This window comes from Aquarana catesbeiana, linkage group LG02 (genome assembly GCF_042186555.1).
Source record: "Aquarana catesbeiana isolate 2022-GZ linkage group LG02, ASM4218655v1, whole genome shotgun sequence".
In the NCBI taxonomy this organism is placed as follows: Eukaryota; Metazoa; Chordata; class Amphibia; order Anura; family Ranidae; genus Aquarana; species Aquarana catesbeiana.
This window is the reverse complement of record NC_133325.1, coordinates 596,292,537-597,380,471: the sequence shown is the minus strand read 5'-3', so window position 1 is coordinate 597,380,471 and position 1,087,935 is coordinate 596,292,537. Positions and strand designations below refer to the sequence as shown.

At 43.0% G+C, this 1,087,935-nt stretch overlaps 4 protein-coding genes across 19 annotated transcripts; 3 read left to right on the top strand and 1 right to left on the bottom strand.

Moving 5' to 3' along the window:
- The first annotated feature begins 54,368 nt into the window (after positions 1-54,368).
- On the top strand, positions 54,369-73,906 carry NYX (nyctalopin). Its single transcript, XM_073616307.1, has 3 exons — positions 54,369-55,651; positions 56,709-56,780; positions 70,434-73,906. Exons 2-3 carry the CDS (start codon positions 56,747-56,749, stop codon positions 71,810-71,812), a joined length of 1,413 nt encoding a protein of 470 aa, XP_073472408.1. The 5' UTR covers positions 54,369-55,651; positions 56,709-56,746; the 3' UTR covers positions 71,813-73,906.
- Positions 73,907-136,696: 62,790 nt separating this feature from the next.
- Positions 136,697-645,598, bottom strand: CASK (calcium/calmodulin dependent serine protein kinase). 15 transcript variants are annotated; one of them, XM_073616292.1, is made up of 28 exons: positions 645,074-645,598; positions 552,830-552,942; positions 516,278-516,383; positions 476,040-476,117; positions 469,518-469,590; positions 402,623-402,725; positions 377,265-377,440; positions 361,547-361,669; positions 348,513-348,596; positions 331,245-331,344; positions 317,032-317,049; positions 308,076-308,197; positions 260,846-260,923; positions 232,141-232,221; positions 202,872-203,060; positions 201,849-201,927; positions 198,042-198,127; positions 192,734-192,802; positions 190,046-190,114; positions 188,350-188,385; positions 187,167-187,250; positions 182,810-183,006; positions 180,911-181,026; positions 157,830-157,895; positions 157,661-157,741; positions 146,282-146,484; positions 144,698-144,781; positions 136,697-140,303 (listed from the first exon to the last, which is right to left on the bottom strand). In XM_073616292.1, the coding sequence occupies exons 1-28, from the start codon at positions 645,130-645,132 to the stop codon at positions 140,127-140,129; spliced, it is 2,850 nt and encodes a 949-aa protein (XP_073472393.1). In that variant the 5' UTR covers positions 645,133-645,598; the 3' UTR covers positions 136,697-140,126. The 15 variants fall into 15 exon arrangements, with proteins under 15 accessions (XP_073472393.1, XP_073472392.1, XP_073472398.1 ...); XM_073616291.1 differs by having other exon boundaries at positions 157,830-157,910; positions 645,074-645,596; XM_073616297.1 differs by lacking the exon at positions 187,167-187,250 and having other exon boundaries at positions 645,074-645,597.
- GPR34 (G protein-coupled receptor 34) lies at positions 415,908-427,350 on the top strand. The gene is made up of 2 exons (XM_073616290.1): positions 415,908-416,350; positions 426,115-427,350. Exon 2 carries the CDS (start codon positions 426,123-426,125, stop codon positions 427,272-427,274), a length of 1,152 nt encoding a protein of 383 aa, XP_073472391.1. The 5' UTR covers positions 415,908-416,350; positions 426,115-426,122; the 3' UTR covers positions 427,275-427,350.
- GPR82 (G protein-coupled receptor 82) lies at positions 447,070-457,231 on the top strand. 2 transcript variants are annotated; one of them, XM_073616287.1, is made up of 2 exons: positions 447,070-447,595; positions 453,282-457,231. In XM_073616287.1, exon 2 carries the CDS (start codon positions 453,298-453,300, stop codon positions 454,369-454,371), a length of 1,074 nt encoding a protein of 357 aa, XP_073472388.1. In that variant the 5' UTR covers positions 447,070-447,595; positions 453,282-453,297; the 3' UTR covers positions 454,372-457,231. The 2 variants fall into 2 exon arrangements, with proteins under 2 accessions (XP_073472388.1, XP_073472389.1); XM_073616288.1 differs by lacking the exon at positions 447,070-447,595 and adding an exon at positions 449,586-449,645.
- Positions 645,599-1,087,935: the final 442,337 nt, after the last annotated feature.

Below are 1,087,935 nucleotides of genomic sequence, written 5' to 3'. Positions count from 1 at the left end.
TTAAACAACATGACTGGTGCATAGGTATAGAAATAATACATAAACATTCTCCTATATATATGCAGATGTGGCTGGACAGAGAAACCTGTACGGGTGGCCTCTGTGCCCCATCAAATGCAGCCACTGTGCCCCATCAAACGCAGCCACGTTACCATCAAATGCAGCCACTGTGCCCCATCAAATGCAGCCACTGTGCCCCACCAAATGCAGCCACTTTACCATCAAATGCAACCACTGCACCCATCATATGCAGCCACTGCACCCATCATATGCAGCCACTGTACCCATCAAATGCAGCCACTGTACCCATCAAATGCAGCCACTGTGCCCCATCATATGCAGCCACTGTGCCCATCATATGCAGCCACTGTGCCCCATCAAATTCAGCCCCTGTGCCCATCAAATGCAGCCACTGTTCCCGTCATATGCAGCCACTGTGCCCCATCATATGCAGCTACTGTGCCCCATCATATGCAGCCACTATGCCCTATCATATGCAGCCACTGTGCCGATCATATGCAGCCACTGTGCCCCATCATATGCAACCACTGTGCCCATCAAATGCAGCCACTGTGACCCCCCCCCCACCCGCTCGCTGTCTGACTGGCACTTACCCCATTTTGGTGGCAGGTCAAGAAGCGGGTGACGGTGGCGAGCTGTGGGACAGGCAGCGGGTCAGGCGACAGCTCCTGTGTCCTCCATGCTTCCCATGCATCTCCTTTTCCCTTCTGCTAGGTGTCCAATAGGATCGCCCGTGCCTTTAGCCAATCAGGTGACGGGTATTAGACCCACGCTTCCTGATTGGCGGAGAGGCAGTTCAGTGTTAGAAAAGCAAATATTCATTTGCTTTTCTAACAAACCTGGGTGGGCTCCATGGGCACCTGGGTGGGCGCAATGCTCTGTGCTCCGAGTCCACTTTTTTTAAGCCTATTAGAGCCTATGGCTCTAATTAGGTGCTTCAAAAAAACACCCCCACTGCTGTAATTCAGGCGCCCGGCGTCCGAAAAGGGGCCAGATGCCTGAATAGGGGGTGGCTACGGCGGCCATGGATAGATTCATGCTATGCATGAATCTATCCATTCTACATTTAGGGGGGGCTTTGTGATAGAGGAGGCGGCGCTCGTGCGCTCTTAATAGATGGGCCACCACGTGGTATTGGCTGATGAAGGTTTTCTGTACAGATCGACGAAGAGACTGCATTATTCATCCACTCCGATCTGCACATCTAGAAACATAACCTTTTCCTGGCTGCACTCCATTGTAAACTTTAAATTAAAGTAATTGCAGCCAAGTAATATTATGATGTATGAAATTTGCATCTATCATGTGATAAATATATGTGCATGTTGGTATATACAAACATTTACAATTGTATGTACTTGCAATTGCAATGTATCTCCCAGACCAATAGGATCTCCTGAGGAAGCTGTTGACAAACGCCTAGTGATCTATTGGTGCTGGCACTTTGATTCCGTTGGCTGGCCTTTAGTAGAAGACTATTGAAAAAATAACTGTACACTCATCAACTCAGAGGCCACCTGTACAGGTTTCTCTGTCCAGCCACATCTGCATATACAGTATATATATATATATATATATATCAAATACACTGCCACTAACTAAATAACGTGCCTGCTTAATCTAACTCAAGCTATCTTTCTGTCCACACCAACAACACTACACGTGGCTTCTATGTAAGCAGCCTTATATAGTGTGGGAAGTGACTGGCCTGCCTTTGGTCAATTATGGCTCTCTCAGCGCGCTGTGATTGACCAAAGCATGCAGGTCAGGGGCATGCTTTGGCCAATCATCATACGGCAATGCATTGTGATCTCACAGTGCATTATGGGGCGTTCCGCCATGCTCAAATTTCCTGCGAACGCTGTTCGCGTTTGACTTGAACATCGAGCTCATCCCTAGTTGGGAATAAGAAAATAAGGTTTTTAAATGGAAACATACTGCAATAAATACAGTAAGGTATAAAAGTGAAATAGGATGATTCCTACTTATTGTTTTTGGGTTAGATGGAGGAGGAGCCATCAGAGTCTCTGAATCATAATATAGTGAATTAATTTCAAATGTATTTAGTACCATTCGTTACTATCGGATGCACGTGACTCCAGCTGATATTATCAAATCAACTCATTCCATTTCTCTTTGGAAGTTGGACTAGCAGGGATATAGCCAATCTTCCCAAATAACAAATGAATAACAGAACCTCTGAAATTATGAATTGATTCGGAACAACAAATATACAAAATGAATCCGAATATACGAAACACATTCTAACATAACGATTATGACAAATTAAAATTATTTACTTAACGAATGAAACCAAAATGAAACAAAACAGATATTTTCATTATGCATATCTCTAGTAAAATGTATGTGCTCAATGCATAGTGCTCAAATAAAAAATAAAATGAAAATGGCAACTCCTCCATGTGCCAAACACTCTTATATAGGTTCCCCACGGTTCCAGTTGGTCCTGATGTGTATTTGCGTCATGACACACATGAGTGCCGATGTATATTTGCATCCGATATCATTATATCATCACATTTTTTCATGCGCAATGTCATTCACTTAATGAACTTCAGTAACTCCAATTGGCACTCTCTAGTGTTTATTATTTATTTATATAACCACTATAAATCCACCATATCTTAAAATATATATTTTTTCCAATCTCATCATCAAAGGGGGAAATAGGTAAAACACATCAATATACATATTTTTTCTCTAACATATACCACCATTTTCCCACTCTATATGAATAGGGTATAGGTGAAGCCTTCATTTAACCCATTTGGGCTCATGGAACCCAAAGCAAAGATCAACTCTGCTTGTCTCTGCAGTCAACGCTCATTCAGATCTAATTTCCTAGGTCCTAGATTTACCACTTCTGGTCCCCAAAATTGCAGTTCATCTATTTTATCATTATGTTTTTCCCACATGTGCCGTGGGATTGCATTATCTCTCTTCAAAGCAGTATCTCCAAAGTGCTCCAGTATTCTCTTTAGTGATCTTATTGTTTTTCCCACACAGAGTAAACTACATGGGCATCTTGCCACATATACCAATCCCAATGAACTGCAATTCAGAAAAGTATCAACCTTTATCCTTTCTCTCATATGGTGGTGGCTAGATGGTACAATTGGATACAGCACCTCATCCCAGAGAAATTATATAGCTAATGGATGTAGGGATAGGGGATTATAACGGCGCTAAGGTCAAATAATACAAAGAGGGAAAAGAGGATTTAAAATAGCAAAATTACAAAGTTTATTGATTGGTAATAATACACACATGAAAAAACATTTAGATCGTTAACATTTAAAATAGACTTGTATATTGCGTGCGACCCGGGGTATAGTAGAGTAGGCCAGGTGGAGATGGCCGTCGGGATAGGGGCTCGGTTTCCTACATGTTTCGCCAAGACATTGGCTTCCTCAGGGAATAAGAGCTCAAAGTGGGTACAAAGAAGTCTGTACATAGGGATACAGAAAACATCATATGAGCAGAAATATTTAACAATACAATATTTAATACACAGTAGAATAATAGAGTATTGTGGCTGGACAATCATGCAAATAAGTGGCCCCAATGGTTCCGGTAACGCAAGCATACCTGAAAAAACGACACCCAGGGGGGGCGCGAAAAGTGTCACCACAGGGGGGAAGGGGCAGGCCGCGCCGTGTAATGTGCCTGCAGGGGGCACACAGTAGACCTGGCAAAGGAATGTATTAGATATAGGTGAGTAGATGTTGGATGTAGATTAAACATTGCGTTTAAAGGAATACTAGAGATTAGGGATGAGCTTCGTGTTCGAGTCGAACCCATGTTCGACTCGAACATCGGCTGTTCGCCCGTTCGCCGAATTGCGAACGATATGGGCCGTTCGTGCTAAATTCGTGTGGCGCGTCACGGCCCATAATTCACTGCGGCATCGCAGTGCATTGCTGGCTGATGATTGGCCAAGCATGCACTATGACCCGCATGCTTGGCCAATCACAGCGCCGTCAGTAGAGAGAGCTGTAATTGGCCAAAGCCAGGGTGGCTTTGGCCAATTATGGCTCAGGGGATTTAGTACACACCCCACACTATATAAGGCCGCCTGCACGGCGGCCCTGTGTAGTGTGTGTTCCGGTGTGCTGAGAGATAGAGAGAGAGAGAGACAGTGTCATTTGATTTGAGTTAGATAGATTAGGCAGAACAGTCAGTCAGTTAGCTGCACTTACAGTGTATTGTGTATATATATGCATCCCAGGTGTTGCATATATATATATACACTGTATTCAGTTTAGCTAGATCCGTTCCTGTTATCTTCTATCTAGACTATTTACATTTAATGCAGTGCGTCCTGCTCACAGTGTTCAGCTAGATCCGTTCCTGCTATTTACATTTAGTGCAGTGCGTCCTGCTCACATTGTTCAGCTAGATCCGTTCCTGTTATCTTCTAGACTATTTACATTTAGTGCAGTGCGTCCTGCTCACAGTGTTCAGCTAGATCCGTTCCTGCAATTTACATTTAGTGCAGTGCGTCCTGCTCACAGTGTTCAGCTAGATCCGTTCCTGCTATTTACATTTAGTGCAGTGCGTCCTGCTCACAGTGTTCAGCTAGATCCGTTCCTGCTATTTACATTTAGTGCAGTGCGTCCTGCTCACAGTGTTCAGCTAGATCTGTTCCTGTTATTTACATTTAGTGCAGTGCGTCCTGCTCACAGTGTTCAGCTAGATCCGTTCCTGCTATTTACATTTAGTGCAGTGCGTCCTGCTCACAGTGTTCAGCTAGATCCGTTCCTGCTATTTACATTTAGTGCAGTGCGTCCTGCTCACAGTGTTCAGCTAGATCCGTTCCTGCTATTTACATTTAGTGCAGTGCGTCCTGCTCACAGTGTTCAGCTAGATCCGTTCCTGTTATCTTCTAGACTATTTACATTTAGTGCAGTGCGTCCTGCTCACAGTGTTCAGCTAGATCCGTTCCTGTTATTTACATTTAGTGCAGTGCGTCCTGCTCACAGTGTTCAGCTAGATCCGTTCCTGCTATTTACATTTAGTGCAGTGCGTCCTGCTCACAGTGTTCAGCTAGATCCGTTCCTGTTATCTTCTAGACTATTTACATTTAGTGCAGTGCGTCCTGCTCACAGTGTTCAGCTAGATCCGTTCCTGTTATCTTCCTACTGACAGGCAGGCTTGTCTGGTTACAGTATATAAAGCTACCTGAAGAAAATTACAGGTGTTCTATTTGATCCTATTAGTACCACGGTCAGGCAGCTAGACTATTTACATTTAGTACAGTGCGTCCTGCTCACAGTGTTCAGCTAGATCCGTTCCTGTTATCTTCCTACTGACAGGCAGGCTTGTCTGGTTACAGTATATAAAGCTACCTGAAGAAAATTACAGGTGTTCTATTTGATCCTATTAGTACCACGGTCAGGCAGCTAGACTATTTACATTTAGTACAGTGCGTCCTGCTCACAGTGTACAGCTAGATCCGTTCCTGTTATCTTCCTACTGACAGGCAGGCTTGTCTGGTTACAGTATATAAAGCTACCTGAAGAAAATTACAGGTGTTCTATTTGATCCTATTAGTACCACGGTCAGGCAGCTAGACTATTTACATTTAGTACAGTGCGTCCTGCTCACAGTGTTCAGCTAGATCCGTTCCTGTTATCTTCCTACTGACAGGCAGGCTTGTCTGGTTACAGTATATAAAGCTACCTGAAGAAAATTACAGGTGTTCTATCCCAGCTTAGTGCAGCTACAGGCCATTAGTATGTCTGGAAGGCCAAGAAGGAGAGGCAGACAGTCACAAGCCAATAAGAGAGGGCAAGCAGGCTCTGTGTCTAGTGCTGGTCGTGGAGACGGTGCATCCTCATCAGCACGTGGCCATGGGACACGCTTGGCCTTTTTTTCGGCAGCTGGCCGTGTTGAGCCGCAACATGCGGAAGACTTGGTCGAGTGGATGACCAAGCCGTCCTCATCCTCCTCATCCTCTCTCACCCATGCCCAGGGTGCTTTGTCTGGCAAAGCAGCGGCCTCTTCCCTCAGCTCAATGTCATCAGTGACTCCTTCCCTAGCTCCACCATGTCCTCATGAGGATTCCCTCGAACTGTTTGACCACAGTGTTGGGTACATGCTCCAGGAGGATGCCCAGCGTTTGGAAGGCTCTGATGACGATACTGAGCTCGATGAAGGCAGTAACATGAGCACGGACAGAGGGGGTGCCCAAGAAGGACAGCAATCTGGCAGTCATGCTCCCCCTGCTGCAGCATACTGCCAGGTTTGCTCCAGTGATGAGGAGGGAGGGGATGATGAGGTCACTGACTCAACGTGGGTGCCTGATAGGAGAGAGGAGGAGGAGGAGGAGGAGGAGGAGGAGGCGGCGGCACATCACCAACGAGGCAGGATGCCCTCCAGGGGCCAGCCTAAGGGCAGCACATTGACTGCATCACACCCCAAAGCTCCACATGTGCAGGGCGCTGCAGTCTCTGCGCGTTATTCAAAAGTTCTTTGGTGTGAGCCTTTTTTGAGACGAGTGCATCAGATCGCACCGCTGCTATTTGCAACATATGTCTCAAGCGTATCTCGCGTGGCCAAAACATCTCCCGCTTGGGTACCACATGCTTGACCAGACATATGTTGACCTGCCATGCAGTTCGTTGGCAAGCGTATCTAAAAGACCCACACCAAAGAACAAAGAGGATCTCTCCTTGCTCCTCATCAGCTGAGATTTCCAACCCCACTAGACCTTCAGTCCTCTCTGAGACCTGCAGTGAGAGGAATGAAGGTGTAGAATTAGGTGTGTCACAGCCAAGTACTTGTGGGCAATCTGCTTTTGGTACACCGACGTCAGATTGTACCAGGCAAATTTCCCTGCCCCAGCTGCTGCACCGCCGAAAGAAGTTTGCTCCCAGCCATCCACATGCCCAGCGGTTGAATGCTAGCTTGGCAAAATTGCTAGCACTTCAACTGCTGCCTTTTCAGTTGGTAGACTCTGCCTGTGTGCAAGTCTGTGTGCATTTCCGCCGGTCATATAATGCCAGTGCTCGGCTGACGGACCTCCAAAAGGAGTTTAACCTGCCCAAGAACCGCCTAATCTGTGACATGCCCACCAGGTGGAACTCAACGTTGGCCATGCTGCAGCGGCTGCACACGCAGCAGAGGGCCATCAATGAGTACCTGTGCGACTATGGCACCAGGACAGGGTCAGGGGAGCTTGGTTTTTTTTCCCCACGCCAGTGGGCCATGATCAGGGATGCATGCACTGTCCTGTCACCATTCGAGGAGGCCACGAGGATGGTGAGCAGTGACAGTGCATGCATCAGTGACACTGTCCCCCTTGTCCACCTGTTGGAGCACACGCTGCGTGGAATAATGGACAGGGCACTTGAGGCAGAACAGAGGCAGGAAGAGGAGGACTTCCTTAGCTCTCAAGGCCCCCTTTATCCAGACAGTGTTCCTGCGTGCCCGCCGATCACACAGGAAGAGGACGAGGAGGAAGAGGAGGAGGAGGAGGAGGAAGATTGTGTCAGTATGGAGGTGGAGCCTGGCACTCAGCATCAGCAGCAGTCTTTAAGGGATCAGTCCCAAGAAACACATGGACTTGTACGTGGCTGGGAGGAGGTGGCTGCGGACCATGTCGTTCTTAGTGACCCAGAGGACTCCGGACCGAATGCCTCAGCAAACCTACGCTGCATGGCCTCCCTGATCCTGCAAAGCCTGCGTAAGGATCCTCGTATTCGTGGTATCAAGGAGAAGGACCAATACTGGCTGGCAACCCTCCTTGATCCACGTTACAAGGGTAAGGTTGCGGACCTTATCTTGCCATCGCAGAGGGAGCAGAGGATGAAACATCTTCGGGAGGCCTTGCAGAAAGGTCTGTGCAACGCGTTCCCAGAGACTGGGAGGTTACAAACTCCTGTTTCTGGACAACGTGTTGCTGAGGCTTCGGTCAGTCAAAGAAGGAGCGGTGGAGAAGGTGGCCGTCTGACCGATGCGTTCAGACAATTTTTTGGTCCGCAGCCCCAAGGTATGATCGGTTCCAGCAACCATCGCCAGCGTCTGTTTTACATGGTGCAGGAATACCTAGGGGCAAGATCAGACTTGGACACCTTTCCCACCGAAAATCCTCTGGGTTACTGGGTCTTGAGGATGGATCACTGGCCAGAGCTTGCACAGTATGCAACTGAGCTACTGGCCTGTCCTGCATCCAGCGTTCTTTCGGAACGCACATTCAGTGCTGCTGGAGGCGTGGTAACCGATCACAGGGTGCGTCTGTCCACCGACTCGGTCGATCGGCTGACCTTCATAAAAATGAATGAGTCTTGGATCACCACCAGCTACCAAGCACCTGATGCTGATGTAACCGAATAATTTTTTTTGAAATCTCAGATCCCTTCAAAGACTGCCTATGCTGATGCTGAGTGACTATCCCTGAGTAATTATCCTCTTCCTCCTCAATCATCACGCTGATAGCTTGTAAGAGCATTTTTGGTTCTGGGCGCCACCACCAGTGCCTAAGGCACAATTTTTCAGCCCCTGTTTAACAGGGGCGTGTAATTACAATTTTTGATGTAATACTTTGCAGCAGGGCTCGTTCCTGCATTCCAACTAGAGTGTCTGTGAGGGGTTGCAGTGTTGTGGCACCAGCACCAGTGCCTAAGGCCCAATTTTTCTGCCCCTGTCTAACAGGGGCGTGTAATTACAATTTTTGATGCAATACTTTGCAGCAGGGCTCGTTCCTGCGTTCCAACTAGAGTGTCTGTGAGGGGTTGCAGTGTTGTGGCACCAGCACCAGTGCCTAAGGCCCAATTTTTCTGCCCCTGTCTAACAGGGGCGTGTAATTACAATTTTTGATGCAATACTTTGCAGCAGGGCTCGTTCCTGCGTTCCAACTAGAGTGTCTGTGAGGGGTTGCAGTGTTGTGGCACCAGCACCAGTGCCTAAGGCCCAATTTTTCTGCCCCTGTCTAACAGGGGCGTGTAATTACAATTTTTGAAGCAATACTTTGCAGCAGGGCTCGTTCCTGCGTTCCAACTAGAGTGTCTGTGAGGGGTTGCAGTGTTGTGGCACCAGCACCAGTGCCTAAGGCCTAATTTTTCAGCTCCTGTTCAACAGGGGCATGTAATTACAATTCTTGATCTAATATTTCACAGCAGGGCCCTGTGAGGGCTTACAGTGTTGTGGCCACAGCAACACCTAAGGCCCAAATTTCTGCTGAGTATATAGGGCAGGACCCTACTTTCAAACATCTAACTTACAAACGACTCCTACTTGCAAACGGAAGGAGACAACAGGAAGTGAGATGAAATCTACCCCTAGGAAGGGAAATTCTCTCCTGTAAGAGTTAATATGGGAAAACAATTTCTCCTTTCCACTGATGCTTTCCAATCCTTGTTCCACAAAAAAACCCAAATTTACAAAAAAGTGAGGTGAAATCTTCTGAAGAGGAGGAAAGACAGCAAAACAAATGTCACAGGGGTGATAACCCTTCCCTATGTTTTCCAAAAAGCTTAGAAAAGATTTTTTGGCTGGAGCTAAACACGTTAAAAATGTTCAAAATTACAAACAGATTCTACTTAACAAAAAACTACAGTCCCTGTCTTGTTTGCACCGCCTGTATACTGCTGTTCAGAGTATATAGGGCCTGGTGGCCCCACACCTTTCCTTATTTTAATTTGGGTGCGGGGTTCCCCTTAATATCCATACAAGACCCAAAGGGCCTGGTAATGGACTGGGGGGTACCCATGCCGTTTGTCTCACTGATTTTCATCCATATTGCCATGACCCGACATGACATTAAACCCGCAAGCAGTTTTAAATGAGATTTTTTCCTTTAAAAATGACATTTGGTGCAGGGACTGTTCTAAACATGGGAAACACGCGTCACTTTACAGGCATACTATAGACACCCCCCAGGTACGATATTTAAAGGAATATTTCACTTTTTTTTTTTTACTTTAAGCATCATTAAAATCACTGCTCCCGAAAAAACGGCCGTTTTTAAAAGTTTTTTTTGCATTGATACATGTCCCCTGGGGTAGGACCCGGGTCCCCAAACCCTTTTTAGGACAATACCATGCAAATTAGCCTTTAAAATGAGCACTTTTGATTTCGAACGTTCGAGTCCCATAGACGTCAATGGGGTTCTAACGTTCGTGCGAACTTTCGGTCCGTTCGCGGGTTCTGGTGCGAACCGAACCGGGGGGTGTTCGGCTCATCCCTACTAGAGATGATGCAATTGTGCATCTGTAACATAAAGTAGGGAAGATACATGTATTTTTTTAAAAAAATATAAGAAACTCACACTATTAATTAAAAACAGTAAGTTGCAAGAGGCTCGAGGTGCCTGTAGGTGAGTGCGCACACACAGCCAGGCAGTTGACGGGGTTGGCAATCGATTAATAAATGGCCTATAAGGGAAAATGAGTATTGCTTTAAAAATGGACCTGATGGTCATCATAGAAATGGAAAGAAAAATAATTCCAAAAGGAGACTTACTTATTGGAGTACACTGCCAAACAAATGGCTGATTAAGATGTTTATAGGGTCAGATGCATAAGACAGAGTCTTTTTGGAGAAGCTGCAAGTGCAGTGGATCCTAAAGAGAAATAGATGAATACTATTATATTCAATACTGACCTTCTATGAGCTACATTTTCTGCTACACGGCTGACCAGGTAAATCACTCCCTGCCTTTTCAGCAGTTCCATTGTTCCCTACAAATATAGCCTTTGCTGTCCTCACACAGCCCCCCTTCATCTATTTCTCTTTAGGATCCACTGCACTTGCTGCTTCTCCAAAAAGACTCTGTCTTATGCATCTGACCCTATAAACATCTTAATCAGCCATTTGTTTGGCAGTGTACTCCAATAAGTAAGTCTCCTTTTGGAATTATTTTTCTTTCCATTTCTATGATGACCATCAGGTCCATTTTTAAAGCAATACTCATTTTCCCTTATAGGCCATTTATTAATCGATTGCCAACCCCGTCAACTGCCTGGCTGTGTGTGCGCACTCACCTACAGGCACCTCGAGCCTCTTGCAACTTACTGTTTTTAAATTAATAGTGTGAGTTTCTTATATTTTTTAAAAAAATACATGTATCTTCCCTACTTTATGTTACGGATGCACAATTGCATCATCTCTGGTATTCCTTTAAACGCAATGTTTAATCTACATCCAACATCTACTCACCTATATCTAATACATTCCTTTGCCAGGTCTACTGTGTGCCCCCTGCAGGCACATTACACGGCGCGGCCTGCCCCTTCCCCCCCTGTGGTGACACTTTTCGCGCCCCCCCTGGGTGTCGTTTTTTCAGGTATGCTTGCTTTACCGGAACCATTGGGGCCACTTATTTGCATGATTGTCCAGCCACAATACTCTATTATTCTACTGTGTATTAAATATTGTATTGTTAAATATTTCTGCTCATATGATGTTTTCTGTATCCCTATGTACAGACTTCTTTGTACCCACTTTGAGCTCTTATTCCCTGAGGAAGCCAATGTCTTGGCGAAACATGTAGGAAACCGAGCCCCTATCCCGACGGCCATCTCCACCTGGCCTACTCTACTATACCCCGGGTCGCACGCAATATACAAGTCTATTTTAAATGTTAACGATCTAAATGTTTTTTCATGTGTGTATTATTACCAATCAATAAACTTTGTAATTTTGCTATTTTAAATCCTCTTTTCCCTCTTTGTATTATTTGACCTTAGCACCGTTATAATCCCCTATCCCTACATCCATTAGCTATATTTATCCTTTCTCTGTTTTTTGGCTTTACAAAATCTTTCATGGCGGGCATGAATTTACAGGCTTTGCAGTGACCACATTTATAAGAACCTCTTGGTGGACTCAGCAGCCAATTCCCATTCGGTAGCTTCATCACTGCTCCTATTTCCAGCCTGATTTCATCCCTAAGCTGAGAGCACAGCTTTCCTCCTCCACTGACCACAAAGCCCTATATCAGTCTCCATCCATAGGATTAGGAAATGCTCTACTAATAAATATTTTAAGTGTAAAAATTCCTCCCATAACCCAACATGTTTCACCGCCATCAGGGGTAATAAAATGTATGTGCTTAGTGCCTAGTGCTCAAATCAAAAATTAAATAAAAATGGCACCTCCTCCATGTGGCAAACACTCTTATATACAGTATCTCACAAAAGTGAGTACACCCCTCACATTTTTGTAAATATTTTATTATATCGTTTCATGTGACAACACTGAAGAAATGACACTTTGCTACAATGTAAAGTAGTGAGTGTGCAGCTCGTATAACAGTGTAAATTTGCTGTCGCCTCAAAATAAATCAACACACAGTCATTAATGTCTAACAAAAAAAGTGAATACACCCCTAAGTGAAAATGTCCAAATTGGGCCCAATTAGCCATCATTTTCCTCCTCGTTGTCATGTGACTTGTTAGTGTTACAAAGTCTCAGGTGTAAATGTGGAGCAGGTGTGTTAAATTTGGCGTTATCCCTCTCACTCTCTTATACTGGTCACTGGAAGTTCAACATGGCACCGCATGGCAAAGAACTCTCTGAGAATCTAAAAAAAAAGAATTGTTGCTCTACATAAGGATAGCCTAGGCCAGTGATGGCAAACCTTGGCATCCCAGATGTTTTGGAACTACATTTCCCATATTACTCATGCACTCTGCAGTGTAGTTGAGCATCACGGGAAATGTAGTTCCAAAACATCTGGGGTGCCAAGGTTCGCTGTCACTGGCCTAGGCTATAAGAAGATTGCCAAGACCCTGAAACTGAGCTGCAGCATGGCAGCCAAGACCATACAGCGGTTTAACAGGACAGGACAGGTTCCTCTTAGAACAGGCCTCGCCATGGTCGATCAAAGAAGTTGAGTGCACGTGCTCAGCGTCATAGGTAGGTTGTCTTTGGGAAATATGAGTGCTGCCAGCTTTGCTGCAGAAGTTGAAGAGGTTGGGGGGTCAGCTTGTCAGTGATCAGACCATATGCTGCACACTGCATCAAATTGGTCTGCATGGCTGTTGTCCCAGAAGGAAGCCTCTTCTGAAGATGATGCACAAGAAAGCCTGCAAACAGTTTGCTGAAGACAAGCAGACTAAGCACATGGATTACCATGTCCTGTGGTCTGATGAGACCAAGATAATCTTATTCGGTTCAGATGATGTCAAGCATGTGTGGCGGCTACCAGGTGAGGAGTACAAAGACAATTGTGTATTGCCTACAGTCAAGCATGGTGGTGGGAGTGTCATGGTCTGGAGCTGCATGAGTGCTGCCAACACTGGGGAGCTACATTTCATTGAGGGAACCATGAATGCCAACAAGCAGAGCATGATCCCCTCCCTTCGGAGGCTGGGCCGCAGGGCAGTATTCCAACATGATAACGAACCCAAACACACCTCCAAGATGACCACTGCCTTGCTATAGAAGCTGAAGGTAAAAGTGATGGACTGGTCAAGTATGGCTCCAGACCTAAACCCTATTGCGCATCTGTGGGGCATCCTCAAACGGAAGGTGTAGGAGCGCAAGGTTTCTAACATCCACCAGCTCTGTGATGTCATAATGGAGGAGTGGAAGAGGACTCCAGTGGCAACCTGTGAAGCTCTGGTGAACTCTATGCCCAAGAGGGTTAAGGCAGTGCTGGAAAATAATTGTGCCCACACAAATATTGACACTTTGGGCCCAATTTAGACATTTTCTCTTAGGGGTGTACTCACTTTTGTTGCCAGCGGTTTAGACATTAATGGCTGTGTGTTGAGTTCTTTTGAGGAGACAGCAATTTTACACTGTTGTACAAGCTGTACACTCACTACTTTACATTTTAGCAAAGTATCATTTCTTCGGTGTTATCACATGAAAAGATATAATAAAATATTTACAAAAATGTAAGGGGTGTACTCACTTTTGTGAGATACTTTAGGTTCTGCAGAGTACCAATATGTATTTGCACCTTTGCATCACGACACAAGTACATGCCAATTATTATATTTGCATCTGATGTCACGTACATGATGTTATCAAGCAGGGGCATTGCTAGGTGGCAAAAAGACCAGGGCTTCAGCCCGAAGTCCAAGGCCGGAAACGGGGGGGTGGGGGGGGGGGGGCGCGTGTGTACACGTGATGCAGGCCTTTTATTTTTTTGGCTGGGCCGTGACCTACCTGACCTACATACACTGACGGTAGTGAACTACCTACACTGACCTACCTACACTGACATTTACATACACTGACCTACCTACACTGACCATAGTGACCTACCTAAACTGACCTACCTACACTGACCATAGTGACCTACCTACACTGACCTACCTACACTGACCGTAGTGACCTACCTGCACTGACCGTAGTGACCTACCTACACTGACCTACCTGCACTGACCGTAGTGACCTACCTGCACTGACCGTAGTGACCTACCTACACTGACATTTACCTACACGGACCTACATACACTGAATTTACCTACACTGACATTTACCTACACTGACCTGCCTGACCCACATACACTGTCTGACCTACCTCAGCTCAGCCGTGGTGTGCGGTGTCACAGCAGCCAGGCAGTCAGACAGTCAGAGGAGGAGGACCCGAGGAGGAGAGGAGAGCGGCCCGCCCGAGCGCTTAGTGGGGATCTCACAGTGGCGCGGCGACCGCATTGTTATTACCGCCTTCTGGAGCCTTCAGCGCCTATGATGGACGTCACACGTCCCACGGTCCCAGCATTGGACCAGGGGGACGTCCATCATAGGCGTTGCAGGCTCCAGAAGGCGGGACCTGCTACAGCACTCGGCCAAATTCGGCTGTGCTCGGGATCAAATCGGTCTTGGTGCTCGCCGCTCAGGGCTTATAATGAAGAGCTGCATGCCTGAGGCTCGGGGCTTTTCGGGGGCACATTCGGGGCTTCAGCCACGTCTAGCCACCCCCTCCCGACGCCCCTGTTATCAAGCAATGCAGCATGATATCATTACATTTTTGTGTGTGTGACGTAATTCTGTTCACTTAAAGGACGTCAGTCATTCCAATTGGCTGCCCTTAGTGTTCATCATTTGTTACTACAACCGCTATATATCCCCCATATCTCAAAATATATATTTTTCAACCTGGAATTTGACTAATGAAATTAACTGAAATGAAAATCAGTTGAAAAGTCACAGGAGAAACAAAAAGTGGCAAAACAATAGAAATATATATGGAATAAATTAGATATATTTATATTGTAAAGCGTTGCGTAAACTGTTGGCGCTTTATAAATCCTGTATAATAATAATAATAGGGAGAAGAATGAGATAATAAAAAGGAGAGGACATAGTAGATCTAAACGAGAAAGGGATTTTAGAGACCAGGTTACAGACATATCTGTTATTAATACAGTGAATTATTATAATGAGGAAAGGAAAGGAAACTCTAAAGAACATGTAACTTTTGTTGGAAAAAAGGAAAATGAAAAAAAGAACAAGATATGGAAACATGAAAGATACAACTAAAGACATAGAGAGCCCTCAAGAAAAGTATATATGTTGGTGCAAGAATGAGTGGCCATGGAAAATAGCAATGTTATTAATTTAAATAAAAAATTAAAGAAAAAGAATTTTAAGGGTGCCGCACTTTACCCTAAAAAAGTGAATACTCGGCTAGTTTAAAATTCAAAATAATTTTATTTGTTACAAAATTCCTTAAGAATACCTATATCTATAAAAACATTTTAGTAAAGGTACAGATTGCATATACAAGGCTCCCTAAAAGAGGCACTCATTCTGCTAACATACAAAACATTGCTTTGGCTATGAGAAGGAGGGTCCTCCCTCGAAACGCGTAGGCAGTCCTGCGATGCCATCTGGTCCTCCATAATTTTCGGTCCAGGTTGCAGACTCTAGAGACAGTTCATTTTGCTGTTGCATTGACAAGCATTTCTATCATGTCTGTATGTGAGTATGATCATTGCTGTTACACCTGTTACAATAGCTCAAAAGTGATATGATCCAGAAATAGTTAGACAGAATAAAGGTGGATAAAGCACCTGGACCAGATGGCATACACCCACAGATCCTAAAAGAATCTGCTCTGTCATTTCAAAGCCATTGCTTCTAATTTTTAGGGACTCTTTTAAAGTGGAACTTCACTCTTACAATCAACATTGATTATTGATTAATCCTCATGCTGCTAGCATTAGTAACTAGATAGGAAAGTATATCATATTTACGTGTTTTAAACTTTTTTTTACATTTCTTCAATTGCTTCCTGGTTTCTTGCCTAGGAAAATGATGTCATAGTCTTCAGGAGAGGAGGAGAGGAGGAGGGGTTTTCTCAACTAAGCACACTCTCCTGCACGCATGCTTGAGCTAAGGGTAGATGGATTCCAGGAAGTAAATGCTACATGAATCATCTGTCCTTACTCAAGATGGCCACAACCAGAAAAGCTAGGGGTTTTTTTCATAGTGATTTCTCAACAAAATAAAGCATGTGGACATGGATGGATGGAGGAGTTTGCTTTGAATAATAAAAATGAATTAAATAGCATTTTTGGTTTGTGATGCTCAGATGCAATGAAGATTCGCTTTAATGACTGGAATACTACCATTGGATTGGCGTAAGGCCAACGTGGTGCCTATATTTAAAAAGGGATCAAAGTCTATATCAAATAACTATAGACCTGTTAGTTTAACTTCTATAGTTGGAAAGATACTGGAGAGCAGGGGCGTTGCTAGGTGGCAAAAAGACCAGGGGCTTCAGCCCGAAGTCAGAGCCCGGCACCGGGGGGGATGGTGGGGTTGTATGGAGGGGGGCGTTACCTACCTGACACGCACTGACCTACCTGACATACACTGACCTACATGACATGTCTGACACATACTAACCTACCTGACACACACTGAAAACATACTTGCCAACATTGTGAAAAAAAAAAAATATTAGGGACACTTTTTTGCATGTAGGGGGAGCCTTGCTATAATTAGGGGGCGGGCCATTTGTTCGTAGGCGTGACATGGCAAAAATTGGGCATGTTTTACGTGGAATAGTGGGTGTGGCTTAAATGGGCGTGGCTCAAAAGGGGTGTGGTTAGAGTCTGAGTTGAATGAGGGATGGAGGGAGAAAGAAAGGACAGCAGGCCCAGATCCTACAACACAATAGAAATATGTGTATTCCAGAAAGTTTAACAAATCAGCAGATTAAGATACTCCAAACACCTGGGGTTAGCGCATCAATCATCCCGGCACCATGGTTGTTATGGTGTCAGGGTGATTGAAGTGCATTATTTCTATTACTACATTGTAATATAAAATGAAATCATTCAAGTCACCATAATGCAGAATCAGTGCAAGCCCCGAGCGTGTCACTTGCTACATCGCCTGCCACCAGATGCCATCAGGTGCCTGCCCAGCAGAGTCCGTCCTTGCATCAGGTGCCTCCCCAGCAGGGTCTATCCTTGCATCAGGTGCCTCCCCAGCAGAGTCCGTCCTTGCATCAGGTGCCTCCCTAGCAGAGTCCGTCCTTGCATCAGGTGCCTCCCTAGCAGAGTCCGTCCTTGCATCAGGTGCCCCCAGCAGAGTCTGTCCTTGCATCAGGTGCCTCCAGCAGCAGTGGTGTAGCGTGGGTTGTCAGGGCCCGGTGCAAGGCAAGAAATTTGCACCCCCTAACCTATGGGCTTTTAGCACTCCCCGGGTCCCTTCCCTTCTGTTGGAATTCAACATGAATATCATATTTCTGGAGTTTGTACATATATTTCCTTACTATGCCTAAGAGAAGCCAGACTCCCATGGTTTTTGAAAGACTGAAAGTTTCACACTTCCGGGAGGACATCCTGTCCTCACACTTCCGGGAGGACAGGATGCTGCCACCCAGGTTGGAATATAGCCTGTTTAGCTTCCATTGCGCATGACAATGCTGGCTCCGATCTGTCTATGGGAATTTCCTGATTAACTGCTATGTCAAAGGCACCTAAACTGACAGGGATGATGGATGAGGTGAGATACAGGAAATCAAGGACCCAGGTGTTTGTGGAATTTGACATTGGTCGGATGATGGCAATTCATGGACCAACACTGCACCCCAGAGGACCGTTATGGCAAGACGGTCCATATGATAGCCTGTTGAGGGAACGCCCCAGAGACACTGTGATTCGTCCAAAGGCAAAGTTGGGCAGGCAACGGGGGGGGGGGGGGTCTGGATGAGGTATGTTTGTTAAAAAGAAATGTTTGCCAGAGAAACAGTCTCTTTAAGACCTGAGGACCAGCCGAAGAGGATGTGCTAAGTATCAATCTTGTATTGTGTTATGATTGTAGGCCTTGTAATATTGCAATTTCTTGTAATATCTTTATGGTAGTTTTCCTAATTCTGCTATTTTAGTACATTCCTATTTTATTGGGAAATAAATGTAACTTGTTTACTAAGCAGAGGCGTTTATTATATCATTGTGCTTATCAGACTCATACAGGTTAACAACTTGTATAATATTGCACCGAGTACTTCATTTGGCAACCAGAGAGAGTGTGAATTTTATTTTTACACAGAATCCACAAAAACCTAATGTATTTTTTGTCTTGAGTCCCTGTAAGCATAAATCCTCAAGTACACCCAGAACTCAAAATCATCTCTAGTGTGGACAAGATTGGCGCTGGCTCGCGAATTCCGAAACCATGCTTGGATGGTCATGAAGATTCTGTGAAATATTTAATCAGGGAGACGGACGCGTAGAACCTGGTGAGATCTTTGGCTGATATATGTATATATGTTAAACGTTTGTATCGTTAATGTGTTTTAGGCCTGTAACCAGTAAAAGGTGCTGGTGAGTAGAGGGAGTGATCATCCCTAGTTCTGATGTAGCCTGCAGATTGACAGGGCAAACCACACATCTTTGAGGAAAAAGTGGGAGAAACATAGATTTACATTTTTTTTTTTTGGTTGTGGGACTACAGGTAAAAAGTTAGCTTGTAAACAGCTATTATCTGTGTGTTTTGTATCTGTCTATCTGTGTAGCTGTGTGCATTGTGTAAGCAGGTCAGACGAGCTTCAGTGGGGGTAGGCTGATTAGCATATCAATGGATATTCCCCAGTAAGCATGTGGCAATCCTAAAAGCCATATAGAAACTACAGGACAGAAGTGCTCAGATACAAGGCAGCCGATAATGCCACAGTAAGTGTGGTGGGTCTTTTCTATGTATATGCAAAAGTTTAATGGTTTTGAAGGATATCAGGTAAAAGTGGTAATGAATGAAGAATATTGAATGCTAGAAGAGCGATTCAGTTTTTTTTTTTCGTGAGTTGTTAGAGCTAACTAATTGAGTTTGGTTTATTACTCAGTGCAGTGTTGGAACGTTAGTACAAATAGAATTGTGTATTGTGCGGATTGTATGGTTGTGAAATGGAACTGGTGTATACATATGTTAAAAAGTACGCTTCTGCCAATTATCATTCATGTGCAGATGAACTTCTTAAAAGCCAGTGTAATGTACTATTGTCTCAGTGTCACCAACATAATAGCAGATTATTGGGTAAACAGCTAAAAAAGAAAGTTAAAAAAGAAGAAAGGTTGGCAAATGAAATTGCAGTGTTGCTCAGAATTAAATTTATATCTGAGCAAATGGAGGGGAAGTGGGAAGCAGAGAGGAGACGTCTCGGGGAGGACATAGAGAAAATCAGTGAAAACCTTCTAAAGATTGCAACAGCCTCCAGTAGTGAGATGGATGAATTGCGGACAAAAGCAGGCAGTTTGTCAATAAGAAACAGTGAGCTACAAGAACAGCTTCGGAGGTGCAGCATGGACTGTGATATGAAGAGCAAACTTTTAGAGTCATTGCGAATAAAGTTGTCAGAGATGGAAGAGTTGGTTATGTCTTTAGAAAGAAAGTTAGCAAATGTACACTCCCAGCTTCTTACTAAAGAGCAATGTATAGTATCGCTCAATGAGCACAAAGGAACATGCCAATTGGCCAATATCTGTACAGTCAATGAGGAGAAGGGCTGTGATGAAACACATTCTGCTATTGCACCCATAGCTTTGAAGCAGAATGACAGTTTGATTACAATCCAAGAGAGACTTACTTTGTGCCAGATTCTGGGTGAATTTAATGTCCTGGAATCACCAGTGAGTCTGTCCAATAAATTTGAGGCTCTAGTCCTTAAATTTAATTTGAGTAATGAGGATGCATGTTCTCTTCTGAGAGCATGGCTACCAGGACCTTTGGCAGGCCAGTTATTTGCACAGGTTAATGATAACTTAGCAGATGCAGAGGTGCGGAGGAAAGAGTTGCAGCGTATTGTGGACAGTCGTGATAATGGTATGAGTGATTTACAACGAATGAGATTTAGGAGAGGAGATGACCCAATTTTGTTCTGCAGTGAGTATCTTACATTGTATATGAAAGTGTTCAACTGTCCTGAGTTATTGGAGGATGATACAAGTTTCATATACTCAATGACCAATAAGTGTTATGTAAGCTATCCCACTAGAATGGCTCTGAGGAATGCTAGATCCTACCAAAATTTTGTCAATATCCTGCGAGACTTTTGTCAAGAGTCCAGTGATAGGGAATATGGGACAAAGGCAGGTGTATCCATAATAAGCAGAGGTACAGGAAGGCAGAGACAGTTTAGATTTTCTAAATGGAATAGGCATGGACATAGATTTTGTAAAGTCCTTAACATTGCTAGCATGGAGCAGGAAACTCCAGGATTACAGGGTGCACAGGCAGCCATAATGGAGTTATCCTCCAAACATGCAAAAGCCGAATGTACAATGGCGGAAGTACCCTCCGCACATGCGCAGTGCTCAGCAAAGATAGAAGTGAAACATGCAGAAAAACCAGACGCTCTTATTGCTGCAAGTGATGTTGCTATGACAGAAATCAATGGTGGAGATGTAAATAAAAATGCGATAACTGTGCTTGAAAGTGATTCAGGAGTTGAAACTTCTGATGACTCCTCAGACGATGAAAGTGTAAAGTCTGCTTATTCCAAGCATAGTAATCGTAGTAATAATGTCCAGCAATGTGAGTTTCCAATGCCGTATGCTCAAGAAAGGGCCTATACAGAGAGACCAGCCCTCAAATGTTTTTTGTGTAAAAGGGGGGGTCACATCGCTAAGTATTGTCGGGCGGCTAATAATGATATCAAAAGAAGATCGCAGTACCCCAAAACGACCCCAAGGCATTGTGAAGTATATTCTGCCCGATGGGGTAGCAACCCAAAGCATGGAGGCCATAGTAATCAAACCCATTTCCCATTAAAGACCCAAATGCAGAGGCTACAGACTGAAAATCATCAGTATGTAGAACAGTTACGTAAAGTCAAAATGGAGGTAGCCGCATGGTTATTCAAATGTAGCACTGGGGGAAACAATGTTAGCAGCACTTAGTGAGCTGCGTGGATGCTCCTTGCCATATTTAATTTAAATACGACGCTCACATCTAAACCTTATACATAGCAAATGTTCCCCTACATTACAATTAATGGGAAAAGGCTTGGGGGACTTAAAAAGTCAATTGTCATGATAATTGTGTGTAATCACCGTCTTTGTGTTCCTTTTTCAGAGACCTTGGAAGAAGATAAAACTGGTTTGGATACTAATGTCTGTGTTTGTTTACAGGTTCTTCAAAGAGAGAACAACAGTGGGCACATTTAGCAAAACAGGGGTTAGGTTATGGTAAAGGCATAATCGATTATCAAATGGTACCATGAGCTCATTTATTAGTAATTGTTTGCAAACAATGAAAAAATAAGATAAACAATAGTCAGGCATTAAGGGTTTCAAGTGTTACAAGTGAAATTACAAATGTTGTGATGAGGTACAGATGTTTTGTTTTTTTTGTTTTTCCCATTAACTAATTGTCTTTCAGATGGAAATGAGCACTTACTCTTCTCAGGAAGAAAATCCATGGATGTCTTTAGTTAAAAGTTGAGTGTTTGTCATTGTCTTATGGTGGTTGTCTTGTCATGTTGTTTTTGTGTGATAATGGCCAGAATTTTAATTTCCTTTGTTATTAAGTTTTTTAATTTTTTTAAAATATTTTTGGTAGTTGTTTAGTCATCCATTTTATTTTTGTTTGTTCAGGTGGAGAAATTATTGTTTAGTCCACCTGAAAGGGGGGTAATTGGCTATTCCGTCAATTAGCAGCTGAATAGATGGTCATGGGATATGTCCTGCAGCTGAATACATTTCGTTGCATTAAGACAAGAGTTGTTGGTAGGAAGCCATTCTAGCCTCTGGAGTTCGTTTTTTTTTTTCTCTTTGTTTTATGTTCATTCAGGTGGAAAAAGTTACAAGGTGTACGCTTTGTCCACCTGAAAGGGGGGTTGGTGCATAGGTCTGAAAGTACAGATAATGCATTGTCTTTTTGATGCTTACATTGAGAATTTTTGAGAGTCAACATTGACGTTCGTTTTGTTTTTAAATTTTTGATCACACCATGGGGATCCATTTTAGAGTGGGTTCAGCCTAAAGAGGTATAAACAAGGCCTGGGGAATGCCCAGGAAAAAATTCCAAGCCTACTTACCACCAGCTCGCAGACAACCAAATTAACCTGTCTAACAGTATGCGTTAAAAACAGGGGTTTAGTCCGCACGCATTTGCAAACGCATGCGTAAGCCACAGAGCCTTGTCACGGCACCCTGATATCTGTGGTCCTAACACTAAAATATGAGTGTCCCCACAGTGGAGGCACATGCCAGCTATAAATGAGGGTGGTGGCAAGTTTTTTGAGATCACCTTGGTGTGTGTATATTGGTCCAGCAACGCACCAGCACCTTTGCAGCCATTGTGCTATTTGCTGGGTGTCTGGTGTGCCCTGTACCTTTAAGAAGGGATGGGCTGCCCTTCAGTCCACCTGCCCTCATTTATCCATCAGAATGCATGTGCCTCCACTGTGGGGACACTCATATTTTAGTGTTAGGACCACAGATATCAGGGTGCCGTGACGAGGCTCTGTGGCTTACGCATGCGTTTGCAAATGCGTGCGGACTAAACCCCTGTTTTTAACGCATACTGTTAGACAGGTTAATTTGGTTGTCTGCGAGCTGGTGGTAAGTAGGCTTGGAATTTTTTCCTGGGCATTCCCCAGGCCTTGTTTATATCTGTTTGTAGCCCTCCAATGCCGCTTACTGCGATAGCCAGCTATAAATGAGGGTGGTGGCAAGTTTTTTGAGATCAGCCTAAAGAGGTCATGGTTGTTTTGATAGTTTGGTCAGAGTTGCAGAAGCCAGGAATATTAAGTTCCTGGGTTTCAAGGAAGGAACTGTAAATAAACGTAGCAAGCGAGCAGATATTATGGATAAGAATTTGATTCTGCACTTGTTTTTCACTTCCAGAGTCCTGGTGGAGCGAGATTGGAGGGGTCTCTGGAACATGGATGACAGATGTTCATCTGGTTGGCAGTTTGTCTGTGCCATACCACACCGCAAATTTGTTCTGATAGACGTCAGGAGAGAAGGGACAGACGAAAAGATTCAGTTTAATACTTGTTTCTGCTTATGGACAATTTAGGGCTAATGCTGGATCTGAAGGACTGCGCCTATCAACAAGATTTGTGAAACATTTTTGCCGGAGTCTCTCCTGATGCATGCAAACATGCTATTAAGACATGTGCTGTGATGAGTTTGAGGTTGGGGAAGGAATATACACATCCAATCTGTCAGAACCTGAAATGTAAAATATGTTTTTTTTTTTTGTTGAAGAGAGAAATTGAAAGAAGAAAAGGTCTTTAATGTATGACATGTATTGATGTAACGGAAGTAACATGGTGCAGGTACCAAGGAGACTGGCACTTATACATAATAAGGTGTCGGTTGGCCAGACTAGAGGTTGGCCAGGTGACACATCAATAGGGTGAAAATTTCCTTGTATGGGGGGATACTCCTGGTTGATGTCTCACCGGAGAGGTTGAAACCCTGCACAGGTAATGCTAATAACTACACACAGGGGCATGCTCCGTTAGAGAAAGGGGAACCACTACAAATAGATCTGAGCTCGTCACAAACGCTGGCTACCAGGGTACAGTATGCCTTCACCACATGGCACTTCAATGTCTCGCAATGGTTGGTAAAATCCTATTACCCTATATGTGCTGAATATACACTGAATCAAGTGCGGTCAGTATATCAGTGGCTTGCTCCCAGAGATGGGCGGACGCAGAATGAGGTCCATGCTGGACGCTTATTTCTGAGGAGCAACCGAAAGAGGAGGGATATATTCAGCACTATATTGGGGGGAATAGGAGCTGGGATGGGTGTTGTTAATGGAGTGGACATCGATCTCCTGAGGAACAAACTCTCAGCTATAGCAGTAAGCAGGGCTTTGTTGCTCAGAGAGAGATTAATGACATTCTTGATAATATTCAACGTCACATAAATACCCAGGTAAAAGTAGCTCAAGATTTTATCCGCCATTTTAAGAGGTTGGTAGTGTGGTGACACAGGGCAAAAATATGTCGTGGGCTCTGGCGTGCACGCAGGGACAGGCGGAGTTATCAACCAATATCAAGCTGATTGTACAGTCTCTGTATGGGGGGGAAATGGCCTTATGAGTTGGCATCACAGCTCAGAAAGATTTTACCAAAGCACATCTCTTACACTAATCCAAGTTGGTGGTCGAATGCCTGGATAGGCTGTACTAATTTGGATTATGAGAGATGTTATGCTTCCTCATTGATCCCATATACAGAAGTGCAGACTCAATCTGTGTATTCGGTGATATTGATGGGCTTGCTGACTGGGGATTCTACTTTGTTGCATCTGAGGCTAACTTACCCACATGTGAGCAGAGAGGACGGGAGCTGGAGGCAGGTTGATATTTCCCTCTGTCGGAGGCATGACCATGATATCCTTTGTATGCCAGGTCAATACACGGTGGTGGATGAGAAATGTTGGGAAGATTCCTCACTCTGTGTTCTGGATGGGGAGAACATTGCCTCAAAGGGAACACCGGTGTATTATTTGGGACATAGGAGAGTTTGTTTAATTGTCCTCAAGGATACTAATGTATCCTTAGTCATGGAACTAGGATGTTCTGTGAACCTGACAATAGCTAGAGGAGCATGGTGTACCCTTGGCGGTGTCTCTGAAATCCAGACACAGGAATGGAATTATGTGGTACCGCATATTGCCAATCTGTCTGTGGATGTCAACCAGAACCGCCCTATTAATCTGAGAGCCCTGAACCTTGGTACTGGAAGGAAGATACAGGAATGAACAGATTGGGATAGAGATGAGAGCCTTATGAGGATGCTGCAGCAAGAGAGAGCTAATGCTACTATAGCCATCTACCATGACCAGAATGTAATAAAGGAGGTAGTACATCAACTAGAAAATGATGGGGGAGGGTCTTGGTGGGAGGTAATATTCGGACATTCCGGTAAGGCCAACAGTATTTTGAATTATTTGATACATCCCGTGGTAATATTACTCATTATTGCTGCAGTTTCATCATTGGTTCAAGTTGGTATGTGTTGTTGGACTCGACATTTGTATAGGAAAGTCTTGCAGTTATCTATACAAGTGGAGGGACGAATTGATGGTAAGGTCTCTTCGTACATGGTAGAGGCTTTGCTGCCAGTTCAGAACCCGGAAATACCACTGACGTGCCAGAATTGTGGTAGGAAAGGCCATTGTGAGCGAACCTGCCTAATCCAGGCCCGTATCTACAGTGAGGAGGTATAGGAGGTTGGGAATGGGATGTGTACTCTGATGGATCATAGGTATATATGTAAATATTATGGTAATGGGTTGATTTCATGTTATGGTATAGTGTGATAAAGGTGTATTTTAGGCCAATAACATGGGCCAAAGGCCCTCCTCGAGACTCTATATCAGAAAGCTGGTTGATAGGTTGCTCTGAATGTGTGTTGGTGAATGGTGAGTGAATGGACACCCCTTGCCTGTACTGCACCCCGTCCTGAAGATATTGGAGAGAAGAAGACACAGAGTGGTGACATGGAAGCTGTCACAGAAGAATGATGTTGGTGTGTCACCCAGTAGCAAAGCGGCACGTGTTGGGAAACACAGCACGTTAGGACTGTTATGGCTGTTCAATAGGAGCCGTGTCTGAAGAAGGCTGGTATGCGCCCTTTTCACACTTCCGGGAGGACAGGATGCTGCCACCCAGGTTGGAATATAGCCTGTTTAGCTTCCATTGCGCATGACAATGCTGGCTCCGATCTGTCTATGGGAATTTCCTGATTAACTGCTATGCGCACAGGCTTCAAAGGCACCTAAACTGACAGGGATGATGGATGAGGTGAGATACAGGAAATCAAGGACCCAGGTGTTTGTGGAATTTGACATTGGTCTGATGATGGCAATTCATGGACCAACACTGCCCCCCAGAGGACCGTTATGGCAAGACGGTCCATATGATAGCCTGTTGAGGGAACGCCCCAGAGACACTGTGTTTCGTCCAAAGGCAAAGTTGGGCAGGCAACGGGGGGGGGGGGGTCTGGATGAGGTATGTTTGTTAAAAAGAAATGTTTGCCAGAGAAACAGTCTCTTTAAGACCTGAGGACCAGCCGAAGAGGATGTGCTAAGTATCAATCTTGTATTGTGTTATGATTGTAGGCCTTGTAATATTGCAATTTCTTGTAGTATCTTTATGGTAGTTTTCCTAATTCTGCTATTTTAGTACATTGCTATTTTATTGGGAAATAAATGTAACTTGTTTACTAAGCAGAGGCGTTTATTATATCATTGTGCTTATCAGACTCATACAGGTTAACAACTATAGGGATTAAACAAATTAATACATGGGTGCAATAGTTATATAGGATATATTAGATTGTATAATATTGCACCGAGTACTTCACCTTCCTACAATAGTACTTTCCACAGCCTGATTTCTACACTGACCTACATGATTCCTAGACTGACCATTACACTTACATACCTGTCCACTGCACTGACCTACCTATCCACTACACGGACCATTACACTTACCTACCTGTCCACTGCACTGACCTACCCGATTCCTATACTGACCAGTACATTGAACTACCAGTCCACTACACACTGTCCACTACATTGACCACTACACTACACTGATTACCACTACACAACACTACCACTACAGTGTCCAGAAGATGGTACCTGCGGTGCGTGAGGATGTGGGGCCGACCTAGGCCAAGCTGGGGGTTCAAGGAGTCTTCCAAATGGAGCCTTGTGAAAAGGGGGAAGCCAGGACCATCAGTGTCTCCAGCCAGCAGAGCCCCGGTCCTTCTATCAGTGTCCCCGCTCATCGGACACACGGAAGGGTTGGCGGTGGCGGCAGGTGGGGGCTGATCACTTCCTTGTGTTCAGAGCCGTTTTTAGCCAAAAACATTCCCGATTTTCCCGGGACAAAAGCCAAATCCCAGGAAAATAATCGGGAAGAGCTTAAATCGGGATGAGGGTCCCAAAATCAGGATTGTCCCGGGAAAATCGGGACTGTAGGCAACTATGTGACCTACCTGACACACACTGACCTACCTGACACACGCTGACCTACCTATCTGACATACACTGACCTACATGACATGCCTGACCCGTACTAACCTACCTGACACACACTGATCTACCTATCTGACATACACTGACCTACCTATCTGACATACACTGACCTACCTATCTGACAGACATACACTGACCTACCTGACACACACTGACCTACCTATCTGACATACACTGACCCACACTGACCTACATGACATGCACTGACCTATCTGGCTGACATACACTGACCTACCTGACACACACTGACCTACCTGGCTGACATAAACTGACCTACCTATCTAACATACACTGACCCACACTGACCTACCTGCTCTACCTGACATACACTGACCTACCTATATGACATACACTGACCTACCCGGCACACACTGACCTACCTATCTGACATACACTGACCTACCTGTCCTTGCCTCCTTAAAGCCCAAGTTTATTTTTTTAAAATTAGCCAAGGGGCAGTCAAATGCAGCCACTGTGCCTGTCAATTGCAGCCACTGTGCCCTGTCACATGAAGCCCACTGTGCCCCGTCATTTGCAGCCACTGTTCCCCATCAATTGCAGCCACTGTTCCCCGTCATTTGCCACCACTGTGCCCCGTCATTTGCAGCCACTGTTCCCCGTCAATTGCAGCCCCTGTTCCCCGTCAATTGCAGCCCCTGTGCCCCGTCATTTGCAGCCACTGTGCCCCGTCATTTGCAGCCACTGTGCCCCGTCAATTGCAGCCACTGTTCCCCGTCAATTGCAGCCACTGTTCCCCGTCATTTGCAGCCACTGTTCCCCGTCATTTGCAGCCACTGTTCCCCGTCAATTGCAGCCCCTGTTCCCCGTCATTTGCAGCCACTGTGCCCCGTCAATTGCAGCCACTGTGCCCCGTCATTTGCAGCCACTGTGCCCCGTCAATTGCAGCCACTGTGCCCCGTCAATTGCAGCCACTGTTCCCCGTCAATTGCAGCCACTGTGCCCCATCATTTGCAGCCCCTGTTCCCCGTCAATTGCAGCCACTGTGCCCCGTCGAGGGAGAGAGGGAGAGAGGGGGAGAAGGGGAGAGGGGGAGAGGGGGAGAGGGGGAGAGAGAGAGAGAGAGGGAGGGAGAGAGAGAGAGAGAGAGAGAGAGACAGTGACACAAAGTGAGAGAGAAACACCGTTTTTTTTTTTTCTTTAAACTTTGTTGTTCTGTCCCAGTCACAGGCAGCCACCATGGCCATTATCCAGTGTGACTGGAGGTTGAGGGTAAGGGAGAAGGGGGCGTCGCCGCGCCGTCGTTCTCCTGACCTCCTGCGGCATATCACTCCGCCTGCTGTCAGTCAGTGGGCGGCGCCGCAAACGAAGCACATAGAGTCTGCTGTCTGCTGTCTGCTGTCTGCTTGTCTCAGTCTGACGGCATGACCTATTTTTTTTCCTTCTCTGACACTCGGGGCTATTGGCCACACATTCGGGGCTTCAGCCTCAATAGCCCCATGGTAACGACGCCTCTGCTGGAGAGTTTAATAAAAGACCACATAGATGAGCTCTTGCTGAAAAAAAAATATTTTAAGCAGCAGACAGCATGGATTCATGAAAGATAAAAGTTGTCAGAAAATCTGATTTCTTTTTATGAAGATGTAAGCAAAACCTTAGACAAAAGGAGTGGCTGTAGTATAGTTGGATTTTGCAAAAGCATTTGACACAGTTCCCCCCACATGGCTAATGTGTAAAGTAAAGCCTACGGGCTTAGAAAAATCAGTTTGTAAATGCATAGAAAGCTGGCTAAAAGACCAAATTCAGAAAGAAGTGATTCATAATTCATAGTCTGAATGGTCTAAGGTTATCTGTGGTGTACCCCAAGGTTCAGTGTTGGGATTCTTACTTTTTAATATATTTATACAGTAAATGATATAGGGTCTGGGATTAAAAGTACAATTTCAGTGTCTGCAGATGACACCAAGATATGCAGTGGAATAACGTCCTTACAGGATGTCTCCAACATACAAGCGACCTCAAAGCACTGTTTATGTGGGCAACTGTGTGGCAAATGAGGTTTAATGTTTATAAATGTAAAGTTATGTACTTGGGGGCTAAGAATATGCATGCATCATACATACAAGTGGCAGTACAACTGGGGGAATCAAAGGTGGAGAAGGATCGGGTTGTTCTGGTAAATCGTAAGCTTAATAATAGCATGCAATGCCACGCTGCAGTTTCAAAAGAAAACAAAATCCTTTCTTGTATTAGGATAGGTATGGACTCCAGAGAGAAATACATAATTTTGCCCCTGTACAAATCATTAGTAAGATCTCATCTGTAATATGCAGTTCAGTTTTGGGCACCAGTTCACAAAAAGGATATCGGGGAACTGGAGTAAGTTCAGAGAAGGGCAACCAAACTGATAAGAGGCATGGAGGAGCTCAGCTATGAGGAAAGATTAGAGGAACTGAATTTATTTTCTCTAGAGAGGAGGAGATTAAGGAGGGATATGATCAACATGTATAAATACATAAGTGGTCCATATAGTGAACTTGGTGTTGAGGTATTCACTTTAGAGTCATCGCAGAGGACAAGAGGGCCCTCTTTACGTCTGGAGGAAAAAATATTTAATCTCCATATATGGAAAGGTTTCTTCACAGTAAGAGCTGTGAGCATGTGGAATAGACTCCCTCAAGAGCTGGTTCTGGCCAGCTCAGTAGATTGCTTTTAAAAAAGGCCTGGATTTTTTGCTAAATGTACATAATATAACTGGATACTAACATTTATACAGTAGGTAAAGTCGATCCAGGGAATATCCGATTGCCTTTTGGGGGATCAAGAAGGAATTTTCCCCCCTGCTGGAGCAAATTGGTTCATGCTTTGCTGGGGTTTTTGCCTTCTTCTGGATCAACTTTAGGTATAGGATTGTCTATATAGGATTGTAAAAAAAATGTTTTCCCTTTTATGGACATGTGTCTGATGGACTAGATGGACTTTTTTTTATTCAACCAGACTATGTAACTATATGACTATGTAAATGTACTTTTTTTTAAAGCAAGTAACGTAAGTGGCTGACTTTGCCTTAGTGTCAGTCGCTCGCAGTACAAGTATCCAATCAGTTGTGCACCAATGCAAGGACTATGCTGATAGGGGGAGAGAGCAGATGGCAAAGTGATGAGCTCATCGGTGTGCTGCTTCTACATTCACTGTACAGTCAGAGGATTGGGGTGGGAAGGAAACCTGTAAGTGAACATGGAACTGCAGCAGAGAAATAACAGCCCCCCTTCCATGCAGACAGAGCTGTGTTGTGTAAGTTTACAGATACTCTAAAATGGAAAGAAATACAAATCCTTTGGCAGGTGTCACGAGTTAGCTCAAAGGGGATCACCTTCCCTGGGAAGAAGGTAGTCCAAACGGCAGGTTTCTTAAAATCTGACTTGTAGCCAGTTTTATTTTTAAAGGTTGTGAAAATAACACAAATAAAAACAGAAAATAAATCCTTGCCAGTTGCATTGCAGATTCCTAACTCAACAGGTGAAGGGCTTCTCCCAGTCACCCACAAAACAAAGATAATGCAAACCTTTTCTCTTACAAGGCAAACTTCACATAAGCAGCTCTCTCGGGTTTTTGGCTTCCTGAGTCCCAGGCCAAGAGCAATCCTTTGCACTAGTCCTGCTTAATTTATACCACCTGTTAGTGGACACAAGTGGACTGCAAAATCAGGTCCGGAACCAACCCTGCCAAGGTGACTGGTAAAACCCGGACCGGATTTCTTCTTAGTTCTCGGCAAATGAACGCATGTGAGGTGAAACACAACGTCCATCGATCACCTTGCCTTTCATAATGTCACATATACCCCCTCTGCTCAAGCCCCTGTGGCTGAGCAACTGTCCCAACCAGACAATGAATATGAGAAAGGGCATCTGCATTATTCTGAAGTTTCCCAACACTATTCTCCACTGTAATGCCGTGTACACTGGTATAGGTAGGTGGTGCTGCGCTAATCCTAAGTGGAAATAAACTGAAAATAAATAGGTAAATTCTATTCTGTGACGTGTATTATAATGTGCACCAAATAATTTTGAAGTGTAGTGATTGCTAACTAACCCGTGTAGGGCCAAACACTCACATAGCAACAGACCATAATGGTGAACATACACTCATAAATAATAAATAATAAATAAATATCAGCGGATACATATAAATTAGTAACAGCAAATGTGAAAGTGCCAGCTTCTAATGCAGTGCACAAATACAATAAATAGGTGAATTGCAACGTGTGTCAAACATGCAACACATAAAGTGACTGTGCGCAGCAGTGCAACCAAAAAATGCAGCACAGAAATGTCCAAACAATCAAAGTGCTTCAGCAAAGAAACTCTTCCTTCATAACATGACAGCAGCGTCCTGTCATGCATCAAATTCCAGTGTAGTGCTCAAATAAACAGCATAGTGCACCTCTTCGTGTTCAAACACATAAGTGGGTAATGGCCCCTTACCTTAAGGTAATAGGGCAAACACATATGACCAAACTTGGGGGTGCCGTCCTTGGGGTTCCACAGCTATCCTCACGTTCCTAGTCCCGGGGCATAGGTCCCTCAGATGTTTAGGGGGGAGTATGGAATTAATAGAAAGGAGGATCCCAAATAGTGTGATACAGTTTTGCTAAAAGAGCAACTTTTATTTGATAAAAATAGGGTACTCACAAAAAAAAACAATGATACTGAGACTTGCTCCAATGAGTGGGGAGCTCGTACACCTCAATCAGCGTAGATGCCTGTCCCGTCCCTATGCGTGACGTCACACCACACGTGACTTCATCCCCTGAAGTCACTCTTTTAGCAAAACTGTATCACACTATTTGGGATCCTCTTTCTATTATTTCCATACTCTATTCCGTTGGAATTTCCGATCGTGTGTATACAATTCCAATACACAAATTCCACGCATGGTCAGAATCAAGCAGAAGAGCCGCACTAGCTATTGAACTTCATTTTTCTCGGCTCGTCGTACGTGTTGTATGTCACCGTGTTCTTGACGTTCGGAATTTCCAACAACATTTGTGTAACCGTGTTTATGCAAGACAAGTTTGAACCAACATCCGTCGGGAAAAAAAACATGGATTTTGTTGTCGGAATGTGCGATCGTGTGTACGCGGCATAAACCTGAAAACTTGAAGGGCAAGGAACCACCCTGTCACCTGACTGATTTTCTTTTTGTTATCACACATCCATTTGAAAGGGGCATGATCAGTGACTATTTGAATGGTCTCCCCAACATGTAATATTTCAGGGCATCTAAGGCCCATTTGATAGCTAAATATTCCTTCTCAACAATGGCATAGTTTTTCTCACATCTATTCAGCTTTCTGCTCAGGTAGACCACTGGGTGCTCTGGGTGTACTTTGGGACAGTACCGCACCAGCATCTGTCTGTACCAGAAACTCCTTTGTGAAATCTGGAGTCACAAGCACAGGTTGTACACAAAGAGCTTGCTTCAACATATGAAATGCCTTCTCTGCCTCAGGATTCCACTTAACCTCCCTGGTGGTATGATTATTTCATATTTTTAAAGCTGAAAGCGGTACAATTATTTTGCATGGAAATCTGGCGTCCCAACTGTCCCAACCAGACAATGAATATGAGAAAGGACATCTGCATTATTCTGAAGTTTCCCAGCACTATTCTCCACTGTAATGCCGTGTACACACGGTCGGAATTTCTGACAACAAATGTTTGATGTGAGCTTGTTGTCGGAAATTCTGACTGTGTGTAGGCTCCATCGGACATTTTCCGTTGGAATTTCCAACAAACAAAATTTGAGATCTGGAAATTCCGATCGTGTGTACACAATTCCGACACACAAAATTCTACGCATGGTCAGAATCAAGCAGAAGAGTCGCACTAGCTATTGAACTTCATTTTTCTCGGCTCGTTGTACGTGTTGTATGTCACCGCGTTCTTGACGTTTGGAATTTCCAACAACATTTGTGTAACTGTGATTATGCAAGACAAGTTTGAGCCAACATCCGTCGGAAAAAAAACATGGATTTTGTTGTCAGAATGTGCTATCGTGTGTACGCGGCATAAACCCGAAAACTTGAAGGGCAAAGAACCACCCTGTCACCTGACTGATTTTCTTTTTGTTATCACACATCCATTTGAAAGGGGCATGATCAGTGACTATTTGAATGGTCTCCCCAACATGTAATATTTCAGGGCATCTAAGGCCCATTTGATAGCTAAATATTCCTTCTCAACAATGGCATAGTTTTTCTCACGTCTGTTCAGCTTTCTGTTCAGGTAGACCACTGGGTGCTCTGGGTGTACTTTGGGACAGTACCGCACCAGCATCTGTCTGTACCACAAACTCCTTTGTGAAATTTGGAGTCACGAGCACAGGTTGTACACAAAGAGCTTGCTTCAACATATGAAATGCCTTCTCTGCCTCAGGATTCCGCTTAACCTCCCTGGCGGTATGATTATTTCATATTTTTAAAGCTGAAAGCGGTACAATTATTTTGCATGGAAATTTGACGTTTTATATTGTAGGCCTGTAATTCTTAGGAATAACTCACTTAAATCTGTCCAAACCAGAGTCTAGTAGACATCTCGGGTATGATAAAGTTTGAAACACAAAATCATAAATTTTAATATAATAAATAACTATAAATAATTATATCAAATAATAATATAATAATAGTAAAAATTATTCAATAATGTAATCAAATCAAAAACACTGAAATTTGCTCAGTTGCAGAATTGTCGCTGTCATTACTTTTCAGTGTTTGATGACGGATTTCTCCACAAATCACTATCGCTCAATTCTGCAAGTGATTCTAATTTATTATCGCTGTTTTCTAGCTGGTCTAAAACCACTTTTGATGTAAAGGGACGGTTTTGGTTGCTATGGACAATCTCCAGTTTCCAGGCAGAAAGAACAGTTTTTATAATATAAAACTGTATGCAGGGCACTGGAGAAACCACTAGGGACAAAAGGGATGTGAAATAATTTCATACAGTAATGTAATCTGTAAGATTACAGTATACTGTATGTATTGTGTGTGTTTTACTTTTTGAATTTGGCGCCGTTCTCTGTCCCCGTGCGTCGCAACGCTCGCAGGGAACAGAGCTCGGCTCTGTGATGAATCGAGCAGAGGACGAGCCGCTCACACTGCGGGGAGACATCGCAGGATCCAGGGGACAAGGTAAGCAAGGTCTTCCTGGATCCCGCGATGCGATCCCGAGTCTGGCAAGGGGTTACCACTTTTGGTTCTGAAATTCCACCCCGAGCCAGACTCGGGAATACCACCAGGGAGGTTAATCATGACCGACCCTGGGGGCGTGGCCTGACACCGCATGTAGTAGGATGCTGTCTCTCTGAGCTCCGGTTGTTGATCCTTTTCTCACACTAATCCTGCGACCCACAGATATCTTTTTGACCCCAACTTACCTGGGACAGTACTCCTGACTACCCACAGAAAGCTGCAGCGGTGAAACTTGAGCAGTTCCGCCAACAAGACAAGGAGTACATGGAGGAAAATGGCGCCGTCGAGAAGGCCAGGGGGGCGAACAGCGGGAGACACGGACAGACTGCTTGAGGCGATCACACTCTGCAGAACCTCCCTGACAAGATGGACATTTCCCTCATCAGGTAGGACTTCCAAAAGCTCAGAGACCGTGTTAAGGGGGCAGAGACCAAGCTGAGCGAAGTGGAGGATGCCATTCCACCCCTACAGACATCCTCAGACCGCATGCAGCAGCAGATACACCAAATACTCACTAAATAAGATGATATGGAAAACAGGCTGAGAAGATGTAATCTCCGCCTTATAGGTCTTCCAGAGGGGGCTGAAGGTAAGGACCCTGCCACGTTTTTGGAACAGCTCCTTGTCACCACCTATGGGAGGGAAACCTTCTCCCCCATGTCTGCGGTGGAGCGGGCACACCTCATGCCAGCCAGACCCCCCCCGCGCAGGGAGCCCCCCCCCGCACATTTATAGCCAAAATTCTTAACTATAAAGACCAAGATGCAGCCCTAAGAATGGCAAGGGAAAAAAAGCAATATCCCAGTGGGAAATAACAAAGTAGCCATTTTCCCAAATTTCTCAGCAGAGGTACAACGCTGCCGCCAGAGCTTCATGGAGGCCAAGTGCAGGCTGAGGAATCAACATTTCATATACTCAATGCTTTTTCCCACCCGACCCAGAATAGATCCTGAAGAGGTAATCTACTGGCTGGAAAGCCATGTTATCCCCAAGAGGGCCGATTGATCAAGTCCCAGGTATGACTTAATGACTATCTCTGCTCACAATCATACATAGTACTATTTTTCTTCAGAGTCGCACGGTTGCCCTGTTTCCCAAAATTGCACGGAACTTTATTTAACATTGCCCATTTCTGGACATGGAACACATCCCACAGGGGCTGCAGAGATGCAGGAGTCCTACCAGCCACATGCATCGCGCAGCGAGACTTTGCCCCACACACCAGTGGGAGTCACTATCATGCTTGCTGGAGCTATCTCTGGAACCCGATCGTTGCCCTTCACAGAAAACAAAGGGATCACATAATTTAATTTCACCTTGGCCTACTGATATGGAAGGTATCCCTTGGCCTATTTAGGACTCAGAGACTACCTTTCTCACACAATTTCTCACAAAACCTTTCTCACACAATATGGAGGATAGTGTGTTTCCCAGTTGGCACACAAAGGCAAGTTAAGGGAATACGCAAGCACTAGTTGGGAAGAGTGCAGGGCAGGGGGTGGGGGTTAATTCGTTTACATTTTAATTGAACTTGATTGTGCATACTTACCTCAGAACGCAGGTAACATTCCGAGGGCTACTTCTATGTGGGTATTCATATATGCTACGTAAGACAATAATTCCTTTTCCATTCTTGAGTATTAGGAACTTAAGTGCTCTGCACATAGAGGAAATACTGCTTAACATGAATGTGTTATAGGATTCTAAGATACTCCACCTATGGCATCTTTAAAATTTCTCACGTGGAATATGAGAGGCATGCGCGAGAAAATAGGTTTTTTATAACAGCTTACCTGTAAAATCCTTTTCTTCTAGTGCATCACGGGACACAGAGCCACAGTATTTACTGAATGGGTTACAGGTATATAGGCACCACTAGGTGATGGACACTGGCATACCCTAGACAGGAAGTTTAGCTCCCTATATAACCCTACCACTTACTCAGTACCTCAGTTTTGTAGCAAAGCAATATATTTGTATTAGAAGAGGGGAGGGACCTCTGTGTCCCGTGATGTACTCGAAGAAAAGGATTTTACAGGTAAGCTGTTATAAAAATCCTATTTTCTTTTTCGTACATCACGGGACACAGAGCCACAGTATTTACTGAATGGGATGTCCCAGAACAATGCTGTCTAAGGGGAGGGAGACACAAACAAAAGTAGGGTGCAATCAGACTTGAGGACCTTGTACCGCTGCCTGCAGCACACTGCACCCAAAGGCGATATCCTCATGCCTTCTCACATCCACCTGATAGAATCTGGTGAATGTATGGACTAAAGACCAAGTTGCGGCCTTGCAGATTTGAGCCATGGAGGCCTGGTGATGCACTGCCCGTAAAGCACTAACAGCCCTGGTGGAGTGTGCTTTGATTTGAAAAGGTGGAACTTTCCTCTTCAAACCATAAGCTTGAACAATTACCTGTCGAATTCACTTAACAATAGTAGATTTTGACGCGGCCTGCCATTTTTTAGGACCTTCAGGCAACACAAACAAAACATCCGTTTTGCGAATCTGAGCAGTCGCCTCCAAATAGGTCTTGACCGCTCTCACTACATCCAGAGAATGTAGTGACTTTTCTTCTGTAGAACAGGGATCTGGAAAAAATGAAGGCAAAACAATATCCTGGCTTAGATGAAAACCTGAAACCACCTTCGGTAGAAGGCTAGGATGAGGACGCAATACTACTCTATCTTTATGAATAATTAAATATGGCTCTTTACAAGAAAGAGCCGCCAGTTCTGATACCCTTCTTGCAGAAGAAATGGCTACCAGAAAAATTAGCTTCCTTGTTAAAAGGACCAAGGGAACATGTCGTATTGGCTCAAAAGGCTTTTTCTATAATGCCAACAGAACTAAATTCAAGTCCCAAGGGTTCAGGGGAGCTCTAACTGGTGGATTAAGCCGCGTTACCCCCTGTATAAAGCTTCGGACCAAAGAATGCGAAGCAAGCGGACTTTGAAACACAATACCAACAAAGCCGAGACCTGGCCCTTCATAGTACTCAAGGCCAGCTTCATCTCTAACCCCATTTGCAGAAAAGCAAGGATTCTGCCTATGGCATAATTTCTGGGATGCCAACCCCTGGATTCACACAAGGAGACATATGCCTTCCAGACTCTGTAATAAATGACTCTGGAAGCTGGCTTCCTTGCATTAATTCAAGGTAGAAATTACTGAGCCTGAAAGCCCACGATTCTTCAGAATGTGGGTTTCAATAGCCAAACCATTAAATTTAGTGTTTGTAAGGTAGGGACACTGAGATGGAACACTGGTCCCTGCCATAGCAGGTCTGGATGTGGTGGTAGGGTCCATGGGGGCCCTACCCCCATCTTTACTATTTCTGTGTACCAAGACGCTGGGGCCACCAGAAGCACTGACTTCTTTTCCTGCTTGATCCTGCAAAAAAGTCATGGTAGCAGCAGAATAGGAGGGAATGCATAAATCAGTGAGAACTGATCCCACAGAGTCACCAACGCATCTGTCCCGCATGCAAGTGGATCCTTTGTTCTTGACACAAAGTTGTCAATCTTGTTGTTGAAGCTGGATGCAAACAGATCTATGTCCGGGGGCCCCCATCTTTGGCATATAGCCAGGAAGATGTCGGGGTGAAGAGACCATTCCCCCGGGAACAACTGCTGGCGACTTAAGTAGTCCGCCTGCCAGTTCTCTACCCCAGGAATGAAGATTGCCGATATGCACAGCAAATGCTTTTCTGCCCAGATTAGGATCTGGTTTACCTCTCTCTGGGCTGCATGACTCCTGGTGCCCCCTTGGCGATTGATATAAGCCACTGCTGTGGCATTGTCGGATTGGATTCTGACAGGACAACCCTGCAACCTGAATGTCCAGGCCTTTAGGGCTAGGTACGCCGCCCAAATCTCTAGAATGTTGATGGGTAAGGTCCTCTCAGTTTTGGACCATTTCCCTTGGACAGTCGTCTCTTCCAGAACTGCTAGCCAACCTGAAAGGCTGGCATCTGCTGTTATCACCTTCTAGGTAACTGGTAAAAAGGATTTCCCTTTCCACAGATTCTCGGGTACCAACTACCAACTGAGGCTCTGACGCACTATTGGCGACAAGCGCATCGGAAAATCTAACGCCTGGACTTTCTTGTTCCAGGCAGACAGGATACTGTTTTGCAGCAGTCTTGAATGAAACTGAGAATAGGGAATCGCTTTGAATGAAGCCACCATCTTTCCCAACAACCTCATACAAAGGCGAATAGAAAGACCCTTCTTTGCCCTGACTACCTGAACCAGCTCCTTTATGGCGCTGATCTTTGCCTGGGGTAAAAACACCCTCTTCTGGGTTGTATCTATAACCAGACCCAAGTACTCTAGTCTTCTTACAGGTTTTAAAGAAGACTTCTCTAGGTTGAGGACCCAACCTAGGTATTCCAGGTAGTTGACTGTGGTGACCAAGCTTTGGTCTAAGCGGGCTACCGACCGGTCTATTAAGAGCTGGTCATCTAGGTACACTATAATCATTATACCCTGAGCCCTTAATCTGGCCAGAGGAGGAGCCAGGACCTTTGTAAACACCCAAGGTGCAGTAGCTAGAACGAAAGGTAGAGCTACAAACTGAAAATGACGTTTTTCCACTTCGAAACGCAGATATTTCTGAGGAGCGGGGAAAATAGGTACATGCAGGTATGCATCCTTGATGTCTATTGATGCCAGAATTTCTCCTCCTTGTAGGATGGAGACTACTGATGGGATTGATTCCATGCGAAAAGGTCAAACTTTTAGGAACCGGTTTAGATCTTTGAGATCTAGGATGGGTCTGACATCCCCATTTGGTTTTGGCACCATGAAAAGGTTTGAATAAAACCCCAACCCCTGCTCTTCCATGGGAAAGACCATGATTACTTTTTGCGACAAAAGTCGCTCCAACGCTTGAAAGAGAGACTTCTTTTTCTCGGGGTCTTTGGGAACATTTGATCTGAGGAAACGAGGAGACGGGAATTCTCGGAACTCTAGTTTGTAACCTAGGGTTATTGTGGAGACCACCCATCTGTCCTGAAAATCCTCCTGCCAGACCCTTGAGAACTGTAGCAGTCTTCCCCCACTCGAACGAGCGGGGGCGCCCCTTCATAAAGAGGCTTTAGCGTTCTGTCTTGTAGATTTCCTCCCCCAGGACTTCTTTTGTCCCTGGGGTTGACTCTGAGTTTTACCTCTTGAACCTGACGGTGGAGAAAGAGCCCGTTTAAATGAGGGATGTTTACTCCTTTTCTTAACTGGCAAAAGGGTACTTTTCCCACTTGAGATTTTTGGGATATAATTGTCCAAATCTTCCCCAAACAGCCTTACACCACGAAAGGGAAAAACAGCCAGGAGCTTCTTGCATGGCGTTTTGGCTGACCAATTTTTCAACCATAAAATTCTACGCATATGTACCAACCCAAGCGTAAGGCGAGAGGTCTGAAGGATAGAATCTCTGATTGTGTCACCTGCAAAACACAGAAACGCTGGGAGGTTGGCTAACTCCCAGGCCTGCTGTTTAGGGAAAACCTTGAGCACCTGCTTCAAGTGATCTCTCAAGGACTGACATACCCCAATTGCTGCCACTGCAGGTTGAGCTACTGAACCTGCTAAGGAAAAAATATTTTTTAACAGGAATTCCAAGTTTTTATCAGTTGGACCCCTAAGCATTTGAGCATTTTCAACAGGACATGTCAAAATTTTATTTCCAGAGGATATAGCGGCGTCAATTGGTGGTTTACCCTCATCTTTGTGAATTTTTCCTCCATAGGATAAAGTGTTGAAAACATTTTAGGAGGGTAAAAATGTTTATCTGGGTGATCCCACTCAGAATAAATAAGCTTTTCCAGCAAGAAATGAACAGGAAAGGCATGCGCAGCTTGAGGAGGCTTCAGTGAACCCAAACAAGACGTGGGCTTTTCAACTAACTTAGTTACGGGTAACTTAAATGTGGAGTGGACCATTTCAGTAAGAGATTGCACCAGCAATTTCTCAGCCTGTGAAGCTGAAGAGGGTCCTTTCCCACTTGATTCCTCAGAAGAGGAGTCAACAGTCTCATCCCGGTCCTCTGAGGGGGATTCGTCTCCCCTTTCCCAGAGTTCCTCTGTTTGAGGGTCCTGGGTGGTAGAAGGAGACCTAATGCGTTTTATTCCACTTTGTGAAGATACAATTAAGGCCATTAATCTTTCCTCTAATCCACTTATGGTTGAGGAAAAAAAACTCCTGAGTAATATATACAGGGGCTGAAATACCAGAAGCAATTGCAGCCCCTGACCCCGATGGCTCATTCCGACCAGCCTCCCTAGGTCTTCCAGGGGGGATATGGTGCTGCAGAGGGGGGGGTCCTCAGAACCTGAGGGAGATCCATTTGACCCCCGATTTCTCGGGGTATTTGTACCTCCCCTTCTGCCCATAGTGCCAAGCATAAATGTAAAGGTACTACCAGAAATGCACCCACTGCTGAGCAAAATAGTCCAGCAACTGCCGCTGCTATCAAGGCTCAGTCTGATGCTAAGTAAATGCTGCCTGGAAATGCCTGTGTCAGCCACACTCACATGCCATCCCTCTGCTCTGTGTCCCTCCTTGAGCTGTGTCCACCTGCAAAAGAGTGCACTTTATAGCCTTGTATAGTCCGCGTTGCGCTAATGCTCCGCCCCCTCCTCCGACCACCCCTTCTGCCCCCCGTCTTTTTAAAAAAAAAAGACTGCTTTTCCTAATCGGATCACACATGGAGGGGAGGCTGGGGCGGAGGATAGAGGAGGGCCGGTGGTGGCTGGAGGCGGTGCGGCATACCGCCGATTGCCGCATGGCCTCTAGCCTGAAGGAAGCTGTTGGGGGACATTCTTGGAAAGAAAACCCCCCCCTTCCCACATACTACCTGGAGCATGGGCTCGGAGGAAGCGTGCGGCTTGTGACACTGAGACGAGACTGACAAGCATGGAATCAGGTATGTGCTCTTGATAGCCCCCGGTGGCGACTTTAGGCATAGCAACATTTACTTAAAGGAGAAAACCCACAAGAATTAAAAATAATAAAAATAAAAAAAATAAAAATAAAAAATAAAAAATGTAAATAAAATTAAACTCAGCACTATAATCAGCAATATAGTACAGTTCGGCCAGATATGTGCGCATGAGTGCAGTCGCTTCAGTGTTCTCATGCATATGTGCCCCATCTTCTAGCGCAGACTCGTGCGCATCTAGATGCACGGATGGGGAAACTAATCCAATCATAGAAGATTGGGATACTCACAGATAAAACTGAAGGGCAAAGTTCACGGAAACAGCAAGTACATCCAAGGTGTAGATCCAGTAGGTCTCACGGGCGCAGAGCTTCTTAAATCTCTCCCCAGCCAGAAGGGATCTGGGGATCTGTTCAATAACCCAGACCCTAAGGCTTACCGTGGAATTCTGGTGGGCCATAGCAAAATGCCTTGGAACACTATGGGGGTCCGTGCCCCCTTCAACAAGTCTTCTATTCTCGCCAAACCTTTGTCTTAGGGTCCTAATTGTTCGGCCCACATAAATTAGGCCACAAGGACAAGTTAGGCCATAGATGACAAAGTCAGACGAGCAGTTGAAGAATTCTTTAAGTACATAGGTCTTACCCTTGGTGGTAAATGATTTCTGTCCGTGTTGGACAAATGTGCAGGTTTTGCATAAAGCCTTATGGCATTGATACATACCTACCAGGGGAATCAGCATAGGTACAGATGGTATGGCTGAAGTAGATTTTAGTTTGCTTGGTGCAATCTTATTTTTTAGGTTGGGGGCCCTACGGTAGATAACTTTTGGGCGAGCAGAAAGAGAAGTTTTTAAGTGGGGATCTTGATGTAGGATCCCCCAGTGTTTTTCTAGAATCTTCTCCATGTTTTTTTTTCTTGAGGTGATAATGTCACCATCATGTCCTCAAGAAACTACACTAAGCCTACTTGTTGAAGGGGGCATGGACCCCCATAGTGTTCCAAGGCATTTTGCTATGGCCCACCAGAGTTCCACGGTAGGCCTTAGGGTCTGGGTTTTTGAACAGATCCCCAGATCCCTTCTGGCTGCGGAGAGATTTAAGAAATTCTGCGCCCGTGAGACCTACTGGATCTACACCTTGGACGTACTTTCGCCTGGGGGTATAAACGAGAGTATTGAGATTGCTACCATCTTATGAACTGCTGTTTCCGTGAACTTTGTCCTTCAGTTTTATCTGTGAGTATCCCAATCTTCTATGATTGGATTAGTTTCCCCATCCGTGCATCTAGATGCGCACGAGTCTGCGCTAGAAGATGGGGCACATATGCATGAGAACGCTGAAGTGACTGCACTCATGTGCACATATCTGGCCGAACTGTACTATATTGCTGATTATAGTGCTGAGTGTAATTTTATTTAAATTTTTAATTTTTTTATTTTTATTTCTATTTTTATTTTTTTATTTTTATTTCCCCTTCCTCCCCCCTCCACTCCCCAGTAATTTATTGTGATCTCATTTTTTCATATATATACAAATATATATTATTTTATATTTACTTGGAATACTGCACTGCGACCCTGAGAGTGTTTTTATATAATTGCCCATTTTTAAAATAATTGCCCATTTCTTTCAAATAATTGCTTATTATTATTTTTTTGAATAATTGCTCATTTTTTAAAACAATTGCTCATTTTTCTAAATAATTGCTCAGTTTCCAATTGCTCATTGCTCAATTCATCTTTGTTTTAAGATACCCCTTGAATACTTGTATATGAGATTGCATTTGCTTTTCAATGTGTTTACCATGGCCCCTCCTTTCCTCCCCCCTCGTCCATTTAAACCAGTAACACAATCCCTCTATAGCTTGATGAAGGAGCACGGCTACCAGAATATCGTAGCCCGTACGCTCAGGAAACGCGTCGCCTACCAGTGACGTCACGGCTGTGCGCCTGCTCTCCATCTGCGCTCCAGGCCTCGTTCTGAGATACATCGATACCGTGGCCGGCTTCAGTGGTAAACTACGAGCCACACGCACATCAGCAGGAACCACTGTGACCTACCTGACGAACTGCCCCATGATGGATCATTCCTCTGGCTTTTCAGATGCTCTTTTTAACATCACCTAAATATGAGTTGTTTGCACATTGTGTTTTTTAATAAACGGTTTTCATACTACACCCAGAGGCGCCTTCCCCCTTGTGCTTTGACGTTGTCATGGGGCACAACAGATAAACATATGAAAATATTTCTTCAGGAGACATTGTTCTCAGCTAGAAAAATTATAACTAAAAAATGGATGAGGCAGTTACCTCCCAAGATAGCAGAATGGAAGTTAGAAGTAAATAATACCTTACCATACAAGAAATGCATATATATTAATAGAGGTTGCCCTGACAAATACAACAAAGTTTGGGACCGCTGGCTACAAGAGTCTGATACTGTGTGTGATATTAGCACATCTATTTGAAATGAATACTCAGACACATGTCTTAGTAAATAATCTTTATTTGTAATGTCTGTACCCATAGAACATACCCACATAGCAAAAACATTGTATTCTTTATCTTACCCACGAAAATGTGTAACCTTCAATGTAACAGTCACCAAGTTTATATGCAACGTGAACATAATGTGTATGCACCACTTGATTAATAAAATGTTCAAAGCTAAAAAAAATGCACCACTTGATTAATAAAATGTTCAAATTAAAAAAAAAATCATGACCGAATTTACCCTTCATCAGATCTGCAGTGGGTCTGCAATGGTGGCAAAATTGGGTATAAAACGCCTGTAGTATCCTGTGATCCCAAGAAATGCACAAACTTGCTTTTTAGTTATAGGTTGAGTCCTGCTTTCCTAAGGGAATCTACTATTGCTTGCACCCGGGGCAAATGAGATTCCCAATCTGGGCTGTGGATGACTACATAGTCCAAATAGGTGGCTGCATATTGGCCATGTGGTCTTAATGTCTTATCCATCATTCTCTGGAATGAGGCAGGAGCATCATGCAAACCAAAAGGCATCCACTTATACTGGAAAGACCCCTCGGGGGTAGAAAACGCTGTTTTCTCTTTTGCAGATTCTGTTAGGGATATCTGCCAATAACCTTTAGTCAGATCTAAAGTAGTTAGCACTTCCCAAACTGTCAACAAGCTTGTTGACCCGAGGCATTGGGTATGCATCAAATTTGGACACGCTGTTCAACTTTCTGAAATCATTCCAAAACCTTATATTTCCATCTGGTTTTGGGACCAACACTATGGGACTTGACCAGTCACTGTGGGACTCCTCTATCACGTCCAACTCTAACATGTTCTTTATTTTATTGGCTTCTCGCCTTGCTTCAGGTCTTCTATAAGGCTTTACATTTACGCGGACGCCTGGTTCCATAATTATGTCATGCTGTATAACTGTGGTAAGACCAGGCAAGTGAGAGAAAAAGTCTCTATTTTTACTCACAAACTCTTTAACGTCCTTCTGTTGGGCCACTGACAAGGTTTCAGTTATGTGTCCTTTTGGGGTGTTGATACTGCCAGTAAAGTCTCTCTGTCATGGGGCACATCAGGAGACATTGTTCTCAGCTAGAAAAATTATAACTAAAAAATGGATGAGGCAGTTACCTCCCAAGATAGCAGAATGGAAGTTAGAAGTAAATAATACCTTACCATACAAGAAATGCATATATATTAATAGAGGTTGTCCTTCCAAGGTTTCAAGAGATTAACGTGATATATTTGCTCTGGTTTCCTTTTTCCTGGCTGGTAAACTTTGTAGTCCCCTTTCCATAATTTCAAAATGACCTTGCCACTTTGCTAGGAATTCACTCTCAACTGTGGGGACTAGTACCAGCACTCTATCACCAGGGTTGAAGGTTCAGGTCTTGGCACCACGATTATAAACCCTTCTCGGGGCCTCCCGGGCTTGCTGCATAGATTCCTGTACAAGCGGCAAAACAGCTGCTATTCTATCTTGCATTAGTGAGATATGCTCGATGACGCTTCTAGAAGGTGTGGTCACTCCCTCTCAAATTTCTTTTGCGACATATAGCAATCCCCTGGGATGCCTACCATACAGTAGTTCAAAAGAGGAATACCCCGTAGATGCCTGACGTACCTTTCATATGGCAAACATGAGGTATGGCAGCAAAACATCCCAATTTCTCCCATCTTTGTCTTAGTCTTAGCTGAGGTATTGCACAAGGGAATGGCTTCAGGATATTGTGTGGCATAGTCCAGTATTACCAGTATGTGCTGATGGCCCCAGGCAGACTTTACTACTGGTCCCACAAGATCCACAACAATTCTTTCAAAAGGCACTTCAATTATTGGTAACAGTACCAGCGGACTGCGAAAATGGGGCGATGGTGCAGAATACTGACACTCTGGGCATGACTCACAATATTCTTTGACATCTGCATGTAACCCAGGCCAAAAGAATCTCTGGGTTATTCTCTCCTTGGTTTTCTCTATACCCAGATGTCCACCCATTACATGACCAGAGGCTAAATCTAATACCATCCGGCAATAGTGTTTGGGAACCACTAGCTGCTCTACCTCCTCCTCCCCTTGCTTTACCACCTGATACAGCAAGTTATTTTTAAGAGCCATGTAGTGAAAAGACACTCCTACATTAGGTTCAACAGGTTCCCCATCCATCATTTTAACATTTTTTCTGGCTCTATTGAGTGTGGTGTCTCTCAGTTGTTCTGTACAAAAATCATCTTTCTTGACTTCTAAGTCAGCCACCACATTCTGTTCACTCTAGCTATTAGAGTCAGAGAAAATTTCTTGTTCATTATCCTCAAGCTGGGGGCGGGATTCTAGCTCCTCTTACTCCCCAGCCATTACAGAAAAAGGAAAAGGATCTATCCCTTCCTTGGACACACTAACAGTTTCCCTTCCAATTTTGCAATCAAAAGGGTCTGGAGTGAGTTCTGGTGTTTCTACAGCAGGGGAAGAGGAGTGAGTTCTGGTGTTTCCACAGCAGGGGAAGCTCTGTCCTCCTGACTCTTTTTGTTTTCCCACAAACTCCAAAAGTGTGGGAAATCTCTCCCCACTAGGGCTTCATGAAGTCGTGAGGGTACCACCCCCACTGAAAGTGTCACAGTGTCCCAAGGGGTATCAACCCCGACCACAGCAGTCTGGTAGTCACGTGTGTCACCATGTATACAAATCACCCCAATAGTGCTAAGGTGTAACTTTGCAGGATTTACACAATCACCTTTAACTAATGTCACAACACTACCAACAGAGCAGTTACTGGCTTTCCATCAACTGAAATCACACACATTTGTTTTTCCATGTGTTCCTGACATGATGCAGCACACACCACATGTGCAAAAAGAGACACGTTTTTTTCAAATAAGCATTATCACATTGCATTGATTCATCAGTTAGGGAACAGTTAGCAGCAATATGACCTAACTCATGGCAGCGGTAACATTTTAGGTGTACCGTACCCAGTCCTCTAAACAGCCTCAGGGATCTTCCTGACCTATTTGGCCAGTCTCCAGGTCCTGAGCCCATAGTCTCATTATCTGTAGCCACAGTCTTGTAATTATTCCCAGAGCCTTTGAACCCTGGAACAATCTTACTGGATTCACCGGGCGGTTTTTCACCCCTAGAGACATTGGGCTGGGTCACGGATGAGTTCAACACGTCCTCAGGAGCCTTACATCTCTCCACCAGGTCCACCAGCTGGTTTGCAGACTTAGGGTTCCCATGGCTGACCCACTTCCTCAAAGTGGCAGGGAGTGCACGCAAGTAACGGTCCATGATTACACGCTCCACAATCTTGGGGCCTGACAAAGTCTCTGGCTGCAGCTACTTTTGAGGTGTACAAAGTCATACATCTGGGAGCAGGTTGGCTTGTCATTACTGTATGCCCATCGATGCACCCGCTGAGCCCAGACTGCAATGGTGAAACCCAGGTGTGCAAGTATCTTAGCTTTCAGTGACTCATAGTTCTGGGTGGCATCTGGTTCCAGGTCAAATAGGCCTTTTGGGGTTCTCCGGTCAGAAAGTGTGCTAGCAGTCCTGCCCACTGCTCTTTTTGCCATCCTTCCCGAACAGCGACTCCTTCAAACGTTGCAAAATAAGCACCCACGTCATATGGTGTCATCTCCTGCAGGAAATAGCTGGCATGCATCATTTTCTGTTCCACTGGCAAAGGACCTGTGGACCCCTTCTTTAATTCCACCAGGGCCTCCACAAACTGGCAGTGGCCTCTGTGATCTGGCGTTTGGCTTTCTGCTGGGTCTCTGCAAACTGGAGATTTACCTCCTGCTGTTGGCAGTTGGCTTCCTGCTGTTGGCGATTGGTTTCCTGCTGGGTTGCAGTGGCCTGCAGCAGGGCTTTTGACACGTCCTCCATCTTTCCACTTGTTTAAGAAGATGCCTGCATTCTCCACCTAATGGTCAGGGGTTAGCTCACCTTCCCTGGGGAAAAAGGTAGTCCAAACGGCAGTTTTCTTAAAATCTGACTTGTAGCCAGATTTATTTCTAAAGGTTGTGTGAAAATAACACAAACAAAAACAGAAAATAAATCCTTGCCACCCAGGCACTAACTGAACATTGCAGGTTCCTAACTCAACAGGTGAAGGGCTTCTCCCAGTCACCCACAAAACAAAGACAATGCAAACCTTTTCTCTTACAAGGCAAACTACACATGAGCAACTCTCTCAGGTTTTTAACTTCCTGAGTTCCAGGCCAAGAGCAATCCTTTTGCTCTAGTCCTGCTTAATTTGAGCAAGTGGCTGGTAAAACCCAGACCGGATTCCAGCTTAGTTCTCTGCAAATGAACACATACGAGGTGAAACATAACGTCCATCAATCACCTTGCCTTTCATAATGTCACACAAGTAAAACAGCTCCTCCTTCTATATTTATGGAATTGCTTGGAGTTCAGCTTTTACGATTCGTTTTTTTTAAAAATAATGTCTAATATATTGGGAAATAAAATGAAAGAACATTTGTGTTTCACTACCACACCAGTCTTGTAGGCATGAATTGCTCTAGGATAACCTTTCTCAACCACGGTTTCTCCAAAGGTTGTTAGGGGTTCTTTGCGTCTCAGATGAGTAACCACTGACACCAATCATCTGTTTAACTGTCTGTAAGGGGGAAATTCTTCCCAGAGACTACCAGTGTGCAGTGAACTGAATATATTGTGGTTGATATCAGGCGTTCCCTGAGCCTGGAAAGTTATTTTAAAGGGTTCCTCCATGTTAAAAAGGTTGATCTAGGATTTCACAAGTCTACTGGGACATGCCCCTTTGTGCACAAGGGACATTCTTAACTGTTAATAAAAATAAGTAACATTTGACATACACATTTTGCAATTGTTATTTTACCATATTTACAGCTGTAAGAAAAAGATTTTTTAAACCTTTCAAAAGCCTCTAGATTTCTATATGAATGGATGCAAAATTGTGATATGATCTTTAACGAAGTCTTGACTACAAAGATTATATGCAGTGCACTTTACAATACATCTCTTTACGGAACAAGATATTTTAAACTAGAGGTGTCCAATCTTTTGACCTTCGTAGGCCATATTGGAAGAAGAGGAATTGTCTTGGGCCACACATAAAATACAGTAAAAATAAGGATAGCTGATGAGCAGAGAAAGCCAGGCAGATCACAAATTAATGATTACTGATATACAGGGCCGGATTAAGATCATCATGGGCCTGGTGCTGAGGATTATGGTGGGGCTTTTTATAAAAAATAAATAAATAAAAAATTATTAAAAATGCAAACAATTTTTTGTTATAGCAAATTAAATTAAATAGAGAGAGGGAGGATGAGAGAGAGAAAGGGGATGAGAGAGGGGTGAGGGGTAAGGGAGGGAGGATGAGAGAGAGGGAGAGGATGGGCATGAACATGTGTGGGAGTGACAGCAATGCAGCCTAGTCAAGGCAAGTGACCAAAGGCACAGAACCCAGAAGGAAGATGGAAGCGCCCAGGACCCTCCAGATTGATCACAGTGCAGCGCTGAAGGGCTCAGTCTGACAGGTAAGTGTACCCTAATGTGCTAATATGCTGTGCATACTAGTACATTATGGAATAGCCTACTTCAGGGCCTCTAAAAAGTAGTAATGTTAGCGAAATTTACTACCGTTTTAATATCATGGGGCCGCCGACTGACCCAGTGGCCATTGGGCAGTGCCCAAGTGCATAGTTGCCAACATTTCAAAAATATTTTCAGGGACACTTTTTTTTACCAGTGGTATATTTAGAGTAGCTGACATCCCCTATGTTCCTCTATACATCAAAGTCGTAATCACAAAATTAAATGAGTACTAATAATGGGCAGAACAAATATGAGGACTGAGAAGATTTCCTTTAGTTGAACTAACAAAAGTGTGCCCATTCTAGAGCTGTTAGCTGTTGAGGATATTCAATATAATTTTAAAGAACTGTTTTTGTGGGTAAGAGGCATAGGGGAGGAGTATGAATGGTATAAAAGTGGGAAGTATGTGCAGGTGAGGGAGAGGAATGTGGAGGGTATGACAGTGGGCACTATGTACAGAAGAGGAGTGTGGAGGGTATGACAGTGGGCACTATGTACAGGAGAGGAGTGTGGAGTGTATGACAGTGGGCACTATGTACAGGAGAGGGAGTGTGGAGGGTATGATGGGGCAGTATGTACAGGAGAGGGGTGTGGAGGGTATGATGGGGCACTATGTACAGGTGAGGAGTGTGGAGAGAAAGATAGTTGGCAGTATGTACAGGAGAGGAGTGTGGAGGGTATTACGGGGCAGTATGCACAGGAGATGAGTGTAGAAGGTATCACAGTGGGCAGTATGTACAGGAGAGGAGTGTGGAGAGTATGATGGAGGCAGTATGTACAGGAGAGGAGTGTGGAGGGTATGATGGGAGCGGTATGTACAGGAGAGAAGTTAGGAGACAAAGATCGTTAGCAGTATGTACAGGAGAGGAGTGTGAAGGTATGACAGTTGACAGTATGTACAAGAGAGGAGTGTGGAGGGTATTATGGGGCAGTATGTACATGAGAGGAATGTGGAGGGTATCACAGTGGGCAGTATGTACAGGAGAGGAGTGTGGAGGGTATGACAGTGGGCAGTATGTAAAGGAGAGGAGTGTGGAGGGTATGACAGTGAGCAGTATGCACAGGTGAGAAGTGTGGGGGGTATGACAGTGGGCACTATGTATAGGAGAGGAATGTGGAGGGTATGACAGCTAGCAGTATGTACAGGAGAGGAGTGTGGAGGGTATGACAGTGAGCACTATGTATAGGAGAGAATTGTGGAGGATATTACAGTGGGCGGTATGTACCAGAGAAGAGTGTGGAGGGTATGACAGTGGGCAGTATGTACAGGAGAGGAGTGTAGAGGATATGACAGTGGACGGTATGTACAGGAGAGGAGTGTGGAGGGTATGACAGTGAGCAGTATGTATAGGAGAGGAGTGTGGAGGGTATGACAGTGGGCACTATGTACAGGAGAGGAGTGTGGAGGGTATGACAGTGAGCAGTATGTACAGGAGAGAAGTGTGGAGGGTATGACAGCAGGCACTATGTACAGGAGAGGAGTGTGGATGGTATGACAGTGGGCAGTATGTACAGGAGAGGAATGTGGAGAGTATGACAGCGGGCACTACGTACAGGTGAGGAGGATGAAGGAATCTGGGAAGGAAAATGTAAAGGTTTGTGGAAGGATGTTTAGGGACTGCGTAGTGGTTAAGCGGGCCATACATGAATTGAAATTAAGCCAATTAAGTAGAGACCAGCCATAGTTGATCTATGTATGGGCTAGCTGGTTGTACACAAGTCAATCTATTAATCGACTTGAGTACAACCATCCTGTCAGGTTTTTCCCAAAACAATCAGTGCTGCCAGCTATAGTTAGCAACACTGATGATTGTATTCTGTGGGTAGGGAAGACTCCCCACTGGCAGAACACAATAACACTGTGGGAGTGATTCCCCCATCCACAATCTGCAGGTGAGATGAGAGGGTGTGTGAGGGGACAGGCTGGGGAGAGAAGTCTGTCAGCAGGGGGGTGTGAGGTGGTGATGGAGGGATATCAATCAGCGGGTGGGGGGGGGAGTAACATCTTTTGGAGTAGGGTCTGCCATCTGCAGGTTGGGAAATGGTCACCTGTGAAATAAGTTGAAGGGAGGGGGCTTACATTATTATGATTTCAAGTACTTATATAGCGCCGCCAATTTACGCAACGCTTTACATATACATTGTACATTCACATCAGTCCCTACCCTCAAGGAGATTACAATCTAAGGTCCCTAACTCACATTCATACATACTAGAGCCAATTTAGACAGGATCCAATCAACCTACCAGCATGTCTTTGGAGTGTGGGAGGAAACCGGAGTACCCAGAGGAAACCCACGCAGGCACAGGGAGAACATGCAAACTCCAGGCAGGTAGTGTCATGGTTGGGATTTGAACCAGCGACCCTTCTTACTGCTAGGCGAAAGTGCTATCCACTACACCACTGTGCTGCCCACTTACATGAGAAGTGGCTGGTGAGTGACCTGGTTGGTGGGGAGTGATCTGTTTGGTGGGGAGGGACCTGGTTGGTGGGGAGCGTGAAATGGATGATGTGCTTCAAGTTTCTTTCACATTTGCGGTAATGCTTACTGCCCTCTTAAAAGTGATCTGTGGTGTATTGCTTTTCAACAAGTGGTATAGCAGCAGCTGACAGGCGTTTATGAGGTGCTACTGCCGCTTCCTTTTTTTTTACATTGCTGAATGGTAGTTTTACATTGTTGGACTATGCTGCTACTGAGAGTGAGTTTGGCTTGCAGTTGCAGAGTGGCCCTATTGAAATCAATAGGCGAGTTTGACAGGCGGTGAGCTCATCATCTCAGTCTGCTGCAAACAGAGTGTGCCGGCTTGTATTTAAACTAGCCACTCTGTATGTAGCTTCTGACAGACTGCATAAAGAGCCCCATATCTCCAGAACCATAGATGATAGGAGCCCCAACTTTTTACCAGTGTTTGAGTAGGTCTTCAGCTACATGTCCCCCAAATTTGGGCACTATGTTACCCCTGGCCGCCGAGCCATGACCCTCAAAGTCGATCGTTATTTTTATGATTTTTTTTTTTTTTTTTAATGGGCCTTAAAGTGGATGTAAACCCCAATTTTTTTTTTCTTTTTGATATCATACTGTAGAGTATAAGATTTCCTATCATTTGAGCCCAGTCTTGCCACAAAGAGTTAATCCAGCTCTGAGCAATCCTCTTTTATTGTTCAGTGAGAAAAATCTTGACAAACAGAGAAAATCTTTGTCAAATCCTCCCCCTTGCTGTGAGTGACAGGTGATTTACATATCTTGTGCACTAGCCTAAAACACAGGCATTATTTTTTAATTCCCACCCCCACTCCTTTCTTCAGCAGCTCTGCAAGGATTGGATGTTCCACACCTCAGCATGATTTGGCATGCTTAAGTCATGTGGTTACTTTCCTGTCTTTTCACTGGATGTTAGAGATCATAGCAGAAGTTCAGTGTAAGAAATACACAGGAGAAATGCATATTGACAAGGAGTGTAGAGGTGGGCGGGGAGTCTACTGACATCACGACTCCACCCACCAAGCTCCAGATAACAGACCCCGCCCACAGAATATGCAGTGTTTCGGCTCTCATAACAGACAGAGGGGAGACATTTGACAGGTAAAGATACATGCAGGAGGCATGGAAATCCTTATAGATAACCCCTATGGCAGGAGTTTAGAAAGGATGACATTGGGTTTACATCCACTTTAAGGTAAGGGGCCTTGACCTGCAGCTCCAATAGATAATGCGCATATCTCAGTAATAGAAAATAATTTTTTTGTAATATTTCTTATTATAAAAGTAAGAGAGGGCAACATAAACTAGTGTGATATTTGACACTGCTTGATGGATGTAGAAGAAATTCTCAATGAATTCTCAAGGTGCTCATCAAATATTTTGGTTCTAATTTTGCTCTTGGTGTGCCTTGAAAATAATTCCTCACAAATATAGGTGCTTCCTAAAACTGATGACATGAATAAGGTGTGATTGTGAAGAGTGGGAGATTTTTCTTTGCGAAGATAAAACTTATAAAAGTCCAGTAAAGAGACACTGTCAATTGTTTCTTCGGCCTCATGTATTTGCTAAGTGTAAACGCATTTTTTTAAAAAGTTGCAAAAACAAAATGAACTGCCAGGAGTAGGATGTGTCCGCCACAAGTTGCTCACATGTTATACAAGGGTATGAACTTGAAGAGGTGCTTCAGTCATATTTTGAAAAATATGGTTAAAAACTGTAGCCGGTAACTTTTAGTAAATAGACACTCACCTGTCCCAGGATCCAGTGGTGTTTCTTCACTGGGCTTCAGCCGCCGCTGGCATACTAAGTGTGGGCAGCCGGCTGACACTGCTTGCATCTTCACAGCCGGCTGCTCACTGCACATGCGTGAGCCAAGCTGCTCTATCTGATCGGTTACAACAAAGCCTGGGGAATGCCCAGGAAAAAATTCCAAGCCTACTTACCACCAGCTCGCAGACAACCATATTGACCTGTCTAACAGTATGCGTTAAAAACAGGGTTTAGTCCGCACGCATTTGCAAACGCATGCGTAAGCCACAGAGCCTCGTCACAGCACCCTGATATCTGTGGTCCTAACACTAAAATATGAGTGTCCCCACAGTGGAGGCACATGCATTCTGATGGATAGATGCGGGCAGGTGGACTGAAGGGCAGCCCATCCCCTCTTACTTAAGGTACAGAAGCACACCAAACACCCAGCAGATAGCACTATGGCTGCAAAGGTGCTGGTGCATTGCTGGACCAATACACACACCAACGTGATCTCAAAAAACTTGCCACCACCCTCATTTATAGCTGGCTATCGCAGTAAGCGGCATTGGAGGGCTACAAACAAAGCCTGGGGAATGCCCAGGAAAAAATTCCAAGCTTACTTATCACCAGCTCGCAGACAACCCAATTGACCTGTCTAACAGTATGCGTTAAAAACAGGGGTTTAGTCTGCACGCTATCTGATCGGTGCCTCAGCTTTCTGGGACCTGTGACATGTCCCAGAAGGCTGCGGAAGAAGGGGGGTGAATTTCTGCTCAGATCGACGCGGCAAAACCAGGTACCCCCCCAAAAAAGTGTGGAGGAAGAGCAGAACTTCTCCTATTGGGTGAAGTTCCGCTTTAAGTGACAATGCTGGTGCTTGGCATTGTCACATTATGTTATGTGCTCCTCAATATCCAGATGTATCAGGTGTTTTACTCCTGGAGGTTGAAAGGAGCAGTGGCTAGCAAAGGAAAGATATATGCTTGCTAGGGAGGCAGACATTAAATGAAACATGTTGCTTTGTTCTGCATAGACAATAAAAAAAGTGAAAAAAAAATCTTAAAAATACAATTTAATACATTTTACGTAATGCTTAAACATACAACTTTTGTCGATTTGTCAGCCTATAATGATAACCCCGAGCCTGGTATTTATTTAACAGACCAAAAACAAATATAATAAGTGTAAGCTGTATTTCGGTAGGCATATTAATTACAGTCAGAATTATTGTAATGTTAACTAACACATAAAGACGTTACTAAATTGTGTCTGGGCGTCTAAGCATCAATGAGGTCTGATCATGAAATTGTACATTTTATATTTAGCCCCTAGGAAATAGTCATACACGTTATTGTTATTTTTTTTTTCCTCAATCAAGACATCACATATCAAAACACATGGCAAGTCACACTGTACAATCTGTTCTGCTTCAGTTAATACCTCAGTGGATTTGGGGCAATATCACTAGCATGGATCAAAGCCAAATATGAGACTGTGACATTACTGTGGGCAGAGCAAAGAGCAGACACATTTATCAACAATCTGTGCCTAGCTTGTGAAGCAATCACATTCTTACTTCTCCCTCCTAATCCTCATCTGATACTGAGGATTTTAGTGCCCCTAAATGATCACTTTCAAAGGATGACAAGCCAAATGGATGACAATGTATCGGAGAGGACGGCAATTTGAGTAAAAGAACTGAGAAAGAAGCTGCCTGGAGAGCAAGGTAAAGTCTTTATATATATATATATATATATATATATATATATATATATATATATTGTTCTTGTGATACAGTTGTTGTAACAGTGGTGGAGGAATAATAATGCACATTATATAGGTGGCTGTATGGTACATAGGGCCCGATGCTGTATGACGTGACTTGAAATAACATGAAGTAAAGCTGGGTTTGAGTTATTACTGTGTAAAATGAGATGGAGTAACCTGTATTCGGTTCCAGGATCAAAATATGTTCTTCAAATGACTAGATGTTTGAAATGACCACAAGTTCACCCCAACTGAGAATTCCCTATGGTAAAACATAATGCACTCCACTACTGCTCTTTGACTTCCATATTTTAGTATATTAGGTACATAGAACAGTTTGGGGTATACTGAACTGATAAATATTTCTCCAGTGATAGTGTGAACTATATTTTTATCTTATGTTCCTTATGAAAATAATAAGCAATTTTAGCTCCTCTCCTCACCCGCTCTCAAATTCCTTTCACACCACCTGGTAATACAGTAGATTTCATGAAAGTGATTATACATCATAATAAACAAAAATATTGTTGTCTGTATATATACAACATACACAATATATATAGTAATAATTATGTATATAGTGTTTATATTAATTACCATCTTTATGTAAATATTGTTTTTATATTTTTATATAGTCTAAGTAAAATTTTCTTGGTTTTACAAAGAATTATGGTGCATTATTAAATATGAATTATTCTGTGTTACACATATTGAGACATTCTACCATAAAATTAGGGATACATATATTTTAGTTTTTCTATGCTTGCACCATAAACAATGCTCAGAGCAATGGTTTGTAGCAACACAAGCTTAGACTTCATTAGCATACAGCATTGTTTTTCAGCAAGATAATGTTTGACAGGCTGCTGTTTGCAGGGCATTATTAATGGTTGTCAGCTTTCATAACATTGGATCATGAATCTCTGTTTTTACTGTGATACATTTGAGAAGAAGATTGTTATAGTAAATAGATGTATTCAAATTGCAAACATTTCACACATTCTGTTTTATTGTAGACCCGATTGCTGGCTGTAGTCTGAAATGCCCCGGTCTAATGGAACAAGTGATGTTTGCCAACATTTTACATGGTAAATCCTCATTACTTGTTGACTGGGTTATGGGAGTACCATTTCTTAGCCTTGAATAATCCTTTGCTTTCAATGCAATTTTTTTTGTGGCATGCCTTAATCATATTATTCGGAGGTTTCACACAAAACCCCATGATTTTGAAAGAGGTTATTAGTGTAGTGTTAATCTGGTGGGGGCCTTGAATGGTGGGAGACATTTTCATAAAATAAAAAAAAAAATGAGAACACAGTCATGGAAATGGCCTGTGCTAGGTTAAAAAAAACCTTGCCACCAGCTTTGGGGGCTTTACCAACATGTGCAGCAGATTCAGGTAGTTCTTTTTTTAAAGAGTAGTACGATTACTACACCAGGTTTAAAAATAATAACCTCCAGTTAATAGATAATGAGACTGGTAAGATAGGTGAGCTAATTAAGACCAACTGTAAGTTGGCGTACAGAGACAGACAGAATGCCTGTCTCTGTATGTTGTTTAGCAGAGCAGCATGTTTGTTGTCATTACCCCTCGCCTCACAATTTCAGCTGTGGAACCTCCTAGCAACCAGTCATGCTGACAGTGGGCTGAGCCTGAGGGGGGACTAGTTTATCATCAGATCTGCTCTCTCCTTGTGATTGACAGCAGGCAGTGGATTATATAGCCAATAATAGGTTGTCTATTGGCTATGGATCCGCCCATTGCCTGCTGTCAATCAAATGGGGAGCAGACCTGATGGGGAACTAGTGTCTCTGAATCCCTTTCAGGCTCTGCCCACCCAGCTTTAAATATCCTCACCTGCTGTGCTGTCTGTGTCACAGCGGCAGTGGTGAACAGGGGGCTCAGCTGCATTTGGACTCTCTGTTTCAGTGCACCTCCACACGTGGTTCATGGCCTATATTTATGTACCTGTTTACATGGTACCTTGCTGCCGGCACGGAGTGATTCCGGTACTGACTCCACCTCCTATAACGCAGCCTCTCAGCATCTCTGAAGTTCAGAAGGCAGGCTCTGTGAAATGTGTGACACAGCGGTGCATATTCACAAGGCAAAGTGAATACGGGTCACACAATTCCGGGAAATAAATGTGTGCGGATCTTGACCAAGTTTACAAACTTCAAGATCATTCAGATTAATAGGAGTAGGCTAGTAAGGTTTGAAATATAACGTGGAAAGTAATATATGATTTAAATTTGACTATAGATACACTTTAGGCCTTCTGCACACTGGACATTTTTGCAGCTGCTTCTAGGGGCGTCAGGTGTTTTTTTTTTTTTTTTTTTTAATCTTGCCCTTAACTCCCCTGCACATTAGCATATAGCTTTTCAGTGTATATAAAAAAATCTGATTGCTATATAAAATATAAAAGCTACAAAGGCTTCCCCACCAGGATTAGCTGTTAGTTACTGACTTTTTCATGACAAGCTTGCGTTTCTTTGGTTTGCATTTATAAACAGTTTACATAATACCTCCCAAAAATGTAATATGTTGAAATCTACCTATCATTAGATGTGGTGGCGGCACTCATTTTTTTTTTTTTTTAGGGCTTTTTTTAAGGCTTTTTTCCCTCTGTTTTCACCTGGTGATCTGGCCAATAACAAACCTCCTGTATTAGAGTGCCTCTATTCTGGACGAAGTGGCACATTTGGACAGCAGCATTATCAGTCTGGGTTTTACATAAATAAATATTATTGTTTATAAAAAACTAATACCACCTTCTCCTTATGTACTATTTACATAGAATCAGATACATTATGCCCCCCTTAATTCATTATTTTAAGTATCTACCTTTTTTTTTTATTTGTCTCTTTTAAATACGTGTAAACTAACATATATACTCAACCTGTATTTGATAATTGCTATGATGTCATATTGTCATCTGTTATAAACTTTTAATACATTTTGATTGTGAAAAAAAAATAAAAATAAAAGCTGACCAATGTAAGCACCCCTGTCAGTAGTAGATGGTTTGTCTCATCACTGTAACTGCTACATCTGCAAGAGAGCTTGTTCTGTTGAACAGCAACAGACTTACTGGCCAGATCACCAGGTGAAAATGGAAGACAGAAAGCCCCCCAAAAAAACCCCAAAAAATCAGCCATTACATCTAAGAATAGTTTAACTGCAATATAATAAATGTTTGCTTTGTTTAGTACTGCTTAATACGGTTTAATACTGCTTTAATCTTAACCCCTTCCTGCTAGCCGCCTCCTGGACCTTTAGGAATATAAACGCTGGGAGGCAGAGGCGGGCGTTCGGGTTGTGTGGCCGCTGTGATTGGCTGTCACAGTGGTCACATGATCAGAAAGCTCCCAATCGCTAGTATGCATCGGGGGGGGGGGAATCAAGATATATAATTATTTTCTGTGAGGGCTGGAGGTGAAGATTTAATTCTGGTTGTTTATGATCAGGATTTTGTGTTGTTTATTGTATGTTGATATTGTGTTGGTTATTATCTGGGGTGGTGTTGGAGAAAGTGGTGTATTATTTGTATTTGGTAGTTTGCCTGTTATTTTAATTTGTGTTATTTATTCTATGTTGTATTTTAATTGTATTCCTTAGTGCACCTAACTGGAATATAAGATACAAAATAACCTTACTTGGATATTTTATGCACACCTCAAAATGGGACCATGGTGTATGCAATAAACATGAACAGATGCTTTAGCAGACCAATGGGGTAATCTGTACTGCTCACGTTTTCTACTTACTCCTGTTCATTTATTTTTAACTAATACAACCCATAGGGGTTTGCTAACATGCTGTTCACTTTGTAAGTGAATTCTTCCTTAGCTTAGTAAAGATGAAGTGACGCTCTGCTGAATTCTAGCATTCAATCACGTGAAAGCCAAAATCCTTTTTTTCTTATTTTTCTTGCATGTCATTTTGGTATTCTTTGGAAAGTGAATTTTTCGCACAATCACTAGTGCGAAAAAGCATTAGTGGGAATGCATTCCCTTGCAAGGTGAACAGGCCACTTGACCCATGGGGGTTATTTACGAAAGACAAATCCACTTTGCACTGCAAGTGCACTTGAAAGTGCAGTCGCTCTAAATCTAAGGGGTAGATCTGAAATGAGGGGAAGCTCTGCTGATTTTATCATCCAATCATGTGCAAGCTAAAATGCTGTTTTTTATTTTCCTTGCATGTCCCCCTCGGATCTACAGCAACTTTACTTCCAAGTGCACTTGCAGTGCAAAGTGGATTTTCCTTTAGTAAATAACCCCCATAGTGTTGCCAAAGATTTGCTGATCATGGGTACGTATTATCGTTATCCACCTGGTTAATATAAACCAAAAAGCTAGGCCACTCACAATTTATATTTGAGATTCTTTTTTTGTAGATATTGAAGAGTTAAATCACATGACAGTTTATTATATCTCTTGATTATATCTATTGATGAGATCTTTGTGATTGAGTTCTCAATAATCCTAGAGGGATAGATAAATAAAGAGTAAGAGCTCTGTCACGCCTAGACTGCCCTGCGGTCGTGGTAAAGCGCCGCTTGTTTTAGCGGCGCTTTACCAGCGCTGCAGAGCCGATTTGCGGGCAGGAGCTGGCCGCTTTTAACCCCAAAGAAGGGGTTAACAAGGGGTTGAAAGTGCCGGCATTGCGGTGCTGCCGAAGTGCTTTTCAAGCGCTTTGGCAGCGCTGCCCATTCATTTAAATGGGCAGGGCGGTTTGGGAGCAGTATATACACCGCTCCCAAAGATGCGGCTTGCAGAACTTTTTTTTCCTGTCCTGCAAGCGCACCACCCCAGTGTGAAAGCACTCAGGCTTTCACACTGGGGTAGGTTGAGAGATGATTTACAGGCATTATTTTTAGAGCTAAAACGACTGAAAAGTGCATCAGCGTGAAAGGGGCTAATAGAAAAGGTTGTATTATCTTTCCTGGAGAAAATGCTGCTGTGGGCACCTTTCTGTGTCATTTATGTGACCAAAAGCCTTGGTTATATGATGTATTCTGACGGGGAGGAGTAGCCAGTTTGAACTTTGATTTACCAAGTTAAACAAAGATATATGATCAAATACAGTACCTAGACTTTTAGGCAGCCATAGATGACTCGATGTGGATGGGGGAATCCTCCCCCCTGAGATATTGTGTTCCAGCAGCAGGGAGACTTCAGTGTCAGAATACACTGATCAGCACTGCTGGCTGTAGCCTGCAGCGCCGGTCGAGTGGAAAAATCCAACAGGGTGGTTCTGTACAACCTCCCTGTCCTTACATGGATCAAAATTTGGCCAGTCTCTGCTGAACCGGCTAAATTTTTATCTATGTATGGCTGGCTTTAGTCACACGACCAGCCCCAAGCTTTCTTAGAAGCATAGGTATTTTAGCTCTTAAGTTATGACTGATTGATTTATCTATTCTGGCAAAACTGTTTACATTGCTTTTGGTTAACATTTGAAAGTAGATTCACTTTGAAAAGTCACTTGTGGCAGAGGACCTGTGAAATAAGCTGTTTAAAAATAAAATAAATACTGTGCACAGTTGGTAATTTTATGTTTTTTGTTTTTTGTTGTACTATGCTGTTTTTATTCATTTAATGCTACAATGACTCCGGTGAATTAGTGCTCATAGGTGAAAACAATACCAATGTTGACTACAGAAAATGACAGCTGTCAAGCGCAACATAAATCTTCTTTAAGGGTTTTTGCTTGTTCTTTTGAAACTAGATGCTATAATCTGTTACTATATTAACATAATGAATCCATTTCATTCTGTAAACACTAAAGTCATGGCTAAATTAGACATGCCAGTGTAATTAAACAAAACATGTATTATTACATGCCAGCCACACTGAATAATCATCAGTCACGTCAGCATTATAATGCTGACTGATTGCGACAAAGGCTTTGAGGCACAATTAAATTTTTCGAAGGCAAAAGTGGCATTGCGGCTTATGTGGCAGAATATTTCTAAATTATTCAGCAAGTGTTGTATTAAACTGTGCCTTGTATATGCAAACAATACATTATAGGATAATCCTTAATTGTACATAATTTTTACAGTGAGGGGTAAAGGAGACTAAACTGCCAAGCCTCTAAAAAGCTATCCACATTCACAACACTTTTCTGAGCCATTTGACAGGTGGTGAGGAGGCGATGTGATGCCTGCATTGCATGCAGATGTGGTGTGTTTACTTACTGTATCTGCAAACTGGTGGTCATTTTTTTGTCAATCTGTTGCAGCCATAGTGACAGATTCAAAAATGGGTGGTAGTAAAAACGACCTGAATCTGGTGCATATGTTGGTACTTATGTCAAAACTGGTGCAAGGCTTTCATGAATTAGGTGCAGACCATATTAAAGGGGCCATAGCACCAGAAAAGTGATCATACTGCTTTATTGAATTCACCTGATTGTTCCTTACTTTTGAAAGTACAGTAATTTATCTTTAAAAAATGTTAAAATCACAGTATTTTTTGTAAACAATTACTGTAGGTTTTAGAGGCTCATTTTTTTGAATAGAGTGAAGCCTGACCCAAACATTTCAGATTTCACAGCACCACCCTCACCTCCTCTCTGGGATGGACCATCCATTAGGATGAGCGCTGTCCTTCTGAGCCCCGCGCATGTGCAGCGCTATCTTTTGGTTCTGTACATAACCTCAGCAGCTCAATGCTCTCTCTCCTGTTGCAGCCACTGAGCACTCTCTCAGTAAAGAGCACAATGTGCATGCATGGGGCTCAGAAGAAGGACAACGCTCTTTCTGCTGGGGGCTTGTCCTAACAGCTGCTCAGTCCTAGAGAGGAGACAGGACAGAGTTGTGAAAAATATCAGAAGTGTTTGGGGCAGGCTCCACTCCATTCGCAAAGGGCTACAAGTATAGGAGTGCAACCCCCCCCCCCCCCCGACCCCCAGCATCAGGGTGGGCTCACATTTCAACTCAGGTTGTAGGTAGTTGGGTAAGATGGGATGTGAACAGGTGTGGAAAGACAGGCACCAATCAATTTTAGAGCTTTTACTGCTCACTTGAAAAGAAAATTGCAGGGAGAGAGGGGTAATTGCTCAGGACATCCACATCAGGCAAACAGGAGCTACTATACAAACAGTGGACAGTGGTACAGAAAAGAGCCTTTAGGCTGGCCCAGCGTTCTGTACCTTTTTAGCAACAGCAGTCTCCAATAGCAACCATGCCTCTCAGTATATGCACGAAAAGACTGAATGAGTACATCTTAATGCTTTCCTGGGTTTAACACAGCTTCTCCCATGTCACATACCTTGTGGCTGAACCTGACGTGCAGAAGGAGGCCTCTCGTACAGCCCTGACTCGAGAACCACTGATATTGCGACAGTGGTTGCAGGAGTGCGGTGAGGTACAGGTGCCCGTGTGATCTCTCAGCTGGATGAAGAGGTGAGCGGTAGATTTGTTCATCAGAGCTGGATGGTAAGCTGGAACTGAAGACAGCAGACAGCGGACCTCTGGTTGGCAGATAGCGACAGCAGCAGTAGCGACTGGATGTGTGGTCAGGCAAGTCAGGTCGGTAACAAATGGGCAGATGCAGGCATAGACAGCAGGCAAAGGGTCGTCAGGAGACAGGCAGAGTTTGGCAACACAGGATCAGGTGGATATCAGAAGGTAGAGGAAAGTCTAGAACAAGCCAAGGTCAAGGTAGGTAGCGATCAAGTGAAGTCAGGGGCAAGCCGGGTCAAACACAGGAATCAACAGGATCAGATGCAAGGAACACAGGAGTAGCTGCAGATCAAACAGCAAAGGACTAGTGCAGCTACTGCACTTATATAGGCCACTGGATCAATGTAAATGGCTAACGACCGCGCATGTGCACATCCGTTTGTGATTACGTGCTTCTGCGTACGCGCACTGATGCATGTCTATTCACAGCTGGATGGGTACCAGTAAGTCTGTGCATCTATGGGTCAATGCAGTATCGTGACCAGTATGTTACTGACATCCCTATAGCAAGGTAACTTCTAACACTTCCTCCCAGGTCCTTCAGTGTCCTCATACAGGTTCTCAAGTCTCAGCGCCTTGAGCACATTGTTAGGCCTCAGACTTCAAGCCTAGTCGCAAATCTGCTCCACGTACACCCACCCAAGGCCGGGGCCTGAGTGGAAGAGAGCGTCAGCTGGCCTCCCCAAATATTTATACTCTCTCCCAGAATGCATCAGTGGCCAGGAAACTCCTACTGGTTGGCTAAGAGTAGCATAAATATTCATAAGCCAGTTTTACTGTAGCTCATCATACTAATACCAGAGGTATCAATGACACCTATTGGCAAAAGACATGAAAAACAACTACACTGGATTTAGAAGAAACCCCAGATGATCAAATAAACTACAAATCAGACGGGTTACTTACCACTAACCAAAGCAAAATGTAGCAAGTAGCCCCTGTTTAAGACAAGGACAAGGGCTACAGGAGGAACTCAAATATATATATTTAAACTTGCATTTGTTTCAATGCATGGAATGGTGTTCCTGGACTGAGCATTTATTTTAAAGGTTAAAGCGGGGGTCCACCTATCTATCGTTTTTTTTTTTTTTTAGTTCATTCACAAACTTTTCTTCTCAGCATTACATACTCACATATTGTGTGTAATATGTCCGCCTGTGTCAGATTTCGTCGGAAAGAATAACTTATATTATTCACTGCAGGCGGTTTCCATCTTCATTGTGGGCATTTGAAGCCCACAAGCATTTATTTCCTGGATGTGGTGAATGCTGTGCTCCCAGCATTCACCGCTCGTTCCCGCACATGCTCAGTGGCATCCTGGGAAGCCTGAGACTAGCTCCCAGGAGTCTGGGAGAGGCTAGAAACACGCCTACTCCCACGGGAGGAGAACCAGGAAGTGCAAAGAAGAATAGAAAAATAAAAGGTAATTACAGCGATTTAAATTTTTTTTAAACGGCATGTCAGCATCTAGGCAAGGAAGAGAATACATACAGATATTGTTCAAAATTTGGGTGAAACCCCGCTTTAACTATACATTTAATGGTGAAAATAACTAGTTCACACAGACCTTAGCCTGTAAACACATGTACAACAAACTTTTCCAAAGATTTATACAAACTGTTTTCAAAGCCATAACTTGTAGTATTGAAATGCCAGACTCTGTTCTTAGCCTACATTCACACCTGAGCAGAACATATTCCTGGTTTTTGAAGCATTTTTTTAGGTGTTTTTCAGGCGTTTTGCAGGTGTTTTTTGCATGTGTATCAATCTTTAGGAGTTTCTGTCGTGGGCTGGGCTAGGCAAGAGGAGACGAGCAGGTCTATAGGAAGAGAGGAATTCTTCAGACATAAAACCGTGCATGAAAATGCACATATCAGGCATTTACAGGCATTTTCATTGAAGACTTTGGGACCAAAAATGCCTAAATATGTTCAAAAAAAGCTCAAGTCCTTTTTTGGAGTGTAGGTCCAAAGCCTAATACACATGGGCCAAATGTTGGGCGACATCCGCCGGTATTTATTATTCGGTCACAGTGGTCCGCTTCTGTCGCTCGAACATGCTGGAAAACCAGCAGCTGACTGGCTTCCGATCAGCTTTCACCATTCTGGTGGGGTCGGATGGAAAAAAAAAACATTGCCGGCGATACAAAAATGTGAAAAAAACTACATGGGGGGGACCCCAATACATACCAGGCTTTTTGGGTCTGGTATGGATTTTAGGGGAACCCCACACAAAAATGTGAAAAAAGGTGTGGGGTCGCCCCAAAATCCATACCAGACCCACCATATTATGGTGGAGCAGAAAACATGCTGGGACTTTAGGTAATGAGCAGTCGGTAAATGTTTGGATAATTGTGTTTACCTGTGTCCAAAAAGTCTGCAGAGCTGAGCAGGACCATAAGATATGAATCATATCACTGATTCCTGAGACATTGGTACTGAGGGGTAAATAGAGTTTAGTAGGAAAGGGGTGAAGTATTCAGGGAGTTACTGTTTTGTACCCAGACTCCTGGTATTTATTACTGATAGAGGACTGATAGGAAAGCATTAGAATTTTGGATTGTGCTGTCGTTGAAAGAATGGAGGTCCAGTTCCCAGCGATTCATAAAGCGGAGTAGGGTTTGAAATATCTCTATAAGGAACATTTTTTTAGGTGAAGGAGAGTGCATGTTGCAACAGAACAAAGGTTTGAAATTCCTTCTGAAACTGAAACATAGGGCGTATAAAAGGCAGACTTTGAGTAGAGATCTAAGATAGTGTGTTGTCTGAAAGATCCTAAAGGGAGAGGCCCAATGGTATCAAGTCAAGGTCTTGTAACACATATTCAGCCATTGTGTGAAGGAACATTTTTAATATTTTAATCTATAGTCTTTGTAGAGCTAATTCAAGGGTTACAAAGCCACCCAATCTGTAGCAAGGTTCCTACACAGGACCCAATGGAATTTTTTGGGAGAATTCTACTGCAATGCTCCTGGGTGCTATTAGATGTCCCCACATGTCTGCAAAATATCTGTGTAGGAACTGTTTTGGGGAGCCCACCATACAGCTAATGTGTTCTCTGCTGTGAGCATCTTGGAGAGGTCTGTGTTGCGATTGGACACCAAGCTCTTGTGAGATGTAGGTGCCCATTTCGGCACGGACATGATATATACTGTAAATACCCTGTGCTACCTTACAAGGAAGTCCTGCATGGGAAAGCAGAGGGGATAGCCACTATCAGTGGAGAGTTTGGTCCACATGGCAGGGAGCAGAGAGCAGGTCTACTTCCCAATAAAGTAGAGCCTTTTTTCATATGAAGAGAGTGAGACCATGAGGAGAAGCACAGTTCTAACTTATACAAGGGTTCCCCTTTGGGAAAGCAGGCAAGCCCCAAAATACAGCAGGAGGGAGACTTAAAAGTGCTGTGAGTACCTATGCTGTTAAGGATCTTACCCTTAACTGGGAGAGCCTTCTGGGCACAGACTGGACAGAATTTGCAAATAGTAGTTAAATCGATCACCACTTCTGTGGCATGAAGTGAAAGAATAAAGGTTTGGATGGCCGCACTCCAATACGAACACCTTTATTACACTGAAAAAGAATCCATACAGCAACAGAAGTACAGGTACAGATACAGTTGAAGTGTTTCACACCTTTACTGGTGCTTAGTCATAGCTTTTTTTTTTTTAGAAAACTAATTGTAAACTACATGTTCAAATTAAATGAATAAACAAATAAAACATATGCATTAAATTGACATTAAACAAGCTGAACCCGCTAAATTTAACACTAAGAGAGCTGGTGGCTATGAAACCTGTCAGCACTCATAGAAGTGAGACATGTCTCATTCAAAATTCAACCCGGCCGGCTTTCTAGTCTTGAGGCTAAGGATCCAGAACACTTCTCTTTTGCACAAAGCTCTGAACCTATCACCTCCTCTAACAGGCATTACAATTCTCTCAAGCCCCTATATAACTAAACTTGAAACATTCTTATTATGAAGTTCATTCCAATGTCTGGCTACATTAGTGGAGTGGTTTTTCTCTATGTCATATAAGTGGTCATGAAGACGATCTCTCAATCTATGACTCGTCCGACCTACATGTCGAATGAAACACGACTCACATGTAATGACATAGACCAGAAACATTGTGTTACAATACATTAAGAAATCTTAAATGGCAGGGAGCAGGAAGCCGGTCTACTTCCCAATACAGTAGATCCTTCTTCATATGAAGAGAGTGAGACCATGAGGAGAAGCACAGTTCTATCTTACACAAGGGTTCCCCTTTGGGAAAGCAGGCAAGCCCCAAAATACAGCAGGAGGGAGACTTAAAAGTGCTGTGAGTACCTATGCTGTTAAGGATCTTGCCCTTAACTGGGAGAGCCTTCTGGGCACAGACTGGACAGAATTTGCAAGTAGTAGTTAGTCTGCCAATGGATAACCACTTCTGTGGCATGAAGTGTTTGGGTTCCCCTTCTCCTGAAATTTAACATAAACATTGTTCCCTGTTATTTTAGAGAGTTTGGTCTTTCAGTGGGCCCCTTGAGGCAGATGCCTGTGCTACTGCTGTGGAGAAACCATTTGAAGTAATTGTTTCTCCGATAGCACTGAAACTGTATAGAAGAGAGCCCTGCGTTAAGTAACTTGGTTTCTGACCTCTGTTAAATCAGAACTAAACCCTGCTATAGTTTACAGCAAGGGAAGCTGCAGTCTTAGCCTCTGTCTGATCTGCCGTTGCCTTGGAGCTGCACGTGTGATCAGTTACGACACAAGCCATTTGATGGCTTGACAGTTCAGATGAGAACATAACCAACTGTGGCAGAATTCATGGCATACCTTGAATGTAACGGTTTTGGTAAACACATAAATTGATGGGTTTAGTTAACCTTTAACCGCCTGATAAAGAAAATAGCCCTCCAGTAAGAACTTAAAAAAACTGCTTAAAGGGGAGGTAGTATGTTGGTGTAGTTGTATCCCAAGGAAGGAGAAAATGGCTTTGCATTACAACCTATGAACACAGTGGAGTCCACGCTAATTGCCAGGGCTGGGACAAGGGGTGGCCAGGAGGGGTGGCTACCTTGGGCAGTTTGGTATCATGTGCGGTGGGGAGGGGTGCTGCATTGAGAGTGCCTACCTACAAGCTGGCAGGAGTACTGGAAGAGGGGGAATATTGGTTTGGAGAGAATTTTGGCTTGCAAGGGGAATTTATGCTTGAGGTAATTGTGCAGATTATTGCTCACATTTTTTGGAGGGGAAGGAGGTTTTTTTTTTACTGACACAAAATGCTCATACGGGGGGGGGGTCACTGAGCATCTTTGCCCTGGGCCCTAGATGACCTTGTCCCAGCACTGCTGAACGCTGACAGTGCAATTTAGGAAAGAAGGCCAACATTCAAGACCAACACACTAGAGGTAAAACTGTCCTTTAATGCATCTCTGGCAGGCACTTGCCATTTTGTTAAGGACACCAAAGCTAGATACTGGACTGCAATAAATACACGGAAGCTAGACAGTGAACTGCAAAACATACACATGGGACTGAATGGTGGATATAAGTCCAGACACTAGAGGTCAAACAGTTTTAGGAGATGAGTGGAGATGCCATGCACACATACACTACAAGAATTAGATACTTAGATACATTGAAAGTAGTACATGTTAGAATTAGACGGTTGGAGGGCATGTTAGTTTCACTGTTTGACTCATTTATCTTTCTTCTTTCTTCTAATGTGAAAGACTTTTGTCCTATCTCACCCACTTTCACCTTTTTGACTGTGTGCTCCAGTGGCGGCTCGTGCTAAATATTTCGGGGGGGGGGGCAAACTAATGCCACGTAACCCCCCCAAGAGAAGATGGGCGGGGAGGTGGCGATCGCCACAAGCACCCCCCACCCTGGCATTAGATGTACAAGAATGCTGCGGCGATCCCCCGCCACTCCCGCGGGAGACTGAGCTTAACTTAGGAGGCAGGGTGAAGGAAAAGCCAGGCCGGTGCTTCTCCTCCCCGCTGAACAGGAAGTGTGTCCTGAGACCGGATCGGGTCTCAGGACCTGCTTCCTGATTGGCTGGGAGGAGAATCAGGAAGACAATAGTGAATATTAATTTGCTATTGTCACAGAACTGGGTGGGCTCAGGGCACAGTGCTCTGCGCCACCGAGCCCACCTTTTTTTTTAAGCCAGTTAGAGCCTCAGGCTCTAATCATGTGCTTAAAAAAAAAAAAACCCATTGGAATCCATGCATCCGGCGCCCTGCATGTAGATTAGGGGCCGGGCGCATGAATTAGGGGGGTGGCCCACCTGCGCCTCATATGGACGGGTTGCCACTGGTGTGCTGCTAAGCATAAAATCGGAACGCTTTTCTCTAATTTGCATGTCAGCAATGCATTAGAAAATTAGAGGGTAACTGTGATAATATTTTGGCAATTAGGAAATTGGTAGTTTTACCTCAAAATTAAGTTTGTCAAAATCATCTGCTCATTCCTCTTCTAATTGGAATGCATCCTAATGCCAACCTCTTTTTTAAGCTTAAATCCAACACTCCCAGTGTTCTGCGCTATACTTGCCAGACAGATGGCCACACCTTTCTTCCCCCGCTGATTGTAAAATGTTAATCTTCCTGCCAGAGGACTAATAGATAGATATTTGGGTATATTTAGGAAGCACAACCACTTTACTTTTTAATGCGTGCATAGATTTATTTTGCATTTCTCCATTCCAAACAAGAACACCACATACAAACCAATTTGCCTTGTGTCCCAATTTGGAAAACATCTGTTTGCACAGTATATGTACTTATAGAAATGTCTTATATTAATTATTACAGTAGCTGGCTTGTTTACATCATCATTTAGTTATGCAAAATGTACTCTAATACTGGTTACACATGGATCAGTTTTTATTTTTGTTCAGCCATTGGATTGAGCAAGTAAAACTGACCTGATTCCCTCACCTTCAGAATACACAGATCTTTGGGGATGATTGGTACATGCAATTTTTCTTTTGTTGTTCTATGACAATGAAGGAGGCATTTAGTGAAGCATCCATGCACAGTCAATCCAAGGAGTTTTGCTAAGCCTGCAATGTTTCCTATTGTATGAAAGTAACTGTTGACTCTTTCAGATTTTATTTCCCATGATGTCTGCCTGTAAACACTAAAAAACACACAATTTGTCAAGGGGACACTTATGTTATTTATTATTATATCAATTATCTCATTTAGAGATATAGTTGTAACTCTTGGTTCTGGATTATAATTATTTTAAACATTGTATTTTTTCTTCTAGTCTTCCTTTTTATCCAGCCGCTGTATGCCATATGGGCCTGCTTCCGTTCTTGTCCATCAAGCTGTGTATGTACTCAAGAGCGAAACTGTTCTGTGCTCTGTGATCGCATTGGACTGCAAGAGATCCCTAATGAATTTCCATGTGAAGCTTTCTTTATTAACCTAGATAAAAACAACATCAAGTTTCTTTCTGAGCGGGCTTTTGGGACTTTGCCTTCATTAAAATGTCTCTCACTGAGCCACAACAACATATCTTTCATCACCCCAGGGGCTTTCAAAGGGCTACCCAACCTGATTGAGCTCAAAATGGCTCATAATGATTATATACGCTATTTACACACTCGAACATTCTCTGCTCTAAAGAAACTGGTAAAGCTGCATTTAGCAGACTGCAATTTGTTCAATATTCCAGATCGAATATTTTTAGACCTTCCTTTACTGGAGGAACTTATGCTTTTCCAGAACAATTTCCGTAGGATTCCGGGAGCAATCCGAGGTATGCGCAATTTGACTCATGTTTATTTAGAGAGTAACAGAATTGAGGCTATTGCCTATAATTCTCTTCAGGAATTGCCAAATCTTAAATATCTTAATCTCCAAGACAATAAAATATATGTAATTCATGATAAGTCTTTCCAAGATTGCCAGAAGATGGAGTACCTGTTCCTTAATGACAATTTTCTGAATGAGTTGCCAGAAAACTCCTTTAAAGGATTGAAAAAATTAAAAATGCTGAATTTGGCTGGAAACTCCATACGGAACATCTCATCTTCATGGTTTCAAGATCTAATTGAGCTGGAAATCCTCTATCTAGATAGGAATAAAATAAGCTATATTGAGGAAGGGGCTTTTGAAAATCTCACCAGCTTAGTAGCCTTACACCTAAATAGCAACAATTTGACAACATTACCATTTGAGGTCTTCCGACCCGTTTATTTCATAGGCAGATTGTTTCTTTTTAAGAATCCATGGGAATGTGACTGCAGGATTGAATGGTTAAGAAATTGGATGGAGAATTATAAATTGGTTCGTGACATTCCCTGTTCAGCTCCAACATCTCTTGCAGGCTTCGACCTAAGCAATGTTTTATTTAAAAAGTCAGAAGAAGGCACCTGCCTTGACCCAACAGAACAAAATGTTACCTATTATGTTCCCCTTCCTACTGAAAGGCTTCCATCGACCATGGAATCAAAACTAAGCAGTCTTATCTCCAAACTTCTCCTACCAAAAGGAAATTATGAAGATTTGGGGAATACAACAGAAGGCTTTGACAACAGCACATTCTCGGATGTAAATGGAAACACAGCATCCCTGTCTTTTTCAAAGTATATTGTCGCATATGTTGTGCTTGTTATCAGTTATACAACTGTTATATTTTAGGTCTTTAGTTACTATATTATATTTTCAGAATAAGAAATGTAAAAAAATTGTCATTCTATTCCAGAATTTACTGATCATGCAAAGACAACTGTTTGAGGAACAGACTATATTTTAAATTAACATATCAAAGAAACTAACTTGCTGATAAAGAGGGAATCTACTGACTGTTTATGAAAGTTTTAGGCCCCTTTTACACAGGCAGACTGATTGGGTCCACCTGACAGTTTTTTAGGCGGGCCTGATTGGACCATCCATTACTCTATTGGAGTGGCAGGTGTCAACGGACATGTGTCTGTTGACACCCACCGACATCTAATCCTGCCTGCTAAAAACAGATCCGTTCCCCATCCGTCTAGCAGATCGGATGGGCGTTGGGTGTAAATGGACAGGAGGTCCGCTTACATTTGACCGCCCATAAAGGTTAAGGAGTGCATTACGTTCAGAATGCAGATTTAAGGAGTGCGTTGCGCTAAGAATGCAAGGTTAAGGAGTGTGTTGCGCTCAGAATGCAGGGCTAAGGAGTGCATTGCGCTCACAATGCAGGGTTAAGGAGTGTGTTGGGCTCAGAATGCAAGGTTAAGGAGTGTGTTGCGCTCAGAATGCAAGGATAAGGAGTGCGTTGTGCTCAGAATGCAGGGCTAAGGAATGCATTGCACTCACAATGCAGGGTTGAGTTCGTTGTGCTCAGAATGCAGGGATCTGGAGTGCATTACACACAGAATGCAGGGTTAGGGAGTGTTTGTGCTCTGAATGCAGGGATCAGGAGTGCATTACGCTCAGAATGCAGGGTTTAGGAGTGTGTTGCGCTCAGAATGCAGGGTGAAGGAGTGTGTTGTGTTTAGAATGCAAGGTTAAGGAGTGTGTTGCGCTCAGAATGCAAGGTTAAGGAGTGCTTTGTGCTCAGAATGCAGGGCTAAGGAGTGCATTGCACTCACAATGCAGGGTTAAGGAGTGTGTTGAGCTCAGAATGCAGGGATCGGGAGTGCATTACACACATAATGCAGGGTTAAGGAGTGTTTGTGCTGTGAATGCAGGTTTCAGGAGTGTGTTGCGCTCAGAATGCAGTGGTAAAGAGTGTGTTACGCTCAGAATGCAGGGATCAGGAGTGCATTACGCTCAGAATGCAGGGTTTAGGAGTGTGTTGTGTTTAGAATGCAGGGATCAGGAGTGCGTTACACACACAATGCAGGATTAGGGAGTGTTTGTGCTCAGAATGCAGGGATCAGGAGTGCATTACGCTCAGAATGCAGGGTTTAGGGGTGTGTTGCACTCAGAATGCAAGGTTTAGGAGTGTGTTACGCTCAGAATGCAGGGTTCAGAAGTGTATTGCACTCAGAATACAGGGCTCAGGAGTGCGTTACGCTCAGAATGCAGGGCTCAGGAGTGTGTTACGCTCAGAATTGAGGTTTAAGGCGTGTGTTGCGCTCAGAATGTAGGGTTAAGGGGTGTATTGCGCTCAGAAGACAGGGTTCAGGAGTGTGTTGTGCTCAGTATGCAGGGTTCAGGAGTGTGTTGCGCTCAGAATGCAGGGTTCGGGAGTGTGTTGCACTCAGAATGCAGGGATCAGGAGTGCGTTACGCTCAGAATGCAGGGCTCAGGAGTGTGTTACGCTCAGAATCGAGGTTTAAGGCGTGTGTTGCGCTCAGAATGTAGTGTTTAGGAGTGAGTTGCGCTCAGAATGCATGGTTCAGGAGTGTGTTACGCTCAGAATGCAGGGTTAAGGAGTGCGTTACACTCAGAATGTTGATATCAGGAGTGCATTATGCTCAGAATGCTGGAATGAGGAGTGCATTATGTTCAGAATGGAGGGTTTGGGGGGGTGATGTGAAGGGCGGTGGAGGACACTGCTATGGGGGTGGCCCCGCCCATAGCAGTGTCCTCTGCCCCTTCACATCACCTCTCCCCACCCCCTTTCCCCTATAGCAGTGACCTCTGGCCCCCCTCCCTCTCATAGCAGTGCTCCATAGCAGTGTCCTACCTGTGTACACAGAGGAGAGAGTGGAAGGCAGCATAGTTCTGGACAGAGGGCAGAAACTTGCAGAGTAACTTACTCACAGGACCGCCCTGTGTCCTAGAGAGAGGGGGAGAGAGAGAGAGGGGGGGAGAGAATGGGGGAGAGAGGGGGAGAGAGAGGGGGAAAGAGAGAGGGGAGAGAGAGAGAGGGGAGGAGAGAAAGGGGAGGAGAGAGAAAGACGGGAAGAGAGGAGAAAGAGGGGAGGAGAGGAGAGAGAGGGGAGGAGAGAGAGATGTCTCCACATGTGTCCAGCTGAAATTTTTGTTTGCCACAAGTTGGTTGAACTGGATGTCTTTTTTCAACCAGACTAGTTATGTACCTTGTGGGAACTGAAGAGACATACTGTGTTAAGGTGAACATTTCTCAGTTAATGGTAGATAGTAGATGACTAACCCCAGATCATCAAGCATTTTAAATATTTCCAGTAGGGTACAATGGGTACTTTAAAACCCCGTACAGACAAATTAGCTTTTGAATGTGGAATTTTTTTAACTGCTATGTTTTGTAGTAGCAAACATGCTGAAAGGGTGAAGTTACAATTATGGTATGCTCAGAATGATAAAGTTCCCCTTATATGTTTATTGGTTCATGGAAAGGAAAATGACAGATGATGGTTTAAAGTGTATGTATAGTTAAACTATTTTTTTGAATTTTTTTTTTTTGAGTATTGAGAATTTAAAACCCCTACCTGCTTTTATTTTTTTCTGTGTATCATTGAGGAAATTCCCTTCATTTTCTGCCCAGAAATGCAGCAGAAAATTGGAGAATTTTTTTCAAAGTGAGCAGATTTTCCTTCTTATAGGGCGTACACACGGTCGGACTTTGTTCGGACATTCCGACAACAAAATCCTAGGATTTTTTCCGACGGATGTTGGCTCAAACTTGTTTTGCCTACACACGGTCGCACAAAGTTGTCGGAATTTCCGATCGACAACCACGCGGTCACGTACACCACGTACGATGAGACTAGAAAAGGCCGGTTCAGAACCAAGCGCGGCACCCTTTGTGCTCCTTTTGCTAATCTCGTGTTAGTAAAAGTTTGGTGAGAGACGATTCGCGCTTTTTCAGACTCGTGGCTTTCAGATTGTTTTCTGCCGTTCAGTTTGTGCTTGTGGGTTTGTATCTGCTCTTCAGTGCGTGCAGTCAGTTCGTATCGGAGTTTTCTGTGTGATCTTGCCTGCTCGTTGCTGTTTTTCAGGTCGCTCTTCACAGGCCTTGCTGTTCTTCAGTGCGTTCTGTTACTTCGTTCTGAGCAGCCGACCGTTTTCTAGCCATGTTTCGTATGCGTACTCCTCGTAGAGTTCGTGCTGTGCGGGGGGCTTGGTATTGGGTCCTGACCTTGACACAAGTCCAGTCCATGAACAGGGTGGGGAGGAGTTCATGGACCAAGAATTGGTTGCTTCAGCATGACCAGTTCTCTCATATGCCTTTGCTCCGTGAGATCCGTGAGAATAATACTGATGATTTCAGGAACTTTCTCAGGATGACGGACCCCGTGTTTCACAGTTTGTTGGCTTCGCTGACCCCTTATATTAGCAGGCAGGATACCTGCATGAGGCAAGCCATCACTCAGGAGCAGAGGTTGGTCGCTACCCTGCGGTATTTGGCCACAGGGAGAAGTCTGCAGGACCTCAAGTTCTCGACAGGCATCTCCCCCCAGGCTCTTCTTTGTGGACATTTACTGCTTGTGTTTGTTTTAGCTGACCCTGACAGAAATGTGTGGAGTCCAGAAAATGTCGTGATTGTGTAACCTTATTATACAAAGCACTGTTGGCTATTATTTACTAAATGCAAAGACACTTTTCACTACAAGTGCACTTGCAACTGCACTGAAACTGCACTTGTAGTGCAAAGAGGATTTGCCCTTAGGAAATTACCCCCATTTTCTCATAAAACAACAATTACATCACCCCAAAATTGTTGTAGTGTTGAGACAATAATCCACACATTCTTGATGAACAATCTTTTTAATACCTGCACAATCACATGTGCATTTATCAAAGGTTTTTCTGACAAACCAACATGTTTGTTGTATAACAATTTTTGTGGTGTCATTATCCAAAATCAAAATGTGCATTTTATAGAAAACAGGCCTGTGTAAAACCCACAAGAAAGACACAAATCTTGATCTTACAAAGTTCACATTTGGTAGAACTGGAAGGCAATATCAGACATGAGTATTTAGGAACTGTGTTTGATATTGCGTTCAGATGGGGGGAAATCACCCCTGGAAAAGCCAAATTTGGAAGATGCACACCAATTTCACAATGTCAACATGTGCTATCTGCCATCACGGGGGATCAAGGGATGTGTTTTGGGGGAGAAAGCCCTTCCTCACCGCTACTTTATAATTGAGGAAGGTGTTGCACCCCCAAAACGCGTCCATTGATCTCCCGTGATGGCAGATAGCACATGTTGACACACTGTGTGCATCCTCCAAATTTGGCTTTGGGAAAAATCACAAAAACATTTCGCACATTGTAGCACACAAAAGAAGAAAGTGATTTGGAGGGGTTTTAAACTCGCCCCAAAACATCAATGATGTTTTTATATTTTGGAATAACATCATTGATGTTTTGCTTGATGTTTTCCAATTGTAAATTACACCCCATGATCTCCCCGATCAGGATCTGGGCACTTTCGGATGTGAAAGGATCTTCATCCACAACCTCACGATCACCTAAAAAGAGAGGAAACCCAAAATAAATTAGGTTTCAAAAAAATGCCGCCATCCATCTCTTATCTGAGCCTGTGGTTGCAGACACTCACCTGTTGTGGTGACTAGTTCCACCACGTCTTCTTCCTCCTGCTCATCTTGTGTTGGGGGTATTTCCCCTTCTTCCAGAGGGGGGGGGCTCTGGTCTCCTCGGATGAGGGGTGTCCTCCGAGTCTTTTCTCCCCTATGTAAAACAAAAATGGTATAATTAGCACACAGATATTTGATGGCAGAACTAGAAAGATGAAACATTGCTTGGAAGTGGGGTACAATGATCTATTTAGCCGAGTTCCAAGATGTGGCTTTTTTAGTGTCCTTTGTCAACCTGCAATACTTTACCTGTTTAGTACAAGCTTCACAGATGTAGCCCCCCCTATAGTATACACTGGAGCACCTGTGTGGCCCCCTAATAAAAATGGTGTTCTGGGGTCCCACACTAGTGCTCCAGTGTCCAGATGTGAAAACAGCTGCTGAGTGTCCTCTCCTTACATAGAATCGAGTTTGCATTTCATTCTAGTAACAAAGCCATCTACACAACCCAATTCTTTGAAGACAAGTATAGGGCGTCAAAATGGTGGCCAAATGCATATGGCCTAAACAATGGTATTTTAGCGTCCGAATTAAAAATGTGTGATCCGAACGAATAATGTGCCCATGAACATGAAAGTTGCCATTTTAAACTGTACAACAGTTCCTAAAAGCACATGGAGCAGCACGAACGTAATAAACACAAGAACAATAGGAACACAGCACAAATACTTACTTTTTTGCAGCACTCTCCGGATCTTTCTGTACTGCTCATGTTCTCGTAATTTCAGGTCCGACCACCGCTTCCTGAGCTGATCTTTCGATCGTCGTACCCCGAATTTCCGGTGCAGACTCCTGACCACTTTCGCCATGATCTTGGCCTTTCGGACATTGTGGTTGGGGTAAGGCCCATACTTTCCATCATAGTCGGCCTTCTTCAGGATGTCCACCATCTCCAACATCTCCCCAAAGGACATATTTGAGTCCTTTAATCTCCTTCTGGATCGGGACGTTTCAGGCTCCGGCCTTTCCTCCTCCTTCTCCTCCTCGTTGCTGTAATTAGCACGATCCTGCTGTCTATCCGCCATGTGCTCTTCCCCCACTGCGCCGAACGAAAAGGGGCGGGGAATAGACTAGAAAGAACGTCAGGGGCGGGCGGAGTTATACGCATGCGCAGTGTGTATAAATCGTAACGTGCGCGTCTTATGTACGATCTGTGAGTGGAGGAAGGAGCATCGGAGACGCCGATCGTGCTAACGAAGGTAGGATCTAAACTTGGGCCTATACTGCTTCGAAATGGAAGCCTATATTGTAACAAGATTAGGGGAGTTTGGCCTGACATTAGGGTTTGTCTTGTGTTGTGTCTTGCAGAGAAAATGGATGGGTTCAACGACCACAATTTCCTGCCCCTGTTCATTGACAAGTACAGGGAGCTGCCCTGTCTGTGGCAAGTGAGACACCCCCACTATAATCACAAACAGAAGAGGCAGGCAGCGCTGGAGAAACTGCTGGAGGTGGTGAAGCCGGTGGTCCCCACAGCAACCATCCCCTATTTAAAAGCTAAAGTTGGTGGCCTGAGGAGCACGTATCTTAGGGAGCGCAAGAAGGTCACAGATTCCCAGAGGTCCGGAGCTGCAGCAGATCACATTTATGTCCCCAGGCTGTGGTACTACGAGAGACTGCGATTTCTGTCAGACCACACTGAAGTCAGGGAATCCCTCTCCACCCTTCCTTCCACACTTCCTTCCATCCCAGCTGAGGCTTCTGATCTCCAACCTGGGCCTTCCAGCCAGGAAGAAGTGGAGGAGCCCAGCTGGAGTCAGGTATAGCATTCTTCTACAGATTTCTGGGCAATAAATAAATGATGTTTACTAGATGTTAGTATTGATCACTAATTGCTGATTAAAAAAAGTGTTTTACATATCAATAGACAATAGTGGGCACCCAAAATTGGGACAAGAATGCAAAATGCTGGGCTCAGAAGGATAGTCTGTTATATTTCTTAACATTCAATTTGCAGCAGTCAGGAGGTGAAAATTGTGTGTGATTGATGTAAAAAATACTAAAACTATGTCCCTTTTTCATACACAGGAAGACCTCAGCCAGGAGGAGGCTGTGGAATGTGGCAGCCAGGAGGAGGCGGGGATTAGTGGCAGCCAGGAGGAGGCGGGGTTTAGTGGCAGCCAGGAGGAGGCGGGGCTAAGTGTCAGCCAAGAGAAGCCTGGGACAAGTCGCAGCCTGACTGAGTCTCAGGTTCCTCCCCTCCGCCTACCACATAAACGAGCCAGGAAGACGACTCCGAGTCCTGTGCAGTATTCAGCATACAGGCTGATCCAGGAGGCTTCGGCGTCCCTCAGAGCCTTCCCCAGTCCTGAAGAGGCCTTTGCCTGCATGGCTGCCACCAAATTGCAGGGCATGCAGGAGGGCCAACGCAAGATCTCTGAGGACCTGATTTATAAAGTCCTTCGTAAGGGGGAGAGTGGGGAACTGACACCCAAGACGGATGTCATTGAGATCGACGATCCTCCTCCTCCTCCTCCTGTTGCCACAACTCCACCACCACAGCCAAAGCCTGTGAGGAAGCGTGGAAGGAAGACCAAAGAGTGATTGCCCTGGGTTCAGTCTGGTCTGACAAAAGCTGCAGTCTCTCGTATGACCACAGCCTGGGGACACAGATGTCATCTGCTGCTTTCCGGATCTCTGGGACTTCTGGACCAGACTGCCCTCCCTTAGATATGGACTCCTCAGGTCACCAATTTTGCTTTTAAATAATTTATGTCTGCCCTGGGGGTCCAAGGCTTCGCCAATTTCTGCAGTTTCTCCAGCGTTGCCTCCCTCTTTGTTTTTTTATAGTTGTGACCCCTTAATAAAATTTTTTCGGTAAATTCTACTCTCCTGTGTGTGTTTTCATCCAAAAAGGACAGTTTGTTGGTGACGATTCAGGTACATTTCTAAAAACATAAAATGTGAAATTAACAAGGGACAACAACACCAAACAATCTCCTACAGATTAAATAGAACAACATATCAATGGTGTTGTGGGAACTTGTCACAAAAAACACAAACATTTTCGGGAGTACAAATCAAAATCACCAAAAAAAAAAAAATTAAAAAAGAGAAACACAAAAAAAGAATCTACATTAAAGTCAAAAAAAAAAAAAAAAAAATGTTGTCAGATGTGAGAAATCAAAATATATTGAGGGAATCCCGATAAATAGTAACGAAAGAAGTTTGTGAGAAGTGTGTGTGAATATGAGCACCAAAACTACTTAATTCTTGTCACATTATAAAGAAGAAGAGAGTGCGCTGTGTTAAACCATTTTGAACATTGCAGCGTGACGAAAGTGCTGTATCCATTGCGAACGCTAAGTTTACCAGAACGAGCTGTCCCGTGTCGGAATTTCTTCTGAGCATGCGTGGCACTTTGTGCGACGGAACAGGCCATACACGGTCGGAATTGACGCGATCGGATTTTGTTGTCGGAAAATTTTATCTCCTGCTGTCCAACTTTGTGTGTCGGAAAATCCGATGGAAAATGTCTGATGGCGCCCACACAAGGTCGGAATTTCCGACAACACGCTCCGATCAGACATTGTCCATCGGAAAATCCGACCGTGTGTACGGGGCATTAGACAGTTGTCCCTGTAACAGGTACCCCCTTGGAAGATTCCCCTTCACCTCTTGCTCCACAAGACAACTATTTTGTTTAAGTTTTCCTTCACTTTTTTCTCAGTGCAACGGTGTCAAGGGCAAAAAAAAAAATCCTGACAAAGGGGTTACCGGTCCCTACTAAAAAAAAAAAAAGAAAAAAAGGTTTTGCCTAGAGATACACTTTAAATATGGACACATAATGTGACTGTTACGCAACATATGGGCACACAGGCTAATCAACTCAAAACGAATGTTCTAATTTCATTTAAATGTAAATAAACTCATCATGCTCCATTTGTTAAGCGATTCGCATGATGTGAATTACAGATAATTCTGTTAATTTCTCTGCATTAACAAAAAATCTTGCCTGAAAATGTTGTTTGCAGTGTAACAAAAAGCTGATTGTAATACTGCTGTCTTTATGGCTGCCAAGCTGTTATAAAATATTCCAGATAATTTAACAAATTTACATTATATCATACCGAAGATCACTTTATTTAATCTCTTGCAAAGTTCTTGTGTAACTGTGCCCTTTTCTCAACTCCAATGATAGGAGTAAAATGCCAGATGTTCCAGAAGTGCTTGGCTGACCTGTTTAATGCATTACATTCGATGACTTTTGCTTTCCAGGCTATTTATGAAGACAGTAATCCGCTTAAATACATAAATTCATATTTGTATTATGAAGGGATGTTTTCCCAAAGCTCCCACTCCACAAATGGAATGAGTTAACCCCAGCAGTCCTGAGTATGGCCTGGCTCACTGTAATTCAGAAAAGCACTGATGTAAGACAGCAAAGATAACCTAGTAATGTCACTGCACTCAAAGGGATCTGTACTGGTCTTTTATTTATTTATTATGTTCAGTAACAAAAAATAAAAATGTGAAAAATATACTTGTCATTTCTTTTTACTTAGAAAAATATGAAGTAAATATGAACAATTCATCATTACCACTTGCAGTCAGCAGGTGGAGCTAATTAGAAGAGTATGTCCGCTCAGGTGCCTTATGTACTGCTATGATACAAATAGCACATAAAACACCCTTTCCTCTTTTCCTAGACTATAGAACAGGGATCCTCAAACTTCGGCCCTCCAGCTGTTGCGGAACTACACATCCCATGAGGCATTGTAAAACTCTGACATTCACAGACATGACTAGGCATGATGGGAAGTGTAGTCCCGCAACAGCTGGAGGGCCATAGTTTGAAGACCCCTGCTATAGAAGCTATCAAAAATCATGCAGGTCATGTCAGGATTTTGCTACCCCCCCCCCCCCCCCACCACCACCACCACCACCTTACACACTCTATATTTTAACTTTTTAAAAGAGTATATATACCTTTTTCCAAGAATCTTCTCCTCTTCTTCCGGTGATTTCAAGACTCTATTCTCTTTTTCTATCCACCATTAGCTGTGGTTGGTCCTAACATCCCCATTCTTTGTGTTTTTTTAAATTGAATTAAGCCAATTAGAGCAGTGGTGCTATGAATGAGACCAGGTCTGCATGACAAGCTCCCTCCCTGGGAGCATATCCATAGTAGCCTGAGCTCACAAATAGTTGGTTGAGTGACTCTAGCTATCAACCTGAAAGAGGGTTTATTTTTTTCTTGTATGAAATAACTGAATTTCTGCTTTAAATGTTTAAAACCATTATATCAAAACAAACCTCATGTCATGGTTATGCAATAGAGTTTGTCGATCAGCATACCTGTCTCCATATGTTCATCTCTAGAGATCAGCTGACCCTCACCTGACTGCTTTTATAACCTCTCCTCTAAGCATGGCCCCACCCCAGGCCCTATCAGGGAACCCTATATTAACCTGTGCACTGCAAGCCAGCAGTGCTGATCAACCATTGTGTGTTAGGCTCTGTGTGTACTTGCTGTGTTTCCTACATCTGATTCCTGTTACCGACTTTGGCCTGTTCTTAACTATTCCTGTCTGCTTGTGACCCTGACCTTTGGCGTGTTCCTGACCATCCCTGTTTGCCTGTGACCCTGAACCTTGGCGTGTACTCTGTTGTCCTTGTCTGCTTGTGGCCCCGACCTTGGCTTGTCCCTTACTTTCCTTGTTGTTCCAGCCTGCTGCCTCCTTCCTCTTCTCCTGTAGTCTACCGGGAGCGTGAGCTGTGAGACCCTGGGGGCCGCGACCTGGAGCCAGACTGCAGCGCAGTCCATCCTTACCATTAAAGGCTCTGGTGAACACCTGCTGGCTCTTAGACTCCGCGCTCTGGAAAATCTATGCTCTAGCTCCCAGTGGGATCTGTGTCAGTGATCCAGTAGACCTGCTTCCTGGACCTCCCAGGGTTCAGTCTGCAGCAGTCAGCCGTAGGGTCCACTACCTTGCGGTGCACTCCTGATCCCAATGGTGTGCATCTGTCACCCAGCCTCTAGGTGACCTGACAGTTTGATCAGCCATGGACCCGGCTGATGTGCCGCTACCCGCAGATGATCCATTGCAGGGCTTAGTTCGCAGACTTGAGACCCAGGAATCGCATCAGACCCAAGTGATGCGATTCCTTCAGGATTTGGCATCCCATTTTGAACAGGTTCAGACCTCATTAGGACCCCTGGTTCAATAACCTCAACCGCTATTTGCTCCTGCACCTATCGCATCAGTCGCAGCCACACATTCATTACAACTGCCAGCTCCGGCCCGTTTCTCTGGGGACTCCAAGGCTTGCAGGGCGTTCCTTAGCCAGTGCACGATTCATTTTGAACTTCAGCCCCAAAACTTCCTGTCCAATCGGGCGAAAGTAGCCTATATTATATCCCTTCTGTCCGGCAAGACGCTAGCTTGGGCTGCCCCTCTGTGGGAACTGAATGATCCAGTCGTTTCTACCCAGTCTGATTTCTTGAAACTTTTTCGGAATATCTTCGAGGAACCGGGTCGTGTCTCCTCAGCGGCTAGCGCTCTTTTACGTCTCCGTCAAGAGTCCGTTCTGTGGGACAGTATGCTCTTCAGTTCCGTATCCTCACAGCTGAATTGAGCTGGAATAATCAGGCCCTAGTTGCAACCTTTTTACATGGCCTCTCTGATAGAGTGAAGGATGAATTAGCAGGAAGATGCCTTCCTGCTGATCTGGACGGTGTCATCACCTTGTGTAACCAGATCGATATTCGCTTTCAGGAGAGGGCCCTGGAAAAAAGCCAGCAGGTGTTCACCAGAGCCTTTAATGGTAAGGATGGACTGCGCTGCAGTCTGGCTCCAGGTCGTGGCCCCCAGGGTCTCACAGCTCACGCTCATGGTAGACTACAGGAGAAGAGGAAGGAGGCAGCAGGCTGGAACAACAAGGAAAGTAAGGGACAAGCCAAGGTCGGGGCCACAAGCAGACAAGGACAACAGAGTACACGCCAAGGTTCAGCGTCACAGGCAAACAGGGATGGTCGGGAACACGCCAAAGGTCAGGGTCACGAGCAGACAGGAATAGTTAAGAACAGGCCAAAGTCGGTAACAGGAATCAGATGTAGGAAACCCAGCAAGTACACACAGAGGCTAACACACAATGGTTGATCAGCACTGCTGGCTTGCAGTGCACAGGTTAATATAGGGTTCCCTGATAGGGCCTGGGGTGGGGCCATGCTTAGAGGAGAGGTTACAAAAGCAGTCAGGTGAGGGTCAACTGATCTCTAGAGATGAACACATGGAGACAGGTATGCTGATCGACAAACTCTATTGCATAACCATGACACCTCATATCTCATTATGACCTATCAATTCACCCTAGCTCACTGCAGAAGAAGACCCTGTGGTCTACTGCTACCACATGATAATATACCAGTGTAGCATAATTGATAGGTAATAGCAAAGCATGTGTGGCATAAAGAACACAATGCTGGCTCTACAGTTGTCTTTTATTGCCATTCATGTTGATATGTAGCCTACATAAGCCACCACAGTCTTCAGTCTTACTGCCTCTGGTCTTGATCATGCCAGTCTGTTGGAAGGTGTCTGCCCCTCCTGGGATGATGCCATGGGTGAAGTGCCCATGCAATGCCAGCTGGGGGTGGGGCCCAAGAGAGTGGGGTATGGGAGGAGTTCACCCCCTGCAGCACCATGTAATTCAGCTAGGAAGGAGAGAGTGGAGGTGCCCTGCTGGGAAGCACCAACAAGTGGGACAGATAAACATCCTTCTAGAACAGGGGTAGGCAACCTGGGGCCCTCCAGCTGTTGCAGAACTACAAGTCCCATCATGCCTCTGGGAGTAATTGTAACTTCCAGCCTTGCAATGCCTCGTGGAAAATGTAGTTCCACAACAGCTGGAGGGCCCCAGGTTGCCTACTCCTGTTCTAGAAGCAAGTGGAGTCACCTTGCCACTCTTTACCCTCAACTGCAGGTTTGTGACCTGGTGCTGGTGAGCTGAATATTTGTAAGGGGCTTTTTGTAGAAGCCTGGGAAGATGTCTAACCCAATGAATAGTGCCCTGCACCGATTTGAATGCATTGTGAAGATGTCACCTTAAAACTGCTGGTGTTCTGCACTATAGACTCTCAGTGATTCTGTGAAGGTGTGATGCTGTGATTGCAATGTATGTGAGAAGAGTTGTAGTAAAGTGTTGAAAAGAAAATGGAGTGGGCATTCGTTTATTCTATACACTGAGACCTCCGGCTGGGACTGTAGAAGGGGGGCCTATGGCCAGGAGAAATGTGTTCAAGATGGCGGAACCAAAATACAGGTATGTGGTGACTCTAACCCAAGAAGAAGCAGGGCAATACCTGGACAGCATGTTGTCAATTGCTGTCCAATCCAGGTCCCTTACAGGTCAACTATGCAAACAGAAAACACCTAGAGGTCACTGGCATTGAAAAGATCCCTAGGTATTTTATTATTAAATTTATTTAAAAATCTACCCACAAAAGCAATAGACGAATATGCTTCAAATTGAATCATATATGTAGGAGATGCTGATTCCCAAAGAGCTCTGGGGAAGGGGGTGTGGCCCCTGAACTGTGACAGCAGATAACACACACCTGGACTCTGAAAGGTGTTCAGTAATGTGTGGAGTATTGCAGCAGCATGACTGAAGGGATGTATCTGTATTTACCTACGTCAATCCAAAGCACATAGTCTCATTTCTGCCTGCAGTCTCCTGGAGCTGTGAAAAAGCCTTTGATCTGTGTGTTTTAGAAGGCTGTAGAGGAGATGGCTGCAGATAAACAGGTACAACTTATACAGGAGAATTTGTTTAATCTCTGGCTATCACTTGAGTATAGTCACAGCAGTTGGTATATATAGGGTTTGCTACAATTTTAAGGGCCTTTAAAGGAATTTTGCATTTTTAATATTGTCCTCATCCATATCAAAATTTCTCCCCAACAAACATTTTTTAAATGTTTTTTGCTTTGGTACAAGTCCCCAGAGTCAGTGCCCAGAACATGTTATTTGTTTGACAATCCCTTGCCTATTACACTAGAAAATGGCCATTACTTTTAACATTCAGCTCCTATTGACTTCAATAGGGTTTAGATTTGGCACCTGAACTTAATGCCTTGAACTGAACTCAGGTACGTTTGGCTCATCTCTACTATCAGCCTACCAGGAAGGTGTCTCATGTCCTTATTTATTTTCGATAGGGTATATTGTAAAGGTGTAAAAGGATGTTGTACAATCAAAAAAATTATCATCTTTATCAATAATCCTGGACTCATAAGTAGTGTTAACAACTTTAGCAATTTTCCTCTCAACCACAAAAATAGGGTGATCTGGCAACTTTGTGTATACATCATTATCTTAAAGTTGCTGAATAATCTCATCCAGGCACTATCCCACATCTATAACCACCACTGAACCCCCTTATCAGCAGGTTTATTAACCACATCATACCAGTGTTGCCAACCTAAGAGATTGAAATTTTCTGACATGACACCCAAAATTTACTGGCATTTCCAAAATTATAGTTTTAAGTGCAAATTTCATTATTTAGGCTACATACAAGTACAATATGCAATTAGCAATGTGATTTAAGGTATATTAAGGCAAACACATATTTCTTATTTAATTTTCAATATAGTAAGTAAGTAGCTCAGGGACTAGACTCAGGAGGGCAAGGAATTAGAATGGGCGGCACACACATGAAATCGGCTCTCACAGTGACACTGACAGCAGTGTGCAGCAGCACAGATCAACGACGTGACACTGTCCCCTCCTGAGTCACAGTGACAGTCTCTCTCCACACCAAGTGGTCTCTTCAGTCCACTCCAGTCCAAAAAGCACCGACAGTCCCGCTCCCGTCTTGTCTTGCTCCCATCACGCAGACCTGTACATGAGGCTCCAGCTGCTCCGCTCTGGTCCCTTGCATAAAGACATCACACTACGCACTCAGGCACCACCTCCACTAGGCCCGCCCCCTAGTAACCCTACAATGAGATACAGGAAAGAACTGGCAAGAGTGATACAGAAAGGATCCCAAAAAGGTCTATTAAACAAAAAAGAAGAAAAATATCTCCAACCGAATACGTGCAGATTACCTGTAATTTATACATTACCAAAGATCCATAAGGATAGGAGTAAACCTCCTGGTAGACCCATCGTTAATGGGATACAATCTGTTGGCGCGAGGATTGGAGAATACATGGACTGGTTTTTACAGCCAGTGGTGAAAAAAAACAGGTCCTACCTCAGGGACACCAAGCATCTCATTCAATTATTGAATGATGTTACCTTGACCGAAGAGCCTATCTATATGGCAACAGCTGACATCACGTCACTCTATAAAATTATTAACCATGAAGAGGCTATCCAAGCAACGAAGTTGGCTCTGAGAGGCCTTAGTGATTTAAAATGTGTGCAATGGAGGTTTATTTTGGATTGCCTGAGGTTTAGTCTAGATTCCAATTATTTTTGGTATGAGAAATCTTTCTTTAAACAGATATGTAGCCAACCTATATATGTCGGAATGGGAAGAAGAGGCATTGTACAAAAAATTCCCACAACAGCTATAATTATTTAAACGTTATATAGATGATATCATTATTGTTTGGAGTGGGGACAAAGAAAGTCTTACTGACTTCTTGTTTGACCTTAATAATAATGATAAAAATATAAAGCTGACCTGGGAAATAAGTGATGAGGAGATTCACTTCCTCGACCTACTAGTTAAGAAAGAAGAGAAAAAACTTATTACTCAGACCTATTTCAAACCCCTGGACAGAAATAGTTATTTGCCTTTAGATAGCTGCCATTATGCACCATGGTTAGATAACATACCAAAGGGTCAATTAATTAGAATAAGACGAAACTGTACAACAAACTAATTGGACTACTAATTGGAGAGAGATTTGTGCAAAAAGGTTATTGTCCAGAGGTTATAGATGAAAGAATAAGAGATGTGGCAGCGTTGGATAAAGAGAAGTTGATTCAAGACACAGTGAAAAATACAGAAAATAATAACACTCTATCACTTGTCATGGACTTCAATATCCAACATAAACAAATCGAAAGAATTTTTATAAAATATTGGAATATTATTAAAGCAGACAGCCATCTCGGTACTATTCTCCCCAAGAAGCCCAGATTCACTTACCGGAGGGCTCCGAGCCTCAGAGACCGTCTAGCAAAAAATGTACTTGATCCCCCTACCAGGTAGAACTTCTCTTTCTTTGAAGGGAAAGGTTATTACCCCTGCAAAAAGTGTTACACCAAAGAAAGCAAGAAAAAGAAATCCAGTTTTATTTCTACTGTAACGACAAAAGAGTACCTAATAGGGGACTTTATATCATGTTGGACTGAGGGGGTGGTTTATTTATTAGAATGCCCATGCCGGATCCAATATATTGGTAGAACGAAAAGGGAACTCTGGAAAAGACTGAGGGAACATGTCCAAAATATAAAAAAGGGCTTTGTAAAACACAGCCTGTCAAGACATTACACAGAATTCCACAATAAAGATCCCTCATCCCTAGTGGTATGTGGCATTCAAAAATACAAACCCCACTGGAAAGGAGTTAATATGGTAATCAAAATTAGCCAATTAGAGTCGAGATGGATACACGAAATATGTACTTTGACTCCATTGGGACATAACGTTGAATTTGATCTCAGCTGTTTTATTTCTAATTACTAGTTTAATATATTTAATATATTTTTTTATATATTTTTTATTTTATTTTATTTTTTCCTCTCCTTCGTGCTGCTATGCCTCCCTGTTTTTTGATTCTTTATGTGGACTTTATTAGGTTTTTTATTTACGTTCACAATCCTATATGTCATGTTTCTAATTCTCTGTCTTTTTCTCTACATTATTGAGGTAACCTTTCTATAAAATTTATTCATGCTATTTGCTAGTTATCCACAAGATGGCAGTATATGGGAATTATTTATTAAAGCGGGGTTCCACTCAAATTTTTAACTTAATCTTACCCCCTTCAGTTAATTGCATAGATGTTCAAATGCCGCACACATTTTTTTTATTGCTGTAATTACCTTTATATTGTACTTTATTGTGGCACTTCCTGTCTCTCCTCCCATGGGAGTAGGCGTGTTTATTGCCTTTCCACAGCGCCGCACTGTCTCCTGGGAGCTTAGTGTCAGGTTTCCCAAGATTCAGTGAGGAAACAATGATCATGCTTGTGAACAAACTGTGAATGAACAGCATTCACCGCATCCAGGAAATCAATGCTTGTGGGCTTCACATGCCCACAAGCAAGATGGAAACAGCCATCATCACATTTTTTAAGTTATTCTTCAGTACGAAAACAGAGGCAGAAATATTACACCCAAACTGTGAGTATTATTTTGGGGTTAGCAAAGTGTCTCAATGGTCGCCGGACTCCCGCTTTAAGGCGTTTACTATATGAATTTTGTCTTAGGAATGAATTAATACATTTTAACCACTAGATGTCACCGTTGCTTTTCTGAGATTTTTAGGTCATATGACCATTGATCACCAGATGGTGCTGTCCTATGCTTATTTTATATAGGTTACTTTAAATGTTATATCCGTATATTTTTATACATTATATTTAAGACTTTATTTAAGATTTTTTTTTTAGCAGAAGATTCATTAAATACACTGGTCAGACTGTGATGAGATACTTTTAACATGTACTTAGTGAGCTAAGATTAATTGCTTAGCATAATCAGCTGTTTTGTGATTGGAATGGACCATATAAATAGGCACCTGACTCCATCACCCTTTGATGAAGTCACGTGAGCAGTGACGCAACGCATCAGTGAGGAGTCAGGTGTTATTACTTCCGGGTCGCGGCCGAGACCGGAAGCATTTTGTCCTGTGCTGTTTATCCAGTTTTTTTTAACGTAAGTTATTACGTTGTGTTTTAATAAAACTGTGTTGGATTACTACACAATGATGTTATTCCTTTATATTGCATGCCCCCACCTTACTTGCCAAGCCTGAAGCCTTCCATCAGAGACCCGCCAGTGCTGAGACGATCGGAGGAGATCGATCAATTATTGGATCACATCTGCTTCCAGACTGCAGGCTTGACTTGACCCATAGGGGTCTTTAATAGAGGTGAGAGGCTGGGTGAATTGTGTAGCGCAGCACGGATTGTCGGTGATTGGAGAAATTTGAACCCGATCATTCTCTGCACATGCACTTTTGTTTTTTTGCATGAACTGTTATAAGAAGATTGCACTTGTTGGACTATGCACCTTCATTTATTGAATTAGCGGTTTTCTTGCACTTTATGCAATTTTTTCTATTATATGCGACTTTTGTCACTTTATGCGATTTTTTTTCATAATATGTGATTTCTTCATTTTTATGTGCCTCATGAGTTTTATTGGATTCATTGACTGTATTTCTACATTTTTGGACTTATTTATGCGATTTTTTTTATTCATGCGACTTTTTTCACTTTATGCGATTTTTAAAAATTTTTTTCACTTTTATGCACTTTATGAGGTTTATTGGATTTATTGAATGTTATTTCTACACATTATTATCCTGCTAGCCACTTGATGTCACATTGAATAATTGTAATTAGCTACACAATTTAGTCACATTATTTTTGTGATATTTAATTTACTTTTACATTCTAGTCAGCGCCACATATTTCTTTTATTTCATTGTTTTTTTGTGTAGGAACACTTTTTATATGTTTGGCGGCTTCTCTCATGCTTAATTTATTCCTTTTTTCACTTTGGTTTTGTGCACTTGTTCCCCCCTCCTTTTCAGTTTATCCGAAACACACTGTAGCAGGCACTGGGATGGTTTTGGCCGACTCCAGACAAGAACTGCGCATGCACAGTTCTGAGCCAAATGTCACAACCATATTTTTTACTGGCAACCTTTTTCTGTCACTGGCATTTACTGGCAGGAGTAAAGTGCCCATTTTTTACTGACTGCCAGTAAAAATACTGATGGTTGGTAACACTGCATCATACCTCCCCCTGAAGGCAGTTGTGCTGGTGTTTTACCACTCCCTGATCGCCTATTTAAAGAACAACATGCAGCTTCTCAGAGTTGTACATATGCTGTGGCAAAAATGGCATCCATGGTCACCTTTGGCTGTGTTACTGCAATACAAGTCAATGAGGTTGTGCCACAACTGCCCTGCAACCGCACGTAATGCATGCAGTTGCGACAGAGCAGTGCAGGCTTTTCAGGGTTTAAACAGATTGTAAGGAAGCAACATTATGCCTCCCAGCTGCTGGTCAAGTACCCTCTGAAAAGTGATCTACAGTGGATTGATTATCAGAAGGGCGGCAAGAGCTGCTGTCTGTGCTGCTTTCTCATCCTCAATAAAATTATTGGGATTATCATTATAAAAAGTTTTATTATCCAACGTGCTCATTGACTTTTTATTATTATAGATGGTTCTACCTCGATTAATGATGCAAATGGAAGAATATGTATTATGTCTGTTTAACAGTTTTCTAATAGGTTTGTCTTAGTGGAGGCTGGAAATATCTCTTGCCCCCCCCGCCTCCCTCCTCATCGGTCTGCACTTGTTCTTAGGGGAAGAAAAGTAGCAGAAGAAGCAGATGAAGCTTGTGAACTAACTCCAATGCACTAAATGAAGGAATAGCTGTAAAAATGTGATATATATATATATATATATATATATACTGTGTGTATGTATGTATATATATATATATATATATATATATATATATATATATAAATATATTCTATATCTATATATGCAACCTGGCTGCATTACATTAACAAATATGGGGGCTTCAAATGTGTTTTACGATACAAGTATAGCAAATATCAAAACAAATGTGCAGCTAAATTTAATCAAGAACACCTATCTCTCTGTAATAGATCCATTCCATTGATTAAAGGCTAAGTTCACCTTTTGTGGGCAGAATTCCACTTTTCATAATAAATAGAAGCCTTTTGTAATTTAATTTCTGCCACAGCCACCCCAATGTGCTTATCTTTCACTTATCTCGTTTATAGCAGCTTTGAAATTGTATTTGTGCATTTAATTGTTTGAAAAATGTTTTTTTTGCTTCCATCACTTCCTGTAGGTCATGTGACATCCAGAATGCACTGCCTTGCTGCATCACAGAAAAGGGTGCGTTCATCACTCCGGACTGTAAAATCCTCCTTTAGATTTACCATCAGCTATGTAGTGCAAGGGCCTATCTGATTTGATACAACTAAACCAACATGATAAATGCACACCTTTTTGCAGGTAAAAAAAAATGCATTTATTATTTTTTTTACATTGCATCCTGTAAAGCATTGCACCCGTGATCAGAAGATCGCAAGAGCAATGCCTGGATTCTGCAGACTGTCATTACACTGCCTGTATCAGAGGCAGTTACTGAATGGCAGGAAGATCAATGGACTAGGACGACGCTCACCAGCGCCCTCGCAGTTCATTGAGACCTACAAGTTGTCAGCCGCAATGGCTGAGGGCATTTGTAGTCTATTAATTCACATGAAAATAAATGAATGACATGACCGTGTGGGGCTAGAGTTGCCACCTCATCCCTTTAAACCCGAACACCTTTGAATTACACAAGTTCTGAGGCTAATTAAATGCAGATAAGGCACCAAGTGAGTTTAATTACCACCTTAATCAGCCACAGAACCTGTGTAATTCATATGTGTTTGGGTTTAAAGGGATGAGGTGGCAACCATATGTGGGGCTCCACCGCACTGTTTTTAAATTGTGACAGCAGGTGCGGGGAGAAGATCCCCCACCCGATGTCACAGACAGGGGAGCACTGGTAGCGAGAGGTGGGTGGATAGGAGTATGTTATACCTTAAATATGGGTGTAACATGCTCCTGAAGGTGAACTTTGCCTTTAAGGTAAAAAAAAAAAAAAAAAAGAAGTCTGGCTCCCCTTTCTAGTCTGTAGGCTCTCTCTTTTCTCCGTACATTTAAAGTACAGGGAGGCAGAAGTGAGAGCCATCGAAGGTTCCACAAGCACCAGGGGGAGATCCCAGAAGAGGAGGCTTGGGGCCACTTTGTGCAATACCATTGCATAGAGCAGATAAGTATAGCATGTTTGTTATTTTAAAAATAATATTTTAGACTTTGTGATCACTTTGTAATGGCAGGATGGATGGATGGACAAACAAATGAACTGGAGCCAATTAGTGCTGATCAATGCTATGAAAGGCGAAAGCAGTACCAATTATAGATTAGGACTCATTTTCTAATATATGCTGAAAAATAACAGCTAAAATGTGACTGGATGTGTTGAACAGTGCTCCAATTTTGTATAAACCAGGAATTGGTAGTAAAAATGTTTTTGACAAATCCGCATATATTCAGTTACTAAATATTCATAGAAAGCTTAAAACCTGCTGATTTTCAGATGGGTAAAGCAATGAAAATGCTAAGGAATTAGAATTTTCTGCTCGAACAAAGCATTTTTTCTAACTCTTAATATTACTTTATAGTCTCTTGTTATTCCTAGTTTGGATCCTTAATTACTTGTAGGAATCTTTTATGAGGGTGATGGTAATTACCTTAGAGTATTATTTCACAGATGGCTGGCAGAAAAAAAAAACCTTAAATTGAATTTCTAATGCAGTGCTGTTTAATTAGTTTTATCTTGTAGCTTCTGAGCAAAGGTGCAGTATACGACATTTCTAAACTATATGTATGGAACAGAATTTAGTAAAAATGACATTACAATGTGATCTCATCAATTACCAGCATTAGGAAAAAAAACATCTCTTACAAAGACTTTTTATGTCCTACAGGACAGAATTGCTAAGTCTGAGAGCCGGTCAAGCTACGTCATTGTATGTAGGGATGGCTCACCATACAGATTTTGTACATATAAGCAGCCTGTGCAGTCAGGCTCCTTGAGGATCCTTGCTTCAATTTATAAATTAAAGGGTTTGTAAAGTTTCAGTTTTTTTTTGTTTTTTTTTTAAATAACAACATGTCATACTTGCCTCCTCTGTGCATTTGTTTTTTCACAGAGTGGCCCCGATCCCCGTCACGAGAATAAGAGGGTACAGGTAAGTAAAACGGGGGGTCGAGCAATACAGGAGGTTTTTCAACCACTTTAAACAACTATTTCATGCACACCTATTATGTGAGTGAATATACCCTGTATTTTGAGTGGGTTTAACAAAATGAAATGTCACAATTAGAAGTATTTTTGCTTCTGTAAATCCTGGGAGATATATCACTCTGCATCTGGATCTCATGAGATATCAAGTTCACATTATAAGAAGGGGTGTTGGCTACGAGTAATTATATAGGACTATTTTATGCAGGAACACAAGATTTACACAATTTGGACTTTCACAGTTTTGCATGCACATGTTTTAATTGGATATTTTCCTCCGGTAATACATATTTGCTTATACACTAGATTTTGCAGTTAACATGGAGTTGATAATACATTTTTACGTATTATTTACACTATATATATATTTAGTATTCACAAACAGGGCCGTTTTTAATATTGATTGGACCCTTGGCAAATATTTCCTTGGGCCCCTCCTTCCAAGCAATTTCACTCTCCACCTGCTCTGAGACATACTATAAATAGCAGCTAGACTCAAAATCAGTTTACTGAACCAGATCAGACAGCGATTGCGATTGGTTGCCAGAGGTTACAGTGTATCATTACCACTGACTGGCTGCTAGAGGTTACAGCACACATTATGGCTCACTGATTATTTGCTAGAGGTTACAGTGCATCACGTCTGCTGGTTGCTAGAGATTACTGTACATCAGTACTGCTCACTGATTGGTTGCTAGAGGTTACTGGACATCCTTACCACTCAATGATTGGTTGCAAGTGGTTAGTGCACATCATTACTGCTCATTGATTGTTTGCTAAATGTTACAGCACATCATCTCCTCACTGCCTGCACACCATGGACTGGGGAGGTGAGGGACCTATCAATAGACAGAAAACTTCTAGGGATTCTAGGACTCCTGGCATAAGTGGCAATGCTGGGGGAGGGGGTGTAATCAGTGGCAATGCTGGGGGGTTGATGGCATCAGTGGCAGTCCACTGTGTCAAATTCAGAATCGAGTCGAGCAAAGCAGGAAATCTTTGACAGGTATAAAAGTAGTGGATTCAACACTGACCACCAATGTAATGGAGAATTTGCAATGACCACCAATGTTAGGGGGGGAATTTACACTGACCACCATGTAATAGGAGAATTTATGCCACCCACCAAAATAAAGAGGGATTTCTACACTGACACCAATGTAATAGGAGCATTTACACCAATCAGCAGTGTAAGGGGGAATATATAACAACCTCTATGTAAAGGGGAACTTGCACTGACAACCATTGTCAAGGAGATTTGTACTGACCACCAATGTAAGGTGACACTTCTACACTGACCAACAATCTAAAGAGGGATTTACACTGACCACCAGTGTAAGGGAAATTCTGCACTTACCACCAATGTAAAGGGAAATGTACACTGATCACCAATGTAATGAAGAATTTACACTGACAACCAATGTAATTGGGGATTTTACATCAACAACCAATAAAGGGGGATTTCTACACTGGCCAACAATGTAAGAGGGATTTACACTCACCACTAATTTAAAGGAGGCTTCTACATGGACCACCAATGTAAGGGAGAATTCAAAACTGACCACAAATGACCACAAAGTTCGTATTTTTTTACCGATTACCAATTTAAAGAGGAGTTTCTACACTGACCACCAATGTAATGGGGATTTACACTGACCACTAATGTAATAGGAGCCTTCACAGTAACCACCAATGTAAGGGTGACCTTCACACTGGCCAGCAGTGTGAATGAAAGGAGCCCCAATGTAATGAGAAGATTTACACTGACCACCAATGTAACTGAGACATTTAGCCTTCATTCAAATTTGTGTGTGTCTGAAACAGATGCAAAATCACTTTCCTGACACCACGTGCTGCCCTTTAGCAGAAACACACCAGTGCTATTAACCACTTGAGCCCCGGACCATTATGCTGCCTAAGGACCAGAGGTCTTTTTCCAATTTGGCACTGCATCGCTTTAACTGCTAATTGCGCGGTCATGCAATGCTGTACCCAAACGAAATTTGCGTCCTTTTCTTCCCACAAATAGAGCTTTCTTTTGATGGTATTTGATCACCTCTGCGGTTTTTATTTTTTGCGCTATAAACGGAAAAAGACCGAAAATTTTGAAAAAAAATGATATTTTCTACTTTTTGTTATAAAAAAAATCCAATAAACTAAATTTTAGTCATACATTTAGGCCAAAATGTATTCGGCCACATGTCTTTGGTAAAAAAAATGTCAATAAGCGTATATTTATTGGTTTGCGCAAAAGTTATAGCGTCTACAAACTAGGGTACATTTTCTGGAATTTACACAGCTTTTAGTTTATGACTGCCTATGTCATTTCTTGAGGTGCTAAAATGGCAGGGCAGTACAAAACCCCCCCAAATGACCCCATTTTGGAAAGTAGACACCCCAAGGAAATTGCTGAGAGGCATGTTGAACCCATTGAATATTTATTTTTTTTGTCCCAAGTGATTGAAAAATGACAAAAAAAAAAAAAAAAAAAAATATTTACAAAAAGTCGTCACTAAATGATATATTGCTCACACAGGCCATGGGCCTATGTGGAATTGCACCCCAAAATACATTTAGCTGCTTCTCCTGAGTATGGGGATACCACATGTGTGGGACTTTTTGGGAGCCTAGCCGCGTACGGGGCCCCGAAAACCAATCACCGCCTTCAGGATTTCTAAGGGTGTAAATTTTTGCTTTCACTCTTCACTGCCTATCACAGTTTCGGAGGCCATGGAATGCCCAGGTGGCACAAAACCCCCCAAAATGACCCCATTTTGGAAAGTAGACACCCCAAGCTATTTGCTGAGAGGCATATTGAGTCCATGGAATATTTTATATTTTGACACAAGTTGCGGGAAAGTGACACTTTTTTTTTTTTTTTTTTTTTTTTTTCATAAAGTTGTCACTAAATGATATATTGCTCACACAGGCCATGGGCATATGTGGAATTGCACCCCAAAATACATTTAGCTGCTTCTCCTGAGTATGGGGATACCACATGTGTGGGACTTTTTGGGAGCCTAGCCACGTACTGGACCCCGAAAACCAATCACTGCCTTCAGGATTTCTAAGGGTGAAAATTTTTGATTTCACTCTTTACTGCCTATCACAGTTTCGGAGGCCATGGAATGCCCAGGTGGCACAAAACCCCCCCAAATGACCCCATTTTGGAAAGTAGACACCCCAAGCTATTTGCTGAAAGGCATGGTGAGTATTTTGCAGCTCTCATTTGTTTTTGAAAATGAAGAAAGACAAGAAAAAACATTTTTTTTTTTTCTTTTTTCAATTTTCAAAACTTTGTGACAAAAAGTGAGGTCTGCAAAATACTCACTATACCTCTCAGCAAATAGCTTGGGGTGTCTACTTTCCAAAATGGGGTCATTTGGGGGGGTTTTGTGCCACCTGGGCATTCCATGGCCTCCGAAACTGTGATAGGCAGTGAAGAGTGAAATCAAAAATTCACGCCCTTAGAAAGCCTGAAGGCGGTGGTTGGTTTTCGGGGTCCCGTACGCGGCTAGGCTCCCAAAAAGTCTCACACATGTGGTATCCCCGTACTCAGGAGAAGCAGCAGAATGTATTTTGGGGTGTAATTTCACATATTTCCATGGCATGTTTGAGCAATATATCATTTAGTGACAACTTTGTGCAAAAAAAAAAAAAAAAAAAAAAAAATTTGTCTCTTTCCCGCAACATAAAATATTCCATGGACTCGACATGCCTCTCAGCAAATAGCTTGGGGTGTCTACTTTCCAAAATGGGGTCATTTTGGGGGGTTTTGAACTGTCCTGGCATTTTATGCACAACATTTAGAAGCTTATGTCACACATCACCCACTCTTCTAACCACTTGAAGACAAAGCCCTTTCTGACACTTATTGTTTACATGAAAAAGTTTTTTTTTTTTGCAAAAAAATTACTTTGAACCCCCAAACATTATATATTTTTTTAAAGCAAATGCCCTACAGATTAAAATGGTGGGTGTTTCATTTTTTTTTTTCACACAGTAATTGCGCAGCGATTTTTCAAACGCATTTTTTGGGGAAAAAACACACTTTTTTAAATTTTAATGCACTAAAACACGCTATATTGCCCAAATGTTTGATGAAATAAAAAAGATGATCTTAGGCCGAGTACATGGATACCAAACATGACATGCTTTAAAATTGCGCACAAACGTGCAGTGGCAACAAAATAAATACATGTTTAAAAGCCTTCAAAAGCCTTTACAGGTTACCACTTTAGATTTACAGAGGAGGTCTACTGGAAAAATTACTGCACTCGATCTGGCCTTCGCGGTGATACCTCACATGCATGGTGCAATTGCTGTTTATGTTTGACGACAGACCGCCGCTTGCGTTCGCCTTAGCGCGAGAGCAGGGGGCGACAGGGGTGTTTTTTTTTTTTTTTTTTTTTTCTTTATTATTTTTTTGCTTTTTTAATCTTACTTTTAAACTGTTCCTTTCATATTTTTTTTTTTAATCATTTTTATTGTTATCTCGGGGAATGTAAATATCCCCTATGATAGCAATAGGTAGTGACAGGTACTCTTTTTTGAAAAAATTGTGGTCTATTAGACCCTAGATCTCTCCTCTGCCCTCAAAGCATCTGACCACACCAAGATCGGTGTGATAAAATGCTTCCCCAATTTCCCAATGGCGCTATTTACATCCGGCGAAATCTAAGTCATGAAATACTCGTAGCTTCCGGTTTCTTAGGCCATAGAGATGTTTGGAGCCACTCTGGTCTCTGATCAGCTCTATGGTCAGCTGGCTGAATCACCGGCTGCATTCTCAGGTTCCCTGTTGAGACAGGAGAGCCAGAGAAAAACACGGAAGACGGTGGGGGGGGGGGGGGGGGGCATTCCCTCCCACGGCTTGTAAAAGCAGTCTAGAGGCTAATTAGCCGCTAGGATTGCTTTTACATGAAAGCCGACCGCTGGCTGAAAAGAATGATACCAAGATGATACCTAAACCTGCAGGCATCATTCTGGTATAACCACTCAAAGTCGTGAATGGCGTACCTGAAGACAAAAAAATGGTTAACAATGGTTAACAATAAAGCACAGTAAAGTGTAAATAATTACACACCTGAAAAACAAACATGATAAAACATAATAACAATAACAATAACAATAACAATAACAATAAAACATTGCAGAATAGAATACAGTAAAAAAGAGCAGAATAGAGAGAGAGAGAACAATAAAACAACAACTATTTTTTTTTATTTCATATTTTTTTTTTTTTTACACTTTTTTTGTAACTAACTTTTATAACGGTAACCGGTTCCAGGTTCGGGTCTCTCAAAATGCGATGGCATCTTGGGAGACCCTGTGAAAGTGTGCCTAGTCTGTGCAATGCTGTACCCTACGCTAATACTCAACTAGTGAATGGTAGCGTTCAAAACATTCACCAATGCAAAGACCAGGATTGTCAGGACAGGAGGGACAATAATAGCGGGTGTCACGCCTATATCCGCGCTTGCTGCAGACACAACATCTTTTTTGGGGGGGTTCGTTGGGTAGGGGTACTCGGGAGGACATAAAAATGCCTCTCATGCAGCCGACTGCATTTGGTTGGGGATGTGAATGGGGGAAGTACGGGCGCTGCAGAAGCGGTGGGTTCCCAATTAGGATTGGCGAATGCAGCAGGAAGGGCACTATGGGCACGACGGGCCTGTGTTTGTCTTCTTGGTGGCAGTGGGACACTACTTGTGCTTGCCACCTCACCAGCTTGAACTGCACTTATGGGACTCGCCACGTCACCAAGTGTTACTGCAGTGCTGGTTTGACTACGACCGGGGTGTACTAGGCCGCTGGCGCTTGCCAGTTCACCAAAACGCTACCAAAAAACGTTAGCGATCGCAGGGATCAGGCCTGACTCTGCGAACGCTGCAGTTATGCGTTTAGTGTTTTGTAAGTGTCAGTGATCGATCGATACTGCACTTGGGTGGGCTGGGCCGGGCCGGGCGGAGGGGCAAAACGCAGGTGCTAGCAGGTATCTGGGCTGATCCCGCTAACACTGCGTTTTTGGGAACCCTAAACTGCTGGTGACGCTAGTATAGATCTGATCGGATCAGATATTGATGCGATCAGATACTATACCACTAAGGGAGGTGTACGGTGCGTGCGTGGGTGTTAGCGGTACTGGCGCTAATCTGACGCTGCCTGGGGCTGGTGCTTGCCAGTTCACCAAAACGCTACAAAAAAAACTGTTAGCGATCGCAGGGATCAGGCCTGACTCTGCGAACGCTGCAGTTATGCGTTTAGTGTTTTGTAAGTGTCAGTGATCGATCGATACTGCACTTGGGTGGACTGGGCTGGGCCGGGCGGAGGGGCAAAACGCAGGTGCTAGCAGGTATCTGGGCTGATTCCGCTAACACTGCGTTTTTGGGAACCCTAAACTGCTGGGGACGCTAGTATAGATCTGATCGGATCAGATATTGATCCGTTCAGATACTATACCACTAAGGGAGGCGTATGCTGCGTGCGTGGGTGTTAGCGGTACTGGCGCTAACCTGACGCCTGGGGCTGGTGCTTGCCAGTTCACCAAAATGCTACCAAAAAAACTGTTAGCGATCGCAGGGATCAGGCCTGACTCTGAACGCTGCAGTTATGCGTTTAGTGTTTTGTAAGTGACAGTGATCGATCGATACTGCACTTAGGTGGGCTGGGCGGAGGCACAAAACGCAGGTGCTAGCAGGTATCTGGGCTGATCCCGCTAACACTGCGTTTTTGGGAACCCTAAACTGCTGGGGACGCTAGTATAGATCTGATCGGATCAGATATTGATCCGTACAGATACTATACCACTAAGGGAGGCGTATGCTGCATGCGTGGGTGTTAGCGGTACTGGCGCTAATCTGACGCTGCCTGGGGCGACGCATATCACCGCCGGGCGATCAGGGGGCTAAACCTTTATTTGGTAATAAACGGCGGGTGCCCTGACACTATAAAAAATAAACGAAATAACCAGCGTCATCCGTAACGGTTATACGGTGATCAGTGGTGAAAGGGTTAACTAGGGGGCAATCAAGGGGTTAAAACATTTATTCGGTAGTATATGGGGGTCCCTGTCTCTATAAAACGCTGACGGCGAACCTAAATATTTACCTCACTAACTAGCGTCACCAGCGACACTAATACAGCGATCAGAAAAATGATCGCTTAGCAACACTGGTGACAGGGGGTGATCAAGGGGTTAAAACTTTATTAGGGGGGGTTAGGGGGGTACCCTAGACCTAAAGGGGGGTAATACTAACTGTCCCAACACTGTAACTGTCACAAACTGACACTATGCAGTAATCAGAAAAAAAAAAAAAAAAAAAAACTGCTGGTGTCAGTTTGTGACAGGGGGGGGGGGGGTGATTGGGGGGGGATCGGGGGGCGATCGGGGGGGGGATCGGAGTGTTTTGTGTGCCTGGCATGTTCTACTGTGTGTGTGTGTTGTGCACTCACATAGATGTCTTCTCTCCTCGGGCCGGAACGGAAAATACCGACCCGAGGGGAGATGACATCACTTCCTTTGCTGCTGTTTAGCATACAGCAGCAAAGGAGTGTTTTCATTGGCCGGCGGCGATCGCGAGGGGGGGGCCACGAACGGATGGTCTCCCCCTCATCACGGATCGCCGCTGGACAAAAGACGACCGCCTCGGGCACCGGGGGGGGGGGGTCCGATCGGACCCCCCACCCGCGGAAGGCAAATCACGTACCCTGTACGTGATTTTGCCTGTCCGTGCCACTTTGCCGACGTACATCGGCGTGAGGCGGTCGTCAAGTGGTTAATTGTTAATGACACCCTCACGCATCAGCTGAGATGTGCGTAGTCACATGCACCAAAATTCATGGTGCTGTGGCACCATGTTATTTTGAAAAAGGGCTCCACCTCCAGTCTGCTTACCTTTGCAGAACAAGCTGATGTTAGGCTTAAAGAGGAAGTAAACACTTTTTTTTGGCGACCTGCAAAGTGAAGGCATATTGTGCTAGTATGCATTGCATACTAGCAGCACATTATGTGAAACTTACCTGCAAACAAAGCCCTCTTCATTCCCACTGGAGGCTGCATCCATCTTCACCCTTCTTCCTTCCGGGTCCGTGGACTCCGGCTGTGTGACTGGCCAGAGCTCCGTGACATCTCTCGCCGGTCACTGCATAGGGCTCTGAAAAAATGACACGGGCGCCCGTTCCTTCACAGCACATGTGCAGATTACATCATCGGCGGAGTATACAGTATATGTCTCCTAGACGGTGCAAGTTTAGAAGATATTTACAGTACCTATAGGTAAGCCTTATAATAGGCTTACCTATAGGTGCATACAATCAAGGGAAGTTTACTTCTGGGATCATAGATAGAACTTATATATATCTCAAATAAATGATACACAAAACACAGTCACCTGTGGGTTGAATAGGCCGTGCCCTTTATTATAGGTATATACTAATTTTATTTATTTTATTAAGCATTTAAGATATTAAAATGTAATATTCAATAACAATATCATATCTTAAAGTATTACTTAACATACGCATAGCTCAGCTATACAAGCTCGAGCTATTACTTTAAAATCAATATAAATTCACCCCTTGGTCAGTCAAGGGACAGCCAACAGAAGCAATAAACTTCAACGTACAACGAAACAGACACCTCATAAACAGGGCCACGACAGGGAGGGAAGGGTGGGACAAGCTCTTTTCTTTGTTGTCTTCTTTCTTCTGCCTGTGTGATGACGCATCCTCCTTCTTAAATAGGAACCTGCTCCTGCCAGAGGACCGTTTATTGGCTAACTGCCAATAATTTAAACCAATCTCAGGTAAGTATTTTTTTTTTTTTTTTTTAATAAAACTTTATGCAATATCACTTGTCTCTCATGATCCCACATGTGGTGGGGCTGGGGACATGTTATGCCCCACCCCTCACGTTTATGGGATCATAGATAGAACTTATATATATCTCAAATAAATAATACACAAAACACAATCACCTGTGGGTTGAATAGGCCGTGCCCTTAATTATAGGTATATACTAATTTTATTTTATTAATCATTTAAGGTATTAAAATTTTGTATTCAATAAAAATATCATATCTTAAAGTATTACTTAACATACGCATAGCTCAGCTATACAAGCTCGAGCTATTACTTCAATTAATCAATATAAATTCACCCACACGCCAGGCTCGCATTAACGAGACTGGCACACCCCACGAGCCACAGCCAACTCCACACAGGTTTGATTGTCCAGATTAAAAATATCTAAAGCTATATCTGACAAGTGAACCTTATCAGGTCTGTACAAACCCTGTAAGCATACCCCCAGTTCAACATGTCGGAAAGAAAACCAATTAATTGTGGACATAAATTTCATTAAAGACCTATTAACACACTTGCAAATTTTATCAAAAAATACAAGCTTAGCAGACATTGACCAAAGTAATCGAGGAATAATTTCCGAAAAAACAAAAATAGTATTAGGCATTACCACATGAAAACAAGACAAATCCTATTTCATTTAAGCTATCAGACCTAAAGTATTACAATGACCTATATCATTACCGGATAAGTGCAAAATGACAATATGTGGAACCGGCCATTGTCCATGAAGAAACGATAAAGTGTCATGCATATCTTTCCAGTGCATACCTCGTTTCCCGAACCAATGCACTTTATACACGTCAGATGGCAAACCAAGATTGGAACCATAGACTCTTCGGTCAGCGCGTTTCTTAGCCCAAAATACAAATGAATGGCTGACAATCCACACATTACATAAGGTATCTGAAATTAAAAAGAAAAATTAGGTTTCACATAAGATCTAAAACAGTCAGATTTCCACCTACCAATGCTTTTAATAACAGGCTCATTAAAACCCAGCATGCTCCAATTCTGAAGGAGTGCGATGTTATATTCATGTTTCCCAAATTCAAGTGGATCAGACTCTTCTTCAAAACAGCTGAAACCGTCACAGGTTTCCCATCGACATGAATTAGTAAATGCGACGAAAATGACGGCCGAAAAGCCAAATAATGTTGCAGAAGAGTAAACACAAAATCTAGAACCCAAGTTCTTCCTCAAATTAATCCATCGTCCATGACCCAACTGATCGGTCTTACTCTTACGCAACAATACGTGGACACAATCCAACTTCAACAAAACATCACTGAATAAAATACCAGTATTGTCTCCAAGGTTACGGGGAAGCAACTCGGAAACTCGAAACGCATAAAAAAAAACCCAAAGAAAAAACGCCACTCTAAATAACAATGCTTCATAGGGTGAAAAACAGACTACATTACTAGCATCCCCAATGGATGCCAACAATTCTCCAGAAATAGGCAACCTAGAATCAGGCACTTTACGTCGTTTACGGTAGCCTTTCAAAGGGCTTCGTACAGCAAAGAATTGCATGCAGGATCCAAACCCCGAAATACGCATGAAAAAAGAAACATGTGCTAAAATCTTCACAATATAAGAGTAAGAATACGAAAAAGACATAAGGTAGCGAAGGAAAGATAAAATAAAGCCTTCCGAGAAGGAAGCTTGTTGTAACCCAGACGACTGCAAATAAGAACACCATAATGACCACGCTGCTTTGTAGGACGCCCATGTGGTAGGAGCTACTGAATTTTTAATTGCCTGAAGTAAAGATTCTACACAAGGTCCCATAAGTGTTGCGGGCATGATGTGCAATTCGGATCTGTGTCTGGCACCAAAGCCTTGAATTCCGAAATCTGCAAACGGGACAAACGATCAGCAATTAAATTCTCAACTCCAGGCACATAACGTGCCTTGAGCCAAATATTTAAAGACAAACATTGAAAAACAATTTGTCGCAAAATAGCAACTACAGGAAGGGATTTAGACGAAAGACAATTTATAGCAAATACCACACCTTTGTTATCAGAGTGACAAAACGATTCGTCATAAGCGAACCAGGAAAGCCCAGAGAAATTCTTGTATGCCTCCAAAATTATTTCTACGTGCTGAAACAAACCACAGCACAAATCAGGTCTCTTTTCCTCCAAAACACTAGCAAAAACACAGAATGCTTGTAACCAATTATTAAAAGACCGTGGTACACTTTTACGTTTTTCATCTTTATATTCATCCATGTCTCCCTTATCGGTCCTATACTTTTTAGATGAAGGGATCAAAGAGAGGAGATCAATATAATCGCCTCTCCATATTTTTTCTTTAACATTAACACTCAAGTGAAAACCTAAAGGCGATAATTCGCAAGTAATCACTTCTTTTAAGCAAGCTTCAGGTACCTGCAATACAGAACCTACAACAGAATGAGAATCAGCAACGTTGGTAGCCATAGCAACTGAAATACAAACAGGAGTATCCACAGACGGCTGAGCAAGCCATACAGGGGCAACACTCGCACTTAGCCGGGGCAATGAATCAACTTTATTACAATCAGATGAAAATTTTGACATTAAGTCAGACATAGAAGAAAAAATTGTTTACATTTTAACAATTCACTCGACTCACCCTGGGTAGTCATAACAACTGGGATGGATGCATTATGATCGTCAGAGGGCTGTTGTTGCAATGCCATCTCATCCGTTTTTCCTGAGCGATGATCACCATCTGTAAATACAGCAACTTTAGATCGATTAAATTCAGCAGGAAATACACTAGAATGAACTCCAGCAGAACAATCATCATTAACCTCATGAATAATAACATCATGTAAATTAGAAACCTGCTGAAGCAAAGACAGATCCAAACCAGAGTCATTATATTTGTTCTTAATATTTTTACCTTTAACAGGCACTCGCCGAGCTGGGGAATTGAACCTGCGAGGCCGTTTAAGTGACCTATTGGTGTGTCTCCTAGGTCTCTGAGGTGCGTCATCATGTCCATCATGAGAAGCTGTGGGCAGGGCGAGATCTGACTCTGGAGGCGGAACCGTCATGACGCTGACAGAAGGCTGGGCTGTAGGAGGAAAAACAAGAGTCTGTGACCCGGAACTTCCTGCGGCAGCCTGGAGGATTTCAAAGGAGAACACACCGCCAGAAGCAGACGAACCAGCCCCAGTCACATTCACACCAAGTCCTTAAGAATATGGGGAACGATACTGGATTCCTGAGGCTTAGCCGGAGAAGAGAAAGCCAGGCAGAGGCGCATCCACTCGTCCCCGTCTTCGGCAGCGGCCCTGTCCATCATCCTACGCAATAAGTTCTCCATCACAGCAGCGCAGACACAAGCTCTTTTCTTTGTTGTCTTCTTTCTTCTGCCTGTGTGATGACGCATCCTCCTCCTTATATAGGAACCTGCTCCTGCCAGAGGACCATTTTTATTGGCTAACTGCCATTAATTTAAACCAATCTCAGGTAAGTATTTCATTCATTTTTTTTTTTTTAATTAATAAAGCTTTATGCAATATCACTTGTCTCTCATGATCCCATATGTGGTGGGGCTGGGGACATGTTATGCCCCACCCCTCAAGTTTAATCTTTAACGACTACAGTTGTAGGCAGGACTTTCAATGTCCCTTTACCTCTCCAATGGGCAGCATTCAGCAGAAGTGATGGTAGATATGACCTTGGGGGGCATGATATACATATGAATGCCGCCTCTATTTACATATCAATGCCGTCGGTCCACGGCTATTTACATATCAATGCCACCACTATTTACATATCAAAGCAGGTTATTTACATATAAACACAGGGTCTGCAGGTGAGTCATCTGTACACAGCAATAGGCAGAGCTGAGCAGCATTAGGTACAGAACTTCACACTGAGATATTGGGACACAACACGGGACTAAAACTTCAAGGGATAAGGGAATCTAAACTGGGATAGATGGCAAGTATGAGGCAGCTGCTTTGGGCCCGACAACGATGGGGCCTAGGGCAGCTGCCCCTTTTGCCCTGCCTTAAAGATGGCCCTGTACACAAATACAGAGAAAGAGTCACTCACAGGACTTTTAAAGTTGAGGTGCAACAAAATTGGCTGATAGCTGCTGGGGTTTTAAATTACATCAGTTGTAATAAATCAGCTTTGCTGCACTTCAAAAGCCTTATGAGTGCTTTTATCCCAACACGTATGTGTAATAAATTAAAGCTTAGCACAGCTGAGCTCCCGTCTTACATAAAACCTCTTTCATTATAATTAGAATTTCATAATTAATGTCCAATAGCTACTGTATGTCCAAACATCTATAACCCAACAAGTACTATGTTTAAAAGAATTTCTTGGATAGAAAAGATACACCATCTCACCTTGAATTAAATTTTTGGTCACAGCATTCACTTTCATTTTATAACATCAGCATTTTATAGCAATAAACACAATATTTATTTTTGACAATGCAATATAAGCTTACTTCAAACATCTTTTATGTTGTGAGCGCTGCCTGTCTGCTGGTCACCTCTCTCCATAACTTCCTGGATTCTCTGCGTGCTGTGCAACTTCTCCTCAATTTCTAAGGACTAGATATCCCATGGTACCTTTATGCCTGCATGCAGTGATTCCTGTACGACTCTGCCTCCTCTCAGCACCTCTGTAGTTCAGGTGGCAGGCTCTGTGACACAGCAGTGCCTACATACTTATTATTTTATTTATTTCAGTTACTTATATAGCGCCATCAATTTACGCAGCGCTTTACATATACATTGTACATTCACATCAGTCCCTACCCTTAAGGAGCTTACAATCTAAGGTCCCCAACTCACATTCATACATACTAGGGACAATTTAGACAGGATCCAATTAACCTACCAGCATATCTTTGGAGTGTGGGAGGAAACCGGAGTACCCGGAGGAAACCCACGCAGGCACAGGGAGAACATGCAAACTCCAGGCAGGTAGTGTCGTGGTTGGGATTCGAACCAGCGACCCTTCTTCCTGCTTAGGCAAAAGTGCTAACCACTACACCACTGTGCCGCCCAATTACAGCTATCTGCTACAGAATTCTAGGAAGTAAATGTGTGGGATTCGTTACAAAGAAATTTTACAAACTTCAAGACCATTCAGATTATTAAGAATAAGCTAGAAATAATGTGTTGCAACGTGTTTTTGGTGTAACATTGGAGGGCCTTCCCATCACGTCCTCTGAGCAGGGAAATTATGTTGTCTCTTATCTGCCGTACAGTAATTTGCAGGGGTTGAGCAAATAGGCTTTTTAGCCATATAATGGCAGCAGAGGGCAGAAATAATAGGATTTTTAGAACAGCTTACCTGTAAAATCCTTTTCTTTGAAATACATCACGGGACACAGAGCACATGGACACTGGCACACCCTAAGACAGGAAGTCCACTCTCTATATAACCCCTCCCACTACTATGAGTACCTCAGATTTTGTAGCAAAACAATACATGTGTATACCAGAAAGAGGGGAGGGACCTCTGTGCCCCGTGATTTACTTCAAAGAAAAGGATTTTACAGGTAAGCTGTTATAAAAATCCTAGTTTCCTAATCGTACATCACGGAACACAGAGCCATAGTAATTACTATGTGGGATGTCCCAGAGCAATGCCAACTGAGGGGAGGGAGACACAACAAAAGTGGGCACCATGAGATCAGAGGACTTATACTGCTGCCTGCAGCACACTGTGCCCAAAGGTAATATCCTTATGTCTTTTTACATCTACCTGATAGAATCTGGTAAATGTAAGGACTGAAGACCAAGTTGAGGCCTTGCAGATTTAAACTATGGAAGCTTGGTGATGCACTCCCACGAAGCACTAACAGTCCTAGTGGAGTGCGCTTTGATTTGAGAGGGTGGAATCTTCCTCTTTAAACCATAAGCCTGAACAGTTACTTGCTGAATCCATTTAAAAATAGTAGATTTCGATGCTGCCTGTCCTTTTTCTAGGATCTTCAGGCAACACAAACAAAACATACATTTTTCGAATCTGAGCAGTCGCCTTCAAGAAGACTGAGTGCTCTCACCACATCAAGAGAATGTAGTAATTTCTCTTCCGTAGAACAGGGTTCTGGCAAAATGAAGGTAGAACAATATCCTGGTTTGGATAAAAACTAGACACTACCTTCAGTAGAAAGTAAGGATGAGGACACAATACTACCTTATCCTTGTGAATAATCAAATATGGCTCTTTACAAGAAAGAACAGCCAACTCTGATACCCTTCTTGCAGAAGATATGGCTACCAGAAAATTAGTTTCCTTGTCAAAAGGACCAAGGGAATATGCTGTATCGGCTCAAAAAGGCTGTTTTAGCAATGCCGACAAAACTAAATTCAAGTCCCAAGGGTTCAAGGGTGACTTAGCAAAGAGAAATAAATGACTCCTGCGCACAAGTGGATCACCATACAAATAGTACAACAACACAGGCCTTGATGCCCTTAAGGACGGGAAATCCTAGTAGACAATGAGAGAAAAGAGAAAAAGGGGCGCACCAGCCTTGTGCATTATCTTTTAAAATATTTATTGAGTAAAATGATAAAAAAGTCAACTCACAAGCAATTGTAGAGGAAGGCACAACGTGAAAGTGCACCGACTCACAGCATGCGACCTAGGATGAGCGATACCTTCCAAGGGTCGTGGAGGAACGCACAGGCATCACTATCAGCTAACGCGTTTTGAAGGGGTCATCCCTTCTTCCTCAGAGCTCAGCACTGAACTCTCTTTCAGCAGTCCCTATTTATGTGTGCCTGAATGTCAGTGAAACAGGGATGGGATATGGGGCCCCTCCCCCTCAAAGCGTCCCTCCCTCTTATGCCCTCCAATCATAGGGGCAACAATAAAAACAGAGAATTAAAAAAAAATATATATATGAAAACGAAGGCAGACTAAGCCATTGGTGGTGGATCGTGTATTTGCGTTCCAAGCAAGAGGAAGGGGGCGGGGTCCACATCGCTTCCTCTGCATCCTACGTAGCCCATTGATGACGTGAGCGGCGAGGGACAGTCCAGCGGCATACAGCTGGGGGCGGGACCAGAGTATCAGAGGCCGGCCGCTCACTAAAGCCATCCTGATGTCAGTCTAAAATAACAGCTGCCTTACAGGTAGCGGCTCACACGGATTAGAGGGCCATGGAGCCCCTGAAAAGGGGACCAGAGTGGCCCTTAGAAACTAATGAATAAAACAAGTAATATAAATAATAATAGTAATGTAAATACCATTAAATGAATAAAATTAAATAAATAACTGAGACGATAATAGGTACATATTAATAAATAAAAAATAAAAAATATTAATAGTAATGTTAGTGATAATAGTAATGATACTAGTGAAAAAATAATAAATAAAATGATAATAATCATCTTACCGCCAGCATAAGAAACTATCAGCGCATAAGATATGCGCCACACCTGCATCTCTGCACACGCATATGCACCCATAGACTAGCATGCCACGACTCGACCACAGGTCAGTGATTGTGGGGACTGTATATAAGGAAACCAACCCAATTATAATTGCACTAAAATAGGGATCATGCTGAAGGAGATAGACACATGTGACATCATACTGCGACTGGAGAAACGATATCTAAAAATTGATAATTACAAAATACTAAGCATACATAGATACCATTGTAGTAGAACATATAGCAATTAATAAAATGAATAATAAAAATAGGGATAATCCCTCTCCAGTCGCTATGTGCAACATATGGTTGTGGGATTGACTATACAATCAATAGCAAAACAATACATATATTTCATAAATGCAAGAGTGTCATAAATGGTGTCACAACTACAATGTTAATAAACGATAATTGATAATGATTATTAATTGTTATCTGGAAATAAAGACTAAATACAAATTTATTAAATTAATAAAACTGAAACTGTTATCATATACTAAGAAATGCACATAGACACACAGCCTATCCACGTGGAGAGGGGAGCAGAGATGGACGGAAGAGAGAAGGAAAATAGGGGGTGGAGAGGGCAGGAGAGTCACCAACAGGCTCTACACAGTCAGACAATTTTGTGAACCTCAGGATCCTCATTCAACCCCTCGGGGGTCATGCTACCTAGGGTGAAGATCCAATAGGCCTCGCGTTTGCAGAGCCTTTGGTGTCTTCTGCCTCTATCAAGGTCACCCCTGATGGACTCAATCCGATTTTAAGCACCTTCCTGATAGACCTAATATAGTCTATAGAAAACCAAGAGATAAGAAGTTTGATAGCTCCCAGCATGGTGAAGAAGCCCTTGAGTAGGTCCACTAATGCTTGGTTGACTATATTTGATCAGAAAGGCAGCTACAAGTGTCGTGTCAGGAACTGTGGCACTTGTCAATACATGTGGCACAGAACAAAGTCTGTTGCTGGCAGTGACGGTAGAGTTCACCACCTGAAGCAGTTTATTAACTGTGGGATGGACCATGTGGTTTATGGCATCATTTTTCTGTGTGGGCGCCTTTATGTTGGCCGCACCTCTCGTCCTATGAGAGTGCGCATTGGTGAACACAAATGTGACATTACCAACACACGAGTCAAATATCCATTCCCTCTGCACTTTCATGATGTACACCACGGAGATCCGTCAGGCATGAAAGTGTTTGGGATCGAGTCCATCAGGGGTGACCTTGACAGAGGCAGAAGACACCAAAGGCTCTGCTAACGCAAGGCCTATTGGATCTTCACCCTAGGTAGCATGACCCCCGGGGGGGGGGGTTGAATGAGGATCCTGAGGTTCACAAAATTGTCTGACTGTGTAGAGCCTGTTGGTGACTCTCCTGCCCTCTCCACCCCCTATTTTCCTTCTCTCTTCCTTCCATCTCTGCTCCCCTATCGTTTCTCCAGTCGCAGTATGATGTCACATGTGTCTATCTCCTTCAGCATGATCCCTATTTTAGTGCAATTATAATTGGGTTGGTTTCCTTATATACAGTCCCCACAATCGCTGACCTGTGGTCGAGTCGTGGCATGCTAGTCTATGGGCGCATATGCGTGTGCAGAGATGCAGGTGTGGCGCATATCTTATGCGCTGATAGTTTCTTATGCTGGCGGACAGATGATTATTATCATATCATTATCATTTTATTTATTATTTTTTCACTAGTATCATTACTATTATCACTCACATTACTATTAATATTTTTTATTAATATGTACGTGTTATCGTCTCAGTTATTTATTTAATTTTATTAATTTAATGGTATTTACATTACTATTATTATTTATATTACTTGTTTTATTCATTAGTTTCTAAGGGCCACTCTGGTCCCCTTTTCAGGGGCTCCATGGCCCTCTAATCCGTGTGAGCAGCTGCCTGTAAGGCAGCTGTTATTTTAGACTGACATCAGGATGGCTTTAGTGAGCGGCCGGCCTCTGATACTCTGGTCCCGCCCCCAGCTGTATGCCGCCGGGCTGTCCCTCGCCGCTCACGTCATCAATGGGCTACGTAGGATGCGGAGGAAGCGATGTGGACCCAGCCCCCTTCCTCTTGCTTGGAACGCAAATATACCGGCGTGCGTTCCACTTTGACACTGACACACTGCAACTCTCGGCCCACCACACACTCAATGATGAGGCGCCTCACATGCACGGACCCCCGGAGATAACACTGTAGGTACCTATTTTCTTCTGATATGACTGGTAGTATTTGGAATGGGGGGTTCCCTACCTACTATGTCTACTACAGTTCACACCTAATATGCTTAATATACCTTATGCTATTGTCATCTCTGCGCAGCATGCCACGATCCACCACCAATGGCTTAGTCTGCCTCCTCTATATTCGTTTTCATATATATATATATATATTTTTTTTTATTCTCTGTTTTTATTGTTGCCCCTATGATTGGGAGGGCATAAGAGGGAGGGACGCTTTGAGGGGGAGGGGCCCCATATCCCATCCCTGTTTCACAGACATTCAGGCACACATAAATAGGGACTGCTGAAAGAGAGTTCACTGCTAAGCTCTGAGGAAGAAGGGATGACCCCTTCGAAACGCGTTAGCTGATAGTAATGCCTGTGCGTTCCTCCAAGACCCTTGGAAGGTATCGCTCATCCTAGGTCGCATGCTGTGAGTCGGTGCACTTTCACGTTGTGCCTTCCTCTACAATTGCTTGTGAGTTGTTTCTTTTTTATCATTTTACTCAATAAATATTTTAAAAGATAATGCACAAGGCTCGTGCGCCCCTTTTTCTCTCATTGTCTACTAGGATTTCCCATCCTTGAGGGCAGCAAGGCCTGTGTTGTCTTACTATTTGTATGTTGATCCACTTGTGCGCAGGAGTCGTTTTTTTCTGTTTGCTATTCACTGCACGTGTGGGGTATCCAGCTGCAAAGTGGTTTTCACCAGTCCTCTACTATTTGAACTCACAGATAATGGTTTTATCTATTAAGGAAAGACAGCTAAGAAGATCCTCATTGGCTAAGGGATTCACTACAAGTATTGACTCTTTTGAAGTTCAGAATCTGAAAAATGAAGGAAAAGCAGCATGTGCAGCTGATGAGCTGACCCCATCGAGAGAGGACAAAATGATATCTCTGTTTTATAAATTGAAGGATTTATTGGAGAAGGAGATGTTACAATGGTGGGACATTTTGCTCTTACAAAAGTATGTTGAATTTAGTCCCTAGAGGCTTAAGGGCTCTTTCACACGGAGGATCCGTATGTCCGTTTTTCATCCTTCCGTTTTCGGATGAAAAACGGACATACATGTATCCCTATGGAGCGTCGGATGTCAGCAGTGACATGTCCGCTGACATCCGACCTGCTCCGATCCGAAAAGTATAACGGAGGAAAACCCTACTTTTCCATCCGTTTTCAGATCAGATCAGGTGACGACGGACTCTACGGTCCGTCATCATCTGATCCCCCATAGGGGAGAGCGGCGCTCTGACAGGTCCGTCGCTGCACAGTGTGCAGCGAAGGACCGGGGAGAGCGGCGCTCTGACAGGTCCGTCGCTGCACAGTGTGCAGCGACGGACCTGTAATTTTCCTGCTCAGCGGGGATCGCGCAAGCGGGTGTTCACGGGACGGATCATCACTGATCCGCCCCGTGTGAAAGAGCCCTAAGAATCACCAAATTGTGTTCATTTCTTGATGATGATCTCAAAGACAAATGGATCTCCTGTTTACATGATTGCAACCAATTATGGTTGCAATACATCATTGTTCAGAGGGAACGCAACCTCGACAAAATTCGTGCTGATATTAATACTCTACAAGAGAATTTGTCCATATATCTAGATGTTACAACATTTGAAAGTTGGGATCCTAAAATCAATGAACAGATGATGGTGTACGAGACTAGCCTCATCAGTAAAAAATCAGGGAAGTTTGAGCGAGACCGGTTGGATTACCTTAATAAATAGGGAGTTCAACAGGAAGAAGCCCAAGTCTCCTATTGATAAGGCTAAAGGGGTGAAAGACTCTAAGAACAGGTCAAAAAACAACAATAATACTAATAAACATAATGAAACAAATAACTATACTACTAATGAACATAAACATCCCACCAGTTCATCTCAGGCTGTTTATTCATCTCAGCCTCAGTATACTAGGTACACTGAAGATCCTAGTCATGCCAGGAATGGTCGATCACACAATAAGATTAGTAAACAATTTTACAAAAAGACTAACAAAAATACACTACATAGACATCGACCTGAGGATCGCATGAATGGGAATAGAGACTCCCATTCAACATTACCATTCAACACAGTTGATACTGTAGCAGTGGATGCTGGAGGTAGAGGTTCTGCTAGCCCCTCACTTCATATGAGGCGCTGCTCCACCATCTGTGCAGCCTCACCATCGCCTCCTACAATCAGGTCTGTGGTTATTCCTTCAGCTTCTGACCCTAAGATAATATTTGATCCTTCCATAGCAACCCACAATCCCTTTACCATTCTGGAGAACCTAGAATCGGATCTCAGCAATGGTAGCATTGCCAACGTAACACCCCCATTGACTTTATTAGAGGCAGAAGTTGCAAGGATAGAGGGGATTGCAACGGGGAACGAGATGTTGAACCCTCTGTCATGCACTCTGTCAACAAAGAAGTCAAGGACAAGGGAGGAGGAACTAGAAGAGGCAGAAGAAGTGGTAAGAGACACAAAAAGAGGCAGAGTGTAAATCACACTCTTGCAACTATTAAGATCTACAACCTATCTAGCTCTGTGTTCACTGACACCGAGTTTGATCCACTTAGGAAAGGTCTTAACTATGCTCCTCCCAGTGTCCCTAATCTTTTTGAACTATTTATTGATCTCAACAAGTATGTACGTAAACTTACCCTACAGCGGTACTACATACTAAAAGACACTGGTAAATCCTCGGCAACTATCAGGAATGCAGAGCCGTCGTCTGGTTCGCCTTTGGACACGAGTTTAGACGATGACTCAGCCCTGATCATCTTAGAGGAACTCTATGCAGAGGCAGAGCATAGTGATGTACCATCTCCTTCCTGTGAGCCCCTTAGCGATACAGCGATAGTCCACACCTCCTTTGCACCTAAATCCTCTTTCTTTCCACATTGGGCTAAGGGTAAATACATCTCGACATTCTATGACGTGGTCTTCGAATCCTTTAGAACGAGATTTTGCCATGCCAACACCAAAGGGAATAAGTTTAATAAACATCTTGAGCCGCTGGGGCTATCTGTTACTAGCCTTAGGCAGAATCAGGACGTTATCATTCGCAAAGCTGATAAAGGCGGCAGTTTAGTCATTCAAAATAGAGAAGACTATATAGCCGAGTATATGAGGCTATTAGGGGATACAGGTACTTACATCAAATTGAAAGACCCTGTTATAGAATATACGAAAGATCTGAAATCACTTTTAGATCGAGCTTTATTGGATGTGGTCCTCACCAAAAATGGGTATCACTTTCTCTACAACAGACATGCACTGACTCCACACTTTTACCACATTCTTAAGGTGCATAAAAGCGAGTTTGATCCCCCGGGTAGACCCATTATTGCAGGTATTGATAGCATCACTAGCAATGTGGGATGCTACATTGATCATTTTTTACAGGGAATAGTCACGAATCTTCCATCCTTTGCTAGGGATTCAAGCCATATGCTGGAAAGGTTATCGCATTATGTATGGCAGCCAAGATACAGATGGCTTTCCTTAGTGGTCAATTGTGGTATAAAGCAAGGCTACATCTATGGCTTAACAGCAGTAAATCACTATATGTCCAAAGAAGGTGTACTCAACTCTGCGCAGGCGAAGTTTGTGCTTGATTGTGTTGAATTCTCTCTCACACATAACCACTTCTCCTTTCTTGGAGAGCATTATTTGCAGATTAAGGGTACTGCAATGGGGGACAGGTTCGCCCCTAGTTATGCCAACTTTTTTATGGGTTATTGGGAGGAGTTGTTCATCTGGAACAATAACCCTTTTGGGGTGAACCTGGTCCACTTTGCCAGATATATCGATGACATCCTTATCATTTGGGATGGATCCGATCGGGAACTGTGTCTATTCCTTGAGCATTGTAGAGACAATCCTTTTGGGATTGAGTTCACTCAAGTCATCAGCAATGACAGCCTTGTTTTCCTAGATTTTGAGCTCAATAATGGCCCTGATGGCAATATCGTCTCCAAAACACACTTTAAACCTAGTAGTGGCAACTCCTTTTTACATGCTGAGAGCAATCATCATCCTAGATGGATAAGGAACGTCCCATATGGACAGTTCTGCCGTCTAAAGCGCACCTGCAAAATGAAAAATAATTATTTAGAACAGAGTAAGACCCTCTGGAACAAATTCATTGACAAGGGCTATGATTCCACCTTAATTGATACCGCCTGTAATAAATATGCCCATCTATATGATGAGCCCCTTGCTCATGATTCATGGTCTACCTCTGACAGTGATCAGGACACTATACAAACCCGGTTCTCCACTCAATATACCAACAAAGCCTTTGAAATACAAAGCATTTTAAGGAAGAATTGGAGTATCCTCAAACACGACCCGATTTTAAGTAAGCACCTTCCTGACAGACCTAATATAGTCTATAGAAAACCAAGAGATCTAAGAAGTTTGATAGCTCCCAGCATGGTGAAGAAGCCCTTGAGTAGGTCCATTAATACTTGGTTGACTATATTTGATCAGAAAGGCAGCTACAAGTGTAGTGTCAGGAACTGTGGCACTTGTCAATACATGTGGCACAGAAAAAAGTCTGTTACTAGCAGTGACGGTAGAGTTCACCACCTGAAGCAGTTTATTAACTGTGGGACGGACCACGTGGTTTATGGCATCATTTGTCCGTGTGGGCGCCTTTATGTTGGCCGCACCTCTCGTCCTATGAGAGTGCGCATTGGTGAACACAAATGTGACATTACCAACACACGAGTCAAATATCCAGTCCCTTGGCACTTTCATGATGTACACCACGGAGATCCGTCAGGCATGAAAGTGGTTGGGATCGAGTCCATCAGGGGTGACCTTATTAGAGGCAGAAGACACCAAAGGCTCTGCAAACGCGAGGCCTATTGGATCTTCACCCTAGGTAGCATGACCCCCGGGGGGTTGAATGAGGATCCTGAGGTTCACAAAATTGTCTGACTGTGTAGAGCCTGTTGGTGACTCTCCTGCCCTCTTCACCCCCTATTTTCCTTCTCTCTTCCGTCCATCTCTGCTCCCCTCTCCAAGTGGATAGGCTGTGTGTCTATGTGCATTTCTTAGGATATGGTAACAGTTTCAGTTTTATTAAATTTGTATTTAGTCTTTATTTCCAGATAACAATTAATCATTATCAATTATCGTTTATTAACATTGTAGTTGTGACACCATTTATGACACTCTTGTATTTATGAAATATATGTATTGTTTTGCTATTGATTGTATAGTCAGTCCCACAACCATATGTTGCACATAGCGACTGGAGAGGGATTATCCCTATTTTTATTATTCATTTTATTAATTGCTATATGTTCTACTACAATGGCATCTATGTATGCTTAGTATTTTGTAATTATCAATTTTTAGATATCGTTTCTCCAGTCGCAGTATGATGTCACATGTGTCTATCTCCTTCAGCATGATCCCTATTTTAGTGCAATTATAATTGGGTTGGTTTCCTTACATACAGTCCCCACAATCGCTGACCTGTGGTTGAGTCGTGGCATGCTAGTCTATGGGCGCATATGCGTGTACAGAGATGCAGGTGTGGCACATATCTTATGCGCTGATAGTTTCTTATGCTGGCGGTCAGATGATTATTATCATATCATTTTATTTATTATTTTTTCACTAGTATCATTACTATTATCACTAACATTACTTGTGCCTTCCTCTACAATTGCTTGTGAGTTGTTTCTTTTTTATCATTTTACTCAATAAATATTTTAAAAGATAGAAAAAGGGGCGCACCAGCCTTGTGCATTCTTTTCTTTCAGGGGAGACTTAACCGGAGGATTAAGCCGCGTTACCCAATGAATAAAGCTACCACCCAAGGAATGCGAAACAAGTAGTTGTTGAAATAATACCGATAAGGCCAAGACTTGGCCTCTGATAGTACGCAAGGTCAGCTTCATTTCTAACCCCATCTACAGAAAGTCAAGGATTCTACCTATGATATACTTCCTGGGGTGCCAACCCCTGGATTCACACCAGGAGACATGCTTTCCAGACTCTATAATCTATGATTCTGGAAGCCAGCTTCCCTGCATTAATCAAGACAAATACCACTGGACCTGACAGAATCACCTATCTCCCTTCCTGCTTGATCCTGCGAAGCAGTCGTGGAAGCAGCAGAATAGGAGGAAATGCATAAATCAGTGAGAACTGATTCCACAGGAACACGAAGGCATCTGTTCCGCATGGTAGCGGATCCCTTGTTCTTGACACAAAGTTGTTGATTTTCTTGTTGAACCTGGACGCAAACAGATCTACATTGGGAATCCCCCATCTTCGGCATATTGCAAGGAAGATATCGGGGTGAAGGGAACATTCTCCTGGGAATTATTCATCTCTCTGGGCCGCACGACTTCTCGTGCCCCTTTGGTGATTGATATAGGCCACTGCTGTGGCATTGTCAGATTGGATCCTGACAGGACAATTCCGTAACCTGAACGTCCAGGCCCTCAGGGCCAAGCGCGCTGCCTGGACAAGGCCATTTTTGATTTGGACTATTTGCCTTGGACAGTCGCATCTTCCAGGACTGCTCCCCAACTCAAAAGGCTGGCATCTGTTACCATCTTCCAGGTAGCTGGTAGGAAAGATTTTCTCTTCTGCAGATTCTTGGTTATCAACCACCAACTGAGGCTCCGGTGCACCCTGGAGACAGACACATTGGGAAATCTAGAGCTGGGACCTTCTTGTTCCAAGCCGATAAGATACTGTTTTGCAGCAGCCTCAAATGAAACTAAGCATAAGGAACGGCCTTGAATGAAGCCACCATCTTTCCCAACAACCTTGTGCAAAGTCAAATAGAAGGATTCTTCTTTGACTTGACCACCTGAATCAGTTCCTTTATGGCACTGATCTTTGCCTGGGGCAAGAATACCTTTTTCTGGGCTGTATCAATAATCAGACCCAAGTATTCCAATCTCCTTGATAGTTTTTTAAGGAGGATTTCTCTAGGTTGAGAATCCAACCTAGGTATTCCAGGTAGTTGTCTGTAGATCATACTTTGGTCTAAGCAGGCTACCGACTGGTCTATCAAGAGCAGACCATCTAGGTAAGCTATAATCGTTATATCTTGGGGCCTTAATCCGGCTACAGGAGGGGCCAGACCTTTGTAAATACTCGAGGTGCAGTAGCTTGACCGAAAGGCAGAGCTACAAACTGAAAGAGAAGATTTTCTACCTCAAAACGTAGATATTTCTGGTGAGCAGGAAACATAGGCACATGGAGGTATGCATCCCCGATGTCCATTGACCCCAAAAGTTCTCCACCTTATAGGATGGAGACCACTGATCGGATTGACTCCATGCGAAAAGAGCGCATATTCAGAAACAGGTTTAGATCTTTGAGATCTAGAATGGGTCTGACATACCCATTTGGTTTTTGTACGGTGAAAAGGTTTAAATAAAACCCCAATCCCTGCTCTTGCATGGGAACCACTAAGATCAATTTTTTGAGACAAAAGATGGTCCAATGCTTGAAAGCGACTTCTTTTCCTCTGGAATCTGCTAAAACGAGGAGACAGGGACTTTTGGAACTCAAGTTTGTACCCTAGAGTTATTGAGGAAGTCACCCATCTGCAGTCTACAGCACCTGGTATTCCTAGGCGTTTTCTCATCCAGGTACTGACCAGGCCCGACCCTGCTTAGCCTCTGAGAGCAGATGAGATCGGGTTTTCACGGTGATGCGGCCGTAGGCTCCGACACTCTTCCTGCCAGGCCCTTGAGAACTGCAGAAGTCTTCCCCCCCCCCCACTCGAGCGAGCGGGGGTGCCTCCTCATAAGGAGGCTTTAGTCTCCTTCTTGAATTTGACGGTGGAGGCCGTCGTGACTCCCTGGAGGCAGATGCTCCTGGCAACTGGAGAAGGAGCTTGTTTAAATGAAAATACATTTACTCCTCTTTCAAACTAGCAAAAGGATACTTTTTCCACTAGAATTTTTTTGGATGTATTTATTCAAATCATCCCCAGCCGTTCACCGTGAAAAGGAAAACTAGCCAGGAGCTTTGCATGATGCTTCGGCTGACCAATTTTTCAACCATAAGATTCAATGCCTATGCACCAGCCCAAGCGTAAGGCACGAGGCTTGAAGAATAGAATCTCTCATGGCGTCTATTGCCAAACATGCTGATCAGGAATAACCTTGAGCACCTGTTTAGACTGGTCTCTCAAGGATTGACATACACCAATTGCTGCTAGCGCAGGTTGAGACATCAGAAAAAGTGTTTTTCTTTTTTAATAGGAATTTCCAACTTCTTATCCATTGGATCCCTAAGCATTTGAGCATTGTCTATCGCACAAGTCAAACTTTCATTCACAGAGGATCTCCCACTTCTTAGTGAATTTTTCCTCCATAGGATAAAGTGTTATAACTTTATAGGAGGAAAAAAATGCTTATCTGGGTGATCCCACTCAGAATACATAAGCCTTTCCAGCAATGAATGGACAGGAAAGTCATGCTCAGCTTGAGGAGGCTTTAGTGAACCCAAATAAAAAGTGGGCATACCAACCAACTCAATGAAGAGTAGCAAAAAATGTGGAGTGGACAAATTCAGTTAGAATTGCACCATCAATCTTTCAGATTGTGAAACTGACCCCCTCGCATTCGACCCCTCAAAAGAGAAGTCATCAGCCTTCTCATGGTCCCCTAAGGGAAATTCATCTTCTCCCGCCCCCAGATCCTCAGTTTGAGGTTTCTGGGTAATGGAAAGGGACCTGTTGCATTTTATCCCATTTAGGGATGCGATTAAAGCTGCTAGCCAATCCTATCATGGCTTGAGGAAAAACCCTCTTCAGTAAAATAGACAGGGGCTGCAGTGTTGAAAACAATTGCAATATTTGATAGCCCCGGTCGCTTACTCTGACCGGCCACCCCAGAACTCTCAGGAGAAAATGCCATTGTAGAGATGAGTTTAGGATGTTTAGAGCTTATAGGAGTCCCTTTTAAGCCATTTTTTGGGGTGTTTCTACCTCCCCTTCTGACCATAGCCCGATGCACAAATGCAGAGGTACTACCAGAAAAAAATCGCATTCTTTCTTGAGCAAATATTCCAGCACACCAACGTCGCGCTAAGCCATGCCCACTCTGTATTCCCACCGTGGCCCCCTTCAAAAAAAAGAGCGTTTTCCCACGCGAGCACGGGCCTCCGATCCAATAGGATCGGTGTGTGTGTGTGTGTGGGGCGGTGAGGAGGAGGAGAGTTGTGTCAAACTACCATACAGAGGCGGTGGAGAACGGAGCGGCATCTGCTGATCGTTTTGGCTTCTCCCTCTACTCAGGGAGAGGGGGAGAGCTTTTGTTCAGGTGGGGGATGTTTTTATGAACCTCCCCCCCAACATCTTACTGGAGTCCTGCGACTGCTAGCCAGAGAGAAGTCTGTCAGCTTCTGCTGACACAGCATGATCTGAGAAAACACGAGAAGGTACATGCTCTATACAGCCCCAGTGGTGACTTTTAGGCATGACAACATTTACTTTTTAAAGGAGACAATTCATAAGAAACTTTAAAAATTCCTTAGAAATCTCCACTTACCTTTCCCGCCACAGGGATTTCTGTGGTAAAACCAACAGACCCAATCTTCACCCCTGCACGGTGGGCTCCGTTTAAAATACCTTCATGAACTGGGGCCCCTTTTTAATCGGGGGATCCGCACTCCTGTACCCATAAAGCACCCCGCCAGAAAAACTTACTTTATGGCTGAAAAAAAACAAAGCACTGGATCCTAGGGTCCAGCTCTCTAAAAAGAGAAGCGTTATGGGCTAAACCTCGTTTCTTCCGCCATGAGGCCCGGGTACCATTCAATTCAGCCTAAAAAGACACTTTGAATGGATCTGGCTGCATAGCTAGCCCCAGCAAGGATTGCTCCAGTGGAGCACAGCACATCTTTGCTCGTGAACACCACCTAAGACACTGGCGAAAAAACTGAGGTACTCCTAGTAGTGGGAGGGGTTATATAGGGACTGGACTTCCTGTCTTAGGGTGTGCCAGTATCAATCACCTGAAGGTGGCCTATAACCCACATAGTAATTACTATGGCTGTGTCCCGTGATGTACAAGAAAACTACCCTTTGGGAACATTCAGTATGTTTTGGCATTGTGTGCCCCTTCATCAGGGTTTCAACAAAACCAAATGTAAGCTTAAAATATTATCTTACAGTAGTTATTAAAGGCATAAAATTGTATAGTAAGAAACGATTTTGAAAAGGAACAAGCAGCAAGTAAAAGATTATACAATGCAGTAAATATTCCTAACTCTGAAATCATTGTCTCACCAATCATACCAAAATTTATAGCACTGAAGTAAATTGTGATTGGCAACTGAATCATAAAAGACATCAATGACTATGGTATAAAGGTGTTTTTAAACATTTTGCTACAATACATATTACCTAATATGTTTGAGCAAAACGACTAAATAGTTAATATCAATTAGTAACAGTCTAAACAATAAAAAAAAAAAAAGGTACTGCTGTCTTGTCTCTTTAGAAAAACCCATGACACTCTGCAAATTCTGTGTCATGGCTTCAATCTGTATTACAGGTTAATAAATAATTTTATAATTAACTAAAAAAAACCCAAAAACATAATTTAAAAAAACTTGTGAACGGTTTCATCTCTGTGTATCACCAGAGGCCAGTCACTGGGAATATGTAAGGGTTTACAACCGCTTTAAGGATAAATAGATTTTTAGCAGACAGGAAAATTGGTCTTAAAGTTTAGAATTCTTTAGAATTCTGACATGCCTCCACATGAAAAATTATGAGGGGGACAGATTTATGTCAAAACATAATAGAGGACAGCGCGCACCAACCTAGTGCATTAAACTTTTAAAGGAGCGATGCCACCCTCATGCAGACCAAGGGATCCTTGTGTGGGTTTGTTACATGTGTGGTACAAAGACTTTCATTGTGAGCACAATTGTCTATTTTTATATATTAAACGTGTAATACAATAGGGCAGCATGCTTTTTTTCTATGTTTTGACAGCTACTGATTTCTCTGAGCTGCAGGTCATTGACAATTAAAGAGTTTTGTGTATGGGTGGGCAGAGCCTGATGGGTATTTAAAAACACTAGTTCTCCATCAGGTCTGCTCCCCATGTGACTGACAGCAGGCATTGGGTGGATTCTGAGCTAGTAGAGAGCCTGCTAATGGCTACTGAATCCGGTCACTGGCTGCAAGGATGCTAGTGACAGGGAGGAAGTAACAATGGTAAATATGCCTCTCTGCTACACTGTGTACAGGGAGAGGCACTCTGCCAGTCACTGTACAACGCTATTAAAACATAAATAAAACATAAATTATACCTCAAACAATATCATGCATATGGTGCATGAAAATAAAACAAGTGCCAGATAAATATGTCACATTGAAAAAGAATTAAGAAAGTTCAGAAATAAAAGTGCTCAAAAAAACGTAGTCCTTGAAATAGTCCAGAATGCAATGATGCCAAAATTCGAAGCTTACAGATGGCATTGAAATCTGAGTAAGCAATTTCAATACACAAGAGGAATCTATAAAACTGATGGAAGGAATCATTTTCTCCACAGCATTATGCAGTATATTAAAAAAAACAAAAAAACAAAACAAAACAAAGAAATCACCCTAATTTTATTTAATGATCTAACGCATATATTTGACTGTTCCATGCATAATAAAGCATTTGCAAACCATGGGGTTTATTTACTAAAGGCAAATCCACTTTGCACTTCAAGTGCACTTGGAAGTGCAGTCACTGTTGATCAGAGGGGGACATGCAAGGAAAATAAAAAAACGCATTTTTGCTTGCACATGATTGGATGATAAAATCAGCAGAGCTTCCCCTCATTTCAGATCTTCCCTTTAGATCTACAGTGACTGCACTTCCAGTGCAAAGTGAATTCGCCTTTAGTAAATCAACCTCTATACGTCTTTTACACACAAGGCAAATCCAAAAGTATACTGAAATGCACTGCATTAGGAATAGAACAATAAAAATATACTACAGCGTTATACTACAGGTAGTGTGACTTATATATGGTAAAGGATAAGTTCACCTTTTGAATGTGTTACACCTGTTTTTAGGGTAAAACATGTAGCATATTTCAGCATATGCAGCCTCTCCCCCCGATTCCCCCCTCCCCAAGACAGTGGGCGGGGGATCTTCTCCTTGCACTCGCTGTCACAATTTGAAAACAGTGTGGCTCTGCCCACGCAGCTGCGTCATTCATTCACAGTTTCCTGTGAATAAATGCCTACAAGTACCATTGCGGCTGATGGCTTGTAGTTCTCAATCAACTATGAGGGTGCTGGTGAGTGTCCTTGTGGTCCATTGATCTTTCTGCTGTCAGGTAACTGCCTGTCTATATTGGAGGTATGAGCGGACAACTATGCTGAGAGTCTACAGGAGCCTGAGATTGCAGCTGTGATCTGCTGTAAATACTTTTTACCTTTAAAATGGAAAATGTAATTTTACTTGGGATACATGTTCAAGCATTATTGCGCCATTTATCTTAAAGCATACCTGAAATTAAATAATGATATATTTCAGTTTACCAGTCCTAAAGAATATGTTCACCTTTCCAACATGTTACACTCGTATTTAAGGTATGTAACATGTTGAGCATCCACCACCTCATCCCCCCCTTCTCTGTGAGCGGGTGGGGTATCGATATACTGAGTCTGCAAGAGCCTTACATTGCATCTTTTACCAGGTGCCGCAGTTGTACTACGGAAGGTTGGCTCCCCTGGGTGAAACACATAACTAACTGTTCGCCTTTTGACCACTATGGGGAGCGTGTGTGCCCCCGCAGCGCCACGCTGGAGCCAATGCAAATGCCTGGCAGGTGCAATGACCACCGGGCACCCACGAACGCTCGTGACAGAGCGAGAACCGGGATCTGTGTGTGTAAACACACAGATCCAGGTTCTTTCAGGGGAGAAGAAACAGAGTGTGTTCATACCAAGTATGAACGCTGATCTCTCTCTTACCCTAGTCAGTCCCATCCCCCTACAGTTAGAAAAACACATAGCGAACACAGTTAACCCCTTGATCTCCCCAAGTGTTAACCCCTTCCCTGCCAGTGACATTTATACAGTAATCAGTGCATTTTTATAGCACTGATCGCTGTATAATTGTCAATGGGTCCCAAAAATGTGTCAAAACTGTCCAATTTGTCCACCGCAATATCGCAGTCCCGATAAAAATCACAGATCACTGCCATTACTAGTAAAAAAAAAAAATAATAAAAATGCCATAAATCTATTCCCTATTTTAAACCAATCAATATAAGCTTATTGTGATTTTTTTTACAAAAAATATGTAGAATACATATTGGCCTAAACTGAGGAAAACTTTTTTTTTAGCTTTTTTTTTAACTGGATGGCTTAACTCCAATGTAAAAATGCATATAAAAGCAAAGGAGAAGGCCTTCAAAAAATACAAGGTTGAGGGATCATCCACAGCATTCAGAATTTATAAAGAATGCAATAAGAAATGTAAGGGTGCAATTAGGATGGCTAAGATAGAACATGAAAGACACATAGCGGAGGAGAGCAAAAAAAATCCCAAGAAATTCTTTAAGTATGTTAACAGTAAAAAAGGGAGGACAGACCATATTGGCCCCATAAAGAATGAGGAAGAACATCTGGTTACAAAGGATGGGGAGATGGCAGAGGTATTGAATTTATTCTTCTCCTCAGTCTTCACGAGTGAATCGGGGGGCTTCAGTAACCAAAACTGCAGTGTTTATCCTCATGACACAACACAGGAAGCACCTACATGGTTAACAGAGGACGGAATTAAAATTAGACTTGAGAAACTTAACATTAATAAATCACCGGGACCAGATGGCTTGCATCCGAGGGTACTTAGGGAACTCAGTCAGGTGATTGCCAGACCGTTGTTCCTAATTTTTACAGACAGTCTATTGACTGGAATGGTACCAGCTGATTGGAGAAAAGCCAATGTAGCACCAATATTTAAAAAGGGCCCAAAAAACATCCCTGGGAATTACAGACCAGTTAGCCTAACATCAATAGTATGTAAACTCTTGGAGGGGATGATAAGGGACTATATACAAGATTTTAGTAATAAGAATGATATCATTAGCAGTAATCAGCATGGATTCATGAAGAATCGTTCTTGCCAAACCAATCTATTAACCTTCTATGAGGAGGTGAGTTGCCATCTAGATAAAGGAAGGCCCGTAGACGTGGTGTATCTGGATTTTGCAAAAGCATTTGACACAGTTCCCCATAAACGTTTACTGTACAAAATAAGGTGCGTTGGCATGGACCATAGGGTGAGTACATGGATTGAAAACTGGCTACAAGGGCGTGTTCAGAGGGTGGTGATAAATGGGGAGTACTCAGAAGTGGGTCAGGGGTGGGTAGTGGGGTCCCCCAGGGTTCTGTGCTGGGACCAATCCTATTTAATTTGTTCATAAACGACCTGGAGGATGGGATAAAGAGTTCCATCTCTGTATTTGCAGACGATACTATGCTAAGCAGGGCAATAACTTCTCCGCAGGATGTGGAAATCTTGCAAAAAGACCTGAACAAATTAATGGGGTGGGCGACTACATGGCAAATGAGGTTCAATGTAGAAAAATGTAAAATAATGCATTTGGGTGGCAAAAATATGAATGCAATCTATACACTGGGGGGAGAACCTCTGGGGGAATCTAGGATGGAAAAGGACTTGGGGGTCCTAGTGGATGATAGGCTCAGCAATGGCATGCAATGCCAAGCTGCTGCTAATAAAGCAAACAGAATATTGGCATGCATTAAAAGGGGGATCAACTGCAGAGATAAAACAATAATTCTCCCGCTCTACAAGACTCTGGTCCGGCCGCACCTGGAGTATGCTGTCCAGTTCTGGGCACCAGTCCTCAGGAGGGACGTACTGGAAATGGAGAGAGTACAAAGAAGGGCAACAAAGCTAATAAAGGGTCTGGAGGATCTTAGTTATGAGGAAAGGTTGCGAGCACTGAACTTATTCTCTCTGGAGAAGAGACGCTTGAGAGGGGATATGATTTCAATTTACAAATACTGTACTGGTGACCCCACAATAGGGATAAAACTTTTTCGCAGAAGAGAGTTTAATAAGACTCGTGGCCACTCATTACAATTAGAAGAAAAGAGGTTTAACCTTAAACTACGTAGAGGGTTCTTTACTGTAAGAGCGGCAAGGATGTGGAATTCCCTTCCACAGGCAGTGGTCTCAGCGGGGAGCATTGATAGCTTCAAGAAACTATTAGATAATCACCTGAATGACCGCAATATACAGGGATATGTAATGTAATACTGACACAATCACACACATAGGTTGGACTTGATGGACTTGTGTCTTTTTTCAACCTCACCTACTATGTAACTATGTAAATTTGGGATATATATTATAGCAAAAAGTAAAAGATAGTGTTTTTTTCAAAATTGTCACTCTTCTTTTGTTTATAGCGCAAAAAATAAACTCAGAGGTGATCAAATACCAGCAAAAGAAAGCTCTATTTGTGGGAAAAAAAGGATGTCAATTTTGTTTGGGTACAGCGCCACACGATCGCACAATTGTCAATTAAAGCGACGCAGTGCCGTATCGCAAAAAATGGCCTGGTCATTGAGCAGCCAAATCTTCCGGGGCTGAAGTGGTTAAAAGGTGAACTAAGCCTTTACGATATGGTGACTGCATTACTTTTTTCTTTCCACCTGGGGATTCTGCTAGTAACACATTTTCTTGTCCTAGTATGGCAAAGCTCACTCTTCCAAATGTATCAGGACAGGACTATCAGAACCAGCCATTTTCTTGTTCATAGATGGGCAGGGTCCTGTAGTCCTCAAAACATTGTACCTGATAGCAGCACAGCATAGGCAGAGGACACAGGAAGTTAGTAGGCAAGCTTAACTGGCACTGTTTGCACTTATCAAACAGACATAACAAAGCACGTTCAAAAAGGAGCAATAGAGAGAAGTTCATTATTAGGGGTTATACGCTCTTGAAAATTGATGAGCCTATTGCATTTTTACAAATCATATTTTTGCTTTTTTATTACATATACAAAATTGTACATTTGCCATTATAAAGGAGTTCTCAGGCGCTTAGTGAAATTACATTTGGAGTGTTTCACAGTACACCTGTCATAAGACAATTATATAAGCTGCCGCCACAATTTTCCTTTTGAGAATGTTAGTTCTCTGGCTGTGTGATACAAGTGCTTCAGTGCTTTCAGAGTAAAGTTCCATACACACTATACAATTTTCTTTAGATTTTTTCCTTTAGATTAACCAAAACCATGTAGTGCAAGGGCATGCCCGATTGCATACAAATTGAAAGTGCTTAGATTTGACCTCATGTTATATGGTTTTGGTAAATCGAAAGGAAAAAAATCTATAGAAAATTGTATAGTGAGTATCCAGCTTTACTAACCTGGAAAAAAAAAAGACAAAGGCCAAACACAAGATAACAAGAATTTTCAGAAAGAAGCCACCAATTGCAGACTCAATACTTTTCTCAGATTTACTTGCATATCTTAACTCTAAAAATTAACAATTTACAGTCCTAAAAGTAATTAAACGATAGAGCCAAAATGCAATGTTGCAAAAAAAAAAAAAAAAAGTGCACTGTGAACATAAATATAAAGACACCACCAGCAGAAATTAAAGGATAAGTTCACCTTTTGTAACATGTTACAACCATATTCAGGATGTAACATGTTACAGATGCACCCCACCCACCCAATCTCCGGTTTTGACAGCAAGTGGGCGGATCTCTCCCCACTCGCTGTCACAATCTAAAAAAAAAAAGCTGCCATGTCGTTCATTCACAGTGTCCTGTGAATGTGAATACTACAAGTACCGACACAGCCTTTGCTGTTTAGCGCGCTAGGTAGTTCATTGAGCTTCCTTGTCAGAGTATAACTGCATGCCCATATCAGAGGTACGTACAGACAGCTACACAGTCTGCAGGACCATGGCACTGCATCCACAATCTGCTTTAAAGGCTCCTAACAAAAAAAAAAAACCTGCAAAATAAAAAAAAATATGCATTTATTTTTTTGTAAAGGTGAACTTATCCTTTAACTAGGCCATATATGTGCATCTAGTGAGATCAATATCATTGATTGGTTGCAAGGATTAGGGGTAGAAGCATATCAGGTGTCCATGACCTATCTTTTATTTATTATTTTTATTGATTATCAATTACAAACTACACACAGAAGTTTTTTAAAACATTAACACATATTTACATCAAGCTGATCTGTTATATTTTTCCATTAAAAAAAAAAAAATATTAAAATGTACCATGCATTCTAACCACACTGACAAAAATGTAAAAATAATATTCTATTGTAGTTAAAGAATTAGCAAAGCCATTTTGCTGTCCATGGAATTCTTGTATTCTCTGTGAAACTGTTGTTCTGGAGCAGGTATATTTTAATATTGTTAGTACATTAAGAAAGCTTACTTCCTTTTTTTATGTTACCTTAGCTGCCATTAAAGTCTTATTAAACCCATAAATCTATGACTGGGGAGGAAGGGGATCACCAACATACCAGAAATTGTCAGCACTGGGATTTCTCATCAGTTCGGCATGGTCACAGCAGCAAGTAATCAGTGGGGTCAGGTATTTACAGCAGAATACAATACTTTTTTAAATGTCACTTACTTTACAAAGCTATGTGGGCACAATTTCCTTTCAAGGTTAACTATAACATGTGTAAACAAGCATACTTATGTATGGTATTTATAATATGCATGTTACATTGAGGTTGATATATGGTCATGTAAAAAGTGAGCATAACCCAGGTTTAACCTTTTAGAAATATTTGAACAGGCACACAGTGGATCTTAGTTTAAGACATTATTTCTTGTAGGAGCTTGGCATAACTAACCACCATTCTTTGATATGGACTAGGTATAATTTTTGACCACTCCTCTATGCAAAATTCCTTTGGGTTGCCTTGCGTAACCTGCCCATTCCAAATTCCCCTGCAGCATTTTAATGGGATTCAAATGAAGACTCTAAATAAGCCAATACATAGCCCTCAATTTCTCAAATTTTAATCATTCCTTGGTGGATTTGTACTTCAGGTCATATTAAAATATCAAATTCCTTGTTCAACTTCAACTTTGGGATAGATAGCTTCACATTGTCAAGCTTTGACGTGATGCAGAATTCATAGCTGACTCGATGGCTACAAGCAGTCCAGGCCCTGACTCAGCAAAGCCAAACTATACTATTGCCACCCAAATGCTTCACAGTTGGTATGCATTTTTTCCTCCTGAAATGCTGTCTTCAGTTTGCAGCAAGCATATCTACTGTTACTGTGGCCAAACTACTATCTTTGAGTCACCAATCTCCAGCACATGTTCCAGAAGGTATGGTCTTTGTCTTGATGGCAAACTGTAGTCTTGCTCTAATGTTCTTCTTGGACAGTAAAAGTCTTTACCTGGCAGACCTACCATGCAGTCCTTCCCCCGTCATGTTTCCTGGGCTCTGCACACTCATCAGTGGACCCAGGACCAGCAGGTTGGGCGCCAGTCGGCAGAGAGGAGGGAGTTTGGCCAACATCCATTTGCTGATCACTCCTTCCATTCTGACCCAGAAGAGGTGTATAAAATGTCACTTCTGGGTCCTAAAGTAACAGTCCCCTGCACTCCGTTAGTTTCATTAGAAGACAGATGATACATCAGGGGTCTTTTAGTCAAGCCAAACCTAAGCCCCTAAAAACTCCCACCAAATGGGGGTGCCCATGCACAAAAGCATAGATTGTGCTAAATGTTGCATGCTCTGCAAGCCATAATGAGAGCAATAATAAATAGAAATTAAAAATAAAATATTCATGCGCTCACCTGTTCAACTAATGAAGAAAAAAAAAAAAAAGGGAATTTACAATAATAGTGAAAAGGAAGAAAGCACACACAGCTATCAGCTTTCATAAAAAACACAGTTTTAAATAGTGCTACACTGCCCAATAATACAATCAATGTAAAAAAAATATATGTGTATATTGATACTATATAATCAAAACAGCAGTATTCAAAGTTGTTTCCTAAAATATGTCAAAAATTGTGCAGTTGAATAATGTCAGTCCTTCCACAAACGATAAAACACCAAGACTCCACAGAACTGCGTGAAAGGTGAATCTATCGGATTAATTACACCTTAACCACTTGCCGACCAGCTCACATACATTTACAGAAGCAGATTGGCTCTCCTGGGCGAACCGACGTATCTGTACATCGGTCCGTGCAAGGAAGATAGCAGGTGTGAGACTGTCGCTGGAGCATGCCTGCGGGTCCTGCGGACTCGATGTTCGCCGGCAACCCATGATCGCTGTGTGCAGAGGCAGAACGGGGAACTGCCTATGTAAACAAGGCGATTTCCCATTCTGCCTAATGACGTCAGTGATCTTCTGTTCCCAGTGATTGGGAACAGTGATCACTCTTATGTCCCAGTGAGCCAATCCACCCTACAGTTAGAACACACTTAACCCCTTGATCGCTCCCTAGTGTTAACCCCTTCCATGCCAGTGTCATTTTTATATTGATCAGTGCATTTTTATAGCACTGATCAATGTAATAATGTCACTGGTCCTCAAAAAGTGTCATTTGGGGTCAGATTTGTCTGCCGCAATCCCACTAAAAATTGCAGATCGCCGCCATTACTAGTAAAAACAATAAAAAAAAAAATAAAAGTCCTTAAATCTATCCCATAGTTTGTAGACGTTAACAACTTTTGCGCAAACCAATCAATATACGCCTATTGCGATTTTTTTTTACCAAAAATATGTAGAATAATACATATTGGCCTAAACTGATGAGGTGATCAAATACCACCAAAAGAAGGCTCTATTTGTGGGCAAAAATAGCCGCTTACCTCTTAGAATTGACCTTAAAATAAAGGTCTATAAAAGCCTTTAAAGCTGGGATCAGCTTAAAGCGATTGTAAAGGTAAATTTCTTTTTTTAAATAACAAACATATCATACTTACCTCCACTGTGCAGCTCGTTTTGCACAGAGTAGCCCTGAACCTGCTCTTCTGGGGTCCCCCGGCGGCTCCTCCCCACATCTGATAACCCCCTCAGAGAAGCGCTTCCCCGAGGGGGTTACCTTGCAGGCGCGCTCCCGAGTCCAGCATTTGGCGTCCATAGACGCCGAATGCAGGACTCGGCCCCACCCCCCAGCACTTGCATCATTTGATTTGATTGACAGCAGTGGGATCCAACGGCTGTGCTGCTATCAATCTATCCAATCAAGAGCTGAGAACCCCAGGCAGAGAGACAGCGCATCCCTGCCGGGTCAAGTTCGAGGGTTCATAGGATGCATTAAGGTGAAAAAACACGAAGGTTTACAAACCCTTCTCTAAGCAAATGGACACTGTTGTTTCTCTCTCCAAAAGACCAACTCCAAGGTATATGCAGTTCATAAAAGGATATTATTATTATAATACAGGGTTTATATAGCGCCAACAGTTTGCGCAGCGCTTTACAACATGGGGGCAGACAGTACAGTTACAATACAATTTAATAGGAAGGATCAGACGGCCCTGCTTACAGTCTATAAAAGGAAAGACCATTAGTACTCCCTGTATAAAAAAAAAAAAATGCAGGTCTCCATTATTCAAAGTTTAAAAACACACTGACAGGGTAAGTAAACAGTGCTTGCCCAGAATGGGGTGGAAGCCCATTGTTCACTGCGCCACAAGCCATTTGGTTGACAGCTCCAATCTGCACAAACTGGTCGGGTTGCTGCTGATAGAAAGAAGCACCTCTACTCTGGGCTTGTGTAAAAAAAAGGCTCCGCCCTATGCATTTCATCAGAAAACCACTTGAGAGTATGTTTTTAAACGTTGAACAAAGGAGACCTACAGTTTTTTTTTTTATACAGAAAGCTCTAGTGGTCTCTTTTTTTATGTGCTGCAAATACTTACCTTGGAGCTGGTCCTTTAGAGAGAGAAACAACAGAACATACATTTGCTTAAAGTGTAAGTTCACCTTTACAGAAAATCTGTAAGGTGGCCTTACACTGGACCCCCTCCCTATCCCCCTGGTCCCGCTGCCACGATTCCCCACTATCAGACACAGGAAAGCAGCTTCAGCGGTACGGGGATTTGAAATCCCGGCGCCTTCCTCTCCTCGCATTGCTGACAATACAGGCCAGACGGCTTCTGATTGGTCAGACCGTCCATGTGACAGTGCTGGAAAATTAGAATCACTGCAGTCAGTACTGCCTAAGCAATACGGAAATTAGTTTAAGCCGGGGGACCATGGCAGTCTGGTATAAAGGGGACTTGGGGGGTTGGGGTCCACTGTAAGGCCACTTTACAGATGTTCTGTAAAGGTGAACGTACATTTTAGCTGAGCCCATCTTTAAAAGGGAACACACACTTTTATAGACTTTTTTTTTTTTTTAAAGATGAGTTCACCTTTACAAAAAAAATAATAAATGCACTTTTTTGGTAGGTTAAAAAAGCACCCACGATCAGTGGTTTGTTGGTGTAATGCCATGGTCCTTCAGACTTTCTGTGTAGCTGTCTGCCCATACCTCCAATACGGGCAGGCAGTTACACAATGACAGGAAGCTCAATTAACTAACCTAGAGCGCTCAACAGTGCCCTGGTGGTAAAGAACTACAAGCTGACAGCCACAAAGGTTAGTTCATTGATTCAGAGGGAATGTGGGCCAAGTGGGCGGGGCCTCACACCACTGCACTCACTTTGAATAATGAGTGCAGGGAGAATCATCCCGAATCGCTGTCACAAAGAGGGGGAGGGGGGTCAGATACTAAACATTTTACATGTTACACCCTAAATTTGCATGTAACATGTTCAGAAAGGTGAACTTATCCTATATGGTCTAAAAAATAAAAGGTGGGCATATTTTGTACTTAGTGGTGGATTCTTCACTTAAACTTGGAATTTAAGGTGAAATTAATCCAAGAGATACACCTTTCGCTCAGTTCTGTGAAGTCTTGGAGTTTTATTGTCTGTGGAAGGACTGACACATTATTAAACTGCACAGATTTCCATGTATGTTATGAAACAATTTTTCAAACTGCTGTTTTGTTTATATTGGTAGCATACACATGCATATTTTTTTTTTTAACTTTGATCGTATTATTGGATAAAGTAAAATAGCGCAAAAAAAAATTGAACACCTATTTTATTTTCTCTTTTCAGAAAATGTTTTTAGGGGTTTTATGTAGTATACAGGCCTAAAATGATTTAACTACTTCCGCATCACCCACCATACAAATACTGCAGTAGGGCGGCCAAGCTGTGAGAAACAAAATACCTGTAAGTTGTTTGCGATCCCTGGACTGGGCTGCACGCGCCACCGTCTGACCCACTCCTGCTGTGATTGGACACAGCAGGAGCCAATCAGTGGGTCCGGCAGCTGCAATGGCCGCCCGCGATCATTCGGGGGAATGACAGAATAGCGGTCTGCCTATGTAAACAAGGCAGACTGTCGTTCTGTCAGAGGAAGAGAGATCTGTGATTCCTACTAATCAGGAACACCAATCTCTCTCTTTGTCTAGTGTCAGCATCTCCCACACAGTAAGAAAGCACACATAGGGAACACATTAACCCTTTGCTTGCCCCTGTTAACCCCTCCCTGCCAGTGTCATTTATACTGTGACAGCGCATTTTTTTTTGTTGCGCTGATCCTTGTATTGGTGTCACTGGTCCCCAAAAAGTGTCACTTAGTGTCCAATTTGTCCGCTGCAATGTCGCTAAAAATCACTGATAGCCACCATTACTAGTAAATAAAATGTAAAAAAAAGTCCCTAAATCTATCCCATAGTTTGTAGACGCGATAACTTTTGTGCAAACCAATATATGCCAATTGGGATTTTTTTTTTACCACAAATATGTAGCAGAATACAAATTGGCCTAAACCAATGAAGAAATTTGTTTTTTTTTACATATTTTTTTATTGTATATGTTTTATAGCAGAAAGTAAAAAATTGTTTTTTTCAAAATTGTTTTTGTTTATATCGCAAAAAATAAAAACTGCAGAAGTGATCAAATACCACCAAAAGAAAATTCTATTTGTGGGGAAAAAGGACATTCATTTTGTTTGGGTAAAACGTTGCACGACCGCACAATTTTCAGTTAAAGTAACGCAATGCCGTATCGCAAAAAATGGCCTGATCATTAAGGGAGTGAATCCTTCCAGGGCTGAAGTAGTTAAACGTGTACAAAAAAAAAAAAGAAAAAAGGCTCTGGCAGCAAAAAGGAAACATCAGACACCATTATGGAACACTTGATTCTAATTTCATTGATTTGAAGTGGTGGTAAATGTACTTACCTACCTCTTCCATGTGACAAATCTGCATTTTTGTTTATTTAAATTATGAGATTGACTATCATGTCAATTTATGTCATTTGTTCAAGTATGTCACCTTTAAAAGTAGACACTGTTTGAATGGAGATCTATAGTGTTTCATCAAGTTGAAAAAGTCCACAAGTTCTATTGTAACAGTTGTATCAGTATAAAAAAGTGGGGCACTGTTGCTGTAGGTTACAACTCCATTGTTCTAGAGTTACTTGTTCCCCTAATGAACCAAAACTCTGTTAAACTCTGCTGTTTCTTGTCAACAAATCTCTAAGTTAACCCCTCAATGATGAACGTAAAATAAATCATAATGCCTGAACCCGTGCATATCTTTGCATATAATTTAGTTGAATATACCATATATTTTTTTTAGGATAAACTGGGCCTTTGTTGGCATGTGTTAAAGCGTTGTAAAGTGACTCACTGTCCTGTTTAGCATTGCGTTGCAACAGGATTGATAAAAGTCCTCCCAGACCCCAACATTAAAGCTGGCCATACACTGTACCCATTTTGGCCAGTTCTTGAGAAACTGGCAGAAACTCGTTTAGTGGGTGGCTCTGTGGTCCACCTCCCGCCTGACATCCCTTGATTGAAATATCAAAGGAGCTGGGCAGAAAATTGTTAGCGGCATATAATCAGATGCAGCTGCTGTTTCAGTATTTTGACAGCCGATAGAAGATGTGTAGCATGGATGGAGGAATTTGTTGACTATTCTTCATTTAGCCTACAGGCTGAACTAAAAAAAAAGAAAAATCTTTGTGTGTATGGCCAAATTGACACGGACACTTCTAGATCAAGCCATGATCTATTATACCTTTATATATTTTTTTTCTTACTCTACTAGAGCCTCCACAATAATACATTGTATCTTTTTCACATCACAGAGGAGAAACAGATAAAGGGAAGGGTTCTCAAACAAGTGATGATCGTGATTAGCTATTAAAGTGATCAGGTGGTCGAGAGCCCATCCTACTCGCTTCAGATAGGTATTCCGAGACCAGGAGTCTATTGGTGGGGACAAGCAATCGAGTGCGCTCCCAGTAGAAACATGATCCATATATGTGACAGCATGGCATAAGGCCAAGTCTGTGCTGCTTTATATTATATATGTATACAGCTGTTAAATAATTTTCAGATGATCTCAACTGCAACAAGACAATGACATGCAGAAAAATAAACACAGGGATAACATATTGCAAAGATCTTTCACCTGGCTTTAATTCTGATTAACCATTCTTACAAAGTGACAATATCTGTGTTCTTTTGATTTATGAGCTACTGTACAGTTGAATCTTTCATACTGGATTATGATTTTTATCACAGCAAAATTCTATCCAAATTTACATACTTGTTCACAAATACAGTGGTTGGTTGTCATCAATGCACTAATCCAGCCCATGTAAAAGGTTTTCCTCCGTGAGACCATAACAATTGAAAAAGCAGCTTAAAAGGGAATCTATAGGTTTTTTTTTTTAAAGGTAAATATGTTTTAAAATCATCAGCTTAATGTAATTGTCTCAACAGTTAAAACAAACTTGTTTACATTAATAGTTTGTTATTACTGTAGAAATTAATGGCAATAATTGTGAACTGAAAACACAGGCTGTGCAGCCTGCTTAGTAATGCGACATGTGACCGTGTTTTTCTGTTCCATTCACTCCTAATACTAGTATAAAAGACTGCCATTAGTGAAGTCAATAAATCTTTTCTAGTAATCTCATCAGTCCTTTATCAAGTTGCAGCTAGCAGAAGGAGAATTTTAAATCTGTAAATGAAACCAAGAAAACACAGAAAAGCTGGTCTGCATAACTAGAAGTTACACCTAAAATTGTTTTCAGGTAAATGTAAAAATGAAATAAACTTAAAATGTATGTTTAAAATACACTATAGTTTCCCTTGTTATTAACACTACACTTCATTAAATTGAAAGGACTCAAATTTATTTAATGACACCCTTAAATGTAAAATCTTAGATGTAGCCCTTAGTTGGAGCAGATTAGTGCAATGACAAATTACTTCCAACATTCAGCAGAATGTACGTTGTGAGAGCAATTCTGAAAATTAAATACAATTAATGTTTCATTGAACATTTTAAATAATTTACAGGATCTGAATGCTCAAATAACATGAAGGTAACAGACACTGGAAACAAACATCTTCTTGGCAAGATATTTTAACTGTTAATCAGATAGATTAGGAAACCAAAAAAAATTGTCCTTTACATAAGAAACCTACTTAGCAACATCATGTAATTAGGTTTCACTAGCACCAGTAATTTCTCCATCCAGTTATTTTAAAACGGATGAGAGGCTGTGATCTTAAAGTGTAATTGATATGCAAAAAATACTAAAGATAATTCACAACAAGTTCATTGTGAACAATAGAGTTCAAATGAACTGCCATCAGAGTTTGTTAATCTTTTTCATGTAATGTTGCAAAAGGTAATATAACTAATTTTATGTAACCCTTGCCTGATTTCTTTATAAGATACATTATACTCAAATTATTCAGTCATCAAATGCTTAATTACTGAAATATATAAGTTGTACATGAGGCAGTCTTGAGCCATGATATCTATTGATATGTAAGCCACATTACATATAAGTAAACAAACTGTGTAACAGAGATTTAAAGAAGGACTCGGAGAAAAAAAATAGCACAGAACAAAATAAATTTGATTTTATTTATACTTTCATGGTGATTTTTTCACTATTTTATTCACTACCTTTTTATCCTACCCCACCATCCTTGAGCATTTTTTTTTTTATGGAAGTTTACAATGAACTTGAGAATTTACAAGACAATATATGTAAAATAATATAAAATAATAGGACACTGGAGATAACAAAGCATGTTGGATGAAGACATTGTATTTTTGGTTTACTGGCACAAATTTTCAGAACCGCCTTTCACTCTCCTTCACTACCTCCAAGTTGGGTAAATACAGGGCTCCAACCCAGATGGAAAAGGCTCTTTTTAGGAACTTATTAGGTATTAACTGCTTCAACTGTTTATTTTTAAGAAAAAGAATAGAAATGAATGAAAATAAATGCGACAAGATGTTAGAAACAACATTTTAGACATGTAGATTTAGGTAGGAAGCAGATTGAATATCTCCATCCAACAATGCCTATATTTCTCTATGAAAGTGACTATTTCACCTGGTGCCTTCTGCATAAAAATATATATATATTTAAATAACTGGTGAATAACCCATTATGATTACTTGTCGTAGACCTTGTGCTTCAAATGTTTGGGACTATATTGTGCCAATAAAATGAGAACAGATGCAGGGTAAAAATTAACCCATTAGCAACTTCCTTGAGACCAAATATAATATGAATTACTAGACAAACTACCTGTACAATCATCCACTGTGCCACCAGAATTAAATTTATTTCCCAGTCACAATAAATGAATGACCGAAAGGCATATGATTGAACACATAAAAGAAATTATATCTAAAAAATAAAATAAACATTGGTCAGGTTAAGCTTTGAGTTCATTCAGAATTTACAGGGCTTTTTTTTTTTTTCTTTTTAGCTTTCATTCATATGGAATATTCTTGATTTTCGAATAGGTCCCCAAAAACCTTTTTATTATATAACTCTTAAAATAATGTGCATTGTTAACAATTACATATGCATAAGAGGGAAAAAAAAATCCTTACAACTTAATTATACAATAATACTCTCTTGACAACACAGACCCAAAATGGAGGGAAAACAGGAAAAAAAAATGATATAACCCTTCCCTGTTTACAACAAAAATTAAATTGAGACAAAAATTACAAACACATTTCACTACATGATTAATAATAAAAATCAGCTTTTCTTTATAAAGTTGCCCAAAATGCAAGGGATGTGCATAGGTTCACAACTCGGTTATAATAATTTTATTTAACTCCCTCGGGTACGGTTTCCCATGAACGGAATGTATGTTTCTGTAAGTTACAGTTTTGTTCAACACAGACACACCAACAGTATAAACGCTTGCGACTGTCCACATGCATTAAGACCCGGTTTGAAATCTCTATATTGTTTACAGACCTCTTCAAAGAGACAGTATCAAATAAAGTTATTATTGTATGCAGTAAATGAAAAAGGCCATTAAATATGTGGTATCTCCTCTTTCAATAGATGAAGGCTATTTAGTGTAAATAAATTAAATATGCCTTTACTATTGGCCCACTGACTTGAAAAAGACTCTAAAACATAGTGTTTCACCCCTGCTAAATTAATGAAAATTCCCATTATTAAAATAGATTATAGAAAGCAGCATATCACTTGTGCAGTTTTCAGAGGCCTTTGAAAAAAAGCTATGGTTTTAAAAATATAACATTCCAAAGAACTGAATAATGCAGATATTAAAAAATGTAAGGTTTAACACAAGAAAGAAAAAAAGAAAAAAAAAAAACAGATACTGTCTCTTTAAAATGTAAATTTGCTCAGTTCATTTCCATCTATTAGGACATAACAATAATTATAAATTCAGGTCACACTACATTTAGGTAGTCTCTAGGGGCCAAGACCAGTTGACATAATGCCAACAAAGAGGTTTCTCCAAGTACTGCACGAGGTGGTTTAGAATTAATAAAATGCCAAAAGTTCTCTTGAAAGTGGTCTAATAGACCCAGGACACTGGAACCCACTGTGGTGCTGTGCACACAAGCTCAATGGCTTCCTCCAGATGTCTAATAGTTTCATCAATTTCATTGTTAATAATTGTTAGATCAAAGTAGTGTGCATATGTTCTCTGGAGGATCTCTGACTCTTTCTGCAGGCGTTGAAGAGACTCATCCTGTAAAATGAAAAAGCAAAGACAAAATCAGTAACTAAAATCCAAAAAACTTGGGTTTAGAACACACTTCATGTCTAAGAGAATAAACTGTAAACCAGTGATTCTGAGATTTCTGGTGCAGGTAAGGTATTGCAGGGCAAGATATCAGCATTCATAACAGTTTTGTAGGAGTCCCCCACTTTTTTTTTTTTTAACAAATATTCATATTTTGAGACAATCCCCTGATTTTTTTGCTGAATATGAAAGAATAGTAAAGGCAAATATGCTTTGCAATGTCAGGTACATTCTAATCACAGTCGCATTAAGGACCTATGTAGATTAGAACTGCTACTTTCCCCATACAATCCAATGAAATGCAAAAGCAGCTTGATGCAGCTTAGGTCAACTGTAGGTCAAATGTACCAGTCAATTAATTATAAACATCTCAAACTTATTTCAAATTCAAGCAAAATGCATATGAAAACAAGCTGCATTTGCCATTCGACACACAACTAAGCCAGCTGTCAAAGGCCATAACAAAGGTTGTAACCCCAAATATACACTTGTAGAAGTGGTAGTGCCTTCCGATAGTATGAGGAAAAATTAACTAAAAGATTCAACTATTCACAGTTCATGCCACTAATCAGAGTGGGACACATTTTATAATATTCGGATAATTTGATGAAAAAAACAATTTTAAAAGAACTATCTTTAAGTTCAGAGAGATTTGGCAGCTCACAACTGTCATTTTTCTGCAATTTCACATCAACAATCAGTAGTTAAGTTCATTGAAAAGTATAAAAAAAAATATTTTTTTTTTCAACCAGGCAAAGAATGAATAATAAAGGAAAAATGGTGTTTGTGAAGCACATCATAATAATACAAAAATGAATAATAAGAAAAAATAATCCCAAGCACAGTTCGCTCCTATATTGTGGCATCACCATTTCTTCTGCACATGTCCAGTAATTATGTGAGATATCAGGAATAATATGATAGATATAAGGAAAACACTAAACACATTTGTGAGACAGGACAAGACAGTGAGAGCAGACAAGCTAGCAAGGTCACGTACTGGGAAAAAGGAACGAATGTAATATATAAAGGCTTTCTAGCAGGAGTGCTAAAAAGAAGTGTGGCATTACATTAGCAACATGGAATTTTCACTTAGCAGACTTCGTACTGTGGCAGTAGGACAGGCTTAAGTGGATACAAGTTCTAACTTATTATAAAAACTGTAATGTGACTTTATTCAATTTCTGTAATATGAATTATATGCTCCGGTGCAATTCTTTAAGAATGCTACAGTGGACACACAACCACTGTAGAATATTTTGGTAAGCATAGGCTTGTTCTTAAGTTTTATTGATAAAACAGACTCCTAATATAAAAGATTTATAGGAACAAAAGATGCAAGGTTAATCCAATGTGAGATTTCAATTGCTTAGAAGCATAAATGTTGGACACAGTCTCATCTCCAGTAAACAGACTTCAGCATATTGCAAACTAGTCCACAGTCAGCAAGTACTGAAACTCACACTAAAAGATCACAAATTGGCTGTGTACTTGAGCTATGCAACAAAGACCTCTTATCAGATTTTAGAAGCAGGTTTTATATTTTTCCTCATTTGCTAACAAGAAAAGCTGCTGCAGAATTAACAAATACTTTTACTTGTACTTGAGATGCTCATCTCATAGTTGGTTATAAAGCTGATTAAGCAGCATGTTGTTTTAATAACAGCAAGCAAAGAAACCACCCCAAACAGTATTTGTCTGCATGACAGAGACAGTAATGTGATCCTGCAAGCCACTTCAGGACCAGTGACTGATGTCAATGTTTTGATGCATTTTAGCCCTGGTTCACACCAGTGCGGCTTTGAAATTGTGCTACTTCGTCAGGATTTCAAAGCCACAGATCACTGTGATTTGGACATCCAATTTCAATGTGGCTTGGGACTTCAATTAACAGAAGTCAATGCAAGCCGCAATGAAATCACAAAAAAAGTAAGGCAGTAACCTTTTTCAAAGTCCCTGCGACTTAAGTCGCAGCGGTTGAACGGTTCAATTGCAGGCAATAGGGTGCGACTTGCCATGTGATTTTGAACTGTCAACTCACATGACAAATGGCGTGAACCGGGGCTTACAAAGAGTTGCATCACATGTTGGGACTTATACAAATTCATAAGGTAAACATTCAAAAGTATAGCAGAGTGGTACAGGGACTTGGAAATCTACACTAACTGGCTAGGCTGAAAAGAAACAAGTGAAAATTATCACTTTTTGCAAAGTCAAACCTATCTAATTGGAAATCTAATGCTGACACAGGAGCTCAAATTATGGCCGATTCCTGCTGAACTGTCTGGAATTCAAACTGTGGGTGGCCTTGTTGGCGCTCCTCCCCAAATGAACAAACTTTGATTGAAAAACAGAGAGGCGTAAGGAAAACTGTCAGACAAAAAGTGACTTCATCCAATCAGGTGCAGTCACTGTTCAGGAATTCAAACAGCTGCAGATTCCTCCATCCATGTTGTTTAGCCAAATCATGCTGAGGGCAACGTGCTGCAAACAGAGTATCATTTAAAGATGGCACTATACATAGCTTTCCAGGCATTTATAAATAGAAAAAGGAAGGTTACCCTTCACTAAGGATTTAAAGTGCAGCTGCAATTTTATAGTGAAACTCAGGGATACTCTCCCTCTCGTATTAAAATTTAGAAATCATAAATGTTCATGGAAACCTAAACAGTGACTCCACTGCCGTATCAAGCGGTCCCCTCTTTAGACAGAACTTCCATAGAAGATAACAGAACTGCCTGGCACAAGCACCAAATTTATGATGGGACTGCTATTATTTTCTATAGCAATGCCTGTTTGCAGAGTGTGCACGCTGGGCTAGATTTACTGTAATCTGGTATTTACACAGGGCAAGACCAGTGCTACAGGCAGCCCTGCAGTCAGGGTTATAAACATTTTACATACCGGGTGCAATTACAGTTTGTAAATGTTGAGGACAAGATGGGGAGTATATTCAAGTCTCACTGTAAAATACTGCTAGCCTCCATTTTTTATCTCCAACAAAAAATAACTATCTTGACACAATACTTAAAAAGCAACAGACAAGGTGATGAGGCATCTAACTAGCAAAGTCTACAAAAGCTAGCATTTAGGTTCTGCTTTACAAACTCCTCTCTGGTACTTACAGGTAATTTTCTGCACCATCGTGGAAGCTTAGTAAAATTTGCAAGTGTGTAAGTAAAAGGGAAAGAATAATTCAGGAAAACACAAAACAAAATTAAAGAAGAACATAAACCACCGGATAAAAGAAATAATAAGAAAAAAAAAACATTTAAGTGGACACCCACCCAATACTATTACATCAGTTAACAGTGATACAAATCAATGTGGCCCTATATGAAGATACAAATTACTCTGATCGTTCCCATTATTATGTCCATCAGCATTGTGAGAGTCCCACTGATTTCATGGGAATCTGACAGACTGGCACAACAGCAAAACATTTGAGGTTGTCACCAAAGTAACCTCATAGGACTGAATCATAACCACAGAGCTGCAATGGAGAGTGAAACATTATAAACCGGCTGTTCCCATCAATTTCCACCCAAAGCAAAATTTATTAAGAAAAACAATAAAAAAGTTTATGTGCTGAAGAAAATTAAACATATCTGAAAATTCTCACTAATACCTAAATTACATTTTATGTATCCTGTTGTATTAACACCACATATTGTAAAGGTTTGCAAAGTACAATATTTATTGATTCTCCTCCACTCTGTGTTGCTGTATGAGTAACTTTTAGACTCTATTAAATATCAATGTAAAGAGTTTTTCTTGGGAGGAACTGTAGTATCAAAGGACGCACCACCATGTTTCTTCTGTATGCCACAGGAGGCTAGGAACGCTGTACAGGGGGAAGAGTTTTATGCTTGATTGGGTGAGCGTAGGGAGCTGGAGCTGGAAGCACAAGCAAGAACCAAAGTGCTGCAGAATGTCCTTGGAGGTGGCATGTTCAGCATTAGGACATGACATCACTAAAGCAGGTAGGTATGCTATTGCTGTGTGTGTGTGTGTGTGTAAATATATATTATATATATATACACACACACACACATACACAGTATATATATTCTCCATTGATTCCAGTTACTGCCTATAAGGCAATATTCATTAACAAGGTGGTTTGTTGCACTTTAGCAATGGCTGAAACACAGAAATACCAGGATGGTAAGCTGTGCCCACAGTATGCATTTCATGGGTTTCTTTCCTTCTTTTGCTTGAAAGTAGTTTCAGAGTTATAAAATGTTTACCTTCAGGAGTAAAAATCATGGGGAAAAAAAATATTGTGTACCTACCCTCAGAAAAAAAAAAAAAAGAAAAAAAAGGAGTAGTAAGCTTACCTCGCTGATGCTTGGGGTAATTGTAGGCGCAGCAATAAAGACCACAAAAGGAGCAAATTCTGCTGTTCTCAGGACTTTAAGAGCCTAGAATTAAGATAAACAATCATTTAAAGTTTAAGAACATTTCGGCCTCTTGTATAATGGACATATTTACAGCTGCCGTTTTTGGCTTCAGGCGTTTTTGTTTTCGGCAGCCAGTAAACTCCCCAGCATGTTATCCTGTGTGTCCATGCACACACAGGGATTTATCAGCGTTTTTTGCAGGAGCAGTTTCTGGCTAGAAAACCCCCCAGAACTAGTGGGTTTGAAGGGGACTTTTTCAGATGTAAAATGCTCTAACTCTGAAAAAGTCTCTGCTAACTCTGTTATTCATCATTTTTGAGCCATAAGCGTTTGTGAGAGTATAGATTTGCTAAAAAACGCAAACACTAAAAACGCTAATGCAAAAACGCTGCAAAAATCACGTTTTTAATGTAGCATTTTACACCTAAAGCAACTGGACTTTTTATACTGTCCAGTGTGCGTAAGGCCTTATAAAATTAATTTCTTTTTACCTATCTTTATCAATATGAATGCATATGCACTGATCTTAAACACGCCAATGCACAATGTGTGCATAACATCTGCATGCTGGGGTGAGTTGTGAACATGAACTGTGTTGTTAAAACACATTGCAGTGCTTGCTTCATTTGTCTACAAAAATATGTGAAAATGTATTCAAATAGGATACAACAGATACACTAAATAGATACAGTATTTTAAGGACAAACAAAATATAGAACCACCATATGAAGCTACCACAGCCCTTTTCTAAAACTGTTAAATTAAGGGGAAAGAAACAAACATCTCTTATTAAACAATCATATATACAAAAACAACACCATTTAGATGAAGGCTCTCTAAGGGCTCATTTACACTTGCTTCAGCTTCAACACACATTAACGGCTAGTTTACACTTGCTTCAAAACATGACTTCTGACACGCTTTGTTAAAGCTCTCTGAACGCCAGTCAAAGCCCCTGTCACTAAATAAAATTGTTAGCTTACAGTCCAGTTTACACCTTGCTTTTGCTTTGTTTCAAAATGTATACCCCATGTCGCTTTAGTTGTGCTTCAAAGTGTCTTCAAAGCCTCCAGAGAAGTCTATAGCAAAGCTCGCTTAAAGCCTCACTGAAGCCCCACCAAAGGCTCATCGAAGCCCCACCAAAGGCTCATCGAAGCACCAAGTAAAAGCAAGGTGTAAACAGGACTGTAAGTTAACCATTCTATTTAGTGACAGGAGCTCTGACTGGCGTTCAGAGAACTTTAACAAAGCGTATCCGAAGCCATGTTTTGAAGCAAGTGTAAACTAGCTCCAAGTATAAATGGATATTTGAGTTTCCATTCACATCACATGTTGATGGTATGCTACTTGGATGGTGGTATTTTTCAACTTGTAAACATTTGTTGAACGGATACTGGCATTGGTAATGCTTGTTAATATCAACAAGCTGTAAAGGATAGACACAGGCAAATGCTTCAAATGTAGCAGCACTAAAAGATACTGAAGTCAGAAAAAAAGGTGAACTTGAGACATTAAAGTTACCTGAGGTTCTACATCAAGTATTGCAATAAGTCCCTGCTCATGGATCTTTCGTATTGTTTCCAGTTTTGTCCCATACATAGCATCCTCATGGCTGCCATATTCCAAGTATTCATTGTTGGAGATATCTTGCATCATTTGGTCATGAGATACAAAGAAGTAATTCTTCCCATTTTCTTCATCTTTCTTTGGAGGTCTTGTTGTGTCTGAAATTTATAACAAAATCATTACCACCTTCTTCTACCTATTCTTCGGTACTCTTGCAAATGTACTGAAATTTTTATTATAATCACAAAACATATCTAATAGCTTAATAGAGGCATACTATTCTTTATCAATGACCTTTCTTTGTAGAAGTGTTTAAAGCAGTTGTATACCTGCACATGGGGAAAAAACCACACAAAAAAAGAAAAAAAAAAAAACCCCTGTAAGGCAAAGGTATAATGACCTAGTATGCACCGCATACTAGCTCATTATGAAATACCTTAGAACGAGGTCCCCGTATCGCATCCTGGTCCACGCCGAGGGAGCTGACATTTTGCCTTTGGCGCCGTGAGTGGCCGGAGCTGCGATTACGTCACTCCCCCGCATGCACGCAGTAATATTCTTTCCAGCAAGGTCCGGCAGCATCTGCCGGACCTTGTGTGGAGGCAACTTTTATCCAAATAGTAGAGGATGCCCATTCAATAGGGAAATTTAATTGAGGAACGTGGGGTAGGAACCCCCTTGCATCAGTAGCCCGAATCAATTACATTTTCAAAGAGAAGCTCACCTTCGAAGGGCAGATGCAAGAGACACCTTTCACAGGAGTGTCCTGCCAACCAAGCTTTAAGCCATAAGATTCTGCACATATGCACAGAAAATAAGGACATTCTAGAGATCTGACAGATCACATTCTTCACAGCGTCTCCAAAGAAGAACATCACTGAGAGCAAGAGTTGTAATCTTGAAGAAGAATTAGGATCATCTATATTCTGAGAAAGTTCTTTATTGGTTTCTCCAGCCCAGTTTGCCAGTTGCAGGGCTGGACCTGCCAAGGCAAAGGACTTCAAGAGAGTCTCCAAATAACTATCAACTGAATCTTTAACAGGGGGTATGCTATCAAAAGAAACAGCAGATTGAATATTTAGTAAAATAATGTCCGGGTCCACACCAGGAACAGTCCATTTCTTCCTAAACTCCCCTTCCATAGGGTACTAGGTATTAAAATGATCAGAAGTGAAAAGCCTTCCGAGTTGGGCCAATTGTTATGTAAGGCCCAAACGGTTTGATCAATAAAAGAAAGGCTTTCAAGCAATAGCGGACTTTTTCTATGCTCGGAAGAATATATGGGAGATGAGCAGCACTAGGTGTACCCACCAAAACACTAGAATGCACCACTTTAAAGCAATATTAAACCCAAAAGCAATCATATTGCAGCTTACCATTTCTTACATGTAATGGCTGCATTCATATTCATCTATTCTATTCTATATCTGGTGATCCAGATTGAAGGTCTGTCATTTTGCAAAAGAACACACTCTCAAGCAGAATGTATCAGTTACAGATATGAGACAAACCATCTGGTGTTTAACAATGATCAGCTTTTATTTATTAAAAACCCTTATCCCAAAAGGAAAAAAAAAAAGTTTGATGTAAATGCTTTTAAAGTATTAGCTGGAATTTGGCATCAATCTAAATCTACAACTATTCCCCCCACCCACCCCACCTTTCTCAAGACTGACAATGTTGCTAAGCAAAGGTGGCCCTTGTGCTCATTCATTTTTTTTTTTAAATTGGGTTTAATACCACTTTAACCAATGAGTCCACAATAACCAGCCTGTGGTGAGAAGCTGGAGAAGTAACTTCACGAAATTCTGGTGGTGAGAAATCATCCGCAACCTCTGCTAAAAAGTCAGCATCGCCCTTGCCTACTGCAAATGAAAGTGCACTAGCCAGTTCAGGTTGTAACGTCTGAAACTAATAAGAGGGTAGAGAGGTAGAATATTGTTCATCCCTGTTGATTCCAAAAGTGGTGATAGCCTATGGAATTGATCAGTCATAGTGGCAGAGAATTCTGCTTTAGTCAGACAGACCACATGTTGTCCATCTGTGAGGGAGCATGATTTAGGGGGATGGAGTAGTGTCAGCGTAGGACCTTGTTTTGGAACAAAGGTGCTGCAATCAACCTGAGGGGTACTTGAGTTTTCTCAGGACCTGCAGTGGATTCTTTGCAGTTTTTCCCCATGTGCTCCTGCATGCCTGTAATATGCCAATGCTAAGTGAAGAACTTCCCTAGCGGGGTACTCATAGAATGGATGTGGACTGAGGGGGTTCAGCATGTGGCTGGCCCTGCACAGAAGTCTTATGAGCACTACACCACTAACCAGAAAGGACCAACTTCTGCTAGTGAAGTGTATGCCCTGTAGGAAAAGGGATATCGTGTAGTATCTACAACATATCCAGGTAATAATCCAACAAGATTTGTGTAGCCAGTAACTGGTATTTAAAAAGGTAACTGGGAAATCCCGTCTGCCTTACTTTTCCTACATCACTAGTCCCATATAGGGTCCAAGCCTCAGCTGTTATGGACATGTCATGGAGGAGGTTGCAGATCTGCTGTGAAGTTTAGATGGCTGAAAAGTTAGAGGGACTTTTAAACTAGGCGACAGGGGGGAGGTTCCAGAGGTAGAGATAGTCAGCGCGGAACATATTCCAGGAGGGTAGTATTGGGGGCATTAATGGTAGGTTGACTAAAGTACCTAAACCCAAGGTAAGTATAAGTAACAAGTCCTATCTGCAATCTCAGAACACCCAATAAGGAGACATTATGTGACCGGTCTAAACTACATGGCATGTTCACCAATGCCAGGAGTCTGGCGCACAAGATGGGAGAACTAGAGCTACCGTTGTACGGGGAGGATTTTGATTTTGTAGGAATTTCAGAGACTTGATTCAACAGCTCCCACAATTGGCTGGCAACCATTCAAGGGTATTCACTATATCGCAGGGATAGAGAGGGTAGAAAAAGGGAGAGGGGAATGCCTGTATATAAAAAATGATGTACAAATGACATCACTAAGGGAGTAAGGGAGGAGGCGGAATCCTTATGGGTAGAGCTGCAAAGGGATGAAACTAAGGGTAAAGTAATACTGGTAGTATGCTATAGGCCCCCTAGCCAGAGGGAGGAGTCGGACCTCCTATCACAATTTGGATTAGTGGCAAGGATGTGAAGTGTCATGATAATGGGGAATTTTAATTATCCAGATAGACTGGGTGGAAGGAACCCTGCATTCATTTAAGGCGTGTCAGTTCCAAAATGTCTTGCAGGACAATTTCACTAGTCAGATGGTAAACGCACCAACTAGACACAAAGCGTTACTAGACCTACTTATTACCAACAATACAGACCTTATCACGGATGTGGAAATACGGGGCAATTTAGGAAACAGAGATCACAGGTCAATTAGTTCCTGTATAAATCACACTAATAGGAAACATAAGGGGAATGCAAAGACACTGAATTTCAAAAAAGCCACTTCCCTAAACTATGAGCCTTGCTAGAAGATACAAATTGGGATAAAATCTTAGGAACAAAGAACACGGAGGAGAATGGGTATGCTTTAAGAGCATATTAAATAAGGGCATTAGTCAGTGCATCCCATCGGGAAATAAAGAGCTAATAAAAGTCCTGGGTGGCTTAACTCTATCGTAAAAATGCATATAAAAGCAAAGGAGAAGGCCTTCAAAAAATACAAGGCTGAGGGATCATCATCAGCATTACAACTTTACAAAGAATGCAACAAGAAATGTTAGGGTGCAATCAGGGCGTCTAATGCCGCGTACACACGAGCGGACTTTACGGCGGACTTTGCCCGGCGGACTTTTCGACGTACTTTCCGACGGACTTTGTGAATGAACGGACTTGCCTACACACAATCCACCAAAGTCCGTCGAATTCGTACGTGATGACGTACGACCGGACTAAAACAAGGAAGTTCATAGTCAGTAGCCAATAGCTGCCCTAGCGTGGCTTTTTGTCCGTCGAACTAGCATACAGACGGCGGACTTTTCGACCGGACTCGATTTCAACGGATAAATTTTAAACAAGTTTCAAATCTAAGTCCGTCCAACTTTTGAGAAAACAAAGTCCGCTGGAGCCCACACACATCGAATTGTCCGACGAAATCCAGTCCGCCGGGCAAAGTCCGCCGTAAAGTCCGCTCGTGTGTACGCGGCATAAGATAGAACACAAAAAGGCACATAGCAGAGGAGAGCAAGAAAAATCCCAAGAAATTCTTTAAGTACAAAAATTGTAAGAAAGGGAGGTCAGATCATATTGGTCCTATAAAGAAGGATGAAGGTAATCTGGTTACTAAGGATGGAGAGATGGCAAAGGTATTGTATTCAGTAACCAAAATTGCAATGTTTATCCTCATGAAACGTCACAGGAAGCATCCTCATGGCTAACAGAGGACAGAATTAGAAATAGACTTGAAAAACTTAACATTAATAAGTCACAAGGACCAGATGGCCTGCACCCGAGGGTCCTTAATTAACTCAGTCAAGTAATTGCCAGACCATTGTTCCTAATTTTTACGAACAGTCTACTGACTGGAATGGTACCAGCTGATTGGAAAAAAGCCAATGTTGCACCAATATTTAAAAAAGGGCCGAGATACATCCCTGGGAATTACACACCAGTTAGCCTAACATCAATTGTATGCAAGCTCTTGGAGGGGATGATAAGGTATAGTTTGCAGTATTCAGCATGGATTCATGAAAAATCGTTCTTGCCAAACCAATCTATTAACCTTCTATGGGGTGAGCTGCCATCTAGATAAAGGAAGGCCAGTAGACGTGGTGTATCTGGGTTTTGCAAAAGCATTTAATACAGTTCCCCATAAACGTTTACTGTACAAAGTAAGGTCAGTTGGCATGGACCATAGGGTGAGTACATGGATTGAAAACTGGCTACAGGGGCGAGTTCAGAGGGTAGTGATAAATGGGGAGTACTCGGAATGGTCCATTGTGGAAAATGGTGTCCCCCAGGGTTCTGTCCTGGGACCAATCCTATTTAATTTATTGACAAACGACCTGGAGGGTGGGACAAACAGTTCAATCTCAGTATTTGCGAATGATACTAAGCTAAACAGGGCTATAACTTCTCAACAGGATGTGGAAACCTTGCAAGAAGATCTGAACAAATTAATGGGGTGGGCAACTATATGGCAAATTAGGTTTAACATGGAAAAATTATGAATGCAATCTACTCACTGGGGGGAGAACCTATGGGGGAATCTAGGATGGAAAAGGACCTGGGGGTCCTAGTAGATGACAGGCTCAGCAATGGCATGCAATGCCAAGCTAAGCAAACAGAATATTGGCATGCATTAAAAAGGTGATTACCGTATTTATCGCCATATAACACTCTGCGGTTTCAGGGAAAAAAAACTTAAATTTTAAAGAAAGAATTTTGAAGCAAAATAAGGCTCAGTGCCCATCAATACAGCTTTATCAGTGCCCATCTGCAGCCTTGCCATTGCCCATTAATGAAGCCTAATCAGTGTCCATCTGCAGCCTCACCATTGCCCATCATTGCAGCCTGATCAGTGCCCATCTGCAGCCTCGCCATTGCCCATCACTGCAGCCTGATCAGTGCCCATCTGCAGCCTCGCCATTGCCCATCACTGCAGCCTGATCAGTACCCATCTGCAGCCTTGCCCATCATTGCACATCTGCAGCTTTGCCCACCATTGCAGCCTGATCAGTGCCCATCTGCAGCCTTGCTCATCACGGCAGCATGATCAGTGCCCACCTGCAGCCTTGCCCATCATTGCAGCCTGATCAGTGCCCATCATTGCAGCCTGATCAGTGCCCATCATTGCAGCCTGATCAGTGCCCATCTGCAGCCTTGCCCATCATTGCAGCCTGATCAGTGCCCATCTGCAGCCTTGCCCATCATTGCAGCCTGATCAGTGCCCATCTGCAGCCTTGCCCATCATTGCAGCCTGATCAGTGCCCATCTGCAGCCTTGCCCATCATTGCAGCCTGATCAGTGCCCATCTGCAGCCTTGCACATCTGCAGCCTTGCCCATCGTTGCAGCCTTGCCCATCATTGCAGCCTTGCCCATCATTGCAGCCTGATCAGTGCCCATCTTCAGCCTTGCCCATTACTGCAGCCTGATCAGTGCCCATCTGCAGCCTTGCCCATCATTGCACATCTGCAGCCTTGCCCATCGTTGCAGCCTGATCAGTGCCCATCTGCAGCCTTACTCATCATTGCAGCCTGATCAGTGCCCATCTGCAGCCTTGCTCATCACTGCAGCCTGATCAGTGCCCATCTGCAGCCTTGCTCATCACTGCAGCCTGATCAGGGCCCATCTGCAGTCCTGCCATTGCCGGAATAGACTGAGCCAGGTCTCCCTCCTGTTTACTTGGCGTCACGTCCAGTGCCGCCCCTTGGCCCGGATCCTATGATGGACATAACAATTTTCCAATGCTGGGACGTCAATGCTAGGAGCCGTCCAGGGGGGCAGGACTGGGCATGACTGCAAGCCGAGCCGAGTACACAGGAGATTTGCCTCTGTATTTCGGCAGCGCTCGTTCCCTCCCTCCCCTCCGTGGCAGTCTATATCGGCTTATAACACACACGATTTACATATTTAAAGGGGGAAAAAGTGTGTGTTATACGCCGATAAATTCAGTAACTCCAGAGATAAAATGATAATTCTCCCACTCTACAAGATTTTGATCAGGCCGCACCTGGAGTATGCTGTCCAGATCTGGGCACCAGTCGTCAGGAAGGATGTGCAGGAACTGGAGAGAGTCCAGAGAAGGGCAAAAAAAAAAACTAATACAGGGTCTGGAGGACATTAGTTATGAGGAAAGGTTACGAGCACTTAACTTGTTCTCTCTGGAGAAGAGACCCTTGAGAGGGGATATGATTTTAATGTACAAATACCGTACTGGTGACCCCACAATAGTGATAAAACTTTTCTGCGTAAGGGAATTTAATAAGACACGCGGCCATTCACTAAAATTAGAAGAAAAGTGGTTTAACCTTAAACTGCGTATAGGGTTCTTTACTGTAAGAGCGGTAAGGATGTGGAATTCCCTTCCACAGGCAGCGATTTCAGCGGGGAGCATCAATCATTTCAAAAAACAAAGGTTGGACTTGAAGGACTTGTGTCTTTTTTCAACCTCGCCTACTATGTAACTATGTATGTATGGAAAGTCTGAAGGGGTCTTTGGGTGCCATAGGAATTGGCCATGGCCCTGGACAGCACCTGTGGTTAACTCACTTGCACACCAAGGCGAGTATGATTCTGTGCCCAAAGCAAACATGACAGGCCGGCTTTTGCAGGGTCTGGGTGTGGTTCCTAAGATGCATATCAAGGTCAACCAACAGATTCTGAAACTGCTAGTGAGCTATAAGGTGATAAGCAGTCAGATCTTGATAGAAGTGTTAGTCAAAGGAAGAAGAGAAGCTGATGAAAAAAAATAAAATAAAACTGCTCCAATAGGAAAATGGCTCCATCACTTAAGGCAAACATCTTGAGCCTCAGAGTGAGCAGGGTTAATGGGTAAAAAATGGCAGTTCCCATCAAAGCTTTTGCATTGTCCAGTAACCTGAAAGTAATGGCATATAACCAATGGTCCAAGAATAAACTCTTGTTTTATACTGTAGGATTAAAATATACTGTTATCAGCATTTTTGTATCTCAGTGCTGCTGATCTCCTGCCATTTCTTTGCAACCACTTCCTGCCTACATTCATGCACTTCAACGATGACTGCATAATATTTTTCAGGGCCAGCATACTGACAATGTTGGAACGTGCCTATACAATGAGTATAACAAAAGAACAAACATTTACAGCGAATATCTGCAAAGATAAATGCAGGTTTCCTCCTGTTTTAGCCCTCAAAAATGCTACAAATAAAAAGAAAAATATACATCTGGGCTGACCACACTAAAATCCCAAACAGCTTTGTCAGCCCTGCCTGCTGAACTACAGGACTTCAGCAATCCTCACCCCTTGTTGTCTCACTCTATATGCATATACTGATTTATTTCCAAGCCAACAATGTAGCTGTCTTTACATATAAGGCCTCATTGCACACTGCTACTCCTAAACTGACATCTTTTACCTAAGCCCCTGAATGCACCCCAAATAAAGCCTATGTGTCTATGCACAAATAGGCTTTAAGAGGAGTTTAGGAGCAGAAGAGTTTAGAGGCAGTTAAAGCGCCTTTTCCTGAATGCATTGGAATCTCATTCAGGAGAGGAGCCTTAAAACTCGCCAAATATGTCTAAACATGGCTAAACGCTAGGTGCGTTTAGAACTTCAGGATTTATTAATTTCAATCGCCAGAATAAATACAAATTCTGGCTGATAAAAAAACACCCAAACACTGCTAAAGTGGTTTGAAAAAAACACAGTTTAGGGTGAGTTTTTAATGCTGATTTTCCCCTGCCAGGAGATACAGCAGTTTCAATAAACCAATGTGCATGAATGAGGCCTAAGAGTCTGCCCTCACACAGTGTCAGGAAAATTGCTCTTTGAAGTTGTAGTTCTGGGAGCATGCCTATGTCCACAGGAACGGAGCTTCAAGCTGCTGCCACAGCAGGAATTTTACAGGGTTGCTAATGACACAGCAAGTAATAAAAGCTGTGTCTTGTTACAGGAACAAGTAAAAGAAAAAATAATGCTGGAACATGATTTAGAGTGGGAGGCTTGAAATTAAATTGGATAGTGCCTGGACATACAGTTTAATGCAAACCATAGATTGACAATGATTGAGAAATACTGTTGATAACCTTAGTTAAGGACTATAAGAAAGGCATGTCATACTCAGTAAAACAGTGGGATGAACTGAGTGGTGAAGACACATTTACATCAATCCAGAAAAAGATTATAGCGCTTCTGTAATTAACAGTCTAGTAACAAATGCAACTTACCACATTTTATCCCAGGAATAAGCATAAAATCATTTTCTAAACGCACCTTCAGTGTCACTTACAATTCTACCTCCTCCACTTCTCTTCCCTTCTCCGTCGGGGTCCCCCAAGGTTCTGTTCTTGGGCCTCTTATTTTCAATCTACACCTCTTCCCTGGGTCAGCTGATAGCCTCTCACAGCTTTCAATATCATTTCTACGCTGACGACACACAAATCTATCTCTCCACCCCTCAACTCGCTCCATCCGTCTCCTCACGCATCACTAACTTACTAACAGACATATCTGTATGGATGTCACACCACTTCCTCAAACTCAACTTGTCCAAAACCGAGCTTATAATATTTCCTCCCCCATGTGCCTCTTCCCCTGTTTTATCTGTTAAGTGCAATGGGTCAACCATCCACCCATCCCCACATGCCAGGGTGCTAGTTGTTATCCTGGACTCCGAACTCTCCTTTAGGCCCCACATCCAATCACTTTCCAAAGCTTGCCGCCTCAACCTCCCGCAACATCTCTAAACTACGCCCCTTTCTAACCTATGAAACCACAAAGCTCCTGATTCACTCCATGGTTATCTCTCGCCTTGACTACTGCAACTCACTCCTCATTGGCTTACCTTTAAATAGCCTATCCCCCCTTCAGTCCATCATGAATGCTGCTGCCAGACTCATCCACCTTACAAACCGCTCAGTGTCTGCTACCCCTCTCTGCCAATCCCACCACTGGCTACCACTCACCCAAGGAATTAAATTCAAAATACGAACGATAAGTTACAAAGCCATCCACAACTCTGCCCCCAGTTACATCACTAGCCTAGTCTCAAAATACCAACCTAATCACCCTCTTTGTTCCTCCCAAGACCTCCTGCTCTCTAGCTCCCTCATCACCTCCTCTGGAATTTCCTACCCCAATCTGTCAGACTGTCTCCAAATTTATCCACTTTTAGGCGATCCCTGAAAACTTTCCTCTTCAGAGAAGCCTATCCTGCCTTCATCTAACAACTGCACTATTTTCTCCATTAGCTAATCCCCCACAGCTATTACCCTTTTGTACAACTTGACCCTCCCTCCTAAAATGTAAGCTCTAATGAGCAGGACTCTCTGATTCCTCCTGTATTGAATTGTATTGTTATTGTACTGTCTGCCCTAATGTTGTAAAGCGCTGCGTAAACTGTCAGCGCTATATAAATACTGTATAATAATAATAATAGATGCAAAATGATGTAAGGAAGTGTAGCCTTTATTAACTTGAGAAAAGCTGGGGCTCATTCAGATTTAATCCTTAAATCAGCCGAGAACCAAAAAAGAGTGAAAGGGCTGCAAATACATGAATCCCTTGTCTACCAAGGCACATTTATAAAGAGCCTGGTATACAAGGAGTTAAAGCAAGCTAATGGATGCTGCAGCCATGAGAGCTTGGGGTTGGTTTTTTAGAGCCAGTAAAGGGCTTTCAGAAAAAAACTATCACTTTTATGAGGCTCTAAATCCTCACCAGTGGCGCCCGTGGTGGTTTCCAGGCTCTCCTGTTGCTCCAATGATCCCCCTGTGACTAATGAACCCAGAAGTGGCATGCATTATGTTGCTTCTGGGTTCATAGCTGTCATTCATCAGCTACTGTAGCCCAGAATGCACCTATTGAAGCAAGATCTGTACTTGATTAGCTGTAGGAGAGCAGGGGAGACATTGTTGGTTCAACAGATGTCTCCACAAAGATGACCTGACACCTTCCAAATGCTATCACCCCTTGTAATAGCAATAACTTTGCATAAAGAAAAAACTAAAACTAAAATGTAAAGATAAAAAAAAAGTGTACATAATGTAAAATAAAAGAAAGAAAAAAAAAAAGTGAAAGCACCCCCCGTCACCCTTATACACACCCCCAAATCAAACGCGCAGTTTAGGGCGAGCACGTGTATCTAAACATAAAATGCGCCACGTGAGGTACTGCAACAAACATTGGAGTGAGAGCAATAATTCTAGGGCCATCATTCATGGTCAACGCTAAACTCATAACCTGTAAAGACTTTTAAAGCGTCACTTATGGACAATTTTCAGGACCATATTTTTTTGCAACTTCACAGGTGTGCAATTTTGAGGCAAGTTTGGTATCCATTTACTGGACATAACCCCATCTTTTATACTTTACTAAAAAATGGCTATAATATTGCATTTGCACTAAAACTCATTTTAGTGTATTTTTCCTGAAAATATGCATTGGATAAATACAGCAGCGCAAATATTGTGCAACATAAAGCACATTGCAACTACCACCATTTAAACAAAAATAAACAAATCACCCCAGGAGACCAGTGGTTATGCCCATTATAGAAGATTTTAGTGACTGGATTTTCTTTTAAGCATGTGGTATCTGATATAAGGACTCTTTAATCTCTATTGTTCCAATAAATCACTCAATATTTTATAAAATAACAGTACTTACGAGGGATAGGGTAAGCAAATCTGTCAGGATGTTTAGTAATTAGTGTATTCTTTATGTGTCGTCTACCAACACCATGTGCACCTATCAAAAAAAAAATTAAAAGTCAGTCAAGATTACAATTTGTTTCATATAAGTTACAAGAACAAGAACTTCAGGCAGAATATATTACCTAGAAGTACTAGTGTTTTCCTTTTAAAGGCAGGCAGTTTCACTACTTCTTCATAAGTGACTAGATCTAATTGATCAAAAACTAAAAAGAAAAAAGCCAACACATTAGCAAATCCTGCTACAGAAAGATATAACATCATTGATCAGTCATCTAACAGTGATAGAGTCTCAACCAAAATTCCCACACCCTTGTATGACCACTTTTATTTTAATTTATTAATGTTACATTTTTACATATTTTGTCAGTTGGATTGCAGCATTTATCAAGGACTTAATTAAAATAACAACATCTATCTACCTGCATATACAGTCTCTAGACTTCTATTTGTATATGTAGTAGTGCACAGGAGACACAATGTATGGTGTACACGCCCATCAATTTTTTTTATACTGTCTGAAAGCAGAGATTGTGCAAAATTACAAATAGTAGCTCTGAAAGTTTGTAATCATAACACTAAGGACAAAATGCTAAATATGTGGCGATCACTAGTGGTGGAAGAATGTCAGAAGGTGAAACATACAAGTAAAAAATAGTTACTAAGGCTGGACATACATTAGGAATTTTCTTGCCTTCAACCATGGGTTGAAGGAAACAAAATCATTTAATTCCTTCATCAACACATCAGTGGGCATCCCCCCTGCTGTGTTGTATTCTGACAGTGAGAGGTTTCCCCACTATTGGATTACAATTATTGCAGCTACCAGCTATAGCTGGCGGCAGTTATTAAAAAACCTGCCAAACTGGATGTACTGAAGGCAGTGGACAGATCGCCTTCAGTACAACCAGCCTGCCCAGCCTGACCATCCTACTGAACCGGCAGAAATTTCAATCTGTCCTCAGCTGACTTTAGGTAGCCCTCTGCACTAACAAGTATGCATACAGCCAACTATGCTTCTCTGTGTAAAACAAGTACATATATAGCGAACTAGGTTTCTCGGTGTAAAACAGACAGGCCTATTCATCCCTGTTTTGTATAAACCAATTTCTCTAAGTTTAAAGATTCCCATAGACCTGAGATGGCAGTCACTTTTTGTTTTCATGTAGATCAGCTGATGCTTTCAAATCTATCAGCTCACATGGCTATCAAAAACCAACAAATATCTGTGAAAATAGTGGTACGTCAAAGTTAGAAAAAACTTTGATCACTGCTAGAAATGAGTTTGGACATCCTCTGAACTTATGTCTTTCCAATCTTCAAAGCTGCTCTTTTTTCGTGTTCAATCATCTACAGGCAAGGCCATTTGCCACCCTGCAGTTTGCATAATCAAAGAGGTGGGATACTGGTGTCATCAGTGTCCTTACGCAGACACATACCCATATTTACATATGTCACTGCCATATTATGGGCATGTGGCCATATAAAAGCACTAAATAATGATATTTGAAGTGCTTCACAATGTGCATGAAAATGAATATATAAGAATAAATATAAATAGTCAAATAAATCCAGCGGTGAGTAAAAATTCCTATAAAATCCAGCAATCAAAATAGTGTAAAATTATTAAAAATTAGTGACACCAAATGTGTAAAAAATTCACATAAAAAATCCACATAAAAATAAATATATAGGGATGTATTCAGAAGGTTCAATTATACAGGTGTAGAATCCTGATTGGTATAGAGCTTTTGATCACTAGCAAAGCTGTTTAAAAACACTTGCTTAATTAAGGTGCTCATTGATAGTACCAATGTGTTTTTTGCTTCTATTCACAACCAATGTGGGAATCATAAACAGGCAGATAAGAGAAAAAAACCAATCATTGTGCAATAGTTAGGATACCAAGGTACACAGGCAAACTTCAATCCACTCACGTGTGCCTTATAATGATAAGGCATATGCAGGTTTTACTATATAGCAGTCAGCCGCCTTAGACAGGAGCAGATTCAGTGCAGTACACTGTGTGAAACTGCTGATCTGCACAGAGCTTCCTTGGCTCCTCCCACGCGTTACATCACAGTCACGTGACTTTTTCAATCGACTTTTTGATCCTTGAAAAAGTCACGTGACTGTGATGTAACGCGTGGGAGGAGCCAAGGAAGCTCTGTGCAGATCAGCAGTTTCACACAGTGTACTGCACTGAATCTGCTCCTATCTAAGGCGGCTGACTGCTATATAGTAAAACCTGCATATGCCTTATCATTATAAGGCACACGTGAGTGGATTGAAGTTTGCCTGTGTACCTTGGTATCCTAACTATTGCACAATGATTGGTTTTTTTCTCTTATCTGCCTGTTTATGATTCCCACATTGGTTGTGAATAGAAGCAAAAAACACATTGGTACTATCAATGAGCACCTTAATTAAGCAAGTGTTTTTAAACAGCTTTGCTAGTGATCAAAAGCTCTATACCAATCAGGATTCTACACCTGTATAATTGAACCTTCTGAATACATCCCTATATATTTATTTTTATGTGGATTTTTTATGTGAATTTTTTACACATTTGGTGTCACTAATTTTTAATAATTTTACACTATTTTGATTGCTGGATTTTATAGGAACTTTTACTCACCGCTGGATTTGACTATTTATATTTATTCTTATATATTCATTTTCATGCACATTGTGAAGCGCTTCAAATATCATTATTTATTCTTTTTAAGTGACTCTGAAAACACTCTCTTTTGATAGCAGCCTCACTTGGTTTTATGTGTAATTATCAGCTATTTAGCATCACAGCGCTTTGTGTTTTATACATATAAAAGCACTGACGTCACCAGCAAGCCCCCACCGATCTCCAATCACTACTACCACACTTTCTGTAAGAGGCTTGCCCTCTTCATCCTCACTGAGCGAACATGTTTATAGCAGCACACAAAGCTGGATCACACCAGCACATCTGAATACCTTCTCAAAACATATGGGCACCTTTAAAGTCTAGCACTGCCAGTCGTGTACTAACGCGTTGGCTAAACATTTATATGTTAGGGTGTTGGCAATTCTGCTGGCTTACCGGAGCATACACATGTATGCATTACTGCAGGCAGCAGAAGTGGTAATTACAATAGAATTTTACTGGGCTAACTCAGACTGCAAAGTAAAGAACAATTTACCTTACATGATGCTCTATCATACCTGACACATAAGAACATTAGTAGTTATAATTATTACCTTTGGTACATAATACAACTTGACATTATAAGTTTTAAGCAATTTGGTAGACATTGAAAACTAAATGACCTTCGAGCAATAACTATATATGGCAAGCAGAAACAGATTCTTACATGCACAGAACTTTGATGCAAGGTTTTAATTTTCTAACATGCAATGATTCTTGCAAAATGAATACAGTCATGCTATTTGAACTTATTTTATTCTAGAACAGTGATTCTGAAAGATGTAATTTCCTGTAGAAAATCAAAATACAGGTTTTCCATGGTGATGTTTAAAATCAGAACAGTGTGGGAAAATTGACATAAATTAACGTTGCCATTAAATCCCTTTACAAATATACAAATTAGAACTCTGTGGAATGCAAATATGCATTAGGTAAAACACTGTTCTACAATAAATCTATGATAAGTGACTACTACAGAGGAAAAGTGATGTGAATGCTCTGATGTGACGTGAAGTGAAGTGAGTGTTCTGGAACACTCTCAGCTAGTGACAATAAAAGTGAAACCAGTAAACAGATTCCCCTCATTATCTTGGATTAACTATCACTGAAAAAACAGGCAGTATGTTAGCTGCTTAAAAGTAATGGCAGAACCTGAGTACCACAAACAAAGCACCATTTAATTTATTATAATATTTAAAGAAAATTCGCCCAGCTTTATTTTGTTTAGAAGTCACTCTGAAACCAGCCCCATAGCATTTCTAGCCATGGCCATCTTGAGTAAGGGCAGATTATTCATGCAACGTTTACGTTCTGAAAACCATCTGCCCTTAGCTCAGGCATGCAGGCAGGAGGGTGTGATTAGCTGAGAAAGCTCCGAAAAAAGAAAAAAAAAAGCCCATGGAGACTCCTGGGATGTACGAAATCATTTTGGCCTAGGCCAGGAACCAACTGAAGAAACATTAAAAAACAAACAAACAAAAACCAAGTAACTATAATCTACCTTTCTAGCTATTTATAGATAACTAATGACAGCAGCATAAGGATTAAAAATAGTTAATATTGATTGAGAGTGTTTATTTCTGCTTTAACTTCACTCAGATATTGAATGCTTGGTGGTAGCCTGTCCCATGGACTGAGTGATACTCATTGCTGGCCTGAATAAGATGGGCTATTTAGTAAGCGTATCTACCATATTCCAGTAGTCAACCACACTCTTGCAATTCACATGACTCGGTCACACAATATAATGTCAACTGTCATCGGCTCTCTGTCCACAAGAACATCACACACACTCTGCATCTCCCCTCTAGCAGACATACTTAAAAGAATAAGTTCTGTTTTTTTTTTTTAGGAATCATACTTACCTGGGTGGATGCAGCATCGGTACCTCGCTGGCTCTAAGACTTAGAACTGAGTGATCAAAGATTGCTAATGGCTCAGTTCTCAGTGCTCCATGAGCAGAGAGCTGGTGCCCATCAGTCACCGCTGCCTGCTAAGCCCCCCCCCCCCCCATGCGTGCTCTAACTGGAGTGCTGGGAGGTGCAGGGGGTGAGAGCGGCTGGCTCAGGCTCTCAGAGAAACCGAGCCAACTGTCAGTCCAGGCTTCTGGGTGAATCCTGACCATATGGTCATGATGTTTCGCCAGCCTGGACCAGCTCTGAAAACGGGTCAAAGGATTGCAGAACGAACTGCACTTCTGTGATCCACAGAAGAAATACAGCCAAACAGGATGTGTTATTTGTACCTGTAGAAGGGCCCTGAGACCAAAACCACAATCTAGCTATTTTTTATTTTATTGTATAGAGTGGGGAGGGGGGAAATTGGGACTTTAATTGAGGCATACATATGGTAAAATGTGCCTCCATCCCTAAATCAATTAAACATATCTCAATGAAACATAATCTATGGCTCTTAATGTCATACTTTGGTCTTCTTTCACCATTTTCACAATATCTCCCCCCCCCCCCCACTGGATACCTGGTTCTCATTTGGTTCACACCATTATCACCACATGAGAGTTCTTCATAATATAACCCTTTTTTAAACGACTCCTCTGGAGCCCCACTCTGTGTCACCACATACACTGTATGGAGAAGCCAATTCCTTGGGGATCTTGTGTTTGGGTGTGTGCCCCGTGCGTGGTTTAGCTTTCTCAGCTCCCGGGACAGACGACCTATCCCAGCGGTTCCTTTCAAATGCAGTATCACATACCCGTTTCCCAGTCCCATGTAAGTAACCTAGTAGTAGTACACAAAGAGTATGTAAATGGAGTATACAAAAATGTATTGAAATATAAATTAAAATTTGAATCAATAGGTGGCTATAGACATCTGAATTACATAGATATGGCAAAAAACAGAAGAACAAAATAAAACTCTAGAGAGATCCAGGGACTACCGTGATAAGGTCACCACGGTAAGTCGCATGGACCACACCCGACGCATTTCAGGAAACTCCTTCAGGGGTGTGTAGAGCAATTTTGTTTCTATACGTTGTCAAAATAAATGCAAGTACATGTCACAGCCACAAAGTGATTTTGTAAAAACCAGACAGTCATGTCCCAACAACGATCCGATTGGTGCAGCCAGAAGCCTCCAGATGGAAACAGCAGTAAGCAACCAGCGAGACCAGCATTTGGTAAAGCACAGCCACAAGGGGCACACAGGTACTTGGGGGGCTTCTTATAACACTGAGGAAATCCTCATGCTCTGATCAGGAAGGCGATGGAACAATGCAAATTAGCCCCCCAGAAGAGGGAGCATACAGCATAGATGTAGCCAGGCGTGGCTGTGACATGTACTTGCATTTATTTTGGCAATATATATAAACAAAAGTGCTCTACACATCCCTGAAGGAGGAGTTTCCTGAAACGCTTGGCTGTGGTCCGTGACCCTGGTACGGTAGTCAGTGGACCTTTCTAGAGCTTTGTCCTTCTATTTTTTGCCATATATATGTAATTCAGATGTCTATAGCCACCTATTGATTCAAATTTAAACTGTTTATACTTCAATAAATTTTGTATACTTCTTTTACATACTCTTTGTGTACTACTACTTGGGCCATTAAAGTCCCGTAAGGGAGAGTTCCTTCTCCACTGTCTTTTTGGGATGTAGGCTCAGCCCATCGGTCAACCATACCACCCCTCTCCTCTTTGTACCAAGTAAGTAACCAGACCATTATATTTTTAATTTCCTTCCCTTTTGATGCTGGAGTTCTTACCAGAACTTATCAGTATCTATATATATCTATATATCTTACAGACTAACAAATGCACCTGCTCCTGATAAAGTGTCTTTATATGAAACTCATTGAGCATTGACAGGATGCAACTTTGTTTTAGTCAATCATCATTGCATCTATTTATTATCCCTCTTATTATTCATCGTTTCCTTACACGGAGTATTCACTGCATATATTGGTAACTGGAATGTGCCATTTCGTTTTTAAGGTTGTATATACATGAACTATTTGGATTATGTATTTGTATTTTCTAATTCCATGTGTCCATGAACTGTACTTCATTTAACATTTACATATATGTAGTGGCTCTTAATGTATTTCATACTGAGTATGATTCTATACCCTCTTTATGACAATAAACCCATTTAGTCACTATGTATTGCCTTATTTAACTGCTATTTGCCTTTTCTTAGGCCGGTTTCACACTGGGGTGGTAAAACGTCGCTATTTTTAGCGGCGATTTACCGTCGTTTTAGCGGCGCTATTCGGCCGCTAGCAGGGTGGTTTTTACCCCCACTAGCGGCCGATTTTAATGGGCAGGAGCAATGAATACACCGCTCCTTCGCCGCTCCAAAGATGCTGCGTGCAGGAGTTTTTTTTCCGTCCTGCAAGTGCACCGATCGAGTGTGAAAGCCCTTGGGAGCTCTCGTTTAGAGTCTGGTCTCTGTGCTGGGAGCGCACTGTGCAGCATGCACTCAGTGCAAAGACAGCGGTGCCTACTTAAAAATCCACTTCTGTAGGGCTGCATTTATGCGTATACTGGTTAGGAAGGCGTTAAACATGTAAAGATGACAGTACTGTGTATTTCAATACAGCTTAACTTAAAACGCAGGCACTCCAGTCAGCCTCATTTTTGATAAACAGGGCATTATAGAAAGTAAATCTAAAGGCAGATATTAGACAGTTATACGAACAGTAAATTAATATACATTTTAGTAATGTGTGACTGCTTACATTGTTGGACTAATGGGTAGGTTTCTATATGGACCTCATGTTTACAATTAGTGTTCATTAAGCATTCTTGTGACTTTGCAAAGCACGATTGATATTAGGCGTCATGCACACTGGTTGATTGTAAAATGTGGTTTCTCCTAACAGGAAAAAATCAGCGTTAAAAACTCACCTAAGCTGTGTTTTTTCAAAGCAGTTTAGCAGAGTTAAGCAGCGTTTGTTTTTTGGGCGTTTATTTGGCTAGAATTTTAATTTATTCTGGCTATTGAAATGAATAGATGCTGCTGTGCCAAACGCGTCTAGTGTAAGTGCATGTAGGTGCGTTTAGTAGTGTCATGCATTTTTTGTGTTAAAACTCTGCTGCTCCTGAACGCACTGGCAGGGGGTATTTTTTCCTGAGGCCTTTAAACGCTGTGAAAAGCCTACAGTGAATTGAAAACATATTCATACCCCATGAAATTTTCCAAATTGTCATGTTACAACCAAAAACATAAATGTTAATTATTGGGATTTTATGTGATAGACCAACACAAAGTGGTACATTATTGTGAAATAGAAGAAAAATGATAAATGGTTTTCAAATTTGCAAAGCAGGGTTCGTTTATAAAAAATATCCCAAAGCTTTGAACATCTCACGGAGCTCTGTTCAATCCATCATCCAAAAATGGAAAAAGTATGGCACAACTGAAAACCTAGCAAGACATGGCTGTCCACAAACTGACAGGCCGGGCAAAGAGGGCATTCATTAGAGAAGCAGCCAAGAGGCCCATGGTAACTGAGAAGCTGCAGAGATCCACAGCTCAGGTGGGAGAATCTGTCCACAGGACAACTATTAGTCGTGCACGCCACAAATCTGGCCTTTATGGTAGAGTGGCAAGAAGAAAGCCATTGTTGAGAGAGCCACGAGAAGTCCCGTTTGGAGTTTGCAAGAAGCCATGTGGGTGTGCACACTTATGCAACCATATTTTATTTTTTTGTTTTTACTTCCCTCCACCTAAAAGATTTCAGTTTGTTGTTCAACTGAGTTGTACAGTTTATAGGTCACAGTAAAAGGTGGAAAAAGTTATGAAATGATTTATCTTCGTCTCCTTTACATCACAGAAACCTGACATTTTAACAGGGGTGTATAGACTTTTTATATCCACTGTACAGTACCTTGAAAAAGTATTCATAACCTTTGAAATTTTCCACATTATGTCATGTTACAACCAAAAATGTAAATGTATTTTTATTGGGATAGACCAACACAAAGCGGCACATAATTGTGAAGTGGAAGGAAAATGATAAACTGTTGTCACTTTTTTTTACAAATGATTATCTGAAAAGTGTGGCGTGCATTTGTATTCAGCCCCCTGAGTCAATACTTTGTAGAACCACCTTTAGCTTCAATTACAGCTGCAAGTCTTTTTGGGTATGTCTTTACCAGCTTTGCACATCTATAGAGTGAATTTTTTGCCCATTCTTCTTTGCAAAATAGCTCAAGCTCTGTTGGATAGAGAACGTCTGAACAGCAACTTTCAAGTCTTGCCACAGATTCTCAATTGGATTTAGGTCTGGGTATTAACTGGGCCATTCTAACACATGAATTTGCTTTGATCTAAACCATTCTATTGTAGCACTGGCTTAATGTTTAGGTTCATTGTCCTGCTGAAAGGTGAACCTCTGCCCAAGTCTTTTGCAGACTCTAACAGGTTTTCTTCTAAGAGTGTCCTGCATTTGGTTCTATCCATCTTCCCATCAACTCTGACCAGCTTCACTGTCCCTGCTGAAGAAAAGCATCTACACAACTTGATGCTGCCACCACCATGTTTCATGGTGGGGATGGTGTGTTCAGGGTGATGTGCAGTGTTAGCTTTCTGCCACACACAGCATTCTGCTTTTAGGCCAAAAAGTTCAATTTTGGTCTCATCTAACCAGATAACCTTCTTCCACATGTTTGCTGTGTATCCCACACAGCCAGTACTTGCCAGATATTCCTGCAGCTCCTTTAATGTTGCTGTTGTCCTCTTAGCAGCCTCCCTGACCATTTTTCTTCTCGTCTTTTCATCAATTTTGGAGGGACGTCCAGTTCTTGGTAATGTCACTGTTGTGCCATTTTTTTTCCACTGGACAATGACTATCTTTACTGTCTTCCATTGTATATCTAATGCCTTGAAAATTCTTTTGTACCCTTCTCCTGACTGATACCTTTTAACAATGAGAACCCTCTGATGCTTTGGAAGCTTTCTGCGGACCATGGCTTTTACTGTAGGATTCGACAATAAAATGTCAAGACAGACCTACTAGAACAGCTGAACTTTATTTGGGGTTAATCAGAGGCACTTTAAATGATGGCAGGTGTGTACTGACTCCTATTTAACATGAGTTTGAATCGGATTGCTTAATTCTTAATACAGCTACATCCCCAGTTTTAAGAGGGTGTGCAACACTTAGGCAACCACATTATTTTCGTATATTTTTACATCCCCCCGCAAAAAAAGAGGTTTGTTTTTCAATTGAATTGTACAGTTTTTATGTCACATTAAAAAGGTGGAAAAACTTCTCAAATTATTTATCTTCATCTCATTTTTTTACATCACAGAAACCCGATTATTTAACAGGGGTGTGTAGACTTTTTATCCACTGTATATGCAATGGTTGAGAAATACCATATATTACATTTATAGGATATACACACTCTACATTGATGTTCAGGTCCTGGGCTCTTATCTCTATCTCAGATGCCCCAACCCTTTGCGTTTGCTTGAGCTGCTGGTCCAAGAGGTCTGTCTAGGGGTGAACATTCTCATGTAAGAGTCACCTTTGTATATGTAAATAACTGTTTTGTATTCAAATACATGTGATTGACATAAGTTTCACCCATTTATAGAACCATTCTTCTGAGTAATCAAAGTGTGCGAAACATGTCTCACATTCCCCGCTACAACACTGTACTATCAAGACATGTAATTCTGTTAAAATTGAGCACTTCTACAAGAAAAAGTAGTGTTGAGGGATGTGAAGAATGCAATTATGTGAATAACCCCACTGTAACAAATTATTCTAATTGTGCATAACATGTAGGGATGTATGTGTTATGCAGTAGTAATAATAATACTACAAATACACATATTATACATAAAATATATATATATATATACACACACACACACACACACACACACACATACATACATACATACACACAACTGAATCTTGTATAATAAAAAATTAAAATAAAAGGAAATTACGTACTAAAATGTGAGGAGTCTCTGCTGGCTCCTGCTTTAGTTAAAAACTAACTAAAGCTCCGGCTAAAGCTAGTTACAATCTTTCTTCCTGCCTACCCCTGCAATCTTCTGCTATGGCAGGGGTAAAAGGGCCAAGGGAATGCACACATCAAGTGTTCCAACTATACCTTCCCTTTCCGTGCCCCCTACTCCATTTATATAAGCCATATCAGAGCTTCCATGAATGAATAGCGCTCTATGAATGCAGGACAGGTGGATGAATGAAAAGTCTGCCTCCTCCATTTATTGAGCACTTTTTATTTAATAAGGCTTAAAATACAGTACCAAAGGATTATGGTGGCGGGGGGGGGGGGGGGGGGGGAGGGGGAGTCGGTTGAGGAATATTTAAACTAAAACAGGAACCAACAGCACAAGAAAAACATCATACTGTAAGTTACTAGTGCTGATTTTTTTTTTTTTTTTTTTAACTTTTGACTAAACCTAGACTTGAACTTATTACCTAAAAATACCATATGAAGGTAATTTTTCTTTTTGTTGTATAGGCATTATGATCAAGATGTGCTGCCATTGCACCCCAATCATATGAAAAGGTCTTTTGTTATGATATTAGAGAAGATAAAAACAAAGAACAGATGTCATATTGAGGAATATAAGCAGCTCTGTGTTTTTAATTTATTTTATTTAGATTTATTCCAAGGGGATAGAGTGGGTAAATTAGTTTCGTTTTTATCAAAAGCATATCTGTTGAATAGATTTTATAGTACACCCCTCACATTTTTGTAAATATTTTATTTTATCTTCTCATGTGACAACACTGAAGAAATGACACTTTGCTACAATGTAAAGTAGTGAGGGTACAGCTTGTATAACAGTGCTGTTGCTGTCCCCTCAAAATAACTCAACACACAGGCATTAATGTCTAAACCGCTGAGTGAGTGAAAATGTCCAAATTGGGCCCAATCAGCCATTTTCTCTCCCCGGCATCATGTGACTTGTTAGTGTTACAAGGTCTCAGGTGTAAATGGGGAGCAGGTGTGTTAAATTTGGTGTTACCACTCTCACTCTCTCATACTGGTCACTGTTCAACATAGTACCACATGGCAAAAAACTCTCTGAGGATCTGAAAAAAAAGAATTGTTGCTCTACATAAAGATAGCCTAGGCTATAAGAAGTCTGCCAAGACCCTAAAACTGAGCTGCAGCATGGTGGCCAAGACCATACAGCAGTTTAACAGGACAGGTTCAAATCAGAAGAGGTCTCGCCATAGTCGACCGAAGAAGTTGAGTGCACATGTTCAGCATCATACCCAAAGTTTGTCTTTGGGAAATAGACTTATGAGTGTTGTCAGCATTGCTGCAGTGGTTGAAGGGGTGGGGGTGGGGGGTGGGGGGCAGCCTGTCGGTGCTCAGACCATACGTCACACACTGCATCAAATTGGTATGCATGGCTGTCGTCCCAGAAGAAAGCCTCTTCTAAAGATGATGCACAAGAAAGCCCGCAAACAGTGTGCTGAAGACAAGCAGACTAAGGACATGGATTACTGGAACCATGTCCTGTGGTCTAATGATACCAAGATAAACTTATTTGGTTCAGATGGTGTCAAGCATGTGTGGTGGCAACCAGGTGAGGAGTACAAAGACAAGTGTGTCTTGCCTACAGTCAAGCATGGTGGTGGGTGTGTCGTGGTCTGGGGCTGTATGAGTACTGCCGGAACTGGGAAGCTACAGTTCATCAAGGGAACCATGAATGCCAACATGTACTGTGACATACTGATGCAGAGCATGATCCCCTCCCTTCGGAGACTGGGCCACGGGACAGTATTCCAACATGATAACAACCCCAAACACACCTCCAAGACGACCACTGCCATGCTAAAGAAGCTGAGGGTAAAAGTGATGGACTGGCCAAGCATGTCTCCAGACCTAAACCCTACTGAGCATCTGTGGGGCATCCTCAAAACGGAAGGTGGAGGAGCGCAAGGTCTCCAACATCCACCAGCTCCGTGATGTCGTCATGGAGCAGTGGAAGAGGACTCCAGTGGCAACCTGTGAAGCTCTAGTGAACTCTATGCCCAAGAGGGTTAAGGCAGTGCTGAAAAATAATGGTGGCCACACAAAATATTGACACTTTGGGCCCAATTTGGACATTTTCACTTAGGGGTGTACTCACTTTTGTTGCTAGTTGTTTAGACATTAATGGCTGTGTGTAGAGTTATTTTGAGGGGACAGCAAATTTACACTGTTATACAAGCTGTACACTCACTACTTTACATTGTAGCAAAGTGTCATTTCTGCAGTGTTGTCACCATGAAAAGATATAATAAAATATTTACAAAAATGTGAGGGGTGTACTCACTTTTGTGAGATATTGTATATACATTTTTGTAGTTTTGCATATAGTTATAAAAGGATAAGATGCCTGTCAGCTTTATCTTTTGTCTGTGATCTATTGGGGAGAATTCCATTTACTTAAGCAGGAAAAAAAGGTCCCTGCACCTTTTTAAAATCGCAGCTGCATAGGAATTAAAAGGTGCTTTTGCACCATGCAATTTCCCGCAACTTAAAAATGTGCTGGATTTTCAGATGCACAGACGTGCCATTAAGAACTAATGACAGCTCTATGCATCTGCAGCATGGTTTGCTTGCGGGTGTGGAAATACGTGCGATTTACACACATTCCTACACCTTCATATACAGCATGAGAACCTAGATTTACACAGCTATCAGAGAAGTTTTACAGATGGGAAGATTTCCCCTCACTTTCTGTTCCTGTGATAACACAAATATTTTGTCAATTCCAACACTTTGCATCATAGACCTGTATACTTAACCCTTTCACCGCCATTCATGTAAGGATTTCCTCAATGGCAGCACCAGCACCAACAAGTAAACCGACTCCCCACTACTATAGCAGCTGGAAATTTGTTCACATTTTTCACACTGCGCTGCTCCGACTTTTATAACTTTGGAAGTGGCAGCCATCTGATCACCTGCATGTGTAACGTGTATCAATCACTGTCTGGTGATATGTAACAATCACTGCTTTACAAATATACCATCAAGATCAGTGTTGATCAACCAGGGTCCTGTACCCTGGGATTAAAAAGTTTGGGTTCCCCCTGGGTCACTGAAAACACTGGGCCCAAATTGCCCTGGATTAGGGGCATGAGTTCCCATGGTGTGGGTGGGCCATCTGCCAGCACCACAACAAAGACTCTCTAGGGCCAGGAAGCACAGCATCGTTCTTTGCTATGGTGATGGAGGCTGACTCATCTGCATCATGGTAACACACGACTCTGATCCAGGGCAGGTGGCACTGCAGCGCCGTCTCCAGCATTCTTCAAGAGGAGATAGAAATCTGCAGCCTCCTTGGCTACTGAAGCCAAAAGGTAGGGCTCTTATGTGAGGGAACTGGGTGACTGGTATACTCGGTGATGAGGGAGGTTCTCATGTATAGAGGAGAATCTGATGTGGTGAGGGACTTCTGACATGATAGAGGAACCTCTGATGTGAAGGCAGGCTTCTGATGAAGTACATTTCATCAAGGAGGTTGTGTGCATTGTCCAGGCTCATGTTTCCCATTGATAAGTAACATTTATGTATTTTTACATATGCCTTCTGCATAATTTTAAAGGGTGTTGTGACTGAAAAAATGTAAAGAAATGCTGACCTAAATGCTAAATATCCCTGAAAGCTCAAAAAATGCCAACATTCAGAAAATATACAAAAACATTGTACATAAAAAAGGAGAGGCAGTTTTATTCTGTGCAGAATGTAGAGCTACAGAAAAGGAATCAGTATGGTTATACAGATGGTATTTAGGAAAAAAAAGGCGATAGAGATAGATATATATATATATATTATGTATGTATATCTCTCTCTCTCTCTCTCTCTCTATATATATATATATATATATATATATATATCTCTATCTATATATATATATATATATATATATATATATATATATATCTCTCTCTCTCTCTCTATCTATATATATATATATATATATATATATCTAGATACCTATTGCCTTTTTTTTATATTCATCTATAGATAGATATATATATATATATATATATATATATATATATATATCTATTAATAAATATATAAAACAAAAAAAATTTATATATATATATATATATATATATATATATATATATATATATATATATATATATATTTTTTTTTTTTTACACACATACATTCACACACACACTTGGTGCCTGAAACTATGCGGTCAGTCAAGGTTCTAACCTTGTCTACCTTGGAAACTATTTTTTGTATGTCTTCCTAGCAGGATTACCTCACCCCTGGCAGAAAGCCTGATGTATAAACCAGGAAGGTTATATATTATGGCTGACTCTAAGCACTAAAAGCTCATTAACTGCAACACCGAAATCTGTACAAATGCTTTAACCCCAAACATCATTCGTATGACCATTGGTGAAAACCATCAGGGCAAACTATTTTTTCAGTACAATATAGATAAACATATGTTTTGGAATCAGCTAAGAGCATCTAAAGTTACTAAAGCTTTTCCGTACCAACACTTAACTACAGACAATATAGCTGCACAAAAATTCAGTCAGAAATAAAGAACAGCAAATGGTTAACAGAGGTTGTGGAAGAATATGAGGATGATATCTGTAGCAAAGAGACACAATTCACTAGTCACACAAAATAATACAATGGATGTAGCTCTACATTTAGTCATGCAAGAGTCTGATCAGCTAAAATAATTTTGATACACAGTTGATACACAGGAATAACATTATGAAGATATTATAGATGAAAATAAAGTAAAAAAGGAGGCATCAACACTTGACAGGTTACTTACATGCACAGAGGCCATTGGGAAAAAGACGGCATGAAAAATGTACAGGGGTAATTGAGATATGGCTTGCAAAATATTAATGAAATCAAAATTCTAAGCACAAAAAAACATTTTTTTAACACACAGCAAATTATTCACATTGACACACAGAACCTCAGAGCTATTACAATTCGAAAGCATTCGGGTGTTTGCTCCATGCAGCTTTTTTGCAACTAGTCATTTAAACTCACCAAAAGCATACCAGACCCAAAAACAAAAGTTAATCTGCTTAGAAATCAAAAGAGACTAGGGGACTTTTTTTTAACTCTTCATTTTTCCTTATAGCTGATAAAGTCACCAGTGTACTAGGAGTTGTTTCTGTGCAGAAAAAAAACCTAATGTGCAAACCAGCATTTCTGCATAACTGGATTATAACAAATATACACAAAGATTTTTACTATTTATACATTTAAGCAAACAATTTGAGGTGCAACTGTGCTCCTGTACACCATTCTAAACTTAAATGTATGCAACTACACTATACTGCTTTTACTTATTGTGTTATAAATATAAATTTTGTTTTTTTTTCTCCCCTAAGAATCGGACGGATCCGTGATGATCCGCCCCGTGAACATCCACTTGCTCAGCGGGGATCGCTCCGCCGATCCTCGCTGTGCAGGCAGATGACAGGTCAGTCTCTGCACACTGTGCGGCGACGGACCTGTCAGAGTGCCGCTCTCCCCTATGGGGGATTGGATGATGACGGACCGTAGAGTCGTCGTCACCTGATCCGATAACGGATGGAAAAGTAGGTTTTTCCTCCGTTGCACTTTTTCGGATCGGAGCGGGTCTGATGTCAGCGGACATGTCACCGCTGACATCCGACGCTCCATAGAGGTCTATGGAGGGTCCGTTCAGGTCTGCCTAAAAAACTGACAGGCGGACGTGAACGGATCGTCAGTGTGAAAGAGGCCTTAGGGAGCTACATGAATAAACACTACATGTCTCAACTCTGCTACTGTCACTATGTACCAGGCAAAAAGACTGGATCTAGCCACTGTGAAAATCTATGATCAGAAGATCAAGCTTATTTGGGACTATTGGACCTGAAGCGCAACTCCAGCCAATACTTTAATCTTTTAGTTTGGATACACTTGTCAAGCATCAATACTTCTGTCCGGTTTTTACTACTATTTATGATCTATTGAGATTTCACCTAACTTTCATAAAATGAGGAGACATGAAAAGGTGAGGGCACTGGTACAGGTAAACCAGTAATAATAAACTGACATTCTGAACTCTTCCATTTTAATGAAAAAAGTGTTTTATTGCAGTTTGTATCCCCGCTGCAGTGATTTCCTATCACTTCCTCTCTTAACAGGACACAAGAAGAAATTCCCAAATTGCGAACAGAGACTTCAAATAAAGACCTCACAGGGATTATATTCCTTCTCCTCAAAACTGAAAATATATGTCTTGGCTACAGTTGGGCTTGTTGCCTGAGTAAATTCTTATTCATTAAGGACCTCTTTATATAGAATCTCCCATAAGCAAAACACCTGTCCCAAGGCTGTAACATCATTGGAAACGAACTGATAAAAGCAGCAGTCTCAAGCAATGACTTTTTCTACTGGGCCATGTATTTTGCTTTGTGGTAGGTATCTTTTGATTTTCATATTCAACTGGAATCAAAACACAAAAATAAAACTTTCATCAAAAGAAAATTGGTTATTTATACAAAAACATACACTTTGCCAACAGTGAAAGTTGCTAATCAAATAGCAGACAAGAACTGCTACATTATTTCAGAAACATTATTTACCCATTATAATATATCTTATGAGGCTGTATAATTGTTTGCTACTATAAGTTCGGTTAACTAATGTTTTTTGGTTCACAATTGCTGCATTGTTGAACAACAAAAAAAACTACTCATTAATTCTGGCGAAGGTTCCATATAAAACAGTTCCTTGTGCTAATTTAATTAAGCTAAACAGGATTGTAATTCGGCTTCCACTTTACCTGGATTTAATTAGACACCATGAAACTGCAATTAAACCAGTAAGGTAAACTGTTTACAACTGAATTTCATTCAAGGCAAAGTTACCACAGCTCTTTTCCAGTAATATACTGTAAAAATGCTGGGGCTCATATATATATATATATATATATATATATATATATATAAACTTCTTATATTATTGAGAGCATGGGAAACATGAGAAACTGATGTATTTATCATTCCTGTCAAACTACAACCTAGCACCAATAAAAGTTAAACAATGCCAAAAAATTAAGATGTAGGCCATGTTGAAATGAAACAAAATATTTAAAGAAAAGTAAATGTCTACCTTTAAAAAATATGAGACTGCTTAATTGCAACTGCAGAGAAGTACGGGAGAAAAGAAGGAAGGGCTGACAACAGAATGAATTCATATTGTATGCCACATGCCAGAATTCTTATGGGATAAGCTACTTTTGCAGAGGTTGAAAAGTGGGCAGATTCTTTGTCACATCATTCATGCACATCCCACTGCTTTTATCTAATATTTGGGGCCAGTTCTAGGAATTTGTGAATGTTTAAGATTGAAAAAAAAAAAAAACAACCTATATAGAAGTTACAAGTGTCTGAACACACTAAAGTACTCTAACTAAATGTTTTTACATTTTCACATTGTGTTCTTAAAAATTTTTTATGAAAAAAAAAATATTGGATACCTTTACAAAATAACATGTATTAATTGGAAAGTAGTGCAGTAATGCAGTATTGGAAACATTTTTCCATTGCACAGTACCTTGAAAAAGTATTTACGGAAATGTATTTTATTGGGATTTTATGTGATAGACCAACACAAAGTGGCACATAATTGTGAAGTGGAAGGAAAATGATAAATGGTTTTCCAAGTTTTTAGAAATAAATATCTGAAAAGCGTGGCATGCATTTGTATTCATCCCCCAAGTAGATACTTTGTAGAACCACCTTACACTGCAATTACAACGGCAAGTCTTTTTGAGAATGTCTCTACCAGCTTTGCACATCTAGAGAGTGTGTCTTTTGACCATTCTTCTTTGCAAAATAGCTCAAGCTCTGTCATATTGGACGGAAAGCGTCTGTGAACAGCAATTTTCAAGTCTTGCCACAGATTCTTAATTGGATTTAAGTCTGGACTTTGACTTCTAACACATGAATATGCTTTCATCTAGACCATTCCATTGTAGCTATGGCTGTGTGTTAAGGGTCGTTGTCCTGTGGGAAGGTGAACCTCTGCCCCAGTCTCAAGTCTTTTGCAGACTCGAAACAGGTTTTCTTCTAGGATTGCCCTGTATTTAGCGCCATCCATCTTCCTATCAACTCTGACCAGCTAGTTTTCCACCACAGTGTTTTGCTTTTAGGCCAAAATTTTGGTTCAATTTTGGTCCCATCTGACCAGGGCACCTTCTTCCATAGGTTTGCGATCCCCCCCCACATGGCTTCTCGCAAACTGCAAACAGTACTTGTTATGGCTGTCTTTCAACAATAGCTTTCTTCTTTCCACTAAGGCCAGATTTGTGGAGTGCACAACTTATAGTTGTCCTGTGGATCTCTGCAGCTCCCTTTAGAGTTACCATGGGCTTCCTGGTTGCTCCTCTGATTAATGCTCTCCTTGCCTGACCTGTCAGTTTAGGTTGACGGCCATGTCTTGGTAGGTTTGCAGTTGTGCCATACTCTTTCCATTTTCAGATGATGGCTTGAACAGTGCTCTGTGAGATGTTCAAAGCTTTGTTTTTTTTTTTTTTAATAACCTAACGCTGCTTTAAACTTCTCCACAACTTTGTCCCTGACCTGTGTGGTGTGTTCCTTGGCCTTCATGATGCGGTTTGTTCACTAAGGTTCTCTAACAAACCTCTGAGGGCTTCACAAAACAGCTGTATTTATACTGAGATTCTATACTGGACTCTATTGACAAATTAGGTGACTTCTGAAGGCATTTGGTTGCACTAGATTTTAGTTAGGGGTATCAGAGTAAAGGGGGCTGAATAGAAATACACGCTACACTTTTCAGATTTTTGTAAAAAAAAAAAAAAAATGAAAACCATTTATCATTTTCATTCCACTTCACAATTATGGGCCACTGTGTGGTGTTCTATCACATAAAACCCCAATAAAATACTGTTATGCTTTTGGTTGTACCATGACAAAATGTGGAAAATTTTAAGGGGTACTCTATGTACGTCCAGATAACACATTGATTCCTGATAAAAATATAGCTTTGTGATTAATGAACCCTTGCAATAATTACATTTTGGGCTCATTCACTCAGACCCAGTTGATGGAAAAGAGGTGGAGTTGGATTACTTATATCCCCACTGAGCACTTTTCAAGACTTTCCTACCCCTTCCTCTCCTCTTTTGTGACCCACTGTATAGTATAAGTCTATTTTCTCCAATTTCTCTGAGGATTGCAGATTTATTGGCCTCCTGGACCCAGGTCACTCTTTTTTGGTGCCTTCTCTGCCTCGTTACCCTACTTTCTCTCCTCTGAAATACCCACTATCATTCTTGGCAACTTTAACATCCCTGTTCGGCTACATCTCAACTTCACCTCATCTTTTGACCTAACACAATGGACACACTTTCACTTGCTACGACGGTAACACCCTTGACCTTGTATTCTCCCATCTCTGCATTCTTCTGTCTTCAACCATTTATTGCTCCAAGCATTAAAATTATTTGCAGAAATCTTTGCCACTTTACCTGTCTATTCTGCTACTGACCACCTTTATAACAAAATCTCACCTCTGTCCCATCCTATCCTGGCCACCTCTGTCTACAACAGCTCACTATCCTCACTGGATGCATTTTCTCCTTCAACTACACGAAGAATCAAGCCCCGACCATGGCAAATGGACACCAGAAATCTCAAGAGATACAGCCATGCTCTTGAGCGACTGTGGCGTAAAACTCTTGCCTCTGCTGCAAACAAACCTACTTTGAGTCTCTGATTAATACCTTGTCCTCCAGTACTCATCGGCTCTTCTCTTAAAGGCCCCTGCACACTGACGGACCGATCCGGTCTGCATGTCAGTTTTTCAGTCAGACCCGATCGGACCATCCATTGCTCTTTATGCAGTGGTGGATGTCAGCAGACATGTGTCCGCTGATACCCGCTGACCTTTGTTCCGATTCTGTCCACTAAAAACAGACTGATGGGTATCTGTTCCCCATCTGTTCATCAGATCGAAAGACAGAGAACAGGGGGCTGTGTCCATTCTGCATCAGGACTCCAGAACTTCTCCAGATCCTCTCTCATCCTCTGGAACTCTCTACTTCGATCTGTCTATCTCCTACTCTAGCCACCTTTAGATGATCCCTGAAAACGCCTCTCTTCAGGAAAGCCTATCCCGCCTCCACCCAACAACTGAATTTTTAATTCTTCCACTTGCCCCCACCTTATTAGATTGTAAGCTCTTACGAGCAAGGCCCTCTCAACCCTCTTGTATTTTATTGTATTGTAATTGTACGGTGTCCCTTTATATTGTAAAGCACTGCACAAACTGTTGGCACTATATAAGTCCTGTATAATGATTAACTAAAAAATTAAGTGCAAATACCTAAGCCTTAGGGGTATATTTATATATCAGTAAATATACAATTCATTATACAGTCTCTGGTGCTTAATTTTTCTCAGTAATTTACCACATTCACCAGGAAGGTTAAAGCTGCGGTCCACCCACCTCCTGACAAATTAAAAGTCAGCAGCTACAAATACTGCAGCTGCTAACTTTTAATATATGGACACTTACCTGTCCAAGGAGCCAGCAATGTTGGCACCGCAGCCGATCTTCGGATCGGCTGTAGCAGCCACTATTACCGGTAAGGGAACCGGGCAGTGAAGCCTTTTGGCTTAATGCCTGGTTCCCTACTGCACGTGTGAAGCACGCTGCGCATTCCAATTGGTCTGGTGGCGGAGAAATGAGGAGGGGGCCAGACTTCTGGCGTACCTCGCTGCGGACCGACGGTAGTGGGGACAGGGTACCTGTCAAAAACAGGTCCCCATCACCCCCCTCCCCCCTGAAAGGTGTCAAATGTGGCACCTGGGGGGGGGGGGGGGGGGGAGACAAATATGCGGAAGTTCCACTTTTGGGTGGAACTCCGCTTTAATTTAACACTTGCAACAGAAAGATTCACCTGCAGTGAATATTTGGCAAAGGACACATTCACTGCATTGTAAATATGTGCCTTCGTGAACGAAAACAATAGTCTTAACTTTGCATGAATGAAAATGTGGTTATAGTTAATAATAAAGGTGGCATTCAGACCCTGTAGGGACTATAATGATGGTACATATCTGAGCACACTAAATGGTGCAACATACAGCATTTCTGTATTCTGTGCTATCTAGTGTATTCTTCATAGAAGCATATTAAGTACTCATGGAAGCCAGAGACGGCAGCAGCTTGGCTGAAAAACTGTGCTCTACCCACCATTGCTGGGCAAAGGGTGTCAGAGATTTCCCTGCCAGTCCTGGATGGCAGTAAACCAAATGGATGACAGAAGCCTGTCTCACTTCATACAAAATATAAGAATCTGCTTTGGGGTAGTGTTGCTCCTGGATGACAGAAAATAACTTCTGGTATAAACAGTAAAGGCTATATACTTTACAAAAATGCTAAAAGCACATCTTTGGGTGAAGAAAAAAAGCACATATTTCAACATTAGGGAACATTTGCAAGAATCACTGCACATAAAAAAATAAAAAGTATCACTGGACATTGGATGTTTGTTGCATTAGATAATTAAAAAGGATTAATACATTTATAAATCAATTATCAGGGATACCAATAGCTACTGTTCCCAATTGAGATAAGAAGGATAAAATAAACCTTTCAAGGGGTATCAAATTACAGCACAATGATGCAGGCACCTTAGGTGCATTCTTTTGCAGCCCTGTTGCTCAGAATCCTGCACTGCAATAGCCAGCAAGTTTCAACACTTCAATCTAATGATGGCTCTGCCCTCTCCTGCATATACCCACTGGCCAAAAAACAGCCCAGTGCAGTGATTGGGCAGTAAGGCTCATGCAGTGGGTTAAGGGGTGCAATCACCACAGGACACTACCAAAAGTGTCAGCCTGGTATTCAGAACACTCACGCTGCATAAAAATGCATAGTGTCATAGTACCATTTGGGAAATGATAATTGCATTTTGAAACAAGCTAGCCATAACTCACCAATAGCCAGGTAAATGTAGTCATTTAAAAGTCAAGGACAACAATGAAAGTAGATAGAGCTTTAAATTTCAATATCCTCCCATTCCACATATTATCTGCAGCCTTTCCAAATTAAGCCACGTACACACCACTATTATGCTCTGACAGGACAACGACTTGCCCGCCAGAACACTCCAGTCATCGCTCTCAGTCATTGGCTGAGAGAGTTGATCAGGGGCTGGTTGGCAGACCTTTTTCAGTCATAAGCCTTCAACAGAAACCGGCAGAACGGCTGGCTTCTGAACAGACCTGCTTCCATACGCACGGGCCGACATTTGGCCCTTGTGTACTAGGCTTAATTCAGATGTGAAAGAATAAGTTACAGAATTCAAGGGATTCTATTTTCCTGCAATTTTTACATGTTTAAAAATATCGCAAATAGCAACCTTTATTAGTTACCAACAACCAGTTCTGTTAGCACTAGGTTAGTAAAAAATACTCCTGAATTATAAGAGGTAGAGCATAATAGTGCTATAAAGACCCAGAATGATATAAAGATAAAAAAACACTGATATTTTCTATACCCATGCGTACCTGCATTGTGCTTTGCCAAATATTTATCTTTGTACTGCTTCTTTTTCTTCCCAAACCAAGTACAACTGGCTTGTTGCTCTTGCTTTGTTTTTTCCATTGCAATGCAAGCAACTCGCCTAAAACAAGAAACAAGACAAAAGACTAATTGCTACTGTATACAAAGTCAAATTCAGGTATGTACATTAGAAGCATTTAAAAATACATTACATGATGCGTTAATGAATACAGGAGCTGCATTATTCTGTGTCCTTTTTATCTGGCTGGAGTTCAGCTTTAGGCCCCGTTCACACCATGGTGCAGAGACGTCAGTTTTTATGCACGCATTCTGCAAGGGCTAAAAAAAAAACACAGTGGTTCTCTATGTGCCCTGTTCACACCACACGGATTTTTTTCTGCACAAGAATCTGCAACGTGTATGCAGTTTTCTGCATGGGAAAAAACGGACATAACATCAAACACACATAGGGCGGATAACTGACGCACATGAAAACTGATGTCCACGTGCATAAAAACTGAGGTAAATTGATGTGAAACTGCATGTATAGTGTGAACAAGCCCTTAGTCTAAATATAGATCATATCTAAACACAATGTTGGTCCTGTTTTACACATAAATATGAATATGAAGTGAGCTAGCATTTGTTCAATAGTATACCCTAGCTGCAAAAACAGAATATTGATAATTTCAGGATTACGTATTCTAAAAAGGAAACTAAAATAAAGTTTAGACATTTACTTAGTAACTACAAACATGTACACTCTACATGCAAATTGAAAGAATGCTATTACCTTGGTGCCTACAAAAGGACAACCGTATATTTTCTAGCTTAAGATCAGGTTTTTCAGTTGCAGGATATGCAGAAAAAGTGCACACAATTAAATCAAAATAAGGGTAAATCAACTTAAAATCAGATGGATACATATTGCAAGCTTTAAATACGCTGATAAAGCCCAAAGTTTTCCTTTTACAATCATTGGGTGTAAAGCTGAACAAATAATTAACATGTTCAGGCAACAAGACAAAAAAAAAAAAAGTTCTCCCCATGGTAAAGCTCGGTATTCCTCTGCCCATTATTTGGCCACTGAACAGAAGAATCCCGCTGTAGGTGCTGGTATTACTGGGCATCACTGGGTGATCCTGAAAAGGCTGGGTTACCCAAATCACATGAGAAAATGCCCCAGCACTGTACATGATCCCATTCCCTAGGGATTTGGGATCCCGGCTTTCACAGGAGTCAGAAGGCCCAGTGCCATCACCAATGCCTAGGCAGGTTTGGTTTGATTGTTTCTCCAGTGTTTTATTTTTTAGCACTTTCATGGAATGATATACATGGGAGAAAGGCGGCCAACAAGGTCCACTTTAAAGAGTGGTTAATATAGGACATTCCCCTGTCTTTCCTTACTTCAGCTTTAAGGTTGGATGTGCCGAAATTGCCTACATCAGTCACTTTGTCAAATGCTTTTCCTGAATGGATACGGCTTAAGGAGGGATAGAGCGTTAACATGTCCCATGATGCTGTTTACGTTTAATTGAGTGTGGTGTATTATTGAGAATAAATGTTCCACACTTGTTTGTATTAAGCCACTGAGATCAGTGTCCTTTTTGTGCACTAAGAACTAAAGACGATATATCGAAAAAAAATCTTGATTATCCTTCCAGTTTGTGATTTTACAGCAGATATGGTCAGTCAGCGTTGGTTCCAAGATTGGCTTATATGTAAGCAACTAAACAACCAAATGTACATACTTCTGGTAAAAAACAGATCTTTCAGGTTTGAATGCTTTACTACAGAACAAACTTGAATAGGAACTGACTTTCTGACTAGGAAGAGGCGTTATTAACTTTGAATAGGTTAATAAACTATATAGAAAATATATTCATTTGTTCCTGGTCACTTACCATTCTTGAAGTTCGGGAGAAGGAATGAGACCAGCTGTACCGTTTTTGGCATTTTCCAATTTGCCTTGCCACCAGTTGTGATCATCTTTACTAATAATCTGGATAATATCTCCAACCCTAAACCTGATACCAGCTTCTTTACAGGGTATGAGGTCATCCTTTGCAGGATCATATTCAAATTGTGCTCTTACGTATATCTAGAAAACAACATTTATTACAGCCAGGGAAAGAACATGGGACAACTGAACAAACTCACAAGAAAAGATCAAACACGAAAATGGAAATCATTATAGGTTTGAGCATAGGCAGAAACTGCAGGGCAAAGCGTGCATGAAAGTGACCATAAATGGTAATTTTTACAAAATAACCTTCTGTACAAAGTTCTGCAACTAGAATACTAGATATTTATAAATAAATAATAATAATAATAAAGAAAAAAAGATAAGTGTACTTCTACTAACAACACAAAACAACACAATCTATCGGCTACACATTTATCAATTACTTGTTAGGCATACTTTAGAAATTAGTGTCATTTATTAAAACCCATTCATGTACTCTATTCTGAACAGGGAACAAAAGCTTTTTAAGCACTTCTGCTATATAAGTCACCAGTGACAAATATATGCAGATTATGTCTGTGAAAGTAGAACACTACAATGCAGTGTGAAATCCCTTCTAATATAGAATCACTTGAAAATAGTGATGTCAAATGTGTCGCATTTTGAAAAAGTTGTGTGAAAGAATTCATAGGTTTTCTAAAATCACAAATCTAACATCCTATAGCACTGGCGTGGTTGTGCAATTGGATTTATTATTTCAATGTCCCACACACCAGAGTACTGTAAGTGTCCTTTCAACTGAGTGTGGCGACAGGCAACCTTGTCAAGGAGTGTTATAACTGCGCCAAACCTGCACTCTAAAAACCTACCATTTCATACATTCGACTTCCTATCCAGCAATTTGAAAGAAGAAGGCGACTGTCATTTTTGCTCTGTTTTAGTATAATGTATAAACAAGCACTTAATAGGATTTAGGAGTTGCTATTTTTTTTTTCAGTACAAACGTTTGAATGAGTGCTAAAATTGTATATGAAGAAAACTGCTGTCATATCCAACATCCCAAATAAATGCAACAAAAAAAAAAACTCTAGTGGGACTTTAGGCGGCCTATTGCAACAATTAAATCATAATGAAATATAGTTTGTCAGGTAAATATTAAAAAGTTTAATACAATCGTAATGGTTTTTCAAATAAAATGTGTATTGAACTTTTTAATATTTTCCTGACAAACTATTTAATTATGATTTAATTGTTGCTATAGGCCACTAAAGTCCCAACAGGGTTATTTTTTCCTTTGTTTCTATACCCAGAATACAGCTGTGTCCAGGCATTCATGTCTATGGAGAGCTGTAGCTAGCACCTGGGTTTTCTGGGTTATGTCAGAATTTACAATTAACGGTCTCAAGCACCCATATGCAAGAGCCCTACAAGAAATATGTTTGAAGCATTTAAAGTGGATGTAAACCCAATGTCATCCTTTCTAAACTACTGCCATAGGGGTTATCTATAAGGATATATATGCCTCCTGCATGTATCTTTACCTGTCAAATGTCTCCCCTCTGTCTGTTATGAGACCCGAAAAACTGCAGATTCTGTGGGAGGGTCTGTTGTCTGGAGCTCGGTGGGTGGAGTCGTGATGTCAGTAGACTCGCCGCCCACCTTTACACTCCCCTTGTCAATATCCATTTTCTCTGTGTATTTCTAACACTGAACTTCTGCTATTATCTCTAACATCCAGTGAAGAGACAGGAAAGTAACCACATGACTTCAGCATGCCAAATCATGCTGAGGTGTGGAACAGCCAATCCTGGCAGAGCTGCTGAAGAAAGGAGTGGGGGAGGGAATTTTAAAATACTGCATGTCTCTTAGGATAATGCATGAGATGTAAATCACCTGTCACTCACAGCAAGGATTTGACAAAGTTTTTCTCAGTTTGTCAAGAATTGTCTCACTGAACAATAAAAGAGGATTGCTCAGAGATGGATTAACTCTGTGTGGCAAGACTGGGCTCAAATGATAACAAATCTTATACTCTACATTATGATATATATATATATATATATATATATATATATATAAAAAAAATTTTGGGTTTACATCCACTTTAATATACAAATGGGCATCATATACTTGCCTATTACTAATAATGCTAAACTTTTCAGAGAATTAAATAAATTAAGCAACATCAACTTTGCTGAATGTTTAAAGTAATATTTAAGTAATTTTTTTGAGATGCTAATAACAGAACTTGTACATGCTGTTCTTGGTTTTTTAATTTTTCTCTTCTGAGCTTCCCTCTCAAACGCTCCCCTGGCCACCCAGACAGACTTCCATTATGTTGGTGCCCCCTGTACCTGCGAGACCTATAGAAGAGTCTCTACTACATGTGTGCTCCCATCCCATATAATGGTATGTGCAGCTGTTCACAGTGCCACACACATAGGCAGCAGGAGAGGGACACAGAGTCAAAGTTACAACTCTCTCCCTGCCCCACAGCAGTAATTCACAGATCAGGAGCCACTGCCTTTCTGTGCGATGAGTAGAATGAAAAATCACTAAGCATAATTCATCCCTAGTTGCATCAAAATCGTATAACTGACTGTACATACTACCAGAGACTCCTTGCAAAGCATAGCCATAATGTGGAATACATATTTGTGCACCTAGCTGACTGGGTATATGATCAGTCGTGATTTTCAGTACTTGGCGTTGGGAAATGATAGATATATGAGGCCTATATGCATGTTGATTTTGCAATCTTCTCTAATGCCGCGTACACACGGTCGGACTTTTCGTCTACAAAAGTCCGACAGCCTGTCCGACAGACTTCCTGCGGACTTTCGGCGGACTTGCAGCAGACTTTCTAACAAACGGACTTGCCTACACACGACCACACAAAAGTCCGACGGATTCGTATGTGATGACGTACACCGGACTAAAATAAGGAAGTTCATAGCCAGTAGCCAATAGCTGCCCTAGCATGGGTTTTTGTCCGTCGGACTAGCACACAGACGAGCGGATTTCGGGGTCCGTCGTAGTTACGACGTAAAGATTTGAAGCATGTTTCAAATCTAAAGTCCGTCGGATTTGAGGCTGAAAAAGTCTGCTGAAAGTCCGGAGAAGCCCACACACGATCGGATTACCAGCCAGCTTTAGTCCGTCGGCGTCCGTTGGACTTTTGTAGACGAAAAGTCCGACCGTGTGTACGCGGCATAACATACATACGATGAGTGATATAAATTACTAATCCAGCAAGTTCTAGTGGCTAAAGTTTAAGGTCCATTTCAGACAAGCGTTCCGTCTGTATGTTTCTTTATGGATCTAGATGGAATTTAATGTATCTCTATAGGCTGGCGGATGTAAATGGATATGCGTCCATGTCAATTTGGGTCCGCAAAAACAAACTGAAAGTGCTTGCTTTTTTTTCTGTTTTTGTGGACCTGAATCGGATGGATTGGATGAACACTGGAGTGAACACCTGCACATCCGTCCACCCAGAGAGACTGAATGGGTCTGTTTCAACTATTACAAAATGAAGTAAAAATCAGAATAGACATGGGTGTCCAAAAAGTGACTTCAATCCCATTCTGATATGACTTAGCAGGGGATCAGATTACAGATCCCCTGTTGGCACAGAACTGAGGAAGTCCCTGTGAAAGAGGCCTAAGGTTTTTAATTGTTAGTTAAATCAGTGTTGAAATTATGTGATTAATAAATTGATAACCTTTGATCCTTGCATCACATTTAACCTATTTTCTCAAACAAGATCTCTACCAAGGGACATTTTGAGTATTTAATACTAATAACTAACCCCTAGTTTCCCCTTAAAGTAGCACTAAAGTTTATTAGCCATAAATACACAACCATAGAAAAAAAAATCAAGATAAAGAAAGGATTTTCTCTTTCAATCTTAAAAACATGATAGTAATAATGACTATTTGAAGCTCACTGGATGCCTTCCGTGGACAAAAAAAAGCTAATTTTCCTTTTATCAAGCTTTTTATATGTCAGGTCAATTGTGAATTAAGCAGTTGATTGGAAAATGTTGAAATGCCCATGATATTTTTTAAACAACTGAAGTACATATCTGCAGTAATTTATGTAATTAACTGCTATTGTAGTGCCCAAAAGAAAACAGGTCCTGATATACAACATTTTTTTTACTTTTAAGATGTTTGATTTGATGTTTGGTTAAACATTAAGAATTTTTCCAAATGCGGACATTTAACATTTTTGTGAATTATAAAAAAAATTTGGTGGAAAAAAAAAACAATACATGTATTACAAACACTGACTTGGGTGAAGATTTCTTGTACACTCCCTGGCCCTATTTCATTTATATTGTGGTGGCCTGGGATGCTGAAGTTTTGATAGAAGAACTGTAAGGAAAAAAGCAATAGGAACCCTAACGTATAAACTGTAACTAAGACAAAACTTAAAACAATTTCTTAAAGTGTAGTTCAATGAATAAGTGTATGAATTATATGTGGAAATAACATAGGGTGAAGTTGCTTACCAGATCAATGCAGGCCTAGTGTGTACTATCACAAAGATTTCCCAGCATGCTTAGCAGCTAGCCTGCAGAACAACCAAATTGACCGTAACAATTCACATTAAAAGCAGGAGTTTGCACGCATTTGCAAATATATGAGTAAGCCGCAGTTCTTGGTTGGTTGCATTGGATGTGGGGACGCACTGCATGCTTCCAGCTGTCATTGTGCCCCTGCTAGGTGTCCTGTGCGTCCTTGTGCCTTTGAGGGGTGGACTCCCTCCAGGCAAACCTGCCCTTAATCTATCCACTGCTATATGTGCTCCAACTTGGGAGACTGTAAAAAAAAAAAATTATAGAGTTAGTACCACTGTACACAAAGAGCCTTGGCATAGGCACTGCATCGCATGCATTTATTTGCAAATACGTGCAAACAAAACCCTCTGTTTTTAAAGTGAATTGTTAGACAGGGTCAAATTGATTGGTTTGCAGGCTAGCGTTCTGGGAAATGTTTGTGATGTGCGTTGGCCTTCCATGTGCACCTTACTGCAAAGGCTAGTTATTGTTCAGTATGTACTATATTATGACCTTCAAGGATTTCAGCATTAATGGATCATCCCCAAACCTACCATTTATATGAAAGGAAAGTTTCCCAAACAGGTCAAGAGGGTGACCCTAGTGGAATCCATGAAGTATGTGTCCCTTATTGGGTAAGAGTTGCTCTCTAACAAGCTCTTAATCTATAGGTAAAGATTTACTTTGCTGCCAGACCTATATGGTGACTCCTAAAGACCTGCCTAAGGATCATACTTTGTAAACCATTAGCAAAAGAAACATTGCTAGCTATATCGTACACTATGTTAGCGTATTATATTAATGTGTAAGATGAGATGGATGACAGGATACTGGGATGGATGATTATGAAAACAAGGAAATGGGATTTAAAAGTAAACTATCATCAACACATTATATAAAGAAATTCTATTCACCTGTCGTCCTTTTGACTGGGTAGTTGACGGTATGTCCTGCAGAATAAAGTCAACCCAGAAGAAGACATTTTCATCTTACTGATTGGCAACATTTGATGTCTTTATAGATCACAATTATTTTTTTAGGATAGAATTTGTAACCAACAAACATGGAGTTGTTTAGAAAACAGAACCAAGCTCAAGAGTTTTAGCTGAAGCAAAAAACGTTTAAAGCACACAAATGAGGCGTTAAAAAAAAAAAAAAGACTTAACTATTGCCATCTTCAACACAAATGCATCAGCAAAATAATATTAAGTGTGACACTCAGGATACATGTATGCAGAAGGAACCGGAAGCTGCATCAGTGGTCTGTTCAACTGTGCACATCATACTATGACATTCAGATTCATATCAGTGGAATGCTAAAATTCATGTTCATAATATTTATCTAAAAACCTATATAATGACTATATGACTACATTGTTTCCTAGGAAGTGTCTAGTATGTAAGCTACAACAGCTTACATCTCTCCCAAGCTTTCCTCTAGAGCTTAATTGAAGGAAAGTGCCTCAGACATACTGTTAAGAGTATATAATTAAATATCTTGGGATGTGAGGATTCATGGATTTTTTTCGTGGAGTTTTTTAACACGGTGCTCTGACCAATTTTTATTACTGTAACTGTTTAAGCCAAAAAAGTCAACAGGCTAATTTACAGTTAAGTATGGTTACATTCAATATATCTGAAATTTTACTGAAAAAGCTGTGTCTGCAGAAGCAGCTTTAAGTGCATCGTATAGCAAGCAATTTGTGTTAAAGATGTTCCAGAGAAGAATTTGAAGAGCAGTTAAAGCAGCTACAGAACTTCTGTTTTTCCTTCTTTTATATTAACCCCAGTAGCACAGAAGGGAGTAAGGAGAGCTTAACGTAACAGGCCAGGCTTATGTTTTGCAGAATATGTGCAAGGAACACAGCAGCAGAGGGCACACCAATTCATTAACTCAGATAGCGGAAACTAAATTCTGGTTACAGACAGATGTCCATATTTTTACTTTTTTAAAGTGTATTCATCATCGACACATAGTAAAAACAGCCTTTTATGTGAGCTTATTGAACGCATCGAGCAGCCTATCAATCCACTAGGAAAAAATTACATTTGTAATAAATAATGCAAGAAATAAAACAATGGCATTGATGTAATTACAAAAAAGGTATCTAACTCTGCATGGCTGTTTGAACTGCTGGCAGAAGGATTCTACTGGTGCTGTTGCTTTCTCCCTTGAGTAATGTAGAGAGGATTAGAAGATGACCCAAGCTGTAGAGAGCACACCTCTTGTGAATGGTAATTACAAAAGAAGTGCTGTGGGACTTTTCCCGCATTATTGATCCACTAGACATACTTGCAATATCGTCAGCGCATGAAATGGCTGCCTCCATTGACTGTGGGTGGTGGGAACACCAAGGGTAAATGTTTTTCTTAAAAAAATATTAAACATTTCAAATAAAAAAAATTCTGAGAAATAGATTTACAGATAACCGAGAAAACTAAACAAAAATAATATATTAATATATAGAAAAGAAATCCCCAAACAAAATTTCAGCTGTTAGAATGGCAATGCTTATCTGTGTATTTAAGAAAACAGATGCCGATACAAAACTAGTAGTGAACAAAACTCCTTTCACCTTTTTTGTGAGTATATGCAATTGCTGGTCTTACCGAAACAGAATTGTTAATGCTGCTATGACCATTAGCTGGGGACTGTCTGGATGTAGAGGGGGAATCTCTCTGAAATAAGACACAAGTTTTATTAACACATTTTACTGTCAGAATAGTGTACAATCACCAAGGCATCAACAATAAGAATCTCTACACTATAAATTTTGGTGCATTAAAAAAATAATTAAGCAGCAGTAACTGCAGTTCCCAAAATTTCCACTTAGTGGAGCTCATGGTCCAGACAGCAGCACATACGCCATGTTCCATTTGCCACTCAGCAGTACAGCTGAAAATGCATCTGCTTCTCACAGAGACGTAGAGAAAATTATGCAGATCTGTTGTAAAACATCCATTTTACCAAGCAACCAAAACCAATCCTTAGGAAATAAAACATTTATCTGTCTGTACTATTTCTAACAACTTTTTGTAAGCAATAATTACATAACATGACAAAATGAATGTTTCCAGAGATTTAAATATTCACTATGCCATAAGCCAATTCATTATTAATGGCCAAATTAACCAGAGGGCCGAAATGTTCAACCTGGTTTTCAGGAGGGTGATGGCTTTGACATCTGTGTAACATTTTGTAGAGAAACAGTCACCTGTAGCTAAAGTGTACTATTGAGCAGTGCACATCATCTTGAGTAATAAAACATGGAAAAAAAACAAAGTCACTGCCCACAGGCACCAACAATGTTTCAGCTGCTTTCATTGACTGTGAAAAGAAACATGGGTGGGTGGGTGGGGGGTGGATTTACTAAAACCTGGTACACACAGAATCTGGTGCAGCCCTGCATAGTAACCAATCAGCTTCTAGGTTTTACTGTTAAAGCTTGACTGAACAATCTGATGTTAGAAGCTGATTGGTTACTATGCACAGATGCACCAGTTTCAGTGTGCACCAGTTTTAGTAAATCTCCCCCATGGAACCTAACTGCTATGGGAAGCTACTTTGCTTTACTCTAGATTTCTTTGCTCAAGTTATTTATACATCAGGTCCCTAATGGGCGTTGTAGTTGTTTGCAAAGTGTTGCCAAAGTGTCTGGGAGAGGGGATGTAAAATACCAATCTGTGCTACATAAACGTGACTAACTTCAGCAAGAGTCAGTTGCTTAATGAACTAAGGAGCCAGTTTGAGGCCATCTCCTGCAGAAGTCAGCCTAAGACCAAGCAGCAGCACACTTTCCCTGAATACACAGTGCACAAGATGCCGAGTGCTTTAGAGGTTAGTTTTAGGTCAACGATTCTCCTTAAGTGCTGCTGCACAAGTATAAAGATCCAGAGCCGTCAAGATCCTCCTGTGACCTGTTTCAAACTAATTGTGCCTTTCAGACAGAGCTGCTGTCTCTATTGATTTCAACTGGGAATCCTCTGATGCCTAAACAAGCATCTTTACTCTGAGGATGCGAAGGTCAACACATTTTCGTAAAGCAACTGCCCACACCACCGTCCAATGAATACTTAACAATGAATAAAACCTAAAAATTTTTTTTTTCTATGAAAAAAATATAGTGTGGTATAGCTTATCAATTGAGATAGATACTATTGCTTAAATGAAATTAAAAAGTCACTTAAGGCATTAAGACTAGGATGGATCACCTTTCCTGTTGTATTTCCCACAATAAAAAAAATAAAGAGAAAGTTTAGAGGTGAGACCCCTTGCAATAACCACAACAAGTTGGTGGATTTGAACTCAGGTGCCTACATTCTTTCAGACAAAGACCATCTGGACACAATAAGTGGGTAGACCTGAGAACTTGGGTGCTATGATCTGGTCACCAAGGCCCGTAAGAGGTATAAAACCAGGTGGGAGATTCTCTCTGGCCCTCACCCAAAACTTCTGTAAAAGTTTCATGACTATACCCCACGGGTAATATGCTGCGTATGGTAGAATAGGTCATGCTGGATGCACGTTTTAAATGGAGGAAACTCTTTTATAGCCTCAGCGGATAATTATACTGATACACTTTACCAGCCACTATTTAGGACACTGAGGTTCCAAGTAAATAAACAGCCTTGATCAATATTGATTCGGCTTACAAAATAAATAGTACATTAGACTGATCACATATTACAGAGATTTGTGTAAGACAATCTAACAAGCATCCAGGAGAAAGTGGATATCAAGTTCTTAGGAAAAGTGAGTTTACTGGTAGCTTCTAAGGAGAATAACCATAAGGAAATTCAAATAGTACCTTTTATTTCAAATAGGAGTTTATGCATAAACTCCTAGCACAAAAAAACAAGTGTGCTTTTTCAACAAGCAAAGAGCAGTCACCGATAGCATTTCAGTTTACTGTAGTAAAAGCTGAAATCTGATTGATTGCTGCCTTTGCTCTTATTAAATAAGACAACATTTTGTAATGTATTCCTCAAAGTCTGCATTTGAAAAGATTTAGTTGTGACGATACTACCACAACTACTGCTTATTCTTAAAATGACTATTTTGTTGTCTAAAATTCTATCAGGAAATTCTGTTACATTATAACAAACTATATTCCCAGGAATAGGCATTGGAAGGGAGTGAGGCATTGACCGTTCCGTTATCTTTGTTGTAAAATTGGTGTGCATGATCTACTAGCACAGGCAGAAACAACTTCCCAAGAAGCAGAAAAAAAGTCAGCCATTAGCAAGTGATTAGCACCAGGATAGAGGAAAAGATGGGCTTATGTATGACGTTATTACCTCACAGGATGAAGACTGAGTACGGTAACTAGGAACAATCTTGAAAGTGATGCTACCCCTCATTTCTCTCTGAAAATGAAAAAGAAAATAGTTTAAGGTACTAAATTTAGAAACAACATTCACTATAAGCTAAAGATACACATTTGTCTAATTTTATATTTGTCTGTACTTCTCGGGAGACAGAGGTAGGAGGTGGTGGGATGGATTAGGTTAGGGGAGGGGGCAAAACGGATAACTGATTTGTTTAAAGTGCACTTTTCTTGTAACTTAGAGCTTTCAGGAAAAGTAAATCACATCATTATAAATATTATACAGGATTTATATAGCGCAAACAGTTTACGTAACTCAATACAATTACAGTGCAAGTACAACACTATTTAACACAGTAGGAATCAGAGGGCCCTGCTTGTTAGAGCTTACAATCTACAGGACATTAATATTAAAATTGGACACATAGTGGCATTGGGATATTTAAAATATGCTGAAAAACAGGATTTTTGTACTTACCATGAATCATTTTTTTCTTCCAGTCCACTGAGGGACACAGGAATACGGAAACTGTTGGGTTATACTACTGTTCACAGGTGGTTGGGACAAGAAAAAACAGAAAAAGCATAAGCCAGCCCTTGTATAACCCCCTCCTCTGTCGATCATGCTTCAGTTTTGTGAAAAAGCACAGGGCCTGGCAGTAAAACAGAGGGCTTGGTCCTGTGTCCCTCAACACATTTGAAGAAGATTTTAAAAGTACAAAAATCATATTTTCTCCATAGTGCATTAACGGACAGAAAAATTCAAAAACAGTCAGGATGCCCAAAAGCAGTCCAACTGGGGGGGGGGGTAACAGCTACTGATAGATTCAAGACGGGACTAGGAAGCACGATCGGGGGGGGGTAACAGCTACTGATAGATTCAAGACGGGACTAGGAAGCATGTGTAACCCAGGATTACCAATCCCCCCCCCCCCGATCGTGTGTACACAAATCCGACGCACAAGGTGTCACGCATGCTCAGAATAAATTAAGAGATGAAAGCTATTGGCTACTGCCCAGTTTATAGTCCCGACGTACGTTCCAACAACTTTGTGCGACCATGTTTATGTAAGACAAGTTTGGCCCAAATTTCGTTGGAAAAAATCCGAAGTTGTTGTTGGAATGTCCGATCAATGTCCGATCGTGTGTACAGGGCATAAGAGTGAGGTTGCCCGACAAGACAACTCATGCCACAGGAGGTTACACAGTTAATCTGGTTGAAAAAAAGACAAGTCCATTTAGTTCAACAGAAAAAAACAAAACAAAAACCCACATATACACGCACACACAAATAGAAAACCTCCATATACCCTATTACCCACAGTTGATCCAGAGGAAGGCAAAAAAAACTCCAATAAAGCATGATCCAATTTGCTCCAGCGGAGGGAAAAAAAAAATCCTTCCTGATCCCCCAAAAGGCAATTGAATATTCCCTGGAATAACTATGTATAAATACTAGTATCCAAGAAATATTGGTATCCAAGAAAGTAAGAACTTCACACAGCAATATTCCTATGGACAGCCAATAAACCCCTGAGACGGAAAACAACTCTGGAGCATGAAGCCTTTACCCATTGGGAGAGTGAAAAGTACCCATACAAGAGAGGGAAGGTATATTACAGCTCCAGACTGGTGCATGTAAACACCAACAAGCAGGAGAATGAGCAAAAAGGCCTATGCATAACCTGCCTAAACTGGAAACAGAACATGGTTCTAGGTATAACTTGAAGAACCCCATTCCAGGGAGGCATCCACAGCCATATAGGGTGAGGGACCTTTGCCAAACAGCTATGAGCATTTACCTGTAGAACCAAGGAAGGGATCTGGAGAGCTTCTTGATCAGCCACTGAAAGAGACCCTAACACCAGGTGATCAGGTCCCACAAAGGATTCTGGACATAGTCCATCAGCAGTAGTGAGCACCTGCAGCAGGAGACCAGTGGAACCCAGTCTGTTGAAAATACAAGTGAGCATGCTCCCCTCTCTCTTTGTCCTCTTATGGCCAATAGCCTGCGTCTCTGGGACTCAATAAGCTATTCAGGCAACTTAATGTCTCTTTCTCCCACTCCTTCCCCTCCTGAATAACCCCTGGTGGCCTGCTCACGGCTACTCCCAGGTCTGTCACTTAATAGGGTCCCGCAGCTTTCCATCCTGGGACTCCATTAGCGAGACCCATGACACACCCCCTACAGAAGCGTTTCGCTATCTACAACTCTGACACTGGATCTCAACCCTTCGTCGTAATTCTTTGTTCCCCTTTCAGATAATGACCTTTGAACATATCAGTCATCACTCACCTGGGGGCGCGGGAGGGTGGGTTTCATCACGCTCCCACTCATACATTTCTAAATGAGAACGAGAGTTGGCAGTCTCTATAGACCTACAGGACTGGAGCAGGGCCTGGGACCCATCTTACAATGACAGCCATTTCAGGGGATGTGGCCAACATGGAGATGAGATCCATATCTGGTGGTTATGCCCATGTTTGGTGTGATTTTAGTCCATGGTCTACGGCCTATTCTCCACACTTTTTCATGTACCCTTCCATAAGGATGCCCGGCATGCACTTCTTCACTGCCCCCTCATAGAACTTTTCTCATATCAACAAAAACTGGCCACCTACCTCTTCATTGCCAGAGCCTGGAGGAAGCCTTTGGTCGGGTTTGCAGAGGTGAAGAGCATTCTGACTACCCTCATGTTGCATGAGAAGATGACCAGTGCACTTCACGAATCTCATGCTAATTTCCTTAAAGTGTGGAATCCCTGATGGTCCTATGCTCTCCCCACTCTGCCCCTGGCCAGTTTGGGTATTCCAGACCGTGTTAGTAGACCATCTAACCCCGCAGGCTTCACTCTCTTCCAGCTATAAGCCTACACCTTTTTTCTATTTCTGTCTTAACCATCCCTTTTTCTCCCCCTACCTATGGCCCATATCTCTTTTCTTCCTTTCTTATTCTACTTGATTCTCACCTTTGCTCCTTCTTCACCCTCTGCTCCCCCCCCCCCCCCCCCTCCCTTTTTTTGTTTTTTTTGTTTCCCTTCCTTCTTATCCTTCCCTCCCCTCTCCACCGTGGGGTGACAATCCCACCCCCACTGCCGAACCATGTCTCGGGCTCCCATGCCCAGTTACTCATTACGACCTTCAATACCAGTGCCGGATGTCTCTACTACTTGCTTTATTGGAAATGGGTTTTGTTTGTTTTCACAAGTAATTTGATGTTTGTTCCCCGGCGTGGGATCATTTTGCCTTCAGTCTCCTCAAGCCTGCAATTTGATTTTGTATCGTTTCACCCAATAAAACTATTGTACCAGAAAATCCAAGTGAGCATAAGGTCCAGTGGTGGTGATTTAAATGCCATGCAGTAGATGAGTTGCACAAACTCCTCTGGAGAGAAACCACTCAAAAGTTCTGACTGCAAGGGTCCAGAAAGTTGACCTGCTTCAAGTGCCCTTAAACCAAAACTTTACTTTTGCATAGTTCATCAACATTATGTGTCTTCTACCTGTGTGCTTAAGATTTCTTCGTTCTTTGCAAAAACCTGGTTGATCTTGCCATTTCCATAGGCCTCCTTGTCAGAATCAACATATTAGCAGCCGATCCTATTGCTATGTTGCCACTGCCAGTGTGCCTGTGCTGAGATTTGATGATTAGGAAGCCATTCTCTGTTCTCCTCCAGCTGTCACACGTGGCTTTTTCCGAACACTTTGTCGTGCAGGTCCATCTCTTTGAATGACAGCTCCCCCTCCCTTGCTATTCTGTCTAATGTGACCACAACTGCATCAATCTGCTCTGTGTGGCCAGGGAATCACAGAGAAAACGACTGTAGGACATGTCAGAGGCTTCCTGCTTGTTCCGCCCACCAAACTCAGTGTGGTGCAGAGCAAGTGAAAGGGCATCACGTGATCATGGAGTAGAAAAGGAAAACATGTATTTTGAAAAAGAATATATTTGTGTGTTATATCCACGGTTGCTTTTATTGCTATGTTGCTTTATCGAGCATGTGAAAAGTTGGCTGTGGGTTTAATGACATTTTAAGGAAGGTTCTCTGTGTGTTCCACTAGGTATTAGGATAGACAAAAAGTCCACAGCTATGAAAAGTAGCAGATGCCTCCAAAGGCTGCTAGGGGGTCCTTTTAAAAAAAAAAAAAGAAAAGAAAAAAAAGAAGAGGAGGGCACTCCTCCTTAGTAGGGGAATGTTGAGGGGTACCAAACACCATAAGGAACAACAGCTTCCGAATTTAAAAAGGATCATTCTCCTGAACAAGAAAGTGTAATTCTGGATGGGAAACAACTTCCAATGCCAAGTGTCCACCTGCACAAGAATAGGGAGTCGTAAAGTGTGGTGAACTTAGGAAGGCCCACTGCTATATGCAGCAGGGAGACAAGGAGGATGAAGGGCAGGTGAGAAAGAAGCCATACACAAAGGGTTAGCTAATGGACTAAAAAGGGTGTCCCAAGCAAACAAATGGCAGGGAGGCAAACTGAGAATCTGTCCAGATGTACACACTCAGTCTATTTATAGTAGTGGGAGTGTACGATCATACATACAGTGCCTTGAAAAAGTATTCACACCCCTTGACATTTTCCACATTTTGTCATGTTACAACCAAAAAAGGGATTTTATGTGATAGACCCACACAAAGAGGCACATAATTGTGAAGTGAAAGGAAAATGATAAATGGTTTTTCACATTTTTTACAAATATATGTAGCGTGCATTTGCATTCAACCCCGAGCCAATACTTTGTAGAACCACCTTTTGCTGCAAATAGAGCTGCAAGTCTTTTTGGGTATGTCTCTACCAGCTTTGCACATCTAGAGAGTGAAATTTTTGCCCATTCTTTGCAAAATAGCTCAAGCTCTGTCAGATTGGATCAATGTGAGGCAAGGCCTAAAATACTTACAAAGCCAGGCAGCTGGTGCTAATGAGAGTTTTAGGCAGTCATTGTAGTTGGACAATGGATACAGTCTAGAGATCCATGTGGTGCTTCAAGTGCAGGTGAAGTAGCCGAATGATTCATCCTCCAGGTTGGTTGAATGGCAGAAAACAGAGCATGGTGTGTGTGCAAGCAGCACCCAGCAGACTAATGTCAACTTTCAGTCTTTACCCTTACCACAGTAAAAGTGGAAAGTTTTAAAATGGGTCCAAAGAAGAAAATTGAGAGGTAGCTCCCAGTGCTTAAGCCTAACCAGCCTTACTCATCAAGCGAGTCTTCATTGACAGGTCATACCTGACAAGATCATGCACTCTAATACGCTAGAACTCTAAAATCTACTAACCAGCATTTTCTGAAGCTGTTCCACTGTCTGGTTTGCTACACTAATTCCATTGATTTCCCGAATTTCATCACCTACATGGAGAGTACCTGTAAATAAAATAACTGGTTAATCCAACACATCTCGAACATGCTATACTTCCAAGCACATGTTGTACTGAGCTAACAGAAAAAAGAAAACTTGTTGCAATTCATGTCAAAATTATTGATGGGGAGAAACAATGATTATTGACAGATTATTGCACTCTGATCATTAATACTGTGTATAGTGCTGCCAGTTGGCAGTCTGAACATGCGTACAGAAGGTGACAACACAGAGATGACTTCACCAGAGTGTTGCTTATCCTTTGCTATCCAATCACAGGCTGGGGACAGGTTGATGATCAAATTGTATTGCATAATTAACTACAATACAAAAAGTGGGGTTCCCAACTTAGCTATACAATAAGAAAAGTGGGGTTCCCAACTTGGCTATACAGTCTAGAGCCGATTCACTAAAGGCAAAGACAAAAACATTAGCAAGTAAAAAACGTTACAATATTTTAGGTGTGTTTAGTGGTTTGACTAGATTTCAGCTTTATGTGACCTACAGATATTCCACCGTAAAACCATAAAACAAATAATTGTTACAGTAAAAAGTTATTTTCAACAAAACAACATCTTTCTAGCATTCTACGCCTTCCTTTCAAAAGATTTCCTTCTGGATTAGCTTTATTTCAAAACAGAGGCATGGATGAAGAGGTGTCTAAGCTGTTAGCAAACACAATATAGAAATGCTGCAAAGAACATACCCGGCAAGACAATAACATAATTGAATTGCATCAACATTTCAAACTTTTACTTTGGCATCCTTTCTCTAACTCAAGAAATGTGTGTGCATGTGTCAGCACATATCGTAAACCCTTCTCTCTGAAAACAGTAGTTGCATGGCTATTTTATGGAAACACTGGCTTTAAGGCAGGCCATGCATTATAATTTTTTTTGTTCAACCAGTGGGTCGAATGAAAAAAAAAAAAAATGCAGATTTTCAGATCAACACATTCAAGGTGGATGGGGGAATAACTCCTTCTGTGCTGTTGTGTTCACAGTGGGAAGCCTTCCCTGCTATCAGAACACAATGATCAGTGTTTCCGGCTATAGCCAGCGGCACGGATCATTTTCTGAACTGGCTGAATTTCGATCCATGTATGGCCGACTTTTTAAAACTTTTTTTTAGTCACTGACCGGAAGTATGCAAATCAAGTCAGAACAAAGTCAGAAGCCCTTATATACAGTACTTGTTCTGGGTATTGACAACTGGATAGAAGCAGACATTTTCAATTAAAGCTGGCCATAGGTGATTTTTTTTTTTTAATCAGCCAGTGTGTCTCCCAGGACACCATTGTATTGTGTTGTGTTGCAATGTGCATGCATTTTAGAGTGTTATTCACAATTATTGGCACTGCAGTGCAATAAAGCATGCATTTAGCATTACAGTAACACATGCTTTTATTGTGTGCTACCACAAAGCTACTGCTATCAATGAGCCATTAAAGTGAATGTAACAATATATTTATTGCTGCTTAATACAGTGCTGAGGTGTGGAACCTGCGAAAAACCGTAACTGCGTGTCTGAGGCACTGATTTTTGAAGTTACCAAATGTAAAATTAATATGTCAGTTTTGGTCTTGTGTAAAGGCCTGGCTGTGCAACAAGTTAATTCTTTATCATATACATCATAAGAAGTGAAAGTAGTAAAATGAACACAAGCATTTTTCATACTGTATGCATCACAGTGCATCCTTAGGCTACATTCCCACTGGTGATTAGGGCCAGTGTTAGTAGTAGTAGCAGGAATCAGAGAATCCCGCTGTGGCTCTCAGAAGCTAGGTGCAGCCATCGGCCCCGATCACTATGATGACAGATCGCCAGTGGCCACAGCTATTTGCCAGTTTTTGCACAGCTAGCGATCACTGCAGGTAATTGCTGGCTGTGCAGAGAGGCGCGAATAGAGGTGGCTGCAGGCGATTGGTTATTATAGTGAACAGCGGCCACACTGACCCGCTGAGGCACAGTTGATTCCAGCTGCTACTGGCCCTAATTGACATTGTGAATGCAGCCTTAGTCTAAAGCAGGGCTGATAGTATGGATAATCAAGAACCATCATAAAAATGTTAAACATATTTGTTAACCTCAGTACACTCGCAGGAAATGTGTACTGCAGTGTACTTAGCACTAGAGGTCTTGGGTTCAATCCCCATAAACATAATTATCTGCATGGAGTCTGTTTGCCCCCCTCCATGCACACACAATACATATACACACACACACATATATATATACACACACACTATAGAAATCTGAAAATTAAAGCTGATCTCCAGGTTTCCTGTCACTTTATATAATTTGTTTCAGCCGAGCTGATCCAAACAATTTCCTTCACCAATTGCTGCACTGGCACGAAAGTTCTGTAAGAACTGTATGTAGCTTCAGCTACATACACTACAGAGTGCTGGGTTCCAGCTGTGAGACAGACTTCCCGTCTCACACCCCGTCAACAATACAGAGCAAGTCTGAGGGGCGCTCAGCCATTCATAGGCAGCTATGTATTCTGTGACTCAATACAAAACTTCCTGTGATTGGCTGAGGCAGAGTGGCAGGCTGATGACATCACAATCTCTGATTTAATAAGGCGGCCTACGAGTGGCTGAGTGCCACTTAGACTGACTATTTTGTTTCGGGTGTGAGACAGGAAGTCTTTCTCACAGCCAGAACCCAGCACTTTGTACTGTATGTCGCTGAAGCGACATACAGTTCATACAGCACTTAGAGGCAATGCAACAGTTGGTGAAGAAAATTGTTTATTTGGATCAGCTTGGTCCAAACAAACTATTTAAAGTGACAGGAAACCTGGAGATCAACTTGAAATAAAAGCAGCAAAGGTAATGGGCACCTGCCATAACCAACATCAGAGTTTGTTTAGGGCTACATGGTGGGCTAACTGTAGACTGCGGCAGTATAAACCATTCCATCTTAAAAGGAAACTAGTATTAAAGTACAGAGGTTACCATTACTGATCTCCACATTTGAAAATACCAGTTCTCAGGCTGTGATTTTGATCCACTGGTTCTGTACTTTCGAACAGACCCTGTACAAAATATGTACATTAGGGAACTCAGACTCGGTTCTGATTTATGCATCTTGCTTGTTTCAGGTGACTCAAAGCACTGCAACCAGGTAAAGCCAGGCAACTAGCATTTCAGAAGTGGTCAGAAATGCAAGCTTTTGGGTTTCTCTCAATATAGGTTTCACTTAATACGATAATAACAATATGCAAATGGATGACATACTATTTGAAATGCTAATTTTGACATTTTCTATTTAACAAAGATGAAAACAGCAATTTAAGTTCAGAAACCGATAAAGAATTTAAAATAATCACAATTCTCTGTTTACATCAAAGATCTTGAATTGTATTATTAAACAATGTTCATGCACAATTTCATGCCTCAGTTTGATAAAATGAGAGTGCCACGGCTCTCAGCAGTTATTTGACTGAAAATGTATTAATTTTACACTAATTTCACAAATACCAGCTCTAAAGTATGAACAGTATAGTCATAACAATGGAGCTGATTACAAATGAGTTTGCAGGCTGAGCTGATTAGTAGGCATTTTTATAGTGTTCACTGTTCGGCCTTCATTCAAGCAGCACTCATTCATAACCTAACAGTAAAAACTCATTGAGGTGTGACAGGGTTAGAAATACTGCGAAAAGCATGACAGCTTAGGCAGCTACAAAATTATAAGATCTGTAAGTGTGGTACAGTACCTTGTCTGTGAATCATTCCTCCATGCATAATTCTTGCAACAATACAATGGTTCAGCTCATTCATCTTTAGCGTTATACCCTATTAAAAACAAATTTAAAATGCTTTACAAATCTGTCATACAAAAAAAAAAAAAAAAAGCCTGAAAGAATCACCCAAGTCAATTAGCAGTATCAACCTCATGCAATTTAAACGCTTGGCAATCATGTCATTTGAAGCATATGACTATTGACAAATAATTTCAATGTGTTATAAAGGAAGTTAATGGCCAACAGAACTCTAAGGCACAACTTTAAGGCTCAAAGACAAAAGTGAATGAAGCTCTGTAATCATTGCTGCATATATACTTATTACAGGCAAAGTTTGAATGCCTGAATTGAAGCTGGTGTCAGTCTTTTCCAGTCCTGTCTGTACAACAGAGCTCACAGGGAAAAGCAACAGGTTTCACTGTCCAGTCAGAGGGTGAGGAGGTGGACATGTAAGTCTCTGATCACTATGATAGTCAATCACAATGATCACTAGGAAAACCACTGAGAAAAACGGTGGAAGAAGGGGAGGATCAGAGAAGACCGGATCAAAAGTCTTTTTTACAAAATGTGGAGGATTAACCCCTTAGGTTAAACAGAGTACAAGCATGCTTTACTGCATATACAGGCTGATGTTACTGTTGTGGGTTTAGTAGCAATTTAAATGCAAGCAGTATGTGTACCTGAATTTAACTTGGTATCAGCTTCTTGCAATCCCCTGTACAGGGGCGCTCAAAGGGGAAGGGAGAAGCAGCTTAAACAATCAGTTAAGTCTGCTGCTTCTCCTTTCAGTGTCCAGTCACAGGCTGGGGATGGCATGGGGCCCTGTTAGTGAAACTGAACAAGTAGAGGCAGGTAAAACAGCCACCATATATTTATTTCCCCTGTGTATTCAGCTGTTTGCCTGGTGTTCAGCTTGAATGCCAATAAAAAAAACAAAACACATTTGGGGACTGATCATAAATAACAAATTGATTGCCCTGAAGTTAAACAACTTACCATAGGTTCATCTGTATTCTTCTGGAATTGCACCAATCTCACCCGTGTAACGTTTTCCATATCCATATCACCGTTTGCACTTTCAGGAGAATCTCCGTTCAGGTAGGGAGATGTTGGAGGGGGCGTAACTCTTAGTGCATCATCACTGTAAACTTCATGGGCTACCACATCATGAGTTTGTAGTAAGGCCTTACAATTAATAGAACATTATTATTATTATGGCAAACTGCTTTTAAACGTGCAAGACAAAAAAAAATACAAGTCAATGTTGAGAAAGCATTTAATAATTAAAAAATAAATAAAAATTATATATACACACATTTTTATATATATATATATACACATATATACACACACACACACACACACACACACACACCTTTTTCCAAACTTGGCATCAGCTTTTGACAGGATAGACGTCCTAGAACATTTTTAGTGCATTTATGCCGATGCAATTTTAAAACATTTTAATCACTATAAAAGTGCATCTTATAATGGCACAGAAACTGCATTCAATTTCACATATGTAAGCCTAAACAGAGTTATTGCATATGCCTGCACTCTATAAATACAAATGTAAACATGTTTGCTTTTTGACTACTTAAGAACCACAAATGGGGGGCTAATGCACCACTTAACCACTTCAGCCCCGGAAGGCTTTACCTCCTTAATGACCAGGCCATTTTTGACGATACGAAACTGTGTTATTTTAACGGACAATTGCACGCTCGTGCAATGCTGTACCCAAATAAAATTGATGTCCTTTTTTCCCCACAAATAGAGCTTTCTTTTGGTGGTATTTGATCACCTCTGCGCTTTTTACTGTTTAACAAAGCTATAAACAAAAAAAGAGCGACAACTTTGAAAAAAAAAAAATTTTTTACTTTCTTCCATAAAACATACTCAATAAAAAAAAAAATAGAATATTATATTTTTTGCAAAAAAATCCCAGTATGGGCATATTGATTGGTTTGTGCAAAAGTTATAGCGTCTACAAACTATGAGAAAGATTGATGGACTTTATTTTTTGTATTGTTTTTAACTAGTAATGGAGCGATTTTTAGTGGGAGTGCGACATTGCGTCGGACAGATCTGACACCAAGTGACACTTTTTGGGACCAGTGACACCAATACAGTGAACAGTGCTAAAAAAAAATGCATTGTCACTGTATAAATGACACTGGCAAGGAAGGGGTTAACATCAGGGGCATTCAAAGGGTTAAGTGTGCTCATAGGGAGTGCTGGAGTGCTTTAACTGTGTGGGGGATGGATTGACTGGAGGAAGAGAAACATCTGTGTACCTGATTAGCATGAACATAAGATGTCTCTCTTCCTCTCTGACAGTGCAGTGGTCTGCCTTTTTTACATAGGCCGTCTGCTGTGTTCTGCCTCTTCCATGAACGATCGCTGATTGGCTCCTGCTGTGTCCAATCACAGCGGTAGCTGACGTCGTACAGGTACGTGACCATGCGCTTAAGGGCTGCCCTGCCGCAATCGCTTCCCGACCACCCCACGCCGATGTACTTCAGCAGAATGGCACGGGTGTGCAAAAGGGCGTTCCCGTACGTCCCTTCGTATTCCCAGGCTAGCGTGCATGCGCGCGCCTGCGGACTTGATGTCTGTAGGTGGCCTGCGATCACGGCGAGGAGAGGAGAGGCAGAATGGGGTAATGCCTATGTAAACAAGGCATTTCCCTGTTCTGCCTAGTGACATGACTGGGATCTACTGCTCCCTGTCATCGGGAGCAGTGATCTATGTCAGGTCCTAGGTAGCCCATCCCCCCTACAGTTAAAACACACTGAGGGAACGCATTTAACCCCTTGATCTCCCCCTAGTGTTAACCCCCTCCGTGCCAGTGACAATCACACAGTAATCAGTGGCTATTTTTAGCTCTGATCGCTGTATGAATGTCAATGGTCCCAAAATAGTGTCAAAAGTGTTCGATCTGTCCGCCACAATGTCGCAGTTCCGATAAAAATCGCAGATCACCGCCATTACTAATAAAAAAAAAAAATTAATTAATAATAAAAATGCCATAAATCTATCCCCTATTTTGTACACACTATAACTTTTTCGCAAACCAATATACACTTATGATTTTTTTTTTTTACCAAATATATGTAATAGAATACATATCAGCCTAAACTGAGAAAGAAAATTGTTTTTTTATATATGTTTTGGGGATATTATAGCAAAGAAAAACAAACAAAAGAAAGCTCTATTTGTGGAAAAAAAGCATGTCAACTTTGTTTGGGTACAGCGTCGCACGACTGCGCAATTGTCAGTTAAAGCGACGCAGTGCCGCATAGCAAAAAAAGCTCTGGTCAGGAAGGGGGTAAAATCTTCCGGGGCTGAAGTGGTTAAATGACTGCATTTCATCTACAGCCATTCCAGACTTTAATTACATTTTTAATTGTGTTCATTTTACAGGGGCATAGTTACAAAAACATAGGCACCATTATTTAGTAGTCTAATGATTCTGCACAATTGCAAGGTCAAGCAATATTTGCAGACAATCATTAGCATTTGCTCTTCCATGGAAAAAATATTCTACATGCACTCTTATGTATAACCTAACAAACGTGCAGTGAATTTAAGACATTTATTTCACACAAACACTTGACTTAAGTTGTAAACTTTTGCAATTTGAAACTGGACCGTATTATTGGTGTGTTTTGATAGAACCCCTCTCCCTCAAGGAAAAAGGTAGACAAAACACTTTTTTTACGCATACTGCCATTAATTTAACAGTGGAGATGTGAAAGTAAGTACAGCGCTGTGCCAGAAATTACACATATGTATATACCGATTAGCAGCTAACACACCTATAGACTTAGGTTGGAGTTCAAAATAAAAATAAAAAAGTGTAGCGCTATATACATTGAACAAAAAATGTAACGTGCCTAGAGACAGTAAATAGAACCTAAACAACCCTTATAGACAAAGGTATAAATAGTGGAACAAAGTGACACTATATGATTCAACACATCAATTGAAATACAATATGAATAATAGTGACCACAATATAAAAATGAAGTAAATACAGTAAATCTGAAAAACTGTGAGAGTATGGCAGATCAGCCACTCAAATTCATATATAAAAGTCCAAAGTAGGAATAAATAATAAGCTTGTTAAAAAAGGAAACCACCACCGAAAGTCTATGGGGGTTGTGCGTTTGGAAATGGTGCAAAATTACTTACAACTTCACACGAAAATGAAATTTGTCACACCCAACAAGTTGATGAATAACGAAGGAACCACAGGTGGACAAAGGATCTAGATGGGTGGCAGTATCATCACCGAAACATCAGGAGGCTTACCGGAACTTAGTGACTTGAAAAGACCTACGTCTTACAAGTCAAAAAGGCTTGTTGACCAACCGGTCTGGACAGGGTAACTCGTCACCAATCCTCAACTCGCGATAGAAAGAGGGGTATCAGCAAAGCTTTCCACGTCCACCAACGATCCAATAGGGCCAAGCGAAAGTTTCATATATCATGCGAGAAGTAAAGCTCACATAGCGTGATAACGTTTAAAACATCAATTTATTAAATAAAAGAATAAACTATGCACTCACATATTTCGGAGATCAAAACAGCTCAAAATGGTCAAATAGCAGTAATCGTGAGGGATCCACCCGACATGTTTCAGCTACACAGCCGTCATCTGGGGTGTCGAGCCCCCCACCTCACCGCTTAATAAACAAAGTATGACCCCCACTGGGAGTGTCACAATACCGGAAATGTGGCCTCAAAACCACTTCTGGTTTAGTAAAGGTTTAATAGATGTTAAAAATCCCACATACATAGGAGTAAAAATTTATTAAGTGACAATCAATAAAGACTGTCCCCCGCTTATTACAGAAAGTGATGTGTAGTGTTTACAGTGAAGCCTTGCTAGTTCGGAAATATCCCGAACGCAAACCAAGCCTTGCTTTCATTAAGGCCAACCTTCATTGGCTATGGGGGTAAAGCAGCGCCGCCGCGCTCCACCTCCCCAGCCAAGCCTCGTTATCAGTGTGAGCGCAATGATGTCATCTCCGCACTCCCAGTGCAGCGCTGATGCACTCCACCTACAAGCCAAGCCTCACTTTTGTTTATTCAACCAATATTACGTCCCATATAGGAGACGTTGCGGCACTCCACTGAACTGGAAACGGCCTCAATCTAAGAGCGTCCACCATAAGTGTCAGCAGAGATGGTTGCGTATGCAAAAAATGCCAATCATCATCAAGTTTAATTAAAAATTGAAAAAAATGTATTAAAAACGGGCACCCAAAATTAATAATGATTGGTAAAAATGTTAAAAATAATAAAAAAATGATAAAAAACTTAGAGATGACACTACCAATAAGGGGCATCGTATATTATTACAAGGTTGGAAGAAACCTCATCAAATTCATGAAGGGGCATCGACCAGACAATAGTACATAAATGGATATCTTAAATATCAATAACTACATATGGCAAAAAAACAAAACATATAATTCATAAAAGGTCACCAGACCCTAGTAGTGTGTATATAAGTATCTTCAATGACATTGACTACATATAAACTGCTACAACAACCTAAAAAGCAGAGAAAATAAATAAAACGATTAAGCTTGATTAATAAAAGAATTGATGTCCCACTCTACATTAATACCTTGAGGAAAGTGGGACCCCAATTCATAAATCCAGTACGTCTCCAAACGGGAGACGCCCCTAAGAGTTGACCCCCCCACCAAGGGGCAACATACTTATCGATAATAAGAAACTGAGTGTCCGCAGGGTTTCGATCATGAGATTCCCTGTAATGTCGAGGCACAGTATGTTTAGTACTACCTGCTTTAATAAGATTAATGTGTTCGGACACACATGTTGTAAAAGATCTAATGGTCCGTCCCACATACTGCTTACCACATGGGCAAGTCAAAAGGTTGACAACCCCTGTAGTAGCGCAAGTGCAAAACTGTTTGATCTTATAGGTACGACCAGTCACGGTAGAGGAAAAACTATGACTTACCCTTCTACCACAGGTGTTAAACTGGCATACTAAACACTTTTTGCAAGGGTGAAAGCCAATCCAGTCATGGAAAAAAGAAGGATTGCTAGGAGGGTTAATAACATTGGGTGCCAACCTATTTCGAAGAGAAGGGGCACCTTTAAAAACCACCTTAGGGGTGCTGGGCAGCAAAGGGCCCAAAACCTTATCCGTCCTTAAGACATCCCAATGATGTTTAAAAATTCTTTTAACGTGCTTATACTGAGTGGAAAAAGATGTCACAAAAGACCACTTGAAATCATCGTTTGATTGTCGAGGTTTATCCTCCAACAAAAGTTGACGATCAATCATACAAGCATTTTCAATCTCCCTATCTAGATCGGAAGGGTTGTAGCCCTTCTCTAGAAACCTGTCTTTTAGGGTAACAGCCTGGACCTTGAAGGTATCCAGATCAGTACAGTTCCTACGTAATCGTAGGAACTGACCTGATCCAAGATGCATGGTGGCAACTATCGGTTGATATATACCCGTTTCGATCGGTAGATTTGAAATAGGTACTGAATACAAATTGATGTTCCTTTCTCTCAATGGTCAGGTCTAAAAAATGGACTGAAGTTGTGCTTGCCTCAAAGAACAAAATAATGCCCCTATCATTATCATTGAGGGTCGCAACAAAGTCAGTGAGACCCTCATGGCTACCAGTCCATAGGAGGAGGATGTGGTCTATGTACCGGGCCCACAACAACAGGTGTGGGTTCTCCATGGCATAGACGACATCCTCCTCCCACTTGGCCATGAATAGGTTGGCCAGACTGAGAGCAAACTTTGCTCCCATTGCCACCCCCTTATGCTGACGATAGAAACTGCCATCGAACCAAAAATAATTGCATTGCGTGGCAAACTCAATCAAATCAACAATAAAGTTTACCTGGGGTAAGGCAAGAGAGGCATCCCTATTAAGAAAGCAATTAACAGCATCTATACCCTTACGGTGCGGAATGCAAGTATAGAGGGATGCCACATCGGCAGTGGCCATAATAAGATCACCAGAGTGGGAGACATTTGATAATAGTCTAATTACATCCTTCGTATCCTTAACCACTTGCCGACCGCCGCACGACTATATACGTCGACAGAGCGGCACGGGCAGGCAAAAGGACGTGTATGTACGTCCTTGCCTGCCCGCGGGTGGGGGGTCCGATCGGACCCCCCCCCGGTGCCTGCGGCGGTCGGCAAATCTCCCCCGGCGATCGGAGGTGAGGGGGAGGCCATCCATTCGTGGCCCCCCCCTCGCGATCGCTCTCAGCCAATGGGATCATTTCCCTGCCTCTGTATTGTACACAGAGGCAGAGGAAATGATGTCATCTCTCCTCGGCTCGGTATTTTCCGTTCCGGGCCGAGGAGAGAAGACTGCAATGTAAGTGCACAACACACACACACACAGTAGAACATGCCAGGCACACTAAACACCCCGATCCCCCCCCCAATCGCCCCCCGATCCCCCCCCAATCACCCCCCCCCCCGTCACAAACTGACACCAAGCAGGTTTTTTTTTTTTTTTTTTTTTTCTGATTACTGTATTGGTGTCAGTTTGTGACAGTTACAGTGTCAGGGCAGTGAGTGTTAGGCCCCCTGTAGGTCTAGGGTACCCCCCTAACCCCCCCTAATAAAGTTTTAACCCCTTGATCACCCCCTGTCACCAGTGTCGCTAAGCGATCATTTTTCTGATCGCTGTATTAGTGTCGCTGGTGATGCTAGTTAGGGACGTAAATATTTAGGTTCGCCGTCAGAGTTTTATAGCGACAGGGACCCCCATATACTATCTAATAAATGTTTTAACCCCTTGATTGCCCCCTAGTTAACCCTTTCACCACTGATCACTGTATAACCGTTACGGGTGACGCTGGTTAGTTTGTTTATTTTTTATAATGTCAGGGCACCCGCCGTTTATTACCGAATAAAGATTTAGCCCCCTGATCGCCCGGCGGTGATATGCGTCGCCCCAGGCAGCGTCAGATAAGCGCCAGTACCGCTAACACCCACGCACGCAGCATACGCCTCCCTTAGTGGTATAGTATCTGTACAGATCAATATCTGATCCGATCAGATCTATACTAGCATCCCCAGCAGTTTAGGGTTCCCAAAAACACAGTGTTAGCGGGATCAGCCCAGATACCTGCTAGCACCTGCGTTTTGCCCCTCCGCCCAGCTCGGCCCAGCCCACCCAAGTGCAGTATCGATCGATCACTGTCACTTACAAAACACTAAACGCATAACTGCAGCGTTCGCAGAGTCAGGCCTGATCCCTGCGATCGCTAACAGTTTTTTTTGTAGCGTTTTGGTGAACTGGCAAGCACCAGCCCCAGGCAGCGTCAGGTTAGTGCCAGTAGCGCTAACACCCACGCACGCACCGTACACCTCCCTTAGTGGTATAGTATCTGAACGCATCAATATCTGATCCGATCAGATCTATACTAGCGTCCCCAGCAGTTTAGGGTTCTCAAAAACGCAGTGTTAGCGGGATCAACCCAGATACCTGCTAGCAACTGCGTTTTACCCCTCCGCCCGGCCCAGCCCAGCCCACCCAAGTGCAGTATCGATCGATCACTGTCACTTACAAAACACTAAACGCATAACTGCAGCGTTCGCAGAGTCAGGCCTGATCCCTGCGATCGCTAACAGTTTTTTTTGTAGCGTTTTGGTGAACTGGCAAGCACCAGCCCCAGGCAGCGTCAGGTTAGTGCCAGTAGCGCTAACACCCACGCACGCACTGTACACCTCCCTTAGTGGTATAGTATCTGAACTGATCAATATCTGATCCGATCAGATCTATACTGGCGTCCCCAGCAGTTTAGGGTTCCCAAAAACGCAGTGTTAGCGGGATCAGCCCAGATACCTGCTAGCACCTGCGTTTTGCCCCTCCGCCCGGCCCAGCCCAGCCCACCCAAGTGCAGTATCGATCGATCACTGTCACTTACAAAACACTAAATGCATAACTGCAGCGTTCGCAGAGTCAGGCCTGATCCCTGCGATCGTTTACAGTTTTTTTGGTAGCGTTTTGGTGAACTGGCAAGCGCCAGCGGCCTAGTACACCCCGGTCATAGTCAAACCAGCACTGCAGTAACACTTGGTGACGTGGCGAGTCCCATAAGTGCAGTTCAAGCTGGTGAGGTGGCAAGCACAAATAGTGTCCCGCTGCCACCAAGACAAACACAGGCCCGTCATGCCCATAGTGCCCTTCCTGGTGCATTCGCCAATCCTAATTGGGAACCCACCACTTCTGCAGCGCCCGTACTTCCCCCATTCACATCCCCAACCAAATGCAGTCGGCTGCATGAGAGGCATTTTTATGTCCTCCCGAGTACCCCTACCCAACGAACCCCCCCAAAAAAGATGTTGTGTCTGCAGCAAGCGCGGATATAGGCGTGACACCCGCTATTATTGTCCCTCCTGTCCTGACAATCCTGGTCTTTGCATTGGTGAATGTTTTGAACGCTACCATTCACTAGCTGAGTATTAGCGTAGGGTACAGCATTCCACAGACTAGGCACACTTTCACAGGGTCTCCCAAGATGCCATCGCATTTTGAGAGACCCGAACCTGGAACCGGTTACAGTTATAAAAGTTACAGTTACAAAAAAAAGTGTAAAAAAAAAAAAAAAAAAAAAAAACACAAACAAAAATATAAAATAAAAAATAATAGTTGTCGTTTTATTGTTCTCTCTCTCTTTATTCTCTCTCTATTGTTCTGCTCTTTTTTACTGTATTCTATTCTGCAATGTTTTATTGTTATTATGTTTTATCATGTTTGTTTTTCAGGTATGTAATTATTTATACTTTACCGTTTACTGTGCTTTATTGTTAACCATTTTTTTGTCTTCAGGTACAGCATTCACGACTTTGAGTGGTTATACCAGAATGATGCTTGCAGGTTTAGGTATCATCTTGGTATCATTCTTTTCAGCCAGCGGTCGGCTTTCATGTAGAAGCAATCCTAGCGGCTAATTAGCCTCTAGACTGCTTTTACAAGCAGTGGGAGAGAATGCCCCCCCCCCCCCACCGTCTTCCGTGTTTTTCTCTGGCTCTCCTGTCTCAACAGGGAACCTGAGAATGCAGCCGGTGATTCAGCCAGCTGACCATAGAGCTGATCAGAGACCAGAGTGGCTCCAAACATCTCTATGGCCTAAGAAACCGGAAGCTACGAGCATTTTATGACTTAGATTTCGCCGGATGTAAATAGCGCCATTGGGAAATTGGGAAAGCATTTTATCATACCTATCTTGGTGTGGTCAGATGCTTTGAGGGCAGAGGAGAAATCTAGGGTCTAATAGACCCCAATTTTTTCAAAAAAGAGTACCTGTCACTACCTATTGCTATCATAGGGGATATTTACATTCCCTGAGATAACAATAAAAATGATTAAAAAAAAAAAAAAAATGAAAGGAACAGTTTTAAAATAAGATAAAAAAGCAAAAAAATAATAAAGAAAAAAAGAAAAAAAAAAAAAAAAAGCACCCCTGTCCCCCCTGCTCTCGCGCTAAGGCGAACGCAAGCGTCGGTCTGGCATCAAATGTAAACAGCAATTGCACCATGCATGTGAGGTATCACCGCGACGGTCAGATCGAGGGCAGTAATTTTAGCAGTAGACCTCCTCTGTAAATCTAAAGTGGTAACCTGTAAAGGCTTTTAAAGGCTTTTAAAAATGTATTTATTTTGTTGTCACTGCACGTTTGTGCGCAGTTGTAAAGCATGTCATGTTTGGTATCCATGTACTCGGCCTAAGATCATCTTTTTTATTTCATCAAACATTTGGGCAATATAGTGTGTTTTAGTGCATTAAAATGTAAAAAAGTGTGTTTTTTCCCCAAAAAATGCGTTTGAAAAATCACTGCGCAAATACTGTGTGAAAAAAAAAAATTAAACACCCACCATTTTAATCTGTAGGGCATTTGCTTTAAAAAAATATATAATGTGTGGGGGTTCAAAGTAATTTTCTTGCAAAAAAAAATAATTTTTTCATGTAATCAAAAAGTGTCAGAAAGGGCTTTGTCTTCAAGTGGTTAGAAGAGTGGATGATGTGTGACATAAGCTTCTAAATGTTGTGCATAAAATGCCAGGACAGTTCAAACCCCCCCCCAAATGACCCCATTTTGGAAAGTAGACACCCCAAGCTATTTGCTGAGAGGCATGTCGAGTCCATGGAATATTTTATATTGTGACACAAGTTGCGGGAAAGAGACAAATTATTATTTTTTTTTTTTTTTTTTGCACAAAGTTGTCACTAAATGATATATTGCTCAAACATGCAATGGGAATATGTGAAATTACACCCCAAAATACATTCTGTTGCTTCTCCTGAGTACGGGGATACCACATGTGTGAGACTTTTTGGGAGCCTAGCCACGTATGGGACCCCGAAAACCAAGCACCGCCTTCAGGCTTTCTAAGGGCGTAAATTTTTGATTTCACTCTTCACTGCCTATCACAGTCTCGGAGGCCATGGAATGCCCAGGTGGCACAAACCCCCCCCAAATGACCCCATTTTGGAAAGTAGACACCCCAAGCTATTTGCTGAGAGGTATAGTGAGTATTTTGCAGACCTCACTTTTTGTCACAAAGTTTTGAAAATTAAAAAAAGAAAAAAAAAAGTTTTTTTTTTGTCTTTCTTCATTTTCAAAAACAAATGAGAGCTGCAAAATACTCACCATGCCTCTCAGCAAATAGCTTGGGGTGTCTACTTTCCAAAATGGGGTCATTTGGGGGGGGTTTGTGCCACCTGGGCATTCCATGGCCTCCGAAACTGTGATAGGCAGTGAAGAGTGAAATCAAAAATGTACACCCTTAGAAATCCTGAAGGCGGTGATTGGTTTTCGGGGTCCCGTACGCGGCTAGGCTCCTAAAAAGTCCCACACATGTGGTATCCCCGTACTCAAGAGAAGCAGCAGAATGTATTTTGGGGTGCAATTCCACATATGCCCATGACCTGTGTGAGCAATATATCATTTAGTGACAACTTTGTGCAAAAAAAAAAAAAATAAATAAATAAATTGTCACTTTCCCGCAACTTGTGTCAAAATATAAAATATTCCATGGACTCAACATGCCTCTCAGCAAATAGCTTGGGGTGTCTACTTTCCAAAATGGGGTCATTTGGGGGGGGGTTTGTGCCATCTGGGCATTTTATGGCCTTCAAAACTGTGATAGGTAGTGAGGAGTAAAATCAAAAATGTACGCCCTTAGAAATCCTGAAGGCAGTGATTGGTTTTCGGGGCCCCGTATGCGGCTAGGCTCCCAAAAAGTCCCACACATGTGGTATCCCCATACTCAGGAGAAGCAGCTAAATGTATTTTGGGGTGCAATTCCACATATGCCCATGGCCTGTGTGAGCAATATATCATTTAGTGACAACTTTTTGTAATTTTTTTTTTTTTTTTTCATTATTCAATCACTTGGGACAAAAAAAATGAATATTCAATGGGCTCAACATGCCTCTCAGCAATTTCCTTGGGGTGTCTACTTTCCAAAATGGGGTCATTTGTGGGGGTTTTGTACTGCCCTGTCATTTTAGCACCTCAAGAAATGACATAGGCAGTCATAAATTAAAGACTGTGTAAATTCCAGAAAATGTACCCTAGTTTGTAGGCGCTATAACTTTTGCGCAAACCAATAAATATACACTTATTGACATTTTTTTTACCAAAGACATGTGGCCAAATACATTTTGGCCTAAATGTATGACTAAAATTGAGTTTATTGGATTTTTTTTAGAACAAAAAGTAGAAAATATCATTTTTTTTCAAAATTTTCGGTCTTTTTCCGTGTATAGCGCAAAAAATAAAAACGGCAGAGGTGATCAAATACCATCAAAAGAAAGCTCTATTTGTGGGAAGAAAAGGACGCACATTTCGTTTGGTTACAGCATTGCATGACCGCGCAATTAGCAGTTAAAGCGACGCAGTGCCAAATTGTAAAAAGTGCTCTGGTCAGGAAGGGGGTAAATCCTTCCGGGGCTGAAGTGGTTAAGATAGGACGGCATCCTCTGTACAGATGGCTGGAGAAAAAAGTCTACATATTTTCCGATTTTGGAAGTGATCGAATTAATGCTGCTAATTATTGGCCGGCCTGGGGGATGTAAGGGGTCCTTGTGGACCTTAGGCAGGTAGTATATAACAGGAATACGCGGGACAAGGGGGAACTAAAAATGATCTTTCCTTTTTATCTAAATAATAAAATTAAATAAAAAGGAAAGATCATTTTTAGTTCCCCTTATCCCACGTATTCCTGTTATATACTACCTGCCTAAGGTCCACAAGGACCCCTTACATCCCCCAGGCCGGCCAAAAATTAGCGGCATTAATTCGATCACTTCCAAAATCGGGAAATATATAGAATTTTTTCTCCAGCCATCTGTACAGAGGATGCCGTCCTATCTTAAGGATACGAAGGATGTGATTAGACTATCAAATGTCTCCCACTCTGGTGATCTTATTATGGCCACTGCCGATGTGGCATCCCTCTATACTTGCATTCCGCACCGTAAGGGTATAGATGCTGTTAATTGCTTTCTTAATAGGGATGCCTCTCTTGCCTTACCCCAGGTAAACTTTATTGTTGATTTGATTGAGTTTGCCACGCAATGCAATTATTTTTGGTTCGATGGCAGTTTCTATCGTCAGCATAAGGGGGTGGCAATGGGAGCAAAGTTTGCTCCCAGTCTGGCCAACCTATTCATGGCCAAGTGGGAGGAGGATGTTGTCTATGCCATGGAGAACCCACACCTGTTGTTGTGGGCCCGGTACATAGACGACATCATCCTCCTATGGACTGGTAGCCATGAGGGTCTCACTGACTTTGTTGTGACCCTCAATGATAATGATAGGGGCATTATTTTGTCCTTTGAGGCAAGCACAACTTCAGTCCATTTTTTAGACCTGACCATTGAGAGAAAGGAACATCAATTTGTAATCAGTACCTATTTCAAAGCTACCGATCGAAACGGGTATATATCAACCGATAGTTGCCACCATGCATCTTGGATCAGGTCAGTCCCTAAAAGTCAGTTCCTATGATTACGTAGGAACTGTACTGATCTGGATACCTTCAAGGTCCAGGCTGTTACCCTAAAAGACAGGTTTCTAGAGAAGGGCTACAACCCTTCTGATCTAGATAGGGAGATTGAAAATGCTTGTATGATTGATCGTCAACTTTTGTTGGAGGATAAACCTCGACAATCAAACGATGATTTCAAGTGGTCTTTTGTGACATCTTTTTCCACTCAGTATAAGCACGTTAAAAGAATTTTTAAACATCATTGGGATGTCTTAAGGACGGATAAGGTTTTGGGCCCTTTGCTGCCCAGCACCCCTAAGGTGGTTTTTAAAGGTGCCCCTTCTCTTCGAAATAGGTTGGCACCCAATGTTATTAACCCTCCTAGCAAACCTTCTTTTTTCCATGACTGGATTGGCTTTCACCCTTGCAAAAAGTGTTTAGTATGCCAGTTTAACACCTGTGGTAGAAGGGTAAGTCATAGTTTTTCCTCTACCGTGACTGGTCATACCTATAAGATCAAACAGTTTTGCACTTGCGCTACTACAGGGGTTGTCTACCTTTTGACTTGCCCATGTGGTAAGCAGTATGTGGGACGGACCATTAGATCTTTTACAACACGTGTGTCCGAACACATTAATCTTATTAAAGCAGGTAGTACTAAACATACTGTGCCTCGACATTACAGGGAATCTCATGATTGAAACCCTGCGGGCACTCAGTTTCTTATTATCGATAAGTATGTTGCCCCTTAGCGGGGGAGGGTCGACTCTTAGGGGCATCTCCAGTTTGGAGACGTACTGGATTTATGAATTGGGGTCCCACTTTCCGCAAGGTATTAATGTAGAGTGGGACATCAATTCTTTTATTAATCAAGCTTAATCGTTTTATTTATTTTCTCTGCTTTTTAGGTTGTTGTAGCAGTTTATATGTAGTCAATGTCATTGAAGATACTTATATACACACTACTAGGGTCTGGTGACCTTTTATGAATTATATGTTTTGTTTTTTTGCCATATGTAGTTATTGATATTTAAGATATCCATTTATGTACTATTGTCTGGTCGATGCCCCTTCATGAATTTGATGAGGTTTCTTCCAACCTTGTAATAATATACGATGCCCCTTATTGGTAGTGTCATCTCTAAGTTTTTTATCATTTTTTTATTGTTTTTAACATTTTAAAGCCAACAGGCTTGGTTTGCGTTCGGGATATTTCCGAACTAGCAAGCCAAGGCTTCACTGTAAACACTACATATCACTTTCTGTAATATGCGGGGGACAGTCTTTATTGATTGTCACTTAATAAATTTTTACTCTTATGTATGTGGGATTTTTAACATCTATTAAACCTTTACTAAACCGGAAGTGGTTTTGAGGCCACATTTCCGGTATTGTGACACTCCCAGTGGGGGTCATACTTTGTTTATTAAGCGGTGAGGTGGGGGGCTCCACACCCCAGATGACGGCTGTGTAGCTGAAACATGTCGGGTGGATCCCTCACGATTACCGCTATTTGACCATTTTGAGCTGTTTTGATCTCCGAAATATGTGAGTGCATAGTTTATTCTTTTATTTAATAAATTGATGTTTTAAACGTTATCACGCTATGTGAGCTTCACTTCTCGCATGATATATGAAACTTTCGCTTGGCCCTATTGGATCGTTGGTGGACGTGGAAAGCTTTGCCGATACCCCTCTTTCTATCGCGAGTTGAGGATTGGTGACGAGTTACCCTGTCCAGACCGGTTGGTCAACAAGCCTTTTTGACTTTTAAGACGTAGGTCTTTTCAAGTCACTAAGTTCCGGTAAGCCTCCTGATGTTTCGGTGATGGTACTGCCACCCATTTAGATCCTTTGTCCACCTGTGGTTCCTTCGTTATTCATCAACTTGTTGGGTGTGACAAATTTCATTTTCGTGTGAAGTTGTAAGTAATTTTCCACCATTTCCAAATGCACAACCCCCATAGACTTTCGGTGGTGGTTTCCTTTTTTCACAAGCTTATTATTTATTCCTACTTTGGACTTTTATATATGAATTTGAGTGGCTGATCTGCCATACACTCACAGTTTTTCAGATTTACTGTATTTACTTCATTTTTATATTGTGGTCACTATTATTCATATTGTATTTCAATTGATGTGTTGAATCATAGTGTCACTTTGTTCCACTATTTATACCTTTGTCTATAAGGGTTGTTTAGGTTTTATTTACTGTCTCTAGGCACGTTAAATTTTTTGTTCAATGTATATAGCGCTACACTTTAGTTTTACATTAATTTAACAGTAACTGCACACTGTAAATTCCTTCTTTTGAGGAATATGGACATTTATTGACTGTTGGGTTATACTGCTGCCTACAGAAGCTCAAAGAGTGAAAAACCTGTGGAGGCCTAAGGCACCTCATATATTGCAAATAAGAGTGCTGATAGTAAGTGATCTCAGTCTTTTGCACCACCCACTTAAAGCATGATTCATCTGTGGATGGTAGAAAGATTTGCACAGCTACTTAATCTGAAACAGATGTACACTGCTACCAATCTGAAACATCTGCTATAACCCTTGACATGAATGGCATGCCCTGGTCGGTGAGAATTTCTCTGGGGAAATTGGTTATAGTAAACACATGGCAGAGTTGCCTGGTAATCATTCTGGACTAGGTATTCTGCAGAGGTAAAGCTTCATAGTACTGTTGAGGAAAGACCAATATCACTAATATGTACTGGTAATCTTGGGTGGATTTTCATCAGTGGGCCTATCAAATCTATTGCTTTCTGTTCAAATGGAACCACAATTATAGGCAGGGGCACAAAGCGGATGTGGAAATGCAACAAAAGGTTATTTGGCAGGTGCAACAAGACGTACAAGATTTCTTTACTTCAGCTTTCAACCCTGGCCCGTAGAGCCAGTCTGTGATCTGTTCCCTTGCCCAGGCCAAAGTGGGGTCCTGCATTGAAGCCATACCAAAACACTCCAGAGATGCATCTAGATCAGAAAAGGCAGGGCTACGGGTTGTTTCCTCCAGGACCTTCCAAAGCATGAGCTATAACAGAGAAGGACCCCACCCATGAGCGCAGCTCAGGTTCAGAACTCTTACTCCTAATAACAACTTTATTTTTTAGCTGTGTAATCAGACTCATCATAAAAATCCTCACTATATGGTATATCAATATCATCTTAGGGTCGGCACCGTACAAAGTTAAGTACAATAGAGTGAATACAGTACTTCTGCAATATACTGCAGTGCATGCCTTGAAACCTAAATGAGATTATTTCTGCATCAAAAAATAAATATTAACCCATGACTACTGCGATTTCAGATGGGCAATGCTGTGTGAAGAGAGCACACCACTATTACAGGATCAATGTTTTAGACGTACCAGTTATGGGTATAGGTTTCTTATTGGTAATGCATTTAATTTAACCGTCACAGTTGTGCAATGGGCGTTTTGGTTAGCAGTCATTCCCTACTTTCAATGGTAATTTAATCTGATTCATAATGAATAAAGTTTGAAGAAACCTCAGCGATGCATTTGTGCTCAAACTGCAGAGTATCTTTAAAGTGGATGTAAACCCGAATTTTTTTTTTTTTTTGGATATATGGTAGAGTATAAGATTTCTTATCATTTGAGCCCAGTCTTGCCACACAGGGTTAATCCATCTCTGAGCAATCCTCTTTTATTTTTCAGTGAGAAAAATCTTGACAAACTGAGAAAAACATTGTCAAATCCTCCCCCTTGCTGTGAGTGACAGGTGATTTACATATCTCGTGCACTAGCCTAAGACACAGGCATTAATTTTTAATTCCCTCCCCCACTCCTTTCTTCAGCAGCTCTGCCAGGATTAGATGTTCCACACCTCAGCATGATTTGGCATGCTGAAGTCATGTGGTTACTTTCCTGTCTTTTCACTGGATGTTAGAGATCATAGCAGAAGTTCAGTGTTAGAAATATACAGGAGAACATGCATATATTGACAAGGAGTGTAGAGGTGGGCAGGGAGTCTACTGACATCACCCACCGAGCTCCAGACAACAGACCCACCCACAGAATATGCAGTTTTTCGGGTCTCATAACAGACAGAGGGGAGACATTTGACAGGTAAAGATACACGCAGGAGGCATCTATATCCTTATAGATAACCCCTATGGCAGTAGTTTAGAAAGGATGACATTGGGTTTACATCCACTTTAAGCTTCCATGTTATATCCTGTTTTGTACAGGTATGGTTAGCAACTAAAAAACAGACATTTTCCATATACTTCCTGGAAATAAAGAATTACGCAGGTAACAGCCTGGCTAAACTAACTTTGGAACTGTAATAGGATTGCCAAATCCTTGAGTTGGATTACAGATCATGTTTATACAATTTCCAGTATTAAAGATTGGTTGCTGGAGTAGATCCAAAAATCAGAATGGAGACAAAATTTGAAGCCTTGAACTGCTTAAATAATTTTTTACTAGATAGATATATATCCAGCTCTCACTAGCTATATATATATATATATATATATATATATATATATATATATATATATATATATATATATATATATCTCAAAATAACTCAACACACACCCATTAATGTCTAAACCACTGGCAACAAAAGTGAGTACACCCCTAAGTGAAAATGTCCAAATTGGGCCCAATTAGCCATTTTCCTTCCTGAAGTCATGTGACTGGTTAGTGTTACAAAGTCTCAAGTGTGAATGGAGCAGGTGTGTTAAATTTGGTGTTATCGCTCTCACTCTCTCATACTGGTTCACTGGAAGTTCAACATGGCACCTCACGGCAAAAAAAATCTGAGGATCTGAAAAAAGAATTGTTGCTCTACATAAAGATGGCCTAGGCAATAGGAAGATTGCCAAGACCCTGAAACTGAGCTGTAGCATGGTGGCCAAGACCATACAGTGGTTTACAGGACAGGTTCCACTCAGAACAGGCCTCTCTATGGTCAACCAAAGAAGTTGAGTGCACGTGTTCAGCGTCATATCCAGAGGTTTTCTTTGGGAAATAGACGTATGAGTGCTGCCAACATTGCTGCAGGGGTTGAAGGGGTGGGGGGTCAGCCTGTCAGTGCTTGCCCCATACGCCGCACACTGCATCAAATTGTTCTGCATGGCTGTCGCCCCAGAAGAGAGCCTCTTCTAAAGATGATGCACAAGAAAGACCGCAAACAGTTTGCTGAAGACAAGCAGACTAAGGACATGGATTACTGGAACCATATCCTGTGGTCTGATGAGACCAAGATGAACTTATTTGGTTCAGATGGCGTCAAGGGGTGTGTGGCGGCAACCAGGTGAGGAGTACAAAGAGAAGTGTGTCTTGCCTACAGGCAAGCTATGGTGGTGGGGAGTGTCATGGTCTGGGGCTGCATGAGTGCTACCGGCACTGAGGAGCTACAGTTCATTGAGGAAACCATGAATGCCAACATGTACTGTGAAATACTGAAGCAGAGCACGATCCCCTCTCTTTGGAGACTGGGCTGCAGGGCAGTATTTCAACATAACGACCCCAAACACACCTCCAAGATGACCGCTGCCTTGCTAAAGGTGATGGACTGGCCAAGTATGTCTCCAGACCTAAACCCAATTGAGCAATCTCAAACGGAAAGTGGAGGAGCGCAAGGTCTCTAACATCCACCAGCTCTGTAATGTCGTCATGGAGGGGTGGAAGAGGACTTCAGTGGTAACCTGTGAAGCTCTGGTGAACTCCATGCCCAAAAGGGTTTAGGCAGTGCTGGAAAATAATGGTAGCCACACAAAATATTGACACTTTGGGCCCAATTTGGACATTTTCACCTAGGGGTGTACTCACTTTTGTTGTCAGCGGTTTAGACATTAATGGCTGTGTGTTGAGTTATTTTGAGGGGACAGCGCTCATACGTCTATTTCCCAAAGAAAACCTCTTGATATGATGCTGAGCACGTGCACTCAACTTCTTTGGTCAACCATAGTGAGGCCTTTTCAGAGTGGAACCTGTCCTGTTAAACCGCTGTATGGTCTTAGCCACCGTGCTGCAGCTCAGTTTTAGGGTGTTGGCAATCTTCCTATAGCCTAGGCCATCTTTATGTACAGCAACAATTCTTTTTTCAGATCCTCTGAGTTTTTGCCGTGAGGTGCCATGTAGAACTTCCATTGAACCAGTATGAGAGAGTGAGAGCGATAACGCCAAATTTAACACACCTGCTCCCCATTCACACCTGAGACCTTGTAACACTAACGAGTCACATGACACCGGGGAGGGAAAATGGCTAATTGGGCCCAATTTGGACATTTTCACTTAGAGGTGTACTCACTTTTGTTGCCAACGGTTTAGACATTAATGGCTGTGTGTTGAGTTATTTTGAGTCAACAGCAAATATACACTGTTATACAAGCTGTACACTCACTACTTTACTTTGTAGCAAAGTGTAATTTCTTCAGTATTGTCACATGAAAAGATATAATAAAATATTTACAAAAGTGTGAGGTTTGTACTCACTTTTGTGAGATACTGTGCGTGTGTATAAGGGGGCAATATATATATATACACACACACACAATGTTGTCAAAAGTATTGGGATGCCTGCCTTTAAATGCACATGAACTTTAATGCACCCCAGTCTTAGCCTGCAGGGTTTAATATTGCTTTGACCCACCCTTTGCAGCTATAACAGCTTAAACTCTTCTGGGAATGCTGTCCACAAGGTTTAGGAGTGTGTCTATAGCAGTGTTTCTCACCTCCAGTACTCAAGGCGCCCCAACAGGTCATGTTTTCAGGATTTCCCTCAGATCAAAAAAGCTGTGGTAATTACTAAGGTAGTGAAACTGATCAAATCACCTGTGCAAAATAATGGAAAGCCTGAAAACATGACCTGTTGGGGCGCCTTGAGGACTGGAGTTGAGAAACTTTGGTCTATGGGAATGTTTGACCAATCTTTCAGAAGTGCATTTGTGAGGTCAGGCACTGATGTTGGACGAGAATGCCTGGCTTGCAGTCTTCACTCTAATTAATCTCAAAAGTGTTCTAATCGGGTTGAGGTTGGGTTGTTGGTGCAGGCCACTCAAGTTCCTCCACCCCCAACTTGCACATCCATGTCTTTATAGACCTTGCTTTGTGCACTGGTCCAAATTATTTGGTGGTGGTGGTGGGGGATTATGGTGTGGGGTTGTTGTTCAGGGGTTGGGCTTGGCCCCTTAGCTCCAGTGAAGGGAACTCTTAAGGAGTCAGCAAACCAAGACATTTTGGACAATTTCATGCTCGCAACTTTGTGGGAACAGTTTGGGGATGGCCCCTTCCTGTTCCAACATGACTGCGCACCATTGCACAAAGGTCCATAAAGACATGGATGAGCAAGTTTGGGGTGGAGGAACTTGACTGGCCTGCACAGAGTATTGACTTAAACCCGATATAACACCTTTGGTATGAATTGGAGTGGAGAGCCAGGCTTTCTCGTCCACATCACTATTTTGGTGCAAATGAGATGCAAATTCAGCCAGACAATGGGTGTGGCTGAATTCACTTCGCACAGACATCGCATGTGATCTGCGCAGCAGTGCGGTGCGAATCACACGCAATGTCTAACATCGCACAAGTGTGAACCCAGCCTAAGACCTAAATTACACTTGCACTGTCAAATTTGGTTTAGAGAACATTTCTAAACAGATATAAATGCATGCAATGATTTTTTAGCAGTGCCATTCACACTATGCATATACATCCTTTTAGGTGCAGTTTAACAATATTTAGAGAAAATGTTACTCTCCTAACATTCAGGATCTGATTTAACACTCAAAATACAACCAAACATATGAAAATGCACCTAAAAGCATTAACATTTAACTAAAGGAAAACGTGATCTAGGAAGCACAAAAGTTTTTAAAAATGTCCCAGATAACTGCCATGTTTAGAAAAGCTAAGCGCGGGAATACTAGTGTGAATTAACTTTTACGCTACTATAGGTTGTGAGTAAAGGGCAACAAATGACACCATAAAACTTCATGATCAAAGCAGATCTTATGTAGGTGAAAAACACAAAGGACTGGAAGAAAGGTTTATAATGCCTTTAACGAAAAGGGATTAAAAAAAAAACCCTAAAATAAATGCATCTAGTGTGATCATGGTTTTAAGGCTCTTTTACACAGGTGGTAAAAAAGAGAGACTGAGCCTCGGTTTTAACCCCCCAAACTGCTAACATTACACCTCGACAGGGTAGTACACATGTTGCAGAGTTTGCCAAACTTATCACTGGGATAAAAGGTATCTGGGTATTATCAAGTTTTGCAAAAATATGATGATAGTATCACCTATATCAGTTTTACCTGTTAAAATACTGTGTGCTAGGGTTAAGCTCCAGCATTTCAAGACATAAAATTAACTTATACCAAAAACAACCTTCGATCCAATTAAGTTCTCTATTACTCTAATGTACACAGTCGTGTGTTCAAAAGAAAAAAAAAGTAATTGTGTGAGGTAAACACATTGTACTTATCCAACTAGAAGAAAGGGGATTGAGAGAAAAACTACAGTGCTATACAAACATAGGATTTGCTAGCCAGGCAATACAGTGATGAAGCATACAAGGATATGCTGAATCAGATAACACATAGAAAGGGTGTTAATACGGGGAATCTAGTACTACAGATATGGAAGGAACATTCTGTTGAGAAATATAATTGGCAAATGCTTTAGTTGCTTGTCTTCTTTGCGATCAATAGCACTATAAATAATGGATGAGGACCAAAGCCAATTAGCTACCAGTAGACATATGTCTCCCATTTCATCTCCTTTACCCTCCTCATTTAAAGAAGTAGTTTATACAATAATATGAGGCATTGATGAAATATGGGGATACACTGAACAATAAAGCCGAATATAAAAAGTAACCATCTAGCATTTTTAAAACCAATTCTGATGATAGCCATCCCTAGTTACCCATATATCTTGAAGTATAAAAGCTTAATATTATGTTTCTACTGTGAAAAGGCACATTTATCTTAAAAATAGATAACTTTAGTTTGAGCAATTGAGAAACTGGCAATCTGGCAGCAATAAACGCTACAACTGCAATGAAGAATCTGCTGAATGGCGAGTAGACACAGCAACAGCCCACCCAGGGACACCAGAGGTGAGACTCTCCAATGTTTCTTCCAGGCCATCTCCAAGATAAAAGAGGTGGGGGGGGGGGGCTATTTTGTGTAGAATGGGGCTTTCACCTTGCCCCTTGCTGACTCCCTTCTAAGGCATCACACCTAATGTATTTTCAAATTCAATAAATATTTAAAGCACACGTGACACTGAGGAACATATTGCTATAAGCAATGCATAAAGGTTTTTCAGAACAGAAGCCAAAAATAACTAAATCCATTTCTGAAACACAACCTAATAAAAAAAAAAAAAAAAAAAAAAAAAAAAAAAAAAAAAAAAAGCTCAAACCAGCTGCAACAACGTATTAAATAAACTGTTCCACTCCTATTATTGTATTGCTTCACCCTCACCGAGCCCAGTATCACTATATACAGTATAACCCAACCTTTTGAAGCCAAGGCTCTCTCGCTCCTCAATGGCTCAGATACAGCAGCGGGAGACATTGGGTCATGCTGCCGTCAATTCGAGCCAGTAAGGAGGGAACAGGGGCAAGGCCAAGTCCTGCTCTGTCTATCTTATGGACACACAAAGCAGGGCTCAGGAGAGAGCAAATGCCAATGCCACCATAGCAAGCGGCTTGCTATGGGGGCATTTGGCAGAAGCAAGGAGCGCCGGCAGGGGAACCAAGGAGTGCCAAGAAGTGGAGGATTGGGGCTGCTCTGTGCAAAACCGTTACCATGTTCGTTATTTTAATAAAAAAAAAAAAATAAGCTTTACAAATCAGTTTAAAGACAGAATTAGACTACCTTATAATTTAGGTAGGCACAGTGATTTTTTTCCTCGGCTCGAAGTTATTAATATCCTTAGAGTACATATAGACATTCGTCTAAATCTCCATTTCCCCTGAAGTTCAGATTGCGCTTCAGAGGCTACTGACAGGTGGTGAGGAAGCAATGTGACGCCTCCTCACTGCCTGTTTTAATCCCATTTTTTGCCGACAAACACTGCAACTGCGTGCATCGCATTCGGTAGCAGGGCACTTGCAGCGCTTCCCCATTTGCTAGAGTGTGCAGTGTTCGAAAAGCGGGTGTCGGGTAAAATTTGCCATTGGCATGAAGCATTGTGACCGCGGCATGTCCATCCCCATCCGTTGCCTATTGGAGCCTAAGGGAGGGGGAGGGGGGAGAGTTTGTAGGTGGCAAAAACATTGCTCAACCCCCCCAACTGCATGTTTAAATGAAGCCTTACAAACTCTAAATGTCTGCCACAAACTTAATTTTTATCTGTTACAGAAAATCTGCTTCCTAGGTTACCATCCTGCCTATAGCCTTCACATTAGACAATGGATCATCATAATCGCATCTGTCCAATAAACAGAGACCTAAACAAGCAGCGGTAACACTTAACCATAAATAGTAGAGTGGTATTCCTGACTAGCAAACTAGTAATAATGCAAATTCTTTGGCCGGTAAAACAGTGAACATATGTGTATTTAAAATGTGTATGTATCAGTTTGCCTGGAGTTTATCGTTATTAGAAGGCAAACAGCAATGTTGTGTAGAAACAAAGAGTAACATGCATCTGAGAAGGTTAATTTTACTTAATCAATGACAGTAGTAAATGCAAGACTGGGTGCATTATTGCCACCAAACCATTTTTTAATATGTGCATTTTAAGTACATTCATTGTGAACTGTTAGACCTGAAATGGTCTTGTCTTAGGCCACTTTCACACTGGGGCAGGGGGTTAGCGGTAAAGCGCTGCTAATTTTAGTGGCGCTTTACAGCTGCTAGCGGGGCGCTTTTAACCCGTGTTAGCGGCCAAATAAAGGGTTAAAAGCGCCTGCAAAGCACCGTTGCCGAAGCACTTTGGCAGCGGTGCCCATTGATTCCAATGGCAGTGGCGGTGGAGTAGTGGTGTATACATCGCTCCTGCGCTGCCCGAAAGATGCTTCTTGCAGGACTTTTTCTAACGTCCTGCAAGCGCACCGCCCCAGTGTGAAAGCACTCGGGCTCTCACACTGGGGCTGCAGGGGAGGCGTTTTTCAGGCGCTAAGTTTAGCCCAAAAGCACCTGAAAAACACCCCAGTGTGAAGTGGGTCTTAAAGCGATAGTAAACTGCTGGATGTTTTGTTTTCTTTTTGTACCCTGCAAGGTAATGTCATAATGTGCTAGTATGCATCGCATACCAGCACATTATGTTAAACTTACCTTAAAACAAAGCTCTTCCAGCGCTGAGATTTCAGTTGCAGGCACTCCCCTCTTCACCCATCTTCCTTCTGGGTGCACGGAGCTACAGTTTATGGCACAGGGCTTTGAAGGAACGGCAGGAGCGGTTTAATTTGGGGAACGGGGAGGGGCAACAATTCTTCTTCCTTCGTATGTTACACGATATGGGAAAAAACCCTTCTATGATGCAATGGTAGTATTCCCCCCTCTAATCATACCCATTATGCTTTGAGTCAACAGTTAGCTTTTGAAGGCGTGGACACACAAATTATACAGATTTATGAAAGATGCCCATAGTCTTACAGGCTGCTTTTGTGGTGCAAATTCAGTGCTGTTTATTTTCAATTATTTTTCTGCATTTTATTTAGACCCGTTATGCTCATGCCTCACATTATTAAACACAAATTTAGTAATTTAAGGAACATACTCACTTGTCTTAGCAGTCCACAAGCCATAGTCTTTAAACCAGTTTATGACACATTGGAGATACAACTTCATACTGACATTCATAATGCTATGTCTCTTAGCTAATCTTCTGTACACCAACACCTTTCCTTGCATCTATTCTCTCACAAAGAGGTAATACGCACTTAGCAGCATTTCTCAAAGGATGCAGAAATAAATAGGAACTTTTGTTTGTAGGGGTGCTTTATATCCAGGCTGGCAATGGCTCCAGATTTTTTTTTTTTTTCATCAGAAAGAAAAAAAGTTTCAACTATTCATTTATCTGTAATCAGGCACACACAATATGGCTGTGCTTGCAAATTGTTATTCGCATCCTGCGATTAAGTACAAGAATCCAGAAGCAATGCTATAACAAACATCAAATCTAAAGCTGTGAGTTAAGAATGTTTAGATTGAGCAAATAAACACAGTCAATGAAAAACTGAAGCAAGGGTGTTTTTAATAGTATATTGGTTAACTGATTCTCTAGATTAGACAAGTAAGGTTAATGTAACTTGTAGCTCCGTTTTATTAACCTGTCAATTGACTGCTTTTTTTGAGACAAAGCAAACAGTTTCTCATTGTTTTTATAATATATATATATATATATATATATATATATATATATATGTATATATATATATATATATATATATATATATGTATATATATATATATATATATATATATATATATATATATATATATATAGACAGACATACACACACATAGGGATACATACACACTATTTGCAGTACTGTACAAATTTTTTGGGGGCAGGGGTAAAGAAATGCTGTAAGGAAGAATGCTTTCAACTTACAAAATGCAAAGTGAGCGAACAGAAGAAAAATCAAAATCAAATAATTTGGTGTTACTACCCTTTGGGTTCAAACTAGCGTTAATTCTTCTACAGTAGGTATACACAGTGCTTGTGCGCACAGTTTTTAAAGGAACTTGGCAGGTAGGCTGTTTCAAACATCTTGGAGAACTAACCACAGGTCTTTTGTGGATGCAGGCTGTCAAACCCTTTTGTCTTCCAAGTGACTCGGAAGATATAGCGCCATTATGTACTGTATTTGTAAACGACATTGGTGGAATTTACAGCAGTTCTTGAACCCTTTCCTTCAATGAGCGTTCCTGTGCAGATGGAGGATATGTAAATATCGTGACAATAATTTCCCAGAACTGGAGGACGTCAATGTGATGAAATGTGCACATTGTTGGAGGGTCGCATGACGTCACCATGTTCATGGATATTGAGGAACTTGAGCAGCCATTTGTCTTTATGCCATCTGGCGCTTTTATGAATGTTTCATTATTGCTTAAACCACATTTCTACCATGTTAGTGCATACATTTTATTAATGGTATTTCACTGTTGTGAATTTATTTCTTTGGAAACACATATTGGATTCCAGTACTCAAGATATGGTTAAATCTTTTGAGATTAATTTAAGAGTGGAGAAGTCATCCCAAGGGTGGATCTTTTAAGCGCTGTTTGACCTTCCCTGATTTGGAGGCCAAAAAAAGAGGGTGTGCTGCTTTCCGGTTTATTACTTTAGTTCAAATATCTTTTCATTTAAAAAATTTCCAATTACAAGGTAAAGTATGAACAGCAGTCTTGTTAATAACAGTTTGAACACTTTAAATGTGTAGACTGAAAAAGAAGAAACAATCATTTAAAGCAATGGGCAATGAAGAAAAGAGCGGGAGGCATTACTCCACCCCATTTATGAAGAAAGGAAACAGCGAGGGAGAGGGGAGAAAGGTCCCAATGAAGTTATGTGTTTATAGAAAACATGCACTAGAAAAGAAAAAGACAGAGTATGACATAGTCTATAGGTTTCTTTTAGTATAACCAGGAAAGCAATCTTACTTTGAACCAAGGGTAAGAAAACTAGCAGAGTCCCTGTAGGCTTGACAACATGCCCATAGCGAATGGGTCTTTTCAGGGTCAGCACTAGTCTCCATTACTACGTTATCTTTAAGGATCTGGGCCCACTCCAAAAACATGCGGTGGAATATTTGTTTTCCAGTGACGAAAAATGGCTATACAGTGGGGACGGAAAGTATTCAGACGCCCTCTTTGTTATATTGCAGCCATTTGCTAAAATCATTCAAGTTCATGAGGAGAGGCTTCCGTCGGGCCACTCTGCCATAAAGCCCCGACTGGTGGAGGGCTGCAGTGATGGTTGACTTTCTACAACTTTCTCCCATCTCCCGACTGCATCTCTGGAGCTCAGCCACAGTGATCTTTGGGTTCTTCTTTACCTCTCTCACCAAGACTCTTCTCCCCCGATAGCTCAGTTTGGCCAGACGGCCAGCTCTAGGAAGGGTTCTGGTCGTCCCAAACGTCTTCCATTTAAGGATTATGGAGGCCACTGTGCTCTTAGGAACCTTAAGTGCAGCAGAAATTTTTTTGTAACCTTGGCCAGATCTGTGCCTTGCCACAATTCTGTCTCTGAGCTCTTCAGGCAGTTCCTTTGACCTCATGATTCTCATTTGCTCTGACATGCACTGTGAGCCTTAAGGTCTTATACAGACAGGTGTGTGTCTTTCCTAATCAAGTCCAATCAGTATAATCAAACACAGCTGGACTCAAATGAAGGCGTAGAACCACTTCCAGGAAAAAAATTAGCTACACCGGATTGAGTTTACAAGTCATTTTTATGAGGGGGGTGAGCCTTTTTCAAACTCAGGGATTCTGTTTTGGATTTTTTTTTTCTGACATGTTGGTGTTCTATCTTTCTCTTGGATGTTATAAGTTGCACGAAGTAAATACAACTAGATAAACCAAAAGCTGTGTCTGTCATAATTTCAGGCTGCAAAGCAATAAATGTGATCTTAAAAGGGGGGGGGGGGGGGGGTACCACCATACCAAGGGCCTATTAAAACCGGCAGGCATGCCTTATGCACATCTGTTGACTTAAAAATTAATTAAACTTTGTGTGGCCATGCATTTGTGTATTATAATGCGCTGCAATACAAGGTATGCCTGAACTGTTTTATCACAGCATATAGCGACGCAGAACACACAAAGCACTGCAGGACAGGCATTATACATAGGTGTGAGATGAGCCTTGAGATATTTAGTTGCTTGCTTTTAAGATGCTTATATACAGTTTGGTGTAACTTTGATTGTCATTGTTTTGTAAAAAAGGCACAAAGAGTGGTCCCCTAAAGCCCCTTTCTGTGTTTATCCACACCTCCCTAAAATGCAATGCCCAGGGCCTGAGTTACCCAATATTTAAGAACAGAGTAGCTAGATACAATTTTTAGGGATGCTTTAAGCAGTGCTGGTGGGACCCATGCATAGGTAAATTAAATCACTTGATGGCAGATGCTGTCAGCATCGGTGCCTCGAAATGAAAATTCCGGTGCCAAACCAAAAATTCAGGATGCAATTGACCAAAAACCAAAACAAACAATTAAAAAAAAAATGTAATTAATGTGGCTGTTGTTTTTGCATTGAAGAAAATGGGGCGCCATTTTGCACTGAAGTTAAGGGGGGGGGGGTGATTTTGCACTGAAGTCGATGGGGGGCAATGTTGCCATTGTCAGCACTTTTTTTTCTATCGGCAAACCGCCGACAATTTACGGCACATCCCTAGCTGTCAGTTATCTTCTCCTGTTGACTCATCCTCACCAGTTTAGCACTTTGCCCCTTCTGCAGGTTTGAATATAACTTCCTACAAAATCAGCAATTTAATAATTTTCCTAGCTTTGTATGATAAAAATAACAGTGTTAATACAGGCAAACTCAAAGCAGTTATAACAGATTATGCATTGTGTTATTGGGTACAAATTTCAAAAATTTATGAGACCTCACTTTTTCTAAAATGTATTCGTATTCAAAAAAGTTATTTTACTAGATGATTTAAGAATGCGCACACTTTCACAAATATTAAAGTAATTGTAATGTCTTGTTTTTTTTCTATAAAAATAACAAACATGTTATACTTACCTGCTCTGTTGCAGGGGATTTGCACAGAGCACCCCCAATCCTCCTCTTCTCATTTCCCTCTTCTGTGCTTCTGGCCCCTCCCTCCTGTTGAGATTGCTATGGTAGCATCCAAACTGAGCTGCAGCTCTGTGTGTCCATTCAGACAAGGAACTGTGGTTTGGCCCCACCGCCTTACTCTTCTGATTGGCTAACTGACTTTGATGGGCCATTGGCTCCCGCTGCTGTGTCTCAGCCAATCAGGAGGGAGAGTCCTGGATGGCTGAGACACTCATGGACAGAGATGGGGTTCAGGTAAGTATTAGGGGGGCTGAGGAGGGCTGCTGCACACAGAAGGCTTTATCTTAATGCATGGAATGCATTAAGATAGAAAAACCTAACTTTACAACCTATTTAATCTGCAGTGGTGGTCAAAGGGCAACTGCTCAGTTAATGACACACAATACTGTGTCTGTAGCTTTGATACAACTGTATAACTTCCATGTCTGTATTTTTAAAACAAAAATTCAAAGATCTTTTTAAGGCAATAACTTTCTTACCATAAAATGAGGTTGTGTTAGTATACGCTTCAGTTCTTTTGCATCATTGTTTTCAGAGTAACATGATATTTCTTCCAAAACCTACAATGGGCAGCAGGAAAAAGGTTAGTTATTAGTGAGCGCAGACTTATTCTTTTTCACAATCACTCGTGTTCTGTGCAGTCATTACCGCTTTCCTTCCTGGTCTATTATTGATACGAACAAGTATTTAAATATCCTAAATAAGACTTTTACCAAAGTAAAAATAAGGACTTTTGTACTTGTCTACAAAATCTTTCTTAACCACTTGTCTACTGGAGCAATTTTTTCCATTTTTTTATACACATGCCAAAATCTGCATTTTTTGCTAGAAAGGACTTTAAACCCCCAAAAAGTATATATTTTCTAAAACGCAAAGAGCCTGGAGAACTGGTGGTAGCTGCAATTTGTTATTTTTTTGCGCAGCTATTTTTCAAATGCATAGTTACATACTAGGTGAGGTTAAAAAAAAAGACACAAGTCCAACCTGTGTGTGATTATAGGTCAGTATTACATTGTATATCCCTGTATGTTGCGGTCGTTCAGGTGCTTATCTAATAGTTTTTTTAAATTATCGATGCTCCCAGCTGAGACCACCGCCTGTGGAAGGGAATTCCACATCCTTGCCGCTCTTACAGTAAAGAACCCTCTATGTAGTTTAAGGTTAAACCTCTTTTCTTCTAATTTTAATGAGTGGCCACGTGTCTTGTTAAACTCCCTTCCGCGAAAAAGTTTTAACCATATCGTGGGGTCACCAGTATGGTATTTGTAAATCGAAATCATATCCCCTCTCAAGCGTCTCTTCTCCAGAGAATAAGTTTAGTGCTTGCAACCTTTCCTCATAACTAATATCCTCCAGACCCTTTATTATCTTAGTTGCCCTTCTTTGTACTAGCTCCATTTCCAGTACATCCTTCCTGAGGACTGTTGCCCAGAACTGGACAGCATACTCTAGGTGCGGCCAGACCAGAGTCTTGTAGAGGAGGAGAATTATCGTTTTATGCATATTTTCAAACACTAAATTAATTTTACTGCAAATACTTGGTAAACACAAAAGACTGCGTTGCGTCAACTAAACCAATTGTAAATACATCAAGCCTTAAAAATATCGGTGAAATAAAATAAAAAAAAAAACAAAAAACCGCGGTACCCAAAATTCTCCATAGGCTTTAAAAGACTTTAGAGGATATAAGTTTAGAGTTAACTATGAAACCATGAATTATGGCCCTTGAGGGTGGGTAGGGCGCACTTTTAGAGCCCCATAAAAGCGAAAGGTGGCGCTAGAATGGCCCGAATCACTCTGATCTAAAAGCTCTTAGCAGGCTATTAAAGCTGCGAGTTTGATTTAAAGCCCTGTCTACCATGTCATAAGCGTAATATAGGAAGTACTACAAATATATTTTCTTTATCGTTCATTGAGGGACACTGGTATTTTTAGAATAATGAAATGCCCAAAAGCAGTCCAACTGAGGGGTGGGGAATAGTCACTGAGAAATCCAGCAATTGTGGAAATCATACTACAAAGGAGTATATGAAGGGGTCAATGCCTGAATGAAGGTTAGATGAAAAAGCATCAAAGATGGTAATGCAACACTAATGCCCCGTACACACGGTCGGACTTTGTTCGGACATTCCGACAACAAAATCCTAGGATTTTTTCCGACGGATGTTGGCTCAAACTTGTCTTGCATACACACGGTCACACAAAGTTGTCGGAAAATCCGATCGTTTTAAACGCGGTGACGTAAAACATGTACGTCAGGACTATAAACGGGGCAGTGGCCAATAGCTTTCATCTCTTTATTTATTCTGAGCATGCGTGGCACTTTGTCCGTCGGATTTGTGTACACACGATCGGAATTTCCGACAACGGATTTTGTTGTCGGAAAATTTTATCTCCTGCTCTCCAACTTTGTGTGTCGGAAAATCCGATGGAAAATGTCCGATGGAGCCCACACACGGTCGGAATTTCTGACAACAAGGTCCTATCACACATTTTCCGTCGGAAAATCCGACCGTGTGTACGGGGCATATCAATGGAGAGGCACAGAGTATCAACCTGGTGCTTCAGACCAGGACAGATGATCACCAGTACGGAAAAACTGGTGGAACAATAATACACCTGAACAGGAAAAAAAAAAAAAACGATATAGACCAACGTCTAGGGTGGTTAAGATATAAAAAAAAAAGTGTTTCCAGGACTAAATCCCACAGATGAAACCAATCTGTAAAGGGAACTTCAGAAAGACTTTTTAGGTTAAACAGGAAAAAAACAAAACAAAAAAACATTCAGACAACTGAAGAAAGGCTTAAGTCTAGGGTACAAACCCTTGACTTCAGGGAATAGGAAATTAGACAGGAAAGCATATCCAAAACCAAACAGCAGCAAGAGGCTTTAGTAGTAATCCTTTTCGCTTCAGGGAGACAAAGGTTTATAATAAGAAAGATGGTATCTCTTACAGAGATATGAATAGATGTGAAAACCCTTACAGTATAAAATCTAAATGGATAGAGGGAGAAGAAACCCTTCAGCTGAGAAAAATTGAAGAGTGGTACCCCTGAATCGTTTTTGAAGAGCAGGTAGCATGATCAACAACACTTATATAAAGGGGAGGCTGGATTGAGGACATGTTTAAATGCAGGCTGGCATATTAGGACTAGAAGGATGAGAGAGTCCTTTCAGTCAACACCCATAGCTGTTTCAGGGATGTGGTAGCCATGCTGCAAACATGCTTAACCAGTTTTAATTGTTTCTAATAGTCATCCCGTAAATGACAGAATTCTCTGCTGAGGAACTGGAGGTACTAGCAATATGAATATTTGCCTGGTAGAGAATAGAGGATAGAGGAAGGAATCTAGGGAAATTTCATTAAGAGACAGCAGAGCTTGGTCACAAAAAAGCATCTATCTTCCAGTATTTAGGTCCTACAAAATCCTGACTTCACTACCCCCCTTTCACTATACTGGTCAATTCTGACTGAGGACCCCAATTTGAGGGGTTTAGTAACCAAGAGTACACAAATTACTTACAAAAAAGTGGGTTCAATTGGTGAAAAACTTGTCCAAAGTGAATACAAAGGGGACTTGAGGGGGGACCCTTGTAAGACCTGGGGATGTGGGTCATGCTCCCAATGCCCTGTAATTGGAAGTAGGACATAATTTTCTTTGCCCAATGGTGATTCTTTCTGGGTGAAGCACTTTGCCAATTGTAAGACACGAGGTGTGGTGTATCTTATGCAATGCCAGTGTGGGGCTTTCTATGTGGGCAAAACTAAACGAGAACTAGGTCAACGGGTTACCAAACACATGCACAGCATGAGTATTGGTAATCTATACTTACCACTTGACCGACATGTGGCCAAGGAACACAATTATAGGATGCCCAAAGTTAACTTTAATGCTCTTGAGTACATGTTCCAGCCCGTGGAGGGGATTGGAACAAGATACTACTCCAGTTCGTTTTGCTAAATGAATAGCAACACATGGATTCTGGGGGCTTCTTTCTTGTCCTAGCTTTTGGTCTGGACTTTCCATTAGTGGGTTGTCTATTTTGAACAAGATGATTCATCTTTTTTGGGTTTTTTGATAATATTTGTGTATATAGAGACCTCAATGTTTGGCAATTTATAGTATGTATAGCATGTAATGGCAGAAGCACTTCTCCTCTTCCACTATAGGAGACTCTGCTTGTGTAACAGAACCTTTGGTTGGTTTGCCTGTTTCCATTTTTTCCTGTGCTGTAGCTGTTAGAAATCTTACTGCCATGGTTGCTGGGCCCCCTCCTCTCCCCCTCCTTTTCAGGTTTTCTGACCCTGTTGTGGAGTGCGGGGTGGGTGCAATGGATGTGTGGCTGTGTATGTGGGTTGCGTTTTTCCGCTCTCGCCCCTGCATGGTGTGGTCCCAGTCATACCAATCATGGCTGCTATCCTGGTCTCCGGATGTTTGTTTTCCAAAGACGGAAGTGATGCGGCGATGGAGGCAGAGGCGATGCGGTTGTGTCGGGTTGACGTGTACTGCGTCACTTCCTCTCAGATATTTGCAGCCTAAACAGCACGGGGGCGGATGTGGCAGTGACATGATTACGCGACGACACGTATTGCGTCACTTCCTCTCGCACATGCGCAGTATAATAGGGACATCACCAGCACTTCTCAGCGCCATTCCTCTTGCCTTTCATCGATATGGAGCCTTGTTGTTTCGCTTCTTCTTGTTGCCAGTCCTTAAGAACTTCGTCCTATGCCACAATTGATATTTAGAAACTGGATTCCCTGGACCAAGGCATGCTTGGCTTAAGGGGGATTTTCAAGTAAGTAACTTCCATTTAGTTACTGGGCCAGCCTTTCATGGAACACTCAGACTGACCCAGTATCCCCTGGAATTTATACCAATTATCTTCCCGGGGATTTACCACCATTTTTTGTCTTGCCCCCCCCTTATCCTACAGGGCAAGCCTTCCATCGTGTTTTGGGGCAGCCCACATCAGGCAACCAATGGATGCTGATAATTCGGTGACTTTGGCAGAGATCTTCAATAGCCCATGTATGGTATACTTGCTATCTGGAGAAGTGCTTCTGCTAAACATATTTTTACATTGTAAGTGCAAGTGGATGATGATTTACATGTATTTTTTCATATAATTTTGTACCAATGGTTCACTAATTTAATTTTTTTTTTCAGAAGTGGTATTATTCCCTGAAGAAGATTCATTTATAACAGTATAATTTGAAACACTCTGGTTACCCCCCTCTGCTGTATTCCTTGCCAAAACCAATGACAAAGGGAACAGAAAGTAGATGAGGACTACCATTTCATGGTTAACAGTCAATTGTGCAATATTGATAATATCATTGATGCAATGTTTTGTAATTTCAATACGAGATTTTTTTATGTAATTTTTCTACAATAAATATTATATATATATATACACACACACACACATATATATATATATATATATATATATATATATGACATTTCACTTTAATTGCCTACAAAATTCCACATTTTTGAGGTTTGCTCTATGTATTACCAAGGGATGGTGGCAATTTACACGTGTGGCCCTGTGAATCATCCAATTCTATCTACATGGTACTAATTAAGAATCAGATGAATGACACACAGACCCTCTGTTTATAGGCAGACACACACTATGACCACCAGTGGCATCAGAAAGACACCGTCAAGGGCAGATCCAAAGAGCTGCCTTCCCTTATAAGATGTTCTTCAGGTGTATCCTCGATGCATGTGAACAGACATCACCCCTATGTATCGCAGTTAACATGCAGGGCTCAAGGAATTTGTTTCAAAAGCTTCAGGACAGCAGGGTTTGTTCCCATTAAAGGATTTGATCCATAGTTACAAGAATTCACAATTCTGGGTCACTACCAAAAAGGTATGGGGAGTTACTCTAAATAATTCAAACGGATTGAGTAGTTTAACCGTCTGTCAGTGAAATCTACATCATAAACCTGTTTGGTGGTAAGCTTGTTAAGGTGCATACAGTGGGAAGAGACCATTTAATAAATGCCAAAGGGGGAAAAAGCTCTTACACATTGTCAGGAGGGTCCCACAATTCTATAGTTTGCTTCCTGTTCCCGTAGAGGAAAGTTTTAAAAAACTGGAAATATCTTTGCAGTCATAACTCTAAAATATCCTATGCCTGGAAGAGCAGGCTGATCCTCCAACTGCACAGGAGAACACACTGTATCAATCAGATTACAAACTCCTCCTTGCAAATCTCTCTAGCACTAGACCATGAAAACTTTGAATAACAATCAGAGATAGTAATAGGAGTTAGAGGCACACTTAGAAATGGAGGCCCAGTACGGTCAGGATTAGAATCTGTCTGGATGGTGCCAGAGTTCACTTGCAAGCAGACTTCTTTATAAACTGTGCACAGACAAAAAATCTGGAGTGGATATAAGGGGTCTTGCGGACACCGAGGAGTCATCAGTTTCACGCAGAATAGTTTAACTGGTTGACGGCAGGGTGATGCGGCTCTCGTTCTGGGACGCCGGCATATGCCGGCGTCTTAGAACGGGTGCGCGGCTGCCGTGTTGCTAGGACACAGTGTGACCCCGATCTGTGGAAAGAGCGGTGTCTGTGACTCTTTAACCATGTGATCGGCTGTGTCCAATCACAGCCCATCACATGTAAACAAGGAAGTGCCGGTAATCGGCGCTCCTCACACTGACAGAGTGTGTGGCGAGGAGAGCCGATCAGCGGCATCTCCACGCAGGGGGGCATCTAGGAATGATCAGTGCCCTGATTACAATATTGCAAAACAGTGTCACAAATCAGTGCCCACCAGTGGCAGCAATCAGTGCCCACCAGTGGCAGCAATCAGTGCCCACCAGTGGCAGCAATCAGTGCCCACCAGTGGCAGCAATCAGTGCCCACCACTGCCTGCAATCAGTGCCCATTAGCGATGCCAGTCAGTGCTGGCAATCAGTGCCACCTATCAGTGCTGCCCATCACTGCTGTCAATAAATGCCCATCAGTGCCATCCATCAATGCCCATCAGTGCCATCCATCAATGCCCATCAGTGCCATCCATCAATGCCGCCTATGAGTGCCCATCAGTGCCGCCTATGAGTGCCCATCAGTGCCGCCTATGAGTGCCCATCAGTGCCGCCTATGAGTGCCCATTAATGCCACATATCAGTGCCCACCTCTCTGTTTTTTCTTTCCCTTGTGCTCTCGGCTTTATTTATACTTCAAGGTTTATATCTGAAGTTCACACTGGATATTACAATACTGATACTGCGATCTATGTCTGCGTGTATTCCATGGTGGAACTCAGAGGCACATAGACTATGATTCTCGATTTGTAAGATTAATGGTGGTGAGTGTCCCAGACCATAGCAAGGAAATAGGTCACTTTTAATATATATATATAGATATATAAAAACTTATGTTTGATACAAATTTTCCCTTTTTTTTCAAAATGCATTACCTTCCCTGTTTTAGGAACAGGTCCATATATACATATAAGAAAATAGCAAACACACTGACCCGGATACGTAAAGCTCTATCATATGGTCTAGTTATATGGTCTTTCCTTGCTAGCGGACTAATACCTTTCTTTAATATTTCATATTGGTTTTAAATGTAAGTATTTTTCTTTATAATTTACTTTTACTACTTGTTTGTGTCATTGGGGGGCTATCATTGAACCCTCCACTTTTCCCTTCTTTCTTCCTTTTCTTTCCTTCCCCCGCTTTCCTGTCAATAAATGCCCATCAGTGCCATCCATCAATGCCCATCAGTGCCATCCATCAATGCCCATCAGTGCCATCCATCAATGCCACCTATGAGTGCCCATCAGTGCCGCCTATGAGTGCCCATCAGTGCCGCCTATGAGTGCCCATCAGTGCCGCCTATGAGTGCCCATCAGTGCCGCCTATGAGTGCCCATCAGTGCCGCCTATGAGTGCCCATCAGTGCCGCCTATCAGTGCCCATCAGTGCCACATATCAGTGCCCATAAGTGCGGCATATTAGTGCCTTCTCATCAGTACCACCTAATCAGTGCTGCCTCATCAGTGCCCACCAGTTCAGCCTATCAGTGTCCATCAGTGCCGCCTCATCAGCGCACATCAGTGAACGCGAAAAAGTGCTTAGTTACAAAATTTGCTGAAAGAAAAAAAGTAAAAAACATTTTTTTTTTTCAAAATTTTTGGTCTTTTTTTTTTTTTGTAAAAAATAAAAAGCCAGCAGTGATTAACTACCACCAAAAGAAAGCTCTATTTGTGTGAAGAAAATGAGCAAAAAATTGGGTACAGTGTAGCAGGACTGCGCAATTGTCATTCAGAGTGCTGAAAGCTGAAAAATGGCCTGGGCAGGAAGGGGGTGTAAGTGCCCTGTAGGCAAGTGGTTAGCATTCTGGTTAAAGAGGAGTACCCTAATAGTAGGAGTCCCGGGATCTGTTACAGACAGTGATTCCTTCTGGGGATACTGAGAAATCATCTTAAGATCAATGGATGAGTATCGGATGAGGTCACCCATTGCAGAATTACTTTCCTCTATGTGTCTCTGAAAAGACATCTTGCATTGCATAGCAGAAAACTAAGCCCAAAGTGAGGCAATGCCCAACTTACTCACACACCAAAGTAGCTGATGCTGATGAGGGTCACAGTTGCCAGAGGTGACCAAGTCACTATAGACAGGCAGTGGAACGAGATTATAGACTGGATGATACACCATGTGCCTCAAAAGTAGGAGCAGCTTCAGGGAAGGTGGTTCTCAACCTTAGGGCCTGGTCAACCCTTCCAATACATTAAATGCCCCAACATGGCCACAGAGAAAATCATGACTGACTTGTTGCCGACCCCTATTCTAAACCTTGCCTGCTTTGTGCAATTGTATCCCAATAGCATCTGATCAAATTCTTGTTTAAGGTTTCCTTGAAAAAAAAAATAAAAATAAAAAAGGTAAAATATGATTGGTTCCTTTTGATTACAACTTTGGTTCTCTGCATATTTTCAGTTCTCAGTTTTAATGCACTTTCCTTGGACATTGTCCACAGTGATTCGTCACATAAGTGCATATAGCAATCATTATGGATAAAAACTTGCAACAAGCAATTTCAAACCGGGTATCAATGAAAGAAGTGCGATTACTGGAGCGGCAATAAGCCTGGCAAAAATAGAGAAGAGTTTTCAGGGTGAGAGAAGTCTGCAGCTCCAGAAAGATACGTGTTTGGCTGCTGGCTCTGGTTGCTACTCTGTACTAGTAGAAAAACTGGAGACAGGTGCACATCACTCTGCTGGGACTGTCAGGCACTCAGGGCATCCAGAGCTGGTCAGAAGGACCTCCGCATCTTCAACCCCACTCCAGGATTTGGCTGAAGTGCAAGACCTTGCACTCTTGATGAGCCATTGCCCCCATCTACTCCAACAGCTGTCAGAGCAGACAGAAAACCAGGGTCCAGCAGGAAGAAGGCTGAAGCTCGCTACTGGGCCACAGCCTGGTTGTTGAGAACCACTTATCAAGGCTAAATGGTGTGAGAAAGTGTAGAATGCACACACCGGGGGGGCGTGTCCGGATGCAGCAAGGAGCAGGACGTGTCTCAGAGCAGCTCCGCCGGTCCTGGCTCTATCCACAGCCATCCTGCCCTTAAAACCACTTCTTTTAAAAGCACAAGGCTTCCCAAGTGTGGCAGGGAACCATCCTCAACAGGGGAGGAGGCTATTGAACAGGACAGCCGCCCGAGAGCGAGGTAACAGGCCGGCATTTCCTCCTGAAGGCATTCCGCCATCTTGCGGCCTGCTGCGGCCTCGCGATCCCCGGCCTAAAGTGCCGCGTTCGGCGGCGGGGAGACCCCAGCGCTTCGCGCATCGGTCGCGGCTGGAGGTAAGAGGAGGCGAGAACCGGAGGAGACGGGCATCTAGCGTCCGCACTGCTAAGACCCCCGGTCGGCACCACAACCCGGCCGCGGCCCGCCATCCTGCGGCCTGTGGAGCCCCCGCCATCCCCGGCCTCGGGTACCGCAATCGGCGGAGAGGGGGTCACCGCAAGCTTCCCATAAGAGCCACCTACCTGAAAGCGGCAGCGGGACCCGGAGAGCACGAGAGGGGGATGCAGGAAACTCCATAAAGGCCCTCGGTGGGCTCCATGCAGCGGCAGCCATCTTGGAGGTCAGGGCCCTACCAACACTGTCCTGGGGTGCAGAGGTTTGGGGGAGAGAGTTGCCACCCGTCCTGGGGTCTGCACAAGAGGAAACAAACAGCAAAAGGTCATTGTGAAATCGCTGAGCCGTTCCCCCCTCTCCCTCCCAGCCTGTATCCTAAAGAACAGTCTGCAGATTCTACAACAAGGTACTGTTGCTGGGGGTGACATAACCGCAGTTTTCAAAGCCCGTACCCTTCCTGTGTCCTCTCCAATACTATAAATCATTAAAAAGGGTCACACACTGTACCACACTTACTGCTTGATTACCCCTGACCCTGCAGACAGGCTCCATCACTCGCTTGCTCACTACTGCTTGGCGTGGGCCCCCTAACGCCTGCATGAAACACAGAAACTCCAGCACAAAATTTATTACAGGAGGGAGACGTGACCTAGCTATGGAAACGTAAGAACGCGTCGTTGGGAGCTCTGCACTGAAACGGGCCGTGAATCACCCGTAGCACCGATCAGCTAAGCCATCCATTCATGCCAGGAGGCCGCAGGCGCCCACAGGTCATTGAGGAACGGAGGGGACCCGAAATCTCACACTACTTTCTGCGGCAACAGCAGATTCCCTCACCGGCGAGACAGAGCAAGATGGTGCCACCTCGAGTCAGCACGGCGGGCGCTACACCCTCAAGTAAGAAGGGCGCTCCTGCAACTACCTCTGCAGCGGGGGAGGACTTTCCCCCCTTGCCACACAGAGTACCCTCTCCTATAGTGTCCCCGGCTCTCACAACCGCTGACACGCCACTGCATCCAGATAACGCTGATGACCTAAGCGGCCTAGTTGAAAGCTCTCTAAGAGACATAGTGTCAGGCCTCCCCACCAAACAGGACTTAAACGCTATGGCCACCTCTATTGTCAATGCACTAACCAAAGAACTGCATGACCTAAAACAGCAAGTGGATGTTGTCGAGGAGAGAGTCACCACGATCGAAGCCTCCCAATCTACTACAGAAGCGCGCCTCACTACACTCGAGTCGGAGTATGGGGCCTTCCGCCGCCATCTTGTCGACGTTCAGCTACGCCTGGACGACGGCGAGAATAGAAGCAGACGGAACAATCTGCGCCTAAGGGGGATCCCAGAAGCCACCATGGGCCCAGACCTCAGATCCACAGTGGTCGCCATCTTAAACCAGGTCCTGGGCAAACCACCGACAGCTGACCTGGAACTGGACAGGGTGCACCGTATCCCAGGCCCCAGACCCCCACCCTCTGCACAGAGATCATCATCCGAACTAGACTTTCCCCGTGATGTACTATGCAGGGTGCATTTTTTCACTATCAAGGAGGACATTCTTCGCCTTGCCTGGGAAAAGGGCCCAATAGACTTTGACGGGGCTCCCATCAGGATTTTCCCTGACATTTCCAGACAAACTCGCACCATGCGTGGGCTCATGCGACCCCTACTGGAAGTTATTCGCGAGGCAGATGCCACCTACCAATGGGGTCACCCCTTCCATCTCATCGTCAGGAGGCGGAATTCTACCTCCGCACGCCAGACCAACTCCCTGCCCTCTTTCATTTCATCTCCAGGCCGGTGATTGAGGTGCCCAACTGGTTTGACTATCTGCTTTCCCAGGACTCACAAGGTTCAGCACCACCCAGACAACAGAGATCTCGACGCCCAAGATCCCGCCCGCCAAACCGAGAAGGCAGAAGAGCCCATCCAACATCATCTGAGGACTAAACGCTCACCACTTTTTGGTTCTTGGTAAGGCTTTCAGTACCTCCTATGGGCAGATGCCCCGCTCCTTCCCCCCCCATGGCGATTCTTCCAGGAACATTCAAACCCATGCACCAGGACCCCCCCCCCCCTTTTTTTTTTTTTTTTTTCTCCATGGGTTAACTCTCAATTATGGAGAGGGGAGGAGGGAGGGGGGACGCATTGTTATAACTGTTATAAATGTGGTATTTTTGCTGTAGGCCAGACTTCATGCACTCCACCCGACCATATCTGATATGAACGTAGACGATGAGGAGGAGGCACATACATTCTTCTCATGAGCCACATTTGGTCAGGCTGCCTTGGCACACTGACAGCCGGGCGGTGGGGGCCCCCTCCTGGCCCTGTCCGGGAGAGGGGTGAGTTGACCCCCGGGGTCCTCGGCCCCCAGCCGCCTCTGCAATGCGTCAACGCCAGTAGATCATGGATGTTAGAGGTTTACTTAAGTTGCACATACTAACCTTAAACACAGTTACGTTTATGGATGTTATGCCCAGTTTTGTGGTAAATTACACCCTACTTATGATGGTTAATGTATTGTTTTTTCTTAATGTTTCTGATTCTGAAGGCCCCCCATTCAGTGCATCTCCCTACCACTCCCAAAAGTACCCTCTCATATTGCTTGACTTGCTCACTTAGGTGTGAGCAAAAATTTTTTTTTGTTGCGCACTTGGACGCATCGACCGCCCCCCTTAGGGCGACCTCCCGATTGCTGCACAATTCCTTTTGTGCCTCGGCCGGGAGATCATAGCATAGTCACTTGACTAACTTAGATTGCTCCCTCCCCCCCCTCCCCCTTCCCTACCCGCTCCTCCTCCTTCTCTGATTCTGTCTTCACCTTCTTTATTCCTCTCTATTCTCTGGTGCTGTTGCCCTCTAGTTGGGAGGGGACGTGAACCTAAACCAGAGGTGATTGTCCTCCTCATTCTGTCAACGATCCTCAGCGCCCAGGCCGTCACAATGGCTCTCCTAAAGGTGACCTCCCTTAATGTACGGGGTCTCAATATCCCGGAAAGGCGTTCCCAGCTACTAGCTGACCTACGCAGAACTAAAACCCAAATTGCCTTTCTACAGGAAACCCACTTTCATGGTGAGCATATTCCCAAACTGACTAACAATCTGTTCCCGACGGCATACCACAGCATCTCACCTATCTCCAAATCTAAGGGGGTTAGCATTTTAGTGGCAAAGTCTGTACAGTGGGAGTTCAGGGCACAGCAGGCGGACCCTCAGGGCCGCTTTCTCCTGATCAAGGGCAGGGTGTCGGACATTCAGGTCACTCTTGCCAATATCTATTTCCCCAATGCCGACCATGCTCGGTTCCTGCGCGGGCTGATACCCATACTACTTGAGTTCACAGAGGGGATGCTCATTTTTGGGGGTGATATGAACTTCGCAATGGACCCCCTGTTGGACACCTCACGGGGTGCCTCTCATCTCTCATACGCTCGCCTTAAACGTATTAAATCTGATCTTCACTCACTTCGTTTGATGGACCCCTGGCGCCTCTTACACCCCAGGGACAGGGATTACTCGTACTTTTCACAAGTTCACCATTCGTACTCAAGATTAGATTACCTGCTCCTTTCCCATCAGGACCTGCCAAGGGTGGTGGACTCATCCATAGATGTCATTTCCTTTTCTGACCACGCCCCCACACACTTGACGCTCCAAATGGGACCAATGTCTAAATCTCCACCTTCGTGGAGACTGAACGAATCACTGCTTCAATCTGCAGAGACCCGCGCGGAGATCCAAGCCAAATTGCAGGAATATTTTGCATTTAATGTAGCCTCGGTCCCCAATCCCTTGGTGATGTGGGAGGCGCACAAGCCAGTTATCAGGGGCATTTTGATAGGTATTGGGGCACGTCTCAAGAGGGAAAGAACCCGTAGAACTGAAGAACTTCTACTTCAGATTAAGACCCTTGAATGCACACATAAGGCTAGCCTAGCACGCTCCGTATACCAGGAGTTACTTAAAGCACGTGAAGAGCTCCGCTCGCTTCTGTTACATAAAACGAAAGAGAGGCTAGCATGGTCACGTCGTACAATGTACGAATTCTCTAACAAACCTGGCTCTCTCTTAGCCAGAGCTTTACGCGGTCCCCGCACCAAAACATTCATCCCCCACATCCTGTCCCCCACGGGTCGGAGGGTCTCTACCTCAACAGAAATAGCAGAGGAATTCCGTTCATTTTACAGCGGTCTTTATAACCTAGATAGAACCTTTCCCGATGCCCCTAACCCTACTGGAGGATCCACCCCACATGAATATCTAGCTTCCTCTGGCATGCCAATCTCTACCGGCCGACACCGTAGAGGAGTTGGAGGACCCCATCACGGTGGAGGAGTTGGGGGTGGCACTGGCGAGCTCCAAGCCAAAGAAAGCCCCAGGCCCTGATGGCCTCACTTCAACTTACTTCAAAACATTCTTTGAGACGCTCTCCAAACCGTTAGTGGCTGCACTTAACTCTATCACGAAAGGTAACTCCTTCCCCATAGACTCCCTTAGGGCATACATCTCTCTCATCCCCAAAGAGGGAAAGGACCCACTTAGGTGTGGAAACTACCGACCGATAGCTCTGCTAAACACTGACTTGAAACTATTTGCCAAGATCTTGGCGAACAGATTGCTCCCACACATACCAAACCTAATTCACAAAGACCAAGCGGGCTTTGTCCCTCAACGGGAACCACGTGACAACACAATTAGGGTGCTGAACCTCATACATGCCGCTAGGACCACGCGACGACCCCTTCTCCTGCTGTCAACTGACGCAGAGAAGGCTTTCGACCGTGTAGATTGGACGTTTGTTAGAGCTACTCTCGAACACATTGGCCTTCGGTCGTCGATGCTCAGCTGGATCCTATCACTCTACTCTAGCCCCACAGCGGCGGTCAGGGTCAACGAAACCAGGTCGGGTTATTTTGACATTCGGAATGGTACCAGACAGGGTTGTCCCCTGTCTCCCCTAATCTTCATTCTTACCTTAGAACCCCTGCTCTGTAAGATACGGGCCAACCCCCACATAGAGGGCTTCCGTAAAACATCTGGAGCCCACAAGGTCGCCGCATTCGCAGATGACCTTATCTTCTTCTTGGCTGACCCCATTGCCTCACTCCCCGTCTTGCTTCATTCTCTGAGGGAATACGGGGCTCTGTCCCTATTTAAAATAAATATGTCTAAATCCTCCATGCTTAATATCACACTGAGCTCGCAAAATATCCGACAATTGCGCCTGAACTACCAGTTCCACTGGGCAACCGATACCATTCCGTACCTAGGTGTGGCCATCACCGCGGACCCCGCCGACCTGTACCAAGCAAATTTTGCCACTCTCCTACACAGACTCAAAACAGACCTGCAGCATTGGCACGCCCTCACTTTAACGTGGTTTGGACGCTGTAATGCCATCAAGATGACAGCCCTCCCAAGGATACTCTATCTTCTACAGGCCCTCCCCATACATCTCCCGCCCTCCTTTTTCAAGCGAATCGACGCACTCCTCCGAGAATTTGTCTGGTCACACAGGCAGCCACGCATAAAATTACAACTACTTTACTTGGCAAAACGCAGGGGAGGGGTGGGTTTACCAGACATAAAAGCCTACTACAGGGCAACGCATCTTACCAGATTGATAGACTGGTACTGTCACCTAGAGGCCAAACAATGGGTCACCATGGAGATGGAGGACTCAGACGGTACGGCCAGGAGTTGGCCGTGGCTTACCACTCCGATCCCGAAATCCATTGCCGAACACCCAACTCTGGGAAACACATTGAGAGTGGTCAGAGAAACCTTTCGCAAAACCCAGATCTCACCTATCCCTTCCCCTATGGTGCCGATCCTGGGTAACCCTGACTTCCTGCCGGGCTGCCAGGGGCCGATTTTTAGAGCCTTATCAGCGGGAGATAGATGGCCACACCTCCATGACTTCCTGGATCCCGGTGGCCAGCTCAGGACGACCGCGGGAATAGAAGTCCTAGACAGGCCATTGGACTTCCTGAGTGGTCTCCAACTGCGTAATTTTTTACGCCGAAGCGCCCGAACTCTAGGTCCCCCACGCCCACTTACGGAATTGGAACGTATCTGCCACCGCAGAGAGCCCATACGCCACTCTTTATCCCTGATCTACCTCTTTCTGATCGCCCCGGCTGAAGGTTTTGTGCCCCCCTTCCTTACTAAGTGGGAGACAGAACTGGGAGCGCATTTTGATGAAACACAAAGGGAAAAGATCTTACACTTTGCCCAAAAATCTTCTCTGGCCACAAGGGTCCAGGAGACTTGCTACAAGATTGTGACCAGATGGTACAGAGTACCATCCACTCTTCACAGGTTCCTCCCGCAGGTGCCGGATCTATGTTGGCGTTGTGGAGCAGGAGAGGGAACAATGTTGCACATTTTCTGGGACTGTCCCAAGATTAAACCGTTCTGGAAAGAGGTGACAGATACGGTCGAGCGTCTGACGGGTGTCACACTGGGGGGAGACCCCGGGGCCTGTTTACTGCACCTTTCTAGAAGTTCAATTAAGAAATATAAAGCTTCACTCACCATACATCTACTTAATGCGGCTAAGGCCTGCATCCCTCTATTTTGGAGATCGGTAATCCCACCAACGAAGATTCAGTGGTATGCGAGGGTCAATGATCTGCGGGACATGGAAGATCTTACGGCCACCCTGCATGACAGGGAGGAAGCCTTTCGGGAGACCTGGCGCCCCTGGCAACACTTCATCTACACCGAGGCCTACCTCCGAGAGATGACTTAATGCGGACACTCCTTGATACGAGGACCCTGCCTGGCTGGAGGGTGACACCGCCACCCTCTTCTCTTTACCTCTCTCTTCCCCTCCACTTCACCTCTCATTCTCTCTTGTCTCTCCCTCCCTACTGTCTCCCGCTTTTCTCCCCCTCCCTCCCCCCCCCCTCCCCCTCTCTCCCTAGGTTCTCACACAACCCCCTATACTTTTCCGGCTAAGGGAAGATCAGATCAGATATGTTGAATATCATGGTATACATTACTCTACGTTAGTTGCCCCTTGCCGGACTCTACTGATCGGCAAGGAATATCTCCACCCCCGGTCAGTGGAGAGCTTCTCTCTTTGTTATTTTGGTTTACCCATATACCTGTTGTCTAAGGATAAATACACGAGTCTTTAGTTTAAACGAGGCATATCTCAGGGAACTGCTTGCAAATGGATAGTATGATAATCATTACATCAGACTTTCCCATACATTCAGGCTCCACCTTCATTATACAGACCGTGTAAACTAGAGGAATGTATATGTGTCACACCTTTAGTCGACGGTAGTTTCTGTTAAAGTCCTCTTCATACCTCTGTTTTTTCTTTTTTACTACTCACTAAATGTTATAGATCTTGATAACATGTATATCACACTGTAACATGCATTGTTGAAATAAAATAAAGGAATTTAAAAAAAAAAAAAAAGAATGCACACACCGCTCCACCTAGTGCAGTGGTCAGCAACCTTTTTCCACTTAGAGGAGTTCCACCCGTCCCTTTAAAAATTAAAAGTCAGCAGCTACAAATACTGTAGCTGCTGACTTTAGTCCAGCGATGTCAGCACCGCAGCTGATGTTCACTTTCGGCTTCACGGCCGGGTCCCTACTGCACATGCATGAAACGTGCTGCGCTCTCTTACTGGCCTGGCAGAAAGGGAGGGAGGAGGAGGAGGGGGGCCGATGTATGTACCAAAAACAGGTCCCCATTCCCCCCTGAAAGGTGCCAAATGTGGCACTGGAGGGAAGGGGGAGGAGATGAATAAGCGTAAGTTCCTCTTTTGTGTGGAACTCTGCTTTAAGGGCCTGATTCAAAGTATGTGAATGCATGGAGGGCCGCAATCACCTAATAAATTAACCACTTCAATACAGGGACCTTTCACCCCCTTCCTGCCCAGGCCATTTTTCAGCGCTGTCGCACTTTGAATGACAATTGTGCAGTTATGCAACACTGTACCCAAATTAATTTTTAATCATTTTCTTCACACAAATAGAGCTTTCTTTTGGAGGTATTTAATCACTGCTAGGTTTTTTATTTTTTACAAAAAAAAAAAAGAAGACTGAAAATTTTGAAAAAAAAAAAAAAAAAGTTTTAGTTTGTCAGCAAATTTTGTAAATGAGTAATTTTTCTCCTTCGCTGATGTGTGCTGATGAGCACTGATGAAGTGGCACTTATGGGCACAAATTTCAGAATTTGCTTTGGCTTGACCTTATGTGATGCCTTGGATACGTTGTAATTTTTTAAATATTTTAATACTGATATATTTGCTATATTCTAAAAAAAAAAGTTATTTTGTCTGTAATCATGGAAACTTTAAATAAAGAAATATTAAAGAAAAAAAAAAGACAGGACTGACTGGCATCACTCATGGGCACCAATTTGTGGCACTAGGAGGCTTTACTGTAATCAGGGCACTAATGATCAGTGCCCTGATTACCTGTCCAGGTGTCCCCTACAAGGAGATGCTGCTGATCGTCTCTCCTCGCCACACACTGTCAGTGTGAGGAGATGAGAGCCGATTACCGGCACTTTTGCATTTACATGTGACTGGCTGTAATTGGACACAGCCGATCACATGATTAAAGAGCCGCATCATCGGCGATCGGAGTCGTGCTGTGTCCTAGCAACAGGGCGTGGCCGCAAAAAGCACCCGTAGCTCTGGACCCCTTTACATTACACAGCCCCCCCCCCCCTCTGCATATTGCATAGCCCCCCAGGTTATGCTTTAAAATTACACAAACTCGCGGAATAGCGACAAACTACGGTATTTAAAAATCTCTATAGGCGACGCTTAAACATTTCTACAGGTTACCGGTTTAGAATTACAGAGTGCTAGAATTATTGCTCTCGCTCTAATGATTGCTGCTATACCACACGTGTGGTTTTAACACCGTTTACATTTGAGGTCACGACTTAGGTATGCATTTGCTTCTTTATTTTATTTTTTTATTTTTACACTGTCCCTTTAAAAAAATGGACGCTCATTAGCAGAGCTCCGTGAAGAAACCCGGCCTGCAGCCTGATAACCACCACATATCAACCTGGAAATGGGCAAAAAGCTTTACCAGACCCAGCAGACCCGCTCCAGACGCAACACTCAGCCAGGAACATACCGGAGCTGTTCAAACTACAGTCGGCCATCCGTGGCAGCATGATGGGGAACAAAATGGTGCGGTCCCAGAGGGAGGAAGAGGACTTCAGCGAGGACTCGCAATCAGCAGTGCAAGACACAGGTAGGGGATACAGACAATCCCCTGATCTACGCTGACATGTCAGGCTTTGCAGCCGACATCAAATCCACCTTCTCTGCAGCCATAACGGATCTAACCTGCTGGTCCTCACAGAGAAGTTAGTTGCTGTGGAGACAACTGGGAAACGCAGGGATAGGAGGTTGCACAGGCTGGAGAACGTGGCGATCTCCCACTCCTCACACTTAATAGAAATAAACAGACATTTAGAAGACCTGGACAACAGGGGCAGGAGGAACAACATTAGAGTGAGAGGGATCCCTGAATCTGTGGACACAGCCCAAATCATTCCTGCTCTGCAGGTGTTTAACAGCCTCTTAGACAGGCAGGACGACATTGAAAATGAATTTGTGCGGGCTCACAGAGGATGAAGCCACGTGGGAAGTTGCGTAACTAGTAGAGGTGGAGCCTGGCGGTGGAATTAGTCGCAACAAGTGAGATACACCTGATGGATTCTATATCAATGTTTTTATATTCTTAAATAAATGTAAATGGATTATTAGCTGGGGTGGTGAGGTTCTGTGTTTAATCCCCTTGGTACTGTACTATTGGAAGCATTTCTGTTTTTATATGTTGCTGTGGAACTACCGGCAAAGACTGAGGAGCCTAAGTTGAACCAGTTCACTGGGAGGTCATTTTATTTGCCGTGGAGCTGTATCTATTTGGAGGGACCATAATGCCGTGTACACACGGGCAGACTTTTCGACCAGACTGGTCCGACGGAACTAATCCGTCGGACAATCCGACCATGTGTGGGCTTCATCGAACCTGCAGCGGACTTTTTCGGTCAAAATCAGACGGACTTTAGATTTGGAACATGTTTCAAATCTTTCCGCCGGAACTCCGCCGGACCCAGTTCTTACCGAGAAATCCGCTCATCCGCATGCTAGTCCGACAGACAAAAAACAACGCTAGGGCAGCTATTGGCTATGAACTTCCTTATTTTAGTCCGGTTGTACGTCATCACGTACGAATCCGTCAGACTTTGGTGTGATCGTGTGTGGCCAAGTCCGTTTGTTCGAAAGTCTGTTGGACCTTTGATGCCGAAAAGTCCGCCCGTGTGTACACGGCATAAGGAACCACTCAGGACCACTGTGGAGCATTCCCCATAGGAGAGGTGCACTGATGTGCAAAGCTGTGTTTGACCCCCTGCCGGATCTAACAGTGAGGTGAGCGAGCATTGCACATGGTGGTGGGAGCACTCGTGTTGGTAGAGCAGTGAAGCATGTGGAAACAGCCTTTTTTTTCTTGTATTTCGTTTTACTTGCTTTTTAGCAGAATTGTCACTCATATTGATGTATGGACATTTTTTATAGAGCACTATACACCTGTATTTACATATGGACGTTTTACATTGAGTGCCATTTTTTTGTTTTGTTGTTTTTTATATTTATTATTCAAGTATAAGCACATTAGTGCCAGGTGCAAAATGCACCCCACATAAACCACCCAAGAAGTCATAAGTATATCACTTTCAACCTGACTGATAAACGCCCCCTAATGTGTACAATAGCAAATTATGAGTCATCTAGCTGTTTACATTTCCCTCAACTACATTTTCCATCTAATACTATTATGCACACTCAGAAGTGGTTAAACATCATATGTTATTGGCCAGAAGTCTGTTAGAAGTCAGTTTTTTTGGGAAGGCAACATTTGTCAGACCCAAGGTGACCTCTCAACTCTGCCGCCAAGAGTCAGTTCTGAAGTAAGGAAAGTAGACGGATGCCTGTGTTTCATGGATCGGTTTCCAAAATAATGTAAGATTGAATATTAGGATTCTTGTATAAACTCAGTTGTGGCCACTTCCCTTTAAAGAACTGGGCTCTAAGGCTCTGTTCACACCTATGCAGGTACGACTGTGCATAAGCGTGTACTTTGCATTTAGGACAGCCCTATTAGTGACATCTCGGAAAAGAAGCGTGGGCATCTATTTTAAATCGCATCTCACTTCAACATATGGCAATAAGTTACTGTGCATTTGTGGTGCAATTTAGTCACATGCATTGGCGTGTGCATTTGGGGTGCCTTTAAAAATGAAAGGCACCGCAACATGCCTACCAGAACAAAGAACGATTTTCTTGTGCCGCATGAACGCATGCAATATCACAAACCTCGTGTTACATGAGTGTGAATATGGTCCAGATCCCTGTTACTTATTTTTTTTTTGCATTCTCTATAAGTTTTCAGCAGATATACAAAGGGAGGAATATAAGAGATCAGAAAAAAAAAAAAGCTGGTCAATCTACACATAACTGGTAATCTGGAGTGTAAGCCATAAATTGCTAGGAAAAGCAAGCGGGCTTCAAAAGCCAGTAAACCTTTGACTGTCAAGTAAGAATGTATGTGAGGCAGAACAGAAGTTGAGGTATAATACTTAACCCAAGTCATAATAGACAGTACAGTCAGGGAGAGGGAGTGGATTAGGGGTCTATCTCAGTAAGGGGAGACCTCATGTACCCATTTTGGGTCATGGCTTTCAGTTTTTAGGGAGACTGGGCAGCCTTCAGGTAGTAAATTACAAGACAAGTATGCACCCAAGCCAATGAAAGGAGGTGGTAGGAAGAGACCAAGAGGAAAAAAAAAAATAAAATAAGCGGAAGGGTAAAGTACAATCGGCAGGGACCCACATCGGCTAAGCAACATGGGGAGGCCTTGGCCGCATTCACTGTATGAATGTTCAAATCCCTGTTAACTGACTCATTCAAATTATAATTATAAAAAGTGCTCTGGCTTATAGTCATTCTATAAATGATCACCGATAATCTGTGGACAATCTCCTTAACATTTTTGGAGCATCCTTCTGGCTGGTCTGTATATTCTGAGGTAAAGTTAAACGTCCAACAGACTATGAGAAAGTCATTGAAAAAAATGTTTTTTAATACCACAATGGAGAGTTCTTTGCTCAGCCACTAAACCTATTTTACCCTATTCCCTTATAATAGCTAGATTCAGTCTCTAAAAGCACAGAAGTCCCTAGGGCAGCGATTTTTTTTTTATATTATATATGCAGTACATGCATTGTCTGACCTTTTAATAGAACAAGCAATTGGCAAAATTATTATTATTTTTTTTTTTATGAGGAGTGAGAACATATTCAGTTTTTAAGTGACACAAACAGGTAACCATTTTCAAACCGCTAAAAATCCTGACTGTTTACAACCATTAGCATGGTTTATTTTGCAGTCATAAAACCTTTTCACATAAAAAATAAAAAATACTGTCCATTATGCATGCCCCAATTACAGAGCTATTTACTGACTTCTATCGTGCTTGGCTTTTTGGTGTATTTTCTTTTTAGCGTAGCTTGGTTTAATTAAAATAAAACTAAATGGGTAAATGGTATCAGTAATGAAGGCCCTCTGTACAATTTAACCACTTCCCGATCACCCGCCGCAGTTTTACTGAGGCAGAATGGCACGGGTGAGCGAAGTGACGTTATGGCGGTCGCGACGATCAGATGCATTTCAGAACCGATCAGTCTTCGGGTCCAGGCAAATGATTTCTGGCCTGGACCTGCTGATCGATCCTGATGAATGAAATCCTCCCCTGCCTGTGTAAGTGTAAAAACAGACAGGGGAAGTGATGTCATCTCCCCCTCGTGGAATTATTTTCTGTTCCAGAGGAGAGAGGATATCCAAACGTGAGTTGCACCAACACTACAATGACAGTACACATAGGCACATATTTCACCCCCGACCCCCCCCCAGTTAACTCCCTGTCATTGTCACCCAGTGCAGGGTTCAAATTTTTTTTTGATCACTATACTGGTGTCATTTGTGACACTAATCAGCGTTAGGGCACTTAGTAGTAGATTTAGAAAAAAGTGCGTCCCCAGTAGTTTAGGGTTGCCAAAAACGCAGTGTTAGCGGACCAGCCTAGATACCTGCTAGCACCTGCGTTTAGCCCCTCCGCCCGGCCCACCCAAGTGCAGTATCAATCGATCACTGTCACTTACAAAACACTAAACACTTAACTGCAGCATTCGCAGAGTCAGGCCTGATCCCTGCGAACGCTAACAGTTTTTTTGGTATGGTTGGAAGCAGTCGCTGACAGTCAGTGCTCTTTTTTCCCGTGAGTCTCACTAGTGTACCAGTAAATTTAGAGGCCAAAATGTCCAATCGAAGGCACACTAGTGAAGAGGCCTACACGTTTCTGAGCATGACAGATGAGAGTGAAGTGGCATGCACCCATCTGTCAGATTCAGGCTCAGAATACGAACCCGTAGACAGCAGCGGCACCCTGAACGATAACTCTGACGACAGAGTTGTGGTCCCTGCCAAGGTCAGGCGTACCTGACCCCGTTCTTCTGCTGTTGTTGAGGTGCAAGAACCACAGGGCTCTCGTATAGAGAGACAGTACTAGTGCCGCTCATCCTTCTGGTGATCTGGCAAGCACCAGCGGCCTAGTACATCCTGGTCGTACATCCAGCACTGCAGTATCAAGTGGTGACGTGGCGAGTCCCATAAGTGCAGTTCAAGCTGGTGAGGTGGCTAGTACAACTAGTGCCCTGCAGCCACCAAGAAGACAAAGACAGGTCCGTCAAGCCCACAGTGCCCTTCCTGCTGCATTCGCCAATCCGAATTGGGAGCACACCACTTCTGCAGCACTCGTACTTCCCCCATTCACTGGCCAACCCGGAATTCAGGTGGAAACAGTTCATTTTACGTCACTTGATTTTTATTCGCTGTTTTTCACAGATCTCTATGGATCTATCGTGGACCAAAGCATATGTATGCTGGTCAATTCATCACCGCTAATCCCCCAGTTGACCCTTGCCAGAGATTGGAGAACTATTACAGTCTGCGAATTTAAGATCTTCCTGGGCCTATCCGTCCTCATGGGCATAACTTAAAAAAAAGTGAGCCGCGGTCATATTGGTCCACTGACCCAATTCACCATATGCCCGTGTTCTCTGCCTCCATGAAAAGGACACGCTCCAAGCAGATCTTGCGGTTCATGCATTTCAATGACAATGAACTCTGTCGTCCTCGGGGTGACCCTGAATACGATCAGCTCTACAAAATTCGTCCCCTCGTAAACCACTTCAACCAGCAGTTTGCAGCCTTGTTTACTCTCGATTAAGTGGTCTGCGTTGACGAGTCCCTGATTACGTTTCCTGGTCGCTTGTCATTCAAACAGTATCTTCCTAGCAAGCATGCCAGATATGGGGTCAAGATGTATAAGTTCTGTGACAGGGCAACAGGCTATACATATAGTTTTATGGTTTACGAGGGAAGAGATAGTTACGTAGAGCCAGAGAACTGCCCACACTACATAGGGAGCACTGGTAAGATTGTGTGGGACTTGGTGTCGCCCTTATTCGGAAAGGGATACCACTTGTATGTGAACAATTATTACACAAGCCACTTTTTAGTCATTTGTTTGATTATGGAATTGGCGCATGTGACATTGTGCGATCTTAATCACCGGGGCTTACCCCAGCAGCTTATAGATTCCCGTCTTAGGCTGGAGGAAAGAGCCTGCTTGAGATGTAATAATTCTGTGAAGTGGAGGGATAAGAAGAATATTTTCGTTCTGTCCTCCCTTCACGCAGGGTGTGGAGAAACCCGTGTGTCCACGAATAACCTTAATATGGGAGGGGTGGAACTCAACGACCAGTTGTTGGCACCGTACCTAATTGTTCATGCTTATGTGCTATACAAAGCTTCAGGACAAACTGGATCCTTCCTTAAATTCCAGGAAGAGATCATCACCGCCCTTCTGTTTCCAGACGGTGCTGTGGCCCAACTTCACAATCCAAATACAGTGAGCTGGCTGCACGAGAGGCATTTTCCGCATGTCCTCCCTGGTACCCCTACTCAAAGAAATCCCCAAAGAAGATGTCATGTATGTAGAAAGCGCGGCTATAGGCGTGACACCCGCTTTTATTGTCCCTCCTGTCCTGAACAACCATGTCTTTGCATTGGTGACGGATTCGAATGCTACCACACACCAGTGGAGTATTAGCATAGGGTACAGCACTGCACAGTCCTAGGCACACTTACACAGGGTCTCGAAAGATGAGATGGCCATCACATTTTGAGAGACCCTAATCTGGAACGTTTACAGTTTTAATAAAAGTGCAAAAAAAAAAAAAAAAAAAAAAAAAAAACACAAAAAAAATAAAGCCAAAAATAGTTGTGGTTTTATTTTTCTTCTCTATTGTTCTCTCTCTTATCCGCTCTCTATTCTTTATCTATTGTTCTCTCTCTATTGTTACTGTATTTTAGAACTGTAATGTTTTATTTTTACTATGTTTTATTGTATTTGCTTTGCAGGTATGGGATGTCTTACTGTAATGTTACTTTGTTTTATTGTTAACCATCATTTGCTTAGCAGGTACGCCATTCAGCTGCAGCACGGGTTTATTCTTACAGCAACAGCGTTTGCTCCCATGATACGTATAGCCGTGACTCCAGCGCTGTAGGAGGTGATTTCACCACCACAGTTAAAAAAAGAGCATATATGCCGAAGCATGGGGGCAGGGGTGGAGGAGCGATTTGCTCCTAACATTAGGGGCAGTTTGCCCCATGCTTCGGCATATATTTTTTAGGGACAGATTGCGCTAAAAAAATCAAGTTGTTTTATTGAGTTCATGTTTTATCGTTATCACTGTTTGCTTTTCAGGTACGCCATTCGGCTGCAGCACTGATTTATCTTGACAGCAGCGTTTGCTTTCACAATACGAAAATCAGCGACTCCAGCGCTGTAGGAGGTGATTTCACCACCACAGTTAAAAAAAAAAAAAAAAAAATGGTGCATGTATGCCCATCATTAGAAGTGAGTGGATGAAGGGCGGTATTCTAATCGTGGGCATACCCATCAATCTCTTTTTTTCGTTCAGCCCACAGGCTGCATGAAAAAAAAAAGAACATTACAATATATGCCCAACAAGGACCAGCAACGTACTGGTATGTTGCTGGACTTTGAGGTGGTTATACCGGAATGATGCCTGCAGGTTTAGGTATCATCTTGGTATCTTTCTTTTCAGCAAGCGGTCGGGTAAAAGCAATCCTAGCGGCTAATTAGCCTCTAGACTGGTTTTACAAGCAATGGAAGGGAATGTCCCCCTCCACCATCTTCCATGGTTTTCTCGGGCTCTTCTGCCCCAGCAGGGAACCCAAGAATGCAGCTGGTGGTTCTGCCAGCTTACCATAGAGCTGATCAGAGACCAGAACAGCTCTAATTATCTCTATGGCCTAAGAAAGGAAGCTACATGCCTTTCATGACTTTTGTTTTCGCTGGATATAAACAGCGCCATTGGGAAATTGGAAAAGCATTTTATTACACCGATCTTGGTGTGGTTCAGATGCTTTGAGGGCAGAGGAGAGCTCTAGGGTCTAATAGACCCCAATTTTTTCAAGAAAGAGTACCTGTCACTACGTATTGCTATCATTCATAAGGGATATTTACATTCCCTGAGATAACAATAAAAATGATTTAAAAAAAATGAAAGGAACAGTTTAAAAATGAAACAAAAATGCAAAATAAATAATAATAATAATAAAAAAACCCACCCCTGCTCACGCACTACACAAGCGTCGCTCTGGTGTCATATGTAAACAGCAATTGCACCATGCATGTGAGGTATCACCGCAAAGGTCAGATCGAGGGCAGTAATTTTAGCTGTAGACCACCTCTGTAAATCTAAAGTGTTAACCTGTAAAGGATTTTAAAGGCTTTTAAAAATGTATGTAGTTTGTCGCCACTGCATGTTTGTGCGCAATTTTAAAGCATGTCATGTTTGGTATCCATGTACTTGGCATAAGATCATCTTTTTTATTTCATCAAACATTTGGGCAATATAGTGTGTTTTAGTGCATTAAATTAAAAAAAAGTGTTTTTTTTTTCCAAAAAAATTGCGTTTGAAAAATTGCTGCGCAAATACTGTGTGAAAAAAAAGTTAAAACACCCACCGTTTTAATCTGTAGGTCCTTTGCTTTAAAAAAAAATATAATGTTTGGAGGTTAAAAGTAATTTTCTAGCAAAAAAAAAAAAAATTTTTTCATGTAAACAAAAAGTGGCAGAAAGGGCTTTGTCTTCAAGGGGTTAGAAGAGTGGGTGATGTGTGACATAAGCTTCTAATGTTGTGCACAAAATGTCAGGACAGTTCAACTCCCCCCAAATGACCCTTTTTGGAAAGTAGACACCCCAAGCTATTTGCTGATAGGCATGTTGAGTCCATGGAATATTTTATATTTTGCCACAACTTTCGGGAAAATTACAAACTTTTTTCTTTTTGTGCACAAAGTTGTCACTAAATGATATATTGCTCACACGTGCCATGGTCATATGTGGAATTACACCCCAAAATACATTCTGCTGCTTCTTCTGAATATGGGGATACCTCATGTGTGAGACTTTTTGGGAGCCTAGCCGTGTACAGGACACCGAAAACCAAGCACCGCCTTCAGGATTTCTAAGGGCGTACATTTTTGATTTCACTCCTCACTACCTATCACAGTTTCGAAGGTCATAAAATGCCAAGATAGCACAAACCCCCCCAAATGACCCCATTTTGGAAAGTAGACACCAATGTATTTGCTAAGAGGCATCGTGAGTATTTTACAGCTCTCATTTATTTTTGAAAATGATGAAAGAAAAGAAAAATGTATTTTTTCTTTTTTCAATTTCCAAACGTTGTGACAAAAAGCGAGATCTACAAAATACTCACACATGTGGTATCCCCATACTCAGGAGAAGCAGCAGAAAGTATTTTGGGGTGTAAGTTTACATATGCCCATGGCATGTTTGAGCAATATATCATTTAGTGACAACTTTGTGCACACAAAAAAAAAAAAGTTTGTAATTTTCCCGCAACTTGTGGCAAAATATTAAATATTCCACGGACTCAACATGCCTCTCAGCAAATAGCTTGGGGTGTCTACTTTCCAAAATGGGGTTATTTGGGGTGGGAGGGGGGTTGTGCTATCTTGGCATTTTATGTCTTTCGAAACTGATAGGTAGTGAGGAGTGAAATCAAAAATTTACTCCCTTAGAAATCCCAAAGGCGGTGCTTGGTTTTCGGGGTCCTGTACACGGCTAGGCTCCCAAAAAGTCTCACTCATGACATATCCCCATACTCAGGAGAAGCAGTAGAATGTATTTTTGGGTGTAATTCCACATATAACCATGGCATGGTTGAGCTTATCATTTAGTAAAAACTGTGTAATTTTTTTTTTTTCGCCATTTTTGAATCACTTGTGACAAAAAAATAAAATATTCAATGGGCTCAACAAACCTCTCAGCAATTTCCTTGGTGTGTCTACTTCCCAAAATGGGGTCATTTGAGGGGGGGGGTTACTGCACTGCCATTTTAGCACCTCAAGAAATGAGGCAGTCAAACTAAAAGCTGCGTAAATTACAGAAAATGAACCTTGTTTGTAGATGCTATAACTTTTGCACAAACCAAAAGTATACACTTTTTGACATTTTTTTTTTACCAAAGACATGTGGCTGAATACATTTTGGCCTAAATGTATGACTAAAATGGAGTTTATTGAATTTTTTTCCATAACAAAAAGTAGAAAATATAATTTTTCTTTCAAAATTTTCAGTCTTTTTCCATTTATATTGCAAAAAATTAAAATCGCAGAGGCAATAAAATACCATCAAAAGAAAGCTCTATTTGTAGGGAAAAAAAAAAGAGGCAAATTTAGTTTGGATACAACATTGCATGACCGGGCAATTACCAGTTAAAGCAGCACACTGCCAAATTGTAAAAAGTGCTCTGGTCATTGAGCAGCCAAATCCTCTGGGGCTGAAGTGGTTAAATCAATACCTGTTTCACAACAATAAGTGCTACTAGGTTTGCTGCCTAGCAAGCAGAAATCAGATTACAGCTAAAAAAAAAAAATGATCTATGCATAAACACCACAACAGTGTCAGGGAAATAGTTCTGACTTGCATAATCTGGTCAGTTCACTGCATTTAGAAAATATCCCCAGAATACTTAAATCAAGTTCAAATGTTGAAATGTTACATGCATGAACAGTAAGGAGGAAAAAAATATTACCTCTTTGGCTCTCTGTACAGCATCACTCGGAGGATTCCTGATTTGTGGCGAAGACTTTGTATTGATTTTGTCATAAAGCTGAAATCAAAAGACAAGAATATTGTAATCAAGCACTGTTTGCTGATTAAACATGCTAAATTAAAAATGAAAGTCCTGACTGCTTGCCTCTTATAATTCAGAAGTGGAAACTTTCAAACAGAATCTAAAAAAGCTACTATCTGGGAAACCGCAAAGAGATATCGGTAAAGGAAAAAAAAGAAAAACGCAAGTCTGCTAATGCAGTAAACTATGAGAAAGTTTCCTGCTGTAATAGCTGTCCCAAGGAAGTGATGAAAATCCCTAATTAAGCATTGGCAGGGGTTTTTGTTCCTGAAAGGAATGTAGAGACGTAAGATTAGGCTTCAACAGCTTTCACTATTACCATTTATGAACTAGAGGACCAGTGAATTTATTTTTCACATGGATGGTATGATGCTAGAAGCTGTGCTAAGGATCATTACTAAAACATTCAGCACCATGAGTGCTCACATTACCACATTTTATAATCTGCTTAAAAGGTGCACATTAGATTTCACGCTGGATATAAACGCACAAATTATACTAAATGACAAGTTTTCACACATACAAACTTATTCTGTTTTTAAACAGGCAATTCATTTGATCTAAAATAAACACAATTTTTGCACCCAGCACCTACAGTTACATATGAGGATTGATGGGCCATTTGGTCGGTTCAAGCAGGGTTTGTGAACATTAGGTACATTTGGATACCAAATATGAAATCCACTGAGAGTGGATTCTGTAAAATCAGTAAAAGCCATAGGTTATTAGGCCAGGGGTTGTCAAACAAAATGGTATGGAAGGCTGGGCACTGGCCTGGGGAGCAAGTGCTAATGCCATTTTTTTTAAATTAATTTAATTTGTCCGGGATCAGCATATAATGTTTAACACAAAGTGTTAAAAATGCCCAATTCCTTTAAAACCTACCTGAGGGTGGCCCAAAACCTGTGAAGTGGTGCATCTGCATGCATAAAACCTACTTCTGCAACACTAACATCTTGGCCTCATGTACACTGCTGCTGCTAAATGGATGTTTAGGAGCAGTTGGGTGTTTTTTTCAACTGCCCCTGAACTCTCCTCTATGTAATCTTATGCAAAGCATATTAGCTTATTATGCCTTTTTTTTTTTTTTTTTTTAGAGAGTTTACAACCACCTTAACCACAATTTTTTTTAAGAGCCTGGAGATTCCCAACTGGCACTGTCAGAGATTCAGGCAGGCAATAGCTGAATCGACTTATGGGATCGCTCATTTTTTTCAAAAACGAGTCTTCTATGGGATTACTCCTGAGCAAAGCGCTTAGGTGGAACATACTTTTTCAGGATGAGGCCAGTTGCCATACATCTACAAGGAAGTGTACAGGAAAGGTCTAAGACTATTTGGGCTTTTTATGGCACCCATACTGGCAACCTTAGGCCGGGAAGCTTCTGGTGGCTCCAGTGCCAGATATATCCACACCACATCAAACACTGAAATAGTGTCCCAGAGTTTGGGTGATCGAGATAGGGCAGAGAAAGGGCTTTTCTCCTGAGAGGAAACCTCAGATTCAGAAAAAGCATCTTCCAACTCCTCTTCTCCAGTCCCACTATACTCTTCTAGATATGAGACCCATGTCAGAGCTGCATCAGAGAAAGATCCTAGCGGGGAGGTTGGGGGGGGGGGGGCTGGGGGTCGCTTTTGACCTAGACAGCCAGCAGACTGTATAAGGTCTGAGATCTGACCAATCAAGGTGGACTTTGATGCTGTAAAATCCTCTTTACTAAGGCAGGAGGAGCGTGAGAAAACATATAGTGCAACAAAAATATCTGATGGAAGGGAGTGGGGGGTTACCAGCCAAGTTATCAATGGCCAAATCCGCAAGGAAAAGGGGGGGGTCTGTACCACCTCTTCAACCCCACCGTTAACCAGGGTAATATTAAGAAGCTCTTTTACTGTCCCTGACCCCTCCCCTATTGTAATTCTTCAATGAAGTGAAGGGTCCTTTAATAGGGTACTCACTGCGACCTAGGATGTGCAGGTGGTGGGAGTATTAAGGTCCCTGTGTCCATTCACAGGGCAAAGCCAGGGTCCTGTTCCCTCTTTCAGCTTTTTACTGGCACCAGATGGTAAAGTATTGCAGCAGACGACTAGCACAAGTGTATTAGCAAGCTGAGTCACAAAATATCTGCTTGGGACCCCAAGAAGGGTGTTAGGTCTCCGCAGGGCTGTCTGCAGTGGTGCCTGAGAGGCAAGAGTTGCACCCCAAGCCACCTGAATTGTAATGTCAGCTAGAGTGAATAAAGAAAGAGGAGGGAGGACAGAAACAATGAAGGCTGGCCTGGATAACTACTTACTGCATGTAAGTGAGGAGGAGATTGAAAAGAATGGAGAAGGGAGGCACCTGGGGCATCATATCCTAAAGAACAGGGGAATAACTCTCAACATATCTGATTTCACCCACTTGGGAAGGGCATACCACCTCAGAGAGGGAGTCTTCATGGACTGGGTAACACTAGTGCCTCTACCCTGGACCTGTATAGAACCCTGCGGTTAACCTAGCGCTTTTTTTTACGTGCCAAGTTGGGTACCCAACGTGGGATCCAGTGCCCAAAGCGACTTTACAGGCCACAGTCCTACGTTTTCTCTGGTTGGGACATCGATCAGGAAGCTGCATAAGGATGCCACTGTGGGTCCAACACAGCGATGAAGATTGATCGAAGAATTCAGTAAGAGTAACTAACAAATTCCACTCATTAAAGAGAAGGCAACCAACACCTAAAGACGCTAGCAAAAAATGATTAACAGCAGTGGATGGGGTTATATGGGGGTCCTTACATTTTTTTTTCTTTTTTTGCCAGTGTCCAATCTCCTGAAATTACCTGACTATAAAATGATTTCTGAATCTGAGTCCTATACTGTATAAACAATAAAAAGTTGGGTTTTTTTTGTTGGTTTTTCTGCTGGCTCCCCCTCTTATCCACTACTCAATTTCGCAACTGGTGTTAACTTCAAAAACACATTTGGAGCTTATACCAGGTTTAAAGACTTTCCTCCTGCTCTCATGTGGTAACTCAGGGTGACTAAATTGAGTAAAGAAAGGGAAGGTAAGAATATTCTGTTGATGTGGCCCATCATTACAATGAATTTAGCATGAGCAAAGCACAGATTTGTTTAGAGTAAATGAATATATATTACAGTACAGATATAATACTAAGTAGGTTGAAAAAAGACACAAGTCCATCTAGTTCAACCATAAACCATTTTATTTTTATTTATTTTCAGACACCCAAGAGCATAAAATGGTGGTCTGGTCCTTGCAATACTTTGTCACATCGTATATGCGCAGCTGTCTTACACTCGCAATTTTTTTTGGAAAAAATACACTTTGACTTAAAAAATAAAACAGTAAGGTTAGCCCAATTTTTTTCTATATTGTGAAAGATAATGTTACGCCGAGTAAATTGATACCCAACATGTCATGCGTCAAAATTGCGCCTGCTCATGGAATGGCGACAAACTTTGACCCTTAAAAATCACCATTAACGAAGTTTAAAAATTTCTACAGGTTACCAGTTTTGAGTTACAGAGGAGATCTAGTGCTAAAATTATTGCTCTCGCTCTAATGATTGCGGCGATACCTCACATGCGTGGTTTGAACACTGTTTTCATATGCGGGCGCGACTTGCGTATATGTTCGCGTCTGCGCGTGAGCTCGGTGTGCTTTAAATTTTTTTACTTTTTTCTCATTTATTTTTACACTGTCCTTTAAAAAAAAAAAAAAACCCATTTTGGGTCACTTATTCCTATTACAAGGAATGTAAACCGCATTTGTAATAGAAAAAAAGCATTACAGGACCTCCTAAATGTGAGATCCGGGGTCAAAAAGACCTCAGATCTCACGTTTACACTTGAATGCAAAACAAAATTCCCCTTTAAGATCATTGGGCGGAAGTGACGTTTGACTTTGCTGCTGTCATCCAATGTTATGGAGCTGACAGGGGAGAGGATGCAGCTGCCATAACAATGGTATTTAGTGTCAAAGTACCGATGTACAGCTACGGCGGTTTGCGGCAAGTGGTTAAAGTATAACTAAAGGCAAAACTTTTTTTAAGTTTTGGATAGAATGGAAAGGGGTCAGAACCCCTGTCAGTTTTTATTGTTCTCTGTGCCCCGTTAAGGAGATTCACTCTCTATATTTGTCCTGTTTACCATTATCATTGATAATAAAAGAAAGAAGATCCCATATTTTGGGTTGTCACCAAAAAAGTAAGAGAGGAAATCTTCCAAATGGGGACACCAAATCTGGTGACCTGGGGGGAGGGCCAATGGATTCCCTTAATTTGCAGGGATTTCTCCTCACTTCCTGTTTGGCTATGGGACAGGAAGTGAAGTAAAATCTCTGTAATGGGACACAGATGGCGAAAAAAAAATCGACTGGGTTATAACCCTCACTTCCTCTATCCAAAATGAAGAAAAAAAACATGTTGCCTATAGTTCTACTTTAACTTTCCTGAATTTTAAATCAAGCTGGGTTTAACTTCATTTTTCAAGCATTTCAGTATTCTATCATTAAAACATCAATTCAGACGATACAGGAAGAAAAAAAAATATACTTCAAATGCATTTATTTGTTTTTTTACGTTAAACCCACTCAGGGGCTACAGCTTGTACAATGGCCTGGACTGAGCCAGAAACTCTGGGGGGTGCTGTACTTTTTTTTTTTTTTAATTCATTGTGCTTTATTAAAGCAGTGCTGTGAAGGATCAAGACCCATCTGAGACTTTAAAAGAAACTAATAGTACACCACCACATGGTGGTACTGTGGGTGTTCAAAGATGTGTATACAGTGCCATGTCCTAAATCTATATCTACTTCTTTTCCATCTGAGACTTTAGGTCTGCTAACACACATACACAAAAAGTTAAAAAAACACACCATTATAATTGTGACTAACACAAAGTCACATCAACTACCCTGCCTAATCCTCAGTATCTTTAAACAGATAATTCTTAAGTGATCAAACTTAAAGAAAATTAGCAAAAATCAGATTCAAAGAAAAATAAATGCAATATTAAACATATGCTATATTTACTCACATAACCGTGTCATGTCTGAAACACCACAAAGTTCTACAGCAACTTCATGACTTGGCTGCAAAATAAACCTGGTAGCAGCAAACAGATTGTATATCATATCACAGGACATTTATTTTTAGGACAAAGTTAATCTGTTTGTGCCATATAAACATCAGGGCCAATTAAGGTGAGACCTTGATTCAAAAGAAAGCTTATGTACACCCAAGCATAGGGTAGGTTTCAACATATTTCAATACAACTTTTCCTAACCTACAAAATTTCAGAAAATGAAAAGTTAAAAAAAAAAAAGTTGGATATGGTAATCTGCATGTAGGCCGACAAAGGCCTATGCTGTCATTAAGTACTATTAAAATCTTCTGTTTTTTTTCCCTTAACAAAATAAGCAAAACAAAACATTCCTCAGTAAAGGGTCCGATAAAACTTTTATCCCAGCACTTGGTTTAGTGCTGCTTCCCCAAACCTCCAGCACACAAGAGTGGACAGTGCAGTCTCGAGCCAGCCTGTTAGCTTGAAGATGAGAAGGGAAGGGGGAGGACGGGGGGAGGATGGGGGAAGGGGGAGGAGAAGAAGGGGAGAGCCTTTGCATCCCAGGCTATGGGGCTGTGTGTTTTTATTGATGCACACAGTGTAGGGCCACAGCTCTAGACCCTGCATGCAGGGGATACTGCAATAAGTATTTCAACCATCTATTTAGCGGTCCAAAAATCAGCATATGAATGTCTTCAAACTGAAAACAAACTTGAAATACCTAACACTTTAATGTAACCTAAATAAAACTTTGATGATCATATATGCAAAATCCTAGCAAAACCCACAAATTGTAGGCATTTTCAAGAACTGAATCAACAAATTAAATGAAAAAGTTTGAGTGTGTTGGGGCTACAAGAATATATATTTTTATTACATCATATGAACTATCTTTTTATGAGTTAAATTCCAAGCTATTTTTACTAAGTAAAAAAATATTATTTAGCCTTTACTGGTCCATAAAAAAAAAAAAGTTTATATTTACACATACAAATCTACCTTTTATGTAAATACTTTTACTAAATTCAAATGTTACAAATGACATAAAAAATTACAGGCAACTGCTGTAAAAAAAGATTTACTGTCATACGGGCCCATAATTTAACACCAAGACAATCATGCAGAAGACGCAAGATAAAACAGAGTGGCCGCGAAACCACAGGGTGTATGTCAGGTGGTGTTCCCTAGGAAGTGTATTTTTGCTTACAGTCCTGCAATTGGTTTGTACGGCATTGTCGCTGCTGCACCAACAATGTTGATTCTAAAGTAGAGGTCGACCGATATGGGTTTTTCTCTGGCCGATGCCGATGCCGATATTTACAAATCGCGGTGGCCGATGGCCGATATGTGATGCCGATTTTTTTGGGCCGATATATTAGGCCGATTTTTTTTTTTTTTTTTTTTTTTTTTACCTTCATCTCATAAAATCTAACAGTTAGACCCCTTTCACAATGGGGCGTTTTTCAGGCGCTTTTGGGCTAAAAATAGCACCTGTAAAGTGCCTGTCAAACGGCTCCCCTGCAGTCTCAGTGTGAATGTGAATCTGAGGCGATGTGCTGGCAGGATATTAAAAAAAGTCCTGCAAGCAGCATCTTTGGAGCGGTGTATACCACCACTCCTGCCCATTGAAATGAATGCGCACCGCTGTCGAATCGCCTGCAAAGCGTTTCGGCAGCAGCGCTTCAGGGGTGCATTTAACCCCTTCCTCGGCCGCTAGCTGGGTTATAAGTGACCTGCTAGCAGCCGAATAGCGCTGCTAAAATGACGGTAAAGAGCCGCTAAAACTAGCAGTCTTTTACCGTCAATGCATGCCCGCTCCAGTGTGGAAGCAACCTTCAGTGATACGGAAATTTTTTTACATTTAAACATTTATTAAACAAAACAAACCTCCAATCAGTTCACTTGTATGTAGAATTTAGATAAAAAAAAATATAAAAAAAACCTCTCTTAAATATTAAATACACAAAAACAGGTAATCAAAACTTCTGGATGAAAAAAAATGGGCTAACTTTACTGCTTAGTTTTTTTTTTTAAATTTATTAGTGTATTTTTTTTTTTTAAATTACATTTGAAAGACCGCTGCGCAAATACTGTGTGACATAAAATATTGCAACAACCGCTATTTTATTCCCTAGGGTCTCTGCTAAAAAAAATATATATAATGTTTGGGGGTTCCAAGTGATTTTCTAGCAGAAAATACAGGATTTTTACTTGTAAGCAACAAATGTCAGAAAAGATTTAGTCTTTAAATGGTTAAACTGAGAACTTCTACACACGGAATTTAGTTCATTCAGAAGTGTAAACATTGTATCTTTCAGGTTCTTTTTATCAGATTTGGCAGACTGCCCAGAGAGGGGGAGAAGTCGCTTCACACAGACAACTTACACTGACTTCTATTACAGAAGTCTTTTGCAAGTCGCGCTGAAGCTATATCGGCTTTTTTATCAGCACAATCGGCCGATGCCGATTAAGTAAAAAACACCAAATATCGGCCGATATATCGGCCGGCCGATATATCGGTCGACCTCTATTCTAAAGTATACTAAATCTTGTATTTATTAATACAAAGTCTCCAAGGCAACCTTTTGTCAGAGTAACATGCATTGTTCTGGCAATCAACTTACAAAAACTAAGACAGGATAGCGGAATCTAGGTATCCTTCTAGAAATAAAAATAACCTGGTTAAGAGGATTACCAGACAGTGTGAGCTAATGCTGCATTTCACTGCAAAGGTGGTGTTAATACACTTTTTTTTTTTTTTTTTAAAGGAGGTCTTCAGCAGAAAACCGGATTTTCTTTCAAAACGGTTACAATGGCAGCACAAGTGGAGAGTAAGGACAGGCACGGTATTTTTTTTTTTGCACCCAATAGCATCAAATTCTTACACAACCTTATAGTTTGCATGCATAAAAGAGACTTGCTAAAATGCAAATGCTAAAGCTACTTTTTGTATAAACCCAAAATCTATTTTTGACTAATGTTTGACATCATGCCTCAGTGCACACAGCTTTTAAAGGCAAATCATCATTTGTAACTCTGCTGCCATGATCCAGCCAGGGGCAGCACTTCCTGTTTCAGACTGACAACTTTAAAATATTAAAGTCTTTCTTTATTTATTTGTATTTTTTTAATAATGTTGCTTACTTGTTCTGGGTAATGGTTTTGCACAGAGCAGCCCTGATCCTCCTCTTCCTGAGTCCTTCGCCGGCCCTTTTGCCCCCCCCCCCCCCCTTCTGCCACATGCCCCAGAGCAAGCAACTTGCAATGGTGGCACCTAAGCAGACTCGTTCCTGAGCTGTGCCTCTGCGTGTCCATTCACACACTTGGTCCCATCCCTCCTCTCTTCTCCTTGGTTCACTGGCTGTGAATGACAGTAGCGGGAGCCAATGGCTGGAGAGCTGAGCCTCTTGTGTACATCACTGGATTGAGATGGGGCTCAGGTAAGTTATGGGGGGGGGGGGTCGAGGGAGCTGCTGCACAGAGGTGGTTACACAAAATGTGTAAACAGAATTGACCCTCCTATATCCTGGTAACAGGTTGCCCAGGGTTACTACCAATAGCCTTTCCTGCACACCTCTACATTTCTTCTTTTTACTGCAGACCAGATAGTTTGTTTGCATAGATTATATATATCTGTATGAAAAACAGAGATTTTTTTTGGGGTGTTAACACAAAGTTTCACTTCTGCATTGGTGGTGACCTATTGCTTTTGTAGATTTTGTTTTGCTCTGTAAAATTGGTTCTGTTGTGCAATAAAGATTTGAGATATTATTTAGGAACTGGGTCCATTCCTATTTGGTGATTCTGAATGTCAACCGACATCCTAACCTTTTGTTTACATACAATATCAATTGTGGCATTATTGGAAGGTATGTTGGTAATTAGTTTTTATAGGTAAGTGTTTGCTTATGAATTTGCTAGTCTAATTTTTTTTAGCCAAAAGCACACAGAAAATGTTTATTGAATGATCTGCATATTACATTTGAGTTTGAAGATCATAACATATTTACAGGAATAAATACAATCAGTTACCACATTTCAATATGATACAAAAAGCGGCATACACATATTTCGATCAGGGCCTAGATCTATCTATTTATATTATTTGTTAGTAGACTTTGCTGGAAACACCAAAGTGAGTCTCATTCTCAGCTGCTCTGAATTTAACATCATCCTTTTATGTATTATATCATTGCCTATATTAAGTCTAATCCCGTAGAATTTCATTTGTCCCAGGAGTATCTCGCTAGGAAGAGGGGGGGGGGGAGAGGGGGAAACTAGAGGAGGGAAAGTCCGGAAGAGAAGGAAGGTTTAAAGGGTTGAGGAAGATGTAGAAGAAATCATCTGCAGGGACAGAAGGAGGATTAAGGGAAGAGAAAAAAAAAAAAAAAAGAGGGGACAAAAGGAGTAAGATATCAAGAGGAGCCTCCACACAAACAGATCAGTGCCCTTTAAGGGATGCCTGCACTATAGAAGGAAAGAGGAGGGAGAGGGTATGGGTGAGTAGGAGCATATAATCTCCCTTTGTAACTTAGGGGCAGTGATTCACAACCCATTTCCAGCCAGTGAGCCTCCCAGGATCCGAGCCACCAGTGAACTTACACCACCAGTTGTCGAGCTGCAACCCAGGTCGCCCAAATTTTGACGAATTTCTTTGGACAGTTCCTGCCCATGCACGTGAGCTTATATATACTATATATAACTTCCAGCGCAGCAAAATCATTTTCCTGGCATAATAAGCCGCATAAAACACAAACAGTTTGGTATGTTTGGCTGCATTCAGATTATCTGTGATGCCCAAAAGGAACACCATCGGGTCAACTTTTAATCCTGTTACTCCATTTATATCTGTCACTATGTCATGCCAGTAGTTCTGGAGAACCGGACACGACCATACTACATGAAAGAAAGTCCCCACCGACTGTCTGCATTTAGGAAACCTATCATCGAGCCCTGGGTAGATCCTAGATAATCGTTGTGGGGTATAGTATACCCTATGAAGGAACTTCAGTTGCACAAATCTATCCCCTGCTGAGATCATAAACGGGATGCATTGCTGTAGGCCTTCTGACCAGTCCTCTTCGGTCAGAGCCGGGATGTCCAACTGCCATTTATGAAAAAGGGGGAGCATTTTGGAGGTATCTTTGCATGTGAGTCTAAGGTATATAGAAGACAGTGTTCGATCTAGGTGATCGGTCAACAATAGGGATTCAACTGAGTGGGTAGACAACTCCACCCCACGCGGAAACTGCGAACGAACCGCATGCCTTAATTGCATAAAGCGGAAGAACATCCACGGGGGTAGGTTATATCTAGCTCTCAGTTCCGCAAAGGTGAGAAGCCGGCCCTCCCTAAATATGTGTCGCAATGTTCGAACCTCGTGTCTGGCCCAAACCTGGGGGTCCGGAAAAGATTGGAGGTGTGACATCATTGGATTGCCCCACAGCGGGGTATGTGGGGAGACAATACTGCCACTGGTAAGATATGAGGAGACCTGCTGCCACACCTTTACCGTCGTTTTCATGGGCTTAGTAACCTGAGGGCTGTATCTCGGGCCTCTATAGACCAGATTACTAAGTTCAGAATATGAGCCTAAAATCCCAGCCTCCAGATTGACCGCCGGGTTACTGTGGTCTTTAGCAAACCACCAACGCACAGTAACCAGTAACGCCGCCCAGTAATATTTTTTGAAATTTGGCAGGGATAAGTCTCCCTCTGTAAGCGATAACTGCAATGTTTGTTTGGCTACCCTGGGTGTTGTCCCAGCCCATACAAGAGGAGGTGATGGCTTGATCTAATTTAAGGAAGAATGAATTTGGAATGGGAACCGGAGTATGGCGAAAAACATAAAAATTTTGGGAGGAAGGACATCTTGAGCAAATTCACCCTCCCTACCGGTGTTTTCCACACCGCACAACGTTGAATGAGCTGATTTAGGATGGGAAAGACATTGTCAACTAGGTAACCTTGCAGGTTAGACTGGATCTGAATGCCTAGATATTTAAATTTAGAAAATTTAAGGGGAAGGGGTGGGTCCACCCCCGGTTGGGTGTCCGTCAGGGGGAACAGGAGAGACTTCTCCCAGTTCACCCTGATCCCCGAAAAAGCACCAAATCTGTCAATAATGGATAAGGCTGCTCTAAGCGATTGCTGGGAGTCACGAAGATACAATAGCATATCATCCGCGTAGAGGGAAACCTTTTCTACCAGGGGCGGGAACGAGATGCCCCCCACCTCGTGTGATGTCCTAAGGAGCTCTGCTAGCAGCTCGATCGCAAGAGCAAAGAGGGCCGGCGATAGCGGACATCCCTGCCTAGTGCCTTGGTGGAGGGGAATAGAAGCCGACAGAACCCCACCCGTACGAACCCTAGCCGATGGACCGGAGTACAACAGCCGGATCAATTGTATGAATTTGGGTCCTATCCCGAACTTGTGTAGGATTAGCCATAAGTATTCCCACTCCACCGAGTCAAAGGCTTTCTCTGCATCTAGGGAAGCCACCACACCAGCCCCCCTCTCAGTAGTTGGGCTTGCTAAGATAGTATAGAGTCTTCGCAAGTTAATGTCTGTTCCTTTGCCCGGCATAAAGTCAGTCTGGTCTCCATGTATTAGTGATAGGATAACCGTGCTGAGTCTGGTGGCCAAGACCTTTGCTAGTATTTTTGCGTCAACGTTTAACAGGGAGATAGGCCTGTACAAGGAGCAGAGCTCAGGGTCCTTGCCAGGCTTGGGTATCACGACTATCACAGCTCTGGACATAGAGGGGGGCAAAGAATTTAATTCGAAGGAGGCAGATAGGATCTCCAGTAGTCTTACAGCTATAGTCTCCATATGTGACTTATAGAATTCCACTGGAAGTCCATCGTCCCCCGGAGTTTTCCCAGATTGTAGGGAGCCAATAGCGTTTTGCAGTTCTTTGAGGGTGAGCGGAGCGTCAAGCCTCCCACGGGCCTCCTCCGACAGGGAGGGCAGTGTAATAGTCTCCACATACGCATGGAGATCTGCATTGGAGTATCTCACTTTGGATGTATATAAATCCTCATAATATGAGGCAAAACGGGTATTTATATCTCTGGGGTTAGACAACAGTCGCCCCGACCCATCTCTGATATTAGCCACTGTAGTAGTCACCGATTGCTCCCTGGAAAGCCACGCCAGGAGCCTCCCGGTCCGCTCACCTTGCTCAAAGATACGTTGTGAGTGATGTAATAGGTGTGTTTTCGTGGCCGCTACCCTGAGGAGCGCTACTTCACGTACTGCACACTGCAAATCTGCTCTAAGTACCTCATCTCTGGTATTGGTGTATTGAGTTTCTAAATCAGCCGCCCTACGCTCAGCCTGGAGCAGAGCTGCCCCAGTCTGACGCCGGGTGCGTGCAATCGCTGTCTGATAATGATCCCGAGCATGGAATTTAAAGGATTCCCAACCGGAGGCAGGTGTCGTTGCAGGGGGATTATCAACCCAGAAGTCCCTCATTGCAACTTCAGCATCCTGCTCTATACGATCATCTGAAATCCAAAAACGTGATAGGCACCAAAGACAGTCGGTAGGGACAGGATTCATATTCAAGCTAAGTAAAAGAGGAGAATGGTCCGATAAACCTCTGGGCAAGTGGGTGATTTCATGAACCAAGTTAAGAACACTGGTGGTGGCAAACACTAGATCAATACGGGACATAGCCCTGTAGGAGGCCGACTGGCAGGTGTAGGATCTCAGCAGGGGATTCTTCCAACGCCAGACATCCGTAAGGGCAAACGTAGAGGTCCATCTGGACAATGGGGATTCCGTAGCCGGATCAGGCGTCAGTTTGTCTAGGTTCGGGCATGGTGGCACGTTGAAATCCCCCGCCAAGATCACATTGTCAGTGGGGTATCCTGCAATGAGAGTGGTAATCTTGTGGAGAACTGCCAACGATGCCGGTGGAGGTATATAGAGTCCCACAATTATCATACTTATATTGGCAATAACCGCGTGCAAAACTATGAATCTACCCTCGGGATCCAGGTGCAGGTCCAGCAATGTAAAGGGCAAGGTCTTGCGTATTAGTATACCGACTCCCCTGGCGTATGATGAGAATGTGGCGTGATAATAGTGGCCCACCCATGGCTTTTTAAGACTCAAAACCCGACCTCCAGTGAGGTGGGTCTCCTGTAATATACAAACATCCAGGGAATGTGATTTGAGAAAGTTAAAGATCAGTGAACGCTTTATTTGAGAATTCATACCCCGAACGTTCCAAGAAATTAGCTTTATGGGGGCCATAGGGAGTCAGAACACATTGCGGCATTGTTTAAATTGAGGGGTGCACCTGGACCCCTAGGGAGAAAACTCAGGCCCACCTCCCATAATACATCTTGAGACATTACATAAATTGGCATCAAACATCGTACGTCTGTGTAGCTTACTGTAAAACATTTCTGTGTGTAACATGTATAACCCCCTTCCCCTAAACACCCCCCCCCCCCCCAAACTTGGGTATGCTTGTTCCCTGAAACCAAAAAAGGTCATGGACCTCACGGGGTCATGTACCAGATGAGAAGAAGTAGATAACGTCTACTCAAAGAACAGAGTTTCCAGTCTAAGGAAGATGCCGCCGTCAGCAGGAATAAATGTGTACTTCACCTGGCCAGTGCCAGGGGCTCAGACTTAACAAACAAAATTATTAAGAATTTTCTCCCCCCTTTACCCCCCTCCCAGAAGCACATCCAACCAGAGCAAAATAGTAGTCTCTACCCATGATCTCCAGGGCAAAGGGTGATCATTCAGGTGATGGTGTAATCGATTGGTAGCGGCTCATTTGCGGGTGTTCTCATCGATCCAGTCCCGCCCCGCTGTACCTAGACAAAGTGGGGGAGATATGCAGGTGTCCAGGAGCTAGAGCAGGCTTTACCGTCCCGTATCAAACATGGGGTAATCACAACCCGATTAGTGGATGTCCAGCACATTTTGCAAAGACCAGTTTGTAGTCAGGTTGAGGGGTGCAATCCTTTTAGGGTTTCCGTGCCTAACATTAGACTTACCCCCTTTGCAGCGCCAACAGGGCAGAAGAGTAAGTCAGGGGACATATGCACAGACATACCAAATCAGCGAAAAGCTCCATGTCACCATGCCGCCAGCTCGGTCAATAGGTTAGGGTTGTAAATTAACTTGTATGAAGAAGGGATATCCACATACCTAATGTCTGGGCAATGTGTTCAGCCAACGTGAGGCCTCCTCTGGGGACGTAAAAAACCGGACACTTTCGCCATCTTGCACACGGAGTCGGGCGGGAAACAGCATGCTGTAGCGTATTCCCTGCGCTCTCATGGCCTGCTTCACCTGGTCAAACGACTTTCTCTGCTTCTGGGTGTTCACAGAAAAATCCGGGAAAAACATCAGGCGGGCCGCCTCATGGCGGATGTCAGCCATTTTCCGGGCCTCACGTAATACCAGATCCCGATCCCTGTAGCTAAGCAGTCGGAATATAAATGTGCGAGGTGAGGTTCCAGGCGAGCCTCGGTTCGGTGGCATCCGATGAGCCCTCTCAATGACAAATTGAGGTGAGAAGCTTGCTTGAGGGAACAGCGTGCGGAGGAGTTTCTCTGTGTAAGCAGTGGTATCAGAGCCCTCCGATCCCTCAGGGAGTCCTATGATCCTCAAATTATTGTGGCGATTACGATTTTCAGAATCCTCGGCTCTCGTTTCTAGGTGTTTGACCCTTACTTGCAGTGTGTGTAGAGAAGCCGAGTGATCCCCAATTGTGTCTTCAGCCTCCCCCACCCGACATTCAACTTCGGTCACCCGCTGCCTCACCTTTTCAAAATCTTGTCTGATGCGCCCAATGTCCAACTGCAGTGTCAATCTTAGTTGTAAGTGAGGACAGGGAGGATTGACATCCCGTTATAGCTTGCATCAGAGCCGCGAAATTGCTCTGTTCAGTGAGAGCAGGATCTGGGTCTTCCGTCTGTGTCGCCATATTACTCACTGCCTCCACGTGTGTGGCCGCTCCGGCTGAATTGTTCCAGCTATTACTTTGGCTGAGTTGATCCAGGCGGCGCCGATTCCGTGTCCGCATCAGCGGGGGGGGGGAGCGGGAAGCACCTCAGGCGGGTTTGGAGAAGTACAGGGTGGGTTAGAAGGATTAATTCCCCGTGATGGCTGCAGAGCTCCCTGACTAGACGTCCTGCACCATCGCCATCTTGGACACGCCCTTTTTTAAAAATTTTTTATTTTGTTTTTTTTTCCTATCGGTTTTATTTTTGTTTTGTATTTTGTTCTGCAGTAGAAACACAGTTAGTGAGGCTTGTGGCTTAATTATCACAAAGGGCGCATATCTTGAAGGTGCAATTAAAAAGGCTAAAAAAAAGATCATGTCACATTATTGGTGCACCAGTTTTTATTTTCAAAATAATCATAATTACATTCAAAGGTAATTAAGCAATATCCTAAAAGCAAATATGGTAAATATGCCTTAGAACAAAAGCACATGACTGAAATTAATAGTATTCTTTCCTATGGATAGTGTATTCTGAGAATAAGACACAATACAAAGGCAAATTACTTAAATGTATTTTAAGATGTGTGTAATAGTAAGTGCCAGTGCATGGATTCTTGTCGTATTGTTGATGTGTAATGACCTTGGGCAGCAATCATTTTCATTTATGTTGTTCATCTTCTACAAAAGAAAGCCATAAATGAAATTTTTTTTTCCTGCTTAATAAGTCCATGTTAATCGTTACCATCTTGCTAACCATCAGAACAGGTGTAGTGTGCTTCATCACTAAATAGGAAATAAGGAAAGAGTTGGCATGTCTAGTATTTAGAGCATTGTGGCCATACACACGTCACAGCGGCATGTGCTACATTATCCCCACACCATGATGTGCACATTGCCTATCCCCCCCATTGGGCTGTCCATCTTTTCGAAATTCCAAAGTTGGGAGGTACATAATTAACCACTTGACATCCGCGCTATGGCCGAATGACGGCCACAGCGTGGATCTGAATTCCCGGGAGGCCGTCATATGACGGCTTCCCCTGTGCACACGCCGAGTGCGCTGTGATCACTGAGTCACTAAGACTCGTGTGATCACCGATCTAAGTAAGGGGCTGGTCCCAGCCCCTTACCATGTGATCAGCTGTCAGCCAATGACAGCTGATTACATGATGTAAACAAAAGATCGGTAATCAGCTTTTTTTTCTACTCACGTTGTCAGCGTGAGTAGAAAAAAAAGCTGATCACCGGCTAGGATACGAGGGACATCGGTCCCCAAGTGGAAGAGGCACATCTGCCTCATCTGTGCCCATATAACAGTGCCACCTAACAATGCCCACGTGCCACCTATCAATGCCCACAAGTGCCACCTATCAGTGCCCACCAGTAGTGCCAATCAGTGCCACCTAGCAGTGCTGCCTATCAGTGTAATTGATAGTGCCCATTACTGCCACCCATCAGTGCCCATCACTGCCACCCATCAGTGCCGCCTCATTAGCGTACATCAATGAAGGAGAAAAATTCCCTTTTTTTAATTTTTTTATAACAAAATAAAGAAAACATTTTTTTTTTTTTTTTAAATTCAGTTTTTTTACATTTTACTAATAAAAAATAAAAACTGCAGAGGTGAGCAAATACCACCAAAAGAAAGCTCTATTTGTGGGGAAAAAAATCATAAAAATTTCATTTGGGTACAGTGTTGTATGATCGCGCAATTGTCATTCAAAGTGCGTCAGCGCTGAAAGCTGAAAATGGGTCTGGGTAGGAGGGGGGTTTAAGTGCCCAGTAAGCAATTTGTTAAACAACAGGTGAAGCTTCTATAAGCCAAAACTAAAAGAAAACTCTGGACAGGTAATAAAAAGGTTTGTATTCTAAAACAAATTTTCTTGCTCAATTGATCAACTTGGGTACAACCAGTCTGCTGGATTTTGCATATGAATATCGCTAGCAGCTGATATAGCCGCTAGCAATAATCACTGTCTTCTCAATACAATGGCTTCCGTGGTTGCAGGAAAGAAATTCTCTGCATGTATGGCCTGCCAACATACTGCCTCCTTTATAAGATTAACACTGTCAGAACAAAGAAGGATTACGGATTACTACAGGTCACTACGACAAACACAGATTGCTCTTTGCCTTATTAAACAATCTATACAATACATTTTAGTGCACTGCACAATAGTATACACAGCAGTTTTATTTGTGGTCAGGGACCATTTTGCAAATTTCTATTTCCCATTCTCAAAATTAGACTTAGCCTGCATGTTTGCAGAAATTACACAATGGGGAACAATGAAAGTCTATTTATGTTTACTGCAAAAATTCTAAGAGCACCTTCAGAAAAAAAAAACTAGCATATTAAATCACTAAAGACATTCTGAAAACCATTGCAATTAGTAGCAGGGTTGTCAGCCTGCTAGGCACACACCTTCAGTTAGCTGTATATTAGATCTGTGCCTGCCTTCTGCAGACTTCATAGGAAACCCAACGGCCAACTGAAAAAGGTTAAATGACAGGCCAACAACCTTGTAGTTAATTATGAGGCAGAGGCTTAGTACCTAAAACAGGAAAAGCTGATGGGGACATGATTGACAAAAAAAAAAAAATTACAGCTTACTTACATTTCTCACTAGCCTAGCCAACGCAATAACACACACCGATTTACCAGGAAAATAGCTGTCAATGTGAAGTCCAGCAAGGGGCAGCGAGATGTGCTGTTTACATTTTTTTTTCTAACTTTATCTGAAGTGTTACATAGTGCTGCAGGCGCCATCCGCTGCGCTGCAGAAATATACAGCATGTTTCCGTTTTTCCACACTGCTCATCAAAATAGTGTTGTAGTGTGAACAGTGCACATAGAAAAGGTTTCCTTGCAATGACTGGTGTATGTACAGTGCGAAGCAACGCCCGTCACCACACACAGGGGTTGATTTACTAAAGGCAAAAAGACTGTGCACTTCGGAAAGTGCAGTTGCACACGGCAAGAGCAGTTGCTCCAGAGTTTAGTAAATGAGCAGAGGCTCAGCTGACTTTCATCAACCAATCATGTGCAAGCAAAAAAAGCTGTTTTTTTATTTTCCTTGCATGTGATTGGGTATTCTTTGCAAAGTGAAGCTTTACCTCATTTACTAAGCTCTGGAACAACTGCACTTGCAGAGTGCAATTGCACTTTCCAAGGTGCAGTGTCTATTGGCCTTTAGTAAATCAACACCATAGTGTCAACAAGCATTAGAAGAATTCTTTACCTACACCTCGCTTTAATGCCAACTTTGCAATCTTGAACATATTTTAGTGCCAGTCCACAGGGAATGATTATTTTAGTTGTTGGTAGACAGTAGTGGGCAGAAACCATCATCAGCTTCTTTGACTTCAGTCATTCATGGTCCCATTGCTAGAATTTGTCATTATACTGTTACAGTAGGAATATTAATACTCCCTGCTCTATAAACGCCATGAAAACTGTAAAAATATCAGTTCTAATACAACCCCCACCCCCCGCTACACAAAATGTGTTTTTGTGGGACGCAAGACTACTTTGTCTTTGTGAAGGATCAGGAATGGCTCCTTACATTAGCTAGTTCAGAGACATGTCTGACAGATGTGAGAGCCACAAATAAGGCTGGGAAAGGTGGAAACAGGGATGGGGGATCCTTCCACTGCCTGTAAAAGTGATTAAGTGGCTGTACAGTGCTCTGATTTCTTTTATGTGAAAGAGAATCGCTGGCTGAACAAAACGCTACCGGGATCAAAACTATAGCTGCAACCATGATCCCGGTATACCCACCTCAATACAAGGGCCTTTAGATTGACATATGGTTAAGGGTCCTTTCACACGGGACAGATCCGTGATGATCCGCCCCGTGAACATCCGCTCTGCTCAGCGGGGATCGCTCCGTGGATCCCCGCTGAGCAGGCAGATGACAGGTCCGTCGCTGCACACTGTGCAGCAACGGACCTGTCACAGTGCCACTCTCCCGTAGAGTCCGTCTTCACCCGATCCGATAACGGATGGAAAAGTAGGTTTTTCCTCCATTACACTTTTTCGGATCGGAGCGGGTCGGATGTCAGCAGACATGTCACCGCTGACATCTGACGCTCCATAGAGGTCTATGGAGGGTCCGTTCAGGTCCGCCTAAAAAACTGACTGGCGGACCTGAACGGATCGTTCATGTGAAAGAGGCCTTAGGGGATAACATGGGGTGCAAGGACCTTTGTGAATAAACTGGGTACAGATGCTGTACTCTGCCAAATGGCAGTGCAACAAATGTTTCCAACTGCAAAGCACAGGAAGTGTTGATGAGGTGGATAAATGGGAATATGTGGATCACCATGATGGATGTCTATTGATGCCAAGTATTCCCCTTGTCGTAGTGAGGCAACAACTGACCTTGCAGATATCATGCACAACTTTGGAAAGGGAAGGTAGGTATTTAGAGGTTTAAGGTCCATAATATATATATGTATGTGTGTGTGTATATATATATATATATATATATATTAAAAAAAAAAAAAGAACAGAAAAAAAAAAACCCTATTAAGTTTTGTCACCGTGAACAGATCTGAATAGAATCCTTTGAACCTGTCCTCTATAAAAAGTGGAACAAAGTGGATGCAAATCTGACTGTCCTCAAGAAGATTTTGGCTGTTTTGAGAGGAAAAAAAATGATGACAGTAGGGTTTTGAACTTTGCACCCCTTTGAAAACCACAGACTGAAACCACGTGTCTAAGACTTCTGTGACCCAGTGAAAGACAAACTGTAACAGACGTGTCCCATCCATTGAAAAGAGGGTTTTGGGATGGACTTGGTAGATTTTGTGTTCCAAGTCTTACGCTGAAAAGAAGGACTGAACTTTGGCTTTGAAGATAAAGCCTGGAGAGAACGATGGGGAACTCTACTTTTTAAGAAAGTAGAAGCTCCAAAAGGAAAGGGTTTCTGGAATCTTCCCTTGTGGAAGAAGGACTTTTCCTCTTGTAGCTTCCTTGATAATTTGTCAAGTGCCTCACCAAAGGCTCCTTCAAAAGGACAAACGTGTGGCAACATTTGCAAGCGGGTTCAGGAGATCAGGCCTTTAGCCATAATATTCTGCATGTATGGACAGAAAGGAGAGTCATTCTGTAGATCTATGTCATGACTAATTCTAAAGCATCAACACAAAAGAGTAAGGCTAGGTTCAAATTGCTGCAATGTGATTTTTATCTGACTTCCAGTGCGATTATGTTGTTTCTATTTGGTTGCAACTTTAATAAGGTTTGTATATTCTATAGGACCAAAATTGCACTGGAATCACACCAAAGTAGTACAGGAACCTTTTCCAAAAACACTCCGTGTATCGAGTTGCATTGAATAAACGGACACTACTGGAAGCAATGTGATTCCACTTGACATGCGTTTCTACAAAACACTACTAAAATTGCAGTAGCACGAACATTGCCTAAAGCAGGGGGCGCGCGTTCTGCAAGAGCTCCGCCAGGGTTTAGTCCTAGAAGACAGGATCCTGCTGATGTATTCAATGCCTTAGTCCAATTAGCTGCAGTCTGGCAAAGAGAAATAGCAGAAAAAGCTGGTTGCAAATCCAGGCCGCTGAGGTTAAAGCCAGCATTTAAAAGCATCTCAAATTTTCAGTCAGCAGACTTTTTGAATATATTCTTTAGGCACAGTAAGATGAAAATATTTTTTATTTATTTTTGTAAAATCTTTATTGAAATTTTTAAAAGCACACATACAACTGTAGCTCACACAACGGCGAGACCAGCAGGTCTCACTCACATAAAACATCATACGTCAGAAGAACATAAACAAAACCTACTACCCCAATGGGGGGGAGTGGGATCAGCTCAGGAGTATCTAGGCTCAAACATTGGTAAACAGGGTACAGATGGAGGCAGTGGCATCGTGACCGGGTGTTCGGTCGAGGGCTACACTTTAACTGGCATTAGCTGGATCACCACGCCAGCATGCTCAAACCTTATTGAATTTATTGGGGCATCCCCTGTTAGCATAAGTGGCTTTGTACAAGCATAAGTAGCTTTGTACAAGGGTAGACTAGCGTTAATCAGACCCTTCCAAAATTGGACGGAAGGAGGGTATGATTGCTTCCAGTTCATCGTGATAGCTTTACGAGCGTAAAACAATAAAAAGGATAATAAGTATTCTTCTGGCCACTGTTACTCACAGCTGTTCCACCAAGCCTAACAAACAGTATCTCGGGTCACATTGTATATGGAGTTTTGTTATGCGTTTAATCACTGTGATTGTTGAATTATCGGACAACTCCAAAAGATGTGAAAAAATTCTCCAGATTGGTGTGTGCATGGCCAACAATTCTGGATTATTATGATTCAATTTCTTAATTATCCTGTAATTTTTTAGTATATTTCTTTATCAACTTATTAATTTTTGAATGGACGTTAAGGACATTTAATTTTAGGTATCATGAACGATCTTGTATTATTGTTTGGGAAGATCATTTTTTAAAATATCCATTTTTATTTTTGTTGATCTCCATTTCTTAATAGATATTGTCCAGATGTTTACAGTAATATTTGCTAATTAAGTTTAATTTATTCATGGTTTGTGGTATTTTAAAGATATCTGATGAGATAACGTTTCCATTGAGGGTTCCACCTCTATTTCCTAACATTATGTCCTCAATAATTGGACATTTTCTTGAAGCTCTTTATGTTTACCTTAGTCCTTGACTGGAAGAGGTCACGATTCAGCGACTTTCGGTTTTCACCCGGAAGTGCCTCATAATAGCGCAATGTGTGTTTACATCGCGTCGTACTAACATGAGGCATTTCTACTGCGCATGTGTAGGCCTGCAGCTGCCTATGCATAAGGTAATTGGTTATTTCCATATTGTACACTATAAATTGGTCCCGCCACAGCCGCTTGGCACATTCCTCCAGATGAAGCCACGTGGGAGGTGGCGAAACCAGTAGAGGTGAAGCCTGGCGGTGGACCTTTATCCCAACTAAGTGAGACTGTTCTGATTGTATTATCAATGCTTTTAATCTTTTAAATAAATGTAAGTTTATTGCTAGCTGGGGTGGAAAGGTTTTATTACTAATCCCTCAGATACTGCACTATAGGAGGGACTTTTTTCGTTTTTTCCATGTATTTCTGCATCTACCGGTCATAAATGTGGATTAAGGTTTGAAGCAATACAGTGGATGGAACTTATACCAGTCATAGATCGTTTTTTTCTATTCATTGAGAAAGTAAAGATTACTGAGGATCCCTTGAAGGGAGTATTGGCACAAAGTGCAAGGCGTGTTTGATCCCTTGCAAGGTCGTGTAAAGGAGGTGAGCGAGCATTGCATGTGGTGGTGGGAGCACTCTGGATAAGGAGGTTATTTGAAGAAACATCACACACGTTTTTTTCACATCAGTCGAAGAATTATTTTTTCAATTTTTCTTCTATTTTTTTTGTTTTATGGTTTGGACTTTATTATTTGTAATTATTACACACATATTGCACAGTCAGTTGTTGTTTATATTTATATAGTTTGTATCATTGCAGAGCTGTCACATTTTTTCCTTTTCTTTTGTTATCTGTGGGAGCACATTAGTGACAGCCGCAGCAATTTTAGGTCGATTATTATTACAGTGGGGACAGAAAGTATTCAGACCCTCTTAAATTTTTCACTCTTTGTTATATTGCAGCCATTTGGTAAACTCATTTAGGTTCATTTTCTTTCCTCATTAATGTACACAGTACCCCATATTGACAGAAAAACACAGAATTGTTGACATTTTTGCAGAAATATCACATGGTCCTAAGTATTCAGACCCTTTGCTGTGACACTCATATATTTAACTCAAGTGCTGTCCATTTCTTCTGATCATCCTTGAGATGGTTCTACACCCTAATTTGAGTCCAGCTGTGTTTGATTATAATGATTGGACTTGATTAGTAAAGCCACACACCTGTCTATATAAGACCTTACGGCTCACAGTGCATGTCAGAGCAAATGAGAATCATGAGGTCAAAGGAACTGCCTGAAGAGCTCAGAGACAGAATTGTGGCAAGGCACAGATCTGGCTAAGGTTACAAAAAAAAATTCTGCTGCACTTAAGGTTCCTAAGAGCACAGTGGCCTCCATAGTCCTTAAATGGAGGACGTTTGGGGCGACCAGAACCCTTCCTGAGCTGGCTGTCCGGCCAAACTGAGCTATCAGGGGAGATGAGCCTTGGTGAGAGAGGTAAAGAAGAACCCAAAGATCACTGTGGCTGAGCTCCAGATACAGTCGGGAGATGGGAGAAAGTTGTAGAAAGTCAACCATCACTGCAGCTCTCCACCAGTCGGGGCTTTATGGCAGAGTGGCCCGACGGAAGCCTCTCCTCAGTGCAAGACACATGAAAGCCCGCATGGAGTTTGCTAAAAAAAAAAAACACCTAAAAGACTCCAAGATGGTGAGAAATAAGATTCTTTGGTCTGATAAGACCAAGATAGAACTTTTTGGCCTTAATTCTAAGCGGTATGTGTGGAGAAAACCAGGCACTGCTCATCACCTGTCCAATACAGTCCCAACAGTGAAGCATGGTGGTGGCAGCATCATGCTGTGGGGGTGTTTTTCAGCTGCAGGGACAGGACGACTAGTTGCAACCGAGGGAAAGATGAATGCGGCCAAATACAGGGATATCCTGGACAAAAACCTTCTCCAGAGTGCTCAGGACCTCAGACTGGGCCGAAGATTTACCTTCCAACAAGACATTGACCCTAAGCACACAGCTAAAACAACGAAGGAGTGGCTTCACAACAACTCCGTGACTGTTCTTGAATGGCCCAGCCAGAGCCCTGAATTAAACCCAATTGAGCATCTCTGGAGAGACCTAAAAATGGCTGTCCACCAACGTTTACTATCCAACCTGACAGAACTGAAGAGGATCTGCAAGGAGGAATGGCAGAGGATCCCCAAATCCAGGTGTGAAAAACTTGTTGCATCTTTCCCAAAAAGACTCATGGCTGTATTAGATTAAAAGGGTGTTTCTACTAAATACTGAGTAAAGGGTCTGAATACTTAGGACCATGTGATATTTCAGTTGTTTTTTTTTAATAAATCTGCAAAAATGACAACAATTCTGTGTTTTTCTGTCAATATGGGGTGCTGTGTGTACATTAATGAGGAAAACAATTAACTTAAATGCTTTTAGCAAATGGTTGCAATATAACAAAGAGTGAAAAATTTAAGGGGGTCTGAATACTTTCCATCCCCACTGTAATTGAATTATCCCATTTTTTCTGCATATTAGCGCGCCACTACCCTCATTCCAATTGCACGATGGGGAATGTGCCGCAGACATCATGTGGAGCCTGCGAGGTGTATAATATGCTCTGTGTAAAATTTTATATTGAACCATTTTGTCTCTGGCTGAGACAAGGGGGGGGGGAAGGGAAATCCCAAATCTCCCTCCAGTCATCCTCATCCAGTTCCGGGATGTCCCCCAACCATTGCTGGTGGCGGGAGGACAATTCGGGACCGGCAGCCACAAGCAGGCAACCATAAAGCTGAGAAGTGGGCTTCCCCAAATCTTTAACTCAGAGTAAATTCTAGTTCAGAGTATGCGAAAATTACTGGTTATGGGAGATCTGGAGGTATCTAAAATAGGCATGAGCGGGTACAATAAACTTTGTTTGTAAAACAGGGAAAGACGATAACTCAGTGTTAGTAATAATATGTTCCAGCTTTACAATTTTGTATTTGGCCCAAGCCTGTGGGTCTAGGATAGTGTAGAAGTGAGGGATGTTGGGATTCAGCCACAAGGGGGTATGTGGAGAGAAAGAATTTGGCTGAGGCGTCTGCAGAGCTTCACTCGTTTTCCACACCTGTATGGTAGTGTACATGGAAGGAGTGAAGTGATGTGGGAAGTTTTTCCCCCTTAACAGGCCTTGTAAGGCCTCCAGGGAATTAATTATTCCCTTCAGCACCACAGCAGAGTTAAGCCTCATACACAGGATTGGATTGTTGGGACGACCAAGCGTCAGACTTTTGTTCAAAGGGAGTGTGCCTGGATTTTGTCGTGCATACTAACGGCACACAGTTGTCGGCCAACAAACACGAACGTAGTGACATATTATGTGGAATTGCAGCTCTTGAGCGATACCCTTTGGGCACCTTCTGCTAATGTCATGTTTGGTGAGTACTCATTCCAAGCATGCGTGTTTGTACTTTGGACTTTTGTGTGACGGACTTGTGTACACATGATACGAAAATCTGACAACAGACCGTTGACCGCCGAAAATTGACTAGCCTGCCATCCAACATAAGTTGGACAACAATTGTCTGATGGAGCGTACTAATGGTCAGATTTAGGCAGTCTCATCACACAATTCCCTGCCGAAAATCCCATCGTGTGTGCGAGGCTTTAGTCAGATCAGGCTGAAGCCACCAGTGGGCAGTCACTATCTGGGTTGCCAGAAAATATTTATAACAGTCGGGTAAAGTCAAGCCCCCCCTATCTACAGGCCTAGTCAAGGTGGTATATTTATATCTGGCTGGTTTAGATCCCCATATAACAGGATAAGAAGAGTTGCTCAATAGAGTTAAAAAGTTTTTTTGAGAGCCATTGTGGGGAATTCCTAAAAATGCTACGTGAATTTGGGGAAAACCTTCATTTTGAGGAGGTTAATGCGTCCAATTAGTGAGAGGGGTAAGTTGTTCCATGCCTTCACTTTAGTCTTAACCCCAGCTAGCACAGGGTCCAGGTTAAGTTTCAAAGTCCTTACTATGTCTGGATACCACAATCCCTAGGTAGGTAAAATGGTCAACTCACTGCAGTGGGAGAGAGGCGGGTGAGGAAGCTCCAGCCCCCTCGCCCACCGGAAACAGGGACTTATGCCAATTAACACGTAAACCCGTGAAGGTTGAGAAAGTATTCATAATTTTGAAGGCACCCTGCAGAGAGGGACCAGCACCATTCAAAAAAAAGCAATAGATCAATCATCCGCATAAAGAGCCACTCTCTCCTCCAGCCAACCCACCGGAAGGCCGCGAATCTCAGGTGAAATTCTAAGGGCTTCAGCAACGAGTTTCATAGGCAAGGCAAAGAGGGCATCCCTGTCTGGTACCCCTCTGCAAAGGAAAGGGGGCGGACAGCAAGCCATTTAGCCTTAAGCTTGCCAGGGGGCCTGCGTAGAGCATACGTATCCAATAAATTTCAGTGGGAATCCCATCCTCCTCATCACTTCCCATAGATACGTCCACTCCACAGTATTAAATGCCTTTTCCATATCTAGTGTGACTATTGATCTACTACCCTGGTTTGTGTGTGAGGCATGGATATTGGAAAATAAGCAGCGTGTGTTAATGTCAGTGGACCTACCAGGCATAAAGCTTGTTTGGTCTGGATCAACAAGGGATTTTACGACTTTGTTCAGCCTGGTAGCTAGCAACTTTGTGAGGATCTTCAGATCACAGTTGAGAAGTGCAATTGGTCTGTATGAGGCGCAAAACTTGGGATCCTGATTAGGCTTAGGTATTAGTATAATATGGGCTTCCTTCATAGAGGAAGGCAAGGAGCCAGCTAGTAAACAGGATTTAAACTCTGCCAGTCTCGGAGCAAGCAATTCAGTGTGACTTCTATAAAACTCCATAGGTAAGCCGTCCGCTTTGCTCCCTGCTGATGGTGGCTTGCATGTGGATTTTTTTGAACATAAGTGGAATTTTGAACTAAAGTGGAGAATAACCCGGAGTTGAAAACAGGGGTTACGACAGGAGTTTTCTAACCTGTAAGTAACATCTTAAACTTCCTTTAAGTAATTGTATTGTAACTCGGAAATTAGTGCTAGCAGGGTTGAAGGTTTTGCTCAGTGCACAGTGTGCCACATGTATGCAAAATTGATGCAACAGCTCCAGGATGCATACTGCTGTGACATCTGTGAGCAGGTTGCCCTTCTGGAAGCTCGCATTAGAGATCTGGAGGAGTAAGTTGCAACACTGGGCAGAAAGGACAACCTTGAAAGGGGTCCCCTGCTCGCTGAGCAGGTGGTCAGTAGGGTTGATGTGGAGGGGGAGGGGCAAGTCAGGATTATCAGATAGGAAGATGGGTTAATGTAGTTAGAGAGAGTGGAAGGGGCTTGTAGAAAAGGAAGGCCAGTCCTGTATTTGTGCATCAAAACAAATTTGCCAAGTTGGGTGAAGATGTGGAGGTGGCAGCCCTAGATGTCACTGCTAACCCCTATAGCCGGGAGAGCAGCCCATCTAGTAGAGGTGGTGAGGGGAGTGCAGGTAGGCCTAGACAGTTGGTGGTAATAGGGGATTCTATAATCAGAAGGACTGATAGAATAATTTGTCACCAGGATCGCCTCAACTGAATGGTTTGCTGTCTCCCTGGTGCTAGGGTTCGGCATGTGGTGGACTGGGTGGATAAATGACTGGGAGGGGCTGGGCATGCAACCTATATGCTAAAGACGGTTTGCACTTGAATGGAAGGGGGTCTGCTGTGCTGGGGGAGAGGTTTATACAAAAGAGCATGGGGGAACTCATGTCCATAATGGGGGTGGTATTGACACAGCCCTGAATGATCCACAATGGCTCAAAAGTGATATGGTCCAGAAATATTTAGACAGAATAAAGGTGGATAAAGCACCTGGACCCGATGGCATCCACCCACGGATCCTAAAAGAATTGAGCTCTGTAATTTCAAAGCCATTGTATCAAATTTTTAAGGACTCATTAATGACGGGAATAGTACCACTGGATTGGCGCAGGGCGAACGTGGTGCCTATATTTAAAAAGGGATCAAAGTCTTTACCAAGTAACTATAGACCTGTTAGTTTAACTTCTATAGTTGGGAAGATACTGGAGAGTTTAATTCTACATAGATGAGTTCTTGCTGGAAAAAAAAATTTTAAGCAACAGACAGCATGGATTCATGAAAGACAGAAGTTGTCAGACAAACCTGATTTCTTTTTCTGAAGAGGTAAGTAAAAACTTTGACAGAGGGGTGGCTGTGGACGTGGTATACTTGGATTTTGCAAAAGCGTTCGATACAGTTCCGCACACACGGCTCATGTGTAAGGTAAAGTCTGCAGGCTTGGAAATATCAGTTTGTAAATGGATAGAAAACTGGCTAAAAGACAGAATTCAGAGAGTAGGTCCATGTTGTTGGTCTCCATTTAGGTTCCAGACTTTGTATGTCATGGTGGGCATACTCCCTAAAGGGATCTTTACAGTCCTTGTTCCATTGGGATTGACAACAGTCCTGGACCTGTACAACACCCTTGCGGCCAACTACAGGCATTGCAAAGGCGCCAAGGTGAACACTTAAGCAAGATCCAGTGTCCAAAGCAAAATTACAGGTCATCCCCCCACAACACAGGGTCTAGGTACAGCTCTGAAGGTTTTCATGAGGTTGCACTGATCTGGATGCACTGCTTCTAATACTGTGCTAGAAGACAGTGAGATTAAAGAATCCAAAGTAAAAAACTAGTTAAGCAAAGAATGGTTTCTCTGAAAGGGAGAAGAGGTCCATCACCTGAAGACACTAGTGAAAAAACTGGGGTCTTGTGGCGTGGGGTAGGGTTAAAGGGGTGGGCACAGGGAGTGTGTTCAGCAAAGTTTTTCTGGTATCCAACTGCCTGAAGGTAGCAGCCTATAACCTATAATTAGAAAGCTCTAATGTCAGAGCTTATCCAGGATGACAACATCATCTATGCAACAGCATCTAGGTCTGGCGAATGGCTGCTTAGGCCCAAGCACTGTCACCTTGGGGAAGTCAAATGCTATCCTCATACCTGGAGGACACGCTTTCTTAGACTGATAAAGTGGAGAGGCAGCAAAGGAGCACTGAGGGATGAGTGTATCTTGGGCTATCAAGAGACACTTAGTATTTTTTAGTATGCATTTAGTTTGGATTGTCCTTTAAGGGAAAGTTTAACATAATTTTGGTGAACACATTTTTCATATCATGATAATTTTTTTTTTTTTTTTAATTAAGTGACACTAAATAATATTGTGGTTATTCAAAAATGATCAATACATATGTAGTAGTTAACAGAAGTATGTGCTATTGTAAAAAAAAAAAAAAAAAAACAAACACGTATACTCACCTAGGTTGATACTGCATCTGTCCCCTGCTGGCTCTGCAGAGAGAACTAATCGATCAAACACTGCGATTGCGCAGTTCTCCCCCTCCGCTCTAAGCAGAAAGCCATGACCGTCAGTCCCTGGCTCTCTGCTCCTCCAGCGCTCACTGGAGCGCTGGGCTGTGGAGGGGGCTGGAGGGGTTAGCTCAGGCTCTCAGTAGGTCGCTGAGGCGCCGAGCCAGGTGCCGGTCCAGGCTTCTGGGGGGATCTTTTCAGAGAATGATAGCGAAAATAGCTTTGGCTATACTTCTCCCTTAAAAGAGAAGTATGTTTTTTTTTTTTGTTTCATACTTACCTAGGTGGATGCAGCATCAGACCGATGCTGTAGCTGTCCCCCGGCGTCTCTGCACCAAGAAACGAGCCACCAAAGCACTGCTGATGGCTCGGTTCTCACAGATCCCAGAGAGGAGAGCTGCTGACTATCAGTCAGCAACTCTCTTCTCTGCTCCTACACACTTATTGGAGCGCTGAACTGTGGAGGGGTGGGGGAGCGGCTCTCCCAGCAGTTCGCTGAGACTGCCATCAGTCAAGGCAGCTGGAGGATCCAGACTTCTGAAGACGGGATGACGCGCTGCCTCGACCGATTTCAGAGACATCCATAGTGAGTGGACTTCAGAATGCTCTCCGCTGAAAACGGGTCACAGGAGAGCAAAACGAATTGCACTCCTGTGACACAGAGGAGAAGCCCAGCCTAAAAAGCTTAGGCTGGACTTCTCCTTTAATGGTCCTGTAATCAATTTTTAATGAAATATTGCGTTTTTCTTTTTACCTGTACTGCCCTCTGTAAACTCACAAACCTCTCCCTTCTCCCCCTCAATTTTTGTTTGTTTGGAACAAGCAGTGCAGTTGCAGGCATGTGCACAACCCTATGCACAGCACAAATCATAGTCCCTAGTTCTTCTTGGGAGTGAGCAAGAAAGGGTGGTTATATTTCTACATACAGTAGTACCATGGAGAACGTAGCTACCTTCTAACAGGAAATCATACCACAGCTACCAAAAAAAGAATTTTGAGGAGGCTAAGAACAATAGAAAGTACCTTTTTGAATTAACACAACATACTTGAATTTTATTTTTTTTTATTGTTTCCAAACCAGAGTCTAGGGTCACTAATTTTCAAAAAGGAATTTACATAGTCACAATTATGATCGTCCATATTTTTGTTAATTAAATACAGGGATTTGTAGATTAGCCAGGTGAAGAAGCTCTAAGTGGTCCAGTCAAATTACCCTATCAGCTGTTTCGAGTGAATGAGTCAGCTGACTTGCAGAAGGCGGCTGGTTTCACATGGGCGGTCCTCCTGCCAGTTTTTCATGCATACCTGATCAAAGCAGCCATTGTTCTCTATGGAGCGGCGGATGGAACACCTGAAAAACAGATGGACAGATGGGGGATCCATTCCCTATCCATCCGGCGTATTGGATCGGATGACAGTCAGATGGAAACAGTCGGATAGAGACGGACTGCCCCATAGAGAACAGTGGGGCTGTGTTCGTGCCCACTCCGCATAGCAGAGCAGACACGGACCTGTCATTCGCCCGCTCAGCAGGGATCAGCGAAGAGATCCCCTGCTGAACAGGCGGATGCTCTTTACGGAGTCCGTCCAATGTAAAAGGGGCCTTACATTGTGAAAAGAAGCACATCCATTATGCAGCACGCCAAAGCAGGAAGACAATGTAAACATAGCTGCCCCCCTGTACATATACAATTATAAAAACAGGTGCATACATTAACCACTTACCGACCGGCCACTGTATATATACACGTTATTAGTTTGAAGGTGGATATCTCGGTAACGGCAGCAGCTGCTGCCACAACCGAGGTATCCATCTTAAGTGCCGGTGGTTCTGTTTACGATAAAGGTGGTCTCTGCGGCAGATTCGCCGCGAAATCACTGTTATCAGCAGCGGGAGAGGTGCCACCCCCCTCCCGCCGCTCTCCCGCACCCTCCGCCGCTTACCGGAGCCGTCAGTAGCGGCGGAGGCGATTGGGACCTGTCACATCAGTGGTATGGAGACGAGTGAGGGGAAGATGGCCCCCACCCGTCTCCATACCATAGGAGGGCGGAAGTGACATCATAATGTCAGCTCCGCCCATACGTCTTAAAGGCATATTTTTTGTTGTCATTTTTTTAAATGACAATTTTTTTTTTTGCATTTAAGTCCAAATACGAGATCTGAGGACTTTTTGACCCCAGATCTCATATTTAAGAGGACCTGTCATGCTTTTTTCTATTACAAGGGGTGTTTACATTCCTTGTAATAGGAATAAAAGTGATCCAAATTTTTTTTTTTTTTTTTTAAAACAGTGAAAAAAAAAAAAAGTAAAATAAATAAGAAAAAAAAATTTTTTTTAAAGCGCCCCGTCCCGATGAGCTCGCGCACAGAAGCGAACGCATACGTGAGTAGCGCCCACATATGAAAACGGTGGTCAAACCACACGTGAGGTATCGCCGCAACCGGTAGAGCGAGAGCAATAATTCTAGCCCTAGACCTCCTCTAACTCAAAACATGCAACCTGTAGAATTTTTTAAACGTCACCTATAGAGATTTTTAAGGGTAAAAGTTTGATGCCATTCCATGAGCGGGCACAATTTTGAAGCGTGGTATGTTGGGTATCAATTTACTTGGCATAACAATCACAATATTAAAATATTCACAATATTAAAAAAAATTGGGCTAACTTTACTGTTGTCTTATTTTTTTATTCAAAAAAAGTGAATTTTTTCAAAAAAAAGTGCGCTTATAAGACCGCTGCACAAATACTATGCGAAAAAAGTATTGCATTGACCGCCATTTTATTCTCTAGGGTGTTAGAAAAAATATATATATAATGTTTGGGGGTTCTAAATAATTTTCTAGCAAAAAAACCTGTTTTAAACATGTAAACACCTAAAATCCAAAACGAGGCTAGTCCTTAAATCATTACCATGCACTGATAGGATTATTTACAACAGCTTCTTTTACAGGTTTATCTAATAAAAATACCAAAAAGATCATGCACATTAAAGTTGCTCTTAAAAACTAAGCTACAGTACCAGATTGGTGCTGCATTATACCAAAATTAGGCTTGGGAAATTTTTAAACTACGGGGTTGCTGCCACTGACGAATTATCAAAAAATAAACCATAAACTTGTAAAATAACTGAATATTGTCACGCTTTATATAGTTGTATTTGACAACTTAAAGAATATAAAATAAAAAATAAACCATGAAATATTTACTAATTGGTAATGAGCTTAATAAATTGTCAACATAACGGTAGTTATCACATTTCCTTTAAAAAATAAGAAGTATTGCAGACTTGAGGAAGTGGAATAACCACTTATTGCTAAAAGACTTATTGAAAATATGAAATGCTTGTGGCACTAAAGAAAACATCCTCTGTACATATTTGTGTGTACACTGATGGGAGAAGTAAATGATCTCACACTCATCATTTCTTGAGCTCAGGTCCTCTTTATTTGCCAATTTATGTTGATTTTAAATCTAATAACAAGACAGTTTATCAGTGCAATTGACATAATTTGAATTCTGTGGACAGACATGCATGCAATTAGGAAAATCAGGAGTCTGAAAGAATATATGTAATTGTCATTTAAAGTGGATGTGATGGGTTTACTTCCTCTTTGTTTTCCTGCAAAGGTAAAGCATAATGGGCTACTATGCATCCCATAGTAGCCCATTATGTGTCACTTACCTGACACAGGATCCTGCGATGTCACCACTGTCCCCTCTTCCACAAAGCGTCCATCTTCTTTCCGGGTTTTGCGGCTCCGGCGCTGTGATTGGCTGGAGCCACGATGATGTCACTCCCGCGCATGTTAGAAACGGCACGCTCAGGGCGCCTGCGTCTACGGCGCATGCGCCATAGACATCGCCGCCTTTCTTTTGGAAATATCTCCTAAACCATGTAGGTTTAGGAGATATTGCACTTACAGGTAAGCCTTAATCTAGGCTTACCTGTAAGTAAAAGTGGTCTGTAAGGGTTTACAACCACTTTAAAGAGAACCTAATATTCCTAAACATTCATGATGTACATAGATTTGTTTGTCGCGTATCTAGAAATACTGAATAAATGGGCTTTATTTCTTGTTGGGTACAATTAGTGACTTGCAGACCACACATTGATGTCAAGGCTACCCACAGCTATTTCCTAAATGCCATACATGAAGATTTTCAATTGCTGGCAGTGGTATGCTTTTGAGAGTTTATGCTCTGGTCCCAGATGGCCTGATGACACCAAGTGGACAAGTACAAATTTGTCATTCTCATTGAAACAAGTGCCAAATAATGCATTGCATGTGAAGCAGGACGCACAGGGGAGACACTTTGTGACACATGAAAGAATTTTTGGAATATACACATTATTGTCACCTCATCCCATGCTCGCCTTCAGGACTTCTCCAGAGCCTCCCCCATCCTCTGGAATGCTCTACCCCAATCCGTCCGATTTTCTCCTACTTTATCCACTTTCAGACGATCCCTGAAAACTCATCTCTTCAGAGAAGCCTATCTGGCCCCCACCTAACAACTGTACATTTATCTTCTCAATCAGCACATCACCCATAGTTATTACCTCTTGTATCTCTTGACCTTCCCTCTTAGATTGTAAGCTCTAAGGAGCAGGGCCCTCTGATTCCTACTGTATCAAATTGTATTGTATTTGTACTGTTTACCCTCAAGTTGTAAAGCGCTACGTAAACTGTTGGCGCTATATAAATACTGTATAATAATAATAATAATTTCACAGAAATCCCATAGCAAATGTCTTGATGGTGCCAAGAAATGTACTTTTGTGCTATTTGAGAGCTGATATAACCAAAAAAACATTCAGGAAATTATTTAACAGTATAGAACTAATTAGATTAAGCCCGTGGTTGTGATGTGATCTTTCTGCAATTAAAGTTTTGCACTGCAATTCAAGATCCATGGTGTGCTAGCAAACAGATGTCAGCCAAGTGGCACTGACATGCGACTTTGAAATTGTGCAATTTCAAATGAAGACACGTAATTTCAAAGTTGGATTCGGTTGGGAATGGGGGCACAGAGTGTCTACAGAGAAATATACAACATGTATACCGATATCATTTTACAGATAAAACTCCAAACTATAAATCTACAGGAAATTTGAATTACCAGATACACAATAAAACATAAGTAACCATTCAATTAATTATGGCTTGTTAATTTGTCAACAGTAAATACAAAGGATTAGAAACAAACATTTGATAACTGTTTAAAAGAATAAAAAGAATGTTAATTGTGAGGACATGTTTTCCATATTCTTGTACTAAAGTTACATCTCCTATAACATAAGGTTTATAACATGATCACGGAGAGTTTTCAATAAAAAAGAAAAAAAAATGGCAGCCACTCACCAGCAGCATCTGAAATCCCTGATAATCAACAGACTGAGGAGCTCATGCAGTCGATCTGCTACATACTAAATAACTGCTTCACAATTAAAGAGAAAGTGGAGCATAAGTACACAAATCTTGTATCCCAGCCTGGCCCCCAGTCAACAAAAGGAGATATTGTTCTTCAGCTCAAGGGAAACATAACTAGTAAAATGGTTGACATCTGTATTCCGAAAACGTTTCCTGGAATGTGACCAATATGCTTGAGTGTACAAAATACTGATTTTTCTCGCATGCCTAACTTTAGCTTGCCGTTTAAATTACAGACACCCATCAGTGACTACTTTGAACTGTCAAAAGCCAAGCGGTGATCCTAACATTTTGTAGAAAGAAAATGTTTATATAGCTAAGGAACTTATTTTAATACAGATTGAAATAAAATTTCAATTACTGATACTGCACAATATAAAACAAAAAGAAAGCTAGTAAAACGCAGGTCTCAATAATAATTGCACAAACCGCATGCCTGTGTGGGAAAAAACAAAACAAAACTAGATCACTCACTCGGAGTTCGTGCACAAGGCAAATACCAGCAAAACTAACTATAGAAAAACTAATTTTACACACATTCACGTCAACATATTTGACGACTGCAGCGCAAGTCTATGATTAGCAACTTGGAAAGGCGGCACCTGGGTGTGTGCACTGAACACCATTCCAAACCATTACGAATATTAGATCTTTGGGATAGACAAATTTACAGAAAACCAAAAGCTACAGTATTAGACCTAAAGCGGTCTTTTAGGCTGGATTCACACCTATGCAGTTTTAGTGCTTTTTGCATTTTGCGGATTTGCACTGCAGTTCATTTCACATGGTTTCCTATGGAACACGTTCTGTAGTGCAAATCTGCAAAATGCAAAAAGCACTAAAAATGCATAGGTGTGAATCCAGCTTTAGTTCTGAATATATCTGTCAGTGGGAAAATAATTTAATGAACAAGTACCACATTCATATGAATTCTAATCACTAAGATTCAGCAGGGAGAACAATGGTCAAAGAAGTAAACACTGGCTTTATGAATTCACTTTTTTTTTTACATTAGTGGCTAAAGATCATAAAGCAGACAAAAAATAGCGGATAAATATAAAAATGGTTACCGCGCTAGTGGTTTAAAACAAAATCAATGTTGTTACTGTGGTTACTGTAGGAGCCAGCAGCATGCCATGAAATATTTTTCACAGCAAAAAATTTGAATTGCCATTAGTGTCGCTCTATATATATATATATATATATATAAAAAACAAGGAGACAACATTTTCACAGATCTGGTGTAGCTCTGCACACCAGATTTTGCACATTCCAGTTTTGGGCATTCCTGGCAAAAATGTACCTATGGAAGTGGAGGTGTATTGCGGTGTTCCCATGGAGAAGTATAACATCAGAATATAGCGAATATCATTTTGGTAAGCAGATTTGAGTCTGTGTGGTGGCAAGGAATCACTTTGCAAGAGGTGAAGATATTTGAAGACATGAAGTCATACAGACTTTATCACTATATACTTGTTTCGTCACAATTTTTGAGACAATTCACTATTTGTGGACTTTGTCTATATATAGATACATATATAGCTATCTATCTATATATAAAACTGTTTATTTCTATTGATCTAAGTTGTAGCGTGACAATTGTGACCATTCGAAAAAAAAATTGTTGATATATTGGAAGAACAAACAAAATACTATACACAAAAGAAACATAGCATTATTTTGTACAGTGGGGAAAATAATGATTTGATCCCCAGCAGATTTTGTAAGTTGGTCCACTTTGTTACTTACAAAGAAACGAATGGTCTATAATTGTTATCATAGGTGTAATTTAAATGATAGAGACAGGATATCAACCAAATATCCAGAAAAATCACATGATACAAATGTTATAAAAGGAGTTGTAGTTCAATGAGTAAAATAAGTATTTGATCCCCTACCAACCAACACTAATTCTGTCTCCCACAGACTGGCTACAGTATATGCTAATGTGGTACACAGATTAGTCCTGTCAATTTAAGAATGTTCTCCCAATGACAACTCATTATGTGTATAAAAGACACCTGTCCACAGAATCCCTTTCTTCCATTTCAAACCTTACCATCATGGGCAAGACCAAAGAGCTGTCAAAAGACATCAGGGACAAGATTTTAGACCTGCAAAAGGCTGGAATGGGCTACAAGACCATCAGCAAGAAGCTTGGTGAGCAGGAGACAACTGTTGGAGCAATTTGTTGCAAATGGAAGAAATACAAAAATAACCATCAATCGCCTCATGGGGTATGGATGATCATGAAAAAAGTGAGGGATCAGCCCAGAACTACATGGGAGGAGCTTATGAATTTTCTTAAGGCAGTTGGTAGCTCCATCGCCAGACAAACCATTGGTAACACAATACGCCACCATGGATTGAAATCCTGCAGCTCATGCAAGGTCCCCCTCCTCAAAAAGGCAAATGCATTGGCCCTTTGGAAGTTGGCCAATGAACATCGAAATGATTCAGAGAAGGATTGGGAGAAAGTGCTGTAGTACGATAAGACCAAAATTGAGCTCTTCGGAATTAACTCGACTCGCCGTGTTTGAAGAAAAATGCCGACTATGACCCTAAGAACAAAATCCCTACAGTCAAGCACGGAGGTGGAAACAATATGCTTTGGTGATGTTTCTCTGCTAAAGGTACAATGTGGCTTTGTGGCATTGAGGGGCCAATGGACGGGGCCATGTATTGTAAAATCTTGGATAAGAACCTTCTTCCCTCAGCCAGTACACTAAAGATGGGTCGTGGATGGACCTTCCAGCATGACAATGACCCAAAACCTCCCGCCAAGGCAACAAAAGAGTGGCTCAAGACGAAGCACATTAAGGTCATGGAGTGGCCTATTCAGTCTCCAGACCTTAATCCTATAGAAAACGTATAGAGGGAGCTGAAACTTCCGAGTTGCCAAGCGACAGCCAAGAAACCTTAGGGATTTAGAGAAGATCTGTAAAGAAAAATGGACCAAAATCCCTCATGAGATGTGTGCAAACCTGGTAACCAACTACAAGAAACGTCTAACCTCTGTTCTTGCCAAGGGTTTCTCCACCAAGTACTGTTCTGCTTGGGGATTAAATAAATACTTATTTTACTCACTGAAGTGCAACTCATAATTTATAACATTTGAATCCTGTTTTTTCTTGCTTTTTGGTTGATATTCTGTTTCTATCATTTAAAATACACCTATGATAAATATTATAGACCCTGAATTTCTTTGTACATGGGCAAATGTACAAAATCTGCAGGGGCTCAAATAATTATTTTTCCCTACTGTAGTTAGACTTAAAGAACTGCAGTCTGCTCATATATGTAATAAAAACATCTTTGCCATTCTGAAGCTTCCCTCCAACCACTCTGCATATTATTTTATATATACTGTGATTCTGTACTTGCCAAATATGCTGCAGAAATCTCGCTCCACTGAGTTTGGCTGCAACCATTTTAACTGTGGGCAGCTGAAGCTGCTGCCTGTTCACTTCCTGGATTTACACAGACACAAAGGAGGCAAACCTCCAGCTCTGCAGCTCTCATTGGCCCTCTTATGACTCACCCGCCCCTCCCTGGCAAACTCTCACGATAGTGAGAGAGAGCTGTGCATGATGTTATAAGCCTAGGCTTTTTACCAGACAAGAAAGAGAAAGTGGGCTGTATAAGGCATTTACTGGCAGAAATAAAAATAGGATTTTTTCGTCATACTTACCTGTAAAATCCTTTTCTTTGAGTACATCATGGGACACAGAGTTGGGCTTATATTCCTTACCTGTTGGGTTATACTTCATCTCAAAGGTGACACTGGTAGACCAAAGGTCTTTAGACAGGAAGTGATCCCCTATATAACCCCTCCCATACAGGAAGTACTTCAGTTTTTTAGTAAGCACTAAATCCTCAAAAAGAGGGGAGGGACGTCTGTGTCCCATGATGTACTCAAAGAAAAAGGATTTTACAGGTAAGTATGACGAAAAAAATCCTATTTTCTTTTTCATACATCATGGGACACAGTCAGGCTAATATTTATTACCAGCTGGGACGTCCCAGAGCAATAGCCTTGAGGGGAGGGAGACACCCTGCCAAACAATAGCCATCAGACCTTATACGGCAGCCCGCAGTACACTGCGGCCGAAAGCCAAATCCTCGGCTGCTCGAACATACACTTGATAACATTTTGTGAACGTATGCACTGAAGACCAGATCACAGCCTTACAAATCTGAGCCACAGATACCTGATGGCGAAAAGCCCATGAGGTTCCTACACCCCTGGTAGAATGAGCTCTCACCCTAAAGGGAGAAGCTTTACGTTTCAGACCATAGGCCTGAATGACCAATTGACTCAGAAAGGCTAGCTTGCGTGACAGCAAGTCTAATGGAACTTCCTTGATAGGTTCAAATGGTTGTTTCTATAACACAGACAGCACCAAGTTCAAGTTCCAAGGACACATAGGTGACCTAATGGGGGGAAGCAAGCGTGTTGCCCCCTGCATAAAGGTTCAGACCAGTGAATGGGGGGCTAAAGGCCTTTGGAAGAATACTGATAGGGCCAAAACTTGACCTCTGATTGTACTCAAAGCCAATTTGATTTCCACAGCTGACTGTAGAAAAGAGAATTCTCCCAATCACATATTTCCGAGGATGCCATTTCCTGGGTTCACACCAAGCAATATAAGTCTTCCAGACCGTATGGTAGATCTTCCTGGTGACAGCCTTTCTAGCATTCACTAGGGTAGACACCACTGGTCCCGAGATGCCACGGTCCTTTAAAACCCTGGCTTCAATAGCCATGCCGTCAAATTTAGAGACTGTAAATTAGGGTGGACTATAGGACCTTGAGACAGTAGATCGGGGAGCCGTGGAATCGTCCGTGGCCCGTCTATTGTCAGTCTCACAATCTCTGGGAACCAGGGCCTTCTGGGCAAGGCTGGTGCCACCAGAATGACTGGAACTCTCTCTCCGAATCCTGCGCAACAAATGTGAAAGGAGAGCGATCAGAGGGAAAGCATAAACCAGGGAGTACTGGCTCCATGGAAGTACCAGAGCATATGCTCTTGATTGCCAGAGGATCTCTTGTTCAGGGCACAAACTGCTGCAGCTTGTTGTTGAACCTGGATGCCAGTAGGTTGACCTCTGGCCATCCCCAAGGTTGGCAAATTTCCTAGAACACCCCTGGGTGTAGGGACCCTTTCCCCGGGCAGATCTGCTGGCGGCTGAGATAATCTGCCTTCCAGTTCTCTACTCCCGATAGATATGGACTGCCGATAGATTCGGCACATGTCCCTCTGCCCAGGCTAGTATGTGGTTCACCTCCTTCAGAGCTGAACGACTCCTGGTAACGCCTTGGTGATTTATATAGGCCAATGCAGTGGCATTGTTGGAATGAACCCTGATAGGGTAGTCCTGAAGCCCCACCGTCCAGGACCGTAGGGCCAGTCTTACTGTCTGTAATTCCAGGACGTTGATGGGCAGGATCTGTTCTGTCCTTGACCATTTCCCCTGAGTTGTGAGCTCCTATAGGGTTGCTCCCCAGCCTGAGACTGGCATCTGTAGCCAGTACTCTCCAAGTTACTGAGAGGAAGGATCTTCCCTTTCGCAGGTTCTGATCCTGCAACCACCTGTTTAGGCTTAAGCGTGCCCGAAGAGATAAGAACATTGGATAATCCAGGGCTTGTCCTCTCCTGTTCCAAGCCAAGAAGATGTCTTGTTGTAGAAGCCTGGAATGGAACTGGACATAGGGTACTGTCTCGAAGGAGGATACCATCCTCCCTAGAAGATTCATGCAGAGCCGAATGGAGGGTTGTCTGGTGCCCCTTATCTGACGCACCTGATTCTTCAGGGCATAGATCCTTGTGGGTGGCAAGAATACTCTTGCTTGGATCGTATCTAGGATCATACAAATACTTTAGACCTTAAGTTGGTTTGAAGGCTGATTTTTCGGTATTTCTAATCCAGCCTAAGCTTTTCAAATACCGCACTGTGCATGTTAGGCTCTGCTCTAGAGCCTGTAATGAGTGATCTCTGAGCAGGAGGTTGTCCAGATACCCAAGCATCAGGATCCCTTGGGCCCTTAATAGACACAGCACTGGTGCCAGGACCTTTGTGAACACCCAGGTAATTGTAGCAAGCCCGAAGGGTAGAGCCACAAACAGAAATTGACGTTCCTCTACTGAAAATCACAGGAAACTCTGAAGAGGCTGAAAGATAGGTACGTGTAAATACGCGTTCTTTATATCAATGGAGGTTAAAAAGTTTTCCATCTGGAGTGAGGCTACAACTGAGCGGACAGACTCCATCCGAAAGGACTGGATTAGTAGATACCGGTTCAGGGATCTTAGGTCCAAAAATGGGCCTTTTGACCCCGTTTGGTTTTTAAACCGAAAAACAGGTTTGCTCTTTCGGATATAGGAACCTGTACAATCTCTCCTTGATGCACTAAATGATGTACTGCCTGAAGCAAAAAGTCTTTTTGGAGGATCCAAGGGAACACTGGATCTTAAAAACCTCTGAGGGGGAACCCACCGCAACTCCAGCTTGTAACCACGGAATAATTGAGGTGACCCAATCGTCCTGAATTGTTAATCTCCAAATGTCCACAAAGTGCAGCAGCCTTCCCCCCCACCAGATAGAGTGGGGATGTATCCTCAAAAGGAGGGCTTGGTGCAGGGTTTAGAAGTATTTTGGACCCAGAACTTTTTCTGGCCCTGGTCTTGCAGCTTGCCCCTGGTCCTAGCGCCCTTTTGGCAGCGGAACTGCCTTGGCGCTGAGACATTTGAGGAAGCAGTTCCTGAAGTTTTAAACAAGAACGCCTTTCTTCACAGGAAGTAGAGAACTCTTCCCTCCAGAAATCTTTTGGATATATTTGTCCAAATGATCACCAAATAAACGTTCCCCATGAAAGGGGAAACCTGCCAATAATTTTTCTCAAGGAAGCTCGGCTGACTAGTTCTTAAGCCACAAAAGTCTGCGCATGTATACAGACAAGAGAGCCAAACGAGAAACCTGCTGTATTGATTCATTTTAAGGCGTCAACAGCAAAACAGTGCTCAAGGAATATGTCTTATTTTTAGGCAGTTCATCCTCCTGGTTAGGCCTATCAGGCCGTTTGACCTGATCCTTTATGGACTGGCAGATACCAATTGCTGCAACAGCTGGCTGAATAGCTGAACTGGCCAAAGAAAAGGAAGCCTTTAATAATGACTCCAATTTCTTGTCAACAGGGTGAATGGGCTGATAACATTTCAGCCCTGTGCGTTATCTACCGGACAAGTTAAGTTCTTGTTTAAGGAAGAAGCTGCTTGATCTACGGCTGGCATGCTCCCCTTTTTTAACAAACTTTTCATCCATGGACTATAAAAAGGGAAAACTTCTTAAGAGGACAAAATCCTGTCAGGATGTTCCCAATCAGCATACACCACCTGTTCCAGCAGGGGGTGTAGGGGGAAAGCCTGTGGGGCCTGAAGAGGCCTCATGGATCCCAAGAGGACCACGGGGGCTCAGTCACCTCAGCAAGAGGCAACTTAAAGGCAGAACGAAACCATTTCGGTCAGAGTCAGGATGAAAAGCCTCTGCGACTGAGAGGCAGACATCAACTGGATATCTTCTTGTCCAGATTGCTCGGAAGCAGACTCATCCGCCAGGCCCTCCACAGAATCCTGAGCTTTTAGTTCTTCCCCAGCCTCAACCCATTCCCGCTCCAAACTAGGAGGCTTCAGGGAGGGGTATCTGTCACGCTTCTTGCCACCCTGTGGGATGGAGGCAATCCTATGCTCTAACCCGGCTAGGGCTGAGGACAGTTCATCCTTGGTGATAAAGGGTGAAGCAGCAGCGTTGACTGTAGGCACAATACTAGATAGGCGCAGAGGCTCAGATTGCCCAGAAGCCTCTTGTCCTTCAGGGGATACAACACTAGGGATATACCTAGGTTCATCAGGGACTACTGACGACATAGGTGTGCCCTTCCCTGTAGTGTTAGTCCCACTCCTCTTTTTTAAAGAGATTTACTAGCCACAAAAAGTGTACTTGGGTGTAGTATTAAAACACCTCAGAAGGGAGACCCTTTAATAGGGCTCACCAAGCCCCTATGCAACAATCCTGCTAAGCACGTTTAGCCTGCCAAGCAACACTTGGTGGATTCACGTGACCCGGGTAAGGAGAAATGAACCGCTGCAAGTGCCTGTTCAGAGTCTGCTCTGTGTCCCACAGCTGCCTTCTGGAAGCACTGCATGCTTGGCATATACAGCTTGAATAATATGCCAATAAAGTTCTGTGCATGCACGTGAGCGGTCCCGGCGAACGGGTGTGGCTGTATTCGCATAGGACTCAAATCTTCGTACGCCCAGATAAAGGCTACTACGCATGTGAGGTGAAGCCTCGTGCACCGTGACCAACAAACAAACTGCTAAGTCCAGCGGTGCTCTTACGAATGCATATGCGCCATGGCCCACCAAAGAAACAACTGCCGAGCACAGTGGCACTCTTGCGAACGCACGTGTGCCATGGTGAACCAATGCGAAATGGTGCACCGTCACGCGCCATCATACAGGTAAAAAACAGCCAGACAGTTTTACTATCCAAAGTTAAAACAACAAGGGCAGAAGATTTAATAGATGAAAAGTTGAAAAAATGACTGAAGGTCCACTTTAATAACCAAAGAAAAACTTTTCTCAGTCAGTTTATAAAAAAAAGTGCATACTGTATTGGCTATAGCCTAAAGCTGAATTGAACCAAAACCTATTTTGTATATTTGAACAGTAAAACTATATTACCTCTAATGCTCCCCCACCTCTGGATGCTTCAGCGCTCGCTACCAGCTAACAATCTTTTGCACCATGTTTTTAGGGTGTATTGTGTTACATGGTTGCAAGAGGACCCCCACCCTCAAACCACACCACTTCTGCAGTCTGTCCGTTTTCGCACATTTGTCACAAGTGTTGTGAACTAGTTTGTGAGAAAATGAACACACTCGTCTCCCACAAAATTAGGAAGTTAAGTTGACCATAGATGGTTTGTCTATTCATTCAGCTAGTGGGTTAAACAGAGAGAAAAAAAAAAAACACACAATAGATTCCTCCATTTACAGAAACGAGGTGAATGAAGGAATCCCCGTCGGGACATTGTATTCTGACAGTAGAACTTGTTTTGCGTCTTTTAACTGCTTTAGCCCGGGAAGATTTTACCCCCTTCCTGACCTGAGCACTTTTTGCGATTCGGCACTGCGTCACTTTAACAATTGCACGGTCATGCGACAATGCACCCAAACAAAATTGACGTCCTTTTATGCCCACAAATAGAGCTTTCTTTTGGTGGTATCTGATGACCTCTGTAGTTTTTATTTTTTGCGCTATAAACAAAAAAAGAGCATCAATTTTGAAAAAAAAAAGAAACGCAATATTTTTATTTTTTGCTATAATAAATATTCCCCAAAATATATAAAAAAAAACAATTTTTTTCCTCAGTTTAGGCCGATATGTATTCTTCTACATATTTTTGGAAAAAAAAAAAAACGCAATAAGCGTAGATTGTTTGGTTTGCGCAAAAGTTATAGCATCTACAAAATAGGGGATAGTTTTATGGCATTTTTATTATTATTATTTTTTTTTTTACTAGTAATGATGGCGATCTGCGATTTTTATCAGGACTGCGACATCATGGCGGACACGTCAGACAATTTAGACACATTTTTGGGACCATTGGCATTTTTACAGCGATCAGGGCTATAAAAATGCATTGTTCCCTAGTGTGTGTTCTAACTGAAGGAGGGAGGGGACTGTGTAGGGGAAGAGATAGATCGCTGTTCATACTCTGTATGAACAGACGATCTGTCACTTCTCCCCTCAGAGAACCGGAAACTCTGTGTTTACACACACACAGATCCCGGTTCTCCATGTGCCCCGAGCAGTCGCATTGGCTCCGTGGGCGAGCGCGCCCCTAGTGGCCACAGTGCAAAACGACGTTACTTAACGTCATTTCGCTCAGCCGTGCAATTCTGTACAAGTACAACTGCGGCGGCTGGTCAGCAAGTGGTTAAGGTCACTTTGCAATAAAGCAAGGAAGCATAGAAACCTCTAGTGTATTAATGTGCTTTTACTAAACAAAAATGTTGAACATATAAACTATTACAAATATAGGTATACAAGACTAACAGATATACATCTCCTCATCCTCACTATCATTTTCGGGGAGCACATCCTCAGAATCCCAGTTGTGGGATGTGACAATGGCATGTACCTTGGCTTTACTAACAGGTTTACGGCCTTTCTATTTAAGGAATTTATTGGATTGGTCGTGAGGGCTGTACACCACTCTTGCAAATCATCAGCCTGACTAGCAGTTGAATGTGAACATTCTGAAGCAACTGCTAGTTGGTCTTTTAATACCTCAATTTCTGCCTCTGACTCCTTTGTGAATCAGTATAAAGAGCATGAAGGAAGTACAAACCCACTGTGGACACTATCCTTCTCAGCTTTACTTAAATCAAACTCCTCAAGGCTAAAATCTACAATATGATCTGAAATGTTATCAGCCCATTCACCCATGCATACTATGCAAATCCTTAGCAAGAGGCCCCCACTCATTGTCTTTGGCCCAGGTAGGTAGCTTGTACTCCTGGATACCAGAAACTTCTGCAGCCTTGCTTTTCTTAAATAGCTTACACAGCATTTTTCTTATCAAAAAGCAACAGAAAACCAGTCTGCTCCAGTTAAACTTTTTTTTAAGATTCTTTACAGTAAACCCAAGGAAGCATAGAAACTTCTGTAGTGTAGAATAAACTGATCAGTGACTACAGCCACTGATCGACAAAAGTTTACCATGTTGTCTGACAGAAGTCGAACAACAGACTTCTGACGAATGAGGATGGTCACACACAATCTAAATTCATCTAGTCCACACTGAACTGGCTGAACTTCAATCCATCCATAGCCAGCTAATGTGGAATCCTTCAATTATCTGAACAGATACTCCATGGCAAATCTGGCGGACTTTTGCAAAATGCGACAAAACGAGCGCAGAGAGATACAACACATTTATTATGAAAAATGCAACAGTATGATAAATCGGTTGCAAGTCTGTGGGATACTAACAGATGCCATGCGGGGAACTCCGTGTACTCTCCTCCAATGATCATACTTGTCCTGACATGCCCCTGCTGCACAGCCTGTCACTGGGAAGCTCAGTGTGCTGCTACTTCTCCTCCCCCCAGCTCTTATGCAGCTGAGAACAGAAGGAATGCAATCACTTACAAATAAAGGGAAAAAGGTATTTATAATTTTAAATACAAAATTGTAATATATACAAAAATGTTTTGCCTTTCATTTCTATTTTAATCTGAATGGGATGTTTTACAAGGTGATCGCTTACAATTACTTTAACGCCTTTGTTCCCTCCAACTAATGCTGATGATTCAACTAGGCAAGATGATATATGGACAATATGAAATATGGGCAATGCAAGTGGTTACACAGATTTGCAAGTATGCATGCCCAATTATTAACTTAAAGTTTCAAAGAAATGAGAAAGATACTTTAGCTTTAAAGCCCTAAAGTCCTCCATCACACAGATGGTTGAGTGGGGGTGTTAAAAACAGGTGGATGAGCCACGATTTTAAACTCCCCCCCCCCCCCCCAAGCTTACAATATAGCTGGGGGGGGGGCAGGCACCATAGAAAGGAAAGTAACATGTCATGTCAAAGTGGCAGGCAGCACTTCCTGTCAAACTCAGCCAGTCACTTTAATGGGGCTGCCTGGTAATTTTCAATGGGACTAATGAACTGCAACTGCTGTCGAAAGTGAAGAGGTTACTCGCCATACAAAAATTCTCATACAACAGAATACTACTTCAGAAGTGACGTCATGTGTTGAATAGTTTTGTATGTATTCTTTCATCTCTGAGCATGTGTAGCCTTGCTCTTACAATTTTTTTCGTCCAAAAATCATACTAATTAAACAAAAATCGGACGTTGAGTTCACGTACGACAAAAATTTTATAGTCTACATATCCAGCTTTTGTCTGATGAAAAACCGGAATCGGCACTGCTTGCCCACAGACAGCAAGGGTTCAGCACTTTGCAGCTGCTGGCAGGCGACAGATGACTTAAACTGATGGTTCATAATGAAGACCAATTTCAACAAACTATTTTAGCAATTCAGGGAGTGTTAGTATATACTGCTTTTGAAAACAGCATATTCTTTTTTCATAACACAGTAAATCAAAATGACATTCAGCAACTCACAGTGATGCAAAAAAAAAAAAAAAAAAAAAAAAAAAAAAAATCTACTTCCACTGCTCTGCTCAACTAATAAAATCGTTATACAAAGCACAGGGATCTAAGTCTCACAGACAAACACAAAATCATAACAGTGCGCCAAATGAAAATGGGATTCATTTTCAGAAATTCTTTGGGTGTTTCTTTCCACAGCTAATAAGTTACATAATTACAATATATTTTAAACTTCATGACCAATTGCAACAATTGTGATTTTTGGAACATCAATATTGATGGAGACAAATCAAACTGGTACACAATATGATTAGGCAACAAGGTCAAAAGAGCATGTAATGAAAAAAAAATAAAACTTACATCTAGTAGCGTGTGCAAGTGCTGATCCTGAAAAACACTGTGCAGAAAGTCGAGATCTTTCTCACTGCAGTCTGTGAGCGCATGGATCTCCTCCAGGCTGTCCAGTACTTGTGACACTGCTCCTAAAAGCAAACATGGGAGAATAAAAAAAAAAAAAAAAAAAAAAAAAAAAAAAAAAGCTAGGAGGCAAAGCTTTATGGCAAAATGACCTTTGGACAATAAAAACAATTCACTAGCTATGATAAATGAAAGCCATTACCTGAAAAGGTAATGCAACATTCACAGACATTAAGAAACAAAAGAATAGCAGTAAACAAAAATAAAAAAATAAAAGATAACTTGAAAACAGGAAAAAGATAAATAAATACTAATTTGTAAGAAGCTATTTAGGATGACATGCAAAATGAAAAGATGTAAAAACCAAATTGGCATCAAACCTTTTTAATTTTAGAAAAACAAAATCAAGTTTTACAAAGACACACAACCACTTGAACTGTAAAACTGATATGGTATATAAGAGAGGGATTCCTATATGTAAAACTGTTATAAAAGTGTGCAAGGAATGCTAGAAAGGGAAGGCAAGCAGTTAATACACACTTGAAGTATACACTGATCAGCCATAACTTTATGACCACCCACCTATTAAGTAGGCCACCAAAACCACCCTCATTTGTCAAGGCATGCTAGACTCTTAAAGTATGCTGTAATATCTGGTACCAAGCCATCAGTAGCAGATCCTTAAAAGCGATTCCTAATTATTTTTACCTCACTGCATTCTCTGTGCGCAACCCCCCCCTTACACTTATCCAAGTCCTTTCTCAATCCAGCGCTGTGCCCACTTGCAGTGTTCTGTTCTGTTCCTGAATTCACAGGCTTCACTGGGAACCTCTGGCTTCTGCTGCTGTCAGTCAAATTCCATGAGGAGGGGTATGGGCAAGCTGCATTGTGTGTCTATGGACACACACAACCTGGCTTGGGTTCATGCCCCCATGGGTGCCCCATCAGCACACGCCTTGTATAGGGGGCACTTGGAGAACAGAAGGAGTGGACAGCACCAGTGGGAAACCCCAGGAGGAAGGGGCTGCTCTGTGCCAACATCCTTGCACATAGCAGGTATGCGGAACACTCATTTATGTTAATAAATTAAAAAAAAAAAAAAACAATTAAAGGGGTTGTAAACCCTCGCTGCTTTTCACTTTAACGCATTCTATGCATTAAGGTGAAAAACCTTTACTGCAGCAGTGCCCCCAAGCATCCCTTATACTAACCCGACCCCCGAAAGTTGGCCAACGGGAACGAGCACGCCAGCTGCGGCCGGTGTCTCGTGTCCTGATTGGATAGATTGATAGCAGCACTGCCATTGGCTCCCGCTGCTGTCAATCAAATCCAATGCCGCGGGCCCTGGGGGGTGGGGGTGGGGGGCAGAGCCGAGTACTGCTGTCTGTGTCAACAGATGCAGCAGTAGGACACAGGAGCGTGCCCCCACAGATGTCTACGAAGGAGAGCACTTCTCTGATGGGGCACTCGAGAAGAGGAGGAGCCAGGAGCACTGTGGATCGGGGCCACTCTGTGCATAACCAACTGCACAGCGGAGGTAAGTATGACGTGTTTGTTTTTTAAAAAAAAGCTGAACCTTTACAATCGCTTTAAGCTTTAGCATTACTTTAAGGCCTTGTGCATATTGGGCATCACAAACGCCGCTTTTAAGGGTGTTTGACCTTTTTCTGCTCTATACACACATGGGCATTTACAGGCAATTAGAGGCAGAAAAAAAAAAATCATCATTTGCAAGTTCGGGGGAGAAGAGTTTTGGCAGAAATAAAAAACATCTGACATGCCTAAACGCGAAGTGCATTTAGCAGTTGAGCATTCATTAATTTCAATGGCCAGAATAAATTAATATTCTGGCCAACTGAATAAATGAAAGCTCAAATGGTAAACACAATTGCAAAACGCAGCTTTAGGCACTTTTTTACATTGCATTCAAAAGAGCTGGGCAAGCGGCCAGTGTGCATGAGGCAGTCCTGTAAGCTGCAAGGTGGGGCCTCCATGGATCTCACTTGTTTTTCCAGTGCATCCCACAGTTGATTGATTGGATTGACAGCTGGAGAACTTGGAAGCCAAATCAACATCTCAATCTCGTTGGTGTGCTCCCCCAACCATTCTTGAACCATTTTTGCAGTTTGGCAGGGCACATCATCCTGCTAAAATAGGCCACTGCCATCAGGGAAAACTTGTTCCACTTGGTCAAAAACATGTCAAGTAATATTCACATGAATGGGAGGACCCAAGGTTTCCCTGCAGAACATTGTTCAAAGCATCACGCTGTCTCCCCTGGCTTGCCTTTTTCCAATACTGCATCATGGCGCCATCTTTTTCCCAGGTAAGCGATGCATATACACCCGGCCAGTCACGCGATGAAAAGAAAACAAGATTAATCAGACCAGACCACCCTTTTTTCATTGCTCTGTGGTTCAGTTCTGATGCTCATGTGCACATGGTAGGCACTTTTGGCTGTGGACACAAGTCAGCACGGACACCCTGACCAGTCTGCGGCTACACAGCCCCATAAACCACAAACGGCGATGGCCATTTTTCCCCCCATCAACACAAACTTCAGAGACGACATGTTCATTTGCTGCCTAATATAGCCCACCCACATTCAGATGTCATTGTAACAAGATAATCAATATTATTCACTTAACCTGTTAGTGGTCATAAAGTTATGGCTGATCTGTGTATTTGTGAAAATCCTATCCCCTCACAGTTAGAACACACCTAGGGAACACACATTTAACCCCTTGATCACCCCCTAGTGTTAACCCCTTCCCTGCCAGTGACATTTACACAGTAATCAGTGCACTGATTTAGCACATTTATAGCACTGATTGCTGTATAAATGTCAATGGTCCCAAAAATGTGTCAAAAGTGTCCAATCTGTCCATCCCAATGTCACAGTACCGCTAAAAATCGCAGATCACCGCCGTTACTAGTAAAAAAATTAAAAATGCCATAAATCTTTGCCATAGTCACACAAAAGTTGAAAGTACAAACACGCATGCTTGGAATCAATGCTCACCAAACACGAAATTAGCAGAAGGGACCCAAAGGGTGATGATCAAGAGCTGAAATTCCTCATAGTACATCACTACGTTCGTGTTTGTGGCACGAAAATTGTGTACCATTCGTATGCAAGACCATATCCTGGCACACGCCCTTTTGACAAATATCAGACACTCGGTTGTCCAACATTCGTACCGTGTGTACAAGGCTTTAAACTGAGTTTTGTGCAAATGACTTGCCCCACTTTACATTCACTATCAAAATAAATCAAATAAAAAGCAGCTACCTGCCTAGCAGGACATACAAAATTGGTATAACTTGCATGTCACTGCTGAAAATGCACTACTGTTAAATAGATATGTAATGACTACTGGATCTGAGGAAGGTAGATCACGGCCCCTTTCACATTGGCTGCTAGCGGTGCGGTTTTAACCCCCCGCTGGCGGCCGAAAAAGGGTTAAAACCCCTCGTATAGCGCGGCTACAGCCGCGGTATTACCGCGGTATAGCCGCGCTGTCCCATTGATTTCAATGGGCAGGAGCGGTTTAGGAGCTGTGAATACACCGCTCCTTCACCGCTCCAAAGAAGCGGCTGACAGGAGATTTTTCCTTCTCCTGCCAGCGCACCGCTTCAGTGTGAAAGCCCTCGGGCTTTCACACTGAACAAACAGCGGAGGCTGTTGCGCTAAAAATAGCGCCTGCAAACCGCCCCAGTGTGGAAGGGGTCTTATTGGTAGTTGTTAAATTCTAACTATATGCAAAATTTTAAAAAATACCTATAAGATGCAGGCAGTGACAAGCAATTATATAGCCACGTTTATTTGTCCTATGTGAGTGCAGCATTTTCATCAGTGAAGCACAGCAGATGTTAGCATGTTATGCCTAGAAATTGCTTTGGGGTGCTACTGAATGAATGGCACCACATTGCACCAATGCTCATTACAACAGTGCAGTGGTGTGACTGGGCCCCTAAGCTCACCATACACATTACAATGGGACTGTACAATCTTGGTGGCTGCATTCGTTTTCTGTTTTTTTTTCCCTTCCATTTTCCCCTGGTGACCCAACCAGTAAAACATGAAGTCTTAGGGTGGCTCCTCAGTTTATGGAGGAGCAATGAAAACAACACTACAGTCCAGAGAGTGGTGTTCAATGGATTGGTGGATTTGGATGGACTTTATACAGATGACTAACAAAATTAAAACCTCAAAACATTAAAAACTCCAGCTTACACTATTCTAGCAGTTTTTCTCCCTTTATTAGATAAAGGTCTTACCAAATGATTAAAATCAGACCATTGTAAGCATCCCTTACAACAGACTTACTGACAGGATCAACCGGTTAAAAGTTACAGGGGGCGGCTTTGTTAATACTAGTAAAAAACTGCATCATACATGTAATTTTTTTCATTTTATCTTTGACACTTACCTCAGACAATTACGGGCATTTATCAAAATTGGAGTACACTAACCTGGAGCAGCTGTGTGTGCTAAAAAATCAACTTCTAATGTCAGCTTGTTGAGTGAGGCCGGGTTCACACTGGTGCGACAAACGCTCCAACATTGGGAACTCATGTCGCATGACGTGTGAAAATCAATGTTTCGCTATTGGAGCCGTCTTAACTGGTCCGACTTTGAAAATGCTCCCTGTACTACTTTAGTCGGACTTTGATCTTACTTCAACCCATTGAATATCATTGAAGTTGGATTGTACCCCTACTTATTCATCTGGGGTAAAAAAAGTGTCAATAAAAAAAAAAAAAACACACTAGACAGGTATGTAAAGTAATTAGCTCCGGGGGTCTCTTCCGACTTCTCCGCTCTCTCCGGCCTCTTCTCCCGGGCTCCTCCACTATCTTCTGCCCGCTCGTTTGCTAGCATTGGCCCAACCTTTCCTGTCGTTTTCTTTCCTCCGGTCTTCTTCCGATGTTGACACGACACTCTCTCCCGCTGTAATGTCGCATGCGCAATGACTTATATAAGCATGGGGCGTGGTCACCGGGTGATGTCAACAGGTGACCCCGCCCCTTATGACGGCACCACCCGGGGCATGATGGGTCAGTGACGTCATAAGGGGCGGGTTACCGGCTGACATCTCCAGGTGACCTCGTCCCATGCCTATATAAGTCTTTAAGCACCGCGCACATGGCATTACAGCGGGAGAGAGCGTTGTGTCAACATTGGAAGAAGATCAGAGGAAAGAAAACAACGGAGAAGATCGGGCCAACGCTAGCAAAAGAACGGGAAAAAGAGCAGAAGATAACGGAGGAGCCCGGCAGAAGACACCGGAGAGGGGGAGAAGAGGCCGGAGAGCGGGAGAAGAGGCCGGAGAGCGAGAGAAGAGGCCGGAGAGCGAGAGAAGAGGCCGGAGAGCGCGGGAGAAGAGGCCGGAGAGAGCGGGAGAAGAGGCCGGAGAGAGCGGGAGAAGAGGCCGGAGAGAGCGGGAGAAGAGGCCGGAGAGAGCGGGAGAAGAGGCCGGAGAGAGCGGGAGAAGAGGCCGGAGAGAGCGGGAGAAGAGGCCGGAGAGAGCGGGAGAAGAGGCCGGAGAGAGCGGGAGAAGAGGCCGGAGAGAGCGGGAGAAGAGGCCGGAGAGAGCGGGAGAAGAGGCCGGAGAGAGCGGGAGAAGAGGCCGGAGAGAGCGGGAGAAGAGGCCAGAGAGAGCGGAGAAGAGGCCAGAGAGAGCGGAGAAGAGGCCAGAGAGAGCGGAGAAGAGGCCAGAGAGAGCGGAGAAGAGGCCAGAGAGAGCGGAGAAGAGGCCAGAGAGAGCGGAGAAGTCGGAAGAGACCCCCCAAGTCGGAAGAGACACCCGGAGCTGCTTAATAAATTACTTTAAAAACCTGTCTAGTGTGTTTTTTTTATCAACACTTTTTTCCCCAGGTGAATGGGTAGGGGTATGATGTATCCCATACTCATTCACATAGGGTGGGGGGCCGGGATCTGGGGCCCCCTTATTAAAGGGGCTCCCGGATTCTGATAAGCCCTCCCCCGCAGACCCCAACAACCAACGGCCAGGGTTGTCGGGAGGAGGCCCTTGTCCCCATTAACATGGTGCTTTGGGGTGGGGGGCCGCAGTGCGCCCCCTGCCCCAAAGCACCCACCCCCATGTTGAGGGCATGCGGCCTGGTACGGTTCAGGAAGGGGGGGGTGCTCGCTCTTCCCCACCCCCATTCCTGACCGGCCTGCGTGCACGGATAAGGGTCTGTTATGGATTCTGGGGGGACCCCCACACCGTTTTTTAGTGTAGGGGATTCCCCTTAAAATCCATACCAGACCGAAGGACCTGGTATGCTCTTGGAGGGGGAACCCATACCGTTTTTTTATTTAAAATTTGGCGTAGAGTCCCCCCTCAAGATTCATACCAAACACAGTGCCTGGTATTGGCAGGGATCCAAGTCGGATCCCCGTTCATTGAAGTCGGACGCGACTCTGACTTCAAGTCGCAGGGCAAAGTGGGATCCAAAGTAGAACGAGTGTCGTGCCGCACCAGTCTGAACCCGGCCTGAAGCATTAAACTTGAAAGCTAGAAGCAAATTAGTCACCATGCACAACTGCTGCAAATTTTGCTGAAGTAAATTCCACCCATTGGGCGCCTTAAAACATTTTTAAGCCCAAACTGCAAAACTTTTATACATTGCCGCTTACCAATCTTCGTCACAGTGGCTGCATTATTTTTCTTTTTAGGCTTTTTTTTTTTTTTTTTTTTAAATTATTTACCTGTTGATCAGGCCAGTAAGTGCTTTTTTCCAACTTTAAAAGACCAAGCTGTCCAGCAAAAGTGGAGGGTTGAGATAAACCATTTAACACCAACAGGGGTGCTTACACTGGTCAGCTTTTATTCATGAAAACTTTTATCCCAAAATGTAAAAAAAAAATATCTGTTTCTGCAACTGCTTAAAGTGGAACAAAACCATCCTCTCCTTTAAAGCCAATGAAGCTGTCATCTTAGCTTCTCTTTGCTCTGCAGATGCCATAGTGGTGCACATGTGTGACACCAGCCATTTGATGGCATAACATTTTGGTCGAGAGCACAAGCACCTGTGACAATTATCATTCATGGCATGCCTTCAATGTAACGGCTTTGAGTAACCATTAAATTGATAGGTTTAGTTCTGTTTTTTTATGGTTTTCAAAGCCATCTCTCTTGCCACACATTTAAAATGTTGCTGTCCAGAGGTGGCTACATTGCTCCTCCATAGATAAAGACGAGGAGCAAGTGCAGTTACCTAACACAGGAATTGTGTCATTGGCAGAATCAACAGGAGAAAACGAGGAAACAACAAAATTAAAAAATGCTAAAAATGCTTCACCCTGGAGTGAAGTTAGATACACTTTAAAGAACCTTTCTGAACTAAATTGAAAGACAATACGCAGGTCAGCATACCACACCTTATCATGCAGGACATCTTTGTGAATTCCTCTTCTGCCAAAGAACACTGTTTAAAGAAAAATTCCAGGCATGGTATATTTTTACATACAGTAGTTACATTGGTCCAGCTTGGACTATACCTGGTCGATTACCCTGGAAGGTGTAAATGACGCTGCTACTTCTGTAATCTTCACCTGCCTCTTTGTCCCATGCTAACTGGCTGGCCTGATTCACTGTGAAAACAGGTCGGCCGCTCAACACAGGGGCCATTCAGAGAATGCTTTATATCTTCTGAATGAATGCACAGCGTTCTCTGATTGTATGAGGTAGAGAGCACAATACTACAGCCCCAGCTCTCCATCTCTTCACTCGGTATAGGACTCAAAGGGACATCACTAAGTAGTGGTGTCTACTTTAGTGATTTCCAGCTTATGGGTGCAGCGGCCAGGTATGGTATATACATAGCTGTATTGGTCCAAACTGGACCAAAGAAACCATGTAAAAATATACCATGCCAAGCACTAATCTTTAAATGAATGATTTCACTAATGTCAATGCGCTACAACTGTCCTGAAAAATGTTTGAAAATGCACCCTGTATAAACAATTCTAAGCCCCCGGTCACACCGGTGTGACTTGTCATGCAATTTGATAGTTTTAAATTGCATGACAAGTTGCACTCTATTGTCCACAATGGAAGTGGTCAAATTGGTGCTTCATCGGAGTCGCACCAAATTTTGAAAGTAGTGATTGCACTACTTTTTTGCAAGTTCAGGTGCAACTTGCATAGACATCTGTGCATGAAGTCACACTACTTTGAAATCAAGTGAAGTAGCACGATTTCAATGTCATGATCAGTGTGACTGGGGTGTTAAGTTGGTACTCAATCTGTAACGAACAGAATCTGTGTGATTAATGGCCAGTCTGGACTTAGAAGTTGTAAAGGTTTTTTTTTTTTTTTTTTTAAATAACAAACATGTCATACTTACCGCCTCTGTGCAACGGTTTTGCACAGAGCAGCCCCGATCCTCCTCTTCTGGGGTCCCTCAGCGGCGCTCCTGGCTCCTCCTCTTCTTTAGTGCCCCCACGGAGAGCTACATTCCATGGGGGCACTCATGCTGGTGCGCTCCCATGTCCTGCTGCTGCGTCCATCGACACAGACAGCAGGACTCGGCCTTGCCCCCTGCCAATGGCTCCTGCTGCTGTCAATCTATCCAATGAGGACCCAAGACAGTAGCTGGAGCTGCTGTTCTCGTCCCCGTCGCTGGAACGAGCAGGTTCAGGTAAGCAAAAGGGGGGCTGCTGCACTACAGAAGATTTTTCAGCTTAATACATAGCATACATTAAGGTGAAAAACCTTGAGGGTTTACAACCCCCTTAAGTTATCTGTTTGCTGATCTCAACCATATATACTTTGCCTGTACAATTCCACATTCAGGTATAATTTATCACATTTAGTATTTTGTACATTCAAGAAACATTCAGGAGAAAGCACAGCAAGCAGCACAAAAGGAAAAAAGGAATACCTACTTTCTGCAGCTAGAAGTCCTAGTAAGGCAGCATTAAGGCAGACAAAATACAGAATTTCAGAAAAGCCACGTTAGTTGCAAGCACTGGCAAAGCAATTCACAGTGAGTACACAAACATTCACCCCAATCAGATCACTGGTATGCCAAACAACACATATAATTTGAATTGCATGACAGAGGTACTTTTGATCCACCCCCCCCCCCCCCCCCCACAAAAAAAAAGTTGGTCCAGAAAAAATGTATTGCAGAAAACCATTCAGGCAAAGACTTATATTGTAAGCAAGCAGCATTTCTGCTTATGACTCACTTAATGCAAACACATACGAAGTGTTCCACAATAAACCTACTGCTAGATAAAAGACTTACCAGACTGTAAAATTCTTAGAAAAATATTACTGTGTGTATGTAACAATATAAGAACAATTTAATAACGCCCCTGTCAATCTGCTGTCATGAGATATTTTCAGACAGAAGTGTGTCTGATTATTTTTTTTAATAAATCTAAGAAATTTGCTTCATACTGAAAGAGGACAGCTACAGCATTAACAAAATTACTGAACATGTTACCAGTCAGTAACAGTGCAATTATTTCAATGTACCAACCATATGAAACACTTTACGACCTGTGCTACCTGATTTATCCTATATTTGTTGACCTGCCCATGTAAAAAGCAATACGTGGTACGCACCATCAGGGCTTTCTCGGTAAGGGTCAATGAGCATTTGGCCAGCATCAAGAAGAGTCGTCTCAAATCACAGCGTCCCTCGTCATTATCTAAAATACCATAACAAAAACCCAGCTGGAACTCAGTTCCAAATCATTGACAAATTCATTCCTCATTGGAAGGGTGATTCATGTCTACGAGGGGTCTCCAGACTTGAAACGTTCTGGATATATGAGCTCAAGTCCTACTCTGCGTTCGGTATGAACACTGATTGGGATATAAATGCTTTTGTTAATAAAGCTTAGCTGTATTTTATATCCCTTTTGTATGAATTTATGATTTTTGTATATTTTTTTGTGTACATATAATGTCTATTAATTTATGGTATCTGCATGTGAGACGTCCTCTCTGAGGTCTAATTGTAATTATGTTTAATTATAAAAGCTAGCAATGTGGCGGGAACTAGCTAATGCCCCAGCTGAAGTCCAGTGGGACGAAACGCATCAGTTTACTAGTCCAGCTCCCCACATTGCTTTTAAATCTGTGATCACTATTTTTTTTCACACATCTCATCCGATGTTTGTACTTTTAAATAAATTCTACTCGTTTGACCTACACCATATGGAAGCTTTTTACTTTCCATGATCCTTATACCGCTCATTGGAGATATTTGCTGATCCATACGTTGGACGATTTGTACCAGAGCTTCAGCTTCAACTTCTGGTGTAAGAGGTCCAGTGTTCCATCTTGGAGTCTACCTATTCGGTATTTTATGCCTGATTGACACACTGCCGCTGGCATGTGTGTCCACACCATCCGGTAAGAATATTTACACCCTAAATTGGGCCGAGGACGCACTATTCCAGGTGATCCAATTGTGGCCTTTTGGGTTTCTTCATGCACCTTCTCCCTTGTATTGGACCACATCTCAGACTCAGATCCCTCCTCCCCGAGTGGACTGTTCTAGCATTGATACAACATTATATGAACTTTATTCACCATCTAATTGTTTGCATTTTCTTTTTTTGCACTTCTGCACCTGGCACTTTAATTAAGCAATGCGGTTTAATTATTGCATTGTATGATATATTTTGCACATGATTTATATGCCAATATCTTGTTCTAGTGCTACACAATGTGTTACCATCCATTTTAATTTGCTAAATTTTGTGTTTGCTGCTTAGATTTATATAGTTACATAGTTAGTAAGGCTGAATAAAGACACCAGTCCATCCAGTTCAACCTGAGTGAGTGTGGCTGCGTGTCTACAATGGTCCCTATCCCTGTACATTAAGATGTGTCTCATTAAGATGCTCATCTATTATATTATTTTTTAATTTTTATTTAAGGTACCCATATAGCGCTATCAATTTACGCAGCGCACCACACATACATCGCACACTCACATCGGTCCCTACCCTCAAGGAGCCCACAATCCAAAGCCCCCAACTCACATTCATATACTAGGACCAGTTTTTGGACAGAAGCCAATTAACCTACCAGCATGTCTTTGGAGTGTGGGAGGAAACTCATGCAGGCTTAGGGAGAACATGTAAACTCCAGGCAGGTAGTGTCGTGATTGGGATTCAAACCAGCGACCCTTTTTACTGCTAGGCAAGAAAAATGAAAATGTGCGAAGCACAGTAACCAGTTGTCGGAGCAGAAAAATCTAAAATCGGTTGCCATGGGCTATAAGCACTTTTCATATTGTCAGTAACAATGCCTTATCAACAAGCATGAGAAGGCTCACATGTGTAAGAAGCTTTGCTAGCAGGCACATCTTATTAGCCAGAAGGGTTTCATCACCATCATTCAGAAATAGAACAATTGCGTCTTTGTGAGAAGTTGAAGTTGGCCAAGCAAATGTAGTAATCTGCAGTAAGCAGTCAGCTTTGCATGGACATGAACAGCATATATAAACTTGGCCACGTTTCTATCATCCTGCTGACGAACAAACATGCAGGCTTTTTTTTGTTAAACCTGTAAATTTCTATTCAATGTAATGTCTGACCCGTCGCTGCTTACTAACAGCAACAAGCAAAACAGTCTTTTCCGTTCTGGATTGTGGAACTTCTGATATCATAAGCTTCTATCTATAGCAATACCCAAGAACTGACCACTTCCTCTGTATGCATAAAAACACATGTATAATATCTAATGAACTCTCATTTCAGTTTTTTAGTGTTCTAGCTACCTAGAGGGACGGAGTTTTTTTTTTTTAACTAAACCTGGGTTTTAACTGTGCCCACTGGTAAGACAGCTTCTTTTCCCACTTCGTATTACAGTACATTTTGTATGCAGGATATTTTCCTTGAGTCATATTGCCAAAGGTGTCATTGGTATTCTATAGCACTTCCCTATTTCCCCAAGCGTTCACTTCTCTACACTGCAGCTCATGTTTAACAGTCTGGCATAAGCTCATAGAAAAACACACACAATGCATAATTACATAACATTATATTGTATAATTTTACTGCTGTACATACCATTACATCTAATAATTTCACTGCTGTACACAACTATTAGTAATCAGTTGTAAATAAACATTTGATCATCTGCTTTGATTACAGTGACATGTCACACACACAAGATGATCTTTGATATGGATAGCTATGATTGGGGTTTAGAAAATTAGTTCACGTCTATTGGAAATGGTCCAACTTTTGCAGACAGTCCCTAACTGACTGAGGGAATGATTGAACTGAACAAATGCAACACAACATTACTACTACTGGGATGTGTGTAGGGGATATCCAAGGAGGCTGCAGGTGGTTAATCACTACCTCATCTCAGCAAGGATTCAGGAGGTGGGACACCTCACAAATATCAAGGGAAAAAAACATACCGTATATACTCGAGTATAAGTCGAATTTTTCAGCCCTTTTTTTTGGGCTGAAAGTTTCCCTTCAACTTATACTCGAGTCCCCACCGTCTGTCTGCATGATAATGCTCGGAGGCTATTCCAGCTTTCAAAAGCCGCGCCTCCTGCTCTTCTGTGATAGGCTGAACAGCTGTCAGTGTACAGCCTATCACAGACATTCTCTCATCCTCGTCCGTGGTACGAGAATGAGAGAATGTCCGTGATAGGCAGTCAGCGGTCAGCCTATCACAGAGGAGGAGGAGGCGCGGCTTTTGAACTGTGGAATGGCCACCGAACAGTATCATCACACGCCGGCCGGCGTCTGAGGATGGAGATCGCCACAGGGAGGAAGGAGATCGCCACAGGGAGGCTACACAGGACACAGGTAGGCTGCACATGCACACAGGACACATGCACACAGGGACACAGGACACACATGTACAGGGTACAGGTAGGCTGCACAGGACACAGGGAGGCATGCAGCTGCAGATGGGCATTATTGACCCTCTGCATTTCTCACCCTCGTCTTATACTCGGGTCAATAAGTTTTTCCCAGTTTTTTGTGGTAAATTAGGGGCCTCGACTTATACTCGGGATGACTTATACTCGAGTATATACGGTAGTATCTACGTTGATAAAAATAAAGAAACTATCTTCAACTGTGTAAGAGGGAATAGGAAGTAAGAAGATGAGAGCAAGTTAATTTTGTGCTGAAAAGCTTTAAGCTGTTTACATTGAGACCTATTCTTGGTGCAGTCAATGTTAACTACTGCACTACAAATGTGCTCTGAGCCTACAGGAAAAAATTATCACATGTTCTTATGCAGCTTATGTACTTGCTTTGGATAGTTTAATGAGCACTGCATAAATGACAGTTCATGGAAAGTATTGAAATTTGTTATAATTTGGAGAAGGAGGCAGCAATTGATGCCCATGAGTTATTTGAATCAACCTGATCAATGTCGACAACAAGAACTTCTTTATTGAGAAGTTACTCATTAACTGAAAAGTACAGGTAAGGTAAACAAAAGGCTGTTATCAGTCAAAGCAAGATTTGCTAGGTTTATCAGTAAAAGTTGGTCCAGGTATTAATCATTCATTCAGTAAATGTAAATCCCAAAGCATGCAACCAATCTATGGTCATCATGGAAGCAGTGGTCTCCAAACTGTGGCCATATGGGCCAGATGCGACCCTTTGCTTGCCTTTATCAGGGCCTTGGGACACTTTCTCCCACTGATATGAGACACTACTCTTCCCACTGCCAATGAGGAGGCAATATTCCTTCCACTCATACCAAAGATGGGACACTATTCTTCCATTGACGCCATTAATGAGGCACTATTCTTTCCACTGACACAGTTTTCTACTCCCACTAGCCACAACCCGATCCCATAAAGTCTAAATTGCAGTAAGCTGGCTCTTTGTTTAGAAAGTCTGGAGAGCCCTGGTATATGGTGATCACAGTCAAAAGTAATGACTGCTATATAGAACATGGCACACAAATGCAGGTCCAGCAGAGACGCGATTGATAGCGCCCTTTAAATAAACTTCCTATTTAAAAATTGTGCACACTAGAGAATAGAAAAGTAAATCTCCCAATTTTAGCAGCAGCTGAAAAGGCTCCACAATCCCAGCAGAGAAAGACAACAAATACAAAGTCAGTGCTAACTATTAAAATCCTTCACACCCCAGTCCATAGAAATGTCATTCCGGGGATCCTAAACCTCTTATAGTCTAATCTAGAACATGGATTCTACACGTCCTCACTGGTTTTGGGTCTTTAGTAGTGCTCCCCGCGATAAGATTATTGATCTTGAAGAAAAGAAAAAACTTCTATGCATTAAGATAAAAAGCCTTCTGTGTGCCTCAGCCCCCCTAAAACTTACCTGAGGTCCCTCTGTCCAGCGATGTCCACGAGTGTTTCAGCTGTCCGAGATTCTCGTTCCTGATTGTCTGAGACACAGCAGCAGTGCCATTGGCTCCCGCTGCTGTCAATCAAAGTCAGCTAGCCAATTAGGGGAGAGAGAGGGCCAGGCCAGGGTCTGAATGAACACAGGGAGCTGTGACTCAGTTTGGTTGCTCCATAGTAAGCTGCTTGCTGTGGGGGCACTGAACAGGAGGGAGTGGCCAGGAGCACAGAAGAGGGACCCCAGAAAAGGAGGATCCGGGCTGCTCTGTGCAAATCCACTGCAATAGAGTATAACATGTTTATTATTTTTATAGGCAAAAAAACGAGACTTTATAATCACTTTAAGATGGACGCCACGGCACTTCCAGCGTGCGTCGCATACTAGCCCATTATGTGGCATTTGCCTGCAAACGAAGCCCGTGTTGTCCCCGCTGGTGGCTGCATCCATCTTTGCCCCTCTTCCTTCCGGGGGCTGCTGACTCCGGCTCTGTGACTGGCCGGAGCCGCGTGACGTCACTCCTGCGTATGTGGCGGGAGCAGTCAGTCACAACACTTGCTAGTGAAGAAACGGCACAGAGGTCCGTTTCTTCACAGTGCATGCGTCAATGACGTCGGCACAAGCGTATATGGTAAATATCTCCTAAACCGTGCAGGTTTAGGAGATATTTACAGTACCTTCAGGTAAGCCTTACTATAGGCTTACCTGTAGATACAAGTGGTGTAACTAGGTTTACAACCACTTTAAAGGAGGAAAAGTCCTCCAAAAAAAAGTAGATTGATTATTTAGAGAAAGAATAGGCAGTTCTAGAGTGGGAACAGTCCATACCGTTTTGAGGGTACAGGGCAGCAACAATTTTGGAGGAGTAATTAACCGCTTGTAGTTGGGTCAATGATTATATAAAACCCAATCGGCTTGATCAAGAACGTGAAAAGGCTTTCTAGGAATTGCCTTCTTTATTATGCCTTTTGTAATATATGGAGGCTGTGCAGAACTATGCATGTCTAGCCAGAGACTAGTTCGCATTGCCTCAAGTAACGAGTCCACTGTAGCCAGTATATGGAGAAAAACTGAAGAATTACTGTCACAAAATTTTGTTGGGGAACTTTCTGCAGCAGCCTCTGCTAAGATGTTTGAGTTCCCCTTGTTTTCTGCAAATGTACATGCACCAGGCAATTCAGATTGTAATCAATGAATACAGTTGGAGAGGGAAGGCAAAAGAGGGTTTACGGGTGTTGGTATCCACTTTTTCCAAGAGCTGCAACAGCCTGTTGAATAGATATAACAGTGGCAGATTTAAGGGGCTGAAATATTGTCATTGTAAGACCTTGCTCCAGAAGGAAACTTATCAACCTAAGAACGTGGACTTTATTCAGGGCCTGCAGCAGAATTCGTCCCATGTGCTTCTATTCCCCAAAAACATGTAATCTGCCAGTACCAAGTTAGGATTTTCCCCTGTGGGTTACCCACAGAATGGATATGGACTGAGGAGATTCAGCATGTCCAGGAAGAAAAATTTGCAATAAACTAGGCACAGTTCCTGTGGCTGCGTCTCTGAGGTATCAGGTAAAATAAAAAATGATCAGGATGTTGGCTCCGGGCCAATGTGCGCAGTTAGATGTATTATATGCAGTACCCCACAAGCTAACGAGGTAGTGAGGTGAACGAAAAGCCTCCCAAATTTAAATAGGTGAATGCTATACTACCATTACCAATAAGGCCAAAAAAAACAGACAATAGCAGCTAGGAAAAAGAAAAACACCTAAAGTGTAAATGACTTCATTACCTGTGCCTTCAAAACTACTTGTGTGCTTAGCACTGTGGTGTGCCTTGTAGAATAAAAGGATATACTGCAGTGTGTGCTAAAGATTCACATACTGGTATGTAAATGTACCCGGTCCTACTTTGTCCACCTTGATGGTCCCGAAAAGGGTCTGGGCTTTGACCATCACGGCTGGCATACACCATTAAGAAGAGGCCCATCATCTTAGGACACAAGCTAAAAAATGATTGACTCATGCAGTGGGGTACGGTTGTAGGGAAGGCGCTCAGTGGGCGTGTTATCAAAAGCTTGCCAGTGTCCAATCAATTGAAGGTACAAGTCTATGACCCAGGGTCTCTGAATACTTTGCATGTGTCTTGTGCTGTATGATTACAATAACCTGCTTGAATGCCTCCACAGACTTATCAGTTTACTTCCTGACACATGACATTGCCTAGGTACTCCTGTTTTTATAGCTTCATAGCTGGATTTCTGGTGTTTGAAATTATATATCCCATTCACTCCTAACTGCATCCAATGACTGCTAGGGTCATGGCACAATTGCTATCCAACTGCTGGCAACAACTCGCCGACAGGGTTGCTAGTAAGGGCAGAGGGAAAAATTCACCTAGTTTCATGGTGCTGCTCCCTGTTTGGCTGAATGAGAGAGGTGTCGCCTTTACTGACAAAAAAACATTGCCTCACTCACATGGTCATCAAGGAAGTAAAAAAAAGTGGAAACGTGTGTTTGCCCTGTATAGTGATCGGGTCACTGGCGAGATGTTTCTAGGATTAGGATTCACGTAGATGGGTGTTCTAGTCCAATGACTCGTTTTCCATCTCAATGCATGCAGCTACCCTCAAATGGAAAATGCTGTGTTTTGACAAAAAAAGGCTGCATATGACCCGCTTTGCCTGCAATTCAGATCTGAGCAGGGCTTTTCAGTGGGAATGTGGGGGAACACAGTTCCAGCACCTCTAGGACTGAATGTATGTAATGACAAGGGGTGTTGGGGTGTGCTGCAGGGTCTGTTGATACTGGCTTCTGGGGGATCCTTTGTTATGGGAGAGGACCTATTTTTGCAGTGGGTCTATTGTTGTAGGGGAGGTCTATTGTTGCTGGTGTGGGATCTATTGTTGCTGGGAGGTCAGTTGTTGATAGGAGGGATCTACTGTTGAGGGAGGGGCCTATTGTTGCTGGCTGCTGGAGGGTATATTGATGCTGGCTGCGGGGAGATTTGTTGTTGCTGGGGGGGGGGGGGGGGGTATATTGTTGCAGTCTATTGTTGCTGGGGGGATTCTTTTGGTTAATGAGGGGGTCTATTGTTGCTGCCTGCAGGGGATCCGTTTTACTGCTTTTCTGTTATCATTGACAAATTCCATACAAAATACTTAGCACCACAAATGTTTCTTAGTTCTGTATTCTTTAAAAGGGATGGTGCAGGGAGGTAGGTAGGGGGCTGGAACCAAGGGACAGTACTCGGGGGTGGGTAGAGGGCAGAGACAAGGGGTGACTCTGAAAGGGGAGTTCCTGCACCTATATAAAAAAGTCCTGGATCTGAGTATAAAGAAAAGCTTGCAACTTCCACAAAGAGACACTGGGTGAAGGCATGTTGAGGTGGTCATATGGAAAAAGTGCAGATTCATGCAGCCTACAGCAATTCCGCTTAACTTTTTTTCTGCAAGACTTCCACAGTTTAGATCTCTAGTTTAGGTACTAGTGTACCTCATTCAAATTAAACTAACTGTACTGGGAGGGAAAGACGTGGTAAAGGATTGCATTGTGTGTTACAAAGACCTACAACCATTGTGTTAAATATGATTACCTATTAAAACTGAAAAGTCAAATAATCACAAATGCACCTACAAAGTAAGTTCAACAATCATCAAGTGGCAACTAGATATGTGTTCTGCCCATAAGAGGTGCATGCTGGTTCAACTTTCCCCTTTAACATAAGCTGGCAAGTGCAGAGAACACATCACAACATGGGCCTCAAAAATGCAGCAAGAGCCGGAAAAAAAAGGTAAATTTTTCTTCAATAGCCAGTGCCAGCGATGTTTTTGATACTTAAAGGGTCATTAACCGGTTCTGGCTCACGCAGATATACTGCGGCTGAATAGCTCCCCTGGGCGAAATCCCGTACGGATACATCCTAGCCGGTTTGGCCCACCAGAGTGCGCATGCGCCCACTACACGGCGGTGGACCCTATGCGCATGATCGCCGCCGGCCAAGCATGATCGCGTGCACGAGCGCCAGCGTGGGGATTTGTGTGTGTAAACACACAAATCCCTGTGCTGTCAGAGTAGAGGAGCCATATTGTTTGTTCCTACTGAATTGGAAAAACAACGTCTCCTCTCCTAGTCACTCCCATCCCCATACAGTTAGGACACAGTGAGGGAACACAGTTAACCCCTTGATCGCCCCCTAGTGTGCATTTTTATAGCACTGATCGCTGTATAATTGTCAATGGTCAGAAATAAGTGTCAAAAGTGTCCGATCTGTCCTCCATAATAATAAAAAATCGCTGATCACCACCATTACTAGTAAAAAATAAATAAATAATAAAAATGTCATAAATCTTTCTAACTATCTTTCCCATAGTTTGTAGCTGCTATAACTTTTGCGCAAACCAATCAATATACGATTATTGCGATTTTTTTTACCAAATATATGTAGCAGAATATATATTGGCCTAAACTGATGAAGAAATTTGTTTAAAACATTTTTTGTGGATATTATAGCAAAAAGTAAAAAATATATTTTTTTTTTCAAAATTGTCACTCTTTTTTTATAGCACAAAAAATAAAAACCGCAGAGGTGATCAAATACAACAAAAGAAAGCTCTATTTGTGGGAAAAAAAAGGACGCAAATTTTGTTTGGGTACAGCACTGCATGACGTGCAATTGTCAGTTAAAGCGACGCCGTGCCAAATTGTAAAAAGTGCTCTGGTCAGGAAGGGGGTAAAATCTTCTGGGGATGAAGTGGTTAATCCCACATTATAAAAAAAACTCTCCATAAATGCTGTATTACATGCTGTTCATGCTCACAAAATACTGGTTGATCCTGCTGCTCTATCCCCACCTTCTGTCCATATCCCCAATTTGGCTAGGGATCTTGCAGCTGTGGTGGCAGCTCTGCACATGCTCAGTTTTCAGGGAGTTTCTATGCTGAGAATTTCCTCCCTACCACATCTGAGCAGCCCATGTAACTTATAGAGTCACACATGTGGGCGTATACACAATGGTAAATGACAGCCTACTCCTCCCCCATGCCCACTAACCAAACACAAGGGGGGGGGGGGGAGGTATTAGACCTTGATTGATGGAGGGTTTACTTCCCTCTTATTCTAAGACACAAGCTGGAGGGGCTTGACACAGCCTTAGACTGGCAGGAATCCGCCCACAACTAGTTATTGCCAAAATGAAGATTTAACTTCAAATATAGATTTGTATGAGAATTTAAAACTGTTTATTGATATTAAAGTGTTTGTTACCACCAAACATAAATAAATAAATAAATAAATAGATGCTGTTCCCTTAACCACTTTAGCCTCACCAGGTTTTACCCCCTTAATGACCAGGCCATTTTTTGCGATACGGCACTGCATTACTTTAAATGACAATTGCACGGTTGTGTAACGTTATACCCAAAAAAAATAAAATAAAATTGATGTCCTTTTTTCCCCACAAATAGACCTTTCTTTTCGTGGTATTGGATCATAATTTTGAAAAAAAAAATTATAGCAGAAATTTACTTTCTGCTACAAAACAAAGCCAATAAAAAAAATGTAAAAAAAATCTAATTTTTTCATCAATTTGGGCCAATTTGTATTCTGCTGCACATTTTTGGTAAAAAAAAATTCCTAATAAGCCTATATTTATTTGCGCAAAAGTTATCACGTCTACAAACTATGGGATATTTTTATGCCGTTTTTATTTATCATATATTTTTTATTAGTAATGGAGGCGATCAGCATTTTTTACCGGGACTGCGACATTGCAGCGGACAAATCAGACACTTGACACTTTTTTGGCGACCAGCGACATTATTACTGTGATCGGTGCTAAAAATATGCGCCGTTACTGTACAAATGACACTGGCAGGGAAGGGGCGATCAAAGGGTTAACTGTGTGCCTAGGTGGTGCTTGCTAACTGTGTGTGGGGGGGGGGGGGTTGCTCTGAATGAGTGAAAACAGAGATCCGTGTTCCTGCTTAGCAGAGACACAAGATCTCCATCTTCTCCCGTCAGACCGCCGTTCTGCCTCTCTCGGGAACTATCGCGGATGGTTGGCGGACATTGGCTCCGCCGGACCCACTGATTGGCTCCCCCTCTGTCCAATCAGTGTGCGATCATGCCTCCAGCAGCGCGCGCATGTCATCCAGTGGCTATTGCACAAAATCACATCTAGGTATGTGATTTCGTGCAATAGAGCCGACCTGCGCAGTACATGTACGTTAGGCGGTCGGCAAGTGGTTAAAGCATCAAAAACAGCACAGTGTTTGTGCTCCGGAACTTGGCCCCCTGTAAAACTTAAAATACTTGGCTGACTCTGCCTGGTTCAGCCCTCCCCCCAGTAAACTGTCCACGGTTCATCATGGCTGCTGAGTCCTGACACCGTGGTCAGTTTACGTGCCACCATCATTCGCAGCCCTGCTCTGTCTTTCTGTCCTCCTCCCCCCCCCCCCTCCCTACCTGCCAGCTCTAGACACTGCCTGCCCATCCCCACTGATGCTTTAAAAACTGCCTTTGGAATACAAAAAATTAAAGCTGTTAACCACTTAAGGACCAGCCTCGTTTTGGATTTTAGGTGTTTACATGTTTAAAACAGGTTTTTCTGCTAGAAAATTACTTAGAACCCCCAAACATTATATATGGTTTTTCTTCTAACACCCTAGAGAATACAATGGCGGTCATTGCAATACTTTTTTTTGCACCGTATTTGCGCAGCGGTCTTATAAGCGCACTTTTTTTTGGAAAAAATTCACTTTTTTGAATAAAAAAAATAAAACAACAGTAAAGTTATCCCAATTTTTTTTAATATTGTGAAATATAATGTTACGCCAAGTAAATTGATACCCAACATGTCATGCTTGAAAATTGCGCCCGCTCGTGGAATGGCATCAAACTTTTACCCTCAAAAATCTCCATAGGCGACGTTTAAAAAAATTCTACAGGTTGCATATTTTGCGCTACAGAGGAGGTCTAGGGCTAGAATTATTGCTCTCGCTCTACCGGTCGCTGTGATACCTCACATGTGTGGTTTGACCACCGTTTTCATATGCGGGCGCTACTCGCGTATGCGTTCGCTTCTGCGCGCGAGCTCGTCGGGACAGGGGGGTTTAAAAAAATTTTTTTTTTATTTTTATTATTTATTTTAAAATATTTTATTTTTACACTGTTTAAAAAAAAAAAAAAAAAATTGTGTCACTTTTATTCCTATTACAAGGAATGTAAACATCCCTTGTAATAGAAAAAAGCATGGCAGGACCTCTTAAATATGAGATCTGGGGTCAAAAAGACCTCAGATCTCATATTTACACTAAAATGCAATAAAAAAAAAAAAAAAAGTCATTTAGAAAAATGACATTTGAAAAAATATGCCTTTAAGAGGCGTGGACGGAAGTGACGTTTTGACGTCGCTTCCGCCCAGCAGTATCTTGGAGACGAGTGAGCGCCATCTTGGCCTCGCTCATCTCCTGACACACAACGGCAGAGGACGCGATCGCCTCCGCCGCTACCGACGGCTCCGGTAAGCGGCTGAGGGCACCGGATCGCGGCGGGAGGGGGGGGGCCCCTCTCCCGCCACCGATAAAAATGATCTCGCGGCGAATCCGCCGCAGGGACCACTTTTATCTGAAAGCCGGCCACCGCACGAAAACGGGGATACCGGGGTTATGGCAGCTAGCTGCTGCCATAACAACGATACCCCCGTTCAAACTTAGGACGTATATAGTCGTGCGGCGGTCGGGAAGTGGTTAAGCAACTATAATCTATTCATCGCATCCCCTCTGTTATATAACAATATGTGTCCCAGTGTCTGATCTATATAAAAAAAGATTCCAATTTGTACCTTATATCAGAGCAACTCCTGGTGCTCACATGACTCCTCGGGTCTCTCCTCTCCCTGGCTGACATCAGCAGGATTTCTTGGCCCCTCCTGCTATAGCTGTCAGCCAGGGAGAGGAGGGAGCAGAGGAGTCACGTGAGCGCCATGTATTCCATACACTGATTGCTAAGTGAGAGAAACTAACTTTATTACCACCACCTGATTAATCATAGGTGAAAAGGTGAGTCTTTATATCCCTTTCTGCAAGTCTTGTCTTGGAAAAGTATCACCAAAAATGAAATTCTTATTGCAGGGGATGTATTATTTGACTTAAATCTCTGGACAGACTTCTGCCCTTATGAGGAAATCATAAGGGCAGCATTTTATACATCTGCAGAAAATATAAAGAACGCCCCTAGATGCAATGATTCCAGGGAAGCTATGTTTTTACATTGACTGTATGTGTACAAACTTATTTCTAGAAAAAAAAAAAAAAAAAGAATTCTATAGTACACTGTGTAAGAGTATACTGCAAGTTTTATCTGCAATGGTTGCCAAAGAGTGCTTTAGAAGAAAGCAACTGCACACATAGGAAAGATTACAGATGATATTTTAACATTAGTAAAAGCAGATTCCAAATTTACGGGTGCACAATAAATACAACAGCAACAATAAACAATAACACACAATAAAGCTTTCCTCTATCTCTATTAAATGCAAGCCTAAATACATTGCAGGACAACTACTGTACACAACTTTCTATTGAGCATTGAGATTATCCAAGTTGAACAGCCAACAGAGAAGGGAAGAGATGGGAAGGGGTAAAGCAGCCAGCTTGCACAGTGTAGCAGACATTTTGCTTCAAATAAAAAAAGAGACAATCTAAAAAACAAGTATTACAGACATTTTACGTGCAATATAATATAACCAAGCCTGAATAAATATCTATTGACAATCCATTCAACTTACCCGATGATGTTGGGTCTTCTGAAAAGTCGGGTAATTCCTCTGGAGGATCCCCATAGAATGAATTGAACTTGTGGCTAGACACTGCAGCTAAAACAGCTCCCTGGATAGGAAGATTAAAAACCCAACATAAACATATTTCTAAATGAATGCAGATTTTAGAACACGCTGACCCCTACATAAACAAACAGTGAGTGTATGAAAACCCTAACTACAAACTAATTTTTTTGCTCCCTTTTGGTCTTTTAAATATAACATCTGAAAGTAATGTTATACTAGTTTGATAAGTGCAACAAAAATACCTTTTGATCTAGTCAGAAATTTAGAGCTGTTGAGCTGAGGGTTTTCACTGCTCAATCAAAAAAGTGTTGTGTGTGGCCAGACCACGACATGGTGTAGGGGACAGCATGTTTCTGGTAGATCAATAAGCATTTTCCAGTACTTTTAGGGTCTTTAGAGAAATAAAAAAAATGTATGGTAAAATTCAGTGTATTACAGAAATGTATTGCATATATTTGTTTTATTTTGCCCCGATATCATGGTTATAAAATAGTCTGCCAATTATTTTTGCTCCTACATTACTTGAACATTTCAACAGCCATGCTCGGCTTATTTGATATTTCGACTGATGTGCATTAGATGATGTAAACTTCTAGGTGATTGTTAAACATGCAGAACACATTCATTAGAATAATTAGCTTAGCTTTTAAACTTAAAGCGTATTTTCTGCAAAAATATTTCTTCGTTTTGGTGGGGAAAAATAGAACACCATCAGATTTTTACTGTTATCTGGGGCTCAGCTGGAGAGATATCTTCTTAAGCTGGCCATAGATGGTTTAAATCTTGGCTGGTTCAGTAGGGACCAGCCAAAAATAGTTTTTTTTTTTTTTTTTTTAACATCTTACCTGTAAAATCCTTTACTTTGAAGTACATCAAGGGACACAGAGCCATAGTAGTTACTATATGGGTTATATAGGCACCTTCATGTTATGGACACTGGCACACCCTAGACAGGAATTTTGACTCCCTATATAACCCCTCCCCTTACCAGGAGTACCTCAGTTTTGTAGCAAAGCAATACACGTGTATACCAGAAGAGGGGCGGGACCTCTGTGTCCCGTGATGTACTTCAAAGAAAAGGATTTTACAGGTAAGCCGTTATAAAAATCCTATTTTCTTAATCATAAATCACGGGACACAGAGCCATAGTAGTTACTATATGGGATGTCCCAGAGCAATGCCAACTGAGGGGAGGGAGACATAACAAAAATAGGGCACCCTGAGACCAGTGGACTTATACTGCTGCTTGCAGCACACTGCGCCCAAAGGCGATATCCTCATGCCACGGGTCCCCTACCGCCATTCTTATGATCCCTGAATACCAAGACCTTCTGGACCACAAGGATCACAGACTTCCCTTCCTGCCTGATCCTGCGAAGAAGCCGTGGTAGCAGCAGAATAGGAGGGAATGCATAAATTAGAGAGAACTGATCCCACGCATGCATCTGTTCCGTATAAGAGTGGATCCCGTGTTCTTGACACAAAGTTGTCTATCTTGTTGTTGAACCTGGAAGCAAACAGATCTATGTCCGGGATCCCCCAACCTTGGCATATAGCCCAGAAGATGTCGGGGTGAAGGGACCATTCTCCCGGGAACAACTGCTGGTGACTTGTCCACCTGCCAAATCCCTATTCCTGGAATGAAGACTGCCGATAGGCACATTGTTTTCTGCCCAAGTCAGAATATGATTCACCTCTCTCTGGGCCGCACAACTTCTTGTGCCCCCTTGGTGATTGATATATGCCACTGCTGTGGTATTTTCGGATTGGATCCTGATAGGGCAATTCCGTAACCTGAGCGTCCAGGCCCTCAGGGCCAAGCGCACTGCCCGAATCTCTAGAATATTTATGGGCAAGGTCATTTCTGATCTGGACCATTTCCCCTGGACAGTCGCCTCTTTCAGGACTGCCCCCCAACCCGAAAGGCTGGCATCTGTTGTTACCACCTTCCAGATGACTGGTTGGAAGGATCTTCCTTTTTGCAGATTCTTGGTTCTTAACCACCAACTGAGGCTCCGGCGCACCTTTGGCGACAGACACATTGGGAAATTCGAAGCTTAGACCTTCTTGTTCCAAGCCGATAGGATACTGTTTTGCAGCAGCCTCAAATGAAACTAAGCATAAGGAACGGCCTTGAATGAAGCCACCATCTTTCCCAACAACCTCATGCAAAACCGAATAGAAGGCTCCTTTTTTGCTTTGACTACCTGAATCAGTTCCTTTATGGCGCTGATCTTTGCCTGGGGCAAGAATATCCTTTTTTGGGCTGTATCTATGATCAGACCCAAATACCCTAGTCTCCGTAAAGGTTCTAAGAAAGATTTCTCTAGGTTGAGAACCCAATCTAGGTATTCCAGGTGGTTGACTGTGGTGACCATACTTTGGTTTAAGCGGGCTACCGACTAGTCTATCAAGAGTAGATCGTCTAGGTAAACCATAATTGTTATACCTTGGGGCCCTTAACCTTGCTAGAGAAGGCACCAGGACCTTTGTAAACACCCGAGGTGCAGTAGCTAGACCAAAAGGCAGAGCTACAAACTAAAAGTGAAGCTTTTCTACTTCGAAACGGAGATATCTCTAATGAGCAGGGAAAATAGGCACATGTAGATATGCGTCCTTTATGTCGATTGACGCCAGAAGTTCACCTCCTTGTAGGCTGGAGACTACTGATCGAATTGATTCCATGCTAAAAGAGTAGACATTCAGAAACTGATTTAGGTCTCTGAGTTCCAGAATGGGTCTGACATCGCCATTTGGTTTTGACACCGTGAAAAGGTTTGAATAAAACCCCAACCCCTGCTCTTTCATGGGGACCACCCTGATCACCTCTTGTAACAGGAGTCGATTTAACGCTTGAAAGAGAGACTTTCCTTTCTCTGGATCTTTGAAAACAAGGAGACAGGAACTCTCGGAACTCCAGCTTGTAGCCTAGAGTTACTGTGGAGACCATCCATCTGTCTCGAAACTCCTCCTGCCAGACCCCTTGGAACTGTAGAAGTCTTCCCCTTCCCCCAACTCAAGCGAGTGGGGGCGCCTCTTCATAAGGAGGCCTTAGCGTTCTTTGAAGGTTTTCTCCCCCAGGATTTCTTCTGTCCCTGGGGTTGACCTTGAGCTTTACCTCTTGAGCCTGACGGTGGAGGCCGCCGCGACTGCATGGAGACTGATGCCCCTGGCACCGGAGAAAGAGCCCGCTTAAAAGAGGGATGTTTACTCCTTTTCTTAACTGGCACGGTACTCTTCCCATTTGATATCCTCTGGATATATTTGTCCAACTCGTCCCCAAACAGCCTTTCACCATGGAAAGGAAACCCAGCCAGAAGCTTTTTGCATGGTGCTTCGGCTGACCAATTTTTCAACTATAAGATTCTACGCATATGTACTAACCCAAGCATAAAACACGAGGTCTTTATAATAGAATCCCTGATTGCGTCAATTGCAAAACACAAAGCCCCTGGTAGCTCAGCTAACTCCTGGGCCTGTTGTTCAGGGAAAACCTTGAGCACCCGTTTTAAGTGATCTCTCAAGGCTTAACACACCCCAATTGCTGCCATTGCGGGTTGAGTAGCTGAAGCTCCCAAAGAAAAATAGTTTTTTAACAGGATTTCCAACTTCTTATCAGTTGGATACCTAAGCATTTGAGCATTGTCAACCGGACAAGTCAAATTTTTATTCACAGAGGATATAGCAGCGTCAATTGCTGGTATACCCCACATCTTTGTAAATTTTTTCTCCATAGGATAAAGTGTTGAGAACTTCTTAGGAGGAAAACATTTCTTATCTGGGTGATCCCACTCAAAATATACAAGCTCTTCCAGCAATGAATGAACAGGAAAAGCACGCAAAGCCTGAGGAGGCTTTAGAGAACCCAAACAAGAAGTGTGCTTTTCAGCCGACTCAGTAAGGGTAGTTTAAATGTGGAACAGACCATTTCAGTTAGAAATTGCGTCCGCAATTTCTCAGCTTGTGAAGCCGAAGAAGGTCCTTCCCCACCTGAATCCTCAGAAGAGGAGTCATCAGTCTCTTCATGGTCCCCTGAGGAGAACTCATTTTCCCCCTGCTCCTCTACTTGAGGGTCCTGGGTGGCAGAAGGGGACCTCCTGCACTTTCTTCCACCTTGTGAAGATGCGATTAAAGCCGCCAATCTCCTCTAATGCGACTATGGCTGAGGAAATCCTGCTTAGTCATATATTCAGGGGCTGAAATATCGGAAGCAGTAGCAACCCCTGGCAACCCCAATGGCTCATTCTGACCAGCCTCCCAGGCTTTTCAGGGGAGGATGGTGTTGCAGAGGCAGGGTTCTCAGAGCCTTAGGGTGATTCCTTTGAGCCCTTATCCTTTGGGGTATTTGTACCTCCTCTTCTACCCATAATGCAAAGCACAAAAGCAGAGGTACCACCAAAAATGTACCCACCACTGAGTAATAGTTCAGCAACAGCCGCTGCTATTAAAAACTCAGCCTGATGCTAAGTAAATGTGTCCTGGAATGCCTGTGTCACCATACTCACATGCCCCTGCCTGCTCTGTGTCCCTCCGTCAGCTAAATGCACCTGCCAAAGGTGTATCCTATAGCTTACAGAGCCCCTGCGTTGAAAACATCTGAAAACGTCAACGCTGCACTAAGGTCCGCCCCCTCCCTCCGACCGCGCCCCCTTCACTTTTTTCAAAAAAGCCTGCTTTCCCACGCGAGCGGGGTTCTGATCCAGACCGGATCGCATGCAGAGAGGGCTGGGATGAAAGGAGAGGAGGAGGGCTGGAGGAGAGAACCGCTGTGCTATGGCGGTGATGGTGGGAGCTGTGCGGCATACCGCCGACTGATCCGTGCTCCCATGCCTTCTGGCGAGAGACCTATCTCTGTCCAGGTGGGGGATATCCTGAAAGAAAAATTCCCCCTTTGCTACCTGAGACCAGGGCTGGAGGAAGCGTACAGCTTGTCTGACACAGAACCGGAAAGATCATCATGGAATAGGTAAGTACTCTTGACAGCCCCCAGTGGCGACTTTAGGCACGACAAACATTTACTTACAGGAGAAACCCCATAAGAAAATTCCTTAGGAATCTCACTTACCTTATCCAGCTGCAGGGTTCTGTGGTAAACCAAACAGACCCAATCTTCACCTACTCATGGTGGGCTCCGTTAGCAAACCTTCAGGAACTGGGGCCCCCTTATATCGGGGTCCACACCCTGGACCCGTAAAGCACCCCGCCAGGAAACTTTATGGCTAAAAATACCAAAGCACTGGATCCCGGGGTCCAGCTCTCTAAAAGGAGAAGCTTTACGGGCAAAACCTCGTTTCTTCCGAAAGGAGGCCCGGGTACCAATCAATTCGGCCTAAAAAGACACTTTGAATGGATCCGGGTGCATGGCATGCCCCGGCAAGGATTACTCCAGCGGAGCTCAGCACATCTTTACTCGTGACCAACACCTTAGACACTGGCGAAAAAACTGAGATACTCCTGGTAAGGGAAGGGGTTATATAGGAAGTCAAACTTCATGTCTAGGGTGTGCCAGTGTCCATCACCTGAAGGTGCCTATATAACCCATATAGTAACTACTATGGCTCTGTGTCCCGTGATGTTAGATTAAGAAATTTGAGCCATCTATGAGCAGGCTGATTGTTCCCAAGGCAATTCATCAACTGCCTTAGGTGCAACCAGCCTGATGACATTTACAAGCGATTATTGCTAGCCGCTAGCAGTAATCACTGTATTTTCAACGCGGGGATGGCTGCGAGCATCCCGTAACCCCCCCACCGGGAGAACACAATGGCTCCGTGGGAGGTATTCCTCAATCAACACAGTCAAGCGATTTCCTTTCCCACATGGTTGCAGGGAAAAAAAATGACATTATCTATGGCCTGCTTTACTTCTTGTTTTTCTAAAACTGGCTGCACAAAGAAAAATCTGTCAGGTCTGGTCGGAGCCACCGTACTAAGCATGCCGTACTAAGCATGCAAAGTTAGTCCAGCCAATACACTCCAATCAGCACTCTCGGCTATTGGCTGAGAGCGCTGATTGGGAATTGGACGGCTGCTGGTTTTCCAGCATGCACTTCCGACAGAAGCAGAACGAATGGCCGGCTCCTGTTGGACAGGCCGACATACACACGGGCAGAATGTTGGCCGTTTTGTGTTTTGCTTTGAAACAGCAAATGTTTTCTGACATTCTGCCCATGTGTACAGGGCTTAAGAGAATGCTCAAATCCGTATCAAACATATATTTTTGTATGTGTCCCCCACTAACTGTCCATTTTCAGTAGCAGAGGAAATGAGGAGGTTCTCTAATGGAGCCCCGGTTAGAAGAGAAAACCCAAAAAAAGTTTTAAAAATCTTTCCCTTCTCTATCCAAACTAGGAATAGGTTTTTAGCTTGACACACACTATAACCGACTAGCTAAATCATAAAAATAGGAAGAGAAATTGATATTTATGCTTCTCTATAAACTTTAGGTACATAAAGAGTCAGATTTTTAAAACTTTGTCTAAAAAACGAAGGAAAACTGTAGACAAAATAGTGCCCTGCTGCAATTCAGGTAATGCATGTCAGAAAAAGCACCTAATTGCTTGCCTAACTTGCTAGAAACCATTATAAAAAAATTGACATAGCAGCACTTCTGATGAGAACCACAATATAAGAACACTAAGTACATGTGGTAACCATTGCTCTTTGTCTCGAGTTACATATTCATCAAGTTCTGATTTATTGCACAACTAGAAGAGCTGACAAAGGCTTCCCTAAATTAGATACAACTAAGTAACTCTTTGTGAACATGTACATAATGAAAACCCTTTATTAGACCATATAAGAACAGCATTACTGATCCATGTTTTGGCATTTTATTTCTAATGGATGAGTAGATTTGCTTAAAAAGTACTATAAACAGCAATATTTCCGAAATATTCAACCCTCAAACTAGTGCACATATTGATAATGCACACCTACCAACAATGCAGGTCAATTCCAAATAGTGCTTTGTGAAAGGAAAAGGTCATCCAAATCTGGCATTTGCTGAAGATGACCATACTGCAGTGTTAATTATGCTGGTATTGTACCCATACTCTACTACCATCCTCAGCTTTAAAAAAACAAACAAAAAAAAAAACACACACATATGCATAATGCACGTTCACTGGATTTATCAAAAACAGGTCAAGGCAGTAAAGACGTTGGCAAGGAGTTCCACATCCTTAGGCAGGCCATACAATATGCAAATTGCTCCAATTCCCCCATCAACACACTCCCTGTTAATGGCGGAATACCTATCACAATGCTACTGTGTTCAGCCGGTCAAAAACCTAGGTAGCCTTCCCCACCGGCAGAATACAATGATCACTGCTGGCGGCTGTAGCTGCTGTCAGCGATTGGGCAAAAAAAAAAAAACCTAACAGCCTTGTTGTACTGAAGTCAATTGATGGATCGACTTCAATAAAACCAGCCTGCCAATAGATGGATTGAAATTTGTCCGGTTCTCGCTGAACCACCTGAATTTTGATCCATCTATTGCCATCTGTAATCTTGTTGTTTGAACAAACAAAGAAATAATTTGGTCTGACAATTAACACATTAGAAATTCTCAAGGGCTTATTTGTAAAGCAGTGAATGTGACACTCCTAGGTGAATCAATCACCAATTTAAAAAAATACCAGGAAGATATACCTGCAGTGACAGATTTAGAATACTACCCTCCACTGTCAAAAACAAGACATGCTATAGAGGTTGATTTACAATATAATAAATGTAATTTTGTCACAATCAGATGGATTTGTGCTGTTGTAGACAAAGCCACTGCATTTAAAGGGTGCTCTCCTTTGGGACACATAGGATGCATTAAGGTGAAAAAAGACGAGGGTTTACAACCCCTTTAAGATATGATCAGTTAGATCTGAAATTGCTAGCTATAAAATGATTGTAAAATCTTACATATAACCAGTGAAATGACTGGCCTCAGGTGATACAGAGATAAAACAAAACTTCCTACATAAATTGTACCTGTTTATCTGCAGCCCTCTCGTTCAGAATTTATATAGCTTGTCTGAGCTTTAAGAAAACGGGACAGCGAGCTGAAATGAAACACTACAGAGCTTAGTAAAGAGAGCTCTGAGAACTAATTAGACGAAAGGGACACATGTCTTCACATAGCACAAAGGAACAGGGCTGAGGATGTCAACCAGAAGCTGTGTGCTAGAGGACCCTCTGTCACCTTTTTACTCTTAGTGTCAGGAAAACATGTCAGAAGGGATTCGTGCAGATAGAAGAGAAACGAAGCAGCAGAGAGAAATGACACTTAGTGCTCTTAATTGAGACAAGTACACACTATAGAGGGATATACTTTGTTCATATTTCATGTCTGAGGTTTACAACCACTTTAAAAAGACTAAATAAAAGCAAATAAGAGCAACTTCAACATTTACCAATTTAGAAAAACAAGTATGCAACACTTAACCCTTCCACTGCCAGCGTCATTTTGTGCACACGTGCCAAAATTCACATTTAGTTTGTGAAAATGTACTTTAAACCCCAAAGCACTGGTGAAGGTACCATTCCCCTGAGTCCATGCACTGCTGACTGAGGAAATCTGTCTGAATTGGCAACACCTGAAATGTACAGAGCTTACAAAGCTGAAAAATGAAATTCTGGCCATGACAGGATAAACTCTACCTCCTCCTTCGGCAAAGTTTCTCCCTGAAGATTGATGTACGCCAACCCCAGCAGGATGCACTAACACTGCAGAGGTGAATTGCCTGAGTTTCTAAGATGTTATCAGGAGACAAGACTCCTCCAAGGACAAAGTCCCCTGCACTGACCAGGACCCCTCCTCCCCAGCCGGACTCCATCATGAGGTTCCTTCAAGATGGGAAGGAAGGACTTCCGATTCCAGAGCCAGATTCCTGAACAATCAAGTAAGGGATAACATGGTCCTTGGTGACAAAACTGTCCAAAGACTTGATTGACCTTTCTCACGACAGAATGTTGCCTTGCAGAGGTCTGTAGTGAAACTGGGTAAACAGAATTGTCTAGAAGAAAGCTACCATCAGGTATAGAACTTTAATGCAAAAGAGCTGGACGACTCCTGAAATGAAGAGCTAGAATCTGAGACAAGAGAGTTTGTTATGGAAGCAACACTTCTGAATGAGTCAGCTCCAGTGACGATTTCAGAACCTATTTGAATAGCTTCAACCTCTGCACAATGTATACAAGTTTATCTGACACAACCAACTGCTCCGTCAACAGGTGGCCATCTAAGTATCCCAGAATAAGGTTACTGCAAGAGCATGGCAGGGATAATACTGAAACCAGCAGCTTGCTGAATAACTGAGGTGTGGACGAGAGGCCAAAGGGCAGGACTACAAACTGGTAGCGCAGGTGCCTCTGTCAGGGCTGGCTCAGCCCTTTCTTCTCTGAGCTGGGTGCTCAGCTGTCGGCTAATTGCTAGCTCTGATCTCTTTCCACAGTTAACCAGCTGTTGTGGATCTGCTCGTCAGCCCCGCCTACTTAAAGATCTCCAGCTCACTTCATTCCTACCTTCGCCTTGGTCACATCACAAGAAACCATCTCCTGCGTTCCTGTTTAAAGACTGGCTTTGCTGACATCGTTTCTGGCTCCATATCCTGCTTGCTATTCCTCTACTTGGATCCCTGACCTCTGCCTCGGCCGACTAGCCGATCCGGTTACTGGACTCGGACGACTAGCCGATCCGGTTACTGGACTCTGCCTCGGCCGACTAGCCGATCCGGTTACTGGACTCTGCCTCGGCCGACTAGCCGATCCGGTTACTGGACTCTGCCTCGGCCGACTAGCCGATCCGGTTACTGGACTCTGCCTCGGCCGACTAGCCGATCCGGTTACTGGACTCTGCCTCGGCCGACTAGCCGATCCGGTTACTGGACTCTGCCTCGGCCGACTAGCCGATCCGGTTACTGGACTCTGCCTCGGCCGACTAGCCGATCCGGTTACTGGACTCTGCCTCGGCCGACTAGCCGATCCGGTTACTGGACTCTGCCTCGGCCGACTAGCCGATCTGGTTACTAGCTATGCTTTGACTACGCTTACTCCATTTACCTTTTTATTTTTATTAATAAATAAGTGTGATTTTACTGTACTTCTGTCTCGGTCTGGTTCATGGTTTCTGACAGTAGGCAAAGGCCATGAATTCAGAAGATACAGTCAATCCACTTGTTGGTAATATTTTTTACAGATTGGATGAGCAAGATCACCGCATGGATCAGTTTGCCATGGCGTTACAAATGCTCCTGAGTCGCACGGCTCACCTGGAATCCCCTACTGTGGCTGCTCCGGTACAACCTGAGTTGCAGTCCATCCCTGCTGCTGCGCCAGTCTCTGTGCAGGCAGCCACCTTGACTATTACCTCTATAAGAGGTATGTCTGGTTCTGCCCTGCTTCCCCAGCGAGTTGAGGGCGATCCAGTTCAATGCAAAGGGTTTCTCAACCAAGTTGAGATATACTTTGAGATGCTGCCCCAGGCGTCTCCCACGGACAGAAGCAAAGTAGGGTACGTGATATCTTTGCTTTCTGAGAGAGCCTTGGCCTGGGCTAACCCTCTACGGGAGACTTAAAAACCTGTTGTCTTGAGTTACCCAGAGTTTGTGGCCTCCTTTAAAAGGGTATTTGACGTTCCCGCACGCTCCGCTTCTGCAGCCAAGTGCCTCATGTCCATCAGAGTACAAGAACTGTTGCCGACTACGCCATTGAGTTCCGTACTCTGGCAGCAGAGGTTGCTTGGAACAATGAGGCCCTCGTGGCTGCTTTTTCTCATGGTCTCTCGGATTCCATCAAGGATGAGATAGCAGCCTGAGATATACCCACTGAGCTGGAGAGCTTGATCTCGTTTGCCATCCTCATTGACTCCAGACTCAGAGAAAGACTTTCTTTTAAGGAGCGCTTGCGGAAGCTTCCTGTACGTTTGCCTCCAAGCTTTGCAGTCCCACCCGTCCCTCCTGGTACCGAGTCGGTCAGTGAAGATGAACCCATACACTTGGGCTTCACGTGTCTCTCTGCGGATGAGAGAGCCTTTAGGAGGAGGGAGAGATTGTGCCTTTATTGTGGCCAGGCAGGTCACTTTTTGAAGTCTTGCCCTACTCATCCTGGGAACACCCGAACCTTGAGGTCCTGTCATGGACAGACCTTAGGTGGTGCTGTGTCGTCCCCAGTTATCTAGAAGGATAAGCCCCTGGTTTCGGTCACCCTTTCTTGGGCTAAGTCATGTATCGAGTTACAGGCTCTAATCAACTCTGGGGCTGCAGGCCTGTTCATTGATGCTGCATTTGTATCAAAGCACTCGATTCCACTGCAGCTGCGTGACACTCCACCTGCCATTGAGGCTCTTGACGGGAGACCTCTACAGCCTGCCCATGTGACTCATGAGACGGTTTCGTTGTCCATGGCTGTAGGGGCTCTTCACCATGAGATAATCCAATTCCAAGTGATTTCCTCTCCTAAGTTTCCGCTGGTTATTGGTTATCCTTGGTTGCAGAGGCACAACCCCTCTTTTGATTGGCTCTGTGCTGAGGTTCTCTCCTAGTCACCACAATGCAGTGAAACATGCTTCCGGAAGGGTAGCCAAGGTCCTGTGTACCTCTTCACTCTCCTCCCTGCCAGAGGAGTACCGTGATTTTAGCAATGTCTTTGACAAAGGTTAAGCCGGTAGTTTGCCTCTACACCGGCCATATGATTGCGCAATTGACCTTCAACCTGGTGCCACTCCCCCTCGTGGCCAGGTTTACCCTTTGTCGGTCTTGGAGGATAAAGCCATGGAGGAGTGTGTTGCAGACGCACTTTCTCGGGGTTTCATCCGCAAATCCTCGTCTCCTGCTGCTGCTGGTTTCTTCTTTGTGAAGAAGAGGAGCGGTGAACTGAGACCTTGTATTGATTATTGGGGTCTCAATCGTTTCACGATTAAGAATGTCTACCCAATCCCATTGATTACAGAGTTATTTGACCGCCTCAAGGGAGCAGCAGTTTTCACTAAGCTTGATCTGAGAGAGGCTTACAATCTTGTGAGGATTAAGGAGGGCGACAAGTGGAAAACTGCATTTAATACCAGAACAGGCCATTATGAATATCTCGTAATGCCTTTTGGCCTTTGTAACGCCCCGGCACTTTTCCAGAAATTTATTAACGATGTCCTCCGAGATTTGTTGCAGTTATGTGTGGTCGTTTATCTCGACGATATCCTCATATTTTCCAAGTTCCTGGAGAGCCACCACACAGATGTCTGTTGTGTGCTTCAGAAATTAAGAGAACAATCTATTGTAAACTGGAGAAGTGCGAGTTCCATCGGGAACAGGTTCAATTCCTGGGCTATGTTACGAGATTGGTGACAGAGAGCTGTTGGCAATCATTTTAGCCCTGAAAGAGTGGAGACATCTCCTCAAAGGTACCACTGTGCCGGTTCTGATTCTTATTGACCATAAGAATCTCACATTCTTGTCTGAGGCTAAACGCCTCTCTCCCAGAAGGGCGCGATGGGCTCTTTTCTTGTCAAGTTTCAATTGCATTGTCTCATTCTTACCCAGTACTAAGACCTTGTGACCGCTGCTTTGTCCCAGAGTGTCTCTGTACTGTCGTGCTCCAGACTTACCATTCTCCCAAGGCAGCTGGCCACTCTGGTAAGAATCAACTGGTTTGGGCCATTTGCCAACAATTCTGGTGGCCTAGTCTACGTGCTGATGTAACTGCCTTCGTAGCTGACTGTTCTGTGTGTGCTCAGAGTAAGACTCCACGACACCCTCCAGTGGGCCTCCTACAACCCATACCCTATGGAGAGAGGCCCTGGACCCACCTGTCTATGGCTTTCATTGTGGAGTTGCCCAACTCCCAAGGCAACACAGTTATCCTTATGGTGGTTGACCGGTTCGCAAAGATGTGTCATTGTATTCCACTTGAGTTGCCCACTTCTAAGGAACTGGCTTCCATTTATGCATGGGAGATCTTTCAATTACATGGGCTACCCAAGGTGATTGTCTCGGACAGGGGTAATCGCAGAACGAGCCAATCAGGAGCAATTCCTACATTGCTATATTTCTGACCATCACAACAACTGGTCAGACCTATTACCATGGGCAGAGTTTGCTCACAGTGCCTTGAATTCTGCTTCCCGATTGTCTCCATTTATGGCAAATTATGGTTTCCAACCTTCCATGTTGCCTGACTCGTTTGTTCCGCAGAGTATTCCTGCGCTAGAGGAGCATCTCTGTGGTCTTCGTTACACTTAGGCACAAGTCCAGGAGGCTTTGCGTCATGCTAATGATAGGTACAGACTCCATGCTGACCGCAGACGCCTGCCTGCACCTTCCTACCAGGTCGGGGACAGGGTCTGGCTGTCATCTCACAACCTCTGACTTCGTGTTCCCTCACTAAAGTTTGCACCTCGGTTTATTGGGCCTTTCCGTATCCTTCTCAGGATTAACCCAGTGGCTTGCGCGTCAGACCTTCCTCCTAGTATGCGCATCTCAAATGTGTTTCATGTCTTCTTATTGAAACCGTTGGCCTGCAACCGCTTTACCACCTTGGTGCCACGTCCTCACCCTATACAGGTTGAGAACCATGAGGAGTATGAGGTACAATCCATTGTTGACTCTCGTAGGTTCCGTGGGCGCATACAGTGCCTGGTGCATTGGAAGGGGTATGGTCCGGAGTAACGCTCCTGGGTCTCATCCTCGGACGTACATGCTCCTGCCCTCCTCCATGATTTCCATAGACATTTTCCTCTCAAGCCCGGTGGTCCTCCGAGGGGGAGGTGAGGAGGGGGTTACCGTCAGGGCTGGCTCAGCCCTTCCTTCTCTGAGCTGGCCGCTCAGCTGTCGGCTAATTGCCAGCTCTCATCTCTCTCCACAGTTAAACAGCTGTTGTGGATCTGCTCGTCAGTCCCGCCTACTTAAAGATCTCCAGCTCCAGCTTCATTCCTGCCTTCGCCTTGGTCACATCACAAGAACCCATCTCCTGCGTTCCGGTTTAAAGACTGGCTTTGCTGACATCCCTTCTGGCTCCTTATCCTGCTTGCTGTTCCTCTACTTGGACCCCTGACTTCTGGCCTGGCTGATTACCCGATCTGGTTACTGAACTCTGGCTATGCTTTGACTACGCTTACTCTATTTACCTTTTTATTTTTATTAATTAATAAACAAGTGTGATTTTACTGTACTTCTGTCTCGGTCTGGTTCATGGTTTCTGACAGCCTCACAGCAAAGCAAAGGAAACACTGATGCACTGGAAAAATAAGGACATGAAGGTAAGCATCATCCGACATCTACAGAAGCCAGAATGTCTCCTTGTTGAAGGGAAAACATAACAGAATTGGTGGATTGCATGTGGAACTTCTGGACTTGAAAAAAATTACATTCATTGCTTTGAGATCTAAGTAAGGGTAAGGATTTGTTAGAGTCTTGGTGGCTCAGAAGCCGCTAGCAAATTATGTTTTAAGTATAGTAGCTGTAAGAGGGTGAGGAAGTGTGCTTGTGGCCTCTGCGATCACAGTAAGCAAACATTGGGTGGCTTAAAGGGTTGCACAACCCATTCAGTTTAAAATAGAAATGAAAGGCAAAACATTTTTTGTATAGATCTAAAAATACATAATAAATGTATTTTTCCCTTTTTTTAAATGTGATCACATTCCCTCTGTTCTCAGCAGCATAAGAGCTGGTTGGAGGAAAAGCAGCAGCACACTGAGTTTCCCAGTGAATGGCTGTGCAGCGGGGCGTGTCAGGACAAGTCTGATCACACAGAGTTCCCAGCATAGCTAGAGAACTGACCATGGTGTGTTCTCCTGCTTAGTGTGGTCAGTTTTTAATAGGAAAGCAGAGGGACTGGCAGGAACACCAGGGACTTCACATAAAGAGAGCATACAAAGAGAACAAGCACTTTTTCATGCAAGTACATGGTACAGCATGCACATATCAGAAATATGAAGTTTTGGGGTAACAAATGCTTTAAGCCATAGTAAAAAGTAAGCTGGGGGCTTGCAGTACAGTGGGAACCTCACCTTCGTGTAAAGCAAGATACCTTAGGTCAGTGGTTCTCAACTCCTGTCCTCAAGACCCACTAACAGGCCAGATTTTACGTACTACCTTGAGGAGATACAGACTAGAATACTGCAATCACTGAGCAGCAATTGATATCACCTGTGATGCATTTCAGTTATCTTGCAAACCTGGCCTGTTAGTGGGTCCTGAGTACAAGAGTTGAGAACCATTGCCTTAGATTGTAAGTTGAGCTATAAGCAGGTAAGAGTCACATGTGCCTACGGTGACAAAAGTCATTGTAGGCTGGCAGCTGGAAACTTGCTGGAAACAATGCTCAGCATAACAGAACCTACTCACTAAGTCTTAAGAGAAAGGGGAAGCAGTGAAGCAATACCAGCAACTCTGGACCCGAAAAGCAGTTCACAGCTTTCATCAGAACAAAGTCTAAAGAACACCCCACACAGAACCTAGTGCACAAAATTCACTTCCAGGCTACAAAAGAAAACAAACGAGGTGCTGCGCTCAGCCACATGGCTATCCCTGCAACATCCAGTGCAGCAAGGTCTGGATGTACTATTACAAAGACCAGAATGAGGATGACTGCCGCGCAAACCTGTAATAAAATTGTCAAACCCCAGCAGTAATAAAATGTAAAGAAGAGACTTGACTGAAGACCAAAAGTGCAAGTAAAACACAGGTTAGTCTTTAACAAGGCAGAGCTGCAGAAAAGACGTACATCCTTCTTAGAATGGAGACCCACATCAAGATTAAAGGATGTTGCACACCCCAAATATTACATCCTTTTACAACATATTAAAAAACTGCGGTATGCTGGTAGTGAGGGGTTATCCTGGGCTGGCATAAAGCTTTATTTGCCAGCATCCAATCCACTTGTAGGTGCAGTATGACCCAAAGGTTTAAATGGGTTGTTAAGGTAAAAATTTTTTCACCTTAATGCATTCTATGCATTAAGGTGAAGAAACTTTTGACAATACCGCCGCCCCCAGCCCCCGTTTTACTTACCTGACGCCTCGAATCTTCGCTGCTCGTTCTCGTCATCTTCATTGCAGCTCAGCCTGGTCGCTGATTGGCTGCAGTGGATGGATTGAAAGCAGCGCAGCCATTGGCTCGCGCTGCTGTCAATCACATCCGATGACGCGGCGCGCCGGGGGGCGGGGCCGAGTGATACGGCTGTATCACGGGAGCGCGCCCACAAGCACTCACCACCATGCGAGGGAGCTCGCATTAAGGTGGTGAATGCTTGCGGGGAGGAGCTGAAACAGCCGCCGAGGGACCCCAGAAGACCAGGTTCGGGGCCACTCTGTGCAGAACGAGCTGCACAGTGAAGGTAAGTATAACATGTTTGTTATTTAAAAAAAAAAAAAAATCTTACCTTTACAACCCCTTTAAGTCATCTGTGCCTCTCATTCTCGTAGTATGACGTAGTATGACCCAAAGGTTTAAGTCATCTGTGCCTCTCATTCTTGTCCAATGAGAGGCACAGATGACTTAAACCTTTGGGTCATACAGCACCTACAGGTGGATTGGACGCTGGCAAATAAAGTTTTATGCCAGCCCAGGGTAATCCCTCACTACCAGCATACTGCAGTTTTTTAATATGTTGTAGAAGGATGTAATATTTGGGGTGTGTGCTTTCTACTTTAGCCATACCTAATAAGAAAAATTGAATATTTACATCACACCATATAAGAACAAGGTATAAAATAGTACAGGCACTTGGATTGAAGGGGCTGTAAACCCTCAAGGTTTTTCACCTCAATGCATTAAGGTGGAAAAACCTCCTGTGATGCAGCAGCAGCCAAGAGCCCCCCTTTTGGTTACCTGAACCCAGTCTGTCCAGTGACGGGGACAAGCACACCAGCTTCAGCCAGTGTCTCGGTCCTGATTGGATAGCCTGATAGCAGTGCAGCCATTGGCTCCCGTTGCTGTCAATCAAATCTAATGACACGGGAGCAGGCAGGCCCACCGAGTCATGCTGTCTGCGTCAACAGACGCAACAGGACACAGGAGCGCAGCTCTCCAACGGGGCACTCAAGAAGAGGAGGAGCGCCGCTGAGGGACCCCAGAAGAGAAGGATCGGCGCCGCTCTGTGCAAAACAAATGCACAGAGGAGGTACTTTTTTCTTCTGTTTTTTTTTTTTTTAAATGAGAATTTAAATATCCCTAAATAGTCAATGTGAAAACTTTCATTTGAGACAAATTATCGTTTTGTTTACCTTTAATTTCCTTCTAGCGTTAAATTTTCTTAATTGTTCTACAGTTTCTGGCAGGTGTATCTTGTATGCATAGCGATCTCTTTCCTATAATTAAAAAAAAAAAAAAAGTAGTGTTAGGAAAAAATGATCAAACAACATTTTTACTGTATATCTAAATATTTTTTTCATGACAGTTGTTTAAAGGATGTATGCAAAGAAAGAGCTTCACGGGTTACTACACACCATTTTTACTCTAAATAGTAAGACCCAGTTTATTCCAAGTTTATGACATTGCTGAACTCTCTTGAAGAAGCTAGTTGCCTGGTTGTCATGCTGGTCTCATGGCTTTGAAGGGACCGTTAATCAAATTCAAACCTTTGCAGAAAGTTTGCAGTTAAAAGTAATTCCCCTTATTGGCCAACAGTGTATTCAAACCCAAAAACAAAAATGTAACATATTGCAGCTTACTGGTCCTCAAATGTACATAAGTTTACTTTTTTTTTTTTTTTTAAGGCTTTGTTCCTTTATTTTCACCTGGTGATTTCTTCCTGTTTTAGGGTCACTACATTCACTCTTCCACTGTATGTATGCTGGAGCAACTTAGCCACCCTTAGACAGTAGCATGGTCAACCTGTGAAGATGGTAGTGTTTTTGATGTGCTAGTAGGTTTAGGGCAGCTTCACACTGCCCCGATGCGGTCCAGCTACGCTTTGGATAAAGTTTAGCCAACTCAGGGGGGTTTCATGCAGGTTAGCTGCACCTTCCCATAGACTTCTTTTCAAAAAGTGCATCAAAGATGCAGCATGCAGGAGTTTTGGTGCACTTTCTGAAACTGCACCAACACAGCAGGACCTCATAGAAGTCTAAACCACGGGCTAGCTGCGCTTTAGCAAGAGTACAGCGAGGCAGTGTGAAGCCACCCCAAGATGGACTTTATATAAGTTACTTACAAGTTTAAGCATACCTCCAGCTAACACTTTTTAAGCAGCTACAGCAATAGTTTTTTCCCCTTTTGGGATAAAGGTCCAAACTAAATGATTAAAAGCAGACCATTATAAACATTGCTGTCAGTGTTAAATGGTTTGTCTCAATTCTCTGACACATTTGCTGCATATCATCAAATATTTGTTGCACAACTATGTACCTGACCATAATATATAAGGGACAGAAGGCTAGCACTAAATAAGTGACTCCAACTTATATAATAGTGTACCAAGAGGAAATATAAAAGTGCAACAGTGTATGCAAAAAAATATATATTAGAAATATTTAAACCAATACAGTAAATATCAATCCCCAGTGCAGTGCAATAATAAACTCCAAATAGTGTCTGAACATACAGTGATATAAACCACAATCTCTTTGTAATTACTTCAATACAAAACTATTACAAAATTAAGTTAAAATAAAAAACTAAAACAGTAATTACATAAAATGATGTGTGATCAATCTTCAATAAATCAAATTCAGCAATCAGTATGTCACACATGCATGGTTTGCCTTTAAATAAATGTTGTCCTGTCCTGTCCTTACTCTGTAGCAAGGGGATGCTCTATGTCAGGGATGTCCAACTTGTGGGTCGCTTGTGGCTGGGTCTGTCTGGATACAGACAAGCCCGGCCCATGCTTGTCAGTAGGGATGCCGGGGCTGCCATGTTTGCAATATCACTGGCAGTAACCAGTTTACTATCATTTTAGTGAACAGGCCTGGTGGCTGTACTGAGCCGCAGGAGGAACTGCTTTATAAGCTATCCTTATGGTTAGCGTATTTTATGTGCAGCCCAATACTATTTTCCCTACTGCCAATGAGGCCCAGGAAGGTCAAAAGGTTAGTCTCCATTTACCACGTGCTGTATTCTTCTGGAGCTGGACACACTAAGATTTTTTGACCCGATGTTTACCTGTGAAGATCTGCACAAGTTTTGGATTAAAGCTTTCTACGATCTGTAGGCTGCCATTTGGATCAAGTCAACGTCTAGAAAGCTCACATGCGCGTATAATGTCCCGGGAACAGCAACTCATGTCCCAGCCAGACACCTCTCGTGGCTGCTGCCAGCCATTTCCTCTGCACTCAGAGCTTGTAATATTAGAAAAAAGGACCATGCTGTAATAACCAAAACATAAATGTGCCTAAAAGCTGCAACAGTACCATGGGCTATTTATCATAGTTGAGTCAATGCTAGAATAAACCTGTTGCACGAATATACAATATGGAAGATCATGAGAGCAAATAAAGGCAAAAAGTATTTTTACAGTGATACATAACCATATAATAAACTGGTGAGTTCTACATAAGAATAAAAGTCAGTCCACCAAACGTAATATAGTCCACGCAAGAAGAAATCAGGTCCGTATAAATGAGAAAGCTTAAAAACTTTTCACCACCAAGGGTAGATATGTGCTTATCAGTCAAAAGGTGCCTGTATACAATATAGCATTTACACTACCATGAACGCTAAAAGGAAACAAATGTGCTCAACATATTGAAAGTCTTAATCAAAATTCACATCCTTCAGGAAGTAGAGATGAGACATTGCTGGAAGTGGCAGCAGAGGAGTGAAATTTATTTAAAATTGACACTATGTGGAACACATTTGTTTTCTTTCAGCGTTTATGGTAGTGTGAATGCGCATTGGAGTAGTACATTGCTGGATCCTTCTCCCATTTGGTGGAACTACCTCTGAGGTTGGAGGTGGAAGGAGATTCCTTTGGAATATATTTTACACAGGCACGTTTGGACCTCCCTTTTCAGAGGGTCAAAATTAGCTGGTAAGAACACATCCACTCTTGGTGGTGGTGATCACATGCACTCTGGAAGTGTTGAAAAGTTTGAGCTTTCTCATTTATTGTGGACCTGATTTCTTCTCATGTGGACTACAGTAGATTACCTATGGTGGGCTGCTCACTTTTCTTCTCATGTAGAACTCCCCAGTTTGTAATAATATTGCAAGTCCCCTATCCAGAACAACAACTCCTTCAAGCTTTGATGACCCAAGAGAGACTGGCTGGCGGTTCATCTTTTGGAGTTCTGCTAGCCCTGATGCATTGCGCCGGATTGTTATAGTGTATACAAGTGATTACAAAACTATAGTTTTAGAAGTCTATATTTAAAGGTGAGCAGTTTGTAGAGTCACTAGGTGTATGGGAATACCACGTGTGGAGTTTTAAAGTACAGACACAACAAAAATTTGTGTAACATACGTCTGGACACTGAATGGTGGATTTGATTTACTGAAGATTGATCACACATCACTGTACATAAACACTGTTTTAGCTTTATATTTAACACAATTTAGACTACTTCTGTACTGAAGCAATGGCAAGGAGATTGCAGTGTATATCACTGTGTGGAGTGTATTATTGCACTACACCAGGGATTGATGTTTATTGTATTAGTTTATTTTTTATTTTTTTTGCATACAGAGCTGCACTTTTCCATTTCCTGGACAGCTTGGTCTGTTGAAGAAAGTTGAAAAACAAACACCAGACTTATTGGCAAAAGTTAAAATAAAGGAAAAGAGTATTAAAAAAACTATTACAGCTACCTCATCTAAGGATTTATAAGCTGCAATAAATTACATTTATGTTTTTGGGTTTAGATATGCTTTAAGTTACAATGAAGGAGGCTTTAAGGATGTTTGTCCTAGATCCCCGACTACAACCAGTTTTTTTTTCTTGACACACTTGGGTGGTAAGGCTATTGTAAAGGGTTGGGCCATAGAGCTTGGTATCCGTTTAGAAGTGTTGGGATATTGACTCAAAGATAAGAAGTTCATGCACAATCCTCACCTTAAGGTTTAATTTACATGGGTTAGTTTGGTCAGGCAGCAAATTCCTGTGGCTGGAATCACAGGTGGTTCCAAACAGCTACACCAGGAAGCCTGTACATAGCAACAATAGGCTGTCTGCCATTGTTCTCATGTAATCACACAGCCAGCAATTACCTGTAAAACGAGGCAGATAATTGGGCTTGGACAGAAATAGATAGCATCCAGGGGCAATCATCTGCATCTATCCGCCAGTAATTGTTGGCTGTGTGATTACATGTGAACAGCGAAAAATATCTGTCTCTCCTGTCAGCCTGTCATTGCTTTGTATAGGCTTCCCAACCGCAGCTGTCCAAGACTACCTATGATATCAGCCACAAGAATTTACAGATTCTTTATGCAGGGATCTTCGGTCAGTCCAAATTAGCATGTGTATACGAGGTCTAGGTGAGGGTCTTTTTGAAATGTCTATACATCAGAGAAGTAATAAAATACAACCATTAATGAAATGCAACTGTTTTTCTTGACACAACTGAATAGCAATAATTATAAAAAGTTAGCATATAGCTTTAGTTATCAGAGCTTAAAAGTGTTATTGGGCTGACCTGGAAAAAAAAGCGTCCAGGCAAACTCACCACCATGAGAATCCCTTTGAAGTGTCCAGATACCTTTGAGCAAAGGCTTGGGGGAAAATAAACCAGCATTATTGTCAGAGCTCAGAAATTCAAAAGGTTTTACAGGCTCATGGTTTTTTACCTTCATGCACTCAAAGCATGAAGTAAAAAACCTTCGTTGTTGCAGCGGCCCCCCTAATACCCACCTGAGCTCCCTTTCGATCCAGCGATGTGCACGAGAGCTGAGATTCTCCTGGGTCTCTCATTGGTTCCTGCTACTGTCAATCACAACCAGTATAACAAATGAGGAGGGAGTGGGGGCCGAGCCACGGCTTTATGTGACTTATGGATGCGCACGCACTAGTTCACCCAGAGCAAGCGGCTTGCTATTGGGGGCACTGGCTGAAGAGGACGAACCGGGAGTGCTGGCGGAGGACCTAAAAAGAGGAGGATCAGGCTACTCTGTGCAAAACCACTGCACAGAGCAGGTAAGTATGACATTTTTTTTTTTAAATGAGCCTTTAATGTTTGTTTTAGTTAAAATCATGGAGGCACATTCAATTTCTGTCCTTAATGAGTTCATCAGCTAGAGTTTTGAATATTTGTATGAATTTGCATTCCCATTGTAGTCTCTCTTTCCTAGATTTTAAGTTTTCCATTACTGCCACAATTTTTAGATCCTTTATGCTGTGGTCTGTGCTGCTGAAATTGATCACTCCAGGAATATCCGTTTCGTTGCTGTCAATCTTTGAAGGTTTATTTGTTGGCAGAGGGTTAGACCGTTTTCCCTGACAGAGTAATGTAGGGCATTTTGTACACAATATCAGATACAGCACATTTGCAGCTAAAATACCCAATTTTCTGTACTCTTGCTGTACCCTTTCAGTGCTGTGGATAAGTGTACAGGTTTCACTTCTGCAGTGAGATGTTCCATTTAGCGATGGGCTGTGTAGGAAACCGCTCTTTGCTTTGGATGGTTGATATGTTAGTGGAGGTGGTCCCAGGAATATTTATCAGTCTTTCATTTATGTGCAGAAGCAGGCGTTCCGTAATCTTAGAGCTTCCAGGTGTGCATTGTAGGCATTTCAGTTGAGCATTTCTGTCGTGTCTAAACAGATTTGATTATATCTTATGGATTGCCTATACAGGACATATTCTTTTATGTGCCTGTGTCAAGATGAAAGTGGTCATGCTTGAACTATATGGGACAGTCTGTGGGTCTCCTGTAGATAGATTTCTGCAAACATGTACCTTTAGTATGTATTGCAGCGGTCAGATGTTTGTTTCTGTTTGTAACTGGTTTAAGTTGTAGCGTAAGGAAGAGCTTGTTGTAGTTTCTGTGAAAGTGGAAAAGATACTGCTCACTGGCAATCCAGATAATCAAAATATCATCAATGTAGGAAAAGGAGGCCATCTTTTTCATTTACATGTTTTTAGGTTTTCCTATTTTCTTACAAAGACAGGTAGAAAATGTCATGGGTAGAAACATGATCTGGTAAAATTATACTTCTGCACCATTCCCAAGGGTAGCGCTAAGCAATCAACACGTCAAGGCATAATCACATTGACCTTTTAGATATATATATTTGGAAAGTTATGTACATGAGAAACCAAATCACAAAAGGTATAAAATAAAAAAACAGCAATTCCCTTCCTACTCCTGGATAGGCCGGATCCATGCTGTCAAAATGACAATCCTGCCTCTATTTCTTTCAGACCCCGCCTATACATGTTCCTTCCTTTTTTTTCTATGCCTATTACAGAACAGAATCCTTCAGTTTTATCTGGGCTCATAAGTGGCCCAGATAAGTCCCCATATTGACGCTTTACACCCATAGATTGCAGGGTGGCCTGGGAGCTCCCAACATGGTCAGGTATTATTGGGCAGCTCAAATCTCTCAACTGTCCATGTTACATGCCACCTCTGACATCTCATCATGGCTGCGCTTGGAACTACCTAATTGTGCCCGATTTCTTTACAATCGTTACTCGGGCTTCCCCATAAACTACGTCCCTTAACACTAATCCCTATAACGCTGCACAGCCTGAAGTTGTGGGATTCAGTTCGATATGCCAGAAACTTGATGTCTCCTTTTTTACCTCTTTTACCAATCACTAATAATCCCCTTTTTCTGCCAGGACTGGCACAACCTCGTTCCTTCTCCTGGTGGGTCTCCCACAGCTTTACGGGGGTACATCACTTCTTAACTGCGCACCCGTTTCCATTGTGGGAGTTCCTTCAGGAGACTTCTGAGATCCCCAGGCAGGAGCACTTCCATTATCTGCAATTTACGAAATTGGATTATGTCTCTTCGTTGGCACTCCCCCTTTCCTTTCGCAAGATGTTTTTGAGCATACTAGTCTACACTCCCCGGGTCCCCTGGTCAAATCTTGTCACTTTATACCTCCTTTAATGGTAGATCGTCTTTATCAACTCTTTCCTATGTGACACAATGGGAGCAAAATCTTGGATCAAGCATTGAGGGGGAGGACTGCAGTAAAGCCTGAACAACAATAGCAAAATGTTCATTCAACACTGCCACCCTCGAGGCTGCTTATAAAGTGCTCCTGTGGTGGTACTGGGTCCCGGCTAGGCTTGCCCACGCTTATCCTGGAAGCAGCGATGGATGTTTTTGGAATTGTGGTCAGCATGGGGACATCCTACATATATGGTGGTCCTGCCCACGTTTGATCGGCTTCTGGTCCAGAGGCTTTGGCTTATTGCAGACTTTAATTCCATGTGACGGTCCGAAAGGATGCCCGGCTGGCTCTCTTGCATTGCCCTATACCAGGCCTCTTTGCACCCCAGTAGACATTGGCCTCATACATTTTTATTTCTGCCAAGCGGACCATCACCCATGCCTGGAAGACCCCCAGCTGTTACCTTCCAGGGGGTGAAAATCAGAATGACCACTCTGATGGTTAATGAGCAGATGTCCAGTATATTGAGGGACTCGCATGCAAAATTCTTGAAAATCTGGGAACCTTGGATAAGTTATTCGTTTCCGTCCCTGCCCGACTAGCTATGGTCGACTTTAAAGCTTGCTTGCATGGGTCCCATGTCCGTGGTGCTCACCCTCTCCTGGGGCCGCTCTCCTTTTATCTTTTCTTTCTCTCTTTCTGTTTCCTCCTTTTCTCCCTTAATTCTTGATATGAAGGCTATCATTACAGTTTGCTGTTCTCCAAGGAGTAGAGTATTATAGCCTGTGATATCTACCCAATACTTAACTTGGTCCTCTATGGTCCTAGTAACAATTTTTTGTTATGTTATGCATTATGTTCATACACTGTTTCTTCACATGCTTGTCTGAAGATTCCCCTGTGTGGGCAAACCATGGCATGCTATGAATCTTGAAACTTTAATAAAAATATTGAAACAAACAAAAAAAAAAACCCCATGAGCACAAAAGAACTAGTTTGTGTTGCAGTTTTCATGAAGAAACTGTTGTTTTAAGGTCCTTTTTTACTTCATGTAGCATTGGAGGTTGCAGTACTATCCAGCCCACATAATGCAACGTTTTGCTGTAAGCAAATATGTAGTACTTGAGAACATTTTCTCAATATTCTTCCTGCAGTGGTTATTGTGTTTCATAGCTAAATAAAAAGAACAAAAGATCTCAGGGAGGAGTGCAAATCGAGAACACAGAGAATACAAGCAAGAACTTGCAACCTAAAAAGTAGTTGTCTTTGGATCTATCCAAAGACAATGTGCTCAAATTTTGGGCAACTAGATAGAGACATGCTAGAGGTAGTTGCAAAATAGGAAACAAATGCCCTGTGAAGAAGATTAAATTGGGTGCCTTGCCACACTTCTTTGACAAGGATCTTACCTGTAGCCATGCAGGAGTTTTACTGGTAGTTTGGAAGTGGAAAACTCTTCCACTTCTCAACATTAGATTCTCCTAATGGGTTTTTATAAATGGTTTGCTGGTGTGGATCAATTATAGAAATAGATTAGCTTTTTGATTACAGAAGATTGAGAAAAGTGGTGGAGAATATGGCAGTGGGACCCTTTAATTACTCTATTTTTCTATAAAATAAAGTAGAACCATAGGCAAAACGTTTTCATTTCATTTTGGATAGAGTAAGGGAGGGTTATAACCCCTGCCAGTTTATTTTTTGCCATCTGTGTCACATTGAAGAGATTTCCCTTCACTTCCTGTCCCATAGTCAAACAGGAAGTGGGAGGAAATCCCTGAAAATTAAGGGAATCCCTTGGGGACCCCTAGGTCACAGGGACTAGTGTCCCTATTGGAAGATTTCCCCTTTATTACTTTTCTGGTTCACTTTCAATGATAATAGTAAACAGGACAAATAAAGGAGGGTGAATCTCCCTAATAGGGCACAGACAGTAATAAAAACCGTCAAGCGTTCTAATTCATCTTCTCTGCTAAAAAAAGAAAAAAAAAAGAAATTGCCTTTGGTTGTACTTTAAGAGCTCTTTAAAAAGGTGTAAAGGAAGTTTCAGTTTTTCCTGTCTTCCTGCCAACCAATAATATTGTCAAAGAGAGTTGATACAAACAGAACCAAGGGAGGGATCCAGCTTGCTATATAGAACATCTGGTAGATTCTATAGGGAAGCGAAGGAAAAGTCCCAAAGTTTTATGTTCTTTTTGGCCAAAATTTTGTTTATGGGATGTTGGTACATCTGCAAGGGGAACAGTTATCCATTTGACTGCATTGTACTGTAGTCCTAGAATTGTTCTTTGGTTTGAAGTTGTGGTTTGCCATGTCATAGGAATATTTTTTTAAGCTGTAGTTTTCAAAAGACTTCCTCCAAGTCACTGCATAGCTTGATTTTTCTGGCAGAATTTACATCCGTTTGACATTATAGCGATTTCTGTTTAAGTAGATTTGTATGAGGAGAGGTTGGAAACACAGTTTGGCTTTTTGTGTGCCTGAGTCTTTGAAGCTTTTTCTTTGTTTAGTTAATTAGAAGTCTCTGTAATCTTTTGTAAACAGATTGTAGTTTATCTTCCAGGTCAGTGGTGACATTCTCTAGCGGTCTGACTTTCAGCTGGTCATACACACTTTAGAATTCAGCCGATTTATGTGAACCAGACAAAATCCTAGCCTTAACCCAGCTAGCAGTACCTGGCTCAACAACTTTCAATTGAAAAATGGGCAGAAAATTGTCGGCCGAACAGTGACTGCAGCCAAATAGCTGCAGTTATTGTTGAAGTATTTTGACAGCACTGGGGTTAGACGTTGCTTTCAGGATGTGAAGAGGAGGATGTCACCGCCTAGTTGTTCGAGTTTCTCCAAATGGTTTTTCAATTCCAGAAAATTGAGGCACACATCATAGCAGTAGTATTTTACCATGTTAGCAATCAAATAATGCAGCAAGTTTGGAGTTTAAGTGATACTTAAGCTGGAAATACCCTGTGCAAATTTCGGCCTGTTGATGAACCAGCCAAAAAGTAGGTGGCCCTCTTGGCCGTCTCCTGACTGACATCCCTCAACTGAAAAATTACAGCAGCTGGGTGAAAATGTTCACATGAACAGCACCTGTATCCAGTCAGATGCAGACACTGTTTGGGGTTTTGACAGCTGGTGGAGCATGATGGTAAAATACAATAGCAGAAACCGGAGATTCATCTATCTTCACTTTTTTTTGGGGGGGGGGGGGGATTATTCAGCCAGCGGACTGAATGGACAAAAAATCTGTGTGTGTATGGCCAGCTTTAAGCACTGACAAGAAAATTCAAAGTAGCAGGCTGGAAAATTTCTCGACAAAACAAATTTCTGAGAATGTGTTTTTTGTTTGGGAAAGTCTATTCACTTTAAAGTCGAATGTTAAAAGCAAACATTTGTAAAAATACTTAAAACGACATTAATCGTGTCATTGAATTTATGGATTACTAGATTTTCGAACATTGGTATGAAAATTCTTGTGTGTTGGCAAGCATTAGCGGGTCATTGGGCCAATAGCCTAGAAAATAAGATATTAAGGCAAACTTGTCCTCTTTTGAAATGTTCATATACCTTTAATAAAAGGCTTAAAGTAAAACCAATAGGTAGAGTCTAGGTCAGAGCCTAGAAATTCCGGGAAACTTCCAGCGCTGTAATGCAGTAAGTGTTCAGAAAAAGGGTGTGCGTTGAAGCAATGCTAGGACTCTGGACCTAAAAACTGCTCTATGGCTAATTTCCCCTAATGGACAAGAAATAAAAGTCTTTTCTATTCTATCAATGAAAAATATGCGCTGTGCTAAAATGAACCCAGTACTCTTATGTACTAAAAGAGAAAATTCTAAACTTATAAATAAAGGGGGGATATGATACGTGATCCCTGTGTCGAACACGCGTAGGGGAGGGGCCAGGACGGACAGAGCAGCACAGTATCCACATAGGAGAAGCATACCAAACCATAGGTCCAGCGATTTTGGCTTATTACCAGGACTACGCGAGTACCCCTTTGTGGCAAGTGTTTTATTAATAAATTACCCAACAATATTACACTATATAGTCTTTTCTCTTATTTATACATGGTGCTACATTGAATCAAGCTGGAGAGTTACGTCTGGTATCAGCATTGAGCCCGGGGAGTGGCTCCAAAGTGTGATTTAACTCAGGGCAGTAGCTGGGTCACACGCTCAGAGGTGAGCATATTATCCTAAGGGGGCCACTGGAGTGCACCGGAGCATAATTTGCAGCACCTAGGATGTAGGAGCATGACGGATGACACCATATATGGACACTATTTTTATGCACAGATTTGATATTGCTATATGAGACTGTTTCACTCATCACTTTGTGATCCAGTATTATGGCATCTGTGATGTCTATTATGGAGCACTAAGCACCTTTTGCATTTGTTTATGCACTTCACTGTTTGCAATACGGATATATGAAACGTGATCTACGCTTGCAGCTGGAGATTAGCACACGTTTGGCACAGGACCATTGTGGCTCACAAGATTTTCTTTATTTTGCTTTTCTATTCGATTTATTTTTGTTACACCAAAGCCTGACACTGAGGCAGTCGTCTTGGTCACTGGAACGGCAGGGCTTAGGACTAAATTCAAACTGCAGTAACAAAATTAAATTGAGCCTAAATTCTCACCTTGAACCAAAGCCAAAACTATAAGTGCTGCTCAAGACTCCAGGGGGTTCTCTTCTATTATCAGCCCCGGGAATGCAGGCAAGGATGAAGGATGGAGCCCATCCCAGCTCCATAGTGATGCAAAGAAAGGATAAGCCGCACATCACAAAACCCTGTGTGTGTGGAAAGTAAAAAACAGGGGGTTAATCATGGAGAAGCCCAGTGGGCGGTGTGAAACGCGTTGGATGTGTGGCCTGGGGTCCTTTTCACTTTCCACACACGGTTTTGTTGTGATGTGCAACTTATGGGTTTCCTCTCCTCTTTGCTGGATTCACACCTGTCCATTCTGGTGCATTGTGTTAATGCATGTTATGTCACATGTTAAGATGCACTGCGTTAAGGCCACTCATTTAAAAGAAAGAAAAGGAAAGAAAGAAAAGGAAAATGCACCATTTCTTCTGACACGGCAAACCACAACCCACAGTAGCATGTTACCATGTGTTTAGGTGGACTGCAATACATGTGCACTGAAGGGTCATTGGGTTAGTGCATTGGGGTGTCATTGACAACGAATGGCAATGAAAAGCACGGTAACATGTTCATTCCCTCAAAACACTACAATAGAGAGGTGTGATTTGGCCCTAAACTTGACAGAAGCAGAGGGAAAATAAAGAGAAGCATGTTGTGGTGTCTGCTGTTTACTTCATTAAATGAATCTGTCCCTGACCTGGGACAAGGATACAGATCAGAAGTTCTGACTTCACGTGTATAACTGTTATGGCATATTAGTGATGCAAAAAGCATTGGTGTCTGGTAGAGTCAGGCAACTAGCATTTTCATAGGCCACTCAGCAAGAGGCTGAATCCATATATGTAATGAACAGAACATATTACATATGAACAGAACAATTATTCAAGTGAACCTGAGTTCCTGGGCAAACTGCATTTGCAAAGTTCAGATATGATGCGGAAACTCCATTATTGAAGAGTTAAATCCTTGAATGGAATGGGTGAGTTATAGACAGACTAGGGAGGAATGGACTTGATGATGCTGGAGCTCCTCCAGCTAGGAAATGAGAATGGGCTCAATCTTACTTGCTGAAGCTTCTAACGCACACTGAGAAAATCACATTGTGCAGAGAAACCAGACTAAGCATTTTTAGTACCGGACAGTAGCCTGTACAACTCTGCAAGAATGAAAGTAGAGGTAGAGTTCACAGCTAATGCAGTTTAGGTCTACAATGAGTAGAATACATAGAGATCTAATAACTCAGTGTGTCATACATTCACAAGGGCAATGATAGTTACCTCTGCCATACACTTCAACTGTTATACAGCTATATTGAGTTTGTTAACAATCAGTCCTCCATCACTTTGGGAATTTGCAAAGTACTTCACAAACTGATCCTTTGAATTCAGCGTTTTTTTTTTTCTTCACACCTACTGTTATGCTTACAGTTTCCTACAGAAAATTTGTAACTTTATTTCGGAAAAAAAAACAACCTAAAAAACCCTCATCAGTGCACCCTTAGCTTTTGTGAGGAAATCAAATTCCAAGTGTTGGTCATAAGTGAACTCTAGAGAGCATTGCTCATCATCTGCTACTACACATAGTAATTGTATCATGCTCTTACCTTCAGCCATGGGTGATTGAGTGCCTCGTAGACTGTTATTCTTTCAGCAGGGTCCAGCATGAGCATGCGGCGCACCAGGTCTTTGGCACTTTCAGATATATGGCTCCATTGTCTGGGATTCATCTAAATGATTGGATAGAACAGAACCTGCTTAAAGCCCAATCAAATCAAAGTAAACCCTTCACACCCAAAGTTAATTTTTAAATGTACCACAGTATGATGCACTGTGCCTAGTTTATCTTATTAAATTACTTCATATTTGATAGCAAGCAGCAGACACTTAACATGACTCTCAAAGTGGTTTCTGATCAGCTCTAACAGCGATCAGATGCATGCTGGAGGATTCATTGTTAATGAAAGACTTTAGCCTGCAGATAAACACTATCTATGGTACCATCTATTTAATAGTGTAACTGTCACATACAGCTGCATTATTAAATAAAAAAAACAAAACAGGAAAAACAGAGCAGGGAAATTACCGTATTTATCAGTATATAACACGCACTTTTTTCCCCTGAAAATCAGGGGAAAATCGTGGGTGTGTGTTATAGGCCGATCCCCGCCAATTTTGTGTGATCGGAGCGATCGCGGCGATTGCCGCCGACATACACAGCCGTGTGTAAATCCAAATATGGCGCCGAGACTGCAGGGACTCGGCGGAGCCGAGATACACATACCCGAGAGTCCTCGGCTTTTCTCGGCGCCGCTTACAGTCCCGCCCAGTCCCGCCATTGGACCTGTGTGATGTCCATCATAGGGCGGGACTGGGCAGGACTGTAAGCAGCGCCGAGAAAAGCCGAGGACTCTCGGGTTTGTGCATCTTAGCTCCGCCGAGTCCCTGCAGTCTCGGCGCCATATTTGAATTTACACACGGCTGTGTATGTCGGCAGGGATCGCGGCGATCACACAAGGCTGCACTGGGGCAAAGCTACACTGACATGGCTGCACTGGGGCAAAGCTGCACTGACAAGGCAGCAATGGACACTGGGGAAAGGCTGCACTGACAATTCTGCACTGGGGCAAAGCTGCACTGACAAGGCTGCAATGGACACTGGGGCAAGGCTGCACTGACAATTATGCACTGGGGCAAAGCTGCACTGACAAGGCTGCAATAGACACTGGAGCAAGGCTGCACCGACACTGACAAGGCTGCAGATGGACACCGATAACGCTGCATTGATGGGCATTTTAATGTAAGTTTTTCTTCCTTAAACTTTATTCCTAAAAGTTTTTTTCTTTAAAATTCCCTCCTAAACTTGGGGTGCGTGTTATACGCTGGCGCGTGTTATACGCCGATAAATATGGTATTAATAAAATAGGGTACCAAATAAAAGCCTCTTAAGTCCATAAAAAAAAGTTATAAAAAACATATTCAAATATGCAAATTAATCAGTGTTGTTATTAACTGACATATATTGACACTACTATGGCTTAAGCATTTAAGCATCATTGATCTCAAAAAATATTTAAAGGACCGCTATCGCAAAGAAAAATTTGTATTCATGCCCCCCCCCACATAGCGTTTTGCTTTTAGGCCTCATCTGACCAGAGCACCTTCTTCCACATGTTTGCTGTGTCCCCCACATGGCTTCTCACAAACTGCAAATGGGACTTCTTATGGCTTTCTTTCAACAATGGCTTTCTTCTCCACTCTTCCATAAAGGCCAGATCTGTGGAGTGCATGACTAATAGTTTTCCTATAGACAGATTCCCCCACCTAGGCTGTGAATCTCTGAAGCTCCTCCAGAGTTACCATGGGCCTCTTAGCTGCTTCTCTGATTAATGTTCTCCTTGCCTGGCCTCTCAGTTTAGGTGGATGGCCATGTCTAGGTAGGTTTGCAGTTGTGCCATAAGCTTTTCCATTTTCGGATGATGGATTGAACAGAGCTCCATGAGATGTTCAAAGCTTGGGATATTTTTTTTTATAACCTAGCTATGCTTTAAACTTTGACAACTTTATCCCTGACCTGTCTGGTGTGTTCCTTGGCCTTCATGTCGTTTGTTCACTAAGGTTCTCTAACAAACCTCTGAGGGCTTCATAGAACAGCTGTATTTATACAGAGATTAAATTACACACAGGTGGACTGTATTTACTAATTACGTGACTTCTGAAGGCAATTGGTTCCACTAGATTTTAGTAAAGCGGGCTGAATACAAATGCACGCCACACTTTTCAGATTTTTATTTGTAAAAATTTTGAAAACCATTTATCATTTTCCTTCCATTTCACAATTAGGTGCCACCATGTGTTGGTCTATCACATAAAATCCCAATAAAATACATTTAGGTTATTGGTTGTAACATAACAAAATAATGAAAATTGCAAGGGTATGAAGACTTTTTCAGGGCACAGTAAGTAGACATGTAATGCCAGATTTATCTATGTTCATTTCATTTTTTTTCAATTTTATGTGCCTTTACTTATAATGCCCCCCCTTATATACATAGTTACATAGCAGGTGAGGTTGAAAAAAAGACACACGTCCATCAAGTACAACCTATGTGTGTGATTATATGTGTCACTATTACATTGTATATCGCTGTATGTTGGAGTCGTTCAGGTGCTTATCTAATAGTTATTTTATGCGCCCCCCCCCGCTAAAACCACCGGGAATTCCACATCCTTGCTGCTCTTACAGTAAAGAACCCTCTACGCAGTTTAAGGTTAAACCTCTTTTCTTCTAATTTTAGTGAGTGGCCACATTTCCTATTAAACTCCCTTCCACAAAAAAGTTTTACCCCTATTGTAGGGTCACCAATATGGTATTTGTAAATTGAAATCATATCCCCTCTCAAGAGTCTCTCCAGGCCAAGCTGTCCACAAAAAATATTAATTGAAGGGGTTGAGACCATTTACATTACTGTTAGGGGTGATTGAGCAGCTAGAGCCTTTTTTTTTTCTTTCTCTCTGTTTAAAAGAGAAGTATGGAGATTTTTTTCCCCTCAATCATACTTACCTAGGTGGATGCAGCATCTGTCCCCCGCTGGCTCTAACACTGAGTACCGAATGATCTAACACTGCCAATTGCTCAGTTCTCTCTGCCCCACTATCCCCCCCCCCCCCCGCTCACTGGAGCACTGGGCTGTGGGGGGGGGGGATTGGCCGGATCAAGATCTCAGTGGAAGGCAGTCCAGCAGGCATTTAGGTGGATCGACTTCATTGTCGTGATCTTGCCTGAGCATAGACTGGCTCTGCGACTTAAGCTGACAGCTGGCTTCAGCTCGCTGTCAGCTGAAACCGGGCCACAGGAGTGCAGAAAGTACTGCACTCCTGTGATCCATAGGAGAAGTAAAGACAAATGAGCTTTGATTGTACTTCTCCTTTAAAGATGATTTCAACCCCGTGAATAAAAAGTGACCATTGAAAGCAGTCTTGGCAGCATTGGGCAGGGTTTTACACTGATGCTGTGTGTGGTAATACACATGTGTAGATGTGAATTTGCATATAGTTTCCTTTTCCTCTATACACTAAACTGCAGCACAAAGATGTGAATCAACCACGTAGGAAGAAATGGATTTCTACTTGAAATGCCTTTTTATGCAGAAAATTGCATGAGTTTTGGCTGCAAAAATGAATGAGTGTGAATAGGCCCTCAAAGTTTACCCAACCCCTGGCACAGTTGCATTTGCTGGATAGCATTTAATACTGGATACTATCATTACATGTTTTAAATATATTGAGGGCAAATTCATCAAAACGGCAGCAGACAAAATCTGCAACAGCTGTGTAGGGCAACCAATGCATTTCTATCTTCAGCTTGTTTAGATAAGCTTTGAAAATAAGATAGATGAGAAAGATAGAAGCTGACTGGTTGCCACGCACAGCTGCTGCAGTTTTCAGAAAGGATTATAAAAACACTTTTTTTTTGCAATATTTTAACTTTAAACAAACATTCACAAACTCCATCCCCGAAATTACCCCCTTTCAGAGCTGATTACTCACCTCAGTTTCAGAGTCACATGCTCAAACCTTTACATCCCACCCAGTGCAAAATCTATTTAAGCTCATTTCACACTACTGTGATGCGCTTTTGACTTGATCTGCAGTGCAATTATGTGACTTTGGTTGCATTTTTGGTTGTGGTTTGCATATTCCATGGAGCCAAATTGCACTGTAAATCAAAGTGACAGAGGACCCTTTCTCAAAGTTGCATCACAGCTGTGCTGCACTGATGTGAACAGGCATCATTGGAAGCAATGGTATCACCATTGTCATGCAAATCAGTGTGAACCAAGGCACATCTGAAATTGCATCAGTGTGAACCAAGCCTTAGAGACTGTGGCACTTGCACACCCTGTCCCCACTGGGTTGAATGAAGCTAGAAGTCTTGATATATGACCCATTTAATCCTATGGAGACACAGTGCACCAGCGAAGCCATCAGTGAACATAAGCAGCTGAAGGGGGGGAGGTGTCTAAAGCTTACTTTAGCTCAGGTGGTGATTTAGCAAAAGTTAATTGAAACATACAGCTGTCCTAAAAATAAAAAAAATGTAATTTTGCAGCGTAAATATCTCTTAAATTGGTGCATGTTTGAAGAGAATTAGTGTACCTACAGGTAAGCCTTATTATAGGCTTACCTGTGGGTATGAATAATAAGCAGACTTTACTACCGCTTTAAAAGTCATAAGAAAACTACTGAGATGTCAGCTTTAGCAGTACCTCCTGGAACATTATAAAACTGATATCACATTTTGCTACATGACTAATAGAATATTGTAAAGATGTTAACTTTATGGTAACCTTGTACCACTGTACACAATCCACCCGTACCCTGGGCCTAATCAATAGGTCTCGAGTCTTCATAGGAGTACAAATTAGTGACGACTACAAATATTTGTTGACGCTGTGTTCAGCAGATGATTACATTCTGCATTAGTAAGTAAAATCCAGTGTTGATTGCACAAGAATCGGACCCACATCTGCTTCCTCTCCATATGACTTGCTTCCTGCTGATGTCAGCAGCAGACAGGTCACAAATAACCCTTGCAATTATACTGGTCACCATTTCTACAACTCAAAGTTCTCAGACTGGTAAACTTTTGGATCTACATTCAGTCCTAGTTTAAACTACACAATAAAAAGGACCCCATGGATGTCAAAGTATCAACATTGTTAGTGCTATAAAGCATAAAATCATGGCCAAAAATATTGGCACCCCTGCATTTCTGTCAGATAATGCACCTCTTTGCGCAGAAAATTGTTTCAATTAGAAATGTTTAGCATTCTCATGTTTATTTGTTTGTATTGATAGTACACAAAACAAGTGGAGAAACAAAAAAGCCAAATTTGACACATTCCATGCAAAACTCCAAAAATGGACTGGACAAAATTATTGGCACTCTCAATTTGAAATTTTGTAGCACACACCTTGGAAAAAAATAACTGAAATCAATCGCTCTCTGTAACCAATGAGTTTCTTACACCTCTCTACTGGAATTTTGGACCAGTCTTCTATAGCCAACTGCTCCAGAGGTCTCTCAGATTGGAAGGGTTCCTTTTCCCAACTTCTGTTTAGAGATCTCTCCACATGTGATGGGATTTAGATCTGGACTCATTGCTGGCTAGTTCAGTACTCTCCAGCGCTTTGTCTTAAACTATTGCTGGGTGCTTTGGGTTATTGTCCTGCTGTTAGACCCATGACCTCTGATGGAGACTCAACTTTCTGACAGTGAGCTCTACATTGCACCCCAGAATTCTTTGGTAGTCTTCAGATTTCATAATGCCATGCACACAGTCAAGACATCAAGTGCCTGACACAGCAAAGCAATCCCAAAATATCATTAAACCTCTACCATGTTCGACTGTAGGGATTGTATTCTTTTCTTTAAAGGCCTCATTTCTTTTTCTTTAAACAGCAGAATGATGGGCTTTACAAAAAAGCTGTAATTCTGTTTTGTCTGTCCGCAGCACAGTCTCCCAAAAGGATTTTGGCTTCCTCAGGTAAGTTTTGGCAAACTCCAATCTGGGTTTTTTGGGTTTCTGTGTCAGCAGTGGGGTCCTCCTGGGTCGCCTACCATAGCGTCCCTTTTCATTCAGATGGCAACGTATAGTGCAAGCTGACACAATTGTACCGTGACTGACTAAAGGTCAGCTTGAATTTGTCTGGAAGTTGATTAGGGTTCTTTATCCACCAGTCAAACAATCCTTTGTTGTAATCTTTGATCAATTTTTCTCTTTTGACCATGTCCAGGGAGATTAGCTACACCTGCCATGGGCTGTAAGCATCTTGACAATGTTGCGCATAGTGGACATATGAACATTAAGATATCTGGAGAAGGACTTGCAACCTTGAAATTGTCCATGCTTTTCCACAATTCTTGTTCTCAAATCCTCAGACAATTCTTTGCTGCTCTTTCTCTTCTCCACACAGACACACAGGTCAAGTAAAATTTTCACCATTTTAACTGGTTGCCGGTGTGATTTCTATATTGTCAGCACCTGTTAATTGATACAGGTGAGTTTATATACAAAATTACTAGAGAATCACAAACTTGAAACGCAATTATTTCTTACAATTTTGAGAAGGTGCCAATAATTTTGTCCAGTCCATTTTTGGAGTTTTGTGTGTAATGTGTCAGATTTGGCTTTTTGTTTCTCTACTTTTTTGTGTCTTACCAATACAAACAAAAGAAATAAACATAAGAGTGCCTAAACAATTGTAACTGCAACAGTTTTCTGGGTGAAGTGGTGCATTATCTGACAGAAATGCAGGGATGTCAATATTTTTGGACATGACTGTACAATAGGTATAAAAAGTCTACACACCACTGTTAAAATGTCAGGTTTCTGGGATGTAAAAAAAATAGACAAAGATAAATACATTTCAGAACTTTTTCCACCTTTTACCCTGGGTCAATACTAGTAACACCAGCGCCGGTTCCCACATCGTTCCTCTCCCGCAGGCAGTTCACACTGCCTTGTGCGAACCGCTGCGGGTGTCAACACGCCCAGTTTAATTCACAGATTGCAGTGCAAACTGTGAACTCGCACAGGAATCAGATCGCATAGGTAAGAACACCCATGCGATCCAATTCTAGTGCGCGGAAAAACAAGTCCCTGCACTATTTTCTGTGTGAATCCAATGCGAGTTCAGCCATACAACTGATAGCTCTAGTGTGGACCCAGGCTTAGTGGGACCTATAAACTGCACAACTCAACTGAAAAACAAACTGAAATCTTTTTTTTTTTTTTTGGGGGGGGGGGGGGGGCGAAGATAACAAAAATAAAATAATGTGGTTGCATAAGTGTGTACACCCTCTTATAACTGGGGTTGTAGCTGTGTTCAGAATTACGCAATCACATTCAAACTCATGTTAGATAGGAGTCAGTACACACCTGCCATCATTTAAAGTGCCTCAGATTAACCACAAATAAAGTTCAGTTGTTCTAGTAGGGCTTTCCTGACATTTTCTAAGTCACATCCTACAGCAGGGGTAGGCAACCTCGGCCTCCCAGCTGTGGTGAAACTACAAATCCCATCATGCCTCTGCCTCTAGGAGTCATGCCTGTGTTGGTCAGGGTCTTGCAATGTCTCATGGGACTTGAAGTTTCAAAACAGCTGGAGGGCTGAGGTTGCCTACCTCTGTCCTACAGCAAAATCCATGGTCCGCAGAGAGCTTCCAAAGCATCAGAGGGATCTCATTGTTAAAAGGTATCAGTCAGGAGAAGGGTGCAAAATTATTTCCAAGGCATTAGATATACCATGAAACACAGTAAAGACAGTCATCATCAAGAGGAGAAAATCTGGCACAACAGTGACATTACCAAGAACTGGACATCCCTCCAAAATTGATGTAAAGACGAGAAGAAAACTGGTCAGAGAGGCTGCCAAAAGGAGCTGCAGGAATATCTGGCAAGTACTGGCTGTGTGGTACATGTGACAACAATCTCCCGCATTCTTCATATGTCTGGGCTATGGGGTAGAGTGGCAAGCCTTTTCTTACAAAGAAAAACATCCAAGCCCGAGTAAATTTTGTAAAAACACACCTGAAGTCTCCCAAAAGCATGGGAGAAAAATGGGTTATGGTATGATGAAACCAAGGTTGAACTTGCAATTCCAAAAGATATGTTTGGCGCAAAAACACTGCACATCACCAAAAGAACACCATACACACAGTGAAGCATGGTGATGGCAGCATCATGCTTTCTTTAGTCAAGGTAGAGGGAATTATGAACAGTTCCAAATACCAGTGGTTTCAGGAGGTGAACAGTAGACAAGCGGGAGCTGTGGCTAGAACAAAGTGTTCGCTCTCGAAGATGCAAAGTGTTCGTGTTCAAAGATGCAAACTTAGCCTAAATGGCACCGTGAGAGCCACGCCTGTTTGGTGGCATAGCCATGCGTTTTCTGTGCGGGTTGCGTGAGCAAGCATGCATGAGTGCCCCCTTAGCAAGAGGCAGTGGGGGAAGAGTAGGATCGGGGCTGCTCTGTGCAAAACCATTACACAGAGCAGGGAAGTACGACGTTTGTTATTTTAAAAAAATAAAAAAACTTGCCTTTCAAATCACTTTCATTTTCTGACTGAAGTTTCTCTTCCTGCTTCTCTGTTCACTGCAGAGAGGAATGGAATGTGGGTGGGGATAACACATTTCCATTCCTCCCCTTTCACCACCCACAAGGAGGCCTAGACCCACAGTAACCCTGGGACCCACCCACATCAACTCCCAGAACTAGCACAAGTGACTCCCGTAGCCCGCCCTGAAACTACAGAGGCTCAAAGGATCATGGGAGATGTAGTATCAGGGCTGAAAAAGGAAGGAAACAGGAAGTCCGAGAACCTTGACATCAGACACAGAAGCCTGCTCTATACAGCTAAAGGAGGCAAGTTACACACAAACTGACAGTGGGGTTGTGATTCATTTACATGCACAATGCATCTGTTTTGAGAAGGAAAAGCTGGAGTTCTTCTTTAACCTGTCGGAAATTAATGTGTCTATCATATATATTTTTATTCTGGAACAAAATAAATAACATTTACACAAAAACACCATATATTCTTACTATCCGCAGAGCTTTTTCCATAAAAAAAAAAAAAGTCACCAGTGCCTATACTTTTATCATGACAAGTTCCTTTCTAACCAGACTATGGTTTAACTTGTTGGTAATCAAACAAAACAAATACTATATTGGCATGGCATAGATTAAAAAAAAAAAAAAAAAATCATTCATGTGTAAATCACATCATAAAGTACTAACTGTCCCTCCATGCTTGTAGTAAATAGTTAACAAGGCAGCATTACATGTCATGCAGAGCAATAAAATGGATTCCCCAGGAGCTAATCTATTTCTTTAGACATCTCTCGACTCTCCTCTGGGTATCTCTGTTACACCAGCAGGGGACGAGCTTTAAAGTACAACAGGAAACATAGCCAACAAGCTATTTTCATGTCCAATTAAAATCATTGTGCTCTGTGAAGAGAAACATTCCAATATGTTAAAGGTAAGGTCCACCCTAACCCCTGCTTGAACTGTTGCAATCTACTATGAAAAATATTTTAGCATTTAACATTATTTTTCATACAGTATACTCCTTAAATATCCTAAATTTGTCTCATGTAAATATGTGGATTCAAACACTACTGAGGCACAACACTGAGGCACAATAATAAATATAAGACACAGCTCTGCAGACTGGGACTCTGACCCACTGTGCAAATGAACTAGGTCTGCAGGTTTTACCAAAGTAAAAAAATGCATAAATCTGTCTTTGTGCACAAAGCATTTAAAGTATTACTAAACCCGCATCTTAAAAACTATCAATAAATGCTGTATTACATACTGTTCACGCTCGGTCACTATGAGATTCAATTTCTGTAAATATCTGATTGATCCTGCTGCTCTCTCTATCTCCCCCTTCTGTCCAAGTCCAAAATGCAGCTACGGATTTTGCAGAGCAGTGTTGGCAGCTTTACATATGCTCAGCTTTCAGCGAGTTTCTATGCTGAGCATTTCCTCCTGATCACATCTGAGCAGCCCATGTGACTAGAGAGTCAGACGTGTGGGTGTATACACAGTGGTAAAGAACAGCCCTCAAACCAGCTAAACACAAGAGGGGCCAGATATTACATGTAGACTAATGGAGGCTTCACCGTCCTCTTATTCTAAGACACAGGCTGGAGGGGCGTGACACAGCCTGTGACTGGCAGAAAACAGCCCACACCGTGTTATTGCCAAAAAATAGAGATTTGATTTCAAATATATATTTGTATGAGAATTTAAAACAGTTTCTTGATATTAATTATTCATTTTTACTCTGTATTCCGAAGGCTTCATTTGTTTATTTTTTTAACATTTGACCAGCAGCAGAGTAGAAGCTCCTCCTGCATCTGTTTCCCTGCAGACAGGCTGGGAAAGAACTGGGTCACGTGACAGCTACAAAATCGATTAGGAAACAGGTACAATGTTTTTTGTGTTCCTTGTGCCTAGCAGTAAATTGTCTTACTTCTGATATTTTTTTTGTACCGCACTGTACCCATTCACGGCAACCTTATTTTGTGTATTTGTACCAAGTGTTGAATCCATTGTCCCCAATTTTCTTGATCCTGATTACTTAAAAACATTAATGAAAGTAAAAAAATAAAATAAATTACAGTGCCATCATCTATATACAGAAATAAAAGAGAATGTAAGTGTTTGTTTAGTATCACTTTAATTACACATCTTACTGGAAAGAATAGTGAACTTTAAGCCCGGGTTCACACTACAACGGGCTGCGGATCGCACAGAAGCATTGTGCGTCCCTGTTCCCCGTTTCAGGGACTAATCAGGGCCGATTCTATGCCTGAATTCAGCCCTGAAACTGAGCAAAAGACGCACAGTGCGGTGCGCTCCGCAGCCGCCCCGGAGATATGTGAACCGGCTCCATAGTGAGCCAGTCACATTCTCCTGCTATGCGAATTAGATGTGCGGAAACGCACATCTAATTCGCATAGGTGTGAACCCGGGCTTAAACAAAGTGCACTTATTTATTATTTATTTATTTCAGGTACTTATATAGCGCCGTCAATTTACGCAACACTTTACATATACATTGTACATTCACATCAGTCCCTACCCTCAAGGAGCTTACAATCTAAGGTCCCTAACTCACATTCATACATACTAGGGACAATTTTAGACAGGATCCAATTAACCTACCAGCATGTCTTTAGAGTGTGGGAGGAAACCGGAGTACCCGGAGGAAACCCACGCAGGCACAGGGAGAACATGCAAACTCCAGGCAGGTAGTGTCGTGGTTGGGATTCGAACCAGCGACCCTTCTTACTGCTAGGTGAAAGTGCTACCCACTGCACCACTGTGCCGCCCCCACCCCCACCTCCCACCCTTACCAAAACAATCCCAACCCTCATAAGATGCATATTTGCATACATTTTTGCCTCCACGTTTTTTACATTCCAACCTGAACATAGTCTTTGCATTGGCTGTGCCTGCACAGTAGCTCCCACAGACTTTATATAACCATATTCCGAAGCTGAATACACTCCAGAGACTGATCCATAGTGGTATACAGGGAACTACTGCTCAGGTGGGCACAGAATATTTTTGGGTCAGGATGTAAACAAATGTTGGAACAAAACAAACAGAAAAGAGGCGCCTCTAAGTGCAGTAAGTTAAAACTTTTAATATCCCTGAAGAGATTAAAAACACTTACAGGATGGATAAATAAAAGGAGCTCATCATAAGTATGTTGAGCAGGTGTTCAGGTTTGTCCCAGTGTGCATCTAAAGTTCCATGAGGTAATCCAGTACGCAGCAATAATCCTAAGGGGTCCAGCATAGGGAAGCCGCAGCTCTGGGAACACTAAAGGTGCAGCCGTGCTGCCGGGGACAGCGTGGAGCGCGAGTCCCAGGAGTGATGTTAGCAGTGAAGAAGGAACCAATCAGCAGTCCTGAAATGCATCCCATTTTGATTACCTCACTTCCCGGTTGCGGTCCACGCTGGTTTCTGGCCCCCTCCACTTCTGGGACTCGCATTCCACGCTGCCCCCGGCAGCACGGCTGCACCATTAGTGTTCCCAGGGATGCGGCTTCCCTCTGCTGGCCCGCTTGGGATTCTTGCTGTGTACTGGATTACCTCATGGAACTTTAGATGCGCACCTCCTCAACATACTTCTGATGAGCTCCTTTTATACATCCATCCTGTAAGTGTTTTTAATCCCTTCAGGGTTATTAAAAGTTTTAACTTATTGCACTTAGAGGCGTGTTTTTTTTCCTTAGAGATCGCTTTGCTCTTCTGAGTGCTGCCTTAAAGTGTATGAAGATTCTATGCCATTTGAACATTTTTATCTCCAATAAAGACAAACATTTGTTTAGTCCTGCTATTCAGAGCGCCCTATATACACAATTTTTCCAAACAAATGTTGGAGGCTGCAGCCATCAGAACTAGTTAAAATGGAGCTCCACCCAAAAGGGGATGCTCTGCTTATTTGCCTCCTCCCCCCTCTGCTGCCATATTTGGCACCCTTTGCGCATGAGCAGTAGGGAGCCAGCTGTGAAGCCGCAAGGCTTCACTACCGGTTTCCCTTACCCGAAAACGGCGGTGGCAGCAGCACCTGAGAGCCGATTCAAAAGTTTGCTCAGGTGAAGACACCGCTGGATTCGTGGACAGGTACTGTAAGTGTCCTAATATTAAAAGTCAGAAGCTACAGTATTTGTAGATGCTAACCTAATTTTTTTCTGACGGAGCCTGGAGCTCCTCTTTAAAGTTGCTCTAAACCAAAACCGTTTTTTTTCTCCTTGCATTAAGGTAAAAATACCACATACCTGTCCCAGCCCCTCCACCTCTTAACACCCACCTAAGTCTATCGATCCAGAGTTGTGCCCAGGTGCAGCTCTTTTCTCCCTTTTTCCTGCTCTCACTAGGTGCACTGAGAGCAGTTGGAGCCATAGGCTCCTACTGCTGTCAGTCAAATCTTGTGTGGAGGGAGCAGGGGGCATGGACCAATGTGGTAGGGAGGGGGGCATGGCCAATGGAGGCACACAGCCTAGCTCGGAAGCCAGCTCACACAGGTGCCCTCTGAGCACTTGGCTTACTATGGGGACAGTCTGGAGGGTGGAGGAGACGACAGTGCCAGTAGGGGGACCACCAAAGAAGAGATAAGGGGCAATATTGTTGCCCAGAGCAGGTAAGAAGAACTGCTTTTTGTTTAAAGAAAAAAATATATATTACAAAAAAATAGCCTTTACAACGTTAAATCTGCATCTGTGGTGGGTGGTATAGTTTAAAGTGGAAGAATTTTTTAATGCAGAAAAGACATTCTTAGTCTCTCCTGCATTAAAGTTGAATACCTTCCTGTCCACCCCACAACAGTTAAATGCGCACACGTAGCTCACTGTGGAAATTTGGCAATGCCAAAGCTGACTTTGACATAACATCTGCCCAGCCAATGAAAGTGACCGGCGGTTGATATCTGGAAACCAGTAGCTCAAAGGTGTCAGTGGCTGGTGGGGAGCTCCAGGATGCTGCATTACTGGACTGAAGGGGAATATAGTTCCTTTTTAAGTCGGGGGAAGCGGGAAAAAAAAGGATAACTGCACCTAATTAAAATTGCAATTATCCTTTAACACAATTTTTTTCTTTAACAATTTGTAGGGATTACATATTGTAGTATACCTAATATCTGTAAAGTCAGTACTTTAAAAAGAACCTGGGTTATTTCAAATCATTTCAGTATACATTGGTCTTACACGGTAAACCATTTCAGTATGACTATACGATAAGATGGGCAAGCCTGTATTTATTGTGGTTTGCTGTAGTTTTTTTTCTACATCTCTACTCTACTCATACTCTAATAGCTATGACAATCTTAAGAGGCAGTGTGGTTAAACAGAAAAAAAAAAAAACATTAAATATAAATTAAAAGTAATCTTCCTGGACAGGAAACACTTTGAAGGTTTCTACAATATAAGTGGGGTTGTTTTATGTGGCATTTTTTCCCCTACTGGTTAGAGGTTTTTGAAACTATACACAAGCCTGCTTCCACTCCCATTCTAATCCTATTCTTATTACGCTGTAGAAGGAAAGCCATCTAAACTTACCTCATACTGAGGGCTGTCCAGTCTGGTCACAATGAGGTCTACAACACTAGCTTCAGTGAACAGGAGAAATTGTCAACAACGGCTGTAGAGCCTATGCGGCGTCGTCACCCATAAACTTACTATGGGGGGCATCCTTTGTCTGCTGTCCTTCCTCTACAGTCTACACCAGGGGTCTCAAACTGGTGGCCCCCCAGCTGTTGCAAAACTACAAGTCCCATGAGGCATTGCAAGGCTAACACTTACAAGCATGACTCCCACAGGCAGTGGCATGATGGGACTTGTAATTTCGCAACAGCTGGAGGGCCGCCAGTTTGAGACCCCTGGTCTACACTGAGGTCAACACAGGGAGCCGCTCATGTGAATGGACAAGAGTACCCTCTGCATAGGTAAATATTGACATCTTTCCTTTACAGGTAGTTAGAATAGGCTTAGAATGGGGATGGGAGCAGATTTAAGTATAGTTATGATTTGACTGGATTTCCACTTGCCGACCGCTGCACCGCGATATACGTCGGCACAATGGCAGCGGTGGGCAAATGAGCGTACCTGTAAGACCCCTTTAAGAGCCAGGGCTAGCACCTGACGCGTACATCGTGACTGTGCCCGCGGGACTGGCGGACTCTATGTCCGCCGGTCTCCCGGAGATCATGTCACAGAGGTGTAAACAAGGCATTTTCCGTTCTGCCTTGTGTCATGACAGAGACCACTGCTCCCTGTCATTGGGAGCAATGATCGCTCTCATGTGAGTTGAAGCCCACCCCCCCTCACTCCCTAGGACACACTTAACCCCTTCATCGCCCCCTAGTGGTTAACACTGATCGCTGTCTAAATGACAATGGTCCCAAAATAGTGTCAAAAGTGTCTGATGTGTCCGCCATAATGTTGCAGTCCCGATAAAAATCACTGATCGCCGCCATTACTAATAAAAAAAATTAATAAAAATGCCATAAAACTATCCCCTATTTTGCGGATGCTATAACTTTGCGCAAACCAATATACGCTTATTGTGATTGGTCAGGAAGGGGGTAAAATCTTCCAGGGCTGAAGTGGCTAAAGGAGGAGTATAGGGTTATTAAGGAAAAAAAAACATACATCGATCGAGAACTGAAAACTGATCGATCACATGACCGCTGATCACTCAGTCACCACTCTTCTCCTCCAGTGCTCACTGCAGCACTGGGAAGGAGACAGGTGCGGCTTTGCTACAGCTCTCAGCTACGAACCTAAACTGAATTTGCCTGTCAATCAAGCAGCTGGATGGATCCTGACAATATTGTTGAGATCCTTCCCGAACCTGGCGAGGCTCCGCCCGTCAGCTGATAGCAGGTAATAAATAGCCCACTATAAGCTGACTCAGGGTCACAGAGAACGTAAATGTATTCCTATGACCCTCAAGTGAAGTACAGCCAAAAAAGCTTTGGCCATACTTCTCTTTTAACCATGTAAGAAATAGCTACCACTGGAATCATTAAAACACATTAAGTTAATGGCCCTTTCACACCATGAGTGCTTCAAAGCACACATTACCTGCATTGATACAGGTTTTGTTAAACAGCCTACTCATTTTGAAAAAAGTTAAGTAGCTTGGAGTATGATCATAGCATCTTACCGGTTTGATAAAAAAATGTATTTTATAAAAGGTGGGACTGATCATTTACAACTGTGATTGAAGTCTACTTACCTTATATTTGCCTTTAATAATGCCTTCGAACAACCTTTCCTTTGTGCCATAAAAAGGCAAACAGCCACTCAATAGGATAAAAAGAATCACACCACATCCCCAAACATCTACAGGCTTTCCATATGGCTCTCTTTTTACTACTTCTGGAGCCATAAAATGTGGTGTTCCTACACGACCTGGAGAAAAAAAAAAAAGATTGGGAAATGTGTCATTAGTGTTCAATAATATGACGCTTGGCATAAAGTTTTACATATGCCTATTTTGCTTATAACTTTATTTTCAGATTTAAATGATCATAAATATAACATACAGTATTTTTTGTATGCTGTGGACCTTACACATACTACCCAAAAAAGACTTCATCTAAATACTTCAGCCATATGTGGTGTGCCCTGTTACCATCAGTCATTGCAGATCTCTGCCCATATTTACAGGCAATTCCTGTGTCATTTTCACAGTTAAAGCAACTTTGCAAGCTAAAAAAACAAACATGAACACACTGTTCCTATTTAACCACTTTTTAACCTTTTGTTAACCCAAATCGGCTTCAAATAACTCATTCCTCCCCTTCTTCCCATAGCTGTTATTATGCTGCCGATTTATTTTTTTCCCATTATACTTATTTTTCCCCATTTTCATTTACTTTGTATCTTATTTTTTGTAGCCATGTATTATGCCTCATTCACACGGGAGGATTTAAGTGTACATCAATGCAAAGGGCTGTGTTTTCACTCATGGGATGAACATGTGTTCCGTGCCTCCACATGCAGGCAGCCCCAATCCGATAGCCATGTAGGTGTGGGTGCATGTCCCTGAATGGACGGCTGTCAAATAGGGACCAGCGCCTGTGTCTGTGCAGCTGCTGTGTCCCAACAGACATGACTGGGGTTGCCTGCATGCGGATGCATGGAATACCTTTGTATCCTGTGGAAGCAAATATGACCCTTTGCACAAATGGAAACTTAAGTACATCCATTTGAGTGAGACCTTAAACAAGGGCTCAGAATATTAAAAAAAAAAATCTTTAACCAGTAAATAACCTTGATATGCTTTGTAATAAAAACATAAGTTTGTGTCATTATACAGGACAAACTATAGAAAATTTGCACTTTTCAATCTACAGGAACACCTTGAATTATTTTGTTATCCTTGAAGTTATTACTGGGCCCATAGCAAAGTGGTATACAGGTGTGATAGTCAATGTGGTTAATTCATTGGATCACTGAAATTACTTCCACCGTTAAATGAAATTGGGATCTGCTTGCTGTCTCTGTGTATGTGTATGTGTTTTTGGTATGTGTCAGCTCAACCACATCTTCCACCATTAAATGAAATTGGGATCTGCTTGCTGTCTCTGTGTATGTGGTATATGACGTTGTTTTTTGTTGCTCTGGACTATCTTACCCAAGTTTTATGTCTTGATCTTATCTTGGCCTCTTGCTATTCTGACTTTAGAAGCAAAAAGGTCCACTTTGATTGTTAGGCATTCTTTTATTCACTCATGATTAATTAACGAACTTCCACCCCACCCTCATAACAGTATAAATTTGAGCATCATTATGGGGTCAGCACATTGCAGGGGCTTCTTCCTCTAAGTGATTCTTTCTACAAGTGATATGCACTTCAATCTCTGCACTTCCGCGATTGCACGAAGCAAACTGCACTGGTAAGCACCTAACAGACTGCAGGTGACCCTCTCTCTATTAAGCTCTCCTTCCACGCTGTAACATGCGCCCTCTACCACTGCTTCTGACACTCGAGTCCTCTCTCTTCAAACTCTCTAACCTTCACCCCTCTTCTCCACCCGCCTGCTTATACATATCGCCCTGCCTTCTGTCCTCTTCCTACTACTGCTCCTACCAACTCTTGCTCATTCTACATCCATATATTGATAAAACTTCCAGTACTCTGAGACCTGCCCCTTCACATAAATCAGATTCTCACATTACCTCCCTCACCCTCCTGCTTCTCCTAACCTCTGGTGACATATCCCCAAACCCTGGGCCACCATCATCTGTCTTTGCCCAACACTCCCATCCCCCTACACCCTCTGGCAGGAGCCGCAACCCACAGAACTTGGTCTCTATTCCTCCTCTTTCTAAAACCAGCCCTCCCTTTTCCTGTGCCCTTTGGAATGCACGCTCTGTCTGTAACACACTTACCGCCCTCCATGACCTCTTTATCACAAATTCCTTTAACCTACTTGCCATTACTGAAACCTGGCTTCATGAATCAGATACTACTTCTCCTGCTTCCCTCTCCCATTGGGGCCTTCTCTGGACTTACTCCCCCAGACCAAGTGGACAGAAGGGAGGTGGAGTGGAAATCCTTCTAGCTCCATGCAGCACCTATCAGTATCAGGTACTTCACCCACCTCCCTCTCTGACACTCATGTTTTGAGGCACATTGCATTTGTCTATTCTCTCCCATTTCTCTAAGAGTTGCTGTCATCTACTGGCTCACTGGACCAGTATCTGCCTTCCTTCATGACTTCTCTGCCTGGCTACCCAACTTACTTTCTTCTGAAATCCCCGCAATTATTCTCGGTGACTTCAACATCCCTGTTAACACTAACACTACTATTACTTATAAACTTCTCAGTCTAACCTCATCGATTGACCTGAAGCAATGGATACAGGCTCCTACTCACTCCTTGACCTTGTCTTCTATCTGTGCACTCCGTGCAACCTTTCCAACAATCCTCTCACACTCTCTGATCACCACCTTTTTAGTTTTGCTCTCTCCCTGTCTTCCACCTCCTCTCCCTCCAACCGTCTAACAGTTACACATAGAAACCTTCCCCACCTCAACCCTTCTCTTCTCTACTCTGCTACTGATCACCTCTATGACAAAATTTCACCCCTGTCCTGCGCCAACCTAGCCACTTTCATCTACAACAGCTCACTGTCTTCCTCCCTAGACAAGCTTGCCCCCCTCACTACACGCAGAACTAGGCCCCGGCTGCTACAACCCTGGCAAACAGAAGACACCAGAAGTCTGAGAAAACGTAGCCGCACTCTTGAGCGCCTGTGGCATAAGACTAAGTTCCAGGAAGACCTCACACAATATAAATCTGCCCTCCTAAAAAACTATTTCTGCCTTCACACTGCCAAACAGACCTACTTTACCACACTCATTAACACCTTCTCATCCATATCAACTCTTCTCTACCTTAAACACTCTACTCTGTCCTTCACTGCCTCCACCCACCAAGTCACTCACTGCCCAGGAGATCGCCAATCACTTCAAAACTAAGATTGATACAATTTATGAGGAGATCTCCAATGCGAAAAAACCTCCCCCATGCAACACCCCATGTCCACAGATACAATCATTACCTCCCTCATTCAACCCTGCTACTATTAATGAGGTTGCTAAACTTTTATCTAACACAAATCTAACCACCTGCCCCCAGGATCCTGCACCCTCGCAAATGCTACGCTCACCCTCTGACTTGATTCTACACTCTCTAACTCACATTTTCAACCTCTCCCTCTTGTGGCATCTTCCCAAACTCTCTAAAACATGCGTTAGTCACCCCCATACTTAAAAAGCCCTCACTGGACCCCACCAATCTTAACAACCTATGTCCCTTCTCCTTACTCTCCTTCTCCAAACTTCTTGAAAGACTGGTCTACAACTGACTAAGCGGCCATCTGACCATGAATAAACTTCTTGATCCCCTTCAGTCCGGATTTCGCCCTCAACACTCCATGGAAACTGCTCTCTTTAAATTCTCAAATGACCTACTAACGGCTAAAACCAGTGGACACTATTCTGTACTACTTCTCCTGCATATCTCTGCTGCCTTTGACATAGTGGACCACCCCTTCCTCCTCAAACCCCACTCCTTTGGTCTCCATGACTGTACTCTTCGCTGGGTCTCATCCTACCTATCCCACCGCTCCTTCAGTGTCACTTACAACTCTACTTCCTCCTCTCCTCTTCCTTTCTCCGTTGGGGTCCCCCAAGGTTCTGTTCTTGGACCTCTCCTTTTCTCAATCTACACCACCTCCCTGGGTCAGCTGATTGCCTCCCACGGCTTTAAATCTATCTCTCCACCCCCTAGCTCTCTCCATCTGTCTCTTCACGCATTACCAACTTACTAGCAGACATATCAGCCTGGATGTCACACCACTTCCTCAAACTCAACCTATCCAAAACTGAGCTCATGAGATTTCCTCCCTCAGGTGCCACTTCCCCTGATTTCTCTGTCAATATCAACGGCTCAACTATCAACCCATCTCCCCACGCCAAAGTCCTAGGTGTAATCCTGGACTCTGAACTAACCTTTCGGCCCCACATTCTATCACTATCCAAAATTTGCCGCCTTAACCTCCGCAACATCTCCAAGATAACCAATGTCAACACAAAGCTTCGAATCCACTCCATGGTCATCTCCCGCCTCGACTTCTGCAACTCCCTCCTCATTGGCTTACCTCTAAATAGGCTATCTCCACTTCAGTCCATCATTAATGCTCATCCACCTCACAAACTGCTTAGCGTCTGCTATACCCCTCTGCAAATCCCTCCACTGGCTGCCACTCAGTCACCAAATTAAATTCAAGATACTAACTATAACTTACAAAGCCATCCACAACCTGGCCCCCAGCTACATCTCTAACCTAGTCTCAAAATACCAACCTAATTGTTCTATTTGCTCCCCCCCAAGACCTCCTGCTCTCAAACTCCTTTGTCACCTCATCCCATGTTCGCCTTCAGGACTTCTCCAGAGCCTCGCCTATCCTCTGGAATGCTCTACCCCAATCCGTCCGATTTTCTCCTACGTTATCCACTTTCAGACAATCCCTGAAAGCTCATCTCTTCAGAGAAGCCTATCTGGCCCCCACCTAACAACTGTACATTTATCTTCTCAGTCAGCACATCACCCACAGTTATTACCTCTTGTATCTCTTGACCTTCCCTCTTAGATTGTAAGCTCTAAGGAGCAGGGCCCGCTGATTCCTACTGTATTACAGTGTATTGTATTTGTACTGTCTACCCTCAAGTTGTAAAGTGCTACGTAAACTGTTGGCGCTATATAAATCCTGTATAATAATAAATCAGAATAAAAACTGTGCAAAAAAAATGTGACGTCACCTGCCAGTTTCTATAATTCCTTTTTCTTTAAATATTTTTGGCAAAACCAAATAAATAAATAAAATGTACACAATGCAGTCTGTCAAAATCATTAACAGTTTTTTTTTTTTGAGACCCAGTAGTAATACTGTTTTAATACAAGATCTAGATTTATTACCAGATCTAAGGAGCAGGAGGTAATAAAACAAAGTTACAGTATGAAAAAAAAAAAAAAAAAAAAAACAAAAAAACTCATGTGTTAATGCTAAATACTGCATTTTTTCTTTACCCCATTTTCATGTTTTATTTCCTTTTTATTTTTTATTTTTTTAGAGATGCGCTACAAAAATAAGCTCAAAACAAAGAGTTGTTAATCTGTAACTTTGCAATGCTTTATAATAGAAACATACATTTAGTGTCAATATATGGGTCACGTTATAGAATAAAATTTGTACCTTTTTCTATATTTACAGGAAGACTTGTATTAAAATAACATTAGTCATAATAGGAAAAAATAAAATAAAAGCTTGCGTAGAAAATACTTCCTGAAAGACAATACTGCCCATGAGAAAGAAAAACATACATAAGATACAGAATGTAAAAAGTTGTTTTTTTATAGGAAAACAACTGGGAAGATTAACACACTGACTGACATACAGTGCATCCGGAAAGTATTCACAGCGCTTCACTTTTTCCACATTTTATGTTACAGGTTTGTTATGTTATTCCAAAATTGATTAAATTAAATTTTTTTCCCTCAAAATTCTACAAACCAAATACCCCATAATGACAACCTGAAAGAAGTTTATTTTTAATAAATTTGCAAAGATTTCAAACAAAGAACAAAAAAAAAAAAATCATATTTACAAAAGTATTCACAGCCTTTTCTCAATACTTTGTTGAAGCACATTTGGCACCAATTACAGCCTCAAGTCTTTTTGAGTATGATGCTACAAGCTCGGCACACCTATTTTTGGGCAATTTCTCCCATTCTTCTTTGCAGGACCTCTCTAGCTCCATCGGGTTGGATGGGGAGCGCCGGTGCACAACCATTTTCAGATCTCTCCAGAGACGTTCAATCAGGTTCAAGTCTGGGCTTTGGCTGGGCCACTCGTGGACATTCACAGATTTGTCCTGTAGCCACTCCTTTGTTATCTTGGCTGTGTGCTTAGGGTCGTTGTCCTGTTGGAAGATGAACCTTCGCTCCAGTCTGAGGTCCAGAGCACTGTGGAGTAGGTGTTCATCAAGGATGTCTTCGTACATTGCTACATTCATCTTTCTCTCGATCCTGACTAGTTTCACAGTTACTGCTGCTGAAAAACATCCCCACAACATGATGCTGCCATCACCATGCTTCACTGTAGGACTGGTATAGGCCGGATGAGCAGGGGTGCCACGTTTCTTACAGAATGACGCTTGCCATTTAGGCCAAAGAACTCAATCTTTGTTCCATTAGACAAGAGAATTTTGTTTCTTATGATCAGAGTCCTACGGGTGCCTTTTGGCAAACTCCTGGTGAGCTGTCATGTGCCTTTTACTGAGAAGTGGCTTCCTTCTGGCCACTCTACCATACAGGCCTGATTGGTGGAATGCTGCAGAGATGGTTGTTCTGCAAGGTTCTCTTCTCTCCACAAAGAAACGCTGGAGCTCTGTCAGAGTGACAATAGGGTTCTTTGTCACCTCCCTGATTAAGGCCCTCCTCCCCCGATCGCTCATTTAGGCTGAGTGGCCCACTCTAGGAAGAGTCCTGGTGTTTCCAAACTTCTTCCATTTATGGATGGAGGAGGCCACTTTGCTCATTGGGACCTTCAATTCTGCAGAAATTTTTCAGTACCCTTCCCCAGATCTGTGCCTCAATACAATCCTGTCTCGGAGGTCTACAGACAATTCCTTGGGCTTCATGGCTTGGTTTGTGCTCTGACGTGCACTGTTAACTGTGGGACCTTATATAGACAGGTGTGTGCCTTTCCAAATCATGTCCAATCAACTGAATTTACCACAGGTGGACTCCAATCAAGTTGTAGAAACATATCTGGAAACCAGATGCACCTGAGCTCAATTTTGAGTGTCAGGCCAGGTTCACACTGATGCGACATGACAGCCGTCCTACTTTGGATCCGACTTTGCCCTGTGACTTGAAGCCGACATACGTCCGACTTTCAATGAACGGGGATCCGACTTGGATCCCCGCCAATACCAGGCACTTTTTGGTATGAATCTTGAGTGGGAACTCCATGCCAAATTTTAAATATAAAACCGGCATGGGTTCTCCCTCCAGGGGCATACCAGGCCCTTGGGTTTGGTACGGATTTTAAGGGTAAGCCCCTACGCCAAAAAAACAGCGGGGGGGTCCCCCCCAAATCCATACCAGACCCTTATCCGAGCATGCAGCCAGGCCGGTCAGGAAAAGGGGTGGGGACGAGCGAGCGCTCCCCCCCCTCCTGAACCGTACCAGGCTGCATGCCCTCAAAAGGAAAAACAAAAAGGTACGCTTGGACCACAAAGATGGAATAAATCACGATACTTAGAAATCGAAACTCAGGGTGGCAATATTATACAAGAAAAGATCATATCGATGGCACTACCCTAAAAACCAGCATCAACCTAGGTTAAGTCATGTACAGAAAGCAAATAGGCATGCCACCACCATTACACCAACTTCACAGAAAATAAATATCAGCAGTCGGATGAGGTAGAGTGGCTTATTCGTAGATGGAGAATCTATCCATTTATCCTAAACTTCGTGAAACTTTTCAGCACAGCCACAAGCTAAATAGGTTACTTTGTACAATGGTAAGGCTGAGTTGACTAGATGCTTCCAGAAACACAGAGAGGGCGCTAAGGAAGATTTTCATCTAAGAACAATGGCTTTACGTGCATAAAAGTGTAGAAGACGGAAGAGAGTCCTAGGGGCCCTACGAGTAGCTCAGGAGTCAGAAATTACAGCCGTCCAGAATGCCTGGCTTAATGAACACTGTCAGAAAATATGAATGTAGTCCGCTGAGTTTGTTAAATGCCTCCAGCAGGTAGCAGGGACTGACGAATATGTTTTATGCAATCGCACAGGAGTAAGGTAAACTCGGTGCTGAATCTTAAACTGGATCAGTCTATCTCTAGTAGACACCAACTAAGAAAAGGAACATTCCCACATTTCCTCCTAGTCTTCATCCAGCTCAGGGAGATCAGAGAGCCACTTAGCTTTCCAGGGCCGAGGTATATAGAGCAACTGGCTGTTCGTCAAATTGTGTTTGGAAGGCATGTCTGAGCTGGAGATATCCAAATAGATAGGAGTTAGGAAGATCATAGGTTTGCGTCAAAGTGGATGTAAACCCGAATCATGAAATTTGAGCTGGGGACATATCTGCAGTGTTTTCTTATCTCTGTATAAAAGTCACGTGTCTTTATGCTGCTCTGTTGTTCTGTTATCAGCATAACTTCTGTCAAGTTCTCTGTCAACTGTGATAAAGCAAGCCTGAATTTTGGGTCAGGGTGGGTGCTATAGATTAGCAGAGATCTGGTCTATTCACAGTACAGCTCTGCAAGTCTCTGCCTATGTGGAGGGGGGGGGTGCTTTTCCTCCAATCAGCTGTCACCAAGTGTAGGCAAAGAATCCACACCCTCAGGTGAATCAGGAAGAGAAAATTCTAACAGGACGTGCACTTTCTAAACAGTATATAAAAGCTTAAGACAGCAAATATACATGTAAAACGTAAGTAGGAGGATTGGTTTCATCTCCATGTATCATCTGAGGCTGTTCACGTCACTGGGTATATGTGCGGGTTTACATCCCCTTTAAGCTATCAAAAGCTCAGCAACTGCCCCTCTAAACAAATCTGGTCTAAGTATTTTATGCCCTTAAAACACATATTTGTGGATCAGGAATGGACAGAAACTGACAATTCAGGGTTAAATCAAAAGGGGAGTATGCAGAGAAACATGTCCAGGAGGGTTAGGGTGGGCAGCATAAACTACCAACCAAGCTTTCAACACTGATTTCATAGAATTAGTCAAATGGGAGAAAGGAAACAGGTCCAGGATACAATAGGTTTAGCAAGGCCTCATATGAGCCTAAACTGGAAGGCTCCAACACCACCACAGCATTAGAATAATCTGCAAGTAGCCAGTTATGGGCATGTGGTAATAGGGAGGCCAGATAATATTATATATAATAGAGATCAGGGCAAGCCAAGCCCTCCTAATGCCAGGGTCTTTGGAGGCCTGACAATTTAAACCTTGGCTGACCCAAGACCCAGAGGTAAGAGACCAGGCAGGAATTCCTAAGTCAAAATATTTTTTTGGGTATCCATTTGGCTGAATGCCTGAAGACATAAAAACGCAGATAGAAGCTTAATTTTAAATAAAGTTATTCGTCCAATCAGGGAAATTGGGAGATCATGGCTACAATTTAGCTTTCATGTGCTGCACAAAGGGGGTTATGTTCAAATTACTATAATCAGAGGTTGAAGGAGTGACCACAATGCCAAGGTATTGGATCCTGGTAGTCCATAGCAATGGGAGGTCCGGATCAGCCAAGCGCCCAGTCTCTGCGTCAATGGGCAAAATTTGAGATTTATCTCAGTTTACTTTCAACCTGGAGTGCTCCGAAAATTGTGAAAGAATTTGGAGGGCCTCCTTAAGCACACGGCCAGCGTTATGGACAACTAGCGGTCTGATTCATGTGCCGAAGGCACCCTTCAACAGGATCATTCCATAACCACTTCTATTAGCAGTCCTGATGAAGGGGGAGTCCTTAGTCCACTTAAATGCTTTGGCCTCTTTATTTTTTTAATTTATTTATTTTTTTTAATTGCTGAAGCTTCAAATAAAATACCCTTATATTTAACTTCACTGGATACCGGGCACTTTCCCCTTCTTTCCCAATACATGTGGAATCAACCTTAAGGCCGTACCCAGAGGTCAATAGTTTGTAAGCTCTTGGAGGGGATAAGGGATTATATACAAGATTTTAGTATTGAAAACGGTATCATTAGCAGAAATCAGCATGGATTCATGAAGAATCATTCTTGCCCAACCAATCTATAAACCTTCTATGAGGAGGTGAGCAGCCATTTAAATAAAGGAAGGCCTGTAGACATGGTGTATCTGGATTTTGCAAAGGCATTTGATAAAGTTCCCCATAAACGTTTACTGTACAAACTAAGGTCTGTCAGCATTAGCCAAAGGGTGAGTACATGGATTGAAAACTGGCTGCAGGGGTGAGTTCAGAGGTTAGTGATAAATAGGGAGTACTCGGAATGGTCCGGTGTGGAAAGGTCCCCCAAGGTTCTGTCCTGGGACCAATCCTATTAATAATTTAATCATTAACGATCTGGAGGATAGGATGAACAGCTCAATCTCAGTATTAGCATACTAAGCTAAGCAGGGTAAGAATTTCTCCCCTGGTTGTGGAAACTTTGCAAGAAAATCTGAACAAATGAATGGGGTGGGCAACTACATTGCAAATGAGGTTTAATGTAGAAAAATGTAAAATTATGCATATGGGAGGCAAAAATATGAATGCAATATACTCATTAAGGGGAGAACCTCTGGGGGAATCTAGGATGGAAAAGGACCTGGGGTCCTAGTAGATGACAGGCTCAGCAATAGCATGCAATTCCAGGCTGCTGCAAGCAAAGCCAACAGAATATTGGCATGCATTAAAAAGGGGATTAACTCCAGAGATAAAACGATAATTCTCCCACCCTACAAGACTCTGGTCTGGCCGCACCTGGAGTATGCCGTCCATTTCTGGGCACCAGTCCTCAGGAAGGATATGCTGGAACTGGAGAGAGTCCAGAGAAGGGCAACAAACCTAATAAAGGGACTGGAGGACCTTAGTTATGAGGAAAGATTACGAGCATTGAACTTCTCTCTGGAGAAGAGATATGATTTCAATGTACAAATACCGTACTGGTGACCCCACAATAGGGATAAAACTTTTCCGTGAAAGGGAAATTAAAAAGATGTGCGGCCATTCACTAAAATTAGAAGAGAAGCGGTTTAACCTTAAAATGCGCTGAGGGTTCTTTACTGTAAGAGCGTTAAGAAAGTGGAATTCTCTTCCACAAGCAGTGGTTTCAGCAGGGAGCATAGATAATTTCCAAAAACTATTATATGGGCATCTAAATGACCTTAACCACTTCCCACCCAGCCACTGTACATATAAGGCCGGGTGGGCGCATCCCCTGAGTGGATGTTCCTGAACGTCCATCAAAAGGAGAGGGATCACACAGCCGCGCAATCCGGACACACGGCATCTCGGATTGGCAGGAGGGCTCTGTGATCTGCCCTCCTGATCACATGATGGCTGTGTCCAATCACAGCCATCATGTGATGTAAACAGCCTGGGGGGGGGGGGGGGGGGAGTCACAGAAAGCGGGATCACGCGCCCGAGCCCGATGTGCCTGGGTCCCCCAGAGATTGTCCCTCCTGATCACATGATGGCTGTGTCCAATCAGTAAAAAACACCAAAACCTGTACCAGTAAACATATGTGCACATCTGTCCGCGATCATCTGGTGCATCTAATTCAATTGTCCTAGTGCTCCAGGGCCTTCAAAAATGTGATAGGTACTCAGAAAACTAAATGTAATTTATGCCTTTAGAATGTCTGATGGTGCTCCCTGCATGTTGGGCCTCTGTATAAGGCCAGGCTGTGAAAAAGTCTCACACATGTGGTATCGCCATACTCAGGAGTAGCAGAGTATATTTTGAGGTGCAATTTTTGCCATGTACGTGCTATGTGTTAGAAATATCTTATAAAATTGACAACTTTGTGTAAAAAAAATGTAAATGTGTTTTCATTTTCTTTCCACATTTTACAAAAACTTGTGGAAAAAAATTACATATTCAAAAGATTCATTATGCCTCCTGGAATATAAATTGGGGTATTTGCTTTCCAAAATGGGGTCATTTTGTGGGTAATTGCATTGTCCTGATGCTCCAGGGCCTTCAAAAACGTGATAGGTAGTCAGGAAACTAAATATTTAATTTATGCTCCTAGAACACCTGATGTTGCTCCCTGCATGTTGGTCCTCTGTATTTGGCCAGGCTGTGAAAAAGTCCCACACATGTGGTATTGCCATACTCAGGAGGAGGAGTAGCAGAATGTAATTTGGGGTGTAATTGCAAGTTTATCTATGCCATGTGTGAAAAATAACTAATTGAATTACAATTTTGAGGGGAAAAAAATTAAATAAAAAAATTCTTCATTTTCCAAACTATTGTGGGCAAAAAAAAATGTAGCTTCAAAAAACCCACGATGCCTCTTACAAAATACTTTGGACTGTCATCTTTACAAAAGGGGGTCATTTGGGGAGTATCTGTACTGTCCTAACATTTTAGGGCCTCAAGAAATGAGATAGCCCGTCAGTACATCAGGATTGATCAATTTTCAATGATACGTAGCCTAGCTTGTAGACTCTAACTTTCACACAAACCTATTATCATACACTTATCTGGATTTTTTTTATACCAAACACATGTAGCAGAATACATTTTGGCCTAAATGTATGATGAAATTTAATTTTATTAGATTTTTAAAACAGAAAGTAGAAAATATAGTTTTTTAATATTTTCACTTTATAATCGCAAAGAATAAAAAAAACCCAGTGGTGAATAAATACCACCAACAGAAGCTCTATTTGTGTGAACAAAATGATAGAAAAAAATTTCATTTGGGTACATTGTAGCATGAGTGAGTAATTGTCATTCAAGGTGCAAGAGCACAGAAAGCTGAAAATTGCTCTGGGAAGTTAGGGGGTGAAAGTGCCCAGTATTGAGGTGGTTAACATACAGAGATATACAATGCAATGCTGACATAAAAGCACACACAGGTTGGACTTGTGTCTTTTTTCAGCATCACCAACTATGCGTGCTGAACGATCAACAATCATCAGCTGGAGATTTGAAGAAGCGGACCAAACCATCATATAGGACTCGAAGACGGCTAGGGTACAGCATGCTGTACCGTGAAACCTTGGATTACGAGCATAATCCGTTCCAGGAGAATGCTTGTAATCCAAAGCGCTTGCATATCAAAGAGAGTTTCCCCATAGAAGTCAATAAAAACTAAGATAATTAGTTCTGCATTGACTTCTATTGCATGCAAAACCACATGTGGCCAGAGGTGGGGGGGCGCTGGAGAGCCTCGGAAATACTCGGGGACAGCTCGGCTGAACTCGGAAAGACTCGGGAACAGAGTTTTTCAGAGTGTTTCCAAGTATTTCCGAGTGATTACGATGAGAGAAGATTGTGGAAAGCCGCACTCCGAAAGATTAGCTATGATTAAGCACTGTTTTATAGTGTGAAACGCGTCAGATTTATCCTGTGTTCTGCTGTAACATGTATTTTTTTATATCAATTTTTATAAATAAAAGGCTAATCTTTTGGAATGCGGCTGTCCAGAAACTTCGCTCATCGTTACTGCTATATGCATTGCCAGCACCTGCTACTTCAATTCTGAGGAGAGGTACATTTCCAATTGATCTACTTAGAGCGGTGATTTCCCTATTTCCAAGTATTTCCAAATGGCTCCGAACCATTCCGAGTGTTATCAGCGCCCCCGCACCTCTGGCCAAATGCGGTACTGCACACCACATTAGCTTGAATGCTGCTTGTTTTGCGAGGCAACACTCGCAAACCGAGTCAGGATTTAAAAAAAAAGTTGCTCGTCTTTCAAAACGCTCGTTAACCGCGTTACTCGTTAACCAAAGTTCCACTGTATTTGATATTCTTTTCATGAAGCCTCCTATGAACATCATTGAAGGTTTTTCTCCTGCTCTGTAATTCAACGGAGAAATATGGTAATAGTAGGACAGTTGTATTACCGTAGGGAAGCGCAGGGTGCTTGCAAGCTTCCAAAAGGATCAGGTCATAATATCGGTAATTGAGACAACGGACCAGAAATGGACGAGGATTCGTTCCTGGTATGGCGCATTCTGTAGGTACTCAATTAGCACGTTCAACGACGTAGGTTGGAAAAACCTCAGTGACGCCCAGCAGATTTTTAAAGAACCCTTCTGCTGGTTGGGCACCCTCTTCATCCCCCGGGAGTTCGTTTTTTTTTTTTTTAGAAATTTGAAAAGATTTCAAACAAACTTCTTTCACGTTGTCATTATGGAGTATTATTTGTAGAATTTGGAGGAAAATAATAAATGCAATCCTTTTTGGAATAAAGCAGTAACATAACAAAAAGTTGGAAAAAGTGAAGCATTGTGAATACTTTCCGGATGCACTGTATATGCTGGGTTGCAGGGGATGTACTCCTACTGAGCGGAGCAGTGTGCTCCGTGTGAAAGGGGCCTTACATTTTGAGCATCTGCATACAATAAGCACTTGCCGCCCGCCGTTCATCATATGACGGCCAGGCGGCACGGCTCTCGTTCTGGGAAGGCGTCATGACGCCCTGCCCTTTAAACAGGAAATGTGCGTGATCGCGCACACGCATCCCTGTACCCTCGGTGGCAGCGTGTCATGGAGACAGCGCTCACCACCGAGGGGGGTAAACAGCTATTGGGCATGGCTGTTTACCACGTGATCAGCCGTGATGAAGTCACGGCCGATGACAGCTGGTACCGCCCAATCGGGAGCGCAATCGGGAGCACGCCGCGCGTGCACATCAGTGGCGGCGTGTTCCCGGGAACACTGCTCGTCACCGACGATGGTAAACAGCCATCGGCCGGTGGCTGTTCACCATGTGATCGGCTGTGAACCTTTCACAGCCGATCATTAAATGTAAACACAGAGCGGTAACTAGCTGTTACCAGCTCTTCTCTCCTCACACATCGTTTCCAGTGTGAGGAGAGAAGAGCCAGGAGCAGTGAGTTACCGATCTGTGTCTGTATTGTACTGCACCAAGCACAACACTTGTCCCATCGCCCCCCCCCATTGTCATCTGTCACCCAACAGTCACCACAATCACCCCATAAAGTGCACCTGTCACATAAGACTGCCATCAGTAACCGTCAACGGTGCACCTGTCAGCCATCACCCGTCACCCATCAGTGGCCGTCAGCCATTACCCGTCACCCATCAGTGGCCGTCAGCCATTACCCGTCACCCATCAGTGGCCGTCAGCCATTACCCGTCACCCATCAGTGGCCGTCAGCCATTACCCGTCACCCATCAGTGGCCGTCAGCCATTACCCGTCACCCATCAGTGGCCGTCAGCCATTACCCGTCACCCATCAGTGGCCGTCAGCCATTACCCGTCACCCATCAGTGGCCGTCAGCCATTACCCGTCACCCATCAGTGGCCGTCAGCCATTACCCGTCACCCATCAGTGGCCGTCAGCCATTACCCGTCACCCATCAGTGGCCGTCAGCCATTACCCGTCACCCATCAGTGGCCGTCAGCCATTACCCGTCACCCATCAGTGGCCGTCAGCCATTACCCGTCACCCATCAGTGGCCGTCAGCCATTACCCGTCACCCATCAGTGGCCGTCAGCCATTACCCGTCACCCATCAGTGGCCGTCAGCCATTACCCGTCACCCATCAGTGGCCGTCAGCCATTACCCGTCACCCATCAGTGGCCGTCAGCCATTACCCGTCACCCATCAGTGGCCGTCAGCCATTACCCGTCACCCATCAGTGGCCGTCAGCCATTACCCGTCACCCATCAGTGGCCGTCAGCCATTACCCGTCACCCATCAGTGGCCGTCAGCCATTACCCGTCACCCATCAGTGGCCGTCAGCCATTACCCGTCACCCATCAGTGGCCGTCAGCCATTACCCGTCACCCATCAGTGGCCGCCAGCCATTACCCGTCACCCATCAGTGGCCGTCAGCCATTACCCGTCACCCATCAGTGGCCGTCAGCCATTACCCGTCACCCATCAGTGGCCGTCAGCCATTACCCGTCACTGGCCGTCAGCCATTACCCGTCACCCATCAGTGGCCGTCAGCCATTACCCGTCACCCATCAGTGGCCGTCAGCCATTACCCGTCACCCATCAGTGGCCGTCAGCCATTACCCGTCACCCATCAGTGGCCATCAGCAGTGCACCCATCAGTGACCGTGGCATGTCACCCGTCTGTGACCATCACCTGTCACCGTCCGTGGCCTGTCACCCATCAGTGACCATCGCCTGTCACACCGTCATCACCTATCAGTGAACGTCACCTGCCACACATCTCACAGCCCATCAGTGACCGTCACCTGCCACACATCCATCAGAGTCATTTCCAAAAGATTATACACCAGTGAGGAGGCGTTCCAGATCCTCTCCATGACTGATGAGAGCAATGGGGAGTTCTCATCAGATTCCAATTCTGATTCCGAATCAAATTCGGCATTTGAACCCAATAGTGAATCGGCAAATGATTCGGAGGAAGAATGGGTCCCTCCTAAAAGGGCACGGCACTCTGGAAACCAGGATTATATTCCAAAGCTTTCGCCAGCAATAGGCCTCAAGAACAAATTCCCAGGCCCAGTACCAGCGCTGCTGCCAGCGATAGGCCCAGGGAAGAAATGCCCGGTACCAGCGCTGCCGCCGGCGATAGGCCCCAGGAACAAATGCCCAGACCCAGTACCAGTGCTGCCACATCACACCTGAGTACCAGTACAGGAAATTCAATTCCCCCTCTACATATTTGCCAGATGGTCTTGCCAACCCAACATGGCTGCCATCCGACTCAGGATCACCAATTATTCCCCCATTCACAGCACAGCCAGGTGTGCAGGCCAACACCCAAAATTTCACAGCAATTGTTTTTTTTTCTGTTTTTGCCCGACACTTTGCTGCAATTCATTGTGGACCAGACACATTTATATGCTCAGCAGTATATTGCCAACAACCCCCAATCATCCTATGCCTGTCCATTTGAGTGGAGAGATCTGAATTTGGAGGAGTTCAAATTGTTTATGGGCCTCACCCTAAACATGGGGCTTACAAAAAAAAAAAAAAAATGAAGGACATGCCTTTTGGTCCACCAACCCAATCCACAACATGCCCATTTTTTCTGTCGTAATGGCCAGGTCCCGATACGAAATGATAATGCACTTTCTTCATTTTAGCGACAACACCCAGGGCCCTCCAAGCAGTCATCCAAATTACGACAAATTATATAAACTTCGCCCACTGATAAATTTCTTTTCCCAACAATTTGCAGAACTCTATGTCCCGATCAGAATATGTGTGTCGATGAGTCCCTGGTACACTTTTCAGGCCGGCTAGGAATAAAGCATTATATTCCTAGCAAAAGGGCCAGATACGGAGTAAAATTATACAAGTGCTGTGAGAGAGCCACGGGATATTTGTATGCGTTCCGCATATATGAAGGAAAAGATTCCCAGCTCCAGCCCCTTGAGTGCCTGGCCTACATGGGCACAACTGGAAAGATTGTATGGGACTTGGCATACCCACTTCTGAACAAAGGATATCACATATACCTTGACAATTTCTACACTGGCCCGCCCCTTTTTAAACACCTATACATTGCAAAAACCCTGGCCTGCGAAACCTCCAGAAAAAATAGGAAGGGCTTCCCACAATTTCTAGCAAACAAAAAGCTGTAAAGGGGGGAAAGAGCAGCATTGAGATGCAATGAAGTGCTGGTCTTGAGGTGGAAGGATAAAAAGGGACGTGCACATGATTTCCACCATCCATGACGACACTACAATTGAGGTTCAAAGAAGACGAGGTCCCATTGAAAAGCCAGTATGTGTCCAAGAGTATAATCTCTACATGTGTGTGTGTGGGGGGGGGGGGTTCAATGATCAAATGATTCAGACCTATTTGTCGATAAAGAGGTCTCGATTCTGGTACAAGAAGGTAGCAATTTCTCACATCCATTTGGCCGTTTATAATTCCTACGTAGTCTACAGCACAGAAAGCCCCGCCCCTTCCTACAATTCATAGAAGAAGTTGTTACATCCCTCATCTATCACCAGAGACACACCCCCCCCCCCCCCCCCCCAGAAGACCTTCGCTCTGAGGCTGTTTGCCGACTTCATGAGTGCCACTTCCCCTTCAACATTCCACCGTCTGAAGCAGGCCGAAGACGGCAAAAAAAAAAAATGACGCGTGTGCACCAAAAGAGGCTTTCGAAAAGATACCAGCTACCATTGTCCCCAGTGTCCCTCCCAACCTGGCTTTTGCATTGGTGAATGCTTCCAACTTTATCATACATCCCTAAAATATTAGCCCATATTTTTAACCATTTCCCCATTTTCATCATCTGTGCTGACCATTTTCCATGCTTCCCCAAATAACCATGCCACTGCCTTCCATGTTAACTGACCCTGGCCTGTTTTTTGACTATGCCTCTGCTACCGTTTGGACTGCTTCCACGTGAACTGACCCTGGCCTGTTTTTTAACTATGCCTCTGTCTACCGTTTGGACTGCCTCCACGTGAACTGATCCTGGCCTGTTTTATCAACTACGCTTTTGCCTACCACTTGGACTGATCTGTTGCCCTGCTACTGTAGTACACAGGGGTGTCACACATGTGAGGGGCTCCAGAATTGTTTTTCCGGATGGAGAAAATTTTTTTTTGTTTTCTCCAAGTTTTGGAATTTCCGAATTAGGGCCTGGAGTCCTCAGGCTTCATAGAGATTTGGGTGGGTCGAAGCCTCTACCCCTGTGCCCAGGTCTTACCCGATTGCGGCCCTCAGCCTGCTGCTGACTTACTGCCATTATGCCTCTGCCTGCCGCATGAACGGACCACACCGCTACCTGGACTATGCAAATAATTAGCTGTAGCAAGAGGCAGTATGTTTATGAAGGGCTGGAGAGCGGTACAATGAGTGTCTGCAGGTAACCGTGTACCAGGACCAATATTATGGCTGTGCTGGCCGTCTCTTCCTGGTCAATTTCTATGGACTGTGCTGTGCTGACAATATCCTTGTGCTGACTATAGACAATATTCCTGCCTGCTGCCTGGATAATTACTATTGCTGTCGCTAAGCACATCCCTGCCTGCTGCCTGGACCAGTGCTCTCCTCTGTGGACACTACTAAAAGCACAGAAAATGCTTTTTTTTTTTTTTTTTTTTACCCTTTCCCCAATATAATTTATTTTGGATTGTAATTCTTGGTATGTACATGCTATGTGTTAGAAATATGAAGGGCCTTCAAAAATGATAGGTTGCCAGGAAATTATGTGTGTCATTTATGCTCCTAGAATGCCTGATGGTGCTACTTGGATGTTGGGCCTCTGTATGTGGCCAGGCTGTGTAAAAGGCTCACACATGTGGTATCACCATACTCAGGAGGAGTAGCAGAATGTATTTTAGGGTGTCATCTTTGCTATGTACATGCTATGTGTTGAAAATATCTGATAAATGGTCAACTTTGTTTTTTTAAAAAAAATGCGTTTTCATTTTTTTCCACATTTTCCAAAAACTTCTGGAAAAAAACGAACCATTCAAAAGACTCATTATGCCTCATAGATTATACGTTGGGGTGTTTGCTTTCCAAAATGGGGTAATTTGGAGGGCAATTCCATTGTCCTGGTGCTCCAGGGCCTTCAAAAGTCTAATAGGTGGTTGAGAAATGAGATGTGTCATTTATGCTCGTAGAACGCCTGAAGATGCTACTTCAATGTGGGGCCTTTGTATGTGGCCAGGCTGTGTAAAAGTCTCACACATGTGGTATCACCATACTCGGGAAGAGTAGCAGAATGTATTTTGGGGTGTAATTTGTTGAATGCATATGCTCTGTGAGAAATAACCTGTTAGTATGACAATTTTGTAAAAAAAAAAAAAAAAAAATCTTAATTTTGCAAAGAATTGTGGGAAAAAAATTACAACTTAAAAAACCTCACCATGCTACTTAATACCTTGGAATGTCTACTTTCTAAAAAGTGGTCATTTGGGGGGTATTTGTACTTTCCTGACTCAAAAAATGAGATAGGCCTTCAGTACATCAGGTGTGATCAGATGTGATCAATTTTCAGTGATTGGCACCATAGTTTGTAGACTCTATAACTTTCACAAAGACCAAATAATTTACACTTATTTGGCTTATTTTTTACCGAAGATATGTAGCAGTAAAAATTTTGGCCAAAATTTATGAAGAAAAAATGACTAATTTGCAAAATTTTATGACAGAAACAAAGAAAAAGGCATTTTTATTTATAGCACAAAAAATAAAAAACCCACTAGTGATTAAATACCACCAAAAGAAAGCTCTATTTGTGTGAAAAAAAAGGACGCAAATTTCACATGGGTACAGTGTTGCATGACTGAGTAATTGTCAAAGTGTGATTGCGCTGAAAGTTGAAAATTGGTCTGGGCAGGAAGGGGGTGTAAGTGCACTGTATTGAGGTGGTTAAAGTACTAGTGCACCCAAAAGTGACACAGCTAGGAATCTAGTGGGCTGAGTCAGCCCCTGGAATTTTATAGGTCTTGGAAACTTAAAGGCCAAGTTCACAGAAAAAAATAATCAATGCACATATTTTTGCAGAAAAAAAAAAAAAAAAAAAAAAAAACACATTTATTTTTTTCTTGCTGGAACCTGGAAAACATTGTACCCCAATCAGTAGATCACGGTGCAATGTGGGCTGCTGCTGACATGTCCCCCAGCTTTCAGCCCATACCTCTGTACAGACTTTCAGTTAGAAAGTTGGAGGATATGTCCATGGACTACAAGAGTGCTCATCAGCACCACCACAGCCCATTGAAACTGCAAGCTCATCTGCCACCATGGTACATGGACTTGTAGTTTATTCATTATAACAGGAATCTGTGAATAAAAGACACAGCTGTGTGGACTAAGCCCAATGCAGCTACTCCGTTTTTAAAAAGTAACAGGGCGAGGATGTCACAGGGAAGGAGAGATTGGGGGGGAGAGGAGGCAGGAGTGGAAACATGTTACATGCACCACCCTAAACACGGGTGGAACATGCAACAGGTTCCAAAAGGTGAACTTATCTTTTAAACAGCAAGCTTTTCTTGGCATAATTCCTGAGTGTGTTGCAATGGCAAAAAAATGTGTGCACACCTAGGAACTCAAGAGCAGGCATGTCAATTACCGTATTTATCGGCGTATAACACGCACAAGTGTATAACACGCACAAGTGTATAACACGCACATTAATTTTAAGAGGGAAGTTTCAGGGAAAAAAAAAAAAATTTAAATAAGGAACTTTGAAGCAAAATAAGGGTCAGTGCCCATCTGCAGTCTCACCATTGCCACCAATGCAGCCCCATCAATGCCCATCTGCAGTCTCACAAGTGCCATCAATGCGACCTCATCAGTCCACATCAATGCAGCAGCCTCACCATTGCCATCAATGCAGCAGCCTCAGCATTGCCATCAGTGCAGCCTGATCGTTGCCCATTTGCAGCCTAGAGGGGACAGGGAGGGGGGCGGGACAAGCGCCAAAAGATTATATACAGTGAGAATCTCCTATGATAGACAGAACAGTGGTCCAATGGCAGCCCAGGAGACGGGACTTCCTATTACAGAGGCCGCCAAGTAAACAGGAGATTCTCACTGTATGTAATCTGACAGCGCTCATCCCGACCCCCCCTCCCTGTCCCCTCCGAGGCATCTAAAATTGAAGTATTGGCGTATAACACGCACGTGCTATTTGCACCCAATTTTTAGGGTGAAAAAGTGAGTGTTATACGCCAATAAATACAGTATATTCTTCTAGAGATGCAGATAGCTCCGCTTTAAAAATAAAATAAAATAATAAAAACATAATTAAAGCACAGCGGTATGCTTTACAATGTGTTTACTGCTCTTGCTGGCCTGGGTACTCCAAAATGTCCTATTAAAATGATGAGTAAGAAAAAGAGTCAGTAGTAGAACAGAGTCATGTGAACGGAATGAACTCCATATGACACCACAGGCTTCACACCAAGCCCTGCATTTTCTGAATGGGGAAGAAAATGAAGGCAGCATTATGAAGTAACCTCACAGAATATAACAAAACAGATAACTATATCTGCTCTCCAGTGCAAATTAGCCCCCTAGAGTGGGCTGAAAAATACATGAGCACTTAAAATTCAAAGGCCTCATGCATACAGACTGGGGCTTCCCTCCATTTAACCACATCCAGCCATTGCTTTCTAAAGACAGTTGTACACCTATGGTTCCTAGGTGGAGAAAACTTAGAAAAATTATACAGCCCCGGGCGCTGTGTGCATGAAGCCTGAGGCCCCTTTCACATTTGTGCGACCTGACAGTCGTGAGATTTTACCGCAACTTTAAGCAATGCCTGTGTAATGTTGAGGTCTATGGACTTTAAGGCTGGGTTCACACTAAAGCTGCACGATTCTAGCCAAAATGAGAATCACAATTTTTTTGCTTAGAATAAAAATCACGATTCTCGTGGCGTAACATCATCTTTCACGTTATACAAAAAAATTGTGCCAACTTTACTGTTTAGTTTTTTATTAATTCATTAAAGTGTGTTTTTTCAAAAAAAAAAAAATGCGTTTGAAAGATTGCTGCACAAATACAGCGTGACATAAAATATTGCAACAACTGCCATTTTATTCTCTAGGGTTTCTGCTAAAAAATGTAAATGTATGTGTATATATATATATATATATATATATATATATATATATATATACACACACACACATACTAGATATATCCATATCTATCTATCTATATATATATGTTTGGGGGTTCTAAGTAATTTTCTAGCAAAAAATACTGATTTTTAACTTGTAAACAAGTGTCAGAAAAAGGTTTAGGGCTCTTTCACACTGACGATCCGATCGTATGTCCGTTTTTCATCCTTCCATTTTCGGATGAAAAACAGACATACATGTATTCCTATGGAGCGTCGGATGTCAGCGGTGACATGTCCGCTGACATCCGACCCGCTCCGATCCGAAAAGTGTAACGGAGGAAAACTCTACTTTTCCATCCGTTTTCGGATCGGATGACGACGGACTCTACGGTCCGTCATCATCCGATCCCCCATAGGGGATAGCGGTGCTCTGACAGGTCCGTCGCTGCACACCTGTCATTTTCCTGCTCAGCGGGGATCGGCGGAGCGATCCCCGCTGAGCAAGCGGGTGTTCACGGGGCGGAAAGTGCCCTTAGTCTTTAAGTGGTTAAACTTCCCTCATTTATAGACTGAAGTTTATTCCTTTGATCTAAAAGGACGAAGTGTTACAATGTTTCTCCTTATCCCTGTCTAAGCCAGGGGTTGGCAACCTTTTGAGCATGGTGTGCCAAAAAATGTTTTCAAAGAAATTGAGAGTGCCGGTTACATAAAAATAAAAGTCAACTTCACACGCTCAATCACGAAAAGGTATTTTTATCAAGTAAATGCTGTAAAATACTTGAAAAATAATAAATGAACACACACATAAATAGATCCAAATGCAGATAGCATTGCCAAGTCTACTCTCACCAATTATTTAACGACTAATCGTGCAGCTCTAGTTCACACTTATACGAATTGGACGTGAGTATCCCCGCATCCAATTCGCATGACAGGAGACAGTGCACGGCCCGCAATGGAGCCGTTTCACACGTCTCCAGGGCAGCCGCAGTCTGCATTTGGAAAGGGTCCTGTGCGTCTTTGGTTCCGATTCAGGTGTGAATTCAGGCAAAAATTTGGACCTGATTCACACCTGAAATTGGTAAACAGGGACCCACCGGACCCCATGCTGTGAGCCACAACCACAGCATGTGTGAACCTAGCCTTAAAGTCAATCATACAGTGATATAAATTTGGCCAATTCAGCAGGGACCATCCGAATTTTAACAGATATATGAGCACCCATTTCGATGAGATGTACGAGCCTGTCTGTTTTTTCCCAAATGATTATTGCCGCAGGCTATAGCCAGCATAACTACTCAATGTGTTCTGCTGACAGGGAAGACTTCCCACGCTCCCTGATGGCAGAACATAATAGCCCTGCAGGAGGGATTCCCCCATCAACAATGACAGTTAGCACTGTTTGCCCACAGTTAAGCTGTGGATTACTTTTCTGCAAATTTAAATTAGATTACTACCAAACCTATTTTCCTTTTCACTAAACTTTAGGTGGATCAGTATGACAACCTACTTCCACATATATAGAAGGGTACTGCAGAGGCTCTTTTGGTTTTATGAGATACCTGGATGACTGGGTCCCATTCCAGCAGTGCTTTATGGTAATGTATGAAACCATGCAGCGTTTTGTCATCTGTGTGCTGTGCTAATAAAATTGGTGTGTTGGCTTCCCATAAGCAACACATACTACTGTGCAAATACTGTACGACAATTACGGGTATTACAGCAGGACATACTGGCCCCTTCTTCTGGAGGATTCTCCTATAATACAGAAACATCTAGAAGTCTAGAATGTCTCATAGTATCTCCACACATGCTAGAAACCTGTTAAAAAGGTTACTAAACCCAGGACCCTGCATTCACTATATCTGGTCTCCCGCAGTACACAAAACATGGAAATGCAGTTTTTTTTTTGTAAATATAAATTGCTAAATACATTTTCTCATCATTAGTATAAAGCAGTCTTCTGACTTCTATCAATGTTTGGCTGAGCACTGTTTAAAGCTTGTAGGAGGAGCTTTCCTTCTCCTCTGACTGTCCTATGAGGCTGCAGGACCCCTGACCCTCTGCCTGGGCAGTGCTGATTGACCCTGTGCTGATCACATGCACCCTCCCAACAAAAAAAACTTTCTAGCAAAAACACCCAAATTGGGTGTTACACACCAAACTGAGCATGTTCAGAGTACCCACAAGACTCTGTACCATCGGGAGATGGTTTGGGGACTGTGGAAGAAGGGTAGGATCAGAGAACTTGTATAATGTATGAATGTATGGCCAGCTTAACTCTCCATTATCTCCAAAAATTAAATCGTTGCAGATGGAATGAACCTTTCAAGCCCCACTTTATCCAAGATTCTTTTTCCATTTCTGGAAAGGGGAAGGGATAAAACCTCTACAAGGTTTGAATCTGCTGTCTGGTTCACCATTGGAGATTTACCCCTTACTTCCTTTCAGAACAATGGAAAATGTCTTTAGTTGGGGGGAAAAAAGCAAGATGGTAAAGGTTAGATCCTTTGTCAGGTTATTATTACAGTATGTGTTCTTGTCTTAATGCCAACTGCTCCCCTAACTTTTTCTCCTGCTGTTACGGGCACAGAAAGGTGAGGGGTAATATCTCTCCAAAGGAGTCAAAACACCACAATAAAAACCTGAGAGAAAACCGGCAGGAGAAATATACATAATGTATCCAGTTGCAAGAAAAAAACTTGCTTTTCTTTCAAAGCACACACAAGACCACAATAGTATTTTAGTAATGCATCAAATCCTTACTAACTACATTAAACAGTAAATTGTTCTTGTCCTTACCTCCAGCTACAAGGCCAGACTCCCCCAGCTGTATTGCAACACCAAATCCTCCAAGCTTGACTGGGGCAGAGTTCTCTTTTGAAGCAAGGAGTACACAATGAGGCTACACAAAAAAATAAAAAAATACAATGGTATTACTTGTTAAATATCACCAACAGCAATTATATCCTCTATGAAAATTATTTAAAAATTAAAAGACGACTAAAGCATCACTATCTACACATGTTAATGGGTTATAACCACTTGAACTCCGAAAGATTTACCCCCCTTCTTGACCAAGCCATTTATTGCAATATAGCACTACGTTATTTTAACTGACAATTGCACGGTCATGCAACGATGTACTCAAATAAAGTTGATGTAAATTTCCCCACAAATAGAGCTTTCTTTTGATTGCATTTGATCATCACTGCGTTTTTTTTTTTTTTTTTTGTGCTATAAAACAAAACAAATGACTTATAGTGGGACGACGATATTGCGGTGGACAATTGGACACGGACTGACACTTGACACTTTGCGAGAACCAGTGACACCAATACAGTGATCAGTGCTAAAAATATGCACTGTCACTGCACTAATAACTGGCTGGGAAGGGGTTAAACATTCTAGGATGATCAAATGGTTAACTGTGTGCCTAGCCTGTGTTTGTGTTTACTGTAGTGGGTATGGAAAAGAATCACCCCCTCCCTTTAAAATAATCTTGTTCCCACTTTTCTATGAAAGGTAAGGTCCCGTGCCCTTCTAATTCTGTTAATATTTCATATATTTGAAATATTCCATGTTTTACTGGCGTTTTTGAGTTACAGAGCTTTTCAGTTGGGGTTAACTCTTTATCATCTCGGATTGGTTTAGGGATTCTGCTTACTAAATGTTTTTTTGCAAATATTCCCAGTCATTTACCTGATGCCACCCGTGTGTCATTATTAAGTCCTGCTTTGTCCTAATTTTACCGTGTGTAGTGATATCCTTTAATTGTGCGTTTCCCCTTTGGTTTTCCCAACTGTGTCCCATTTCCTGGGGTAAAAAAAATTGTGCCCGTTAATGGGATTAAAGGAAAATCATATTTCCATTTTTCTTGTCGATATAATGTGTCCCATACTTTGAATACAATTTTAGTTAACTCATGTGTGGTTTTGCTGTGTGTTCTCAATTTCGGTGAAATAATTTTTTGAAGTTGTGTCATGTTGAGTGTGTCTTCCATTCTCACCCATCTCTTTTTAGTGTTTATGTTTTCCCATTCTACTAATCTTGCCAATATAATCGCCTTATAATACCTTTTTACATCCGGAAGTGCCATCCCTCCTTTTTTTTCCTAGTTCGCAAATTATTATTTACGCTTTTTTTTTTATAATTTTACACTATTTTGATTGCTGGATTTTATAGGAATTTTTACTCACCGCTGGATTTATTTGACTATTTATATTTATTCTTATATATTCATTTTCATGCACATTGTGAAGCGCTTCAAATATCATTATTTATTATTTACGCTAGCTTTCCTATTCTGCCATATATATTTCAAGATTATTGTTTTTATTACTTTAAAAAAACTTGATGGTATTTCTTTTTTTTCCAAATATAAAGTTTATTAAACTCCATACAGGGGCGGGGAGCCCACCAACACAGACAGTTACATTTGAGAAGAAGTCATGTTACAGTTGAAATGCATATAGAAGAGGTATACAGTGCAAAGCAGTACAGGTTTGATAACATAAAGTACACAGACATATGCATTGTCTACTGTTAAGGTATGTTCTATGGCAATCCTCATCTCGTAGTAGGGATACCTATTAACGGTGGTCCTCGCCCGACTTTCCACTTTACTTTAAAAAGAGAAAAAGGAAGAGGGAAAGAGAACCAAGGTACCTAAAAGGTAGCTAAGAAATAAAAGAGAAAAAGGAAAAGGAGAAACAGGGGGAGAACGGGAAGGAGGTGTGGGGGGGGGGGGGGGGGTAAGAAAAAGGGGGGGTGGGAGGTTCAGGAGGAATGGGGAGGGGAGAAGGAGGGGGGGGGAGGAAGGAAGACACGGCGATGGACGGGTGCTCTCGCTATTCTCGGTCAATGGGGCACAGCCCGTTCAGTTAGATCAGAAGTCGTTGACCCTCATCAGAGAATATAAACATATTCCAGTTATCCCAAGTCTGCTTAAACATCTCCTGCTTATGTTGCGCCGTCAGTATCAAATCCTCCATCTGCTTAATTTCCTCTACTCTTTGAAGCCAGAGTTTTATGGGAGGAGGGAGGGGACCGTTTCCAGAAAAGGGGGATGCAGCCCTTCGCTGCATTAAGCAGATGTCGAACCAGTGATTTTTTATATGTCTTAATAGGTACCGTGGAAAGGTGGAGAAGAAAAAACGCGGGGTCTTCCGGGACCTCGTAATCCGTAAATTTCTGTGTGATTCGCCTAACTTCGCCCCAGAAGGTCTGTATCTTAGGGCATGTCCAAAAGACATGGATCAGGGTTCCCTCCCCCTCTTCACAACGCCAACATAGCCCGGAGGAATCCGGGTAACATTTTCTTAGTCTGGAAGGTGTCATGTACCACCTCGTGAGTAGTTTAAAATTAGATTCTTGTATTTTAGCGCAGAGCGAGGATTTGAGGGAGAGGGAGATGATCGGAGCCTTCTGTGAGGGAGAGAAGGTGCGCTGCAGATCTTTTTCCCACCTGGCTAGGCAATTCAAATGAGGTTGCGACGTTGGCGTGTTCAGTAAGAGATAGGTTTGTGACAAGATGTGAGCCAATGGGGTGTTCTCAGAGCAAAGTGTCTCAAATTGCGTTAGTTCTCGAGTGAAATTGTGTGGTTCTGGGAGTGAGTGGATAAAGTGGTGTAGTTGCAATGCTCTCCAGAAGGTTAGTCGATACGGACCCTCTGGATTGCAGAGATCTTCTAAGGTCGGCCATTTCCCCCCACTGATAAATTTAAATGCACAGTCCCTTCCGGTCTCTTTAAGAGACATTAATTCCGCTGACTCCATGCCTGGTTCAAATTTAGGGTTGCCCAAGATGGGGTATAGGGGAGATGTCTTTGAAGTGTGAGTTGAGTGGGAGGCGATCTGGTGACTATTCCTCAGAGTGGTGCCTATAAGAGGGTGCGCCGTCAGGGAGCCCGGGAGATCGCCGGCACACCATAACGCACCCCCCAAGGGCACATTCGACTGTGATTGCTCCAGTTTTATCCAGAGTTTGGAAGCACCATTTCTCCTCCAATCAAGTACACGCCCCAGATGAGAGGCCATATAGTATAAGCGTATATCGGGCATTGCCAGCCCCCCACAATGTTTGGGTAGGGTCAGCTGTGCGTGGCGCAATCGCGGCCTTTTGTGTGCCCAGATGAATCTGGTGAAAAGTGCTTGGGTCTGTTTGAAGAAAGAGGGCGGGATATGAATCGGTAAAGCTTGAACCAGGTAGATGAATTTCGGTAGGATACTCATTTTAAGCAGGTTACATCTCCCGAACCAGGAATGGAAGCCTGCATGCCATCTGTCTAGCAATGACCGGGTCCTTATCAACAGCGGGGGGAAATTTAGGTCAAACGTCTGTGTCACATCTGGGGGGATAAACGTGCCTAGGTATTTAAGTGCTGATGAGGTCCATTTAAATTTAAAGTTTGATTGGAGGTCAGTTAAAATATTAGGGGGGACCGAAACACCCATTGCTTCAGATTTAGTGAAGTTTATTTTCAGATTCGAGATCTCACCATAGATTTTGAACTCTCGCATTAGATTAGGGAGGGAAATTTTAGGGTTTGTGAGGGAGAAGAGGAGATCGTCAGCATATGCTGAGATTTTGCAGTGCGTATTGCCCACTTGAAGACCTGTGATGTCTGGATGTGATCTGACCCTACAAAGAAAGGGCTCAAGAGAAAGAGCAAAAAGCAGGGGGGACAAAGGGCACCCCTGACGTGTGCCATTCCTGATGGGAAAAGGACTTGAGAGTATACCATTGACCTTCACTTGTGCCGAAGGAGTCGAGTATATGCTGCCAATCCATTTCAGCATTCTGTCACCTAGGCCAACATGACGGAGCACTGAGAACATATAATTCCAGTGCACCCTATCGAAGGCCTTCTCCGCGTCAGTGTTAACAAAGATACTGGGGATTTTCTTAGTCTTTGCTAGATGGACAAGGTTGAGGACTTTAATGGTGTTATCCCTGGCTTCTCTGGATGGGATGAACCCCACTTGATCCAGGTGAATCAGGGAATTGAGGTGCGTCGCTAATCTAGTGGCTATAATTTTAGAGAATATTTTGAGGTCGACATTTAAAAGAGATATGGGACGATAGCTCCCACACAAGCCTGGGTCCTTTCCCTCCTTGTGGATTAAAGATATATGAGCTTTGAGGGCTTCGTTGGGGAAGGCAGAGTCTACTCCTAGTGTGTTGAAAAATGTCAGAAGTCGTGGGCCCAAAACCGATAAGAAAGTCCTATAGTACTGGATTGTATAACCGTCCGGTCCTGGTGCTTTACCTATTTTCATGGCTTTAACTGCGTTTTGTAGTTCATCTAATGTAATTGGTTCATCTAATAGGCCTTTAGTTTCTTCAGTTAGAGAGGGAATTTGGGCTTCCGATACATATTTGTCAATATGTGCTGGACTAGTGGGGGGAGAGATTGTATAGGTCAGAGTAGAAGGCTTCAAAACCCTTTGCGATTTGTCTCGGGATGGTAGCCTTCTTGCCATCTGGTAATGTTATCTGTGGTATGTACGAGGTTGCTTTAAGTTCTTTCACCGACCTAGCCAACAGCTTACCACATTTCTCCCCCGACTCGTAAGACAAATTTACGGCAGAACTGCAAAGCCGCCTTTGCTTTATATAGGAGTAGGTCATTGATTTGTGTTCGCACGTTTCCCAGTTTCACCTCTAGGTCTCCAGAGGGCAACTGTTTGTGTTGGGATTCTAGGGTAGATAGGTCGGCGAGCAATCCGGCAAGCTGTTTATTCCTCTCTTTTTTAATGGTGGCCCCGTGTTTAATAAGTACCCCCCTTAACACACATTTGTGGGCTTCCCACAAAATACCGGGGTCGCAGTCTTGGGTATCGTTTTCCTGGAAATATGTATCTATGGCTTTGGACACATCCCCCAGCACTTCCGGGTTCTGCAACAAACTCTCATTCAGTCGCCAGAAGAGAGATCTAGGTGAGGGTCTCTCAGTAAGCGTATACGTAAGGTAAATTGGCGCATGGTCCGACCATGTGATCTGACCAATTGTGGAAGCTTCCACTAGATGTAGTTGGTCATGTGGCACCAGGAAGAGGTCTATTCTGGAGTATACTTTATGAGGGGAGGAGAAGAAGGTATAGTCCCTCTCTCCCGAATGCTGCAGTCTCCATATATCAAGTAAATGAGCATTATGTATGGATTGTTTGATACATTTTCGGTGTGACTGCGATAAAGAGGAGGTGCCTGAGGATGTGTCCACTGAGGGATCTAGGGGCACATTAAAGTCACCCCCCATGATCAGTTGGCCCTCCCTGTATGCCATTAGTTTCCTCATTGTACGCCTGATAAAGTTTGCCTGCTGTTCATTGGGTGCATAAAGGGTGGCCAGCGTGAACTGAGCTTCTCCCAAACGTCCCTTTAGGAACAAATAGCGCCCCTCGGGGTCTGCCATCATTTCCTGGAAACGCCACGGCAACCTATTGGAGATCAGGATCGACGCGCCCCTAGATTTGGCTTTACAGTTTGTGGAGTGGTAAACATGTGGAAAGGATCTATTCTGGAGTGCAGGGGATTTGTTTGTTTTAAAATGGGTCTCTTGTAGGAACGCAATGTCTGAGCGTGATTTTTTGAGATCGTGCAGTAGCATGCGTCTCTTTTCAGGGGTGTTAAGACCCTTGGCATTAAGGGATGTCACCTTAAAAGTGTCCACCGCCATGTCTTCCGAAAGGGTAAAAAAAAAAAAAAAAAAAAAAAAGGAAAAAAAGGGAAAAACTGTCTAGTAACCCAGTCGAGGAGGGGGGGGGGGGGGAGGAGGGGGAAGGAAAAGAGAAGGAAATAAGGGGGGGAGAAAAAAAAGAAGGAGCAGAAAAAAGGTAGGACAGCGACTTCTCACACTCTAGCTGTCTCACCTAGTGCACGTCTAAATTAGTAAGGCAAAACTTACTTTAAAGTGCATAATACCCTTAAAAACCTCGGGTACCTGCAGGGCCTATGTGGGGTGTGGATGGATACCGCCCGTGTGTGAGGTCCCGGGACTCCCACCCATCTTGGTGCACGTAAGAAGCTATATTGTAACTGGCATATAATATAACTAAAATAAAAACAAAACAAATACAGAAGAAAACTGGTTACTCCGGTTAATCCCGGTACTCATATACCCAAAGAGACGGATTAGGGGTCTCCTCTCCTCCTTTATGACCACTATCTTTGATTGGTCGGTGATCCGCGGAGGGGGAATGCACGGGCCTACGGCCAAGCATATACAGGGTGCATTCTCGCCTCAGTGTGGATTTGGGATATTCCCCTTTGCTAGCCTCCAGCCGAAGCTTATGCTGGCAGGCCCCGCCGGTCTCTCCGGCTGCTATCGTCGCCAGGTGGGAGAGGAGACCCGTCATTTTCAGAGATCAATAGTATAGAGCAGCCTCAGCCTCTCCTCCTCCCTCCTAGCCAAGTATCTCCCTCATTGAACTGCATGGTCTCCTATGTGAACCCGCAGTTCAATGCATAGGAAAAAGTCAGCATAGCCATATAGACCTCAACTAGACATCCCCTCCTGTCAAATAGAAATAAAACATAACATTTAGAATGCAAACCTAAGAGGGGAAGTCCAGCAATTGAAAGACACTGGTTACCTCACGCCTGACCGGCAAACCGTAACCCGGGTTAAACGTAGATCTGATCAAGGCAGGTTGAATCATTCTCTGGTGTGTCCTCAGATCGAAAAAGTTCCTCCGGAAAGTCCGATGCGGGTGCAGGCAATGAAACAACTTGGCCATCAGAGAACCCTTTGTCCGACGTGTAGAGGGTTAGAGGAAAGTCTCCAGGGGTCTCCCCATGGCTGGTGTAGGGATAGTATGGCCTCAAGCGTTGTGGACTGAGTCAGAGCGGCCCAGGTAGTCAGCAACATCAGGTCATGGGGTCGTATCCGAACCCGAGAGTCATGCAATATGAGGGGACCAAAGGAGCTCTTTCAGGTCAGGGCCCCTTGCGGGGGGGGTAAACGCGCGGAGGTTATGAGGATCTCCAAAAGGGGGTGACAAGGGGGGCTACACAGCAACAGTCCGTGGAGCTACCAAGCAGCATCGCCTGCAGTGTGAAGGAGAGGAGGGAGAACGAAAGTGTACTCACATCTCCCGCTGGCTCTCCTGGGAGAGAGATCGGGGACGACGTCCGCTTCTCTGTGTCCTCTGCGGTCTTGGTGCCTGGGGACACATTGTGTTAGGGCGCCCCGGAGCTCTGGGTAGATAGGCTAGCCAGTTGGGGACGTCAATTGGGTCTGTGCCTAGGAAATCAAACACGGCCGGTAGAGAATCCGGAGAGCGTAGCAGGAAGGATCTCTGCTCCTTGATGAAAGTCACTGACAACGGGAAGCCCCATCGGTAAGTGGCGTTGCAGCGCCGGGCAAGGTCTAGCAGAGGTTTCAGTATGGCTCGGCGGATGAGGGTCGATCTGGATATATCTGGAAGAAGCTTCACATGTGCGCCATCAAATTCCACCTCTCCCGCCTCCCAGGCTCCTCGTGCAATGGCCTCCTTATGGGTGTAGTGATGAAGGCGGCAGATCACATCCCTGGGTCTAGCTGGATCCGACGATCTGGGACCCAGGGCTCTGTGTACCCGGTCGATTTCGACCCGCTCCGGTAAATGGTCTCCGGCTATTCTCCGGAAAATGTCCGTCACTGTGGCCTGGAGATCAACTTGTCCCGTAGCTTCTGGGAGGCCTCGGAGCCGCAAGTTGTTCCTGCGGCTCCTATCCTCCATTTCCTCCATTCTGAGCTGTAGTTCTACCGCTGAGGTATTGTGATCCACTTGGCTCGTCTCTAGGGAGGAGACTCTCTGCTCCAGGGCCGCGAGCGAGGTCTCGCCTGATGTCAGTCGCGTGTTGAGCGAGTGTACCTCTTGCTTCACTATATTCAGCTCTTTCCTATGTGCTGCCTCCACCTTCCCCATGAGGGCTTCAATGTCCGCTCTGGTCGGCAGTGCTCGTAGGAGAGCCTTCAGTTCAGCATCCGCTCCAACTATGAATGACTGGCGGGGAGTCTCATCAAAGTTTGCTTCTGATAGGCCGGGGGAGTTGGAGTAAAGCATCGGACTGCGGGGCCCCTCCAGGAGGGCTGGGGTCGCCATGAGGTCGGGGGTTTGCGAGCACGAGGCACAGGGATCCGCCATCTTGAGGTCTGGGGAACCGGGAAGAGATCTGCCAAAAAGCCTCTGTAAGTCGGCTAGTGCGGGTGTACCAGGTGCCGGGCCAGGCTTCTTCTTGTTCCTCCTGTAAGTGCCCTTCTTAGCTGAGAGCATTCTGCGAAAAAAGAGCTAAAATAGCCAAGATGGGTTAGGAGAGGCCGGGAGCTCCGTGCAAACACGTCTTCACTCGGTCATGTCCGGACCACGCCCCCCACTTGATGGTATTTCTATCGGGAGCATTTGAAATTTGTATATTATTTTTGGTAAAATCACCATTTTTAATATATTTATTCTCCCTATCCATGAGATTGGTCTCCTCGATATATTTTTTCATCTCCGTTTTAATTTTGTTGAGTAATGGAATATAATTGGCATAGTATAGCTTCTCTAGGGTAGGTGTTATTTTAATTCCTAGGTATGTTAATTCTTTTCTTTCCCAAGTGAAAGGCAATTCCTGTTGTAATAATTTTTCCTCTTTTTTATTTACACTAAGGGCTCCTTCACACACACTGTGCAGCGACGGACCTGTCAGAGCGCCGCTCTCCCCTATGGGGATCGGATGACGACGGAGCGTAGAGTCTGTCGTCACCCGATCCGATCCACAGACGGATGGAAAAGTAAGTTTTTTCTCCGTCACACTTTTTTGGATCAGAGCGGGTCGGATGTCAGCGGACATGTCACCGCTGACATCCGATGCTCCATAGAGCTCTATGGAGCGTCCGTTCAGGTCCGCCTAAAAAACTGACAGGCGGACCTGAACGGACAGTCCGTGTAAAAGAGGCCTAAGACTTAATATTACAGTTTTTATGGGGTCAATCTTAAAATTCGTAAGCTCTCCATATTCTTTCAATTCTTTTATTAGGCTTGGAAGCAACAGCCTTAGTTTGGTCATATATAGGAGTATGTTGCATACACTGCCACCTTATGCTCTTCCTCTCTCACCTTAACCCCTCCTATATCCACATTTTTTCGTATTTTTGTTAGTAGTGGTTCTAATGCAATTACATATAGGAGTGGCGAGAGCGAGCATCCTTGTCTTGTCTCACTGAACATCTCAAAAGCAGACAACATACTCCCATTAACCCCAACCCTGGCTGTAGCGATGTTTATATAAGTTGCCTATCCATCTCATAAATCTCGGTCCCAGCCCCCAAAGTGCATCCATCATAAATCCCCAATCAACTCGATCAAATGCTTTTTCGGCATCGATTGAAATAAGAAGCATTGGAGAATTACTCTATTTTTCCTTGTTCATTAATAGTATGGTTCTTATACTATTATCCCTACCCTCCCTTCCCGGTACGAAGCCTGCTTGGTCTACATTTATCAGATCTGGCAAAAAGTTTTTTTAGTCTCGATGCCAGAACTTTTGCAAATAGCTTTGTCTGCATTTAACAATGCTATGGGCCTATAATTAGAGCAAATGGTTCTATCTTTTCCTGCTTTCGGTATTACTGGGGTATTACCTGGGCCTTTTTCCCCCTGGTGTTTACTTTAGGGCTTTATAAATTTCATCTTGGGTAATTGGTTCATCTAATAATTCTGCACTTTCTGTTGTTATTTTTGGTAGGTTAACTTCCACTAGATATTCCTGTATTTTAGATTTTCTACGCTCTTCCTCCTGTCGAGTTTCGTTATTTCTAATTGCGTATAGTGCAATATAATATGTTTTAAAAGCATTTGCGATAGAAGTTGTTTTATATTTCATTTCGCCTTTCTCATTTTCTATCTTTTCTATATAATTTGAGGTTTTTTTTTTCCTTTGATATTTTTTCTAGGTATTTCCCAGACTTGTTCCCCCACATGTATCTTTCTTTCGCAACATTTTTAAATACTTTTCTAGTTTCTTGTTCCATCATGTCCTTTAACTGGCCCCTTTTTATAACACTCTTCTGATACGTTTCTATATCTAATTGTGTTTTTGTTCCAACTCATGTAGTTCTTTTATTGCATTTTTCATTTTTATCTCTTTTTTTTCCCAACTCCTATGGAGATCAATTTCCCCCTAATATAGGCTTTATGAGTCTCCAAAATTTTCGCTTTTGTTACATCCTGTGTGTCATTTACACTGAAATATTGATCAATCTCAGTCTTTACTATTTTTCCAACTTCTACGTCATCTATAAGATCTTCGTTCAACCTCCAAGTCCCTTTTCTCTGCTCTCTGTCCTTAAAACTCATCTTTACTGTTACCGGAGCATGATCAGAGATTGAGATTATTCTGATCGATGCCTCCACTACATATTCCAGTATTTCATGATCCAGCAGAATGTAATCTAATCTCGAGTATGTGTCATGCACCGTTGAGTGAAATGTAAAGTTTTTTTTTTCTTTGGTGTGATACTCTCCATACATCAATTGTTGACTATACACTTTTTTTAGTTGTTTATATTCTCGAATCGGTGCGCTAGACGTACTATCAAGATCATGGTCTATTGAGAAATTAAAATCTCCTGCCAAAATTAAATGGCCTTGTTCAAACTCTTAAAAGGATTAAGAATCCCCTTTAGATATTCTTTGGGATATCTATTGGGGCAATATACATTTGCTAGTGTATACCTTTTCCCTTGAAGGGACCCTCTCAGGAACAAGAAGCGACTATCAGGGTCGACTTTCCTTTCTTCTAGAATAAAACGAATGTTTTTTGCTATTCTTATGGTGACTCCTTTTGCCCTTTTATTTGGGGTGTCCCCATTAAACCATGTTGGGATCCGCCGTGAGTATAGTTTAATATTTGAGTCCAGTGCTATATGCGTCTCCTGTAAGAAGATTATCTCAGCGGAGTACCTTTCCAGCTCTTTTAGCACTGTGTCTTTTTGAGGGGAGTTCAGCCCTCTTACATTGTATGTAATAAACTTAACGTCAGTCATCTTGTTTTTTCTTCCCTTATTCACCTTTCTTACTTCAATAGAAAAATTGGGACGAACAGATCTTACCCCCCCCCCACAATTCCCTCCCCCTTTCTGTTGGGACCTTGACCCCAAGGTCTGGAGCACTCCCTTAGGGACCTCCTTGTCCCCCTGCTCCCTTTGGCCTGAGGTGGAGTTCTGTATGGAGCTGTGTTTACTAGTGCAACTTATAACATCCAAGTGAAAGACAGATCATCAACATGTCAGAAAAAAAACAAAACTTTTTTTCCATGTGGCCTCAGAATGTTTAAGGTGCGTTTAAAGGAGTTGTAAAGGCAGAAGGTTTTTTTATCTTAATGCATTCTATGCATTAAAATAAAAAACCTTCTGTGTTTAGCAGCCTCCCCAGCACCTGTAGTGGCACTCTTTTCTCTCCCTGTATTCACAGTACAGAAAGGCAGCAAAGGAAGCCATTGGCTCCTGCTGCTGTCAATTAAATGTTTTGAGCAGAGGGCAGGGCGTGGGACTGAGCTCCGCTCCGGAGCAAGCCTGCACATGTGCCTCTATAGGAAGCAGTTTCCTCTGGCAGCGCACGAAGAGTCATCGTCGAGAACACTGGCAGCGGACCCCAGAAAAGGAATATTGGTGTCAATACTAAGCATTTGCACGAGTACTTGTGCTCTGATACCCAACACCGATATCTTTGTGGTTCAATTTGAGCCCATACAAAAAACACATGGACTCAAAATGTACTGCAAAGAAGCGCATGCGATTTGGACAAAAATGTGGTGTGATTCCTTTCCGAATCACATGCAGTTTCCCGCATTGCTCCTGTGTGAACTTAGGCTTGTACTAGTGACTTGAGTTTGGGTTCACACCAGAGCGTTGCAGGAAACAACATGCGATTCAGACAGGAATAGCACCACATTCGTGTTCAAATCGTATGCAATTTTTTTGCAATGCGATTTGAGCCTATTCATTTAGTATGGACTCAAATCGCACTGCAAAGGTATCAGTACTCGGTATCGGCAAATACTTGAGTACAAGTATTCGTCGGGACTATAGAGGCACAAAGAAATAAATCTTTAAATAAAAATTGTCTATTTTTATATATACATTGAGGTTAAAAAAAAAAAAAAAAAAGTGTACAAACGAACAATGCAGCTTGAAATTTAAAATATCAGATCTCATGGTATGAAATACAAATTGGGATAGATTATCCAACAGCGGTGGGAATTAAGATACCTAGATACACAGTTTTCCATGTTATCTTTTTTATTTTAGGGGGGAAAAAAAATGTTCAACTTTACAACTGCTTTAACCATCTTCCCCCTCCCCAAAACAGCCCTACTAACAGCTGCAAAAATAAAACCTCCAGTGAAGCTCCTCTATAATTAATAAAGTAAAAAAAAATGTAATTAAATTAAAGGACTTCCACCTTCCAACATATGCAAATATGTAAACATTTAATTTACAGTTCACTCCAAACTGATGAGCTGTAAAGGTTTTAATGTGTTGCCTGCGAACTATTTTGGAGATTGTAATATTTTGCCTTTCACACATTTGAGGTTTGACAAGTTTGGCATTGCTTATTTACTCAAAACAGTGGCAGCTTTTGTATTTTACAAAACAAAATTAGAGAACATATTGCATTGGTGTGCATTAAAATTATACTACTGTATTTTTTTTACTAAAGATATAACTCAGCTAAACATTTCCGCAAATACCGTTTGGCATATAAATATGCGACTACCATTTTTATATTCTACTGGTCCTCAGATTTAGAAAAAAAAAAAAAAAAAAAAAAAACGTCTTTGGGGACTTCTGAATTTTTTAAGAAAATAATTTGTATTTTAAAGTGTAAAATAAATGTTTCCTACAGTGTGAGGTCTAGAGTTAAAAGATATATTTTCTGGCATTTTTTAAATAAGTTTGATAACAATGAACAGGGTATTTTAAGCCAAAGTCAAGCAGACCACTAGGCACGATAATGCAGCACGAAGTATGAATATGTAAAAAAAAGTTTTTTTTTTTTTTTTTTTTTTTTTTTTAGAAAAAGAAGAAGAAGAAAGAAAAAAAAAAAACTCTGTACAAACATTCTTCAGAAAACTACCAAACTGCCAAAGTGACCATTTAAATAACTCTTCAGGGACTTCACTAGTCCAGTATGTTTCTCTGGATAGAAATGCATTTCTGACCCTGGACAGAAAGTGTCACCTTTTACGTTGCAGAGATGGATGGGATTTGAACAATGAACATAGATAATGACTGACACAAGAATAAAGAGATCACACGCTCACGACCACAAGTGAACCAACTTCCCTGAGTAAAATGTGTATACACTCCTTTCACAGTCATCAGGCATTTCAAAATCATTCCATGCAGAGATGGACCTTACACAGCATATATGAGCTGTATGAAGGGAAGCAGATGACACAAGGTAGCGAAAAGATTTTGATATGATTCTACACTTAGCTGAAGAAAAACAGAAAAGCTGCAAGAAGATCTACTTTTAGAATTACCTGCTTAGAAGGTCAGTGATTTTCCTGATTTTGCTGCTAAACCAGTAGATATTATGCATCTATTCTGGTCTTACCTAATAAACCTGCATTATTCTTTGGATATATGAATCAGAATATGAACAGACAAATCACAGGAGCAATAGGACAAAGACCAAGATTAATTTTCCAATGTCTGTTAAAGTGGCATTCAGGGCAACATTTTTTTTGTGTGTAATGATGGGGACGGGTTAGACAATATGTTAGCAATTTTTTTTCTCTAACTGTAGCCCTGCTGCAGACATCTCCTTGCACATCCCACTATATATATATATATATATATATATATATATATATATATATATATATATATATATATATATATATATATATATATATATATATTTATTTATTTTATTTTTTTCATTCTATATCTCAACTTTTTTTCTTTGCTTTTTCTAATATACCGGACCTATTCTGGCACTTCTCTCCTACATGTAAAAATCATCTTTTTTTTTGCTAGAAAATTACTCAGAACCCCGGTAATGCACAGTATTTGCACAATAATTTTTCATGAATTAAAAAATAACAAAACAGTAAAGTTAGAAAATTACTCAGAACCCCCAAACATGATATATTTTTTTTAGCAGACACCCTAGGGAATAAAATGGCGGTCATTGCAACTTTTTATCTTGCACGGTATTTGCGCAATAATTTTTCATGAATTAAAAAATAACAAAACAGTAAAGTTAGCCCACTTTTTTTGTATAATGTGAAAGATGATGTTACACTGAGTAAATAGATACCTAACATGTCACGCTTTAAAATTGCGCACACTCATGGAATGGCGCCAAACTTCGGTACTTAAAAAACTCCATAGGTGACGCTTTGAAAATTTTTACAGGTTACCAGTTTAGAGTTAGAGGAGGTCTAGTGCTAGAATTGTTGCACACGCTCTAACGCACGCGGCGATACCTCACATGTGTGGTTTGAACGAAGTTTACATATGTGGGCGGGACTTGCGTGTGCATTCGCTTCTGAGCGCAAGCTACCAGGCAATTAAAAAAAAAAAATGTATTTTATTTTACTTAATTTTTTTTATTTTTACATTTTTATTTTTTTGATCACTTTTATTCCTATTACAAGGAATGTAAACATCCCTTGTAATAGGAATCTATTTGACAGGTCCTCTTAATGGAGAGATGTGGGGGCAATAAGAACCCACATCTCTCCTCCAGGCTGGAAAGCATGAGATCGTGAAAAAAAATTCACCGATCTTCATGCTGACAGCCGTGATCGCTGCTTTGTTGACATCCGAGATCCCGGGCGTGACGTCATAATGTCGCGCCTGGGCCTCCGACGGTCATAGAGATGACTGGTGACCATCTGGTCACCGGAAATCTCTATCGTCATCATCCGGCGCTGGCCGATTCTTTCTCCGGGCCCCCGATGGCACGGGAGAGCCCAGAGAAGCACCGGATGGCGGTGGGAGGGGGGCGTCCCCTCTCGTCGCCTATAAGAACGATCAAGCGGTGGAACTGCCGCTATGATCATTCTTATTGTTCACAGAATCGCCGGCTGGAAAGAATGATATCTGAATGATGCCTGTAGCCACAGGCCATTCAGATATCCACACTCAAATCAATGACGTTTTTTTTACTATGGCCCGGTTTTGAAGTGGTTAGTGTATGCCACATTCACTATTTCATAAATATAGCCCTAAAGCCCCATACACACTATCAGATTTTCTGCTGATTTTTGTCTTCAGATTTACCAAAACCATGTAGTGCAAGGGCCTGCCTGATTGCATACAAATTGAAACTCCTAAGGTTTTACCTCATATTACATGGTTTTGGTAAATCTGAAGGAAAAAAATCAGCAGAAAATCTGATAGTGTGTATGGGGCTTAAGGCTGTTGTGAATTGACGTAAAAAAAATGAAGATCAAATGTTCAATGTATACATCTTACCAGACCTAAACCAAAAAAAAAAAAAAAAAAAAAGGAAACAATACAACCACCACATCTAAGAACATTTTCTCCAAGTAGAGAAAAGATCTGATGTGCCATTTCCTATCAGCTGAAAAGGCAACATCAATTAAGTTGTCTGTTTTGTAAATGACTAATTCCATCAATCCACCATCTAGTGGATAAAGTGGAACAAAGACCCGAGACATGTTTGATGTCCAGCTTGTGTGACAATCATGGCTCCTTCCATAGATACCATAGATAAAATAATCTAGACAGGAAGGGTGCTATTTATATCATTACTAACAGGAATTCAAAATGAGAGTGGACAAAAGCCTAAAAAAAAAAGAATGCAGCCACCTTATCTGGACTTAAGTCCTTATTAAGGACTAGTAAACTGCATACAATATATTGCACTTTTTTTGTAGATACAATACGCTTTAAGGTGAAGGCTGTTCTAGCTTTTCTCCAACCTTCAAAACAAGCCTAAACATGCTGTACAAGGGAATCTTATTGGTGTTTTACAATTACGGATTTATATGCAGTGAGTTTAGCTATCGTAACATGCCCTGCCATATTAACGTGCCCTAAAAGGATTTGCTTTCTAAAATTACTAAAAATACAGAGTTAACCTCATTGATAGTTATGGCTCACACAAAAACATCTCTATTATAAGTTTCACTAGTCTGTTAAAATCTGCATGTGTAGACATCTGTAAATTAGCAATTGTGTAGTATTCTAGGGCAGGGGTTCTTAAACCAGGCCTAAGGCTTCCACCTAACACTGCATGGACTGTGACTACTTACAAGAGCATGTGAAATTACAGCTACTCATTGCTGTCAGATGTTATATACTCCCTGTTACTGAAATGATCTGCAAAATGTGTGCACTGCTGAGGCCTGGGGACAGTTTTTTTTCCAGGAACCTTCAAGTTAGGAGCATATGTCAGCCCTTTCTGCCCCTTGTCACCTGTTGACATGTACGCACTTCATCACTCTGAGCCAGCTCTTGACAGTTATGACCATGCCTGTGCATTGGGATGGTCATTTTTTCCCATGAGGGGTGCTTGTGACAAAGTGACAATGCAGGAGCACAACTAAGACTTGTCAACCCATAACATGAAGTATCAAATTATAGCATGATCAAAAGGTTTCATTTTAACTGAAGCTGCAGATTTTAAACAATAAATTCAAAGTTTGAAATTACATTGTAATTGCATGTTAAGCTTATACCATACAAAGTTTTCTTTAGTTACGGTAATTGTATGAAATATGGTAGAATTTTATCCAACAACATTGTAGAACAAGTATGATAATGCAATACTTAAAAGCATATCCCTAATATTACTTATTAAAAAGGTTTGGCTCTCAGGTTAACAGCAATGTATAACTAAGGCCCCATGTACACTGCTGCTGCTGCTAAATGGACGTTTAGGAGCAGTTGGGCATTTTTTTTTCAGCTGCCCCTGAACTCTCCTCTACGTTATCAGTACATGTACACAGGGTCATTTATAGTGGTTTCTAGGCAGTTGAGTTTAGAGGCTTTTTTTCGAACCCCCAAAAAATGCGTTCAGAAGCTGTGTTTAGAGGCATTTCAAGTGCCAAACGCGGCTAAACGAGGGTAAACATGGTAACTCGCATTTAGTCCCGGCGTTTTTCAGAAAAAAAAAAAAAAAAAAAAACGCGGCAAAACAGACGTTTTAAACGTGGGTTACTATCTGTCAAGTTAAATCGTTCAGAAGAGGTTGTAAAAACATCCATGTACATTAAGCCTAAGCTACAATCTATTCCCAGTCTGCTTCCCTATCTGCATTTTATTAAATCTGAAAAGAATGTGTCTTTGCTCTGAATGTGCAAGTTAGTTTATTCCAAAAATGTAGTGCAACTGCAGCCACAACGTGAAACATTGGTTAGACCTATCAATCTTCTATTGCAAATTCAGATAAAAATAGGTAGACCTGTACCACTTTAAATACACCAGAATGCCCACACAATATGCTAAGCACATAAAATATTACACTAACTGTTCTTTATTTATATCTAAGTATTTTCAACAACTTACAACTTAAAGTAAAGTAACCTCAAATCAGCCAACCCCAATAAATGCATTCTTCTGACAATAAAGATTAACTGGTTAACCTTTTCCTACACTTTTAGATACAAAACCATTTAAACACCCAGGAGGTGAAGAAAATAACATTTCAGTGGACTCCTAAATAACCTACATGTGCTTTAGTATATCCAGTTATAAACTAAAACACTCAGATCATATACTCAAAATGCCAAATTCATAAAAAAGGTCACATGGGTAAAAACTTACAAGGTGTAAAGCAAATTAACTACTTCAGCTCCGGAAGGTTTTACCCAATTCCTGACCAGGCCATTTTTGCGATACGGCACTCAATCGCTTTAACTGACAATTGCGTGGTCGTGTGACGTTGTACCCAAATAAAATTTATGTCCTTTTTTCTCCCACAAATAGAGCTTTCTTTTCGTGGTATATGATCGCCTCTGCACTTTTATTTTTTGTTGTTGCTGTTTATAGCGCAAAAAATAGAAAAGGACTAGGAAATTTGGAAAAATACATTTTTTATAAAAATTTCTGCTATAATACATATCCAAAAAAAAAAAAAAAAAAGTAAAAATACAAATTTCTTTATCAATTTAGGCCAATATGTATTCTTCTACATATTTTTGGTAAAAAAAAATCCCAATAAGCGGTATATTGATTGGTTTGCCCAAAAGTTAGTGTGTCTACAAACTACAGGGTAGATTTAGGGACTTTATTTTATTATACTAGTAATGGCGGCGATCTGCGATTTTTAGCGGGACTGCAACATTGCAGCGGACAAATATGACACTGAGTGACACTTTTTGGGGACTAGTGACACCAATAAAGTGATCAGTGCTATAAAAAGTGCACTGATTACTGTATAAATGGCACTGGCAGGGAACGGGTTATTCCCTCGTGAAGACTAAAGAATAAATTCAATATCTTCGCCATCTCCACATCCTTTGTAACCAGATGTCCTTCCTCATTCTTTATGGGGCCAATTTGGTCTGTCCTCCCTTTTTTACTGTTTACATACTTAAAGAATTTCTTGGGATTTTTTTTGCTCTCCTTCGCTATGTGTCTTTCATGTTCTATCTTAGTCGTCCTTATTACACCCTTACATTTCTTGTTGCATTCTTTATAAAGTCTGAATGCTGATCATGATCCCTCAACCTTGTATTTTTTGAAGACCTTCTCCTTTGCTTTTATATGCATTTTTACATTGGAGTTAAGCCATCCAGGACTTTTGTTCACTCTTTTAAATTTATTACCCAATGAGATGCATTGGCTAATGCCCTTAATATGCTATTAAAGCAAACCAATCTCTCTTCCGTGTTCTTTGTTCCTAAGATTTTATCCCAAATTATGCCTTCTAGCAAGGTTTGTAGTTTAGGGAAGTTGGCTCTTTTGAAATTCAGTGTCTTTGTATTGCCCTTATGTTTCCCATTTGTGTGATTTATACTGAAGCCAATTGACCTGTGATCGCTGTTACCTAAATTGCCCCATATTTCCACATCAGTGATCAGGTCTGTATTGTTGGTAATCAGTAGATCAAGTAGCGCTTTACTACTAGTTGGTGCGTCTACCCGTCTGACCCATAAAGATGTCCTGCAAGACATTTAGGTACTGGCGAGCCTTAGATGAATGTGTGGTTCCCTCCGCCCAGTCTGTCTGTATAATTAAAATCCCCCATTATGATAACACTTCCCATTCTCACTGCTAATCCAAATTGTGATTGGAGATCTGTCCCCCCTTCCTCCCTCAGGTTAGGGGGCCTATAGCATACTCCCAGTATTATTTTCCCCTTAGCTTCATCCATTTGGAGCTCTACCCATAAGGAATCCACCTCCTCCCTAGCTTCCTTAGTGATGTGATCTCTCACATTCACTTGTACATTATTCTTAAAATATAGGCATGCTCCTCCCCCCTTTTTACCCTCTCTATCCTCGCGATAAAGGGTATACCCTTGAATGGTTGCCAGCCAATCATGAGAGCTGTTGAACCAGGTCTCTGAAATTCCCACAAAATCGAAATCATCCTCGTACAACAGTATCTCTAGTTCACCCATCTTCTCCGCCAGGGTCCTGGCATTGGTGAACATGCCACATAGTTTAGACCGGTCGCATATTATTCTCTTATTGGGTGTTCCGAGATTGCAACTAGGACTTGCTACTGCACTTACCTTGGGTTTCTGTGCTTTGGTCAACCTACCACTAATGCCCCCAATACTACCCTCTGGAATATGTTCTGCGGTGACTATCTCTACCTATTGTGAAATAGAAGGAAAATTATAAATGGTTTTCACAAATAAAATATCTGAAAAGTGTGGCATGCATTTGTATTCAGCCCCCTTTACTCTGATAACCCCAACTAAAATTTAGTAGAACCAATTATCTTCAGAAGTTACCGAATTAGTCAATAGAGTTCACCTGTGTGTAATTTAATCTCAGTATAAATACAGCTGTTCTGTGAAGCCCTCGGGGTTTTTTTTAGAGAACCTTAGTGAACAAACTGCATCATAAAGGCCAAGGAACACACCAAACAGGTCAGGGATAAAGTTGTGGAGAAGTTAAATAGCAGGGTTAGGGGTTATAAAAAAATTATCCCAAGCTTTGAACATCTCACGGAGCACTGGTCAATCCATAATCCGAAAATGGAAAGAGTATGGCACAACTGCAAACCTACGAAGACATGGCCGTCCACCAAAACGAACAGGATGGGCAAGGAGAGCATTCATCAGAGAAGCATCCAAGAGGCACATGGTAACTCTGGAGGAGCTACAGAGATCCACAGCTCAGGTGGGAGAATCTGTCCACAGGACAACTATTAGTCATGCGCTCCACAAATCTGGCCTTTATGGAAGAGTGGCAAGAAGAAAGCCATAAGAAGTCCTGTTTGTAGTTTGTGAGAAGCCATGTGGGGAACACAGCAAACATGTGGAAAAAGGTGCTGTGGTCAGATGAGACCACTATTGAACGTTTTGGCCTAAAAACAAAACGCTATGTGCGGCAAAAAACTAACACTGCACATCACCCTGAACACACCATCCCCACTGTGAAACATAATGGGGTGGCAGCACCATGTTGTGGGGATGCTTTTCTTCAGCAGGGACAGGAAAGCTGGTCAGAGTTGATGGGAAGATGGCTGAAGCTGCAAAAGACTGGAGACTGGGACAGAGGTCCAACTTGCAGCAGGACAACGACCCTAAACATACATACAATGGAATTGTTTAGATCAAAGCATATTAATGTGTTAGAATGGCCCAGTCAAAGTCCAGACCTAAATCCAATTGCGAATCTGTGGAAAGACTTGAAAACTGCTGTTCAGATGCTCTCAATCCAATCGAAAAGAGCTTGAGCTATTTTGCAAAGAAAAATGGGCAAAAATGTCCCTCTAGATGTGCAAAGCTCGTAGAGACATACCCAAAAAGACTTGCAGCTGTAATTGCAGCGAAAGATGGTTCTACAAAAGTATTGACTCAGGGGGGCTGCATACAAATGCAAGCCACACTTTTCACATATTTCACTTCACAATTATGTGCCACTTTGTGTTGGTCCATCACATAAAATCCCAATAAAATACAGTTACGCTTTTGGTTGCAACATGACAAAAAATTGAATACTTTTTTTGTAACCTTAAATACCTTTTGAGTAACCAGATATAACCCACAGCCTCCCTCTGTCTGGTGTGCAGTCTTTATTTGTTAAGCTTATATGCACCAGTAACCAATCCATCCTTTCTATTCCTGTAGTACAAGCAGGTGTGGCAAGATCACAAAAAATACTCATTTCGAATCGATCGTATGATAATCAAATCGTTTGTACAGAGGTTTGGAGAGCCGAACATGACAGTTCATCCGATATTATCCGATGGGACAAGCATGAAAATTTCTCTCGTACGATACCAGATCGTACGATTTTAGTTCAGTCAGTACAGCTGTCGTTTGAAAATACAATACAAATACATTACAACATATGACATCACTTTCAATTTTTTAGTCTGTCGTGTGAGAATTTTCACAACTTTAGTAAACTCTGCATGTTAAATATGTGAATAGCATGCACAAAAAAAACGGAAAAAAAAAAAAAAAAAACCCAACGAACGATCTGTTGTCCGATTTTTGGATCGTGTTCATAGGGCTTAAGGCTAGGATTTAGCGTTGCCAGTGAACTCTCCCCTGTACCAGTGTCATTCAAATACAGATGCAGTCATAAAGGAGGACAGTTCGGAAGCTCTACTGAGGCTTTTCTAATCACTAATCAGTGAGCATGAAGCAAAAAAAATAAAATAAAAGTACATATGCTTGAATCAGAATGTCTATCTACATGTCACTGCTCAGAACTGGGTAGGTAATGTAGTGAAAAATAGTGAATATACATTCAAGAATTTCTTTTCTTTTTTTATAGCTGCAATGTGTGCTTGACCTTCAAGTAGCTCCCCTTTTTGCAGAAATAACACTGATCTACAAATTATGGAAAATTATAGACCTCCGAGATAAAATGTGCTATTTCTTACATATTTTGATTAGATGAATTAGAAAACAGGTGATAAAAGATGCTGGTTGGCTAAAGTTATCAAGATATTTCACAATAAAGATTCATACACAAGCAAGTATATTTGCCTACAAGGAGGAAGGTGTCTGATGATCATGATGCCTCGTAACTTCGACAAAGTACAGTAGAACAATGAAAATGGTACCACATGAAAGTGTATAAAATTTATCTTCACTTTGAGACTAAAGATTTTTACCCAACTGTAATATGTAATTTTTGCAAGGTACATTTTTCTTGATCAGATCTACGCATCATACAGTTAGATCTAGTGGCTTTTGAAAGTGTCATTGCCTAACATTTCCAAGGAACAGTTGCATGATTTTTTCCTTCAGAAGCCAAAGATGTCTTGAAACTGTAAACAACGCAGATAACTTCTGCTACATTTGTGGCAAGGTTACATTTACCATCTCAAAAGTGCAGTATGATGGCTGTGGTAAAAAAAAAAAAAAAAAAAAAAGGCATACCACCTATATTTTGAATGCAAAATAGAGGATCAGGACACGAGTTGGGCCCCTCATTATTGATGCATTGCATGTGCAACTTATCTGCGTCATTGGCTAAACAAGAAAAAAAAAGTCCATGCCTTTCGCAAGTCCCAATGGTGTGGAGGGAGCATGAAAATGTTACATGAAAACCCAATTAATGGAAAGTTATCTGATTGGTATCAATAAAAAGACACATTTATAATGACTGGCGTGGTATCTTTCTCATGGCTATTTTGCAGAAAAATTAAGAGCATAATCGCACATCCCCCTCGTAATTTTGAATCATTTTGATGCAATTTTGACCTGAAGCTGCATCTTGGAAACTGGAGCCAATTAATACTCAGGATGTAAAATTTAACTACTTTCATTTCCAAGGCTTTCTCCTTGTAGACCACAGTGTAATTATGTATTTAGGCAAATTAATAATTCGTCCTGGTCTTTTACAATGCTAAAAGTTGGTATTTAACCAAAACTAAAGGGAGGGGGCAATGGTGGTAGTATTAAGTATTTCTGCCATATCTGTTTTTTCAAACGATACATTTTTGAATGACAATTTAAGTACAAACATGCTTTCAAGTGAGCAACAGCGTTTGATCTTTGCATGCTGGTAATGTGAACAAAGTTTAGATGGCTGATGCTAGCCTTAGCTTTTAAAAACTCTATTTGAAGGAAGTGAAGTGATAATTTCAACCTATTGACAATATGTTCATAAAATAACTGATTTTTTTTTTTCTTTTAAACAGGTAGAAAGATGCATCCTACCTCAAATTCTTATGTCCCGACACCTATAAATCAAAACTACCATATGGCTAATTTCACTAAACATTCCACTAACTCCACCTCAACAGACAATTCAACATGTTCAATTGAAGAGACATCACTTGGTGCTGCTTTAGTGGTTTTTTATTCTTTAATTTTTATTGTGGGATTGTTAGGCAACATGTTGGCCTTATATGTGTTTCTGTTCATCCACAACAAAAGAAACTCTGTACAAATTTATCTCCTCAATGCGGCAATCGCTGACCTGCTGCTGATTTTCTGTCTTCCATTCCGGATAATGTATCACATCACCCAGGAGTGGAAACTGGGGGTTGTATTCTGTAAAGTTGTTGGCAACCTATTTTACATGAACATGTATATTAGTATTGTCCTTTTGGGGCTCATCAGTATGGATCGCTACATAAAAGTTAAAAAGTCACAGCGAAGACGGAAAGTTTCAAGAAGGAAATGCAGCATTCAGATCTGCTGCAGCTTGTGGGTGGCAGCCATTTTGTCTGGGATCCTCCTTATCGCAACACAGTCAATCAAGAACCAATCAAATGAAAATGTTTGCTTTCATTATACAAACAAGAAAGACGCAGTTTGGCAAGCAGCATTTAATTACTTTATTGTACTGATCTTCTGGATAGTGTTTATTATGCTGATCCTGTCATATGTGAAGATAGGCAAGAACCTACGCAAGATTTCCAGAGAGCGTGCCTACCTACCAAATGCTGGGAGATATAAAAATACAGCTTATAAGTCATTTTTCGTCCTTTTCATCTTTACCCTGTGCTTTGTACCTTATCATACCTTTAGGATTGTATATATTACAACACAGCTGCAAAATATCTCATGCTATTGGATAGAGCGAGTTCACAAAACAAATGAGATCACGTTGGTGTTTTCAGCTTTCAATAGCTGCCTGGACCCGGCCATGTATTTTCTATTGTCTAGCAGTGTTCGTAAAACAGTGTTCCGCCTGCTCTGTAAAAGCAATCGGGATACTACCAGGAGTGAAAGCAACACATCAGAACTCCATCATGGATATACTCTACCTGATAGTGTGCCCACTGTGCACTCTCAGACTGCCACTCCTCTTAATCAAAGAAGAATTATCACAACACAAAGTTTAAACATTTAACAAAAAAAAAAAAAAAGGAAAACATTTTTGCATTACTTTTAATAAAACCAGTGTGGATTTACTTTTCTAAAAGACAGCTCACATCTCTCTCTTACCTGTGCTTCCTATTCAACTAAATGTACAATTATACTTTAAAGCAGGGGTCTCCAAACTTTCTAAACAAGGAGCCACTTTACTGTCATTCAGACTTTAGGGGGGCCCAACTGTGGCCATTGGGAGTTGAAAAGGTGCCGACGTCAGTGGGGAAAACCCATTGTTTCAGTGGGAGTAATTGTGCCCCATTGTTGGATGTAACTGGGAGGAATTGTGCCCCATCATTAGGCCCAATTGTTGGCGTCATTGGGGAAGGATAGTGCCCCATCGTTGGAGTCATCGGGAGGAGTTGTGTCCCTCATTGGTTTTAGTGGGGGGAATTATACCCCATTGTTGGTATCAGTGAATGAAACAGGGCCTCAAGGGCTGGATAAAAGCAAGCAAAGAGCTGCATCTGGCCCCCGGGCAGCAGTTTGGAGACCACTGCTTTAAAGGGTAGAAAAACTTGCAGTGCTCATCTAGTGCTACAGTGCCTTCTGACATTATGCCAGACATGGCTATAGGAAATGCTCCTCTCCATTCTAAGCAGCCTTGGTCTCAGCACATGCATGCAGCTTTAGAGGACACTGGAGCTGCAGAAAACATAAGCATGGCTTCAATCATGGGCAATCAACCTTGGCAATTAACATTGCTTTGCCCGATTCTAAGGTCTGTATTGCTAACTTTGATAGAGAGGCCAGAACACTAATTCTTCATCACTCTGCAATTGTTACATGGAACAGTTTTGCAAATTTTTAAATTGAAATGAAATGTCAATAGGCGCAACTGTACTTTAGATTAGATAATCATAGATAAGATAGTCATGCAAAAGGAAGAAATGAAGAAATCTCGAAATTAAGTAAATCTTTCTAAACCACATATGTAGCTATCTGCAAATTAATCAAGTTACAAACTTCTGTGGAAGGGGCCTAACACTTAAATTCTCCCCCGCAATCATTAATGTGAGCTAAGTTCAGCCTTATGTCTCAAAATGAATCAGTATTTCTACCTTTATTTTGCAGTATCCAGTGCAGTCACTTGACTTCAATTCTACTTCTTCTGAGACTAAAAGCAGACAGTGGGTGTGGTTACTGAAAGCTAGTGACATCACTTCATGGGAGGGACCCTGTTCCTATATAGCCAGTGGAGGTATACAGGATGGAAGGAGGTTCCCGCCCAGTGTTCTCTCATCAGTAAGGATGCATTGTACTTTCTAATGCATGAGAAAATGAAGAAATAAAAAAGTCCCATCCACACAGGACACGGGGGAGGTGCAGTGCACACATACAGTATAGATGTACACAGGAGACGGGAGCTGAACACGGGGGGGGGCAGTGTAGCTGGAAGTGCTCTGGGGTCTCAGCTCACAGTCTACAATGAGCATAGTACAGGCAACCACACTAAGGCTCTGTTTCCACTAGTGCAACTTGTCATGCAACTTAGGACACAAATTTGCGTGACAAGTCACAGCCCATTGATTTCAATGGCAACCGTTCCCATCATGCAACTTTGAAAAACAGCGGCTTTGAAAAGGTACCTGCAATGCTTTGATGCGACTTTGATCCAGAGAGTGTAAAGTTGGATCAAAGCTGCACTCAGTCTCATTAAAGTCACACTCTTAATCATGCAACTTTGGGGTTCCAATAGTGGAAACGTGACTTGTCATGCGACTGTGTGTCCAAAGTCACATGACAATTCACAGCCCATTGATTTTAATGATACCCGTTCCCATCTAAACAACTTTGAGAATCAGCGACTTTGATCCAGAGAGTGTAAAGTTGGATCAAAGCTGCACTCCAAAGTCGCACTCTAGCCTTAGACTACATTTTCACTAGTGCGACGCCAAAGCTGTGCAATTTAGAGTGTGACTTTGAGCACAGCTTTGATCCAACTTTACACTCTGGGTCAAAGACGCATCAAAGTAGTGCAGGCACCTTTTCAAAGTCACTGATTTTCAAAGGAACTTAGCTGAGAACATTTGCCATTAAAACCAATGGGCTGTGACTTGTGATGCAACTTTGTTTCCAAAGTCGCATGACAAGTTGCACTAGTGGAAACGGAGCCTTAAACTCATTCACACGTAGCTCCCTCAGCTGGGGGTGTGCCACACCATGCACACAGTGCCCATCACAGTGCAATCAGTGCCACACCATGCACACAGTGCCCATCACAGTGCAATCAGTGCCACACCATGCACACAGTGCCCATCACAGGGCAATCAGCGCCACACCATACACACAGTGCCCATCACAGTGCAATCAGTGCCACACCATACACACAGTGCCCATCACAGGGCAATCAGCGCCACACCATACACACAGTGCCCATCACAGTGCAATCAGTGCCACACCATGCACACAGTGCCCATCACAGTGCAATCAGTGCCACACCATGCACACAGTGCCCATCACAGTGCAATCAGTGCCACACCATGCACACAGTGCCCATCACAGTGCAATCAGCGCCACACCATACACACAGTGCCCATCACAGGGCAATCAGCGCCACACCATACACACAGTGCCCATCACAGTGCAATCAGTGCCACACCATGCACACAGTGCCCATCACAGTGCAATCAGTGCCACACCATGCACACAGTGCCCATCACAGTGCAATCAGTGCCACACCATACACACAGTGCCCATCACAGTGCAATCAGTGCCACACCATGCACACAGTGCCCATCACAGTGCAATCAGTGCCACACCATGCACACAGTGCCCATCACAGTGCAATCAGTGCCACACCATACACACAGCGCCCATCACAGTGCAATCAGTGCCACACCATGCACACAGTGCCCATCACAGTGCAATCAGTGCCACACCATGCACACAGTGCCCATCACAGTGCAATCAGTGCCACACCATACACACAGCGCCCATCACAGTGCAATCAGTGCCACACCATGCACACAGTGCCCATCACAGTGCAATCAGTGCCACACCATGCACACAGTGCCCATCACAGTGCAATCAGTGCCACACCATGCACACAGTGCCCATCAGTGTCATGCAGAAACAACCACGTGGCTGTACACTGTAGAAAATTTGCAGCATGTTGCATTGTAATCTTACAGTTTCTAACAAACAGAACATTCTTACAAAGCCTGCCCTCACCTTCTCTCAAGAGAAGCTGCTATCCAAAATGAGGCTATGAAGACAGGAGATCTGTGAAGGAGAGAGAGCATGGGGGTGGGGCTGGGCAAGACAGGGGCGGTTAGAATGAACAGTAGGCATGCCTGCGTAGAGGAGAGAAGAACAACGTTTTCAGGAAGTGAGAGGCGGAATTCAGAAATAAGGAAGTAAGGTTGTCCCTGAAGAACAGGAAGAAGCTGATTGTCGCGCTCTGATTAGACTTTCTAAGCTTGGCAATCAGCTATACAGAAAATGAATACTGCCAAAGATAAAGATATTTTACATATAATTAATAGAAAAATTTTAATTTTTGACTGGACTTTTGCTTTAAACTAGTTTTGATGTGATTTATTACATTATATTAGTTATATAGGGTATATTTATAAATAGAAGAGCGTTGAACTAGGGTAATTTGTATTTGTTTAATTAGAATTTTAGTGTGTGAATCACGCATTGGTGCTGGCTGGCTAGAAAGATTAAAGGCACACAGGGTATGCATTCACAGTGTGGGAGAAACAATATGCACTATATTGTCAAAAGTATTGGGTTGCCCGCCATTACACACATGAACTTTAATGGCATCCCAGTCTTAGTCCGTAGGGTTTAATATTGAGTTGGCCCACCCTTTGCAGATATAACAGCTTGAACTCTTTTGGGAAGGCTCCACAAGGTTTAGGAGAATGTCTATGGGAATGTTTGACCATTCTTCCAGAAGCGCATTTGTGAGGTCAGGCGCCGATGTTGGACGAGAAGGCCTGGCTCACAGTCTCCGCTAAGAATTGTACAAAAAAAAAAAAACAAGATTGGTTACAAGCACAAGTGCTTTTTTACCACTACTATTCCTTTATATTGGCTTTTGGAATTTACAAATGCAGCAATTTAGAAATCAGATGAAAGGTTTAGCGCTGGAAAACACTTTTTGATAGATAAAAAGTGCATTTTATAGACATCTATATAGGTCAGACCAAAATGAGGGACAAATGAGGAAGAATGAGGGACAGAGGGACATTGCTCCAAATCAGGGACAGTTGGGAGCTATGATTCATCCCAAAGGTGTTCTATCAGGTTGAGGTCAGGACTCTGTGCAGGCCAGTCAAGTTCCTCCACCCCAAACTCCCTCATCCATGTCTTTATGGACCTTGCTTTGTACACTGGTCAAAATAATTTGGTGGAGGGGGGGATTATGGCGTGAGGTTGTTTTTCAGGGGTTGGGCTTGGCCCTTTAATTCCAGTAAAGGGAACTCTTAGGGCGTCAGCAAACTAAGAAATTTTCGACAATTTCATGCTCCCAACTTTGTGGGAACAGTTTGGGGATGACTTCATTCCTGTTCCAACATAACTGCGCACCAGTGCCCAAAGCAAGGTCCAATAAAGGCATGGGTGAGCAAGTTTAGGGTTAAGGAACTTGACTTGCATAAGAACCTTCACAGGTAACATTATACAGATGTAGTGTCACAACCGTATGAGCCGCTAGAATCCTCTCTTGCTTCAACTTTTCAGCGAGGCACACAGTATTTTCCAAAGCCAGGCACACACATATGCCCCATACGCACGGTCGGATTTTCCGATGGAAAATGTGTGATCGGACCTTGTTGTCGGAAATTCCGACCGTGTGTAGGCTCCACCACACATTTTCCATCGGATTTTCCGACACACAAAGTTTGAGAGCAGGCTATAAAATTTTCCGACAACAAAATCCGTTGTCGGAAATTCCGATCGTGTGTACACAAATCCGATGGACAAAGTGCCACGCATGCTCAGAATAAATAAAGAGATGAAAGCTATTGGCCACTGCCCCGTTTATAGTCCCGATGTACGTGTTTTACGTCACCGCGTTTAGAACGATCAGATTTTCCGACAACTTTGTGTGACCGTGTGTATGCAAGACAAGTTTGAGCTAACATCCGTCTGAAAAAATCCTAGGATTTTGTTGTCGGAATGTCCGAACAAAGTCCGACCGTGTGTACGGGGCAATAGGCTCATTTCTTGAATAATCATTCTAGGGGTTTTGATTGTTTTATTGAGAACTTGGATAGGGAAGGTAATATGGTGGGATACTCCAGATTGAACTAATTACATGGAGGACAACTTCTTCAACTTGACTGCATGAGAGCAAGTCCTCTGAGAAGGATGGACTGTTGCTCTTCAGGACACTAGCCAGTATCCCCTTTCTGCTATACCCAGTAGTTGACCCTCCTAGCACAGAGGGGTAGCCTAAAAAGAGCAGGCCCCTAGATCTTTGGTCTGTACTCACAGGAGTTGCAAACAGATCCTCTGAGGCATGGCTCCACTCAGTCAGCTCTACAGAACACATGGGTCAGCTCTCCTTCTGAATAATATAAAACTTAAACTCGCGCTAAATGGTGAAAAAACAGTAAAAAACAAAGCTAAAGCAGCTGCCACACACAAAGTGCTACTCACTAGAAATGTAAAATTATGGAAATCCTTTGATCTCATGTGCACAACACCACTCCTGAGCTTCTCTGGATACCATCACATAAGCCTGAAGTGACCCCCAGACTGCAAAGCTGGGGGTCATCGCCATTTGGTGAATGGGAACACATGTGGGGGTGGCGTTTCTGCACCTGAAATGTCCTGGAGTGTCTGTGGTCCATTGCACTTCAAAAGTTTTTTTTCCCCATTGTGGATCAGAACATTCAGCACATTTATTTGGACTTTATTTATGTGTTTTTTGCTTTGTATATTCACATCTGCATTAATCTACACTTGGTCACACATGTTTAATAACATTTGCGAGCGCCACATTTCCATAATTTTAGCTCTTGTTCTGGGCCCCCTCCTCAGCTGGACTCCCCTTTCTGGGAAAAAATACCCCTTCCTGTGTGTCTCCCTGAATATAAATACCCATTCTCAGCATGCATAGGTGCCCCTATGCCTGTAATTAGCTGAGATGGCATTCATATTCATGCTACTGATCTACATGAGTCACTCATGTCCACCCAAGAATTTCCAAAACTGCCTGGATACAGATGAGTCAATGCAGATACAGCAACATTTGTTAAAGACACAGGGCTCCCTGGCTACACCAATTTGGCCTCCCCGTTAGGCAGGTAAACTACTAGATTTAACCTTAGTCTCATGTGAAGCAGGAGACCAAACTATTCTAACCCTACCAAGGAGGGTGCTACACAGACATAACTGATCTTACTCAAAGAGTTCTTAAGTGTAGTAACCCATATTAACCAATAAGGATCCACCTTGAACCAGACTGATTTTTGTGAATTCTAAATGGTTACTGTGGATAATTGCACCACAGGGTCAAAACTAATGTAAACACAACCTATACAATAAAGTAAAAATAAAATAAATATTTTCGGTTCCTGAAATAAGTGTGGTAAAACTCAGTCATCTTACCGAATTCTTGCTCCCCCAAAATATGTTCCAGTTCCTCCACCCGTACATTATGTCCTGTATTGGCACAAGTGTCAGTGGAAGAAACCACAGCATGCAGATTGACCAAAAAGTGCTGGTTCCTATATGTCTGTCCTGGACTGGTCAAAATCTTATTTAGTAGCAATGCTACCAACATTATGCAGTGCTATATCTTTATGAAAAATACATTTCAAATTAATTAGAGTAACTAATGGTAAAAAAAGTGAAAAAAATGCTTTGTAGAGTTGCTAATCAGACATGTGCATTACCAACAAAGTAACTCAATTCCCATGGAACTTTTTAGGCAACCTCTGTTAGAACACTTTTATAAAAACATAACTGTTTATATCCAGTCAAAAACTGCACATTAATGGCTGATACATAAAAACCATTTATACATTCAACATGACTGCTCATATATGCCTGTACGGGAAAATTGATTACATCACCGCCCTGTGGTAGATCTCCAATACATGGGATAGACCATTTCAATTGTTACTCTTCAGGGTTGATGGATAGAGTATATAATGTATATTGCAAAGCATACATAAGGAAGAATCAGTCAATTATAATAAAAACCAAGGTGCAAGACAAACCCTCATTTAACACTGCTGGTTGGACAACAAAACCAGCCCAACAGAAGAGGAATGCATACAGACAACCAGAAGCTACAGGACCTCCGTTCTCATTAGATCACCATTGTACCAGCCAAAATGTCAGTGTGCAGATCAGCGTCTCAGTGCTGACCTGCACACTGCTATTTTGGCTGGAACAACAGTGATAGACATAGATGGACATGGTATGCCCATATAGGCAAAGTAGCAATAGGACAGAATTTCTTTCAGCGGTAAACTATCCAAATGTCTATTGAGAGACTCAGTTTCTAGAAATTCTTTGGAATATTTTTCAAAACTTACAACCTTAAAAAATTAAGAATCCGTTACCAAAGGTCATTAACCTTCATTATTGAGTTGCTAGAATAGAGTTACCATACTCTATAAACGGGGTCTCCAAACATTTTTTTTTAGAAAACGCCCAGTTTATGGTTCTTCAGACCTTAGAGGTGACAGACCATGGCCAGCGGGAGTAGAAAATGTCCCAGCCTCAATGGAAGTAAACAATGTCCCATCTTTGGTGTCAGTGAGATAATTTGTGCCCCATCGTTGGTTTCATTTGGAAGAACTGTGCCCCATCATTGGTGTAATTGGGAGGAACTGTGCCCCATTGTTGGTGCCACTAGTAGGAATTGTGCCCTATAGTTGGTATCATTGGGAGGAATTATGCCCCATTGTTTGTATCCGTGGATGAAATAGTGCCTCAAATGTCGGGTAAGAGCATGCAAAAGGCCGCAGTTTGGGGACCACTGCTCTATACTAATTATTACAAATAACTACTTCATTTGTATTTTCTCCGTCAGAACAGAAGTGTCGGGCTGCAAAACCACCCTGCCTGAGCTCAGTACTGATAACAGACATGCAAATCTGCTATATGACCACTTGACCTCTGAAAGATTTAATCCTCTTCAAGACCAGGCCATTTTTTTTGTGACACAGCACTGCTATACTTTAACTGGCAACTGTGCGGTCGTGCGACACTGTACCCAAATAAAGTTGGTAATTTTTTTCCCCCACATATAGAGCTTTTTATTTTGTGGTATTTGATCACCTCTGCGTTTTTTATTTTTTGCGTTATGAAGAAAACTAAATTTTTTGGTTTTATAGAAATAAAGTAATAAACATTAACCACTTGAGCCCCGGACCATTATGCTGCCTAAGGACCAGAGGTCTTTTTCCAATTTGGCACTGCGTCGCTTTAACTGCTAATTGCGCAGTCATGCAATGCTGTACCCAAACTAAATTTGTGTCCTTTTCTTCCCACAAATAGAGCTTTCTTTTGATGGTATTTGATCACCTCTGCAGTTTTTATTTTTTGCGCTATAAATGGAAAAAGACCGAAAATTTTGAAAAAAAATGATATTTTCTACTTTTTGTTATAAAAAAAATCCAATAAACTAAATTTTAGTCATACATTTAGGCCAAAATGTATTCGGCCACATGTCTTTGGTAAAAAAAATGTCAATAAGCGTATATTTATTGGTTTGCGCAAAAGTTATACCGTCTACAAACTAGGGTACATTTTCTGTAATTTACACAGCTTTTAGTTTATGACTGCCTATGTCATTTCTTGAGGTGCTAAAATGGCAGGGCAGTACAAACCCCCCCCAAATGACCCCATTTTGGAAAGTAGACACCCCAAGGAAATTGCTGAGAGGCATGTTGAACCCATTGAATATTTATTTTTTTTGTCCCAAGTGATTGAATAATGACAAAAAAAAAAAAAAATATTTACAAAAAGTTGTCACTAAATGATATATTGCTCACACAGGCCATGGGCCTATGTGGAATTGCACCCCAAAATACATTCAGCTGCTTCTCCTGAGTATGGGGATACCACATGTGTGGGACTTTTTGGGAGCCTAGCCGCGTACGGGGCCCCGAAAACCAAGCACCGCCTTCAGGATTTCTAAGGGTGTAAATTTTTGATTTCACTCTTCACTGCCTATCACAGTTTCGGAGGCCATGGAATGCCCAGGTGGCACAAAACCCCCCCAAATGACCCCATTTTGGAAAGTAGACACCCCAAGCTATTTGCTGAGAGGCATATTGAGTCCATGGAATAATTTATATTTTGACACAAGTTGCGGGAAAGTGACACTTTTTTTTTTTTTGCACAAAGTTGTCACTAAATGATATATTGCTCACACAGGCCATGGGCATATGTGGAACTGCACCCCAAAATACATTTAGCTGCTTCTCCTGAGTATGGGGATACCACATGTGTGGGACTTTTTGGGAGCCTAGCCGCGTACGGGGCCCCGAAATCCAATCACCGCCTTCAGGATTTCTAAGGGTGAAATTTTTTGATTTCACTCTTCACTGCCTATCACCGTTTCGGAGGCCATGGAATGCCCAGGTGGCACAAAACCCCCCAAATGACCCCATTTTGGAAAGTAGACACCCCAAGCTATTTGCTGAGAGGCATGGTGAGTATTTTGCAGCTCTCATTTGTTTTTGAAAATGAAGAAAGACCAGAAAAAACATTTTTTTTTTCTTTTTTCAATTTTCAAAACTTTGTGACAAAAAGTGAGGTCTGCAAAATACTCACTATACCTCTCAGCAAATAGCTTTGGGTGTCTACTTTCCAAAAAGGGGTAATTTGGGGGGTTTTGTGCCACCTGGGCTTTCCATGGCCTCCGAGACTGTGATAGGCAGTGAAGAGTGAAATCAAAAATTCACGCCCTTAGAAAGCCTGAAGGCGGTGCTTGGTTTTCGGGGTCCCGTACGCGGCTAGGCTCCCAAAAAGTCTCACACATGTGGTATCCCCGTACTCAGGAGAAGCAGCAGAATGTATTTTGGGATGTAATTTCACATATTCCCATGGCATGTTTGAGCAATATATCATTTAGTGACAACTTTGTGCAAAAAAAAAAAAAAAAAAAATTTGTCTCTTTCCCGCAACTTGTGTCGCAATATAAAATATTCCATGGACTCGACATGCCTCTCAGCAAATAGCTTGGGGTGTCTACTTTCCAAAATGGGGTCATTTGGGGGGGTTTTGAACTGTCCTGGCATTTTATGCACAACATTTAGAAGCTTATGTCACACATCACCCACTCTTCTAACCACTTGAAGACAAAGCCCTTTCTAACACTCATTGCTTACATGAAAAAGTTAAAATTACTTTGAACCCCCAAACATTATATATTTTTTTAAAGCAAATGCCCCACAGATTAAAATGGTGGGTGTTTCATTTTTTTTTTCACACAGTATTTGCGCAGCGATTTTTCAAACGCATTTTTTGGGGAAAAAACACACTTTTTTAAATTTTAATGCAATAAAACACACTATATTGCCCAAATGTTTGATGAAATAAAAAAGATGATCTTAGGCCGAGTACATGGATACCAAACATGACATGCTTTAAAATTGCGCACAAACGTGCAGTGGCAACAAAATAAATACATTTTTAAAAGCCTTTAAAAGCCTTTACAGGTTACCACTTTAGATTTACAGAGGAGGTCTACTGCTAAAATTACTGCCCTTGATCTGACCTTCGCGGCGATACCTCACATGCATGGTGCAATTGCTGTTTACGTTTGACGACAGACCGCCCCTTGCGTTCGCCTTAGCGCGAGAGCAGGGGGCGACAGGGGTGCTTTTTTTTTTTTTTTTTTTTTATTATTTTTTTGCTTTTTTATCTTATTTTTAAACTGTTCCTTTCATTTTTTTTTTTTTTTTTTTTTAATCATTTTTATTGTTATCTCGGGGAATGTAAATATCCCCTATGATAGCAATAGGTAGTGACAGGTACTCTTTTTTGAAAAAATTGGGGTCTATTAGACCCTAGATCTCTCCTCTGCCCTCAAAGCATCTGACGACACCAAGATCGGTGTGATAAAATGCTTCCCCAATTTCCCAATGGCGCTATTTACATCCGGCGAAATCTAAGTCATAAAATGCTCGTAGCTTCCGGTTTCTTAGGCCATAGAGATGTTTGGAGCCACTCTGGTCTCTGATCATCTCTATGGTCAGCTGGCTGAATCACCGGCTGCATTCTCAGGTTCCCTGTTGAGACAGGAGAGCAAGAGAAAAACACGGAAGACGGTGGGGGGGGGGGGGCATTCCCTCCCACGGCTTGTAAAAGCAGTCTAGAGGCTAATTAGCCGCTAGGATTGCTTTTACATGAAAGCCGACCGCTGGCTGAAAAGAATGATACCAAGATGATACCTAAACCTGCAGGCATCATTCTGGTATAACCACTCAAAGTCGTGAATGGCGTACCTGAAGACAAAAAAATGGTTAACAATAAAGCACAGTAAACGGTAAAGTATAAAAAATTGCATACCTGAAAAGCAAACATGATAAAACATAATAACAATAAAACATTGCAGAATAGAATACAGTAAAAAAGAGCAGAACAATAGAGAGAGAGAATAGAGAGAGAGAGAGAACAATGAAACGACAACTATTTTTTTTTATTTTATATATATTTTTTTTTTTTTAAACTTTTTTTGTAACTAACTTTTATAACTGTAACCGGTTCCAGGTTCGGGTCTCTCAAAATGCGATGGCATCTTGGGAGACCCTGTGAAAGTGTGCCTAGTCTGTGCAATGCTGTACCCTACACTAATACTCAACTAGTGTATGGTAGCGTTCAAAACATTCACCAATGCAAAGACCAGGATTGTCAGGACAGGAGGGACAATAATAGCGGGTGTCACGCCTATATCCGCACTTGCTGCAGACACAACATCTTTTTTGTGGGGGTTCGTTGGGAAGGGGTACTCGGGAGGACATAAAGAAAATGCCTCTCATGCAGCTGACTGCATTTGGTTGGGGATGTGAATGGGGGAAGTACGGGTGCTGCAGAAGCGGTGGGTTCCCAATTAGGATTGGCGAATGCAGCAGGAAGGGCACTATGGGCACGACGGGCCTGTGTTTGTCTTCTTGGTGGCAGCGGGACACTACTTGTGCTTGCCACCTCACCAGCTTGAACTGCACTTATGGGACTCGCCACGTCACCAAGTGTTACTGCAGTGCTGGTTTGACTACGACCGGGGTGTACTAGGCCGCTGGCGCTTGCCAGTTCAATAAAAAGCTACCAAAAAAACTGTTAGCGATCGCAGGGATCAGGCCTGACTCTGCGAACGCTGCAGTTATGCGTTAAGTGTTTTGTAAGTGACAGTGATCGATCGATACTTCACTTGGGTGGGCTGAGCTGGGCCGGGCGGAGGGGCAAAATGCAGGTGCTAGCAGGTATCTGGGCTGATCCCGCTAACACTGCGTTTTTGGAACCCTAAACTGCTGGGGATGCCAGTATAGATCTGATCGGATCAGATATTGATCCTTCAGATACTATACCACTAAGGGAGGCGTATGCTGCGTGCGTGGGTGTTAGCGGTACTGGCGCTAACCTGACGCTGCTTGGGGCTGGTGCTTGCCAGTTCACCAAAATACTACCAAAAAAACTGTTAGCGATCGCAGGGATCAGGCCTGACTCTGCGAACACTGCAGTTATGCATTTAGTGTTTTGTAAGTGTCAGTGATTGATCGATACTGCACTAGGGTGGGCTGGGCTGGGCTGGGCGGAGGGGCAAAACGCAGGTGCTAGCAGGTATCTGGGCTGATCCCGCCAACACTGCGTTTTTGGGAACCCTAAACTGCTGGGGACGCTAGTATAGATCTGATCGGATCAGATATTGATCCGATCAGATACTATACCACTAAGGGAGGCGTATGCTGCGTGTGTGGGTGTTAATGGTACTGGCGCTAATCTGATGCTGCCTGGGGCGACGCATATCACCGCCGGGCGATCAGGGGGCTAAACCTTTATTCGGTAATAAACGGCGGGTGCCCTGACACTATAAAAAATAAACGAACTAATCAGCGTCAACCGTAACACTTATACGGTGATCAGTGGTGAAAGGGTTAACTAGGGGGCAATCAAGGGGTTAAAACATTTATTCGGTAGTATATGGGGGTCCCTGTCACTATAAAACGCTGACGGCGAACCTAAATATTTACGTCCCTACCTAGCGTCACCAGCGACACTAATACAGAGATCAGAAAAATGACACTGGTGACTGGGGGTGATCAAGGGGTTAAAACTTTATTAGGGTGTGTTAGGGGGGTACCCTAGACCTAAAGGGGGCTAACAGTAACTGACCTAACACTAACTGTCACAAACTGACACCAATACAGTAATCAGAAAAAAAACAAAAAAAACAAAAACAAACCTGCTTGGTGTCAGTTTGTGACGGGGGGGGGGGGGGGGGGGTGATTGGGGGGTGATTGGGGTGTTTTGTGTGCCTGGCATGTGTGTTGTGTAGTGTGTTTTCACTCACAGTGATGTCTTCTCCCCTCGGCGCTGGAACGGAAACTACCGAGCCGAGGAGAGATGACATCATTTCCTTTGCTGCTGTTTAGCATAAGGCAGCAAAGGAATGTTCCCATTGGCCGGCGGCGATCGCGAGGGGGGGGGCCACGAACGGATGGCCTCCCCCTCACCTCCGATCGCCGGGGAACAAAAGACGACCGCCTCGGGCACCAATCCAATCGGACCCCCCACCCGCGGAAGGCAAATCACGTACATGTACGTGATTTTGCCTGTCCGTGCCGCCTTGCCTACGTACATCGGCGTGAGGCGGTCGTCAAGTGGTTAAAAAAAAAAAAAATCAAATGTTTTCATAAATTTAGGCCAATATGTATTCTGCTACATATTTTTGGTAAAAAAAAAAATTCAATAAGCATATATTGATTGGTTTGTGCAAAAAGTTAGTGTCACAAACTATGAGATATATACTGGAATTTTAGAATTTTTATATCCTACCAATGATGGAGATCAGCGACTTATAGCGTGACCACGATATTGCTGCAGACGCTGATACGTTGAGGGAACCAGTGACACTAATACAGCTATCCGTGCTAAATATATGCACAGTGACTGTACTAATGACACTAGATGAGAAGTGTTAAACATCTCGGGTGATCAAAGGGTTAAATGTGTGCCTAGCCAGTGTTTTTTTTGTACTGTGCACGGTGCTTTTACTAAGGGAAGTGATGGATTTTCTTTCCAAAACCATCACTTACCCCATCAGAACAGAGTTCTTCCTTATTTACATAGGCAGAGCTCTATCCTTTTGTGTCTTCCGGACAGACATCCATTGGCCGTCACCCGCTGATCAGCTTCTGTTGTGACAAATCACAGCAGAAGCGGCACACGGCCACTACCTGGAAGTGCAGAATTGCGTATATATAATTATTAGGGCCAAAACAACAAATCGATTAATCGACAACTAATCGATTATGAAATTAATCGATTACTATTTTCATAACTGATTAATCAGCCAGTAACATAATGGGATTCCAAAAACTAAAATTAGCCCTTTATAGTACAAAAAGAGCAAATCGCTACTGTAAATATTACTTTCACCTTTCCATGGTAAAAAAATTAACTCAGCTACTATAGTAGCGATTTGCTCTTTTTGTACTATAAAAGGGTTCACTTTAGTTTTTTAACCCCATTATTATAACTAAGACTAAACGTCTTAGGTCTGGTTCACACCTATGTGTTTTTTTTGTGTTTTTTGCAGAAACACACTACAGTTCATTTAACATGGTTTCCTATGGGACACGTTCACATCTATTTTTTCAGCCACTGCGTATTTGGAACAGGTCAAGGACTTTTTTCAATGCAAAACGGTGCTTTTTTGGTTCAATATACTTTGTGTATTTATCTATATATAAAAAAACCCAAAGGTTAACGCTGCGCTACAAACCTAGTAAATAATTAGTATCTATAAAGGATTAACCCTTACAGCCTAAAAACAGGTTGATATAAAAATAAACCAAAATCTGGAGTTTTACCCTAAATTACCAAAGCAGCCAGCATCAAAAAGTCAGACACAAACTCCAGATATTAGTAATAAAAATAATGCAGCGCTAAAGATAACCAATAAGTGAAGGTATAAACAAATACCAAAAAAGTTTGAAAAATTATGAATGACATAATATCATAAACCTAATAATATAAACAATCCATAAAATTAGTGACATCACTAAAAATAAGGTGCATAAAGATAGTAATACTAATGAGCAAGTGATAGTGTCATATCAACAGAAAAAACAGTAAAAAATAATGCTGCTAATGAGCAAGTGATAGTGTCATATCAGCAGAAAAACATTCATAAAAAATGTAATCATAAAAAAAGAATCCCATCACATATTTATTTAATTTTTGAAATTGCACTATAAGAGTTCATAAACATAAAGAAGCTGATCCAGAATCCGTGTCTTCCGAGTCGGTAAGGAGCCTCATATTCACTTTGGTGCATTCACCTCTTGGGAGATTGGATTTTCTTATCACGGATTCTGGATCAGCTTCTTTATGTTTATGAACTCTTATTTATTTAATTTTTGAAATTGCACTATATGTGATAGGATTCTTTTTTTATGATTACATTTTTTATGAATGTTTTTCTGCTGATATGACACTATCACTTGCTCATTAGCATTATTATTTTTTACTGTGTATTTATCTGCCTAATAACAAATTGGCCAAAAACAAAAAAAAAGGCATAAAAAAAAAAAAAAAAAAAAAGCAAAAAAAAATGCAAATCGCAGCAAAATCACATTTTCAAAAATCAAAACGCACAGCAAAAAGCACTGCAGAAACAGATCAAAAGCAAACTGCCTAGGTGTGTACCGAGCCCTTATGCTGGCCACAGGGATCAATTTTCAGACGAGAATATTCATACGAAAAATCTTTGTACATTCGCTGAATAAACAAATGTTGTTAGAAAATTTTACTTGCTTTTAACATTCGGTTTTAAAATGGATACCTTTTCTCAACGAAAACCACATACACTGTCTGAAAATTCCTTTGACCAAGAAGTTTTCTATTATTTCCTGTCACTGTGGTTGAAAACAAACGTCGATTTGACCCCACTAACGATTAGAAAAACGAACGAACTTAAAATTAATTTTTTTTTTTTTTTTTTTAAGGAAGACATTGTTTTTGTATGACCAGCATGTAATATATTACAGTTCTGTTTGAAAATCTGCAAACAGTCTTACTTTTTTCTTTAAATAAAAAATTTGATCTCAGAGTCTGATGATATTTACCAGCTTCAACCTCTAATAGTATATACAGTATATCTCTTCTGTCTGTTATTCTCAGAATGGATTAGAGATTTTTCTCCCTAACCATATAGTTGGTTATTTATATTTACCACTGCATAGAGATGTTTAAGAATAAATTTCCTTTTTTTTAAACTTTACAAATGAACTAAATTATACTCCACACTTTAAGATTATTAATCGAAACAATCGGCCAAAGCGATTATGAAAACAATCGTTAGTTGCAATGATAAATATATATATATACATACACACACACACACACACACACACACACGATCCTGCGCAGCATGGCTGCCCTGTAGCAGTAGATCTGCTATGGGGCAGTCGGCAAGTGGATAACGAATGTGCTGTCAGGATTACATAATAGAAATTCTAGGCTTTGACAATTGATGGTCTTACTCTTCTAAAGCAGCCCTGAGCCTGTCAGTTATTAGCAGTATGCTCAGACAGGAAACAAGTGGCTACTTTTATAAATGTTTTCTCTCAAACCCCCCTCCCCCCCCCCAAATGCATACTGCGCAGCAATTGTTTACATTCTTCCTGGAAATCATGATTTGCGGAAGCCAGAGGGAAAACAGAATGACATTCTTTCAATCAGCAGTGGCCATTTTAACCCTTATGCTGCCAGCATTAATAAACAGATAGGAAGGTATATTAGATCTACCTTCTTTTTTTTTTTTTACTTTTTCTTCAGTTGTTTCCTGGTTTCTGGCCTAAGCCAAAATTATGTCAAACATGCCAGGAGTCTTTATGGGCATTTTACTTTCTCTTAACTGGAAGAGGGTAGGAGCTTTCCTAGCAGAGCACAACCTCCTGCCTGCATGCCTGAGCTAAGGGCAGATGGAATCCATGTAGTAAGTGCTACAGGAATCATTTGTCATTAGTCAAGATAGCTGCACCTTGAAATGTTGGGGGGGGGGGTTCAAAGTGATTTCTCAACAAAATAGAGGATGGAGACAAGAATGGATGTGTGTGTTTGCTTTGAATATTAAAAAAGAATTAAAGCTTGGTTTGTGGTGCTCAGATAGAGTTTAGTTCTACTTTTTAGAATTAGGATTTAAGATAAGGGTAAAGGTGCCCACAGACGAACAGATTCTTTCTTACAAACAAGTGAGGTGGATGGAGGAATCCACCTGCTGTTACGTGTATAGTGACGGCGGTGGGTACAATATATCAGCAGCTGCTGATTGAGAAAAAACATTCCAACATGTTTCTTGCTGTCCTGGTCAGTCCCTGACCTGCATAAAACATTACGTGTCCACCACAACGGACTAGAAAACGCATCTTCATCATTTTTGCTGAATATGTGATAGCTAGTTCCTGTGTATTATTGTACAATTAAAATTATTCTAAAGGTTGTATTTAAAAAAAAAAAAAAAAAAACACAACATGTTATAGTTACCGGCTCTATGCAATGATTCTGCACAGAGAAGCCCTGATCCTCTACTTTTTGGGTCCCCCACCAGCAGCCCTGGCTCCTCTCCCTTGTTGAGTGCCCCCAGTAGCAAGCCTCTTGCTATGGGGGCACTCGAGTAGGCTAACCCCCGAGCCGCACTCCTGTGAATGGACATTGTCCATGTACACACAGGGCATGGCTTGGTCCCGACCCTGCTCTCTCCTCACTGGCTGTAATTGAGAGAAGTGGAAGCCAATGGCTTCCCCTGCTGTGTAAGCCAATGAGGAGAGAGAGACCTGGGAGAGACACTGCTCTCATGCACATCACTGGATCAAGATGGGGCTCAGGTACGTTATAGGGGAGGTCTGGGGAGAGCTGCTAAAACTCCCACGCATGACTTTTAGCTAAGCCTATAGTAAGGTTTACCTATAGGTACGGTAAATATCTCCTAAATGTTCACCGTTTAAAAGATATTTACTTTTGATGCAGCCAGTGACATCACCAAGGCATAACGCGCCGTTCCTTCAGAGCCCTATGCCATGAATGGCGGCTCTGATGCACATGCGCGGGGTGATGTCATCGTGGCTCAAGCCCAGAAGGAAGACCGGGTGAAGATGGAAGTGCCTTAAGCGATGACAGCGCGTCGCTGGAGAGCTTTATTTTAAGGTAAGTTTCACAAACTCCCATGCATGACTTTCAGGGTAAGCTTATAGTAAGGCTTACCTATAGGTACAGTAAATATCTCCTAAACATGCACCGTTTAGGAGTTATTTACTTTTGATGCAGCCGTGACGTCACCAGCGCGTACGCTCTGAAGGAATGGCATACCATGCCGTTCCTTCAGAGCCCCGTGCCGTGAACGGCGGCTCCCATGCACATGTGCAAAAGTGAGGTCTTTGCGGCTCAGGCCACTCAAGTCGGCGAACCCAGAACGAAGACCGGGTGAAGATGGAAGCGTCTTCACCGGTGACCGCACATCGCTGGAGGGCTTTGTTTAGGTAAGGTAAGCGATACATACTAGCACATTAATGATATTAGGGCTGCAACTAACGATTATTTTCATAATCGATTAGTTGGCCGATTATTTTTTCGATTAATCGGTTAATAACCTTAAAGAAAAGTGTGGTGTATAATTTAATTAATATGTAAAGTTTTAAAAAAAGGCAATTTTTTCTTAAATATATCTCTATACAGTGGTAAATATAAATGACCAACTATATAGTTAGAGAGCAAAATCTCGAATCCACTCTGAGACAGAAGAGATATACCGTATATACTATTAGAGGAGATATACTGTATATACTATTAGAGGCGATATACTGTATATACTATTAGAGGAGATATACCGTATATACTATTAGAGGAGATATACCGTATATACTATTAGAGGCGATATACCATATATACTATTAGAGGAGATATACCGTATATACTAAATATCATCAGACTCAGATCTTTTTTAAAGAAAAAAAGACTGTTAAAGACTGTTTCGCAGATTTTCAAACAGAACTAATAACTAATATATTATATGCTGGTCATACAAAAACAATGTCTTCCTTCAAAAAAAAAAATGTAATTTTAAGAACGTTCGTTTGATTTTCGAATCGTTAGTGGGGTCAAAACGACATTCGTTTTCAACCACAGTGATGGGAAAATTTACAAAACTTCTTGGTCAAAGGAATTTTCAGACAGTGTATGTTTTCGTTCAGAAATTACATTCATTTTAAAACAGAATGTTAAAAGCAAGTGAAAATTTCAAACATTCTTCCATTCAGCGAATGTACAAAGATTTTTCATACGAATATTCTCATCTGAAAATTGATCCGTGTGGCCAGCATAAGGCTCAGTACACACCTATGCAGTTTGCTTTTGATCTGTTTCTACGCTGCTTTTTGCTGTGCGTTAATTACAGTATAGAGTGCCCCAATAGAAAGGTAAAGAAAACTTCTGCCTTTAGAACCACTCACTTCCTGCCCGGGACTACATGTCCCATGAGGCATTGCTCACAAGTTCTCAGGCACTTACTGACATGTATGGATGGTGTACTGAGCTGTATGTGTGCTGCACTGTATTTCCTGATATGTAAACAAAGAATGCATTCTATATGCAGGCCAACTAATCGGCTAACTGATTAATCGATTATGAAAATAGTAATCGATTAATTTCATAATCGATTAGTTGTTGATTAATCGATTAGTTGTTTCAGCCCTAAATGCTATTGCCTTGCAGGATTAAAAAAAAAAAAAAAAAAACGCACAGCAGTTTACTATTGCTTTAAGGTAAAAAAAAAACCCTTCTGCCTTTAGAACCACTTTTAGCCACACCAGTAAGGTCTTACTGGGGTCTAAATGGTTGCCTTACAGCAGTCAGAAGATACCTGCTTTCTTTTCTAAGAGGTAGGAAGCAGGCCAGTTCCGGTTAACTGTCCAGCCTTCAGCAATGCAATGCAGCCCGTGGTGATGCATTATTTGTGTACAGATGAATTTTGAGTGCGGGAAGGACATACGTTTTGACTGCAGTTCCACTTTCACAGATAGAATACCACACGCCTAAATTTGGACAATTTGGTTTCTCATTTTTTAGTTCCTGTGAGGTGCTGGATGTGAATAGTCACTGCTGGTAAGTACAATAATCTACAGAAAATCAAACTGTAGACCTCTCATTACAGATTTGAGACTGATAAAATTACTACTGTAAAAATATTTGGTTTACGGAGCAGCCCCTTCTAATGACAAACATTGCTGTTTAAAGATAATGGAGTTGCAAACAAATACAGTATATAAATCTTAGCACGTATTTCGTCTGAAACAAGTTTTTTTACTTACACTCTGTTTAGCAAATTTCATTAAAGACTTGCAAATATTTATTATTGCAAATAATGAAGTTTTATGAAAATTGGTGCAATGAGAAATATTTTTTGTTAAAGCAGCTGGTTAAATTTCTTGTTTTATTTTAGTGATTAGGAATTATTCGATATAAAAAGTTAAGTGTAGGTTGTTTTATTAAGCTGTGAGGAGTCAGGTTTCCTCAGAACGATTTCCCATGTATGTATATGTAGTCATTTCTGCAAAATATTTTGTATCAGCAACGAACTGCCTAATTGTCAGTTTAAAATGTCATCTTACATGCAAATTGTACACATGCTCACAGATTTTAGATTTTATGACACATTCTGCCAGTACCTGAAAGGGTAAAATGGATCGGATGTCTTTCATTGAGCAGGAAAGAGGGTTAGGAAATGTTACATAGATTATTTAAACACCCCACTTTCATGTTCTAGAGCAGGGTTCTCCAAACTTTCTAGGTAAAGGGCCAACTTACTGTCCTTCAGGCTTTAGGGGGGCCAGACTATGGCCAGTGGAAGTAGAAAACGCCCTAGCATCAATGCCCTCTCATTGGTTTTAATGGGAGGAATAGTGCTTTATTGTTGATATCAATGAGAAAAATAGTGCTCTATCATTGGTGTCAGTTGGTGGAATAGTGCCCCAAGGGCCAGATAAAGGGCAAGTGAAGGGCCAAATCTGGCACCTGGGTTGCAGTTTGGAGATCACTGTTTAGAGCAGTGTTTCTCAACCTTTTTTCAGTTAAAGGCACCCTTTAAAAATTATGGACAGTCTCGAGGCACCTTATTCTAAAATGTAAAAGTTATTCTAAGGCTTCATGCACGCGAGACGCCGGTACAAACTCTGCTGAACACGTTTTTAAAAGCTGAAACCAGCATTTAGAAATGCTCGTTTTGCCGTGTTTGCATGCCGCATTTTACTGCGTTTGCGTCTAGAAGCGTCTCCAGAGCAGAGAATGACATTTTGCGACCCAAATTTGGGGTCCCATATCTCGGGGCCACTTGATGCTAGGAACCCCAAATTCAGTGTGCTAACACAATGGAACTAGCACTACAACACATCCAAAATGGGGTTCCTAGCACCAAGTGGCCCCAAGATATGGGGCCCCAAAATCGGGTCACAAAATGTCAAGCACTTTTCTGCAGCAGAGAATGACATTTTGTGACCCAACTTTGGGGCCCCATATCTCGGGGCAACTTGGTGATAGGAACCCCAAATTTGGACATGTTGTAGTGTTAGTTCCACTGTGTTTGCACACCAAATTTGGGGTTCCTAGCACTAAGTGGCCCCAAATTCGGGTCGCAAAATGTCATTCTCTGCTGCAGTTTACCATTATATTTCTGTGTTTTCTGGTTAGGGTTCCTTTAAAAACACTTATAAAAGCAAATGCGGTACCGGTGTTTAGCCGCATTTGATGTTTGAAACGTGGAAAACTTCTGCGTCTGAAATCATTTTTTTGCTTCTGGAAAAACGAGGCTAAATGCAACTGCCTAAAAACGCCAAAAAACGAGACTGTGTACATGGACGCATAGGATAACATTGAATGAGTTCAGGGGCAGTTGAAAAAAAGTGTCCAACTGCCTCTGAACGCGCGTTTAACAGCGTCTTGTGTGCATGAGGCCTAATAGTTTTACATAATGCAGCAACATCCACAAGTCCAAGTAGGACAACAAACCTTAGAGGTGATTTATTCTTCTAAAGCAAATACACTGTTGAAAACTGGTACTGACTAGTATACCAATGTTTCTCTTCTCCCTTACTCAGCTAATGTGACCCCAACGCTGATGAAGAGGGGCAGGGGAGGGTCAAACAAGGATGCAATGCAGGTGACTGACATCCTCCTTATTAACTAATGATGCCATTGGTCATTAGAACGCCGGCAACTAGAAGGTTGTATTGGTGCACAATGAAAACCTGTGACTAAGGCTGCTTTCACACTGGGGTGGGCGGGTGTTGACTTAACCATGTAGCACCGCTGCCGAAGCAATTTGCAGGCGCTTCGGCAGCGGTGCTTATTCATTTCAATGGGCAGGAGCGGTGTATACACCGCTCCTCCACTGCCCGAAAGATGCTGCTTGCAGGCTCCGCCCCAGTGTGAATGCACTAGGGCTTTCAAACTAGGGATGCAGGGGAGGCACTTTTCAGGCACTTTACAGACGCTATTTTTTAGCTCAAAAGTGCCTGAAAAACGCCCCAGTGTGAAAGGGGTCTTAGTGTAACTAAAAAGGCAGCCTTCACCTACACACCAGCTTGTATACAATTTTTTGGGAAATTTTTAGGCATTTTCCCAAGGCACCCCTGAAGAAAACTCAAGGCACCCTGGTTGAAAAAGGCTAGTTTAGAGGAAAGGTGTAAAATTATCAGACAAGAAGCTTTCATTTTCCAGCCTGTGCTGGAAATATCGCAACGTAAATCTAGCTAGTTGCAAAAGGTAACCTAGGAACCAGCCTTTGGAACATTTTAAAAATAGAATTTAATCTGCTTATTATTTTGTGTCCCCCAATATGCTAATGAAATTGTTAAATAAAACCATCCCGTTTTTGTTGTATACCTTATATTGGACCCAGCGATGTCATCACTTGACTCAATATGCAATGCAGTCAGTTCATGACTGGTGGGAGGGGACAGCAGAGTGCTCTACAAAGCTTCCTTAAAACATTATCCCACCCTGCCACAGGTCCCTCTCCCAAGCCCTGATGCAAGCAGTGGGCTGGCAAGCAGTCCTGCAAATATCAAAATGCCTTGATTGGTGAATGTCAGTCTGATTGAGTGGGCATTCCTAATGATGCTTTTGCATGTATACTGCTCTAGGTAACACCCACATGCAATGCAGAGCCTCCATGACTAAAAAAAACTAAAATAATGAATAAAGGAATGGGGTGTTCCAAGGACAGCAAGGCTGGGGAGGAAAGGGCTAAATGATGCTAGACATCCTCCACCCAGAAAATAAGATAGCCTCTGATTTGCTGCAGACTCTAATTAACACTACTGTGAGAAGGTCACAGTCTGCAGTAAACATTTTTAATGCTATCCAAACCAGTTTCAATTTATTTAGGTATTTTAGAAGTTTATTTAAATTGTCATTATGCCCAGATTAAAGTAGTTGTAAACTGTTACACCACTTGTACCTACAGGTAAGCCTATACTAAGGCTTACCTGTAGGTACTCTAAATATCTCCTAAACTTGCACAGTTTAGGAGATATTCACTACATGCCGACGTCATCAGCGCATGCGCACTGAAGAATTGGGCCGCTGGTGCCGTTTCTTCAGTACCCCTGCCGTGACTGGTGGCTCCCGCACGCATGTCACAGCGTCGGAGCCCGCAAACCCAGAAGTAACTCCGGTGAAAGATGACAGCCATGAGAGTGGAGTGCAAGCGGCACTGCAGGGCATGGTTCTAAGGTAAGCATTTCATAATGAGCTAGTATGCGATCATTATGCCTTTGTCTTGCAGATTTTTTTGTTTTTTTTCAGGGGTTTACAACCTCTTTAAGCCCTCATTCACACAGGAGCAAAAAAAAAAAAAAAAAAAGGTTCCTACACTACTTTTTGCCGATTTCATTGGGACTTCTGTTAAATGAAGTCGCAATGAAATTTGAGGTGCAAATTGCACTGATCTGCGGCTTTGAAATCGTACTGAAGTATCGCGATTTCAAAGCCACGCTGCTGTGAAACCAGGGCTAAAGGCTAAGTTCACTTTTTGACTAAATAGGCACATGCTGACAAGGGGCACCAATATGGTAAAATATACTGTGCTGTCTTGAAAAACCATATAGTTTGATGTGCTTGGCATTCCTGTAGGCTTGTTCTGGCATCCTGAAGCCTGCCTGGTCTACTCCCATATAGTTTACATCCACTTGTCCCTGATAGCTTCCTGGCCACTGCAGAGTATAGACCAGACTTCCTCACCTTTTTAAACAGAGGAACCCTTGAAACAACTTTCTGGTCTCAGGAAATCCCTGCTAAAAATAACTAGATCTACAACTCACATTAGTGTGATGGTCAGTGGGAAGAAAGCTCCTTACTTCTACCGTAGCACTGGAAGTGAGCACCCAAAGACAGTGCTGGCCCGGAGGCAATTCGGGACAAGAGGAGAATGGGATTTTTGTATTCACCGTAAAATCCATTTCTCAGAGTTCATCGATGGACACAGCGCCTCCTTAATCTTGACCATTGGGTTATATCGCCTCTGCAGGAGTAGGACTAGGCAGAACATAAAACGTGGCCACGCCCCATAGGCCATCCTTAGTCAGTATATAACCCCCTTCCTGCTCTAGGTATTCAGTTTAGTAGCAAGCATTAATAGAAGTATCAAAAACTTCATATGCCCCGTACACACAGTCGGACTTTGTTCGGACATTCCGACAACAAAATCCTAGGATTTTTTCTGACGGATGTTGGCTCAAACTTGTCTTGCATGCACACGGTCACAAAAAGTTGTCGGAAAAAATGATCATTCTCAGAGCGCTGCACGGCGCTCACGTGACTTGCCGCCTTGCTGCTTTCCCTGTCTGACAGCCACAACGGGCGGGGCCAAGAAACCCCCGCTGACGTCAGTTGGGAGGCGGAGAGGAGAGAGGTGGCGGGTCACAGGGGCACAAAGGATTATTAAACAGAGAATGGTATAAAATATTTAAAGTAGCTTTTGCAGCGGAGGGAAGGGGATGGGCACTGATACAGGAGCAGACAGGCAGGGATGAGAGGGGGGGAGGGGTATAGAGGGAGACACAGGAGAGCTGCAGATAGCGGCGGCTGGTGGAGGCACGTAAACTGACCACTGTGCCAGGGCTCAGAAGCCATGATATACCGTGGTCAGTTTAAAGGTGGGAGGGCAGAAACTGGCAGGATCAGCCAGGTTTTTTTAGGCGATAGAAGGGGCCAAATTTCACAGCACAAGCACTGTGCTGTATAACATGCTTTAAAGCAGGGGTAGGCAACCAGTAGCTCTCCAGCTGTTGTGGAACTACATTTCCCATGAGGCGTTGCAAGGCTGGCAGTTATATTTACTCCCATAGGCATGATGGGACTTGTAGTTCTGCAACAGCTGGAGGGCCCCAGGTTGCCTACCCTTTGTTTAAAGGAACAGGATCACTATATATATATATATATATATATATATATATATATATATATATAATATATATATATATAAACAAACGCTTTAAATTAAATTTCCCTAAACTGCAGAGTGCAGTGCATTTTATTATACCGGGATCCTTGTCTGCATATGCTGTTTAAGGCAAAACAGAACTTGACAATTTTTTTTTAGTTTATGCTTAAAACCCCCTTTTCTTTTGACTGTAAAGTTTAAGCATTTTTCTTGTTTTCAAAATAAGAATAAATGTGCTAAAATACACAAACGTGCCAAATTAGAAATATTCCCATACTAAAAAAATCTACATCATTAAAATTCCCAACATACAGTAGAATTTAATTTTTACTGCTTTTCTCCTTCCTTTAGGTAGCCTTTCGGAAGCATGTGCAATGATACAAATATAACTTTCAGTGCAATGTCCACCACCGGTCTCCCTGTACTTTATGGTCTGATGTTTTTACCAAGTGCTACTGGAAACCTCATCTCCCTCTGGATTTTTAGCAGACTAGGACGCAGATCATCAACACATATATATCTTATAAACCTTGCCATTTCAAACATGGTTGTGACTACTGGCATGCCCTTCCAAATTTATTTTTATGCATATGCACTGTACATGCCATACAAGTCTATAGAATGTTCCATTGTACTGCAAACCACAAACATTCTGACACACTGCAGCATGTGTGTTAGCATCACCATTTTCTGCTGGATCGCCATCAGCCGATACGCTACTCTTGTACGATACAAAGAACGAGCACAGGACATTTCTTCATCCACATATGAAAAAATCATCTTCGGCCAAATACTAAAAGCTTTTCGGAACCCTAAAATCGCTGGCTATCTGTGTGTCTGCGTGTGGATCGCTTTTTTGTTCCCAACGTTTACATTGTTCTTATTCAAAAATAATTCTGAACTAGACAACTGCTGCTCCTTTGAAGCTGAATTTGGTCAAGAAAAGTCGCAGATCTCTTCAGTTACACAGTCGACATGTTTCTTCTTTTTTTTCTTCATTGTGTTACTGTTTTATGGGTTCTTTATCAAGCATATAAAAAAGCTACAAACCAACAGCTGTATAGATGAAAAACATTTAGTTCACCAAAGAGTAAAAAAAAATATTGCTGTGATAATGGTTTTACTTCTGGTCACTTTTGCTCCTTACCATCTGATAAAATTTTTCCTTGTGGGACAATACTACTCATGGGAATGCCAAGAGCTGAGAGTACTGACAGAAATTAAAAACTGCTGCCTTTGCCTAGCCGAGTTCAGAAGTTGTACTGACCCCATCGTTTATTTTTGCTTAGATGAGTCTTTTCAGAAGACTATCCAACGTTTCCTTCAAAGAAATGCCACAGGTCAAAAGGAGGATTCAAATATGAACAGACTTACGAATACTCAAACCCCAACTGTGACTGGGAGAGTTATGGCCACCACAGCTAATGAAAGCTGTGGCTGAAAACTGTTAAAAAGCAGTTTTGTAATAGATCTATAAAGGATTCGGAGATGTGTACCTGTGCCCAGTCTATGGACATTCACCCTTGCCCAAGCCAAAATTCAACTTTCGGCACAGAGAAACGTGTGAGGAAAGCAATGCCTATAACTGGCAAATCTGTTAATATGTGACCAGCTGTGACTTGACACAGCTGATCACATGGTAAAGAGCTGCTGTGATTGGCCCTTTACCCTCATTTGAGATCAGCTGTGTCCAAAGGACACAGCGGTTACAGAGCGTGCCCCCGTGGATGTGCAGGACGCCATCCATGTGCGTCCTCCCAGAACTGGAAGTCCATGCTGTAGCCGTCTTGTCTATTGCGTGGGCAGGAACCAGTTAAATTGTTTACTGTTCTTAAGCCAGCCATACACTCAGCCGGAACCGTTCGAATTTCGATCTATGTATGGGCAGGCTGGTTGTACTGAAGTGAATCTATCAATTGACTTTAGCACAACCAGCCTGTCGGATTTTCTTCATGCGATCACTGCCGATGGCTATAGCCACAAGCAGTGATGATCGTATTCTGATGGCTTGGAAACCTCCTGCTCCATGGGAGGAATATCCTGAATGTGTGAACTGAGCATTTCTCTTTCCTTCGACACTTGGTTAAAGAACAAGGAAAATTGGTTAATATATAGCCTGCCTTAACAAGGAGACCTCTCTTGCTGTGTAAAGTTAGGTGTTGTTAACACAAGCTTACACCCGTGCAAGGGTCATGTTTGCCTGCACGGGGATGCACTGGTGTTCCATGCAGTCCTATTCATGTCAACTGAGACACAGAAATTGCTCGAACATAACCGCTGTTCCCACATTTCATATCTGTGCAGGTGCATGGTCCTGTTTACAGGCAGTGTGCGTTCGGAGCCTTGTACACGCCTGGATGTCAATTTGGGAGCAGCGAATCTGTCCGTGAAGCCGCTGTGTCCCAATTAACATGAACAGGAATGCCTACATGGGACACCTGTGAATCCCCATGCGGGCATACATGGCCCTTACACAAGTGTACACTGTAGTACAACCCATGTGAACGAAGCCTTATTCTCTACCCCAATAGATCCTCAAAGATTACAGCAGACTAGTGCCCATTGAGTGTTTCTAGAAGCTCTGAAACACCTGGTGGTTGTCTACATTAGAGTGGGGGGTCGGCAACCCATCAATTGCGGGCAGGCGACGGTTAGATCGCCTCCCTTCCTTATCACCTCCCCAGATCTGGACAGGAGCGGGGGTGGCATTTACAGGAACTGATCTCCTGTATTTTCTCCATGAAGTAGTCAGGCCTGCTTCTTCTCCTCTCCCTCCTGCCGGTATTCAGTTGCTGCAGGACAAAAATACAGAGGGAGTCAGGTCCAGTAAATGCCGACCCTCCTGTCCAGGTTCCCCTTCCTTCTGCTACGGGCCCCCCTGTGTGCTCATGACTCATCCCACCTTTGCAGTGCTTCTGCCTTACCCTCCTCTCCTTCCCACTGGCTGCTGTACGAGATTTCAGGATGGAGAATTAGGAGAAGGGGCTGGTAATTATGTAATTTACTGGCCCTTTCTTTCTGAAATAATAGTGAGCGATTGGTACCGATCACTTACGGTGTCCATTTATAATCGAAGCATAGTAAACTGAGTTTACTATGCTTCAGTTTGAGAAAGAATAGGAAAACTGTGCAGAGCTCATCCTGTTCATCCATTATGTGCAGCTGAGATTGCAGAGATAGAAATTGAGGACTGTGTGTTCAATCTCCTTCTCTTCAAAAGTGAGACCATCCAAGGTCTGTCTAGAGCCCGGATCTCTCACCAAAGCCATCCAACACGGCTGCTAAAACAAAATTGTAAAAAAATAAAAATAAAAAAAAGTTACTGACACTATCCACTGCCCTACTGACACTGTTCACACCCTGTCCACTGCTCTACCACTGACACTGCCCACTTTAAGGGCTCATGCACTCTGCAGCTCAAAAAAATAAAATGCTTTTACAGGTGTTTGAGCTTTTATTTCTATGCCCAAAAGCTTGAAGAAGCTTGTGCTTTTTATTGCTCTTTTGCACGCTTTTGTGAGCATAAGCGTTTTTCTCAGCTAATTTTTCCATCATTTTTTGTGCTTTTTCTGGTGTTTTTGGGTGCTTAGGTGTCTTTTCTGCTCAAAAGCTCCTCTCAAAAAAAACAGGAATTTGGTGGGTTTTATCTTCTGCCTGTAAGCTCATATGCCTGCAAACTCCTGAAAATGCCACAGTGCGCATGGACACTTGGCTAACATGGAGGGCAGTTTCCAGGTAGAAAAAAAAATGAAAGCTCAAAAGCCTGTAGGAACAGCTTCTTTGAGATGCAGCGTGCATGAGCCCTAAGGGTAGAACAAGTTTATATTTTTACAGTGACATTGGTTTAATTTTTTTTTTTTTACGTTTTTTCCTTACTAAAGTTAGGCCTTAGTAGTTTGTCCAGTGTCAGCAATATGGACAAGCAAACAAATTAATAGAGGACTCCACGTGGTTCAACCAATTCTAAACACAACAATGTATACAGTAAATACTTCTAAATAATAAAATGAAATAGCATTGCATCCTATCCCATCAAAGCCTGTATGAAAATTAAAAAAAAACAGTAATGATTGTATATTATGAACAGCTTGCCTTTTCACAGCCACTTTCCTCCTGTTTTCTGTGATGGGACTGCAGACAAATTTTCCCTTTACCCATATAGTCTGCATTGGTACTTACAGGTGAAAAATATGTTAAAGACGCATTTAAAGTAGATCTAAACCCAAACTAAATGTTTAATTTGCTAAATCACTGTATATAACAAACTGCAATTTTTTGGCAATAAACTACTTGTTTTGAAATTTTTGTCATCTTTTCTTGTATCTCAGTATGTCGATATCCTGCAGCCATGTCCTGTCTACATGCATGCACTCCTGAAATGGTTGTATGGCATTTCATAGGGTGGAATTCCTGATGCGGACAATAGACCATGTCTGCAACAGACAATTCTAGATCCCATCTGAAGCCTACTTAGCAGGATGACAAATCAAGAGCACAGTTGAGAAAAGTTGCGAGTTTTGTCACCTTTACTGGGAAGTTCATGAACAAGGACTGTAGGTTTACCAGGTATTTTATTGAAAGCCGCAGATTTAAAAACATTTTAACATGTCTTACATTAAAGTAACTAAAGTTTTTTTTTGTAAAACATATACACATTATACTTGCTCTTATCCTCCTTTTCTGGGGTCCCCCGGCAGCGCTCCTGGCCCGTCCTCTTCATCGGGTGCCCCCACAGAGAGACACTTAGTCTTGAGTCCTGCTGCTGTGTCCATTGACACAGACAGCAAAACTCGGCCCTTCCCCCCTACTCCCATGTCACTGGATTTGATTGACAGCAGCGGGAGCCAATGGCTTCTGCTGTTATCAATCTAACCAATGAGGACTTGAGACAATGGCTGGAGCTGCTGGGCTCGTGTGTGTCACTGGAACGATCATGTTCAGGTAAGAAAAAGGGGGGCACTGGGGGGGCAGCTGCATCGCATAAGTTTTTTCACCTTAATGCATAGAAGGCATTATGGTGAAAAACCTTGAGGGTTTACAACTCCTTTAATATGTTCAAGTTTATATGTGATTTTAGTGATAGCAAGGTCTAATTGTGGACAGTGGGGGAGCATAACAATCATTTTATGGGCCCCCCTTGCAACCTCTCTCTGTGGCATCTGGCAGTGCCCACAGTGACAAAACTGTTACGATTTTAACAATGTATGTCTAAACGCAGGACAAGTAGGAGAGCTGTCAGCATAATCAACACACTATTAGACACCAGTACTGCAGATATACATTGACAGGGAATAGCAGGGCAGCAGTGCAGGGAATTAACTGTTGACAATAATTTTCCAGCCATCCTCTGTAGCTCACATGTTTTTTCATCATATCAGTTCTGCTGGGCCTTCGTGTAAGTTCCCTCACCTATTTCACCACCACAGCAAGTGCTTAAAGAGGTGGCCAAGTCATCATTTAGAAAAAAATAAAAAATAAATAAAATACAAATATAATAGCAGCAACTATTACAACAATTTATATTATACAATTGTTAGTATGTCTGCACACAATTGGTCTATAACCCTAAGGCCCCTTTTACACGGCCATTGTGATTAGGTCTGCTTGTCAGTTTTTTCAGGTGGACCTGATGGCAAGGCCCATGAAACCCTATGGACAGACGGATCCGTTTACCCACCTACCTCCGAGTCCGTCAAGGTCTTCGGGGGGGATTAAAACGCCCCATTTTCATTTATGCGGACCGGTTTGAAGGTATCCTGATGTAAAAGGACAGCGGAGTCTGTTTACACCCAGCCAGGTATAACGCTGACAGACCCACTGATTGGAGCACACTCCACTCCATGTGAACGGAGCATAACTACAAACCTTAGCGGTGTTAACATTTAAGCATACAAGCAGTTTACACCTCTGTACAGAGCGTTCTTTAGGTGTTATTTAATCACCTTTTTTTTCCCCTTATTAAAACATGTATAAACAAAAAAAAGAACAAAACCACTGCACTTGCTCTGGTAACAGCATGTAAAAATAAATAAATGTACTTATTTGTCACCAGAACAGTCCTGTAACCCAATCTGTGCACTCTAGAAGCCATGACAAGTGACCAATGCACACCAACGAAAATTTACATTAACGGCTGGACAGGAATTGGTTAAGGTGCACTCTATTGTGCAGTGTTTTGTAGTGGCCCAGCAACACACAGAGGGGGTGTCTTGCCATGAGTTGTGGCCCTGAGAGAAATTTGAATGTACATAACTTTGCTGCAGAAGCTCAATTTCATACATATGCAGCAAATTAAACTTATAATTTCCTTTTTTTTCCCTTAAATTTTTTGTAATAGAGCAGGGGAGGGTTAGAACCCCTGCTAGCACAATCACTTTAAATATACAAAGTATCGTTTAAACTTATTGCCCTAGCAAGCTAATACACTTTAAAATTTCCAGCTTTTCAATTCTCTTTTTTCTTAGTCAAATTACGCATTTTCCTCAGGTTAACCACGTTTTAGTGGTTAGACACAGGATGTTACATATTCCAAAGCCGAAGGAAACCACCGTTCTCTCTTTTTATTTTGAATGATAAAGCTACAAGCCCAACTTTAATGAATACATTCTATATATACAAAAAAAATGCAAATGCCATTCCTACAAGACCCCTTTCATACTGAGGCAGTTTTCAGGCATTTTAGCACCTGTAAAGCGCCTGAAAATTGCCTCCCATTCATTGTAATGGGTGCTTTCACACTCGGGCGGAGCTCTTGCGGGACATTAGAAAAAGTCCAGCAAGCAGCATCTTTGGGGCAGTTTGGGAGCCAGCGCTCCCAAATGCCCCTGCCCATTGCAATGAATGGGCAGCACTTCGGAAGAGCCGCAACACGGGAGTTTTTAACACCTTTTTTGGGGTTAAAAGCACCCCGCTAGCGGCCGAAAAGCGCCCCTTAAACTGAGCTAAAACGTGCAGCGCTTTACCGTGAACGCAGGGGCGGCCCCAGTGTGAAAGAGGTCTTGGATAGCATTTAATGTAATGTCTAACAATAAAATAAGACTGATTTGAGGCTTTTTCAGGGTGCTGAAAATACCATTAAAACAATGGTAGATGTAAGTTATGTTCCCCTAAGGATCTATCTATAAATTACTGCCGAGAGCTACACAGACAACTTTTGATAATAAAGCTAAAAATTGTACAATTGCGCTGTTATTAATGACACACATTAACATGCATTATATATTATTTTCAGTGAATTTTTTTTCAGGTAGTCTTTCATATTTAAAAAAGGGGTAATGAGTTTTTACAGCCCTCTGCTATGGGACAATCTCCAAAATCGACCTGGTCCACCCCTCATGTCTGAGTAAATGGCAAAATATTGCAACACTACTGCTGGTTCTCTATAGTATGCCTTGCTTGGGAGTCTGCTGTTCTCAATTCTTAAAGTGGAAGTAAACTTCCATCACAAAATTTTACCTATAGTTAGTGTAAATATAGGTAGTGTAAAAAAACAGTGCCGTTTAGGAGATATTTACTGTACATGCGCTCTGAAGGAACATAAAAATGAATACGTGCAGCGCTAAAAAGTGAGTGAATCAAACATAAGATTAGTGACTGAAACCAAAAATGATATATTATTCTACACAATAATAAACACTGGTGAAGTGTATATAAATGTCCAAACAAAATGTGTTGAATATAAAAATGTCCAGTAACAATAAGTTAAGCTCCACAGACTGCAGTCAAAAACTGGAGTCAATGCATAAAGGAGTCTTCTCAGGCAGAGGGGGTGCTTGGACCCATATTGTTGACTGGAGACTGGAAAGCACATCAATCATGGGCAACACGACATAAACATCTAGAGTAAAGTACTCTTACCAGAGCGAGTGGGACGTATCGGCCATATAGCAGTAAGTCTATCAGAGCTTGTGGAAGTAGCCTCCCGTGCACTTTCTCCAATTATTCTCCCTTCGATCACGATCTCCGATCGGCCAGGTTATCACTTGAATCGTGGTCACCGATAGCCAGGACAGTCACTGTTGGAGGTGAACAGCTCTCTCGCACGCTCTCAGGTTCCAGGCAGGTTCAAAGGGACCAATCATAGACAAAATCATGGAGAAAAAAGAAAAAAGGGGCTCCACATGGCGCAGATCAAAAATAAAGGGATTTATTGAATAAAAAAACCTTACAAAGTAAAAAGTGATCACTAGATAAAAATTGGTGGCAATGTGGAAAGCTGAACGCCCTACGCGTTTCGACTAAAGAGCCTTCAACTGGGGCATGAAACAGCCTCTCCACATTATATATATATATATATATATATATATATATATATATATATATATATATATATATATACACACACACACATACACACACACATATACACTGTGGACACCATTGTAAATTCATTGGATCCGCCCCCATCATGGCGGGACCGGAAGTGCGAGATTGAGCGGTAAAAACACCATAAACAGGCTACTTATGATATTAATATGCTATCAATCCCCTGTAAACCAACATACTACATTAGGTTGAAAGTATATAATTCCAGGGTAAGACCAGGGTGTAAACAGTGGTAAAAGGTCCCGAAAATCGAAGTATCGAGTCGGCTTGCGTTCCAAGCCTCACACTAGCTGGAGGAACCTGCGTTCCAAAAGCCTAAAGCATGTGACCGGAAAGGGAACAACAGCCGGCGTATGATGCGCCGCTGATGTTTCCCACGGTCATCGCTGGGAGCGTGCGTTCCAGGTCTCAGAGGGAAGTAAGGAGGAGATGCACGCCGACAACCAATGCGCCGCCGGCAACTCCTCCACTCCCTCCTATGGGGCGTGCGCTCCAAGCCTCTTAGTGGAAGGAGGCAGACGGCCGCTCCAAAGCCAGCCTCGTCAGTGGTCGGAACCAAACGGGCCAATCACTGACATGCTGGACGGATAGATCACTCCCCCTCCTGTCAGTGGAATGCTAGACTAAAGATCACGGTGCGCACTGTTATGGCAACGCTAAAAAACACGGCGCGGATTGCTATGGCAACACTAAGAAACAAATGCCAGAGCAGCGCCGCCGCATTGAAACTGTAATTTCTTGCCTCTGGAACGTGACCACAAATGAAAAAATCATATAGGTGACGTTTCACAGGATGGGCACAGCATAATGGTCAGATGTGGGGAGGGGGAGTGATGTTAACCCTTACACTGTATGAACTCAACCAGTTGTAATATCAGAACTAATCTAATCCCTGCAGCTCTGACGCAGTAATGCAAATTCAGGTCACAAAAAGTGATGACCAGACAATGCCACATTATCAGACTGACCAGGGGGGGAAACCCTACGGTCCTAGAATGGACAAATGTGGTATCTAATATGTCTGGTATCAGTAAACCAGGGTGAAAATATATAACCAAACCCAAAACAGAGTCAATTAACACAAAGGAACGAGCTCACAAAAATAGAGGACAATATACTCCGCACATACTGAAAGAAAGCGTATATGACGTGGAAGTGAAAATAAAAATAAAAATGGAAAAAGTTGAAATAAAAACCTCAATAACACTCATAACTATATCCTGAAAAGTAACTGTAACCTAAAAAACGAATAATAAACAGGGACAAAAAGGTAAGGGGTGCGTCACGGTTCAAGAACCAAAGTGTCTCTCACGCACGGTTAATAAAACTATTAATGTCCCATTCGACATTCATACCGTGCGGAGTGAAACACCTGAGCTTGTAAATCCAGTACGTTACCGCATGGACATGTGATAAGATAAATATGTCGGGTAGCACATGTAGTAAAGTGTTTCATGTTATACTCTCTAGATGTTACCGTAGAGTGGAAAGTCGTTGTTTTGCGTCTCCCACTTGTGTTGTGTAGACACACATTACACTTTCTACATGGGAAATATCCCTTACAGTCTTGAAAAAAAGAGATGGACCGGGGGGGATCAATAACATTGGGGACAATCTCCTCCTGAACTGAATGTGCACCCCGGAAGATAATACCGGCCCGATCTGGTAGAACGGGACCTAGAATACGGTCGCTTTTCAGGACCTTCCAGTGCCTGTCTATAATCCTCTTGACTTCTCTATGTTGGGTAGAGAATGCAGTAAAAAACGACCATTAATGGGGGTTATCACCCTGTACTTTGGGACGGTCAATTAAAAGTGAATTCCTGTCTACATCCCCGACTTCCTTGATGGTATTATCAAGGTCAGATGGTCTATATCCCTTTTCCAGGAATCTTTTTCTAAGAGTTTGGCACTGTAACTGAAAGTCCTCAGTATTGCTACAGTTTCGTCGCAACCTGAGGAACTGTCCCTTAGGGACAGATTTCAGCCACTGTTGATGGTGACAGCTGTCCACCGGGATGTACCCGTTGCGATCTGTGGCTTAAAAAACGTTTTAAGCACCAGTTGCCTATTAACTATAGACACTTCAAGATCAAGGAAATGTATGGTCTCAAGACTAGCCTCAAAACACAGAGAGATGTTTCTATCGTTGGTGTTTAAATTATCCATTTACTGTTCAAGTGATTTGGGGTCACCCTTCCATAGGAGGAGGATGTCGTCCATATATCTAGCCCACAGAACCAACTGTGGTGGTCTGCAGGCATAGACGACATCCTCCTCCCATAGGGCCATGAAAAGGTTGGCCAAGCTGGGGGCATATTTAGCCCCCATGGCCACATCCTTAATCTGAGAGTAATAAGTTCCCTGAAACCAGAAATAGTTATGTTCTGTAGCAAACCTGAGGAGCTCCATAACATAATTTCTGTGAATGAGAGGAGGATGTCGTCTATGCCTGCAGACCACCACAGTTGGTTCTGTGGGCTAGATATATAGACGACATCCTCCTCCTATGGAAGGGTGACCTCAAATCACTTGAGCAGTATATGGATCATTTAAACACCAACGATAGAAACATCTCTCTGTGTTTTGAGGCTAGTCTTGAGACCATACATTTCCTTGATCTTGAAGTGTCTATAGTTAATAGGCAACTGGTGCTTAAAACGTTTAAGCCCACAGATCGCAACGGGTACATCCCGGTGGACAGCTGTCACCATCAACAGTGGCTGAAATCTGTCCCTAAGGGACAGTTCCTCAGGTTGCGACGAAACTGTAGCAATACCGAGGACTTTCAGTTACAGTGCCAAAAAGATTCCTAGAAAAGGGATATAGACCATCTGACCTTGATAATACCATCAAGGAAGTCGGGGATGTAGACAGGAATTCACTTTTGATTGACCATCCCAAAGTACAGGGTGATAACCCCCATAAATGGTCGTTTTTTACTGCATTCTCTACCCAACATAGAGAAGTCAAAAGGATTATAGACAGGCACTGGAAGGTGCTGAAAAGCGACCGTATTCTAGGTCCCGTTCTACCAGATCGGGCCGGTATTATCTTCCGGGGTGCACGTTCAGTTCAGGGGGAGATTGCCCCCAATGTTATTGATCCCCCCGGTCCATCTCTTTTTTTCAAGACTGTAAGGGATATTTCCCATGTAGAAAGTGTAATGTGTGTCTACACAACACAAGTGGGAGACGCAAAACAACGACTTTCCACTCTACAGTAACATCTAGAGAGTATAACATGAAACACTTTACTACATGTGCTACCCGACATAATGTTTATCTTATCACATGTCCATGCGGTAAACAGTATGTCGGGCGCACCACTAGAACGTTATCCATTAGGGTCAATGAACACATTGCCAAAATTAAGAAAGGCTGTATTAAGCATAGTGTTCCCCGCCATTATTTGGAAAGTCATAATAGGGACCCTACAGGCACCTCCTTTATTATCATAGACAAATTTGTCCCCCACTGGATGGGCGAGTCTTGTCTTAGGGGTGTGTCGCAGCTCGAAACGTACTGGATTTACGAGCTCAGGTGTTTCACTCCGCACGGCATGAATGTCGAATGGGACATTAATAGTTTTATTAACCGTGCGTGAGAGACACTTTGGTTCTTGAACCGTGACGCACCCCTTACCTTTTTGTCCCTGTTTATTATTCGTTTTTTAGGTTACAGTTACTTTTCAGGATATAGTTATGAGTGTTATTGGGGTTTTTATTTCAACTTTTTCCATTTTTATTTTCACTTCCACATCATATACGCTTTCTTTCTGTATGTGCGGAGTATATTGTCCTCTATTTTTGTGAGTTCGTTCCTTTGTGTTAATTGACTCTGTTTTGGGTTTGGTTATATATTTTCACCCTGGTTTACTGATACCAGACATATTAGATACCACATTTGTCCATTCTAGGACCGTAGGGTTTCCCCCCCTGGTCAGTCTGATAATGTGGCATTGTCTGGTCATCACTTTTTGTGACCTGAATTTGCATTACTGCATCAGAGCTGCAGGGATTAGAGTTCTGATATACAACTGGTTGAGTTCATATTTACTCTATGATACAGTGTAAGGGTTAACATCCCTCCCCCTCCCCACATCAGACCATTAAGTGAAACGTCACCTATATGATTTTTTCATTTGTGGTCACGTTCCAGAGGCAAGAAATTACAGTTTCAATGCGGCGGCGCTGCTCTGGCATTTGTTTCTTAGTGTTGCCATAGCAATCCGCGCCGTGTTTTTTAGCGTTGCCATAACAGTGCGCACCGTGATCTTTAGACTAGCATTCCACTGACAGGAGGGGGAGTGGCCTATCCGTCCAGCATGTCAGTGATTGGCCCGTTTGGTTCCGACCACTGACGAGGCTGGCTTTGGAGCGGCCGTCTGCCTCCTTCCACTAAGAGGCTTGGAGCGCACGCCCCATAGGAGGGAGTGGAGGAGTTGCCGGCGGCGCATTGGTTGTCGGCGTGCATCTCCTCCTTACTTCCCTCTGAGACCTGGAATGCACGCTCCCAGCGATGACCGTTAGAAACATCAGCGGCGCATGGTACGCCGGCTGTTATTCCCTTTCCGGTCACATGCTTTAGGCTTTTGGCACGCAGGTTTCTCCAGCTAGTGTGAGGCTTGGAACGCAAGCCGACTCGATACTTCGATTTTCGGGACCTTTTACCACTGTTTACACCCTGGTCTTACCCTGGAATTATTATATACTTTCAACCTAATGTAGTATGTTGGTTTACAGGGGATTGATAGCATATTAATATCATAAGTAGCCTGTTTATGGTGTTTTTACCACTCAATCTCGCACTTCCGGTCCCGCCATGATGGGGGCGGATCCAATGAATTTACAATGGTGTCCACAGTCTATATATATAGGCAATGTGGAGAGGCTGTTTCATGCCCCAGTTGAAGGCTCTGTAGTCGAAACGCGTAGGGCGTTCAGCTTTCCACATTGCCACCAATTTTTATCTAGTGATCACTTTTTACTTTATAAGGTTTTTTTATTCAATAAATCCCTTTATTTTTGATCTGCGCCATGTGGAGCCCCTTTTTTCTTTTTTCTCCATGATTTCATCTATGATTGGTCCCTTTGAACCTGCCTGGAACCTGAGAGCGTGCGAGAGAGCTGTTCACCTCCACCAGTGACTGTCCTGGCTATCGGTGACCGCGATTCAAGTGATAACCTGGCCGATCGGAGATCGTGATTGAAGGGAGAATCCTTGGAGAGAGTGCACGGGAGGCTACTTCCACAAGCTCTGATAGACGTACTGCTATATGGCTGATACGTCCCACTCGCTCTGGTAAGAGTACTTTACTCTAGATGTTTATGTCGTGTTGCCCATGATTGATGTGCTTTCCAGTCTCCAGTTAACAATATGGGTCCAAGCACCCCCTCTGCCTGAGAAGACTCCTTTATGCATCGACTCCAGTTTTTGACTGCAGTCTGTGGAGCTTAACTTATTGTTACTGGACATTTTTATATTCAACACATTTTGTTTGGACATTTATATACACTTCACCAGTGTTTATTATTGTGTAGAATAATATCATAATTTTTGGTTTCAGTCACTAATCTTATGTTTGATTCACTCATTTTTTAGCGCTGCACGTATTCTTTTTATATTTGATGGAACTTGGTTTGTTTGTGTACTAGCAGCTATCTATCACTCGTTCACATTTGTTTGTTTTTGGGGTCAGCGTAACTTCTCTTTTATATCACATTTCAAGCTCTGAAGGAACAGCCTCCTGTGCCGGTCCCTCAGAGCCCTGTGCCGTGAATGGCAGCTCCCGCGCGCATCCCCAGGAGTGACGTCATCGCGGCTCTAGTCAGTCACAGAGCCGGAGTCCGCCAACCCGTGAAGACGGGAGGGCCTGCAGCACTGATATCTCGGCACTGGAAGAGGTTTGTTTAAAGTTTAACATGATGTGCTAGTATGCGATGCATACTAACACATTATGAGATTACCTTGCAGAGTAAGGAAAGGGGAAAAAAACAAAAAACAAAAAAAAAAACAAACATCCAGCGGTTTGCAACCACTTTAAGCTGACTGTGAACATTCAGGTGGAAGTGATTTTATCAGCTCTAAGGCTGGGTTCACACCTGTGCGATGCATTAACCAGAGCCATTCCAGTGCAGGTTCCCGCATCGCAAGTCACTCGCAGGCAGTTGACACTGCCCTTTGTGAACCGCTGCAGGTATCAATGTAAAGTTAATGACACCCCCAGATCTGTTCGCAGATCGTAGTGCGAACTGTGAAATGGTACAGGAATTGGATCGCATGGGTGTGAACACTCATGCAATCCGATTTCAGTGTGAACCAAAAAAAGGGTCCTGCACCATTTTGCCATTTTGCGATGTGCATTCAGCAATGTAAACTGTATGGCTGAATTTGCATCGCACAGATACTGCATGTCATCTGCACAGCAATGAGGTGCGAATCACATGCGATGTCTGTGTTCGCCCCAGCATGAACCCAGCCTAAAGTAGCTTGATCACTACCACACCCTGCTGAAGCTACCATTCCCCCATCTAAGCTGTATATCCTGGTCTCCGCTGTCCCACCTGCACAAAAGGAAGCAGCATGCTGGGTTGGGCATTGACGGGAACGGTGAATATATAGGACTTCACTTCCAGATTTAGCTCTGTCACCTCCCAGTTGATGTAGCCAGGGAGGCATCTAAGGGAGCACAATCTGTGCTCCAGTAGCTGCAGTGGGGTGTAGAGGAGAAATATCTAATAGACCTCTTAGTAAAGAGAACCTGTCATTAACGTGTGATATCACATCAGTTAACAAAAAAAGTAACAAATAAAATTTTTGTCCCCCCACCTTTACATAAGAACATAAGTTCATAAGTGCATGCAGTAGGTGTGCCTATGTGTGAAAACAATTGCACCACACGTGAGGTGAAGCTATAATTCATGGCCATTTCACGGGTGTTCACAAATTTAAAGCTTGACATGTTTCGTATATATTTAATTGTCGCAACTTTGTCTTTTATACTCAACAGAAATTTGGTAAAATGTTGTGTTTCTGGACACTAAAATTACTTTTATTTTTTACAGAAACGTTGCATTTGATAAAAATTTACGCTAATATTGTGTAATGTAAAAAACTTTGCAGCTACAACCATTTTATCCTCCAGGGTCATTACTTTCAAAAAACGTAAAATATGAAAATATGCTTGTGGGGTAAAATCTTCAGGCCCAAAAATATGCATTTTAGGCATGTGTGAAAGAACAGAGGAAAAAAAATGGCTCTGGTAGAGAAGTGGTTAACCAAATATATTGAAAAACTTTCAATGTGAGGACATCTGCAGATAACTTAACCACTTGCTGACCTAGGATGTCCATGGACGCCCTTGGTTTGCAGTGGTTATACCGGGATGATGCCTGCACCTGCAGGCATCATCCCAGTATGAAAAATTTCAGCCGCCGATTCCTTGTACTGCAGAAGTGATTGAACAGCCACTCGATCAGTTCTATGGGTGGAGGAAGTGGGTTCCCTCCCGTCACCATTCCCAGGCTCTGACGTCTGATCGAGCATCTGAGAGCGGTGCAACCAGGGGCTGACAGAACAGAGAGAGGAACTGACAGTGTTCCTCCCTCTCTGCGAACCCAGAAGCGACGAGTATGTTGTTGCTTCCGGTTCTGCCTCTCTGTTTACCTAGCCGTTAGCGGACATTAAAGCAGCCAATCAGAACAGTCTGTGTCTGATCAGCTGCATTTGAGGCCAAAGGAAAGATTTGGGGTCTAATAAACCCCAGATCACTCCATAAAGAGGACCTGACAAGGCCCATGTTGTTCATCCCTTGTAATAGCAATGACGTTTTGGATAAAATAAAGGATTAAAAAAAAAATAAAAATAGTTTAAGTGTCCCCGACCCCCTGTGGTTATTCGCATATGCGAACACGTATGTTACTCCCGCACACATATGTAAACGGTGATCGCATCACACTTGAGGTATTGTCGCAAAGATCTCCTGTGTATCTCTAAACTGGTAACCTTAAAGGCATTTAAAGAGTCGTCAATGGAGAATTTTAAGTACCGTAGTTTGGAGCCATCTCTCTCTCTCTCTCTCTCTCTCTCTCTCCACACACACATACATATACATACACACATATAGTTATTTTTTTCTAGTTCTAATTTTCTAGCAAAAAAAGTCGATTTTCAGATGTAGGAGAGAAGTGTCAGAATTGGCCCGGTTGGCAGGTGGTTAAACAAAACGTAGCTATATTGACATGATTTATCTCTTTCTTACCTTTACATCTCTGTGAATGATGTTGTTATCATGACAGTAGCGTAGAGCTTCCAGTATTTGCCGCATGTAATGACTATAAAGAAGCAGAATACAAATGCATAATTTAAGGGTAAATCCAGTCAATGTCTTTTTAAAAAAAATGTTATTTATTTTTCTACTCTGGTGCTTGAGTTTCCAGCTAAGGTAAACAAATCCAATGCTTTGATTGTACTTGGTCCTGTTGAACTTTATAATCTTTAAGTCCTGCATTTACCAAAATTTGGCATTTGATTGCAAAAACAAAAACAAAAACAAAATGTTACATAGGTGATTATTAAAGGGCGATTGCCATTAAAGGTGAAAGGTTTGTGTATTTAATCAAAACTATAACAAAGGTCACGTAAAGTAAAAAGTTTAAACTAATGGGAGACTTCCTTGATAGCGATAAACCATATACATTGAAACACTGCTGTAATCAAATTATGTCTTTTGTCCAATGTGAACTTAAAATGTCTTGTGGGCCCTCTGACGCTTACACCTTTTGAAGTATCATGTCAGTCTGGAGACCTGACAAAGTATGTATATCCATTTTCCATACCTCACTGACAGACCCAAATTGCAAACTCCCCTATATGACTTTGAAAAAAAGACATGAATATCTCCCTTGAATTAACTGAATGGCAGGAAATTGCTAAAGTCCTATCCAAAATATTAATCAATACATTGATAGAGTCTAATTCCAAAAACCTTAAGATGGTACCTGGTGCCCACAAAGATTGCAAAAATACACTTGTCAGCTTAACCAGCCTGTTGGAGGAACTGTGGCCAACTTGGGACCATGTACCATATTTGGTGGCAATGCCTCAAAGTACTCAGATTTTGGTTCAGAATTTTTAATCTTATCCGTTCGGTAACGAAGGTACATATACATAGATCTCCCAAACTAGCTTTATTCAAAAAATTACCTCCTGGGGTCCCAAAGGACTCCAAACACCTGATCCTGTATATCAGTTGTCATCAATCCTGTCCTCAGGGCCCACTAACAGGCCAGGTTTTATGGATTTACCTTGGGGAGATGTAGACTAGAATACTGCAATCACTGAGCAGCAAATGATATCACCTGTGATGTATTTCAGTTATCTTGCAAACCTGGCCTGTTAGTGGGCCCTGAGGATAGGGTTGAGGACCACTGCTGTATATGGACTTTAGTGGCCAGGATAACTATTGTGAAACATTGGAAGGAGCGTGTGATAGCGCTTGACTGTGTCAAACGCAAGCTTAACTGGATTATGGTTAACCTTAAAGTATAACTAAAGGCAAAACTTTTTTTTTTTTAGTTTTGGATAGAGTGTAGAGAGATTAGAATATCTGTCAGTTTTTATTGCTGTCTGTGCCCTTGTTCGGGAGATTCACCCTCTCTATTTGTCCTGTTTACCATATCATTGAAAGTGAAAGTAAAAGAAAATCCCAAATTTTGGGTTGTCCCCAGAAAAGTAATAGGAGGGGAAATCTTCCAATGGGGACACTAGTTCTGGTGACCTGGGGGTCCCCCAAAGAAAATCCCTTAATTTGCAGGTATTTCCTCTCACTTCCTATTTGGCTATAGGACCGTAAGTGAAGGGGAAATCTCTGCAATGGGACACAGATGGCAAAAAAAAAAATTGACAGGCGTTATACCCCTTCCTTGCTCTATCCAAAATGGAAGAAAAAAAAAAAGGTTTTGCCTATAGTTCTACGTTAAGCTTACCTGCATCCTTCAAGAGGACAATAATTTGTCAAGACGTGGATCAAAGGCATTTCCTGCACCTCCAGGAAATTTCTCTGGTCCATCAGTGCAACTGCTGCTTGAAAAGCAGAGTCAACTACAAGAGGTGGTGGCCATTGAAAAATTGTTTTTATCATAGGTGGCGAGTACTTATCGTTATAAGTGAACTAAAAGAGAAACACTGCAGACATTCAAAATAGCCCTGTATAAGTTTCAATGTTCTCAGAATGGTGAAACTTACACTTCATGTGTTTCATGTTCTTTAATGCATATTTTACATATGTTTTTTCATGCATTTTCATTGGCTTCAATGAGCCAGAAAATGCAAGCAATGCATGTAAAAATCGGAAACGCCTTATTTTTAAAAAGCAGTGCGCAGATGATGTTCATGGCCTCTTTAGAATCAATTTTCAGGACAAAATGCACAGGTGTACAGTGCAGCCAAAAAGTTTTCACAGCACTTCACTTTTTCCACATTTCGTTGTGTTACAGCCTCATTCCAAAATGGAAATGACGTGAAAGAGGTTTGTTTGAAAACTTTGAAAAGGTTTTAAAAATAAAAAACTAAAAAAAAAAAAAAATCACATGTACATAAGTATTCACAGCCTTTGCTCAATACAGGCGGTCCCCTACTTACAAACATCCGACTTACAAACGACTCCTACTTACAAACGGAGGGAGAAAACTGGAAGTGAGAGGAAATCTACCCCTAGGAAGGGAAATTCTCTCCTGTAAGAGTTAATATGGGAAAAAGGTGTCTCCACTGATGCTTTATCACCAATCCTTGTTTCCCTAACAGCCCAAAATTTTCAAAATCCAATTGTCATTGGGACAGAAAGTGAGGTGAAATCTTCTGAATAGGGGCGCAGACAGCAAAACAAATGTTACAGGGGTGATAACCCTTCCCTATGCTATCCAAAAAGCTTAAAAATAGATTTTTCGTCTGGAGCTACACTTAAAAAATTGACCTGTTCCAACTTACAAACAGATTCAACTTAAGAACAAACCTACAGTCCCTATATTGTTTGTAACCCGGGGACTGCCTGTACTTTGTTGAGGCACCTATTGCACTGATTACAGCCTCAAATTTTTTGAGTATGATGCTACAAGCTTGACACATGTATTTTTGGGCAGTTTCTCCCATTCATCTTTGCAGGACCTCTCAAGCTCCATCAGGTTGGATGGGGAGCATCGGTGCACAGCCAGTTTCAGATCTCTCCAGAGATGTTCAAATCAGATTCAAGTCTGGGCCACTTAAGGACATTTACAGAGTTGTCCCATAGCCACTCCTTTGTGAACTTGGCTGTGTGCTAAGGGTCATTGTCCTGTTGGAAGATGAACCTTCGCCCCAGTCTGAGGTCCAGAGCACTGTGGAGCAGGTTTTCATCAAGGATGTCTTCATACATTGCTGCATTCATCTTTCCCTCGATCCTGACTAGTCTCACAGTTACTGCTGCTGAAAAACATCCCCACAGCATGATGCTGCCACCACCATGCTTCACTGTAGGATTGCTATGGGCCAGATGAGCAGCAGTGCCTGGTTTCCTACAGGCATGACGCTTGCCATTCAGGCCAAAGAGTTCAATCTTTGTTTCACCAGACCAAAGAATTTTGTTTCTCACGGTCTGAGTGTCGTTCAGGTGCCTTTTGGCAAACTCCCAGTGAGCTCTCATGTGCCTTTTACTGAGGAGTGGCTTCCATCTGGCCACTCAACCATATAGGCCTGATTGGTGGAGTGCTGCAGAGATGGTTATTCTTCTGGAAGGTTCTCCTATATCCACAGAGAAACGCTGGAGCTCTGTCAGAGTGACCATCGGGTTCTTTGTAACCTCCCTGACTAAGGCTCTTCTTCCTCGCTCACTTTGGCTGGGAGGCCCCCTCTAGAAGAGTCCTGGTGGTTCCAAACTTCAATTTACGGATGATGGAGGCCACTGTGCTCTTTGGGACCTTCAATGCTGCAGAAATTTTTCTGTACACTTCCCCAGATCTGTGCCTCGATACAATCCTGTCTTGAAGGTCTACAGACAATTCTTTAGACTTCATGGCTTGGTTTGTGCTCTGACATGCACTGTTAACTGTGGGACCTTATATAGACAGGTATGTGTATTTCCAAATCATGTCCAATCAACTGAATTTACCACAGGTGGACTCCAATCAAGGTTGTAGAAACATCTCAGGCTGGGTTCACACTGGTCCGACAAACGCTCCGACATTGAGAGCTCATGTCGCATGACGTGTGAAATTTAATGTTTCCCTATGGGAGCCGTCCTAACTGGTCCGACACAAGTCGTTCCGACTTTAGAAATGCTCCCTGTACTACTTTGGTCCGACTTTGATCCTACTTCAGCCTATTGACTATCATTGAAGTCGGATCAAAGTCGGATTGCCGTCTTGCATGATCCGACTTCGGCACGCGACTTGTGCTCAGATGTTCTTGAGGGGGAACTCCGCACCAAATTTTAAATAAAAAACCGGCATGGGTTCCCCCTCCAAGAGCATACCAGGCCCTTGGGTCTGGTATGGACCTTGAGGGGAACCCCCTACGCCGAAAAAAACGGCGTGGGGGGTCGCCCCCAATCCATACCAGACCCTTATCCGAGCACGCAGCCCGGCCGGACAGGAATGGGGGTGGGGACGAGCGAGCGCCCCCCCCCCCCTCCTGAACCGTACCAGGCCGCATGCCCTCAACATGGGGGGTTGGTGCCTTGGGGGAGGGGGCGCGCTGCGGCCCCCCACCCCAAAGCACCTTGTCCCCATGTTGATGAGGACAAGGGCCTCTTCCCGACAACCCTGGCCGTTGGTTGTCGGGGTCTGCGGGCGGAGGGCTTATCGGAATCCAGGAGCCCCCTTTAATAAGGGGGCCCCCAGATCCCGGCCCCCCACCCTATGTGAATGAGTATGGGGTACATGGTACCCCTACCCATTCACCTAGGGAAGTGTTAATAAAAAAAAACCACAGTACACAGGTTTCAAAATTAATTTATTGGGCAGCTCCGGTATCTTCTTCCGACTTCTCCCGGTGTTCCGCCTCTTCTCCCGGGCCCCGCCGCTATCTTCTTCCAGCTCTATTGCCAGCGAGGGGCCCGGTCTGCTGCCGCTGTCTTGTCGCCGCTGTCTCGCCGCTTCTTCTCTTCATCTCTTCTTCCGATGTTGACATGACGCTCTCCCCGGCTGGAATGCTCTCTGTGCGCTCTGCTCTGACTTATATAGGCGGTGACCCTGCCCCCTTATGCCGTCACAGTCCCTGGGCATGCTGGGACTGTGACGGCATAAGGGGGCGTGGTCATCACCCGATGAAGATGAAGAGAAGAAGCGGTGAGACAGCGGCGACAAGACAGCGGCAGCAGACCAGGCCCCTCGCTGGCAATAGAGCTGGAAGAAGATAGCGGCGGGGCCCGGGAGAAGAGGCGGAACACCGGGAGAAGTCGGAAGAAGATACCGGAGTCGGAGAAGTCGGAAGAAGATACCGGAGCTGCCCAATAAATTAAATTTTGAAACCTGTGTACTGTGGTTTTTTTTTATTGACACTTCCCTAGGTGAATGGGTAGGGGTACCATGTACCCCATACTCATTCACATAGGGTGGGGGGCCGGGATCTGGGGGCCCCCTTATTAAAGGGGGCTCCTGGATTCCGATAAGCCCTCCGCCCGCAGACCCCGACAACCAACGGCCAGGGTTGTCGGGAAGAGGCCCTTGTCCTCATCAACATGGGGACAAGGTGCTTTGGGGTGGGGGGCCGCAGCGCGCCCCCTCCCCCAAGGCACCAACCCCCCATGTTGAGGGCATGCGGCCTGGTACGGTTCAGGAGGGGGGGGGGGGGGCGCTCGCTCGTCCCCACCCCCATTCCTGTCCGGCCGGGCTGCGTGCTCGGATAAGGGTCTGGTATGGATTGGGGGTGACCCCCCACGCCGTTTTTTTCGGCGTAGGGGGTTCCCCTCAAGGTCCATACCAGACCCAAGGGCCTGGTATGCCCTTGGAGGGGGAACCCATGCCGGTTTTTTATTTAAAATTTGGCGCGGAGTTCCCCCTAATACCAACCAATGCCGGGCATTGGCGGGGATCCAAGACGGATCCCCTATCATTGAAAGTCGGACACATGCCGGCTTCATGTCGCAGGGCAAAGTCGGATCCAAAGTAGGACGGCTGTCGTGTCACACCAGTGTGAACCCAGCCTCAAGGATGATCGGTGAAAACAGGATGCACCTGAGCTCAACTTTGAGTGTCAAGGCAAAGCCTGTGAATACTTCTGTACAAGTGATTTTTTCATTTTTAATAAATTTGCAAAGATTCCAAAAAAACTTGTTTCATGTTGTCATTATGGGGTATTGTTTGTAGAGTTTTAAGGAAAATAATGAATTTAATCCATTTTGGAATAAGGCTGTAACATATCAAAATGTGGAAAAAGTGAAGCGCTGTTAATACTTTCCGAGTGCACTGTATTGTTATGGGTGACACGTGTGCCTTGTTTTTGTATCCGAGAGATTTTGTCTGTATTCGACTTGCTGTTCTTTGATGATTTGAAAAACGTATAAAAAAATAAATGAATAAAAAAGACTGAAATATAAATTCGGAACTTGTACCATCAGGAGACATAGGCTCAATTCATAATAACACAACATAAAAATATTTAATTTTCAGCCAGGCGACTGTAATTTTCAAATGTCAAACTTGAAGGATTTCAAGTTCGAACTAAAATAAATAAAGTAAATGGGGCGTAACTAATAAAGAAACTTAAGGAAAGTACCCAGTGGGTTTAAACATTGTTGGTAGTCACATACCTGGCAACAGCTTCACTGTATACAAAGCCGGCATCAGCTCGCTTTACGATTTCAAAGCACAAATCAGCTCCATCCATGCTGCATTAATAAAGAAAAAACAAACAGTCAGGACTTTTGCAGGATAAAACTTATGGAAAAATAACCTACCTGCTGAGAATATTTAGTGCTTTGTCACAAGCTAGACAGGCACAGTAAATAATTAACGCAATCTATCCAAAAGCTAAAAATGATTTGGCTAATGTGGCAACACATTACACTGTAACTTCCAATTGTTATTCATCTTCTATTTTTACTGCAATTCAATTCAACAAAACACACAGATATAATATGAGCTGACGGGACGTTATCTGAAGCAATCAAATCCTTTTAGTGAAGGAGGAAAGACGAGTAACAAGAAAAAAAAAAAAAAAAAAAAAATTCAGACAAGGGCTTTGGAAAAAGAACGGGACAGAGTCTATTACTATCACTCTAGGGGTGTTCAGGATTGTAAGAGCAGACACAATAGCCAACTAAGCAGCTGATGGCTTTTTAACTTTAGATAAAAATTAAAATATTTTAACTCCCGAATAACATATAAAGTCATGTGTATATTGTTATATTTCTGGGGAATTTACTCAAGTGTAGTGTTTTCCGGCGAGTTCAAACCAGCTAGGCCTTTCAGGGCTTGATGGCCCAGTTTTATTTAAGAAGAAACTAAAATCTCAAAAGCAACTTCAGTGTTACTCTCGCAGAGGTTTCCAAAACCATTTCAAAACACATAAGCAAATTGTTATTTGCCTCCTGGGCTCTTCCCGCTGTGTTGATGCTCAGGTCTCAAGCTTCAGCCTTTTGTCTGGTCCCACAGGCTGATTCACAACACCCCTGTTTTCACATACACGCTGTACTTCTTTTACTCTCTTTTTCTTGCAGCTCCCTGCTGCTCCGGCCTACTCTCCCGAACCTCAGGGCAGGGGACCTCCTGTCTCCAGGGTGGACCCTGAACCACTGCTAGGTCCTTTATTATCCACTTCACCTTCAGAAGATTTAGTTCCCCCCCCCCCCCCCCCCTTCTTCACGACCAGGCCATTTTTTGTGATACAGGATAATTTAGCTGACAATTACATGGTCGTGCAACGCTGTACCCAAATAAAATACGTCCTTTTCTCCCCACAAATAGAGCTTTCTTTTGGTGGTATTTGATCACCTCTGCGGTTTTTATTTTTTGCACTATAAACAAAAAAAAAAACCAGACAATTTTGAAATATATATTTTTTGCTATAATACAGATCTATATCATATCTATATCATATATACAGTGGGGACAGAAAGTATTCAGACCCCCCTAAATTTTTCACTCTTTGTTATATTGCAGCCATTTGCTAAAATCATTTACCGCATATACTCAAGTATAAGTCGAGTTTTTCAGCACTTTTTTTTGTGCTGAAAGTGCCCCCCTCGGCTTATACTCGAGTCAAGCACTTTTCTGGTGCAAAGAATGACATTTTCCAAACCAAATTTGAGGCTCCGTATCTCAGGACCACTTGGTGCTAGGAACCCCAAATTTGGCGTGCAAACCCAGTGGAACTAGCACTACAACATAGAGCTGGGGTTCCTAGCACCAAGTGGCCCCGAGATATGGGGCCCCAAAGTCGGTTCGGAAAATGTCATTCTCTGCTGCAGAAAAGTGCTTGACATTTTCCAAACCAACTTTGGATATGTTGTAGTGCTAGTTCCACTGGGTTCGCACACCAAATTTGGGATTCCTAGCACCAAGTGGCCCCGAGATACCGGGCCCCAAATTCAGTCAACTGTGTCCATCTGCAGCAATGTCATTTCGGGACCCTTTGGGTCCAGAGACCCCAAATTTTGGCTGCAGCTAGGGGGCATCTAGGAACCCTGAACTACAGAGTTTGAAGTTCTGGGACCTATGGCTGCAAATGGGCACAGTGAGGCATGCAAATGGGCACAATGAGGCTGCAAATGGGCATTGTTGACCCTCTTTTCCACTTACAGTAGCTGCGCATTTCTCACCCTAGGCTTATACTCGAGTCAGTAAGTTTTCCAAGTTTTTTGTGGTAAAATTAGGTGCCTCGGCTTATATTCGGGCCAGCTTATACTCGAGTATAAACAGGAAGTTCATTTTTTTTCCTCATTAATGTGCACACAGCACCCCATATTGACAGAAAAACACAGAATTGTTGACATTTTTGCAGATTTATTAAAAAAGAAACTGAAATATCACTTGGTCCTAAGTATTCAGACCCTTTGCTGTGACACTCATATATTTAGCCCAGGTGCTGTCCATTTCTTCTGATCATCCTTGAGATGGTTCTACACCTTCATTTGAGTCCAGCTGTGTTTGATTATACTGATTGGACTTGATTAGGAAAGCCACACACCTGTCTATATAAGACCTTACAGCTCACAGTGCTCAGGACCTCAGACTGGGCCGAAGGTTTACCTTCCAACAAGACAATGACCCTAAGCACACAGCTAAAATAACAAAGAAGTGACTTCACAACAACTCCATGACTGTTCTTGAATGGCCCAGCCAGAACCCTGACTTAAACCCAATTGAGCATCTCTGGAGAGACCTAAAAATGGCTGTCCACCAACGTTTACCACCCAACCTGACAGAACTGGAGAGGATCTGCAAGGAGGATCTGCAGACGATCCCCAAATCCAGGTGTGAAAAACTTGTTGCATCTTTCCCAAAAAGACTCATGGCTGTATTAGATCAAAAGGGTGCTTCTACTAAATACTGAGCAAAGGGTCTGAATACTTAGGCCCCTTTCACACTGGGGCGGTTTGCAGGCGCAATTGCGCTAAAAATAGCACCTGCAAACCGACCCGAAAGTGCTGCTGCTTTGTCTCCAGTGTGAAAGCCCCGAGGGCTTTCACACTGGAGCGGTGCCCTGGCAGGACGGGAAAAAAAAAGTCCTGTCAGCAGCATCTTTGGAGCGGGGAAGGAGCAGTGTATACCTTCCTCGCTCCTGCCCATTGAAATCAATGGGGCAGCGCGGCTATACCGCTGTCAAAGCGCCTCAGCAGAGGCGCTTTGCAGTGGTTTTTAACCCTTTCTCGGCCGCTAACGGGGGGGGTAAAACCGCCCTGCTAGCGGCCGAATACCGACGGTAAAGCGCCGCTAACAATAGCGGTGTTTTCCTACGACGCCGCCCCCGCCCCAGGGTGAAAGGAGCCTTAGGACCATGTGATATTTCAGTTTTTCTTTTTTAATAAATCTGCAAAAATGTTAACAAATCTGTGTTTTTCTGTCAATATGTGCTGTGTGCACATTAATGAGGAAAACAAATGCAAACAAACCATGGGATATATACATTTTTTTTTTTTTTACTAGTAATGTCGGTAATCAGCGACTTATAGCAGGACTGCGATATTGCGGCATACAAATCGAACACTTGACCCTTTTTGGAGACCAGTGACATTAATACAGTGATCAGTGCTAAAAATTTGCACTGTCACTGTACTGATACTGGCAAGCCAGGGTTAACATCAGGGGCAATCAAAGGGTTAAATGTGTGCCTAGCTGGTGATTCAGTGTAGTGGGGGAGGTGCTTTTAGGCCTCTTTCACACGGGGCAGATCAGTCATGATCCGCCCCGTGAACACACGCTGGCTCAGCGGGGATCGCTCCGCCGATCCCCGCTGAGCAGGAAGATGACAGGTGCATCGCTGCACGCTGTGCAGCGACGGACCTGTCAGAGCGCCGCTCTCCCCTATGGGGGGATCGGATGATGACGGTCCGTAGTGTCCGTCGTCATCCGATCCGAAAACGGAGGGAAAAGTAGGTTTTTCCTCCGTTACACTTTTCGGATCGGAGCGGGGTCGGATGTCAGCGGACATGTCACCGCTGACATCCGACGCTCCATAGGGATGACTGTATGTCCGTTTTTCATCCGAAAACGGATGGATGAAAAACGGACATACGGATCATCCGTGTGAAAGAGGCCTTACTAGTGAAAGGCATGGATAGGTGTTTACAGAAACACAGGATCCATGCCTTCTGTACTGACAAAACAGCAATCTGACTTGTTTACATAGGCAGACTGCTGTTCTGTCAGCATAACGAACAATCAGCTGGTGCTGGCGAACATTACCCACTGATCAGCGGCAGCGCGCCCTCACGTCTGATACCCAGAAGTGCAGAATCACGTATATATATATATATATTATATATATATATACACACACATACACACACACACACACACACACACACACACACACACGATCCTGCACAGCGCAGATGCCCTGTAGCAGTAAATGTGCTATGGGGGCAGTCAGCAACTGGTTATAAGGGCTGTACACAAGTGCACTCAGCTTCCTTGTCTCTAGTAAGGCCTGGAAACAAGGTTAGAGGCGTCTTTCCTCTCAAAGCTCTTCGAAGTCTCTGCACTCGAAAACCCAATCTGGGAGTTGGAAAACCCAATCTGGGAGTTGGAAAACCCGAGGAGAACTGAACTCCCAATTTTCTCTGCTCAGAACAGATATTCTGGAGGCCCTCAATCTGTACCTGAGAGAACCCTGTGTGTCATTTACCTAAGCACTAGGGACTAGCACTGTTACAATATCTATAGACTGTAATAAATGTGAGTTAGGGACCTTAGATTGTAAGGTCCCTTCGAGGGCAAGGACTGATGTGAATATATTTGTAAAGTGCTGCGTAAATTAACAGCGCTATATAAAGTACCAGTAATAAAATTAAAAAATAAACATATACACTTTTTTATTTGTATTAGACACCAGTTCCTAGTCTACTAAAACAGATCGAAGCCACACATGTATCTACCACCTGTACACAACAAATGCATTTTCTGGTCTGAACTAATATTCAGGATGTGATAATCTGTCATTGTATGTTGTCATAATATCATCAACTCGATTGCTTGGGGGATTGGTTCAGGCAATAAACAGCTGGATCTTTACTGCAATGGAATTAGCATGTAAAATTACATTTTATAAACACCTGTTGGTCTCAGGCTTCATGTACACGGGACGTTTTTACAACCTCTCCTGAACGATTTAACTTGACAGCTAGTAACCCACGTTTAAGGCCTGTTGAACGCACGTTCAGAGGCAGTTGGACACTTTTTTCAACTGCCCTTGAACCCATTCAATGTTATCCTATGTGTCCATGTACACAGTCTCATTTTTTGGCATTTTTAGGCACTTGCGTTTAACCTCGTTTTTCCAGAAGCAAAAAAATGGGTTCAGACACAAAAGTTTTCCATATTTCAGACGCCAAACGCGGCTAAACGCGGGTACCGTGTTTAGCCACGTTTGCGTTTATAAGTGTTTTTAAAGGAACATTTTACGACCCGCTTTTGGGGCCCCATATCTTGGGGCCACTTGGTGCTAGGAACACCATTTGGTGTGCGAACACAGTGGAACACTATAACATATCCAAATTTGGGGTTCCTAGCACCAAGTGGCCTTGAGATATGGGGCCCCAAAGTCGGGTCACAAAATGTCTCTCTGCAGCAGAAAAGTGCTTGACATTTTGTGACCCAACTTTGGGGCCCCGTATCTCGGGGCCACTTGGTGATAGGAACCCCAAATGTAGATATGTTGTAGTGCTAGTACACCAAATTTGGGGTTCCTAGCACCAAGTGGCCCCGAGATACGGGGGCCCCAAAGTTGGGTCGCAAAATGTAATTCTCTGCTCTGCAGACGCTTCTAGACGCAAACGCGGCATGCAAACGCGGCAAAACGGGCATTTCTAAATGCCGGTTTCAGCTTTTAAAAACATGTGTTCAGCAGAGTTTGCACCGGCGTCTCATGTGCATGAGGCCTAAAACGTCTGTTTTGCCATGTTTACATGCTGCATTTGCGCTTAGAAGCGTTTAAAAAAAATTTTTTTTGTTTTCAAAATAGCCAAAAATCTGAACTAATTTTTTTGCCTTCAAAGAAAAGCCTCTAAACGCAACTGCCTAAAAATGACATTAAACGAACCTGTGTACACGTACACATAAGATAACACTGGATGAGTTCAGGAGCAGTTGAAAAAAGCATCCAACTGCCTCTGAATGTCCGTTTACCAGCAGCAGTGTACATGAGGCCTAAGTTGTTGGAAGTGGTGCATAGTCAGTCAAAAAATAAAGGGACCTACATTGTCTCTTTTGGCTGTTTTTTTAAGCTATCCTGTTTGATAACTGTCAATGCATGGGCGTAACCATTGCACGTTGGCTACTTGTTAAATTCTAAAAAAAAAGGATTGAAACAGAAAAAATAAGGGTTCGTTCACACTATGTGCAGTGACTGGAGCTCTGCACCCGATTTAATGCCATTCGCTGCAAGGTCACATTGCATTCTGTGCACCACAATGCCAGCGCAGATCTACTGCATTTTTTCTGCAGCGCATCAGATGGCACCACAGGTCACAGCAGCATATCACACCGCACTGCTGGGCAGAGACTTGAATGAAGTGGAAATTTGTGCACTCTCAAAGTTTAAAGGGTAACTGATTGTTATTAAAAAATAGGATTTTTATAACGGCTTACCTGTAAAATCCTTTTCTTGGAGTACATCATGGGACACAGAGCCTTAAGTAATTACTTAATTGGTTATAGGTCACCTTCAGGTGATGGACACTGGTATCCAGGAAGTTCACTCCCTATATAACCCCTCCTCCTTTCAGGAGCACACCAGTTTTTGTAGCAAAGCAATATACTTCAATCCCAAAAAAGAGAGGGGAGGGACCTCTGTGTCCCATTATGTACTCCAAGAAAAGGATTTTACAGGTAAGCCGTTATAAAAATCCTATTTTCTTTATCGTACATAATGGGACACAGAGCCTTAAGTAATTAATGGGACGTTCCATAGCAATGCTACTTGAGGGGAGGGAGGGAGACACAACCCGGAGGGTACCCCCAGACTTGAGGACCTATACTGCTGCCTGCAGCAAACTTCGCCCGAAGGCGATATCCTCATACCTCCTTACATCCACCTGATAAAATTTTGTGAATGTATGCACTGAAGACCAAGTTGCGGCCTTACAGATCTGAGCCATGGAGGCCTGATGACGCACTGCCCAATAAGCACTAACCGTCCTGGTAGAGTGCGCCTTAACTTGAAAAGGGGAAATCTTACCCCTTAAATCATAAGTTTGAATTATAACTTGCCGAATCCACTTAGCGACAGTGGATTTCGACTCTGCCTGTCCTTTCTTAGGACCCTCTGGCAGGACAAATAGGACAGTCTTACGAATGTGAGCAGCTGCCTTTAAATTGATTTTTACTGCTCTCACCACATCAAGACAATGTAGTGACTTCTCTTCCCTGGAACAAGGTTTTGGAAAAAACGATGGCAGGACAATATCTTGGTTCAGGTGGAAACCTGAGACAACTTTTGGTAAAAAAACCTGGACGAGGGCGCAACACCAATCTGTCCTCAAAAATCAAATATGGCTCTTTACAAGAAAGAGCAGCCAATTCCGAAACCCTCCTTGCTGAGGATATAGCAACCAAAAATACCAACTTCCTTGCCAGAAGGACTATTGGAATATGTTGTATTGGTTTAAATGGCTGTTTTTGTAACAGACAAAACTAAGTTCAAGTCCCAAGGGTTCAAGGGAGGTTTGACAGGCGGATTAAGCCGCATCACCCCTTGCATAAAACCCCAGACTAAAGAATATGTAGCAAGTGGTCTTTGAAATAAGACCGATAAAGCTCAGACTGGGCCTTTAATAGTACTCAAGGCAAATTTCATTTCTACCCCTAATTGTAGAAAGGCAAGAATTCTGCCTATGATATATCTCAGAGGGTACCAACCCTTGGATTCACACCAGGAAACATAGGCCCTCCAGACTCTATAATATATAGTTCTGGAAGCTGGCTTCCTTGGATTAATCATGGTAGTGATAACTGACCTGGAAAGCCCACGTTTCTTCTGAATGTAGGTTTGAATAGCCAGGCCGTTAAATTTAGAGACTGTAAGGAAGGGTGGAATATCGGTCCCTGTGAGAGCAGATCTGGCTATAGTGGGAGGGACCTTTGGCCCTCCACTACCATCTTTACGATTTCTGCTTACCATGACCTTCTGGGACATGCTGGTGCCACCAGAATTACCGGCTTTCTTTCCAGCTTGATCCTGCAAAGAAGTCGAGGCAGCAACTGAATAGGGAGGAATGCATAGATCAGTGAGAACTGATCCCAGGGGGTCACAAACGCATCTGTTCCGCATGCGAGTGGATCCCTTGTTCTGGCCACAAAGTTGACCGACTTCATGTTGAACCTGGACGCTAGAAGATCTACATCCGGAGTCCCCCCATCTTTGGCAAACAGCCCGAAATATGTCGGGGTGAAGAGACCATTCCCCTGGGAATAACTGCTGGTGACTCAAGTAGTCCGCCTGCCAATTCTCTACCCACGGAACGAAGACTGCCGATAGGCACGGAAAATTCCTTTCTGCCCAAGTTAGAATATGGTTCACCTCTCTCTGCACTGAGAGACTTTTGGTGCCCCCTGGGTGATTGATATAGGCCACAGCTGTAACATTGTCAGATTGAATGCAGACAGGACAATCCCATAACCTGAAAGTCCAGGCCTTTAGAGCCAGACGCACTGCCCGAATCTCTAGGATATTGATAGACAAGGTTCTTTCGGTTTTTGACCACTGTCCCTGGACAGTTGTCTTTTCTAGTACTGCTCCCCAGCCTCAAAGGCTGGCATCCGTTGTTACCACTTTCCAGATGACTGGATGAAAGGATTTTCCTTTCAGCAGATTCTGGGTTGGTAACCAGCAAGTGAGGCTTTGGGGCACTCTTGGGGACAGCCACATTGGCAAGTCTAAAGCTTGAATTGTTTTGTTCCAAGTTGACAGGATACTGTTTTGCAACAGTCTTGAATGGAACTGGGCATAGGGAACTGCTTCGAATGAAGCCACCATGGTTCCTAGCAACCTCATACAGAGGCGAATGGAGGGATCACCTTTTGACCTGACCTTCCGCACCAGCTCTCTTATGGAGTTGATCTTTGCCTGAGGCAAGAACACCTTTTCCGGGGCTGTGTCTATGATCAGACCCAAGTACTCCAGCCTTTTTAGCGGTATTAAGGAAGATTTCTCTAGGTTGAGAATCCAACCCAAACTTTTCAGATAATTGGTTGTAGTGCATACGCTTTGCTCCAAATGAGCCACCGACTGATCTATTAGCAATAGATCATCTAGGTATGCTACAACTGTTATGCCCTGTGCCCTTAACCTGGCTAGGAGGTGAGGCCAGCACTTTTGTGAACACTCGGGGTTCTGTGGCTAGCCCAAAGGGCAGGGCTACAAACTGGAAATGCTGCTGTTCTAACGCGAACCGCAGAAACTTTTGGCGAGTTGGAAATATAGGGACACGCAGATATGCATCCCTGATGTCGATAGATGCCAGAAGTTCTCCTCTTAGAAGGATAGAGACTAGAGGTCGACCGATATGGGTTTTTCTCTGGCCGATGCCGATGCCGATATTTAGAAATCACGGTGGCCGATGGCCGATATGTGATGCCGATTTTTTTGGGCCGATATATTTGGCCGATTTTTTTTTTTTTTCCTTTCTTTTTTCCCTTCATCTCATAAAATCTAACAGTTAGACCCCTTTCACACTGGGGCGTTTTTCAGGCGCTTTTGGGCTAAAAATAGCGCCTGTAAAACGGCTCCCCTGCAGTCTCAGTGTGATATCCCGAGTGCTTTCACACTGAGGTGATGCCCTGGCAGGATGTAAAAAAAAGTCCTGCAAACGGCATCTTTGGAGCGGTGTATAACGCTGCTCCACCACTCCTGCCCATTGAAATGAATGCGCACCGCTGCCGAAGCGCCTGCAAAGCGTTTTGGCAGCGTCGCTTCAGGGGCGCATTTAACCCCTTCCTCGGCCGCTAGCTGGGTTATAAGCGCCCCGCTAGCAGCCGAATAGCGCCTCTAAAATGATGGTAAAGCGCCGCTAAAACTAGCAGCGTTTTACCATCAACGCATGCCCGCTCCAGTGTGAAAGCAGCCTTAAGTAATACAGAATTTTTTTTTCATTTAAACATTAAACAAAACAAACCTTCAATCAGTTCACTTGTATGTATAATTTAATAAAAAGAAAAAAAAACTATCTTAAATAATAAATACACAAAAACAGGTAATCAAAACTTTTGTACGAAAAAAAATGGGCTAACTTTACTGCTTAGGTTTTTTTTTTTAATTCATTACTGTATTTTTTTTTTTTTAAATTGCGTTTGAAAGACCGCTGCGCAAATACCGTGTGACATAAAATATTGCAACAATCACCATTTTATTCCCTAGGGTCTCTGCTAAAAAAATATATATAATGTTTGGGGGTTCTAAGTGATTTTCTAGCAGAAAATACAGAATTTTTACTAGTAAGCAACAAGTGTCAGAAAAGATTTAGTCTTTAAATGGTTAAACTGAAAACTTCTCCACGGAGTTCAGTCTATTGATAAAAAGAACCTGAAAGAGATACAATGTATCTTCTTATCAGACTTGGCAGGCTGCCCAGAGGAGGAGAGAATCCTCTCCACAGATAACCTCAGGAAACTTGCATTAACTTCTATTACAGAAGTCATTTGCAAGTCACGGCTGAAGTTATAATCGGCCTTTTTTATCAGCACAATCGGCCGATGCCGATTAAGTAAAAAACGCCAAATATCGGCCGATATATCGGCCGGCCGATATATCGGTCGACCTCTAATAGAGACTACTGACCTGATCAACTCCATGCAAAAGGAGCGGATCTTCAGGAACAGATTTAGATTTTTTGATCTAGAATGGGTCTGACATCTCCATTTGGTTTTGGTACCATAAAAAGGTTTGAATAAAACCCCAAACCCTTGCTCTTTTGCGGGGATCTGTATGATCACCCCTTGAGAAATTAATCGGTCTAGTGCCTGAAACAGAGATTGTCTTTTCTCTGGATCTTTGGGAACGCTTGACCTCAGGAAACAAGACGGTGGCAAGTGCCGAAATTCCAGCTTGTATCCCAGCATTATCGTGGAGATGACCCATCTGTCCTGAATTTCCTCTTTCCAGACTTCTGAAAACTGCAGAAGTCTTCCCCCCCACCTTGGTGAGGGGGGTTGCCTCTTCATGATGAGGCTTTAGGCTTCTGCTTTGCAAGTTTCCGACCCCAGGACTTCTTTTGAGCCTGGGTCTGAACCTGAGGTTTTCCTCTAGAGTCTGACGGCAGAGACCGTCACCATTGTCTGGCGCAGGGGAAAGAGCCCGTTTAAATGAAGGGCGTTTATACTTTCTTTTGACTGGCAAAGAGTACTTTTTCCACTAGAAATTGTTTGGATATATTTGTCCAAGTCTTCTCCAAATAGTCGCTCCCCATTAAAAAGGGAACCCAGTTACGAGGTTTTTACATGGTGCTTCAGCTGACCAATTTGTTTAACCACAGGATTCTACGCATATGCACAAGCATAAGCGTAAGGCGGGTTGCTGGGTGAATAGAATCTTTAATGGCCTCTATGGCAAAGCATAATGCTTTTGGTAGTTCAGCCAATTCCCGAGCTAAAAACTCACGGTTCGGATCGTCCCTCAGATCAGAGATCACGGATCTGATCATTTTCAGATCAGCAAAAAAATAAAAATAAAAAACAAGACAAATAAACATAACCCCCAATGTAATATCTACAATCTCCCCCACTGTAATATCCACAATCTTCCCCACTGTAATATCCACAAATCTCCCCCACTGTAATAGCTCACCGCCGCCGCCGGGTGTACCAAGATGGCCGCTCCAAAGCTAGGCCAAACCCGTTTCCTAAGGCCGAGGCAGCGGAGCGCTCCGCGGATTGCGGTTGTGCCGATCCGAGCAGGAAAAAAGCCGCTATTAAGTTCAGCCTAGTGCTGGGAAAAAGGTGTCCCTTCCTGTATCAGGAATGCCAGTTTGCAACCCTCACGTGTCCCACAGCTCATGTCCCTGTGTGCAGACTGCTCGTTTCCTCCTCGCCAGCCGAGGAGAGACTGTCACAGCTGTAGTTTTATTTGTTTTAGTTCACGGCACAGCACTCAGGCCCTGCCCCCTCCGAAAAAATCCTGCCCCTTTTTTCATTTAAAATGTTACCGCTCTCATGTGTGGCATTTTTCGGGTCTACAGACCCAACACGAGGAGGGGGGGGGAGGGGGGTCGAGACCTGTTTAGCAGCAGGCAAACAAAACAGCATTATGTAAGTGGGTACAGCACTGATGTCCCCCTAACCCTCCGGTCCCTTCAGGGAGGAGAAAGAAAACTTTTGGCAGATTTCTTTTACCTGAGAGAAAAAAATCCTCTTGCACACGCTGCTGCGGCCACAAAGAGACTGACTGAGCTTTACAGTGAAGACAACAGATTAAGGTATGTGCATAGACTCCCTCTAGTGGAGAATTAAGGCATGACAACATTTTTTCCCTTAAAGAAGAATACAAAAGGTGTTTTTAGTTTCTTCTCTTACTTTATCCCCATCGCAGGATTTGCTGAATTAACAGACAATCCAACCTTCACCCATCACAGCGGGCTGCGTTTAACAAACCTTCAAGGACCGGGTCCCTAAAACGGGGTTCCACTCCCTTGGACCTGTAAAAGCACCCCACTGGAAAGCTTTAGGTAATGTAGCAAGACCTAAGCCTTGGGTTTCTGGGGTCCAGCCCTACAAAGAGGCGTTACAGGCAAAACCTTGTGCTTTGGATAAGCGGCCCCAGGTACCATCCACTTAAGCCTCAGTGGCACTTTGGATGGATCTGGTCTATGAAAGCTATTTAAATCCAGCATGGATCCCTCCTGGAGCTCCTCAGAGCACATCTTCACTCGTGACCAACACCTTAGACACTGGCGTAAAAACTGATGTGCTGCTGGAAGGAGGAGGGGTTATATAGGGAGTTAACTTCCTGGATTGGGTATAGCAGTATCCATCACCTGAAGGTGGTCTATAACCCATTAATTACTTAAGGCTCTGTGTCCCATGATGTACGATAAAGAAATTACCTTTCCTTTTGAATCTGCAGCTCTGGACATTTGTGTAAAATGCAATGCAAAATGGCTACCTGGAGGTGTTCTGTACACAGATGTACAGAACACCCCCCATCCCCCCAGGTATGTAATTTCCTGCTTGTGTGATTGGCTCACTGATTTTTCCAGAAGTCTGTACTAAGATACAAGTCAGATATCAGGCATCCCCTGCAACAAAAATGGCATTTTTGGTGAGATACTCCCAAAGAAAATCACATCTAAAAAGGATGTGAACCCTGCAATTTTCCTCATTAGAGCCTTGCAGGTGCAGCAGCTGATTGATAATTACAAAACCACTTCCATACAGATTCACTTTGCATATGGACACAAACTACTATTTCCAGAATCACAAAAGGTAGAAATCTGCAACAAAGTTTGTTAAAATCCTTGCAATGCACATAGATCACCCAGAGGGGAATGTTTTTTTTTTTCCTCAAGAAAAGTGGAGTTACACTTTAAAAAAAAATGTAAACATGATATGTTGAAACAATGCACCACCTGGTGAAACAGACACCAGCCTTCGTGCTAAAATACAATGTTTTAGCATGCAGGTAGTGCGAATGGACCCTAAAGTATTGTAGTAATATATTTACGCATAAATATGTGACATGAATTCATCAGAGCCAAACATAGTTCAAATGAAGATTAACACAACAGTGATACTGTAAACCCAGCACAAAGCTGAATTTCTGTCCTGTTACTACAAAGAATATTGTCATCTGACCTTTAAAAAAAAAATGTTGTAAACCAAAGAAATTAAATATGAACAAAGCATATGCCTCCATAGTGTGTATGTGTCTCAATTAAGAGCGCTAAGTATCATTTCTGTCTGCTGCTTTATTCTTCTGCTATCAGCATAAATCACTTTTGACAAGTTTTCCGACAGATAGAAAAAAGTTTACAGGGGAGGGAGCTTGAGCTGATTGACAGCCTCAGTTCTGTTCCTGTGTGCTGTGTGTCTCTTCCCTCCAATCAGCTCTCAGAGCTCTCCTCACTGAGCTCTGCAGAGTAACTTCAGCTCTAAGCCCTCTTTTTCTGACAGCTCTGACCAGCTTTATAAATGCTGTACTTTGAACAAATATAAATCGAAGCGAAGACTGCAGCTAAACAGGTACAACTTATGTAGGAGGGTTTGTTTCATCTGTGTATCACCTGTGGCCAGTTACTTCACTGGGTATATGTAGGGGTTCACAACCACTTTAAAGCAAGCTTATCCTGTGACCAATTTTTGAACCACCAAATCATTGTTTCACTGGGTTTTCTGAGCCCAATGCCCCAAAGTAATGCTCAACTATAAATACCCAAGATTAGAAAATGGCCACCACCATCTTGGTTCCTGGCTGGAGAAAAAGGGGATGTAAGCCATCATTTACAGCCAGCTGTCGGTCCCTGCATTGTGTGCATTCTCTTCTTTCTGTAGTAGTCATGTGCCATGATCAAATCTACAGTATGCTGAGCAGTTCCTTGACGAGGCAATGTTTACAGTCTTGCCTTTTAGGGAGATCAAGCTCTTGTCTTACCTTTATGGAGGGAGCAGCTGGAGGGCATGGTGCTATCTCAGCCAGCAACTTGGCAGAATGTCAGTATTTGCTATAAACTAACAGATGTTGTTTCTCAGCTTGAATATCACACATTGGAACAAGTGAGACATCGCTTGAGAAGTAGGTTTCCCACACTGATCATAAGGTCATTTTACGTAACATGTTCTCTTTAAAGAGCCTATATCCATTTCAACATTTTTTTTTTTTAAAGAGATCTTGTTTATTTAATTTTATATACTGTGTGCTAATGTTTTAACAGACATGATGAGTGATCTTTTACAATGCACCAAAGTGAGGTGACCCCTATCGGTCCTTCCTTTGGGAGGGGAGCAGTTTTGTTCTAAATACGCTCATGCAAACTCAACTCACCTGGAGCAATGTTACCAGCCAAGTTCAGGTTGTACTTCGGGTCGGTTCACACTACAACGACTTGGGATCCGACTTCTCAGCCCTCAAGTCACCCCAAGTGGCTTGACATTTGGAAGCGCATTATTGTCAATGAGAGCCATCTTAACGTACACTACTGAAGTCGCTCCGACTTCAGAAAAGGTTCCTGTACTACTTCAAGGCGACTTCTAGGCGACCTGTACCCATAGAATTCAATGGAAGTCGCCTCCAAGTCGGATCTTCATCTATAGTGAGGCGACTTTACAGGAAAAAGAAGATTATGAGGGGGAACTCCACGCCAAATTTTAAATAAAAAACCGGCATGGGTTCCCCCTCTAGGGGCATACCAGGCCCTTAGGTCTGGTATGGATTTTAAGGGGAACCCCCTATGCCGAAAAAAAACGGCATGGGGGTCCCCCCCAAAATCCATACCAGACCAGACCCTTATCCGAGCATGCAGCCCGGCCGGTCAGGAAAGGAGGTGGGGACGAGCGAGCGCCCCCCCCCCCCCCTGAACCGTACAAGGCCACATTCCCTCAACATGGGGGGGTGGGTGCTTTGGGGAATGGGGGCACCCTGCGGCCCCCCCCACACCAAAGCACCTTGTCCCATGTTGATGAGGACAAGGGCCTCTTCCCGACAACCCTGGCCGTTGGTTGTCGGGGTTTGCGGGCGGGGGGGCTTATCGGAGTCCGGGAGCCCCCTTTAATAAGGGGGCCCCTGGATCCCAGCCCCCCACACTATGTGAATGAGTATGGGGTACATCGTACCCGTACCTATTCACCTTGGGGAAAAAAAAGTGTCAATAAAAAAACACTACACAGATTTTTAAAGTAATTTATTAGGCAGCTCCGGGGGTGGTCTTCCGACTTCTCCGCTCTCTCCGGCCTCCTCCGCTATCTTCTGATCATTTGCCGCTCTCTTGCTAGCAGTGACCCGGTCTTCTCCATAGTCTTCTTCCCTCTTCTTTTCTTTCGACGTTGACACGACGCTCTCTCCCGCTGTAATGCTGTGTACGCGGAGCGCATTGACTTATATAGGCATGGAGCGGGGGTCACCGGGTGACCCCGCCCCTTATGACGTCACAGTCCCATCATGCCCCGGGACTGTGACATCATAAGGGGCGGGGTCACCGCGTGACACCACCCGGTGACCATGCCTATATAAGTCAATGCGCACCGCGTACACAGCATTACAGCGGGAGAGAGTGTCGTGTCAACAAAAAGAAGAGGGAAGAAGACGATGGAGAAGACCGGGTCACAGCTAGCAAGAGAACGCAAAAAAAACAGAAGATAGCGGAGGAGCCCGGCAGAAGAACCGGACACCGGGAGAAGAGGCCGGAGAGGGGGAGAAGAGGCCGGAGAGAGTGAAGTCGGAAAAAGACCCCCGAAGTCAGAAGAAGACCCCCGAAAACGGAAGAAGACCCCTGGAGCTGCCTAATAAAAATTACTTTAAAAACCTGTGTAGTGTTTTTTTATTGACACTTTTTTTTTCCCCCCAGGTGAATGGGTAGGGGTAGGATGTACCCCATACTCATTCACATAGGGTGGGGGGCCGGGATCCGGGGCCCCCCGGATTCCGATAAGCCCCCCACCCGCAGACCCCGACAACCAACGGCCAGGGTTGTCAGGAAGAGGCCCTTGTCCTCATCAACATGGGGACAAGGTGCTTTGGGGTGGGGGGGCCGCAGGGCGCCCCCCTTCCCCAAAGCACCCCCCATGTTGAGGGCATGCGGCCTGGTACGGTCCGGGGGGGACGCACGCTCGTCCCCACCCCCTTTCCTGACCGGCCGGGCTGCATGCTCAGATAAGGGTCTGGTATGGATTTTGGGGGGACCCCCACGCCATTCTTTCGGCGTAAGGGGTTCCCCTTAAAATCCATACCGGACATAAGAGCCTGGTATGTTCCTAGAGGGGAATTCCCTCTCGCTGCAATAGGAAAATGCGTTTTTCCTATTGCAACGAGCGCCAGATGTACAGTACTCTGTCACCGAGAACCAGTGCAATGGGATCGCGCTGGAAACACATTCTCGTGGGCAGGTACTGTATGTCACAAGAGCTGATTAGCTCTGATTGGCCACAGGCAAAGTCGCCTGTCCTGGGGGGCGACTTGAAGTCATGTTGTAAGTCGCCCAAAATCGCATTGAAGTCGCCTTGCAAAGTCGTGCTGAAGTCTTGTTGCCCCTGTGTGAATCGGCACTTAGTGTTACCAAGTAATATCACACAGCTGAGCAAACAAAAAACACATTAAAAAATGTTGTTTGATAAATCAGGCACCCAAAAGAGTACCCTTTTGCTTTACAGTTTACATGATGGAAATGTAATCGAGAGGTTTAGTTATACACTATCTTATACGGTATTTTCTCATGATTTACACATTGCTCTAAGCTCTTCACATTGGTCACGGACCTTACATCCTGAAAAAAACGTCACCAATGATCTAATATAACAAATCCATTGATCGATAAAAAGAAGGTATCACAGATACAAGAGACTACAAATGCCCCCAAATGTGACCTTTGGGTGAAGTCTGGCTACCCTAGAGGAAGTACCATTGACTGTCTTCATTAATGAAAAACTCTATGAAACAAGGCTGATACTTCTTTTGGCAAAATGACAAGAGAAAAGGCCGTGTTAACCACACAAGTTCTGCTTCAATTGTAATTACAGGCATAGTTCACCATTATCAAAAAGCTGCTTATATAGATAAGGGGCATCTGTCGGTAGATAAAAACAAGCTGTGCAGCTTTTACCAAAGTTGCATACCCTTGCTATACAGTGGGGAATATTATTGGATCCCCTGCAGATTGTGTAAGTTTGCCCAGTTACAAAGAAATGAAGGGTCTATAATTGTTATCCTAGTTCTATTTTAAATGATAGCGATAGAACATCAACCAAAGATCCAGAACAAACACATAAAACAAATGCTATAAATTATGCAGTTCAGTAAGTAAAATAAGTATTTGCTCCCAAAGAAAAACGTGACTTCGTACTTGGTGGAGAAACCTGTGTTGGCAAGCACAGAGGTAAGATATTTCTTGTAGTCGGTGACCAGGTTTGCACACATCTCAGGAGGGATTTTGGTCCACTTTTCTTTACAGATGATCTCTAAATCCTTGCGGTTTCTTGGCTGTCGCTTACCAACTTGAAGTTTCAGCTCCCTCCATAAATTTTCTATAGGATTAAGGTCTGGGGACCAGCTGGGCTACTCCAGGACCTTAATGTGCTTCTTCTTGAGCCACTCCTTTGTTGCTTTGGTGGTATGTTTTGGGTCATTGTCATGCTGGAAGACCAGTCTATGACCCATCTTCATTGTTCCGGCTGAAGAAAAAAAGTTCTCATCCAAGATTTTACAATACATAGCCCCATCAATGCAGCAAAGTCGGCCTGTACCTTTAGCAGAGAAACAGCCCCAAAGCATCATGTTTACACCTCCGTGCTCAACTGTAGGGATGGTGTTCTTAGGAGCATAGTCAGCATTTTTTCTTCCTCCAAAAACGGCAAATCAAGTTAATGCCAAAGAGCTCAATTATGCTCTCATCTGACCACAGCACTTTCTCCCAATCCTTCTCTGAATCATTTAGATGTTAATTGTCATGACCGTACATGTGCCTTCTTGAGGGGGGGGCTCGCCTTCTACTGAAGCCAAAAAAGGAGTCCTAGTCCTTCTACTGACACCAATAATGGGGTACTATTCCTTCCACTTACATCCACAGTGGGGCATGATTTCTCCCACTGGTTGAAAACAATTGGGCACTATTCCTCCCACTGACACTAACAATGGGACTCATCTCCAACTGACCACAAGCAGCATGTAATCTTTTTATTTACTGATATATTATGATGCTGGAACACAGAGGTGCAAACATTATGCTTTGGGTCGGTTTCTCTGCTAAAGGTACAGACCAAACTTGCCGCATTGAGGGGCCAATGGATGAGGCCATGTATTGTAAAATCTTGGATGAGAACCTTCTTCCCTCAGCCAGAACACTGAAGATGGGTCATGGATGGGTCTTTCAGCAAGACCCACAACTTACTGCCAAGGCAACAAAGGAGTGGCTCAAGAAGCACATTAGGATCATGGAGTGGCCTAGCCAGTCTCCAGACCGTAATCCTATAAAAGATTTATGGAGGGAGCTGAAACCTAGTTTCCAAGCGACAGCCGAGAAACCTTAAGGATTTAGAGAAGATGTGTAAAGAGTGGACTGAAATCCCTGCTGAGAGGTGTACAAACCTGGTAACCAACTACAAGAAACGTCTTACCTCTGTGCTTGCCAACAAGGGTTTCTCCATCAAGTACTAAGTCATGTTTTGTTTGGGGACCAAATACTTATTTTACTCGCTTAACTGCAACTCAATTTATAACATTTGTATCGTGTTTTTTCTGGATTTTTGGTTGATATTGTGTCTCTATCATTTAAAATATACCCAATAGTGTATAGAACCTTAATTTCTTTGTAAGTGGGCAAAATTACAAAATCTGCAGGGGATCAAATATTTATTTGCCCTTCCTGTAGGTGTAGGCCATTTATTTACCTCATGAAGACTGACTAAAAAACTCCCAGACAAAACATCCCCCATCCTGCTTTGCAGCTCTAAGAAACTCACAGCTTTTACATTTAAACCTTTATGGTCACAGGAGTTTTTTCTCCACTTCACACCCCCTCACATGCACATTCGCTCCCCTGATGCAGCAAGTCTGAGCTCAGCCTGTGATGGTGGGAGTGAACAGTAATGGCTGTAAGTCTTAGGGCCAATTCACACCAGTGCATTGATCTGCATTTTAGCGCAGCTGTAAAACGCAGATCAATAGAAGGACATCTGAAAAACTATTTCTGACATGTCCTATTTACACCAGAACGCTGTGCATTGGGGGTGTTGAATATAATCATAGCATCGCGATTCAGCTGTCCACCATTCTGCATCGATGCTAGGACCAGTCTAATCGATTGGTGGATGACATCTTCGCGGCTTACCCTGCCTCTCCTGGGAGAGTGCTCCCAGTGTACTCTTACAGGTGTTAAACCAACTATCTCATTGAATTCCATCTTACAGTACATTAAAAGTGCCCCACTGTACATGCTTTTTAAAAAATATGTAGCTACGTACCGCATTTCAGAGTGCCTTTCGGCGCTCATGTGACTGCCAGGCCCACCGCCCTTCTCCAGATCTGACAGCTCCAGCGGGCGGGGCTGAGAATCCCCCGCTGATGTCAGCCTGGATGAGAGAGGAGAGTGAGGAGGCGGACAGTCACATGAGCTCCAGTCAGTTTAAGACCTGTAAGTAGAGTATGAGTTTGTACTCTACTTACAACTTGTACTGGCTCAATACTGGGAGTTCAGCTCGGCTTCCCAGTTCACGCCTTCCACTGTGTTAACTTCTAGTGTGTTGGAATGTGCAAACGAGGAAGCCGAGCTGATCTCCCAGCATGGAGCCAGTACGGTGAACTTCACAGGGCTGTTTGTCAGCTGCGGATTCCATCACTTCTGTCCTCCGGAAAGCAGTGTAATTTTTCCCTTAGTGAATGCTTGTACTCTCCCTTTGATTCTTCCATCCTTCAGTCCCCCCCCCTCATCGCCGCCATTTTTATCTTTGAACTTTTCCATCCTTTTGTTCTTATCCATGGATTCCTCCATCTCCATCCCCAGACTCTTCCATCTTTCAGTTCCTATCTCCAAACTACTCCAGCCTTCCATTCTCTATCCATGGATTCCTCCATCCCCAGACTCTTCCACCCTTCCTTTCTTATTCATGGATGCTTCCATCCTGCAGTTCCTACCCCTCGTATCCTGGACTCTTCCATGTCCTGCTACATGCAGGAAGTGTCCTTTCTTTTTTTAACATTAGGTGGAACTGAAAATTACAGTAAACAAAGCAACATTCAAATTTTATAAAGCACATTGATAAATTTGCTGTTTGAGATGTTTACAACAAAACTGCAGGTTTGCATGCATTCCTAGAAAAACCCACAAGTGTGTGGTGGAGATCCCACCTTTCTACTTTTACTATGAACATTTTTGTTTTCAGACACATATTCCTGGGTACATACTGCCCTAAACATTCCTATCACTAGGTGCGCAATCGAGACCCGTCTAGCCACAGCAGCTATCTGCCTCTATAACTGGCCATGGATGGATGGATCGAAATTCGGCTGGTTCAGCAGCGACTGGCCAAATTTTTATCTTAAACTATGTGGAGGGTTCTTTACTGTAAGAGCGGCAGGGATGTGGAATTCCACAGGCGGTGGTCTCAGCCGGGGGCATTGATCGTTTCAAAAAACGATTAGATAAGCACCTGAACGACCACAACATACAGGGGTATACAATGTAATACTGACATACAGTATCTCACAAGAGTGAGTACACTTCTCACATTTTTGTAAATATTTTATTCTATCTTTTCATGTGACAACACTGAAGAAATTACACTTTACTACAATGTAAAGTAGTAAGTGTACAGCTTGTATAACAGTGTAAATTTGCTGTCCCCTCAAAATAACTCAACACACAGCCATTGTCTAAACCACTGGCAACAAAAGTGAGTACACCCCTACGTGAAAATGTCCAAATTGGGCCCAAAGTGTCAATATTTTGTGTGGCCACCATTATTTTCCAGCACTGCCTTAACCCTCTTGGGCATGGAGTTCACCAGAGCTTCACAGGTTGCCACTGGAGTCCTCTTCCATTCCTCCCTGATGACATCACGGAGCTGGTGGATGTTAGAGACCTTGCGCTCCTCCACCTTCCGTTTGAGGATGCCCCACAGATGCTCAATAGGGTTTAGGTCTGGAGACATGCTTGGTCAGTCCAACACCTTTACCCTCAGTTTCTTTAGCAAGGCAGTGGTCATCTTGGAGGTGTGTTTGGGTTTGTTATCATGTTGGAATACTGCCCTGCGGCCCAGCCCCCGAAGGGAGGGGATCATGCTCTGCTTCAGTATGTCACAGCACATGTTGGCATTCATGGTTCCTTCAATGAACTGTAGCTCCCCAGTGCCGACAGCACTCATGCAGCCCCAGACCATGACACTCCCACCACCATGCTTGACTGTAGGCAAGACACACTTGTCTCTGTACACCTCACCTGGTTGCTGCCACACACGCTTGACACCATCTGAACCAAATAAGTTTATCTTGGTCTCATCCATGTCCTTAGTCTGCTTGTCTTCAGCAAACTGTTTGTAGGCTTTCTTATGCATTATCTTTAGAAGAGGCTTCCTTCTGGGACGACAGCCATGCAGACCAATTTGATGCAGTGTGCGGCGTATGGTCTGAGCACTGACAGGCTGACTCCCCACCCCTTCAACCTCTGCAGCAATGCTGACAGCACTCATATGTCTATTTCCCAAAGACAACCTCTGGATATGACGCTGAGCACGTGCACTCAACTTCTTTGGTCGACCATGGCGATGCCTGTTCTGAGCGGAACCTGTCCTGTTAAACAGCTGTATGGTCTTGGCCACCATGCTGCAGCTCAGTTTCAGGGTCTTGGCAATCTTCTTATAGCCTAGGCCATCTTTATGTAGAGCAACAATTCTTATTTTTAATATCCTCAGAGAGTTCTTTGCCATGAGGTGCCATGTTTAACCTCCAGTGACCAGCATGAGAGCGATAACACCAAATTTAACACACCTGCTCCCCATTCATACCTGAGACCTTGCAACACTAACGAGTCACATGATACTGGGGAGGGAAAATGGCTAATTGGGCCCAATTTGGACATTTTCACTTAGGGGTGTACTCACTTTTGTTGCCAGCGGTTTAGACATTAATGGCTGTGTGTTGAATTATGTTGAGGGGAGAGCAAATTTACACTGTTATACAAACTGTACACTCACTACTTTACACTGTAGCAAAGTGTAATTTCTTTAGTGTTGTCACATGAACAGACAAAAATGTAAAATGTGAGGGGTGTACTCACTTTTGTGAGATACTGTATAATCAATCACACACATAGGTTGGACTTGATGGACTTGTGTCTTTTTTCAACCTCACCTACTATGTGTATTCAGCCTAGGATTCCTCTGTCCACCAGGATTGTGTTGGTGGAGGAACCCACTAGTTTTTTTCTTTTGGTTCAGCCCGCTGGCTGAATGAAAATACAAACAATCCATCTATGGCCAGCCTAAGAGTTTGACAGGCTGCCAGCAGTGGGGCTGAGTGTCCATGGGGCTTTGCAGCGTTTGTTACAACACTTTCTGAATACCGTTTAGAAACCTAAAAAACCCTTGGGATTTACACATTTGAAAAACTAGATTTAAAAAGACATTCCAAAAGATTTGTGTCTCCTATAGTAGTATAGTATATAGTAGTATAGTATACAGGTATTCAGTGAGTGACGACGTGGAAGATTTCAAAAGCTAGGAAGGCACGTGACACGAATATAACAAAAAAAAAAAAAAAGTTCGTTTTTTAAGTGCGACACGCATGTTGACTTCACTGCCCACATAACAGAATGATTTACTAGGCTGAACATTTATGTTTACTCCTACTGCAAAAGGGAAGATTAGCCCAATGTTGCAGTGCCACTTTCCTCAGAGGTAGGGTCAAAACAAGTTTTTAACTACTCTGAGGATTAATCCCTGTGGACATTATGTGGATGAACACACCAGGATGTGACGTCAATGAGCACCTTACACCAGGCAGGGGTGCAGTCATGCCACCTATAATAAGGCTTACCTGTAGGTACAGTGAATTTCTCCTAAACTTGCAGTTTAGGTGATATTCACTGTATACGCATGTGCCGATGTCATCAGTTCATTCGCACTAAAGAAAGAGCTTGTAAGTGCCATTTCTTCAGCTGCTGTGCCATGACCAGGAGTGATGTCATCGCAGCTCCAGCCAATCACAGCACCGGAGCCCGCAAACCTGTCATATTGGTGTACAGGGACCGATGCAACAGCATCGTTCTAAGGTAAGAATTTCATAATGAGCAAGTATGCGATACATACTAGCTCAATATGCCTTTGTCTTGCAGTTTTTTTTTTGTTTTTTTTTTTGCAGAGTTTACAACCACTTTAATACTCTCTTTATGCACAGTCCAAACAAGAAGTGCTCAGAGGTTAGCTGTGCTCCTCAAAAGTTATATTAAAGCAGAACTTCACCCAAAAGGGGAAGTTATGCTACTCCTCCACCTTCCTCTGGTATATTTGGAATTTTTTATTTTTTTTGGGAGAGTGGGTGTTTAGAGTTTGCAGGTACCTACTCACACCGGTCTCTGTAGCACAATGCACTGGTCTGTAGTTTCATAGCTAGCATAGTTTTTGCACAGCAATCTAAAACATTTAAAGGGCAACTCCACTTTCATGGGGAAAAGAAATAGCAAAAAAAAAAAAGATATAGCATATACAATTGCAACTCAAGTCATATTGTAACTGAATATTAAAAATGATCTATCCTTTTCAATCTGCAGCGGTGTAATTTTCTGTAAAGTGCAATGCAATATGGCTACCTGGAGGTGTTCTGTACACATTTCCTGCTTGTGTGATTGGCTCAACAATTTTCCCATAAGTGTGCACTAAGATACAAGTCAGATTCAGGCATCCCCTCCAACAAAAATGCAATTTTTGGTGAGATACTTCCAATAGGAAATCATGTCTAAGGCTGGGTTCACACTAGAGATCGCAGCCGATCACAGCAGAAGCCTCTCCATTCACCATTTCAGGTCCGATTTCAGCCCGAATTGCACAAGAAAAAGGACAAAAAGACGCACAGGACTCCAATTCGCACCAGAGATGTGTGAACTGGCTCCATAGACAGCCGGTCACAATCTCCTGCTATGCGAATTGGATGCGGGTTTCGCAATAGTGTGAACCCAGCCTGAAGGGATGCAGACCCAACAATTCTCCTCAGAGCCCTGCAGGTGCAGCAGCTGGTTGATAGTTACAAAACCACTCGCAATAAATTCACTTACCACATGGACACAGATAGTCTGTTTTTCATCCATCCGTTGAAGGATGAAAAACGGACATCAATGCATCTCCATTAAAAAAAAAAAAACGTTGTGAATGGATGATCATCCATTTACATCAGTTAACAGCCGCTTCCGTCAATATCTGTTTTTTGGAACGGATCAAAGCCCTATTTTTCTTCCGTTAAAAAAACAAAACGGATTGGACGAAAAACGGATGTAAAAAAGGGACAAATTTTCCGTTATTGCATGAAAAATGGCTCTGGGACTCAAGTGGATTAGGACTCTAAGCTGGTGGATGTAAAACTTCACGCGTTTTTTCTTTGAAAAAAAATGTGACTGAACTGATGAAACTAACGGTCCGCATGTGTGAAAGGGGCCATAAATGGTGATTTCTTCATAATAACAAAAAGGTAGGAATCTGTAACAAAGTTTGTAAAACCCTTGTAATGCACATAGATCACCCAGAGGGGAATTTTTTTTCCCTCAACAAAAGTGGAGTAATGCCGCGTACACACGAGCGGACTTTACAGCAGACTTTGCCCGGCGGATGGGATTTCGTTGTAAAGTCCTTCGAAAAGTCCGCCGGGCAAAGTCTGCCGTAAAGTCCGGTCGTGTGTACGCGGCATTACTCTAACTTTTTTTTTTTTAAACATATGGTTGGTGGTGAGTATAACAGTTTTCCTAGCGTTTATCTCTTTGTATTATATAAGGCACTGCCATCGGTTTATGTTTCTATGCATATTTGAGGCTCTTTACAACTATGTTTTTTTGTTTGCGGAGGAGAGAAACTGTTTGGAATGTCCCCAACTCTTTCACTGCAGACTTACACCACAGACACAAGGTGATTGTAGACCAAAGTGTTTTTGTTTTGGATAGAGTAGAAACGGCTTAAATGCTCCGACAGTTTATTTTTTGCTGTCAGGGAGATTTCATTTTACTTCCAGTCTTGGAGGTACAACAGGAAGAGTGGAACTCTCTCCAAAATGAAGGGAATTTCCACAAACAGTTTTCACTTGAACAAGAAAACTCTAAAGTGTTGGACTTTATCACTTTTTCTGCGGCCATTGGTCATTAGGCAAATATAAAGGGTTAATCTAGCAGATGGGGACACAAACCAGAATGACAACTTGATAGGGATTCTAACCCCTCACTGCCCTATTCAAGCCTGAAAGAAAATAGCCTAAACACACACTTTAATGATGCCAAAAGTTTGGTCACCAAGGCTGGAGTGTGAGCGATTCTGTGGCACTACTCAAAGATCACTCACACAGCCAAAGAAGAAGTAGAGCCAAAGCTTTTTTGGTCATACTTCTCCTGGAAATCACAGAAGTGCAATTAGTGCTGCACTCTTGTGTCGCACATTCAGCTGACACAGAGCTGAAGCCCATTGTCAGCTGATGTCACAGAGCTGGTCCAGGCTCTGCAGTGTGCAGTGTAGCATGATCGTGCAATTGTAGTTTAAAGTGCGACAGTGCTGAAAGCTGAAAATTGACCTGGGCAGGACGTGTCCTGTATTGAAGTGGTTAAAAGAGTCGTCGAGGCAAGCTGCAGACCAGATTAATGCTGCAGCCATCTAGGTGAGCATTAGGAGTTTGCTTGATGTTCAGGTCGAACATAAGTTCGACTCAAACATAGGGAGTTCGCCCGTTCGCTGAAGAACGAACATTATGGTGCGTTCGCGGCAAATTTGAACGCCCCATAATGCACTGCGAGATCGCAGTGCACTGCTATATGATGATTGGCCAAAGCATGCACCTGACCTGCATGCTTTGGCCAATCCCAGCGCCCTCTACACGGCGGCCCTGTGTAGTGTTGTTGTGGACGGAGAGATGCTGTAGCTCGATTTAGATTAAGCAGGCAGGTTATTCAGTTAGTGGCAGTGTGTGTGATATATATATATATATATACACATACACACATATATATATATATATATATATATATATATATATATATATATATATATATATATATATATATATATATATATATATACACATATACATATATACATACACACACACACACACACACACACACACACACACACACACACTCTGCATCCAGTGTAGCCTATATCTACAGTGCATTCCGTGGTGTGCTGTCTGTTTCTACTACACTTCTGGTGTTGTACACGTTACACAATACAGTGCAGTTGCTACTACACTTCTGGTGGTGTACACATTACACAATGCAGTGCAGCCGTAGTGCAGTTGCTACTACACTTCTGGTGGTGTACGCAGTACAGTACAGTTGCTAGTGGTGTACACAGTACACAATACAGTGCAGCCATAGTGCAGTTGCTACTACACTTCTGGTGGTGTACACAATACAGTGTAGCGTGGTGTTGCAAAACAAAATATACATCATGTCCGGAAGGCCACCAAGGAGAGGCCACTAAAAGAGGGCAAGCAGCCTCTGTGTCTACAGTCAACAGTGCTGGTTGTGGACATGGTGCATCCTCTGCAGGTGGCCGTGAGGCACACTTGTCCTATTTTTCTTCTGCTGGCCGTGTTAATTGAGCCAGAACATGCAGAAGAGTTGGTGGAGTGGATTACAAAGCCGTCCTCATCCTCTGTCACACTGACTCAGAGTAGTTTACCTTCCAATGCAGCTGCCAAAGTCGCCTATCCACCGGCTCCTTGTCCACAGTCACTCCTTTTGTAGCCCCACCATCATGCACGGAGGAGTCCCCCGAACTATTCGACCACAGTGTCGGGTACATGCTGCTGGAGGATGTGCAGGGATTTGAAGACTCCGATGTTGGTTCCCAGGTTGAGGAATGGAGTAACACGAGCCTAGAGAGGGGGTGCCCAAGAAGGACAAGAAACTGGTAGTCATGTTCCCCCAGCTGCAGCATACTGCCAAGTTTGCTCCAGTGACGAGGAGGGAGGGGATGAAGAGGTCACTGACTCTACTTCTGTGCCTGATAGAAGAGAGGAAGAGGAGGCGGACGCACAACTGCAACGAGGCAGGATGTCCTATAGGTGCAGCTTAAGGGCAGCCACAATACTGCATCACACCGCAGAGTTCCGCAGGTGCAGGGCACTGCTGACTCCCCGCTGACTTTAAAAAGTTCCTTGGTGTGGGCCTTTTTTGACACGTGTGCAGCAGATCGCACCATTGCTGTTTGCAACCTATGTCTGAAGCGGATCAAGCATGGCCAGAACAACAGCCGCTTGGGCACTACATGCTTGACCAGACATATGATGACCTCCCATGCAGTCCGTTGGCAACAGCACTTGAAAGACCCAAAGAAAAAGGCGGACTTCTCCTTGCTCCTCATCTGGGATCTCCAACCCCACTATACCTCCAGTCCTCTCAAAAACCTGCACTAAGAGGAATGAACGTATAGCAATAGGTGTCAGTACACCACAATCTGATTTTAGCAGACAAATTTCCCTACACCAGTTGCTAAACCGTAAAAAGAAATTCGGTCCCATCCATCCACATGCTCAGCGTCAGAATGCTAGCTTGGCCAAATTGCTAGCACTGCAACTGCTGCCTTTTCAGCTGGTAGACTCTGCCCCCTTTCGTGAATTTCTGGAATGTGCTGTACCTCAGTGGCAGGTTCCAAAATGTCATTTCTTTTCACGGAAGGCCGTTACGGCTCTCTACCGGCATGTGGAAGGCAATGTTTTGGCCTCGTTGGACAGGGCGGTCAGCAGTAAGGTGCATATTACCACTGACTCATGGTCTAGCAGGCATGATGTTACCTTTCCTTCACGGTGCACTGGGTAACTCTGCTGGCAGCTGGGAAGGATGCAGGACAGGGTTCAGTATCGTTGGAGCTTGTTCCGCAACCATGCCTCTAAAATGCTAGTGGCGATTATGCCACAGCTCTTTCCTCCACCCCCCTCCTCTTCTTCCTCTGGCCTCTTCTGCAGATTTGTCCTCTGAACCAGCGGTGCTCCATAAGCGTTCAAGGGGCTACGCAAGCACTCAGGCAAAAAGATGCCAAGTGGTGCTTGAGTTGGTATGCTTAGGGGACAGGAGCCACACTGGGGCAGAGATTCTGTCAGCTCTGCAGGGGCAGGCTCAGAGGTGGTTCACGCCACGCCAGCTTCAGCCAGGAATGGTTGTATGCGACAATGGCACCAACCTTCTCTCCACGTTCCAAACAGGTACCCAGGCAGGATCTCCTGAGGCAGGCCAGAAAAGTCTGTGGTCATTTCCGCCAGTCATACAATGCCAGTGCCTGGCTGGCTGGCATTCAAAGGGAATGCAACCTGCCCACCAACCGCCTCATTTGTAACATGCCCACCAGGTGGAACTCAATGTTGGCAATGCTGGAGCGGCTGCACACGCAGCAGAGGGCCATCAATGAGTACCTGCGTGAGTATGGCACAAGGACAGGGTCAGTGGAGCTTGGCTTCTTTTCTCCACGCCAGTGGCTACTGATCAAAGATGCATGCACTGTCCTGTCACCATTTGAGGAGGCCACGAGGATGGTGAGCAGCGACAATGCATGCATCAGTGATACTGTCCCTCTTGTCTTCCTGTTGGAGCAAACGTTTTCTGAAATAAAGGACAGGGCACTTGAGGCAGAACAGCGGGAGGAAGAGGAGGACTTCCTTACCTCTCAAGACCCCCCTTTATCCAGATAGTATTCCTGCCGGCCTGCCAAACACACAGGAAGAAGAGGAGGAGGAGGATTGTGTCAGCATAGACGTGGAGGATAACACTCAGCAGCAGTCTTCAAGGGATGGTTTTCAGTCCCCAGAAACCCAAGGAGTTGTACATGGCTGGGAGGAGGTTGTTACGGATCATGTGATCCTTAGTGACCCAGAGGACTCAGAATCGAATGCCTCTGCAAACTTACGCTGCATGGCCTCCCTGATTCTGCAAAGCCTGCAAAAGGACACTAGGATTTGTGGTATCAAGGAGAGGGATCATTTCTGGCTGGCAAACCTTCTTGATCCACGTTACAAGGAAAAGGTTGCAGAACTCATCCTGCCTTCACAGAAGGAGCAGAGGATGAAACATCTTCAGGAGGCCTTGAAGAAAGGTTTGTGCAATGCATTTCCAGACCCTGGGAGGTTACAATCTCCTGGTGCTGGACAACATGTTGCTGAGGCTTCGTTCAGTCAGAGGAAGAGCGGTGGAGAAGGTGGACAGCTGACCGATGCCTTTAGACAATTTTTCAGTCCTCAGCACCAAGGTCTGGTCGGTTCAAGCAACCATCGCCAGCGTCTGCATGACATGGTGCAGGAATATCTAGGGGCAACAGCAGATTTGGAGACCTTTCCAGCAGAGCATCGGATCACAGAGTGCGCCTGTCCACAGACTCAGTTGATAGGGTCACATTCATAAAAATAAATCAGTCTTGGATCAGCACCTGATGTTTATGTAACTGATTGAATTTGCTATGGATGTGGGCCTTGAAGACTGCCTATGCTGAGTGACTATCCTATTCCTCCTCAATCCTGATGATGCTAGCTTCCAACAATATTTTTGGTTTAGGGCACCACCACAGCTGCCTAAGGCCCAATTTTTCTGCCCCTGTTAAACAGGGGCATGTAATTACAATTAATTACAATTTTTGATATACTACCCCTTAATATCTATACCAGACCCAAAGGGCCTGGTAATGGGCTGGGGGGAACCTATGCCATTTTTCTCAATGATTTTCATCTATATTGCCAGGACCCGACAATTCATTACAGCCGCAAGCAGTTTTGAATGACTTTTTTTCCCTTTAGAAATGTCATATTGCTGTGGTATTGTTCAAAACACGGGAAAACTGCGCCACTTTACAGGCATACTATAGACACCCCCCAGGCACAATATTTAAAGAAATATTTCATTTTCATTGTTTCACTTTAAGCATTAATAAAATCACTGCTCCCGAAAAAACGTCCGTTTTTAAAACTTTTTTTGCATTGATACATGTCCCCCGGGGCAGGACCCGGGTCCCCAAAAACTTTTTATGGCAATAACTTACGTGTAAGCCTTTAAAATTAGCACTTTTGATTTTTCACGTTCGTGTCCTATAGACTAACAGTGTTCGCACAAACTTTTTGCATGTTCGCATGTTCTGCTGCGAACCGAACCAGGGGGTGTTCGGCTCCTCCCCAGTGAGCATATATGTCTGTTTTTTTTTGTAAACCCACACTTCTGTTTTATGTACACTTGTGTTCATCTGGTATTGTATACTTCTTTTTGTTTCTTTTAACAGGAGATTTTATATAAACTCCTCTTGCATGCATAATTGACAATAGTTTTAAAAATTGTTTCCAGGGACAGGTTCAGATTCAGGGCACCTATTCTAATTACTGAAGATTTTGGGGTTGATTTACTAAAGGCAGAGTGCAGTACCAGAGCTCAGTAAATGAGCAAAAGCTCTGCTGACTTCCATCATACAATCACGTGCAAACAAAAATTCATTTTTTTTTTAATTTTCCTTGCACGTGATTGGGTATTTTTTTTTAAAGTGAAGCTTTACCTCATTTACCAAGCTCTGGAGAAACTACTTTTGCACAGAGCCCTTTGCAAAGTGCACAGTCTATTTACCTTCAGAAAATCAACCCCAATGCCTTGGAGGATAGTAGGGTATAAATAAAGAATGTACTGTTTAACTGATGAATATTCAACTGAAGAAAATGTTTAAGGCACAATCTGGTACTAAGCCAGAAATCTGAGAATGTTGCTGGCTATACTTTAGCGTAAACTGCAGTAAAGAGGCATCTACTTCTATCCTCTATGTCTGGTAATGTATTTTTGTTTGTAGGTTTAAAGAGGAACGTCACTCTTGCTTAAAGGGGCTGTAAACCCTTGTGTTTTTTCACCTTAATGCATTCCTATGCAATAAGGTGAAAAACCTTCTGTCATGCAGCAGCCCCCCCCAGACCCCCCCCATTTTACTTACCTGAGACCGTTCTCTCGCCCCAGGGACGAGTACATCAGCTCTAGCCGGTGTCTCATGTACCAACTGGATAGATAGCAGCACAGCATTGGCTCCAGTTGCTGTCAATCAAATCCAATGATGCGGGTGGCGGGGCTGAGTGCTGCTGTCTGTGTCAATAGACACAGCAGCAGGACAAGGGAGCATGCCCGCACGGGGTGTCCCGAAGGAGACGGGCACTCAAGAAGAGAAGGTGCCACGAGCGCTGCTAATGGACCCCAGAAGAGGATCACACCCCCCTGGGACCATGGACCACCCTTACAAAAAGGGTGGTCCCCTGGGAGGGTGGGCTCAGCTCCGCTTTGGGACTGTATCCTTCCCTTTTTGTAAGGGTGTTCCATGGTTCTAGTCTTGGAGGGGTTAATAAGGGGACTTAGGTGGTTGTTAGGATTATATGAGGATAATTAGGGCATTTATGCTGTTGATCTTGAGCCCATTGCTCAATAAATTTGTAGGTCACTCATTTTGGTGTGTAGTGTCTTTTTATATTCCATACTTGATAATGTATGGCATAAAAGTGTACTAATTACCGAACTATGCCATACATACAGGGAGATCACCGGAAAGGTTAATATCAGGGGGTCATTAGGAGTAGCCAGTAGCATTTTCACAGACACGACCTCTTCCAGAGAAACTGTAGGTAAAGCATGGTATACAGTTCACTTTTTTCCATTCAATCCGCCATTTGAAAAGAACCGACCGAAAAAAAAAAAAACACCCTGATAGATCCCTGCATCTCCCGCTGAGCTATTAAATCCCCCCACCTACCCCCTTCCCATCGGAATACACGGATCAGCACTGCAGCCACTGGCTGGCTGATTTGCCTGTATGACTGTTCGACAGAATCTGGTTGTAACGACACCCAGAGTATGAAAGGGGTTAAAGTCGGTTAGGACATTCCATACCCAAACACAAAGGCAGCTACCGGACACTTCAATCAGCCGAACAAGAAACCCATACGAATAATTCTCCCCCTAAATACGAGACAAGATGATCTGTCTTGAGGGTCAAGCAGGAATGAATCTTTTCAAAAACATTTTACATAGATCCCACTTCAACCCCCCCCCCCACACCCTTAGAAAACCAGGCAGGCCAAACTGTCCAATGACAATGGACACAGGTCAGGTGTGTCCAATGTCTCATCAGCACACAGTCTTATTAGCAAGGAGAGCTGCTGGAGGAATCCCCCCTCCCTCCATAGAAATACACATACTGTGATCCAAGGCAAACACAATAGAACAGTGGAATACAGCCCCACCCCAAACTAGCACAGCAAATAGTACACAACACAATGAGACAGCGCACATTATATATACATATATACAGCACTGAGTCTGACTAGCACAGATCATAGTGGGGTTCTCATTCACCTTGTGCCCCTATTAGTGACTCCCATCACAATGGCATATCCAGGGTCCCCAGAGTCTGTGTGTTTTGGGGGGATGTGGACTTGAATCCAAAGTAACATTAGTTCAGGGTCCCCAGGCATACACCACACAGAGTATTGTTCCCTTAAAATCCGGGGCCCATAGTCGAAAGGCAAGAGGCCTGCATTCAGTCCTCTCCAAAAGCCTCTGTCCTGGCTAGGTCTGTCACACTGGTCATTCGACAAGCTTCTGTTGAACAGTCAGCAGTACACATGGATTGAAAGTCAGCTGGTTCCTGCTAAACTGGCTGATTTTTTTGTCCATTAAAACCCCGGTTCAAGCTGCCCATACATGGACTGAATTTCAATTCATGTACGGCCGTTCCCATGGAGACGTTGATCAGTGGATTCTGCTGCTGATCAGTGTATCCTGATGGGGGGGCCACTGCTTGGCAATCGCACACTGTCTATGCAATCTGCTGTGCATGTCTAAGTTAGATTAACGACACCCCGAAACAGAACGCAAAATGCAGTGTGATTACCAGAATCACATCGCATGGGTGTGAACACCCATGCAATGCAATTCAGGTGCGGGGATGAAAAAGGGTCCTGCACCATTTTGGTGCAGATGCAATGAAATTTAAGCCATACATGTGCACAGGAATGCGGTGTGATTCTTGTGCGAATCACATGCAGTGTTTTCCACGCACCATTGTGAACATAGGCCAAACTTGATGCATTCCCTGTAATGATTTTCTAATATAACACCTGTTAGTTATCCATTTTATACTGATCGACTCTAATAAGATAACTGAGCCTTACCTGATTTTATAGAGTGAAGGATACTTCAAAAAAGCCCAACCCCAGTTAACCTCTATTGTTATTGCCTTCTTTTTTTTCCCCACGGCACTTCCGCCTCTTTAATAGTTTTTCTTTTCTCCATTTAACTACTGACATACACAACTGGTAAGGGTGGTGCCCCCACAATTCATGTAGCATGGTGCTGACAGCCATTTCGGAATATATATTTGAGTTAAACATTAACGGTATCAAGTAACAAGATTGCCTAGGTTAAGGAATAATTTACTTTAAATTGATTTGTGTCTGAAAACTTTTCTTAATAAATATTACACAGACCAGTGTACTACTGCCATGTTCTTTTGACCTAAGACGACTGAAGCATAAGAGATTACTTTATAAGCACAGCAATTCCCTTTCATGGGGCTGCACTGACACATGCAGATACTGCATTCAAACATAAAACACAGGAAGGCAGACAGTTACCTACAACACGAATATTAAAAAGCCAAAGTTCAGCCTCAAATCACTTGTCTTGTTAAAACCGAACTGCAGCCATTTAGCAAATGCAGCTAGACTAGTGCATTTTCTGAAATTGTCATCCCCGTGTTAATAGATGACCTTTTCAAGGCTTTAATGTCTATTCAATTAAAGATTCCTGCCAAACTGTCTGGCTGCAGTGGTATTACAAGCTTGCGTCTGGAGGAGGGATTCAGGAAAACAGTGTCTGTGCCGTTCCCACTCAGTAAGGCCCAATACCATGGTCTGTAAATGTGAAGTTGCTGCGAACACACGGGGTGACCTGGTAGTGATACTTAAGCCCCCCACATACACTAGTAGAATTTCCTTTCCTAAAAAATGTTCATTTTAAGAATGTACTTTTGATTTTTGTTTTGCTAGTGCAGTCAATTAGTTGTTAGTTTTTGTCCGTAATGATGAGAAAATGTGAAAGAGAAGAATGGAAAATGCTCTTGAACAAACTATAACAGCAAATGTTCTCTTTCATTAAGATCCATTCACTCCAAAACAATGTTAAAAGCAAACTTTTTTTGAAGTACTTTTGTTAAAGTGTTACTAAACCCAGGACCCTGCATTCATAAACATCATATATATCTGGTCTCCCACAGTACACAAAACCTGGAAATGCAATTATTCTAGTAAATATAAACCGCTAAATACCTTTTTAGAGCAGTTAGAGCAGTCTTGTGACTTCTATCAGTGTCCAGCCAAGTACTGGTTAAAGCTTGTAGAAGGAATTTTGTGACTGGCTATGAGACTGCAAGACCTCTGACCCTCTATCTGGACAGTGCTGATTGGAGGATGCATGTGCTAAGCAGAAGGCCAAAGAAAATAAAAACTTCTCTAGCAGTACACATAAAAAACTGAGCATGTGCAGCCTGACTCCATAAAACTCTTATCAGGAGTCGGTGGAAGAAGAGGAGGATCAGAGAAGAAAGGATCAAACAGCCTTTTTATAATGCAGAGGTAACACCTTAGGTTCCACAGCGAGTATAACAAGCACGCTTTACTGAATATACAAACTGATTTTACTGTTGTGTGTTTAGTAACACTTTAAGTCATCAAATTTACTAATGAGAATTTTGGCACAAAGGTTCTACTAGAGTATGGCCAGCTAAAAGGCTAAGTTCACCTTCAGGAGCATGCTACAGGTTACAGGCCTCATGCACACTGGACGTTTTCACAGCAGCTGTTTTTGGCTTCAGACGTTTTTTTCTACAGACAATAAACCCCCCATCATGTTATCCTATGTGCACACATAGGCTGTTATCAGCAGTTTTTGGCTGGCGTGCTTTTTGGCTTTAAAAAAAATAAATAAAAAAAAATAAAAAAACTAGTGGGCTCTGAGAGGAGTTTTTCAGCTGTTTTCAGCTGGAAAAACGCTGATAAACGCTGGTAAACACTCAAAAACGTGGCTCACCAGCGTTTGACGCTTTTGACCCATTGAAGTAATAAAGAACGCAAACGCGGAAAAACACTAAAGCGGATGCTTCATTCGGGTCTCAGATCTAGAATTCCGGAAGCAATGTCATGACATCACTTCCTACATTACTGGCATCTTAAAAGGCGCCAGTTTAAAAAAAATATAAAGTATTCAAAAACGCAGATCTTGACGCTTTGAATACTTTGAAGTGCAGAGGAGGGGTTTGGGGTCCCCCGATCTCTCCATAAAGAGTACCTCTCACATGCCTACTACTGTCACAAGGGATGTTTACATTGCTTGTGACAGCAATAACAGTGATAAAAACAAAAACAAAAAAAAATAGTCAGGAGAGGTGGCCGAAATATCAGTATTGTATCGGCACCGAAAAAACTATATTGGTTTGAACGCTACTGCCTACAGCAACTCTTAGATGGGTGGAAGCATGATCACAACAGGAAAGTAATTTTTTTTTCCCTCACCAAGATTTTCCTCTCGACCAGAATTAATTTTGATCTTTTCAGTAGCAAACCTAAAGTGAAGTGTTTGAAGTATTAAATAACCTTTAGTTACATTATTTAATGTAGATTACTAACAGAGCAAGATTACTAAAAGCAAATTTTTACTCTTTAAATCAGCTAATTTGTTCTGTATTTATGCAGCAATTAAAAGAAACAGGAGAAAAACATGTATGCCATATAAGAAAATCAGTAGACTATGTGGGCCTGGTTGATGCTGGGCACTTAAGATAGCTTATGTCTGCCACCTTTTGGTGAAGGGTGAAACCGCTTCCCTAGGATTTAAAAGGCATTATGGGTTGATGCTGCCATAATATTTAACACGAAAAACCACAAAAAGAATAAGGGAGCATTTAAGATGCTCATTTCTATCAGATCGACATGAAAGTTGTATAATCTGATTGAAGTCAGCTGTACACCTTCATGTCAAAGTGTAGCAGAAAGATAATTACTTTAAGGGAAAAAAATGTGGGTCATCATGCTGGCCTGGGGTTACAGCACTGGATACATTATTATTCACATTTAAAGTGGAAATGAACAAAATTAAAAAAATAAAAACTTCTGACGGGTAGGGTTTTATAACAAGAGACCCTGTTGGTCTCTGTCAAAAATGTTTCTCCTTGCCTGTCAGAAGCAAGAGCAGCTCAGTATACATTTACGGCACCAATCTGTGCCCGATGTGACTCCCGTGTGCATGCGCAGAAGTGATGTCATCACAGCCCACCCATTCAAGTGGTCGAACAGAGCAAACCCAGATAGAACACCAGGAGAAGATGGAAACATACGTGAACAGCGGGAGCTTTAACAGTGCATTGCTGGAGGGCATAGTTTGACAGGCAAGTTTGCCATATTGTGCTTTTATGCGATGCATACTAGCACATTAAGGTGTAAAGCTCCTATAGGTCAATTTATTTAAAAAAATAAATAAACTGGTGTTTTATTCTCCTTTAAAGTGGTTGTAAACCTCAGACATGAAATATGAACAAAGCAAATCCCTGTCTGTGTACTTGTCTCAATCCAGAACAGTAAGTGTCATTTCTCTCTGCGGTTACGTTCCTCCGCTATGAGCACGAGTCACTTCTGACAAGTTTTCCTGACACCAAGAGAAAATTGGTGACCGAGGAGAGATTCTCTAGGTGATTGACAGCCTCTGCTCTGTTCCTGTGTGAAGGGGAGGGGGGGGGGGCGGGGGTTCTCACTGAGCTCTGCAGAGTGTGACTTTAGTTCTCCGCCCCCTTTTTTCTGAACTCTCAGACAAACTTTAAACATTCAGCCCTTTGAACAGATGCAGATAGACAGATACAACTTCTATTTTCCCAGTGAAGTGACTATCCTCAGGTGATAAGGGTTTACAACCACTTTAATATATGAGCAACGTATGGTGAACAGGAATAAGGAACTCCCTCCAGCTGAGAAGAGAAAGGACCCATGACATCACATGACCGGCCTGTAGACAACAGGATTCAAGGTATTTACAAGTCGAATGTTTAAATAAATTAATATTGGTAGCAAAAAAGCTACAGGATTCAAGGTGTTTACAAGTCAATTTTTAAATAAATTAATATTGGCAGCAAAAAAGCTGGAGTTGAGCTGTAAGTTGCAAGTGAAAGCTACCCAAAAAAAAAAAAAAAACGGTCATTGGGTGCATGTGAAAGAAGGATAAAGAAAAAAGCCTTTGGGTGAAGTCTAAGGCCTCACGCACACTGGACGTTATTACAGCAGCTGTTTTTGGCTTCAGACTTCTTTTTCTACAGTCAATAAACCCCCCATCATGTTATCCTATGTGTCCACATAGGCTGTTTTCTGAGCAGCCTTTTTAAAGCGGGGTTCCACTCAAATTTTTAACTTAATCATACCCCCTTCAGTTAATTGCATAGATGTTCAAATGCCGCACGAACATTTTTTTTATCGCTGTAATTACCTTTATATTGTACTTTATTGTGGCACTTCCTGTCTCTCCTCCCATGGGAGTAGGCGTGTTTATTGCCTTTCCCCGGCGCCGCACTGTCTCCTGGGAGCTCAGTGTCAGGCTTCCCAAGATTCAGTGCGGGAACAATGATCATGCTTGTGAACAAACTATGAATGAACAGCATTTACCGCATCCAGGAAATCAATGCTTGTGGGCTTCACATGCCCACAAGCAAGATGGAAACAGCCAGTCATATTTTTAAAGTTATTCTTCAGTACGAAAACAGACAGAGGCAGAAATATTACACCCAAACTGTGAGTATTATTTTGGGATTAGCAAAGTGTCTCAATGACCTACAAAAAAAAAAAAAAAAAAGATTGGTCGCCGGACTCCCACTTTAAGGAGTTTTTGGCTGGGCTTTTTTGGCTTAAAAAAAAAAAAAAAAAAAAGAAGTGGGCTCTGAGAGGAGTTTTCAGCTGTTCTCAGTTGTAAAAATGCTCCAACGTCAAAAAACGCCGATAAAACACCTATAAACGCTCAAAAACGCTATTGCAAAAACGTAAAAAAATTTTGAAAAACTCACTGCAAAGCTGCTGGCGTTTTTATAACATTATTTTAACGTCCAGTGTACATTAGGCCAAAGGCCTCATGCCCACAGATGTTTTTACAGCTGCTTTTTAGGAGCGTTTTTCACAGTTTAAAAACGCCTCTCCATGTTAGCCTATGGCCTCATGCCCACCAAGGCGTTTATGAGCTGTAAGTGGCATAAGTGTTTTCAAGCTCCAAAAAAAAAAAACCCATGACCAGCTCATTCTGAGGCTCCAGCGCTAGAGCTGTAAAAACGCCAGACGCTGGTAGAAGGTGTTAAATGCAATTTAACGAGGCTTAACACTGTATGCACAGCATTAAGCCTCGTCCAGCGTTTCTCTGTCTCTATTCAAAATCAATGGTTCCCCATGGATCAAGCCAAAATTTGCTTGAGGTCGTTACACACACCCCCCCCCCCCCCCCCCCAAGATCCATACCAGACCCTTATCCAAACAGGTCGGGGGGGGGGGGGAGCGAACGCCCACCCCCCCCCCCCTCCTGGACCATACCAGGCCACATGCCCTCAACACATGCCCTCAACATGGGGGGGTTGGTGCTTCGGAGCCCCCCCACCCCAAAGCACCTTGTCCCTCCCCATGTTGATGAGTACAAGGGCCTCTTCCCGATAACCATTGCCCGGTGGTTGTCGGGGTCTGCGGGCAGTGGGCCCATCGGAATCTGAAAGCCCCTTTAACCCCAGATCCCCCCCCCCGTTTCTGACGTGCCATGCTGCGTGTTCGCATAACGGTCTGGTATGGATCTTGGGGGGTAACGCCACGCTAAATTTTGGCGGGGTTCCCCATCAAGATTCTCAGCACACAAAAGTCGCACCGCTGGTCGGATCATCTTGATCCGACTTCTTGTGCCACTTCTATTCAAATCAATGAGCTCCCATAGTGAACCACTGATTTTGAATAGAGACAGAGAAACGCAGCTAAACGCGCATTGACGCCAATGCAAAAGGCGGGAAAAGAGAGTTTTTAGCGACGCTTTTTTCCTGGCATTGGTACTAGCTTTGAAGCTTGTTTTTTTAAAACGCCCGTGGGCATGAGGCCTAAATGTTAAGACTTTGTTTGACCCCGACAAAGTATTAAAAGCAACAGCAAATATATAGTTTCTGTGAATATACTCGGAATATTTCCCAGTTATGCAATTCAGCGCTAATGAACTGCTAGGAGACCGAGTGATTAAGCTTTATATTTTTTTTATAGCAGAGATACATTTACACATTTGATAACATAACTCTGGCAGCCCTATTTGGAGCAGCAGGGATAATGAAACATTAGATTTTATAGGCATGATTATTGCTCAGAACATAAACTTTTAGCCGAGTCTGCTTACATTGCAGAAGCCAACATACACCAAAGAACAAACAGTTAAAATGAGTCAAAAGGAGCAAAAAGACTTACAATTCAAAAACCATATAGAGCATTCCATCGGAGCTGTACGTTTCCAATAGCTCTACAATGTGTGGATGTTTCAGCATGTGGCATATGCTGGCCTCTCTCTTCAAATCTGTAAATACAAAAATAAGCCAATTACTGAAAAGAAATGCAAGGTAAGCATTACAGAAAAGCATCTCACTTTGCTGCTTGTGTGTATGCTATTATTCAGATACAGCAAAACTATAAATTTAGCTATTAGCTACTGCCATTATATAGCAAACATTAAAACTATTTAGTAAAAAAATTATACGAAACAAATACAATCAGTTTTTTTTTATTTTCTGAAAGAATTATTTCAAGCAACATTGTGCTTCTATTGAACAGTATGAATTGTACTGGACGTTCAACAAAAATATACAGTATTTTTTTTTTTTATTGGTGACCGCCCACTTGCCGATCCTGCACATCCGGGTAAGAGTGCGTGCCACCAGCAGCTCGCTTCTGCTGTGAATCTACACAGTGGGAGCTTATTAGAGGGTCCCGCGGACACGATGTCCGCCGGCACCCACTAATTGTTTGGTACACAGGCAGAACGGCAGTCTGTTTTGTAAACAAGGCAGATTGCCGTTCTGTCAGCACAGAAGGAATGGATCCTGTGTGGATAACACAGGCATGGATCCTGTGTTCTTGTAAAAGCACCTCCCCCACAACACTGAAATACCAGCTAGGTACACAGTTAACCCTTTGATTGCCCCTGATAACTCCTTCCCAGCTAATGTCATTAGTACAGTGACCGTGCATATTTTTATCACCGATCACTGTATTAGCGTCACTGGTTCCCAAAAAAGTGTCAGTTAGGTGTCCAATTTGTCCGCTGCAATATCAGTGTCCCACTATAAGTCGCTGATCGCCGCCATTACAAGTGAAAATAAATAAAAGTGCCATAAATATATCCCATAGTTTGTAGCTGCTATAACTTTTGCACAAACCAATGAATATACGCTTATTACCAAAAATATGTAGCAGAATTCATATTGGCCTAAACTGATTTAGAAATTAGATTTTTTTAGTGGATATGTTTTAGATCAGAAAGTAAAAAAAAAATAAATATGTTATTTTCCAAATTGTTGGTGGTTTTTTGTTTATAGCGCAAAAAATAAAAAGCAGTGGTGATCAAATACCACCACCAAAAGAAAGCTCTATTTGTGGGGCAAAAAGGGCAAATTTTATTTGGTTACAGCGTCACACAACTGTGCAATTTTCAGTTAAAGTGAGTAAACCTCCCCACGCTGACTGTGTTGATGGGGGAATTGAGCGATTTGCTTTCCTTCTACTCGTGGTGGAAAAAAAGAAAATCAATTACTGTATGGGCTGCCTGCTTTACAGACATAAATATATTAGAAAAGGTAATGCCTTGTTTTATCCCATTATTTACCAATACTATGCATTAGAGATGCATGGATACCAGCTTTTTTTAAGACCGAATAAGAGTACCAATACTTTTTCTAAAGTACTCGCAGATACCAAATTACTGATACCTATTTTTAGTGAAATGTGACAGTTTGTTTTTTTTTTGTTTTTTTAGACTAATAAAAAATCTTACCGTTTCTTTAAAATTATGAAGAACATTTCTGTGGCTGCTTTAAAATAGCATGATTTTAAAGCTGTAGAACTGTAAGCCCTGGCTCACACCAGTGTGGCTTTGAAATTGTGCTATTTAGCGCACTTTCAAAGCCGCAGATCGGTGCGATTTGGACCTGCGACTTCATTTAATAAAAGTCAATGCAAGTTGCAATGGAATCGCCAAAATGTATCAGTTTTAGTATCGGAGCATTTGCACGGGTACATGTACATCGGTATCAACGCTACTATGCATAGTATACAACCTTGACAAATAAATGCTACCTAGCACTTGAGAAACACACTCGAGATCTTTCCACTAAGCCACACTACTTTGATGATTTCATTTCTAGTCAGGGGTATGTTATTTGCACCAAATCTTTACATAGCAAGAGAAAGGGTATGAACTGGTGTCCTCCAAAAGGGAAAAATGACAATTCTTATACAAAAATCTCACTGCAGTTTGCAATCAATGCCCCCCTCTTCCTCCAATAAAACTCAGTTCTCGCCCTGCCTTCTCTCTATCCCTGTCCACAAACTCCTGCAGCTCTACCTCCTTCCCAGGTACTATTCACCTTCTGCTATGTCCCCCAAAAATGCTTATATGAGAAGTTTTCGCACTCCTCTGACTGTCCCATGAGGTTGTACAACCCCTGACCCTCTGTCTGGACAGTGCCGATTGACCCTGTGCTGACCACATGCACCCTCCCCCCCAAAAAAAAAAAAAACCCTCTAGCAACACACCAAACTGATCATGTGCAAAATGCCCCACTGCTCTGGAGATGGATTGGGGGCAGTGGTAGGAGGATCGGAGAAGACAGGATCAAACAGCCTTTTTACACAATGTGGAGAATTAACCCCTTAGTTTCCACATTGAGTATACCAAGCATTCTTTACTGCATATAGAGACCGATTTTACGGTTGTGGGTTTAGTAACACTTTAAACAATAGTATGTATCAGGCTGAAATATAGTCTGAATCAGCAGTAATACAAGTTTTACTAATCATTCTAAGGCTAAAAATGTTCAGCTGAAAGTACCTCTTCAAGAACCGGCACACCTTTTCTACATACAAAAATAGATTGACAAATTCCTTGATGTCACTAAAAAAAGACAAATGTCACAAGGCAAATGTATTCCAAATGAACACTTTATCTGGGTAGGCATGGGGCATTGCAAGACAGTCAGGAAACATGTGACTCAACTAATAACAGCAAAGGCATAATCATTTATTTATTAAGATGCATCGATTGCTTTGTTTTAGGATCACAGCAGATACAGTAATGGAGCGGAATGCACTCTCTGATGCACAGCACGAGAGATTTATCATGTTTTTGCACAGCAAAACAGTGTAAAATTGTAGGTCCAAACTGACCCTCTCTCAAGTCAGTGCCTTATGCCCTGTACACACGGTCGGACATTCCGACAACAAAATCCATGGATTTTTTCCGACGGATTTTGGCTCAAACTTGTCTTGCATACATATGGGCACACAAAGTTGTCGGAAAATCCGATCGTTTTGAAAGCGGTGACGTAAAACGCGTACGTCAGGACTATAAATGGGGCAGTAGCCAATAGCTTTCATCTCTTAATTTAATCTGAGCATGCGTGGCACTTTGTGCGTCGGATTTGTGTACACACGATCGGAATTTCCGACAACGGATTTTGTAGTCGGAAAATTTTATAGCAAGCTCTCAAACTTTGTGTGTCGGAAATTCCGATGGAAAATGTGTGATGGAGCCCACACACGGTCGGAATTTCCGACAACAAGGTCCTATCACACATTTTCCGTCGGAAAATCCGACCGTGTGTACAGGGCATTAGAGTTACACTTCCGACTTCAGAAAGGGTCTGTCTGGCCTGACACAATGGTAAAATGTGTGTTTATGGAACCTACAAATGAGAATTGTGATTTAATTTTCTGGATATAGAACATTGATTATAACATGGAATAAAGGATTGTATCTAATTTATTGGCTATATGGAAGCTGATCGTGTAATTCCAGCTTCACCGCAACGCCTCTTAAAAACTGCCCCCCTCCCAACACCTACAAGAAAGATGCATATACTTATATGTATATGTGCTCCTGCTATGGAGACTGTGGAAATTATAGTTAGGACTGCAGTATACAGAGGTTCCTTGGCGTGGGCATGCATTTTCAAATGTGTGCCAACAAAACTCTTGACATAAAATTGTTAAACAGGGTCAATTTGGTTGTTTTGCAGACTGGCTGGTAAGCGTGCTGGGAAATCTTTTGTTTGTGATGTGTGTTGCCATTCCATGTACACCTTGCTGCAAAGACTAGTTATAGGTTGAGGTAGTTGCCCTTTTTTTTTCTAAAGATGAATATACTTACCCAATTTCAGGTCACTCCATTCCAGTCATGTGATCCCGCATGCCCTGTGTCAGCCAGCACCACTGCAGGGGAGGGGAGGGAGTGCTGACAACTTGAAGTTGAAGGCCATTGAAGTCTATGGGTGACGTCACAGCTCCCAGGCATTACCAGCCATTGTTGAGCACTGTATTCTCCCCTGCAGCCACCACTAGCTGACACGGGAACTCACATGATCAGACTGGAGGGGCCAGTATAATAGTTTTTTTTTTTATGCAGGTTAGTTAGTATAGGTGCTAAGAAGGGAGGGGACAGTTAGGGTGAAGCCGGAGTTCCACTTAAAGAGGTTGTAAGAAGTAGTTAGCGGCATGTTATACATGTACATGGTGTAGTATAGCTTGGAAGAACAGAGGCAGTAATCCTGACTTTACAACCACTTCAGCTCTGGAAGGTTTACCCCCCTTCATGATCAGGCCATTTTTTGCGATACGACACTGCATTACTTTAACTGACAATTGCACAGTCGTGCAATGCTGTACCTAAAAATAAAAAAATAAAAATGTATGTCCTTTTTTTCCCCACAAATAAAGCTTTCCTTGAGTGGTATTTGATCACTTCTGCGGTTTTTATTTTTTACGCTATAAACAAAAAAAGACCAATATGTATTCTGTCATTTTTTTTTGGTAAAAAAAAAAATACGCATATATTGATTGGTTTGCACAAAAGTTATAGTGTCTACAAACTATAGGATATATTTTTGGAATTTTTATTTAATTTTTTTTCTAGTAGTAATGGCAGCGATCGGCAACTTATAGCTGGACTGCGATATTGCAGCAGACAAAAATCGGACACTGACACTTTTGACACTGTTCGGGGACCAGTGAGACGAATACAGTGATCAGTGCTAAAAAATATGCACTGTCATTGTACCAATGACACTGTCTGGAAAAGGGTTAATATCAGGGGCAAAGGGTTAAATGTGTTTCTATGGAGTGCTTTTACTGTGGGAAGGCAGAGATCCATGTTTCTGCTTAGCAGAAACACAAGATCACTGCTTTCCCTGGTCACAGAATGGGAGACAGGTTGAATGGCAGATCTACCAAATGATCCGCGGGTCTCGCTGATTGGCTCCCGCTGTGTCCAATCACAGCGGTGGTGGGTCTATGTTGGGAGACTAAAAGGGCATAAATGAAGGACATCACAGAGTAAGAAACTTTTGGGCCAGTAAGTGTGCAAGTGCACATTGAGTGGAATAGAGTGGGGGTTGGAGGAAAAGGCAAAATGGTTAAAGATGAGTTTCAGCCTGGGTGAAAATTGAGTGCGTATGTTTTCAGAGGAGTTCCATTTTTGCCTGGAACTCTGCTTTAAGAGTTAATGGGCATTTCGTTTTAGAAGCATTTTTTTCGAAAACATTCCTCTTTACTAATTTTTCACTATAATTAATTTACACTTAAAAATGCCGAATGGTCCTTAAAACTCGATTCTGATGGTGTTTTTCTTTGTCTGAAAATGATCCGCTGCAAATATGCCTGTAAACGCCCTAATGTGCATGGGAAAAATAGGCCAACACAGAACTGCTTATACAGGCTAAAGAAAAAAAATGCAAAAAGCCTGTATAAGCAGCATTTTTTTATGGCCAGTGTGCACGTACCCTGTACACACATCAGCTTGTATTGGTCTACTTATGATAAGCATGTTATTGTCTAGAACTCTAGATCTTGTATTTGTCTACTTTTTTCTTGCTCATTTTGAAACAGAAAATGCAGAACCACATCACACAAAGGTTCATGCAATTACTAATAATGGGCACTGTACCATTTCGCAACATTATAACTTGAGTTTCCCTTCAAAATGTATTTATGGGAAAGAGGCCTATGGATAGCCATTAACAAGGGAAAGATGTAAACCACCATTTTTATGGAAGAAAACCACCTTTATTTGAATAATCTAGTGACTTTCCTAGAAATGATTTCTCCCAGTTGCTTTTTTGTTGATTTTACACAGTCAATGCGATTCCATTTTTCACCAGTCTGTGAAATCATTCACACTGATATCACCTCCTAATTATAAGCTGGTAATGATTTTCTGTCAAGACAGAAAATCAGTTTATCATTACCTTATATCTCACATTCATATTTGACTGTTGTTGATCGTTGACAATTGTGCTTGACATAAAATGAACGAACTATCATGAGTGTTAGTCAAATCTATGGGTACTCTAAAGCGCTGGTGCCCAACCTCTGGTCCAGGGGTCCTATGGCATTTAACTTGCAGTCCTTGGGGGCCCTGTAAACAGTAGTCTGTTTTGTGCACGGCCGGTTTCTAGTAGTTAAAATATTTTTTTTTTTTTTTAAATAAATAAATACACAAGCTTACTTTTTACTATGCTGTCGCTTACTTTATGACGGATCTAGCTGAGCGAAATATCAAATGTGGCATCAGTAATTTTTAAGGTGGCTGCAGGGAGCACAAATGTGGAGGCAAATGTAAAAGAATGCACCTAAGGAAAAAGAATCCCGAGAGAGTATAACACTGGTACAGTGTTATCCAGCACTACAGAGGAATAAGATTTAGGGGTCCTTATTTCAGATTATTGCAAAATGAGCAAACCGTGTGACCAGGCAATGGGAAAAACGAATAGATTTCCAGGATGTGTCACTAGAGGGGTCACTAGGAGGAGGAAGGAGGTTTTTATTCCCCTATATAGATCTTTAGTGACCCCTCATTTTAGAATACGGTGTCCAAGTCTGGAGATCTCACTTACAGATAGATCTTGATTTAGAAAAAAAAAAAAAGGAGTCCAGAGACGGGTAACAAAAATGGTGAAAGGTTTGGGGGATAAAACATCAGAAGCGACTTCAGGAAATTAAACCCTTTGTGCCTAAGCCTATTTCTGACATTTGTTGCTTACAAGTTAAAATCCGTATTTTTTGCTAGAAAATTACTTACAACCCCCAAACATATATTTTTTTTTTTTTTTTTTTAGCAGAGACCTTAGAGAAAAAATGGTGATTGTTGCAATATTTTAGGTCACATGGTATTTGCACAGTCTTTCAAATTAAATTTTTTGGGAAAAAAGACATTTTCATGAATTAGAAAAAAAAACAAACAGTAAAGTAAGCCCAATTTTTTTTTTTATAATGTGAAAGATCACGTTACACTGAGTAAATACTGTAAATACCCAACTCATGTCAGGCTTTGAAATTCCACACTCGTGGACAAACGACGGTACCTAAATATCCCCATAGGCGACGCTTTAAAAAAAATGTAAGGGTTACCAGGTTAGAGTTACAGAGAAGGTCTTTTGCTAGAATTATTGCTCTTGCTCTGATTGTGGCAATACCCCACATGTGCGATTTGAATATAATTTACATATGCGGACACAACTTACGCATGCAGTTTCTTGTTAAAGTGACAATGTAAAAAAATAAATAAGTAAACATCCCTTGTGAGAGTAATAGTTGGTAAAGGTACTCTTTATGGAGGGATGGGGTGTTTAAAAGAACCCAAATCCCTTCTTTGCACTTCAAAGTATTCAGATCGCCAAAAACGGCAATTCTGAATATTATCTTTTTTTTTTTTTTTAAATCGGCGCCATTGGCAGCCAAGTAAACCAGAGGTGACGTTGCTTCTGTATTTTTACATAGGAGACTGGAACTAAGCCATTCCCAACTTTGTTCCAGTCTCAGCCTAGCCGGCGGAAGTGCCAGATCATGGATCAGGTCTCCCGGTGGAACGGGAGGCCCGGAAAGAGCGGCGAAAGAGGGGGGGGGGCTGCAGGCATCACCCCAGTATAACCCCTTCAAGCAGAGGCTGCATATGTGTGTACAGTCGGCGCTAAGGGGATAAAATGTACAGTCTAGAGGAAAGAAGGCACAGGGGAGACCTGATTGAAACCTTAAAATACATCAAGGGGGTGAATAAGGTTTAGGAGGGAAGTATTTTCAATATGAAACCAAAATCAAGAACACAGGGACATAAAACCAAACTGGAGGAAAGTTCAAAACTTTTAGTAAGTATTTTACTAAAAGGGTAGTTAATGCTTGAAATAAACTTCCAGCAGAGGCAGCGAGACAGTCAACAGTAAAGGGCTTCAAACATGCATGGGACAAAAAGATTTATACTCAGACAAAAAAGTAAAGTAAAAAAAAAAAAAAAAAAAAAAAGAAGGAAGGGCAGGCTATGGACTACTGTCGTCAATTTTCTATGTTTCTAAACACTAATTTGTAAATGGGCTGAAAGGGGCAGTGATCTCAGTTTAATTACGCATCTCGCAAGTTATATAGTTTAATTACGCAAGTCTCTGGTCAGCTCCCCGTCCCGCGTCTGCAAGTCTCTGGTCAGCTCCCCGTCCCGCGTCTGCAAGTCTCTGGTCAGCTCCCCGTCCCGCGTCTGCAAGTCTCTGGTCAGCTCCCCGTCCCGCGTCTGCAAGTCTCTGGTCAGCTCCCCGTCCCGCGTCTGCAAGTCTCTGGTCAGCTCCCCGTCCCGCGTCTGCAAGTCTCTGGTCAGCTCCCCGTCCCGCGTCTGCAAGTCTCTGGTCAGCTCCCCGTCCCGCGCCTGCAAGTCTCTGGTCAGCTCCCCGTCCCGCGTCTGCAAGTCTCTGGTCAGCTCCCCGTCCCGCGTCTGCAAGTCTCTGGTCAGCTCCCCGTCCCGCGTCTGCAAGTCTCTGGTCAGCTCCCCGTCCCGCGTCTGCAAGTCTCTGGCCAGCTCCCCGTCCCACGTCTGCAAGTCTCTGGTCAGCTCCCCGTCCCACGTCTGCAAGTCTCTGGTCAGCTCCCAGCCCATGGCTGTTTAACATGTGCAACCTCTTTGGTGATATTAGGGGCCACACTTTTGGCTCCTTATTTTACTCAAGTTGACCACCACTGGCCTAAAGTATAATTGAAAAAACACACATTTCCACAAAGAAAACAGAAATGGCTTAAACAAAAATGTACTCTCCATATAAAATTATCACAGATACTTGATGCAATACAAAGATATCTATGTGCCTGTATGTTATACAGCGATAACCAAGTGCATACATGAAGCCAAGCAACAACAGATAAGGAGAAAACGGGCTCTTGATGTAGAGGCATCACAAGATGTCACTCACATCAAACTGTTTGCAGCAATGGCGATTCTCATCTTTATAAATCTAATTCCTATTACATTAACAATGACAGCCAAGCACATGGAGGTGATAGATCAGAAGATCCTGCTGAGTGGAAAGTTTCAGCAACCAGCCATCAGTATTAGAAAGTGGCAGCTTGTAGCATTCATGATGAAAAACAATCTCCAGAAGTATGTTAGCAAAACTCAGATAGAAGGCTTCCTTGAAATATATACTGAAACCCCAGCAAAGCACAACTGAACTGTCAGTTTAAATTGGCTAAATACATTTGAGACATATCAAAACAAAAAGTATTAAAAATGTTTTATAAAACCACAGGCTCGGTAGAAAAGCCTATCCCCTGCCAACATGGTGCAGAGAAGGACTCCTGCTGTGTGAGATAGTAGTCTCTCTGCAAAGATCTGACACGCCCACCTCTAAGTAGACCTATAGTTCTACCACCAGCAAAGCTCATGCTGCCTGTTGGAGATCAAGCTCGGACTAAGCATGGGGCGTGTCAGATATCTGCAGAGATACCACTGTTTCCACAAAGAGCAGGGAAACTTCACCAAAAAAAAAAAATTAACAGTAAAACTGCGCACCTTTTGTCTTGAACACCTGGAATGTATTTAGCAGATTTGGTTTAAATATGAGGGATCTAATTTATGATTTACTTTTGTCACATATAGGTAAAAACAGACAAAATGAACACACACACACTAAAATGAACACACACACACTAACACGGGGACAATAACTTGATTTTCATTTTATCCAGCTTGGTTGTTATGCATAATAACACTCACTCATCAGCACAATTTTCCTACATGAGACTCTATAGGAGCTGTTTAAATGAGGAAATAATCAGCTTCGCGCTGTCATTTTTACCAGTTCATGGTATTTAAAAAAAAAAAAAAAACGCAAGCATTCTCTAAGAAATTGTATAACTGTTGAAAACTGTCAAAACTGGATCCTATGGGATACTGTGTTTTAAAATATAATAATCTAGAGAAAAAAAACAATTTCCAAAAAAAAAAAAACTTTATTAAATGAAGAAGTGTGAAGTGTTTAAATTAGGTTTAAAATCCATCTATTCCTTTGTCATTTTATGCACTAAATGAACAACAATGATGTGACTGAAACAATTCCAAAAGCCTAATTATTTTCATTGTAATATGAAGAGTCCTTGGTGTGTCTGTCTGGAATGATTACAAAGGGTATGGTTCTGGTTTAAGCCTTCGTCTATTTCTTCGGGGGAAAGAGATTTATTCCTTACCCAGGGGAACGGGCACAGAAAAAAAAAAAAAGTAGAAAGTAAAATAATCCATGCGTAAAACTCAATTTTCCTTAAAGCGTATTTCCACTTTTGCAGTCATTTTTGAGTCATAAAAAAAAAAAAAAAAAAAAATATCCTAACCTTTTAGATGTTTCTCAGGAGGAGGCATCATGGCTGACTGCAAGGTTTTTTGAACAATGTTAAGCCGACCATACATGGATCAAAAATTGTCCGTTTCAGCAGGAACCAGACTCATGTAAAGGTAAGGCTGATTGTACCAAAGGAGATTCATCGATCGACTTGGGTACAATCAGTCTGTCGGATTTTTATGCATGCGACTGCTGCCAGCTGCTATAGCCAATAGCAGTAATCAATATGTTCTGCTGACCAGGAAGGCCCCCTGCACCCCCACCACTGGCAGAACATAATAGTGCTATGGGAGGCACTCCCCCATCAACACTCACTGTGTTGATGGGGGAATCGAGCTATTTCTTTGCTTCCACCCATGGTGGAAAGAAAGAAAACTGAATCATCTATTTGGCTGCCTTAAAAGTGAGCCTGTCCCAAGTCTGTCCTTTTTAACACATAATTTAAGAAGCTTGTTAGGACAGACAGTGTTCAATACTAGTTTACAACCAATAATTAAAAGAGTGTGGGTTACATAGTAAGTGAGGGTGAAAAAAAAAAAGACACAAGTCCATCACGTCCAACCTATGTATGTGATATGTCAGTATTACATTGTATATCCCTGTATGTTGTGGTCGTTCAGGTGCTTATCTAATAGTTTTTTTAAACTATCGATGCCCCCCGCTGAGGCCACCACCTGTGGAAGGGAATTCCATATCCTTACCGCTCTTACAGTAAAGAGCCCTCTACGTAGTTTAAGGTTAAACCTCTTTTCTTCTAATTTTAATGAGTGGCCACAAGTCTTGTTGAACTCCCTTCAGCGAAAAAGTTTTATCCCTATTGTAGGGTCACCAGTGCGGTTTTTGTAAATTGAAATCATATCCCCTCTCAAGCACCTCTTCTCCAGAGAGAATAAGTTCAGCACTTACAACTAATGTCCTTCAGACCCTTTATTAGCTTTGTTGCCCATCTTTATACTCGCTCCATTTCCAGTACATCCTTCCTGAGGACTGGTGCCCAGAACTGGACAGCATACTCTAGGTGCGGCCGGACCAGAGTCTTGTAGATCAGGAGAATTATTTTATATCTGGAGTTGATCCCCTTTTTAATGCATGCCAATATTCTGTTTGTTAGCAGCAGCTTGGGATTGCATGCCATTGTTGAGCCTATCTACTAGGACCCCCATGTCCTTTTCCATCCTAGATCCCCCCCCCCCCCCGAAGTTCTCCCCCCCCCAGTGTATAGATTGTATTAATATTTTTGCCAACAAATGCATTTTTTTACTTTTCTACATTAGACCTCATTTGCCATGTAGTTGCCCACCCCATTAATTTGTTCAGGTCTTTTTGCAAGGTTTCCACATCCTGTGGAGAAGTTATTGCCCTGCTTAGCTTAGTATCGTCCGCAAATACAGGGTTTGAACTGTTTACCCCATCCTACCGTTCTTATTACTAAAATCTTGTATATAGTCCCTTATCATCCCCTCCAAGAGCTTACATACTAACTGGTCTGTAATTCCCAGGGATGCATTTTGGGCCCTTTTTTAAATATTGGTGCTACATTCTACATTGGCTTTTCTCCAATCAGCTGGCACCATTCCAGTCAGTAGATGGTCAGTAAAAAAAAATAGGAACAATGGTCTGGCAATTACTTGACTGAGTTCCCCAAGTAGCCATCTGGTCCCAGTGATTAATGTTAAGTTTCCCAAGTCTAATTTTAATTCTGTCCTCTGTTAGCCATGGAAGTGCTTCCTGTGATGTGTCATGAGGATAAACATTGCAGTTTTGGTTACTGAAGCCCCCCCGACTCCCTTGTGAAGACTGAGGAGAGGAATAAATTCAATACCTTCACCTTCGCCATCTCTCCATCCTTTGTAACCAGATGACCTTCCTCATTCATTATGGGGCCAATATGGTCTGTCCTCCCTTTTTTACTGTTTACATACTTCTTTTCTTGGCATTTTTTTTTTGCTTTCCTCCGCTATGTGTCTTTCGTGTTCTATCTTAGCCGCCCTAATTGCACCCTTACAATTATTGTTGCATTCCTTATAAAGTCTGAATGCTGATCACGATCCCTCAACCTTGTATTTTTGCTTTTATATGGGTGGTTTTTTTTGTGTTTTTTTCATACTTGTGGATGCAGCATCAGACCGATGCTGCATCTGTCCCCCACCGTCTCTGCACTGAGAACCGAGCCACCGAACATCGCCGATAGCTCAGTTTTCACAGATCCTTGAGGGGAGAGCTGCTGACTGTCAGTCAGCAGCTCTCCTCTGCTTCTCCACGCTCATTGGAGCGCTGAGCTGTGGAGGAGCAGGGAGCAGTTGTCTCAGCGGCTCACTGAGACTGCCATCAATCAAGGCAGCTGGCAGATCCAGACTTAGGAAGACGTGCAGCCTCGACTGATGGCAGTGAGGTCAGCAGAGAGAGGACTTCAGACTGCTCTCTGCTGAAAATGGGTCACAGGAGTGCAAAACGTATTGCACTCCTGTGACCAGGAGGAGAAGCCCAGCCTAAAAAGCTCAGGCTGGACTTCTCCTTTAAGATCTGCCTGCACATTACAATTACAGTACTGTACAGGGGCAGAGCTGTCCAACCCCTTAAAACAGAGAACTACCTATGATTTTCCTTACTGGAGGGTCCAGAATAGAGTATTTAAAAAAGATAAGCTCCAATTTTTTATTTTATTCTTTTGGTTATGCTATGTAAACGAGGCATGACACAAACAAAGTAAGTATTATCCCAATTTGGCTGCAAAAGTAGACATAGCACTTTAGGTTAGCAACACAGAGATGTCTTTCTTGTTCAGCAGCCAGACTGTCAGGATTTAAATTTTTTACACACAAAATACAGAATATACAAAAGAGTATACTTTCAGAAAAAGAGGGAAATACAGAGGCTCCCACTTCAGACCGCTTTAATCCGGGGGATTAGCTCAGATGGTAGAGCGCTCGCTTAGCTTGCGAGAGGAAGCAGGATCATTGCCCACATCCCCCAAGTCTTTTGGCGGCACAGTGGTGTAGTGGATAGCACTTTTGCCTAGCAGTAAGAAGGGTCGCTGGTTCGAATCCCAACCATGACACTACCTGCCTGGAGTTTGCATGTCCTCCCTGTGCCTGCGTGGGTTTCCTCCAGATACTCTGGTTTCCTCCCACACTCTAAAGACATGCTGGTAGGTTAATTGGATCCTGTCTAAATTGTCCCTAGTATGTATGAATGTGAGTTAGAGACCTTAGAGTGTAAGCTCCTTGAGGGTAGGGACCAATGTGAATGTATAATGTATATGTAAAGCATTGCGTAAATTGACAGCGCTATACAAGCACCTGAAATAAATAAAAATAATAAATAAAATAAGTGGAAAAAAATGCAGTGCTAAAAAATATTATGTGGTAAAACAATTGAGTGGGAAATGCTGTACTGAACAGTAAAGCATATACTCAACCAACATGAATGAAGTGAAATAAACAAACACAGTGTGAAGTGTCCACTTATGATAAATAAATAATCCCAAACTCAGATTAATAAGAGGAACTAGTATAAACCAATAAGAATAATGTGAAACTGAAAATTAGAGTCAATGGTGCACGGTGTGGATCTGAGACTGAGTCAACAACAGAGTACAGAGCTTCCGTAGCTGTAAACCAACATCACGATAAGGGACATCAAAGTGGAAACATCAGGAAGTAAGGTAGGGTGGGTACTCTTACCAGATGACGTGGACTCCACTGTCGTACGACATGGAGTCAATGGTGCATGGAGCTAAACTTAGGCTGAAAAACGATATCCGGAATGGTAGAACCTCCGTCTCGCTTCTCGACCTCTCTGGTGGAATGAAGCAATATCAGGAAGGACCGCCAACTGGATATCAGCCAATAGACCTCAAGGATGTATTCCAAGGAAAAGCCGTGATGGAAGTGGGCTACTGGAAAGCAGTGTCTTGTATCGGGATAATATGCGAATAAAAAATAAAAAGCTTCTGCATAGTGCAGGTAAACCAGGGATTTTTATTTCTAAAAATACCATACACAAAGTAGATAAAAGTGATCACAATTAAAATAAATGTAAGCAGCGTAAGGAAGGGGGAATCGCCCAACGTGTTTCGACCAAGAGGGTCTCCAACAGGGGCATGAGCTTCCCCCTTCACGCTGCTCATATTATATATCAAATCTAACAAGCTTTTTCCCGCCGGACTGTTCACTATTGTTTGCCATGCGGTGGGGATGTCTCCAGGCGTGAGTCTTACTATCAGACTGCGCTATTGGGTCCTACACTCATCGGCTTTTTTATTCATGATTCTGATTGGTCTAGCGAACAACAGGATCCAGTTCCGGATTACTTGACCTTTTCAGCTCTAACGCGATTGGTTGTAGGGGTTATCTTGTTAGATTTGATATTTATATATATGAGCAGCGTGAAGAGGGAAGCTCATGCCCCTGTTGAAGACCCTCTTGGTCGAAACGCGTCGGGCGATTCCCCCTTCCTTACGCTGCTTACATTTATTTTAATTGTGATCACTTTTATCTACTTTGTGTATGGTATTTTTAGAAATTAACATCCCTGGTTTACCTGCACTATGCAGAAGCTTTTTATTTTTTATTCGCATATTATCCCGATACAAGACACTGCTTTCCAGTAGCCCACTTCCATCACGGCTTCTCCTTGGAATACATCCTTGAGGTTTATTGGCTGATATCCAGTTGGCGGTCCTTCCTGATGTTGCTTCATTCCACCAGAGAGGTCGAGAAGTGAGACGGAGGTTCTACCATTCCGGATATCGTTTTTCAGCCTAAGTTTGGCTCCATGCACCATTGACTCCATGTCGTACGACAGTGGAGTCCACGTCATCTGGTAAGAGTACCCACCCTACCTTACTTCCTGATGTTTCCACTTTGATGTCCCTTATCGTGATGTTGGTTTACAGCTACGGAAGCTCTGTACTCTGTTGTTGACTCACAGTCTCAGATCCACACCGTGCACCATTGACTCTAATTTTCAGTTTCACATTATTCTTATTGGTTTATACTAGTTCCTCTTATTAATCTGAGTTTGGGATTATTTATTTATCATAAGTGGACACTTCACACTGTGTTTGTTTATTTCACTTCATTCATGTTGGTTGAGTATATGCTTTACTGTTCAGTACAGCATTTCCCACTCAATTGTTTTACCACATAATATTTTTTAGCGCTGCATTTTTTTCCACTTATCAGTTATTGTTTGTCACAATGTATGCAGCCGCTGGCTCACACATTTTATTTTCGTTACTAGAGCGCAGTGTTTCTACATTCTCTAATAAATAAAATGACAGGCGACTGCAAGTTATGTCAACCTGGCTTTAATACATGGAGTCATTACTCTGAATTGAGTATAACTGGGGATAACTAAAGGCAAATAGACTGTTTACTTTTCCAAGTGCAGTTGCACTTTGCAAGGGAATTTTCCCCACAGCTTCACAGCAACCAGTAAGGCTGACAGTGGGCGGAGCCTGATGGGGAAGCCGAGAAACTAGTTCTGCATCAGGTCAGCTCTGACAGCAGGCAATGGGCAGATTTTACAGCCAATAACAGGCTGTCTATTGGCAATGGATGTGCCTGCTGCCTGATGTCAATCACAGACTTGATGGCAAACTAGTGTCTCTAAATCTTCACTGGGCTCCTCCCACCCAACTGCAAAAATCTTCATCTGGTGCACTGTGTGCGACAGCTACAGTGGTGGGAGGGAGCTCAGCTGAACTATGGAAGGAGAGTCTCTATGGACATTCTGGCTTCATTGCGCCTCCAGCACACAGTACTTGCCCCAAATTCATGCACCCATTTACAACAGGTACTAGAATCCTTCACCTGCACCAATATTCTAAAGTGTTGCAGACACTCCTTATGAATTTCTCCCAAGTGTATTTTCTGCTCTGAATTCAAAAGCATGCCTTGTTAGGACAGCCTATGTTATTTCTAATACAATAAAAAGAATACAGCCGCGCCCCCATCTCCATACCTCTCCTTGTGCAGAAAAGGAAGTTGTTTAGCTTACAAGATTTCGGCAAAACAAACAGGTATTTTTTTGCACTTAGTGAACAGCTATCACAAAAAAACTTTATTTAGCAGATCAAAAGGGAGCAAATAAGAACAGTTCATTGTTGAGTTTAGATACACTTTAATACATGCAGCTTAAAACAGTGAGGTGCAAACGTTCCATTGATTGCAGCAATGAAAGGCTTTTCAGCTCCTGATATAAATCAATTCATACTGAGGCTCTGTGCCATCTGCCTATGAACACCAGTCTATAAAAGGTTAATGACTGTAAACGATCACCTTGTAAAACAAACATTCAGTTTAAAATAGAAATTAAAGGCAAAACATTTCTGCATAGATATAAAACAAACATTATAAATATCTTTTTTTTCCCCTTTTTATAAATCATCACATTCCCTCTGTTCTTGGTTGCATAAGAGGTGAGGGGAGGAGAAGCAGCAGTATACTGATCTTCCCATTGAATGGCTGTGCAGCGAGGGTAAGCAAGGACAAGTCTGATCATTGGAGGGAAAGCACACTAAAGTTCCCAGCAGAGCTAGAGAACTGACCACAGTGTGATCTCCTGCTTAGCGGTCAGTTTTTAATGACGCCTCTCATTAAAGCAGGGGGACCGACAGGAACACCAGGAATTTCACACAAAGAAAGCAATACAAAGAACAGGATACCTTCTCATACAAATACATGGTACAGCAGGCATATTTTAGCAATATGAAGTGTTAGGGTAACAAACGCTTTAAAAGTCATAGGGGTCCATTTGAAAAAATACTACAGGGCCTCAAGTGCAGCCTGTAACAATTCCAGAGGGCCGTGTAATGCACGTAGAGGTGCACTGCCTCATGTTAGGCAGTCTATTCAAAATGAAAGGGGCTGCAACCTCAATGCTTAACCAGTTGCCGACCGCCGCACGACAATGTACGTCGGCAGAATGGCACGGGCAGACAAAAAAAATAAAAATATTCCATGGGCTCAACATGCCTCTCCGCAAATAGCTTGGGGTGTCTACTTTCCAAAATGGGGTCATTTGGGGGGGGGGGGGGGGTTGGGCCATCTGGGCATTTTATGGCCTTCAAAACTGATAGGTAGTGAGGAGTGAAATCAAAAATTTACACCCTTAGAAATCCTGAAGGCAGTGATTGGTTTTCGGGGCCCCGTACGCGGCTAGGCTCCCAAAAAGTCCCACACATGTGGTATCCCCGTACTCAGGAGGGAGAAGCAGCTGAATGTATTTTGGGGTGCAATTCCACATAGGCCCATGGCCTGTGTGAGCAATATATCATTTAGTGACAACTTTTTTTGTAAATTTTTTTTTTGTTGTTGTCATTATTCAATCACTTGGGACAAAAAAAAATATTCAATGGGCTCAACATGCCTCTCAGCAATTTCCTTGGGGTGTCTACTTTCCAAAATGGGGTCATTTGGGGGGGTTTTGTACTGCCCTGCCATTTTAGCACCTCAAGAAATGACATAGGCAGTCAAACTAAAAGCTGTGTAAATTCCAGAAAATGGAATACCCTAGTTTGTAGACGCTATAACTTTTGCGCAAACCAATAAATATACGCTTATTGACATTTTTTTTCACCAAAGACATGTGGCTGAATACATTTTGGCCTAAATGTATGACTAAAATTGAGTTTATTGGATTTTTTTATAACAAAAAAGTAGAAAATATCTTTTTTTTTTTTCTTTCAAAATTTTCGGTCTTTTTCCATTTATAACGCAAAAAATAAAAAACGGCAGAGGTGATCAAATACCATCAAAAGAAAGCTCTATTTGTGGGAAGAAAAAGGACACAAATTTCGTTTGGGTACAGCATTGCATGACCGCGCAATTGGCAGTTAAAGCGACGCAGTGCCAAATTGTAAAAAGTGCTCTGGTCAGGAAGGGGGTAAATCCTTCCGGGGCTGAAGTGGTTAAAGCGGAACTTCAACTAAAAAAGGGACATTTCGCTTTTCTTCCTCTTCCCACCTCCTCTATCATATTTAAAATGTTTCTTTTTTTTTTCCCCAGGGACCAAAAGTTATGACCTCCGCTGTGCCACATCCATAGTGACAAGAGCAAAATATGTATAGGAAAAGATCCTACAGCAATGTTGGACTTTAACGGCACTGGCATGAGACAAAACACTTATGTATAAAAACAAAATCTTTATCTACCCCAAGCTGACTAATGCAGAATTACCATATCTATCGGAGTATAACACGTACAGTCATTAAGAGGGAAGCTTCAGGAAAAAAACTTAAAATTTTAAATAAGGAACACTGAAGCAAAATAAGGGTCAGTGCCCATCTGCAGCCTCACCATTGCCATCAATGCAGCCTGATCACAGCCCATCTGCAGCCTCACAAATGCCATCAATGCAGCAGCCTCACCATTGCCATCAGTGCAGCCTGATCAATGCCCATCTGAAGCCTAGAGAGGAGAGGACAAGCGCCGACAGATTACATACAGTGAGAATCTCCTATGACAGACAGAACAGTGGTCCAATGGCGGCCCAGGAGACGGGACTTCCTATTACAGAGGCCGCCAAGTAAACAGGAGATTCTCACTGTATGTAATCTGACGGCGCTCCTCCTGTCTCCTCCGAGGCAGCTAAAATTGAAGTATCGGAGTATAACACACACACGCTATTTGCACCCGATTTTCAGGGTGAAAAAGGAGTGTTATATGCCAATAAATACAGTACTTATATATACAGTAACTTATACAAAGTGGATAGAAATATGTAGGTCCAAATTCACAGGCATAACCAGTCTTTAGGGAGGACATAGGGGCATTTAGGATGCCCACAAACTCCCACTAGTCCTATATGCGGCAAAGTTGTATAGGATGTTCCAATTTAGATATTAATAGGTCCTTATAGGCCTTAAAATAACAATACTGAACAGCCACAGTGTGGAGTACAGCAGATCATCTTTCTCTGGAAGGTGGAAAGAGAAGAACCCTCTCTCCACAAAAGGTAAAGTGTCTTATAGAATCACATTGTAAAATATCCTGCCATTGTGTATATGCACAAATGTTTTTATTATGAATTGTAAATAAAGATTTTGTTTCTATACATACGTGTGTATTGTCTCATGCCAGTGCTATTAAAGTCCAACATTGCTGTAGGACCCTTATACATTTTTTTTGCCAGAGAGTTTTGACAGGTACCCGCGCTCCCATTTCCGCACAGATAAGCAGCCCCCCAGGTACACATTACAGGTCTCAGGAGGCTGCAAGTCCAAATCAGAAAGCGCAGTGTAACTCGCGCAGTGAGGAGCCAGCAGGAAGTCACAGCTGGCTTCCCATATTTAAGATGACAGCCCTGAGGATCTGAAGACTGGTGAAGTACCAGCCTGAGTGATGACAACTCAGAATCCATGGCTGGTAAGTACCTGTTCATTAAAAGTCAACAGCTACAGTATTTGTAGCTGCTGACTTTATTTTTCTGCAAATGGCTGGGAGTTCCTCTTTAAAAAGTTTGGTCCTGCTGAATTTTTTGCAACGCGTCACAATGCACACAAATGAAAAAGTTGGGCGTCATTACTGATGTTGGCGATTACAATAATGACCCCCCCCAGCATTAGTGTCCAGGACTGCAATAAATCTCAGAATTGCTGTCAGTGGCAGTCCCGTTCCCACGGCTCTGAGCTTCAGAATATTGATCAGAAGCTAAGCTACCTCTGACAAAAGATGCCCTGGAGGGCATCCAAGACTACACCAAGCCAAAAAGGTTGGCATTTGTCATGAGCACCCTACAGACCACCATGAGAAAGGATTTTCCCAATTCTCAGCACCAGGCTCAAGACCCACAAGCAAGCCTGGTCTTGATGGTCGTGCATATAGGATTGATCCAGAGAGAGTGTGCCTGCTTGTCCCACACTGCCAGAATGTTAAAGTGGAATTCCAGGCTAGAACTAACTAAAAACTTAAAATGGCTCTCACCCATGTGACCCCCCCCCCCCCCCCCCCCTTAAAGGAAAAAGCATATATTTGTCTATTCTCAGAACTCTCCGGTTCGGTCACAAGATCAGCTTCCAGAGGTTAGCTTCAGGGGAGAGGAGGAACATCAGACAATGGATGCCCCATATTGGTGAAAACCCAAGGTGCAGTGAACAGGTCAAAGGAAAGGGAAACAAATTGGTAATGTGAGCCCACAGCAAAATGCAGGTAGCCTTAATGTGCTGTAAAGATGTAAATAAGCATTCTTGATGTCCACATAGCCCAGGAAATCTCCTGAGTGAGGGGAGACAAAGAGAACATGTAGATCCATTATGAGGCAAATGTCTTTTCGCCTTGGGAACTGAAAAGGTTTAAGTAGAAACCCTGGAACCTTTCCTATTCTGGGACAAAGGTTGTAAACCCTTGAGAGAGAAAATGCTCAAGAGTTGAGTAAGTTCCCCTGCCTTTGGCAAGAAATACTTTTTCATTGCTAGGGTCAAAGACTTACTAGCAGAAGCCTTCATCTGTCAGGGCTCCTCGTTTAGTACATGGTCAGGGTATACATAAATGGACTCAGTGGGGGAGTATGAGGGGGCCCACTTGTGGGTCCAAGGTCTCCAAAAAGGCATAAAAACCTAACCAAAAATTCTGATCTACTGGCTGAAAACTCCTCTCTGGACAAACAGCAAGAGGGGGTGCCCCACAACTTGCTAAGTAGGTCTCAGAAGAGAGTAAGGACTTAAAATGGGGATAGCAGTTTGGACTATCAGAATCAGGTCCATTAGGGAAAATGGCAGAGGACCCTCATGAGTGGTTTACGATGCGGGAACTGGCATGGCTCACTGACCCACTTCCATTACATCTGATCTGCCATGTATACTTAAAGATAGCCCACTGGTTATACTCACAACCGTCACTGCAGAGCAGAGTGTGTTAATACTAGATTATGACCAGTATGACAGGAAGCCAGTAAAAAACATGGGTTGTATATCCAGGATGGGAGATACAGTTGTGCTCATAAGTTTAAATACCTGGCAGAAGTTATGTTTTCTTGGGCATTTTTCAGAGAATATAAATAACACAAACATTTTTCACTCACAGTTAGTGTTTGGCTGAAGCCATTTATTATCAACTGTGTTTACTTTTTTTAAATCATAATGGCAACAGAAACTACCCAAATGACCCTGATCAAAAGTTTACATACCCTGGTGATTTTGGCCTGATAACATGCACACAAGTTGACACAAAGGGGTTTGAATGGCTATTAAAAGGTAACCATCCTCACCTGTGATCTGTTTGTAATTAGTGTGTGTGTGTACAAAAGGTCAATGAGTTTCTGGACTCCTGACAGATCCTTGCATCTTTCATTGAGTGCTGCACTGACGTTTCTGGATTCAAATGATGAGAAAAGCAAAAGAATTGTCAAAAGGATCTGCGGGAAAAGGTAGCTGAACTGTATAAAACAGGAAAGGGATATAAAAAGATATCCAAGGAATTGAAAATGCCAATCAGCAGTGTTCAAACGCTAATCAAGAAGTGGAAAAATGAGGGGTTCTGTAGAAACCAAACCACGATCAGGTAGACCAACTAAAATTTCAGCCACAACTTCAAGGAAAATTGTTCGGGATGAAAAGAATATCCTACAAGCAACTTCAGGTGAAATACAGGACTCTGAAAACATGTGGCGTGGCTGTTTCAAGATGCACAATAAGGAGGCACTTGAAGAAAGATGGGCTGCATGGTTGAGTCACCAGAAGAAAACCATTACTATGCAAATGCCACAGAGTATCCCGTTTATAATATGCATAATGGCATAGAGACAAGCCTCAGACCTTCTGACACAGTCATTTGGAGTGATGAGACCAAAATTGAGCTTTTTGGCCACAACCATAAACACTACTTTTGGAGAGGAGTCAACAAGGCCTATGATGAAAGGTACAGTGGTGGATTGCTGATGTTTTGGGGATGTGAGAGCTACAAAGGCACAGGATGTTTGGGCAAAATTGATAGCAAGATGATTGTAGTATGCTATCAAAAAATACTGGAGAAACATTTGCATTCAGCCAAGAAGCTGCGCATAGGACATACTTGGACATTCCAACATGACAATGATCCAAAAACACAAGGCCAAGTCGACCGGTCATTGGTTACAGCAGAATAAAGTGAAGGTTCTGAAGTGGCCATCTCAGTCTCCAGACCACAATATCATTGAGCCACTCTGGGGAGATCACAAAACATGCAGTTTATGCAAGACAACCCAAGAATTTACAGGAACTGGAGGCTTTTTGCCAAGAGGAATGGGCAGATTTACCATCTGAGAAGATAAAGAGCCTCATCCACAAATACCACAAAAGACTTCAAGCAAAAAAAAAAAAAAAGGGATGATAAAAAAAGGGAGATTTGCCAGTGTCTAGTCACCTGAATGCACCTAAATAACAATGCCTTAAGACAGGGTTATTGAATTAAAATTCATGGGAGGTCCGGTCATGAAAATTTTTTGAGTCATGTTTGTGCTAAGACTCGGATCCTTCATATCACAGCCCCACTCCCTTACAGTACAGTTTACCCTTTACATCAGTGTCATCAGTTCTCTTTACGTCACAGTGCTCCTTTTTATATCACAGAACCCCTTTACAATACAGCCCCCTCTTTACATCACAGCCCCCCCATTCTTATCACAACTTCCCCTTACAATAAAATCCCCCCTTTACGTCAAGGCCCCCCTCTTTACATCACAGACCTTCTCTCTTTACATCAGTGTCCTCAGCCCCAACCTAACATCACAATTCCCCATGTCACTCCTTCACATCACCCCGCCCCTCCCCGCTTTCTTGCATCCAAGTCCCCTTCACAGTCCCCTTTCTTTGCACCTCAGTCCCCTTCACAGACCCCCTTTCTTGTATCCCAGTTTCCTCAACAGTCACTTGCATTCCAATCCCCTTTACAGCCCCCCTATTTGCACCACAGCCCCCTCTCCTTGTATCCAAGTTTCCTACACAGTCCGCCTTATTTACACCAGAGTCCCCTTTACAGCCCCCCTCCTCATATCAGAGCTTCCTCCACATTACCCCCTCCTTGCATCCCGGTCCCCCTTACATCCCCCCCCCACCTTATATCCAGACCCCTTCCTTGCATCCCAGTCCCCATCGCAACACCCTTTTCGTTTATCCCTGTTCCCTGCACAGTCCCCCTCCTTGCATCCCAGTCCCATTTAAAGCCCAATTACTAGCACCACAGTCCCCTTCACAGCCCCCCCCCCCTTATTTGCACCCCAGTCTCCTTTACAGCCCCCTTCCATGTACCTCAGTCCCCTGCCCATGCCCTTCCCATGTTAACACGCAGATTACTGGTTGCAAGGAAATAGCAACAAATCACAGTCTTGTTAACTTGAAACATTGGGTTGCTCCCGCCCTCTGTCTGGACATGCCGCACCTTCTGCCTTCTATCTGCTGTGTAGGGATGAAAGCGGTGGCAACAGCGGTAGGGGGGGGGAGGGAGTATTTACCCAGTAGTCCGACACTCAGGCTGCTAAGTGGCAGAGCCGCGGTCTGGATAGGACTGTCACACGGTCCGCCATTTAGCGATACCTGGCCTAAGACTTAAAGAGCCTATAATATTAAAACATGCACCCATCGAATGTGAAGGTTAGATTATTAAAAATACAAAAGAATACAAAGCTTTAAGGTTCTTAATGTTGCTACACAAAATACAACTTCACCCTTCAGGATAAGCAGCGGCACAACTGCAGGTCACATCTTGGATTTTTTTTAAACAGATTACAAATGCTATAGATAGTCATTGGGCAATTTAGGTATAAAAACAGTTCTCTACACAAATAGTGCAGGCTGCAGTATGCAACTTAGCAAAATCACTAGACTGGCACTAGTCCAGCAGAGCATGCAAGCATTTTACAGTGACATATCAATAGACTGCATTACAGCTGACAAATGTCATTGTTACATACTCTGATTACAAAAGGTAAGCAATCAATGAATACAAATACAAAAAGGTACTGAGAGAGTTAAGCAGAATTAAATTAATTACTGTCAAGTTGTGTTAAATGGCAAATGTTAACTTATTTTTACTGGACCATCAAAGATGGTCCATTTACAATTTCTGTGTTAATGCAACTATTTTTGCAAAAGAAGCTGAAATACACTAAAAAAGCAAAACACATTTATACATTTTCTGACAGCAGAAGCTGTGTAGAAAGAAAAAATATATATACTTGCAACTTAATGTACAAAATAAAAGATGAGGTACTATAGAGCAGTGGTCATCAACCCTGTCCTCAGGGCCCACTAACAGGCCAGGTTTGCAAGATAACTAAAATACCGTATTTATCGGCGTATAACACGCACCCCAAGTTTAGGAGGGAAGTTTAAGGAAAAAAAACTTACATTTTAAATGCCCATCAATGCAGCCTTCCCCAGTGTTCACCTGCAGCCTTACAGTTTCCATCTGCAGCCTTACAGTTTCCATCTGCAGCATGTTTTTGTTTTAAATTTAGCGCTGTCGCCGCCACCCCCGCCGCCGAGATCTTCGGCTCCTCTCGCCGCCGACATAGACCGAGCTGAGCAGAGCGTACTCAGCTACTTGGCTCTGCTCGCAGTAACGCCCTGTCCCGTCCCTTGGCCCGGCTGCAACGATGGACACGACACCGGTCCAAAGGCCGGACGTAAAGGCTAGGAGGCGGGACTAGGTGTGACTGCAAGCGGAGCCGAGAACACAGTACACTCGGCTCGTTCAATGTCGGCGGCCCTCACAGACGGCAGAGATCGGCGTATAACACGCACCCACAATTTTCCCCTGATTTTAAGGGGAGAAAGGTACGTGTTATACGCCGATAAATACGGTACATCACAGGTGATAGAATTTGCTGCTCAGTGATTGCAGTATTCTAGTCTGCATCTCCCCTAGGTAATACATAAAACCTGGCCTGTCAGTGGGCCCTGAGGACAGGGTTGATGACCACTGCTATAGAGTATACAGTATAGAGGCAAATGTGTCAAGCCTCAAAACTGCATGTGCCTGAAAATGGCATTAAAAAAAAAAATTATTGCACACAAAATTATCTATAGGCGATGCTTTAAATGCATTTACAGCTCATCAGTTTAGAGCAGCCTTTTTCAACCTGGGATGCCTTCTGCGTTCTTCGGAGATGCCTTAACAAAAAAGTCAAAAAAGTTGCCCCAAAAATTGTGTACAAGCCAGCGGGTAGATCAAGCCTGCTTTTTGTTACACAGACCCATAGGTTTTCATTGTGCAACATTATAACCTTGGGCACCATGTGGGCTAGACGTCAGCACACTATCTGCTGATGCCATCAGCTGATAAGGAGGAGGTCGGTCACCTGAACAGCATCCTTGTTTCACCCGTCAGCATTGGGGTCACATTAGCAGCATTGTGGAGAGAAAATACGTGAGCAGAGATGTCGATATATTAGTCAGTACCAGTGTGCAAAAGTGTATTTGTTTTGCAAGAAATATCTCTAATGTTGGGTGTCCCAAGTGTGTGGATGCCGCAATATGTAAAACTGTTGTTAGGGGTGCCTCAAAATTGTACATAATTTTAAAGGGTGCCTTGACTGGAAAAAGGTTGACAAATACTGGTTTAGAGTAAACTGTGAATGAGGGATCCACCAATATTGCGCTCATTCAGATGTTAGCAGCATTATAGAAAGTATGGCACAAAATCACCGTTGACATATGTGCTCACATTTTAATTTACAGGTGTGTGCAAGGTGATGGAGTAGTTTGTCCCTTTGAGAAAGTCTCGATTGGACTCAACACATCAGGTAGGCGGGGCCGTGACGTCACCGCACTGGGCAGATTTCACTGCTGGCTTTCGAGCATTGGCCGATAGCCACATTTATATGCTATAGAAAGTGTTTGATGTACTACACTATAAGCACTCTTTCTAGATGCAATAATCTTTTTGCAGAGAAGCAAGGAAGGTGTTCCTTCGTTGGGTGTTGTAGGCACATTTGACAACAGAAAGCATGGAGGAGACGTATCCTCAATTTGCAGCCTCTGGACACAAAATTTTGATCCGTTTTGGGGCCATACAGCTGTAAAGGCTGCCAGACTTGCAAAAGTGGGGACATCCCTTCACTGGGAAGTGGATTTGGCCCTCAAAGACTACTTCGGTTTTGCCTTCTGGCACTTCTTCTGATGTAGAGGTTTACTCTTTCTTCTTATACTCATCTTGATAAACGCATCCAAGCCATTACTAAATATGCTCTCACCCTTCAGAAGGTGTGCATTCCAGTTACTTCTTGCAAGGCAACGCAGCTGACCAGAATTTAAGCCACAGGACTCACCTCATGTGAGCCAACATGCAGTCCCAGGTTAGAGAGTTTGCGAAAGGAGTCTCCTAACCAGTCTACAAAGGCAAACCCACATAAGCATCTTATTTAAATAGGACACAGCTGGGTCCACAGCAGGGACCACCCATTTTATTTTTTTACAGAAGCTTTCTTCCACTACATATTGCTATGTAAACCATAGGCCCAGAATATTCTGGCAGTGTCAGCTTTAGGTTTTTGCAGACCACCTACATGAGGGGACTCACCGTCACCCTTTAAGAGTAGGAGATACTGGAGATTGGCGTGTCCCCAAAGGATTCCTCTTTATCAGAGCTGGCTTCATCCTCAGAATCTTATTCCACTTCCTCCTCTTTCTCGTCCAACCACAGCCTGAGTGGCAGAGTAAACTCCCAATTTAACCGAGGACTAAGAGCCAAGACCATTTAAAGACCCCTCAACACAAATTCTTGAGGATTTCTACCAATTGCGCCAACACCATTGTGAAGGCAGCAGAAGGTACTTGAGAAAGTAGCCCAAAAAGCAGTAAGTGAGAAACCGATGTTGCTTCAGAGCCAGAGCAAAGCTCAGCAACCCAAATTCTTTCTTACTATGTCTCAACATCTTAATGGTAGAGTATAAAAAGGGTTTGTAACCCCAACACTTCATTTTCCAAACATGTGCCTGCTGCGCCATGTACTTGTATGAGAAAAGTATCCTGTTCTCTTTGTATTGCTTTCTTTTTGTGAAATCACTGGTGTTCCTGCAAGTCCCTCTACTTTCCTATTAAAAACTGGCCACACTAATCAGAAGAACAGACCGTGGTATTCTCTAGCTATGCTGAGAACTCCAAATGATCAAACTTGTCCTGACAAGCCCCTGCTGCACAGCCATACACTGGGAAGCTCAGTGTGCTGCTACTTCTCCTCCCCAGCTCTAATACAGCTGAGAACAGAGGGAATGTGATCACTTATAAAAAGGGGAAAAAAAAAAGTATTTCTATATTTTTTTTATCTCTATACAAAAATGTTTTGCCTTTCATTTCTATTTTTAACTGCTTCCCGACCAGCACACGACGATGTATGTCGACACAATGGTGCGGGTGGGCAAAAGGGCATACCCGTGCCTCCCTCCATCATAGCTGCATAGCGGGCGCGCCACAGAAGCATGCCCTTAGGACTCTATGTCCACCTGTGGCCCGCGATCGCAGCAAGGAGGGGCAGAACAGGGAACTGCCTATGTAAACAAGGCCTTTCCCTGTTCTGCCTAGTGACATGTCAGGGATCCACTGCTCCCTGTCATCGGGAGCAGTGATCTCTGTCATGTCCTAGGTAGCCCATCCCCCCTACAGTTAGAACACACTGAGGGAACACAGTTAATCCCTTGATCGCCCCCTAGTGTTTAACCCCTTCCCTGTCAGTGACATATATACAGTAATCAGTGGCAATTTTTAGCTCTGATCACTGCATAAGTGTCAATGGTCCCAAAATAGTGTCAAAAGTGTCCGATCTGTCCGCCGCAGTGTCACAGTCCCGATAAAATATATATCGGCCTAAAGTGAGGAAGACATTTGTTTTTTTATATACTTTTGGGGATATTTATTATAGCAAAAAGTGAAAAATATTGCTTCTTTTCCCCAAAATTGTCGGTCTTTGTTTATAGCGCAAAAAACCGCAGAGGTGATCAAAATACCAAAAGAAAGCTCTATTTGTTGGAAAAAAAAAAAAAAGGACGTCAATTTTGTTTGGGTACAACGTCACATGACCGCACGATTGTCAGTTAAAGCGGCGAGTGCCATATCGCAAAAAATGCTCTGGTCATTAAGGGGGTAAAATATTCTGGGGCTGAAGTAGGGCTGGGGAAAATAATCGATTCAAATCTTGAATCGAGTTGAGAGGTCAAATTGATTCAAAATTTAAGCAAATCGATTTTTTTAGATTTTTTTTTTTCACCGCGCCGGTCCTGAGGCGCTGCGGGCATGAGTTTTTAGGCGAGGCCACGGCTTTGGCCTAGTCCGCGGCTTCGGCTGGACGCCGCAGACTAGACCAAAGCCGTGGCCTCGCCTAAAAACTCATGCCCGCAGCGCCTCAGGACCTGCAGGCAAGGAGTTTTTAGGTGAGGCCGCGGCTTCGCCTAGTCCGCAAGGCCAGACGCCACGGACTAGGCCGAGGCCACAGCCTCGCCTAAAAGCTCATGCCCGCAGCGCCTCAGGACCGGCGCGGTTCCCAAAGAAAAAAGAAAGAAAAAAAAAAAAAAAACTTGATTCGAATCGTGTATCGAGTTTTTTTTAAGAGAATCGAAGATTTTTTTTTTTTTTTTTAAGAAATTCTCCCAGCCCTAGGCTGAAGTGGTTAAACTAAATGGGTTGTTTTACAAGTAATCGTTTACAATCACTTTAAATTGGTACCCCAAGCCTGCCTTGTTGTCTTGCGCAGTGTTGCCACCCCTCCCTCACTCTATGACATTAACCAACCCCCCGAGATGCAGTGAAAATGCGCCCTCTAGGGTGAGGGAGGGAAACCACTATTCACGCCCAACTTCTACACCTATAGCAAGAACGTACCACAATGGGTTAGAGCGGAAATTCACTACCAGTGCATTTACAGTTTTTGATGCAGAGCTGCGCCTGGCTAGCTCTTTGCCATCACATTAGGCAAAGGGTCTTCAGGGACAGGGCTAACTGTAGAGCACCCCGCCTGCTAATTTACATGCTGCAACCACCTGCCAATGTGACTGCCATATGTGGAAACTATAACCAATGGTGCTTACAGGCCCTTCCCTGTTTTTAAGCTAGGAGATTAACATCTGTAGGAACCAAACCAGGAAAAATTACATTTGCTGCAGAGCGCTGAGGCTCAGCAACATCCAGCAGTTCATAGGAAATTAGTGTAGATGAAGGAAAATCTCTAGAAAGAGAGAACAGGTCCACCACCTACAAATAATTGCAAAAAGCCGAGGCAGGGATGGGAATCGGTACAGTTATGCAGGGCTGGGTCAAAGTTTTGCTGTTTGCCAATGTCCAATTACTTGACATAACCCAGAAATAGAGAATTAACCTTCCTTTATCCTGCGATTTACAATTAAATATACATTTAATATTCTGCAACAGAGAAACTGCAACTACAATGTTTTTATTCTATGGGTCCTCCGCTTTCAGAAAATATAGGATGGGGGGAAAAGACTAAGAAGTTGATTTACTAAAACTAGAATGCGCAAAATCTAGTGCAGCTGTGCATGATAGCCAATCATGTTCTAACTGCAGCATGATAATCAATCAAGTTCTGACTGCAGCTAGTTCAATTAAGCATGGACAATAAAACCTGCAAGCCGATTGGTTTCTATGCAGAACTGCACCAGCTTTTGCACTCTCCAGTTTTAGTAAATCAACTTCTAAGTGTTACTAAACCCACAAAAGTAAAATCAGTCTGTATCTGCAGTAAAGCATGCTTATTATACTTACTGTGGTACCTAAGGAGTTAATCCTCTGCACTGTGTAAAAAGGCTCTTTGATCCGGTCTTCTCTGACCCTCCCCTTCTACCACATGTCCCCAATCTATCTGCTGATAGAACAGAGCCTTGGGGGCAAGCTGCACATGCTCAGGTTGGTGTGTAGTGCTAGAGAGCTTTTTTCTTTTTATTGGGAGAGTGAATGTGATCAGCACAGGGTCAATCAGCACTGTCCAGACAGAGGGTTAGGGGTCACGCCAACTCATTGGACAATCATGAAGATTTCAATCATGAAAATGAAAACTCTTCCTACAAGCTTTAGCCAGTGTTCGGCTAGACACTGATAGAAGTCACAAGACTGCTATATACTGCTGATGGGAAAAGGTATTTAGTAGTTTTGATTTACTAAAATAATTGCATTTCCATGTTCTGTGTACTGTGGGCGACCAGATATAGTGAATGTGGGGTCCTGGGTTTAGTAACACCTTAATAAGGGTTTTCCCTGCATCCAATTCGCATAGCAAGACATTTTGACTGGCTCTCTATGCAGCGGCTCCAGTGCGAATTACACAAGAGTCCTGTGCATCTTCTGGTCCATTTCAGGTCCGAATTCAGCCAAAAATTTGTGCTGAAATTGGACCTGAAATGGTGAATGGCGACGCACCGGACTCCTGCCGTGAGTCGGCGCGTGCTGTTGTGTGAACTCAGCCTAAAAGGGAGTTTCTCCACCAAAACGTTGCCCATTCGAGGTCCACATGCCTGAGCATTTAAAAGTTGTGCGTTTTTACCATGTTTTACTGCAATTTTGTTCAGGTCACCAATGTAAAGGCAGAAAAACGCCTGTAATCTACCCCAAAGAAGCTCATGTTCTTTTTTTGTCCCCAGGTCGTTTTTCAGGCGTTTTGCTTCAGGTGACAAAACACTCAGATGTGAACAGGTGCCATTGAAATGAATAGGATTTTGCTTGTTGAGCGTTTTTCAGGCGTTTTATGAGCTGAAAACGCTCAGGTGTGAATGCAGCCTTATACGTGCTTCTACTGTATGCTGGATTTGTTGACACATAAGAGAGTTCATCTAGAGAGCCCCACTATGCCCGCCCTTTTTTGCCCAGCTGCTCCATTCATAGAAGCCTTACTCCAGCTTTTTTGAATGGAACAGGATCTAAGAAAGAAGGACGGGTGGATGATTTATACGACTTTCTATGAAAAAAACAGCAGGGCGGAAAGCACGGGCATAGTCTTACTCTTTTGATAAGAGCTTGTGACAGCCCCTTAGTTGTATTAATACCTAGCACAAAAGAGGATTATAGCAGCAGCAGGGGAGAGGGGCCATGAACAGAGAAGGAATTCAACTAAAAAAAGAGGAGGCATCAACACAAGGGACACATTCTACTGGGTGTAAATTCGGTCCCTTGTGTGCGTTTTTTTTTGTGTGTCTGCACTTAGGGCTAGTTCCCCATGCTGGTTTTGAGTGGATAACATCCTGTGCGTGTCACCAGGACTAGGAATACAGAGATTCGCATCCTGCACACCTGTGGACCCCTGCAAAGGACTCTGGATTCTAGGGCTGCAACTAACGATTTTTTTTCATAATCGATTAGTTGGCCGATTATTGTTTCGATTAATCGATTATTCGGTTAATAACCTTTAAAAAAAAGTGTTGTGTATAATTTAGTTAATGTGTGCAACTTTAAAAAAAGGTAATTTATTCTTAAATATCTCTATGCAGTGGTAAATATAAATAACCAACTATATGGTTAGGGAGCAAAATATCGAATCCACTCTGAGCATAACAGACAGAAGAGATATACTGTATATACTATTAGAGGAGAGATATACTGTATATACTATTAGAGGAGAGATATACTGTATATACTATTAGAGGAGAGATATACTGTATATACTATTAGAGGAGAGATATACTGTATATACTATTAGAGGAGAGATATACTGTATATACTATTAGAGGAGAGATACTGTATATACTATTAGAGGAGATATACTGTAAAAACTATTAGAGGATATATACTGTATATACTATTAACCGCTTCAGCTCCGGAAGATTTTATCCCCTTCCTGACCAGAGCGTTTTTTTGCGATTTGGCACTGCGTCGCTTTAACTGACAATTGCGCGGTCGTGCGACGTGGCTCTCAAACAAAATTGACGTCCTTTTTTTCCCACAAATAGAGCTTCCTTTTGGTGGTATTTGATCGCCTCTGTGATTTTTATTTTTTGCGCTATAAACAAAATAAGAGCGACGATTTTGAAAAAAAACGCATTATTTTTTACATTTTGCTATAATAAATATCCCCCAAAAATATATATAAAAAAATTTTTTTTCCTCAGTTTAGGCCGATCATATTCTTCTACATATTTTTGGTAAAAAAAAAAAAAAAAAAAAAAAATTTGCAATAAGCGTTTATTAATTGGTTTGCGCAAACGTTATAGCGTTTACTAAATAGGAGATCGTTTTATGGCATTTTTATTAATAATTTTTTTTATTAGTAATGGCGGCAATCAGCGATTTTTATTGTGACTGCGACGGTATGGCGGACATGTCGGACATTTTTGACACCATTGTCATTTAAACAGCGATCAGTGCGATTAAAAATGCACTGATTACTGTGTAAATGACACTGGCAGTGAAGGGGTTAACCACTAGGGGGCGGGGAGGGGTTAAGTGTGTCCTAGAGAGTGATTACTAACTGTAGGGGGATGGGCTCTGTGTGTGACGTCACTGATCTCTGCTCCAATGGACAGGGAGCAGAGATCGAGTGACACTTGTCACTAGGCAGAACGGAGAGATGCTTTTTACAACGGCATCTCCCCGTTCGTCCTCTCCGTGAGGCGATCGCAGGTATCCCCGCGGCGATCGAGTCCGCGGGACCCGCGACCCGGCTCACGGAGTCCCCAGCCGGCGCGCGCGCAACCAATGGCACGGTGGGGAATTCAAATGGACGTACAAGTACGCCCATTTGCCCAGCCGTGCCATTCTGCCGACGTACATCGGCGCGCGCTGGTCGGGAACCGGTTAAAGGGTGAATCTGGTAAATATCATCAGACTCAGTGATCAAATTTTTTTATTAAAAACAAAAACAATGTCTTCCTTAAAAAAAAAAAATGTAATTTTAAGAACTTCATTCTTTAATTCAGTAAATGTACAAAGATTTTTCGTCTAAATATTCTCGTCTGAAAATTGATCCGTGTGGCCAGCATAAGGCTCCCTACACACCTATGCAGTTTGCTTTTCATCTGTTTCTGCAGTGCTTTTTGCTGTGCGTTTTGATTTTTGTGCACGTGATTTTGCTGCGATTTGCGTTTTTGCATTTTTTTGGCCAATTTGTTGTTGGGCAGATTAAAAAACACAAATTGCTGCAAAAACGCATTCCATGCTTTTCTGCAGCTTCTCTATTGAAGTATATTGAACCAAAAAAAGCACCGTTTTGCGTGAACGTGTCCCATAGGAAACCATGTGCATGAACTGTAGTGCGTTTCTGCAAAAAAGCACCAAAAAACACATAGATGTGAACTAGGTCTAAGATGTTTAGTAACATAGTGAGGTGAAAAAAAACTAAAATTAGCCCTTTATAGTACAAAAAAAGCAGATAATCACTACTGTAAGGGGTTAATTTTTTGTAGTGTAGAACTGTGAAAATAATATTTGCAGTAGCGATTATTTGCTCTTTTTGTACTATAAAGGGCTCATTTTAGTTTTTTTTTAACCCCATTATGTTACTGGCCAATTAATCGATTATGAAAATAGTAATCGATTAATTTTATAGTTGTCGATTAATCGATTAGTTGTTTCAGCCCTACTGGATTCACCACCTTGTCACTGCTATTGAGGACCAATCTAATATCATCTAAACAGTGAGTCTCTTTTCAACTGGTATATCCAGCAATCAATCACAGCCTGAACTTTTAAAAAAAAAAATATATATATATTTTTGGGAGGCTCTGTATTTTGACTCAGCTGACTATATTTTCCTATCCAATCTATATGCGGTGCTATCTTTAATGTTTCATGGAAACATGGTGCTGAATGACTAACAGGCTTGTTGTGGATCTATTGTTTCTCCTTGACTCAAGTCGCATGCTTGCATGACAGCGTGCTGCATTTTTTTTTTTTTAATATATATCATCTCTATGATTGACAGTGCTACATCCAGAAATCAAACCTGTCTTGTTCACTAACTATCAGGAATACTTTCTAGCCAGAATTGCATTTATTTGTCTGAGATAACCAATGCTTTCTTTAACATTGTAAAGACTTAATGCAGCAACTCTATAGGCATATAGGGAGTCTGGAGGTCCATGGTTAAGCACAATATGGGTACTGACTTGTGCTACCAAGGTTTCCCGGAACTCACCTGCCTAAACATATGTAAGCATTATATATTAAGTCACACTTAATGTCTTGAGACGATTGACACGTGTGGATGACTGGGATATGGATAAGTGACAACGTTGTCAGTTTTTACCTTATGCAATCTCCTATTGTTTATGCTTTCCTTTCAATGATTAAAATGTTTTTCTACTAATTGTTCTAATAAAGTTATATCAGGTTAAACCGCAGTTTGTTCCTTTTCCTTCACTGAAGGTAAGGACACCTTGGGTCCTATCCCCAACTCCCCTTTTATTTTGACTACTTCTCCTGTTCTGACAAGGAACACCTCCCTATTAGGTGAGCCGGTAACTTGTTACCTGAATTAACCAACGATGTTGGTCATCAGGACCCCGCCCATTGCGTTTTTTTATTACGATCTAGTTCCCACCACAAAAAGGCTCTCCAGATCTGTTCCTTCCTGTGAATTTTTGATGTGTTCTGGTGCATTTCCAGATGTGGTCTAGATGTTTTTTCTTCTTGTTTTCCATTATTTTAACCCACTATACTGAGGTCTGATGCATTTTACCACATTCCAGTACAGTTCTGTGCAGGATAAATGCAGCATGTTCTACATTTCTGAAACTGGAAGCACTGGTGTGAACTATGCCATTAAAAACCATGTAATCTACTTTCTATGCATTTTGGATGCAGAAAGAGAGCACTAGACGCACATGGTGTGAACTAGCCCTTAGGCTTTAAAGGTGTGGAAGCCACAAACTAGCAGGAGCAGCAAAAGTAGCCAAGAGTTGGCCTGCATTGTGGGAGCGTACAGATAGGCAGAGAAAACAGATACAGTGATGAGCTCATCGGTGTGCAGCTTCCAATTTCAATAGAAAGCAGATCTATAAGTGCTACTGAACTGCAACAGAGAGAAATCAGGCCTCCTGCTCTGCCAGAAAAGGTTGTATGGCTAAACGGTGCAAATCTTAGAACTGGGTGAACAAAAATGTAAATTCTCAGGCAGGTAAAACAGCCGTACTTAATACAACTGTATTTACTGCATCTGTGTATCCAGTTTGCCTGGATTTCAACATTAAGACCCCTTTCACACTGGGGCGGTTTGCAGGCGCTATTGCGCTAAAAGTAGCGACTGCAAACCGGCCCGAGGGCTTTCACACTGGAGCGGTGCACTAGCAGGACGGGAAAAAACTCCTACTAGCAGCATCTTCAGAGCGGTGAAGGAGCGGTGTATACACTGCTCCTTCACTGCTCCTGCCCATTGAAATCAATGGGGCAGCGCGGCTATACCGCCGGCAAAGTGCCTCTGCAGAGGTGCTTTGCGGTGGTTTTTAACCCTTTTATTTGTCGCTAGCAGGGGGGTAAATCCGTCCCGCTAGCGACTGAATACCGCCGCAAAAACGACCGTATAATTACGCTAATAGCGGCGCTTTACCGCCGATGCACCTCCCACCCCAGTGTGAAAGGGGCCTAACTTAGCCCACTTTTAGGTTAACCAACATACATAAAAGGATACTAAACCAAAGTCTGCATTGTCATATTTTACAAAATCAAATTTAAAGAACGCGTTACCCCAACATTTATTCCCAAATATGTGTCCGTTGTACCATGTACTTGCGTTAAAAAAAAATATCCTGTTCTCTATATATTGCTTCCTTTTTGTTAAATACCTGGTGTTCCTGACAGTCCCCCTGATTTCCCATTTCAAACTGATCATGCCAGTCATATCTTGCCAGGCATACATCCCAGCGTGGTCAGTTTTCTGGCTGTGCTGTTTTGCCATTCATTTCCATTTTCTGAATGGGTTGTTTTACAAGGTGAGGGTTCACACATACAGGTAATCTGGCTGGCTCATATTACACAACTACTGTAAATAAACAATCTTTAAGGATCCAGGATGTCAAGATAACCTTGTTTGTCTCAATGTCATCTGCCAGACGCTACAGGAAAAACAGAAAACCAGGGTAAACCTATAAAACTGTGAAAAGCAAGCTGAACAGTCAATAACTGGCTGATCTTCCTGTCACAAGTATAGTTATCAGATCGCGTGGCTAACAGGCTGCACCTTTAATTTAAAACGATTACCTTCTGTGCTTAATCCGGGGCTTGATGTAAACTTTGCCACATCGACTATTTTCACAGCAAACTGCTGTCCAGTTTCTCGGTTTATGCATCTTCGGACAACACTGAAGGGACCCCTGTACACAAAAAAAAAAAAAAGAAGAACAAAAAAGGTGTTAAAAAATAAAATGATAGATATATATCTATATATATCTATATATCTATATATCTCTATATTTTTTTTTTTCATTTATATTATACACACACACATACACACACACACACACACACACACACACGTATATGTAGTGTATATGTAGAGTAACAGCTTGTTCACTCACACACGCACAATGCCGTATGAAAGGTGATCCACATTCAGATAGTTTTTCAGAGGATATTTGACAAGCATGAGGTGGCATTATGGGTGCTTCCTCACTGCCCGTTCTAACCCTGTGAATGCCGCACTACAGTGCCACAATTGCATGCTTTGCAAATGGTTGCAGGGTAGTTGCGGCCCCATAGGGTTGCATTTGGTGGAGATGCCTGCCAAAAGTGATGAGCGGTTTTGTTTTTGCTGCAAAGCATAACATCACTCTTGCAGCGTGTGTACAGCCGTGAGCAGCTGGATGCCAGTGTTTAGGCATGCGGTAAAACCAGGGCTGGTTTAAACACGCCCTGCCCACTTCTGTGAAACAAAGCTTTACATTCTTTACATCCTAAAAATGATGCATTTTTATCAGGAAAACAATTGATATGATATCTTTTCTTAACACAAAATGACACAGCAACAGCAAATTAGATCTATGGATAAAACTGCCACTTCAGGAAATTGACTAGATTCGAATTGTTCCTTTATGAAGCAGGTTAAAATGAGTAATACTTCCTGATTACTAGAAGCTGAGGTTATTAAAACATTTAACAGTGTTATTATGCTTCAAAAGCAAGCAGATGTAGCAAAGAAATTCTCCCATATGCAGAAATCATACTCCTATTTATATGGATAAAAAACACGCATGTCAATTTTATTATACATTTTTTTCCTTGAATCGGGTATTAAATAAACAACATCCATTATTCAAATAGAGACTATAAAACACATATGAATGGATTAGCTAAGAATTAAGAGCATATTTATGCAAATGAGATTGTGATTTATCAAGCAACCGGAAATATTTTCTGGATTTGGCAACCCCCATCTGCACATTTGGAAATATGTCTATGATATCTTGCTTGTACATTTTTACCACACTACTGCATTTCTGCCTTTTACTTTGTACATCATAACATTATGATCACAGACACAATTATAAATTGGCTCACAGCTAATTCTAACTGCTAAAATGTACAATTTACAAAAAAATAATATTGTTCCTATTCTAAAATGGCTATGACTGGCCATAAGCATGGAGGTGTTTAAACGAAAAACAATTGTGTGGGGGGGGGGGGGGGGGCTTTATCAAAACTGGAGCAGCTGTGCATGGAAATCCCAACACACTTCCTGTCTGAGGCCATAAACAGGTCGAAATTCAGACTATTGATCCATCTATGGGCAGACTGGTTGTACTGATGTTGGGCTATCAGCTTAAGTACATCCAGCCTGTCCGTTTTTTTTCCTTGCATGATGGTACAGCTGTCAGCAGTGATTACTGTATTCTGGACGGCAAAGAAACCTCCTTTCCCAGACAATGACAGTTGCGTAGAAATGCACTGAGTGGAGCTTGTATCCTGTGACGTCATTGCGCATGCCGGTGGAAGTTCCGGCGGGCCACCTTTGATTCTGTTAAAGTAGAAGTAAACCCTCCAATCCGATCGCTGCCATCTTGCCTCTGTTTAACCTGCAACTGCCATGATGCTGCACATGTGATCCATTATGGCACTAGCCATTGGATGGTTTGGCAGTTTGGTTGAGAACACAACCAATGTGACGGTTAGCATTTATGGCATACCGAGAATGTTAACAGTTTTTTGAAACTATCAAAAATCGATGGGTTTACTTCTGCTTTAATGCGGTTTACTTATTCCTTACATGTGAGTGCAAGCACAAAATAAATTGTATTTGGTTTTCTGGGTTGCACTAGGCGTTTTTCATTTCTTTTAAAAGGTTCACCGCATGGGATGTGTATGAGAAACGATACAGGAAGCATTGTAGTGGAGCCATAAAGTGAAAGGGATGTCGTTAAAGAAGCCTCATATATTGGAGTCGCATCCTATGATGTTTGCCTATGTGTCACCTGAGTTCATATGATCTTGTTTGTTTATTTGAGATCCTACTTTTCTGGGAGGTTTTTTTTTTTTTTTTTTTTTTGTGGTTCAGCCCAGTGGAGAAAAAAAAAAAAAAAAAAATGGAGGGGCTCCAGATGAGATCACTGTACTAACCAACCATACGATTTTAGTACAGCAATCTCCCTGCTGAGCTATTGTGTTCCGACAGGAGCATTGGCTGAGAGTGCTGATCGGATGCCAATCAGCAGATGTTTTTCGGTCATGCCTCTTCTACAGAAGTCGAAAGCACAGCCGGTTCTGTTGAACAGGACAAAACCAGCCGATATTCAGCCCGCATGTACCAGGCATAAAAAGGGTGTGAACGCTGGTGCCATGGATATCCTTAGAATACTGGCTCATTCTGGGATTTGCACTTGGCTATAATTATTTATTAAAAAAAAAAAAAAAAAAAAATTATTAAAAACTTTCAGAATTCTTCTTCACTGTGGTGGACTTTATTGAATATAGTTGAGGTTTACTATATAAATTCTTTGGACTTTGTTACACAGTTTTTAAAAAGAGATAGCGCACCTGTTTGGGGTCAGAATACAATAGCGCAATGGGAGGGATCCCCCCCCCCCCCATCAACACTGACTGTTGCATAATCTAAATTGCATAATCTATAGGGTCTCTGCACTCTGGATGAAGGAACAAGAGACAACTTTGGGCAAAAATATTGTTCTAAGGGTGATGTTAGATCAACAAATTAAAAGGGGTTGTAAAGGTTCGTTTTTTTTGTTTGTTTTTTTTTTAAACTACAAACAGGTTATACCTACCTCCTCTGTGCAAGGGTTTTGCACAGAGCGGCCCTGTTCCTCCTCTTCTGGGCCCCCTCCCCCCCCCCCCGCGCCGCTCCTGGCTCCTCCCCGCATCGAGTGCCCCCCACAGAGAGACCAGCTTTCCATGCGGGCACTCGTTCCGGCGCACTCCCGAGTCCTGCTGCTGCGTCTATTGACTCAGACAGCAGAACTCGGCCCTGCCCCCAGCTCACTGGATTTGATCAGTCACAATGTACACAGCCAGTCAGTCAGAGGGGGTCTGTGCCCTGTGATGGCTATAAGCCAATCCCAAGTGTAAACATCAGCAATGTTTAGACATATAGGCCCCTTTCACACTTGTGCGACTTGGGACTGCAAAGTCGCATAACAAGCCGTACCCCATGATTTCAAATGAGTAACGTTCATATGTGTGTGACTTCAAGTCGCAGCAACTTCAAAGTAGTCCCGACACTACTTTGATGCAACTTGAGTTCCATCGGCCTTAAGATTACACAGGCATTGCTTCAAGTCGCAGCAAAGTCGCGTGACTTTCAGGTCGTACAAGTGTGAAAGAGGCCTTAATCCATTCATGCAAAGGACGCTCCCCTTCCTCACTTGGGGATTGGCTGAATGTTTGTGAACTCAGGCAGGAAGTAGGATCAGCAGAACAAATGTAAAGGTGGAGGGTCCTAAAGTGCTAATGACCAAATGATTATGGGATTTATTTCTTTATTTTTTTAAGGTGGTTGGGAAGGGGGGGGGGGGAGTGTGTCATACAATATTAAGGCAATGGTTTATCAAGCACAAATGTGGAGTGAAGAACACACACGCAAGTTCATTATAGGACACTCCAATGCAATATCCTACCACTTTCTTTTGGTAAAATATAAAAAATGAGGTAGCACAGAGTAAATAGACACCCAACACATCAAGTCCTAAAACTGTGCACTCCCATGAAAGGACAATGACGTTGGGTACACAAAATATTCATAAGCGATACTTTAAATGTTCAAATTTTCCAGAAACTAGCCTGTGCAGTCAAAGGGTCCTAATAGATCAAAATTTGTGCAGCTTTGAAGATGATCAATGATTTTATTGTTTAACCTATAGGCATTTTGGGCCCCCTCAGAAGCCTGACTGAAACCATCATGGCCTTACTTGCTGTCACAACCATTCGTCCAGGCTGCACAAATTTCCAGGAATGTCCTCTCCTCTTATGGCTTCCTATAAATGTCAGAGCCACCTAGTGGCCAAAATGCAGTATATTTTTCTGAAACAGCACATTTTGGCCACTAGATGGAGCCAATGATCATAGGAAAAAAAAAAAAAAAAAAAAACCTGGGAAAAATTTGTGCAGCCTGCTCAGTTACTTTTATTTAAACCTTTTATTTACAATTCACACAGTTTGGAAAAACACTTGAACAGCATGGCCTATCACACAATACAGATTTATTATAAGTCCAAAGCACTCAGCGCCAAAGCTATGATTTGGATTCCTACTTAAAATTCACAGTCATGCAATAAACCTTATGGGTTTTAACAAAGGAAAACAAACAAATGTGTTTAGGCCAAAATCAAAAGGCACAGCCACAAACACACTTTGTTCCCTGAAACATCTCACAGTGCAGCAACCCATATGCACTAACCATTCTTGTGTTCCAAAGTGGTACAAGGAAAAAAGTATTAGTGTTATTGATGAGAACATATTGTGCATTACTGCCTGGGTTTACCATAAAATGTATTCTTGTTGAATTTCCCATTTCACTATTTCGGTTACTGTATTATAGCAAAAAGAAGAAGGGGCAAAAGTAATCTGTATCAAAGAAGTCTCAAATGTCAAATAAAATACCCCACACAAGAATGAAAGTGTTGTCATCCAATATATTGGAATGGATGTTGTATTTACTCATCACATACTAGAAAGGAGTAATAGGACTCTGATATAATGGGGTTAACCCAATTGGTCATGAAAAACTGCTCACATTCGCTTCATATTAAACATAGCACTGCATGCCCTTGCCCCCTATCACATGTAAGGAGGTTAGTTGCTCACAGAACCAGAGGGGTAGAAATTATAGTCTACACTGGAAAGAAATCCTGATTGATAAAAGCATGAAACCCAACAAGTGCTCATCCTGTATATGAACAGCCGATATAAATGAAAAACTTTGAAATGAGGAACAGGCAAGTTCAATCACTATATCAGTGAGATCTGTAAAGAGAAATTCTCAGTTCCAGACAGGCTCCTTGGTACATGGAGATGTGCATTGCTACAATTCATAACAGATCACCAAAATGACAGTCCGACATACAAAAGTATTGGTCACAGAAGTAAATCAGTAATCCATATCAGTGTAGTGCACCAGGTTGATCTTACAACCACGTCATACTACACAAGCCTATAAATCAGGTTTACCTGTAGCTACACTTGTTATCTCTTAAACCTGCACAATTTCGGAGATATCCCTGTATTTGAATGTGCCGACGTCATCGGCACATGCGCATTTAAGCAAACCGAAGCAATGGCATGTACGTGCTTTAGTTGTACTGTGCCATTACCAGCGGCTCCCCCACGCATGGGAGTGACGTCATCACGGCTCCGGCCAATCACAGCACCGGAGCCACGATACACCCGGAAGTAACACACACACACACACACACCCCCACCTCCCCGGAGAGATATCGGCCGCCGGAGCGGTGAACGAGGACCGCTACGGGAGCTTTGATCTCAGGTAAGCAATTAATAATGAGCTAGTATGCTATGCATACTAGCTCATTATGCCTTTGTCGTGCTGTTTTGTTTTTTGTTTTTTAAAGGGTTTACAACCACTTTAAAAATTCTTCTGGTGCAAAGACTTCAGAGGCACAGAATCAATGAAAAACTGACATGTGCCACACCACTATGGGGTGCTTAGTCATAGCTTGACTAAGGATTACTAAAGAATGTTTTGGCTGGACTTATGCTTTAAAAAGGATAAGCTCACCTTTGTGAACATGTTACATGTTTCACCCGTTTTTAGGATTGAACATGTAACATGTTCCCACTCCTGCAGCAGCTCACTGATCCGAGTCCTCTCTGTGACATCAGGTGGAGAATCTTCTCCCTGTACCTGCTGTCACCATTTGAAAACAGGGCGCCTGTGTCATGCTCTGAGCGCAAGGCAGCATCAATCATTCACAGTTCTGCGAATGAATGAACTAGAACTACCGACATTCCTTGCGGCTGGCGGCTTGTAGTTCTCAATGAACTACCAGGGCATTGTTGAGCACTCTAGATAGTTCATTGAATCTTCCTGTCATTGCTTACACTGAGTCTGTAGGAGTCCTGTGTGGCACCCACAATCTGCTCATCACTGGTGCAATGCTTTCCAGGCTCCTACAAAAAATAAAATAGTAAATGCTCATTTTTTTTACCTTTATTTTTAAAATGAGCTTTTCCTTTAATTCATAAACAAGGAAAAAGGGGCGCCTCTGAGTATATATCAGCAATCATTTATTCAACAAACAATATCCACTCACATGGAAGACTGTAATGTTGCGTTCCAGTACGTCTCTGAGTAGAGGAGAAGATGGAGGACTACAAGTCTCAGCGGGTCCGTACAGTGCTGACCCCACATCGGATCCTGGCGAGGATGGGGTGAGGTAACTGGGCACAGCCGGGGCTCCCTCAGATCTTCAGATGGCGCTTCTGGATTAGAATAAGTTCGGGGTGACACAGACCATCTGTCTGCGGGTTCCAGGGATGAGGCTGTAAGGACGCCAAAGCCGATCACCGGGCGTGCTGCGGTGTGTGGTAAGGCTCGTATGGCTCCGTGAGATGGGATACGGCCGTGCAGGGAGCCAAAACGAGGCCTGGAGGGCAAGCACAGCGCGGCGCTGGGCTGTGACGTCACAGCTATGCTCTGCAAGATCTGCTCAGATCTTGCAGAGCATAGCTGTGACGTCACAGCCCAGCGCCGCGCTGTGCTTGCCCTCCAGGCCTCGTTTTGGCTCCCTGCACGGCCGTATCCCATCTCACGGAGCCATACGAGCCTTACCACACACCGCAGCACGCCCGGTGATCGGCTTTGGCGTCCTTACAGCCTCATCCCTGGAACCCGCAGACAGATGGTCTGTGTCACCCCGAACTTATTCTAATCCAGAAGCGCCATCTGAAGATCTGAGGGAGCCCCGGCTGTGCCCAGTTACCTCACCCCATCCTCGCCAGGATCCGATGTGGGGTCAGCACTGTACGGACCCGCTGAGACTTGTAGTCCTCCATCTTCTCCTCTACTCAGAGACGTACTGGAACGCAACATTACAGTCTTCCATGTGAGTGGATATTGTTTGTTGAATAAATGATTGCTGATATATACTCAGAGGCGCCCCTTTTTCCTTGTTTATCTTTTTAGCTTATTGGACCTTGCTTCTGGTCTTTTTTATGGTGGCAGCCCTGACTGACTTCTCCTCATATATTTATATATATGAATACCCATCTTGCCATTGGACTATTTAGGAACAGTTATCTGAGGTATACCTGCATTGCGCCTTTTTTACTTGTTTAATTTTCCTTTAATTCAGGTAAGAATTAGAAAAAAAAAAAAAAGGAAGAATAAAATCTATTCTTTACATACAAGCTAGCAAAGTACCTGAATGGCTAGATTGAAAGCTCTAACGAGCAGGGCCCTCCGATTCCTCCTGGATTGAATTGTATTGTCTGCCCTCATGTTGTAAATTGCTGCGCAAACTGTTGGCGATATATAAATCCTGTATAGTAAAAAAATTACACACTCCTGTAATGTACAGTAATACCAATCTGACCCTAGCAGCTTCCTAAGAGAGGGATAGAATAAACCAATATCTACAGTAAGCTGCAGCTTTTCGTTTTGCTTTGCAGTGGCACTGGAGATCAGAACATAGATCAACTCTCCCCAATGGGGATGGCAATAATCTGAGAGGGGTTCTATATCCCCATCACTGTCCTAATTAAAACAAATAAATAAAACAAAACAAAAAGTGACAAATACTTTAAAAGGCATCTTAATTAGGGTCTATACCAGAATGTAAAACTATATTAATTTCCACATTGTACAGCAACCCCTTACTAAATATCAAGGATGCATTGCACGCAAAAACATGTTAATTAATGGATTTAAATTAAATTAAAGAATACCTTTTTTCCCCAGCACACAATACAGGACTAACACAAAATATTAAAAACACATCCACTAGCTGGATACATAAGACACCACCTACCCAACGCAGAAGTGAATGCAAAGAGTACAAATGACGACAGTACATGAATACAGTAGTCCATTCACACATAAATATTCATCATTAGCTTTTTCATTCAGTAGTGATTTTGAATGCAGACTGCTCGTCTTGGTAGACCAGGACCCAGACTGCTGGCATCGTGTCTGTCTCTTTACAGGGCTCTCAATAAATCAGCTGGAAGTTTGTCTTTTCTGCTTGTGATGTCTCCCATCACCAAGCTGGAATGAGTCAATAAAAAATGGTCATAACAGTAGGAAAGACAATAAAAGCTTGGTGTGATGGCTTATTATAAATAGCCGCGACTAAAGAGAAATGTGTGACCGGTACACTTTCTGCAGCATCTGTTAAGAGTGTTTAATAAAATGTGAAATTATAAACAATACTATTTTAAACTGGTAGTTAAATTCATTGCAGTGTGTCCGAGTAATGTAGAATGCCATTTAAGATTGCTCTTGTAATAGGCAGAGAAAACAGATGGCTTTTTAAGAACTAATGTAAAAGGAATCATAATAAAGCTTCATCCAAGCAGATATTGCTTTCTGATTGGTGTAAGTTATAGCATCTAGTGTGCAGTGCCAGGATTTGAGCTAATGCCTCGGGTTTCTTAAAAATGTACCGCTTTCGGGGCGTGGCCTGGACCAGTATGGTGTGAGGCGTGCAACACGGGAGCTCCGCTTGAGAAAAATCCGTTTCCATATATCCTCTGGCTAAAACTGACTTTTTCTTCTATCTCACAAACACAGCTTGCTTCCTCCCACAACTTCTGCCATCATGTCGCCTCCAAAAAAGGTGAATGACACAACTGCTAAGCTGGACAAATACTGGCTAAAGGAGAAGGGGACTCCAGGAGAAAATGGCGCTGACGCGTCCTCCTCAGATTCAGCAGAAGAGGACACAGCCCGAGTACTGGAGACAATTTCGGATTGCAAGAGCACCTTAAAGCGGTGGGCCAGCTGAAAAAAAACAATTTTTAAAAGTCAGCAGCTACAAACACTGTAGCTGCTGACTTTTAAAAAAGCACACTTACATGTCCAGGGTGCCCACGATGTCGGCCTCCCGAGGCCGACCCGTCCCTCAGCTCTTGGGTCCTGGCACCGCCATTCGAACTAAGGGAAACAGGCAGTGGAGCCTTGTGGCTTTACTGCCCATTTCCTACTGGCAATGCGCGAGCCGCGTGGCACTTTGTGAATGGGGTGCGCTGTGTTCTGGAAACTGTGTGTGTCCCAGAACATAGCGTGCCTCATTCCCCAGAAGACAAAGCAAGGAGGAGAAGACTGAAGATCACCGCGGTGTAGGAAGTGGCAGATTAGGGCGATCTGCCTAGCAACAGCCATTTCTGGTGAGTTAAAGAAAAATTTTTTTCCATTTTTTTTTTCATATTTTTAGGAACAGTTTGATGTCTGTTTTTTTTTTTTTAGGGTGGCCCTCCACTTTAACGTGCAAGATAGAGGAGGTAGAGATTGATGTATCCCTGATTAGACAGGACTTACAGAAGCTCAGGGAACGTGTCACAGAAACAGAGACTCGAATTAGCCTCATGGAAGATGAAGTGCCACCATTACAGATCGCCACCGAACGAATGCAGCACCAACTGAACACCATACTCTCCAAACAGGACGACATGGAGAATAGGCTGAGACGCTGTAACCTGTGTTTCGTCAGACTACCTGAAGGAGCGGAGGGCTCTGACCCCTCTATTTTTGGAAAACCTGCTAATTTCAACCTTTGGGAGGCCCACATTTTGCTCTTCTTTCATGGTTGAACGAGCACACCGCCTAGCAGCTAGACCTGCTCCGCAAGGTGCACCACCCCACACATTTATTGCAAAGCTCCTAAACTTCAGGGACCAGGATGCCATCCTTCGTCTCACAAGACTGAAAGGCAACATCTCCTTCAGGAACGGTGAGATCAAGGTGTTCCCGGACTTCTCCGCGGAGGTCCAGAAGAAAATAGCTCACTTCATGGAAGCCAAGCGGCAACTCCGGATCCGGCATTAAACCTATGCTATGTTGTTCCCAGGCTCCGCGTGGCGGGAGAGGACAGAGCCCATTTCTTTGACACACCGGAGGTGGTTTTCGCGGACTGGGAGACCGTGCAGCTCCCAATCAGGCCCCTGCAAAAGATTTGTACCTGATGCTGGCCTCCCTTGCCCTACTAAGAGAGACCACATCCTGACTTCCTGACAAGCTTTGGAAAGATCACCGGATAAAAGGTACTGTGACAATGACCCCTGTCCCACCACTGAAACAGAGAATGAGAACCCTTCTCTGTGCGCAAACATTTCACTATATACCCCTTACTCTGGAACTTCTGGGCTAAATCCTACTCTCTTACCCCCTGACTCAAAATACCCATGGTAAAAAAGTGCTGCAGCCATCACAACCTTTAGACTATCTCAGGCTGCTACCCGTTCTGATGCCCGGGTCTTGGGTGCACTCTCATATCCTGCCATTTCCCCCTTGTTTGCTATCCTGTGGGCCCAGAACTGGGGGTCACTCCCCTCACACTGCTGTCCGTTCTTCAGCAGACGTTCGTCCCCCTAGACACGGGAGTCTCTTTGGACCCCATTGTTTCAATTCATGAACGTAATGTTGGTACTGTAAACCAAGTAATGTTTCCCTGGCCTATCTGAGCGCACTTTTCAGTCGCGGGCTTGATCCCAGGATGCTGCGTACCCAGCCAGACCAGTGTATGTGTATAAATATGCTTAAAGTTTTGTTATAAGTTTATCGTTCTTCAATTTTTAGTTATGATGCGCAAATACAGTCAGGTCCATAAATATTGGGACACAGTCACAATTCTAATCTTTTTGGCTCTATACACCACCACAGTGGATTTGAAATACAACAAGATGTGCCTTAACTGCAGACTTTCAGCTTTAATTTGAGGGTATTTACATCCAAATCAGGTGAACGGTGTAGGAATTACAACCGTTTGTATATGTGCCCCCCACTTTTTAAAGGGACCAAAAGTAATTGGACAATTGGCTGCTCAGCTGTTCCATGGCCAGGTGTGTGTTATTCCCTCATTATCCCATTTACAAGGAGCAGATAAAAAGGTCCAGAGTTCATTTCAAGTGTGCTATTTGGAATCTGTTGCTGTCAACTCTCAATATGAGATCCAAAGAGCTGTCACTATCAGTGAAGAAAGCCATCATTAGGCTGAAAAAACAAAACAAACCCATCAAAGAGATAGTAAAAACATTAGGTGTGGCCAAATCAACGGTTTGGAACATCCTTAAAAAGAAAGAATGCACCGGTGAGCTCAGCAACACCAAAAGACCCGGAAGACCATGGAAAACAACTGTGGTGGTTGACCGAAGAATTCTTTCCCTGGTGAAGAAAACACCCTTCACAACAGTTGGCCAGATCAAGAACACTCTCCAGGAGGTAGGTGTATGTGTGTCAAAGTCAACAATCAAGAGAAGACTTCACCAGAGTGAATACAGAGGGTTCACCACAAGATGTAAACCATTGGTGAGCCTCAAAAACAGGAAGGCCAGATTAGAGTTTGCCAAACATCTAAAAAAGCCTTCACAGTTCTGGAACAACATCCTATGAAACAGATGAGACCAAGATCAACTTGTACCAGAGTGATGGGAAGAGAAGAGTATGGAGGAGGAAAGGAACTGCTCATGATCCAAAGCATACCACCTCATCAGTGAAGCATGGTGGTGGTAGTGTCATGGCGTGGGCATGTATGGCTGCCAATGGAACTGGCTCTCTTGCATTTATTGATGATGTGACTGCTGACAAAAGCAGCAGGATGAATTCTGAAGTGTTTCGGGCAATATTATCTGCTCATATTCAGCAAAATGCTTCAGAACTCATTGGACGGCGCTTCACAGTGCAGATGGACAATGACCCGAAGCATACTGCGGAAGCAACCAAAGAGTTTAAAGGGAAAGAAGTGGAATGTTATGCAATGGCCAAGTCAATCACCTGACCTGAATCCGATTGAGCATGCATTTCACTTGCTGAAGACAAAACTGAAGGGAAAATGCCCCAAGAACAAGCAGGAACTGAAGACAGTTGCAGTAGAGGCCTTGCAGAGCATCACCAGGGATAAACCCAGTGTCCGGTGATGTCTATGCGTTCCAGACTTCAGGCTGTAATTGACTGCAAAGGATTTGCAACCACGTATTAAAAAGTGAAAGTTTGATGGATGATTGTTAATCTGTCCCATTACTTTTGGTCCCTTAAAAAGTGGGAGGCACATATCCAAACTGTTGTAATTCCTACACCATTCACCTGATTTGGATGTAAATACCCTCAAATTAAAGCTGAAAGTCAGCAGTTAAAGCACATCTTGTTTGTTTCATTTCAAATCCATTATGGTGGTGTATAGAGCCAAAAAGATTCGAATTGTGTCGACGTCCCAATATTTATGGACCTGACTGTATGTATGCCTACGTACAGATAAAAGTGTTAAGTGCAAGCAACCTTCAGGTACACACATTATAGATGTGCCTCTCGTGCTCCCTCGGGTCCTGCGGGCATATTCAGCCTGCACAATGTCTGTGCAACCAGGGTTGCACAGACATTGCCTTCCACACAGGCAGTGTGTCCATGGTCACCTACCAGGGCCCCAATCTGTACGCAGATTGGGGCGCACACCTATGGATTGCCTACAAAAGTATGCCTAACCTAAACTGTCTTACATGGAATGTCCGTGGCATCAGAGCCAAACCGGAGATAAACGCTGCTCTGACCTATCTTAAAGCACAGTGCGCAGACATTATGGTGCTGGTTGAAACCCAAATAATGGGTTAGCTGCTACTGTCCCTTAAAAGGCCTTGGGTGGGATAGTTGTATCAAGCCCCCTACTCCGCACACTCTAGAGGTATTGCAATACTAGTGGCTAAGACAGCTCAATTTTCTATGCCGACGCTGAGATCCAAGGTTCCTGTTTATGCATGCCATGCTGAACGGACTGGAGCTTTTACTGTTGGCATATTATATACCCCCTCCATTCCAATTTAAACATGCAGGCTGAACATGACCAGATAGGCTCCAGAAGTAGTGGTGTCCCTAGACGCTGCAAAAGCGTTTGAGTCTGTGGAATGGGATTACCTCTGGGAATGTCTGGCCAGGTTTGGTTTCGGGCCTAATTTCATCAAATGGATTCAGCTTCTCTACCAAACTCCGAGTGCCAGGATCCTGGTCAATGGCAAAGTCTCGGACGCCTTCCCTCTATCCAGGGGCACACACCAGGGATGTCCCCTTTCCTGCTTACTATATGCTTTGGCGGTGGAGCCCCTGGCAACAGCGCTCCATACACACCCTGGGGTCAGAGGTCTACGATGTGGACAACTGACCGAAACAGTTAGCCTATATGCAGACGATATGCTGTTATACCGGGAAGATACAGGACAGTCTCTACTGACAGCTCTCGAAACCATAAAACAATTTAGGCGTTAGGTTTACAGATCAACTGGGACAATTCCCAGATCCTCCCCTTAGATATAGGGGACCCAACGGAGACACAGGCTTCATCCCCTCTAATTCGCATTAGCGCAATGAAATACCTAGGCATTATAAATCACTCAATCCCCAAAAGACTATATCAAAATGAACCTAGAACCACTATTTACAGTCCTAAAATCCAAAACACAGGCATGGACCAGACTGCCTCTGGGAGTCATGGGCCATATAAACTTAATTAAAATTATTCTATTACCCAAATTCTTGTACGTCCTATGGCATGCTCCAGTGTATATACCCCTGTGGATCTTTAAATCCTTAGAAGCCATTCTAAACTCCTTCATGTGGGGGCAAGACACGACACAAACTGCCCTGGCAAATGCTGAAGAATCCCACTGATTTAGGGGGTACGGCATTGCCGGACTTTAACTTATACTACCTGGTAGCCCAACTGTCTCACTTTTTCTATCTAGACAAAGCAGACAAGGAACGGTATTTGACCTTAGTATGCTCTCCCTTTGCTCAAATACACAAGCACCCCTAACAGCTTCTTCTCAGAGATCCTGGTGACCCCTGGACTCTTGGAGATCGTAAGGGTCTGCTATACAACCACTGCAAGATATGGGATGTGGTGAGAAGCAAACTCAAAGCTTCCCCCACGCACAAACAGACACGCCTGTGGGACAACCCTTGCTTACCCAAATTGCTACAACTACCGGATTGCAACTTGTGGATCACTAGCGGGGTAGTCCACCTAGCAGACATGTACTGTGGAGATATCCTAAAATCATTCCAACAACTTAAAGATCATTTTGGCCTCGCCAACTCCATGCACTTCTGATACCTCCAGGTTCGACACGCCCTACAGACCCAATTACGTGATACCCCCCCAAACCTGGAACTGGATGTACTTTGTATAATAGCCGAGCCAGAGTCTCAAAAACTAATTTCTACATTTAACTCACGCCTCATGCACCCTCCTGCAACGGCTCTCGCATACCAGCTGAAAGACCGCTGGACTGGGGACGTGGGGGAGATGGAGGACGAATGGGAGGAGGTGCTAGATGCCTGCAAAAAAGTATCTCATAAGATCTCAAACCATCTCACACAATTATACATTTTACATAGGTCTTACCTGACACCCTCACGATTAACCAAGTTTAGAGACAACTACAGCCCACTTTGCCCCAGATGTGAAAGGTCTACTGGCACTTTTTTTCAGATTATATGGTCTTGCCCGGTGATACAAGATTATTGGTTCCAAATAGCGAAATTCATACATGACATGATGGGCTCCCCCGTTAAACTCTGCCCTAAACAATGTTTACTGGGAGTGTTCCCAGACCCTGACTTCGACAAGTTCCACCATATATTTCTACAGGAAACACTGTTTATAGCCAGATTACTCATAGCACGGAAATGGCTCAGGGCGTTGCCACCTATCACTCAGGAGTGGATTGCCGCAATTAATGTTGCGTTACTCTACAAAAAGGAACTTTATGCTCATAGAGGATGCCCTTCTAAATATGGAAAGATTTGGGATGCTTGGTTGGGAGAAGCCTCCACCTGTGATGGGTTGGATGACAATCCCGCCTGATCGGAGTGAGGGTGGGGTGGGCACACTCTCCTCACATTACTCCAGTAGAATCAAGAGGCTATATGTTAATGTCAACACGTATACGTACCTGCATTGATGTCCAAGAATACTTTACTAGTTTCTTTTTCTTTTATTGTTTTTCAATACTCCATCTGTATTTTCTTGTAAATGTACAATATTTGCATCATGATTACTGTTATCGTGTAATCATGCATATTTTTCAAACAAAGAACGTTGTTTGTTAAAAAAATAAATAAATAAAAATGCACTGCTTTCAAATGTTATAAATACAACTTAATCCATATTCCAAAGATTTAAGGGCAATTTAACATTTGGGAGTTATGATCGCTACCAAGCGTTTGCTTTCTTCAGACTAAGGCAAGCCAAACATTATGCAAAGAAACCTGCTTAAATCCCCCCCATCAATGTCAATGTTGATGGAGGAATCCCTCCCGCTGTGCTATTGTGTTCTTACAGCGGGAGGTTTCCCTGCCGTCAGAATACAATGATCACTGCTTGCAGCTATAGCTGCCGGCAGTGATCGGAAAAAAAAAAAAAAAAAAACCTGACAAGCTGGTTGTACTGAACCCTATCTGTCTATGGCTGGCTTAAAGCATTTTTTCCAACCTTCATTTGTTATTATTCATGTCCCCAGCATGTTACTTTATAGGCAATAACCTGTGTTCTTGTTATGTGCCCCTACTAAACTTATGGAGCGAGACCGATTTCTGCAAAACAGCAATCATAAGCACAGTGCCAGCTTTAAAGTGGTTGTAAAGGTTTAAGGATTTTTTTTACCTTCATGCATTCTAAGCATGAAGGTAAACCTTCTGTGTGCAGCAGCCCCACTAATACAATACTTACCTGAGCCTCATCTCAATCCAGCGATGTTCACGAGAGCAGCGGCATGCCCGGGTCACTTCCTCCTCATCGGCTAAGACAGCAGACAGTAGCTCCACTACTGTCAATCATGACCAGCGAGCCAATAAGGAGAGAGCGGGGGCAGGGTCGAGTCACGCTATGTGTGTGAATGAGCACAGCAGTAGCTTGAGAGCAAGCCTGCTTGTGTGCCCCCATAGCAAGCCGCTTCCTATAGGGGCACACGGGCAGGGAAATATGCCCAAACTTGCCATTGAACAGAGTCCCTGACAGCCATGTGCATGAGTTCTTTAGGTAGAAATGGGTTCCTTGAAAAAGGGAAAAGGGAAAAAAAAAAAAAAAAAAAAAAGAAAGGAGCAGTTTTTCTTTTTGAAACATATACTAGAACTTTTGCTTTTTTTGAGGGTTTATGCACAACTTAACATTACATAAAAAAACCCTGACAAAATTGGAAAAAGGTATTCTAACAAAAGAGGAAAAAAAAATGCCAATGGAAATCAGAAAGTTTAACAATTCAGAAAGACTGTTAGTGATGCAATGACTTCTGAGCATCAATGCATGGAAGCATCCTGCTGGAATCCATTAACAAAAGGATCAGTAGAAGGGTGTGTAAGAAGGATCACTTTACATTGCCGCGTGAACTTTAAGGCTTAAGCAATGTTTTCCCATGAGAAAACTGAATAATGCTTTCAATTTCCTCTGCATACATCGATAGAACATGGTCTCAGACTATCTCTGCTCAGCACTTTCTGAAATGACCTCACTAGTTTCCGTGTCTCCGGTTCCCTGAAGACCAGGGCTGCTACAAAACTCTTCTAGATTAGAGAAACTTTAAAAAGAAGGGTCCTTGGGTACCACCATTTTTTTACAAATTTACTAGCCGACTGGCACACCAGAAAAATGGAACGAAGCCTAGATTAGTTAAAGTGCATCTGTACTCAGGGTTTGTTGGATTCTAAAGGCTCGTACACACTATATGAAAATCGGGCAAACATTTTCATCCAAAGAATTTCCGTACGATTTTCGTATAGTGTGTACGGAAATTCCCGAAGGGACAAACTCCAAAATTGTTCTTGTACGGGAACAGAAAAAACTATTTTCGTTTAATGTGTACGACTTTTTTACAAGAAAAAAAAAAAAAAAAAAAAAAAATTAGAAAAGTCTGTATGATCAGAAAAACAAAAAAAGCCTTTGTAGTACGAAAATATTCGTAACGATCCTTACACACGTTCCCAAAATCGTACAAAAAAAATACAGCTTTCGACGCAATCGTACGATAATCAGATTGTTGGTACAGAACTTGCGAGAGCCAATCACGACAGTTCATCTGATCAGACATGCACAAAAATTTTCCTCTTATGATACCAGATCGTACGATTTTCGTTTAGTCAGTACAGTTGTCGTCTGAAAATACAAACACAACACATGACTTCACGTACGATTTTTTTTTTTCTGTAGTACGAGAATTTGTGACTTTAGTAACCTATTCAATTTCTACTTGCGACTAATAAGCGGAAAAAGTCAGGCGATCTGTCACCAATTTTCGGATCATATGTACGGGGCATAAGAATGTTTGTACAAATTTTCTTTCAGCCTCTCCGATTTGCTGTGAAACAGCGAGAAAAATCTGACGAACCTCTGTCCGATTTTCGTATAGTGTGTAACCCACTTAAGAGTTTACAAGTATCTTGTGTTTTTACATTAGAAGACTACCAACCAAGACCCCCCCCCCCCCCCTGCATAAAGTAGATAAGCGAAGAGCTGTGATTTTGAAGTGAATTTTGAGCACCTATTTACACCATGCTTCGTTGGTGTGATTCTGAATGGCACCTCACCACACTTTTCAGCACTGATGTGCATTGTACTGCTCTCCTAAAAATGCTGCATGCATTTTTTTTGGTCCATTGTGGATCGTGGGGCAGACTTTTTAAATGAATAGGCTTCCCTAAAGCCTAGTGCACATGGGTCGAATGTCAGGCGGCATCATTCGGCCTGTGTGTACAGGAGTCAGGCCTGCATCTGAAGAAAGGGCATGACCGAAAAAGGCAATGACGGAGGGGCCGTCCCTGTCAGAACCCAATAGAACAGCAGGGGAGATCGCTATACTAACACCACATATTTAGTACAGCGACTCCGACCTGAGATGTCAGTTTCTTCGCGTTCAGCCCGCTGGGTTGAACGAAAAAAAAAAAAAAAAAAGAACAAACAAGTGTGTACAAGGCTTAAAAAGGGAATAAAATCCTGATGGGTTTTACTTCCTCCGTTTCCTGCAAAGCATCGCATACTAGCCCATTATGTGGCACTTAACTGCAGAAGAAACCCACGATGTCACCGATGTGTGGCCGCGTCCATCTTCAACCCCTCCGGCCTGAGTCGCATCACGATCATGCCCTTTCTTCAGTGCGCATACGCCAATGACGTCGGCGTCATTGGCGTACACGTTTAGGAGATATTTCCAGTACCTACAGGAATGCGTCATTATAGGCTTACCTGTAGGGAAAAAAAGTGGTTGTACAGGGTTTACAACCACTTTAAGACAACGTGTTAATGCACTCACAGGGGTCCAGGTGTGTGCATGGAGCCCAAGGATTCATTTCTCCACAATTCCTATATCAGAGGTGAATGAAGGCTTGTTTTCAATTGCCTTAATACTCGTTTCAGAATACTTTTATTGTGCATAGTATAGGCACAGGTTCACACTAAACCGGTCATCACAAGAATGAAGCCATCACATACACCAAAAAGGTTACCTCCTGGATTAAGTTAGCTTACATCTTTATAATATATGCATATTTAAAAGTTTAGGAGGGTGAACATCACCAGCAGGTAAAAAGTTGTAAAGTAAAAAAAAAAAACACAAAAATATATAAATACAAGGTGGAAGGGGGGGGGGGGGGGAATTTACAGCCATTACTGTAACCCCCCTGTAATATACAGTATGTAAATGTTTCTCTCGCTTTTGTACATGGTTGCCAACTGTCAGCAGAAGTGTTACATGCTCCCCTTCCCTCTGCATTGCTCTTACCAATAGTTGTCTTGGGTAAGTGCTTGGAACAGAGACAAGTGTTGGATATCAAGTAGTTACCTCCTTGATAGCTAGATGTGAGGCGAACCAGTGGGGAAAGGGGTGGGACACACAAAGCATATAGGAACACAGGACAAAAAAACTTCATGTACTTTGTCCCTTGGGGGGGGCAGAGAGGGGATCACAACGCAGGGATGAAGTATGCAACTGGAGCAGGTGCAAGAAGGCACTTGAGGGGTTATTTACGAAAGGAAAATCCACTTTGCACTGCAAGTGCACTAAAATGTGCAGTTGCTGTAGATTTGAGGGGGACATGCAAGGAGAATAAAAAACATAATTTTAGCTTGCACAGAATTAGATGATAAAATCAGCAGAGCTTACCCTCATTTCAGATCTACCCCTCAGATTTAAAGCAACAGCACTTCCAAGTGCACTTGTAGTGCAAAGTGGATTCTCCTTTCGTGAATAACCCCCTTGGTCTAAAAAGTGCACTTACCCCTTAGGGGAGCAGGGGAAAGGTACACCAGGTCAGGAACTTTGGTTAAGAGCAAAAATAAATAAATAAAAAACATGTGCCAAAGGATTTGGCACTGTATTCTTGCGCACAACACACCTCAGCCTTACGCCAGAGCCAGCCGGCTAATACTAGGATTTCCATGTTCAGCTTCACATGTAAAGCTGCCCAATTATTGGAAAAAAGGTGAAAAAAAACTGAGAAAACGTTTTAGCCAAAGAAAACACACACACATATTATAGGATCAAAACATTCTTACTTTAAGTTCTCATGCACACGGGGCATTAGAAAAAACGAGCTGCAAAGCCACTATCAACGCCAAGAAAAAGTGGCTGTAAAAATACGCTTTTAGCAGCTTTTTGCGTTGGTGTTAATTTGCGTTTAGCCGCGTTAGCTTTTGGCTCCGTTTTTCTGCCTCTATTCAAAATTAATGGTTCCCTATGAGAGCCGTCTTAACTGATCTACTTTCAGTCCATTGATTTGAATAGAAATTGGATTCAAGATGATAATGCTTGTGCTCTGAGGATCATGAAGGGGAACCCCTCGGCAAAATGAGAAGAAAAAAAAAAAAAAAAAAACACACAAATCCCGGTTCTTTCAGGGGAGTAGAGACAGATTGTGTGTCCATACTAAGTATGAACACCAACCTCTCTCTCTCCTAGGCAGTCCCATCCCCCCAGTTAGAACACAACTAAGGAACACAGTTAACCCCTTCCCCGCCAGTGACATTTACACAGTAATCACTGCATTTTTATAGCACTGATCACTGTAGAATTGTCATTGGTCCCAAAAATGTGTCAAAAGTGTCCAATTCGCCCACTGCAATATCGTAGTCCCGAAAAAATAAATAAATCACAGAATGCCACCATTACTAGTTAAAAAAAAAAAAAATATATAATAATATATAAAAATGCCATAAATCTGTTATTTTGTAGACGCTATAACTTTTGCGCAAACCAATCAATATATGCTTATTGCGATTTTTATTACCAAAAATATGTAGGAGAAAACATATTGGCCTAAACTGAGAAAAAATTTGCTTTTTAAAAAAAAAAAAAAAAAAAAAAAAAAAAAATTGGGGATGTTTATTATAGCAAAAAGTACAAAATATTGTGTTTTTTTCAGAATTGCCACTCTTTTTTTGTTTATATCTCAAAAAATAAAAAACAGCAGAGATGATCAAATACCACCAAAAGAAAGCTCTATTTGTGGGGAAAAAAAAAAAGGACGTCAAATTTCTTTGGGTACATTGTTGCACGACCATGCAATTGTCAGTTAAAGCGACGCAGTGCCATATCTCAAAAAATGGCCTGGTCATTGAGCAGCCAAATCTGCCGGGGCTGAAGTGGTTAACCACTTAAAGACTAAACCTTTTTCTGACACTTGCTGCTTACAAGTGAAAAACAGTATTTTTTGCTAGAAAATTACCTAACACCCTCAAACATTATATATATTATTTTAGCAGAGACCCTAGAGAATAAAATGGTGGTTGCTGCAATATTTTATGTCACACTGTATTTGCGCAGCAGTCTTTCAAACACGATTTTTTGGGAAAAAATACACTGTAAAGTTAGCCCAATTTTTTTGTACGATGTAAAAGATGAAGTTATGCCACGAGAATCGTGATCTTTATTCTAAGCAAAAAAAATTGTGATTCTCATTTTAGCCAGAATTTTAACAAAACCATGTAGTGCAAGGACCTGCCTGATTGCATAAAAATTGAAACCCTTAAGGTTTGACCTCATATTATACGGTTTTGGTAAATCCGAAGGGAAAAAAAAAATCTACAGAAAATTGTATAGTGTGTATCCAGCTTTAGTTACTTAAAAAAAAAAAAAAAATTATGTTAGCTTACCCAGGTCAACAAACTTCTTGGCTTAATTTGTGCACTTGCTGAAAAGGGCTGGATTGTTTAGGAGGTTTCAGGTTCATGTGCAAATGTTTCATATAATTAAAAATGCACCCATTTGAAGCAGAACCTGCTCTGACAACTACCACGCTGGCACGTAAATTCACATAAATGATTACTTCTTACAGGTGGAACGCAAGAAAACAGGTGAGTCTCATTTACCTTTTGGGCATTGCACTACAGAAGCTCCTGGAACATGTTTGGCTAGTATGTTTTACATGAGCTTGTCATTCTTGCAGCTGGCGAGTGAAGCAGGATTCTACAAAAACATTTTAACTAGTTCTGTCAGTCCTATACAATAGATTTAGTGAGTACAAACAGTGTTGAGTGTCAAAGAAAGTATATCACCTTATCAAATGTAAAATGAAATGTTAAACCATTACTAACCAATACACCTGAAACCAGTGGAATACCCAACTTAACGTTTGCCAAGAAACATATGCAGAAACCACCACTGACCGTTTTGCAGAAAATTTTCGAATTCATGGAGATCTGCAGTGGCAATCAACATGTTTCATTTGGCACAAATTTCCCTTATATAAAGAAACTGGTATTAAACTATCAACAACAACCCAAAAATAATCTAGCATCATGGGAATAATATATAAGCAGCACAACAGTGAAATGTCCTCAGAGTTAACTTTAATGATATACGGATATAGATTATATATCTATACATACACACACACACACACACACACACACATATACATACATATATATATATATATCCATATACACACACATATATGCACATGTAAATGTAGTTTTAGTAAATATAAATGGCTTTTCTCATCAGCAGTATATATAGCCTTCTTGTGACTTCTATCAGTGTCCGGCCGAAGGACCCCTCACCCTCTATCTGGCTGTCTGGAGACAGTGCTGATCCTGTCCTGATCATATGCACCCTCCCAAAAAAAAAAAAAACACACCTCTAGCAATACACACCAAACTGAGCATGTGCAGAGTGCCTCCAAAGGCTCTGTCTTATCAGAAGATGGATTGGGAACAGTGGAAGGGGAGGATCAGAGAAGACAGGATCCAACAGTCTTTTCACACAATGTGCAGGATTAACCCCTTAGGTTCCACAGTGAGTATAACAAGCATGCTTTACTGCATATACAGACTGATTTTACTGTTGTGGGTTGAGTAACACCAAGTCTAAAATATAGATTATGGTACAAGTCACTGGCTTACCAGAATTCCCTTTTCACCTTCTTAAGATCATCAACTACTGCGCAATTCACATAACCACCAGACCTAGGGAAGGTGCAAACAACTGAAATATTGAATGCACACCTATATACACACACTGGCTGGCAGAAATGTCGACAGTGTGTATGTGACACCTAGGTTTCTAACATACACGTCCAGGGTTTGTGGATGATGTGGAGGAGGGGGAAAAAAAAAAAAAAAAAACTTTGTTTCATCAGAATCTTAGTAAGTTCTGTTGTGCGTGCTTGAGTCCAGAGGCTTTGTAGACCTTTGAATTGAATAAAGCCCTCAATTCCATGTCCACAATGTACCTGGTTCATTAGTCTCAGCTGTCCTTCATATATGCACCCTTCACTGGAGGCTCAGCATTTTCTCTCTTGCTCTCTCTCTCTGCAGTGGGAGCCTGATGCTGGGTGAAAAGGCTGAGTACTGACAGAACACTGTAAACTGTACAAGCACTATCTACCTGTTTTGTAACATCCATTAGCATTAAGGGACAAGAAAAAAAACAAAAAAAAAAACAAACAGTGTAAGGACTAACATCCGAAACACATAGGCTGTTTTTACAGCGTTGTATAGCTTTTTTCAATAAAGTAATACAATTTTTTGGATGTCATCCTGAGTGCCGACCATCCCTTTCCTTATCCATTAGGGGACACAGTTAGTCAGGAACTGACCTGAGTTTAGTTTGTGGTTTAGAGAGACAATCTGCTACTTTGATTTATGCTATGAACTTGTGGTACAAAGCCCTCCTGCCATTTACCACTTGACAACCAGTAAAATACAGTATGTCGCTTAAGTTTAAGTGGTCATAGTGGGATGATGCCTGCAGCTGGAACCATGAGAAGTGGATCTATCCACTGACTTTTCATGAATGGGATTGTTGGAAAAGGGGCTGCAGCACTGATCAGAGTATTCTGAGGGAATCTTCTGCCATCAGATCCACCTCGAATGTATGGTTGGTGAAATCAGCTCAGTTTTTTGGGGGTTTTTTTTGTGTTCAACCGGTTGGCTTTAGAATCTTTACTTGAATCTTTTATAATCTTTAATATGGCATTATATTTACTGATTATACGAGACCCTACAGTGATGTTAGGGGCTGCACTTGAGGCCCCTATATGAAGAAAGTTGACCTTTACTGCATTATTGCCCACTGAGGTTCTGGCATTTGACGCGGAAGGGCCCTTTCTCAATTTGGAAAGAAAAAAAAGGCTAAAAGTTTTCTCTTTTTCATACATCATGGGACACAGACTCAGGCTAATATTCATTACCTACTGGGTTATACGCCATCTCCAGGTGAATGGACATTGGTAGACCAAAGGTCTTCAGACAGGAAGTGATCCTCTATATAACCCCTCCCACACAGGAAGCACTTAAGTTTTTTACCAGTGTCTGCAAGGTGGATGGCACGGTTTGTTTGAGTTCTCTGAGCTCCAGGTCTCTAGTCTCACAAACGGTTCTTAAATGAATCAAGGGATTGACCGATCGGCTCCATTTGACACAGGCTTTATATGCTTAGATAAATGGTACACGAGCCTCTCAAGAAGACTCAAGATCCTGCAAGGTTTTGCCTGTAATGCAGCCTCTGGACCCTGCGAAGTGGAATCCTGGACACCAGAGCGCTAAGGCATTCCTGCAGGGTGCTGTACAGGTCCAAGGGAGTGGACCCTAAACATAAAAAGGGTACCCAGTCCTTGAAGGTCCTCAAGTGACAGGAACCCGCCGTGATGGGTGAAGTTTGGGCTCTTAGTTTCTAAGCTGACCTGCGCCTGGACTAGTAAGTGAAACCCCTTTACTATTATTGTGAGGTGTCCCAGTGATTGCAACAATCAGTCAAGCTAGCTAGAGGCTGGACACCTATGTGCAGTGACCATATGGGGGGGGGGGGGGGGGTTGGGCTAACTGTGGGTGTTTGCAAAGTGTACCTTTTTTGCTTATGTTTGGCTGTTTACCTGTAGGATTCGCGCACAACGGTGTGCCATTTCGCCTTGGTTCACCATGGCGCATGTGCATTCGCAAATGTTGCTGTGTACAAAAGTTTGGCGGCCATGGCGCACATGCATTCACAAAAGCGCCGCTGGTCTTAGCAGTTTTGTTTGGTGGCCATGGTGCACACAGCTTCGCCGCACATGCACAGTAGCCTTTATCTGAGGATTTGCGTCATACATGAATAGTCACGCCATTCGCCGGGACCACGCACGTGCGTGCACACAGAACGTTCCAGCACACACCCAGCTTATTTAGGCTGTATAGGCCAAGCATGCGGGGCTTCCAGAAGGCAGCTGTGGGATACAGAGCAGGCTCTGAACAGACACTTGCAGCGGTTCATTCTTTCCTTACCGAGTCACGTGAGTTACCAAGTGTTGCTTGGCAGGCTAAAAGGTGCCTATTAAAAGGGTCTCCCTTCTGAGGCGTTTTAATACTACACCCAAGTACTCTTTGTGGCGGGTAAATGTCTTCAAAAAAGAGGACCGTAACTAACACTATAGGGAAGGGCACACAGATGTCGTCAGTAGTTCCTGATGAACCTAGTCATATCCCTAGTGTGATATCCTCCGAGGCAGTGCCCTATGCCCAGTTCCATACCAGGCCTTTACAACAAGACATCTTGTTGGCCTGGACCAGAAGAGGAAAAGCCCTGGATTACCCAATGTGCTTATCTCCTCAGGCACGCTTAAGCCTAAAGTGATGGTTGCAGGATTAGAACCTGCGAAAGGGAAAATCCTTTCTCCCAGTTACTTGGAGAGTGACTACAGATGCCAGTCTCTCAGGCTGGGGAGTGACCCTAGAATGGCTCACAACTCAGGGGAAATGGTCAGGGACAGAATAGATCCTGCCTATCAACGTCCTGGAATTACGGGCAGTACGTCTGGCCCTACGGTCCTGGACAGTGGAGCTTCAGGACTGCCCTACCAGGGTTCAGTCCGACAATGCCACTGCAGTGGCCTATATAAACCAAGGCGGTACCAGGAGTCGTTCAACTCTGAAGGAGGTGAACCACATACTAGCCTGAGCAGAGGGACATGTGCTGATTATATCGGCAGTCCATATCCCAGGAGTAGGGAACTGGAAGGCAGATTATCTCAGCCGCCAGCAGATCTGCCTGGGGGAATGGTCCCTACACTCAGGGCAGTTCCAGGAAATTTGCCAGTGTTGGGGATGGCCAGAGGTCGACCTATTGGCACCCACATTCAACAAAAAGCTACAGCAATTTGTGTCCCGAACAAGGGATCCTCTGGCAATCGGAGAAGATGCTCTGATAGTTCCATGGAGACAATACTCCTTGGTTTATGCTTTCCCTCTGATCCCTCTCCTTCCACATTTGTTGCGCAGGAATCGGAAAGAGGGGGTTCCAGTCATTATGGTGGCACCAGCCTGGTGCATAAGGCCTTGATCCTCAGAGATCGTGAGACTGACAATAGACGGGCCATGGACGCTTCCACATCGCCCCAAACTACTGTCTCAAGGTCCTATATTCCACCCCAATTTACAGTCTCTAAATTTGACAGCATGGTTATTGAAGCCAATGGCTATTGAAGCCAGGGTGTTAAAGGACCGTGGCATCTCGGGATCAGCAGTTTCTACCCTAGTGAATGCTAGAAAAGCTGTCACTAGGAAAATTTATCATAAGGTCTGGAAGACATATTGCTTGGTGTGAATCCAGAAAATTGGCATCCTCGGAAATACGCGATTGGGAGAATTCTCTTTTCTACAGTCACCTGTGGAAATCAAATTGGCTTTGAGTACAATCAGAGGTCAGGCTTCGGTCCTATCAGTATTCTTTAGCCTCCCATTCACTGATCCAAACCTTTATGCAGGGGGCAACTAGTTTGCTTCCCCCCCTATTAGGTCACCAATGTGTCCTTGGGACTTGAACTTGGTGCTGTCTATGTTACAGAAACAACCATTTGAACCTATCAAGGAAATTTCACTAGACTTGCTGTCACGCAAGCTAGCCTTCCTGATGGCTATCATTTCGGCTAAAAGGGTGTCGGAATGGCGGCCCTTTCATGCAGGAAACCGCACTTGATCCTTCGCAAAGACAGGGTCGTGTTACGACCTGTTCCATCCTTTTTGCCAAAAGTGGTGTCGGACTTTCATTTAAATCAGGATATTTTTGCCGTCTTTTTTTCTCTCAGCCTCGTTTGGCGGAAGAGAGACGGCTGCATTCTTTGGACGTTGTCCGGGCAGTCAAGGTTTATTTGTCTAGATCTGCGGAAATCTAAAGATCAGACTCCTTTTTTGTTTTACCAAAAGGACCTAAAGCAAGGGCAGGCAGCTTCCAAAGCTTCCACTGCCAATTGGGTTCGTCAATTGATCATTCAGGCCTACGGTCTGAAACATAAAGCTCCTCCCTTTAGTGTGAGAGCTCATTCTACCAGGGGTGTAGGAACCTCCTGGACTTTTTACCATCAGGTATCTGTGGCTCAGATTTGTAAGGCTGATACCTGGTCTTCAGTGCATACGTTCACAAAATTTTATCAAGTGGATGTTTGAGCAGCCGAGGATTCAGCTTTTGGGCCGCAGTGTACTGCGGGCTGCCGTATAAGGCTATTGTTTGGCAGGGTGTCTCCCTCCCTTCAAAGATATTGCTCTGGGACATCCCAGTAGGTAATAAATATTAGCCTGACTCTGTGTCCCATGATGTATGAAAAAGAAAATAGGATTTTTTTCGTCATACTTACCTGTAAAATCCTTTTCTTTGAGTACATCATGGGACACAGAGATCTCTCCCCTCTTTTTTGAGGATTCAGTGCTTACTACAAAACTGAAATGCTTCCTGTGTGGGAGGGGTTATATAAGGGATCACTTCCTGTCTGAAGACCTTTGGTCTACCAGTGTCCATTCACCTGGTGATAGAGTATAACCCAGTAGGTAATGAATATTAGCCTGACTCTGTGTCCCATGATGTACTCAAAGAAAAGGATTTTACAGGCAAGTATGATGAAAAAAATCTTATTTTTTAACTTCATGCATTCTATGCATGAAGGTAAAAAAAACCTTCAGTATGCAGCTCCCCCCTCAGCCCCCTCTTACCTAAGCACGATCTCGATCCAGCAACATGCATGAGACCTGAGGCTCTCCTGGGTCTCTCCCTGATTGGCACCCGCTGCTGTCAATCACAGCCAGTGAGGCAGGAGCAAGGGGCAGGGCTGAGCCCCACTTTGTTTCTTATGGACGCAGAGAGCCGGCTTGAGAGTGGATTGTTACGGAGGCACTCGGCAAGGGAGAGGGGCCAGAGCGCCAGCGGGGGGACCCCAGAAGAAGAGGATCAGGGCTGCTCTGTGCAAAACCAACTGCACAGAGCAGGTAAGTAAAACATGTTTACTTTTATTTTTTTTTAACATGTTTTCCTTTACAATCACCTTTAAAAGTACTACCCGGCTACATGAACCTTTTCTTCACTGGATGAATAGGGGTTAGTCATTCTTCCTTAAGCTGACCATACACCGAGACTTTTTTTCACTAAGCCTGCAGGTTAAAAATGGAAAAAAAATGTAAAAGTTATCAGATTCCTCCATCCCCGCTATACAGCTCAGATGGACGAATTGGCATTGCCAGCTATGATGGCTGTGTGAATCTCTGAACAGCTGAAGCATCTGATTGGATTCAGCCAATGTTTAGCCATCAACTTTCTGCCCAGCATCTTTGATTTTTCTAATCAAATGAGATTAAATGAAAATGTGGCAACAGGGCCACTCACAAAGCCAATTTTAGCCAGTTCATCAGGAACCAGACAAACTGGATGGCCAGCTTTATTCTGGTGAATTTGTAGTTACATTTTCCAGTGAGCAAGTCAAGTTCACAATACAGAGATTAAATAAAGAAAGAATGTGCAGCAAACATCACATTTACTTCTTTACATGCTGTTGCTTTTCTTAATGCAAGAACATTATTATCCTCTTATACATCATTATTCCAGCCAATGCACTGTGAATAGCTGCCTCCTCTTGTTTTTATCATTTCCAACAATATACACACGCACCCTGTGAATTCCAAGGCTTTAGATTTCTAATTACTTTCAGTTCCCCTTACTGACAGATCAATGCAGGACAGCAAAGGAGTGTCTGCAGGCACTATGTACTGAAACCTCTGAGTTTGAGTGCAAACTACTGGCATATGCCCACCTTTCATTTAATAGAAAAAAAAAATACATTTACAGACCATGTAGTGGCCATTACAGAGTAGGAAGGGCATGAAAATAGTGTTTTTCTAAATCACTCATCTAGATCAGTGTCTATTATAACAAATCACACATGAACAATGCACACAATAATGCGCTCTGTGGTGTGAACAAACCCTCAGCTGAACTTGCACGATTTTTCATTCCCGCACGGTCAATCCTGACTTCGGGGGCGATTTCAGAGACACCTGTGTAGGTTTCTGCACAGATGTCTATTTAAAATCGCAACACGAAGTTGCCAAATGTAGTACAGAAACTACTTTTGGGAATCGGTGTGGCGCTGCAAGTGCAGCTTCGCACCAATTCGGACAGTGCCATTGGCGGCCAATAGCCGCCGATTTGGCATGCAATTTGACATGTCAAATCGCATGACAAATTGCTGCAATGTGAACCAGGGCTAAATAGGAGTCAGTACAAACCTGCCATCATTTAAAGTGCCATTGATTAACCCCAAATAAAGTTCAGCTGTTCTAGTAGGTCTTTCCTGACATTTTCTTAGTCACATCCTACATCAAAAGCCATGGTCCGCAGAGAGCTTCCAAAGCATCAGAGGGATCTCATTGTTAAAAAGTATCAGTCAGGAGAAGGGTAAAAAAGAATTCAAGGCATTAGATATACTATGGAACACAGTGAAAACAGTCATCATCCAGTGGAGAAAATATGTTACAACAGTGACATTACAAAGAACTGGACATCCCTCCAAAATCGAGGTAAAAACAAGAAGAAAACTGGTCAGGGAGGCTGCCAAGAGGCCTACAACATTAAAATGAGCTGCAGGACTATCTGGCGAGTACTGGCTGTGTGGTACATGTGACAATCTCCTGTGTTCCTCATATGTCTGGGCTATGGGGTAGAGTGGCAAGACGGAAGCCTTTTCTTACGAAGAGAAACAACCAAGCCCGGTTAAATTTTGCGAAAACACATCTGAAGTCTCCCAAATGCATGTGGAAAAATGTGTTATGGTCTGATGAAACCAAGGTTGAACGTTTTGGCCAGAGTTCCAAAAGATATGTTTGGCACGAAAACAATGCTGCACATCAACAAAAGAGCACAATACCCACAGCGAAGCATGGTGGTGGCAGCATCATGCTTTGGGGCTGTTTTTCTTCAGCTGGAACAGGGGCCGTATTTAAGCTAGAAGGAATGAACTGTTCCAAATACCAGTCAATATTGGCACAAAACATTCAGGCTTCTGCTAGAAAGCTGAACATGAAGAGGAATTGGAAGCATACATCCAAATCAGCAAAGGATGATCTGAAGAGGGCTGTGCACAGGAGATGCCCTCACAATCTGACAGATTTGGAGTGTTTTTGCAAAGAAGAGTGGGAAAATATTACCAAGTCAAGATGTGCTATGCTGATAGACTCATACCCAAAAAGACTGAGTACTGTAATAAAATCAAAAGGTGCTTCAACAAAGTATTAGTTTAAGGGTGTGCACACTTATGCAACCATATTTTAGTTTTTTTATTTTTACTTCCCTCCACCTTAAATATTTCAGTTTGTTGTTCAACTGAGTTGTACAGTTTATAGGGTACATTAAAAAAAAGGTGGAAAAAGTTCTGAAATTATTTATTTTTGTCTAATTTTTTTACATCACAGAAACCCAACATTTTAATAGGGGTGTGTTGAAATTTTATATCCACTTTAAGTACTTGCTCCTCAAAAAAATAAATAAATAAAAGTTCCAAACATGTTAGAGGAGAGGGGGGAGAATGAGGATCAGTGGAACTTTTAAAAGGTGAAGTTCCATGCCACTACCTATATGCTATTAGCTGTTGCAAGACCCCTTTCACACTGAGTGAGGCATTTTTCAGGCGCTTTTGGGCTAAAAATAGCACCTGTAAAAGCACCTGAAAAACACCTGCCCTGCAGTCTCAGTGTGAAAGCCCGAGTGCGCTGGCAGGACCTTTAAAAAAGAAAAACACCAGCAAGCAGCATCTTTGGAGCAGTGTATACACCGCTCCTGCCCATTGAAATGAATGGGCAGTGCCGCTGAACCGCCGGCAAAGCGCCACTGCAGGGTTGTTTTAACCCTTTTTCGGCTGCTAGTGGGGGTCAAAAGCACCCCACTAGCGACTGAAAACCTCTGCAAAAACTACGGTAAAGTGCCGCTAAAAATAGCGGTGCTTTACCGCCAATGCCCCAGTGGGAAAGCAGCCTAAAGGATTAACTTCCATGCTTGAACACCCACTATGGCTTTTGGACACTCATGCACTGGGCCACGTCTAATATTCTCAAACAGTCTTTATCACTGTTACTAGAGCTTCCATTTCATTCTTTGAAAGGTAATTGCCTCAAATATTAGGAGGCTAAGACAAAAAATAAAATAAGAAAAATACATTGATAAATGTTTCTTATAACATAGCAATCTTTCATTCTGAGTTCAGGGCCACTTTAATTCCGACTATCTAGTGACACTAATGCTATGTACACATGATAGGATTTTCTGACAACAAAACAGTGTATTTATTTCCGACAGATGTTGGCTGAAATTTGTCTTGCATACACACGGTCGCACAAATGTTGTCGGAAATTCCGAACGTCAAGAACGCGGTGATGTACGACGAGCCGAGAAAAATTAAATTCAATAGCCAGTGCGGCTCTTCTGCTTGATTCTGAGCATGCATGCGTCGGAATTGTGTACACACGATCGGAATTTCTGGATTTTGTTGATGGAAAATTTGAGAACCAGCTTTCAAATTTTTATTGTCGGAAATTCCAAAAACAAAATGTCCTATGGAGCCTACACACTGTTGGAATTTCCGAAAACAAGCTCACATCGAACATTTGTTGTTGGAAAATCCTACCATGTGTACAGGGCATAACAGTCATTTGAATCTTGAAAATCATCTATTCTGCAGACTTTTTTCAGGCATATTCTATCTCAAAATTCCTCCAATTTAAGATGCTTACCAGATGGTAACTAGATCAAAAGGTTTTTTCCATTAAAAAAGGGTATAGTTTTAACGTTAGACCTTTAGGAAAATTACAATGCAAAAATCAATACTATTTCCTTGTTCTAATACACCAGTGTATTTTAAACTCTTTGTAGATGATGGTAAAATTCCTTATTAAAAAAGGAAGCATCTGGGTTGCCTATGCGTTTGGAGGTCTGGAAGGGTACGAGAAAGCTGAAACATTACTGAAATGTTGGCCAATTGTAAAACAGTCCACAGTAGAACTTGTTCTGGTAAAGCTTATTGAGTTAGGCTGTCGTAGTACACATCTGGTACAAAGGACATAGAGGAAGATGGAGCATTCTAATAAAAGGTTTCAGAGACTTAGGTACCAAGTTACAGCGGAACTAAACTCTCTTAATCAACGTTAACTATTTTTAATCCTTCTACTGCTAGCATTAGTAAATGGATAGGAAGGTATATTACATTTACTTGTTTTTAACCTCATTTATACATTTCAGTTGCTTTCTAGCCTAGACCAAAATGATGTTACACGTCCCAGGAATCTCCATGGGCAATTTTTGTCAGACTGTGGACATGGCGCATAGTATGATGACATGATATTTACATAAGAAATAGAGTCCTCAATCATCAGTGAGGATCCCAGCATAGTTATCATAGGATCATCAGTATGTTGTGCAGATGAATCTTCATTTCATATCCCCATTCAGGACCTTCACACAGATCGGATGATGACAGATAACCAATCAGGCAGACATTAGGTGCAGGTGTGATTACACACAGCACAGCTTTCAGGTTACCTGCAGAATCATCCCAGTAACCCAAACTTGTTCCCGTAACCTGCATTCCATCTATATTATAAAAAGGGATCTACCAACACAGAGGCTGAATAGAGGAACCTTGCAGAGCCTTACAGTGCACATTGATGGATGTCAGCACGCACTGCACTCCAAAGGAACACACAAATCATCAGAAAGGAGCCGGTGTTCTGTCGGATAGTGCCCTCTATCGAAAAATGCCCACTCCAGCCTGCACAGTACGGAACGGCACAACAGCCTATTTACGATCAGCTGTTGTGACGGCGTGACACCGCATGCACAGTGCAGACACACAGAGTGACGAGGGACAGAATTATTCTCAGAGTCAGCCTTGCACTTTCGGGGCGTGTTCAGTGTTGTGAAGGGCGGAGTTTTTTGTGTTGATGGGCGGGGGTTCAGTGCTGCATACATTGTGTACAGAATCAGAGAACATTGTCACTTTGCAGCACTGAACCCACCCAACAGAAAAAACCCACCCTTCACAACACTGAACACACTCTGCAAGTGCAAGGCTGAATCTGAGAAAAATTCTGTCCCTCTGCGCTTATCAGCTATTGTGACAGACACACTGCGCATGCGCCATCACAACAGCTGATCGATAAATCAGCTGTTGTGCCATTTTGTACTGCGCATGCATAGAGGTCACTATTCAACAGAACACAGTCACCACGCAGCTTTACACACACACACACACAGAGCCATTATGGTTGGGTGAAGCTGAGCAATTTGGAGAAAGCCGAGTCCACCATCTCTATTCTCCATAGATGAGGGTGAGCGGAGTCCTTGAGAATTGGCTGGAGAGAGGGGGGGGGGGATCCGATCCACTGTACATGAACGTGACTAGATAGGCAGCTTTTATCATCATCCATTCACCCTCTGCTGAGTCTGCCCCCCTTGTCCTCCTGTATTTATATAACTGGTCGGCGCCACGCCCCTAAAATATTATTATACAGGATTTATCTAGCGCCAACAGTTTGCGCAGCGCTTTACAACATAAGGGCAGACAGTACACTTACAATACAAATCAATACAGGAGGGATCAGAGGGCCCTGCTCGTTAGAGCTTACAATCTAGAAGATGGCGCCGAACAAGGCAAATGCCTTGTGTGCCTCAGGGTAGATATGCCCCTGCGTGTCAGTATACCCAGCGCTGTAGAGGAGATGTGGCCCCTGCCAGTCTGGGCCTAGTGACAGCTGGTGGGAGGGGAGGAGGAGGCAGCGGGGAGGATAATCCCATGGACAGTTGACATGGTTAAGGAAGTGGCGGCCCCGCTCCTTAACCAATAATTGGAGACATTCATTTCTTTACATTTCAGCTGTTAGCGGGAAAATCCAGCTGAAAAAAAACGAGCCAGAAAGTAATCGGTGTTGGGTATCGGTGCATTTCCACGAGTACTGATACCCTAAAAAATGCTCCGATATCGGTGCAATCCTAATTTTAACTCTTTCGCTGCTACTGATGAATATCATACGTCGGCAGCAGCAGCATTTGCACGCATACACATGTGTAAATCTACTAAGCCCACTGTCGGCTGTCAGATGAAAGTGATCGGGTGGCTCTACCTGATCACTTCCATGCTCCAGCAACATACATTTACCAATATTCCCTTCCTACGAAAGACCCACAAGCAATGGAGGAAGAAGGGTTTAAAGACATTATTATCGGTCCTGAAAAACATTTTATAGACCTTCTGCAACAAGGTAAAATACAGTAAAGCTGTTGATTTTACTATTCTGGACAAAACTAGGCACCTTCATGAGCAGAGACACACTGAGCAAATGTGGTATTTATAGGCGGTTACCATTTACAAAGCCACTGCTTAAAGTGGATGCAAACCCAATTCATGAAATCTGACCTGGGCACATATATTTGTAGCGTTTTCTAATCTCTCGCCAAAGCTTTGAGTCCCATGTCTTTCTGCTGTTTCCTTGCTCTGTTATCAGCATGATAACTTGACAAGTTCTTGGTCAACCAAGACCAGCCTGAAATTTGTGTGGAGGGAGGTTGCTATAAAATAGATAAGCAGAGAGCTTGCCTTGTCACAGCACAGCTCTGAAAGTCTCTGCCTATGTGAGGGGGGGGGGGGGGGATCTGTGTGCCTTTCCTCCAATCGGCTGTCTTGGCTGTATGCCAAGACTCCACTCCCAGTGCTGAGCAGGAAGAGAAAATCTCTAACACAATGTGCACTTTCTAAAGAATATATAAAGCTGAAGACAGCAGATATACATGTAAAACTTGTGTAGGGAGATTTGTTTCACATACATACATACCATATTTTTCGGACCATAAGACGCACTTTTTTCCCAAAAAAATATGGGGGGAAATGTCTTATGGTACGAATATACGACAGCCCCCCCCCCCCCCGTCACTGCCGCCACCATAATAGACCGGCAGACATCCCAGGCCCCTGTGAGCGCCGGAGCGTTCTCCTGGCTGGGACTGACAGAGCAGCCCGAGCAATAGCACAGATCAGGCTGCATTTCTACGGCAATCGTCAGACTGCATTTCTTTGACACAGGTCAGGCTCCATTTCATTGGCACTGGTAAATATTTTAGTACATCATTTGGTTCAGAATATTTGTTTTCCTCCTCTAAAACCTAGGTGCATCTTATGGAGCGAAAAATACGGTACATATACAATAAATATAAATATTTTATACTTTTTTAGCAGAGGCCCTTTAGAATAAAATGGTGGGTGTTGCAATTGTTTAAGTCACACGGTAATCGCGCAGTGGTTTTTCAAACAATTTTTTTTTTTCAAAAAAAAACACAACAAAACAATAAAGCTAAGCCATTTTTTTTTAGCACGTGAAAGAGGATGTTACACCAAGTAGATACCAGACATGCCATGCTTTAAAATTGCATCTGCCCATGGAATGGCGGCAAACTACGGTGCTTAACCACTTCAATACCAGGCACTTAGACACCTTCCCGCCCAGGCCAATTTTCAGCTTTCAGCGCTGTCGCAATTTGAATGACAATTGCGCGGTCATGCCACACTGTACTCAAACTATTTTTTTATCATTTTGTTCCCACAAATAGAGATTTCTTTTGGTGGTATTTGATCACCTCTGCGGTTTTTATTTTTTGCGCAACAAATAAAAAAAGACCGAAAACTTTGAACAAAAACAAGTTTTCCTTTGTTTCTGTTAAAAATTTTTGGAAATAAGTACGGTTTCTTCTTCAGTGACGGACACTGATATGGCTGCACTGATGGGCACAGATGAGGTGGCACCGATGGGCACAGATGAGGTGGCACCGATGGGCACTGATGAGGTGGCACCGATGGGCACTGATGAGGTGGCACCGATGGGCACTGATGAGGTGGCACCGATGGGCACTGATGAGGTGGCACCGATGGACACTGATGAGGTGGCACCGATGGACACTGATGAGGTGGCACCGATGGACACTGATGAGGTGGCACCGATGGACACTGATGAGGTGGCACCGATGGACACTGATGGGTGGCACCGATGGACACTGATGGGTGGCACTGATGCCCCTAAGGGTGGCATTGCTGGGCATCAGTGCTATATAATGGTGCCAATCAGTGCCCACACGGCTAATCACGTGGTAAAGAGCCTCCGCCGGAGGCTCTTTACCAAGATCGGTGGAACGGTGTGTCAGACTGACACACCGCTCCACCGATCGCCAGGATGCGAGCCCCCGTGGGCGCGGCGGCATGTTATCCTGCTGGACGTCATATGACGCCCAGTCAGGATAACTGAACCACCGCCCGGCCGTCATCTGCCATGGGCCGGGCAGGAAGTGGTTAAAATTCTCTATAGGCCAGCGTTTCTCAACTCCAGTCCTCAAGGCACCCAAAACAGGTCATGTTTTCAGGCTTTCCATTATTTTGCACAGGTGATTTAAGCAGTTTCACTGCCTTAGTAATTACCACAAATGTTTCATCTGAGGGAAATTCTGAAAACATAACCTGTCGGGACGCCTTGCGGACTGGAGTTGAAAAACACTGCCATAGGCAATGCTTTAAACGCCTTTTAGAGGTTACCAGTTTAAAGTTGCACAGGAGGTCTGGTGTCTAGAATTATTGCTCTCGCTCTGACGACCCCAATTCTCTGATCGAGAGAGATCGAGATCGAGAGAGAGATCGAGAGAGAGATCGAGAGAGAGATCGAGAGAGAGATCGAGAGAGAGATCGAGAGAGAGATCGAGAGAGAGATCGAGAGAGAGATCGATCGAGATCGAGAGAGATCGAGAGAGATCGATCGAGATCGATCGAGATCGATCGAGAGAGATCGAGAGAAAGAAAAACAAAAAAAAAAAACAAAAAAAACAAAAAAAGATTTTCTCGCTCTGTTCAGGGCAGCCCTCACCGCTGCCACATTGCTCCTGGGCAATCGTATGGTAGAGCCCCGGAGATGTGGCGGGAGGGGGGGGGTGGGACCCCTTTCCGCCACCCGTAGAAGTGATGGATTGGCCAATTAGCCACTTGGATCATTTCTGCCTGAAAGAAAATCGTCGGCTGAAAACATACATTACCAGGATGATGCCTGTAGGTGCAGGCATCATCCGGTTATAACCACTGAAACCAGAGGATGTCCATAGAAAAGAGCCAAGAAAGCTGCCATCTTAGGCCTCTGGTGTCGTAACTAATTACGTGCAGCACCATGGCAACTGCAGATCAAAAAGCCATTTGATGGCTTGACAGTTCTTAAATCAGAGGGGTGATTTCCGCTTTCAAATGCATCTAAAACTGACAATGAACTATACTTATTTGCCCTCATTTAGTCTTTTAGATATACTATTGAAAGCATTTTGGGATCTTTTTTTTGTTTTTTGTTTTTACAGAAACACCTGTTAATCCTGCTAGAAATCTTATGAGCTGATAACCTTTATGTTCTCTGCCTGTTATCCTGCCCTAGGTTGACAACCTGCTCCTCCACAGCCATGGTACTCTTGTCTTCCTAAAAAGGAATTATAGATGAGCAAGAAAATCTTAAAGTCTATGCGAAACCTGACAGGTAGCCAGTGCAAGGACTGCAGGATAGAGGTATTATGATCACCTTTACCAGACCTAGTAGGAAAGAAGGATTCTGGCTGCAGAATTTTGAACATATTGAAGTCGATTAATAGGGGGTTTAGGGATACCATCGAGTAAAGCTTTGCAGCAGTCAAGTCGGGAGAACACAAATGTATGGATAATATGTATGGAAAATAAAAACTTACCTGCCTGTCTGCAGCATCCCCCTGCATTAGAGCTGCACGATTCTGGCCAAAATGAGAATCACAATTTTTTTGCTTAGCATAAAAAGATCACAATTCTCATGATGTAAAATCTTTCACATTATATAAAAAAAAAAAAAAAAAAAAAAAAAAAAAAAAAAAAAAAAAATGGGCTACCTTTACTGGTTAGATTTTTTTTTTTTTTAATTCATTAAAGTAATTTTTTCCAAAAAAATTGCATTTGAAAGACCGCTGCGCAAATACAGTGTGACATAAAATATTGCAACAACCACAATTTTATTCTCTAGGGTGTCTACTACAAAAATATATATGTTTGGGGGTTCTAAGTAATTTTCTAGCAAAAAAAAAAAAAAAATTATTTTAACTTGAAACCAACAAATGTCAGAAAAAGGTTTAGTGTTTAACCACTTGAGCCCCGGACCATTATGCTGCCTAAGGACCAGAGGTCTTTTTCCAATTTGGCACTGCGTCGCTTTAACTGCTAATTGCGCGGTCATGCAATGCTGTACCCAAACGAAATTTGCGTCCTTTTCTTCCCACAAATAGAGCTTTCTTTTGATGGTATTTGATCACCTCTGCAGTTTTTATTTTTTGCGCTATAAACGGAAAAAGACCGAAAATTTTGAAAAAAAATGATATTTTCTACTTTTTGTTATAAAAAAAATCCAATAAACTAAATTTTAGTCATACATTTAGGCCAAAATGTATTCGGCCACATGTCTTTGGTAAAAAAAATGTCAATAAGCATATATTTATTGGTTTGCGCAAAAGTTATAGCGTCTACAAACTAGGGTACATTTTCTGTAATTTACACAGCTTTTAGTTTATGACTGCCTATGTCATTTCTTGAGGTGCTAAAATGGCAGGGCAGTACAAAACCCCCCCAAATGACCCCATTTTGGAAAGTAGACACCCCAAAGAAATTGCTGAGAGGCATGTTGAACCCATTGAATATTTATTTTTTTTGTCCCAAGTGATTGAATAATGACAAAAAAAAAAAATATTTACAAAAAGTTGTCACTAAATGATATATTGCTCACACAGGCCATGGGCCTATGTGGAATTGCACCCCAAAATACATTCAGCTGCTTCTCCTGAGTATGGAGATACCACATGTGTGGGACTTTTTGGGAGCTTAACCGCGTACGGGGCCCCGAAAACCAAGCACCGCCTTCAGGATTTCTAAGGGTGTAAATTTTTGATTTCACTCCTCACTGCCTATCACAGTTTTGGAGGCCATGGAATGCCCAGGTGGCACAAACCCCCCCCAAATGACCCCATTTTGGAAAGTAGACACCCCAAGCTATTTGCTGAGAGGCATGGTGAGTATTTTGCAGCTCTCATTTGTTTTTGAAAATGAAGAAAGACAAGAAAAAACTTTTTTTTTTTTCTTTTTTCAATTTTCAAAACTTTGTGACAAAAAGTGAGGTCTGCAAAATACTCACTATACCTCTCAGCAAATAGCTTGGGGTGTCTACTTTCCAAAATGGGGTCATTTGGGGGGGTTTTGTGCCACCTGGGCATTCCATGGCCTCCGAAACTGTGATAGGCAGTGAAGAGTGAAATCAAAAATTCACGCCCTTAGAAAGCCTGAAGGCGGTGCTTGGTTTTCGGGGTCCCGTACGCGGCTAGGCTCCCAAAAAGTCTCACACATGTGGTATCCCCGTACTCAGGAGAAGCAGCAGAATGTATTTTGGGGTGTAATTTCACATATTCCCATGGCATGTTTGAGCAATATATCATTTAGTGACAACTTTGTGCAAAAAAAAAAAAAAAAATTTGTCTCTTTCCCGCAACTTGTGTCGCAATATAAAATATTCCATGGACTCGACATGCCTCTCAGCAAATAGCTTGGGGTGTCTACTTTCCAAAATGGGGTCATTTGGGGGGGGTTTTGAACTGTCCTGGCATTTTATGCACAACATTTAGAAGCTTATGTCACACATCACTCACTCTTCTAACCACTTGAAGACAAAGCCCTTTCTGACACTTTTTGTTTACATGAAAAAGTTATTTTTTTTTGCAAAAAAATTACTTTGAACCCCCAAACATTATATATTTTTTTAAAGCAAATGCCCTACAGATTAAAATGGTGGGTGTTTCATTTTTTTTTTCACACAGTATTTGCGCAGCGATTTTTCAAACGCATTTTTTGGGGAAAAAACACACTTTTTTAAATTTTAATGCACTAAAACACACTATATTGCCCAAATGTTTGATGAAATAAAAAAGATGATCTTAGGCCGAGTACATGGATACCAAACATGACATGCTTTAAAATTGCGCACAAACGTGCAGTGGCAACAAAATAAATACATTTTTAAAAGCCTTTACAGGTTACCACTTTAGATTTACAGAGGAGGTCTACTGCAAAAATTACTGCCCTCGATCTGACCTTCGCGGCGATACCTCACATGCATGGTGCAATTGCTGTTTACGTTTGACGACAGACCGCCCCTTGCATTCGCCTTAGCGCGAGAGCAGGGGGCGACAGGGGTGCTTTTTTTTTTTTTTTTTTTTTTTTTCTTTATTATTTTTTTGCTTTTTTATCTTATTTTTAAACTGTTCCTTTCATTTTTTTTTTTTTTTTTAATCATTTTTATTGTTATCTCGGGGAATGTAAATATCCCCTATGATAGCAATAGGTAGTGACAGGTACTCTTTTTTGAAAAAATTGGGGTCTATTAGACCCTAGATCTCTCCTCTGCCCTCAAAGCATCTGATGACACCAAGATCAGTGTGATAAAATGCTTCCCCAATTTCCCAATGGCGCTATTTACATCTGGCGAAATCTAAGTCATAAAATGCTCGTAGCTTCCGGTTTCTTAGGCCATAGAGATGTTTGGAGCCACTCTGGTCTCTGATCAGCTCTATGGTCAGCTGGCTGAATCACCGGCTGCATTCTCAGGTTCCCTGTTGAGACAGGAGAGCAAGAGAAAAACACGGAAGACGGTGGGGGGGGGGGGGGGCATTCCCTCCCACGGCTTGTAAAAGCAGTCTAGAGGCTAATTAGCCGCTAGGATTGCTTTTACATGAAAGCCGACCGCTGGCTGAAAAGAATGATACCAAGATGATACCTAAACCTGCAGGCATCATTCTGGTATAACCATTCAAAGTCGTGAATGGCGTACCTGAAGACAAAAAAATGGTTAACAATAAAGCACAGTAAACGGTAAAGTATAAAAAATTGCATACCTGAAAAGCAAACATGATAAAACATAATAACAATAAAACATTGCAGAATAGAATACAGTAAAAAAGAGCAGAACAAGAGAGAGAGAATAGAGAGAGAGGAAACAATAAAAACGACAACTATTTTTTTTTTATTTTATATATTTTTTTTTTTTTTTTTACACTTTTTTTGTAACTAACTTTTATAACGGTAACCGGTTCCAGGTTCGGGTCTCTCAAAATGCGATGGCATCTTGGGAGACCCTGTGAAAGTGTGCCTAGTCTGTGCAATGCTGTACCCTACGCTAATACTCAACTAGTGAATGGTAGCGTTCAAAACATTCACCAATGCAAAGACCAGGATTGTCAGGACAGGAGGGACAATAATAGCGGGTGTCACGCCTATATCCGCGCTTGCTGCAGACACAACATCTTTTTTGGGGGTTCGTTGGGTAGGGGTACTCGGGAGGACATAAAAAAAATGCCTCTCATGCAGCCGACTGCATTTGGTTGGGGATGTGAATGGGGGGAGTACGGGTGCTGCAGAAGTGGTGGGTTCCCAATTAGGATTGGCGAATGCAGCAGGAAGGGCACTATGGGCACGACGGGCCTGTGTTTGTCTTTTTGGTGGCAGCGGGACACTACTTGTGCTTGCCACCTCACCAGCTTGAACTGCACTTATGGGACTCGCCACGTCACCAAGTATTACTGCAGTGCTGGTTTGACTACGACCGGGGTGTACTAGGCCGCTGGCGCTTGCCAGTTCAATAAAAAGCTACCAAAAAAACTGTTAGCGATCGCAGGGATCAGGCCTGACTCTGCGAACACTGCAGTTATGCATTTAGTGTTTTGTAAGTGTCAGTGATCGATCGATACTGCACTTGGGTGGGCTGGGCTGGGCCGGGCAGAGGGGCAAAACGCAGGTGCTAGCAGGTATCTGGGCTGATCCCGCTAACACTGCGTTTTTGGGAACCCTAAACTGCTGGGGACGCTAGTATAGATCTGATCGGATCAGATATTGATCCGATCAGATACTATACCACTAAGGGAGCTGTACGGTGCGTGCGTGGGTGTTAGCGCTACTGGCGCTAACCTGACGCTGCCTGGGGATGGTGCTTGCCAGTTCACCAAAATGCTACCAAAAAAATGTTGGCGATCGCAGGGATCAGGCCTGACTCTGCGAATGCTGCAGTTATGCGTTTAGTGTTTTGTAAGTGACAGTGATCGATCGATACTGCACTTGGGTGGGCCGGGCGGAGGGGCAAAATGCAGGTGCTAGCAGGTATCTGGGCTGATCCCGCTAACACTGTGTTTTTGGGAACCCTAAACTGCTGGGGACGCTAGTATAGATCTGATCGGATCAGATATTGATCCGATCAGATACTATACCACTAAGGGAGGCGTATGCTGCGTGCGTGGGTGTTAGCGGTACTGGCGCTATTCTGACGCTGCCTGGGGCGACGCATATCACAGCCGGGCGATCAGGGGGCTAAACCTTTATTCGGTAATAAACGGCGGGTGCCCTGACACTAAAAAAAACAAACAAACAAACTAACCAGCGTCACCCGTAACACTTATACGGTGATCAGTGGTGAAAGGGTTAACTAGGGGGCAATCAAGGGGTTAAAACATTTATTAGGTAGTATATGGGGGTCCCTGTCGCTATAAAACGCTGACGGCGAACCTAAATATTTAGGTCCCTAACTAGCGTCACCAGCGACACTAATACAGCGATCAGAAAAATGATCGCTTAGCGACACTGGTGACGGGGGGTGATCAAGGGGTTAAAACTTTAATAGGGGGGGTTAGGGGGGTATCCTAGACCTAAAGGGGGCTAATATTCACTGTCCCAACACTGTAACTGTCACAAACTGACACCAATGCAGTAATCAGAAAAAAAAAAAAAAAAAAAAACTGCTGGTGTCAGTTTGTGACAGGGAGGGGGGGGATCGGGGTGTTTTGTGTGCCTGGCATGTTCTACTGTGTTGTGTAGTGTTGGTGCACTCACAGTGAAGTCTTCTCTCCTCGGCGCTGCAACGGAATACCGAGCCGAGGAGAGATGACATCATTTCCTTTGCTGCTGTTTAGCATACAGCAGCAAAGGAAGTGATCTGATTGGCTGGCGGCGATCGCGAGGGGGGGCCACGAACGGATGGCCTCCCCCTCACCTCTGATCGCCGCTGGACAAAAGACGACTGCCTCGGGCACCGGGGGGGGGGGGGTCCAATCGGACCCCCCACCCGCGGAAAGCAAATCACGTATATGTACGTGATTTTGCCTGTCCGTGCCACCTTGCCGACGTAAATCGGCGTGAGGCGGTCGTCAAGTGGTTAAGTGGTTAAACTTTTTCCACTTAGGCCCCTTTCACACGATCGGACCGTTCAGGTCCGCTTGTCAGTTTTGACGGCGGACCTGAATGGGTGCTCCATGTTAGCCTATGGAGCGACGGATGTCAGCGGAGACATGTCCGCTGACATCTGACCTGGTCCGATCCGCAAAAAGCAGACGGATGGCCCTACGTCCAGATCCGTCGCTGGCAGATCGGATCGGGTGAGATCTGATGAAAACGGACATGCTGTCCGTTTACATCCGATCCCTCCATAGGCAGCAGCGGCGCCTGACAAACCCCTGCCCGCTCAGTGAGCAGAGAGGGACCTGATGCTGGCTCAGCGGAGATCAACAGAGAGATCTCCCGCTGAGCCGGCGGACCAAGGAGAGCTCCGTGGAAACAGAGTCCGCCTCATGTGAATGAGGGCTAACACAGGAAGTCTATTCCATTGACAAATTGTTACAATGTTTATACAATGTTCAACTGATAAAGAATGTTTTGTTTCTTGGCAGACTGCCCAGTTTTTCTCTTCCTTTCTTTTGATGGCTGTGGCTTCAGAAGAGCAGAGAGAATTCTTTGCATAGAAAGAATTGTGAAACACTTTAGTCAAGATCGCGATAACGATTCTTGACGATTAATCACGATAACGATTCTTGATGATTAATTGTGCAGCTCTACCCTGCATGTACCATTAACTGAGCTACTCGTGCACACCTCAGCTAACAGTGGCTGGCTGATCCCTGTGTGCCAGAATGACAGCCTCCTGCACATCCACAGGTATTTTACAGAATTTAAACAAAAAAGTCAGTGCTACTACCCATACATCACATAGAAAGCAGAGATCCCAGGTGCTCGATCCACAGTCGCTGGCTGCGTAGGTAAATGAGGAAAAGATTATCCGTACTCCGGTGATTGCTCTTAAGAAGTATAATATTTATTCACAAGCCACAGTGACCAAACGCAAATAAGAACAGTTGACGCGTTTCAGCCTATAAGGCCTTAGTCATAACCACATTACAGACATGAAACTTTGAAAATAAATAGTAGCTCCAAGGATCACTGGCTCCACCCATTGTCTTAATTGACTACAGGCAATTATCCAAAAAAGGGGAATCAGCTATACTGCATATTGAGTGATCCATATGTATGCCACTATTTGTCACACACCTCAGAGTGATAATAAGTGCATGTGTGCACACACTCATGCATGCACTCATACACATATACATGATTAAAACACACCATGAAATACAAAAAACATTAGATACAAAAAATAAAATAAAAATAATAATTCAGGTATGTGAAAAAAACACCAGAGGAGGAAAAGAGAGAAAGAGAGAGGAGGCTCTGGGGAGAGGCATGCTTAATGTAAGTGCAAATCCAGATCCCACCTCAGGTTTAACCCCTGAGGCAATCTAGTTTTTAATCTAAAAATCCACCATGCTTCTCTCCCCAGTAGCCTTCTCTCCCTGTCACCTCCTCTGGGCGAGTGAGACAACCGTTCTATTCCTCTAAAGCGGAAAGAGAAGAGATCGCCCTGGTGACATTCCCTAAAGTGACGTGTTGCATTCGAAATATTTCTAGCATTTGGGTTAATTGTGTCACAGTAATGTTCCCCTATACGGGCGTTCACAGGATGTGTGGTACAGCCTACATATTGGAGGCTGCATGAAATACAGGTGATCAGGTAAATTACATAGTTTGTGCCACAGTTGATGTATTGGTGTATAGTAAACTCTTCACCTGTAGCTGCGGCAACAAATGTTTTGAGCAGTGAGCAGAGAGGGACCTGTCATCCGCCGGCTCAGCGGAGGCGGAGTCCGCCTCATGTGAATGAGGGCTAACACAGGAAATCTATTCCATTGACAAATTGTTACAATGTTTATACAATGTTCAACTGATAAAGAATGTTTTGTTTCTTGGCAGACTGCCCAGTTTTTCTCTTCCTTTCTTTTGATGACTGTGGCTTCAGAAGAGCAGAGAGAATTCTTTGCATAGAAAGAATTGTGAAACACTTTAGTCAAGATCGCGATAACGATTCTTGACGATTAATCACGATAACGATTCTTGATGATTAATTGTGCAGCTCTACCCTGCATGTACCATTAACTGAGCTACTCGTGCACACCTCAGCTAACAGTGGCTGGCTGATCCCTGTGTGCCAGAATGACAGCCTCCTGCACATCCACAGGCATTTTACAGAATTTGGCGTCATCCTGCGCTGGCCAACAAAGATAGCCAAAGATCCCAGAGTGGGATAGGACCTTGGAAGGGTGTATATAAACTGCCTTTAGTTCCGCTTTAACAAAAGTAACTTTACAAAACACTTTTATCATTAAAGTGGAAGTTTAACACAGGTTTACTTTAAAGTGGTTCTGGATAAATGGAAGTCTTGGCAAAAACGAACTCTAATTCTACTCTATTCCACATTCTAAGACTAATCATTCTTATGTAAAAATCGACAGCTGTGAAAAGCCTGGTAAGTAATGTCCCCCATAGAGTTACAAAGGGGCTTCCGTTGTCGGCTTCCTCTTCTGCACACTCCCACATAATGAAGCTGCCGCTGACAGCTCAGCGTGGGACCGGACTAGAGCCGTTGCAGTACAGGCAAGTACAGTGATTTTTGCTTTACAAGACTAGAGATTAGTCTTAGAACTTGTCTTAGAGTAGGATTAAAGTTAGTTTTTGCCAAGACTTTGATTTATCTAGAACCACTTTAAAATAAACCTGTCCTTTGCCACTTTAGGATATCTTTATAGTCCTTAAAGTAGAACTATAGGCAAAATCCCCCCCCCCCCATTTTGGATAGGATAAAGGAGGGTTATAACCCCTGTCAGTTTATTTTTTGCCATCTGTGTCCCATTGGGGAGATTTCCCTTCACTTCCTGTCCCATAGCCAAAACAGGAAGGGAGAGTAAGGTAATCCCTTGGGGACCCCTTTAGGTCAGGGCTCGACAAACCCCGGGCGCCAGGTCGCATTTGCGACTAGAATTAGCGACCTGGCGCCTGGGGCGGCACAGCTGGGGTATCCTGTGTCCGTTCGACACCCCCCCCCTCCCGCCGCGATCGCGCTGGGCCGCGCCGGTAATTGAGGCCCCGGCTTTGCGGCCTACTGCAGTCCTATGGTTCCTGGTTCCTTCTGCAAGCGGGCGCCCTCTGGTGGTGGCTGTTGGTATGACAAGACATCCACCAATGCTAATGGAGCTTTCCCTACCTGTTTTCACTGCCTGCTCATCTCCTTCCCTTTACTTAGAACCCCCAAACATTATATATATTTTTTATTCTAACACCCTAGAGAATAAAATGGCGGTCATTGCAATACTTTCTGTCACACCGTATTTGCGCAGCGGACTTACAAGCGCACTTTTTTGGGAAAAAATACTTTTTTTTATTAAAAAAATAAGAAAACAGTAAAGTTAGCCCAATTTTTTTTATATTGTGAAAGATAATGTTACGCCGAGTAAATTGATTCCCAACATGTCACGCTTCAAAATTTCATCCGCTCATGGAATGGCGACAAACTTTTACCCTTTGAAATCTCCATAGGCGTTGTTTAAAAAATTCTACAGGTTGCATGTTTTGAGTTACAGAGGAGGTCTAGGACTAGAATTATTGCTCTCGCTCTAACGATCGTGGCGATACCTCACGTGTGGTTTGAACACCGCTTTCATATGCGGGTGCTACTCACATATGCGTTCGCTTCTGCAAGCGAGCTCGGCGGGACGGGGCGCATTTAAAAAAATTATTATTTTTTCTTATATATTTTACTTTTTATTTTTTATTTTTACACTGTTTTTAAAAAAAAAATAAAAATTGTGTCACTTTTATTTCTATTACAAGGGATGGGGCACATTTAAATTTTTTTTTTTCTTATTTTAACTTTTATTTTTTCACTGTTCTTTTAAAAAAAAAAAAAAGGCACTTTTATTCCTATTACAAGGAATGTAAAAATCCCTTGTAATAGAAAAAAAGCATGACAGGTCCTCTTAAATATGAGATCTGGGGTCAAAAAGACCTCAGATCTCATATTTACACTAAAATGCATTAAAAAAAAAAAAATTGTCATTTGAAAAAAATAAAATAAAATGTTCCTTCAAGAGCTATGGGTGGAAGTGAAGATTTGACGTCACTTCCGCCCTGCAATGACTTGGAGATGGGCGGGGGGGCCCATCTTCCTCTCACTTGTCTCCATGTCAGGCCAGGGATAGATCTGGATCGCCTCCGCCGTTACCGACGACCACGGTAAGCGGTGAAGGGCACCGGAGAGCGGCGGTAGGGGGGGCCCTCTCCTGCCGCCGATAAAAGTGATCTCGCTGCTAATCTGCTGCAGAGACCACTTTTATCTGAAAGAGAACTGCCGGCTCTTGAAGAAGATACCGGGGTCATGGAGCTAGCTGCTACCATAACAACGGTATTTCTCTTCAAAGACAGGACGTATATAGTCGTCCTGCGGGAAGGAAGTGGTTAATTAAAATGAATTTATTATCTGTCATCTCCCTGCTTGGCCCCTTTCACACGGGCTGTCTGATCAGGTTCGCCTGTCAGCTTTTCAGGCGGACCTGATTGGATCCTTAGCGAGAATATGGCGGTCTTGTGTCCCTGCATGGCAGGAAATAAAAGCAGTCACATTCGTTCTAGTCGTCTCTGTGTAAATTTAAGATTGGTTAATTTTTATATTGAAAATAAAGCTTTGTCGGTCGTTTAAAAAAAAAAAAAAAAACCTGGCTCCTAACTTTTTTAGCTGGCTCCTAGATTCCAAGCAAATTTGTCAAGCCCTGCTTTAGGTCACCAGAACTAATATCCCCATTGGAAGAGCTCTCCTTTATTACTGTGTGGGGACAACCCAAAATTTGGGATTTTCTTTTACTTTCAATGATAATGGTAAACAGGACAAATAGGGTGAGGGTGAATCTCCCTAATGGGTGCACAGAAGGCAAAAAAAAAAAAAAAAAAAAAAAAGAGAAAAGTTGCCTTTAGTTGTACTTTAACTCTCTGGATATGGGAGACCATGTGATGCTTTAACATGCAACATTACACGGTTCATTGACACACATTTCAGTGTGAGCAAGCCCTTATATAAGGTTAGGGCCTTTTGTAGGGCCAGCCATTAACCTTTTTTGAAAAGAACTTGCCTTTTTAGGCAAACCGGTTAGAAAATTAAAATGAGGACTGCCACTGCTGACCTCCTCATGAAAACACTAGCTGCCTGGCCGTTATACTGACCCTGACAAACACACACAGCGGGAGAGATCGACAAAAACTCACAAGTTCTGCATACATTTTCCACACGGACCATTCAATAAACTGAAACCAGAGTATCAGCATGACAATCAGGCCCCAGTAACAATTCACGTAGCAGAAACACGCGTTCCTGCTTGCAAACTTTTTGGAACAATTTTCATGTCTTGCATAGGGCAGCCCCTTCATTTGAAGGGGCTGCCCTATGCATGTTTGTCACACAAGAGAAGCATCTTTTTTTTTCACAGCACCCTAGAGGCTAGAAGGCCGACTGTCCTCTACAGACTGCACTGGTGAGGAGGTGAAGAGGAAGTGGACAGAGTCCAGAAACTACAGGCACAGCCACACAGGCACAGCACTTCCTACAGAAGAGATGAAGCATCTGGCAGAAAGGTGCGGCATATGGGGTGCTGGGAGACAGGTAGGTTTCAACCCAAGGGGTGCTTAGTGGCAGGAAGATACAACATCAGGCTGCAGAGTGCCAGGATACTGGGTACCACATAGGTCTGGATGCAAAAGACATCTACTTGTAAGCCTTCAAAAAGGCATCTTTGACTATTGTATTAGAGCCCTTTCACACTGGGGCAGAGGCGCTTTGCCGGCGGTAAAACACTGCTATTATTAGCGGCGTTTTACCGTCGGTATGCGGCCACTAGCGGCCGAGAAAGGGTTAAATACCACCACAAAGCGCCTCTGCAGAGGCGCTTTGCCGGCGGTATAGCCGCGCTGTCCCATTGATTTCAATGGGCAGGAGCGGTAAAGGAGCGGTATACACACCGCTCCTTCACCGCTCCGAAGATGCTGCTAGCAGGACTTTTTTTACCGTCCTGCCAGCGCATCGCTCCAGTGTGAAAGCCCTAGGGGCTTTCACACTGGATACACAGCAGCGGCACTTTCGGGTCGGTTTGCAGGTGCTATTATTAGCGCAATAGCGCCTGCAAACCGCCCCAGTGTGAAAGGGCTCTTAAGGCTCCGATTTAACACCACCCAAAACTGTCTAGGCTCCTGTATGGCATGACCCACTTATGTAAGGTCCAAGTGAAGGGGATTAGTTAACATGGGTAGGGGAGTCATTGAAATTGAGGTTTTTGAAAAGTATAGTTAGCCTTTAAGTTCCTTCAGACTTATTTCTTACAGTAATGTGCATTTTACCACAATAGTAACACACTGCGCTCTGTCAATATCTGTTAAATGCACAACACTTTGAGGCACTGAGTGAAACAGATGGAACATGGCACAACAGCAAACCTGCCAAGAGTCGGCCAAACACCAAAACTCACAGACCAGACAAGGAGGGCATTAATTGGAGAGGCAGCACAGAGACCTAAGGTAACCCTGTAGGAGCTGCAGAGTTCCACAGCAGAGACTGGAGTATTTGTACATAGGACGACAATAAACCATACGCTCCATAGACTTGGGCATTATGGCAGAGCAGCCAGAAGAAAGCCATTACTTTCAGCAAAAAACAAAATGGGCACGTTTTCAGTTTGCAAAAAGGCATGTGGGAGACTCCCAAATCGTATGGAGGAATGTGCTCTGGTCTGATAAGACTAAAATTTAACTTTTTGGCCATCAAAGAAAACGCTATGTCTGGAGCAAACCCAACACATCACCCAAAGAACACCATCTCCACAGTAAAAAACGGTGGGGGCAGCATCATGCTGTGGGATGTTTTTCAGCAGTCGGGACTGGGAAACTGGTCAGAGTTGAAGGAAAGATGGATGGTGCTAAATACAGGGATATTCCTAAGCAAAACCTGTACCACTCTGTGTGGGATTTGAGGCTAGGACGGAGGTTCACCTTCCAGCAGGACAATGACCCCAAACACACTGCTATAGTAACACTTGAGTGGTTTAAGGGGAAACATGTAAATGTGTTGGAATGGCCTAGTCAAAGCCCAGACCTCAATCCAATAGAAAATCTGTGGTCAGACTTAAAGATTGCTGTTCACAAATGCAAACCATCCAACTTGAAGGAGCTGGAGCAGTTTTGCAAGGAGGAATGGGCAAAAATCCCAATGTTAAGATGTGGCAAGCTCATAGAGACTTATCCAAAGCGACTTGGAGCTGTGATAGCCGCAAAAGGTGGCTCTACAAGGTATTGACTTTAGGGGGGTGAATAGGTATGCACATTGACTTTTTCTGTTATTTTGTCCTATTTGTTATTTTCTTCACAATAAAAAAAAAAAAATAATCTTCAAAGTTGTGAGCATGTTCTGTAAATTAAACAATGCAAATCCTCAAACAATCCATGTTAATTTCAGGTTGTGAGGCAACAAAACACAAAAAATGCCAAGGGGGGGGGGGTGAATACTTTTGCAAGGCACCGTATGTGTAAACATGCACTGCTTATAGAAGAGGGAAAAAAAAAAAAAAAAAAAAAACCCAAATCCAAGTTTCCGGCTAGTATTTTACACATGTAAGATGTCAATTTGAAGAGTTTAAAATTCTATTCTGAGAGCTAGAATTTAGCTTACTTGTGTACACAAATATGCATGCAAATATGTGAAAAATAAATGCATGAAATTTAAGCCAGGAATAGGATTTAAAACATCAGTACCATGTAACCCTTAGACTTTGAGATTATTCACAATTTATTGCAGATGCAACTGATACGCAGTCAAACACAAGCCCATACTTGTGCAGCTCAGTGACTCAGTTTCACTAACACAATATCTACATGAAAGTCACACAGCTAGTGTTTGTAATGCCACGTACACACGACCGGACTTTCCAGCAGAAAAGGTCCGACGGAATCATTTAATCAGATATTCTGATCGTGTGTGGGCTTCAGCTGACTTTTTTTTTTTTTTTTTTTTTTTTTTAATTCTCACGGACCTAGAAATAGAACATGTTTTAAATCTTTCAGACGGAATCAATTTCTATCGGCAAAACCGCTCGTCTGTATGCTATTCTGATGGACCAAAAACAACGCAAGGGCAGCTTTTGGCTACTGGCTATTGAACTTCCTTTTCTAGTCCCGTCGTACGTCATCACGTTCTAAACGAACGGACTTTGGTGTGATCGCCCATAGGCAAGTCCGTTTCAGCAGAACACAGTCGGCAAGACCGTCAGAGTTTATTCTGACGGAAAGTCCGATCGTGTGTACGCGGCATAAGAGAAATTAGTAATGACAGCCATACATTCCCATCATAAAAGGTGGGTGCTGAATATTGGCTAAGTCAAACAGTACGTTTGCATTTTAACACATGCGTTGTAATCAGTAATGGCTTTTAATGAGACTGTTCAGATCAAATTACATTGCGTTTTGAAAAATGAGGCATGTCCATTTTTTGTGTGCATTTTCACATGCTGACCAACAGAATAAACATGTAAAATTGTCAGGTTATGCACACAATGTTTTTTTTTTGTTTGTTTGTTTTTTTAGTTTGCCAGTATCAAATTTTAATGATCTTTCAATTAGGATGCAAAGTTGTAAGGACAATACATCATTACTATCATATAGTATTTGAGCCTATTGTTTACATATCAAACTCAATATATAGCTCAAGGTGAATATAGCCTTTAACCTCATTTCAGATAAAGTATCTCAGATGAGACTTTGAATATCTAAAGAACAGCAAAACCAGGTAAACATGAAGGATTATCTATTACAGTAGCCACAAAAAACCTGAGTGCTCAGCAAGATGAAGGAAATGTAACAGCTTTCTATCATCATGCTTACGTAGCACTATATTCTATTAAATACAATTCTGAAAATTATTTTAAAGTAGGACACCAATATACTCACACTTTCACTCAGTACTTCCACAGATCATCCAAGTAAACATCACTGATCTACATTAATCGGAGAGCAATAAAAGATACTTTTTGAGTGAAGAAGACATACTTCAAGGAGAGTTTAAAAGGGGTTATAAACCCTCATGTTTATTCACCTTAATACATCCTATGCATTAAAGCGGGGTTCCACCCACATTTTGAACATTATCTCTATGCATTCTCTTCCTTGCCTAGATGCTGACATGCTGTGTAAAAAAATTTAAATCGCCATAATTACCTTTTTTTTTCTATTCTTCTTAGCACTTCCTGGTTTTCCTCCCATGGGAGTAGGCGTGTTTCTAGCCTCTCCCAGACCTCCCACAGTCCCCTGGGAGCTAGTCTCAGGCTTCCCAGCATGCATTGTGCAACAGCGTCATCACAACATCTCGGTGAATGCTGGGAGCACAGCAGTCACCGCATCCAGGAAATACATGCTTGTGGACTTCAAATGCCCACAATGAAGATGGAAACCGCCTTCAGTGAATTTTATAAGTTATTCTTTACAACGAAATCGGACACAGGCGGACTTATTACACAGAACATGTGAGTAGATAATCATGAGAAGAAAAGTTTGTGAATGAACTCAAAAAAAAAAAAACGATAGATAGGTGGACCCCCGCTTTAAGGTGAAAAAACTTCTGTCGCTCACAGGCCCCCCAGCCCATGTCCCATTTTACTCACCTGAGTCCCGTATTTCCCTCAGGGGAGACACGCTCTTCCCCTCTGCCCGTTGTCTTGGCTCTTGATTGGATAAGATTGATAGCAGTGCTGCCATTGGCTCCCCCGCTGCTGTCAATCAAATCCAATGACGCGGGCGCCGGGGAGGCAGGACCGAGTCCAGCATTCTGCGTCTATGGACCCAAATGCTGTACTCGGGAGTGCGCCTGCAAAGTAACCCCTGGGAGAGCGCTTCTCCTAGGGGGTTATACAAGGCGGGGAGGAGCCACCAGTGCCGCCGGGGGACCCCAGAAATCGAGGGTCGGGGCCACTCTGTGCAAAACGAACTGCATAGTGGAGGTAAGTATGACATGTTTGTAAAAAAAAAAAAAAAAAAAAAAAAAAGAAGGACGAGCTGCAAAGCCAGTACCGACGCCAGGAAAAAGCAACTGTAAAAACGCACTTTTAGAAGCGTTTTGCATTGGCGGTAATGCACGTTTAGCAGCGTTTCTCTGTCCTCTTCTAATTTTCTACTCTCAAATCCAATTACTGCAGCTTAAAAATGCTTGACTCTGCTTAACGCTGTATACATCGTCAACACATGTTTAGTCGTTTCAGGCGTTTTTACAGCTTGACGCTGCTGCTCCAGAGCGCCCTGGGGTTTTTTGAAAACGCCAATGCCACTTACAGCTCCTAAAAGGACATGAACATTGAATAACATGGGGTGGTGTTTTTTTTTTTTTACAGCTTCAAAAGGTCGGGCGCTGCTAAAAGCAGCAGTAAAAAACGCCCTGTGTGCATGAAGCCTAAAGCATTTCTAAAAGCTTAAGGATTTTTACCTTAATGCACACTCTGCATTAAGGCAAGAAGCCTTCTGTGCTGCAGGATCCCCCCAGCCCCCCTTACACTTACCTGAGCCTGATCTCGATCCAGCGATAAATCACAAGAGCAGAGGCTCCATCCCTCTGAGATACAAAAGTGGGAGACATGGGCTCCTGCTACTGACAATCACATGATGGAGGGAGTGTGGGTGCGGGGCCAAGCTGTGCACAGTGTGTCTTATTGACACACAGAGCGGGACAGAGCAGGCAAGTATGAGATGTTTGTTATTTTAAAGCAAAACATTTTACAATGTACAATTACTTGAATGTAAAATAATTCTGGGAGTGGCACAAGCTTCTTTAAAAAAAAAAATAGAAAAAAAATAAATTAAAAAATCAAGAACTCTTTTCTAGAGTATTATCCTTTGACAGGCTACAAACACAAGTGCTGGTTTCATTTAAGATACATTAATTATGACAATACAGGCGGCAGGGCTTAGCAGAATTAATTTTAGCTAGAAAGGCAGCAGAACACTTTAAAGAGAAGTCAAGTGACATTTCAATTGATCTCAGGAGCCTGGATCCACTATAGCAGCCACAGGCTTACCATAAAAGAGCTTAAGTGAATTACCTGTCCCTAGTCACTTCATTTATGCAGCTTTATCAGCAGCAGCCTCATGTATTGGAAGCATTTTCATACATAAGGTAAAAGAGGGCAAGTAGCCACAGTGAATGAGATAAAGACACCAAGAACCATACTTGAGAACTTTGAGTGAAAAAAGAAGGGGCAGAAGAGGGACATCTGAGACAATATTGGGGAGAAGAGGAGCGGGGGAGGGGGGACAGGACTGATGACAACAGAGATAATGAGCAGAGAGAATAGAAGAGAAACCATTGGTGAAAAGGAGTACAGACGGTAATATGTAGAGAAAACAGGTTTCACCATGGTTGAGTCAAAACTTTTTACCTTAATGCATTCCCTGCTAGAATGAAATGGGGTAGCGGGGGGCATATGCAGCCCAGCTCAGGAGCGCCCCCACACAAGTGCCCCCACTGCACATGGCACATGTATTAGGGAAAGGAAACAGAGGTGATGGCTGCAATATAAGCCCTAGTTAAAGTCCTTGTAGGTCTTATTTTCAGGGTAGGGCTTATTTTTGGGGAAACAGGGTAGGGCTTATTTGGGGGGTAGGGCTTATATTGCAGCCATCACCGACAATCACACTAGGTCTTATTTTCGGGGAAACAGGGTAGTACAATGGGATAATGTGCCAAAAACTTTGGGAGGTATGAATCTGTTGTGGTAAAAGTCACAAAGAAATGTACTTTAATTTCCTCCCTATGATGGCCCACAAATACATTCAGAAATGACATTGGGGTGGAAACCAAACAAAGAAGGAATCATATCCCAGCAGAGCTCAAACTGCCATTTGCTGAAATTTCCAACCAAGAGGGAAATGGTCTGGGGCTGCATGAGTGTCATGGTCTGGGGCTGCATGAGTGCTGCCAGCACTGGGGAGCTACAGTTCATTGAGGGAACTATGAATGCCAACATGTACTGTGACATACTGAAGCAGAGCATGATCCCCTCCCTTCGGAGACTGGGGCGCAGGGCAGTATTCCAACATAATAACGACCCCAAACACACCTCCAAGACGACCATTGCCTTGCTAAAGAAGCTGAGGGTAAAAGGTGATGGACTGGCCAAGCATGTCTCCAGACCTAAACCCCATTGAGCATCTGTGGGGCATCCTCAAATGGAAGGTGGAGGAATGCAAGGTCTCTAACATCCACCATCTCCATGATGTCGTCATGGAGGAGTGGAAGAGGACTCCAGTGGCAACCTGTGAAGCTCTGGTGAACTCCATGCCCAAGAGGGTTAAGGCAGTGCTGGAAAATAATGATCGCCACACAAAATATACTTTGGACCCAATTTGGACATTTTCACTTGGGGGTGTACTCACTTTTGTTGCCAGCGGTTTAGACATGAACGCCTGTGTGTTGAGTTATTTTGAGGGGACAGCAAATTTACAATCTTATACAAGCTGTACACTCACTACTTTACATTGTAGTAAAGTGTCATTTCTTCAGTGTTGTCACATGAAAAGATAGATATACCGTATATACTCGAGTATAAGTCGACCCGAATATAAGTCGAGGCCCCTAATTTACCACAAAAAACTGGGAAAAACGTATTGACCCGAGTATAAGACAAGGGTGAGAAATGCAGCAGCTACTGTAAGTGGAAAAAGAGGGTAAACAATGCCCATCTGCAGCTGCATGCCTCACTGTGTCCTGGGCAGCCTACCTGTATCCTGTGCATGTGTCCTGTGTCCCCGTGTCTTATACATGTACATGTGTCCTGTGTCCCTGTGCAGCCTACCTGTGTCCTGTGCAGCATCCGTGTGGCGATCTCCATCCTCCGATTAGCGTGTGATAATACCATTCGGCGGCCATTCCACTGTTCAAAAGCCGCGCCTGCTCCTCATCTGTGATAGGCAGAACACTCCATTTCCCAGCAGTCAACGGTCAACCTATCACAGACATTCTCTCATTCTCATACCACGGACGAGGATGAGAGAATGTCCGTGATAGGCTGTACACTGACTGCTGGGAAATAGAGTGTGCAGCCCGTCACAGACAAGGAGGCGTGGCTTTTGAAAGCTGGAATAGCCTCCAAACTGTATTATCACACGCTGGCTGCATAACATGCTGATCATGTAGGCAGACGGAGGTGACTCGAGTATAAGTCAAGGGGGGGGACTTTCAGCCTAAAAAAAAAAAAAAAAAAAAAAAAGGCTGAAAATCTCGACTTATACGGTAATAAAATATTTACAAAAATGTCAGGGGTGTACTCACTTTTGTGAGATACTGAATATACTGATGAGAAAAGGTATTTAGTAGTTTATATTTACTAAAATAATTTCCACATTCTGTGTACTGTGGGAGACCAGATATAGTGAATGCAGGGTCCTGGGTTAATAACACTTTAAGATGTGTAAAACCATGAAAGTAATTTAGGAAGACTTGCCAGGGAATTCCTCAGATTATCATTGTGTTATTGTGTTAGAATTTTTACTTCCTCATTCAGCTGTAGGAGTGTATTTTTGGCTTTCACTGGGAGACAGCAGATTGGAGGAAAGGCACATAACCCCCCCCAGGAAAAAGAAAGAAGATACTTTCAGAGCTGTGCTGTGACAGGACAAGCTCTCTGCTAATCTATTTTTAGCACCCACCCCTACATAAATCTCAGGCTGCTTTTATCTCCCGTCTCAGAGAACTTGTCAGAAGTTATCAGGCTGATAACAGAGCTACGGGACAGAAGAAAGAAATGGGACTTAGGGCTTTGGAGAGAGATAAGTAAACACTACAGATATGTGTGTCTAGGTCAAATTTCATGAATCGGGTTTACATCCACTTTAAAAAGTGTTACTAAACCCAGGACCCTGCATTCACTATATCTGGTCTCCCACAGGAGATTGAAATGCTATTATTTTAGCAAATATAAACTGCTAAATACCTTTTCCTGGTGCATCTTCAAGGCAGAATACACATGGGTTGTGACTCCGCCCCCACAACCTGATAGAACTGGTTAACTATAAATCAAAGACAGACCCGGCTCACAGCATTCTCCTTTTTTTCCCTCACCTGATCAGGACTGGAATCGTGAGGTATCCCTTACCATTTGTCACCCCAGCCAGGTTCAGCCTCTCCTGGGTAGAAGTCCTTCCTGTACAGTCTCTAAATGAGCTATATGGTTGGAGCCCCATTCTGGTAGTACAGCTCTGTCAAAGAAAGCTTTAAACAAGCTTTGATGTAAGTGACAGCGTTTCCCTTTGCTTTTTACTTCTTTTCTGTGTTATGGGCGTTTGCCATTTCCAAGATGGCGGTAGCAGTGCAAGTACACTGAGCATGAGAGGCAGGAAGTGATGCGGCCTCTGTGACCAGTTTCCTGGATGGCAATCTGAGCATGCTCAGGCACTGATATCATCACCAATAGCAAATGTGAGTTTTAAATGGTTTATGGGCAACAAAAGGTGGAGCTCTCTATTCATGCATGCTGGATGCTTATGTGGTTATGTGGTTTGCAGGTATGTTTTGCCTTTTTATGTCATTCACCTGGACTTTTCCTATCTCCTTCTCAGTGTTGCTCTAGGATCATTGTGCTCTTTATGGCATTCACCTGGGCTCTTCCTATCTGCTTCTCAATTCTTGCTCTGGGATCACGGTGTTGGGCTCAGTTTCCACTAGTGCGACTTGTCACTGCAAAGTCGCATGACACGTTGTACCCAATGATTTCCAATGAGTACCGTTCATATCTGTGTCCATAGACCTCAAGAATACACAGACATTGCTTTAAGTCGCATCAAATTTGCAGCAAAATCGCGTGACTTTCAGTTTTTCATTTCAGTCTGCTGCTTTGCTGTTTCTTTGGGGGAACGCGGCCCAGTCAGACCACCCATTGCTTTTAAGGTATAGGGATTAGGTAAGTAGTGAAGACTGAGAAAAAAAGAGCCGATATCTATAGTCCTGTAAGGACGACAAGCTGGAGGGAGCCTTCTGAAGGTCAAGACAAGTCACCAACTAAGAACAGACATCCAGGCAATGTCCATTAAGGTCATCATCTCACCCCTCATCACTGTTTCCAGTTTACAAACATCACAAGTTACCAGCCCTAATAAATCGCTGCATTTGTGCTGGAAAGTCATTGCTTGCCAAGCTAGTATGTCAAATCTGCATGGAACAAACTTTATACAGCCCTGCAAGGACTTCAAGATGGAGGGAGCCATCCAGGCAACATTGATCAGTGTCATCATCTCACCGCTCATTATTATTGCTCCCCGGTTACAAACACCACAGGTTACCAGCCCTAATGGTTGCTGCTTTTGTGGTGGAAAGTCATTGCCTGACTAGCTTACAGTGCATGAATTGCCTAGCTCCTCCAACCAGAGCCAGTAGGTGGTGTCCAAATTGGAAAGCTTGTCATGGGAAGAAAGCATTAAAGGAGCCACAAGCTTTGGAGATTGCGCAACAGAGCTTTTTGCAAGGGCAGATAAGGGCGCAACTGCCTGGGGTGAAGTGGAGGAAACTCTCGACAAGGTTAGAAAGTACTAATTTCCTTCACTGAACAACTGGAGGAGCTATTCCAGGAAGAATTGAAGGGGTCAGAGAAAAATACCATATAAATAGGCTGTCAAAACTGTATACCTTGAAAAAAAGCTAAAAGGTCAACCTGCCGCATTCTCCTCCGATGGTGGATGCATTATTAATGTAGCTGGGAAGACATGTCACCTTGCTGTCACATTCAAGGAGGCTCTTGTCTAAAAATCAGATCTAGATTTGAAGTGCTCCCACATACAGTAGCACCTGCAGGTGCCGGCAGACCAGCAATAACCATCCAATGTGCTGAGTGAGTCTAATGGGAGTGGTTTCATAATTATCATCCAGCTGCTGCACCTGCATAACTGAGGAAAGTGACAGGGTCTGCATCCCTTTAGACGCGATTTCCTTTCAGGAGTATTTCTCAGTGGATGACAAAAATCTGACTTGTATCTTGGTGCAGACTTCTGGGAAAAACAGTGAGCCAGTCATACAAGAAGGAAATTATCAAACTGTGTACAGAACACCTCTAGATAGTCATGTTGAATTGCATTTTACAGAAAATTGCAGCCCTGCAGATTGAAGAAAAAAGTGGAGTAACCCTTTAAAATTTAAGTTTAACCCTTCTGGAAGAAGTAAAGAGAAAGTATTAACAGCTTTTTGAGAGATGAAATTGGCCGCACACTCTGTGGTGGATGTGTCAGACGTCAATTGATGTTTTTCAAGAGCGGTGTTCCCCGCAGTCATGGCAAAGAGTGCATTATGGCTGAAGCCATGGTTGGCGGATCCCGCCAAAAGAAAAAAAACTGGTGCAAGATACCAGCCAACGGATCCAATCTATTTGGGAGTAGACAGGATACAGCCATCTCAAGGGTGACCACTAGCAGGTCAGGGCGAATATCATCTGACAATAACAGAAAATTCAAAAAAGGTCCAGCATACAGGTGGCACCTCCCAAGTACATACAAGGAGGCAAAATCCTACGGACCGGGAAAAAGATTAGTAAAGGAAATGGAGAAGTAACCAATCTTCATTATTAAAGCCTTAAAGATCTAAGGCACCTGTCTTGGGAGAACAGTGGAAGTCCTTTTAAGGGTGAAGCTTTGCGCACACACCTGGATGGAAAATATTCAGGATCAGTGTGCCATATCAACTATATATGTGCGACATTGGTGGAAGTTTAAGGGAGGTCCACCTTTCTGGTACAATAATTTGTACCAATAACGTCACCATTGGCTCCTGCTGCTGTCAAAGTCAGCCAATCAGGAGAGGGGGCGAGGCCGAACCACAGCTCTGTGTCTGAATGGATACACAGAGCTGCAGCTTGGCTCGGGTGCCTCCAAAGCAAGCTGCTTGCTGTGGTGGCACTCGACAGAAGTAAGGCCTCTTTCACATGAACGATCCGTTCAGGTCCGCCTGTCAGTTTTTTTTAGGCGGACCTGAACGGACCCTCCATAGACCTCTATGGCGCGTCGGATGTCAGCAGTGACATGTCCGCTGACATCCGAACTGCTCCAATACGAAAAAGTGTAACGGAGGAAAAACCTACTTTTCCATCCGTTTTCGGATCGGATCGGGTGACGACGGACTCTAAGGTCCGTCGTCATCCGATCCCCCATAGAGGAGAGCGGCACTGTGACAGGTCCGTCGCTGCACAGTGTGCAGCGACGGACCTGTCATCTGCCTGCTCAGCGGGGATCCACAGAGCGATCCCCGTTGAGCAAGCGGATGTTCATGGGGCGGATCATCTCGGATCCGTCCTGTGTGAAAGGACCCTAAGGGACCAGGAGCACCAAAGACACAAGAAGAGGGGGATTCAGGCTGCTCTGTGCAAATCCACTGCACAGGGTAGGTAAGTATAACATTTTTGTTACTTATAAAAAAGAAAAAAAAAGACTTTACAGTCATTTTAAGAAAACTGTATGTAGCGAGACATGATGCCAAACGTACCTAAAAATTGATCTATTTTTTATTTTTATGTACATTTTAAAGCTTAATGCCAGGCAAACCTCTAAATGCAAAAATCAAATACATATAAGTCAGCTGTATGTAGGCTTAAGCCGCTACTTTTATAAACTCACGCAAACTTACAGCCGTACATCCCTGGGTGCACACTGTCGGCATCCAGGATTGTATGCACACACAGATTTGTGCAGGTAATGAAATGAAATAAACCCACGCACAGCTGCATACAGCCGTTTATCACTGCAGTCGGCTGTATGTGATAACTGTGTATCCCAGATTGGAAATACATCCAGTTTAATCATTTGCCCACCAGCCTCCGTCCTTATACTGCGGTAGGTTGGCACGTTCCCGCAAACCATTTATTACTGCAGTCGGCTGTATGTGATAACTGTATATCCCAGGTTTTAAATGCGTCCACAGTTTAATCACTTGCCCACCAGCCTCCGTCATACTGCGGCAGGTTGGCACGTCCCCGCGAATCGCCATACCTGTACGTCGGCCCTTTTAAGAGCCATAGCAGGCACCCCAGTCATGATTTCCACTGGCCACGCGCGATCGTAGGCACAAGAGCCAGAACGTGTGTGTGTGTGTGTGTGTGTGTGTGTGTGTGTGTGTGTGTGTGTGTACACATACATACACACAAATCCTCATTCTGTCAGGAGAGACAGATTGTGTGTTCCTAGTAAGTAGGAACAGTGATCTGGCTCCTCCTCTAGTAAGTCACATCCCCATACAGTTAGAAACGATTCCAGTCCTCACCCAACAAAAAAGGAGGGCGGAGTTAGTGTTCAGGTATTTTGACAGCTGCCGGCAGATAGAATACTGCAGATTCGGGAAATCAAGTGATTTTTCTCATTCGGCCCCACAGGGCTTAGCGACAGAAATATTAACAGATAAGTTCACTTAAAAAAAAGTGCATGTATTTTTTTTTTTTATTCTCAGGAGCCTGCAGAGCACTGCATCCATGATCAGTTGATCACAGGTGCAAGGTCAGACTCCTGCACACTCTTCCTACAGCTCTGCGCCCGTACCCCTGTATGGACTATCAGTTTCAGAGATGCAGGAAAGAGTGAATGGACTACAAGCACACTTATCAGCATGGTCAGAGTCCATTGAAAACTACAAGCCATCCGCTGCAGTGTCAGATGGGACATGTAGAGGGGACACACGCAAATACTACAACACCATCTAACCCCAATACAGTTCTTAAAAGTTAGGCTGACGAATAATCAAGAAGCATCAGCACTTAAGAGTTTTAGAGGCATACAAAATGGTTATTTTTGACAATCCAATATAAGTTAACTTGAAAAATCTTTCTTCTCTGCTGTTCAATTTCTCAGGACTACACATTCCAAGGTTTCTTGCTGCCTGAAAGCAGTGATTACTGTACTGACTCCACCACCTGAATCTCTTCCTCTCAGCAGCCTCTATAGTTCAGAAGGCAGGCTCTGTAAAATGTGTGACACAGCAGTGCCTTACTCACAGGGCATGTTGAATACATGCCACAGAACTCAAAGAAGGAAATGGGTGGGGATCTTCACAGTGTAAGTTCTTCCTTACTGCGGAAATTCCAGCACTCCTCTCTCTCCTACATGTAAAAATCATAATTTTTTTGCTAGAAAATTACTCAGAACCCCAAAACATTTTTTATATAATGTGACAGATGTTACGCCGAGTAAATAGATACCTCACATTAGAGGTCGACCGATATGGGTTTTTCTCTGGCCGATGCCGATATTTAGAAATCGTGGTGGCCGATATATGATGCCGATTTTTTTGGGCCGATATATTATGCCGATTTTTTTGGGCCGATATATTTGGCCGATTTTTTTTTTTTCTCCTTTTTTTTTTTTTTTTCCCCTTCATCTCATAAAATCTAACAGTTAGACCCCTTTCACACTGGGACGTTTTTCAGGCGCTTTTGGGCTAAAAATAGCGCCTGTAAAGTGCCTGCAAAACAGCTCCCCTGCAGTCTCAGTGTGAAAGCCCGAGTGCTTTCACACTGAGGCCATGCGCTGGCAGGATGTTAAAAAAAAAAAAAAAAGTCCTGCAAGCGGCATCTTTGGAGCGGTGTATACCGCTGCTCCACCACTCCTGCCCATTAAAATGAATGCGCACCGCTGTCGAAGCACTTGCAAATCGTTTCGGCAGTGGCGCTTCAGGGGCGCATTTAACCCCTTCCTCAACCGCTAGCTGGGTTATAAGCGCCCCGCTAGCAGCTGAATAGCGCCGCTAAAATGACGGTAAAGCGCCGCTAAAACTAGCAGCGTTTTACCATCAACGCATGCCCGCTCCAGTGTGAAAGCAACCTTAATAAGTGATACAGAAAATTTTTTACATTTAAACATTTATTAAACAAAACAAACCTCCAATCAGTTCACTTGTATGTAGAATTTAGATAACAAAACAAAAACAAAAAAAAAAAAAAAAAAAACCAAACTATCTCGTAAATATTAAATACACAAAAAAAAACAGGTAATCAAAACTTTTGGTCGAAAAAAAATGGGCTAACTTTACTGCTTAGTTTTTTTTTAATTCATTAGTATTAGTATTTTTTTTTTTTTAAATTGCGTTTGAAAGACCGCTGCGCAAATACCGTGTGACATAAAATATTGCAACAACCGCTATTTTATTTCCTAGGGTCTCTGCTAAAAATTTATATATATATATAAAATGTTTGGGGGTTCTAAGTGATTTTCTAGCAGAAAATACAGGATTTTTACCTGTAAGCAACAAGTGTCAGAAAAGATTTAGTCTTTAAATGGTTAAACAGAGAACTCCTCCACACAGAGTTCAGCTCATTGATAAGAGAACCAAGAAGAGATACATGATAGGTTTCTTCTTATCAGATTTGGCAGGCTGCCCAGAGGAGGAGAGAAGTCTCTTCAGAGAAAACTTCAGGCAACTTGCATTGACTTCTATTACAGAAGTCATTTGCAAGTCACAGTGAAGTTATAATTGGCCTTTTTTATCAGCACAATCGGCCGATGCCGATTAAGTAAAAACCGCCAAATATCGGCCGATATATCGGTCGACCTCTACCTCACATGTCAAGCTTTGCGCTCTCTTGTGGAATGGCATCAAACTTTGGTACTTAAAAATTTCCATAGGCAACGCTTTAAAAATTTGTTACAGGTTACCAGTTTAAAGTTACAGAGGAGGTCTAGGGCTAGAATTATTGCTCTCGCTCTAACGTTCGCAGCAATACCTCACATGTGTGGTTTGAACGTCATTTATATATGTGGACGCGACCTACGTATGCGTTTGCTTCTGTGTTTTTTTACACTTTCCCTTGAATTTTTTTGATTAGTTTTATGCCCATTATAAGGAATGGAAACATCCCCTGTAATAGGAACAGTGTGTGACAGGTCCCCCTTATGGAGAGATGTGGGGTCTAGAAGATGTCCTCTCCAGCCGCCTGCAAGAATGATCTAGCGACTGAACAGGTGCTATATGATTGCGCTTACGGTGAAGGGAATTGCTGGCTGAAAAAAGATATCTGAATGATGCCTGGAACTGCAGGCATCATTCAAATATCACCACTGAAAGCCCAGGACATCATATGATGTTCTGCGGTATGGAAGTGGTTAAAAGATGGCTCCTCCTCCTCCTCAGCAGTGTCCTCTGCCCACCTTCCTATCACCCCCCCCCCCAAATCCCTGCATTCTGAGCACAGCACACTCCTGATCCCTGCAGTTTTTTTTTTGTGTCCACTGCATTTGCAATCTACGTTTGGGGTTAATGTATGATGTTTGACTTCATCAGCGTTGTTCAAGTAGATCTCCATCTCTCTAAGGTTGCCTACCCCTGGTTTAGATTATTAGGAGTAGGATAGAAATAATTAAAATACAATGTGGAAATGAATATATGATTTTACATTTTGATCATAGATACACGTTAAAAAGGGTCTTTAACCACGCTATAGCTGAATAACTGCTACAGCGTGGCTCGATAACTCTGAGAGGGCGTTCTATGACTTCTTCCTAGAATGGCAAGCACCCGGAAATATCTGTGACCTCACGGTAAATGGCCAATGACAGCATGATCACTTGTAAACAAACTGTAGCTTGTCCGGTTGGGCTCCTCCCCTCTCCTCACGCCGATCAATACAGCGTGTGAGGAGAGGGGGAGAGCTGGGCGCAGCAACGCTGTGGGTCTGAATCTGAAGTTCCCACAGCACTGATCTGTGCCCAGCCATGGATCATCCATCCAGGTTTCATCCATCCATGCTCCATTCATTCTCCATGCGTGCTCCATCCATGTCTCATGCATCCATCATATATGCTCCATCCATCTGCCATCCATGCGTGCTCCATACATGCTCCATCCGTGCTCCATCCATGGCTCATCTAACAATCCATGGCTCATCCATGCTCCATGTGTGCTTTATACATGCTGCATGCGTGTTCCATCCATCCATCCATGGCTTAGCCATCCCCTCTCATGCTCACCCATGGCTCATTCATGATCATCCGTGCCACACAAAAGTGTAATAAGTAGTCAAATTGGATTTGATATGTATGTCCCTGATGGCGCTCCCTGCATGTTGGGCTTCTGTATGTGGCCAGGCTGTGTAAAAGTCTCACATGTGGTATCCCCATGCTCGGGAGGAGTAGCAGAATGTATTTTGGGGTGTCATGTTTGCTATGTACATGCTATGTGTTAGAAATATCTTATAAAAATGAACAACTTAGTTTAAAAAAAAAAAAAATAATAAATAAATGAAAAAGTTTTCTTTCCACATTTTCCAAAAACTTGTGGAAAAAATTACATGTTTAAATGACTCGTTGTGTCTCAGATTATACGTTGGGGTGTTTACTTTCCAAAATGGGGTAATTTTTTGGGCGTTTCCATTGTCCTGGTGCTCCAGGACCTTCAAAAGTGTGATAGGTGGTCAAGAAATTAAATGTGTAATTTATGTACCTAGAACACCCGATGGTGCTACCTGTATGCTGGGCCTCTCTATGTGGCATCGCCATACTTGGGAGGAATAGCAGAATGTGTTTTGGGGTGAAATTTGTGGTATGCATATGCTGTGTCAGAGAAATAACCTGTTAATATGACAATTTTGTGAAGAGAAAAAAAATTTTCATTTCGCAAAGAACTGTGGGAAAAAAAAAATACAACTTAAAAAAAACACCATGCCTCTTACTAAATACCTTGGGCTGTTTACTTTCTAAAAAGGGGTCATTTGGGGGGTATTTGTACTTTTCTGGCTTGTTAGGGTCTCAACAAATGAGGCCATCAGTAGATCAGGTGTGATCAATTTTCAATGAATGGCACCATAGCTTGTAGACTAACTTTCACACAGACCAAATAATTTACACGGATTTGGGTTATATTTACCAAAGATATGTAGCAGTATACATTTTATAATAGAAACAAAGAAAACTGCATTTTTTTTACAAATTTTTTTTTTCATTTAAAGTACAAAAATAAAAAAAATAAAAAACGAGCAGGATAACAAATACTACCAAAAAGAAAGCTATATGTGTGTGAAAAAAAAAAACAAAAAACAAAAAGGACAAAAAATTCATATGTGCACAGTGTTGCATGAGTAATTTTCATTGGTTAGGTAGGGGGTTTTAAGTGCCCAGTGGGCAAGTGGTTAAAAGAATATCATATTCAGGGCTCAACAGATTTGCTTTGAAACTAGGAACCAGGTTTTTTTTTTTGTTTTTTTTTTAAATCTTTATTTTCAACAACAAAACCCCTTCTCTTATGTAGCCCAGATGTGTATCTTTACAGATGCAGGACACATGTTTACACACAGAGAATACACAGGGGTGCCAGAATGTGAAAAAAAAAACACTTTAGCTCTGCTGTGGGTGAGTTAAAGGTATTTTTTTTGTTTTTAACCACTTGCCTACCGGGCACTTTCACCCCTTCTTTCCTAGACCAATTTTAAACTTTCACATATGACATTATCTTTTTTTTTTTTTTTTTTTTCGTGGTAGTCACCACGAGGCTTTTTATTTTTTGCAAGGCAAAAAGATTGAAAATTTTGAAAAAAAAAAGAAATACAAATTGTTCATAATTTCTGTTAGAAAATTTTGCAAATAAGCAATTTCTTCTTCAGTGATGGGCACTGATTAGGAGTACAGCCCATCAGTGTAAATGTGCCTGTCAGAATTACAAGTTACCAGCTCTCCTTTCCTCACGCTGTGACAGAGTGAGAGGAAAGTACTGCTAATAGCTGGCAAGTCTGTTTACAATGTAGTCACCTGTGATTGGACATCACAGCTGATCACATGGTAAAGGGACACCCTTTACCTTTATCTCTGAAGGACACAGCAATCACAGAGCGCATCCTGGGGTGAAAAGGAAGGCCAGGGTTCTGGGAGGACGTCAATAGACATCCTCCCAGGACTAGCGTACCACACAGTCGGAAACCAGCTTCCTGGCGGCTAGAACTCTCTAGAAATGTCAGGGGCATTGGGCAATAGGAATTGCTCACGCCTGGGAATGGGCCGACAAAAGCCCAAGCGCCAGGCCACAATTTCTTGTCAACATGGCAACCTGGCACTTGGGATTTGTTGAGCCCTGATCATATGGAAGAATATTTCTTGAGGTTGCTTAAGCAGGCCTTTAAGTGGAACTCATATTTAAGCCTAGTACACACTAGTAGTTTATTTTTGTTCAAGAAGAAAAAAAAAAGAAAAAAAAAAAAACCCAGCCAGAGCACTCCATTCAGCGCTCTCAGCTTTTGGCGGAGATCGCTGATCGAGAGTCGATCGGCAGACATTTTTCTGTCATGCCCCTCCGACAGAAGCCAGCCAACTTGCCAGCTTTTGTCGGGACTGGCTGAGGTACACACCGGCCGATGCAGTCAGACATTCAGCCCGTATGTACGGGGCTTTAGAAAGTGATACTTGCCTGATCTAGTAGTCTTTATTGCCGTCATTTAAATTCTTAGCCTGAGAGCCGTTTCTAATGCAATCAATCTTTCTTCTAAAATAAAACATCTCTGCTTGTACCTTTAATCAAATGTCGGCTTTGCGACATTCAAAGTCACACAACCATTTTCTGTTCTCGATGGCTGTCTTGTTGCCATCCTCCTGTATTTATGCGGCTCATGCTGCTACTAGGCTTTATGAGTGGCAAAGCCAGCTTCTTTGCTACTGCTCCTTTCTGCTAGAGGCTCAGTGATTACTAGACCCTTTTTTCATGCGTGCCTTAGGCTGTTCTTTTTTTCAACACAGGGCAGTACAAGGCAATCCACTGCCTTACACAAGCAGCAGCCAATACAACAACTTAAAAGGGTAACTCCACCTTTCGTGGGGAAAAAAAAATAGCAAATAAAGAAAAAATATAGCGCATATTATTGCGACACTAATCATTTTGTAATGGAAGGTTTTTAAAAATTACCTTTCCTTTTCAATCTGCAGCCACTGTAATTATCTGAGAATACATTGCAATATGGCTACCTGGAGTTTTCTGTACACAGAATGTGAACTGACCACTCCCCAGAAATATAATTTCCTGCTTGTGTGATTGGTTTACCAATTTTCCAAGAAGTCTGCATAAGATACAATTCAGATTTCAGGCATCCCTTGCAACAAAAATGTCATTTGAGAGATACTTTCAATAGGAACCTGTTTAAAGGGATGCAGGCCCAGCAGATTTCCTCATTACTGCCCAGTAGCTTCACACCTGACAATTATGAAACCACTCCCATTAGACCCACTCAGTACAGAGGCACAGACAAACACACATGGATTTCTTCAGAATAACAAATGGTAGAAATCTGCAACAAGTTTGGTATAATCCTTGCAATGTATATAGATCACCCAGTAGGTAAATGTTTTTTTTCTCAACAAAAGTGGAGTTACGCTTTAATAAAAAGTCACTGTTGGGGGGAAAAAAAAAAAATGAAAAAGAGGCAGACAGTGCGATGCGATTGGCACTGCAGTGATCTCACTGCACCGCACGCCAGTCACTTTGTTGGAACAAATGCTGAACCGATTTAGCTCTTAGACCCCGTACACACCTCAATGGACACGAAGTGAAGCTGCGCTGCTCCCCCCCCCCCAAAGTTTCTGGAGCAGCACCATTCATTTCATATGAGATGATCTTACCACAGCTGGCACCTGTCAGCAGAAAGGTAAGGAAATAATATTGACCAGAAAGATTAAAAAGCCTGTTCCAAACAGTCTTCCCCTCAACCCCAGCATGAGCAGCACAAACCAGCACTGGTTTCCTCTTCAAGCGCCTCTATTTCTATAGGAATGATTGGATGATGTGATAGAGCTGCACAATTAATCGTTAAAAAATCGTGATCTCGATTCACCTCCCCTGACGATCTCTCCTGCTGAGTTTGACGATTCTTTCATATAAACAAGTGGAGAGATTATCTGCTCACTCAGCTGTCAAAAGAAAACATCCAGGCATTCTGCCAAGTTTAGAACTTGAAACATTGTATCTAACTTCCTTCTTAGATCAAAGGGATAAACTTCTCTGTGTAAACAAATAACCTGGGCAATCTGCCAAGCTTTAAACAACGTGTAAATGCAGGAAGTTTAACCACTTAAAGTCTAAATCTTTTTCTGACACTTCTTTCTTAAGTTAAAATCAATATTTTTTGCTAAAAAAAATTACTTGGAACCCCCAAACATTAGAGATAAAATATATAAATATAAAATATATATATATATATATATATATATATATATATATATATATATATATATATATATATATATATATATATATATATATATATATATATATATATATATATATATATAATTATAATATGGAATAAAATGGCAATTGCTGCAATATTTTATGTCGCACTGTATTTGCCCAGCGGTCTTTCAAATGCAATTTTTTGGGAAAAAATACACTTCAATAAATAAAAAAAAGAAACAGTAAAGTTAGCGCAATTTTTTTTGTTTTAATGTGAAAGATGATGTTACGCCGCGAGAATCGTGAGAGAATCGTGATCTATCCTCTAAGCAAAAAAATCGTGATTCTCATTTTAGCCAGAATCGTGCAGCTCTATGATGTGAGGATCTGTGTTTAAAATAAACCTGCATTTTGCCCATGCAAAGCACGGGACTCACTCCCCTTTTAACAATGTGGCAGCGCTGATGCTTGGCGATTCTTCAGTCAGGCACCCAGTGCTTGCAGCTTACAAAGATTATTATTCTCTTTGCTTCTGGTGGCTGAACATGGCAATGTTGCAAAAGGAATTTAAAATGTGCAGCCGGGGAGGGTAGCAGCTGAACTCCGGGTATGATCCTAACAGCATAGTTGCATTGGTCCAGCTTGGTTGAATGCAAGTATGCATCTCTCATAACTGATTGACTGCTGTTTAAGCTGATAATCACTGAAGTAGTTGGTGCTATTACAGTGACCACCGTTGTCTTCCTGTGCAGAGCAATTGTCTCTCTTGCATACCGACTATGTGGGGTGGTTGGCACTGTTCCATTCACAGAATGCCTTGTCATTTTTCAATGAATACAAGATGCTCTCTGATTGGATGGGGTGGATAAGGAGGGTGGTTACATAATGAGCTTCACCTCATCCCATCAAAAGTACACCTTGACAGGCTGATGTGAAGTGTGGTAGAGAATACTGCTATGCTGTGACCCTGCCCATAATCATGTCCTTTGCCCCCTTTCCTACCCGTTTCCACAGCGGAGACCAGGAGGCAGCACAGTTCTGGACAGAGGGGCAGGAGCTGGCAGAGTAAATTTTTGTATTAGCAAGCTGGCGATTGGTTGCTTAGGACCACCCTGTGTGCTAGCAACCAATCACCAGCGGTTTAACATTAAAAAAAAGTTTGTTTGGCCAGCACCTCCTCCCGCCCTCCATCTCTGCTGTTTACTGATCAAAGCGGTGGGAGGGGGAGAGAGACACCGGGACATAGAAGGCGCAGCACAGCCGCAGAGGAGGCGGGAGGCTGGAAGGGGAGACAAGGACAGGCACATAGAAGGCAGGTGTAGGTGGCGCAGGAACCTGTTCGCAGTCCACAGGTGGACCGCGATCGATGGGTTGCCACCCCCTGCATTGGACCAAGCTGGAGCAAGAGGACTATGAAAACATGGTCATTCCTGAAGTTCAGCTTTAAATTAACCCGTTTGCCCAAATATAAAAAAGGAAAATAAATAAATAATCCTAAAAAAAGTTACATACTTTGCACGAACTTCACCAAATATCTTTGGTAAAGTTCTACCCAATGCAGTTGGGTCTGGTTCACATTATTGCGGGAATCCCACCTGTTTCCGGACCCGCAGCCAAAATGCACATTTGCAGGAACCAGACACTGCATTTTTAAAACGGTGCAGGAACCTTTTTCCTGCATGAAATACTGGCACAGCATCCCATTCAATGGAATGGCCTGCCTTGGCTGCATAAAAACCAGCAATAGAGTGAACCAGGCTTTAAAGCATGGGATAAGAAAAAAACCTCAAATTCTTTTCTCTTTGCTATAATCAGGTGATCAGTTGCAGAGTTGTAATAAGACAAATAAAAAAAATTAAAAGAAAAAAAAAAAAAAACCCACACGGTGGGAAAATCACATGAGAAGGCTGTGAACAAGCTTTGCAGTGTGTGTTAAATGTTAAAAAAAAAAAAAAAGAAGGAAGAACGTTTCTGTGATTAGTTTTAATCAGCCTTTCCCAACCTTTTCACTGGGAAACCTTGAAATTAATTAATTATTCAGGTCTCTGGGAACCCCTAATAAAACAAATTCATTGGGGAGGCAACAAGAAAAATGCACCTTAAATAGGTGGCTAATGGGAAGAATGCAACCCATACAGACAGTTAGTACCTGAATGCACCTCAATATAGGCATGTGTGTCCATACAGAAGATTAGTGCCGCGTACACACGAGCGGACTTTCAGACTAGGTCCGACGGTCTTTCCGACGGACTTTCCGAACCAACGGACTTGGCCACACACGATAGGACTAAGTCCGTTCATAAGTCCGTTCCGTTTGAACGTGATGACCGAAACGGGACTAAAAAAGGAAATTCAATAGCCAGTAGCCAATAGCTTCCCTTGCGTCGTATTTGGTCCATCGGACCAGCACACAGACGAACAGTTTTCCCAATTTTAGTCCGTCGGACAGATTTGAAACATGTTCTATTTCTAGGTCCGTCTGATTTTTATCCCGAAAAGCTATCGGACTAGCCCACACACTATCGGATTGTCGCCGGACTAATTCCGTCGGACCTAGTCCGTTGGAAAGTCTGCTCGTGTGTACGCAGCATAGGTGCTTCAGCCTTTAAAAAAGGCAATCAAATAGGTTGGTAAGAAAAAAAAAAAAAAACGGCAAACATGGTTAAACGCTAAGTGTTAGGCGTGTTTAGCACATGAGAATTAATTCATTTCAATAGCCCGAAAAAATTAAAATTCTTTTAAATAAATGGTTAAAACACACCTAAACGCATTTGAAAAAAAAAAAAAAAAAAAAAAAAAAAAAAAAAAAAAAAAAAACGCAGGTTAAAGTTTTTAACACAGATTTTCTCCTGTCAATAAACCAGCAGGCATGAATGAGGCCTAAAGATCCACACCGTGTAACAAAGAATTAGCGTCTACTTTATCATGAACAGAAGATAAGAATGTACAAAAATATAATCCCTATAAAAAAAATATATTTTGAGCACGCCTTCACCCTCCATCTGACAAACTTTATAACATTGTCAAAGAGCAACATCCATGTCCGGACTGCTGTACCACTCTCGCCAATTATCCATGCATCGCTACTAAATTACTGTAGGGCGAGATTTTTTTTAGTTTCTTGCACAGAAAAATAGAAAAAAGTGACGGCAGAAAAAAGACAGGAGTAGTTGATTGAGTGTGCCTATTTTTTTTTTTTTTTTTTTGTCTGAGTATAGATCTATCTTGGTTTGTCCCAAGCATGTTTGAAGCCATTTACGGTTAATGGTCTCACTACCCCTGCTGGAAATGTTTTCCAAGCATCAACTACCCTTTCAGTAAAATACTTTTAAAGATTTGAACTTTCCTCCAGCTAGTTTGAGATCATGTCCAGTGGTCTTAATTTTGGTTTCATATTGAAACTATTGCCCTCCTGAACCTTACTCACCCCCTTGATGTATTTAAAGGTTTCAAATCATGTCTCCCGTTTCCCTTCTTTCCACCAGACTACACATATTAAAGCGGGGTTCCACCCAAATTTTGAACAATATCTGTATGTATTCTCTTCCTTGCCTAGATGCTGACATGCCGTTTAAAAAAAATTTAAATCGCCGTAATTACCTTTTATTTTTCTATTCTTTGCACTTCCTGGTTCTCCTCCCGTGGGAGTAGGCGTGTTTCTAGCCTCTCCCAGACTCCGCAGTCTCCTGGGAGCTAGTCTCAAGCTTCCCAGGATGCCACTGAGCATGTGCGGGAACGAGCGGTGAATGCTGGGAGCACAGCATTCACCGCATCCAGGAAATAAATGCTTGTGGGCTTCAAATGCCCACAATGAAGATGGAAACCGCCTGCAGTGAATAATATAAGTTATTCTTTCTGACAAAATCTGACACAGGCGGACATATTACACACAATATGCGAGTATGTAATGCTGAGAAGAAAAGTTTGTGAATTAACTCAAAAAAAAAAAAAAAAAAAAAACACCACACGATAGATAGGTGGACCCCCGCTTTAAGTTCTTGAAGAAGTCACTTGCGATAAGTTTTATCCCTCAAACCTTTCACTATTTTTGTTACCCGTCTCTGGACTTGTTCTATTGTATCAATATCTTTCTGTAAGGTCTCCAGAACTGGACAATGTATTCTAAATGAGGCGTCACTAAAAATCTATATAGGCGAATCAGGACCCCCTTCCTCCCGCTGGTGATCCCTCTAGTGATGCATCCTAGAATTCTATTTGTTTTTCCCATTGCCTGGTCGCACGGTTTGCTCATTTTGCAATCATCTGAAATAAGTACCCCTAAATATTTTTCTCCTGTAGTGCTGGCTAACACTGTACCCCCCAGTACCAGTACTCTTTCAGGGGATTTTTTTCCCCTAGGTGCATTATTTTACATTTAGAGACATTAAACTGCAGTTTCCACTGGTTTGACCAATCTTACAGCAATGCCAAATCATCTTCCAGGTTACAGTCACCTCCAGGGATATCAACACTATTACACACATTTGTGTCATTAGCAAAAAGACATACCTTGGAAAAACAAACATTAAGGCTTGGTTCACATATGAGTTGCATGCAGCTCACAGCAGGGGTCTGGTGCGTGCTGGTTCAGAGTTTCAGGTCCGATTTCAGCCTGAATTTTGGGCTGAATTCGGACCTGAAATGGACCAAAAGACGCACAGCTTTTTTCTGCAAAACGCACCGGACCTGCTGCGGAGATATGTGAACTGGCTTCATAGAGAGCCGGTCAAAATCTCTTGCTATTGCGAATTGGATGCGGGGATTCCATATCCGATTCGCAATGGTGTGGACCCAGCCTTGGATCACTTACATACTGTGTGGATTAAATAGAACTGGAGCTCATACAGACCCTTGTGGTACACCAGTAATGACTGGAATCTGTTCCGTCTGAACCCAAATTTACAATTACACTCTGGTATCAATCTATCCCCTAGCCAACTGCATATCCACTGAACCACCCAAGGGTTGAAGTGATACTAAACACACACTGTTTAATTTAAAACGTCCCTTTTATTTCTGTATATGGATGATGAAGCTGTAATTATTTTAATTAAAAAAAAAAAAAAAAAAAAACATCCAAGTACCTTTTACCTAATCAATACAGCTGTCACATAACCCAAACTGTCTGCAGGGAAACATAAGCAGGAGGAGCTTCTAGTTCTCTGCCGCTGGTCACATGTTCAAAAAAAAAAAAACAACAAAAAATCCACCAAAACCAAACAGCCTTTGGAATACAGCGTAGAAATAATTAAATATCAATTAACTGTTTTAAACGGTCATACAAATATATACTTGAAATCAAATCTTTATCATTTTATGGAAACATGGTATGGGCGGATTTCTGCCAGTCACAGACTGTGTCCAACCCCAGTCTGTGTCTTAGAATAAGAGGAGAGGTGAAAAACCCATTAATTTACAACTACCACTGTGTGTATACGCCCACATGTGTGACTCTCTAGTCACATGAGCTACTCAGATGTGAGAGAGAGGAAATGCTCAGCAAAGAAACTCACTGAAAACTGAGCATGTGCAGTAGCTGCCAACACTGCTCTGCAAAATCCATAGCGGAATCCGGAACTTGGACATGTACACTAGCCTACCCTGACCATGGCCGTAGAAAAACGTGTTTTTCGTGCGATTTTGCCACATTTTGCGTTTTACCGCAGACGGCGGTTAAAATGTTGCTATTCTGAATACAATTCTTCCACGATCAGGAGAGGGAGGTATAATCTCACCTGAAATGTAGCAGTTCCTATACTCACATTCACACATAGGCTTTTATGGAGTTGAGTTTAGGAGCTTGGGCTGCTGGTGGTGTACATGAAGCCTTATGCTGGCCATACACTATACGAAAAATCGTCCGAAATTCGGTCTGACAGTTTGTTCGTTTTTCGGCCAGTTAATGGGCACAAAATCGATAGTCGTTGGGACGTTTTTGAGCCGAAAAAACGAAGGACAAGTTTGGAAATTTTATGCAGAAGGAACGATAAATTGAAAAGTTAATGTGTTTCCCATCCAAACTGTCTGCACTAGGTATATGGAAAAATTAACAAAAATGCATTCTTTTATGTCCACTGAACGATTTATTGGTCATTACATGATGCCACTATTGTTTGTGCTCACGGCCAAATGTTTGTTTTTTCGAAAATGGGTTCGGCCGATTTTTCGTATAGTCTATGGCCAGCATTAGAAGATTCTCCCGTTACAGGATTCTGGTCCCCTCACCAGTGTAATCAATTGTCAAGATGAGTTAAATGTCTAAAAATTAGACTGAAAATGCCTATAGGTACCAATGTGGACCTTAAAGCGGAATTCCACCCAAAAATTGAACTTCCGTTGATCGGATTCCCCCCCCCCTCTGGTTTCACATTTGCCACCTATCGGGGGGGGGGGGGGGTGCAGATACCTGTCTAATCCAGGCATTTGCTCTCAGAGATACTAAATAAAATTCTGACGGATCTAGAAAGAGAACATGTTCTAAATATTTCCAACGGAATCAATTCCTATCAGGAAAACCGCTCATCTGTATGCTGTTGCGACGTACCAAAAACAACGCATGCTCTGAAGCAAGTTCCAGACGGAAGCTACTGGCTATTGAACATCCGTTTTCTAGTCCCGTCCTAGGCGTTGTACGTCACCACGTTCTGGACGGTCGGAATTTGGTGTGACCATGTGTATGCAAGACAGCTTGAGCGGAATTCCGTCGGAAAAACCTTCAGCGCTTTTTCCGACGGGAAAACCGGTCATGTGTACAGGGCATTAGAGCCCTTTCACACTGAGCCGCCCGGGCGTCGGTGGTAAAATGCCGCTATTTTTAGTGGCGCCTTACCATCGTTTTTGCGGCGCTATTCAGGCTTTCACACTAGAGTGAATGGATCCGCTGTTTCAGGGCGCTTTGCAGGCACTATTTTTAATGCTATAGCGCCTGCAAAGCGCCTCAGTGTGAAAGGGATCTTATGAATATGAAGGCCGAACCAGCTGATATTAATTAGCGCTGACAAGGGGCAGGATTGCGTTCTAATTACTGATAGATTTTAGCTGGTGTCTTGGCTTTCAATACCTTTTTGCACCTCTCTTTCTTGTGGTCAATACCTTTTCCCTGTGTCATTCCATTTTATTACACTTAATTTCTGAACCTATTTGTTTTTTTTTGTATGTATGGATTGCGTGGGTTGTTTCTGACATGTAGTGAAACTCATGTCAATGGCACCTTTAGAAATATATTTACCTAGAAAAACGGTGACGTGTTCAATACTTACTTTACCCAATGTGTATACATTTATATTTATTAGTTAAGCAGCAGCTCGTGATCCTTGATCAAAACTAGCAAGTATCCAGATACTCTGCCAGCTATACTTCTGCACTACAATCTTATTTGCCTTCTTCAGCAGCATTGTATGCCATCTTCTTCAGCTAATGCTTACCTGTTTAGTATGGGATATGATATATGGTGACATGGAATAATGATATGAGATTAGTCTCATGGAAGATTGTCGGCTGTTGGGGTGCTTCAATCTGAAAAACGGGTTGATATACTGTAACTACTTTGTGATTTATTGGCATCAACAGCAGCATTACGATTCTATTAACGATAGCTCATTTTGTTATGTGAGATTATAGGTACATCAAGTCAGAACACTGGAAAGGTGAAATTTGTAAGCTGGTGACTAATCATAATGGATCCATTTGTCTCCTAATATCTACAGGCATTCTCAGTCTACTTTACACATTGAACTCATCTTGACAATTGATTACACCGGTGAGAAGACAAGAAACTAAGAACTTTATTGCACCCTATAGTAATTTAGTAGGGATGCATGGAGAATCGGTAAGAGCCCATTCACACAGGGGCAACACGACTTCCAGTCGCCTCCAGGACAGGGAACTTTACAAGTGGCCAATCAGAGCTTATCAGCTGTGTGTGAGAAGGAGGGGGCTGGCTGTTTAGTGGAGGAAATTACTTTGTTTCTTTTCTGCTTCCTGTAAAGTTGCCTCAGTATGAACAGTGATCAGACTTGGAGGCAACTTCCATTGAAATCAATGGGTACAAGTTGCCTTCAAGTCGGATTGAAGTAGTACAGGAACCTTTTCTGAAGTCGGAGCGACTGCAGTAGTGTGCATTAAGACAGATCCATTCACTTACATTGATTTTTTGTGTAGCGCGACTTGAGGCGACTTGAAGTCAGATCCAAAGTTGCCCCTGTGTGAATGGGCTCTGAGAGTGGTACAGCAGTCCAGACATGGATGTTTTTGGCAAATGTATCAATTTTATGAGATGGAGGGTCAGGTGTGAGTAAAATACTTTTTTCATAGCGATTTTTATATATTGTATTCTTATAGTCTGTTCATAATTATTATTATACAAGATTTATATAAACGCCAACAGTTTGCTCAGTGCTTTAAGGGTAGACATTAAAGTTATACCGACATAAGGGCAGACATTACAATTGCAATACAAATGAACCCAGTAGGAATCAAAGGGCCCTGCTCATTACAGCTTACAATAATAAAGTAAACTATTTTTTTTTTATAAATTACACTGCATGGATCCTTCTAGTAACCTCACATTTACAGTGGGGTTTTTTTTGGTGGTGTACATTATGGGTTACAAGATCCGCACCTTAATCCTAAGTGAGTCAGTAAGTAAGGACACTTACCTGTCCAGGGCGCACACAATGTCCTCACCTGAAGCCGACCTGTCCCTGGGCTCCGTGTGGAGGCACCAGCATCTTCAGTAAGTGAAGCCTTGCTGCTTCATAGCCTGGTTCCCTACTGCTCATGCGCGAGTCGCGCTGCACGTTCTGAGCGGTTCCTGTTGTCTTCTGGGACCTGTGTATCTCCAGGGGGATGGGGGATGGAGGAGGGGCCGGACATGGCGTAGATCACCGGAAGTGGGAGCAAATACCTGGGGTAGACAGGTATCTGCTTCCTCCTCCCCTCTGAAAGGTGCCAAATGTGACACCGGATGGGGGGGGGGACCTGGATCAGCGGAAGTTCCATTCATGGGTGAAACTCACTTTAAATATATTTCCAGGACAGTGTGCTTAGCTAAGAAAGCCCCCTCTTCCCTTATAGAGGCCCCTGGAATGTATGGCATCAATTGCCCAGGAAACCAGGAAGTAACATTAAAAAAAAAAAAGTTATGCCTATTTACTAATGCTAGCAGCATAAGCATTACAAATACTTCATGTTTATTGAGAGTGTGAAGTTCCACTTTATAACCATCCCTGGTGTTAGCAGCTGACTTTGTAAAGTAGTGTTGACCTTGTAGCAATCAAGCAGCAGCAAAGGTAGGTCAATTAGCTACAGCACAAATAACCCCAAGCAACCTCTGGAGGAACTATAGTGTTCCACAGAACTCTGGTTGAGAATGGCTGATTTTAATTATGAGTGCACATGAGGGAGCTATATTTACGCATTACATATGCAGCACTACACAATGGCCCAGCTTTGGCATCCCTAAAGCCTGGTACACCGAGTTTTTTTTTTGTTCAACCCAGCAGGTTGCTCCGGTCAGAGCCGCTGTACTAACTATGCAACGTTAGTGCAGGGATCTCCCCCGCTGTGCTGTGGGGACAACCCCCCCACCCTGCCAGAACAAACCGATCAGCGCTCTCCGCCATTGGAGGAGCATGTAAAAAGTCACTTAAGAGCCAGTTCACGTCATAGAAACAGTATGGATGCGTTCCAGATGCTTTTCTGCATTCGTGTTTTTGACGCATTTTCTATGCGTTCCAGTGTGTTTAACTGTTCCAGTACAGTTCAGAAAAAAATGCAGCATGCCTTGAAATTTTCCACATTTTGTCATATTAGACCAAAAACGTAAATGGATTTTATGTGATAGAGTGTGAAGTGGAAGGAAAATGATAAATGGTTTTCAATTTTTTTTTTTTACAAATAAATATGTGAAAAGTGTGGCGTGCATTTGTATTCAGCCCCCCTGAGTCAATACTTTGTAGAACCACCTTTCACTGCAATTACAGCTGTAAGTCTTTTTAAGGATGTCTCTACCAGCTTTGCACATCTAGAGTGAGATTTTTGTCCATTCTTCTTTGCAAAATAGCTCAAGCTCTGTCAGATTGGATGGAGATCTGAACAGCAATTTTAAGTCTTGCCACAGATTCTCAATTGGATTTAGGTCTGGACTTTGACTGGGCCATTCTAACACATGAATATTCTTTGATCTAAACCATTCCACTGTAGCTCTGGCTATATGTTTAGGGTCGTTGTCATGCTGGAAGGTGAACCTCCGTCCCAGTCTCAAGTCTTGTGCAGACTCAAACAGGTTTTCTTCTAAGATTGCCCTGTATTTGGCTCCATCCATCTTCACATCAACTCTGACCAACATCCCTGTAGTGTTAGTTTGCCACCACACAGCATTTTGCTTTTAGGCCAAAAAGTTCAATATTGGTCTCATCTGACCAGAGAACCTTCTTCCACATGTATCCCCCCACATGGCTTCTCGCAAACTGCAAACAGGATTTCTTATGGCTTTCTTCTTGCCACTCTTCCATAAAGGCCAGATTTGTGGAGTGCACGACTAAAGCCCCGTACACACGATCGGATTTTCAGCAGGGAATTGTGTGATGACAGACCGTTTGCCTAAAATCCAACCGTTAGTACGCTCCATCATACAATTGTCCAACTTTCCACCAACAAATGTTGGATGGCAGGCTAGTAAATTTTTGGTGGACAACACTCTGTTGTCATATTTTCCTATACACAAGTTTTCCTGTACACAAGTCCGTCACACAAAAGTCCAAAGTACAAACAGGCATGCTCGGAATCAATGCTCACCAAACACGACATTAGCAGAAGGTGCCCAAGAGCTGAAATTCCAAGTAGTACGTCACTACGTTCGTGTTTGTTGGCCGACAATTGTGTACCGTTTGTATGCAAGACAAGTTCCTGGCACACGCCCTTCGGACAAAAGTCTGACGCTTTGTTGGCCAACAATCCGATCGGGTGTACGAGGCTTTAGTCTAGGTTTCCACTATTGCAACCTTAAAGTCACGTGATTTTTGCCGCAATTTTGATGAGACTTGAAGCCATGCCTGTGTATTCCTAAGGTCTATGGACCTCAAGTCGCATCAAAGTCGGATCAAAGTAATACAGGGGCTACTTTGAAGTCCCTGCAACTTGAAGTCGCACAGATATATACGGTACTCATTTGAAATCATGAGGGTACAACTTGTCATGCGATTTTTCAGTCCCAAGTTGCATGACAAGTCGCACTAGTGGAAATGTAGCCTAATAGTTGTCCTGTGGACAGATTCTCCCACCTGAGCTGTGGATCTCTGCAGCTCCTCCAGAGTTACCATGGGCCTCTTGGCTGCTTCTCTGATTAATGCTCTCCTTGCCCGGCCTGTCAGTTTAGGTAGACGTCCATGTCTTGGTAGGTTTGCAGTTGTACCTTACTCTTTCAATTTTCAGATGATGGATTGAACAGTGCTCTGTGAGATGTTGAAAGCTTGGAATTTTTTTTTATAACCCAATGCTGCTTTAAACTTCTCCACAACTTTATCTCAACACACCTGTCAGGGATAGGAACCTCTGAGGGCTTCACAGAACATCTGTATTTATACGGAGATTAAATTACACACACGTGGACACTATTTACTAATTAGGTGACTTCTGAAGGCAATTGGTTCCACTAGATTTTAGTTAAGGGTATCAGAGTAAGCCCGGGTTCACACTAGCGCGATCTCAGAGATCGCATGTGATTCACACCCGCACTGCAGGTGCCGATCACATGCGATCTCTGAGCAATGCGAGTTCAGCCATACAGTTGTATGGCTGAACTCGCATTGGATTCGCACAGAAAATAGTGCAAGGACTTGGTTTTTCCCCACACTAGAATCGCATCGCATGGGTGTTTTCACCTATGCGATCCAATTCCTGTGCGAGTTCACAGTTTCCACTGCGATCTGAACTAAGCTGGGGTTAATGACACCCGCAGGGGTTTGCACAAGGCAGTGTGAACTGCTGCGGGAGAGGAACGATGTGGGAACCAGCGCTGTAATCGCGATGGTTCCCGCATCGTATCAGTGTGAGGCCAGAGTAAAAGGGGGCTTAATACAAATGCACGCCACACTTTTCAGACATTTGACAAGTGGAACGAAAATGATAAATGGTTTTCAAAATGTTTTACAATTATGTGCCACTTTATTGCGCATCACATAAAATCCCAATAAAATACATTTACGTTATTATTTGTAACATGACAAAATGTGGAAAATTTGTAAGGGGTACAAATACCTCAAGGCACTGTATTTCTCCAGAAATACAAAAGGGCAATTATTTTTCTCCCCCCCGCAGGAGCCTGGAAAGCATTGCACCCATGATCAGTAGATCACAGGTGCAATGCCAGGCTCCTGCATACTCTCAGTATAGCGGTCTCCCGCACAACCAGTTACTAAAGAGCAGGAAGGATCAATGAACTACGAAAGTTTACCAGCGCCCTCACAGTTCACTGAGAAAAATTAGCCATCTGCCACAGTGGAAGATGGCATTTGTTGTCCATTCATTCGCAGATCGCTGTGAATGAATAACGCAGCTGTGTGGGCGGAGCACTGCAACAAATAAAAATATACACTCACTGAAAGAACACCGTAAACCCACTTTTTTTTTTTTTTATGTCATACTGTAGACATTTGAGCCCAGTCTTGCCACAAAGAGTTAATCCAGCTCTGAGCAATCCTCTTTTATTGTTCAGGTGTCCATTTATGAAGCAGTGATCAGCAGTGATCCCCAGGATCACCGCTGATCACAGTCCATAAACAGTTTATGAAACAGAGATAATGGGGGGAGAAGTGTTTGAGCTTCTTCTCCTGCCGATGATCTCCCCACATGGAGAATCCTCATTGAATGACACAGTAATGGGCAGTTTATGAAGCTGTGATCTCACCGCTTCACTGGCGATCTGTGTCAGGATTCACCAGCTCAGAGGTGGAGAATCGGGGAGTGAAGAGGAAATCTCGGGGGATCTGAGGGGGAAGGAGGAAGATTTTTAACTTCCTTCTACCTCGTTCAGATCCCCCCCCCCCCCCCCCCCCAACACTGTAACCATGTAGGGGGACTCATTCTTTTTAACATTAACCACACCGTCTGTCAGTGTGTTGAGCGGTGATAATTTATCACTGCTTAATAAACTGACATCTCTGTATTTCTGTGAATTTCTGGTACTGTAATCTCGTAAAGTCTCACAAGATTCCAGTATCAGGGGCCGTTCTCCACTGTTTGAAGCGTTTGTAGATCACTTCACTCCTCCAAAGGAGAAGCGATCTAACAGGCACACAGAGGAGAAAGATCTCCACTGTGAATGCCGGAGAACGAAGCAGTGAATAGATTTCACTGCTTCATAAAAGGACACCTCAGTGAGATAAATCTTGACAAACAGAGAAAAACTGTCAAATCCTCCCCCTTGCTGTGAGTGACAGGTGATTTACATATCTCGTGCACTAGCCTAAGACATGCATTATTTTTTTAATTCCCTCCCCCACTCCTTTCTTCAGCAGCTCTGGAAGGATTGGCTGTTCCACACCTCAGCATGATTGGGCATGCTAAAGTCATGTGGTTACTTTCCTGTCTTTTCACTGGATGTTAGAGATCTTAGCAGAAGTTCAGCAGAAGTTCAGTGTAAGAAATACACAGGAGAAATGTATATCGACAAGGAGTGTAGAGGTGGGCAGGGAGTCTACTGACATCATGACTCCACCCACCGAGCTCCAGACAGCAGACCCACCCACAGAATATGCAGTTTTCGGGTCTTATAACAGACAGAGGGGAGACATTTGTCAGGTAAAGATACATGCAGGAGGCAGGAGGTATATCCTTATAGATAACCCCTATGGCAGGAGTTTAGAAAGGATGACATTGGGTTTACATCCACTTTAAGAACCAGGAATCAGGTAAGAGCTGATCAAAAATATTATATACTGCAGCTTACCAAACCTTAGATGAGAGGTTTGCATTCTTTTTTTTTTTAGGTTTTTCTCATTCTGTTTTCACTTGGTCACCTGGCCAATAACACACCTCTATTACAGTGCCCCCTCTGGATGAAGGAGCATCAGAGACACCTTTGGACAGCAGCATTGCCAGTCTGGGGGAAGGGGAGGGTTAGATGTACTATACATTAACACATTTAAGGCAAAACTCAAGCTAACACTTTTTAAGCAGTTACAGCAACTTTTTTTCTGCTTTTTGGATAAAAGTTTTATATTTGAAAAAAAAAATGATCATTGTAAGCACCCGTCAGTGGTGAATGGTTTGTCTCAACCCTCTAACTGCTACATCTGGATGACAGCTTGTTCTACTGAAAAACAACAGACTAATGGCCAGATCACCAGGTGAAAAGAAAGCCTAAAATAGAAAACATGTAGCAACATCTAAGAATTGGTACCCTACAATATTTTGGTCGCTTTTGGGTTTATTATCACTGTAAGTCACACTGGCTGCAGGGTTACTGTACTTCTTCAGAACTCGTTTCTAAGAATAGCTATCAGTTTTCACATTTTCAATAAAATCACACATTGATTACTGTCAATTCTATAGCGCCGACAATTTACGCAGCGTTTACATACTGTACATTCACATCAGTCACTGCTCCCAGAAGCTTACAATCTAAGGCGTGTGCATTCTGAACCATGCCCCCGCATGGTCAGATTGGGAGCTTTGGGCATGTCAATGCATTCTGACAGCCATGGGGCTGACTGCACGGAACACCTTTGGATCCCCGTGCAGGTAAACATGGGTGTACGCTTATGTACACCCCATGCGAATGAGGCCTAACACTAAGCCACTGTGCTCTGCACACACATTTTATATATACAGTATCTCACAGAAGTGAGTACACCCCTGTACACAAGCTGTACACTCACTACTTTACATTGTGGCAAAGTAATTTCTTCAGTGGTTATCACATGAAAAGATATAAAACATTTACAATAATGTGAGAGAGAAAAATTATATATATATTTTTTTTAATTATAATCTATCTCTCGATCTCACACACATACATAGTATCATGGAATAGGTTTTTGAAGTAGCACTGAAAAGGCAAAACTTTTTTTTCCCCGTTTTTGATAGGGGAGGGTTAGAACTCAGTTTTATTATTCCCTGTCCCATAGCCAAAATAGGAAGTGAGGAAATCCCTAGTTGTCATCAGAACCAGTGTGCCTATTGAAAGATGTCCCCTCTATTCCTATTCTGGTGAAATGGAAATCCGAAAACGTGTGATTTTCTTTCACTTTCAATGAGAACAGTAAACGTGATAAATAGAGAGGGTGAATCTCCCTAATGGGGACACAGACAAGAAAGGTGTTCTAATCCCTCTCCACTCTATCTCAAACAAACAAATAAATAAATATAAAGGGAAGAAGTTTTGCCTTTAGTTAGTTATACTTTAAACAGATCCACTTGGAAAGAAAAAAACAGTTGTGTTAAAGAAAAAAAAATCCTTTGAACACCAATCAGGGCATTCCCATCTAAAAGGCGGTAGATATACAACCTCAAGCATTATGCAAATTACACATTGCAGGGACACACTACAAAACTGATCGGCACTCTCCAATATAATTTTAACACAGCAAGAGGTGAGAAGGTCAACACCCTGAACATTTACCCATGACCTTGAAGAAAGTTATACATATACTTTCATTCTCCGTTAAATAGTTAAAGTGAAAGTCCATGCTAAAACTAAAATCCCTGCATCTATAGACACATACAATCTAACACTAACCTATCTAGCCCTGTAAAGAAAAATAATAAGTATACATACCTTTTCTGAAGCCAATCTGACCTCCAGCAGCGGAAGCTCTGCAGAGGACACGGCCAACCACAGCTGTGAAATGAATTGGAAGGGATGGGGCTTCCGTTGTCAGATGTGTCCTCTGCACCCACCTACACAGCGAACCCGCCGCTGACAGCTCAGCATGGGATCGGGTTGGATAAGCTTCAGAAAAGGTATAATAACTCATTTCTTATTTACAGGACTAGATAGGCTAGTGTTAGATTGTGGGTGTCTATAGATGCAGGGATTTTAGTTTTCGCATGGACTTCCACTTTCAGCAGTTGGTACTGCACTCCAGAGCCAAGGTGTGAGCACAAGCCTTACTACAGCTCGATATCCTGTAAGACCATTACCCAATTACAGACTTCTCCACTCACAAGACAAAGAATGCTTCAAGGCAAACAAGTCTTAAAAAGCAGAGCTAAAAAGCCATACATATTGTGCCTAGTGAAGCTTGTAAAATCCCATTGATGAGAATGAGCTATATGACAATAAACTGAAAATTACATAGCTACCTTTACAAAGCATGACCTTGTATCCATATGAATGGAAACACCACAAATGATACAAAGACAAATACAGATCACGAAACAAAAAAAAAAGTTTAAGGGATCTTTCACTTCTAGTAGAGCTGCAGGATTTTGGCTAAAATGAGAATCACAATTGTAAAATAAAATGTAAATAAAATGTTTGGGGATTCCAAGTAAATTTCTAGCAAAAAATACTGATTTTAGATTGTAAGCAACAAGTGTCAGAAAAAGATTTAGTCTTTAAGTGGTTAAACTGACCTTGTTTACAGACCGAAGTTCATTCCTTTGATCAAAAAGAACTAAATGATACTTTGTTTATAGTTATCTCCAAGCACTGACAATGTATTTTTTTTTTTTTTTTTTTTTTACAGTGGTCAGCTGTGAGCAGAGAACTCTCTGCACTGAATCTGCTGTATTAAGATCGTGAGGGGGGGTTGAATCAAGATTTTTTTTTTTTTAAACAATTAATCGTGCAGCTCTAACTTCTAGGAACACAATACACTCTTGATTTCTAATTTTAATGTACTTGATTAAAAATTATGGAGTGATGCTTATTCACAAATAAGCACTAGGCCATTTGTCTCATAGCCCATTTCATGGGCTATGAGACAAACCCACTTGAGCTTTCCCAAAAACCATGAAGGATGCATATAGAAGATAGAATATTAAAGGCAGCAATGTGTGAAATAATGAAATTGTTTTAAAGACTACTTTACTATACAATAAGAACACTATAATCAAAGGTTACAAGGAATCCCACCTCCACAGGTTAATTTTGCTTTCTATCCCCACTTACCTTTTTTGATGGGTTATGCTCAAGTAACAAATATACATGCCCAACAAATAGAGCATTGTTCTCTTGTAATCTGCAGCTCCATGCAGGTCCCATGCCACCATATTTTTTTTTGCTGCCAGCCCCCTAATGATGGCCGCCAGGTCTTTTCCCCATCCAGCTGCTGTGTGGAAGCTGAGGCCAACTAGGATAACTGATGCAGATATCCCAGTAGGCTGCTGGAGCAGGACTGATGTCATTCTCTCCCAGGTGAAAATTGAGGCAGAAGGCCAGGTGGAATGAAATGGATTTGTTCTTCACTCCTAGGACCCGTATTCATCTGACAGTAGACGACAGTCCGCTGTGAGTTGACGTCACTTAGCTGGTACAGACTCTGGAGGGATCCCAACTCAGCATGCTGCTAAGGGCCTAAGCAAGCCACTCCTGCCCTTCCACAACCCCGCTCTCCACTGAGTGCTGGATGGGCAAAGCAGAGAGATACAGTCACCAACTTTCTGTTCACTGAAGACCAGCGGTCTTTGATCGCTCGGTTCTCAGTCTTAGAAGCAGCAGGGGGCAGATGCAGGATTGGATCTATACTGCATCCACCTAGATTGTTTTTCTTCAAACCCCATACTTCTTTTTTAAAGAAGGGTGACATAACATATCACGCCTCCACAATGTTAACTACCCGGAGGGGGAAACGCATCCAGTAGTCCATCCTCCATAGAGAGATACAGTATATATCTATTAAAGGCATTTAAATACAGAACACCTTTAAAATTAAAGTGGTTCTAAAGCCTGAAGATTTTTTTTACCTCGATCTGATCCAGGTCCATCCACGGGAGCATCGGCTCTGGCTGCTGTCTCCCTCCTCACTAGGCAGATTGACAGCAGTGGCAGCCATTAGCTCCCGCTGCTGTCAATCAAATGCCATAATAAGGGTACAGCCCAGTTGCCAGGTCTGTCAATAGATGCAGACTGGGTAGCTTGAGAGACTCCAAAAAAAGGGGCTTTCCCTGGGGGAACTTGCCGAAGAGGAGGAGCCTGGAGCGCAGGCGGGGAACCCCAGAGAAGGAGGATCGGGGCTACTCCCAAAACCACTGCACAAAGCAGGCAAATATACCATGTAAACCTTCCCTTTTTAAAGCCAAAATAACAAATCATTTTAACACAGCGCTATACATATTGTACATTCACATCAGACCCTGCCCTCGAGGAACAGGAGTATGCACATACTAGGGCCAATTTAGACAGGAGCCAACTAACCCACAAGCATTTATATGACGTGTGCAAGAAAACACAGAGGGACATCAAAACTCCATGAAGTCAAAGTCCTGGCCAGAGTCAGATCGCAGACCCAAGTGCTGCTGAATCAGCCCAAATTCAAGCTGTGCGTGGCCCTGCAAACTTGATAAAAGTCAATTTAATAACTGGCTCAAGCTGGCCATAGATGGATCAAAATTTCCCTGCTAAACTGGCCAATCTAACGATTGACTTCTGACAAATGGGCTTGTCAGAAAATTTTTCCATATCTGCTGCAGCCACTGATCAGTGTTTTCTGACAGCGCAGCCATCTTGCTGTCAAAATACAATGTCACAGCGGGGAGGATTCCTCCATCCACCCACTGGCTGGTCAAAAAAAAAAAAAACACACACAAGCCATCTATGGCCAGCCTGAGCCAGGTTGAAAATTACTGGCCAAACAATGGCTGCTTCCTATCAGATGCTACTATTAGTAGCTGCTTAAATACATCCTGTGAGTGAACATGGATGAAAGACTCATAGATTCCTCTCTTTCAGCTTGCAGGTTGAACTAGAGAAATATTTACATGTATGGCTAGTCCTAAAGCGGAATTAAGGTGAAGGTATCTACTATTATGCATAGTTACATTGGTCCAGCATAGACCAATGTAAGTATGTATGTATGTGCCATAAGTGGTTGATCTCAGTGGAAGCTGCAAATCACTGTAGAAGGCACCACTACTACAGTATTCTCAGCTGTCTTCCAGGTTCCATGCCAAGCAGCTGTCCTGCTGCTTGGAGAACAAGGGAGGTCACTCGATTAGCACAAGTGACATTTAGAAAACAGGATTTTTTTCAATGAATGCAAAGCATGCACTGATTGGACGAAGTGGAGATTTTGACATCACCATACCACCTTGTTCAATCAGATATTGCTATCCATTCATTGAAAAAATGCAAAGTCTTCTTTGCATGGTGCCTGTGTCAAGTGAGCAACCTCTTGTGTGCCCTGGAAGACAGTGGAGCTCACTGTAGCAGTGGTGCCTACTAGAGTGTTTTCACGGCTTCCATAAACGACAGGTATGGCACATACAGTACATACTCACATTAGTCCAAGATGGTCCAACGTAACAAAGAAAAATAGTTTTAACCTAAACTTCCGCTTTAAGCTGGACACACTGTGTGAATTTTGCCGGTTACTGATGAACTGGCTGAAATTTAGTCAGTGGGTAACCCTTTCACCATTCTCCCACACAATATCCTTTTATTGAAAAATCAAGGAGGGACATTTATGGGTAGGGTGGACAAAAAATGTTGCCAAAGCTGGACAGCTAGGATAGAAAAAAACTGAGAATGTGTTGAGGGTGTATGGGGCCTTTCAGACACCAATTTAAACAAACCTGCCGTTATTCCCTGCTGTTGGCCTTGCCTTGGGACAAATGTCATTGCATCATCTTTTTAGTATCCTGACTGGCCCTCGGACCCCTGTGGATACCTGGGCCCTTTTTGTGTTAGGACACCATAGCAGGAATGCACAAGCTGGGTTGTGTTGAAAGCGATTGTAAAGGTTGAAGGTTTTTTTACCTTAAGATTTAAAAAAAAAAAAAAAACACCCCTTTTGCGTTCATGAAAGTAAAAAACCTTCAGTGTGCAGCTCCCCCCTTATACCTACCCAAGCCCGATCTCAATTCAGCGATGTGCACGAGACCCGAGGTTCTTCCGGGTCTCTCCCTAGCGACTGCCTGAGATGCAGCAGTGGGAGCCATTGGCTCCGCTGCTGTCAATCACAGCCAGAGAGGTGGGATGGGGCTGAGCCGTATTCTGTCTTATGGATGCTGAAAACTAGCTCAAAAGCAAGCCCACACACACACACACACACACACACGAGTACTTCCACAGCAGGTGACTTGCTATGGTGGCACTCTGCAAGGGGGAGGGGCCCAGAGTGCTGGGAGGGGACCGAGGAGGATCGGCCGCTCTGTGCAAAACCACTGCAAAGAGCAAGTAAAACATGTTTGGTTTTTTTTTATAAAAAGGTTTCCTTTACAATCACTTTAAGCTTTGAATAAGTTCACACATATCTGGTGCAGGAAACACAGCGATCCCTGCACGTTTCCCGCAATGAGTTTGCAATCCACTGTGTAGATACAAAAGTTAATGACCCCCCCCCCCCCCCCCCGAAAGGGTCGTAAACAAAGTAGTTTGCCCACACTGGATTGCATGGTACAAAACCACCATGCAATGCGGCTGCAAAAAAAGATACCTGCATGTCTTTGGTGCGATTTGAGCCCATTCAAAATGAATGAGCTCAAATGGCACAGCACTGATTTGCATGTGAATTGAACAGGAATGCAGTGAGGTTCCTGTGCGATTCAAATGCAAGTTATAGTGTGAACCATGGCTAAATGTTTTTTGGTGAGTGGATACCTAGTTTCCGGGGCCTAGGCCAACTGAGCAGAAGTTTGCCCCTCCCTTTGACTGCAGCCTTCTGGGACATGCCACAGGTCCCAGAAGGCTGCAGGTCCATTTGCGCATGTGCAGTGTAAAACCGCAAGAAGTCACACCCGGCTTCCCACAGTAAAGCCCCATACACACAGACAGAAGGTCAGGAGACATTTGCCGGTTCCAAAAAAAAAACAAAAAAAAAAAAAAAAAACGACCAGCATTCTGCGCATGTGTATGTCGGTCTGTCAGATGTGCATGCTGGAAAACCAGAAGACCGACTCCTGATCAGCGCTCTCAGCCAATGGCAGAAAGCTCTGATCAAAGTATTCTGGTGGGGGGGGGTCCCCCTGTCAGAACACAACAGGTCAGTGGGGGGCAAAATTGCTGGACTAACCTTGCATGGTTAGTACAGCGGATCCGACTGGAGCTGACAGTACATACTGGGCTTAAACGTGCCGGCTCTGGGGACCCAGCCCAGGTGAGGATGGCGCTGGATCCCTGGACAGGTAAGCGTCCTTTTACTTAAAGTGATTGTAAAGGGTTTTCTTTTTTTTTTTTTTTTTTTTTTTTTAAACAAACATGTTATACTTACCTCCTCTGTGCAAGGGTTTTGCAGAGCGGCCCCGATCCTCCTCTTCTGGGGTCCCCCTTGCCTGGCTCCTCCTCCGCATCGTGTGCCCCCATGGAGAGCCGTTTTCCATGCGGGCGCGCTCCCGCGTCCTGCTGCTGCTTCCATTGACACAGACAGCAGGAATCAGCCCCGGCTCCCGTGTCAATGGCTCCTGCTGCTATCAATCTATCCAATGAGGACCTGAGACAGCGGCTGGAGCTGCTGGGCTCGTTCTCGTCACTGGAAAGATCAGGTTCAAGTAAGTAAAAGACGAGCTGCTGCACCACAGAAGGTTTTTAACCTTAATGCATAGAATGCATCAAGGTGAAAAACCTGGAGACTTTACAACTCCTTTACAGTATTTGTAGCTGCTGACTGTGAATTATTTTTTTTTCTCTAGGATGAAGATCCTCTTTAATAACACCTTTACTACTATCATCAATCAAATTGCATCCCTAGTTTCCAGTGACATCTCCTCTACTAAGAAAAAATAATGATATGACATGATGCACTTAGTACTCCTCACCATCCTAAGCCCACATCCGTTTTGACATATTCAGCAGAAGAAAAAAAAAAAAAAAAAAAAAAAAAAAAAGAAAAACACGAGTGGGTGGCGTTACCGACTGGAGAAATCAGGCACACCAAGTCCAACGACCTCCTACTTCTAACAACTTGAAATGGAAATCGCTTTTCAAGAATCGCTCCGCAAAAGCTCCTACAGCAACGTGCTTGCGGATAGCAGAAAATAAAAAAAAAAATAAAAAAGGGAAGAAGGAGGTTGCGGCCGTCCCAGCAGACATGGATTCATGCTAGCGATGCCGTGATGATTCCTGCCCCCCTTTGACTGCAAAGCTTGCATCTGTCAAACCTTGGGACCCTGGTGGAAGAAAGCCATCTTAGAGAGACCTGAGCGTGCACATCATCTGGTGACATGGGGGGGGCAAGGATGGAGCAATAGAGGAACCTCGTCCCACCTTAGATGAAAGCCATATGGTCACATCCAGCTAATGCACAATCATCATTGGGGACTGAACTGGGTGGATAACATACAGGTAATCCAAGAGATCTGCAGCATGCCCTGCCTAGAGGAAGAAGAAGAAGAAGGGGGGAACCCATTGGCATCCATAGAACTTGAGATCATCCAGCTGTGATGGTGTGTACCCAGGTGTCATTGTACAGCCATACCTCTCCCATTCTAACCATGCACAGGTCCAACTTACTTTCCGATCACCTCACACAGCTCATACACATCTTCAAACAGCACGTCGTCGTCGGCCATGGTCCTGAGAGGGGATTTCAAATTGTAAAAATAATAAAAGGTCCAGCAGAGAAGATATTAGAATCCCAGGGGGAAGAAGAGAGGGGGGAAGGGGTAAAAAAAAAACCCCACAAAAGGTGACCACCACACAAATCCGATCAGGATGACACAGAAGGTGACACCCGGCGCTCCCCTTTCATCAATGGGCAGGCAGGCGGCCGCTCTACATCTCAGGGCCGCCGCTCCTCCATCATCCCTACAGGAAACCGAGCGCCTCCCGGCGCCGCCGAGACACACTGAACGCAGACCGCGCCTCGATGGTTTAGTCCTCTCTCTCCCCCCCCCTCCTCCCGAATTAGATGACGGTGTCCGCTCCTGAGGTAACCGTGCCCCACATTTCAAAACCTGACGCGTGAGCGCGCCCTGCCTTTTTTCTTCCCCAGCCTTTCAGGATACTAGGAGGAGGCAGGCTCTCGCGCGTTCACGTGACCGTGCTTGCCGTAGGTGACGTCGGGGAGCGAGCACGCGTTCTCCACTCCTTCACTCCTTCACTCCTTTCGGGAGAAGGGCGGATTGCGCCTGCGCGTTGGTGGCACAACTCCCCCTGACTGAACGGGCTAGCTGGCTCGGCGCTGAACTCCTTTGCTACCTTATGTCTGGCGCTAGGTGTACACGGATACTGGAATTATCCAATAAGATGTGGCGTTCTGGCGCCATATGCCGCTCTTACATTGCCGTACTGTTTATGAACTAGAAATGAGAAAAAGGAAAGCACCAATAGGAATCGGAGGAGGGGCTAAGGTGGTCCGTTGAACCAATAGTTTGCGGTCCTGGAGAATTGACATTCAGTGTAACCTATGGTGTGCTGGGAGAATGCACAGCATCTCTTTAGACTGACGAGTGATTTCTAGATTGCTGCTCTGCCATTGCAAGCACTGACCTTCCTTTGATGGAACAATTAGGCCCAGGGGGGTGGGAGCAATGTATTGTATGGGGGAGAGCAATGTACTGTATGGGGGCCGGGAGGCATGTGTGCAGGGAGGGTGGGAGCAATGTACTATATGGGGGGGATGTGTACAGGGAGGGTGGGAGCAATGTACTGTATGGGAGGGGGGGAGAGAACATGTGTACAGGGAGGGTGGGAGCAATGTACTGTATGGGAGGGGGGGAGAGAACATGTGTACAGGGAGGGTGGGAGCAATGTACTGTATGGGAGGGGGGGAGAGAACATGTGTACAGGGGGGTGGGAGCAATGTACTGTATGGGGGGGCATGTGTACAGGGAGGGTGGGAGCAATGTACTGTATGGGGGGGGGGGGGCAATGTACTGTATGGGGGGGAGCACATGTGTACGGGGGGGTGGGAGCAATATACTGTATGGGGGGGGTATGTGTACAGGGAGGGTGGGAGCAATGTACTGTATGGGGGGGGGGCAATGGACTGTACATGGGGGGTGGGAGCAATGTATTGTATGGGGGGGAGCACAGGGGATGGGAGAACATGTGTACTGGGGGTGAGCAATGTATTGTATGGGGGAAGCACAGGGGGTGGCAGAACATATGTATGGGGGAGGAGCAATGTACTGTACAGGGGGGGTGGGAGCAATGTACTGTATGGGGGGAGAACATGTGTACAGGGGGATAGGGGCAATGTACTGTATGGGGGGGGGGAGCACAGGAGGTGGGAGAACATGTGTACACAGGGTGGGAGCAATGTATTGTATGGGGGGGCACAGGGGGTGGGAGAACATGTGTACATGGGATGGAAGCAATGTATTGTATGGGGGGGGCACAGGGGGTGGGAGAACATGTGTACATGGGATGGAAACAATGTATTGTATGGGGGGGCACAGGGAGTGGGAGAATATGTGTACATGGGGTGGAAGCAATGTACTGTATGGGGAGAGCATGTGTACAGGGAGGGTGGGAGCAATGTACTGTACATGGGTGATGGGAGCACATGTGTACAAGGGGGGTGGGAGCAATGTACTGTATGGGGGGAGAACATGTGTACAGGGGGATGGGGGCAATGTACTGTATGGGGGGGGAGCACAGGGGGTGGGAGCAATGTATTGTATGGGGGGGGGGGGGCACAGGGGGTGGGAGAACATGTGTACATGGGGTGGAAGCAATGTATTGTATGGGGGGAGCACAGGGGGTGGGAGAACATGTGGACATGGGGTGGAAGCAATGTACTGTATGGGGAGAGCATGTGTACAGGGAGGGTGGGAGCAATGTACTGTACATGGGGGGGTGGGAGACCATGTGTACAAAGGGGGTGGGAGCAATGTACTGTATGGGGGGAGAACATGTGTACAGGGGGTGGAAGCAATGTACTGTACATGGGGGGGTGGGAGACCATGTGTACAGGGTGGGTGAAAAGAACATGGGGGGTGGCAAATGTGTACAGGGGCCTGGAAGGGTTGGTCCAAAACTGAGGTCATGTATGTGAAATAAAGAACAAACTATACAAAACAAAGAGGTAAATGGAAGTATTAACTGCTTCCAGGCCATTTCTGGCATTCCTCCCCTACACATAAAAAACATTTTTTATTACTAGAAAATGACTTAGAACCCCTAAACTTTATATATATATATATATATATATATATATATATATATATATATATATATATATATATATATATAGTATCTCACAAAAGTGAGTACACCCCTCGCATTTTTGTAAATATTTTATTCTATCTTTTCATGTGACAACACTGAAGAAATGACACTTTGCTACAATGTAAAGTAGTGAGTGTACAGCATGTATAACAGTGTAAATTTGCTGTCCCCTCAAAATAACTCAACACACAGCCATTGATGTCTAAACCGCCAGCAACAAACAAAGATGGCCTAGGCTATAAGAAGATTGCCAAGACCCTGAAACTGAGCTGCAGCACGGTGGCCAAGACCATACAGCAGTTTAAAGGACAGGTTCCACTCAGAACAGGCCTCGCCATTATCTACCAAAAAAGTTGAGTGCACGTGCTCGACGTCATATCCAGAGGTTATCCTTGGAAAATAGACGTACGAGTGCTGCCAACATTGCAGCAGAGGTTGAAGGGGTGGGGGGTCAGCCTGTCAGTGCTCAGACCATACGCCGCACACTGCTTCAAATTGATCTGCATAGCTGTCGTCCCAGAAGGAAGCCTCTTCTAAAGATGATGCACAAGAAAGCCCACAAACAGTTTGCTGAAGACAAGCAGACTAAGGACATGGATTACTGGAACCATGTCCTGTGGTCTGATGAGGCCAAGATAAACTTATTTGGTTCAGATGGTGTCAAGCATGTGTGGCACCAACCAGGTGAGGAGTACAAAGATAAGTGTGTCTTGCCTACAGTCAAGCATTGTGGTGGGAGGGTCATGGTCTGGGGCTACATGAATGCTGCCGGCACTGGGGAGCTACAGTTCATTGAGGGAACCATGAATGCCAACATGTGCTGTGACATACTGAAGCAGAGCATGATCCCCTCCCTTCGGGGGCTGGGCCGTAGGGCAGTATTCCAACATGATAACAAACCCAAACACACCTCCAATATGACCACTGCCTTGCTAAAGAAGCTGAGGGTAAAGGTGTTGGACTGACCAAGCATGTCTCCAGACCTAAACCCTATTGAGCATCTGTGAGGCATCCTCAAACGGAAGGTGGAGGAGCGCAAGGTCTCTAACATCCACCAGCTCTGTGATGTCATCATGGAGGAATGGAAGAGGACTCCAGTGGCAACCTATGAAGCTCTGGTGAACTCCATGCTCAAGAAGGTTAAGGCAGTGCTGGAAAATAATGGTGGCCACACAAAATATTGACACTTTGTGCCCAATTTGGACATTTTCACAGAGGGATCTTTGCTATGAGGTGCCATGTTGAACTTCCAGTGACCAGTATGAGAGAGTTAGAGCGATAACATCAAATTTAACACACCTGCTCCCCATTCACACCTGAGACCTTGTAACACTAACGAGTCACAAGACACCGGGGAGGGAAAATGACTAATTGGGCCCAAATTGTACATTTTCACTTAGGGGTGTACTCACTTTTGTTGCCAGCGGTTTAGACATTAATGGTTGTGTGTTGAATTATTTTGAGGGGACAGCAAATTTACACCCTTATACAAACTGCACACTCACTACTTTACATTGTCGCAAAGTGTCATTTCTTTAGTGTTGTCACATGAAAAGATATAATAAAATATTTTCAAAAATGTGAGAGGTGTACTCACTTTTGTGAGATACTGTATATATATATATATATATATATATATATATATATATATATATTTTTTTTTAGCAGAGGCCCTAAAGAATAAAATGGTGGGCGTTGCATATTTTTATACAAAAAAGGATAAATGGCGCTAGAACATACAAACATGCATATAAAGAGTCCAAAGTAAATGTGAAAAAACATCCAGGGTGTGATAGTCAATAAAATTATATATATATAGAAAAATTGTATGTATATATATATTTAAAAAAAGTCACTGAAATTAAAGATCTGATAAAAAGCACCAGCGGCAGCTCACTTGAGAGTGGAAGCAGGCAACTCTGAAAAAACAATGTAAAAAACAGCAAGAAGCGCCAATCTAAGTGCAGTATCATGAAACTTTAATGAGATAATTATAAACGGACAAACAGCCAAATGGCTACTCACAAAGATGAAATAGGTTAAGGCAAGGACAAGTAATGGGTCCAGGGACGTCCTCCTCAGATGTGGGCAAAGTGCATGGTGCAGGTTCTCCTGGAAGCGCTGTCCACGTTAAGATGTGCAAGTAGTCACCGGGGTCATCGCTGGGTGCTGGGCTGCAAAACGATGGAGGTGTCCGCAAAGACAACCAGCGTCTAAGTGGACATGGAGAGCCAGAGCCGTCGCTGTAGACAGGAACCGGAAGACAAGCGTGGAACGCAAGGCACTTAGTCCAGGAACCAACAAAGCGGAAGTGACGTATGGACGTGTTGGATGACGCGTTTCAATGCTTCCGCATTTTCTTCAGATCCGATAGGCTAATACAACAGGTGTCCTTTTATGGGAGCTATGGAGTCAGTAACTAGGCAACAGCTAAAAACAAAACACGATATACTAAATACAATAACAATGAGATGAAGAAAATGAGTTCAAAAACACCAGAAAAATGTGAAAGTGAGATATAAAAAAAGGGTAGAAAGAAAAGAAAAAGAAAAACGGAAAAGGATGAATAAATAAAATAAAATAAGGAAAATTCAAAAATAAATAAAATTCAAAAAAATATATTAAAAATATACAAAAATATATAAAAAATATATGAAATAAAATATAAAGTAAAAATAATAAATAATGAATAATATAAGAAAATTATAAAAAATTGTTGTTGGAAGAAATAAAGAAAAACCTTGGTAATAAAAAAGAGAGAAGAAAAAAATATATACATATAGAAACATATATACATATATATATACATACATACATACATACATACATACATATATATATATACATATATATACATATACATACACACATATATATAAAAAATTATTATAATAAAATAATAATAATAAGTGGAAAAAGAAGAAAGAGAAAAAATGGGAAAAAGATCTGAGCGAGAAATATATATAAAAAAATATATATATAAAAAAAGTGAAACCTAAAAGGGGAGCAGTTGATTAAAAACTGTATATGGGCTATAATAGTCACACATGTGTAAATGTAGGAAACATACATATTGACTACACCTAAAAAAAGGGGACATCTACATACAAATGGAGGAATATAGTAACCTTAAAAAATAAGAAATTATGAAAACCTAAAAACCTGTCGATGAACTTGTGTGTTTGTATGTATACACCCCCATGTACACACACAACACACATGATGGAAATTATATTGTTAATGAATTCAGAACAGAGTAGGAGAAAAATACCCAAAGGTAGCAGAAACTGAATATGGCTATAGACTGGAAGGGTATGGCCAAAGTGAGAGGAAAGTAATAATAGTAGGTAGCAGTAAGGAAGGGAATGACATGAAATGAAGTAATGATAAATGAGAAAATGATGATAAGAGGGGAAATAGGAACTTGCATAAGTCCTAAAACTAGGTCATACTGAACTAAATGACTGTATTGATCTCTATATCTTCGTTGAGACCATTAGGTGCCAAACTGTTTAAAGTAAAGATCCAGAAAGTTTCTTGCCTGCAGAGGCGCTGGAATCTTTCTGCAGGAGTGAATTGATCTGGTATAGATTCGATAACCCACACATTTAGGTCTGCAATATTTTGTTGATGATGGGTGGTAAAATGACGAGCGGTACTATATAGGGGATTATTGGCCTGTACTGCTCTTCTGTGTTCCCCAAACCTGGCCCGTAGGGTCCTGATGGTTCTGCCTACATACAACAGCCCGCAGGGACAGGAAATGCAATATATGACATAGGTGGTGGAACAATTGAAAAATGATTTTAGGATATATTGGTTCCCATTGGTGTAGAAAGATTTCTGACCATGTGTGACATGGGGGCAAGTAAGACATAATGCTTTCTTGCATCGGTACATGCCTAACAATGGAATAAGAGTACGTTGTTTAGATGTAGATGATATTTTCTGAACTGGGATTTTGCTGGGAGCAATCTTAGTCTTGACATTGGGGGCCCTCCGATAAGCAAACTGAGGAACAGCGGGTAAGGAAGGTGCTAGGTGAGGATCTTGAGCTAGAATCGACCAATGTTTTTTAATGATCCGTTCCATTCTTTTATGACTAGAATGGAACTGGGTGATAAATCTAGTGGTAGGTTCTGTTTTCTGGGCCTTGGGGTTGGGTAAAGTGTCAGTCAGATAGAAGGAGGCTGCTTCGTTGATGGTACTAAGGGGATAACCCTTATCTGTGAACTTTTTAGAAAGAATGGTACATTGAGAACTATAATCTTCCAGTCTGGTTCAATTTCTCCTGAGCCGATGGAACTGGCTCTTGGGTATGTTATTGACCCACCTGGGGTGATGGCAACTGGAAAAATGTAAAAAAGAATTTCCAGCAGTGGGTTTGGTAAAATTTTTTGTTACAATCTGGTCATTTATGTGGAACAGTTCCAAATCTAGAAAGCATATTGATTCGGGATCCATGGTCGATGTAAATGATAAGCCAAAAGAGTTATTGTTGCAATGGGCAATGAATTCTTGCACAGAACTAGGGGGGCCGTCCCAGATGATAATAATGTCATCTATGTAACGACCGTAGAAGACCAGGTGTGCAGAGAAGGGATTATTTTCCCAAACACACCTGGTCTCCCACAGTCCCATGGTCAGGTTAGCATAGCTGGGCGCAAAATTTGCGCCCATAGCTGTCCCCTGTTTTTGTAGATAAAATTGACCATCGAAAGTAAAATAATTATGTTCTAAACAGAACTTGGTGGCAGAAATAATAAACTCAATCTGGGATGGATTAAGCAGGGGGTTGGAGTGAAGGTAGTAAGAAATGGCTTGAAGGCCTATTTCGTGAGGTATAGAGGTGTATAATGAACAAACGTCCAAAGAAACCCAAAGGTACGAAGACTCCCATCTGTAAGGATATAAAAGATCGATCAGATGGGTACCATCTTTAATGTAAGAAGGAAGGGACTGGGCCAATGGCTGTAAAAACTGGTCAATATAAAGTGAGTAGCTGGTGGTAATGCTGTTCATGGATGCTACTATGGGACGACCTGGTGGCTTATTAGGATCTTTGTGTATCTTCGGTAGATGATACAGGTAGGGGACCTGGAAGAATTGTTTAAGAAAAAATGATGCTTCTAGTTTGGTCAAGATTCCCTGTCCAAGTGCTAGTGTGACTAGAGTCTTAGATTCCTCAATGAATTTGGCTAGTGGGTCTGTTTTCAGTTTCTCATAGGTTTTGGTATCCGATAGAAGATGGTACGTCTCCTGGAGATAATCTGATCTATTCTGTAGTACGATCCCACCCCCTTTATCAGCAGATTTTATAATGATATCCATATTGGTGCTGAGTGATTTTAATGCTGTGAGTTCCTGGGGATTGAGATTGCGAGTGGAATATGAGTTTTTGGAAGATTCAGAAGCACAAAGACCTAAAAGGTCCTTATAGACAACTTCATAGAAAGTTGTCAAAAAAAGGCCTTTGGATTGGGTGGGGTTAAATACAGATTTCGGTCTGAAAGAAGTGTGTTGTATTGGCACAGTGGGCTGAGAATATTGGGACCATGCTACCAGGTCATCATCCTCATTGATATTCCATAGTTCACATAAATCAAGAATAGCTTGTTGGTCCACTGAATTATCCAATGAGAATAGCGATCATCGGACACAGAAGTAGCTGTAGTGGGGGTTTTTTTGTCTTTAATATTGAAGTGTCTTCTAAGTGTGAGGTCACGAATAAATTTATTTAAATCCTTAAATAAGGTAAATGGGTTAGGAAGAGTGGTGGGGGCAAAATTAAGACCTCGAGATAACAATGAAGTTTCATATTCATTGAGAGTATAGGAGGATAAATTAAAAATTTTTATACTTTCCGCACTTTGAGTGGGCGGGATAATTCTGGAATTACGATGTCCCCCTCGTCTACGTTTTTTCTTTTGGATTGGAATGGGGTTAGGCTGGATGAGGGGGTCTGAACTAAAAAAGGAGAGGTCAACTTGTCAGGGGAAGAGTGTTCACTCACCCTGATATCTTTGATGAGATTTGGCTTAGTAGTAGACGTTTCATCTTGGTGGAGGCATCCCTGTACAACTAGAGATATATAAATATGTTTTATTAGATGAGTTATACACCATTTTTCCTTCTCACACTTTTTTCCCTTCCATTCATTCCCGTACTTGGCCTCTGTCCAAGTACAGGGATGCCTCCACCAAGATGAAATGTCTAGAAGACCTTGTCACTTCCGCCAATACTCAATGGTGGGATGGTTTCTTTTTGAAACAATATTTTAAATCTAGAATTTCCCCACGTGGACTCCGTATTTTGAAGGGCTGTGCCTTTCTGGATGAGGACCTCCGCACAGAATGGGAGGGAGTGGCTGAGTTCTGCACCCAGAAGTGGATACAGGTTCTCATCACCCATAGAAGCAGACGCTATCTTGCCTTGCGTCAAAAAGCAGAGAAACTTGTTATAGATCTTTTGTCCCTTCACCCACAGTTACCTACTGCGTGGCTCAAAACTTTCAAGATTAATACCAAAAAAAGTGAGAATTCATTAATTGAAAACAAATTAGGAAAACTTAGAAGAGATCTGGACGACTACTCCTATAATAGAGTTTTCAACTGGAAATCTAAACATATCCAGCCCCCCCCTCTCCTACCCCCTCCACATCCCATCCCCCCTCTTATTTCTGAACATACTTCGAGTTCACCTTCTTTACTTGACCCTATTCCTTTCAATCCAGCACCTACATCTCCTCCTTTGGCTTCTCCCCATCCGGTTATGGTTGATCATTCACCCCCTGCCTTACCTGCAGTTGATCATACCAATCAGGTTTCCCTCCATGACCCTGAATTCCGTCCCCATCTTCCCTCTGATTCACCTTCTGTGTCTGTACTCCTTGCTCAGACTTGTGCCGCACATGTTCCCACTGATCTTAATTCATCTGCCACTAATCTTGTTTGCCCATTATCTACTACTAAGCCAAATCTCATCAAAGATATCAGGGTGAGTGAACACTCTTCCCCTGACAAGTTGACCTCTCCTTTTTTAGTTCAGACCCCCTCATCCAGCCTAACCCCATTCCAATCCAAAAGAAAAAACGTAGAAGAGGCAGACGAGGGGGACATCGTAATTCCAGAATTATCCCGCCCACGCAAAGTGCGGAAAGTATAAAAATTTTTAATTTATCCTCCTATACTCTCAATGAATATGAAACTTCATTGTTATCTCGAGGTCTTAATTTTGCCCCCACCACTCTTCCTAACCCATTTACCTTATTTAAGGATTTAAATAAATGTATTCGTGACCTCACACTTAGAAGACACTTCAATATTAAAGACAAAAAAACCCCCACTACAGCTACTTCTGTGTCCGATGATCCGCTATTCTCATTGGATAATTCAGTGAACCAACAAGCTATTCTTGATTTATGTGAACTATGGAATATCAATGAAGATGATGACCTGGTAGCATGGTCCCAATATTCTCAGCCCACTGTGCCAATACAACACACTTCTTTCAGACCGAAATCTGTATTTAACCCCACCCAATCCAAAGGCCCTTTTTTGACAACTTTCTATGAAGTTGTCTATAAGGACCTTTTAGGTCTTTGTGCTTCTGAATCTTCCAAAAACTCATATTCCACTCGCAATCTCAATCCCCAGGAACTCACAGCATTAAAATCACTCAGCACCAATATGGATATCATTATAAAATCTGCTAATAAAGGGGGTGGGATCGTACTACAGAATAGATCAGATTATCTCCAGGAGACGTACCGTCTTCTATCGGATACCAAAACCTATGAGAAACTGAAAACAGACCCACTAGCCAAATTCATTGAGGAATCTAAGACTCTAGTCACACTAGCACTTGGACAGGGAATCTTGACCAAACTAGAAGCATCATTTTTTCTTAAACCATTCTTCCAGGTCCCCTACCTGTATCATCTACCGAAGATACACAAAGATCCTAATAAGCCACCAGGTCGTCCCATAGTAGCATCCATGAACAGCATTACCACCAGCTACTCACTTTATATTGACCAGTTTTTACAGCCATTGGCCCAGTCCCTTCCTTCTTACATTAAAGATGGTACCCATCTGATCGATCTTTTACATCCTTACAGATGGGAGTCTTCGTACCTTTGGGTTTCTTTGGACGTTTGTTCATTATACACCTCTATACCTCACGAAATAGGCCTTCAAGCCATTTCTTACTACCTTCACTCCAACCCCCTGCTTAATCCATCCCAGATTGAGTTTATTATTTCTGCCACCAAGTTCTGTTTAGAACATAATTATTTTACTTTCGATGGTCAATTTTATCTACAAAAACAGGGGACAGCTATGGGCGCAAATTTTGCGCCCAGCTATGCTAACCTGACCATGGGACTGTGGGAGACCAGGTGTGTTTGGGAAAATAATCCCTTCTCTGCACACCTGGTCTTCTACGGTTGTTACATAGATGACATTATTATCATCTGGGACGGCCCCCCTAGTTCTGTGCAAGAATTCATTGCCCATTGCAACAATAACTCTTTTGGCTTATCATTTACATCGACCATGGATCCCGAATCAATATGCTTTCTAGATTTGGAACTGTTCCACATAAATGACCAGATTGTAACAAAAAATTTTACCAAACCCACTGCTGGAAATTCTTTTTTACATTTTTCCAGTTGCCATCACCCCAGGTGGGTCAATAACATACCCAAGAGCCAGTTCCATCGGCTCAGGAGAAATTGTACCAGACTGGAAGATTATAGTTCTCAATGTACCATTCTTTCTAAAAAGTTCACAGATAAGGGTTATCCCCTTAGTACCATCAACGAAGCAGCCTCCTTCTATCTGACTGACACTTTACCCAACCCCAAGGCCCAGAAAACAGAACCTACCACTAGATTTATCACCCAGTTCCATTCTAGTCATAAAAGAATGGAACGGATCATTAAAAAACATTGGTCGATTCTAGCTCAAGATCCTCACCTAGCACCTTCCTTACCCGCTGTTCCTCAGTTTGCTTATCGGAGGGCCCCCAATGTCAAGACTAAGATTGCTCCCAGCAAAATCCCAGTTCAGAAAATATCATCTACATCTAAACAACTTACTCTTATTCCATTGTTAGGCATGTACCGATGCAAGAAAGCATTATGTCTTACTTGCCCCCATGTCACACATGGTCAGAAATCTTTCTACACCAATGGGAACCAATATATCCTAAAATCATTTTTCAATTGTTCCACCACCTATGTCATATATTGCATTTCCTGTCCCTGCGGTCTGTTGTATGTAGGCAGAACCATCAGGACCCTACGGGCCAGGTTTGGGGAACACAGAAGAGCAGTACAGGCCAATAATCCCCTATATAGTACCGCTCGTCATTTTACCACCCATCATCAACAAAATATTGCAGACCTAAATGTGTGGGTTATCGAATCTATACCAGATCAATTCACTCCTGCAGAAAGATTCCAGCGCCTCTGCAGGCAAGAAACTTTCTGGATCTTTACTTTAAACAGTTTGGCACCTAATGGTCTCAACGAAGATATAGAGATCAATACAGTCATTTAGTTCAGTATGACCTAGTTTTAGGACTTATGCAAGTTCCTATTTCCCCTCTTATCATCATTTTCTCATTTATCATTACTTCATTTCATGTCATTCCCTTCCTTACTGCTACCTACTATTATTACTTTCCTCTCACTTTGGCCATACCCTTCCAGTCTATAGCCATATTCAGTTTCTGCTACCTTTGGGTATTTTTCTCCTACTCTGTTCTGAATTCATTAACAATATAATTTCCATCATGTGTGTTGTGTGTGTACATGGGGGTGTATACATACAAACACACAAGTTCATCGACAGGTTTTTAGGTTTTCATAATTTCTTATTTTTTAAGGTTACTATATTCCTCCATTTGTATGTAGATGTCCCCTTTTTTTAGGTGTAGTCAATATGTATGTTTCCTACATTTACACATGTGTGACTATTATAGCCCATATACAGTTTTTAATCAACTGCTCCCCTTTTAGGTTTCACTTTTTTTATATATATATTTTTTTATATATATTTCTCGCTCAGATCTTTTTCCCATTTTTTCTCTTTCTTCTTTTTCCACTTATTATTATTATTTTATCATTTCTATTATAATAATTTTTTTATATATATGTGTGTATGTATATGTATATATATGTATATATATATATGTATGTATGTATGTATATATATATGTATATATGTTTCTATATGTATATATTTTTTTCTTCTCTCTTTTTTATTACCAAGGTTTTTCTTTATTTCTTCCAACAACAATTTTTTATAATTTTCTTATATTATTCATTATTTATTATTTTTACTTTATATTTTATTTCATATATTTTTTATATATTTTTGTATATTTTTAATATATTTTTTTGAATTTTATTTATTTTTGAATTTTCCTTATTTTATTTTATTTATTCATCCTTTTCCGTTTTTCTTTTTCTTTTCTTTTCTTTCTACCCTTTTTTTATATCTCACTTTCACATTTTTCTGGTGTTTTTGAACTCATTTTCTTCATCTCATTGTTATTGTATTTAGTATATCGTGTTTTGTTTTTAGCTGTTGCCTAGTTACTGACTCCATAGCTCCCATAAAAGGACACCTGTTGTATTAGCCTATCGGATCTGAAGAAAATGCGGAAGCATTGAAACGCGTCATCTAACACGTCCATACGTCACTTCCGCTTTGTTGGTTCCTGGACTAAGTGCCTTGCGTTCCACGCTTGTCTTCCGGTTCCTGTCTACTGCGACGGCTCTGGTTCTCCATGTCCACTTAGACGCTGGTTGTCTTTGCGGACACCTCCATCGTTTTGAAGCCCAGCACCCAGCGATGACCCCGGTGACTACTTGCACATCTTAACGTGGACAGCGCTTCCAGGAGAACCTGCACCATGCACTTTGCCCACATCTGAGGAGGACGTCCCTGGACCCATTACTTGTCCTTGCCTTAACCTATTTCATCTTTGTGAGTAGCCATTTGGCTGTTTGTCCGTTTATAATTATCTCATTAAAGTTTCATGATACTGCACTTAGATTGGCGCTTCTTGCTGTTTTTTACGTTGCATATTTTTATGTCACGCGATATTTGTGCAGCATTTTTTTCAAATTTTTGGGAAAAAAATACACTTTAGCCACTTCAATATCGGGCACTTTCACCCCCTTCCTGCCCAGGCCAATTTTCAGCTTTCAGCACTGTTTGACTTAAATTGCGCGGTCATTCAACACTGTCCCCAAACTAAATTTTTAGCATTTTGTTCACACAAATAGAGCTTTCTTTTGGTGGTATTTAGCCACCACTGGGTTTTTTATTTTTTGCTAAATAAACGGAAAAAAAAGACTGAAAATTTAGAAAAATTTTGTTTCTGTTATAAAATTTTGCAAATAAATAATTGTTCTTCATAAGTTTAGCCCAAATGTATTCTGCTCCATTTCTTTGGTTAAAATAACCCAAATCAGTGTATATTATTTAGTTTGTGTGAAAGTTATAGAGTCCACAAACTATGGTATATACAGTATCTCACAAAAGTGAGTACACCCCTCATATTTTTGTAAATATTTCATTCTATCTTTTCCTGGTGACAACACTGAAGAAATGACACTTTGCTACAATGTAAAGTAGTGAGTGTACAGCTTGTATAACAGTGTAAATTTACTGCCCCCTCAAAATAACAACACACAGCTATTAATGTCTAAACCACTAACAATAAAAGTGAGTACACCCCTAAGTGAAAATGTCCAAATTGGGCCAAAAGTGTCAATATTTTGTGTGGTCACCATTATTTTTCAGCGCTGCCTTAAACCTCTTGGGCATGGAGTTCACCAGAGCTTCACAGGTTGCCACTGGAGTCCTCCTCCATGATGACATCACAGAGCTGGTGGATGTTAGAGACCTTGCACTCCTCCACCTTCCATTTGAGGATGCCCCACAGATGCTCAATAGGGTTTAGGTTTGGAGACATGATTGGCCAGTCCAACACCTTTCCCCAAGCTTCTTTAGCAAGGCAGTGGTCATCTTGGAGGTGTGTTTGGGGTCGTTATTATGTTGGAATACTGCCCTGTGCCCCAGTCTCCGAAGGGAGGGGATCATGCTCTGCTTCAGTATGTCACAGTACATGTTGGCATTCATGGTTCCCTCAATGAACTGTAGCTCCCCAGTGCTGGCAGCTTTCATGCAGCCTCAGACCATGACATTCTCACCACCATGCTTGAGTGTAGCCAAGACACACTTGTCTTTGTACTCCTCACCTGATTGCCGCCACCCATGCTTGACACCATCTGAACCAAATAAGTTCATCTTGGTCTCATCAGACCACAGGACATGGTTCCAGTAATCCATGTCCTTAGTCTGCTTGTCTTCAGCAAACTGTTTGTGGGCTTTCTTGTGCATCATCTTTAGAAGAGGCTTCCTTCTGGGACGACAGCCATGCAGATCAATTTGATGCAGTGTGCAGCGTATGGTCTGAACACTGATAGGTTGACCCCCCCCCCACCCCTTCAACCTCTGCAACAATGCTGGCAGCACTAATATGTCTAATTCTCAAAGACAACCTCTGGATTTAAAGCTGATCATGTGCACTCACCTTCTTTGGTCAACCATGGCTGTACGGTTTTGGCCACCATGCTGCAGCTCAGTTTCAGCGTCTTGGCAATCTTCTTATAGCGTAGGCCATCTTTATGTAGAGCAACAATTCTTTTTTTCAGATCCTCAGAGGGATCTTTGCTATGAGGTGCCATGTTGAACTTCCAGTGACCAGTATGAGAGAGTTAGAGCGATAACATCAAATTTAACACACCTGCTCCCCATTCACACCTGAGACCTTGTAACACTAATGAGTCACAAGACACCGGGGAGGGAAAATGACTAATTGGGCCCAATTTGTACATTTTCACTTAGGGGTGTACTCACTTTTGTTGCCAGTGGTTTAGACTTGTTGAGTTATTTTGAGGGGTCAGCAAATTTACACTGTTATACAAGCTGTGCACTCACTACTTTACATTGTAGCAAAGTGTCATTTCTTCAGTGTTGTCACATGAAAAAATAGAATAAAATATTTACATAAATGTGAGGGGTGTACTCACTTTTGTGAGATACTGTATATCCGAAAAGTGATCAGTGTACTGGCGGCCTATCTCAAATGTCTGATGAAGGGGTCCTGCGCAACTCCAAAACATTGCACTAGTCTTTGTGATGTGTTCTCTCTGCAATAAAAACCTTTGGACATTGATTGTAGATCCTTGGTGTGCTGGCAAACATGTACACTTTCTTGATGTCAGCTTTTCATTATTTATGTAAAAACCTTTATCCAAAATGAAACAAAACTAGTAATGTAACTGCTTATAAAGTATTAGCTGAAATTTGGATTCAATTTGTTAGCATATTTATATCTGCTATTACATCTAACACTCCCCTCCCCCCAAACTGACAATGCTGCTGTCCAGATGTGCCTCCTGTTCTCATTCATCCAGAGTTGGGGTACTTTAATACAGGAGATGTGTTACAGGCTAGATCACCAGGGGAAAACAGAAGGAACAAAGCCTAAAAAAAATAAAATGAATGTAGCCAGAATGTATTTAACGCAGCAAAACACACCAATGTCCTGAATTAAGATAAAGAAACAAATAGGGGAAAAAGTGCATCAAAAACATCATGGTGTGAGCCGGCCCTAAAGATTACTGCAGTTTAAAATAAGTGTGCATTCCTTACACAGGTGATTCAGAGCTACATGGAAATACAATCTTTTTAAACCTCTCCCTTTACATTGAATAAAAGCAATCAGGCAGTAAAAGGCAATGTTGATGTGTGGTAACCTATAACAACCAGAAATGATAATATTATACAGGATATAGAGCCAACACTTTGCACTTTACAAAATAAAGTACAGTTACAATACAGTTCAATACTAGATTGTCAGTAACCCCGCCCCCAAAAAAGACATTTTTAAAGTCAGCACGTACAAATACTGTAGCTGCTGACTTTTAATAAAAGGACACTATCCTGTCCAGGGATCCAGCGCTGTCCTCCCCCAGGCCGGTTCTTCACTGTTCTTTAGGTCCCCAGTGCCAGCATATTTACTAAGAGAAGTTGGCTGTGACTCCTTGGAGCTTCACAGCTGGCTTCCTGCTGTGCATGCATGAGCCGTATTGCGCATTGTGAATGGTCCTTCGGCCTTCTGGGACCTGTGACATGAAGTGGGAGCGGGTAACTTTTAAAACCAGGTACCCGCTCCCCCCCATAAAGATATATATATGTCCAAAAGTGGTAGAGGAGGGGGGAGGAGGTGGAAAAAGCAGAACTTCCCCTTTTGGGTGAAGTTCCACTTTAAGCTGGGTATACACAGGCAGTTTTTTTTTCCGTTCAACCAGCGGGTAGATTCAAAAAAAATTGATTGATACCCAGATTTTGGAAAGAAAGTCAATGTTTGACTTTACAAAAATTTGGCAAAGGGAAGTAAAGAGGACTATGGAAGCAGAGAGATGGGTCCATATAGCTAACAATAAAGAAAAATGTTTTTGAGACATCTGGTCTGGTTGGCTGTACTATTCCTTAGAAATTGATAAACTTTTTAGATTATACCCCTCTCCTTATATCTCCACCTTGGTCGAATCTACCTATGGAGCCCACGTAAGGACTCAACCTCTTTACCAATGTCCTTGCCTTACACCCACTGCCCTTAGATTACTTATTCCCACATAGCAAGCAATTGTGCTGCAAGTTTGAAAATTACTTGCTAAGCTATTGCTAGACTTGCCAGGCTTCACAGGTGTGTTCCACAATTGCAGTAAGTCTACATTGCATGATTTCAGATCAACTTTCTTTGCAAACATTCTGCAAGTCTGCTGCAAGTTCCGGTTCAGTTACGTTGTGCAACAGTCATCCCACCAAAGGGGTCACCGTGACTGAATTTTCATGCTGTAGACTTGCAGACCTCTTGCTCAGGGGCGGATCCAGAGCCTAGTCTCGGGAGGGGCACTGCCATAAAATTTTGCGTCCAATTTGTCGGGGCAATGGCTGGTGTTGGCGCTTCAATCATCACAGCACCATGGTTGATGTGGTGTCAGGATGATTGAAGCGCATTATTTATATTATTACATTGTAATGTAAAATGAAATCGTTCAACTCACCATAAAGCAGAATCTGAGAGAGACTCGAGTCCGACCTCCGACGTGACTCTCACTCACACATGCAGTGTGACTGACGTCACTCGTTGCTAACGCCAGGGCCACGAGTGCAGGGAAGAGGCTCCACCCACCTCCTTCCTTCAGTGTCAGACAGCGACCACCGCCGCCCGTACCACACGCGAGTCTCTCTCTCGGCACCGCTGATCGGCACATGTGAGAGAGAGACTCGGGCCGGCAGCGGAGCAGCAGGAGGAGGATACAATAACATTCAGAGTTATTTCGGGGGGGGGGGGGGCAATTGCCCTGTTGCCCCCCCCCTGGATCCGCCCCTGCTCTTGCTGTAGACTCATCACTGCAACTTTGCTCTTGCTAGAGACTTGCTACAAATTGGAAAAGTGTCAACTAGAACTTGTGCTTCAAGTGCTCTGCAAGTCTACAACTTGCCAGTGAAAATGTGCAGCAAGTTAACAGACTTGCAATTCAACACTGCCGCAAATTTGTGGCAAGACATCCTTGCTATCTGGGTTCTCTCCCTGGTATCAGACAGCTATGAAAATACTTACAAGACCAATTATTCTCCTGTACTATGTTGACTTTTGAAGTTTTCTATTGTTTTCTTTTTGTTATTTGCTATTTTGTTTTTCTTTTTAGGACTTGTGGCTACACATTTATATTTTTGGATTGACAATAGTAACTATAGTTATACAGAGCCATGCTGTATCTCAAGTGCTGACCCTGAGGCTTCTCGCCTCATTTGATTTGTCTCTATTTGCATCTGTACAATCCTTATGACTTTTACACCGAGGGTTTACATGAGGTAGGAACCCAGTAAAAGCTGTGTATGTAAAACTGGTTACCTGTTGTCTGTATCTTTATGTGCACTAAGATGTAATTGATATTCCCTGAATTCAAACTTTTTTTTTTTGCATTTTCAAATTTTTGAAGATGTATGTTTCTGTACCTTTTTCTGGTAATGCAAAATCTAATTAAAAACAGATTATACAAAAAAAAAAACATGTTACACTTACCTGCTCTGTGCAATGGTTTTGCCCAGAATAGCCCCAACCCTCCTCTTCTCGGGTCCCTGCGCTCCTGCCTCCTCCTCTTCTCAGAGTGCCCCAATAGCAAGATGTTTGCTATGGGGGGCACTCGTGCATGCTCGCTCCCGAGCCCCGCTGTGTGTGTCTCTCAGCCCATGAGAAGGCAGAAACCTGGGAGAGCAGCTGCTCTCGTGCACATCTCTGGACTGTGATTGGGCTCAGGTAAGTATTAGGGGGGCTGCAAGGGGAGCTACATACTGAATGTTTTTTGTCTTCATGCATAAAATGCATGAAGGTAAAAAACCTTCATCCTTTAGAACCACTTTAAAGGAACAGTGCCCGATTTTGCACGTCCTTGGTCAGAGCAACACAGACGCTTAAAAACTCTGAAGGCTGTGTGGAGGAGGTGGTCAAAGCCCTGATGCAAGCTACAGTGGCACAGCAGCAGGCCTCTGCGGAAGCTAACCACTGCTATGAGGAATCGCAGACATCAGCAGGAAGCCATTCGGGTGCAGCCACCGCCATGAGGAGACCTTAGCTCTGTTAATTTAAGCTCAGAAGTCCTTGACAGTGCACCTGCAGGCTCAGAAAGTCTGTCCAAACTCATTTGACCGCAATAGCAGATCTTTTGAAAGGGGTTGAAAACCCCTAGCAAACCAGTGACAGTGAGGGCCATGAATGTGGAGGACCTGCCAGGTCTCCAGGAACCCTAACCATGCAGAAAGCCAAGCCATCCCTGACCCCAGGAAACAGCACTCAGACACAGGAGTGTCAGGAAATAATCAACCCAGTGTCACAGAGTTCCACTCTAGCACAAAGAAAGAATTGTTGTGCTGCCAGTGTCACACCAGGGTCCATGTTCAGGCTTAGTGTTCCTTGCAGAGGGAGCCCATGGAGTCCTAGTGTGGGTCTGTACAGAGGCTGTCCTGCTACACTCAGAGGGTCTGTGCTGCCCACCTGGGTCTGACAGAGGGGCAGTTTGAATTCGACATCTGGGTGAGCCATCTCCAGCACTACTAGATTCGTACACTCATATTGTATTAGTATTGTGACTCTAGTTCATACTGAGGTGGTTGGGAGAGTGGGCCTCATAAACAAAACTCTGAGGGTGATGTGTATACATAGGGGCACTAAGCAGTATACACTGGTGCCTGTGACAATCACTAATGCTTGTGGCACAGTTACCCTGGAGGTCAGGGTGGTGCCCAACCTCATACATGACATTATAGTGGGGTGGGACTGCCTTTTCTTAATGGAACTGTGGGACTATGCAGCACAGTGATGTAGTGGGTAGCACTCTCACCTACCAGTAAAAAAGGGTCGCTGGTTCGAATCCAAACCACGACACTACCTGCCTGGAGTTTGCATGTTCTCCTTGTGCCTGCGTGGGTTTCTTCCGGGTACTCCGGTTTCCTCCCACACTCCAAAGACATGATGGTAGGTTAATTGGCTTCTGTCCGAAATTGACCCTAGTATATGAATGTGAGTTGAAGACCTTGGATTGTGGGCTCCTTGAGGGCAGGAACCGATGTGAGCGTGTGATGTACTGTATGTGTGCAGCGCTGCGTAAATTGACGTCGCTATATGGGTACCTTGAATAAAAATAATAATATAATAGATGAGCATCTTAATGAGACACAATGTACATGGATAGGGACAATTGTAGACACGCACACTCACCCAGGTTGAACTGGATGGACTGGTGTCTTTATTCAAACTTACTAACTACTGTATGTAACTATGTGAGCAGAAGACTGCCTAGACCAGGGATGTCAAATTCACTTTCATTGTGGGCTGCATCAATGTTTGCCGGTTGTATCTGTAAGACAATATAAACGTATCTACTCATTACCCTTTTAAATAATTGCCTCCACATTCGATTATTACTAGTTTTAGTAATAACTTAAAACTTAAGCTGTGAAAGAGGGGTGCAAACTGGCACGGAGACCACTCCCACTCCTGTAGCAGATTATGCAAGTCTGAAAAGGAGGGTAGCACACCGCTGGTATCAGCCACAAGAAACTTTATTGGAGACTGCTCCAACAGAACATGGTTCTGCCATGGTGTTGTTCAGTATGAGTGCTCACCAATGAAGTTTCTTGTGGATGATACAAACAGCATGCAACCCTCCTTTTCAACTGGCATAGAATTATATTATTCTCATAACCCCCCTTACATCACACAGAAACTGGGGGAGTAGCTGGGAAGCAGATGGTGCAGGGTCTGGAGGAGGACCAGAGAAGGGCTGCCGGGAGTCTGCTGAATGCTGAGAGGGGGAGACAAAGGGGTGCTGTGGCTGCACAGAGAGGTGCAGGATCTGTAGGAGGAGTTCTGTACTCCTCTCTGCTGCTGACTGCTGAGACAGGGTGGCAGAGGCAAGCCTCTCTGTGGGTGCTAGGAGAAGCACAGTATCTGGCAGAGGGATTCTGTCCTCCTCTCTGCTGTACAAGGTGGGGGCAGCTGCAGGAGATGTGTGAGGGCCACATGAAATGTCCTGGTGGGCCGGATCCAGCCCACGGGCTTTGTGTTTGATGCAAGTGCCCGAGGCCTAAAGAAGGTTTTCACACTTTGCGGTCAATGGTGAGATGCTATACCAAGTCACCAAAGACAAGGTGAGGTGGTCGACCAGTAACTGGTCCCCCAATCTTTTAAGCATATGGAACTCGACTTGGCTCACAGTGACACATTGGGAAGTCACCGGGGGGGCTGGGAAAACAGAGGCATGGATAACAGACCAGCCTGCGGGTGCATTGCCTGAGACAGGCACTCTAAATGCTAAGGGAAAAAAGTTATTGTGGATCTATGTCCAACTTGTCAACTAACTGCTCCAGTGTTACATTGTAGAAAGATCAATTACCTATTCAAACCAGCATTTTCAAACAAATATTGTTCTCAAATTTATCATTGAAGTGTTCAACTCAATATATTATGACCTTTATGTCCAAACAAATGCATATATCCAAGTTACAAATGTCTCTTGTTCGCTTGCTCTTATACTCATTTGGTGGAGTTCCAGTTTGCAAGCTGATACTGTCTTCTCAAAGTGATAATCTCCAAAAAAATATATAGCGTAGTATGTTCTACTCCAAAAAAAAACTCATAATACTACTCCATGGGCTCACATTTGAAAAAGTGTAATAAAACACCTTGTTGATCTGCTCATGTGACCCTTTCTATATACTCTTACCCTCCGACTGTATAAATAAGCCGTGTATGTGACACTGTTGAAGATTCTTTGCTTCAGTAATCTCCTTCCCAAGGATATTCTTCCTCACCTGCTCCAAAGTGAATGTTGAAAATACCCAAAAATCAAAAATCCTAATATAGTGTGATACTGCTTTAAAAATTCAAAAATGTTCAAGTACTCCACTACTCACATTGAGATATATTATATTGAGCATATCCCATATACTAGACATGTGCAAAACGAAAAAATTAGTTTCATTTTGATTTGTTATTTAATTAATTTAGTTTAGTTAGATTCGTTAATTTAGATGAATTTGTTTTCGGAGTACGTTTCATTACATTTTTCGTATTTGAATTTGATTCAAATTTATGAATTCAACCACATTCGAAAACATTTCAACCCCATTTGAAATAATTTAAACCACATTCGAAAACATTTTAACCAAATCTGTGTGTGACAGATGTTTTGGTGTGCACTGGTACACACCGAGACAGATGTTGATGGGACACTAGTCGTACAGATGTTTTTGTACACTGGAACATGCCTGCTGTGACAGCTGCTTGGTTGCACTGGTAAGTCTGACAGATCTTGACTGGACACACACTACTACTACTGCAGATGTTTTTGTGTTTTTGGGCACAGGTACACTGTGACAGATGTTTTGGTGTGCGCTGGTACACACTGAGACAGATGTTGATGGGACACTACTACAGATGTTTTTTGTACAGTATTAGTAGTAGTAGCAGTAGTATTTATTGTTTTTTTCTATTCTATTGCATCCTTTTCTATTCTAATCTATGCTTTTATTTTCTAATCTATTCTAATCTATTATTTTCTATTCTTTTGCAGTTTGAATTTATTCTATTTGTAATTCGAATTTCGAAAGAGGGTTATATTCTTTTCTATTCTATTCTATTCTATTCCTTTATTTTTTATTCTATTTTACTCTGTTCTTTTATTTCCTATTCCGTTTTGTTTTACTCTATTCTTTTCTATTCCTTTATGTTCTATTCTTTTCCTTTATTTTCAGTTTTTTTCCTTTATTTTCTATTCTATTTTATTGTATTCAGAAATTCAAATTTGAATCGAATTTAAAAACTATTCAAATTAGAAAACGAAACGAATTCAAAAATGGTTTGAATTTGATTCAAATTTCAGCAAAAATGTTGTTTCATTATTTCAAATTTGTTTAAATTCATTACTATTGAAATTCAGAAATTGGTAAACATCCGAATAATGAAAAATGTGTCCGAATTTCAAAAGGGAGAGAAATGAACCGCACATGTCTACCATATTCCAAGTAAGGATCCCACCATGTGAAATGTGCTCGCAGCATTCACTCCATATGCCGTACCAAATTTCCAAAATTCATGAACCTTATCAATCATTCGCTGCTAAGGAATACTCCTCCCACTTGACTCCATTTTGTTAATTAAAAAGTGCCAAAAACAAAATCAATAATATAGTGTAATACTGCTTTAAAATATCACCCCTTCCAGTGACAAAACTACTCAAATTTGGACATGCAGCAACGTGCGTGTCCCGTAAACCACTGTGGTGCGCACACTAAGTCCCAATCTCCAGCAAAGAGTCACTCCATGCACCTTACCAAACATAAATATATCAGCACTTCTCTCCATGAGCGCTCCATAGAAAGCAGCTTTCTATCGCACTTGCCAACAGGAGGAGCCAGGTATGCCAGGAGAGAACAAGATAAGAGGAGGATTGGGGCTGCTCTGTGCAAAACTATTGCGCAGAGCAGATAAGTATGACATTTTTTTTTTTTTTATAATAAAAACAAAATGAAAGGTTTATGATCACTTTAAACATGATTTTTAAACTAAATGGTAGATGGTTTGCCCTGCTAGCCAGAAACTGCTTGTTATTGCTTCTGAGCCTGAATACCACCTGAGCCTGCACTTGCCTTTTACCTATATCCTGTACCCTGCTGCCTTGTACCTGCTTCCCTTGTTCCTAATCCTAGTCCTGGCTCCCCCCTTGCACCTCCGGTATTGCCTTATTTTTCTGTGTTCCCCATTTTGTATATATTGTATATAGTTAATTTGCTAGTTAGACTTTCTGATACTTAATTGGGTTGCTTGTTAGGTATTTTGTCATTTGGTTATGGTTCACTTATAGTAATAATTAATTAAGTAATTAAGTAATTAATTATTAAGTGAATTAATTAGGAAGGTCTGCACTTAGGACATGTATGAAGGTTGCAGCCTCCCCAAAAAGTCCCCCGTAGGAGGGCTGTAGGATATAGAAAAGAAAGAAGATGTGAAGGGGCGAGTGGCGCTACCTATATGTCAAATAGTGCTCTACCAAATCACTCTATAGTGGCTAAATATTAAAAGGCACAGTGCTATTGTGGAATAAATTATAACAAAACGGTTACCATAAAGGTGATAGTGTAATAGTTATCACACCTCACCTACCCCAGTAGGTGAGTACTAAAGCCCTCTAGGTGTGGGCACCAATCCTACACAGGAGAAATTGTCACCAAAAATGTAATAGCTTACAAATCAGTGTAACATAAAAATAAAAATAAATCCTCTCCATATATCAGTGCATAAAACATGCAAACATGAATATCATGATAGTATAGTGATATGTATAGTATATCTGAAAATGACTCCCAGGTATTTTATGGAGTTTGAGCAGGTTGTTTACATTTCAAAATTCTACAGTGCCTTGCAAAAGTATTCACTCCCTTGACATTTTTCGTGTTTTGTTGCCTCACAACCTGGAATTAACATGGATTGTTAAAGGATTTGTATCATTTAATTTACAGATCATGCCCACAACTTTGAAGATTTTTTTTTTTATTGTGAAGCAAACAACAAATAGAACAAAATAACAGAAAAAGTCAATGTGCATAACTATTCACCCCCCTAAAGTAGATACTTTGTGGCTATCACAGCTCCAAGTCGCTTTGGATAAGTCTCTATGAGCTTGCCACATTTTACCACTGGGATTTTTGCCCTTTCCTCCTCGCAAAACTGTTCCAGCTCCTTCAAGTTGGATAGTTTCCACTTGTGAACAGCAATCTTTAAGCCTGACCACAGATTTTCTATTGGATTGAGGTCTTTGACTAGGCCATTCCAACACATTTACATGTTTCCCCTTAAACCACTCAAGTGTTGCTTTAGCGGTGTGTTTGGGGTCATTGTCCTGCTGGAAGGTAAACCTCCATCCTAGCCTCAAATCACACACAGAGTGGTAAAGTTTTTGCTCAAGAATATCCCTGTATTTAGCACCATACATCTTTCCCTCAACTCTGACCAGTTTTCCAGTCCCGACTGCTGAAAAACATCCCCACAGCATGATGTATGTTTCAATGTGGGGATGGTGTTCTTTGGGTGATGTGATGTGTTGGGTTTGTGTTGGGTTTGTGCCAGACATAGCGTTTTCTTTGATGGCCAAAAAGTTCAATTTTAGTCTCATCAGGCCAGAGCATTTTCCTCCATACCTTTTCGCAAACTCAAAACGTGCCATTTGATTTTTGCTGAAAGTAATGGCTTTCTTCTGGCCACTCTGCCATAAAGCCCAACTCTATAGAGCGTACGGCTTATTGTCGTCCTATGTACAGATACTCCAGTCTCTGCTGTGGAACTCTGCAGCTCCTCCAGGGTTACCTTAGGTCTCTGTGCTGCCTCTCTGATTAATGCCCTCCTTGCCAGGTCCGTGAGTTTTGGTGTGCAGCCCTCTTTTGGCAGGTTTGCTGTTGTGCCATGTTCTTTCCATTTGTTTATGATAGATTTGATGGTGCTCCTAAGAATCATCTGATCCATCACATATAATTCAGATTAAAAAAAAACATTGAAAAAAAAACTAAAGGCTGCAATGTAACAATGTAATGTAACAAAATAGGTAAAAAGCCAAGGGGGGTGAATACTTTTGCAAGGCACTGTAGATCCGCATATAAAAATACTGGAAACCATTTCCGCCTGTATATTTTAATGTTCTGATCACGCTGGAATGCAAAACTGCAGCGATATCTACTGAATGTAGGGTTAGGGCATCTCTGATGAGACAACACTACTTCCTTATGACCTTGTGTCTCCTTCTTCTTGTTTTAGGCCCCATGTACACGGGACGCTGAGGCAAAGTTCACTGAACAAATTTTTTTGACACCTTGAAACCTGCGTTTAAACGACCGTTTAGCCGCGTTTGCATGCCGCGTTTAGCTGCGTTTAACCGCGCTTGCGTCTAGAAGCGTTTATTAAGATTACCTCATTTAAGACCCTCCCCAAGCTCAAAAAACATTGTAGTTAACTATTTCAGCCATTTTGACCAGAGTGAGTAGCAGCAGTAGAGAGAGCAGTTGTCTACTTGCATTTGCCTCTATTTCTGTGCTTTTTTTTTAACAGTTGAGACAGTCCTGTGAATCATTGTCCAAGCTGCCAAGAAAACTAGAGTTAAAATGGAATTATTAACATAGATTTGACCGGGGAAAAATTGAATTTTTTAAATAAAAAATTTAAATTTCATGAAACTATGTTTAATCAAGTCGGGGTCAAGCTCAATGGTGGGGTCATCTTGGTCAAATCTGAACATATGGGTCAAATTCCAATTAAAATTTGGATACAGCAATGCCAGTGGTATATTGCATTGCATCAAGGGCTATATAGTCTATGAATCAATTAAAACATTTTTAACTATATTCTTTGATGTTTTTTCATTGTTTTCCATCATATTTTTATCTTTTCAGGTCTAAAATATAGGGTACCTTTAAAAACGCTTATAAACGAAAACGCATCTGAACGCGGGGACCGCGCTTAGCCGCATTTAGCCGCGTTTGGCGTCTGAAACTTCGAAATCTTATGCGTCTGAACCCATTTTTTTGCTTCCAAAGAAACGCTGTTAAACGCAGCTGCAAAAAAACAGCAATAAACGAGACTGTGTACATGGTCACATAGGATAACACTGAATGAGTTCAGGGGCAGTTGAAAAAAGTGTCCAACTGCCTCTGAACACAAGTTTAAAGCGGGGTTCCACTCAAATTTTTAACTTAATCTTACCCACTTCAGTTAATTGCATAGATGTTCAAATGCCGCACGAAAATTTTTTTTATCGCTGTAATTACCTTTATATTGTACTTTATTGTGGCACTTCCTGTCTCTCCTCCCATGGGAGTAGGTGTGTTTATTGCCTTTCCCCGGCGCCACACTGTCTCCTGGGAGCTTAGTGTCAGCCTTCCCAAGATTCAGTGCGGAAACAATGATCATGCGCGTGAACAAGCTGTGAATGAACAGCATTTACCGCATCCCGGAAATCAATGCTTGTGGGCTTCACATGCCCACAAGCAAGATGGAAACAGCCAGCATCATATTTTTTAAGTTATTCTTCAGTACAAAAACAGACAGAGGCAGAAATATTACACCCAAACTGTGAGTATGATTTTGGGATTAGCAAAGTGTCTCAAAAAAAAAAAAAAAAAAAAAAAAAAGATTGGTTCGCCGGACTCCCGCTTTAACAGCGTCCCGTGTACATGGGGCCTTATGTGTTAGGCTGGGTTCACACTATTGTGAATTTAATGTGGGTTCCCTGCAATAGCAGGAGATTTCGACCGGCTCTCTATGGAGCCGGTTCATATATCTCCGCTGCGACTCCAGTGCGAATTTGCACAGGAGTCCTGTGCATCTTTTGGTCCATTTCAGGTCCGAATTTAGCCAAAAATTCTTGATGAAATTGGACCTGAAACGGTGAACGGGGACACACCAGACCCCTGCTGTGAGCCGCATGCGAAGATAGTGTGAACCCAGCCTTAAGCTGGCCATACACGGTTTGATTTTCTTTTGAATACTTGTTTGAAAATTCTGATCAATCATTCATCAAAACCTCTTTTCTTATCATCATTTAGTCAACGGATTAAACGCCAAAAAATTATGCCATCTAGACACACCATTTGAATTGAATCCCAGATGTAGGTATGAAACAGGTTTCACTACAAAAAGTAAGATTTTTCCCAAACGAAAATTACATTCACAGGTATACTTTTTTTCATTCGAGAAAACATTTCTCTCCTGTTCTTTCAAATTTTCCTGTCACTACAGTGATGCTATTGATCTTCAGCTCAAAGGAAATATAAAAAGCGTTAATTTAAGTACCTGTAATAAATTTGATGCTGCAGACTCCTTTTCAATATGTATATCCATATATATTTATGCCCACTTTGCTTTTTGGGGTGTAAAACGTATTATGCAAAATGGTTCTTCTACAAGCAAGAGCAATAAAGCTTCATTTTCAATAATTACTTTCATTTACACTAATAATTAACAATAATTAATGCTGAATAATACTTAATCATTGTTTAATAATAGTTATTATCCATTCAGTATTAAATACTCTAGTCTGCTTCCTTTACATAATGGATTTATTCTGCAGAATTATATTTCTAAATTCCAAATGATTTTGCTTTTACAAGTTCAATAAATACAAAGAACTTCAAGAAAATTACAATTATAGAGGCAAAAAAAAGCTGAAATACATATATAATAAAAGGGACCTCAAAGTGCATTTAATTTAAGACTAAAAATACTGATTTCAATGGAGAAAAGTTATAAATATATACAACAGAAATATTTACTTTGCACTGCCAATTTATGTCAAAGAGGCTATTCTGAAAGTGATAAATGTGCCCTAAATTACAACAGTGCTTTTTTTGAGGACTAAAACTATAGTTTTCCAGTGAGTTTTATAAATTGTTGAAAGATTAAAAAAAAATTTTTTTGCACAGTAAAAGTTGTATTAAACTCCATGAATTTTTTTTTCAAATGGCCCCCCCTGCAGGTTTATGTCATAATGTTCTTATATGCACAGTATGCTAGCATATTATGACATAGTTACCTGTCAAAATGTGCCCTTCAGTGCTCTGCTTTCAGTGCTTGGGTTTTTCCACCTTTGCCTGGTCTTCCTTCTGGGTTTGTTCCTCTCAGCCACCAAAATGGCCGGGCCACAATGACATCACTTCCGTGCATGGGAGGAGGCTATTGGGATTTTATGCAGAGTGGGTTCCTGGCTGTCTGCAGAGAGTCTAACAGCATAATTGAGAATTTACTCCAGTTGATCACCAAACTGGAGAATACTCCGAACTTGGTAATAACCAACATGGCTTCCCGCAGCGCGTCCAAGCTATCCCCCAGGGACAACATAGTATCATCGGCATAGAGCATGAGTTTCTCATGGATCTTGCCGTATGTAAACCTCTGAATCGAGGGGTTAAAATGGATCATGGCTCCCATGGGCTGTATAGCAATGGCAAATAAGAGAGGGGACAACGGGCATCCCTGAGGAGTACCCCTGTATAAAGAGAAGGGAGTGGAGACATGCCCCGCCTCTCTGTTGGCCGCCTGTGGGGAGCTATATAACAATTGAACCCAGGAGAGAAATATAGGACCAAACCAAACTTGTGCATGGTGGCCCAAAGGAATTGCCATGCCACACTGTCAAATGCCTTATGAGCATCCAGTGACAACAGGGCCCTGTCCCCTACATTGTCCGCCTTTGATTGTATGTTGAGGTACAGCCTACGTAGGTTAATAGCAGTTGACTTCCCTGGTATAAAGCCAGATTGATCTGAGTGAATGATAGAGGATATAGCCCGGTTCAGTCTCATTGCCAGAACTTTGGATAGAATCTTAATATCCACCTGTAAGAGGGAGATAGGTCTATAGGAACCCGGGCCCAGCGGGTCTTTGCCGGGCTTAAGCAATAAGACAATGTCGGCCTTGGTCATGGAGACAGGTAGACTCTGACGTTCTCTAGCTGCATTAACTACCTTAAGTAACTGTGGTAATATCACTTCCCCATATTGCTTATACATTTCTATTGTGAGCCCATCATCCCCTGGAGCCTTAGAACTAGGAAAGGAGTTAACTACGAGGAATAGCTCATCTATGGTTATGGAAGAATCTAGGAGCCGCTGCTGGGAATCCGATAGGGATGGCAGATCAACCCCCTGTAGAAAGTTCTGCAGTTCAGCCAACAAGTACTCCTGCCTAGATCGATACATATCAGAATAAAACTCCACCAGCTCCTGCATAATATGAGGCAGGGTATTCACCACCTTTCCGCCCTGATAGACGGGGAAGTCTGGTGAGAATGTACTAGCTTAGCGAGCAGCCTACTGCCCGTCTGCTCCCCCTCCTCGTAGAAGGCCAATTTGGTGAAGACGCACTTTCTGTCTGCAGTGAATGCAGCTAATCGATCCACTGCAGTTTGAGCGGCCACCCAGGCCTCCCTAGTGGCATCCGACGAATCGGCAATTAACTCTGCCTCCAAACAACACACCAGCCATGCAGCCTGTTCAGATTGTGCCTTATGCCGCATACACACGAGTGGACTTTCCGGCAGACTTGATCCAGCGGACCGGACTCCGTCGGACAATTTGATCGTGTGTGGGCTCCAGCGAACTTTTTTTTCCCAAAAGTCCGGACCTAGAAATAAAACATGTTTCAAATCTTTCCGACGGACTTGAGTCCGGTCGAAAAATCCGATCGTCTGTATGTTAGTCCGACAGACTAAAACCGAAGCTGCACAGCTATTGGCTACTATCAACTTCCTTATTTTAGTCCGGTCGTACATCATCACGTACAAATCCGTCGGACTTTGGTGTGATCGTGTGTAGGCAAGTCTATCGGAAGTCTGCCGGAAGTCCGTCGGATAGACCGTCGGACCAGTCCGGTCAAAAAGTCCGCTCGTGTGTACGCGACATTAGTGTTTTGTTTAATGGCATTGACCTCCGCTATAAATATGACTCTCAAAAATGCTTTAAAAGCATCCCAGGCGCTAAGTGGATCTGGGTACTCATTATGGTTCTGCCAATATGCAGAGATCTCGGCTGCAATCCTATCATGGGAAGTGATTAGGTTTAACCAAAAGGCATTTAACTTCCACAGAGCCCTCAGGAGGGTCGTGGATGGCCTAACGTTCAGGTATACTATTAGGGGGGAATGATCTGTGATCCCTCTGACCAGGTATTGAAGGTCCTGAATTAGAAGTGAGGCAGCTGGTATACAGAGACATAGATCGATTATGGACAAGGAGAAGTGTGACTTAGAGAAGCACAAAAATAGCTTCTGCCATGGGTTTCGGCAGCGTCACCTGTCTATCTATCCATCCCACCTCTATGAATTTTAGTTCATATAGTACGGGGGGGTGGGGTGGGGTTAAGGCCCACCATGGGGGGGGGGGTGTTTGTCCAGAACAGAGTAAAATAAACAATTAGGATCCCCCACTAAGACTGATTTCGCACTGGGGCGGGCGTTGACTGCTTTCACACTGGGGCGGGCGTTGACAGTCCCAGTGTAAAAGCACTCTGGCTTTCACACTGGGACTGCAGGGGGGAGGTGTTTTTCAGGCGCTTTACAGGCGCTGTTTTTAGCCCAAAAGCGCCTTAAAAAACGCCCCAGTGTGAAAGGAGTCTAAGACCAAAGGAATTTCAGGGTTGCCCAGCTGGTATGTCAGGAGGACTCTAACTGTGGAATTAAAGGGAGGTAGTATGTACAACGCTGCAAGAATACATTTGACTTGGTGCAATCTGCCTAACAAGATCACATACCTCCCATCTGAATCAATCATTTTGTCAAATAGCTGAAAATCTATAGAACGGTGTATCAGAACACTCACGCCCCTTGAATAGGTTGTATGAGTGGAATAATACGCCCACCCTACCCCTGAAAATTGCACAGAAGATACAGTATCTTCTACCAGATGTGTCTCCTGTAGGGCATATATTGCAGGCAGATGTTTATGGAGTGCCGTAGAGACCATAGTGTATTTAAAGGGATCCCAGATACCTATAATATTTCCAGATAACACAGGAACCGACACCATTCTGGATTGTCATGATAATAATGAGACATGTGATTGGAGCTACGGACAGTGAGAACTAGGGATTCCACAAGGCCCTGACGACTGGGCCATACTGGGGGAACAGGGTTCATCAGCCTAATAATAAGGTGCTGGAACCACAGCATAATGAGTCAACAAAAACCAATAACAAGAAAAAGTTAACTTTAGTAATACCATCGCCTCGGATGAGGTGAGTCAACTCGGGTGATCCAAAGATTGCTCCTAAGGGCATGGTAGTAGGTTGTTTACCATCTTGATGTGCATTAACAGGTTGCACGGTGGGGTATCAACTTGGGATCAGTCAAAATACCCCATGTTACCCTCCCCAGAAGAAGAAAACAAGAAACCAAAAAACTTGTTCTAAATTTGTAACCCAAAGGCAACTGCAGCACATAAGAAATACTTGCTCACTTATGCCGACAGGATGACTAATTTTCCCAGCCAAATTTTCAACATCACTGAGGACCATGATATGGAAGTATTCCATCTTTTGCAAAGTAGATGAATAGGTAACTTGACCTGGTGATCGGTGTCACCCCTCCTCTGTCACCTCTTTTCCCGCTTGCCGATGCGTTGATTCATTTGCATCCAGCCAGTTTGAGGTCTCTGTAGCCATCTTGAAGAAATTAGCTTGTCCCCTTGCCAATATGCAGAGTCTAGCAGGAAACAGCATGGCATAGTTGGCCTGAAGATGTTGAAGCCTTTTCTTGACCTCTGCAAATTTTGCCCTGCAGTGTTGCACCTCAGCCGAATAATCAGGGTAGAAAGTGATGCGGGCGCCATTGAACTGGATATTATGGTGTTCCCTGGCTAAATGCAGCACAGACTACTAATCCTTGAAGTTCTGAATAATGCATGAAAGCTGGGAGAAATCCAAACAGAATCTGTGTTGTGTTTACAATCACACAAATCTCTGTACTGTGATTGGCCACAGTCAATCAGCGGGTATACAGCCCAAATCATTGGCTGTAACCTACTGACAAACTTGTGCTGTGTCCAGTCACAGCACAGATCAGCAGGGGGCATGTGCATGTATGTACGTCCGAGGATTAGACCCAAGAGCGTTCCTCCGGACCGTACCCTTTCCAATGAACAAGGTACTGTATGCACCTACGAAACCTACGGGAATCAATGATCGATTGAATCTCATACTCCTCATAATTCTCAACCTGCACTGGGCGAGGATGTGGTACCAAGGTGGTGAAGTGGTTGTACACCAAAGGTTTTCATAAAGAGACATGAAAAACATTCGAAATATGTTAGAAGGAAGGTCTAATGCGTAAGCCACTGGGTTGATCCTACGGAGAAAGGCCCAATAAATAGTGGTGCCAGTTTCAGTGAGGAAACACAGAGCCGGAGGTTACGAGATGACAGCCAGACCCTCTCCCCAACCTGGTAAGAAGGTATAGGTAATTGTCGGCGGTCAGCATGGAGTCTGTACTTCTCACTGGCAGGTTGCAAGGACTCTTGGACCTGCACCCAAGTGGAATGAAGATCGCAGAGAGGTGCTCCTCTAACGCAGGAATTCCTTGAGGAACAAAATGAGTCAGGCCACAGGAATGGTTGGAAACCATAATTCGCAATAAACAGAGATAAACGGGAAGCAGTATTGACGGCACTATTGTGAGCAAACTCCACCCAAGGTAGGAGGTCTGACCATATGTTATGGTGGTCAGAAATATAGCAGCGTATAAACTGCTCCAAGGCTTGGTTAGCTCGTTCTGCGACCCCATTGGACAGCAGGTGATATGCAGAGGAGAAGGAAAGCTGAATTCCTAACTGTGCACAAAAGGCTTGCCAAAACCTAGAGACAAACTGAGTACCCCTGTCAGAGATTATAACCTTGGGTAGCCCATGTAACCGAAAGATCTCCCGAGCAAAAATGTATACCAGTTCTTTGGATGTGGGAAACTTCTTTAGTAGAATACAATGTGACATTTTTGAGAACAGGTCAACCACCATAAGAATGACTGTGTTGCCCTGGGAGTTGGGTAGCTCCACAATAAAATTCATAGATAGATGGATCCAAGGCCTCTCTCCATTGGGTATGGGTTGTAGGAGGCCCACTGGAAGGTGTCCTGGTGTCTTACTCTGTGCACACACGGAACAAGTGGCTACAAAGGCGGTTACATTAGCGCGGAGACTAGCGCGGAGACTAGGCCACCAGATTTGTTGAGAAATAGCTCAAATGTGTTGATTCTTCCCTTGGTGGACAGCTGCCTTGGGAGAATGGTAAATCTGGAGCAAAGCAGTGCGGAGATTCTCAGGGACAAAGCAGCGGTCACCAGGTTTCTCAGAAGGAGACTGAATCTGAGCGGCACAAATTCTGTCACCCAAAGGTGAGGTGAGACAGTAGCCAGAATGCGATCGGAAGGTATTACAGGAACAGGCACTGGCTCAATCTTGGAAGTGGAGGAAAACTGTTGAGACAATGCGTCAGCCCTTACATTCTTGGTACCAGACTATATAATTGAAGCTTGACAGAAAAAGAGTCCACCATGTTTAGAATCAGACAGGAATGTGAGATTCTTATGGTCAGTCAAAATAAGGACCGGCACAGTGGTACCTTCGAGGAGATGCATGATAGCTAACAATATTGTCCCCAATATCGTAATTGCATTCTGTTCAGGAGACAATTTCTTAGAAAAGTAGCCACAAAGATGCATAGCGCTCTCAGATGTAGGATGTTGAGACAGAAGGGTGCCCACTCCAGTCTCAGATGCATCAACCTCAAGAATGAAGGGTAGCGTAGGATTAGGATGTGCTAGCACAGGCGCTGAAACAAAGGCAGCCCAAAAAGAAAATGCATGTGCTCATATACAGTTGAAAAATAATGATGATAAATGCTTGAACAAATGTAACACAATATGAGTGTGAAAACACAAATATGATGTGAAACGAAAAATAATTTAACAATAAGGAAACACCAAGTAAATGAATAAGTAATGTCCACCAATGTGAAGAAAAACAGGAGGGGAAGGGTTGATTCAAAAAGTCCTGGTCAGTGAGTTGACATCACAGAGGCGTCAATGAGAACAGGAGGCGTCAGTAAAAACATGACAGAAAGAAGATCTTGTAAGAGGAACCACCACCAACTGTCTGAAGGCTTACCAGAAACAATGAAGGGGCATATAACTCTTAAGTCATGCAGGCTTGCGGTGATATTCACCGTTTAAAGTGAAGACAATCCCGAATCCAGGTCACAACGATCACAATTCAAGGTCTGAACAGCACTGGTCATCAGCAAGTTCATAGTAAAACATATGGATGAAGTTCACATGGAGGGAAGGAGGACCAAAGGGTATCCAAGTACTCAGGATGAAACCAAAAATTAAAGAAAGGTTCCACATAGTGTGATATAATTTAAAAAATAGATTTTAATAAAAAGAGAGTAAACAGGAACACTCACATTTCAAATGTACCGGTAGTTAAAGGTTCTTAAGAGACATGGAATCACGCAATGATGTTGGCCGGACTCGACCCAACGCGTTTCGTCTACTTAGACGTCATCTTGGGTGTGAGTCCTTGCCACAAACACAGCGCTTATATAGACTATGTGGTCCCAAATTGAATCACGTACCGACCAGAAGTTTCTGCGTGGGAATGCGTCACTTCCGGTCTCTGAAATATAATAAATACTATATTTAAAGCCTAATATTTATAATATGAAATAGCATGCCAAGAATCTGGCTAGCACTAGTGAATAATTATAATGAAATGTCCGTATAACAAATAACAGAAAGAAATAACGTGCAGTCCACGCCTCACTATGCTATGTAAGCCGTCAAACGTCACACACTCAATCTCCCATGTGCGCAGTGGGGAGGATGTATAGAGTCAAACCTCGATCTAAGCCGTGAGCGCCCAATGTCACATCTCCACTGCCCACATCAGGAAGTGAGTGCAGGTCAAGCCTCGCTATGAAATAGCATAGGAGACCTGAACATGTGGCAAGGACTCACACCCCAGATGACTTCTAAGTAGCCAAAATGCTTTGGGTCGACACAAAGTCTATATAAGCGCTGTGTTTGTGGCAAGGACTCACACCCAAGATGACGTCTAAGTGGACGAAACGCGTTGGGTCGAGTTCTGCCAACATCATTGCGCTGTTCCATGTCTCTTAAGAACCTTTAACTACCGGTACATTTGAAATGTGAGTATTCCTGTTTACTCTCTTTTTATTAAAATCTATTTTTTTAAACAATATCACATTATGTGGAACCTTTCTTTAATTTTTGGTTTCATCGTGTAAGTACTAGGATATCCTTTGGTCCTCCTTCCCTCCATGTCAACTTTTTCCATATGTTTTACTGTGAACTTGCTGATGACCAGTGCCGTTCAGACCTTGAATTGTGATCGTTGTGACCTGGATTTGTAATTGTCTTCACTTTAAGCAGTGAATATCACCACAAGCCTACATGACTTAAGAGTTATATGCCCCTTTAAGTCCATTGTTTCCAGTAAGCCTTCAGACAGTCGGTGGTGGTTCCTCTTGCAAGATCTTCATTCTGTCATGTTTTTACTGATGCCTCCTGTTCCCATTGACGCCTCTGTGATGTCAACTTACTGACAGCGTCTATTTACACCAGGACTTTTTGAATCAACCCTTCCCCTTCTGTTTTTCTTCACATTGGTGGACATTATTTATTAATTTTTTTGGTGTTTCCTTATTGTTGAATTATTTTTCGTTTCACATCATATTGCGTTATATTTGTTCACGCATTTATCATAATTATTTTTCAACTGTATATATAAGCGCTGCATTTTCTTTTTGGGTTGTTTTTTGCTATTTGTCTTTGGCCATGCTGGCTGCTGTATATACTTTATTTTGGGCAACAGCGCGGTATACTTTTTGATATATAGTTGCGGAAACAAAGGCAGCCTTTGGGACGTACACACGGTCGGACTTTTCGGCTACAAAAGTCCGACGGACGCCGACGGACCAAATCCGGCGGACAATCCGATCGTGTGTGGGCTTCCCCGGACTTTCAGCGGACTTTTCCAGTCGCAAATCTGACGGACTTTAGATTTGGAACTTGCTTCAAATCTTTACTTCGTAACTCCACCAGACCCAGAAATCCGCTCGTCTGTATGCTAGTCCGACGGGTCAAAAACCGACGCTAGGACAGCTATTGGCTACTGGCTATCAACTTCCTTATTTTAGTCCGGTGTACGTCATCATGTACGAATCCGTAGGACTTTGTTGTGATCGTGTGTAGGCAAGTCTGGTTGTTAGAAAGTCCATTTAAAGTCCGCCAAAAGTCCATCGATAGTCTGTCGGACAGGCTGTCGGACTTTTGTAGCCAAAAAGGCTTTAATGGAATCTGGAGATCAATTTTGAGGGTTACCATCCTTTCTGATCACATCAGCCAGGGGTTTGACCAGAGAAGATAAGTTCAGAATAGATTTCCGATAATTACAAAGCCAAGAAAACGTTGTAATGGACTTTGCCTACGGGTCGAGGCCACTATAGAACTGCTGATAATTACTCTGGGTCCATCAAAAAAACGGCAGTAGAAATTTAACCTGTTCACGATGGAACTCGCACTTACTCCAACTTACAATACAGGTTATTATCTCTCAGCCTCTGTAGCACACGGGAGACATCTGTGTCATGGCTCTCTGGGGATTTAAAATATATGAGAATATTGTCGAGATAAACCACCACACATTGCTGCAACATATCTTGGAGGACATCGTTGATAAACTCCTGAAAAACTGCAGGAGCATTGCAAAGACCAAACAGCATTACGAGGTATTCGTAGTGTCCTGTCCTGGTGTTAAACGCAGTTTTCCATTCGTCGCCCTCCTTGATCCTCACAAGATTGTATGCCCCTCTCAGATCGAGCTTCGTAAAAACCGTTGCTCCCTTGAGGCACTCAAATAATTCCATAATCAACTGAATCGGGTAGGTGTTCTTTTTATACTTTATTCACTTTTTAAAACTTTAGCAATTCAATTTATAAAAATCAAGTAAACATTATCTTATCTACATAGTAAGATCATTGATTAAGCAAAAATGGGAGTCCAGTCCACTAGAAGAGAGCAAGGAAAAACAGAAAAAAAAAAATCAAAAACCAAGAGGGTAGAAGACACCCTAACCCCCCTTCCACACCCATTTCCAATATTGTAAGATTAGTGTTTACTCCTAAATTCCTCCCCTCTTTACCAACCCTCCCCCTCCCTTACCAATATGCTCGTGTTTAAATTCCTATATCGGGATTATCAGATTGTTCTTATATTACCTATAATTTCCCTTATTGGGATACCCTTAATTCCCATTTGGTCTAATATTTCCTTTCCCTAACAGAATAACTACTGATTGTTTTGCCAGCTCTATTATACTCTTTACTCTCTATTCGGGGTGACCCATTTTTTCCAGCCACAAACTCCACATCCTGTCAAATTCCTTGAGGTTACCTCTCTTTGTATACACTGCTCTCTCTCTACAGAGGGTTTCATTTATTGTACTAGTACAATCTCTTACTGTGGGGGGCACCTTTGATTGCCATCTTAATGTGATCATTTTCCTAGCTTGGAACAAGCATCTCAGAATTGCTACTGTGGTGCTCTTCCTCTCCCCCCGTTCCCGCCTATACCCCAGTATACATACTATGGCCTCCCTCTTCAATGTAATTCCAAATATATCTCTCAAGCTATTGATCACCCTCTCCCAATATCGGAACAACTTGGGGCATCTCCACATCATGTGTATGAGATCCCCAGTCCCCTGACATCTGGGGCATCTATCATCAGGTCTTCTACCAAATTAAAAATCCGCTTGGGTGTGTAGTAGGCTCTACTTAACAGCATCAGGTGTGATATCTTCTGTGGGGGAGAAACCGATACCATTGGTCCCATCTCTAAGATTCTTCCCCACTGCTCCTGTGTTATTGCCCCTATGTCCTCTTCCCATCTTGTTCTTTCGGAGTGAAGTTTCCCCCCCACTGTTGACTTTTTTACTTATTTGCCCATATATTTCAGATATTAGGCCCTTAGTGGGGCCCACCTGAAGTATACTTTGAAAAAGGGGCGTTTCTTTCCATTCTAAGGGGTGATTCCTAAATTGGGCTTCAAGTGCGTGTCCTAGCTGTAAATAAGTATAAAATGTGCTCTCTGTATATTGAATTCACGTTTCAACTCTGAGAATGTTTTAAGAGTTTTACCCACATAGAGTTGTCTCAGCCTTTTAATACCTTGTTTTTCCCACTCTCTGGCTTTCCCTCTGGACCGGGAGATTTTTGATTTGCCATACTAGCTACTGCCTGTTGGAGTTCTGCAAAGGGTTATTGGAGTTTCTAGTTCGTCTCTTTCCTCTTGCGTAATAACTGGTATTTCCAGGTTTCCCAGGAACTCCTCCATCACGCCCTCCACTCCCTTTTTCTGAACAGTATAAAGATTTTTGTAATAATCCTTAAATATTTGCACTATCTTTGTAGTGTTTGATAAAATCTCTCCTCCAGTGAACCTGATGGTAAGAATAGTAGATGGCGGGGAGTTGGATTTCACCAGCTGCACCAGCATCTTTCCCACGCTTTCGCCCTCTACAAAGGAGGACTGCCGCTAAAGGAGTCGCCTAGTCTTAACCTTCTGCATAATTACTATCTTATACTCTTGTTGTTTATCTAACCATGTTGTTTCCCTCTCGGGCATTGGATCTAATATATAGTTGTTTTCGGCCTCAAGCACCTCCCTTCGGCTTTTTTCCTCCCAGGCCCTAGCATCTTTGTTATATATGGCCACCTGTTGTATTAGGACACCCCTAAGAAAAGCCTTTAGGGTGTCCCATAGTATCCCAGCCGACACCGTACCTTCATTAAATTCTACAAATTCTCTCACCTTAGGGAGGACCCTGTCCGTTTTTTAAATCAGTTCAAACCAGTATGGGTTTATTTTCCACTCCTGGGTTTTTTTCCCTCCTAGTTTCAATGTAATCACTATTGGGGAGTGGTCCGATATTCCTCTTGGCCAGTATATGATTTTTTATGCAATCTGTAACGCTCTATCAAGGCCATATCTATCCTGGAGAGCGTGGAATATGAGGCTGAATAGCAAGAATATTGCAAGACCCCCGGGTTCCGCGCCCTCCACAGATCTATTAACCCCACTTTGTCCAGGAATTCTATCTATCTTTCTGTAGAGTATCTTGTTAAAGTCTCCTACTACTATAATCGGCACTCCTTCTTTGTCAAGCAAAAATTAATTTAGTCTAAGCATAACATCTATTTTAAATGGTGGAGAAATATAAACATTTGCCACAATATACATACTATTATCAATTGAGCAGTACAGAAAAATATATCGGCCCATCTCATCTAAGCTGGACTGCCTGCAGGAAAAGTTCACCCCGGTTTTCACCATAACACTTACCCCCCTGCTATAGGAAGAGTGAACCGAGTGGTATTGACATTGGTATTTCTTACTCTGTATTTGCTGGCTGCGTGTTTAGTTAAGTGAGTTTCCTGCAGGCAGACCAGTTCTACTCCATATTTCTCCAGCATGGAGAATACTGCCGCTTTTTTGACCGATGTCCCCAGTCCCCTAACATTCCAGGATCCTATATTAAGTGTTTTAGCTTGCATCAAAAAATCAAGAGATATATACAGAGCTGTAGGGAGTGTCTATTTAAAACTAAATTAATATCTAATTCATGCTTTAACTTCACACTTATACTCATTATTTGGGGCTGTGAACCCCGTAGCCCAATGTCTTTTCTAATACCTTTAGTGATTTTAAACAGTGTAACCAACATGACCAACTTTAAGTGAATATATTCTCCAAAATAATTTTGTGTGAATTTCAAACGCCTTTTTCCTATAATTATTACTTTGTGTTTTATCTTGCATCCAACAAGTGCAATTTCCTATAGTATTCCTTTGTGTTGTGACTTCATTTAATCCACACTTCCCCAGTGTTAATTCTTGAACAGTTCCTATGTTACCTCCCCCACCCCCTCCCCCTTTCCCCCTACTACTCACCCTCCCTCCCCCCCACCACCTAACTAGGTGACCCCCAAGGGGCTTTTGAGTGACCATTTCCCACACCGCCTGTTCCTCATATTTACTCCCAAATTCATTCACATCCATCGTTCCCCATACCCTCCTCCCCCCCCCCTCAAAAAAGAAGAAAAAAACAAAGAACAAAAAAAAATACAAGAACACATCAAATGATAAATCCTATACGTTTTTCACCCCCCCCCCCCACCCCCTAAAATTCCTTATTATTCTCTTCCAGCCATTTCTCCACCGCGGTCGGGGATTCAAAAATCTGGGTTCCCCCCAGTGCGGTTACACGTAGCCTTGCTGGGTAGAGAAGGGCATGAGTCAACTTAAATTTTTGTAAATTACGCTTGGACTGTATAAACTCTGCTCTACGTCTCTGAAGGTCCGGTGAAAAGTCAGAGTAAAATGATATTTTGGTACCATTGAAAAAAATGTTTCCCGTCTCCCTTGTTTTCCGTAACAGCGACACTTTGTCCTTATAATTAAGAAACATCATCAGTAGTGGCCTAGGGAATCCTCCTGCTGGGGGGCCCTAAAGGGCACTCTATGTGCTCTTTCAATAGAGAACATTGTTGAAAATTATTCTTTTCCAAAAAGTTCAAGCAGCCACTTTTCTAGGAACTCTATAGGGTTGGAGCCCTCACTTTTTTCATGCAGGCCCACCAGCCTCACGTTATCCCTTCGGTTCCTATTCTCCATCTCCTCCATTTTAGACGCATGCTTAGATATCTGTTCCTTCATACTTTTCATTTCTTTTATTAGTGGGGATATATCATCTTCTAACTGGCTAACCCTTCCTTACAAGGCTGTTGTTCTCTCTGCTGTTTTTTGTAAGTCCTGTCTGACCAGTATCAGATCCTCTTTTACTCCCTTCATTTGCTTGCAGAGATCTTTAAGTGATCCATTACATGTGCTCACTGCCATAAATACATCCGTTAGGGTTGGCTCCTTCTCAAAGGGCAAGCCAGACTCAGCTATTACTTCTGTATTTGTATTTTGCTCACTCGGCCCCACACTTTTATTACTTTGTGTTTTTGTTGACTGAGCTGGCGGTGCTGTAGCAGTTAACTGGCTCTGGCCCTGACCCTGACTTTTTTTATCCGATGGACCCCCCTGTTTTGTTTTAGAATGTGACCCCGTCTTTGGTGGGGTCTGTGCATATTGCTCCAATTTTGCTGCTGCTGCGGCTGCTGCCATTTGCTGGGAGTTTTTCTCCTTGGAGGAGCGTAAGTGCTGCATCCTGTCGTTTCCAATTAGCAGAAGGCCAACCGGGCTCTAAGCCAATATTTCAGTATAGTAAGAAAAAAAAAAAATTACAGCCACAATTTTTCCCAGCACTAGGATACGCACAAACACTGTACTGCACACTTATCTGCATAATTTACCCAGTCTCTAGGATAGTGATTAGCGTTCTATAGCTTTATACACAGTCACTATCATATACACCTTTGCAGATTCAGCGGACAGTAGTGCCTAACCACAAAGCCTCTCTTGTATACACATACTCTGGAACAGTATGGCCTTGTCCATGCACAGTTTACTGGGTTAGCATTTGGCAGCAAATGTCAGATCATGATACATTACATCTCCCCTTTAATCACACGTTCTTTATAACTATAATGCCGCGTACACACGGTCGGACTTTCTATCCTACTTGGTCCGGCACACTTTCCGACGGACTTTGTCCGCCAGGTGCGCCGGACTTTAAAACGGACGGACTTGCCCACACACGCCCGGACTTTCCGGCGGGCTAAGTCCGCCCGTCTAGGGGGCGTGGTCACTGGGTGATGTTGACCACGCCCCCTAAAACGTCACAGTCCCAGCATGCCCAGGGACTGTGACATCAAAAGGGGGCGGGGTCTCCGCCTATATAAGTCACAACGCAGCCCTCGGAGAGCAGTCCAGCCGGAGAGAGCGTCGTGTCAACATCTGGAGAAGAGAAGAAGACAAGAAGTCCGGACCTCTGCTGGCAAGAGAGCTACCTGAAGACAGCAGAGGAGCCGGCCGAAGAACTGGAGAGAAGAGAGCGGAGAAGAACCAACCGGACGCCGGGAGAAGATGAAGCGGAGGGACCCCCGAAGCCGGAAGAAGACCCCCGAAGCCGGAGGAAGATCCCCCCCCGGAGCTGTTTAATAAAATATTTTAAAAACCTGTGTAGTGTGTTTCATTACTTACACTTTTTCCCTAGGTGAATGGGTAGGGGTACCATGTACCCCATACTCATTCACATAGGGTGGGGGGCCGGGATCTGGGGGCCCCCTTATTAAAGGGGGCTCCCAGATTCCGATAAGCCCCCGCCCGCAGACCCCGACAACCAACGGCCAGGGTTGTCGGGAAGAGGCCCTTGTCCTCATCAACATGGGGACAAGGTGCTTTGGGGTGGGGGGGGGGCCGCCCCCAAAGCACCCACCCCCCCATGTTGAGGGCATGTGGCCTGGTACGGTTCAGGAGGGGGGGGGCGCTCGCTCGTCCCCACCCCCTTTCCTGACCGGCCAGGCTGGGTGCTCGGATCGGGGTCTGGTATGGATTTTAGGGGGGACCCCACGCCGTTTTTTCGGCGTAGGGGGTTCCCTTTATAATCCATACCAGACCTAAGGGCCTGGTATGCCCCGCGCTCGCCGCAATAGGAAAATTTGTTTTTCCTATTGCAGCGAGCGCGAGATGCAATACCCTGCCCTCGTGTCGTATCTGGTCCGTCGGACCAGCATACACACGAGCGGGCTTTCCGTCGGACCAGCACACACACGAGCGGACTTTCCGCCCGAAACTGAGTCCGGCGGAAAGATTTAAAACTTTCTTCAAATCTAGGTCCGGCGGGCTTTTGGGAAAAAGTCCGCCGGAAAAGTCCGCCGGCGCCCACACACGGGCGGATTGTCCGGCACACTCTGGTCCGCCGGACCAAGTATGCCGGAAAGTCCGACCGTGTGTACGCGGCATTAGAGGATATCAGAGGATTCAGTATCCAGGCTCCTGAAGACTTTTTGCACACCTGCTCTTTCACAAGGAGGATTCCGCTGGTCAGCTCACACCCCCAAAAACTCAGTGACCACACCATGTGCTGAGAGTAAAGCTTGCACTCACTGCCCCTTTGGGGAACCACCAAAGCTGGTTTGTGTAGCGAATGAGGGCCCAATACCCGCCGCACACGAGATACCTCTCAGGCGGCATGCGGCGTGTGACGTCACTCCTGGCTGCACTCAGTGCTGCTCAGCAAGGTTCGGGATAACTCAGAATCTTGAGGTCCCTCATGTGTCTCCGGGATGCCCCCGGTGCGACCGCTCGTCACTCCACCTCTGCTCCGCTCCACTCAGGGGAATAGCCTGTACGACATCCGGATTCTCAGTTCACTCCACCATAGCAAATACCATCAGACATGGTCCTGCTTTGTAGGGGAGATCAAACAGTGTCCTCTCCTCTTAGCGTCCTCTCACTCCATAACAATGCTCCTCTCACTTCCCACTCTCACATCGAGTCACGCCCCCTCACTGACTGTCCTCCTGGGTAGGCGTTCTTAATCGTGATGCGATTGAGACCCCTATAATCGATACAAGGTCTCAGTTCACCACTCTTCTTTTTCACAAAGAAGAAGCCAGGATTTGAGGATTAACCCGTGAGAAAGTGTGTCAGCAACATAGTCCTCCATAGCTCTATCCTCTGAGACAGACAAAGGGTAAACCCGGCCATGGGGAGGCATAGCACCAGGTTGAAGGTCAATTGCGCAATCATACAATTGGTGTAGAGGCAAACTACCGTCTTGACCCTTATCAAAGACATTGTTAAATTTACGGTACTCCTCTGGCAAGGAGGAGAGGAAAGAAGTGGACAAGACCTTAGCCATATTCCAAAAACATGTTTTACTGCATTGTGGCAACCAGGAAAGAACCTCAGCACAAAGCCAATCAAAAGAGGGGTTGTGCCTCTGTAACCAAGGATAACCAATAACCACCGGATAATGAGGAGAGGAAATTACTTGAAATTGGATCAGGGCTGGTGCAAGGATCTTTGACACCCTAGGCAAAACCTAATTTTGCCGTCCCCCCCCGACTGCGCCCCTGACTCCACTTTACCCTGCCCTTGCTACACATGTGACCTATCTGACCCCTACACTGACCCCTGACACACCTACCTGACATATACATTGATCCACCTGACTCCTACTTCCTGCACTACTCACATTACACTGCCCCTTACACTGACCTACCTGACCCCTACACTGACCTACCTGACACCTACACTAACCTACCTGACACCTACACTGACTCACCTGACCATTACACTGACCTACCTGACACCTACACTGACCCACCTGACCATTACACTGACCTACCTGACACCTACACTGACCCACCTGATCATTACACTGACCTACCTGACACCTAGGCTAACCTACCTGACACATACACTGAGCCACCTCACTCCTACTTCCTGCACTACTCACATTAAACTGACCCACCTGACCCCTACACTGACCTACCTGACCCCTACACTGACCCCTACACTGACCCACCTGACCCCTACACTGACCTACCTGACCCCTAAACTGGCCCACCTGACCCCTACACTGACCTACCTGACCCCTACACTGACCCACCTGATCCCTACACTGACCTACCTGACCCCTATACTGACCCACCTGACCCCTACACTGACCCACCTGATCATTACACTGACCTACCTAACACCTACACTAACCTACCTGACACCTACACTGACCATTACACTGACATATGCACTGACACCCCTTCCTGACACCTACCTGACACATATACTGACCCACCTACCTTACGCTGACCTACCTGACTCCTACTTCCTGCACTACTCACACACAAACCCTCTCCCCCCTCCATACAGCTCAATGTAGATCAGGGAGGATCCATCCTCCTCCTTACCTCTGCTCTTTGTGGCTTCATCGACCATCATCAGGGCTCTCCTCAGCACTGGGTGTGCAGAATTGATTAGGAGTCCAAGCCATCGCCATCCACCCGCTCCTTGATGTCCCCGCCGGGGCCAGGCCAGCGCCATCCACCCGCTCCATGTTGTACCCGCCAGGGCCAGGCCAGCGCCATCCACCCACTCCATGATGTCCCCACCGGGCAGGAGGTCAGCTAACAGACGCTGCACCTCTCAATGCTCCCATCTCCGCCGAGCCCCGCCCCTCCGTTGCACACACAGACACACAGCGCCACACCAGAGGGACAGGCTGGAGCAAAGGAGTCCCAGAGCGGCGCTGTGAGGAGAAGTGACAGCGCAGCGGGGCACTCAGCGGGACACATGGGGGATTGGTGGCGGCACTCAACGGATGAGGAGAGGAGAGCTGAGCTCACACAGGACAGAGGCCGCGGTTGCGCCCTAGGTGGTAGTACGCCCTAGGCGGCTGCCTACTTCACCTAGTGGTAGCGCCGGCCCTGAATTGGATTATCTAATGGTGAAGAGCCCCTACGGCCATGGTCAATGGAGCAGTCTTATGAGTCACATGGGCAGGCTGTAGAAGTCTCCCATCAATAGCCTCAATGGCAAGTGGAGTGGCACGAAGCTGCAGCAGAATCGAGTGCTTAGACACAAAGGCACTGTCTATGAACAGGCCTGCAGCCCCAGAGTCGATTAGAGCCTGTGTCTTGATGGACGGCTCAGACCACGAAAGGGCAATCGAAAGTAGAGGCTTATCCTTCAAGTTAACTGGGGATGTAACAACGCCACCTAAGGTCTGTCCCCTACAGGACCGCAGGTGCGTTTCCTGAACGGGTAGGACAACACTTCAAGAAGTGGCCTGCCTGGCCACAATAAGGGCACAATCTCTCCCTCCTCCTAAAGGCCCTCTCATCCACAGAGAGACATGTGAAGCCCAACTGCATAGGTTCTACTTCACTGGCAGACTCGGTACCAGGAGGCATGGGATGTGAGGGAGGCAAGTGTGGAACTGCAAAGCTCGGAGCCAAACATACAAGAGGCTTTCGCAAGTGCTCCCTAAATTAAGGTCTCTCTCGGAGTCTGGAGTCAATGAGAATGGCAAACGTGATCAACTTCTCCAGATCTGTAGGTATGTCTCGGGCTTCTATATCATCTTTGATGTTATCTGAGAGACCATGAGAAAGAGCAGCCAAGAGAGCCTCTTTGTTCCAAGTGACCTCTGCTCACAGAGTAAGGATTTCAATGGCGTAACCTGCAACAGTTCTCGCACTCTGTTTGACATGAGGCTCTTGGCAGCAGAAGTGGACCGTGCGGGAATGTCAAATACCCTTTTAACCACTTCCCGACCGGCGCACGCCGATGTACGTCGCAGAATGGCACAGCTGGGCAAATGGGCATACCTGTGAGTCCCATTGAATTCCCCGCCGTGCCATTGCGCGTGCGCACGCGGGAGCTCCTTGAGTCGGGTCGTGGGTCCCGCGGACTCGATCGCTGCAGGGATACCCGCGATTGCCTCACAGAGAGGACGAACGGGAGATGCTGATGTAAACAAGCATCTCCCCGTTCTGCCTAGTGACAGTGTCACTGATCTCTGCTCCCTGTCATCGGAAGCAGAGATCAGTGATGTGTCACAGCTAACCCATCCCCCCTACAGTTAGAAAACACTCCCTAGTACTGACTTAACCCCTCCCCGCCCCCTAGTGGTTAACCCCTTCACTGCCAGTGTCATTTACACAGGAATCAGTGCGTTTTTATAGCACTGATTGCTGTATAAATGACAATGGTCCCAAATATGTGTCAAAAATGTCCAATGTGTCCGCCATAATGTCACAGTCACAGTAAAAATTGCTGATCGCCGCCATTACTGGTAAAAAAAAATGATTAATAAAAATGCCATAAAACGCTATAACTTTTCAATCAATAAATGCTTATTGCGATTTTTTTTTACCAAAAATATGTAGAAGAATACGTACCGGCCTAAACTGAGGAAAAAAAATGTTTTTTAATTATTTTTTGGGGATATTTATTATAGCAAAAAGTAAAAAATAATGCTTTTTTTTCAAAATTGTCGCAATTTTTTTGTTTATAGCGCAAAAAATAAAAACCGCAGAGGTGATTAAATACCACCAAAAGAAAGCTCTATTTGTGGGGAAAAAAGGACATCAATTGGGAGCCACGTCGTACAACCGCGCAATTGTCAGTTAAAGCGACGCTGTGCCGAATCGCAAAAAGTGGTCTGGTCAGGAAGGGGGTAAATTCTTCCAGGGCTGAAGTGGTTAAAGGAAGCCACAAACTCTGGTTAACGCAGGACAATAGGTTTTTGCATCTCCCATAGAGGGTTTGTCCAGGCCAAGGCTCTATCAGAAAGCAAAGAGATAATGAAGCCTACTTTGCTTCTGTCCGTGAGTACCGCCTGGTGCAGCATCTCAAAGTATATCCCAACCTGGTTGAGAAACCCCCTGCATTGAACTGGATCGCCCTCAAATCACTGGGGAAGCGGAACCAGACATACCTCTTACAGAGGTAATATTCGAGGCAAGTGCCTGCAGCAGCTGGAGCAGCAGCAGCGATGACCTGCAACACAGGCTGTACCAAAACAGCGACAGTGGGTGGATACAGGTGAACAGTGCGAATCAGGAGCGTCTGTAACGCTATGGCAAACTGATCCATGCGATAATCCTGCTCATTCAACCTGGAAATACATTACCACTAGGTGGATTGCCTGCATCTTCTGAATTCACGGCCTTCGCCTACTATCAGGAACCATGAAACAGACAGAAAATGCAGTAAAAATCACACCTTTTAATAAAATGGTAAAATTGGTACAACTGGTAAATGTAATCAAAACATAGCCAGGGCTCAATAGCCAAATCCGGTAGTCAGAACAAGACAGGAAATCAGGAAGCCAGAGATCAGAGTAATCAGTGGCAGCAGAGATGATCAGGAACCAGAAGGGAAATTAACCAGGCAAGTCTTCAACAGGAACACAGCAGAGAGTCTCTAGATATGTTGACCAAGGCATTGAAGAAATGAACCAGGCAGTTTAAATAGCCAGAAGGAGCTGGCTGTAGGATTGACTGACGAGCAGCAGATGATCAACAGGTGAGCCACAGTGGAATGATGAGTACTGGCAATTAACCAACAGCCGAGCAACCTGAGCACAGAGAAGGAAGGGCTGAGAGCCCAGCCCTGACAGAAAGTAAAAGAAAATAGTTTAGACACTAGTTTTGGTGATGTGGGGGGCCCCAAGAAATTCCCTTAATTTGCAGGGATTTCATCTCATTTCCCGTCTCGACTATGGGACAGGAAGTGAAGGGAAATCTCCCCAATGGGACACAGATGGCAAAAAAAGATTGACAGAGGTTACAATCCTCCCTTACACTATCCAAAAATGTAAAAAAGTTTTGCCTATAGTTCTACTCTAGGTTTACTGCAAAAAACAAAACATTACTTACCTTTAATGTGAGGTGCCCCCCCACAACACCACGACTGTAAGCTTCCAGTGCAGTGGCAGTAAATAGAACTGAGGGGGTTGTGACAGGCATTCACAAAGAGTATATGTCCACTCTGCACAGCTCCTGGCACTACAGCTTCTATGATTGAAACACGATCTATGAATGTAGGGATGGACCTTTCAATCCATCTGCCCTTTCTTCATTCATAGATCCTGTTTCACTCATAGGGGAAGGGGGCATCGGACACTTCACCAGTGTCCACAGCGAGCAGACGCTGTGAGGGTGGACACTGGTGAGGATCCATCGCCATAGAGCCCGTACAAGTATCAGATTAACCTCTTGGGCGCCACCTTTGGTCTCCTGATTCAGGGATCTGTGGAGGTATAGATCCTCGTTTTCCTTGGCTCTGGTATCCTTTCCTCCCTCTTCACTCCGACCGCCCCTAGTAAGGGATACATTTCGGATGGCCAGCCTGGTTTGTCCTTTGTGTGGGACTCTGCCCATGTTTCCCCTCGTGCCACCATTGGACCCATCTATTTGCGCTGGTGCATTTACTCACCCCGTCGGGCTTTGGGCCCCACAGGCTGACAGCTGCAACATTTAAACTGCTTTTAAACGTCAAAATCTGGACAGAAAATCCACTCTAGTACTACACAGTTCATACGATGGTTGTAGGTTCTGCGATAAAATCGCATACACCCCTGATGAAGAAATAGCATTTTCGAAACGCGTTGGGTCTTTTCTGTTGTGCTCACCTCCAACATAACAGATCTTTGCGATTTACTAGCTGTCTCTTTTTTTGTAATGTTATTATATGATTAGTCCTGTCCAGTATTTATTCATGATATTTTGTGATATGTATAGTGTATATATGTGCTCATTATTTTAGACCTATGTTTCTTAATAAAAATTTATATACTTTTTACACTACTCTCATACCTCATTGCGCTATTTATCCCTTTCCAAATATCCCACCTAGAGGAAATTTTATTTTTTCAATGTCTTGTTACTTGGGATGTGGGATAATCTAGTGCGTATTCTGTGACATTGAGCACTTTTTCAATTATTTTCTACACTACAGCATAGAAAATGACCCAAATGTTTCCATGGTTACAACAAAGCAACTTTTGATTGTTATAGTAGTTCAGCGGGGACCAGCTGAATTTTGATCTGTGTATAGGCACCCTGGTTGTACACAAGTTGATCTATTGAACCAGCCTGTCAGGTTTTTTCCTGAAGGATTAGTGCCGCCAGCTATAGCCAGCAACACTAATTATTGTGTTCTTCTGGCAGGAAAGGCTTCCTTTGCTCCCCTCCAGTAGAACACAATAGCACTGCGGGAGGGAAGGAAAGTGTTGATGGGGGAATCAAGCAATTTTCTTTCCTTCAACCCATGGTGGAAGAAAAGAAAATTGCAAAATCTATGGCCTGCCATACAGTTAGCAGCAGTGCTCTCAGTCTGTTATAAGCACTTCTTCAGTGAACTGTTGGGCTGCCTCTGAGGCAATTCATTGTCTAACTGAAGGAGATCGAACTGTAGACATGAGATTCACAAAAACAGTTTGCTTAAAGCTAAGTTCTGCCGAAAAAAAAAAAAAAAAGTCAGCAGCTATGAAAAGTGTAGCTGCTGACTTTTAATAATCGGACACTTACCTGTCCCACAGTCCAGCGATGTGAGCGTACGAAGCCTCACTCCTCTCCTCTCCGAGGTGCCGGCTTCTTACTGCTTCACAGCCGGGCATGCATTGCACATGCGCGAGCTGCCCTGCGCACTGTGAATGGCTGGGCAATCTTGTAGGACCTGTGACGTTTTCCAGAAGATTGGAGGGAGGGAGGGGGGTGAGGTGATCTCCCTTCCGGTGCCACGGAGCCCCGGGAGGAAGTGGGAGCTGGATGCCTCTAAAAAGAGGGTATCCGCCCCCCTCAAAAAATGACATGCCAAAAGTGGCATGTCAGGGGGTCACCTGCACTTAAAGCGGAAGTTCCATTTTTGGGTGGAACTCCATTTTAAGAAAATTGTATTTAGTAAGACATGATCCCAAACATACTGAAAATGTTATTTTGTGTTTACATATGCTATAAATAAGCCTGATTGTGTGCTCATCATAATTCACACTTTAACCACTTCAATACAGGGCACTTACCCCCTACCTGCCCAGGACAATTTTCAGCTTTCAGCGCTGTCACACTTTGAATGACAATTGTGCAGTCATGCAACGTTGTACCCAAACTACATTTTTATCATATTCTTCCCACAAATAGAGCTTTCTTTTAGTGGGATTTCATCACCACTGGGTTTTTTATTTTTTACAAAAAAAACTAAAAAAGACCACATTTTTTGAAAAAAAAAAGGTTTTCTTAGTTTTTGTTATAAAATTTAGTTTTCTCTATCACTGACGGGCACTGAGGAGGCTGCACTGATGGGCACCAATGAGGTGGCACTGATAGACACTGATGAACTGGCACTGATAAGGTGACACTGATGATGAGGCAGTAATATGTAGAATTGATGGGCATTGATATGCAGCACTGATGGGCATCGATAGGCGGCACTGATATGCATCACTGATGGGCACTGATAGGCGGCACTGATGGGCACTGACAGGTGGCACTGATGGGCACTGACGGGTGGCAGTGATGGGCACTGATGGGTGGCAGTGATGGGCACTAATAGATGGCATTGATGGGCACTAATAGATGGCACTGATAGACAGCACTGATGAGGAGGTACTGACAGTCATTACTGATGGGCACTGATTGGCATCTGTGAAAGGCACTGACAGGCGTTACTGATGGGCACTGATTGTCACTTGGATGGGCACTGATTGACACTTTGGTGGGCCTTGACAGGCATCTGATGGGCACTGATTGGCATCTGTGGTGGGCACCCCTGATGGGGGCTGCACTGATAATCAATGCACTGATTATCAGTGCAGACCCCCCTCTGACAGGAGAGCCGCCAATCAGCTCTCAATGTCAGTGCGAACTGAGAAAAGCCAATTACCGGCACTTCCTGGTTACCGCTGTGAACAGCTGTGATTGGTCACAGCTGATCTACGTCATAGGATCTTTACCGCGACCAAAGATGTGGTGTGTCAGAGTGACACACAGCACCACCGATCGCCTTGCTGTGCGCCCCCGCGGGCGTGCGATCGCGGCTTATCTTGATGGACGTCATATGACGTCCAGTCAGGATAACGGAGTCACATTGCACATGTCAATCCGCAATGCGGCAGGCGGGAAGTGGTTAATAATGACACATGAAGATATGAAAAATTAAGAGCCACATAGGGGCTTGCAATTAAAACTAGAGGAAATATAAAAACAAAAATACAAAAGGAACAAATCTGGTTTAGCTGTTCCTTTTCTGGAAAAATTAAATAAGCTTTCTGATCACTAGGGATAATAACTCCATTTTTGTTTTCACTTTCAACTTTTACTGAATCAGTCCCATGAGCTAAATAACTTGTCAGTTGACAGCCTAAGAAATAACATTTTCTATTTACTGTGAAAGTACTGTATGCCAATTTAGCATCTCCTTACTTATTCACATTTAGATCTGCATAACTCAGAAAGTCTGAAAATGACAAGATGCCAGTCTGATTACATTTGAATTCCAATAACTTTTAGAGGAAGTTAGAAATTATTAAGACATCCAAAAACAATATAAATATGGTTGAGGGAGAAAATGGGAAATGTTGATTTATTGCAGCACTTGCCAATGCATCACACACTTCTATAGTGACAGTGTGAAAGCCTTTTCAAAAAGGCTTTCTGTTTATTTATCATATATACTTTATGTTGTCCTTAATGTGATGAACTGCTGATTTACTTGGCCATCACACAGTGGTGCAAATTATTTTGACAAGGTTAACCACTTGACCTCCACAGTGCCGAATAGCATTTTTTGCTATTCGGTACTGCACTACTTTAACTGGCATTTGCGTGGTGTTGCACCACTGTACGCAAATTAAATTAATGTCATTTTTTCCACACAAATCAAGCTTTCTTTTGTTGGTATTTGATTACCACTGGGTTTTTATTTTTTGCGATATAAACAAAAAAGATGGATTTAAAAAAAAAAAAAGAAATCAATTTTTTTTATTTTCTGAAAGAAAATATGTCCAATAAAAAAATAAAAAATATATAATTTCTTCATGAATTTAGGTCAAAATAATATTATGCTGAATGTCTTTGATAAAAAAAGAATCCCCAAAATTGTATATTTTTTGATTTGCGTAAAAATCATAGCATCTGGTATGGATACTGACATTTTTATTTGTTTATTTTTTTTATACTAGTAATGACGGCGATCAGCGACTTATAGTGGGACTGTGTGTAGTATGGCAGACAATCTGACACTAGCTGACGTTGGCTGGGGGGTACACTAATGCCGCGTACACACGAGCGGATTGTCTGGCAGAAAAGGTCCGACGGAACGATTTCGTTGGACATTCCGATCGTGTGTGGGCTTCATTGGACCTTCATCGGACCTTTTCTGTCAAAAATTCCAACGGACCTAGAAATAGAACATGTTTCAAATCTTTCCGATGGACTTGAGTCCGATCGAAAAATCCGTTCGTCTGTATGCCAGTCCGATGGACAAAAAAGGACCCAAGGCAGCTATTGGCTACTGGCTAACTTCCTTATTCTAGTCCAGGTCGTACGTCATCACGTTCGAAACGATCGGACTTTGGTTTGATCGTGTGTAGGCAAGTCCGTTTAGTTGGAACTCCGTCAGAACTCTGTCGAAAAGTCCTTCGGAGTTCAGGCGGACGAGAAGTCCGCTCGTGTGTACGCGGCATTACTGACACTGACAGTGATCAGTGCTAATACTATACACTGTCACTGTACTAATGACACTGACTGGAAAGGGGTTAACATCTAGGAGCAATCAAGGGGTTAAATGTATGTCTAACAATGTTTATGGTGTGTGTTATGTGGTGCTTTTACTAAGCAATCTTGCTTTTTCCCTGCTTTGCAGGGAATAAAACAACAGCAAGATTGTCTGTCAATATTCTGAGCTCTGTGTTGTTTACAACACAGAGCTCCTTTCCCTGAATGATGGAGCCGATCAGCGGGTGCCGGCGATAAATCATTGGGCGGTACCAGCTGATTGGCTTGTGCTGTAACATGAAGTGCTGGATCATGTATTAGATACCCAATCCAGTGCAGAGAGCCCGCTTTGCTGTCTTACTTGTAAGACATGCAGTCGGCAAGAGATGGGCCGAACAACCCCCCCGTTCGGTTCACAGCAGACTTTTGAACATTGCAAAATTTTGGAACCAATAACGAACCCCATTGAAGTCTATAGAACCTGAACTGAAAAATATAAAGTGCCCATTTTGAAGGCTTATATGTAGGGACGGGCCTGATGTTCGAGTCAAACAAGCATCCGATCGCTGTAAAGTGCCTCTAGCTATGCTCACGTCAGGAATCAACTGAGTAGTCCTGATAGAGAGCCTATCTTTAATTACCTTAGTTAATTATATCCTAGATCACTGACCAGGCACTTTACAACGATCGGATGCGGCATCCACATGCTTTTGACCTGAACACACAGACACTGCATATTTGTTTTTGTTCTTGGACTCTACAGTGTCCCTACTATTCTAACCTAAAAACCAGGTGTCTTGTTCCCTGCGCTTCCACCCTGAGGGAGCATACCATTCTGTGACCACTTGCAAGCCTCATGGGCCATCTTGCTCCTTTGGGGTAGGGATGAGGACAATTCCTTAGCGGGGTCTGGGATCATCTTGGGGGAATCTTCTGTCTCTTATTTTAAACAAACAGAAGTCTCTGGATAAGCAGGCCCAGTTGGTGGAAAGGAAATGTAAGAACTCCCTGAAGAAGACCAAAACCTTTAAGGTCGAAATGCATTGGGGCTTTTCTTAACATTGGATGGTATAATTAAATACTGTGGGTAAACACCCATTGATATACATCTCCAAATCACACCATAGGGTATTACCGTCTTTTCTTTCCCAACTTAAACGGTCTTGCATTGTACATACCAGAGCTCATATTTTAACTTTTGTATTCGATCAATGTCTAACTGTTTTTTGTTAATAAAATTAGCGATTTTTTACGAACCTTTTTGACTCATATTTGCTGCAGCTCTATCAGACTCCCATATATGAGTCGTTTGATATTATAGACACATACAATAATAATAATCTTTACAAGCATATTTATACACTTCTATCTCATATGGGATCAATCAATTAATGAGTCATTCAATACCAATTAGAATAATTGACAAATAAGGAAAACACGTAGGCACATATGGTACCATGGGCCATCAGGTGTTATCATTTTTCGTATTACATTCGGTATGCGCTAAGAAAGAAAAACACATATAGTGAATACACGTATATAACCAGCTATATATAAAAAATATTTAAAAAAGTATATATGAAAAAAGACATTTCTGAAAATTAAAAGTAAATCAAAGAAATAAATATAAATTAAAATCAGAATTTAGTCCGTTGGGCCCTAAAGTATTTAAACATTATATCCATCGAGCCTCCTGCTTTCTAAGGGTTAATTCCTCCATGTCTGTTCTTAGGTATACCATCTATGACCATAAATATTAATTGAGAAACAGTATGTCCTCTCTCTATAAAATGTCGGGCTAATGCCCCGTACACACGATCGGACTTTCCAACAACAAAACTGTGGATTTTTGTTTGAAGTAGGTTGACTCCAACTTGTCTTGCATACACACGATCACACAAATGTTGGCCAACAATTATGAACATAGTGATGTCCAAGACGTAAGACGAGCCGATAAAAAGGAAGTTCAATAGCCAGTGCGCAACCCTTTGGGCTCCTTCTGCTAATCTTGTGTTTATCTTGTGTTAGTAGAAGTTTGGAGATTGAAGATTCGCGCTTTTCAGCCTCGTGCTTTTCAGTTCGTTTCTGCTTTTAGGCTGTGCTTGTCAGTTCGTATCTGTTCTTCAGTGCATGCTTATCAGTTAGTTTCTGTCTTTCAGTGCATCCTTTTTATAGTTCGCTTCTGATTTTCAGTGCGTGCTTGTCTGATCGTTTCTTATTTTCAGCTCGTTCTTGTCAGGCCCTTTGTGATTTTCAGTGTGTTCTGTCAGTTCGTTCTGAGCAGCTGTTCGTTTATTAGCCATGATGCGGTTACGTACTTGGAGAGTTCGTGCTGTTGTTGGGCTTGGTGTTGGAGTTATTACTTTGACCCAAGTCCAGTCCATGAACTGGGGGAGGAGGAGTTCTTGGACCAAGAATTGGTTGCTTAATTGTGACCAATTCTGTCATATGCCTTTGTTGCGGGAGCTCCAGGAGAATAATCCTGATAATTTCAGGAATTATCTCTGGATGACGGACCCCGTCTTTCACCGTCTATTGGCTTTGTTGTCCCCTTATATTACGAAGCAGGACACCTGCATGCGGGAAGCCATCTATCCCAAGCAAAGGCTTGTCGCCACCTTGTGGTACTTGGCGACGGGGAGAAGTCTCCAGGACATCAAGATCACGACTGGGATCCTCCCACAGGCTCTGGGAATCATTATTCCAGATACCTGTTCTGCCATAATTCAAGTCCTGCAGAAGGATTATATTAGGGTAACTTTTAACCTTTAACATCAAATTATATGTATTTAATGTTTGCTAATGTATTGTATTCATTTCATCATTACATAATTACCATGATTGTAATAGGCTGTGAATGTCCTCTTTGTCCTCATGCATGCTGTAAGCTTTTACTGCTACTTTTTTTGTCCTTCATGCATATTTTCCTTCACTAACCTCCCCAGTATGCTATCCTGGGCCCTTACACACCTCGCCTAGTCACTTAACAATGTATTTTGTCAGCTCCATTGTAGTGCTTACCCTAAACACCCCCAAAAATGTGTCCAAATGTTATTGTTGTCCTTAAATTCAGGAAGAGTGCAAGAGATTTTTTTGGGGGGGGGGCCCAAACTCATTTTTAACCCTCCCTCCCACCCAACTGCTAAGTCAACTGCTACCAATACTCTATCTGCTGACTTTGCCAAACCCATACACACTATACCTACCTCTTTTGTGTTCATATTTATGGATGAATTCACCAAAGCATGTAGTGCAAGTGCCCGCCTGAATACTTTCAAATAGTACTAGCAAAAGTTTGGTTCCGATTAGCGGTGAAACACCCAAATAGATTGGCACCACATCCCTGGAGAAAATATGAATAGCAGTGGAGAGGGATAAGGGATTTTAACGGTGCAAAGATAATAAACAAAGAAAAAATAGATAAAAAAACTAATTTTTAACTTAACATTCAGAGTTAAAAAACATGTAGCTAATACATAATTGACATATATTGCAGTATTTATACAGTTACAGTGGTCAGACAGGACACAAGTGTGTTTTTTTTTGAGAGATGATATGACTGCATACTAGCCCGACATGTTTCGCTGAATTGTTTTCTCAAGGGATATGCAAGCCGAGGATTAATATCATCCAACACTGTTATAATTCTAGAAATAAGAAGCAACAGTATGAGCGACAAACATAAAAATTTAACATAACATAAAAGCTAAGAAAGTTGAATACTAAATAAAAGTATTAATTAACTTTTGGGGCTGTTGCCTATCCTTGACCGATTTAGTATTCAACTTTCTTAGCTTTTACAAATAGCCATACACATTAATTCTACATAATTTTGTAATTCTCTCTCATATATATATATGTGTATTTTGCCTCATCCACAGTTCTACCTTTCTGTCCCCTGTGACTGCACCGATATGGCCACGTCAGGTTTTCAGTGTTAGTGGATGGTTGTGAGGAGACTGACCTGGGCTGGGGTCACTCGGGGGTAAGCACCCTTTGTGCTATGTCTAGTGGATACTGTGCTTGTCTATGTACAATGTTTGTTTCTTTTGGTTACTGAAAATATATTTCCACAAATTTTTATGTTTGTCGCTCATACTGTTGCTTCTTATTTCTAGAATTATAACAGTGTTGGATGATATTAATCCTCGGCTTGCATATCCCTTGAGAAAGCAATTCAGCGAAACATGTCGGGCTAGTATGCAGCCATATCATCTCTCAAAAAAAAAAACACACTTGTGTCCTGTCTGACCACTGTAACTGTATAAATACTGCAATATATGTCAATTATGTATTATCTACATGTTTTTTAACTCTGAATGTTAAATTAAAAATTCGTTTTTTTTAATCTATTTTTTCTTTGTTTATTATCTTTGCACCGTTAAAATCCCCTATCCCTCGCCACTGCTATTCAAATAGTACTGTTTAAAGTTTTGTTCTCCTATTATCTCTATAGATAATTGCAGAATGTAAAAATGTGCTTCAATTTGGACAGTGTGTATGCATATTTTTGGATTATGGAACTTCTTACCTGTCCAGTGGGCTGCCAATAGTGTAAGTAAGGAGGGGCTGGCCAAAGTAACACACATTATTTATGCATTGAGCTCTCAATGAAGTGGAGAGGGTTACCTCTCCAGAACATCTACCCCCCACCATAAAATTTTTACAATGGGCCACCAGAGGGGGTGAGAAATCTGATAAGTTGACCTTATACTTTTGTCTTTAAATACTCATTTTAACCACTTACCAACCGGCCCATAGCCGAATGACGGCTGCAGGGCGGTTGGATAACTCTGGGAGGACGTACTATGACGTCCTCCCAGAATTCCCCTCTCGCGCGCCCCCTGGGGCGCGCACCCGAACACATCCGTGACCGCCGGGTCCAGAGGAACCGGCGCATCACGGATCCCGGTAAATGGCCGCTGATCGCGGCCGTTTACCATGTTTATCACATGTAAACAGACCTCTCCTCCCCTCCTGTGTACGGATCGGTACACAGTGAGCGGGGAGGGGGATGGATGGATGTCTGCAGCGCTGTGGGCTGTATGTGTAGTGCCCACAGCGCTGCACAGAGACATCCAGCCATCCATCCATCCATGCTCAGCCATCCCTTCTGCTGTGCAATACTCTGCAATACCCCCACAATACTCTGCAATGCTGTGCAATACTCTGCAATACCCCCACAGTACTCTGCAATGCTGTGCAATACTCTGCAATGCTGTGCAATACTCTGCAATGCCCCCACAATACTCTGCAATGCTGTGCAATACTCTGCAATACCCCCACAATACTCTGCAATGCTGTGCAATACTCTGCAATGCCCCCACAATACTCTGCAATGCTGTGCAATACTCTGCAATGCCCCCACAATACTCTGCAATGCTGTGCAATACTCTGCAATGCCCCCACAATACTCTGCAATACTCTGCAATGCCCCCACAATACTCTGCAATGCCCCCACAATACTCTGCAATGCCCCCGCCATACTCTGCCATGCCCCCGCCATACTCTGCCATGACCCCGCCATACTCTGCCATGACCCCGCCATACTCTGCCATGCCCCCGCCATACTCTGCCATGCCCCCGCCATACTCTGCAATACTCTGCAATGCCCCCACAATACTCTGCAATGCCCCCACAATACTCTGCAATGCCCCCGCCATACTCTGCCATGCCCCCGCCATACCCCGCCATACCTCGCCATACCCCGCAATACCCCGCAATACCCCGCCATACTCCGCAATACCCCGCCATACTCCGCAATACCCCGCCATACCCTGCCATGCTGAGCCATGCTCAGCTGTACTCGCCCTCTGTATGTGGCCAGGCTGTGGAAGTCTCACACATGTGGTATCGCCGTACTCAGGAGGAGCAGGAAAATCTATTTTGGGGTGTCATGTTTGGTATGTACATGTTATGTGGTAGAAATATTGTATAAATGGACAACTTTGTGTTAAAAAAAAAAAAGCGTTTTAACCACTTCCCGCCCGCCGGCCGTCATACAACGTCCTTGACTTGTGCGGAGATATCTGAATGATGGTTGCAGCTACAGGCATCATTCAGATATCAGCTTTTTCAGCCGGCGATTCCCTACACCATGAGAATGATCATAGCAGCTGTTCCACTGCTTGATCGTTCTTACGGGAGGCGAGAGGGGATGTCCCCCCCTCCCGCGCTTCTACCGACTCACAGCTACGATTGAAGCCAGGATCGTTTTTTTTGTTTTGTTTTTTATTTCAGGCTTCCCAGCCTAGAGGTGAGATGTGGGGTCTTATTGACCCCATATCTCACTGTAAAGAGGACCTGTCATGCCATATTCCTATTACAAGGATGTTTATATTCCTTGTAATAGGAATAAAAGTGGTCAATTTTTTTTTTTTTTGGAAAAAAGCATCAAACTAAAATAAATAAAGTAAAATGAACAATAAAAAAAAAAAAAAAATTTAAAGCGCCCCTGTCCCTGTGTGCTCGCATGCAGAAGCGAACGCATATGTAAGTCCCGCCCACATATGAAAACGGTGTTCAAACCACACATGTGAGGTATCGCTGCGATCGGTAGAGCAAGAGCAATAATTTTGGCCCTAGACCTCCTCTGTAACTCAAAACATGTAACCAGTAAAAAATTTTAAAGCGTCGCCTATGGGGATTTTTGAGTAGCAAAGTTTGGCGCCATTCCACAAGCGCGTGCAATTTTGAAAGGTGACATGTTGGGTATCTATTTACTCGGCGTAACTTCATCTTTCACATTATGCAAAAACATTAGGCTAACTTTACTGTTTTGGTTTTTGTAAAGCACAAAACAGTTTTTTTGCAACGACCGCCATTGTATTCTCTAGGGTCTTTGCTAAAAAAACATATATAATGTTTTGGGGTTCTATGTAATTTTCTAGCTAATAAATGATGATTTTTACATGTAGGAGAGAAATGTCAGAATTGGCCTGGGTGCTCCAGAACGCCTGAAGGTGCTCCCCTGCATGTTGGGCCTCTGTATGTGGCCACGCTGTGTAAAAGTCTCACACATGTGGTATCGCTATACTCGGGAGTAATAGCAGAATGTGTTTTGGGGTGTAATTTGTGGTATGCATATGCGGTGTGTGAGAAATAACCTGCTAATATGACAATTTTGTGGGAAAAAAAAAAAGTAAAAAAAAAACCTTGATTTTGCAAAGAATTGTGGGAAAAAATGACAACTTCAAAAAACTCACCATGCATCTTTCTAAATACCTTGGAATGTCTTCTTTCCAAAAAGGGGTCATTTGGGGGGTATTTGTACTTTTCTGGAATGTTAGGGTCTCAAGAAATTAGATAGGCCGTCAGTACTTCAGGTGTGATCAATTTTCAGATATTCGCACCATAGCTTTTGGACTCTATAACTTTCACAAAGACCAAATAATATCCACCGATTTGGGTTAATTTTACCAAAGATATGTAGCGGTATAAATTTTGGCCAAAATATATGAAGAAAAATGACTAATTTGCAAAATATTATAACAGAAATGAAGAAAAATGTATTTTTTTACAGATTTTTCGGTCTTTTTTCTTTTACGGCGCAAAAAATAAAGAACCCAGCGGTGATTAAATACCACCAAAAGAAAGCTCCATTTGTGTGAAAAAAAGGACAAAAATTTCATATAGATATAGTGTTGCATGACTGAGTAATTGTCATTCAAAATGTGAGAGCACCAAAAGCTGAAAATTGGTCTGGTTAGGAAGGGGGTTTAAGTGCCCAGTTGTCAAGTGGTTAATAAATGTTGTTATACTTATGTTGGCCAAGAATGTTTGTGTCTAATCTGCTTGCAATATTATGTGCAAAAGTACTATTTTTTTTTCATGTTTGACTCCACAGTTTCCTTCCAACCCACAGGAATGGCAGACTGTGGCTTCCCAATTCCACTACCAGTGGGACTTTCCCAATTGTGGTGGTGCGATTGATGGGAAGCACGTCAGGATCATCCCACCACCCAACTCAGTGTCATACTACTCCAACTATAAGGGGTTCAGTAGTATCGTGATGTTGGTGGTGGTGACGGCTAATTATGAATTTCTATACCTGGACGTAGGGAAGAATGGCCGTATGTCTGATGGAGGAGTGATCACCCAGACAGAGTTTTACTGGCGTCTCCAAAATGGCACCTTGGCATTGCCACCTCCAGAGGATAATGTTGTGTGCCTCAAGTTTGTGTTTGTGGCAGATGAGGCCTTTGCTCTGGGGGAACATCTGATGAGGCCATTCCCCATGAGGACCCTGACCCCAGAGCAGAGGGTTTTTAATCACCGGCTGGAGTGGTTGAGAATTCCTTTGGCATAATGGCTAGCCGGTTCAGGCTTTTCCTTACGGCCATCAATATGGCCGAATACAAACTGAATCACATTTTCTTGAGCTGCTGCATTCTGCACAATTACCTTTGCGAGAATGCAGCCAACTATCTGGCCTCAGTTGTGACTGAGGCCAACTTGTCAGCTGGACAAACATCATTGACGGCACTCGAAACTTGCCCCCCCAAAGCGCCCACAAAGTCTGGCAAAACTATGTTGAGTACTTCGTGGGTAGGGGGGCAATTGATTTACAAGCAAATCTTGAAGCTGTCTAATAAATGGTTTTTGAAAAACTAAACTCATATTTCATTTGGATTACTGTTTGTATTTCTTATCTGTCTCCTAGGTTCTCAAATGGCCTTTTATTTTTGGCCATTCTCTTCAATAGTGCAAACATATTATTTGATACATGAGGTGACAATCTTTTCTTCAGCTAACTATTATGTTGTGCTGTGGGTCTGCTACACACACACAATGTTATTGTTGTTAATGTATGTAATGCATTAATGATACAAATAATCATCCTTTTCAACTCCATGAATTAATTGCTTGGAGTCCCTAAAATGGCCTGATTTTGGCAAATTTTACAGCACAGTGGGGGTTATTTACTAAAGGCAAATCCCCTTTGCACTTGTGGAGGGGGATTTGTATTTAGTAAATAACCCCCATTGTCACTGTAACTACACCAACTTAAAAAAATAAACTGGTATTGAGCATTGAAATAAGATGCCACACAATGTTGAGTATAAAACATTTTACTCCAAGCACATTCACATGTGCGTTATAAACGGTTTTGTAACAAACCAACATCTTGGTGTATAACATGTATGTTTGACATAAATTTGCCTTTTTTGGGGCTAAACAGGCATGTTTAAAAACATAACATACACATCCCCAACTCAGGAACTTACAAAGTTCAACTTTGCTGAAATAAGCCCCAGTGTGTCAACATGTGCTAGCTCCCATCATGGGGGATCATTGGACGTGTTTCGGGGGTGCAACCCCTTCCTCTCACCTACTTTAGTTTGGAGGAAGGGGTTGCACCTACAAAACGTGTACATTGATATCCCATGATGGCAGATAGCACATGTTGACACACTGTGTGCATCTTCAAAATTTGGCTTTGCAATTCATTTAAAACTGTAAAAACATGTACAGTAAAACCTTGGTTTGAGAGCAACTTGGTTTAAGAGCGTTTTGCAAGACAAGCAAAATTTTGAAATAAATTTTGACTTGATATACAAGCGATGTCTTAATATACAAGTAGTGTCATGTCACAACTGAGTATAAAAGAGAAGGAGAGGTGCCTGTAAGTGTAGCAATATGGATACATTTAATGAAGGTACAACATTTAGCAAGTCACATGGTTGATGATTAAAAGAGGCACATCTAAGTATGCAGGCAACCGGGGTAAAGCTGTCCACATGGACCATCCTCCACACCACCATCGACGTCATCCCTTCCACGAGCGCTTATAGTCTCGCTTTCAGATTGCTCTACTGCAGGATAGTCTTCCTGGTCACGATTGCAGACTGACAGCAGTGTGAGCTGGCGGCGCGGAGGACAGTCCATGTGGACAGCTTTATCCCAGATGCTTGCATAGTTAGAGGTGCCTCTTTTAATCATCAACCATGTGAGTTCCGAAATGTTGTACCTTCATTAAATGTAACCATATTGCTGCACTTAAAGGTGCCTCTCTTCTCTTTTATACCCTGTAGCTCCTGTTGGATTTTGCTTTTAATCTCCTTGTGGAGGCTGCCAATTGTGGATGGACATTTTATGGTTACACAACCTTTGTTACAATAGGAAATAATCTAATTGCTCTTGTCCGAAGCTTGATTGGCCTGGGGATCCACATCTTCTCCTGACTGTTGACCGGCAACTTTTAAGAAAAATAGATTGTATGTAATTTGATCTATAATTATATCCTTGACTTCCACATGGATGATAATATCTAGTGTGTGAGATGCAATTCATAAAAAATGGCCATTTGCGATTTTATCTCATTTCAGTTCATGTTAATCAACAGGTTATATACTAACTGAGTAAATTAAAGCTGTAATGTCTTTCACTACGGATATTCATATTTAAAATAATAACCTGCACAATATACTTTATTGTTGCCCTATGTGGGGATAGGGATACTGGAATGTTCAAACGTAACTGTACTTTTAGACCACTTGGAATCACTCTATATTTAGTCATTATGTGCGACTTTACCAGTAATAATATTCCTATCTCATGTATTGATGACAATACACAGGATGTAGCTGTAATTCATTTTATTCAGAATCAAAGCTTGCTGCGTTTTTTACTTTCATTGTCCCATTTTTTGTCTGTCCATTATGTGGCCGTGAACTAACTGCTGGGATATTTACCTTTTGTTTGACTGATGATTTATTTATCTATTATTTTTTGTATGTGAGATGTAATTCAATTTAATTGGAACAATAGACTGTTCCCTCTCACCCTTATATGATATTATTGTCATCATCCCACTGTTGTTTAATACACGGCCACTTATGCACAGGCTTGATCAACAATGCAGCACTTTTTGATCGTGGGTCCTGTTTATTAATAGCAACTGTTTGACAAGTCCTTTCTTATCTTATGATATATGGTGGGAGATGTAATATTCAAATCTGATCACATACACAAGCCGATCAGATTGAATCTCTATATATCCATTACCATTAATGGTTTGTCTGTATAGATGTGTGTATGAGTGTGTTTGGCACATTTTGGTGATTGTAATTAAGGTCAGGCCATGGTATTCAGGTGCTGATTATAAGGAAAAGGAAATGGAACATTAGCCACAAGGCTATTTAAACACTCAGCTACCGATACCACACTAGCTCTGAGGAAGCTTGGAAACAAGCGAAAGCGCTCAGCATCTGACTTATGTGCAGGTGGCACACAGACCTTCACACATCAACAAGGATATTCCCGAAATTGGATGTGAACATTTTAATTGTCTCAACCTGATCTTGGACATCAGACGGAGCCTTTGTGGTGAACATTGACTCTGAGCGTTCCCTATGACTGCTTAATCTACAAGGTATGAAATGTCAGTATGTTTGAACCTTGTGACTCACCGTACATCTTGCTGGAGGATACCTGGAAGTAACAGCTCATGTCTATAATAAACTTATATGCCGCATGAACGTGTCTTTTACCCACATGAGCGCGGTCATCAGCAGCCCTTGACTTTACTGAAGACGCCAGACGGTGAGCTTAAATGTACCCTTACATATAGGAGGCACTTTATCTATGGCTATCCTCCGTCTATCTTCAATGCTTTACATGTGAGGCTGCTCCCTCTCCACCATTCCTCCCCCCCCCCCCTCCCCCCCCCCTTGGAGTTGCAGTCATTCACTAATCAATCGGGACGCTCTTCCCCCTCCTTTCTCCTTGTCGGTTGACACACATATATGCCTAACCAGCCATTGGCTCACATCTGTATGGGACCCTTGTTTTTCACCAGCACTTGCACCTTATCCTAAAAGGACCGAATGTCTATTATTCATGAAGCTATCTCCTTGCTCTGGAATCCCATGAAAATTGTACAGACCCGGGTCTTCAGTGACATTTGATGAGTGGGAGTGCATGAAATTTTGATGTATGTGTAATGTCTGTGGTGGCCACCAGCACACAATAGGACTTTCCTTGCCCTATTTTTTAAATATACATGGTTAGTGGATTATGTTTCTATTTAGTAATTTGACACAATAAAGTTTTTTCAGGTTCATAACAGTTTGTTCTTGAGCGGACCATCTTTTTTAGGAGGCCTCCTCTTGCCCCCTTTTTCTTTTTTTCCTCATATATATCCTTATGGTCCATTGAACAACTATCTGATAGCTTGTTAGCTACACACCATTGAGTTAATTGACAAATGATTTGGGTAACCTTAGGGGCATAATTAATTTGATTAATTGTTTTAGTGGGTGGTAAATTCCCTTTCCCCTATTCGTCTTCCCCTGAACCTATTCTTGGATGAATTAAGGTGTCCTCTCCTTCTTTTTTCTTTGTATATGCATTATTATAGGATCTGACTTCCTTTCTGGACCCTTAATCTCCTTGTCAGGTAGTAAGATCGTCCACTCCATGTTTTTTAATATATCACACTCAGATACATATCTTTAGAATAAGATCTGACAACCATTGTTAACGACACCTATGTTGACTTGTTGGGCAATTGCTCTATAAAATTTTTGGATTGTACCCCAGTTCCGTCCTATTTCCTTTCCCCATCTCTACCTTCCGCCCCCCCCCCTTATCCTTCCACTTCTTCCCTGTCTCCTTCCCCTCCCCCCCCCCTTCCCCCTCCCCCTCCCCCACTTCCCCCCCCTCCTCACGCCCCTCCCCCCTTTCCCCCCCCCTCCCCCCCTTTTTTTTTCCCCCTTCCTCTTCCTCCCCCCCCCCCCCTTTTTAACCCCCCTTATCCCCGGAACTATGGCATATTTACTGGCAGATGAGATTGACTTGGAAATACAGTCTGCGTTTTCCGGTGAAACTCCAACTGCATCCGACCATGATGAGACTCTTAGAAAATTATTCAAGAATCATAAAAAACTAACAATAAAATATCTCAATAGGAAATGGGATATCTCTTCATTGAAGTCCCATATTGAACATAAAGTTATACCTAGAGGACTGAGGGAGAGGGTAGTACCTGCTGCCCACTTACATACACCGAGATTCCTGGAAATATGGAAGCAAAGTTGTCTCGAGCGTGGACTAGCAGTTCTGCATATGATTATCAATGAGGAACAAATACAATTGGATGATATTAAAAAAGAGATTGATGTCAGTGCACAATTGCTAGAACCATATAAAAATGATCAGGATTTTAATAAATACAACGACTCGCTCAAAAAGGAAGTTGAAAAAACACAAAAAAATCCTCAAAATCACCAAACAAGAAAAATTCAAACAGAACCTTTTAGATTGGGAGAAAGGGGAAGTCTTTGACCCCACAATACCTCGAGGGAGGAGTAGGTCACGTAAGGGCAGGAGAAATCGATCAGGTGCATCCAGACCCAGATATACGTCCACTGACAGTGACCCTGAACAACCAGAAAAAACTGTGGGTTTTTTAGATCAGGAAGGGGATGCTTTCCCCAGGACAGGTATCCAACCAACTACATCCATGACCAAAACCCAGACTCAAACCAACAGAGGAAATTGGGGAAAAGGAAAAGAAGGAAGGGAAAATCAAAGGGAACTCAGATCAGGGTCACGCAAACTTTAGATAAACAAGAAAAAAATCTATCCAGTGACCCTTCAGAAAAACTACAACCAGATCTGAAGGTTGTCAACCTATCAGATTTCCCCCTAAATCACCATCATATTTCCCTGTTACAAAAAGGCCTAACATTCTCTCCCACCACAACGATGAGTGAATTTGAGGTTTTTAAAGATATCAATTTGTTTCTGAGGAAACTAATTTTTAGGTACTGGCACGCAAAGAGGGATATTCAAGATACAGACATGGACCAGCTAGACAAACAAGAACGTGATTCTCTTGAGGCCCTGATTGCCCTTCTTGATGAAAATCAAGAATGGAACTCAGAAGGGGAAACCACCCAGTCATCACGTAGCTGCCCTCGTCCATCCCAATTGACGATTAAATCTCAAAAAATGCCCCCCCTGTCCAAACATAGACATATTCAGTTCTTTTTGGAACAGGTAAAAAGGGACCTTGCGGGTGTCAACTGGGAGTATAAAGGATATGATAATCTCAGTCGTGAAGAGAGAAGGGCCCTACGGGAATTAGAGAACGCAAAAGATATTGTCATCAAAGCAAGTGACAAGGGAGGTAATACGGTCCTTATGTCTCATACTCTATACGAGGAACAAACCATGCGTCTCCTCCGTGATGAGTCCACATATTTACGGCTACACCAGAATCCATTTCCTCAAATGGTTTCAGATTTAAACTTTAAACTTGAACTAGCCCTTGAGGCAGGTCTAATTATCAAAAAAGAATGCGAATACCTCAGTGTCAGTGAATTCAACATCCCCACTTTATACACCATCCCCAAACTACATAAGTCCATCACCGACCCCCCGGGAAGACCGATAGTGTCAGCTGTGAAGGGTCCCCTTGAAAGGGTCGGGAAGTATGTGGACTCACTGATTAAAGAACTCGTACATGAACTACCATCGTATGTTCAGGATACACGAGATGTTTTGGGGCATCTGGCAGATATATCGCTACCTAAGGGTATGTTACTGGTCGGAATCGATGTAGAGTCGTTATACACATCGATCCCGCACAGATGGGGATTAGCAGCGACACAATTCTTTTTGGATAATAAATACCCATTATTAGCTGGGCAAAACGAATTTATCATTGAACTTTTGTTATTTATGTTAGAAAATAACTACTTCCAATTTCTTGGGACATATTACAAACAAATCAGAGGCACATCGATGGGTGCCCCATGGGCCCCATCATATGCATGCCTGCATCTGGGCTTTTGGGAATCTGAATGTGTGTACCCCTCGTCGATGTACCTCAGCCACTGTCGCCTGTGGCTGAGGTACATCGATGATGTTATTATGATCTGGGATGGCCTGCCATCTGAATTGACACAATTCATAGAGGAACTTAATGACAATGATCGTAATATTAAGTTAACATATACATATGACGCCAATGAACTGTCGTTTTTGGACCTCACTGTGTTTGTAAAGGATGATAAGATACATACAAAAACCTTTCGAAAAGACACAGCGGCAAATACTTTGCTGCTGGCGTCTAGCCATCATCCCACATCCCTAAAACGGGGTATCCCCGTGGGACAGTTCCTCCGCGCAAGAAGGAACTGCTCAGAGGAAGGGGATTTCCACAGAGAAATGTATTATCTACATGGGAGATTTCGTGACAGGGGCTATTCGCACACATGTATTAGACGTGCTAAAAAAAGAGCACTGCAGACAAATAGATCGTCCTTGTTGATGAACTCCACCAAAGAAAAGAGAAAAACCTCAGATCACCCTCCCCTAAGAATTATTACCAAATTTGGTACCCAGTGGGACCAAATTAAAGAAATTTTGGGTCGTCACTGGCATATCCTGTCTGAGGCCCCCATCTTGGGAAGACTTGTCAGCCAAAAACCTCTGCTCACTGCTCGTAGAGCAACCAATCTGAGGGACCGTTTGGTGCATTCTGAGTATACCCGCCCTAAAAAACGCAGCTGGCTTACTGACCTTCCACCCTTGAGAGGTATGTACAGTTGTGGCAGATGCCCTGTGTGTAGGTATGTGGACAGGACGGATGTGTTCGCCAGTTCTGATAATAAAAGACGGTTTAGAATCAACAGTTTCATTAACTGTACAACCACGCGGGTAATTTACATGTTGACTTGCCCGTGTGGCCTTATTTATGTTGGTAAAACCAAAAGAGAACTAAAAATCAGGACTGGCGAACACATCCAGAGTATCCTCAACAAGGATGATGACCGGCCCCTGTCATTGCATTTCCTAGAAAAACATGAAGGTAAACCAGATGGCCTTAAGGTCAAGGGTATATACAGACTTAACTTACCCCATAGACGTGGAGATTTCGATAAGATCCTATATCAGAAGGAGAAGATGTGGATCTTCTATCTAAACAGTATGCAGCCTTCCGGGTTAAATAATGAATTCAATTTGTCCCCTTTTTTGGAACAATGATTCAATAGGAAATAATCTAATGCTCTTGTCCGAAGCTTGATTGGCCTGGGGATCCACATCTTCTCCTGACTGTTGACCGGCAACTTTTAAGAAAAATAGATTGTATGTAATTTGATCTATAATTATATCCTTGACTTCCACATGGATGATAATATCTAGTGTGTGAGATGCAATTCATAAAAAATGGCCATTTGCGATTTTATCTCATTTCAGTTCATGTTAATCAACAGGTTATATACTAACTGAGTAAATTAAAGCTGTAATGTCTTTCACTACGGATATTCATATTTAAAATAATAACCTGCACAATATACTTTATTGTTGCCCTATGTGGGGATAGGGATACTGGAATGTTCAAACGTAACTGTACTTTTAGACCACTTGGAATCACTCTATATTTAGTCATTATGTGCGACTTTACCAGTAATAATATCCCTATCTCATGTATTGATGACAATACACAGGATGTAGCTGTAATTCATTTTATTCAGAATCAAAGCTTGCTGCGTTTTTTACTTTCATTGTCCCATTTTTTGTCTGTCCATTATGTGGCCGTGAACTAACTGCTGGGATATTTACCTTTTGTTTGACTGATGATTTATTTATCTATTATTTTTTGTATGTGAGATGTAATTCAATTTAATTGGAACAATAGACTGTTCCCTCTCACCCTTATATGATATTATTGTCATCATCCCACTGTTGTTTAATACACGGCCACTTATGCACAGGCTTGATCAACAATGCAGCACTTTTTGATCGTGGGTCCTGTTTATTAATAGCAACTGTTTGACAAGTCCTTTCTTATCTTATGATATATGGTGGGAGATGTAATATTCAAATCTGATCACATACACAAGCCGATCAGATTGAATCTCTATATATCCATTACCATTAATGGTTTGTCTGTATAGATGTGTGTATGAGTGTGTTTGGCACATTTTGGTGATTGTAATTAAGGTCAGGCCATGGTATTCAGGTGCTGATTATAAGGAAAAGGAAATGGAACATTAGCCACAAGGCTATTTAAACACTCAGCTACCGATACCACACTAGCTCTGAGGAAGCTTGGAAACAAGCGAAAGCGCTCAGCATCTGACTTATGTGCAGGTGGCACACAGACCTTCACACATCAACAAGGATATTCCCGAAATTGGATGTGAACATTTTAATTGTCTCAACCTGATCTTGGACATCAGACGGAGCCTTTGTGGTGAACATTGACTCTGAGCGTTCCCTATGACTGCTTAATCTACAAGGTATGAAATGTCAGTATGTTTGAACCTTGTGACTCACCGTACATCTTGCTGGAGGATACCTGGAAGTAACAGCTCATGTCTATAATAAACTTATATGCCGCATGAACGTGTCTTTTACCCACATGAGCGCGGTCATCAGCAGCCCTTGACTTTACTGAAGACGCCAGACGGTGAGCTTAAATGTACCCTTACATATAGGAGGCACTTTATCTATGGCTATCCTCCGTCTATCTTCAATGCTTTACATGTGAGGCTGCTCCCTCTCCACCATTCCTCCCCCCCCTCTCCCCCCCCCTTGGAGTTGCAGTCATTCACTAATCAATCGGGACGCTCTTCCCCCTCCTTTCTCCTTGTCGGTTGACACACATATATGCCTAACCAGCCATTGGCTCACATCTGTATGGGACCCTTGTTTTTCACCAGCACTTGCACCTTATCCTAAAAGGACCGAATGTCTATTATTCATGAAGCTATCTCCTTGCTCTGGAATCCCATGAAAATTGTACAGACCCGGGTCTTCAGTGACATTTGATGAGTGGGAGTGCATGAAATTTTGATGTATGTGTAATGTCTGTGGTGGCCACCAGCACACAATAGGACTTTCCTTGCCCTATTTTTTAAATATACATGGTTAGTGGATTATGTTTCTATTTAGTAATTTGACACAATAAAGTTTTTTCAGGTTCATAACAGTTTGTTCTTGAGCGGACCATCTTTTTTAGGAGGCCTCCTCTTGCCCCCTTTTTCTTTTTTTCCTCATATATATCCTTATGGTCCATTGAACAACTATCTGATAGCTTGTTAGCTACACACCATTGAGTTAATTGACAAATGATTTGGGTAACCTTAGGGGCATAATTAATTTGATTAATTGTTTTAGTGGGTGGTAAATTCCCTTTCCCCTATTCGTCTTCCCCTGAACCTATTCTTGGATGAATTAAGGTGTCCTCTCCTTCTTTTTTCTTTGTTACACAGCATTGCTATAATCTTTTTTATATGGACTATAAACTGAAGGACTTATGAATAAATGGTTGTGGAACGAATCATCTGAGTTTCCATTATTTCTAATGGGAAAATTTGCTTTGATATACAAGTGCTTTGGATTACATGCCAACGAGTTATGCTCGCAAGCCAAGGTTTTACTGTACAACATAACAACAACTTTAAAATGTTTTTTTGGTTTAGATTTTGCCTAAAATATCGATGATGTTGCTCAGTCTTTTTTGAACATCATGGATGTTTTGTTCCATCTTTTCCAAATCACGATTGCACACCATGATCTCACTGATGAGTATTTGTGCACTTGCACTGCTGAAGTGAGTTTCTTCTTCCACAACATCCACATCACCTAAAAATAAAAAAACACACCATGTATTATAAATATGCAGGCATTCATCTATTACATAAAGCTGTGGTCTCAGACACTGACCTGTTGTTGACAGCATTTAGACCACTTCACCCAGCACTTCCTGAACCTCTGCATCCACATCCTCATGTTGTTTGGTGAGTTGCCTTTCTTCATTCGGTATGGGGTTACTGGTGTCCTCAGATGTCCCTATTCTTTTCTCCCCTATGTGAATACAAAAAAGGTATACTTAGGAGACAGATATGTTAGGCTAGAAATAGTAATATGAAACATTGCTTGGAAGTGTCGTCCAGTTGTCTGTTTTGGCAGAGTTCCAAGCTGAAGACATGATTTTTTCACTTTCAAAAGCTGGAATACTTACCTGTCTTGTGCAAGTTTCACACATGGAGAGACCCCTAGTATCCACTGGAGCATCTGCGTGGGACACCATAACAAGGTTGTTATGGTGTCCCACACTAGTGCTCCTGCGTCCCGATATGTAAACAGCTGCTGAGTGTCCTCTCCTTACACTGAATCAAGTTGTCATTTCATTATAGTTTCAAACACATCTAGACAACAATATAATAAACGTATTTTAATCAAAATAGGCATGAACAAATGTAGTTAACCTGCATCTGCCAAAAACGTTGTATTAGTGGTCGGACGAACGATGTTTAATACAAACTATTCCTATGCCCATGAACCTCAAAGTTGGCATTTTAAACTGTACAACAGTAAAGAAAAGCACATGGACCAGCACAAAAGTAATAATAATAATAATAATAGAACCACACGACAAATACTTACTTTTTTGCAGCACTTTCCTGATCTTTCTATATTGATCTTGCTCCCTCAATTTCAGGTCTGACCAGCGTTTCCTCAATTGCTCCTTGTATCGTTGTACCCCAAAAGTCCTGTGCAGACTTCTGACAACTTTTAACGCATACTGTTAGACAGGTTATTTGGTTGTCTGCGGGCTGGTGGTAAGTAAAGCTTGTTTTTTTACATGGATTTATCCATGGCCCTGTTTGTACTTGTTGTTAGTCCTCCAATGCTTCCTACTGCGATAGCCAGCCATAGATGTGAGCAAATGGCGTCTTTTTGTATTTCTGACAACTTTAGCCATGATCTTGGCCTTTCTCACATTAGGGTTTCTGTACGGTTCATGCTTCCCATCATTGTCTGTCCTCTTCAAGATGTCCACCATCTCTTCAAAGGACAAATTTGAGACATTATATCTCCTCCTGGATCTGCAACTGCCTTGCTCTGGGCTTTCCTCATTGCTGCTCTCAGCACACACCCACTGTGTCTCCACCATGTGCTCTCCCACTGCCCTGAAAGAGAAGAGGCGGGAATACACTAGAAAGAAGGACAGGGGCGGAGTTTCACGCATGTGCTGTGTATACAAAGCATAACACACGGGCGACGTACGTACGATCTGTGAGTGGAGGACAGAGGATCGTTAGCACTGATCGTTCAAACGAAGGGACAATTGTAACTTAGGGTATCAGTGGTTAGTGGCCTATACTGCTTATAGATTGAGGCCTATATTGGGACAAGATTAGGAGAGTTTAGCCTGACATTAGGGTTTGTTTTGTGTTGTGTCTTGCAGAAAAAATGGTTGACAAATTCACACCCTGAATTCCTGCCCAAGTTTATTGACAAATACAGGGAGCTGCCATGTCTCTGGCAAGTCCAATGCAGGGACTATTCTAACAAGCTAAAGAAGAAGACAGTACTGGAGAAACTGTTGGAATTAGTGAAGCCTGTGTATCCCACGGCAGATATCACCTATTTGAAGGCCAAAATTGGTAGCCTGAGAAGCACATATAATAGGGAGCGCAAGAAGGTCCAGGATTCCCTGAGATCCGGAGCAGCAGCAGATGACGTATATGTCCCCAGGCTGTGGTACTACCACAGCCTGCATTTTTTGTCTGACCAGACGGAACCCAGGCCAATGCTTTCAACACTTCCTTCCACATCAGCTGAGGCTCCTGTGGTCCAACCTGGGCCTTCCACCGTGGAAGAAGATGTGGAGGAGCCCAGCTTGACCCATGTATAGCATTGTTGAAGATATTTTTTGTCAAAAATTGAATGATGTTAACTAGGGGTTATTGATCACAAATTTCTGATTTAACAAAGTGGTTTACATATCAATAGACAGTAGTAGCCAAAAATGATTGGGACAAGAATGAAAAATGATGAGGTCAGAATGATAGTCTTTTCTATTTGTTAACATTCAATTTGCAACAGGCATGAGCTCAAAATTGTGTGTGATTGATGACTAAAAACCTAAAACTATGTATCATTTTGATACACAGGAAAGTCTCAGCCAGGAGGCCTGACCGAATCACAGGTTCCTCCCTTCTGCCCTCTAACCTAAAGGACCAGGAAGGCAAGGAACCTGGAGGAGTCAGCGGCTGCTTTCCTAAAACATGCTACTGTGGCAATTAGCATGGCCCCTGGTGGCCACGAGGCGTTTGGATGCGTCACTGCCAGTAAATTAGAACACATGGAGGAGGCCCAATGCACTATATGCAAAGAGATTATTCTGCAGGCCCTAAACAAGGGGACTAGGGGCAAACTCACACATCAAACACACCTCTGTGAGTTGGACCATGCTCCTCCACCACCTCCACCAACACCACAGCCACCCCACCCACCACAGCAGCATGGAAGGAAGCGTGGAAGGAAGTGTTGAGAGTGATGGCCTGGGTTTGGTGTGGTCTGGCAAAAAATGCAGGCTGTTGCAAGACCACAGCCTTGGGACATATATGTCATCTGCTGCTGCTTCCGATCTCTCGGAGTCCTGGACCGTATTGTGCTCCCTATTAAATGGGCTCCTCAGGTTACCAATTTTGACAGTCAAATAATTGATGTCTGCCCTGGGGTACAAAGGCTTCACCAATTCCAACTGTTTTTCCATCGTTGCCTTCCTCTTTATTTTGTTAGGACCTTGTGCTCCCTATTAAATTATACATTTTGGTTTTGGCTATGTGTTTTACTTCAAAAAGGACAGTTTGTTTGTGAGTAGGCAGGCACATTTCAAAATTACAATGTCAAATTAACAAGGGACACTAACATAGTTGTATCTATGTTATGTTTATAGTCCATATAAATACAAGATAATAATGGTGTTGTGGTAACTTGACACACAAAATTAAAAAAAAAAAAAAATTTTGGATATCACTAGAAAAAAAGCACAAAAAATAAAAAAAATTATGGAGATCACTAAAAAAAATAAAAAATAAAAAAAAAATATTATTCTGGAGATCACTAGATAAAACACAAAAAAAAATATTATGGAGATCACTAGAAAAAAAAAGAAAAAAATATTATTCTGGAGATCACTAGAAATAATAAAAAATAAGTTTGTCAGAACCATGTGAATATCAGCAGCAAAGCTACTTCACTATTATACCATTATAAAGAAGAAGAGAATGTGCTGCATTGAGAGATTTCATAATTTGCTACGTCACGAATGTGATATCTCCATTATGAATGCTAGTTTTACAAGACCGAGCGCTTCCAGCTCGTACATGATTCCGAGCATGCGTGGACTTTTGTGCGATATTTGTTGGCGGAAAATTTGAGAACCTGCTAGCCAACATTTGTTGGCGGAAAGCCTGACAACAGGTGCCCGATAGAGCATACACACGGTTGGCCAACAAGCTCACATTTCCCGTCGGAAAATCCAATCGCGTGTACGTGGCATAAGGGTAATTTGTCTAATTTATCCCTGATGGAATGTCTAGCAATCCTATCTTTCACCTTTGGGTGGTTTCTCCCACATATAATAACCCACATGGACACTTAATTATGTATACAACATAAGATGATTGACAAGTATAATGATTTTTAATGTCAATATTATACCCTCTATGTGTATGGGAAAAAGATTTCCCTTTTCAATGCAACAGCATGATAAAATGCAGCACAGACAGGGGAATGAACCAAGATTACATGGTCCCAAAAAGGTTGTAAGATGTGAGGGAGGACGATACTGATCAGATTTAACCAATCTGTCATATATCGTCCGACCTCAACGGTAAAAAGGTAGGGGAGGACACTGGAATTCCTGCACTGACGGATAACCGTCATGCAGAATAGACCAGTGTTTCTTTACTGTATTATAAACCCTAGTGGAATAAGGATGGAATGGTGAGATGAAGGGGGGGCATTGAGTGTTACTATGTATCTGTGACCAAACAGATCATCTCGTTCCTTTTTAAGAATTTTTTTGGGATAACCTTGTTGTTGTAATTTCCCTTCCATCTCATCCAATCTGACATTCATTAAATCTGGATCACTAACAATCCGGCATACACGGACCAATTGGCTACGAGGGATGGGCTTAAAAACACCTGATGGGTGAAAACTTGAATTCAATAATAGCTGCTTACGATCTGTAGGTCTTGTGTATTATGCCCTGTACACACAAGAGGACTTTTCGACCGGACTGGTCCGACGGACCGAATCTGTTGGACAATCCGACCGTGTGTGGGCTTCATCGGACTTCCGATGGACCTTTTCGGTCGAAAATCCGACGGACTTTAGATTTGAAACATGTTTCAAATCTTTCTGCCGGAACTCCGCCGGACCCAGTTCCTATCGTTCGTCTGTATGCTGGTCCGACGGACCAAATACGACGTGAGGGCAGCTATAGCACCTGCCTGCGAGAATGTTTCCAGCGCAATCCTATCGCGCTGGTTCTCGGCCACAGGGTACTATGCATCTCGCGCTCACTGCAATAGGAAAAACACATTTTCCTATTGCAGCAAGCGCGAGAGGGAGGCGACAATGTTCCTTAGGTCTGGTATGGATTTTAAGGGGAACCCCCTACACCAAAAAAAAACGGCGTGGGGATCCCCCAAAATCCATACCAGACCCTTCTCCAAGCACGCAGCCTGGACGGTCAGGAAAGGGGGTGGGGACGAGCGAGCGCCCCTCCCCTCCTGGACCATACCAGGCCGCATGTCCTCAACATGGGGGGATGGGTGCTTTGGGGAAGGGGGGCGCCCTGCGCCCCCCCACCCCAAAGCACCTTGTCCCCATGTTGATGAGGACAAGGGCCTCTTCCCGACAACCCTTGCCATTGGTTGTCGGGGTCTGCGGGCTTATCGGAATTTAACAAGGGGGCCCCCAGATCCCGACCCCCCACCCTATGTGAATGAGTATGGGGTACATCATACCCCTACCCATTCACCTGGAGAAAAAAGTGTCAATAAACAAATACACTATACAGGTTTTTAAAGTAATTTATTAGGCAGCTCCGGGGGTCTTCTTCCGACTTCGGGGGTCTTCTTCCGACTTCTCCACTCTCTCCGGCCTCTTCTCCCGGTGTCCAGTTCTTCTCCCGCTCTCCGGCCTCTTCTGCGCTTCTTCTCTAGCTCTCCGGTTCTTCTGCCGGGCTCCTCCGCTATCTTCTGCTCTTTTGCCACTCTCTTGCTAGCAGTGGTCCGGTCCTCTCCATCGTCTTCTTCCCTCTTCTCTTCTTCCGATGTTGACACGAGGCTCTCTCCTGCTGTAATGCTGTGTTCACGGTGCGCAACAATTTATATAGGCATGGGGTGTGGTCACGGGTGATGTCATCCATGACGAAGGTCCAACAAGACAATGACCCTAAGCAAACAGCTAAAATAAAGAAGAAGTGGCTTCACAACAACTCAGTGACTGTTCTTGAATGGCCCAGCCAGAGCCCTGACTTAAACCCAATTGAGCATCTCTGGAGAGACCTAAAAATGGCTGTCCACCAATGTTTACCATCCAACCTGACAGAACTGGAGAGGATCTGCAAGGAGGAATGGCAGAGGATCCCCAAATCCAGGTGTGAAAAACTTGTTGCATCTTTCCCAAAAAGACTCATGGCTGTATTAGATCAAAAGGGTGCTTCTACTAAATATTGAGCAAAGGGTCTGAATACTTAGGACCATGTGATATTTCAGTTTTTCTTTTTTAATAAATCTGCAAAAATGTCAACAATTCTGTGTTTTTCTGTCAATATGGGGTGCTGTGTGTACATTAATGAGGAAAATAAATGACTTAAATGATTTTAGCAAATGACTGCAATATAACAAAGAGTGAAAAATTTAAGGGGGTCTGAATTCTTTCCATCCCCACTGTATATATAGTCTATCAATGTATACAATATATACAGTGCAGGCAGTCTAATATATATATATATATATATATATATATATATATATATATATATCGCTCGCATTATGCAGTGTCAGTGAGCAGAGGGAGGGGGGAGGAATCACCCGCAGGAGCTGACTGGGGACTCTCTCCCTCTTAGACATTTTTTTTTTAATTGGGGGGGTACATTGGGGGGGTACATGGTGGGGCACAGCATAATGTTGGGGGGGTCAGGGCCCCCTCTGCCCCCCCCAGGGACGCCATTGGTTGGCTCTCCTGGGCGAATCGGCGTCATGGTACGTTGGCCGCTTTAAGACCACTAGGGGGCGCGCGCGGCACGTTGCCAGAGCCGATGAGTGTGGCCAGTGGATGCAATGTCCCCCAACCACCCACAATCGCTCTTGAGAGAGACAGAATGGGGATCTGTCAATGTAAACAGACAGATCCGCATTCTGTCAGCGAAGGATAGACAGATTGTCCATTCCTAGTGATTATGAACAGCGATCTGTCTCCTCCCCCAGTCACTACACTGCCTCCACAGTTAGAAACACTTCCCTAGGGAACATTTAACCCCTTGATCGCTCCCTAGTGTTAATCACTGCCCTGCCAGTGACATTTATACAGTAATCAGTGGCTATTTTTAGCTTTGATCATTGTATAAATGTCAGTGGTCCCAAAAAAGTGTCAAAAGTGTCAGATCTGTCCGCCGCAATGTTGCAGTCCTGCTAAAAATCGCTGATCACCGCCTTTACTAGAAAAAAAAAAAAATTATAATAAAAATGCCATAAATCTATCCCCTATTTTGTAGATGCTATAACTTTTGTGCAAATCAATCAATATACTCTAATGCCCCGTACACACGGTCGGACTTTGGATTATCCTAGGATTTTTTCCGACGGATGTTGGCTCAAACTTGTTTTGCGTACACACGGTCGCACAAAGTTGTCGGAATTTCCGATTGCCAACAACGCGGTTATGTCAAGCATGTACGACGAGACTAGAAAAGGCCAGTTCAGAACCAAGCGCGGCACCCTTTGGGCTCCTTTCTCGTGTTAGTAAAAGTTTGGTGAGAGACGATTCGCGCTTTTTCAGACTCGTGGCTTTCAGATCGTTTTCTGCAGTTCAATTTGTGCTTGTGGGTTTGTATCTGCTCTTCAGTGCGTGCAAGCAAGTTCCATGTGACTTTAAGTAGTCATTGTGTTCTTGTTAGTTCGTTACTGTTTTTCAGGTCGCTCTTCACAGGCCTTGCTGTTCTTCAGTGCGTTCTGTTACTTCGTTCTGAGCAACCGACCGTTTTCTAGCCATGTTGCGTATACGTACTCCTCGTAGAGTTCGTGCTGTGCGGGGGCTTGGTGTTGGGGTCCTGACCTTGACACAAGTCCAGTCCATGAACAGGGTGGGGAGGAGTTCATGGACCAAGAATTGGTTGCTTCAGCGTGACCAGTTCTCTCATATGCCTTTGCTCCGTGAGATCCGTGAGGATAATCCTGATGATTTCAGGAACTTTCTCAGGATGACGGACCCCGTGTTTCACCCTCTGCTGGCTTCGCTGACCCCTTATATTAGCAGGCAGGATACCTGCATGAGGCAAGCCATCACTCCGGAGCAGAGGCTGGTTGCTACCCTGCGGTACTTGGCGACAGGGAGAAGTCTGCAGGACTTGAAGTTCTCGACAGGCATCTCCCCCCAGGCTCTGGGGATCATAATCCCAGAGACCTGTTCTGCCATCATCCAGGTCCTGCAGAAGGAGTATATGAAGGTAAGATTTTTATCCTTTAATCTCACATTTTTTTGTATTTAATGATTGATAATATATTGTATTTCTTTCCTCATTCCCTAATTACCATGATTGGAATATGCTGTGAATGTCCCCTTTGTCCTCATGCATGCTGGATTTTTATGTAATTAATTTTTTAGTCCTTCATACAGATTGACCTTCAATAACCTCCCCAGCATGTTCTCCTGCCCCTATATTCACCTTATGTAGTCACTTAACAATGTATTTTATCAGCTCCATAGTAGTGCTTTACCCCAAACACCCCCTAAAATGTTTAGAAATGTGATTTGTGCGTTAAATTCAGGCAGAGTGCCAGAGACTTTTTTTTTGTGGTGTCCCCAAATCATTTTTATTAACCCTCCTTCCCCCCAACTGCTAAGTCAGCTGATCCCAATTCTCTATCTATCCTCAATCATCTATCTGCTGACTTTGCCAAACCCATACACACTATACCCATCATTTTTGTGCTCAGATTTATGGATGAATTACCCAAAGCATGTAGTGCAAGGGCCTGCCTGTATACTTTCAAATGGTACTGTTTAAAGTTTTTATATCCTATTATTATCTTGACAGGTAATAGCAGAATGTCCAAATGTCCTCAAATGTGTACAGTGTGTATTTATATCTTTGTATTATGACACTTCTTACCTGTCCAGTGGGCTGCCAATAGTGTAACTAAGGAGGGGCTGTTCCAAGTAATACCCTGTATTTAGGCATTCATCTCTCAATGAAGTGGAGAGGGTTACCTGTCCAAGATTTCCCCACCCCCCATAATGTTAGAAATGACCCATGAGGGGGGGGGGGGGATATGATAGGTGTACCTTATACTTTGGTGTTGTTAAATTCCCCTTAAAAAATGCTATCTTGCGGTTGGCCAAGAATGTTTGTGTCTAATCTGCTTGCCATGTTTATGTGCAAAAATATTAATTTATTTTTGTTTTCCTCAACAGTTTCCTTCCACGCCACAGGAATGGCAGACTGTGGCCTCCCACTTTGCCCAGCGGTGGGACTTTCCTAACTGCGGAGGGGCAATTGATGGGAAACACGTCCACATCGCCCCACCACCCAACTCGGGGTCGTACTATTTCAACTATAAGGGGTTCAATAGTATTGTGATGTTGGCGGTGGTGTCGGCTAATTACGACTTCTTGTATGTGGACGTGGGGAAGAATGGCCGGATGTCCGATGGTGGAGTCATTGCCCAGACGGAGTTCTACAGGCGTCTCCAGAATGGTAGCTTGGACTTGCCACCTCCAGAGGACAATGTGGAAGGACTCCCATTCGTCTTCGTTGCGGATGAAGCGTTTGCGCTGGGGGACCATCTTATGCGGCCATTCCCTATGAGGACCCTCACCCCGGAACAGAGGGTTTTTAATTTCCAGCTGGCCAGAGCCAGAAGAGTGGTGGAGAACACATTTGGAATCCTGGCCAGCCGGTTCCGCCTATTTCTGACACCCATCCATATGGCGGAGTATAAACTTAATCATATAATCCTGGCGTGCTGTATTCTCCATAACTTTTTATGCAAACATTCGGCCAACTATGCTGGCTCAGTTGGGCCTGAGGCCAGAATGATACATGAAACAACACTGACGGCGCTTGAAAGTGGCCGTCCTGGCTTGCCCTCCCTGAGTGCCCGTGATGTCCGGTACGATACCTGGAGTTCTTTGCGGGTAGGGGGGCCATCAATATGCCAGCAAATTTGTGAAGCCTTTATCAAATAAAAAAGCAAAAAAAAAGAAAATCTTTGTGGACATTTACTGCTTGTGTTTGTTTTAGCTGACCCTGACAGAAATGTGTTGAGTCCAGAAAATGGCGTAATTGTGTAACCTTATACAAAGCACTGTTGGGTGTTATTTACTAAAGGCAAAGACACTTTGCACTACAAGTGCACTGAAACTGCACTTGTAGTGCAACGAGGATTTGCCCTTAGGAAATAACCCCCATTTTCACAGAAAACACCAATTACATCACCAACAAAGTGTTTTAGCGTTGACACAATAATCCACACATTCTTGCTTAACAATCTCTTTAATACCTGCACAATCACATGTACATTTAGAAAATGTTTTTCTAACAAACCAACGTGTTTGTTGTATAACAATTTTTGGGGTAGCATTTTAAAACAGATAAATGTCCATTTAAGATAAAACAGGCATGTGTAAAACCAACAAGAAAGACACAAATCTTGAACTTACAAAGTTCACATTTGGTAGAACTTGAAGGCAATATCAGACATGAGTATTTAGGAACTGTGTTTGATATTGCATTCAGATGAGGTGATGTCACCCCTGGAAAAGCCAAATTTGGAAGATGCACACAAATTTCCCAATGTCAACATGTGCTAGCTGCTATCACGGGGGATCAAGGGACGTGTTTTTTGGGAGAAACCCCTTCCTCTCAGCTACTTTCTTATTGAGGAAGGGGTTGCACCCCCAAAACGCGTCCATTGATCTCCCGTGATGGCAGATAGCACATGTTGACACACTGTGTGCATCCTCCAAATTAGGCTTTTCTAAAAATCTTTAAAACATTTTGAACATTGGAGCACACAAAAAAACAAAGGGATTGGGAGGGGTTTTAAACTCGCCCCAAAACATCAATGATGTTTTTATTTTTTAAAATAACATCATTGATGTTTTTCTTGAGGTTTTCCAATTGTAAATTACACCCCATGATCTCCCCGATCAGGATCTGGGCACTTTCTGATGTGAAAGGATCTGTATCCACAACATCACGATCACCTAAAAAGAGAGAAACCCAAAAAAAAAGGTATCAAAAATATGCCGGCATCCATCTCTTACCTGAGGCTGTGGTCGCAGACACTCACCTGTTGTGGTGACTAGTTCCACCACATCTTCCTCCTCCTGCACTTCTTGGGTTGGGGGTATTTCCCCTTCTTCCAGAGGTGGGGGGTCTCTGGTCACCTCGGATGAGGGGTGTCCTCCGAGTCTTTTCTCCCCTATGTAAAACAAAAATGCTATACTTAGCACACAGTGATTTGATGGCAGAACTATAAATAGGAAACATTGCTTGGAAGTGGGGTACAATTGTCTATTTTGTAGCATTTTCAGTGTCCTTTGTCAAGCTTCAATACTTTACCTGTTTGGTACAAGCTTCACAGATGTAGCCACCCCCTATAGTATACACTGGAGCACCTGTGTGGCCCCCTAATAAAAATGGTGTTCTTGTGTCCCACACTAGTGCTCCAGTGTCCTGATGTGAAAACAGCTGCTGAGTGTCCTCTCCTTACACAGAATCAAGTTTGCATTTCATTGTAGTAACAAAGCCATCTACACAACCAAAATAGTTTCTGACAAGTAGGGCGTAAAAATTGTGGCCAAATGCATATGGCCTAAACAATGGTGTTTTATAGGCCGAAAGAAAAATGTTTGATACGAACGAATAATGTACCCATGAACATGAAATTTGTCATTTACAAATGTACACTTGTAAGAAAAGCACATGGAGCAGCACGAACGTAAGAAACATAAAGAATAGGAACACAGGACAACTACTTACTTTTTTGCAGCACTCTCCGGATCTTTCTGTACTGCTCGTGTTCTCGTAATTTCAGGTCCGACCACCGTTTCCTGAGCTGATCTTTCGATCGTCGTACCCCGAATTTACGGTGCAGACTCTTGACCACTTTCGCAATTATCTTGGCATTTCTGACATTGGGGTTGGGGTAAGGTCCATACTTTCCATCATAGTCGGCCTTCTTCAGGATGTCCACCATCTCCAACATCTCTCCAAAGGACATATTTGAGGCCTTAAATTTCCTTCTGGATCGTGACGTTTCAGGCTCCGGGCTTTCCTCCTCCTCCTCTTCATTGCTATAATTAGCACGCACCTGCTGTGTATCCGCCATGTGCTCTTCCCCCACTGCGCAGAATGAAAAGGGGCAGGGAATAGACTAGAAAGAACGTCAGGGGCGGGCGGAGTTACACGCATGCGCAGTGTGTATAAAGCATAACACGCGTGCGTATTACGTACGATCTGTGAGCGGAGGAAGGAGCATCGAAAGCGCCGATCGTGATAACGAAGGTAAGAGCCAAACTTGGGCCTATACTGCTTCGAAATTGAAGCTTATATTGTAACAAGATTAGGAGAGTTTGGCCTGACCTTAGGGTTTGTCTTGTGTTGTGTCTTGCAGAGAAAATGGATGGCTTCAATGACCACAATTTCCTCCCCCTGTTCATAGACAAATACAGGGAGCTGCCCTGTCTGTGGCAGGTGAGACATCCTCATTATAATCATAAACAAAAGAGGCAGACAGCGCTGGAGAAACTGCTGGAGTTGGTGAAGCCGGTGGTCCCCACAGCAACCATCCCCTATTTAAAAACCAAAATTGGTGGCCTGAGGAGCACTTATCTTAGGGAGCGCAAGAAGGTCACAGATTCCCAGAGGTCCGGAGCTGCAGCAGATGACGTTTATGTCCCCAGGCTGTGGTACTATGAGAGACTGCGATTTCTGTCAGACCACACTGAAGTCAGGGAATCCCTCTCCATTCTTCCTTCCACTCTTCCTTCCACCCCAGCTGAGGCTTCCGATGTCCAACCTGGGCCTTCCAGCCAGGAAGAAGTGGAGGAGCCCAGCTGGAGTCAGGTATAGCATTCTTCTACTGATTTCTGGACAATAAAGAAATTATGTTTACTAGATGTTATTATTGATCACTAATTGCTGATTGAAAAAAGTGTTTTACAGATCAATAGACAGTAGTGGGCAAAAATAATTGGGACAAGAATGAAAAATGCTGGGCTCAGAATGCTAGTCTGTTATATTTGTTAACATTCAATTTGCAACAGTCAGGAGGTGAAAATTGTGTGTGATTGATGAATAAAAAACTAAAACTATGTCCCTTTTTTATACACAGGAAGACCTCAGCCAGGAGGAGGTTGTGGAATGTGGCAGTCAGGAGGAGGCGGGGATTAGTGGCAGCCAGGAGGAGGTGGGGCTAAGTGTCAGCCAAGAGAAGCCTGGGACCAGTCGCAGCCTGACTGAATTGCAGGTTACTCCCCTCCGCCTTCCATATAAAAGAGCGAGGAAGGCGACTCCCATGCAAGATTCAGCGCTCAGGCTCATTCAGGAGGCTTCTGCGTCCCTCCGAGCCTTACCCACTCCTGAAGAGGCCTTTGCCTGCATGGCTGCCACCAAACTGCAGGGCATGCAGGAGGGTCAACGCCTCCTGTGTGAGCAACTTATTTATAAAGTCCTAACTAAGGGGGTGAGTGAGGAACTAACACCCAAGACCGACGTGATTGAGTTGGACCATCCTCCTCCTCCTCCTGCTGCCACAACTCCACCACCAGAGCCACAGCGTGGAAGGAGGCGTGGAAAGAAAACAAGAGAGTGATGACCCTGGGTTCAATCTGGTCTGACAAAAGCTGCAGTCTCTCGTATGACCACAGCCTGGGGACACAGATGTCATCTGCTGCTTTCCGGATCTCTGGGACTTCTGGACCAGACTGCACTCCCTTAGATAAGGACTCCTCGGGCCACCAATTTTGCTTGAAAATAATTGATGTCTGCCCTGGGGGTCCAAGGCTTCGCCAATTTCTGCAGTTTCTCCAGCGTTGCCTCCGTCTTTGTTTAGTTGTGAGCCCTTAATAAAAGTTTTATTTTGGAAAATTATACTCTCCTGTGTGTTTTCATCCAAAAAGGACAGTTTGTTGGTGACGATTCAGGTACATTTCTAACATAAAATGTGAAATTAACAAGGGACAACAACACCAAACAATCTCCTACAGATTAAATAGAACAACATATCAATGCTGTTGTGGTAACTTGACACAAAAAACACACACAAAAATTTTCAGGAGTACAAATAAAAATCCCAAAAACAATAAATAAGCCTTGAAAAAAATACAAACCAAAAAAAAAATAATCGGCCTTAAAAACAAAAAAAAAACAAAAAAAAAACAAAATAATGATGTCAGATGTGACAAATCAAAATATATTGAGGGAATCCCGATAAATAGTAAAGAAATAATAATAATTTTTTTTACATTTTTTGGGGATATTTATCCAGTAGCCGACCAGCCGCCATCATTATACTGCGGCAGGTCGGCTCTCGATCAGTCACCAGGCCCAGGCCAATGATTTCTGACCTGGACCCGGTGATTGGTTCTGGCGAATGAGAGACTGTCCTCTGCCTGTAAGTGTAAACACAGGCAGAGGAAATTATGTCATCTCCCCTCGTGGAACTCTTTTCGGTTGCAGAGAGAGGAGAGAGGACATCTAACCACGAGTTGCACAACACTACACTAACACCAGTACATGTACGTACACTTGTCACACCCCGATCACCCCCTCGATCGCCCCCCCAGTTAACCCCTTCTTCACTCCCTGTCACTGTGTCACCAATTGCAGTTTTCAGATTTTTCACTGATCACTGCATTGGTGTCATTTGTGACACTAATGAGTGTTAGGGCAGTTAGAAGTAGGCCCTGGTAGGTCTAGGGTACCCCCCTAAACCCCCGTAATAAAGGTTTAACCCCTTGATCGCCCCCCAGTTAACCCTTTCACCCCCTGTCACCAGTGTCACTAATATAGTGTATAGATCTATATTCTGATTGCCGTATTAGTGTCACGGGTTAGCCAGTTAGTTGGTTAGTTTCACTGTCAGTCTTTTATAGCGTCAGGGTACCCCCATATATTACCAAATAAAGGTTTTAACCCCTTGATCACCCACAGTTAACCCTTTCACCCCCTGTCACCAGTGATCACCATATTAGTGTCACGGGTGACGGTGGTTAGTTAGTTATTTTTTTATAGCGTCAGGGCACACACCATGTATTAAAATGTGTGCAATCGTGTCAGATTGTGAACGTGTTTCTGCGCAAACAACAAATTAAATATCAAGTGAAAAAACTGCTTATTTGAAAATACAGTCCTGACTCAGATAACACAGTTAAATGAATAAATACAAAGTGAAAATCCATAAAAAACGTGTATCAAGGTGACTAAGGTGTTAATAAAATCACACAAATCATATAATCATAAAGTATAACACTTGTGACTGGTGGGTGAACATGCGTTGCTAGGTGATCTGGTGACTGTTCGTGGAAAAGGACACCCACTCGGGGCTCCCAGAACTCTCACCTTCCTGGCACAATATGAGTGCCTGTAGCTTTCAATAGATATGTAGTTGCTATAGTCCGGTGGTGGTAGTGGCGTCCTGGGCCATCTCCGGGGTGGTGTCACTTCCTCTAATGGATAAGCTCCATATGGTGGTGATAGGAAACAAAAAGGCTCCAATAGTGTAGTAGGTTTAAGCCAAGGAGTTTAATAAAATATAATAAAATGGCTGCTTACATCAAAATAAATGAAAAAAGTGCCAAACAACAGTGGGGACAGCTTGTTTGCGATACTCGCTACGTCACTTCCGGTCCGCGTTCTCGTATTTCCGGTTACGTGCCTACGCGTTGCGTCATATCACGTGACTTCATCCGGTTACGCGTAGGCACGTAACCGGAAATACGAGAACGCGGACCGGAAGTGACGTAGCGAGTATCGCAAACAAGCTGTCCCCACTGTTGTTTGGCACTTTTTTCATTTATTTTGATGTAAGCAGCCATTTTATTATATTTTATTAAACTCCTTGGCTTAAACCTACTACACTATTGGAGCCTTTTTGTTTCCTATCACCACCATATGGAGCTTATCCATTAGAGGAAGTGACACCACCCCGGAGATGGCCCAGGACGCCACTACCACCACCGGACTATAGCAACTACATATCTATTGAAAGCTACAGGCACTCATATTGTGCCAGGAAGGTGAGAGTTCTGGGAGCCCCGAGTGGGTGTCCTTTTCCACGAACAGTCACCAGATCACCTAGCAACGCATGTTCACCCACCAGTCACAAGTGTTATACTTTATGATTATATGATTTGTGTGATTTTATTAACACCTTAGTCACCTTGATACACGTTTTTTATGGATTTTCACTTTGTATTTATTCATTTAACTGTGTTATCTGAGTCAGGACTGTATTTTCAAATAAGCAGTTTTTTCACTTGATATTTAATTTGTTGTTTGCGCAGAAACACGTTCACAATCTGACACGATTGCACACATTTTAGTCTTTTAGTAGTGAAGAGTGTTCACTACATCTGTTTTTGCAGCACCAATACTTATCACCTTCATAGATCATTGTATTTAGCCCTGTTTAGTAGCGCAGAAGTTTTTTCTTTTGATTCTATTTTTACACACCATATATTACCTAATAAAGGTTTAACCCCCTGATCGCCCGTCAGGTGACATCAGTTAGGCTTTATCATGAGTTAGGGTCGGCATCAGCCCCAGGCAGCATTAGATTAGTGCCAGTAGCGCTAACACCCACACACGCACGCACCATACACCTCCCTTAGTAGTATAGTGTCTGAACGGATCAATATCTTTGACCTGATCAGAACTAGAATTAGCGTCCCCAGTAGTTTAGGGTCCCCAAAAATGCAGCGTTAGCAGGATCAGCCCAGATACCTGCTAGCACCTGCATTTAGCCCCTCCACCCAGCCCAGCCCACCAAAGTGCAGTATCAATCGATCGCTCTCACTTACAAAACACAAAACACATAACTGCAGCATTCGCAGAGTCAGGTCTGATCCCTGTGAATGCCAACAGTTTTTTTGTTAGCCATTGAAGCAGGCTCTGACAATCAGGTGCTCTTTTTGCTTGTGAGTCTCACTAGTATCAGTAAATTTAGAGGCCACAATGTCCAACTGAAGGTACACTAGTGAAGAGGCCTACACATTTCTGAGCCTGACAGATGAGAGTGAATAGGAAGTCACCCAGCTGTCATATTCAGGCTCAGAATACGAACCAGTAGACAGCAGCGGCACCCTGACAGATAGCTCTGACGACAAAGTAGTGGTCCCTGCCAAGGTCAGGCGTACCCGACCCCGTTATTCTTCTGTTGATGAGGTGCAAGAACCGCAGGGCTCTCGTATGGAGCAGAGAGCCAGTACTAGTGCTTCTCATCCTTCTGGTGAACTGGCAAGCACCAGTGGCCTAGTACACCCTGGTCGTAGTCAAACCAGCACTGCAGTATCACGTGGTGACGTGGCAAGTCTTATAAGTGCAGTTCAAGCTAGTGCGGTGGCTAGCACAAGTAGTGTTCTGCAGCCACCAAGAAGACAAAGACAGGCCCATCAAGCCCATAGTGCCCTTTCTGCTGCATTTACCCATCCTAATTGGCAGCCCACCACTTCTGCAGCGCCCGTACTTCCCCAATTCACTGGCCAGCCCGGAATTCAGGTGGGACCAGTTGATTTTACGTCACTTGATTTTTATTTGCTGTTTTTCATGGAAGATCTCTATAGAGCTATGGTGGACCAAAGCAATTTGTATGCTGGTCAATTCATCGCCGGTAATCCCCAGTTGACCCTTGCCAGAGATTGGAAACCTATTATGGTTTCCGAATTTAAGACCTTTCTGGGCCTATCCCTCCTCATGGGCATTAATAAAAAGAGTGAGTTGCGGTCATATTGCTCCACTGACCCAATTCCTCATATGCCCATGTTCTCTGCCCCCATGACCAGGACGTGATACGAGCAGATCTTGCGGTTCATGCATTTTAATACAATCAACTCTGTTGTCCTCGGGGTGACCCTGGATACGATCAGCTCCTCAAAATTCGGAGTGCTGGCAAGATTGTTTGGGACTTAGTGTCACCCTTATTTGGAAAGGGATACCACTTGTACGTGGACAATTATTACATAAGTGTGCCACTTTTTAGTCACCTTTTTGAATGTGGAATTGGCGCATGTGGCACTGTGTGATCTAATCGCTGGGTCTTTCTCCAACAGCTTGTAACGTCCCAACTTATGCAGGGGGAGAGAGTCTGCTTGAGATGTAATAATTTGCTTGCAGTGAAGTAGAGGGATACTCAGAATGTTTTTGTTCTGTCCTCCCTTCACATCGATACGAATATGAAATTCCAACGGCGACTGGTGTTGTGAAGCCCCTCTGTGTCCACGAATACAACCATAACATGGGAGAGGTGGACCTCAATGACCAGATGTTAGCGCCGTACTTAATTGCTCGTAAGGCCAGATGCTGGTATAAAAAAGTGTCTGTATGATTATTCCAATTGGCTCTGCTGAAAGCTTATGTGCTATATAAAGCATTAGGACGAACTGGATCCTTCCTAAAATTCCAGGAAGAGATCATCACAGCCCTTCTGTTTCCAGATGGTGCTGTGCCCTACCTTCCCAACGCAAATGCAGTGAGCCGGCTGCATGAGAGGCATTTTCCGTATGTCCCCCCTGCTATTGCTGCCCAAAGAACACCCCAAAGAAGATGTTGTGTCTGTAGGAAATGCTGATATAGGCATGACACCTGCTTTTATTGTCCCTCCTGTCCTGACCAACCTGATCTCTGCATCGGTGAATGTTTCCAACGCTACAACACACTAGTGGAGTATTAGCATAGGGTACAGCACTGCACAGTCCTAGGGCACACATACACAGGGTCTGGAAAGATGAGATGGCCATTACATTTTGAGAGACCCTAATCTGGAACGTTTACAGTTAGAGTTTACAGTTTATATAAAAGTGTAAAAAAAAATTAAATAAAAAAAACATAAAAAAAAGCCAAAAATAGTTGATCTCTCTCTATTGTTCTATATCTATTGTTCTCTCTCTATTGTTACTGTATTTTATAACTGTAATGTTTTATTTTCACTGTGTTTTATTGTATTTTTGTTGCAGGTATGGTATGTCTAATGCCCCGTACACACGGTCGGATTTTCCGATGGAAAATGTGTGATAGGACCTTGTTGTCGGAAATTCCGACCGTGTGTAGGCTCCATCACACATTTTCCATCGGATTTTCCGACACACAAAGTTTGAGAGCAGGATATAAAATTTTCCGACAACAAAATCCGTTGTCGGAAATTCCGATCGTGTGTACACAAATCCGACGGACAAAGTGCCACGCATGCTCAGAATAAATAAAGAGATGAAAGCTATTGGCCACTGCCCCGTTTATAGTCCCGACGTACGTGTTTTACGTCACCGCCTTTAGAACGATCGGATTTTCCGACAACTTTGTGTGGCCGTGTGTATGCAAGACAAGTTTGAGCCAACATCCGTCGGAAAAAATCCTAGGATTTTGTTGTCGGAATGTCCGAACAAAGTCCGACCGTGTGTACAGGGCATTACTGTTATACTGTAATGTTACTTTGTTATATTGTTAACCATTATTTGCTTTGCAGGTACGCCATTCAGCTGCAGCACGGATTTATTTATTCTGACAGCAACAGCGTTTGCTCCCACGATACGCAAAGCCGTGACCAGCGCTGTAGGAGGTGAATCACCGCCAAAGTTAAAAAAAAGAGCATATATGCCAAACCATGGAGGCAGGGGTGGAGGGGCGATTTGCCCCTAACATTAGGGGCGGATTGCCCCCATGCTTCGGCATATATTGATTACTCTTTTTATTGGGCACAGATTGTTGTTTTATTGAGTTAACGTTGTATTGTTACCATTGTTTGCTTTTCGGGTACGCCATTCAGCTGCAGCACTGATTTATTTATCTTGAGAGCAACAGTGTTTGCTCTCATGATAGGTAAATCAGTGACTCCAGCGCTGTAGGAGGTGATTTCTCCACCACAGTTATAAAACAAAACGGTGCATGTATGCTCATCATTAGAAGTGGGTGGATGCAGGCAGTATTCTAATGGTGGGCATACCCACCGATCAATACCTTTTTTTCATTTAGCCCACAGGCTGCATGAAAAAAGAACATTACAGCATATGCCCAACAAGGACGTTGCTGGACTTTGAGTGGTTATACCAGAATGATGCCTGAAGGTTTATGTATCATCTTGGTATCATTCTTTTCAGACAGCGGTCGGCTTTCATGTAAAAGCAATCTTAGTGGCTAATTAGCCCCTAGACTGCTTTTACAAGCAGTGGGAGGGAACATCCCCGCTTCCTGCCGTCTTCCATGGTTTTCTCAGGCTCTCCTGTCCCATCAGGGAACAGCCGGTGGTTTCGCTAGTTGGCCATAGAGCTAATCGGAAACCAAAATGGCTCCAATCATTTCTATGGCCTAAGAAACTGGAAGCTACAAGCATTTCATTACTTAAGTTTCGCCGGATATAAACAGCACCATTGGGAAATTGGGAAACCATTTTATCACACTGATCTTGGTGCCGTCAGATGCTTTGAGGGGAGAGGAGAGATCTAGGGTCTCATAGACGCAATTTAAAAAAAAAAAAAAAAGTACCTGTCACTACCTATTGCTATCATAGGGGATATTTACATTACCTGTGATAACAATAAAAATGATTAAAAAAAAGAAGAAGAAAGGAACAGTGTAAAAATAAAATAAAAAGGAAAAATAAATAATTAAAAAAAAAACACCCTTGTCCCCCGAGCTTGTGTGCAAAGGCGAACGCAAGCGTCGGTCTGGTGTCATATGTAAACAGCAATTGCACCATGCATGTGAGGTATCACCATGAACATCAGATCGAGGGCAGTAATTTTAGCAGTAGACCTCTTCTATAAATCCAAAGTGGTAACCTGTAAAGGCTTTTAAAGGCTTTTACAAATGTATGTAGTTTGTGCAAAAAAATAAGATCATCTTTTTTATTTCATCAAATATTTGGGCAATATAGTGTGTTTTAGTGCATTAAAATTAAAAAAACTGTGTTTGAAAAATCGATGCGCAAATACTGTGTGAAAAAAAAAAATTGCAACACCCACCATTTTAATCTGTAGGGCTTTTGTTTAAAAAAAATATAATATTTGGGGGGTTCAAAGTAATTTTCTAGCAAAAAAAAATATTTTTTTTTCATGTAAACAAAAAGTGTCAGATAGGGCTTTGTCTTCAAGTGGTTAGAAGAGAGGGTGATGTGTGGCATATGCTTCTAATGTTGAGCATAAAATGCCAGGACAGTTCAACCCCCCCCCCCCAAATGACCCCATTCTGGAAAGTAGACACCCCAAGCTATTTTCTGAGAGGCATGTTGAGTCCATGGAATATTTTATATTTTGCCACAAGTTTCAGGAAAATGACAAAATGACAGGACCCCGAAATCCAATCACCGCCTTCAGGTTTTGTAAGGGCGTAAAATGGTGATTTCACTTACTCACTACCTATCACAGTTTCGGAGGCCCTGAAATGTCAAGATAGCACAACCCCCCCAAATGACCCCATTTTGGAAAGTCCGCAGCTTCGGCCTACACCTGGAGGATAGCGGCCATCTTGGTACTCCAAGGACTCCCAAGCACATTTATCTCCCGCCTGACATTCAGCTGGCCATTCTTCCACGAAGCTTCTGGGGACCACCTGCCCTAATAATCACCTCCTCACAAGTACTATAGGGGTCCACAGGGCTGCTGATCATCGGCCCCGCCAAGCTTAACAGAGTTCTTCTCTCTATTATGTCAGCTGTTTTCTAAGTGACTCCTGGGCCCTTGTCTGCTCTCAGACCTGCGAAATGTTATATTAGCTATGTTTAACCCCGGAGGTAAGCCTGCCTGAACACTATACTTCCTAAGCACCTCATGGGCAAAGTTGGCCAGCAGCAGCGTTACTATAAGCCACAGTTTGGGCCACGTGAGGAATCAAATATGGAACGCTTTGTTACTAGGCCACAACCCACAACCTTGAATTCCTCCGCGAACCCATTCGCCACGATGGATTCATCCCTAGTTATGGAAGATACAGAGAACCCTCAACCAGATAATACCCAAAATCAAGCTCTCAACCCATCATCCCCACATGAATACCTCACCCCTGATATCCTGGACACTAAACTACAGCTTTTGCTTCAACAAATCACGTTTAACGTCTCGGCAGAGGTAAGCAAATTGGCAAACGAACTGAGAGGGGAAACAAACCAAATTGGGGAACGTACGGATACTCTCAAAGATAAATTCGATGAGATGGTGAACTATGTTCAGGCTATGGAGGAAGAAAATCACAATCTGCGTCTCTCAGTTTCTCAGTTACAATTACAACAAGAGGACTTAGGAGATCCTGACCTACGTACATATCTCTTGGGTCTTTTTAACACCCTGGCCCCTACAGTGGTGGACATAGACTGGCGCCTGGACAGGGCACATCGGTCCTTGGGCCCAAAACCTCCGGCTGGATCTAGGCCCAGGGATGTTATAGTGAAGTTTCACTTTTTTGAAAGCAAAGAGGCACTGACCTTGGCCACACATAATAAATCCCAAATTATGTACAAAGGTGTGAAACTGCAGATTTTTAGCGACCTTTCTCCCATCACTCTTGCTAAACGAAGGAACCTGCGTCCAATCACCTCCTATCTGCAACATCATAAGATTCCATACTACTGGGGTTTCGCCATGCCGTGTCAAAGGAATGTACCCAGTACACTCTACGTGACTTACAAGAAGGCGAGGCCTTCCTGAAAAACCTTGGCCTGCCTCCTCTTCCGGAAGAAGATTTGCTCCCTCCTGCCGCCCAGGTCCGTCTACCCACAAATACTCCTAGCCGCATATGGACATCCGTTAGGGGTAAATCCAAGAAGCACCGCTCTACACCCCAACGTCCACGATCCTCCAAACAACCACCTTGAAACTTCTTTACTGTTCTTCTTTTGGATCCTTTTTTACTCCTCGCCTTCCGTTTCTTCGTGTTACAGATGAAACGAAGTTTGCTGCTCTGGTTTTATAAAGTTTTGTATCTACCCTGTTTCCTGTTCGGGGTAGAATTTTTTTACCATCCCATGAGGTACTTTCTTTAGAGGTTTTTGCACCTTAGGCAACCTCTGCTCCTGTTCTTCAGCTGACTTTTCATTTTTATTGTGAACAGGTTTCCTATGGTCAGTTCTATTTTACATGTTACTAAGTTCGTAAGGTGAGCAGCTGGCCCCTCCCCCTTTTTTTTCCTATCCAGAGTCTCCTGATGGAAGTCCATACATGCCCCTACCAAGCCTTGGATTATATCCAGGGCTCCCTGAGATGCAGTAACAACTCAGGCGAAAATGTAAGTATTTTGTTTCTTTTTTCTGTTCTGTTTGTTATTTTTTTTTTTCCTTCTTATGTCCATGTTTATAGATCAGCCTTATAGGTTGCAAATGCAATGTTTCTGTTTCTTTGCTTCAAAGAGTCTTAACTACAGAGTTCATTTGTTAACACTCACATCCTGAGGAGTTACTGCTAATGATGCCATTCACAATCAGAATTATACATATTTCTTTATTGTCGATATTGTATTGCTCCTTCCCATACTATCTCTACACAAGCCTATCTGAATAGAATCCAGTCATGGCCCTGAAGATTATGTCGTATAATGTGAAGGGCCTAGGTTCTATTAAAAAATGCTGGATGGCTCTGAAGGACTTCAGAGCCTCAGGCGCAGACATGATAATGATCCAGGAAACTCATTTCCGGGCAGGAGGTTCATTTATTTTTGCCTCAAAGTTTTTCCCCACCTCCTTCCTTGCCTCTGACTCCACGGGCAAGGCGGGAGTGGCAATTCTGATTAGGAAGTCGTGCTCTTTCAAGGTTAAAAACTCCCATGCAGACCCCCACGGGAGATTTCTTATTTTAAATTGTGAATATATGTCTGCTTCCTTTACTCTTGTTAATCTCTATGCCCCTAATATGGGCCAGATTGAGTTCCTAAACAAACTTTTTGATAACCCTCAATACTGCACACAACCTTTTATGATCGTTGGTGGGGACTTCAATTTGGTTATGTCACCCTCTGGAGATAGACAGACCCTCTTCAGTACTGTACCATCCAAAAAAAATCTTGTCCCAAGCTAATGCTTTTCGTAAATGTATTAGGTCCTGCCGACTATTCGACTCATGGAGGATCAAACATCCCTCTGCTAAACAGTTCACGTTCTATTCCCCAGCTCATAAAATGTACTCACGTCTTGACCACTTTTTCATCTCAGCCCCACTCCTCTCCTACGTGGTCGAGTCAGACATATCCCCCATTAAATGGTCAGATCATGCACCCATCATCCTGGATCTAATGCTTTCTCAGGCCTACACCAAATCCTGTCATTGGCGTCTTAATGATCACCTCCTACAGTCCGAGGTATCCCACTCTATTTTAACAAAAAGTTTGGTAGACTATTTTCAGCTCAACACTGGGTCGGTGGCGGGGGTTTCTACTCTGTGGGAGGCACACAAGGCTGTATTTCGTGGTGCTTGCATAGCTGAAAGCTCTCGATTGAGGAGAGGTAGAGCTGGACTTGTACAGTCCTTGACATCCTCTCTGATAGCTGCGAAGAGGAGGCTGTTGTGTGCTCCCACGGTTGAGAAATTGTAAAGTCACCTCCCTCAGGGAACAAATTAAATCAACACAGCTTGACAAGACAGCCAGATCCTTACTCTGGATGAAGCAGAAATTTTATGAATACTCTAATAAACCCCATAGAATGTTAGTCAATAAACTATGCCCACGACCATTCAGTTCGTTTCCTGACTTTCTCCAACAAGCAGATGGGTCTAGAGCACACTGCCCTCACAAGATGTCCAAAATATTTGGCGCATTTTACAGTGAACTCTATAACTGTCTGACTCCAGAGAATCACTTCAATTTCACCCAGGAAAAATTTGAGTCTTTTTTTTTCTAACATAAAACTTCCGAAATTATCTGTAGCAGATTTAGATAGCTTGAATGCGGCCATAACAACTGAGGAACTTCTGTCCATAATTAAGACTCTCCCACTACATAAATCACCCGGTCCTGATGGCTTACCATACTTTTACTACAAAACCTTCTTTGATATTTTATCCCCACACATGTTATCTTTGTATGATTCTCTACTTAAAGGCACTTCCCCACTTCCACACTTTTCTCACTCTTATATCTCAGTTATTCCAAAGCCTGGTAAGGACCCCTCTATTCTGGATAATTATAGACCTTCTAAATTTGGACTATAAAATATTTACCAAAATACTTGCATCCCGGTTATCCAGGTTTATCCCCAAACTGATACATAGTGACCAAGTGGCCTTTGTCCCTGGCAGACATGCGGGTAATAACACCCGCCGTAGATAAATCTGATAAATCTCCTGGACAGGTCGTCTCGCTCAACGCTGATTCTAAGTTTAGATGCACAGAAGGCCTTTGACAGGCTGAGTTGGCCATATATGTTTGCCACCTTAAAAAAGTATGGTTTTAGTGGTCCTTTCTTAAAAGCTTTGGAGGCTCTTTATATGACTGTTACGGCTCAAGTGCGGATGTCATCCTTCTTATCGCCCAGTTTTCCCATGACAAACGGAACTCGGCAGGGATGCCCCCTATCACCATTACTTTTTATTTTATGTTTAGAACCCCTGGCCGAGTCCATCCGCTTCATCCAGATATTCGGGGAGTAGTGATGTGGCAGGGGGAATATAAATTGTCACTTTTTACAGATGACATCCTGCTTACCATTACCAACCCATTAGTTTCTCTTCACTCGTTACATAAACTATTGGCTTCCTTTGTTGCCATATCTGGTTATAAAGTTAATACTTCCAAAACTGAAGCCCTCCCCATACACATTACATCATCTCAACTGTCTCAGCTCAAAGACGCATACCCCTATAAATGGTGCAATGCCTCTCTCAAATATTTAGGTGTCCTTCTTACCCCCTCCTACTCATCCCTCTATTCTGCTAATTTTCCCCCTCTGATTCTAGATATTAACAAATCCTTGTCGACCTGGATGAAATACCCTCTGTCCCTATTAGGTAGGATCAATGTCCTTAAAATGTCTATTTTACCTCGATTGCTTTACCACTTTGAAACACTACCGGTTGCCCTGCCTTCTTCTCAGCTAAAAGCACTTCAGAGGAGTTTTTTAAAATTCATATGGGAAGGTAGGGCTCATCGCATTTGCAAGCTCGGTGGTTTTCTCCCTAAGATCCAGGGGGGGTTTGGGAGCCCCAGACATTGCCAAGTATTATTTCGCTACACACTTAAGGGCCATTACGTCATGGTCCTCTCTACACGCACCGGTCCACCCGTGCTCCTTGATATGGGGCACCCCTCGCTCCCTGGATCCCATTTATAAATGTCAGTGCACTGCTCCAATGACCTTCACCCTAACCATCTGGCGTAAATGTTCCAAGGACTATCCTCTCACCTCACCTTGCCCTCCTTTAGCGAACATACTTTTTAACCCATTCATACCAGACAGTATGTCCCTGGGTAGGGTTTTCCCATGGCTCCACACACCTCTTTTTCAGTTACAGAATTTGGTCCATCCCATCACACGTAGACTACATACCTTCAATACTTTATGTGAGAAGTTTGATATACCCTCCCATCTTTTCCATTTTTATCTACAGGTTAGACACTTCTTTCGCTCTCAATCTTCAACCTTGACCCTTGATGACCCAACCGCATTTGAACATATATGCGCTCAGGGCCCACACCAACGACGTTTAATATCCTGTATCTACCGCATCCTCCATGAGTCGACTCCTCTAGAGGAGATCAGGCATCACTATATGAAAAAGTGGTCCCTTCTATTGGTGCGACCTATTACAGTACAGCTTTGGGACAAGATTTGGTCTTCTGTTTTCAAATCCTCCAAATGTGTCACTCAAAGGGAGACATCCATTAAGATTCTTATGTTCTGGTATAAGACCCCTGATGTAATTCATAAATATGATCCCTCAGGTTCGCCGCACTGTTGGCGTTGCGGAACTGACATAGGTTTCTTATTTCATATTTTTTGGCAGTGTTCTCTGATTCAACCCTTTTGGTAGGATGTGAACAAACTCAACAGAAGGTGGTGGATGTGACCCTCCCGCTAGATCCCTTAAATTGCCTGCTGGGACTCCTTATTCCAGGCGTACCCAAAAAAACATACCGACTAATCTCTTACATTTTGCTAGCAGCCAAAAGGCTTATTCCACTATGCTGGCTGTCCAGTGCACCTCCTCCATGGTCTAGATTTCTGCAAATAGTGGCTGAGATCGGAGGATGGAGTTCCTAACGGCATCTGTACATGATTCCATTCCTCAATTTACTAAAGTGTGGGAACCTTGCGATCTATCGGAATATGGGTCTCCTATGCCAACCACCGCCTCCTGATTTATATTTATATTAGCATAACGGTGTCTCTGTTCATTCTCCCTCCCCCTCTCCCCATTGCTAATTATGCCAATTGATGCTTTAATGGTCTTCTGTTGAATATTTTATACCCTCCCAAAGGCCTCTAACCTTCTTATATTCTTGACTGTGCTTTGGTTTTGGACTCTAACATATACCTATAAGTTGTTTAAAATTTTTGATAAGTGATACAGTGCACTTCTGTGTCCTGTATCTGTGAACATGGTTTATGTACACCTACGTCTTCTGCATTGTCATCTTTTTTTATGTTTGTAAACATTGCAATTTCCTTACTAGTTCAATGTACATTGTGTAATGAGTTTACATGTATCTTTTCTTCTCTTTATAACCCAATAAAAATACAATTTTGAGAAAGCCTGAAGGTGCTTGTTTTTCAGGATTCTGTACACGGTTAGTCTGCCAAAAAGTCCCACACATGTGGTATCCCTGTACTCAGGAGAAGGGGCTTAAGTGGTTAAAACAACAAAGTTGGAAACATTAAAAGTCTAATGAGTCAGACAAAAATATGTTTAGTTGGGAGTACTTAAAAAGCTGATGCAAATAGTTGCGTCAATTTTTTTGAGTAGACCCAGCACAATATTTTTTACAGTGCATTAACTTGTCTGGAACCATTGTTTTAAGTGATATTAGCTTATTTTTTCTTGTAACTTACTCAACTTTTTTAAGTTGGTAAAACTTATTTTCCAAATGTATTTGATATATGTTTGAAGGTTTTTATATAATAATGACACAATAATAATGAGTCAGACAAAATTATGTTTAGTTGACAATACTTAAAAAGCTGATGCAAATAGTTGCGTCAATTCTTTTGAGTAGACCCAGCACAAATATTTTTTATAGTGCATTAACTTGTCTGGAACCATAGTTTTAAGTGATATTAACTTATTTTTTCTTGTAACTTACTCAACTTTTTTAAGTTGGTTAAACTTATTTTCCAAATGTATTTGATATATGTTTGAAGGTTTTTATATAATAATGATACAATAATATGTTTTAAAAAAAAGTAATAGTCTCATGAAACAGGCTTTTAAAACAAATTAACATTTATTTTTTTATAAAGTGTTAGACATTTTATATTATTAAAGCAGCATCAAATGTAAATGTAAAAAAAAGAAAGAAAAAAATGCCTCTTTCTCAGGTAACAAATCAAACTGAAGCACACGCATATAACATACTGTTTCCTGGCCCATCCTCCCGTCAGCACATAACGGATTAACACCTCCTTTGGAGCCCCCAAAGATCACATGTTCCAAGCTGAATATAAAAGACAGCTCCTCCCCCAACTAAGATGTTCTTTTTTTGTGAGATGTTGTGAGGGCTTCTCTCCCTCTCTCTCTGCAGTCCTGTCAGGTAAAGGACTTACCTCAGATTCTGGCTGAGTCTCCTGTTTGTCTCTGGATGTGCTGTCCTGTCTCCCCTGCTATGCTGTGTACTTCTGTGGGTTTGACAGTCTGACTGGTTTTTGTCTCTGACTGTGTCTGATATCTGCCTTTGGAAATGCTGTCTGAAGCTCACCTGCAGATGCTTCTGAAGTGAGTGGATGAAGGCAGATGGCTCTCAAAGGGACAGGGTTCCATGTTTTTTGGTGAGAGGTAAGATGTTTTTCTCCATATATTTTGTGCAAATATGAGCTTGCCACACCTGTTAGTGGCACAGAAGATTAGTAAAGGTAGGAGGGGGTGACGTGGGACATGGTTCTTAAAAGAGTGCCCAAGGAAAATATGCAAATTAAGGTGTTTTGCATTATTTTAGGAGCAGAAACCCTGAACGCAAACGCTCCAAAAAGCATAAGACCCGCCAATGATTACAGGATGATGACACCTAACAGGTTGTCACATTCATTAAGCATGTGGTCAGTACACTCTAACGGAGTTGTTTCCACTTACCCTGTGAAGGGACAGGATCCAGGAAATTGGCACATGCGTTTTATGCAAGCATGATAGAAGATGCCTTGCCAAGCTCAGGGTGCATTTTGGGCCTGCATGCAGTCTGCAGTGGCAGAGAAATGAAATCGCACAGGTTGCCTCACAAGGATGGGGTTGTGCAAAATTCTAAGACCTATTAAGACGGCTATAGCAGAAAGTATGCTGCAAATATCCACGCCACAAGCAACACCCATTATGGTAGAGCATAAATCGCTTGTTGATGGAGGATGGTCTTTTCCCATAATGATAGAGCGTAAATCGCTCATTGATGGAGGATGGTCTTTTCCCATAGTGATAGAGCGTAAATCGCTCGTTGATGGAGGATGGTCTTTTCCCATAATGATAGAGCGTAAATCGCTCGTTGATGAAGGATGGTCTTTTCCCAACAATGATAGAGCGTAAATCGCTTGTTGATGGAGGATGACAGAGACCTCGTCAGAAGACCAATTTACAGTAACAGGTTCCCTAAGCTTTATCCATATAAAATGGCTGCTGTATGTTTATGCACTGTACTTCCAGGGGTGGTTGCTGCCCTCTTGTGTCCAGTGCAACAAGTGTCTTTGCCTTTTTTATAATTTGGTTGCCTTCAGTTGACTTGTTCACGCCAGATGCAGTCCAGGGCATTTTTATTTCTACATCAAGAACGCATGGATAGTGTTTAACTTTGATTTCAATGACTTAATTCACACCAGTACAGCGCATTCTAGTGCCATCAACAAGAGTAGAATGTTGCATTGTTTCTTTATAGGAACACATAGGGAAAGTGGCAAAACGCATGTAGAATGCATCAAAAACACCCATGCAGAAACACATCTGGAATGCAGAAACTGTGGTGATCTGGCCATCAGGCTTGCACAGAATCTATAGTGACAGATTTTGATTTCCAACCAGCGATAGAGTTAACTTCGATATATTAACTTCAGAAATGGCATTACATTCAACGTTGGAAACTGCAAGATTTGGCACAGTTTCTGAAAAGAGTGGAACCTGGCAACGGACTTTTGGTTGATATTTTTGATAGACCTAGTACATGCGCTGGCTCACTCAGTCACTGCTAGGAGAGCATTGTGGTTATGCCACTGGAGGGCAGGCGGAACTCCTACACAAGCCTTCGACATTTCCTATAATGGGAGGTTATTGTTCGGCTGAACAACGCAATTAAGCAAATGACAGACGGAAAAGTCTTGACTGTAGCCACAGACTAGTAAGAGGAAGCTGCCATTCTTCCCTCAAGCCCACTGAACTTCAGAGGGTGCAGGAGGCCAAATCTTTTATAGGACAGGCTGCAGATTTAATAGATCACAATGGAGGTATCTTAAAGTTACTTTTGACGTGAAATAAGTCCAGAGCAAGCTGCTAAGATGGCTGGAAAGTCTCTTTTAAATGTGCGTCCAGCCAGTCTCTTCCAGTTGGGGCCAGGGGGCCTAAGTGAAGTAGATGATTGTAGCTTCCTTCTGGAGGGTTTGGACAACAATCGCCAAAGACCAGTGGGTCCAGAAGACAGGTGGGTGGACAATGGAGAACAGATCTCAGAAGAGAAAATATTTGCAAAATTTTTATACTGCTACAAGGCCATCAAGCCAGTGATGCCGAAAACATAGAATCATCTGGGGGCCTTTCTCCCCAGTTTTTCTAGTACCTAAGGCAGCCTCCTGACCTGTTTCAGTTTGAAGGCATGGAATGTGTTCATATGCATCAAGAGGTTCAAGATTCCATGCAGACAGCCACAGGTACAGTTCAGCAGGAGGACCAGTTGGAATCATTTGACCGGCCAACTCATACTCCCATGTACCGATCAATGCTGAACACCAGAGGCGTGTAAGATTTGTGGTGGCCAGAGGTCACTTCCAGTTGTCTGCCTTTTACAGAATTGGCACAACCCCAGGAATCTTTTTGAAGATCTTGTTGGCAGTGGTGGTACCTTGGGCCAGGTGGCACATGAGGGCATTTCAATTTGCCTTCTTTAGCCTATGAGCTTGGCTGTCTATGGATCAGAAAATCTTTGTGCCTATACAAATTCAACAAGAACTGACATTTTGGACATCACCACTGCGCTTCTTTTGGAGGCATGCCTCTCAGCCCAGGAGATAGGATGATTCTGAAGTCTGATGCCAGTCTCTGGGGCTGGCGAGTCCACAATCTGAACAAACAAGTGCAAGGCCATTGGAGCGCGGTGAAGTGCAGACTCCCCAAGTATCTTGAATGGGAGAAAGCCTTTTTCTAGCATTGCAAGCCTTTCAAGATTTTCAAGGGATGAACATGAACGAATTCTGGACAGCCGCACTCAAATATTAGCCTTGTTTATTAGAAGATGCACATCAAATTAAAAAAATCACAGCAGACAAAAAAAAAAGCTGACGTTTCACACTAGCGTTAGTGCTTACTCGTGAGTAAGCACTAACGCTAGTGCGAAACGTCAGCTTTTTTTTTTTGTCTGCTGTGATCTTTTTAATTTGATGTGCATCTTCTAATAAACAACGCTAATATTTGAGTGCGGCTGTCCAAAATTAATTCATGTTCATCGCGATCAGCATTAGCCAGCACCTGTGACCTCTGAACCAAAATTGATTCACCCTTTGTCCGTTTAGCGCTCCTGGAGCGGTGATCATTTTCTTCTACCTTTTTCAAGGGGTTGACAACAAGACAGTAGTAGCCTACATTGCCTAGAAAGGGGATACCAAAAGTCTTTTTTTCTTGTTGCATCTTGCAAAGAAACTTTTCGTGGGGCAGAGAATCACTTAGTCAGTTAAGGTTGGTCTTCTTGCCAGGGAAGCAAAGCCAATTATTGGTTCGGTTAGGCAGAATATTTTTTTCAACAGGTGCCTCATACCAATATTGGACCTATGGGGCGTTCCAGCAGTGGCTCCCAGGGAGACTTCACTGAACATGCATCTTCTAATATTTGCAACAGGATACCAATGCAAAAACTCCGTCATACAAGAGGTTCACAGTGCCATGGAATTCTCTGTTTGATCTTTGTCTCTGGCCAAATGAAATCCTTTATGGCAAGGTCAGTAACAGCTCCCCAATCCAATAAGACTACTTTTAATAGCCTGGCTATGGAATAGGCTACACTAGAGGTCCAGGGATTCTCATCTGAGGTTGTTCAGACCCTGGTGACCAGAAGATCATCCATGAACGCTACATAGGAGAGGATATGAAAGAAGTCTGTTTAGTCTGCTCAGCAAAAAGCTTTCTCTCCTGTGTTCCCTGCTCTAGCCAAAATCCTTGACATTTTACAGTCAGCATTAGAGGTTGGTCTGGCATACAACTCCATTTAAGGTACAGATCGCTACCTTATCTTTTCACAAGCTACAGATGGGTGCAAAAGCCAGTGACCAGATGCTTCTTCCAGATGACGATACATATGACCTTGAGGGAAATCCTGGTTCCCTCTGTGGGACTTATGCCATGTACACATGAGCGGAATGTCCGACAGAAATAGTCAGACGGGAGCATTTCATCGTATATTCTGATAATGTGTATGCCCCATCAGACTTTTTACGTCAAATTCTGACTGACCTAAAAAAAGAACATGTTCTAAATTTTTCAGACAGAACCAATTCCTATCGGGAAAACCGCTGTATGCTGTTCTGACGTACCAAAAACGACGCATGCTCTGAAGCAAGTATGAGACGGAAGCTATTGGCTACTGGTTATTGAACTTCCGTTTTTCTAGTCCCGTGTTGTACGTCACCGCGTTCTGGACAGTCGGAATTTGGTGTGACCGTGTGTATGCAAGACAGCTTGAGCGGAATTCCGTCGGAACTCCATCAGAAAAACCTTCAGAGTTTATTCCGACGGGAAAAACGGTCGTGTGTACAGGGCATTAGGCTTGGATCTGAGAGCACCCTTTGCTCCAATAGGTTCATTTTTAAAGTGGTGTCCAATTTAGGAGGGACTACTTCCGGGTTTTTCTGGAGTGCTCACATGAGAGGCACTGAGTGTACAGCAGGAAGACTTCAGTTTTCTTACACATGGCCAAGTTACTAAATGTACTTGGTCAAAAGAGGAAAGTGTACAATCTTTTCATCTAGTCATCAGGCCCTCAAGAGTCATCCACTCTTGGGTTACCAGTGTGATTAGATTGGCATGCAGGAAGCATGCTTTTCTGCTCTGAAACAATTGCAAGCCTATTCGACTAGAGGGGTGTCAGCCTTTGGGGCAATTATGCCAGGATTGCTTGGAAGATATAGGTAAGGGCTAGCTTGAAGGTCTGGTGTGGTCTTCATTCAACCTTACAAACTAAATATGCAACCAGCAAGTTTGGGACGAGAGATCAATTCTGTCTGGCTTTAGCAGCTTTTCATTGATTGTCAGTGTCTCTTTTCATTTGTTCTCTCCCACCCTATAATGGCTTTGGTATATCCCGTTTATGTGCTGACAGGATGATGGGCCAGGAAAACGGAAAATTGTTATCACTTACCGTAATTTTCCTTTCCTGTCCCATCCACACGTCAGCACAGGACTCCCTCCCTAGTGGCCTGTCACAGGCTAGATTATCGAACATCTTAGTTGGGGGAGGGGCTGTCTTTTATATTCAGCTTGGAACATGTGGTCATTGGGGGGTCCAAAGGAGGTGTTAATCCGTTATGTGCTGACGTGAGGATGGGCCAGGAAAGAAAAATTATGGTAAGTGATAACAATTTTCCGTTATATCTGTAAAGAACATAGAACACAGAATATATTAACTTTTTTAAAGCCTTTTAGGAAAGTAATTTGCACTTTAAAGTGTGAACTTTTTAAGATAGATTCCCCACATCTAGCGCTAAAAAGATCTTCTGAAAAAGAAAGGTATAGGTTTTAGGGTAGCTCAGGTCAAAAGCATAAACGAGATCCCATAAGAAAAACACATGCTTGGGATACATAAGAGATTCCAATGAGAACCTCTACTCCCTCAATTACTATCCCCAAGGTGGTACTGGTTTCATCGGTAACTTTGTAGATAACAAAAATATTCATGATCAAGGCAGATAGGTCTTCTTGGATCCATAAGGCATCCTCATCATCCAGGTCCTGTGGAGACAAAAAACAGTGTAATAAGATAAAGGCCAGAACAGAATGTCACAGAGGGCGTAACAAGGTCTTTTATTTGCGCCAGCAATTTTATAGATTTATTTAATAAAATCCCAAAGTTAGTTAAATAAATAATCATCATTACATTCTTACAGTATATCATTTCATATATATAATATATATTAGAAAAATGCATTTCTAAGACATCCACTTCTGTGAATTCAGAGGGATTTAAATCTTGGGTACAACTGCCATTCCCAAAAGAAAGATTAAAAAAACGAGGGAAAATATTTATGTGAATAAATATATACCATATCTTTGTGCTGTGTTTGTGTTGAGCCATGCCGCAAAAATGAACGTTTCTGACGGTTTGGTTTTGAAGTTATTGCACATTAAATTTGATATTATGTGACATCAAGCCCCGCCCACTTTGCACCCCATGTTATTACATTTTAAAAACAAATATACCATTTGTTTGTGCCACTAAAACAAACGTTTATGCCGGTTTTTAGTTTCAGATATTATAGTTGATGAAACCCCACCCACTTTGGACCCCATGTTATAAAATTTCAAAAACAATTATACTATATGTTTGTGCTGAGTTTGTGGTTCAATAACTGTATTGGTATTGTGTAAATCATGAGCCAGGGCATTGGTGCCCAAATAAATGATCAAAAGAAAAGTGGAGAATAACTGCGCATCAGTAAAATATAATAAAATTGAATTATGAAAAGAAGCTGCAAAATCCTATATGTGACACAAACACACAACGTGAACATTAATAAACTTGTGACTCGCGCTATTGACAAACAAAGTAAATATAAGGGTGGTGAGACATCACCTTAAACAAAATTCAAATATGCATGTGACCATATAACGTATGGAAAAAAAGCATGTGCAGTAAATGATGAAACTAGCATCAAAAGGCTGCAATATATAGTGCAACTAAAGTTGGAAAATGGTTTGTGTTAGTCCATATGTGAACACCCGAATATGGTGTTAAATCCAGTGAGGGCCCAGTTATATGAAAACACAAGTGCTTAGGTTCACCACCATAAATTGAGTGCCTGGCCGCTTACCAGAAACCCATGACCCTCCCGTTACAGAGGGTCTAAGTGGGCTGTTGAGTCCTGCTACTCCGGACCACCATAAAGCCAAGATGGATAGCTGGAATGGGACATCAGGGACTATAGCGTAGATGGATAGATCCATGGGAAACCTGGCCCTCAGCGGAATGATGTAACCATAAAAAGAGAAGGGGAGGGCTCCGATAGTGTACAATCATAAGGCTTTATTAAAACAAATAAAGTATACACTCACATGTAAGATCAGAAATAAACGTTCTTGGAGAAACAGTCTGTGGCACCGGCCGGATGCTCACAGACGGCCTGTCCTGCTGGTCTTCGCAACAACAGTGGGAGGTGACGCAATGACGTCGCTCAGCCCTACGCTGCGTTTCGTAAGCAAATTACGTCTTCCAGGGGCACGGGCGGCGCATCGCATCACCTCCCTAAATAGTAAAGGAAAAAAATCAAGCCTCATTCTGGGTTCCCCCGCATCAGCGGACTTCCGCGCTAGCCTGGATCACAAACAACCATGTTCATCTGCGCATGCGTGCCCTCGATCCTAACTTAATGTTACGTGCTGCTACGTCAGACGGCTCAACTAGTGAGCCCAGAACTAAAGTCACAACCTCTCTAATGCGCATGGGCACCTGAGACCATAACGATCTCCTGGGACTCGCAGAATCTGGCCGCTGATGAAATGTTTACCAAACTTGTGCATTGTGCCTCGTCCTGTCAAAATGATGTGTGTCCAAACTTAGAACAGATATGTTATATCCATAACAAGAGCAAAAATTAACAGCCCGACATGAACCGTGACACACATCGAAAAGAAAAAAATTTTGAGTCTAAGGGGACATTGGAAGGGGGAAGCCCCTAGTGGCCATCTTAAAAATTACATACAAAATTGTAATAAAGAGTGTATATATATATATATGTACATATGTAAATATATATAGATAAACCCAAAAAAAGTTAATATTGGTTGAGTGTAACCTGAATAATAATCACATATAGATGAAGCTTAACAAAAACTGTTCGAGAGAAGTACTCCCAAAAAAAAAAAAAAAAAAAAGTCACACTGAAGGTATAAAAAATTATGAAAAACTCTGTGAGAAAATACATAAAAAATATAAAAATGTATATAAAAAATGTAAAATTATTCACAAAAATTTAAAAAATATATGAGACAATGTGTGAACTGCATGAAGACCCATTCACAAAATGGTGCGTCCACATGGAGTCTCCAATCACAATGGATCTCAGAAATACATATAATTGTAAAAGATATTATATCTGTGACCCAAAACTTTTTTTGGGTTTATCTATATATATTTACATATGTACATATATATACTGTACACTCTTTATTACAATTTTGTATGTAATTTTTAAGATGGCCACTAGGGGCTTCCCCCTTCCAATGTCCCCTTAGACTCAAAATTTTTTTCTTTTCGATGTGTGTCACGGTTCATGTCGGGCTGTTCATTTTTGCTCTTGTTCGGATATAACATATCCGTTCTAAGTTTGGACACATCATTTTGATAGGACGAGGCACACTGCACAAGTTTGATAAACATTTCATCAGCGGCCAGATTCTGCGAGCCCCAGTAGATCGTTATGGTCTCAGGTGCCCATGCGCATTAGAGAGGTTGCGACTTTCGTTCCGGGCTCACTAGTTGAGCCGTCTGACGTAGCAGAACGTAACATTAAGTTAGGATCGAGGGCACGCATGCGCAGATGAACATGGTTGTTTGCGATCCAGGCTAACGCGGAAGTCCGCTGATGCGGGGGAACCCAGAATGAGGCTTGATTTTTTTCTTTTACTATTTAGGGAGGTGATGCGATGCACCGCCCGTGCCCCTGGAAGACGTAATTTGCTTACGAAACGCAGCGTAGGGCTGAGCGGCGTCATCGCGTCACCTCCCACTGTTGTTGCGAAGACCAGCAGGATGGGCCATCTGTGAGCATCCGGCCGGTGCCACAGACTGTTTCTCCAAGAACGTTTATTCCTGATCTTAAATGTGAGTGTATACTTTATTTGTTTTAATAAAGCCTTATGATTTTACACTATCGGAGCCCTCCCCTTCTCTTTTTATGGTTACATCATTCCACTGAGGGCCAGGTTTCCCGTGGATCTATCCATCTACACTATAGTCCCTGATGTCCCATTCCAGCTATCCATCTTGGCTTTATGGTGGTCTGGAGTGGCAGGACTCAACAGCCCACTTAGACCCTCTGTAACGGGGGGTCATGGGTTTCTGGTAAGCGGCCAGGCACTTTATTTATGGTGGTGGACCTAAGCACTTGTGTTTTCATATAACTGGGCCCTCACTGGATTTAACACCATATTCGGGTGTTCACATATGGACTAACACAAACCATTTTCCAACTTTTGTTGCACTATATATTGCAGCCTTTTGATGCTAGTTTCATCATTTATTGCACATGCTTTTTTCCATACGTTATATGGTCACGTGTATATTTGAATTTTGTTTAAGGTGATGTCTCACCACCCTTATATTTACTTTGTTTGTCAATAGCGCGAGTCACAAGTTTATTAATGCCCAAATAAATGCCCTATGACATGCTAACCATTTCTCCTACACACAGAATGAACAGCCCATAGTCATTCTTTCAGATACAAAATGAGAGTGCTATGTGAAAAAATACACTATACCAATATGCTTGTTTTGCTGCACAAATGCAGCACAAACTTATGGTATATTTGTTTTTGAAATGTTATAACATAGTGCAAAGTGGGTGGGACTTTAGGTTACATAATCTAAGGTTGAATGTCCAATATCTCAAAAACTGAACAAACAAAGTTTATTTTAGTGGTACAAATCAGCACAAACGCAGCAAAAAACAAATGGTATTGTCACGATCAAGTGGTCAGGCTTGAAGACTAGTTGCTATAGCAGCGGAAGCTCACACAGGAACCAGTAGGATAGGAACACGGGCAGGTCATCCTGGCTGATGTCACAGGCTCACTTGAAGTGCGGAATCTAAGTACTAACCGGTGTTCACTAGAGCTCCAGATGGTGGAGATGGATTTTGCTGTGTTGGCACCAGGTCACAGTCCTCAGGATCACCCCACCAGGAGGTGAGTAAGCCAGGGTCCAGTAGCAGATATACCAGATAGGGATCAAGTAGAAGCGTAGTCGAGGAATAAGCCAAAGGTCGATAACGAATAGTTGCAGGTTGGGTTTAAGCAGAAGCGTAGTCGAGGAGAAAGCTAAATGTCGGTAACGAATAGTAATGAAGATACAGACAGCAGCAGGAGAAACAAAAGCTAGATATTGGCTGGAGAAGGCCCAATATTCTGGCAACCAGGAAGTGCAGAGACATGGCTTAAAGCGGAGTTCCACCCAAAGGTGGAACTTTCGCTCATTTGTCTCCTCTCCCCCTCCAGTGCCACAATTGGCACCTTTCGGGGGGGAGGGGGGACATCCAGGCCATGGCCCGTGACATCACCGTGGGGCTCCCTTCTCCTCCCTCCTCTCCCTGTCACTGGGCCAGTAAGAGAGAGGAGCGTGACCTTGCGCATATGCAGTAGGGTTCCCGGTGTGCAGCCGTAAGGCTACACTGCCGGGTACCCTTAACTGTAATGGCCATGGAAACATCAGCTGAGGTGCTGACATCGCTGGACTCCAGGACAGGTAAGTGTCCTATTAAAAGCCAGCAGGTGCAGTATGTGTAGCTGCTGGCTTTTAATCGTTTTTTTTTGGCAGAACACCATTTTAAATCAGGAAGTTCATGGGAATAGCAAAGAGTTCAAGGTTCAAGGCAAATAAGATTCACAGCAGTACCAGTAAAGGAATTGTCCATGGAGCTGTCTAGCATTCCAGGTGGCTCAGCAAGCAGAGACATTGCCACACGCAGCTGAGGTCCCAGGTTCAAATCTAGGTCCTAAGAGATATAATTGTGTTTAACCGCTTCAGCCGTGGAAGATTTTACCCACTTCCCTACTGGAGCACTTGTTGCGATTCGGCACTGTTGCTTTAACTGACAATTGCGCAGTTGTGCGACGTTGCATTCAAACAAAATTGACGTCCTTTTTCTTCCCCACAAATAGAGCTTTCTTTTGGCGGTATTTGATGAGCTCTGCTATTTATTTATTTTTATTTTTTTTCGCTATAAACAAAAAAAAAGCGACAATTTTGAAAAAAAAAACAAACGTAGTATTTTTTACTTTTTGCTATAATAAATATCCCCCCAAAATATATAAAAAAAACTATTTTTTTTCCTCAGTTTAGGCCAATATGTATTCTCATACATATTTTTGGGGAAAAAAATCGCAATAAACGTATATTGATTGGTTTGCACAAAGGTTATAGCGTCTACAAATTAGGAGATAATTTTATGGCATTTTTATTATTAATTTTTTCTTATTAGTAATGGCGGCGATCTGCAATTTTTATAGTGACTGCCACATTATGGCGGACACATCGGACACTTTTGACACTATGTTGGGACCATTGTTATTTATACATCGATCAGTGCTATAAAAATGCACTGATTACAGTGTAATAGACACTGGCAGGGAAGGGGTTAAGTGTGTCCTATGGAGTGATTCTAACTGTGGGGGGATGGGCTACAACTCACATGACAGCGAATACTGCTCCCGATGGAGCAGTGATCTCTGTCATGTCACAAGGCAGAAAGGGGAAGTTTACACTTCCCCGTTCTCCGACTCCGTGACGCAATCACCCGGAGACCGGCGGACATCGATTCCGTGGGTCCCGTGGGCACGGTCACGCTGTACGCGATGGCACGCGCGCCGGATAACCCTCCCAATTAAAGGGGATGTACAGGTACGCCCATTTGCCCACTGCTGCCATTGTGCCGAAGTATATCGGAGTGCAAGTGGTTAAAATGTAATAACGTGCTGCAAAGTGGGAGAGGTTTAATCAACTATAATGCAAATATCTCTGAAACCAAAGCAGCACATACATTTGTTTTTGCAGCACAAATCAGCACAGATGCAATGCAAACACATGCTATCTTTGTTTTTAAATTTTAATTAAATTGGATGCAAAGTGGGCGAGGCTTGATGTTACATAATCTGAATTTCAATTCCAATATCTCAAAAACTGAACCGGCTGAAACATATATTTTTGTGGCACAAATCAGCACAAACAAATGATATAATTGTTTTTAACTGCTTCAGATCCACACGTTAGCCGAATGACGGCTACAGCGTGGACCTTCTTTGCCAGGAGGGCGTCAATAGACATCCTTCCATACTTGAGCGGCCTGTGCGCCCCCTGCAGGGCACGTGTGGCATGCTCTGTGATCAGCGAGTCTGAGACTCGCTGTATCACAGATTGGAGTAAGGGATTGATCTTGACCCCTTACCACGTGATCAGCTGTCAGCCAATTACAGCTGATCATGTGATGTAAACAGAGCCGGTAATTGGCTATTTTTTCTCCTCATGCTGATTGCGTGAGGAGAAAAAAAAGCCGATCATCGATGCCTGTCAGAGGGACATCGGTCCTGATCAAGGAGAGCAGCTGCCAGATCATCTGTGCCCACTTGCGCCACCTACCAGTGCACAACAGGGCCGCCTAACAGTGCCCACAGTGCCACCTATCAGTGTCACCAATCTGTGCCTCATCAACAGTGCTGCCTATCAGTGCCCACCAGTGCCATCTATCAGTGCCATCTTATCAGTGACCGCATTATCTGTCCCCATCAGTGCCGCCTTATCTGTGCCTATCAGTGCCTATCAGTGCAGCCTATCAGTGCCGCCTCATCAGCGCATATCAATGAATGAGAAAAATTACCTGTTTGCAAAATGTTATAACAAACTATGAAACATTATTTTTTTTTTTTTCCAAACTTTTTCGTCTTTTTTTTGTTTAGCAAAAAATAAAAACCCCAGTGGTGATTAAATACTGCCAAAAGAAAGCTCTATTTGTGTGAAAAATATTGAAAAAATGTAATTTGGGTACAATGTTGCATGACCGCACAATTGTTATCCAAAGAGTGACAGCGCTGAAAGCTGAAAATTGGTCTGGGCAGGAGGGGGGTTTAAGTGCCCAGTAAGCAAGTCGTTAATAGCATGGGGTGCAAAGTGGATGGGGTTTAATCAACTATTATGAGTATTATCTCTGAAACCAAGTGGCACAAATGTTCATTTTTGCAGTACAAATCAGCACAGATGAAGCACAATAATGCTATCTTTGATTTTACATTTTAATAACATGGTGTGCAAATTGGGAGGGGCTTGAGGTCACATAATCTAAAATTTAATATGCAAAAACTTCAAAGCCAAATGGCAGAAACTTTCATTTTTGTGGCATAAAACAGTTTTTAAGCTTAACAGCTGGTAGTCCCTCACCTTGCATCTTTGTTGCGTTCTGCTGAATGCAGTAAGCGCAAACTTTGCGTGCGCACAAGTGAGTTGTCTCAATAGGTGTTTACAACGGACGTATGTCCATTTATTATAAATATTTTAATCGGCAAATAAAATAAACATTTTGTATGGCATGTTAAGCAACATTTAACCACTTCAGCCCCAGAAGATTTGGCTGCTCAATGACCAGGCCATTTTTTGCGATACGGCACTGCGTTGCTTTAACTGACAATTGCGCAGTCGTGTGACGCTGTACCCAAACAAAATTGACGTCCTTTTATCCCCACAGATAAAGCTTTCTTTTGGTGGTATTTTTATCACCTCTGCGGTTTTTATTCTTTGCGCTATAAACAAAAGAAGAGCGTCAATTTTGAAAAATAAAAACACTATCTTTTACTTTTTGCTATAATAAATATCTCAAATTTAAAAAAAAAATATTTTTTTCCCTCAGTTTAGGCCGATATGTATTCTTCTACATATTTTTGGTAAAAAACAATCACAATAAGAGTTTATTGATTGGTTTGTGCAAAAGTTAGTGTCTACAAAATAGGGGATAGATTAATGGCATTTTTATTATATATATATATATTTTTTACTAGTAATGGCGGCGACAAGCGATTTTTTTTTTTTATTGGGACTGCGATATTGCGGCGGACAAATCGGACACTTTTGACAGATTTTTGGGACCAGTGACATTTATACAGTGATCAGTGCTATAAAAATGCACGCATTACTGTATAAATGATGCTTGCAGGGAAGGGGTTAACACTAGGGGGCGATCAAGGGGTTAACTGTGGTGTGTGTGTCCCTAGGTGCGTTCTAACTTTGGGGGGGGGGGGTGTGGGACAGACTAGGGGAAGAGAGAGATCGGTGTTCATACTTAGTATTAACACACAATCTGTCTCCTCTCCCCTGAGAGAACCGGGATGTGTGTGACACACATCCCCCGTTCTCGTTCTCGTTCTGTAACGAGCAATCGCATGTGCCTGGCGGTCATTGCACCCCCCGGGCACTCGCATCGGCCCTGGGGACGCGCTTCAGGTGCGCACGCCAGAGGGCGTCTTAAAGAGCCGATGCATAGCTACCACAGCTCGCACAGGGGGAGCCAACCTGCCGCAGTATAGCAGCGGTTAAAGCATGTGAACGATAATTTGTTCAATGTTCATTCTTACCTTTCAATGCCATTGCGTGGCTTTGTAGTGACTTGGAAAAATTCCTGTCACTGGTGGCGCTCTTTTGTCCTCATGGGCCTAAAACGTATTGGAACTGCCTTGTGCAGGTTTTCAAAGTTCCAAAAGATGTCAAACTCTTTAAAATTAGAGCAAAACTCATGGGGTTGCACGTTTGGCAAACATCTGCTTCCCGCAATTTTAGTCAAATGAAAAGATTATTTTTTGAAGTAAATATAACTCAATTAGAATATGGAAATGCACATACCTTTTTCCAAAACTTTACCAAAGTTTTGTCTCTAGATCACTCAAAATTATACATTATTTTTGTAAATGTAAAAGGTGTGTTTTAAGCACTAATGAAAATTACTGAAAAGTACTTAAAATATCAAAGTAAATTAATTAACATTTATTTGTTGAAAATGATAACATTTTTATGTTAAAATTGCAAGCCAACATAATCATTTTTATCAGTGTTGCATCAAACATGTGGGAGTGCTAATGTGACTCCATGGTGATCTCTCTGTTAAAGAGGTAGTAAACTTATAAAAAAAGTTGATAGCAAGCAAATTATAATGCAGTAATAATCACAAAGAAATAAGTTTATAAAGTCATATATTTCCTCTTACTATTTTTGCAGCTTATATCTGCTTCGGTCTGTTCTGGCCAGCGCCATTGTTTCGGAAACGTCCTGAAGCCTTATCCTTCCTCACTTCCGCCCTTTCTCAAGCGTCAGTGTGGGTGTCTCGCACATGCTCTATAAAAGTATACCAAGTGATGGTAATTGTTAGAACTCTTGCGGGATTTCACAGTTGTGCTGAGAAAACAGAATGACGTAAATACGGCACATTGATGTACAGATGGAGTGTGTCGTCAGTAGTGTTTACAATGCAGTAAAGAAAAAAGGGGGTATAACTGCGCAGGTGAAAGTGAAAAGCTATGAAAAAACAAACAAGCACCTGGCAATTACACAGCAGAACAAATTGTGTCAAAATACATATAAAACAACAATTGCCGTACTAAATAAATGGTGATATAACATATGAAATGAAATAAAGTGACAATCAGTTCATAGGATTTCCATATAAGTCCATAAAGAAAAAAAAAAGGGATATATTGTTGCAACACGTGTCCAAATATAGTAAGCGACCGTACACCCAAGTGCGCCTACTACCGTATTGATACAAGCTGTGCCCTTACAAGATAGCTAGACTCCACGTTATAAGAGTCTAATCATGCATGGAATCACACATCATGAAGGATCCATTCACTGGAGGTAGAGAAGGATAGCCTCACGGCCACAAACTGGTTTAATCACGCATGGAATCACACATCAAATGAAAAGCCAAGCCTCGGTTTGGACCGGAGGGAGAGACCAAACCTCGACATTCATACCAAAAGGGGTGTAGGATTTTAATTCATAAATCCATCTGACCTTTATCTGAGAAACACCCCTTTTGAGGGACCCTCCTCTCCAAGGTGGTATGTACTTCTCTATTGCCACAAAAGAGGTACCCGTTGTGACACTGTGCAAAGTGTTTGGGCACTGTATGTTCCTTCTTGTCTTTTCAAATTTTTCAAATATTATTAATATGCTCAATAGCTCTGATGGAGAATGTCCTAATGGTTCATCCCACACATTACTTACCACATGGGAACGTGATATGAGAAACTACATTGTTAGTATGGCAAGTAATGAAATGTTAATTTGGGTATGTTTTACTAGTGACGGTGGAGGAAAATGAACATGTTTCATTCCTCCCACTTTTATTGATTCGGCACACTGCACACCTTTTGCAAGGTTAACCAGTTCCAGACCAGCTGTCGCAGTTTTACTGCGGCAGGTTGGCTCGGTTGGGTGAAGCAATCCTACTTTACGCACTAGGCAGCCGCGACGATCGGATTCGCTTCAGAACCAATCAGTCCCCAGGCCCAGGCCAATGATTTCTGGCCTGGACCTGGTGATCGGTTCTGGCGAATGAAATCCTTCCCCTGCCTGTGTAAGTGTAAACACAGGCAGGCAAAGTGATGTCATCTCCCCTCGTGGAACTCATTTAGTTCAAGAGAGAGCAGAGAATACATCTCAGAGTAAGTTGCACCAACACTACACTGACACAGTACACATTTCACCCCCCGATCACCCCCCGATCGCCCCCAGTTAACTCCTTCACTTCCTGTCACTGTGTCACCCAGTCCAGTGTTCATATCTATCTTTGATCACTGTACTGGGGTCATTTATGACACTAATCAGCATTAGGGTTCTTAATAGTAGCCCCAGATAGGTCTAGGGACCCCCCTAATAAAGGATTAACCCCTTGATCACCCCCTGTCACCAGTGATCACCGTATTAGTGTCACGGATGACGCTGGTTAGTTATTTTGTTATGGCGTCAGGGCACCCACTGTATACTACCTAATAAAAGGTTTAACCACCTGATCACCTGGCAGGTGACTTCAGTCAGGTTTTACCGTCAGTTAGGGTCTGCACCGCCCCAGGCAGTGTCAGATTAGTGCCAGTAGCGCTAACACCCACACACGCACCATACACCTCCCTTAGTAGTATACTGTCTGAACAGATTGATATCTTTGATCTGATCAGAACTATATTAGTGTCCCCAATTGTTTAGGGTTCCCAAAAATGCAGCGTTAGTGGGATCAGCCCAGATACCTGCTAGCACCTGTGTTTAGCCCCTCCGCCCAGCCCAGCCCACCCAAGTGCAGTATCAATCGATCACTGTCACAAAACACTAAACACATAACTGCAGCATTCACAGAGTCAGGCCTGATCCCTGCGAACGCTAACGGTTTTTTAGGTAGCGTTTGAAGCAGTCGCTGACAGTCAGGTGCTCCTTTTTTTCTCAGTCTCACTAGTGTACCAGTAAATTTAGAGGCCAAAATGTCCAATCGAAGGTACAGTAGTGAAGAGGCCTACACGTTTCTGAGCCTGACTGATGAGAGTGATGAGGAAATCACCCATCTATCCAATTCTGGCTCAGAATTCGAACCAGTAGACAGCAGCGGCACCCTGACAGATAGCTTTGACAATGGAGTAGTGGTCCCTGCCAAGGTCAGGTGTACCTGACCCCGTTGTTCTGCTGTTGTTGAGGTGCAAGAACCGCAGGGCTCTCATATGGAGCAGAGAGCCAGTACTGGTGCCGCTCATCCTTCTGGTGAACTGGCAAGCACCAGTGGCCTAGTACATCCTGGTCGTACGTCCAGCACTACAGTAACACTTGGTGACGTGGCGAGTCCCATAAGTGCAGTTCAAGCTGGTGAGATGGCTAGCACATCTAGTGTCCTGCAAGGACCCTGAAGACAAAGACAGGCCCGTCGAGTCCATAGTGCCCTTCCTGCTGCATTTGCCAATCCAAATTGGGAGCCCACCACTTCTGCAGCACCTGTACTCCCCCCCCCATTCACTGGCCAACCTGGAATTCAGGTGGAAACAGTTGATTTTATGTCACTTGATTTTTATTCGTTATCTTTCATGGAAGATCTCTATAGATCTGTTGTAGACCAAAGCAATTTGTATGCTGGCCAATTCATCCTTGTTAATCCCCAGTTGGCCCTTGCCAGAGATTGGATACTGATTACAGTTTCCAAATTTAAGACCTTATTGGGCCTATCACTTTTTTTAAGTATGCCTCATGGGCATACTTAAAAAAGTGAGTTGCGGTCATATTGGTCCACTGAAAAAGAAAAATACAGCACTGTGTAGAATGAAGGTATAAATAGCAGCCAACACAGCTATAGACCAAAGCAATATGTATAAGTGTAAAAGTGTAGCGCTATTAAACCATAAACCCTAAGTGTAACCGCTAGGATAATTTTAAGGTAATATATTCACTGAAAAAATCCCAATGTGCAAGGGATGTTTAAAATTAGTACAAATCTACCCAATGGGAAAGTGATGCATATTACAAATATGATACAATACATATATGCATAATAAAAACAAGAGTCCGAAATAATGTTGGCAAATGTGTACATTGGAGTCCAAGAATGAAGAGATTGATCCTAGACACTTGGACACATATTCATCAGACGTCAACACTTCAAGAGAGGCTGAGACAGTAAGTGAGCCACCACCAATGATCATAAGGAGGCTTACCAGATGTGAATGACTTGGAGAAGCTTATGCCACCCAAGTCACAAAGGCTTTTAAACCAGCTGACTGGAAAGGTACATCTGCTTGGACAGCCACAATGGATCCTGGGTTAGAACTCCAACTTGGCACAAATGATCTCAGACGGCAGCATATATGGGGGAGCCCAAAATCCGGTGTTCACATACCATGCGAAAATAAATTTAAAAACTCGCATAGCCTGATACCGTTAACACAAAAATGTATTGAATAAGATAAATAGATCATCAATAGATCAAAAAGATCATCAAAAGCATATACAGGAACAAAAGCGATAATGGACCCACTTTACATACCGCTTTTGTTCCCGGATATGCTTTTGATGATCTTTTATCATGTGAGTTTATTTATCTTATTCAAGAAATGAATATATTACCTTAAAATTATCCTAACGGTTATGCCCCGTACACACGGTCGGATTTTCCGATGGAAAATGTCCGATCGGAGCGTGTTGTCGGACATTCCGACTCCATCGGACATTTTCCATCGGATTTTCCGACACACAAAGTTTGAGAGCAGACTATAAAATTTTCCGACAACAAAATTCGATCGCGTAAATTCCGACCGTGTGTGGCCTGTTCCGACGCACAAAGTGCCACGCATGCTCAGAAAAATTCCGAGACGGAACAGCTCGGTCGGGTAAAATTAGCGTTCGGAATGGATACAGCACTTTCGTCACGCTGCAATGTCAAAAATAGTTTAATACAGCGCACTCTCTTCTTCTTTATAATGTGAGAAGAATGAAGTAGTTTTGCTGCTCATATTCACACAGACTTCTCACAAACTTCTTTCTTTATTATTTATCGGGACTCCCTCAATATATTTGGATTTGTCACATCAGACAAAATTAATTTTGGGTTGTTTTTTTTTTTAAAGGCAGTTTTTTGTTTTGTTTTAGGTTTGTATTTTTTTCAAGGCTGATCTTTGTTCTAGTTTATTTTTAGTTTTACTCCCTAATATTTTTGTGTGTGTTTTGTGTGTCAAGTTACCACAACACCATTGATATCTTATATTATTTAATCTCAAGGAGATTGTTTGGTGTTGGTGTCCCTTGTTAATTTCACATTGTACTTTAGAAATGTACCTGAATCCTCACAAACAAACTGTCCTTTTTGAAGGAAAAAACACATAGGAGAGTATAATTGAATCAAAAAATAATCAGAACCAAACAAAGAGGGAGGCAACACTGGAGAAACAGCTGAAATTAGCAAAGCCTTGGACCCCCAGGGCAGACATCAATTCTTTACCATCAAAATCGGTGGCCTGAGGAGTCCTTATCTAAGGGAGTGCAGTCTGATCCAGAAGTCCCAGAGATCCGGAAAACAGCAGATGACATCTGTGTCCCAGCCTGTGGTACTACAAAAGAGGCTGCATCTTTTGCCAGACCAGACTGGACCCAGGGTCATCACTTTCTGGTCTTCTTTCCATGCTTCCTTCCTAGCTGTGGCTCAGGTGTTGGAGATGTGGCAGGAGGAGGAGTAGGACCTGGAGGAGGAGGAGGAGGAGGAGGAGGAGGAGGAGGAGGAGGAGGAGGAGGAGGAGGAGTAGGACCTGGAGGAGGAGGAGGACCATGTGTGAGGTCACAAATGTGGGTAGCAGATGTTATTTGGCCCCTCAACCCCTTATTGAGAGCTTCCAACATTAAGGACTCACACATGAGTTGTTGGCCCTCCTCCATCTGCCTCATTTTGCAGGCAGTTATGCAAGCAAAGTCCTCCTCCACAGTGTGTGGGCTTCTCAGAGCCTCTGTAGCCTTCCAAAAGAGGCCTATGGCAGCCTCCTCCAGGGTACTCCTCTTCTTCCTGCCACTCTGTCTTTGCGGGTGTAGGGGAGGGACCTGCATATCAGGCAGCCTGCTTGGCCCGGCCTCCTCCTGGCTGAGACTTCCCTGTGTATGAAAAAGGGACAGGGTTTTAGTTTTTGCATCATCAATCACAATTAGAAATTAGTACTCCAAACTAACATCTAGTTAACATCATTGATTGGACAACCAGAAATATTTAGAGGAATGCTATACCTGGCTCAATCTGGGCTCCTCCACATGTTGCTTCCTGGAAAGTCCAGGTTGGGCGTCAGAAGCCTCAGCTGGGGGGGGAAGGAAGCGTGGAAGGAAGAGTGGAGAGTGATGGCCTGGGTTCAGTCTGACCTGCCAGAAAATGCAGCCTGTCATAGTACCACATCCTGGGGACATAGATGTAATCTGCTGCTCTGGATCTCTGGGAATCCTGGACCTTCTTGTGCTCCCTTAGATAAGTGCTCCTCAGGCCACCAATTAGGATCTTCAAATAGGTGATGTCTGCCGTGGGGATCACCATCTTCACAAATTCCAGCAATTGATCCAGTGCTGCCTTCCTCTTTGTTTGGTTCTTATAATGTGGGTGGTTTATCTGCCACAGACAAGGCAGCTCCCTGAACATATCAATGAAGATTGCCATAAAGTCGTTATCTTTCAAGATATCTATTTTCACTGCAAGACACAACCAAGATAAACCCTAATGTCAGGCCAAACTCACCTAATATTGTTACAATATAGGCCTCAATCTAGAAGCAGGATATGCCCAAGTTTGGCTCTTACCTTCGTTATCACGATCGGCGCCTCCAATACTCCTTCCTCCACTCACAGATAGTATGTACTACGCACGCATGTTACGCTTTATACACACTGCGCATGCGTGTAACTCTGCCCGCCCCTGACGTTCTTTCTAGTCTATTCCCTGCCCCTTTTCGTTCGGCGCAGTGGGGGAAGAGCACACGGCGGAGACACAGCAGGGGCGTGCTAATTATAGCAAAGAGGAGGAGGGGGAGGAAAGCCCGGAGCCGGAAACGTCTGGATCCAGAAGGAGAAGATTTAAACCCTCAAATATGTCCTTTGGGGAGATGTTGGAGATGGTGGACATCCTGAAGAAGGCCGACTATGATGGAAAGTATGGACCTTACCCCAACCCCAATGTCCGAAAGGCCAAGATCATGGCGAAAGTGGTCAAAAGTCTGCACCGGAATTTCGGGGTACGACGATCGAAAGATCAGCTCAGGAAGCGGTGGTCGGACCTGAAATTAAGAGAACACGAGCAGCACAGAAAGATCCGGAGAGTGCTGCAAAAAAGTAAGTAGTTGTCCAGTGTTCCTATTCTTTATGTTTATTACGTTCGTGCTGCTCCATGTGCTTTTAGGAACTGTTGTACAGTTTAAAATGGCAACTTTAATGTTCATGGGCACATTATTCGTTCGTATCAAACATTTTTCTTTCGGCCTATAAAACACCATTGTTTTTGCCATATGCATTGGACCACATTTTTTAGGGCCTACTTGTATGAAACTAATTTGGTTGTGTAGATGGGTTTGTTAAAAGAATGAAATGCCAACTATATTCTGTGTAAGGAGAGGACACTCAGCAGCTGTTTACACATCTAGACGCTGGAGCACTAGTGTGGGACACAAGAACACCCTTTTTATTAGGGGGGCCCACACAGGTGCTCCAGTGTATACTATAGGGGTAGCAGCACTAATTGGTATCTCTGAGGAGGACTTATGGATGGCCACACAGATATACTCATTAAACCGCTCTGCATGTCTCTTTGTTCCATACTGACCGAGAACTAGCTTGAGAGCCTGATGACAGCAGCTTCAACAGCGGGCACTCTACATGCAATAACAGCGAGGATAATATCTACACAATCAGCGGATGAAAACAAGCATTGTGAAAGCGGGACAGCTGCACAGAGATCAGTAAGCGGGACTCCGTACTTCAGCTCTAGTGACAGCTACTCATAGACCGGTAAGGTCTCTTTTGAATGCCGCTCTCTGTAAGCCGGATCTCCTGCTACTTGATATGATCTGCTGCTTGATGAACCGTTCCAGCTGATGGTAAAGTTAGATTTATTTCTCAAATCTCGCTTAGATGCTGTATAACATCTGCTGTGCCACTTTAATTTCTGGTTACTTTTGAATAGACTTTGGCTATATGATGAAACTGAAGCTGCAAATGTCATAAACTAGTTTTACGGAAGAAATAAGGAATTATCTCATCACACCTGCACTTTATATTATCTACACGGTTGCCATAAACTGTTACTATACCATCCGTGATCGAGACTATTCATTAACATTATCCACACCAGTCTTTTTTATTGATTAACCTTTTTGATCACCTGATGTGCACATCCACAATTCAATCAGATCTCATGAGCAATCAAGATCTTTCAGTGTATGTGTATGTGAGAATGAGAGTTGCATGAACTCTAATTAGTAAAAGGTGGCCACCTATATCTTCTCTAGACATTAGGTCTTTATAATGTGAATTGGGAAATAGGGTTGTTAAGTGATATCTATATATTTAACTGTATTAATTTCAATTTTTTGGATAGTTGTTAATAAAGAATTATACCCTCATCACCAATTTGTCCTCATGGAAGAGTGTCTGTGTGGTTACCAGGAATTGTTTTATAGGGGTGTCTCCATCTGTGAAGCTTGTAGAAAACAGGTAAGTATTCAAGCTTGATAAAGGACACTAAAAATTCTACATCTTGGAACTCTGCCAAAATATACAATTGTACCCCACTTCCAAGCAATGTTTCATATTTATAGTTCTGCCATCAAATATCTGTGTGCTAAGTATACCTTTTTTGTTTCACATAGGGGAGAAAAGACTCGGAGGACACCCCTCATCCGAGGAGACCAGAGACCCCCCACCTCTGGAAGAAGGGGAAATACCCCCAACACAAGAAGAGCAGGAGGAAGAAGACGTGGTGGAACTAGTCACCACAACAGGTGAGTGTCTGCGACCACAGGCTCAGGTAAGTGATGGATGCCGGCATATTTATAATACCTGTTTTTTTTTGGTTTCTCTCTTTTTAGGTGATCGTGATGTTGTGGATCCTGATCCTTTCACCTCGGAAAGTGCCCAGATCCTGATTGGGGAGATCATGGGGTGTAATGTTGCCTTGGAAAATATCACCAAAAACATCAATGATGTTATTAATAAAAATAAAAACATCATTGATGTTTTGGGGAGAGTTTAAAACCCCTCCAAAGCCCTTTCTTTTATGGTGTACCACAATTTTAAATTTTCAGGACTCACCACATTTCTGTCAGGGTCAGCTAAAACAAACACAAGCAGTAAATGTTAACAAAGATTTGCTTAATTTGTTTTTTATTTGATAAAGGTTTCACACATTGTCTGGCATATTGATGGCCCCCCTACCCGCAAAGAACTCAAGGTATCTTAGCCGGACATCACGGCACTCAGGGAGGGCAAGCCAGGACGGCCACTTTCAAGCGCCGTCAGGGTTGTTTCATTTATCATTCCAGCCTCAGGCCCAACTGAGCTAGCATAGTTGTCAGAATGTTGACGTAAAAAGTTATGTAGAACACAGCACGCCAGGATAATATGATTCAGTTTATATTCCGCCATATGTATGGGTGTCATAAATAGGTGGAACCGGCTGGCCATGATTCCAAATGTGTTCTCCACCACTCTTCTGGCTCTGGCCAGCCGGTAATTAAAAACCCTCTGGTCCGGGGTGAGGGTCCTCACCGGGAATGGCTGCATAAGATGGTCCCCCAGCGCAAATGCTTCATCCGCAACGAAGACGAATTGGAGTCCTTTCACATTCTCTTCTGGAGGTGGCAAATCCAAGCTGCCATTCTGGAGACGCCTGTAAAACTCCGTCTGGGCGATGACTCCACCATCGGACATCCGGCCATTCTTCCCCACGTTTACATACAGGAACTCGTAATTAGCCAACACCACCGCCAACATCACAATACTATTGAACCCCTTATAATTATAATAGTACGACCCCGAGTTGGGTGGTGGGATGATGAGGACGTGTTTCCCATCAATTGCCCCTCCGCAGTTAGGAAAGTCCCACCGCTGGGCAAAGTGGGAGGCCACAGTCTGCCATTACTGTGGCGTGGAAGGAAACTGTTGAGGAAAACAGAAAAAGATTAGTCTTTTTGCACATAAACATGGAAAGCAGATTAGACACAAACATTCTTGGCCAACATCAAGATAACATTTATTAATGGGAATTTTTAAAGACCAAAGTATAAGGTACACCTATAATATTCCCCCTCCCCCCTGTCATGGGCCATTTCTAACATTATTGGGGGGGGGAGCTCTTGGTCAGGTAACCCTCTCCACTTCATTGAGAGATGAATGCCTAAATAATGGGTATTACTTGGAACAGCCCCTCCTTAGTTACACTATTGGCAGCCCACTGGACAGGTAAGAAGTGTCATAATACAAAGATATAAATACACATTGTACACATTTGAGCACATTTGGACATTCTGCTATTACCTAGCAAGATAATAGTATAAAAAAACTTTAAAAAGTACCATTTGAAAGTATTCAGGCAGGCCCTTGCACTACATGCTTTGGGGAATTCATCCATACATCTGACCACAAAAGAGGTGGGTATAGTGCGTGTGGGCTTGGCAAAGTCAGCAGATAGATGATTGAGGATAGATAGAGAATTGGTATCAGCTAACTTAGCAGTTGGGGGGAGGGAGGGTTCCAAATGATTTGGGGACCCCAAAAAAAAAAGCCTCTGGCACTCTGCCTGAATTTAAAGCACAAATCACATTTAAAAACATTTTAGGAGGTGTTTGGGGTAAAGCACTTCTATGGAGCTGATAAAATACATTGTTAAGTGACTACATAAGGTGAATATAGGGCCAGGAGAGCATGCTGGGGAGGTAAGTGAAGGCAAATATATGTATGAAGGACAAAAAAAAATTACATAACAATCCAGCATGCATGAGAACAAAGGGGACATTCACAGCATATTACAATCATGGTAATTAGGGAATAAGGAAAGAAAGACAATATATTATCAAACATTAAATACAATAAAATGTGATATTAAAGGATAAAAATCTTACCTTAATATACTCCTTCTGCAGGACCTGGATGATGGCAGAACAGGTCTCTGGGATAATGATCCCCAGAGCCTGGGGGGAGATGCCTGTCGAGAACTTGAGGTCCTGCAGGCTTCTCCCCGTCGCCAAGTACCGCAGGTTGGTGACTAGCCTCTGCTCCGGAGTGATAGCTTGCCTCAGACAGGTATCCTGCCTGCTGATATAGGGGGTCAGCAAAGCCAACAAACGGTGAAATACGGGGTCCGTCATCCAGAGAAAGTTCCTGAAATCATCAGAATTATTCTCACGGATTTCATGGAGCAAAGGCATATGACAGAACTGGTCACGCTGAAGCAACCAATTCTTGGTCCATGAACTCCCTCCTCCCCACCCTGTTCATGGATTGAACTTGTGTCAAGGTCAGGACCCCAACACCAAGCCCCCACACAGCACGAACTCTACGAGGAGTACGTATACGCAACATGGCTAGAAAACGGTCGGCTGCTCAGAACGAAGTAACAGAACGCACTGAAGAACAGCAAGGCCTGTGAAGAGCGACCTGAAAAACAGTAACGAATGAACAAGAACACAATGACTAATCAAAGTCACGCGTAGCTTGCTGCAGGCACTGAAGAGCAGATACAAACCCACAAGCACAAACTGAACAGCAGAAAACGATCTGAAAACCACGAGTCTGAAAAAGCGCGAATCGTCTCTCACCAAACTTTTACTAACACGAGATTAGCAAAAGGAGCCCAAAGGGTGCCGCGCTTGGTTCTGAACTGGCCTTTTCTAGTCTCGTCGTACGTGGTTTACGTCACCCGCGTTGTCGATCGGAAATTCCGACAACTTTGTGCGACCGTGTGTACGCAAAACAAGTTTGAGCCAACATCCGTCGGAAAAAATCCTAGGATTTTGTTGTCGGAATGTCCGATCAATGTCTGACCGTGTGTACGGGGCATTACACTTAGGGTTTATGGTTTAATAGCGCTACACTTTTACACTTACACATATTGCTCCACTGACCCAATTCACCATATGCCCGTGTTCTCTGCCTCCATGACCAGGACATGATACCAACAGATCTCGCGGTTCATGCATTTCAATGACAATGAACTCTGTCGTCCTTGGGGTGACCCTGGATACGATCGGCTCCACAAAATTTGCCCCCTCGTAAACCACTTTAACCAACAGTTTGCACCCTTGTTTACTCCCGATCAAGTTGTCTGCGTTGACGAGTCCCTGATTAAGTTTTCTGGCTGCTTGTCTATCAAATAGTATCTTCCCAGCAAGCGTGCCAGATATGGGGTCAAGATGTATAAGCTCTGTGACAGGGCAACAGGCTATACATATAGTTTTATGGTTTACAAGGCAAAAGATACGTGGAGCCTGAGAACTGCCCAGACTACATAGGGAGTGCCATTTGTATGTGGACAATTATTACATAAGCATGCCACTTTGTAGTCACCTTTTTGATTGTGGAATTGGCGCATGTGGCTTCCCCCAACGGCTTGTAGAATCCCGACTTAGACGGGGGAGAGAGCTTGCTTGAAATGTAATAATTTGTTAGCAGTGAAGTGGAGGGATTCACGGAATGTTTTCGTTCTGCCCCCCCTTCACGCAGATATGACAATCCAAATTCCTACGGTGACTGGTGTTGTGGAGAAACCCCTCTGTGTCCACAAATACAACCTTAACATGGGAGGCGTGGATCTCAATGACCAGTTGTTGTCACCGTACCTAATTGCCCGTAAGGCCAGATGCTGGTATAAAAAATGTCTGTATATTTATTCCAATTGGCTCTGCTGAATGCTTATGTGCTATACAAAGCTTCAGGAAGAACTGGATCCTTCCTTAAATTCCAGGAAGAGATCATCAAAGCCTTTCTATTTCCAGACGGTGCTGTGGCCCACCTTCCCAACACAAATGCAGTGAGCCGGCTGCATGAGAGGCATTTTCCGTATGTTCTCCCTGGTACCCCTACCCAAACAAATCCCCAAAGAAGATGTCATGTCTGCAGAAAATGCAGATTTAGGTGTGACACCCGCTTTTATTGTCCCTCCTGTCCTGACCAACCTGGTCTCTGCATCGGTGACTGTTTCAAACGCTACCACACACTAATGGAGTATTAGCATAGGGTACAGCATTGCACAGTCCTAGGGCACACTTACACAGGGTCTCAAAAGATGAGATGACCATCACATTTTGAGAGACTCTAATCTGGAATGTTTACAGTTTATATAAAGAGCAAAGAATAAAAAAAACACACAAAAACACACACACAAAAAAAAAGCCAAAAATAGTTTTATTTTTCTTCTTTCTTTATTGTTCGCTCTCTATTGTTCGTTCTATTCTATTGTTCTATAGCTATTGTTCCCTTTGTTCTCTCTCTCTCTATTGTTACTGTATTTTAGAACTGTAATGTTTTTTTTTTAATATGTTTTATTGTATTTGCTTTGCAGGTATGGTATGTCTTACTGTTATACTGTAACGTTACTTTTGTTTTATTGTTAACCATCATTTGTTTAGCAGGCACACCATTCAGCTGCAGTACGGGTTTATTTATTCTGACAGCAACAGTATTTGCTCCCACGATACCTAAAGCCGTGACTCCAGGGCTGTAAGAGGTGATTTCACCACACAGCTGATCGGAGACCAGAATGGCTCCAATCATCTCTATGGCCTAAGAAACCGGAAGCTACGAGAATTTTATGACTTAAGTTTCGCCGGATATAAGCAGCGCCATTGGGAAATTGGGAAAGCATTTTATCACATCGATCTTGGCGTGGTCAGATGCTTTGAGGGCAGAGGAGAGATATAGGGTCTAATAGACCCCAATTTTTTTTTTAAAAAGAGTACCTGCCACTGCCTATTGCTATCATAGGGGATATTTACATTCCCTGAGATAACAATAAACATGATAAAAAAAATAAATTAAATGAAAGGAACAGTATAAAATTAAAATAAAAAAGCAAAATAAATAATAATAATAAAAAAAGGCACCCCTGTCCCCCTGTGCTTACGCGCATAGGCGAACGCAAGCATCAGTCTGGTGTCATATGTAAACAGCAATTGCACCACGCATTTGAGGTATCACCGCAAAGGTCATTTCGAGGGCAATAGTTTTAGTAGTAGACCTTTGAAAAATCGCTGTGCAAATACTGTGTAAAAAAAAAAAAATGCAACACCCACCATTTTAATTTGTAGAAAAAGAGGGTTCCCCTAATTTGGATTTTTCCGGCACTTGCATAATATTTATATGGAGTGAGAAAGTACACAATTATATGTAGAATAAAACAATGTTTATATTTATTTAGAAACTTTTCATATTAAAAACAATGCAAACATTTGTGAACAACGAAAACATATTATGTAATACACATGAATCAAAGAAAATTCTGTATCTGTCTGTTAATGGATAACACATTAGATGATAGGGTTCTTTTCAAGTCCGACGCGTTTCGGGGTGTATTCTATTTCCATCCTTCTTCAGGGGCATTGTTTGAAAAGAAAAAATTCATCTGTTTTTGTTGTCTTTAATTTCTATGCAAAGGGATGATGTCAGTTTCGAACAGGGAGAAGGGGATATTTGCAGGAGGAATGGCGCTTACTTAGATTTTCATAGGTGGGGATTGTTGTTCTCTGGGTACTTATATCACATGTGTAGTACTTCCTCCAAAAGAGGAGGGAAGAACCGAGGAGGGTAGAGGGTTTGTTAGTTATTGTTATGTATATAAAGCTTCACCTACCCCTGCCCTCCACGGGTGCATATAGGCCACAGCGGTATACTGGAGCATAGAGGAACAGTCCTTGACTCAAACAGTATCCACGATTGGCCAACCACACATCCCAGCATCCGACAGGTACAGCGCTGTACCTGTCGGATGCTGAGATGTGTGGTTGGCCAATCGTGGATACTGTTTGAGTCAAGGACTGTTCCTCTATGCTCCAGTATACCGCTGTGGCCTATATGCACCCGTGGAGGGCAGGGGTAGGTGAAGCTTTATATACATAACAATAACTAACAAACCCTCTCCCCTCCTCGGTTCTTCCCTCCTCTTTTGGAGGAAGTACTACACATGTGATATAAGTACCCAGAGAACAACAATCCCCACCTATGAAAATCTAAGTAAGCGCCATTCCTCCTGCAAATATCCCCTTCTCCCTGTTCGAAACTGACATCATCCCTTTGCATAGAAATTAAAGACAACAAAAACAGATGAATTTTTTCTTTTCAAACAATGCCCCTGAAGAAGGATGGAAATAGAATACACCCCGAAATGCGTCGGACTTGAAAAGAACCCTATCATCTAATGTGTTATCCATTAACAGACAGATACAGAATTTTCTTTGATTCATGTGTATTACATAATATGTTTTCGTTGTTCACAAATGTTTGCATTGTTTTTAATATGAAAAGTTTCTAAATAAATATAAACATTGTTTTATTCTACATATAATTGTGTACTTTCTCACTCCATATAAATATTATGCAAGTGCCGGAAAAATCCAAATTAGGGGAACCCTCTTTTTCTGAATAAGCCTCCTGGATGTGGCACGGCCCCTTTTCTTCTTTAACCTAGGAGAACCAGTCATCCTCTTGTACATTTTAATTTGTAGGGCCTTTGTTTAAAAAAATATGTATTGTTTGGGTAATTTTCTAGCAAAAAAAAAATATTTTTTCATGTGAACAAAAAGTGTCAGAAAGGGCTTTGTCTTCAAGTGGTTAGAGTGGGTGATGTGTGACATAAGCTTCAAATGTTGTGCATAAAATACCAGGACAGTTCAACCCCCCCCCCAATGACCCCTTTTTGGAAAGAGTGTATTTTGGGGTGTAATTCCACATATAACCATGCCATGTTTGAACAATATATCATTCAGTGACAACTTTGTGTAAACAAAAAAAAGTCCGAAACTTGTGTCAAAATATTCCATGGACTCAATATGCCTCTCAGCAAATAGCTTGAAGTGTCTTCTTTCCAAAATAGGGTCAGTTGGGGGGGGTTGTTGTGCTATCTTGACATTTCATGGCCTCTGAAACTGTGATGGATAGTGAGGAAGTGAAATCACCATTTTACGCCCTTAGAAATCCTGAAGGCGGAGCTTGGTTTTCAGGGTCCTGTACATGGCTAGGCTCCCAAAAAGTCTCACATGTGGTATCCCCGTACTCAGGAGAAGCAGCAGAATGTATTTTGGGGTGTAATTTCACATATGCCCATGGCATGTTTGAGCAATATATCATTTAGTGACAACTTTGTGCAAAAAAAAAGTTTGTCATTTTCCCGCAACTTGTGGCAAAATATAAAATATTCCATGGACTCAACATGCCTCTCAGCAAATAGAGTGGGGTGTCTACTTTCCAAAATGGGGTAATTGGGGGGGGGGGTGCTATCTTGACATTTCATGGCCTCTGAAACTGTAATAGGTAGTAAGGAAGAGAAATCACCATTTTACGTCCTTAGAAATCCTGAAGGCGGTGCTTGGTTTTCGGGGTCCTGTATGCGGCTAGACTCCCAAAACATCTCACACATGTGGTATCTCAGTACTCAGGAGAAGCAGCAGGATGTATTTTGGGTGTAATTCCACATATAACCATGGCATGTGTGAGTAATATATCATTTAGTGACATCTTTGTCATTTTTTTTTGTCATTTTTCAATCACTTGTGACAAAAAAATAAAATATTCAATAGGCTCAACGTGTCTTTCAGAAATTTCCTTAGGGTATCTACTTTCCAAAATGGAGTCATTTGGGGGGGGGGGGTTGTACTGCCTTGCCATTTTAGGACCTCAAGAAATGAGAGTCATAATGCAGTCTTAAACTAAAAGCTGCATAAATTCCAGAAAATGTACCCTAGTTTGTAGACGCTATAAATTTTGCGCAAACCAATAAATATACGTTTATTGACATTTTTTTAACAAAGACATTTGGGTGAATACATTTTGGCCTAAATGTATGACTAAAATTGAGTTGGATTTTTTTATAACAAAAACTAGAAAATATTATTTTTTTTTCAAAATTTTCAGTCTTTTTCTGTTTATAGCGCAAAAAAATGACAAATCGCAGAGGCAATCAAATACCTTCAAAAGAAAGCTCTATTTGTGGGAAAAAAGGACGCAAATTTTGTTTGGGTACAGTATTGCATGACCGCGCAATTACTAGTTAAAGCAGCGCAGTGCCAAATTGTAAAAAGTGCTCTGGTCATTGAGCAGCCAAATCTTCCGGGGCTGAAGTGGTTAAAAGCCAACTAACTGTTGGAAAAAAGTTGCACATTTTGGAGGATCTAATTCATTGGGTGCCACACTAGCCTGGAGGGTAACCCCCTACAGATAACCCCCAGTCTATCAGGAAGTATGGGACACAAAACGCGATCGTTTTTAAGTATAGACCAATGTTTTTTTTAAACATTTTTAAATTTTATAATATTATCCAGAAAAAGTCGTGAAAAAGGACCACTTAAATCTCTCGGACACATTAGAATGGATTTTATTAGCAGGGAGTTCCTGTCTAGACCTCTAATGTGATTGATCTCCTCATCTAAAATGGCTACATTGTAGCCCTTCTCAATAAAACTATCTTTTAAGAGAGACACCTGATTTTCAAAATTACTGGTCAGTGTACAGTTCTGTTTAAGTCTGACAAACTGACTGCGAGGTAAAGATTTAAACCAAGTTTTGTGATGACAACTGTCAGTGGGTATATATGAATTCCGATCCTTTGTTTTGAAAAAAGTGCTGGTGATTAGTCTGTTATCAACAGCATGAATCTCCAAGTCCAAAAAGTGAATCTTATCGGCATGGGCCTCGTGTGAGGATTATACCTCCGTCGTTGGAATTCAAATATCTCATGAACAGTTCCAAAGATTCATGGCTCGCCTTCCATAGGAAGAGAACGTCGTCTATGTACCTGGCTGAGAGGACAAGCTCTGGTCGGGCACAGGTATAGACGACATCATCCTACCATTTGGTCATAAATAATTTAGCCAAACTGGGGGCAAATTTAGCCCCCATGGCCACACACCTCTCTTGTATGTAAAACTGATCGTTGAACCAAAAATAATTATGCGTGATGGATAAAGTGAGCAAATCGAGCATAAAATCTCTTTGAAGGCCTGACATATTAGACTCCCTAGATAAAAAAATGTTTAAGTGCCTCAAAACCTAATTCATGGGATATGCAAGTGTAAAGTGATGCAATGTCCGCCATAACTAATAAACCCTCACCATCCCATGTAATATGATCTAGAAGTTGGATGGTGTCCTTGGTATCTTTTAGATAGGTACCTTCATGACTATTGGCTGTAGATAAAATATAATATACTTTCCAATCCTAGTTGTGATGGAGTTAACCAACCCCCGGGTTGTCTCATTATTAGGATCAACATCCTTGTGTATTTTAGGCAGATAGTACATCGTAGGAATAGGGGGGGACGTTGGTATAAAAAAGACTTTCTCTTTTTTATCCAAAATGTGTGCCTTAAACCCTCTTTCTTCCTATTTGGTCCTTAGGAAAACCCCACCCATTCTGTGAAAGGAAGTCCTGGTTGTAATTGTAAGAGGGTTCATTATATGTGTCTCTATCGTGAGTCATATAGGGATAAGAACCATGTCCCGGCCTGGGTTGTCATCCCTTAAAGGGGACTATATATTAGATGTAGATACGTATCTATCATGAGGAGTTCCATATGCATCCCTAGGGTACTGGTTGTATGGTCTCTCAAAAGGGGTAGAGGGGGGAGGTGGAGGGGGGCGATGACTTCTCCCCCTACCACCCTAATTACCTCCTCTTCCCCTATTCAGGTGTGTGGGACGGCCTCCATTATGTAAATGGTGGCCTTTCTGAGATGGATTCTGATAGGAAGAATAATTTGGTGTATATTGATTATAATCCCTATAGTTGTGTCCATAAGGTTTAGTTTGATTATTTCCAGGAGTTCTTTGATAGTTAAACCTAGAAGGTTGTGATCCTCTTTCTGGGGATCTCCCTTCCCTATAACTAGATCTACAGATATCCCCAGGAGGTTTAGAATGCATGTTGGTCTCTGAAGTGGTAGGACCCTGGTTATAGGTTTGCATGGCTATATCTTCCTTATTTGCCATTTAAATACAATGCCAAATCGATAATCTCCAACATCTAAAATGTATTTCCTTTTCTTTTTGTTTTTTTGTTTGCCTTCCTCTTTTTCAAGAGTACTCCGCAGACTGGTGGAAGGAGAAATATATCTAGCATCATTTTTAAACAGTGCTACTTTTTCTTTAATTTCTTTGATTTCTTTATCAAGAAAAAATAATTTGGCCTTTTTTCTATATGTTAAGAAACTCAAAAACTTTAAACCAGCCTCGTTAAAATACTTGAACCAAGACTCAAGTTCAGATTCGCCTTTGTTGGGATTGACTTCCCAATGAAGGCTTCGAGGTACCATCTGTTCATTGATATACTGCTCTAAATAAGCCACATCCCATTGGGTGTACAATTCAGAAATAATCAGGTTTTTAAGCCTGAGGAATAATCCCTCTAATTGAGAATTGGTCTATACCTAAAAACAATTGCATTTTGGGTCCCATACTTCCTGATAGACCGGGGATTATCTTTAGGGGGTTACCCTCTTTGCAGGCAAGTGTGGCACCCAATGTATTAGACCCTCCCAAACGGGCAACTTTTTTCCAACAGTTAGTGGGCTTTTATTCTTGAAAAAGTTGTGCGGTGTCCCGAATCAATAAAAGTGGGAGGAATAAAATATGTTTGTTTTTCACTGGTAAAACATACCCAATGAAACATTTCATTACTTGCCATACTAAAAATGTAGTTTATCTCATCACATGCCGATGTGCTAAACAATACGTGGGACGAACCATTAGAACATTCTCCATCTGAGCATATTAATAATATTAACATTTTTTTAAAAGACAGGAAGGAACATGCAGTCCCCAAACACTTTGCACGGTGTCACAACAAAGACCCTATGGGTACCTCTTTTGTGGCAATAGATAAGTACACACCACCTTGGAGAGGAGGGTCCCTTAAAAGGGGTGTTTCCCAGATGGAGGTCAGATGGATTTATGAATTAAAATCCTACACGCCTTTTGGTATGAATGTTGATTGGAACATCAAGGCATTTATTAATAATGCTTGATGTCCCTTTCGGGATTAGTTGCAGTTGGTCTTTTTTACTGACAGTTTGATTATTATTGTATGTGGTATTATTCATTTATTTCTTATTTAGTGTTTTGTGTTGGCCCTCCTTTTTTTAATATACTTTCATATCCTACTTTTTTGTATCTGGCTTTCACCGAGTATATAGTGCTAGTTTATGTTTGCCTCTGTCACTCCATTTTTTTGTTGGTGGCTGTCATGCGTGTGGTGCGGGATGGCGTGTCTCTGTGCCGTTCGGCTTCATACATGTTAGCTCCGGGGTGACACCAAATGATTCCTTTCAGAAACAAGGCTTGATTCCCTTCCTCTGATTCAGATTGAGGCTTGGTTTCCCTTTTATTTTTGTTTCAGCCATGTTGGTTTGGAAAGGAGGTTTGGTCTCTCCCTCTGCTCCAAACTGAGGCTTGGCTTTTCATTTGACTCCTGCGGCCATGTCAATTCAAAAAGGAGGCTTGGTTAATCCATTTAATACAGGGGTTTTGCTTCCTGTAAAGCGTCCATTTTACTTCCTTTTTTTTTTCAGAAAGAGGCTTGGCTATCTGCTTTCAAACTGTGGCGGCCGTTTCAAGTAAACTACTTTGTTTTGAACAGCTGTGCTCTTTCCATCATGGACCCTAAAAAAATCGTGTTTTTTGGCATAGACTCCATGCCCCAATGACGTCATGTATGATGAAACTAGTAGGGCGGAGTTTATGTCCAGCGATACCACGCTACCTTGAGCTGCAGATTTTTAATGAAGGAACCTTTTATCCATTTGTTACATTGTATTGGACTTGTGGTCACTTTTAATGGCATTTTTTCAATAAAACCACTCTGGTTTTACACTATGTGGCGACTTTTTGCTTTTTTACATGAACCTCCATGGGAAAGAATGACAAATGAGCATCAGTGGCCGTGACGATATCCTTCTCTACCTTCAGTGGTTGGATCCTTCATGATGTGTCATTCCATGCATGATTAGACTCCTATAACATGGAGTCTAACTATCTGGTAAGGACACATCTTGTATCAATAAGTTGAAAGACGCATTTGGGTGTACGGTCGCTCACTATCTTTGGACACGTGTTGCAGCAATATATCACTTTATTTCTGTATGGACTTATATGGAAATCCTATGGACTGATTATTGTCACTTTATTTCATTTCATATGTTATATCACTATTTATTTAGCGCAGCAATTGTTTTATAAGTGTTTACAATGCGCATGTGCCATCATGGACAGCGAGAGAGACATATCTCTAAGTAAGTTAGACTATACTGCTTGAAACTGAGCTGAGCTGTCCTCCAGAGTTTACTACCACTTTAATTGCTTTGCCAGTTTGTGTCTCTGTCAGATCATTACAGTTTAGCTCTCACCTGCAGAGCACTAGACTCAGTGACACAGGGCTTGTGGACGATTTAGTTTCTTCACTGGAGGTGTCAGTTATTAGACAACAGACAGAGTTTATGCATTAAACCTGTGCAGTGTCATGCCACATGCCTCATATTTCAATACAAACAGAAGCTGCTCACATGGGAATTTGACGATTTACTATAGGTTGTGAGTACAGGCCAACAAATGCCACCAACAATCTACATTATCAATGCTGTTGTAATTATGATTAAATAATACATTTCATAAACTTCTGGTGGAGATGTACAGTCGGTTAGGCCTTAAGGAAGGAGCTTTACCGGAATCAAGGAGTCATGCTCATATAGTTTTAATTTATAAGCACCCAAAAGATCCATCTTCTTGTGCTTCATACAGGCCTATTGCTCTTTTGAATGTAGACTTTAAGGTTTTGAAAAATTTCATCTCCAGACGATTACAACCTTTGTTGTCTAATATTATTGATTCAGATCAGACGGGGTTCATGTCTGGTAGGGCTACCAATGTGAATTTGAGGAGATTATATACCAATATTCATGCCTCACATCTTAATACAGGATCTAGGGTCATTGGTATTTATAAAATGTTTGCAGGTCTTATATAGAAATCCCACAGCTGCAGTGAAGATGGGGGAAGGTTTGTCAACTGCTTTTATTTGTTTAGGGGTACTCGGCAGGGCTGCCCTCTCTCTCCGACCCTTTTTTCTATTGCTATGAAGCCTGTGGCGGAAGCTTTACGCACCTCCCCCAATATTAAAAAATTGCCGATTGGTTGGTTGGAGGAGAGGGTAGCCTTGCACGCAGATGACCTCTTACTATTTTTGAATGATGCTGGACCCTCTCTCCAAGGGGCTTTAAAGATATTGGACTCTTTTTCCTTGTCAAAAGAAGTTTATTGAGTATACAATGTTATAAAGATACATAAAGTAAGTTTACAAGGATCTATAAAGTAAGCTTATTGTTTTACAGTAGGGTTTATATAGGTAAATATCATGAAATTTAAAATATTAAACATTGGGTTCATGTAAACCTAAATTAAAGATATATATCATTTCCTTAGTTACTTTTGTAGGTATTTAAATGATTTATACCTACTATACATATTGTTTACAAGTAGAGTGTATATAGGTCAAATAAATTCTGATAATGAGCTTTAATCGTAAGATGGAGAAAAGGAAAGAGAAAGAAGAAAAAGGGTTGAAAGGTAGAGGTATGGTCCACAAGGTTGTCCCGCTCGTCAGTTTATTATTCTTTTTAGTTCTCTTTGAAGCCTTAGAATGGGTGTCTCTGTAAGTCATTTAATCTGTTACCATGGCAACAGGACAGAGTCATTGAAGTTTGACAGGAACTGTTGTTTTATCCAAGGATGCCAAAGTTTTTCAAATTTTGGAATTTGATTTTGATCGATGGCTACCATCTTAGCATGGGACATTGTATTATTCATTCTGTGAATTGTTTCTGCTAGTACCAATGTAGGAGATTTCCATGCCTTGGCCACTGTTTGTTTTGCAGCCGTTATTAGTTGGATCATAAGTTTAAATTGAGAGAGTGTTAACCATTCCGGTTTTAGATTAAGTAAAGTTAAATATGGATCTGGTTGTATTATTTTTTTAAATATTTTAGATGCAATCACGAAGACTTCCTTCCAGAAGGTTTGGATTACTGGGCACGTCCACCATATGTGTAAATATGTGCCTATTTCTGGGCATCCTCGAAAACAAAGAGCTGAGGTATTAGGTGAATATTTTGCCACTCTAGCGGGTACAAGGTACCAGCGAGTTAGGACTTTATAATTTGTCTCCAGTGCTAAGATGTTGGGTGAAGATGACTTAGATGTGAGCCATATGTTAGACCAGTCCGTGTCTTCTAAAGTTCGTCCCAGGTCCTCCTCCCACCTCTGAACGTAAGAGGGTCTATTAAGATTTGCTACTCCATATAATTGATTATAAAGTGATGAAATTGTACCTTTAGCAAATGGATCTTTTGTACAGATTGATTCAAAAATGGATAATTGGGATAATGGTGTATCCCCCTTTAGGAATGGTGTATAGAAATTTTTGATTTGGAGATATCTAAATATCTCAGAGTTTGGTAGATCATATTTTTCTCTAAGCGATGGGAATGAAAGGAATGATTTAGATGCTATGAAATCATTTAGTGTCTGAATGCCTGATGTTGTCCAAGCTTTAAAAGAATTTGGGTAGATCCATGTCGGATAAAAGGCCGGATTTCTGATAAAAGAAAGGAGAAGATTGTGTGGAGATTGTAACTGATATTTGGTTTTTAGTTTATCCCAGAGAGATAAGAAGTGTTTAGTTATGGGATTATGAATTTTAAAGCGGTCTTTAGGATCAAGCCATAATAAATTTGATATTAATAGAGGGTCATTTTCTGAAGCTTCTATAAATACCCATAATGGGATTTCCTGTTTTGCATGGTATTTGGACAGACTGGCCAAATGTGCTGCTCTGTAGTAGTTAGTAAAATTAGGGTATCCCAGGCCTCCTTTATTTTTGGGAAGATGTAGTGTGTGTATAGGTATACGTGGTTTAGAAGAGCCCCATATAAACGAAGTTGCTCTTTTTTGTACTATTCTCAAAAAATAGGAAGGAATTGGAATAGGGAGGACTCTGAATAGATAAAGCAATTTGGGTAGAATAGTCATTTTGATTGCATTAATCTTCCCTATCCAGGATAAAGGAAGTTGCGACCATTGTTTTATTAGATTTGTGATCTGTCTTAATACAGGAGGATAATTGGTTGAGAATAAGTCAGAATGAGATGCTGTTAAATGAATTCCAAGATATGGGATTGATTTTTCTGCCCATGTGAATGGGAGTGCAGCCCTAGCCGGGATCAATTCCATGTTTGTGAGTGAAATATTAAGCACTAGGCATTTCTTAGGATTAATCATAAAGCCGGATAGGGCTGCAAATCCATCAAGAGCTGGTATTAAGTTAGGACCAGAGACCTGTGGTGATGATAGAAAAAGTAATATATCGTCTGCAAATATACATAATTTGTGTGTAATACCTCCTACTTCAATGCCAGTTATAGTTTGGTTTGTTCTGATGTATTGGGTTGGACTCTTTTTCAACAGTCACAGGGTTGAAGGTAAATTGGACTAAATCCTTGCTGTTCCCAATAGATATGAAGGCCCGTAGTACGGCTTTGAATGATATTCCATTGCAGTGGGTGGAGAATTTCAAATACTTAGGAGTTGTAATTTCCGCCAAGTTTCTGAATTTATTTCCCTGAATTTGACTCCAATTCTGAGAGATATTGGGTCAAAATTGAAAGCATGGAAGTCTCTACCATTGTCTTAATTGGGACGTATTAATCTTTTAAAAATGAAAATTATACCAAAATGTATGTATCTATTTAGACACTCTCCCCAGTGGCTTCCTATATCCTTTTTTACAAGATTAAACCAACTTTTTATATCTTTTTTTATGGGGATCTAAGAACCCCAGGTTCAAATTAACCACCCTGATGCTCCCCTGTTCTGAACAGGGAGGACTAGCCTTTCCAGATTTATACAAATACTTTTTAGCCACTCACATGGTGGCTGAACCCTGATATATATAACTCCTCTACTTGGCTGGAAGCGGTAGTAGTAGGTTCTATGGATGCTCTCAAGGCTCTTTTATTTAGGGGCCGTAGGGCACCATACCAGTTGACTGCTTCAATGCATATTACTATTCGAGTTTGGGAGGCTGGTCTTAGATGTGAGCAATATCTTAAGGGTGCAATTTCTCCAAGTGCCCCTCTATGGTTTAATCCTACTCTTCCTCAATTCTTTAAAGCACCAGAGCCTATTACATTGACTAAATATAATATTAAATTACTTTCTCAAGTGATTACTGATCAGAAATTATTTACTTTCTCTACACTAGGGATGAGCTTCGAGTTCGCGTCCCCCCCAAAGCACCTTGTCCCCATGTTGATGGGGACAAGGGCCTCATCCCCACAACCCTTGCCCGGTGGTTGTCTGCAGGCGGGGGGCTTATCGGAATCTGGAAGCCCCCTTTAACAAGGGGACCCCCAGATCCCGGCCCCCCCGTGTGAAATGGTAAGGGTGTACAAAAGTACCCCTACCATTTTACAAAAAAGTGTCAAAAATGTTAAAAATGACAAGAGACAGTTTTTGACAATTCCTTTATTTAAATGCTTCTTCTTTCCATCTTCTTTCTTCTATCTTCTTTCGGTTTCTTCCTCCATCTTCTTCTTCCTCTGGTTCTTCCTCCGATCCTCTGCTTCTTGCTCCGGTTTTCTCATCCGGCATCTTCCTCCTCTGCGTCTTCTTCCCTTCTTTGTTCTCGGGCCACTCCGCATCTATGATGGGAGGCTCCCACTGTGTGACGCTTCTCGTCTTCTGACGGTCCTTAAATAATGGAGGGTGGGGCCACCCGGTATCCCCGCCCCCTCTGACGTCACGGGGAAACCCTCAGGGAAGTCCCCGTCAAGTCCCCGTGCGTCAGAGGGGGACAGGGTCACCGGGTGGCCCCGCCCTCCGTTATTTAAGAACCGTCAGAAGACGAGAAGCGTCACACAGCGGGAGCCTCCCATCATGGATGCGGAGCGGCCCGAGAACGAAGAAGGGAAGAAGACGCCGCGGAGGAAGATGCCGGACAAGAACACTGGAGCAAGAAGCAGAGGATAGGAGGAAGAACCAGAGGAAGAGGCAGAAACCGAAGGAGGATAGAAGAAGGAAGATAGAAGAAAGAAGATGGAAAGAAGAAGCATTTAATCTGGGGTCTCAAACTGGTGGCCCTCCAGCTGTTGCAAAACTACAAGACCCATGAGGCACTGCAAGGCTGACAGTAACAAGCATGACTCCATCACGCAGAGGCATGATGGGACTTGTAGTTCCGCAACAGCTGGAGGGCCACCAGTTTGAGACCCCTGATTTAAATAAAGGAATTGTCAAAAACTGTCTCTTGTCATTTTTAACATTTTTGACAGTTTTTTTGTGAAATGGTAGGGGTACTTTTGTACCCTCTTACCCTTTCACACAGGGGGGCCGGGATCTGGGGGTCCCCTTGTTAAAGGGGGCTTCCGGATTCCAATAAGCCCCCCGCCCGCAGACCCCCACAACCACCGGGCAAGGGTTGTGGGGATGAGGCTCTTGTCCCCATCAACATGGGGACAAGGTGCTTTGGGGGGGACCCCAAAGCACCCTCCCAATGTTGAGGGCATGTGACCTGGTATGGTTCAGGAGGGGGGCGCTCTCTCGTCCCCCCTCTTTTCCTGCGGCCTGCCAGGTTGCGTGCTCGGATAAGGGTCCGGTATGGATTTTTGGGGGGACCCCACGCCATTTTAAAAAAAATTTGGCGCGGGGTTTCCCTTAAAATCCATAGGCCTGGTATGGAATTTAGGGGGACCCCCACGCCACTTTTTAAAAAAATTTTGGTTCGGGGTTCCCCTGTGGGGAAATCCCATGCTGTTTTTTTCAATGAACTTTTATGTGTATTGTCGGACCAACAATTCATTAATAGCTGCGAGTAGTTTTAAATGACTTTTTCCTTTGAAATGTCATTTTGCTGTCAGACTGTTCCAAACACGGGAAACATGCGCCCCTTTACAGGCATACTATAGACACCCCCCAGGTATGAAATTTAAAGGAATATTAAACTTTTATTGTTTCACTTTAAGCATTTTTAAAATCACTGCTCCCGAAAAAACGGCCGTTTGTAAAACTTTTTTTTGCATTGATCCATGTCCCCTGGGGCAGGACCCGGGTCCCCAAACACTTTTTATGACAATAACTTGCATATAAGCCTTTAAAATTAGCACTTTTGATTATTCATGTTCGAATCCCATAGACTTTAACGGTGTTCCTGTGCTTGAACAAATTTTTTGCCTGTTCGCATGTTCTGATGGGAACCAAACGGGGGGGTGTTCGGCTCATCCCTACTCTACACTTACTTCGACTTTTAACGTTCCAAGTTCCCATCTATTTAGAGATTTCCAGCTTCTTCATACTTTTCATTTCCACAGGATAGTTTAATGATTAGACAATCCACTTTAGAATCAGCGCTTAGATCTGAGTGTCTGGATAAGCCCACCTCAAGATAGAAATTAATGTAAGATTAGAATACAATCTTGCCATTAGAGGTTCTTAGAGCTAGGTGGGTGCGAGGTATATCAGATTTGGATATGGAGGATTGGAGGGGTGTGTGGGATTTCGCTTTGCGATCTTTGGTATCTTTGAGAGACTGCATGATCCACGCTACACAGACTTCAAAAGATAAATCCTGTGTGCTCTTCAGAGTATTGGCGATGTGGCGCAATTCAGGGGGATTTTACACACATTTTCTGGACTTTCTGGACATTTTCTGGACTCTTTCACTTCTGCTCCTTTACCGGTTTCAATGTCTGTTTGCTTACTGGGTCTGGTAGAGGCTATTCTTCCAACAGTGTCTGAGCGAGTGTTTGCTAATATAACATTATTCTACGCAAGAAAAGCTATTGCGTTGCATTGGAAGAAACCTTGTCCTCTTACACTCCTATACTGAAAACAATTGATAAATAATAATTTCCCATTGTATAGAGATACTTACATGAATAGGGGTTGTCCTAGTAAGTACAATAAAGTGTGGGCAAAGTGGCTGGACAAACTGTATAAGGCATCTAATGCCCATGGGGGCCATTAATTATAATATGAATTTTTCCATATAAGGAATGCTTGGGGTCACTGATAGAAGGAATGAATGTTTTTATTTTATGTCCCATTTTTCTTTTCTGGCTTGGTTTGGTATTTAAGTGGATAAATGGGATGGTTTTGATTTAAGCTTTGATAAAATATATATATAGAAGGAAAGGGGAAAAGAGAATTTTTTTTTTTTTGGATTAATAGTTGATATATTGGATTTTGAAACTGTATTAATATATCTTAGGTTCAATGTGTATGATGTCTTCTTGTGTTTTTGTTTTTTTTTTTTGTTTGTTTGTTTATTAAGAAATGTAATAAAAAGATTTAAAAAAATGATATATTAGATTCCAGGTCATAAATACGATTATGGTTTTAGTGTCTACTGACCCAATGATAATTCTGTCATAAGGTAAAAATATAATATTTTGATGTAGAACAAATTAGAAGTAAGAATTGTTTTAAGATACCAATCATTGTTATGAAAGACATGTAAATCGTGACTATATCTGCATAAAACATCTATATAGTCATCAGCACCAATATACAAACAGAGACACATATTATTTAACAGATAGTTCAGAACACGTTTTTTCTTTGTATTACTTTTATTTTATTTTATTTTATTTTTTTCATTACCTGAATTCACAAAAGTCAATCATTAGATTTTTTTTTTTTTTTTTTTAACCAATGGAAAATAAGTCATATCTTATTATAATTTTTATGATCCTATTGTCTAACATGGTATTTAGGATGAGGATAGATGCCATGAAAGGCACTATATCACACACTGACTTAGATACGCAGACACACACACTCCACTCATTAACTCATACCTCCTACATTCATGAAGTTTCCTGGACACCTTATGCTTTGAAACTCGGAGGTCGCAAGAAGTAATTCCTCTTTAAGAGTAGCCATCTTGAAAGCCATGGCAGCCATTCTAAAAACTCTGGTAACCAGCAATTCAGACCCGTAGCTATTTTGGAATGGATAATTATGTTGTGATGATTTTTACCTTATATATATTTTGTGTTATCTTAAATATTTACTTATTGATTATTATACAGTTGGATAACTATTTCCCTCGAATCAGTAACTGCCTTGTAGATTTTTCTCTAAAGATTCAATTTTCAATATTTTTTCATTTTCATAGTTTCCATACTATTGACATAACAAACGTCTAATATTATTTCACGTTGTTAACCACGTACTTGCCTGCAGTACAGTAATGGTTGAAATTGTGAAAAAACGACGTTCTGTCTTATTGTCATTTTTACAAGGTTATTGATTATATAGGGAAGTTTACCATTGCTGTGTCATTTCAAAGGTACTACACTCCCAATTAGCGGGTGTTTCAATTGATATTCAGGCTTTTATGTAGCACAATTATTATTTTAATTTTATGTAACATTTGTTTTGTCAACCAATCTATATAACTATTTTGTATGGTTATATGTCTGGGAAGTTTATCATTGCTGTGTCATTTCAAAGGTGCAACTCTCCCATTAGCGGGTGTTTCAATTGAGATTCATAATGTTTTTGTCAATATATATATATATATATATATATATATATATTTATATTTATTTATTTTGTATGAATGCATGTCTGGTGAATAAATCTCCTATATTTAGTCTGTGTTTGGTTGATTGACCCTGTATCTTAAAAATATATTATCGTTTAAAAGTGACTAAATCATAAATACCGTGCAGGAAAATTCTCCTTATAAGCACGACAATGCACAAATTTTAATGTGGATTTACATTAAGGGTCAGTGTGGGTCAGGAGATTGTTACTGGCTCTCCATGGAGCCAGTTCACATATCTCCGGAGCGGCTCCAGTGCGAATTGCACAATGGTCCTGTGTGTTTTCTGGCCTGTTTCAGTTCTGATTTTAGCCCAAAATTCAGGCTAAAATCGGATCTGAAACGGTGAATGGAGACGCATCAGACCCTCTGCTGTGAGCGGCTCCGTTCCTCAGTGTGAACCCAGCCTCGAAGCATAACTCCAGAAAGCAGATAACTGATTTAGCCATGCTCCCTCTGCCTCAGGTCAATGTACACAAAATAAAATTGTTAAAATGACTCTGCCTATGGGGTTGACTTGCTAAAGGAAAATAGACTGTTCACTTTTGCAAGGGAATTTTACTTTATAGGGAAATTTTTCCTTAGCCTAGCGAATGAGGTGAAGCTTGCTGACTATCACATGCAAGAAAAAAAATACAGTTGTTTTGATTTTTTGTGGGGTTTTTTGTGTATATATATTTGTGTCCAGACAATAGAGTATTTGCCACATTTATGGTAGCTTTCCCTTGCAAAGTGAATAGGTTATTTGCAGTTAGTAAATTATCTGCCATGCATAATAAAGTGTTTACATATTCTGAACAAGCAGTAAAAGCACATTAAAACAAGTCCTCATTCACCTCTGTTTCTATTAATGGCTGGGAGAAATTACTTGTCAATGTTCATTGAAATATTAGCTATTCTTCTATTACAACAGAATCTTGACAGCCTGTCAGCGCTCTAATGTAAACAATTAGCAGGTGTTTCTAAGCAGCTTGTTAACCACTTGCCGCCTGCCCACAGTGCATTTACTATGAGCGAGCAGCAGCTGGAGGCTAGGCGACATACCTGTATGTCGCCGCTTACTTCCTGGTTTACGGGCGAGCATGAGTGCCCCCTGCTGACCTGTGCTATGATTGGCCACAGCACGTTTGTCAGCAGGTTGCAGCCAATCATTTTGGATGCATACCTGCTTATCGGCTGTGGCCAATCACAGCCCTTAAGCTATCCATTATTATATATGTGCTCCAACTCAAGAGACTCTCAGAATTATAGAGTTAGGACTGCAGTACACTGGGGTGCTGTGATGTGCCTGCTGCAGCTCACGCATGTAATTGCAAATATGTGCAAACTAAACCCCTTGTTTTTAACGTTAACTGTTAGACAAGGTCAATTCAGTTTGTTGCAGGCTGGCTGAAAAGTGAGCTGGGAATTTTTCTTTGTTGTTTTTTGAAATACGTTACACTTCCATGTGTTTCTTGCTGTAAAGGCCAGTTATAAGTTGGGGTGGTTGCCATTTGTTTGCACTGTAGGTAATTGGTGAGGGGATGTACTGGATACCTTCGCTGCCATTGTGCTATTGCTGGGTGTCCAGTGCACCCCTGTACCTTTTTAAGGAGGGGTGGGCTCCCTCCAGACATACCTGGCCTTAATCTGTCTATTATTACATATGTGCTCCAACTTTTGAGGCTCTTGGACTGCTTTACACTAGGGTGTCATGACGTGGCTGCTGCAGCTTACACTTGTATTTGCAAATGTGTACAAACTAAACCCCTTGGTTTTAACATGAACTGTTAGGGTCAATTCAGATGTGTTGCAGGCTGACTGGCAAGTGAGCTGGGAAATTTTGTTTTTTGTTTTTTTGACAGATCTCAATGTTTGTAAACACAGACTCTGGCTGGATTTCTCCCTGCTGTTCAGAACTCAAAGCAGCACACATACACTTGGAAACAGTTAACCCCTTGATTGTCTTCCTGATCAGGGGCGTACCTAGAACATTTGGCACCCCCAATTTTAAAATGTAAAAACAAAAAAAAATGCACGAAAATTTGGCATTGTAAAAATATGAACTTGGCCTACCTTAAAAGTGGACTGTAGGCCCTACACTAGGCTGGTGCAAGGATTATTTTTCTATACAGGTGAAAGTGCAGTTTGCATCCATAAATATATCATGATGCTCTACCACAAATATTACATGATGCTCCACCACAAATATTACAGCATGCTCCACCACAAATATTACAGCATGCTCCACCACTATTATTACAACATTCTCCACCACTATTATTACATTATGCTCCACTACTAATATTACAGCATGCTCCACCACTAATATTACAGCATGCTCCACCACTATTGTTACATTATGCTCCACCACTAATATTACAGCATGTTCCACCACAAATAGCACAGCACGCCTCCAAACCCACCAGTGAATCTTTGTACTCCCCAGAATGGCTTTGTTACCTCCAGGAGACCTCTGCACCTCCCCTCCCCCAGCCTGCATCTGTCCCCCCTCGTACACCTCTGCACCCCCAGAATCCTCTGTATCCTTAAGTAAGCCTCCATAAGTGCCAGCACCCCTCTGCACATCTCTGCAGCTCACACACACACACACACACACACACACACCACTGCACTGCACTGCACTGCACTGCACTGCACTGCACTGCCGCACTAACGATTAGAAGCTCTGTGATGCCTGCTATAGTGGCCGAGCAATTCACTGTACACAAGCCAGAGCCTGTCCCGGTCAGACGCCCCCCCCACTGTAAAATGTGAACTGCTGACCAGAGGTGTAAAGGGAGAAGCCAGGCACCACAGAGCTTCTCCCCACATCACTTTATAGCAGGCTGGAGTCCCCTCCTGGCTGTCTGCCTCTGCTTGCCTCTCTGCACATTGCTCGGCTGCACCAAGAGAAGGAGCAGAGCTGCCAGCACGCTCCATTGGGACTACCAATGAAAAAAAAATTTTTCAACTGCACCCCCTCAATGTGAGGCACCCGGGGCGGACCGCCCACCCTGCCCCCACATTGGTACGCCACTGTTCCTGATCACTCCTGTCACCCAGCCAGTGCCATTAGTATAGTGCCAGTGTACAGTATTATTACTAATCACTTTATCAGTGTCAGTTTCCCTCCCAGCCAGTGACAGTTAACACCAGATTTCTCCCCACAATATCACAGTCACACTTTAATTCACTGATCACCATCATTACTAGTATAGTGTCTGTGCGGACCAGTATCTTGATCACAATCAAAACAATACTAGTGTCCCCAAAAGTATAGTGTCACCCAAAATCACAGTGTTAGCAGGATCAGCCCCTGATCACTGTCAGAACTTACACCATGTGGCAGACTATATTCTGACCTAAATTTATGGAGAAATTTCATTTTATTGGATATGTTTATAACAAAGTAGAAAACTTCTTTTTTCTTCAACATTTTCGGTATTTTTTTGTTTATATAATAAAAAATATAAAAAACCCAGTGGTCATCAAATACCACCAAAAGAAAAGCTCTATTTGTGTTTAAAAAAATTATAAAAATTTAATTTGCGTACAGCGTTGCATGATCAAGCAATTGCTTGTTAAGGTAACGCAAGGCTGAATAGCAAAAAATGATGTGGGGAAAAACTTTTGGTGGTCAAGTGGTTAAATATGTTCTATAGCCAAGCAGTCAGTCCTCTGGCCTTTAGGGGCACTGTGCACATTAAGTGTGTTCCCAGGGGGAGGAGGAGGAAGAGGAACACACTTCTGGGCTAAGGGGGAGAGGGAAGCCAAACACTAAGATGCTGTTATAAACCTGTTCACCCTTCATTACCACGTACCTCATCTAATGTGGCATCCATGTTTAAAATATCTAACATCCATATTTATTCTTTGTCTTTTACTTTTAAGGTATTTTTTTTAAATACAGCACTACTATTTATTACTCCTCCCTCCTAAATTATTGAACCCTCTATATAATTATTCTGAACAAGCAGTCTCTTTATCAGACTGGAACTACTGGGGAAACGAAAACTCCCTTTAGCAATCAGTATAGGATAAGATGTCCAGACAAAATAGATTTTATTTGCAATTAAAAAAACATTTCCAACATTCACACTGCATAGTATAACCAGACATCCTTAAATAAGTATTGTTGTAGGGGCAGGTTATGTGAAATAATAAAACAATTACTTAGGTTGGTCCTAGAAGAACCAGTTTTGGCAATATTTCAAGATGGTTTAAAGTGGAGTTCCACCAAAACGTGGAATCTCTGCTTATCTGCTTCCTCCCCCCCTTCGGCACCTTTCAGGGGGAAGGGGGGGACAGGTACCCGTTTTTGACAGGTCCACTTCCGGGAAACAGCGCCATGACGCTGTCCCTCGGAAGTTCGGCCCCCCTTCTCCTTCCTCCGCCGCCAGGCCAGTTAGAATGCACAGCACGCTTTGCACATGCACATTAGGGAACCCGCTGTGAAGTCAAAAAGCTTCACAGCCGGTCTCCCTTACAAGGAATGGCGAAAAAATTGGCTGGGGTGCCGCGAGAACCCTGGACAGGTAAGTGTCCTAATATTAAAAGTCAGCAGCTACAGTATTTTTAGCTGTTGAGTTGACTTTTAATTTTTTTGTGGGAGGGGCGGAACTCTGCTTTAAACTTCTATTATATTTCAGCGATCTAAATACAAAATAATCATTGACTACAGATAAAATTAACATATATTGGTCAAAATGAATTCTCAGTTAGTGCTACCTGCCTGTTGCTTGTGCCAATTCACAACTATTATGTTAGTATACTTTCCTATCATTTCTGTTGATTGGGTCTAAGATCTCCCTTGATTTTCCCTTGATAACTGTCACACAAAAATTGGAAGTGCAATACTTTCTTTGCTTTCTCTCACGTAAAATGAATGATAAAATGCGTGGTGGTAGAGAATTCAACCATACTCAGAAATAACTGTGACTGACCCCATGCTTAGTTGTATTTTCTTTGTGTATTCTTCTATCTCCTTAAAGTGGATCTTGCACTGAAATATCAAGGCCTGCTTATTTAGTGTATTACCCTTCTCCTTGCTAAAATGCTGCAATAAACTTAAAAAAATAACAAAAAACAAAAGTTAAACAATGTACTTTATATTCCCTCGACTTCCACCCACAGCACCTAGGCGAGTTGACTTCATCATGCTTCCCGAATCACTGTGTAGTGGCTTCTCAAAAGACTTGATATTGATTCTACAAAGTCATATATTAAATAATTATATTCATTTTTTTTTTTTTTTAATTTTAATTTACTTTGAGACCTAAACGTTAGTGGCAGGATTAGTGGTATCAAAGCAATATAACAAAACGCTTACAATGGTATTTAACAGACCAAAAAAGAGGGAATTAAAAACGTTAACTGTTAGGGTTTACATACACTTTAACTACAGTCCTCTGTCATTTGGTAATATTATGCACATCAGTGCAGTGTGTGATCAACATGAGTTAAGGTAGGCTTGGCAGGGCAGCAGCTGTCAGACATTGGGTTATCTCTCAACTCTAAGTTCCAGAGTTTAAAGTCACACTCAGACAAAGCAAAATAAAATGATTGTAAAGGCTGATTTTTTTCTGACAATAACAAACATGTTATACTTATCTGATCTGTGCAATGATATTGCACAGAGCAGCCGATTACCTCTGCTTGGTCTCACCCACTGGCGCTCTCTCTCTCTGCTCTTGCTCTCCTCTGAGTGCCCTCACAGCAAGCCAGCCGTTATGGGGCACTCGTGTGGGTGTGCTCCCAAGCTGGGCTATGTGCGTCCATAGATACAGACTGCGCTCCCTCCTCGCATGATTTGACTGCTCTCAGTGAAGCTTGTGAGAGAAGGAAGAGCAAAGAAAAGGGCTGTGAATGGGAAAAGCACTGAATTGATACAGAACTCAGGTAACTGTTTAGGTAGGGACTGGGGGCACTGATATTGGAAAGTTTCTACCTTAATGCAGAGAATGCATTAAAGTATAAAAACCTTTTGCCTTTTGAACCACTTTCAACTAAATAAAGGAGCAAATGTAAATTCTTTGCAGGTAAGGACTGAATTTGCAGATTCCTACATAAGCCGAAACACTTTCTAATCTAGGATAATTTTTCTATATAGAGGACATCTCCTAGATAGCTTTGTCACACTTCATTATTAACACTGGATACCAAATTTGACCTTTTTAAAGTGGAATATTTTTTATTTAATTAACTCAACTACTATACAATTATAACTTTGAAATCAGTTACAATTCTACCTCTGTTCAAATTGATATACAGCAAGGTCCTTTTTTTTATCTAATTGATGCCCCTTTTACACTTTTTTTTTTTGGCGGGGGGGATGAGGAAATAATTGTTTTTAATTATTGTATTGTTCTTAGCTGGGTGGCAATGGCATTTAATTTTTCTACCCTTTATAGGTTCTCTGCTACTGTAGGAAATGCAGGGGCCACCTCTTGCCATGTAGCTCCTTTTAAAAATTCTTAACATACAAGATAGGACAAGACTAGATGTTCTCAATGGTTCTGTTAAAGACTGAAGATTTCACTTACCAAAGGTCGAGTAGATGAGAGTTGGCAGAATAAAAATTTTGGATGCATATTAATGCTGATTTACTAAAGGAGCTAAAAATTTTCACACAATAAATCCACTTCAGTTATTCATCAATGCAGGGGTTGGCAAATTACGGCCCACAGGCCGCACCTGGCCCGCCGCCGCTAAATGTCTGGCCCGTCAGTGCACGTGATGAATTCACATGCACCCGGCCTGCAGACATTTTAAGTAAGAGCAGAGTGGAGCAGGGACCAGGAAGCTGAATGAGAACACGGGAGAGACACACAGCAGCGTTGATAAGACAGCGGGAGCTTCCAGAGTTAACTTTTCAGGTGATTGGTTGCTAGGTGGCCCTAGCAACCAAACACCAGCTTGATATGAATATAATCTTTTTTTTAATATGAAAAATTATCTACAGAAGCTCCCGCTGTCTTATCCTGCTGCATGGGGCAAGTTAGGAAACGGAAGAGCTGCTGGGGGGGTCTGTGTAATATGCACGGGGGCTGTGTAATATGCAGGGGGGCTGTATACTGTAAAGGGGTCCAGAGGTACAGGGGCTATGTAATGTAAAGGGGTACAGAGGTGCAGGCTGTGTACTGTAAAGGGGGTCCAGAGGTGCCGGTGTTGTGTAATGTAAAGGGGTCCAGAGGTGCAGAGGGCTGTGTAATGTAAAGGTGTCCAGAGGTGCAGGGCTGTGTAATGTAAAGGGGTCCAAAGGTGCAGGGGGCTGTGTAATGTAAAGGGGTCCAGAGGTGCAGGGGGCTGTGTAATGTAAAGGGGTCCAGAGGTGCGGGGGCTGTGTAATGTGAAGGGGTCCAGAGGTGCAGGGGGCTGTGTAATGTAAAGGGGTCCAGATGTGCAGGGGGCTGTGCAATGTAAAGGGAACCAGAGGTGCAGGGGGCTGTGTAATGTAAATGGAACCAGAGGTGCAGGGGGCTGTGTGAAGTAAAGAGAACCAGGGTGCAGGGGGCTGTGTAATCTAAAGGGGTCCAGAGGTGCGGGGCTGTGTAATGTAAAGGTGTTCAGAGGTGCAGGGGGCTGTGTGAAGTAAAGAGAACCAGGGTGCAGGGGGCTGTGTAATCTAAAGGGGTCCAGAGGTGCGGGGCTGTGTAATGTAAAGGTGTCCAGAGGTGCAGGGGGCTGTGTAATGTAATGGGGTCCAGAAGTGCAGGGGACTGTGTAATGTAAAGGGGTCCAGAGGTGCAGGGAGATGTGTAATGTAAAGGGAACCAGAGGTGCAGGGCTGTGTAATGTAAAGGGGTCCAGAGGTGCAGGGGGCTGTGCAATGTAAAGGGAACCAGACGTGCAGGGGCTGTGTAATGTAAAGAGAACCAGAGGTGGGGGGCTGTGTAATGTAAAGGGGTCCAGAGGTGCAGGGGGCTGTGTAATGTAAAGCGGTCCAGAGGTGCAGGGGGCTGTGTAATGTAAAGGGGTCCAGAGGTGTAGGGGGCTGTGTAATATAAAGGAGTGCAGAGGTGCAGGGGGCTGTGTAATGTAAAGGGAACTAGAGGTGCGGGGCTGTGTAATGTAAAGGGGTCCAGAGGTGCAGGGGGCTGTGTAATGTAAAGGGGTCCAGAGGTGCAGGGGGCTGTGTAATGTAAAGGGAACTAAAGGTGTGGGGCTGTGTAATGTAAAGGGGTCCAGAGGTACAGGGGGGCTGTGTAATGTAAAGGGGTCCAGAGGTGCAGGGGGCTGTGTAATGTAAAGGGATCCAGAGGTGCAGGGGGCTGTGCAATGTAAAGGGAACCAGAGGTGCAGGGGGATGTGTAATGTAAAGAGAACCAGAGGTGTGGGGCTGTGTAATGTAAAGGGGTCCAGAGGTGCAAGGGGCTGTGTAATGTAAAGAGAACCAAAGGTGGGGGGCTGTGTAATGCAAAGGGGTCCAGAGGTGCAGGGGGATGTGTAATGTAAAGGGGTCCAGAGGTACAGGGGGATGTGTAATGTAAATGTGTCCAGAGGTGCAGGGGGTTGTGTAATGTAAAGGGGTTCAGAGGTGCAGGGGGCTGTGTAATGTAAAGGGGTCCAGAAGTGCAGGGGGCTGTGTAATGTAAAGAGGTCAAGAGGTGTGGGGCTGTGTAATGTAAGGGAGTGGGTGGGAGACCCTGTAGCGATGCCAGAGCCTCGAGGGAGTGAAACTGCATGCTTGCTCAGGGTGAACTGGCTTTGTATTAGTGAAGCACCTTAAAGTGAGGTAAAACTGTTTTGTTATTATTACTATGTTAGGATGATTATTATCTTCATTTATTAGCAGGTGAATGCGACCCTCCATGCATTCACATACACTGAATCTTAATTGCCCTTAAGTGCAAAAAGGTTGCTGACCACTTGCATTAATGTGAAATTAAGAAAATTTCTGTTTACATATTTAATCTGCACAAGACTAGGTATGCAAAGTGAACAGAATGCGCTTTTAACCCAAATGGTTAATAGAAGTAAGGCCTCATGCACACGAGACGCTGTTAAACGCGCGTTCAGAGGCAGTTGGACACTTTTTTCAACTGCCCCTGAACTCATTCAATGTTATCCTATGTGTCCATGTACACAGTCTCGTTTTTTGGCGTTTTTAGGCAGTTGTGTTTAACCTCGTTTTTCCAGAAGCAAAAAAATGGGTTCAGACGCAAAAGTTTTCCACGTTTCGGACGCCAAACGCGGCGTTTGCGTTTATAAGTGTTTTTAAAGGAACCCGATTTTTTGGACCAGAAAACACAGAAATATGATGGTAAACTACAGCAGACAATGACATTTTGCGACCCGACTTTGGGGCCACTTAATGCTAGGAACCCCAAATTTGGTATGCAAACACAGTGGAACTAGCACTACAACATATCTATTTGAGGTTCCTAGCACCAAGTGGTCCCAAGATACAGGGCCCCAAAGGTGGATCGCAAAATATCATTCTCTGATTTTGGGGCCCGTATCTCGGGGTCACTTAGTGCTAGGAACCCCACATTTGGTGTGCAAACACCAGATACGGGGCCCCAAATTCGGGTCGCAAAATGTCAAGCACTTTTCTGCAGCAGAGAATGACATTTTGTGACCCAAATTTGGGGCCCCGTATCTCGGGGCCACTTGGTGCTAGGAACCCCAAATTTGGATATGTTGTAGTGCTGTTCCACTGTGTTTGCATACCAAATTTTGGGTTCCTAGCTCCAAGTGGCCCTGAGATATGGGGCCCCAAAGTTGGGTTGCAAAATGTCATTCTCTGCTCTGCAGACGCTTCTGGACGCAAACGCGGTTAAAAAACGCGGCATGCAAATGCCGGTTTCAGCTTTTAAAAATGTGTTCGGCACAGTTTGCACTGGCGTCTCATGTGCATGAAGCCTAAAACAACGTATTTTGTTAGTATTCTCAACTCCTGTAGTAAATCAGACTCATTGCGTGTCTTTATGTGGTGTATAGTGCTTGGTAGGTAGAGGTATAGGAAAATTAAAACCACACAGGTAGTTATCATGCCTACAGCATTGGGTTTTCTTATATAATAATTTGTGGTTTGCATGTTGTCTTGGGCTCAAGGTGCACTACCTTTTATTAGTGCATGGACTGTTTTGGTAGTGCTTGACCCCTATAGGGCAGGGGTGCTCAACCCGTGGCCCCTGACCTCAAACCAGGTAAGCACATGCCCATGCTCTAGGATAGTGGGCCAGCAAGCCCAGATCGCGATCAAGGGGTTGCTGACCCGCTATCCCAGAGCATTAGAGTGCATTGAGTTGGCACTGGCAAGGGAGGAAGGCTGCAGAGGGAACAGGAGCCACATCCTCTGTAGCGCCAGCTCTTGTCCCAGGCAGAGTGATGCCAAGTGCACTTCACCTGGGACCTTTCTAGCAGCCTGGGGAGCAATGCCAGCAGAAGCTGGAAGAGGAAAAGGAGGTTACTGTCAGGGCTGAGCTCAACCTTCCTTCTCTGAGCTGGCCGCTCAGCTGTCAGCTAATTGTCAGCTCCTATCTCTCCACAGTTACTCAGCTGTTGATGATATCCTGCTCGTCAGGTCTGCCTACTTAAGCCGTCCAGCCCAGAGGATCTCTGCCTTCGCCTTAGTCAACATCACAGAGATGCTCTCCTGCATTCCTGTTAAAAGACTTGCTTGGCTACGCTCATCTCCGGCTCCCTGACGTTTGGCTTGTCTGACTATCCATTCCGGTTTCTGAACTCTGACTATGTTTTGACTACGTTTTGTTCTATTTACTTTTATTATTAAACAAGTGTGATTTAACTGTACTTCTGTCTCAGTCTAATTTCATGATTTCTAACAGTAGTAGGCGAAGGCCATGAATTCAGAAGATACAGTCAATCCACTTGTTGGTAATATTTTTTCCAGATTGGATGAGCAAGATCACCGCATGGATCAGTTTGCCATGGCGTTACAAATGCTCCTGAGTCGCACGGCTCACCTGGAATCTCCCACTGTGGCTGCTCCGGTACAACCTGAGTTAAGGCCATCCCTGCTGCTGCGCCAGTCTCTGTGCAGGCACCCGCCTCGAGTATGACCTCTATAAGAGGTATGTCTGGTTTCGCTCCACCTTCCCAGTGATTTAGGGGCAATCCAGTTCAATGCAGAGGGTTTCTCAACCAGGTTGAGATATAGTTTGAGATGCTGCCCCAGGCGTTTCCCACAGATGCAAAGTAGGTTTAGTGATATCTTTGCTTTCTGAGAGAGCCTTGGCCTGGGCAAACCCTCTATGGGAGACGCAAAAACTTGTTGTCTTGAGTTACCCTGAGTTTGTGGCCTCCTTTAAAAGGGCATTTGATGTTCCCGCACGCTCCGCTTCTGCTGCCAAGTGCCTCATGTCCATCAAACAGAGTACGAGAACTGCTGCCGACTTTGCCATTGAATTCCGTACTCTGGCAGCAGAGGTTGCTTGGAACAATGAGGCCCTCGTGGCTGCTTATTTTCATGGTCTCTCGGATTCCATTGAGGATGAGATGGCAGCCCGAGATATACCACTGAGCTGGAGAAGTTGATCAGGTTTGCCATCCTCATTGACTCCAGACTCAGAGAAAGACTCTTTGAAGGAGCGCTTGCGGAAGCCTCCTGTATGTTTGCCTCCGAGCTTTGCAGTCCCACCCGTCAGTGTAGCCTGCACAGCATGAAATAGTCAAAGAAAAAACAAACTGCAGCGCTCTGAAAAATTGATCGATTGCAATCCAAAGTGATGCTATGTGCATAAATAAAACTTGCTACCAGTCAAATGAATAGTGCTGTTTTATCCATAGGATTAATAAAAGTCAAAGAAAAACAAAATATAAATGACTGAAAGTAGTAAACGTTACCAGTGACCTCAGGACAGATAGTGGGGGAAACAATCATCTGGGAGGCTTGCTTGGGGGTGGTAAAACACCAATCAGCATCCCGAGGAGTGGAGAGGAATTCCTTGTCCCAGGAGAGGAGCGTACTGGCTGCTAGCTGGAACCGCTAGCTCCGGAGTGATTTCCGTGGCTGGGTGGAGGAATAAACTAGGCAGCCTGTGTGATGGTGACTGATCCAGGGGGAACAACCAAGCCGAGCAGAGTCGATATTTACAGCATGCCTTCTGTGATGTCAATGCCAGGCCGGAGAGGGAAGGGGTATCACTGAGGTCAATTGCTTCAAACATCCACTGTTTTGTTCTGTTGCCGTAACTTACAGGTACATGTTTCGAGTGTCTGAGCTTTGTCAAAGTTATGGCCAGGATAGCAACAGATGAAGATTTAGGGAGAAAAAACTAGACTCGAGCCTGTGGATGATTGTCATCACCTCACTGCTCGATTTTAAAGGGACAGGTTAATTTCCAGGCTGATTATTATTGGGTAGTTTCTCAGCCCGGAAATTAGATATATGTATGTTGTGTTAATATTATAGATTAATAATCTTTACTCTATAAAATTTGTATATTGAACATAAGATGAAGGACAATTAAAATTGTATACTTGTATGTTCATGGGGAATGCCTATTCTGTCTATGAATGTATTATTATTTGCCAATTTATATTATACAGTGCCTTGCAAAAGTATTCACCCCCTTGACATTTTTCGTGTTTTGTTACCTCACAACCTGGAATTAACATGGATTGTTTGAGGATTTGCATAATATAATTTACACAACATGCCAACAACTTTGAAGATTTTTTTTTATTGTGAAGCAAACAACAAATAGGACAAAATAACAGAAAAAGTCAATGTGCATAACTATTCACCCCTCTAAAGTCAATACTTTGTAGAGCCACCTTTTGCGGCTATCACAGCTCCAAGTCGCTTTGGATAAGTCTCTGTGAGCTTGCCACATCTTACCACTGGGATTTTTGCCCATTCCTCTTGCAAAACTGCTCCAGCTCCTTCAAGTTGGATGGTTTGTGCTTGTGAACAGCAATCTTTAAGTCTGACCACAGAATTTCTACTGGATTGAGGTCTAGGCTTTGACTAGGCCATTCCAACACATTTACATGTTTCCCCTTAAACCACTCAAGTGTTGATTTAGCAGTGCGTTTGGGGTCATTGTCCTGCTGGAAGTTGAACCTCCGTCCTAGCCTTTTAGGTAGAGGGTGCTACATTCATATTTATCAAAATAGAAATATCCTTATCAACATCAGTTATCTCCCCCTCTCAAAAAAAAAAAAAAAAAAAGAGAAAAAAAACCCCCAAAAAATCCTAATTATACATTCCCCCCTGCCCTTAACTCAACAAATGCATTGTGTTCATTGTGCCTTACACACACAACAAAAAAAATTAAGAGGCTTCTCTGAGCCATATCAACCTCACTCTAAACACCAAAATAAAAAAAACAAAAAATAATGTACGAGGCTTCTGTGAGCCATACTACCCTCTTACCTACCTAAAGTGAGTATATACCTCATCTTCCCTTTACCGTATCTACTCCAACTCCCCCCACTCCTCTGTGTCCATGTTCCCTTACCCTTCCCTCCTAGAAACAAGACAAAAGGGTTCCCCTGGATGGACTTTTCAGGCACTTGCAAGGACAATACGGGTGGAGTGTATAAGAAAGTGTAAAGGACGTTTTAGTATATAATAAAAAAGATTTAATTTTATTGGTATTGAAAAGTACATTGAATAAAAACAAGCAATAAATGTATACAATAACACAGTAAAACTACGTAGTAGCCATGATGAACAAACAAAACACAATAAATGGCAAGAAGACTCTTCTCAAGCCCGACGCGTTTCGGGGTACTAAATATCTGTACGATCCTTCTTCAGGGGCAAGATTGAGAGAGAGAGAGTTTCATCTAGGCTAATTGGGGAGGGGATGAAAAGGAGAGAGGGTCAGGAGGTTGGTAAAACCTAGAATAATATTAGATAAGAGATTAGGATGATCAATTGATCACCTACCTGAGACTATGTAAGTAATTGCTTGTGAAGGTCTGTAAAAACAAAAAGGAACACGGAGGGAGGACAGGATCTGGCAGTGAGTATTGGTATTGTAGCCGATATGAGTCTGGCTACCTAGATGGCGAAAAATGCAGGATGGTAGGCTGCAGTCACCATATGGGTGTGACCAAAAACTCCCGTCCCGCCCAACCTGGGCGCGTGCAAGCCGGAGCGGCGTACTGAGGTCATAGGAAGGCGTCCCTGCAAGATAAAAGCATATATAGAAAGGACCTTAGAAGAGGGTCCATAATGTATGGGGAAGTAACTGAATGTATATATATATACCTCAGTGAAAGTTGGATTAGTGATAAAGAGAGTGTGATGAATAGTATGTAAAATTACCATATATCAAATAAAAATTGACCAAAAAAAGGTCCAGTTCACCATATATAGTGGTGACAAAGTACATATGTATACATACATGAGAGTTTGGGTTTGACATAGTATAAAGTAGGAGTAAAATACACAATTACATGTCCAAAGCCAGTATGATACGTGTATATAATGGAGTGTTTCCATAGTGAGTATTACATAAACAGTATGGTGGTATGACTGTAAACAAAAACATGGTATATGAAATAAGGGTAAGGACACAAGTGTTGTTTGTAAAGCCTGAATGGATGTACCAATAATAGCCGATAGAACCCAGAGTCAGAGCGGACTTGGGAATGGTAAAGTGTAACTAGTATGACTAAAAAAGGGAGTAGTAAATGTACCTGGAACTAAAATGTCCAGGAAGGTAAAAGTAAAACAGGACAGGTAACTGAGAAGTCCTACCTTGAATGGAAAAAGGGATGGATAACCACAACCTCACAGCCAAACGTCCAGCGATTGTAACGCCTTGGTAGGAAGTGAGTGGGACTGGTTGATAAAGTGTAAGGAAGTCCAATCAGCTGGCGTCAGAATGAGGCACAGCTGTGGTGTGAGCAGCACAGGCAGAGACGTGCTATACTGACCCCCCGAGGTAGGCGTGCGCGGCGCCGCCCCAACAGCGCACGCGCGGACGTGACAGCGTTTGGAGTAACGTCGCGCACACCCACCCCACCGGCACGTAAGTGCCACTCCGGCGGACTGCGCATGCCCGCCGGAGTGGCAACATGGAGGCGATGGGCGTGGAATGGAGAAACGCCCAGATGCCTCCCTGAACGCCGCCCAAGATAGTCTTGTAGCGGCTTACCGTGCCGGGCAGTCGCTCCGACCACCCGCGCCCCGGGGAGGACGGGGGAAGGGAGACTGTGTCACAGTAGATAGCCCAGAAGGATAATGTGACAAATTGCATACCAAGGAGATGGAATAACTAATAGTGAAACATACAAGTATATATTTCTCCCAGTGTATAGAGACCGCCTATAAACAAAATGAGTTAGTTGCTGGCGGAGTAAAAGGGGGGGGAGGAGCTTAGGTGGTACTGCAGATTTTGAATTGTAAATTAATTAATTACCCTTCCCTCCTATGTGCTCTATCCCCTCTCTCTTTCCCCAACCCCTTATGCCCTCCCAATATGAATTTCCACCCTTCAAAAAATCAAGTGTATCACTCTATAACTTTGCGTATATCAACTGGGGGAAAAATGAAAAGGACAGAGAAAGGAGAAAAAAAAGAGAAGTTCCCCTCCCAGGGGCACCTGCATCCCAACCTGGAGACTATGCAGCTCTATATATTATTACTCTACCCAATCTCTCTAGAGCAGTGTTCCCATCACATATAATGCCGAAACCCAGCCCATCATGTGGTCGCCCAGGCCCATCCCCCTCAGCACCTCAGTCATAAATACCCAGTTCACCCTGTCAAACACCTCTTCGGCATCCATTGACAATGTCATTTTCGGGGCTTTATCAGGGCCGTGTTGCATCCAATGAAGAATGTGTAAAGCCAAGCCCGTCTGATCAGGGTGAACTAGCTTCACTATATGGTCCTGTAGTCGAAGGGCCAAAATTTTAGCTAAAAGCTTAGTATCAGAATTTAACAGGGAAATAGGTCTGTAGATGGCACAGTGTTGGGGATCCTTCCCTGATTTAGGGAGTACCGTAATGTATGCCAATAAGGCTTCTGGGGGTAATGGATTGGAAGCATTAATCAAGTTAAAATAGCTACATAATGGGACCCCTAATCTGGAAATAAGTTAATAAGTAATATGAATTCGTAAAGCCGTCCGGTCCTGGACTTTTACCTATTGACAAGGTTGATATTGCTTCATTTATTTTATTAATAGAGATTGGTCTGTCTATTTCCTCGACCACCACGGATGGCAGTGAAGGCAACACAGAGTCTTCTATATAGTCTCGGATATTCGCTGTTCCTCCATAGCATTTGATGAGACCGGTTGAATGTTGTATAAAGCCTCATAAAAACTGTGAAACTCTGCCCCTATGGCTCGAGTTTCCACTATCTTTTTATTTCGAACTATTAAATTATGAACATGTCCGGAGTCCTGCTGTTTTTGAGCTGTCTGGCTAATAGCCGGACACATTTATTTCCTTGTTCATAGAACCAGTGTGCATAGTATCTGTACTTATTTTTAGTTTTACGGTCCAGGCATTGTGCCAAATTGCATTGCAGGATCTCCAATTGTTGGACATCTGCTGGGTCTAAATATCTTTTGTGTTTAATCTCTAGCTCATTAATCTCTTACAATAAATCTATTATCTCTTTTTGTTTTTCTTTTTTAATCCGAGGCCCATGTGCTATCAGTTCACCCCTAATCAATGATTTATGGGCTTCCCAGACAGTCTGTTCAGACAGCCTGTTCAGACACTTCTCCAGGCATGTTTATTTCAAAATATGTTTTTATCTTAAGAGATAGTGCCTCCACTACACTGGTATCATCCAATAGTGATTCATTTAACCGCCAGATCCGTTCTAGGTGGCCTGCAGAAACTGGGAGAAGGGTCACAGTTATAGGAGCATGATCTGAAATTGTTATTGATTCTATAGTAAATGAGCCGATCCTTTCCAGGTAGAACTGATTCACAAAGAAAAGGCCCAAACGGGAATAAGTGCCATATATTTTAGAATAGTAACTATAATCCCTTATCCCATTATGTGTTGTGCGCCATCTATCCACCAAATGAAGAGAGCGCAGAAGCTGTTTTATATGTTTAACGCTTTAAAAGATATGGGAGTTTTACCCATTGATGTATCTTTACTTGGGTTTAAGGTAAGGTTAAAATCCCCCCAGGATCAAAAATCCCTCCCTAAACTTCTCCAACAGCTTCAAGGTCCTTACAAAAAAATTGACCGTTCCTGTATTTGGCACATAGATTGAGGCAAATGTATAATAGCCATGCAGCCTACCCTTTACAAAAAGAAAATGGCCCTCAGGGTCTATTTGTGAGGATATTAAAACCATTGGGCATGTCTTTCTAAAGGTTATTTTCACTCCCCTTGCCCATGCAATAGGAGATGGTGCGTGAAACCACTGGTTGAACAAATGTAAGGGCATGGTCTGTGTAGACCCCTTCACAAAGTGCGTCTCCTGCAAGAAGGCCACATCCGCAGTATGGTGGAGCAATTCCTGCCTGAGGCAGCCCCTTTTCTGGGGTGAAACCTCTTACATTTTATGATATCACCTTTAATGGGCCTGCCATAGCTGATAATCCTCTGATAAGCTGATAATAGAGGTAAGAGGTTTTTTCTGGGGTGAAACCTTTTACATTTTATGATATCACCTTTAATGGGCCTGCCATAGCTGATAATCCTCCTGTCTAATATATTCATCTAGTAGTCGCTGTCTCTTTTTGCTCTTTGCAAATGCCCCTGGGGAGGAGAAAGAAAAGAAAAAAAATCCAAAATAAAACAAAAAAAAAAGAAGGTGAAACCATGAAAACCCCTCCACCCTCCCCCTACCCCAATGTTCCACTCTAGGGAATGTGTATTAATTGGGAGAGGAATCAGAGTGGGGGCACCATCCCCCCCATGGACATCTCCGTCCTCCTGCTATACTGCAGAATATCAAGTCCCTTGTATCGGACCTGGCCTAATGAGTAACATAAACCATTACCCAAAAACATTAATATATATCCCTCTACCCCGGGCATCATATTACATCCCCCCTTGTTGTGACTACACCCAGCTATTTGTCCCATCTATAAGGACCATTTATTACCCCCCCCCCCACCAAAATTAACTAAAGCTAGAGAGGCCAGAGGTGTGGGAGGTATGGGGGGAACTTACCCCCTAGAGAAAAAAAAACACACACACATCCAGGATTCACAACTTCACCTTTTCCATCACCCCTATTGCCTTAAATATTGTCTTAATCCTACCCCTCCCCTCCCTCACCCTCCCCACGCCCCTCCCTCACCCTCCATTACATAGCTTCATAATTGCAAAAACACAGAAACACGTGAGGCCTTAACAGCCACCTTTACAGTCACCTTCTAATTAAATTAATTTAAATTACTCCCCTGAGAGAGAAAAAAGGGGATTGGAACATAGGGGTGGGGGCGGGACCCGGGAGCCCCAAAAAGGAAAAAAAAAATACTATAAAGTATTGGGCATCGTGGATCCCCAGGTTCGCCCTCCTCCCCACCCCCCCTGAAAAAAACAAATACCATAAATGCATACGGCCCACTAGGAGGCCCTTACTGCCATATACCCCCATCACCTACATATAGAAATTAAATTGATTCCCTCCTTGAGAGAAAAAAAAAGGGGGATACAGGGGGGGGGGGGGTACAAAAAATGCACACCAAACACAAAGAGGGGATTGGAAAAAAAGCGAAAAATGTAAAACCCCATCATTCCTTTCCTTTTATCACCTCTCACTCCTCTATCTCAATCTCCCCTCTAAATATGCCCCTATCATGTCCATCATGTTTCTCTGTGCCCACTTGAACAATTTCTACGTTGAGTTTTGGTGGGCACTTGTTGCCATTGATCAGGGCGCTGTAGGGGTTCCCAAAATGATTCCTTCTCCATTCCACAAAATCAATTGGGGGTAAATCTAGTGTTTCTACAAATGACTGCAAGTCATCTTTAGTGCGAAGGGTTGCTGTCTTGCCGTTTCGAGAGGTCATAAGACTAAATGGAAACCCCCAGCGGTAGTTGACCTCCACAGTGCATAGGGCCTCCAGCAGTGGCCTAACAGTCCACCGCTGCATTAAGGTCCAGCGTGACAGGTCAGGGAACAGAGATATGTATGCTGCATCAAAACAATCTCAGATTTACTGCAAGCTATTTTCATAATGGACTCTTTAACAGTAAATTTATGTAATTTGCATATAATATCTCTTGTTCTCTCTTATTTTGGATAACATAAGATGGGATAAGATGGATATTGTCAACCTCAATATTCTCTGGTGAGGAATCACCCATTATCTGATAAAATAACTGATGAACGGTTGGAAGCAATTTGAGCGTCCAAATCGCTTCTGGTAGTCCTTTTATACGAATATTTTGTCTGCGGTCCCTGTTCTCATAATCATCCAATTGATCCCTGTATGAATTTAGGACCTCTTCATGATAATTTGCAGTGTCTTGAATATCCGCTACTGCTTGTACCACTGGCTCATGGGCGTTTTCTAGTGTCTCTACCTTGTGGCCCAATACACGTGTGTCTTTTCTAAGGCCCTCCACTGCTTGTTGGCAAGATTGTTCCACAGCCGATATCAATTCCTGAATATCTGACTTGGTGGGAAGGGCTTTAAGGAGTTCTCTAATGTCCAACTCTAGGTCCTCTACAGCCCCACTTTCTGAAACCATGAATCAGACCGAGACAGGAGTATAGTTAATCAGTAATAAAAAAGGTAAACAGAGTAAGCGCAGTCAATACATAGCCAGAGTTCAGTAACCAGATCGGGTAGTCAGCCAATGCCAATGTCAGAGAGCCAGAGATCAACGTAGTAGTACAGCAAGCAGGATCAGGAGCCAGAAGGGACGTCAACTGAGCAAGTCTTCAACAGGAACGCAGGAGAAAGTCTCAGAGATGTGACCAAAGGCGAAGTCAGAGATGAAGTGAGCTGGGCGGCTTTAAGTAGGCAGGACTGACGAGTAGATCATCAACAGCTGAGTCACTGTGGAGAGAAAGGAGCTGGCAATTAGCTGACAGCTGAGCAGCCAGCTCAGAGAAGGGAGGGCTGGGCCCGGCCCTGACAGTACCCCCTCCTCAATGACACCTCCCCCTCAGAGGACCACCATGCTTGAGGTGAAAACGTCTATGGAAATCACGGAGGAGGACAGAGGCATGTATGTCCGAGGATGAGACCCAAGAGCTTACCTCCGGACTGTACCCATTTCAATGCACCAGGTACTGTATGCACCCATGGAACCTATGGGAGTCAACAATGGATTGTACTTCATACTCCTCATGGTTCTTAACCTGTATAGGGTGAGGACGTGGCACCGAGGTGGTAAAGCGGTTGCAGAGCAAAGGTTTCAACAAGGAGACATGAAACAAATTAGAGATGTGCATACTAGGGGGAAGGTCCAATGCACAAGCCACTGGGTTAATCATCCTGCGAAGGACCCAATAAACCAAGGTGCGACCTTCAAAGAAGGTGCACGAAATCGGAGGTTGCGAGACGACAGCCAGACTCTGTCCCCAACCTGGTAGAAAGGTGCAGGCAGGCGTCTGCGGTCAGCATGGAGTCTGTACCTATTGTTAGCATGTTGCAAAGCCTCCTGGACTTGTGCCCAAGTGGAACGAAGACCACGGAGATGCTCCTCTAACGCAGGAATACTCTGTGGAACAAACAAGGCACGCAACACGGAAGGTTGGAAACCATAGTTCACCATAAACGGGGACAAACGGGAAGCTGAATTCAAGGCACTATTGTGAGCAAACTCCGCCCACGATATAAGGTCTGACCAGTTGTTATGATGGTCAGAAATATAGCAACGTAGGAATTGCTCCAAGGACTGTTTGGCTCATTCTTCGGCCCCATTAGACTGCGGGAGAAAAGCAAGCTGAATACCCAATTGTGCACAAAAGGCTCGCCAGAACCGGGACACAAACTGACTACCCCTGTCTGAGACAATCACCTTGGGTAGCCCATGTAAGTGGAAGATCTCCCGAGCAAAAATAGAAGCCAGTTCCTTAGAAGTAGGCAACTTCTTGAGTGAAATACAATGTGACATTTTCGATAACTGGTCAACCACCATAAGGATAACTGTGTTGTCCTGGGAGTTGGGTAACTCCACAATGAAATCCATAGACAGGTGGGTCCAGGGCCTCTCTCCATTGGGTATGGGTTGTAGGAGGCCCACTGGAAGGTGTCGTGGAGTCTTACTCTGAGCACACATGGAACAGGCAGCTACGAAGGCGGTTACATCAGCACGTAGACTAGGCCACCAGAATTGTTGGGAAATGGCCCAAAAGAGTTGATTTTTCCCAGGGTGGCCAGCAGCCTTGGGAGAATGGTAAGTCTGGAGCACAGCAGTACGGAGACTCTCTGGAACAAAGCAGCGGTCACAAGGTTTCTCAGGAGGAGCATCGACCTGAGCAGCAAGAATTTTGTCACCCAAAGGAGATGTAAGACTGGTGCGAACCGTAGCCAGAATACGATCAGGAGGAATCACAGGAACCGGAACCGACTTCATCTTGGAAGTGGAGGAAAATAGTCGTAACAAAGCGTCAGCCCTTACATTCTTAGTTCTGGGTAAGAATGAGACAATGTAATTAAAACTCGACAAGAAAAGAGCCCATCGCGTCCTTCTGGGAGAGAGCCTTCTGGGAGAGAGACAAGAATGTGAGATTCTTATGGTCAGTAAGAATGAGAACTGGCACAGTGGTACCTTCAAGGAGATGTCTCCATTCTTTCAGGGCTAAAATGATATGCCAACAGCTCTCTGTCACCAATCTCGTAATTGCACTCTGCAGTGACAATTTCTTGGAAAAGTAGCCACACGGATGCATAGCACACTCAGAGGTAGGACGTTGAGACAGAAGGGCGTCAACTCCAGTCTCGGAAGCATCAACTTCTAGGATAAATGGCAACGTAGGATCAGGGTGTGCCAACACAGGAGCAGAAACAAAGGCAACCTTGAGACTCTCAAAGGCCTTAATGGACTCCGGAGACCAACTCTGTGGGTTGCCGTCTTTCCTGGTCATATCAGTCAGGGGCTTGACCAGAGACGAGAAGTTACGAATAAACTTCCGATAATAGTTGGCAAAGCCAAGAAAACGCTGCAGAGGATGTAAACCAACGGGTCGAGGCCACTGTAGGACCGCTGAAAGTTTCTCTGGGTCTATCGAAAAAACAGCAGTGGAAATGACATAGCCCAGGAATTTCACCTGTTCACAATGGAATTTGCACTTTTCCAATTTACAATAGGGATTGTTCTCTCATAGTCTCTGAAGCACAGGACAAACATCTGTGTGGTGGCTCTCCAGGGACTTGGAAAATATGAGGATATTGTCGAGATAAACCACCACACATAACTGCAACAAATCTCAGAGGACATTGTTAATGAACTCCTGGAAAACTGCCAGAGCGTTACAAAGGCCCAAAGGCATTACGAGATACTCATAATGACCTGATCTGGTATTAAACGTAATTTTCCACAGGTCACCCTCCTTAATCCTGATGAGATTGTATGCCCCTCGCAAATCAAGCTTTGTGAAAACCGTTGCTCCCTTGAGGCGATCAAATAACTCCGTAATCAATGTAATGGGATAGGCATTCTTAATCGTGAAAGGATTGAGCCCCCTATAATCGATACAAGGTCTCAGTTTACCACTCTTCTTCTTCACAAAAAAGAAACCAGCACCAGCAGGAGACGAGGATTTGCGGATGAAACCACGAGAAAGTGCGTCTGCAACATACTCCTCCATGGCCTTATCCTCCAAGACCAACAAAGGGTAAACCCAGCCACGAGGGGGTATGGCACCAGGTTGAAGGTCAATTGCGCAATCATATGACCGGTGTAGAGGAAAAGTACCGGCTTGACCTTTGTCAAAGAATCACTAAATTCGCAGTAGTCCTCCGACAGGGAGGAGAGTGAAGAGGTGCACAGGACCTTGGCTACCTTCTGGAAGCATCTCTCACTGCACTGTGGCGACCAGGACAGAACCTCAGCACGGAGCCAATCAAAAGAAGGGTTGTGCCTCTGTAACCAAGGATAACCAATAACCAGCGGAAACTTAGATGAGGAAATAACTTGGAATTGGATTATCTCATGATGAAGGGCCCCTACGGCCATGGACAACGGAACAGTCTCATGAGTCACAAGGGCAGGCTGTAGAGGTCTCCCGTCAAGAGCCTCAATGGCTAGTGGAGTGTCATGCAGCTGCAGCGTAATCGAGTGCTTTGATACAAAGGCAGCATTAATGAACAGGCCTGCAGCCCCAGAATTGATTAGAGCTTGTATCTCGACGGATGACTCAGCCCAAGACAGGGTAACCTAAACCAGGGGCTTATCTTTCTGGGAAACTGGAGACGAAACAACACCACCTAAGGTCTGTCCGTGACAGGACCTCAAGGTTTGGGCATTTCCTGGAAGGGTAGGACAAGAGTTCAAAAAGTGACGAGCTTGGCCACAATAAAGGCACAATCTCTCCCTCCTCCCAAGGGCTCTCTCATCCCCAGAGAGACGTGTGAAGCCCAAGTGCATGGATTCATCTTCACAGAAAAACTCGGTACCAGGAGGCATGAGAGGTGAGGGAGGCAGGGGTGGGACTGCAAGGCTCGGAGACAAGTGTACAGGAGGCTTGCGCCAGTGCTCCTTAAAAGAGTCTTTCTCTGAGTCTGGAGTCAATGAGGATGGCAAATGTGATCAACCTCTCCAGCTCTGTGGGTATATCTCGGGCTGCTATCTCATCCTTGATGTTATCCGAAAGACCATGAGAGAAGGCAGCCACGAGGGCCTCATTGTTCCAAGCAACCTCTGCTGCCAGAGTACGCAATTCTATGGCGTAATCAGCAACAGTTCTCGTACTCTGTTTGATGGACATAAGGCTCTTGGCAGCAGAAGCGGAGCGTGCGGGAACATCAAATACCCTTCTGAAGGAAGCCACAAATTCTGGGTAACTCAGGACCACGGGTTTTTGCGTTTCCCATAGAGGGTTTGCCCAGGCCAAGGCTCTCTCAGAAAGCAAAGGTATCACGAAACCTACTTTGCTTCTGTCCGTGGGAAACGCCTGGGGCAGCATCTCAAAGTATATCTCAACCGGGTTGAGAAACCCTCTGCATTGAACTGGATCGCCCCCAAATTGCTGGGGAAGCGGAGCGGAACCAGGCATGCCTCTTATAGAGGTAATACTTGAGGTGGGTGCCTGCACAGAGACTGGAGCAGCAGCAGGGACGGCCTGCAACACAGGTTGTACCAGAGCAGCCACAGTGGAAGATTCCAGGTGAGCCATGCGACTCAGGAGCGTTTGTACCACCAAGGCAAACTGATCCATACGGTGATCCTGGTCATCCAATCTGGAAAAAATATAACCAACAAGTGGACTGACTGCATCTTCTGAATTCATGGCCTTTGCCTACTGTCAGATACCATGAATCAGACCGAGACAGAAGTACAGTTAATCACACTTGTTTAATAATAATAAAAAAGTAAAACAGAGTAGGCGTAGTCAATACATAGCCAGACTTCAGTAACCAGATCGGGTAGTCAGCCAATGCCAATGTCAGAGAGCCAGAGATCAACGTAGTAGTACAGCAAGCAGCATCAGGAGCCAGAAGGGACATCAGCCGAGCAAGTCTTCAAAAGGAATGCAGGAGAGTCTCAGAGATGTGACCAAAAGCGAAGGCAGAGATGAAGTGAGCTGGACGGCTTTAAGTAGGCAGGACTGACGAGCAGATCATCAACAGCTGAGTCACTGTGGAGAGAAAGGAGCTGGCAATTAGCCGACAGCTGAGCGGCCAGCTCAGAGAAGGAAGGGCTGAGCCCAGCCCTGACACCCACCTGACCCTAGAGACCGATTATCCCCACACTGTACTGGGTTAGGACTCACTGCCTGTAATATTAATCCCTCTGCAGGGAAACCTGGTCCTGCCAAAATCCATCCCTTAACAGCATCCACACTTTCTTCTTCAAACCCTGGGGGATTTCTTTTCATTATAAACGAGTCCTCACTAGGGGCCAATCCTGCTGACACCTCTGTCCTGTCCCCACTGGCCACTAGGAACATCAAGTCACCATGGTCATATACCTGAGGGTCCTGGTAAGCTTTGGATGAGCCGTCTCTGCATCCCAGCGTTCCGGGCTCCGCTCCTAATGATGCCCCGCCATGCGCCAAGCAGCTTGGACCGGGAGTCAGCTGATCCCCCTTCAATCCTGGGGTGCCTGGATTGCCATTTCCGGGTGCTGTCCTTCCCCTTCCCAACACCGGAGATCCTTGGTCTATGGCCTGGATGCCGTGGCCTGGTGTCAGTAATCCACGGTCTGATTTTGATGAATCGCGCCCGCTCGCTGATCGGTTCGGGCTGGGGTCCGTGGCTCCACGCTTCCCCTCCTCTTTTCTCCCAGGTTGGCGTCCCATCTCCGCCGCACGTGGGGAGAGGTAAGCACGTATCCCTCCAGCTTGTTGCTGCGCTGCTTGCCTGCGTGTCGGCATGTCTCAGCTGAGAGTGCTCTCTGTCAGTAGCCATTTGCAGACTGTCTCTTAGCCCGGGGGGGGGGTGGAGAGTGGAGAGCGTTACTCAGCATATACACTCATCTCAACACTGCAGGAGATATAAATGTAAGCTTTTCTTTTCTTTTTTCGCGCAATTGTTATTCAAAGTGCGACAGTGCTGAAAGCTGAAAAATGGCTTGGGCAGGAAGAGGGTGTAAGTGCCCTGTAGGCAAGTGGTTAAAAACGTATCGATTCAAAAAAATCGGTAAATTTGAAGAAAATTCGAAAAAGACATAAAATGAATTCTGAATACGAATCCCAAATACAAATTTAATGAATCAACCGAATTTAACGAAACAAAATAACTAGATTAACAAATCTAAATGAAACAAAACACATTTTTCCATCATGCACATGTCTACTGTACTTCTGTGCCTCGCTGCCCGACTATATACTGACCCGCCTGTTTCCTGACTCTGCCTCCACCTTATATTCCTGTACCTTCGCTGCCTGGCTGTTGATATCCTTTCGGCTTTTGTCCTGGCTATACTCCTGCCCAGTGATCATGCTGCACCGCAATCCTGTTCCTGGTTCCTTTCACGGTCATCTCCTTCCTGCAAACAAGAGGTGCAAGAGAAGCTCCCTCTACAGCTCGATCTCCACCAGGTACATGACAACTTGTTTCCATAATTGCTGCTGAACATAGCTTGTGAGCAGACTCCATACTACCACTGGAAGGACTTCTGTGTTTCAAAAGTTCAGTTCACTACTCCAGCTTCCTGGCACATGCACCCTTCCACTGCCCTAGCAGTCTCTTTCTCTACTACCAGGAGTGTTTGGACAGGAATTGCACAAGAGGCCACCTTTGTCATCTCAAGCTCCACAGTCAGGTACATGACAACAACACATACTGGAGAGATAAAAACACTTGACTTTGAAGAGAGCAAATTTTCCAAGGCTGAGGGCTGCTCTCCAATAATTAGATTGAGAAGAAATGTTGTCATTAAAGAACAAAGGACAGAAATGGGAATGCTTCAAATTGAATGTATGCAAACACACTGCAAAATATATTCCCATGGGCAAAGTTCAAATACATATAAATAGTAGGAAAAGAGCATTTAAAAATATAAAAATGAAGGCACACTATCATCATTTAACCACATCCCGCCCACCCTATAGGCAAATGACGGCAGACGGGGTGCTCTCTTGTTCTGGGACAACGTCATATGATGTCGCCCCAGTTCACGCCTGTGGGGGCGCGCAGCGTGGTGATCTTGGGCGCACTGTGTCTCTGGGACATGGTGCGACCCTAATCTCATTAAAGTGCTGATTATGAAGCTCTTTACCTATGTGATCAGCTGTGTCCAATCAAAGCTGATTAGGTGTAAACAAGGAAGTGCCAGTTATTGGCTGATCAGCGGCATTTCCCTAGTGGGGAGACCTATACAGATAATCAGGGCACTGATTATCAGTGCCCTGATTATCAGTGCAGCCCCAACAGTGCCCAGCAGTGATGACAGTCAGTGCCCATCAGTGATACCAATCTGTGCCCATCAGTGATGCAAGTCAAAATTTTGAATAGACTCCCTCAAGAACTGGTTCTGGCCAGCTCATTAGATTTTAGATTTTTGTTTTAAAAAAGGCCTGGATGCATTACTAAATGCACAATATATAACTGGATTCTAATTTTAGGAGGTAATGGGGGCTCAGGAATGAATATTTTCCCCCACTGTAATGAATTGGATCATGCTTTATTTTCTTTTTATTGCCTTCCTCTGGATCAACTATAGGTAATCGGAGTATATCACTGAATAAAAAAAAATAGAGTAGTGTTTGACTCAAGTGCCAAATTCAAGGGTATATATCAAGGGTATATATTTAGGACAATGTTCTCCTGACAGGTCCAAAAAAAAAACTGGCAGTGGTCTATTCATTTGCCCTCTGTTTCTTTCATTGCTTCTGTGTTAGAGAGGGACAGAAATTTCTTGAGATTTCTTTGGTTCACAGAGCAAAGAAATCAGAAAGCAACAGCCTTTCTCCTGAAATTGCTATCTATGGACTAAGATGCACAGCTCAAGAGAGTGAGATGGAGTATAGCTCAGATGCTAGACAATTCTACAAGACTACGACTTATTTGTAGATGACTGTTTACAATCATTTCCTTCAAATGTGTCTGCAGTCAGCCTTCTCAAGAAGTTCAAAGGAAATGCTTTCCTGTTCAAATCTCAGGCTCTCTCAAGACAACTTCCAATATACGAGAAGTAATTGAGGCTTTCCTTTCCCAGGACTATATGATTTGCTAAAAGACTTAGATTTTAGAACAGGCACTTACCTATGCAATATAGTTTTGGTCTTCTCTGGGAAATAAATTCGAATTCCTTTACTTTCCATGCAAACAAAGGACAGAAACCTTTAGCTTGCAGTGGTGTCTTGTCTGCAATTATTAACTTCTCTGGCCCTTTAGGTTTTGCATCTCCTGTCAGAATTCAAGTTAAAGCTCTACTTAGTGACTTAATGCATAAAAAATCTTAATGAGATGCACCATTACCCTCTGTAGGAAAAAAAACCTTGGGTAGAGTAGATAAATTAATTAAATTACAGTTTTATCGCATTTTCTCTGATGCTTTTGCCAAAGCATTAGCTACTGTTGCCTACTTGAAAACTGTGAATATCAAAATAACACCACATAGGATTTGTTATTGGCAAAACAAAAACTATCTCCACATCCTAAGGAAACTGTACCCTACTTAAAAACTGTGAATATCAAATCAACGCCACATAGGATTTGTTGGCAAAACAAAAACTAGTTCCACAACCTAAGGACACTGCATTTATCTAAATTAAAGTTTTATTGAAAAAACATAAGAATAAACAATATGAACACAGCAGTTGCAGGACAGCCTCTCTAATAGCATTACATTTCTACCAATCACAATCCAGCACACCATGCTACTTGAGTTGTTGCTTCAAGTCACCTTGAAACCACAACATGGTCTACAGGGCCTGCATTCTTGTACATGCCAGTACAGACTGTCCCCCAGAGTGACACATTTGAGTTAGTAGATGCAGAATCAAATGCTGAGATTCATCCTGAGATCTGTACACTTCAGATAGTGACCTCAACCTAAATTCCACAGATTCAAAAGGTTCTCAACCTGGAAGTCACTTGTTTGAGCTATTACGTGCCTAGCCATAGTTCATGCAAATGTGTTCCTAAAAAGGTATATAGAACTGAATGGGACTTTAATTGTGCCTCTAAGAAGTATAAATAGATGAAAAACAATTAATGAGAAAATACATTATTTTATTTTGTTCAGTATAAAAACAGTTAATAATACATTATAGTTGATATGGTTGAAATGGATTCAGGGTGTGCAAATCCCTGATTTTAACAGAGTTATGGCCCACGCGTTTCGTGGATGAGGCCGCTTCATCAGGGCCTTTGAGAATGGCACAATGTGATCACGTGTAGATTCTACAAAAAAAACATCAATTAATATTGCATAGATTTATAAAGTTACATCGGTGCGGGCTAGAATATAAAATATATATAGACATTGATGCATAAAGTTATACAGAGGTATGTGTTTAATGAGAAATTGTTAACAATGTTTACTAAACAGATCTAGATGTTTTATAAAGTATTTAACAGACAAATATATCAGTCCACTAGGGGTGTGTATGGTGATGTTAGTCAACGTGTGAGGTTAAGCAGTGATCAAATCTTTACTGTTAAAATGTTTAAACAGTTAATGTTGTGGATTTATATAAGAAGGAAAAGAGAATGTATATATATAAATATGAATCATATTATTCTATCTAAGAGTTTTTTTCTCCACTCACCCGGGAACTGTAATTGGAGGGTACCGGCTCGGCGGGACAATGTGAGACCTTTGTTCTTGTGGGAATACTCCAAACCCAACCCTCCTCAACCGAGAGGAAAAAGGGCAGGCCCCTATATATGCAGATGAAAGAGCATGGTAAACTAAATGGTTGAAAGATGATAATAGTAATAATAGACACCTCCAAAGACAAATGGAGGTGTCAACCACAACTGAGGAAAGCAGAACAGAGTGTATGTGGGGAGTCACAGGGGAGAAACAGCAAGATAGTGAAAACAAAGTCAAGAACGGTGGGGTGGGGGGGAGGGGGAAGGTGGGGAAAACTCTTTGATATTATAATATGATTCATATAAATATACATTCTCTTTTCCTTCTTATATAAAACCACAGCATTACCTGTTTAAACATTTTAACAGTATAGAGCTGATCACTGCTTAACCTCACACGTTGACTAGCATCACCATACACACCCCTAGTTGACTGATAATGCAGCTATATTTGTCTGTTGAATACTTTATAAAACATCTAGATCTGTTTGGTAAACATTGTTAACAATTTCTCATTAAACACATACCTCTGTATAAATGTATGCATCAATGTCTATATATATTTTATATTCTAGCCCTCACTGATGTAATAAATCTATGCAATATTAATTGATGTCTTAATTGTAGAATCTACACGCGATCACATTGTGTCATTCTCAAAGGCCCTGACGAAGCGGCCTCGTCTGCAAAACGCGTAGGCCATAACTCTGTTAAAATCGGGGATTTGCACACCCTGAATCCATTTCAACCATATCAACTGTAATGTATTATTAACTGTTTTTATACTGAATAAAATAAAATAATGTATTTTCTCATTAATTGTTTTTCATCTATTTATACTTCTTAGAGGCAAGATTAAAGTCCCATTCAGTTCTATATACCTTTTAAGGAACACATTTGCATATATTTACGGGATTGTGCCTCTATAGAAGGGATGGTATTTTCACGCTCGCCCCACCCTGATATATAAACTAGCCATAGTTCAGTTCTTTAGAGGTGCTACAACTATAAGTGAGTGTAACTGTAAAGACTATCAAGTTTGGGTGAAACAGCACTGGACTAGTGCCGCTGGAGGCTGGCTAGCCACAGATTACTGTGTGGATAATATAAAGGAAATTCCTTCCAATAGGTTATTTCCCAATTGTAGATGGTAGGCGACTCCGTTGGTGTCTAGGACAGCTACCTTTCTGATAACGACAATGGGGGCATTATCCCCAAGTCCCAAAAGTCCCACTTGATGACTTTTATAGTTTAGAGAAAATAAAAGTATACAAGTAGAATAAACGTGTTTCAGGGGAATTGTATTCCCCTTATTCAGGGCTGTATTTTTTAGAGAATGGTTTGACTCTGATAGGGTTAAATACATTCGAACAGGGGCTCTGTAGCATGGAGGGGCTGTGAAGCAGAGACAGCAAGAGGGAAATGTTGGCGCCTAGAATTTCAAAGCTAATCAGAATCCCCAAGACCACCTCCAGTGTCAGAATCCTCAAAACCACATCCCCTGTCAAACTTTGAAATTCTAGGCGCCAACATTTCCCTCTTGCTGTCTCTGCTTCACAAACCTGGCGTACTGCAGAGCTGATTATCGAATATATTTAACCCTCTCAGAGTCTAACCATTCTCCAAAAATACAGCCCTGAAGAAGGGGGATGCAATTCCCTCGAAACATGTTGGCGCTACTTGTATACTTTTATCTTCCATAAACTGTAAAAATCATCAAGTGCAGCCTTTTTTTTTCCTCTCCAATCACCCAAGTTTTAATTGTAAAGGTTGGTATCATTGCTAAAAAGTCAGTTTACTGATAGTTCTTTAGGAATCTAAGAATGTCATCATCTGCACTGTGCAGCACAAAACCAATGGCAGGTAGATTGGTTGTATTGGAGACACAATACATACCCCTGTAAACAGTGCCCTGAGAATGCCCAGTCCATTGTTTAATAAAGTTGGCCTACTGAGAGTCAGCAACCACTTTAAAGAAGCCAAGCTGTTTTCCAAACCTGTTTTAGAACTCTTTTTATTGTCACCAGAGGACCCAAATAGTGGTATCAGTGGATACCAGGCCAGGGACTTTTTTTTTTAAATAGCGTTTTGTTGTTTGCCTGTTGACTTTGTCTTAAATGCCACTCCACTACCTCAGATTAGTGCATGGACTGTTTTAGCAGTGTTTAATCCCTATAGGGTCTCCATACTTTTCATGAGTCCTCTCTACAGGAAGATTTCTGGGAAGCACAAACTCCAATTTGAGGAGTGAGTGTGAAGGATAAACATTTGCAGGAGCCAGAAGTCATCTTTGGAATAAGTTTGATGGAGAACTTTCTTTGTTTCAAGTAGTAGCATTGCTGGTAAGGATTGGACTGTACTTATACCCAGCATCTGCCACAACCTTAACAGTGTAAAACACTGTACATTTGTACAAACTACAACAGGTGCTGTATGTTTTCTTTTTTTTGTTTTCAACAGTTTCACCCCACTGTGTTCTTTACAATAAAACCTCAATATTTATATATGGAGTCTGGTTTATTGAAAGATAGGAGGGATTACCTGCATGGCAAGCTGTACACAGTCCAAAGGGTGACACGTAGCAAGCACACAAACAGTAATTAAAGTGGACATGTGGACATTTACACTTTTTTAAGCAATGAAAGAACTTTAAAATGAGCCCTCATTGACCCCTGTAGCTGCAAGCATTGTGATAAAATTAATCTTCAAATTTCACAACAGAGGCTCTGAAATAAGCCTTTCTCTGCTTACTTTCTGTGCCAGCCTTCCAGCTTTTTATTGTAAACACACACCAGGTGCTGTCAGCTGTGATTTACTCCACCATACCTACAGCTATAGAGGTTTTTGAGGGCTTACTTTACAGCTGAACTCCAGGAAAACAGCTAGATAGTTTGCTACTGCAACACAGGTGCTATCTGGAGGTGCATTTGGGTACCATTTAAAACAAATGGGGCTGCAATGCACCAACACACATAGCATGTGTTACTGGTAACATGCAGGGTAGCGTGGTTTCATGCGAGCCCTATATCAGCTCTGCCACACACAGGGCCAGTGCTACCACTAATCAAACTAAGCAGCTGCCTAGGACGCACTGCTGCCTAGGGCGCCCGGCCACTGGTGTTCCTATTCCCTTCTCTGTGCAGCAAGTAACTAAGTCTCAGAATCAGCAGGCAGCTGCCGCTCTGTTCTCACATAGTGCCAGAGGCGCAGCGGTGGCGGAGGACTGTGTCTGTGTTCCGACTCCTGAGTGATTGGAAGCAAGCAAACATTCATTGATGGGCACTGGGAGGCTGCATTGATGGGCGCTGGTAGGCTGCATTTGATGGGCGCTGGTGAAGCTGCATTTGATGGGCGCTGGTGAGGCTGCATTGATGGGCGCTGGTTGGCTGCATTGATGGGCGCTAGTAGGCTGCATTGATGGGCGCTGGTGAGGCTGCATTTGATGGACATTGGTGAGGCTGCATTTGATAGGCGCTGGTGAGGCTGCATTGATGGGCGCTGGTAGGCTGCATTGATGGGCGCTGGTAGGCTGTTTTTGATGGGTGCTGGTGGGGCTGCATTTGATGGGTGCAGGTGAGGCTGCATTTGATGGGCGCTGGTAGGCTGCATTGATGAGCGCCGGTAGGGTGCATTGATGGGCGCTGGTAGGCTGCTGCATTGATGGGTGCTGGTGAGGCTGCATTTGATGGGCGTTGGTGGGCTGCGGTTGATGGGCAATACAAAAAGAGGGAGGTTTTGCCTGGATCAACCACCAGTAAATAAATTCTTAGGTTATTGATAGAATCAGATATTCATCCACATAGAGTTATTGGATGCAGTTTGGGTTGCCTTATACAGCATACAGAACAACTAGGAGAAAAAGGTTCCCCCAAAGAAGGCAAATTACCCAAACACAATCTGCAAAAACAATAAATTTATTGGACTACAAAACACCACACAAAAATACAAATATTGGGCAAAATAGGGAATATATCATAGACCAAGTTAAAACAGATAACGTTATCATTAAAAACAACGGAGCCGCGGCCAATCATACCCCATACACACACCAATCATCACAGCAGATTCCTACTTAAATGGGCAATATCGTGTGAAATAAGTCCTTAATCAATCCAGATACTGGTAGTATGGCGGTATGAGGTTCTCTCACCAAATCGATGGCTCAGCAGCTCTTGAGCCAACGATTTGGTGAGAGAAGTATTACTCCAATTTACACTCATAGTACAGCTTGAGCTGGTATTGCTCCCCCCGCTGCTTTCTCCAAACATAGCCGCTTTATTTGTATGTCCTGGGTCCACATTAACCTTCAGCAAATACTGCCGGTCACTTTTGCTGCTATACCTGTGATATGGGTCTAGTTCCCGGACTGCCATAATTTTCATGATGTGCTGAATCAGTTCCTAAGTGATGATCATTCATTCATCCACCCTTACCCTCATACCGCCATACTACCAGTATCTGGATTGATTAAGGACTTATTTCACACGATATTGTCCATTTAAGTAGGAATCTGCTGTGGTGATTGGTGTGTGTATGGGGTATGATTGGCCGCGGCTCCGTTGTTTTTAATGATAACGTTATCTGTTTTAACTTGGTCTATGATATATTCCCTATTTTGCCCAATATTTGTATTTTTGGGTGGTGTTTTGTAGTCCAATAAATTTATTGTTTTTGCAGATTGTGTTTGGGTAATTTGCCTTCTTTGGGGGAACCTTTTTCTCCTAGTTGTTCTGTATGCGGTTGATGGGCACTTAATTAAAAAGGTGGGGTATACATGGGCAGGACAAAGGGGGTGGAGTCAGGGGTGGAGCTAAGGGCAGGCGGCAAAATTAGGTTTTGCCTAGGGCAGTGATGGCGAATCTTGGTACCCCTGATGTTTTGGAACTTTCCCATGATGCTTAACTACACTGCATGAGCATCATGGGAAATGCAGTTCCAAAACATCTGGGTGTCAAGGTTCACCATCACTGGCCTAGGGTGTCAAAAATCCTTGCACAAGCCCTGGCCACACAGCACAACTTATTGGATGTAAATGGACCGTGAAAAAAGAAGCAGATTTCTCTGTCACTCTGCTCTCTCCATCTGTCATCAAGCTTCAGAAATACTTTAATGTTTATAGTCTGAGTATAGGTGCACTTTAAAGGTCAATTGCAGCTTAAAAGCACCGTGACTCCTGGAGCCTACCTTCCCTGGCATTTAAAAAAATACCTACATACTTACTTTTTTTTTTTTTTGCAGGGATCTTCAATCTAGACAAATAACGTGTAGCGCTGGTAGATTTTTAATCTACCGCTGAAAGGTTAATCTTGTGGGTTACTTGTTAGAGGAAGTTAGATTTGCCTCTGTTCCAACTTGGCTGAGTTGCATGTAGTTCCACACTGTGCCAGTGGGTGTCGTTGTCACCACCGGCTGGTGTTGGAAAAGCAACGTGTTGAAGCGTATGAGTGCTCCTCTGTCCCGGGGACAACTCAGTGGAGGTTGTCCTCCGAGTTGCATTCTGGGAGAGGGTATTTATGGGACAGAAGCCATGTTTAGGGGTTCGTTTTCAGCCACCTGCTGGCCCTCCTGGCCGACAGGTATGTGTTAAGAGTACCACCTCGTGGTCCTCCGTTCCGGAGGCCCACGCCGCTGCGGCATGTGGGTGGGCCCAGAAGCCTGTCTGGGGCCTACCACAGCAGCAGAGGAATGGTCCTGAGCTGTCTATCCTGAGTGAAGAAGCTGGACAACCGAGAAGATCCCAGGGGAGGACCCGTCATGGAAGGATCATGCAGGGTGCTGGTCTGGACAGGGGCCTGGTGACTCGGTTGGAGGACGTTTTCTGAAGTAATCTTACTGCATAGTACTGCCGGGTTGGCTTAAAGGTTCAAGTACTGTGTCTGACATTCATCATAAACCAATACATCCTGTGGCAGAGGATCGTACAGGTTTTGCTCCAAACAAGTCTGTGGCAGAGACTTTTGTTCGTGCTACGTACTGGCTGCTAGACAAGTGAGAGAGGTCTATCCAGGCGGGCAAAGATTGGGTCCCACAAAGGGGAACGCATTCAACCATTCAACCACAAGTGTTCTACTCCAGAGAATGTCCTAAAGAATACTAAGGAAAGGTATTTGAGCTTCCCTGCAACTTTCCTTCTGCCTCTTTCCTGCTACTTCCTTTATTATTTGTTCATTAAAGCATTGAAAAATCTACTCAAGCGTCAGTGTCTACATCGTCCAGAGGTAAACTCAACGGGACCCTAGACCCGGTGCCAGTGAAACAGAGTTGTCAAGAGTGAAGGTAACAGCCCGCTTTAAACCAGCAGCTCCACCAAGAGTTAGTGCTACAAACGTCATGGATCCTTTTATATTCGTCGTCCCCTGGTGGTGGGTAGTTCTGAATGCTGCAGAGAATATCCCTACATAATTATGTGGTGCTGCCTCCTCCAGCATTTTCATGTTAGCCCAGAATGATCTGATAACATACTCCTGGGGAGGGTGATTGGGTTGAATGATGCTGGGCATGATTCTGTGAGGGACACCATTGGGGAGAAGTTGAGTATTGCAATGAGAGCTGTGTTTTTTTTTTTTTATGAATTGCAAAGCAATAGAAAAAACATAGATGGATTAGGGAATTAACCATACATACAAGTATATAGACTGCGCTAAAGAGATAAACTGTGCTAAGTTGTAAAAAGTAATTCCATTTATCTTCCCACCAATCGATAGATAACTAGACTAGGAAGTTAAAGAATGCTTGCAAGCAGCTAGATGACACTTTTGGTGATCCTCTCTCTTTTCCAAGATGGAGGAATATTTTTTTTTCCATGAAGCAAATCCTATATCTCTTCCCTCTTAACCACTTCAATACAGGGCATTTTCACCCTCTTCCTGCCCAGGCTAATTTTCAGTTTTCAGCGCTGTCACAATTTGAATGACAATTGCACAGTCATGCAACACTGTACCCAAATGAAATTTTTATCATTTTTTCCCCACAAATAGAGCTTTCTTTTGGTGGTATTTTATCATCTCTGCGGTTTTTATTTTTTGCGCTATAAACAAAAGAAGAGAGACAAGTTTGAATAAAAAACACAATATTTTTTACCTTTTGCTATAATAAATATCCCAATTTAAACAAAAAAAAAATGTCCTCAGTTTAGCCCGATATGTATTCTTCTACATATTTTTGGTAAAAAAAATCACAATAAGCGTATATTGATTGGTTTGCGCAAAAGTTAGTGTCTACAATATTGGGGATAGTTGTATGGCATTTTTATTATTATTTTTTTTTTTTACTAGTGATGGCGGCGATCTGCGATTTTTATCATGACTGGGACATTGCGGCGGACATATCGGACAATTTTTGGACCACTGACAATTATACAGCGATCAGTGCCATAAAAATGCATTGATTACTGTATAAATATCACTGGCAGGGAAGGGGTTAACACTAGGGGGCAATCAAGGGGTTAATGTGTTGCCTAGGGAGTGATTCTAACTGTAGGGGGAAGGGACTCACAAGGGGAGGAGACCAATCGGTGTTCCTCTGTACACGGAACACATAATCGGTCTCCTCTCCTCTGACAGGATGTGGATCTGTGTGTTTACACACACAGGTCCACGTTCCAGCTCTGTTACTGGGCAATAGCGGGTGCCCGGCGGACATCACGGCTTCCGGGCATGCAAATTGGCTCCCGAGTGACGCGGCAGGGGCTGGGAAGCCCAGGACATCATATGACGCCTGCCCAGGATGGGAGAGCCCTACTGCGGACGTCATTTGACTATGGATGGGACCTGAAGTGGTTAAAGAGAAAAAAGATCAAAGGTGTGAACACCCAGAATAATCACAGTACACCAACCCCTTGGACTGAAACTGCCCCCATACACAGATGCGCCGGTCATAAATCGGTGCCCTGATGAACTAGATCTAAGTTCACGGTGTGGAGCAATGTAAAACAATGTGAAACAATATGAAACTGCATGATAAAATTGGAAACAATATGACAGATGAAGTTTATGTAAGCTAGATGCTGTGCTAGCCCAAAGTGCTATACAACACACTACTAATTTAACTCTGGAAGTGCTGATTCGTTCCAGCATGGGTGTGCTGTGTGGTTGTAGGGGACAAAAAGAGATGAGGGTGAGAGAAACACAACAACCATAGTGTAGCATGTAAAGTGTAACTTTAATAGAATATATAAAAAAGCACTCACAAAGATAAAATAGAGCTCAGCATCACAGTCAGGTAGCCTGTGGGCCACAGAACAGACAGGCAACCAGGATGCCTTGCCTTGGCCACCAATAAGGGAGCGGAGATGGAATGGAATCCATCCATGGCTTTGGGTCTCCAGTGACAGTGGTTCCCTGCTTCCATTCCATCTCCGCTCCCTTGTCGGTGGCCGAGGCAAGCCATCCTGGTCCCAGAGGCTACCTGACTGTCATGCTGAGCTCTATTTTATCTTTGTGAGTGCTTTTTTTATGTTTTCTTTTCAAATTACACTTTACATGCTACACTATGGTTGTTCTTTCCCCCGCCCCTCGTTTTGTCTTCTCTTTTAAAGGGTAAGTTCAACTTTTCGGGCAGAATTTCACTTTTCATAATAAATAGAATTATTTTCTAATGTCTTTTCTGCCCAAGACATCCCAATGAGCTTACAGTGCCTTGAAAGAGTATTTATAACTCTTTCAGCGTCTGTGAACAGCAAATGTTAAGTCTTGCCACAGATTCTCAATTGGATTTAGGTCTGGACTTTGACTGGGCCATTCTAACACACGAATATGCTTTGATCTAAACCATTCCATCGTAGCTCTGGTTGTATGTTTAGGGTCTTTGTCCTACTGGAAGGCTAACCTCTGCCCCAGTCTCAAGTCTTTTTTAGACTCTAATGCTGCGTACACACGAGCGGACTTTTCGACCGTATGTGGGCTTCATCGGACTTCCAACGGACCTTTTCAGTCAAAAATCTGAAGGACTTTAGATTTGAAACATGTTTCAAATCTTTCCGCCGGAGCTCCGCCGGACCCAGTTCCTATCGGGAAGCCCATTTGTCTGTATGCTGGTCCGACGGACCAAATACGACGCGGCAGCTACAGCACCTGAGAATGTTTCCAGCATGATCCTATCGCGCTGGTTCTCGGCGATAGGGTACTATACATCTCGCTGCAATAGGAAAAACACATTTTCCTATTGCAGCAAGCATGAGAGGGAGGCGACAATGTCCCTTAGGTCTGGTATGGATTTTAAGGGGAACCCCCTACTCCGAAAAAACGGGGCATGATGGGACTGTGCCGTCATAAGGGGTGGGGTCACTGGGCGACATCACCCAGTGACCATACCCCATGCCTATATAAGTCATTGCGCATCGCTCACACAGTATTACAGTGGGAGAGAGCGTTGTGTCAACATCGGAAGAAGAGAAGAGGGAACAAGACGAAGGAGAAGACCGGGTCACCGCTAGCAAAAGAGCGGCAAAAGAGCAGAAGATAGTGGAGGAGCCGGCAGAAGAACCGGAGAACGGGAGAAGAACCGGACACCGGGAGAAGAGGCTGGAGAGCCGGAGAAGAACCGGAGAAAGCGGAGGCTTTTCACAGACTGCAAACAAGACTTCTTATGGCTTTCTTTCAACAATGGCTTTCTTCTTGCCACTCTTTCATAAAGGCCAGATTTGTGGAGTGCACGACTAATAGTTGTCCCATGGACAGATTCTCCCACCTGAGCTGTGGATCTCTGCAGCTCCTCCAGAGTTACCATGTGCCTCTTGGCTGCTTCTCTGATTAATGCTCTCCATGCCCTGTCAGTTTAGGAGGACAGCCATAGCTTGGTAGGTTTGCAGTTGTGCCATACTCTTTCCATTTTCAGATGATGGATTGAACAATGCTTCGTGAGATGTTTAAAGCTTGGGATATTTATTTATAACCTAACCCTGCTTTAAACTTGTCCACAGCTTTATCCCTGACCTGCCTGGTGTGTTCCTTAACCTTCATGATGTTGTTTGTTCACTAAGGTTCTCTAACAATCCTATGAGGGCTTCACAGAACAGCTGTATACTGAGATAAAATTACATATAGGTGGACTCAGATATTTATTTGTAAAGAAAAAAAAAAAAAAAAAACATTTAGCATTTTTCTTCCACTTCACAATTATGTGCCAGTAGTATGCAAGGCCAAGTCACAGCTAACAAAGCTAGCAAAATCCTGTCATGTATTAAAAGAGTCATACATTCTAGAGATAAAGCAACAATTCTACCCCTTTACAAAAGATTTTTTTGGCCTCATCTTGAATATGCAGTTCAGTTTTGGTCACCAGTCCTCAGAAAAGATGTAGTTGAATTAGAAAGAGCTCAGCAAAAGGCAATAAATTATTAAGGGGATGGAAGACCTAAGCTACACTATATTACCAAAAATATTGGGGCACCTGCCTTTACACGCACATGAACTTTAATGGCATCCCAGTCTTAGTCCGTAGGGTTCAATATTGAGTTGGCACACCCTTTTCAGCTATAACAGCTGCAACTTTTCTAGGAAGGCTGTCCACAAGTTTTAGGAGTGTGGCTATGGAAATGTTTGACCATTCTCCCAGAAGCGCATTTGTGAGGTTAGGCATTGATGTGGACAAGAAGGCCTGGCTCGCAGTCTCTGCTCCAATTCATCCCAAAAGTGAATTTTCCACCACTGATTCTCCCAGAAAAGCTCTCCTAATGTGTAATTTGTATGTGTATTCTTGGCACCCAAGCATATAATTTTACATTTTTCTATACTGAATCTCATCTGCAAGATGAGATTCAGTATATTTTATCAAGGTTTTTCTGTAATGATTCTATATCCTGTGCCAAATTTATTTCCCCATTTGTCTTAAACTATATTGTAGGAAATGTGTGTCATGCTGTCACACATTAACCACTACTAATTTCTCAATTAGAAAAAAAAAAGCAAAGACCTATAGTTGTTGCCAACAGCATCAAATCATCAATGCAGTGTATTTATTTTTTAACTTGTAGATTGAATGCAAAAAGCAGTTGGAAATACACCACCAGACATTTAGGAGGGGCCCTTTGGAGGGTGAAATCAGCTCTATCACCATACCATTTGTGTCCACTGATCCCATGTATGTATGGAAATGTGCTGATACTATGTCTAAAGTACCTTAGTACGTAAAGGTGCTGGATAGTCCCTGATATGAACAGAATGATTTACAGTATATCTCAGATGGTATTATGCGAAAGAGATCTATTTGAGCTGGTGACCCCCTGCAATAGGTCAGCCCATTTACATCTTTGATTGGCTAAATCAATTGGGGCTACAAAGATATTGGAGTATTTCTGCCCTTGATATTTTGGCTTGCCTCTTCAATTGCCCCCCTGAGGATTGCTGTTATCTGCTGACTATCCTCAGCCATCTCCTACATCTTGAAGGCTATGTCTAGACTACTCACCCCTACATATAAGAATACAAGGTCCTGAGGAAGCAAACAAAGCGAAACGCTTCAACCTCTGATCTCTTGGATAACCTTTTGGGCTAATATAGTAATTGAGTAGTATAAATGTTTGTTTTTTTGTGGGCCCTTTTTTTGTGGGACCCTGATTATGAAACCTTCTTTTAATATGTGATTTTAACTGTAATATAAGTTTTTTTTCACCAACTTGTTCATCCTATTTATACCAGTAAAGTCCAGTCATAATTTTTGGGTTTGTAGAAGAATCTGCGCAGACTTCAAATGAGGTGCATATAGGCATGTAGGAGCAGGAAGTACTCCTAAAAAAATGTATAGGAATTTAGAGTAGAGTTTAAAACCTATGGCAAATCACTCTGTGGTTGAATGGGCGTGAACGTTTGGTGATTGACCATCCACTGATTTAAAAAATGTCCCTATTGTTTCATTCTCCATGAGAAAAATCATGATTGGTCAATAACAGCAAAAAACATTTGTTTCCATTTCCTCTTTTAACATCATTTTAAAACTCCACAATGAGCTGAGTTTATATTTTCTTGAACACAATGTGATGAAAGCAGCCTAAAGCTTAGGAGAAACTATTACTATAACGGTTTACAGGAAACTTTCTACCAATAAACAGTGGTTGATATAGTAAGAAAATTCCCTTATAAAGTATTTGAAATATAACTTGAATACCTGGAGGCCCGCATTCTGTAAACTAACATTCTTGATCATGGTTCCCCATGTCGAGAGAATATTAATCTATGTTCCACTTTAAAGTTAGAAGATCGTTAAAGTTTTACTAAACTCACAACAATAAAATCAGTCTGTACAGTATATTCTGTAAAGCATGCTTGTTATACTCACTGTGTACCTATGGGGTTAATACTTTGCATTGTGTAAAAAGGCTGTTTGATCCTGTCTTATCTGATCCTCCCCTCCTTCCACTGTCCCCTAATAATGCCCTGATAACACAGTCTATGGAGTCAGGCTGCACATGCTCAGTTTGGTGTGTATTGCTATTTTATATTTATTGCAGTTTATATTTAGTAAAATAATTGCATTTCTATGTTCTGTGGGGGACCAGATATAGTGAATGCAGGGCCCTGGGTTTAGTTACACTTTCAGGTTCGGTTCATACTGGTGCAATGTGGGAAACCCTACAAATCCAGTGTGGGTTCCCACATTGCACCTGAATCACCAACGGTTCACACTACCCTCTGCGAACCGCTGCAGGTATCAATACAAAGTTAATGACCCCCCAGATCTGTGAACTGTAAATTTGGACAGGAATCAGATCACATAGGTGCTGACAAAAAAAAGGGTCCTGCATGAGTTTGGTCTGAATGCGATGCGTTCATACAGCGTCCATACAGTTTGTATGGCTGAATTTGCAACGCAGAGACATCGCCTGTGATCTGCACAGCAATGCGGTGTGAATCACATGCGATGTCTGGCATTGCACCAGTGTGAACCGGCCCTAAGTGTTTAAAATTTCGAGGTTCTGGCACTGACAGCTACTGGTCTCACAGTAACGACTGGGAACCGCATGGTCACTATGGCAGCCAATCATGGTGCTTACTGAGGTTTTTTTATAAACAAATCTGTCATTTTTCTTTGTGTAGTCTATGTGGATTGCAGTTTGAAAAAAAAAAGAATTTACAGGAAAAGTAAAATTTAGCAAAAAAAGGAAGCGTAAAAAATCAAAATGCCAAAATGCTTTTTTTCCCCCATTTTCATCCATTTGTAAGCTTATAAATAAATCAGAGATAGCCTTATATGTTGTTAAAAACCAGTGTAGAAATTATTTAGGTAAGTTAGTCAAAGGGTTATTGTCAGGTTAACTGATGCATGCTGTCACTGCTAAATTTAGTTGGCTTTGAAGTGTTTAAAATGTTTCTATCACTGTTAAGGACTAAAATTCAGTTTCCCTTGTCCTAGTGTCAGGAAAGCACAGCTACACACATAAAGCAATTACTGCATTAGCTAGGCTCATTTTTTGATTAAAATGTTTTATGCTGGTTACAGAAAATATTAAGCATGCTTCAAAAGCTCTAGTAGTTACATATCATAGACGAGGATTAAAGTGGTTGTAAAGGCTAAGCATTTTTTTTACCTTAATCCATTCCCTGCATTAAGGTAAAAAAATGTCCCCAGTATTTGTATTGCCCCCTCACTCCCCTGTCTTATCTCAATCCAGCGCACATTATTCAGACCGGGCTGTGGCTTCCCAAGTAACTGAGCTAGTTACACACAAATCTGTTGCCGTCCAGGAGCTGTGGGTGGCTGTCTGGGGGCAGTTTCGGCATCACTGGGGGGAGGGGCAGGGCAATGATGTCAGCAAGAACAATTTGGCCACACCCACTGTTCACTGCAGCACGGTATGTGCACCGCATTACTACTTTCCTTGGGGCACCCAAAGGCGTCCCAGGCCACTAAAGTGTACGGGTTTGGCTTGAAGAAAAGGTGGCAACCCTACAGGTAAGTAGGACATGTTTGTTACTTTAGAAATAAAAACTTTTACAAGCACTTTAAGCTCCATAAGCAGCTCTTTGAAAAGCCTCATAAATCAAGCTGCAGTGGATTACATATATTTCATAATTTCACATTGTCCTAGAATTCTCCAAATATGTGCAATTAATTGCTATTCCATGCTATTTGTTATATCTGAGTTGTGATTAATTGCTACTAATTTTGTTAGCATGGTTGAGATAGTAAAAATTGCACATGTGCATGCTGTATGCTCTGACTTCAGCATGATAAAAAAATGCATTTACAAAAAAATGATCGCTTTTACTTTTGATCTGTTATTTCCTGTAGTTGTTTCAAAAGGCATAATTATGAAACTAGCAGCCCATGCAGTTGCTATGGGACCTGGGGGCAGGAGGGTCCCCCAGTAGGGAGGCTGCTAAAGCAAATGAGGTAAATTAAACATAAAAATATGGTGTTCATGTGAAGATGTTGCAGTTGACTTTGATGCTGACCTTTTGTGAAATATTCCATTGAGAAAAACTGATATCAGACAATACATAAGGAATCTTTGGGATGGTAGTGTTGCTAGTCACAACTCTCCCTAACTTTTTATATACTGTATAGCAAGCAGTCAAATCTGGTTCTCTTGCCCATCTGGGAGTAGACTTCCTTCCCGCAAAGTTTCTGCTGCAGCTCAGTTACTCTAAAGTCATAGCTCCAAACTGTCCCTGATTTGGAGCAATGTCCCTCTGTCCCTCATTCCTCTTCATTTGTCCCTCATTTTGGTCTGATCTATATAAATGTCTATAAAATGCACTTTTTATCTATCAAAAAGTGTTTTCCATCACTAAACCTTTCATCTGATTTCTAAATTGCTGCATTTGTAAATTCCAAAAGCCAATATAAAGGAATAGTAGTGGTAAAAAAGCTCTTGTGGGTGTAACCAATCTTGTTATTTTGTACAATTCTCCTTTAAGGGGCGTGGCAGGGGGTGTGTTCTATGCCTGCATACTGGTGCTGATAGTTGTCCCTCATTCCCATCTCAAAAAGTTTGAGGGTATGCTAACGTATATGTTGTTTATTGTGTTAAAAATACTAAAGTCACATTCGCAGCAACGAAGGTCAATAATCACTAACCTAAAGTGGAGTTCAACCCCCCCCAAAAAAATAAAAAATTAAAGACTTTTAATATTAGGACACTTACCTGTCCTGGAATCCAGCGATGTCGGCACCCCAGTCGATGTTTTCATTGGCTCATGGGTGCTCCTGCCGCCACTGCCTGTAGGGGAAACCGGCCTTGCGGCTTCACAGCCAGTTCCTTACTGCGCATGCCAGAAGCACACTGCGCTTTCTGAATGGCCCGGTGGCGAAGGAGGGGGGAGGAACTTACGTGTTTCTCTTGGCGTGGCGAGATCCCTTGGAAGTGGGGACGGATACCTGTCAAAAACAGGTATCCCCTCTCCCCTAAAAGGTGCCAAATGTGGCACTGGAGGGGGGGCAGATAAGTGGAGCTTCCACTTTTTTTCCGCTTTAAAGTGGAACTTCACTCTCCCAATCAACATTGCTTATTTTTAATGCTCATGCTGCTACCATTAGTAAATAGATAGGAAAGTATATTATATTTACTTGTTTTTTTTTTTACTTTCTTTAGTTCCTGGCTTTTTGCCTAGGCAAATGATGTCATACATCCCAAGAGTCTTTATAAGGGGAGGGGGGGGGGAGAGTTTTCTCAGCTAAGCACACTCTCCTGCATGCATGCCTGAGCTAAGGGCAAATAAATTCAAGGTAAATGTTACATGAATCATTTGCCCTTACTCAAGATGGCAACAGCCAGGAATGCTGGGGAGTGTTTATCAAGGTGATTTCTCAACAAAATAAAGCATCGAGATATGGATGGATGAGGGAGTTTGGTTTGAATATTAAAAATAAATTAAATAGTGTTTTTGGTGCTCAGTTACATTGAATATCTGCTATAAAATGCTATATTATGGTGCTGAAATATGTTTTTCTTATGTTGAAAATGTTGCATATACTCATTCCATCCTTGTAGCTGCATCTGCTGTTTCTTTTTCAGTATTTTCAGCTCTTCACATAACTGCCAGCTGGAGGGTGATACATCAACATTCTGATGATTTCAAAAGTGAAAGTGAACAGCTACGTGCACTCGTTTGATGTGCTTGTTCTAGGGAGGGAGGGATCCACTAGAAGGCGTAAACCTTGGCTATGCACTTTGCCCATCAGTTGCTCGGTTACATTCTATCAGAACTGCTTGGTATAGTAATAAAGCAACTGATCAACACAGCACAGCTAGTGTGCACCATCCAGTGGCCAAAACAGAGGAACATGCTCATATAAAGGGATGCTGGGGATGTGTTCTTTCACACAGGTTCATCACTTACAATCTCTGTGCACAAAGTATTAAAATTTTTGATTTAGGGTTTAATACCACTTTAAAGTGGAACTAAACTGTGTCTGAGCACTACACGCTGAAAACACTTTTTAATTCATTTTTAATATTCAAAGCAAACAGTAGCATTTACCTCCTACAATTCATCTGTCCTTAGCTCAGGCATGCAGGCAGGCAGGAGGGTGTGCTTAGAAAATCCCTCCTCCCCTCCTGCATATGAAAGAAAAAAATGTCCACGAAGACTCCTGGGATGTATGATATTGTCTTGGCCTAGACCAGAAACCAGGAAGACACTGAAGAAATGTAAAAATAAGGATTTAAAATAAGTAAATATAGTATACCTACCTATGTGTTTACTAATGCTAGCGGTACAAGGATTAAAAATAGGTAATGTTGATTGAGAGAGTTTAGTTCCACTTTAACTATGCATAGAATAATTTATGGCAGGAGGAGAAGTCAGGCAAATTACTTTGACAGGTTATGTGACCAGGCTTTCCTGCTTTTTTTTTTTTTTTTTCCCCCCGCTTATCATTTGAGTGATACTCCAGAAGCAAATGGAGAGCAACAAACATTTGAACTGAACTTTGAAAATTGTGGGGTGCTTTTTTTTCTTTAAGTACTAGTTAGTGGGAATGCTTTAGCAGTCCCACTATTGTTATTCGATTTTATTTATTTTTATTTCTTTATTCCGTAAGTTTTTTGGCTCTGCATACTTTTAGCTATTAAAACCATTCAACTATTAAAATGTTTGTCTCTTTCAGCTGATGATGGGACTTTTTCAACTTTTTTTCTACCATTTATACTTTTTAAAATATTAAGCTTTTTATCATTTTTTTTAACATTGAAGTCAATGGGAGCATGCTTCAGATACTTAAAATCTTCTTCCGCTCCCAAAAGTTTCAGCTCCTTCATACTTTCACCTGCAGATGCCAAACAAACTTTAAAATGTTCACAAAATATTCAGCTATCTGGCTATATCTTTTCAGTTTGATATCTTTTACAGTTTTTGTGAAAAGGCTTTTTGTTTAGAGGTCATTTCAGGAAATTTTAGCCATTAATCAGAGTATACTGTGTTGATTTTGTTGCCATGGTTACCAAAGCTTCTGTTATACACAAGGGAGGAGGTGGCTGGAGCATCTCAGCTCTGATTACAGAGCCCGGGGGAGGGGACAGACACACCATGTACTGATTTATAATAGAGGGATATGATGGGGCAGTTTTGATGGGGCAATTATGATGAGGCAGTTTTGATGGTGGCAATATGATGGGGCAGTTTTGATGGGACAATTCTGATGGGGCAGTTTTGATGGTGGCAATATGATGGGGAAGTTTTGATAGGGCAATTCTGATGGGGCAGTTTTGATAGGGCAATTCTGATGGGGCAGTTTTGATGGGGCAATTCTGATGGGGCAGTTTTGATGGTGGCAATATGATGGGGCAGTTTTGATGGGGCAATTCTGATGGGGCAGTTTTGATGGTGGCAATATGATGGGGCAGTTTTGATGGGGCAGTTTTGATGGTGGCAATATGATGGGGCAGATTTGATGGGGAAATTCTGATGGGGCAGTTTTGATGGTGGCAATATGATGGGGCAGTTTTGATGGTGGCAATATGATGGGGCAGTTTTGATGGGGACAATTTTAATGGAGCAGTTTTAAAGGTGGCAATATGATGGGGCAGTTTTGATGGGGCAGTTTTCATGGTGGCAATATGATGGGGCAGTTTGGAGGGGGCAATTCCGATGGGGCAGTTTTGATGGTGGCAATATGATGGGGCAGTTTTGATGGGGACAATTTTTATGGGGCAATTCTGATGGGGCAGTTTTGAGGGCAATATGATGGGGCAGTTTTGCTGGGGGCCGTTTTAGCAATTCAGCTATTCAGCATTCCCACGCAGTTTCCCCAGGAAATGCATTTTCTAGTATGGCCACACTGTTGGTACACAAATGGGTCTTTAGTCTATAGATTTGATTGTTTTTCAGCACAGTGATCAGTGGTTTAAGTTGCAAAATGCACAATTCCACTTGTTGATATGACAATAATTTGCTACTTATATAATGCACAGATCTATCTATTATGTGTTGGTAGCATGGCGTTTAGCACTATTTAATAGTTCAATATCAACTTTTAGCAGAGTGAAACACACACTTTGCCATATTCTGATACCTACCTTTTAGTAGTTTGCACTGGTTGTCAGCCAATAATGCACAGCAGCATCTATAGGTCATACATTGTCTTGTACTAGAGGAAGCCTTGGTTGTAGTCATACAACATACAGTGCCATCTACTGGTTTTACTTCACCTGGCAGCAGTGTGAGCAAAGCTTAAACAGTTTTGTAATGAGCATATACCATGTTTAACCCGAAAATAAGTCCTACCCTGAAAATAAGACCTCGTTTTAAGTGGTTGCAAAATGCTAGAATCCTCTCTATTACTGTATTATATAATGTAATATGTGTGTGTTTCTGTAATCTAATTGAGTCAAATACCTACGGTACATCGCGGCTCGGTGCTCAGCTGACCTCCCTCTGCTCTCCTCCTCTTCTCCCAGCTGTCAGCGGGGATCTCGGCCCCCCTCTGCAGTGCTTGGAGAGGGGAAGAGAGCTTGGCGACACTAGAAGAAGGTATTTGACACAATTAGATTGCAGAAGCACACACTATTTACATTATATATTACTGGAATACTGTAATAGAGAGGATTCTAGCATTTTACAAGCACTTTTACTATGTTCACACTGGGGATTCCAGACAGGGAGAGGGGAAAAGAAGACAGCACATTGGATGGCAAGCCCTGCCCCAAAAATAAGCCCTACTGGGTCTTTTGTTGCCAAAATTAATATAAGACTTGGCTTATTTTCAGGGAAACAGGATAGTACAAAAAATGTGTATTGGTTTTACATTAGTTTATAGCAGAAAGGACACTGGCTGAAACCATAAAAGTAATGGTGCTATCATCCATTGGTGTATGAAAGAGTATTAAGCTCAATAGTATTTTGGCTGTACATGGTTTCAGGTTTAGCAAAAAAAAAATAACAGCAAAGCAGTATTAAACCCTTACATATGCCCACTAAAGTGACAAACCTCCGGTGATACACAGAGATTAAACAAATCCTCCTACATATGTTGTACCTGTTTATCTGCAGCCTTCTCTTCTCTACAGCCTTCTAAAGCACACATATCAAAGTCTTTTTGTCATAAACCAGTTAAAACCTTGCAAGCAACTATATACAGTGTTATGATCTAAACCGACTAGCACTTCTCGCATTCCCCTAATGATGTGCATCATATTTTTCTATCAGTTCCAGCAGACAGAGGGTGGGGATCTGACATCAAACACGGCACATTATAGAGCAGGGAGCTGTGTGTAAACTGAGACCTGAGTAGAGGGAAAGTGTAGACCCCCCCCCCCACTGAATAGATAATTTCTATTTCAATAGATTGAAAGATAAAAAGTGCATTTTTTATACATCCACGCTATAATACCAAAAGTATTGAGACACCTGCCTTTACATGAACTTTAATGGCATCCCAGTCTTAGTCCATAGGGTTCAATATAGAGTTATCGCACCCTTTGCAACTATAACAGCTTCAACTCCTCTGGGAAGGCTGTTCACAAGATTTAGGAGTGTGTCTATGGGAGTTTTTGATCATTCTTCCAGAAGCGCATTTGTGAGGTCAGGCACTGATGTTGGATGAGAAGGCCTGGCTCGCAGTCTCCGCTCTAATTCATCCCAAAGGTGTTCTATTGGGTTGAGGTCAGGACTCTGTGCAGGCCAGTCAAGTTCCTCCACCCCAAACCCACTCATCCATGTTTTTATGGACCTTGCTTTGTGCACTGGTGCGCAGTCATGTTGGAACAGGAAGAGGCCATCCCCAAACTGTTCCCACAAAGTTGGGAGCATGAAATTGTCCAAAATGTCTTGGTATGCTGACACCTTAAGCTTTCCCTTCATTGGAACTAAGGGGCCAAGCCCAACCCCTGAAAAACAACCCCACACCATAATCCCCCCTCCACCAAATGATTTGGACCAGTGCACAAAGCAAGATCCTTAAAGACATGGATGAGCGATTTTAGGGTGGAGGAACTTGACTGGCCTGCACAGAGTCCTGACCTCAACCCGATAGAACACTTTTAGGATGAATTAAAGCGGAGATTGCGAGCCAGGCCTTCTCGTCCAACATCAGCGCCTGACCTCACAAATGCACTTCTGGAAGAATGGTCAAAAATTTCCATAGACACACTAAAACTTGTGGACAGCCTTCCAAGAAGAGTTGAAGCTGTTATAGCTGCAAAGGGAGGGCCAACTCAATATTGAACCTTACGGACTAATGCCGCGTACACACGGTCGGACTTTCCGGCATACTTAGTCCGGCGGACCAGAGTGTGCCGGACAATCCGCCCGTGTGTAGGCGCCGGCGGACTTTTTCCCAAAAGCCTGCCGGACCTAGATTTGAAGAAAGTTTTAAATCTTTCCGCCGGACTCAGTTTCGGGCGGAAAGTCCGCTCGTGTGTGTGCTGGTCCGACGGAAAGCCCGCTCGTGTGTATGCTGGTCCAACGGACCAGATGCGACACGAGGGCAGGGTATTGCATCTCGCGCTCGCTGCAATAGGAAAAACACATTTTCGCGGGGCATACCAGGCCCTTAGGTCTGGTATGGATTATAAAGGGAACCCCCTACGCCGAAAAAACGGCGTGGGGTCCCCCCTAAAATCCATACCAGACCCCGATCCGAGCACGCAGCCTGGCCGGTCAGGAAAGGGGGTGGGGACGAGCGAGCGCCCCCCCCCCCTCCTGAACCGTACCAGGCCGCATGCCCTCAACATGGGGGGTGGGTGCTTTGGGGGAGGGGGGCGCCAGACCCCGACAACCAACGGCCAGGGTTGTCGGGAAGAGGCCCTTGTCCTCATCAACATGGGGACAAGGTGCTTTGGGGTGGGGGGCCCCGCAGGGCGCCCCCCTCCCCCAAAGCACCCACCCCCCATGTTGAGGGCATGCGGCCTGGTACGGTTCAGGAGGGGGGGGGGGGGCGCTCGCTCGTCCCCACCCCCTTTCCTGACCGGCCAGGCTGCGTGCTCGGATCGGGGTCTGGTATGGATTTTAGGGGGGACCCCACGCCGTTTTTTCGGCGTAGGGGGTTCCCTTTATAATCCATACCAGACCTAAGGGCCTGGTATGCCCCGCGACGGGGCTCGCAAGGTGTCAATCTCGCCGATAAAAGCGGCAAGATTGACATCCTTTTCTAGTCCCGTCGCACCTGAGTCACGTTCAAAATGAACGGACTTGTCCGTGTGTGGGCAAGTCCGTTCATTCTGAAAATCCGCCGTAACTCCGGCGAAAGTCCGTCGGAAAGACGGGCGGACTTAGCCCGCCGGAAAGTCCGGTCGTGTGTGGGCAAGTCCGTCCGTTTTAAAGTCCGGCGCACCTGGCGGACAAAGTCTGTCGGAAAGTGTGCCGGACCAAGTAGGATAGAAAGTCCGACCGTGTGTACGCGGCATAAGACTGGGATGCCATTAAATTTTATATACATAGCTCCGAACTGTCCTTGGTTTTGAGAGACTGTCCCTGATTTTGATCAATGTCCCTCTGTTCCTCTTCCCTCCTCATTTGTCCCTCATTTTGGTCTGATCTATATAGTTGGATATAAAATGCACTTTTTATCTTTCAAAAAGTGTTTCACAATGCTGAACTTTTCATCCATTTTCTAAATTGCTGCATTTGTAAATGTCAAAAGCCAGTAGAAAGCAATAAAATGGTTAAAAAAAGCACTGTGACTTTAACTCATTTTTTTTTGTATAATTCTCCTTTAAGGGGGTGTCGCAGGGGGTGTGTCCTATGCCTACGTACTTTTGCTAATAGGTGTCCCTCATTCCCATCCCTAAAATTTGTCAGGAATGCATGTGTGTGTAAAGACAGGTGTCCCAATACGTTTGGTAACATAGTATATATAGATCAGACCAAAATGAGGGACAAATGAGGAGGAAAGAGGGACAGAGGGACTTTGTTCTGAATGAGGGACAACCCCTAAAAATCAGGGACAGTTGGGAGCTATGCCTATAAGGAGAAGCTTTTTAAAATGACCCCCTGCCCGCTTAGCTACAATGTGAGATTTATGTACAATGTCTAGACAGCAAGTGGTTAAAGAAAATTGTAGGAGAGAAGGGAGTTCTTTTTCTTTTCTTTTTAATTTAGCAGAAGTGACATGCAAGGTCTGTCAGAATATATCTTCTGCAATGAAAAAAAGCCCTCATGCACACAGGCTGTTAAAATAACGTTATGAAAACGCCAGTATCTTTGCAGTGATTTTTTTAAAACTTTTTTCAGCTTTTTTCAACGTTTTTGCAATAGCGTTTTTTAGTGTTTTTGAGCGTTTTTCTGCGTTAGCCTTTTTTAGCGTTTTTTAGCGTTTTAAAAATTTTTTTCAATGGAACAAAAACGTTAACAAACGTTGGTGAATGACGTTTTTGAGCGTTTATCAGCGTTAGAGCGTTTTTACAGCTGAAAAACGTCTCTCAGAACCCACTGGCCCTGGGTTTTTTTTACAGCTTAAAAACACCTATGCCATTTGCAGCTCAAAAACACCTAGGTGGGCATTATGCCATAGACTAACATAGACAGGCCTTTTTAAGCTGAAAAAAAAAGCTCAAAAAAGCAGCTGTAAAAACGTCAGTGTGCATGAGGCCTTAAAGTTCTTAAAATTTGGCCAATTTATATTTTAAGTAAACAAAGCTTTTCTTAATCAGACTGCCCATATTCCAGCTTTTTATATTAACTGGGGGATGTCTCTATATATGGTTCCCCAGAACTACCATGCCAGCAATCCTGGTCCTGTCTCTACCTTTTATTTCCTCATTCAAATAAAGGATAGACAAATTTGTTTTACTGAAACTTGGACAAAATCATTTTCGGCTTAAAAGGAATCTATGGTCACTGCATACACTTTCATTTTCCAACATCAGCATTGTATACACACCTCCCAACATTTTGAGATTTGAATGAGGAACACCTACTAGTACTGGTATTTGAATGGAGGAAACATTGCCACGATGCATAACACATCTGTTGTAGAATCCCAATAATTTGCAAATAAAAAAAAATCATGTGTATTTAACCTAAGGCTAGGTTCACACTGCTGCGAATTTTATTTGCGAATTTGAGCCGCTGCGATCGCTCAAATTCGCAAGTCATTTTAATAACATTGTTTTCCATGAGTGCTGTTCACATCAATGCGTTGCGAATTTAACCTGCGTAAAAAAAGGGTCCTGTCCGAGTTTGATCCGTGTGCGATGCGAATTCAGCTCCATAGATTGCAAAATTTACAGTAGAATCGCAAGAACACACAAAGAATTCGCAATGCAAATTTGCAACGCAATCGGATCAAAATTGCGCTAAATTCGCACTGCAGCAGTGTGAACCTAGCCTAAAAATAGTCCTGTTTTAGTTGCAGCAGATGCAGCATGGCTGATCCAAGGTACACAAAGTGAACCCAGAAGGGATACAGCAGCAATCTCCAGCAAAGCAGCAATCAATTTTACATTTATGAGAATTAAAAAAAAAACTAAAACTAAAAATAAACAAAAAAGAGTTGAAATTGGTGTAAGGAGCAGCAGTCAACAATGCCTTTGTTGCTTCAAAACCAGTGGATTAAAGCACTGTACACATAGGGAGAGCAGAGAGGGAGATGGATCATACACTAATGCTGCAGTCCTACCTAGGACTAGAGATAAGGGTGATGATGGGGGACACTTTGTGGACTGAGATAAGGTCTGAACCATGCGTGAAACAAAGTCTTCCACAGCTAAATTGAAGGACTCTAATGTCACAGAACAGGATGAAAGTAAACAGCAGAGGAGAAGCTGCAGAGCATGCAGGGAATCCAGGAAGTTGTGGAAAGAGATGACCAGCAGATAGGCAGAGCTATTACAATGCTGATGTTATAAAAAAAAAAAGTGTATGTTGAAACCATTAGAATTCCTTTAAAGTGGTTCTAAAGGCAGAAAGTTTTTATTCAAATGCATTCTCTGCATTAAGGTAAAAAAACGTTTTGCATGCAGCTCCCCTTTATACTTAGCTGAGCCAAACCTCGATCCAGCGATGTGCACAAGAGAAGAGTCTCTCTTGTCTCTTTCCCTCCTCATTGGCTCAGAGACAGCATCGGGAGCCATTGATTCCCACTGTCGTCAATTCCAGCCAGTAAGGAGGAATCTGGGGGCAGGGCCGAGCCATGCACCGCATGCGTGCCAATCAAGCAAGCGATTTGCTATGGGGGCACTCGGTGAGGGAGGAGGCGCCAGGAGCACCAGAAGGGGACCTGAGAAGAGGAGGAATCGGGGCTGCTCTGTACAAAAACATTGCACAGAGCAAGTAAATATGATATGTTTGTTATTAAAAAAAATCCTTTAAGGCTGGGTTCACACTAGAACACGCATTTCCATTCACCGTTTCAGGTCAGATTTCAGCTCAAATTTTGGGCTGAATTCAGACCTGAAAAGGACCAAATGACACACAGGACTCCTGTGCAATTTGCACCGGAGCCGCTGTGGAGATGTGTGAACTGGCTCCATAGAGAGCCAGTCACAATCTCCTGCTATGTGAATAAGATACGGGGAAACCCGCATCCAATACGCATAAGTGTGAACCCAGCCTTAATCACTTTACGGTGGATTCACCGCATAGTACACAAGAATCGTGCTGCTGCAATACAAAGTAGGGCTGTCGCAGTAAATTCTGACCTAGATATCAAGGAGATGTGTGTTTGTTGACTGAACTCTGGAGAATACAAGAATTTAGCAATCAAGCCTGTCTGCCAGTCATCTGCTTGATTAAAGAATGTTTTCTCAATCCATTTCTTGAACCCAGGAACTAGATAGCAGCTTTACATTCCAGAATGGTACCTATGTGCAAGCATGACTGCACTTCTCTCCATGAGCAGGAGTGACATCATCCTACACTGGCCAATAGGAACATCTGCAGCCCAGGACCCAAAAGAAGCAGGGTGGGAGATGCCAGCACCAGCGAGGGATGTTACACTGTAGGAAGGTAAGTATCTCAGTTTAGCTTCACTTTAAGCCACATGAGAGAGCTGTTCTCCTATTTGCCTGTTTTTTTTACAGTATTATGCCCCGTACACGCGGTCGGATTTTCCGATGGAAAATGTGTGATAGGACCTTGTTGTCGGAAATTCCGACCGTGTGTAGGCTCCATCACACATTTTCCATCAGATTTTCCGACACACGAAGTTTGAGAGCGGGATATAAAATTTTCCGACAACAAAATCCGTTGTCGGAAATTCCGATCGTGTGTACACAAATCCGACGGACAAAGTGCCACGCATGCTCAGATTTAATAAAGAGATGAAAGCTATTGGCCACTGCCCCGTTTATAGTCCTGACGTACGTGTTTTACGTCACCGCGTTTAGAACGATCGGATTTTCCGACAACTTTGTGTGACCATGTGTATGCAAGACAAGTTTGAGCCTACATCCGTCAGAAAAAATCCTAGGATTTTGTTGTCGGAATGTCCGATCAATGTCCGACCTTGTGTACGGGGCATTATACACCTAGTATCTTACCGCTTTAGATTTAAGTATAACACTATTTTCTGGTTGATCTTCTTGAACTATTGTTTGTCTACATACATTTTAAGGGATCTATTTATAAAAAAAAATTCCTTGAACATTTGTAACAAACATTCACACAGTGCTCACCAATTCTGACTGTATTTTACTTAATACCTTGATTTTCTATAATTGTCAACTCCATCTCCTGGTTATAATGCAGTATTTTTCCTTAATAAACGACACAACCCCAACTTAAAGTGGAGTTCCACCCATTTTTACAACTCCTCAGCATCCCTCACTAAACTGTGCACTGTAAACGAATTGGATATTTTTTAATTTTTTTTCTCAGCACTTACTGTATATCTGCTGTATTCATTTTTCACTTCCTCCTCCCTGGCCACGGCCCATCGCATCATTTCCTGTTTGCAATGCCTTCTGGGAAGGGGCGGCAACTTCCTCTGACACTGCCGTTGCTATGGAAACCTGACCTGAAACCTATTACACTGCTTGTGCTGCACTGAGCATGTGCGAGATCTGCAAGGATGAGATCCAGGAAGAAATACAGTCTGGCTTCAGATTCCCAGACTTAAGATGGCCACGGCCTGCTGTAAGTTTATACAATAACAAATTACTGCTATAAACTAACAAAACAGACCTTAGTTTACAGACTAACTTTACTAGAATACATTAAGCTTGTGTATTATAGGGATATTTTTATTTAAAAAGTATAATTTCGGCCGGAACACCACTTTAAGTTGATGTACTTTGCAATTTGTTGTAGCTGATTTTACACAATTGCATGTTGTGGCATGCAATATCAATATTATTTTCTCTCTACTAGGACCTATTTCCCAAATTTGAATGGCGATTTCACCCTCTAAATGCTATCAGCATAAGCTAATGGCGGAGATCCTTGTCTGTGTGGGAAATTTGGTTGAGTCTTTGCCTTTGTCTGCCAAGTAATATCTGAGTCCGGACTTTTTAAATGTAAGACAACAAAAATATATTTTTTTTTAATTTGTGTGATGGGTGATGATAACTATTATAAAAAGTTTTTGATAGTGAATAATGTCCATTAATAAAGTTATATTTTTGCATCAAGTCAAGCTAATACCTGTAGTACCTACTTTTCCCTCTGGGAGTCTTCCCAGTTTAGATTTTTATAGTTACTTTTTTGGTATGGTAATTAGGAATGGGTGAACAGTTCGGCCCAAGCATAAGTTCGAGCCGAACTTTGGTTGTTCGGATGTTCTGCGAACACCAAACAATATGCGGTGTTCGGGGCAAATTCGAAAGCCGCCGGAACAACATTAAAGTGGATGTAAACCCTTACAGACCACTTTTACCTACAGGTAAACGTAGATTAAGGCTTACCTGTAGGTGCAAGAAATATCTCCTAAACCTACATGGTTTAGGAAATATTTCCAAAAGAAAGGCACCGATGTCTACAGCGCATGCGCCATAGACAATGGCGCGCAGGCGCACTGAGCGTGCCATCTCTAACAGCGATCATGCCATTAATGGCGGCACCAGCGCACATGCGCAGGAGTGACCTCATCGCGGCTCCGGCCAATCACAGCGACGGAGCCGCGATACCCAGAAAGAAGATGGACACTTCATAGGAGAAGGCACAGCGGTGACATCGCAGGCTCCCTTGTCAGGTAAGTGACACATAATGGGCTACTATACGATGCATAGTAGCCCATTATGCTTTACCTTTGCAAGGAAACAAAGAGGAAGTAAGCTCATCAGGGTTTACTACCTCTTTAAAGTCTATGGGACATTAACGTGAAAAATCAGAAGTGTTCATTTTAAAGGCTTATATGCAAGTTATTGTCATATAAAGTGTTTGGGGACCTAGGTCCTGCCCCAGGGGACATGTATCAATAAAAATGTTTTTCTTAAAAACGGGCGTTTTGTTGGGAGCAGTGATTTTTTTAATGCTTAAAGTGAAACAATAAAAATGAAATATTCCTTTTAATATTGTGTCTATAGTATTCCTGTAAAGTAGCGCATTTTTCCCATGTTTAGAACAGTACCACAGCAAAATGACATTTCTAAATCAAACATTGTCACTTAAAACTGATCGCGGCTGTAATGAATTGTCGGATCTCAGCAATATAGATAAAACTCATTGAAAGAAAGAGCTTGGGGTCCCCCCCAGTCCATTACCAGGCCCTTTGGGTCTGGTATGATTATTAAGGGGAACCCCGAACCAAAATGTAAGAAAAAATTGCGTGGGGTCCCCCTAAAATCCATACCAGGCCCTTCAGGTCTGATATGGAAATTAAGGGGAACCCTGCGCCAAACTTTTTTAAAAAATGGCATAGGGGTCCCCCCCCAAAATCTATACCAGCCCTTCAGGGCTGTATGGATTTTAAGGGGAACCCTGTGCCAGAATTTTTAAAAAATGGTGTAGGGGTCCCCCTCAAAATCCATAGCAGACCCTTATCCAAACACGCAACCTGGCAGGCCACTGGAAAAGAGGGGGGCGAGAGAGCGCCCCCCCTCCTGAACCGTACCAGGCCACATGCCCTCAACATGGGGAGGGTGCTTTGGGGTAGCCCCCCCATAGCACCTTGTCCCCATGTTGATGGGGACAAGGGCCTCGTCCCCAAAACCTTTGCCCAGTGGTTGTGGGGGTCTGTGGGTGGGGGGCTTATCGGAATCTGGAAGCCCCTTTAACAAGGGGACCCCCAGATCCCGGCCTCTCCCCTGTGTGAATTGGTAACGGGGTACAAGTACCCCTACCATTTCACAAAAAAAAGTGTCAAAATTTTAAAAAGGACAAGACACAGCTTGGGGATGTCCATTCATCTTCTTCTATCTCCCCGCGATGGACCGAAAAAGAAAAAAAAGAAAAAAAGAAGGTCACCCGGTTACGTAAACGGGTGACCCCGCCCCCTCTGATGCCACAGGGAAGCCGTGGGAAAGTCTCCGTGGTGTCAGAAGGGGTGGGGTCACCCAGGGATGTCACCGGGTGGCCCTGCCCACAGTTATATAAGAACTGTCAAAGGCGCTGAGGCGTCACACAGCGGGAGCCTCCCATTGGGGCGGATCAGTCTCGGCTTTTTTTTTTCTTTTTTTTCGGTCCGTCGTGGGGAGATAGAAGAAGATGAATGGACATTGTGGGACATTTTTATTTTTGTTATTTTTTAATAAAGGACTTGTCCTCAAGCTGTGTTTTGTCATTTTTAACATTTTGACACTTCTTTGTGAAATGGTAGGGGTATATTTGTACCCCGTTACCATTTCACACAGGGGGAGGCCGGGATCTGGGGGTCCCCTTGTTAAAGGGGGCTTCCAGATTCCGATAAGGCCCCCCCCGCAGACCACCACAACTACTGGGCAAGGGGATGAGGCCCTTGTACCCATCAACATGGGGACAAGGTGCTTTGGGGGGCTACCCAAAGCACCCTCCCCATGTTGAGGGCATGTGGCCTGGTATGATTCAGGAGGGGGGCGCTCTCTCTCCCCCCCTCTTTTCCTGCGGCCTGCCAGGTTGCATGCTCGGATAAGGGTCTGGTATGGATTTTTGGGGGGACCCCTATGCCATTTTTTTAAAATTTTGGTGCATGGTTCCCCTTAAAATCCATACCAGACCCAAAGAGCCTGGTAATGGAATGGGGGGATCCCATGCTCTTTTTGGGGGGATAATGTGGGGGATAATCCCCGATCCATGGTTTACCTCTAACAAAAAATATTGGGGTCTATTAGACCCTAGATCTATCTATTAGACCCTAGATCTCTCCTCTGCATCTGACCACACCAAGATCGGTGTGATAAAATGCTTTCCCAATTTCCCAATAGCGCTGTTTACATCCGGCGAAGTCATGAAAAGCTCGTAGCTTCCGGTTTCTTAGGCCATAGAGATGTTTGGAGCTACTCTGGTCTCTGATCAGCTCTATGGTCAGCTGGCTGAATCACTGGCTGCATTCTCAGGTTCCCTTTTGAGACAGGAGAGCCAGAGAAAAACACGGAAGACGGTGGGGGGGGGGCATTCTCTCCCACTGCTTGTAAAAGCAGTCTAGCAGCTAATTAGCTGCTAGGATTGCTTTTACATGAAAGCCGACCGCTGGCTGAAAAGAATGATACCAAGATGATACCTAAACCTGCAGGCATCATTCTGGTATAACCACTCAAAGTCGTGAATTGCGTACCTGAAGACAAAAAAATGGTTAACAATAAAACACAGTAAACGGTAAAGTATAAAAAATTGCATACCTGAAAAGCAAACATGATAAAACATAATAACAATAAAACATTGCAGAATAGAATACAGTAAAAAAGAGCAGAACAATAGAGAGAGAATAGAGAGAGAGAGAACAATGAAACGACAACTATTTGTTTTTATTTTATATATTTTTTGTGTTTTTTTTTTTTTTTACACTTTTTTTTGTAACTGTAACTTTTATAACTGTAACCGGTTCCAGGTTAGGCTCTCTCAAAATGCGATGGCATCTTGGGAGACCCTGTGAAAGTGTGCCTAGTCTGTGCAATGCTGTACCCTACGCTACTCAACTAGTGTATGGTAGCGTTCAAAACATTCACCAATGCAAAGACCAGGATTATCAGGACAGGAGGGACAATAATAGCGGGTGTCACGCCTATATGCGCGCTTGCTGCAGACACAACATCTTTTTTGTGGGGGTTCGTTAGGTAGGGGTACTCGGGAGGACATAAGAATGCCTCTCATGCAGCTGACTGCATTTGGTTGGGGATGTGAATGGGGGAAGTATGGGTGCTGCAGAAGTGGTGGGTTCCCAATTAGGATTGGCGAATGCAGCAGGAAGGGCACTATGGGCACGACGGGCCTCTGTTTGTCTTCTTCTTGGTGGCAGCGGGACACTACTCACCAGCTTGAACTGCATTTATGGGACTCGCCACGTCACCAAGTGTTACCGCAGTGCTGGTTTGACTACGACCGGGGTGTACTAGGCCGCTGGTGCTTGCGCAAAACGCTACCAAAAAAAACCTGTTAGCAATCGCAGGGATCAGGCCTGACTCTGCGAACGCTGCAGTTATGCGTTTAGTGTTTTGTAAGTGACAGTGATCGATCGATACTGCACTTGGGTGGGCTGGGCTGGGCCGGGCAGAGGGGCAAAATGCAGGTGCTAGCAGGTATCTGGGCTGATCCCGCTAACACTGCGTTTTTGGGAACCCTTAACTGCTGGGGACGCTAGTATAGATCTGATCGGATCAGATATTGATCCGTTCAGATACTATACCACTAAGGGAGGTGTACGGTGCGTGCGTGGGTGTTAGCGGTACTGGCGCTAACCTGACTCTGCTTGGGGCTGGTGCTTGCCAGTTCACCAAAACGCTACCAAAAAAACTGTTAGCGTTCGCAGGGATCAGGCCTGACTCTGCGAACGCTGCAGTTATGTGTGTTTAGTGTTTTGTAAGTGACAGTGATCGATCAATACTGCACTTGGGTGAGCTGGGCTGGACCGGGCGGAGGGGCAAAACACAGGTGCTAGCAGGTATCTGGGCTGATCCCGCTAACACTGCGTTTTTGGCAACCCTAAACTGCTGGGGACGCTAGTATAGATCTGATCGGATCAGATATTGATCCGTTCAGATACTATACCACTAAGGGAGGCGTATGCTGCGTGCATTAGTGTTAGCGGTACTGGCGCTAATCTGACGCTGCCTGGGGCGACGCATATCACTGCTGGGCGATCAGGGGGCTAAACCTTTATTCGGTAATAAACGGCAGGTGCCCTGACACTATAAAAAATAAACGAACTAACCAGCGTCACCCGTAATAGTTATACGGTGTCACTGGTGAAAGGGTTAACTAGGGGGCAATCAAGGGGTTAAAACCTTTATTAGGTAGTATATGGGGGTCCCTGACGCTATAAAACACTGACGGCGAACCTAAATATTTACCTCCCTAACTAGCGTCACCAGTGACACTAATACAGCGATCAGAAAAATGATTTCTTAGTGACACTGGCGACGGGGGGTGATCAAGGGGTTAAAACTTTATTAGGGGGGGTTGGGGGGGTTAGGGGGGTATCCTAGACCTAAAGGGGGCTAACACTAACTGCCCTACCACACTAACTATCACAAACTGACACAAATGCAGTTGTGTGATCGGGGGTGTATTGTGTGCCTGGCATGTTCTACTGTGTGTGTGTTGTGCACTCACATTGAAGTCTTCTCTCCTCGGCGCTGGAACGTAAAATACCGAGCCGAGGAGAGATGACATCATTTCCTCTGCTGCTGTTTAGCATACAGCAGCAGAGGAATGATCCCATTGGCCGGGAGCGATCACGAGGGGGGGCCACGAATGGATAGCCTTCCCCTCACCTCCGATTGCCGGGGGACAAACGCCAACTCCCTCGGGCACCGGGGGTCCGATCAGACCCCCCCGCCCGCGGGAGGCAGATCACGTACAGGTACGTGATTCTGCCTGCCCGTGCCATTCTGCCGCAGTATATCTGCGTGAGGCGGTCGGCAAGTGGTTAATGAAGGCTCTGGCATATTTGGTTACCTGCAGGTTAGCGCCATTGCCTTTGTGGAGAGGGCAACTTCATATGACACCCCTCCCCCATAACAGGGCTACACACTCTTTAACTTCCCTGGCAATGTACGTGCAGTACATTTTAGTGCATTAGTGCACATTTACCACAGTATATTGCAGTGCATTAGTGCAGTTTTACTACAGTATATTGTAGCGTGTCAGTGGAGTGTGTGTGTGTGGTGAGTTAAGTGTAGTAAGTCAAGTTAAAGTGCACCAAACACCACTTTCCTCTGTTTAGTGATGTTGCCCGTGCTATCCAACCACAGCATGCAGAGGAGATGATGGACTGGCTTACTAAACCATCCTCATCCTCCGTCACCCAAGCAGAGACTAGTGCGCAGTCCACTGCAGCTGCCAGAGTGGCCTATTCTACCTTCTTGTCCACAGCTACTGTGGTCATAGCCCTAGCATCAGGCATGGAAGAGTCAGCTGAGTTATTTGAACACAGCATCAGCCACTTGTTCCTTGACGATGTACAGTCATTACTTGATTTAGATCTTTGTTCTGAGGGTAAGGAAGGTAGGAACATGAGCCGACAGGGGATAACACCAGTAAACAACAAATTGGCAGTTATTTTTCCCCAGCCACAGTGTATTGCCAAGTTGTATCCAGTGATAATGAGGATGGAGGGGATGATGATGAGGTCACTGATGCGACTTGGGTGTTGGATAGAGCAGAGGAGGAAACTGAGGGTGAGGCACAACTCCAAAGAGGTAGCCATCATGGAACAGTAGAGAGCAGCCACCCTATTCCACCACATTGGGGAGCTGTTATCTCCCAGCCCACTTCTCACAGCTCAGCTGTTTGGGCCTTTTAGCACCGCCGATTGCACTGTTGCAATTTGCAAACTTTGCTTCAAGCACATCAAGCGAAGCAAAAACACCAGCAATTTGAGTACTACGTGCATGAAAAGGCATTTGATCTCCCACCACTCAGTCCATTGGCAAGAGCACCTGAAAGCCACACAAAAGGGACACAATTTTGCTCCTCACTTCTCACCTTTCAGGTCTTTCCCAGCTGTACCTCATGACCTCTCAGCAGCCTGCACTGACAGGAATGATGGTATAGTGCCGGATGTCCCTGGTCCTTGCAGCATGTCTGCCAGTAGCACACCACCAACTGTAGACTATAGCAGGCAAATTTCTCTGCCCCATCTGCTGCAGCGAAAAAAATAATACAGTCACTGTCGCCGCCCAGCGTCTAAATTCAAGCTTGTCAAAGATGCTGGCTTTACAACTCCTGCATTTCTGTCTGGTGGATTCTGCCCCTTTCCGCGATTTTGCAGAATGTGCTGTACTACAATGGCAAGTTCCCAGTTGCTATTTCTTTTCAGTAAGGCCATTCCAGCTCTCTACCATCAAGTGGAAGGCAATCTTGTAGCATTGTTGGGCAAGGCAGTCAGCCGCAAGGTCCACGTTACTGCTGACACGTGGTCCAGCAAGCATGATCAGGGACGTAATGTTTAGTTCACAGCACATTGTGCAACTCTGCTTGCAACTCGGAAGAATGCAGAACAGGGCTCAGTGCTGCAGCTTATTGTGCCGCCATGTCTCCATATAGGTAGTAGCAATGATGCAAGGTTTGTCAGCTCTACCCTCTCCTCCTCCTCCTCCATGCCCTCCTCTGCTGAATTGTCCTATGAACCACAAATACCCACTAAGCATTCAAGGGGCTATTCAATGAGTCAGGCTAAAAGGTGCCATGCAGTGCTTCAGCTGGTCTGTCTAGGGGACAGGAGCCACACTGAAGCAGAGATTCTTGTAGCTCTGTATGGGCAGGCTCAGAGGTGGTTCACGCCACACCAGCTGGAGCCAGGAATGGTGGTATGCGATAATGGCACAAACCTCCTGTCTGTATTTAGACAGGGAAAGTTTACCCATGTGCCATGCCTGGCACATGTCCTCAATTTGGTAGTGCAGCGTTTCCTAAATAGGTACCCAGGGTTGCAAGATCTTCTAAAGCAGGCCACAAGAGTTTGTAGTAATTTCAGACAGTCATACACATCCAGTGTTTGGTTGGCTGAAATCCAGCCAGAATACCACCTGCCCGTAAACCGCCTGATTTGTTACATGCCCACCAAATGGAACTCAACTTTGGAAATGCTGCAGCGGCTGCACATGCAGCAGAAGGCCATCAACAAGTACCTGTGTGAGTATGGCACAGAAACAGGCTCTTTCCCTACGCCAATGGCTGCTGATAAAGGATGCATGAACTGTACTGTCACTATTTGAGGAGGCCCCAAGGATTGTGAGCTGTGACAATGCATGCATCAGTGACACAATCCCTTTTGTGTTCCTGCTGGAGCAGACTCTGCATGGCATTATGAGCAGGGCACTCGAGGTAAAGCAGCGGGAGGAAGTGGAGGACTTCCTTTCCTCTCAGGGCCCACTTTATGCAGACACCATTTTTGCTCTGCCATAGAACACACAAGAGGAGAGGGAGGAGGAGGAGGATTCTGGCAGTTTTAGAGGCATTGAAGCAGATAAAGACAGTCTCGGATCTCATTCCATCCCCACACGGGGAGCAGAAGATTAAATCTCTTGAGGACACCTTAAAGAGGAGTTTATATAATGCCTTTCCCAACTCTGGTAGGTTACAGTCTGGTGGAAAACATAGTTTTGAGGCTTCTGTTGGTCAAGAGAGGAGAGGTGGAGAAGGGGGCTACCTCACTGATGCCTATCAACATTTTTTTAGTCCTTGGCACCCAGGGCTGTCAGCTTCCACATCCTATCGGCAGTGTCAGCATCATATAGTGGGTGATTAGCTAGGGGCAAAAACAGACATGGAGAGCAATCCAGTTGACGATCCACTGAGTTACCGGGTTATGAGAATAGATCACTGGCCAGAACTTGCCTAGTATGCAATTGAGCTGCTGGGCTGCCCTGCATCCAGCATGCTTTCTGAATGGCCATTCAGTGCTGCCAGAAGTTTTGCGACAGATTAGAGAGCGCATCTGTCCACACACTCCGTGGACCGGCTGACATTTATCAAAATAAATCAGTCCAGGATTAGCAGTAGCTATCAAACCCCTGATGCCGATGTCGCTGATTAAGTGCTTTCTGGATCTGGAATCTCTGAAAAACTGTCTAGGCTACCTAGCTTAGTGGGTGTTGATTTCATCTGAAAAGAAAAATGTAGGTGTAGGTTTCATGGGCACAATTAACACCCAAGGACCAATTTTTCTGCACCTGTTTGACAGCTGCAAATCACTTCAATTTTTAACAGCAAGGCCAATTCTTGCTTTCATGAAGAGTACCTCTATAGGGTTATGGTGTGAAGCCACCACCAACACCCAAAGCCCAATTTTTCCACACCAGTTTAAGAGGTGCATATAATTTCAGTTTTTGGCAGCAAGGCTAATTCTTGCTTTCATCAAGAGTAGCTCTATAGGGTTATGGTGTGAAGGCGCCACTGACACCTAGGGATGAGCCATTCTGTTCGGGTCGAACATTGGCTGTTTGCCCATTCGGCGAAAACCGAACATTATGGGCCGTTCGCGGCAAATTCGAGCGGTGCGTAACGGCCCATAATACACTGCGGGAGCTCAGTGCATTGATGTATGATAATTGGCCAAAGCATGCACCATGACCTGCATGCTTTGGCCAATCCCAGCGCCCTCAGCTAAGAGAGCCATAATTGGCCAAAGGCAGGGTGCCTTTTGCCAATTATGGCTCAGGGGAACTAAGTCCACGCCCCACACTATATAAGACCTGCACGTCAGCCTCATGTAGTGTGTTGTTGGCGTGGACTGAGAGAGAGTGTCATTTAGATTGAGCAGGCAGGCAGGTCATCCAGTTAGCTGCAGTGTATTTAATATATATATATATACAGACAGTCTTGTGTGTGTGTGTATATATATATATATATATATATATATATATATATATATATATATATCCAGTTTAGCTATATCTGACTGCAGGTCGTTCCTGGTGTACTTTTTCTAATATACTTTAGGCAGGCAGGTTATTCAGTTAGCTGCAGTGTATCTAATATATATATATATATATATATATATATATATATATATATATATACTGTATCCAGTTTAGCTATATCTGATTGCAGGCCGTTCCTGGTGTACTTTTTCTAATATACTTCAGGCGGTGTACACAGTACTGTGCAGCCATAGTGCAGTTGCTACTACTTTTCTGGTGGTGTACATAGTACACCCACAGTTATTATTACACTTCTGTTGGTGTACACAGTACCGTGCACCCATAGTGCAGTTCCTACTACTTTTCTGATGGTGCACACAATACAGTACACTCATAGTTGTTATTACACTTCTGTTGGTGTACACAGTACCGTGCACCCCTAGTGCAGTTGCTACTACTTTTCTGGTGGTGTACACAATACAGTACACCCATAGTTGTTATTAAACTTCTGTTGGTGCACGGTACACAGTACCATGCACCCCTAGTGCAGTTGCTACTACTTTTCTGGTGGTGTACACAGTGCACAATACATACAGTGCACCCATAGCTGCCATTAGACTTCTGGTGGTGTACACAATACCGTTCACCCCTAGTGCAGTTGCTACTACTTTTCTGGTAGTGTACACAATACAGTACACCCATAGTTGTTATTACACTTCTGTTAGTGTACACAGTACCGTGCACCCCTAGTGCAGCTGATACTACTTTTCTGGTGGTGTACACAGTACACAATACATACAGTACACCCATAGTTGTTATTACACTTCTGTTGGTGTACACAGTACCATGCACCTGTAGTGCAGTTGCTAGTGCTACTACTTTTCTGGTGGTGTACACAGTACACAATACATACAGTGCATCCATAGTTGTTATTAAACTTCTGTTGGTGTACACAATACCGTGCACCCCTAGTGCAGTTGCTACTACTTTCCTGGTGGTGTACACAATACATACAGTGCACCCATAGTTGTTATTACACTTCTGTTGGTGTACACAGTACCGTGCACCCCCAGTGCAGTTGCTACTACTTTTCTGGTGGTATACACAGTACACAATACATACAGTACACCCATAGCTGTTATTACACTTCTGTTGGTGTACACAATACCGTTTACCCCTAGTGCAGTTGCTACTACTTTTCTGGTAGTGTACACAATACAGTACACCCAAAGTTGTTATTACACTTCTGTTAGTGTACACTGTACCGTGCACCCCTAGTGCAGTTGCTACTACTTTTCTGGTGGTGTACACAGTACACAATACATACAGTACACCCATAGTTGTTATTACACTCCTGTTGGTGTACACAGTACCGTGCACCCCTAGTGCAGTTGCTACTTCTTTTCTAGTGGTGTACACAGTACACAATACATACAGTACACCCATAGTTGTTATTACACTTCTGTTGGTGTACACAGTACCGTGCACCCCTAGTGCAGTTGCTACTACTTTTCTGGTGGTGTACACAGTGCACAATACATACAGTGCACCCATAGCTGCCATTAGACTTCTGGTGGTGTACACAATACCGTTCACCCCTAGTGCAGTTGCTACTACTTTTCTGGTAGTGTACACAATACAGTACACCCATAGTTGTTATTACACTTCTGTTAGTGTACACTGTACCGTGCACCCCTAGTGCAGTTGCTACTACTTTTCTGGTGGTGTACACAGTACACAATACATACAGTACACCCATAGTTGTTATTACACTTCTGTTGGTGTACACAGTACCGTGCACCCCTAGTGCACTTGCTACTACTTTTTTGGTGGCGTACACAGTACACAATACAGTGTAGTGTGGTTTTGCTAAACAAAATTTACAGCATGTCCGCAAGGCCGCCAAGGAGAGGCAGACACTCACAGGCCACTAAAAGAGGGCAAGCAGGCTCTGTGTCTACAGTCGACAGTGCTGGTCATGGACACGGTGCATCCTCAGCACGTGGCTGGGGGGCATGCTTGTCCTTTTTTCTGCAGCTGGCCGTGTTATTGAGCCACAACATGCAGAAGAGTTGGTGGAATGGATAACAAAGCCCTCCTCATCCTCTGTCACCCAGGCTCAGAGTAGTTTGCCTGCCAATGCAGCTGCCAAAGCGGCCTATTCCATGGGCTCCATGTCAACAGTCACTCCTTCCTTAGCCCCACCATCATGCGCGGAGGAGTCCCCCGAACTATTCGACCACAGTGTCAGGTACATGCTGCAGGGGGATGCACAGTGATTTGAAGGATCCGATGATGGTACCCAGGTTGAGGAAGAGAGTAACTTGAGCCTAGAGAGAGGGGTTGCCCAATAAGGTCAAGAAACTGGCAGTCATGTTTCCTGACCTGCAGCATACTGCCAAGTTTGCTCCAGTGACGAGGAGGGAGGGGATGATGAGGTCACTGACTCTACTTGGGTGCCTGATAAAAGAGAAGAGGAGGAGGAGAAGGAGGCACATCTCCAATGAGGCAGGATGCCCTCCAGGGGGCAGCTTAAGGGCAGCCACCCTATTGCATCACACCGCAGAGCTAAGCAGGTGCAGGGCGCTGCTGACTCCCCACATATTTTGAAAAGTTCTTTGGTGTGGGCCTTTTTTGACATGTGTGCAGAAGATCGCACCGTTGCTGTTTGCAACATATGTCTGAAGCGTATCAAGCATGGCCAAAACAGCAGCCGCTTGGGCACCACATGCTTGACCAGACATATTACGACTTCCAATGCAATCCGTTGGCAACAGCACTTAAAAGACCCACATCAAAGAACAAGGCATCCCGCTCCTTGCTCCTCATCAGCTGGGATCTCCAACCCCACTATACCTCCGGTCCTCTCAGAAACCTGCACTGAGAGGAATGAAGGTATAGAAATAGGTATCCCAAGTACTTGCGGCCAATCTGCTAGCGGTACACCAACATCGGATTTTAGCAGACAAATTTCCCTACCCCAGTTGCTAAACCATCGAAAGAAATTCGGTCCCAGCCATCCACATGCTCAGCGTCTGAATGGTAGCTTGGCCAAATTGCTAGCACTGCAACTGCTGCCTTTTCAGCTGGTAGACTCTGCCCCCTTTCGTGAATTTATGGAATGTGCGGTACCTCAGTGGCAGGTTCCCAAACACCATTTTTTTTCACGGAAGGCCATTCCAGCTCTCTACCAGCATGTGGCCTCGTTGGACAGGGCGGTCAGCAGTAAGGTTCATATAACTGCTGACTAGGGATGAGCTTCGTGTTCGAGTCGAACCCATGTTCGACTCGAACATCGGCTGTTCGATCGTTCGTCGAATTGCGAATGATATGGGCCGTTCGCGCCAAATTCGTGTGGCGCGTCACGGCCCATAATTCACTGCGGCATCGCAGTGCATTGCTTGCTGATGATTGGCCAAGCATGCACTATGACCCGCATGCTTGGCCAATCACAGCGCCGCCTTAACAGAGAGCCATAATTGGCCAAAGCCAAGGAGGCTTTGGCCAATTATGGCTCAGGGGATTTAGTACACGCCCCACACTATATAAGGCCGCCTGCACGGCGGCCCTGTGCAGTGTGTTCCGGTGTGCTTAGAGAGAGAGAGAGACAGTGTCATTTCATTTGAGTTAGCTAGATTAGCCAGGACAGTCAGTCAGTTAGCTGCACTTAAAGTGTATTGTGTATATATATGCATCCCAGGTGTTGCATATATATATATATACACTGTATTCAGTTTAGCTAGATCCGTTCCTGTTATCTTCTAGACTATTTACATTTAGTGCAGTGCGTCCTGCTCACAGTGTTCAGCTAGATCCGTTCCTGTTATATTCCTACTGACAGGCAGGCTTGTCTTGTTACAGTATTTTGAAGAAAATTACTGGTGTTCTTTTGATCCTATTAGTGCCACAGTCAGGCAGCTAGACTATTTACATTTAGTGCAGTGCGTCCTGCTCACAGTGTTCAGCTAGATCCGTTCCTGTTATCTTCTTACTGACAGGCAGGCTTGTCTTGTTACAGTATTTTAAAGAAAATTACTGGTGTTCTTTTGATCCTATTAGTACCACAGTCAGGCAGCTAGACTATTTACAGTTAGTGCAGTGCGTCCTGCCCACATTGCTCTGCTAAACCTACAAGTAAGTGGGGTGCGTCCTGCTCACAGTGTTCAGCTAAACCTACAAGTTAGTGGGGTGCGTCCACCTCACAGTGTTCAGCTAAACCTACAAGCTAGTGGGGTGCGTCCTGCTCACAGTGTTCAGCTAGATCCGTTCCTGTTATCTTCTTACTGACAGGCAGGCTTGTCTTGTTACAGTAAATACAGCTACCTGAAGAAAATTGCTGGTGTTCTTTTGATCCTATTAGTACCACAGTCAGGCAGCTAGACTATTTACAGTTAGTGCAGTGCGTCCTGCTCACAGTGTTCTGCTAAACCTACAAGTTAGTGGGGTGCGTCCTGCTCACAGTGTTCAGCTAAACCTACAAGTTAGTGGGGTGCGTCCACCTCACAGTGTTCAGCTAAACCTACAAGCTAGTGTGGTGCGTCCTGCTCACAGTGTTCAGCTAGATCCGTTTCTGTTATCTTCTTACTGACAGGCAGGCTTGTCTTTTACAGTAAATACAGCTACCTGAAGAAAATTGCTGGTGTTCTTTTGATCCTATTAGTACCACAGTCAGGCAGCTAGACTATTTACAGTTAGTGCAGTGCGTCCTGCTCACAGTGTTCTGCTAAACCTACAAGTTAGTGGGGTGCGTGCTGCTCACAGTGTTCAGCAAAACCTACAAGTTAGTGGGGTGCGTCCACCTCACAGTGTTCAGCTAAACCTACAAGCTAGTGTGGTGCGTCCTGCTCACAGTGTTCAGCTAGATCCGTTCCTGTTATCTTCTTACTGACAGGCAGGCTTGTTTTGTTACAGTATTTTAAAGAAAATTGCTGGTGTTCTTTTGATCCTATTAGTACCACAGTCAGGCAGCTAGACTATTTACAGTTAGTGCAGTGCGTCCTGCTCACAGTGTTCTGCTAAACCTACAAGTTAGTGGGGTGCGTCCTGCTCACAGTGTTCAGCTAAACCTACAAGTTAGTGGGGTGCGTCCACCTCACAGTGTTCAGCTAAACCTACAAGCTAGTGGGGTGCGTCCTGCTCACAGTGTTCAGCTAGATCCGTTCCTGTTATCTTCTTACTGACAGGCAGGCTTGTCTTGTTACAGTATTTTAAAGAAAATTACTGATGTTCTTTTGATCCTATTAGTACCACAGTCAGGCAGCTAGACTATTTACAGTTAGTGCAGTGCGTCCTGCTCACAGTGTTCTGCTAAACCTACAAGTTAGTGGGGTGCGTCCTGCTCACAGTGTTCAGCTAAACCTACAAGTTAGTGGGGTACGTCCACCTCACAGTGTTCAGCTAAACCTACAAGCTAGTGGGGTGCGTCCTGCTCACAGTGTTCAGCTAGATCCGTTCCTGTTATCTTCTTACTGACAGGCAGGCTTGTCTTGTTACAGTATTTTAAAGAAAATTGCTGGTGTTCTTTTGATCCTATTAGTACCACAGTCAGGCAGCTAGACTATTTACAGTTAGTGCAGTGCGTCCTGCTCACAGTGTTCTGCTAAACCTACAAGTTAGTGGGGTGCGTCCACCTCACAGTGTTCAGCTAAACCTACAAGCTAGTGTGGTGCGTCCTGCTCACAGTGTTCAGCTAGATCCGTTTCTGTTATCTTCTTACTGACAGGCAGGCTTGTCTTTTACAGTAAATACAGCTACCTGAAGAAAATTGCTGGTGTTCTTTTGATCCTATTAGTACCACAGTCAGGCAGCTAGACTATTTACAGTTAGTGCAGTGCGTCCTGCTCACAGTGTTCTGCTAAACCTACAAGTTAGTGGGGTGCGTGCTGCTCACAGTGTTCAGCAAAACCTACAAGTTAGTGGGGTGCGTCCACCTCACAGTGTTCAGCTAAACCTACAAGCTAGTGTGGTGCGTCCTGCTCACAGTGTTCAGCTAGATCCGTTCCTGTTATCTTCTTACTGACAGGCAGGCTTGTTTTGTTACAGTATTTTAAAGAAAATTGCTGGTGTTCTTTTGATCCTATTAGTACCACAGTCAGGCAGCTAGACTATTTACAGTTAGTGCAGTGCGTCCTGCTCACAGTGTTCTGCTAAACCTACAAGTTAGTGGGGTGCGTCCTGCTCACAGTGTTCAGCTAAACCTACAAGTTAGTGGGGTGCGTCCACCTCACAGTGTTCAGCTAAACCTACAAGCTAGTGGGGTGCGTCCTGCTCACAGTGTTCAGCTAGATCCGTTCCTGTTATCTTCTTACTGACAGGCAGGCTTGTCTTGTTACAGTATTTTAAAGAAAATTACTGATGTTCTTTTGATCCTATTAGTACCACAGTCAGGCAGCTAGACTATTTACAGTTAGTGCAGTGCGTCCTGCTCACAGTGTTCTGCTAAACCTACAAGTTAGTGGGGTGCGTCCTGCTCACAGTGTTCAGCTAAACCTACAAGTTAGTGGGGTACGTCCACCTCACAGTGTTCAGCTAAACCTACAAGCTAGTGGGGTGCGTCCTGCTCACAGTGTTCAGCTAGATCCGTTCCTGTTATCTTCTTACTGACAGGCAGGCTTGTCTTGTTACAGTATTTTAAAGAAAATTGCTGGTGTTCTTTTGATCCTATTAGTACCACAGTCAGGCAGCTAGACTATTTACAGTTAGTGCAGTGCGTCCTGCTCACAGTGTTCTGCTAAACCTACAAGTTAGTGGGGTGCGTCCTGCTCACAGTGTTCAGCTAAACCTACAAGTTAGTGGGGTGCGTCCAACTCACAGTGTTCAGCTAAACCTACAAGCTAGTGGGGTGCGTCCTGCTCACAGTGTTCAGCTAGATCCGTTCCTGTTATCTTCTTACTGACAGGCAGGCTTGTCTTGTTACAGTATTTTAAAGAAAATTACTGATGTTCTTTTGATCCTATTAGTACCACAGTCAGGCAGCTAGACTATTTACAGTTAGTGCAGTGCGTCCTGCTCACAGTGTTCTGCTAAACCTACAAGTTAGTGGGGTGCGTCCTGCTCACAGTGTTCAGCTAAACCTACAAGTTAGTGGGGTGCGTCCACCTCACAGTGTTCAGCTAAACCTACAAGCTAGTGGGGTGCGTCCTGCTCACAGTGTTCAGCTAGATCCGTTTCTGTTATCTTCTTACTGACAGGCAGGCTTGTCTTGTTACAGTAAATACAGCTACCTGAAGAAAATTGCTGGTGTTCTTTTGATCCTATTAGTACCACAGTCAGGCAGCTAGACTATTTACAGTTAGTGCAGTGCGTCCTGCTCACAGTGTTCTGCTAAACCTACAAGTTAGTGGGGTGCGTCCTGCTCACAGTGTTCAGCTAAACCTACAAGTTAGTGGGGTGCGTCCACCTCACAGTGTTCAGCTAAACCTACAAGCTAGTGGGGTGCGTCCTGCTCACAGTGTTCAGCTAGATCCGTTCCTGTTATCTTCTTACTGACAGGCAGGCTTGTCTTGTTACAGTATTTTAAAGAAAATTGCTGGTGTTCTTTTGATCCTATTAGTACCACAGTCAGGCAGCTAGACTATTTACAGTTAGTGCAGTGCGTCTTGCTCACAGTGTTCTGCTAAACCTACAAGTTAGTGGGGTGCGTCCACCTCACAGTGTTCAGCTAAAGCTACCTGTAGAAGGTTGGTGGTGTTCTCATACTACAGGCAGGCAGTTGATTTTGCTAGCTGCAGTATCAGTACATATATATATATATATATATATATATATCCCAGCTTAGTGCAGCTACAGGCCATTAGTATGTCTGGAAGGCCAAGAAGGAGAGGCAGACAGTCGCAAGCCAATAAGAGAGGGTAAGCAGGCTCTGTGTCTAGTGCTGGTCGTGGAGACGGTGCATCCTCATCAGCACGTGGCCATGGGACACGCTTGGCCTTTTTTTCGGCAGCTGGCCATGTTGAGCCGCAACATGCGGAAGACTTGGTCGAGTGGATGACCAAGCCGTCCTCATCCTCCTCATCCTCTCTCACCCATGCCCAGGGTACTTTGTCTGGCAAAGCAGCGGCCTCTTCCCTCGGCTCAATGTCATCAGTGACTCCTTCCCTAGCCCCACCATGTCCTCCTGAGGAGTCCCTCGAACTGTTTGACCACAGTGTTGGGTACATGCTCCAGGAGGATGCCCAGCATTTGGAAGGCTCTGATGATGATACTGAGCTCGATGAAGGCAGTAACACGAGCACGGACAGAGGGGGTGCCCAAGAAGGACAGCAATCTGGCAGTCATGCTCCCCCTGCTGCAGCATACTGCCAGGTTTGCTCCAGTGATGAGGAGGGAGGGGATGATGAGGTCACTGACTCAACGTGGGTGCCTGATAGGAGAGAGGAGGAGGAGGAGGAGGAGGAGGCGGCACATCACCAACGAGGCAGGATGCCCTCCAGGGGCCAGCCTAAGGGCAGCACATTGACTGCATCACACCCCAAAGCTCCACATGTGCAGGGCGCTGCAGTCTCTGCGCGTTATTCAAAAAGTTCTTTGGTGTGGGCCTTTTTTGAGACGAGTGCATCAGATCGCACCGCTGCTATTTGCAACATATGTCTCAAGCGTATCTCGCGTGGCCAAAACATCTCCCGCTTGGGTACCACATGCTTGACCAGACATATGTTGACCTGCTATGCAGTTCGCTGGCAAGCGTATCTAAAAGACCCACACCAAAGAACAAAGAGGACCTCTGCTTGCTCCTCATCAGCTGAGATTTCCAACCCCACTAGACCTTCAGTCCTCTCTGAGACCTGCACTGAGAGGAATGAAGGTGTAGAATTAGGTGTGTCACAGCCACGTACTTGTGGGCAATCTGATTTTGGTACACCGACGTCAGATTGTACCAGGCAAATTTCCCTGCCCCAGCTGCTGCACCGCCGAAAGAAGTTTGCTCCCAGCCATCCACATGCCCAGCGGTTGAATGCTAGCTTGGCAAAATTGCTAGCACTTCAACTGCTGCCTTTTCAGTTGGTAGACTCTGCCCCCTTCCGTGAGTTTGTGGAATGTGCAGTTCCTCAGTGGCAGGTACCCAAACGCCACTTTTTCTCACGGAAGGCGATTCCGGCTCTCTACCAGCATGTGGAAGGCAATGTCCATGCCTCGCTGGACAGGGCGGTCAGCGGTAAGGTGCATATTACCGCTGACTCATGGTCCAGCAGGCATGGACAGGGACGTTACCTAAGTTTCACGGCGCATTGGGTGACTCTGCTGGCAGCTGGGAAGGATGCAGGACAAGGTGCAGTAGTGTTGGAGGTTTTTCCGCCACCACGCCTCCAAAATGCTAATGATTGTGACACACCTCTCTCCTCCACCCCCTCCTCTTCTTCTTCCTCCATGGCCTCTTCCTCGGAACCAGCGGTGCTCCGTAGTCGTTCAAGGGGCTACGCAAGTACGCAGGCCAAAAGATGCCATGCGGTGCTTGAGCTGGTGTGCTTGGGGGACAGGAGCCACACTGGGGCAGAGGTTCTGTCAGCTCTGCAGGGGCAGGTTCAGAGGTGGTTGACGCCATGCCAACTTAAGGCAGGAATGGTGGTTTGCGACAATGGCACCAACCTCCTCTCTGCCCTCCGACAGGGACAAATGACCCATGTGCCCTGTTTGGCTCACGTCCTTAACTTGGTGGTGCAGCGGTTCTTGGGCAGGTACCCGGGCTTACAGGATGTCCTGAGGCAGGCCAGGAAAGTCTGTGTGCATTTCCGCCGGTCATATAATGCCAGTGCTCGGCTGACGGACCTCCAAAAGGAGTTTAACCTGCCCAAGAACCGCCTAATCTGTGACATGCCCACCAGGTGGAACTCAACGTTGGCCATGCTGCAGCGGCTGCACACGCAGCAGAGGGCCATCAATGAGTACCTGTGCGACTATGGCACCAGGACAGGGTCAGGGGAGCTTTTTTTTTTTTCCCCACGCCAGTGGGCCATGATCAGGGATGCATGCACTGTCCTGTCACCATTTGAGGAGGCCACGAGGATGGTGAGCAGTGACAGTGCATGCATCAGTGACACTGTCCCCCTTGTCCACCTGTTGGAGCACACGCTGCGTGGAATAATGGACAGGGCACTTGAGGCAGAACAGAGGCAGGAAGAGGAGGACTTCCTTAGCTCTCAAGGCCCCCTTTATCCAGACAGTGTTCCTGCGTGCCCGCCGATCACACAGGAAGAGGACGAGGAGGAAGAGGAGGAGGAGGAGGAGGAAGATTGTGTCAGTATGGAGGTGGAGCCTGGCACTCAGCATCAGCAGCAGTCTTTAAGGGATCAGTCCCAAAAAAACACATGGACTTGTACGTGGCTGGGAGGAGGTGGCTGCGGACCATGTCGTCCTTAGTGACCCAGAGGACTCCGGACCGAATGCCTCAGCAAACCTACGCTGCATGGCCTCCCTGATCCTGTAAAGCCTGCGTAAGGATCCTCGTATTCGTGGTATCAAGGAGAAGGACCAATACTGGCTGGCAACCCTCCTTGATCCACGTTACAAGGGTAAGGTTGCGGACCTTATCTTGCCATCGCAGAGGGAGCAGAGGATGAAACATCTTCGGGAGGCCTTGCAGAAAGGTCTGTGCAACGCGTTCCCAGAGACTGGGAGGTTACAAACTCCTGTTTCTGGACAACGTGTTGCTGAGGCTTCGGTCAGTCAAAGAAGGAGCGGTGGAGAAGGTGGCCGTCTGACCGATGCGTTCAGACAATTTTTTGGTCCGCAGCCCCAAGGTATGATCGGTTCCAGCAACCATCGCCAGCGTCTGTTTTACATGGTGCAGGAATACCTAGGGGCAAGATCAGACTTGGACACCTTTCCCACCGAAAATCCTCTGGGTTACTGGGTCTTGAGGATGGATCACTGGCCAGAGCTTGCACAGTATGCAATTGAGCTACTGGCCTGTCCTGCATCCAGCGTTCTTTCGGAACGCACATTCAGTGCTGCTGGAGGCGTGGTAACCGATCACAGGGTGCGTCTGTCCACTGACTCGGTCGATCGACTGACCTTCATAAAAATGAATGAGTCTTGGATCACCACCAGCTACCAAGCACCTGATGCTGATGTAACTGAATAATTTTTTTTGAAATCTCAGATCCCTTCAAAGACTGCCTATGCTGATGCTGAGTGACTATTCCTGAGTAATTATCCTCTTCCTCCTCAATCATCACGCTGATAGCTTGTAAGAGCATTTTTGGTTCTGGGCGCCACCACCAGTGCCTAAGGCACAATTTTTCAGCCCCTGTTTAACAGGGGCGTGTAATTACGATTTTTGATGTAATACTTTGCAGCAGGGCTCGTTCCTGCATTCCAACTAGAGTGTCTGTGAGGGGTTGCAGTGTTGTGGCACCAGCACCAGTGCCTAAGGCCCAATTTTTCAGCCCTTGTTTAACAGGGGCGTGTAATTACAATTTTTGATGCAATACTTTGCAGCAGGGCTCGTTCCTGCATTCCAACTAGAGTGTCTGTGAGGGGTTGCAGTGTTGTGGCACCAGCACCAGTGCCTAAGGCCTAATTTTTCAGCTCCTGTTCAACAGGGGCATGTAATTACAATTCTTGATCTAATATTTCACAGCAGAGCCCTGTGAGGGCTTACAGTGTTGTGGCCACAGCAACACCTAAGGCCCAAATTTCTGCTGAGTATATAGGGCAGGACCCTACTTTCAAACAACTAACTTACAAACGACTCCTACTTGCAAACGGAAGGAGACAACAGGAAGTGAGAATAAATCTACCCCTAGGAAGGGAAATTCTCTCCTGTAAGAGTTAATATGGGAAAAACATTTCTCCTTTCCACTGATGCTTTCCAATCCATTGGGACAAAAAGTGAGGTGAAATCTTCTGAAGAGGAGGAAAGACAGCAAAACAAATGTCACAGGGGTGATAACCCTTCCCTATGTTTTCCAAAAAGCTTAAAAAAGATTTTTTGGCTGGAGCTAAACACGTTAAAAATGTACTCGTTCAAAATTACAAAGAGATTCTACTTAACAACAAACCTACAGCCTGTATACTGCTGTTCAGAGTATATAGGGCCTGGTGGCCCCACACCTTTCCTTATTTTAATTTGGGTGCGGGGTTCCCCTTAATATCCATACAAGACCCAAAGGGCCTGGTAATGGACTGGGGGGTACCCATGCCGTTTGTCTCACTGATTTTCATCCATATTGCCAGGACCCGACATTACATTAAACCCGCAAGCAGTTTTAAATGAGATTTTTTCCTTTAAAAATGACATTTGGTGCAGGGACTGTTCTAAACACGGGAAACACGCGTCACTTTACAGGCATACTATAGACACCCCTCAGGTACGATATTTAAAGGAATATTTCACTTTTTTTTTTTTTTTTTTACTTTAAGCATCATTAAAATCACTGCTCCCGAAAAAACGGCCGTTTTTAAAAGTTTTTTTTGCATTGATACATGTCCCCTGGGGTAGGACCCGGGTCCCCAAACCCTTTTTAGGACAATACCATGCAAATTAGCCTTTAAAATGAGCACTTTTGATTTCGAACGTTCGAGTCCCATAGACGTCAATGGGGTTCTAACGTTCGTGCGAACTTTCGGTCCATTCGCAGGTTCTGGTGCGAACCGAACCGGGGGGTGTTCGGCTCATCCCTACTGCTGATTCATGGTCCAGCAGGCATGGACAGGGACGTTGCCTTTCTTTCATGGCGCACTGGGTAACTCTGCTGGCAGCTGGGAAGGATGCTGGACAGGGTTCATTATTGTTGGAGCTTGTTCCGCCACCACGCCTCCAAAATGCTAGTGGTGATTCTGCCACAGCTCTCTCCCCCCCTTCTCTTCTTCTTCCTCTATGGCCTCTTCCTCTGCAGATTTCTCCTCTGAACCAGCGGTGCTCCGTAGGCGTTCAAGGGGCTACGCAAGCACTCAGGCAAAAAAATGCCATGCGATGCTTGAGTTGGTCTGCTTAGGGGACAGGAGCCACACTGGGGCAGAGATTCTGTCAGCTCTGCAGGGGCAGGCTCAGAGGTGGTTGATGCCACGCCAGCTTCAGCCAGGAATGGTTGTATGCGACAATGGCACCAACCTCCTCTCCGCCCTCCGACAGGGACACTTGACCCATGTTCCCTGTTTGGCTCACGTCCTGAATTTGGTGGTGCAGTGGTTCTTGAGCAGGTACCCTGGTTTACAGGATCTGCTGAGGCAAGCCAGGAAAGTCTGTGGTCATTTCCGCCAGTCATATAATGCCAGTGCTCGGCTGGCTGACATTTAAAGAGAATGCAACCTTCCCAAGAACCTCCTCATTTGTGACATGCCCACCAGGTGGAACTCAACGTTGGCAAAGCTGCAGCAGCTGCACATGCAGCAGAGTGCCATCAATGAGTACCTGTGTGAGCATGGCTTTTTTTTTTACCACGCCAGTGGCTACTGATCGAGGATGTATGCACTTTCCTATCACCATCTGAGGAGGCCACAAGGATGGTGAGCAGTGACAGTGCATGCATCAGTGATACTGTCCCTCTTGTCTTCCTGTTGGAGCACACACTTGGTGGAATAATGGACAGGGCACTTGTGGCAGAACAGCGGGAGGAAGAGGAGGACTTCCTTATCTCTCAAGGCCCCCTTTATCCAGATACTAGTATTCCTGCAGGCCCACAGATCACACAGGAAGAAGAAGAGGAGGAGGAGGATTGCGTCAGCATGGAAGTGGAGGATAACACTCAGCATCAGCAGCAGTCTTCAAGGGATTGTTTGCAGTCCCCAGAAACCCATGGAGTTGTACGTGGCTGGGAGGAGGTGGTTGAGGATCATGTGATCTTTAGTGACCCAGAGGACTCAGGATCGAATGCCTCTGCAAACTTATGCTGCATGGCCTCCCTGATCCTGCAAAGCCTGCGAAAGGACCCTAGGATTCGTGGTATCAAGGAGAGGGATCATTACTGGCTGGCAACCCTTCTTGATCCACGTTACAAGGGTAAGGTTGCAGAACTTATCCAGCCTTCGCAGAGGTAGCAGAGGATGAAACATCTTCGGAAGGCCTTGCAGAAAGGTTTGTGCAATGCGTTTCCAGAGCCTGTGAGGTTACAATTTCCTGGTGCTGGACAATGTGTTGCTGAGGCTTCATTCAGTCACAGAAAGAGCGGTGGAGAAGGTGGCCGGCTGACCGATGCCTTCAGACAATTCTTCAGTCCTCAGCACCCAGATCTGATTGGTTCCAGCAACCATCGCCAGCATCTGAATTACATGGTGCAGGAATATCTAGGGGCAAGATCAGACTTGGAGACCTTTCCACCAGAACATCCACTGGGTTACTGGGTCTTGAAGATGGACCACTGGCCAGAGCTTGCTCAATATGCAATTGAGCTACTGGCCTGTCCTGCATCCAGTTTTCTTTCTGAATCCACATTGAGTGCTGCTGGAGGCTTTGTAACCGATCACAGAGTGCGCCTGTCCACAGACTCTGTTAATTGGCTAACATTTATAAAAATGATCACCAGCTACCAAGCACCTGATGCTGATGTAACCGATTGATTTTTCTATGGATGTGGGATCCCTTGAAGACTGCATATGCTGAGTGACTATCTTATTATGCTGAGTGACTATCCTATTCCTCCTCAGTCTTCATGATGATAGCTTCTAGGAATATTTTCAGTTCAGGGCACCACCACCACTGCCTAAGGCCCAATTTTTCTCCCCCTGTTTAACAGGGTGTGTAATTACAATTTTAGATCTAATATTTCACAGCAGGGCCTGTTCCTGCACTCAACAAAAGTATCTGTGAGGCTTTACAGTGTTGTGCCACCACCACCACCGCCTAAGGCCCAATTTTTATGCCCCTGTTTAACAGGGGCACGTAATTACAATTTTTGATCTAATATTTCACAGCAGGGCCTGTTCCTGCACTCAACAAAAGTATCTTTGAGGCTTTACAGTGTTGTGCCACCACCACCGCCTAAGGCCCGATTTTTATGACCCTGTTTAACAGGGGTGCGTAATTACAATTTTTGATCTAATATTTCATAGCAGGGCCTGTTCCTGCGCCCAACAAAAGTATCTGTGAGGCTTTACAGTGTTGTGCCACCACAACCACCACCACCGCCTAATGCCCAATTTTTATGCCCCTGTTCAATAGGGGTGCGTAATTACAATTTTTGATATAATATTTCACAGCAGGGCCCATTCCAGCGCCTACCAAGAGTAACTCTGAGGGCTTACAGTGTTCTGGTACCACCAACACCTAAGGCCCAATTTTCCGCAGAGTGTATAGGGCAGGCCATATAGTATATACAGGCGGTCCCCTATTTTCAAACATCTGACTTACAAACGACTCCTACTTAGAAATGGAGGGAGACAACAGGAAGTGAGAGGAAATCTACCCCTAGGAAGGGAAATTCTCTCCTGTAAGAGTTAGTATGTGAAAAAGGTGTCTCCACTGATGATAATCCTTCCCTATGTTATCCAAAAACCTTAAAAATAGATTTTTTGGCTGGAGCTACACTTACAAAATGTACCTGTTCCAAATTACAAACAGATTCAATGTAAGAACAAACCTACAGTCCCTATTTTGTTTGTAACCCGGGGACCGCCTGCTGCTGTTCAGAGTATATAGGGCCTGGGGGCCCCACGCCTTTTTTTTTTTGTAATTTGGGTGTGGGGTTCCCCTTAATATCCATACCAGACCCAAAGGGCCTGGAAATGGGCTGGGGGGGGGCAACATTACATTACAGCCGCAAGCAGTTTTAAATGACTTTTATTCCTTTAGAAATGTCATTTTGTGCTGGGACTGTTCTAAACATGGGAAAAATGCACCACTTTACAGGCATACTATAGTCACCCCCAGGCACGATATTTAAAGGAATATTTCACTTTTATTGTTTCACTTTAAGCATTATTAAAATCACTGCTCCAGAAGAAAAAGTCCCTTTTTAAAACTTTTTTTTGCATTGATACATGTCCCCTGGGGCAGGACCCGGGTCCCCAAACACTTTTTATGACAATAACTTGCATATTAGCCTTTAAAATGAACACTTTAGATTTTTCACGTTCGAGTCCCATAGACTTTAACGGTGTTTGCACGTTTGCACAAATTTTTTGCCTGTTCACATGTTCTGCCGCGAACCGAACCGGGGGGTATTCGGTTCATCTCTACTGACACCTAAAGCCCAATATTTTCACCTGTTTGAGAGGTGCTTATCATTTCAGTTTTTGACAGCAAGGCCAATTTTTGCTTTCATCAAGTGTACCTTTATAAGGTTACGGTGTGAAGCCACCACCATCCCCCAAAGCCAAGTTTTTCTGCACTAGTTACTTCTATCCAAAGTCTGTGAAAGTGACACCAGTAATTTTTTCCAAAAATCAAATCAAAAATCTTGTTCCAAGTGCACTAAATTGTGTCCTCATCATACAGACTGGCTCCTCAAGCCATTTATAAAATAAAAAGGCTTGAATGGAAGAAATATTTTTTTGGGCTTTATAAATGTCATTATTGCTGCAGTAGGCTCTATACGCGGTACAGATGTGCCACATTACAGGCAGACTAAGGGGACCCCCAGGCCCTATATTTAAACTAATTTTACATTTTTATTGTTATTTCTCATGTTTTATGGTTTCACTTTAAACATCAGTAAATCACTGCTCATTTAAAAATTATGTTTTTTACAAACTTTTTTTTCATTGATACATGTCCCCCAGGGCAGTACCCGGACCCCCATAACCATTGTATGCCCAATTACTTGCATATAAGCCTTCAATGGACACTTTTGATTTTTCCAGTTCGGGTCTCATAGACTTCAATGGGGTTCGTTATTTGGTTCAGAACGTTTGCGATGTTCAAAAGTTCTGTTGCAAACTGAGCAGGGGGGCGTTCGGCCCATCTCTACTCCAATTTTATTTAGGTTTTTAGCACATTTTTCTTCAGCTATAGGGATAGCGCAGAAGGCTTATTTATATATACATTCATATTTTAAGGGCATAACATTGGCTTTTTCAGACAGATCACAGTTATTTAGTAGTGTATATAGGCAGATGAGTGGCATATACAGTCATAAATTATACAATTTTCTTGACCAGTTTTCCTCTAGATTTCATCAAAACCATCTAATATGAGGTCAACCCTAAACACTTTAAATTTGTATGCAATCAAGCCGGCCCTTGCACTACGTAGTTGTAGGTAAATCTAAAGAAAATTGAATAAGAAAATTCTAATGTATGGACAGCTGATTAGGCAAGGAATGAAGGAGTTGGAGCGAATAATTGAAGACAAAAGTCTTTACTTATCCCCCCCAAAAAAAGAAAAACAAGTTGCAAATGTGTAACAGGGAGGGGGATAATTAGAATGCTTTCATCTTGAGTGAAGGTCTGCTGTTGGGGAATCCAGGCTACACAGTTAGTGCAGGCTTTATTTTCATCCAAGATTTACACAATTAAATAGAGCCCCAAGGGTAAGCTACAACCACATGACTTTTTACCTGACCCGTTTAGTAGATAATCATGTTTCATGATGCAGTATTACCTAAATTAATTTGTCATTAAAGGTTCTGTAATTCCCCATATATGGCGGAAGATGGCCAGCCTGTCGTTCTTTCTTTGCTAAGTATAAACATTCTGCAGATTGACACTTCTGCTGTCATTGAAATACATTAAGGCTACGCTTCACGAGCATTCAATTAGATATTGTGCCATGCAGAATAAATAGATATACTGTATATTTTGGAAATTTTGCTCTAAATAGTTATATATATCATTTTTACACTTGTTTGGAGTACACTGATGCACATATCTGCAATGAGCTGCATATTATTTTATTAGTTTATGTAAAAAATTTAATGCATAGTACTGGAAACAAAGCTTCACACAACACTGCAGAGCTGTAATGCTCTGTAAACAGGTGACCTCAGGTGATTGTAGAAGATTATTTTAGCGGCTCGATTATGAGCGTGTTATTAATTTGTCTGAATATGAATCATAGCGCTGCCTGGGTAATCACAGTGCACATCTGTGAGATTGTTGGATGGCTGAAGTTGACTGTGACTACACTGAGCTGCCCTTTGATGAAAGCAGCAAAGGGCATAAATGAGTTTATAATTAGTGATTACTGAAAATGCCATTTGTGCCCCGGTCAGAGGAAGTGAAGCTTGAACTTGTTGGCAGCATTAACGGCTTGACCCAAAAAGATGAATTCAAGAAGCTATCAACAGAGAAACTTTAAAATGGCTAGTTATATTCCAGCGAGCCCTTTATGTCGTTGCTTCAAGCAGTACAGTTGGTACAGAATCAGATCATGTTACAACCACAGTCTTTTACATTTTTTGTACCACATGTAAAAGTGATCAGCATAATCCTAGTAATATTATACATGTGTTAATGTTTCAAAAATCACATCCTTAGGTGTATTTTCTAATGACATTTGTTATTATGTAAATAGAGCCATATTACTTGTGCTTGTACTTTTTCCTGAATAAACATATTTACAATTCCAGCAAGTGCAGCGTTATCCTTTTTTACACCTGCTGCTCTGCTAATGCAAACTCCTGCACCACCATCTTGGGAGCTGGTTGGGAGCTGGCTGTCTTTTCCACTTTGCAGCCGGCCCTCCTGATGATGGGGCAAAGAATACTGTGTGTGCTTAGATGGGGAACTGATGCCGGGCCAGTTTGTTTATAATGAAAAGCCGCTGCTCACTCAGATTGCCCTCCGGAAGAGGTGCACGCCCTGCCACTGCTGCAAACACATAGTAGATAAATGATTGGATGGCTGCACACTCTAAGGCCTCGTACACAGGATCCGAAAATCAGAAGGGAAACTTCGTAAGTCGAGCTGTCTGCGGATTTTCGGATCGTTAGTACGGTGCGTTCGACAGCCAATTTGACTTGTTCGTCAGACAAAAGCTGGATGTGCAGGCTATAAAATTTTTGTTGGATGTGAACTCAACATCTGATTTTCGGATGATCAGCACAAAAATCTATTTATTGTTTAAATAAATATGAAATATTTCATTAAAATATTTTGTATTTTATTTCCAGCCAAAAAGAAGGGCTCCAGCTTCCCTTTCACATGTTTTACAGGCTTTCTGCTGTTTTACAGAAAACATATTGTTTGCAAGTGTTATGCGGCGTGTTGCAGCACCAATAACACACACATTCCAAGTGCGATGAAAGAACTTTTATTGTACTAATGCAAAGACAGTTCATAATAAACTTGGTGGAATGACAACCCAATCGGGAATGCTCACAGGTCCAGCAGCGTTTATAGAGCAGGTTTCAGCTGAGCTGACAGTGCCTGCTAGGAGGGGCAGATTGTGGCCTGGCTGTCTTGTACCCAAACAGAAAAATTTCCACAGAAGTTGTGAACCCTATGCTTTCCCTACTCCTAGGTCTGTCCCTACCAGGCAGGATACCTGTCCCTACTTTGCTCACTTGCAAAATACATGTCAAGCCTGGAAGCAATGTCCTCAAATAGGCTCTGCCTGACTCAAGATGGCTGCTAGAGTCACATGGAGGGGCAGCATCCATTTAGACAGCGTCTCCAGTGACCCAGGAAACCATAGAGAAACCATGTTCCTCTAGACTTCCTCTCCAACTGAAGTGCTGTTGTGGTAGAGAGCCACCGGTGGAGATTTAGACTGCATCTGCCTACAAGCTTATTAGCTCAAACTGCAATTTTCACACATAGCTAAAGGAGTCGCCAAAGTGACTCATCCAGCTTCCCTCCTCTTGCCTCCTTTATTTAGCAGAGTATGGAGTTGAAATCAGAGAAAGAAAGTGTGAAAGCAAACAACTTGTACTGTCCTTTTATACTTGGTCAGTGAAATGAGAAATTAATTACTTCTACGGCCATCAATAAAGGAAAAAAGGACCTCTCATGTTAGTAAACACAAAGAATAGTTTATTCTATTGGCAACAGATGTGTGCTTACAGTGTGGAATACAAAGCAGCACAATTTTAGAAGAAAGTTTTCCTGTAATCAGGACTTTTGAAATGTTTTTAAATATTTTTCAGCATTAACACACACAATGTTTACTAATGAACAATAATGTAATAAAGTTTAAAATGCTCCCCCCCACTATAAAGTAGTCTTTCAGTCCTCAGTAATGCTCTGGCTTGTCTTGGCTTACCACATTCTACCGAAAAATACCAGCCATAGTGGGCATGCTTTGGTTGACATGGGTAAGGCCTTTACCTTGTACTGGTACTAACTTTTCTTTAAAGCGGAGTTCCACAAAAAATTTTTTTTTTAAAGTCAGCAGCTACAAATACTGCAGCTGCTGAGTTTTAAAATATGGACACTTACCTCTCCAGGGCGCCCGCGATGTCTCACCCGATGCCGATCTGTCCCTCGGCTCTCGGGTGGAGACGCCATCATCTTCAGTAAGGGAATCAGGAAGTGAAGCCTTGCGGCTTCATAGCCTGTTCCCTACTGCGCATACGCGAGTCTTGCTGCGCATCCTCACTGGTCCCTGCTGTCTTCCGGGATCTGTGTGTCTCCCAGAAGAAAGTGGGGGGATGGAGGAGGGGCCGGACATGGCGTAGATCACCGCAGAGCCTGCGGTGATCTATGCCCGGAAGTGGGAGCTAATACCTGTATTAGACAGGTATTTGCTCCCCCCCTCCCCCCTGAAAGGTGCCAAATGTGACACAGGAGGAGGGGGGGGAATCCGAAAAGCAGAAGTTCCATTTTTGGTGGAACTCCGCTTTAAGGAAGATTGTAGATATTGAACAATTGCCAGAGACTTAACTGTGGGGTCCTCATCCATCATCCAGCCATGCAGCTGGGTTCTACCTATGTCACTTACAGCCTTCATTGGCTTTCTCTGTGGATATTTTACACTTAGTTGCCTCTGCTCAGAATTCCTCTAATGCTCTTTCTGGACCCCTTGCTCAATGGGTCCCTCTACTGGGTTCTAACAGTCTTTCCTTTAGAGTCCACACACCAGGCATGGTGTTCTATTTATAGGCTCAGGTGTACTCTCCACCTACAGGGGCACAGTCATGTACTTACATAGCTCCTTTGTCCTAACTTTAGAAGTAGACTCCGGCATTGACTCCAACTGGCTGGTTATTGGATTGTTAGCTATTCACCTTATTTGTCTCCTTGTTAATACCATATTTTCCATTGCTGAGGGCACCAGAATACCAGGGCACTCACATAAGATGTAGTTGTAAGGTAGTTGCCATAGTTAAAGTTCTCTGAAGCAGTGGTTATGAGTTCTCAACAGAAAAACAGTCTTTAAAATTAAAATCTGCATCACAGGTTGACCAAGCATACAAAGTATACCATAAATACATTTGCAAGGAAAAAGGTTTGGTTGTCTGACTAATCTATGGATGCAGTCAGTGGACTTAAGGGGCAAGTCCTCGCGAGTTACCCCCGTAGCAAACAGGTTGCTGGGGGGGTACTTGAAGGGCAGGAGGAGCAAGGAGCCCCAGCAGGGGACCCCAGAAGGGGACCTCAGAAGAGGAGGATTGGGGCCGCTCTGTGCAAAACCATTGCACAGAGCAGGAAAGTATAACATGTTTGTTATTCAAAAAAAAAAAAATGTTGAAGGTTTAAAATCACTTTTAAACCTTCAACCTCCAGTCTTGGGACTGTTAAGTATTACTGTACAGCTTATCTGTTAGAAATGCTTACCGCTCAGAGGGACATGGAATAGTATAATTATTGATATAGCAGGTAGTTTATGTTATGGCTGCTTTTACTACTATTTTGGACATTACTAACCTGTTAAGGTAAGGGAAGATACCAAGACTACACAGGTGCAAGGATTGCTAATGGTTTCTCTGGAGTGAGGATGGATACATAGGGGCCGAGTTACTAAAGGCAAATAGGCTGCTCACTTTGCAAGGGAATTTTAAAAATTGCAAGGACATTTTCTTTTATACAGTGAATGTGGTGAAAATTAACTTTGCAAAGAATACCCAATAATATGCACAAGATCGAGTGATTGAAGTCAGCATAGTTTCACTTCATTGAAAATTACCTTTCAAAGAAAAGCCGTTATCAGCTATCTTGGGGAAGAATGTTGCAATGTGCAGGTTTAATAATGCCAGTTTGGACAGGATACAATGTAATGAAGGTTTGATTCAGTATGCCCTTGAGCTGATGCAGTGACATACTATATATATATATATATATATATATATATATATATATATATATATACACACTGTATCTCAAAAAATTGAGTACACCCCTCACATTTTTGTAAATATTTTATTGTATCTTTTCATGTGACAACATTGAAAAAATGACACTTTGCTACAATGTAAAGATGTAAAGAAGTGAGTGTATAGCTTGTATAACAGTGTACATTTGCTGTCCCCTCAAAATAACTCAGCACACAGCCATTAATGTCTAAACCGCTAGCAACAAAAGTGAGTACACCCCTAAATGAAAATGTCCAAATTAGGCCCAAAGTTTCAATATTTTGTGTGGCCACCATTGTTTTCTAGCACTACCTTAACCCTCTTGGGCATGGATTTCATCAGAGCTTCAAAGGTTGCCGCTGGAGTCCTCTTCCACTCCTCCATCATGACTAGGGATGAGCCGAACACCACCCTATTCGGTTTGCACCAGAACTTACGAACAGGCAAAAAATTAGTATGAACACATGAACACAGTTAAAGTCTATAGGACACAAACATGAATAATCAAAAGTGCTAATTTTAAAGGCTTATATGCAAGTTATTGCCATAAAAAGTGTTTGGGGACCTGGGTCCTGCCCCAGGGGACATGGATCAATGCAAAAAAAAAGTTTTAAAAACGGACGTTTTTTCGGGAGCAGTGATTTTAATAATGCTTAAAGTCAAACAATAAAAGTGTAATATTCCTCTAAATTTCGTACCTGGGGGGTGTCTATAGTATGCCTGTAAAGGGGCACATGTTTCCCGTGTTTAGAACAGTCTGACAGCAAAATGACATTTCAAAGGAAAAAAAATCATTTAAAACTACTCGAGGCTATTAATGAATTGCCGGTCCGACAATACACATAAAAGTTCCTTGATAAAAACTACATGGGAATTCTCCACAGGGGAACCCCAAACCAAAATTTAAAAGAAAAATGACGTGGGGGTCCCCCTAAATTCCATACCAGGCCCTTCAGGTCTGGTATGGATATTAAGGGGAACCAGGCCCTTCAGGTCTGGTATGGATATTAAGGGGAACCACGGCCAAAATAAAAAAAATGGCGTGGGGTCCCCCCAAATATCCATACCAGACCCTTATCCGAGCACGCAACCTGGCAGGCCGCAGGAAAAGAGGGGGGGCGAGAGAGCTGCCCCCCCTCCTGAACCGTACCAGGCCACATGCCCTCAACATTGGGAGGGTGCTTTGGGGTAGCCCCCCAAAACACCTTGTCCCCATGTTGATGGGGACAAGGGCCTTATCCCCACAACCCTGGCCGGTGGTTGTGGGGGTCTGCGGGCGGGGGGCTTATCGGAATCTGGAAGCCCCCTTTAACAAGGGGACCCCCAGATCCCGGCCCTCCCCCCTGTGTGAAATGGTAAGGGGGTACAAAAGTACCCCTACCATTTCACAAAAAAACTGTCAAAATGTTAAAAATGACAAGAGACAGTTTTTGACAATTCCTTTATTTAAATGCTTCTTCTTTCTTCTATCTTCTATCTTCCTTCGGTTTCTTCCTCCATCTTCTTCTGGTTCTTCTGGTTCTTCTGGTTCTTCCTCCGGTGTTCTCGTCCGGCATCTTCCTCCGCGGCGCCAGCGTCTTCTTCACTTCTTCTCCTCGGGCCGCTCCACAGACATGATGGCATGATGGGAGGCTCCCGCTGTGTGACGCTTCTCCTCTTCTGACGGTTCTTAAATAATGGGGGGCGGGGCCACCCGGTGACCCTGCCCCCTCTGACGCACGGAGACTTGACGGGTACTTCCCTGTGGCATTCCCCGTGACGTCAGAAGGGGGCGGGGTTACATAATGGTTGAAGAAGAAGATGGAATAAGAAACCGAAGGAAGATAGAAGATAGACTATAGAAGAAGCATTTAAATAAAGGAATTGTCAAAAACTGTCTCTTGTCATTTTTAACATTTTTGACAGTTTTTTTGTGAAATGGTAGGTACCCCCTTACCATTTCACACAGGGGGAGGGCCGGGATCTGGGGGTCCCCTTGTTAAATGGGTCTTCCAGATTCCGATAAGCCCCCCTCCTGCAGACCCCCACAACCACCGGGCAAGGGTTGTGGGGATGAGGCCCTTGTCCCCATCAACATGGGGACAAGGTGTTTTGGGGGGCTACCCCAAAGCACTCTCCCAATGTTGAGGGCATGTGGCCTGGTACGATTCAGGAGGGGGGGAGCTCTCTTGTCCCCCCCTCTTTTCCTGTGGCCTGCCAGGTTACGTGCTCGGATAAGGGTCTGGTATGGATTTTTGGGGGGACCCCACGCCATTTTGTTTTTAAATTTTGGCACGGGGTTACCCTTAATATCCATACCAGACCTGAAGGGCCTGGTATGGAATTTAGGGGGACCCCCACGTCATTTTTTTAAAAAAATTTTGGTTCGGGGTTCCCCTGTGGGGAATTCCCATGCCGTTTTTATCAATGAACTTTTATGTGTATTGTCGGACCGGACTTTTTTTCCTTTGAAATGTCAATTTGCTGTCAGACTGTTCTAAACACGGGAAACATGCGCCCCTTTACAGGCATACTATAGACACCCCCCAGGTAAGAAATTTAAAGGAATATTACACTTTTATTGTTTCACTTTAAGCATTATTAAAATCATTGCTCCCGAAAAAACGTCCGTTTTTAAAACTTTTTTTTGCATTGATCCATGTCCCCTGGGGCAGGACCCAGGTCCCCAAACACTTTTTATGACAATATCATGCATATAAGCCTTTAAAATTAGCACTTTTGATTTCTCCCATAGACTTTTAAAGGGTGTTCCGCGGCTTTCGAATTTGCCGCGAACACCCCAAATTGTTCGCTGTTCGGCAAACAGCCGATGTTCAAGTCGAACATGAGTTCGACTCGAACTCGAAGCTCATCCCTAATCATGACATCACGGAGCTGGTGGATATTAGAGACCTTGCACTCCTCCACCTTCCGTTTGAGGATGCCCCACAGATGCTCAATAGGGTTTAGGTCTGGAGACATGCTTGGCCAGTCTATCACCTTTACCCTGAGCTTCTTTAGCAAGTTAGTGGTCATCTTGGAGGTGTGTTTGGGGTCGTTATCATGTTGGAATACTGCCCTGTGGCCCAGTCTCTGAAGGGAGAGGATCATGCTTTGCTTCAGTATGTCACAGTACATGTTGGCATTCATGGTTCCCTCAATGAACTGTAGCTCCCCAGTGCCGGCAGCACTCATGCAGCCCATGAAACTCCCACCACCATGCTTGACTGTAAGCAAGACACACTTGTCTTTGTACTCCTTACCTGGTTGCTGCCACACATGCTTGACACTATCTGAACCAAATAAGTTTATCTTGGTCTCATCAGACCACAGGACATGGTTCCAGTAGTCCATGTCCTTAGTCTGGTTGTCTTCAGCAAACTGTTTGCGGTCTTTCTTGTGCATCATCTTTAGAAGAAGCTTCCTTCTGGGAAGGCAACCGTGCAGACCAATGTGATGGTCTGAGCACTGACCAGCTGACCCCCCACCCCCTCAACCTCTGCAGCAATGCTGGCAGCACTGATAGGTCTATTTCCCAAAGACAACCTCTGGACATGTCGGTGAGCATGTGCACTCAACTTCTTTGGTCGACCATGGCAAAGCCTGTTCTGAGTGGAACCTGTCCTGTTAAACCGCTGTGTGGTCTTGGCCACCGTGCTGCAGCTCAGTTTCAGGGTCTTGGCAATCTTCTTATAGCCTAGGCCAGTGTTTCTCAACTCCAGTCCTCAAGGCGCACCAACAGGTCGTGTTTTCAGGATTTCTCTCAGATGAAGCAGCTGTGGTAATTACTAAGGCAGTGAAACTGATCAAATCACCTGTGCAAAATAATGGTAAGCCTGAAAACATGACCTGTTGGGACGCCTTGAGGACTGGAGTTGAGAAACACTGGCCTAGGCCATCTTTGCAACAATTTTTTTTTCAGATGCAGAGAGTTCTTTGCCCTGCCATGTTGATCTTCCAGTGACCAGTATGAGAGAGTGTTGTCACATGAAAAGATACAGTGGCGGAATTACCAGGGTCGCCACAGTCGCACTTGCGACGGGGCCCTGGCATTCTGTCACTGTGGGGGGGCTCAGCGGGGTTGCTATTCACAGGACTCTGAGCGGAGAGCTTGTCTCTCAGGTAACAGCAGCACAGAGACAGAGACACCGGCATTGACAGTTTTATATCCCTCTCCAACAGAGACCGTCTGGTCTGTCCTCTCTCGCACGAGATGACACAGGACACACAGCTGATCTCTCCCTTCTCCCCCTTCCCCATTCCTGTGTGCTTCACGGGCAGTCAAGTGTGAAGCTAAGGAGCTCACATTTCCCACGGAGCACACAGGAGAGAGGAGGGGGGAGAAGGGAGAGATCAGCTGTGTGTCCTCTGTCATCCCGTGCGAGAGAGGACAGACCGGACGGTCTCCGTCAGAGAGGGATATAAAACTGTCAATGCCGGTGTCTCTGTGCTGTTGTTACCTGAGAGACATGCTCTCCGCTCATAGCCATGCTGTCCTGAGAAGACAGAGAACTCTGATGGGCTCTGATAGGAGGCACTGATAGGGACACTGATGGGCACTGATAGGGGGCACTCATAGAGGACACTTATGGGCACTGATAGGGGGCCCTGATAGAGGACACTTATGGGCACTGATAGGGGCACTGATAGGCACTTATAGGGGATGCTGATAGGGGAAATTGATAGGGGGCACTGATAGGGGGACACTGATAGAAGACACTGATAGGGGACACTGATAAAAGACACTGATGGGCACTGATAGGAGGCACTGATAGAAGGCACTTATAGGGGGGCTGATAGAAGGCACTGAAGGGGGGCTCTGATAGGGGACACTGATAGAAGGTGCTGATAGGGGACGCTGATAGGGGGCACCGATGGGAGGCACTGATAGGATTTACTGATGAGCGCTGAAGGGAGGCACTGATAGGGGGCACTGGGGGGGCACTGATAAGGCACTAGGGGGCACTGATAGGGGGCATTGAGAAGGCACTAGGGGGCACTGATAGGGGGCATTGAGAAGGCACTAGGGGGCACTGATAAGGGGCACTGATAGGCACTAGGGGGCACTGATAGGGGGCACTGAGAAGGCACTATGGGGCACTGAGACAGGCACCGATGGGAGGCACTGGTGGGCACTGATAGGAGGCACTGATAGGAGGCATTGATGGGCACTTATAGGTGGCATTGATGGGCATTGATGAACACTAATAGGCAGAACTCATAGGCTGCACTGATGGGCACTGAAGAACACTGACAGGCAGAACTCAGGCAGTATTGATGGGCAGCATTGAAGAGTACTGATAGGTGGCACGGATGGACGCTGTTAGGCAGCATTAATGAGCACTGATAGGTGGTGCTGATAGGCAGATTTGATGGGCACTAATAGGCAGCATTAATTAGCACTGATAGGTAACACTTGTAGGCGGCATTGATGAGCACTGATAGGCGGCATTGATGGGCACTGATAGGTGGCATTGATGGGCACTGATGATTGGGGCACTGATTATCAGTGTTAACAATTTTCTGACATTCTTGACAGTTAATGGCAGTCCTTTCCTAACACAGACACAGCATGGGAGGAAAGGGCTGTGGATAACCGGCAAGTCTGTTTACATGTGATCAGCTGACATCACATGGTAAAGGGCCACTGTGATTGCGCTGCATGCACGTCCCAGGGGGCATGCTGGAAGCACGGTTTTGGGACAATGTACATGGACACCCTCCCAAAATTGGAAGCCCGGGGCACGGATGGAAGGGGGGGCCCATCATGGTTTCTTGCACCGGGGCCCTGAAGGTTCTAGTTATGCCACTGAAAAGATATAATAAAATATTTACAAAATGTGAGGGGTGTACTCACTTTTGTGAGATACTGTATATATTTATTTATATATATTATTGTTTTTATATATTTATATATATATTTATATATATATATATATATCCATATATATATATATATATATATATATATATATATATATATATATATATATATATATATATACAGTATCTCACAAAAGTGAGTACACCCCTCACATTTTTGTAAATATTTTATTATATCTTTTCATGTGATAACACTGAAGAAATGACACTTTGCTACAATGTAAAGTAGTGAGTGTACGGCTTGTATAACAATGTAAATTTGCTGTCCCCTCAAAATAACTCAACACAGCCAATTAATATCTAAACCGCTGACAACAAAAGTGAGTACACCCCTAAGTGAAGATATCCAAATTAGGCCCAAAGTGTCAATATTTTGTGTGGCCACTATTATTTTCCAGCACTGCCTTAACCTTGCACCCCTCCCCCTTCCCTTTGAGGATGCCCCACAGATACTCAATAGGGTTTAAGTCTGGAAACATGCTTGGCCAGTCCATCACCTTTACCCTCAGCTTCTTTAGCAAGGCAGTGGTCGTCCTGGAGGTGTGTTTGGTGTCGTTATCATGTTGGAATACTCCCCTGCGGCCCAGTCTCCGAAGGGAGGGGATCATGCTCGGCTTCAGTATGTCATAGTACATGTTGGCATTCATGGTTTCCTCAATGAACTGTAGCTCCCCAGTGCCGGCAGCACTCATGCAGCCCCGGACCATGACACTCCCATCACCATGCTTGACTGTAGACAAGACATACTTGTCTTTGTACTCCTCACCTAGTTTCCGCCACACACGCTTGACACCATCTGAACCAAATAAATTTATCTTGGTCTCATCAGACCACAGGACTTAGTTCCAGTAATCCATGTCCTTAGTAGGGATGAGCGAACACCCCATGGTTCGGTTCGCATCAGAACATTAAAATGGACCAAAAGTTTGCGCGAACTTTCGAACCCAGTTAAAGTCTATGGGACTGGAATGTGAGAAATCAAAAGTGCGAATTTTAAAGGCTAATATGCAAGTTATTGTCCTTAATAGGGTTTGGGGACCCGGGTCCTGCCCCAGGGTACATGTATCAATGCAAAAAAAAGTTTTAAAAAAGGCCATTTTTTCGGGAGCAGTGATTTTAATGATGCTTAAAGTGAAAAAATAAAAATGAAATATTCCTTTAAATATTGTACCTGGGGGTGTCTATAGTATGCCTGTAAAGTGGCGTGTGTTTCCCGCGTTTAGAACAGTCCCTGCTCAAAATGACATTTCTAAAGGAATAAAAGTCATTTAAAACTGCTTGCGGCTTTAATGTCATGTCTGGTCCCGCCAATATGGATGAAAATCATTGAGAACCCCCCCCAGCCCATTACCAGCCCCTTTGGGTCTTGTATTGATATTAAGGGGCCTTGAGAGGTAAGGAAGTCCTCCTCTTCCTGCCTCTGTTCTGCCTCAAGTGCCCTGTCCATTATTCTACACAGCGTGTGCTCCAACAGGTGGACAAGAGGGACAGTGTCACTGATGCATGCACTGTCACTGCTCACCATCCTTGTGGCCTCCTCAAATGGTGACAGTACAGTGCATGCATCCCTGTTAATGGCCCACTGGCGTGGGTAAAAAAACCAAGCTCCCCTGACCCTGTTCTGGTGCCATAGATGCACAGGTACTCATTGATGGCCCTCTGCTGCGTGTGCAGCTGCTGCAGCATGGCCAATGTTAAGTTCCACCTGGTGGGCATGCCACAGATTAGGCGGTTCTTGGGAAGGTTAAGGTCCTTTTTGGAGGTCAGCCAGCCAAGCACTGGCATTATATGACCAGCGGAAATGCAGACAGACTTTCCTGGCCTGCCTCAGGACATCCCGTAAGCCCAGGTACCTGCCCAAGAACCGCTGCTCCACCAAGTTAAGGACGTGAGCCAAACAGGACACATGGGTCAGCTGTCCCTGTCAGAGGGCAGAGAGGAGGTTGGTGCCATTGTCGCAAACCACCATTCCTGGCTTAAACTGGCATGGCGTCAACCACCTCTGAGCCTGCCCCTGCAGAGCTGACAGAATCTCTGCCCCAGTGTGGCTCCTGTCCCCCAAGCACACCAGCTCAAGCACCGCATGGCAACTTTTTGCCTGCATGCCTGCGTAGCCCCTTGAACCCCTACGGAGCACCGCTGGTTCCGAGGCCAAATCAGCACAGGAAGAGGCCATGGAGGAAGAAGAAGAGGAGGGGGTGGAGGAGAGAGGTGTGGCAGAATCACCACTAGTAGAATTTTGGAGGCGTGGTGGCGGAATAACCTCCAACACTTCTGCACCCTGTCCTCTGTCCTGCATCCTTCCCAGCTGCCAGCAGAGTCACCCAGTGCACGGTGAAAGATAGGTAACGTCCCTGTCCATGCCTGCTGGACCATGAGTCAGCTGTAATATGCACCTTACCGCTGACCACCCTGTCCAGCGAGGCATGGAAATTGCCTTCCACATGCCGTTAGAGAGCCGGAATCACCTTCCTTGAAAAAAAAGTGGCGTTTGGGAACCTGCCACTGAGGTACCGCACATTCCACAAACTCACGGAAAAGGGCAGAGTCTGAAAACCAACTGAAAAGGCAGCAGTTGAAGTGCTAGCAATTTAGCCAAGCTAGCATTCAACCGCTGGGCATGTGGATGGCTGGGAGCGAACTTCTTTTGCCGGTGGAGCAACTGGGGTAGGGAAATCTGCCTGCTAGAATCGGACGTTAGTGTACTGATAGCAGATTGCCCGCAAGTACTTGGCAGTGGCACACCTAATTCTACACCTTCATTCCTCTCAGTGCAGGTTTCTGAGAGGACTGAAGGTATAGTGGGGTTGGAGATCCCAGCTGATGAGGAGGAGCAAGGAGAGGTCCGCCTTGTTCTTTGGTGTGGGTCTTTTAGGTAGTGTTGCCAACGGGCTGCATGGGAGCTCGACATATGTCTGATTAAGCACGTGGTGCCCAAGCGCTTGCTGTCTAGTCCACACTTGATACGCTCGAGACATATGTTGCGAATAGCAACGGTGCGATCTGCTGCACATGTCTCAAAAAAGGCCCACACCAAAGAACTTTTGGAATAACGAGCAGGGTCACCAGCACCCTGCACTTGTGGAGCTCTGCGGTGTGATGCAGTCAGTTGGCTGCCCTTAAGCTAGCCCCTGGAGGGCATCCTGCCTCGTTGGAGATGTGCCTCCGCCTCCTCCTCCTCTCTCCTATCAGGCACCCACGTAGAGTCAGTGAGCTCATCATCCCCTCCCTCCTTGTCACTGGAGAAAACCTGTCAGTATGCTGCTGCTGGGGGAACATGACTGCCAGTTTGTTGTCCTTCTTGGGCAACCCCTCTCTCTGGGCTCACGTTACTGCTTTTCTCCACCTGTGTACCATCATCTGAGCCTTCAAAACGCTGCGCATCCTCCTGCAGCATGTACCCGACACTGTGGTCGAATAGTTTGGGGGACTCCTCCAGTGGGGCTAGAGAAGGAGTAACTGATGATGACCTTGAGTCCAAGGAATAGGCCGCTTTGGCACCTGCATTGGCAGCCAAGGTAGCCTGGGTGACAGAGGATGAGGAGGATGAGGACGGCTTGGTCATCCACTCTATCAACTCTTCGACCTGTTGTGGCTCAACACAGCCAGCTGCTGAAAAAAAGGACAATCGTGCCCCACGTCTATGTGCTGATGAGGATGCATCGTGTCCACGACCAGCACTGTTGCCTCTAGACACAGAGCCTGCTTGCCCTCTTTTACTGGCCTGTGAATGTCTGCCTCTCCTTGTTGGGCTTCCAGACATACTGTCTTTGATTTATTGGAATAGGTACACAAGAATGGCCTGCAGTGATATGTAGCTGCACAAAGCTGGGATGTTTATATATACTGATTATACTGCAGCTAGCTGAATCACCTGCCTGCCTGTAGTATTATTAGGAAGAAAACAACAGGAATTGTCTGCAGTGAGCTTTAGCTGCACACTGTGCCCAGTATACAGTACACTAATATACTGCAGCTAGCTGAATCAACTGCCTGCCTGTGGTATTGTTAGGAAGAGAACACCAGCAATTGTCTGCAGTCAGCTTTAGTTGCACACTGTGCACAGGATACAGTACACTGACTGAAAATACTGCAGCTGCCTGCCTGAGGTATTATTAGGAAGAGAACACCAGCAATTGTTCTGCAGTTAGCTTTAGTTGCACACTGTGCACAGGATACAGTACACTGACTGAAAATACTGCAGCTGCCTGCCTGATGTATTATTAGGAAGGGAACACCAGCAATTGTCTGCAGTTAGCTTTAGTTGCACACTGTGCACAGGATACAGTACACTGACTGAAAATACTGCAGCTGCCTGCCTGTAAGTATATTAGGAAGAGAATAACAGGAACGGATCTAGCTAAACTGAATACAGTGTATATATATATATATATATATATCTATACAGTGGAGACAGAAAGTATTCAGACCCCCATACATTTTTCACTCTTTGTTATATTGCAGCCATTTGCTAAAATCATTTAAGTTCATTTTTTTCCTCATTAATGTACACACAGAACCCCATATTGATAGAAAAACACAGAATTGTTGATATTTTTGCAGATTTATTAAAAAAGAAAAACTGAAATATCACATTGTCCTAAGTATTCAGACCCTTTGCTGTGACACTCATATATTTAACTCAGGTGCTGCCCATTTCTTCTGATCATCCTTGAGATGGTTCTACACCTTCATTTGAGTCCAGCTGTGTTTGATTATACTGATTGGACTTGATTAGGAAAGCCACATACCTGTCTGTATAAGACCTTACAGCTCACAGTGCATATCAGAGCAAATGAGAATCATGAGGTCAAAGGAACTGCCTGAAGAGCTCAGAGACAGAATTGTGGCAAGGCACAGATCTGGCCAAGGTTACAAAAAATTCTGCTGCACTTAACATTCCTAAGAGCACAGTGGCCTCCATAATCCTTAAATGGAAGATGTTTGGGATGACCAGAACCCTTCCTAGAGCTGGCTGTCCGGCCAAACTGAGCTATCGGGGGAGAAGAGCCTTGGTGAGAGAGGTAAAGAAGAACCCAAAGATCACTGTGGCTGAGCTCCAGAGATGCAGTCGAGAGATGAGAGAAAGTTGTAGAAAGTCAACCATCTCTGCAGCCCTCCACCAGTCGGGGCTTTATGGCAGAGTGGCCCAATGGAAGCCTCTCCTCAGTGCAAGACACATGAAAGCCCGCATGGAGTTTGCTAAAAAACACCTGAAGGACTCCAAGATGGTGAGAAATAAGATTCTCTGGTCTGATGAGACCAAGATAGAACTTATTGGCCTTAATTCTAAGCGGCATGTGTGCAGAAAACCAGGCATCACCTGTTCAATACAGTCCCAACAGTCAAGCATGGTGGTGGAAGCATCATGCTGTGGGTGTGTTTTTTAGCTGCAGGGACAGGATGACTGGTTGCAATCGAGGAAAAGATGAATGCGGCCAAGTACAGGGATATCCTGGACGAAAACCTTCTCCAGAACGCTCAGGACCTTAGACTGTGCCGAAGGTTTACCTTCCAACAAGACAATGACCCTAAGCACACAGCTAAAATAACGAAGGAGTGGCTTCACAACAACTCAGTGACTGTTCTTGAATGGCCCAGCCAGAGCCCTGACTTAAACCCAATTGAGCATCTCTGGAGAGACCTAAAAATGGCTGTCCACCAACGTTTACCATCCAACCTGACAGAACTGGAGAGGATCTGCAAGGAGGAATGGCAGAGGATCCCCAAATCCAGGTGTGAAAAACTTGTTGCATCTTTCCCAAAAAGACTCATGGCTGTATTAGATCAAAAGGGTGCGTCTACTAAATACTGATCTGAATACTTAGGACCATGTGATATTTCAGTTTTTCTTTTTTAATAAATCTGCAAAAATGTCAACAATTCTGTGTTTTTCTGTCAATATGGGGTGCTGTGTGTACATTAATGAGGAAATAAAATGAACTTAAATGATTTTAGCAAATGGCTGCAATATAACAAAGAGTGAACAATTTAAGGGGGTCTGAATACTTTCCGTCCCCACCGTATATACATATATATATATACAACACCTGGGATGCATATATATACTAAATACACTGACTGCAGCTAACTGACTCGCCTGCCTGCTCTATCTAACTCAAATGAAATTACACTGTCTCTCTCTCTCTCTATCTCTCAGCACGCACTACACAAGGCCGACTTCCAAGCGGCCTTATATAGTGTGGGGCGTGTACTAAATCCCCTAAGGCATAATTGGCCAAAGCCACCCTGCCTTTGGCCAATTATTGCTCTCCATTCTTACCGTGCTGTGATTGGCCAAGGCATGCAGGTCATAGTGCATGATTGGCTAATCATCAGCCAGCAATGCACTGCGATGCCGCAGTGAATTATGGGCCGTGATGTGCCACTCGAATTTGGCACGAACGGCCCATAATGTTCGGAATTCGACGAACGATCGAACGGCCGATGTTCGACTCAAACTCAAAGCTCATCCCGAGTCCTTAGTCTGCTTGTCTTCAGCAAACTGTTTGCCGGCTTTCGTGTGCATCATCTTTACAAGAGGCTTCCTTCTGGGATGACAGCCATGCAGACCAATTTGATGGAGTGTGCGGCGTATGGTCTGAGCACTGACAGGCTGACCCCCCACCCCTTCAGCCTCTGCAGCAATCCTGGCAGTACTCACATGTCTATTTCCCAAAGACAACCTCTGGATATGATGCTGAGCACGTGCACTCAACTCCTTTGGTTGGACCATGGCGAGGCCTTTTCTGAGTGGAACCTATCCTGTTAAACTGCTGTATGGCCACCGTACTGCAGCTCAGTTTCAAAGTCTTGGCAATCTTCTTATAGCCTAGGCCATCTTTATGTAGAGCAACAATTCATTTTTTCAGATCCTCAGACAGTTCTATGCCATGAGATGCTATGTTGAACTTCCAGTGACCAGTATGAGAGAGTGAGAGCGATAACACCAAATTTAACACACCTACTCCCCATTCACACTTGAGACCTTGTAACACTAACGTGTCACATGACACCGGGGAGGGAAAATGGCTAATTGTTGCCATTGGTTTAGACATTAATGGCTGTGTGTTGAGTTATTTTGAGGGGACAGCAAATTTACACTGTTATACAAGCTGTACACTCACTAATTTACATTGTAGCAAAGTGTAATTTCTTCAGTGTTGTCACATGAAAAGATATAATAAAATATTTACAAAAATGTGAGGGATTGTGTGTATATATATATATATATATATATATATATATATATATACACAGTATGTCACAATATATATATATATATATTGTGACAAAGTAAGACCCTGTCACTGTGAAAATGGAGGAGAATATGATACAGGATTCACATTAAGGGTTAATGCGAGGTTCCAAAAAATCATTTCTGAGCAGAGAAAGCTGTGTTGTTAGTTTTATTCAGATTCTGTAGTGCTGGATCAGAACTTTCAATCCTGTGTCCATATATTACCAGGTACCTGAAGCCTGTCTGAGTACACAGGTGTACTCAAGCCTGCGAATAGCTCAGAGCTCCTGGTTTGGAAGACAGAAGGTCGCAGTCAGGGGTCAGAGATGCCAGCAGCCAGTAGCCAGCAGGTCTCGTTGCAGGAGTCAGGTCAGCTCCTATCGAGTGTTGGGAGAACCCTTATCCAGAGGCCAAGACTGGGGCAATGCAGCAGGGCACTGTGACTAAAGGGCTAAGAGAGCCAAGTGAACCTGGACAACAAAGAGCAGCGGTGCGGCCAACAAGGGTAACAGGTGGCTTTGTATTTTCATTTGGCTGTTCATCTTGATGTAAAAGAAACCCTGCGTGGGCAACTGATGTCTATGTGAACTTTCCATTTTATTTAATAAAAGTAGGCTGCCTCGCCCTAAAATACAGGTTGGACTGACCCAACTAATTAAAAAAAGCACCTGCCACATTAGTATTAGTATAATCTCCCCAATACTAATATATATGTACATATATATATGGATTATTCCCTTCATACTTTAAGTGCTAGCTGAAGATTTGCTGAAGATTTTCCGGATTTTGCGGGGTTGCCATTAACCCCTTTTAACCCCTCCTTAGTGTCACAAGCATTTAAGTGTTCTCTAAAACAAAGGTAACCTGCTCTCATCCTCTGGAACTCTGCTTAGATGAGCCAGCCAACTTAATCACAACAGCTTGCTAATTATTTTGTAACCGGTTCCTGACCATATTATGCAGATATACAGCGGCACAATGGCTCTCCTGGGCAAAATCCCGTACAGGTACGTCCTACCCTTATTCGGCCACCAGAGGGCACGCGCGCCTCCAGAGGCCCTTGCTCGGGCGCACCCGCTACACGGAGGGGGACCCGATGCGCGTGGCTGGTGGGCATGATTGCCACTGGCCACGTGAGATTGGGTGCATTAGCGCCAGCCCGGGGATTTGTGTGTGTAAATGTCTCCTCTCCTAGTCAATCCTATCCCCATAGAGTTAGAACACACTGAGGGAACACACAATTACCCCTTGATCGCACCCTTGTGTTAACCCCTTCCCTGCCAGTGACAGTAATCTGATTTACTGATGCACTGATTTACACAGTAATCAGTTCATTTTTATAGCACTGATCGTTGTATAAATGCCAATGGTCCCAAAAAAGTGTCAAAAGTCTCCGATCTATCCGTCACAATGTCGCAGTACCGCTAATATAATGGATGAGCATCTTAATGAGACACAATTTAAAGGGATAGGGACAATTGTAGACACACTCACTCAGGTTGAACTGGATGGACTGGTGTCTTTATTCAACCTTACTAACTATGTAACTATGTAACTATGAAGTAGAACCTTCAGGCATTCTACGAGCATAAATGACACATCTCATTTCTCAACCACCTATTACACTTTTGAAGGCCCTAAAGCACCAGGACAATGGAATTGCCCACAAAATGACCCCATTTTGGAAAGCAAACACCCCAACATATAATTTATGAGGCATAATGAGTCTTTTGAACGGTTCATTTTTACACAGAAGTTTTTGGAAAATGTGGGGAAAAAATGAAACCGCATTTTTTTACACAAAGTTGTCAATTTATAAAATATTTCTAACACATAGCATGTATATAGCAAAAATTACACCCCAAAACACATTTTGCTACTCATCCTGAGTATGGCGATACCACATATGTGAGACTTTTACACAGACTGGCCACATACAGAGGCCCAACATTGAATTAGCACCTTCAGGCGTTCTACAAGTATAAATGACACGTCTCATTTCTCAACCACCTATTACATTTTGAAGGCCCTGGAGCACCAGGACAATGAAATTGCCCACAAAATGACCTCAATTTGGAAAGCAAACACCTCAACGTATAATCTATGAGGCATAATTAGTCTTTTGAACGGTTCATTTTTTTCCAGAAGTTTTTGGAAAATGTGGGGAAAAAAATGAAAATGCATTTTTTTTAACACAAAGTTGTCAATTTATAAGATATTTCTAACACATAGCATGTTTATAGCAAAAATTACACCCCAAAACACATTCTGCTACTCATCCTGACTATGGCGATATCACATGTGTTGGACTTTTACACAGCCTGGCCACATACAGAGGCCCAACATTGAAGTAGTACCTTCAGGCGTTCTAGAGCATAAATTACACATCTCATTTCATTCCTACCTTACACTTTTGAAGGTCCTTGAGCACCAGGACAGTGGAATTACCCACAAAGTGACCCTATTTTGGAAAGCAAACACCCCAACGTATATTCTATGAGGCATGGGCTGCAGATAGGTACTCGGGTACTCTGATGGGCTGCAGATAGGTACTCGGGTACTCTGATGGGCTGCAGATAGGTACTCGGGTACTCTGATGGGCTGGTGAGAGGTACTCGGTTACTCTGATGGGCTGGTGACAGGTACTCGGGTACTCTGATGGGCTGGTGACAGGTACTTGGGTACTCTGATGGACTGGTGACAGGTACTCGGTTGCTCTGATGGGCTGGTAACAGGTACTCGGGTACTCTGATGGGCTGGTGACAGGTACTCAGGTACTCTGATGGGCTGGTGAGATGTACTGGGGTACTCTGATGGGCTGGTAACAGGTACTCGGGTACTCTGATGGGCTACAGATAGGTAATCGGGTACTCTGATGGACTGGTGACAGGTACTCGGTTACTCTGATGGGCTGGTGACAGGTACTGGGGTACTCTGATGGGCTGGTGACAGGTAATCAGGTACTCTGATGGGCTGGTGACTGGTGCTCGGGTACTCTAATCGGTGGTGACAGGTACTCTGAAGGGCGGTGACAGGTACTCAGATGGACAGTGGCAGGTACTTTGATGGGTGGTGACAGGTCCTCTTTATTGGGGGGGCAATCAGTGTGATTGGTGTACACTGTAAGCAGTAACGAGAAGTTACCCCAATCTCCTTCTCACACACGATCGGTGTGTGAGGAGGAGAACCCGGTAACATCTTGTTACCGCTCTGTGTTTACATTTAGAGATCGGCTGTGAAAGGATTACAGCCGTTTACGTGGTAAACAACCACCGGCCAATTCTATGCATGAAGGTAAAAAAACCTTCTGTGTGCAGCGCCCCCCCCCCCCAGCCCTACTTAATACTTACCTGAGCCCCCTCTCGATCCAATGATGTCCACAAGAGCTTTGGCAGTCTGTGAACTCGCATTCCTGATTGGCTTTTGGCAGCAGCAGGAGCCATCAGCTCACACTGCTGTCAATCACAGCTTGTGAGCCAATCAGAAGAAGGAGGGAGCCATGGCTATGTGTGTGAATGGACACACTGAGCAGCAGCTCAGGAGCGTGCCTGCTTTGGTGTCCTCATAGCAAGCTACTTGCTGTGGGGGCACCTAGAAAGAGGGAGGGGGCCAGGAGTGCCGGCGAAGGACCCAAGAAGAGGAGGATCCAAGCTGCTCTGTGCAAAACCACTACACGGAGCAGGTAAGTATGACAAGTTTATTATTTAGAAAAAAACAAAAAAACAAGACTTTAATATCACTTTAAGGTTAGCTGTGTGTAGTAAAGGATATGCAATAGAACAGTTTTATTTTATTAGTGTACTGTCTGCTACATACTGGCTTGTGGCACAGTCATTAAAGCATATGGCACTTTAAGCTCCTCCCACTGTTGATGCAATCTGACCACACCCACAGTGTTGGCATGGTGCAGCTATATTGACCCATACCATTTTTCTTGGGGGGGCAGTGTAAAAAAATGTCCAGCCCCGGGTGCCAGATGTGATAGCTACGCCACTGCCTAGAGAACACTTTAAGTAAGAGACAAGCAAAGTAAAGACCAGCTCCAGCTAACCCCACAAAATATAATGTCCTTCCTTATCTGTCTCTAACTCCCCAGTCGGCAACCCGTCGATTGCGGTCCACAGGTGGTAGGCTGGTCATTGCAGGACACAGAAGACATTCTAGGTGGAGCTGTTGCAGAGCTTTTTGGCACGGAAGTCAGTGCTGGGACAGCGTGGTGTGAGAGGGAGTGTGAGGGCAGAGAGCAGAGGACCTTACCCCCTCACCCAGAGAGCGGAAGCATGGCGGACTGGACCCCCCCCAACCAGACCGGACCCCCCCACGACTGTGAGCAGCAACGGGTGACCTGGGGATCTACAGTGGTGGCAGAGCGGGACATCGCGGTGGTGGAGCGGGAGTACTAGGGACATGATCACCCCACGGACACGGACAGAGGTGACGGGAAGACATCCAGCTGGACCAGGAGGTGGGAGGCTGACAGGGAGAGGCAGCGGGTAAGTGAAGTGCAGACCGCAGGTGACAATGTGAGAGACTGATTGGAGAAGCGGGACTGAAAGTGTCTGACTGCTAGTGTCAGATTACAAGGGGAGGCTGTGCAGAGTGACACAGAGAGACACAAACTACTAAACCTGACTGACAGTGTAGTGTGAGGACCTGAGTATTGTGAGTACCTGAGTATTATTAGTATCTGAGTATTGGGAGTACCGGAGCATTGTGAGTATTTTGAGTACCTGTGTATTGTGAGTACCTGAGTATTGTGTGTATTGTGAGTACCTGATTATTGTGTGTGTGTATTGTGAATACCTGAGTATTGTGTGTGTATTGTGAGTACCTGAGTATTGTGTGTGTGTGTGTGTGTGTGTATTTTGAGTAGCTGAGTATTGTGTATGTGTGTGTGTGTGTATTGTGAGTACCTAAGTATTGTGTGTGTGTGTTTTGTGAGTACCTGAGTATTGTGTGTGTATTGTGAGTATCTAAGTAGTGTGTGTGTATTGTTAGTACCTGCCTGAGTACCTGTGTATTGAGAATATTGTGAGTGCAAATGGACTGTGAGTACATGAGTGCTGTGAGCGCACGTTGACTGTGAATGCACGTGGACTGTGAGTACACGAGTGCTGAGTGCACGTGAACTGTGAGTGCACGTGTGCTGTGAGTGCATGTAGACTGTGAGTGCACGTTTACTGTGAGTACACTAGTGCTGTGAGTGCACGTGGACTGTGAGTACACGAGTGCTGTGAGTGCACGTGGACTGTGAGCTCACATGGACTGTGAGTACCTGTGTATTGTCTTGTTGAGAACCTGTGTATTGTTGAGTAGGAATGAGCCAAACACCCCCCAGTTCGGTTCACAGCAGAACATGCAAACAGGCAACAAATTTGTGCGAACACCGTTAAAGTATGGTTATTAAGGGTAACCTCAAACCATAATTAAAAAAATGGTGTTGGGGTCCCCCAGGCACTATATGCTCTGAACAGCAGTATATATACTATATGGCCTGCCCTATATACTGGGCCTTAGGTGTTGGTGGTTTCAGAAAACTGAAACCCCTCACAGTTACTCTTGTTGGGGGCAGGAACAGGCCCTGCTGTGAAATATTATATCAAAATTTAATCTACACAGCCCTGTTAAAATTTTTGTAGTCTATTCTTTTCTATTTTTTTCTATTCAAATAGTTTCTATTCAAATTCAGATTCATTCTATACGAAATTCAAACTCCTGAAGCCATCTTCCGAAATTCAAATTTCATATAGAATGAATTCGAATTGGAATGGAAAAGATTACAATAGAATAGAAAAGAAAATAATAGAAAAGAATAGCATAGAAAAACAATAGAACAGACTAAAAAAATATTATATATAAATATTTTTTTTTTATTCTGTTCTATTGTTTTTCTATGCTATTCTTTTCTATTTTCTATTCTATTCTAATCTTTTCTATTCAAATTCAAATTCATTCTATACAAAATTCGAATTTCATATAGAATGAATTTGAATTTGAATAGAAAAGATTTGAATAGAAAAGAATAGACTAGAAAAACAATAGAACAGAATAGAATAAAATATAATATATTATATTTTTTTTATTCTGTTCCATTGTTTTTCTATGCTATTCTTTTTTTTTTTTTTTTCTATTCTTTTCTAATCTTTTCTATTCAAATTCGATTTCAGTCTATATGAAATTCGAATCTCTGAAGATGTTATATATTATATTTTTTTCTATTCTGTTTCATTATTTTTCTATGTTATTCTTTTCTATTCTATTCTAAACTTTTCTATTCAAATTCATTCTATACGAAATTTGAATTTCGGAAAATGGTTTTATATATATATATATATATATATATATATATATATATATATATATATATAGAATGAAATCGAATGAAATTGAATTCTAATAGAAAAGACTAGAATAGAAAAAACAATAGAACAGAATAGAAAAAAAATAATATAATATAATATTATATATATATATATATATATATATATATATATATATATATATGGATGGATAAAAGATGGATAAAACCATCTTCTAAAATTCGAATTTGGTACAGAATTAATTTGAATTCCAATAGAAAAGATTAGAATAGAATATATTATATTTTTTTCTATTCTGTTTTATTGTTTTTCTATGCTATTCTTTTCTATTATTTCTATTCTAATCTTTTCTATTGGAATTTCATTCTATACGAAATTCGAATTTCAGAAGATGTTATATAGCTATATCTATACATATAGATAGATATAGATATAGCTATATCTATCTATATATATAGATATATCTATATATAATATTTTTTTCTGTTCTGTGCCTTTTTTTTCTATGCTATTCTTTTCTAGTATTTTCAATTCTATTCTAATCTTTTCTATTCAAATTTGATTTCATTCGATACGAATTTCAAATTTTGGAAAATGGTTATATATATAGTTTACTTTTTCAAATTTAGTCGAATTTTTTCGAATGCGGTAGAATTATTTTGAATTTGATAGTTTTTTCGAATTCGGTAGATTATTTCTTCGAATGCGGTAGATTTTTTTCGAATGCGGACGAATTTTTTCGAATATGAAATGAAACGAATCCTGAAAAAGAATGTAACAAATGCAACAAATTTAACTAAACAAATTTAGTTAAATAACAAATCGAAATGAAACTAAACACATTTTTTCATCCTGCACATGTCTACTGCACTGTATTGTGTACTGTGTACACCACCAGAAGTGTAGTGTCATGACTCTGCAGTAATACTTTCATGCCCTGTCTGTCTCTTACCTGGTCTGTGTATCAGCCTTAGGGCTTGCACTCTCACACCTGCATGGTTAAGTACGTTATGTTCTCCAAGCCTGCCTTGTCGAGCAATATTGTATGTTTGGTTTCCTGTCTCCTGCTTGCTGTGTGCTCTACGTCTGTCTCTGTTATCTATCTTGGCTTGTTCTTTCACTATCCCTGCCTGCTTATTACCCTGACCTTTGGCGTGTTCTCTGTCTATCCTTGTCTGCTAGTTGCCCTGACCTTTGGCTTATCTCCTGACTATATCTTGTTGTCCTGGGCTGCTGCTTCCTCTCTATCCTCCTGTAGCCTGCGGTGAGCATGAGCTGGGAGACCCTGGGGGCCGCGACTTGGAGCCAGTTGCAGCGCAGTCCATCCTCACCACTAGAGGCTCTGGTGAACATCAGCTGGCTCTTAGACTCTGCGCCCTGGGGAATCTATTCTCTAGCTCCCAGTGGGATCCGAGTTGGTGCTCCAGTGGACCTGCCTTCCTGAACCTCCCAGAGTTCCATCTGCAGCAGTCAGACATAGGGTCCACTACCTTAGCGGTGCACTCCTGACTCCAACGGTGTGCATCTGTCACCTTGACTCAGGTGACCTGACAGTAGTAGAAACTGTACACACTGTATTAGATACTGTGTACACCGCCTGAACTGTATTAGAAACTGTACTACGGCTGCACTGTATTTTGTACTGTGTATACCACCAGAACTGTAGTAGAAACTGTACACACTGTATTAGATACTGTGTACACCGCCTGCACTGTATTAGAAACTGTACAACGGCTGCACTGTTTTTTTACTGTGTACACCACCAGAAGTGTAGTAGAAACTGTACACACTGTATTAGATACTGTGTATACTGCCTGCACTGTATTAGAAACTGTGAAACTGTACTATGGCTGCACTGTATTGTATACTGTGTACACCACCAGAAGTGCGAGATTGTGTATATATATATATATATATGAGACTGTATATATATATATTAATACACCGCCTGAAGTGTATTAGTGCACCTAATGCACTGTAGATATAGGCTACACTGGATGCAGAGTATATATATATATATATATATATATATATATATATACAAGATTGTGTGTGTGTGTGTGTGTGTGTGTGTATATATATATATATATATATATATATATAATACATTAATACGCTGCCTGCACTGACTGAATATAGAATAAACATTGAATATATAGTCTATGCTAAATGCAGAGTATATGTATTTTTATATATATATATATATATATATATATATATATATATATATATATATTAAATACACTGCCACTAACTCAATAACCTGCCTGCTTAGTCTAACTCAAGCTAACTCTCTGTCCACGCCAACAACACTACACATGGCCACCGTGCAAGCGGCCTTATATAGTGTGGGGCGTGGACTTGGTCCCCCAGAGCCATGATTGGCCAAAGGCACCCTGCCTTTGGCCAGCTATGGCTCTCTCAGCAGAGCGCGCTGTGATTGGCCAAAGCATGCAGGTCAGGTGCATGCTTTGCCCAATCATCATACAGCAATGCACTGCGATCTCGCAGTGCATTATTGGGCGTTCCACAGCGCTCTAATTTCCCATGAACGCCCCATAATATTCGCTGTTCTGTGAACGGGCGGACACCCAATGTTCGAATCTAACTTATGTTCGACCCGAACATTGAGCTCATCCCTATTGTTGAGTATTAGTGTCAGGAAGCTAGTTGTCAATTCATTTGGACAGAGTAAACCCTCCAACCCCCATTAAATTAGTAGGTACGATGCCCGGCGGGTGTGGAGATGCGACTTGGTGTACATCTTGCGGCATGTATGCGTTCCTTGATCATCCTATCGAGGGCGAATACTGCTGTGCAAAATGTAAGCACGTTGTTTCCCTGGAAGCCCAGGTTCTGAATCTAGGGAAGCAATTGTCAACACTGAGAAGTCCCTCCATACTAAAGGAGAGTTGGGATCATACCAGGCAGGTGCTGGCAGGGTCCAGCACAGAGGTAGTGGATATAAAGAGGGGCAGGCACCAAAGCAGAGTAGATGGGTGACAGGAAGGATAGAGGGGAAAGAGTCAGGGAAGCCGGTCCTGGGCTGGAACAATAAGTACACCCTGTTGCGTGACATTGGTGAAACCAGTCAGGGACCAGCACTGCTGGAGCTAAATGACTCCCCTAGCTGCCAGGGGAATGACTCCTCCAGTGAGGGTGGGATCAAAGCCAAGGGAAAGAAAAGACAGATTCTAGTGGTAGGGGACTGAATTCTTAGAAGGACAGAGAAAGCAATCTGTCACAAAGACCTGAAGCGCCAAATTGTATGTTGTCTACTGGGTGCTCGGGTTCGACACATCACGGATCTGGTGGACAGTATACTGGGAGGGGCTGGGGAAGACCTGGCTGTCATGGTGCACATTGGCACCAATGACACAATCAGAGGAACATGGAGTGTCCTAAAAAACGATTTTAGGGACGTAGGATCTAAATTGAGGAAAAGGACCTCCAAGGTAGTAGTCTCAGAAATATGACCGGTACCTCGAGCCACACCAGAAAGGCAAAGGGAGATTAAGGAAGTTAACAAGTGGCTCAGGAGCTGGTGTAGAAAGGAGGGATTTGGGTTCCTGGAGAACTGGGGAGACTTCTAAGTCAGTTACCAGCTCTATAGAAGGGACGGACTGCACCTAAACAGGGAAGGTTCAGATCTGCTGGGAGTGAAGATGGCCGAAAAGTTAGAGGGGGTTTTAAACTAGGCAACGGTGGGAGGATCTAGAGGTAGAGATAGTCCGCGTGGAACATATTCCAGAGGGTAGTATGGGGGGCATTAGTGGTAGGTTGAGTAAAGCACCTAAACCCAAGGTAAGTATACTTCGGGTTTAGGTATACAAGTCCTATTTGCAAATCCCAGAGCACACGATAAGGAGATAGTATGGGACCGGTCTAAACTACGTGGCATGTTCACCAATGCCAGGAGTCTGGCGGACAAGATGGGAGAACTAGAGCTACTGTTGTACGAGGAGGATTTCAATTTTGTAGGAATTACAGAGACTTGGTTTGACAGCTCTCATGATTGGCTAGAAACCATTCAAGGGTATTCTCTATATTGCATGGATAGAGAGGGTAAAAAAGGGGGATGGGGTATGCCTGTATATCAAAAATGGTGTACAAGTGAATGTGAGAGATGACACCACTAAGGAAGCAAGGAAGGAGGTGGAATCCTTATGGGTAGAGCTGCAAAGGGAGGAAAACATTCCAACTTTACAAAGAATACAACAAGAAATGTAAGGGTGCAATCAGGGCGGCTAAGATAGAACACGGAAGGCACATATCAGAGGAGAGTAAAAAAAAATCCCAAGAAATTCTTTAAGTACATAAATAGTAAGAAAGGGAGGTCAGATCATACTGATCCCAAAAAGAATGATGAAGGGAATCTGGTTACTAAGGATTAAGAGATGGCGAAGGTATTGAATTTATTCTTCTTCACAAGGGAATCGGGGGGCTTCAGTAACCAAAACTGCAACGTTTATCATCATGATATGTCACAGTAAGCACCCTCATGGCTAACAAAGGACAAAATTAGAAATAGACTTGAAAACTTAACATTAATAAGTCACCGGGACCAGATGGCTTGCACCAGAGGGTCCTTAGGAACTCAGTTAAGTAATTGCCAGACCATTGATCCTAATTTTTACGAACAGTCTACTGACTGGAATGGTACCAGCTGATTAGAGAAAAGCCAATGTAGCACCAATATTTAAAAAAGGGCCAAGATACATCCCTGGGAATTACAGACCTGTTAGCCTAACATCAATTGTATGCAAGCTCTTGGGGGGGGGTGATAAGGGACTATATACAAGATCTTAGTAATGACAACGGTATCATTATCATTAGCAGTAATCAGCATGGATTCATGAAGAATCGTTCCTGCCAAACCAATCTATTAACCTTCTATGAGGAGGTGAGCTGCCATCCAGATAAAGGAAGGCCCGTAGACGTGGAGTATCTGGATTTTACAAAAGCATTTGATACAGTTCCACATAAACGTGTACTGTACAAAGTAAAGTTCGTTGACATGGACCATAGGGTGAGTACATGGATTAGAAACTGGCTACAGGGGCGAGTTCTAAGGGTAGTCATAAATGGGGAGTACTCGGAATGGTCCAGGGTGGAAAGTGGGGTCCCCCAGGGTTCTGTCCTGGGACCAATCCTATTTAATTTATTCATAAACGACCTGGAGGATGGGATGTATTTGCAGACGATACTAAGCTATGCAGGGCAATAACTTCTTTGCTCTGAACAAATAGTTGGGGTGGGCAACTACATGACAAATGAAGTTTAATGTAGAAAAATGTAAAATAATGCATTTGGTTGGCAAAAATATGAATGCAATCTACTCACTAGGGGAAGATCCTCTGGGGGGATCTAGGATGGAAAAGGACCTGGGGGTCCTAGTAGATGACAAGCTCTGCAATAGTATGCAATGCCAAGCTGCTGCAAGCAAAGCAAACAGAATATTGACATGGGGGATAAACTTCAGAGATAAAACGATAATTCTCCCACTCTACAAGACTCTAGTCCAGGCGCACCTGGAGTATGCTGTCCAGTTCTGGGCACCAGTCCTCAGGAAGGATGTGTTGGAACTGGAGAGAGTCCAGAGAAGGGCAACAAAACTATTAAAGGGACTGGAGGACCTTAGTTATAAGGAAAGGTTACAAGCACTGAACTTATTCTCTCTGGAGAAGAGACGATTGAGAGGGGATATGATTTCAATGTAAAAATACCATACTGTGACCCCACAATAGGGATAAAGCTTTTCTGCGAAAGGGAATTTAATAAGACACGCGGCCATTCACTAAAATTAGAAGAATGGCGGTTTAACCTTAAACTGCGTAGAGGGTTCTTTACTGTAAGAGCGGTTAGGATGTGGAATTCTCTTCCACAGGCAGTGGTTTCAGTGGGGAGCATCGATAATTTAAAAAAACTATTAGATAGGCATCTGAACGACCACAACATACAGAGATATACAATGTAATACTGACATAAAATCTCACACAGAGGTTGGACTTGATGGACTTGTTTCTTTTTTCAACCTTGCCAACTATGTAACTAGGGGACAGGTGGCTCGTGAAGAGATCCTCAGGTTGCTGACACTGTTTTCTCCGACAGCTTCTGAGCACGCAGGCGCACGCTCAACCAATCCCGGCCTGCAGAGACAGCCCCTTCCCCTGTGCATACATGCAGCTGCGGGGTGGGGAAAGCCATGGAAATAGCTCGGGAGGGTTTGACCTTGTGATGGAATTTGCCCGAGATCTTACACTTGCTGCAGCGCACGCCTCCCATCCAAGGAACTAGAAGGTAATACATGAGAGGAGGGCTAGTGGGGATCAGGATATTCAGCTCTGCCGTGACAGCTTCCCTGTGCCACTCTGCATAAGTAAAGAACTTTTGTGTATTCATGACCCCCCAATACTATACCCTCCTAACCACCCTGCACTATGTCCTCCTAACCTCCCTCTACTCTGCCCTCTTGAGCCGCTAGTACTGTGCCCTCCTAGCACCCAAATACCATATCCTCCTGACCCCCCAATACGATATTCTCCTAGTCCCTTGGTACTGTACCCTCCTGACCTCCCTGCAATGTACCCTCCTGACCTCCCTACATCATGCCCTCCTGACCCCCTTGTATTCTGCCCTCCTGAGCCCCCAGTACCGTGCCCTCCTAGCTCCCCAACACCATACCCTCCTAACCCCTGTACTGTCCTCCTGACCCCCCAATTCCATACCCTCCTGGCCCCTTAGTATTGTACCCTCCTGAAAATTAAATATGAAGTACCCTTTAAATGAAACTGGCATCTGCTTGCTATTTCTGTGTATGTGTCAATTCAAACACATCTTCCACCTTTAAATGAAACTGGGATCTGCTTGCTATTACTGTGTATGTGTCAGCTCAACCACATCTTCCACCTTTAAATGAAACTGGGATCTGCTTGATATTTCTGTGTATGTGTCAGCTTAACCACATCTTCCACCTTTTAAATTAACCTGGGATCTGCTTGCTACTTCTGTGTATGTGCTTTTGGTAATCTATGCTGCCTTCAAATTATTTACCTCTGCCCATATCACTGTGATGTTTATTTTGCTTTCTTATTATCTATACTTAAATTATGAGCTGTTCTTATCCTTATAACCGTGACCCTTCTGCTCTCTTGCTGTGTCTTGTAGGCTGCCTTTGGTGTGAGAAGTTTGTTCTGTTAGCCATGTGTTCCTCCTATGCAATCCTGACTAATTATTTGGCAATACTCCCACCCAAGGTATAAATTTAGGCCTTTTCTAGGGGATGCACAGCCAGGGGTTTGCGCATGCAGGGATTGCATTGGCAACTATCATCTTGGATAAAGTATTCATATTGGATTAATTATTACACTTCGGCTCAGCACTTCAGCGAATGCACAAAGCAAAAATCCACAACACACTACTGCAGTACACTAAACAGACTACAGGTGACCTGATTCTCCATCTTTTTCATCTCTCATTCAGGCTTCCTCTTAATCTCACCACTCTGTACCATGCACTCCCTATTTTTCCTTCTCACAGTTGCATCCTCTCTCCTTAAATTATCTCTCCTTCATCCATCTTCTCCACCCCACAGCTTATATATATCACCCTCACTCCTGTCTTCACCTCCTTATTACTGCACGCATCAGCTTCTGCTAATTCTGAACCCATATACCAATAAAACGTCCAGGACACTGGGACGTGTCTTCCCACATAAGTCACACTCCCATATCACCTCTCTCACCCTTCTGCTTCTCCTAATTTCTGGATATATTTCCCCAAATCCTGGACCACCATAATTTACCTTCGGCCAACATACCTGGAAACCCCATATCCTCTGATAGCAGCCACAAACCACACAATCTCATTTCTATTCCTCTTCTGCTTAGAACCAGCCTCCCCTTCTCCTGTGCCCTTTGGAATGCCCGCTCTGTTTGTAACAAACTCACCACCATCCATGACCTATTTATCACAAACTCTCCACAAACTTCCCATGACTTCTCTTTTAAGATCAATGGCACATCTATCAGTCCGTCCAGGGTGCTAGGGGTAACCTTAGACTTGGAACTGTCTTTTCAGGCCCACATCCAATCCCTGTCCAAATCATGCCGCCTTAGCCTCCGCAACATTTCCAGAATACGCCCCTTTTTAACTAATGACATCATCAAGCTTCTAATTCACTCCCTGGTTATCTCTCGCCTCGACTACTGCAACTCCCTCCTCATTGGATTACCTTTACATAGACTATCCCCCCTTCAGTCCATAACGAATGCTGCTGCAAGACTCATCCACCTTACCAACCATTCAGTGTCCTTCACCCCTCTCTGCCAATCCCTCCACTGGCTTCCACTCACCCAACGAATAAAATTCAAAGTACTAACAATAATTTACAAAGCCATCCATAACTCTGCCCCAGCTACATCACTGACCTAGTCCCAAAATACCAACCAAGCCGCTCTCTTCGGTTCTCCCAAGACCTCCTGCTCTCTAGCTACTTTGTCACCTCCTCCCATGCTCACCCCCAGTATTTCTCCAGAGCTTCTCCCATCCTTTGGAACTCCCTGCCCCAATCTGTCTGATCGTCCCATAATCTATCCATTTCCCTGAAAACCCTTCTCTTTAAAGAAGCCTATCCTGCTTCTATCTAATACACTGTTTTACTTCCTCCATCGGCTCATCCCCCACAGCTATTAACGTTTGTATCAAATGACCCTCCCTTTTTAGATTGTAAGCTCTAATGAGCAGGGCCCTCTGATTCCTCTTGTACCAAATTGTAATGTAACTGTAATGTCTGCCTTAATTTTGTTAAGCCCTGCGCAAACTGTTGGTGCTATATAAATCCTGTATAATAATAATAATAATAATTGTGCGCTGCTATGGACCTCATGACCAACCAAAACTGATATACAAAATAAATACCAAAGCATAAAATATCACCCTAAAAATACATATGAAAAAGCTGCAACCATTAGCAAGTGACTTCAACACTGTAAAACAAATAATTATATTTTTGCTGCATAACTCCTTGAATTAGCGCTCCATTTTTATTATCATTAATTGTATCTTCCTGACCTCCCTGTACCGTGCCCTCCTGACCCCCAATACGATGCCCTCCTGGCCCCTAGTACTGTACCTCTTGATCTCCCTGCACTGTGCCCTCCTGACCCCCAAATAACATGTTCTCCTGACCCCCCAGTACCATACCCTCTTGACCCCCTCAGTACCATACCCTCCTGACCCCCCGGTACCATACCCCCCTGACCCGTCCTCTGCTCTACTGATCCCTATACACTGCTCTTCATACTGGTGACCTCTGTACACTGCCCTACATCCTACTAACCTCTGTAAACTGCCCTACATACTACTGACCCCCGTACACTGCCCTAGATACTACTGATTTCTGTACACTGCCCTACATCCTACTGACCTCTGTATGCTGCCCTACATCCTACTGATCTCTGTACACTGCCCTACATCCTACTGACCCCTGTACTCTGCCCTACATCCTACTGACCCCTGTACACTGCCCTACATGCTGGTGGCCTCTGTACACTGCCCTATATACTACTGACCCCTGTACACTGCCCTACCTACTACTGACCTCTGTACACTGCCGTACATAGTACTAAGGTCTGAAACTAGTCGAATAAATCAGCCTTCATTACCAGATATTCTGTTTTTATGATTAACTGCAGCACCAGCCTTGTGGGGGTGACCGATTACTCCCCAGACATGAAAAAAAATAGTGAATGCTGAGTTTCTCACTGAAGCTAAATAAGATAGGCTAAGTTTATATTTCTACAGTGGCATTCATGTTATAAGATTTTTCTAAGTTTTTTTATGCAGTCTTTACTTTTCATTGGAGGCTTGCTAGTTCATTTCATTTTTATTTTTAAAATAGCATTGCACCCGGTGATCTTTGATCTCTTCCATGTTGTCTGGATAGATCTCCACCTTTCAAATGTTGCCTACCCCTGTTCTAACTGATTTAGCATGTTTTTTTTTTTTTTACCTTGTGTGTGGATTTTACCTTCAAGGATGAGCTCCGGCGTGTTCGCATGCTGCACGTGCCGAGCCCGCCAGGAACTCGGCACTGCACATCGCTAATCACAAGATGTGCGGCTGCAGAGATCGGGAAATGTCTTACTGCCTGTGATTAGCGCAGCGCATTGCCGACTTCCTGGCGGGCTCGGCATGTGCAGCATGCAAACACGCCGGAGCTCATCCTTACTTACCTTATTCCATTATCTTGGTCCCTTAACATTTCCAGGTAACAGGTAATTCAGTTCTGCTTATGTGCCTGCACAGCCAGTCCCTGATGGTCCCATCACACTGATGTCATTACCTGCAATCTCTTTTAAACAAAAGAAGAGAGGAAACTTGGGTCTGCAGCATCATATGGTCATGCACTTAGATAAGTAAAGGAGCATATAGATAATTTTTGTGTGTGGGAATGGATGAGGGGTGCTGGAGGAAGAGCCAGGAGTTCATTTTTAGTGCTACAGATTGCATTTTACGTGTAATTCTTGATTGTGTCCTTAGTTCCACTTTAATTAACCACTATAAGTTATGTTACATAAAAACAATTTTCTTTTTCTGAATTGTTTTGTTTGGGTACTGTGTGCACATTCTTTAATACCTACTGTGTTTCCCCGAAAATAAGACCTACTGTGATTTTCAATATATTTGCAATATAAGCTCTACCCCTAAAATAAGCCCTAGTTTAAAGTGCTGGCAAAATACTAGCATCCACTCTATTAGAATATCATAGAATGTAAACTGTGTATGTTTATGTAATCTAATTGTGCCACATACCGCTCAGCTGATCCCCCACTGCTCTCCTCCTCTCCTTCCAGCTGTCACTGGGGGATTTTGCCCCCCCCCCCCCCGCAGTGCTCGGGATGGGGAAGAGAGCTCCGGCGGGCCATTGAATACCTTGAGGTACTCTACACTAACAGTGGTGGAATTCAGGTTAAATATGCCCGCATCTAGGTTTCTCTTTTTCTTTTGCCTCTTCCCTCCTCTACTACCTCTACTCTTCCTTCTCTTGTATTGTGTGGGGGTGGAATGTGAGTGTAGTTTGCAGTATGTGGGTAGAACTACTAGAGAGCTAAAAGTAAGACTTTGAGCATATTAACAATGTTAAAAAGAGATTCCACAAGCACAGTTTATCTAATCACTTTAGGAGATTTCACTACAGAGACCCCTCTAAATTAATCTTTTGTGGCATAGATAGAGCAGAAAGGCACTGGAGGGGCACACATATGAAAAAAGCCATTTCACAAATATCAATTACAGTCGATAGTACCTGCAGGGTTGAACATAGATTTAGATATCAATTGTTTTATTACTGATTATTAGCAATTTTTTATATATGAGTTTTTTTATATATGAGTTTTATATGTATGTATGTATTTCTAATATTTTTATCAATTTATTTATTTTTTATTGTATGTAATGATGATTTATGATGGGCATCATATAAGTAGACTTTGATAATATAATGCCCATTGCAGCATATGCATATATTATTTAAACCTCTAAACACACCAAATTATAGTCTGATAACGTGACACTGATGTTTTAGGCACCTATATTATGATCCCTGTGTCACCAGGAGTCTAGTTAAACACGCGGGAGTACTAAGATCGCAACCGTGATGTAGAGTAGATTGAATATGGAGTACCAATATGGCGTCCATATGACTTCCTGTTTATACAGGAAGTAAGCTGGGTTTATTGTGAGCACCAATATGGTGGCTGCTATACTTCCAGTGTGCGCACGGGAGGTTAACAAATGAGAGTACTAATATGGAGGCCAATATGCTTCTTGTGGTAACAGGAAAGTATATTATATACATCGTAGGTGGCGAAAGTAGTAGGAGGTTTGGGTGTAGTGGGTGGGACTTAGAAAATAAAAGACAGCCAGTCGTGAGTGCCCCTTAGCTTCTGCAGATGCCCAGTGGGAGGGGCGAAACTCATCAAGCAGGGATCAGGCAAACAAGTTTCAGTGACAGCTGGCAGCACGCCAAGGTGGCGATTTTTATCTCTATGCCTTTCTTTGATGTAAGTGCATTCCTTTTGTGAGTTTAGAATAAATTTTAGCAATATTACGCTATGTGCATCTCTCTCTTCATTGGCATGTGCATTGCCCATACCACTACAATGGAGATCTATTAATGGAGTAATAAGAAGGAGACACCTTGACTAATCTTGAAGTCCTTTATAATCAATGGTGAAAGGAGACATTCTGATCGTTGTTGAAGGATAAAGATCTTGCGTGTTTACAGATTACTGCTAGTGAATGCGACCCAGGAGGGGAGCATAGAGTGGCACTGGAATCCTCACAAACAGAAGTTTACACATTTATTTTGTATTGAAAGGACTTTATGCAGTTTTGCACTTTATTGCACTTTATGTATTTTCACTGCACTTTAATTTATTGTTTATTAAGGATATATTTTGGAGCAGCGCTGAGTATAATAATTTTGTTTCACTATCTTGTTTTTTTTTTACTTTACATGTTAGCAGCAGCTCAAATATAATTTGTTTATTTAGGGTAATTAGTTATTTATGTACCGTAGTGCGGGCACTTACACATTTTTCTACATATCATTGTGAATTTCACAATTTCAATTTCACCCAGCAGCAATGGAAGTATTTGACTTCATTAGTAATAAAAGAATTAACACATAGGAAATATTTTCCCAAGACACACCCAATGTAGATGTTGAACATGATTTAAAACATTTGAAACACAGTTTGGATAAACAGGTGAGAGTTTGGTGGGATATTACCACATTGGAGCAGTATGTTAAAGATGGCATTACTCCGAAAAGACTTTGATGGGATATAGTCCCTAATGATGGATTAGATGGCAGTCATTATCTCTAGAAGGAGAACTAAACTAAGATTATTGGAAAGTAAAATATCTACATTGAGAGAATCACTTAATCCCATACTAAATATTACAGAATATATAGATAAAATGCAACAGATACATTAATGTATTACTAAATTAGACAAGAACACACAAAATAAAAATGAGATGTTAATGAATACAAACTAGGATTAGTCTATAAATGGCAGGAAGAAAAAACAGAAGAGATCACATTGTCTAGAGAATCCTCCATGGATAGATAAACAGCGTCTTTCATACAGACACCCAATCCCCAAACTCCAGAGAGAGAAGGGAGGAACAATACAGAAAATAACAGAAATGAGCCCAACTACACACCTCAAACCTACTACCAATCCAACAGTGTATTAGATACACCCTAGTATAATCTGCCTACACAGAACAGATTTGACCACCACATAATGTGGGAGGGCCGCCTTACCATAGACCTTATGAGTACAACCATCATCCCCCACACTATGGAGGGGATTTTTGGGGCAGAGGATATGCCAGACCCCCTTGGAGAGGATACAGAGGGAGAAGAGATTCATGGGAACCCTCCAGAGGACCAATGAATTATTGGAGACCGAGGGGGGGACACATGGGTTATCCACTCCAACACAATACAGGAGAAGGAAGAGTAGAGGAAGCGAGGAGGGAAGAGGCAAAAGGAAAAGAGAAACCTAGATGCAAGCTTATTTAACCTGAGTTCCACCACCTTTTTTTTTTTAGAAACAAAGGTTTATTTATACAGGACAACTGTACAATGCAGTGTATATAATATAGAGAGTCTTTCAACCCAATAAACAAACTAGAAGAACAAAACTAAAACTGGTGTCCATTATCTCCATATGAATTGGTAACCATATGTTGCATATAAAAACATACAAACAACATAAAAGGGGTTAGACTGTACCGATATAGTGAACACTATACAGATTAGGTGGTGCAAGTTGAAGAGGATTGTAACAATCTATCCCAGATTTTATTATACTTGCCCGGGCAACCTCTATTAACGTAAATCACCTTTTTGTAAGGTAAGGTATTGTTGATTTCAGCAAGCCAGGCAGCTAGCATGGGGGAATTGATTTGTCCCAATTGATTTTGAGTCCTGAGAATCTACCAAAATTTTCAATAATCTGCAGGGCCGTCAGGAGGGAGGGGCCAGAATCCAATAGATACAGTATCACGTCGTTGGCATACAGCCCCACCTTCTCCTCCACCGTGCCAAATGTCAGCCAGTGAATATTTGGATGTGCCCTAAGCACCGCCACCAAGGGTCCCACTGCCAGAACATATAGAAGGGTTGAGATGGGGCATCCCTGTCGCGCCCCCCCTTGAAAGTAGGAAGGCGTCAGAAGTCCAACCATTAGCCACCACCCTGGCCTGCGAAGCATTGTAAATGTGAGTGAGCCATTTGGCAAAGTTGGGGCTGAATAAAGTTTAAAAACAAAGCAGCAAGGTGGGACTTTGTATGAGGTGCGAGGTGAGTAGAGCCAAGCACCTCCATCCCCAACAATTTAAACAAAATAAATAAATAAATAAATAAATAATTTTGTTATATTATCTATACAATTGGAGACTTGTCTCCAATGAATTCGGGTTTTATAGTACTCACAGTATGAATTATGATATTTTTACTTCTGTCATTTTATATATAATTAAATCATTTAATGCCAGTTGACATCATATGATGCTTCTATGCAACATTTTTGGTTCTATTGTATTATTCTGGTTACCTGCCATATTCATCGTTATCGTGTTATCTCCTGGGGTGCATGCCTCATATAAAGTCCCACCTGTTCTGTTTTTTTGTTCAAAGTTGGGGCTGAACCTGAAGCAGCGAAGACACTGCCACAGGTACTGCCACTCAACCGAATTGAAGGCCTTAGCTGTGTCAAGGGAAACAATTACTCTAGCCTATTTGGTAATGGGACGCCTTAATATTCATAAAGAGGCACCTAGTATTAAAGGCTATATTTTTTGCTGGCATGAAGCCCGTTTGGTCTGGGTGAATCAGGGAAAGAATAACTTTATTAAGGCGTAAGGCTAAGATTTTGGATAATATTTTAATATTTCAATGTTTTCAATGTTCGTTTGCAATAGTGTGATAGTCTTATATGATTCAGGTAGGTGGGGGTCCCTGCCAGGCTTAGGGATGGGAACTATGATGGCTTCACGCATAGATGCGGGAAGGGCAGTGGCCTCAAATATCGCTTGATAAAGGGTAAGGAGTCTAGTGACTAAAACATCAGAAAATTGGACATAACATTCAATAGGTAGGCCATCAGAGCTGGGGGCTTTAGCTTTCACAAAATGTGTAAGGGCAAGCTTAATGTGGTCCGTTGAGAGCGGGGCCTCCAACATATCCACCTGTTCATTGTTCAATTTAGGGAGTGTGAGGCCATCAAGAAGGTTTTCCAGATCCTGTGGAGGACAGCTAACTTTAGATGTGTAGACAAACTCCCTGACAATTATAGCAGGTTCCGTGAGGACCCCTGCCGTATCAAACCGTAGGGTAATAACCACTGGAGGCCTGGAGTCTAGATGTGCCAGATAGGCGAGCAGTTTACCTGGACGTTCACCCTGTTAAAAAATCCTTTGTTTACTAAAAAACAGCTTGTGCAAGGCTCGCTCCTGGCACAGCTGGTCAACTGCCCTAGTTTGAAGCTTTAGCTGTGCCATTGAGTTGGGCGAGGGTGATGTTACATAACGACCCTCCAGTTTAGTCAACTGGGCAGTGGCTTGAACATAGGCAGACTTAGAATCTCTTCTAAACCTGGAGATGTATTCAGTAAGGAGCATTCTAGCATGTATTTTAAATGCTTCCCATACTATCAGTGGGGTGGAAGCAGCAGCATTATTGTTAAAGAAGAACCCCCATTACATGGCCAGTCTATCAGTGTCAGGGAGAATGGTTAACCAGAAAGGATTTAGTCTCCAGTTCAGTGGAGGAGGGGTGTTGTATGGTACCAGCCCAACCCAATAGGGGGAGTGATCCGATGATATTGGTGGGCCACACCCAGTATTTTGCAACCTGGGGATTAGGGTACGGGAGAGCCATATTAAATCTATCCTGGACATTACCTGCTATCTTAGCATGCAAAAATACATATCTACCCTGGGGGTCCACTGATTGGAGCTCAAAGGACACTGACTTGGTTACAAGCACTGAGACGCCCCTGGAATATGTGGTATGAGTGGCATGAAACGCCCATTCGATCCAGAGGCGCCGCAGCGCCCGCTGCAAATATCCTTGCACGTGGGTCTCAACCAAAACTATCACATCTGCCCTCTGGCCCTTGGGAAAGGACAAGACTGCGGTGTGTTTTAGCTTATCTCTTAATCCACGGACATTCCATGTTAGAAATTTCAACCTAGCCATAGAAAAGTCTTAATACAAGGTGAGGGCAGAGTGGCCATATATACCCCTATAGAGGACAGATGTGATAGAATACATATAAAAATGCACCAGTCGATCAGCATACGAGTGGATAGCAACATACTTATGGTAAAACTTAAGCAGCGAACATAGAAAATAGACACCAAAAAACAATAAAAACAATAGAGGCACCCTAACTCTCCCAGCTCTACACAATCTCCAACTCGTGCAAGCATAAGTTCCAAGAAAAAACCCAAACCGGTAAGATGCAGTAGTAGACACCAGTGTGGCACCCGTGACGAGCAAGTCACCATCTGGGGCGACAAACATAAAACAGTAAAGTGTGAAAAATAAAAAGTAATTCCTTTAACCAATCCTCCGGGGGTGATGAAAATCCTCTGCCTGCAGCAGGAGTCTGGTGGCTCACCGGCCGTGGTCAATAATGAAGATGGAGAAGCTGACCACAATGCTGCTCCAAGACCGCAGGCGGTAGTATAGCACGAGGCAGTCCCCTAGACGATAAGATTTTTATCTCGGGTAACAGTGTGCCCAATGTCAGTATAGAGAGGGGTGCACTAATGCGGCAAGAAAACGAAACATAAAAAATAAACAGTCCAAACATGGGTGCACTTCCCTCTGCAAAGTTTAGAACCAGGACAAAAATCAAAGTGGGATAGTGGGCAAAATCATCCGATGTGGGGGAGATAATTGGCAGACATTAGGCCTCACAGTACTCACGACTCAGGTGGGATTTAGTTGTTCCAGCCAGACGCTGGTGGCTCCCTTTGCTCTGGATAAGCGGAGAATAGCGTTGTGGTCCTTATAATTAAGGAATTTTGCAATAAAGACCTGCGGTGGTGCTCTCTGGAATTTCTTTTTGGCAGGCATCTGATGTGCACGCTCCACAACAAACGATTGTGAAAAGGCCTTGCGCCCATATGATGTAATTAAGAGCTCCTCAAGAAAAGTAGCAGGGTTTTTACCCTCTGTGTCTTCTTCAGGGAGCCGATAAAGTGCAGGTTGTTCCTCCTCATGCGATTCTCGAGGTCATCCTGCTTCTGTTGGAGTTGGGCGATGAGGCGGCTCGCCTGATCTGATGACTTTGCAGAGGAGGGAGAGCATCCTCCACATGACCCAACTGATGCTCCAATTCCCCGACTCTGTCTCTCAGTTGTTGCATATCTTGGCAGAGCAGAGATATATCTATCTTCACCTCCTCTATTCTAGTGGTAAGGGAGGTTTGGCAGGCTTCTAGGATCTCGCCCTTGTCAGCAGCACGAGAAGCAAGCGATGAAGATGGGGAGCCGCCATCTTTGGCCTGTAACTGTCCATCTTGTTGGTGGAATTTATCAAGTTTGGCGGACGCGCCTACTGCTATGCGGGGCGGAGACATGTCTCTACAACACACTGGGACTCTGGAGGTAGATTACCGAGCGGGTAGCGCGTTACAAGGGCGAACCCTCTTCCTCAGAGCCACAGCAATCATTCTCACTATTACTGTTTCTCTGAGGAAGAGGGTTCGCCCTTGCAACGCGTAAGCCATTTGTGATGCCATTTGGTTCCTCCAAACATCTGGTCCAGGTTGCAGGCATCTAGAGATACTGCGCGGAACTGCCGGAATATTGATAAGCCTTGTTTTAAAGCTCGTTTGTGAGTATAATTCTTGTTATATTTTATGAATACATTTTATCTTTGGTAATGCACAAGGTCGGTGCGCCCTCCTGTTCTTTTTGTATGTTTCAGTTCTAAGGATACCCATTGTTCTGAGGAGGGCAGCAAGCCCTATGACATTTCATTTGACTTTTCCAAGGGGGTTGGCTGCGCCACATACTTAGTTGACTGGGCGTCCGAGTGCAGGAGATTGCTTTGTGTAGTAGATTCATTGTATACTAACATACAAGATGACGTCATTAAAGCTATAGAATGGGCACTAAAAAAGAAAACGAATTTAACTGGTTCAGATCTGTGCTATAGCCGAATGATGGCTACAGCGCGGACCTGCTTTGCCGGGAGTATGTCTATTGAAACCATTCCGTGCCTGAGCGGCCTGCGCGCCTCCTGTCTCTATGAGACTCACTGGATCACAGATCGGAGTAAGGGGTCGATCCTGACCCCTTACCATGTGAACAGATGTCAGCCAATGACAGCTGATCATGTGATGTAAATAGAGACGGTAATTGGTTATTTTTTCTCCTCACGCTGACAGCATAAGGAGAAAAAAAAAGCCGATCACCGGTGGCTGTGAGAGGGACATCAGTCCCGATCACAGAGAGCTGCTGCCACCTAGCAGTAGACAACAGTGCTGCCTACCAGTGCCGTCCAGCGCCACCCATCAGTGCCCACAGTGCCACCTATCAGTGCCCACAATCAGTGCCTCACCAACAGTGCTGCACATCAGTGCCACCTATCAGTGCCCATCAGTACCGCCCATCAGTGCCACCTATCAGTGCTACCTATCAGTGCCCATCAGTGCCATCCATTAGTGGTACCTATCAGTGCCCATCAGTGCCACCCATCAGTGCCATCTTATCAGTGGCCATCAGTGCCGCCTTATCTGTGCCCATCAATACCGCCTTATCTGTGCCCATCAACACCGCCTTATCTGTCCCCATCAGTGCCACCTTATCTGTGCCTATCAGTGCCCATCAGTGCAGCCTATCAGTGTCCACCAGTGCAGCCTATCAGTGCCCACCAGTGCCGCCTCAATGAATATATTAATGAAGGAGAAAAATGACTTGTTTGTAAAATTTTATAACAAACTATGAAACATTATTTTTTTTTCAAAATTTTCCATCTTTTTTTGTTTGTTTAGCAAAAAATAAAAATCCCAGCTGTGATTAAATACCACCAAAAGAAAGCTCTATTTGTGTGAAAAAAATTATAAAAATTTCATTTGGGTACAGTGTTGTATGACTGCGCAATTGTCATTCAAAGTGCGTCAGCGCTGAAAGCTGAAAATTGGTCTGGGCACGAGGGGGGTTTAAGTGCCCAGTAAGCAAGTGGTTAAAGAGGACATAAATTGAGTTTATGGTAGACATATTAGAATTGGTAATGGGTAGCAATTATTTTGGAGACGCAAAACCATTTTTTAAACAAATTAAGGGTGTAACCATGGGGGCCAAATATGCCCCCACGGTTGCAAACATTTTTATGAGCAAATGGGAATCATAAGAAATCTTTGGCAAACAGATCCCAGGTTTGATAACATACAGAAGATATATTGATGATATATTTCTAGTATGGGAAGGCACTGAACAATCCATTAAAATTATTTTTACAACAAATGAATATCAAGTATTAACATCTCTTTCTCAGTGAATTATAGTAGAGATAAAGTCAATTATCTTCATCTGGACATTTTTAAACAAGGAAACAAAATGTTTACACACACCTATTTTAAAAGTATGGACAGAAATAGTTACATTCCTACCTCTAGTGGCCACCATCCCAAGTGGATTACGGGTATACTCAAAGGCCAATTAATGAGAATAAAAAGAAATTGTGACCAGATGGAAGACTATGATATACTGTACAGTCAATATGTTGATAGACAGATTTGCTCAAAAAGGATATAAACGACCCCAATTACAAAAAATTCAGGAGGAGGTTGGCCTAATGGATAGAGGGGAGTTACTTACCCCCAAACAGAGGAAAGAAGTGGATTTTCAAATAGCCTTCTGTACAGAATACAACAGGCAATATAAACAGATAGAGAAAGTTATTAGAACACACTGGCAAATTCTATTGAGAGACCCAATATTTGCCAAAACGCCCCCAAATTGACCCAAATTCATTGATAGACTACCACCCATATTAAAAGATAGTAAATAGTATATAGTAAAGAGTATCTTTGATCCACCGAAAAAAAACTGTCACCTTTTTGGACCGGACTGGTTTCTTTAGGTGAGCTAAATGTCTAACATGTAGAACATGCAAGAGAGGAAAAAGGAAAACAACACATTTCCAATTTAGGACAACAGGACAAGTGTATGAAATATCGAAGTTCATCACATGCGGAACCACACATGCCACATACCTTATGGAAGGATAGTGTGGTTTGCAGTATGTGGGTAGAACTACTAGAGAACTAAAAGTAAGACTCGTGAGCATATTAACAATATTAAAAAAGAATTTCGCAAGCACAGTTTATCTAATCACTTTAAGAGATTTCACAACAGAGACCCCTCTAAATTAACCTTTTGTGGCATAGATAGAGCAGAAAGGCACTGGAGGGGCACAAATATTAAAAAAGCCATTTCACAAAATGAAACAAAATACCAATTACAGTTAATGGTACCTGCAGGGTTTAACATAGATTTAGATATCAATTGTTGTATTACTGATTATTAGCAATTTTTAATATATGAGTTTTTTTTATATACGAGTTTAATATGTATGTATGTATTTCTAATATTTTTATCAATTGTTAAATGTATTTGTTTTATTGTATGTAATAATGATTTATGATGGGCATCATATAGGTAGACTTTGATAATATAATGCCCATTGCGCGGGCACTTAAACATTTTTCTAATTGTGCCACATACCTTGTTATAGCACCGCTCGGCGCTAAACTGATCCCCCGCTTCTCTCCTCCTCTCCTCCCAGCTGTCAGTGGGGGATTTCGCCCCCTCCTCTGCAGTGCTCGGAGAGGGGAAGAGAGCTCCGGCGGGCCATGGAAGCTCCGAGCGGCACTACTCTCCTGCCAGCTGTCAGTGGGGGATCTCGGGCCCCCTTCCCTCTGTAGAGCTCTGGCAGGTTACAGAAGCGCCCATCGGCGCTATAAGAAGGTTTATAGATAGTTTAAGATTACAGAAACATACACATTTTACAATATACATGATTCCACAGGGGATTCCTGACAGGCAGGGAGGGAGAGGGAGAGAGAAGACAGCACATGGCATGATAAGACCTAACCCAAAAATATGCCCTACTATGTCTTTTTTGCCAAAATGAATATAAGACCCGGGCTTATTTTCGGGGAAACACAGTAGTAGTTAGCTAAGTTTTTATGTAATTTCTCTTTCTCTATACACGTAATTAAAACACTTGAAAAGTACTTAGCAAGCAGTAAAGAATAGGACAAAAAAAATAACTTGATCAGGAGTATGTAATGTAGAATACAGCATATAGAGTGCGGGATTCAGGAGTATGCAATGTACAAAATACCATATAGATTGCAGTGGGCAGTGGTATGTGGCATCAAGCACAGCGTATAGAGTGCAGTGGTCAGGAGTATGTAATAAAAAGTAAAGCTTTCAAAATGCAGCAGTTGGGAGTATGTAACATACAATGTACAATATAGTTTATATAGTGCAAGGGTCCAGAGAGGGGAGGAGGTTTGAGTTCGAGGCGATGAAGGGTTCAACCTGAACTCTGGCTATTTTATCAAACTGAATGGCTTGTTCTCACACCCATCCAAACAATCATCAGGCTGTGCAGGAATGACAGCTGGCCAGCACAGGAATATTGTTGTGGTTGCCCTATTCAGCTGAATGTAAACCACGTGACGCTAACCAGCATTTCCAACCCTCCTGCTTTACATTCAGCTGAATAGAGCTGGGGACAGGGCCACCACAAGAAATCATGGGGTCCCATACTGATGGCCCCCCCTGGAAAATATGCAAGGTTTATTATATGAAGATGTATACACTATTTACAGAATTGGATATATGATACTAGGATATATGGAATCTTGGCAGTGTTGGACATTATATATGTAACATATTTGCAGTATTGGGTATGCAAGCCATACTGATCTGCAGTACTGGGTGGAGATAATACAAGTGATGCAGAGGGATGTAAATAACCCTCAGATATGTTGAGAAGCAGACAGTGCTGCGGTGCTGGGGATGTACTGTATAGGGAGCAAGCAGTCCATTAATGCTGGATACAGCCATGAATACAGATAAAGACAGAGACAATAGGTAGGTGCAGTGTACAGCGAATAACAGGAGAGGCCCCTGGCACTTAATGACATTTTCCAGGCTGAACATTGCACTTTCCACACATACTGTACACAGCTGGACTTCAGGAAGAGGCAGGTGCAGCACTGAGTGACAGGGCAACAGACCAGTTGACTTCCAGCTGCATTTGAGCACGACAAATCTGTCAGATATCCTGCCGGTAGGTTGGACTATGCAGATAGCAGTGTCTGCAGCAGTGTGAGGGCACTCACTCTGGCAGCATTGTTAGGAGAGGCTTCAGGGAGTGCTGTTTTTCTCACTGATACAGTGACTGGGACATGAGGGGGAGATAATGTGAATACTTGAAACCACATGTATAGCCTACCTGCCGGGGGCTCCCTAATAACCCAATGGGACTTGATACAGGGCTCCCTGTACCCATCTATCATTTGCCCTGATTGGGGATGTGACATTGATTGCTATGATGCCAGTACACACTGTTGTTCAAGCAACCGCAATCTCACTCTAAATGACAGCATTTACGGGAAAGGAACTGTGTGGGACAATTGCTTTGTAGGACATTCATTTTTAGACATCATAAGACCTTATTTTTGGACAGTGTAAGAAATAATTTTTTGGACAGTATTATTATTTTAATAAAGAACTTTATGTTTGGTGTGTGTGTTTAGTTACTATTTTACTTAACACAACAAGGGGTTTAATTCTGGCTGTGGCCGTAAAGCATTGTGCCCATGGTATTTGTACAACCCCAGCAAAAGCTGGAGTGGTTGGAGGATTCAAAATTTAGCTTAACTACATGGTTTTACTGCCCTCCAACCTCATGTGTGAACAAGCCTTGAGAGTAGGGTGCCATGGACACTAACAATACTTTAAATGCGTGACTGAAGAAAGGTTGAGAAACACTGCCCTAGACTAATAGCTATGTTGCTATGAAGATATCTAGCCCTGGTTACAGAATTGCTTAGCATTTCAAATGGGTTAAAAAAAAGATGCACTCCCCTGCTCCTGAAATGTTGGTCTTAGCCACATTGACTAAAATGGTTAAAAAAATGCACAGTAGTAAGCTTAGGACCAACAGTGATATTGTAGCATTTTCAGGATCTGGTTGTTATTTGAATACCAGTGTGCCCAAGGACTGGAGCTAACCCAAGTGTTGAGCAGAAGGAATGAAGGGATGTACTTGCTATGTTGTACCAGAATAAGCTTAGATAGGGTTTTGTCTTTTTTAGATTCACTTTAACATCAAGCAGTTGCCATTGCAGATTTTATTTTTATGTTTTTTTAATGTTGTATTTTATCTTCTGCCCCAGTTACTGAGTCATCTTCCAGTTAGCTTTTATTCCATGTTTCTTGTAACACCTCTAGCAGTAAAGCCATTCAAAGCTGAAAGATTTGACATATTTGGCCTTTCTTCTGGCCCATGTGCATGTCTTTGTTGGCCATATTCTTTGTTCCCTGGTAGTGTTGCTCTTTATCTCATTTACAATGCAAACTAAAAATTCTGATAAAAGTATAGAACTAAGTTGAAGTGTAACTCCTGGCAAAAAAAAGACATTTACGTGAACTGAAGAGTTGTAATTCTGTTCAACCAGTGACAGTTTTGTGGTTCGCACACCCCAGGCATATTGTGCTGCCAGGCAGGTGTTACCACATTTTACTATTTAAGCACTGAAGTTTTTGCACCATGTGCCAGTTGTTTGAACAAGAAGTTAACAACATCCCACTGTTTGGATATTTGTATAATGAGCAGGCAGCTGACAAAGGCTGGCTGAATAAAATTACTGATATGAAGGTAAATTACTTCAGAAACAAGTATTTTAATTATGTACTTATATAACTCTTTGCCTGGATTTCATTATTAGAGTTGTTTTCTTTTTTAAACAAGTAAAGAGGGAAATCTGTTATGCACATTAATTACTTTATTACATAAATTAAAAAAAACAATTTCATAATTTGATTAACAATACTATAGTTTTGAGTAACATTTCCAAAGCATAACACATTCTTATTACATGCTGTCATAACACTTGCCAAATCAATTACCCCCACCCCCTGCAACTGGAGCATCAGCTGTTAACGGATATTAACAAAGCTTTCTCATTCCTTAAATTGACTATTTTGAACAGTGGTGTTTTTAGGAATGTGAGCGGCATGGAGGACATAAAGGGTAACTAATACAGCATTGCATAGGAGGGAGGTGGTGAGCTGGGGGGAACAGCAACAACCGGGTGAGAGCAGCCCAGTCATATATTCAGCAAAACATGATGACTGTATGGTTAGAAAGCTTCTTAAATTTGGGGATGTTTTGCTTTAGTATCTTGACTTCACCACAATTCTGACTTTGGCATGAGTGGGCAGGGGTGGCGGGTGAAATCTGCAGAAACATCTACACTGGTGCATTTACAAATTACTGTAATAAAAATAAGTTTACTGTTCAAGAATAATGGCTGGATGCGTTTGCTGACATGATTTGATCCCATATACCATGGTTCTGTGGGCCCCAGCTCTAATACACAAAACCACTCATGATATTTGTGAAGATTTGTACTAGAGGGGTCATTTTGTTGTGGCCAAGTTTTCTTTGCATACAGTTCCCAAAGCCCAGTTGTCATCTTGATGCAGACACATCTTAGACTAGGTTCACACTTGTGCGTTCATGTTTCAAAACTGCAGGCAAAATACACTGCTGTTTAGCAAACACACAGGAGTGCCATTAATTCTTAATGAAGCTTCGTATTAGAGACATCATTTTTTGTGGTCAAGCTTTCTGTGCATACAGTTCCCAAGGCACAGTTGGGAATTCTTAATGGCACGCCAATGCATTGGCAAACAGGGCGCATTTTCAGGTGTGTGAAACCATATGGTGCCACAGCACCATGCGGTTCCATGAAGCTGCATTTTTAAAAAAGGGTTAGGGACTTCTTTCCCCGTATTTCTTGCAGGTATAGCTGCCTATTCGTATGAAGTGCAAATCTACTCTTAGTGGGCACATTATTGGACCTGCACACATTACTGTCTATTGGTGTGAAAACTACATATTATTGTGCATTTATGCATTACCCGGCCCACAGTTGCCATCTTGAATTGACTCCCACTAGTATATTAAGATGTATAAAATCTCCTCAATGAACACCTCACAATACACTCAGCATACCCTACCATTCAGCCTAAACACACTCCAACATGAACCTTGTTACACCCCAGCATGTAAACAGTGATGCATGCAGCACAGAGCACCACTCCTTATTAGACTGTTAATGGTCCCTAACGTGCACCCTGTTAAAATGGGCCTACCCAACTCTGAAACTCAAATACACTGCATATCTTAGAACACTACTGTATACATCCCAAATACACTCATCACTTCACATGTTTTACTATAATACACTGAACACGCTGTACTATGCTACCCAAACACACACAACACACCATACTATGCACCTTTAATATACTCAGCACTTTGCAGCATACACTCAACATTCTACAGCATGTACACCATACTGTATATACTCAGGATAGTGGGCTATGCACCCCAAATGCAGTGTACCCCACCATTTAACCCAGATACACTCAGCACACCCCACTGTTCACCCAAGTTCACTCAGCATGGAGTACTCTTCACCATAAAACAATAAACACATTTCCCATACTCAACACCAGGGCTTTTTTTCAGGGGGAACTTGGTGCACCCCTCACATCTTATAATTTCCAATGAGGTACTTGATGTGAAAAAGGAAGTTGTTCTTTGTCAGAATGCAGGTCAGGAAGATGTGCAGCTAATGGCCAGTAGCCTTAATTTTTTTCCTAAGCTTCTTCCTCAGAAAAGCTCCAGCTACTTCCTTAATGTTCTCATCACTTCTGTCCCCTTCTCGCCTCTGCCTGTAGCTCTGCTTAAACATAAAGCCTTCCAACCCTGGCAGCACTGCTACTCTGTAATAGGCTGCATGATGGGAGATCTGTCAGATGGTAGGGTCCCTGGTCAGTTGCCAAGTTTGCCACCCCCTGCATCTAGCCCAAGCAATGACACAGGTTAAGTGAAGAAGGATTTTGTAGGTCACATTGCTGAAAGTTGTTCCAGAGAAATGAATTACAGAGATGTCTTTCTTTTCCCTCTGTCTGTCACTTCATCTTTGCTGATTTTGACCCTATATCAGCTAATCTTTGGAATTTCAGAGGGGAGGTTTTCATCATAAAATCGTAAATTCATAGGAAATGGATGCCTTTCTTCCCAAATGCTTAGACGAATACAATATTAATATGGTGGTGTAAAACCACTAATTAAAAACTATAACAGGAAACACCATATGCATATTTAAATAATCTCACAGCAACCTTCAATCATCATTGCTAAAAGATGAGTTTTGATGACCTAAACTTTAGTTGCTCAACCATACCACAAGACCCATCACCCATATCAATCACAGAAAAGATGTGATTGATTATTAAGTAATGAAAAAGGATTCCATATGGTATTACTGTATTTAGCTGATATTACTCATTCACTTGTATAATTTTCCCATCCTATGTTTATATTTTAGGTTTACACAGCTTGTATCATAACTTTTACATTAAATACTGGAGGCTTAGGTGACTAAAAATCATCCATGTAGCTTATGCTTTTGAAACCGATAATGGTTATAACCACCAATATCACATATTGTATTAGATCAGAAAAATGAAAATCTTTTCAACAAGGTATATATTGTTTTGAGCCCCGGACTTAACTCAGAACTGAACTACTTCATAAAATGTAAGATTAAACCATAATTTACATTCTTAATAAATGCATGTATTCAATGATGCAGAGCGATTCTGTATTCCTGTAATACATGTGGATAGTATAAAATGAACAAGGAATTGGTAATGTTCTTTCTTTATAGCTTTGGAAAGAAAATGTCGACAGAGTGGGTGATTTAAGATTGCAAGCAGAGACAATATGGCTATCAAAAACAGACATCAATATACTCAGCGAGTGTTGATTAATGCTGTGTGTGTGCCTGCAATAAAAAGAGCTTCGTTTCTAGAGACAATGTAGAGATGGAGTACATGTAAAGTCTTCGACAAATGTTGTTGATGGTGAAGGCAGACAAACAAAGAACAATGTGGATGTAATTTAATTTAGTCACAAATATCCTGTTATTTACTGCAGGCATTTTGAAATAAAAAGGATCTGTTCTTAAAAACAAAACATTTGCCTATAAAATACAGTTTTGGCAAATGTTAACTTTAAAAGATGCTACAGCTATAAAGTACTAATACCAAAAGTGCTTCTACTACTGCTACTAATAATAACATTATGCACATAATCTGCACATGTGACTTTGGCTGTGGGTATTGCTAGACCCCGCCACTTCTCGCACACATACATACTTACATACTACATATTTCTGGAGCTAATGTCACTTAGTAAAGCAAAGATTGTGGCATAGGAACCTTTTTGGAGTTAAAGTGTTACTAAACCCACAAGAGTAAAATCAATCTGTATATGCAGTAAAGCACGTTGTTATACTCAGTGTGGCTAAGGGGTTAATCCTCTGCATTGTGTAAAAAGGCTGTTTGATCCTGGCTTCTCTGATCCTCCCCTCCTTCCACTGTCCCCTAATAATGTCCTGATAACACAGTTTATGAAGTCAGGCTGCACATGCTCACTTTAGGTGTTTTGCTAGAGAGGTTTTTTTTCTTGGGACGATACATGTGATCAGCACCGGACCAATCAGCACTGTCCAAATAGCGGGTCAGGGGTCTTGCAGTCTCATAGGACTGTCAGAAAACTCCTCCTACAAGCTTTAATCAGTGCTTGGCTGGACACTGATAGAAGTCACAAGACTGCATTAACTGCTGATGAGAAAAGGTATTTAGCAGTTTATATTTACTAAAATAATTGCATTTCCATGTTCTGTGTACTGTGGATATAGTGAATGCAGGGTCCAGGGTTTGGTAACTCTTTAAGTAACTGCTAATAGTACACCAATGATTTATTTAGCTCTCACTGACAACCAACATAATGGGGTACTTCAAAACTGACCATTAACCTAAGAGGACACTGCACCACTGCTCATTAGTGTAAAGGAGCATTACACAGATGACCACTAACATAGGGGTTACCACACTGCTGATAACCAAGGGGCTACAACAGCACTGACCAGAAATATAAGTGCAAATTACATGGACCTCTAATGTAAAAGATGTATTATATTACTGTCCAACAATGTACAGGGGCATGTCATCAATGACCACCAATTGACCATCATTGGCCAACCTCATCAGGGTGGCTATACCAATGACCAACAATGTAGGAGGACACTACATTGAGCACTAAAGTAACGAGACACTAGACTAATGACCAACAATGTAATGGGGCACTACACAGAGCACTAATGTTAGGAGACACTACACTACTTAATCATTGACCACCAATACACCAGCATCAACATCAACATGCACCATAGCACTGACCACCAATGTACAGGACACTACACTGACCATTAATGTAAGTGGATATTACACCACTGACCACCAAAGACAAGGGTCCTACAGTAAAGACCTACATAAGAAGGGACTTCATCACTGACCACCAATGTAAAGGGACACTACATTACTGATATCTAAAACCAGAAGGCTTTACATTGATCACCAAGATAATGGGGCACTACACTGCTATCAACATAAGGAGGAACTATACCGCACCACTGTAAGGGGGCACTTTCTGACTGACCAACATTGGACATCATATTTTATTTATTTAATCATTGTATCACCTTGTTCACAACAAAACAAGGTATAATGCACCTGTATAAGCTAAGCAGTTACAAAGATACGTACAGTTTTACTTACACATGACGAAGTTGCAAAACTGAGTTCAGTTGTTAAGGTTTGTTTTACCTTGGTCATGAAAGGGCTAAGGTAGGCTCAGACAAAGTGTACAATCTATCTTCATATTCTGTGTACATATGGCATTGAGGAGTCGATTTAAAAAAAAATAATGTTTTGTCTTGAGAAATATGTGTTTCTGTAAGACTCTGGCTTGTGATGCAAAAACAAATACACATTTTGTGGGTTCAAGAACTGTGGAATATGTGTGCAGTGTACACAGAAATTAGGCTCACATATAAAGAAGTTTAAACTTGTCCCTTTAAGTCATGGTGGCTGCTAAGTGCAATGTGGCCACCGACACCATTCACAACAAGGATTTTCTCTCAAAAGGATGCTGAATAATGCCAGAAGTGTTTTGGGAACCTATTAATTTTGAAACTGGACTATGAGGATAATTAAGCACAAACTAATAACAGATTTGTTATAGTGCTCTTAAACAAGTTAATAAACAAAATATGTTGTATATAAAAAACTATATGATAAATTATCATGTGCTAATCTTCTGCGCTTAAAACCAGTGGCTTAATAAATGAATAAGTACATTTTCTGTGCTCTGCTCAACAGTGCATTTATAATTGTGCCAAAAAATATATATACAGAAACGGTGTCAAAGTGCTCCAATCAATTTACGAACAATGGTTTTAATACATTTCACATCATGTGTTCTTCCCTTCTTTCCTCTATCTACAGCACATCAGTGATAGCAATCTATGCAGCAATATTTTCCGTGCTTCTCCACCCTGCAACACAGCCTACTCATCAGAGCCTTTGACCCTAATAATATGAGTCTCCAATAGCTTTCAGGCTGATAGTTTAACTTCCCCAGAGAGATTTCAAATGCATAAATACAGAAAATAAAAGCAAAAAACTCTCATAGCACAACTGCCTTTATCAAAAATATCAAAAACTTCCAGCAATAAAACACACATTAGATAGTGCCCAGCCCAGTATACAGGAATCATCCCATAAACATGAAAAAGCTGCTGGCTCCAACAGTATCTTTACCAGCCGCGAGCGGATGAATACGATTATGTAACCAACCACACTGCTATCCACAGTCATTTTGCACAATATACAACAGTATAGCATCATATAGCAATTAAGTCTTCCCACACAGGCTCTTAGCTCCAGAGTTGCCCACCCTGCTTAATTTGTTTGGTTCACAAAACATGAAAACTTTACTGACAGAGCACATTTTTACTGACAACTTGAAATATGACATATACAAACAGTATAAACACATACTTGCCAACATCTTTGTCCCATTCCTTGGGTCACTCTCTTCCCCACCCATGGCCCACGCATACCATGACCTCCTTCTGAGCACCCACCCAGATCAAGACTATTTTATGTGTTTTCCAACCCCCTAATTATGCGGGAACTGCCCATTCGCAGCCCTCACAAATACCCTTTTTTTTAGTTACTGAGCATGCTGTGACCTCGGAGCACAGCATGGGACACACAATTATTGGGACAGAGCACACAGATGTAGGAGTGTCTTGAGAAATCTGGTACAGTTGGCGTTTATGTAAACATTACAACATTGTAAACATTACCCATAACAATTAATATGTCTGTCTGATAAAATGTGAGCATGACTAAGAGTCTGAAAGACCCAGAGCACCATAGGATATAATGAAAAAAAATATTCTACAGCACTCACAGCATGGGTATTTCCACTAACAGTAGAAGTGGCTTTAATAGGGATCATTAAACAGATCCTGTGACTATTCAGAATATGCACTGTATATGTATGTACCCACAAAATACTTATAGTGGACAAAACCCCTAAATGTAACTATTCTTAAAAATATTCCTTCTCCCCTCTTCCTACCTCTCCTGCCTAACCTGCAAAAAAAGAATGTGCGTACTTATCTATTTTTAATTTGCTCCAGTACGGTGATCCCACAGCTTTGGCTCCCCAGCATCAGAGAAGGGCTGCTGCAGAGGAGAGAGCGCTGACAATGGCCAGGGAATGGAAGCCTATGGATAATATCATGGCTCCCAGAATTCACAGCTGCTGTTGTGCAACCCCCTTATACAGGATTATGTGACTTCTTGATTCACTGTTAATCCACCTTGCAGTGAATCCAAAACATAAAGTAAATTTAATTGTTTACTAGTTGTTGGGAGCAGTAATTGTTTAGCCTTGTTAGCTCAGGGATTTCATAGGCTTGGAGTTTGATTGCTTTCCCCTGCCTCTGGAAGAAGCTTAGGGCAGGATATTCAAAACAACCAGCCTGAATATGTATCAAGTTCCAGCCAGTCCCTGGAGAGAAGTGTTCAGAAGGGGGATTTAATGATGATAAATAGCCTGAGATACTAGAAAGCCGGGCTCCTTCTCCCCAGGAGGGTTCCAGAACCAGAAGGCCTGCCCCCTTAGGCAACCCATTGACTGTGCAGCTATTCTGGAAGCCTCAGTGGTGTCAGGGCTAAGGACCTGGATAGCTAGAAGCTGTTTTGCTGATCCTCACCTCAAGGAACCTGGTCTGGAGAGCTGCAGATTCACTCACTGGACTGTGTTCGGAGGAAACTGGCAGCTGTCCTGGGGACTTTTGAGTAATGACCTCAAATTAATCCTTGTGACAGTGTAGTGTTTTGGAAATTGCACTGGATACCAGCAGTTATGCATCAGCACAAGTTAACCAGATGCCAAAAAGACTTGCCTCATGGATTTCAGCTGTGAGGCTACTTACACTGTTCAACAACCGTTATTACTGAAGACTAAGATCATCCTCTGATCACTAAGTGCTGAGCATTTTTGGAGTATCCCTCCAATCCCATCTCCTTTTAAAGTTCTTCAAGCAATAAAACTACAAAAAAGACAACTGAATGATTGGAGCCAGAGTGTATGGACTCGTGCTTGGCTGCCGGCAGCTTATGTACTGTTAGGGAATTTCGACCATTAGTGGGGCCACAGCAATGGCTGATTTTTGTGAGGATTTTGAATTTAAGCGATTGGGACAATTTTTTGAAAAACGAACAAATTTCTAATCAATGATGGGAGAATCGTGCGAGAAATATAATTGAAAAATAAATGTGCATGAGCTGTGACCTGGAAAGAAAAGAAGATTCCTGCCCATTCATTTTCTTTTCCGTAACAAATGAAGGTGAAATTAAAGGCTTGGTTGGTCAAATTTTCAAAATTAATGGTGGCATCATCAGATTACAAACCACACAAATTTTCAATTTTCAATTTTTGATCGATAAATTGTTTGGAATTCGACCCATGTGTAGCCTGCATAAAGGAATAATTTACTAATACTGGTGAGTGCAAACTCTGGTGCAGCTGTGCATGGTAGCCAATCTGCTTCTAACTTCAGATTATTCAATTAAGTTTTCATGAAAAACCTGGAAGATAATTAGTTTCTGTGTAGACCTATACCAGATTTTGCACGCTCCAGTTTTAGTACATCAACCCCTAAGGGGCCTTAAGGAGATTTATAAAACATTTGTTGGACGAATATCACAAGCGGGCTGCACACATTTTTCCTGTTTTATTTCTAAAGGTTTTTATAATCAGAAAATTGTACGAAAAAAAAAATTTTCGTAGAGATTGCACGATAATCTGATTAGTACACAGCTTTCGAGACCCGATCACGACAGTTCATCCAATAATATCTGAAGGGAAAATTTTTCTCGTATGATACCAGATTGTGCAATTTTCTTTAAAACAGTACAATTGCCATCCATAAATACAATATAAATACAATACATTACATCACTTTTCAATTTTTATTTTGTCTATGAGAATTTTCATAATTTTAGTAACCCCTTTCATTTTCAATATGAGACTAGCATGCAAAAAAATTAGGTATGTTTTTCAGAAAATATGCTGCATTTTGGCTACTAGATGGAGTTGATGACAATAGGAAGTCATGGTAAAATTTGTGCAGCCTTTAATGAATGCTTGTGAATGTTTTATAAATATAACCCTATGAATTTAATAAAGAACATATGCTCATGTCTGTATATGCATTATTGTGCTGTGTCCACATATGCACATCCAGCACATCCAGAACAATAGAAATTGTTACTTTGCAACACCCATACATACAGAATAAAAAAGATACTGAGAGTACAAACAAAAAATAAAAAGTGGTACTATGTAACCTTTGTTCATACAGATTAAGAACAACTAAGATGACATTTAAAAAAAATAGCAAAATAAAATAAACCAATGTGATATACCATTTTAATGAGTCCTAGAAAACTTTCAGGCTTTTGAGTCCTATGGGCAAACAAAGCAAACATGTATACAAAATGGTTCAAAACAACTGTAAACAGTTTATCTAACTACTGCTGTTTCAGGATGATGTGTAAAACAATTGCAGTGAAGGAATGATCTAAAGAAAGGGGGGTTTGGAACTTTAACCTTTTCCTATGTAAGAAATGATCTAAAGCTACACACACACAAAAGTAACCTTCTTGGCTTAGGACTGATTTATAACTGTTCTTATACAGACCACAGGGATTTCAGTATAAGTGGAGGACAAGCTGTAAATCATTCCCTTTGTCTGTGCAGTCAAGCAGAATATATTCCCAAATCCTGAGTGACTAGCTGTGGTCAAATTTTCATCAAGCAGGGGAGTAAAGCTTTAAAGTCCCTGCTGTGTTCGCCACCCATGCATCTCATCTATGAGCATTTGCACAACAAAAGAAAAGGTCAAGAATATTACACTTCTCTATCTGCTCTGCAACAGCGGGCAAAATATTTCCATAAAATTACAGCAACTATTAGAAGGCTCTCTCCTTGCTCATTGGCTGGTCTGGTGGGCTACCGCTTAATACATCACTTTCTACAAAGTACTTGCTTTTTTTAAAAAAAAAAAACATTTTTTATTTATATGATTTATACAGAATAGGGGTACACCGAGGTCAAGAGCTTGTAGACCCAGCTTATAGTTTATCATGGAGTAAATTGCAGAGGATGTAAAAAGTCATAACCTGTGCAACATTTGAAGTGATTATCAATAACAAGAGTAACAAAAAGTTAGTATTGGTTTTTTGTGGTTAGTATTTTTATGTTTTCCAGAGGTAAAACAAAGGGGAAAAGAAAAAGATGGGGAGGAAGATAGAAAGTCTGGGTATGGGGTAGGGGTGGGGGGTAGATAGAGGGAGGCAGGCAAAAACAAGGTAGAGGTCAATGGAAGTGGTGGAAGAAAGAAAGAAGGAGGGGGCCAGGTCTGATTTAAGGGGGAGTGATTGTGGTCGGTGGGGGTCAGGTATACCAGTGTAGCCAAACATACTGTATACACATGTCTTTATGGGAGGACTGCATTGTGAAGTGGACATAGTAGGTGGTAGGTGGAGTTGGTATTCAGGGAAGGTTACGTATTCAATCCAATAGAACCATGTTTTCCGAATTGTTCATTCTATTTCTTCAGTAAGAGGTCCTCCATTGTCATAACTTTATTAATTCTCACAAACTGTTGGAGGTGAGAAGCTCTTCAATTAGGGCAGAAGACATGCATTTTCCGTATTTGGCATAAAAGCAGAAAGATTTTGTTGACCTTTCTAGAAAAGGGAGAAAGATGAAAAAGTAATGCGCTTGGAGAGAAAGTTTGATAATTTTCTGGGTAATCTGAATAACTTCAAACCATAAGAGTACGAGTTTGGAAAATCACTAGAACCTGTAAAGCAGTGTCCCCCGTCCTCATGACATCTCCAGCACTGGGGAGTTGGAAACATTCCTCTGAGATTTTGGTCCAAATTGACATGGTAGCATCATGCAGTTACTGCAGATTTGTCAGCTGCACATCCATGATGCAAATGTCCAGTTCCACCACATCCCAAAGATGCTTTATTGGATTGAGCACTTGCGACTGTGGAGGACACTGAAATACAGTGAACTCATTGCCATGTCCAAGAAACCAGTTTGAGATGATTTCAGCTTTGTGACATAGTGCATTATCATGCTGGATTATCCTGCTCAAAGTAGGCATCAGAAGATGGGTACACTGTAGTCATAAAGAGATGGACATGGTCAGCAACAATACTCAGGTAGGCTGTGGCATTTAAATGATGCTCAATTGCTACTAAGGGGCCCAAAGTGTGCCAAGAAATTATTCCCCACACCATTACACCACCACCACCAGCCTGAAAGATTGATACAAGGCAGAATGGGACCATGCTTTCATGTTGTTTATGCCAAATTCTGACCCTACCATCTGAATGTCACAGCTGAAACCGAGATTCATCAGACCAGGCAATGTTTTTCCAATCTTCTAATGTCCAATTTTGGTGTGCCTGTGCAAATTGTAGCCTTAGTTACCTGTTATTACCTGATAGGAGTGGCACCCGGTGTGATCTTCTGGCTCAAGGTTCGATGTGTTGTGTGTTCAGAGATGGTATTTTGCATACCTTGGTTGTAACGAGTGGTTATTTAAGTTACTGTTGCCTTTCCATCATCTCAAATCAGTCTGCCCATTATCCTATGATCTCTGACATCAACAAGACATTTTCGCCCATATAACTGCCGCTCACTGTATATTTTCTCTTTTTCGGGGCATTCTCTGTAAACCCTAGAGATGGTTGTGCATTAAAATACCAGTAGATCAGCAGTTTTTGAAATACTCAGACCAGCCCATCTGACACCAACAACCATGCCACGTTCAAAGTCACTTAAATCCCCTTTATTCCCCATTCTGATGCTCGGTTTGAGCTTTAGCAAGTAGTTTTCACCATGTCTAGATGCCTAAAAGCATTGAGTTGCTGCCATGTGATTGGCTGATTAGCAATTTGTGTTACCAAGCATTTGATGTGTACTATATGTGTACAATTAGGTGTACCTAATAAAGTGGGCGGTGAGTATATATGGTACAGTTAGGGACGAGCCTGAATGTAAGTTCAACTTGAACATCAGGTGTTCGCCGAACAGCGAACATTATGTGGTGTTCATGGCAAATTCGAAAGCCGCAGAACACTGTTAAAGTCTATGGGACACTAACATGAAAAAACAAAAGTGCTCATTTTAAAGGCTTATATGCAAGTTATTGTCATAAAAAGTGTATGGGGACCCGGGTTCTGCCCCAGGGGACATGTATCAATGCAAAAAAAAAATTTTAAAAACTGCAGTTTTTTAAGGAGCAGTGGTTTTAAAAATGCTTAAAGCGAAACAATAAGGCTGCTTTCACACTAAGGCGCTTTACAGGCGCTATAGAGCTAAAAATAGCACCTGCATAGCGATTGTAAAAAGCCTCTCCTCTCACTCCAGTGTGAACGCTTTCACACTGGAGTGGTGCGCTTGCAGGAAGGTAAAAAAAGTCCTGGAAGCAGCATCTTTGCAGCACTGTAGGAGCGGTGCATACACCACTCCTAAAGCACCCCTACCGATTTTTATCTATATTGTCGAAATCCTACAATTCATTACAGCCACGAGCAGTTTTAAATGAGATTTTGTTCCTTTAGAAATGTCATTTTGCTGTGGTATTGTTATAAACACGGGAAAGATGCACTACTTTACAGGCATACTAAGGACACCCCCAGGCACGATATTTAAAGGAATATTACATTTTTATTGTTTCACTTTAAGCATTATTAAAATCACTGCTCCTGAAAAAACTTTTTAAATTTTTTTTTTCATTGATACATGTCTCCTGGGGCAGGACCTGGCTCCCCATATACTTTTTATGGCAATAACTTGCATATAAGCCTTTAAAATAAGCACTTTTGATTTTTCATGTTCGTGTCCCATAGACTTTAATGGTGTTCGTACAAATTTTTTGCCTGTTCGCATGTTCTGGTGCAAACCGAATCGGGGGGGTGTTCGGTTCATCCCTAGGTACAATCACTTTGAGCCAGTGTCATTACATAGCATTTAAAATTTTGTCAATCAACATATGTAAGAGGAAGGGGGTGAAAGGGAGGTTAGGAGTTACAGTTTCTGCTAGAACCATAGAAGTTAGATGTAATTGTGAATTTATGCTCCAGTATGTTTCCTCTTTTGTCTTTCTTCTGGTCTCAAACTCTCATTCCTGTTATATGTGTCTCAGGAGCCAATGTCTTTACTCCAGAAGCAAACAACAGGACTGCTGTCAAAGTGACAGCTCAGTCTTTCACAATAGTCTAGAAAAGCTGCTGTCTTGTGTAATGTGAGTGCCAGAGATATAATTGTGACAGTTGCACTGCTGTATGTGTTTTTTGGAGCGATGATAGTGGCTCCTGAGACACTGCAGGAGGAAAGCCCATTTGCTTGCATAATGTGCAGGAATGTGCATGTCCAATTGTTATCTTCTGTCAACATGTCTAGCGAGAAAAAAAACAGTGATCTCCCATTTCCTAATATCTGTTCACCGTGAACATGCAAGCATAAGGTATTGAGAACTTCAGGGTTCTGCCTTCAGTGTGTAAGTTCTCACTGAATAAAAATATATACAGTATCTCACAAAAGTGAGTACACCCCTCACATTTTTGTAAATATTTTATTACATCTTTTCATGTGACAACACTGAGGAAATGACACTTTGCTACAATTTAAAGTAGTGAGTGTACAGCTTGTATAACAGTGTAAATTTGCTGTCCCCTCAAAATAACTCAACACACAGCTATTAATGTCTAAACCGCTGGCAACAAAAGTGAGTACACTCCTAAGGGAAAATGTCCAAATTGGACCCAAAGTGTCAATATTTTGTGTGGCCACCATTATTTTCCAGCACTGCCTTAACCTTCTTTGGCATGGAGTTCACCAAAGCTTCACAGGTTGCCACTGGAGTCCTCTTCCACTCCTTCGTGATGACATCACGGAGCTGGTCGATGTTAGAGATCTTGCGCACCTCCACCTTCTGTTTGAGGATGCCCCACAGATGCTTAATAGGGTTTAGGACTGGAGACATGCTTGGCCAGTCTATCACCTTTACCCTCAGCTTCTTTAGCAAGGCAGTGGCCATCTTGGAGGTGTGTTTGGGGTAATTATTATGTTGGAATACTGCCCTGCAGCCCAGTCTCTGAAGGGAAGTTGATTGTGCTCTGCTTCAGTATGTCAGGCATTCATGGTTCCCTCAATGAACTGTACCTCCCCAGTGCTGGCAGCACTCATGCAGCCCCAGACCATGACACTCTCACCACCATGCTTGACTGTAGGCAGGACACACTTGTCTTTGTACTCCTCACCTGGTTGCATGCTTGACACCATCTGAACCAAATAAGTTTATCTTGGTCTCATCAGACCACAGGACATGGTTCCAGTAATCCATGTCCTTAGTCTGCTTGTCTTCAGCAAACTGTTTACAGGCTTTCTTGTGCATCATCTTTAGAAGAGGCTTCCTTCTGAGGCAACATGCAGACCAATTTTAAGCAGTGTGCAACGTATGGTCTGAGCACTGACAGCCTGACCTCCCACCCCTTCAACCTCTGCAGCAATGCTGGCAGCACTCATATGTCTATTTCTGAAAGACAACCTCAGGATATAACAGAGAGCATGTGCACTCAACCTCTTTAGTTGACCATGGCAAGGCCTGTTCTGAATGGAACCTGTCCTGTTAAAACACTGTATGGTCTTGGCCACTGTGCTGCAGCTCAGTTTCAGGGTCTTGGCAATCTTCTTATAGCCTAGGCCATCTTTATGTAGAACAACAATTCTTTTTTTCAGATCCTCAGAGAGTTCTTTGCCATGAGGTGCCATGTTGAACTTCCAGTGACCAGTATGAGAGAGTGAGAGCGATAACACCAAATTTAACACACTTGCCCCCCATTCACACCTGAGACCTTGTAACACTAACGAGTCACAAGACACCGGGGAGGGAAAATGGCTTATTGGGCCCAATTTGGATATTTTCACTTAGGGGTGTACTCACTTTTGTTGCCAGCGGTTTAGACATTAATGGCTGTGTGTTGAGTTATTTTGAGGGGACAGCAAATTTACACTGTTATACAAGCTGTACACTCACTACTTTACATTGTAGCAAAGTTTCATTTCTTCAGTGTTGTCACATGAAAAGATAGAATAAAATATTTACAAAAATGTGAGGGGTGTACTCACTTTTGTGAGAAACTGTATATTAAACTCTTTTTACACACCTGTCCACCCCTCTTCCAAACCTTATATCTATGTAATACCTTTCACAGGACTTTTCATTTTTCTCTAACTTTCCTGATATGCATACTTGGTCTGGGTCAGTGATTGAATGTTTTGAAGCCTGTGAACTTACATTACAGCCAGGGAGCTAGCATTTTTGGAATGATAGTAATTATTATTATTATACAGGATTTATATAGCGCCAACACTTTGCGCAGCGCTTTACAACAACATGAGGGCAGACAATACAGTTACAATACAATTCAATACAAGAGGAATCAGAGGGCCCTATTCATTAGAGCTTAGTAGCCTCCAACATATTTCTTTTTAAGCAGTAATAATATTATATAATATGGTCAGCTTTTTTTTTTTTTATGTATTCCTCCATTTACGTATTTTGTTACATTTTCACATCTGGAATTTAACTTTTTCATTGAGTGGCAGTTGACGATTTCTATACTTTTTTTACCTTATACAACAGGTTTATTCATTTTCATATTCTTTTGAATTTTGTTAGTATTGAGTCTTTGCAAGAAATAGGCTTGTTGTTTATGCCAACCAGGGGGATTTCAGGTGCTGTTTTCCAATAGAAGAGTCAAAGCATAGAACTGGTTGTCATGGAGAAATTAACTTTGTACTTTCTTCAGTTTTACATGAGGCCTTTAAGACAATATTATGTTGAATGTAGGTACTTTACTCACTTTGTTGTGCGGAAGGCGCCACGTATTTTATTATTAGCAGTTAATTAATGATATTTCCCTAAAGGCTAAAGCAATTGGGAATTTAGTTAGAGGATTCAAGTGCAGGTAAATGGTGAAAACAAAAGTCTAAAGAAAACAGACTATGGGGAACGCAGTATGTAAAATATGCTCATCTGTGCCACTCTGTTCTGTTGGTAAGTTGTTTAAAATATTGTTGTTTAAAATATTTAAAGTACAGCTCCAGCCTCACCTTTTCTGTCCCATCTTCTTCCACCTCCTGGTGCTTGGTGGAAAATTGTGTTGCACTACATGTCCCAAGATTTTTATTGAGAGACATTGCAGTAGGTACATTTCTCATCTGCAGATGCCCAGTCTCCCACAAGACCCACTGACTGTGTTTGACACGCCCCCTGGGCTTTTGGCAGTGTCAATCACATCGGCTGTGTACTTGTGGTGCACACAACTTTCATAATCCCAGCTTCATTTGAATGAGAAATAATTACTTCAGAGCCCACTCCATGTGCACACTGAAGCCTAGAAAAATCTGTATACTATAAGACAGGGGATCTCAAACCTCTCTATACAAAGGACCAGTTCAAGGTGTGTCACACTGTTTAGGGGCTGGACTGAACTTGGTAGCAGTAAAAAAAATGACCAAGCATTGGAGGTAAGTGGGAGTAAAAATGCGACCACTGCAATCATCAGAGGGGTTAAACTATCCCAAGGCATCAGTGGTCAGTAGAACAAAAATGCCCCGGCATCCAGAAAAAGAAAAAATTCCCTGTGTCAGTGGTCAGCAAAAAAATGTTCACATGTCTGTAGTCAGTAAGGTATGCCACTGCATGTGTGGTCAGTAGGTTTAAATGTAAATAGGATGAAAAGCCCAAACATTCTGACCTCTTTTTTCTTTCTGTATTTAAAAGAGTAGTATGGGAATTGGTATTTTTTCAGAATCATACTTACCTAGGTGGATACAGCATCAGTGCAATGCTGCATCTGTCCCCTTCTGGATCTAAGACTGAGTACTGAGTCATCAAACACCTCAGATTCTCAGAGCTTCCTGGGCTCACTGGAGCGCTGGGCTGTGGAGGGGCTGGGTGTCGGTCCAGGCATGTGGGCAGATATCAACCATGTGGTCCCGGTCTACTGAATCCGGGTCAGAACAAACTTTGGCCGTACTTCTCCTTTATTGTAGAAAACTTCAAATAAATGATAAAATATGAAAGATGCTCAGCATGTGTGGGATGGGGTATAAAAATATAGATTGCTGAAGAATGGGGTCTGCTTTAATGACATTAAACGTCATTCCCAGAGGTGTATAGGCATAGTCTATTATAAAGTGATATAAAAATTCCCAAGCACCATTTAAAACTAGTCAGCACCAATAGAACTAAACTGTTACAGCATCTTAGGTAAAAAAACTGTGGTTTCTGTTGCATACATTTGCAAACACACAAGTTCAATTGCCCCACTAAGGCACCTCCTCAGAGTGTGGTCCCTAACTGAAATCTTTGTGAGTTACTATCAGAGACACATATAGCAATACATAATTTGAGAGCAGGCTTACCTGGAGGCAACCCCTTCTGCCTTAAAAGTACAGCAACACACCAAAAGCCTAATATTGCTCAAGGCAGCTGAAAATCCCCTGTGCATATCTTTACTAAATCCAACAAATCAAGAATGACAATTGCACAGATAAATTAAAAACTAGCAACAAAAAGAAAGGTGTGCACATTTACTGGGCAATATTTAAAGCAAAAGAAAAACCTCTCAGTATACTTTATATCTAGTCAGCACAAAAAGGCATACTTGGGCACTAAGTTTTGAGTTGGGGACCAAACGTTATAGAGATGCCTTGGTGGGGCAGTGTGGCTTCAGCAAATGCATGGAATAGATACCTGGTGGCCCTGCCCCCTTGTGACATCACTGACCCAGCATGCACCTTGTAGAAGGTGGTCAGCCTTTATTCACGGCGGATTGTTTTTCTTTTTTTATCGGTCCAGCAGTGGCGGTGGGTGTCGGATCTACATCGGGGGGGACATTGTTATTTTAGGGCCTGGTTTGGACTGGGGGGGCACTAAGTTTTTTCTTTATTTATTTTTTTAAATAGCCGGGTGCTGGCAATTGCAACTGCAAATCAATTTAAATGTGATTTGACTTTTTTTTTAGAAATTTCATTTTTGCTGCAGCATGTTCTATACATGCTACAAATGCGCCACTTTACAGGCAGACTAAGGGGACCCCCCAGGCACTATATTTAAATGATTTTTTTATTTTTATTGTTTCATTAAAATCACTGCTCTTTTAAAACAATTGTTTTTTAAATAAAAATTTGCATTGATACATTTCCCCCAGGGCAGTACCTTGAGCCACTCCTTTGTTGCCCTGGCTGTGTGTTTTGGGTCATTGCCATGCTGGAATACCCATCCACGGCCCATTTTCAATGCCCTGGCTGAGGGAAGGAGGTTCTCACCCAAGATTTGATGGTACATGGCCCCATCCATTGTCCCTTTAATGTGGTGAAGTTCTCCTATCCCCTTAGCAGAAAAACACCCCCAAAGCATAAAGTTGCCACCTCCATGTTTGACAGTGGGGATGGTGTTCTTGGGGTCATAGGCAGCATTCCACCTCCTCCTCCAAACACGGCGAGTTGAGTTGGTGCCAAAGAGCTTGATTTTGGTCCCATCTGACCACAACACTTTCACCCAGTTTTCCTCTGAATCATTTAAAAGTTCATTAGCAAACTTCAGATGGGCCTGTACATGTGCTTTCTTGAGCAGGGGAACCTTGTGAGCGCTGCAGGATTTCAGTCCTTTATAGTGTAGTGTGTTACCAATTGTTTTCTTGGTGACTTTGGTCCCAGCTGCCTTGAGGTCATTGACAAGATTCTCCCGTGTAGTTCTGGGCTAATTCCTCACCATTCTCATGATCATTGAAACTCCACGAAGTGAGATCTTGCAAGGAGCCCCACACTATGGGAGGTTGGCAGTTATTTTGTGTTTCTTCCATTTGCGAATAATCCCACCAACTGTTGTCACCCTCTCACCCAGCTGCTTGGCGATGGTCTTGTAGCCCATTCCAGCCTTGTGTAGGTCTACAATCTTGTCCCTAACATCCTTGGGTAGCTCTTTGGTTTTGGCCATGGTAGAGAGATTGCAATCTGATTGATTGCTTCTATTGACAGGTGTCTTTTATACAGGTAACAAGCTGAGATTAGGAGCACTCCCTTTAAGAGAGTGCTCCTAATCTCAGCTCGTTACCTATATAGAAGACAGCTGGGAGCAATAAATCTTGCTGATTGATAGGGGATCAAATACTTATTTCACTCATTAAAGTGCAAGTGAATTTATAACTTTTTTGAAATGAGTTTTTCTGGATATTTTTGTTGCTATCCTGTCTCTCACTGTTAAAATAAGTCTACCATTAAAATTATAGACTGATCATTTGTTTGTCAGTGGACAAACATACAAAATCAGCAGGGGATCAAATTCTTTTTTCCCCTCACTGTATATACGTCCTGGTAGGGAGGTGGTTGTACCGGGATCATGGTTAAGGCTCCAACCATGACCCCGGTATAATTTTTTTCAATCGTCGACTTTGTCATCACTTCCTGTTCTGGCTCTATGTTTACTGGCCGAATAGCAGCCAATGAGGTAGTCGATCAGAGCGACCTGTGTCTGATGGGCTGCATTGGAGCCCAAAGGAGAGATGGGGGTCTAGTAGACCACCCATCTTTCCATAAAGAGTACTTGTCATTAGTATTATCATCAAAAGGGATGTCTACATTTCTTTTTTACAGCAATAAAAGTGATCAAACATTTAAAAAAAAAAAAATTAAAGCCCCCCCGTCACCCCGTGCTCACATGCAGTGGCGAATGCACATGTCAGTCCCACACGCATATGTAAACAGTGATCTCACCACACATGTGAGGTATCACAATGACCGTCAGAACAAGAGCAATAATTCTAGCACCAGACCTCCTGTGAAACTCCAAACTGGTAACCAGTAAGGCTTTTAAAGCGTCACCCATGGATAATTTAAAGTACTGTAGTTTGTCTCCATTCAAGGAGTGCATGCAATTTTAAAGCATGACATGTTAGGTATCTATTTACTCGTCATAACATCATCTTTCACATTATACAAAAAAATTGGGCTAACTTTACTGTTTTTTTTTTATTTCATTAAAGTGTATTTTTTAAAAAAAATAATTGCGTTTGAAAGACCACTGTGCAAATACTGTGTGATATAAAATATTGCAATACCGCAATTTTATTCTCTAGGGTCTCTGCTTAAAAAAATATATAATGTTTGGGGGTTCCAAATAATTTTATAGTAAAAAAACATAGATAGATGTGTTAAAATTGGCCCAGTATTGAGGTAGTTAACTCCCAGAAATGTCAGTGTATTGCTTCCACAATCCAAAAAAAGGGACACCACATGCAACTGAGGGTAAGACTGCACTCACCAGCCCACTAGCTGCCAACGCAGCAAGTCACACTTTGAGACTTAAAAATCTCAGTTTCCACTGTAGGGACATCCAGCTCAATTCATCCACCTGGGGTCCTCCAATTGTAGAAGCAGCAGCCCACCACTGGGGGAGATTTGGAAAAGCAGACAATGCCACTAGATGGAAAAGAAGTGCACACGCAAGGAGCCATACACCAACATGGGCCAGATATGGTGTAGTAATTTATTACTGATGCATAAGAATCACATACAAACAATAAAAAAACATCCAGATGGCAAGTATTAGGCAGATGTACAGCAGGGCACTTTGCTTCATGCACATGGACGTTTTAAAAAACGTGCTAGGTTCGACACCTGGAAAAAACGGCGTTAAAAATGCAATTTTTACCGCATTTTGCATTAGCGTTTGTGCGCGTTTTTAGCGTTAGCGTTAAGTAGCGTTTTTTAAAGAAAAACACATCTCTCAGCTATATGCACTCCCAAATTTCCCACAATGCCACAGAAACCAAAGAAAATATGTTACTGAGCATGTGTCAGTGCCATTTTGGTAGGAGAGAGAGAGAGGAGAGAGCATTTCAGAGTCTGATAAAAAAGAAGTTGCCTCTCTATGTCATAATTTGCATCTACTTACATCAAATATATGTCATATAACAACATATACAGCAAAGTGCTAAAGTGCCAATAAATTCATACAATATAATCCAATAAGGTGCAAAAAATAAAGTGCAATCAATAAAGTTTATCTTTTGTGGAGTACGGAAATGGTGACACATAGGTGTAATCTTGGTGACTTCCTGTGTTCCCCTCCTGGGTCCCCACTCACCAGATAGTGAAAATCAATGCGCCTTCACAGATAGTCCTTAGCTTGACATGTTTCACCCCTCCCACTGGGCGTCATCAGAAGCTTCAAGCTAAGGACTATCTGTGAAGGCTGTTTGGATGCCAAGGCGGCAATTCTGCACATTTTAAAGATTTTTGATGTAAGTGTAATGATTTTAAACCTTTTAAATAAATCTTGCAGTATTACACTATATCCTCTCTCTCTTCACTTGTCCGAACTTTACCATTGCAATCATTCATGATTGAGTAAAGTATGTAGGACCCATAACAAGCGGTGGAGGAGAGAAGGTTCCATTCCATTCCATTCTCTGAGGTACAACCAACGTATCCATTTTGCTGGACAGAAGATACCATCTTTAAACACAAAGGTGCATTAATTTTCACTATCTGGTGAGTGGGGACCCAGGAGGGGAACACAGGAAGTCACCAAGATTACACCTATGTGTCACCATTTCCGTACTCAACAATAGATGAACTTTATTGATTGCACTTTATTTTTTGCACCTTATTGTATTATATTGTATGAATTTATTGGCACTTTAGCACTTTGCTGTATATGTTGTTATATGACATATATTTGATGTAAGTAATGCAAATTATGACATAGAGAGGCAGCGCTGAGTATTAATTTCTTTTTTATCAGTTTTTTTTGGGGGTACTTACCTCACACTACAGCGGCAGCCCCATTGCATATATCCTGTATATGTGTGTGTGTGTGTGTGCAGACATACACACACATTGACATTTTGGATTCACTAAAAATACTTCATTTACATTTGTTTTATTCACTCACTACATTCACCCCACGGCGTGGGTCCATTCTCATTATTTTCATTTCAGAGTCTGTTTGAGTCTTTGTTCAATTTGTGGATTGAGAAATATGGATCCTGTCGTCCAGAAGATCGATGAGGCAATCCTTCTGATTGTATTGCGGAGGCTGCGGAGAAGGAGACAGGAGGAGGAGAGAAGCAGCAGACGTCAATTTTGGGTGCATCCAATGGTATCCAATCGATTGTCTACAGGGTACTTTGCCAAAATTTATTCTCAACTGCGCTCATATCCGACAAAATTCCTTAACTTTACAAGGATGTCTGTGCCACTCTTTGATGACCTGTTGGAGAGGCTCAGGCTAAGGCTCACAAGGATGGACACCGTGATGCGTAGCTCTGTGTCACCGGAGGAATGGCTGCTAGTGACACTCAGGTAAGTGAATACACATATGGGTTATGGTTAGTGAATAGGGTCAGGGGTAGGGAATAGGGTTAGGGGATAGGGTCAGGGTATAGGGTTAGGAGATAGGGTTAGGCGATAGGGTTAGGGGTAAGGGGATAGGGTCAGGGGTAAGGATTAGGGTTAGGAGATAGGGTTAGGGGATAGGGTTAGGGGTTAGGGTTAGGGGTTAGGGTTAGGCAATAGGGTTAGGGGTTAGGGTATAGGGACAGGGGTAGGGATTAGTGTTAGGAGATAGGGTTAGGGGATAGGGTTAGGCGATAGGGTTAGGGGTTAGGGTCAGAGGTAGGGATTAGGGTTAGGAGATAGGGTTAGGGGATAGCATTAGGGTTAGACGATAGGGTTAGGGGATAGGGTTAGGGTTAAGGGTAGGGTTAGGGGATAGGGTTAGGGGATAAGGTTAGGGGTTAGGGTTAGGGGATAGGGTTAGGGGTTAGGGTATAGGGTCAGGGGTAGTGATTAGGGTTAGGAGATAGGGTTAGGGTTAAGGGTAGGGTTAGGACTTATTTTTATGCTTTTCTCTTTCAATAACTAAATTTGTTGTTATCTTAGGTTCTTTGCCACAAGACAAAGTTATGCCTCGTTGCATCATTACCTCCTCCTTGGCCTCACAACAGTGTCAAAAGTAACAAAGGAAACGTGTGGCAATATGGGAGGAATTGCATGATATTGTAATGCCAGAGTCAACAGAAGACATCTGGAAATCAGTTGTCGACACTTTTTGGGAGAAAACTCAGTTCCCAAATTGTATTGGTGCCCTTGATGAGAAACACATCAGGGTCAAGAAGCCTCCCCACTCTGGATCGTCATATTTTAATTACAAAAAATATTTTTTGGTGGTCCTCCTAGCATTGTCTGATGCACATCTTAAATATCTTTGTGTTGATGTGGGAGCATATGGAATCCAAGGTGATGCCCGCATATGTCGTGAGTCGGCCTTCGGACGTCGTCTACATGAGGGACGACTCAATATTCCTGAAAGCAGGCCTCTACCCTGCACTGAAGAACCCAGCTTGCCATTAGTCATGGTGGCAGATGAGGCCTTTGGACTGGCTGAAAATGTTATGAGACCATACAGTGGCTATGGTCTCAGCCAACGACAAAAGATCTGCAATTATAGGCTCAGCCGTGCACGCCGTATTGTTGAATGTGCATTCGGGGTGTGCGCGGCCAAATGGCGAATTTTGCTGACAAGTATGCAACTTGATGTTGACAACGCCATTAAAGTCTTCCTGGCATGCTGCGTTCTGCACAATTTTCTGCAGGACAGTGACAGAAATAATGTTGAACAGGAGCCCAGTAACCAACTTCGGAGGGTTCAATTTATGGACTTGCGTTCAACGGCACGTGTCATGAGCATTCGAAACCAATTTGCAGAATTTTTTGAATCCCCTGATGGAGAGGTATCATGGCAGAATGATTATGTTTAAAAAAAAATTGGAATACATCTAGCTTTGCTTTCTTGTGTTTTTGAAATAAAGCATTTCGAAATTAAAGTTTGTTCATTTTATGTCCATTTTTCAACGATTGTTCAACAAGTCCATTTGACTCTGCCTTCAGGGTAAGCCTAGGCAAAGCCCAAAAAGAGCTAGCTTACGCTTGTCCGAAGACAGAGTACGAAAGAGTCCTTTGCACTCTGCCTTCGGGGCAAGCAGAGTGCAAAGGAGTGCTGTTGTGCATCATATAAAACACAAATTGAACACATTTATTTTCAATCAAAAAAGATATTTATTATAACAAAATAAAAGGTTTGGGATCACAACTGGTGATAGGTGGTGGTGGATACTTGATCACTTTGAGGATGTGGGGATTAGGGACGGGGTAATGCTTGGGCCTGGCGATCAATCAAAAAATCCTGCTGGTAGCTGGGTACAGGGTATGAGGGCTGAAAATGGGAGGTGGAAGGTGGAAATTCACCCGTAGGAGTGCGGGGTGTAGAATGAGGTCTGGGACGGGATAGGTGGTGGTTGGCGTTGAGGAGGGGGCTGATATTGAGAGGGGGGTGCAAGCACTGCTGAGGTCCCAGGGGCCATCGGGGGATCATGAGAAGCATTATATGGATCGCATGGAGGTGGCCCACCACTTAGGTTTGCTTGTCGGTATTGCATCGCAATACCATAAATGGATCCATACAATGCTTCTCTTGGTCTCCCCCAATGTCCTCCAGGATGTGGTATAGGCTGCGGCAGAAGCAGGCGCGTGGGTTGCTGGTGTCCAAAAACGCATCCATACTGCGCCTCTCCTGCCGCACTTCCTGCAGCAGTGCTAGTAGTCTGTCATCTTCCCCCATATTGAAGCCGCCCCTCATCTGACGTCCACACCCACGGCCACGAACACCGCCACGATCGCGCTGCTCTCCACATTGTTGACTGGCAGTCGACACAGATTCCAAGGCCCAGGATTCCTGCAAAAGAACAAAAATGTTTACATTGACATGTACATGGACAGACAGACAATGAGATAGACAGGCAGACATAAGCAGTTACCTCATCTGTGCACTGAACACCTCCCTCACTCATTGCAAGTGGAGATCCAGTGCTCACCATGGGACTGGTCGGTCTTTCAACCTCTGCCTCTTCTGCAGCCACCTCTCTTTGTGTAATGTTAGAAGTTGTCCTGCAGACAATACAAAATGTATAAACATAACCACTTCAGCCCGGACCATTTAGCTGGCCAAAGACCAGAGCACTTTTTGCGATTCATCACAGCGTCGCTTTAACAATTGCGCGGTCGTGCAACGTGGCTCAAAAGAAAACATTGACGTCCTTTTTTTCCCTCAAACAGAGCTTTCTTTAGGTCAGGGGTCTCAAACTGGCGGCCCTCCAGCTGTTGCAAAACTACAAGTCCCATGAGGCATTGCAAGGCTGACAGTTACAAGCATGACTCCCACAGGCGGAGGCATGATGGGACTTGTAGTTCCGCAACAGCTGGAGTGCTGCCAGTTTGAGAACCCTGCTTTAGGTGGTATTTGATCACCTCTGTGTTTTTTTTTCTGCGCTATAAACAAAAAAAGAGTGTAATTTTTTTTTAAAAAAAGTTCTATTTTTAACTTTTTGATATAACACTCACTTTTTCACCATGAAAATTGGGTGCAAATAGCGTGTGCGTGTTATACGCCAATACTACAATTTCAGCTGCCTCGGAGGCAACGGGGGGGGGGGGGGCGGGACAAGTCCCGTCAGATTACATACAGTGAGAATCTCCTGTTTACTTGGCAGCCTCTGTAATAGGAAGTCAATAGATGGCAATGGCGAGGCTGCTGCATACATGGCAATGGCGAGGCTGCTACATTGATGGCAATGGCGAGGCTGCTGCATTGATGTGGACTAATAAGGCTCTATTGATGGCACTTGTGAGGCTGCAGGTGGGCATTGATCAGGCTGCATTGATGGCAATGGTGAGGCTGCAGATGGGCACTGACCCTTATTTTGCTTCAAAGTTCCTTATTTAAAATTTAAGTTTTTTCCTGAAACTTCCCTCTTAAAATGAATGTGCGTGTTATACGCCTGTGCGTGTTATATGCCGATAAATACGGTAATAAATATCCCCCCCCAAAAATATATAAATCAAAAATGTTTTCTTCAGTTTAGGCCGATATGTATTCTTCTACATATTTTAGTTAAGAAAGTTGGTTTGTGGAAAAGTTATAGCGTCTACAAAATAGGGGATAGTTTTATGGCATTTTTATTTTTTGTTTTTTTACTAGTAATGGAGGCGATCAGCGATTTTTATCCTGACTGCGACATTATAGCGGACACATTGGACAATTTTGACACATTTTTGGGACCATTGTCATTTTTACAGCAATCAGTGCGATTAAATTGCAATGATTACTGAAAAAATTACACTGGCAGTGAAGCGGTTAACCTCTTCCTCTCCGTGAGACGATCACCGGTGTCCCCACGGACATTGAGTCCGCAGGACCCGTGGTCGGACTCACGGACCTCGTGATGGGAACGCGCACCGCCACGGCGGCAAATTAAAAGGGACGCTCATTTGTGCAGCTGTGCCATTCTGCCGACGTATATGTACATGCGGTGTTCGGCAAGTGCCGCATCGGTGTTTTTGAGCGTTTTTGCACGTTTCTCTGTGTTTCGCATTTTTACAGCTCTAGCGCCGCGCCACAGAACGCACTGGTCCTGGGTTTTTTTTACAGCTTAAAAACGCCTATGCCATTTGCAGCTCAAAAATGCCTAGGTGGGCATGAAGCCATAGACTAACATAGACAGGTATTTTTAATCTGCAAAAAACACTCAAAAACGTGGCTGTAAAAACGTCCGTGTGCATGAGGCCTTAGTCAGGTGGCCGCCAGTTCCTAAATTGGCAGTGGCGTGACGTATAGCTCCAGTCTGATGTGTTTCATACCAACGCATATCTTCAAGGAACGCTATTTTACAACATAACTAATACAATAAATAACATTAGCCTATTATAAGTGTTAAGTATTATGCCCCGTACACATGATCAGACATTGATCGGACATTCCGACAACAAAATCCATGGATTTTTTCCGACGGATGTTGGCTGAAACTTGATTTGCATACACACGGTCGTACAAAGTTGTTGGAAATTCTGATCGCCAAGAAAGCGATCACGTACACCACGTACGACGAGACTATAAAAGGGCAGTTCAGAACCAAGCGCGGCACCCTTTGGGCTCCTTCTGCTAAACTCGTGTTAGTAAAAGTTTGGTAAGAGACGATTCGTGCTTTTTCAGACTCGTGGCTTTCAGATCGTTTTCTGCTGTTCAGTTTGTGCTTGTGAGTTTGTATCTGGTCTTCAGTGCATGCAGCGAGTACAATTGACTTGTCATTGTGTTTGTGTTCGTTCATTACTGATTTTCAGGTCGCTCTTCACAGGCCTTGCTGTTCTTCAGTGCGTTCTGTTACTTCGTTCTGAGCAGCTGACCGTTTTCTAGCCATGTTGCGTATACATACTCCTCGTAGAGTTCGTGCTGTGCGGGGGCTTGGTGTTAGGGTCCTTACCTTGACACAAGTCCAGTCCATGAACAGGGTGGGGAGGAGTTCATGGACCAAGAATTGGTTGCTCCAGCATGACCAGTTCTGTCACATGCCTTTGCTCTGTGAGATCCGTGAGAATAATCCTGACGATTTCAGGAACTTTCTCCGGATGACGGACCCCGTATTTCACCGTTTGTTGGCTTTGTTGACCCCTTATATCAGCAGACAGGATACCTGCATGAGGCAAGCCATCACTCCGGAGCAGAGGCTAGTCGCCACCCTGCAGTACTTGGCGTCGAGGAGAAGCTTGCAGGACCTTAAGTTCTCAACAGGCATCTCCCCCAGGCTCTGGGGTTCATTATCTGCCATAATTCAGGTCCTGCAGAAGGAGTATATTAAGGTAAGGTTTTTATCCTTTTACATCACATTTTATTGTATTTAATGTTTGATAATATATTGTATTTCTTTACTCATTCCCTAATTACCATGATTGTAATATGCTGTGAATGTCCCCTTTGTCCTCATGCATACTGGATTATTTGGTTATTTTTTTTTGTTCTTAATACATATTTGCCTTCACTTACCTCCCCAGCATGCTCTCCTGGCCCTATATTCACCTCGTGTAGTCACTTAACAATGTATTTTGTCAGCTCCATAGTAGTGCTTTACCCTAAATACCCCCTAAAATGTTTAAATTGTGATTTGTGCTTTAAATTCAGACAGAGTGCCAGAGGCTTTATTTTTGGGTCCCAAAATCATTTGGAACCCTCCCTCCCCCAACTGATAACTCAGCTGATACCAATCCTCTATCTATACTCAATCCTCTATCTGCTGACTTTTCCAAACCCATACACACTATACCCACCTCTTTTTTGGTCAGATTTATGGATGAATTCCCCAAAGCATGTAGTGCAAGGGCCCGCCTGAATACTTTCAAATCGTAATGTTTACATTTTTGGTATCCTACTATTATCTTGATAGGTAATAGCAGAATGTAAAAATGTGTACAGTGTGTATTTATATCTTTGTATTATGACACTTCTTACCTGTCCAGTGGGCTGCCAATAGTGTAAAGTAAGGAGGGGATGTCCAAAACATCTCCCCCCCTTGTAAAATTTATAAAATGGCCCATGGGGGGGGGGGGGGGATCTGATAGGTGGACCTTATACCTTTGTCTTGAAATACTCCCTAAAATAAATGTTATCCTGATGTTGGCCAAGAATGTTTGTGTCTAATCTGCTTTCCATGTTTATGTGCAAAATGATTAATATTTTTTTATTGCTTAACTCCACAGTTTCCTTCCAACCCACAGGAATGGCAGACTGTGGCCTCCCACTTTGCCCAGCGGTGGAACTTTCCTAACTGCGGAGGGGCAATTAATGGGAAACACATCCACATCGTCCCACCACCCAACTCGGGGTCATACTATTACAGCTACAAGGGGTTCAATAGTATAGTGACGTTGGCGGTGGTGTCGGCTACTTACGAGTTCCTGTATGTGGACGTGGGGAAGAATGGCCGGATGTCAGATGGTGGACTCATCGCCCAGACGGAGTTCTACAGGTGTCTCCAGAAAGGCAGCTTGGACTTGCCACCTCCAGAAGACAATGCGGAAGGACTTCCATTCGTCTTCATTGCGGATGAAGCGTTTGCGCTGGGGGGACCATCTTATGCGGCCATTCCCTATGAGGACCCTCACCCCGGACCAGAGGGTTTTTAATTACCAGCTGGCCAGAGCCAGAAGAGTGGTGGAGAACACGTTTGGAATCATGGCCAGCCGGTTCCGCCTATTTCTTACACCCATACACATGGCGGAGTATAAACTGAATCACATTATCCTGGCTTGCTGTGTTCTCCACAACTTTTTAAGGAGAAATTCTGCCAACTATGCTGCCTCAGTGGGGCCTGAGGCCGGATATCATGTAAATGAACCAACCCTGATGGCGCTTGAAGCTGGCCGTCCTGGCTTGCCCCCCCCTGAGTGCCCGCGAGGTCCGTCTAAGATACATGGAATACTTTGCGGGTAGGGGGGCCATCAATATGCCAGACAATGTCTGAGACATTTTTTAAATAAAAAAATAATTTTAACTACTAAAATATTTGCGTACATTTACTGCTTGTGTTTCTTTTAGCTGACCCTGACTGAAATGTGTGTAGTCCTGAAAATGGCGTGATTGTGTAACATTAGAAAGCACTGTTGGGTGTTATTTACTAAAGGCAAAGACACTTTGCACTACAAGTGCACTTGAGACTGCACTGAAACTGCACTTGTAGTGCAAAGTGGATTTGCCCGTAGGAAATAACCCCCATTGTCACAGAAAACGCCAATTTTACCACAACAAAAGTTTGGGAGCATTGAAACAATAATCCACACATTCTTGATTATCAATCTTTTTAATACCAGCACATTCACATGTGCATTTATAAAAGGTTTTTAAAACAAACCAACATGTTTGTTGTATAACAATGTTTTGGGTCAAATTAATAAAAGTAAAAATGTTCTTTTAAGGTAAAACATGTTTAAAACCAACAAGAAATACACTAATCTGGAACTTACAAAGTTCAACTTTGTTATAAATTGAAGGCAATATCAGACATGAGTATTTATAAACTGTGTTTGATATTGCATTTAGATGGGGTGAAGTCACCCCTGGAAAAGCCAAATTTTGAATATGCACACAAATTGCCGAATGTCAACATGTGTTAGCTGCCATCACGGGGGATCAAGGGACGTGTTTTGGGGGTGCAACCCCTTCCTCTCAGCTGCTTTATTATTGAGGAAGGGGTTGCACCCCCAAAACGCCTACATTGATCTCCTGTGATGGCAGATAGCACATGTTGACACACTGTGTGCATCTTCAAAATTTAGCTTTTCTCTAATTTTCCAAAAAATGGTAAAAAATTTTCGATTCAAAAAACCAACAAAAAAAAAAAGGGATTTGGAGGTGTTTTAAACTCTCCCTAAAACATCAATGATGTTCTTCATTTTCTTTTGAACATCATTGATGTTTTTCTGGATGTTTTCCAATTCCCTATTACACCCCATGATCTCCCCGATCAGGATCTGGGCACTCTCACTGGTGAAATGTCCTTCATCCACAACAACACGATCACCTAAAAATATAGGAAAAAAAAAACACACCGTGTATTATAAATATGCCGGCATCCATCTCTTACCTGAGCCTGTGGTCGCAGACACTCACCTGTTGTAGTGACTATTTCCACCACGTCTCCTTCCTCCTCCTCCTCTGCTTGGCTTTGGGGGATTTCACCTTCTTCCTGAGGTGGGGGGTCTGTGGTCTCCTCGGATGCGTGGTGTCCTCCGAGTCTTTTCTCCCCTATGTCAAAAAAAAAAGGTATACTTAGCACACAGATATTTGGAAGTGGGGTACAATTGTCTCTTTTGGCAGAGTTCCAAGATGAAGAAATATTTTTTTCCTTTGTCAAGCTTGAATACTTACCTGTTTTGTACAAGCTTCACAGATGGAGACACCCCCATAGTATACACTGGAGCACCTGTGTGGGACCCCTAATAAAAAGAGTGTTCTTGTGTCCCACACTAGTGCTCCAGCGTCCAGATGTGTAAACAGATGCTGAGTGTCCTCTCCTTACACAGAATCTAGTTTGCATTTCATTCTAGTTACCAACCCATCTACACACCCAAATTATTTTAAGAGACTTTAGACTTTAGAAGACTTTAGGCTGACATTAGGGTTTGTCTTGTGTTGTGTCTTGCAGAGAAAATTGATCTAGTCAATGATCATGACTTTATGCCATTCTTCATAGATATGTTCAGGGAGCTGCCCTGTCTGTGGCAGGTAAACCACCCTGATTATTAGAACCAAACAAAGAGGAAGGCAGCGCTGGATCAATTGCTGCAATTTGTGAAGCCGGTGATTCCCACGGCAGACATCACCTATTTGAAGATCCTAATTGGTGCCATGAGGAGCACTTATCTAAGGGAGCACAAGAAGGTCCAGGATTCCCAGAGATCAGCAGCAGATGACATTTATCTCCCCAGGCTGTGGTACTATGACAGGCTGCATTTTCTGTCAGGTCAGACTGAACCCAGGCCAGCACTCTCCACTCTTCCTTCCACGCTTGCTTCCCTCCCAGCTGAGGCTTCTGACGTCCAACCTGGGCCTTCCAGGCAGCAACATGTGGAGGAGCCCAGCTTGAGCCAGGTATAGCATTATTCTAAATATTTCTGGTTGTTCAATCAATGATGTTAAATATATGTTAGTTTGGAGTACTAATTTATGATTGATGAAGCAAAAACTAAAACCATGTCCCTTTTTCATACACAGGGAAGTCTCAGCCAGGAGATGGCCGGGCCAAGCAGGATGATTGATACCCAGGTCCCTCCCCTCCATCTTCAAAGAAAAAGTGGCAGGAAGAGAAATAACATGGATGAGGCTGCAACTGGCCTATTTTGGAAGGCTACTGAGGCCCTCAGAACACCCCACAGTGTGGAAGAGGATTTTGCTGAGCTAACTGCATGCAAAATGATGCAAATGGAGGAGGGCCAACGCCTCTTATGCGAGTTTGTAATTTTGGAAACTCTAAATAAGGGGCTGAGGGGCCAACTCACATGTGAAAGCCACATTTGTCAGCTCACCCATGGTTCTCCTCCTCCTCCTCCAGGTCCTACTCCTCCTCCTGCCACACTTCCAACACCAGAGCCACAGCTGGGAAGGAAGTGTGTAAGGAAGACCAGAGAGTGATGGCCCTGGGTTCAGTCTGTTCTGGCAAAATATGCAGGCTCTTGTATGACCACAGCCTGGGGACACAGATGTCATCTACTGCTGTTCATGATCTCTTGGACTTCTGGACCAGACTGTACCCCTTATATATGGACTCCTCAGGCCACCAATTTTGCTGTAAAAGAATTGATGTCTGCCCTGGGAGACAAAGGCTTCGCCAATTTCAGCTGTTTATCCAGCGTTGCCTTCCTCTTTGTTTGGTTATGAGCCCTTAATAAAGGATTTTTTTGTTTCAATTATACTCGCCTATGTGTGTTTTCCTTCAAAAAGGACAGTTTGTTTGTGAGGAGGCAGGTACGTTTCAAAAATACAATGTGAAATTAACAAGAGACACCAACACCAAACAATCTCCTTGAGATTAAATAATACAAGATAATAATGGTGTTGTGGTAACTTGACACACAAAACACATCCAAAAATATTCTAGAGTAAAAAAAAAAAAAACAGGCTTGAAAAAAATACAAAACAAAAAAAAAAAAAAAAAAAAAATCTTTTTTGTCAGATGTGACGAATCAAAATATATTGATGAAATCATGCTAAATAATAAAGAAATAAGTTTGTCAGAACTCTGTGTGAATATGAGCAGCAAACCTACTTCATTCTTCTAGCATTATAAAGAAGAACAGAGTGTGCTGCATTAAACTATTTAAAACATTGCAGCGTGACGAAAGTGCTATATCCATTCCGAACACTAAGTTTACCAAACCGAGCAGTTCCGTCTCGGAATTTCTTCTGAGCATGCGTGGCACTTTGTGCGTCTGAATTGTCCACACACGGTCGGAATTGACATGATCGGATTTTGTTGTCGGAAAATTTTATAGCCTGCTCTCAAACTTTGTGTGTCGGAAAATCCGATGGAAAAAGTCCGATGGAGCCCTCACACGGAATTTCCGCCAACAAGCTCCGATCGCACATGTTCCGTCGGAAAGTCCGACCGTGTGTACAGGGCATTACTCTTCTTGGCTACCAATTCTTTTTTTTACCTGGAGTATAAAGAAGTGTAGGTGGTATAAAGAGACTTTGTATTGATATGAATAACAAGGTAATTGTGGTTAGCAGTTGCAGGCACTAGAATCCAGCAGACATTAAGGTAACACTGTATAACATTTATTAATGACATAGCGGTGCAGTAGCAGATTGCTTGCAATGGCACAGAATAGTATCAATAATTCAGTTGATACTGAACTGGCCCAGTTGAGACTGCTTTACCCAAGGACAGCTTCTGCTGGAGGGGTGGTGGACTCTATAATGATATAGTAGCACCTGTGTCCTGTAAGGAGTCTCCCAGAAGCTACTCCAGTGACCAAAATGTTAACTGAGTACCAGTAATATCCCTATACTATCTCTCCTCATACAGGAACCTCTCCCTGTGCTATTGCTCTCCCTAACAAGCAGTGTATCTGTCCCTCACCTGTCCACTTTCACCAGGCTCCATGAGCTCACAAATCCTATGTAAAGGGTTGTCTCACCCAAGATGGCTGCCAAAGATCATCAGAAGTGGCAGTTTCCCATCAGACAGCTGCTCCCTCTGAGACACTGTTGTGTAGCGTATCAGCCAAATGATCAGACCAGTTGTGATGTGCAAGTTCTACTTTACTAAACGATGGTAATCAACATAACATTGCATAGGGGATATCATATGAGCAGGGACAAACCAAAAAAATGAAACCTAGAGGGCACAGGATTATGTGTGATAACACACAGTGATATTCCTAAACACGGTTTACCTAGTATAAGTAGCGTCACGCTAGTCAAAAAACTGCATATATATAAAAAAAAGAAGGGGTTTGTCCCTAATAAGACAGTAGGGAACCAGAGAACCAAATGAGCGACACAGCATACAGTGTAGGGATAATAGAAAAAAATATTAAATTTATTAACCACTTCAAGACCGCCGTATGACGATGTACGTCCAAACTTTGAACGGGGATATTGTTGTTATGGCAGCAGCTAGCTGCCATAACCCCGGTATCCCCGTTTTCGTGCGGCGGCTGGCTGTCAGATAAAAGTGATCCCTGCGGCGGATTCGCCGCAAGATCACTTTAATCGGTGGCGGGAGAGGGGCCCCCCCATCCCGCCGCGATCTGGTGCCCTCCGCCGCTTACCGGAGTTGTCGGTAGCGGCGGAGGCGTTCGCGTCCTCTTCCGTGGTTTGTCTGGAGACGAGTGAGGCCAAGATGGCGCTCACTCGTCTCCATGACACTGCTGGGCGGAAGCGACGTCAAAACGTCACTTCCGTCCATGCCACTTAAAGGCACATTTTTTCAAATGTCATTTTTCTAAATTACTGTTTTTAAATTTTTTTTTTTATTGCATTTTAGTGTAAATATGAGATCTGAGGTCTTTTTGACCCCAGATCTCATATTTAAGGGGTCCTGCCATGCTTTTTTCTATTACAAGGGATGTTTACATTCCTTGTAATAGGAATAAAAGTGACACCATTTTTTTTTTTAAAAACAGTGTAAAAATAAATAAAATATTGTAAAATAAATAATAAAAATAAAAAAAAAATTTTTTAAAACCCCCCTGTCCCGATGAACTTGCGCGCAGAAGCGAACGCATACGCGAGTAGCGCCCGCATATGAAAACTGTGGTCAAACCACACATGTGAGGTATCGCCGCGACCGGTAGAGCGAGAGCAATAATTCTAGCCCTAGACCTCCTCTGTACCGCAAAATATGCAACCTGTAGAATTTTTTAAACGTCGCCTATGGAGATTTTTGAGGGTAAAAGTTTGACGCCATTCCACGAGCGGGCGCAATTTTCAAGCGTGACATGTTGGGTATCAATTTACTTGGCGTAACATTATATTTCACAATATAAAAAAAAATTGGGCTAACTTTACTGTTGTCTTATTTTTTTATTCAAAAAAGTGAATTTTTTCCCAAAAAAGTGCGATTTTAAGACCGCTGCGCAAATACGGAATAAAAAAAAGTATTGCAATGACCACCATTTTATTCTCTAGGGTGTTAGAAGAAAAACCATATATAATGTTTGGGGTTCTAAGTAATTTTCTAGCAGAAAAACCTGTTTTAAACATGTAAACACCTAAAATCCAAAACGAGGCTGGTCCTTAAGTGGTTAATGAGTAAAATTCAATAAATTCATCAATGGGAGGTAGTATTTATGAATGTGACATATCCCATGGCCACTGTGCAAAAAAACCAAAGGATATGGCAACACACAGCAATTAAAACATATAAAAAAATCATCTGGACGCCAGATATCTATGCACCGCTGTTCATGCCACGACTAATACGTTGATTGCAGTAATATATAGTAAAAAGTATGAATATATGACATGAACATCCATGCAGAGGTCCCTGGGGGGGGGGGGGGTCGAGCATACAGAATGTAGATGAAAAAGGGAGGGAGGGGTCTAGTGAGGGGCATAATGCAATTGCTAACTGTTGATGGAAGGAATGCCCACAAAAATGATGATATGCATTATATACTAGGAGAACAATGTCCATCGATGTATAATAATTACTTCCACAGAGGAGTTACTAGTATGCTGGTGGTGTAGGCCTGAAGACCTAAGCCAAGCCCTATGGGGGCTATGCGATGTCCCACACGTGTGACACGAGGACTGAAACTCTGGGGCAACTTGGGGAACCAAACCGAGAAGATCACAGGTCACACCGTACTGGGATTCCTAAAACAGTCTAGATTAATATTGCATATACATTCATCCGTCTGGATGGCAAAAAATGCCTTGCAGTCCTTATAGTACAGTAAAAAAGAAGAAAGATAAAAAAGAAAAATAAAAAAGAAAGAAGGACGGCGCCCTCTAAGTGCAGCATGTATGTTAAAAATATTTATTACAATAGATAAAAACACTCACATTTGAGTTGCTAAAAACCAGCATGTAAAGTAGTTTCATCCGCGTGCTCTCGGGGGATGTGGGTGTCACGGGCCAGTGGGGGGGTTCCTGGGATGTGAGTCCTGTGACCTGGGTCCTGGTAGCTGTTCCGGTGGTGCCGAGGGTCCTCAGAGCCTCCGGGTGGCCAGGATGTCGGTCATGGATCCTCCGTGTTTTGAAACATTAACCACCACCATCAAGTTCCCCTTCTCAGGAACCCCCAACCCACCCCCTTCCCCCCACCATTTTTAGTTATATGTACTCGGCTACCTCCATTGTGCGCCATATTAACCCCTTGATCTTATAGTACAGAACAGTAGAGAACACAGCAATTGAACATATAAGAACAATTCTACAAATGGCCAATAGATGGCAGTAGAGTTATGAACGAAGGTCCTTGGAAACTCATGGCTGCATGCATATGGGTTGACACAGGCTTCACACTAGCGCTGCTGCTGTTGTCTTCGCATAGTTGCCAACAGTCCCGATTTTCCCGGGACAATCCCGATTTTGGGACCCTCATCCCAATTTAATCTTGTCTCGATTGTTTTCATGGGATTTTGGGTTTGTCCCGAGAAAATCGGGAATGTTTTTGTGAAAAAACGGCAATAGCTCCACAAAAATGGCCGCCGTCGCCTCCACGAATGTATTTCCCCCTTGTGTTCAGGGGAGAGGGGCAGTACAGTGTACAATAGAAAATTCTATTGTACACTGAAGCTTATTGGCTACAGGAATTGGCGACCCCTCCCCCCTCTCCACTGAACACAAGGGAATGTTCAGTCGCCGCCGCCGCCAACCCTCTGCTCTGCCCCGTGTGTGACAGTGTCCCAGAGCGCCACTGATGGATGGAGCGGGGCTTGCTGGCTGGGGACAGTGCAATCATGGTCCTGGCTCCCCCCTTGCGATGAGCAGGGACACAGTCACAGACACCCTGATGGAAGGACTGGGGCTCCGCTGGCTGGGGACAGTGCACTGAGGGTCTTGGCTCCCCTTGCACCCCATCCCCCATGTTACCACCATACCTGCACCCCCCTCTCCCCCGTGTCACCACCATACCTGCTTCCCCCCCGACACCACCATACCTTATTACCCCCTCCTCCATGTCACCACCATACCTGCACCCCCCTCTCCCCCCTGTCACCACCATACCTGATTCCCCCCTCCCCCCGTGTCACCACCATACTTGCAACCCCTTCCCCCCATGTCACCGCCATACCTGTACCCCCCTCCCCCCATGTTACCACCATACCTGCAACCCCCTCCCCCCATGTCGCCACTATACCTGCAACCCCCTCCCTCCATGTCACCACCATACCTGCTTCCCCCTCCCCCCTGTGTCGCCACCCTACCTGTTTCCTCCCTCCCCCCTGTGTCACCACCATACCTGCACCCCCCTTTCCCCCCGTGTCACCACCATACCTGTTTCCCCCTCCCCCGTGTCACCATGATACTTGCGACCCCCTCCCCCCATGTCACCACGATACCTGCTTCCCCCCTCCCCCGTGTCACCACCATACCTGCGACCCCCTCCCCCCGTGTCACCACCATACCTGCTTCCCCCCTCCCCCATGTCACCACCATACCTGCACCCCCCTCCCCCCGTGTCACCACCATACTTGCACCCCCCGTGTCACCACAATACCTACAACCCCCTTCCCCTATGTCACCACCATACCTGCACCCCCTCCCCCCATGTCACCACCATACCTGCAACCCCCTCCCCCCATGCCGCCACCATACCTGCACCCCCCTCCCTCCATGTTACCACCATACCTGCAACCCCATCCCCCCATGTCACCACCATACCTGCAACCCCCTCCCCCCGTGTCACCACCATACCTGCTTCTCCCCTCCCCCCGTGTCACCACCATACCCGCACCCCCCTCTCCCCCGTGTCACCACCATACCTGTTTCCCCCCCTCCTTGTGTCACCACGATACCTGCAACCCCATCCCCCATGTCACCACCATACCTGCACCCCCCTCCCCCCATGTTACCACCATACCTGCAACCCCCTCCCCCGTGTCACCACCTTACCTGCTTCCCCCCTCCCCCCGTGTCACCACCATACCTGCTTCTCCCCTCCCCCCGTGTCACCACCATACCTGCACCCCCCTCCCCCCATGTTACCACCATACCTGCAACCCCCTCCCCCCATGTCGCCACCATACCTGCAACCCTCTCCCCCCGTGTTATCACCATACCTGCTTCCCCCCTCCCCTGTGTCACCACCATACCTGCAACCCCCTCCCCCCGTGTCACCACCATACCAGCTTCCCCTCTCCCCCCGTGTCACCACCATACCTGCTTCCCCCCTCCCCCGTGTTACCACCATACTTGCACCCCCCCTCCCCCCGTGTCACCACCATACTTGCACCCCCGTGTCACCACGATACCTGCAACCCCATCCCCCCATGTCACCACCATACCTGCAGCCCCCTCCCCCCATGTTACCACCATACCTGCAACCCCCTCCCCCGTGTCACCACCTTACCTGCTTCCCCCCTCCCTTCCGTGTCACCACCATACCTGCACCCCCCTCCCCCCATGTTACCACCATACCTGCAACCCCCTCCCCCCATGTCGCCACCATACCTGCAACCCTCTCCCCCCGTGTTATCACCATACCTGCTTCCCCCCTCCCCTGTGTCACCACCATACCTGCAACCCCCTCCCCCCGTGTCACCACCATACCAGCTTCCCCTCTCCCCCCGTGTCACCACCATACCTGCTTCCCCCCTCCCCCGTGTTACCACCATACTTGCACCCCCCCTCCCCCCGTGTCACCACCATACTTGCACCCCTCTCCCCCCGTGTCACCACCATACTTGCACCCCCGTGTCACCACCATACCTGCAACCCCCTCCCCCCATGTCACCACCATACCTGCACCCCCCCTTCCCATGTTACCACCATACCTGCAACCCCCTCCCCCCATGTCACCACCATACCGGCAACCCCCTCCCCCTATGTCACCACCATACCTGCTTCCCCCCTCCCCCCGTGTCACCACCATACCTGCTTCCCCCCCCCGTGTCACCACCATACCTGCACCCCCTCTCCCCCCGTGTCACCACCATACCTGTTTCCCCCCTCCCTGTGTCACCACGATACCTGCTTCCTCCCTCCCCCCGTGTCACCACCATACCTGCAACCCCCTCCCCCGTGTCACCACCATACCTGCTTCCCCCCTCCCCCCGTGTCACCACCATACCTACTTCCCCCCTCCCCCCGTGTCACCACCATACCTGTTTCCCCCTCCCCCGTGTCACCATGATACTTGCGACCCCCTCCCCCCATGTCACCACGATACCTGCTTCCCCCCTCCCCCGTGTCACCACCATACCTGCGACCCCCTCCCCCCGTGTCACCACCATACCTGCTTCCCCCCCTCATGCCCCTGTTGAAGACCCCCTTGGTCGAAACGCGTCGGACGATCTCCTCTTCCTTACGCTGCTTAGATTTTATTTTAATTGTGATCACTTTTATCCATTTTTTGTATGGTATTTTTAGAAATAAAAATCCCTGGTTTACCTGCACTATGCAGAAGCTTTTTATTTTTTATTTGCATATTATCCCGATGCAAGAAACTGCCTTCCAGTAGCCCTACTTCCATCACGGGGTCTGGATCAAATCTGTCCCCGGCTTCTCCTTGGAACACATCCTTGAGGTCTATTGGCTGATATCCAGTTGGCGGCCCTTCCTGATGTTTCTTCACCCCACCAGAGAAGTCAAGAAGGGAGACAGAGGTTCCACCGTTCCGGATATCGTTTTCCAGCCTAGGTTTGGCTCCATGCACCATTGACTCCATGTCATATGACAGTGGAGTCCACGTCATCTGGTAAGAGTACCCATCTTATCTTACTTCCTGATGTTTTCATTCTGATGCCCCATATCGAGATGTTGGTTTACAGCTACGGAAGTTCTGTACCCCGTTGTTGACTCAGTCACAGATCCACACCGTGCACCATTGACTTTATTTTCTAGTTTCACATCATTTTTTGGTCCATACCAGTTCCTCTTAATAATTTGAGTTTGGAATCATCCATTTACCATATGTGGACACTTTATACTGTGTTTGTTCATTTCATTTCACTTATGGTTTTTGCACATATGCTTTACTGTTCAGTACAGCATCTCTTACTTAATTGTTTCACTACACCCTAACTTCCTATTACTTCTTAGCGCTGCATTTTTTTCCCATTTACCAGTTATTGTTTGTCACAATGTATGCAGCTGCTGGCTCACATATATTTTATTTTTGCTATTAGAGCGCAGTGTTTTCTTATTCTCCTCTACCACCATACTTGCACCCCCCGTGTCACCACCATACCTGCTTCCCCCCTCCCCCCGTGTCACCACCATACCTGCTTCCCCCCTCCTTCCGTGTCACCACCATACCTGTTTCCCCCCTCCCCCCCCGTGTCACCACCATACCTGCTTCCCCCTCCCCCCATGTCACCACAATACCTGCTTCCCCCCTCCCCCCGTGTCACCACCATACCTGCTTCCCCCTTCTACCGTGTCACCACCATACCTGCACCCCCTCCTCCCCATGTCAACATCATGCCTGCACCCGCCCCCCCATGTCACCACCATGCCTGCACCCGCCTCCCCCCCCCAGTCACCACCATGCCTGCACCCCCTCCGGCCTAGTCACCACCATGCCTGTACCCCCTCCAGCCTAGTCACCACCATGCCTGCACCCCCCAGGTCACCATCATGCTTGCACCCCCAAATCACCACCATGCCTCCACCCTTCCCCAAGTCAGCCTGTAACACCCCAAGTCACCATGCCTCCACCCACACACCTCTCCCCCCTTGTCACCACTCTTGAGGAGATGTAGTTAGACTGCAGCCAACACTCCATCTGCAGCCAACACTCCGCTGGGGACACCTAACGTAAGAGGCACTCCGCCGGGGACACCTGATGTAAGAGGTACTGTACTGGGGACACCTGATGTAAGAGGCACTGTACTGGGAACACCTGATGTAAGAGGTACTGTTCTGGGGACACCTGATGTAAGAGGTACTGTCCTGGGGACACCTTATGTAAGGAGACACTCTGCTGGGGGCACCTGATGTAAGGATGGACTCTGTGGGGGGCACCTGATGTAAGGACAGACTCTGCTGGGGGCACCTGATGGCATCTAGTGGCAGGTGACACGCTCAGGGGTCCCACTGATTCTGCATTATGGTGAGTTGAATGATTTCATTCTATATTAATAATGTAATTCTAAGTAATAATAGAAATAATGCGCTTCAATCATCCTGACACCATAACAACCATGGTGCTGGGATGATTGAAACGCTAACACCAGGTGTTTGGAGTATCTTTATCTGCTGATTGTTAAACTCTGGAATACACATTGCTATTGTGGTGTAGGATCTGGGTCTGCTGTCCCTCCATCCCTCTCCCTCTACCCCCCTTTCCCCCTTTCCCTCTCCATCCCTCATTCATCTCAGAATCTAACCACACCCCTTTGAGCCACGCCTATTTAAGCCACACCCACTATTTTGTGTAAACCACATCCATTTTTGGTGCACCTCACTTTTCTTTTTCCTATGCCATGCCTACAAATGCATGCCCTGCCCCCTAATTATAGTGTGACTCCACCTACAGCCAAAAAAGTGTCCCAGAATTTTTTTTTACAATGTTGGCAACTATGTCTTCGGTCAGGAGGTTCCGGTGGCTGAAGATAGGGCACCCCACTGCATGGGCGGCCTCTCTAAACGGACTGTAGCAAAGTCCTCTCCAGTGACTAGGGCTTAGATAGATGCTGCGTGCTCTTGTGCTTACTGCTGGTGGCCCGCATACCAGACTTATTGGGGGAGAACCCAGCACATCGTGACAGCTAACTTGCCCAGTCACTGCTGTCCCATCAGGCAGGGTTTCTCTGAGCACAGGAAGCAGGGAGGAGCTGGAATTTATTTCCCCTGAGCGTGTTCAAGAGCTCAAGGGATGCTGGGAGCCCAGAGGATTTTGGGAGTTTGAATTAAAGGGACTTGCACCTGACTGTAGATAAAGGGGCACTCCGCCACACTTCACCCCACTTGAACTTGCTATTCCAGGCAAGTTTACAGACCATACAAAGTCGTCTTGCGTAAAGCATTCAGGTGGTTTCCCAAAGTTAGGCCTCTGGGAGCATCTCAAGGGTTGAGTTCCAGACTCTCCTCTACAAACAGGTGGTGGTACATCCTCACTTTCAGGCATTTCATTAAGCCTCTTGGGGCATCTCAACAGCTGAGGTTCTTCTTTAGCACCAGTCAAAGGCATATGCTCACTTTCAGGCATTTCAGTAGACAGTGGCCCAGAGGGCTCCACAGTGGGAATAAGAACCTGAGCCGGGCAATCATAGGGCTGCATGGGACTGTCTGAACCTGCATATTCTTCTGCAGGCCTTGGAGATAGTAGTGAGGGAACTGGGAGTAGCCACCATTGATGCTCTAATGGTGGTGCCACTGGTGTCCCTGGTACCTGTTCTTCTGGTCCTCTAGACAAGGTCTCAGGAATCTCTCCATAGTTTCTAATAGGCTTAAGGAGCTTACGGTGTAGAAGTTCTGGCTTGCCTTGGGTACCTTCTTTCTGGATGTCATAGACTGACACTCCTGGAATGGATTGCTGTAACACAACTCCAGGCACTTCCTTGCATGGAGTTTGTAGCTTGCCCTGCTGATATGCACCTTTGCGCCGGATCAGGACCCTGTTTCCAGAATTAAGGTCATAGACCTCTTTTCTTGACTCTTCTTGTTCCACCCAAGTTCGATCCTTAATAAACTGTTGGACTTCTGACACCTTCACTCTCGTATCCAAGATGCTGGAGTATACTCTAATTTTTCAGTGGGGACAACAATCCAGAGGTCTGTGGGGCCCCCAAGAGTACGACCAAACATAACGTGGTAAGGGGAGCGACCTGTCGCTGAGAGCACCGTATGGTTATACTTCCAGACCACTTCAGCCAAGTAATGGGTCCATCTGATTCTTTTCTCACGGGCCAGTCTCCTCAGCAGTTGTATCAGGGTACGATTAAATCTCTCACATGCTCCGTGAGATGGTATGGGGTCGTATGTGTCTTCTTGACACCTAAGGAATGACACCACTCCTTGAAGAACTCACTTTCAAAGCAGGGGCCTTGATCAGAATATATTTTCTGAGGGCAACCATAAGGGAGACAAAAGTGCTTCCATACTGTTTGAGCTGCAGTCTTTGCAGTCTGGTCACAAGTTGGCACGGCTACTGCAAACTTGGTAAAGTGGTCCACCATAACAAGGACATGGCGATATCCGTCACCCAATGTGTCCAGGGTAAGCAAGTCAACTGTTAGCACTTCCAATGGGGCAGATGTGCTCTAAGTCATGGGAGGTAACTGGGCTTCAGCCCCCTTTGTCACTGAGCATACCAAACAGTGCTGACATACTTGCTCAATCAACTGCAAGAGCCCCACAAACATAGCTTGCCTTTTGAACCATGCAAATATCTTGTGGACACCCCAATGTCTCCCTTCCACATGAATTCTTTCCGCCACTGGTCGTGCTTGGGCCTGTGAGTGATCTCATCTCTCAAAACGAGATGGGGTCACTCACTCAACAGTTTCTGTGTTTCTGGTAGCAGTTTTGACCTTTGTCTTCTACTAGGCCACCGCCGTAGCTGCACTGCCTCTTTTATTTGGGGCAATCACAGGGGTCATCCTTCTGCATCATTGCCCAGTTGTACTCTTCCAGTACATGGATGAGGTTCACCCATGGCCTACTCTTAGATCTTGCCCCCATCAAGGGTGGAATCTCTTCTTCTTCAGCCTCCTCATCCACATCTTGCTTTGGTTGTACCGAGGGGTACGCTGATAAGGCATCGGCCACCTGGTTACCTTTTCCTAGGTGGTAATGCAGGGAGAAGTCAAATTTCGCTAGACATGCCGCCCCTCTTTGTTCCAGCCCACTGAGTTTGGCTATATGGATATACGAAGGGGTTGTTATTCGTCCAGACTTTGAACCTAGCACTTGTGAGTTTGCAGGGTTTCTCTCCGTTGCATGAAGGCTGTGACTTGCATAAGCAATAACCCTTTCTGCACCATCTTGCACTTGTTAGAGCATGGCCCCCAGGCCCTGGTTGCTGGCATCAGTCCGTAGCCAGAAGGGAAGAGAGAAATCAGCAAATCCAATACAGGGGCTGACGTTAATGGCTGCTTTAAGAAGTCAAACGCTTCTTGATGTTCCGGTCCCCATTCCACCTTCTTGTGGCCCCCTTTCTGGTCTACTCCTTTTAGTAATGTCTAGAGTGGAGCAGCATGATGAGCGTAGTGCTTGATGAAACGTCAATAGTACCCTGCTAACCCTAGGAAGGCTCTAGCTTCAGTCACAGTTGTCAGGGCTCTCCACTCCTGTATGACCTTGATCTTCTCTGGGTTGAGATGCACTCCTTGATATTCGATCTCATGTTTAAACAGGTGGCATTTCTTTGGTTTAAGCTTCAATCCACACTGGTGTAGCCGGGCTAGCACAGCATCTAGGTGGGCAAGGTGTTCTTCAAAGGTGGCAGAGAACACCACTATATCATCTAGATAAATTAGGATGCTATCTAAGTTCATGTCTTCCAGACAATGCTCCATTATCCTCTGGAAGGTAGCCAGTGCATTGTTCAACCCGAAAGGCATCCTTTTGAACTGCCATAATCCCATAGGAGTGATAAAAGCAGTTTTTGGGCAATCTGCTTTGACAACAGGGATCTACCAATACCCACTAGTAAGGTTAAGTGTAGAAAAGAACTTGGCTTTCCCTAGGGCAGCTAGGGACTCTTTAATTTGTGGCAGAGGATAGGCATCTCTAGTAGTGACAGCATTCAATGGTCTATAATCTACACAGAAACGGAGGGTGCTGTTCTTTTTCTGCACTAAGACAATGGAAGCTGCCCATGGGCTCTTGCTGTTTTCAATTATGCCTTGTTGCATCATTTGTTCCAACATCTGCTTGACTTCCCGATAAAGATGAGGAGCTTCTGTAACGCTCCTGGATGGGTGGACTCTCTCCTGTGGAGATCTCATGTTCAATCCCTTTGCTACAGACTAGGTCAAAATCCCCCTGTGAAAGCACCGCTGACCATCTATCCACCGATCGCTTTACTGCTTCCGCTTGAGTGGGTGACAGTTCCTCAGTGGACAGCTGTAGAAATGGGAGTATCTGTTCTCCTGCCAATGCTTGGTCTATTCCTGCTGACCATTTGGCAACATTCACTTTTGCTACACAGCGTCGTCCATGGAACTTCTGGAGCTCTATGTGGTCCACTCTAGGAGTGATCACACCTGTAATTAGGGCCAGTTCTGCCACTGGTGTCCCTGGGGCAGGCGAAGTGGAGTAGTTTTGCCCTTACGCATCCTGACTAACACAGTGCCTTGTAGAACAACTGTGAGGGTTCTAGCAACAAACAGCGCCATATCTGAGGGTAAGGGTTCTACTAGGACTGGGACACCTTGCAGCTGATGGCACAATCCAACATTAATGGGAAGAACAAGCTCTTGTCAGGGAGGAATTACGATTTCTGTCCCAAAGGAAACCCTCACAACAGCAGCTTTGTCCTTGATGTTTGCTGTTATAGAGGCAGAGTCCTTTAGTGTTTCCAAAGCATGAAGCAGTTTTCTGACCTCCTTAGGTGGTCCCAGGTGGGTAGGGAAATGTTTCAAACACTCAGGCTTCAGGCCCTGGATAATATTCATGCCCAATATAACCTGCTGTCATCCTTCTCCAGGTGCTCGTGTGACCACCACACCTTTTTGGCCAAGGTCCTGCCCCCACAGTTTTTACTTTCATCCAGGTAATTCCGACCACTTCTATGGGAAGTTCGTTGGCAGCTGTCAGTGAGATCCATGGAGTACCCTGACTAATTTTTTTCTTCGGGAAGTACCAGTGGAACAAAGGTTCTGGTAGAATAATGACTTGCGACCCAGTGTCAAAGATGCACTCAACCTCCTGACCATCAAAGTATCTGTTCACCACAGGGCAATCAACCACCATATCCTCTATGCATGACTGGGGAGTCATTCCACTGGGCCCCCCCCCACTGCTAGACTTTTAGCGGCGGGGCGCTCTGGGTTTAATGGCTCCCTCTGTATTCTATCAGGGCAATCTGTCAAGCAATGCCCCTTTTTCTGACAGCCCCAACATAGGGAGAGTGACCTCTCTCATCTAGATCGTCTCCGGGGGGGTGTTTGCTTCCTCCAAGAGCGGGTGTTGTCCCTTGAATTGTCTTGTTTGTGTCTCAGCGTGACTAGTTCCATCTGGAGCTGGGCCATCCCTTCTGTTAGTTTATGAATGATCGCCTCCCATGGAGTGGTTCGTTCAGTTTCTGAAGATTTGTATGGTTTATCGCCTATGCTGGCCACGAGGACGTCCGTACTGGCACATCTCTGCTCTGAACACACGATAGCTGCCTCTAATAATTCGTGGAATTTTAAATTTGGGTCACTTCTGTCCTTTTCTTGAAACTTTTCCCTGACTTTGTCAGACAGAAGCCCATCAACAAACTGATCCTTCAGCCATCCATCTGTGTCACTCTACCCAGTGCGTCCTGGTCGCCGTTTCTCCTTGCGGCGGATCTCGGCTGCTATATCCTGCAATTTCAGAGTGTACTATGGAAAGGATTCACCCTCTCTCAGCTTCCTACTGATAAAGCGAGCCCTAAGTTCCCCCAATGCAACCGTTGGAGTGTACACTGCTTCCAAGCGGCTGACTGTCTTGTCTAAGGAATCCTGGTCCTCTGCTAGAAGGTGCAGAATTAACTTTCTTGCTTCCCCTTCAAGGGCGTTAATGGTCAGATCTGCCTGCTGAGTGGGTGGAAACCCATATGACCGTATCAAGCCCCGTAATCTCCTGATCCAGTAATCTAAATCCTGATCTGGTCCCGTGTACTTAGGAAGCTGTTGCAGTAGCATTCCTGCCAGCAATAGCGAATTAATGGCAGACTGTTTAACTCGTTCAGCGCTGCGGCCAGCTGACTCTGCCATCATACTGCTCCCCTGACCACTGACTGACATGGCTGACCCTATTTGTGACGCCAAGTGTTGTGTAGCAGTATCAGCGGAATGATCAGACCAGTGGTGATATGCAAATTCTACTTTACTAAACAGTGGTAATCAACATAACATTGCAAAGGGGATATCAAATGAGCAGGGGAGTATAGTACAGAACAGTAGGGAACATAACAATGGAACATATAAGAACAATTTTACAAATGGCCAATAGATGGCAGTAGAGTTCCTGATTTCAGTTCAGCTTCTGAGAGAAAGAAGACAATTATTTCTCACATCTCCACCTTATGAAGAAAGGTCCTGGGAAGCTCATGGCTGCATGCATCTGGGTTGGCACAGGCTTTACACTAGCACTGCTGCTGTTGTCTTCGGTCAGGAGGTTCTGGTGGCTGAAGATAGGACCATCCCACTGCATGGGCAGCCTCTCCAAACAGACTGTAGCAAAGTCCTCTCCAGTGACTAGGGCTTAGATAGATGCTGCATGCTCTTGTAGTCACTGCTGGAGGCCCACACACCAGACTTAACGGGGGAGAACCCAGCACCTGGTGACAGCTCACTTGCCCAGTCACTGCTGTCCCATCAGGCAGGGTTTCTCTGAGCACAAGAAGCAGGGAGGAGCTGGAATTTATATCCTCTGAGCATGTCCAAGAGTTCAGGGGATGCTGGGAGTCCAGAGGATTGTGGGAGTTTGAATTAAGGAGACCTGCACCTGACTGAAGTAAAAGGGGCACTCCGCCACAACACCTACCGGGTCTGCAGAGGAACAATTTTCCTCTGAGCCTCTGCCTCATCTGTACAGTGGCACAGTGTCACCTACTAGATAGAGGACAAGTTGAATTTGTCTACAAGTGTCTTTACTTAATTGGATCTTACTCAGATTCTTCATACAAGGATGTCCAGTCTTCAGATGTCTTGCTTTATTGCAGAATGTGAGGTGAAAATGTAGAACACTCAAAGCATGATTCCTACAGCTTCTTAGGCTCACAGTCCCTGGACTGCTCAGAATCCCCATTCACACAGAACGTTGATGTTGCTTCCCATATAACAGAGTTTCTTGTGCATGCTCTGCATCAGGACTCTGACTGCAGAATTTAGACCAGTGCAAACTCTTACTCTATACTTCAGTATCCTCTAGCTTTTAGGGCCCACGCAGCAAACTTTTCTGAGCAAACAGCTTATCTCAGGCACTCAGTACTCAGAGGGCTGAGCCCTTAGGGCTTGGACCCTGTCTCGGGGACCCCTGCCCAGAACAGAAACTCATATGTATAGGAAAAAGACTAACAGAAAGTTGAGCGTGTTTGTTAAAGCTTGGTCCACCACTTTATAAAAACCACTAAAGCCCCGGTTGAATATCAAACCGTATAGGTCGGTTTAGTAAAAACCGGCCGTCATTTGACCAGTGTGTACGGCAGCCAGTCTGACAGAAGCCGGCCGAATATTCGGGTTTTGCCGAAGGGGCATAACTGAAAAAGGTCTGCCCATCTGCTTCTGATCAGCTCTGACCAGTGTGTTCTGGCGCAGGGGGGCGGAACACAATAGCTCAGTGGGGGAGATTGCTGTACTAACATTGTATAGTTAGTACAGCAGCTCCTCCCGAGCTCATCGGTTTTTTTTTCCTTCAGGCCTCTGGGTTGAACACATAAAAACTGCTAGTTTGTACCAGGCTTTAGGAATTGGGCAGCTAGTGAGCATATATCTAATACAGCACCCTGGAGTTTACTGAACAGAGTCTGACGGATAATGTTAAAAAAAAAAATAATAAAGAAAACATAAAAAAACTTCAGAGCACAACAATCTGAGAGAGACATTTAGAGACCAGCAAAATATAAAATGATTCAAACAGGACTTTGGGGAAAAATACCTAATATGGTAGTACCTTTTTACATAATAGTTTCAGGGGCAGTTGTCATGGTTTATACAAAACAGTTTCTTAAATATTGCAGTGTTTAGTACTGGCCAGCATCTCTAAACTAGCAATATCTCTCAGGGCAGTGTTTATCGGTATGGTCGCTGTAATAGAGCAGTGTACATAACCCAGCAGTTTTTCTGGTAACGTGGCAGGCCCTTTTGGTAAGCAAAATATTGCAGCTTACCCGTTCTTAGTTGTAATAATAACTGTAATAATTTTTTTTTCAAACTTTATCTTTCTTTTACCTGGTAGTTTGGCAAATAACATACTTCCTGCCTTAGGGTAACAACTCTCACCCACCCACAGTGTCTTCAAAAAGAGTCCTAGTTGTAAGCCAAGCTGGACTTCAAACGCATTTTCATTATCTCTATTACATGGAGGGTGGGCAATTAGCAGTTTACAGAAGAAAGATAACATTGTTTGCCATTTCATTTCCGCTTGCAGGAAGTGAAGAAATTGGAACAAGGAAAACCTGTCCCCAACAGGTAACCAAGGAAGAGGAAAAAGAGAGACATGGACTATCTTGGTACCAACTTGAACAGAATACACATATGTAATCTGTTAAAGTTGGTACCGCGATAGTCCATCTCCCTCTTTTTTTCCCCTTTGTTGGGGACAGGTTTTCCTTGTTCCAATTTCTTCAATTAATTTTGGATGATGGTACCCTTTTACCCTTATATATTTATATTATATATGAGGCTTAATCTTTATTGAGCTTGCAGGAAGTGATGACGCTGCATTCCTGGCAAAATCAACATGTATTTTTCTGTATTTGCTGAAAATGTTCTTTGCCTGAAAACAGAAGACTAATCCAGCCCCCACATCTGAGAACTCATTTAAAAGCCACACTTCTTATAAGTCACTTCCTTTAACAAGCTATACTCAACAGTCTTGGCTTTAACAGAATGTAGTCACTAGTTGTTTGAAACTAGTTGTAACTATAGCTTGCATAGTACAGTCTGCATATACCCCAGAATGTTATAAGGAGTGATCAGATGAATTGCAACCAATTGCGAAGTCCCTCTTTGCCATGCAAATGAACTTAATCCTGTAAAAAACATTTACACTGCATTTGTGAAGAAGGCTTCAGGGTGCTCAAGAAAGTCCAGCAAGTGCCAGGACCAACTCCTACAGTTGATTCAGCTGCGGGATTGGGCACCACTAGTGCAAATGGATCTTTTGTACAGATTGATTCAAAAATGGATAATTGGGATAATGGTGTATCCCCCTTTAGGAATGGTGTATAGAAATTTTTGATTTGGAGATATCTAAATATCTCAGAGTTTGGTAGATCATATTTTTCTCTAAGCGATGGGAATGAAAGGAATGATTTAGATGCTATGAAGTCATTTAGTGTCTGAATGCCTGATGTTGTCCAAGCTTTAAAAGAATTTGGGTAGATCCATGCCGGATAAAAGGCCGGATTTCTGATAAAAGAAAGGAGAGGATTGTGTGGAGATTGTAACTGATATTTGGTTTTTAGTTTATCCCAGAGAGATAAGAAGTGTTTAGTTATGGGATTATGAATTTTAAAGCGGTCTTTAGGATCAAGCCATAATAAATTTGATATTAATAGAGGGTCATTTTCTGAAGCCTCTATAAATACCCATAATGGGATTTCCTGTTTTGCATGGTATTTGGACAGACTGGCCAAATGTGCTGCTCTGTAGTAGTTAGTAAAATTAGGGTATCCCAGGCCTCCTTTATTTTTGGGAAGATGTAGTGTGTGTATAGGTATACGTGGTTTAGAAGAGCCCCATATAAACGAAGTTGCTCTTTTTTGTACTATTCTCAAAAAATAGGAAGGAATTGGAATAGGGAGGACTCTGAATAGATAAAGCAATTTGGTTAGAATAGTCATTTTGATTGCATTAATCTTCCCTATCCAGGATAAAGGAAGTTGCGACCATTGTTTTATTAGATTTGTGATCTGTCTTAATACAGGAGGATAATTGGTTGAGAATAAGTCAGAATGAGATGCTGTTAAATGAATTCCAAGATATGGGATTGATTTTTCTGCCCATGTGAATGGGAGTGCAGCCCTAGTCGGGATCAATTCCATGTTTGTGAGTGAAATATTAAGCACTAGGCATTTCTTAGGATTAATCATAAGGCCGGATAGGGCTGCAAATCCATCAAGAGCTGGTATTAAGTTAGGACCAGAGACCTGTGGTGATGATAGAAACAGTAATATATCGTCTGCAAATATACATAATTTGTGTGTAATACCTCCTACTTCAATGCCAGTTATAGTTTGGTTTGTTCTGATGTATTGGGCCATGGGTTCGAGTATAAGGGCAAATAATAAGGGAGATAATGGGCAACCCTGTCGGGTACCTCTTTCGATATTAAAGGCTTCAGATTTGTATCCAGCATATTTTATATAGGCTTTGGGTTTATTATATAATGCTTTGATCCATGTTAAAAAGTGGGGTCCAAAACCCCATTTTTGTAATGAATATTGCATATATTGCCAGGATACTGTGTCAAATGCCCTCTTAATATCGAGAGATAGAAAACATAAAGGGATTTTCCGTTTTTTAGCAATATGTGCCAATAACACTGCCCTGCGTATATTATCGCCTGCCTGTCTATTTGGCATGAAGCCTACTTGATCTCTATGTATTAATTTTCCTATAATGCTATTGAGGCGTTTTGCTATTATTTTTGCTAATAATTTAATATCGAGGTTTAACAGAGAGATAGGCCGATAATTCACACAGGAAGTATCATCAGAAAGGGGTTTTGGGATCATACAAACAATTGCCATTAGTGTTTCTTGCCGAAAAGAATGTCCATCTAGAAGTTTGTTAAAAGTTTCAGTGAGAATGGGAGAGAGTATTTCTGAGAATGTTTTATAGTATAAAGCCGAGTAGCCGTCTGGGCCTGGTCTTTTGTTAAGTTTTAGGTCTTTTATGGCGTTAGCAACTTCATCTATAGTTATAGGCTCATCCAAACTGCTTTTTTGATTCGGAGATAACTCAGGTAAGGTTATTTTTGAGAAGAAGGATTCAGCCTCTGTAGGATTAAATTCATTGTTTGTCTTGTATAAAGTTGTGAGATGTGAGTGAAATTTATGGACTATTTTAACTGGATTACAAGTGTAAACATTTTTTGATAATTTCAAACGTATTGGTTTGAAAGATTTGTTAGTTGAATTTAATGCCCGAGCCAAATATGTACCTGGTTTGTTTGTATTCATGTAGAAATTGTGTTTGGAGCGTTTGAGGGATTTATCAACTGACTCAGTGAGAAATAGATCGTATTCCAATCTAGATTTTTCCAGATGAGATTTTGTACTCTGGGATGGATTATCTTGAAATGATATGTAGGCTGCATTAAAATTGAGTTCTAGTTTTTTTTGCTAGATTTTTGCGTTCCCGTTTAAATAGTGTCATTTGTCTTTGTATTGTACCACGCAAGACAGGCTTATGAGCTTCCCACAGTGTTATTGGGGAGATGTCTGTTGTATTATTAATTGATATGTATTCCTTTAAAGCTTGTTCAATGGCCATCTGATGTAGTGGGTGTTTGAGCATTATGTCCGGTAAGTACCACGTTGGGTCATGCGCTTTTGGTATGGCTGAGGCTATAGTAGTGTATACTGCATTATGGTCAGACCAAGGAATCGGAATTATATCTGATGCAATAATTTCTGGTATCATTCCTATTGTTAGAAAAATATGATCTATTCTGGTGAAGGTTTGATGAGGGTGCGAGAAATAAGTGAATTTCTTTTTCATTGGGTTACTTTCTCTCCACGAATCTACCAGATTGTATTTGGAAAGAAGTTGAGAAAAAGGTAACCTAGAGGTTATTTTGGATGGTGTAAAAGGTGATTTATCTAGAAATGGGAGGAGGACCTGGTTCGAATCCCCACACATTATCACTGTTCCTATTTTGTGTGTATTAATCACTTGTAATATATGTGAGAGGAATGGTGTAGGTTGTTTGTTAGGAGCGTAGTAGGAAATCACCGTGATTGCTGTATCCATTATATAACCCATGAGTATCAGGTATCTACCTTCTGGGTCTTTAATTTCTGATGATAAGGTGAATGGTGTGGATCGGTGAAATGCAATTAGAGTTCCCCTTTGCTTGGTACAGGCAGAAGCCGTGTAAATTTGTTGATAAAAAGGAGAAATATATTTTGGAGTAGAATCTTTGGTGAAGTGTGTTTCTTGGAGGCATACTATGTGAGCCTTCTTGTTATGGAAAGTACGGAAGGCTTTGGTCCTTTTTTGAGGGACATTTATTCCCTGAACATTCAGGGAAAGTATATTCAGTGGTGCCATGGCAATAGATCAAATAGTTTTGACTTACTTTTTGTTATGCAGAGCTGACTGCGCAGATCAACCTGTGTGGACTGAAGAGATGAATAGATAGAAAAGAAACCAGTGAATTCTGGAGTAAAGAGTAAACAAAAAACATATGAGATTAGATGATACATTGTATAAATTATTTTTTGCAAGTAATCACAATTTACCCGTGAAAGAGAATAAATATCTCTCTCAGGGGAATAAGTGCCTTCGTCACACTCCCACATAATATGGTTGGGAGAATGAGGAGGGCTAATGGGGGTACACGGATCTTCCGCTTACAGGAGAGAAGTGCTATGTCAAAAGACATCAAAATGATGATTCATTAATTGGAGTGCAGAATATAGTTTTTGTTGAAATTATTTATTCCAGGGTGGTTGTATATGGTTAGTCTTGCCCTAGGCTAAATAATTCAGTTAGAAAGGTACTGTTAATAACTTTGGTATTGATGAAGATAGTTTGAATTATTTTGGGATTTTAACCCTTTTAGAGTAAACAATTACATATTTTATTCATATGTAACTGTTTAGATATGTTAACTCATAAAATTGAGGTTGTATTGCTTCAGATTAGAATAAACAAAAACATAATTCTAGGAACTAGTTAGGTAATAATATATTTGTTTTAAGAAAAGAAAGAAAAAGCTTCCATTACTTCTGGATTATTGAACATATTTGTCCTAAAAAGTAATAAATCTATTGTTATTACCTGATAATATATAACTGAACAAGAATTTCCTTATTTCACTTATATATTCTAAGGCTATATGAATCAGAAGTAATAAGAAATATAACTGGAATGTAACATGATCCCACACAGTGTGTGACTATCAGAATGCAGTTACATTCAGTTATAAATACAGGTTTTTTATAGAGAACCATCTCTTAGTATAATAAATGAAGAGATATCAGGAATTAGGATGTCAGTCCATTGAATCTTCTTGGTCCATGGATGATGTGGCATAACGGCCTCTTTTGTGAGAATGATGATTCCCATTTTGTTCTGAAATTTTCTGGGTGCTGCCTGAAGGTGAAGATGACGCCATTCTTCTGCGTGTGGGAGTGTTGCTGCTTGTGGGTTCTGTCAGATTTAATTTTAAAAGGGTTTGTTGTAGTTCATCTGCTGATCTGCTTCTGTAAATTGTACCTTGGTAGTTAAATCTGACTGAAAAGGGGAAGCCCCATTGATACATAATGTTGTGGCGTTGCAGTTCCATTAGTTGGGGTTTCATGGATCGTCTTTTAGTAATAGTAAGTTGGGATAGGTCAGCAAAAATTTGATAATTGTGTCCTTGAAAATTAAGTTCCTTTTTTTCTCTTGCAGCAATTAGTATTTGTTCTTTCGTTCTGTAATAATGAAATTTTGTGATTATATCACGTGGGGGTCCATATTTCTTTTTGGCTGTGAGGGCTCTGTGTACTCTGTCCAGTTCTAAACGTTCAATAGGGATATCTGGCTTTAGTTCTTGTAATAGAGCAGTAATAGTAGATTGCAGGTCTGTAACAGTTTCAGGTATTCCCCTTATGCGCAAGTTTGAACGTCTGGCTCTATTTTCGTAATCTTCGAGCTTAGTTTGAAGTATTAAATTCTCTTTTTTTAATTGTTCCAATTCTGTTATATTTTCTTGGGTTGTAATTTCAATTTCATCCATTTTTATTTCTAAGGCTGCGGTGCGGTTTCCCAGCTCTCTTATTTCTTTGGTTAGGCTTTTTGTTATTTGGTCTGAGGTTTGTTTTAAAGCCTTATGAAGCATCTTTTCAAATTGTAATAATATTACTGGGGATACTGAGGAGGCTTGTGGAGAAGTTTGTGAGAGGATTTGTTCTGTATCTGACTCAAATGGAGAGTCTTGCTGTGACATTTTCTGTCTGTGAAAGCGCCCTGATGCTGTATATTGTGAGGTGACTGGAGCTGCTTCAGCTGCAGTGAGTGCCTGTGAGCTCTTTGTGAGGTGATTTTTATTTCTGCCACGGTTTCCTCCCCGTACCATATTTCCTGCCCAAACTTTCACAGTTTGTTCCCTGGGGCAAAAAGGTTCAAATGGATACCTTTTGAGCCTGCAGGCTCCGCTTTGTCCTTCTCTCCTCAGCAGTGTGGAGCTCTAACAATGCATGTCTGCTCCGCTAGGCTCCGCCTCCTGCCCCCCTTAAGCAGCAGACTTTGTGAAAATTAACATTTGTGTCAGTCTCAAAACTTTTGGCCACAGCTGTAAAATATACCCTTTAGGTTTCCCCAAAAAGTATTTAATACTGTGGGTGGATTTAACTAAAATGTTAACATCAAAATGTTATACAAGATCTTGCATAATTCCAAGAGCGATAACTTTGTAAATCCTAAACTGAAAACTTGTGACTCATTGAAGCAGTGAATTGCTATAAAAGAAATCCATGCTCAAAGCTCAGTGACAGGATTGCTTAATGGTAATACATTACTTAGACAGAGACTTCATATATTATATTTACTTTTATATTTGCTTTAACAGTAAATGAATTTTGTTGTAGAAGTAAAATTAAAATGTCCTCCTTTGTAATCTGAAGTGATGGATTTGTGATCATGTTTGTACAATTATTGCATTGACTTTGAATGTGTTTCTATGGTATTTTGTATTACAACAGATAGCTATAGGTAACTCAAACAGGTAAAGTACTTTTTGTTCAATGAGGTTATATCTGTCAAGTCTTCCTATTTAACCAGTTCCCGACCGGCTTGTGTACATATACTGCGGCACAATGGCATCGCTGCGTAAAACTCCGTATATATACGGGGTTCCTTTAAGAGCCACCAGAGGGCGCCCGCTGCATGGCGGGGGACCCGTTGCGAGTGGCCGGTAGTCGCGATATACCCACTGGCAATGTGCGATCACGCGCACGAGCGCCAGCACGGGGATTTGTGTGTCAGAGGAGAGGAGACATGTCGTTTGTTCCTAGTAAGTAGGAACATCGAAATGTCTCCTTTCCTACTCAGTCCTATCCCCATACAGTTACTCAGTCCTATCCCCATACAGTTAGAACACACTGAGGGAACACACATTTAACCCCTTGATTGCCCCCTAGTGTTAACCCCTGCCCTACAAGTGTCATTTACACAGTAATCAGTGCATTTTTATAGCACTGATCGATGTATAAATGTCAATGGTCCCAAAAATGTGTCAAAAGTGTCCGATCTGTCCGCTGTAATATTGCAATACTGCTAAAAATCGCAGATCACCGCCATTACTAGTAAAAAATAAATTAATTAAAATACCATAAAAATGCCATAAATCTTTCCCATAGTTTGTAGATGCTATAACTTTTGCGCAAACCAATCAATATACGCTTATTGTGATATTTTTACCAAAAAATATGTAGAAGAATATATATTGGCCTAAACTGATGAAGAAACTTCTTTTTTAAAAATATTTTTGGGGATATTTATTATAGCAAAAAGTAAAAAATAATGTTTTTTTTCAAAATTGTCGCTCTTTTTTTGTGTGCTCTTGTGCTCACTGCTGGAGGTGATCAAATAGCACCAAAAAAAAAAAGCTCTATTTGTGGGAAATAAAGGACGCAAATTTCGCTTGGGTACAGCATTGCATGACCGCGCAATTACCAGTTAAAGTGACGCAGTGCCAAATTGTAAAAAGTGCTCTGGCCAGGAAGGGGGTAAAACCTTCAGGGGCCGAAGTGGTTAAAGTGTTACTAAACCCACAACAGTAAAATCAGTCTGTATATGCAGTAAAGCATGATTATTACTCTGTGGAACCTAAGGGGTTAATCCAGTGCATTGTGTAAAAAGGCTGTTTGATCCTGCCTTCTCTGATCCTCCCCTTCTTCCACAGTCCCTAACCCATCTCCTGATACTACAGAACTTTGGGGCACTCTGCACATGCTCAAGTTTGTGTGTATTGCTAGAGAATTTTTTTTTCATGGGAGGGTACATGTGATCAGCAAAGGGCCAAACAGCACTGTCCAGACAGATTGTGAGGGGTCATGCAGTCTCATAGGACAGTCAGAGGAGAATGAAAACTCCTCCTTTAAGCTTTAACCAATGCTCAGCTGGACACTGATAGAAGTCACAAGACTGCTATACTGTATACTGCTGATAAAAAAGGTATTTAGCAGTTTTTAATGAATGAATGAAAGATTTGTATAGGGCTGCAAATGCGAACTGAATTGCCTCAAGGTGCTTGATCCCTGTTTATAGTCCTGTTTCTTAGAAGAGATGGGTCTTGAGTTTTTTTCTGAAGGCCCGATGATTTTCTTCCATGCGGATGTTGGCGGGTAGAGTGTTCCATAACCTTGGTCCTTGGACTACGAATCTTCGTTCTCCCTTTGATTTGTAGCGGGACTTGGGAATGACTAAGATATTTGCATTTTCATGTTCTGTGTACTCTGGGAGCAGGGCCGCCATCAGGGAGGTACAGCCCATACACCTGTAAGGGGCCCGAGCATCAGGACGGGCCTGGCCAGATGGGAGAAGGCAGGGACGGGTGCAGGGGAGGTCCGTGGCTGCTCTGGCTTTCTGTATGTGTGTGTGAGTCAGCAGCTCCAGCTCTGTGTCATTGAGCTGACATTGGGCTCTTTGCTGCCACCTCTGGCAAATTCCTGCATGTGCACTCCTTGTGTGTGCTGCACAAAAACTGGGACCAGGAACACCACCTAACAAGTAAGGGCTTTTGTACAAGTGAAGGGGGGGTTGTGTTCACGTGTGTGTCTGTGTGTCTGTGTAAATGTGTGTGTGTCTGTGTACGTGTGTGTGTGTACATGTGTGTGTCTGTGTACATGTGTAAGTGTACATGTGGGGAGGCTGAGAGTGTACAGGTGTGAGGGGGCTAAGAGCGTACAGGTGAGAGGGGGCTGAAAGCGTACAGGTTAGAGGGGGGTGGGAGCATACAGGTGTGAGGGGGCTGAGAGTGTACAGGTGAGAAGGGGCTGAGGGCATACAGGTGTGAGGGGGCGCTGAAAGCGTACAGGTTAGAGGGGGGTGGGAGCATACAGGTGTGAGGGGGCTGAGAGTGTACAGGTGAGAAGGGGCTGAGGGCGTACAGGTGTGAGGGGGCGCTGAAAGCATACAGGTAAGAGGGAGCTGAGGGCATACAGGTGAGAGGGGGCTGAGAGCGTACAGATGAGAGGGGGCTGAGAGTGTACAGGTGTGAGGGGGCTGAGAGCGTACAGGTGTGAGGGGGCTTAGAGCCTGCAGGTATGAGGGAGGCTAAGTGCGTACAGGTGTGAGGGGGGCTGAGAGCGTACAGGTGTGAGGGGCTGAGAGCGTACAGGTGAGAGGGGACTGAGAACGTACAGGTGTGAGGGGGCTGAGAGTGTACAGGTGAGAAGGGGCTGAGGGCGTACAGGTGTGAGGGGGCTGAGAGCGTACATGTGTGAGGGGGGGGCTGAAAGCGTACAGGTGAGAGGGGGCTGAGGGCATACGGGTGAGAGGGGGCTGAGAGCGTACAGGTGAGAGGGGGCTGAGAGTGTACAGGTGTGAGGGGGCTGAGAACGTACAGGTGTGAGGGGGGCTTAGAGCGTGCAGGTGTGGGGGGCTGAGAGTGTACCATGTGTGAGGGGGCTGAGAGCGTACCATGTGTGAGGGGGCTGAGAGCGTACCGATGTGTGAGGGGGCTGAGAGCATACCAATGCGTGAGGGGTTATAGAGCGTACAGATGTGAGGGGGCTGAGAGCGTATAGGTGAGAGGGGGCTGAGGGCATACAGGTGTGAGGGGGCTGAGAGCGTACAGGTGTGAGGGGGGGCTGAGAGCGTACAGGTGTGAGGGGGGGCTGAGAGCGTACAGGTGTGAGGGGGGGCTGAGAGCATACAGGTGTGAGGGGGCTGAGCGCGTACAGGTGTGAGGGGGGCTGAGAGCGTACAGATGTAAGGGGACTGAGAGCGTACAGGTGAGAGGGGGCTGAGAGCGTACAGGTGAGAGGGGGCTGAGAGCGTACAGGTATGAGGGGAACTGAGAGCGTATAGGTGTGGAGGGCTGAGAGCATACAGGTGTGGGGGGCTGAGAGCGTACAGGTTTGAGGGGAGCTGAAAGCATACAGGTGTGAGGGGGCTGAGAGCGTACAGGTGAGAAGGGGCTGAGAGCATACAGGTGAGAGGGGGCTGAGAGCGTACAGGTATGAGGGGAGCTGAGAGCGTACAGGTGTGGAGGGCTGAGAGCATACAGGTGTGGGGGGCTGAGAACGTACAGGTTTGAGGGGAGCTGAGAGCATACAGGTGTGGGGGGATGAGCGCGTACAGGTTTGAGGGGAGCTGAGAGCATACAGGTGTGAGTGGGGTGAGAGCGTGCAGGTGAGAGGGGGCTGAGGGCGTACAGGTGTGAGAGGGCTGAGAGCGTACAGGTGTGAGGGGGCTGAGAACGTACAGGTGTGAGGGGGCTGAGAACGTACAGGTGTGAGGGGGCTGACAGTGTACAGGTGAGAGGGGACTTAGAGCGTACAGGTGTGAGGGGGCTGAGAACGTACAGGTGAGAGGGGGCTTAGAGCGTACAGCTGAGAGGGGGCTGAGGGCGTATAGGTGTGAGGGGGCTGAGAGCGTACAGGTGTGAGGGGGCTGAGAGCGTACAGGTGTGAGGGGGGCTGAGAGCGTACAGGTGTGAGGGGGCTGAGAATGTACAGGTGTGAGGGGACTGACAGCGTACAGGTAAGAGGGGGCTGAGACCGTACAAGTGTGAGGGGGGCTGAGAGCGTACAGGTGTGGGGGGCTGAGAGCATACAGGTGTGGGGGGCTTAGAGCGTACAGGTTTGAGGGGGGCTCAGAGCATACAGGTGTGAGGGGGCTTAGAGTGTGCAGGTGTGAGGGGGGCTGAGAGCATACAGGTGTGAGGGGGGCTGAGAGCATACAGGTGTGAGGGGGCTGAGAGCATACAGGTGTGAGGGGGCTAAGAGCATATAGGTGTGAGGGGGTGAGAACGTACAGGTGAGAGGGGGCTGAGGGCATACAGGTGCGAGGGGGCTGAGAGCATACAGGTGTGAGGGGGCTGGGAGCGTACAGGTGTGAGGGGGGCTGAGAGCATACAGGTGTGAGGGGGGCTGAGAATGTACAGGTGTGGGGGGCTGACAGCATACAGGTGAGAGGGGACTTAGAGCGTACAGGTGTGAGGGGGCTGAGAGCGTACAGCTGAGAGGGGGCTGAGGGCATATAGGTGTGAGGGGGGCTGAGAGCATACAGGTGTGAGGGGGGCTGAGAGCTTACAGGTGTGAGGGGGCTGAGAGCATACAGGTGAGAGGGGGCTGAGAGCATACAGGTGTGAGGGGGGCTGAGAGCTTACAGGTGTGAGGGGGCTGAGAGCATACAGGTGAGAGGGGGCTGAGAGCGTACATTTGTGGGGGGCTGAGAGCGGAGAGCGTACAGGTGTGGGGCTAAGAGCGTACAGGTGTGGGGGGGCTGACAGCGTACAGGTTTAAGGGGGGCTGAGAGCGTACAGGTATGAGGGGGCTGAGAGCGTACCGGTGTGTGGGGGGCTGCGAGCGTACAGCTGCTGGATTGGGTTGTTTCTTTTGAACAAAATATAATTTCCTACTGTTAAACCTTGAAAGCACTAATGACTTATAATACACTGTGCATTTTCATAAATGACGTTGTATGAGTGTTAATATAAAAGTGTGTACACTGAAGGACTTGGTGGGATGGCTAGTGGGCGGATTCGGTGGGACGGCCAGTGGAATGTTTGTGGTCTAAAGCTGTCTAAGGGGCCCCACAATTTCTGATGGCTGCCCTGTGTGGGAGACCAGATATAGTAAATACAGGGCCTTGGGTTTAGTAACACTTTAATAAGAATTAACATAGCCCTGGAGCTATAGGTGATGGTAAACACATACTGTGGATGATCATTCTTTCTGTTGGTGCACACTTAGCTTTTTGTCCCTTATTTTTAGCCCATATGGCAAAAAATAATGCCCTCTGCACACAGGATTTTACTTACCTACACTTACTTTACTATTTGGAGCAGTGTTTAATGCAAAACTGTATTCACCTCTTCTCAAGCAATACGACATCCACAACCTCCATTGTTGATGCCAACATTTACTCACTGTCTTCTTTCAGTATGCCTCAACACTACAAAATTAATTGAACAGTTTGTAAACATTGAAGTAAACATCACAGCAGAAAACATGAAAAGGCCATATCACATCTATCCATTTGAAGCTAGACATGTGCAGAATGAAAAAATGTGTTTAGTTTCGTTTTGTTTCGATTCATTATTTACATAAATTCGTTTAGTTAAATTAGTTTAACCACTTCAATACCAGGCACATTTGTCCCTTCCTGCCCAAGCCAATTTTTAGCTTTCACCGCTGTCGCATTTTGAATGACAATTGTGCGGTCATGCTACGCTGTACCCAAACAAATGTTTTATCATTTTGTTCCCACAAATAGAGCTTTCTTTTGGTGGTATTTGATCACTGCTGGCATTTTTATTTTTTGCGCAACAAATACAAAAAGACTGAAAATTTTGAAATTTTTTTTTTTCTTTGTTTCTTTTATAAAATTTTGTAAATAAATACGTTTTCTCGTTCACTGATGGGCACTGATAAGGCTGCACTAATGGGCACTGATAAGGTGGCACTGATGGGCATTGATGAGGTGGCACCAATGAGCTGGCAATGATGGGCACTGATGATGGGCACTGATAGGTGGCACTGATGGGCACTGATAGGCGGCACTGATGGGTACTTACAGGTGGCACTGATAGGTGGAACAGGTGGGCACTGATTGGCACTGATAGGTGGGCACTGATGGGCATGGATGGGCACTGATAGGTTTCACTGATGGACACTGATGGGTGGCACTGATGGACACTGATAGATGGCACTGCTGGGCATAACTGATGAGGAGACATCTGGCAGGCACTGACTGACTGTCACTGACTAGCAAGATGTGTGGGCACTGTTTGGCCTTATTTGGGCACTTACTGGCATACCTGGCAGTCCAGGATGGCATCCCTGTTCATCCATCTGTTGTGGGAATCCCCGGTGGTCCTGGTGGTGTCCTTGGTGGTCCAGTGTGGGCATTCGCGGGGGGGGGGGGCTGCGTTGATAAACAATCAGCGCAGACCCCCCCTGTCAGGAGAGCCACCAATCGGCTCTCCTCTACTCGCATCTGTCAGACGCGAGTGAGGAAAAGCCGATCAATGACTCTTCCTGTTTACATCATGATCAGCCATGGCTCTTTACCAAGACACAGACAGTGAGGCTTGGGAGCAAGCCCTCACGAGTATCCCTATAGGACACAGCTTTCTATAGGGGCACCCGCACTTGCTGGTGGGGACCCGAGAAGAGGAGGTTGGGGGCCACTCTGTGCAGTTCCATTGCACAGAGCAAGTAAGTATAAACCTGTTTTGTTATTTTAAAAAATGCATTTACAACCACTTTAAAAGGGGGGCAGAGCAGGAGAAGTATCTCACCATAATGTTTATAGATTTCATTGGGCAGGCTTTCCAGACTTGGCCCTTTGCTGTTGGGGAGAGATGCAACCTCAATCTCAAATTCTGTCAATGTCAAAGGAGCATTCAGCATGCCTTTGTCTGCTGAAGATAGAAGAGGTAGAGTGATACGGTCATGGAAATAGAATAATTTGGCATTAGTATAATTAACTTGGGAAGAGTACAACTCTTGGTTAAAGGACCTAAAAGTCTCCAATATATATGTAGTTTGGGTGTAACGTTGGCCAGTGTTGGCCTGTATGGTGCCTACATAAGGAGTGGCTGACTGAGAATGAGCAATTTTAGCTAGAAGCTTCTCAGTCTTCTCCCCTTCCACCCATGAGAGGTGCTTTTTAAAAGAATTGTTTGTGATGTACCCTTTTCAATAACAGTTGTTGGGATTGTGAGAGGTAAGCAGAGACATCCAGAAGTGACTATTTACTAAAGGCAAATCCACTTTGCACTACAAGTGCACTTGGAAGTGCAGTTACTGTAGATCTGAGGGGGACATGCAAGGAAAATAAAAAACAGCACATTTGCTTGTACATGATTGGATGATAAAATCTGCAGAGCTTCCCCTCAGATCTAAAGCGACTGCACTTCCAAGTGCACTTGTAGTGCAAAGTGGATTTGCCTTTAGTAAATCAACCCCTAAGTCTCCACCTAGCACCACAAGGTGCCTGGTTGATCGTAACTGATTGTAGTAATGGGGAGTAGTCAGAGGCACTTCTCACCTTGATATCTACAGAAGTAATATAAGGAGGAATTTCAGGGGAGCCCAAAACAAAGTCATTTTAAGATACAGCATTGTGGGATTTAGAATGCCAAGTATGCTGAAGATTGGTAGGATGTAGGGCAGGTGAAAGATCGTGGAGACCCAACTCCCTGTATAGCTTATCTAAGAGTGTTAACGTGTGCAGGTTGATGGGACTAGAGGTCAGGAGCCTGTCCAGACTGACATCAAAACATTAATAAAGTCTCCCATGACTAGAACAGGTAGTGGTAATTTATCAGATGGAAATTAGCGAGCAGACAGTGGGTACAGTGGGTGAGAGCACAGTGGGTGAGTAGGGAGGCAGTATGTAGATATTTGCAACAATACAGCACATATTGAACATAAATCGATATATCTACCTTGTTTGTCTACTTCCACCTGTTCACAGGATAAGCAAGTGCCACTACAAAATTGACACACCTCTTGCGTAAGAGGAGTAGGTGGAGTGGTAAGTGAAGTTAATGCACTGTCGCTCTAGAAACCTGTTGGTTTCAACAGTGCATGTGTCTGCTGTAGACAGATTAAGGCAGGCTTAGATAATATTAAGGTGTCAAACACAGACTGATGTTTTCAAAGAATCATTAGTACCCCTTACGTTCCAAGAGAAAACTCTGAATGTATAACTCGACATAAAAGATCAATAGGTAGGTCCATGATTGTGTATCTTGGGAGGTGAAAGTTCAGTGGTGTAGAGGCAACTGAAGGGCAGTATGTGAACTGCAACAAATTCAGGTGCTGTGCTGCAGTGAAACAGCAGAGAACAAAAAGGGAACACAGGAACAAAAACAACAAAGAAACTGTAACCTAGGGCTTGAGCACAACCCCAGAATGATATCCAGTAGAAAGCTCAAGTGAAGTATGTGCATAAAAAAAGGTTGACAAACAGCTCCCCCAGGGGAAAAGTGGGTTAGATCCATAAACTGGCAAGCTTGATGTGTTTCTGTTGCTGTAGAGGAGATATTATCCACTGCTACTGGTATGAAATGTGTCCCCTTCCAGGTGAAGTAGATGGTACGTCCACCTCCAGGGAGAAATGCAGAGTAACCAGATAGCAGCCAAACAGGGGGGCTCAAGAGCATGTGCTGTGGGAGTTCAGAAACAGTACTGTATGTGGTTCAGCCAGGGCAATCCCATGCCAGCCATTTTTGTTGTAGTGTCTGTGTAACCAATCAGTGACAGCTTGTGGAGATTCAAAAATGTGAGTAGTATAATTTACAACCACCCTGAGTTTTGCTCGATAAAGCATGGAATACTGAAGATGTAAATGCTGCAGCCATTTCTTGACTTCCTGTTTTTTGGCACGTTGCTTTTGCACTTCAGGTGAGAAGTCCAGGAAAATCATGATTTTGGTACCATTAAAGGAGACACCTTTCAGCTCTTTGGATCTATGGAGAATATTCTCCTTATCCTGGTAATTAAGCAGGCGAATAAGAAATGGACATGTGGGGTTCCAAGGAGGCAGGGGGCTAGTGGGGACGTGGCGGGCTCTTTCAATCGCTAACAAGAGGGAGAGGTGTACTTTCCCTGTAATGTCCAACAGTCACTTTTCAGCAAAATCAGAGGGATTGTAGACCTCTGTGTTCCTGGAGGCTAACTAGCCTAATATTATTGTGGTGTAATTGATTTTCCAGGTCCTTAAATTTCTGAATACTGACATCAATTTTACCCATGGAGACATTAATGTTAGTATGGAGGGCACATTAAGTCCTCCAATTCACTAGCACGGCCCTCCAGAGCTAATGTGTGCTCCCTGAGGAATCTCTTACTTACCAGGTAGCTATGAATCAAAAGTGTTAACATCTCCTGCTCACAGGGGTCTCCAAACTTTCTAAACAAAGGGCAGGTTTACTGTCCATCAGACTTTAGGAGTGTCAGTTGGAGTGTGACCAGTTGGAGTAAAACATGCCCCAGTGTCAGTGCCCCATCATTGGTGTCAGTGGGAAGATCAGTGCCCCATCATTGGTGTCAGTGGGAGGATCAGTGCCCCTATCATTGGTATCAGTGGAAGGGATGAGCCCCATCAATGGTATCTGTGGGAGGAATAGTGCCTTGTATCAGTGTGAGGAACAGTGACCCAAGGCAGGGGCATCGCTATGAGGGGTGCGGGGGGTGCAGACTGCACCTGAGTGACCTGAGTGACACCCTCCAGATGGGTGATACCGGGGCCGTCACCACACACTGTAGTATAACTGGCAGAGCTGCAGCAGAGTGGTGCAAGTGTACCCAGCGTGCTCACGCACCCAGCCAGTCACAAGTCATTCTAAACAGTCAGTTCCCTGTTAGGCAGAGGGATCTCCGCCCGACAGGAGCTTCCTAGTACTGGCCAGCGAGATGTCCTGATTCAGAGGTTGGGAGCACGGGGATTAAACCGAAGAACATGCTGCAGATACGACCTGTAGCCAGAACCCAAGCGAGTGATCACTTAACTGCCTTAATTCCCTTTACACAACAGTGCCTTAACTAAGATCTTAGCTGTGTGAAGTGGTTAACGCTTGGGGGGTTAAATCATTTACAATGTTAATTGTAATATGCAGCATGGAGGGGGTTAATGTACTTGCTGAAGCATTAGTGGACAGTGGCAATTATATAACCCCTTTGTGCTGTATTAGTGGCAGTGGCATCATCATTAGTGTTAATTAACCCCTTTATGCTGCAGCATGAAGGGGTTTATAAACACTGACACTTTGGCCACTAATGCAGCACAAAAGGGGTAATTAATTGCCACTAGTAACTATTGCATCAATGAGTACATTAACCCCCTCCATGTTGCATATTACAATTAACATTGTAAATCAATCAACCCCCCCCAAGAGTTAAAGTGGTTATAAAGACTGAAGGTTTCCTTACCTTCATGTATTCTATGTATGAAGGTAAAAAACCTTTTGTATATTGCTCCCCCTACAGCCCACACTAATGTATACCTGAGCCCATTCTTAATCCAGTGCTGTGCACGGGAGCAGTGGCTCTCCTGGACCTCTCCTCATTGGCTAAGACACAGCAGTGGGAGCCATTGGTAATCACAGTCAGTGAGTAGGTAGTGGGGGCGGGACCAAACCATGGCTCTGTGTGTTTAACAAATGCATAGATAGCAGCTTGGGAGCGATCACACCCAAGTGCCCCCATAGCAAACAGCTTGCTATTAGGGGCACTGGTCAGGGGAGAGAAGCCAGAAGCACCAGCAAGGGACTTGAGAAAAGAAGGATCTGGGCTGTTCTGTGCAAAACCATTACACAGAGCAGGTAAGTATTACATGAAAATGGTAGTCCTCATTTTTTGTCCCAGTCCGAGCCTGGGTGACGCCATTAAGTAGGAAGTGATATTCAACCACGATGGTGTCACCCCCATCTGTGACAGCACACAGATTGGTGCGCCTACAGGAAGGGGGTGGGGCCTTGTTTTACCGCACCAGGTGACACCAACCCTAGTGACGCCACTGCCCCAAGGGCTGCATACGGGCAAGCAAAGGGCCAAATTCAGGCCACGGGCCACAGTTTGGAGACCACCAGGCTATAGGATACTGGAGATACCCATTTCAACAGAGAAAAAAATATCTGCTGACTAAGAGCTCTACAACATGCTTCAAGAGACTGCACCACATGGAAAAAATGCTCCTTGTTAGACTTGTTGTCTTGCTGGGAAAAGTCTGTTGTATGAACAGTCCACACCCACGCTCTTCCAATACTCACTGGTCACCAGATGTCTCTAGACTGTTTGAGCAAGCATTGCTAGAAGTACAGACACACGCTGAATGAATATGACTTTGCATTCTGGTAAAGGTCTTCTTTCTCTGCTTTTTAATTGTCATTTTTTCATTTTTTTTTTCAAAATTTTGAAACAATACCTTGCACTGACTTGATGATGTTTTGATTATGTTATATGACAGCAGAATAGAACTGCAGTAAAATGAACACACATGACATTGACAGACAGGTAAAAAATACATTTGTATATAAAAAAAATGATATTTTGTTCCTCTCTTGTGCATATCATTTTTTTTGTGTCAGCATTATATGTTGCTGAAATAATATGCCACTATCAAGTATGTGGAAATGGTGTCTACTTACTGGAAATGATAGTGTTTATGACACAGAATTATTGTACAAATGCACTTTACAAGAAAAAGACAATTTATGTTTGCTGTGCTTTGTTGATAGATCGCCCTAGACTGCGAACAAAGAAAGAATACCCTTATCCACCAGTAAATGTCAAAATATGCCTAATAAATATATGTTGTTTACAACGGGGAAAAGAATTATCAGTCAGATTAAAAAAAGCTCTCAGGATCTGTCGGTAACAGGTATGATAGTGCAGCAGCACAGATGATTTAAGGGTCTATCTACTTTAAAAACATCTTTTAGTTTCTAACCTCCAGCAACTTACTAAAGTTAAATACACATTGGGGCACACAGTACCTGTGCTTACTATTGTAGGGTAGGTTAGGATGGGTCTGAGGTGGGGAGAGGGTTTGCAGTTAGGAGAGCAATAGAAAGAAATAGGAAATACAAGTGATCTTGAATTCACCAGTAAAAAAAGTACATTTCAAAATATCATAAGAAATAAAAATATATTAGGTTGGCTACAGATCAAGTATAAAAACAATTAAATGAATCCAAATCTATTGAAATTCCCCCTATAAAATGTATTTTAAAATCCGCTAACCTTTTATTGGTAAAATACCTCCCCATTTTCTGCAGATTAAAAGCTCTGCATCGCCAAGAGAATAAGAAGGACAACGCAGGAAATGACCCATTTTACTGTATTACTTTGAAACTGAATACTCTACTTTCGGATATGTTTGTCAATATCCAATTTGCCCGGAAACCATTCGCTGGAAAGAGTTTATCTACAGCTGGATCATGTCCCAAGTTAGCAGCGACTTTTTTTTTTTTAAAGTAAGCTATGAATCACTATGTTCCCTGACTAAAGTCCTGCCATTTTATTGAAATATATACAGCTCTCCAAATCATTAACTTGACACAGCCATTGTCTGGATCTTGATTTGATTATATTTATAATGAGTGTTTAAACAGTTTTGAGTTTTATCATGGTAATTTATTTCTTTACAGATCATCATGGGAGTGGTACAGCAAATGGAAAACTGCAAGCAATTAACCTCATACTCCGATAAAATATTACGCTAATCGCTAATAAATGTAAATAGTGTCACATTCTACAGGGATATTCATGTTTTTTTCTTTCATACCTTGGCATGATTTTATTATGCAATGGATTAATGGACCTTTTCACCCTGTTATACTGCTGAAATGTATAAATTGATATTTATTTGTTGCATCTCCAAGCTCTTTCTTTCTTACACAATACTTTTCTCCATCTCGAGGTCCCTGAAGCTTCATAGCCGCATCTGTCAGTAATAAAGATTTATTTTTCAAAAAGGCCTTGAATTTATACAACCTTGTCCCATTAAGAATACTTGTATGTTTTTTCTCGTTTAGCTTAAAGTCTTCTCTTCACCTCTCTTTCCGGATAACTTGATAGAAAGTGTTATTTTATATGCGCTCAGAGACCTACATGAATCTCACAGTGCAAAATATTATTTATAACTTGGCTGGCCTGAAGAACACTGACCGTTTCCCTGATTGCTGCATTGTAACATGAGCAATTGCTTGCAAGCTTCTCTAAACTAGCTCCTTCTATTCTTAAATGTCCCATTTGTTTGTGGGTTTCCCCTTTCTGTAACTAATAACAGGTTTCATTATTATTTTATGCTTTAAATTTTCATCATGTCGTTTCTAAAACTGAGATAATTGAGGGTCCTCTCATGTTAAAATGACTGTCCTGTTAGGAATTTTTATTTTTATCAAAGCTACAGAAGAAAACATACTGTGAAGCTAATGTTAAGCTTTTTTGCTATCTAATTGCTTTTAAACATTTGCATACAGATAATGATTGCTATAGAACTTAAACTGATGTGTTGATTTTCCCACTGGGGAATTGATTCAGCCATTCCCCTCCCCAGCACATGCTGGAAGAGGGTAGACTGCAATTGTGGGACCCCCCCCCCCCGAATTGTATCTGAAGTATCTCTAACCCTGAGCTAACAGCAGCCCAGCACAGCAGGTATGATGAGAACCAAAGTTACCTCAAATGCACACTTTCTGGAATCTTTACATTTATTTTGGAGATCTACCCTTTCTCCTCCAAAATCCTGCAATGCAGTGCAACATTCTCTGAGGTGTGCAAGTTTATATTAAGATCTTAAAACACTTTAGATAATCTTGAAATTTTTTTTACTTCTAGCCCCTTCAGTGACCTTCAATATCTTCTCTACCCACTTTTGCCCTACCCACATACACCCTAATTTTTTCCTTCTTGTATTTGATTAGAAGTTCTGTACCTGTTCTGTTTTTTTAAATTATATAAAAATGATAAAATCCCAGATCCAAGGAGTGTATCATAGCAACTATATCACTGTATCTATGTTTCCAATGGTATAATTCATATCAATCACTTTCTTTGATGAAAAATTTGAATATACAGTATATACATCTAATGAGACTTGATATGATAAAGTTCTGACTGAACAGAGTTTTTGTAACCTTATGTAGTACTTTCTATGCAATTCTGAATGAAATACTAATACCCTTGTTGTTTCTTATAAATATGTTGATCCAACCACGGTAAAAGACAAACCCATAACACTCCCAAAGGCATGTATGCTTTTACAGCTGTCCTCAAAGTGGCCTGAATCCAGACGGTCAACACATTTTTATTGAGGACATGGTGCTATAAATCCAAATGGAAAAACACTGTCAACTAGAAGTCATTTTCAGGAAACCCATGCACAGTCCATTTAATGTCCTATGCTGATGAACTGCCTACTATCAGAAAACCAGGATCAATCTTGGGAAGTTGAACTCCAGGGTCATCAGGCAATGGCCAAAGCTATTACTAGTTAATAATTTAGTTACTAGAAATCTAAAAGTTGCAAATGTGTCAGTGTGGAGACTGGTAAACCAGGCTTATGCCTAAACATGGCATATTCAGTGACAACCTTCAAACTTCATGACACAGCTTCCAGGGCAGTTTTTTCCACTGGGCACGCTGATTTTGTTGGAAGTACCAATAAATATAGCCTTATTGATGATTTGCATTTTTATTCTCGTGTGTGAATGTGTAGACAGGGCCCCAGTGCACTGTATTGCCCGGGGGCCTATAATGCTCTTAAGATGGCCCTGACAGCTTCCACTTCTTTACACTTGCTAAATAAATGAACTCGTGGGGTGGTGCAAGGGCTGAAGAACTTGTAGCCCTTTATAAGGGGAGAAACCTTTATTCCCACCAGTGTTAATTTTTACGTAAAATTTCAATTTAGTTTTAGACATAGTTGTAGCGTTACCCCCCGCAGGAGCCGCTTCAGTATGTTTATTGCATACTCTGCCTCTCAACACTAAGAACACTCCCAGCCCCTCTGGCATACCTGGCAATAGTGTAAGTGTAAGAAATTGTCTTTTCTATAAATTTTCTGTGGTAAAGCAAAAGACAGTAACAATATATATAGGTCAAGTGAATCAACAGAACAGTAATAACTCAGACCAACTCAGAGCTATATATCTCAATACTATATTCAGGCTGCTTTCAGGGGACTTGACAATAACCAAGAGTGTAAATCATCTGTGGAGGGAGCCCACACACCACCAATAGAAGTGAAAAGGCTTACCGGACTCGGGGGACCCAACAAGGCATACCCCAGGTAGAGTCAATCAGGCTTAGGTGGTGCTGGACTACAGTTGGCCCGGACGGGCAAAGTTGGTGGAGTGGCTACCACGTGGCTGTGTTCCTCAAATGTAATCGGGCCCAAAGATATGAAGTACGGCACCCATAAATCGTATCCCTCAGATCAGCGTTGGAACCAGCAGTATCAGCAGCAAAATGAAGGAAGAGAAGGAATGGCCAAATAGTGTAAATCCGTTTAATTGGAAATATATTAAAAGAAGTATACACTCACATGAAAAGATATCTAAAAACAGCGCTGTAAAGAAGTGGCGACAGTGGGGTCCTACCCGACACGTTTCGTCTGCATAGACGTCGTCTGGGGGGTTCCCCCCACTATAGCCACCAGAGTATATATAAGAAAACCATCAAAATTAATGAAAAACAGCTCCACGGTTATTAAAACGTCACTTCCGGTATTAGGGGAAGATGGCCGAACGGCGTGCGTTCCACGCTGACCTGCGTGCGTTCCACGCCTCACAGTGGTAGGCACCGGAAGTGGAAATAAATAGAATAACATTGAAAAGTTCATGTAAAGGGGGCCCTGTCAATAGTGCCAATAAAAGAAGGAGGTAGATGGGTGGGTAAGTGACGTGAAGTGGCATAAGGGATGTGAGCAGCGCAACTGTGTGTACATATATATTGTGTGTACATAATATTGTAATATTAATGTGATACCTACGTAATCATGTGCATAAAAACCTTCAATTGCGTCATAATAAAGCAGAACAGTAATTTGGAAAGATGCTGAGCATATCTTTTGTGTCTGTTCCCTACTGCAGTAGCTATTATTAATTTGGAACCACTAATCAATATGAGGATAGGAGTTGCCTATCATCAATTTAACGGAGTCAGCATGGCGAGCTTTGCCTTAGGAGGGGATTCCAGGTGACCCTGAGTATCCGAAACGAGGAGCTTGAGACGATCCGGGAATTTCTGATAATCAGCCGGCTGAGGTAAGCCTTTTGCTTACATTTGAGTTATCAGACTTCCTTGATCGGTAAGGCATTTTCGGGACAAAGGGTACCTATTTTACTCCCCTTAATCGAACTGTATTGATTGGTGGTTATAAGTTATGTTGTCCCTGTCTATTGTCCATTGGAGTGTTATAGTTAAGAAAGGGAAGAATAGTGCTCTTCACAGGTATATGTAATAAATCTGCTAGATAAAGTAGTTTAGAGGCAAGAGAGTATAGGCACAAGTAGAGAAGAGAGAAGACTGGCCAGTCATTATGGGCATTGAATTAAGTAAGGGAATGAAGGGTAAGAGACCCTCAAAAATGCCCAGCGCAAGAGGAGCGCTACATATGAACCAAAGGTGCGGTTCCGCCTATACTGAGCCCCTGGATTAATGGTTAGAGTGGACAGGGATCCACAATGGGTAACTGGGTTACCAAGGTCCACAGGGACTAAGAATCATGCTGAGTAAACAGCTAGAGAAACAGCTATCTATGTGAGCAGGATGGATCAAGGGTGACATTAACACTAGACAGAAAGGGACATTTTCATGTTAAGTTGTGGGATGAATTTGGGGTCAGGCACTACAACTATTAGAGTCAGAAACAGAGAAATGAGAGTTAAAACATAATACTTTATATGTTGTCAGAGAGGGAAGATGGGATGAGCACTGTGGCTGCCCGTCTGATCATAGAAGCTAGATATAAAAGATATCTGAACAAAATAAAGAAAGTAGAATTTAGACAGGAAAATATTAATGAGAGTTAAAAGAAAGTGAGAGAGATATTGGTGTATGTGTGTGCGAATGCTGGGACCTTTAGTTCTATTGCTTGTGTGTGTCATGTACGCAGATGTGACCCCCTCCTTTGTGCTCTCCTGAAAGAATGTCCCTGAGAGGTCAGTGATAAGCTGGAAGGACACCATGCCAATTTCTGTTTTTTAGACAAAACATTTATAACAAAATGTGCCAGGTTAACGAATCTAATGGTAAACAATGTGATCACAATTATTTTGAATCTGTTTTCCAAACATGGTAAAATGAAGGTTACATTTAACTGTGTATTACACAAATTGAATATCCTTTGATAGTGGAAACAATGCATTTAAAAAAGGGAAATTAAGTAAAATTAAACAATAATGAGTATTAATTTCTAATATGAGTTTAACAATTTTATTAATAATATAGATATATTGAAACTGGTTTAGACAACCTTTGGTTGGAAATTAAATTCAGGTTATTGGGGAAATTTGTAATGAATGGGATTAGTTTAGATTAAGATAACAATTTTGTCATTTTACATTTATACAATAAGCCCTTATTGAGAGAAAAAAAGATTAAGATGAGGTTGTTATTTTGAATAAAGCTGCCATAATATTTAACAAAGCCAAGATGGATGGAATACATAAGAAGTTCTTCTATAAAAATGAAATTTTAAGGTTTTTGATAATAACTTGATGTGCGGTCCATGATGTAAGAGTAATATTAAATAAAATTTAAATATAACAGACCCATCACATCAAGTCCACACACCCTGTTAGGATAGATGCCACCTGCAGCCTGTTGTTTTATAGTTTTTGATGCTTTCTGGTCCATCATACAGATTGTTGGTCCTTTTGTTTTTATTTATTTTTATTTTTGAAATCCAAAGCAGAATGTGTGGATTGTGAAATGATGTGCCCCTTTTTCTTGTAAGTACTGTGGTATAAGCAGAAGAATATTTTGGATTTATGGGCATCTCTCCATGACCGCAGGGTATTGTTATCATTTATTATAATATTGCCAGGAAGAAGTTGTCTTTTGAAACATGAAACTGGAGTTCTTACACAAACAGCGTGATAGAAAACAAGCCATTGTAATATATTTATGCAAACTGGACCCAGTAATGAATGGTTCATCCCGATATATCAGAGCTGCAGCTTTTATGCAAAGGTGCTATTAGACAAAGTTAGATATTGTTTTGGTCAAACGTTTAATTTTTAATGGTCCGACATTCTGTGCAGCAAATATACAGATAACTAAATGTCTGTCTAATGAAAGGTTTAAAATATGAGTTTGTTTATGTACAAATCTAACAATGAAAAATGCGTACATTTGAATCCAGACACCTTATTGCCTCTATTGGAGGAGGCTGGAGACAAAGGAAGACACACTCCCTGAAGACCCAGATATTACATTTTTTGTAGATTTGAGTATGCAGTTTATCACCCAGAAGGATACTCTGTATTCAAAGTCATTGGATCCTTTTTGCCCAGCTCAAGAAGCAGAGCTCCATGTTTTAGCAAAGCCTGTGAGCTATAAAAAGAGTGTATATTTATATAGATAGTCGAGATATAGAGAGCTTTTGGTTCCATTTGAAGGGCCAGAAGTTTGTTTTTACTTCAGCAGGTAAACCAACCAAGCATGCCAAGTTAATTTGATCGGCTGTTTTCAGCCTTCCAGGTTCTTACTGAGGTAGCCATATTAACTTTCACACATGGAAGCAGACCAGGTGACTAAGGATGCTGCAATTACAGCCCCGGACACTTGATGGGTCTGTGCAACTCACAGATTCCACCCTAGTTCTGGCCCAGTATAGCTGGGATTAATAATTCAACTTTAAGGACCCCAGAACGAGAAGAACAAGTGGTCCACATGGGGGAAACTTCTTATGAAACAGGACTTTGGAAAAGGTGATCATTTATGTCTGCCAGCCACTCTTTTCCCTCCAGCTTGACACATGGACCGTGTCATCAGTCACAAGAAGTTATGGCTGCCTTAGTAAATGAGCGTGGGATAGAGCCAGGGTTCTCCACAGTTGTTTTTATAACATACCACTTCTTGTTTTACCTGTTACCAAAGGTGTTACCAAAAGCTGAACATCCCTCCCGGAGATTACATAAAAGATATATCCAGATGCCCAAGTTAGGATCTTACGAGTATGCATTTTGTCTGTATGGACATGTTTTTTGGATGTCCAGTGGCAAATGCTACTGCAAAGGCCACAGTAAAAAGTGTTATCAGAAGTAGTTTGTAAGTACAGAGTGCAGAAAGTACAGAGAGTAACAGAGGAAATAATTTTTTATAGGAGAGTCCTTAATAGAAGTTTTGAGGTTTTTTTTTTACACTCCCTACTGTCTACAATGTAGCGGACAAAGTAGAGTAAGAAACTAGAAAACTTTTGCCTGAATGTTTTCTTATATTTTATGAAGCCCCTAAGGGGGGTATTGGACTCTCTCCCTATGGGATTTGGTTTGGGAGTGTGTTACTCACTTGCTTATATTTTGTCTCAGCAGCTGAAGTCCTCCATTCGGATCTCACAGAGAATGTTGCTGATCTTTTAAGGTTTTTTGACAAAATAATTTATGTGTTTTCTCCCCAATTCCAGATCCTAAAAGTTTGGAAGGATCTAAAACTAAAGCCAGGTGACTTGTGGATTGTTAAGAGACATTTATATATAAGGAAATGTTTGGAGACTCAATACAGCATCTATTTAATGTACAGTTTTTGCAAAACGTGAAGAAAGAGTCACCTGGATCCACACCAGACACTGCAAAAATGACTAAATTAAAGAAATCTCTGAGTTTGATTTGTTTCCCTCTTGTGATCACAGTCTAGGGTACTTTTTGATTAAATTACTTTAATTGTACGGGATATATATATTTGAAAAGTAGTTCAGCCATTTTGAAGTCATATTTTGTCTTTTGTACGTCTTCCATTTTATGTAGAATTATCTGTGTTTACATATGCTGATAAGTCAGCATGTCCACAATTCAGCTAGAAGGCCATTCTGGCCACAGGAGTGTACAGCCAGTACTTTGTAAATATGTCTTATCAATCATTTGTTTTTCACAATGAAAAGTCATTTGGTAATGAAAAAGTTGCTCAGCTATTATTTTCTCCACAATGGAGTTTTTTGCCTCTTTGGCCAGGACTACCTCCACCTAAGCGTGTGGAGGTTCCAGGTTAAAGGTTATAGCAGGTATGGTTAGTGATCAAAATATTGATCAAAAGAGGGGCTGCGTGTCAAGTGCGTACATGGTGAGAGCCTCCCAGAGAGGCGGGCAAATGTAAATGCCTTGATGACTATGGTAACAAGCCACAACAACGGCATAACCTCCATATAGAAGGACGTTAAAAGCGCTAACGGGACAAATAAATGTCGGTGTGAACAAACGTGTATCAACTGGGTGACACAATAATATTACCAGAAAATTGTGAGGACAAATGTACAAATGACATACGATATATCCACAATTATGTGGGCATTAAAAATGGAAAGACAGGGACAGGTGGTATTAAGCCATGAAGGAAATGTCCATTGTTATACAGATACATGGAGCTGATTTCCACAGTGTGATAAAATATAATAATCACAAAAAACATATACAGTAGATGTCTTATAACCGTATATGTGACACATTCAAAAACATGAATTGCATTGATGCAGGCTAAATAGGGCAAACATCCATACACCTATAGCTAGAATGGATGAATGTCTATACACTTATGGCCCAAATCAGATAAATAAATAAGGGGGATAAAATACAAATAGATATGGATGAAATAAATATAGATATATATGAAAAATGTAAATGGGATAAAAAGAAATAAATATAAAAAAATGGACATAAAAAATTGAATGAAAAGGAGAGAGAATCACCTCAAAAAAAAGGGGGGGGGGGGTAAAAATTGGGGCATCAGAATCAGGCTTTGTTGATAAAAGCGTTGACATCAATTTCAACATTCATACCCAATGGAAAGAGTGTGCGGAGCTCATGGATCCAGTAGGTCTCTAAGCGAGATACACCCCTGGTCCTGGCACCACCCCTCCAAGGAGGGACATATCTGTCAATGACCACAAATTGCGTCCCATCAATGACGCGGTTGTGATGTAACTTATAATGGCGGGGGACAGTGTGTTTAGTGTCCCCACCCTTAATAAGTGCGATATGTTCCGCCACTCTTATGGCAAAGGAACGGATGGTGCGGCCCACGTATTGTTTCCCACAATGACATGTAATCAAGTACACAATATGGCTGGTGGTGCAAGTACAGAATTGTTTGATTGGATATGTTTTGTGGGTAACTGATGACGTGAACGATACAGTTTTTCTCCCTATGCCAGAGTTGTGTTGGCAGACACTACATCTTTTACAAGAAGTGAATCCCTCCATCTCATAAAAGAGGGGTTGGCGTATGGGAGGATTAATAATGTTTGGGGCAATCCTGCTCTGTAAGGTTGGGGCACCCTTAAAGATGACTCTGGCCTTATCAGGCAATACATTACCTAAAATGCGGTCATTCATGAGGATGTCCCAATGTTTTGAGAGAATGGCTTTGATGTGTCTATGTTGATTGGAAAAGGAGGTCAACAAGGACCACTTGAAGGAATCATCTGATTCTCTCATAGGCCTATCCTCTAAAAGGGATTCCCTATTGGTTTCAAGGGCATGTTGATATTCACGGTCAACAAGACAGGGATCATAATCCTTATCAATGAACTTGGCTTTCAGGAGTGCCGATTGTGCTTTGAAAGAATCCACGTTTGAACAATTTCTTCGTAATCTAAGGAATTGACTGCGTGGTACCGAGTCAAGCCAAGACCGGCGATGGCAGCTATCGGGTGGTATGAAGCTATTCCGGTCTGTGGCTTTGAAATGTGTCTGGAATCGAAAACCACCATCACATATCTCTATCTCCAGATCCAAAAAATTAATTTTATGGTTACTGGCTGTATGGGATAGGGAAATGCCACGGTCATTGCTGTTCAAGCGTTCAAAAAATGAGTCAAGTGACTCGGCACTTCCCTTCCATAGAATCCTAGTGGATTCTTGGTATAAATATTTCAATGAGGCAGGAGTCAATCTCATAGGGATCCTCATCACCAAGAAACGTAATAAACTTTCCATGTTACATAATGAGATTAAAGAGCTCAAAGATAAACTTCTAACTCATAAGAACTCCCCTGAATACACTGCCCTCTCTTCCAATCTCCAAAAACACCTTGAGAAGGAAGATAAAGAGCAGAGAAGTAAAAAACAAAAAAGTATTCTAGGGATGTTGGTGATTACAAGACTGGTAATGTTTTTGGTTGGCAAAAACTGTATACTACCAATCCGGTTGTCAGCAATACCATGCCGCTTATGGTGGGAACCCCTAACACCTCTGCTCCAACTATGACCTACACAGAGGGCCCACCGACAGCCACCCCGGTTGGCCTCATGAGGAGAGTAGATTCTAGATATGAATCCCCTTCACGCAATAGACCCACACACCCCCACACTCCCTACGTTAATCAGAGAGGTAGGGGTCACAATAGAGGTAAACGTGGGGGAAGGGGTCAACGAGGTCACAATATGTCCTTTAATTCATATTCAGGACAAAGTGATGCCTCTCTATCCCGACAGGGTGCTTATGTTGATACGTATTCCGCCAATTCCCAGTATTATGAACCACCCCCCCGCCACTCATAACAGGTTTCTTCCACTTCGAGATGCATGGGATGATGAATACAGGGACCAGTACAGACATGATTCTGGATCCAGGTATAATCAGTCACCCCATGTGTATTATCCCCCTAGTACTAACTCACGCAGTGGACAGGTTTTTCACGAGGACCAAAGACCCAGAAAAAGGGGCGCAGACCTAAGAGAGGCTCCAGGGGAGGGTGGAGAATTCGAAGGAGGAAAAAGAAGGAGAACATGAGAGGCCAGGGTGTCTTTAATCTAAGTACCAAACCACTTACTATTGAAGAGCTTTCGGTACTTGATAAGGGACTCAAATTTGCCCCCCCCAAGAAGCTCGATCGGTTTGGCACGTTTATGGACATCCACAAGTATACACGCAAATTACATATCCAGCGTTATCTTATTTCCAACCCTATTAGAAATGAGATTAGCGCCACTTCTGGGACAGTCCATTCTGGTCTGTCCAATCGCTCATTATTTACCCCACCTGTTCCCATGGCGCCAGCCATTACTATATTCAGGGATTTGGTCCTCAAGGATTTGGCTGAACTTCCTGATAAACGCATACATCATCACCCCTTTTCAAATCAGGGTTTCAAATCCCTGTGTTTACAGAAAGACCTTGTCATCCGTCCGGCTGATAAGGGGGGTGGCATTGTCGTTTTGGACAAGAAGGACTATATATCTGAGATGTATAGGATCCTGAACGAACCTAATACGTACAAAACATTGCCCAATAACCACACGTCTTCCTTCAAGAGAGAGCTTTCTGCTATTGTTAGGAAGGGTTATGATCAAGGTATTTTGAATAAAAAGGAGAGAGACTTTTTGGTACCCTTAGCTCCCAGGGTTCCAACTATTTATTATTTACCCAAGGTGCACAAAAACCCAGTACAACCTCCCGGTCGGCCTATCGTGAGTGGGATAGACTCGGTCACCTCACGCATAGGCCGATATATTGACTTTTATCTGCAACCCCTCGTAAGGCGTATGCCTTCTTACTTGAAGGATACAGGGGCTACTATACGCCTGCTAGAGAGTTTGAATTTGCAGGGTGAACACATCATTGCCACTGCTGATGTCGCCTCCCTGTACACCTGTATACCCCAGGATAAGGGATTGGACGCGGTTCGATATTTTTTGGAAAAGGAACCTACCATTGCTCCTTTTCAGTGTGCCTTTGTCGTTGAACTACTTGAGTTTGCCACCAAGCGCAGTTATTTCTGGTTTAACCAGCAGTACTACCTCCAGTTACGTGGCGTGGCTATGGGCGCCAAATTCGCCCCTAGCCTTGCCAATTTATTCATGGCCAAGTGGGAGGAGGATGTCGTCTATACCAATAGGGACCCATCCCTCATTGTGTGGGCACGGTATATTGACGACATCCTCCTCCTATGGAAGGGAAGTGCCGAGTCACTTGACTCATTTTTTGAACGCTTGAACAGCAATGACCGTGGCATTTCCCTATCCCATACAGCCAGTAACCATAAAATTAATTTTTTGGATCTGGAGATAGAGATATGTGATGGTGGTTTTCGATTCCAGACACATTTCAAAGCCACAGACCGGAATAGCTTCATACCACCCGATAGCTGCCATCACCGGTCTTGGCTTGACTCGGTACCACGCAGTCAATTCCTTAGATTACGAAGAAATTGTTCAAACGTGGATTCTTTCAAAGCACAATCGGCACTCCTGAAGGCCAAGTTCATTGATAAGGATTATGATCCCTGTCTTGTTGACCGTGAATATCAACATGCCCTTGAAACCAATAGGGAATCCCTTTTAGAGGATAGGCCTATGAGAGAATCAGATGATTCCTTCAAGTGGTCCTTGTTGACCTCCTTTTCCAATCAACATAGACACATCAAAGCCATTCTCTCAAAACATTGGGACATCCTCATGAATGACCGCATTTTAGGTAATGTATTGCCTGATAAGGCCAGAGTCATCTTTAAGGGTGCCCCAACCTTACAGAGCAGGATTGCCCCAAACATTATTAATCCTCCCATACGCCAACCCCTCTTTTATGAGATGGAGGGATTCTATTCTTGTAAAAGATGTAGTGTCTGCCAACACAACTCTGGCATAGGGAGAAAAACTGTATCGTTCACGTCATCAGTTACCCACAAAACATATCCAATCAAACAATTCTGTACTTGCACCACCAGCCATATTGTGTGCTTGATTACATGTCATTGTGGGAAACAATACGTGGGCCGCACCATCCGTTCCTTTGCCATAAGAGTGGCGGAACACATCGCACTTATTAAGGGTGGGGACACTAAACACACTGTCCCCCGCCATTATAAGTTACATCACAACCGCGTCATTGATGGGATGCAATTTGTGGTCATTGACAGATATGTCCCTCCTTGGAGGGGTGGTGCCAGGACCAGGGGTGTATCTTGCTTAGAGACCTACTGGATCCATGAGCTCCGCACACTCTTTCCATTGGGTATGAATGTTGAAATTGATGTCAAAGCTTTTATCAACAAAGCCTGATTCTGTTGCCCCAATTTTTACCCCCCCCTTTTTTTCGAGGTGATTCTCTCTCCTTTTCATTCAATTTTTTATGTCCATTTTTTTATATTTATTTATTTTTATCCCATTTACATTTTTCATATATATCTATATTTATTTCATCTATATCTATTTGTATTTTATCCCCCTTATTTATTTACCTGATTTGGGCCATAAGTGTATAGACATTCATCCATTCTAGCTATTGGTGTATGGATGTTTCCCTTATTTAGCCTGCATCAATGCAATTCATGTTTTTGAATGTGTCACATATACGGTTATAAGACATCTACTGTATATGTTTTTTGTGATTATTATATTTTATCACACTGTGGAAATCAGCTCCATGTATCTGTATAACAATGGACATTTCCTTCATGGCTTAATACCACCTGTCCCTGTCTTTCCATTTTTAATGCCCACATAATTGTGGATATATCGTATGTCATTTGTACATTTGTCCTCACAATTTTCTGGTAATATTATTGTGTCACCCAGTTGATACACGTTTGTTCACACCGACATTTATTTGTCCCGTTAGCGCTTTTAACGTCCTTCTATATGGAGGTTACGCCGTTGTTGTGGCTTGTTACCATAGTCACCAAGGCATTTACATTTGCCCGCCTCTCTGGGAGGCTCTCACCATGTACGCACTTGACACGCAGCCCCGTACGGTTTCTATTGCCGTCGTCCCGCCCCTCCACTGCTCCATTACGCACGCTCCTTGCACATGCGCAGTGTATGTTTTCTCATCTCGATGCGTGCGCACACAGTTGCGCTGCTCACATCCCTTATGCCACTTCACGTCACTTACCCACCCATCTACCTCCTTCTTTTATTGGCACTATTGACAGGGCCCCCTTTACATGAACTTTTCAATGTTATTCTATTTATTTCCACTTCCGGTGCCTACCACTATGAGGCGTGGAACACACGCAGGTCAGAGTGGAACGCACGCAGGTCAGCGTGGAACGCAAGCCGTTCGGCCATCTTCCCCTAATACCGGAAGTGACGTTTTAATAACCGTGGAGCTGTTTTTCATTAATTTTGATGGTTTTCTTATATATACTCTGGTGGCTACAGTGGGGGGAACCCCCCAGACAATGTCTATGCAGACGAAACGCGTCAGGTAGGACCCCACTGTCGCCACTTCTTTACAGCGCTGTTTTTAGATATCTTTTCATGTGAGTGTATACTTCTTTTAATATATTTCCAATTAAACGGATTTACACTATTTGGCCATTCCTTCTCTTCCTTCATTTTGCTGCTGATACTGCTGGTTCCAACGCTGATCTGAGGGATACGATTTATGGGTGCCGTACTTCATATCTTTGGGCCCGATTACGTTTGAGGAACACAGCCACGTGGTAGCCACTCCACCAACTTTGCCCGTCCGGGCCAACTGTAGTCCAGCACCACCTAAGCCTGATTGACTCTACCTGGCGTATGCCTTGTTGGGTCCACCGAGTCCGGTAAGCCTTTTCACTTCTATTGGTGGTGTGTGGGCTCCCTCCACAGATGATTTACACTCTTGTTGAGATTTGTTCCAGAGGACTTTTCAAATTCCCTCCAGGGATGTTCATTTAAACACACGAACTTCGAACTGTCAATCCATAGACTCCATTTTCTGACCCCTTCCTAGCGCTACACTTATTTTGTTTTTTGACATTGTTTACACTTGCTGGTTGTGTTAGCTGCTGTTTCTATTCCCCTTTTTGGTAGCGCAGAATTATTGTGTATATATGACTTGACAATAACCCCCAAGAGCAGAGGCAAACACTTCCGCAGTCGCATTTCTATATCAGATTGGTTACCTCTACATAAATTGGCTCTATGGGTCCAGGCAGGAGGAGAGCAGAGGAATGAACTTCTCTTATGTCAGACCTCTCTTCTATCCCCCGACACCACAGGCCCAACTACAAACATGGTACCCAAATCATCATGTTGGGTACAGGCTGCAATGGACACAGTGCTCTGGACAGTGGTCTGAGGAGGCCTGTAATGCACAGAGTGCTCTGGAGGGTCATCTGAGGAGGCCTGTAATGCTGCACACAGTGCTTCACAGTGCTTTGGATGGTCCTGTGGAGAGGCCTGTAATGCTGCACAGTGCTAAGCATGCCACGCCGCTAAGCATGCTAAGGTCACTACCTTGCCGGGAGGGAAAACACTCACGGGCTTAACAGGCGGAGCTCAGAGGAAAGCGGAAGTTCATGTGGGTAAACGTTCCTCCCTCACATTTTCGTTCTGTTTTCGTTCATTGCAGAAAATTGGAATTGATTTTTGTCATAGTTTTTGTCAATTGATGAAAGTTCGAAGTAATTTTCGTATAGGTTTCATCACTGGAAACCTGCTGCTGACGAAAACTATGATGAAACTTTGAAATGAACACTGATTCCCACTATATTTGTTATTATAGGTGTTTTACAGTGTAAAGATTGTGTTGAACAATGTTGATCAGTAGCTGATTTCTAGTAGATTAATAGGAGTTACAGAGCTTTATACATTGTTTTTTTGTTATTAAACTGAATGACAGGCAATAGATAAAGTGCCTTGAAAAAGTATTCATACCCCTGTAAATTTTTCACAATTTATCATGTTACAACCAAAAAACGTAAATGTATTTTATTGGGATTTTATGTGATAGACCAACACAAATGCCGCGTACACGAGCGGACTTTACGGCAGACTTTGCCCGGCGGACTTTTTGATGGACTTTATGATGGACTTTCTGAATGAACGGACTTGCCTACACACAATCCACCAAAGTCCGTCGAATTCGTACGTGATGACGTACGACCGGACTAAAACAAGGAAGTTCATAGCCAGTAGCCAATAGCTGCCCTAGCGTGGCTTTTTGTCCGTCGAACTAGCATACAGACGAGCGGACTTTTCGACCGGACTCGAGTTCGACGGATTGATTTAAAACATGTTTCAAATCTAAGTCCGTCCAACCTTTGAGAAAACAAAGTCCGCTCGAGCCCACACACGATCGAATTGTCCGACGAAATCCCGTCCGCTGGGCAAAGTCTGCCGTAAAGTCTGCTCGTGTGTACGCGGCAAAAGTGGCACATAATTGTGAAGTGGAAGGAAAATGATAAATGATTTTCAACATTTGTTACAAATAAATATGTGAAAAGTGTGGCTTGCATTTGTATTCAGCCCCCCTGAGTCAATGCTTTGTAGAAACTCCTTTCGCTACAATTACAGCTGAAAGTCTTTTTGGGTATGTCTCTACCAGCTTTGCATATCTAGAGAGTGACATTTTTGCCCATATTTATTTGCAAAATAGCTCAAGCTTTGTCAGATTGGATGGAGAGTGTCAGCGAACAGCAATTTTCAAGTCTTGCCACAGATTCTCAGTTGGATTTAGGTCTGGACTTTGACTGGGCCATTCAAACACAGCAATATGCTTTGATTGAAACCATTCCATTGTAGCTCTGGCTATATGTTTAGGGTTGTTGACCTGCTGGAAGGTGAACCTCGACCCCAGTCTCAACTCTTTTGCAGACTCTAACAGGTTTTCTGCTAAGATTGCCCTGTATTTGGCTCCATCCATTTTCCCATCAACTCTAACCAGCTTCCCTGTCCCTGCTGAAGAAAACCATTCCCACAACATGATGCTGCCACCACCATGTTTCATGGTGTGTTCAGGGTAATGTGCAATGTTAGTTTTCTGCCACAAATAGCGTTTTGCTTTTAGGCCAAAAAGTTACATTTTGGTCTCATCTGACCAGAGCACCTTCTTCCTGATGTTTGTTATGTTCCCCATATGGACTGCAACTGCAAACGGGACTTCTTATGGCTTTCTTTCAACAATGGCTTTCTTCTTGCCACTCTTGCATTAAGGCCAGATTTGTGGAGTGCACAATTAATAGTTGTCCTGTGGACAGATTCTCCCACCTGAGCTGTGGATCTCTGCAGCTCCTCCAGAGTTACCATGGTCCTCTTGGCTGCTTCTTTGATTAAAGCTCTCCTTGCCTGTTAGATGGCCACACTTTTCACATATTTACTTTTAAACATTTTTGAAAACCAGTTATCATTTTCCTTCCACTTCACAATTGTGTGCCACTTTGTGTTGGTCTATCACATAAAATCCCAATAAAATACATTCATGTTTTTGGTTGTAAAATGACAAAATGTGGAAAGTTTCAAGGGGTGCAAATATATATATATTTTTTTCAAATATAACTTTATTAGTTTTTTAAGAAATGAACAAGGTTTATAAAAGGAAAAGAAAAAATGGATATTTACAGTATCTTACACGTGTAAGGAGGATGCAGCCTTCCAAATATATGCAATAGTAATTTGGTATATACAGTGCATTATAATTTCCGTAGTCTGTAGTTTTCATTGAAGACATTTCCTGCTGCCTTAATGATGTAGGTAGTTGTAGCATAGGGATAGCATACCATCTTCATCTATATTTCTGGAAGATTGTTCTCTATTTCCAATAACATTTATAGAATACATTAGGCGTAAAAATACCCAAAGAGAGAGAAGAGAAAGTATAAATAGATCGGGTAAAGTTAGTAGAGGAAGTGAAACAGAAAGAGGGAGTTGGGAGGCAGGGGGGGATAGGGAGGGGGGAAAAAAAAGAGGGGGGGGGAGGGTTCTAGGGGTGTACCTGTGTCAATTGTTATGTTTGCAAGTATTTTTTATTTTAAGTACATTTCTATGTTTATGTATTAAAGAGAGATTTGCCTTCTTCTGAGTATTTGAATAAATTCCAATGAGTCCAGGTTTTCTTGTATGTCTCATGTCTATATAATGTAAGAAATATTCAGCGCAGACTGCAAGAAGGACACAATGACATTACACTGCTAGCAGACACTAAAGGTAAATTCAACAACACCTTTAATAAACATATAAATCAAGACAGTGCTGCGCAGTTAATAAATGTCCATAATTAGTTGGTGTGTGTTAAGATATAAAACTGTGAAGGCAAGGCCAGTGACACACACATAAGAAGACAAGAATCTCTGATCCAGTAACTGTGATCCCTCCACCACACATGGATGGCCTCTCACCTTAACGATTCGACCTGAAACAGGTCACATAGCAGAAATCACTAATCAGGTAAGGCAATCCTAGCAGTGGAATCCACGGATGCAGCGCTCATCCAAGTCAATAGCTAAAAAAGTACCAGATATGCAACAAGATAATAACAAGATCTAGTGCTCTCTGTATAAAAGTTTATTGCATTAAGAACAAAGATAATTACACTTACATGCAGCCGCACTCAGATCCGAGTGCCGGCGAAACAGCGTATGGTAATATCACATAAGATGACTGCGGGTGACGTCATGTGTGACTCCTAACCCCCGTCCATAGGCGGGACTTCCTCAGCATGGGGCTGGATACACACAGACGGCCCGCGTTGTTTAAATAAATTGTCATGGTAACAAGCAATGTGCCAATCAGGGGACTGGATACAACGATCGGAAGACCGATTCATCTCGGAGAAACCCATAGGCTGCAAGGAATGAATACATCTAAAGTGCTGGTGTGCTTATGGAAATAACACAGCGCAGATTCATTATAGTAATGTTGACACATAGACTTTCCTCTAATATAAAAATGACAAAAAAACGGCACAAAACCGGAAAGCAGGAGATCACTCAATAACCTATTCAGGACAGATTAATCTCCTTTATTTCTATTTAGCCAGCGCATTGCTCAATTCAAATAAGGGAATACAAATTTTAAAAATTGTTTTAAAATAAAATAAGAATCACAGACATCAAACCACGGCCATCTTAATGACATAATCATGTACCAAAAAAAATCACAATAAAAATACACACTAAAAAACAATATAAAAAATATATAAAAAGAGAAATGACCTATTAGAAATAAAACAGTTCAAATCGAAGTCTACATTCATTCCTGCTGGTGACAAAACCTTGGTTTCATAAATTCATAAGGATTCTCTACGACTCAGCTGTCTGATATAGTGGCCTCCTCTCCAATGTCGGGGAACCTTTTCTATCCCCCAAAACTTAAGGCATTTGGGGTCCCTTTGGTGACATAATCTAAAGTGCCTGGACACACTATGAGTCTTCACCCCCCGTTTGATGTTGCTAATGTGTTCTCCCACCCGTATATGTAGTGCTCTGGAGGTGCGGCTTACATACTGTAGGCCGCAGTCGCACTCCAGCATATAAACCACCCCCACAGATGAGCATGTAATAAGGCCTTCAATCTGATAACTTTTATGGGTGACATTAGAAACAAATTCTTTACGCCTCTTAATGTTTCTACTAGCTTTCTTACAGGTGGCACATTTGCCACACAGGTAAAACCTGGACAGAAAACTAAATAGCCTATTGTCCGCAATTTTAGGGGGGGTCAACGACCCCTAGTGCCAAACGGTCACGTAGGGAGTGGGCTTTTCGCTAAATAAACCGAGGGTGTTGGGGGAGGACTGGACCTAAAGTCCGATCACTTTTGAGAATTGGCCAGTGTCTAGCTATAATCCGCTCAAGTTTCTTGTACTGGGCATTATAATCCAATACAACTCAATAACCTGTCGTAGTGTCTTCCAATTCAGTGGTTTTCACCTTATCTGCCACAATAGTACTCCTATCTGTATCTTGTTGTTATAAAAACTAGAGCCTTCTTACGTGACACTAAACAGATTCTCCAAATCCTGCCCACCCTTCCATGTACCCCTTCCAGTATATTGATCACCGCTGACGTAGGATCACTTTATACCATTATTGATAATAAGCAAGTCTTAGACTCAGTCAAATGGGCCTTGGCAGCTACTGATCTCTCAAGGGATCATGTTTCATTCTTATTGGAGAGTCTTGAGTTTTGTTTGTTGAACAATTACTTTTGGTTTAATGGGGAGTATTTTCTGCAGATACGTGGCATAGCCATGGGAGCCCGCTTTGCTTCCAGTGTGGCCAATTTGTTCATGGCCCACTGGGAGTATGAGGTTATATTCCATGTTCCTCCACCGCAATTATCATGCTACAAGAGGTACATTGATGATTTGATTATGGTTTGGGAGGGGGATATGACCAGTCTTCAAGGTTTCATGGACAAGTTAAATGACAATAACAAAAATATTCAGCTCACTTGGACGATAGATCAGCAACAGATCACCTTCCTAGATCTTGAAATTTTCAAGAGTGAGGTTGGCTTTCAAACTAGGAACCATTTTAAGGCGACAGACAGGAATGCCTATATTCCGTTGACTAGCTGCCATCATAAATCATGGCTGTGTAACATCCCGAGAGGCCAATTTATCCGTCTGAGACGCAATTGCACGTTAGAAGGTGATTTTTTTTATCACAATCTCAGATTATAGCAGCCAGGTTCAAGGAGAAAGGTTATACACAGTCCATGATAGACTTTGAGATTGTGAAAGTAAGGTCTACAGATAGGAGTACTATTGTGGTAGATAAGGTGAAAACCACTGAAGTGGAAGACACTACGACAGGTTATCGAGTTGTATTGGATTATAATGTCCAGTACAAGAAATTTGAGTGAATTATAGCTAGACACTGGCCAATTCTCAAATGTGATTGGACTTTAGGTCCAGGTCTCCCCCAACACCCTCGGTTTATTTACCGAAAAGCCCCCTCCCTACGTGACCGTTTGGCACCAGGGGTCATTGACCCCCCTAAAATTGCAGACAATAGGCTCTTTAGTTTTCTGTCTGGGTTTTTACAGGTGGCAAATGTGCCACCTGTAAGAAATCTAGTAGAAACATTAAGAGGCGTAAATAATTTGTTTATAATGTCACCCATAAAAGTTATCAGATTGAAGGCCTTATTACATGCTCATCTGTGGGGGTGGTTTATATGCTGGAGTGCGACTGCGGCCTACAGTATGTAGGCCGCACCTCCAGAGCACTACATATACGGGTGGGAGAACACATTAGCAACATCAAACGGGGGGTGAAGACTCATAGTGTGTCCAGGCACTTTAGATTATGTCACCAAAGGGACCCCAAATGCCTTAAGTTTTGGGGTATAGAAAAGTTTCCCCGACATTGGAGAAGAGGCCACTATATCAGACAGCTGAGTTGTAGAGAATCCTTCTGGGTTTATGAAACCAAGGTTTTGTCACCAGCAGGAATGAATGTAGACTTCGATTAGAACTGTTTTATTTCTAATAGATAATTTCTCTTTTTATATATTTTTTATATTGTTTTTTAGTGTGTATTTTTATTGTGATTTTTTGGTACATGATTATGTCATTAAGATGGCCGTGGTTTGATGTCTGCAATTGTTATTTTATTTTAAAACAATTTTTAAAATTTGTATTCCCTTATTTGAATTGAACAATGCCCTGGCTAAATAGAAATAAAGGAGATTAATCTGTCCTGGATAGGTTATTGAGTGATCTCCTGCTTTCCGGTTTTGTGCCGTTTTTTGTCATTTTTATATTAGAGGAAAGACTATGTGTCAACATTACTATAATGAATCTGCGCTGTGTTAGTTCCATAAGCACACCAGCACTTTAGATGTATTCATTCCTTGCAGCCTATGGGTTTCTCCAAGATGAATCGGTCTTCAGATCGTTGTATCCAGTCCCCTGATTGGCACATTGCTTGTTACGTGACAATTTATTTAAACAACGCGGGCTGTCTGTGTGTATCCAGCCCCACGCTGAGGAAGTCCTGCCTATGGACGTAACGCGTACGGGGGTTAGGAGTCACACATGACATCACCCGCGGTCATCTTCTGTGATATTACCATACGCTGTTTCGCCGGCACTCAGATCTGAGTGCGGCTGCATGTAAGTGTAATTATCTTTGTTCTTAATGCAATAAACTTTTATACAGAGAGCACTAGATCTTGTTATTATCTCGTTGCATATCTGGTACTTTTTTACCTATTGACTTGGATGAGCGCTGGATCCGTGGATTCCACTGCTAGGATTGCCTTACCTGATTAGTGATTTCTGCTATGTGACCTGTTTCAGGTCGAATCGTTAAGGTGAGAGGCCATCCATGTGTGGTGGAGGGATCACTGGATCAGAGATTCTTGTCTTCTTATGTGTGTGTCACTGGTCTTGCCTTTACAGTTTTATATCTTAACACACACCAACTAATTATGGACATTTATTAATTGCGCAGCACTGTCTTGATTTATATGTCTCATGTCTGTCTGTCGCAATCATTATCAAGTCCTCCATCTTGTTTATGTCTTTGACCTTTTTCAACCATAGTGCTATGGTTGTTGGGTTCTGCTGCTTCCAGAGTAAGGGAATGCATGACTTTGCTGCATTCACTAGGTGTCGTAGTATAGACTTTTTGTAAGTTTTAAACTATATGGTTGAAACGTGTAGCAAAAAAAATGCTGGATCATCTGGTATCACAAAATCAGTGAATTTTTGAGATATGGTGCGGACTGCCGCCCAAAAGGTTGCCAATTTGGGGCATGACCAGAATATATGTAGAATCGTTCCCTGCAAATACTTTTTCAAGACACTGTACGTATACATATATGTGAACTGTTTAACTTGTCAAAATATGTGTAATTATACGCTCACCTTTAGCTCTAGGTAACCTTGCCAGATAGGACAGCATATCAGTAATTGATCAATGAAAAAGCAGCAGCAAAATGGTGAGGTCATACTGTGCTGACCCTCTTTTCCTCAATGCAACTAAGCAGATAACTTGATGTTGATAAGTACTATTCAGTTACTTATGCTGGCCTTACAATATGTATAAATATATTTAACTGATACAATATATCTACCTAGTGAAGGTTTAAATAATAGCCAATATACTAGACGGACGGTGGTTCGAGGGGAGCTGTCCCTGCTGGGAGAACACACAGTGATTATTGCTAACAGCTATAGCCGCTGGCAATAATCGCATGAAATATCCGACAGGCTGGTTGATTAACTTGGGTTCAATCAGCCTGCCCATACATGGTTTGCATCTCAGCTGGTTCAGCTCAGGTACCTACCTAAGCTAGGTACCAGATCGGTTAAAATGTTTTTCGGTCATGACTTAATATATAGACTGAATACAAATACCAACAAGCCAGACTACACCCACTATTCCCATGTTCTACATACAGTACTTGAGAATTGATCATGTACTCACTACCTCAATTTGTTACTAATTGCAAAAATCATAAAAGTACTATGGTCAGACCACTCTCAAGTAGCCAATTAACAACTCTTCAATAAACTTTGATATAGAGCATAGTTAATGTGATTCATCAACCCTAAAAAACCCAGATGAGGTTTCCCCCATTGATAATTGGGCCACTTAAAAAGCCACCATCAGAGACTGTTTGTACGAATAACAACTTTCCTTAAAAGAAACACAGAAACACTCACAAAACAAAAGGATTTAGTCTCTGTTCTGTCCACCAGATGTTTTATACTGGTTATTTGTACCTGTGTTGTTAAATTTACATGCAAATGTGTAATTTACTTACGACAATCATATGTGGTGTGCAGGCTCCATCTAGCATTCCTTTTTGGTATTGCTGTAGTTCTGTTTCTTTGTTTATTTGTATGTGTAACTAAGGAAGTTGTCAGCATGCAGGGAATTCTGGGTAGAATCTTAGCAGGAAGTGAAACAGCCACCATTTTGTGAGAAGATATTCAGGAAACAACACATGTATTTCTCTATCTATCGCGATCACCCCTTAGAGAACTTAAAAAGTAAGTTTTTACTATCCCATCTTGTACTGTATATCGTTGTTTATGCAATGTATGCTGTATTGTATGCAATATTATACTTATTGAAGTCTATTTCTGTTATTTTGTAGTTTCACCTGGCTTGTTCTAATAAAACTGAGATCAAAGAAATATGGTATCTACAGTTATTGAGATAAGTAGGTTTAGCTATCTGCTCCTTGAGACAGAACAGTGAAATTTTTAAGCTGACCTCTGAAGGGAAGATAAGCTGACTTCGGAAGTCTGTACAGCCCAGGGCTACGCAGTATCCATACAGTCGGAAGCCTTAAAGATACAGGCCTGCGGCAGGTGAAGCAAGCAGCCACGCTACACAGAGCCGTGCTCTGTCAAGCAGCATCGACACTAGAGCGGTCTCTATACAGCAAGACAGCTTCTTCCCCGCAGCCATGTCTCACAGTGGGACATCTTCTTACAAAACACGTTCACGAGCAATCTCATCTAAGTCATCTGTCGCAAATGCAGCAGATATTGCCCGTTCAAAAGCTGAAGCAGCAAAAGCCAGGGCCACATTCGCAGACCAAGAGTTGCAGATGAAAAAAGAAAAGGCCCGCCTTGATGCAGAAAAAGAGAGAGAGAAGGAAAGAGTACGCTTGGAGCAAGAGAGAGAGAAGGAAAGAGTACACTTGGAGCAAGAAAAAGTACGCATGGAACAAAAGAGAGAGCAAGAATGAGTACACATGGAACAAGAGAGAGAGCAAGAAATAGTACACATGGAACAAGAGAGAGAGAGAAGGAAATAATACACCTGGAAGAAGAGCTAGCCCAGCAGGAAGCATCTCTGAAATTGCAGCAAGCTATCTTAGAAGCTAACATGGAGAAGCTGGCAGTAGAAAGAGATGCTGCCACCGCCATTGCAGAAGCTTTAGAAGCAGCCGTCTACGATGAGCCAATACTAGGCAACAGCATACCGGATCTAGAAGAGGACCAATAAGATTCTTCACAACGCACGTCAGATTACGTCTACCAGCACTGGGACCAAAGCAGCATCCCACAACAAGAAATCAAACATAACGTCAGTGAGTCACATCAAATAAAGCAGCAACAAGATGACCTGGGACCCCCACGCTACAAGCAAGAAAAATCTGACAGAGTTCCAGACTTTCCAGTTACAACCAAACCTTCTACTGCACAAGGTACCCAGCCTTCATACAAGTATCAAACACCCGTCTTCACTCCAAAGGTGTATGCAACGAACAGGTACGAACTGCCAACCTTATGTAAGTTTGAACCCAGCGCGCCTAAAGAAGAGACTTTTACCAGGTATGCCTTTACACCGCACCACAATACACCAGCAGCCTACCCCAATGCCAATCAGGCTACTGTAGACTTTGCCAAGTTTCTGGCCAAAAGAGAGTTAGCTACCCAAGGACTTGTCAAATTTAGTGATCGCCCTCAACACTACAGGGCGTGGTGATCCGCTTTCCAGAGTGTCATTCAATGTCTAGATCTATCCTGCAGGGAACAGATAGAACTCCTCGTAAAGTGGCTTGGCAATGATTCTGCTGAACATGCCAAAAGGATCAGAGACATTAATATAAACCACCCTGAGATAGGCCTTACAAACATCTGGAACAGACTGGATAGATGTTATGGCTCACCAGAGGCTATAGAGAGTATACTGTTTAAAAGGATAGAAGACTTCCCAAAAATACCTAGCAGAGGTTACCAAAGACTCAGACAATTCAGTGACCTGTGTATGGAGTTACAAGTTGCTAAAGGAGAAGGAGACTGACCTGGCCTTTCTTATCTTGACTCTGCTAGAGGTATTAACTCCTTAGCACAAAAACTTCCTTATGAGTTACACGAAAGATGGATTACTCATGGCTGTAACTACAAACGAAAACACAATGTACCTTTTCCACCCTTTAGTGAGTTTGTGGACTTTGTAGACAGACAAACAGGAATGAAAGATGACCCCAGCTTCATTTGTCCAGTGTCTTATACCACGTCTTCTGGCCCTAAACAACTCAGAGCTCCAGTAGCAGTGCACAAAACTAACATTTCTTCCCACAGATTTGCAGAGTCTCAGCCAGAGGATCAAGACAGCAACCATACTAAGTTCTGCCCTCTACATAAGATGCCACATCCTCTTCTGGAATGCAGAGCCTTCAGGACAAAGACCATCCAGGATCACAAAGCTTTCCTCAAAGAGAACAACATCTGTTACAAGTGCTGCTCTTCGTCCACACATTTCGCCAAGGACTGTAAGGTCAGTGTCAGATGTACAGAATGTGACAGCACAGAGCACAACACAGCTCTACATCCAAGGCCTACTCCAAGAACTTTTCCACCTGTTCATAGGCACAAGGAGCAAGGCGGGGAGACCAAAGACTCTAGTACAGACATCATAGTAATCACTTAACAGTGTACTGAAGTCTGCAAAGGAAGTGCAGTTGGCAGGTCCTGCTCTAAAATCTGTCTTGCGAGAGTTTACCCAAAAGGACACAGAGACAAAGCAGTCAAGCTCTACGTTATCTTGGATGATCAGAGTAACAAGTCACTAGCTAGATCTATGTTTTTTGACATTCTAAACCTTAAAAGCCCCAGCAGCCCTTACTCCCTTAGGACTTGTGCAGGTACAGTGGAAACGGCGGGGAAAAGAGCTGACGGTCTACAAATTGAATCTATGGAAGGTAAGACATGCCTACCCTTACCGACCATAATAGAGTGCAACCAGATGCCAGACAACAGATCAGAGATTCCTACACCAGACGCAGCAGCTCATCAGACTCACTTGAACCACATAGCACATCTCATACCAGAACTAGATGATCAGGCTCAGATAATCTTACTTCTAGGGAGGGATATCTTGCAAGCCCACTAAGTAAGAAAACTGATCAACGGTCCTAAAAATGCCCCATATGCCCAAAAACTGGATCTCGGGTGGGTCATTATAGGTGATGTTTGCCTGGGAGGTACACACAAACCTGCATCTGTTAATAACCTGCTTACTAGTACCCTCAAGAATGGCCGTCCTTCTCTTTTCCAACCCTGTCAAAATCACATCCTCATAAATGAACTACCACACAACAACCCTGTACCTTTTCCCTTCCTAAGTCCCCTCTGTGACAGCAATACCTATGACAAGGACCAAAGCGACTTAGGAAGCACGGTGTTCCAGAGAACAAAGGAAGACAACCAGGTAGCAATGTCCATTGAGGATAGGCTCTTCTTAGAGGTTATGGAAAGGAGTATGGAGAAAGATGGGACTAATAGCTGGGTTGCACCTCTTCCCTTTAGAACACAAAGATGACGTTTGCCTAACAATAGAGAACTAGCATATAAACGTCTCACTTCCCTAAGACACAATCTTCAAAGGAAACCAGAGATGAAAGAACATTTATTTTCCTTCATGGAGAAAATATTCCAGAATGGTCATGCTGAGATAGCCCCAAACCTCAAAGACTCAGAGGAATGCTGGTACTTACCTATATTTGGGGTCTAACACCCTAAGAAGCCAGAACAGATTAGAGTGGTGTTCGATTCCAGCGCCAAACATGAGGGTGTCTCTCTAAATGATGTCCTCCTCCCTGGCCCTGATCTTAACAACAGTCTATTATTAGTACTTCTTCGATTTCGCAAAGATTCAGTCGCATTCCTGACAGACATACAGCAATTGTTTTATTGTTTTCTTGTTAAAGAAGAACACCGAAACTTTCTGAGGATTCTCTGGTTCAGGGACAACAACCCCTCTGGAGACATCACAGAATACCGCATGAGGGTGCACATATTTGGCAACAGTCCTTCCCCTGCAGTTGCTATATATGGCCTCAGACATTCTGCTAGAGTGTGAGAGTCAGAGTATGGGTCAGATGTCAGACAGTTAGTCGACAAGGACTTCTATGTAGACGATTGCTTGAAATCACTACCCACAAATGAAGCCGCAATCAGTCTCCTCAAAAGCCGCGTTTAGCAGCCTTTAGCAGCGTCAGATGTTTTTACAGCTGTAATGCTTGTCTTCAGAACGTGCTGGCCCTGTTTTTTTTTTTTTTTGCAGCTTGAAAACGCCTATGCAACTTACAGCTCCTAAAAGCTTGTGGCATAGGCGTTTAGAATAACATGGAGATGTATTTTTAAGCTGCAAAAAAAATGTCTGACCTGAAGAAGTCTCACATGGTCGAACTCTAAATTATACAGTGCCTTGAAAAAGTATTCATACCCCTTGAAATGTTCCACATTTTGTCATGTTACAATCCGAAATGCAAATGCATTTTATTGGGATTTTATGTGATAGACCAACACAAAGTGGCACATAATTGTGCAGTGGAAGGAAAATGATAAATGGTTTTCAAAACTTTTTACAAATAAATATCTGAAATGTGTGGCGTGCATTTGTATTCAGCCCCCTTTACTCTTATACCCCGAACTAAAATCTAGTGGAACCTACTGCCTTCAGAAATCACCTAATTAGTAAATAGAGTCCGCATGCGTAATTTATCCTCAGTATAAATACAGCTGTTCTGTGAGGCCCTCAGAGGTTTGTTACGGAGCACTGTTCAATCCATTATCCGAAAATGAAAAGAGTATGGCACGACTGCAAACCAACCAAGACATGGCTGTCCACCTAAACTGACAGGCTGAGCAAGGAGAGCTTCAATCAAAGAAGCAGCCAAGAGGCCCATGGTAGCTCTGGAGGAGCTGCAGATATCAACAGGTGGGAGAATCTGTCCACAGGACAACTATTAGACTCCATAAATCTGGCCTTTATGGAATAGTGGCAAGAAGAAAACAATTTGTTGAAAGAAAGCCATACGAAGTCCCGTTTGCAGTTTGCATGAAGCCATATGGGCGGCACAGCAAACATTTTGAAGAAAATGCTCTGGTCAGATAAGACCAAAATGTATCTTTTTGGCCTAAAAGTAAAACGCTATGTGTGGTGAAAAACTAACACTGCACATCACCCTGAACGTACCATCCCCCCGACGTGAAACATGGCGGTGGCAGCATCATGTTGTAGAGATGCTTTTCTTCAGCAGGGACAGGGAAGCTTGTCAGAGTTGATGGGAAGATGGATGAAGCTAAATACAGGGAACTCTTAGAAGAAAACCTGTTATGCCCTGGAAAATGTGCGATCAGAGCTTGTTGTCGGAAATTCCGACCCTGTGTGGGCTCCATCGGACTTTTTCCATCGGATTTTCCGACACACAAAGTTTGAGAGCAGGCTATAAAATTTTCCAACAACAAAATCCGATCGCGTCAATTCTGACCGTGTGTGGCCAATTCCAACGCACAAAGTGCCACGCATGCTCAGAATACATTCGAGACGGACCTGCTCGGTCTGGTAAAATTAGCATTCGGAATGGATATTGCACTTTCGTCACGCTGCAATGTTTTAAATTGTTTAACCACTTGCCGACCGCCTCAGGACGATATACGTCGGCAGAATGGCACGGGCAGGCAGAATCACGTACCTGTACGTGATCTGCCTCCCGCGGGCGGGGGGTCCGATTGGACCCCCCCGGTGCCAGAGGTGGCCGGCATTTGTTCCCGGGCGATCAGAGGTGAGGGGGGGCCATCCATTCGTGGCCACCCCCTCGCTCCCGGCCAATGAGATCATTCCTCTGCCTCTGTAATGTAAACAGAGGCAGAGGAAGTGATGTCATCTCTACTCGAGCCGGTCTTTTCGTTCAAGCGCCGAGGAGAGAAGACATCAAAGTGAGTTTGCACAACACTACACTTACAGTAGAACATGCAGGCACACTTTTCACCCCCAGTCACCCCCCTGTACCCCCTGTCACAGTGACACCAATAGCAGTTTTTTTTTTTTTTGCATTGGTGTCAGTTTGTGACAGTTATAAGTGTTAGGGCAGTTAGGGTTAGCCCCCTTTAGGTCTGGGGTACCCCCCTAACCCCCCAACCCCCCCTAATAAAGGTTAACCCTTTGATCACCCCCGTCGCCAGTGTCACTAAGCGATCGTTTTTCTGATCGCTGTATTAGTAACACAGGTGACGCTAGTTAGGGAGGTAAGTATATAGGTTCGCCGTCAGCGCTTTATAGCGACAGGGACCCCCATATACTACCTACTAAAGGTTTTAACCCCCTGATTGCCCCTAGTTAACCCTTTCACCAGTGATCACCGTATAACTGTTACGGGTGACGCTGGTTAGTTAGTTTGTTTTTTATAGTTTATTATAGTTTTAGAGTACCCGCCGTTTATTACCTTATAAAGGTTTAACCCCCTAATTGCCCGGCGGTGATATAAGTTACGTTTTTAGGGTCAGATAAGGTCTACGTCACCCCAGGCAGCGTCAGGTTAGCGCCAGTACCGCTAACACCCACGCACGCAGCATACACCTCCCTTAGTGCTATAGTATCTGAACGGATCAATATCTGATCCGATCAGATCTATACTAGCGTCCCCAGCAGTTTAGGGTTCCCATAAACACAGTATTAGCGGGATCAGCCCAGATACCTGCTAGCACCTGCGTTTTGCCCCTCGGCCCAGCCCTGCCCAGCCCACCCAAGTGCAGTATCGATCGATCACTGACACTTACAAAACACTAAGCACACATAACTGCAGCGTTCGCAGAGTCAGGCCTGATCCCTGCGATCGCTAACAGTTTTTTGGTAGCGTTTTGAATCAGTCGCTAACAGTCAGGAGCTTTTTTGCCTGTGAGTCTCACTAGTGTACCCCTAAATTTAGAGCCCAAAATGGCAAATCGAAGGTACACGTTTCTGAGCATGACAAATAGTGAAGAGGAAGTCACTCATCTGTCAGATTCAGGCTCAGAATACGATCCTGTAGAGGACAGCGGTTCCATGACAGATAGCTCTGACGACGGAGTTGTGGTCCCTGCCAAGGTCAGGCATACCAGACCCCAAACTGCTTCTTCTGTCCTTGATGTGCAAGAACCGCAGGTCCCTCGTATGGAGCAGAGCAGTACTAGCGCCGCTATTCCTTCTGGTGAACTGGCAAGCACCAGCGGCCTACACCCTGGTCGTACATCCAGCACTGCAGTATCACGTGGTAACGTGGCGAGTCCCATAAGTGCAGTTCAAGCTGGCGTGGTGGCAAGCACTAGTAGTGTCCCACTGCCACCAAGAAGACGAACACAGGCCCGTCGTGCCCATAGTGCCCTTCCTGCTGCATTCACCAGTCCGAATTGGGAACCCACCATTTCTGCAGCACCCGTACTTCCCCCATTCACTGGCCAACCCAGAATTCAGGTGGAAACAGTTGATTTTACGCCACTGGATTTTTATTCGCTGTTTTTCACCGAAGATCTCTATAGATCTATTGTGGACCAAAGCAATTTATACGCTGGTCAACACATCGCCACTATTCCCCAGTCCTCCCTTGCCAGAGATTGGAGACCAATTACGGTCTCCGAATTTAAGATCTTTCTGGGCCTTCCCCTCAACATGGGCATAACCAAAAAGAGTGAGTTGCGGTCATATTGGTCCACTGACCCAATTCACCATATGCCCTTGTTCTCTGCCTCCATGACCAGGGCACAATACGAGCAGATTTTGCGGTTCATGCACTTCAACAACAATGAACTCTGTCGTGCTCGTGGAGACCCTGAATATGATCGGCTCTACAAAATTCGGCCCCTCGTAAACCACTTCAACCAATGTTTTGCAGACTTGTTTACTCCCCATCAAATTGTCTGCGTTGATGAGTCCCTGATTAAGTTTTCTGGCCGCTTGTCATTCAAACTGTACCTTCCCAGCAAGCGTGCCAGATACGGGGTCAAGATGTATAAGCTCTGTGACAGGGCCACAGGCTATACATGTAGTTTTATGGTTTATGAAGGCAAAAATAGTCACGTAGAGCCGACAAACTGCCCTGACTACATAGGAAGCGCTGGCAAGATTGTGTGGGACTTGGTGTCACCCTTATTCAGAAAGGGGTACCACTTGTACGTGGACAATTATTACATGAGCGTGCCACTTTTTAGTCACCTTTTTGATCAACAGATTGGAGCATGTGGCACCGTGCGACCTAATCGCCGGGGCTTTCCCCAGCGGCTTGTAGATTCCCGTCTTAGGCTGGGGAGAGAGCCTGCTTGCAGTGTAATAACTTGCTCGCTATGAAGTGGAGGGATGATAAGAATGTTTTCGTTCTTACCTCCCTTCATGCAGACACGACGGTCCAAATTACTACGGCGACTGGTGTTATGGAGAAACCTCTCTGTGTCCACGAATATAACCAAAATATGGGAGGGGTGGACCTCAATGACCAGTTGGCGCCGTACCTAGTTGCCCGTAAGGTCAGACGCTGGTACAAAAAAGTGTCTGTTTATTTATTTCAATTGGCTTTGCTGAACGCTCATGTGCTATACAGAGCTTCTGGACGGACTGGATCCTTCCTTAAATTCCAGGAAGAGATCGTCAGAGCCCTTCGGTATCCAGATGGTACTCCACCTCACCTTCCCCAACCAAATGCAGTAAGCCGGCTGCATGAGAGGCATTTTCCTTATGTCCTCCCGAGTACCACTACCCAACGAGCACAAAGAAGATGTCGTGTCTGCAGCAAGCACGGATATAGGCGTGACATCCGGTATTATTGTCCCTCCTGTCCTGACAATCCTGGTCTATGCATTGGTGAATGTTTTGAACGTTACCATACACTAGTTGAGTTTTAGCGTAGGGTACAGCATTGCACAGACTAGGACACACTTTCACAGGGTCTCCCAAGATGCCATCGCATTTTGAAAGACCCAAACCTGGTACCAGTTACAAAAGTTAAAGTTACTAAAAAAAGTGTAAAAAAATAAAAACACAAAAAAAAATAAAATAAAAAAAACAAAAATAGTTGTTGTTTAATTGTTCTCTCTCTCTCTATTCTCTCTCTATTGTTCTGCTCTTTTTTACTGTATTCTATTCTGCAATGTTTTATTGTTATTATGTTTTACCATGTTTGCTTTTCAGATATGCAATTTTTTTATACTTTACTGTTTACTTTGTTTTATTGTTAACCATCATTTGCTTAGCAGGTACGCCATTCAGTTGCAGCGTGGATTTATTTATCTTGACAGCAACAGCGTTTGCTCCCACGATATATAAAGCCGTGACTCCAGCGCTGTCGGAGGTAATTTCACCACCACAGTTACATACTTCAGCATATATGCCGAAGCATGGGGGCAGCAGTGGGTGGAGGAGTGATTTACTCCTGCCTTTTGTGGGAGGATGCCCCCATGCTTCGGCATATATATATTTTAGGCACAGGTTGCGTTAAATGTTTTATTGTTTAATATGTTTTTTTTGTATTTGCTCTGCAGGTATGGTAATCTTACTGTTTTACTATAATGTTACTTTGTTTTATTGTTAACCATCATTTGCTTAGCAGGTACGCCATTCAGTTGCAGCGCGGATTTATTTATCTTGACAGCAACAGTGTTTGCTCCCACGATACATAAAGCCGTAACTCCAGCGCTGTCGGAGGTGATTTCACCACCACAGTTACATACTTCAGCATATATGCCAAAGCGTGGGGGCAGCAGAGGGCGGAGGAGCGATTTGCTCCTAACTTTTGCGGGAGGATGCCCCCATGCTTCGACATATATATATGGTGCATGTATGCCCATCATTAGAAGTGGGTGGATGAAGGGAGGTATTCTAATGGTGGGCATACCCACCGATCAATCTCTTTTTTTCGTTCACCCCACAGGCTGCATGACAAAAAAGTTTACAATATATGCCCAACAAGGCCCAGCAACGTACTGGTATATTGCTGGACTTTGAGTGGTTATACCAGAATGATGCCTGCAGGTTTAGGTATCAGCCAGCAGTCGGCTTTCATGTAAAAGCAATCCCCCCCACCGTCTTCCATGTTTTTCTCTGGCTCTCCTGTCCCAACAGGGAACCTGAGAATGCAGCCAGTGATTCAGCCAGCTGACCATAGAGCTGATCAGAGACCAGAGTGGCTCCAAACATCTCTATGGCCTAAGAAACCGGAAGCTACGAGCATTTCATGTCTTAGATTTCGCCGGATGAAAACAGTGCCATTGGGAAATTGGGAAAGCATTTTATCACACTGATCTTGGTGTGGTCAGATGCTTTGAGGGCAGAGGAGAGATCTAGGGTCCAGTTTTTTCAAAAAAGAGTACCTGTCACTACCTATTGCTATCATAGGGGATATTTACATTCCCTGAGATAACAATAAAAATGATTAAAAAAAATAAAAATTAAAGGAACAGTTTAAAAAGAAGATAAAAAAGCAAAAAAATAATAAAGAAAAAAAAAAAAAAAAAAAAAAAGCACCCCTGTCCCCCCCTGCACTCGCGCAAAGGCGAACACAGGCGTCGGTCTGGCGTCAAATGTAAACAGCAATTGCACCATGCATGTGAGGTATCACCGCAAAGGTCAGATTGAGGGCAGTAATTTTAGCAGTAGACCTCCTCTGTAAATCTAAAGTGGTAACCTGTAAAGGCTTTCAAAGGCTTTTAAAAATGTATTTAGTTTGTCGCCACTTCACGTTTGTGTGCAATTTTAAAGCATGTCATGTTTGGTATCCATGTACTCGGCCTAAGATCATCTTTTTTATTTCATCAAACATTTGGGCAATATAGTGTGTTTTAGTGCATTAAAATTTAAAAAAGTGTGTTTTTTCCCAAAAAAATGCGTTTGAAAAATCGCTGCGCAAATACTGTGTGAAAAAAAAATTAAACACCCACCAATTTAATCTGTAGGACATTTGCTTTAAAAAATATATAATGTTTGGGGGTTCAAAGTAATTTTCTTGCAAAAAAAAAAATATTTTTTCATGTAAACAAAAAGTGTCAGAAAGGGCTTTGTCTTCAAGTGGTTAGAAGAGTGGGTGATGTGTGACATAAGCTTCTAAATGTTGTGCATAAAATGCCAGGACAGTTCAAAACCCCACAAATGACCCCATTTTGGAAAGTAGACACCCCAAGCTATTTGCTGAGAGGCATGCAGAGTCCATGGAATATTTTATATTGTGACACAAGTTGTGGGAAAAAGACAACATTTTTTTTTTTTTTTGCACAAAGTTGTCACTAAATGATATATTGCTCAAACATGCCATGGGAATATGTGAAATTACACCCCAAAATACATTCTGTTGCTTCTTCTGAGTACGGGGATACCACATGTGTGAGACTTTTTGGGAGCATAGCCGCGTACGGGACCCCGAAAACCAAGCACCGCCTTCAGGCTTTCTAATGGTGTAAATTTTTGATTTCACTCTTAACTGCCTATCACAGTTTCGGAGGCCATGGAATGCCCAGGTGGCACAAAACCCCCCCAAATTACCCTATTTTGGAAAGTAGACACCCCAGGCTATTTTCTGAGAGGTATAGTGAGTATTTTGCAGACCTCGCTTTTTGTCACAAAGTTTTGAAAATTGAAAAAAGAAAAAAAAAAAGTTTTTTCTTGTCTTTCTTCATTTTCAAAAAACAAATGAGAGCTGCAAAATACTCACCATGCCTCTCAGCAAATAGCTTGGCGTGTCTACTTTCCAAAATGGGGTCATTTGGGGGGGTTTGTGCTATCTTGGCATTTTATGGCCTTCGAAACTGTGATAGGTAGTGAGGAGTGAATCAAAAATTTACGCCCTTAGAAATCCTGAAGGAGGTGATTGGTTTTCGGGGCTCCGTATGCAGCTAGGCTCCAAAAAAGTCCCACACATGTGGTATCCCCATACTCAGGAGAAGCAGCAGAATGTATTTTGGGGTGTAATTCCACATATGCCCACGGCATGTTTGAGCAATATATCATTTAGTGACAACTTTGTGCAAAAAAAAAAATTGTCACTTTCCCGCAACTTGTGTCAAAATATAAAATATTCCATGGACTCAACATGCATCTCAGCAAACAGCTTGGGATGTCTACTTTCCAAAATGGGGTAATTTGGGGGGGTTTTGTGCCATCTGGGCATTTTATGGCCTTCAAGACTGTGATAGGTAGTGAGAAGTGAAATCAAAACTTTACGCCCTTAGAAATCCTGAAGGCGGTGCTTGGTTTTCGGGGCCCCGTACGTGGCTAGGCTCCCAAAAAGTCCCACACATGTGGTATCCCCATACTCAGGAGAATAAGCAGAATGTATTTTGGGGTGCAATTCCACATAGCCCATGGCCTATGTGAGCAATATATCATTTAGTAACTTTGTGCAAAAAAAAAAAGTTTGTCATTTTCCTGCAATTTGTGGCAAAATATAAAATATTCCATGGACTCAACATGCCTCTCAGCAAATAGCTTGTGGTGTCTACTTTCCAAAATGGGGTCATTTGGGGGGGGGGGGGGTTGTGCCATCTTGGAATTTTATGGCCTTCAAAATTGTGATAGGTAGTGAGGAGTGAAATCAAAAATTTACGCCCTTAGAAATCCTGAAGGCGGTGCTTGGTTTTGGGGCCCCGTACGCGGCTAGGCTCCCAAAAAGCACCACACATGTGGTATCCCTGTACTCAGGAGAAGCAGCAGAATGTATTTTGGGGTGTAATTCCACATACATATGCCCATTGCATGTTTGAACATTATATCATTTAGTGACAACTTTGTACAAAAAAAAAAAAAAATTGTCACTTTCCCACAACTTGTGTCAAAATATAAAATATTCCATGGACTCAACATGCCTCTCAGCAAATAGCTTGGGGTGTCTACTTTGCAAAATGGGGTCATTTGGGGGGGGGGGGTTGTGCCATCTTGGCATTTTATGGCCTTCAAAACTGTGATAGGTAGTGAGGAGTGAAATCAAAAATTTACGCCCTTAGAAATCCTGAAGGCGGTGCTTGGTTTTCGGGGCCCCGTACGCGGCTAGGCTCCCAAAAAGTCCCACACATGTGGTATCCCCATACTTAGGAGAAGCAGCTAAATGTATTTTGGGGTGCAATTCCACATATGCCCATGGCCTGTGTGAGCAATATATCATTTAGTGACAAATTTGTGCAAAAAAAAAAAAAAAAAATTGGTCACTTTCCCGCAACTTGTGTCAAAATATAAAATATTCCATGGACTCAACATGCCTCTCAGCAAATAGCTTGGGGTGTCTACTTTCCAAAATGGGGTAATTTGGGGGGGTTTTGTGCCATCTTGCCATTTTATGGCCTTCAAAACTGTGTACGCGGCTAGGCTCCCAAAAAGTCCCACACATGTGGTATCCCCATACTCAGGAGAAGCAGCTAAATGTATTTTGGGGTGCAATTCCACATATGCCCTTGGCCTGTGTGAGCAATATATCATTTAGTAACAACTTTTTGTAATTTTTTTTTTTTGTCATTATTCAATGACAAAAAAAAAAAATTACGAAAAGTTGTTACTAAAGTTGTTACAAAAAAAATAATATTCAATGGGCTCAACATGCCTCTCAGAAATTTCCTTGGGGTGTCTACTTTCCAAAATGGGGTCATTTGGGGGGGTTTTGTACTGCCCTGCCATTTTAGCACCTCAAGAAATGACATAGGCAGTCATAAACTAAAAGCTGTGTAAATTCCAGAAAATGTACCCTAGTTTGTAGACACTATAACTTTTGCGCAAACCAATAAATATACGCTTATTGACATTTTTTTTTTACCAAAGACATGTGGCCAAATACATTTTGGCCTAAATGTATGACTAAAATTGAGTTTATTGGATTTTTTTTTATAACAAAAAGTAGAAAATATCATTTTTTTTAAAAATTTTTGGTCTTTTCCCGTTTATAGCGCAAAAAATTAAAATGGCAGAGGTGATCAAATACCATCAAAAGAAAGCTCTATTTGTAGGAAGAAAAGGACGCAAATTTCGTTTGGGCACAGCATTGCATGACCACACAATTAGCAGTTAAAAACGACACAGTGCCAAATTGTAAAAAGTGCTCTGGTCAGGAAGGGGGTAAATCCTTCCGGGGCTGAAGTGGTTAATGCAGCGCACTCTGTTCTTCTTTATAATGCTAGAAGAATTAAGTAGATTTGCTGCTCATATTCACACAGAGTTCTCACAAACTTATTTCTTTATTATTTATCATGATTTCATCAATATATTTTGATTTGTCACATCTGACAAAAAAATTATCATTTTTTTTTTTGGGTTGTATTTTTTTCAAGCCTAATCTTGTTTATTTTATTTTCCTTTTTTTTTTACTCCAGAATATTTTTGGGTGTGTTTTGTGTGTCAAGTTACCACAACACCATTATTATCTTGTATTATTTAATCTCAAGGAGGTTGCTTGGTGTTGGTGTCTCTTGTTAATTTCACATTGTATTTTTGAAATGTACCTGCCTCCTCACAAACAAACAAACTGTCCTTTTCGAAGGAAAACACACATAGGCGAGTATAATAAATCAAAACAAAAATGTATTAAGGGCTCATAACCAAACAATAACCAAACAAAGAGGGAGGCAATGCTGGAGAAACAGCAGAAATTGGCGAAGCCTTTGGCCCCCAGGGCACACATCAATTATTTTACCGAAAAAATTGGTGGCCTAAGGAGTCCATATATAAGGGAGTACAATCTGGTCCAGAAGTCCAAGAGATCATGAACAGCAGCAGATGACATGTATGTCCCCAGGCTGTGGTCATACAAGAGCATGCATCTTTTGTCAGACCAGACTGAACCCAGGTCATCACTCTCTGGTCTTCCTTACATTCTTCCTTCCACGCTGTGTCTGTGGTGGTGGATTTGAGGCAGGAGGAGGAGGAGGATGGTCCAACTCACAGAGGTGGGTATTGGGTGTGATTTCACCCCTCACCCTCCTAGTTAAGGTTTTATAAAGAATGTCCTCACACATGAGGCGTTGACCCTCCTGCATATCCTTCAGTTTTGTGGCAGCCATGCAGGAAAAGGCCTCTTCGCGATTGGGGAAGGCTCTGAGGGACGCAGAAGCCTCCTGAATCAGCCTGAGTGCTGAATCCTGCACGTTACTCCCCTTCCTGGGTCTTTTGTTTGGAAGGCGGAGGGGAGGGACCTGCGATTCTGTCAGGCTCCTACTGGGCCCTGCCTTCTCCTGGCTGCCACTTAGCCCCGCCTTCTCCTGGCTGCCACTAACCCCCGCCTCCTCCTGGCTGCCACATTCCACAGCCTCCTCCTGTGTGCCACATTCCACAGCCTCCTCCTGGCTGAGATCTTCCTGTGTATGAAAAAGGGACATCGTTTTAGTTTTTTCTTCATCAATCACACACAATTTTCATCTCATGACTGTTGCAAATTGAATGTTAACAAATATAACAGACTATCATTCTGAGCCCAGCATTTTTCATTCTTGTCCCAATTATTTTGACCACTGCTGTCTATTGATATGTAAAACACTTTATTAAATCAGCAATTAGTGAGCAATAATAACATCTAGTAAACATCATCTATTTCTTGACCAGAAATCTGTAGAAGAATGCTATACCTGGCTCCAGCTGGGCTCCTCCACTTCTTCCTGGCTGGAAGTCCCAGGTTGGACATCAGAAGCCTCAGCTGGGGTGGAAGATAGGGTGGAAGGAAGAGTGGAAGGAAGGGTTGAGAGGGATTCCCTGACTTCAGTCTGGTATGACAGAAATCGCAGTCTCTCATAGTACCACAGCCTGGGGACATAAATGTCATCTGCTGCAGCTCCTGATCTCTGGGAATCCTGGTTCTTCTTGCACTCCCTAAGATAAGTGCTCCTCAGGCCACCAATTTTGGCTTTTAAATAGGGGATGGTTGCCGTGGGGACCACCGGCTTCACCAACTCCAACAGTTTCTCCAGCGCTGCCTGCCTCTTTTGTTTATGATTATATTGCGGGTGTTTCACCTGCCACAGGCAGGGTAGCTCCCTGTATTTGTTTATGAACAGGGGGAGGAAATTGTGGTCATTGAAGCCATCCATTTTTTTCTGCAAGACACAACACAAGACAAACCCTAATGTCAGGCAAAACTCTCCTAATCTTGTCCCAATATAGGCCTCAATCTAGAAGCAGTATAGGTTTAAATCTTACCTTCATTATCACGATCGGCACCTCCGATACTCCTTCCTCCGCTCACAGATCATACGTACTACGCACAAGTGTTACGCTTTATATACACTGCGCATGCGTGAAACTCCACCCGCCCCTGACATTCTTTCTAGTCTATTCCCCACCCCTTCTTGTTCGGCGCAGTGGGGAAGAGCACATGGCGGAGACAGAGCAGGTGCGCGCTAATTACAGCAACGAGGAGGAGGAACGCCCGGAGCCAGAAACGTCCTGATCCCGGAGGAGACGATTTAAGGCCTCAAATATGTCCTTTGAGGAGATGTTGGAGATGGTCGACATCCTGAAGAGGGCTGACTATGATGGGAAGTATGGACCTTACCCAAATCCCAATGTCAGAAAGGCCAAGATCATGGAGAAAGTTGTGAAGAGTCTGCAGAAGAATTTTGGGGTACGAGGATCCAAGGATCAACTGAGGAAGTGGTGGTCGGACCTCAAATTAAGGGAGCATGAGCAGTACAGAAGGATCAGGAGAGTGCTGCAAAAAAGTAAGTAGTTGTGCTGTGTTCCTATTCTTTATTTTTATTACGTTCATGCTGCTCCATGTGCTTTTCTTAACTGTTTGTACAGTTTAAAATGGCAACTTTCTTGTTCATGGGCACATTATTCGTTTGTTCGGCCTAGAAAACACAATGTTTTGTCCAGATGCAGTTCAAAACATTTTTTCTGGCATACTTCTGTTAATTAAATTTTGTTGTCTAGATGGGTTTGGAACTAGAATGTAATGCAAACTAGATTCTGTGTAAGGAGAGGACACTCAGCAGCTTTTTACACATCTGGACACAGGAGCACTAGTATGGGACACCAAAACACCCTTTTTATTAGGGGGTCCCACACAGGTGCTCCAGTGTATACTATAGGGGTGTCTCCATCTGTGAAGCTTGTACAAAACAGGTAAGTATTCAAGCTTGACAAAGTGACAAAAATATGTATTCATCTTGGAACTCTGCCAAAAGAGACAATTGTACCCCACTTCCAAGCAATGTTTCATATTCCTATTTCTGCCATCAAATATCTGTGTGCTAAGTATACCTATTTTTTTTAACATAAGGGAGAAAAGACTCGGAGGACACCACTCATCCGAGGTGACAACAGACCCCCAACCTCATGAAGTGGAAATACCCCCAAAGCCAACAGGAAGAGGAGGAGGAAGGAGACGTGGTGGAAATTGTCACCACAACAGGTGAGTGTCTGCGACCACAGGCTCAGGTAAGAGATGGATGCTGGCATATTCATGTTTTTTTTTTTCTATATTTTTAGGTGATCGTGATGTTGTGGATCCAGGTCATTTCACCAGTGAAAGTGCCCAGATCCTGATCGGGGAGATCATGGGGTGTAATAGGGACATGGAAAACATCAAGCAAAACATCAATGATGTTCAAAACAAAATGAAGAACATCACTGATGTTTTAGGGAGAGTTTAAAACACCTCAAAATCCCTTACTTTTTTTGTGCTTTTTTGACAGACAAAATTTTTCACATTTTTTGACATATTCGAGAAAAGCCAAATTTTGAAGATGTACACAGTGTGTCAACATGTGCTATTTGCCATCACGGGAAATCAATGTATGCGTTTTGGGGGTGCAACCCCTTCCTCAATAATAAAGTAGCTGAGAGGAAGGGGTTGCACCCCCAAAACACTTCCCTTGATCCCCCGTGATGGCAGCTAGCACATGTTGACATTCGGCAATTTGTGTGCATCTTCAAAATTTGCCTTTTCCAGGGGTGACTTCACCCCATCTGAATGCAATATCAAACACAGTTTATAAATACTCATGTCTGATATTGCCTTCAATTTCAAACAAAGTTGAACTTTGTAAGTTCCAGATTTGTGTATTTCTTGTTGGTTTTAAACATGCCTGTTTTACTTTATTAATGTGACCCAAAAAATTGTTATACAACAAACATGTTGGTTTGTTTTAAAAACCTTTTATAAATGCACATGTGATTGTGCTGGTATTAAAAAGATTGATAATCAAGAATGTGTGGATTCTTCTTTCAATGCTCCAAAACTTTGGGAGTGGTAAAATTGGTGTTTTCTTTGACAATGGGGGTGATTTACTAAGGGCAAATCCACTTTGCACTACAAGTGCAGTTTCAGTGCAGTCTCAAGTGCACTTGTAGTGCAAAGTGTCTTTGCCTTTAGTAAATAACACCCAACAGTGCTTTCTAATGTTACACAATCATGCCATTTTCAAGACTCCCCAAATTTATGTCAGGGTCAGCTAAAAGAAACACAAGCAGTAAATGTCAGCAAATATTTTAGTAGTTAAAATTTGTTTTTTATTTTAAAAATGCCTCAGACATTGTCTGGCATATTGATGGCCCCCCTACCCGCAAAGTATTCAAGGTATCTTAGACGGACCTCACGGGCACTCAGGGAGGGCAAGCCAGGACGGCCAGCTTCAAGCGCCGTCAGGGTTGGTTCATGAATTCCGGATTCAGGCCCAACTGAGCCAGCATAGTTCACAGAATTTCTCCTTAAAAAGTTGTGGAGAACACCGCAAGCCAGGATGATATGATTGAGTTTATACTCCGCCATGTGTATGGGTGTAAGAAATAGGCGGAACCGGCTGGCCATGATTCCAAAAGTGTCCTCCACCACTCTTCTGGCTCTGGCCAGCCGGTAATAAAAAATCCTCTGGTCTGGGGTGAGGGTCCTCATAGGGAATGGCCACATAAGATGGTCCCCAGCGCAAACGCTTCATCCGCAACGAAGATAAATGGGAGTCCTTCCACATTTTCTTCTGGAGGTGGCAAGTCCAAGCTGCCATTCTGGAGATGCCTGTAGAACTCTGTCTGGGCGATGACTCCACCATCGGGCATCCGGCCATTCTTCCCCACGTCCACATACAGGACCTCGTAAGTAGCCGACACCACTGCCAACATCACAATACTATTGAACCCCATGTAAGTGTAATAGCATGACCCCGAGTTGGGTGGTGGGACGATGTGGACGTGTTTCCCACCAATTGCCCCTCCGCAGTTAGGAAAGTCCCACCGCTGGGCAAAGTGGGAGGCCACAGTCTGCCATTCCTGTGGGTTGGAAGGAAACTGTGGAGTCAAACAAGAATAAAAAATTATTCATTTTGCACATAAACATGGAAAGCAGATTAGACACAAACATTCTTGGCCAACATCAGTATGACATTTATTTTGGGGACTAGTTAAAGACAAAGGTATAAGGTCCACCTATCAGATCCCCCCCCATGGGCCATTTGTAAAAATTTATGGGGGGTAGATGTTTTGCACAGGTAACCCTCTTCACTTCATTGAGAGATGAATGCCTAAATAATATGTATTACTTTGGCCAGTCCCTCCTTACTTACACTATTGGCAGCCCACTGGACAGGTAAAAAGTGTCATAATACAAAGAGATAAATACACACTGTACACATTTTAGCACATTTGGACATTCTGCTATTACCTTAAAGATAATAATAGGATACAAAAACTTAAAACAGTACCATTTAAAAGTATTCAGGCAGGACCTTGCACTACATGCTTTGGGGAATTCATCCATAAATATGACCACAAAAGAGGTGGGTATAGTGTGTATGGGTTTGGAAAAGTCAGCAGATAGAGGATGTTATCAGCTGAGTTAGCAGTTGGGGGGAGAGAGGGTTCCAAATGATTTTGTGAACCCCAAAAAAAAGCCTCTGACACTCTGCCTGAATTTAAAGCACACATCACAATTTTACACATTTTAGGGGGTGTTTAGGGTAAAGCACTACTATCTTACCTTAATATACTCCTTCTGGAGAACCTGGATGATGGCAGAACAGGTCTCTGGGATAATGATCCCCAGAGCCTGGGGAGAGATGCCTGTCGAGAACTTAAGGTCCTGCTCCGGAGTGATGGCTTGCCTCATGCAGGTATCCTGCCTGCTGATATAGGGGGTCAGCAAAGCCAACAAACGGTGAAATATGGAGTCCTTCATCCGGAGAAAGTTCCTGAAATCATGAGGATTATTCTCACGGATCTCACGGAGCAAAGGCATGTGACAGAACTGGTCACGCTGGAGCAACCAATTCTTGGTCCATGAACACCTCCCCACCCTGTTCATGGACTGGGCTTGAGTCAAGGTAAGGACCACAAAACCAAGCCCCCGCACAGCATGAACTCTACGAGGAGTACGTATACGCAACATGGCTAGAAAATGGCTGCTCAGAAAGAAAGAAACAGAACGCACTGAAGAACAGCAAGGCCTGTGAAGAGCGACCTGAAAATCAGTAACGAACAAACAAGAACACAATGACAAGTCAAGGGTAACTCGCTGCACGCACTGAAGACCAGATACAAACCCACAAGCACAAACTGAACAGCAGAAATATGATCTGAAAACCACGAGTCTGAAAAAGCGCGAATCGTCTCTCACCAAACTTTTACTAACAGGAGATTAGCAAAAGGAGCCCATAGGGTGCCGTGCTTGGTTCTCTATAGTTGTGTCCCTTTAATGCTGAAGGTCTGGTCCTGCTTTGAGGTGTCCGGGATCACCTTAAGACACAGTTGAGAAGTTACCCAGAGGTGAGGTTAAACTAGCTGTCTTAAATTAGTATTATCTAATAAGTTCCTCTTTCTAGTTTGTTTTAGCTGCAAAAGCAGTGTGGACAGTATTGTCTCCACTCAAAATCAGGGCAGTTTTTTCCACTGGACACACTGGGCAGTTGTCCGGGGGCCCCACTTGCCTGGAGGGCCCCATCCAGGGCCGATCCTCAGCGCTGCAATCTACTGCTTAAGTTGACTGACTGCACTGGTTGCTCACTTGCTAGAATCGCCGGCCACCCGGCGTCTAGCTAGCAACCAGTGACGTCAGTCAGGGGCCGCGGCCGCCCCAGCATTCATAGTGTGCCGTGGCCGCCCCTAGTGGCTAGTGAACAAGCTCCGCTACCTCTGCCATGTTTTTCAGACAGCGTGGAGAGGGAGCAGAGTGGAAAGATGGCCCTGACTGATAGCTGGCTCTACCTTGCTGCTTTGAGTGACACACTGTACCGCACCATTAAAGCCAGCCACTGTGCCCATCAAACACAGCCACTGTGCCCATCAAACGCTGCCACTGTGCCCATCAAACACTGCCACTGTGCCCATCAAAAGTCATATTGTCCAAACGTTGTGTTAATGTTTAAACACTGATTTTGTTGGAAGTAACAATAAATATAGCCTTATTGATAATTAGCATTTTTATTCTCGTGTGTGATTGTGTAGACAGGGCCCCAGTGTACTGTATTGCCCAGGGGCCTATAATGCTCTTAAGATGGCCATGCTCAAAATGGTGACCTGAGTTTTGAAATAAGATCAGATGTTTTGAGTCTCAAATGGAAAACAAGGTCAAGTTTATGATGTTTTATGTGAGTAATGCTTCTTGAGTGAATTCCAGTTCTGACGTAGTAGGAGTTCTTGAAGTCTATGAAGATGAGCAACCTGGGGTGGTCTATGGTCAGCACAGTCATAATGCTATTTATTTCCTGAAGAAATTATTTTCCATAATCTGGTGGCCATTATATGAGTAATATTTACAAAAAGCTAATTTCTCCAGATAGTGGCACACCTACAGTATATATTCAAATGAGTAAGTTGGGCCAATGGAGAAGGGTTTAGGATTCAGTCTGAATTTAAAGCAACATTTTTGCTGTGCTTATTGCAAAGCATGTCAGTACAGAATGTGTTTCTGCTGGCTAGTTTATTAATGGAAGATTCTTGGTGTGCGGCATTCTTGTTGCTGATACAACTGATTGGATTTAAAGAAGTTTGCAACACCTCCATCCTCGCAATCTTATCTTGGGTATTGAAATACTAGGTAGTTGTTTGGAACTGCTTTTTTTCAAGGTTAGATCCTGCATTATCATCTAGCCATGTTTCTGTGATGCATGTCAAGTCACAGGATTCAATGAGATCTGCTATGACAGTTATTTTATTCCTTATTGATCTGGCATTAAAGGGAGTATTAATAATGAACTAGGTACATAGATTCTTTTGCTTTTCCATTTTTTCTAATTATTTGCATTGGGGAAGGCAAAGGAATGTGTTTCATTATTTCTTGGTCTGTGCCATGATCTGAGCAGGGTTGGGATATATTTTTTAGTTGAGGGGGCAGGTTGTAGATGGGGTAACTGATTCAGTGTTTTCAAGTTTCTGAGTGCCTGTCCTTCTCTGCACCCCCTTTAAAATTCCATTGGAATTTAGGAAAGGAATTATTATTAGTTTGATGTGTGTATCAGAATAAAGATCACCATAGATGAATCGAAATTCAGCTGGTTCAGTAGGAACTGGCCAAATATCGATCCATCTATAGGCAGGCAAGATGTGCAGAAGTCAATCTCTTGATCGACTTCTGTGCAACCAGCCTGTCAGGCTATAGCCGGAAACACTGATCGTTGTATTCTGCCGACGGGGTAGGCAGAACACAATAGCACTGCGAGAGTCATTCCCCCACCCACATCGAATGTGTGGATGAGGGAATCAGCTATTTTTTTTTTCATTCAACCCACTGGTTGAACAAAAAAAAAGTATAATGTATGGCCTATAAATGTGTGAGGACTAATGCGCAAAAAACACAATATACACGAAAATCTGAAACTATCAGTGAGGTACCCGGTAGAGAGCTGCCAACATAGATGGGTCCACTCAGTTCCCCCAGGAAGACAAAAGATAATTATAAAATATGTGGCGCTGCTCTATCAATCAGTACCAAACAGGCAATTAAAATCCTAGCCGTAATCATCTAAGACAAAGAATAAAGTTGACAAAGTTGACTCCAAGATACTGATTCCTACCAAGAAAATATTATAGTGAACTTGGGACTACTAACTCCACACAGGAGTCCATCAAAGAAAACATCAGTGCCAAAATATGAAAATAAATGAGTGAATATCAACCATTAAAGTGCCCAGTGTAAAGTGAAATAAATAATGTATAAGCCACCCCGCCTAAAAGGGAAGTGCCAATACTAAACGAAACTGTAAATAAGAAGTGATAGCTTCCCAAGATGGCTAAAAAACAAATAATCCCTGGTGCTGAGAAAAATACCAAATAACTCTTAAGAGTGTATCACATAAAAGAGCAGCTAAAAATCAAATGGTCCCTGGTGCTAATAAAATTACCAAATAAATCATAAAAGTGAAACACATAAAAATATGTACAGCAGACTGTCATAATGTGCATAAAATATGATGCGTGCAGAGATTCCGTATCAATATGAATCCACAAAATCAAAATAAAATTCAAACAGTGATAATAGTGCAGTCATGTCATTATAAATGCACTAATGCGCTATGTTTTTACATGTAAGTTACTACGTTTGCTAATAAAAGTTGTTTGTAATTACTACACCATGAGACCTCTCCTTTGTTCCTAACTACTACTGCTGGGATTACTGGGAGCGGCGGAAGGAGATTCAGAGAGACAGATCTGACATCGCTCTAGGAAACCCTCTCCAAGATCATCTATCCGCTCTACTTGGCCCACTGGGGGCTGCTGCTGGAGGTGAGAGGCTGGGGGAAACACTTGCTGTGTGCACCAGAACTTTTATAGAAGAAGAGCACCAGTCACTGCACACTTTGCACCTTATTCAAAGTTCGTTCCTTGTGGACACCACTCATCACAGTTGCACATTTTTATATATGGACTGAATTGCACTATTGTCACTTTTGAGACGGCATCTCTGCTGTAGGATTGTCTGTCCTTATATCTACTAGTTATTTATCTATAGCGCATTAGTGCATTTATAATGACATGACTGCACTATTATCACTGTTTGAATTTTATTTTGATACAGAATCTCTGCACGCATCATATTTTATGCACATTATGACAGTCTGCTGTACATATTTTTATGTGTTTCACTTTTATGATTTATTTGGTATTTTTATTAGCACCAGGGACCATTTGATTTTTAGCTGCTCTTTTATGTGATACACTCTTAAGAGTTATTTGGTATTTTTCTCAGCACCAGGGATTATTTGTTTTTTAGCCATCTTGGGAAGCTATCACTTCTTATTTACAGTTTTGTTTAGTATTGGCACTTCCCTTTTAGGCGGGGTGGCTTATACATTATTTATTTCACTTTACACTGGGCACTTTAATGGTTGATATTCACTCATTTATTTTCATATTTTGGCACTGATGTTTTCTTTGATGGACTCCTGTGTGGAGTTAGTAGTCCCAAGTTCACTATAATTTTTTCTTGGTAGGAATCAGTATCTTGGAGTCAACTTTGTCAACTTTATTCTTTGTCTTAGATGATTACGGCTAGGATTTTAATTGCCTGTTTGGTACTGATTGATAGAGCAGCGCCACATATTTTATAATTATATAATGTATGGCCTACCTTAGCTGATCAAAGGTACAGCAAAAAAACAGGAGATTATGAATACATTGTACGGCATGTCATCTGTTGAGGAAATAAAGTTTGATGGGAACACCAATGAAGTTTGTTCTACTTTAACTAGCATGTAACTGGCCAGGTCAAAGAAGTAGGCAGTGGGGGATAGCAGACAATGAAAATGCGCCAAAACCCTTTGGAATGAAAAGATGTGAATATCCATTGAAGTATATATTCCAAGATGCTGACTGATAAAACCGCATGACTGAGCAAAACCTGGGAAAGAGATATTTCAAACTCTAGATAGTTTTTAAGATATCTGAATATAATTCTGTGGTTCAGAATTAGCAAACATAGCCAGTAAAGTAGAAGACTAATTATTAGTAGTATTATATACAACCCATTAAGATAAGTAAACATGAAGAAATTTCACATTGTGATATTTCAATAAAGTTGAAAAAAGTAAGCAGTGAGATGTGCCATTTGTGATGCATTGGCACCTCTTCTTTGACAACACACAGCAGCACACAATTTAACAAAATAAAAAATTGGTCATGGCACAGCAAAAGAAAACTGCTCAGGGCTGACACCACAAAAATCCAAGAAAATGCTCTGTGTTGTTAGCTTACAAAAGGACTTAACGTGGATGTAAACCCTCACATATACCCAGTAAAGTGAACAGCCTCAGATGATGCACAAAGATAAAACAAATCTCCCTACATATGTTTTAAATGTATATCTGCTGTCTTCAGCTTTTTACATTCTTCAGAAAGTGCAGATCATGTTAAAGATCTGTGTTACTGTTCCAGCAGTGGGAGGGGAGTCTGGGCATACACTGTGTCTAAGCTGATTGGAGAAAAGGCATACCCCCCCCCCCCCCCCACATAGGCAGAGGAATGAAGAAACTTGCATAGCTGTATTGTGAATAGTCAAGCTCTCTGCTTATCTATCTCTAAGCATCCTCCCTGACACAAATTTCCAGTTGCTTTTATCTCCTGTGTCAGAAGTTATGCTGATTAGGGATGAGCCGAACACCCCCCTGTTCGGTTCGCACCAGAACATGCGCACAGGCAAAAACATTGTTCGAACACGCGAACACCGTTAAAGTCTATGGGACACGAACGTGAATAATCAAAAGTGCAAATTTTAAAGGCTTATATGCAAGTTATTGTCATGAAAAGTGTTTGGGGACCTGGGTCCTGCCCCAGGGGACATGGATCAATGCAAAAAAAAGTTTTAAAAACGGCCGTTTTTTCAGGAGCAGTGTTTTTAATAATGCTTAAATTGAAACAATAAAAGTGTAATATTCCTTTAAATTTCATACCTGGGGGGTGTCTATAGTATGCCTGTAAAGGGGCGCATGTTTCCTGTGTTTAGAACAGTCTGACAGCAAAATGACATTTCAAAGGAAAAAAGTCACTTAAAACTACTTGTGACTATTAATGAATTGCTGGTCCGACAATACACATAAAAGTTCCTTGATAAAAACGGCATGGGAATTCCCAACAGGGGAGCCCCGAACCAAAATTAAAAAAAAAAATGACTGGGGGGGGTCCCCCTAAATTCCGTACCAGGCCCTTCAGGTCTTGTATGGATACTAAGAGGAACCCCGCGCCAAAATTAAAAAAAAAAATAGCGTGGGGTCCCCCTCAAAATCTATACTAGACCCTTATCTGAGCATGCAACCTGGCAGGCCACAGGAAAAGAGGGGGGACAGGAGAGCGCCCCCCCTCCTGAACCGTACCAGGCCACATGCCCTCAACATTGGGAGGGTGCTTTGGGGTAGCCCCCCAAAACACCTTGTCCCCATGTTGATGGGGACAAGGGCCTCATCCCCACAACCCTTGCCCAGTGGTTGTGGAGGTCTGCGGGCGGGGGGGCTTATCAGAATCTAGAAGCCCCCTTTAACAAGGGGACCCCTAGATCCCGGCCCTCCCCCCTGTGTGAAATGGTAAGGGGGTACAAAAGTACCCCTACCATTTCACAAAAAAAGTGTCAAAAATGTTAAAAATGACAGTTTTTGACAATTCCTTTATTTAAATGCTTCTTCTTTCTTCTATCATCTATCTTCCTTCGGTTTCTTCATCCATCTTCTTCTTCTTCTGGTTCATCTGGTTCTTCCTCCGGTGTTCTCGTCTGGCATCTTCCTCCACGGCGCCGGCGTCTTCTTCCCTTCTTCTCAGGCCGCTCCGCATCCACCATGATGGAGGCTCCCACTGTGTGATGCTTCTCCTCTTCTGACGGTTCTTAAATAACGGAGGGTGGGGCCACCCGGTGACCCCGCCCACCTCTGACACACGGTGACTTCCCCCTCTGATGTCACGGGGAATGCCACAGGGAAGTCCCCGTCAAGTCCCCGTGCGCCATAAGGGGGGGCGGGGTCACCGGGTGGCCCCGCCCTCCATTATTTGAGAACCGTCACAAGAGGAGAAGCGTCACAGAGCGGGAGCCTCCCATCATGGTGGATGCGGAGCGGCCCGAGAAGAAGAAGGGAAGAAGATGCCGGCGCCGCGGAGGAAGATGCCGGACGAGAACACCGGAGGAAGAACCAGAAGAACCAGAAGAAGAAGAAGATGGAGGAAGAAACCGAAGGAAGATAGAAGATAGAAGAAAGAAGATAGAAGATAGAAAAAAGAAGATAGAAGAAAAAAGAAGCATTTAAATAAAAGAATTGTCAAAAACTGTCTCTTGTCATTTTTAACATTTTTGACACTTTTTTGTGAAATGGTGGGGATACTTTTGTACCCCCTTACCATTTCACACAGGGGGGAGGGCCAGGATCTTGGGGTCCCCTTGTTAAAGGGGGCTTCCAGATTCCTATAAGCCCCCCGCCCGGAGACCCCCACAAGCACCGGACAAGGTGTTTTTGGGGGCTACCCCAAAGCATCCTCCCAATGTTGAGGGCATGTGGCCTGGTACGGTTCAAGGCGGGGGGGCACTCTCTCATCCCCCCTCTTTTCCTGCGGCCTGCCAGGTTGTGTGCTCGGATAAGGGTCTGGTATAGACTTTTTGGGGGACCCCACGACATTTTTTCTTTAAATTTTGGCGTGGGGTTCCCCTTAAAATCCATACCTCAAGGGCCTGGTATGGAATTTAGGGGGACCCCCACGTCATTTTTTTTTTTTTTTGGTTCGGGGTTCCCCTGTGGGGAATTCCCATGCCGTTTTTATCAATGAACTTTTATGTGTATTGTCGGACCGGCAATTCATTAATAGCCGCGAGTAGTTTTAAATGACTTTTTTCCCTTTGAAATGTCATTTTGCTGTCAGACTGTTCTAAACACGGGAAACATGCGCCCCTTTACAGGCATACTATAGACACTCCCCAGGTATGAAATTTAAAGGAATATCACACTTTTATTGTTTCACTTTAAGCATTATTAAAAACACTGCTCCTGAAAAAACGGCCGTTTTTAAAACTTTTTTTTGCATTGATCCATGTTCCCTGGGGCAGGACCCAGGTCCCCAAACACTTTTTATGACAATAACTTGCACATAAGCCTTTAAAATTAGCACATTTGATTTCTCCCATAGACTTTTAAAGGGTTTTCCGCGGATTTCAAATTTGCAGCGAACACCCCAAATTGTTCACTGTTCGGCGAACTGGCGAACAGCCGATGTTCGAGTCGAACATGAGTTCGACTTGAACACGAAGCTCATCCCTAATGCTGATACAGAGAAATGGAGCAGCAGAAAGACACGGGACATCTCTCACATGTCTGCCCAATGGAAGATCCGGATTGGATTTTTTCATATTCAGAATGTGCCTATATGCTCTTTTGTGAAATCCTTGCTTAGTTTTTCCTGTATAAAATGATCCACATTGGCACAGTAACATATAGACCACTCCTGTTGTCATACAATTGGCATAGTGTATAGGTTTAAAAATCTTGCCATTGGGGAGTCTACTGTTATTTCCAGTATACATAAACTGGCAGTAACTGCATCCGCCGCACATAAAGGTGCCTGGATGTTTGCATGGATTACTTTGAAATTCTCCTATAAATTCACTCTGTATGAGTACATCTTTTAGGGATTTTGTTCTGCGATATGTAATAGAGGGAATTGTTGGGACAAAGGGGCTTAGTACTGGGTCGATACATAAAAGATGCCAATGTTTGGATATAATGGCTTTGATTTTCTTGTGTTGTTTAGTGTATCTTGTAATAATTCTAAGATTGTTAGGTTGGTCATTGCTTAATTTTGTTTTGGTTTCTTATTATTATTAGTGACCTCCCCAGATGATCAGAATGTCGATACATAGAAGAAGTTACTCAATCAGTGCATCGCAGCCATGAATCAAAATCCATGTAATTTGAGCTTTACTATGACCTATAGCACCTCGGAGATTAATTTTCTAGACGTGACTATTTCCAAACAAAAAGATGGCACACTCGCCAGCTCACTGTATTGTAAAGATACAGCGACCAATACCATGCTTCATGCCAGTAGTGCCCACTTGGCACCCTTAATTAAATCGATTCCCTACAGTCAGTATTTGCAGAATTGTTTCCGCAATTGTTCAGAGGAAGTGAAGTTTCGAGAATAGGCAAACAAATTGAGAGATAGACTATTACTTAGGAGATATTCTCCTATATGTCCAGAAAAGGCATGTAAACGGGCCATTCTAAGATCTAGACAAGATCTGCTTTTTAATATAAAAACTAAAACAAAATTAAGCAATGACCAACCTAACAATCTTAGAATTATTACGAGATACACTTAACAACACAAGAAAATCAAAGCCATTATATCCAAACATTGGCATCTTTTATGTATCGACCCAGTACTAAGCCCCTTTGTCCCCACAAATCCCTCTATCACATATCGCAGAACAAAATCCCTAAATAATGTACTCATACTGAGCGAGTTTATAGGAGATATTCATAGTGATCCATGCAAATGTCCAAGCACCTTTCGGTGCAGCGGATGCAGTTACTGCCAGTATATGTATACTGGAAATAACATTAGACTCCTCAATGGCAAGATTTTTAAACCTATACACTATGCCAATTGTAAGACAACAGGAGTGGTCTGTATGTTACTGTGCCAATGTGGATCTTTTTATATAGGAAAAACTAAGAAAGAATTCCACAAAAGAGCATATAGGCACATTCTGCATATGAAAAAAATCCAATCCGGATCTTCCATTGGGCAGACATGTGAGAGATGTCCATGGAAGCAAATTAAAATTCCTAATCCTTGACAAAATGCATCCGAGCATTCGGGTGGTGATTGGAATATAATTTTCTTACAACATGAAACACGCTGGATAATCAATTTAAATGCCACTTTACCCGGTGCATTTGGGTGTGGGGTGCCCCCTCTATTTTTCACAGCTTCGGCATGATCTGGCTCTTTTTTGAGTGCCGCTCATTGCTATTTTGCCTGTGACCTGTGCGCCGGTGCTCTCTAAGCACAGGGTGGCGTTCCGTTCATTTGGGGTGGCGTCCTGCGCTTGGAGAACAGTTGGTCCGGGCCGCCTGCGTGATGCGCACGTGCAGTGACCTATACTGTCGCTCAGCGTGCGCCGTGACGTCGTCGTGCCACTGGGGTATTTATCAGAGCCATCTGCGGTGTGCAAACACAGCTGCGACGGCTCCGACTACCGGCGTACTCGGCGTGCAGCCGAATAAAGGCAAGCTGCAGCACTTGAGAATTCTCAGTGCCTTTTTATCCTATTTTTTTCCACCCCCTACATTACCGTCCGTATGCATCCCTACAGGTATTCTCCCTGGGTTGGATATCCATAGGAATTTCCAGCCAAGTTTTGGGACTTGCAAATATAGGATGTGTTTTTCCTGTTTTGGGTGACATCGCTTTATATGCTTTCCATTCAGGTATGTATGCTGAGTGTGCCTCACATATTTAAAATCTCAATACAATCCTGTTGGCAATATAGTACAGTATAATATAGTAATATAGTATAGTTTTTTCATTTTAGATTACCGATCTGATTTTTTGCTGGGGGCCTTTTTTGGACCTTTGCTGAGATATCCACATAGACTGTCGGGGCTACATGGGAGCAGCTGTTATTCAACTGCTCTGTTTTATGAGACCTTCCTAACGCTTACATTTTTATGGGTTAATGATAATCTTTGGTACGTGACCTATGCTGTCTATTCTGTGTGCTTTTCATTTTTTGATGTATATATATTGTTTGTACAATGTTTTTCTTTACTGATATATATATGCTTCTTTAACCACTTGCTGACCGCCTCACGATGATATACGTCGGCAGAATTGCACGGGCAGGCAGAATCACGTACCTGTGCCCGAGGCGGTCGGCTTTGGTCTGGGAGCGATGAGAGGTGAGGGGGAGACCATCCGTTCGTGGCCCCCCCCTCGCGATCGCTCCCAGCCAATGAGAATCTTCCTTTGCTGCTGTATGCTAAACAGCAGCAAAGGAAATTATGTCATCTCTCCTCGGCTCGGTATTTTCCGTTCCGGCGCCGAAAAGAGAAGACATCACTGTGAGTGTAAAACACACACACAGTAGAACATGCCAGGCACACATTACACCCCTGATCCCCCCCAATCGCCCCCCAATCGCCCCCCAATCACCCCCCCGTCACACTGACACCAAGCAGTTTTTTTTTTTCTGATTACTGCATGGTGTCAGTTTGTGACAGTTAGTGTGGTAGGGCAGTTAGTGTTAGCCCCCTTTAGGTCTAGGATACCCCCCTAACCCACCCTAATAAAGTTTTAACCCCTTGATCACCCCCCGTCGCCAGTGTCACTAAGCGATCATTTTTCTGATCGCTGTATTAGTGTCACTGGTGATGCTAGTTAGGGAGGTAAATATTTAGGTTCGCTGTCAGCATTTTATAGCGTCAGGGACCCCCATATACTATCTAATAAGGGTTTTAACCCCTTGATTGCCCCCTAGTTAACCCTTTCACCACTGATCACTGTATAAGTGTTACAGGTGACGCTGGTTAGTTTGTTTATTTTTTATAGTGTCAGGGCACCCGCTGTGCACCCCTGTCCCCCCCTGCTCTCGTGCTAAGGCGAACCCAAGCGTCGGTCTGGCGTCAAATGTAAACAGCAATTGCACCATGCATGTGAGGTATCACCGTGAAGGTCAGATCGAGGGCAGTAATTTTAGCAGTAGACCTCCTCTGTAAATCTAAAGTGGTAACCTGTAAAGGCTTTTAAAGGCTTTTAAAAATGTATTAATTTTGTTGCCACTGCACGTTTGTGCGCAATTTTAAAGCATGTCATGTTTGGTATCCATGTACTTGGCCTAAGATCATCTTTTTTATTTCATCAAACATTTGGGCAATATAGTGTGTTTTAGTGCATTAAAATTTAAAAAAGTGTGTTTTTTCCCCAAAAAATGCGTTTGAAAAATCGCTGCGCAAATACTGTGTGAAAAAAAAAATGAAACACCCAACATTTTAATCTGTAGGGCATTTGCTTTAAAAAAATATATAATGTTTGGGGGTTCAAAGTAATTTTCTTGCAAAAAAAAAATATTTTTTCATGTAAACAAAAAGTGTCAGAAAGGGTTTTGTCTTCAAGTGGTTAGAAGAGTGGGTGATGTGTGACATAAGCTTCTAAATGTTGTGCATAAAATGCCAGGACAGTTCAAAACCCCCCAAATGACCCCATTTTGGAAAGTAGACACCCCAAGCTATTTGCTGAGAGGCATGTCGAGTCCATGGAATATTTTATATTGTGACACTAGTTGCGGGAATAAGACAAATTTTTTTTTTTTTTGCACTAAAGTTGTCACTAAATGATATATTGCTCAAACATGCCATGGGAATATGTGAAATCACACCCCAAAATACATTCTGTTGCTTCTCCTGAGTACAGGGATACCACATGTGTGAGACTTTTTGGGAGCCTAGCCACGTACGGGACCCCGAAAACCAAGCACCGCCTTCAGGCTTTCTAAGGGCGTAAATTTTTGATTTCACTCTTCACTGCCTATCACAGTTTCGGAGGCCATAGAATGCCCAGGTGGCACAAAACCCCCCCAAATGACCCTATTTTGGAAAGTAGACACCCCAAGCTATTTGCTGAGAGGTATAGTGAGTTATTTGCAGACCTCACTTTTTGTCACAAAGTTTTGAAAATTGAAAAAGAAAAAAAAAAAGTTTTTTCTTGTCTTTCTTCATTTTCAAAAACAAATGAGAGTTGCAAAATACTCAGTTTATTGGATTTTTTGTATAACAAAAAGTAGAAAATATCATTTTTTTTCAAAATTTTCGGTCTTTTTCCGTTTATAGCGCAAAAAATAAAAACAGCAGAGGTGATCAAATACCATCAAAAGAAAGCTCTATTTGTGGGAAGAAAAGGATGCAAATTTCGTTTGGGTACAGCATTGCATGACCGCGCAATTAGTTAAAGCAACGCAGTGCTAAATTGTAAAAAGTGCTTTGGTCAGGAAGGGGGTAAATCCTTCCGGGGCTGAAGTGGTTAATAGACACCTGGCTCTGTATGTTATAAAATCCCTAAAGAAGGGCATCAAGCCGGAAACGTCGGGTTCATCAGAGAGTCTACATGTGTCTGTATATGTATCGTAATCCATATAAATGCTATTGTATACTTTTGTCCTTTATGACCAAAGTTTTCTTTTATTGAATATACTATTTTTGTAATAAACCTTTTTTATACAATATAATCATTGTTTCTGGTCACTTTCAAAGTCCCACCTACCAAGGGGGTTTTGCGTTTTTCTATATGCATTTTAGCATCTCTTATATTGTAAGCTCTAACGAGCAAGGCTCTCTGATTCCTCTTGTAACAAATGATAATGTAACTGTAATGTCCACCTTCATTTTGTTAAGTGTTGCACAAACTGTGGCGCTATAGTAATCCTGTAGAAAAAATAATAATGTGTGTAAAAACACACTTCCACGACTACTCTCTCGAATTACCCCTGCATCTCTGCCTGCCTCTGCTTCCTGTACCGACCCCGGCTTGGACTTCTGACTACGGCTCTGTCTCCTGATCTTGTACTCTCCTGCCAGCCTGTTGCCAACCACTGCCAGTCCCTGACTACGAGCCTGCCTGCCGATTGTGTACCTTACTGCCAGCACATTGCCGACTTCTGCCTGCCCCTGACTCTGCAAGTGTTCCTGTTGGACTCTTCCTAAACCAATCCTGTGATCAGCATCCCACCTTCTCCACATAGGCTCCAGTGTTCCTGATCCTTCCAGCAGGCACCTGCACCCTTCCGCCGCCCTAGCAGCCCTGTCTCAACCTCCAGGGGTGCTAGGACCGGGACCGTGCAAGAGGCCACCCTCGTCATTTTGGATTCCGCTGAAAGGTACGTGACAGCTAGATTTTAGCTCAGTGCTCTAAATCAGTGGTTCTCAACCCTGTCCTCAAGTACCCCCAACAGGCCATGTTTGCAGGTTTGCACCTGCATATGTGCACCTTCATCTTGCACAGGTGCTTTAAATCAGAGTCAATGGCTTGGTATTTTGAACAGCTATTTTAGCTAAGATAAATTCCCAAAACATGTCCTGTCGGGGGTACTTGAGGACTGAGGCCGAGTACCAATGAGCTAAAATGGAAAATTGAATACTTACCTCTCTGTAATTTTCCTTTCCTGGTGCCTATCCATGGCAGCAAACACATGCATATGCTACCATGAAGGCACCAGGAAAGTAGATTTGAGATAAATCACACCTTTTTTTGTTTTGCCATGTCAATTAGCCTAGTTAAGCGAAATTTGTTTTGGGGGGGGGGGGGGGGGGGGAGTGTAAAATGCATTACTTGGATTGAGCATGCATCTGCAAAACAAATTATAAACAAAACACATAAAACATAAAAATGTAGAACAAATGTTATTGGTCAACAAAACAGGACTTGGAAAAGAGCAAGGAAAGCAAAAAACACATGTATGTTCATTTGGGACACTAGCGGAATATGGTTTTGAGGTCTGACCATTTTGCAGAGGAAATTAACAGGAGTTAAAAGCACTGCACCCACAAACGGACAGTCTCTTAAGGATGTTTAAGGATAAACATTTAGTAGTCACAACAGCTTGAGGACGATTTTGCAAAATAATGCAGCACAGACAATTAAATCAAAGTGAAACTAACAACCTACAAACAACACAGATTGACAACATCAAAAACATTTCAGTGAAAAATATCCCCCCCAAAAAAATAAAAACAAAAGTAAAAAATACTTGTTCTAAAACACATCTGTTTTGCAAAGACAAACAAAATACAAAGAGAAAATACATGTGTTACAAATTCTATAAGGACACCCAAATGTTCTCTCTTGAGCCAAACACACAGCAAGCCAGCCCATGAAAGGGGGTGGATCCTTGGGGCAGGAGGGCTCGGACACCCCAAAAGTCAACCACCTTGTTCCCATATTCAGGGGGGACCAGGGCCTCTTCCACACAACCCTAGGCTGGGGTTATGGGGGGCTGCAGGGCTCTACGGAAGGTGGAAAACCCCTTTAAACTAGTTGGTACAAGGTCCTTTGTGGTTGGTATTGGGTTGAGCCCAACATGTCCCAAAGGCAGCCAGCTATGATGAGTGCATTTGGCCTTGTATGATTCAGGAGGGGGTTGGGCGATCGCTCTTCTCGTCCCTTTCCTAGCTGTCCCTGTAAGCTCTGAAAAAGGATGTGGTTTGGATTGGTGCAGCTCACATCCTTTTGAGAATAGAGTGGAGGTGTGGAGTTCCCCTTTAAAAGCAAAAGTTAGCCATGGAAATCCAAGGGGTTAGAGGGGGGAGACAAGAGCATTGTAGAATGGAGTGTGGAGTTCCCCTTTAAAAGCAGAAGTTATCCAATGGAAATTCAAGGGGTTAGAGGCGGGAGACAAGAGCATTGGAGAATGGAGTGCGGAGTTTCCCTTTAAAAGCAAAAGTTAGTCCATGGAAATCCAAGGGGTTAGAGGTTGGGAGACAAGAGCATTGGAGAATGGAGTGCGGAGTTCCCCTTTAAAAGCAAAAGCTAGCCCAAGGAAATCATATGCATTAGAGGGGGGAGGTTAAATGCCCGTTTAGGGGAAGCTAGAGGAGCGAGAGTCTTTTTACATAATTTTAACAAGGTTCCTGTCACATGTTGGCAACGTAACATGCTAACATGACCTGTGTGCAAATCTCCTTAAAAAAATACATACAGGTGAACCAGCGTAAAAAAAAAAAAAAGTGTCAAGTTTAGAGGTGCGTCCGTTCACCCATGCAACTGCATGTATGTTGCTTAACATTTACTGAGATTTTGGCCGCGCGGTGAACAAACGCATGTGAACAAGCGCAACAACCGCTTGCGCATGCGCACTGTTTACACTGATCTCACACAGTTCTAAACGTACTTGCAGGCACAGCAGGTTTTCTCTGAAAAAGTTACTTTCTCATTCTACTTTGGCCATATTTGTTACTTGGACAGTTGTTACTAAACTTCCTTGCATAATATTAGCACCTCCATCTTCTGTCAATATTGATTTGAAGATGCCGTGCGCCATGTCCATAGTGGCGCACAGATTGCATTCTCCCGTGTGCCCAGATCACTATAGTAAATGGGGGATTCGCGTTCTGTTACCAGTAAATATTTAGTAAATATGGAAATTTAGTAAATATGGAAATGTGCGTTGTGCCGCACCGTTTGCCTCTACTGATAGTGCACGGCTTTCGTAAACAGCCCCTTTGTGTTGAATGTACAGTATACTTATTTTCAGTTCTACAGTATATTTCATGTTACCCGGTACATGGAAAACTTTTGATCTAACTATATATATATATATATATATATATATATATATATATATATATATATATATATATATATATATATATATATACATATATATACACATTAGCGCATCATTTTGTTAGCGAGGAAAATTGTGTTGTCTGCCTATATTTAAATAAATTTCTACTAGGTATATAGGTGTGTATTCCTTGCACTCTAACTGAGTGATTTATTTATACAGATTATTATAATCATATATCTTTACACGTTGTGGCATATACAGTACATATGTATTTCAGATTTTGGTGGTAATTTTCTCTTGTATATTTATGTTTTCTAAATGATTGGAGGGGTTTTAAAATCTTGTAATTTTAGTTTTTAAGTTATTTCATGGGTTAGGGTTTACTTGTTTTGTATTGATAAAAATAGCGCTTTGCTTTTTATGTATTATATGATACTAAACCTTTTGTTTGACCAGCGTATGGGCATTTTTGTTAGTTTGCATTTAATTTCTTCTTTGCACAAATGATTCACTTGTACTTATGCTACAGCAAACTAAAGACAACAGACTAGTTTAAATTTTTTTCTTTCTTGGTTAATTATTTATTGTGGATTAATGTACAATGTAAATCTTCCCCAAGTATACCACTTTAGATAAACTTCTCTCTGCGTTACAGCTAACATATTGAATGCTTCAAATGACTTATCAATGTATCTTTGTCAAGGGCCTCAGCTTCAGTGTTCTTTGTTTGCAAGAACATTTGATTATATATCTACATCTTTGATGGTAGCTCTTTAGCCTTGTATACCATTGGAACAGTGCATTCTATAGCTGATGCTTACCTTATATATACAGAACATATCAGGATAGAAGGTATATATACACTGCTCAAAAAAATTAAAGGAACACTTTTTAATCAGCATATAGCATCAAGTCAATTAAACTCTTTGGATATTGATCTGGTCAGGTAGTGCCGGTTCACACTGGGACGACTTAGCCACCTGACAAGTAGCGTCCCGTTCTGTACAATGGTAGTGTTCTAATCGCAGCGACGCAAGTCCCTCCGACTTAGAAAAAGGTTCCTGTACGACTTTGGGGGTGACTTGCATTGACTTCTATACAGAAGTCGTTTTGCAAGTCGCCACTCCTGTCGTGTCCAGGTCGCCTGAGGCAGTTGCGCTGCAAGTCGTGCTGCCTCAGTGTGAACTGACACTTAAGAAGCAGAGGGGGTTGTCAATCAGTTTCAGCTGCTTTGGTGTTAATGAAATTAACAGGTGCACTAGATGGGCAACAATGAGACAACCTCCAAAACAGGAATGATTTTACAGGTGGAGGCCACTGACATAATTTTCCCTACTCATCTTTTTGGACTGTTTTTCACTAGTTTTGCATTTGCCTAGGGTCAGGGGTCAGTGTCACTACTGGTAGCATGAGGCGATACCTGGACCCTATAAAGGTTGCACAGGCAGTCCAACTCCTCCAGGATGGCACATCAATACATGCCATTGCCAGAAGGTTTGTTGTGTCTCCCAGCACAGTCTCAAGAGCTTGGAGGAGATTCCAGGAGATAGACAGTTACTTTAGGAGGGCTCGACAGGGCTGTAGAAGGTCCTTAACCCATCAGCAGGACCAGTATCTGCTCCTTTGTGCAAGAGCACAATATCTGCCAGAGCCCTACAAAATGACCTCCAGCAGGCCACTAGTGTGAATGTCTCTGACCAAACAATCAGAAAAAGACTTCATGAGGGTGGCCTGAGGGCCCGACATCCTTTAGTGGGCGCTGTGCTCACTGCCTGGTACCATGGAGCTCAATTGGCATTTGACATTAAACACCAGAATTGGCAGGTCCATCACTGGCGCCCTGTGCTTTTCACAGATGAAAGCAGGTTCACCTTGAGCACATGTGACAGATGTGAAAGGGTCTGGAGAAGCCGTGGATAATGTTATGGTGCCTGTAATATCATTTAGCATGACCGGTTTGGTGGTGGGACAGTGATGGTCTGGAAGGCATATCCATGGAGGAACAAACAGACCTCTACAGGCTAGACAATGGCACCCTGACTGCTATTAGGTATCGGGATGAAGTCCTTGAACCCATTGTCAGACCCTATGCTGGTGCAGTGGGTCCTGGGTTCCTCCTGATGCACGACAATGCCCGGCCTCATGTGGCGAGTGTATGCAGCCAGTTTCTGGAGGATTAAGGAATTAATACCATTGAATGGCCCCCACACTCGCCTGACCTAAATCCAATAAAACAGCTCTGGGACATTATGTTAGGTTCATCCGAAGCCACCAGGTTACTCCTCAGTCTGTTCAGTAGCTCAGTGATGCCCTGGTCCAGATCTAGGAGGAAATACCCCAGGACACCATCCGTCATCTCATTAGGAGCATGCCCTAATGTTGTCAGGCATACATACAAGCGTGGTGGCCATACAAACTACTGACTACCATTTTGAGTTGCTAAAATGAAATTTCAGCAAAATAGACTAGCCTGCTGCATCATTTTTTTACTTTGATTTTTTCTGTAGGTTGATCATTTTCATTTTCATTCCATTCAAACAATGTGGCATCCTTTCATTCCTAACACATTACCCAGTCCATATCAGTATAGATATCCAGCATGATATTTTTCCCCATTGGGATCTGATGTGTTTTCAAAGTGATACTTTAATATTTTGAGCAGTGTATATGTGTGTGTATATATATATATATATATATATATATATATACATATATACATACACACACACACACACACACACACAGTATCTCACAAAAGTGAGTACACCCCTCACATTTTTGTAAATGTTTTATCATATCTTTTCATGTGACAACACTGAAGAAATTACACTTTGCTACAATGTAAAGTAGTGAGTGTGCAGCTTGTATAACAGTGTAAATTTGCTGTCCCCTCAAAATAACTCAACACGCAGCCATTAATGTCTAAACCGTTGGCAACAAAAGTGAGTACACCCCTAAGTGAAAATGTCCAAATTGGGCCCAAAGTGTCAATATTTTTTGTGGCCACCATTATTTTCCATCACTGCCTTAACCCTCTTGGGCATGGAGTTCACCAGAGCTTCACAGGTTGCCAACGGAGTCCTCTTCCACTCCTCCATGATCACATCATGGAGCTGGTGGATGTTAGAGACCTTGTGCTCCTCTACCTTCCGTTTGAGGGCGCCCCATGTCTGGAGACATGCTTGGCCAGTCCATCACCTTTACCCTCAGCTTCTTTAGAAAGGCAGTGGTCGGCTTGGAGGTGTGTTTGGGGTCGTTATGTTGGAATACTGCCCTGCGGCCCAGTCTCCGAAGGGAGGAGATCATGCTCTGCTTCTGTATGTCACAGTACATGTTGGCATTCATGGTTCCCTCAATGAACTGTAGCTCCCCAGTGCCGGCAGCATGGGCACAACAGCCATGCAGACCAATTTCATGCATAGGCTGATTCCCCATCCCTTCAACCTCTGCAGCAATGCTGGCAGCACTCATACATATTAATGGCTATAAATTGGGCTCAATTTGGACATTTTCACTTAGGGGTGTACTCACTTTTGTTGCTAGCGGTTTAGATATTAATGACTGTGTGTTGAGTAATTTTGAGGGGACAGGAGAGAGAGAGAGAGAGAGAGAGAGAGAGAGAGAGAGAGAGAGAGAGAGAGAGAGAGAGAGAGAGAGAGAGAGAGAGAGAGAGAGAGAGAGAGAGAGAGAGAGAGAGAGAGAGAGAGAGAGAGAGAGAGAGAGAGAGAGAGAGAGAGAGAGAGAGAGAGAGAGAGAGAGAGAGAGAGAGACATTGTAGAAGTTTTGGGTCTTGCATATCTCATTGCAGTGATTGGCTTTAAAGCAGGTATTGTCTGCACAGGTCATTAACATGCAGAGGCTACAGCACAGACACATTTTGGCTGAAAGCAATGTCAGACTGGACAACAGTAAATTGTTTGGGCCACCCTGCTTTAGATCCCAGCTGAACTGTACCACCACTTAATTTCTTGTCCTCCCTTCCTATATGCTGCTGTCTATATCCTCCTCTCCTTCTCAGCATGAGATTCAACTAGCAGATGTCTTTTGAGGATTTCACTTTTGCTTCTCACTATGGTGCTCAGCCAACAGAATATTGTAAAAAACAGCACATCATATCACAAGTTTTATTTAAAATTATGTAATACAAAAATACAGTTACAAAACATTGCAAAAACACAGTGTTATTTCCTACCATGTTTTGGATATTACTTAAAGGCATGCAGGGGCTGCAGCTGAGACATGAATGGAGTTGGCTGTAGAAAATCTACACTTCTAGGTAGAAGCAAAATCAGACTGGGGTACCAGAGGAAATGAGAGAGAGAGCATCCAGTTCAAGTGGCGTAGCATAGCGGTAAGTGAGTATGATTTACCATGGCTGGGCTTGGCTAAATAGGAATGGTTTAACAGCAGTGGCTTATGCTTCAGTATACAAAATTAAGGCTAGTTTTGATCACAATTTTTTATTGGTTTTTAATAACAGGATAGCTAGATCAACCTGCAATCCACTGTAACCATTCACAATACAAGAGACTGTTGGTGAATTCTTGTAACAAAAGCCGATCATAGAATGTTAACATGTGGTAGAAGTCAGCCAAAGATTACACACGTGTAACAGAAGTTACTTAGAGACTGTTCACATGTAAGTATCTTCTGTTCATTGTGATCAGTCTCTAAGTATCTTTCTTTTGTTACATGTGAGCAGTCTCTAAGTATCATTGTTACACGTGAGCAATCTCCAAACGGTATCTTTTGTTACATGTGATGGGTCTCTAAGTAACTTCTGCTACTTGTGAGCAGTCTCTAAGTATCTTCTATTACATGTAAGCGCTCACTAAGTATCTTTTGTTACGTGTGAGCAATCTCTAAACGGTCTCTAAGTATTTTTTGTTACATGTGATCAGTCTCTAAGCATCTTCTGTTACATGTGATCAGTCTCTAAGTATCTTTTGTTACATGTGATCAGTCTCTAAGCATCTTCTGTTACATGTGATCAGTCTCTAAGTATCTTTTGTTACATGTGAGCAGTCTCCAAGTATCATTGTTACACGTGAGCAATCTCTAAACGGTATCTTTTGTTACATGTGAACGGTCTCTAAGTAACTTCTGCTACTTGTGAGCAGTCTCTAACTATCTTCTGTTACATGTGAGCGGTCTCTAAGTAACTTCTGCTACTTGTGAGCAGTCTCTGACTATCTTCTGTTACATGTGAGTGCTCTCTAAGTATTTTCTTTTACATGTGAGCAGTCTCTAAGTATCTTCTGTTACATGTGAGCGCTCTCTAAGTATCTTCTGTTACACGTGAGCAGTCTCTAAGTATCTTTTGTTACATGTGAGCAATCTCTAAATGGTCTCTAAGTATCTTCTGTTACATGTGAGCGCTCTCTAAGTAACTTCTGCTACATGTGAGCAGTCTCTAAGTATCTTCTGTTACACGTGAGCAGTCTCTAAGTATCTTCTGTTACACGTGAGCAGTCTCTAAGTATCTTTTGTTACATGTGAGCAATCTCTAAATGGTCGCTAAGTATCTTCTGTTACATGTGAGCGCTCTCTAAGTAAGTTCTGCTACTTGTGAGCAGTCTCTAAGTATCTTCTGTTACACGTGAGCAGTCTCTAAGTATCTTCTGTTACATGTGAGAAGTCTCTTAGTATCTTCTGTTACACGTGAGCAGTCTCTAAGTATCTTCTGTTACATGTGAGCAGTCTCTAAGTATCTTCTGTTACATGTGAGCAGTCTCTAAGTATCTTCTGTTACATGTGAGCAGTCTCTAAGTAACTTCTGCATGTTTCTGGGCAACATTTAAGAGGTTAACAGGAAGGAGACCACTTATATCACAGACAAGGAGGCACTTGGAGAACACAGGACAGGAAGTTTTCCTACTCCACAGGCTGCACAGTGGCTCATACTGTGAAGGTGAAATACCTCCTTGTGGGGTAAATAATAGCGGTGAGTGCGTTTCTTATGGGGCACTGTTTTCTAAGAAGCACAGAACAATTTGAAGGAGCACATTGTCACTTTATTATTGGATTTTTTTTATACACCAGTGTTTAAGGACGGTATATGCATGTTTCTGAGCCCAGTTTCACAGCAATACTATATACCAGTCATATATGTTGTATTTTTTGGCACAGAAATGTTATTTTGAATTGCAGATTTTGCACTTTCTGCTACTTGTGAGCAGTCTCTGACTATCTTCTGTTACATGTGAGTGCTCTCTAAGTATTTTCTTTTACATGTGAGCAGTCTCTAAGTATCTTCTGTTACATGTGAGCGCTCTCTAAGTATCTTCTGTTACACGTGAGCAGTCTCTAAGTATCTTTTGTTACATGTGAGCAATCTCTAAATGGTCTCTAAGTATCTTCTGTTACATGTGAGCGCTCTCTAAGTAACTTCTGCTACATGTGAGCAGTCTCTAAGTATCTTCTGTTACACGTGAGCAGTCTCTAAGTATCTTCTGTTACACGTGAGCAGTCTCTAAGTATCTTTTGTTACATGTGAGCAATCTCTAAATGGTCGCTAAGTATCTTCTGTTACATGTGAGCGCTCTCTAAGTAAGTTCTGCTACTTGTGAGCAGTCTCTAAGTATCTTCTGTTACACGTGAGCAGTCTCTAAGTATCTTCTGTTACATGTGAGCAGTCTCTAAGTATCTTCTGTTACATGTGAGAAGTCTCTTAGTACCTTCTGTTACACGTGAGCAGTCTCTAAGTATCTTCTGTTACATGTGAGCAGTCTCTAAGTATCTTCTGTTACATGTGAGAAGTCTCTTAGTATCTTCTGTTACACGTGAGCAGTCTCTAAGTATCTTCTGTTACATGTGAGCAGTCTCTAAGTATCTTCTGTTACATGTGAGCAGTCTCTAAGTATCTTCTGTTACATGTGAGCAGTCTCTAAGTAACTTCTGCATGTTTCTGGGCAACATTTAAGAGGTTAACAGGAAGGAGACCACTTATATCACAGACAAGGAGGCACTTGGAGAACACAGGACAGGAAGTTTTCCTACTCCACAGGCTGCACAGTGGCTCATACTGTGAAGGTGAAATACCTCCTTGTGGGGTAAATAATAGCGGTGAGTGCGTTTCTTATGGGGCACTGTTTTCTAAGAAGCACAGAACAATTTGAAGGAGCACATTGTCACTTTATTATTGGATTTTTTTTATACACCAGTGTTTAAGGACGGTATATGCATGTTTCTGAGCCCAGTTTCACAGCAATACTATATACCAGTCATATATGTTGTATTTTTTGGCACAGAAATGTTATTTTGAATTGCAGATTTTGCACAGGATTGTGGATTTCACACAGGAAAAGTTAGCGCTTTTCTATTTGTTTTTTCATTTTTATTTTTCATTATATTTTTGTTTGAATGGACATAGCTTCTAACAGTATGCATTATAAATAAGCGATCAGGAAGTTTACACAGTAGGATATCCTTTACATTGCTTATTCTCTGCACTTTTTTTCACTTTTTGCATTATATGCACCCATGGTATACACACCCCTCAGGTATTTAGAGGTTGCAAATTACCTCTTAATAAGAGCAGCACCATATCTATCCTTCCCTTTTTTCACTTACATGAGAGAGTTTCCTCTTCACTTTGTATTGCTTCCTTTGTGTGAAATCCCTGGTGTTCCTGACAGTCCCTCTGCTTTCCTATTAATAACTGTCCACATTAAGCAGGAGAGAGCACTGTGGTCAGTTCTCTAGCTATGCTGGGAATTCAGCTTGCACTCCTCCAGTGCAAGCTCCAGTACAACCATTCACTGGGAAGCTCAGTGTGCTGTTGCTTCTCCTCCCCCCAGCTCCTATGCAGCTGAGAACAGAGGGAATGTGATCACTTATAAAAAAAGGGAAAAAGGGTATTTATATTGTTTTTTTATATCTATACAAAAATATTTTGCATTTAATTTCTATTTTACACTGAATGGGTTGTTTTACAAGGTGATCGTTTACTTTAACAGAGGACTGTCAGAAACTGTTTTCATGTAGCAGAAGACTGCCAGAGACTGTGTTCATTTTACAGAAGACTGTCAGACTGGTAAGGTATACTAATGTTCACCCACTTGCATATAAGCTGTTCTGTAGAAAATCTCATTTTTATTTATTTTAAGTACTTATATAGTACAGACAATTGGCATAGTGTATATTCACATCAGCCCCTGCCCTCAAGGATTGTACAATCTAAGGTTCAAATTACACAGTAGCCAATTATTCTACCAGTATATCTTTGAAGTGTGAACAAAAACTAGAAAAACCCCACACAAGCACAGTCAGAACATACAAACTCCATATACTGTAGGTAATGTATTGGTTGGGATTCCAAACAAAGACTCTAGTGCTGCAAGGCATAAGTGCTAACCTTTAGGCCCCTGTGTTGCCCACTAAACCATGCTAATTTACCCTTCTCATTGCCATAATTAATTGCATAATCCAAAAGCACAGTCTGGTTCCTGACGTGGAAGGAAAACGAAAACTACATTTAAGTAGTTACAATACTGTATGTGAAACAGCAGCAGCAAAGAAAAAAAATGTATGATTTCAAGAAATATATTCAGCAAGATTACTTGTCTGTGTCTGACAAGATGCCCTAGTATAAACTCACCTGCTTTTTCAAGCCCAACAAAGCAGAACAACATCTTGTTATCATGATTGAGGTAAACACATTTAAATCACAGGAACTGCGGTTATTCGTTTTTTTGGGAGCTCGGTAGATCACTACTTAATAAACATCCTCAATCATGATATAATGTATTCCAGAGATACAGAATCCCAACTGATACCACTAAGTTTGTTGAAGAGTTTTAATATATATTGTTTATAATATGAATTAACCTTGTTGGCACATGAATAAAGTAATAGTAAACTGTATGCTTGTATTTCTACCTACAGGTAAGCTTATAATAAAGCTTACCTGCAAGTTACCGCATTTATCGGCGTATAACACGTGCAGGCGTATAACACACACATTCGTTTTAAGAGGGAAGTTTCTGGAAAAAAACTTAAATTTTAAATAAGGCAAAATAAGCAAAATAAGGGTCAGTGCCCATCTGCAGCCTCACCATTGCCATCAGTGCAGCCTGATCAATGCCTATCTGCAGCCTCACAAGTGTCATCAATGCAGCCTCATCAGTTCAAAGAAATGCAGCCTCACAAGTTCCATCAATGCAGCAGCCGCACCATTGCCATCAATGCAGCAGCCTCACCATTGCCATCAATGCAGCAGCCGCACCATTGCCATCAATGCAGCAGCCGCACCATTGCCATCAATGCAGCAGCCGCACCATTGCCATCAATGCAGCAGCCGCACCATTGCCATCAATGAAGCAGTCTCACCACTTCCATCAATGAAGCAGCCTCACCATTGCCATCAATGCAACAGCCTCACCATTGCTATCAATGCAGCAGCCTCACCATTGCCATCAATGAAGCAGTCTCACCACTGCCTTCAATGAAGCAGTCTCACCACTGCCATCAATGAAGCAGTCTCACCACTGCCTTCCATGTAGCAGCCTCACCATTGCCTTCAATGCAGCAGCCTCAACATTGCCATCAGTGCAGCCTGATTGATGCCCATCTGCAGCCTAGAGGGGACAGGTAGGGGGGCGGGACAAGCACCAACAGATTACATACAGTGAGAATCTCCTATGATAGACAGAACAGTGGTCCAATGGCGGCCCAGGAGACGGGACTTTCTATTACAGAGGCCAAGTAAACAGGAGATTCTAACTGTATGTAATCTGATGGCGCTCGTCCCACCCCCCTCCCTGTCCCCTCTGAGGCAGCTAAAATTGAAGTATCAACGTATAACACGTACACGCTATTTGCACCCAATTTTCAGGGTAAAAAAGTGCGTGTTATATGCCAGTAAATACAGTAAATGAATATCTCCTAATTGTGCACCGTTTAGGAGATATTCTAGTGAGCAGCAGCCGGTGATGTCACCAGCGCATGCACTCTGAGGGAATGGCATACCCTTGCTGTCACTTCAGAGCTCCATGCCGCGGCCGTCATTGCAGCTCAGCCAGTCAAGCGGTTGCAACGCACTAACACAGGAAGGAAGACCGGGTAAAGATGGAAGCCTCTGCAGAGGAGACAGTACCACTGGAGGGCTTTGTTTAAAGCTAAGTCTTTTAAAATGGGCTAGTATGCGGTACATACTAGCACATTATGACTTTACCTTGCAGGGGGACATTTTTTTTTTTTAGTTTGTAATGTGTACATACTAATTTAAACTCATACCTGCTAACGAATACTAAAGCAATGTTGTAGGCAGTTATCCCAAACTATTTATCACTGTGAAATTGTCAGATTTTTTAATATACTGTTTTCTCTCAACCACTGGTATATTTATTGAGTGGCATAAGTCTACAGAACGAACAAATATTTACTGAAGAATAAAATGTTTTTTTGTTTTGTTTTTTGCATTGTTATACAGCATAGACATTCCAAGGCTACAAAACCAAGTCTCCACTTTTCGTTTGCTTCATTGGAATTTTATATTCGATGTACAGAAAAATATTACATTCAGTGAGAAAATGAATCACATAACTTTTATTCTATATGTAGCACGCCCCCCCCCCCAGGGGACTGCTGAGAATTACCTGCTCATCCACACGACCATGACCAAGTGAACCTTCCAACCCACCTGACACTCTGGGTTCAGACATCCTTGTAGCACTGTGTGACAATAATCAAACAACTCAGTATGATTAGGTTCTGAAATATTTTACTTGAACCAAATAAGGGAAAGTTATTTCAAAAAGAGAGGTAATAAATCTGCTGAGCTGAGATAACAGCACCAACTCAGCAAACAAATTCCTCCCAATGACACAAGACAACAATATTATATATAATTATGTGCACTTTCTTTAGAAATCACCTCCTAGCGGATGTTTCAGTTAACTACTTATGCTGCCAAACTTAGAAAGATGTAATCTAGCCAGCTTATGCTATCCTAATGAAAGGAGTGAGTCTACAGGTGGTCCTATGAGTAATGGCAAAAGAGTTCCACGTTGCAGATCTGATGTTCTTTGCTCGCTAGTTGGAGCTCGTTAACTGTAATCCGTTTGGTTATGATGAAAGCAATAGATTCTTTATGGGGAAGATCTAAGGGTGTCTGAGCACAGTGTTCAAGCAATGCAGTAAAGTGTTCTTGGATAAAAATGCTTGTGCAGAGTGTTTCTAATGGGGGTAATGAATAGAAGGTCAAGCAAATTGCCCTCTCACCAATGACCAAATCGTTTAGCTGTCTTCTGGACAGGAACTCGTGTAGCGGCACTCGTGCAGCGGATCCGCTGTCTCAGCCTTCTGAAGTGAAGCTTGCCACACACACCCACACTGACAGGCAGGCAATCATGATTTTGGCGACAGGATGTCCAACAGCGAGCGACAGAGCTAAGCCCCTTAGACCTCGGATTAGAAGTAAAACTCCATGTGGCAGGCCATGACCGCTCTCCCTGTTGCACATAGAGGTCTGTCTTGCATCAGGCACAGGAGGAAAAGATCCTGCGTGGGCTTTTTCACCCCTTTTATAGATACTCCCAGCAATCTTCATGTTACAGCAAAGATCCCTGGGATGTGTCGTCTTGGGTGCAAAGCAACAATCTGAATGAGAACTATACGTCCTATAATTCACTTTGTTGGGCACACAAATATGAGGTCACTAGTTACACTGATAACCAAAGGAACAAGTTATATCTAGAAACACTGAAAAGTACGGCGCCTTCTGTTGGTAGTCCATATTGCTACATCTATGTATAAGAAGGTTTTGCCATTCCTATCAGTAGTGAAATGTTCACATATTACACAGTTCAGGCTGGACCTTTTTCCACATCAGCTAATAACTGGGTGGCACAAACAGAGTGGTTACCTTAGGTCAGGATCATCTTTAATATTGATTGGACCTTGGACCCTGGGCAGATATTTTCTTGCCCCCCCCCCCCCGATTCCGAGACATACAAAAAATAGCAGGTAGACTCAAAATCAGTTTACTGCAGCAGATCACGCAGCGGTTGCAATTGGTTGCCAGAGGTTGCATCCTATCATTACCGCTCACTGGTTGCTAGAGAATACAACACATAATTTCTGCTTGACGATTGGTTGCTAGAGTTTACTGCACATTATTACTGCTCACTGATTGGTTGCTAGAAATTGCAACACATCATTAACACTCACTTGTTGGTTGCTAGAGGTTACAACACATCCTTACGGCTTCTTGATTGGTTACTAGAGGTTACAGCACATCATTACTGCTCACTGATTGGTTGCTAGAGATTACAGCAGATCACTACTGTTCATTGATTGGTTCTACAGATTACTGCACATCATTACCACTCACTGAGCAGTGAAGCAACCCCAAATAATCGAGCAAGGAAATTGGAACATTAAAGTGGAGGGCCACCCTAAAATAAAAAATAGCATTAATATTCTTAAAAAAATTAAAAAAAAAACATTTGAAAAAAAAAAATTAACTTACCAGAAACCCCTGTTGCTAGGCAGTCCTCCTAATCTGCCTCTTCCTACTCCGCGGCACTTCCTCCTCTTTGGCGAGCGGCCCCGTTGCCTTCTGGGACATGTGTGTGTCCCAGAAAACAATGGGGCCATTCACAAAGCGCTGCGCCACTCACGCATGCGCAGTAGGAAACGGTCAGTGAAGCCGCAAGTTGGCGGCGCCGGCAGCCGATCTGATGGACGAATTGGCCTCAGGGGGCCAACATCGCGGGCTCGCTGGACAGGTAAGTGTCCTTATTAAAAGTCAGCAGCTACAGTGTTTGTAGCTGCTAACTTTAAAAAAAAAAAAAAAAAACGTGGCCGGAACACCCCTTTAATACACATATTACAGGAGACAATCAGAGACTGCAGGCATACTACAGGAGATGATCAGAGACTGCAGACATACTACAGGAGATGGTCATAAACTGCAGAAATACTACAGGAGTTGGTCAGAGACTGTGGACATACTGCAAGAGATGGTCAGAGACTGTGGACATATGCAGGAGACAGTCAGAGAATGTGGACATACTGCAGGAGACAGTCAGAGACTGAGGATATACTGCAGGAGACGGTCAGAGACTGTGGACATACAGCAGGAGTCAGTCAGAGACTGCGGACATACTGCAGGAGACGGTCAGAGACTGCAGACATACTACAGGAGATGGTGAGAAACTGCAGACATACTACAAGAGGTGGTGAGAGAGTGCAGACATACTGCAGGAGGTGGTCAGAGACTGAAGACATACTGCAGTGCAGGAGACATTTAGAGACTGCAGACATACTACAGGAGACGGTCAGAGACTGCAGACATACTACAGGAGACGGTCAGAGATTGCAGACATACTGCAAGAGACAATCAGAGACTGTGTACATACTACAGGAGATGATCAGAGACTGCAGATATACTGCTGGAAACGGTCAGAGACTGTGGGCATATTGCAGGAGTCAGTCAGAGACTGCAGACATACTGCAGGAGTTGTCAGAGACTGCAGACATACTACAGGAGATGGTCATAAACTGCAGAAATACTACATGAGTTGGTCAGAGACTGTGGACATACTGCAAGAGATGGTCAGAGACTGTGGACATATGCAGGAGACAGTCAGAGACTGTGGACATACTGCAGGAGACAGTCAGAGACTGAGAATATACTGCAGGAGACGGTCAGCGACTGGGGACATACAGCAGGAGTCAGTCAGAGACTGAGGACATACTGCAGGAGACGGACAGAGACTGCAGACATACTACAGGAGATGGTGAGAAACTACAGACATACTACAAGAGGTGGTGAGAGACTGCAGACATACTGCAGGAGGTGGTCAGAGACTGAAGACATACTGCAGTGCAGGAGACATTTAGAGACTGCAGACATACTACAGGAGACAGTCAGAGACTGCAGACATACTACAGGAGACGGTCAGAGATTGCAGAGATACTGCAGGAGACAAACAGAGACTGTGTACATACTACAGGAGACGATCAGAGACTGCATACATACTACAGGAGGCAGTCAGAGACTGCAGACTTACTGCAGGAGATGATCAGAGACTGCAGATGTACTGCAGGAAATGGTCAGAGACTGTGGACATATTGCAGGAGTCAGTCAGAGACTGCAGACATACTGCAGGAGTTGTCAGACTGTGAACATACTACAGACGATTGTCAGAGACTGCGGACATACTGCATGAGACGGTCAGAGACTACAGACATGCTGCAGGAGTCGGTCAGAGACTGCGGATGTACTACAGGAGTTGGTCAGAGACTGCAGACATACTGCAGGAGATGACCAGAAATCTTTTAGCAATGCACAGCTTTACAGTTGAACAACAGCTCAGGGTTTAGGATAGCAGTCAGTCAGTCAATGGGGGGGGAAGAACATAACTGGTCAGCCAGGCTCACCATGCACTTTCAGAGGTCTGGGGGCGGAGCTCCCACTCAGATCTCAGCACCTACTACAGGGGGTCCCTCCCGAGCATACAGGCTGCATTGGGCAGGGTCAGAGTGTCAGTGGAGCCCCGACCCTGCCCCATCCCCTCTCTTCTGGCTGGGGAATACAGTACTGCCTCCCATGTCCCTGGTGCGCTCTGCAGTGCCATCATTGGGGTCCCAATTTGCAGGCAGCGTGGGATCAAGGGGCATCTTCTTTGGACCCCACATAAAAAACACTGTACCTGGGGCAGTTGCCCTGTTTGCCCCTCATTAAAGATGGCCCTGTCTTAGGTACGTTGAATATTGGGACTTGTAAAGAACAGAAACAGGATTATGTGGAAAAAAAGATATCAAACTTATATTGCTCATCGGATAAGTGAGAAACATATATTGTTTCTCAAATTTGACTGCATAAGTGGAAATACATTTTAAGGAACAAATTAAAAGAAAAAAGTTTTATTGGTGAAAAATAGAAACAATAAAATAGATCAGCAACAAAATACTAGGAATAGAGAAAAGGGGAGAGTTAACTGGGGCTGTAAGAAATGACATCACCCAATAAAACACATACAGTATACGGAGGAAATGTATGCATTTGATGTATTTCCATGAGATTATTATGAGATATTGGCCTAGTTTGTACTTCCAAGACTGTCAAGACTGTCGCCTGTCTCTTAGGCTCCTTTCACATGGCCGTTCTGTAGGCCTGTTTTTCATCCATCTGTTGATGGATGAAAAATGGACATGCATGTATCTCTACGGGATAGCGAACGTTAGCAGATGATCATGCACTGACATCTGTCTACGTTAAGCTCCATTTTTTATGACAGAAGAAAACTCTATTTTTCATCCATAAAAAAAATGGAACAGACGAAAAATGGATGTTAGCAGACGATCCGCTTACATCCGATCCGCTGACATCAGTTTTTAAACCCTTTTTTTCCTCATTAACCATCTCAATACAGGGCATTTTAACCCCCGTCCTGCCCAAGCCATTTTTCAGCTTTCAGCGCTGTCACACTTTGAATGACAATTGCGCGGTCATACAACACTGTACCCAAATGAAATTTTTATTATTTTTTCCCCACAAACAGAGCATTATTTTGGTGGTATTTGATCACATCTGTGGTTTTTATTTTTTGCGCTATAAACAAAAGAAGAGGGACAAGTTTGAAAAAAACACAATATTTTTTACTTTTTGTTATAATAAATTTTTTTAAACAAATGTTTTCCTCAGTTTAGGCCGATACTTATTCTTCTACATATTTTTGATAAAAAAAAAAATCGCAATAAGCGTATATTGATTGGTTTGCGCAAAAGTTATAGCGTCTACAAAATAGGGGATAGATTTATAGCATTTTTATTGTTATTTTTTTTTTTTACTAGTCATGGCAGCGATCTGCGATTTTTATTGTGACTGCGATATTGTGGCGGACACATCGGACACTTTTGACACATTTTTGGGACCATTCTCATTTATACAGCGATCCGTGCTATAAAAATGCACTGATTACTGTATAAATGTGACTGGCAGGGAAGGGGTTAACACTAGGGGGTGATCGAGGGGTTAACTGTGTTCCTAGGGAATGTTTCTAACTGAAGGGGGAGGGGACTCACAAGGGGAGGAGACTGATCTGTGTTGCTCTGTACTGAGAACACAGATCGGTCTCCTCTCCTCTCTGACAGGACGTGGATCTGTGCGTTTACATACACAGATCCACGTCCTGCCATGTTACCGGGCAATCGCGTGTGCCCGGCGGACATTGCGGCCGCTGGGCATGCGCATCCGGTGCCCAGTGACAGGGCGGGAGCGCGCGATTGCCGTCGGCGGCGCGCGCACGCCCCCTGGTGGGTAGGGAAGGCGAGGGCGTCATATGACGCCCTCCCAGAACGAGAGCCACACCGCCTGGCCGTCATATGACAGCCGGCGGGCGGCAAGCGGTTAAACACACTGTATATAGCTTGTTGCTAAGGGGGGGGGCCGGGGAGCCAGCTTTCGCATTCTTAACAACCGATGAGTCATCAGCTGACAACCGAATGTAAAAAATTTTTTTTAAAAAGGCCCTTCTCATCTAGTATAGATTCATCCCCCACGCCAAAAAATAAAAAATAAATGGTGTGGGGTCCCCCCCTAAATCCATACCAGACCCTTATGCAAGCATTCAGCCTGGCAGGTCCGGAAAGGGAGGGGACAAGTGAACCATAACACCCCAAAGCACCTTGCCCCCATGTTGATGGGGAAAAGGGCCTCTTCCTGACAACCCTGGCTGGTGGTTTTTGGGGTTTGCGGGCCGGGGGCTTATCAGAATCTTTGGCCCCTTATGTGAATAGGTATTGGGTACATACTACCCCTACCCATTCACCAAAAAGGCAGTGAAATGTAAAAAAATTAAATAAACAGACGTTTTTTGACAATTCCTTTATTAATAGCTCTGTATTCTCCCGGTGCCGTCCTCTCCACCGCCGTCTCTTCCCACCGCTGTCTCTCCCGGTGCCTTCTCCTCCTGCCGCCATCTTCCCCAATGCCTTCTCTCCAGCCGCAATCGTCTTCTTCCTTGCTAAAAAATAAAAAAGCCGCTGTTCTTCTGTTGCCGTCTTACTCTGTTGTGTTGTCGGCCACTGTCTGGCATCTGTTAAATAGCCATGGGGCGTGGCCATCCGATGATGTCACCTGGAGAGCCCACCTCCTGTGATCTCACAAGGGCAGGCTCTCCAGGTGACGTCATCAGATATAAAGCCATGGGGCATGGCTAACAGATGCAAGACAGTGGACGACAATACAATGGAGGAAGAGGGCAACAGAAGTACAGCGGCTTTTTAATTATTTTAGTGGGAAACCAGCGGCAAAGAAGATGACAGCTGCAGGAGAGAAGGCATCGGTGATGACAGTGGAGGGAGGAGAAGATGGTGGCAGGAGGAGAAGATGGTGGAAGGTGAAGAGGGCGGCGGGAGGAGAATGGGTAGGGGTAGTATCTACCTGATACTCATTCACACAGGGGGGGCTGGGATCTGGGGGCCCCCTTGTTAAATGGGGGCAAGGTGTTTTGGGGTGTGGGGGGGGCAGAGCCCCCCTGCCCCAAAGCAACCACCCCCCCATGTTGAGAGCATGCGGCCTGGTATGGTTCAGGAGGGGGGTGCTCGCTCGCCCCCTCTCTTTCCTGATCCTGAACTGCAAGGCTGCATGCTCGGATAAGACTCTGGTATGAATTTTGGGGGGACCCCACGCCATTTAAAAAAAAAGATTTGGGGGGGTCCCCTCCGAATCCATACTAGACCAGAAGGGCCTGGTATGGACCTGGGGGGACCCCACACCTTTTTTTTTTTTTTTTGCTTTTTTTTGGCTGCAATTTTTTTTTTTTACATTTAGCTGTCAGCAGGGGAACCCCGCTAACAGTCGATGACTCAACGGTTGTTAAGGACCTGGCAGCCGGCTTTCCGGCCCCCTTCTTAGCAACCAGCTACATATAATGTTTGAAGTTCAGTCACTTTTTTTTTGTAAAAAACTGATTAAATATTGACATCCATATCAGTTTTTGATCCGTGACTGAACTTAACAAAAAAACGGAACGCCTGTTTGAAACCAGCCTTAGAGGCAGAAAGCTTTTGCTCTGTGCTGTCAATAGCATGCTAAAGCCAAATGTTATGCATTGTTATTAAGATTACCCATTTGTCTTTAGGGCTGATGTATAGGTGGTGGTCATTTACCAAACACTGCATCTCCCATTTGGCTCCAAAATACTATAATGTTTTATAATCTTTACCATATTAATGAAATTTCACTTTTTTTTTACATATTTTGAAACTGGCAACTTTCACTAAAATAAATGTTATCCTGCCACAAAGGTCCCCTTTTCATGCACTGAAAAACATGGGGTTGCAATGCATTGTCCCTGTCTCCATAAACAATGGTAATGGTAAACAAAAGTTCAGAAAACTGAACATTTCCTATCAAATACTTTCCGTAATTTTCCTTTCCTGATAGACTCCATGGAAGCATACGTATGGGTTAACCCCACCTCCACTCCTCCCCTATAGGACCCCACTCCCATAAATCTGTGCTCTGAGCCAGAGGCCGCGTTCCGTAACGAGCCTACTCTGGGGGGGTGGGGTGGGGAACGACTCCTTCTGCCTTGGAGTCTATCAGGAAAGGAAGATTACGGTAAGTATTTGATAGGAAATTTTCCGTTTTCCTGACAGACTCCATGGCAGCTTACATATGGGAACTAACTAGCCATACACCCAGTGGGTGGGCAATGCTAACCCAGAGGCTTTAATTTGTAACGTCAACAGACAGGACCTGCAAGCCAAAATAAACAGAGGATAAGGAAGCAGACTCTATACAATAATGAGCAACAAATGTAGTGATTAAGGACCACAAGGACGGCTTAGATTACGTTGGGAACCACATGCTGCGAAGCTGCTCCAGATGTAGACCCACCCCTGGTTGAGTAAGCAGTCACTACCTCCAAAGGAACAAAACCCTTGGCTCTGTGAGCCTGTTGGATGGCCTACACAATCCATGCCACAATCGTCAGGCACGTTTTCTCGGTCCTTTCTGGCAAAAGAATGAACAGGCTTTTTGAAGCCTGAAGGAAGCTGTAGCTTGTAGATATGACTTCACAATATCTGAGGGAGTCCTAAAACTGAAGGAAGGCCCTTCTGGGAGACAACTCAGGATTCCCTGTTTACTAGACATGTGCTTTAACCAACTAAGCCACAGCGTGCCCTTTCCCAATGCCTAAGGACACAAGTTAGAACTCTAAAGGTTGGCAGAACAATTTCTTGGCTCCCATGAAAGACTGATGTACCTTTGGGAATTGAGTCAAGCATAGGTAACAGCACCGCTCGACTGGAAAGAACGTAAGAAAAATTCTCCATGACCAGTGAATCAATCTCTGAGGCTTTTTATACCGACGTGATAGACAGGAAAATGACCAGTTACACTTACCAGTAACGGCGTTTCTGGGAAGTCTTCCAGGACGGCACCCTGAGAGATGTCTGGTCCCACCTGACAGGAAACACAATCAAGATAGAGGTTAAAAACCCCGCCCCTCCCCTTGCTCCTCAGTTTTGAAAAAGTACTGACCCACACCAGTGCATGAGAGTGAAAAACACCTCCAATCAGAGGTGGGGGACTCGAGTCACATGACTTGACTCGAGTCAGACTCGAGTCACCTGTTTGAGGACTTGCAACTTGCTTGACAAAATTAAATAAATGACTCGACTTGACTTTGACTTGTCACTGATGACTTGCGACTTGACTTTGACTTGGGCTATTTGACTTGCAATGACTTGGCACCACCAGTGCTGTGTCTTGGCCTAGGCAAAAGCCGCCCCCTCCCCCACAAAAGAAAGCTCCCCCCGAGTCCCGGCTTCGGGGTAGATCAGTATTTTGACTTAATTTGTGACTTGACCAAAATAAATGACCTGACTTGACTTGCTTGACTTCTAGCAGGGACTCGACTTGACTTGCTTGCTTTTCGTCACAGTAACTTGGGACTTGCTTGTGACTTGAAGGTTAAGACTTGAGACTTGCTTGTGACTTGCACATGTGTGACTTACTCCCATCACTGCCTCCAATGTTCAACTACTTAAATAAACAAAGAAGGGTGGGAAGTAGGCCTGCCGTCCTGGAAGACTTCCCAGAAACCCTGTTACCGGTAAGTGTAACTGGTCATTTTCTCAAGTCGGCTTCTAGGACGGCACCCTGAGAGAAGAGCAAGTAGCTCAGGCCTACCTTAGAGCGGGATAACAGCCTGCAAGACCTTTCTGCCAAAAGCCAGATCCTGAGGTGACAGAAGTTCCACTCTGTAATGTCTCAGGAACGTGTTCTGACTTGACCATGTTGCTGCTCTGCAGATCTGATCTACCGAAGCTCCAACCCTTTCTGCCAAAGAGGTTGCCAGAGACCGTGTAGAATATGCATTGAATAGTTGGGACAGTTCTACCTGCTTGTTCATAAGCTGTGGAAATGGCTTGCCTAATCCATCTAGCAATTGTTGCTTTTGAAGCCTGCTCACCCCTCTTGTGCCACAAAAACTGACCAACAGATAATGAGATCTTCTGAACTCCTTTACTCTATCTAAGTAAAGCAGTAGACATCTCCTAACATCTAGTGTATGAAAGGCTCTCTCCTTGTCGTTCTGTGGGTTGACACAGAAGGATGGGAGGATCATTTCCTGTGACCTATGGAACCGTGAGGCCACTTTAGGAAGGTACAAGCGATCCTGCCTGAGGATGACTCTGTCCTCCAATAAATGAAAAAACAACTCCTTCATAGATAGAACATGCAAATCGCCCACCCTCCTGGCCGTTGCAATGGCCAGAAGGAATGCATCCAACGGCTCAAAAGGTGGCCTGGTTAGGGCCTCTAAAACTAGAGATAAGTCCCACAGCAGAAATTCACTCATTTGGACCGGGGACAGCCTCTCTCTAGCCATCAAAAATCTTTTGACCAATGGATCCAGAGCCAGTCTTCTGTCCAGAAAGCTAGACAGAGCTGCCACCTGGACCCTAAGGGTCTTGGTTGCCAAGCCTCAATCCACTCCCTCCTGTAGAAAGTCTAGGATCATAGGAATATCCTGCTGAAAAGTCCCCCTCATTTCACACAAACAAGAGAAGACCCCCCAGACCCTAGCATTAATACTTCTGGTCACCGGCTTTCTGCTCAGCAAAAGGGTCTCTATTACTTTCTCAGAGCACCACTTGCTGCGCAGGCTCTCCCTCTCAAGAGCCAAGCCGTCAATTTGAAAAAAACCCGGGTTCAGGAGGTAGAGAGGACCCTGAAACAGAAGATCCTGATGCTCTGGAAGGTGAAGCAGAGAAGACACTGACCAGTTTCCCAAAGTGGGAAACCAGGTCCTCTTGGGCCACAAGGGAGCGATCAGGATCAAATTGCCCTTGGACCAACTCAGTTTCTGAATAATTCTTGGAATCGGAGCTAAGGGGGAAAGGCATAGGCTAGGCTGAAATCCCAATCTTGTGCTAATGAGTCCATCCCCTTGGACCCCTCCTCTCTGGAAAGGGAAAAGAAGCTTTTGACCCTCTTGTTCGCACTGTGGGGGAAGAGGTCTATCTCTAGGGTGCCCAGCTGTTGACACACAAGAGAGAACACCTCGGGATTTAACTCCCATTCTCCCTGGTGAACTGTCTGCCAACTGAGGAAATCTGCTTCTACATTGAAAATCCCCCTTATATGTACCGCAGAAATTGAGGGAATTTTCTGTTCTGCCCATTCCAAGATTTCCTGTGTCAAACTCATCAGAGAGCGCGACCAGGTACCCCCCTGATGATTCAGGAAAGCCACCGTCGTAGAGTTGTCAGAAAAGACATTCTTAGAGCTTCTTTGACTGCCAGGAGCTCCCTGAAATTGGAGGAGGCTGCTCTTTGGAGCCTGTCCAATACACCCTGAGCCTGTAGCCCCTCTAGATGGGCCCCCACCCCCAGGAACTTGCATCGGTTGTCACCCTGACAGGCTGAAGCTGGATCCAAAGATGACCCACCCCCAACCTCTGTGGGTTGAGCCACCAAAGAACACTCAGCTCCAGTTCCCAAGAGGGAGTTGAGAACAAGAGGGAGACTCCATTTGGAAAACCTCTGAGCCTAGCTGCTCCCTTGAATTGTTAGGCAGGAACGGATGCCTAACCGAAAAGCTACATAGTTACATAGTTACATAGTTAGTAAGGTTGAATAAAGACACCAGTCCATCCAGTTCAACCTGAGTGAGTGTGTGTCTACAACACTGACCCTTGTCCCTAACCCTGTACATCGCACACTCACATCAGTCCCTACCCTCAATCCAAGGTCCCCATTCATATACTAGGGCCAATTTTGGACAAGCCAATTAACCTACCAGCATGTCTTTGGAGTGTGGGAGGAAACCGGAGCACCCGGAGGAAACCCACGCAGGCACAGGGAGAACATGCAAACTCCAGGCAGGTAGTGTCGTGGTTGGGATTCGAACCAGCGACCCTTTTTACTGCTAGGTGAGAGTGCTAACCACTACACCCCTGTGCCGCCTCGCTAGAGTTCAAGCTGACACTTGAACTCTGAGGGAGCTGACCAATAGAGCCAGATCTAAATCCGAATGGAGGAAACCTAGAATATTTAGAAGTTCTAGATCACATGATCTGTCAGCAGCAGACATGTATTGAACAAACTTTGACCAGATTCTCTCGTAAACTTTTAGTATTCAAGAAAGCAGAGATGACTCTGGAGAAGCAGCCGAGGACCTCCAATTTCGAGAACCAGACCTTCAGGCACAACCGTGCTGGACATGGATGTAGAATTGCACCCAGTGAGAGAAGGTCTGGCTCGAGGAGAAGGTGCACTGGATTCTGGAAACTAAACTGTGCTAGCAAGGGGAACCATGGCCTAATTGGCCAATAAGGCATCACTGCCACTACCTCCACAATCTCTGTTCGGGGTTTTTGTAGAAAACCCAAGGTTGACCAGGACTGGAAAAAATGCACAGGTCCTACTGCATTTCCAATGATCCATCAGGGCATCTGCGCCTGAAAACCTTCATATGTAGAGACCATGGGGTTTATTTACTAAAGGCAAATCCACTTTGCACTGCAAGTGCACTTGGAAGTAAAGTCACTGTAGATCCGAGGGGGATATGCAAGGAAAATAAAAAACAGCATTTTAGCTTGCACATGATTGGATGATAAAATCAGCAGAGCTTCTGTTCATTCGGTTTTATTCTCTTTGGAAATGGGAAAACTTTTCGAATCCAAAAACTATTCTAAGTTGAAAACTATTTCAAAATTGATTCGAAAATGTTTTGATTCGATCCGAAGAATTAGAATCAATTCGAAAACGAATAAACAAAATGAATTCTGAAAACGAATTAAATGATTAAATGAATGAAATTAATTTAACTAAACTGATTTATGTAAATAACGAATCGAAATGAAACTAAACACATTTTTTCATTCTGAACATGTCTACTAAGAGCACTGACGTTCCCTTCGTTATATGGTGAAAGGCCTGTAGGGTGCTGTTGTAGCCTCAGAATGTTCAACACAATCTTGTGAAATTGAGCTGCAGCCCACCTGCCTTGAGCTATCCGACAGGCAGCAAGCCCCCTCATTCCGTATTGCTAGCATCAGATGTTATTGTGAACCAGGAAATGGGGCAATTGAATGGCAAATGAGCCAGTTCCTCCATTGCAGCCACCAGGGGACTTGCTCTCATAACTGAGGTTATGTAGATGACCTGAATTCTGCTTCCTGGCTCCTCTGGCTGGAGAAACCCCTTCTGGAAAGGCCGCCTCCTCCAGCTTCCACTTGACCCTCGGAACAGTAGACACCATAGTGCCAATCATTTTAGACACTAAAAGGCGCACAGGTGGGAAGAAGACGGGGGCAGGAGTATTCTGCTCCAGAAGATCGAGATCCAAAGTTAAGGCAATGGTCCTCTTGATTATATTGAACTGAGCCCGAGGCACACAGGAGACTGAGTGGGCTCCAAGTGACTCTTTTCGAGATTCAGCTGCCAGCCGAATTTGAGGAGCATTGAAAAGACCTGAGCTCTGGGCTCTAACAGCTGCCCTCTGTTTTGGGGCAGCCCTCTGTTTTGGGGAGAAGGACATGCATGTAACTATGCAGGCGTATGCTCCTTGTTTTGATAAAGACCATAACAACCAATAAGACCTTGAAAACACACAGGGTGATGTTGAAAACCCAAATGGCTGTAGCTGTAGCTGGAGATGGCCTTGACCTACAGCGAAGCGAAGGAACTTGCAGAAAGTCTTCTCCTTTTCTGAAAATTGTCTCAGGTGCACAAGGTCTAAAATTAGCCTCTGCAAGCTGTTCCTCTTCATGACTGTAAAGAGGGGCGAGTACCTGCCCTGAAATCTCTCACATTCAGAGACTGGCACGACAGCACTTTGCAGCACCAGTGACTTTACGTAAAGCATGAGTATATACTTCCTTTATCTCAGAGTGAGGCAAAATCCATTGAAATGAATCCGAGATGAGGAGGACTTCTGATGAACCATGCATGTCCCGAAAGACCACTTTGACGTCCCAATACTCCGAGACACAAACCCAGTAGCTTCTTGGATACCCTAGTTCAAGCCTTTTAGCATACTTCTGAGGGGATATCTGGTCTCTTCACCAACTCTTCCTAAAAACCTGACCTGGTCTGTAAAAACGTGCAACCCTTGCATGCTCTGAACTTTGTTCTCTAGACTGTTGTCTTCCAACTTGCCAACTGTGGCCCAGGTTACAGTGCTATTCAGCTTGCCAAAAGATGAAGCTCCCTCAAAAGGAATTCTATATTACGCCTGTTAGAGGCGGGTTTAGCAAGCCCAGGCCCCACCCATACCACTCACTTGCCGTAACTGACGAAAGCATAACCCACACCACTATGCGGATGATGTCAATTGGAGCCTCACCATGGAAAGAAAAGCGACATGCTTGCTCAGAAGGGAGGTATATCTCGCGACCTTGCTCCAATCATCCAAAATTATGTCCTCAGTTCTGTTAGGAATGGGGAAAATAGAACACTCTCTCTAAGGCTATGTCTCCACTATTACAACCCCAAAGTCACACGATTTAGAGTGCAACTTTGGAGTGTGACTTTGATGCAACCTTGAGTGCAGCCCCGATGCAACTCTTCAGTCTCTGGATCAAAGCTGCATCAAAAGTCGCACCAAAGTAGTGCAGGAACCTTTCCAGAGTCGCTGCAACCTTAAGTCGAATAAATTGGAACGGGTGCCATTGAAATCAATGGGCTGTGACTCGTCAAGCGACCCTATGTGTCCAAAGTCGCATGACAAGTCACACTAGAGGAAAACGGAGCCCAAGGTGCTTGTAGAACTTCATCTTGCTTTGCAGGAGACTCTTCAGGTTCTATTCATGTAAATGCACCCATCATTGCTTTGACCAAAAGACGTTACAAGGGTAAAAAGACTAATTTCTGTCTGCCTCACTGTCTGAGGTCTTCATAGATGTATGGCTTAGGTGGGACAATTCCAGTTCTTCCTGGTTATCCTAGTGGGAGAACACACCACAATGGCTTGTTGAACTTTGCGTGTGGCTTGTATCCCACTCTATAAGAGTCCTTTAACACTGCTAGTGCGGCCGCTAGCTTTAGCAATGCTTTACCGCTGTTATAGCAGCACTTTTTGGATGCTAGCTGGGCATTTTAACCCCACTAGTGGCCAAGAAAGGGGTAAAAATGGCCCGCAAAGCGCAGCTGCTGAAGCGCTACTGCCGAAACGCTTTGCAGGCGATTCGGCAGTGCTACCCATTGATTTCAATACACTGCTCCCACACCGCCCCAAAGATGCTGCTTGCAGGACTTTTTTTTTTGTCCTGCAAGCGCACAGCCCCAGTGTGAAAGCACTTGGGTTTTCACACTGGGGAGACTTGAGAGGCGCTTTTTAGGCACTTTACAGGCGCTATTTTTAGTGCTAAAACACCTGAAAAGCGCCTTCATTATGGAAAGGGGTCAAAGGGATTCTTGTACCGCGTGCCTCACCAGAGATTCCATTTGCTGGAAATCACCAGCCCCTTTCCCAACCGTCTGGGCTTATCATAGCTCACACAGAGACTTGCCCTCTGGGACCAGAGTCCCGCATTCCCAGCAGGCTCCCTCCTTGGAGTGGCTGAAATAACGATGGGTGCGTAAAGGAGGATTCAGAGCTTCTTCTATGAAGGCTGGACCTTGACGGTGACCTATGACAAATACATCTGGAAGAAGAATGCTGTAACCCAATGAGGTCTTTATCATCTCGTGCCATGTATAGTCAATCTGACCTAGAATGACTCACAAAAGCAAAATAGGATAGAAAGGAAATGGTTAAAGAACACAAAAAGAGTACCCAGGTCACCAAGGAAAGGGTTAAACCCACCCTTTCATACCTGCTACACAAGAGCTGGCCACACAGGGGGCAGCGATACAACCACAGTGTGAAACTGCACAGACAGACAACCTGCACAGGTGATCAAACCATAGCAGAAACACACAGAGGCAACATCCCAGGGTATTAATGCAGAGCGTATACCTGTGATAATTGCACAAAGCATTTATGGTAAACTGCTGCAAGCTGCCCACAGAGAAATCCCAATATCAATAGTACTGACCACTGATTGAATTTCTACACTGAAATTACACCACCGACGCCCCCAGCACACACGCACTGAGCCCCTGGGCAGAAGTAACCTAGGGATGCCCGAAGAGAAAGCAGCGGCTTGAAACGCCAATGCGCTCCAGCTGCCATAGACTGGAAAACATTAGAGCCAGGGAAGAAAACTGACAAACAGAAAAACACACAAAATGCTGCCATGGAATATGTAACATAATTTTATACATCACCACACATGACATAAACACAGATCTGCAATTCAATCCTGCTTCCACGATCAAACCAGGCCAGGTAGGTTGATCACGCTGTACTTGGGGCAGATAGGGCCACCCACTAAAAGCTGGGCTATCTGGCCATTGCGCCGCTTGCCTGCCACTGGCCAAGCTTTAACTCTTCCAGTGCCTCTTCCGTTTGCCCACTCCATACCCTGCTAATAGCCAAGGCTTACCGGAGTATCGCGACCTGTCTTCCCAGTGGTCGCCGTTGGCCAGTCTTGAACGCGGAAAGGAAAAACTTCAGGTAGTTGAATACCAAACGGATCCTTAGGAGATGGACAAAAAAGGAACGTTGCCTCTGGCTCAGAGCAAAGATTTATGGGAGGGGGGTCCTATAGGGGAGGAATGGAGGCGGGGTTAACCCATACGTATGCTGCCATGGAGTCTGTCAGGAAAATGCATTTCCTACCACTGCTGAAAATATACCTATATATTAAAACTACTTAAGAATAACTATGTCTCACTCACTCTCATTGTTAAAGAAGGTTTTCTATTTGTATAACCTTTAATTAACTGATGTATCGGATCAGTCCTTTGAAATGATTTATGTACTTTTTACAGGTTTAATCTTTGCTGCAATAACCTTCTGCTAAACAGCCTTGAGGAAATTTGTGAAATCTCTTTGCAACAGAAGTTAGGTTCAGTACATCTCCCTGTACTGATGTTTAAAAAATTCACAACATGCTTGCTAATTACCATAAATGTCTATTTAACATGTTCAGTAATTTGGGTAGTGTTGGTTGACAACTTAAAGTTGAACTCCAGGCATACAGATAAAAATACAAATATACATATGCAAATCAAAGATTTATGTAGGTTTTACAGACAGCAGAGCCAGGCTGGTGTACCAATGTGTCTCTTCTACATTTAACCACTTGCCGACCAGGCACCGCAGTTGTACTTTGGAAGAATGGCACGGTTGGGCGAAATGACGTTATGTAACTATGCCCACTAGGAGCGCCCCCTGCTCGCCCCCCGAGCCAATGCGAGTGCCCGACGGTCACAATCACTGCCGGGCTCCTGCGATCGCCGCTGACATGCGGAGAACCAGGATCTGGGTGTGTAAACACACATTTTCCGGTTCTCTGAGGGGAGAACAGACAGATCGTCTGTTCATACAGAGTATGAACACCGATCTGTCATCTCCGCTGCACGGTCCCCTCCCCCCCTTCATTTAGAACACACACTAGGGAACACATTAACCCCTTGATCGCCAGTGACATTTTTACAGTAATCAATGCATTTTTATGGCATTGATCGCTGTATTAATGCCAATAGTCCCAAAAATGTGTCAAAATTGTCCTATGTGTCTGCCATAATGTGGCAGTCCTGATAAAAATTGCAGATCGCCGAGATTACTAGTAAAAAAAAAAAAAATAATGAAAATGCCATAAAACAACCCTATTTTGTAGATGCTATAACTTTTGCGCAAACCAATCAATATACGCTTATTGCGATTTTTTTTACCAAAAATATGTAGAAGAATACATATTAGCCTAAACTAAAAATCAAAAAAATCGGGGATATTTATTATAGCAAAAAGTACAAAATATTGTTTTTTTTCAAAATTGTCGCTCTTTTTTTGCTTATAGTGCAAAAAATAAAAACCGCAGAGATGATCAAATACAACCAAAAGAAAGCTCTATTTGTGGGAAAAAAAGTACGTCAATTTTGTTTGGGTACAGCATCGCACGACCGTGCAATTGTCAGTTAAAGCGACGCAGTAACGAATCACAAAAAATGGCCTGGTCATTGAGCAGCCAAATCTTCCGGGGCTGAAGTGGTTAAAGAACTGAGCCAGGTTAAAGCCAGACTATTGTTCCTAATTTTTATTAACAGCTTACTGACTTGGTACCAGCTAATTGGCGAACAGACACGAAGAGACATATACCTGGAAACTACAAAGCAGTCAGCCTAAGATCGATAGTATGTAGACTATTAGAGGGAATGATAAGGGAATATATTCAAGACTTTGCTGATGAAAACAGTATCATTAGTAGTAATCAGCATAGATTTATGAAAGGTCCTTCTTGCCAGATCAATCTGTTAACATTCTACGAGGAAGTGAGCTGTAATCTAGATAAAGGCAGGCTTGTGGATGTTGTGTATCTGGATTTTGCAATAGGGTATGTACCTAGATAGAAAACTGGTTACGAGGGCAAGTCCAAAAGGTGGTGATAAATAGTGAGTACTCAGAATGGTCTGGAGTGTTTAGTGGGTTACCCCTTGGGACCAATTCTGTTTAATGTATTCATAATGAATATAGAGGTTGGCATAAATAGTACAGTCTCAGTGTCTGCTGTTGATACAAAGCTGAGCAGAGCAATAACTTCACAGAAGGATATAGAAACCTTACAAGAAGACTTCAATAAAATAAAGGGGTGGGCTACTACATGGCAAATGAGGTTTAATAGTTGAAAAATGTAAACAAATGCATTTTGGGGCTAAAAATATGAATGCAAGTTACTCGCTAGAGGGAGTACCTTTGGGCAATTCAAGGATAGAAAAAAATCTGGGGGTCCTAGTAGATCACAGGCACAGCAATGGCATGCAATGCCAGGCTAGCTGAATATTAGCATGCATAAAAAGGGGATTTACTTAAGAAACAAAACTAAAATTCAACCATTTTACAAGACCCTGGTCTTTAGTATGCCGTTCAGTTCTGGTCACCAGGCCTCAGGAAGGATGTGCTGGAACTGGAGAGAGTCCAGAGAAGGTTGACAAAGCTAATAAAGGGACTTCTGGACCTCAGATATGAGGAAAGAGTAAAAAAATAAAATGTAATCTCCCTGGAGCAGAGATGCTCAAGAGGACATGTGATAGCGATATACAAATACCTCAATGGTGATTCTAGTATAGAGAAATAAAGGGGAGAAAGGGAAGAATGAGTTAATCAGGGCTGATTAGGGTTAAATAGGAATACATTTTTTTTTTTAATTAAAGGTTTATTTAAGTGATGTTGTATGCAGATCAAATGTCACGTCTTATTTAACCGCCCATCCTGGGAGGCCGTCATATGACGTCCTGGACTTCCCGGCCGTCTAGGGAGCACCCGCCGTCATGTTGCTCAGAACCTGGTGCGTGTGCCCAGCGGCCAATATGTCCGCCAGGTACCTGTGATTGCCCGTTAACCGAGCAGGACCGTGGATCTGTGTGTGTAAACACACAGAGCCACGTCCTGTCAGGTGAGAGGAGACCGATCTGTGTTCCCAGTACAGAGGAACGCCGATCGGTCTCCTCCCCTTGTGAGTCCCCTCCCCCTACAGTTAGAATCAATCCCCTAGGAAACACATTTAACCCCTCGTCTCCCCCTAGTGATTAACCCCTTCCCTGCCTGTCACATTTATACAGTAATCAATGCAATTTTAAAGCACTGATCGCTGTATAAATGTGAATGGTCTCAAAAATGTGTCAAAAGTGTCCGATGTGTCCCCCATAATGTTACAGTCACGAAAAAAATTGCAGATCGCCGCCATTACTAGTAAAAAAATAAATAAATAAAAAAATTTTAAAAATGCCATAAATCTATCCCGTATTTTGTAGACGCTATAACTTTTGCGCAAACCAATCAATATGCGCTTATTGCGATTTTTTTTTTACCAAAAATATGTAGAATCGGCCTAAACTGAGGAAAACATTAGTTTAAAAAAAAAAAAATTGGGATATTTATTATAGCAAAAAGTAAAAAATATTGTGTTTTTTTCAAAATTGTCGCTCTTCTTTTGTTTATAGCGCAAAAAATAAAAACCGCAGAGATGATCAAATACCACCAAAAGAAAGCTCTATTTGTGGGAAAAAAAAAGAGATCAATTTTGTTTGGGTACAACGTCGCACGCCCGCGCAATTGTCATTTAAAATGCGACAGCACTGAAAACTGAAAATTGGTCTGGGAAGGAAGGGGGTGAAAATGCCCTGTATTGAAGCGGTTAAACAAAATAGTAAATACAACGAAACAATACATTGATTCATTGTTTTTACCTAATGACACTTGCAGACTATCTAGGAATTTGCAAAAGCATTTGACACAGTTCCCCATAAACGTTTACTGTACAAAATAAGGTCTGTTGGCATGGACCATAGGGTGAGTACCTGGATTGAAAACTGGGTTCTGTGCTGGGACCAATCCTATTTAATTTGTTCATAAATGACCTGGAGGATGTGGTAAACAGTGCAATCTCTGTATTTGTGGACGATACTAAGCTAAGCAGGGCAATAACTTCTCAGCAGGATGTGGAAACCTTGCAAAAAGATCTGAACAAATTAATGGGGTGGGCAACTACAGGGCAAATGAGGTTCAATGTAGAAAAATCTAAAATAATGCATTTGGTTGCCAAAAATATTAAAGCAATCTATACACTTGGGGAGAACCTCTGGGGGAATCTAGGATGAAAAAGGACCTGGGGGTCCTAGTAGATGATAGGCTCAGCAATGGCATGCAATGCCAAGTTGCTGCTAAAAAAGCAAACAAAATATTGGCATGCATTAAAAAGGGGATCAACTCCAGAGATAAAAAGATAATTCTCCCGCCCTACAAGACTCTGGTCCGGCCGCACCTAGAGTATGCTGTCCAGTTCTGGGCACCAGTCCTCAGGAAGGATGTACTGGAAATAGAGAGAGTACAAAGAAGGGCAACAAAGCTAATAAAGGATCTGGAGGATAATAGTTATGAGGAAAGGTTGCGAGCACTGAACTTATTCTCTCTGGAGAAGAGACGCTTGAGAGGGGATATGATTTCAATATACAAATACTATACTGGTGACCCCACAATAGGGATAAAACTTTTAGAAGGGAGTTCAACAAAACTTGTGGCCACTCATTAAAATTAGAAGAAAAGAGGTTTAACCTTAAACTATGTAGAGGGTTCTTTACTGTAAGAGCGGTAAGGATGTGGAATTTCCTTCCACAGGCGGTAGTCTCAGCGGGGGGCATTGATAGTTTCAAGAAACTATTAGATAAGCACCTGAATGACCGCAACATACAGGGATATACAATGTAATATTGACATATAATCACACACATAGGTTGGACTTGATGGACTTGTGTCTTTTTTCAACCTCACCTACTATGTAACTATGAACTTGGATGGGGTAAGGGGGGTAAGGGAAGTATGGGATGCCCAGTAGGATTGGTACCACTTGCTTGGGACAACTATATACAGTCCAGTATATACACTCCATTTCTCCTCCTGCACATCACCTCCTCTCTAATCTTCAGGTCTTTCTCCTCCGTCACATTGCTTCCTCTCTAATCTCCAGGCACAGCTAGCACAAAGTGGTTAGGCCTGACACTGGCTCAGCCAGGCCTTTAGCAATTTCCCTTTGGAGGCAGGGACCACGGGCCCCTATAGTATAGCAGAATAGAAAGTCTCTGGTACTAGCTGTCCTACTTGTGGCTACTGAGCCCAGTAAGCCATCTTCAGGCCCTGCCAGCCCACCTGGCTGCTGCTGCATCTCTCCTTTTCCCCTTTCACCACAGTCCACACTTCTGGTTCTACACCCATCTCAGATTGCAAGCTCCCAGTCCTCTCAGGCGTGCCTCTCCAGTCCTCCCGACTGTGTCTCACTCACCAGCCCTCCTGTCTGCGATCAGTTGGTGTCTCCTAGTGGTGCTCTCTCCCGCTGTCCTCTCCTTGCTCTCGCTTCTGCCTCCGGTCCAGGATTTCTTTATTCGTTCTTGAAGGTGGTCCCGACTGCACCCGAGTCCAGGCCCAAGGTCACCCCTCCAGACTGCAGAGCTCCCTCAAAGGCCCCGACAGCCTCCACACTCCCTCACTCCAGCTCTTCTACCCGACAACTCCTCCCCACTTGGGCTGACCTTGGGTATTTAAGGAGGCCTGTCCTCTGCCAGTCTAAGTTGGGGATTGGGCAAGGCTCCTCAGAATACCCCAGACAGCTCCACCTCTCCTCTCCTTCTCTCTTTCCAGAATCTTCTGGAAAGAAGAGGGAGGTCTTGATGCTGCTGCCTGTGAGTCACCAGCTGCTACCCTGAGCCACTCCCAGCCCAGAATAAAACACATTAAACAGGCCTGACTGTCAGCCAGGCCTGCCTAAATTTACCTGTCCACAAAAATTCTACCTCTAGCACCTACCTACCTAGAGGGTGCTACACATGATTAAACTTGACCATGTTTGAAACAAGCAGCTGAATAGACAAAAGTTACCTAACAATAGTAGCAGCAGTAGGTCAAAAGTATGAAGAGAGGTATAAAGGGAAGATTGAAAGAGGGAATTTTTATATGTGTTTTTGTTACAAAATCTTTATTAAAGTGTTACTAAAGCCACACACCTTTTTTGGTTTTGCGTGCTAATAATAGAAATTACCATTTTTTTTTGTAGTTGCTGTCTCTGCATAGAAACCAACCAGCTTCCAGTTTTTATTGTTGAAGCTTAATTGAACAAGCTGAAGTTAAAAGCTGACTGGCCACCATGCACAGCTGCAACAGATTTTGCACTCTTCAGTTTTAGTAAATCAACCCCAACAGAGCCATAACTAGAACCTTGACTGCCCCAGTGCAAGAAACCATGAAGTACCCCTGGTCCCTGGGGCCCTTCCCACTGATCCAGAGCCCTTTAGTCCCATCTCAGGGCCCTATAGTGCGAAACCACAGCCAGGACCCTTTCACGTGTTCTGCACTCCTTCCTGCATAGTTGCCAAACTTTCCAAAATATTTTCAGGGACACCTTATTTTTTCCTATGTGTTCAGCCGGACATTGTAGGCGGAGAACGTATCTTAATTATGGGTGGACCATTTAAAATAGGAGTGGTTCTACAAGAACCATCTAATAGCCTTTTGCACATCTCTACACCCCCAGAATGCCTCAGCACGCCTCTATACCCCCTGTACATCTCTGTACCTCCCAAATAACCCCTGAACCTCTAGCACACCTCCATATCCCCCCAGCACACTTCTGTACCCCTTTGAACATTGCTGCACCTTCTACACACACCTCTGAACCTCCCAGCATCCTCTGTATCCCCCCAGCACGTCTCTGTAACCCCACACACCTCTACACCTCCTAGAATCCTCTTTATCCCCCAGTATGCCTCCATACGCCCAGCAAGCCTTTGTAACCCCTAGCACACCCCTCCACATGCATATACACACCTTTACACCTCCCAGCATCCTCTGTATCCCTCCAGCACACCATTGTACACCGCAGCAAGCAAACTTGGCACCTCGCACACCTCTAAGAGTCCTTTCACATGGGGCAGACCTGTCAGCGGGATCCGATTGCTCAGCAGGGAATTTCTTCGCTGATCCCCGCTGAGTAAATTAATGACAGGTCCATGTAAGCTCTGGTGATGCAGAGCGGACACAGATGGCTCTCTATGGGATGGTCAGATGGAAATGGACCACCTGTCCGTTTCCATCCAACTGTCATCCAATTTGATCTGCTGGATGGATGGGGAACGATCCCCATTCGTCTGTTTTTAGCAGACAGGATCAGATCAGATGGCGGTAGGTGTCAGCAGACACATGTCCGTTTACACCCTCCGCTCCATAGAGTGCTAGTGATGGACCGATCGGGTCCATCTGAAAAATGGACAGGCAGACCTGATTGGTCTGCCAGTGTAAAAGGGGCTTAACACATTTCTGCTCTGTACAGTAGTGGAGAGGGGAGTGGCTTCTGATCCGGGCAGGTACCAGATTCATTACACAAGTGAGTCGCTTGGCTTGTACACTGAAGCTGATACCTGTCTGGGTCAGAGGCCGCTCCCTTCTCCACTATATAGAGGGAGGTGAACTGCTAGCCAGAGGAAGATCCTGGGGGCACCACAGAGCTGCCAATAGCCCCATCCAATGCATAGTGAACTGCCAATTGGAAGTACAGGGGGAGATGTCGGCTTTTGGGCCCAGTCACAAGTGCGACTGCTGCGACCCTGGTAGTTCCTCCACTGAACCCCAATGTGTTGCCCAGCATCCAAGCAATGTGTAGCTACTCCAGAGCAGCCAGTGTCTGATCCTGTGTTTTCTGAGCTTCCAGTGATTGTGCACACTTGTGAACTCTAGCAACCTTTGCACTCTTGTGCCTTCACTGACTCCTGCCCTCCTGTGCACTTTGGTGACCTCTGCACTCATGTGCACTTCAGTGACCTCTGCACTCTTGTGCACCCCAGTTACTTCTGCACCTCTGTATCTCCAGCAACTCCTACCTTGCTTTGCTTCCAATGACTCCTGCACTCCTCTGCCTCCACTGACACCTGCTCAACTGTGCCTCCAGTGACTCTCCAGTGACCCCTTCAGTCCTGTGTTCCCAGCGACCCCTGCATGCCTGTACAGCCAGTGACCCCTCCACATCTGTACCTCCAGTGACTCCTATGTCTCCAGTGACTCTTGCGTTTCCAGTGTCCCCCGAGGCTCCTTTCCATCCTGTAACACCTAGTGAGCCCAAAGCATCTTGTGTCAGTAGATCAACGCATTCTGTGTCAGACTGTGACAGCAGTGCACACTGAACACTTCTAAGCTCCACACAACTTCAGGTACACTCCTGTATATCTTGGACTATCGCTCTTTCCTGTGCATATGGACCCCTCTCCATGACAGCACCTTACTGTGAGAATCTCTGATTGCACAGATTTTCATAGCACTTTCATGCCACTGTGGCAACTATAGGCTTAGAAATGCCTGCAGACAATTGAATATACACTGTCACCTTTCCCATGCTGTCTGTAAAGTGCATCACCCAACCCCTTTATACTTATATTTATCCTTTATACATATACTGTGAAGGTTAGATGTTTATTGCTAGGCTTGAGTACTGTCACTTGACTGGTGGAGTATCATCACTACACTCAGTATAGTTTTCTTTCAAATCCATTCAGATATATGACCTGTGTTGCATTATGTTAACAAATAGGCATTCTATTACACTTTAACATGCAATGATTTAAGGCAGCCCATGTATTAAACTGCTTCCCGGCCACCCTATTGTAATATGACGGGAGGGTGGGTGCTCTTTCTGGGTGGATGTCATATGAAGTCCCACCAGGATCGAGCCTCAGGTGCCCACAGGTCACGCTGTGGTGCGATCTGTCACCCGTTGTGTCCACCGGACACAGGGAATGAAAGATCAGTGTACTGGACTGCTGTCGGTACCATGCAATCACTGTGACCAATCACAGCAGATCACATGACAATTGTACACCGTGGATGGCTTCCATTCATACCATTCATTGTGTACTATTGTGTTGATCTCTGTGATTGGTCACAGTAATCACATGGTACAGACATGGTCAATCACAGCCCATCTGTACCGTGTGATTAGCTGTGGCCAATCACAGCTAATCACAATAGTACACACTGAATGAATGGATTTCATGCAGAACAAAATTGTTGCTTATACCAGTAATTATAATAGTTAAAAAGCAATCATAGTATGTAAAAAAAAAAAAAATCCTGATCACCTCCCCAGAGTAGTACAATGTTACTATGGTAGCACTGTATTACTCTGGTCACAGTATGTAAAAAAAAAAAAAAATCAGCAAAAAGAAAAATAATTTAATGAAATCTTAATTATTAAGAAATATTAAAAACATTTTTTTTTACATACTGTCACCAGTCAGTGCCCCTGATCACTGCCAAACAAGTTATATGATGATGCTGTACTGCACTGGTGACAGTATATAAAAAAATAAAAATAAAAAATTGTGAAAAAAACAATTTATTTAAATTTCTTAATTTTCCAAAAAATTGAGACAGAAAATTACAACTTCAAAAAACTTGCTATGCCTCTTACTAAATGCCTCAGGCGGTCTACCTTCCAAAAAGGGGTGATTTGGGTGGTATTTGTACTGTCCTGGCATTTCAGGCCATCAGTACATCAGGTTTGATCGATTTATATATACAGTATCTTACAAGAGTGAGTACACATCTCACATTTTTATAAATATTTTATTATATCTTTTCATGTGACAACACTTAAGAAATGACACTTTGCTACAATGTAAAGTAGTGAGTGCACAGCTTGTATAACAGTGCAAATTTGCAGTCCCCTCAAAATAACTCAACACACAGCCATTAATGTCTAAACCGCTTTCAACAAAAGTGAGTACACCCCTAAGTGAAAATGTCCAAATTGATGGGCACAGTGGCTGCGTTTGATGGCACAGTGGCTGCATTTGATGGCACAGTGGCTGCGATTGATGGGCACAGTGGATGCAATTGATCGGCACAGTGGATGCAATTGATCGGCACAGTGGCTGCTATTGATTGGCACAGTGGCTGCAATTGATGGGCACAGTGGCTGCGTTTGATGGGCACAGTGGCTGCGTTTGATGGGCACGGTGGCTGCAATTGATGTTTTTTTTTCCAGAATTTTTCAGTTTGTTTGCGACCCCCCAAAAATTTTCAGCACCAGCCGCCACTGCTCAGTAGGGTTTAGGTCTGGAGACAAGCTTGGCCAGTCCATCACCTTTACCCTTTAGCAAGGCAATGGTCGTCTCGGAGGTGTGTTTGGGGTCATTATCATGTTGGAATACTGCCCTGTGGCCCAGACTCCAAAGGGAGGGGATCATGCTCTGCTTCAGTATGTCACAGTACATGTTGGCATTCATGGTTCCCTCAATAAACTGTAGCTCCCCAGTGCAGGCAGCACTCATGCAGCCCCAGACCATGGCACTCCCACCACCATGCTTGATGTAGGTGAGACACACTTGTCTTTGTACTCCTCACCTGGTTGCCGCCACACACGCTTGACACCATGTGAACAAAATATGTTTATCTTGGTCTCATCAGACCACAGGACATGGTTCCAGTAATCTATGTGCTTAGTCTGCTTGTCTCCAGCAAACCATTTGCGGCCATTCTTTTGCATCATCTTTAGAACAGGCTTCTTTCTGCGATGACAGCCATGCAGACCAATTTGATGCAGTGTGCGGCGTATGGCCTGAGCACTGACAGGATGACCCCCCCACCCCTTTAACTTCTGCAGCAATGCTGGCAGCACTCATACAGCTATTTCCCAAAGACAACCTCTGGATATGACGCTGAGCACGTGCACCCAACTTCTTTGGTTGACCATGCCGAGGCCTGTTCTGAGTGCAACCTGTCCTGTTAAACTGCGGTATGGTCTTGGCCACCATGCTGCAGCTCAGTTTCAGGATCTTGGCAATCTTCTTATAGCCTAGGCTAGGGATATGCAATTAGTGGACCTCCAGCTGTTGCAGAACTACAAGTCCCATGAGACATAGCAAGACTCTGACAGCCACAAGCATAACACCCAGAGGCAGAGACAGCTGGAGGTTCACTAATTGCATATCCCTGGCCTAGGCCATCTTTATGTAGAGCAACAATTCTTTTTTTCAGATCCTCAGAGAGTTCGTTGCCATGTTGACCTTCCAGTGACCAGTATGAGAGCGATAACACCAAATTTAAGACACCTGCTCTCCATTCACACCTGAGACCTTATAACACTATCGAGTCACATGACACCGGGCCCAATTTGGACATATTCACTTTGGGGTTTACTCAATTTTGTTGCCAGCGGTTTAGACATTAATGGCTGTGTGATGATTTATTTTGAGGGGACAGAACATTTACACTGTTACACAAGCTGTACACTCACTACTTTACATTGTAGCAAAGTGTAATTTTTTTAGTGTTGTCACATAAAAAGATATAAAAAAACTTCCTACAGACTAAATAATATACATTGACTTGGGCTATGTTTACCAATGAAATGAAGCAGAATATATTTTGACCTAAATTTATGAAGATAAAATAATTAATATGCTAAATTTTATAACAGAAACAAAAAAGGATGTGTTTTTTTTCAAAATTTTCTGTCTTTTTTCATTTATTTAGCAAAAAAAAAAAAAAAAAAATAAACTAAGTGGTGATCAAAAGAAAGCTGTATTTGTGTGAAAAAAATTATTTAAAAATTTAATTTGATTACAGTGTTGCATAAGTACGCAATTGTCATTCAAAGTGTGACAGCGATGAAAGCTGAAAAATGGCCTGGGCAGGAAGGGGGTGAAATGCCCTGTACTGAAGCGGTTAAATTAATTTGAATGGGGTGCCAACCACAACACAGTGGCAATCGGACATGCACTATTTTTTTAACTCCGTGCACAGCAATGCACAGTAACACAATTGTGGTGTGCTGCAAAGCAAGTTGAAAATAAATGGAACGGGAACTAACCATACAATAGTATGTTCAACGCAATAATGCAATTTTTTTTTACCATGTGTTACAGCAAGGCAATATTGTGAATGGGCCCTGAAGGTCTCTGTACAGTTGTATAAAATATCAGAATAGCTTCTTATGAGTTACTTGAAATTGTTGGATGTGAAAATCTTGATTAAATGTTGTTAGAGAATCATGATAAAGTTGAGCAAGATGTAAGAAAATTGCTTGAGAAAAAGATTGTAAGAATTGCGGCAAGCTTTTAAATGTGCACATAAATTCCGATCTGTACAGTGTCTGTGTCCTGTGTGTCCAGCTTTGTACACAGATTTCACTACAGTTGCTAAGATCT

Excerpts from the sequence above, each read along its gene's own strand:
- CASK (XM_073616291.1), bottom strand. The coding sequence starts at position 645,132 with ATGGCCGACGACGACGTGCTGTTTGAAGATGTGTATGAGCTGTGTGAG. Across the intron at positions 260,924-308,075 it reads ACTTGCACACGCTACTAGAT|CTTTATGACAAAATCAATAC; the intron begins GTAAGTTTTATT and ends TTTTGATTTCAG. Across the intron at positions 192,803-198,041 it reads AACAGCTTCAGAAAATGCTG|AGAGAAATGAGGGGTAGCAT; the intron begins GTTAGTAGATTT and ends TTTCATTTTCAG.
- NYX (XM_073616307.1), top strand. The coding sequence starts at position 56,747 with ATGGAACAAGTGATGTTTGCCAACATTTTACATG. Across the intron at positions 56,781-70,433 it reads GTTTGCCAACATTTTACATG|TCTTCCTTTTTATCCAGCCG; the intron begins GTAAATCCTCAT and ends TTTTTCTTCTAG.
- GPR82 (XM_073616287.1), top strand. The coding sequence starts at position 453,298 with ATGTGCAATGATACAAATATAACTTTCAGTGCAATGTCCACCACCGGT.
- GPR34 (XM_073616290.1), top strand. The coding sequence starts at position 426,123 with ATGCATCCTACCTCAAATTCTTATGTCCCGACACCTATAAATCAAAAC.